The 1,153,433-nt window shown below is 43.2% G+C and overlaps 1 protein-coding gene and 2 non-coding genes across 5 annotated transcripts; 1 reads left to right on the plus strand and 2 right to left on the minus strand.

The window, feature by feature from the left end:
- Positions 1-84,105: 84,105 nt before the first annotated feature.
- LOC126266744 (nephrin-like) lies at positions 84,106-728,673 on the minus strand. Of its 3 annotated transcripts, XR_007548914.1 has the most exons (16): positions 728,000-728,656; positions 358,598-358,730; positions 328,810-329,021; positions 236,731-236,844; positions 215,443-215,646; positions 169,477-169,628; positions 133,296-133,440; positions 131,428-131,558; positions 127,622-127,781; positions 123,192-123,488; positions 115,824-116,120; positions 110,985-111,362; positions 103,554-103,687; positions 90,486-90,863; positions 88,571-88,696; positions 85,889-85,966 (listed from the first exon to the last, which is right to left on the minus strand). XR_007548914.1 is itself a non-coding variant. In XM_049971245.1 (15 exons), the coding sequence occupies exons 1-15, from the start codon at positions 728,127-728,129 to the stop codon at positions 85,889-85,891; spliced, it is 2,943 nt and encodes a 980-aa protein (XP_049827202.1). In that variant the 5' UTR covers positions 728,130-728,673; the 3' UTR covers positions 84,106-85,888. The 3 variants fall into 3 exon arrangements, 2 of the variants coding, with proteins under 2 accessions (XP_049827202.1, XP_049827203.1); XM_049971245.1 differs by lacking the exon at positions 88,571-88,696 and having other exon boundaries at positions 84,106-85,966; positions 728,000-728,673; XM_049971246.1 differs by lacking the exons at positions 88,571-88,696; positions 728,000-728,656 and adding an exon at positions 571,594-571,726 and having other exon boundaries at positions 84,106-85,966.
- Trnaa-cgc (transfer RNA alanine (anticodon CGC)) lies at positions 140,771-140,843 on the minus strand. The gene has a single exon. It is a non-coding gene; the product is annotated as a tRNA-Ala (tRNA).
- On the plus strand, positions 178,329-178,403 carry Trnat-ugu (transfer RNA threonine (anticodon UGU)). Its single transcript has one exon. It is a non-coding gene; the product is annotated as a tRNA-Thr (tRNA).
- Positions 728,674-1,153,433: the final 424,760 nt, after the last annotated feature.

A 1,153,433-nucleotide genomic window follows, 5' to 3' on the forward strand; every position in this document is an offset into this window, starting at 1 on the left:
TATTTTGCTCCCCAAATAGTAAAACTAATCTACAACTTTAAGTGTCTCATTTCTTAATCTAATTTCCTCAGCATCACATGATTTAATTTGACTGCATTCCATTATCCTCGTTTTGCTTTTGTTGATGTTCACCTTATATCCTTCTTTCAAGACAGTGTCCGTTCCGTTCAACAACTCTTCCAGGGCCTTTGCTGTCATTGACAGAATTACAATGTCGTCGGAAAAATTCAAAGTTTTTATTTCTTCTTAATGGATTTTAATCCAAACTCAAAATTTCTCTTTTGGTTCCTTTACTGCTTCCTCAATATACAGATTGAATAACCTTGGACATAGGCTGCAACCCTATCTCACTCCCTTCTCAGCCACTGCTTCCTTTTCGTGCCCCTCGAGGCGTGTAAATGCCATATGGTTTCTCTACAAATTTTAAATAGCCTTTCGCTTGTTTTATTTTTCCCCTGATGCCATAAGAATTTCTAAGAGAGTATTCGAGTCCACATTTTCGAAAGTCTTCTCCAAGTCCGCAGATGCTATAAATGTAGGTTTGTCTTTCTTTCTTTTAAGATACGTGATTGGGTCAGTACCATTTTTCCTCTATAATTCAGCATTCCACGTTCTGAATGGCGCCTACATATTGCTTTAACCTCAGTATATAACGCACACACCCTCGTTATTGATGCCCTGGAATATTTTCTTTGTTACAAACTTGACCCAAAAACAAACAGGAACGCCATCTGACTTTAGCTGATGAAATATCAGGTAGGAAACAGTCTTTCACAGCGAACTATATGAAGCGGCCTCTGACATGTGTTAACGTAGTCTAAAAATATAACGAAAATGTTGAGTTATTGTAGTGTAACCTCTACGTAGTGGATGATCTCACAAAGAGGAAACTCATGCTATGTGGAAGTAAACAGCGTCTTGTATTACCTAACACTTGACAATAGATTGCACGAGTCTCAAAGTAATTAATCTCTATTTGTTGAGGGCTGCACGACGTGTCTCAAATTACTCAGCAACTGATAACTACCTTACACTGATTGCAATATGCATGCAAGGAAACAAAGGTATGTTGTAGATACATATCGCATACTAAATGCTTTATTATGTCTTGCGACGTGGTACACATTACGAAAAGCAGCTTACATTGTCGTCAAGTGGGAGCCGTGTTACGATCTCAAGTAAGCACAACTTTCAAATTGATTTACCACAGTTTAGGGTAGAAACATGTGTAACTCGGTTTGGTGTTAATATAGTTGCATACACTGTCAGTTACTCCTCTAAACATATATTGGTTCGTGAGCTATGAATTTTGTTCTCACTTAATGAGCCATCGCACAACACTTCCTGTGCTGACAACGTGTTGCGTGTCATTCTTTGGACCCCTGGAAGTCCCTTATTTTTGCCAACTAGGTGTGTTCGAAGAGCTCCCCTAAACTGGGTGCTTCTCGTTGCTACCTACTCATTGAGCAAGACTGAATGGGGAGATCTTTGATAGCAGAATATCTCCATTTCCTCATGTAGGGCCGAGCGAGCGAAAACACAGAAAATAAGACTTCGAGATATTACATTTTTCCGAAGAATGAGTACGGATGAATTTGCAACAAAATCCAGAAATGTACAGACTCTTTCGCAGTAAACCTGAATTCATCCTGAATGATCAAACATGAATAATTCATTTGCAATAGTAGAAATAATATCTGACAGAAGAGTATTCAACGTTGGCTGTTATCGTCAGCTTTCAAACTTAAATAATTGAATGTTTGACGTTATAAAACGATCTCTACTATGTAGAAGTATCCTTGCAGTAGTTCCAAAAGAGTAACATATCTGTACCCATATCACATTCCTTGGTATAGAAAATTAGCAACCGATGTAAGCAAATGTATCCACCATCCTGTCTTTAGCTAAGCTCGAGGATCAGCTTGGATCGAAAAAGAATATGAAGTCTCTCTCTTGTAATATGTAAAGGAGACCTTTTCATGTGGTAAGTTAAATGTACGGAGCCTATATACTATGCAAAACCTTCTGTAAAACTATGTAATCACACAGTCATTTACAGTTTGGAACACAAATGTGAAACCTTTTGTGGGCAATATTACCACAACCACTGTGTTACACTGCAGGACCTGCCAAGAAAGCAACGCGATCGTCTGACTATGGGATCAGGCACGGAACAAGTAAAGGTACAATAAAATCATTTCTAAAAAAAGTGTGGCTGCATGTAGAATTTGCTACAGTGCAACCCATTGTAAATTCTCTGGTGTCTCAGTCTGACTCAGGTTTGATTCCCCGTATACAGGGTGAGTCACTAACTATTGCCACCAACTCCGAAAGAATGATAGGAGGTGAAAAGTTTGTGGGACTAAAGTTGCATGGGACAACGGGAGCCATAGTATAACATTGGCTATTTGTTGCTAGGTGGGGTCTCTTCAGAGATAGGAAGGTCAACTTCGTTTTTTTTTTAATGGGATGCTGTTGTTTGGTACTTATTTTCTGATAGTGGCTATCGAAAGGAATCCAGTGATGTGTAACAGTATGGTCTTTGAAGGTTAGAGAAGGTCACATAGGTGGCATGAACGTCCACTTACAGCAGGTTTTCGAAGTAATGACCATTATTATCAATACATTGCCACCATCTTCTTATCATGGATTAAGTGGTATACCTTATCACTTCGCCACTTATCGAAGCACATGTTCTGATAATTCTCTCTCACATGTTTTCAGGTGTAGTTAAAACGGCTTTATAAACAATGTCTTTTACGAATCCCCAAAAGGAAAACTCCAGAGTTGTCAAGTCTGGCGAACGAACCGTCTACGACACAAAACCGCGACCATTCTAACGATTTCGGAACTGTCTCCAGCTTATTTCTAGCCACTAGCGAAAAATGTGCCGGACACCCATTGCGGTGATATCACAGTCTGTTCCTTGTTCCTCTTCCAACAATAGACCTAATGTTTCTTACAGAAATGTGGTGTACTTCCTACCATTAAGATTTCCTTAGATGGTAGGGGCCTACAATTCTGTCCTCATGAATCCCACACCATACATCCACCGACCACGGTTTTTGGTGTGCAACTTGCCGCAGCAAACACGGATTTTCAGTTGCCCAATAATGCATGTTATACAAATTATCATTTCCGTGGTTCATGAATTTAGTCTCGTCAGTAAATAAAATCAAATTAATAAATGTGTTGTCCCTCTGAATCTGAAGATGAGCCCATCGGCAGAATTCAAAGCGACGCATACAGTCCGTACCGCTTAATTCTTGGTGGAGACTGATATGGTAATGATGATATTTATGGCGGTGCAGAACACGAACAACACTACTGTGGCTCATGCCATGTTCTCTTGCAATTTGACATGAACTACACACCACAGTGGCAAGAGTACTAATTTTCGTTTCCTAGTTAGTAACTGTCCTTTGCCGGATGTGTTTGCGATGCGTTAAAGATAAAGTTGTTCCCAATTTATCACATACATATTTAAATGTAACATGTGTAGTGTGAGAACGTTGAGGATATCTTTAAGCGTGTAAGTCTCTACCTCTCACTGACCTTCTTTCGCATCATCCGTAAATGAGAAACATGTCGAGTTGTTCTTCGAAGGAATACATCATTCACATTCGCTTGATTCGACGATACTAATCTTACCGTTCCTATTGGTGTGGTATTGCGAAACTGTCGAGTTGTGTTTACATGTCAATGTCACGTTAGATGGTGAAACGTCCCCTTAGAATAATTATGAATGACTGAGCTGGTAAACTTCTACGGTATTTGATTTTCAAACAGCTGAGCAAAACTCAACGTACTCAAATAGTTCTATGTTTACTTATTCTGATCATCACTAAACTGACACACAATATTTTTAGTGCAACGCAATCTGACTTTCAAAAATCCTTACAAAGGAATGACACTGACTAACAATAACCTATACCTTTCATGAACCACCTACCTTACTAATATCTTCGTTACTCGAACTACCGCAATACAGCTAGCGCCACTACTGCCAGCTAAATAAAAGATTCTAACTACTGAAGGCACTAACTACTGATAGTCATAGTCAGCAAATGAAAGATTTTGATAGAGAACAAACAATGTATTTACCTTAATAGCATTCAAAAGTCATCATATATATATATCTATCAATTCATGAGATCCATATTCACAAATTTCCTTTCTTTCGCGGACACACGTCCAGATCATCCCTTCTCAAAACTCTAGCATCTCTCTCTCCACATCCTCCACTGCTGGCGGCTCACCTCCAACTGCGCAACGCTACACGCTGTACCCATCCAACTACCAAACACTACAACAGCGAATATTCCAACAATGTCAACCAGCCACAAACTGCACACAGCACAGTCAGTGATTTTCATACAGAGCGCTACGTGGCGTTACCAACATAAAAACCTAAACAGCCTAATTACAATGGATACGCCTTATTCGGAGAATATTTGCTATTTGTACGATATACGAAAGAGTATTGTCAGAGCATGTGCTTTGATAAGTGCCGAAGTGACAAGGAAATTCAGCTCAATCCATGATAAGACGATTCAGTACTGCATTGATAGCAATGGTCATCACTTCGAACACCTTTTGCAAGTTGACTTTCATGCCACCCTTGTGACCTTGGTTGACCTCCAAAGACCTTATTCTTACGCATTACTGGATTCGTCACGATAGACGCTATCATAAAATAACTACCACACTATAGCATCCCAAAGCTGACCTTCATATCTCTGACGCGACCCCACCTATTAACAAAAAAACCAGCGCCATATTGTGGCCCCGTTGTCGCATCCAACAAACGCCGGCCGCTGTGACCGAGCGGTTCTAGGTACTTCAGTCCGGAACCGTGCTGGTGCTACCGTCGCAAGTTCGAATCCTGCTTCGGGGATGGATGTGTGTGATGTCCTTAGGTTAGTTAGGTATAAGTAGTTCTAAGTCTAGGGGACAGAAGACCTCCGATGTTAAGTCCGATAGTGCTAAAAGCCATTTGAACCATTTATTCCACAAACTTTTCAGCTACTATCATACTTTCGGAGTTATTTTAGGTGGCCATGGTTAGTGACTCACCGTGAATATTGGTAAGACTCACGGAAATTAGAATGTCCAGTTTTTTTCTTTACGTGCAGCACTCCCTTCAGGAAAGAAAATAGTTTATTTAGTTGGCATAAATATTTTATTGGCCTGGAAACTTTCACTCGCACTTCTTTGCTCTCAACCTATCATGCTCCAAGGGACCATGTGGAGTACAATACCGTGTATTATCAAAAAGGAAAAAAACTCTATATGTTTTCAAATCCCACCATTATTATTAAATGAGTGGGAAAATATCTCAAACTGTGGCTTGTACCCACAGATGAGTTAGTGAAAATCCTGTCGAGCCATGTACAATGAACACAGCCTCGATCTAAACAACAGATCTAACATTGGTAAAATTAACACATTTTCAGAGTTGAAAAATCTGTAACAGAATTATTTCCCAAAAGCACGCTAGCAAGCGTCGCTATCACCTTGAATTCTTGAATGATGCAGCTGTGATCACCTCCGCAATACGCAAAACAGAAATGTATAAACTCAGTAAATAGAACCACGTTAGCTGGGAGCGGCAGCTACAAGAATAATCTGCTTAGAGCCAGACACAGTCAAAGCAGAAGAGTAACTTGGTGTCCATCTGCATGGAAAAGCAAACTCAAACTATAACGCCTTCGTTAACTGATTGCTTGTCTCTGTTTTACCTTTAAGGTATACCATGCAGATATGGGTGTACTATGTAGCCAAAGATGTTACTTCCCTAGCGGGACGAGAAAGGTACAGGGTGTTTCAAAAATGACCGGTATATTTGAAACGGCAATACAAACTAAACGAGCAGCGATAGAAATACACCGTTTGTTGCAATATGCTTGGGACAACAGTACATTTTTAGGCAGACAAACTTTCGAAATTACAGTAGTTACAATTGTCAACAACAGATGGCGCTGCGGTCTGGGAAACTCTATAGTACGATATTTTCCACATATCCACCATGCGTAGCAATAATATGGCGTAGTCTCTGAATGAAATTACCCGAAACCTTTGACAACGTGTCTGGCGGAATGGCTTCACATGCAGATGAGATGTACTAAATCAGCTGTTCAATTGTTTCTGGATTCTGGCGGTACACCTGGTCTTTCAAGTGTCTCCACAAAAAGAAGTCACAGGGGTTCATGTCTGGCGAATAGGGAGGCCAAACCACGCCGCCTCCTGTATGTTTCGGATAGCCCAAAGCAATCACACGATCATCGAAATATTCATTCAGGAAATTAAAGACGTCGGCCGTGCGATGTGGCAGGGCACCATCTTGCATAAACCACGAGGTATTCGCAGTGTCGTCTAACGCAGTTTGTACCGCCACAAATTCACGAAGAATGTCCAGATAGCGTGATGCAGTAATCGTTTCGGATCTGAAAAATGGGCCAATGATTCCTTTGGAAGAAATGGCGGCCCAGACCAGTACTTTTTGAGGATGCAGGGAGGATGGGACTGCAACATGTGACTTTTCGGTTCCCCATATGCGCCAGTTCTGTTTATTGAAGAAGCCGTCCAGGTAAAAATAAGCTTCGTCAGTTAACCAAATGCTGCCCACATGCATATCGCCGTCATCAATCCTGTGCACTATATCGTTAGCGAATGTCTCTCGTGCAGCAATGATAGCGGCGCTGAGGGGTTGCCGCGTTTGAATTTTGTATGGATAGAGGTGGAAACTCTGGCGCATGAGACGATACGTGGACGTTGGCGTCATTTGGACCGCAGCTGCAACACGGCGAACGGAAACCCAAGGCCGCTGTTGGATCACCTGCTGCACTAGCTGCGCGTTGCCCTCTGTGGTTGCCGTACGCGATCGCCCTACCTTTCCAGCACGTTCATCCGTCATGTTCCCAGTCCATTGAAATTTTTCAAACAGATCCTATATTGTATCGCTTTTCGGTCCTTTGGTTACATTAAACCTCCGTTGAAAACTTCGTCTTGTTGCAACAACACTGTGTTCTAGGCGGTGGAATTCCAACACCAAAAAAATCCTCTGTTCTAAGGAATAAACCATGTTGTCCACAGCACACTTGCACGTTGTGAACAGCACACGCTTACAGCAGAAAGACGACGTACAGAATGGCGCACTCACAGACTGCGTTGTCTTCTATATCTTTCACATCACTTGCAGCGCCATCTGTTGTTGAAAATTGTAACTAATCTAATTTCGAAAGTTTGTCCGCCTGAAAATGTACTGTTGTCCCAAGCATATTGCAGCAAACGGTGTATTTCTATCGCTGCTCGTTTAGTTTTTATTGCCGTTTCAAATATACCGGTCATTTTTGAAACACCCTGTATATCAAAATGTTGTATTGTATCATCAAGTTACATAACTTATCCGATGAAACGGACTTTGCCTGAAACCAATAAAATGTAATAATGAATAAATGACGCACGGATCATCATAAGCAATAGCGATTGCTTAAGGCACAACCATTTTATAAAACATATTTATTTGTAAGCAAGCACGGATAAAAAAGTGAGCCATAACTTCAATGTGCATGCAGAAGTGTCAATTTCCATTCTCTACGATTGTCAGCATTTATGAAATTTCCGACAGCGGCTAACTGCATTCAAACCTGGCAAGGAACAATAGAATGAGATATGGTAAAGGCATGATGACCATTATTATGGTGCTGTTAAAACTCTGGAAAGTTCAGTCAGCCAAATTACATTCAAATGGCTAAATGGTTAAAATAAATCATGGAAAAGCTGTAGGCACTAGCTTAATGTAATTTTTACCGCGTACCGCAAAAACGATTAACGTTGATAGCATTATGAATCAGCGAGGCTAATTAACTTGTTGCCGACGGTAAAGCGTAGAACTCAGTTTTCAGGCAATGTGTGGGCTGCACTGTGGCATTAAAGGTAAACTGGGGGGGGGGGGGGGGGGGGGGAGTCCATGGCGACGAAATTGTGAATCCAGATAAGGTCAGAAAATGCAGTTTGAGGATAACGACTGGAGAAAATTGTCAGAGGTCGGACTATTATTCGTGATATTTGTTTCTCCTTCTGAAAATACTGAAGGTGCTCCCGTTCAACGTCTTGATGATGATAACTTACAGCAGAGTTTCAACAACTCTTTGACCATTCTCAGTACTCTTTCTCTCGGGAAGAACTATCCACTGTACCAGGAATCTAACTATATCTGCGTCGACTGAAATTAAGTGAAATGGTAAATAGATGTACATGCAAAATGGTATTCATTCACTTCCTGTGATTATTTTATTAATGTCATGTGCTGATCAGCGAAGTTAATACTGTACGTACCTCTTACTTTCAATCTTGGTGTTTATGATCGTCCAAATGATCTTTCGGCTTATCTGACAGGAAAATACCTATTTGGAAGGATAATTGGTCATTTAAGCAAAGTATCCACTTTGTTATATAACCGTGTAGGCGTTCTCTTATCACTTGTGTGGTACCTTTAGATACAGTTATTTCTATTCTCTTCCCATATTCCAAGCTGTTCTAAAAAATTTCAGTTCTGCGGTAAGAAGCTACGCCTCCCTCTCACACACATTGTTTTGTAAGCAGTTACAAGTATCATTTAATTCAAAAATATCTGTGCTGTTTGTTGTTTGTATAACTGGCTCTTCCTTTCTTTTTTTTTTTTTTTTTGAAATAAATGACTATATGTGGGAAGAAAAGTTTTAACCTGGCCATTTGAATAAGCATATGAAATCACATTCTTTGTTTTAAGTTACTAGTCTAGATTCACTGGGTTCTGGTTATTTAAATGAAATGGTTCGTTAGACAAAACTAACTGGGTGCCACATAAGCATTGTATATCATTAGTTTGATTTCTCACTGTCAGCGTTTATTACCACTTTGCTTTCAAAGCACACTTAATATTTTAACTACCGATTGTAAACATTCTTATCAGGTGAGAAGATTGTACTCTCTCCCATAAAATGGAATAAAATTCCGTTGCTAATATCACCATCACTTTCAGAATTACTGGGTACTTAAATTGGTATGGTATCTTCCTTCTCAAGTGAAGCAACAGGGTCCGGAACTACCGAAAGGTGTGCAAGAAACACGCATCTAGGAAGATGGATCAGGCAGCGTTCGGCCCCTCTCATTACCGCGGAACGTGACGCAGCAGTCTTTCCCGCTTCCTTGCAGTCGTTGGCAATCGTTCTTTTGTTTTTGCTCGGCGGTCGAACTCCTCCCTCATGTTCTGTTAAGAAAGTTTGCTTCCTCTTTATTGCAACTACTTGTTGTAATCAAATTTCAGCTGCTTTTTTTTAATAATTGAAGCGTCCTTAACCCGAAAACTGTTTGAACGCTAACATACAGTGTATTAGATTAAAACTGTGTGCCCGACCGAGACTCGAACTCGGGACCTTTGCCTTTCGCGGGCAAGTGCTCTACCATCTGAGGTACCGAAGCAGGACTCACGCCCAGTACTCACAGCTTTGCTTCTGACTGTATCTCGTCTCCTACCTTCCAAACTTTACAGATGCTCTCCTGCGAACCTTGCTGAACTAGCACTCCTGAAAGAAAGGATACTGCGGAAACATGGCTTAGTCACAGCCTGGGGGATGTTTCCAGAATGAGATTATCACTCTGCAGCGGAGTGTGCGCTGATATGAAACTTCCTAGAAGATTAAAACTCTGTGCGCGACCGAGACTCGAACTCGGTACCTTTGCCTTTCGCGGGTTAGTGCTCTAGTAAAGCTGTGAGTACCGGGCGTGAGTCGTGCTTCGGTAGCTCAGATGGTAGAGCACTTGCCCGCGAAAGGCAAAGATCCCGAGTTCGAGTCTCGGTCGGGCACACAGTGTTAATGTGCAAGGAAGTTTCATATCAGCGCACACTCCGCTGCAGAGTGAAAATCTCATTCTACAATGTATTAATTTACTGCAGTCGGTATAGCCTCCTTTTCCTCAAGCCTATGATACGAACTGTCCAACTATTCACAGCGACTTACACATTAGTATCGAGTCAGGACCACTGTGGAACCTACAATTTTTATCACGTTCAAATCACTGCCAGTATCATAAGAAACTATGCAACATGTTTCTGTGATGTCGACAGACCAAATTCTGTCTGTCGGAGTTACAGTCGCGTATACAAAAGGTAATGTCCACTATTTCGACAGTGCTGATCCCACACGCTGGGCGTTCTCTATGTGACAGCGATAAAAAGGAATGGAGAGAACATGTAGTGATAAACATGTTTATCTGTGCTGTCACTACAACAGTGACAAATGCTAAAACAGAAAGGCGGCATTCTGACACAGTTTAAAATTGATAGTGTTTTATAATGTTATGAATATTACACTCTTGATATCAGTGTTTTGATTTCACTCTAATTATCGTGGTCGTTACGTCATTATGACTTGCACCAGGTGTCCTCCTCTGAACATTGAATAATTTCTCCGCAACTACACTGGTAAACAAAAAACATTATTTCTATTGCAAAGACTTTATACACGATTTCTGAGAGAATAATTCGCTACTAAATGCAGATATTATTTCAGAATTTCAATAAGGGGCTCAGTTTTCATGTAATAATATTTTATTAACGCTTACAGAATCCTACGTATTATGTATCTTGCAAAATGATGCGCTCTCTTTGGAAGACTTCTGAAATTTCAGTGGACGCCTCAGAATAAAGGAACAATTAACCAGCATAGGAATGTGCAGGCCGTTTATCACAAGTCATTCGTTGCCTTCACAGACGTTCAACAATATTTCATTCCACAAATTAATCATATAATTCAGATGCCTGACAAAACACATTCCCACCGAAACCTTGTAACACCATCAATATAGAGCATTGTTCAAACATACATGAAAAATGGAACCACTTCGATTGGACTTATCCGACCGGTGTGGCCGAGCGGTTCTAAGTTGGAACCACGCGACCGCTCCCGTCGCAGGTTCGAATCGTGCCTCGGGCATGAACGTGTGTGATGTTCTTAGGTTAGATAGTTTAAGTAGTTGTAAGTTCCAGGGATCTGATGACCTAGGATGTTAAGTCCAAATCAAATGTTCCAATGTGTGTGAAATCTTATGGGACTTAACTGCTAAGGTCATCAGTCCCTAGGCTTACACACTACTTAACCTAAATTATCATAAGGACCAACACACACACCCATGCCCGAGGGAGGACTCGAGCCTCTGCCGGGACCAGCCCCACAGTCCCTGACTGCAGCGCCTAAGACCGCTCGGTTCATCTCGCACCGCTGTTAAGTCCCATGGTGCTCAGAGCCATTGGAATCATTTGATTGGACTTACAGGAAAACAGAACACCAGCTGGTACAATATAAATAAATAAAAGAATTATTTATAACACTGGCCAAAGCAGTTCACAATTCTGAAAATATATTTGATTGATTAGAGAAACTTACCTAGCAGTACACGTTTTTCTGAATTTCTTTACTATGTCATACCAACATAATTAAAGAGCATTCCTCCGCATACATTAAAATTGGAAACTGTTCAATTCAGATTTACAGATAAACAACACACAATAGATTCAAGATAAATTTCAAATAACCCTGCCCAAAGTGAATCACATAATTTTGGGAATATGGTTAATCAATCGGGAAAGTCTCTATGGCATATTCAAGATACTGGCGTGGAAAAATAATAAAATACCATTTAACAACTGAACATTAAATCAATATTAAAAGTATTGCGCTAAAAAAGCAAACCTGAGACATGGAAACCACTGAAGGGGACGGTGCAGCAGAGTAGGTCGGAATAAGATGAAAAAATAACCCGAACTACTGGGTAGATTAACGTCAGATTGCTATGAGATAGAAACTCGACTTATGAGGATGCCGTAGCAACTAGGAGGAGATAACGTCTCAGAGGCTACGGTGAGACGGGAAGCGGCGCGCCGTCTGCTCGCACTTGAACAGCCGACGCTAACACTTTATGCCCGGGGGACCGTTGAGTAACAAGTAAGACCCCGGGCAGCGCCTCCAAATGCTACGAACAGCTAGGAGCGCCGAGATAAAACAAGCAAACGTATAAATCATGCATAATAGTTATTAAAATGCTGAGAGCGAGACAGAAGCTCAACGGGAGAGTTGATCCAAGCCCCGACCAAACCTTACGTACGAGAGTTGGAACTTTAATAATTTCAACTATTTATTTACAGCTCGTACAAAACAGATACGTGTTTCAAAGTTTTACTGACCTTCATAGAAGTCACCAGCATTGTGTATAATCCGTTGCCAGCGATGTGGAAGTCGTAGGATAGTCTTAGCAGTACGAGTTGTTTTGACAGTTTGAGCGGCTCGGTCTTCTGGCCGACGAATTTGTAGCAGTTCTGAAGTGAATGCCGTCAAGTGGTTCCTTCTGTTTAGAAATCGAGTTGAACTCACGAGGGCTCAAGTCAGGGGAGCGCAGTAGGAGAACTTAGCAGCCCCATCAGTCAAAGAAATCAGTAACAGCTTGCACTGTACGTGCTTGAGCATTGTCCTGCAAAATGATGGTCAAGTCATGCAGAAATTGTCATCACTTCCGTTTCTAAGCTGGTCGTAGGTCGTGTTCCAAAAATGAGGCAGGATTCCAACGCTAAATTCAAAGAGCTTCTACAAAACCGAGCTACCGATATAAGAATGCTGCCTGCTATGGTCATTATAAATAAAAACTTGCCTTTCTCAAACTCTCTCGCTATTTTCCATTTTAAAGGCTACACTTCAAGGTTGTTTTCACATTCAAGACATCGTTTTTGTGAGTCAACAGGAAGTTACCAACATTAGGAGGCATTCATCGGAGCATTTACACTGTTAACGCTTGTGGGAACCTTATGTGTCTCTTCTTTGAATAGTACTTTCTGGTGTTGAGAACAAGCAGGAAGTTTGGTCATCGAACAGTAAACCTTCAGTGGACGTTTAGAGCTTGAAAGCCACTTGCAACTATTAGGGTAAGGAACATATCGAAGCACTTACCGGGGACAGAAGAATTTCTCACACTGGTGTGCAGACGTTGGTTTGGTCAGAGAGACAAAAAACTGCCTGTTAGGCACCTCTAGCAACGGCAGGAGCAAGGATGCAAGAGAAGTGTGGGTTCTACATCTACTCTACATCTACATCCATACTCCGCAGGCCACCTGACGGTGTGTGGCGGAGTACCTCTATCGGTTCTCCCTTCTATTCCAGTCTCGTATTGTACGTGGAAAGAAGGTTTGTCGGTATGCTTCTGTGTGGGCTCTAGTCTCTCTGATTTTATCCTCATGGTCTCTTCGCGAGATATACGCAGGAGGGAGCAATATACTGCTTGACTCTTCGGTGAAAGTATGTTCTCGAAACTTTAACAAAAGCCCGTACCGGGCTACTGAGCGTCTCTCCTGCAGAGTCTTCCACTGGAGTTTATCTATCATCTCCGTAACGCTTTCGCAATTACTATATGATCCTGTAACGAAGCGCGCTGCTCTCCGTTGGATCTTCTCTATCTCTTCTATCAACCCTATCTGGTATGGATCCCACACTGTTGAGCAGTATTCAAGCATTGGGCGAACAAGCGTAGTGTAACCTACTTCCTTTGTTGTCGGATTGCATTTCCTTAGGATTCTTCCAATGAATCTCAGTCTGGCATCTGCTTTACCGACGATCAACTTTATATGATCATTCCATTTTCAATCACTCCTAATGAGTACTCCCAGATAATTTATGGAATTAACTGCTTCCAGTTGCTGACCTGCTATTTTGTAGCTAAATGATAAGGGACCTATCTTTCTATGTATTCGCAGCACATTACACTTGTCTACATTGAGATTCATTTGCCATTCCGTGCACCATGCATCAATTCGCTGCAGATCCTCCTGCATTTCAGTACAATTTTCCATTGTTGCAACCTCTCGATACACCACAGCATCATCTGCAAAAAGCCTCAGTGAACTTCCGATGTCATCCACCAGGTCATTTATGTATATTGTGAATAGCAACGGTCCTATGACACTCCCCTGCGGCACACCTGAAATCACTCTTACTTCGGAAGACTTCTCTCCATTGAGAATGACGTGCTGCGTTCTGTTATCTAGGAACTCCTCAATCCAATCACACAATTGATCTGATAGCCCGTATGCTCTTACTTTGTTCATTAAACGACTGTGGGGAACTGTGTCAAACGCCTTGCGGAAGTCAAGAAACACGGCATCTACCTGTGAACCCGTGTCTAAGGCCCTCTGAGTCTCGTGGACGAATAGCGCGAGCTGGGTTTCACACGACCATCTTTTTCGAAACCCATGCTGATTCCTACAGAGTAGATTTCTAGTCTCCAGAAAAGACATTATACTCGAACATAATACGTGTTCCAAAATTCTACAACTGATCGACGTTAGAGATATAGGTCTATAGTTCTGCACATCTGTTCGACGTCCCTTCTTGAAAATGGGGATGACCTGTGCCCTTTTCCAATCCTTTGGAACGCTTCGCTCTTCTAGAGACCTACGGTACACCGCTGCAAGAAGGGGGGCAAGTTCCTTCGCGTACTCTGTGTAAAATCGAACTGGTATTCCATCAGGACCAGCGGCCTTTCCTCTTTTGAGCGATTTTAATTGTTTCTCTATCCCTCTGTCGTCTACTTCGATACCTACCATTTTGTCAACTGTGCGACAATCTAGAGAAGGAAGCACAGTGCAGTCTTCCTCTGTGAAACAGCTTTGGAAGAAGACATTTAGTAATTCGGCCTTTAGTCTGTCATCCTCTGTTTCAGTACCATTTTGGTCACAGAGTGTCTGGACATTTTGTTTTGATCCACCTACCGTTTTGACATAGGACCAAAATTTCTTAGGATTTTCTGCCAAGTCAGTACATAGAACTTTACTTTCGAATTCATTGAAAACCTCTCGCATAGCCCTCCTCACACTGCATTTCGCTTTGGCTATGTTTATGTTTTCTGTGAAGTTCGCTTTGCTTCCGCAGCAGTTTTCTAACTCGGTTGTTGTACCACGGTGGTTCTTTACCATCTCTTACGATCTTGCTTGGCATATACTCATCTAACGCATATTGTACCATGGTTTTGAACTTGGTCCACTGATCGTCAACACTGTCTGTACTTGAGACAAAACTTTTGTGTTGAGCCACCAAGTACTCTGAAATCTGCTTTTTGTCACTTTTGCTAAACAGAAAAATCTTCCTACCTTTTTTAATATTTCTATTTACGGCTGAAATAATCGATGCAGTAACCGCTTTATGATCGCTGATTCCCTGTTCTGCATTAACTGATTCAAATAGTTCGGGTCTGTTTGTCACCAGAAGCTCTAATATGTTATCGCCACGAGTCGGTTTTCTGTTTAACTGCTCAAGGTAGTTTTCAGATAAAGCACTTAAAAATATTTCACTGGATTCTTTGTCCCTGCCACCCGTTATGAACATTTGAGTCTCCCAGTCTATATCCGGCTAATTAAAATCTCCACCCAGAACTATAACATGGTGGGGTAATCTACTCGAAATATTTTCCAAATTATTCTTCAGCTGCTGAGCCACAACAGCTGCTGAGCCCGGGGGCCTATAGAGACATCGAATTACCATGTCTGAGCCTTCTTTAACCATGACCTTCACCCAAATCATTTCACAATTCGAATCTCCGTCAATTTCCTTCGATACTATTGCACTTCTTATCGCTATAAACACGCCTCCCCTTTCACTGTCCAGCCTATCTCTGCGGTATACATTCCAATCCGAGTTTAGGATTTCATTACTGTTTACGTCTGGTTTCAGCCAACTTCTGTTCCTAGTACTATATGGGCGTTGTGACCGTTTATTAATGAGAGCAGTTCTGAGACCTTTCTATAGACGCTCCTGCAGTTTACTATAAGCACATTAATATTGTTATTCCTTGTTGCATTTTGCCTACTCCTGCCTTGCCGCGTCTCAGGAGGCGTCTTGTCGGGCCTAGGGAGGGAATTCTCTAACCTAAAAAAACCCCATGTGCACTCCACACGTACTCCGCTACCCTCGTAGCCGCTTCCGGCGTGTAGTGCACGCCTGACCTATTCAGGGGGATCCTACATTTCTCCACCGGATAGCGGAGGTCGAGAAATTTGCACCCCAGCTCTCCGCAGAATCGTCTGAGCCTCTGGTTTAAGCCTTCCACTCGGCTCCAAACCAGAGGACCGCGATCGGTTCTGGGAACGATACTACAAATAGTTAGCTCTGATTCCACCCCGCGAGCGAGGCTTTCCGCCTTCACCAACTCCGCCAACCACCTGTACGAACTGAGGATGACCTCTGAACCCAGACGGCAGGAGTCAATGGTGCCGACATGAGCAACAATTTGCAGTCGGGTGCACTCAGTGCTCTCTATCGCCGCCGGTAAGGCCTCCTCCACATCTCGGATGAGACCCCCCGGCAAGCAGACAGAGTGAACACTGGCCTTCTTCCCCGACCTTTCCGCTATTTCCCTAAGGGCCTCCATCACCCGCCTAACGTTGGAGCTCCCAATAACTAATAAACCCCTCCCCCCATGTGCCTGCTCGGACCTTGCTGAAGGAGCAGCCACATGTCCACTCACAGGCAGAGCGGGCGATGCCACACGGCCAGCCTCCACATTGACCCTCCGCCTCGTGCGCCGCGAACGCCGCTGAACCCGCCACTCCCCTTGGGGAGAGGGTGGCCCAACCGCGCCCGGTACCCGCGAAGATGTCTCGACAGCAGGGACAGTGGGTGAAGCATGTAACACCTGGGGTGTACCTTGCGACGCACCAGACTCCCCACTGCCGCTACACTCCGAGGCAGCAGCCTGAAGACGGCTGACCGCGGCCATCAACACGCTCAGCTGTTCGCGAAGAGTGGCCAGCTCCTCCTACGTCCGTACACAGCAGCTACACATCCTATCCATCCTAATAAATCAATTTACTATAGAGTGTTAATAAACTTTTAAATAGACTGCTAATTCACTAAAGGCGGTTGATTATTGACTAAACTGTGATTGCTAACGACTTCTTGTAGAAAACAAGGAAAATAGCACTACCTGTCTCTGGACTGTATTCAAAACAAACACTAGCACTACTAGCACTATGGCTGACTAAACGGACTCTCTGACTGTATTCTAAACAAACACTGGCCAAGGCGTTTTGGCAGTGTTATAAACGCCGTTTGCGAACAGGGATGACACCATAAAAGTTCGCGGATTCCACGTTCATCGTCCCTCTTCCTGCCAACGTTTTTGGGAAGCCTCAGGCCTTAAAAACAATTTGAGAATGGAACACAGCATTTATGTCGGCTCTGAAATGGTGTGTGTTGGGACACAACAACACTTCTCGTAGTTTAGCCGACAGACTCTAACGTTCGGCCCGTCCAGATAACGATCTCTGTGAGAAATGTGTTGTTCACTTTAAAGATAAACAGAAACTTAAAACTCACATGATAAAGAGATCATGAAAGAAAAAAACAAGTCAAGAGTGCAATGTCTTCTACTCTCTGAGCAGGAATTTGCTGTATCTCCAGAAAAGGGAAGAATATTATTAACTTTGATTAGTATTTGCTGATGGGTACAGCAGACAAGTTAGAGGGGAGACATGGAGTTATGTGATCGGCACGAAAGATTTCTGAGAGAGGTTGCGTGAGTGCTTTTGGGGAGTTTAACGATGTTTGATAGAAAGGGAGGAGTGGAGAAACTTGGTCTTCTAATTCATTCATCAATCTGGAGAGGATTCTGGACTTAATTCTTGTTACGAGTGGGTTGCACTTGGAACACTAGTCCTTAGTGTCACTTTGTACTGGCTTTGGCCCTAACTGGGGAGCCTGTGGTGTGGACTTAAAGTTGTACCGACAGTTTAGACCTCAGTCATCTGTGAAAAACAACTGAGGCGAGGGCAATCTTAAGAACGACGAGCGGGAGTGTCACAGACAGGTATCTGCCAAGATATCAGTGCTCTATTAGAGAGTAACTGCGATCCGTCTTACAGATTGAAAGCCGCGATTTTCATATTTTGTAGCAGCGATAACAAAAAATCTGTCTCAGTTTTTTTATCAGCCCTCGAATGAAAATGGCTATGTACCATCACACTTTCAGAACATTGTCATCCTCACAATTCCCAAGACTGTAAGGGCTCACAAGTGCCAGGACTAAACCACAGCTCACACATTCAAGGTGCTGACAAGAGTAATATACAGAAGAATGGAAAAGAAGATTCACATTGGCTATAGCAATGACACCAGAGAGGCAGTTCTGACATTGCGATTGATAAGGGATGCAAGACTGAAGAAAAATCAAGATTCGTTCGTAAGATTGTCGATCTGAAAAAAAGAGTTCAACAATGTAAATTTGTGCAAGTTGTTCGAAATTCTGATATAAGGAGGGGTAAGTAATACATACAAAAAACCAAGAGGTAACAAGAAGACTGGAATACCAAGGACGAAGTGCTCACATTAAAAACGGTGTAAGCGATGTAGTCTCAGAAGTCTACTAGTACCAAACATAGTTCTTAATTTAAGGAAGAAATTTGTGAGAATGTATGTTCAGATTATAACATCGTATGGTAGTAGAACACGTCTGTTCGAATAATGGAACAGAAGAAAATTGAAGCACTTGAGCTATGGGTCCACAGAAGAATTTTGAAAATTAGATGGACTGATACGGTAAGCAAAGTGGATGTTCTGCGCGGAATCGGCGAAGAAAGGAATATATGGAAAACACTGACAGGAAGATGGGATAGAATAAGAGGACATATGTTAAGGCATGAGGGAATAGATTCCAGCCGACCTTGTGGCCGAGCGGTTCTAGGCGCGTCCGGAACCGCGCGACTGCTACGGTCGCAGGTTCGAATCCTGCCTCGGGCATGGATGTGTGTGATGTCCTTAGGTTAGTTACGTTTAAGTAGTTCTAAGTTCTAGGGGACTGATGACCTCTGATGTGAAGTCCCATAGTGCTCAGAGCCATTTGAACCAATACCTTCCACAATAATAGATGGAACTGTAGAGGGAAAAACTGTAGAGGAACACAGAGATTGGAAACAATTGAGGACGCATATTTGAGATGTTACTCTGAGATGAAAGAGTTGGCACAGGAGAGGAAGTCATGGCAGGCCAAATCAAACCAGTCAGATGGTTAATGACTCAAAAAATAATATTTTTTCTGTACAAGCTTACAGCTTATCATACGTAAGTAGGATGTTTAGGTTTTTTTATTGGTAACGCCAATGCCACGTAGCGCTCTGTAAGAAAATCACTGGCTGTGCTGTGTGCAATCTGTGGCTAGTTTGCATTGTTGTCTGCCATTGTAGTGTCGGGCAGCGGCAGCTGGATGCTAACAGAGCGTAGCGTTGCGCAGTTGGAAGTGAGCCGCCAGCAGTGGTGGTCGTGGGGAGAGAGATGGCGGAGTTTTGAAATTTGTAAGACTGGAAGTCATGAACTGCTATATACACTCCTGGAAATGGAAAAAAGAACACATTGACACCGGTGTGTCAGACCCACCATACTTGCTCCGGACACTGCGAGAGGGCTGTACAAGCAATGATCACACGCACGGCACAGCGGACATACCAGGAACCGCGGTGTTGGCCCTCGAATGGCGCTAGCTGCGCAGCATTTGTGCACCGCCGCCGTCAGTGTCAGCCAGTTTGCCGTGGCATACGGAGCTCCATCGCAGTCTTCAATACTGGTAGCATGCCGCGACAGCTTGGACGTGAACCGTATGTGCAGTTGACGGACTTTGAGCTGAGCGAGGGCGTATAGTGGGCATGCGGGAGGCCGGGTGGACGTACCGCCGAATTGCTCAACACGTGGGGCGTGAGGTCTCCACAGTACATCGATGTTGTCGCCAGTGGTCGGCGGAAGGTGCACGTGCCCGTCGACCTGGGACCGGACCACAGCGACGCACGGATGCACGCCAAGACCGTAGGATCCTACACAGTGCCGTAGGGGACCGCACCGCCACTTCCCAGCCAATTAGGGACACTGTTGCTCCTGGGGTATCGGCGAGGACCATTCGCAACCGTCTCCATGAAGCTGGGCTACGGTCCCGCACAACGTTAGGCCGTCTTCCGCTCACGCTCCAACATCGTGCAGAACGCCTCCAGTGGTGTCGCGACATGTCTGAATGGAGGGACAAATGGAGACGTGTCGTCTTCAGCGATGAGATTCGTTTCTGCCTTGGTGCCAATGATGGTAGTATGCGTGTTTGGCGCCGTGCAGGTGAGCGCCACAATCGGGATTGCATACGACCGAGGCACACAGGGCCAACACCCGGCATCATGGTGTGGGGAGCGATCTCCTACACTGGCCGTACACCTCTGGTGATCGTCGAGGGGACACTGAATAGCGCACGGTACATCCAAACCGTCATCGAACCCATCGTTCTACCATTCCTAGACCGGCAAGGGAACTTGCTGTTCCAACAGGACAATGCACGTCCGCGTGTATCCCGTGCCACCCAACGTGCTCTAGAAGGTGTAAGTCAACTACCCTGGCCAGCAAGATCTCCGGATCTGTCCCCCAATGAGCATGTTTGGGGCTGGATGAAGCGTCGTCTCACGCAGTCTGCACGTCCAGCACGAACGCTGGTCCAACTGAGGCGCCAGGTGGAATTGGCATGGCAAGCCGTTCCACATCCAGCACCTCTACGATCGTTTCCATGGGAGAATAGCAGCCTGCATTGCTGCGAAAGGTGGATATACACTGTACTAGTGCCGACATTGTGCATGCTCTGTTGCTTGTGTCTATGTGCCTGTGGTTCTGTCAGTGTGATCATGTGATGTATCTGACCCCAGGAATGTGTCAATAAAGTTTCCCCTTTCTGGGACAATGAATTCACGGTGTTCTTATTTCAATTTCCAGGAGTGTATATTATGACTATTAAGGTAAATACATTGTTTGTTCTCTATTAAAATCTTTCATTTGCTGACTCTGCTTATCAGTAGTTAGTGCCTTCAGTAGTTTGAATTTTTGATTTAGCTGGCAGCAGTGGCGCTCGCTGTATTGCAGTATCTTGAGTAACGATGATTTTTGTGAGGTAAGTGATTTGTGAAAGCTATAGGTTAATGTTAGTCAGGGCCATTCTTTCGTAGGGATTTTTGGAAGTCAGATTGCGTTGAGCCAAAAAAATTATTGAGTTCAGTTTAAGCACAGTCGTGTGTAATTGTTCAAAGAGGACGTTTCACATAGACTAGTCTTGTATAATTTTTCTAAGGGGACGTTTCATATGTCACAATTTTTGTAACACTGATGTATTTGCTATTTCGATTCTTTTGTAAAGCCTGTACTACTACAAATGTTATCTGTATTGTTATGTTCTTTAATGATGTATTTTGTACCTTTGTTATTGTATTCTCATGTTATAAAATTGTAATTGACACCTGTTCATCAAATTAAGTAACTTGTAAGTTACATTTCACTGCACACACTTCTGTTGGTCATAGTATATGAACAATATGTGAGAAGTAGGGACTGATAGTGTTTGCAAGTGTATTGATAATTCAGCAAGGGACTGGTTAACAGCATTGCTGGTTCTAAGGACAATTCCAAAAACTTTGTGAGTGGACAAGTGGTGGGTAATGGACTTGCTATATTATCCGCAAGACTCTTCAATGGTGATTGTGCGCCTGCACAGTCAAACAGATGACTGCTGGCTATCTCTACAAGGACTACAGTGGGTCTACACCTTTGTTGACCCACCAATACCATTATTTCTACAAGGACTGCAATGGGTCTGCACCTATGGTGGCCCACCAATAGTAATCTCTATCAGGACTACAGTGGGTCTGCTCTGTGATGACCTACCTACTGATAGTCTTCAACGTCGACTGACTCTGTTGTGGCCCATTATCTGTCTGCATTTCAAGAGTCAGCACTGTCTTTCCCTTGGAAGGACAACACTACTTCTTCAAGACTGCATGGAAATCCACTACTTCCGTGTGCATTTTCTTTTACTACTCAGACTTTGAGAATAACACTGCAATTTTACTTTGATGAATGATCAGGACTGTCTTTATAGATTGTAACAAAATTTTAGCTTTTGACCAACATTGTATCGATAAGTGTGTGCATTTCATTTCTTTGTTATTGTAATTATGAAAAAAGTATTCAAATCTGTATTGGCCACTGCCCAAAACAATTTGTAAATTTTTTTATGTGGAGAATAGGGGGCTATGTAAGCAGGATGTTTAGGTTTTTTTATTGGTAACGCCAATGCCACGTAGCGCTCTGTAAGAAAATCACTGGCTGTGCTGTGTGCAGTCTGTGGCTAGTTTGCATTGTTGTCTGCCATTGTAGTGTCGGGCAGCAGCAGCTGGATGCTAACAGCGCGTAGCGTTGCGCAGTTGGAGGTGAGCCGCTAGCAGTGGTGGACGTGGGGAGAGAGATGGCGGAGTTTTGAAATTTGTAAGACTGGATGTCATAAACTGCTATATATATTATGACTATTAAGGTAAATACATTGTTTGTTCTCTATTAAAATCTTTCATTTGCTGACTCTGCTTATCAGTAGTTAGTGCCTTCAGTAGTTTGAATTTTTTTATTTAGCTGGCAGTAGTGGCGCTCGCTGTATTGCAGTATCTTGAGTAACGAAGATTTTTGTGAGGTAAGTGATTTGTGAAAGGTATAGGTTAATGTTAGTCAGGGCCATTCTTTCGTAGGGGTTTTTGGAAGTCAGATTGCGTTGAGCCAAAAAAATTATTGAGTTCAGTTTAAGCACAGTCGTGTGTAATTGTTCAAAAAGGGCGTATCACATAGACCAGTCTTGTATAATTTTTCTAAGGGGACGTTTCACATAGTATTAATGGTACCAGGTACAAGAACATTCACCATTGTTCACCAAGGAAACTTTTTTTGTTTTTTTGTTCTTTTTTCTTTTGCAAGCGTGCCTAAAGGACATCGCGGTATATCATATTACAATAAGGCCGTGACAATTATCATATTTTTCTCCCTGTGCGGGAAATGATGGAATAGTGCGGTAAAATGTGATCGCGCCAAATGGTGTCGTACGCAAGTAAGGCAAAAAGGTTTTACATATTTGTATTCAGGAGTAGCCTACTGGGTTGGATTGTTGTTTCCAGCATAACTCGATGTTCAGTTGTTGATCGCCCCTCCAGGAAACGACATTGATACGGGAACAAAGGGCTCAAAATTCAATAACCCAGCTTTTTAATCGGGATACCGTCCCATCAAATAGTTTGCGTCTGTGGTCCAGCACGGCACCGCCAGCGATAGAGGAGGCCATTAGAAAGAGGAATAACAGTTCCAACGGCACAGGTGATCGTGTCGCATATGTGATGCGTCCCATAACCGTGACGAAGCAGTCTTACAACAAGGAGTCAAAAGTGACAGCCGAGATACGCAACTGCATTTGGCTCTTAGAACGGGCTAAGATACTAACAGGTCCCTCGGTCTATGACAAAAAAGTGACAGAAACGGCGAATAATTGTTGCTGTAGACGTGTAGAGGTAGCGATACTCTTGCAGCAATCCAGAAAGTTACCGTTGAAGCTTAGAGGAGTACTGTCTTTGAGGAGGCAGATCAAAGTTGGAAAGAAGATGGACAATTTGAAATGACTCCCAGGAAGGTGGTACTGCGCGTTGATATCCTCCAAAAAGGAAGAAAGGATGTGGAACCAGAGTTGCGTGATTATGGTGGTCATCTCAGGTTATGTATTTGTACTTCCCAGGGGTAAATAAATGCTATAAATCCTCTTCATCTGGGTCTTTGGCACTCGCACCGCTATTGATTCCAATTTAGAAAAAAGGGAAATCCACTCAGTTACGACAGCTGTACGAGCCAGTGTATAGATACCACCAAATTATCTCTCTAGGCCTATACAGTTCCCAAAAAATGCAGGAAATTAGTTGCATTTCTGGCAGTTGTCAGTAATATGCATTGCAGTTCCAGTGAATCGCTACGTTACGGATGCCATGCTTAGTAATGAATGCAGCAGAAGGACAAGTCACGGCCCAGATCACTGTCTGTGGGATTGGAACAAAATCAGAGAACATCAGTTCTACGTTGGACGCCGTGGGGGAATGTGGTATTTCCGGGACCATCAGAGTAGCCATCTTACGATATTTCTTCTTATTCCCTTTCTGTGGTTTTCGCTGTCGAGAATCTTGTAATAGCTTACCCACTTTGAACGTAGGCGGACGAGGAACAGGCAGCCCTGGAACAGACAGGTCGTGACTACTCTCTGAAACTTTCTGGGGAGTTGCCGGTTGTCGGCGCAGGAGGATGCTCATTCCCTATCCGGGTGTGTGTGCTGTAGAAATTACGAGCGTTGAGGGGATATGGCTGTCACAATCATGTCAATTCGTGCGCCTATCGGAGGTCGATGTCGAGGGAATAAATATGTCAGGTACTAGAGACGACCTGGTCACAATAGTGGCAAATGTCGATGTGTTAGGGATTTACTTTGTTAATCAAGGAGACTGTTTGTTCCCACAATTGACAAAGCCAGGTGACAGCGCACGTGGTGAGCTTTAGAGAAGTGGCCGACAACAGTATACACAAATCAGGTTGTATGTATCCCAGCAGGCATATAGTAGAAGCGCTGGCATTTAAAGCACCGCATTAGAGGTGAAAAATACATTATTGCATCGCAGGAGTATACCCTGACTTTGATCTCCTGTAGAAGCAAAGGCCCCTGAAAAGCGAGGACGAATGCTCCGCTGTCAGCCTTGTTGGCTGGAGGACGTCGGAGTAGATGACTTAGTGAGTGGATCCTACGAATTTCTAAGTGTTCACTCTCTAAGTGTTCTTACCAAATCCGTATGAAGAGTTAGGTACTGGTGAAAAATAAACCCTGTATCATGTGAGGCTTTTGTGGAGTTTTGTGGTGATAGGTAGATCACCTAGCGTTTTAGAAGAGAGTAACGCGCGGAAATGAGTAGGATTTACCGTCTTAAGATGGAACTACTTCGCTGTTTTATCAGTGAAGAGAGTTTGCTAAATACCTTTTCAATATTCTTCAAAAAGAACACTGGATTACTAAGAAGAAACGCCTCTCCGTCTCCTCGGATGCAAAGCAGCAACAGAGGGCAGTAAAGAACTGCTAGTTCTTAGTTTTGGTCTTCTCCTTGACGTGATCAAGGAAGGAATGTGGGTAACGTTGTAACGATCTCCACCGAATTGCAGTCTGAAAAATTGTCACCCTCGCGGCCACCGGCTGATAAATTCGTCTTTTAATGACGCCAGATATGCACCATGATGCCGTCTACTCCGAACAAGGGTTCTCCCCACGGACCCGACACTGCCAGAACAAAGATCACGTGTTGTGATGGCCAGTGTCCGTCATCCTTAAGTGCCCAAAGTGATAGGCACCTTCTCCTCGTCATGCAGTGACAGCCAGGCATGAATAGTGCGATCTTTGCATGGTCAGGAGGCAACCACCGCACGGGTAGTTAACGACCGCCAACTTTCCGACCTCCCTGCCTCACACATGGACTGGATACTACGCGGGTTACTGGGCGACCTTCTCCGTTTGAAATACTGAACAGGTGGACGTCAAACCTAGGCGTGTGGCTCAAACCTAAGTTAATCGAAATATGTGGTTCAAAATTGAGGAAAAAAAGAGGGAAATCATAATCTAGGTCCAACTACTTAGTTGGTCAATAAGGATCTTCGTCCCACAGAATAAGTCTGATAGAAGATGTAGTCAGAGAGTATAATGACGGCATACGAAGGGAAGAAGTGCGGAAATGACTTGGCCCACCATGCTCGTTATGCAAATACTCGCAAAACACTTAAAAGAGGTTTGAGCCTCTTAGGGAGGACTATGCTGTTGCCTACAATGAAATACATCACTTTGCGGTTGTAAAGCAATACATGGATTTCCGTGCTGACTACTTGATTACAGCTGTTTTTAACTCTCAAACAAAGAGTAGCATCTGATTACAGTTGTAGTGATAATCTTCAGAAGCTGCGCCATTGCTTAACCCTTTGAACCTGAACAATATAAAAAAAACATATAAATTTAAAATTTTCACAAAATCTAAGCAGCCGACTGTTTTATGATAGTGGTTTCAGTTTGGAGCCTCCGGGACATACTCTTCTCAACCTCTAATCATTTCCTGTGGAAACTACGTCAGATACTCTTTCACGGGACATTCACACTTACCTCAACATTTGGCCCGACTTCTTCAGAGAATTTATTCGCAGTTGCTAATTTATACGTTGTGAACCCTCTTACTCGTATTTGTGCGTTTGTAGTGAGAGGCTCATCTTCATTGTCGTCGTCAATATCGTCATGAATTGCCTTTTGAACGAGTAGTACAGGACACGGCAAGAGAGCCGAAGTTCCTGATGTACTTACCTGACGGAGAACATTTACAGAAGCATCCTCAGGGAAGACGGCCCTTTAGGTCATTGGTGATGTTTCGAAACTTTCATGAACTCATATCGCCTAAAAAAATTTTAGTCTTAGCTAACAAACAAAAAACGGGCTTAAAATTTAATAATTTTACATTTTACATCCAATTACAAAATTGATTATAGAAGTGCATAGAGCCCCAATACTTTCCTGTCGAAACCACCCATAAAATCTGCATTACAAACTCAAATATACGTTACAGTAATGTTAGATACTTTTATTTGCACTGTTAGGATCTCTTCAGTGTGATGACTATGCAAAACCAATACTCCAATAAGCTGTGTATCAAACATTTGCAGATACAAATCTCCTACAGTCACGTAGAAAACACTCCGCGTTGAATGTTGCTTTGAAAGCTGTAAGCGACTGCTGCAATGTACTGCATTCGTCAAAGTACTTCGGTAAATCGCACGGAGTGGCTGTATTGCAACGACGTCGGTTGTTTCACTGGAAAGGCACTAGTACTTAAAAAGAAGGGAAATGGTGCTTTGAGGTAGAAAGACCTATGGCTCAATGGGTTAAACACCAGGGGGTAATACTAACGACAAATGAAAAATTGAAGTAATAATTCGGATCAGGGTGAATATAGGAAACACTAGAGTCATCCATTTTTAGAGGACTGCTACAATGTTTGACCTTCTTATAAAACAGTTATTATAGTAAAAATTGAACAAATTCGTGGTTGCGCTGCAGGAGTCACTATAGGCAAAGGTAGCCCATATGAAAGTACACTCAAGCACCAAAGAAACTGCTGTTCAATTACAGAGATATGTAAACAGGCAGATGTCGGCACTGCGGTCGCCAACGCTTATGTAAGATAATAAGTGTCTGGCGCAGTTGTTAGATCGGTTATAGCTGCTACAATGGCATGTTATCAAGATGTGAGTGTATCTGCACGTGGTGTTATAGTAGGTGCACAAGCGATGGGACACAGAAACTCAGAGGTAGCTATAAAAAGGGGGTTTTCCCGTTCGACCATTTCATGAGTCTATCGTAAATATCAGGAATCGGTAAAACACCAAATCTCCGGCCAGTAGAGAAGGTACAAGAACGGAACCAACGTCGACTGAAGAGAGTCGCTCAACGTGACAGCAGGGCAACCATGCTTCAAATTGCTGTAGATTTCGATACTGGTAATCGACAAGTGTCAGCGTGTGAACCACTCAACGAAATATCATCGAAATGGGCTTTCGGAGAAAAATACCCACTCGTACACTCTTGATGAACTTACGACACCAAAGCTTTACGCCTCGCCAGGGCCCGTCAACACCAACATTGGACTGTTGATGACTGGAAACATGTTGCCTGGTCGGACGAGTCTCGCTCAAATTGTGTGTGTGTGTGTGTGTGTGTGTGTGTGTGTGTATGTGTGTGTGTGTGTGTGTGTGTGTGTGTGTGTGTGCGTGCGTGCGTGTGTGTGTGAATTCCTAAGGGACTGAACTGCTTAGGTCGTCGGTCCCTTGCCTTACACACTACTTACAGTACATTATGCTAAGAACAACACGCACAACCATGCCCGATGGAGAACTCGAACCTCCAGTGAGAAGGGCTACGCAATCCCTGACATGGTACCTGTGACATCGTTGCCACTCCACGCGAATCGTTTCAAATTGTATTGAGCGTATAGACGTGTACAGGTATCGAGACGAATCTATGGCCCTGCATGTCAGCAGAAGACTGTAGAAGCTGGTGGAAGCTTTGTAATCGCGTGGGGCATGTGGAGTTGGACAGATAGGGGACCCTGAAACGTCTAGATGCCACTCTGACAGATGATCCTGTCTGATCACCTGCATCCATTCATGTCCATTGTGCATTCTGATGGACTTGGACAATTCCAACAGGACAATGCGACATCCGACACGTCCAGAATTGCTTTCGAGTGGCTCCAGAAACACTCTTTGAGATTAAACACTTCCACTGGTGACCAAACTCGCCAGACATGAACATTATTGTGTATTTCTGGGATGCCTTGCAACGTGCTGTTTGAAATGGATCTACACACCCTCGTACTGTTACGGATTTATGTACAGCCCTGCAGGATTCATTGTGTCATTTCCCTCTAGTACTACTTTAACCATTACTCGAGATCATGCCACGTCGTGTTGCGGCACTTCTGCGTGCTCGCGGAGGCCCTACACATTATGAGGCAAGGGTACCAGTTTATTCGACTCTTCAGTGTCTAATAGAAATGTTCACGAAATAAAAGTGAATCTCTGTAAGAAACGTAGCGTTGCGCAGGCAAAATACAGCTTAGTAATTTCAGTGATCTGATATTCAAGGAAGATTGGCCAACGATTGCGTTAAATCCAGTAGAGACCAAGTAATAAAATAAGAAAAATTAAGGGGGTTACACAGACATTGTAAGAGTCATTTTTTCTTCGCAGTCGGTTTGTGAATGTTGAGATGCAGAGTACGAGTTAGGAGCTGTAACACGATTGTGCCATCTGCAGCTGTAACTACGATTTATTTCCCTTGCATTCTTCTGAAAAAAATAGAAAGGACTTTTAGTCCGTGACAGTCACAGAGATGTTCCGGAGCTCTCGAGTTTTCCACCGTCCAATTTATTATTTATAGTTGTGGTTTTTCAAGATTTAGTTGTTCGAAGAACTGTTTCCTATTTATGCTTCTTGCTACACAGTATTTTGCTTCTGAAACACCAGTCTCACGTATGTTTCAGCAGATATCACTCTAGTTCTATCTTTTTCATGTCTTTTCGTCATTGTTATATAGCTATTATGCCTTAATATTGTCTAAGGCCTTTTGGCGCAAAATACATTTTCGTTGGTGTGTACGCGCAATGACTACCCAGCCGTTACGTTTAGCTGCCCCATGCAGCACGTGTTTCGGCACCTGACAAACAAGTATGTTTGCTGGGTACACACGTTTGCATTTACAGGAGCGAGCAACCCGAGGCGCACAGGACTGTTGGATTTATATCGCGAATGAGCGAGAATGACATCTCGTTTTCCATTACGGTAAGTGATTAACTCAGGTCAAATGATAATCCCTATTGAAGACTGTACAAGGTATCCAATGAAACAATAACATGGAAAATAACCACTGCAAGTTATCTAGAGGAAGCTGCAATCACTACTTTCGAATGTGTCACTGGACCGTATCAGGAGCCGTAAACGAAAACTCAAAGCCTTTACCGATAGGAAAACGTAATTACATTTACTAATCAGATTATCCAAAAATCTGTTTGACACTTTGGATGACCATTACTTAGCAAAACGTGTCTTTGATCTGGGACAAGAGTTGTTACAACAACTGGGACAGTATTGTCGACCTTTAGTTCTAAACGTCTACAGTCGGAGAGAGTGTCGTAAAAATCGGATGTTGGATTGAGATACTGTAGGACAAACAGCTTCGAGACGATTATCGTGCTACCTACAGGCATAACTGCTGAACATAAAGTATAATATAAAGCACCTCTGAAGTAACATTGTCATTCTGTTAGTCGGAAATGAACTCATTAAGATTACTCACAAAATTAGAAGGAAACATTTCTTGGTCTCAACAAAAGAATGTTCAAATGTGTGAATTCCTTAGGGGCCAAACTGTTGAAGACAACGGTCCCTAGACTTACACACTACTTAAACTAACTTACGTTAAGAACAACATACACACTCATGCCCGAAGGAGGACTCGAACGTCCGGCGGGGAGGACCGCGTAAAACCGTGACATGGCGCCTCTAACCACGCGGCCACTCTGCACGGCCTTAGTCTTAACGGAACACCGTAAACGTCACCTAAGCAATACAACAGTAGTGCAGAAATCGAATATCTGAGTGGCAGATGATCAGTCGTCTGAAAGAAAGTATGCTTCACGATTCTTATGAAAGGATCTCAACGATTTTGCTATGACAAGATTCTGTTCCCGATATGCCTGAAAAGTTTCTCAGTAACGGAAAATCTTCATAAAAACAGTTGCGGACACATATACCCCCCCCCCCCCCCCCCCCCCCGCCTTACGGGGCCCGCATTGCCACCCGCGCCGTCCCAGCCAGTCGCCCGAACGCTATTCGTTCGTTTCTTTCGTCTATTCGACTCTGTGTTTAAAAAGAGACTAATGGGAGAAATTCTTCAATACAAGCACACTAGCGTAAACGTTTAATGATTGTGATTCTGTTATGCAAGCGTTGTCTGTTTGTCCTCGATCTGACTATACTACACAAAATACACTCCTGGTAATGGAAAAAAGAACACATTGACACCGGTGTGTCAGACCCACCATACTTGCTCCGGACACTGCGAGAGGGCTGTACAAGCAATGATCACACGCACGGCACAGCGGACACACCAGGAACCGCGGTGTTGGCCGTCGAATGACGCTAGCTGCGCAGCATTTGTGCACCGCCGCCGTCAGTGTCAGCCAGTTTGCCGTGGCATACGGAGCTCCATCGCAGTCTTTAATACTGGTAGCATGCCGCGACAGCGTGGACGTGAACCGTATGTGCAGTTGACGGACTTTGAGATGAGGGAGGGCGTATAGTGGGCATGCGGGAGGCCGGGTGGACGTACCGCCGAATTGCTCAACACGTGGGGCGTGAGGTCTCCACAGTACATCGATGTTGTCGCCAGTGGTCGGCGGAAGGTGCACGTGCCCGTCGACCTGGGACCGGACCGCAGCGACGCACGGATGCACGCCAAGACCGTAGGATCCTACGCAGTGCCGTAGGGGACCGCACCGCCACTTCCCAGCCAATTAGGGACACTGTTGCTCCTGGGGTATCGGCGAGGACCATTCGCAACCGTCTCCATGAAGCTGGGCTACGGTCCCGCACAACGTTAGGCCGTCTTCCGCTCACGCCCCAACATCGTGCAGAACGCCTCCAGTGGTGTCGCGACATGTCTGAATGGAGGGACGAATGGAGACGTGTCGTCTTCAGCGATGAGAATCGTTTCTGCCTTGGTGCCAATGATGGTAGTATGCGTGTTTGGCGCCGTGCAGGTGAGCGCCACAATCAGGATTGCATACGACCGAGGCACACAGGGCCAACACCCGGCATCATGGTGTGGGGAGCGATCTCCTACACTGGCCGTACACCTCTGGTGATCGTCGAGGGGACACTGAATAGTGCACGGTACATTCAAACCGTCATCGAACCCATCGTTCTTCCATTCCTAGACCGGCAAGGGAACTTGCTGTTCCAACAGGACAATGCACGTCCGCATATATCCCGTGCCACCCAGCGTGCTCTAGAAGGTGTAAGTCAACTACCCTGGCCAGCAAGATCTCCGGATCTGTCCCCCATTGAGCATGTTTGGGACTGGATGAAGCGTCGTCTCACGCGGTCTGCACGTCCAGCACGAACGCTGGTCCAACTGAGGCGCCAGGTGGAAATGGCATGGCAAGCCGTTCCACAGTACTACATCCAGCATCTCTACGATCGTTTCCATGGGAGAATAGCAGCCTGCATTGCTGCGAAAGGTGGATATACACTGTACTAATGCCGACATTGTGCATGCTCTGTTGCCTGTGTCTATGTGCCTGTGGTTCTGTCAGTGTGATCATGTGATGTATCTGACCCCAGGAATGTGTCAATAAAGTTTCCCCTTCCTGGGACAATGAATTCACGGTGTTCTTATTTCAATTTCCAGGAGTGTATTTGCTTACCTACTTGCATGTATTACTACAGTAGAAAGACGTCTTTCAACGTTGCGGCGTAGAAACACATGGCTGAGGTCGACAATGAAGGAGGATCGACTTCATGGCTTAGCTCTCTGGAACACTAATCCTGACTTTGACTGTCCTGTTAACGATGTAATTAACCAATTTGCCAGGAAGAATAGGTGCATAAAATTCTTTTATAAGTCATAATCTGGCACTGTCTTGTCTATGTGTATAATCAGTTTAAATAAAACAGTTTTAAGCGTTGCAAGTGACTTTATTACTTTTTATTACTATTTATTAAAAGTAGAGGTAGCTTAAGATATCTTTAGCGCCCCCTCCTTGAGCTTTTCCTGTATCCGCTACTGCATAAAAATGGTGTGATCTTAAGAAGCTGGATGTGTTTCACGACAGCAAAGAGTGTCTCCTCAACTTACTCGCCTTCTTGATGAGGTGCCGTGACCTCAGAATAATACTGACATTCGGGAGGATTGCCATTCATGTAAGAACCGCGGCCGCCAGCCGAATCACAAGAAGAGCACGTCTTGCCTTGTAAGAGAGAGGATCCAATACAAAGGTCGGCGACCGGGCACAGCACTTGCGAGATTGCTCATGCTCCTTTTAGAGATGACATTCTCACTCTCGCTTGACTCTACGGAGTAGGTTGGCGCTGCTTCTTCATCCCAGCCGCACAAATCTCAAAGCAGTTTTACGAGTTTCAAAGCTGGAACGTCTGGCGGCAATACAACGGCAGTCAAAAGAAGAACAACGATTAACTGTAATTAGTCTCACAGGAAAAGAGATCGACGACACAGTGAAATCAGTTCTACTGAACTGTACACCAACACCGATTACTACACCTGTCGACGATATCGAATTAATTGGGAAACATGCCTCGTGCTCATCAGACCCGTAGGACTTCGTGGAGAAAGCTCTGGAGAAAAATTTACTGAAACCCGCAAGCTTTTTTAGATACGTTGATCTTATGACACATTTGTTGTGTAGCCCCAGAGACGGGAAAAGCTTCATGAATTACAACATCTGAACTCTCAGCACCCTACCATTAAATTCACCATTGATGTAGAAGATGATGGCGATTTCCGTTTTTTGACGTCGTAGTCAAGTGCGAAGTGGACGACACTGTGGGACAATGTGTGTACAGGAAAGCCGCACCCGCTGATTTGTATCTGCACGCCTCCATCTGCCAACATCTTCAAAAATGGCTTTAAGCACTATGGGACTTAACATCGCTCCTCTAGACTTAGAACTACTTAAAACTAATTAACCTAAGGACATCACACACATCCATGCCCAAGGCAGGATTCGAACGTGCGACCGTAGCAGCCGCGCGGTTCCGGACTGAAGTGCCTAGAACCGCTCGGCCACAGCGGCCGGCTTTGCCATCATCTTGCACAGTGTGAGAGTGTCCTTTGTACAGTGGTCCACAGATCCGGTGTAATATCAGACAAAGAAAGCCTACCATGGGAGCTCAACCACATTAAGGACATATTCAAGAACAATGAACACGGTGAGAAGCATACATCATTTATTTGTTTACATATTTGATATTTTCTTTTAGTATTTCCATTGATACAAAGATAGATCAAGTGTTGCACATGCATTGATATATGAATATTTTTGAATGATTTCAAATATGTTAGTGTGACGAAGAGTTACGTCGCTTAAGGGAAGAATCTACTGAAAATATCTACGGGGTGGTTAGACTTTCCCTATTTAACATGTTATAAAACGGAAACTAACTACCGCACGAGTACCAAACTTGGTAGTATCAATTTTCAGAGTATGGGCTGCATGATTTCCATGCGTCACAGCGCCAATGCCAAATTCCAACTATGGCCAGCAGGTGCCGGATTAGTCATCGTGATTCATAGACTCACACACATGACCAGTCGCAGAGCACTTGTTGATGTGTCAACATGAGCTAGGACAAAAGAAGCAGGGCATTATTGATGAAACTGTATTACCAAAACTGCAGTAATGTTGCAGCTGACTTCGATCATGACGCCGGCTGAAAGGATTGCGGAAGGGTCCTCTTTCCCCACCTTCTGTGCGGAGCATGACGAAGAATTTGGAGAACTGAGCGGTTGCACAACAACTGGGTGATGAAATTGGTGTTGCTATGTAGACAACGCTGCGCGCAGTTCCCGATCGTAAGGCAATACGTGTGCTCTGTCACGATAGTTGAACGTCCAGTGGTCCACTGTACAGAAGGTGTTTCTAACCGCTCTCAGATGGTATCCGTCTAAGATGCATATCGTACAGCACCTTGCACCACAAAACACACAACGACATGTTGACTTTGATCTCCTGAAGCTGATGAGACCTGGCCCTGGACTAGCTTACGGACAGCAGAGCTCATTTTTCTCTGACGGGTGAGGCGAATACACGAATTTGACGAGTGAGAATCTTCACCTCCAGTCATTATGCATGAAATTCCTCTGTAAGGTAAACGTGTCACCGTATGATTTGGCTTCACTTCTACGTTCATTGTTGGCTCATTCTTTTTTGAACAAGTTGGGACTCAATGACCTACGACTTACAGTGTGACTGACCAGCGTCAGTGCGATACGCTTCGCCAGCATGTCATTACCTGCCTACAGGAAAGACACCCACTGAAATCGTTTCCATGCAAGTTGGGGCCCCACCGCACATCGGTTTTGAAGTCCACCTGCTTCTCCGATATACATTTGGAAACGATGTAATTATTAGTCGATCGTTTCCAAATGCTTGGCCGGCACAATCACTTGATCTCACACCTTGTTATTTTTGGTTATGGGGCTAATTGAAGGACAGGGTTTACCGAAGAAACAATCACAAATGTGTTGATCTGAAGCGGAGCATATCAAGAGAGGTAGCCAGCACACCTACGGACATGTTTCGTTCTGCTGTGTAGAAAGCAATCCTGCGCTTTCAGACTCTTTTAGTCACTGATGGGCGCCATACGGAGCCCCTTTTGTAACTATAATGGTACCGATATGTAATGGTATGATCTACCTCAGGCATGTTTGATAGGGTTCATGTCTGGAGAACATGCTGGCCACTCTAGTCGAACGATGTCGTTAGCCTAAAGGAAGTCATTCACAAGATGTGCACGATGGGGCCACCGATATGGTTGCACTATCGGTCGGAGGATGGCATTCAAGTATAGTACATCCGTTACTGCGCGTTCCATGTCCACCAGCGGCGTACGTCGACGCCGCATTATGCCACCCCAAAACAGCAGGGAACCTCCACCTTGCTGCACTCGCTTGACAATGTGTCTTAGGAGTACAGCCTGACCGGGTTGCCTCGAAAAACGTCTCTGACGATTGTCTGGTTGAAGGCATATGCGACACTCATCGGTGGAGAGAACGCGATGCCAATCTTGAGCGGTCCATTCTGCATGCTGATGGGCACATCTGTACCGCGCAGCGTGGTGTCGTGGTTGCAAAGATGGACCTCGCCATCGACGTTGGGAGTGAAGTTGAGCATCATGCAGCCTATTGCGTACAGTTTGAGTCGTAACACGACGTCCTGTGTCTGCACGAAAAGCGTTATTCAGCATGGTGACGTTGCTGTCAGGGTTCCTCCGACCCATAATCTGTAGGTAGCGATCATTCACTGCAGTAATAGCCCTTGGGTGGCCTGAGCGAGGCATGTTGTGGACAGTTCCTGTCTCTCTGTATCTCCTCCAGGTGAGAACACCATCGCTTTCGCTCACTCCAAGACGCCTTGACACTTCCTTTATTGAGAGCCCTCCCTGGTACAAAGTAACAATGCTGGCACCATCGAACCGCGGTATTTACCGTCTAGGCATGGTTGAACTATAGACAACACGAGCTGTGTACCTCCTTCGTCATGGAATGACTGGAAATTAACGGCTGCTGGACCCCCTCCGTGTAATAGGCGCTGTTCATGCATCGTTGTTTACATCTTTGGATGGTATATAATTTAAAATATCTACTTACTAATATTTGATCATCTGGTGCAATCTAGAAGGCACATAGTTACTGTTCTACGTTACCTACTACATCACTAATTTCCTGATTTTTAATTCTAGACGACAGCGTACTATTCAACATTGCGAAATACTGCACTACACTGTCCTACTGTACTTGGCATTAGAATGAAACCAAATTTCTTCATTTTCACTGGATAATTAGCCTCTGGCGCGCTGAACACAGCTCAGGATTTACAGGTTTAGTTCCATCGTGCCACCCAAGTGCCGAGATTAGGTGATGCTGTCAGAAGCTCAAGAAATCCTTCATTGTCCTTCTCCAAGCTCACCTTTTCAGTGCTTTCTGAAGGTTGCATAAAGTGGATAAACCGCCCTGGTGCGTCTCATTACCACAATGTGTGGCCTCTTCTTCGTTGTCTCTTAACCATGCAGGCTTTCAGTTCGTAAGCTAACGTTTTGGTTGTCAGCGTGTTCAGCTTCTGTCACAACTCTTCATTCCATATTATTTTATAGACTGGTGTAATACAAAACACGTTACTATTCTGGTCTGCAACTTTTTCTCTAGTGCCACATGCTCAGAAGATATGGTCTCGGATGGCGATTGTTCCACATTCACAAATTTCCATGGTGCGTTGTATTTTCAATAAAAACCTGGGATATAGACCACGTTCCAATGGGTAGTGTACAGTTCTCTTTGTCGGAAGTGAGTATGACATCTTAATCTTTCTTTTATGTCAGGAAATAACTGATAATTTATCCTCCTTCATAAACAGAATACTACCGATTCAATAACATAGGATGAAATCGACAGTATAAGTTACGATTCTCAACACTAGCGTGCAGTAGTGGCAGTTCTGTAGCCACAACTTACGTGACTCGAAATAAAATGACAGGAAAAATGAAAAATAAAGGGAGATCGAAAATAAGCTATAAACCATACATTCTTCAGGAAAACTGAAGAGTTTGCAGTTGCACATTCGTCCTCCTGGTCGTGGAAACTTGTAAGGAAGCTGTCAAGCCAGAAGTATTAGGTTGACATTTTAAACTTGTTAATTTGACAACAACAAAATTCTGCAATCAGTGGATGATGGCTATTTACAGATATTCACAGACAGCAACAGAATCAGATATCACAGAGTCGTCAAATATGCATACTCGCATGTAAAAGGACCAGAAACATTTCAGAATGAAACACGCTGACATATATTTACAAGTCGAAACGCGCTTACACTTATTTACAAGCTGATTCGTACCCATCGAAATACGGCGCATACGTATGACAGGAAACTCTGATATTTTCTACGATAAAAGTGGTTAATGTAATGCTTTTACAGCACACTTCACATTAAAGAACTGAAACGTCATGTCCAGCCTAATCCGTCGCTGTGAAGGAGTCGTAATACGTACGCAAGAGTCCCCGAGCATGCTGCCTCAGTATGAGCAAAAGCATCGTGTTTCCAGAACCAGACTATAGCTGTATCTATCACACACTACATCACTTAGAGCAGACGGCCGGCAGTCATCGGCCAGTGGCGGCCGGCAGCGTTACCAACAAGCAGGCCTCTAACCTGACTCTCCACAGCCAAACGAATTTTTCATCAACACTTGGAACTTTCACATCAAAGTATCTTTTACGCTGCGTTCTTAAACTCAGTCGTCTCCATACTATTTCTAAATGTCATTGCAGTTTCACATCAATTTTATGATGAAATCAATTAATAATGTACAGAAATCAATGAAAATTCCACCAAAAGTCAGTCTGCAAGAGTGGTTTTACGCTTTCCAAACGAATATTGTACCGGCAACACTACAATTTGGCGTTGAACAAATCTACACTGAAGGCAAAAGAATCCGGAATAGGCACGCATATACAAATACAGAGATAATAGGCAGAATACGGCGCTACAGTCGACAACGCCTATGTTAGACAACAAGTTTGTGGCGCAGTTGTTAGATCGGTTGGTGCTGCTACAATGGCAGGTTATCAAGATTTAAGTGAGTTTGAATGTGGTGTCATAGTCGGCGCACGAGCGATGGGACACAAAATCTCCAAGATGTCGATGAAGTGGGGATTTTCACGTGCGACCATACCACGAGTGTCGGAATCTGGTAAAACATCAAATCTCCAACATCGCTGCCGCTGGAAAAAGATTCCGAAAGAACGGGACCAACGACGACTCAAGAGAATCGTTCAACGTGACAGACATGCAACCCCTCAGGAGACTGCTGCAGATTTCAATTCTGGGCCATCAGCAAGTATGAACGTGCGAACAATTCAACGAAATATCTTCGAAATGGGCTTTCGGAGCCAAAGGCCCACTCTTGATGACTGCACGACACAAAGCTTTACGTTGGGCCCGTCAACACCGTCATTGGACTGCGGATGACTGCAAATATGTTGCCTGTTCGGACGAGTCTCGTTTCAAATTGTATCAAGAGGATGAACGTGTACGGGTATGGAGACAACGTCATGAACCCATGGACCTGCATGTCAGCACAGGACTGTTCAAGTTGGTGGAGGCTCTGCAACTGTGTGCAGCGTGTGCAGTTGGAGTCATAGTGGACCCCTGATACGTCTAGATACGACTCTGACAGGTGACACGTACGTAAGCATCCTATCTGATCACCTGGATCCGTTCATGTCCATTGTGCATTCCGACGAACTGGGACGATTCCAGCAGGAGAATTTGACACCCCACACACCCAGAATTGCTACAGAGTGGCTCCAGGAAACCTCTTCTGAATTTAAACACATCCGCTAGCCACCAAACTCCCTAGACATTAACACCCCAACCGTCACTTATATGGTTTTGGCGTGTGTTAACCCAAGCTAATTGACTAACAGGTCAACAGAGATTGTAACACTGCCACAATATCAGGTAACACAAAGAAAGTAATAACGCCCTGTGACTCCTGATTGAACTGCAGTGACATTAATTGATTCAGAATTGATCACTTTCCATTAAAAAGGGTTGCACATTGATGCTATATTCAGCTATTGAACAACAGATTCAAATGTTGAACTTTAAATTAATTAAGAAAGTAACTTGAGATTTCATTTTCTTGATTGAAAACAGATGCAGTCGATTAGCACAAATTTATTTTAACTCCCGACCTTCAATCATCACATTACCTGACTCTCTTAACAGGCAGTGATAATAAATTGCGTTTACATGGAGTAAAGCGCGATGAATCAAAATTAATTCCTATTAACTGGCCCAGGCTTAATGCGAAGTGGGAGAAGAATTTCACAATACACAGACCATAAAACCCTCATGGAAACTTTGCCGGCGTGATCCAAGAAATTAACCAGTGCCTAACTCAAGCCAGAGCAGGTGCAATATAACGGAATTCAGCGTAGCAGGGCGGCGTCATTGTGCGGACGTCGGCTGGCCTCATGGTGCTGCAAGGCTGCACTCGTCTATTCACTCCTAACTATCTTGCTCAGTATATAGCTGAACCAAAACTTTCTATTTCCATGCTCAATCGTTACGTTTGCTAAATCCTAAACTGCAGAGATGCTCACTCTCTCAGGCAAACTGAGTAAAGAATGTCACATCCTCCCTCTAGGCATGCTGGTAACGGAAGACCACTAGGGAGACTTTTCCCAGTCCGCTCTTTGCCTCGGTTTCCTCCAGTAAAATCACTTATGCCAACAGCAGTGCAAGTCGCGTTAATTATGCGTCGCTTCCTAGCGACAACCAATGCCTGCTGTGGGAAGTGAACAAATTCCCGCAAAATTTCCCTTCCTCTCAACTTCTGCTACTTAGCTCCTCCTAGGCCACCCATCAAGGTTAGCATCTGCACAAAACAATTTTTCCAGAATTCTGACTCCCAGGAGAGTACTTCAAATTCCTTGGTCCTACATTCCCATCGGAGGCCGGTGTATTTCACTCTGTCGCTCTTCGCCTGATTTACTTCAGACACTTCGGACCGTGAATTCAGCGTGAAGTTTCTATAGTCACGAACGTGCATATTTTGGCCTCTGTTGACCACTCCACTGTAGCTTTGCATAGCTTTCTAGCATGTTTCACTGAAAACGGGATGACAGACATTTATCAACAGGCATACAAGTTCTCAGTCTGCTTCCCGGTACACCAGCATGGGGTCAACCACCCAGTCACTGTCACTCATCTTAAGGCAGCTGGAGGCTGCATCCTGTTACCGCTTTCTCAGAGCTTGAGCCTCCCTAAGCTGCCTATTGTCGCTTCCCTTCGTCGCTCCCCAGCCGCCCATGGTCAGCTCTGAATACTTCCCTGTGATAAACTAGTCTCCAGTAAATCGACGCAAAGTTTTCATGTCGTATGAATTACTTTAAAACCATCACCCGACGTTAATTATCCCAATACGTTCATACTATACCCTCTACAAAATGCATTGTGCCTTGTCAGCCATTTTTGTTCAGCCCTACTGTTCGCTCCACGTGAGTTAGGTGATATTTAATGACTCCATGTAAGGGGCATAGTTCTTGCCATCTTACAACATGAACATTATTGAGCATATCTCTGATGGCTTGCAATGTGCTGTTCAGAAAAGGTCTCCAACCCCTCCTATGTTTACGGATTTATGGACAGCCCAGCAGGATTCATGGAGTAAATTCTCTGGAGCACTACTTCAGCCATCAGTTGAGTCTATGCCACGTCATGTTGTGGCAATTCTGCGACCTCACAGGGCCCTACGCGATATGAGACAGGTGTACCTCACTACGTCAGTTAGGATGACATGGAAACAATTTTGACAGCTTTCTTCTATAATACAGAACTCAACGAATGTTTATACCTATGGAAGTGTGAAACCTACCCTCTCCAGATGCTTATAATATAAATATGTTTACTACGGGTTTTAGGTTCGCATATTTTCTTCGCATTACAGTCTTCCTCGCTCTACTCCAACTAAACTATTAGGTAAAAAAATATTTTTTTTCTCGCACATTACCCCTCTCACGTCACATCGTGATGACGAGGTGGTTTCCTTTCCACCGTTGCCGATGGTTATTTTGATACATCAAATTAAGTAAAATACCCACATGTTTCGAAGATTTTGCGATGAAATATACAGTCACTGGCCAGTTTATATCTGGTGCATTTCAGGTGACACATCGCTGCAGACTAAATCTGACTAACATATTAAATTTGTTTTTAATCCTGGAAGCACAGCCATACCTCTAGGATCAAGTAAATAGTTGATATTATAGGTTGTCCGTAGTGCCCACAACGAGGTTGGTAGTGAGGCACCACACTCTACCGCCGTTTGCTGTCTCTTGTTGCATACTGTATCACTCCACTGGGAGCACAAGTGGCACACGGATACGTACGTGACATTCGTAGCACTGCCATATAATATATCACATAGCCTCAGTGGGTATCGTGCCTAACGCAACTTGAACAGAACGGTGATCATGGGCCACACTTCCTTTCGGTACACAAAGAACTTACGAAGAAGATACATCTGTCACCTATCAGTTAACCCCAAATACACAGATTTGTAATCTCACAATATTCACTCCAACTCAATCCCCAGCAGAAACCTAAATTTATTATTCTTGTGTCGTAACTCCTGTGTCTTACGACTAACTGATTGAGGGAATCACTGAAATCTGTGGAAGAAATGAACAAACGCACAAAATGATGTTTCCTGGCCACTGAAACTTGACTGTTTCGTCGTAACTCTTTTGATAACGACGTGGCCCTATGCCGCACACGCTAAATTAGGCAGACAGCGACACAGAGGGCAAGTGACTCTTAGGTTCCCCAGCTACGGTAGAATTACTCCAAGGAGGCGTGTGACAGTTTTATCTTCGTGCTGTGACAGTATCTTTGCGATCCTGACAGTCATGTGGTTCGTTACAATACGGAGCTGGAAATTACAAAGAGTCCAGGGGGGCAGATCGCAGTGTTTTTGAGATACCTCCGTGTCTGAGAGCTTATAATTATGAGTTTCTTAATTTTCACATAGAAAACGGATGCTAGAAGTTTTCATACATTTATTGAGATTTCGTGTATAATTATGATACTCCAGCTTTTTAGGACTTGAGGAGGTCACGTACGTGGATGATCGCATTTGATCAATCTTTTTCAGATTGTAACGATAGCTTTCTTCAGTAATTTTGAAATGATCAGACTGCTTCAGGTGCAAGTTCCTTATTTATAAGAACGATCGGTTTCGCAGCATTTTAACTTCATCATTAGATGCATTCTGTACGAAAAGATAGACGAACACTCACGTACGGCAAGAAAACGTAACTAAAATGGAAACTTTATAGACGATGAACATTCTCACAAAATCGAGGCACGTTCAGATGGTGAAAAGAGAGAGGGATGGCCCAGATTTCATAACCGGCAATTTTTCACGAAGCAGTGAACATAAAGGACGCTCCCGTGAAGCCGAGAAAGGAACAAAGCTAATAAAAAAATCCTAGCAAGAGACTATCAGGCACATAAAATATTAATAAATTCCTCTCAACCAGTGACTACCTGGTGAAGTAGTGGGATCCCTATATACCAAAATAATAATCAGAACACAGGTCGTATATGATCACCAACGGGATAACGTGAAATTCGAGCAGCTAACGGTTCCTCTTTTGCCTAAGAAAAATATGCTGGTAAAGATCCTATTATTCAGTCTCAAGTTGTAATTAATCCCCAAAAAAAATCCAGAATAAAATTATTGTGAAGCTTAGCACGAAACTGGTGTGAACCGAAGCGAGGCTGAATTTCGTGTCGTACCTAAACAGCTCAATCGACAGAAAAGAAAGCATTGTGAAGCTAGACGGCAAGAGGCTGAACTTACCCACAGAATGTGCGCGCACTGAATTGTACCAACAGGCGGCGTGTCAAGTCGCAATTGGGGAAACGATAGATCGTGACATGGAGACAGGGGTCTTGTTAAGCTCACATACATGTTCGCGGGCGACTATAGAAACAGAATAATAGTTCGGCTGCTGAAAAGGCTGGGTAAAATCTTACAATGTGTTAACACCAACGTAAAATCGTAAAAAGCTACTATTAGTTCCAATGTTGTCCACTGAAAAGCAGTGCGTTAATAGTTACAGAGTGAATTCAAGACAGCAGCTATTAAAAGTGCTGAACTATAAAACGCAATGGTAACTTATAAAAAGATTAATGGTAATCAGGATCTACACTAGCGTCATGAGCTTTATAGAGGTCATGCTCGATTTAAAATACTATAAAAAAACGAAATCGAGATTAGGTACTCCAAAAAATTTTTTGAAAAGATAGCACCAAAACCAAACCTGCCCAAAGTGCTTACTGTACACGAACTGACTGAGGTCAGGCCGTGTAGGAGGAGTTGGATGGAAGCAGATGAACTAATTTTTCCTTAAAGTGCGAATCAGTAAAAGAAGGAGAGACAAGGTAATAAAAAACATAAGAGAGCTAGGTATTAAAAGGTGACACAGTCGAAACTGTCTAATAAACCAAGATGTTTGAGTTCAACTTTTTCAGGAAACTTTTTCAGGGGATGTAGAAGTTTCACTTCCTACAGAATATTTGATATGTTGCCCTAATTTTCCCCACGTGAAACCTAAAGATTGCTCGACATGATAGTGACCTTATGACTGTGTTCTGTCAGGTGTGAACTTTTCATGAAGAAATTACCCTTTGTTTCTGAAATTGCAATCATTTGTTTCTGTGTACATGTACGTCATATCTACCCATTTCCATCCCATTCGCATAATTCCATCGTGGTGCGTCCTTCTTTTTTCTCTTAGAGTGTACAAAGTGTCCAGAAAAACTATATTGTCAATGAGTTGTCCGATACATCCTTTTTTTTTTTAAGAAATTGTACGCAAAGCGGGCTCCACACCGCACTGTAAATTAAGCTTATCCATACACCCGTAAATTGAAGTATTAAGTCTACAATACTGAAATCTATACCGAATTATATCAGACATACAACTAAGTAGACAATAATTTTCTAATGTACTGTTGCCAGCGCCATTCAGATGGCAGATGTGTGTATACTTGCGATCTTAAAACACACTAATTTATATTATAATGCTGCAAATAAGTGTCGAAAATACTGTATTTTTTCCGAAGTAGTCGATTTAATTCAGTTTAACGGTAATGTACGCCTCCTCTCCTTCAATGGCTTCCGTTTTGTGGTATGTCGCAATATCGCCTTATCTCTGAGCTAATATATCCCTGCATCCAAAGGTGTGGGTCTCGATCACTGACTTGTCGTAAGATTTTTGTCCATCACTTATCACTTGTTTCAGCTCCAGCAACATTTGTTAACGTGGAAAACTGGTTCAGTATCCATGTTAAGCTGAAGGTCTCCAACAACTCGATTGTTCAGCCAGTTTAAAGATCAGAAGATGAGAAGTGCAATCCCTGTGGTATTCAAACCTTTGGGTTGCCGAAAATCTTGTAAGTACTTCGTCTTTGTTTACATTTAGTTGGATAGTGTCGATAACAAGGGTTTTTGTTCGACAAACGGAGATACACATGAATGTTTGCAACTGTGCCAGCATCAAGAGCAACGTGAAACTTATTCTCTGAAGAAACTCTTTGAAACTAATGTACCAAGTAGTCACTCGATATAGTTGCACTGTAAACGGATCTCGTAGCGTCAGTCAGATTTCCACCGTCTGTGGCAAACACCTATAATATCTGTTCATCCCAGAGTTGATACACACGTAAATCAGCGTACTATGTGTTTTGAAAACCGCTGTTATTTTTATAAAATGGATCGAAACAATAATTTGGCTGACTGTTTCTGTACTTCATAAACATCATATAACGGAATGGACTGTGTCTTGACAGGTGGGTATAAGATGAACATCAACAAAAGCAAAACAAGGATAATGGAATGTAGTCGAATTAAGTCGGGTGATGCTTAGGGAATTAGATTAGGAAATGAGACACTTAAATTAGTAAAGGAGTTTTGCTATTTAGGGAGCAAAATAATTGATGATGGCCAAAGTAGAAAGGATATAAAATGTAGACTGGCAATGGCAAGGAAAGCGTTTCTGAAGAAGAGAAATTTGTTAACATCTAGTATAGATTTAAGTATCAGGAAGTCGTTTCTGAAAGTATTTGTATGGAGAGTAGTCATGTATGGAAGTGAAACATGGACGATAAATAGTTTAGACAAGAAGAGAATAGAAGCTTTCGAAATGTGGTGCTACAGAATTAGATGGGTAGATCACATAACTAATGAGGGGGTATTAAATAGAATTGGGGAGAAGAGGAGTTTGTGGCACAACTTGACTACAAGAAGGGATCGGTTGACAGGACATGTTCTGAGGCATCAAGGGATCGCTTGTGTTTTCATTCCCCGCTGACCAGTTGCAGCTGTACCGTCGCATCGAAAGCTAAGTACTAATTAATTGTTTGTGTACAGTGGTTTATTTGGAAACTTTAGTAGTCTTCAACCGGTGTTCTTCGTGTTTGCTGGTGAAATAATTTTAGAAGAAATTTTTGGGAACTGTTTTGTTCCGTTCTGTGTCATTAGACGTTTGATTTTCTTACTGTGTTAGTCTTTTGCTATATTCTCATTTGTTGTTGATTAAGACTGTCAATAATAGTAGTTACTTCCCTTGTAGAGCAAATTAGTGATTATTGTAGTCAGTTTTTTTAACATCTTCTTATTCTAGTAGCGAAAATTAGATAAAGTTGTTTTCTTGTTTCAATAACTGTAAAATTTTACCATGAGTGAGAAGTGTGGGCTTTGCTGTAGGTTCGTGAGTAGTAGATTGCGGTGTGAGACTTGTTCTAAGTATTTTCACTGGGGGGAATGCAGTGGGGAAGCCAGTGGGCATTCTGGGGAGATCCTCTCCTGGAACTGCAGGTTATGTAGCAAGATTAAGTTGATAGAGGAGCAGGAGCGTAAGATCTGTGCCCTTCAGGTGCAGTTGAAAAACGCACAGGAGGAGCTAGATAATATGAGGAGGGAGAAGGGGGTTGGGGAATCGGAGCTGGCTGTTGGCAAGAGATCTGCTAGGAAAAAAAGATTTTCAGATAGTTTTACTCTTTGTGTTTGCAATAGATATGACCAACTGTCAGAGTCTAGTGGAGAGGAATCTCTAGTAGCTGTAGATGTAGGAAATATGCAGCAGATCTCAGCAGTTACGGTGGCTAGGACAGAAGAGAAAGAAGAAGGTTCGGCTGTTAGGTAGTTATGGTAGAGGTGTAGGCCAGCAGTTGCAGGAAATGTTGGGGAGTGAGTACCAGGTCACCAGGATTGTGAAGCCTATTGCAGGATTGGCTCAATGGCTAGGACAGAAGAGAAAGAAGAAGGTTCGGCTGTTAGGTAGTTATGGTAGAGGTGTAGGCCAGCAGTTGCAGGAAATGTTGGGGAGTGAGTACCAGATCACCAGGATTGTGAAGCCTATTGCAGGATTGGCTCAAGTGACTGTTAACATAGGGGGGTTATGTACAGATTTTACTAAAGAGGATTGTGGGTGGGGCTGGTAATAGTATTGACAGGGATGGGGAGCATGACATAGATGGTGACCTGGAAAAGATAGCCACTCAGCCTGGCAACACGAATGTGCATTTCGTGGAACTGTTTGAGCGTCACGATAGGCCTCATCTTAATACATCCGTCAGGTGTAATAACATTAGACTTGGGGGTGCGCTGCTGACAGAAGGCATGAGTCACATTTCAGTGGTGTCGGTGAAGTCTATTAGCAGGACTGGTTTCACTGGACATAGCCTGCACCTCAATAGGTATGGAAAGGGGAGGTTGGCAAAGCTTATAGGTGACAGCATAGGTGGGGGGTGGTGGAATAACTCATGGGAAAATTCCTGTAGTAGTGGGTGTTATAGCGGTAAATTTTTTGGATTGAAGTCAGCTGATACGTATCCCTGCTTAAGGGAAGTCTCTCTAACAAAGAAACCAATTTCGACAAAGCTTACGTATCAGATTAATGAGGGAATTAGTACATTTCATCAAAATAATCAAGGTATTAGAGATAAAGTCAGTGAACTGCTTATAGATGTTGACTCTGAAATTACTGGTACATCTGATCACTTATTAAATAAAAAGATAATTCAGGGGCTTCCTTTACCAGGATACAGGTGGCTGACAGCTTTTCTAGGAGCTCTTTGTGGTTTGGACCAGTAGCCATGTATGTGAAAAACGGTATCCCATTTGACTCAATTGATTTTTCAAAGTACTGCACTGAAAATGTGTTTGAATGTTGTGCAGGTATGGTTAACTTTAGTGGAGCTAAACGTCTAACTGTTGTTATTTATAGATCCCCAGACTCCGATTTCACAACATTTTTGCTAAAGCTAGAGGAGGTATTTGGTTCACTTCATACGGAATACAAAAGCTGATGCAGTTGCTGTAGCACCCTTTGTAAACCTTATCAAGGAACAAGAGTGGCAAGATGTTTATAGTGCTGATAGAGTAGACGATAAATGTAATGCTTTCCTCAAGACTTTTTTCGTGCTCTTTGAAAGCTGCTTTCCGTTAGAACGTTCAAAACAGGGTACTAGCACAAACAGACAGCCTGGGTGGCTGACTAGAGGGATAAGAATATCCTGTAGAACAAAGTGTCAATTACATCAAAAGGTTAGAAATAGTCAAAATCTAAATGCAGCAGCCCATTACAAACAGTATTGTAAGGTCCAGAATGAGACGGATACTGGCAGAAGTAAAGCTGTGAGTACCGGGCGTGAGTCGTGCTTCGGTAGCTCAAATGGTAGAGCACTTGCCCGCGAAAGGCAAAGGTCCCGAGTTCGAGTCTCGGTCGGGCACACAGTTTTAATCTGGCAGGAAGTTTCAGTATTGTAAGGTGCTTAAAAAGTCATTGAGAAGGCAAAAAGTATGTGGTATGCAGATAGCATAGCTAGTCTCAGGATAAAATTAAAACCATATAGTCAGTCGTAAAGGAAGTGGCTGGTCTGCAGAGACAGGTCGAGGATACAGAGTCAGTGCGTAGTGGGAATTTCCGTGTTACTGATAAGTCGCATATGTGTACAGTATTTAATAATCACTTCCTGAATATATCAGGTGAACTAAATAGAAACGTAGTCCCAACAGGAAATCATATAGCGCTAATAGAAAAAAGTGTTCCGAGACTGTTACCTGAAATGCTCCTCCATGATATTGACAAGAGGGAGATTGAGTTAATAATTAAATCACTAAAGGCCAAGAACTCTCATGGATATGACGGGGGATCTAGCAGAATACTGAAGTATTGTTCTGTGTATGTTAGCCCAGTACTTAGCCATATCTGTAACTTTTCCTTTAGGAGTGGTCGGTTTCCTGACCGATTAAAGTACTCGGTACTGAAGCCAATGTATCAAAAGGGAGACAGGGATAATGTTGACAATTATAGACCTATTTCTATGCCATCGGTGTTTGCTAAAGCTATCGAGAGGTTTGTGTATACAAGGTTACTGGAGTATTTAAATTCACATAATTTGCTGTCAAATGTACAGTTTGGTTTTAGAAATGGTTTAACAACTGAAAATGCTATATTCTCTTTTCTCTGTGAGGTTTTGGACGGATTAAATAAAAGGTTGCGAATGCTAGGTGTTTTCTTTGATTTAACGAAGGCTGTTGACTGTGTTGACCACAAAATATCACTGCAGATCTTGGACCATTATGGAGTAAAGGGAGTAGCTTACAATTGGTTCGCATCTTACTTTAAGAACAGAAAGCAGAAGGTAATTCTCCGCAAAACTGAGAGTGGTAGTGATGTTCAGTCCCAAAGGGGTACTGTTAAGTGGGGCGTTTCCTAAGGGTCGGTGCTGGGGCCACTGCTGTTTTTTATTTATATAAATGATATGACTTCTAGTATTACAGATGATTCCAAAATATTTCTGTTTGCTGATGACCAGCTCGGTAGTGAAGGATCTTGTGTGTACTATTGAAACAGTATCAAATAATGTAGTTCATGAAATAAGTTTGTGGCATGTGGAAAATAATTTGATGCTAAATCACTGTAAGACTCAGTTTTTACGGTTTCTAACTCACAACTCAACAAGAACCGATATTTTGCTCAGACAGAATGGGCATATTATAAGCGAGACGGAACAGTCCAAGTTCCTAGGCGTTCGGATAGATAGAAAGCTGTTGTGAAAAGCCCATGTTCAGGATCCTGTTCAGAAACTACATGCTGCTTTATTTACCATTAGAACAGTATCTGAAATAAGAGTTCAACACGAAAAGTAGTCTACTTCGCATACTTTCATACGCTTGTGTCATATGGTATTTTTTTGGGGTAGTTATTCTGTTTCAAAAAGGGTAGAGGGAGACCACGAGATGAATACACTAAGCTGATTCAGAAGGATGTAAGTTGCAGTAGGTACTGGGATATGAAGAAGCTTGCACAGGATAGAGTAACATGGAGAGGTGCATCAAACCAGTCTCAGGACTGAAGACCACAACAACAACAATGGAAAATATTTTTAAATACAAAATAGAATCTCTGTTCCAGGACTGTAAACAAAGAGAGCTTTGAAAATACGTTTCGTCTTTCTGTGCGGGTACTTCGGTATTCAGTCAGTAATATCGATGTTATAACCAACGACTTTCATGTGCTTTATAACATACAAGGACTCATTTCGAGAGACTCTGTTCTCATCATCAGGTTAACACTCAGTTCATTCCAGTATGTTATTTTTATTTGCGAATATGCCGACTAGAATTGCGCACAGCACTTTGAGATGAAGATATGGCTTTCTTTGTGCCCATGTTTCTTCCATTCTCTTCCTATGGGCATCCTGAGTCTCTTGAGACCATGGTGTCCCAGTTTTCTGCTGCGGCTGTTTCTATTGATCTACTCGACATTTGTGAATTTTGGGCCTGAGGATTCCGCAGTTTGGACATCTTCTGAAGTATTTCCTGCCGTTTTCAGATCAGGTCTGATCTCGTCTGCCTAAGGACATCACACACATCCATGTCCGAGGCAGTATTCGAACCTGCGACCGTAGCGGTCGCGCGGTTCCAGACTGAAGCGTCTAGAACCGTTCGGCTATTTGGCTTTTCCCCTGGTGTCAAAAGTCAACTGTTTTGTAGGTGTATTTGTGTTCGTTATTTTAACATGTACATAGAATCTTAACCCATTTTCTCTAATTTCTCTATTTTCTTTATTGCTTGATCTCCTGATTCGTTCTGTGTCGGTATTATTAATATACACACTCTGGGCCCACAATTTTTCTTAAGATTTTGCGTTCATTTTTCTCAGTGTTTTCAGTGTCCGTTTTCGTGTTCCAAATTATGCATCTGGTTTAATTACTGCGTTGTAATTCACATTGTGCAAAAATTGGTAGTTGTCTCTAAATCATGAGAAAAAGTCATCCATATGAGCACTAAACTCAATCTGCCAAATTTCCGCTCCTCCACATACCAAACAAATGTAAAGGCTGTAAACTCAACTAAATACTTAGGCATTACAATTTATAACAACTTAAGTTGGAACAATGACATTGATAATGTTGTGGCGAAAGCAAACCAAAGATTGTGATTTAATGGCAGAACGTTTAGAAAATGTAACAGGTGTGTTAAGGAGATTGCGAACACTACGCTGCTCCACCTCTTCTGGAGTACTGCTGTGGTGTGCGTGATCCACATAAGATAGGATTACCGGAGAACATAAAAAAGTCAAACAATGGCAGATCGTTTCGTATTATCAAGAAAAAAGGGAGAGAGTGCCACGGATCTTGCACATAAACTGGGATAGCAGTCATTAAAACAACGACTTTTTCGTTGTAGCACGACTGTCTCATAACATTTCAGTAACCAGCTATCTCCTAAAAGTGTGAAAATATTTTGTTAACGCTCACCTGCATAGGGGGAAATGACCCTCCTTATAAAATAAGAGAAATAAGAACTCGCTCTTCTTCGTTTTCCCCATTCGCTGTTCGAGAGTGGAACGGTAGAGAAGTAGCTTAAAGGTGGGGTCAATGAACTCTCTGCCAGGCACTTAATTGTGAACTGCAGAGTAATCAAGTAGATGTAGATGTAGATCGTTGTAATATTAAAATCTGTTAGCCATATGAGTTGAGTGCTGACAACATGATGAGGAGAGAAGTCTCTCGAAATGTGACGTACAGTGAAAGTAGTTGATAGCTACCTGTTACTAGTGGCAAAATATAGCAATCACTACCTGATATCCGAAAAACTGTTAATTACTATATCCTCTAAGGTCAACTGTAAGCTCCCTCTCACTAGTCCCGGCTGTTGGGCTTTCGAACAGAGCCAAGTGGTTGTAACGGGGGACAGCTGGTGCCGCCCCCTCGGGGGTGGCCGTGAAAAGCCGTTGGATCCTTCGGGAGGGGGCGGGAGGAGTAGTAAGGCTGGGGGTTCTCCATGGAGGCACCCAGCGGGAGCCGACCGCGCGCCGGCCTCGTCTGAAAGGCGCCGCTCCATCAGTGTCACGCTGGCCGCCGACTGTCAGCTGCGGGCTATCGGCTCACCTCCCTCCAGAATAGAGCCCAACTGACGCCAGACTGCCACCATCTCACGTGCTTTACGTTACATCTCAAACACTGTACAACAAGGCATTCGTCACACAGTGGGGGCTCTGCACTGCCAATACAATCTGATAGTATAAGTTTGGCGCGCGGAGTCACTGCGCGGTGAGAGGTGCCATGTCACGGATTGCGTGGCCCCTCCCGCGGGAGGTTCGAGTCCTCCCTCAGGCATAGCTGTGTGTGTTGTTCTTAGTATAAGTTACATTAAGTTAGTTTACGTATTGTGTAAGTCTAGGGACCGATGACCTCAGCAGTTTGATCTCTTAGGAATTTACATATCCACACACACATACCATCAGCAGCAACAACTTATCGCTGCACGATTCAGATGCTGGAATACTATACTCATCAAATGGTAAAAGTTCTAAGAAGTACTGCAATTCAGTCATCGTTGATAGACAATCCATCATATCGGTCGAGGTGTTAATAAGGCCAGACACTAAAGCGTGTGACATATGATTTCCAGGCTGCCCATGAGTTCTGGTGGCTATTGAGGTCACCTCGGCTATTTTATGATTGCAGTAGGAAGGGAATTTTGTTCGTTCTGACGATGATGTGCTGGTCTAATCCTAGCCTGCTAGAATGATAGGAACGGCGAGTAGTTTCACTACGACGGTCGGTGATTTCCAGTTTCCGTGACACAAGCAACCCCAGAAATCTTGCCAAGGAGCAGCACGTTAGGAATGCACTGTTAGTGGAAGCAGAAAATGGCTAATGAAATTGTCCACATTCTGCTTCCTGTTGTGGTTGGTTTAAAGACCTGAATGCTAAATTATTCCTTTAAGTGTTTCTGGAGATCATGAAATACATAGGCCATATGGCAGACCTTATGAGGTGCTCCTAGGTTCTGGTAGTGTTGTGGACTTTATTTTGAAAGTTATTCCCACAGTGTACAAAGTTTAAAAAGAATTAGTTTGTGTCGACTTATCAAAATACTACCTCAGCTAACTAGAGGTGATGATTAACGAACGATATGGGCTATACTAGGCTTACTGCAAGATAATCATTATCGTTTGGCTCCCGTGGTAGCTTCACGATGGAGATCCTTTGAGTCCTCATTCCTTTTAGGTATAGTGTGTGATTCTGTGGTGTTTGTCGGGAAGATTTTTCGAGGGAATGTGCGGAGGAGTAAGACGTGTATTTTAACTCACTCATCGCACACCGCCTCTAGCAACAGCATGCGTCTCTTCACCCAACGCTTTCGGGCGAGAGCAGGAGGTAACGTTTTAAGCGTTTCTCATTCTTTTTTCTGAAGTATGTAGAACACGATTAAACGTTTCTATAGTATAGACTTCTGCTTTCATATAGCGGCCAGCAATTACATCAAATGCATTTTACAAACTTTTTTCTATTTTTCCGACAGTTGTAATTAGTATCGAAGCCTAGCATCCTGAAGTGACACCTTACGGAAGTGAAGCATCAGAGAAACTGCTATCTACCAGCAACTGAATCGTATGGAATAGTATCTTAAACTGTTGAGTTCAGTAGAAGGTAATTTAACTTCACTTTTATATATATTAATTAACTGAGAGATTACCGCTACATTGTACCTAATATATTTTGTGCAATTTTTATGTCATGTTAGGAGCGGTTGGCACTGAGGCGATACAGTATGTAGTATGATACGTGATACGATATGCGATGCAACTCACAATACGATGCAGAACCAACTCACATTGGGTAATAGTATGGAAACGTAGCTGTAACGACTTGATTGACTCACACAAGGATTACAGTTAAACAACACCGACACGTATCTCTGTGATGCTGCCTGGCACAACAATGACTGTTGGTTCCCTCACACATCAGTGTCATTTGATACATGGGTGGGGAGGTATAGGAGAACCAAATGTCAATTCATTTGCATATAAATTCGGTTTTATATCTTTGTAGCATAGGTGCTTCTGTCACTACTTAGTTTCTCAGTTAATCTTTCACCTATTGGCAAAAAAATTAAAACACAATTTTTTCATTCTCCACTATGCAGTCTTTCATATTCGATTCTAATGAAGTTACTTGGCAAACAAAATTATCTTATGGTTCATGACAGCTCGAAAATGAGCTGTTTTTCTTTTCCCCACTATTCAGTATTTCGTATTCTATAATAATGAGGTTACTTCGCAAATAAAGTTATGTTATGGTTGATGACAGCTTGAAAATGAAGTGTTTTTCTTTTCGTTGTTGCCCACAGTTAACGGAAGTTTGCAGTGGAGAATTTAGTCGATGTCTGGTTTAAATCTGGTGCATTTTAAGCCATAAATTGCTGCATACGAAATGTAGGTAACATACCGAAATTATTTTTATGCTCAGATGTGACCCATCCTTCTTTCCAGTCTCGAATAAGTATGTGATGTACAATGTCGTCCATTGTGAGCTGGGACATGCTCATGCAAGAATAGTGCAGGCAGAGCGGCGTCCTCTTTATCCCTTCTCATATGCTACAACTACTACCGAAGCTAGTGGCTTCAAGGTGGAAAGACGTCTTTACATGTACAGAGTTCATCACCCGCTGCTAAATCACCGATGGCAACTGATCTCACTTCAAATTCGGGGTCATTTATTTCGAATATACTGCAATATTTGTGACACTGAGCAGTTGTAGAAATACTACCCTATCTTTATTAACCTGTAACCATTTTTGTGTATGTTCTACATTAAGTGAAGCGCCATACGAAGTGGTCTTACTAAAGATAAACTTTTCTGTGTGTAAAGTTTCTAGAACCACCCAGACACTTGCACCAACATACCTTATTGCAAAGAGTAACTTCTCTGCAAAAGAAATGGTAAGTTGAAAATTTGTGTCCTGATTTCTCAGAGTGGCTGATAACAGTTGGTTGAAAACATGGAAACCGTTTCGACGCATTCGACAAACTACCTGGAATTTGTGTTGGTTTTGAGAGGGCTCAAGAGAAATCACCGCCGAATTACGAATGATATTTGTAGCAGTGTATGGGCTTCCTTTTTATTTTCAGTTTTCTGAGCTTTAAATAATCATCATCCACAATAACATCCATATCAGAAGAGTTCATGATAGCAGCTGACGTGAAAACGTGATTGGTACTGTCTCGTTGCTCGTCGTTTCGCTGCAGTCAGAATAGGAGTGTCGCACAGGTAAGCGCCACCTCGCGCGACCTTCATTACAATATGTCGTATTGCATTCTGCCTCGCCTTAGTGGAAACTGAACCTTATACCTTCAGTGGAAAATTGATGTAGCGATCCAGACACGGTCTATAGCCTAGCCTGTGCTGTTGTCTACATCCATTTAGACCTACTCACTATCGATAAGCCCTCAGTATTCCGTCAGTAAAAAATTAACTATTCCTGTATATTCCAGGATGTGTCTTGTAGAAATACCTCTTCTTTTAGTCAATGTGTGCCATAAATCTCTTCTCTCTATCCAGTACATCTTCACCATCCAACGTATCTAACTAAAATAGTCTATATACAGATCTAACGAAGATGCTCGGGAAACGATAATGTGATACTTGGGAACCCAAGTGGATAAATGTAAACAGTACCCTTTTGAGGAAAACTGTGCAATAATTCTACCACTCCAAGCATCATAGGGACAATGAGAATATGATAAGAGATTAGGTTGATAAACCTACATTTTCCTATCGCTCAATACACAAGTGTAATGCGATGGAAAAACACAGATACCTCTCGCCACATAGTGCAAAGTGGTTTGGGGAGTATACTGTTTATGTTTTACGCTGTATCTGCGGTAGCAGAGACCAAACGCGAACGATATTACTAGATCTGTTTTTACTGGGATAAACCAATAAACAAGAACAATGCTGATGTCGACAAAGTAGTCGAAATAAAACACAATTTAAGTATAAATCAAACTTAGGAACTTATAATGGAAGAATAACGAGATAAAATGTTTTCCCCACAGGTCTCTTGCTCGAGAAAGTCTACCAAAATAAAGACGGAAACGACTAATAGCTACTACACCTGACGATCCGGGACTACCAGCAGACGTGACACGTGGATGTTGTGGGCGGAGTGGAAGGTTCCTACAAATTCGAGCGACGTGTGGGACTAAAAGGTCTGTTGGCGGATGGATCTTATGCGACTGTTTCCGATCACGTGAATGGCGTATAAAAATAGTCCGCTTGTTGATCGTGACTTCTGGTGTTACTGTCGAACCACGGTTCTCGATCCTGGCGGCCGTTGGCTGAAACAAGAACCGTGTTTTTTTTCTCCGGCAGCGGCTTCGGAGGTACCGTAAACATCTACTGTAGTTTCACTCGCTGTGATGTAGGCATCCCACATCTCTGTTCTCTCATTCGGGATGCCACAGTGGCAGGCGAATGGGACGTGCGTTGAATTTTATACTACAGCTGTGTAAAAATAGCTTCAGACTCTAAGGGTACGAATAGGCATTGACGGCAGTGTTTAAGCAGTTTTGCCAACATTGAATGCGAATGAGAAAATGCATTTATGAATATTTATAATTCTGTATTATCATCTGTTCCCAAGGTACATTGCTCAGATATTCGTTGCTGTATATTGCAGTATGTATTGAAATATTATATATGATGATTTTTTCATACTGTATTGCCATTGATCACACTGAAACGCTACGAGAATTTAATTTACTGTATTTGATGTGAAGATTATTGTTCAACTTTCTTAGCTAGTTTAACTACAGTAATTAAGTGTTGAACAAAATTAAATTCGTGACGAATATAGGTAATTATTTAGAGCGAAACTGCAACAAATGAAGCGCCCGTTATTCAATGCTGGGAGTGTTCTACTTAGAGCATAGTATGCGTAGCAACACATGATATTTTTTGGTGAGTACGTCAGCATAGTGATTGATTGTGGAATCAAATAAAGGAACGCTCAAGTAGACACCGACATAAGGGGATTTCTGCAGCCTTTGTCATTGTTAGACATGATGTTGTAATCTCTGCAGCATTTGTAAATGTTACACGTTCTACACATTTACGAGCTGTATAATACATTACATTCATTTGCAATATATCATTGACTCCCAAGAAACAGAGTTTTCCGTAAGTAATAGGCTATGTATTACAACTATTATTTGTACAAAATGTGGACAGGAGCCATACATACTCGGTCGTCAACCGTATTTACCTTGGAGCAGAAAAGGTCTTCTATCATGAAACATGTGATACCAGCAAATAAATTTCTTAACAATTTTACATGTCTATAAAATAGAAATTCGTGCTAACTGCCAATAGATACTACACTATGTGATCAAATGTATCCTGACACCTAGCTGAAAATGACAACTTCTTGGCGTCCTCCATCGGTTATGTTGCAATTCAGTATTCTGTTGGCCCACCCTTAGCCTTGATGACAGCTCCCATTCTCGCAGGCATACATTCAATTAGTTGCTGGATGGTTTTTTGGGAAATGGCAGATAATTCTTCACGGAGCGCTACACTGAGTAGAGGTATCGATGTCGGTCGGTGAGGCCTGGCACGAAGTCGGCGTACATCCCAAAGGTGTTCTATAGGATTCAAGTCAGGACTTTGTGCAGGCCAGTCCATTAGAGTAATGTTATTGTGGTGTAACCACTCCGCCACAGGCCGTGCATTATGAGCAGGTGCTCGATCGTGTTGAAAGATGCAATCGCCTTCGCCTAATTGCTCCTCAACCGTGGGAAGCAAGAAGGTGCTTAAGATATCATTGTTGGCCTATGCTGGGATAGTCTCACTCAAAATAACACCGCGTGCTAGCTCCCTCCATGAAAAACACGACCACACAATTACACCACTGTCTCCGAATTTTACTGTTGGTATTACACACGCCGGCAGATGACGTTCACCGGGCATTCGCCATACCCATACCCTGACATCGGATCGCTACATTGTGTACCGTGATACGTCACTCCACATGTTTTTCCACTGTTCAATCGTCCAACGTTTACGCTCCTTACAAAGCGAAGCGCCGTTTGGCATTTACCAACGGGATGTGAGGCTTAGGAGCGCGACCATAAAGTCCATATTTCATCACCTCCCGCCTAACTGTCATAGTACTTGCAGTAGATCATGATGCATTTTGGAATTCCTGTGTGACAGTCTGGATAGATTTCTACCTAATACACATTACGACCCTCTTCAACTGTTGGCGGTCTCTGTCAGTAAACAGACGAGGTCGACTCAACGCTTTTTTGCTGCACGTGTCCCTTCACGTTTCCTCTTCACTATTATATCAGAAACAGTGGACCTAGGGATGTTTAGGAGTATGGAAATCTCTAGTACAGACGTATGACACAAGTGACATCCAATCACCTGACCACGTTCGAAGTCCGTGAGTTCCGCGGACCGCCCCATTCTGTTCTCTCACGATGTCTAATGACTACTGAGGTTCCTGATATGGTGTATTAGATGGCAGCAAAATGCACTTGATATGGTTCAAATGGCTCTGAGCACTATGGGACTTAACTGCTGTGGTCATCAGTCCCCTAGAAATTAGAACTACTTAAACCTAACTAACCTAATGACATCACAAACACCCATGCCCGAGGCAGGATTCGAACCTGCGACCGCAGCGGTAGCGCGGTTCCAGACCTTAGCGCCTAGAACCGCTCAGCCATGCCGGCCGGCTCTTGATACGAAAAATTTATGTTTTGTGGGGGTGTTAAAATGGTTCAAATGGCTGTAAGCACAATGGCACTTAACATCTGAGGTCATCAGTTCCCTAGACTTAGAACTACTTAAACCTACCTAACCTAAGGACATTACACACATCCATGCCCAAGGCAGGATTTTAACCTGCAACCGTAGCAGCAGCGTGATTACGGACTGAAGCGTCTAGAACCGTTCGGCCACAGTGGCCTTCTTTTGGGCGTGTCCGGATACTTTTCATCGCATAGTGTATTTCAAAATGAACGTAAGTTGATAATGCTTGTGGTTAATTTAATTTCTCCCATTGTTTATTGATTTTTAATAGAGTAATAATGTAACAGCTAGAAGATACAGTACTGAAAAGATTTGATCGATTGGATAGAATTTTAGTTTCAATAGAATATTTGTTTGAACTACGTGACCGCGTTGTTCCCTAGAACACATTTTTACACATTTAAAAACCTTAATTTTGAGGAGGAATTTTTGTAATTTCCGAAAAAGGCTGTGGCACATAAAAGGTGAATTCTATCATTTAAGAGTGTAGCAAGACAGTGCATTAAACTTTGATTACAGAGAGGCAAAAGTATGAAACGTGTGCCAAGGAACAAAATTCTCCTTTACTATTAATTCGTTCCATACACAGGGAGCATTGCATTCAGTATCTAAGGCAGCAATACTCATACAGGAGCATCTGTGCTCTGCAAGCTATATCATCTCGGCCTGAGATACACCGTATTTTTTCCAATCTAGCAGGGAGCATTGCATTTTGCGACTTTCAGTATCTAAGACAGCAATACTCATACAGGATCATCTGTACTCTGCAGGCTACATCATCTCGGTGTGTGCTACTCCGTTTTTCCCAATCGAGTGGCCTCATATCTGATTACTGAAACGACGGGACCTGCAACGCTTGCTCGAGAAACTGTGGAGGAGTAGGTGGAATATCCTGTGCTTGACCTGCCGACATCAGAAATACATCAGGTAATCACCATAAATTTTTTATTTTTAAAAAATTTTTTAAAGCATAAATCCTCAATTATTTGTTGAATGTATTCAAATCCCGTTCTTCCTCCCAAGTTTTCACTCTCTGCAGACCCTATAGTAATATGGGAGTTACTCTCTGCAGTCTTAACAGATGGCATATCATCCTTCTTCTCGTCAATGTCCTCCATAAATTCTTTTCTTTTCCGATTTTGCGCAGAGCCTCCTCATTCTTTACCCTGTGAGTACACATAATTTTCAACATATAACTGCAACACAACATCGTAAATGCTTTTATTCTCTTCTTTTCCTGTTTCCCACAGTCCATGTTTAACTGTCACACAGCGATGGGTTCCAAATGTACATTCTCAGAAATTTCTTCCTCAAATTAATTTGATACTAGTAGACCTCTCTTGGCCAGGAATACTTTATTTCCAGTGATAGTCTGCTTCTAACGTCTTCCCCGTTTCGTGTCATGGGTTATTTTGCTGAATCCCTTAATTTCATCTACTTGGAGAGCATCAATCCTTATGTTAAGTTCCCCTCTTTTCTGCTACTTTTCATTACTTTCATCTTTCTCCAATTTATTCTTATTCCATGGTCCATACATATTAGACTGATCATTCCATTCAGCAGATCCTATAATTATTCTTCGCTGTCACTGAGGATCGTCACCTACCACTTCCCCAATCTTTTTTTGTACTCTTCTGTATATTATTCTTGTCAGCAATTTGGATGCATCAGCTGTTAAGCTGATTGTGTGATAATTCTCGCACTGATCGGCATTTTGCAATCTTCTGAATTGTTGGGATGGCGTTCTTCCAAACGTCAGATGATATATCGCCAGAGTCATAGATCCTACAGACCAACGTCAATACTTGTTTTGTTGCAACTTCCTCCTAATGATTTTAGAATTTTTGGAGGAATGTTATCTATCTTTTGCCTTACTCGCGCTTAAGTTATACAAAACGCTTTTAAATTCTGATTCTAATACTTGATCCCTATCTCTTCTACACTCCTGGAAATGGAAAAAAGAACACATTGACACCGGTGTGTCAGACCCACCATACTTGCTCCGGACACTGCGAGAGGGCTGTACAAGCAGTGATCACACGCACGGCACAGCGGACACACCAGGAACCGCAGTGTTGGCCGTCGAATGGCGCTAGCTGCGCAGCATTTTTGCACCGCCGCCGTCAGTGTCAGCCAGTTTGCCGTGGCATACGGAGCTCCATCGCAGTCTTTAACACTGGTAGCATGCCGCGACGGCGTGGACGTGAACCGTATGTGCAGTTGACGGACTTTGAGCGAGGGCGCATAGTGGGCATGCGGGAGGCCGGGTGGACGTACCGCCGAATTGCTCAGCACGTGGGGCGTGAGGTCTCCACAGTACATCGATGTTGTCGCCAGTGGTCGGCGGAAGGTGCACGTGCCCGTCGACCTGGGACCGGACAGCAGCGACGCACGGATGCACGCCAAGACCGTAGGATCCTACGCAGTGCCGTAGGGGACCGCACCGCCACTTCCCAGCAAATTAGGGACACTGTTGCTCCTGGGGTATCGGCGAGGACCATTCGCAACCGTCTCCATGAAGCTGGGCTACGGTCCCGCACACCGTTAGGCCGTCTTTCGCTCACGCCTCAACATCGTGCAGCCCGCCTCCAGTGGTGTCGCGACAGGTGTGAATGGAGGGACGAATGGAGACGTGTCGTCTTCAGCGATGAGAGTCGGTTCTGCCTTGGTGCCAATGATGGTCGTATGCGTGTTTTGCGCCGTGCAGGTGAGCGCCACAATCAGGACTGCATACGACTGAGGCACACAGGCCAACACCCGGCATCATGGTGTGGGGAGCGATCTCCTACACTGGCCGTACACCTCTGGTGATCGTCGAGGGTACACTGAATAGTGCACGGTACATCCAAACCGTCATCGAACCCATCGTTCTACCATTACTAGACCGTCAAGGGAACTTGCTGTTCCAACCGGATCTGTCCCCCATTGAGCATATTTGTGACTAGATGAAGCGTCGTCTCACGCGGTCTGCACGTCCAGCACGAACGCTGGTCCAACTGAGGCGCCAGGTGGAAATGGCATGGCAAGCCGTTCCACAGGACTACATACAGCATCTCTACGATCGTCTCCATGGGAGAATAGCAGCTTGCATTGCTGCGAAAGGTGGATATACACTGTACTAGTGCCGACATTGTGCATGCTCTGTTGCCTGTGTCTATGTGCCTGTGGTTCTGTCAGTGTGATCATGTGATGTATCTGACCCCAGGAATGTGTCAATAAAGTTTCCTCTTCCTGGGACAATGAATTCACGGTGTTCTTATTTCAATTTCCAGGAGTGTATATCGGCTCCTGCCTCTTCGCCTATCTCGTCATCAGAAGAAGTCTTCGCCTCCTTAGAGGCTTCCAATGTACTCTTTTCATCTACCCGCTGTCTCCTCAACATTTAACAATGCGATTCCAACTGCATTATTAATATTACCACCATCACTTTTAATTACACCGAGGATTGCTTCGATTTCTCTATATTCTGTGTCAGTCCTTCCAACAATCACTTCTTTTTCAATTTTTTTTTTTTTTTACGTATGTCATGCAGCCATTTCGCCTTAGCTTTCCTACACTACCTATTTAACTCATTCCAAAAGATTTGCGTTTCGGTATTTCTGAATTTCCCTGAACGTTCAAGTACTTCCTTCTTTCGTCGGTCAGCTGAAGTATCTCTTCGGTTAATCAAGGGTATTTCACAGTTACCTTCTTTGTGCCTATGTTTTCCTTTTCCGTTCCTCCGAGTGTCCTTTTCAGAGATGTCCATCCATCTTCAACTGATCTGCCTACCGAGCTATTCCTTATAGCAATATCTATGTATTTAGAGTATTTGAAGCATATCTTTTCATTCCTTACTACTTCCGTATCCCACTTCTTTGATTACTGATTCCTGCTGACTGGTCCCTTAAACTTCAGTCTGCTCCCCATACTACTAAGTTGTAAACTAAGTCTGTATCTCTTCCTGGGTTCACCATACTATCCAGTGCCTGATTTAAGAACCTCTGCCTGACCATGGTGTAATCTAACCGAAATCTTCCCTTGTCTCCCGGCTTTTCCAAGTACATCTGCTCCCCTTGTGATTCTTGAACAGAGCATTCGCTATTATCTCTGCTGAAGTTTATTACAGAACTCAGTCTTTCTCCCTTCTCATTCGTAGTACCAAGCCCATACTCTCCTCAGATCTAATTAATTAAAGTGATTTATCTTTTCAGCCCCTTAACCGCGTCTGCCAGTTTCATGAGGTACTATTTTCCGCCACTCTGATGAAAAGAACTAATGTAGTAACTTCTACAGTAACATAAAAGACTGCGAAAGACAGGCAGTCAAAACATGTCATACCCCATCTCCGTCTAGTAATTAGATACACTCATTGTAGAAGCAGTGTATGAGCAGTGTTCAATTTTTTACTAAAGTAAAACGTTCGGTGTATTGAAGAAATTTCTGTTGAGTGAATGCAGTGGCCTCTCCTGCCATAAAGTGTCAATGGATCGACACCTAGCATGGCCATTAGCGCTAGGCGAATTCTTTTCTTGGCTGAGGGCACCTGGTCACGTTACAAGTTTTCTGTGGAGATTAACAACTGATGGCAGTCACCTCTCATGTCATGTAGTGGTGACGGTCCAGAGCCTCGCCTGGCCGTTGCCAGTAGGTTGACTCTTTCCTTGAGCGAGGGCGCCTGGTAAGTGCCGTTTCAAATTTTCTGTGGTGAAAAATCCTGAGTACAGTCATGCTCACGCCACCGGTGGTGACGTTCCTACATCTCGCCTGGCCGTTGCTCATTTAAGACATTATTTTTTTTGTTTCAAGCATGTGACTTTCGGTTACGTTTGGGACTTTCCGACATTTCAGTAAATCGGCTATCAGTAACAAGCAATCCTGTCTTTTCTTTTATGGGGTTCTGATTGGTTACTTTGAAATTTTCTCTTAGTAGGGGCAGTTTCTACAACTATCTACTCTCGTGTCATTGTGTGACAAATGGACATTCACACGACTTGACTGGCAAGAGCTAGTCCATGTGCACTCTTCCTCGCGCGAATGTCTGGAGGTGAAAGAAGCGTTTTTAGTCACTCTAGCGCGGACACTGTGTTTAGACTTCGGTTTGGTAAGTGATTCTTTGCTTGTGTAGTTGTCATGAACCAAAAACAGAGTACTAAGAAACGGGTTCAAAAAATGGTTTAAATGGCTCTGAGCACTATGGGACTTAACTTCTGAGGTCATCAGTCCCCTAGAACTTAGAACCACTTAAACCTAACTAACCTAAGGACATCACACACATCCATGCCCGAGACAGGATTCGAACCTGCGATCGTAGCGGTCGCGCGGTTCCAGACCTTAGCGCCTAGAACCGCTCGGCCACTTCGGCCGGCTACTAAGAACGGGGTCTGGGGGTTTCCTCTCACTACTGATATTAAAGACTGGTCCAAAGTAAACGAAACTAGTAATACTCTTAAATTCAATGAGAAAGAAAAGTATGGTTTGACAGCATAATTTCTGGATGACTGAAAATATAACGAGATTGAAACATAACATGTCTCAAGAGTCTCAATCAGATTAAAACAAAGTCCATGGGGTTAAGTATAGGAAAGAATCAGATTACTAATTAGCAACTCTTTAAACGAGTAAATACGCAGTTCTGATGGGGATATGATGATTGCTTCGTTCTGCCATTGGGTAGAGGGGAACGAAGTGCCTGAATCTTTAGCGAGCTACCAATTACTCATCGCAGTTAAATTATAGAAATGTGTCTCTGTTTTGCTAACCGTCCTCATCTCCTCATGTTTTGGCCACAATGTCTTACCATCTTACAGATCGAAGTGGCGCAGTGGTTAGCACACGCGACTCGCATTCGCGAGGACGATGGTTCAAACTCGGGTCCAACCATCCGTGGTTCCCCTAAATCGCGTCAGACAAATGACGGAATGGTTCCTTTACAGCCGGTTTCCTCCCCCATCCGTCCCTCACCCAATGGTGCCAGTGACCTTGCTGTTTCAGCCTCTTCCCAAATTAACTAACTAACCAATCTTACCCTCTTCCCTCCTCGTTGCGCAGTGGACTGCTTATGCCACCTTAACACTGCGAACGTTAATGATACGGGCCCCATCTGAAGGTTGCAGTACCCGAATGAGCCTCTCTGCAAAGTTCCGATATTTCGTCGTCCAAAAGCTAAGACACAAATAAAACTGAAGTCTTTCTCCATAATCTCGCCACTTTCTCGTATAAAAGATGCAAGCGAAGTGTCTCTGCAACTGTCCTCCTACTTCCTCATCTAAAAGCCGAAGACTAAGTGGCTGAAAAATCCTCGCTACTCTTACCTTCTCACAGAAACTCCACCGAAACACATTCGCGTTCCTGCCGCAAAGTTTGTAAATAGGTCTCTAAATGGGATACCTCGTACCAAAACTTGCATTCTCAACTCTGAAAAGGCTGGCCAGTCTCTTATTTGTGCAAGCTGTCAAAGCATTAGTAACATAAAAGAAATTCCCACTCTTGAGAAAAGATTCTGCGGTAGCCAGTGCGATCAGCAGCTGCTCTGGCTTTTCTCGGAAAACTGCGTCCAATCCCCCCTCCCTTCTCAAGTTCCCTTTTGAGCATTGTAGGATCATAATTCTTCCCACCGCTTGCTGCAGTGCTCAGATCGACAAACCCCATGGCTTCGCTACTGTGCGACGGCACACTGGCTCCGTTGCATTCACAAACGAGAGTTTTTCCCGCTCAGGAGCCAACTACGTTTATATCTACCTCTCCGGCCACCATCACACTATTCTTTTACGACCAGTATCTAGCATGTGACCAGCGAGTGCCGTATCGTATTGTTTTAGCTGGAAAAATGCATCTTGCAAATAAAATGCCCAAGTTCCACACTGTCTCAGTTTTGTCTTTTGTGCAGACTGCTAAGGGCTACTCAGCAACATCTGATCGCCAGCTGGCTTCTTCTCTAACAATATGGGGTTATGTGCATTGATTCCGCCAGTGAAACTCAGTCCGTGGCGATCAGTGAAACAGGAAGCGCGAATAGCAACACGGCTGACCCATGTGCTGTAGGCCGTCAGAGGAGCAAATGCAAGACACCGCAGGAGTATTCAACAGAATACATTCACCTGTGGCGTTAAGCCGCACTTTTGCCAGCTAAGGGACTAAACGGGCGGACATGCCTGGTGTTAAGACTACACCTTAGCGAATCTTTCCAGCAGAAGAGAAACCTACTTTTACTGTGCAGTCTTCCTGTGAAAACATGATCTGTTTTTGAAGCACGTTTGGACGTCCACCAAAGTCGTAGGAAGCAGAACTGAGAGGACACATTTCAATGGATGTCTGTGTTTTCACCTGGTCTTAAATCGAATTAAACATTAAGAAAACATCTTCTGTGTAGTTTTCTACAAGCTGTGGCAGGAGCAACTAGCGGACGCCACGACAGGGGGATGGGAGAAACTTTGCCTCCCACTGTCACAGATATGTATGCAGAAAACTTGCGAAAAAAGAAGGAGCCGTTTCATTTTTTTTCAGGAGAAACAACTGGTCATTGGCTGGCTAAAATCATACATTCATGAGGGACACCCAAGGCCTAGAATTCGCTGTACAGAGCAGGCGAAAAGACTGCAAAATCTATGATGTTTTGCAGTTTATGGTCGGAGTGAAACTACAAATACTATTAGCGGAAGCTAGACGAAATCTTGTCATTGTCGGGAAAAGTTTTTTACCACAAAGCCACGCACAGAGCAGACACCGAGAGCGCTGTGTCTTCACTTAGCGGACAGACGAATTGTTAGCCAGACGACGTCTCAGCAAGATCACTTTGCAGACATATGCTTGCAGACTCTGCTGCAGATTTCGCTTCACGTCACTTCAGACGCTTGGAGAGAGGACTGTCATGTACACTGAGATGGGGAGAGGCCAAGGCAATATCTCCGGCTAGTTTCGTACCAGTCAGAATTCTGCTGACCTCCACCAGCACGTTTACAGCCATCTCATCTGTTTACTGCTATGGGAAAACTGCACAGCAACTTGAGCAGATTAGATCCCAACACAGTTATGACGTTCTGTTATGACGTTGCTAGACCCAAGAAAATTCACGCAGGCTCACCATCACTGAATTCGCAGGGATAGTGTATGTGTAATTCTCTTTCTTTTTCTCAATTATGCAGTGAATGTATGCTTGCTATTCCATTTCGTTTAATGGAACTGTTAGGATTTGGTTTATTATTGTCGGACGTATCCTTATCAGGTAACCTTTCAGACCCTTACTGTACTTCTTTTTCAATTCAATTCATGTCTGAGTTGAATGTTCTTGACGTGTGTGTAACGAAATGTTGTTATATTCTCTTTTAATTTGTGCACATAGAAGAACTTATTATAAAATTGGGGTTTACGTGGAACATGAAATTCATTTCTTGAGCTGTAGATTCCTCCCATTAAATTATTCAGCATTATTCTTGTGGAAATGTCCATACTTCCAATTGATTGCGAGGGCACCTTGTCATTAAAACTGCTTTAAATGCAATTGCATTGTGTAACTTCTCTATGCACTTGCATTTCAAGGAACCATCTGCCTCTCAGTAGGTCCAGTTGCTGTAGATCAGGAAGCTAACGTGCCGGATATTGCAGATGTCTCTCCACGTAGAGAAGCTTGCACTTCCCGATCCTGCTTTCGAGCCGTTGCCTCGGTGCTGACATCAGTCGGAATGGAACTGATTCTCGAAGTGCCTTGTTGACGGTGAGATACTATTTCACTCTTGTTGACCCCTGATGGAATGTCCATTTTTTAACCTTTTACGTTACCATTTGGGTTTGCCATCTGAGATCTCGGTCGTTTTAGCAAATGACGCGCGGGCTGTCGACCGTGTCTTACTTTTTATCCGCCAAAGCAACATAGCGAAAGTGGTTTAATTTTCAGTTTTGGACCTCCGTTTCTGTATGGTGTATTTTTTACAGCTTGCATAAGATGAAATATTATCTTCACTAGAAGTCATTTGAGAATTTATCACCCAACTTTAAAACACCAGTGTTCATGACTGACAAATTGTAACGTGAATATGGCGGTCATTTTAAAAAACAGACCGCACTTCATTTATGACACAAGATACTTTAACAAATAGTCCAATAATTATTGCAACACAACACTGAATAAGGCACCATTTTTAAGAATATAAATGTTTAACCTAGCGCACTAATGCCCAGGTATTAATACGGATATACGCAGCCTGCCAAGTCCTTAAGCGAATCATGTAGAGTACTTACGGTTTCTTTTTCAGTTAATCTCTCAATAGATTTCAGGTACCGGTAGATTCCACTGAACAGAACTGTCTTTAAGGTGCATGTTACCAGCGCAGGAAATATTTAGACCAAACTACTCATCACCAACGTTCTATTATATGTTTCTTCTTTTCTTTCCTCTCTCTCTCTCTCTTTTTTTAAGCACAATCACAGCTGTAGCACATTTTCCAAATTAACCAGTATTTACACATTCCCCAGTCTGAAAATGGAAACACAAAACCCGCTTGATCAGGGCTGTGGATTAAAATAATTAAATCAACTGGCTTGCATTTTCGATAAACGGAAGCCACCCGGCATGAGTACTACACAATACCCAGAGTTACACTTTCAAATTCCTTTATCAAACGACTTTGTCACAGACGTCTTCCCCACCATCCAGTAGTATAGATCAGCAAAGGTGCACTTACTTCCCAGAGCAATTTTCTGCGTCACTACAGTAATTGTGGAATCAGCCTCCAGCCCCGTGCAAGACGTATCGACGACCTGTTTCCGTCCTCTAGCTGGTACCTCACACACGTCGAGCACGTTCCACTCCTCGGAACCACTGCCTTGAACTGACGCACTTTTTGGCCAGTTATTTTGAAATCCTAAAATTCGCGCCAAGCGCTCCGTCAAAAACCATCGCTGCGGGCTGCAGATATCGATAGCTGCCGGATATCGCTGGCCATACCCCACGAGTGGCACCAGCAACTTATGCGAGTTGGCCCTGCTTATCACCAATGAGTTTTGTACAGTTACGATCTCAACTACATATTGTGTCACTATGTCTTCCAAGCCAAAATATTAGCATCTGGAAATGCTTCAAGGCCACCATAATCTGCTTGATTGCCCCATACAACAGCAATTGTAAGCCAGGTACGCCCTCCAAACAATGCTTGTACATCACAGGCAAAGTTCAGATGGAGTCCACGAAAAACATTTGGACCTCCTATCAATTGCTGTTTATTAAACTGGCCAACTAAGTCAATATCTATTGCCTTCAAACTGCGATAGACAGATACGCTGCGCCGCCAGCGACGACGCATTGCACGTCGCAGAGGCATTGCTATGGCGCGTTAACGCAAGTGAACGTAGCAAGCCTACGCCCAGCGAGACACCCAGAGCTATGCGTCCACACTCCGCGACGTTCGCAGAGCGAATGACGCTCCTTGCTGCGGCGCAGCTGGACCCCAGTAGCGCTTATCGCAGCCGCAACTTCCGGTCGCAACGGAAGTGAATTTTCCAGCAACACGGGCCTAGAAATACTTATGAACTGCCATATACTTTTTAGAAGTTTTGTGGCCTATCAGGTTCAGTTGCAGCGTTGGTGTTCATTCATTGTGTCTCCAGTGCCAGACGAATTGTACCATGCTTATCCTTTCATGACCAGCAGGAGTCTGTTGTACGGGCTCAATTACCACTTGCCAAAGTGTTTCCCACATTTCATCAAACACCTGCATCTACACAAGAGAATGGAACACAGTAACACAAAATCTTTGTGTTCTTCCTAACAGTAAATTTATTATGGAAATTCTTTATAGAATTTAACTCTGTCGAAAAACAGACGTATTACTAGTGAGAATTTCTGTTAACTCCTCCTTTCCTTTGTACCAACACCTCTAATTAAGTGTATGTTCTCCTGAATTCTCTGTTTCATCTCGTCTTCAATTACCGACCGATCACTTGAAAAATGCCTCCCTCTATCTACTTATCGACCTCTTGTTCCCGTATTCAGCTAGTCTGATTCAAGAAACAGTTTTAAACAATTATCTGGTATGTCTTCATGAGGCACCTGTTCTTCAAAACTTATCTGTACCTAAGTAATCCTCCGTAATATTATTTCTCTATTCCTTTGACCTAAGAGAGTCAGATTGTCTCTCAGTAAGTTCATACCAAAAGTCTGCGAGACTGACAACTTTGGCTCCATTCCAGCCTATTTCCTTGACACAAAACTGCCACAATACTACCTGGTACGTATCCATGCTCTTTCCTGCGACTGCTCCTCTAACCTTCGTTTTTTGTAGTTGCAATGTCAGCCAGTTATTGTTGACCAGACGTCTGCTATATAAAATGACTACTAGACCAAAATCTACTAATATAGTAACTATTTGGCATAGCTTTCTCGTGGCTGCCCTCCCCTTTTCGTCTGATAAAATTTATTTTGTGTCTTCTTCTGTTCCAACGTCAATTAAATATTCCTCAGTTATAGGCCCTGTGCTGCCTCCTTATTGTAGTGACAGAGGGACCAGCGTTTTGGTTTGATCAAGAATCTGGGGACGGAATTTAAATAATCTCCACCATTGCCTGAGTAGCTCCTGTTCAATCACACTCAGTCTCAATCTAGTATTCCTGTTAAGCAGGTAACTGTTGCATCCTCCATGGCGGACCGGAGTGGGCGAGCGGTTCTCGGCGCTACAGTTTGAAACCGCGCGACCACTACCGTAGCAGGTTCGAATCCTGCCTCGCCCATGGATGTGTGTGATGTCCTTAGGTTAGTTAGATTTAAGTAGTTCTAAGTTCTACGGGACTGATGACCTCAGAAGTTAAGTCGCATAGTTCTCAGAGCCATTTCAACCATCCTCTATGGTACAGATGGTACAGCCAGATCTGTCCTTCTCCGCACACTTGTCAATGGTTATACTGGCATTCATCATGAGGTCACTGTGTTCCAGAAAAATTCCCCCAGTTCGTACTGTCTCTTTCAATTGTAGCCTCGTCTTCGACGAATTCCAGCTCTTGCAGTAAGACTGAAATTTTTCAATACCTTCACCACAGCCTCCAGCAAGAACCTGTTTGTAATCCACACATAACTTATGACAGCAAAAACAGCGATCGTGGAAGGACTATGCGGCATATCCAGAAACTGATTTTTCCTAAAAATGCCGGTCCATCCCATAATTATATCTGCCTTTGCACTCGCCTAAACGGACTTTGACCAGACGTTATCCCAGCAGGTGAGCCTTCCAGATATCCACAGATGAATTCAAGATTGTGAATTAATTTTCAATAAGGCGGCAAACACCTAAGAAATTGATACTTCCTGGCAGATTAAAACTGTGTGCCGGACCGAGACTCTAACTAGGGACCTTTACCTTCAGCGGGCAAGTGCTCTACCAAATGAGCTACCCAAGCACAACTCACGCCTTGTCCTCACAGCTTTACTTCTGTCAGTATCTTCTCACCTACCTGTGAGGTCGGGGTGTGAGTCGTGCTTGGGTAACTCATCTGAATGATCACTTGAACGCGAAAGGCAAAGGTCTCGAGTTCGAGTCTCGGTCCGGCACACAATTTTAATCTTCCAGGAAGTTTCATATCAGCGCACACTCCGCTGTAGAGTAAAAATCTCTCTCTGGACCTAAGAAATTGCTCCATCGAAGCCTTCGGGTGCTGAGTGTTGTCATTACCTTTAAACATACGAACCTTGTCTACTGATAGGTAGTATTTGAAATCAAAGTGTTCAGTCTCTGCTGTCGTAATCTGACAATAAGTGCCCAGGTATTGATTTTCTCCAATTCTTGATCATAGAGAAGAATCTGATATCTCATCGCTTGGTTCCAGGATACCTCATCTGATCCCACGTCCACCATATCTGCACTGTGACATGCTGTTGGCATCTCCACGCCAGCCTAACTCTTCCACTACCTTCACTTCAAAACCTCTATAATCGTTTGTAAAGCGCCCAGCTTTCCTTTGTTGCTGTTTATTAAGATTTTTTTGTGCTCGTGTAACGCAAGATGTAACTGAACTTCTGACATTTGACCAACTGATAACGGACGTGTACTGTCCAATTTCACATATCTGATCTACATGTCATCCTGATAATATGAAGCCTATCTGTGGCTTATCACAAGTGGTGATTGATTTCTCCTGCCCTTTACTTTATTTTTTGTTCCGAAACGCTTGTACATTGTTGAAACATATTCAGAACGGTGAAACTTCCTGTCAGATTAAAACTGTTTGCCGGACCGAGAGTCGAACTCGGGACCTTTGCCTTTCGCGGCCAAGTGCTCTACCAACTGAACTACTAGCGCGACTCACGCCTCGTCCTCACAGCTTTAATCCTGCCAGCACCTTGTCTCCTACCTTCCAAACTTCACAGAAGCCCTCCTGCGTGAGTCGTGCTTGGGTAGCTCACTTGGTAGAGCACTTGCCCGCGAAAGGCAAAAGTCCAGAGTTCGAGTCTCGGTCCGGCACACAGTTTTAATCTGCCAGGAAGATTCATATCCGCCCACACTCCGCTGTAGAGTGAAAATGTCATTCTATTCTGTATGGTGTTCCTGATCATTTTGACAATGCTCCACGTCACTGATTAGTTCTTTACATCCGTGGAATTTGCCCCAGTTGCAGTCCTGTTCCTGCTGCCTCTTCCACCCGCTTTTCCGACATCTCTTTCGGTAGCACGGGCTCTACCGCCTCTCGTGGTCTAGCGGTAGCGTTCTCGCTTTCCGCGCACGGGGTCCCGTGTTCGATAGTGGCAGGGCCAGGGAATTTCCCGGCCTCGAGATTACTGGATGTTTATGTGTCGTCTTCATCATCATCATCATTCATCCCCATTACGGTCGGAGGAAGGCAATGGCAAACCACCTCCGCTAGGACCTTGCCTCGTACGGCGGTGTGGGTTTCCAGAGTCGTCCCCTACGCTCCTCGGAGTATAGGACCTCATCACCATCTCAATATTTCCTGTTGTGTTGGCAGAAGAGCCAACACAATGTTACTAGTGGAGGCCGAAATGCACGCGTTTTAGCTCACGCAGGCTGGCGTGAGGAGGGAAGAACTATACTGACGAGAGGTCTGGAACATGACAAGGAATTAGAATTCAGAAAGCGGATGTAATTAGTTTTATACTTAACTTTAATCCATTAATGACGAACGTCGCTCTTGACGGTATATGTTTCACAATATTATCAGCTCAGAATACATTCTTGAAGAATATGGTGCCTTGGTAGGTCGTAGCAAATGACGTAGCCGAAGGCTATGCTAAACTGTCGTCTCTGCGATTGAGAGCGTATGTAGTCAGTGAACTATCGGTAGCAAAGTCAACTGTACAACTGGAGCGAGTGCTAGGGAATTTCTCTAGACTAGACCTGCCGTGTGGCGGCGCTCGGTCTACAATCACTGATAGTGGCTACACGCGGGTCCGATGTATACTAACGGACCGCGCCCGATTTAAAAGCTACCTCCTAGCAAGTATGGTGTCTGACTCCACATTTCCTTTATTTCACTTTTCGATTCCTTATCTCTATCTCAGTTCTTTCAGAAATTCGAATGCACAGCCCTTCTCGTGTTCTTCAGTTGCCTTTGTGGTGTTGTGCTTGGTTGGCCCAAATTAGTGTCGTTATTTTTCGCAGAATTTGGATCAGCTGTGCCTCCCATACCAAAATCTGCTGAAGACACGCTCGCACCCGAATTTTGGAGCCCCACTTTATCACTCTCGTTGCCACCATTTGTGAAGTCCACATTTTTCTCTCTATTCTAGACACTAAAATCACTACATCATCCACCCATGCCTACGTTTTCTCCCAGCAGAGATCAAAGTTACCGGCTTGCGTGCCTCTGCAGCTCTCCTTCCTCTGCATGTTTCCTCTATGGTTGTCGCTATGTATTTTCCTTTTAATGCCCCTCTTTTCCCAGCTTTGCTCTGCATTCGCATTCGATACTAATTTAATGAAAAGGAGAATGAAATTAGCTACAAGTCTCCTAATCACATCTGCAATCACACACAAAACCAATTAAAAGAAACCTTTCCAAAATAGCAACAATATATCAACACTGATCACTTCTAGGAAATGGACCAAACACACACAAACATCAAACAAAGAAAAATAAATAATATAAACTGCACTATCAATTTGAACTATTTCTCCCACTTTTACGAGTTTCCTCGAAATCATTTTTTAAAATTTCTCCATTTGTCCTGAACAATCTGCAAATCACCAGTTTGCATTCTATGACAAACTGATGCAAAATATATTTTATAAAACAAAATTTCAGATTTCCCAACAACTGTAAAGTTCTAATGTCATTACAACAACCAGAATCGAAACAGAGGAAATAATCATCTTGCGAAAGGAAAGAAATTCCAAAATAGGCAATTTGAGAATTCGATCAGAAGATTACTTAATGGAAATGAATCCTGACACAGTTCGTCAGTCTGGTGTTACATCCCACCGAGCTCGTGGACTGCTAGTAGCTGCAGTTCTGACATGCATCAGTTTTACCCTACTGAGGTTCTAATAGCTCATGACAGATTCAGATGTTAAATGCAAAGCTGTCTTGGAGTGGAAATCATAGAACGTTAATATCTATAACTCATGAGTCCAGGGTATGATGTTTACAAAAATCAATGTAAAGAAGGGTATTTTGGGGTGTTCGTCTAGCTACTGCAATTAAAGTGAGGTCCAAAGTTCCCAAAATGTATTAAAAACATAGGTTCAATCAAGGGCAAAAAGATGGTTTGGTAATATCACAACATCAACTCTGAATGACATGAAATAGAATTAATTTGAAACACAAAATATCTAACCAAGCTTTGCTAGAAGTGCCCGTGTTACAACAAAGCTCACGGGGGTTACATAAAGAAGAGAATCACATTATTAATTCACCACTCACAATACACGATTCTGATGGAGACATGCGGATCGCTTCGTTTGGCTGCTAGGTAAAGCATACTGGAGTGCCTAAACCACTAGTGATCCTCCAAATACTCAGTGAAATTTTGAAACAAGATCTCATTACGTTACAGAAATGTGTCTATATATTCCTAACGCTCTCATCTCCACATCGCCTTGGCACCAAGATCTTACCGTATTTCCCCTTTGCTGTGATGTGGACTGCATATGGTGCCTTGCCTCTTATGCCTGCATTTTAGATTGCAGACCTCAAATGTGTTCCCCTCCACCATTCCTATAATTATTCATCCAAAATCTAAGAGCGAAGTGAAACTGAAGTCTCTGTCAACCGTTTCGCTAATCAATCTTTTAAAAGCGCAAAGTGAAGTACTTTTATCGTCTGTCCTGATATTTCATCTTCTAAAATCCAAAGGCTAAACGTCTGAAAAATCTTCTCTGCTCCAAATTCTTCACAGAAACCACGTGAAGACACACTTGCCTTCCAGTCACATAGTTTTTGAGTCGATCTCCATATGGGATACCTCATAATAAAACTTACGCTCTCACCTACTATAAAGCTGTCGAATCTAATGTTTTTCCAAGATGGCAAAGAATTAACAATTTAGCAAAATCTCCCACTGTTGAGGTAAGTGTTGGCCAAACACACTGCGAGCAGCCACTGTTCTGTTTTTCCTCCGAAAATGATCCCCAAGTTGCATTTTTTTGGCACTGTCTGATCGTCTTTCTTCTCACGATTTTCTGAAGCATTCGGTTGAAAGCTCTCCCTGCCATCGGAATGGGGTGCGTAGCGGCTCATTCGAAAGTGGCCAACATTCAGTTCTCAAATATGTCTTCTGTTTTCTCACAAGGCGAATAAGATCTTATCCATGTTTGTGACCATCTTCATACTGTCCTTTTATGACCTGTATCAGGCCCGCAAAAGGCAAGCACTGCGTGATACCATTTTAGCTGAGTAGGATACCTCACAGCTCCCATACTGTCTCAGCTTTCTCTTTAGTACCCACTGCTAACGGCTATTTGGGGATGCCTGGCTGCCATCCGCCTCTGAAGCCTCTCCAAAAAGCCACTGCGTAATACCAACTTCGGGCCGAAAGTATTGACACAAGGGCGCTGTGGCCCCAAAGTACAGTTATCCAAGATGGCGGCTATGATGTCATTCAAGATAGCGGATATTGGTGGTAAGTTTTAATTTTGCCGGGTTAGTGCCATACTCCCCCTGCCACAGAAAAAATGTTGGGAAGTTCAAATTCCAACTGGAAATGCATTACACCTCTACTAAGCAAAGAAAATCGCTGGAAGATAGGTCACTTGGGTTACCTCCACTAACCTAAATCACCTGACGGCAATTTCCTCCAATCAACTGGTGCCAGGTTTGAATTTTGGTGATAAACAAATGTCAATTAGGGTTTCGCTCCTAAGGTAAGAAAATGGAGCGAAAGAAAGGACACTTGTACTAACCTCAGTCACCCAATCGCCATCTCCTCCTAAGGACCTGTGGGAAAAAAGGACTTTGACATAAGTCTGTATTATTTAAACAATTTCATGCAAATGTGCTCGCCACAAGGTACAGAGCAAATCTGCCTTAGTACACACCGCCACAACCAGAGGGCGTTCTCATCTGTGAAGTAACCCAAGAGACCCAGGATAAAATCGGTTAGAGGCAGCAGTCAGTGGGCTGTGGCTAAACCAGATATTTGATCACTGAAAATGTATTTACCAGGTAAATGAACTTCATCTACTCGGCAGCGTTTGCTGCTGCTTCCGTTGTCGCCGCTGCTGATGTATCCTGATCGCTTCATGATGAAACAGAAAGTATGGTAACTTTAAGTCCACTGAAGCAAGTACAGAAGCAGAGTGAGGGCGAGTTGGTTTGTGGTTTGGTTTATATAAGTTCTATGACGCCAAATCACGTAACTAATATAGTAGCCAATAGGAGTTCAGCTTTCTAGGGGTGGGGGGGTGCTACGTCATGAATGAATGAACACTGTGCTCCTAGTGGGAAAATCTTGAAATTCTCATTTGATCACTGAATATCAAAATGGTATATTCAGTTACTGAATATAATTAAGACTGAATTGGAATTAAGTACATAGGTAATTCATATGTTAGATGCGCGATGTTGGTGTCACATGTGTTCAGTTACATTCATTAGCATATTTCCAGAAGACTATCTGTGGCGCCCGTATGAACGTGTGGGCTAGAGGCTGTGACGTCAGTAGTCACTCATTCACTAGCCGTACACGTGCCGCGTATCCCGTTATAAACGGGTGACACAGAAAGCAGATGGTCTATGATTATGTAATGAGATTATGCATTGACTGTGTTCTAGAGCACATGCCGAACAAAATGTATGCACCCATCTCGAATAGGTGCATCACCACCCACCATCATGGTGGCACCCTCTGGCGGTGAAGAAATGTACTAAGTCAGTTCGGCTTTGCACCTCATGGTGAACACACCGGGTGTCACCAACTTGGATTACATCACAGATAAGAGCACCCTCTGGTGGTAGAAAGGTGTAGTAAGGCAGTTGTGCTCTGGACCGCCTGACGAGCACATTTGCATGAAATTGTTTAAATAATAAAGACTTACCTCCAAGCCCTTTTTCCCACGAATCCTTAGGAGGAGTTGACGGTTGGGTGACTGAGGTTAGTACGAGTGTCCTTTCTTTCACGCCATTCTCTCACCTCAGCAGCGAAACCCCAAGCGACATTTGTTTACCGTCAAAATTCAAACATGGCGCCAGTTCATAGGAGGAAGTGGCGGTCGGGTGATTTAGGTTTGTGGAGGTAGCCCAAGTGACCAATCTTTCCGAAATTTTCTTTGCTTGATAGGCGTGTAATGCATTATCCAGTTGGAATTTGAACTTCCCGTCATTTTTCTGGAGGTGGGGAGGGGGGGGGGGGGACATGGCATTTTACCGCCAAAATTTAAACTTGTCGCCAAAATCCACCATATTGAATAATGTCACAGCCTCCATCTTAGGTGACGTCATTCCTGCCGTCTTGGATAACGGTACTTCGGGGCCACAGTGCCTGTGCCCCAATACTGTCAACACATAGTAGCAAAGGTACGGTGACTGCCTGCGTTCGTGACTGGTTCCTACAGAGCGTTGCCCTCCACCCTGCAGTGAGGGTTTTTAGATATTCCATGGGGCTCCTTGCTGGCCCTTAGCTAACACATGGTTTCTAGCTGTATGGCTCCAGACAACAGCAAGTTCTACAGGCCAGTTCTACATGTAAACTAAACAGTCAGGAGTTGCAGTCATCAGTATCACCCATTCTGATATCAAAGTTTGAACTAGTGGAAAGAGAAATGTCTGTCACGTGACGGAGGAATAATTAATGGCAATAAGAGTTAAACGACCATCTGGCACCAGCCTGGCGCAATTCAGTACCTTTTATCAAGCATTGGTTGTGTTAGGGTACTCATGGCGGCTTTTGATTTGTTAACTACTGCTTTAACCATTTCCCTACTGTTGTCGTTTCAGGAATGAACTTTATCTTCATGGACACTTGTGTACATACTTACCCATAATTCTCATTAGAGCGCCAAATGTGTATAGTTAATTCCTTTACATACCTGATTAGCAAAACCATCTCACAGGATTGTCTATGCTGTTATTTCTGTAGTATAAGTGAATTTAGGTTCGAGTACGGTTTCTCGAGACAGTAATTTTCGTTTTCTTCCTCCCATACCTTGCATCGTACTCACAAGTGTCGAAATTATGATAAGAATAAGTTAATTGTTTCCCATATATACTGTGTGATGCTTTTACGAGTATCTAAATTTTCCCTATATTCTGTTTTAAATGTGAGTGTGTTTAGCGTTGATAAACCTGGCAATGAGTGGACTCTTTCTATTAATGCTGCAGGTTATCATTCCCTCCCTTTGTTATTCAACCCCTTCGCTGCTGCAGGCTTCTCCTGCTACGCCATTTCCCAGGTGCTGTGGACGTGCATACTCGTGCCGCTTGGGCTTCCTGCAGTCCTATGGAAAGTTGAATGTGTCCTGTGCCGCCGAACTCCAATTGCTGTGGAAAAGCTACTGCCGTATAGCGGTGAATAGAAGGGTCGCATAAAAGGGTTTCGAGTATTTGTGATGCAGTAAACGTGTCTCATTGCGTGCTATCATGTTCGATATCTCGAATCTTTTGTGAGCTATGACGTTTGTTAAGACCAAACCATTCTTGATGCAGAGTGACGTGAAGGGGGATGTCGCGCAACCGTTCTTCGAATTAAAACCCAATAAATCGAGAACGAAATGAGATATCATTTTTCTCTCAATTTTACATAAAATTTCGACATCCTATCCACATATCGTTCACTAAAATGTATGAACTAAAATCAACCCTATGTAAAGTCTACGTAGTGCGTTTATACGTCTACGAAATCTTTAAAATTTCGCGCGATGTTTTATTTAATTTGATGTAGCACAGTAACCGCGGGTTATAACGAAATTCCATGCATCCATCTTTCGGGAGAAGATACCAGACTGTAAGATGGGCAAAAAAATTTTGCGCCAAATATTTTTCTTTAAAACGAGCGAAAAGTGTTTCATAGCAGCCCGAAGATCGCATGAACGGGATTGGGTGCGTCGGGCACTACCGTCCTTTGGATATCCATCCCAACAACTCGAGAACGAAATGAGATGTAGCTCCATTCTCAATTTTAAATAAAATTTCGATACGTTATCTATATTTCATTCATTGTACTGTATGAGTTAAGATTAATCATAAGTAAACTTTATGCAATACGTTTTTACCTCTGTGAACTCCTTAAAATTTCGGGCGTTAAACTACTTAATGAGATGCAGCACAGTATGTATGACGGATAACGAAAATAAATTCAGTTCTTTATTGAGTACAGGTATCAGACTGTCAGATGTGCAAAAACAAATTCTATCAGCTATTAGTTTTCACAATATCAGATGACAGGTATTTCATACCTGCCACAACGCCGTTTCTCAGCATAGGGCACCAGCATTTGGCGAGAAAAGTAGCCATAACAAAAGAACCTCAGCACGGAATCTAAAGGGCATGTCTGTAGTCGTGAAAGGCTTAACAATTTTGCAAGGTTGGCACCAAATGTTCAATTCGAGAGTAATTTCCTTTTAATCCACTGAGCTAACTTTAAATTACTTATCTAAATGTATGCGGAGTGATATGACTTCAGGTAAGTCTAAGTAAATCGACAAGTTAGATCGAGGCTCACATCTGCATGGAGCAGCCTTACTCTCAAAACCGAGTTTGATGTACACAGTTCACTTTCATTCTGAATCCTCCAATTCTTACTCAGATACAGGGTTTATGATCTACCTCTTCCCAAGGAACTGTCGCGAGTTTGGCGCAGCCACACACCTCTGCGACACGCAGCGAGGGCGCTCGCTACCAGGCTGAATGGCCGCGTGTCGCGCCTGCAGGCAGGCAGCCCGCCAGCTGGGGGTTAGCTTTGTGCCGATGGCAACGGCCTGTCCGCCTTCTGCCGATTCGCCATAATAAACCCCGCCTCCCTTCCCAACTGAAGGGCTCGGGCGGACAAAAAGCATTCTTGCCGCAAATTCCCTGTTGTCGGGAATACGCCTCTGCTCTCCAGCATCCGTTGCTACTACGCTCACGAATCCTGTGCGGACACCCCGATACGTTTGCTATTAAATCTGGAGTCTGCGGATATTCAAAGCATCTTTCGCGTTTCTATGAATACCGCTCTCTGTAAAAATGACATTTGTTTGAAGGAATTCAGTGATGACTTACACCATCATATGTTTATTTAAGTTCACTTTCTACGACAGAATCACAACCGGTTACGGTCTCCATAGACCACTTCAAATGGTACTGGTCATGGGACCTATAAAATCACTTTGAGCTATTTAGTGTTCAAATTAAGGTCATATTTCAATTTTGTGTTACACACTAACTCTGCAACATATGTGTTGTAGTTCAAAGGAAAGACAGTATATTGTTTCTTAACAGGAGGTTGGCGCCATTGTCCATGAGTAGCTTCCATTTGACAACTTCGATGAAATGAAATAGTGTTCATGGAGTTTTCTCTGATTTAACTTGAAGATTGCTTTTGGATCCTTGATATTAACCCTTTTTATTTTCAGTTCATTCTTCACATATAACACTACCATATTGCAAGGACACAAGTAGTGTTCAAACCAAATCTAAATGCATAGTATACGAAATGTGTGAGTAAAGTAATGAGACAGATTCCTTTCTGCCAAAGTGTTTATTTTCATCAAACAACAATATTGGCCCATTCAAAGCAATTCCCTTTGGTATCCATACGCCGGTGGAGTTGTTCCCAGCCTTGACAGCAGTGTACAACTGGTAGGGCCTTTAACATGTCGAACACGCTCTTCTGAATGCTCTCCATATTCCCAGAACGAAGCCCTTTTAAGACATTTGTCAATATCGGGAAAAGATTTGTAACATCGTACCTCAGATGTTTATGTTCTCTCCTACAGCGGCTTCCCGCAGTACATGTCTGATTATCGAAAAATGCAGTGCTCCAAACGTATATTCTCAGAAAGTGTGCTACGAAATTGTGACGTGTGGCTTTTATTACATGGATTATAAGATCATTGACCACGAGAGTAATGTAAAGCTACGTAACGTAAATTTGAAGCTATACTTACTACTACTGCGGTTTAGAAGTCCAACCACTGGAGTAAGCACTTGTTACATAAATTTACTAAATTTTAGGCCCGTAGTTGCCTGTTGTTTAGGACTATAAGTTTTTTAGGCATTTTGAGTTTATGGACTTTTCGGAATGTGGGATTTTGTCTAGGAAAAATGAGAAATTGCTTTCAAATATGTCTCATGAAATGATGGGTGGTTCAGTACTGTATTTTCCACTGGTTCCAAATTAAAACCACAGCCTTAAAACAGTTGATTCCTTACTTTTGGTCAGTTTCTTTTTGTAGTCGTTGCATACTGTCACCATCAAGGTCAACAACATGAACACTTCTAAAATTAACCATTTTGTGCTGGTGGGACACAAAAGGTTAAATGAAAGAAGTATGTTCCATACATCTTAAATAATGTGAAGCGTCCGTTCAGCATGCGATAGTACTGAGCAGGCACACATGGGCGGCATAGAAACGGTATTAGTGCAATTAACTCGAAATATGAGCAGGTAAATTACACAGACTTGACCTAACAACTTATCTAGTTATTCTGGGGCAAGTGGGGTCCATGTGGGAGGATAAACGGGTCTACACTGATGTGATGTTAAAGAGGATGCGAGAGAGTACAAAGAGTATGAATAACACGACAGACAGGCTTAAAATGCAAGCAGAAATACCTGTGATCGTTACACAGAAAGAGATTGAAAATACATTTTGAGGGCTCGGAACATTAGTGGAATGTAGGAATACGCTACATATACGACACACCATACTTTAACGCAACAGGAAACATAAAATTTCATGCGGAATAATGTGCATCGACAACAAGAAGACGCGCTGCAAAGCGAGTCATTGTACCAAGAAATGGAAATTAATCAGATACTGACAGAGGATCAAGTAATAGGCACGTAGTACAAAAAATCGTGTTGCACTAGTTGAGGATTCAGAAACGTAACCAAGGTTAAAAGGATGTATATGGTTGTTCGTACCGAGCGGGGTAGCCCAGTTTTTAGCACATTGGACTCGCATTTGGGAATGTGGCTGCTGAAATCCGCATCTGGCTATTCTGATTTATGTTTTCGGCGATTTCCCTAAATCGCTTAAGGCAAATGGATCCTTCGAAATGGAATGGCCACTTTCCTTCACCATCCTTCCCTAATCCGAGCATGTGCTCCGTCTCTAATGACCTCGTTGTCGACGGGACGTCAAACACCAAACTCCTCAATACCCTCCACCTTCTCCTCCTATTGTTGTTCGTTGAGGGAACCAGGCAGATCAATCTAGATACCGTAGCAAAGGTATGGTTGATGCATGGATGACATTCCTTAGCATTCAGTCAATGAATGCTAGGTTACTAAATATAGCGAAACTGTGAGGAAAGACTTGTGCGCATAGGAGTCGCATGTCTTGTGCTTAAGAAGGTGTTTCACTGTTTTATGTAAGTGACGTACCAGTCCATTGTGTAGCCTTCAGCCTCGATGACAAGGAATTTTTATTTTAGTGTCCTTCATTTAGACAGATTGCCTTCACCATGGCCTATGAGACCTGTCTACTAAAGCAATAAGCCTTCTGACTTGGCCTGTATGTGCTACCGTTAGTCATAATTTCGTTCCTCCGCCGCCACTTAATGTGTCTACCTTCCTGCCAACAGACACCTCATCACTGATAGTGTCCATCAGGGACATTATACCTCTATGAAAGCCACCAAGGTCGGCTGTATGGGAATTTAATTGTGCATTACATGGTTTTTCAGATTTTAGAGCGTTAGATTTCTTGTTGCAACGCATTTTGCAGTCAAATATAACGTCCTTGTCTTATCAGAACACTTATGACAAATATCTAATTTTATTTCAGTGATCCAAGTTTCCAAGTAGCTTATTTCATTGCCCTTCCACTCATCAAAAAACATTGCGTGAATTATTGCTAATAAGTGATAATTTTTTGTATGTTTGTTGTATCCGAGTTGTAATGTGAAAAGGCACCTGGTTCGTTGAACTGAATTTGTATATGAAATATACGTTGTATTGAATTACAAAAATTATATTACGTGCGAGCCTATTTTCATTTCCCCTGATGTTTAATCAGGTTAACCCTCCTTATCTTCCATACCTCACCATGTGTTTACTCAAGAACACATTTTCGAAATATGCTACAGTCATTTGACTATGTTCACCACGAAGGAATAACTTGCCTTAAGCAGAGATTACTGTTCCATTACTTAACGTTTTCAGCTACACATGTAAGTTAACGACGGGTCTGAACCTCGAGGCACAAGCCAGTGGAGACGGAGACAGCTAGGACATTCCTGCTACCACACTACCTGAGTGTTTCTCCAATTAGATGCTGAGGGACACAGGAAACAAAAACATTTCCTTAGCACGTAGCCATCAGATGCAGATGTTTCACATGAACTGATAGCAGTTGCATGAGGTCTGTGTTGTTTCGTACTATAAGTCTCGTATTGGTTAGCTCTTGCTAAGCCTTCCTTTAATTATTACATTGCACTTTTTGAAAGATCTTGCTACTACAAAATTTTTAAGCTAGTCAGAGTTTGTTCACATACGAGTCAGATTTGCATAAAGCGGTTACATTTCAGGGCACAAAATGTTCAAAGTCTCTTATGAAGTCATAGATTAAATTAAAAAAGCGTGGCACGCTTTCAATCGTTGATAGTGACCACCACCACACATCGAAAGAAGAGTGGAGCTAGAAAATCTTACACCGTTGTTCAGATGGTCTATTGCACTTCACACACACACACACACACACACACACACACACACACACACATACACGTCGAGACACGTTCGATACCAGAAAGCTGCGAAATTTGATTTACGAAGTGGCAGCGCAGCCCTTCATCGTGGAGAGCAGTAACGTGGTGACGATTTGCATATTTTGTTGCATTGGCCTGATGGCGGTACTCGATTCTGAAATGAAATAAATGGCCCTGCATCTACTCACGGCATCCACAAAAGTCCATGAAGCATGTGATGGGTCTCTCTCTGGAAGAGTCTTACGGTCACGGCACAAAATTTTGCAGACGTAGGACAAAGATACTTGTGACTTTACGACTGGACGCCTCCCCCCACCCCCCATCATCTCGTTCAGTCGCATAGAACTCAGAACTAATTAAACCTAACTAACACATCCATGCCCGAGGCAGGATTTGAACCTACGACCGTAGTGGTCGCTCGGTTCTCGACTGTAGCGCCTAGAACCGCACGGCCACTCAGGCCGGCCAACCTCTCGTCCTTGGTCCTCAGGTCCTCATTCAGTAATGAAATTATGACCAATTGTATGTCCGTTGTACCTCTGCAGGAATTTTTGCACTACTGAGCCGTGAGAATCTAGCATCACAACATTCAGATCATTATTGAAACTAAGTTTTATGGTCCACATTACTTCTTTGCTGTAAGCTCTTGCGCATTCGACTTACCTCAGAACTTTCTTGTATTTCAGATATTTCCAGACATAATATTTGTTAGAAATTGGAGATAATTAAGATTTCTTTCCATTCCGAAACAAAATTTGGCCAGTGATTATTAGTAATATAAGCAACACAGTGTTGACTATGGATAAAGGAGGTATAAACACAGCATCAAATGTCAAAGATGTTTATTCACAATAACTGACAAAATATTTGTATAAAACTAGTATATCATACACAATTTTTGTAGAGTTTCAATTACGTCGGGTTATATTTTGCATTAATGAACAATATCAAGCACAGCTACGGGACTGGAGATTTCCATTAACGACAAAAAAATTCATCCTCTTAATTAAGTTTTGCGTCACGTTCGAAATCTATTTACTTTAACATGTGACAAAACATTATCGTCATGTAAATACCGCTTTTCTTTATTTCTGTGGCCATAAAGTAATTAAAATTTTATTTGAAACAAAAATCTTTGTCGATCAAAATTAGCAGTCCGTAGTTTCTCGCTGAGTAAATGTACAGTACTATTGGAAACAGTTATAATGCTAGCCGCACACTAATAGAAAAGTTTTACAGGTTGTGGAATGTTATACAAAACACCTGAATGTAATGAATGGTTGCACCAAAACGTTCCTTTTGCTGGACTGACCACGGCAGATCACTTTAATTAAATTTAATTTTACGCAGGACGGAATTGTATTGACCAGATGTTGAGTGGTTGCTGCTTTACAAACTGCAAATTTTGGAAAATTTCTGACACATTACTAATGTGTCAATATTTAGTAAAGCCGCTTACTTTCTTTCGTTTAAACCCTGTGCCAAATGTTGTTTCAAAAGATCAGATATTCTACCGACTATGCTCTGACAATTCCTTTCAAAATTCATACAAAACTTTTTAGTAATACTAATGCTCTGACATTTACTGTTACTTGAAGATTCGGATTATGAAATACGCATGTACAAAAGGCACGTTCAAATTAACAGCAGTTATTCTATTTTAACCGAGCGGTAACTGAATCTGCAAGGAACAACTAGTTTCCTGGAACTCTTGAGGACTTCTTGACGTCTTGTTTTACTTTTACGATAAGCTCTATACTTTCACTTTCGTACTGCATTTTTGGATAAAATTTCACAGAGGCAGTAGTGTTCTGTCACGTAATTGTGCATATTTCCCCCTGTCACGAATCGATTCACCACAGAGCGAACACTGGTAAGTTGGCAATACTTATAATAAGCCAGTTGTCTTTGATGATGTTGGGCAGTGCTGTGTTTTCTCTTATTCAGCATAGCAGAACATTATAGTCTCTATTGATGCTCTGCTCATTATTGTCATGAACTGTTAACCACAAGTAGTACTTTCCGCTTGCACGTAGACATATCTTTTTTTCACAACGACTGTAGTTTGCACTTTGGAGTCTTGAAATTTGCTGCTAGGCACATTGTTTGCTTAATTATTCTCTCTAAAGTCAGCTTCAGAAATTCCACTCTCCCGATGAAGTTCTCAACCAAGCCGTCTTCTGATTCAAATGCGGGCACTTTGCTTACACCTACCTGTAGAATCTCAAATATTACAGAAGTTCTGTGTTGTATAGACACCAAATTAATGAAAACTTTGCCGTTTCTTTCATTAAGTTGCAAGAAATGTTCGTCACGTTCTGCAATACACGCAAAACAATTATTTATTCGCAAATAATTAATACTGATAATTTACACAAGAACATTTGCGAACCGTGTGCATTGTCGCTTTCGCATAGTCACTATGTAGTCGCTACACCACAATACCCTCGTTCTCTCCACACTGACAGCACAGCCGTAAAACTGCCTACTCGAACTGCAGTATTCGCAGGAGGTATTTGTCAGTCTTCAGCCGTAACTTCGGACGAAAGTCTTTGCAGCAGGTGTACCCTCTGCAGCGCAGTCAATAGGCAGCATTTCTGGATGCTCACGTCAAAATCTCGTTGCTGTGACGCGTGGAGTCTTGATGGCGCTCCCTCTTGCTTTGTCAGATACAGACTGCAGCATTACCTGAAAAATTAAAGTTTAGATCAGGTCATTAGTATGGACTGCTTGTTTTCATATCCGTAACACAGACTGCGACAACATAAAAAGCTGGTACTTTGAAAAGGCCTTCTATTAAGTTACAGTGTATACAAACCGTTTAAGTACATAGGAAACCCTCGTCCCACTTATTGATTTAATTATGCGTCAAAAAATTCTCACGTATAAGCTACCGAAATTAGTTATGGAACATTATCATTCCTTACTACGATCGGGTCTTTAATTTGTTCTAAGAAGCATAAAAGTAACGATCCAAGAGCAACGAACGGAATTGCAGTTTCGTGCATTGTGTCCCATTTTTCTCACCTGATATTTTTCAACTGTTTTTCCAGGTGTAGGTCTCATTCCAACACTAAGAAGGTCATTTTTCAATAATTCTTACCAAGAGAGAAATGATACAAAGATATCGAAAAATTCTCTATTTCTGATTGATATTTGAGATTTTAAATGGCATCAAAGCATTAGAAAGTATTTTCAACTATTTCGAAGACCACTAATAAGATATCATTCTCATCCTGATCGGAACTCCATTCCCTCACCAGGAACCAAATGCTGAAGCGTTTATCTTACCGCAGAGAGCGGCGCTCCAGCAGCCCAGAGGCTTACATTTTCTAGTCGTAAATGTCACTGGAGAAGCACTAAATATTTTTCCCCAGTTGGATGTGTCGATTCCGAAAAGAAAATACTGCTGTATTCAATCTTACAGTTTGATGTAATTCAGAGGAAGCTCTGCAATTTTAAATTAAGCATTTCATTTATTTTTATCCTGTTTGACCTTTTTAATCAGAACGAACTACAGTATTCGTTTTAAGTCTACGCTCCATATAATTTAATACCATTTTAATAACGAACGCTTTATGTTGTCTCAGCCATCAGCGAACGCTCTCCTGAAACAGCTATACAGACCGAAATGGGTTCGCAAATCGAGTTCTTTGTGGCGGTTGCTACTTTTCACACCAGTTACGCCTTTTACGTTGGGGTACCTTCAGAAACGTTGCTGGTTATACTCGTGTCTATGTTAACAGCGTCAAGCGTTATTGGCATCTCTAAGAGTTATTTAGGGCAGACTACTAACTAGCTCGCCTTTTGTGTAAGACATCGAGGAACGAAAGTGCGATATTCTAACACTTCCCTTTATATTCTGTTTATTACGTAAAACTCATTTTAATTACTAGTTGAGGCAATGGTTAACAACACTGACCCTATTGTGAACCTGTCGAAATCGCTCCTTCAGTGTAGGCAATGAATGTCGCGAAAAATATCAGTTTCACTTAACTCATACACACAATTTTAGCTTTTTGCTGCGACAGTGGACATCCATACTCTGGAATTAATTTAAAAGTAGTTCCAATTCCTGGTTCCGACCAGAGATACCATTGGTCAATACCATGCGAACACCAGGACTTGAAATATCCTACCAAATACTAAGTATTTTGAACCTTCTTCGTTTCATTCGCAGTCTTCTGTGATATTTGGCTGAAAAGACTATTCTTCAAAAGCCCACGTAGCTCTTCCCAGTAAGGAATAGGGAATGAAAAGTGACAAAAAGAAAATATTCTGAACGCGTCACTAAAAACTATCTCAGACACACACACATACACACATGCACACACACACACACACACACACACACACACACACACACACACACTAAAATGTTGGATGTTTTCCTGTCAATGCTCATCGCTACACCAGAAGGGAAAAAAGTTTCCGTTAATTATGAGGCTAATTTCGGAATTGGAAAATTCCTTCTCCCCCCCTCGCTTTCGTTGCCAATTGGGAAGTCTTCTGCCTTATCTCCTCGGGAGCAGAAAAAGAAAAAGAAAATCTAACGAAAACTTTGTTCAAAACGTTTTCAGTTTCTTATTGGGTCCATGGTGTAAATTCCGAATGGGGTCACAATCCATATTCGTGCCACTTAGGCTCTGTAAATATGGAATAAATATCCCTCTGCAGGGAAAAATTGTCAGTGACCACAACAAAAACAAAATTTGTCTGTGTGTGTGTGTGTGTGTGTGTGTGTGTGACATTCGGCTTTAATAATCCGTTCTTTATCTAAAGATTTATTTACAGCTGTTCATTTTCTTCAGTACACAACTCGTGATCTGAGCACAGCTTCCTCCTCATCAGAGAGGTTTTCGCAGTTTCTGAGCCTTAGAGTCCGGATGGACTACCTTGATGTTGCTGTCACTACATCGGCATCAAATAGCAATAATTGAGAGCAAATATTTATTACCATTAATCTGTGTCAGGCGAAGGCTTGTCTCGTTCATTAACTGTCATCCCACTACGGAACTATTCCAAAAAGTGATACCATCGCCTGTCATCATAACTCACAGCGTTATGGAAATCTGATCACTATTCTCTGCAGGTGGACGAATATCTGCCTTCAAGTAAGAGCCTCATGTCTTTTAGAGACTTTTTCAGACGCAGCCTAGCGTTTAAGAAGTGTGACAACCACGCAGGGCTAGCTAGCAATTACATTTCATATGTTATCTCTCTTTACACTTACGACCTGAGAACGAAGACGAACTAGCAACACCCTGTCACGATATGACTTTGTATTCTTACCTTGTTTTTCACAGTGGACGCAGAGAAAGTCATTCCGGCTGATATTCTACAGCCGAAACAGTAGTTATCTCATGATTGTCTGGACAAAATAGGAGCTGCGTGACAGTTTTGGTAGACTGAAGCTTTCTGGAGAACAATAAAACGCACTTCAAAGTCTGGATGGCAGAAGAGATGTCATTTAGTCATATATCCAGGTAACAGTATATCTACGGTACTGGCTATGGCACAAAACATTTAGGTAACTGGACGGCTTGGTTTAGCAGCAATAGTATGCTATAAAAATAACAACTTATTATTACGTGGCCAGAAGTAGCGTTTGCGACATATTACCACTTAATGCTCTATTCGCGGTAAAAATAAATAATGGGATATGATGCATAACAGCTGTAGGTAGAGCTAAGAAAGGCGTGTGACCAGTATTTATTAGTATCGTCAATTTGCAGCCATAGGCTAGGCAATGTCGATCCCTTCCTTAGCTGACGCATATAACTTTTGACATTTGGTTTTTTCTGTTAAAAATTTTCAGACTTCTGTGATTCGTTCGTTGTAGACTAGAGCGTCACTTATCTGAATAGTTTTACTATACCGATCAACGAAACAGTGTTTGAGTGCTTGTGAATATCGGAATTTCTAACAACGTCTCATCTCCTACCACCTATGACAGGCCTTAGTCTTTGCGTTTCTACAACTTCTAGTTTCGTTCCTTTCTTTCTACTCCACACCACGATTCAAATGCGTGTGTAATCTTAACTACTGACATTTTCACACAGAAATTCAGTATAGTTTCTATGTGCGTTTTGCATGTCAGTGTTCTATCTATTGTCATATACTGGACTATGTTTATTTTATTGTTTGCTTTTTGGTGGAACTGCGGTATCATTTTAAAGATGGTGCCATCGCAAGTGTCCTAATCCATTACTGGTAGGTTTGTTGCTGCACTCTCTCAGAAATTCTGCAATAAAATCTTAATTCTGAGAAAGCGAAAGCCAAACAGACGCCAGACAGTATGGTTAATTTGGAGTGAAGCACATGGGAGAAGGTCAATCTATTGGATACTACCCCACAGAAAATCGACTCGGGGTAGCAGCAGCATCGACTGCCACGCCTTTGAAAAGGCTGGTAAATAAGTGAAGTCCAAGGCGTCGACGGAACAGGTAGGTTTCCAAGAAAGGTTTTGGTCTAATGGGAAATATGGATGGCTGGAAAAAAAATTAAAACAGAGAACTTCAAAGGATGCCACTAATAATGGCCAAAAAATTAAGGCTTGCAGATTTAAATCAGCAATATATGTGGCTTGCATTGCTTGTCATCTTCAAGCAACAATTTTTATGGTCGAAAAATCTGAGGGAACAGCTGTGCTTGACCGATGTGAGGCATGTGTGGATGAAATCGAGGAACTCCTACGGCATCTGAGTTGAAGCTCAAGTTTTTGGAGGCATACTGTCAGATTATCACATGATCTTTGATGAACGTCCAGTTGAAGGTAAGTCCTGAATAAAATATGAATTTGTCACGAATTTTCTGGGAAATATATACAACACACGAACAGATTATGTAAATGTTGATGAAACTACCTGGAGAATGTCTGAGGTATGGATGGATGAAGTCATCAAACCTCTACGACAGATGGTTTGAAGTTACATACTGGAGGGAACCTGTAAAAATTGGCATATGGTCATCAATTAACGTATAGACGGAGGTAGGTCTGCCACGAAGTTAAATTTCCTGAATGTGTCCTGAGAAATATGAACTACAAGAAGCAAAAACTCTTGGAAGACCTAGGAAAACGGCAAGAATAAGACTAGTTGACGAAGATGGAACAGACATCATGCCCGACCACTAAGGGTGAAGACGTGATGACGGTGATGGATGCTTTCTAGGTAAGTTACTGATGACGGAAGCAGACGCTGTCTACCTTGCTGTCCGGGTGGGCGTGCTGCTGAGCGATGAGCGGCGTCGCTGCGCTGACGAACTGCTCGTCGTCCTGCCGGAGGGGCGAGGCGGGGTGCAGGAAGAGGGAGGGCGTGGGCGGCTGCTGCAGGCAGAGGTCTCGCAGCTGGACGGCGGGGCTCCTGCGGGCCTGGGCCAGCGCCTGGTGCTGCTGCAGCTGCAGCTGGTGGTGCTGTGGGAGCTGCTGGTGCTGTTGGTGCTGCTGCAGCAGCTGCTGGCGCACCACGTCCAGCTGGGCGTACACCGTGGGCTCCGGGCGCGCCATGCGCTCCACCGGCCGCGGCAGCGTCGCGCCGGCCCCGCACAGTGCCAGCTCCGCATACGTCACCTCCCCCATGACACGCTGCGGACACACGAGGGCCCGTTAACCAACATACTGCTCGTAAACACACTGGAAAGATAATTAGACATCACGGTAATCTATAAAATCATACAAATCATTTTATGTATGTGTGGTCGTTCCATATCTCCTCTGAATCCACAAGATTGATTCTACTAGCTTACTGTGAAGTTAAGAACTACCCAATGAGGTGAAGGGTGGAAGTGTGATACTCATGACATGAAAGCAAGGACACGGAACATCTCCAGAAATTTCTGCCAAGCAGTGTATATATATAATTTGTATCATTTGTACACTACTGGCCATTACACCACGAAGATGACGTACTACAGACGCGAAATTTAACCAACGGGAAGAAGACGCTGTGATATGCAAATGACTAGCTTTTCAGAGCATTAAAACAAAGTTGCAGCCGGTGGCGACACCTACAACGTGCTGACATGAGGAAAGTTTCCAACCCATTCCTCATACACAAACAGCAGTTGAACGGCGTTGCGTGGTGAAACGTTGTTGTGATGCCTCGTGCAAAGAGGAGAAATGCATACCTTCACGTTTCCGACTTTGATAAAGGTCGGATTGTAACCCATCGCGATTGCGGTTTATCGTATCGCGACATTGCTGCGCGCGTTTGTCGAGATCCAATGACTGTTAGCAGAATGTGGAATCGGTGGGTTCAGGAGGTTAACACGAAACGCCGTGCTGGATACCAACGGCCTCGTATCACTAGCGGTCGAGGTGACAGGCATCTTATCCGCATGGCTTAACGGATCGTGTAGCCCCGTCTCGATCCCTGAGTCAACACATGGGGACGTTTGCAAGACAACAACCATCTGTACGAACAGTTCGACGACGTTTGTAGCAGCATGGACTGCCGGCCGCAGTGGTCTCCGGTTCTAGGTGCTCATTCCGGAACCGCGCGACTACTACGGTCCCAGGTTCGGGCATGGATATGTGTGTTGCCCTTAGGTTAGTTAGATTTCATTAGTTCTAAGTTCTAGGCGACTGATGACCACAGATGTTAAGTCGCGTAGTGCTCAGAGCCATTTGAAACAGCATTGACTATCAGTTCGGAGACCATGGGTGCGGTTACCCTTGACGCTGCATCACAGATGAAATTGGGTGCACGAAAGGCAAGACGTCATGTTTTCGGATGAATCTGGTTCTGTTTACAGCATTATGATGATCGCATCCGTGTTTGGCGACATCGCGGTGAACGCACACTGGAAGCATGTATTCGTCATCGCCATACTGGCGTATCACCCGGCGTGATCGTATGGGGTGCCATTGGTTACACGTCTCGGTCACCTCTTGTTCTCATTGAGGGCACTTTGAACAGTGGACGTTACATTCCAGATTTGTTACGACCCGTGGCTCTACCTTTCCTTCGATCCCGGCGAAATCCTACTATTCAGCAGGATAATGCACGAACGCATGTTGCTAGTCCTGTACGGGTCTTTCTGGATATCGAAAATGTTCGACTGCTGCCCTGGCCACCACATTCTCCAGATCTCCCATCAACTGAAAACGTCTGGTCAATGGTGGCCGAGCAACTGGCTCGTTACAATACGTCAGTCACTAGTCTTGTTGAACTGTGGTATTGTGTTGAAGCTCCATGGGCAGCTGTACCTGTACACGCCATTCAAGCATTGTTTCACTCAATGCCCAGGCATATCAAGGTCCTTATTAAGGCCAGAGGTGGTTGTTCTTTGTACTGATTTCTCAGGATCTATGCACCCAAACTGCGTGAAAGTGTAATCACATGTCAGTTCTAGTATAATATATTTGTCCAGTGAATACCCGATTATCATCTGCATTTCTTCTTGGTGAAGCAATTTCAATAGCCAGTAGTGTATAAGAATACTCTGGAGGTAATGTGCTCCTACTATCTCTAGCAGTCATAGTGTTGGTGAGAAGAAATACATGTAAAATACTCAGTAAAAGTAGTTACCAATATCGTATCGTCAATTTTCGGGGTTACTAGACTCATTGGTGATTGCTATGGGTCCGCGGACTGAGTAAGGCGCGTAGTAAAATGTAACTCAAAAACGCATGGAGCAATTTCACCAAATTCGGTATTTATATGACTCACTGTTTGTGCAAAAGTACTGTGCATTATGATACTCCTATTACCTCGGGGAGCTGGGGTGGGATAAGTAGGGGAGACATGGACGACAGTACGAATACGTGTGAAATACACTTATAAGCCATAACAGTGTGACTGCTGCCAACTGGGACGTTGAATGCCGCCTTATGGCGTTGTGGGCACGTGTTGCGGTAGCAAAAGTTTGTAACCGGAGCAGACACGGACGAGGAACTGCCTCAACGAAGTTATGGGCTGCAGATGGGGAAATCCATTGAGATAAGTAACTTTGTCGATGGCCCGATTATTATTACGCAAGCCTGTGAACGAAAGCTAAGATCTCGAGCCGGCCGCGATGGACCAGCGGTTTTAGGCGCTTCAGTTAGAATCCGCCCGACTGCTACGGTCGCAGGTTCGAATCCTGCCTCGAGCATGGATGTGTGTGATGTCCTTAGGTTAGTTAGGTTTAAGTAGTTCTAAGTGCTAGGGGACTGATGACCTCAGATATTAAGTCCCCTTGTGCTGAGAGTCATTTGAATATCTCTAAAACGGCGAAGCTGGTAGAATTTACACGTGTTACCGTCGTGAGCATCCACAGAAAGAGGTAGAACGACAGTAAAACAACCACTACGGGATAAATGGTTGGACGTCCATAACTCTTCACAGAACGCGGGATTCGGAGGCTTGTCTTCTCTGTGAAGTGGGATAGATGATAATCCGTGGCATCTCTGCCAAAATAGCACAATGCTGCTGCACGCACAAGTGTTTCAGACCACACAGTTCATCGTACAATGTCGAACATGGAGCTCCGCAGCAGACCACTACTACATCTCCACAAACGTCGTCATAAAGGTGAACGGCGGCTCGAAACGTGCAGCGCGCCACGGACGCAGGCTGGTGGTAGCAGTACTATCCCATTGGAGACATTCTCCTGTCGTTTCATGGGACCTGTGGTAGCAATCGAAGACATGATGACACCTGCGATACAGCTGCATCCTTTCATGCTTGATGTCTTTCCAGACGGTGACGTCATCACTCAGCAGTATAACTGCCCATCTCTCGTACCCCAAACCATGCGGTAGTGGTTTGAGAGCATTATAGTGAATCAGGTTTGTCGCAGCGAAGAAATTCGCCTGATGTAAATGCTACGGTACCCATCTGGGTCGCTATCCGGCGCCATCACCGCATACGCAAATCAGCGGCCCTGTATTTACGCGTAGGCTATTACATGACTGTACGTTGACATGTAATAATACATACGTCCACAAACTTACAAACACACTATCCAATCCCTGATAAGCATAATCAGTGGCGTATTTTGTTCCAAAGATGGACAAACAGACTATTAAGCAGGTGGTCATAATGTTTGGTCTCATCAGTGTATGTTGTGTGTGTGTGTGTGTGTGTGTGTGTGTGTGTGTATGTATGTGTGTGTTTGTGTGTGTGTGTGTGTGTGTGTGTGTGTGTGTGTGAAGAGGTAACTGTGACGTATGCCTGTCAGGGCGTAAAATATCCATTGTAGCCTTGGTAACAGCCTTAACTTGACCAGGAGGAGGCTGCATACATTTTACCGATAATACATATCCAGCAATTCATTGATGACTACATCCCATATTCACATACATATTTATCAGCGACCACGGATTCTGAAGATCATGTGCCGACCTTACGATGTTCCTCCATAGATGGAGATCATGTGCACTTCTGATCTTGTAATTATTGATACACAGCTGCTGAAGGTTCTTCTGCAGTTCATCGCCCGTTCGCTTCCTTGTCCTTTCACCTGAAGGAATTCCATCAGATTTTCCCGGTTCCATAACGCTGGCCAGGCACCTGTCTGGCCTCCTAACAATGTGTCCTGCCAAGCTTATTCTCCGCGCTTTGTTCTTCTGCACCATGTTCCCTAGTTTAATCAAGTCGAACAGTTCGTAGTCCTTTCTACGTCTCTAGATGTTCTCTTCGCGAATTGGTCTCATGATCTTCCGTTCAAAGATCGACACATTCTCTTCATATTTCTTTGTGGTGTTAAGGTTTCTGCCCCATATAACAACACCGGCACTATCACTGCATTATAGGCATTAAGTTTGGTCAGAAATGACACTTTTTTGGTGACATTATCTGCTCGCGACTGAAATAAGTTTTAGATCAACTGACAATATATTGATCGGTTTCTTGTCTTGCGTTGTTATTCGTGTTGAACCAGGTGCTCAGATATTTAACATTTCTCATTCTGTCTGTATTTCCTTTTCCAGCCTGTTTTGATCCACTATGAGGGGCTTTTATGCATACTTCTATCATTTCAGTCTTACCCGTATTAATGTTCAGTTCTAGATCCCGTAGAGCTGGTTCTGATTGTTACGTTTCACCCGCTGCTACAGACAGTCCCAGATATTTTCTAAAAGGTTAAGGTCCGGTGATTTAACGTCCAATTGAGGTTAAATTTAGTGCCTGGGTGTTCATTGAACGAGAACGTAATCGTGTAGGCTTGTGAATATAGTACATGTTTTCTTGGAAGGTAAGAGTGTCCACAGCATAATTATATAGAAATTTTAGGAGAGAGCGCAAACTTGGTCGTTGAGAATTTTGAAATGAAAACTCTGCTCATGTTCACGGTAGCCTGAACCAATGTACCCAAATCGAGTTACAAAAAACACAGCCGAAACAACACAGAAGACATCGGGCTTAGCAGCACCATCCATACAGTGCAACACGTCATTGGACCGTCTGTGCACTGGAAGCCTTCCATCATTTGAAAATAGGGGAAACTGCAATTCTTGAGAGCACACGAGGCGCCTCAAATCAGCTATTTCCAATTTACGTGCCGTTAGACACACTGAATATGCGTAGATTTATGAGCCATTGTGAAAAATTTCCGTATGCAAATTCCTGCATTGCATGTCCATTGAATGTGATATCCTTCACAGTGTTCACTAGGAAAATGTTGAGCTGGACCTACATTCATTGACAGCAGCATATTCTGTCGAGTATAAAACTGACTGTCACTGATTTCAACCGGAATTGCTACAATTATCACGAACTATTGTACTGTGACGGTAATAACCACCCACATGTCACACAGGTGGGTTTTGTGGTAGAAACTCAGATGTTACACTTGTCTCTGTTTTCTGTGGGTTAGAATCTTCCTATAACCACTGTTCATACTCCCTGTTGCATGGCTGCAAATGGTACACCGATCCTTGAAGACAATTATGAAAGCCTGCTTATGTATACAAACAAACTGGGGCAGTTAGTTCACGGTGTAGTCATGGACATATCCAAAGTTGACGCCTACAGCCCTTCGAAACTAACAGTGTGGTATTCCGTACGGGTGACTAATATTTTGCTCATTGATCTTAATGCCAAAAATAAAAATGGGACCAGTCCAACGAAGTTATTGCTTTGTATTTTACAATAACCATCCAGAGCTGGTAAAGCCTTTATTAGGTTGTCCAACGTCTATAACTAATCTTCTATAAAAGTTAACTCCAAGCTCCAACGTTTATAAATGGTTTTGTAAAAATTACCAAGCTGAAAATCAAAGATTTTATAAAAAATCTTTTCTAAAGGATCTTCCACAAAATACTTTTAGGTGTAATACGGTCCTATAGTTAAGCGTAATCGGAGAAGAGCAAAACTCATGGGAAGAAGAGATGAGCCTCCATTGTAGATGCCAAGTTATCCCTACAGAGGTCATCTATGCTAAATGTGCCACAGATGTTAAATAAAGACTGGCGTTAATTCTCTGAATAGTGAGCAGTGAAGAGAGGAGCCATCTATTGCTGACTTAGAAATCTACATGTTAGACTCTGCAGATACCCGATGCGTTGAATTTATTTCTGTGTTAGTAGTTGCTGCAGTGAAGAAGCAACAGGGCATTTTCAGCACCAACATACCTGATTTTCGTGAGCAGCGTTACGTGACAAAATTTTGCGTCCAAACGGGAACTCTCTGTGGCTGTGATGTACTCAGGATAGCTTTTGAAGACTCTTATGTTCTGTCAAGCTTGATTTGATTGGCGCATGCCGTGAGTCCCTCCAAATTCTCGTTTTCTGCATCCTTTACTTTTTCGCACTTGAATCTTCTACCATCTCATGAAATCCCCTTTCCTCCTCAACCACGTCGAACACCTCTGCGTTTCCTGTACTACCTGAAAACTAGATTCCATTAACCCCACTGTCTCTGCTCAAATCCTGGTATTCTGCTGCGCCTTTAATTTCTCATCTTACAGTCCCTAAACCTACAAGCACTCAATCACCCACCCATATGCCGTTTCAACCAACTCTCTCTCCCAGGCAATTAGATCCGCCCCTCCTACCAACTTTAACTGGTCCCCACCTACCCCCTCCACGTGAGTACTCCTCTCTACTTTCCCCCCTACATCCATCTCCATCATTTTCTCCTTGATGTCACTGCCCTACCCATACAGCAAACTTCTCCACACCCTTTGTCTTTCCCAACTGATGTCTTCCCACAAGTAACCCCAGCATCTACCCTCGTCTCCATACTTTTCTACCTAACAGACCCCAAACTTTTCTACTCACATCTGTAAAAACTTTCTTTCATTTGATTCATCAGTCTTCTGACTGGTTTGGTACGGTACGACACGAATTCCTGTCCCGTGCCAACATCTTCATCTCAGGGTAGCACTTGCAACTTACTTCCTCAATTACTTCCTGGAGGTATTCCAATCCCTGCCTTCATCTACAGCTTTCAGCTTCTGCAACTCGCTGTAGTACCACAGAAGTTATATCCCGCTTTCATAACAGGTGTCTTACCATGCTGTCCCTTCTTCTTGTCAGAGTTTTCTATAGATTCCTTTCCTCGCCGTTTCTGCGGGGACCCTTCCCATTCCTTACGTCAACAGTCCACCTAATTTTCGACATTCTTCTGTAGCACAACATACACTCTCAGAAATACCTTCCTCAAATTAAGATCCATTTTGTTAACTATTAGACTTTTATTGGTCAGGAATGCCCTTTTTACCACTGCTAGTAAACATTTTATGTCCTTCTTGCTCCACGCATCATGGGTTATATTTCCCCCTAGGTATGAGAACTGGTTAACTTCATCTACTTTCTGATCGCCAACAGTGATGTTAAGTTTGTCGCTGTTGTCATTTCTGCTATTTCTCCCTACTTTCATCTTTCTTCGGTTTACTCTCAATCCATATTCTGTGTTCATGAGACTGTTCATTCCACTGAACACATCTTGTAATTCTTCTTCACTTGCACTAGGAATAGCAGTGTCACCGGCGGATCTTATCAAGGAACCATTCTTTAGTTCCCGGAATTGTTTCCTCATTGTACAGACTGAACAGTAGTGGCGAAAGACTATATCCCTACCTCATACCCTTTCTAGTCCGAGCACTTATCTCTTTGTCTTCCTTTCTTATTGTTCCATCTTGAATCCTGTACATATTGCATGTTATCCACCTTTCCCTATAGCTTACCCCTATTTTTCTCCGAATTTCAAACATCTTGCAGCATTTTACGTTGTCGAATCCTTTTTCCAGGTCGATATTCTTACAAACATGTCTGGGTTTCTCTTTAGTCTTGCTTCCATCATCAACCCCAACGCCAGAACTGCCTCTCTAGCATCTTTACTTTTCCTAAAGCAAAATTGATAGTCATCTAACACGTCCTCAATTTCTTCCGATTCTTCAGTAAACTATTCATGTCAGCAACTTTGATGCAAGAGCTGTTTAGCCGACTGTGTGGTAACTCCCCCACTTGTCGGTTTTTGCAGTCTTCAGATTTGTGTGGATGAGCTATCGAACATATTCTCTTCTCCAGAAATACTTTCCTCCCAGCACAGTAGTGAGAGTGCACTGCCTTTTCCTACATTTCATCGTCCTGAGATGTGAAAATTTCCTTTTTGTATTTGTCGGTACTTTGATTTTTAATTCAAGAAAGAAAACGATCCTAATGTTCTTTTTAAGCAGGCGCTACAAAAAATCGGCCTACTCATTGTTTTCAAACCATTTGTAACCTTTGTTCTTCAGTAACAGTTCTTCTCTTCTTTTTATATTTTTATAAAGTGCTCTTCACTCACGCTGATAGCCTCCAGCCCATATGGCGTGAGGGGGATGAAATAGTTCAAGATGGCCGGTGAATTTACTGACTTCAAGGGGGGGAGGGGGGGGGGGGTAAGGCGTTCTTGTTACGAACATGGCACAGAGCCCGACCATTATTCGCAGTTATCTCGCACACAGCTAGTTTGCATTTTTGAGAAATCGAACCGTTCATGCTGTTTTAAAGGAACCTTCAGATACTGCGATTGCTTACTCTGGAGAAAAAGAATAATCCTGAGGTAATAACGGGCATCAAAACGGATTCAGGGATTAGTTAGGGTTCTCCTAGCGAGACTGAATACGGTAACTTCCAAATCCACCATACATAAGCGGAAAATATATCGTTCAAGAAAGCAAAAATAAATAAATAAATAAATAAAAATAATTCACTTGACGCCTTCCTGAGAGACAGTCTCCAATCCAACGTAAGAGTAGAGTAGATGTGGCCCGAATTCAAGGAAATAGTGTCAGCAGCAGTTGAGAGATGTACACCAAATAACTTACAAAAGACATAGCACAGAACATGTCATAACACTGTTGCAGAAACAACGAGAAACGCATGCCAGATTTAAACGAACGCAAAATCTGCAAGACTGGCAGTCTTTTATAGAAGCTCGAAATTTAGCTCGGACATCAATGCGTGGTGCTTATAATAGTTTCCACAATGAAACATTATCTCGACACCTGGCACCAAATCCAAAGAGAATCTGGTCTTATGTGAAGTAATTCTCTGGGTGATAGGAATGGAAATAGAGTTACTAAACACAGCCTACCAAAACTTTCGTCACCACAGAATGTGAATTAAGCACAGTAATTTAGAAATAGATATCAAATGTTCACATATATGTGAATTCCTACGGGACGAAACTGCTGGGCCATCGGTCCCTAGACTTGCGCTCTTCTTAAACTAACTTAAACTAACTTATGCTAAGAACAACACACACACCCATGCCCAACGTAGCACTGGAACCTCCGGCGGAAAGGGTCTCGCAATCCGTGAGATGGCGCCTCTAACCAAGAGGCCACTCCGCGCGGCAAAAAGATATCCTCGGAGTAGTGAAGCAACTTCAATCACTTAATGAAAACTAGTTTTGGGGTCTAGATTGAATAGATTCCTTTCAGAGTATGCTGATGGAATAGCTCCATTCTCAACAATCATATACAACCGCTCGCTCCGTGAAAGATCCACACCCAAACACTAGAAAGTTTCACGGATTACAGCAATATTCAAAAAACGTGACAGTGGTAACCTACTAAATTACACCCCAGTCATTAACGCGATATGTAGCAGGATTTTGGAATGAATATTATGTTCGAGCTTCATGAATCACATCGAAGAGAACGATGTATTGCCACATGTTAATACGATTTTAGACAGCATTGTTCTTGTGAAACATAACTAGCTCTTTACTCACACTGTGTTGAGTGCGATTGACAAGCAATTTAAAGTTGATTCGGTGTTTCTAGATTTTCAGAAGGCTTTTGACACCATACCTCATCAGCGGCTTGTAATAGAATTATAGCTTAAGGGATATCGTCTCAGTTCTGAGACTGTATTCGTGATGTTGCAGAATTTTGGAACACGTATTATGTTCGAGTATAATGACTTTTCTGGAGACTAGAAATCTACTCTGTAAGAATCTGTATGGGTTCGAAAAAGACGGTCGTGTGAAACCCAGCTCGCGCTATTCGTCCACGAGACTCAGAGGGCCACAGACACGGGTTCACAGGTAGATGCCGTGTTTCTTGACTTCCGCAAGGCGTTTGACACAGTTCCCCATAGTCGTTTAATGAACAAAGTAAGAGCATACGGACTATCAGACCAATTGTGTGATTGGATTGAGGAGTTCCTAGATAACAGAACGCAGCATGTCATTCTCAATGGAGACAAGTCTTCCGAAGTAAGAGTAATTACAGGTGTACCGCAGGGGAGTGTCATAGGAAAGTTGCTATTCACAATATACATAAATGACCTGGTGGATGACATCGGAAGTTCACTGAGGCTTTTTGCTGATAATGCTGTGGTGTATCGAGAGGTTGCAACAATGAAAAATTGTACTGAAATGCAGGAGGATCTGCAGCGAATTTACGCATGGTGCAGGGAATGGCAATTGAATCTCAATGTAGACAAGTGTAATGTGCTGCGAATACATAGAAAGATAGATCCCTGATCACTTAGCTACAAAATAGCAGGTCAGCAACTGGAAGCAGTTAATTCCATAAATTATCTGGGAGTACGCATTAGGAGTGATTTAAAATGGAATGATCATATAAAGTTGATTGTCGGTAAAGCAGATGCCAGACTGAGATTCATTGGAAGAATCCTAAGGAAATGCAATCCGAAAACAAAGGAAGTAGGTTACAGTACGCTTGTTCGCCCACTGCTTGAATACTGCTCAACAGTGTGGGATCCATACCAGATAGGGTTGATAGAAGAGATAGAGAAGATCCAACGGAGAGCAGCGCGCTTCGTTACAGGATCATATAGTAACTGCGAAAGTGTTACGGAGATGACAGATGAACTCCAGTGGAAGACTCTGCAGGAGAGACGCTCATTAGCTCGGTACGGGCTTTTGTTAAAGTTTCGAGAACATACCTTCACCGAAGAGTCAAACAGTATATTGCTCCCTCTTACGTATATCTCGCGAAGAGACCATGAGGATAAAATCAGAGAGATTAGAGCCCACACAGAAGCATACCGACAATCCTTCATTCCACGAACAATACGAGACTGGAATAGAAGGAGAACCGATAGAGGTACTCAGGGTACCCTCCGCCACACACCGTCAAGTGGCTTGCGGAGTATGTATGAAGATGTAGATGTAGATGTCCTGTCAGAAAGGACACAGTTCGTAGTAACTGACGGAATGTCAACGAGTAAAGATGAAGTGACTTCTAGCGTTCCCAATGGTAGTATTATAGGCTCTCTGCTGTTACTTATCAACACAGATGATTTAGGAGTCGATCTGGGCAGTCGTAGTAGCTTGTCTGCAGATGATGCTGCCGTTTGTCCTCATCAGAAGACAAAAGTTAATTGTAATACGATTTATATAAGATATTTGTATGGTGCAAATATTGGCAATTGACCTTAAATAATGAAAAATGTGAGGTCATCCACGTAAGTGCTAAAAGGAATCCCTTTAAGTTCGGTTACACTATAAATCAATCAAATCTAAGAGCCTTAAATTCAACTAAATACCTAGCAGCTATAATTACGAACACCTTAACTTGAAAAGTACACATTGAAATAATGTGGGGAAGGCGAAACTAAGACTGAGTTTTATTGGCAGAACACTTAGAAGATTCAATAGATCTACTGAAGAGGTTGCCTACATTGCGCATTTCCGTCCACTTTTGGAGTACTCCTACGCGGTGTGGGATCCATACCAACCGGATTACTGGAGTACTTCAACAAAGTTCGAAGATGGCCAACATGTTTTTATTATCGAGAAATAGGAGAGAAAGCGACATGGAGATGTTACAGGGTTTGTGGTGGAAATCGTTAAAACAAAAGTGCTTTTCGTTGCGGCGGATTCTTCTCACAAAACTGCACTCACCAACTTTCTCCGCAGATTACAAAAATTGTTTGTTGCATCCGACCTACATAGAGAGAAGCGATTATCATAATACAATAAGGGAAATCAGAGCTCGCGTGGAAAGATACAATTAGTTATTTTTTCCTAGTGCTGTTCGAGAATGAAATAACAGAGAATTAGTGTGAAAGTGGTTCGATGACCCCCCTGCCAAGGGCTTAAGTGTAATTTGCAGACTAATCATGTAGCGTAGATGTAGATGACGTCACTCCCATCGACCTTATACAATGAGTTGCACTCGATTATCTGAATGCTGATAAATTCGTCATGACGATTTATCGCATACATTCGCACGCTAAATGCGAGATCCGATGGTCATAAATTTGCGAAGAGGAAAAACGGTAATTTTTTGCCTTTCAGTATGACGCTTGACCATCGACAGTCTCGAAATATAACACTAAATCTGATGATGCTGGAAGACCGAAACCAGTTGTAATTAAGGGTTGTTAGTCAAAATAACTTCAGTCGTGATTGTGCATTATAATAAAGAGCTATTAAAATTACTGATCAAATCAATTCACATTTTCATGTCCTCAAGCGCAAACGCCACGGTTGTTTCAGAGAAGTGCGTGATGAACAATGTGACACGAAACACAAAATTATTGTCAGCAACTGTCAGTTTTCGAAACAAAAGGTTTTAAGTAAAGAAATTTCATCTGGCTGAAAATTGGAAATTAATAAGCTTTCAAGCGACTCACCTGTCTTCCTCAGCGGGGTAGCAGAATGTACGCAGCGTATACGTCAATCACTTGTCGGGAAACTCGTGGGAAGCTTTTAATTACAAGTGGACCTTTACGCAAGAAAACTGTGAGGCTGAAATACATGCTTTTTTCTCTAATATTGACTACCTGCCACGTAGCTTGAAGTTTGGAAGAGGATTTTAAAATATTCATAAGATATACTAATTCAAAAATTATCGAATTAGGTATTTACATAACAGTCGTACTTACGCTAGCAGGTACATTAGCTATATTTCGAAACTGGGGCGAGTACATCCTGTTAGGTATCTTATTGTCATATATCTGCCTCTGAATTTCCCTCATGTTTCCCAGCGCTTTGTTCTGATCTTCGTTCGACTCTTTATCTGAAAATAAAACAAATTTATTAAAGAGAAATATACGTAATGTCATACACATAACAGAAATTTGAAATGATTTCCTTGTTCTATTTGTACTTGACTCGAGAATGAAATGCACATATATTAAATATCTTAAACATGGTTTATCGCCTTTCTGAAGGTTTACTCCATATGACCGTTTGACAATCATTTTCAAATATTGATCCTAACCTTACACAGCAGCATTTCGCGAACAGGTCCTCAATTTTTTTATTACGATTCGTGTGAATCTCTATAACAACCTAGTTCAGATAGAACAGGTGGGTCACAAATCTAGCAGAACGATTCTCACTACGTTCGACGTCTTTTCTCGAAGTCAGTTAGTAAGAACCACAAATTACCGAACAATAATTCAGAACATCTAGCACATTAACAACTATACATCGTAAGAATGGTCACAATAAATAGTACGCATCGACTGAGCTACATACAAACGATTTCGGGTTTTCTCTCCACTCCCTGTTATACACGTCTGTCTGCCTGATCAAACTTCTTCAGTTGCAGATTTATGCTCCGAGCTCAGCGAAAAAAATGGAAAAGTTCTCCCTTTGAATGATACGTGGAAGCAGAGATCCTACAAGCGAAGTGCCTGTTCTTTAATTGCAGATCGAGCTATCCACAGACCTTAGAAACGCGGCCATTGTTTGAAGCTGTGCGGTCAGTAGAAGGATGTGGAAAAGTTATAAAGGTTTGTGGATTGTCCTCATCAGAATGTCAGATTTAACAGTTTTGATTTTTAGAAATATAAACTGTTGCGTTTTTAAATTTAAAAAACATTGCTCTTTCCTGAAACTTAAAGGTGATTTAGTTCTAGGCTGTACGAACGTGCAAATTTTGAATGTCATTCGTTTACGTCCGTCTGTTATATGTTTCCACTATACCAACCCTTCACCCAAGATTGTTGTTTCCTGTAGAGTCTTTAACTTCATCCAGCCTATTTTATGTTTCAGTAAAATACGACTCGTCTTTTAGTTCTTGCACAAGATGCAAGCGTTTTATCGGTTCTAAGCAATGAGTTAACCCTGGAACCCGCTGCTCAAAGACTGTATGGTTGATCGCATACCAAACTTGACCTTGCGCATAGACGCATTTGACTCTATCGGAGCAGCGAGAAAGGGTTAGAATGCACTTACATTCGGTCTCGATAAAACAACCCACTCATGAATGTTTTGCCTGCGATGAGGATCTTAACCAAACAAGTTATCATTATCCAGTTGTACGGGTTTTGTAGATACGACACAGTGAAGCCGTTCCGAACTAGTGCTAGCAAGACACTTTGAAACAGCTGATTTGCAGTTATTCAGTGATGTGATTCAGTATTATCCGAGAATCGCAGTATTTTCCTAAAGAACGACAACAGAACCAAGTGTGTGGGCCTTTGCAGACACCTCCTGTATAATGAGCGATTCTGTCACGACTAGGACATTCTTGACCAACATTGACGGTCTGATAACGTGTTGCCTCGTGGAAAGACAGACTTATCTTCGAAGGAGATGTCCTTAATTGGTGAAATGTTTTAATACTTTTACAGCCAGATGCATTTATGTCCGATCTGTTCACATTTGGCTCTGACTGGTGCCGACCATGACTGGATATTACCAAATACTATAAGTAACATTTTGTAACATCTTTCGTATGCGCAGATTTTCCATTATGATAACGCTGAATTAATTACACAAAAGATGTCACAGCTTGTATGATCATCAGACGAGCAGTTATAGGCTTATCGGCTTCAAACAGATGAAAACGAATGTGTGAAGCAAAAATGCGTTTTAAAAGTACTGGAATCTATAAGTAAAAAATTATTTAAGTCAATCACTTACACTCACATAAATGGAAAGAGTTACACTATGAAACACGTATCCGATATTTATCAAACTTCGTTATGATATTCGTCACATAATGAATATTAAATGATGCGACGTTTATTCCATTCAGGAATTATGTCTATCATCAACATCACTATGAGGTGTGGCCTCCACAGACACTAAAACAGTAATGTATTCGTAGTAACGTGAAAGCAATATCGTCTTGAGGAAGTGCTTGTGAATACATAAATTGAAGGTGGAAAGGGGAAAAGGAAATGATAGGGAAGCAAATAATGATATCATCTTCATCGCGACTTTATGCGAAATAAATGACGACGACGGGAAATTTGTGGTGAACCAACACTCGAAATCAGGATCTCCTTCTTACTAGGGATTTGCGTGAATTTCTGCGACACCTGGACACAGATTTTATCGCAAATACGCTGACTATGTCGGCACGTTCTCCACCCGACTCGCATTCCCGCCTAGCTCCACCTATCTGCAGTCCTAGTCCATATACTCAACGTTCGCTAATCTTAGATTCCCTCTGTGGTGTAACGTAAGTGCGCATTTACACTGAAGATTGAGGGTTCATTACCCATCGAGGTGAATGCGTGGTATCTGTTCTTTCTGACATGTCCGAAAGAACAAACGCCTCTCAAAATCCGCAGCTGCGATACATATTACGTTAACTGAAGGTGGAGGTGGGAGAAGGGAAGGAAAGGGAAGGAACTAATGAAACCAGAAGCTAGTCTGAAAGACGAGTTACCAGGCATTCATACAATCAAACTGCCTCGATGGGTGGTGAATCCACAAACTTCAGTACAGATACTCACTTACTTCCGACCTGAAGCGTGAATCTACCATTGGCGAGCCGGGAGCACATGGACGGGTACAGCGGATAGGTAGCGCGCGGTGGACGTGTGGGTCGGCAGGGAGGCGTGCCGAGATAGTCCACGAATTTACGATCAACACCGTGTCCTGAGGGCGCAGTGGTTAACGCAACTTCCTAGTATCAGGAGGTCCTAGTTTAGAGCCACAGTCCGGCACATGTTTTCACTCGTCGCCGCTAATTCCACCTATAGTCCCGATACAGTCGATATCATTAGTTTCTTTCCTTTCTCCCAGCTCTACCTTCAATTTACATAATGTGTAACACAGCTGTGTAATTATTATGGTGCCTATTCTTGCAGACATGATGCTCATTTCATTAGTTCCGTCCCTTTCCTCCCTTTCTCCCCCCTCCCTCCTCCTCGCCTCCACCTTCATTTTACATGATATCTACCACTATTGGGAATTTAGCGCGGTGTCTGTTCTTTCGGTCATGTCCGAAAGAGCAGTCACCACGCATTCATATGATTTCTAGTGGTGCCTGGAAAACCTGCTGTGTTAGTTCCTGAAGTTTATGAAGATAGCCGGCTGCAAAAATATACGTCTTCCCATCGCACCCCCACACATACTCTGAGTGTGACAAATCAGGGGACCGGCCAGGTCAGTCAAAGATCCGTAGGGAACTCAAGCCATTTTTGGTGTGAACTAAAGTGCGGGGTCTCGCACTGTGCTTTTGTAATACGAGTATGCTGTTTGGTGCCCTGGTCGTGAATGATATGACAACAGGTGTTCACCATTCCTTTGACACACTAGTGAGCATTCTGCCTTCTTTCAGACACTACCAAATCAGTCCTATCAATAGGTCCACTAGCTTCCCAAACGACGATTCCAAGGGACTGAGAAGTATGAGTCTGGAGAATCGCTGCTTTCTGTGGTCTACATTGGCAACATCACAAACAGAGATGAGGCACATCGCTAAATCCCATAGACCAGGGGTTTCCACAAAATTTTCTCGAGGATCCCCTCATAAAGCATGATTGGTACGTCATATCACAGTAACAAGTACCTAAAAAAGCCAGTGGCTGTCAGTTGTCAGCTGCAAAGAGGCAGCGCGCGCAGTCTAACGGCATACAGCATAGCTATTTGCCTCTATCTAATTCTAGTTTTGCGCTTGAGTGAGCTAGCGTCAGTTGGCTCTAGGGAGACGCTAGAAGCAGAAGTTAGAGTTCGCTAAAGCTCTGCTCGTGCAGAAATAGGCCAAAACAAAAAATCTGTTATCATACGAAATATATTTAATATATTTTTATTCTTACAGCATCTTGCGGACCCCTCTGGCATAGTTCATAGACCCTGGGGACCCGCGGACCACTTGTTAGGAACCACAGTCATAGACTATCAGTCATTGTGGCAGTAGGCTCCTGCTCTACATCATGCATTTCTCTGTGGTCAGTGGTATGATTACAGTGGTAAAGGACACATGGCAGCTCGGGATCTCAGTCGAGTTATCAATTATCTGTACCCGACGATTCGCTATCATTGTCTATAACGCTGTCCGGATTTCAGTTTCTGTCATCTGCCTATTCATCACAATTGTGTGATCCTTGAATGCCGTAGCACTTTTGCAAGGATTGTTCCTGCCACGCTGTTGTTCTCATTCTACTCGTATGTCGTCATCACCCGTGTTGGAGTCGTTTCAGTAAAATCAACAGTCAGTGCAGTCTGTTGGTTTGATGCCTTATGTCCCTCATGTCAATGACTCGACTTTCTCAACGCCCAAAAAATGACAGTAAGCCGCAGGACATCATGTGTAGCAGTGTCCTCCTGAAAATTTCCAGTAACATTAAAAGGCTTGTGTTCTAGTGTGGGTGACCAAATGAAAGATTACTGCCAATTGTGAATTGAACGATCTTGGGAAGGGAAGCCAAATAAAAGGTAAATAAATATAAATAAATGTCGTGTGACGAGGGCCTCCCATCGGGTAGACCGTTCTCCGGGTGCAAGTCTTTCGATTTGACGCCACTTCCGCGACTTGCGCGTCGATGGGGATGGAATGATGATGATTAGGACAACACAACGCCCAGTCCCTGAACGGAGAAAATCTCCGATCCAATCGGGAATCGAACTCAAACCCTTAAGAGTGACATTCTGTCGCGCTGACCACTCATTCAACTACCGGGAGCGAACAAATAAAAGGTTATTACTGTGAATAAAATAATATTTTGTTATCGGATCAGCTAAATAAAATCTTTACGTACTCAGACAATGTTTGTATCCTGGAAAGGAGAGCCACATAAAAGGTTACTTTTATATGAAAAGACTATAATTTTGGCCAGAATATCGTCGCGAAAGACTTTAACTTAGCAGCAACGAAATAAACCAAATTTTAAGATTAATTTATTCGTACTCGTTAATTTTTCAATCCTTAAAGCGTTTTGGAGGAATAGGATAAGGCCTTTTTCAACTTTAATTAGACACAAGATTCTGTTTCTTTGGCTGTTGGAATCAGGTGAAATAATGCAATACCGAATTGTAGTGCTTTTGTTGTTCAGAAGTTCGATGCAATGTACCTTCGGACAGGCGTCCTTCTATGCGTGTCCAAAGCAACATTTATCGTACTTCTGAACAAACTGCTATATCATTTACATCTGCCGACACCAGGCAAGCGACTCTCATTTAAAATTTCTCCCCCGTACGGGAACATGTATAATGGATTTACGAGTGCAGGCTGTAGATACATGGCTGACGACATATGGAAGTTTGGCTCTGGTCGTGAAGTATGCTCGCATAGGCCATTGGTAAGGGTGACTACTCGCGATAAGCGGGAAATACGGTACACATTTTCATTGTTGTCATTCCGCTATACGTGTGATCGTTATCCATATTAGCAAATACGAATACATTACATGTAAGCGAGATAAAGTTATCCGTAGAATTTCTAATTTCTCAGGAGCCACTGGGCTACGAAGCCATTTATCGAACTAAAAAGATTGAATAAATTAAAGAAACAGTTTTGTTTATTACGATGCTTCAAAGTGAACATATTCAGTAATGGCTCATGCCGCAATTATAGTCTTTTCTTATAACAGTAACATTTTTATTGGGCTCCTCCTCGCAGGATGCCAAAACTAACACAGAATAAAGAAATTTTTTGGGTGACCTTCTCAGGACACATTTTATGCAAAGTAGTAGCTTTTATTGGTTTCCCCCTCCCAGGATCGTACATTTCACAATTGGCAGTAACCTTTAATTTAGCTTACCCTGTCAGGACGGTTTCTTGTGACATAGCCTTCCACATAATGGAATACTTTTAACGTCAGATGTTGTTGTTGTTGTTGTCTTCAGTCCTGAGACTGGTTTGATGCAGCTCTCCATGCTACTCTATCCTGTGCAAGCTGCTTCATCTCCCAGTACCTACTACAACCTACATCCTTCTGAATCTACTTAGTGTACTCATCTCTCGGTCTCCCTCTACGATTTTTACCCTCCACACTGCCCTCCAATGCTAAATTTGTGATCCCTTGATGCCTCAAAACATGTCCTAACAACCGATCCCTTCTTCTAGTCGAGTTGTGCCACAAACTTCTCTTCTCCCCAATCCTATTCAATACCTCCTCATTAGTTACGTGATCTATCCACCTTATCTTCAGTATTCTTCTGTAGCACCACATTTCGAAAGCTTCTATTCTCTTCTTGTCCAAACTAGTTATCGTCCATGTTTCACTTCCATACATGGCTACACTCCAAACAAATATTTTCAGAAATGACTTCCTGACACTTACATCTATATTCGATGTTAACAAATTCTCTTCTTCAGAAACGCTTTCCTTGCCATTGCCAGTCTACATTTTATATCCTCTCTACTTCGACCATCATCAGTTACTTTACTTCCTAAATAGCAAAACTCCTTTACTACTTTAAGTGTCTCATTTCCTAATCTAATTCCCTCAGCATCACCCGATTTAATTTGACTACATTCCATTATCCTCGTTTTGCTTTTGTTGATGTTCATCTTATATCCTCCTTTCAAGACACTGTCCATTCCGTTCAACTGCTCTTCCAAATCCTTTGCCGTCTCTGACAGAATTACAATGTCATCGGCGAACCTCAAAGTTTTTACTTCTTCTCCATGAATTTTAATACTTCCTCCAAATTTTTCTTTTGTTTCCTTTACTGCTTGCTCAATATACAGATTGAATAACATCGACGAGAGGCTACAACCCTGTCTCACTCCTTTCCCAACCACTGCTTCCCTTTCCTGCCTCTCGACTCTTATGACTGCCATCTGGTTTCTGTACAAATTGTAAATAGCCTTTCGCTCCCTGTATTTTACCCCTGCTACCTTTAGAATTTGAAAAAGAGTATTCCAGTCAACATTGTCAAAAGCTTTCTCTAAGTCTACAAATGCTAGAAACGTCAGATACACACAATGAAATCAAGTACACCTATAGGAATGGCGCTTCTCTGTTTAGAAAATACTGAAAATAACCTCGAATAAAATTGAAAATTCAATCAACAAACTTTGAAAGAGTTCGATCAAGGTGTTCGTGGCGCAACGCTTCGCATCTGCGTGTTTTCGGACATACCCGTCTTACAGGTAACGCACTAGCTGTGAGGGCCGTCCTTACCGCTGCTCTGTGGAATGATGTCGGGGTCCCTCTCGTCCTTGCCATCGGCGCTGCCCTCGGCGTCCTTCTGCGTGCCGCCTCCGTTGGCGACGCCGCCGTCGCCGTTCCCGACGCCTCCGTCGCGCGCGGCCGCAGAGCCGCTGGTCGCTTTCACGGCTTTAATCTCGCCGTTGCGGCTCTTCAGTCCGAAATCCTCGTCGTCGTCGTCGCCGTTGTCGCCGCCACTCGCCACGCTCTGCGACTTCTCGCCTTCCGCGCCGCTGCGTCCGCGAACCCGCATCACGATCACTATGACGACTGCGACCAGCACCAACGCCGAAACGACGCCAATCAAGATGCCGAGGATGGGTGTGATCTCCAGAACGTGCGTCGTTGCCGCTGCGGGAGTAAACCACGTGAAAAGGTGCGGATCACATCAGTCACTATAATTTATGGACGAGCCATTTGTTGAACTAGAGCTCCTAACGACTCACAGGGTCTTATGCAAACTAGATTTACTTGAAATATGTTTTATCAATCGGCAATCTGTGAATTTCCACCAATTAATTGATTACTGCCAGATATGTACAAATACGAATGATTAAACGTCAAGGTAAATTTAATCTGTTATTTATAATATTAATTATATTTAAAAACCAAGTTCTTAATTATATTACTTATTCCGTTTATAAAAATAATACTGACTAGAATATATACTATTCTAGACGAAGTTTAGCCATAGAATGTAGCTAAAAGAAACTTCCATGAATTTGGACGCTATACTTACTTACATACTGGGTGTTTCAAAAATGACCGGTATATTTGAAACGGCAATACAAACTAAACGAGCAGTGATAGAAATACACCGTCTGTTGCAATATGCTTGGGACAACAGTACATTTTCAGGCAGACAAACTTTCGAAATTACAGTAGTTACAATTGTCAACAACAGATGGCGCTGCAGTCTGGGAAACTCTATAGTACGATATTTTCCACATATCCACCATGCGTAGCAATAATATGGCGTAGTCTCTGAATGAAATTACCCGAAACCTTTGACAACGTGTCTGGCGGAATGGCTTCACATGCAGATGAGATGTACTGTTTCAGCTGTTCAATTGTTTCTGGATTCTGGCGGTACACCTCGTCTTTCAAGTGTCCCCACAGAAAGAAGTCACAGGGGTTCATGTCTGGCGAATAAGGAGGCCAATCCACGCCGCCTCCTGTATGTTTCGGATAGTCCAAAGCAATTACACGATCATCGAAATATTCATTCAGGAAATTAAAGACGTCGGCCGTGCGATGTGGCCGGGCACCATCTTGCATAATCCACGAGGTGTTCGCAGTGTCGTCTAAGGCAGTTTGTACCGCCACAAATTCACGAAGAATGTCCAGACAGCGTGATGTAGTAATCGTTTCGGATCTGAAAAATGGGCCAATGATTCCTTTGGAAGAAATGGCGGCCCAGACCAGTACTTTTTGAGGATGCAGGGACGATGGGACTGCAACATGGGGCTTTCCGGTTCCCCATATGCGCCAGTTCTGTTTATTGACGAAGCCGTCCAGGTAAAAAAAAATAAGCTCCGTCAGTAAACCAAATGCTGCCCACATGCATATCGCCGTCATCAATCCTGTGCACTATATCGTTAGCGAATGTCTCTCGTGCAGCAATGGTAGCGGCGCTGAGGGGTTGCCGCGTTTGAATTTTGTATGGATAGAGGTGTAAACTCTGGCGCATGAGACGATACGTGGACGTTGGCGTCATTTAGACCGCAGCTGCAACACGGCGAACGGAAACCCGAGGCCGCTGTTGGATCATCTGCTGCACTAGCTGCGCGTTGCCCTCTGTGGTTGCCGTACGCGGTCGGCTTACGTTTCCAGCATGTTCATCCGTCACATTCCCAGTCCGTTGAAATTTTTCAAACAGATCCTTTATTGTATCGCTTTTCGGTCCTTTGGTTACATTAAACATCCGTTGAAAACTTCGTCTTGTTGCAACAACACTGTGTTCTAGAAGGTGGAATTCCAACACCAGAAAAATCCTCTGTTCTAAGGAATAAACCATGTTGTCCACAGCACACTTGCACGTTGTGAACAGCACACGCTTACAGCAGAAAGACGACGTACAGAATGGCGCACCCACAGACTGCGTTGTCTTCTATATCTTTCACATCACTTGCAGCGCCATCTGTTGTTGAAAATTGTAACTACTGTAATTTCTTAAGTATGTCCGCCTGAAAATGTACTGTTGTCCCAAGCATATTGCAACAAACGGTGTATTTCTATCGCTGCTCGTTTATTTTTTATTGCCGTTTCAAATATACTGGTCATTTTTGAAACACCCTGTATTTAGCTTCTATGATGGACTATAAATTACATAATTAGAGTAAGACAATGAGCTGTAATTCTATTAAAAACAACATTGTTCAACAATCAGAATTTTAACTGTTACTACACATAATAAAACGGCACTCCGTTGACAGGAAAATCGACTGATCGGTCATTATGAGAATCTGTAGGAGAATAATGAAAACTAAGAACTAATTAAGCTTACTATAATTCAGCTATGAGAAAATACATTAATTGCTTAAGAAATTACATTATTTATTCCAAAACATTTAGCCTGTGCGTCTAATCGTCCTGTACTGCAGTTATAAATTTCAAGAAAACAAACTGAAACCTTAAACATTCGGATGTATGTTACTTTAAAAATTACATTCTGTTTTTAACTGGTACTTCCCAATTAAATCTCGCGTTTTGTCAGCCAGCCTTTAATGTGATATTCGCTTGTAACTGAAATCAATATTACTTTTTGCGGAAATTAAAGGATGTACTACCAGGTAAATGCTCGATTTATAGATTCAGGTGGTGATAATATGGTTGAAATGACAGAAACAGTACGCGTCACGATATTGGACAAATAATACTTATGAAAATCTGAAACATTTCTTAATAGCAGGCTAGTTTAGTGTGTTATCAGCGTGAAGAAAACCTGAGACACCAAACTATATGAATTATGTGAAAACGCACAAATATCAGTTCAGATACATAAGCACTTTATCCAGTAGAGGTTATAAAAATGTAAGGATACTAAAAAATTTTCTTTGCTTATTGGAAGTGCACATGACTTAGGGGACACGAACATGCATTTTAAGGTTGTAGATCTCCTACATATATCGGACAAAATTGATGTTCTCAAGTTGCATTCAGTCAACATTTATAAATAAGAGACGCTCAACAGAACGGACTTCTACAATGCGTCCTTTACCATGACAAACGTTCACACTAATAGTGAAATGAGTGAATATCAATTTTTGAGCATATCATATTAGTCATAACAAATAGTAGGAAACAGCAATGATAATCTCTATGAAGTCTCTGAAAGTCACGCGTAACAGAATTTTAGAAACTCATTATCGATATTAATTACTCAACTGACTCTCACTTCCTTATTGTGCTCCGTTACTATTCGAAATTTTCGAAGACGGCTGTCTGACAATAACACAGGTGCCAACAGGGCATATAAGTTCGTTGTATTTAATGCCCTAATGACAGCATTAGGAATTGGACAACGGCTTGTAACGCACCTTCAGTCTCGTCCTGGGAGTTTTCGTGGCTCATGCTGTGTCCCATTCTCGTCCAGAATCTTCACACTCTAACTGCCGGCAGGTGCTCGAGACGAACTGGCGACGTAATGTTACGCAGGTTTACTCAGAAACGCTTACTGAGCGACACGGACTAATCGTCAGCATCACTATGCTTTTGAATCAGTGTAAATAAGAGTCATCGGTCTCGCTTTCAGTCGCGAGACAGGATTAAATTTGTCCTGAAGTTATCCCAGAACTGTCAAAAGGCTCTCAGATCCGAACCCTAGATTGAATAACGAGAACTGAAAACAGTCACCACAGCATGTCCAATTGCTTTCAATCATTTTACGCCGATATTCAGCAGCGGAAACAAAACAGGATAACGGTCTGAAAACGAACAGAAGACGGAGACAAACAAAAACATCCCAATTCAATTTTCCACTGGAAAAGTGTAATTTATTATCTTCTACCGGTTCTCAACAAGGTCGCATCTTTCATTGAACAACAACTTCAGCTGTCTATGTACCCAAAGTTCTGCTGCGACCTCTTTCTACTGAGTACACACACGCACACCAAAGTTACCTGGAGAACCTGCAAATGACGAAACAGAATTCCACTGCTGTGCTCTGGAACGCCCTTGCAAAATCTTTCTCAGCTTTCATCGCAGGCAGAATAACTGTATGATCGCTGAGCATTACTCACTCCCAACCTGATAGACACACCACTCAAAACACCGCTTCTGCACTGTAAGGAGGACGAATCTTTCCTTCCTGCGTCCCATGGAGCTGCTCACCAACTAGAGATTTCACCAGATTAAAAATGGTATTAACATCTTGATCTTTCAGAAAATAAGACTCTCCAGCAAAATGCTGACATTTCCTTTGGATAAACCCTGCTAGTAGGACTTCTCTGGAACGAGATGCTTTCTGCCAGAAATTTTCAGAAGCTTCTTGCGAAGTGTGACGGAGAACACTGCGATTAAAGGATAGTCACAGGTTCTTAACCACTCTAGTAAGCCGGAGGACACCCATATAGAAGGATTACGAAAAGCTTGACCCAGCATCTCGACACTGAGTAACCTTCTTCCAGACACAGAATACCAGCTCTTGTGTACGCAGTAGCCAAAGCATGAACCCAAAGATGTGACCAGGGATGATACGTTTGTTCAACGGTGACTAATGTGTAAACACGGATTTGATAATGAAAATTTATTGTGTGAGTGGGAAGTCAGTCAGCAATAAGCCTGCTGGGGAGAGCACGGGGACTGGAGTACCTGCTCGCCGCTCTGCGGGCTGCAGCGTGTAGGCGTGCAGGGTGACGGCGCGGCTGCGGCCCTTGCTGTTGGCGGCGAGCAGCGCTACGTCGAAGCCCAGCCCCGGCTGCAGGCCGCTGACGGTGAAGGCGGGCGCGCGCGAGCTCACGTTGCCGACGAGCGCCTGCGACGCCGCGTCGTACACCTCCATCACGAACTCCTGCGGCAGCCCGCCGTCGAAGCCCTCCGAGCACTCGACGTGCAGCGAGTCCGCCGTCTGGTTCACGATGCTGCAGTTGTGCGGCGGGTCGGGGCGACCTGTAACCACCGGAAGGTAAGACCGTCAGTGTTTTCTCAGTGATGACATGCGGAACTGTGAGAAGGGGCAGATGCAGTACATTCATAGGCACTAGCTTGCTACGGATCTGTGGAAACTACACTCCTGGAAATGGAAAAAAGAACACATTGACACCGGTGTGTCAGACCCACCATACTTGCTCCGGACACTGCGAGAGGGCTGTACAAGCAATGATCACACGAACGGCACAGCGGACACACCGGGAACCGCGGTGTTGGCCGTCGAATGGCGCTAGCTGCGCAGCATTTGTGCACCGCCGCCGTCAGTGTCAGCCAGTGTAGTCCTGTGGCATACGGAGCTCCATCGCAGTCTTTAACACTGGTAGCATGCCGCGGCAGCGTGGACGTGAACCGTATATGCAGTTGACGGACTTTGGGCGAGGGCGTATAGTGGGCATGCGGGAGGCCGGGTGGACGTACCGCCGAATTGCTCAACACGTGGGGCGTGAGGTCTCCACAGTACATCGATGTTGTCGCCAGTGGTTGGCGGAAGTTGCACGTGCCCGTCGACCTGGGACCGGACCGCAGCGACGCACGGATGCACGCCAAGACCGTAGGATCCTACGCAGTGCCGTAGGGGACCGCACCGCCACTTCCCAGCAAATTAGGGACACTGTTGCTCCTGGGGTATCGGCGAGGACCATTCGCAACCGTCTCCATGAAGCTGGGCTACGGTCCCACACACCGTTAGGCCGTCTTCCGCTCACGCCCCAACATCGTGCAGCCCGCCTCCAGTGGTGTCGCGACAGGCGTGAATGGAGGGACTAATGGAGACGTGTCGTCTTCAGCGATGAGAGTCGTTTCTGCCTTGGTGCCAATGATGGTCGTATGCGTGTTTGGCGCTGTGCAGGTGAGGGCCACAATCAGGACTGCATACGACAGAGGCACACAGGGCCAACACCCGGCATCATGGGGTAGGGAGCGATCTCCTACACTGGCCGTACACCTCTGGTGATCGTCGAGGGGACTCTGAATAGTGCACGGTACATCCAAACCGTCATCGAACCCATCGTTCTACCATTCCTAGACCGGCAAGGGAACTTGCTGTTCCAACAGGACAATGCACGTACGCATGTATCCCGTGCCACCCAACGTGCTCTAGAAGGTGTAAGTCAACTACCCTGGCCAGCAAGATCTCCGGATCTGTCCCCCATTGAGCATGTTTGGGACTGGATGAAGCGTCGTCTCACGCGGTCTGCACGTCCAGCACGAACGCTGGTCCAACTGAGGCGCCAGGTGGAAATGGCATGGCAAGCCGTTCCACAGGACTACATCCAGCATCTCTACGATCGTCTCCATGGGAGAATAGCAGCCTGCATTGCTGCGAAAGGTGGATATACACTGTACTAGTGCCGACATTGTGCATGCTCTGTTGCCTGTGTCTATGTGCCTGTGGTTCTGTCAGTGTGATCATGTGATGTATCAGACCCCAGGAATGTGTCAATAAAGTTTCCCCTTCCTGGGACAATGAATTCACGGTGTTCTTATTTCAATTTCCAGGAATGTATCTGGATCAAGGTGTTGCGAGCTCAGTTCGTGAAGATCATGTTTTTAAAAGAGGGAGAGGGAGCAGCTATGCTTCTTCTTACCCCTCCCCCCTCCCCCCTTTATCCTGGTCCCAGTAGGATTGGCTCAAACCCTACAGCATCAACATTTTAGAATAATAGACAAAAATTGTAGTGGTCTTTTAAAACGAAGGCCATAAATGTATCTAATGACAAACAAAAAAAAGCATATATTACAGATGGCTGAATTGTTAAATTCTTTTAATTTCGTGGAGGTATGTGCCGTCTATGCAACTAAATGAAGGCAGTTTGTTTGTTGCCATACGCGTTTCGCTTCATTTATTTGGGAAACATCATCAGTGGCCTGAAATACATGTTTCTTTTTATATATACAATAAGCGTATTATCTGCTAGATACAATCTGTTGATATATTACATTTTGTCGGATTTTTTAGGTTAGAAGCAACTTTTGTAGCACAAGTTCCATAAAATGATGTATCTTTCGTTTTACTTACGATTTCCAGCACTGCTAACACATATCTGTGTTTCTGGAGATGTATTTGCTGGTCTTCATGCTCCAGTTAGCCGAATCAAGTGTTGTTTAGCCATTTGTAACATCACATTTCACTTTCACTGCCATTTGGCGATCAACATATGTGTGTTTGCAGTGTGTAGTGTTGCCAACTGTTATTATGTGTTTGTCTTTTGTTTCTGTTGTGTTTTGTGGTGTTCATTTGTTGGGTGTCTGTGTGTGTGTGCAATCCTTTATTTTTTATTTTTTTTAATCTCCTGGTTAATGTGTCTGTGAGTATGTGTGTGTGTATGGGGGGGGGGGGGGGGGGGGGGTAGGAGGGAGAGAGAGAGAGAAGAGGGGAAGGATATTCATTAATTATTTATCCTAGTTGCACTTCAGTTTGTTATTGTTTTGGTGGCTAGCATGATCAGCGAGTTATTGTTTATATGGATTTGGTCATTGAGTACCTTCTTTTCCATTGCAATGGCTCTTTGTGTGTGGAAGTTTTCTTGCAATGTCAGGAGGTTTTTGTTGTGATTATTCACTCTGATAACTGTCATGTCACATTCCATGTTGGATGGTTCATGTCCATGTTTTATCAGGTGTTCGGCAAAGGTAGAATGACTGTTCCCATATTTCCCAACTTCTTTTATGTTCTTTATACCTAGTTTTAAAGTTCCTGCTTGTCATCCCCAGATATACTGCTTTACATTCTTGGCACTCTAGCTGGTATATACCTGCTCCTTGGTATTTGTCTGGTTTTTCTGTTGTTTGTAAATGTGATTGGAGTGTGTTTCTTGTTCTGTAAGCTACTTGTAATCCCTGTTTCTTTAATATATTTGCTATCTTGTGTGTTGTTTTGTGTTTGTATGTGAGAGTATACCATTTTTTTCTGTTATTCATGTCATGAGTGTTATTGTTTTGTGTTTCTGTGTGTGCTGTAGTGCTGTAGTGTTAATTTCATTTTGAAATTTTATTTTTAGCTACTCTTAGAACGTACTACACATGCAAACGTGGACACTCCCATAGACAAACATTAAACGTGAAAGATAAAGTGGAAATTATGGGTATTTTGTTTTTACAAACACAGTCTTATTGTCTTAATTCTATGAGGGTCACTGCAAAAGAAATGCACACTATTTTTTTTTAATTCCATCTTTTATTCTACATGTTTGAAAGTTTTACAGTGTGTAGGTACATCCTTTATAAACAATATTTTCATTTCTCCACGTAATTTCCACCCCTCTCAACTGCGTTACGCCATCTTGGAACAAGCGCCTGTATGCGCGCGCGGTAAGATTCTGGACCAACCTGTTGGAGCCACTGTTTAGCAGCATGCACAAGGGAGTCATCATCTTCAAACCTTGTTCCACGAAGAGAGTCTTTCAGTTTCCCAAAGAGATGATAGTCACATGGAGCCAGGTCAGCACTGTAAGGTGAGTGTTTCAGTGTTGTCCATCCGAGTTTTCTGATCGCTTCCATGGGGTTTTGACTGACATGTGGCCTTACATGTGGCCTTACATTGTCATGCAACAGCAAGAAAAATCCTGCTTTTGACGATGTGGTCGAACACGACTCAGTTGAGTTTGAAATTTCTTCAGTGTCGTCACATATGCATCAGAAATTATGGTGGTTCCACTTGTCATGATGTCCACAAGCAACAGAACTTCGGAATCGAAAAACACCGTAGCCATAACTTTTCCAGCAGAATTCATGGTTTTGAATTTTTTTTTCGTTGGGTGAATTTGCATGATGCCACTCCATTGATTGCCTCTTCGTCTCTGGCGAAAAATGATGGAGCAATGTTTCATCACCTGTCACAATTATTCCAAGAAATTCATCTCCACCATTCTCGCACTGTTCTAAAACTTCGCTGCATACCGTTTTTCTTGTTTCTTTGTGAGCCACTGTCAACATCCTGGGAACCCACGTGGCACAACCTTTTTTTTTGGCAGCACTTTCAGTATTCTGCAAACAAATCCTTCTCCTATACCAATGTAGCGTGACAATTCATTCACTGTGATGCATCTGTCAGCAGTCACCAACTCGTTAACTCTCTGCACATTGTCTGGGGTGTGTGCAGTACGAGGCCTGCCGCTGCGAGGACAATCCTCAATATTGCTGTGCCCGCTTTCATCACGTTACTTGCTTGCCCACCGACTGACTGTACTGCGATCGACAGCAGCATCTCCATACATCTTTTTCAAACTCTTGTGGATGTTTCCCACTGTCTCGTTTTCACAGCACAGGAATTATACGCAGTGTAAAAATTTCACACTTGCAGAATAAAAACTGTATTTTTGCTAAAATAGTGTGCATTTTTTTTTTGTTTAGAGACCCTCGTAATATGTAAGAAAGTTATAAAATACCGGTCGTGGATGCTGAATGGTGTACGCAACGAGTCATAATTTCGAGGACGGTTTGTTATTGAAGCAGAGTAAGTGAAGTGTACAACATGTTGTACATAGTGCAAAGTTCACAATACTATTTTAAAAAGTGTCACTGTTGTGGCCGTCATTTGGTAAAATGACGGAATACAGCAACTTTTTACTTGCAGTTAAGAGTGATTTGAAAATGATATGATATACAGATGTTGCAAATGTGCTTGGCAATGACGCTTAGTCGAAATTAGCTACTGACACGATTAAATGAACATCGCGTTAGAGCCTACTACGGACCATGTTTACGAATATTAAGTATCTGGAGGCTGGAGGCTATTGATCACCACAAATAAAAAAATTTAAAGATTCTGTTATCTACATTGTGTCTCACTTATGTCTTTCTTTTAACTTGTAGCAGATGTTAAATATTAACTGACTTCATGGAAATACCGGATATTCGCGTCGTTCTCGCGCGATATTTCAACAGCGTGCCTTGCTGTCTTATTCAGGTGCCTGAAGAAGACAGCGAGGCACGCTGTTGAAATACCGCGGGAGAACGACGCGAATATCCGACTGGATTCCCAAATATGCAAGATGTGAACAGATCGCCGGGTAATCATGAAGAATTACTTCATGGAAATAATTTTTTTGGATCTTAAAAATTTATGAAATATTTTCACCTCGTGTATTTTCCCTTTTATAAAACTTAAAATTTACTGTTTTCCATTTTACATGTTTCACATTTCACACTCTCGTGTTGTGTGACATGTAGGCTTATAAAATACCTAAGAAACATTTATTACTATTATTATTCATGAGATTGCTGGCATCTGGTGGTACTCTTCAGTATTACTCTGTTTGCCTTAGTGGCATCCGAGTGCATGTTGCCGGCAGCCAACCCACACAAATGTGGCGCTTCTTGATGTGCCACACTTGTACGACTCCGTCTTGCCATAAGAGAAAGTTATATTTTTAATGTTCTTCTCTCTTTTTATTATGGGATAATGTTAATTTACTCATATATCGGAATTTGTATATTTACTGCAATAACCTATGTATATTTACTATAATAACCTATGTAAAGGTAATTTTGTTCTATTTCAAATTCAGAGTCCATTAAGATGATACGGAAACAAAAGTGTGATTTATGGCACCGCATGATTTCATAACCTGTTCACAGTGGGCACGTCAAAAAGAACTTATGTGAAATTCTTTATTCACAAATACAGACACAACAGAGTAAATATTTCTGTAGTGTTTGTAAGCTTGCAGATCTGAAGATCACAGCGTAGTCAGGTATTTACGGTTATGAAGAACTTTGTATACAATGGTTCGGGACAAAGGTTTCTATCCTTTTTCAGGCCATAATCCCTGAGTGCAATTAGACATTAGCTACTACCCACGCCCCCACCGTCTGTTGCCCCCCTCTCGACCACAATGTCGCCACCTTTAGCACCTAAATAAACTGTAGAATGAAAGACCTTTCTTGGAACGTATTTATTTTTAAAATGATGAAAGATGACTGATATTTAGTTTGGGTGTGTGAGTTTTAGAACGAATAACGAAGGAATTCATGGAGCACGGCAAGTGCTACTCACAACTACTTCTCAGATAAGAAACCTAACTATCCACACTTAGGGTAGACACCTGTTACAAAACATATTTCCCCTGCATTAATCCTTTCCATTGTGGCACTCGCTTGAAAAAAATGGCTCTGAGCACTATGGGACTCAACTGCTGTGGTCATTAGTCCCCTAGAACTTAGAACTACTTAAACCTAACTAACCTAAGGACATCACACACATCCATGCCCGAGGCAGGATTCGAACCTGCGACCGTAGCAATCGCACGGCTCCGGACTGCGCGCCTAGAACCGCGAGACCACCGCGGCCGGCAACACTCGCTTGACCTCCGCACTGTAACCACATTAAAAATCAACCAGTTTAAAGTCTGTGCACCATACTTATTGTTGGTAAATCACTTGATTGCTGCTCTCTTTACTTTCGAAGTGACAGAAATTGGATCTTCAGTCTGTTAATGCTGACCACAGCCACTAACAGTAACAATAATAACAGTACAGGGTATAGCGCAATAGTCTTCCTTATATAGTAACAGCTGTGTCGCGCTATCAGTTAATTCGTTTACCTGTTTCGAAGATAATAATGAAGCAATTTATGGATGACTGCAGGTATTATCTACAATTTGGAGAAGATTTTTCTCGAGATATTTAGCATTTGTTACGCGTATGTTTCACTTTAACCATCAGATATGCACGGGACAAATCACAGCATATGTGTTTACTGAGTGGACTATACGAGGAACTTGTGACGTCCATCGCATTAATGCTACTACTTGTGAAAAAGTAATCTAACTTCCAGAATGTTTCTTAATGTGACTTCATTGTTAGACACTTACAGAACTGTGATACTAGTAATGATCTTTTGAAAATAATTCAATTTTGTGTCTGAAATAGAATCGAATTGTCTAGTTTTTACCCCCTCAGAAAATTTCATTTTCCTTTCAAGGGGTAGCTGCTCACAGGTAGGGAACCACTGGTTTAGATGGTACGTTCCTCCACTGTATATATACATATCCTTCGGCGCGTATGCCTGAGGTGATTGAGATTACTCACCGGCCGGGAAGAGGGTGAAGACGCAGGGCGCCTTCTGCTCGCCGACGTCGTTCTTGGCCCAGCAGAGCAGGGTGCCGTAGTCGAACTCGGTGTGAGGCGTGTAGAGGGCGACGCTGCGCGAGCGGTCCACCACCACCAGCGCCGCCGCGATGTCGGTCGAGTCTGCCGAGTTGTTGAAGCGCCAGCTGAAGCTCAGCCCGTCGCCGGGGTTCGACTCCACCTCGCAGGACACGCGCGCCGTCTCCTGGCGCGCCACGCCGTACGTCTGCGTCTGGCCGGAGGCGCACACCGGCCGAACTGCGGGCACCAAACCGCCGCCAGTGAGAGAGAGGCACGAACGTACCCAAACAACGCAGTCGTTATTCGACGCATCACCCCCTCTGTTTATCATTTCGAACTAGATCTCTTCGAACTGGATCTCTGTGGCCAACTGTTCCTTATAAGAATGAGCAATACTGTCCGCCTCCATAGCGTGGCTATAGCGTTATCATCTACCACGCAGGGGCCACGGGTTCAATTCCCGGCCGGGGAATGGATGTTCTGTGTCATTCATCATAATTTTAATCAACATTCACTCGCAAGTCGCCGATGGGGCGTCACCTAAAATGGACTTGCAAAACGGCGGTCGTACTCCCCCGAAGGGACCTGCCGGCTAACAATGCCATACGATCATTTACATTTTATTATTATTATTATTATTATTTTGAGCACTTCGAGCATTCGATGCGCGACACGGAAGAAAAGTACGCCAGAACCGCCAATTCCTCGCTCTCGAAGACTAAATACAACATTGGCTCGCAGTTATTTTGGCAGAGAATGCCGTAAACATTGTATAGAGTGAAACTTCCTGGCAGATTAAAACTGTGTGACCGACCGAGACTCGAACTCGGGACCTTTGCCTTTCGCGGGCAAGTGCTCTACCATCTGAGCTACCGAAGCACGACTCACGCCCGGTACTCACAGCTTAGTTTCGTATCAGCGCACACTCCGCTGCAGAGTGAAAATCTCATTCTGGATTGTATAGAGTGGTATCGGAGAGTGACCATGTGATGATGACTTCTGTATGATGCCTAATTGTTTTAAATTTTCACAGTCCACAATGACCGAAGGGCGAAATGGCGAACGAATTTGATATGCCTCTGAACCCCATACAAGAAAAGACAATGAAATGTGTAGCATTTGTTCTAATGTCGATGCGGTCATACGTCTTTTTTTTTCCTGTACGCAACCGATGATTATCTCGAGGGCAATATCAGTGTAATGTTAGTAAAACCTTTTCTTAATATACACTGAAGCGCCAGAGAAAATAGTATGGGCTTGCGTTTCAAATACAGAGATACGTAAACAGGCAGAAGAGAGCTCTACGGTCGGCATCGCCTGTATGAGAAAACAAGTGTCTGGTATAGTTGTTAGATCGGTTACTGCTGCTACAATGAATGGAAGGGTATGAAGACGTAAGTGAGTTTGAACGTGGTGTTATAATTGGCGCACGAGCGATGGGACACAGTATCTCCGAGGTAGCGATGAAGTGGAGATTTTCCGGTACGACCATCTCACGAGTGTACCGGAAGGAAACCGGTAACACATCAGATCAAATGATAATTAAATCGACACCCTAGCTACAAAGAGGCGTTGATATACATCACTGAGGACATGTTGAAAATGTGTTCCCCGACCGGGAACCGAACCTGGGATCTCCTGCTTACATGGCAGACGCTCCATCCATCCGAGTCACCGAGGGCGCAGAGGATAGTGCGCCTGCAGGCATTTATCCCTTGCACGGTCCCCGTAAGTCCCACATTCCTATTATGTCCAGACCAGTACATTCGTACTGCGCATAATAAATGGTTGCCCATCACACTCATTACTCGTAGCAAATTAATCTACCAAGGCCTGTACGAGTTGGGGCATAGCGTGTGCGGTTGCACAATAAGGTCAATGGCCGGAAAGCCATATTTTAACTGTATGAAGGTAGTATCTGTTTCCGAAAGAACAGATACCATTGATGACCGTGCAGCTTTTCTAGAATGAAATGATAATTAAATCAACACCCTGGCTACAAACAGGCGTTGATATACGTCATTGAGGACATGCTGAAATAATGAGTGTGATGGGCAAACACCTATTAGGCGCACGACGAATGTAGTGGTGTGGACATGGTAGGAATGTGGGTATCACCGGGAGCGTGCAATGGATAAGTCCCTGCAGGCGCATAATTCTCTGCGCCCTCGGTGTCTCAGATGGATAGAGCGTCTGTCATGCAAGCAGGAGATCCCGGGTTCGAGTCCCGGTTGGGGAAAACATTTTCATCATGTCCCGAATGATGTATATCAATGCCTGTTGGCATCTGTGGTGTCGAATTATTTATCATTTCATTCAAGAGAAGCTGCACGGTCATCAATGGTACCTGTTCTTTCAGAAAGAGATACTACCTTCATATAGTTAAACATCAAAACTCCGACCTCGCAGCACCGAAAAAATACCCTGCAAGAACCGCACCAACGACGACCTAAGAGAACCGTTCAACGTGACCGAAGTGCAACTCTTCCGCAAACTGCTGCAGATTTCAGTGCTGGGGCATCAACAAGTTTCAGCGTGCTCACCATTCAACGAAACATCAAAGAAGGCCTCCTCGTGTGCCCTTAATAACTGCACGAAACAAAGTTTTACGCCTCGCCAACACTGACATGGACTGTTGATGACTTGAAACATGTTTCCTGCTCGGACGACTCTCGTTTCAAATTGTATCGAACGGATGTACCTGTACGGGTATGGAGATAACCTCACGAATGCGTGGACCCTTCATGTCAGCAGGGAACTATTCAAGCTGGCAGAGGCTCTGTATTGGTGCGGGGCGTGCGAAATTGGCGTGATAAGGGACTCCTGATACGTCTAGATATGACTGACAGGTAACAGGTAAGTACACATCCTGGATGGTCATCTGCATCCCTTCATGTCCATCGTGCATTCCGACGCATTTGGGCAATTCCAGCAGGACAATGCGACACCCTACACGTCCCGAATTGCTACAGAGTGGTTCCAGGAATACTCTTATGAGTTTAAACACGTCCGCTGGCAACCAAACTCCCCAAACGTGAACTTTATTGAGTATATCTTGGATGCTTGTTCAGAAGAGATCTACGTCGCCTTGTACTCTTGCGGATTTATGGGGAGCCCTGCAGGATTCATAGTGTGAATTCCCTCCAGCACTACTTCATAAATCCTGCCACGTCGGGTAGCGGCACTTCTGCGTGCTCGCGGGGGCCCTACATAGTATTAGGCAGGTTCACCAGTTTCTACTGCTCTCCAGTGTAATTCGCTAGAGGTGATTTTATTTTCTTGTTACATAGACAATGATCTGTTTCATTGTTCTCATTTTGATAATTTATTTTTCCCGTTCATATGGCTAAACTTATACTATCCCTAACATTCGTTGCAAATTTCAAACGTTCCCGTTTCTTTCTAACAGTTCAATCTTTTTCGAAAAGAACATGCTTATATCCTACTAAGAACGATAGTAATTTTATACAAAACATTATGATTTTAAAAGATTCATTGGTGTGTTTTCAGTAGACACTCACAGATTTCTGACAATTTTCATCTTTTGTGCATTCGGATCGTTCAATAGCACACAGAAAGTGACAATTTCTGAAGATTCTTTGCATCAGATGAATCAAGACCCACTGCTGAAAACAGAATGCAGTCAGTTCGATCCACCAGTTTCGACCGTGCCTTCCTGTCGGACGCTCCGAGTGAAACGGAGCAAAGTCTCCTGCATCGGAAAACCCGCTCCATGGCCATAGCTGCAAGTTAATACAGACAACAAGTGTTTGAAAGACATTGAAAGCATCAGGTCGAGTCTGAAGAGGATGAGGAACGTCGTGATTTAGAAGACTATGACTAAAACTGGGTCATTGTTAGTCAGCAGCTGTAATAGTGTTTTACAGAAACGGATAGGCTCTCCATAGAATCACTAGCAAAATTTGTATCTGTGCAACGATGGCAAATAGCACGAAAGTTACTAAATAGCACGAAAGTTACTATCAGACAAGACATCAGACAAGACAGGTGACAGTAACGTCCACCCGGTATTCAAACCCCCTGATATTTGAATAGAAACTTCAATATTCGCTAGTATGGACCATATTCATCGTATGGTGCTGACTTACTGCTGGACTGGATTTTTTTCTTCTGTGTAGTAGCGATCTTGCTAAACAGTAGTTATAGTCACGTGAAAGGAAGGAGGGCGGGAACTGACGCGAGATACACAAGTGCAAATCCAGAATTATTGAACGCCACTGTCATCTCCCTCTCCTCCTATGGTGTCACTAGAACTCTAGAGTTCATGTTTTGCAAATGTGGTTAGCAGTAGTAGTGAAGGGTAGGCATTTTAAAAGGCAAGCGCTGAGCACTTCGAGCCGTGCACTCACACTTGACGTCCAGGTGGACGGGGTTGCTCTCGCCATCGCCCTCCTGGTTGCTGCCGACACACGTGTAGAAGCCGTCGCGCTCCCTCGTGACGGCCTGCAGCACCAGGCTCTGGTTGCTCACTATTGTGCCCGCCGTCGCGTTGTTGTACAGCGGCTGGCCCTGGAAAAGTCAGTTAAGTGTTTTATTTCACAATTGACCTTTTAGCTGCATCGAAAGTTAACGACTACCCTACTGGTTGTATAGAAACAATATCTATAAGTTAGAAAGAACCGTAATCATTTCTCATGTCGGTAACCAAGTTCGGAAATTCATAGATTAGCTGATGTGAAAACCTGAAGCGTGACACAATCCGTGGACGAAAATGTGTGTGTTTTGCATGGATTGAAACCCAATTAAGGCAACACATCATCCAGAAAATTGTAAAATTGATTCAAAATTTTGTCGTCTTGTGCCACTAAGGACCGTATGTGGGCTCATCTGAGACTGGGTTAAGTAATTTTAAACACTGTTAATCCGAAACATTATGACTACACCTGCAGAGCAGGGTTTTGGTCCACACTGCAAACGTACAACTGCTGCGACACATCGTCTTATGGTTTGGACAAATCCTTGGTAGTTTCCGGTGATATACTATGTGATCAAATGTATCCGGACACCCCCAAAAACTTACGTTTTTCATATTAGGTGCTTTGTGCTGCCACCTACTGCCAGGTACTCGATATCAGCAACATGGGTAGCCATTAGACATGGTAAGAGAGCAGAATGGGGCGCTCCACTGAACTCACAGACTTCGACCGTGATCAGGTGATTGGGTGTCACTTGCGTCATAGGCCTGTACTTCGGCCAGTGTGGCCGAGCGGTTCTAGGCACTTCAATCTGGAACCGAGCGACTGCTACGGTCGCAGGTTCGAATCCTGCCTCGGGCACGGATGTGTGTGATGTCCTTAGGTTAATTAGGTTTAAGTAGTTCTAAGTTCTAGGTGACAGACGATCTCAGATGTTAAGTCCCATAGTGCTCAGAGCCATTTGAACCATTTGAACCACACTCCTAAACATCCCTAGGTCCAATGTTTTCAATGTGATAGTGAAGTGGAAACGTGAAGGGAAATGTAAAACAAAAAGGCGTACAGTCGACCTCGTCTGTTAACCTACAGAGGCCGCCAACAATTGAAGAGGCTTGTAATGTGTAATAGGCAGACATCTATCCAGACCATCACACAGGAATTCCAAACTGCATCAGGATCCAGTGTGAGAGTTAGGCGGGAGGTGAGAAAACTTGGCTGTCATGGTCGAGTGGCTGCTCATAAACCACACATCAGGCCGGTGAATGCCAAACGGAGCCTCGCTTGGTGTAAGGAGCGTAAACATTGAACGACTGAACAATGGAAAAACATTGTGTGGAGTGACGACTCACGGTACACATTGTGGAGATCCCATGGCAACGTGTGAGTATGGCGAATGACCGTTAAACGTCATCTGTCAGCGTGTGTGCCTACGGTAAAATTTGGAGGCATTGGTGTTATGATATGGTCGTGTTTTAAATGGAGGGGGGTTGCACCCGTTGTTGTTTTGCGTGGCACTATCACAGCAAAGACAGCACCTTTTTTGTTTCACGCTATTAAAGAGCAATTCGGGGATGGCGATTGCATCTTTCAACACGATGGAGCACCTGTTCATAATGCACGGCCTGTGGCGGAGTGGTTACGCGACAATAACATCCCTGTAATGGACTGTCTTGCACAGTTTATTGAGCACTTTTGGTATGTTATGGAACGTCGACTTCTTGCCAGGCCTCACCGACGAACATCGATACCTCTCCTCAGCGCAGCACTCCGTGAAGAATGGACTGTCATTCCCCAAGAAACCTTACAGCACTTGATTGAACGTATGCCTGCGAGGGTGAAAGCTGTCATCAAGGCTAAGGGTGGGCGAAGACCGTACTGAATTCTAACATTACCGATGGATGGCACCACGAACTTGTGAGTCATTTTCAGCCAGGTGTCGGGATACTTTTTGATCACACGGTGGATAATGCACCAGATGTCTGCGCACAGGTCACAAAATTCTCGGTAATGATGGTTTCTGGATGAGCAACTGGCGACAGGTAGCGGTCAGTAGATGTATTCCGTCGGCCGGCCGTTGTGACCGAGTTGTTCTAGGCGCTACAGTCCGGAGCCACGCGCCTACTACGGTCGCAGGTTCCAATCCTGCCTTGGGCATGCATGTGTGTGGTGTCCCTATGTAAGTTAGATTTATTTCTAAGTCTAGAGGACTGATGGCCTCAGATGTTATATCCCACAGTGCTCGTCAATGTCAGTGGCTTCAAGACGATTCGTATCAAAGTGATTTTAATATCCTTTTTTTTTTGCCTTCTGCAACATCATTACGTGTCAAACCAACATCGGAACTTACCCGCTATGATTTGAAGAACATATGTGAGTAAGTTTCATTGTCATTAGATGCACGCGAACCATCTAGTTAAAAATTATCACCGCCTAAACGGTCGCGCACGCGCGTACAGACACACACCCACACGCACCCACCCACCCACCCACCCACACACACACACACACACACACACGCACACACACACACACGCACACACGTGTGTGAGTATGATGTGAGTTGGTTACATTTCCAATGTAATGAGTAAGTTCACATACCCATCTCGAGTAAATGTATATTCGTTAGTAGCACCGAAACTGGGAAATGTGACAGAGCATTCAGGGCTGAAGATAAAGTTCGCAAATTGTACTGACCCTGGGAAGTTGTCCACTTGTTTTACCCAGCATCTCTGTAGAATGGTAGGGATGTAATTACTAGTAATGGGGACAGCTCCAGGCTTCAGCGTGATATTCGTCACGTGGGGAACGCCTGTGGACGGTTCTCGGTAAGACCTCTTCAAAGGCAAGTTTTTCGAAGCGAGAGCCGACGGCCTGTATCAGTGTTTGACAGCTGACGTAGCTTACAAGTAACTTACAACATAGTTGACAGGGCATTCAGGAGGCGTACTATATGTACGGTAGGCTCTCCGAAACACTTAACTCTACCGTAGTATAGAAAATTGTGACAAAAAATTCTTCTCTTCGGTAAATCCAGCAGGAATACAGGGTATGTACGTGGTCCTTTCTTGTTTCTCTTGGCATCCTCGCAGTGGATGCCAAATTCTAAAGGAGCGACTAACTCCTGTTGGACATCCTTTCCACACGCACAGTCGTGCAGAAACTTCGACCTGATCACCAACACTATCGTAGACAAGCAGCATGTCTGTTGTTTAATGGTACGCATCATAATGTCAATATCGTTACGGAACTGGTTCGCATCCCGTACCACCCGATTTATTGCGAACTTAGCCTATGGTCGAATGCAAGACGTGCACAAGAAAGTTGTGGCGCAGTTCGTCAATCGACTCTACGCAGATAACTGCATGCATAACTTATAACCGGACGTCAGATACGTGTACAATGAAAATACGCCAACCAGCAACGAGCAAATCGTATAATTAATACATAGATTTCCTCTTAAATAAACAGGTTATTGACGTGTGCGTAGTTGATGTTGTTTCTACTCACTCTCTACTGGCCTGTTAGTATCGAGAGTATATAAATCAATGCAGGAGCACATAATGGTCTGGGATATACATTTTGATCAACACTTAACTATGTCGCGTACACTACAGAATAGTTCACTACAACATTTCGTGGTAGTGGCCGCGCATTGTACATACGACGGCTGATTGCAGAAGACAGCTTATACGAAAACATACAATTTTGTCGAATAAGAAGTGGAGCTTCGTCATACTTACGTTGTGTCGCCAGCTTATTCGGTAGACCCACGGGTTAGACTTGATGTTGCACTCGAAGTAAACATCCGATCCCTCCTTGATGCTGGTGGCATTCAAGTTGCTTCCCAGCTCTAGCGTCACGATGGGAACATCTAAAAATTACATTTCATAAATTAGAAATTGTTTCTTAAGTAGGTATTTGTATGTGAAAGTAGTAAAACTAAGTTTAGTGAGCAATAACAGAGTAAAACCATAGATTATACTTAAATTCATCACGAATAAAATAAGATTTCCTCCACATCTTGTACACCTCTGATTTTTGTTGTTCATAACTAATACGACATGTAAATATTTTGAACAGACTGTCAGCACCAGTTGCACTTCTATTTTTGCTTTTTCGTGTGCAGCTGCTGCTGACAGTTTATTCAAAACAAATGCTGCAATTGCAAAACCCATACCAAGATCCTCCATATGAAGGACAAGGAGTTGTAAATATTTGTACTTAATAAAACATGACAAATGTGTTGGAGAAACGATTACTCCTGTACCGTGGTGTATAAGCAATCACTTCTCAGCTCTTCGTACTCTTTGACTTCGGGAGTCTGCTGTCACAGTTTCTTATGGAATACCATGACGAAACCGTTGCAACATTATCATACAATGTAGAATGTCTATAGTTTCCTCTGTCGTCTCAGAGGAACCACTGCCTTGACAAGAAATCCCTATTTCCACCGCTCAAGTATCGTGAAACACTATTTTACTGATAGCCTCCACGGAATGAGACCTACGAATACGCATTCCGGCAGTGTTTAATGTTCGCCACACGACTGACGCACTGTTCAGTAATGTACGCTACTTTCCTTTGCTATCTAGATTTTATACTGGCGCTCTAATGGTTAATGAGATCCACACTATCAAATAACGTTGCTATGTGTCCACGAGTGTTTGGCAGTTGAGAGCTACAACGTTCTGCTTATGGGAGCGTATGCGAGCTTGTATTTAGTTTCGAGGGAAATAAAAATCGCACAGTACCTGTAAAATAATAGATATAGCACAGTGGGTAATAACGGAGGATAACGAACATAGGAGAACCAACATTTTATTGGTGTTCATCTATAGCGTTAATTTGCACAATTCTTCCCCGCCTTATACACTCCTTTCAAGAGGCCGACTTTTTTTCTGGGGTTATTTCATAAATCAGTGAAGGTATTTTAAATCTGTCTTGTGATTCCAAGCAAATGCGTATTTTTGTCACCAGATGTATTTCGTTTTATTGAAATGACTATCAGCAGTGTTAATGAAAGACATAAACCATTCAGCTCGTTTTCTCCATCTAAAAACAGTTCATTACAAAAGATGTCGATGTTAGTACTTAAGATTTTGGGTCACTTCAGGAAACGTCATCTGCTTGCCACTTTTTCTTTTAGATATTTTCTGTTTGCCCTACTGTTTCTTATACCGTAGTTGCAAAGACAGGTTGTCAACTTACGTATTAACTTACAGCTGCTCTCTCATAATTATTCAGGAAAAAATGCAAAAACTTGCCTGGAAATCAGGGAAATATCAGGGTAAACTTGTGGCAACACTGGTGCCGGACCGTAGAAAGAATCCAGATTCTTGCATTTCGGGGACAATGCTCTCAGAGCATTGTGAGGTGGGTGGTGAGCCTGCCAGGACAACACAGCCGGAATGAACATTGCCTGCTAAAAGCGAGATTCCAGGTTCGAATCCCGGTCTGGCACACAGTTTTAACATGTCAGGAAGTATCAAATCAACGAACACAACGCTGCAGAGCGAAAGATATATTCTTCAAGTACCTTCACGTCTAAGATTTTAATGTTGAATACTGAAAAGTTCCTCTTCTGTCAAAGGAAAATAGTTGGACTCACGGTAGATGTCGAGCTTCCAGGAGTCCTCCAGAGTGCTGTCCGGGATGAGGGGCGTGCTGGCGCGGCACGTCAGCAGCTTCCCGCTGTCCTCCATGGACGGCACGAACGTCAGCGTGCTCGTCGTTGTGTTACCGTCGGGGCTAGTCTGCAACGCACGCGGTTGAAGAAGTGTGAGTCATTTTGGCACTGCTTCCTGATCTGCTACCGTTCAGAGTGGTCTAGCAACAGAGAGCCTGTAGAGTAATTTGGAAGTTTGTACAGCAAGAAATATGGCATTTATATGATTCCCGAAAATTCGGAGTAGTTAAGCAATAAATGGCCAAACTTTAGTCTACGTACCTAACCTCAATGTGGCTAAGATACAACCCCGTATGGAGGGCCAAACGGATCCATTTTCGATAAATGTAAATATGTTTGTAAGTTTGAGCAGTCTGACATCCTTTAGTTTCTGTGACGGTGAACGTCCTTGCCATGAACACAGTTCTGCAGAGTTATGCGGAAAGATAGGAACACTTCATTCAGTCGCATTCCGGATCTTTTTTTTTTATTATTCCAGATTGTCCAAATTTAGGCTACAAATCGCCATCTTCAGTGCTAAATACAAGGAAGTTGCAGGATCAGAATTGATTTACATAAAACATTAAGCAAAACACAACATTATTCAATAGAAGAGTCAATTTTAGTCAAAGTACCATCTGAGTGAGTTATAATCCAACAAACTCCCAGCTAATTTGTAAAACATACTCTTCTTCGTACACGACACATAGAATCAAAGTACACTTATTACTGTATATCAAAAAATGTCACCTTACCGAAAATTGGAATACTGACCATTAATGTATGTACGCCAATATATATATATATATATATATATATATATATATATATATATATATATATATATATATATATTTATTTATTTATTTATTTATTTCCAGAGCTTCTGTGGCTGTTTCGTAACTTGGTCCGAAATCAGTGCATTAATTTTTCATCAGGTGTTTCTACGTGGACACGCCGAAGCAGCTGAGATTTCACGCCGCGTCATTAATCTCAGTTGCGAGATTAAATTCAACGCTTTAAATTTCAGTCCAATTTTCCAGGTCGGGCCCTAAGCGAATTCCACGCCAGTAATCTGCACGCAGTAAAATGCACGTCGTAGGTTACTTTAAATCTTACTTTATTCAGCACCGTTTTGGATTCAGGAGTAATCCGCCAGCACGTCAAAAAAAAAGAGAGTTTAGATTATTTCTTTAAATTCGGAAAGGGAGAGAAAAACCGTTATTACATTTTGATTTGTCACCACGATCAAAGATATAATGTGCAATTTAGTTTCCTCCTAAATGGCAGTGGTATATTTTGCCAGTGATATCAGTTGCGGGAAAATAAATGAGGCGGGGAGTGTGATCCCACGCCAAGATAATCCCGCTGGTAATTGAGCCATAAATCCCGGTCTGTTGGTTGGGGATGGAGAGGGGTTAGCCGAAGGAAAGGCTGCATGTCCCCGGCGGCGCGCAGCCGCACCCGATTCCGCGGGCCGGCGGCCGGTGGGCGTTAACCGTGCAAACCGGACCATCAGTAAGCTTGCGCCGGCTTTCTGTCCGGGGGGTGGTGCGGTACGCTTGATTGAGGGAGTCGGACCTCACAGCTAAGTCACGTAGTGCCATTACGTCAGCGTCTGTACTAAAGGCCGGAACGATGCAGGAACGGGTAGACATGTGATTAGGTTGGATTAGGAGCAGCGACTGCTGTTAACGGTTAACAAATAAAAACGGGAAACAACATGCAGACAACTTGCCGTCGCGAATCGTTCGCATCACCTCCCCTCTGCCTCGCCATAAAAAGGTTTCTAAACTTCACTCAGCGATCTTTCAAGTTTTAGTTGCCAACTGAAGGAGACTTAATATTTTAGGAAGAGAGTGATAATCTCTCTACCAGATTGTATCACGACATATTTATTCATATCACCTGTTCCAAAATGTTAAATTTCATTGTTTGTTATTTCGTTGGAAACTTTGTCGTATGACTAAATAACTGATATTATAGCAACCTTACTAAAGTAGAAGTATGAACTGGAAATGATATTGGAGAATGTCTCGACCATTCAGACGACCCCATTTAGTGAAAGAAACTGCGCGTCATTCGAATGGAGTCTGTGAGTGAAATGTTCCGTCGAAAGATACTATCTTCGGAAATATGTCAGCAGTGGAATATTGCAAGTATTATTTTAACGAACAAATATTGGAGTTAAGGTTTAATCAAAATATGACAACCATAATCATTGTAACCGCACATAATACATATCTGACGGGCTGGTATTTAACGACGTACTAGTGGATATCATATTACATACAAAAATCGTGCATCGTTCTGCAGATACTTTGAAAGCCAGAGAGAGTTGGATTTAATAATTAATTAAGGATGGGTCCATCTTTTTCAAGTACATAAACAGCTGGTTTGCTTTAATATCCAAATATGTTTCATCACAGTTGTGGCATCCGCAGTAAGTTTTTTCACTTATTTTTATTTTATTTTATATGTGTGTGTCCTGTTTCTAGCAAACGAAATGAGGCACAGTTCCAAAACAGTGCACCATGTCACCACTGTAGTATTTTGCTAGTCCTGAGATGTGCAAGATTTGTTTCGTGTGCCAAACGTGAGAGGTAAATTTGTCATGTGAATGTCACTGCAACATAGGAAGGCGCAGTATTCAAAAATTGAGCTGGCGTAAAGGTCACTCCACCTACACAAAAACAACAAAAACACCTTTGTCACACAAAAACAAACCTGTCACAGCTCAGGATTAGCCAAATACTACAGTGGTGACATAGTGCACTAAGATATCTTGCTGATTTCGGTTGGAAGCCACAGAATACACACAATGTGAGATAAAAGTACTTAGGAAGCCACTAATATGGTGAAACATGTTTGGTGGTTAAAGCAAAACAATAATTTATGTACTTGCATAAAGGAGAATGTATCCTTATTTCATTACTATTTTCTGCAGGTGCAGGAGTTAAGCCCAAATCCGCCAGCCCGGTTAGCCGTGCGGTCTATTGCACGGCTGTCCGGATTGGGAAGGAGCGCCTGGCCCCGGCATGAATCCGCCCGGCGGACTTGTATCGAGGTCTGGTGAGCCGGCCAGTCTGTGGGTGGTTTTTAGGAGGTTTTCCATCTGCCTCGGCGAATGCGGGCTGGTTCCCCTTATTCCGACTCAGCTACACTATGTCGGCGATTGCTGCGCAAACACGTATTCTACGTACGCATACACCACCATTACCCTACCACGTAAACATAGTCGTTACATTCGTCTGGTGTGAGACGTTCCCTTGGGGGTCCACCAGCGGCCGAAACGCGTAATAACCCTGAAATAGTGGTTCGTTGTGGGGCGGCGGAGGGGTGAAGGGGACTGTCGTAGTCGTCGTGGGGTTGTGGACCACTGCGGCTGCTGCGGGGACGGAGCCTCTCCGTAGTTTCTACATACGATATAATACATACAAATGCCCAAATTTCTAATGTGATAGTTGCTTAGTTACGAGTACCTTTCAAAATGCCACGCAGTGCTCAGCGTGTAAATTGGATGGAATACTGGTGTATGCACACGATCCAGTCACATTATTGTGAATACTGCCTATTTTAGACGGCACCGTGCAGTAACTACTCACAGACGGCAGGTGGCAGCGTTGGCAGTGGAGGGTATCTGAAGTGTGTCGGGGGAAGCGGAAAACAGTGTAGTCGTTGTTGTAACGTGGAAATTGATGTCCAAAAGGGCATGATTATTGGCTTTCGGGCGAAGGGTACAATCATTTTCGAAACAGGAAGGTCTGTAAGTTATCCACGTTCAGTCGTATTTAAAGTATACTGTGCCTGGCAAAATGTTGCCATCAAAAATTGAAAACCGGCGCCGAGGCAACAGTGGTATACCACGACACGAGCCTTAGGTGACATGGGTGAACGACGGTTGCGTAGATGTGTACGCAAGAACAGAAGTACAACTGTTGAGCAACTGACCACCCAGATGAAACAAAGGGCTACCAGCGATGTCTCCTCAACGAGTGTTCAACGAACGTTGCTGCGTATGGACATCCGCAGTAGGTTCTTGGTTCGTGTACTCATGCTGACCGCTGTTCATCGGCGACGAAGGGTAGAAATTGGTCTCCAGTAGCGCAAGTGGACTTCCATTGAGTGGCGACAGGTGGCCTTTGCATATAAAACAAGTTTTGCGTTCCATCCGTTGTTGCGTATGGCGTGAAACGTCTGGAAACAAAGGCCCTACAAACAAGAGGGAACGTTATGGTCTGAGGGATGTTTTCGTGGCATTCCCTGAAGGATCTTATCACTCCAGACGGCACAGCGGATCAAAAGTGCGCGTCAGTCCTTGGGGAAACGTATCTGCTCCCTCTTCCCCCCCCCCCTCCCCTACACGCTCGACCCGATGGCATCTACCAGCAGAACAATGCAACTTGTCACACAGTTGGCAACGTACTTGCGTGATGTGGTTCTAAGAGCAGCAGGATGAGTTTTCCGTACCTCCCTGTCCATCAAAATCCCTGGATTTAAGAGATTCTGTGAGACGATATGGAGCGGGCTGTTCGCGCCATGGACCCATAACTAAATATTTTAAAGCAGCTGTTCAATTTTTCACAGTTGCAATACATATTGCTCAATATCTGTTTAGGCAGTTTTCTTTTAAAATCACATGAAGACACTTTCACATTAGAAAATGCGGATTGCAGGCAGAAAGACAGGTAGTTATCTGTTAACATAACGTTACTTGTTTTAAACTATAATTTGAAAGCCTAAGCGGAGCCTTTTTTAAATTGCAAAGCGTAATTTTATGATATGGATTCTTGGAATCCATTTGTATAATGATGGATATTTTTCGAAGTTCACGTCTGAATAACGAGCAGAGTAAAACAAATTGAGCAAAAAAATAATTTAAAAAAGTAACGTTTTAACTAGGTCGTATCTCAAACATTAATTTCATAAACATACGGCCATACAATAACTACGTTACATATTTGACTTGGTAATGTTTTTGATTCGTAAATCAGAGTTCCCATATGTGAGCCATGTAACAGAAAGCTTATTCCGACGTTAAGCACAAGCTAAAAAAAAGCAATTTTTTATGGATGTATGACTCTTTTCATAAAAAGCAGTGGATTATAACAATCTGTATGGCCTACATCTCTTACGTAGTAAAAATTGTATCAAAGCACTCAAAGAATGATAGCGTACTGTTTCACAGCCCTCAACAAAACATCTCATACCGGGGTCATGTATACCAGAGCTTTCCTATCCTCTCACAATAGGGACTGGGCCACTTCTACCTACCCATCTCTCACGGAATCTACGAAGATTAACACTGATACGCGGAGAGTTCCATCATGCATGAAGCAGAACAAGTGAAGTATTCTCTCAAAAAGCATGGTAAGTTTCTTCGTTGACCCAGGATGGAAGAACGTGAGGCCCTAACACACAGCCGCCAGCAGATCCGGCACCAACGATGACAGAAAATAATTACTGATGACGTGGTTCTCGACCGATAAATCAGCACATTCAGTGCGACAGCGGGTTGCAGCTCTCCTTACTAACGGAGGGCGGTTTGAACATTTCATTTGAGGACGTTTTCATACTGTAACCGAGAGGGTATTTTGAACATTTCATGTAAGAAAACGTATCATCTATTGCTGGCAAGTTATTTTTCTGTGTGGTTCCCATAATTAAAATGGCCATGAAGAGAAGTAGAAAATTAGCTCTGACATGGAAACAAAGCGTTCCCCGACCGATGTTTATAAAACACATATCATTCCTCTATGTGTGGGGAATGTTTCCTGAAAGTTTGGCCATACATTTTTGTAACATCCTGCATAATTTCGTTTCTGATTGTATTTGTTATATTTGCTGACCTTTAACAGTTGACTGACCCGTCTTACATTTTTAATGTAGATGTATTATATATATTGGATTTCAGCACATTAAATTTCTAACGGCAAAAAGGGGATTAAATAGTACCTTAAAGGGCGGTAAATGGCTCAAATTAATCGTGTATTAACTCAAGAGGATACGTTAGCACCAGCCACATGGTCGGGATTATAACAGACTCCCTAACGAACATCCCGTCCCTGCCACCTACCCGTAGCTAGCTCTAAAACACATAGAAAGCTTAATCTTATTATTTATTATTACAGCTGACTTTGGTATAATAGGATGTGGGGGTCCAAGACCAGATGGTGGTTCTCCTTTCTTGAACTATACTAAAGCATCTCTAAATCTTCCATCCTCATGCAACTAACAGATCATTAGAAGGTGACGTAGGACATCCTCCCACCCCCACCCCCTCCCACTTTTTCTCTTCATAAGATACAAAAGTAGGGAAATGATTTAAACTGGCGATACGATGAACAGTCTAGTAGTTAACAGCTCCACGTGGATTAGACATAAAGATTTAATTATTACCTCGAGAAAATAAAAATACGACTTTCTTTTTGACCTGGTGTATGCTGAAACTGGGAATCATATAGGGGTCAACTTAATGGGTCAAAATTAAGAAAGACTGTGTATTGTCACCTTGTTTATTCAGTCTGTAAGCAGAGCGCATCAAGGGAAACGTTGCGTTAGTTGAAACCGGAATTAAAATAGTGCTTATAAATAACGATGGATATGCGGATGACACAATACTGACGCCAAAAAAGTGTGGAAGTTTTTAAGACGCTCTAGTGAAAGTGAATGAAGAAAGTGGGTAGGCTGGTTTCATGGTGAATGTCAATAAAAAGAAAATTATAGGAACCCTATGCATCACTCCATGGCATATAGGAAGCGAGGCAACGGAGGCAGCTCCTATGTTTTGTATCGGCTACCGGATTTTTGATGATGCTGACTGCAGCTACGAGATCAAGAGATGATTGTTACTTAACATTAGGCAAAGTCCAACGTTGACAATGTTTTAAGGAGTAGCGACATAATTTTAACAACAAGGATCCATATAGTAAGGGCTATGGTCTTTACAGTTCTGATTAACGGATGCGAGACCTGGACGGAAAGAAAGGCAGAACAGCGTAGAATAAATGCCCTTCGAAATATGATGTAGGAGGACATTATTTAGAGTTCGATGGACAGCAAAAATTCGAATACTTCAGTATTACAGCAAGTCAAACCAGATTGCTCCTTGAGAGATCTGATAATGGAACAATAACTGAACTATTTTGGGAAAATTATGAGAAGACACGCTTCACTGGAAAAGGTGTTAGCGCTGGGGAAGATCTAAGACACAATGAGAAGAGTGATGTAAAAGATGAGGTGGTGGTGGTGGTAGTGGTTAGTGTTTAACGTCCCGTCGACAACAAGGTCATTAGAGACGGAGCGCAAGCTCGGGTTAGCGAAGGATTGGGAAGGAAATCGGCCGTGCCCTTTCAAAGGAACCATCCCGGCATTTGCCTGAAACGATTTAGGGAAATCACGGAAAACCTAAATCAGGATGGCGGGAGACGGGATTGAACCGTCGTCCTCCCGAATGCGAGTCCAGTGTGCTAACCACTGCGCCACCTCGCTCGGTAAGATGAGGTGGATCGGTGGCATCACAGACGTAATAGACTCCTACCTGGAACGTCTGCGGGAGAACCTGCAGAACAGAAGAAATTAGTGTGCTTTAGTTCATAGGGACTCGGAGAGTTTGAATCGACTCAACGAACAGAGAATGAGAGAGAGAGAGAGAGAGAGAGAGAGAGAGAGAGTGAGAGAGAGAGAGTGGGGGGGGGGGGGGAGGGAGGGGGAGACTGAAATATCCTTTTCAGTCCCCAGGTATAATGTATGATACCTTCAGGTATTTTTTTTTTCTGGGGCGCGTACGCAGCGGAATCTTTTTCGGCCTGTGGTATCATACTGGAGAGACATCGCGCTTGCCGCAGCTCGCTTGTTCGTGCTTCTGCAAAGCGCCACTAGGTGAGAGCACGGATTCTGGAATTGCACAGCATGTCTCAGCCCAATAAAGGTAAAGACATAAATTTTATCAACTGCATGTGCACATGTGCTTTCACTTGCCTTAACAACTTAGGAAAGCTCTACGGACAATACTCACTCAATAGTCAACTATAAATTAACGTTACACAGGATTTATAAAAGTTAATACTTTGGTTATCATATACTATACCCTGGGACTCAATGCCGATTTTGTTCACGTCAGTGGAAGTGAGGTTATATTCGTTTTCCGCTTTATTCTCAGGTTTGGCGGATGAAGAGATCACTGAGTTGGTCAACAGAATTGATCCAGATGAGTCTGACGTAGAGTTTGATGAGTCTGATGATGAAGATGACGCTTTGATACAAAGAAATCAAAGTGACGAAAGTTCATCAGATGAAGAAACTGTACCTCTTGCTAAAATCCGAGAAAGAAGCAAAATTTTGGAAGGATATAGATGTGTAAGAATAAGTGTGTTATTAAAGAAATTACGGTCTCTTACTAGATGGTTTACTTAAAAAAACTAATTTGCCTTTTTTCTTAGTTTTCAAGTGCTTAGAATTTCCAAAAACCTCCGATCCAACATTGCTTCCAGCACATCAAGAACCACAGATGAACTCAATAAACCATTTGAATGCTTTTGCAAATACTTTCATGGTTAATTTTTTGAGGATATGTCTCAATTCACAAATTATAGGCATGTCATTAAAACAGGAAAATCACTAAACTGTACTGTAGAAGAAATGCACAAGTTCTGGTGAGTGAGTATTGTTGCAGCACTATAGGTGTACCACGTCTAAGAATGTACTGGGAGAAGAAAAGTAGGTACCCACTAGTTGCAGACAATGTTTCAAGAAACAGATTTTACCTACTGAGGAACAATATAAAATTAGTTGACGACAATGCTGTTACGGAACAGGAAAAGCAATACCACTTTTGGAAAATAAAACCAATATTGGAGACTGTTAGAAAGGGATGTTCAGAAATCCATCGGTCAACGGAAATATCTATCGATGAGCAGTTGATTCTGTTTCATGGACAAGTGAAAATGAAGCAGTATGTAAAGGGAAAACCGAACCCAGAAGGTTTGAAGAATTTTTTCATGGTAAATCCTAATGGTATACCCCTTGATTTCTGTATGTATGAAGGAAAAGGCAAAGAAATTCAGTCTGAAAAAGTGCCCCCTCCAGAGAAGTTAGATGTAGGACGCAGAGTAGTGTTAAAACTCAGTGATCATTGATAGACAAGTCGTCAATTTAAGTTGACAGGTATTTTACTTCTGTTCCCCTCCTTGACAAGTTACTGAGAGACAGGAACATTACTGCCACTGGCAGAATAATGCTGAGTCACATTCCCAGAAGTATACAGTTTGAGAAAGATGCAAGAATGAGAAAAACAACAGGCAGCCATGATCAGGTGGTAAGGAATGACGGGAACTTATCAATTATCAAATGGTTTGACAACCTAGCGATTTATTTGGCTTCAACAGTCAGGTGTTGATCCAATTGAAAAATGCACTCTATGGTCTAAAAAAGAGAAAAAGTACATTGAAGTTCCTCGCCCATATGTAGTAAAGGCATACAATACTTACATGGGAGGAGTTGACCTGTTAGATAGGATGGTGGGAAAGTATGGCATGAGAGGCCGGGCCTACAAATGGACCATCAGAGTGATTCATCACTTTATCGACTTTGCAATTGCTGCTGCATGGTTGGAATACAGAGAGACTGAAATGCAGAATGGTATTGCAAAGAAACATACAGGTCCATACTATCAATTCAAGCTTGATATTGCAGAAAATTTGATATATTTTCACCAACAGTCAAGTTTACTGATCGAACCTGTGGAGCAAGAACTAGACTCCGAAGATGAAGATTATTTGCAAGATAGGAAAAGATCAAGGTGTCCCATCCCACTAGCACCAATGGAAAAAAGAAAAGCAAGCAAACTTCATTTTACTGAAATGATAAACCATATTTAGGAGAACAGATCAAAATGCCTGGCAGAAGGCTGTAGAGGTCTCACTTTTGTGCGATGTGAGCAGAGCAAAGTTTTCCTTTGCTTCATTGCTGACAGAAACTGTTTTAACAAATTCCACAAAAATAAAATAAATTTAATATAAGTGTTGTTAATTTACATTTGATACTTGTGATAGTACCAAAAGAGGAACAATAATCTGACACATTTTGCTATGGTAATTTTGTTTATATATTTTTAATTGTTTACATAATGTAGTTAAAAATTTTGATACCAAATTTCTGTTTCCACCTATCATGGTATCTACAGAAAATACGAACAACGTGAGAAATATTTCTGACTGGAATTTTTTTGAAATAAACCAAATTGAAACTTCATAGTTGTGTGTATAGATGCCCTGTTTCAGTCCCTAAGATATCATATGTGATACCATCAACAAAAAATTGTCAATGGTTAAAAAAATTTTTCAGGGTCATTCATTGTTAACTAGCATTAACAGATTGCAGTAAACACAAATTTAGCTCACTTGGAATTTTAATATGTGCTCTGGACTGAAGAGGATATCCGTGCCACGGAAACGCAGAACGCCGGGAACTGTGGTCAAATCGGGGTAGGATATTGATAAAGTGGAATATAATGTAACTGTGTCCTACATGCGAAGGGGAAGCACGCGCAAGAAAAAAATATATATACATTCTGGGTTGTTGGGAGTGTACGGCAACGGTGAACCATCATATGACATAGATGTTAGGTAGTGCACTCTGAATGACGAAGCAGGCGATGAGCACTGAACCCTGCACATCGGCGTGCTTGATGGACGCGCCGCTGCAAGCCCATCTCAAAGAGGCTACCTAGTAGTGAAAGGCCTTGGCTGCAGGTGCACTCGAAGCAGCCGCCTGTTGCTGATTTAGGATGACGTGACAGCGTCACGGCTCGCTCGTCAGAGCGAAGCAGTCCGGTGGCCATTCTAGCAACAGATGGCAACGACATCCCAGTGGTGGACCACACTAATGGCTTGGCCACAGCGGCCACAGCGTCAGACCCCAGCGGTGCTGAGCTGGGAGCACCTATGTTCGTCCTTCGGACCATGTGGTAATGGCAGGACCCCCACGAGGCGGCCTCATAAGGACGACGCAGAGTGAAAGCAACTTGATGGCTAAGCAGCCAGTCAGGGGTCATTGGTTCGCCCGGTGGACGCGCCTATGACTGCTGTTTCAGAAGAGGGAACGGGGACCTCACACCAGAGTATAACACACGGCAGTCGTTGACCCATAGTCCAGCGTGTCCATCACATGTTCGCCTTTCCTTGGGCATATAAACAGTGAAAGGCGCCTTACCAAGTGGAAAACAAGTACAGGCTCGTACATCATTGTCATCTAACATGCTGGAGGCTGATACCTGCCTGGACAACTAGTTCGCTACTCGAGAAGCTGTGGAAAACTCTGTGCATGTAAAAACGATTACCTTGTGTTAGAAAATAAATTAAGGTCTGGACACACATTTAAGACCCAAGATATAATTAGCGTACCCAATAATAATAATAATAATAATAATAATAATATTAATAATAATAATAATAATTAATGGCCCTACTTATGCATCCTAAAGTGGAGAATTACTAAGAAATATAACGGACGTGAATGGAAGGTGTTACCAGAAACAAGCTTATGAGGAAAACGGCAATTTATTCAATTAAAGTCATGTTAAACCGATAAGAACATGAAGAGTACTCACTGAGTTACCGTCTCCGTGTGTGAATTCTAACCAGCAGATTTATCGGTTTTCGGCGTTCCTTGAACCACCGAGAAACATACTCCTTTGAAACAGTTGTCACTCTGAAAATTAGGCTTCGAACTCTTAACCAAAGGAATACAGTGACGTCGTCATAGTTATATTGAGAAAATTATACATCTACTGAAGCAATGATGGACTTGAGACAGATGATCGCAGTGACTTGAGAAAACGTAGACTAAGAGATCCCGTATAGTGCCGATGCTGGTAATTATGCTCATCATAATTATTTACCAACAGACATTCAGAATGCTGCCACCCTGTGTGAGGTTCTGCGACAGAGACAAGAGTCGCGCTTCCGGTGACACCAATCCTGTACCCTGCTCATCTCATGTGCTGAGTAGCACTCTGTCTCCAAACTAACGCTATTGATGTGCATAAGATTCTTCCGCGACCACTTCTGGTGTGCAACAGATGTGCACATTTTCCTCATGTCCGAACGAATTCCAACTTTCATAGCTGAAATGTATGAACTGATAATTCTTTCCGCCAAAAAGGTCGTGCCCACCAATAGTAGAATATGAACACTCGTCCGGCCAATGGTGAGGATCAAAAAAATTGTTCAAATGGCTCTGAGCACTATGGCACTTAACATCTGAGGTTATCAGTCCCCTAGATCTTAGAACTACTTAAACCTAACTAATCTGAGGACATCACACACATCAATGCCCCAGGCGGGATTCGAACCTGCGACAGTAGCGGTCGCGCGGTTCCAGACTGAAGCGCCTAGAACCGCTGGGCCACACTGGCCGGCGGTGAGGATCCTTAAAGCACAAACATCCCGCCATGATAACGTGTGATGATGTAACCCAATGATATTTCGATTCGCCCTTCTATCAGCAAACTGTCACTTCTGATCCGTCTCCGAGACGTCGCAAAGACTTTTACCTATCATGCATTTTCACGTCCAGCCTCTAGCCTCGCATCAGAGGTTCTCTGAAGGTAAAAACAGCTATGTCCGAGAATAGACCATTATGTTTTTACAAGCCATGCTTGTTTTGAAAATGTGCGAGACCGTAATTTCCCAAAAGCACTCTTCGGAATACGAGAAAGCTAATCATCTGCGGACAGTGACCCTTCTCCGGCTGCAGCTCGGGTACAAGGGAGGCCTCAGCTGTAAAATGCACAATGGTTGGCAACTCCCCCCCCCCCCAACCCCCCCCCCCCCCCCCCCCGCCATGTCTTAACTTGTTAACTTTCATGGAGACAACACCAGACACTGCCCGCCTGGGGTTATGCCAGAGGACTTCTTTTTTTGTTGAGGAAACTGATCTCCCTGTTCCAGATTCAGCGTGCTTCACGTTCCCACACACTCACAGAAAGCATAGAGAAAACAAGGATGACCTGCACCCAGTTAAAGTTAATGACTGAAGTTAGCAAGATCTGAGTACGTACAGTCGCTGTAATCTAATTTCCTTTAATAAAACATTCCGATAATGTTCACGAATTATGTGTTATCCTCCGATTAAATGAAAGGGCATGGAAAATGACTTGCAGCTTTCTGATGTCAGTATGGTCCAACTCACCCCTGGTTGCTGCAGCCCATGACCTGAATAGTGCACTGTGATCTTGTCTGTTCCCATGCCATAACAAATGAATGTATAGAGAGGGAAGAACATCATCGTCAAATAGCGCTCTCATATCTTCATTATTTGTGAAGATAAAAAAATTGAACTTGTTCGCCGGTCGGAGTGGCCTTGCGGTTCTAGGAGCTACAGTCTGGAACCGCGCGACCGCTATGGATGGAGGTTCGAATCCTGCCTCGGGCATGGATTGGTGTGATGTCTTTAGGTTAGTTAGGTTTAATTAGTTCTAAGTTCTAGACGACTGATGACCTCAGAATTTAAGTCGTATAGTGCTCAGAGACATTTGAACCATGTGAAACTGTTCTGTTCTATGATACCCCGTCCATGCTAAATACTGAAGACAGTGATTCATCCGATTTCAACAAGATATTTTTGGAATAAGATGCATAACACTAGTATTCGATACAGTTCCGCACTGTCGCCTCATAAACAAAGTAAGAGCCTACGGAATATCAGACCAGCTGTGTGCCTCGATTGAAGAATTTTTAGCAATCAGACACAGCTTGTTGTTCTCACTGGAAAGAAGTGTACAGACGTTAAAGTAACATCCGGCGTGCCACAGGGGAGTGTTATGGGACAATTTCTTTTCACAATATACATAAATGACTTAGTAGGTAGTGTCGGAAGTTCGATGCGGCTTTTCGCGGATGATGCACAGAAGTTGCAGCAATAGAGTATTGCAGCGAAATGCAGGAAGATCTGCAGCGGATAGGCACCTGGTGCAGGGAATGACAACTGACCCTTAACATAGACAAATGTAATGTATTGCAAATACATAGAAAGAAGGATCCTTTATTGTATGATCATATGATGGCGGAACAAACACTTGTAGCAATTACTTCTGTAAAATATCTGGAAGTATGCTTACGGAACGATTTTAAGGGGAATGATCATACAAAATTAATTGTTGGTAAGGCTGAGATTCATTGGGAGAGTCCTTAGAAAATGTAGTCCATGAACAAAGGAGGTGGCTTACAAAACACTCGTTCGACCCATGCTTGAGTATTGCTCATCAGTCTGGGATCCGTACCAGGTAGCCTTGATAGAGAAGATAGAGGAGATTCAAAGAAGAGCGGCCCGTTTCGTCACAAGGTTATTTGGTAAGCATGATAGCGTTACGGAGATGTTTAGCAAACTCAAGTGGCACACTCTGCATCGCGGTGTAGCTTGCTGTCCAGGTTTCGACAGGGTGCGTTTCTGGATGAGATATCAAATATATTGTTTCCCCCTACTTATACCTCCCGAGGGGATCACGAATGTAAAATTAGAGAGATTCGAGCGATCACGGAGGCTTTCCGGCAGTCGTTCTTCCCGCGAACCATACGCGAATGGAACAGGAAAGGAAGGTAATGACAGTGACACGTAAATTGCCCTCCGCCACACACCTTTGGGTGGCTTGCGGAGTATAAATGTAGATGTAGATGTAGATTCATCAGTGACGATGGAGTAAAGTAATGGTTTCTGTATCTGACAATGAACCAAACGTGTGAAGAAGGAAAGTGCAAAGCTTCGCGGCGTTTTTTGTACATAAGAAGAAACAGAATCATAATTGGACTGAAATCTGAGCTACCTCGTTCTGCTGCGGTTAATGAAACGAATGAGAGGATGGGCGAAGCCCGCGCACCGTGAGAGGCTGCAGTCACAAGGGCAGGTTGAGCCGCCCGCAGCAGCGCATGCCTGCCCATGTGACTGCGGAAATCCGCAGCCGCCGCTATGATTGGACCGCTAGCAGCGACGTAATCCGACGCCACGGGTACCCGCCTAATCCCGGTAGCGCGCGCTCTAATAATTAATGGGTCGTGGCGGCGGCAAGTGCGCGCAAACAGTTTTCAGCGTGGCGCACATTATAACCGCTAATTACGGGGCCGGCGGGCGGTCTCGCGCTGACAGGTGACAGGTGCCGCGCCGAATGAACCGGAAGCAGTGGCACGCCGCGCCAGTTAATAATGCCGCTGGCCGCGCGGCTTCCGGTCAGAGAGCTGTGCACTCTCTGGCCACTGCCGGATGTGTAGCTGATGCAAAGTTGGCTTTGACAGTCTCGCTATAATAACCTTCTCGCAATGTATCCTCATCGAATGTCCCTCCCCCAACCTACACCCACAAATACACTCATACATACATACACACACACATACATACAGTGTGTTTCACTAAATGTGTTTCGCTCTGTAAGTTACGAAGTAATAGGCGACAGAAATATTTATTGCGGTAGGTCATCATAAGAAACGTTACGCTGTCTGCGGAGCTATGAACACAGTTTATTGTGTTATTATCCAAAGCGTTACAGCAAAAAGATACAAGTTTTTAAAATGGAACAATAGTTGTTTCTATCATGCACTGGAATCAATAACACCAGCTGTGTATACATCAATTTAAATTACATTCATATTACTTTTAGTCTGCAAGCGACAACCCTTCAAAGTTTCTGGGGCAGGTACCACACACTGTGCATAATACATGGCTGTGTGGTGGGTGATGGATGTTCTGGCAGTGGGAAGTTGATGTAAATGAGATGTTCAAATGTGTGTCCATGTTCGTGAATGCACAATGCAATGCGCCTTCTAAGGGATCTGCAGACGAAATGCAACATCGCCGGTGTCACGGAGCAACATGCGTCCTCGATGCGCTGCTTTAGATCATCTGGGCATATGGGCTCAGTGACAAAAACAAAATTAGATACCCCACCGAAAAGAAATCTAATGGTGTCAAATCGGGCGACCTTGCGGTCCATGAATGAGGACCATGGCGCCCCAACCACCTTCCTGCAAACCTGTTTAGTTCTTCCACAACAGCAAGTGCTGAATGGGCTTGGAGACCATCGTGCTGCATCTACAAGTGGACTCTCGTGTGTAGGCACACATGTTCAAGGAGACCACCCTAACTGTCGAACATAAACGGACGATATAACTCACCTGTCAGTATACATGGGAAGTAGTGGGGACCGATGATTTCATCCCCAAGGATTCCACGCCATACATTAATGGACCACCTACGTTGACAGTCGACAGGTCGTACACACCGAAGATTGCCTGCGCCCCAGTAGAGCGCGTTATGGCGATTCACTTCACCGTAATTTGCGAACGTGGACTCATCAGAGAACATAAAACCTTGTGAAGACTCCAGCGTGAAATTACGGATGGCCCATTCAGAGACTGTAAAGGAAATCATTCCCATGCAGCTCCTGCGTCAGTAACAGGCGGTTCGTGTGAAACCTGTGTCTTTGTACTACACGCAACACATATGTGAGACTGACACCAGCGACTGCAGCAACAGCTCGTGAGCTGACATGAGGATCGTGGTGTACTGCAGCTAAAACAAACACCTCCGTCTCGTCATTTCTTGCTGTTCTTCGTCTGTTACTGCGGCGCATTACCAAGCTGCCTCTTTCCCGAAGTCGTTGTTTTCCTCGTAAGAACGTAATGGCTTTTGGAGCTCTTCGCCTAAGATATCTCATGGCGTACGCCATGGCTGCTCCAGAGCCATCGTGTCGGCACACGCCGAGCGTCAGCAACGTGTCAAAGTACTCGTTGTTCGTGTATGCCAGCTTCATCAGATGTCAGTAACGGTGGTATATTGAGCCCCGTTTGATTGTGTGGCTCGAACTGTCGGGTATACGGCCGTGTGTGGCGACAGTCGGCAGTATAACAGCGCATCGACATAGCTTCTCGCTCCGTGACACCGGCGACGTTGCTAATCGTCCGCACCACATTTAGAAGGCGCATTGCGTTATGCGCAGCATGTATGATATGTGCCCCTGAAACTTTGAAGGGTTGTAGCTCCCAAACTAAAAGTGACAGGAATGTAACTTAAATTGATGTATACACAGCTGGTGTTACTGATCCCAGTGCATGATAGAAACAACTATTGTTCCATTTAAAAATTGCATCTATTTTCTGTAACTCTTTGTATAATAACACAATAAACTACGTCCATAGCTCCGCAGACAGTGTAAAGCTTCTTATGATGACCTACCGAAATAAATATTTCTGTCGCCTATTACTTCGTAACTTACAGAGCCAAACACATTTAGTGAGTCGCCTTGTATATACGACGGTAAGTTTATTATTATCCGCAATTTAGTCATATTTTTGTTTATTTTAGTGGTACTGTCGTTTTAAGTTGATGACGCATTCTTTGTTTATTTGTTTTTAAATCTTTGCAATTTTCAAGATGCTAAGTTAGTTTCGTTATCGCTGCCGTGCTTTTAATCATGGTTGGACCGCTGTCTGTTTGCACCAAAGGGGAGCAACGTTCATTGATCCGTTTTTTTTTGTGGTCGGAAGGCGCATCAGGCACCGAAATTCATCGAAGACTTTCGGTACAGTACGGGAACAGTGTTTCGCCACAACGGAGTGTCTACGAATGGACTGAAAAGTTACGAAATTGTCACACAAGTGTTACGTACGATGAAGTAGCCGGACGACCCTTCACCGCCACAAATGAAGAAACCATTGAGCGTTCACGTTAAATTATTCTATTAGACAGACGTTTAACTATTGACGAAGTGGCACATCGTCTGCAAATTAGTCACGATTCTGCCTACGAAATCATCCACAACGGACTTGGGTTTCATAAAGTTAGTGAAAGATGGGTCCCAAAACAACTCAAACAGTTGCATTAACAAACGCGATTGGACATCTGCAAAAACATTTGGTTCGCTATGGCAACGAAGGGGACAATTTCTAAGACAGGATCATTACTGGTGACGAAACATGGATCCATCATTACGAGCTGGAGAGTGAAAGACAGAACATACTAATTCGCCGTGCAAGAGAAAGTTCAGACCCAACCATCCGCAGGAAAACTGATGTTTACGGTTTTTTGGGACGCACAAGGTCCAGTACTGGAGCATTTTGGGGAAAGGGGCACAACAGTAAACAGTGTACGTAACAGTGAAATGCTTACTGCCAGGCTAAAGCCTGAAATTCGAAGCTAACGCCAAGGATTGCTGTCAAAAGGTGTTGTGTTGTTGCACAACAATGCCCGTCCGCATACTGTTACCCAAACTGCTGAAACGCTGCAGAAACTCAAATGTGAGGTACTGTATCATCCTCCATATAGTCTCAATCTTGCCCCCTCTGACTATCAGTTGTTTGATCCACTCAAACCGGCATTAAGGGGCCGTCGATTTGCCCCGGACAAAGAAGTGAAAGAAGCGATGCATCCCTGGCTCGCAGTTCAACCGAGAACCTTCTTTTATGAGGGCATGAGGAAGCTTGTACAACGATGAACCAAGTGCGTTGAAACGCAAGGAGACTACGTCGAAAAATGATGTTCTTGTGAGTTTCCTATTTGATTACAATAAAATTGTGTAACTACTTTGCGGATAATAATTGAGTTACCCTCGGTCACAAGAACGAACGAACGTACGTACATGCAAACATTACTTGCATAGGAATGTTCAGGTAGATAAGTAGCTGCGGCAAATATATGGTTCACGCAGTCTCAAATAAAATCCTTACACGGAATGATATTTAAAAGGTCAGGAGCGTATCTCAGAACGTTCAGTGTTCCACTTCCTTCACTAAACATTATCTGATCAAAACTGCTCGGTCATCCGTTTGTGACACGGAACGGAGCACTAGATGTCACGAAAGACGAACCCGCCTGATAAGGTGAGGAGGGGAGAACGGTGTTGCCAGTACAGAAGCAGTAATAAATAGCAGAATGAGTCGGCTGGAGAGCACAGTGGCTTCGAACATGCAGTAATCGTAAGATGCTACCTGAGTAACAAATCCATCTGGACCATTTGAACCCTTTTAAACTAGAAATTTGCAAATTTGTGGTAAAGTCCGATGGGACCAAACTGCTGAGGTCATTAGTCCCTAAGCTTACACACTACTTAATCTAACTTAAGCTAGCTTACGTTAATAACGACACGCACACACCCATGCCCGAGGGAGGACTCGAACCTCCGGCGGAGGGAGCCGCGCGGTCAGTGACACGACGCCTGAGACTGCGCGGCTACCCTGCGTGGCGAACCCTTTTAAAGCTGCCCTAGTCGGCTGTTTGTGAAGTAACTGTGAAGTTCAAACGCGAAAGAACACTCTCAGCTAAACCAAGACCCGGTAGACCAATGTACTGACGGACAGAGACCGTTTAGCATTGCAGAGGAGTTACGTTAAACACTACGTGGGATCAGACGATGCAACCACTAGTGAGTGCTCCAGCTAGCACAACGACTATGCGCTGGCAGTTGAAAGGAACGGAGTCCAGTGCTCGAGCGGTCCTGATAAGCCAATTATTTCTACAGTCGATGCTCAGTGACTTTTGAAGTGGGCTAAGGATCGATGCCACTTGGTAGTGGAACACTCGAAATGGGCGATTTGAGTGATGAATCACGCTGTACCCCGTTGCAAATCGGATGGGAAGGTTTGGGTTTTGCGAATATCTCGAGAACGTCATCTGCCATCATGTCTAACGACAATAGCAATGTGCAGAGCACCGTATTGGGGTATTTTTCCTGGTTAGCTTGTGGTTCAATTATTGTGCTTACGTAAACGTTACAAGCGAACGCAGTTCACAACTATCAGTACTCGTACAGTAAAGGAATAATATGGAAACGATGGTTTTCTATGTCAGTATTATTGTGGACTCGGTCATAAGGCAGCGTCTGTGAGGCAACGGTATGTAGACAATAATATTCCTGAAATGTACTGTCCGGCCCAGAGTACTGACATGGATCAATCGAACACCTTCGGGATTAGTTAAAACGTCGACTTCAGACGCAAGAGTCTAGGTCTTATTTCGGGGCTCCTGAGGAAGAACGGACTGTCGTTCCTCAACAGACTTTCAAACACCTCACTGAAAGTGTCCCGAGGATAGTTCAAGCCACCATGAAGGCGCAGGGAGGACACAACCGATACTAGTCTCCACTAACATAATAGGTGTCCCGATATTTCTGACCACATACTGTAATATATGCCCACATGAAGCAGTCTAAAGGCATTCGCTGCGTATCCTGTTTCGTAGAGAACCAGAGGAGACAGTGAATGCCTTTGGACACAGTTATGTGGACATATTCATACGGTATTACATTCCTAATGCCTTTGGACTACGTTATGTGGACATACGGAAACACTAATTGAACCTACGACTTCAAAAACCTTTCTTTTAATGGACTGTTGAAGACGATAAGACATATAGTATTGGAGTGCAAGGTACGCCAGATGTTTCTACGTTGGCTATTCGGGAAGTAAAGTCCGATCGGTCGCGAAATGAAAAACACAATGAAGGTTTTATTTGCAACTGTTACTTACACCTTCCAGCTACTTCTTTACATAGTCACCGCTCCAACTGAGACATTTGTCACAGCGTTGCACTAACTTTCAAGTCCGCCCACGGTAGCTGAGTGGTCAGCGCGACAGAATATCAATCCTAAGGGCCTGGGTTCGATTTCCGGATGGGTCGGAGGTTTTCTCCTCTCAGGGACTGGGTGTATTGTTGTCCTAATCATCATCATATCATCCACATCGATGGGGTAGTCATCGAAGTGGCGTCAAATCGAAAAACTTGGACCCAACGAACGGTCCACCAGATGGGAGGTTCTAGTCACACGACATTTACATATATTTACCAACTTTCAAATACCCTCGTCACATAAGGCAGCCACCTGGACCTTTCGTCAATCCTGTATTCTGGTCTACAGCTCGTAGTGTGTGTGAAGATATTGTCTTCATAGGCAGTTGTTCGTGAGAGTAGAGATGAATCTCTGATGGAGCCAATTATGGGCTGTGTGGTGGGTGATCAAACACCTCCCATCTAAAACGCTGCAGTTGTCACATATAACGAAACGCATGACAGTTATGTTCTGTGGGCTGCATGACTTCAGGCGAAACCTCTCTCCAGGCCCTCGTATTTGGCAGGAGACGCTATTTTCTAGGCATCTTTACATGCTCACTGTGCGATCAGCACTGAAAAGAATGATTGACGCAATCGACGGGAATGCTAGAGACCCTACTCAACACATCTGTACAAAGATTCATCGGATTTTCATTGTGGTTTTTCATTTCGCACCAGATCGGACCTTACTTTTCGAATAGCCGTCGTACATCGTGCCACCGTTATTTCTTCGTCGCATTTCCATCCTTTGCATAAATCATTTTATGTGTTTTCCATTATTACTTGCCTTACAAAGCGATGCATGAAATGAATAAATGAAAGCCATTACTCAGTAATTTCTATACTCACGCTGCAGTAGCATGACCTCATTCAGAAATCTTCCGTGGCTTGTTGTGTGGCACGTAATAACACAAGTTGTGTCTAGAGATCACATCAGATATCAAGATACAGAGAAACTTCAGAGCATTATGCTCCTATGAACCACGTCAAGGCTGTCAGTATGAATTCAAACGCATACAGAGTCATGGCAGATTCACAGATACATAATGTGTTGATATCAACCGTTATACAAACAGGTGTACTCAGAAAAGTGTCATTGCTGAGTGACTAAGAAAATCTAGAACGGGTTAGACAGTACATCCAGTTAGCACACTGAATGACAGATTAGTTTTAAATATATGTAATGAATGATAATTTTAATAAACACGAGGAAGAATCTGATATGTATGAATGCATATTGCGTACAAATGCAAACACCGATTTTATCCGATTGTAAGTTTATGGTAAACGTTTGGGAATTATTTAAGTGCCTGAAGTCACGATATGCAGGTAGATTCTGATTGACGACAATGCGAAATCAGTAACAACAGAACTTCGTGGAAAGTTCCGATTTTATTGTGAGGATTCTGGGAATGTGAAGTGCGACCCTGTATATAATCGCTTACAACACAAAAGTACGACTAAATCTAAATTATTCCTGCAACACTTGGAATAAACTAGGCAGCGGACACCGAAGTAATTCACATGAGCTTTAAGGATCGGTAGTTGTTGGTCTAATAGTCACGAAAACTTAAAAACTTTCTTAAAAATCGGAAATGTAAAGCTTTGAAAAGTAAGGATATGTCGTTCTCGCAATTTCTATTGCATAGATTTTGAGAACCATTGATCGAGGCAGATTGTCACATGTTTCTTCCGTAACCATCGTACAATTTCTCAACTAATTTTCAGCACTTAATATTACATACGAGGCAGCATGCTACAGAAACACAGGCTGAAAACCAGCTCAAAAATTAAACACTTCAAAAATTTCTACAGAAATTCTATGTACGCAAGGCAATAAATTAAACGATCGTTAATTATTAGCATATTTCCTGATACGTGTCCAGAAAAAAATAAATAAACAAGCAGCCATATATACAGGGTGTTTATAAATTAATTATACAAAAACTACCTTTAACTGTGAAAAAGGTAACAAACTTGCAGAAATATTTGCTGCAGCAATGTATGCAGTATACCTTCAAGTATTATTTACAAAAGTTCAATGTGACTACGTTTCGTAACACGACAGATCCCATCTGTAATTAGTTTCCTGCCAAATCCTGTGAAGCAAGTCTTGATGAATGGTGGCAACTGCATGTGTCATCGGTTGTTGCTACGCGTCGACGTTTCCAGGAAGCGGAGGATCAAACACTTTGTCTTTACTGTAACCTCATGTAACACAAGTCCGTTGGGGTGAAACCAGTTGACCGTGGTGGCCAGGACACTGTCCCATCAAGTCCAATCCAAGTCAGCATACTCCTAAGCAGATGCGCGACAACTTCACGACGATGATTTGCTGGTGCACCATCTCACTAGAAAATAGATTCTGTGTCAATATCCTAATGCAACTGAGGCATTAGATAATGTTCAAGCATAACCAGTTACGATATTCCAGTTACAGCTGACTCGGCAAAAAATTGAAGGACCTCAAATCTTGTTAAAACTTACAGCGCAAAAAACATTTACCTAGTTCCGTACATATTCAATTACGAGACGTGGCTTCAGCTCACCCCGCATCCTATCATTATGCCTATTCATTGTAACACAATCACAGAAGTTCGCTTCGTCACTGAATACAATTTTATTGAGAAAAATCATTTTTAGTATACATTCTGTTAAACATTTACACAAAAAACTTAGCTCGTTTTTGTTTCTCACTTTCTCTTAAAGTTTCCAACAGTGCCTTTGAGTGAAAGGCGTTTCCGTAATACCGTCCATACTGTAACACTACGCTTAGTCAATTCTAAGCTGTACTGTGAATGTAAGGCTGTCGAACTTGTTCAATTGCTGCGCCAGAGACTGCTGGCCGATCCTGACATTGCGTCCTTTGTGATGCGCAGCCAGTTTCGGTGAAACGATTCTACCTATTAATAACAGTTTTTCTTTGAGGTGCTGACTTGCAATACTTAGTCGTGGATTGTCTCTGAACTGCAGTAGCGGATTTGGATTCATGAAACTATAAACAACGCTGACCATGTTCGTTATCGTCATATGGCTCCATGATGACTGTTCGAATATCTCAATCGAGCGTTCCACCTGGCACGAACGTTGGGAACTATTGGTGTTAGGCGGGAATAAAGCTTGAAGATGCATTGGATTCAGTGCTATATAAAATATTTCTGTAAGTTATCTACCCTTTTCACAATTAAAGGTTACTTTTGTGTAACTAATTTCTAAACCACACACACGGTTCAACTTCAACACTTCATATTTGATCTGTCACTCTTTTTGTTTCCTCTTGGTTCTTATACCTATCATATATCATCCATCCTTCTTGTAGCCTATACCCATATTTCCGAGAATTTCGAACATCTTGCATCATTTTTACGTTGATGAACGCTTTTTCTGGGTTGAAAAAACGGTAGGACGGTGTCCTAATTTTCTTAAGTCTTGCTTCCATCAACAAGGGCAAGGTCAAAACCACCTCCCTGTCGCCTTTACCTCTCCTAACGCCAAATTGATCGACACGTAAGAGATGCTCTGTTCATTACTATAGTCAGTAACTTGAATGAGTAAGATATTAGGGTGACTGAGCACCAATTCTCGCCGTTTCTGGCATTCATAACTTCGGAAGTGTGCAGTATTTTACTCGCATATTACACAAGTGAAACACACTACAGGAAACTTAAATACGAACATTTTTCTTTCAGTTTTGTTGTTACTGTGTATGGCTGTTAGCAATGAATAAAAGATGGAAGTGTAGCTATGTATGGGGATATTTTCATAAGAGTCTAAAATAGCAAAGTGATCCAGTACGGTATTACTGGTCATGGAGAAGTAGAAAGATTATGTACCAGTCAGCTGTGAGGAACCCTGAGGAATCAGCTGGAGAGACTGAATCCCACATTTGGTTTATCAGTTGAGAGACAGAATGCTTCAGTAAAACGAAACAATTGATCTGCTTCATTGTGGTGTTGTTTCTGAGCAGATTGATGGGTTTACTATGGAAAGTCCTCGCTCCCCTCTGGTAGCTAATTAATTTACGGGAGATTTCGAAGTCAAAGCACTGGACTGGAAAAGTCGTAAACGACGGTCTTCTAGAGGTATGTGGACGACACATTTGTAATCTGGCCTCACCGGAAGGTTGGATTACGTCCATTTCTTGAGTTAAGTAGAACTGCCAAATGAAAAACAGGCAGTTATTCACTGATAAACGCTTCAGTTAAACAAGATTATCTAATAGAAAACAGGTATGACTCCAATGATAACAGAATCAGCTAAATGAAATAACCAAATAGAAAACAGGCTTCTTTAATAACAGCCTCAGTTAAGGGGACATACCCCTGAACGGGCTGTATTTTTAGCATTATCTTCAGCCTCATAGTGCAACTTATATGTAAATGAGAGGTAGCTCAAAATTCTTACACATAATTAGGGCCTTTATTCAAAGTATTTCCCAAAATAAATCATTGAGATATTTATTATGTTTTGGTACTGACAACAATATTTATAATAGTATAAAAAACGGAACACTATTTCTCTGCAGTACCATTTCCTCTTGGAACAACTAACTGCAGAGCTTGTAAAAGAGTCAGAGTACAGACAATATTCAGATAAGCGTTTTATGCAATCTATTTCTTTCCTTGATGCTGAACTGTCAGAAAGACAAGTAATTTATTTTACTACGACAAAAAATATTTAAAAATGTAGCTCAAATATCTCAGACATCATCATCACGTTATATATTTCTTAGGAAATAGTAGGCAATGGAGATAGAGGAGGTCATTTTAAATATCTATACCAGTATTTGTGAGTTTAACTTCAGTCATTTTGGAGAGAAGTTTACCTGAATGATGAAAATTCAAGTTTTCGGTAAATCGCAAACGAAGGTTTACAGATTTATTAAGTTACCACTATGCTCGTTTAGAACATTACAGGTGCATACTCCAGTTGTCCTCCTGTTTCCTTATCCTCCGTACTCTTTCTCTTCATTCTTTTCTTTATCCTTGACTCCTTGGTAGCAGCTTCTGCAGCTGTCTCTGCTTCGGTTACCCGCCGCTTGCCAGTAGCAGTATGAGCTGAAGCCATATTCCTTCCAGTCAGAATGTTCAAATTCTTCACAACATTGATCCTTGAAAGTGCACCATCATTGAACGTTATTACTGCATCCATTAAACCATCTTCAGCATTGTCAGCCCAACAAATACAGCTTTGCGTGTTCTCTCCCATGTACAGCAGTTGAAGCTTTCATTTGCATTCTGAGAGAGATCAAGCATACATTTCCTAAGTAGATTTTTATTTGTCAGATCCCTAAATATAGGCCTGATTGCCTCCATTACAGCAAGTGTTAAGGAATACTTGTGGGTATATTGTATGCCTGTAGCAATGCTCAACCAGTATTTGCACCACGAATCTTCCCCTTTTGGACACAAAACATGCTGTCGGGTTTCATCTGTTGACACTCTGTGAAACCATGTTGCCCTAACAGCTCGTCTCATGTTCTCCAAATCTCCTACATTTCTCCTTATTGCTAATCCCTAATACTGAGTCAAAGAATCAATTTCACTTTTTGTAAGACGACCTGGACCACCTATGTGTTTTCCGTCTGACAGTTTTTTACACTGGAGTCCTTACATAACTTTCTCAGCCGAGCTCCCATTCTTTTCTGTACATGCCGAAAACATTCAAGATTTTCTATCAGAGTGTCCCCATGTGGCCTGCCATTAACAGCAGTAGTATGTCCTTTACAGTCTCCATCCCAAAGGTAGTCTACATACCTCACACTACAACTGACCTCTGATCTTCTAAAATTGTTTAGAAGTCCTTTAGTTTTTATGTTTCCACTGGGGCCATCAAAGTTAGTTACATAAACAAGGGTGATAATAAATTTAGTTGAACAACCCTGGAAGTGTTTTGTTAGACATTCATTATCTAGTATTTTATCCATTTGCATAAATGTGGCAGTTGTAACCCCGTTTAGAGAAGTATGATCTCCCTTCTGCCAAGATCCATCAAATGATGCTACAATGTTTGTATTCTTAGACATGGCTACAGCTTCTTCTGCTGTTTGTTTTCATTGAATGTTCACTTGCACCGCATAAAGCATTATGCATTAATTTATTGTATCTATCAAACCCCAATGGTGGTGGAGGCAAATTCATCACAGCACAAAAAGTGTGGGCAGGTCCCCTTCCAATACCTCGTATTGCATTAGCAAGCTGAATATTTACTCTGTTATGTCGACTAGCAGTTACTGACGATGTCATAGTATCACTGTTCATCTTACACGAGTTACAGGCAATCACTAACCGACTTAAAAGACCCTTCATTGCTGAATGTCCTCAGAAATGTCAATACTCTCTTCACAATTGCAGTACTTACATTTCATAGCACTCCTCAAAAGGCTTGACAGCATATTTAGTTTAACAATAATGTTTCCGTCGTTATTGCTGCTCACAATACTACTACGCTCGTTCTTACTACATTCAGAAAGCAAAAGTTTATGTCTAGAGGCATTGCCTGTAAACACAGTTTCTGTGGGCTACTTTTGAAGCAACAGATGCGTATTATTCGCTTGGGTCTGGAACTGGTTGCCACGAAACTTTCGTTTGGGGCTAAAATTTCTTTACTCTAGGCATTTTCAGCACAGGAAACATGCACATAGACACAAAACAACGCACAAAAACTATAAAAACGACATGCTTAGTAAATTCCGAAATCGTATATTCTCAGATCTTTATTTACATTCGAACCATAGCCTTCTAGACATGTCTGTACCTTGGTTCTGGGAGCCAGTACCTTCTAGAATACACCTGTCTTAACTATCCGTAACAAACGACCAAGTAAAAACGAAAAAACAAAATGATATATCACGTATTCAGACGCACTTCAAACTGACAGATGGGCGTGGCCCCTGTGAAACTTCAGATTTAGAACGAACAGAAAATGGTAATGCCCATAAACTATAATTTTTTTAAAAAAATCAGCATGAAATGGTCTTTTCTACAGACTAAGAAACTTTTTTTCACATTTTTGGTCATTTTCATGGGCATGTCCCCTTGTTACCAAACAGAAAACAATCATGCCTACAGTGATTCCAGCTTCAGTTAAGTAAGATTACCAAATAAACTTTGACTATTGACTTCTCGTCATGTAACTTTATGGCTTCTAGATTTTCATTCTGATGAATACATCCATAGACGTCATCTTGAGTATTAATAACCGCTTTAACCTAGAGGAGTTGAAACATAAGTAAATGTATTAAATTGTATTTGCAATCGGTTGCCTGTATTATTTCTCCTCTGAAACATACAAACGATTGCTGAAAAGCAGTCATTTTCAAAACAGGTTGACTCTTTGTAACGCGGGCGTGCATCAGTTCCCTTGTGGAAAATGTGATAAGTCTTATACAGGTCAGACAACACGCACCGCTCTTTCAGAGGTGCGTGGAACACAGAGAAGGTACACATGCTTACTACAGACAAATAGATCAGTTGTGGTAGAACACTGTGCAGATACGGGTCATTCGATTAACTAACGTGTGTGTACCGAGCGAGGTGGCTCAGTTGTTAACACACGGGACTCGAATTCGGGAGGACAACTGTTCAATCCCGTCTCCGGCCATCCTGATTTAGGTTTTCCGTGATTTCAGTCTGCTTTCGGCTGCGGTGGGGCGAGGACGTCCGCTGCGCCCCGCCGTGCGCGACCGTGAGCGCTTGCTTGTGTTTATTTTCTCGCGGCGCGAGTTGTATTAGTTTCAAGTTCGGTGCGACTATGGCACACACATGGTGCCACGATACGATCAAAATTACCTTCCAACCAGATCACGCGCGTCCTCGAGCCTATGAAATAGAACAGTTCATACGAGACGATCTACGTTTAGATCCGGCGACTGTCGTCGGAATACATTTTTCTATAACGGCGAGCGTGGTTTATGTTAAAATGACCAGTGCAGAGGTCTGCGCGACAGTGGTGTCTAAATACTCGAACTCTCTCAGATTCAAACATTCTGACGGGCATATCGGTGCAGTGACGGTGGATCATGCAGGCATGGGCCTAAGGACTGTAAGGGTTTTTGAGCTCCTCTTCGAGGTCCCGGAGGAAGTTGTCAAGGCCGCCTTCCGACCGTACGGCAATGTTATCAACCACGTTGCAGAAAAGTGGCAAACTTTCTCGACTTATAAGGTCTACAAAGGTGTGCGCCAAATTAAAATTGAGCTCAAGAAACATGTGCCGTCCTATTTGAACATCGGTGGCTGTCGTGCAATCATCATGTACGACGGTCAGCCGCGTACCTGTTCCGGATGTGGGCAGGAAGGCCATGTTCGATCGAGCTGCTTACAACGTCGAAATACGCAGATACCAGTGGGAGACTCCGTTTCCCCGACGGGGACAACAATCCTGCCCCTCACGTACGCTCAGACGACGATGCGCACCATAGTTGAGGACAAAACGGGCGATCAGACACACCCATCGACGCCAGAAGTACTAAGGGAGAAAGAGGAAGGACCCCCGATGCCAACCCATATGTCGCCCCCTCCACAGCAACAACAGCAGCAACAGTCCCACGGACTCCAGACGCAACGTAACATCCAGAACGCGATGGACGTGGACGCGAACATTGTCCCGACCGCGGCTTTCCTAGCGGAAGGTGATACGACGCTGGATTGCCTCCCACATTCGGATACGGATGTCCACGTTCGCAAGCAACGTTCGCCTCGACAACGGAAGCGACGTCGGCGGACCCCTTCAGACGATTGCCTCCTACACACGGCCGGTCAAGACGGTGACATCTCCTCAGACGGCATGGATGCTGCGCCTGCTGAGAATCTAAGTGGTGTAGACGGTTCACTTGCCCATACCACGAGTGCCAAGTTACTTCTTGCACCACGGATTCAGCAGGTCGCGTCGATGGATGGCGCTCCGTCTACCTCTAACAAAGACGACGTACGTGCGGGAGATTTAGGTGCCGATCAGCTACACAGCATCGTGTTGCAGCCACTGTGGTCGGACGATGTTGAGGAACTTCCTAAAGAGGGCACGGGCGACAGCGGAGGGGGTGGCATTGGAGATGCCATTCCTATCGCAAAAGACGCATAATTTGTAACGAATTTGGTAGGTCCGGCATCTCTTGCGGTTAGCTTTGATTGCCATGGGGTCTACCCTAGGTGAAGGGGCTAGGCAGCACACCTTTCGCCTAGCCACAATCAATATCAACGCGATAAGGGCACCACACAAACTGACAATGCTACAACGCATGCTTGATGCGGCGGACGTCGACGTAGCCCTCTTACAGGAAGTATGTGTCGCTAGTTTCCCTGACTTCTACGGATATACCGCCCACATCTCCCACGCCTCTTCTACCGATTGTGGTGTGGCTGTTCTGCTACGGGACGGTTTGGAGGCTACGGACGTACTGTACTTACCGAGTGCAAGAGCCATGGCAGTAACTGTCAACGGTTACGACTCATCAATGTCTATGCCCCTTCAGGATCAGGGAGACGGAGAGATCGGGCCCGCTTCTTTTCGGAAGATATCACACGTCTATTTATGGGCCGCATAGACGATATGGTGATCGGAGGAGATTTTAACTGTACATTATCTCCGTCTGATCAGCAGCCACATCACGTCCCGTGTGCGGAATTGGAAATGCTAGTGCGTGACTTCCATCTGATTGACACGTGGCGCCATATCCATGGCCCAGCTCCTGGATACACCCACTATACAAGTCATTCATCAAGTCGGTTAGTCAGGATTTACGTCACAAGCACCCTTTCGACGGCGACGAGAGGAGCAGAGCTCTGGCCCACTGCATTCACCGACCACACAGCCTATATTTGCACCATTGCCCTCCCAACTGCACGTGTGTGGCGCAGTAGCCCCCCCTGGAAACTGAACGTCGCCCATCTGGACGAGCCGGCATGTAAACGTGCTATCGAAGAGTCGTGGAACGCGTCCTTACAGCGTCGTGGTCGTTACCGATCGGCCCTCAGTTGGTGGATTGAATGTGCCAAGCCTGCTCTTAGGCGCACCTTCATGGTTTACGGCCGAGAAGCGGCGGCATGGAGGAGGAGCACGGAAAACTTTTATTACACCGTCCTACGGGAATGTCTTGCTATGGAGCCCTCACCTGACCGGCAGATCATAGTCAATCGCGCGAAAGCGCAACTCATCTCCTTAGCACGCCATCATTTACAAGGCGCTGTTATACGGTCGCGTGCTCCAGACATGATACAATCAGAAAGGCCATCTATGCACCACGTGCTCCTAGAACGCAGGAGGCGCCGTAGGGCACTGGTAACCGACATGATAACGGACAACGGACGACACGTGGCAGAACAAGCAGATATAGCAGAAGCCTTCTATGGGCATTACGCTCAACTTTATTCAGCAGTGCTCCCTGATATGGCGACGGTAGACTCCGTTTCAGCACATGTCACGGTACAGTTCCACCAGACATGGTACCGACTTTACTGGGAGAAGTGACAGAAGAGGAAGTGCTCGACGCCATTGGTAAAGGTACTCCCCGTAAATCACCAGGAATCGATGGATTACCATTAGAGTTCTATCGAGCATTTAAACAACTGTTGGTACCGTGTTGGGTTGAAATTTGTCAGGAATTGATGTCCCCGGGTATACCGCTGCCTGCACCGTTCTTGGAAGGACTGATTGTCCCCATCCATAAGCCGAAGGGACGGAATCATGTCCGCGATTATCGCCCCTTAACGTTATTGAACAGCGACTTCAAGATCTTTTCGAGGCTGCTATCAGAACGTCTTCGGGACACACTATTGCAGGTCCTGTCCAGCGATCACATGTCCTTGGGGGGACCCAACAACATCAGAACTGCGTTATGTCGTTACAGAGATCTCATCTCCCTTGCACGGGTGAGACGTTTGCCGGCAGCCCTGGCGTCTATCGACTTTAGCCAGGCTTTTGACCGTGTGGGCCACACTTTCCTCACTGCCGTTCTACGGCGCATGGAATATCCCGACCCCTTTATCACAGTGTTGACACGCCTTCTGCATGGGGCTACTTCTCGAGTTCTTGTTAATGGAAGACTGACGGCACCCATGCCGATCCGCCGATCAGTACGACAGGGATGTCCATTATCAACATTGTTATTTGCATTGGCCTTAGAACCCTTGTTGTGTGGTCTCCGAGACAGGCTCACTGGGATACAGTTCGGCGGCTCCATCTATCGCTGCACCGCATATGCGGATGATTTGATGATCGTCATACGAGGAGCTGACGATATGGCCGCGACGTTGGACTGGATTGCAACCTACGGTACAGCTTCTGGTAGCCAAATCAACGTTGACAAATCTGTCGCCTTGAGCATCGGGATTGGGCTACCGCAGGAACACATTGCCCCCTTACACTTCAGTGATACTGTCCGCTGCTTGGGCTTAGATTTCATGAACGACATGCGACGCGCGACGACGCTCAATTATCGACGCCTTCTTCACCAAATTAGGGCCGGAATTGCAAATCAGCGCTTGCGATCCCTCAACATCGTTCAGCGGGCGTATTATGCCAATGTATACCTTGCGTCCCGCATACCGCATGTCGCCCAAACGCTACCCATCCCGAAACCCTTGGCTCGTAGCATTATGGCAGCGCTGGGATACTTCGTCACTGCTGGTATGTTACTGAAGATCAGATACGTATCTCTTACTCTCCCCAAGGAAAAAGGTGGTCTCGGCCTAGTCAACGTCCATGATAGGGCCATTGCCCTCTATGTTAGCTCACATTTATGTCTGCTGCGCCGTTGTCCTACGAGCCTCACGAGTCTGCTTCTGACGGCGCTACGACCTACTTCACTAAGAGCACCGGTGCCACTACAGGACATCCCAGCGCCCCTCTTTTATATAGGACGTTTCTATTTAGAACGAAGTTATTGCAGTGTAGCGCTCACGACACCACAAATGGCCACGACTCGACGTATTTATCACGACATGATGCAACGCCACCCCCTAAATGTGGTCGAACTAAAATATCCTGACGTACGGTGGCGCGTTGTGTGGAAGACTGTACACGATGCCATGCTTGATTCCGACGTTGTTTCCCAATGGTACGTAGTCGTTAATGGGAAGCTGGTGACGCAAGAACGTCTCTACAATATCCACATGGCAGAATCTCCTAATTGTGTGGGTTGTAACACTGTAGATTCTGACGAGCACCGCCTCAGCTGCGGAGAGGCGGAACCGGTTTGGCACCTAGTGTGGCAGATGCTGGCTTATGTCTTGCGAGTTAGGCCGGAGCATATATCTGCACGCACGTTATTGTTTCCGGATGAGACATTTTACCCCAAGACTCGAACCAACTCCGTCACCTGGATACGTGGACATGCAGTCCATTACCTCTCTCGTGACGGACACAAGAATTTCCTTGACTTATGGCTCTATTTGCAAGAAAGACATCATGCTATTTCCGGGCATACCAGATATCGACAATGCTTCGCAAACTACCTATGGAGCGCCTTTCACAGCCCCCCGTGCAGCTGGAATGTTCCAGGCAGTGGCAGATGAGGTCAGAACAAACTGCAAACGAGCATATATTGAACAATCTTTATCAGTGGGCGCACTCAATGGGAAGCCTAACTACGACGTGGTAGCTTTCTTTTTCATGTTATTTACGTTTAATATCTTCGATGGTGTCTACATTCTGTTTTAGTTTTCCAGGCTTGATTAACTATGGCTGTTCGCACATTGATACCTATATAAATAAATAAAAAAAAAGATTAAAAAAAGTGGGCAGGAGACCTACGTTTAGAATCCTAATAAATACACAAGAACAAACTAAGAACAAAATGAACAACAAATCAATTATAATAACGTATTATACCCTTTCCTTTCTCCTTTTATTATTTTTTTTATATTAAAAGTTCAGAGGCATATTTAATTTTTGTTTCGTTCGCAAAATCTAAAGTGGTGGCGAACGGCCGTCCTAGTTAACTGTAGGATGAAAGTGGCGGTGGCACTATCTTTGTTTTTGTTTTTAGGTTAGATAGGTGAAAAAAAAAAGGTGGCGCAGTTGTTAACACACGGGACTCGAATTCGGGAGGACAACTGTTCAATCCCGTCTCCGGCCATCCTGATTTAGGTTTTCCGTGATTTCCCTAAATCGTTTGAGGCAAATGCCGAGATGGTTCCTTTGAAAGAGCACGGCCGATTTCCTTCCCCAATCTTCCCTAACCCAAGCTTGTGCTCCGTCTCTAATGACCTCGTTGTCGACGGGAGGTTAAAAACACTAACCTAACTAACTAACGTGTAGATTTTAACACCCACCTCTTCCTTTTGGGATTCTATTTTCAAGGAAGCCATAGGAATTAGATTAACCAATAACTTCATAAACAGAAATAATGGTTTTAATTTTGATAAGGCATGTAGATTAAAAATGAACAAACTGCAAAAAGGTGAAAATTTAAGGAGATGGAACCTGGATAAACTGAAAGAACAGAGGTTATAGAGAGTTTCAGAGCGAGCATTACGGAACGATTGACAAGAACGGGGGAAAGAAATACGGTAGAAGAAGAATGGGTAGCTTTGAGAGATGAAATAGTGAAGGCAGCAGAGGATCAAGTAGGTAAAAAGACGAGAGCTAGTAGAAATCTCTGGATAACAGAAGGGATATTGAATTTAATTAATGAAAGGAGAAAATATAAAAATGCAGTAAATGAAGCAAGCAAAACAGGAATACAAACGTCTCAAAAATGAGATCGACAGGAAGTGCAAAACAGTTAAGCAGCAATGGCTAGAGGACAAATGTAAGGATGCAGGGGCATGTAACACTAGGGGTGAGAAAGATACTGCCTACAGGAAAATTACAGAGACCTACGGAAAAAAAGAGAACCACTTCTCTGAATATCAAGAGCTCAGATGGAAAACTTGTTGTAAGCAAATAAGGGAGGGCAGAAAGGTCGAATGAGTATGTAGTCTATACAAGGGCGATGTACTTGAGGGCAATATTATGGAAATGGAAAAGGAAGTATATGAATAAGAGATGGGAATACTGCGTGAAGAATTTGACAGAGCACTGAAAGACCTTAGTCGAAACAAGGCCCTGGGAGTAGACAACATTCCATTACAGCTGCTGATAGCCTTGGGAGAGCCAGCCCTGACAAAACTCTACCACCTGGTGAGCAAGATGTATGAGACTCATACTTCAAGAGGAATATATTAATTCCAATCTCAAAGAAAGCAAGTGTTGACAGGTGTGAAAATTACTGAAATATCGGTTAAATGAGTCACGGCTGCAAAATACTAACACGAATTCTGTACAGACAAATGGAAAAACTAGTATAAGCCGACCTCGGTCAGATCAGTTTGGATTCCGTAGAAATGTTGGAACTTTGAGATTTGCCGACGACATTGTAAGCCTGTCAGAGACAGCAAAGGTCCTGGAAGAGCAGTTGAACGGAATAGACAGAGTCTTGAAAGGAGGATATAAGATAAACATCACCAGAAGGAAAACTAGGATAATGGAATGTAATCGAATTAAATCAGGTGATGCTGAGCGAATTAGATTAGGAAATGAGGTACTTAAAGTAGTTGATGTGTTTCAGCTATATGAGGAGCAAAACAACTGATAATGGTTGACGCAGAGACTGGAAATGGAAAGGAAAGCGTTTCTGAAGAAGAGAAATTTGTAAACATAGAGAGTAGATTTAAGTTTCAGGATTATAGCCATGTATGGAAGTGGAACATGGACGATAAATAGTTTAGACAAGAAGACAATAGAAGCTTTTGATATGTGGTGCTATAGAAGAATGCTGAACATTATATGGGTAGATCACGTAACTAATGAGGAGCTACTGAATTGATTTGGGAGAAGAGAAATTTGTGGTACAACTTGAAGAGAAGAAGGGGTTAGTTGGGAGGACATGTGCTGAGGCATCAAGAGATCATCATTTTAGTACTCGAGGGGAGTACGGCGGGTAAAAATCGTCGAGGGAGACCAAGGCATGAATACACTAAACAGATTCAGAAGGATTTAGGTTGCAGTAGTTACTCGGAGATGAAAAAGCTTGCACAAGATAGAGTAGCACGAAGAGTGTGCATCAAACCAGACTCTGGGCTGAAGAACGTAACGACAGCAAGGCATAGAATCTGGCTCTTGGTGTAAATAAATTGTAGAGAAGCAGTCAAGCTGTTACCGCTGCCGAATATACATCGATAAGCAATCGAATGTCTGAAAGCCTTCATCACAGGTGAAGCCTGTGTTAATACAGCTCTTTACCACCGACCAGCATCTGTGACCCCCGTGCGCAGTACCGCCGCGGTGGAGTATACAAAGCTGCGCTTTGCAAATTACCTTGTCGACAGACTTTGTACTCAGTCTAAGCTTGGCCGAACGATACGCGGCTGAACTAACAGAGGCTGCATGCCCGAAATTTAGCGGATACTTCGCTGTACGTCACAGCCTACATGGAACTTACCGTAGGCTTCTGGAACCTGTCACCTGGTGGGATCTGGAACGTTGCAGCCTGTTCATCGTTGTTAGTAGTTTCGCTATGGCCTGTAACATGTACGCGAGGCTGCGCCGGACTCACCATCTCGCGGGTGTTCCGCAGCGGCACGCCTCCCTTCCACCAGGTGACGACGGGCGGCGGTCGCGTGCCCACCACCTCGCAGCTGATCTCGTACGTGTTGTCCGCCGACAGCGGCCGCCTCTGGCTCGTCAGCTGCACCCACAGCGGACGCACTGCAACAGGCAACGGGCCGCTAGTGTTAGTGCAAAATCTCAAAGCATGTACAAAACACCACAGAACAGTGGCGCCTGTGCAGTCCGCTCCTTGTAACGTGCCTATACGAGTACACTGCATGCCACAAACAGTAAAGTACCCAGAAAGGGATGACGAAACGAAATGATACTTCACGGACTGAGAGGGTGCGTAATATTATTTCAGTGATTAAAAAATTCGATTAAAATTTACAAAACACTTGACAGTGTGAACCTGAACATCATACACAGAGTTCATACAGACACGTGCCATTTTTGGACGAGCGTTGTCCTGTTGAAAATGGCACCACGCTTCTCTCACATGAGAGGTAACGCACGAGGACGCACGATGTCCGTGAAATACCTTTGTGTCGTCACAGTCCCCTTACTCACAGCAAGCTGTGATCTGCAGTCGTACACGATAACTCCCCACACCTTAAGAAATACCGCCATGCTTCTCCAAAACACTGTAAGTATATATCGTCTTTCCAGGTCGCCGTCGCACGATAGCCATCCTGGACAGAGCAGAATTGTGATTCGTCACTGAATCCGATACCATTCATCCACAGTTCTCAGTTACGATATACTTGGTGATATATAGGGCGATTCTCCATTGTGGTCACCAGGCATTGTCGACTGGATCATCCCGGGTAGTACAGACCGCTGATTCATCGCTGCACACAGTGCGACGCAATGCATCAGCGTATAATGGTTCCCGGTTACGATATGTTTGGTGCTCAATACGGCGATTCTGTTTTGTGGTAGTCAGGGCAGGATGTCTCAATCTTGACGATGAGTATGTTGATCCTTATGTTCACACGTTCGCATGCAGTTCCACCGCTGGCCATTGTCGTACCCGAATGCCCCATAGATGTAGATATTGTACGATTCGACCAGGCAGCCAAATAGAAAGCAACAGTTAGGCCCCTTTCAAAGTGTATCAATCGCTGACAACAAGGCTCCAGAAGTACATGTCGCATAGTCATGTGCGCTTCACAGTGGTCACTCATCATCTACGCTGTTGCAACTCAATATGTACTGTAACATGTCTGGTAATAACTCTAAACTTCAACAACACTAAATGGTAAAGGAATGTAAGGCGAAAGTTAAGGTACTTGTACCATCATGCGTCTTTTCCGTTACTGCCTTATTGACGTAAATACCTGTGTAACAGGTAGGCCTCTGGCGATCACAATTTCAGTTAATTACAACACAAACTGAGTAAGATACCAGAACTCAATACTAGGGCAATAAAAACAGGTAGGCCACAATTAACAAGAGTTTCAGCTAACCCAAATGGCGAATAGCTCTTTGCTTTATAAAACGGGAACAGGCAAGCCTTCAATAACAACAGCTTGAGTTAACAGGCATCCCATAAAACAGCTTCAGTTATATAAAATTATCAAACAGAAAACAGGCAGGCATTCAATGATAACAGCACGAGTTAAGTAGAACTGCCAAATGGAAAACAGGCAGGCTTTCAATGATAACAGCTTCAGTTAAATAAAATTATCAAATAGAAAACAGACATGCCTTCAATGATAAGAGCATCAGTTAAGTGAAATTACCAAATAGAAAATAGGCAGCCTTCTTTAATAACAGGTTCAGTTAAATAAGACTACCAAACAGAAAACAGGTGGGTCTTCATGAATAATTGCTTCAGTTAAGGAACCTACAGTTTGAATTTCCTCATCAGAAGCAATGCACCAGGAGGCTTATCGCAAGAAGCACAGACTACGTCAAATACTAAGGCTAAGAAAGGTTACAACAAGCGAATCAGCCTTCCCACGGCCTTTTCGTTGAGTAAAGAACGGTAAAAGAAATATTAACACAGGTACGTTAATTACGTGAAAGCAACAATAACTAGCCAAAAGGTGTACCCGCGTCACTGCCAGATACCGTCTCTACAACGACGGCAAAACGCCCAAAAGAAAACTAGGCCGCCAAACCCAATTACACGCCTCAGCAACGGTAAATTTTAGATCCAGGCACCCTCTAAACCAATATAATTAACAGAACAAAGACGTCTGCAATGCCCGAAGGTATCTCGAAATTAGTACCTTGCCGTATTACGAGAGAAAGGTACTTATGTGTTATTCGAATACGTTTGACAGGAGGCCCGGCTAACACCCAACCATCTAGTTACTGCGTGACGTCGGGGAGACAGGGTGGGGGTCCAGCCACAGCACGTTATCAGTCCGACCCAGGAAACACCAGCTCACACAGTTTAATACATCTTGTTAACAAACAACCAACGGCAGTATCGATCCATGAAAAACAAACGACAGCCACAAATCAAGAAACCAACTGTTGGTGAAATAGGTTAGCCAAGAAATCTAAATGATACTAATAGACCTATAGGTATTAATAAGAAAATAACAATTAAGAGCTCAAGATCCAAAACTTAACTGATATTCAAAAATCGAAGTTTGCGGGTTCAAAGGTGGCCCAGAATTCAGCACACCGAGACTGGCTTCAGCTCTCTATCGGTGTCACGTCCCACAGCTGACTGGCCGGGCTACGCACGAAGACTGCACTCGAAGTCAGCCACGGATTCAAATCGGACCACAAATATGCCCAGCAACCAGTCGCTTGACCCATTTCCCGAGACGTTTGCGCAAGTGCTCGCCTTACACGCCGGGCCCACTTCTCACACTGTCCTCCTTGCTCCGTTACGCTCCCCTACTCGACCCCTCACCCCCCCCCCCCCTCCCCACTACACACTGTATCACCATCAACAACTTCCAGCAAAGATCTTAGTGACCTCAAACCAGAGGAACATGAAAGGACATACTGAGCCAGTGGCGCCACGAATTCGAAAGACGACGCCAGCAACACCGCCAAGACTCACTAAACACAACCACGGTTACCACAAAGCTCGCAAAATATATCACTATTTACTCATTCCTTATTCTCACAATGGAATCACAAGAGCCGCTTACGTAAGGCGCAGAATAAAGCAATTAAATACAACTCGCTTCCATTTTTGATAAAGGGAAGCCACCTGGCGCCTTACACTGATGGACAACATAAGAGTAGTACATAATACCCAGACTTACATTTTCTCCAAACGAAATTGATTACTGCTCAACTGAATACGTATGATATCTTGTCGGTGGAGTTAGGATTCTCCCTTTATAGAGACCCGTTTGAAAATATCTACCAAATGAAGTTTACATATACTGAAAGCCAAACCCTTATGACCACTGCCCACGACGACGTTGAATGACGCCTGGTGGCGTTGTTGGAACATGATGGAATAACAAAAGTTTGTAAGCGGAGCAGACACGGATGTGGAATCACCCTAGCAAAAAAATGAGCTGCAAACGGGGAAATCCATTGAGATAAGGGTCTTCGACAAAGGGCAGATTATTATTAAGCTGAACATGTGGACTAGTGTTTCGAAGACACCGAAGCTCGTCTAATGCTACGGTCTTCAGCATCTACTGAAAGAGATACAAGGACACTGAAACTACCATTAGGCCCTAAATAGATGGATGTCCACAACTCTTCACAGAACGTGGCAACGAAGGGTTTTCTGCTCTACAAAGTACGACAGATGGTTACCTGTAGCATCTCTACTGAAATGCCACAATGCTGGTGCACACACGAGTGTTTCAGAGTGCACCGTTCATAGACCATCGTTGAACACGGAGCTCCGCAGCAGACCATCCCCACGTGTTCACATCTTGATCTAACGACATCGTCAATTAGGATTCCAATTGGTACGAGACCTTCGGCATCTCACCGTCGATCGGGTGAATCACATTTTTGCTACACTAGTTCGATAGTCTCCTCCACAAATGCCGTCACCCAGGTGAACGGCGGCTCGAAACTGGCACCGCGCCACGGACGCAGGATGGTGAGAGCAGTATTATGCTATGGACCTGGAAGTAATCGAAGACACGCTGACAGCTGCGAGCCACCTTCATAACTTCATGCTTGATGTCTTCCCAGACGGTGATGTCATCTTTCACCAGTATAATTGTCCGTGCTTCGGAGCAAGAACCTTGCTACAGTTTTTGAGAAACATTATAGTGAAATGACGCTTATGTCTTAGCGGCCTTCGGTTGTGTAAATGCTATGGAAACTATCTGGGTCGATATGGGGCGCCATCATCGCGAAGGCTAATCAGTGGCCCTTTGTTAATGTCTACGAATGTCTACGAACAAATCTACACACAGGTGATGTAATCTGCGTACGCAAATCAGCGGCCCGTTATTTACGCGAATTGCATGACCTGCGCTTAGATGTCTAATACCACGTACCCCACAAACCTACCAACAAACTGCCGAACCGGTGATACCGAGAATCAGTGATCTATTTACACTCCTGGAAATTGAAATACGAACACCGTGAATTCATTGTCCCAGGAAGGGGAAACTTTATTGACACATTCCTGGGGTCAGATACATCACATGATCACACTGACAGAACCACAGGCACATAGACACAGGCGACAGAGCATGCACAATGTCGGCACTAGTACAGTGTATATCCACCTTTCGCAGCAATGCAGGCTGCTATTCTCCCATGGAGACGATCGTAGAGATGCTGGATGTAGTCCTGTGGAACGGCTTGCCACGCCATTTCCACCTGGCGCCTCAGTTGGACCAGCGTTCGTGCTGGACGTGCAGACCGCGTGAGACGACGCTTTATCCAGTCCCAAACACGCTCAATGGGGGACTGATCCGGAGATCTTGCTGGCCAGGGTAGTTGACTTACACCTTCTAGAGCACGTTGGGTGGCACGGGATACATGCGGACGTGCATTGTCCTGTTGGAACAGCAAGTTCCCTTGCCGGTCTAGGAATGGTAGAACGAAGGGTTCGATGACAGTTTGGATGTACCGTGCACTATTCAGTGTCCCCTCGACGATCACCAGAGGTGTACGGCCAGTGTAGGAGATCGCTCCCTACACCATGATGCCGGGTGTTGGCCCTGTGTGCCTCGGTCGTATGCAGTCCTGATTGTGGCGCTCACCTGCACGGCGCCAAACACGCATACGACCATCATTGGCACCAAGGCAGAAGCGACTCTCATCGCTGAAGACGACACGTCTCCATTCGTCCCTCCATTCACGCCTGTCGCGACACCGCTGGAGGCGGGCTGCACGATGTTGGGGCGTGAACGGAAGACGGCCTAACGGTGTGCTTGACCGTAGCCCAGCTTCACGGAGACGGTTGCGAATGGTCATCGCCGATACCCCAGGAGCAACAGTGTCCCTAATTTGCTGGGAAGTGGCGGTGCGGTCCCCTACGGCACTGCGTAGGATCCTACGGTCTTGGCGTGCATCCGTGCGTCGCTGCGGTCCGGTGCCAGGTCGACGGGCACGTGCACCTTCCGCCGACCACTGGCGACAACATCGATGTACTGTGGAGACCTCACGCCCCACGTGTTGAGCAATTCGGCGGTACGTCCACCCGGCCTCCCGCATGCCCACTATACGCCCTCGCTCAAAGTCCGTCAACTGCACATATGGTTCACGTCCACGCTGTCGCGGCATGCTACCAGTGTTAAAGACTGCGATGGAGTTCCGTATGCCACGGCAAACTGGCTGACACTGACGGCGGCGGTGCACAAATGCTGCGCAGCTAGCGCCATTCGACGGCCAACACCGCGGTTCCTGGTGTGTCCGCTGTGCCGTGCGTTTGATCATTGCTTGTACAGCCCTCTCGCAGTGTCTGGAGCAAGTATGGTGGGTCTGATACACCGGTGTCAATGTGTTCTTTTTTTCCATTTCCAGGAGTGTAGTTGCAAAGACAAACAAACAAGCTATTAAGAAGGTAGTTATAATGTTTTGGCTTATCAGTGAATATTCTGTAAATAATGGTGCAGTAGAAAGAAACAAAATGGATATCTCAACCGGAAACATATCCAAACAATGCGAACGGGAACGTGTGAAGCAGTCAGGGCCAACAACATGATCTTTTTCAGTTGACGCACAGAAAGTTCAACTGTATCCTATGTCAGTGGGGATAACTGCATCTGATACTATTCAATGTCACACAATGTCACACCAACATTCATTTCCGTAGATGAAGCTTTGCTAGTTTTCAGTACGATTTTGGAATAAATAAAGATTTTTACAAATTAATAAAGTTTTTTACAAATTTGAACAACTTGATGAATTCAGAAAGAGATTTGTATGAGAGGGTTTCTTCGAATGGGGTCACTTGACTCTTTTGTGTTAACCTCGTAATTTGGTGTTTACGCTGTGTAGCGGTGTGTCGTGATATTACACAGAACGAATCGTGATCTTGTGGTTTCGGAAACGTACACTGAAATTTAGTTTCATTTACGAATATACTCCACCAAAGGCTTACGGGATGAGGCAGAAATCGAACCTGGCGTTTTAGGGGGAATACTGTCATCCGTAGTCAGCAGCGTGGTCTTCGTCAAGTTCATTAATGGAGCGACATGTGAGGAACTACTACTCCGACACTGACAAGGACGTCATTTGTGTCGTTCGGAAGGGAATATTTGGAGCCGTTATAATTAAACACGCCGGCATAGGACTAAGAATGATCCGAATCTTTGCGCTTCCATTCGAAGTTCCAGAACAATTGGTGACGGAAGCATTGCGTCCTTACGGAACGGTTCTATCCCTTGTGCCTGCTAAATTGGCGAGTTTCCGAACGTATCCTATCCTCAATGGCGTCAGACAAATACGGGTCGAACTATGAAAGTACGTGCCGTCGTACCTGTACATCGCTGGTTGTAGAGCAATTGTCATCTATGACGAACAACCACGGACGTGCTCTGGCTGTGGGACACGTACGTCTGAGTGTACGCAGTGTAGGTTATTACAATCGCCACGAGATAGTCCACCACTCACGCCGCATCCGACGACACTCCCAGTGACATATATCGCAGCATTACTCGGTGACGTAAGACGCGTGAAAGAAAAGTACCGGAAAGTATAGACAGAAGCAGGTTGTGGCGAACCATGGAAGGATGACGTAAGGCTGGACCGCTTACAGCAGTTAGAGGACGCCTTTTCTTCAGTGCTGCTCGCGGCTCCTTCGTATACGGCACTTACGGACGTTTATAAATCGACGTCGCACTATTCTGAAGTCCCGCACGACCATCAAGAGGCCATGCGGATCTCTGACCCCGACGTAAGCGGTCACCAAAACGCCGGAAGAAGCGCCGCCTCACGTTGGAGAACGACCAACCAGATCTAGCAGGCAAGGTTGAGGCTTTTCCGAGTACAGAGTAGACCTTGGACAGAGAAGACCTGCCCAGCATGGATGCAGGGGTGGCCAGCGGGACGGCGGGACGACCTTCCCGTGACGACGCTTCAAGGACAGAGGTGTCTTATCGACGGCAACAGGATACCGGGGAGGCTATGGCCAGTACAACGCACCACAACGTTGGGACGCAGGGGGACTGGTCACAAGACCCACCCCAGTGGGGAGAAGATGATTCTGGAGAACTGCACCCATACACCCTCCCAGAGTAAGACCGGAAGAGTGCACGAAGTAACGGCAGTCCACGTGCGGGAGCGACTGGGGGCGGTAGAAAGAAAGCGATCTGTACAGGTAAGTACTACTCATTATACGTTTTACGTGGGTTTTAAGTATGGATTTTATTACCACATATTGTATGTCAGTTTATTTTTTATTTTCAGGCGACCATTTTTCCATATGGAATAACTTTAACTAACGACTATGTATACTACATTTTAACTACTGTATTTACAATAGTTACTCAAAGCACCCTATCATTAGCACCTCCTACTGGCCTCAGTTATACAGGACGCAGCCAGGCCATCACCAGCACTTATTATCTGTCTGGTTTTTTTTCTCTTACGTTTTCTACTCCTGTTGCAGATTTAGCTTCAGTTAACTGAGTTCAGTTTGGCCTACCGTTGTTTTCATTTTTGTAACGTTCGAGTATCTGAAGATGGCGATGGTCGAAACAGGTAATTTATTTATCGAACAACTTATGAAGGAGTTTTACAAAATAAGTTGCCATAATATGATCGCGAACTCAGTTACAAACTCCGTGTCTTCAATTGATACATTAGGTCAGTATTAAAGAAGTCTACTTCGGAAGTTGCAATATTGTCTTGCAAATTGGTTTCGTCATTCTGGGGATACATCCCAAATACAGAAGACTTTTTGGAAATCAATAGTCTTTCGACTAGTTAGATGTCCACGCTTCTTTTCCACACAGTGCAGTGCTCAAGACGTAGTGTCTCCGGAATTTCTTCAGTCAGTCACACAGCTGATTCAGATGGAACTTCGCCTATCTTTTGCGTTGTTAGCACTGTGATAGGTAAGAAAAGTACGTCTGTCAGGAGGAAACTACAAACTACACACCTACCTTTAGGGGATGTAGGACAGTGCGCTGTCGACGCGCTATAATATCTGACAAACTAATCTAAGTAGTATACGTATATACATATGGTGTCTGCTCTTTCGAACATGTCCGAAAGAACAGACACCGTATCCATATAAGTTCATAGTTCTGGCAATACTGGCCAAGACATTTCTCTTCTGTGCGGATGCACACATATTATCCGCACTCTTACGGGACTTGATAAGAATGTCTTCCACGGGTAATGAGTGTGTTGGGTATGGACACTACGAATGTAGTGTGTGGACATACATGGTGAGAATGTTGGTCTCACGGGAGGCGCGTGCGAGATAGTCCTTGCAGTCGCACTGTCCTCTGTGCCCTCGGTGGCTCAGATGGATAGAGCGTCTGCCATGTAAGCAGGAGATCCCGGGTTCGAGTCCCGGTCAGGACACACATTTTCACATGTCCCCGTTGATATATATCATCGACAATAAGCAGCAGAAGGAATTAATAATTAATATGTAATTCTAATCTAAGCAGTGGTTAGAACACTGGGCTCGAATTCGGGAGGACGGCGGTTCAATCCCGAATCCGGTTCAAAAATGGCTCTGAGCATTATGGGACTTTACCTCTGAGGTCATCAGTCCCCTATAACTTAGAACTACTTAAACCTAAGGACATCACACACATGCACGCCCGAGGCAGGATTCGAACCTGCGCCGTAGCGGTCGCGCTGTTCCATCCCGGCCGGCCCAGCGTCCGGCCATACTGATTTAGGTTTCCCGTGACTTGCCTAAATCACTTCAGGCAAATGCCGGGATGGTTCCTTTGAAAGGGCATGGCCGACGTCCTTCCCAAATCCGATGACACCGATGACCTCACCGTTTGGTTTTTTCCATCACATCAACCCAATTAATCTAAGGCCTCTGCTTCTCGTAAGCTTCTCGCCTGTATCTTTCAGATTCTGCAGGGACCCTGCTGTGGGATTAGCATGTCCAAGACATTAGATCTGGTGTCGTGTATGGCTTTTCCACAGAGCCTGTGTAATTACTGGGGCGAAATTTTTCCCTCTCAGCCGTGGCTTTGAGTCGGTAGGGAATGAGGGGCGGGAGGGGGGGGGATGCCCTGGTATCACGCTTGTTAGTATACTGCCGGGGAAAGGCAGGTTCACGCATTCGAAACATGTTCCATCACACAGCTTAAACTATAGGGAATTATACTTGTTCCGAATGTTGACAAACTGTGTACAGTAATCCATGTGCGTATAAACGCACTAACTCATTCGGGAAATAATTCACTTCGCCGACATTTGTGAGGCAGTTCTGTTCCACAATGCAGCTGGGGAATATAAAGCAAAGGTTTTGTATACTGTAAGCAAGATGTGATATTTGCTTTCTGACGATAACAGTCTAAAATGACGCAATGTGGCAGAATGTTTCTTTCTTATTATTCGAAGGACAAAAAAATGAAATCTAATATCGTGTGGCTAGCGCCTGCCGTCGGGCAGACCGATCGCCAGGTGCAAGTCTTTTTAGTTCACGCCAATTTGACCACTTGCGCGTCGATGGGGATGAGCTGATGATGAGGACAGGGCAATAGCCAGTCCTTGAGCGGAGAAAAAATCCGACCCAGCCGGGAATTGAATCCGGGCCCTTGGGCATGACAGTCTCACGCTGACTACTCAGCTTTCTGACGGACCGGAGGATAAAAATAAGAGAAGCCCTTGCCGGTGGGCAGTGACAGGGAACGCCTCTCCGTGTTTCTGCGAACGGCAAATTAAACTGCGGCGACGAGAACGCGTATGGTATAAAGCTGCCGTAAAGAATCGATATAAAACGGTAATGTACATAACCATTTCCAAGAATTGTTTCTAACTCGGTCGGATCGATCCGGTATCGGAGAGCTGCTTACAGATTTAAGGGGAAAGAAGAGAGGTGGGCGTAAAAACAGATAGCCCGCCCCCCTCCCCCCACGCACCCTCCATCAGCTGCCTCCAAGCCGCGCTCTGTCCCTAACGATCTCATTTTTCATTCTCCGCGCATCTATAGCCGCTCTATGAGAGGGTGGATGGATTCCGATTTACGCCGCCATTTAGTCATTCATAGCGGGCCGATCTTGTCAGTATTCGCAACGCGAGGGAAGAGACCGGCGATGGAAGAGCGTGGAGGGTCTCGTCACACAGTTGAAAGAGCGAGATTACTCACAGCACTCAAAAGCCAGCGCGCTGCTCCCACTAAAAGCAACTAGTGCGCGCCGGAGGGAATTTGTGCGCATCACTGGAGATGTCGAATACTTCGGGCTGCTGAGTGCTTCTTTCCTAGTGCAACTATTGACATTAGAGCTCTACTATGCCCTCCCCCCTTTTATTACTCATATTTTATTTATTTATCTGTGACTAGTTTTTGTTTCATTCATTGTTAAACATCTCATGTTAAATAGTGTGCTTGCTTACAAATATGCATCACTTGTCTGACGTAATCGAGAATTTTTACTTTTTCATGTGCTGTGCGAACATTACCAACAGCTGCGAAAAGAAGTAGTTTATTTTACCAGCAGCTAAGATTTGGTGCTCAAATTTGTGGGCTTATCCAACTCACGACCAGATTATCACCATTCACATAACCTACACCTGCGCCTGCGCTACAGAACAGTCTCCTACTTCAACATGCGTTCCGTAAAATTACAGAGGTGTCAAATAAATACACTAACGTCAGTTTCCTGATATCTATCTGCGCGCTTATGAAGTCACTCCGGAACACCAGTAGGTCACGCATCAAGGCTTTCGTCCGGTCTTGGTTGATTCAACTGAACCAAGAAGTGACTTTTACAGCGATATGTTCCCACTGTACGAATTCAATTACTTTCGACTTTAGGCTGGTGACAATCTTTTTTTTACATTTAGATATATAATTCACAAGTTCGTAAAACCTATGTATGCCTTAATATTTTGCTTTAAGTGAAAACATGCAATGCTCCAGCTGTATTGCATTATCCGTCAGATTTTGTTAATTCATGTTCATGTGTATGCTTCGAACAGATAAAATGTCGTTTTACAAACCAGCCTCGGTCCTCAAAAAACAGTTCAATAGAGTCATGTTGGAACTCTCCTTTCGAGAAAACTTCCTTGGTGTTCGTGGTTTCCAATTCTTCCCTCTGCATTCACAGGAGATGCTTCTACCTTGATCAGGTGTGCTTTATTTTCAAGAATTACTCTCATATGCGATTTCATGGGCAGTGGAGGGTCAGGACGCGGAACAGATGAAACACCAGAGCGTGATGTGTTACTTGCTTTGAAACCTGATGTGGATATTAGTAGTTTCGGGTGTAAATGTAGATGATGGAACATGATTTACAGTATCTCGCTTTTCGTTTTACAGAAAAAAATTAAACTTATCGAATAGATATATGTGTCGGTCCTAGCATAGACCTCTAGCTTCAGTAATCAGACACTTCCCTGAAGCCAGGCTGTACGTTACTAACACTACTGAAATACTTTGCCTTCATTTAATTCGATGAATATTTTTGGTACACTGTAAAAAAAGTATAGGCTTTTTACTTTAAATTAGAGTGGATCAAATTAAATAAGTTTTCCACTCCTGTCTGCAGCTTATTTCGCTAATCGAAAATTGGAATAATAACCATTCCAGATATAAAATCTCGAATCAAAACACCTTCTAGACAGTTGAAGCTCTTTTGATTCGACATTTTATACCGAACAACCGAGGTCCAGCACCATCTGTACAAAGATGCACTTATAGAGTGTTCCATTTGTCGTGGGTTCAGGAGGAATTGTTACGTAACTATGAACGAGTGTTCCCTATAAAAGAGAGGACACAGAATGTTTATTCAAAACAACAAGTCCGTTCTGTCTGCGGACGCACAACTTCCTAATGCAAAGGAACCGAGCTTTTTCAAGGATTTCTTTTTTAACAGGTGTGACAACGAGCTTTTTCAAGGATTTCTTTTTTAACAGGTGTGACAGCGCTATTATTTACTTTAAAACATTCAAATATCGCAATAGGATTAAATTCATCAAGAAATGAAGTGCTTTGTCGTCGCTGAGACAATGAGTCGGGAAACAGATAACAGATGTGACACAGAAACATGCGTAAAACACGGCCGAGTGGGCCCTCATCATCTTAGTAATTCCACTTCACTTTTTCCTATGATACATTTAATGCACTACTATTGTATTAAATACATTTTCCTCGTGGCATCGTAAAGCTCCTAATGCTATAAAAAGAAACAATTCTAGGTTTATATCTGAATTTACTTTAAGGAGAACTGCTTGGAAAATAACAGTCTGTAAGTATTTTATTTTCATATAGACGCCCACAAATAAATAATCTGTAATGCAGCGGTAAGCCACTAAATAAACATATTTAGAATCTATTTCAATTTCTGTCGCCATAGGCAGATGTGAAACGAATCATTGTGTCATCTGACGAGCGCAGTACAGTCAGAATCGTCGAATGAATTTTACATTGTTTCATGTAAGAAACTCGGCATCATAGAAGTCAATGGTAGAAAGAAGAATTTATACAATCGAATCTGGAGATTGCTATTCATTTCCATTCGCCAAGAAAATAAAGTATCGTAAATGGAAAACTGCCTTGTTTACACTAAAAGGTCCCAGTTTTCGTGGCACCTCAAGTACACGAAACACACATACAGGTATCGAAGGATATATCCTCGATATTCAGGGATATGACGGAAGCGATCATTCGGAGAGAGAAAGTCTCGTAGACGAGGGCTCTAAATTGCATCTCTTTAAGAGCTATGAGTTGTTCAGTAGAAGAGACGTTTTTCACAGTAGTAAAGATGAACAATTTCTCATAGCTCTTAACGCATGTTCTTTATTGCCATAGTTTATTGGACTTTTTTCTTGTTTAGAACCACATTACCACCTCTCAAAAAATGGAACGCAAGTAGCTTGCAATAGAAGAGATTCGTTTCGCAGTATCGAAGATGAACAAGTGCTCACGGATCTTAAGGTATGCCTCTTAGAGCCCATGTTTACTAGACATTTTTGCTCTGAATAGTCGTTCCTGACACATTCCTGAATATTTACAAGACTCCTGGGACAACCTATATATGCCAATTTTAACTCTTTCGTATTTTGCTTGTGAGTAGTCATGATTAGTTAGCAATTACTTGCAGATTACTCGACATGAAATTATTCTAGACTATAACGTACTAAGGTATAAAAAGTTCCAATTTGAAACGATCTCTAAATCAACTAACGGCCTTACAGGTGCTACCACCGTCTCGGTTCAGTAGTGGTGAGTGGTGATTGTGATGCAAACTAAAATATTGTTGCATTAAATCTGTTAAGTGGTGAGAAAAAAAAACTCCGCCGGAACAGGCCATGAAGCCCCAACGGTACCGACCGATCGTGTCATCCTCAGCCCACTGGCGTCACCGGATACGGAGATGGAGGGGCAGGTGGATAGCACTCTGCTCCCCCGGCAGTATGTCAGTTTATGAGACCGTGGGGGAAACCGATTTGACAATAGGTCCACTTCATTATAAATGCAAGGACACTGTTACTTATATCTACTGGCAGAACGAAACCTGCATCTGGGGGTATATAAAATAAAATGTAATCTATGACCGAGGTTTTATATAAGACAGACAAGAAGGGCACTTAAGACCCGCTTTCACGAGAACTGATCAACAAAGATAATGAGCGTTCATAAAAGTCAACGTTCGCAGAACACCTCTACGTCTATAAACACGCTACTGCTCTTCTATCATTGGTTAACATGTAAATTCTGCACATAGGTGACAAGGGTTGCAAAATGAATCTTTTAGAAGAATTTGAAATATGTAAACATTCCCACCTAAATTAAAACTATTTGTTGAATGATCACCTTGCACTGAAAAAAGGCACTGTGTGACTGTATAATACCACTTATCAAATGTAAAAATTAGCAGATTCCCTTGAAACTATGTGGCATATTTTTTCTCATGGATTATGCATGACTTTCTCATACAGCATAGTTCTACTTTTAATAACTTTTCATGTATTTTCGTTTCTGCTGGCACAACAGTTTGACATGTACATAGATTTGATTCATGTACTGTAAATTATCAATATGTCAAGCTATGTTGAGAATAATCACATGCAATATGTGCATTTTTAGATATATCTTGGCATCATGTTTCTGTGAATAAGGTAAAGACATCTGATAAACCTATGTGAATTAAGTTCCCTTAATACACTTCTTCCTCCCCCCATGAACCATGGACCTTGCCGTTGGTGGGGAGGCTTGCGTGCCTCAGCGATACAGATGGCCGTACCGTAGGTGCAACCACAACGGAGGGGTATCTGTTGAGAGGCCAGACAAACATGTGGTTCCTGAAGAGGGGCAGCAGCCTTTCCAGTAGTTGCAGGGGCAACAGTCTGGATGATTGACTGATCTGGCCTTGCAACATTAACCAAAACGGCCTTGCTGTGCTGGTACTGCGAACGGCTGAAAGCAACGGGAAACTACAGCCGTAATTTTTCCCGAGGACATGCAGCTTTACTGTATGATTAAATGATGATGGCGTCCTCTTGGGTAAAATATTCCGGAGGTAAAATAGTCCCCCATTCGGATCTCCGGGCGGGGACTACTCAGGAGGATGTCGCTATCAGGAGAAAGAAAACTGGCGTTCTACGGATCGGAGCGTGGAATGTCAGATCCCTTACTCGGGCAGGTAGGTTAGAAAATTTAAAAAGGGAAATGGATAGGTTAAAGTTAGATATAGTGGGAATTAGTGAAGTTCGGTGGCAGGAGGAACAAGACTTCTGGTCAGGTGACTACAGGGTTATAAACACAAAATCAAATAGGGGTAATGCAGGAGTAGGTTTAATAATGAATAGGAAAATAGGAATGTGGGTAAGCTACTACAAACAGCATAGTGAACGCATTATTGTGGCCAAGATAGATACGAAGCACACACCTACTACAGTAGTACAAGTTTATATGCCAACTAGCTCTGAAGATGATGAAGAAATTGAAGAAATGTACGATGAAATAAAAGAAATTATTCAGATAGTGAAGGGAGACGAAAATTTAATAGTAATGGGTGACTGGAATTCGAGTGTAGGAAAAGGGAGAGAAGGAAACATAGTAGGTGAATATGGATTGGGGCTAAGAAATGAAAGAGGAAGCCGCCTAGTAGAATTTTGCACAGAGCACAACTTAATCATAGGTAACACTTGGTTTAAGAATCATGAAAGAAGGATGTATACGTGGAAGAACCCTGGAGATACTAAAAGGTATCAGATAGATTATATAATTGTAAGACAGAGATTTAGGAACCAGGTTTTAAGTTGTAAGACATTTCCAGGGGCAGATGTGGACTCTGACCACAATCTATTGGTTATGACCTGTAGATTAAAACTGAAGAAATTGCAAAAATGTGAGAAATTAAGGAGATGGGACCTGGATAAACTGAAAGAACCAGAGGTTGTACAGAGTTTCAGAGAGAGCATAAGGGAACAATTGACAGGAATAGGGGAAAGAAATACAGTAGAAGAAGAATGGGTAGCTCTGAGGGATGTAGTAGTGAAGGCAGCAGAGGATAAAGTAGGTACAAAGACGAGGGCTGCTAGAAATCCTTGGGTAACAGAAGAAATATTTAATTTAATTGATGAAAGGAGAAAATATAAAAATGCAGTAAATGAAGCAGGCAAAAAGGAATACAAACATCTCAAAAATGAGATCGACAGGAAGTGCAAAATGGCTAAACAGGGATGGCTAGAGGACAAATGTAAGGATGTAGAAGCTTATCTCACTAGGGGTAAGATAGATACTGCCTACAGGAAAATTAAAGAGACCTTTGGAGAGAAGAGAACCACGTGTATGAATATCAAGAGCTCAGATGGCAGCCCAGTTCTAAGCCAAGAAGGGAAGGCAGGAAGGTGGAAGGAGTATATAGAAGGTTTATACAAGGGCGATGTACTTGAGGACAATATTATGGAAATAGAAGAGGATGTAGATGAAGACGAAATGGGAGATACGATACTGCGTGAAGAGTTTGACAGAGCACTGAAAGACCTGAGTCGAAACAAGGCCCCCGGAGTAGACAACATTCCATTAGAACTACTGACGGCCTTGGGAGAGCCAGTCATGACAAAACTCTACCAGCTGGTGAGCAAGATGTATGAGACAGGCGAAATACCCTCAGACTTCAAGAAGAATATAATAATTCCAATCCCAAAGAAAGCAGGTGCTGACAGATGTGAAAATTACCGAACTATCAGTTTAATAAGCCACGGCTGCAAAATACTAACGCGAATTCTTTACAGACGAATGGAAAAACTGGTAGATGCAGACCTCGGGGAGGATCAGTTTGGATTCCGTCGAAATGTTGGAACACGTGAGGCAATACTGACCTTACGACTGATCTTAGAAGAAAGATTAAGAAAAGGCAAACCTACGTTTCTAGCATTTGTAGACTTAGAGAAAGCTTTTGACAATGTTGACTGGAATACTCTTTTTCAAATTCTAAAGGTGGCAGGGGTAAAATACAGGGAGCGAAAGGCTATTTATAATTTGTACAGAAACCAAATGGCAGTAATAAGAGTCGAGGGGCATGAAAGGGAAGCAGTGGTTGGGAAAGGAGTGAGACAGGGTTGTAGCCTCTCCCCGATGTTATTCAATCTGTATATTGAGCAAGCAGTAAAGGAAACAAAAGAAAAATTTGGAGTAGGTATTAATATTCATGGAGACGAAGTAAAAACTTTGAGGTTCGCCGATGACATTGTAATTCTGTCAGAGACGGCAAAGGACTTGGAAGAGCAGTTGAACGGAATGGACAGTGTCTTGAAAGGAGGATATAAGATGAACATTAACAAAAGCAAAACGAGGATAATGGAATGTAGTCAAATTAAATCGGGTGATGCTGAGGGAATTAGATTAGGAAATGAGACACTTAAAGTAGTAAAGGAGTTTTGCTATTTAGGAAGTAAAATAACTGATGATGGTCGAAGTAGAGAGGATATAAAATGTAGACTGGCAATGGCAAGGAAAGCGTTTCTGAAGAACAGAAATTTGTTAACATCGAATATGGATTTATGTATCAGGAAGTCGTTTCTGAAAGTATTTGTTTGGAGTGTAGCCATGTATGGAAGTGAAACATGGACGATTACTAGTTTGGACAAGAAGAGAATAGAAGCTTTCGAAATGTGGTGCTACAGAAGAATACTGAAGATAAGGTGGATAGATCACGTAACTAATGAGGAGGTATTGAATAGGATTGGGGAGAAGAGAAGTTTGTGGCACAACTTGACTAGAAGAAGGGATCGGTTGGTAGGACATGTTTTGAGGCATCAAGGGATCACAAATTTAGCATTGGAGGGCAGCGTGGAGGGTAAAAATCGTAGAGGGAGACCGAGAGATGAGTACACTAAGCAGATTCAGAAGGATGTAGGTTGCAGTAGGTACTGGGAGATGAAGCAGCTTGCACAGGATAGAGTAGCATGGAGAGCTGCATCAAATCAGTCTCAGGACTGAAGACCACAACAACAACAACAATACACTTCTTATACTTCACATACATTATAGCCAAACTCTAAAGATTTATAATATCCCTAATTTTAAAAGCATCTGAAGATGACAAATTCCTCGACATTTTCCAAAACCGGTAAAATGAAATAAATATATCTGCGAATGAGGACTTAATTTTATCCTGATAAATACACCTTGTTCACTCCCATACTTGAAACGTAACATCTGTGATCCCAGACATCGTACCAGACTGCTCACGGATCAGGGGACAAGACCCGCATTCAGGAAGTGCTGTGTTACAACTCCAGTCCGCTCATTTTGATTAAAAGCTGAAATCACAATAGGAGGATGAGCGGGAAGCTCGTTGATGTCCAGCTTGTGTACCGTCTTGTACTCAACGATGCTCTTACCGTTCTGATTTCGATCCCTAAGTTTGCTTGGCAGCAGTTACTACGATCTTTTACTTATTGGATGTCATGTTATTATCTCATTTGAATAGGGTGGGTGAGAAGTCCCTGTAGACCTGAAACCCCTATTTGGTATCAGATGTTATTACACAGTTTAATAGCCGGCCGCTGTGACCGAGCGGTTCTAGGCGCTTCAGTCCGGAACCGCACTGCTGCTACGGTCGTAGGTTCGAATCCTGCATCGGGCATGGATGTGTGTGATGTCCTTAGGTTAGTTAGGTTTAAGTAATTCAATGTCTAGGAGACTGATAACCTGAGATGTTAAGTCCCAGTGTTTAGAGCCATTTGAACCATTTTTGAGCAGTTTAATAGCTACGTTATTCCTTATCAATTTTTGGAATTTATAATTAAAAATTTTCGCAGTCACAGTCGAATTTTAAGCTGTAGCCACCACAGATGTGACCGGTTATAATTACACTACTGAGGGATGATTAGTGACAAGTCTATGGGTGCGCGACCCACAGCACACAGGGCAGACAATGAGACTGACTATGGAAGAATTTCAGAAACGATTTAATAAAGCTCCATCGTGAAAGGCAATACTTCTGGACTGGGAAAGACATGCGTTTGCTTTTGGCAGTGTTAAAGACAGGCCATGGGGTGGAAGGAAAAAGACGCAAGGAGAAACATGTGTCAGAGTCTCTGCGCCAATTGAACCATCTCCTACGAACTCGACATGTAAACGTGCTCCGGAACTCGGTATATCGAAGACAACAGTGAGAGGTCTCATGAAATAAAATCTTAAGTTCAGACTTTTGAGACCGACGTTCGTAAACAAGTTATCGCATACAGATCAGAACAAGCGCGTCTTAGCATGCCGTGCTTTCTTACCTCGATTTCCAAATGCAGTGAGTCGCGGCAAGGTAATATTCTTTTGTTCTCAGATAAACTGCCATTTATCGCAACTCACGTGCCATTAAATACTGTCGTTTGAGCCAAAAATAATCCTCATTACACAGTCGAGTTAGAAAGGAACCTAAAGTAGTGATTTGGGCAGCAATGACATCACAACATCTGGTTTGAACGTACTTTCTTGAAGGGATACGTTACACACGTTGTTAATACCTCAGTTTCAGGAAAGGAGCCCACAGATATCATTTGGTTGCGGCAAGACGGAACACTTTTTAACTATGCTTTAGCAGTGCGCGAGTTACTAATTGTAGACTTTCAGGACGGTGAGTAGGTCGTGGTTCATCATCAACACCAACGCCCTTGAAATGGCCACCAAGAAGTCCTGACCTCACCACACCTGACAACTCGTTATTGGGAGTTATTGAGTGTGTCTGCACATCGTTATGATACAAACGAAGACCTGCTCATTGATGTTGAGGATGTATTTCGCACTATAACTTTGGACATGCTAAAAAATATGTCAAGAAGAACATGGAAGCGTAGGGATATGTGTTTACAGCATGATGAGGAACATATCTATATTGGACACTCAAGTGGCGGCTCGTGACCAGCAATGATGGTCGAGCACTATGCTCACCAAGGAAACAATTAACAAAGGATAGATAGTGAGCAGAGTTCTCATTTTTCTGGTAGACGTAATTCACGATGTAAACAGACCGTTCGCTCATGTCAATGCAGCATCAACTCGTAATAACACCAGAACATATACACAGTACAAAATACTACTTTGTTCAATAGGAGAAATTAAGATGAACTGCCACTCTATGAATGTAAAAACTAGTAGGTCTGTCTTACTAACCTCTCTCTCTCTCTCTCTCTCTGCAGGATTGATGTTAACGCCATTCGATTGTGTCTCTCTCGTTTGATGTTGTGGTGATAATTTGCATATGAGTTCTATTATTCTCTCCTTTATGTCTGCCAACTTTTCAATCATGTTTTGAACTCAGGATTTACGTCCCATAGAGGGCAACGTAATCCATGAAGCTCAAAACTACAGACATACATTTATACTCCACTCTTCCATACACAACAGAGAGTACCGTGTATTTGCTTCCAAAAGAGATTAGCTTTAAAAAACAGCTCCAAGAAATTTCTGGAAAACTGGGACGGTAAGTGGTGAATTTCTCTGTTATAAAGAGAGAGGCTGAGACTAGATGGACAGTAAATTCAAATCTTTCTTTCGCCTCGTAACTTAAAACATCCACATACCTGCAGTCCTCGCTCTTGTCTATGATACTTGCACAAATATGTTGAATTTTCAGTCACGTGTTTCCTAATGTTTGTAACTTTATGCTCAAAAGCTATCAGCTGATATTGTGCGTAAGTTGGGTGAATTACCTTTTTCCGTAGCTTGTATACAAAATATGTACATGGATCATAATTTCATGAAAAAACGAGAGACAGAAAATAAACTATTGTTCTTAGAAATCATTGTTAAGCCACAGGCTTATACGATGGTACTTTCATTACACAGATTTCCCCCGTTCGTCCTATTATTCATGCACTTGATAACATCTTCCCTATATTGGTTGAATCGTGTTGACACCCCTTGATTGTTAATTCCAAGGAGCACACCTCAACATGACAGCAGTTTTTGTTCTATTTCGTCGAAAATTGCTGTTCTATGTGGGGTTGCTGGAAAGGAACTACAAAGTCCCTGAATTTTGGCGAAAAATATTCACCAGTTGTTAGTAATCGAAACGGTTCCAAGAGAAATCAGATTCAACTGATAGCCACAGTAATGTATGTGAGGCGAATTATAAAACTTTTCTTTTACACGAGCTTGCATACCGTGTGACGAACCACTCATAACTGTGACATCATCATATATTTGCACTATTAGTTTGTGTAAACAATTGTTCAAGTGGTAATTTGTCTGTTCTATGACGTACGTTGCCAAAATCTGGGCACCATTATTCTGGCGCTATGACGTCCTGAAATCAACTCTTCTTCCATTAATGATGTACGTATACACAATAACCACCAAGTACTGCAGCCAGAAACTCCACACACTTAATATCCTTTCCGATCTCCCCTTGGGAGGCTTGAAGCACGCTTTAGAGGTGCTCATTCTGGATAGATTTAGAGGTGCCTCTGAAAACTATTTCTTGATACCGATACCAAATCTGATACTGCACTAAAACTTATCAATGAACGAAAAATGACAGGAAGGGTGTGTGACATTTCACAGACTCCCTGTTCAGTCCACGAAAGCTGTCCTCGAAAGAGTTAAATTTTCTATTGAACTGACGACTTTTCTTTCTAACGTGTCTGCGAAATTAATAAAGTACGAGTTGGCCTACGTAACTTCTGTATATACAATTTTTCCTTAAAATCGCGAGTTCACAGAGCAAGGAAACTGATTCATTGTTTTAGATGTTTACTTGCTGCCCCAAAATTCTGTGTAGCACACCCTAAAACAGTGGACAAAATGCATAGGAAATAATTACTTCGCTCGCAGCTGCACGTGTAACTTATAAAGAGGCTCGAGAATCCTGCTTATTTCGAAGATCTGACAAATTCGGTTCTATTTGGGAAGAGGGCCGCTGGCAGGCCACTGAGAACCTCCGCTTTACAGAGCCTCCTCTTTACAGGGCGTAAGGTTCTAGATACTTTATACGTTATGCTGTGTGTGGGTGTGTGTGTTTTTATTTTCCTATGTCATCAATCTTCTGGCTGGTTTGATGCTTCCCGCCAATAATTCCTCTCCTGTGCCAACCTCTTCATCTGAGAGTAGCACCTGAAATCTACGTCCTCAATTATTTGGATGTATTACAGTCTCTGTCTTCCTATACAGTTTTTGCCTTCTACAGCTCCCTCTAATACAATGGAAGTTATTCCCTTATGCCGTAACAGATGTCCTATTATCCTGTCCCTTATCCTTGTCAGTGTTTTCCACATATTTCTTTCCTCTCCGATTAGCGCAGAAATTCCTCATTCCTTAACATGTCAGTATACCTAATTTTCAACAGTCGTCTAAAGAATCAAGTTTCAAATGCTTCGATTCTCTTCTGTTCCGTTTTTCCCACAGGCCACGTTTCACTACCAAAAATTTCTTCCTCAAATGAAGGCCCATGTCTGATACTAGTACACATCTCATGGATAGGAATGCCATTTTTGCCAGTGCTAGTCTGCTACTGATGTCCTCCTCGATCCGACCGTCATTGGTTATTTTGCTGCCTAGGTAGTAGACTCTCTTAACATGATCTACATCATGACCATCAGTAATGAAGCCAAGTTTCTCACTGTTCTCCTTCTGCTGCTCCAAATTACTTTCGACTTTCTTCGATTTATTCTCAGTCCATATTCTGTACTCATGAGACGGTTTATTCCATTCAGCACATAATGTAATTCTTCTTCACTTTCACTCAAGATAGCAATGTCATCAGCGTATCAAATCACTCATATCCTTTCACCTTGAATTTTAATTCCATTCCTGAACCTTTCTTCTAATTTTGATGTTGCTTCTTCAGTGTACAGATTTAGCAGTAGGGGGAAATACAGCCCCCCTGTCTTACATCCTGTTTAATCCAATCACTTCCTTCTTGGTCGTCCATTCTTATTATTTTCTCTTGCCTGTTGTACATATTGTATATTACACGTTTCTCCCTCTAGTTTGCCCTATTTTGTTGAAAATTTAGAACTTCTTGTACCATTTCGATTGTTGAACGCTTTTTCCAAGTCAACAAATCCTATGAACGTGTATTGGTTTTTCTTTAATCTTGCTTCAGCTATCAACCGCAAGGTCAGAATTGCCTCTCTGGTGCCTTTACCTTTCCTAAAGCCAAACTGGTCTTCATTTAATACATCCTTAATTTTCTTTTCTAGTCTTCTGTATGCTATTCGTGTCAGCAATTTTGACGCATTAGGTATTAAGCACTTCTCAGCTCTTGCCGTCTTCGGAATTACGTGGATAATACGTCGCCGGACTCACACATTGTACACACCAACGTGAATAGTAGTTTTGTTGACACCTCTCCCAATGGTTTTAGAAATTCTGATGGAAAGTTAACTATCCCTTCCGCGTATTTGATCTTTAGTCCTCCAAAGTTCTATCAAATTCTGTTTGTAACTCTGATCCCCAATCTGTTCTAAATCAACTCGTGTATCTTCTTCTATCGCATCAGGCAAATCTTCCCTCTGCCCCCCCCCCCCCCCACCTCCCCCCATAGAGGCCTTCAATTTACTCTTTCCTACTATCCACTCTCTTTTGTGCATTTAATAGTGAACTTCTCGTTGCACTCTTAATGCTACCACCCTTGCATTTAATGTCACCGAAGGTTCTTTTTTACTTTCATATATGCTGTCTCTATCCCTACGACAATCATTTCTTTTTCGATTTCTTCCCATTTTTCATACAGCAATTTCGTCTTAGCTTGCCAGAACATTCGACGTATTTCATTCCTCTGCTATTTGTATTAGTGTATTCCTGAATTTCTCTGAACGTCTTAGTACTTCCTTCTTTCATCGATCAACTGAAGTATTTCTTCTGTTACCCATGATTTCTTCACAGTTACCTTCTTTGCACCCTTTTTTTTCAACTTCTGTGATAGCTCTTTTTATAGACAGCCATTCCTCTTCAACTGTACTGCCTACTGAGTCATTATTTATTGTTTTGTGTATAGCCCTAGAGAACTTCAAGGGTATCTCATTCCTTAGTACTTCCGTATCACACTTATTTACGGTTTGATTCTTCATGAATAATCTCTTAAACTTCAGCCTACTTTCCACAACTACTATACTGTGATCTGAGTCTGTGTCTGCTCTTGGGCACGCCTTACAGTCCAGTATCAGATTTCTGATTCACTCTTTACTCATGATGTAATCTAACTGAAATCTTCCCGTATTACCCGGTCGTTTCCAAGTATACCTCCTCCTTCTGTTAATCTTGAACAGAGTATTCGCTATTGCTAGCTAAAATTTACTACAGACCTCAGTTAGTCTTTCTCGACTCTCATTCCTTACACCAAGCCCATATTCTCCAGTAACCTTTTCTTCTCTTCCTCCCCCTACAACTACATTCCAGTCCCCCATTACTATAAAATTTTCATCTCACTTCAACTGTTCAGTATCCTCAAGTACTTTCTCTATCTCTTCATCTTCAGCTCATGACGTCGGCACGTACCCCTGAATAATCATTGTCGGTGATGGTTTGCTGTCGATTCTGATAAGAACAACCCTATCACTGAACTGTTCACTGTAACTACCTTCCTATTCATGACGAATGAAACTCACATTATGACATTTTCCGCTGCTATTGACATTAGACTGCACCCATCTGACCAGAAATGCTTGTCTTCTTTCTATTTCATTTCGCTGACCCCTACTGTATCAAAATTGAGCCTTTTCATCTTCCTTTTCAGATTTTCTATCTACCATACCACGTTCAAGCTTTGACATTACACTCCCCGTCTTGTAGAACGTTATCCTTTCGTTGGTCATTCAGTCTTTTCCTCATGTTCACCTCCCTATGACAGCGCCCCCCGGACATACAAATGGGACATTATCCCGGAATCTTTAGGCAATGAAGTTATCATCACGACACTTTTTCAATTACAGGATCCTGTGGATACACATTATGTGTCTTTAATGAAGTCGTTTTCACTGCCTTCTACATCCTCACGCCGTTGATTACTGCTGATTATTCCGCCTGAATGTGATTACATTATTCGCGTCCGACCGTACATTCGTCCCCGCAGAGTGGCGAGGACTTGTAGCTGCGTCCACCTGTCGGCGTCAAGTGCTGCCCAGCTCGCTCCCCGGCTCCCCTTCCAAGCCCGGTTGAGTCGCTGGAAGTCTTGACACCCACAAGGCTCGTATGCGAGAACTGATCTGCCAAGCGTTGCCTCCGTAACCAGCACACTCACTGAGATACCGAGGTTCGCGTTTGCGGCTCGTTTTCTTCCCAATCGGCTGCGCTCAGTGTCCAAAACCCGGGCATTGCAAAAGCGATAGATGGCATAGTACTTCTTCACTTGTATACAGGGTGTTACAAAAAGGTACGGCCAAACATTCAGGAAACATTCCTCATATGCAAAGAAAGAAAATATGTTATGAGGACATGTGTCCGGAAACGCTTACTTTCCATGTTAGAGCTCATTTTATTACTTCTCTTCAAATCACATTAATAATGGAATGGAAACACACAGCAACAGAACGTACCAGCGTAACTTCAAACACTTCGTCACAGAAAATGTTCAAAATGTCCTCCGTTAGCGAAGATACATGCATCCACCCTCCGTCGCATGGAATCCCTGATGCCCTGATGCAGCCCTGCAGAATGGCGTATTGTATCAGAGCCGTCCACAATACGAGCACGAAGAGTCTCTACATTTGGTTCCGGGGTTGGGTAGACAAGAGCTTTCAAATGCCCCATTAATGAAAGTCAAGAGGGTTGAGGTCAGAAGAGCGTGGAGGCCATGGAATTGATCCGCCTCTACCAATCCATCGGTCACCGAATCTGTTGTTGAGATGTGCAGGAGCTCCATCGTGCATGAACCACATGTTGTGTCGTACTTGTAAAGGGGCATGTTCTAGCAGCACAGGTAGAGTATCCCGTATGAAATCATGATAGCGTGCTCCATTGAGCGTAGGTGGAAGAACATGGGGCCCAATCAAGACATCACCAACATTGCCTGCCCAAACGTTCACAGAAAATCTGTGTAGATTCTCGTCAGCCCACACATGCTCATTGGGAAAATTTACAATTTGATCACGTTGGAATGAAGCCTCATCCGTAAACAGAACATTTGCACTGAAATGATTATTGAGACATTGTTGGATGAACCATTCGCAGAGGTGTACCCGTGGAAGCCAATCAGCTGGTGATAGTGCCTGCACACACTGTACATGGTACGGAAACAACTGGTTCTCCCGTAGCACTCTCCATACAGTGGCGTCGTCAACGTTACCTTGAACAGCAGCAACTTCTCTGACGCTGACATTAGGGTTATTGTCAACTGCACGAAGAATTGCCTCGTCCATTGCAGGTGTCCTCGTCGTTCTAGGTCTTCCCCAGTCGCGAGTCATAGGCTGGAATGTTCCGTGCTTCCTAAGACGGCGATCAATTGCTTCGAACGTCTTCCTGTCGGGACACCTTCGTTCTGGAAATCTGTCTCGATACAAACGTACCGCGCCACGGCTATTGCCCCGTGCTAATCCATACATCAAATGGGCATCTGCCAACTCCGCATTTGTAAACATTGCACTGACTGCAAAACCACGTTCGTGAAGAACACTAACCTGTTGATGCTACGTACTGATGTGCTAGATGCTAGTCTGTAGATCAATGTGTGGCATGTCAACACAAGCACCGAAGTCAACATTACCTTCCTTCAATTGAGCCAACTGGCGTTGAATCGAGGAAGTACAGGACATATTGACAAAACTAAAATGAGCTCCAACATGGAAATTAAGCGTTTCCGGACACATTTGCACGTAACCTCTTTTCTTTATTTGTGTGTGGGGAATGTTTCCTGAAAGTTTGGCCGTACATTTTTGTAACACCCTTTATAAATCTCCGAAGGCACGCACAGTTTAACAAAATTCTCTGGGGTAACATAAACCAGCAAACATGTGGAGGACCCGCCTTACACATACTGTTTAGGCAAGTAGTTGTACTGAAACAAATCAAATCAACTAGCATACCATACTAAGGGGTACGGGAAGTTCTCGCCCACCCTGTACGTAGGACCCTGGCGACGGACGATGGAGTGGACCATCAAAACCGGTCGCTTTTGAAAAAACCGGTACAGACACAGGGTTGACGAAATTGTTATTACTTCTCATATCTTCTAGTAACGTTCTTGGTGAATATCGCCGCACCATGACCCCCATGTATTGAACATGTGGAGTGACGACAGCAGTCAATAGACTTTTCGAATGGTCCCCTCATAATTCCACAAGGGCTTTAACGGCCTTGACGACTGTGACAGGCGGGGCAGCGTGCGCCAGATAGGAAGGCGCCGAGTGAACGCAGCGGCCGGTGGTCGGGCGCGGCTGGCAGGCGCCGGCGGGCCGTTCTGGAGGACGGCGGCCGGCCACAGCGGCCGATGCGACGCCCGGCCGCGCCGTTACAGTTTTCCACGCGCGGCGGCGTCCTCCCGCGCCCGTCGCCTTTACCGCCGCCGCTACTGCCAGTGCTGCTGCATATTTGCGACGCCTTTAACTTAATGGCCGGCGGCCCATTTTCGGTAGGCGGGAGACGGGGAGGGGGGGGGGGGGGGCGGCCGGCAGCGCGACGGCGGTGGCCAGGCTACAGGCTACAGGGGCCCGGCGAACGTTTTTGAGGGGACGCGCCGTCCGTTCCCGGCGCCTAATGCAGATTAACTGCAGCACTCCCCACCCGTAACGGAGATGGAGCACCTAGAGCTATCCCGTTACCGTCCTTCCTCACCGACATAAAACTCGCATTATTCCCTCTCGCGGCCGCTAAATCGCGGGTAAAACCGTCTCGCTGCCAGTAACCTAAACTTCCTTGCATTTACAAACGAAACGGTCTCTAGCTTTTCTCGGCCTAACCTATCTTTCTCTTTGCTGCCCACTTCTCGCCCACAGGCCACCGGAAAAACAGAAGAAGGTGAGAGAGAAATGCCAGAGCAGCTGCCTGTTCCTTCTTTGTCGTTCTTCGCCTTCTTCTGTCTACTGTCCTGCACTCTCTTTCCAGTGCTGGTGAAACGTGTTGAGGGGCTCAACTTCGATAAAATTTCGCTTTCTACTGTTCTCTCACTACACGATATCATAAAATCTTTTCCAGACTGCCTTTAATAAGTACTGCAAGATATTTTATTTTCACTCGGACAGTTTCAATCGAAAAAAATGCGGAATTTGTTGTGGGGAATCGTGGAATACTCAAAACTACAGTTTAATGAAGTTCCTATAGGTAGCGGCCTTGTAAATAAGCTTCAAAATGGACTTACGTTCCAAGTAGACAGTTGTTAGTAAGCTGCCGGAAATCAGAGCATCGCAGATATTCATAGTCGCTTGCAGAATGTCTACGGAGGCCTGGCAATGAACAAAAGCATGGTGAGTCGTTGAGCAACCCATCATTGCAGCAAGGTCTCGCAAACCTGTCCGACCTCCGGCGGCCAGCTGGTCGCACACAGCTGTGACTCCTGCAATTTTGGAACGTGCGGATACTCTCATTCGAGGTGATCGACAGCTCACAATCAAACTCTTCGCTGCATGACTGAATGTCTCTGTTCATAATGCTGACACACGTCCACCACACTCGTCCACTAACAGAAGACCATAAGGAGCAACGAAGGACCGTCTGCGCAGAACAGCTTGCGCTTTGCGAGGCTGATTCTGCTATTATTTTTTTTTTCTAACGTCGTCAGAGGCGATGAAATACAGGTCCATCACTTCGAACCGAAAACAAAATGACAGCCCTTGGAGTGGCACCACACCACCATTCTTCTGCACCCACAGCTGGTCAGTTAATGGCGATGGTCTTCTGGAATTCTTAAAGATAATGTGTTTGATGTCGTCCCTCATGGTGCAACGATCAACTCTGGCGTGTGTTGTGCTATCACCAGGAAATTCAAGAAAGCACTTCAGCGTCCTCGTCCCCATAAAAATGCCAAACAATTTCTCCTTCTCCATGACAATGAGAGACCTCACATAAGTCTGTGTCCACCAGAGGAGCTCACAAAACTTCATTGTACTGTCCTTCTTTGTTCACCCCACAGACAGGATCAAGCGCCTTCCGACTTCCATCTATTTGACCCAATGAAGGATGTACTCCACGGGAAGCAGTACGTCGATGATTGGCAGGTTATTGTGGCAGCAAGACGTTGGCTCCGAGATCGACTAGTAGAGTGGCCTAAAGGCATATGGGCCCTCCCAGTAAGGTGTAACGGAGATTATGTTGGAAAATAGGGTGTTGTAGCCAAAGGAGGGGGGAATAATATGGCGTATTGGAATCCTGAATAGAACTAACCTACTTTCAGAAAAAAAAGATTTTCTGCATTATTTATTGATTGCCTCTCATACGTTCGTAAGTCAATTATTTAGGTCATGTGGCGTGGTTCTAACAACGAAGATCCAACCAATTATCATGGTTAGCAAGAATCCTAAAGTACCACCAAAAGAACAAAGCTATGGAAATGTATTATTTTACACTCAAGGTTATGTTCTGACGATGAGTGGGGGAAGCTGAAGGAGACACGCCGTTTCTCTCAGCACTTCAGTGTCCTCGCATGGAGGTCAGCATAGAACCGAGAATGAAAGAGATAAGCTCAGCTCGTGACCTCAGATGAAACAGTCAGCATGATCAAGTAAGAATAAATAGTTATTCCTGTCTCAGACGAAAATTGGACTTTTGTCATTGTTGAACATTGTATTTCAAGAGAAGAGATGTAAATGTATGCTTAACATTTTATTCACACATGAACTAAAGAGAACTAATATTTCATTTGTTGGGTTTCCAATGAGTCATCTCCCAGAGCAAGAAAGAACCCACAGCTTTGGCCAAGCGAGTGTAGACTTTTCTGGTCATGAGAGGCACGATATTAACTTTAGCTCGGTAAATATATGTAGATGAACTATTTGATAGTGAATAAATTCGTAATAATTGGTAAAAAATTAGGTTTATACATTTCAGCTGTGACAAGGCGTTTCACCACAGAACACTTTTATTCTGCTGACACATTGCGCTAGTAACATTTTTGTCTACGTCATCTCTGTTGTCAACTGCACCATTAAAATCATAGCTGTAGTTATTCTGCCTTGAGAAGCGAGGCTATTGGTATACTTTCTCGATTTGAAAACAGTTGGCGTACAACTAACTATACGCAGTCAGTACAAAAGGAGAAATTGAATTTCGAAAAAGAAAAAGAGAAACGCTGAGAGGATAGTTTTAATGTTTCAAGTGTTCTTCATTGTCTCCCCCCAATTGAGTAAAACGCACAGACCGTTCATATAAGCATGTGAAACTGTCAGAAAAATCCGTCTCTGGTACGTTGTTTAACTCGCACGTTATCTCGGTTATGTCTTCAAAGCACTGACACCTCTTGTGACTTCCTACACTTCATCGTTTTGTTGTGGTTTCCTATTAACAACACCAATCCTCGTCATCCGTGATAATTTTTTCTAGAAAAGGAATGTCCGCGTCCGGTATTTCAGCCAAGTCGTGGCAGGCGTCCACACGTCATTGGTTGTTTTCGGTAGTCAGTGTGTGTGCGGCAAACTTTTCTCATACATTTCTCTTCCACGAGTCTTTCTATACATGCCTTGAACACCTGATTTAGGGATATTGCTTAACTGCGATTTGTGACACAACAACCTTGACACACTACGGCCACACGTCCATTATTTAACACAGCCTGGCCACAGCTGACTGGTCGATTGCACATCTATTGTTACCATAGTTACAGCTCTGACATCTCTTGTAAGCCAGGAATAAAACTAGCCACGGAACTTCTTGGACGAACGGCATATTGTATGAAGTGTACCACGTAACCCCGAGACCTGGTGCGGAATATTTCTCCGTCCATGATTTATAAGATGAGATTACATTACTGATAATAACAACAGACGGAAATATCCACCGATCGAACAGCACCTTGCCTCGCAAGAGTCACAGTATGTAAACGGAACGCGACTCGTCAATTTGTCAGCGGTTAGCAGCGGTTTATATAGCGTAGATAAAGCATTAGTAATCGAGATCACTCATGATCGATGTAAAATTTTAGAATAATAATTTCTGCTTTGATTTGTACAATTTAATCTCAATGTGAGGAACAACTCATGACAGTTTAGGCAGGTCCAGGGAAATATACTCAGACATTCCGTTAAATGTTTTATCCAAGAATGCGGTATCTAGCGGAAAGTTCGCTTGGTATTTTTGGGCTACTGAAGGGCACGTCAGTACAGAACTGATGCAGCACTCATGAATACGTTGCTAGCTTGAACACAGAAATTTTTCAAACATCTACAGTATACCTCCTGAATTAAAGTCTACCGCACACCTAGCACTGTAAGTGGACGATCGCACAGGAATTAAAGTGTATTATCGAAAACGAGGAAGATGTTTCTCTCTGTTTCCTGTAAATATTTCTTACTAACGTATTAAAGGCGACAGGCCCCCTCTGCCCCACCCACACTCATTGGAAGACTCATAAGGTCGTTTCCCATCCATTTCTTTTCTTTTAGTAATTCAAAATACATATAAGTGATAATCTCCTTGTTGTCATTTTATTTCTGTTATGTAATACAAGGAACGAATCGGTGACTGAACTCACAATACCTGCACTTCTGGTGAATTTCATCGGTGAAGGAATGGGTCTCTTTTTCTCAACACTATGTTTCGCTAAGCCGTGGCTGTACTCGGCCGAGGCCGTACCCGTGACTGTAGCGAGTCGGAGAGCTTTCCGAAAGGAAGCGAGGCAGTAAGTGAAAGCGGCGAAGGACATCACAGTCACATCTGGTCTTTCAAGTTGCCACCGCACCGCCGCGGCTCGACAACAGCTAAATCGTTATATAGCTCGCTCTATGTGTTCATGGAAGCCTTATTTTTTTTCATATGGTATAGTGTGGGTCTGCGGTAACCACACCGCTTGGTGTGTTAGAATTCGCGGAAACTGTACTCTAGTTCTGCAGGACGCCCATCGGATGGCACCACGTAGATGAGCAAATTTAAATGTTCCATAACTGCGCTGCACTCAACGCTTGAGTTGTCCCGTATGCAGACATGGCGGGGCCTGTGATTGGTGGGTGGATTACGTTCAAGGCGCCTTTTAGATCTGACGGGACGCCTTCAGATTGACAGACGGTGTTTTTTCTGTTTATGTGGCGTGAGAAGACAGCGCCTGTTTCGGGCTCATTATTGAAGACGGGTTTGGTTCCTATGCCAGGACTGGAAATTTTTGACAGCAACAGTATCTGTGTCCATGTTATGGCGTGAAAGATAGAAAATCGGGCACTCGCTTCTGGAGGATCGTAAGGTGAAGTCGTTTAACCTTTTCCGTGTCCACAGGGATATTGCATATAGTGGTGCTCTTCCGTACATCCGTTTGATAATTAACTTTTCGCGCGGCCGCGAATTAATCGTGCTCCACTCCGGAAGACGGCAGAAGGGACGCTGGGCAGTTGACGACTCTTGCAGCTTAGACATGACGACTCTTGGAGCTTGGTCATCATCAACATATACCCGTCGACTTCACGTCATACTACCACAGTTTTGGTAGAGTGTCGCAGCAGCTGCATATAGCGAATTATACGCTACATTACCGCTACTCGTTGCCATCTGCAGTTGCCGCAGTCAGCACTTATCTATTTGCATACAAAGCCATGCCTTTTCTATTAGTCGTCAATCACAGTTTTAAATTAGGCATATTCTGCATTACTATTAGCGATTCTCCACTCACGATGGCGTCCACAGCACGTTTTCTGTAGTCAAACTAGGATTACAGGTGTATATTGTTAGCAAACCAGCAGCAATTCCTCCTCATGTTCGTGATTTTTATACGACCTGACACTCTAATATTCTGTGTCAAGATCCAACTTTTAATTTTGTCTCTACACAAATTAATCTATTGTTACAGCTTAGCATATCAACTTCTTGGTTCGTGGTCATAAATTAACTTTCTTCAGCAGCTCCATGTTTTGGAGGAGTTATCAAATAATTTCTGTAGCAATTGTAGTTATGGGAAATTAGCCACCTCATTCGTATATGTACGAGGGCCGAAGTAAACTGGCGTTCGGTACTCCTTGCTCCACATTATCAGTGTTCCTCCGGTTGGGCATGGTGGCATGAAAGTTCTTCCCTTTTTCATGTTGACGCATGTATCAGTCACCCCTAAATAGGACACACCACAGCTTAACTTCCATGTATTCGCTTTACTTTTTATAATACCCATTCCATTGCACCTGCAACAAGACCATTTTCTCTGCTGCACATTGTTGTACCGTGTATACTCAAATCACGAGGTAGCTTAATACATGTAAAAATATGTTTCGGTACTTACACGAAGACACAAAAAATCGTCAATCGGAGAGTATGTAGATAATGAACCCGCGGCTGTTGAAATGTATTGAACTGTTCAGTGGAACAAGATCAACTTCAAAAGTTTTTATCAAAATTGTACAGGGTGACCCGAAAGTCCGTTAATAAACGAAAATACAGTACCTCGCGGAACAATGTAGGTAGAGACGTAAATATTGAGACAAACGCATCAAATGACATTGGATTTTTATTGAAATAAAAGAGGCGAACAAAATGACCCACAGGTGGCCCTTGATATGATACAAAAGCAATAATTAGCATAACAATTGATTTTTAGCGAAGAAGGCGAAGTATATATTCCAGTGTTAGAATCAAAAACAGCTGCCGACATGAACAATTTGGAAGTAGATATCCTCGGCGTAGCGAAGCAGCTTAAATCGCTTAACAAAAACAAGGCACCCGGTCCTGATTGTGTAGCAGTCAGTTATCTTTCACTCGTCGAAAGATGCGTATCTACACAGTGGAAAATTGCTCAAATCACAACAATACAAAAGAAGGGAAGTATGGGTAATCCTCTGAATTACATACCCATATCACTAACGTCGATTTGCACCAGGACTATGGAATATATTGTGTTGGAAGACCATTAGTTGTTGTTGTTGTTTTGGTCTTCAGTCCTGAGACTGGTTTGATGCAGCTCTCCATGCTACTCTATCCTGTGCAAGCTTCTTCATCTCCCAATACCTACTGCAACCTACATCCTTCTGAATCTGTTTAGTGTATTCATCTCTTCATCTCCCTCTACGATTTTTACCGTCCACGCTGCCCTCTAATACTAAATTGGTGATCCCTTGATGCCTCAGAACATGTCCTACCAACCGATCCCTTCTTCTATTCAAATTGTGCCACAAACTTCTCTTTTCCCCAATCCTATTCAATACCTCCTCATTAGTTATATGATCTAGCCATCTAATCTTCAACATTCTTTTGTAGCACCACATTTCGAAAGCTTCTATTCTCTTCTTGTCCAAACTATTTATCATCCACGTTTCACTTCCATACGTGGCTATACTCCATACAAATACTTTCAGAAACGGCTTCCTGACACTTAAATCTATTCTCGATGTTAACAAATTTCTCTTCTTCATAAACGCTTTCCTTGCCATTGCCAATCTACATTTTATATCCTCTCTACTTCGACCATCTTCAGTTATTTTGCTCCCCAAATAGCAAAACTCATTTACTACTTTAAGCCGCTCATTTCCTAATCTAATTACCGCAGCATCACCCGATTTAAATCGACTATCCTCGTTTTGCTACTGTTGATGTTCATCTTATATCCTCCTTTCAAGATACTGTCCATTCCGTTAAGTTGCTCTTCCACGTCCTTTGCTGTCTCTCACAGAATTACAATGTCATCGGCGATTATTAGTTACCTCGAAGAAAATGATTCATTGACAAATCGTCAGCACAGATTCAGAAAATATCGTTCTTGTGAAACACAACTCTCATGAAATAATGAATTCTGTCGACAGCGGATGTCAAAGTGATTTCATATTTTTAGATTTCCAAAAAGCTTTTGACACTGTTGCTCGCAAGAGAGTTCTAATTAAATTCCGTGCTTAACGGAGTAATGTCTTAGTAGTGCGACTGGATTGGTGAGCTTCTGTTGGAAAGGTCACAGTTCGTAGTAACCGATGTGAAGTCATCCACTAAAAAAGAAGTGATATCTTGCGTTCCCTATGGAAGTTTTATAGGCCATTTGTTGTTCCTGATCTACATAAATGACATTATAGACTCTCTGGACTGCCCTCATACACTATTCGCAGATGATGCTGTCATTTACCATATTTTAAAGTAATAAAATGATCAAAACCAATTCCAATATGATTTAGGCAAGATGTCTGCATGGTGCGTCAGAGCGGGAACTGATTCTACACAATGAAAAGTGTAAAGTTATTCACATGAGTAGTGAAAGAAATCCGTTAAATCTCTGTTACACGATAAAACACAAAAATCTAAAGGCTTTAAATTCAACTAAATACTTATAGATTACCATTAATTTGCACTGGAACGATCAGATAGATAACGCTGTGGAGAAAGAAAACCAAAGACTGCGGTTTATTGGCAGAACGCTTAGAAAACGCAGCAGGTCTGTGAAAGAGGCTACATACATCACGCCTCTTCACCCTCTCCTGAAGAATTGCTGTGCGATGTGGGATCCGCAACAGATGGGACCGACGGAGGACATCGGAAAGATTCAAAGAAGGGCAGCTCATTTTGAATTATCGCGAAATAGGGGAGATACTGCCACAGACATGGTACGTGAATTATGATAGCAATCACAATCACCAACTTTCTCCTTCGATAGCGCCCACCTACATACGAAGAAATTTATGATAATATGAGAGAAAGCAGAGCTTGCACAGAAAGATTTAAGTCTTCGATCTTCTCACGCCATTTGAGAGTGGAAAGACAGGAAATAACTTGAAGATGATTCGATGATCCTGTACCAGGCACATAGTTGTGAATTGGGAGTAAGCATGTAGGCATAGATACACATGTTAGTAAAGTCGATGTTCTGTATAAAAAATGCTCAATATGTCGGCAGTCTTTCATCAACAAGAATTCCAGTCGAGGTACAATGCTGTGAACAGGAATGTGGTTCAAAAATGGTTCAAATGGCTCTGAGCACTATGGGACTTAACATCTATGGTCATCAATCCCCTAGAACTTACAACTACTTAAACCTAACTAACCTAGGGACATCACACAACACCCAGTTACCATGAGGCAGAGAAAATCCCTGACCCCGCCGGGAATCGAACCCGGGCGTGGGAAGGGAGAACGCTACAGCACGACCACGGGCTACGGACGAACAGCAATGTGCAGCACATCAGTAGGTAAAGTGAGAAATTGGCATAGGATGTCTTTTGGCATCCGTAATTAGGTCAGACGACCGTTGTAGACTTACAGCTTCAGGTAACCACACAACCAATAATCACACGAATTGAGGTCAGGGGACATGGGAGGTCAAGCACGCAATACTCAACAAACGATGTGCGCAGCTTTTCACACATTCAGCAATATGGTGTGGAACGCCACCCTGCATAAAAGTCGTACTTTCCAGCAGCTGTTTATCAGCCAGGCTACGGATAACATGACCGCCTGTTTTACAACAGCGTATTTTATACTCGATTCTCACGTAGCCTCACTGATGTGCTCCTGTCCAGCGCCATCTGTTGGGCACGTTTTGCATTAGTTTTCGATTCAATAAAACCTCATCTCATTTCAGGCACGTGTGTCAAATTTTATCACTCTATCTACATGTGTCCATTAACTGTTGCATATTCAAATATCAACGGACTTTTGGGTCACACTATAATGTGGTAACGATTAACTGCCACCACTTTTTGATGATAATCTGTTTGACAATAACAGAAATGTTACCGATTTCCACTGATAGCTCCAATAATCAAAAGGATTTTGTTGGAGCATTTTATAGCAGTTAACTATTTATGGCCTTCCTACAGCTTGCGAGGAGGAAATGAAACTATTTCCACTGCAATCTCCCATACGTGAAAACCGCTGATACAGTAACAGAGACTTTTCTATTAACTGTACTCCCTCACCCCTCACCCCTCACCCCTCACGTTTTTACAATTGTCCACAAAATAAGTAGACTTGTAAAATAATGTGACCGTAACTAGAAGCTTCCGTTACGTATGTGCGATAGTGTATTGTCTTCGGTTTTCGATACTTAATATGTTGGAGAGCACTGATTTACTCTTATCCTTCAAATAATGATGGCAGCGCACATTTTTCTTTCTCAGTTGATTGGAATTTGATCCATAACTTCATAAAGCCATCCTGCTTCGTTGCTGAAATTAGCTTTCTGTAAAAAGTAGAACTAGACATATGATAAACTCAACTGTTGCACACAATTTTTCTCGCAACTTCATACTTATTGCAACAGGACAACAGATGTTATTACATCCCCGAGTGACTCATTGTCACGGTCACAAGAAGGCGCTGTATTAATGTAGAGACTGTACAGGTGATACGGGAAACATCAATGTCCAAATCTTTTCCTGTAAATCACGATGATGGTTCATCTTGACAAACTGCAATCTGTAAAACAGATCTTGGGCTGTATGGTAGGTTTTACCTCCGTGTTGTGCCTATCCCGAAGGAGTTGCTGCGTGTTTTATTGTTCTTTCCATTCGGTGGCGATTTTCGATATTAGGCACATCTAATGCGATTTTCATGCACAATACAAAGACACGCTTCACTATAAACTTCCAAATCTGCCTGCTGCTCAGTGCTCTAATTATTGATTGTACCATTCTGGATGTTAACCCAGACTACATAAACTGTCAAACTGTGGATTCTCCTTGCTCTATCCGCCATAGGTTATTTTGTTATCTAGGTAGAACGATTCCTTAACTTCATCTACTTCGTGATCATCAATCTTGATGTTAAGTTTCTGGCTATTCTCATTGCTGCTACTTCTCGTTACTTTCGTCTTTCTTCGATTTACTCTCAATCCTTCTTCTGTACTCATTAGACTTTTAATTCCATTCAATTCCATTCAGCAGATCATATAATTCTTCCTCACTTTCATCCACGATAGCAATGTCATCAGCGAATGCTCGTTTTTCGTGGTATCCAAGTGTCGGCTAATTGACTATCTTGTTCACTTGGTAGTCACAGTAGCCCGCTCTCCTCACTCTTCAGTGGATGCAATGGCCAGCCAATGCGGATCTTTGTCTGGTAAGTGCGCTGATTTTGTCCCTGACGTACCACGAACCTCTGAAATGTTTTGCAACATCTAGGAGTATATTCTTCAGCTTCGACTGGGATAGACTACTCAAATTGGCGAAAGATTTGGATGCGATGGTCAGAGGTGATCAATATCTCTTCGGAACATGTTTTATACTGATTATTACGATCTTCCCCGTCCTGATCGTGTTTGATCTTCATAGTGACTGTAGCTAACCTTTTGTTGTAACTAAAGACTGTGGGAATAAAGTGTATTTGGAAATTTTCAGTTGGAGCTTTGTGTTTTTAATGAACACTTGTGAAAGTACATCCTGAAGACACGTAGATGAATTTCATTCGTTTCTTTTGAATCTTGTGGCCACATGATTTGACGGTTCTACAAGTTACACATAAGGAAATAAATTGATAATAGTTATCTGGCAGGAATAAAACCATATAATCAATGAACTTGTGCCCTTTCCGCTTTCCAATTTTGTAGCTTCCATGAAATACCTCCCAAAAATTGGAACTTACTAGTTTAATGTACCATTGTAAAGTAGTTTCACACACTTCTTGTGCCATCTTTATGATTTCTCATTGTTGTCATTTTATTAACAACTTTCTTTGTGGTGGAACTAATCGCCGTGTTAGAGATATTATAAAAACTAAACCATGCTTTAAATAGATGACGCAAATGGAGGAAATCAGAGTTAACTACGGTGAAGTCCTTGGACCTAAAATCCTTTTATAATCCTATAGGACGACCTTACTCAGACACACACCCTAATGTCTGAACAATTTTCTTTAAGAATGCTCTTACATTGGTTTATTACAGTACCAAGCTGCTCATTTTGTGTAAAAGCGCGCAAATATGAAAGAAAAAGTCTACTCTCTTAAATGCTAAACAACATTTTTTTCACACTTGATGGCTTAGTATTTATTGTGCAAACATTTTTCGCGTCAAGCGCACGATCCGATTCCATTCGCTTGCATTGACCCTGGCGTCCTACATGACGTCGTGAGTTTATGTTGATAGGGATGTAAGTGGCTTGTTATTAAATGTTATTCTGATTTTCCTAACAATTAGTGTAATCTTTGATGTTTGCAAACTATGCTGTTTATTCCACATATCTCGAGTATACGAGGGTGTGTGGGGGTACCTATGAACATTGCTTAAATAGTTGAATGAGAAATTATTTGCGGTTACAATTTTTTTTTCTTCTTACAAATATTTGGCTGTTTATTCCTGCTTTTCGGACTATTTAGGTTAGACAAGAAATTAAGTTGTTGCGAGTGAAATTATTATTGATTATAATTAGCGTGTACTTTCCTTTCTGCGTTGTGACAAGTTTGTAGAGGGCCGAGTTAAACAGGAACCTAAATGATTAACTCAGCAGCTCGTGAGTGAAACGTGTAGTTATGTCATTTGTAACTACGGCTTTCACTAACATTTGGCTGTTTTTTTTTTTTTTTTCCAAGTGCTCTTTTGTTTTTGTTAGTGTAACATCGTGGACGTGACACGTATATGAAATCGATTGTTCTTATGATGTCCCATTCTTGTTACCAGTAGCTCCCTCTTGTGACGAATGTTCGTTTTTGCCTTGTGATTTGTAGTAATGGTTCACTTGATGTCTATGGTATTTATTGGTTATTCATTTCATTTCGGTGTTTGACCTGTCAACTTTTATTTCTAGTGTGATTGCATTATTACTATGTATTTTCTTTCGGTTTATTCTGAAGAAATTTGTATTTTCTTTTTATTAAGTCGATATTTAGTGGGCTGTGTCGGGAAAACCTGTCGGCGTTTACACTGCAAAATTAATTGGAATAATCGATTCCAATTATTTGCTTTTTATATACTGTGTTCGCTTTATTTTAGAGGAATTCGTGTCTGCCAATTATCGATTATATGGTTGTGTTTTGGGAGTGTTTGGTATCTCTTCGTTTGAAGTATGTAGGTCCGGTTTCAATGCCATTGCCCTTGCGTATTTTTTTTTTCATATTTTCCTTCGATTTATTCTGGAGGAATTTTTGTGTTATTTCATTTAAGATATAGAGATCAAATTAAATATTCGATTGCAGTTGTGTGTTTTTGTATTTTTGTTCGGTTTATTCTAGATGAATTCCAGTGAGCAGTTTTTCGCTTATGTGGCTTTTCGGTGGCGGGGGTAGGGGGAGGGGCAATGTCTGGTGTCGCTGTCTTCGTTTGAGCTATATGGATTCATGGATTTAGAATTATATATATTCTTTTTATGTTATCGTTGCCTTATTCTGGAATAATTTGTGTGCGTTGTTTTTCAAATATATCGTTGTTTTGAGGGTGTTTGTCTGGTATCCCCGTCCTAATATTCTTTTATTCTTGCACCAGGCATTTTGAATAAGGAGAAGGAGTACAGTGTTTGTAGTAACAGAGCCATACCACATGAATCACTGAAATGCTACAGATGCAAGAGATACTATACGAGAATCCTTCGTTAAACGAGTTGACAAACATGTGATTTTTTTTAGTCACGCTGTTACGACAAAATATTAAAATGTACTCAGTTCCTTCCTCTCTTCGCACAGTTATCCAAAGAGCAAATAACTGTGAGTGTTATGATATGAAAAGAATTTTACAATTGTTACATACGTAGCAAAGACTGATGAAAGTTACCATTCTAGTCATTGTAATTTGAATTTCCTTTATTTTCCCGTACAATTTCAAACTATTATAATTGATGTTCGTCGGCATTTTCTTTCGTTGCCATTTTAGTACCATCTTACTAATATGACTAACGACTCCCGCCAACTGTTTATAATTACTTTTATTACCAGGGGACCGGTGCAAAACTTCCGAATTTTTACAATTTTAAATAATGACAGTGTTTGGAGTACGTGTAGTCGTTCAGTACGCGTAGTTATGGGAATGAAGAGATAACATCTTTAAAAATGAACTCGGATAAAATAACAATCATGAGTTTATGATATATCCTGATACGTATGTTAACATGTGTTTTTGAATTCCGAATGTTTCCGGCTTGTACGACGGCCAGAAAATAGGGACTGTCAGTTTGGCCACAGAACGTTTAATTTTATCTCGACACACATTTTCAGTTATGCAAGCAATTTAAGTCATAGCAGCAATAGGTAAATCACAATTCAGATATATTTCTCGTTTCTGAAAGTATAATCGTTTAGAGAAACCATCTTGTACGATGGGCAGAGATAATGGCCTAGAAAGATACTATATGCAAGTTATTCAGTTAAGAAGTACTTCAAAGCAAATAATATGGTATTTGCACTAATATGAAAAGGAAGTGTCTTACTCATGAATAATAAGTTAGCTTCGTAAAATATGGGCACGAAGTTGGAAATCGTGTTCCAAGACGACAACACTAGTATTTACAAAACTGTACGCGAAAATCCGTGGTTTGGTGATAATCTTGGGGCGCTACTGCACCCCGACTGCCTTGCTGAATCGCCTGATCTTATTTCCATTCAAAGTACCTGAGACAGTCTGAAACAGCGAGTGAAACATATCAGTCAACATCGCCGCAGTCTGGTAGCTCTGCGGGATATAATCATCAATGAGTGACTTCTACTGGATTCAGTGCACTGTAAAATTTTTTGGACTCTCTTCCTTGTTGAAATGAGATGCGTATTAAGGCTTTTGTTTGTTTGTGTGTGTGTGTGTGTGTGTGTGTGTGTGTGTGTGTGTGTGTGTGTGTGTGTGTGTGTGTGTGCGCGCTTCCACATCTCCTAAACCACTACACGTCGCAAACAATGACATCCTGCTCTAGTAATACTATTCGCAAAAAATATTTGCAGACACCATCCACATATCCGTTTGCCGGCCGCTGGTGGCCGAGCGGTTCTAGGCGATTTAGTCTGGAACCGCGCGACCGCTACGGTAGCAGGTTCGAATCCTACCTCGGGTATGGATGTGTGTGATGTCCTTCGGTTAGTTAGGTTTAAGTAGCTCTAAGTTCTAGGGGACTGCTGACCTGAGATGTTAAGTCCCATAGTGCTAAGAGCCATTTGAACCATTTTGAACCGCATATTCCGTTAAATGCTCCCGTTAAATGTATCTACAAAACTGCACCACGGTGCTACACGTAATTCAGGAGAAATGTCATCATAAACACTGGCATGCATGAAAATCTGCGGAATTGTGCATGAGGACTAAATGTATTACTTCCTTGCTACTGACTCTATTGGAGGCATATTTTGCAGACTATACAAATACGCCTCTGAATGTACCTACACAAACATCGTTATACGACACGTAGCTCAAGAGATATGATTCGTAAACCCTGACTCTCCTACAGTCGAGTTAACTTAATGATATCACTGACTCCTGGCAGGAAATATGCGGTAGAAAAAAACAACCGTCGCCTATGGAACAATGAAGAGGCTCAAATGCCTCTGAGCACTATGGGACTTAACATCTGAGGTCATCAGTCCCCTAGACTTAGAACCAACTACTTAAACCAAACTAACCTAAGGACATCACACACATCCATGCCCGATGCAGGATTCGAACCTGCGACCGTAGTAGTCGCGCGGTTCCATGCTGAAGCGTGAAGAGAAGTTCACATAGAGTCGTTTGAAAACTGTATTGTAGATACGCGATACCGGTGCGCCCAGCGGACGGAAACGGTCCGAGATATGACACTGCAAACACAGTTTTTTTGTTTACGTTTCTGATTTAAAAAACTGTTAAAATGAATACTTGGGGAATTCCTGGCTTGTCAGCTAGTAACAAAAGTAAATTTATACAAACGTGTGGTTTCTGCTCTTTAAGCCACAGTGTTTATCGCAAATCACCTCATTATGTCGGCAGGCTCCCCGACTGAGTCACACTCATACCCACTGCCACCAACCGCAGTCCACATAAAGTCTGACATGTCTAAAAGAACAGACAACTCATTCACCTCGAGGAGCAATGAAAGCATAAACTTCAGTGCGTATGCAGATTTGGTTTCGACGTCCAGAGGGAATCTCAAAGTAGCGAGCATGGAGGACCTGGATCCGGACTACGGATTGCTGGCACTGTGTGGGAGTGAGAGTTGGCTACGAAGCATGCCGGGATAGTCCGCACTTTTGCGATAAACACTATGTCTGGGTGGCTCAGTGGTTAACGTAGTTGCTTAGCAAGCAAGGGGTGCCGGGTTCGAATCTCCACACAGCACACATTTCCACTAGACGCCGCTGATTCTGTATAAAGTCCAGATGCAGCTGATACCATAAGTTCCTCTCCTTTTTTCCCCGCCACCATCAATTTACATAATAAAAATGAGTCTGACATTTAGATTTGTAGCCCATAACAAATACACAAACCTGCGCAAGAACGCACTCTCCGGAATAAAATCACTTGATAGATCACAGCCAGAAAGATGACGGTAGGGAGAAGTGATCACAAGGCACAGGACGTGTATATCTGCTGTTGACTTTAAACGGCGAGAAATTTTTTACCTTACTCCGAAGCACCTAAGGCACACAGGAAGCTACAACGCGGTTATGATACAACGAACAGTCGATGCAGTGACTGCTGAACGCCGTATTATCTATTCATTAACAGGTTTCGCCAAGTAAGCATCGAAATTGCGCCGACCGGTGGTAATAAATTACCCGGTTTACCGCCGGCCGCGTATTAAAGGCGCGCAGCCATGGCGCGGCCCGGCCGTGCCACTGTGACCGGCTCTGCTTTCGCCATGGCGCAAGACAGCCACCGCTGATTTATGGCCAACAGCCCGCGGGTAATTTCCGTTCAGTCCACGAGCCACTGCCCTGCTATTTAAAATTTTCTCCAGCGTGCTCCTGTCGCTCTCCCTTTTCCGTTTATTAACCAGCTAGAAGCTAGAGTTTTGGGAATACAGTGACGGAAAATGTCGCTACATCACAGAATAATTAATGTTGAGTTATGAAATTTCTGGAATACATTTAAGTGATTAACGTTCGCAGGTTCACAGTTTAATGTAGGTGCGAGATAAGTCAGTGCATGTGTGAAATACTGGTGCATTAATAGCCGGTGTAGCCACCAGAATGTGGGATGCAAGCATATAACCGTGCTTACACTGTGTTGTACAAGTGCGAGATGTCAGTTTGTGTGATGGAGTTCCATCCCTGTTGCATTTGGACTGTTAGTACATGGACGGTTAATGCTGTTTGAAGAAGACGTTGGAAATATCATCCGGTGATGTTCCAAATGTGCTCGATTGGTGAGACATCTGCTGGTCTAGCAGGCAAAAGCAACATGTCGACACTCTGTAGAGGTTGTTGGGTTACAACAGCGATATGCATACGAGCGTTGTCCTATTGAAAAATACCTCTTGGACTGCTGTTCCTGACTGGTAGCGCAACAGGTTGAATCACCAGACTGACGTACAGTTGCAGTAAGGGTGCGCGGAATAACCACGAGAATGATCCTGCTGTCGTACGAAATCGCACCTCAGACCATAGATCAAGTTGTAGGTTCAGAGTGTCTAGCATGAGGACAGGCTTGCTGCAGGCCATCAACTGGCCGCCTTCTAACCAACACACGGTCATCACTGACACCGACGCATGTCCAGCTTTCATCACAAAACACAACAGACCTCCACCCTGCCCTCCAGTGAACTCTCGCTTGAAACCACTTGTGGTGTGCGTACTGTGAGACCTTCGGTACACACACCATCAGATTATTTGACTTGTCGCTCTAACGAAGTAGGCGAGTGTCAGCAATATGTCTCGTGGTCTTATCGTGGGGTGTTTATCTTCTGCCGTTAGGTCAGACGATAGAAATGCCACTTGCACGCTTAGAATAGCAGATTGATGGTGACCAACTTTAAACAGAACTTGATTAATTTTCACACACATTTATTAAAATAATAAAAAGCATATAATTGAAACTTCCTGGCAGATTAAAACTGTGTGCCCGACCGAGACTCGAACTCGGGACCTTTGCCTTACGCGGGCAAGTGCTCTACCATCTGAGCTACCGAAGCACGACTCACCTCCGGTACTCACAGCTTTACTTCTGCCAGTATCCGTCTCCTACCTTCCAAACTTTACAGAAGCTCTTCTGCGAAACTTGCAGAACTAGCACTCCTGAAAGAAAGGATATTGCGGAGACATGGCTTAGCCATAGCCTGGGGGATGTTTCCAGAATGAGATTTTCACTCTGCAGCGGAGTGTGCGCTGATATGAAACTTCCTGGCAGATTAAAACTGTGTGCCCGACCGAGACTCGAACTCGGGACCATTGCCTTACGCGGGCAAGTGCTCTCGCGTAAGGCCATCAAGCAACACTGTCAACCAGTGATAAGTCGAGTAATAGCTAGCATAAGGACCAGTGGTGAACAAAGGCGCTATTTGTTTGCTCAGGTTGTAAAGATCTTTCTCTTGCATAAATCGCTGGTTTTTTTTCTGAAATTGTAATCATTTGTTTGTCTGTACAGATACATCACATCTATTTCCGTCCCATTCGGATAATTTATTCGCGATGCGTCGGTTTTTTTTTCTGAAAGCATATCTTCCGTTGTCACCCAAAACGGACATTCCTGCAAAACTTTTGCCTGTCTTATCAGTGATTTCTGAGGGAACTCTCTAAGTCTTATAGCTTGTCATTACCGGAGTGTTCCTAACCGCCAGGTACCTCCTAGAAATGTGTCCCTGCGCTGCTGGCGTCCTTCTCCAAACCGAGGAGCTGCTCTGACAGTCAAAGCCAACTGGTGGCCACCAATAACCGCAGTTAGAAAGGTGTTGACCTAAAATTAACGTAATACAAATGTACACCCTTACAGCGTGTAAAATGCTAAGCGATATCCGCTTTTTCGTCTCGACGACACACAGAAAATCGTGAGCGAGGGTGTTTTTATTTTAATAAACTGCTCAGTTTCCTAATAAAATGAACTTAGTATGACAAGCTGTGGACGAAGGTACTCACGGTTGAGGTCCAGGGTGACGGCTCCGGACAGGGGCGCGGCCAGTGGGCTGGAGGCTGCCTGGCACGTGAGCACGGCGTGCAGCTGGTGGCGCGCCAGCTTGCGCAGATGCAGGGTGTTGCGCACGCGCCGGCCTGGCAGCGCCTCCCATTGGTCGTCCAGCAGCGCGTTGTCCTGCCACCACGTCACCCGCGGCGGAGGGCGGCCTGCGAGCACGGAAATACGTCTGGGAAACTGCGACATCAGACATCCAGTAGTGCCATAGTCCGATTAAAGTTACCTGACATTTAACGTCATTCAGCTGGCGCTACAGTGTTGAGACACTGGCTGCTGACTACCGCTCGGTTATAGGCGCCACACAAACACGGCGACTCACTTCGAACGTCAGCATCCGTAGTTTAGTGGACAAGTTTCCAACAACACAACCACTACACCGTACTTGTCCGGCTATATCGCCACTTTTCATAAGATGTCTATGCAAAAAGACACCGACGATCACCCCCTTATATCCACTATGAAACGCAACGTCTGGTTCTTCACACAATGTATATTGCCCTGCTACCTCGGCACTCCACAAGCAGTAGTCCATCCAGATCTCCTACCTTCCCCACACACCTCTCATTTCCCCCCAGCTAAACACTATGCTATCACGTGGTTCATAGGCCAGGCTGTCGCCTATCTTTTCCGTGATCACCTACAAACCGTACTTGAATTTGGTGCCATATACTGGAAGCTCACAGTACGCCCAAACATTCGCCTACATATAGTCGTACCTCAGCCAAGTATTTGCACAGTGTGATCAACATTCACCCCCTCACCCCCCCCCCCCCCTCGCTCAGTAGTTGAAAGTGTTCCTAACCTGCTGCTTTCTTGACATGTGTAGAATCATTGTGGAACAGTGCGGTTACCCACATGTCCAAACTGGTGACCTGAATGTGTGTAGATGTACTGCACGGCTAAATGCACATTTTCTTATTCGTTTTTGTAAGTTTTTCCTCGATTCAAATTTTAGTTCACGTGTTTGTCTGCCCATGACATCACTGATCACTGTACGACTGCCCCCCCCCCCCCCCCGTCCCCAAGGAATGGCCTGATGCGTTGTGAGGTGACCCACTCTTGTCTCGACAATATGCAGGGTGTTCAAAACAAGTGTTGAATACAAACAAGAAAAATAAGTACAATAAACATGGGTCGGGAAATGCATACTTTCTAAGTCCAGTAAAAATGGGTATAGAAATGCACACTTTATGCGATAAACGCCTATTTACAGGAGGTGCTCAGTATGGCGTCCATTTATGATAATGCATCCATCTGCTCTCCAGCATAAGGAATGATGCACTCTTTGAAGTAGTTGCTGTTAAACCTGTACCTGCTGACATATATTGCGGACAGGACCCTTTAGTGTCCACACATTGCTAACTGGCTTGGCGTAGACCACTTGCTTCAAATGTTCCCATTACCAGAAATATACAGGATTGACGTCTGGTGAAGGAGCAGACCGAGATGTGCGCGCGCCCCCCCCCCCCCCCCCCTCCTCACGATTCACGACCAATCCAAGAGTCCTGAAATGTCTGTGTGAGATTTTCGGACACATTGTGATGAAAGTGTGCTGCTGCCATGTCATGCGTAAACCACATTTATATTTTTTGCTGCAATGACACACCCAGGCAAATAAATTTAGTTTTGTAGCTTAGTAAATTTGTTCACTGGACTCGAACATATTAAATTAATCGTGCATGCTCGACTAATACCTCCCCTCCCCCATTCTCCCCTCCACAATTCACTCACTAGTAGGACGCTATGACTCACCCAGGTCAACAACAATGACATTCTGTCCACTAACGTTTAATAGTGGGCGCCCTAACTCTTCCTTATCTTAGAGTTCATCTCTTTTCATCGTGGATCGGCATCGTAACTCGCTGAAGTGATGGTATGATAGTCAAATATCTTATTGCTTATTTGAGAAAATAGTGCTTCTTGCATGTGATACTTCGACGTATACATACCGCGTATTGGATTGTGTAGTGCTCTCCTTTTAGTGCCCTCTCTATAATTTACTTCCACAAATGTCGACACACACACGCCACTGTAAGCTTAGATCGAGACAGTTATTGTGCAGCAGGTGAGCATTTTATTGGAAACTGTTAGTAACTGTCGCTTCCCCTGGTATCATTTGCAATAGGATTTGTGCGACAAGTAACCATTACATTCTGAAAAAAAATGTATGCGAGCCACAGGCGTGGCCTGTGCTGTCACGTGCACGTGGAAGGACGGGATTTAAGAGGAAAACTCAATATTGTCGCCCAAATATCCTATCATCGGCAGTTGACAACAGCTAATAGTACTGCTTCAGCTATGAAGAGGGAACCTAACTATTGTCCAATATGATAGTCCGATAGACCTTTGATTTTTCTCGCAATTATGGGAATACTTTCGAATCCTACTTGTAGTAACGTTGCAATCATCTTTCTAAAGACCGGCCTTCCTGATACGGAGACGTATCTCAGTATAAGAAGTTCTCTAATATCATGTGTTGGTCAATTATCATATTCAGTTGATCACCTGGTACCCGAAAGAAAAGTAGTCAGGATCAAAAGGGCTGATTTATTCAACGTAACCGCCAATCAAGTGTCTTGCAATTACTGAATCCCATTACCCGATTAAACAGAATTTGGTTCAGTAATTATTATGGGGCTAATCATTGCAATTTAACTAACTCATTGATTAATGCAGGAGATAATTTCGAATACACAAGAGCCATAATTGAATTATTCTAAGGTGTTGCAAGTAACTCACATATGTTTTATTTTTTAATCTGTTCTGGGAACAAAACGTTGCTTTCCACACGTCTAAATTTAATTTTCTTCATATACTGTCAAAACTGTGAGCGATCTGGCAACGCTGTGCTGTTCTGCTTGTATAGACTGCTGTGTTCATCCCTTCCAGTTGCTCAGTCCGAATTTCAGCTCCGAACAGTCATCACGTGACTTTTGAGAGCACCAAATTTTTTACTGGCACAACTCATTTTCGGAAGGCCGAGAACATGTTGAAAGAGAATATCGCTTAAGAAGACCTTCGGTTTCAAAAACAGACGATATCATCGCACTTGTGCTTGCTCTTGTGTGATCAGACCGACGTTTAATAACAAGGATGATGGGTGACCTGTTTAACACTTTACCATACATCAAAGATTGGCCAACGTTTTGCACATGCAAAAGGTTTCTGCCAAAACAATGCCGAAAAACTTCACTGATGAGGAGAACGACAGTCGAAAAGACTTTTGGGTCAACCTTCGCAAGAGGATTGCCAATGACCATGAAAGTTTCAGTTGTGTAATACTGGTGATGAATCCTGGATTTCTGAATTCGATTCCGAGCAAAGTGGCCAAGTGAGGAGTGGCACACTGAAACATCTCTTCGACCGAAAAAAAGTTAGAATGAGCAAATCACAAATCAAAACAATACCGGTTTGCTTTTTTGATAGTAGGGGTATTGTTCCTCCAGGACAAACTGTCAACCAAGCGTTTTACGAAGCTGTCCTTGAAAGACCAATGAAAAGGGTGAATCGAGTGAGATCGGACGTTGCAGACAAGTGAATGCTGCATCATGACCATGCCCCAAGTCATACGGACATTTGAAAACCAGAATTTTTTACCTCGAAATGCCCTTCTGTAGTTGCACAGACCCCTGTTCACCTGATCTGAATCCTTTTTACCTCCTTTTCCATAAATTGAAAAATGTCCTAAAAACGTCATTTTGGACTCTGGAGAACATCCAAAACAATGTGACAGGTACATAAAAAGCCCTAAGAATTGAAGCCTTTCAGAGCTGCTGCCAAGACTACCAACAATGGCTCCGCTGTTGTATAACTACTGAAGGGAACTACTTTTAAGGGGACAAAATCAACTTTGGCAGTTAAAAAATCAGCCTTATCATTCTTCTCACAAACCTTGTGGACATTACGTCTACAAATAACTGTTTAGTTCGTGATGCGTAACTCCAGCTTCGGTCAACTGAAATCGACGTGCCCTTTCACTAGCAGGTCAGCCATGCGACTTATCGCACTGTTGTCCCGGGCAGCCAAACTGCCAGCAAAAACTTCAAATCTTGAAGCCGTTTGGCAGAGATATGTAGAGCAAACTGAGCGCTTTGCTTAATGAATGTTCGGAAAAATCAGAGGTAGGGATATGAATGAAGGAACGCAGAAAGGGAGATTTAAGTATGAATCATTTTCGCAACCCCTCAGTGTGTGCTGTTTTGATCTTCCTAACAGATTTGTGTGCCGGAAGGGACTCGAACCCGGAACCTTGTTTTTCACAGGCAATGCTCGTGCCGCCAGAGCCATCCAGTCACGACTGGCGATTCGCCCTCACAGCTTCATTTTCGCCAGTAGCTCTTCTACCTTCCAATCTTCAAAGTTTGAATCTTGCGAGACTAGCACTCTTGGAAGAAACGATAATGCGAAGAAATGAGTTAGCCACAACTAAGATCCTTTCCGGTGTCAATTATTCTAGAAAGAATCCATCAGGTTATAGCTAATCATAATGTAGCATTCTAGCAAAACTACACTAAGCTGTTTTGAAAACATAATGACTCGTTCAGGAAACAGTACCCTGGTAGTGTCCAAGTCATTTCTATACCGTCTCATTCGGGAATGTCAGTACCACAAGCGTGCAGGAGAACTTCTGGAAAGTTTGGAAGCTAGGAGAGTGCTATTAGCGGGAGTAAAGCTGTGGTGGCAAGTCGTGAGTCTACATGGAGTACTCAGCCGATAAGGTCATTGGCCACAAAAGCAAGATTCTGAGCTCGAATCTCGGTTTGGAATAAAGTTTCAATCTGGCAGGAAGTTTCAAGGAGGACTCAAGCTAAACATCCGGCCCTTCGACAAGAAAGTTATCAGAGACGGAGCACGTACTCAGATTTGGGAAGGACGGGGTAGGAAATGGAACTGGTCTTTTAAAAGAAACAACTGCAGCACTTGTCTTCAGTGGTTTTTAAAAACCATGGAAAACTTAATGTGACTAGTCGCTCGTAGGCCTGAAGTCCTGCCGATATGAATTCAGTTTCTTCACAACTGTAATACTGCTTGTGGTGTCAAGAGAAATTTATTAGACTTCCTGGAGTGACACAGTTGCATCTAGTGTAGAAATGAAAATAAATGAGTGAGCACTTTAAATTCATAAAGGTTACAGAAATGGTAGAGGCTTCCAACAAACTAATAACTTCCCGGCAGAAATAAGTTAGCTTGGAATCATCGAGACACTGTAAGATGCAGTAAGACTGGTGAAATATATTAGAAACCGTTTCCCATTAGTTACTATTTTCAATACGAAGATGTAATCACTATTATTTTATTACCGAATTTTAGTTTTAAAAACTGCATGGAGAGTTTTTATTGCTAATATACTGACATTTTTCTGTTAACACGAAAGTCCATAGTTCCTGTGGAACTGCCTCCATTTGATAGTAACGTCATCTGTTGGTTGAAACAAAAATTATTGCACGTAGGAACTGTAAAGGCCAAAATTGGTTGTATTCCCAAGACATTGCAAAACGCAGGACTCATTAAGTATTTCACAAACCATTTCTTACATAATTTGCATTGTAGACAATGATGTAACAGTTTTTTTTTCTTGTCTGCTTTCAATATTTCCCTTTTGCGTGTCTGTAAGGAATGCAATAAGTTTTGTTATTGACGATGGGATTTGTACATAGATGTAATAATGGAAGCTACAGAGATAAACTGTAGTGTCAACAGTGGCTGCTGTACGAAAATAGTCCTAATTTATAATAACCTTACGTTTTATACAATATCCAACAGTACCAAATGACTGAACACATAATAACACGACAGATAAATTATTCACTTCACGGCGCTTGCCAAGATGAGGTGGCACGCATGCTTAAGCGACACAAAAAGTAGTATCGTTCGTACAATCACAACGGAGGGGTATCTATGGATAGGCCAGACTAACTTGTTGCAGTAATCGGTGGACAGCATACTGAACGTGTTTTGCGCCAGTCACGCGGAAATTAATAATCCGATTTGATTTTGATTGATGTTTTTTTGCAATTTTTGGGTTCAGGACAACTAAAAACCGATTTTTCTCATCCGATGTGACATGATCTGGTGGTGGATGAGGTTACGTAACTAACAGTATCACACCTGTACACTCATGCACACTGAGTTGTACACTTAGTACTTTTTGTTTAGCGTCAGACGTAAGCCTTAGGCATTGTTGTATGATTCATTTGTCGCTTACAGTCGACCACTATTAAATTATGATGCTTACAGTGGCATCTATTGCTACATTTTGTAACTATTTACTTTTCTTCTGACATACGTTTTCCCCCTTCTCCTGTAATATCCCGTTCCAATTTTTCGTCGTTCTGCCCAGAGGTGGTATTTGTAGCGCGGTTTGAAAGTTTAACTTTAATTATAATCTACCTGTATATTAAACACGTGAAAAGCCCTCATATTTTGTAATGATTCCGCAGGAAGGTGGTGCTGTCAGGGGTGAATAGCATCGAGTTTTTGTAAAATATGTATATGGTTTATTTACAGAAGAATGGAGAAAGCAGTTGAAGTCGACCTTGGAGAAAGTAAGTTTTGGTTCCGGATAAATGTAGGAACACGGGAGGCGATTGGGCCTACTCACTATACGACTTCCTCTAGAATATAGGTTAAAAAAGTAAACCCATGTTTACAGAATTTTTTGATTGAAAGAAAATTTTTGATAATGTTCGCTAGAACACAGTCTTTGAAATAATGAAAGTATCAAGAATAAAATACGAAGAACGCAAGATCATTTGAACAAAAACTAGACTGCAGTTATAAGAGCTTCAGAACGGGAAACGAAGGAGTAATTTTAGAAGGGGACTAAAGTTCAGAGAGAATAAACAAATTCTTTAAGGTTTGTGGACGATTAGGTAATCCCGCCAGAGACGCAATTAGCGTTTAGCCGAACTGAATGGAGAGTTTCTTGAAAAAGAGGTTGTAAGATGGAAGTCAACACAAGTAAAACAAGGGTGGTAGGATGCAGCCGAATTAAGTCAGACAATGCTGAGGGAATTAGACCAGAGAATGAGACACCAAAATTGGAAGATCAGCTTTGATATTTGGAAAGTAAAGCAACTGATGATGGTTGACTCGAGAAGTATTAAATGGAGAATAACTATAAGCAGAAAAGTATATATGAGAAAGAGGAATTTGTTAACATCTAATATAAATTTAAGTGTAAAGAGATCTTTGCCGAATGTATTTGTCTGCTATATAGGCTTGTGGGGAAGCAAAATATGAACGATAAGCAGTCCGACAAGAAGAGAATGGAAGGTTTTGAAATGTGGTGCTGTAGAGAAATTCTGACGATTAGGTGTGTAGATCGAGTAGCTAATGAAGTGATACTGAACCGAACTGAGGGAATGAGCGATTATGGCACAACTTGACTAAAAGGAGGGACTGGTTGATAAGACACTTCTTAAAGTGCGAAGGAATTGTTAGTTTCGTGATTACGGGAAATGTGGGGGTTTAAAGCCGTAGTGTGAATAAAGTAAACACGTTCAAATGAATGCAGGTTGCAGCAGTTTTTTCGAAGATGCTCTGGGTAGACTAGGGAGTAGAACTGCGTCAGACCTGTCTTTGGACTGAATACCACAAAACACCATAATTATTCCGTATTATGGTTATTTATATTTCTGGTACTAATTACAATGGCATGATCAAATAATATTTTGCATTAATTTTTATCTGTCTGTCTCTACACTTTGAAAGTTTGAAGCTGCCATCCAGCCACTCATTATGCTGTCAGCTTTCGCCTTTCGATTTCCGTTCCTTTTTTATTCTTTTTTTATCGCGACATTTTGCTAGCCTGAGACAAAATTCGACTTCCCTTTTGATCATAAAGGACAATGACCGGTACTGTAGGTAACGACACAATATTCTCGTGAACTTAGTCGAAGAAGATGAACTTCGGATTAGCGTAAGACGTACCGACAAATTCTTGACACTGTCGTCGATACTCGAGTTTGTTACCACGCTGAAAACAATAGCAGGATATCGGTATACGGCCATTGTCGTTCCTTTATTGCATTTGAAAGTAAGTTATATACCTGTCGACATCTAAATAAAAGCGGCAGGATTTTAGAGGCTGTTGATTGCCTATATTTAAAATTAACCTGAAGTCAATAACTAATTCTGTATTGATTTCATATGCGGGACGAAAATGAAATGGAAAGAGCGACATTTTCTTTGTGGAGACGGTGGCTGACATATTGTAAGGTATTATTTTTTTTATTTTTGGCTCAATCAATTTTTTATGATAAAATCACAATCAGTTTCGGCTTTAGAAGACCATCTTCAGATGCAACAACAGAGAACATAAAATCTTAAATTAAGAAGAGAGATAAGTGCTTTTCAAAATATTTACTTGTGAGCTCAGTAACGCGGTATTGCAGTGTATATGGCTCATAATTATGAGGGACATTTGATGAACTAGTGTGTCTGATTTTATGTTTAGTTGATAATGCATAAACACTTGTTCATCAAATACTCTCAGATTTGTGGACCAAATGCCCTCTAAGCTAACAGGTAGATCTAGTGAAAATAATTGCATTTCTTTCAGATCTTAATTTAATCTGTTTTGTTCTCTCTGAAGATGGCTTTTGAAGGTCGAGGATGGTATGATTGTGTCATATAAAAACTTATTGAGCCAAAATGGAAAAATAATACCTTAGAAAAAGAAATTGTTTCCTAAAAACACGTAAAAATGTGCCGATTGCTTTGTTACTGCAATAGATCCTTCGCTGTTGAATACCATACGATAGAGTGGTGGTTGGTTGGTTTAAAGGGAGGGAAGGGACCAAACAGGTTGGTCCTCTAATATGGTACACGCATTCTCTGCTTATTAACAGCTAGAGCAAGTTTTTCTATTTCTTTACGTCTGTGGCGGTTAATGAAGGGGAAGATGGGCTTGAAGTTTGGCGACCCTTTGGGCATACCACCTTTCATCCCCAGTTAATTACGTAGCCCCTGCAGAGGCACTGCAACCATCTGAGCTAAGTAGCAATCCATCAGGATGAGTAATTGTATGTATGAGGGGGAATGTCTGAGTTTGTTTGCTGCTAGCAATAAAGGTCGTGTCACTAGATTTTTTTCTCTATCGGCGAGGAAAGCAGCGAGTTTGGCCAGGACGGCAGAAGTCAAAGAAACAGCTACAAGCAGGAAAGCATCTAGGCTTCTACGAAAGTGTGACCGCTTAGCTTGTAAGTGGAGGCGGTTGCATATCGCCATAAAGTTGGCTCACGAGGGCGGCCCGGGCGCAGAAGGACAATGGCCAGCGGCCTACATTCTGGACGCGTACTATCCACCTCATGTGTGTGACCAACAAACGGGCGCTGAGCCTTGTGATTTGCTCTAGGAAGGAGTGCTTCGTCTGCAACAAGCGCGGAATGCATGCGCGTTCCTCTGGCGCGACGTTCAGCGAGGGAGAGCGTAGATTTTGACGGCAGACTTTCTCATTGGAGGAATACCGCAATACCGTATCAAGGCGGGAGTTCTGTCACCTTGTTATAAGTACACCACTGGCGCAATTTGCGTGGGCAGCTTGGCCATGGGAAGGGGCAATTTCTGGCTACACCATGTGGATTTGGCGTCGAGAAGGGAAGAGAGGAGAGATTTTCGTGGCATTTGGTGTATGTCCACCATAGAGGACAGTCTGGGCAGTTCGGCCAAGGTAAGCTGTTTGCTCCGCCAATTGACAGAGAGCTGCCACAGAGGACAATCTTGGTTTTTCCGGCGCACCAGCTGTAATTCTCTGCACATCTCGGCGTGAGGGTACGCTGGTCGCGACCTCTATAGTAGCACATCTACAGCCAGTCTCCACTTGACCCACTGTGCAGTTCAGTGGTGATCATATCTGCAGCATGGGCCTGTTAGCACTCTTTGTCTGAGGACTTAATCTTCACTGCAGCGAGTACATCTGACAAAATGGTTCAAATGGCTCTGAGCACTATGGGACTTAACATCTAAGGTCATCAGTCCCCTAGAACTTAGAACTACTTAAACCTAACTAACCTAAGGATATCACACACATCCATGCCCGAGGCAGGATTCGAACCTGCGACCGTAGCAGTCACGCGGTTCCTGACTGAAACAACTAGAACCACTCGGCCACAATGGCCGACTGCAGCCCTGTACTTCAAACAACCTATGTCGTACTGACGTTCATTTAGCGGTTGATAATCTGTCACTGCCTCACATATAGCCATTACTTTGAGGGAGGCATTACTGTAGCTTGAGCCACTCCCCTTTAGTAACTTTGCAAGCCATCAACATCATCTGTCACTGTGTATTTTACTTCATAGTTTTTCTGATTTGATCTGTTTGCTAGTTCTGGGAATGCAAGTGTTGGATTTGCAATAAGCTATGTCTGAAAAGAGTAATATTTCTTTTCAGTGTCCTATACATTCTGAGCATTTGAATTGCAATCAATTTTTGTGACGTGAGGGTATGTAATAAGGGTAGGAAACCTCACAAATGGGCGACCGTTTGAATATAATGATATACAGTCAGGTATGAATTACTTGCTTTTTAACATTTCATGTGAGAAACAGATTGTGAACAAACTAGACTCGTGATAGTCTTAAGTTGCTGGTGAGGTACGTACTAATATTTGTACTCTCGCTCCAGGTGTATAATTTATTGTGTTTCTTATGTTTGTGTTCCTTGGTTTCTACACCACGTGTGTTCTTTGATTATTGGATTTGACAGTGGCGTTGTGAATTTTTGAAGGATTACTGTCCTGATGTGTTTGTGCATTTGAATAGCGAAGGTATTTAGAGGAAATATGTTCACTGTAGGTTCGTGTTTTGAGATGCTTTTTTTGACGTATGAATGAGAACTAGGAGCAGGGCGAGGGTCGTTAATGCAAAGCGCGAAGCAGCGTGCTCTCTTAACGTGGAGAACAATCAGAGTATAGATCGGCTGCTAATAGGCACAGTTCTGTATCAGGTTAAGGGGACCCAGAAGCCGACCGGAAATACATTCAAGTATCGGTTTGGCGAGTATGTATATACTAGAGGAGCTAATAAACAAAGTTATTTGGCCTACGCGTCTCAGCTATGGCCATTTCGCACCAAGAAAGTGTCACCTAGAGCTGCTGCCTCTAAGCTGTTTTAACAGCACAGAAACAAGGATAAGAAAGGTATTTCACGAGGATGAGGTAGTTCACAGTACAAACTCGTCAGGGGCTAACGATAGAAATGCGGTCCCATCTCTGAGAGCAAATACTGAAAGCAGCATTGCGACGGATAGCATTTTCTATCAATTGTGAAGATATGCTGAAGAAAGGCGCAGAGAAGTGGAAGAAACAAAAAGAGCGATTGCGGAACTCGAAGGTCGTTTAGTACAAAGTATCAAGGGTGTGTTAGGAGAGGCAGTTACGTGCAAGACGCAAGCAGGAGAAGCAAAAGAGACCAAAACAGAAGCAAAACGGGATGTTAGTGTTGCTAGAACGGAGGCAATTGGTGTAAGCGCACCCGGAAGTCGCTTTCGGCCAGTTCGTGCATGATCGTAAAGTCGAAATCGTGGAGGACGAGAATCCACCTGGCCAACCTTTCGTGGGTTAATTTCGCAGTGAGAAGCTCGCCTATTGCATTTTTTAAAATTGTAGTTGTGGCGCAAAAGGAAAACATTTTGGTATACACTATTAGCGGAATGTTGCGTTTGAGAACTATGTTTTCAATAGCATGAAAGATATCAAGGACAGAGACCCTGCGTTGCTTTCATTGAAACGAAAGTGGAAGGACAAAAGTCAAGCCGCAGTCCGGAGGTTTTACCACCTGAGGAAGGGAGTTTTGTTCCAGCGCAGCAACATTCAAGTATCGGTTTGGCGAGTATGTATATACTAGAGGAGCTAATAAACAAAGTTATTTGGCCTACGCGTCTCAGCTATGGCCATTTCGCACCAAGAAAGTGTCACCTAGAGCTGCTGCCTCTAAGCTGTTTTAACAGCACAGAAACAAGGATAAGAAAGGTATTGTCAATGTCTAAGTCTTGTTAGAAGGTAACGCATACTACGGTGAGATTACGACCCCTATTGTATATGATAATGACAAGAAATTGAAACTGTTAGCCGCGACGGACTTGATGGAACCACTCCCTAAGACCCAATGGTAATTCTGCTACATAATGGTAGCCGTCGTACCGACATCAAAGTATGTCACATTAACTCCTCTGAAAAGGGCAACGGGACTGTCGGTGGCAAAGGCTTTAAGAAAAAGTTTCCTGCCTCAGGTTGGACAAGTGGACAGAAGAATTCCCGACAACGGGCCACAATGTGGCAGGCAACGCTTAAGAGACATTGGATCGAACCAATCTACGTATATATCATCACATCATCTGAGCTCAGACGCGGCGGAACGTGTGATGAAGAAATTGGGAAATATATGTCGGACATATTGCGCAAAACAGCATTCAGTGTGGGATATTCCCTGAAAGATTTTCAAGATATTATTAACGTGGTACCCCATGGAACCACGATGATGTCCCTTGTTAGTGTACTTAAGAATCGTCAGCCTAAGGACCTGCCACGAGACACCGTTGACTTCCCCTCAAGAAACCGAGAACATCACAAGAAGGTAGAAGAGGACGCACTGTGCAAACTACCGGTCGCAGGAAGGAGAAGGAAGGAAAACACTCAGGAAACAAAGGACGAAGGAAAATAGGTCGACCAAGATGAGAAATACGACGCTTGATTCCCCCTGAAGAAGGAGTATTTACTGTATTTTATCTTACCGAACTAGAAAAATGAAGCATCTGGTTAAATTAGCTCTGTGAGTTCCAGAAACAAAAGAAGTGGGGGGGGGGGGGGGGAAGGCCATGATGAGAAAATGGGCACTTCAATTTTGCAGCCACAGGGCAGTCAATCAAAGGCAGTTGGTACGTCCATTTTAGTCGGTAACCATGCACTGAAGGATAAGAGGTAGAAGCAGGACGTTGACAAGACCTTCGAGGCCAAGTGTGACATGTGGATTTACAGTTTTGTTCGTTTCTTTTGTGTGCTCTAACGTGTTCGCAGAGTGAGAAAGGCAATCACCTGGGCTTTACCAAGGAAGACAACGGTGAGTTGGTGAACAGAGGGGAACGTGCGCAATTGGAATCTCATCTAGTATTACACTTAGTTGATTTTATGTTGGTAAGGCTAAGTTACCATGCTTTATGGTCAGAGAAGCTTCATTTTTGTTATTCATGACGTTCAACGGTGATGTGTAGGCTATTGGCATGTGAGATTGGGGTCATTTTGACCCATATTTGGCTTTTAGACGACGTTGTTAGGCCTGACCTTTTAATGGGGCCGGCCGGAGTGACCGAGCGGTTCTAGGCGCTTCAGTCTGGAACCGCGCTGCTGCTACAGTCGCACGTTCGACTCCTGCCTCGGTCATGGATGTGTGTGGTATCCTTAGGTTAGTTAGGTATAAGTAATTCTAAGTTCTAGGGGATTGATAACCTGAGATGTTAAGTCCCATAGTGCTCAGAGCCTTTTGAACCATTTTTTTTAATTAATGGGACTCCGACACCACACACAGTTACTCCCACATTACACTCTTAATTTTAGTATTATTATTTGTATGACATAAAGCTTTCAATTGTGCAGGAGTTTAGTACTATTATGTATAACTGGGAATAAGTTACATCATGGAAATATGTATTCGATCCTCCCTTAAGGAATCTGTCAGTATTTTACATGTAATCATTTATGTTACGTATATGAATTGTAGGAGGCCGATCCCTTATGCGGCATGCAAAAGATTTTTCCAGACGGTGCCCAGGAGATTGGCGACATGAGAAGCAACAAGCGACCGGTTCTCTGGAGAGGGGAATGAAGCAGGTATCACACAGGGCGCGTGTGCGGTGACACGCAGAGGTTTCTGCAAAAAGCGCCACTACTGGAAGGAGGTCGGTCCTGCTCCTACCTGGCCAACCTATTAAGGGATGTCCGCAGCCACGTGACGAACCGGCTCACTGGCAGATACTTGTCTGCGACTAAGGCTATAGGAGGTGGACTGGCGCTCGCGAGAGTGGGGAGATACGCGTCACCCCTTTCACGATGAGAGCGAGCGGGCAAATTTCTCCACTGTAGGAACAATAGCTCAGTGGCTAGACTGCGGTGATGAGAGACACAACGATACATAGTTACACTGAGAGTGTATGCAAGTGATCATTTGACCAATCTGTGACTGTTACACAGATCTGTGCTAGTAACAGAATTCCCATACTATCCAATTTTTCCTTGGGGGAAGAACGCCTTACTACCGGCTATAAAGATATTCTCTTTGATCAATACATCTATCAAATTGTATGCTAGTATCCTGACACCTCAAGAATCATTACTATCACCCACTGCCTATCTGCCCGATCAAGAGACATTTCTTCTCATTGACATCTGAAATTAACACCAATCTCAAAGACAAGGCCAATGACGTCACCATGAAATAACGAGCCCTCAGTCGTACCACTGTCAAAGAGTCCGTACTCTGAGCCATCCGTGCTGCCTCACAAATCGTTGGCCTCGCCGCTTGCTGACGTCCATGTGCTGCGAACCACACGGCCCCGTCAAGCCAATTCCCACGACTGAAGGAAGGATTTCTTCCACTGTATACGAATGTATCACACACTGTGGTACAGCCACAGATAGTCCTGTCGCTCCCCGTGAGATCTGCACTCTCCATTCGACACCACATTCAGGCGTAACTTTGTTCGGCATCTTGAAGTAATTGAGATACAAAAGAAAAAATAGTGTTGTGTGAATAAGTCACAAAAACCTTCATGATTTCATTGCAAGATGTTTCTATGTGTGTGAACGTGGGGTAAATGGAGTTAGCAATATTGCCTCTGTGTAAAGTATGTGATATGGAAGACCTTCAGTCAAGGATAAATTTTCTATGGAATTTTACGGAGATCATTGTTAAAGAGATTCAATATTTTTGTAAATGTAAATATATGTCCAATTGTACTGGAATAATTGTAAAACTGACCTCAGTAAATGTGAGACACGTGTATGTTCCCATGTTAATTTTGACTTTCAACTAAAAAAGCTTGTCAGAAGTACTGATGTGACCAACGGCCCACAAATTTATTCATTACGGATTCCTAAATGGCCTTCAGCCCATGTGTTCAGAGCATAAATGTGAAAGTGATGAGTCGTTTGATCTCCTTTTGAATGTATTTGTGTTGGGTAATATTTAATTTAGTTAGTAGCAGAGTCGGGTGACTGACGAAGTATTCTCCAAGTTTTCTCCTTTCCGTTAAAACGAACAAGAATGGTTTTATGCAATTTAATTTTTTTTTCTCTTTTCTAATCTAAGTGAGACTCTTCCTAAGCGAAATAATTTCTGCCAGTGGAAGGTAGTGAAAGGTGGTACCCTTTGGGCACACCATCTTTCATCTCTTGTTAACCGTGAAGTCCCTGCAAAGGCATTGCTGCCATCTCAGCTACGTAGTGACCCACAGGACGATTAAGTATGATAGCGAATGACAGAGTTTGTTTGCAGCTAGCAGTAACAGTTATCGCACTAGATTTTTTTTTTCCGTGCCGGTGAGTACGGCGGGGAAACGTGACCAGAGGAGCAGAAATCAAAGAAACAGCTGCAGGCTCTTCCAGTTAATCACGCGGGCTTCTACAAAAGTGTGACCACTTTGCTTTGAGCGAAGGCGGTGGCACCTCGCCCAGATTTCATCAGGACAGTGGCCAGCAGCCTGAATTCCGGAGGCATGTTCTCCTCCTCAAGTGTGCGACCGACAGACCGGCGCTAAGTTTTATAATTTGCTCAAGGAAGGAGTGCATTGTCTGCCGTAGGAGTGGAATGGATGCGCGTTTTTCTGGCGCGAAGTTAAGCGGCGGAGAGCATAGATTTTGGAAGCAAACTTTTCATCGGAGGAATACCGCTATGCCCCGTCTAACCGGGAGTTCTGGCTCGGTGTTGTTAAGTATGCCATCGGCGCAATTTGAGTGGGCAGCTAGGCCATTGGAGGGGACAGTTTTTGGCTAATCCACGAAGATTTCGTGTCGAGGAGGAAGAGAGGAGAGTTTATGGAGGCCAGTCTCCACATCACCCATTGGGCAGTAGAGTGGTGAGCATATCGGCATCCTGGCCCTATCAACAATCTTTGTCCGAGGACTTAGTCCTCTGTGCAGCGAGTCTATCTGATCTGAAGCAGCGTGGAATGTTGCAGAAGAAGCTGTTGTATCCTGTATCGAGTACAATGGCCACTTTCAGATTTACGTCTTGATAACATTGCAACGGAGGTAGCTACATATTCGTACTGTGTTCTTCTGTCAGTTAATGTTAATGGCACAGTCCTCATCCAGAGGTCGCAGCAGTTTTAGTACTTCGTGCCAGCGCATTCAGGAACTGAAAGAACGCAGTGATGTCTCTAGTCACCGACTTCAAATAATTTTAAAGACAAACGGTCATACGCATCATACCAGATTCATAACAGATTATCTTGAAATATCGTCCTTAAGTGCTTTCATCGCTATCGTATTAAAGAAACTTCGTGGAAGATGAAACATCTGCGAGAGTAAACTCGTAGTTCGGACTCAAATCTACTTCAGTTTCTAGTTCTGACACTTCTGTTGAAATCAACCTCGTCTGTGTTGCTAGTGAACTCGCGTTTATGTTGCCTGCATTCATTACACGCACTGTGCATAGCACTGTATTGTTTTCTAGCGTATTTTTCTATCTAAATATTGTAAAACATTTCTGGTTACCCTGGATATACTTCTTGTTGTCAGACTATAACTTTTTTTAGAACTCAAGGCCATTACACATGGAAACGCTTCGTTGTTACCATAATACAAAAGTATTAACCGCAGAGGATTAAGCTGTTCAAGAGAATGTACAATGATTCTTAAATAACTCTCCATTTACGAAAATCGGTAACTCATTCACAAGCATCCAGAAACGCGGTGTCGAAAACACTATATCCATCTTTGAGGACATTTTGAGCAGGAGTGATTTTTATTTTAGTATTCCAATTTTATACTTCATTTTAAAATTGTTATATGGCTTCTTTTCACATGTTTTATGCTTTTCGAGATTTAACAACCAAGACGAGCATGTTCTTCCGTCTTTAGTGACTGTCTTTAATATCATCTTTCATTCGAGACGCAGTACCATTAGCCTATTTTTTTAATTTCGTCGCATTTGGTGTAACGGTCGATGTGAATACACTCAATGCTGAACACTTGAGGCTGACTTTAAAAGCCATGATGTTTCACCGGACGTAAGAGTACATGCTGGTCGGTTACAACAGAGCAGAACTCACTCTGCTAAAATTCATTTCACTCCGTTCCTCCTCAAGATCCCTCATTCACTTCTGTAGTCTAATATAAGATGAAAATAAGCTGAAATAACAAATTCGCGCAGTGTACGGCTGCGAAATAAGGAGATGTCACATCTGTAGCGGAGTTGTTCGAGATATGTACCGTCTCAGCCATTAAGATCAGATCTCTGAGACTCCATTCCGGTTGTCTAAGACCACTGTCTCCCTTAATCTACGTTTATCGCTGACTAGACGCAATAAACAGTTTGATGGGATGGCTATCTTTCTTTCCTTCTTTTTTCCTTTATTCTGTATACTAATCTTCCTTCCTGCAATAGGGGCACGGTCACTTCCCTCTTCACTATCGATTGGGCTCGGTACATTCATGAACAAAAGATTCGGTTCAAGACTTACTGTCGTTGGTCTTACTGCAAATGGGATCGCAGCTCCATGTATGGAAACTTCTCTGTTGGAGACGTCCTCGGCTGTACGACCTGAGCATCCTAACGTAACTAGTGAAAGATGCAAGTACATTGATCGGGAAAGAAGACGTTCCACTTCTGAATTTTTACCTACCCAAGTGATGCTTCTCAAAGGGGACCAAAACCCGGAATATCTCGTTGTTTAAAGACACCACGCTCTTCGTCACACATCATTTTCGATGAAGATGCAAATGGTGCAAACGCACGGGGGAACTTTCTCGTAAATTAGTGCAACAAGAACCACTTGAATTTTATGCCCTTCAGGCAATTTGAGGATGGACATATTTAAGTGCTACAGGCAAAAGAAGATGCCGATTCATTAATTGTAGAAACAGCTATTTCCAGGTTGCTGAGTCTGGCAGTGTGGCAATCGTAAGCAAGGATATATGTGTGCTTGTTCACCTAACGGCTCGACGAAACTTCTACAACAACCTATACTTCCATAACCGGGAAGAGGGAAATTAGCAGGACTGTGGTACTCCAGAAACTCTTTTAATTTCGATCGTGCGTTTGTCCTTTTCAGCCATACCTTCACAAGGTGTGATAAGACGTCCTCTTTTACTCTTTCATTGGCCAAGGAAAAGGGATATTAATAAACCTTATGGACCAACAACCACACCTCAAAGTGGAAGCTGCTGAATTTGTTAAAATAGCACAGGCAGGAAAACAGCCGATGTTAGCACTGCATGGGAATTCCAACTGCACGTCTTTGGATGAGATCAGGTACGAGCTTTTCGTAAAGTCTGCCCTGAGAAAATCTTTCAAACATGAAAGGCTACCGCCAACATCGGAAGCATCAGACTGGCATTCATTGCTATCCCACCACCAAGTGCATTCCTGGCTGCGTCAGAAAAGTGATCCATGCCATTTGTTTAACTTGACAATGACGAAAGATGAGGCACCACACAAGCTACTGAAAATGGTTTCCTACACATTCAAAACAGGATGCAAAACAGTATGTGGAGGTCGAAAATCTGGACTGACTTGCTCCTCGACGTGCAAACACTGTTGTGTCTTATCTTGCAAGAACGCTCTATAAACTGGAATCGACAAGGTTGAGGAAGAGATAGAAGGTACGTTCCAGGAGAAGAAAGTTGTTGAAGGTGCCGCTATGGATCATCAAGAGCGGATGCCGGATCGGGACCTGCTGCAGTCTCACAAACGACCTCGATGGTACTGAAATTTAATAAAATGTGAATCTCTGATATTTAAATTGTTTTTAACGTTGATGCCCTTTTGTCATTTGTACAAATTTTACATTACTCTTACGTAAATATATATCGGATGTTACCATGTACTTGCCTTTCATTTTAACAACCCACTCTTACCATTTAATGCAACGATGAAAACGATTAATAACGCACATGAATGAAGAAGATTAGAAAGATATACACATTGAATACATATGTTCTCATTAGAGAGCAGTCTTCAAACTGGAAATTTCGTTGCATTGACTATCTTTGACTTAAAAGTAGAACAACAAAAAGGAATTACTTTGAATTTCGAGTGTATGAACGTTTAATAGTACCTAAAAGCGAAAAAGTACTTGCTTTTGTAACATAAAATTTCATGCTCTACAAGTTCGATAACTTGACATTTTTCCATTTGAAGTAACCGTTTTGGAGTTACAGGCGATAGAGCCGACTTCTTAGCCAAATCGTTAAAATTGAACGAACTACGACAATTGATTACAGCCAAACGGCTGCACCAATTTTTACGTTTAAATAAATCATTCGACGCAAAATTTAGTGCTCTTTCGTTGTGGTACGGGTACCATTTTCATTAGGATGTATGGTTTTCGAGTAATAGACGAAAACGTGAGAAAAGTGGGAAAATTTCTTGATTTTTTAGCCACAAAAAGAGGGTTTTTGAGGTGGAAAATCTGGATTCAGCATACTCTCAACCAGATACACAAGAAAAATTAAAATCTTCTACCTCGTTATTTGCAAGCAAAGGGCCCTTGTTGTGATGCCGTTACTGGACTATTACGCGACCATGTTCACTGCGTTGCAGCGTTTTCTCAAGTTTTAAATGTGTGTCCCACTGACTTAATTACCTGCCTTTCAGAGCTGCGTTATTCAATGATTTCACAATTTCAGTGCACCGTCGCCGTTAGTTCCAAACGTCACAAGCTCTGGCGTCAGAAAAAGAGGCTTTATACCTGGCAGCATATCTTTACTCTGTCCCAAAGCATTTTCTGCTTGAACATACTTTTAACAAAATGAATGTCTCTTTCTGAGGCATTACTGCTAGGCACAAACGATCCTCTAAACTTGGCGGATCGTGGCTCTATACCGACTATACCTTCCTTGGCACAATTAGGTGTGTACGTTGACAGCTTGTTTACAGTCTTCTAAATTTATGACAGTAACAGGGATCAGGATCCAGCACTCAACGTGAATAGCTAGGAAGTGTCTAAAACTGTTCAGTAGCCTAGATTCCATAAAATATTTCTGTATTTAAGACAACCGGTTTCGACTAACTATTCTGTCATCCTCAGATCTTAAAATCTTTTGTTCTAAACAATTTTACGTTGACCGCAGGCACAAGAATTCACGTGGATAAAAATAGTACATCATAAAAAGTTTGTCATCGCTAAAATATTTAAAACATAAACTACCTTGTGTCACAGGCTATGTTCATTTATGGTTTTTAACTATTAGACAGACTGCAAAGTGAGAAAATTCAATCAAATAATTAGGTGCTTATATTTTCTTTTTTTATAATCGGTAGAGTTTTTTAACGTTCTTAAACTTTCGATTTGATTTTCATTTAGCCTCTTCATTGCACAGAAAGGAAGATATCACAATAACAGAAAATGAAACTTCTAACGGCTTTTTCGAGCATGTCGTACTGCGTCAAAAACGTAACTGCCGAACCATACGCAACAAAACCTGCACTTCGTGGACATCCTTCAAGAGAAATTCTGTGAAACATGTTCCATTCCGTGACACTATTAAGGGAGTATGGGAGTAAAGGTCTACGAAATAGGTAGGCATTTTAAAATGATCTGGTTATTAGCAGGACAGGCCATGCTTTTTCTAATATTCCGTTAGTATCTGACTAATTGACGAGACCACACAGACTGATTTGTACATTAAAAGAGCGATGGAGGGGAGAGAGTAAATCATAAGTAAAGTTTTTAACAAACCATTCCGTCTCTTTATTCGAAACACGGAAGCAACGGAAAACCAAATGAATAAAGTCGCGTGAGGATTTAAAAAGTTTTATATATAATTTTTCCCTCAAAATTGAGTAAATTATGTGACGTCAACGTCGAAGAAAATGATGATTAGACTGTTACTGTGAGGATAATTTTGAGAAACTTGCATGAAGCAAGTTAATTCAGAAATGTGAATCCATAAAATGTAAAAGGCAGTGAGAGTATGCAGATAAAATTATCCACTAACGAGTACATTTGTAACCGGAAGCGAGTGACACCACGATCGCTACGGAATCACGCAGAGACTTGGAGACGGTACTTACCTCCGGTGGCGATACATGTGATGTTCACGCTGGAGCCCTCGTTGTACGGCCCTAGGATGTAGTGAGGGATGTTGGAACCTCTCTCTTCCATGATAACGAGCTTCTCAGGTGGTACTGCAACAACACACAAGAACATAATGAATATTTATTAAAGAAAATGCAAGTCACCTATAAATCCTAAGAGGTAACGCAACACACTCAGCACAGTACAAATGCTTAGTTAAATGCGATAAATGTTTGTCGGTGTTTTGGACGAAATGTATAAAAGGAAATATCCACAGAACCCTTTATTTAAACAATTATGTTTTCTGCGCCTCCAAAAAACCTTACCATAACACAAATGCTGGAGTCTGGGCTCGAGTACCGGTTAAAAAGAATCCATACTCTCTGTTGCGCACTGCAAGACCCTTCCTGGAATCAATCCTTACGATGTGTCTAAAACTTTCCTCAGTTGTATCCTTTCTCCATGGAATGCTAATCCAGTAAGATACGCAACAGAGATCCAATGGAACGTAGAGGTATGAAAGAGTTACTGACTCCACCTCCTGTAGCTCAGTGGACGCTAAGCAGACGAGCAGAGTTTTTAATAGCAGATTCAGGGAGCACAGGCATCGCCAGGGAAAAAGGAAATATAATCTGTAATAGCAATCGATAACGTTTCAGGTTCACGGCTATTCAGTGTCAATTGAATAAAGTCTCATTGTAGCAGTTTCGTACGTATGTGAAAGATTTATCCTTTAAGTGGTGAGTGGTGAGGGATGAGTGCGGTGGGGGGAGGGGACATAATATGTAGAACACAGAATCAAATTTTTCACCTAGAACGAAGTTTGTGCTAACAAGAAACTTTCTGGAAGATTAAAACTGTGTGGCGTGCCGGGATATAAACCTGGGACCTTCGCCCTTTAATGGGCAAGTGCTGTACCGACTGAGCTACCGAAGCACTACTCACGATCCTTTCTCAGAGTTCTACTTCCCCCAGTGCCTCATTTCCTACCTTCCAAATTTCACAGAAGATCTCCTGCGAAACTTGCACGACTAGCGCTCCAGGAAGAAATGATATTCCAGAGACATGGGTTACCCACAGCCTAGAGAAAAATTCCAGAACAAGATTTTTCACTCTACAGCGAAGTGTACGTTGATGTGAAACTCTCTCGGAGAGTAAAATTGCTTGCCGGAACTCGAAACCAGGAGGTGGTCCTGCAAGTTTCGCATATGAACCTGGGTAGCTCAGTCGATAGGTCCTAGGTCCGAAACCGAGCTCGGCGCACAGTACTAATCCGACAGGAAGTTTCTTGTAAAATACGGGAAGATCGACAGTGTCACATAAAACGTACCAATCACATAACACAAGGCGAAATTAAGTCACAATTCTCTAAATTAAGAACGTCAGTTTTTGCCCCCTCCACCTTTTGTCCAGGAGCATAGGCCAAATTGTGGTGTCACCGCCAGACACCATACTTGCTAGGTGGTAGCCTTTAAATCGGCCGCGGTCCGGTAGTATACGTCGGACCCGCGTGTCGCCACTATCAATGATTGCAGACCGAGCGCCGCCACACGGCAGGTCTAGAGAGACTTCCTAGCACTCACCCCAGTTGTACAGCCGACTTTGCTAGCGATTGTTCACTGACCTCTACGCTCTCATTTGCCGCGACAATAGTTAGCATAGCCTTCAGCTACGTTATTTGCTACGACCTAGCAAGGCGCCAGTATCCGTACTATTGATATTGTGAATCATGTACCATAAAGAGCGATGTTCTCCATGAATTGATTAAAGTTAAGTATTCCATCAGCTACGTCCGTTTTTCTCAATTCTAATTCCCTTGTCATGTTCCAGACCTCACGCCAGCCTGCGTGAGCTGAGATGCGTGCATTTCGGCCTCCTTTACTGCACGGTTGGCTCTCGTGCCTACTACAACACAAATAATGTAACATATGTGAAACTAGCCAAGAGTTGGCTTATGACGATCTCTGTGAAACTGTTATATGGCGGAATAAGGATCAGTTACTTGCTCTGCTGGCAGCGACAAAAATGAGTTCTTAAGATCTGTTGATATATGGATTGTTCACTTAGAGTTTTGATATTAAAATAATCTTTCCGAATGTCACAATTTGTAACATTCGTGACAGAAATATCAGTTCTCTACCGAACGAGGTGGCACTATGGATAGTACGCTGGACACGCACTCTGGAGGACGACGGTTCAAATCACCTCCGGCCATCCAGATTTATGTTTTTCGTGAGTTCACAAAATCGCTTCAGACAAATACCGGGACGGTTCCTTTCGAAAAGCACCGCCGATTTCCTTACCCATCCTTCTGTATTGCGAGCTTGTGCTCCATCTGATGACCTCGTGGTCGATTGAAGGTTAAACACTAATGTCCCCCTTCATTCTATTCTGTCAGTGAATATACTTGGATACAGGATTGTATTTTGTTTTCCAAATGTCTCTTAAGCACATAAGATATTCTACGCTTCGGTACAAATTGTTAATACCGACAGTATAGCAAGTCATCTACTAGAAAACTGTGTTAAACTAGACACTTCTACACGGTGGATGTTCTATTGAAGAACTTAGAGAAAGTTATTTCAGTTTCTTTTGACGGAAAACGAGAGCATCGCAGATATTCAAAGGTGCTTGCAGAATGTCTACGGAGATCTGACAGTGGACAAAAGTACAGTAAGTTGTTGGGCGAGGCTCTTGTCACCATCGCAACAAGGTGGCGCAAACCTGACCGATAACCCCCCCCTTCTCCCCCCCCCCCCCACTTCACACACACACACACAAACACACATACACTGGAAACTGAAAAAACGACTTCAGCGAATTCGTCGCAACAAAAACGCAAACGAAATTCTCCTTCCCCATGCCAAGAAAAGACCTCACACAAACCTGCATACCCGAGGGAATGGTACAAAACTTTGGTGGACTCTACTGTCTCATCAACCCTATAGCCCAGACCTCGCACCTTCCGACTTCCATCTGTTCGTCCTAATGAAGGATGCTCTCCGCAGTAAGCAGTACGTGGATGACGGGGAGGTAATTCACGCCGCAATTCCGGCGTCGACCAGTAGAGTGTAATCCCAACGGGCGTAAGGATCCTCCCAGTAAGCTGGCGTAAAGCTGTCACATTGAACGAAGATTATTTTGAAAAAAAAAGAAAGAAAACAGAGTTTTGTAGCCGAAAGAGTGGGGAGTAATACCGTGTATTGGAATTCTGAATAAAATCAACCAGTTTTCATAAAAGCACGTTTTGCATTACTTATTGAACGCTTCCTGCAGTAAAGCAGCAGTAGCGATAAGCTGCGAGCTCTCATTATACAGATCTTAAAATGGTACTTGTCCTGTTCTCTGTTATTATTGCTGCGACTTGGTAAGATTTTGTCTCGACATTTCTTAGGGTACTGAAGAACTTCGTTTTTCTTATATTATGTTGATCAATTATGTTAGTTATAAATGTTCACGTGTTTGGTCTAACGAAAAGTAGGCGACAGGCTGCAGAGACGACGTACATCCGCTTCGAAGCAACACGTTTCAGTTTATTCTGCTGTCGAAGAAGAGTGGTTCGACATCCAAGCAAGAGTAGTGGAGCGGAAGCGTTAATACCTCTATAAACGAGAACGCTGTGGAACATCCGCCTGCGGAGCTTTCAGCTAATTAGCAAGCTAACGAGAAAGTGCAGACCCTGCAATTAGGGGACGGGCAAAGGGCGATGATCACCAGCTCGTAGTACCCGTTTGCTATGGAAATCTGACACTTACCGCCAAACAGCCGTAAACAGCGTAGCGTCTGCCATTCCTCTCTCGTCACAGCAGGCGCGGCGACGGAGCTAACACACTTTCCTCGCCTTCAGCAAATTATGGATTTAATTTCCCGCATCGAATCTCTGTTATTAGTTTTCGCTGGCATTTATAGTTGCGAAAGAAAATATGATAAAATCCAGACGCCTATCAAACTCTTGTCGCTTGACTAAGCAGATTCGCTCAGTCGATAGTAATATCGTTTCAGCTGACATAACAAATTCATAGTGTCGCCTCCAAAATATAATCTGCCCGCTTTCTATCCGATTCAGAGTCAACAGGCTACCCTTTTATCTACGAATAACGCCATCATCAGAAAACTGACCCAAATTCCTCCACAACTGTTTTCTCCGAGCAGAAAATACACTGACAGAAAAAATAGCAACACCAAGAAGGAGTTTTGGGACACATAATAATAACCCTTGAAATTTATACGTCGCATAGAAGGCTTATGAGCTTCTACTGTGCTTGGGCCAAAAGTGTTGAAATTTTATTACTTGGTTATGAGGCCCGAATTGAGACCTAACAAGACCATTTTGACTGTGTTAGAAAGTGGCGTGCTTTCTTGTTGACCTATGTAGCAGTGAAGTTTTCACAATGTGTTTAGTCTGAAAATGTTGTAGGGAACTAACATTTTACTGTCTGTCACAAACGCTTTACAGAACAAAAGGCGTTGCATAATTATAGTGTCCTTTGTGAAGTAACGCGAAAGGAAAACTTAGTACCAAAACGGAGCTGTAACGTGCGAGCCTGTATCGTTATTTAAGTATTTCTTAGGTTACAAATATTTTTCATTAGTTTATTACTTTGTTTTACTTATGTTTTGGCCTGGTTGATTTTCTATTGACATATTTCAACAGCAGCGAAACATGACACCGATCTTAACAAGTTATAGGCCCAACATTACCTTGCAGTAAGTATCGTAAGGATACCAACTACTGACCCCACTGCCTGTGTATTTGCCAGTTGTTGTATAGCCCAGAAGCTGACGTAAAACGTGGATTCGATTACATAACTATCTTAATGATCGGCATAGTCCCAATAAGATCATACCACTCCTGTCTCACGAGGACAGATGTGTGCCCATTTTCATTAGTGCGACAAATAAGTGTATTCTCTGTGGTAAAGACACCTCAAAATCAAGGGAGGCGACTTCCTTCTTCAAATAAAAAATACACTCCTGGAAATGGAAAAAAGAACACATTGACACCGGTGTGTCAGACCCACCATACGTGCTGCGGACACTGCGAGAGGGCGGTACAAGCAATGATCACACGCAGGGCACAGCGGACACACCAGGAACCGCGGTGTTGGCCGTCGAATGGCGCTAGCTGCGCAGCATTTGTGCACCGCCGCCGTCAGTGTCAGCCAGTTTGCCGTGGCATACGGAGCTCCATCGCAGTCTTTAACACTGGTAGCATACCGCGACAGCGTGGACGTGAACCGTATCTGCAGTTGACGGACTTTGAGCGAGGGCGTATAGTGGGCATGCTGGAGGCCGGGAGGACGTGCCGCCGAATTGCTCAACACGTGCGGCGTGAGGTCTCCACAGTACATCGATGTTGTCGCCAGTGGTCGGCGGAAGGTGCACGTGCCCGTCGACCTGGGACCGGACCACGGCGACGCACGGATGCACGCCAACACCGTAGGATCCTACGCAGTGCCCTAGGGGACCGCACCGCCACTTCCCAGCAAATTAGGGACACTGTTGCTCCTGGGGTATCGGCGAGGACCATTCGCAAACGTCTCCATGAAGCTGGGCTACGGTCCTGCACACCGTTAGGCCGTCTTCCGCTCACGCCCCAACATCGTGCAGCCCGCCTCCAGTGGTGTCGCGACAGGCGTGAATGGAGGGACGAATGGAGACGTGTCGTCTTCAGCGATGAGAGTCGCTTCTGCCTTGGTGCCAATGATGGTCGTATGCGTGTTTGGCGCCGTGCAGGTGAGCGCCACAATCAGGACTGCATACGACCGAGGCACACAGGGCCAACACCCGGCATCATGGTGTGGGGAGCGATCTCCTACACTGGCCGTACACCTCTGGTGATCGTCGAGGGGACACTGAATAGTGCACAGTACGTCCAAACCGTCATCGAACCCATCGTTCTACCATTCCTAGACCGGCAAGGGAACTTGCTGTTCCAACAGGATAATGCACGTCCGCATGTATCCCGTGCCACCCAACGTGCTCTAGAAGGTGTAAGTCAACTACCCTGGCCAGCAAGATCTCCGGATCTGTCCCCCATTGAGCATGTTTGGGACTGGATGAAGCGTCGTCTCACGCGGTCTATACGTCCAGCACGAACGCTGGTCCAACTGAGGCGCCAGGTGGAAATGGCATGGCAAGCCGTTCCACAGGACTACATCCAACATCTCTACGATCGTCTCCATGGGAGAATAGCAGCCTGCATTGCTGCGAAAGTTGGATATACACTGTACTAGTGCCGACATTGTGCATGCTCATTTGCCTGTGTCTATGTGCCTGTGGTTCTGTCAGTGTGATCATGTGATGTATCTGACCCCAGGAATGTGTCAATAAAGTTTCCCCTTCCTGGGACAATGAATTCAGGGTGTTCTTATTTCAATTTCCAGGAGTGTATTTACTCTACATGTCTGAAAGTAGAATAATTCCGAAATGTCAAACAAAATACCTTAACCCAGAACATGGCACTAGAACATACTGAAAAAAATATCCAGAGCAAGTGAGTAGTCTACAATTCAGAATAAGTATCAAAGAATAAACAGACATACTTTGCTTCACTTTCAGCATTGCGTTGTGTTGCTTGTTGGTCTCGTATATTTATCTTCTAAGTGCAACAGTGTACCTTTATAGAGTACCTTCTTAACTCACAATGTTTGCCTTAGGTCATAAGATTCCACTGTCTCTCAGCTCGGATATTCAATTGACAATTTAGTTTCACACTCTATCGTCTCAAAAGCCGAAATGATGACACCTCATAACTGAGGCCACAGTAGAGGGTGAATACAGTGGTATTACTCATAGGTGACCTTTCTACCCGCTCTCCACCTCTTGGAATCTGAAGTACAGAGTTTTTATTCATTACTCTATTCTCGTACACTTCTCGAAGTGATTTCTCGTGATTCCGCTGAACTTCTTGTATATTCATTTTGTGTTACCTACAAAATTTAGATCTTGCGGCATGACACATCTAGAAAATGATCAAGTCATTTATTTCCAAAATTGCAGTTTCGCAGTTTTACTTCTTCCCCGGTAAAATTTCAGTGGACATCCTTGGTATTAATGCCGCAAGATAAGGACGTTGGAAAAATGTATACGACACTGTACACATACGGAACAGAATACTGGGGTCATTCTTATCAGGCAGATGAAATCCAACTTGATAGGAATTTATTCTATTTGTGTACATGTGGATCAGTACCGAAATGATTCCGAAACTTGTTTATTTGAACATTCCCAACAACGATTATTATGGGAAGTAATTCACTTGAATAGCTGGTTAAGGATTTAGAACTACACGGACTGGAAAAAATTCGCAACACCAAAAAATGATTAATGTAGAGGATAGAAATTTTGGGAATACATTTGTCTAGGTAACATATTTAAGTGATTAACATTCCGAGGCCGCAGGTTAATGTAAGCGCGAGATGAGCCACTGCAAATGTAAAATGCTGGTAGATTAATAACTGGTATAACGCCAGAGTGTTAAATGCAAGTATGCAAACTTGCATGTCGACGGTGTCCCATACTTGCTCAATTGGAGACATATCTGGTGGTTGAGCAGTCTAAGGCAATATATCGATACTCTGCACAGTATGTTGGGTTACAAGTGCGGTACGTGGGCGAGCGTTATCTTGTCGGAAAACACTCTTGGAATGCTATTAATGAATGGTAGCACAACAGGTCACCAGACAGATGCACAAACTTGTAATCAGGGTACGTGGGATAACCACGAGATTGCTTTTGCTGTCATAGGAAATCTCACCCCAGGCAGTTACTCCAGCTGTGATCCAGTGTGTCTAACATGCAGACAGGTTGGTTGCACGTCCTCAACTGATGCCATCGCTAGCACCGTGACAGAACCAGCTTTAATCATAAAACACAGCACACCTCCACCCTACCCTCCTATGAGCTTTAACCTGACACCAGTGAAGATGAAAATGGGGGTGGTTTAGGGTCAGTGGAATACAGGGCGTCTTGCTATCAGCTGTTCTTGAAGTAAACGATTTGTAACAGGTTTTTGTGTCACGGTGGCGCCAACCGCAGATGCAGTACGATGCGCCTAATCCATATACCGAACACAATGGTCTTCCCTCTCGGTAGTACCACATGGCCATCTGGTGTCCGATCTACTTGCGACAGTACAATCTGTGTCCACGGCTGCCAGCAGTACTGTACAGTGGCTACATTACCGCCAAGCCTTTCGGAGCTACCGCGAAAGGCACATCCAGCGTCTCGTAGCCCTGTACACGACCTTGTTCCAACATCAACTTACCACGTCATAACTAAAATGTTACTTTCGCTCACCACCGTTACAGCGAGTATTTAAGGCAAACCTCTTTTGCTTCCTCATAGTGACGCTACTAGCCCAATCCTAAGCGACTGAACGAAATTTTAACAGAAACGAACTTTCAGATGTAGAAACACGTTTACCAATTTTAGTTTATGTGGCACAACTCCTTTATGGTTCTGCGATTTTTTCCCGTAATTTTAGTGCAATGAAGAAACCAGGCTTTCTTACTCAACATCTTATTTCAGGGACGTGGAATTAAAATTTCATTCCTATCTATCTCTCAAAAAATTCCTTCTAGAAAAAGAATGAGCCTCAAGCCTCCAGTATAGATTCGAGTAGTAGAATAGTACGAGGAACGTGCAGGGCGTCATAATCACCTCTCAGTGGCTTTACGTGGCAGGCTCCATGCCGCTTGAAAAAAGTGGAGAGCAGAAACGTGATAGACTGCTGAACCGTTTGAGAGCGACTAAATTTCTAAATTAACCCGTTGTGACTGGTGAGTTTTCCTCGCCAGCTCATTTAACGAGATCGAAGAGACAAAGTCTGGATAGCACTCTATATAGCAGTACGATGTTTCCTAACGATGAATCTGTGCATCCTCTTCCTTAAGGTTTTTCATCAAATGAGGTATTACAGAGACAAACCCTCATCAAAAGAAACTTTGTAAGTGAGTATAATCAGACACTGCCGATAGCAAAACTGGAAACGTCACATGATTTGGAGGCTTGCTTAAATCTCTCTGGTTCAACACGACTTGCATGATTTTTGCTATGATTCTGCGAAAGCGAATACGAATCACAAGACTTATGTACTATTAATACAATGTGGCGGTACGTCTAGAAGAAGAAAAATGTACCCTTCCAATTATTTGTATTAATTCGACTTTACAATGCAATATTTTATTTCTATTGTGACCTATGATCAAAATCATAGAAATGATTATCATAACTCTTCGCACTATCCACACTTCGTAGTGACCAAATTATAGTCATGAACAATTTATTGGCTCACGTCGGTTGAAGAGAATTGTAGGTTAAGATGAAGCTAGCTGTTTTCAAACTCCGGTCAATAATTGTTGTAGTACTGTACCAGTAAACAAGCGAGCGAGCTATTCTGTCGCGAAATCCACTTCCGCCGAAACAATGCAAAATACGGGCAGAGGCAAACAGGTAATGTGGTGAAGGCTATTGGATTTTCAGTAGCAAATTCCTTGCAACCTCGATAAATTCCTGCTTCATTTTATACGCATGGAGTTGCCAGCAAGAGCATGTTTTTCTCTAATGATTAATAAACCACAGCAACAGGTGTTGCGTGTCCAAGGGGGGATTTTAGTGACTCCCATTTCTCACACGATTAGGTGTATGTTGCTCTCAGGCACAATGGCGAAACGTGCTGCTATTCGTCCACTTCCTAGAGGTCACAAGACCAAACTTTTTCTATAAATATTCTTTCTAATAATGGTCTCCAGTTCTTGACCTAATTCCAGTTTGTGTTGCACTTCATACAACTAAGTTGGTGTGTGCAAAAGTTCCATACAGTCAACTTCAATCCATGCAACTACACCTACTACAACATATATCTGCTTTGTAGCTGTAATGATATTGCAGGGCTTTATCCCATAGGCGTATAGTAATATTGAAGAAAGTCATAAGATACATGTATCATTGTAAAGAAGAGCAGAAAACTTCCTCGTGACAAAAATTAGTGTAACTGCATTTGAGGCAGTGTAGTGTCGTAACGGTTGCCTACTAAGGTGTTAGTACAAAATGAAAATGGTATTTTAGAGAAAGAAAACATAAGGGGATCTCTTCGGAAATGTGTAAGCGTTGTTTTGAAATCAAAATATGATTGGCGTGATACAAACTCGTTCCATTTAGGCTGTTCTACAAGCACCACATTATTGCCGTTCTTCGAGAATACAGAGCTATTGACTTTTACGATGTACGCTGCCATATTTTCATATTTGAAATGTTCAGATAGTGTGACATGTATAACATATAGCCAGGAAGATGTGCGCTGAGATATTCGGTTCGAGTAAAATACACATCTTCTCTGTTGCATTACGTAGTCGGATACATTCCGTCATTAGCTTTGGCTTGATATCGTGGTCCGAACGATTGTCTTTAAAAAGGACATGCAATAAACGAGCGTTCATTCATTTTTATGGCATTTTGTTTCGAAAATGGGTTACATTAGCATCATTTCTTCCGTAGCGAAATGACTGCAGAGCGATACAGAGATGCTGCAGATTCTGTAAATGTCTGTTCATATTTTGATTTAGATGCTTCTGAGGGAGTGACTGATAAAGATGCAGAAAATGCACGTATTCATCCCGGACCTGTGATTCAGTTAATAATGTGCTTGATGACAGCTCAACACAATAACTGGCTTACAATTACTTTACTGGCTTGAAGATTCTGGGGTTAATATTGAGCCTGCGAGAAACAAGAAGGGATCTTGGCAATGCTGAAAATACTAGAGACGCTGTAGTGAATAACTCCAAAGCAGTAATTTCCACGTCGAGATCTCTATCTACATCTATACTATACGAACCTATACCAATGTGAAGTGCATGGCTGTGAGTGCGTCCCACTGTACCAGTTGTTAGGGCTTTTCTTTGGTCCGTTCACATATGCACTGCGGGAAAAGTGATTGTTTAAATGCCTCTGTGTGTTCTGTAATTATTCTAATCTCGACGTCAGAGTCCCTAAGGGAGCAATTTCCAGGGGTTTTAGTATGTTCCTCGAGTCATTATTTAAAGCCGACGTTCACGGGATAATTTCCAGAGTCCACCAGTTCAAATCTTTCAACATCTCCGTGACGCTCTTCCGCGGGTCAAACAAACCCTTTTCGTGCTACCCTCCTCTGCATACATTCAATATTCCCTGCTAGTCCTATTTTCGAACGGGTCCCACGCACTTGAGCAATATTGAAGGATGGATCGCACTAGTGATTTGTAACTAATCTCATTTGCAGCCTAAATGCTTTGCCTAGTATTACACCAACAAACCACAGACTGCTACCTGCTTTACACACTACTGAGCCAATGAGATCGTTACATTTTATTTCCCTACTATATATCACACGTAGGTATTAGATCGCTCTGCCGGCTGCGGTGGTCTCGCGGTTCTAGGCACGCAGTCCGGAACCGTGCGACTGCTACGGTCGCAGGTTCGAATCCTGCCTCGGGCATGGATGTGTGTGATGTCCTTAGGTTAGTTAGGTTTAAGTAGTTCTAAGTTCTAGGGGACTGATGACCACAGCAGTTGAGTCCCATAGTGCTCAGAGCCATTTGAACCATTTTTTTATTTGATCGCTCTACCGAGCCTCTCTGGCCGGCCACTGCCCGAGCGGTTCTAGGCCCTTCAGTCCGGAACCGCGCTGCTGTTAAGGCCGCAGGTTCGAATCCTGCCTCGGGCATGGGTGTGTGATGTCCTCAGGTTAGTTATGTTCAAGTAGGTCTTAGTTCTAGGGGACTGATGAGCTCAGATGTTAAGTCCCATAGTGCTTAGAGCCATTTGAGCCATTCGAGCCCATCTGTGACTCACTGATATTACATTCGTAAGTTTACATTTCGTACATTGAAAGCAGCTATCCAGTTTTAGCTCCTCTGAAATCTTATCAAGGTGTGTTGAATATTTGTGCAACTTCATTCAGACTGTGCATCTGCGAAAAGTCTGAGGTTACTATTAATATTGCCGGGGAGGACATTGCACTACAACATGAATAGAAAGAGATGCAACACATTTTCCTAGGTTACACCCGAAGCTATATGTACATCTGTCGATGGGTCTCCATCCAAGATAGACCTGCTACGTCCTCCCTCTCAAGAGGTCCTCAAACCATTCACAAATTTCGCTTTATACCACACACGATCCATACTTTTGATAGCAAGTATAGATGTGGTGCCGAGACATATGCTTTGCGGAAATCGAGAAATGCCGCGTCTAGCTGACTGCCTCGATTCATGGCTTTCAGGATTTCACGTCAGGAAAGTAGGTGCTGGGTTTCACACTATCCATGTTTTCGAAATTCATGCTGTATGGCATGAAGGAGGTCATTTTGTTCGAGATACCTCATTATGCTTGAGCTCAGAATGTCTTTTAAGTTTATGCAGAAAATGGATGTCAAGGATATTCTACGGTAGCTTTGTGGAGAGGTGTGACCTCGCTTTCATCCAGCTACTGGTCATTGTTTTTTTTTCTTGTTTTTTTTTTCGAGGAATCTGCAACAGATTAATTATAGTTAACAGATGGGCTGACTCAGTCGCAAATTGCGTAGAGAATCTGATAGGGAATCCATCAGGCCTGGGGCTTTGTTCAGTTTTTACGGATTTCAGGTGAAGTTCAGCCCCACTGACATGTTTACCTATTGCACTCCTCTTTTCAGGGCAATACTACTGGGTTTTCCTTTGTAAAGAAAAATTTGAAAACGAAGTTAAATATTTCTGCTTTTGCATTTCTACTCTCAATTTCAGTTTCTGTCTTGTCCGTAAGTGACTTGACACTAACTTTGGTGCTACTAATAGCCTTTAAGTACGACGAGAATTTCTTAGGAGTTGGTGAAAGATCTTTTGAGAATATTGTACTACGGTAGTCACTGAACCGTCCACACATCGCTCTCTTGACCGCCGAAGCATGTTTTACGTCGGTATTCAACTGGAAAGGAACCCGTTAGAGGAACGAACCTTTACCAAAGGAATCACGAGTATAGAAGCAAAACCATGCGACAAGCAGTGTTTCATTAACTATGGAAAAGCGTCCACTCAGTTTTATGCAGAAACAGAACAATTAAGAATGTATGATTTATCCCTTACTCTCGTTTGTTTAGAATCACTTGTCGTGTTCCGGGAGTCACTACACGTCATCATTACTGACAACAAGATGTAAATTTAACAATGAAATTCTCCAACAGCCTTGCAGGTTGGCTCCCGCGTTTCCATAAATGAACCTGTTCACATGGTTTAAATGGCTCTAAGCACTATGGGACTTAACATCTGAGGTCATCAGTCCACTAGACTTAGAACTACTTAAACCTAACTAACCGACGGACATCACACACATCCATGCTCGAGGCAGGGTTCGAACCTGCGATCGTAGCAGCAGCGCGGTTCCGAACTGAAGCGCATAGAACCGCTCGGTCATAGAGGCCGGCAAATGAGCCAGTAGTCACGTGTGCTTTCACTATTGCTATTATTCCTTAAAGAGGATGTATCTCGCTGAGATATTTACGTCACACGTTTTAACCAAATCGCAGCGGATTTCGTACGGCCAGTAGAAAAAGCAGCCACAACAGCTTCGAAACAATAGACGACAACTGGCAGGCGACAATGAGCAGTCTACTATTCGAGGCCCGTTTTTCGTGCTCCAGCCTGCTAGTAATAAAAGAAATTTACAAGGCGGGCGCTACGTTTCACAAAAGCAGTACGCCTAGCCTGTGAATGTTTTAACTCCGTACCATTAGCGATCGAGGCCTATTGACTGTGAAGGCTCAACGAAAGGCTTCCAGCAGGAGCAGTGTGAGAGGGCTCGTACAATGGGCTAAGAGAGGGGAGGAAGTTGAAGTGGTGGATGTGAAACGAAAGGAGTGGGGCGGCTGTTGTTAAATTATGCCCGGTGTTGAGGCGAAATTAACCTATCAAAAACAGGAGTGACCTACGAGCACAGTTTATCAATAATCCGTCTGACAACCACAGTGCATGACGTCGGGCGCTCGCGTCTCAAAAGTGACAGCCTCCCGCCCGCCGCTCGTGTGAAAGAACGCCGGCTTTGGCAAACTGCGGACGTTCGCCCACACTGCTGCTGCTGCCGCTGCTGCTGCCGCTGCTGGCGGGGCGTCCCTCAAACGCGAGGTGCCTGCGACGGCGGCGACTCTCGCCCACATCAAAAACAATCCGCTCATCGATTTATAATTTCGCGCGCGTGGACGCTTTTGGCTCGAGCCCTCTTTTATTTTTAGCAGCGCGACAAAGCACCGCTCGGTGGACGAACGACTATGGTGTACACTGTGGAACGGTAGAGGGTTGGGGCAGGTGGTGGGAAGGGGCCAGAGGGGGCTGTATGGAAATGGGGAGAGGGGAGGAGGGAAGAGATACGTGATGGTTCGGGTGTGGACGGGCCGGCGCGAGGTGACGGCCAGGGGATATAAATTAACAGTGCAATATATCGGTGGAGGCGCGCACGTTGGCGGCGGCCGGCGAGCCTTTTGTGCGTGTGAATTGGGTTATGATGTATTGAACACGGCGGGTGCGTGACAAGCACAGTGTGCAGTCGATAGAGGCGGCCGCGCCCCGCCGTGCACCACTGTGCGCTGTGTGCGCGCGCTCTGTCGCCATTCAATTATTTACACCGGCCGGCGCCGACGGACACTCGCCGGCGCGCCGCGACAGTTTACCGCCCGAAATATTAAATTCGCGCCGCACGCCGCCCCAAACAGTGCAAACACCGTGCCCGGACCACGCGCGGCGTGCGCAAACGCCCCTACCGCTGTGGGCGAGGCGGGTTAGTTAGTCGCGCAGTGAGCGTGTGCGCTCGTGTGCGGAAGCCCGTGCCTGCGGTAGAGGGAATCGCGGACACGCGCACCTATTTCTTGCCTCGTGTCGCCCTGCTGAGCTCGTAATTTGGCCTCCAGTGGTAAGTGAGCGTTATTATGTGTCGCTTCCTCCTGCGGCGAGTACACGTTTGTGTGCAAAAGGGCGATCCGACGGCACACTTTGTCGCGGTCTTTGTCAATCCTAAAATATAATACTGAACCCTGCGTTGAAGCAAGACATCATTACGTAATCGCTGCCAATGAATTTTCGTAAATAAGGAACAAAGTTGTCTTACTCTCACGTTCTCCTTGGAAACAACTTAAAATAACTATTTAAATAAAAATGAAATGTACAATGAGCCCCATTTAGGTTAGAACTGCGGCTATGTAAAATAAAAATTATGGATTATGTTCACAGAATCACTGTATGTATTCAAAATAGTCTCACCCTGAATCAAAACACGGCTGAAATCGTTTTAAAAGTGTTTTGAAACTGCCACTGCAGTCTTTTTCCGGAGTCGCACTTGGTAATGCAAAACAGTTTTCTTGGATGTCCTTAAATGCATCGTAACGATGTCCTTTCAATGCCAACTTCAGTATGGGAAACAACCTGAAATCGTCTGAATTCGGTGAATACGGTGGGTAATCCAGGACTGTGATCCTTTTACTGTCCATAAACTCGAGCATAATCTTCGATTTGTGGGCTGGTATGTCGCCATGGCGGAATAATCAGGAACTTGCCTTTGAGTACTCGCATCGAATTCTCGCCCACAAAGGCTGGAGGACACAAAAACCTTGATCATGTCTCACTGCTCCACTATGATTTTACGGCGATTGTTTGATATACACTAGGTAATCCAAAGTGTCCGGACACCTGGCTGAGAGTGACTTTCAAGTTGGTGGCGCCCTCCGTCGGTAATGCTGGAATTCGATATAGTGTTGGCCCACCCTAAGCTTCCAGTCTCGCAGGCATATGTGTAGACAGGTGCTGGAAGGTTTCACTTGCGACTGGAAGACCATTCTTCACGGGGTGCTGCACTGATGAGAGGTATGGATGCCGGTCGACGAGGACTGGCACAAAGTTGGCGTTCCAAAACATCACAAAGGTGTTTTATAGCATTAAGATCAGGACTCTGTGCAGGCCAGTCCATTACAGGGAAGTTATTGTCGTGTAACCACACCGCCAAACGCCATGCATTATGAACAGGTGCTCGATCGTGTTGAAAGATGCAATCGCCCTCCCCGAATTGCTCTTCTACAGTGGGATGCAAGCAGGTGCTTAAAACATCAGTGTAGGCCTGAGCTGTGATAGTGCCACGCAAACAACAAGGAGTGCAAGGCCCCTCCATGAAAAAATTATGACCATACCATAACACCTCCACCTCCGAATTTTACTGTTGGCACTACACATGCTGGCAAATGACGTTCACCGGGCATTCACCATACCCACACCCTGCCATGGGATCGCTACATTATTTACTGTGATTCATCACTCCAAACAATATTTTTCCATTGTTCAATCGTCCAATGTTAACGCTCCTTACATCAAGCGAGGCGTCGTTTGGCATTTACCGGCATGATGTCCGACAGGGGAGAGTTAATATTGCACTGTCATCCGGTTTTGAGTTATGTTTAAAATTTGATGTCTGTAGCCCACCGGGGACTCGGCTTCAAATCAGCTGAAAAGTTTTTATAGAACAGACAGAATAGAAAACGTGGCAAAAATAGTCAAACATTGCAGAAAGGCCTGAGCTGTACAACTAAGGATAGAGACAAGCACCACCATGGAGTCCAGTAGCCCAAGAAATTGTCTCATCCACTTAGAGTCACTGTGTCATACAGGGTGCGTTCCGAAAGTAATGCAATTATTTTTTTTAAAGTAATTTATTGAACAGATTTGCACAAACACTTAAAATTCTTCAAAGTACTGTCCTTGGGCCTCTACACATTTTTTCCAGCGACTCTGCCATGACCGGTACGCGCCCTGGAAGGCGTCTTCTGGGACCTCTCGCAAGGTCTTCGTCACGGCGGATTGGATCTCGTGTATGGACGAAAAACGGGTTCCTTTCAGGGCTGACTTAATCCTAGGAAACAAAAAGAAGTCAGCTGGGGCGAGGTCAGGAGCTGTAGGAGCTGCTCTTGAGTTTCATTGAAACCACTACAATCTGATCAAGTATGGTCTGCCTGCTTCCTGCTTGCTGACTTTCGTGCCAAGACGCAGCCATTCCGATGCAAGCCACAACTATGATCTGTCGCTGCTGCCTCCTTGGCCATCGCCGATGAGGGGTTGACTGGTGTGCTGTCAGCCCATGAGGGTCGCCCATGGATAGTCTTCAAGCTGTCATCTTCACAGGGGGTAGCACTTCCACGCATCCCCCTGGCCATTCCGTGAGCACCTGCTGCAGTCTTGGTCCTCACATGGTATGAGACCAAGTCCACCCTTCACGACAAACATCAACTGGACCCTGCTGTCCGCTACACTCAGCACTACGAGAAGCCCACGAGAGGGCTGAGGTTTAGAGCTGCACTGTGCTGCGAACATGACCGATAAGGGACTACGCTTACTCATTTCCTCCGCAGCAGCCCACACAACTCCTAGCTGCTACTCACAGACCAGCCACAACAGCATGACGATTCGCTAACCAGGCGCATCAACTGTTTCCCTAGTGCGCCCTTCAGACCTACATGCTGCATAACGCTATGAAGGAGCTACTTTACTCTGTGTATTCAGTCTAAAAATAAAATGTCGTTCCAGATGTCATTGAACTGTGACTCCTCCAGGCGTAGCTTCCGAACAGTCTCACACGACCGCTCGGCTCCCTGACTCGTAGAGATTCGTCAGCCTAGGACTCTGCAGTAGCCTCTGCAGATGGAGAAGCTGAGCCAAAAATGCGTTTTTTTGTGTAAAACGTTGCTGCATTTACATTGCATAAGTTTGTGGGCAGACTGCAACGCGGAACTGACTACTAGAAGTTACTAGATGTGGGCCGCCACTGTAAAAGAAAGCGGGGAATACTGTCGTGTGAGTAGAGAAGCAAAGACAGCAGAATGTGTCGGCCAGGAGAGCTGACTGAACTCGAACGTGGACTAGTGATTAGGTGTCACCTGAGTAACAAACCCGTTAGGGAGAAAAAAATGGTTCAAATGGCTCTGAGCACTATGCGACTTAACTTCTGAGGTCATCAGTCGCCTAGAACCTAGAACTAATTAAACCTAACTAACCTAAGGACATCACACACATCCATGGCCCAGGCAGGATTCGAACCTGCGGCCGTAGCGGTCGCTCGGTTCCAGACTGTTGTGCCTAGAATCGCACGGCCACTCCGGCCAGCCATCAGGGAGATTTCAACCTTTCCAGAGCTTCCCAAGTCGTCTGTTGGTGATATGACTGTGAAGTGGAAACACGCAGCAACAACGACACCTAAACGAAGACCAGGCATATCTCGTCCACTGGAGAACCGGGACGCTTGGGCAATACGGGGAATGCCCTGGTTTTTCTGTGGTTTTTGCTTTTAGGATTTTTAAAGTGCGTCTTCCAGAACAATTTACAAATTATGATGTGGAGTTATATGGCATTGTAATGGCACTGGAGAGGCTTAAGAGATATCACCGCACGAGTTTTCTTGTCTGTTCCGACTCTCTTAGTGAGCTGCAAGCGCTTCACTAAATGTAACCGGTAGACCTGCTGATTAAGCTCATCCATGTCTTGTTATAGCTGCTCCACTGCCGTGGCAAGGAGGTGATCTTTTCCTGGGTACCTGGCCACATTGGGATACAGGGTAACGAAATGGCAGATAAAGCTGCCAAGGAAGCATGTTGGGATAGTGCTGTCCATCAATGTCCCATCCCGTTGCACGCCATTATCTCATTTTCTGACAGACGTATCATGAGTCAGTGGGACGGTGAATGGTTCCAGGTGTCAGACAAGAAACTGCGGTCGCTCAAACCGATCAAGAAAGCTTGGCGGATTTCGTGTCAACCTCGTCGCTGGAAGGAGGTTTTGCTTACCAGACTGCGCATCGGGCATAGCCCTTTCACACATGGCTTCCTGCTCCGGGGGGAAGATCCACCTTACTGTGAAGTTTGTGGCGTGCCGCTTTCAGTTCAGCATATTGTGGCTACGTGTGTCATGTGTAATATATTAGGGCAGCCCTCGGTCTCACTGGACATCTGCCCACCGTCCTCGCAGTTACCGATACCAGTGTTAAAAGAGTGGTGAAATTTTGTGAACTATCAGGCCTCATCCCTGAACTGGTGAGGAAGAGCGGCAGACTTTGGCACGATATAAACTGTTCTGCATGGGGGGACAGCCTTTGTACCCACGCATGAGATTTCATGTTGAATTTTTGTCAGGGCGCTGATGACCGTGATGTTGTGCGCCCCCTCAAACCCAACTCATCATCAACCTTGGGCAGTGCGTAGGGTGGTTGCAGAAAATCGCAATGAAATCAGCTGAAGGACTCATATGTGAGCTCGAATGTGCTGCCAGATCTCCACTAGCACAATGACTGTGCTTCGAATTTTGGAGTACAGCTGTCGAGTAACTCCTCGTACGTTACATATATCTGGAGTCAGCGCTGCGCGACCCTCGAGGTGCAGTAAAGTGCGATGTCACTCACTGGAAACGAATGATTTGGAGAGATCAAATCGCACTATACGTTGTACCAGGTTTGCTTTTGGGGAATACCTACAGAAAGTTTCCTACAATCATTTGTAGTGGCAATTGCCAAGTATGAAGGAGGTGGTGCAGCTGTATGGCGGTGGTTTTCGAGGTTAGGCTGTGATCCCGTGAGAACATGCTGAATGTGGAAGGAAGTGAACGCAATTTATAGCATTGTGTATTGCGCACAGTAGAGGAGCATTTCGGAGGTCACCATTGTTTGCATCAGCGTGACAATGCACCCTGATATCAAGTAGCATTAGTGAGACTATGTTTCGTCACCAACAACACTCACGAAGTGGACTGGTCTGCCCAGAGTACCGACCAGAATGCGTTGGAACATCCTTGGGATGAGTTAGAATGTCGATTTCCCACTAGACCCCAGCGACGAACTTATCAGATATCGGCCCTTGAGGAAGACTGCACTATCATTCCTTTTCAGACATCGAGACACCCCATACATGTCCTAGCAGAGTCCAGGCCATGTGGAAAGCCTCATAATATTGTGCACTGATATGTGTCCGGATACCTTTCACCAGGTAACGTTCGATAACTTGCAGTACGATATTCGTTGCAGTTATGAAAATCCATATAAGTTACGTCACGAGGATCTGTGTGATAGAGGGTAATACTGTCAATGAAGCATAGACGGTGTGCGCTTTTACAATGCCCTACATGAGATACCGTAAGGCCTTCTCAGATTTAGTTACTTCTCTGGGAAAAAAGTAAAATTGGTGTTCAAATGTCTATTAGAAGTTATGGTTTGGAGGGTAAAGATCTGTCCCAAAATTTGTGTTGCAATAACTGCAGATGCCAGTCCTGTTTTCACATCAAGTTGAGGCTCATGGTGTATGTGCAAAGGGCTTTCAGAACTCCATCTCATTCGTTCTGTTAGTTTACGTATCTCGTTGAGGGTAACCATGCTTCATCAGAAAAGAAACCATCTCAGGATCAGCCTCTCTACGATGCAGAAACTACAACAACAGCCGGTTGTAGAAACGACATCGAAACACAGTAATATGATTTCATTTAACCAAGGAGACAAAACAGTGGTCATAGACCCCTGCTACCCACGATGAAACTTAAGTTGATTATGCATCATCTCTCCCTGACAATCTAGTAAAATCAACCCGTAAGGTATCCATAAAAAGTAGAGTAGTCCCTTTATTAGGCGTTGCCGTCACTTTGTGAGCGTGGTTTTGTGAACAGGCTCTGCCTACATACCTGCCTGAAGTGTTAAGTTACACAACGATTTCTTTTCAAAAACACTGCTTACTCGGTTTCTCGGTTTTAAGCGAGAATAAACTTGACACCTTGCACGCTGTACTAACAATGGGACGAGGCATGATTCAGTGATGGCAGCCTTATCTGCGAGGGTACTGGTTCGCGCTCAACTCCGGGGACAGCACTTGCATCATAGATAAAACACCCTGTAACTCGCAAGCTGTGTACGAGAAACAACAGTGAATATATAATAATTGCGAAGGTGTTGTACATCAAGTCTGTATTTCTTCATACCTACGTACTATTCATAATATATACTTGAATTATTGTGCAGTTCTCAACTGATGAACGATCTGAAAGCCTATAGTTACCACCGTGGTTGAACTGCTGAACATAACGTACTAGGTTATCCCCCTCTGGATGTGTAACGTACCAAGTTCACCGAGTGCAATAATTTTTTTTATTTAAGGTTGAATAACAAGTACACTGTTTTTGCCGGCCGCGGTGGTCTCGCGGTTCTAGGCGCTCAGTCCGGAGCCGCGTGACTGCTACGGTCGCAGGTTCGAATCCTGCCTCGGGCATGGATGTGTGTGATGTCCTTAGGTTAGTTAGGTTTAAGTAGTTCTAAGTACTAGGGGACTGATGACCACAGATGTTAAGTCCCATAGTGCTCAGAGCCATTTAAACCATTTTTACACTGTTTTTGTTTTAGTGATTTTTGTTTTTTGTTTATTTCAAACTAGTTTTGTCTTAATGGGCCTTCTTCTGGAAACAGCCTTAAATATGGAATTCGTCTACCAAGAAGTAACGGAGGAATTCATAAGTAAGATAAACTTTTTTCTCAAACTACACCTTTAATGAGATGAAACTGAAGCTATTCACCCCAAACTTTTATCTTTGACATACCTAAGAAGGAAGAGTAGTGGAACCAGATCCGGCTGTCATGGGCAATTACTTACACTCAAGATGCATCTTATAATTTCGCGAACCTGTTCGTCACGAATACGTTTTGTGACTTCATTTCCTAGCAACTGGTGCGTAAAACTGTTCTTCTCGTGGTTAAATAGGGTTCCTGAAATTATCTTTCTATTTTTTAGCTACAGAATGTTCTACTCAAACTTTTTTACCTAAATAATAACAAGGAGCCTTGGCATGCCTTGAGAAGCATTTGCTGTTCATTTTCCCTTAAATTATGGAGAATAAACTGGAAAATTTGAATCTTAAATAGACGTTAGCATTCGGTACCGACAAGAGAAAACAGCTGAATTAATGTGATTTACAACAAATAATGGTTATTCAGTATCTTGACATTAAATCACTTAGAACTGGTACAGGGATACGTTAAAAAAATCCAAACAGAAAAGTTACAACCTGGCTGTCTGATTCCGTAAAGCGTTTCCTGCCAATTAGGTGCTCGTAGGTGCTACAAAAGAAGCGCCATTAATATACGAACTGCTCTGACAGCCTCTTGTTTCTTCCAGCAGTAAAAAAACTGCAGCGCTGACTTCACCTTTTTATTGTTTCTTTAGGTCTGCGGTTTTGCTGCCTGTGGCAACCGAAACTGGTACTGTCAGCTAGAGCTCGGCAAACTGCGCGTCGACCTTGGGTCTGTACTGAAAGGTAGGCAGTTCATGGACAGTCAGTCCGAAATTACGACTGGAATAAGGGACAGTTGTACACAGAGATACGTGTCGAAACGGTGCTGTTGAACAATGTTCTAAAAACTTACATGTCCCCCTTCTTCCACGATGACAGCGTTATTGCATTGTCGATAAAGAAGAACAAGAAGAAATTTGTAAATGGTCTATTGCGACACGTGCATTTGTTGATTTAGGTGGAAGAGAAAAAGGGAGTGGAAAAGAGAAAGAAAAGGGCACTTTGATCGTCCTCCACGTCAATGGCCTCAGGGCCATATTTACAGTATAGGTCATTAATGAAAATCATTAAATTCGGCAACATCAGGTGCTGTGTTAGGCCAGCTATATTGTGTGTAAAGAATACAGACAATTGGCACTAATAATGTGCTATGATGCAGGCGATTTTTACGGAATTTCCCTTTCGCCTTTCCTCAGGTATCATCACTAAGTCGCTAATAAAGAGTGATTTAAAAAACTAAAAGCTTAACTAGCCTTGGTTTCGGAATACGAGTTATAGACAGTACATGTCGCTGCCTACACGAATGCCTTCCATACGTAATACATATCTGACTTCTTCGTAGATGAAGACGCTAAAGCACGGTAGTACGTTGTCCCTCACTTAGAGATACACTGCTCGATTCTTGTTGGTGAAGAAAGAATACTTGGACATCAAAAAGAGAAGAGATGGTTTCTGTATAGTTGGTGCTAATATGAGGTTGCGCGAATGTCCTGAGTTAGATTCACTACCTCTACGTAGTGCCTCACGGAGTGAGGGGATCTCGGTTGATGATTTTCTGTCCATCGGATATTGCTACGCGGCGGAAATGGCTTTCACCCACGCCCTTCTGTCTCTCACTAACTGTCTTAAACAAACTAAACATGACGCTGAAATCCACGTAGACTTACCACCGTTACCTTAGTGAAGGTGTGACCTTGTGCGAGAAGCAAATCCTTTCCAAATACGAGTTAAAACAAAAATATATAAAGCACAATGAAGTTATCAGAAACTTAGCTGCACATTTTCACTGGTATGCCCAACATACCTGTATAACATAGTCTCACGTTTCGCTAAGTTAATCGAGCTATGTTACACACAGAAAATACATTTTTACCTTCTTTTATGATTTCTCCTTCGCTTTCTTGTACCTTGCCATGTGCGAATTATCCATTACAATGAAATAATGGAAAACCAAAGTGGCACACTTTAGCATGAATAGTCTGATACACAGGCAGACGTCAAAGCCGCTGCCTATGCAGGCATGAATAGTACTTGGTAGTGTGCAGTACTGATTGAAACTTCGATGCATATCATTCCATGAACGGAGATGAGTAGTACCGTTCTGGTTGATGATATTAAAATCAACTACGAAAATTTCAGTGATTATGCACAAGGCGAAATATTCTGATGATCAGGATATATTGTGGCACTACTAACGTTAAATAAAATCTGCCGAACATGGGTCGTTTAGACATACTTGCTTACTACCTGAAAGATGTAGTTAACTTGGATGTGTTGTAAACATTGCGAGCAATATGCGACTGAGATAGCAGATCGCATTCGTAAACTGTACAGACGTGACCATCGCAAACCAAGTAGTACAAAAAACCTTAAAAATTGCTCTTTGTTACTTTACTTACCGTAGCACCCCACACTCCATTCGTTTGTTTCTACAGATTCAACCTTTGTTAATGGCGTCGCCAGTAACAGATTTGAGAATTATGTAAGTCTGAAGTTTTAGTTATGATGACTCCGACGACAATTGGTAGGTACAGTGGCCTACCATCTGACAAGAATGTGGAAAATGTTAAGACCTGTAACTGTTGAAAGAACCATCCTTACATTCGCTTCAAATTATTTGAGAAAGACGAAACACGTTTTCCAACAGCCCGTGATTCACTCCAAACGTAAATTGTCAGAAATTTCTTACTCGACTTAGGACTGATGTTGGATAAGTCGTAGATGGTGCACTTAGTTGTGCGTGTAATGGGAAAGAAACCGACATTGATTATCTGTCTGAAGATATTAGGAAAACTTCGGCACATTGGGAAAGTCAACCGTAGGATGGGAATATCATTCTTCCAAATACTAAACCAAAGCTTCTCTAATGATAAAGTTTGAGGTAAGGGTTCTGCAGGTAAACGTTAGTTAGGAGCCGAATAGGAAGGGGTGGCTGCAATTTCAATACACACTTGCTGCAAGCCTATTTCATGTACAGCACCTTAAATTCTGGCCGTATTTAGAATGGGCGCAAGTAACAGTTGCGTCCTAACCATAACGCTGATGAAGTTCGGTACCTGGAAGTCCTACATCAACACAGTTGCTAACCCAGCAGATTTCACTAGAGAGGAAGGAAGAAAGATGGGCAGAGAGAGAGAGAGAGAGAGAGAGAGAGAGAGATAGCTCGGTTTAACATACGCCGCGCGTGCTCGCTGGATTATGTTTACATTTGCAATATCAGCGATATCGCACACGCCCCGCACACAGTCCTCTGATTAACTGTGTCTGCGTCGTTCATCCCCCTCCCTCCCTCCCTCGCTCTGCGTCACAGGCTTCGTCCTCTCCCAGCAATTGCTCGTGTAGCGACAGATTGCATGTAGTGGGGATTCGGTTCACGCGATTGTGAAACTGTTCTATTTCTGCCTTTCCGTCTCTGTTTTGTAACAGGAATATAGCTACCTGTAGTAAAACAACACGTGGACTTTCCTTTCGCAAAAATACGGATAATATTTAAGTCACTATTGCAATGAGGACTTATTTCTGTACTTTTTTTTTTAAACTCGTTTACAAAAGAAACAATGTGAATCAATAAAGATCTAAAATAAATAAATGGTGATCCATGTACACAATGCTGCGACAGCGTTTGTTAGCTACGACGCGGATATTCCGCGTGGCCAAGTGAAAAATTATGATACGCATTCTGATTTGAATGAAATGTTTTCTTTTATAAAGCACAATATAAAGTTGTAAACAGTCCAGAACGGCACAATCGATCATTTTATCGATATCAAAAAAACAAACAATAAATATTACGCGATCTAAGAAGTCAAGGCCAAATAATAAGGTCGCAGAGTAATAGAAATTAGAAGGACACTCAGCAATAAGCTCTACGTATGACATTCACCTTTATAATTTTTTTGTCTAAACTGAGAAACTCCTTTTAAATTTAATCTGGGCCATGTCGTCTTTCCGGTCTTTCTGATGCACTGCATCATCTGTAGGTCTTCAATTTGCTATCTACAAGAGAGACACCGCAAATCTGCTATCATTAGCACAAACAAAATTCTTCACTATGTATACAAATTCTGTATAGATTTCGTAATTACGGGGATGACTATAACTTCTCCGCAAGACATTACGTTCCTAGCGAATGATCTGAATAATGCAGGATGTTTAACGCAATTTTTCCTAGAGTGCCGGACAAAGACGCTCGTATTTTATTTTTGCCTGACTTTCACGTGGCTCTGACATCTTCTTATTACTTCACATGTCAATACATACGTAAAGTTCAAAGCCATTGCTTCAGGTAGACTTAGGCTAGCTTTGGATAAAAGCTGCCCTTGAGGTGTAATAATGGGAAGCTGTCATTACGTCAGAAACTTGAAGCTGTCGTCCACAATGTTAGTAACATTTACAACTGTACATTGTTCTTCATAAAAGGAAAATAATTCATTCGAATCAGAATGCATATTTAGCTCCCGCCAGGAGCTTTTTCATCAAAACTGCGACGTTATGCCGTTGACGGGTGTGCTCACCATTCTGATTATAGTCTGCATTGTAAAGGAATCACATTTCATTCGTAAGTGGAGTCGTTCAAGTGCTATCTTCTTTTATATTCATTGATTTTGATTGCGCCGTTTACGTATACTGTAGTGGTTTCAGTCCCGTAATTTAACTTTAGATTTTCTGTCAGTCGGACTCGGAAAACTCTTTGGGTGAAAGCTGTGAGAAAGAAAGCTTGGAAACAGACTAGAAATAGCAAAATGTTGCACCCCGAAAAGAAGATGACACAAATTGGAAAACGTCGTCTTTAATGAACGTCACCGAAAAAAACGTCCGATCTGTTCCAACGTGCACGAAAAAAAAATAATAGAATTTACTGCCGTCAGTACTTACCGGTACTAGAAATTTAAAAGAAGCTTCTACTATATCAGTTTAACTTTCATAGAATTAATTCTTTAAGTCGAGTTCTCTCAAATATTGCATTTTGAAGTTCTGTCACTGTTCCTGGCGGGGTGCGATATATTCTCAACATGTTTTAGGAAGAGGACGTAGACGGAACATAGTTTCGTCAGTTCGTTTTAAGGAAAATGCTAGATTACGGAAGCAGTAATTATGTATGACATGCTTCTTTTTCGTTATTTCAAGCGTATAACAAAAAGAAACTTGCGTCAACAATTCAAAATGGATTGCATTATTGGATCAAATTTGCACTTAAGACCAGAAAAACATCTCAAAATGCCTCAGTGACGCTGTGTTATTCACGAAAGCTCTGTAACGTTTTCTGTTTAAAACAAATATTACGTGCACTCGACAGATATTAAGAACTAGAACAAGCTATGTTTGGGTCATCTACCTAGGCGGCGCTGACTTCAAAGCAAAGTACTGTGTAAGCCTATAGCACCATCTCCATTTGTTACACCGTCTGAGACGCTGCAGTCATGGACTGTGCAGCTGGTACCGGCAGAGGTTCGAGTCCTCGCTCTGGCATGGGTGTGTGTGTTTGTCCTTAGGATAATTTAGGTTAAGTAGTGTGTAAGCTTAGGGACGGATGACCTTATCAGTTAAGTCCCATAAGATTTCACACACGTTTGAACATTTGAACTTGTTATATCCAGCTTCAGTCCAGAACCACGCGACTGCTACGGTCGCAGGTTCGAATCCTGCCTCGGGCATGGATGTGTGTGATGTCCTTAGGTTAGTTCGGTTTCAGTAGGTCTAAGTTCTAGGGGACTGATAACCTCAGATGTTACGTCGTATAGTGCTCAGAGCCATTTGAGCCATTGTCTGATATTACACCACCATAGACGCCTCTCTCTTGCCCTGAGCAAAGCGGAAAAATATACTCTCTGGTCCTGCTAATCTGCCGTCGATACAGAGATATTACCATCGCGGATCCATTTGCCTCCACCGAAAAGGTTCCGGCTGTTACATGTACTGTGCGTGATTTGAATTCTTGTGCCACAAATTGTGGGAATTTTCTCTCGTGAGCAGAAAAGAGTAACCATGATTAATTAAGAATAAATTTAATTTAGCATTAAAACATTACGTAAATTTATTGCATTTTTTGCGACGTTGTGACCGTGGTGAAGGCAGTGCGGTTTTCAAAAAGACCAGGACAGGATGCTCGGTTGTCTTGTTGCAGGGAGCAGAGTGAAATATCCGGCAGGACAACAAAGTGAAATGTGATTTCAGTAGTGAGCGTAAAACCACTCACGATTCGGGTCTTCGGCCTGTTCCGACAGGTCGACTGCGGTCTCAAGGCTGTACGACGAGTGAATGGTGATCATGGAGTATATGATGAGCAGGCCACCAATGTCTCCAGCCGCTATTGCCAGTATATGAATCATGATAGGCGCCGCTGCTTCTTTATTCAAGCAGCTCCTCATTTGACTTCTCAAGGCAGAGTGGACCCTCTCCTGACCTCCTTAAAGCAGAAGAATCTGAAGAGGTATCCGGAGACGAACACGGGTCTTTCCTTATCATAGGCACCGAGGCTAATTATTTGTATACGGAAGCGGTCCGATTCCATAACCGATTTTTCGTTTTCCGCAACTCGCTGCATACACCTTGAAAACATTAACTAATGTAATCACTTGTGCTGCCAAAAGGTTAAGTCCTGGACAATATCGTTTATCATTCCCTGTAAGACGTGAAATTGTGCTTTGTGAAAGTTATTAATTTTTTTCTTATCTGTAGATTTCGTAGTCACCCCCCGCGGGCCAGTTAACGTTATACACCGTACTCATATTAGGTATAAGGCCAATGCTAAAAGAATTATCTTTGGGCAATACAGGAAAGTCATTTTTAAAGAAAACAGCAATAGCATGCCATGTCCGCGCGTCTTGTCACGTGCCGCTCGTTCAAGGTCGGCCAATCTTGGCCTGTCTCTCACTAGGCCGCCAAAACGTATCACGTCTGTGCCGGTGTTGGGTATATGGTTGCACTGTTTCGTTTGTCGCCAAGTCAGTCAGTAATCTGACCTGAAGCTTGTTGAAGCTTATGGTGCAAGTTTAATGAATGAATAAAATGTACGTCAATGGTGTAAGCTGTTTGATGAAGGCAGGACAAATGTTCATGATGGAGAACGATTTGGGCGGCCTACTTAATGAAGACTTGACACAAAAAGTTGGTGAGGCAATTCTCCAAAACAGGCGCTTCACTATTAACCCTAGCATTACCAACGGGGGGGCCTCGTAGGCCCACTGACTCAGTTTTTCTATGTTGTATCCACACCCTTTGATATATGAACTTGAAAGCAAAGGTAATTGTTCGTTATTGAATGTACTGTTTAGTCATTACAGAATTTCGGAATAAAAATGTAATTAAAATTCATTTACTTGATTTAATTCTCTGTGGGCCTTAGAAGCCCACCAGTTGGTAATAGCAAGGAAAGATTTACGAGGTTGAGTCTTTCGTTTCAAATTCATACCATGAAACGATTTTTGGCATTGTTGCCTTCAGACATATTATTATGAAGCGGACCTTTGTTATTTTCAGTGTTTCTGCTGCTGTTGAACCAGCAACATGAGTAGACAACGTTTACGTGATAGTTCCATTGAAAGAGTGCTAGAAGAAGTTTTGAACGAATCAGATTTAGAGGAAAGTGAAGTGGATGATGATGTGGAAGAAATTAGAACTGATTCATCGTCTGAGAATGAAGATGAGGTTGAAGCCAATCCACCAGATGATAATGATACGGAATGTGATAAATTCATTGCAAAAAGTGGACGAGAGTATATTACGAAGCCATCTCGACAATATCGGCGTTCTGTACAAAATATAGTGCGAGAAAGAATGGGGCTAGGACAAACAAGGAAGAATTGCGTCTCCGAAAGAGGCTATAGAGCTCTTTTTTTACACCCCAAATTATGAATCTATAAAACTACACTCAAATGAAGAGGCTTCTCGACTAGGTATTCAGCACACAGATGAAGATGAGTTTTTTTGTTATATAGGACTCTTGCTAATCATGGGTTCAAATCATGACAATAAGATACCTGTCCAAGATTTATGGTCTTTGCTTCAGGGCCGACAAGTGTACTATGGATCAATGAGTCGGAACCGATTTTTCGAATTGACTAAAATATTGAGGTTTGATGATAAGAACACAAGAGAAATTCGTCGCCAGACTGACAAGTTTGCTCCAATGAAGGAAATTTTTGAAAGCTTCAATTCTTCACTTCCATTGTATTTCATTCCTGGTCTACATACAATAGTGGATGAGATGTTGTCTTTGTTCCGTGGTCGCTGTCCATTCAAGGTGTTTCTAAAAGAAAAACCTGGAAAATACGGCATTCTAATTCGAATGCTGCCTGATTCTGAGACTAGATATGTGATCAGCATGGACATATATACAGACAAGTCAGGAAATACACAGCATTCAAATGGACCGATGGAAATTGTAAAGAGACTAATAAAACCTATTGAAAAATCAGGCCGTAATGTTACCACAGATCGGTACTATACTTCAGTGGAGCTTGCTGAGACTCTATGGAATGATTTTCACCTCACACTTGTTGGCACTCTACAGTCTAACAGACGACACATACCTGAAAAGCTGAAGACTACAACTGGCCGCAGTTTACACTCTTCCATCTTTGCTTAAACTGACCCTCACACACAGAGGCCACCAGTTACTCTTGCATCAACGCTAGCCAAAGCGACTGCTGTTGATGCTTTCAACTTATGACTCAGAAGGGGTGTTGAATGAAGACTCAAAGAAGACTAACATAAATCTTTTTTATAATTCTACAAAGGGAGGCGTGGACACCATAGACCAGATGGCAAGACACTACAGCACAAAGAGAGGAACAAGAAGATGGCCTGTGTCCCTCTTCTACACACTCGTTGACATAGCAGTAATAAATGCATATTCACTCTTCCTCCTCAACTTTCCGAATTGGAAAAAGAATTTGCTAAACCGCAGAAGGGTTTTTATCACTAACTTAGGTCTCGAACTAATAAGATCTCAAGTAGATAAACGGGCACAAAATTTGTATGGACTTCAGAAGCCAGTAATAATGGCAATGGAAAGCATCACACATCGGAAGCTCAGCTGCTCTGTAGAACCATCATCCTCAACAGCAGAACCAGGAACACGTGGACGGTGCCACCTATGCTGCCAAGAAGCTGCATCTAAAAAGATCAAGTACAACAAGCTGGGAAAGTCAACTGTTACCTGCTCTCAGTGCCACAAACACGTCTGTGGGAAACACTGCAGGAAGACAGTGTTGTGTGAAAAATGCGTTGCAGAATGAGACAGTAAATTTTGTTTGCTTCATGTAGTGTATCGAATTAAAAAAGTCGTTTTTATAAGAAAACACTATTTTGAAACATTACTCCAAAAAATATATAAACTGAATCTCGTGATTTGTTCATTTTATTCCTATTATAATAACATCTTTTATTATCCACTATACAAAAACAATGTCTAAGCATTTTGAATTGTTATTAGAGGTATCAGAAGTAAATGAACTTGATAAAATAAATTGTGGTATTCTTTATGGGTCTTTGAGGCCCCCCGTTGGTATTACATGTAACAAAACATACGTTGGTAATGTTAGGGTTAACGAGCTGCATCAGAAATTACCACAAGTTTCATGATCAGCACTTTATCATATTTTTAGTGACAAACTTCACTGCAGCAAAATGGGTGCCGAAATTGTTGACAGAAGAAAACAGAACAAAGGGAATGGCACATTCTTTCTACGTTTCGGAGCGCTATTACAAGGATTGTGACGAGTTCGTGAGCCATAATGTGACCGGTGATAAAACATGGATTGCGGCCTACAGTCCAGGGAATAAACATCAAATCTAGTGAATGGCATTATTCAGACTCCCTGAAGAAATCACGAAAATCCAAACAAGAACCTTCAACACGGAAAATCATGGCCGCTTTTTTTTGGGGGGGGGGGGGCCGGAAAGGCGTTCTTCTGTTAGACTCTCCGCCAAGAGGAGTGATGATAAAAGCTGAGAGGTGCTGTGAATCATTGTTAAAGTTAAGGGGCGCTATTCAAAATCGCCGACGGGGACAGCTCTCTAGCGGCGTCGTTCTGCCTCACAACAATGCTCGGCCTCACGTTGCGGCAAGAACAAAGCCGCAGCTGGACAAGTTTCACTGGGAGTTACTGGATCATCCACCATACAGCCCTAACTAAGCACCATCAGACTTTCATCTATTTCCAAAACTGAAGGAATTTCTTGGTGGAAAACACTTGGAAAAAGATGACATGTTGAAAGAAACTGTTAGTAGGTAGTTTGACGGTCAGGCACAAGATTTCTTTAATGCTAGGATGTAAAAGCTAGAGCCACGACTTGACAAATATTTAAATGTTCATGGTGGCTATACTAAAACTTGAAAAATGTCTGTATTGTAGTTTGTGATACAACTGGAGTACATAAATAAAGTTTCTCTTACTCCATTACAAATCGGTTCTTACTTTTAAAATGATCCTCGTACTTATGAAATAAGATTCAAAACGTTGTTTCAACAGCTGCATTTTCATTTCAGATAGCTGCTTTTCAAGTTAGAAGAGGTGAAGAATAAGTTGGACAAACGTAATATACATAGATGCGGAAGAATAGCTCCATTTGAGGTAAGTGGTTATTGGAGGACGAGGAATTGCAGGATATAAGTATGCTCATGAAGTATTTCAGTATTAAATGAAATCTCACGGTAGCTGTAGGTGTAAATAAAAAAATATGGTTTACATCCCATAAGAGAGATTAAGAGCAAGGGAATCGATATTTTTAGTTATTCAGAACTACAGAAGAACTGCTGTTTTAAAATACCTTATTCCGTTCGCTCATAGAAGCAGTTTGCTTTGCACTATTAACCCACACATGTTGAGAGAACAGTTTCAATGCTATGATATTTTACTGATGCTGTTAAAGGAGAGGTAATTATATACATTTCGTTGTAATAATGGCTACTTTAAGTTATGAATACGTTTAGAATATTTTATTGAACTATACGAAGATTGAGCTACAAATACGTTTTCTGGTAGGGTAATGTTGAAGCTTTCTTCCTCCGTGCAGTAATGTAAATACAACTTATGAAACATAACTAAAGCGCGACGAAGTATGTAGCAGTACTCTCCAAGTATTGCTCCCTGTTTCTTCAACATCAATGTTTTCTCTAAAATTTCTCAACTCATACTTTTTTGTGTGTATGTGTGTGTTTTTTTTTGCGTGTAAATCCGATAGCCTAGTACCATGGCCTTCAAATAGTGCTATGAGCGTCACAAACTGATCGGTTTAGAAGTAAGTATATTGTAGCATCTAAATCCAAGTCAAGACAATGTTGGAGTAGCAATGTTCGGTTTAGCAGTAAGTATATTGTAGATCTAGATCCAAGTCAAAATAATGTTGGAGTAGCAGTTTTTTTTTTTTTTTTTTTTTTTAATCGGCATCTCGAATAATTTGTGATGAATTAGTATGCATCCTGTATTGAGTGGACGTGTAGCCGGGACAAAGGAGACATTACTAAACGTTTCACAGAAGCTCTGAATCGGTCCCTGAGGCGTTATCGGGTGTCCCGTTCCGCCCCCCCCCCCTCCCGGCCCCCCAAAAAAGAAAGAAATCGGAGTAGTTTTTGAGGCAAACATATATGCTGGCACGCCTTGTATATACACCTCAGCGCTGACATCACACAACTATGCCCGTATCTCCTGCTTTCACCTTGAACGCAACCATTCTATGAGGTTTAAACGGGACGAAAGTTTAATATTCTCTGATTCATGTTGTGACTGTTCTTAATACGACAAAGCTTGGTTGCTAGGTTGCAAAATAACAATGTGGGATGTGGATGGAGAAACAGTTGTCTCTGTAGTGACCTTGACAGATACACAATTAGAAATGTTCATAGAATCCTTAATGTATCTGTGTACTGCATCAAAATACACAGTGTGACGAAGTGAAATCCAAGTGTATAAAGACTGAATTTTGTAAACTGTATTCCCGGCATATTTCACACATGAAAAATAATTTGCTGTAGAGTTGGAATTTCGTTACACATTCCAGCATCCTCGGGAATTTCAGTATCAGATTTTCTAATGCCCGGAGGCACTTTCATCTCAACTTCTTCTTTGCCTGCTTGACTTTAACTTCTACTCTGCTATAGATCGCTTTATTAATGAAGGTAACTTACTGGAGGATTAGCTACTCTGCAGAAAAAGTAAACAACACAACTTGTAGCGATAGAAGGCAGTTTAGTTAGTAGTGCTAAAGTGGCAGTTTGTTGTAATATGATTAACATAAGATTTCACGAGGTTTTACCAAATAATTGCAGTTCTCTTAACGCTTTCATTCCTGAGGTTGTAAGCAACAGTTGTCTTATAACTATTTGTTTTCATCTGTCTTTGGTCACTGGTTGAGAGTCCACACGTTTAGATAGACAAGCCCTGATACGGATGCGATAACAGAACGTTTGAGTACCATTACAGAAAACGCACTTCACAGTACTGGAATCAGTCTACTGTCTAAAGGATAACTCGTTATTTTGGCTCTTGTATTTACTAAAACATTTACTCAATACTTTAACATATTGTTCTGTTTACATTATCCCCATAACCCCTAAAACGTACGTTCTTTGGATTGTTTTTTTCTTTGTTATGCCACTCTCCACAATGTTCCTGTATGAGCCAGGGACTCATCAGCAATTTAAAGCTGAAATTACTTTGATTTTCTCTCCATCTCTGCATCAGACCTGAACATCTGATTAAGTCATTAACAAAGCATAATACAACAAAACATAAACGAATAAATAAAATCAGAAGAGGACGTAATAAATCTACCAAGCTCTTCCGATCAGGAAATTTGTTGATCCACGTATTGACAGATGGTTGTACTACTCACTCCATTGATCCTTCTGTTTATGGAACGTATTCATCTCCATCACGATCTCTTCATTTGACAAAAGTTTTCTCACGCGTAACGATTTTGAGACACCAAAATAGATAACAGGCAATACGTAATATTTGATCTAGCAATTCAAAACTAACTTTCTGGAAGGTACGGTTAACAATAAGACACATGTTGTGCAAAAATTATACGGCTCTCATCAGAAGATCTATTTCCTGAGCCCCATCAGCAATCACACACTATAATAAAAGAACATGATGAATTATGTTTGAGTAATAGCACTTGAAAATACTACAACGCTGAAACCTCGTATAATCTCGCTACTTACGCCTGTAAAAAGGTGGTGAAATACTTATCAACCGCAGCTCTGCTGGCGTAGTACGAACGTAACGGCCAGTTTGGTTGACCGCCAATATTACTGACCAAAAGCAATATTATCATGCACCTCAAAACTTGAAGGAAACCTTCGCTGATGATGAGGTCGCTATTCTCAATAACTAAAATATTTGTATGAGGCAGTCTCGTAATTACTAGGTACCAAATCTCCGTGTATGAGTTTGTTGTGGTGACATGTCTGTGCTGTTGATGAAGCATTGTATACCAATTCTTAAGCAGATTTTGGTAAAATACTGGTCTTTGACAGCTCTTCAATTAGTTTCGCATTGGCACGAAGATACATTTCCCCTTTTTGTCAGTACTACCTGTCTTCGGAGCGGCTAGTTCGCCAGACGATGTTGAAAATCCCCAGTGAAATCTATCATTTCCGAACGTGGAGCTTTTCATGCTGCAAAATATGTAGCTCAGTATAAAGTAGAAATAAAGGCAGTTTTTTTTTTTCATCGTTCTTCTGACTGGTTTGAAGCTGACCGCCACACCGAATTCCACTCATCTACCATCCATTCCATTTCATCTACATCTACGTGGATACTCTGCAAATCACATTCAAGTGCCTGGCAGAGTGGCACCTGCTGCCTACGTCCTAAATTATTATCTGGATAATTCCAATCTCTGTGTTTCTCTACAGTTTCTACCCTCTAGAGCTCCTTCTAGTACAATGGAGGCTATTCCCTGAAATCTTAACAGATGTTCTATCATCCTGTCGGTTTTTTTTGTCAGTACTTTCCACGTATTCCTTTGCACGCCGGTTCTGCGGAGAACCTGCTTATTTCTTACCTTATCAGTACACCTAATTTTAAACATTCTTCTGCAGCACCACATGTGCAATGCTTCAATTCTCTTCTGTTCCGATTTACCCACAGTTCATGTTTCACCACCATATAATGCTGTGTTCCAAATATACATTCCCATAAATTGTTTCCTCAAATAAAGGCCTATGTTTGGTACTGGGAGACTTCTCTTGGTCAGGAATACCCGTTTTTCCAGTGCCAGTCTTCCTCTTTTTTATGTCCTCTGTGTTTCGTCCATAATGCCTTACATAGAAAAAATCCTTAACTTTGTTTATTTCGTGATCTCCAATTTTCATGTAGAGTTTCTCGCTGTCCTGATTTCTGCTACGTCGCATAACCTTTGTCCTTTTCCGGTTTACTCTGAGTCCACAATATGTACTGATTAGACCGTTCATCGCATTAAATAGATCCGGCGATTCGTCTTGATTTTTACTGAAAACAGTAACGTCACCTGCGAATCTTATTAGTAGCTGCCTATTATTAACACACCATCCGTCCAAATAAATTCTAGACTCTAAATCAAGTGTTCGAGACATTCTCCAGAAGTGCCTGTGCAAATTCTGCTCCGTACACCTTGACTCTAAACAAAAACAACGACGCGTGGACGCCTACCACCGCTTCATTGAATTGCAAAACGCGGACCATTCATTTCTGGAAAAAATTATAGTGGGTAACGAAAACTGGCGTTATCAGTAAGAATCTACCAAAAACCAATGCAGAGCTTCATGTGGAGATTCAACGCTTTGACGACGTATCTCATACGTATCCGAGCGCTAGTTGAAGAACATGTCAAAGATGAACTTTCATGACACTTTAACATGGTTATGTGAAAGTTCTCTGCACTGTAACAAAGTGAGGGGGAGGGTGGGGGGAGAAGGCTACATAGAACCTGTGAAGCATTAAAACCACACTATCAGCATTTCTAGGTTTTTTTTATTAATCGAGTCTCGAACTGATTGGACTCACTGGGGGATAAAAGTGTAGGTTTCCCATTACTGAGGAGAGCGACGCAATCCATGTCTGGACCAGTGTACAACCTCTTGTAGATGCTCTGAGGCCTCGCTTGGGTACGTTCCCGCCCCCAGCACAAGTAATAGTGCGAGGGCAACTTTGCGCAACACCTTCGCAGCCGACGTTGCACTATTATTTACAAGTTCTCGTCTCCCAGAGGCTTATCGCGGACTTGGTGGCAACCGGCGGGACTCCGAGGAGGGAGCCAAGTTTGTGAAGAACACCGCGCTAGGCCTCGCCTCGACATTCGTTCTAATGTCCTCGGCTGGAATTAAGTTAGATAACGGCGTAGACGTTTACGGGGAATGGAAAACAGGTAGTTAGGATTCCGCTCGCGGCTTGCGCTCCTTGGTGCCATTGCTACGCACGGAGGCGAAGACTGTGGGAAGCCGCCACTGATTGCGTTGCCTGCAGGGTATTCCCCGTCTGATGACGCCGAATGGCGGACGTATTCCGTTTGCATCGAGCTGAATACTTGTTTTACTATCCTGTATGTGCACTGACAAACATTTGTAACAGGAACTACTTACTCACCGAAGGAAGGAAGAAAACTGCAGTGTGGAACTACTTACAAGTGCAGCTAAAACATCATTAGACAAATCAGTGAAATGGAAGGTGAGTGACACACATCAACACACTGGAAAATTGGTATAAACTTAAACCAGCGAGGAAACAACTAAATATGAATGTAATGCTTTGATATTTACTTTCATTTACCGTACAGGTAAATATCGTGTCAGACGTCCTTTTTCCCGGCATGGTGCAGCATCTCGACGTGGCACGGACTCAACAAGTCGTTGGAGGTCACCTGCAGATGTATTGAGCCATGTTGATAGTCCAAGATTTTGTGCACGAACTGACCTCTCGATCGACTCCGATAAATGTTCGATGGGATTCATGGCTGGCGATCTGCGTGGCCAAACCATTCGCTCGAACTGTCCACAATTTTCTTGAAACTAATAACGAACAACTGTGGCCACATGAAATAGCGCATTGTCATCAATAAACAGTCTATCGTTGATTAGGAACATAAAGTCAATGAACGGCTGCGAATCGTCTCTAAGTAGTCGATCGTAACCATTTACCATCAATGATCGGTTCAGTTAATCAGGGGGACCCAGTCCAATCAATGCAAACACACCCCAAACCATTATCGAGCCACCACTAGCTTGCACACTTGATATTGCGTCACACTCGAACCGATCATCAGCTCCTACGAACTGAAATCGAGCTTCATCCGAACAGTCTACGGTTGTAGAGTCGTCTAGGCTCCAACTTATGTGGTCACTAGCCCAGAAGAGGCTCTGCAGGCGATGACGTGATGTTAGCAAAGACACTCGCGCCGGTCGTGTGCTGCCACAGCCCGTTTGTGCTATATTTGGCACCACTATCCTAACGGATACATTCATCGTAGGTCCCACGGTTCTCAGTTTCAAGAAGTGTTCCTTGTCTCTTATCACTGACAGCTCCACGCAAACGCGTCTGCTTTCGATCGTCAAGCGAAGACCGTCGCCAACAGCGAGGTAATGCCTGAAACTTCGTACTCTCGGCACACTCTTGTCACTGTGTATCCCAGAATGGTGAATTCCCTAACGTTTTCCGAAACTGAATGTCCCAAGCGTGTAACTTCAACTACTATTTCGCGTCCGAAGTCTGTTAATTCCCGTCGTGCGGCCGTAATCACCTGGAGGTCTTTCCACATGTATCATCTGGGTAGAAAAGACATCACCGCCACTGCACTGCACTTTTACGTCTTGTGTGCGTGATACTAACCGCCATATGCATATGTGCATATCGCTATCACATGTCTTTTGTCACCTCGTCGTATAGATCAGTTTATTTTAAAATCAATTACATGTAAGTAATGGTGTTGTACCTCTGTGTTCCTATACGAATGTTAATATCCTATGTTGGAAACACATTATTAATAACGTTTTCGTTGAATAGATATGTTTTGCAAAATCATATCTTGGGAACGACTGATGGCTGTAGTTCAGACTTTCACCGAGCTAGCTCATCAGAAACGAAGCACAAGCTAGGGCGGATAAATTATGGAAGTGGAAATTGGTCGTCGCTTTTTCTTTACATTTGTGGGAGTAGCTGAAGCTCACGATACGAGGCAATATCTAATTACGATGCTCCTTATGGCTTAAGCGCCGTGTTGGAAAGCTTGATTGATGGTCAAGTACCCTTGAAAAGTTAGAATACGTGTTCGTGTCATGACTCTGCAAATCACTTTAACATATTACAATTAAATAAAAAAAATTCCAACTGGTTGAGGTACTGGACTGGTATTTAGAACTGAGGAAATTAGAGTCACCATCTGTTCTTCGTCATTCAAATTTTCCGTTGTTTCTCTGAATTACAGCAGCACAATGCTGGGATGGTTTCTGAAACTGGTCACGGTCGTTTTCTTCTTTCTCATCCTTGTACCGTGTCCAAAGCTCCATTGCTAATGTCTACGAGACGTTAAACAATCTGCTGCCTGCTCTAAGTATCGGAAGGCCACGTACAGCTAACAACGTATCTTTTAAAAAAGTTTTGAGTGTTTATTTACCTCTAATTAAAATACCGGTTTGGTTAAACGTTCATATTCTCAGTACCTTTTACATTTATTCAGGTACTTACTTGAAAAGCTTCATTGTTACAAAAGAATTGATTCCATTGATCTGATTGATTTACTAGCAACCCTCGTCATTGATCAAATTCCAAGGGGGTATCGTAATTAGACGTAAGGCACGCCTGTTTATCACATAAAGCATTGCTAAACCGAGTGGCTACGTGACAGGGAGGGAGATATCTTAATTTCTTCATTAGCAATCACTGATAATAAAGTAAACCTAATCATCTGTAGGCGCATGCAAAGAGTTTTGTCCTAATTGTACCATATTCTTTTATTAACTGCTCATTAGCAAGCGTAGTTTTCATGAAAACGGGAGGGGAGCGAAGTTCTGTTTTAAGTTAACATACAGGGAAAGATTTCACTCGCCGTAATTCGCCTCGCGGTCGGATAAATCGTGTACTGTAAATGCAAGGGTCGTGCTTACTAAAATAAAACATTTCAGCCCTACATTTTCTCACTGATCTGACAAAGAAAAAACTAACGAAACCGATACGCAAAGACCCGGCAAAACCATCCAGTGTCGAATCGCTTTACTTTCATTTAGTGTATTAATTTTCTTTGGTAGATTAGTTGCATCTTACAAGGGAGCTGAAATAATATTAAATGTTTACAGAAATATGATTATTTATTCCAAACTTATATCAAATTGATCACGTGCAAATAATAAAAGTCTTATATAACCTCAGTCCGCCACGCGCACGTAATGGAGGAGTGGATATCATGAGTTTGCATAGGGATTCAGACTGCTTATACACTTGGGATAAGGATATGCTTTAGAATGAATTTATCGGCATGCACATATACATGGAATTCAAAGGACAGAAATTAGGAAGAGGAGGCCCCGTCAGTCCAGATCACGAAGAAATGTAGGGAGCCGCAATTTATTCATATAACACAGCGGGTGTTGTTAGTCGTTAGACTCCCAGGCCTGAGTTCTTTCCAGCTGAGAGGATGGAGTTTGAGAGACCTATGACTTCAAGGCGTCCGACATGGTGTTAAGAAAAATCACATATTTACCCAACACTGTCCCTAGAGCCAAGGGAATTAATGTCTCTGTCAATTAGATACTTCTGATGGTCTCAAGGACAGAATTAATGGCCTGCAGGAGTGGCCGTGCGGTTCTGGGCGCTACAGTCTGCAGCCGAGCGACCGCTACGGTAGCAGGATCGAATCCTGCCTCGGGCATGGAAGTGTGTAATGTCCTTAGGTTAGTTAGGTTTAATTTGTTCTAAGTTCTAGGCGACTGATGACCTCATCAGTTAAGTCGCATAGTGCTCAGAGCCATTTTGAACAGAATTAATGCAAAACTAATCACGGATTTCGTACTGCAAATATGCGAACGGCTACAGGTCGGAGCAACGCTGTGAATGATTGAACTTAAGTTCCTTATAAAATTATTAAACTTCACACAAAAGTTAATGCATATAATGTTAATCGCTTCGCACTTCTCGTGGTTCTGTCACGAATAGATTTAAATGTGATCTGACTTGCAGATCTCAACCCGACCTAACATCTTACTTACATATTCTATCCCAGAAAAAGAAAGAAACTGCCTCGAAATTGAACCTAGGTGTCATGTCCTCATCTTTGCATCTGGCTGGTCTGGGAGTTAGTATATGTAAAGGAATAAGGCTGCTGATCCCAATAAGTAAATGAAAAAAAAAAGGAACTTAAATGTCCAGAAGGATTCCTCCTCCAAGGTTCGGCGTCTGACAGAAACATATGAACCTGACAGAAATATTAAATAAAACCATAGTACCTCAAAGAAAGATAAAATTCTGAAGGTGGTACGCGAACTAGGAATCCCTTTCAAAATGAATGGCATGAAGGCAGTGCTGACTCATTTCCGTGTACCGAGGCATAATATTAGTGCATTCAGTCGGCTGCAATCTCGTTACGACAAAAAGACCTCAACAGCAAAGTTACCTATCTAACAGTCAAATTCTCCACATTACCCTAAAACTTTAGGGATGCTGCATTATTAATACGATAAATAATGCACGTACAAGAGTAACAACTGATCAGCTACTACGCCGCATCAAAACGTGTAAAGAACCCAAGGTTCTGAGATTTCTCAACGTCTTCGCCAACATCTGCTTTTACTTCTTTCCCTTCACAGAGCGTAACCGAAATTTTAATTGCGAACTCCGCTGCGAAAGCCTGTATTATAATCATACTTAAGATGGATTCAGATGTTTTACTTACTGGTCTTTATCGATACACGAGAAAAATTACCGTGTTGAGTTTTATTTAAAGCAGGATAGAGGGTTTGTTGTCATTACTGTCATTTGTTATGGCTAGGTTTGGATCCTTCAGTATCCCTCTACTTACAGTACCCCAGCAATTTGTGTTGCCTACCTTAACATCTTCTGAGATTGTCCTAAACGCTTTCTCCGAAAATTATTTCGAGCAGTTAGTCCACGAACCCACGCGAATTGTAAATGGTTGCGAAAACACACTTGACCTCTTAGCCACAAACAATCCAGAGCTGATAGAGAGCATCATGACTGATACAGGGATTAGTGATCACAAGGTCGTTGTAGCTAGGTTCAATACAGTTTCTTCCAAATCCATCAGAAACAAACGCAAAATAATTTTATTTAAAAAAGCGGATAAAGTGTCACTAGAAGCCTTCCTAAAAGATAATTTCCATTCCTTCCGAACTGTCTATGCAAATGTAGACGAGATGTGGCTCAAATTCAAAGATATAGTAGCAACAGCAATTGAGAGATTCATACCTCATAAATTGGTAAGAGATGGAACGGATCCCCCGTGGTACACAAAAAAGGTCCGGACGCTGTTGCAGAAGCAACGGAAAAAACATGCGAAGTTCAGAAGAACGCGAAATCCCGAAGATGGGCTAAAATTTACAGACGCGCGAAATTTGGCACGGACTTCGATGCGAGATGCCTTCAATAGGTTCCACAACGAAACATTGTCTCGAAATTTGGTAGAAAGTCCGAAGAAATTCTGGTCGTATGTAAAGTACACAAGCGGCAAGACGCAGTCAATACCTTGGCTGCGCAGTGCCGATGGTACTGTTACCGACGACTGTGCCGCTAGCGCGGAGTTATTGAACGCAGTTTTCCGAAATTCCTTCACCAAGGAAGACGAATGGAATATTCCAGAATTAGAAACACGAACATCTGCTAGCATGAGTTTCTTAGAAGTAGATACCTTAGGGGTTGCGAAGCAACTCAAATCGCTTGATACGGGCAAGTCTTCAGGTCCAGATTGTATACCGATTAGGTTCCTTTCAGATTACGCTGATACTATAGTTCCCTACTTATCACTCATATACAACCGCTCGCTCACCGATAGATCTGTTCCTACAGATTGGAAAATTGCACAGGTCGCACCAGTGTTTAAGAAGGGTAGTAGGAGTAATCCATTTAACTACAGACCTATATCATTGACGTCAGTTTGCAGTAGGGTTTTGGAGCATATACTGTATTCAAACATTATGAATCACCTCGAAGGGAACGATCTATTGACACGTAATCAGCATGGCTTCAGAAAACATTGCTCTTGTGCAACGCAGCTAGCTCTTTATTCGCACGAAGTAATGGCCGCTATCGACAGCGGATCTCAAGTTGATTCAGTATTTCTAGATTTCCGGAAAGCTTTTGACACCGTTCCTCACAAGCGACTTCTAATCAACCTGCGGGCCTATGGGGTATCGTCTCAGTTGTGCGACTGGATTCGTGATTTCCTGTCAGGAAGATCGCAGTTCATAGTAATAGACGGCAAATCATCGAGTAAAACTGAAGTGATATCAGGTGTTCCCCAGGGAAGCGTCCTGGGACCTCTGCTGTTCCTGATCTATATAAATGACCTGGGTGACAATCTGAGCAGTTCTCTTAGATTGTTCGCAGATGATGCTGTAATTTACCGTCTAGTAAGGTCATCCGAAGAGCAGTATCAGTTGCAAAGCGATTTAGAAAAGATTGCCGTATGGTGTGTCAGGTGGCAGTTGACGCTAAATAACGAAAAGTGTGAGATGATCCACATGAGTTCCAAAAGAAATCCGTTGGAATTCGATTACTCGATGAATAGTACAATTCTCAAGGCTGTCAATTCAACTAAGTACCTGGGTGTTAAAATTACGAACAACTTCAGTTGGAAGGACCACATAGATAATATTGTGGGGAAGGCGAGTCAAAGGTTGCGTTTCATTGGCAGGACACTTAGAAGATGCAACAAGTCCACTAAAGAGACAGCTTACACTACACTCGTTCGTCCTCTGTTAGAATATTACTGCGCGGTGTGGGATCCTTACCAGGTGGGATTGACGGAGGACATCGAAAGGGTGCAAAAAAGGGCAGCTCGTATTGTATTATCACGTAATAGGGGAGAGAGAGTGGCAGATATGATACACGAGTTGGTATGGAAGTCATTACAGCAAAGACGTTTTTCGTCGCGGCGAGACCTTTTTACGAAATTTCAGTCACCAACTTTCTCTTCCGAATGCGAAAATATTTTGTTGAGCCCAACCTACACAGGTAGGAATGATCATCAAAATAAAATAAGAGAAATCAGAGCTCGAACAGAAAGGTTAAGGTGTTCGTTTTTCCCGCGCGCTGTTCGGGAGTGGAATAGTAGAGAGCTAGTATGATTGTGGTTCGATGAACCCTCTGCTAAGCACTTAAATATGAATCGCAGAGTAGTCATGTAGATGTAGATGTAGATGTAGATGTAGATGTACCTATACATACTTTAACATGATATTCCGTGCTTCTTCTTAATCATTGTCTACGCAGGACTTATTTAATATATTACATGAGCTAGGTTCTGCTGACTTACGAGATTTCCATACCAAAATAGTCATTTCGTGACTACTTGCCTCAGATTTTTCAAAATCGTTAATTGATTTCATGTTTTTTACTGCCTCGAACACATGTGTATACAGCAAGTCAGTTCACATTTTCTTATCACTTGCATCTGATAACTTTTCTATGTACTCTCCTTTCTTGTTGATAACATTTCAGAATTATGTAAAACAATTCCCTCAAAAATTGTGAGAGGTGAATTTAAAAAACGTTTTTGGCTTAGCCAAGAGAAAACAGTTAGTTGCCCTACTGAGCTATAGTCCTAAGGTATTAAAATTGTTAGTCGTCCTGTTGATACTACTTTTCACAGAGAGAGAGTTGTTGAAATCTCCGTCCAGAGATGTCTCGTCAGATTTGATGTACAACTTTTTCTCTTATATTTGTCAGTTTTCGCGTAATACCTGTGACGTACTCAGTATGTTGTCGCTTTCAAATGCTCATCTGGATAACATGATTATTCAATTAAAATGTAACAAATAAGTGACGTGCCCGTCCTCATGGGTACACTCCGAAATGCACGTATACATGCATAATTTAACTTAAAGTGGTAACAGCAATTAACTATTGTTACCACGGATTGAATTAATCAGTTGAGTCATAGCCGTTTAAGTTCAGAAGTTGGACATTTCTTTACACATGCTCCCCATGTTCCAGTACCTACAGAAAGAGTTTGCTTTCAGTTTTACACGTTGTCTCGCTTTTGGGTTTCCTTTTTTATGTCTTGCCTTTCTTTAGCAATGTAGTTGGCTGCGGGATGGATTGTATGGTAGACGTAATTGGTAGCTTGGTCCAGTAATTGTACACTCATTCACAAGAGACACATCACAGCATATGGAAGTGTAAAAATATCTTAATATACGAAAGCGATTTTCACATATGAGGAGGTGGACAAATATCTTAATTCACGGTACCAAAAATAGTAGTGTTGTTTTCCACATATCCTGTTTCTCTAGTGCCATAGCACGATCGACAAATTTATTACTTAGCAAGGAAAATCAAAATTCAACATGTTCAAGACTTTTTATCTATCTTTGACAGTTGTCCAATTATAGACAACGTCAGACTCGTCAGCAACGTAGTTTATCTTGTGGCTGCTCGGTGCTACACAAGCCCTTAACACTGGAGATAATTACATGTCGTTCTTCAACTTTCAAAATACACTCGATGTACCAGCTTCAATAGCTTAACCTACGTGTCTCCAGATTTTCTTGCGTAATACACAACTAAAGGATTTACCAAAAGAAAAATTCTGAATCAAATATTAGAATCAGTAGTAGAAGTCGAAAATGAGTGGAGCAGGTCTTTAACATGTAAAAATGTTAAACAACTCTCCGGTTTATCAGTTTGTCAGTGCAAACATTCAGTAAGAAAGTGAGCGATATGTAATAAGTACTAATAACATTTTCGACTGGAAAGTTGAGAGGCATCTGTTCTATTTGCGATGACGGTTTTCAGGAAGTTTCGGCAATAAATGCGAATGAATTTGCGAATGTGATAAATGAACTCAACCTTTGTTGTATCGTTATACCCATAATCTTAGAAAGACAGTATTTGAGACCAAAGGTGTTGGTCAGGGTGGTTAACTTTCCTTTGTCAGGGTAAGTTAGAGAGTAGCAGTAGCAGAGTGTGTTGGACAGTCTGGCAGTGTATTTGGTTTAAAAAGGGCGGAAGCCAGCTGGCCACGTAGTGGAGACAGCATTATTTAAATAGGATTTTGTAATAATATGTTTTGAGGAAGGACATTGAGAAAATGAGATTATATTACTGGAAGAATGATAAAAGCCACCTTTTAAGAGAATCCTGTATTTTATATTTGTAAGTCTGTAGCTTCTCACTGTTAGAACATAGCATGTGGTTCATGTTTTCTGTAGTAATTTTGTAATGAAGTGTACGGTCTTTTCTTATAGTTGAAACAAGTGTGAAGGGAGGCAATTGTACACAGGAGAGTTATTAAGAAATATGTTGCTAACTTGTCTGAGTGTAGGAACTTGGTGAAAAGGAGCATTGTTGTTACTGCTTAGTGACGCACAGTTAAACTTGGAATCTTTCATCGTATTTATCAGTAGTTAACATCATTTCCACAATTTAGTTTACTTTCATGACTATTTGCAAGACCCGCATTGCACATCACTAGTTGTGTACTGACAAGCATCTACGAAATTTAGTAATGCACTTCCTGCATTGCACATCGCAAGTACGGCAAATGAAATTAAATTTTTTCAGTCACGTCCTTATTCGTAATAGCAACAAGCTGCAGAGCAAACGAGTGTTCCGTGCGCAATGGTACCCCAATATATTTAATTGCCATCAGAGTTAGTATGCACTGTAAGGCGCAGTGATTGGCAATGTATAGGTTTGAAAACAGTATCAGTATCAGTTTAGAGGCTTCATACCAATAGAAGAATTCAGAAGTGCTGTCTTATGAGTTTTCAAACAATTTTATCAGAAAGTCAGAAGCCTTAATTTTTATGTGCATTTGCTGTGTAATTATAACAGTTCTGGTAGAGTAATTGTTTACAAGACTAAAGACAAAGATTAACAATATTCAGGACCAACATTTTAGACTGAGACATTTTTCTTTGCGGTCAAATGACATATGTAAATTTCATTGAAAGCGGACTGCTTTTTCGTAGACGAATTGTTTGATGTACCGGCTTGGCTGGATTTCACTTCGTGTAGCATGAGCTCCGTATATTTATGTTTGAAACTGAATTTTCACACGCCGGTAGTTGTGTTGCTCTGCACTCAGATTTACATATTTCTGTATCAAAAATAAATTTTACACATTTCTCAAATACCAACATGACACTTACGAATACGAGTTTCAGTAAATAAGAAAGAATCTTTCACCTGTTGACTTTTTGTTCCATGATGCGTAATCACATGGTAGTCGGCTGATTTTTAAGTCAGATAAAGTTGTTTTTTTTTCTTTTTTTTTGCAACCATGAACATATTAAAATTTCAAGTTACTTTTACGGCATTTGGCGCAACAATTGAAGTAATTATACACTGTATGCCATTGCAGCAACTCAGTTTGATTTTATATTTATTATCAGGAAGGTATGTTTGAAAACGAATAGAGTTTTGCTTTTTTTCTGCAGTTCTGAATACCGATTTGTGACCACTATTGTACAGAGTTTAGTGCAACTGAGATAACATTTTCGTTCGTTTATAATGTTATGTATGTGCTTAAAATAAGAGTTCCTAACATATATTTTTTTCTTTTACTGACGACATATCTACATTTAAAAGTGCTTTTGTGGTAGACTGAATTTTTATGGGATACACTATTGCGTGTCATACACTGAAGTACAGTCATTTTACTGTACAGTGATACTACCAGAATCATAACTTGCACTTACAAGATGAACCCTGTCAGTGGGAAATTAAATATTTTATGCTTTTATTGAAATTTATAGGAAGTGTTTCCAGTAGTTGCGCAGTGTTCCTCTTCAGCCCGAGATCGCCTTTCTTTTGCTGTTGTACGGTAATTTTATTAAAATGTCAAAAGCTGCAAGAGCTAGGTCAAATGCTAGAGCTGCTGCTGATGTAGCTCTTGGTAATTCGGTAGAAACAGAAGGGATATTTGAATGGGGATCCTCTCACAATACTAATTAAACTGATACAGATATGATAGTGCCTGACACTATTGCTCAGAGTAAATTTTCATTACGTACCATTCGGTGGCTTGTACGGTTGTACGGTAATTGTATTAAAATGTCAAAAGCTACAAGAGCTAGGTCAAATGCCAGACCGGCTACTGATACAGCTCTTGGTAATTGTGTAGACACAGAAGGGATATTTGAATGGGGATCCTCTCACAATACTGATTAAACTGATACAGATAGGACATGCCTGACACTATTGATCAGGGTAATTTTTCATTACTTACCGTTCGGTGGCTTGTGGAGTACCTTTGTAGATGTAGATGTAGAAACGTGGAACAAGAAAGAGCAGCTGGAAATTTTGCTTTAGACAGCGAGTCCGTAGGACGTAATTTATTGCGACAGTTAATTCTTGTGGTTCAATATTCAGGTTTTGCACCCACAGCTGTTAATCAAACTGAGCCAGTCTCCACTTCTTCCGATGAAGTGCCAAAGATACGGACAACGATCTGTTGCGGCTACTATTATTGGAGTTTAAAAGAGTTAAGGAAAACAATACAACTTCTAAAGAAGAAAAAAATGTTCAAATGTGTGTGAAATCTTATGGGATTTAACTGCCAAGGTCGTCAGTCCCTAAGCTTACACACTACTTAACGTAAATTATCCTAAGCACAAACACACACACATGCCTTAGGGAGGACTCGAACCTCCGCCGGGAGAAGCCGCATAGTCCATGACTGCAGCGCCTTGACCGCTCGGCTAATCCCGCGCGACTGTGAAGAAGAGTTTAAAGAAATAGTTAAGGAAGATATTAAACGTTTCAAGCATGAGATGAAACAGATTAGACAAGATGTACGTGAGTAGCTCAATCTTGCAATAAATAATCTAAATGCGAAAGCTTAACCAATTGAAACGGCCGAAAGTCTAGTCAGTTTGAAACTAAGATACAAGGCCTTCAACAGCAAATCGGATCAATTAAGGCTACAAAACAGTTACCCAAGAACAATTAAAGACCGTTACCAAACAGGTAGACGAATTTCCGTTAACCGTGACCCAACTGACTAGCAGTGCAGACAAAACTTCTCAAGCTACACAGCCCGTTCCCGTTGCAGAGTCGTAAGAATGTCCTTTTCGTCATCGTTTTCAACAGAGACAGATTACCATTAACCAATAGTACAAGTACGGTGCAAGGAGAGTGGATGACGAATTGTAGCGCAGTGAACGGAAAATCAGTCAAGGGCATGATGATACCGATAGCCATAGTTTGCGTTTTCACACTCCTGACGAACTTTCTGATTTGTGCCATGTAGGTGTAATAACACGCGAACGCAGTGCGTTACCCAAACAAAATAGTGCGAACACTGACACGCGAACCGCGTACGTTACGCAGACAAAATAGTGCGGATGCCTCACATAGCGTGAAAAATAATTTGCCCTTTCACCATGACGACTCATTTGATTACAAAAATTTTCTTACAGTTCGAAAGTTCAAAGTTTTCGAAGTTCTGTAAATAACATGCACGCCAGAGAGTGGATACAATTATTCCAGTACTGTTGCCACCTTCATGGCCATTTGGCCATAAAATCGAATATGTGTGTACTTATTTAGAAGCTCAACCAGCCCCAAGAATCAGAGCAATCGCACAAGAATGCCACACGGGAGATGAATTGGCTTACTGTCCGCCTGTTTAGCTGGGTGGTAACGTGTTTGGCTCTCATGCAGCGGGCACGGGTTCAATTTTCAGCCGGGTTGGAGATTTTCTTCTGTTGTGGACTTGGTGTTGTGTTGTCGTCATCATCATTTCATCCTCATCACCAGCACGCTAGTTTCCCAATGTGGCGTCGACTGAAATAAAACTTGCACTCGGCGGCCGAACTTCCCCGGTTAAGGACTCCCGGCCACCAATGCCACACGATCATTTCATTTTCATTGGCATACTAGTCTGAAGCAAGACAACACAGAATCAAAAACAGTGTCATTATGCTAAATAATTCTGAGCAGTCAAACTTTTCCAGCCCAGCGTACTATTTTCAGCACATGATAGTCAAAATTCACTACTTAACGAAAGCGTGCGGTCCCTGCGAGTTAACAAGAATTTGACTAAACTACCGACATGCTTGCGTTACATTATTTTGGCAGGACACTGTAAAGACGACTTTTCAGAAATTACTGCCTGAACTCAAAGTTGATTATGAGGAATTTTACTCACGAAATAAATACAGAGACAATTTCAGAGACAGAAAAGGAAGTTACGGTCAGTATGACGAAAAGATAACGGTAATTGGGAAAGACGAAACTTTAATTTAAATCGAGAAACTGATAACACTGATTTCAGGTCACATGAGTATCATCACACCCAAACTCGAGATATTTCGCGTGATTGTAACATTTATTACGAAAGAAATAATCAGAAAAGGCGCTTTGTTGAAATTTTAGCCCTGAACGACGTGTTGAAGTAGTTGAGATTAGACCGCCTAATCCTTGTGACAACGGGCCATTACAGGGATGACTGATGGCAGATGCGGCAAATGACTCGCCCGTCGATATAGAGAATTCCTCCATTCATACTATGGAAATTATACAATGTGACTCCATTACTGAAACAAATGAACAGTGTGAGCCTATTAGTGATCAAAATAAGGAAAATATGTTACGCGAAGCCGACAATAATACTGTTAATATGAAGGCCTTTGAGGACCAAGCACTAAACTTAAGGGAAATAAGTGTTTTTGAATGCGTAACTACTTGCATGACTTTGCTATATGATAATAGTGAATGTGAAACAAGTGTACATCCACAAGCAGTAGAGAACATAACTAATGACATGGTAGTAGATTTTAGTGACACGTTCTTAGGAAAAGCAATGTGTGACGGGGTTTCAGAGGAGAGAAGAATAAATGTTGTCCAGTTTGATGACATTAGAGAAACCTTGTCGGAAGAAGAAGTAGACAATCAGAACACGTTAATCCATCTCATGGTGTCAGTTTATGTTGTACAGGTTTTCTTATCAGACTCGGATTGTCCTATTTCAGTTAACAGTGAGGCAGGTTTCAGTAAACGTCAGGAGCCAACTGTTTCTCCATTTCCATTGCAATGAACCAAAATTAAGGTAAACTGCTAAAACTGTAGAGGTCATGAACAAAATACGTTTGGATTTCGTTTGCTAAGGTCATCAGTTATCTGCTAACTTCTTAATTGTGTTACTTCTTACAATACAAATGACATTGGGTGTCAATTTCGTGGCTGAATGCAAAGCCATTTTGAATTTTAACATTGCTCAGGCGAAATCTGTAGTCGATGGCAAGTTTATGTGTTTCCAATTAGAGGATTGGATAACAAAACATAAAGAAGACATCAATTGTTTGAAATTTTCGTCAAAATCATAACTTACCAGTGATGCTATTCGTCATAAATCGAGTACTTCTCAGGAAACGGAACTGTCTTTTGATATCTCTGAAATTATACTTGATAAAGCAGACAGTGTAGATGATGCTTCTGAAGTAGATAGGCATGAGTTATTCGATATTAGTCACGTTTTGAAGCCTTTGTCAACAAACCTCGCACCATACAAAATTATCTGTATGAATTTAAAGTCAAGGAACAAAAGAAGTTTTTTTGTTCCTCTTTATGCTATTCCATTCGTATCCTGGGGAAGATTAAAGAATGAGATCCAGCCCATGTTAGCTCAAGGTGTCATTGAACATGCCATAAGTTTTTACAACAGTCCAATTAATGTTGTTGAAAACAGAGATCGGTGAATACATTTGGTGTTGGATCAGTACCATTTTTCTTCCTGAAACAGATCGTCCTCGGACACTTTAGGAATTGTTACACAAATTTCATGGTGTAAAGTTGTTAACTGCTTCCGATATAAAATCCAGATTATGGCAAGTACAACTTTACCCTGCTTGTAGGAAGTATACAGCTTTTCTTTACTTTGGTACCCGTTACGAGTTTTGTAAATTGCCCTATGGTCTTAACAATTGATCTTCTGCCTCTATTTGTGGATTAAACTCAGTTCTCCCTGAACACTTGAAGAAGAGAAGTACCACCTATGTTCATGATATTCTCGTTGCAGAAAATCATGGTTAGAACATAGCAATCTTCTCAGTTCACAGCTACATGTATTAAATTTCTTGGTCATATCATATCTAAAGAAGGAATTTAGCCCGATTCAGAAAAGTTGGAAGCTATCACAAGAATTACCTACAACTAAAGGTCAACTCAGAGCGTTTTCAGTGCCCATTAATTTCTGCCCTCATGTCATTAACTTGAAAAACTTGCCCACTCCTATGTTGTATGAGTTGACTGGTAAGAATATTGTGTGGCAATGGGACAAGGTAGCTCAGAATAAATTATAAAGTTTGGGGATGCACTTCTTGCCGTACCTACATTATATCATTCAGATCTCTCAAGTGACTTTTGTATTTCTACTGACATCTGAAAATTTGGTCTAGGCATGCACGTTTTTCCAGAATTTGAGGAAAATGGTGTCATTACCAAAATGCCTATTGCGTCTACCAGTTGCATTTCGTCTAAATCAGAAAGAAATTACTCAGTGATCAAAATGGAGTGACTGGATGTAGTTCGGTAAGATGGTAAATTTCGCTACTTCCTCTATCGCAATCGTGCCAAGGTATATACAATCACTATGCCCTCCAGTTTTGATGACTGCTGAGTCAAATCATGATCGTGTTAGTTATTGGGTCTTAAGTTTGCAGGAGTTCCAGTTTACCATTCTTTACATTCTTGGAACACAAAACACAGTGACACTTTGTCTCGTTGACCTCTTGGTCCTTTCAAAGCTACTGAAGAAGATTGTCACAAAAATAACTTTAGTGTCTTATACATTCAGAAGGTTGCATTTGAGAAATATATTCAAATGGTTCAAATGGCTCTGAGCACTATGGGACTTAATATCTGAGGTCATCAGTCCCCTAGAACTTAGAACTACTTAAACCTAACTAACCTAAGGACATCACACACATCCATGCCCGAGGCAGGATTCGAACCTGAGACCGTAGCGGTCACGCGATTCCAGGCTGTAGCGCCTAGAACCGCTCGGCCACCCCGACCGACGAAATACATTCAACTAAGATCTGCTGACATCTGTAAGGAACAAGGTAACGGTCCTATGTGGAGGGAAAACAAAGAGAAATGGAATGAAATGGACAGTGTAACTGTGAGACAATTTTAGCTGATGCATAGGAGTCCTAATAGTGTATTATGTTTGGTATATATTCCTGATGACTTGGTGAATAAACATGTGTGGTAATTGCACCTAAGTTACGCTCATTCTGTGGCCAGAAAGCGATTTAACAGTTTATGTGACATGATTTTTCTTTTCATAATATGGAGGAAAGAATTTGTTCGGCGCTTTCAAAATGTAGACTGCATCAGAAGACAAAACCTCCTACTATATCCCAGTCTGATCCACTGTTTCCCTTAATCCCCATTAAATTAAGACAACTGACAGATGTCGACTTATTTGGACCCCTTACCAGAACAAACAAGGGTTGCTTTTTGTTTTTGTGGTAGTGAATCGAAATTTGTGTCATTTACCCCACTACAAAGAGCAACAGCCAAATTTCTATCTGCCATATTTGTTAAACACTTTGTGAAGGAAGTTGGTCACATAGAGAAAGTAATATCTGATAATGGACATCAGTTCTGGTTACAGCATTGTTGCGTACATTACGCCACTGGAAAATTAGACTTGTCTTGTCTTTGCATCATGAATCTTCAAACCCTTGTGAACGCCTAATGAAGGAGCTTGGGAGACTGCATATATTTATATGAGTGCAGGCTCTCTCAGCGAATTTTATATGAGAAGTCTTCACGGGTTGTCAGCTGAGTAGCGTCGTCGTCTCGTAGTAATGTTTCGATGGAATACGTCTCCATCATCTTCAGGCGAAGTCTCGGAATGTCGTTGGTCACGATTTGTTCCAGCGTAACATGTGTAACATGAAATGCTATGTTGCACATTTATTCATTTTATTCTTATATAGATGTAATAGCCTTCTTAAGTTGATGAACTCTTGGGAATTAGTATCCTGGAATATTCTGTGTAGTACCCTGGAATATTCTGTGTGTGTGTGTGTGTGTGTGTGTGTGTGTGTGTGTGTGTGTGTGTGTGTGCGTGCGTGCGTGCGTGTGCGTGTGCGTGCGTGTGTGTGTGTGTGTGTGTGTGTGTGTGTGTGTGTGTGTGTGTTCGTGCGATTGAGTGCGCGCGCGCCAGCACGCATGTAAGTCAGTGAGTTAGAGAGAGAGAGAGTGAGTGAAATAAAGAGTGAAATGGACAGCGCAATATGGAAACAGAATGTACTGTAGAATCAGGTATTATGTCGACAGAGAAACAAAAGAGTGAAAAGGCTTGGTTATATCGATTGAAGAGGTTACGAAACATCATCCATTCTTAATTACTCCAAATTTAAACCATGTCGCCACGTCAGACATTCGCTTTGGTTGATTTCGGTGCTTGTGTTTCTGTAATAGGGTTACTGAAATGAGAAATCTCTGTCACATTCTGTACTTCCTTCTGTATTAACTTACCCGGAAACTAAATTGCACAATAAGACAGTCAAGCGCTTTATTAATAGTGACTGTAAAGGCATGAGAGGGATTAAAGGCGAAATGTGTTCAACAGCGTCTGTAACCCAAAAAAATAATAATACCAGAGCTACAAAGTGAGACGCACAACACCAGCATTAATAAAATGAAGAAAAATAACCATCAGACTCGCGTTAATCGAAAACTTGCAGATTATAAAAATAAGACCATTGATGATACAGTCAGGAACGTTTTCAACAAACAGATAATTTCTATGAAGTTTCCTGCTACCAATGATTGTGACGGTGGTGTTGGGCGTCACTGCCAAAGTTACGCTTAAATGCACTGACGCGGCAAATGTAATGCGATACCTCCTAATATCGTGTGGAATTTCTCTTTCCGAGGCCCAGTACAACAGCTCAACGTGGCTTGCACTCAACAAGCCATTGGAAGTCCTGTACAGGAATACTGTACAGTCAGTAACTGCGAAAGTGTAACCGGTGCAGGGTTTTATACACGAACTGACCTCTCGATTATGTTCCTTAAATGTTCGATGGGATTCATGTCGGATGATCCGGGTGGCCAAACTATTCGCTAGAACTGTCCAGAAAGTTTTACAAAACAATCTCGAACAATTGTGGCCCCGTGACACGGTGCATTGTCATCCATAAAAATTGTATCTTTGTTTGGGAACATGAAGTCTATTAATGACTGTGAACGGTCCCCAAGTAAGCGAACATAAACATTTCGCTTCAATGATGGGTTCCGCTGAACATGAGGACCCAGTCCAACCCATGCAAACACAGCCCAAACCATTACGTAGCCACCACTAGTTTGCAAACTGCGTTGTTGACAACTTGGGTCCTTAGCTTCGTGAGTCTGCTGCACACTCGTAGCGATCATCAGCTCCTACCAACTGAAATCGAAATTCATCTCACCAGACTACGGTTTTCCACTCGTCTAGGGTCCAGCCGATATGGTAATTAGCCCAGGAAAGTCCATGTAGGCGACGTTGTGCTGTTAGCAAAGACACTCGCGTCGGTCGTCTGCTGTCATGGCCCATTGAAGCCACATGTCGCCGCACTGTCCTAAGGGATACGTTCTCCTTACGTCCTACTTCGTTTTTTTTGCGTTTGTTTCACGCATTGTTGCTTGTTTGGTAGCACTGACAACTCTATGACAACGCTGCTGCTCTCGGTCGTTACATGAAGGCAATCGTCCACTGCGTTGTCCGTGGTAGTAGGTAATGTCTGAAATTAGGTGTTCTCAGGCCACTCTTGACACTGTAGTTCTCGGAATATTGAACTCCCTAATGATATCCGAAATGGAATGTTCCATAGTTCTAGCTCCAACTACCATTCCCCGTTCAAAGTCTATTAAATTCCGTTGTGCTTCCATAATCACGTTGGAAACCTTTTCACATGAATCTTCTGAGTGCTACTGACAGCTCTGTCAATGCACTGCCCTTTTGTACCTTGTGTGCTCGATACTACCACGAACTGCACTTATGCATTTCGCTATTCCATGACTTTGATCACATAAATGTATATTCGTATATGGTTTTAAAAAGGTTCGGTTCTTGAGTCTGTCAAAAAAAAGGCTTATTATAAAGGAGGAACTAATTGCTGTTCTTCATTCAGCGTTGTGGGCACGCTACGATTTAAAATATTGGTATCTACTGTTAACTTACACATCTATTCAGAAGACTGTAGTTCTAGAGAAAGTGAATAATTATGTGTGGTTTTTAGCATTTTTATTAGTCCGTCTTGATCACATAGACTTCTTTACACTTTATGGCCGGTTTCGGCTTATCGCTATCTTCAGATCGTTAAAATGTACTGATATAAATCATCGTCAATTTAAGAAAGTTACTTAATGTTCTGTTGACGATGATTAATATCAGCAATCTATGCGGTCAAGACGGACTTGTAAAAATAAAAGTGCTAAAAATAAAATGATCCCGGATTCATATACAGACTTCATGTCTTCAATTGATCTGTGGTTTTGTTTTACTGGTAATTTACATTACATGCAGCAAATGTGTGTCTTAACCTTACAGTTCTTCTTTCTCTAATACGTAATGTTAGAAAGTTGAACAAGTATCTAGTGGTCACGATAAATGTTTGACATAACCTACAAAAGAAAGTTACTTAATGTTCTGTTGACGACTAGGTAAGTTTACATGCTTTGAAAGGAAGAGGGAGGCGCAGGATATCGTCCGACAGCGTTGTGGACTACATATTTGACAAATTCACCAGAGATGGAAAAGAGAAAGGGCGAAAAGTATTGATTTTAATTTCGGAACCGAGATTTGCAACGCATTCCTTGCTAAGACAAGCCCAGAGCCCTTCGCTTTGTAGGATTACGCCTGCAATATCATATGAAGCATGAAGAACAGTTGTAGCTAACATCATTAATAATTTAATGGGGAATGGGATAATACGACGCATGAAGTTTCTTGTTTCATGAGGTCAGATTCTTGACCCACTTTTCATTAACGTCCATTGTGGGACATATGAAGAACTTCAACATTATGAAAAAGGGATTTTCAGAATGGTCATAGATAGGGAAATAACTGTCATTCAAAGAGGAGATAAGAACTATTCACGCACGGAAGGCAATGCATTGGCTTGAAAATGTAATTTATTATCAATGATTCAGTGTTTTGTAGATAAGCACTCTCATGGAGTGAGTACTTGGCATTCAGTAAAAAGTCATCAGGTTGCCAGATGGAATCGTTACGCTCAGTGGCCCTCTTGGAATATCCTAGATTTCCTGTGGACCGCGTTATTTAAGAACACTGCGTCTCTAATACTATTTTCGCCATTAACGTGTACACTTACGAGCGCCACCCTCCCCCCCCCCCCACACACACACACATACGTACGTATGTGCTCTCAAATGTAACTGCATACAGAATTTCTTTGCTAAGGCGCTTCTACTGCCGTGTATCAAAAGACTATCACTGGTTTATACCATGAAAAAATAGTAGTCTATTACATCAAACTATTTCTTAATCAGCAAGATCCATCCTTAGATGTCAAGTACTACGACAGAGTAAACATACGTCGGTACTGACTCAAAAATCTTTGGAATAGATTAATAATATTTCAGAAACGGATAACGTTGTACATTAACTGTTTACTGTATATGAGTACTTAAGCGAAGCAGAATTCGTTGACTTGTTCAAAATGTTCAAATCTGTGTGAAACCCTAAGGGACCAAACTACTGACGTCATCGTCCTTATACGTACACACTACTTAAACTAACTTATGCTAAGAACAACACAAACACCCATGCCCGGGGGAGGACTCGAACCTCCGGCGGGAGGCGTTGACTTGTGCAACACTATGACACTGTGGCCCAAAATTTATCAACAGATAAAGGAGAGAGTCAATGAAACCATGGTAAAACGTATTACCTAGTTTTTCAAGGTAGATTAATCTTCATTGCATTAAGGGTATAGACTCACACTTCAATCATAAGCAGCTTCTTTAGCAGGTCAAGCACAAAATGGATGACTGTTGTTTCCCAGAGAACAAACATCTCAGAGATCAGAGCTTTAGATTACCCCCGATTCTTGTGGGTACTGTGATTATGAGATTTCATTCATTTTGCCGGCCGCGGTGGTCTCGCGGTTCTAGGATCGCAGTCCGGAACCGTGCGACTGCTACGGTCGCAGGTTCGAATCCTGCCTCGGGCATGGATGTGTGTGATGTCCTTAGGTTAGTTAGGTTTAAGTAGTTCTAAGTTCTAGGGGACTGATGACCACAGCAGTTGCGTCCCATAGTGCTCAGAGCCATTTGAACCATTCACGGTAAAAAGGGAAACTACAAAAGATCGAGGAACTACCTTCAGCTATCGTATCCATCAAAGCAGTCACTTTGGTCTTCGGCAACCATAACATTTCTCGTAGCTAAAATTAGTGTTATGAGTGTACTTGAATCTGTCTTGATTGTTTTCCAAAGGACTTGAGGACCGATATGTACAGAAATTGTTTAGAAGCCCTAGTATCTTTGTTCCATCTCTCTATGTCCACGTTTCCTTCTCTTCTCTTTGCCCATACCCTCCTCCACCCCCCTCTCATATGTCCTTCTCCCTCCCCCTCCAATCTCTCTCCATCTCCTCCTCATCCCACCCTCTGTCCGTCCTCTCCCTTCCCTTCTTTCTCTCCAATTTCTCCCTCTCCCCCTCTATGTCCTCTCTCTGACTCTCTTATCTCGATCCTTGTTTACTGTTTATGCAAACGAAATCACAATTGGGAAATGAAGAAATGAAGTCACTTAAAATCAGTGGCAAAATCAGTGGGAATCCTTAAAATAAAAGGTACAAGTGAGACATCGCCAGCTGCTTGATCTGTGGCGATAGAAGCTTCAGTGACAGAATTTCTGAAAGTTTTAAGCTATGAACGGGTAGGACTGCAAAGCTTCGGATGATTCAGATTCCACGTAGTATTCTAATCGTAAGTTGGGTACAGTTTTCCTCTTACAATTGACTGTGACGAAGAAAATAAAACATCAAGCTGTTGTGTATACAGTTTTTTGTTTAAAATTACATATAAGGAGGAAGAATATATGGGAGAAAAGCAGTTTGTCTAATGGTTTAAATGCTCGGAACGCTAATTTAAAACTAACTGTGAGAAAGGAGACGAACCCACAGATTTTCGCAGTACTGAATTTCCATTCTCACAGTCGTTTTTAACAGAAAATATATACATTATTGTTTAAAATAATACATTCCTAATGTCCTTCCGAAAGTTAGTGGAACGTCATGTAACTATGAAGTGAGACGGTCAAGAACTTTTTCTAAATTTTTGCTATATACCAGGTATTTGCTATAAAGTAAATAATATACACTCCAAAAAATGGAAAAAAGAACACATTGACACCGGTGTGTCAGACCCACCATACTTACTCCGGACACTGCGAGAGGGCAGTACAAGCAATGATCACACGCACGGCACAGAGGACACACCAGGAACCGCGGTGTTGGCCATCGAATGGCGCTAGCTGCGCAGCATTTGTGCACCGCCGCCGTCAGTGTCAGCCAGTTTGCCGTGGCATACGCAGCTCCATCGCAGTCTTTAACACTGGCATGCCGCGACAGCGTGGACTTGAACCGTATGTGCAGCTGACGGACTTTGAGCGAGGGCGTATAGTGGGCATGCGGGAGGCCGGGTGGACGTACCGCCGTATTGCTCAAGACGTGGGGCGTGAGGTCTCCACAGTACATCGATGTTGTCGCCAGTGGTCGGCGGAAGGTGCACGTGCCCGTCGACCTGGGACCGGACCGCAGCGACGCACGGATGCACGCCAAGACCGTAGGATCCTACGCAGTGCCGTAGGGGACCGCACAGCCACTTCCCAGCAAATTAGGGACACTGTTGCTCCTGGGGTATCGGCGAGGACCATTCGCAACCGTGTCCATGAAGCTGGGCTACGGTCCCGCACACCGTTAGGCCGTCTTCCGCTCACGCCCCAACATCGTGCAGCCGCCTCCAGTGGTGTCGCGACAGGCGTGAATGGAGGGACGAATGGAGACGTGTCGTCTTCAGCGATGAGAGTCGCTTCTGCCTTGGTGCCAATGATGGTCGTATGCGTGTTTGGCGCCGTGCCAACACCTGGCATTATGGTGTGGGGAGCGATCTCCTACACTGGCCTTAAACCTCTGGTGATCGTCGACGGGACACTGAATAGTGCACGGTACATCCAAACCGTCATCGAACCCATCGTTCTACCATTCCTAGACCGGCAAGGGAACTTGCTGTTCCAACAGGACAATGCACGTCCGCATGTATCCCGTGCCACCCAACGTGCTCTAGAAGGTGTAAGTCAACTACCCTGGCCAGCAAGATCTCCGGATCTGTGCCCCATTGCGCATGTTTGGGACTGGATGAAGCGTCGTCTCACGCGGTCTGCACGTCCAGCACGAACCTTGGTCCAACTGAGGCGCCAGGTGGAAATAGCATGGCGAGCCGTTCCACAGGACTACATCCAGCATCTCTACGATCGTTTCCATGGGAGAATAGCAGCCTGCATTGCTGCGAAAGGTGGATATACACTGTACTAGTGCCGACATTGTGCATGCTCTGTTGCCTGTGTCTATGTGCCTGTGGTTCTGTCAGTGTGATCATGTGATGTATCTGACCCCAGGAATGTGTCAATAAAGTTTCCCCTTCCTGGGACAATGAATTCACGGTGTTCTTATTTCAATTTCCAGGAGTGTATATTTATATGGAACTAATTACTGATTGAAAAAGGAGGAAAAAAGGTGCCATTAATGTGTGTTCAGAAATGCATAGTAGGAACGTTAGATGGCGCTGATTAATGAAAGTTCCTCTGATCACGTGCCGTGTGTGTCCTTGTGTGGTGCAGGTTGTGTGATTGACGCAGCTTGTTGTAAGCAGTTTAATGTTCCGGTGTTCAAGTTGAGAACACGTCGAAATGATGTTTATGTACGGCCAAGCAGGTAGAAATGGTCGGGAAGCAACACGGCTGTACCAAAACAAGTACCTTTACAGGCACCAAGAACATCACATAACATTTCAAGCCCTTTTTGGGCGTTTGCGTCATCATGGATTATTTCAGACAGAACATGCAGGTGAGCGGCGGATTGTGCGTACACCAGATTTGGAGGACCCTGTTCTACAAGATACTGAGACCAACTCCAGTACAAACTCCAGGCAAACGGATCGCCGACATGGTGTAAGCCAAAGTGCGATTACTTGTACCCTGCATGACAAACGCTACTATCCCTTACACCTATAACGAATTGAAGAACTATCACAGGCGGATTTCCTCCTACAGACAGAATTTTGTAGATGGTTTTTGCACCAGACCTTCACAATTATAGAATTTCTTGTATACCGACGAAGAAACGTTTACCAGAAATGGCATCATCAATCATCGTCAATTTGCACAATCGTCATCTGTGGGCGACAGACTATCTTCGGGGAATGGTTGAGGAATCTCATTAGCATCAGTTGAGCATTAATGTGTGGGCAAGGGCTTCTTCGCCACTACACACTTGGATCAGTTGCTATTCTACAGTGCCTCGCTGGAGAAATGTACCTAGAGTTCCTGAAGGATACTCTGCCTGGCCTACATGAGAATGTGCTTTTGGCAGAACGACATGTGGTTTCTGCATGACGGAGCACCACCCCACTTCCGCCATACAGTTCGCTCACACTTCAATAATATCTTTCCTGGGATTTGCACAGGGGACACGGCATGGAGGTCCTGTAGCATGGCCTCGATTTTTTCCTCATGGAGTATATGAAAGCGTTATGTTTGCTGACCTATTTCCTGAAGTGCACACCTTTCATAGCGTATTTACGACGCCTGCCACACTATTCAGGGAGAGATCGGAAAATGCAAAAGAGTGTGGCAATCCGTGAAGCGACGTGTGAAAGGGTGAACTGCATCGCACTCAGGCCAATTTCAACATCTGTTGTGACGTGGACGCGATGCACCTCTGCACTGAGTTCCGGGACGGTTTACTGTTGTTTCACGCACATCGTCCATTTCCGGAAACATATTCTATTTCTATCACTTGCGCCTTGTTCCGCTGTGAAACAGGGTCGGCCATGGATAACCGGATTTGGCATGTTAATGGTAAGGGGTGGCCGGATGCCCTTCCTGCCGCCACCCCGTACCCCCCAGGACGGAATTCGTGTACCCCAACTGTCTGCGTAGAGTGTAAATCCTGAAATAGTGTGAATGTGTTTCAAATGTCTATGAGTCGTGCAACTGAGGCGGAACATGGGGGCCAGCGAGGGATTCACCAAGTAGGATGTGGAAAACCGCCTAAGAACTACATCCAGGCTGGCCGGCACACCAGCCTTCGTCGTTAATCCTCCGGGAAGATTCGATCCGTGGCCGGCGCGCCTACCCTAGTCCAGGAAGCAGCGCAGTAGCGCTCTCGGCTATCCTGGCGGGTCTTCCGGAAACATATTCTCCGGATCTTTTTTTTCTTCCATCTCCACTCCAGAATCCACCACTGGAGTTTTATTAACTATCACCTGATATATTATAAAGACATATATTTAAAAAATATAGTGTCAATATCTGTCCAAGCGCTTATCAGAGCATCGAATAAAAGTCTGGAATAAATTGGTCACGAACGTTTCGAGACTTTCGCTGACAGCATTTCCGTTTGTGTGTTACATATTTATTTATTTACCGTACATGTTTAAAATATAAGTGGCCTTTGTCTGTGCAAGCTTTTGTAACACTATCGTATAAAAAACTGAAGTAAATCTCTAAAGAACTTTTTGAGCTTTCCCCTTTATGTACTGTATTACATTCATGAACCACATACATAAAATAAATATATAGTCCGTGTCCAGCCGAATGCATATAAGAGTATTATGAAACCATTTTAATTAACCTGGTCAAGACGTTTTAGAGATTTTTTGCTAACACCATTTCCGTTTTATGTAATATATAAATATTTATACACCACATACATTAAAATATGTGTAGTCTGTGTCCGATCGAATGTACAGCAGAGCATAGTGAAAAAATGTGAAGCAAATCGGTCAAGTAATTTTCAAAATTTTTGGTAACCACGTTAAACTACAATTTGTCTTAAATATCTATGGAATACTCCGTAGGCTCTTGAAGGAACATAGACATGTTAATAACTTGAATACACAGTATTAATGTTACGCAATGATATATATTTAGTAGTTCGTCATGAACTGGTTTTCGATTTCTTCGGTCATTGTCAGATAACTTAATACTAAAAGGATAATCCACACAATTTCAGCAAGATTTCGTAACTGTACAGAGATTGTTGCGCAAAGATGTGTGACATTTTATGGGTGTATCGATACAAAACACATGCATTGTTTAGTATCCAAAGAGAATGTGAACAAATAAATCGTATATTACAGTATATTCAGATTTCAAAATTATATGTAAGCATAAGCCAAACATTTTGTGCAGGTTCTAACAACCCTACAACAACAAAAGTCAAAATTTAATGAATGTGGTGTTGCTCACGCTGCTAAATACTGCATTTTCGGGCAACACCAAAGTTATTATGTGGCAGGTGTCATTAGAGCACAGTTAATAAAGTCATTTCATGTAATAATGAATAAACTAGGCACTCATCTTTTCGTGTTTCCAACGCCGGTCTCGTTGTAAAAATCATGGCTCAATCGTCGAAAATCTAGGTGGTGATGATTCCAAGCTCGGATGCAAAAAGGCCTAAGTTTTATTCCGCTATATTCAAAAGTTTTGTAGATACGCTTCACAAACCATTCTTGAAGATTAAACGTTTCAAAGTTGGCACAATAGTGATGTTAAAAAAAAGTAATCAGCACTCCCAATTTAAGTTACACTTCCTTTCTTTGTTGCTTTTGTTGCAATATCACGTAACACACAAAATATCACTTCACAATACAAAACATACTTGAAAGCATCTTCCTCACAGTCACTGTTCAAGTTCACATTTTATAAGCTGACTACAATATGCATCTTTCCAACATGACGTCCAAGACAAGACTTTTTCAAGGTCCGACTCTCTAACAACTAACTAATAATCGCATACGCGCCCAAAACTTCAGAGTTACAAGTATGTCGAGGATCATAGTGACAAAAGAAAGAATACACATAAGAATAATATCATTGCAATACAAACATATCGATGTATCAAAGTATCTCTACATTAATGAAATCAAATCTGAATGTTGTCTCAGAAATATGTTAACTATTGTACAGGAACACAGCAGAATATTGATGGTATGGAAAGGTTCAGTTGAGCTGCAGTAATGGTTACGTAATTCAAGTACCATTACAAGATTGTCGTGTCATATGGCCAGACTGGTGAATGTGATGAGCAGACCTAAAAAGGGGGTATGAGTGCAGGGAGCGAGACAGAAGTCTATGGGATATGGGTTTGGAACAGTCATCATAACAATTTTATTATCTAATGGTGAGAAAAATAATAACTGGCTGCTGTTACTTTAATAAGGATGAGGTAGGTTTGTACAACAATCTTTGAACAACTACGAATTGTCGTTGAAGTTGTGTGGACTATCTGTGTAAGATTAAGTTATCTAACGATGGCGTAAAGAGCCGAAAACCGGTTCATAACGAAGTATTAAATACATATTATCACGGAATACTGTGTATTCAAGTTATTAATCTGTCTTTATAAAGTAGTACTGCTTCAGGGAAAGTTAGGAGGGCTAAAGTAAAATACCGTTGACCATACTAAGGTAAAATTTCGCCCGAGGAAATAATAATGACCGTTATGATAAGCAAACTATCTGTGATGCCACAGTTGACCAGCTACTGGTCGGCGCGGCAAGATAGCAAGAGAACCTCTCGTCGTTGGCGGCGGCAGTAGCCGCGGCGCCGGGACGGCGGTCATGGGACGCCGCCCCCGCGGGTCACGTGCTCGCCCCTATCGGCTGGCCGGCGGCCGGCGTCTCGAGTTCCAACCGCCCAGATAAGGCCGGCCGGATATTACGTCTTCCAAGATTACCTTCCTGGCCGGCGGTCGGGGTAGGGACCGGACAGAAAGGTAGCGCTCTGCCGCAGTCCACTTTCTCTCGGGGGCATCGAAGCGAGAACTGGGAGTACCTTCGAAAGAAAGTACACGTGCTTGCGGCGGGCATTCAGCTGAATGGCTCCGACAGACTTGAAAGCAGAGCACGGCGAATGCGGATGAAGTCATTTCTGGTAGAGTTACTTCTAACGCGAAAACGCATCCAAATAACACTTCTGAACTTGGCAGTTTGTAGACTCTGAGAAAACATTATTTGTTACATTCTTCACTCTATAACTTGCAATACTGTTACAAGATAATGTTCTACAAACTGTGATAGACTAGTACCGTTAAATATTTAGTTGGTAGCTTCAGTTTCGAAGTCGTATCAAGATCCAGTTGTCTTTTTGCGCAGAATATTTGCTCAAAGGAATAGCTGTAGATATGGACCTTCTAGCTAAGCTATTATATTATTTTGTTCACAGGATTTGTGCATTTTACTTTGGTATTGTGTTAATTTGCGTCGAGATTACTTAACAATTCAGGAGTATAAGAGTCAGCCATTTAAATGTAATTTATCTTGAATGTTGTAAGATCATCGTCACAGCCCTGTGACGACGCCACGTCTTACACAACGTTATTAGAGATTCATAACTCACTGAACTACTACTTCAGAATCGCCTGACATTTATCAAATAATTTTACAAATATATTCTAGCCACACGTTCTAATCCTGCCTCAGGCATGGATGTGTGTAATGTCCTTATGTTAGTTAGGTTTAAGTAGTTCTGAGTTCTAGGGGACTGATGACCTCAGATGTTAAGACCCATAGTACTCAGAGCCATTTGAACCATATTCTAGCCGCCACCACTCTCTTACATAATTACAGAACAACAGCAGTTTTCACATTCCTAGAGCTACTTCACTCATTTCAGTGAATAATTCCTAGACAATCTTGTGCGTCTAATGCCGGTCGTGGTCTGTAATTCATCTGGAAATCAGTAAACTGGCATCGTTTCATGCTACCCTGACAGATAGCTTGTGTGCGCACTTGGTTCAGCAACATCAGTATGGAAGTACCCACTACAAGGAGGAAAGTGAGGAATGAAACTGGAAGAAAATTGGCGATCTTCAGTGTAAGAGGGCAAAACTGAAATCGTAATAAAGGCTAACATTGTTAGAAAACGTAACAAAAACACACAATAATTCACCAAAATAGGCATAGATTCCTTACAATAAGGATGTATTTACTCGTGTGTCTGACAGCGTAGTGAATAGTTCTCTAGTTGTTAGTTTGGAGGCTAGAAAAATACCAGAAAAGCACACTATCGACGAAGGCCAAAGAAAAAGTTTATTGCCTTGGTTTGTAAATTGTTAACTGATAATGACAAACGTCATTTGTTGTGAATGTACAGCTGTTTTCCTTGAGCCAGAGGAACATGTATGATGGTATTTTTTGTGTGCGATTGAGTTTTGGTTTGTGTTTCATGGAAGTCTATGCAAATGAAAGAAAGGAAGAAGAGTACTTGTAGTGCTGTTGTACGAGCTACTCGCACCGAATGGCACCAAAATAGGCAGTGAAAACTACAACTGTTTTCATTCTGGCTGTTCATTAGGAATGAAAGCTTTATTCTATGATACTGATGGGTTTCGACATTTGGTCATTAAGGACATAGTCGATGTAGATGTATCCTTATAACGCGCAGACATTTTTCCCTCGTTCTGTTTGGGATTGGAACAGGGAGAGAAGATGCTAGTTGTCGTAAGAGGTACCCTCCGCCACGCACCGTATGGTGGATTGTGGAGTATGTATGTAGATGTAGATGTAGATGAAATCAATGTACCGGCGATACTTCACAGGATACTGCAGAGAGATCGAGGATATTGCTACGACATTCGCATACAATACTGTGTCCCTCGAGTGTAGACCATTTCGCCGTCCCCTCCCGGACATATTCTGTTTATGAAAGTTTATTACCTCACCATCGCTAGAACCGGCTTCCGCAGAGCTGCTACTATACAGCCAATCACTGTTTGAAATCTAATGTAGGAACAAAATACGTCAAAACTTGTATCGGAGTGCAGGCTCTAACTCCTTCCGATAGTGTTACTGTCTATCGACGTTAGGAGAGGGTAGCAAATGCCACGTCGGAGAGTTCACTTTAGGCAGTGTTTGGGATACACCAGTCAATGTCGGCCAAATGCTCCCGGAAGATGAGCACGTCACAGTCAGTGCCGTAGTGAACTTTTCCTCATTTAGACCTCACGCGTGTTAGGTGTCAGCAGTATTCCTCACGTGTAATATCGTTTTATCGAATCTCATAACGTAAGTCACTGTCCTTAACAGCGGGTGCACACCGAGGTTGTAATTTTGAAGTAACATCGAAGCCTAAATTACAGTAGTACATCAACGCGCAAATTAATGGTCAATTAAACGTGCAACATGTTGTCAGCAGACACAAATTACGGTTGACTACGGCCGGTAATGCCAGTGCGTTCCGAATTAATAACACGGCGTTTGAAATTAAGCCGAAATATCTCCGATTGGCGAGGTTTCTAAAGTCGTGATAACGGCGAAATACTGCAGCTCGTAAACAACAACAATCTGTTTATTATTAGTGAATGTCCTCCTAGAATGTGACGCTATGTGGCGAACTTCGTGTTGAAATTTGAGTACTCTAGCCAGGTGGAGCCTCCCAGTAGCTGAAAATTTCAAGACAATTCGTTAAGTCAACAACAGACGCAATGCACTGGAATAACGACACACATCCATTGCGTCCTTGGTATTTTTATTAGACGTATCAATAATTTTATTTTGTTACTCTTACTAAGAATAAACAACTCCTCATCCCGAAAGTATGTCTGAAACGCGACTACTTTTGATTGGTAACGCTTCTGTAATACATAGAGCGTCTTTAATTTCCGCTATTTTATAAATGCATTGCTGTTGTTGTTGGGTCTTCAGTCCAAATACTGGTTTGATGCAGCTCTTCATGTTACTCTAGCTTGTGCAAGCCTATTCCTCTGTGAGTAACTACTGCAACATACATACTTCTGAATCAGCTAACTGTATTCATGTCTTGTCCCCTCTCTGCTATTTTTACCTCCAATGCTTCCCTTCAGTACTAAATTAGTGATCACAAGGTGCCTCATAATGTGTCCTACCAACCAATCGCTTCTTCTAGTCCGGTTGTATCACAAATTTCTCCTCTCCCCAGTTCTGTTCCGTACTTCCTCATTAGTTACGTAATCTACCCAACTAATCTTCAGTCAATCTGTAGCACCATATTTCGAAAGCTTGTATTCTCTTCTTCTCTAAACTATTTATCGTCCATGTTTCACTTCACCTATGGCTACACTCCATACAAATACTTTCAGAATAGACTTGCTGACATTTAAATGCCGGCCGCTATGGCCGAGCGGTTCTTAGCGCTTCAGTCCGGAACCATGAGGCTGATACGGTCGCAGGTTCGAATCGTGCCTCGAGCATGGATGTGTTTGATGTCCTTAGGTTGGTTCGGTTTACTTAGTTCTAAGTGTAGGGGACTGATGACATCAAATGTTAAGTTCGATAGTGCTTAGAACCATTTGAATCTTTTTTTTAACATTTAAATCTGTACTCGATGTTAGCATATTTCTCGTCTTCAGAAAAGCTTTACTTGTCACTGCCAGTCCACATTTTAGGTCCTCCCTACCATTATCAGTTATTTTGCTTCTACTATTTTAAATGTCTCATTTCCTATTCTAATTCCTCTCACCATCACCTGATTCAATTCAAGTACATTCCATTATCCTCATTTTGCTTTTGTTAACTTTCATCTTATATCCCCCTTTCAGGATACTGTCCATTCCTTCAACTGCTTGCTGTCTCTGACAGAATTACAATTTCGTCGGCAGACTTCAAAGTGTTTATTTCCTCTCCACGGACTTTAATTCCTACTCGAAATTTTTCTTTTGTTTCCTTTACTGCTTGCTGTATGTCGTTGTATCTTAAAAATCATACTAACATGGTGTTTTCAAACGCGGAAAGAACAGAAAAAGCTTTCTCGAGGTGAAAGTGACTCTGAAGGTAAAAATAAATACATTATCAGAAAAGTGTTTAATCAACAAATAATTTTATTTCTTTTTGAGTAATTCTGTCCTAATGGCACAGGAATTTTTACTGTGTCATTCAGCCTTGCACGTTTCACTCTTGTCATCTTAGGCCACAAACCTATAGAATTGCCGCGCGGGATTAGCCTAACTGTCTGATGCGCTACGGTCATGGACTGTGCGGCTGGTCCCGGCGGAGGTTCTGGTCCTCCTTCGGGCATGGGTGTGTGTGTTTGTCCTTAGGATAATTTAGGTTAAGTAGTGTGTAAGCTTAGGGTCTGATGACCTATGCAGTTAAGTCCCATAAGATTTCACACACATTTTCAACATTTTTTGAACATATAGAATTTTCGAAATGACGTTCACTGTCGTATATGGCAAACTGCTTGCTGAACCAGTGAGCGTACTAAAGCACAAATGTATGTTGTAACGTGCTACTAAACATTTCTTCCTGTTTTCATTCTTACCACCAACGAAAATAATGACTAGGCACTATCTCAAAAAATCTCCGACAGTAAAGAGAAAAAACCCATTTTTCCGAGAACATCACCAATGCAGGAGACAATTTTAAATAGATGCATGCCGTAGTAGAATAATAGAATATTTCTTCTTTTGTTACGTACATAAATTTAAAAACAACTTTTCATCAAGTGCAGCTAGCAGTCTGCATGGCTGCATACTGATGCGAGATTCTATTTAGAAGTGGTTGTAGTTTTACTCTGAGTACGATGCCGCGTAAGCTCCACATGTGACAAGGAAATCTCTCACTTCTAAAACTTGTCAAATTTGTTTTTGCCAATTCTGTCCGACCATTGCCCGGATATCGTGGTCGTGCGGTAGCGTTCTCGCTTCCCGCGCCCGGGTTCTCGGGTTCGATTCTCGGCGGGGCCAGGGATTTTCTCTGCCTCGTGATGGTTGGGTGTTGTGTGTTGTTCTTAGGTTAGTTAGGTTTAAGTAGTTCTAAGTTGTAGGGGACTGATGACCATAGATGTTAATTCCCATAGTGCTCAGAGCCATTTGAACCATTTTTTTTGTCCGACCATTGGAGCTAAAAGACGGGACTAAAGTTACATCATTTCCTATTAAATAGTTCTGATCTTTACATAGTAATTCTTCCTGCTAAACCACCTAATCTGACTACTACACCCTCTAAGATATAGAAACTGATTACAGATCAACAAATAATTGCCCAGAGAGGTACAAAATACTTTTAAAAAACAGAGAGCTTCAACTATAATTTCAATTAATTCCAGACATCTAAGCAGTGGGTTGAAAGACTACACTCAGTGTGTTAATAGTGACGGGATGTGGTAGACGGAAAATTTCCGTTTCGAGGTTTGATACCACTCTCAGAAATTCACCGGCACAGGCCAGGATGCTAACGCATGCTTGTTCGGTAGTATTCGGAGTAATGGTAACCGATTAGAATTGCCTGGTAGCAATAAAATTATCGTTGAAAGACAAAGGGTGCAATTATGGTGGCGTAACATTGCGGAGCACCGGATTTTCTTCTAATATCCAGTATTACGTTTGGTCCTCACCACCATCTCTCATGGACCGAAGGCAAGTATCAGACCATCACAAAGGACTCTTTAAACTCAGCAATATTAAAAAGGAGTGACCTTTATCAACAGCGCAGACTCACCACTTCATTCTCCTCTCACTCATTATGCGCGCCGATACTTAACACTTGAACCACTGACACGGTAACTGTCAAAGGCAGTACAAAGACTTGGACCAAGCGATGAGGCACACAGATAGTAAATTAACTACAGTTACCATGGGCAGAGTACGTATTACTGGCGGAGAACACCAAGCCACTGTCATAGTGGAAATAACTCGTAACCGAAGTGCTCGCAACTCGTCCAATACTATAAACGCCATCTAATCAACAGAGTGTGAATAACTGGATATGAGACAGCAGTAGGTACTAAGAGCCACTCATGGTAGTAAGACTGTGATTTAATTACATATATTCGAAATGCACGTAATACTGACATCTGTTCGCCTGCCCGCTCCCACCAGCTACGAAACTCAATTAAGCCCTCTATTAAAAATTAGTCAGCCGAATGAACGGTCGACAACTTTGATGTTACTGAATCTCATGACAGTTTCTGACTATGTTTTAAATTTTTTTGCACGTTGTTCTGGAAATGCTACAATGTCCCTGCAGTAGCCTGTGTGTGTCTCGATGACGAGCAATCTCAGAACTGCAGAAGAGGCAGATGAATATCTGAAAATAATTGTGACTCGAGGTGAAACCTGGTGATTCTTCTCGCACTCGCTAGACAGGATGCTAGTCATCTAAACGGAGGTCACGAACTGTCTATCTAATGTGGGCAATAGCAAACGGAAAGATACACATTTTCTTCGACAACGAATGTGTAACCAGGCTTACTAAATGGCTAATCCGGGGCACCAGTCCAGTTGCAGGCTGCCCCTCTAACGACTTCCAGTAGCAACAAAAATTTCATTACCAATATTTCGTATAATCGCTCACCGAACTTTAAAATATAAGATGTTACCGTAATTTTCTGATTCGGAGGTATAATTTTATTTGAAGGTTTTACAAAGTAGGAAAAAGCATTATTGTTAAAAGTTTTCTTTAGCCTACGTCTTCAGGTAGCTTACCTCACGGCCTCCAAATTACCGACAATATATTCAACCACTGTTAGAGGATGGGAACATCTAACGGAACTTCCAACAAACGTTACACACAGTTTCAAAATCCTTAAGAAACGTTTTCTCACTAACAGCGACCTTCTCCCCTCCCCCCCTCCCTCCCCCCCCCCTATCACAGCACAGAAAGATGAAAGGGAAGAAGGTTATCACCTACTGTACTACATTTTCGCTGTTCATACATTAAAACATAAGTCTCAGACATGATGTGTTAACTGATAACTTATTTACTTCTAAATATATTCAAGACACATTTTCCAATAGGTATGTACATTTGTCACAGAATGTACCAGCAATATTATAAACTCTACGATACATAGTTCAGGAGATATGACATCATAAACAGTGCTATACAACAAAACCCAGCTTTTGCTTAAAACTGTGCGCAAATTACCCAGTCTTTACTCATACAGTGTTTGATTATGAAAGCATTAAAAAACTTCCAACAAACTTTAAACATAATTTCAAATATTTTATAAGTTTTTTCTCTTATATTATTAACGTCAAATATTAAATACATTAACTCATTTCTAATGTAACCAGACGTTAGTAACTTTTTTATACGTAGGTGTTCGCATCTTTAAAGAATCAGTGGTGGGGGTTTATTGGTATACTACTAATTGAACCTCGATTGTCAGATTGTGTAAGGTTGAGGTTGTCTGCATGCACGTAGTCTGCTCTCCACTGTACTATACCAGGCAAATATGAAAAAAGGGAAAAAAGGATTAGTGGCATAACACCAATCGTCACCGCCGGTTGTTAGAACCTACTAGTAGAACTAGTCGTCAGTAATACAGGGTTATTCTAAATGATTGTCCCATTTTTAAAACTTCGTGTTTATTTAAGAAAAAAATTCAGAATGAACAAGCAGTAAACCGATGCAAAGAGGATGTGTGAAAGTTTTGTTTCATAATGTTTCAAATGGTTCAAATGGCTCTGAGCACTATAAGACTTAACATCTGAGGTCACAGTCCCCTAGACTTAGAACTACTTAAACCTAACTCACCTTAGGACATCACACACAGCCATGCCCAAGGCATGATTCGAACCTGCGACCGTAGCAGTCGAACGGTTCCGGACGGAAGCGCCTAGAACCACTCGGCCACCGAGGCCGGCTCATAATGTTTGATATCAATTTAATAATTTGTAAGAAACTGGTTTTTAATAATTATTTAGTTATTAGAAATGCAATAAAACTTATAAATGTTCAATATGGCCACTGCTGGCTCCACGGAAAACATCGACGCGGTAGCCAAAGTCGTTCCACACACGCGAAAGCGTATCTTCTGTTACTGAGTGCACGGTAGCTGTGATCCGGTTCCGCAGATCATTCAGAGTCGTTGGTAGAGGCGGGACCTAAAGAGTTTCCTTAACATAACCCATAAGAAATAGTTGCAGGGTGTGAGATCAGGAGATCTCGGTGGCCAGAAGTGCAGAGCCAGGTCCTCAAGTCCCCTGCGACCGATACAGCGCTGAGGAAGGGAGTCATTCACAAAGCCTCGTACACCACAGTGCCAATGGGGTGGATCTCCATCCTGTTGGCAAAATGAAGTCCTGGGAATCTCCCATAAGTTGAGGGAACAGCCACTGTTCCAACATGTCCACGTACGTTATTGCCATTGCAGTTCTTTCCGCAAAGAAAAACGGTCCGTAAATGATCTTTCGTGTTACGAAGGTGAATGTGGATTTTCCGGACACCATATGAGAACATTGTGTCTGTTGACTTTTCCACTAAGGTAGAATGTCATTTTATGGCTAAAAATTATATGCTGTAGAAATACGTCATCCTTCATCTTTGCTAGCACATAACCACAAAATGAGAGACGCTTGTCTTTGTCATTGGGGTTAAGAGCCTGCTCAAGTTGTAATCGGTAGGGTCTGTACAGCAAACAGCGCCTCAGAACTTTCCATACAGTTGGTTGGGGTATTCCAAGTTCTCCACTGGCTCTGTTGGTAGACTTCCTGGGACTGCGCACAAAACTTTCTTGGGTCCATCGGACGTCATTCTCTGACACACGCGGTCGGCCTGTGCTTTTGCCTTTGAACACACTCCCAGTCGGTTTAAACTGCTTAAACCAACGGCTCAGGCTTTTGGGAATTCGTGGTTGAATACCGAATTTGGTACGAAATTCCACCTGAACTGTAATTTGCGACTCAGTTTTCGGGAATTTAAGAACTAAGAAAACCTTGCGCTCCACAATCGCCACCTCGCTCACAACGGACAGTGAAACAGAGTGACGGCCCGCGAGAACTCTACCGGCTGCTCCTGAAACCATCACAGCCGCCGCCCGCCAAAAACTTTGTAACTTCGTCTTTTCCTTGATTTAAAGCTTGTTCATTTTGGATTTGTACTTGAATACATACGAATTTTAGAAAATACGCCCATCATTTACAATACCCCTGTATATTCTCCTTCACTATTTACAACAGTATTCCAACAATGGGGTAGTTTTCGACTTCGCGAATGTAGAAATTACGTGGTTCTGAGGCGAAGAACACATCGAATGTTATTCAGAGCACATTTTCATACGGAAAGGAAGTTCCTTTGAAGCTGTTCGATAGGGAGAGGAAAAGGTAAAAGTCTGAGGGCGCAAGATCAGGTGAATTAGGTGAGTGCGGAATGACTTCTCAACCCAAGCGCTGTATAGTGCTTTTTATTACTCTAGCAGAATGCGAGCGGGCGTTGTCGCGGAATAGTGTCACTTCACGCATTCTTCCTGCTTGTTGTCCTTGGATTGCGTCTGCAAGACGTCTAAGTTGTTGACAAAACTTTTGTGGATGCGTGCAGGTCTTTATACGGGGAGTTGCTGCGGTGTTGGGCTCAGCCATTCCTTTGGTTTCCTTATGTTAGCATTAACACACCATTTCTATTCACTAGTAACAACACTGGATGGAAATGGTTGGCGTTGTTCACGAGCCATTTGATGACGAAGAAGCAGAGGTGCATGTATGGCCACGTGCTAATTTCTGTGATTTTAGCTTAGGTCATGCGGTACCCATACACTCGATTATTGAAACTTCTCCATTGCAAGGAAATGTCGCACGATGGTGGAATGATCAAATATCAGTTCTCGAATATACTCAAGACCGTCGTCATGGATCAATGCACTTAAGCGATCTTCATTATATCCCGAATGCCTTCCTGAACGTAGAGAGTCACTAATGACAAAACGATCGTTGTGAAAACGACAAACCTATTTCCTTGCCATGTTCTGTCCAAAGGCATTATCCCCATAGACTGCGTGAGTGTTTCTGGTTCTCTCCACAGCTGTCACCCGTCTATTGAAGACAAATAGGAGAAAATACAGAAATGCTCCGATTTCTCCACTTGGCACTCCATGTTCTAGCGTCGACAGCGCCACAAACTATCTCCAAATGACAAACTGAAAACATGTAAACTCAGATGGCAATAGTGAACTACAAATAAAAATGAAAATCGATTAATAAATCCATTAGCAACCCGACTGCGAACATGCAGAACGAAAACGCTACGAAGTTATGCACTAACCTAATATTATAGCACAACAAGTAATAGTAATAGTCTATAAGAGTGCTAGGCTAGTTTAAGCTTGTTTACGTGGAAGGATCTAGCCCAGTACTTAACTTTCATGAATACTCCGGGAAATTGTAAATTAATATGAAGATATAGTTTGATTTTTTTCTGACAAGATTTTTTACTCTACTTGGTGAAACAGCTTATATCTTTACCTTCATTCACGTTGAGACAACAGTCACAAAGAGGTAACTAGTCGAATTGAGAAATATTATGTGTAAAATGTTCACCGACGAATCCTTCTATATTACTGATTGTTCAGTTTCGTCAAGATAAAGTGAAACTTGTAACTTTTTTACAGAAATAAAATGACAGTGTGGCATGCCAGGAGGCCACATCCGGAGAAGTTCGGGCGCCGAGTGCAAGTTTTATTTCAGTCGACGTCACTTTGGGCGACTTGCGTGCCGGTTATGAGGATGAAATGATGATGAGAGCAACACAACACCCAGTTCACGAGCGGATCAAATCTCCAACCTAGCCGGGAATCGAACCCGGGCACGCTTGCATGGGAGGCAAGCACGTTACCACCCAGCTAAGGAGGCGGACTTTGGGTATTATCATGTTCCATGCTTTGATTAACGTTTTAAATTATATTAATGGACAAGTTGATTCAAATCTCAGGAAGTTTACTCCTATCTGGCAGGTCCCTTGGACAGAAAAATACAGGTTTCAATTGAGATTAAAACTTGGCATTATATGTTCGTTAAATACCTCATGACACAGCCGCAATAGCTCCTTCAAAAAATTTGCGGCCGCTTTATCCGATATTTACAGTCAACGTTCCTATTAGCGTTGCTGTTGATTCTTCCGAACATAGAAGTATATCTCACTACTATGAATCCTACCAGCCTCATGCATAAATAACTGTAGGCTAGCTTGAAAATTAGTACATCCTGTATCACGGGTTACATTGATGGCTAAACAAATGGGTCAAGTGTAGGCTGTTCTCCGACTTTTGGCCAAGTGTTTGGGAGGTTCATTAATGTTCTGGCAACATGCCGGATCTATACAAATATCTCTCTGTTGTATGTACTCTGACCGTGTCCTTCATAGAATTCAACCTCCTAATGACGAGCAGAAAATGTGACTGTATTTACGTTGATGCTTTCATAACGTTCCAGCATTGAGCATTTGCGTAAATGTCACTGGGTTTTGTTTTGTAGCCACTAGAGCTGTTAAACAGCAGAAGCTATGATCAATAATGGCTTCAACTGCAAAACATTTTTTTTTTCCATTTCGTGAACGATGCTTTTAACAGTGAACAGCAAAGTAACCATGTTTCAGTACTGCAATATCGCTAACCGTCTGGGAGGAAAAATACAATGATATGTTTCCGGCTTGTTCTGATTCAAAGAGAACGTAATTTAAAATCAAGGGATCAAATGTTAAAATAATAGCGTGTTGTATCAGAATAAAAAGAGAGAAGCCGTTTTAAATTGGAGGAAAAACATCGCTGGATTTTAATATGATGCATTTAATAACACATGCGCGCCTCAGCAATTACAAGGATGAAATATTATAGGAGTAGTACAGAACTGCTGGGAAGGCTTTCAGAACAACATTTTGTTGACATTGTAACTGACATAACAGAACCACCTGTATGAAAAGTTACTGCTGACTGCTGGCGAGGTATTCCAAAACACATTACTCAGTTTGACTCTGCGACCACAACGAAGTGTCACGTTTTACAAACAGTTTGTGCACTAGTTTTCGCGGCCAATTTAGAATCCGCTTGCTGGAATTCACTGCGCCATACAAAGTCGTTAATCGGATCATCGGTTGGTGCCCGCAAGCGTCACTATGTTTTCGATTACATTTATAATTTAAAGAATAGTGTATGCGGTTTCCCCTCTAATGCTGTATTGAAGTGGTTGCAGAAATCTAATAAAAGATACACGAAGGCGGATTTTTCCCACCTTCTTTCTTAGAAACAGTGGGAATAAACAGTCGGAGAGTGTGAATGAGAATGACGCGAAGGTAACACTTTACAGAATGGTGCAGGGCACCAGAATCTACAGCAGCGCTTACGCGAACACAAAAAAAGTACACACAGAGTTAAGCATCTATTGTGTGCGTAAAAATTGAGATGTAGTTTCGTCCCACTATTGTGGATTGAGGGATTCCGTATTTTCTGAATGGTATAGGAAGCCAGAAACAAGATAAGAGTACGCGGACGTGCTTTGGTAAAATATTTTGGGGTTTCTTTCATAGTAAGACCATGAGGAGTACCGATAACGTGTTAGATATTAGTCCGAAAAAATAGAATTACGTCTTTATTTATTTTTTGTTGATTTTCAGGTACACGACACACATTGAAATCCTACAGCTACAGTGCCGTAGCACGCTGCTCACTGATTCTGTATTCGTCCGTGTGGCGGTGAGCTACTGTAATGTGACACTCATATTTTAGTGCGACCGGGAATGTAGATACGCACCAGAAAATAATCAAAAAAGTAATTATCCTATTTTATTTTTTGTTGTTGTTGTTGTTAAAACTGTTGTCTGGTCCTCATACAAAGGGTGCCGCTGCGAAAACGAAATAATATGAAACTGTTGTGTTTTCAAGGAAATTCTGCAGCCCTGATTCAGAATTGACAGATTTTGAAGTAGACCGCAGTTACAACATGATGAACACTGAAACGTTGCTTTTAAGGTCTGCTATCAATTCTGTGAGTGGTGACAAATAATTCCAACATGGCTAACGTTCTAAACAAATAACTGTAAGAGAAATATTTAATGAAGTTTTCGATTCCTCGGCTGATATCAGGTTTTTATTAATGACGTTTAGATTATTTCTGTGTACAGCTGACACGTAATTGCACGTTTCGTTCCATTAAAGCCCGTGAGGCCATTTGCATATGAAGTTAAATTACACTGTGTGGAAATAATTTCGTAATGGCAGAATGTGTACCTAGACGTAAAGATTCTCACATTCCAGCCCCATGAGCATGTGCAGAGGCAAAATGTGTTGTTTTATTTCAATGGTCACACTTACATGTCCCTTTTGTCCTTCCGACCACGTGAAAGTATAAATGACGGTGTGTTTGTACTAGTAGCAGAAAGATTAACCAGAGATACAGTGAGGGTGATGGTTTGGAAAGAGAAAAGTTTATGAAAGACTGGGCAAAGAAACAGGCAGACTTTAAGAGTATCGAGTCTCGATACATAGAGAGGGAGTTAGGCGGCTCTGCCAAGCAGCAGAGAACGTTGGCCGCGGGGTTCGCCATTTTCGGCAGTGAACCAAAGAATCGTTAATCTCGCGAATACCGTGTGCTTTGTAGTCAGTGTCAATGAAGAAACACATGATAATGTGATTATTTTGGCAATCTGGGGCTAATAAATTGATGGTAATCTTGTGGTTGAGATGGAGTACCGGCTACCAGCTTGGTACTCGGGTAAGTCAATTAAAAACTAAAGGTCTCTCAATGCATAGAAAAAGTGAAATGGTGGTATCTCGTACCGCGTTTTGTAATGATTTAATGACAATTTTACATATCTTTCTTTGTATCATAGGAGGGAGAACAATTGGCGCGAAAACGGACAAGAGCCTGAAGCCATGGAAATTCTAAGGTTTCTTTAACTGTTCAAAGGTTTTACACGTTTGAGAAATGGAATTATCGTTGGTTTAAAGCAGCAGATTTGAAATTTCTGGAGAATTTGTTTGACGTGGGTGCTGATTAGGTGAGCAGTCACCAGAAATACCTGTGAATTCAAGCTCAACTTGATGTGGGATTTTCTACGTACTTAACTTCAGGAAGCGCACTTCGCGCCACATCCGTTACGTACTTTGAGCTTGCTCATGTCCTCCAGTGTGTCGTCTATTAATGTAAGTTTAGGTACTGTTTAAAGGTAGTTACAGCCCAATCAGTGTGTTTAAATCACTTTTGCACTCTGCGCAAAGGCTTTAGCTATGAGAACATAATAGAGAAAGTAAATCGATATAGTGATGCTATTTTTGTCGTGTGTAAAATACATAAGTAGATTTTGAGCACTTGTGTCAGTCTGTTCTCAGATGCGTGATGGACACCAGACGCTTATAATACTCTCAGTAGTTTCAGTGATTCAGAATAATAATATTGCCTGTTGCAGAAGTGATTTCTGGCGTTGGGTTGGGTTGTTTTGGGGAAGGAGACCAGACAGCTAGGTCATCGGTCTCATCGGATTAGCAAAGGACGGGGAAAGAAGCCGGCCGTGCCCTTTGAAATGAACCATCCCGACATTTGCCTGGAGCGATTCAGGGAAATCACGGAAAACCTAAATCAGGATGGCCGGACGCGGGATTGAACCGTCGTCCTCCCGAATGCGAGTACAGTGTCTAACAACTGCGCCCCCTCGCTCGGTGATTTCTGGCGTTCCCCAAGGTAGTGTTATAGACCCTTTGCTGTTCCTTATCTATATAAACGATTTGTGAGACAATCTGAGCAGCCATATTCGGTTGTTTGCAGATGACGCTGTTGTTTATCGACTAATAAAGTCATCAGAAGATCAAATAAAACTGCAAAACTTTTTATAAAAGATATCTGAATGGAGCGAAAAGTGGCAGTTGACCCTAAATAACCAAAAGTGTGAGATCATCCTCATGAGTGCTAAAAGGAATTCTTCAAAATTCGGTTACACGATAAATCAGTCTAATCTAAAAGCTGTAAATTCAACTAAATACCTATATATTACAATTACTAACAACTTAAATAGGAAGGAACACGTAGAAAATGTTGTAGGGAAGGCTAACCAAAGACTGCGTTTTATTGGCAGGACACTTAGAAAATGTAACAGACCCACTAAAGAGCCTACACTACGCTTGTCCGTCCTCTTTTAGAATACTGCTGCGCTGTGTGGGATCCTTACTAAATAGGACTGACAGAGTACATCGAAAAAGTTCAAAGAAAGGCTGCACTTTTTTGTATTATCATGAAATATGGGAGAGAGTGTCACATAAATGCTGCAGGATATGGGCTGGAAATCATTGCAAGAAAGCCGTTTTTCGTTGCGACAGAATCTTCTCACGAAGTTCCAATCACCAACTTTCTGCTGCGAACGCGAAAATATTTAGTTGACACCGACCTACATAGGGAGGAACGATCACCACGATAAAATAAGGGAAATCAGAGCTCCTAAGGAAAGATATAGGTGTTCATTCTTTCAGCGCGCTTTACAAGATTGGAATAATAGAGAATTGCGAAGGTGGTTCTATGAACCCTCTGCCAGGCACTTAAATGTGATTTACAGAGTATCAATGTAGATGTAGATGTAGCTGTAGATGCATCTAAGAATAATTTTCTATCCACGATAATTTATCGTGCGTGGTGGCGTTCCAGAGTGATAGCATAACCAATCAGATGCAAACCATAGGATAATAAAAGTTTCTTTCTGTTACATTAACATAACTGAGGTTTGTCGTGCTACGTAATAGCCATCATGTCCATATTTGGCGCGGTTAACAGCGGTAACGAGTCATGACATGGAAGCAACAAGACTTGGTAGGTCGCTGGAAGGAGTTAGCACCACGTCTGCACACACAAGTACCTAATTCCCGTAAATTCCGGGAAAGGCGCTCGAAGAACTCCGACGTCACGTTCAATCAGATCACAGATGTATTCGATCGGGTTTAGATCTGGGGGGTTGGGGGCCAGCACATTAATTGGAACTCGCGAATGTGTTCCTCGAACCTCTACATCACACTCCTCGTCTTGGTGACATGGCACATTATCTTGTTAAAAAATTCCACTGCATTCAGGAAACATGATCGTCGTGAAGAGGTGTATGTGGTCGGCAATCAGTGTACCATCATGGTGCATTGCACGAGCTACACTGGACGCATGTATGCCCACATGAATTTCCCCATAGCGTAATGAAGCCGCCGCCACTTATCTCTGTCTCGCATTACAGCTGTTCCCCTGGAACACGACGGATTCGCGCCCTCCCATCGGTTTGCAGAAGAAGTATCGGTTTTCATTAGACCGGGCAACGCTCTGACACTACGCCAACGTCCAGTGGCGATGGTCAGTCGCAGTTGCCGATGGCCTGTTGTTAACATTGTCACATCGCAAGCGTCGTCGGCCGTGGACGTCCATCGTTAAGGGTGTGCAGTGCTCTGTGTGTTCAGACACACTTGTACTCCTCCCAGCATCAAAGTCTGATGTTAGTTCCGCCGTAGTTCGCCGCCTGTCCCGTTTTACCAATCTGCTCAGCCTACTGATCCGATATCTGTAATAAGTGGTGGGCACCCAACACCACGACGTCTGGACGTGGTTTCCCCATGGCTTCACCGTATGTTGAAGATACCACAGCACTCGTCGAACACCCGACAAGTCCCGTATTTCCGCACTTCGCGCAGTACCGTGCAGTTTACATGCCTGGATGTTGAGTCCGAAACTGTATCTTTCACATGATAAAATGCTCCCCTTGATTCCTTTTCTGTGTGATGCCCTTAATTAAGGATTAAGAGACTCACTGGCAATAGATCTATAGTCATTAACGACTACTTTTGCAAGTATAGAAAGCGAATCGAATTCAAGAAATGTTTCTGACATAGCAAATTAATTGTGATTATATCCTAATCTCCCATAGTGGTCTTAAGTTTAAATTAAGCCCAACCTTTACCTAAAAGATACCTTCTGAGAGTGGCATAAATGAAATGTCAAGTCATAGAGAAATTTGGAATCTGAGTTTTTCTTTGTTTGTTTTTTTATTTTGTGATCGGTCTACTGACTGGTTTGATGCGTCCCGCAACGAATTCCTTGCCTGTGCTAACCTCTTCATCTCAGAGTAACACTTGCAACCTACGCCCTCAATTATTTGCTTGACGTATTCCAATCTCTGTCTTCCTCTACAGTTTATGCCCTCTACATTTCCCTCTAGTACCATGGAAGTCATTCCCTCATGTCTTAGCAGATGTCCTATCATCCTGTCCCTTCTCCTTATCAGTGTTTTCCACATATTCCTTTCCTCTCCGATTCTGCGTAGAACCTCCTCATTCCTTACCTTATCAGTCCACCTAATTTTCAACATTCGTCTATAGCACCACATCTCAAATGCTTCGAACCACTTCTGTTCCGGTTTTCCCACAGTCCATGTTTCACTACCATACAATGCTGTACTCCAGACGTACATCCTCAGAAATTTCTTCCTCAAATTAAGACCGGTATTTGATATTAGTAAACTTCTCTTGGCCAGAAATGCCTTTTTTGCCATAGCGAGTCTGCTTTTGATGTCCTCCTTGCTCCGTCCATCATTGGTTATTTTACTGCCTAGGTAGCAGAGTTCCTTAACTTCACTGACTTCGTGACCATCAATCCTGATGTTAAGTTTATCGCTGTTCTCATTTCTACTACTTTTCATTACCTTCGTCTTTCTCCGATTTACTCTCAAACCATATTGTGTACTCATTAGACTGTTCATTCCGTTCAGCAGATCATTTAATTCTTCTTCACTTTCACTCAGAATAGCAATGACATCAGCGAATCGTATCATTGATATCCTTTCACCTTATATTTTAATTCCACTCCTGAACCTTTCTTTTATTTCCATCATTGCTTCCTCGATGTACAGACTGAAGAGTAGGGGCGAAAGGCTACAGCCTTGTCTTACACCCTTCTTAATACGAGCACTTCGTTCTTGATCGTCCACTCTTATTATTCCCTCTTGGTTGTTGTACATATTGTATTTGACCCGTCTCTCCCTATAGCTTACCCCTACTTTTTTCAGAATCCTGAACAGCTTGCATCATTTTATATTGTCGAACGCTTTTTCCAGGTCGACAAATCCTATGAACGTGTCTTGATTTTCCTTTAGCCTTGCTTCCATTATTAGCCGTAACATCAGAATTGCCTCTCTCGTGCCTTTACTTTTCCTAAAGCTTAACAGATCGTCACCTAGCGCATTCTCAATTTTCTTTTCCATTCTTCTGTATATTATTCTTGTAAGCAGCTTCGATGCATGAGCTGTTAAGCTAATTGTGCGATAATTCTCGAACTTGTCAGCTCTTGCCGTCTTCGGAATTGTGTGGATGATGCTTTTCCGAAAGTCAGATGGTATGTCGCCAGACTCATATATTCTACACACCAACGTGAATAGTCGTTTTGTTGCCACTTCCCCTAATGATTTTAGAAATTCTGATGGAATGTTATCTATCCCTTCTGCCTTATTTGAGCGTAAGTCCTCCAAAGCTCTTTTAAATTCCGATTCTAATACTGGATCCCCTATCTCTTCTAAATCGACTCCTGTTTCTTCATCTATCACATCAGACAAATTTTCAACCTTATAGAGGCTTTCAATGTATTCTTTCCACCTATCTGCTCTCTCCTCTGCATTTAACAGTGGAATTCTCGTTGCACGCTTAATGTTACCACCGTTGCTTTTAATGTCACCAAAGGTTGTTTTGACTTTCCTATATGCTGAATCTGTCCTTCCGACAATCATATCTTTTTCGATGTTTTCACATTTTTCCTGCAGCCATTTCGTCTTAGCTTCCGTGCACTACCTATTTATTTCATTCCTCAGCGGCTTGTATTTCTGTATTCCTGATTTTCCCGGAACATGTTGGTACTTCCTCCTTTCATCAATCAACTGAAGTATTTCTTCTGTTACTCATGGTTTCTTCGCAGCTACCTTCTTTGTACCTGTGTTTTCCTTCCCAACTTCTGTGATGGCCCTTTTTAGAGACGTCCATTCCTCTTCAACTGTGTTGCCTACTGCGCTATTCCTTATTGCTGTATCTATAGCGTTAGAGAACTTCAAACGTATCTCGTCATTCCTTAGAACTTCCGTATCCCACTTCTTAGCGTATTGATTCTTCCTCATTAATGTCTTGAACTTCAGCCTACTCTTCATCTCTACTATATTGTGATCTGAGTCTATATCTGCTCCTGGGTACGCCTTACAATCCAGTATCTGATTTCGGAATCTCTGTCTGACCATGATGTAATCTAATTGAAATCTTCCCGTATCTCCCGGCCTTTTCCAAGTATATCTCCTCCTCTTGTGATTCTTGAATAGGGTATTTGCTATTACCAGCTGAAACTTGTTACAGAACTCAATTAGTCTTTCTCCTCTTTCATTACTTGTCCCAAGCCCATATTCTCGTGTAACCTTTTCTTCTACTCCTTCCCCTACAACTGCATTCCAGTCGCCCATGACTATTAGATTTTCGTCCCCCTTTACATACTGCATTACCCTTTCAATATCCTCATACACTTTCTCTATGTATTCATCTTCAGCTAGCGACGTCGGCATGTATACCTCAACTATCGTTGTCGGTGTTGGTCTGCTGTCGATTCTGATTAGAACAACACGGTCACTGAACTGTTCACAGTAACAGACCTTATGCCCTACCTTCCTTTTCATAACGAATCCTACACCTGTTTACCATTTTCCGCTGCTGTTGATATCTGGTCATCTGACCAGAAATCCTTGTCTTCCTGTCACTATACTTCACTGACACCTACTATATCTAGATTGAGCCTTTGCACTTCTCTTTTCAGATTTTCTAGTTTTTCTAGAGTTTCTTAGTTAAAATAGTTCATTTAAAAATGATGCAGATAGGGGCATCCAAAAACTTCGCCCTCCTTCTAGACTGCTCGCTCTAAATGTAGATAATTGCAAGAAGCGTTATCCATGGCGTACCCTGTTTCCAGTCTTAACGAGAGACAAAGCTGTCATTTTGCTTTTCGGGCCGTTAATAAACAAATAACTTGCTCCTTAACGATCACAACATGCAGGAAGAGGTAGCTTCCAAAATTAGATCTAGTAGTATTATGCCTATAGATAATTAATTTTTAAGAGGCTTTGCAATAACAAAAATTTTGAAGGTAAGTTTGCACAGCCTAAAAATGAAATTTACGTCATTACCTCCGGCGTGTCGCGTCAATTTATTGAAGAACCTTTAGTGGTCCCAGATACGCACACATTTTCGTATAAAAGTAGCAGATTTAAGTTATGTAACACTTTTAACCTATCCCCACCGTTCTGGACGTGGCACTTTCTAGTTCAGTACACAGTTTCTATTACTTGCGGCATGTGTTGCCGTGTTGGAGATGTTGCACATGTGCCGTTGTTCTGTTGGTGAACTAATTTTTCTGTCTAGCATTAGAATTCTATTCAGCATGGCATGCACTTCTCACCACTATTTCTGTAACGTAGCCAATTACAGAAAATATTTGATGTCTACGGTTAAATATATATTATACAGGATGCTTCACAATTCATGTCACACGCGTGTAGGGGTTGTAGAGGAGAGTTAGTGGATAGAATTTTACATAATAAACCATATACGGAAACGTCACCCAATGACACTGCGGATCGTGTAACTTAAAGGCGCCAGCGCTTGTAAGTGTATGTATATGTAGAGTGATTCCATTATGATGTTACAAACTTTCCAGGATAATGGAGAAGAAGAAATGTATCAATTTGAGGTAATGGCCCCTGTACTGAAAAACAATGAGTCGAAATTTACAAGCGAAAATCATTTCTGGGATGTTACCTCTGACAGTGGAAGATATGTACTGGTGCTGTTGTTTCTAAGATTGTAGGATAGCTAACTTCCAGAGGTGCTAGCATCTACCAAAACAAGAAAATGTTCGATAAACACAGGCTCTGAAATGCATACTTTATTTGTTGAATATGGTTCAAATGGCTCTAAGGACTATGGGACTTAATTTCTGAGGTCATCAGTCCCCTAGAACTTGCAACAACTTAAACCTAACTAAACTAAGGACATCACACACATCCATGCCCGAGGCAGTATTCGAACCTGTGACCGTAGCGGTCGCGCGGTTCCAGACTGTAGCGCCTAGAACCGCTCGGCCACCCCGGCCGGCACTTGTTGAATAAACGAGATGTTTCACACTAACGAAGATGAACAAGTACTCATCCTCAGGCATGCATTTTGGAGTCAATGTTTACTAGACTTTTTTTTTCTTACCTTGGTTCATAGTGCCACCACCGAAAGTTGCATGCACTATATTATTAGCAACAAGAGTACCGATACATGTATTCCTCTATAATAGGTATCAGAAAGATTTTGGCTCGTATCATTCAACATGTTCGTTTCCAAATCAGGGAATCTAGCCTCAGAGTGATAGATTTATCAGTCTCCATCATCCTTGAAAGTTTGTAACATCACCACGGAATCACCCTCTATGTACACACATTTACAGGCGCTGGCGCCTACAACTTTGACGCTCTGTAGCATTGTTCGATGATGTTTCCGGATATGGGTTCCTATTTAAAACTTTATCTACTAAGTACACTCTACAGCCTCTAGAAGTGTGTAACATGAATTAATGAACTTTGAAACACTTACTTATAAAAGGTGTTCATTTTAATGGAAGACACTGAAATATCTTGAAAACTACACATCGGATGAAAAAATAATAATAATTTTAATTTGTTTATCTCGAAGGGGAACATCCAGTGACACCACATTCGACCCGTCACTCCACCCCATGCGTGGGTGGCAAGGGTCCTCTTCAAAATCTGCAAAGGGAACCCCCGTTTTTTATTGCAGATTGCAGTTCTACGGAAAACTCTACATACGTTGTATCTGAATCACTTTCTTCGTTTCGCCAAAGATGGCACTGTAATCGGAGGCATAGGAATGGGTACACAATAATGATTTACGACATGCTACTCAATGGTCCTTGAATATCCAATGGCACGTGGGATCCCTGCATGCTGAGGGGGTAGGACAGGCCAGTATTTCATAACTTTTAATTGGAAACCCCTTTCGTAGCGTTGTATTCCTCCGACATATCGAAAAGGGGACCACTCGAAGAGACACTGTGGCCGTGGCTCGATGTGAACGCTTCTCTACCTTTCCAGTTACAGTAAGTTTTTAAATTTAGTACGGGCAACTTCAATACAATTAGTGATCCGCTTTTCAAATGACCATACACGGGGCAGAAGCATATCTGCGGGAATGTCAGCACAGGCGTTTCTCATGCGCTCAACGACCTCTTCATAGTCTGTTGCCACTTGCTGGTACACCTTATCTTTTAAATATGAGCACAGAAAGAAGTCTGGCGACGTCAAATCCGGCGACCTAGCGGGATAATTAATAGGGCCACCTGTGCCGATCCACCAACCAGTGTAAATACGGTCTCCCGTGCTTCAATTGCGTATCGCGCAGGTCAGTGGTCATGCTGAAACCACTTTCGATGTCGAAAGTCCAGGGCAATCTCCTGCAGTAGTACCGATAGTTCCTGTTCCAAAAACGTTCGATATTTGGGCCCATTAAATTTGCCGTCGATAAAATACAAACCAGTGAGTTTGTTTCCCATGCTGCCTCACCTTGCTTTAACAGACCAACACATTGATGGTCAACTTGCCGCAACCAGTGGGGATTTTAAGGACTGCAGTAATGCGTGTTATTCCTGTTAACGCCACCATGGTTTGTGAATGTAAACTCATCAGAAAATAGTATTTCGACAAAGCATACTGGAATCTTTTGCATTTGTTGACATGCGCATTCGCAAAACACTATCCGACTATGGAAATCGGCGCTATGAAGTTCATGAGGCAGTGACACGTGATATGGATGGTACTTATAATGATGCAGTATTGTGACAGTACGACCCACGGGCATACCAGAATCGCTGAGGAATTGGCAGGCATTTATCCATGGGTTGTTATGCACTGCCGCTGGTGTCGATTTTCATTAGCTTCTCCAGTAAACAGGTCTGTTTTGTTTTCTCTCGCCGGTCTGTTGCCGCCAGATACACTCCTGGAAATTGAAATAAGAACACCGTGAATTCATTGTCCCAGGAAGGGGAAACTTTATTGACACATTCCTGGGGTCAGATACATCACATGATCACACTGACAGAACCACAGGCACATAGACACAGGCATCAGAGCATGCACAATGTCGGCACTAGTACAGTGTATATCCACCTTTCGCAGCAATGCAGGCTGCTATTCTCCCATGGAGACGATCGTAGAGATGCTGGATGTAGTCCTGTGGAACGACTTGCCATGCTATTTCCACCTGGCGCCTCAGTTGGACCAGCGTTCGTGCTGGACGTGCAGACCGCGTGAGACGACGCTTCATCCAGTCCCAAACATGCTCAATGGGGGACAGATCCGGAGATCTTGCTGGCCAGGGTAGTTGACTTACACCTTCTAGAGCACGTTGGGTGGCACGGGATACATGCGGACGTGCATTGTCCTGTTGGAACATCAAGTTCCCTTGCCGGTCTAGGAATGGTAGAACGATGGGTTCGATGACGGTTTGGATGTACCGTGCACTATTCAGTGTCCCCTCGACGATCACCAGAGGTGTACGGCCAGTGTAGGAGATCGCTCCCCACACCATGATGCCGGGTGTTGGCCCTGTGTGCCTCGGTCGTATGCAGTCCTGATTGTGGCGCTCACCTGCACGGTGCCAAACACGCATACGACCATCATTGGCACCAAGGCAGAAGCGACTCTCATCGCTGAAGACGACACGTCTCCATTCGTCCCTCCATTCACTCCTGTCGCGACACCACTGGAGGGAGGCTGCACGTGTTGGGGCGTGAGAGGAAGACGGCCTAACGGTGTGCGGGACCGTAGCCTAGCTTCATGGAGACGGTTGCGAATGGTCCTCGCCGATACCCCAGGAGCAACAGTGTCCCTAATTTGCTGGGAAGTGGCGGTGCGGTCCCCTACGGCACTGCGTAGGATCCTACGGTCTTGGCGTGCATCCGTGCGTCGCTGCGGTCCGGTCCCAGGTCGACGGGCACGTGCACCTTCCGCCGACCACTGGCGACAACATCGATGTACTGTGGAGACCTCACGCCCCACGTGTTGAGCAATACGGCGGTACGTCCACCCGGCCTCCCGCATGCCCACTATACGCCTTCGCTCAAAGTCCGTCAACTGCCCATACGGTTCACGTCCACGCTGTGGCGGCATGCTACCAGCGTTAAAGACTGCGATGGAGCTCCGTATGCCACGGCAAACTGGCTGACACTGACTGCGGCGGTGCACAAATGCTGCGCAGCTAGCGCCATTCGACGGCCAACACCGCGGCTCCTGGTGTGTCCGCTGTGCCGTGCGTGTGATCATTGCTTGTACAGCCCTCTCGCAGTGTCCGGAGCAAGTATGGTGGGTCTGACACACCGGTGTCAATGTGTTCTTTTTTCCATTTTCAGGAGTGTATAACGGTTTTCACAGTCTTGTGAAAGGAGGAACGAGAGCGAGATTTCTCTAAAAAACGCTCGATACACAACGCAACGACAGCCTCATCATTTCTCCAACATTCTCTGTGAATCACGATCATTTCACCTGTTTCTTCAGTGGTTGCAACATTCATCGTCCAGTTGCACGTCCGTTCTCCAAATGTTAGACAGGTAATAAACATATCTCAAGTACTGTAATGTTTAAAGCAACTGTCTGTTCTATGTTTGCACGATACGTGAGCTCCGGTCGCGGTGTCCTGCCTATTATGACACGTCGTAGTTCGCGACACGGCCACGGTAGCGCTTCGAGTAGCCCCTGTTCGATATCTCGGAGGGATACAACGTTGCGAATGGCGTTTCCAATTAGAAGCTGTGAAATACTGGCCTGTCCTATCCTCGCAGCATAGCGGTGGAGTCCCACGTGCCACTGTATATTCAAGAGCGATTTAGTTGCGTGTTGTAAATTACTATTGTGTTCTCGTGTCTATTGCTTTGGCGAAATGTAGAAAATGCCCCAGACAAAACATATGTAGATTTTGCTGTAGAATCACAGTCTGCGATAAAAAAAACTGGCGTTCCCATGGAAGATTTAAAAGTTTCTCCTCGCCACCCACGTACCGAGTGGGTGGGCGTGTCGAGTGTGGTATCATTGGATGCTCCCCTCCAAGAACATCAAGGTGAAGTTATAACTTTCCTTTCATTCTATGTGTATTTTTCGAGATGTTTCATTCTGTTCAGTTAAATTACGCACCACGAAGGAATTCCAGGCCGAGGGGGAACAACGTGTTATTTACTTGCTCAATTTGTGAAGCCTCTTTCTTTTGAATAAGTCGACCAATTTTCCCGAAATTCAATCATTTACTTGTCTTTACATGTACATCACATGTACCGATTTCCATCCCATTGAGATAAGTCCTGTCTTTTTTTGCCTTAGAGTGTACATACAAAAGGTGTAACAGGTGTGAATGGAAATTTTTTATGAGTACCTTAATATGTACAAAACCTCAGTGTGTTTGTTGCTCTTTCTCAACGCTCAAAAGGCTTCTCACAAAAACGTCATATGATTTGCTACAGCTGTTTTCTACACTGTCGTAATAGCACTACTAAGCACCCGTTGCGTGGATGTCAAGGGGCAGCTTTGATATCCTCAATGGAACTCTCTGTTTTTTATTACAGATTAGTACAGACTAACCGTTTTTCATCTTTATTCGTTCATACTTCAGCACCTGATCTGTTGTGCAGAGGAAATCAACGATTAGTTGCTTCTGCCGTCTTTACTAGGAAGTAGTAGTAACCAGCTAAAAAATTTAGTGCTCCTAACAGTAGTCTGGAAATGACATAAATACTCATGTAATATTGTTCAGTAAACAGTTCCCAGCTATTGTCCTTACTTAAGGTAAGAAAGTTTCCCCGAGCTTTCTGAGCAGAATGAACAGTGTAATGAGCACATACTATGACCTGAGAGTAAGTAGCACAAAGGCAGAGAAAGTGTGGATTAATGTGGCTCGGTGGTAAAGGGCCGGACTACAAATTCAGAGGCCTCCAGCTCGACCCCCGATAGATTTATCTGTCATTTACTAATTCTTTCACTTCTAGCAATATTTTTTTATTTGAAACATGCTGTTTTGTTCCATGGTCCGAAATCCAACTCAGATCGTTGGTCCCCAATTAACTCATTAGGTTAGTTAGTTCAAAGGTCGGAGGAAGGAACGGCACACCACCGCCTAAAGGATCATGCCTAGTAAAGCACTTTGTTCGAAACCGTCTTCAGATTAATGACTTAGTTTCAATGACAGTTAATTGGAATGACATTAGCGCTGAACTTGACATCAAAACTGTAGAGCACAACTGGACGATGTGAAGGAATTCTATCTTGAAAGGAAAATAACATGACGAATGAAAGTAGGAGGACATAAAAAGCTGACTAAGACAAAGATGGCATTTATGGCCCACACAAGTCTACTAGTATTGGAAAGCGTCTTAATATGAAGAAGAGATTTCTCACAATAGACAGTTCGTTGAAGAACACCATTGTATCATAGCGTGTCATGAAATATGTGAAAACCGAAAAAGGAGATAATCGACGGAAGGAGGATTGCGTCTAACGTCCCACCGACATCGAGGTCACTAGAGACGGAGCACGAGTTCGGATTGTGTCAAGGATGTGGAAGAAAATCGGCCGTGCCCACTGAAAGGAACTATCCCGGAAATTACCTACACCGATTTAGGAAAATCGCGGCAAATCTAAATCTGGATGACCGGCCGCTGGTGTGAACCTTCGTCCTCTCGAATGCCCGTCCCCTACTGCGTCAGCTAGTTGAATGAGATAATAGATGAGTTTGACATGTGATGCTATGGAAGAATGTTGAAAATTAGTTGGGGAGGGAGGGGGCGGGTGACAAAGACCGGTTCTCCAGAGAAACGGCGAGGGAAGGAATATGTGGAAAACACTGGCAAGAAGAAGAGAAGGAATCATATGAAATGTATTAAGACATCAAAGGTTGGTTTAATTTATGTTAGAGGAAGCTGTAGATGGTAAAATCTGTACAGGAACAGGGAGATGTAAATATCTCCAACAAATAATCGAGGACGTTATTGTAACTGCTGCTCTGAGATGTAGTAGATGGCACAGAGGAGGGCGTCATAGCGGGTCGCATAAAACCACCCAGAAGAATGATGACAAAATGAAGTTTCTCCCTTCCAGGCTAAGGTCTTTTGACATTGCAGATTGTCGTAATTTGTAACAGTGGCGACACATTTACTGCTTTGAACATCGCATCTCTCTTTACGACACAAGGAAATGTTTCTTCTGAGCGTATGCACGGCAGAGAGCGACTGGACTGAGTCGGAGGGCAGTGTGTGTGTACTCACTGATGATGTCGAGGTTGACCTTGGAGTTGCGGGTGGGGGACTTGCGGAAGTCGACGCGGCAGCGGTAGACCCCGGCGTCGGCGTCCCGCACGTTCTCCACGGCCAGCTTGGCGGGCGACTCGCGCGGTTGGAACTTGGCGCGGCCGCCCAGCGCCTGCGCGTCCGTCCAGTGCTTGCCCTGCTCCAGGCTCTTCTTCCCGCGCGCGTCGAAGCTGCCGGCACAAGACCAAACCGCGCTGTCGCTCATCTGCTGACGTACATGTGTACTTCATCTCCAGAATTACAACCATAGTCCAGAAATTACGTTCCCCTGGTTAAAAAATAAGACGTAGTTACATGACACAATGTAATGGCAACACATATAGCAACGTTTGAGCTACTTCTTGGCATATACTGAGGTGACAAGAGTCATGACGTACCCCGTAATATCGTGTCGGATATTCTCTCGCCCTGTGTGGCACAGACTCACCAAATCGTTGGAAATAACCTGTAGAAATATTGAGCCATACTGCCACAAGGACGTCCATAATTGCAGAAGTGTTGCCCGTGCAGGATTTTGTACTCGAACTGACCTCCCAATTATGTCCCAAAAATATTCTATGGGACTCATGTCGGACGATCTGAATGGCCAATTCGCTCGAATTATCCAGAAACTTCTTCAAACCAATCACGAACAACCGTGGCACGGTAACATGGCAGGTTGTCACCCATAAAAATTCCATTTTTGTTTGGGAACTAGGTCTCCATGTACCCGGCATGACCACTTCCAGCCAGTGATCGGTTCAGTTGGACCAGAGGAACCAGTCCATTGTATGTAAAGACAGCCCACACCATTACCGAGCCATCACCAGCTTGCACAGTGCCTTTTGACAACTTAGGTTCATGGCTTGGTGGGGTCGGAAACGCACTCCAACCCTACCACCAGGTCTTACCAAGTCGGGACTCATCTGACCAGGCCACTGTCTTCCTGTCGTCTTGGGTCCAACCGATATCGTCGCAGGCCTAGGAGAGACGCTGAAGGCGATGACGTGCTGTTAGCAAAGAGTCTCGTCAGTTGCGTCGCTCGTCAGTTGCCATAGCCCATTCACGCCGAATTTCGCCACGCTGTCCTAACGGATAAGTTCGTCATATGTCCCACATAGATTTCTGACCGTATTTCACGCTGTGTTTCTCTGTTACGACTAAGAACTCGAACACACGCGACTCCCTCAGTTGTTACGTGAAAACCGTCGGCCACTGTGTTGTCCGCTGTGAGAAAGAATGCCCGAAATTTGGTATTCTCGGAACACTATTGGCTCTGTGGGTCCCGGGATTCTGAATTCCCTAATGATTTCCGAAATTAAATGTCCCATGTGTCTAGCTACAACAACCATTCCCCGTTCAAAGTCTGTTAATTCTAACCATGCGGCCCTAATCACGTCGAAGCCTTTTTACATGTATCAGATGAGCGAAAAAGACAGCTATGCCAATGCGCTCATTTATATCTTGTGTACGCGATACTACCACCATATGTATATGTGCACATCACTGTTCCACGACTTTAGTCACCTCAGAGTATATGCTGCCAGAACTAAGACATATGCCATAGCATGGGATACCTTTTTATTACGGTTTCGCAGAAGTATGCCTCCTGGGTCTGGATCAAGGGTGTGGCAGTCGTCTTCAGCTCTTTCTCTTTGTAAAAATGTAACGACTGCTGCTTGGTTTGAGGGTAAAGAGAGCAGTAAACTCCGTCATTGTACCGCTGCAGAAATGTCAGTGCTGCTCGTAAATGATTCATTCTGCATACGTAGAACAGGTGTTCCCGTATCCAACTGACATACACTTTCTTAAACACCAGATGCTTACTATCAGTTGCATAAAGCAAGGGTCTGGATATTGGCGGAAAATGGCTGCTGAGATCTATAATCGTGGAGCGATGGCTCTTCATAACACACTACCATACCAGATCCACACGGTCGTCCGTGTAGGGACTACCACCCACGACCTTTTTAAGTTTGGATCCTTCGTTGATCTTCACCTGACGACTTTCGGCCGTTACAACTAACATAGCTGACGAGGCATTTCCATTAGCGCTACAATGCGTGCATTAACAAACTTTATCACTGACCTAACGTTGTAGCCAATAGAAAAAAGAATAAAAGTTGCCATTTTCAGCTATAGCTGCCGCACTGATAATTACGAATAGGTCTGTTGAGTTTACTTAAAACAAATAGGAAGCTTAAAGCTATTTCATCAAAAATTCAATTTTTGAGGAACGTGGCTGCAATACAGTAAGGCTTATAACTGAAACGACAACTAGCTACAAGTAGTTTATTTGAATCAAATAATGACCGGTTTCGGAATTCTCTTCGGTAGGCGACTGAGGTTCGTAAGCATACGAACACTTTTCCTGATCTCACTATGAATGGTCAAACAGAGTCATTAAACAGCTCCATCCTAAATAATTCCCGAGAAGTCTTTTCATTGCTCAAATCAATGTAAATTCCCCAAAAAAACAGCCACAGTTATTTAAAAGTAGTGTCATAAAAATATTTTTACCCAACGTGTCTGAAAGCAGCATACATTGCTTATAACTTTATTGTCAGATCCACATTTAAATGATACTTATAGTTTGATGCAGATATTGCACACAGCGTTTGGTATTACTTATATATAACATTTTAAGTGTAATCCTAACCATTCAGCTTATTATAATTTATTGTAAATACGTTAACTTATCATGTAGATTTTTAAATTAATTACTTTGCATTAGCAAAGAATTAATTCCATTGCACTAGCTAAGACGTATTTTACTACGCCCATACACCCTCACAGCAGCGGTAACCTAACACCTTTACCACTGCAGCATCTTTGAAACTACTGTTTATGTTACTCATATGAAGCTTGGTCACGCTTTGTAAATGTTTATCGTGTGTGCTGCCATTAAACAGAGAATGGTTTGCTGTAAAGTATTTTCTAATGCTTGGAACAGCACTTACATAGTGCACGTCCACAAAGGTGTCGATTTTAAAACCCATAACCAAACCACAGAGCGATTTCGTTGCGCAGAATCATACAGCATGTAAGTTTCCATGCACGTCACGTTTCAAAATATTAAAACCTTTTTATGGGTGCTTTGCCAGAGATCAAAAAAACAAAATATGCAGTAAAATTTACCAAATGGTGAACAAAAAAGTTTCTATCTATTCTGTTGCACCAAATCAAACAGAAACAAAACGAGGCCTCAGAAAGAGCTTAATTTCTAGACAACCATCGTAAAATGTCACTTGTAATCGAACCAAACACGTAACTAAGGAAAAGAGAGCTAAATGTGACGTCCGCGTATTATAATTTATTGTAAATAAGTTAACTTATCATGTAGATTTTTAAATTAATTACTTTGCATTAGCAAATCCCTGACCAGCGGGGTCAGGGATTTTCTCTGCCTCGTGATGGCTGGGTGTTGTGTGATGTCCTTAGGCTCGTTAGGTTTAAGTAGTTCTAAGTTCTAGGGGACTGATGACCATAGCTGTCAAGTCCCATTGAGCCATTTGAACCATAAATGTCGCGTTCTGTAATTAACTCAAAAATTGGATCCACATATAGGGCAGGATTTGAAATGGGGGATGGGGTGGTGCCAATGGGCTGGTGGCATATCAAATAGCTGGCCTGCCCTGTCGTGGCTACCAACAGTCCAAAAGGCCCTCAGCACCTAAAAACACAGAGAGTCCGCCAAAAACTGAGTCAGGGAACCACAACGCTGCATTCAAATTGTAAATCGCCTGTTTATGGAATAGTGTTTCCTAAATTCAAGACAAATAGGCGAAGACAGTCGGTGTCTCTTCAGATCATCTGGGAAACTTAACTGAACTTGCAATAAAAGCAAAAGTGACGTGAGGGGAGGCACCAGTCCCTGATTGGTTGACATAAACATTCAGTGTTCGAGCTGGCCACGTGACACTTGCCCTTTAGTATTGGCTGCCCACGGAAGCAGAGCACGCTCGGTCAGCAGACGCAGGATACGTTTCGTATTATGCAAAATTATTAGAGACATTGTGTACGATTTACCTTCTTTGCCAGTTAGTAAACAATTCGTGGCCTAGACGTTTTAGGGTAGATAAGGATAGGAATAGTGTTTCAGCAAAGTTTAGTGTGGATATTTATTTTCAGTTGTTTGTCGTAGCTTTAATAGAGGCAATGTTGAAATTTTTCTGGCTTTAAAAGTGTGTGCCGGACCGTTACTCAAAACTGAGACGTTTGCCCTTCGCGGGTAAGTGCTCTACCGACAGATATGTCCAGAGACGACAAAAGACTCACGCCCCACTACACTTCTGCCAGTACCGATATCTGATGTCCCACCATACGAACTATATGGGAGTTCTCCTCCATACTAGTAAGACTCTCACTTCTGCAAATAAACTGGGGAGATATGGCTACCTACAGCTTGTGGGAACTTCTCCAAAATATGCTCTTGATTTATGTTTTTTTTTCAGGTTGGAAACCTGGTGGCGTCCTTGGCGTTTTATTAGTGATGATTTTGTTTCGCATGCTGTATTCGGTGTGGCGGATGTGTACGCTGTGCGACACTACGCAAAGGAGAAGGTATGGATAAGGTACGACACTATTTTTATATCGTCTGGGGAAGACTGTGATTGCTAAAATAGTTAAAATGTTTCCTTATCCGACACAATCAGATTAATATTTACAGATGACTTTTTTCGATCATATCGTTTTAACAAAGTGCCATTTTCAAATCCAGATGCCGCATAGGAGGACTGCTCGAGACGGTCGAAACCGGTTACCTGCTAAGATGTGTCTGTAAATAATTAAAGAATTTAAGTAGATGTGAGGATCAGCTGTGACTGAACAGTACATAGCAGATTGTAGCTCACTGGTTTTCACAGGTAGCGTACTCCACATGCTCTAGCACAACACGACCTTACTACTGACACCATAGCACACTTTTCAGTTGACCGTAAACTATAATAAAAATTCATGGAAAAGGTCGCCCCATTTGAAGATGTGCTGTATATAACGCCCAAATGTTGCGGCTGGATGCGGCGAATGACGTGAATGTTGATACTATATCTGGGTAACGTGCCACAGACAGGTAGCTACAGTTATTATCATGACAGTATGTCGGCAGACAACCGACATTGAACGTGAATGATAATCGGTACACGATGAGTGTGTCATAGTGTATCGTAGATTAGATACGACTTCGGGTGCCCGTGGTCAGCAGTGTATACGATTGATATTCATTTTCACAGAGACGGTGTTGGAACACTTGTAATGTGCCACAAGGACGTCCAAAAGTGTCTGACGAAAGGAAATCTAGTCACCTCCGCAGTGCCGTATGCACACGGACCGGCAGTCCACTGTAAATCGTAATTGCCTCCAGTGGGAATGTGGGGGTCAGAAAGTCATTTATACCTTGAATGTACGGAGAAAAATGTGCCGCATAAGCTTCTGTAGATGGTAACCAAAGTCAGATCAAGTGTCTTCCCATTGCTTTTGTCCAGTCAGTTTTCGCTGACTGGACGAAAGTAATGGGAATGCACTTGATGTGACTTTGGTTACCATCTGCAAAAGCTTACGCGGCACATTTGATTTAAATATTAAACTTACACTACCCGACAAATAAATTAAGTCCCTAGAAGACAGGTACATACCCTCGGCGGCTATAAAAATAATTAAGTAGCAATTCTTTGTGACAGATATAGCGGCCACCAGCGTATCTTAGTATTGTGACTGTTTTGTGTTGATAGCAGGCATGATAGAGTAGAGCAAGGGTTGGAACAGGGTCGAGTGTTGACTGATCTGTGAAGGCCGCTTATTCGTGAGAGGCAGCACTTTCCGCCCCTTAGGGACTTTGGATGTGGTGTCACTGTGGTCTCCATCTGGGCCGCTGGTCCAGTCGAGCATTGCGTACCATCACAGGCGAGAAGTAGGAATAACGTACCCAGGAACGATGTCGAACATCATCGTTTTGGTTGTCCAAATGTTACGGTGCGTGGGAGCTATAATGTTGCATGCCGCACTGACCTCTTTGAACACGGCATACTCATTGACCATCGCTATTGCGACCCTGTACTCGTCGCCAATGTGTGTCTTTTGAGGGGTGCATTAGGCCTGACTTCATTTTCATGGATGACAACGAGCGACCATACCGAACAGTGCTGGTGGAGCAGTTCTTGGTACAACAGGGTGTTCCACGAATAGACCCCGTCTCCTGACTTAAAGCCCATCGAACACATATGAAATGCGTTGGGAGGACGTTCTGAACCATGCCCCCATGCACAAACGCCCATCCAACAGTTTTCAAACGCGCTGGTAGAGGAACTGAACGCCCTACCGCAAAAATTTCTTACCGGAACTGTGGCCAGCATGGCAACATGTTGGAGAGTATGCTTTGCCATCCGAGACGTCACAGATCCTATTAATAATCATGTCACACCCTTTGTAATGTCAAGGTGACCATCAAAAATCGCGGTGTCTTTAGTGTAATTATTGTCTTTAAATAAAAGTGTCATTGCTGCTGGTCTCATTGCGTATTTATTTCAGTTCCTTTCAGTACCATACTGTACTAGCTGTTCCCATGTGTGGTTCCAGTTTCATGGAGCTATGTTACGTAGCAGTGACACATTTGCGAAATTTGCTTTCGTCCTTGAGTTTTGAACGACAGAGTATATAGTAGGGTTTGGAATGTACGGGAGCATTTGAGTAAATTTTCTGAAAGCAGGTTTGTTTTATTCAGGATTCGAATTCACAATATTACTTCTCATTCTTTTGGTTACAAAACCCTATTTTTCAACAAAACACCGTTCAATACGGTAGCCTTACGCCACATTACTGGAAGGTGAACATGCCGTGCTGCTTCCAGTGGAGAGCATCCTTCACTGGACCAGACCGATGGAAGTCGAATGGTGCGACATGAGGAACAACGGGTCTGGGTACGGCCAGCCAGCAGGCGGAAGATCAAAGTGATTTGCACGACCTTGTTGCGATGATGACAGATGCCTCGCCCAACAACCCACCGTGCTTTTGTTCACTGCCAGGTCTCCGTAAACATTCTGCAAGCACCTGCTAAAATCAGCGATGCTCTGATTTCGGGCCAAAAGAAACACAATGACAGCTCTCTGCTTGGAACGCACATCTGCTACAGGCGCCATTTTGAAGGCTACGTGCGGCGCCACCATGTATTGGAACTTAATGAACCTATAAGGGTCGTAGCACAATGTCCAACAAAAAAATTCCGAATTTTTGCAACCGACATTAGGCGGGAAAAATATGTGGTGCTTTACTTACTGAACGTCCCTCGTACTTGACAATAGTCTATCTCGGACTTAAATGTGGAAAATGCAGGCTATCGAACAGATTTCCTTATTTGATGAAAGAATTAAATAATGTGACTTTTTCGTGACTTAAAAATGTCATGAAATTTAAGTTTTGGGACAAATACAGTGCTGCTACGTTTAAGTGAAATAAAAAACAAAATGAGGTGGACACTTACTAAGTCAAGAGAGCGAGGACGATCAGCATTGCTGGAGTTGGGCTTTGAACGAATTCTTCTAATACTTCTAGTCTATATCTGCCATTTTCCAGCTTTTATAGCGAGCATAGTGCAAAGGACGTGGGGCTGTACATCTGCTGATACTGCAGCAGAACTGTTATTTGCGAGACTCTTCTGGAAGATGAATTCCGTGGGGCGAAATGATGGCTACGCAGTAGGATGGCTGTCGACAGGGTGAAGAAAAATTCACAGCAGGGATCGTAATTGCACCAGAAGGAACGGGAGGAATAATTCCGGGGGGTCTCTGTGGTGATAGCAAAGGGGAAAGGTCCCCAAGGGGACGCGCGAGCACATCGAATGAGTCACAGACTCTAATGACCCGCTTCAAGGGCTCCAGCGCGCTTTCCCGGGTTGATGAATACTTTAACATCCCATCATTAAACTGACTGTCATGTACCATACCGCTGACCATTTATTTGAGACGTGAGCTCCAGGAATAACGATTGCGTTGAAAGAGAGTCAGAAGACTTAACATTGTACCAATTACCTTTGCAATTCCGTAACTAGAATTCAGCAATCAAATGTATGATTCAAGATTAAGGTACGCAGTGCAACTACAATCATTTCCAAAATTCTCTGACAGCACTTTTTGTCCCTGTAATTTCAGTACCAATGATTGAAATTTAGGAATTCTCTCGTAGAACCGTATCAGTTCCTGTATTGTGAGAACTAATGCATCAATTATTTCCTTATAGTCATGAAAACATATAAACAGATAATGTGGCTGCGGAGTGCGTATTTAACGGTGAGAGGTAAGTGTTCGAAACGATGCATCATCTGTTGGTGTCTCTTCCTAGGATCTGACGATCCGACATTTCTCAGAGGCTTGAACAGAGGCTATCAGCCCCACAACTGGTATCTCGTATGAACAATGAAACCAAATTATCCCTTATTGTTGAGGTATTGTTGGAACTAATGGGAATGTTTTACTCCTGTAAAGTAGTCATTATCCTATGCCATGAACGAAGTTTGAAGATTCCCAATAGGCCAAGGCATTTGAAATTGTGCTACTTGAATTTGAATTTGCTTGTGTAGATAGTAGTTGTCCAACCCTCCGCAGGTGCTCTGTCGGCACACATTAACTACTCAAATTGTATCAATCCGACACAAGAACTCCGTAACTGTCCAAGCTTGACCTTATCGTCAATGCACGAACCCTGCAAGAAGAAGCAGACGCTATTTTCACTCGACTACTCTCCGGAACCAGTCGGTAAACCGCATTGTGTAAGGAAAACAGTTTCAACCTAATGGTAAATTTGTAACAAATGTTTAATACAAAATTTATGTAAACGTAAATTATTGACATACGTGTCGTAACTGATAAAGAAAAATACAAAATTGTTAACTGTCTCGGGTTCTTCTGCCGACATTTCGCCAACACGAGTGGCTGGCAGTGTCAAAGCTGCCGGCCGGGGTGGCCGAGCGGTTCTAGGTGCTACTGTCTGGAACCGCGCAACCGCTACAGTCACAGGTACGAATCCTGCCTCGGGCATGGATGTGTGTGAGGTCCTTAAGGTAGTTAGGTTAGTGCACTGGTGACCTTAGAAGTTAAGTTCCGTAGTGCTCAGAGCCATTGGAACCACTGTCAAAGCTTCAACACCATCGCTGGTGGCGGGCAGGAGTCGCTCTCGCCGCCTAAGATTATAAACACTTGGCTTACATGTAATCTGCGACCGCGAGCGCGACCACAGTCCACCACCACCAACGTAGAGTGAAGCTTTGACAGTGCGAGCTACTCGTGCTGTCGAAACGTCAGAAAAATCATCAAACGAACTTCGTCCGGAGTACTCGAGACAAAAGCCCACTGGTAGTATGACCAAAAATTTTTATATTTAAGCTTCATGCGAAACCCGGTTCAGAGAGTACATCCTGTACATTTTGCCACTGTAAATTTTGTTCTGAATTAATTCTCGATTATAGTTAGTTTTCTTTTAGGTTTGTGGTACTGTACGAAAGCCGACATTATTTAACAGATTGTACTATTCTCAAGTAACTCGTAACATTGTGAATTTAGGAATGATTCAGTGCAAAACGTCACTTCCTATTTAATTTTTTTCTTTCGATAAGGAGGAGTCTCAGGTACCTTGTACTGAATATTATTTTGGATTTTCATTTTCGTTATCCCACATGTCTAACAGAACTTTTCAGTACCTTTCTTTTTTTGGCACTAGATTCAACACCTCTGATTTCATCTACGTTTCCAACTGCATAAGCTGACATTGCCGGACACACCTGTTTTCCTGAAATCGCCCTCCTTTATCTCAAAGGGAAGTTTAGGAGTTCGAATAGGGGGATTAGTGGGCCCTTTCTCGGGCTTCTCTGTGTTGCCGAGTCTTGCTCTGCTGTCCTGGGCGATAATCCTTGCCAGTTTTCCACAATTCCAATTACTGAGAATTAATTTCCTAGGCCATCTTCGTGCTACACCTTTTTGCGCTGTACGTGTTGACAGTCCTCGTTCACTGGGTTCAGCTGTCACATTCCAAGCAGCTGTCTCAGTTCCCACATTGGACAGCAGGTTTGCCTATTCGACAGCAAATATGATTAAAACACACAGAGCAGACCCTGTGCAAATTACCTCACTGCAATTAAATATGACGTTTGTAAGACATTTTTTTGCGCTCCTCGTTATTACTTTTCCCAGTCTTACTATAATTGTTTGTGCTTTCACACTACTGTAATTTCTTTGTGTTTAGTTACGTGACTATGTTCTAACTACTGTGTGACCAACAGGAATTATGTTATTAATCTGTTCTAACATTACAAGAGGTCGAACTCTTCAGCCCTATAGCCTAAGTCCATGTGAGCAATTCAAGGTCGCAATGAAAGTATAGATTTCTTGCGAATATAAATTCTCAGCACATTTGTATTTCATAAAGTTAAAATACAATGTTACATTAGGGTCAGACAGCACGGGAGGGGAAGCATTTCAGTTTCACAAAGTTGGTGATTATTTACTCGAGAAACTCTTATACTGATTCAAAAGCTGTGTGGTATTTCAAGCTGGCACAATAGTTAGTAAGCTGGACACATATTCAGGAGGGCGACGGTTCAAATCCGCGTCCAGCCACTAAGATTAAGGTTTCCCGTGATTTCCCCAAATCGCTCCAGGCGAATGCTGGGATGATTCCTACGGCAGGGCGCGGCCCGTTTCCTTCCTGTCCTTAAAACAGTCCGACCTTATGCTCCATTTCTAATGAGCTCGACATGGAGCGGACGATAGACCAAAATCTTCTTTTTCTTCAAGCCTTTGAAGTTTCTACTCCTCTTATCCAACGCAATGGCATGGTCTCTTTTAAATGTCCAATTATGTTCTGCGTAGATCATTTCATATACTTAACAGGAAATTTGTGAAATATATGAGATTCTCTGTAACAGCCATTGCACAGTTAACTTCTTCACATGATTGGTCCGCATTTGCCACGAGTCAGTATCGGACTTATATACGCAGACGCTGAAACAAAGAATGAGAAATTGTACCAAGGCCCAGATTCGAAAGCTGGTCTCCTGCTCAGCAGACCGCAGCGCTAACCACTCCACGACCCTGGCACAGTGACTTTACGCAGCTGTACGGACTATCCTAGCACGCTTCTCTCCTCAGTCCTAATACCCAATGACGCCCCAGCCCGGTTTTGAATCCCAGCCTTGGTATAAATTTTCGTTCGTTGCTTCTGTGTGCATACACACATCACAGGTGTTTTAGACTTGAAAAGGTCTCCGGAGCCATATAGTTTCATTTGATTAAAGCACCTACGACGGTGTTTCAGGAACGATGTCCCGCTATTGCAATATGGTTTGAGAGCCGCTGCAATGCTGATTAGGTTGGGGCAAATACCAAGTGGGCTGAGGTGTCAATGTATATTTGGACTGAGGAGGCAGGCATGCTAGGGTAGGCCATGTAAGTGTGTAAAACCACTGTACCAGGGTGATGTAGTATTTAGCCCATCTATCTTCTGGACCTGGGCTACAATCCCGGTCTTGGTATGAATTTTCATTCATCGCTTCAGTGTGCATACATGCATCGCAGATGTTTGAGACTTGAAAAGGCCTTGGAACCATATAGTTTCATTTGAATACTAGATCTGGCAATCTGCCTTGAGGCCCTCTCTTTGTACGTTATCTTCAGACAAATTTCGGTGATCATCAGCAGTGTTCTTTAGAAAAAGAAACTTCTTCAAGATTCAGAAATTTTGTCACGTTGTTCCCAAAAAATCCGTAGCTGCAAAATATATTATCCGGAATCTGCACCAATATGCTCGACTGACCTGATTTTTTGGTCGAGACTCTCGATGATGTGCAAATCGTAAGAACTAGAAGACAATGTTTCACCACAGTCTGAGGCAAGGAGTGTACTCGGTTTTTGAAAGTAAGCGAAGACAAAAGTTGACTGGCATTGTTAAACTGTAGAAACGAAGGTGATAATTTATCATATAGCCGAGATCGAAGTGGACGGAAGAACTAGTGAAAAATGGTAGAACTAACAGGAACTTTGATAAGGGCTCCTCGTTCGTCCTTTTCTGTGCTCGATAGTCTCGCTACTGAAAGATACGTGACGCGGCACGCTGTGTGCAAATCCGGATTAACGCGCCCTCCCTGGAGGAATGAGGCCGGGAGCAGGGAAGGGTGTCGCGGAATGATGAACTGGCTGGGGCGGCTCCCCGCGTCCAACTTATCAGCGGCTCACAATGGCTGGTGCCAGGCGGCTGGCGACGGATCAACGCAGGCGAGGCTCCGCGGCCCCCCAAGCGTGTAATGATCTGTTGTTCATTCACACCGGCGCTCGCCGTCGTGCTACATCGTCTAGAAAATATAATTCTTTTGTTCCACGCAGGCGGCAACCCTTACGGTGCAACAGATGTTCTCTCTTTGAGCCACTGACCGTGAAATTATTGCGCTTCCTAACGGCAGTGTCAATTTACAACCCTATCTTGGAAAGATCGTTGGGCGAAACATTGGTCACCTGGGGTGTCGAAGCTAATTGTAGTTGCAGGCTCCTTCTGTGGCCTGGAACGAGATTGGCAGGTAGCAACTGCATGTGGAGTGCTGGTTGCTCCCGACTATAAGCAGGGTGAAAGAGCAACCAAATAGAATTACAAGTCCATGCCCCTAACAGCAAAGAGTCAATATGAATCAAGGCAACGTCACTCACGTGAAACAAAAATCATTCTAGGTAACAGACACATTTGTGTGTTGCTATATTTCCCCTGTGGGATTGACACTGCACCACACTGCATGCCGATTATGAAGATCCTAGATTATGCTTATCCATTACGGATATTTTAGAACCGTGACATTAAGTTATAGAAAACTGCAAAAATTTGCTTTTTTGAATAATTATGTTATATTCCATGAACCGGTTTTCGAACCTTTCCAGGTTCATCTTCAGATGGTTTCAGGAAGTTACATCATTACTGCTAGCATAATGTTGGGTGCTGGCTCTATGACAAAAAGATGTAACACGCTTTAATGTATCGCCATGACTATTGCTTATCTGTCGATATGGAAGTAAATTTAGTTTTTTGCTTACTGCGACAGTATAGGCGGCTATTTGCGGTTACTGTCCATCTGTCTGGCTCCATTTTGATATCCAGTTGTTATATCACTACATACACTCCCACACAAACTATATTAATTCACACTCTGACAGCGAGACTTTTCCAGCATCCAGCATGCGCTTTACAATTGTTGCTTGTAACAAAGATCTTGACAAAAAGATATGGCATAGGCCTACTTTGCACAGAGATGTAATTTGTTCTTTTTCACACGTATTAAAGTCGATATAAGGGCAAATATTTTAATCAGACTGGCGATAACAAGAGAGCAAAAAATAAATTATTACAAGAAAAAACTTCAGGTGACTTGATATCTTATTTCTGTTTGTATATTAACGTATAATACAGGCAGCTTGTAGCAAATATTTCAATCATGACTGGCATCTGCATGAATGCCCAAGAATCAATGATACAGAGTTATTGCACTTGCAATTAGACATCTGTCTGTATGACTAGGACCTTTCCATTAAATTTTTTTTAATTAATGACAAACCTTCAGATGAGCTGTTGACTTATTTCGTTAACATGAGCTGGAATAGCAGCAAGAGTGGACTCTGTTTATTTTAGCTAAAGTGGTATATATATATATATATATATATATATATATATATATATATATATATATATATATATATATATATATATATATATATAAAAGATACTGTACGAGCAGAGTATCTCTACAAAAGACGCGACTGCCTTTAAGAATTTTTGACTGATACGACTCAGTACTTGGCGAGGAGTGTTTAGTGTTTAACAAACGAAGTTATGTCCACTCTACACAATTACGTGCAATATGATATACCAATAAACCCTCGAAAACTCCGTTTTGTAAAACACTTTTAAACGTCTTATTACTTTATACATGAGTTAATCTTTAAATATTTGGAGTTAAGCGTGTAACAGAAGAAAGTTCAGAAAAGGTTGGAAATTATGTTTACAGTTTGTTGGAAGTCGCTAGGCTCATATTATGAAGCACTGGTTGAATACATTCTAGGTAACTTGCGCTCCATTTTAAGCTAACGCAACTTTTTCACGCAAATCGATGTTTGTGACGACATGTCTCCTGAAATATGTGTCGTACAATGATATAATTTTGTAGATACAGTCAGTGGTGTGTCTAGATACTGTGTACAAACTGTGTTTCGCGTGTCTATTGCTGAAGTTATACTGCATGAACAACAATACAGATACACTTTTTTCCCTTCATCACTTTGAACGGGGTATCAGCGAGAAAAAGTTTCGTGCGGATTTGAAATTATGTGTAAAGTTGGTTGCAAGTCGCTAAGTGCTTTCACTCTCAAATACAGGATGAATAAATTCCGATTATTTTCGCGCTGTCAGCTACGCTACATACCTACAGACATACATTTTATATCATGCTTATCTTGTTGTGTTAAAGTTTAAACGTAAGCATATACCTCTTAATGGGAAGATTGCGACAGCAGTTAATTTTTTTTTTTTTAATTCGGTAGAATATTACGCGAAATATAGGTAGTCTAATTTCCCTTGCCTCTGGAAGCCCGTAGATGAACATCCTTCAACTGATAATGGATACCACTTTCCGAATGCTGGATTCTTAGTACAAGGAGCAGTTAGATGAAACGAGGCAAACCATATAAGGAGCAGGTCGCTGAAATTGTTAAGTTAGGTAGCTGTCGGTTGTAAGAGTGCCCTCTATTGGGAATCAGTAAGGAACAATGTCGGAAGTTCACCACTGCACCTATACGTCGTTAGCCACGCGGGGTAGCCGCGCGGTCTTGGAAGACTTTCACGTTTTGCAAGGCTCCCCCCGTCGGAAATTCGAGTCCTCCCTCGGGCATGGGTGTGTGTGTTGTCCTTAGCGTAAGTTAGTTTCAGTTACGTTAATGTATAAGCCTAGGGACCAATGACAACAGTAGTTTGGTCCCATAGAACCTTACCACAAATTTCCAAAATTACTTTGTTAGACATGCTCGACCTCACAGTCGACCAGGAAAAAAGAAACACAGAATCTAGTGCGGTTTTTGATTGCGGAAGGAGTGTCAGTAAGTGATAATCATTCCCGAATGCCTGCTGTCTATGGCGAACACAGTGCGTCGCACGCGTGTATGTTTGCGTGGAATAAACGATTTCGAGAAGGTCGGGTGTCTTGGGAAGGCAGCAGTCGGTCAAAACAGGCTCATCAGGTCATCACCCCTTCTGTCATTCCTGTGTTGGTTGCTGAGCAACGATGGACGGTGAAAGATATTCGGCTCATGTTACGCATCGGACACGGGACTACTCACGCCATCATAACGGACCACCTGAAGCTCCAGAAGATATGTGCGTAGAGAAGGCAGAATGTGACCCGGATGTAGACAACACTGCAGCACCTGGAACGGTATCACGGCGAAGAATATCGCTTACTATCCCGTATTGTCGCGTGGCACAAAACAGGGCATCATCGTTTTGAGCTGGAGAGCAAGTGTCAGAGCCACAAATGCAAGCTCACGGACTTACCCCCAGCAAAAAAAATCCAAAGCCATGCTCGCCAGTTACGTGGAAGTCATTGCGACATTTTTCTATGACTGCAAGGGCCATTTGCGCATTGACTTTCTGGACCACGACGCCACAATTAACGCACAGCGGTACGTGGACACTTTGCAAAAACTGAAGGGCGCCATCAAGTCCATACGTCCATGAATGTTGACGGACTGCATAATTCTGTTGCAAGACAATGCCCGCCCACGTGTTGCAGAGGTTGCTTCGACTACGCTGCGAAAGTTTCGCTGGGAAGCTTCTACATATCCTCCATACAGTCCCGGTCTCCCCCCAGGAGATGTCCATATTTTCGGAGCCTTGAAAAGAAACATTCGCGTCCGTCGATTTGCTTCGGACACAGTGATGGTTCCGTAGGAATCCGAGAATATTCCTCCATAAGAGCAAAGACCGCCGTGAGACTTTTCATGCTTTCCGGACGGATCTGTTGCAAATGCTCTTCTCGGGTTTGCGGCCGGATCGTATTGTGTAAATCGCACAATATTTCTTCGATGCAACTGCTCGACATCATCAGGTGGTGGTAGCTGCCTCTATCACTGCTGCAAGGCGGCATCTGATGTTGTCGAGCATTTTTATCGAAGAAATATTGTGCGATTTACACAATACGAGCCGGCGGTAAACCAGAGAAGCTTATTCGCAAAGACCGTCTTGTCTCACAGTGAGATAAATACATTAACACTTACACCGACTGATTTTGAATAATAAAGAGTTTACTTATTTTTTCTGTATGTTTCGTTTTCATTTGATGTCCCTTGTAATATGGACTAAGACATTTTAGAGGACTTCCTTGAAAAAACTAAGGAAAGAGACTGTACTTAACTTCTGCACTACTATGACTGTACTTTTACTTGTCTGTGCATCGGGGTTATGGACTTTAACGACCAAAAACTTGAAGATAATTGAAGCAGCGGAATGAGACGTCTAAGACCTTTGGTTGGACAGAAATCAGAGAAGAAACAGTAAGGTAAGAGAGGAGCTCCATGTTTCGGAAATAGCAGATAAGATCCAATAGTTTAGAAAAGAATGTCACGACCATCTACTACGTATGGATAAAAACCCGGAAACCCCGGGAACGACTACAGACTCAAGGGTAAAATAAGGATACAACGACCTGGAAATAAATAGTGCTATCACATTTCAATTGTTTGGTTCCGGAATAGACAAATACATCTAGCCCGAATTGCAAATGATGATAGGGACCTATTAACAACATTCATAGAAGATTTATCAGATAGTATTTAAACTAGAATGAGATTTTCATTCTGCAAAGGACTGCGTGCTGATATTAAACTTCCTGGCCGATTAAAATCGTGCGCCAGACCAAAACTCGGAATCAGAACCTTCGGCTTTCACGGGCAAGCACGCTACCAATTTTTTTGGGTCTTCATTGCTTTTTTCTTTTCTTTTTTTTTCCACGGTCCTGAATATGCCAAAGCCCATGAAAAAAACAGGGGGAGTTAGTGCCACCGCCACTGTTACTCTAAGTTTAAGAAGAAGCCTCCAAAAAATAGCTCTACCGTATCAGCCGTTGGCCCTAGTGAATAAATACTCACAAGAACGTCTACTCAACGCGATGGAACGATGCTAGGAAATTCTTTATCTTTTTTAAAATTATTTTTATTTTTGTTTTATTTTTATTTTATTTTTATTTTATTACTATTAATCCATCTCTGTTGAACTAACACGGCTTCGCAGACTGGCATTCGCCTTCGAAATCATCGGGATAAAACTCATGTCGCGGCAACGCATCAGCAGATAGTCGACGCACGTCTTCTTGCACGTGTGCATGAATAACCGTTGAGGGATCGAATCTGTAAAATGGTGGAATGGAACGTATGTCAGTTGCTACTAACGTGGATGATTCAGCCGCTTGGGGTGTTGCGGAAAGCACTCCGGACATCACCTGAGCTACCCAAGAACGTCTAACGACCTGTACTAGCAGAAGTAAACCTGTCAGGAAGGGTCTCATTGTGCTTGGGTAGCTCATATGGTAGAGCAACTGGTCGTGAAAGGCAGAGATTCAGAGTTCGAGTCACGATCCGGCACGCAGTGTTAAGCTACGTTCACACTGAGGGATTTGTCGTGCCCGACACATGTAGCTGATGAGGTGTGGCACAAGTCGCAAGTTTCTGACGCTAGAATTCCGATAAATACTCTGTTCCGGCACATGTGCCTGTCTCTGTTCGCCGAGCGATAACACGGCACAAATCACAGATACATTTTCTACCGCACGAGCGCATTTCACAGGCAGACGCGTTGTGTTGCATCTTGGGTACACGTGATCAGCTGTGTACGTTACGTAGTTGTTAGTGTTATAGCCTGTAATATCGTCCTATTTTGCTTTCGTTTGCGAAGATAGAGTGCACAAAGAACAGCACAATGAAACTAATTGAAGAATTTCGTGAAAGGCGCTCTTTGTGGGATCCGTCATCCCAAGATTATAAAAATCGCAACGCCGAACGGCACTAAATTCATCAGTTAGCGTGTTTATTTGGCGTTTCTGAGAAAGAAGTGGACCGGAAATTCCGTAATTTAAGATCTCAAGTCCTCCGGGAATATAATAAATCAACGACAAAGCCATCAGGATCGGGCAGAGAAGATGTTTACATATCTATATGCCGGCACAGTAGCTCAGCGTGTTCGGTCAGAGAGCTGGTTGGCCTCTGTAATAAAAAAAACTGAGTGGAAGAATCAACAAACGAACTTGAACGGATGTCATGTGAAGTCCGCATCGACCAAACACAACGACCAAAAAAAAAAGTTGTATGTCTACAATTCAATGCTATTCATGAAGGACATAAACACACCAAGAAGGAGTTTATGAAGGATTTTATCTACGTTTGACATAAGACCATATTTTATTCTCATTATTTTTATCACAAACTTTCATTTACGTAACACCTGATGAATGTAAATGTGTTCTTTGTTGTAGTGACTGAAAAAATGTATTTTCGATGAACAATCACTGAACGATCTTCGACTCTAAGCAAACAAATGTTGCGACTCCCCTTGTCCTTCAGTGGTGACAAAATATGCTGTAAACTCATTTCTCACCTGATTTGCGTCTTTGGCAACATTTCTGCCGATTCTTGATAGCGACATAAGTGGTGGATGGTCTCTCCATCTCCCGGGTCCTACACTCCCTGTTTCTAGGTTTTCAGAATCGAAACTGCCTGGTGGTGAATAAATAAGGCGAGCTTTTCTATTTCCTCTCAGGAAGTTGTGAAGATAAATGCAACACAAAACCACAACAGTTGCAATTCATGCCTCTTGTTCTGCGGAAGTTGATAACTCTATGGCGTGGATTAAGCAAAGGTCCGCTCCATGCAACTGTGCTTCACATATGCTTGGAATACAATTCCTAAACGATGTCTTACTATGACTGGCGTCAGGAGCCTTATCGTGCCGCTTAACTACCAAAAGGATTATTTGGTTCCAAGTGGTATGTCCACAGAAGGGCAGCGGGTAAGTCTGTCCTTGACGGTAAATTTAAGGCAGCGTCAGTGGCAAAATAGTCATATTCAGCCTGCCTTTGTGATTCTCCTAGTTTATCAATCATTGCTTATAACCGTGTCAAAAGTGTCTAAAAGACTGAAATAATTCTTTGATTTCTAATTATAAAACATAGGTCATAGCAAAGTTACAAGAATTGATGAAGTCCTCCATACTTACAGGTAAAATTAGCATTTTAGATGAGTCATTTATCTGGAAGTTAAGAAGGTAAATATAATTTAATTACAAAAATGTTAGTTCAATAACAAATTAAGCTATCGTTAGCCAAAAAGTCGACAAACTAATTAACAGAACAAGAACTAGCTTAACCTGTGTGGAATACGTGTGCTGAATAGTTTTCCTCGCTAGCCTTTATCGATACGAGCGAAATGAACTTCATATAACCCACAAAAATATCTGCGTTTAACACGAAATTATTTCCAGGTACACACATATTGAAGGAATTATTATCTCCCAAGGGAGATACTTTTTGCAATGTAATTTCCGTAATATCATCTTTCGGTCGCAGTTATTCTTCTTTATTTCTCTCTTCTAGAGTTTATCCCGTGAGTGATAGGATATGGCAAATTTGATTTTCATATCTAACTTTGTGATTGGATGCCCCTCTTGACGCCACAGTCTTCAAGGTAATCTAAGGAAGGGAAGTTGCGCGCGACATCTGTCTGTGAAATTTCGTTCTGTGTATTCCCGTATTTTAACAAGTTATGCATCGTATTCTCAGAGAACTTGGGGATCAGCCCAGCATTTTCTCCAACAAGCGTGGGAAATCGCCTAAAATCCCCACTCAGCCTGGCCAATGTACCGAGTCACGGTCTTTAAAACGTTGCGCAGCTTTGATCCGTGACTTGGTCAACGTATTGTCTAGTAAGCTATAGCGCTGGGCCTTATGCTACACAAGCAAGGCTTTCGGCAGCAACCGTAACACTAGTTTATTATACATCGGGACGTTTGTCGCTTAACCAGAAGTAGAGTATATCGTGAAATTCTTATAAAATTAACTACGCTTTTTCAGTAGACGACTTTTGATATGTTTGAAGCCAATTCTTAATCCATCACATCGGCATGGCACCGTGTGTTACACGGGGCAAGGAATGGTTCGAATGGCTCTCAGCACTGTGGGACTTAACATCTGAGGTCATCAGTACCCTAGAACTTAGAACTACGTAAACCTAACAAAGCTAAAGACATCACACACAACCATGCCCGAGGCAGGATTCGAACTGAAGCGCCCAGAACCGCTCGGCCACAACGGCCGGCCGGGACAAGGTAATTTAACAATATTTTGTAGTGTTTTCGTGGACATTCGACGTTAGTTTACAAGTAAACACTGACTATATAACACTGTACATCACGCTTGCTAATTTCAGTATCCTTCGTTCTCGGTAGAATCAAGAGGAAAATGTGCATTTGCATTCCTATGCTCCTAATTACCCTGTTCCTATACTCATGACCCTATGGGAGGTATCTGATGGGCCCAATCGGACTGTAGCACTCTATATGCCGAAATCCAGTTCCTTAAATTGGCCCAACCAAGCTTCGTGAAGACAGTGTCGGGTCTCTTTTGACGATACTCCATACAGTTTCATATAGGCGCTGCAGACCAGTTTAGATGCTTCACATCTTAGTTATATTTCATATCATTTCTCATTACTGTCCACAGGTATTTAACGAGTGGTTCCCGCCCACTTGTAGTTGGATGCTGTCGGATCCTTTCACATGTTTACCAGAATTATTTATCGTGTCTTCATATCTGAAGGGGGCTGTCAATCAGTCAGCTAACGGCCTTGCGGCAGTGGTAACACCGGTTCTCTTCAGATCACCGAAGTTAAGCGCTGTTGGCAAGCAGGATGCGTTCAGTCCTTGTGAGGCAAACTGAGTAGCTACTTGACGGAGAAGTAGCGGCTCCGGTCTTGTAAGCGACATACGGCCGGGAAAGCGATGTGCTGATCATATGCATCTCCATATCGGCATCCAATGACGCCTGTGGGCTGAGGACGCCATAGCTGCCGAGCGGTACCGTTGGACCTTTATGGCCTGTTCGGGCGGTTTTTTGTTTTTAGTGTCATTCAGTCTACTTGGTGGACAGACTACCAAAGTCATGATGCGTTTTGTTACTATCATCCAGCGTCGATAATTTCCTATAGACAATGTCCATAGGAAATAGCAGGTCCTTTGGAGAGTGTCTTTAACACTGAAGCTTCCTGGCAGATTAAAGGTACGTTCACACTGAGGGATTTGTCGTGGAGATTCGTTCCCGGCACAAGTCGCGGAGAAACTTTTCTCGGCTCATGTATCTCGCGACTTGGTTCAAGGATAAGTGCCTGGCACAAGCAGCCAACATGAGAGTTCTCACTGGCGACATGTAGGCAGTCAGTTTCACGGAACATGGCATCCGAAGCAGAATTTCTATTTCTTTGCGCTGGCGCTGTGAATATTGCAGTGAATACGGAGAGTAAGCGGAGAAAGGAACGTAGGTGGTGGGTGCATAAACGGGGTAGTCATTGAGCTTACACTTCTGTGATGCGTAAACTTCCAGACAGACAGGGCTTCAAAAATTTTGTTCTTGTGTCTTCAACGGACTTTGAAGTATTACTAAATATGACAGAACAGTACTGGACAATGAAGGGTACAAATTTCCGAGAGGCTGTAATCCCTGCTGAACAACTTGCCTTTACACTACGCTTTTTGCTACTGGAGATTCGTACAGCTCCTTAATGTAGATGCATAGGAGTTCCAAATCCAAAATCAGTGAAATAATACCAAAAGTGGGTCAGGCCATTATAAAGGCACTTCAAAGAGAAACTGAGACAAGAACTTAGTTTTATTGATTACTTAGAACACTGAAGTTAACACACAGATGTAGAAATTTAACTATTTTCTCGTAAAATAAAAAAGTTTTCTGTTTCCGTTTGCTGCCCCTCATGAACGTCTATTGGCATTAAGTTTATTTCCGTAATTTTACTCTGTTCAAATTCTTCTAGTTCGTCGAGTTTTGCCTCGAAAATTAAGTCCTGTATTTTCTTCTGCTGAATGGTAAGACGTTTTTCATTACGAAATTCTCGTAGTTCACATTCAATATATTTTCAAAATGATGTCAATTTATCTTCTTTTTTCGTGAGGAGGTGCTGACTTTTCCTCTTTAAAACTTCAAGTGCAGCATCGGCAGACGAATTATTTTGAATCATTTTCGCTACTACAAATACTCGCAGTACTCATACTTAGTATTTCTTCCGGTTGTGAGTCATCGTTGTTTACTTTTTCAGGCACCTCAAGCTGAAGCACAACGGAAGCAAGCTGCACGAGAATTTGAGTCCCCGTGGAATTTCCCTCACTGCATAGGGGCTTTAGATGGAAAACTTGTACGAATTGTTAACACTGCTCATACTGGAAGTACTTATTACAACTATAAAAACACTTTCAGCATTGTGTTAATGGTGTTAGTGGATGCCAATTGCCAATTTCTTTGTGCAGATGTGTGAGTGCACGAACGTATTTCGGACGGAGGTGTATTTAACCGAACAACTTTTAACGAAGCCCTTCAGGCTGAACCAGATCCTTTCTCTGGAAGAGAAGTGTCCACCACCTACGTAATTGTTGCTGACGACGTGTTTGCACTATAATAAAACATAATGAGACCCTTTCCAGGTAATCGAAAAAAGGCAGCAAAGAAAAAGTATACAATTACAGACTCTGTGGAGCCCGAACAGTCGTCAAAAATGCCTTTGTGATACTGTCATCTGTTTTCGTGCTCTACGAAAACCTGTTCACCTTGATCAACAGGGAAATTAAACAATATCATGTAAAACCATTACTAACAGTAAATATTTCAGCGCAGTATTGCATTAGAAACTTTTTTTTTATCCACATACGTGGATTGGGAGTGTAAATTATTGTAGAATCGCTTAATTTCTTCGGAATGAGATAGGTAAGGTTTGATTTTTTTTTAAATCTGCCATTTTTTGCCAATAATCGCTGACGCTTCAGATGGGAAAGTGATTGTGATGGAATATCTGGAATTTGCTCTTCATCTGAAAGTCTGGAGCTATGTTCCTGTATCCGACCAATGAAGTTCGAGTTTTCACTACATCAGGAGTACGTTTGCTGCAAGAAAACTCCATGATGTCTGAAACTGAGCAATGCTGCTTCCTTTCTCGAGGAATTTTCCTTCCCTGTGATTTCACAGACACCACATTCTTCTTGTAATGCGCTGTCCACCTTGGTTTGATGGCACGAATTTGTTTTTTATTCGCGATTTCCACCGTGAAAGATCTCTTAGAAATAGAAGAGATGATTAATTCTGTATACTCCACTGGCACGTTAACTCAGTCTTTCTCACGTCTCCCTTCACAACACTGAAGTGCCTGTCACGAGGCAGGTAGCTGTGCACTCCGCTCGGATTACACGATGATTTTTGTTTTGGTCAGCGCAGCCGTCAGAGGAAATTCGGAAATGCAGCACATTTTTGGCAACGCATTCATTTATGTAACTTAAGATAAGGCAGCAAGCTTCATTGTGGTTCCTTTTAGCTGTTGTTTCATCATATGTGTAGAATACAGCCTTCTCAGAAATTAAATAGTATATATTGAAGACATTTTAAGTAAGCAGAAGCAAATAGAATGTATCTTGAAATGCGATAACTAGAACCATCCGAATTTGCGTCTTATCAACGCAAATGCCGGCAACATCTTCAGAATCTCTGCACATATTCAGCACACCATGAATTTTCCTGTGGAACTTTTCAGATTTTCGTTCATGAATTAATAGTACGACTGCGGCCACACGTTTTGCGTTGTCATTTAAGGTGGGACTTCTTATGTTCACACTTAATTCTTCGAAGACACAAAATGTATCAACCTGCGGTTGACCAAATTTCAAACTGAAATTTTCTTCACGTTATGATCTGAAGCCAAGTATTTGTAGTCTCTTTTTTGTGTAATGTTATTCATGAATTGGATAGTTATTTATGCGGTTCTCAACCAACAATGTTACGTCAGCTGTATATGCATTTGCTGATCGCTGTTTTCGCCGCATGTCTTTGGGGGGACTTACCAGAGATTAGTACATCTTTTAATCTCCACAGTGTCATTAAAAACTACAAACACGGATAAAAATGCACGCTTGCAGACTTGAACACGGCCATCAGAGGAAGAGGGCCAATATTTGTACTTGACCATTGGGTTTGTTCTTGACAGATAGTCTGCTGCCGTCTGACACCCTTGGACGTTTCCTTACAATGTCATATACTTGTATTGGACTCTGTAAGTAACCTTCCTGCTAATTTTTAGTATCGAAACTTGAGAACTTTGAATACAAGTTCGTCTTACTGTACTAAAGTAACTTTAGTAGTGATGCATTTCCACTTCCACCCGTAATAACAGATTAGTGCAATCGTAAGATGAAAAACAGTGACAACTAAACCAAGCAATAATAGTAGTTTCACAGGCATTGTTAATGGAAAGTGCTTACCTGCAATCAAAACCCTGTTTTTTAGGCTTAACTGTTTCACCTTTATAGTTCACATATTCTGTGGTTTTAATTCTACTTTCTTTTACTCATACCCATTGGTTTGTAACGCTTTGCATTCCTTCTTCCTTTTATTCAGACTTACTTCAACACTACCGGACGCTATCTCACTCGAAATTGATGCCCAGATCCTGAAATGTACATCAGGTAAAAATGCAGGAACGAAAAGCCTTTATCTGCTTCACATTAGGTGTTCCTGCATCAAATGAAAACTTCCACCAGCTACTGGAGCCTCTGTGTACCGCTGATATGAGGGTTTTCACATAAATCGATGCGTGTATTCACAAAATCATATGATCACATAATTTCAATTTACTTAAAGAGTGGACATGAGGGGTCTCTGCAACAAGCGGTTAATTTACTAGTGGTTTCCAAAATAATTTAATTTACGATTTTCAGAAGTAGGAAAAATTGTGCAGCTGAGTAATACACAGTAGAAGGAATTTCTTATCGAAAACAAATCCATATGCCTGCCACAAAAACTGTCACGGCTCCAAAGATGATTACCCATTTCTTCTCGTACCAATGACAATAATTTACCAGAGTAAATAGTTTCAAGTACAATTTGCATGTTAAGAATAATGTTTACTAATTGCAGGCTGGTTTTGTTAGTGGTGAATGTGTCACGTGGAAGGAAGTAATAGAGAAAAATCAAATTCTATCGCTACAACCTTTGTTTTAGGACTGCGTTTATATCTGTTTTTTAGTAACTTTAATTCCTTCTTGAAAAACTTGACCTCAGTATTTTCATTTTTACTCTCACGCGGATTCGAATTTACATGTCACTTCTAAATATCTCACCTTCCTCCATCATAGCAGCCTTAAAGTTTACCGGTAAATGCTATATCAGGAATTTAGATACGACAGATTTTTTTCGAACTCAGTCGTTTCGTTTATCACTTTTCTGTTTAAGATAACACCTATTCACATTATGACACATGCTTTTGCTGAGCAGAAGGCTTACTCATCTTTGCATTTAACTTCACTGATGCCAGTAACATCTAACACAAATCTCAAATACGTCATTTGGCTTCTGTTAAGAAGAACGTCATTATTAACACGAGATGTGACAGCTGTGGTGACTCTTTGTAGTCTGCAGGTCATATCTGTAGTTTTCTGTGTCGGTTTTCTATGTCTGTTAACCGATGTGTTTGGCACTGTGGACTGTTCCACACTACATGGCAATACCATTCCTAAACTTTCACCATTTCATATCCCCCCCCTGTTTCGATATTATCTGTAAAAAAACATAAAAAATGGTATTTCATATACGACAAGCGATGATTGAATATTGAAAGAAAACGTTTCCGAAAAGTTACAGAAATTCACTAATGCGAAAAAAATTTAATACTACAATATTAACGACTTTGGTGATTGCATGCAATTAATGAAAAGAATCTTGTTGAAAATCTTTTGCACTACTTTTCTATTGACGTTTTCAGCTACAGTATAGGAGATTGAGCTCTTTGTTAAAAACGAAACCTATATACATAGCTGTAATTTATTCCATTACGCTCCAATCTCCCATTCATGTCTCTTTTTTAAATTTTTTATGTGCTTACCTGGATCGGTGATTTCTTATAAACAGTGATATCATGCGACAAGGTACTCCACAAATATGTGAATATCAGCAAAGTACCGTGATACAAAGTAATTATTTTGCTTTGTATCTGAGTTGGAAAAGCAGATAGGAATATATGACGATGTTTTCAGATGTACGCCGTTCATGTTGCTACACAGCTAGCAGCTAAAGCTACAGTAAGCTCTAGGGACGAGATAAACGTGCAGCGAAGTTGATTAATGTTTGTAAATGAAATTTCACTTACAGCAAGGACTAAGGAGAATGCTTTGTCAGTCCTTCCACTTTAACTGAACTGATACTATCACTGCCTCGCTTTAATTACGCTGACAATGGGTGCTAACCTGCGGTACGAGCTATCCTATCAACCGGCATTACTTCGTAAGTGATTAATGAAAGTTATCTAGATGCTTATTGAATACTAATCACCACGTAAGCCAGTTCTTATTATTTCACTGCCTAATAACGTGCTTTACCAGAATTTTTTTGTCCGGATAAATATCAAGTGTGTAACTACAGTCTAAATACTGCAAGGATATTCATGGTTGCATCAAACTTTAAAACAGGAGCGAGTTCAAAGAAAGCGTCCGTAATGTTGGTTCATTAAATTATTTCATAACGAGACGTTACACTTGATTCGACGATTCAATGCATTAAGCCCACTTTTCGATTAAGAATGTACATAATTTACCATACCCTGTTGTTACACGTTATAAGAAACGTCTCCACTAAGCTGTTATCCCGCCTTCACTGGGGTTGCAAAGATTATTCGTATGGCTAGCGCCCGTTTATATGATGAGGCAATCTACAGCATTAAACCAGATCAATGAGCCCTCAAGTCTAAAGAAGGCAATACATAGAAACAGAAGTCATTTAAACATTCCTACCTTAATATATAGAAAGAAGTTAATTTTCTTCTCAAGATTCACCTCACAGGTAACCCAAATCGTAACTTTTGAAGACATATTACGTACAGACAACATTGTTAAATATTTTGTACGTTTGAACAATTAGCTCCTAAAGATATCTTCGTTTTTATGACACACAACCCTCGAAAGCTCGTTCTTCCATTCAACAGAAACAGTTTCTTGTGTAAATTTGAATAGAAAAGTAGTCCTCAACAAAAGTTCTCGGGATTTTAGGAAAGTATGACTAATAGAGGCACTTTTCTGTCATGAATAGCGATTTCATTTTTGTCCCATTTGTATTTCACAATGTTTGTATAATGCAGAGAAGGTGAGGGATAAATCAGAGACAATACCTTACAGCAGTATTCCCAAGTCCTATAAAATAAGACTGAAAACCATTGTTTCATATTAGTAACAGTGAAAAAGTATGGTTATCGCTACAGCTGTGAAACACGATTTAGAGTTAAAAAAACATACCAAAATGATTATTCCCAGTGAGCTTCAAACACAAAATATACTGACATCCACAAATCGTTCAAAATTAACGAACTAACAGACAGGTAACAGCTCGTGTATGATTGTTCTGCCAAGCGTGGAAGATACCAGACACTCGAAAAAAAAGAAGAAAGGGAGATTCAGTTTAAACACCTTATCTATGATGGGGTCAACGAAGATGGAGTACAAACTCAGCTGACACTTTCACAAAGGAACCATTCATGTGTCGACCTCTGTCGATTCAGGGAAATAATAGAAAGCATGAATTCGTATGGACTGACAAGCGCCGGGCGTGGTGGCCGAGCGGTTCTAAGCGCTTCAGTCTGGAACCACGCGACTGCTACGGTCGCAGGTTCGAATCCTGTCTCGGGCATGGATGTGTGTGATGTCCTTAGATTAGTTAGGTTCAAGTAGTTCTAAGTTCTAGGGAACTAATGACCTCAGATGTTAAGTCTCATAGTGCTCAGAGCCATTTTGAACTGACAATGGTTTGAATGAAGTGTTCTTTCATTGACGTACATCAACATTAATTATTGTAATGTTTTCTTCCGATGTTGAGACTGATTACCGTTTACAATGTAAGCAAAATGTCTGTGTTTGGGAGACGAAGTGTTCTATTTGACATCAACCTATGAATAAAATAAGTAAGCAGCTACAGAAAATATAGAACGAAATAAACGTTCAGCTGAAATAAGCACAAAGTGGTGTCCACAAATTTCTAACTTCTGCAGATTTTAATAAGTAATAAAGATTCTTCTCTTTAAAGTAATCATAACTAAACGAGTTTCTAAAAAAACGAAGTAGCAAGGTGATTAGCGCTTTTAATCATACTGCAAGGTTAAGTGCGTTCACAGAGTTGCAGTATGTTGCTTCCCCACTGCAGATGTGTTATCTTTCTAGTGTTATTCCGTTACGGTAAGTGGAGTAGCAGTAAGGGTCCCATATTCGTAAACTGCCATGCTTACGTCAATGATTTCATAATGTGTGCGCTACAACATATGAATATACCTAACATCCAAGACGGCCATCCGGAATTTGTTGTTGTTTGTTACAGAGACATGTCCGTGTAGCTAAGACCTATATAGTGCCCGTTCTCCATTTCCTGTGATTACAAAAATTAGCACACTGACATATAATCGATACGATATCAAACGGTATACAGGTGGGAACTAAGCTGTTATCTAAAGTGTATTCCTAAACATTTCCGGTCATCGCCTAAAACTAATGGCCCAAGGCCAGATAGTAGACGAAAACCACTTGCAAGGGATTTCGCTATCGCTATAGCACAGGTCAGTCTCGCTCTCCAAACAGCCAGCAAACAGTAACAAGAAAGACCTCTTATCGCCAAACGGATCCTACTGGCCTTGAAATCTGTACCTGAGCAGCAAAGCAAGATGTCTGTAAGAACTGACCGGAATGTTTGACCAATGGTTTACATAGATCGATTTATAATTGTGCTGTATGTCAATAAATTTCTCAAGCAATCCGGAGAGATGCTGGTCTTTACTTGTTTGCTAACGTTTCCACTTCGCAGAAACTTCTCCGTTATTGCGAGTATGTGCAACTGCAGTGCACTGAATTTGACGAAACGAAATGATTAGTTGCAGCACGTTTCTCTGGCTTAAGGCTCTGTGGCTCTCATACACTCTTGTGTCACTTGAACAAAAAAATATCTTTGCTGTGGAACATTACACCTGCACTCCTGCACATTTCCTAACTGATGCCATTATGGAACCCTGAGACCTGGGACCACGTAAGTGGTGTATTAATAGACACTGAAGCGTAGAGCGTATCTCCGATCATGTCATAGGGATGACACTCTGTGTGCTTCATCGTCCCTTACTATGCTACTCACAAAATGTCTATTAGATAATGAGTGAACCTTAAAACAGCGGAATCAGTGGAATTGGGCGTAGTATCCTAGGGAAAAGTGATAGTAAATTTTAGAGACAATGGTCCGAAAACATTTCATATTCATTTTCTTACGGCGACATTCAGTCTCAAGGAAATGATGGAAAGGCAAAGCATGTATCAAAAGCCACTGTTGGAACTGTATAATGTCATGCGTAACTGCTCTCGGATGGATTTCCCTGTGAGATAGACGCTGACGGCCAAGTTGTTCGCTTTTTGTGTGATGTTGACTCACCTGTAAATGGGCGAGTTGAGCCCATCTTTGTACCAGATGACGAGGTGGACCGTATCGTTGGCGATGGGTGGGACAATGTCGCACGGAAGCTTGGCCACTCCTCCCTGGACGGCTTGTGTATCCGTCACCACAACTGCAACACAGAAAGGGCGCGCGTTACTCACCACATGACTGGAACGCGCAGTACTTCTTGCAAACCTAGTTACATAACTACACTGATATTTCGCAACACACGGTTTCACAGAGCATATTAAACGTCAAATTTCTTAAAATATTTCGAGATATAAGAGGCGAACGACGGAAATGAGGTACTGTTGTAGCCTCCCTCTCATGTAACTGTCTCTGTAGCGACAGCATGAAGTGTAGGAAACTAAGGATTACTTTTGAAAAGGAACTAAAAATTCAAGGAGATGAAATGAAAGCTTCAAACGTGGATATCATTGATATTATGTCATTACCTATAGTAACACTATAGTTTACCTAAGTATCCATGGACCCATAAGTAGCCAGCCGGTGTGGCCAAGAAGTTTTAGGCGCTATAGTCTGGAACTGCGAGACCGCTACGGTCGCAGGTTCGAATTCTGCCTCGGGCATGGATGTGTTTGATGTCCTTAGGTTAGGTTAGGTTTAAGTAGTTATAAGTTCTAGGGGACTGATGACCTCAGAAGTTGAGTCCCATAGTGCTCAGAGCCATTTTTTGAACCCATAAGTAGACGACTGTGGAAGTAATTGTGGTTCTATCCACTTGCCTAGGAGACCTCATAAATATTAAACATTCATCCATAGGCTGGCCAACAAATAAAAGTTGCTCCTCAAACTAGAATTTTTGTCTCATCTCTAGTGGTGTATCAAGTTCTGTATACTACTAGTTATTGAACTGTGCTTGGGTTGCTGCATTAGTAACTTGAAACCTCCGAGACAGATCAGTTCAAAGCGAATATTTTTTTCACCCATCGTACACATTACTCATCTTACAAATGAGGCGTAAGTGCCTCCTGTCTACAAAGGATTCCACGAGAGTGCATAAACAGTGCTAAGTTTGCCATTTTTACTGTTCGTAGAAGGGATGTTCTTTCTTATACGGCTATAAAAATGCTTGTTCTGGATTCAAGAGACCTACTCGTTATTTTCACGAGCTGAGATATGGTCGCGAATTGAACAGAGACCCCAACAGAGAATACATTTCCTTTTGTTCACGTCTATGGTCACAAATTTTTTGTCATCAGACTGCCGGTTTCGGTCTCTAATGAGCATCTTCAGATCTGTTTCATAAAGACATATCCTAATATACTGGAGCCTTAGTGACATCGTCTAATACTAAACATAAAATCAGCGCTAAACATTAGGACATGCTTTCATAAAACAGGTCTGAAGACGGTCATTATAGACCGAAACCGGTAGTCTGACGACAAAAAAATTTGTGACCATAGACGTGAACTCAAAGAAATTTATACCAGTTATTGATAACTCCACCATTTCATGGGGCCTGATCCCTTTCAGGCAGTCTAGTGAAGCATCATTTACTTGTAGCATCTTAGAGCCTCGATTCTGTCAACGAGGTGTGTTCACTTGGTATTTTGAGATGTTCTGATTTATAGAACAACCATTTTGTACCCGTCAACTATCTTCGTGTCTGATATATTCCTGTTCGACACACTCATCTTGGATGACTATATTCTTAACCAAGCTTTCTCTGTAAGGGTAAAACTCTCACGTACGTTGAGTAGGAAAAAGACTGCCATTACGTTGTAAAATTTGATAATTGTCTGTCTGCGGCTTTAATTTTTCAGATGATGTTGGCTAGTTCCACGTACATGCTGAGACTATTAACTTATTGGCTTAAATCTTCCCTACATTGGCAGCTGATAACACATACGAGATATTTGAAATCTGATCATTAACTGCAGTTTATCGTTTGATGGTTTTATCTACTTCGGAAGCAAAAATATTTGTCTTTTTGTCACTACCTTATTTCGGCGTACATCCCACAAACTTTGTATCAAGTAAACGTTGAATTGTACGGTCTGTGTTCTTTATTTCGGGTGATCACTATGTCATTAGCTGCTTTCGGAGTAATCACTTGAGAATGAAAGATTTTCCATTCTCGTATCATTTGATCCAAATAGGTGTCACATGATAATGTGACTATTTTTTATTGTTGCTGCGTAAGTTCGTAGCGTTTTTATTTTGCATTTGGTAATCCGATTGCTTTGAGTTTATGTACTGACTTTCATATTTTATTTGCAGTCCGCTGTTGCTGTTTGGGTTTACGTATAGTCAAAATGGTTCAAATGGCTCTGAGCACTATGGGACTTAACACCTGTGGTCACCAGAACTACTTAAACCTAACTAACCTAAGTACATCACACACATCCATGCCCGAGGCAGGATTCGAACCTGCGAGCGTAGCATTGGCGCGGTTCCGGACTGAGCGCCTAGAACCGCTGGACCACCGCGGCCGGCGGTGACAGTGAGTGGAACGGTGGACCCTAGAAAATGGAGTGCCAAATGGAAAAAATCTGAATATTTCCGACTTATTCTCCTGTTTCAGTTCAGTAGAGGGGCGACAGCAGCGAGAAACATTTGCACCATCTACGACGATACTGTCATTGGACAGAGCACGGAGAGAAAATGGTTTTCTCGTTTGAAGGAGGTTCGTTGTGATTAGTGACTCCCCGCTTTCTGGAAACCATCGGTGTCTGATGAAGATGCATTAATCTACAATAATCCACGTCTTTGTAATTGAGAACTGGCAGATTTAATGAAATGTGATCATTCCATCATCGTGCGACATTTGAATGCAGTAGGGAAGGTTCAAAAATCGTGTGAACGGGTACCGCATGCTCTATGCGAAAATCATAGAAATCAGCGAATGGCCCTATGTGCAGCGCTGCTTGCTCGTCATCAACTGGACTGTGAACGACACAGACCATTCCTATTCTGAATCATTAGCAGTGATGAGAAATGGCGTCTTTATGGTAACAGAAGGAAACGAAACGAGCGGCTGAGCCCAAACAAAACAGCAACTCACTCTACAAAGACCTGCGCGAATCCGTAGGTACACTACTGTCCATTAAAATTGCTACACCAATAAGAAATGCAGATGACAAATGGATATTCACTGGACAAATAAATTATACTAGAACTGACATGTGATAACATTTTCACGCAGTTTGGGTGCACAGAACCTGAGAAATCAGTACCCAGAACAACCACTCTGGCTGTAATAACGGCCTTGATACGCCTGGGCATTGTGTCAAACAGAGCTTGGATGGCGTGTACAGGTACAGCTGCCCATGTAGCTTCAACACGATACTACAGTTCAAGATTAGTGACTGGCTATTGTGATGAGCCAGTTGCTCGGCCACCTTGACCAGACGTTTTCAGTTGGTGAGAGATCTGGAGAATGTGCTGGCCATGGGTAGCAGTAGAACTTTTTCTTTATCCAGAAAGGCCTGTACAGGACCTGCAAAATGCGGTCGTACATTCTCCTGCTGAAATGTAGGGTTTTGCAGGGATCGAATGAACGGTAGAGCCACGGGTCGTAACACATCTGAAATGTAACGTCCACTGCTCAAAGTGCCGTCAGTGCGGACAAGAGGTGAACGAGACGTGGAACCAATGACACCCCATACCATCACGCCAGTATGGCGATGACGAATACACGCTTCCAATGTGCGTTCATCGCGATGCCGCCAAACACGGATGCGACCATCATGATGCTGTAAACATAACCTCGATTCATCCGAAAAAATTACGTTTTCCCATTCGTCCATCCAGGTTCGTCGTTGAGTACACCATCGCAGGCGCTCCTGTCTGTGATGCAGCGTCAAGGCTGCAGCGTCAAGGGTCACCGCAGCCATTGTCTCCGAGCTTATAGCGCATGCTGCTGCAAACATCGTCGAACTATTCGTGCAGATAGTTGTTGTCTTGCAAACGTCCCCACCTGTTGACTCAGGGATCGAAACGTGGCTGCACGATCCGTTACAGCCATGCGGATAAGATGCCTGTCATCTCGACTGCTAGTGATACGACGCCGTTGGGATCCAGCACAGCGTTCCGTATTATCCTCCTGAACGCACCGATTCCATATTCTACTAACAGTCATTAGATCTCGACCAACGCGAGCAGTAATGTCGCGATACGAAAAACCACAATCACGATAGGTTACAATCCGACCTTTATCAAAGTTGGAAACGTAATGGTACGCATTTATCCTCCTTACACGAGGCATCGCAACAACGTTTCACCGGGCAACGCCGGTCAACTGCTGTTTCTGTATGAGAAATCAGTTGGAACCTTTCGTCATGTCAAGAGGTTGCAGGTGTCGCCACCGGCACCAACCTTGTGTGAATCCTCTGAAAAGCTAATTATTTGCATATCGCATCATCCTTTTCGTATCGGTTAAATTTCGCGTCTGTAACACGTCATCTTCGTGGTGTAGCAATTTTAATGCCCTGTTGTATATTAAGTGGATTAAACCTAAAACGCACCCACAAATGAAATCATAGTGCACATGGTATTGGCTGTTGCGTGAAACACAGAGGCATGTGCTTTGGCCGCAGCGGCTGGCGACTCTCCAGCAAGGAAATCACGGGGCGGTACGGCGATGGAGCGTCACCTGGTACGGCGAGCCGGAAGTGGAGGTGGTGTGTGGCCGCAGCACGGCGGCTCTTAACACGGAGTCTGCGCGAGATCTGCCCCACACGAGTCGCGCACCGCAATTTATAGCCTAATTCCAGGCGGCCCGGCGGCGCGCAGTTGAGAATGTGTTGCTCTTATTGCATACACGGCGCTGCCAGAGAGCTCGCTAACACTCCCGTATAATTGCGAGCGGAAATTGCCTATAAATTGCACGCTGTCTTTGCGCTTTACTAAAATATTTGGAACCTTTTTTTCCTCGCGTTTCTGCTTGCTTAGGCTGCTAAATACTGTAGGCTTTTTTTTATTGCTTTTAATTCTCATTTAAAGGTGCTGAGCTCTCGAAAAAGCCTTACAGTATCGTTGGTTCGTGTATTCTGAGTGTGAATAACTTTCTGTGTCTGTTGTTTGATACAGAATTACCAGCTCACTAACACACCGCAGTGAATGAAAATCAATTTAAATGAAGGACTGAGAAGCAGCTGTTAAACCAGTGTAAACATAGGAGCGATGGTCATGAAGTCCAAAAATAGAGTTACCTAATTAATTTTCTGTTTGTTTGCTCGTACGCGTCTGCAGTTCTGGTACACATTAAAATCCCCTCCCCAGAGTATTGTGGCAGGCAGCTAGAGAAACCAATACCAAATGTTGCACCCTAATGATAAAGTGAAGGCCGGCTGTAATATTTGCTTTTACCTCTCCTGGCGGCGTGCTATGGTACTGTGGTGTGGTGATTTCTGCGTGAACCAGGACTGCGGATGTGTATGAACAAACAAACAGAAAATAAATTAGATTCAAATGGCTCTGAGCACTATGAGACTTAACTGCTGAGGTCATCAGTCCCCTTGAACTTAAAACTACTTAAACCTAACTAACCTAAGAACATCACACACAACCATGCCCGAGGCAGGATTCGAACCTGCGACCGTAGCGGGTGCGCGGTTCTAGATTGTAGCACCTAGAACCACTCGGCCACTCGGGCTGGTATAAATTAGGTAATTTTATATTTGTTCCAAGAGATCAACTTTATGAGTGCTGTATGTTTTTAGATTGAGTAGTACTTACAAGAACAAGCTATTAATGCAAATTTTCCCCTGCACAACAGGCCAGGTATTAAACTGTGGACACGTGGTTACAAAACAGATGGTCTATACCGTCAGGCGTAGTCCACTTAGTGGTGCAGTTACGACAGTGCAGAAAACATTATGTAGTAAATTATGTGCAATGATTGCGGTAAGACCGTTCGACACAGAGAAGAATAACCATCACACTGACGTGTGTCCATATTAAAGTACCAGATATAAAAATATCTGCACTTATAACCGTTACAACCAGTATAACTTTTTATTCTCGACTTCAGCTGAGGTGTGACCCGATTTCCTGTAACATCCCTCACAGACACAAGCGTGTGGCCAGGATGTGAGCTTTGGGGATTTAGAGCAAACGAAGGATAATTTCTTATAAAATAAGACTCGCAGCTATTCAGAAGCTTAAGCAGCAAACATGCTAATGTTACCATATCATAATAAGTACCTACTGCCTACAATGTGCTTAACTGAGACAGTATAGTTTGGAAGAGATTTATTCAGGGCATGTTACGTTCCAGTACATGCGAATACTTTTTTATATTATGTGAGATGCTTGCTCTCTCGGCAGTATCCATCAAAAAAATATTCTCGGGTTTCTAGCAGCGTCAAGTGATTAACTGTCCACGAAATCACTTACGAAAAGCTTTCAAAGAAAACGGTTACTACAACAGACAAATTCCGCAAGCAGTTTTGTCTAATTCACGAAAGCAGAAGGTCTTCGAAGAAGATACGAATAAGAATGCTTTTTTACCGATTTGTGGCTGAGTAACAAGAAAGATTAGCCGGCTTCTGAAGAGGCAAACAATTAACACAGTCTACAGGCCCCCGCCAAGATGTGGCAACGAATGAAGCCAGTGGAAGATGATGTAAACCTCAGAACAAATGGAATATACAGAATACACAGTGTGAGTGTCGGCAGTTTTATGTCGGCCATACTGCCCGCACTAGTGACCGCTGCCATGAAAAATTAGCTGTAGCGGAACACGTACTGGAAAACCGACACAGAATTGCATTCGACAGAACTTTTATTATTAAACGGACCAACGGCTTCTGTGATAGCTTAATAAACGAAACAATAGAGATCAAAATATTGAACGCTACCCTCGATGAAGGCTTTGGTTTGCAGGTGAGTACTGTCTCGGGTCCCGTGATTAGGGAGTTGATGGGGGCGGGGCGGTCGAGCCACTAAACAATACCATGTATGGTGCGAACCTGAGAGACTTCACTGGGAACGGCGCGGCTGTGTAAGAACGTACGACAGTCAACCACTCGACAGTGGCAGATGAGACTTCTGCCGAAGGTTCGTGGACTGTTCACCGCTTGAGGCGGCTTGAAATCCGAGGGTATTTTATTAACTTTTTGTATTGTTCTTTTCAGCCCCTTTTTTTATCTGGTAACACGAGGGTAGTGTGAGGAATTGAAAGCACATTGTTACTGGAAGCTTTTGGAGCGTGGAGCCTTTTGCCATTTTCAGCTGTGAAGAGAACAGTGGTGAATTGCGAGACGGTTTTGAGACTGCACTACAAATGACTCTCGGTACACTTGCTACTAATTAATATTTATTAGGAGCTCTGGTTTCCCTGAAACTGATGCTCAGTAGTTACTTTATTTGTGTGGTGGCGGAGAATGATGTTTCAGTGTGAGAATACTGGGTTGCCAGAATTAGTCTGAAAAGCTGGTAATGGTGTTGCAGAGTACGCTGTACCGAAAAACGACTGCTGAGGAAAAAAAATCGATATCTACATCCGTTTCCGATTTAATTGTTTCAAGTTAGACAGGCATGCCGTTGCTCGCCAGATACACTTAGTGTCTTTGGCTAGATAACGATCCTTACTTCCGTCGCATGTCCAATTTTTTACCATTCTGTTGTTCGATTTTAGGAAATGAAATAAAGGACATGTTTTGGCGACACCGTGTCCGGAAGGCCACTTGAAGAAGCAACATGCAACACCTGACTGCCTTAACTTCAGTGCTAATTAACTCGAGAGAGACGCAACGTATAGGTTTTTTCTTAAAAATTATTTGTGGGCACAATCTATCTAGGAAGACCCTTACAAGATTATCAGGCAATTTCTGATCATCTTCTGTTACCATTTAAGGGTGGGGTGCAGTTAGAGTGGCAGCGCAACACCTCTCGTACGTACTTTCCTCGATACGTACGCCTTGACCCAGAAAGTACTTTGAGAGACTCAAAGTTTTGAAGATATTCTAAGTTTCAGAACGCAGTTTATAAACGTTTTCTTCTTTGTTCACATATCACAAGGCGAAAAAGAGTGTAATGATCTTAAACAGAGCGAATAACGTTAGTGAAAAAACAATGTGACGAAATTCACAAACTGTTAATATCAGGATCATTAAGACAGCAATATCTCAGTTGAACAAAGATGAGGGAGAATTTTATGCGTGGTCTTCTCGGAGAAATGATCCAGTATATTGCTTAAAGCAACTTAGTGAAACATTATCGTCTTTTGTCTCAACAGCTGTACCAACCTACTGTCACAGATCAGCTAGAGTAATTCTCATATTAAAAGGTGTACGATGAGTGTTGCGTAGCTAATGTTTGCCCTGCAACGTACGATTTTTCGTCCTTAGAAAGCCTAAAAGCACAGACTGGTGTAACGAGAGAGACTGGAATCAAACGGAACAGCAGGAAATTCACTCTCCTTCTTTATTGTTGTTAATAGCGGAGCGGTAATTGCCTTAGAGCCACTCCCCACCGCACATATCAGATGCAAACAAATAGCGCGCTGAAATTGGTAGTCCGTATCTAAAATGACGTGGCTAGCATAACTGCACACGAGCCGGAAGGAGAGTTGCATAACCGTGCCACGAGCAGGAAGGTAGTTGAGCGGCATCAGCAAGTTATTACTGATCACTCTACAATTCTTCTTTTTGATTCCCAGTTATGATGCTGAGTTTCCCGTTGTTCTCATCTCTTTTACTTCCCATTTTTTCGTCTGTCTTCGATTTACTCACAATTCATATTCAGTATTCATTAGACTGTTCATTCCGTTAAACATATCCTGCATTCTTCTTCATTGTCACTGAGGACAGCTATGGCACCAGTGAATCTTATCAGAGATATCCTTTCACCTTGAGTTTTAATTCCATCTTCAACCTTTATTTTAGTTCCGTCGTTGCTTCTTCGATGTATATACTGAACAGTTGTCTTGTCCTTCCAGTCTTATTCTTCCTTTTCGGTTATTGCGCGTACTGTATACAACCCGTCTTTCCCTATAGCATATCGCTATTTTTTCTCAAAATTTCGAACGTTTTTTCTAGGTCGACAAAACGTATGAACTTGTCCTGATTTTATTCAGTATTGCTTCCAATATCAACAGCAAAGCCAAAACTACCTCTCTGGTGCTTTTTATCTTTCTTAAGGCCAAACTGATCGTCATCTAGCACATCCTTAATTTTCTATTCTTCTGTATATCATTCTTGTTAGCAAAGTATCCATGAGCTGTTAAGCTAATTGTGCGAAAATTTTTGCGCTTGTGTGGGTGAAGATATATAACCAGGCTCATAAATTATAAACACAATCGTGAATATTATTTCTGTTGTTACGTCTCTAATGCTTTTGTAACTTACGATGGATTGTTATATATGCCTTATTTGATCTTCAATCGTACAAAGCTCTTTGAAATTCTGTCTCTTAACGAGCCCGTATCTCTTCTCTGTCGATTCCTGTTTCATCTTCTATCACGTCTTCAGACAAGTCCTCTCCCCGATGGATTCCTTTAATTTGCTCTTTCCTCTTATCCGCTCTCTCCTCTGATAGGATGACACTAATTTCTGGGGTACTGAACGGCAGTGTTTCATCTTCTGTCACGTCTTGAGACAAGTCCTCTCCCTCATGGATTCCTTCAATATAATCTTTCCATTTATTCGCTCTCTCCTCTGATAGGACGACACTAATTTCTGGGTACTGCGCGGTGGTGTTATAGGCCCGTTAGTGTTTACAGTTGAGATGACCTAGTGGGTACCATAGGAAACTCCATGAGGCTAGGCCGGCAGCTGTGGCCGAGCGGTTCTAGGCGCTTTGGTATGGAACCGTGAGACCTCTAGAGTCGCAGGTTCGAATCCTGTCTCGGCCATGGATGTGTGTGATGCCCTTAGGTTAGTTAGGTTTACATAGTTCGAAGTTCTAGGGGACTGATGATCTCCAGATAAGTCCCACAGTGCTCAGAGCCATTTGAACCATGCAGGAGGCTAACCGCGGGATGTGTTGCTGTGTACAGCAAAACTAGCGAAATGCAGGAAGATTAACAGGGGATCTACGATTTGTGCTGGTGCTAGCTATTGACCATGAACGTAAATACTGGGTATAAATAGCCGATAAATCTCTGGAAACACAAACAGTGGTAATATACAGATAAGTAAATATCCGAAGCGACCTGAAGTGGAGCGATTGCGTGAAACGGGCTGTGGGAAAAAGGTGTTTGACTATACACCGATACTTGAGTACGGCTCATCAGTCTGGAACACTTACAGGTAGGACTGATAGAGAAGTGAGAGATGATCAGTATCGCCAAGGGATCGTCCAGCAGGCTCGAGAGGGCCACAGTGACGCTCACCTTACTCGAGTGGCAGGTGACACAACAGAACGTTGTGCTTGAAGATCAGGTTTACTGTTGAAATACTGAGAACGTATGCTCTAAGAAGATTCGGTAAACATATTAACAGTTCTCACAAGGGTCTCGCAAAATGAAGGCGACGAGGATATCAGGAAATTTGAGCTCATAGGAGCTTCACCGACCATAGTACCTCGCACGCATCATTTGTGGATTGGGCAGGTAAAGAGAGAAATAATAATGGTAGCAGAAGTACATTTCGGCACACAATGTAGATGTCTTTCAGAGTGTGGATGTAGATATATTATAGGACGATGAGCGAGATAATAGGCATCACTTGTATATAATGCTGTTAAGAAGCCGCTTAAGAAGTTGTAATTAATTTTATTTTAAAACAGTTTTTTAACTGAGATTATTATTATTATTTGTTTCGGTCGTATACGACTGGTTTTTTTTTATACGTCTTTGTGGAACATCTGCAGTTGAATGTCTTGGCTAGCTTCACTGTGACCCGTAAATCATTACCCGTGATGGAGAAAGACGAAATGACTCATCCTTTAAGGCCACATCCAATTTTGTCCTCTAACCTTGCTTAAATGAGCTAGAGCTCAGGCCACAACGGTGCTAAATTGACAAGGTGATGGTACGAACATCGCTTAAGCTTATGCTAAACCCAATTGACTGAAAAAAATTTAAAAATGTAATTTAAAACACAGTCTTAAAATTAATATAACTGTTTACATATACTGGAAGGCATTCGTATATCTATTCGTATGTTGGTCTAAGAAAAAAGACGAAGATCACTAAAACTCCAAACTAAATTTGATACTATATTATTTCCTTATATGTCCACCTTTGATAAACATAAGACCTTTAAAGGACAGAATAGATACTATCCACAGTAAAAAAATAAAAAATGAGAGAGAAATAAAATTTTGGATGCCAATAGATGTCTGCAGCCTTGTGTCACCACCACTTATTGGAAAAGACCGAAACCGGATCTGTCAAGCTGGCAGTTTGAAGACATATTTGCTGGAGCACTTCAGCGAGAAGCGTTACGGGGGAGAATCACTAACACAATCATCTCTACAAGCAAAACAGAGGTCAAGGACGAGAAAATGAAACAACCATTCAACGCTATTGTACCGTAGATAAATTCTTTGCCAAGTCTGCATTAATCCAATATATTGAATCATGAAAGAAGGTTGTATACGTGGAAGAACCCTGGAGATGCTAAAAGGTATCAGATAGATTATATAATGGTAAGACAGAGATTTAGGAACCAGGTTTTAAGTTGTAAGACATTTCCAGGGGCAGATGTGGACTCTGACCACAATCTATTGGTTATGACCTGTAGATTAAAACTGAAGAAACTGCAAAAATGTGGGAAATTAAGGAGATGGGACCTGGATAAACTGAAAGAACCAGAGGTTGTACAGAGTTTCAGGGAGAGCATAAGGGAACAATTGACAGGAATAGGGGAAAGAAATACGGTAGAAGAAGAATGGGTAGCTCTGAGGGATGAAGTAGTGAAGGCAGCAGAGGATAAAGTAGGTAAAAAGACGAGGGTTGCTAGAAATCCTTGGGTAACAGAAGAAATATTGAATTTAATTGATGAAAGGAGAAAATATAAAAATACAGTAAATGAAGCAGGCAAAAAGGAATACAAACGTCTCGAAAATGAGATCGACAGGAAGTGCAAAATGGCTAAACAGGGATGGCTAGAGGACAAATGTAAGGATGTAGAAGCTTATCTCACTAGGGGTAAGATAGATACTGCCTACAGGAAAATTAAAGAGACCTTTGGAGAGAAGAGACCCACGTGTATGAATATCAAGAGCTCAGATGGCAACCCAGTTCTAAGCAAAGAAGGGAAGGCAGAAAGGTGGAAGGAGTATATAGAAGGTTTATACAAGGGTGATGTACTTGAGGACAATATTATGGAAATGGAAGAGGATGTAGATGAAGACGAAATGGGAGATACGATACTGCGGGAAGAGTTTGACAGAGCACTGAAAGACCTGAGTCGAAACAAGGCCCCCGGAGTAGACAACATTCCATTAGAACTACTGACGGCCTTGGGAGAGCCAGTCGTGACAAAACTCTACCAGCTGGTGAGCAAGATGTATGAAACAGGCGAAATACCCTCAGACTTCAAGAAGAATATAATAATTCCAATCCCAAAGAAAGCAGGTGCTGACAGATGTGAAAATTACCGAACTATCAGTTTAATAAGTCACAGCTGCAAAATACTAACGCGAATTCTTTACAGACGAATGGAAAAACTGGTAGATGCGGACCTCGGGGAGGATCAGTTTGGATTCCGTCGAAATGTTGGAACACGTGAGGCAATACTGACCTTAGGACTTATCTTAGAAGAAAGATTAAGAAAAGGCAAACCTACGTTTCTAGCATTTGTAGTCTTAGAGAAAGCTTTTGACAATGTTGACTGGAATACTCTCTTTCAAATTCTAAAGGTGGCAGGGGTAAAATACAGGGAGCGAAAGGCTATTTACAATTTGTACAGAAACCAGATGGCAGTCATAAGAGTCGAGGGACATGAAAGAGAAGCAGTGGTTGGGAAGGGAGTAAGACAGGGTTGTAGCCTCTCCCCGATGTTATTCAATCTGTATATTGAGCAAGCAGTAAAGGAAACAAAAGAAAAATTAGAGGTAGGTATTAAAATTCATGGAGACGAAGTAAAAACTTTGAGGTTCGCCGATGACATTGTAATTCTGTCAGAGACGGCAAAGGACTTGGAAGAGCAGTTGAACGGAATGGACAGTGTCTTGAAAGGAGGATATAAGATGAACATCAACAAAAGCAAAACGAGGATAATGGAATGTAGTCCAATTAAATCGGATGATGATGAGGGAATTAGATTAGGAAATGAGACACTTAAAGTAGTAAAGGAGTTTTGCTATATAGGAAGTAAAATAACTGATGATGGTCGAAGTAGAGAGGATATAAAATGTAGACTGGCAATGGCAAGGAAAGCGTTTCTGAAGAAGAGAAATTTGTTAACATCGAATATAGGTTTAAGTGTCAGGAAGTCATTTCTGAAAATATTTGTTTGGAGTGTAGCCATGTATGGAAGTGAAACATGGACGATAACTAGTTTGGACAAGAAGAGAATAGAAGCTTTCGAAATATGGTGCTACAGAAGAATACTGAAGATAAGGTGGATAGATCACGTAACTAATGAGGAGGTACTGAATAGGATTGGGGAGAAGAGAAGTTTGTGGCACAACTTGACTAGAAGAAGGGATCGATTGGTAGGGCATGTTTTGAGGCCTCAATGGATCACAAATTTAGCATTGGAGGGCAGTGTGGAGGGTAAAAATCCTAGAGGGAGACCGAGAGATGAGTACACTAAGCAGATTCAGAAGGATGTAGGTTGCAGTAGGTACTGGGAGATGAAGCTTGCACAGGATAGAGTAGCATGGAGAGCTGCATCAAACCAGTCTCAGGACTGAAGACCACAACAACAACAACAACATTCTAGCAGCAATAAAATTACACATTTTCTAGCATATATCAACGATGTTTATCGATACACTTCAAGCACTTCTATCCTATAATGCCAAACAGTCAGTGCGGTTTAGATTGTATAAAAGAGACTGAGCGACCCATCCGAGTGTAAGAACGATCGTCGTACGTCTCAGACAATAATCGGCCATGAAAAACTGACTGTGGTGAATTTATTCAGTTGAAGATTACTAGCATACTAACTTGACAATGTCTTATCTCCAACAGAAAGATGTGAAAAGCGACCTAGATAGTCCAACGTCCAGCCAACACGATATGCGACGGTGGTCACAAGCTTCTATCGTCTTCCTTGCGTAACGTAACCTGGGGTTGACAAAGATGAAGTCTGGATCCCAGTGATTATGGCAAAATTGAAGTCGATTCTAGGTCTAGGATCCCGATGCTCACTTTTACTATGAGGCCTTTGTAAGTATGTGCAACGTAGTTATTGATAAACCGAGCCGGCCGGGGTGGCCGAGCGGTTCTGGGCGCTACAGTCTGGAACCGCACGACCGTGCGGTCGCAGGTTCGAATCCTGCCTTGGGCATGGATGTGTGTGCTGTCCTTAGGTTAGTGAGGTTTAAGTAGTTCTAAGTTCTAGGAGATTGATGACCTGAGAAGTTAAGTCCCATAGTGCTCAGAGCCTTTTGAACCATTTTTTTAATAAACCGAAAACATGTCTTCGTAGTCTCACAAACAGGCTCAAAGTCACAGATGACATCCAACACGTTCATACATTATTGTCAACCTATAATTAGCTGCCATTCACAAAAACTGAAACTATTGTATATCTACGTGCCGTATCTCTTCATCAATCCAAACTCAAATGACGCTTAGAGTCTTTCTGAAATATATTTTAAAATATACGCCTATCCGTCAGTTTAAGGACTGTGATGTCAGAAAACGAAGTGTAAACAAGTTTTGCATAATCGAATCAAGCCGCCTGAAAGGCTTGCGGCATTTTTGTGTTAGCATTAACTTAAAAATGTTTTCTGTGACACATTAAACTTATTTCAGTGTATATTAACGTAGCAGCAGTCGTACTTAAGTCGACTTTTATTTCCACAGACATGTCTGCCATCTTATCAAAATAACAAGTAAACTTTTTATAAAATTTAAAACAAAATATTTAAAATAACTCATTTGAAAGGAAGTTTTGGACTGATTCCAAAACTGGTCTTACATTCTGTCAGTAAGTAATACTTCCGATGTTATGATGAAAGTAATACTATAATTTACATTTTAGCATTACTGATTCATATTTTCCCTTTGGATTAAAATTATATGTGTAAAATATGACCTTTTATTATTAGCATCTTCTGATAAATTGTTGCTATTAAAAACGGTCTTTTAATTGATTGTGATGACCAACAACGAAGTGCTCGTATTAAATAGTTTTAAGACTGGGATGTAGTCTTTCCCTCCTAATGTTCAATCTGTGCATCGAAGAAGCAATGACGGAAAGAAAACAAAGTTTAAAGAGGGGGATTATAACTCAAGCTGAAAGGATATCAGTGATAAGATACCCTATTGATCATTCTCAATGAAAAGGAAGAAGAATTTAACTCAAACGAATACAGAATATTCACTGAGAGTAAATCGAATAAAGACGAAAGTAGTGAGAAGTAGCAGGAATGAGAACAGCGAGAAACTTAGAATACTAACTAGGCAGCAAAATAACCCATGATAGACGGAGCAAGGAGGCCATAGAAAGCAGACTACATCTGGCAAAGAGGGCGTTGCTGGTCAAGATAAGTCTTATTAGTATCAAAAATAGGTCTTAATTTGAGGAAGAAAATTCTGATGAATTATAGTTGGAGCACAGCACCGTATGATACTGAAAAACACTGACAGTAAGGAAATCGGAACAGAAGAGAATCGAAGCAATTCAGATATTTAAAGTTATGTGGATTGGTAATGTAAGAAACGAGGAGGTTTTGCACAGAATCGGCGAGAAAAGGAATATATGGAAAACACTGACAAGAGGAAGGGACAGTTTGGCGGGATATGTGTTAAAATATCATGATATGTCTTCGAGGTACCAGAGAGGGTAAAAACTGAAGAGTAAAACGGGGATTAAGTTAGATCCATAGATCCAGTACATTATTTGGGACGTAAACTGTATATGCTACTCCGAAATGAAGAGGTTGGTGCACGAAAGGAATTCTTTCCGGGCTGCATCAAGTCGGCTGATGACCCAAAAAAAAAAAAAGATTCAATCTCAATATTCCTTTGTAAATATGTGTTACAGTTTTGACATTAACTAAATGAGTAGGTTCGTAATGAAATATTTTATCCTGCTATGGTCTTTAGTTCCTCAAGTCATGGTAGAGAAAAATGGGATAACGTATTGAATTGCTTCAAACATACAAAATACGGATTTGTTATAGTAATCCTAAAGTACAGGATTCACACCGTGTAACGTCAGCAACGTTACATATCTCAGTGAACGCCACTTTTGACTCTGCACGAGTCTGGTTGATAATTTTTCAGTATTATCTCTAATAATTACAACAATTTTATGAAAATGCCTGGACATATAGGTTTCTTCGTAAGATAGAAGACCATCAAGTGGAAGCACATAACGCTAAAAACAGTATTTTAAAAAAAGTAAAAAAAGGTATTTACGTTACACCATCACGCAAAGAAAGTTAGTAAAACTTACGTTTACTCTTTCTTGCGCAGTTCTCATATGATGCTTGTTCATTGGACTTTATCAAAGAAAGGAACTCGAACGACTTCCTCATAAACACAGGAAAAGGTGTATCTTCCGATTCCCGCATTTTGCAGCTAATTGGCGCTGATCAATGTGAATCTGTAGAGTGCTAGTATTATGATGAGAGAGTAGCAATATATGCTATGATAATTTTCGAACACCCTGTGTTTATCGAATACGGATAAAACATGAACAAATTTATTATGCCCACATCATAACTCGCTCGCTCGTTTAAATTACTTTCATTCTGATGTGGGCAATATGTATCTATCGCATTAGCATATTTGCAGAATCCAATCACCGCTTAATCGAAGTAAATATGTTCTTCGGCTACTCTCTTTTAACAACACCAAAACGCTGCTGCTGTACTCACTCTGTTTGCAAATATTTATATTACACGTGAGCTCTCGGATTTTGTGTATGTGAGTGAGTGTGTATATGCGGCCAGGTTCGCATTACACGTACTATGTTACCTGCATTCATTACAGAAAGCTTTCTGAAAAAACATCATGTAGACAGAGAAATGACATAATAGTATACCAACGATGGAAAATCCAGAGTTCCTTCTCAAGCTAAGAAGAACGCAGACTGGCTTTGTGTTATGCTCCACCCGTTTCTTTGATAGTGAGCCCATAGACGTGTGCTGTGTCGTATTCGAATGATAGCAGTACAGATTATTGTTTCTATCTGCACCTCGATGAATTTATATATACTATTTGTTTATATCTTTACAAGCCATTGTACATGCAACTTGCTCACTGTACGATATGTCATAGAGCGCCTTTTTTCGCTTAATAAAAAGTAAAGACGCACCAAGCAGCTCACATCTCCCTGATTCCGTCCGTACCTCAAGGCTTAAATCTTGTGCCCCCAGTTACGTCAGTAAATTTTGCGTTTTATTAATGATGTTTTCTCGCTATTCTCAGTTCCACTGCTTCTCATAATTTTCCTCTTTCTCTGGTTTCTCCCAACTGCCCTTGCTATCTTCGGAATTTCGTGGATGATATTTTCCCGATAGCCTGATGGTGCATCGCCAGTCAGAGAAATCTTTTACATTCTGGCTCTAGTATTGGATGCTCTATCTGTTACATATCGTCTCCATTTTATTTTGTTTCTGCTAACTTGAAATAGTCAGACAGGAGAATGAACTCATAACCTTATAAAAACTGATTTTGCAATAAAGAAGAAGTACTTAAAGCTTCTGAAATTCGTTGGGATGAAGGGAGAGGGGGGGGGGGGGCGTGGAGAAATGATCAATGAGATAAGGAAACGAGATAAAACGGGGATTTTCTGCAGGTTGTTCCTGTTGTGACCACGTCTCCAGGCAGTCATGGATAATTTCGGGTGGAAGGCTCGCTGGTATTCCACCCGTGATTGAGCAGCGATTTGACGAGTCAAGATATCTCAAACGTAAGAACAAATAGCCTGGATATAGTTGCAAGTGACATTTCATGCCATAGCGAGACACCCGCGATCGAGAAGACCTGAAGAAGGAGACAGCCGTGGCAAGGCCCCTTTGACAATGCCAGCCACTCGTGCTGGCGTAACATCAAAAAATCATTAAACAAACGATAATGTATTTTGTGGTTGCACAGTACGCTGATGGTCATCACATATGCTAGATGATGAAGCACTGAGCACTTTGAAATCTGTTGCGATTAAGAAACAACATTAAAGGCAGCTGTGTGAAGTGGATCTCATAATACAGATAAGAAATAGCTCAAGAATGCAAGAACGCAATGGGAACTCCACGTTTAAATGCAGAGGAGAGGGCGGATAAGTGGAAAGAGTACATTGAAGGCCTCTATGTACCTGAACCAAGAGGGAATAATACGAGTGGGATACCAAAAACGAAGTGCACACATTAAAAAGTTTGTAAGACAGGGATGCAGTGTTTCCCCCTTACTGTTCAACCTTTACATTGAAGAAGCAATGATGGAAATAAAAGAAACGTTCAGGAGTGGAATTAAAATTCAAGGAGAAAGGATATCAATGATATGATTCGCTGATGACATGCAGTCCTCAGAGCAAGTGAAGATGAATTACAGTACGTGCTGAATGGAATGAACAGTCTAACGAGTACAGAATATGGAGTGACAGTAAATCAAAGAAATATTAAAGTAATGAGAAGTAGCAGAAATGACAACATAGAGAAACTTAACATCAGGGTTGATGGTCACGAAGTAGATGAAGTTAAAATGTTCTGCTACCTAGGCAGCAAAATAACCAATGGCGGACGGAGCAAGGAGGACTTCAAAAGCAGACCAGCAATGGCAAAAAGGGCATTCCTGGCCAAGAGAAGTCTGCCAGTATCAATTAATTTGAGGAAGAAATTTCTGAGAATGTACGTTTGTAGCCCAATATCGTATTGTATTGAAACATGGACTGTGAAAAAGGCGGTAAAGAAGAGAATCGAAGCATCTGAGTTGTGGTGCTACAGAAGAACTTTCAAAATTAGGTGGATGGACAAGGAATGGAATGAGGATATTCCCCGCAGAATAGGCGAGGCAAGGAATTTATGGAAAACAGTCTTGAGAAGATGATAGGGCATGTGTTAAGACATAAGACAATACGAGGCTCGCTCAATAAGTAACGCCCCACATTTTTATTCTCAGAACATAATTATTGTTAAGAGTCAGACTCTGGTGACAATATACATCAACATGTTTGTCCTTTTCCTATTTTTTTACGTAGTCGCCATCACGTTCTATGGCCGTACGCCAACGTTGTGGACGAGCATGTATTCTCTGCTGTAAAAGCTCTTGTCCTGTAGGCGTAGCCATATTTTCACTGTATGAGTGACACTCTCGTCATCTTGGAAGTGCTTTCCTCGTAGAGAATCTTTAAACGGCCCAAAGAAATAGAAGTCCGAGGGTGGCAGATCTGAACTGTAGGGTGGATGAAGAAATGATGTCTAACACAATTTGGCGATGCCGTGCAAATGCCGTGTGGCTACGGCCTTCCGTCGGGTAGACCGTTCGCCTGGTGGAAGTATTTCGAGTTGACGCCTCGTCGGCGACTTGCGTATCGATGGGGATGAAATGATGATGATAAAGACAGCACAACACCCAGTCCCTGAGCGGAGAAAATCTCCGACCCAGCCGTGAATCGAACCCGGGCCGTCAGCTACCAGGGGCGGACAATTTTGCGATGTGTTTCCGGGTTCTCAGACTTGTGTGTGAGCGTGCAATATCGTGTTGGAGCAAGATTTCTGCTTGAATCTTGTCCGATCGAACACGTCGGAAACAGTTCTTGAGTTTATTCCGTCTTCGCGTATGCCCCTGGATTGATGGTTGACCCTCTTGGCATCACATCCACGAGAATGAACCAATCGAAATCCCAGAAGACCGACACCATGACTTTTCCGGCAGAGGGGGTTGTCTCGCATTTCTTGTTTTATGGTGAATGAGGATGGTGCTACTCCAAGGGCTACCTTTTTGGTTCCTGCACAAAGTGGTACTCCCAACTTTCGTCCCCCGTAACGATCCCTGACAGAAAGGCCTCTCCGTCGATCTCAAAACGCTCCAACAATTCAGATTTCTTTGAACCTTGTGGTCCGCTGTGAGCATTGGTGGAACCCATCGTGAGCAGCTCTTTGAATATCCGAGAGTGTCGATCATTGCAGACGCACTTCCAATCTTCACCGACAATTGTCGAGTTGTCGAGTTGTGATGCGCCGGTCGGCACAAATAATGGCATGTTCACTATGCAGCATGTCTGGAGCTGTGCCTTTGAGGAACGTCCCGAGGGTGGCCGATCGTAGAGCTCTGTTTCTGCATTTTCTCAGGCTGTAACTTTCTTTATCCATCTCCCAACTGCACTTCTGTCAACTGCAGCATGGCCATACTCTGCACACAAACGTTTATGGATGCTCACTACAGTTCCTTTTTCTGCACACAAGAATTCAATAACAGCACGCTACATGTAACATGAGTCGTTCAGAAATATGTGTGAAATCGTATGGGACTTAACTGCGAAGGTCATCAGTCCCTAAGCTTACACACTACTTAACCTAAATTACCCTAACGACAAACACACACACCCATGCCTGAGGGAGGACTCGAACCTCCGCCGGGACCAGCCGCACAGTCCATGACTGCAGCGCCTAGACCGCTCGGATAATCCCTCGCGGCTAACATGAGTCGTACTTAGACGCCATTTTGGTGCTGTACTATGACTCTGCCATCTGGCAGAACGATCCGAAACTTTACCGGTGCACTGTACAAACATCAAAGGGTGAAGAATCAACAGGGATATTTGTCTATGCATAGTAATGGCTTTTTAAAAGAAATGTGGGGCATTACTTATTGAACGACCCTCATAACTTCCATTGCCTAGGATGAGCTGTAGAGGGTGAAAACTTTAGAGGAAGATAGTGATAGGAATAGATCCTTTAGATAACTGAGGACGTAGGTTGCAGTTGACAGTCTAAGACGAAAAGCTTGGTACAGGAGATGAATTCGTCGCAGGCCGCATCAAACCGGTCTGAAGACTGACCGAAAAATAAAATAAAATAATTATCTGCGACAAGTTTGTGTCAGCTGACTCTCCTATTTTTTGCAACAAGATGAGAGTTTTCTCGTTGTTGTTGTTGTTGTTGTGGTCTTCAGTTCTTAGATTGGTTTGATGCAGCTCTCCATGCTACTCTATCCTGTGCAAGCTTCTTCATCTCCCAGTACCTACTGCAAACCTACATCCTTCTGAATCTGCTTAGTGTATTCATCTCTTGGTCTCCCTCTACGATTTTTACCCTCCACACTGCCCTCCAATACTAAATTGGTGATCCCTCGATGCCTCAGAACATGTCCTACCAACCGATCCGTTCTTCTGGTCAAGTTGTGCCACAAACTTCTCTTCTTCCCAATCCTATTCAATACTTCCTCATTAGTTATGTTATCTACCCATCTAATCTTCAGCATTCTTCTGTAACACCACATTTCGAAAGCTTCTATTCTCTTCTTGTACAAACTATTTATCGTCCATGTTTCACTTCCATACATGGCTACACTCTATACAAATACTTTCAGAAATGACTTCCTGACACTTAAATCTATACTCGATGTTAACACATTTCTCTTCTTCAGAAACGCTTTCCTTGCCATTGCCAGTCTACATTTTATATCCTCTCTACTTCGACCATCATCAGTTATTTTACTTCCTAAATAGCAAAACTCCTTTACTACTTTAAGTGTCTCATTTCCTAATCTAATTCCCTCAGCATCACCCGACTTAATTCGACTACATTCCGTATCCTCGTTTTGCTTTTGTTGATGTTCATCTTATATCCTCCTTTCAAGACACTGTCCATTCCTTTCAACTGTTCTTCCAAGTCCTTTGCTGTCTCTGACAGAATTACAATGTCATCGGCTAACCTCAAAGTTTTTATTTCTTCTCCATGGATTTTAATACCTACTCCGAAGCCGGCTGCGGTGGTCTCGCGGTTCTAGGCGCGCAGTCCCGAACCGTGCGACTGCTACGGTCACAGGTTCGAATCCTGCCTCGGGCATGGATGTGTGTGATGTCCTTAGGTTAGTTAGGTTTAGTAGTTCTAAGTTCTAGGGGACTGATAACCACAGCAGTTGAGTCCCATAGTGCTCAGAGCCCTTTGAACCTACTCCGAATTTTTCATTTGTTTCCTTTACTGCATGCTCAATATACAGATTGAATAACATCGGGGAGAGGCTACAACCCTGTCTTACTCCCTTCCCAACCATTGCTTCTCTTTCATGTCCCTCGACTCTTATAACTGCCATCTGGTTTCTGTACAAATTGTAAATAGCCTTTCGCTCCCTGTATTTTACCCCTGCCACCTTTAGAATTTGAAAGACAGTATTCCAGTCAACATTGTCAAAAGCTTTCTCTAAGTCTACAAAAGCTAGAAACGTAGGTTTGCCTTTCCTTAATCTTTCTTCTAAGATAAATCGTAAGGTCAGTATTGCCTCACGTGTTCCAGTATTTCTACGGAATCCAAACTGATCTCCCCCGAGGTCGGTTTCTACTAGTTTTTCCATTCGTCGTTAGCTCGTAGTACGGCTATTTAAAAGTTTTTTGCCAAGCGTACCAGAAGTGCCTCACAGAGATGGTGTCGGGCCATTCCGGTAGAGTGCGGTCATCATGCGTCGGACACAGCAGCACTAACCAGCCAGCGCTGCTGAGCCAGCATCTGGTTGACGTCAGCCCCCCCCCCCCCCCCCCCACCCCCCGGCACATCCCGCCAGAGGGGCGATAAATATTTTACCAGCCTTTGCCCACTTTTCGTCCCCCTCTGCAAACGCCAATAAAGCGCGCCCGGGAGCTCCAGAAGGGACGCGCGAGCAGAGAGGGGTAGAGGCTCCCCTCCCCGCAGCCAGAGCCCGTGGCTCTGTGACTCACGCGCGGAGGTCTGTAGCAATTAAGTCAATTTCCAGGCCCGCCGCCGCTCCTAATGAAACAGCCCCTCCGCGCCGCTCGCCCGTAGCGCAGTGCAGCAGAACATGCTTCTCTGACGACGGAAACAACACGCACTTGGCTCCGTGACGTCCGCATCGTGCGATTGCCCGTCTGTGCACAGCTATCAGACTACAGAAGTGCACAGTGGTGGTCGTCTGCTACTACGCCACCAAAGCAGTGCGGTTTATTTCTAGCAGTCTGTGCGAGATGATTATTCTTTATATCGCGCCGGATGTAAGGCTCCAAAAGGCATAATGTTTCGTTATCAGACAGAGGAGCCAACAATATGCGCTAGGGGCACCTGAAGATGGCATCTCGTCCTAACTGCGAAACGTGGACCACTTTCGTCGCAAAGCTCACTATAAAACACTCCGATTGCCGCGTCCGTGTGCCCCATGACACTGCAGGCTGCATACGATCCCGGTAGCCGACATCTGAATTATTACATCAGATCAGAAAAAGGATTCGACAGCGCGGCATATGTTCCAGCACTCCCATTCTTGTTGAAACGCTCCTTTTGTCTCAAATCGTAGCTTCCGCAACGACGTGCACGGTTCCAATCGTCGTCGCGGCGGGTGTACACAGACTCTCAGGCAGCTGTGACGTGCGAGATAATTTTCGCGACTTATTATTCCACAGATTTAATCACAACCTTTTATTAGCGGACCCGGAGTAATCTTCTGCATTGCTACACCAATAAATAACTCTAAATGCGGATCTCCCGTTCGCTTTGAAATGAAAGGGATGGTTAAATTGTCACTACCCTTATATCATTAATAAACGTTACGTATACACCGCATGTGGAACGGAAGTGGCCTATTTCAACAATGGGAGAGGAATTTAACAGAAGTCGATTCGAAATGCAACGAGAGAATTAAACGAGAAAATTACGAAATACAGAAAATTACGAAGTTGAGAAGGGTCAGTCAGTGTTGGATTTTAGGGGCAATGGAGGTGGCCTGTTTCAAGGATGGGAGAGGTATTTAACGGAGGCCGATCGAAATGAAACGAGAGAATTAAAAGAGATTCACGGTGTATTATGAAAAATACGAAATACAGAAGCGCCCGTCAGGGTTGGATTTTAGGGGCAATGGAGGTGGCCTGTTTCAAGGATGGGAGAGGTATTTAACGGAGGCCGATCGAAATGAAACGAGAGAATTAAAAGAGATTCACGGTGTATTATGAAAAATACGAAATACAGAAGCGCCCGTCAGGGCTGGATTTTAGGGGCAATGGAGGTGGCCTGTTTCAAGGATGGGAGAGGTATTCAACGGAGGCCGATCGAAATGAAACGAGAGAATTAAAAGAGATTCACGGTGTATTATGAAAAATACGAAATACAGAAGCGCCCGTCAGGGCTGGATTTTAGGGGCAATGGAGGTGGCCTGTTTCAAGGATGGGAGAGGTATTTAACGGAGGCCGATCGAAATGAAACGAGAGAATTAAAAGAGATTCACGGTGTATTATGAAAAATACGAAATACAGAAGCGCCCGTCAGGGTTGGATTTTAGGGGCAATGGAGGTGGCCTGTTTCAAGGATGGAAGAGGTAGAGCACTTGCCAGCGAAAGGCAAAGGTCCCGAGTTCGAGTCTCGGTCGGGCACACAGTTTTAATCTGCCAGGAAGTTTCGTAAAAGACATTGTTTATAAAGACGTGCCACCTGCACCTGAAGATATAAAAGAGAGTATTGTCAGGGCAAAAGCTTCCATAAGTGCCAATGTGATAAGGAATACCACTCAATCCACCTTACTGTTACATATAATTGGAGGCGTCTCGATAGCCGTTATCAGAATATAAGTACCAATCTAAACCATCCAATTTAGAAAAAAGTAAATAAAGAAGTTGACCTTCATATCTCTGACGCGATGTCATCTAACAACAAAAAACCAACGTTATATTTATGGCCCCCGTTGTCCTATGCAACATTTGTCCCACAAACCTGTCAGGTCCTATCATACTTTCGGAGTTATTCTTGGTGGCAATAATTAGTTACTCACCCTGTACGTAAGTACAAATGCATACCGGCAATTTCGTTTCAATTTGTTGCTAACTTAGATAATGATAATAAATAAGATGCATTATAGGTTGTGGATGTATTTTAAATTAAAATCATAAGTTTATTTAATGGAATAAATAAGAGATGGAAATATGACTTACATGTAATGTGACAATTCTCCTCTTTACACCTTCTGCCTGTATGGTTACGTCTGTTATATATCTTGTGTTGACGGTGGGAGGAAGAGATGTACAGAGATATGGGGGAGGAGTTGATTATGACGTCTGTCCAAATACTATACACATTTAGCAATTGTGAAGCATTACGGGATCTCTCTTCCGTCTGGAAAGGCCTCGAAACGCCCAACCGTACCAACCGACCGCCATGTCATCCTCAGACGATAGGCGTCACCGGAAGCGGATATGGAGGGGCATGCATGTGGTCAGCAAACTGCTTTAGGCCATTGTCAGTTTTCGTGACGAGAGTAGCTACTCCTCAGTCAACTAGCTCCTCAATTGTTCTCACAAGGGCTGAGCGCATACTGCTGGCCTACAGCGCTTAGCACACCCGAATAGTGCCCCGTCCTAGTGCTAGCCAATCCCGACAGCGCCTAATCGTGAGTAATCTGACTAGAAGCGGTGTTACAACTGCGGTAAGGCCGTCGGCACATTGCCAGGTTGACTAATACAAAAAATATAAATTCTTCTACTGAGAATTTTTTGGAGGAGAGTAGAGGTTCTACATCTCTACATCTACATCCTTACTCCGAAAGCCACCTGACGGTGTGTGGCGCAGGGTACTCGGAGTACCTCTGTCGGTTCTCCCTTCTATTCCAGTCTCGTACTGTTCGTGGAAGGAAAGGTTGTCGGCATGCCTCTGTGTGGGCTCTAATCTCTCTGATTTTATCCTCATGGTCTCTTCGCGAGATACACTTAGGAGAGGGCAATAGACTGCTTGACTCCTCGGTGAAAGTATGTACTTGAAACTTCAACAAGAGCCCGTACCGAGCTACTGAGCGTCTCTCCTGCAGAGTCTTCCACTGGAGTTTATCTATCATCTCCGTAACGCTTTCGCGATTACTAAATGATCCTGTAACGAAGCGCGCTGCTCTCCGTTGGTTCTTCTCTATCTCTTCTATCAACCTTATCTGGTACGGATCCCAAACTGGTGAGCAACATTCAAACAGTGGGCGAACAAGTGTACTGTAACCTACTTGCTTTGTTTTCGGATTGCATTTCCTTAGGACACTTCCAGTGAATCTCAGTCTGGCATCTGCTTTACCGACGATCAACTTTATATGATTATTCCATTTTAAATCACTCCTAATGCCTACTCCCACAAAATTTATGGAATTAACTGCTTCCAGTTGCTGACCTGCTATATTGTAGATAAATGATAAAGGATCTTTCTTTCTATTCGCTGCACATTACACTTGTGTATATTGAGATTCAATTGCCATTTCCAGCACCAGGCGTCAATTCGTTGCAGATCGTCCTGCGTTTCACTACAATTTTCCATTGTCACAACCTCTCGATATACTACAGCGTCATCGTCAAAAAGCCTCAGTGAACTTTCGATGTTATCCACAAGGTCATTTATGCATATATATATCGTGAATAACAACGGTACTACGACACTCCCCTGTGGCACACCTGAAATCACTCTTACTTCGGAAGACTTCTCTCCATTGAGAATGACATGCTGCGTTCTGTTATCTAGGAACTCTTCAAGCCAATCACACAATTGGTCTGACAGTCCATATGCTCTTACTTTGTTCATTAAACGACTGTGGGGATCTGTATCGAACGCCTTGCGGAAGTCAAGAAACACGGCATCTACCTGTGAACCCTGGTCTATGGCCCTCTGAGTCTCGTGTACGAATAGCGCGAGCTGGGTTTTACACGATCTTCTTTTTCAAAACCAGAGTAGATTTCTAGTCTCCAGAAAAGTCATTATACTCGAACATAATACGTGTTCCAAAATTCTACAACTGATCGACGTTAGAGATATAAGTATATAGTTATGCACATCTGTTCGACGTCCCTTCGTGAAAATGGGGATGACCTGTGCCCTTTTCCAATCCTTTGGAAGGCTACGCTCTTCTAGAGACCTACGGTACACGGCTGCAAGAAGGGGGACAAGTTGCTTCGCCTACTCTGCGTAAAATCGAACTGGTATCCCATCAGGTCCAGCTTCCTTTCCTCTTTTGAGCGATTTTAATTGTTTCTCTATCCCCCTGTCGTCTATTTCGATATCTACCATTTTGTTATCTGTACGACCATCTAGAGAAGGAACTACAGTGCAGTCTTCCTCTGCGAAACAGCTTTGGAAAAGGAGATTTAGTATGCCGGCCTTTAGTCTGTTATCCTCTGTTTCACTACAATCTTGGTCACAGAGTGTCCGGACATATTGCTTTGATCCACCTACAGCTTTGACATAAGACCTAAATTTCTTAAGATTTTCTTCCACGTCAGTACTTAGTGATGACCATCACGACCACTTCCCTCGTGGAATCGCGTCTGCTGGCGGGCTGTATTCTGATCGATCATCAAAAAAATAAAAATTTGCCAAAGACCTCCTCTGTTGGAGAGGAGACATTACGAGACCAAAAGATTAACTAAAAGAAAGTTTTGTTTTGACAGGCAATCGTAGCGCAGTAGCACTGCGACTCGTCGAAACGCGGTCGAAATTGGACTTGACTTTGGACTGGAGCTCATTACTGTCAAGTGCGAGCCGCTGCCGGAGCTGGCAGGCGGGCCGTAACGAGGCGATGCGGCCCCTGCCGGGCGGCCGAGTAGCGGCTTCCGTCCCGCGCCGGTTTTTGTCGCGACCCGTTAGGAAATTTACAGCGGCCGCCGCCGGGGCTAGTGCCCTGGAGACGGAGGCGGCGGGGGCGGACGCGCTGCTGGAAGCGAGGCTATCAGGCCGCGGCGGTTCGCGACGCACCAATCGATGGCTTCCACGACGACAGCCGGCGTTTCCGTGAAATATTCAGCCCAGGGTGGGCCGCGGGCTATCGATGCGGCCGCCAACGTCGCGGAGCGCGCCGACTTACCGCGGCCTCTCGTGTGCGCCGGCTGCTCGCGTCGAGATTGCGCCGCGGTCCCAGTTCGCTCATAACCAAACTCGCGTCACTGTCCTTCTCGATCTCTCGTCAACGACGTTTTCTCTTCGTGGGCATGGAATTTACCATCCGTTCACTCACATAGGCTTGAAGTCCTATTATGACTGCACTATTTTCGAGCCATCACTGAAAGCATCCACTTTCACTAAATATCCATGAGGAAGCTTATGGGCTATTTAAAGTAGAACAGCCATATAAAACTAATCATAGGAAACGCAGATGCCAGACTGAGGATCACCGACAGTAAAAGCTTCATAAGGCGAAGAACGCAGAAACCCACTTCGAGAATCTTTGCTGTCGGCTTCAAAAATTTTTGTTGTAAAACGTATTCATTTTGAGTTTGAATCTTACGTCCAGTTGTCATGTTCTTGACTGTGGCACATTATAGAAACGTTCGAGATAAATATAACATTTGAAATCAAAAAGCACCTTGTGCATGTGGCATGTGGCCAAGTCCATGCATGTAGCGTTCACAGTTGATTCTTAAGGCATAAAAATCACAGAACACCTTGGAATGCATAGTAACACATCTGTTTACGTTACCTGGAGATGTTCTAATAATCGAAGATCCATCTCGCACCTTGAAGATGTTGATGTTGATATCTATGCCGTAACAATCATCTATGAGCGCTACGTACATGGGCAGTGCCTTGTGCACAAGGTGCTTTTTGATTTTAAACGTTTTATTTACGACAAGCCTTTATATAATGAGCCACTTTTTAGCTACTAACATGACGACCTGGCGTGAGGCTTCAACTCAAAATGAACACATCAAGTTCTGAAGATGACAGCAAATTCTGTTGAAACCGGTTGGCTCTCTAAAATTTTTACCAAGTAAAACAGATCGCTCTTTATGATTTCTGAACATGATAAAATTCAGTTCATCGACAGAGTAAGTGTAATGCACCCTCATTCGAAACATTCTTAAATACTGTTCGCCAGTCTGGCAAAATTAGCAGATATGATTGCTAGGGGAATCAGAGACAATTAATCCTTTCAGTCACGAATTTTTTCTGGAGAAAAGAAAATTTTTCTTTTTGTGGTAATGCCCGTAGGTGTTTTTGATGATTTTTGATTTATACAAAAATATGTACCCTTTTACAAAACATATTTTCTAAACTTGGCTTCGTTTTAGGAACTAAAATAACTAATCTCGAAATATTCTCTGTTGTAATAAATGGTAAAATGATCATTCAATAATTACCATACAAAATAATAATATTCAGTTATACAGTCGAATATAGCGAACCAACCACGTTCGTGAATTCCGGTGGTTACGAGCTGCGCACTGCTACATTGTCTAGTGAACATTTTCACAGCGATGCCCAACAGTTGGCAGCACCTGTGCGTGATGAGAAGGTTCAACACTGACAAATGTGTACCTTATGTTGCAGCTAACACACAGTAAAAGTAAATATGCACAATTGTAGCCAGAGGGTCTCAAAAGGTTAAACGAAATTTAGCGCGTTTTGTAATAGGTTTGTTTGATAAACGTTAAAGCTTCACGGGGAAGCTCATCGAAACCTTTGGGCAGGCACAAAAGAAGTGTAGTGCATCACAGTGTAGTTTACTGTTAAAACTCCGAGAGCGTACGATCCTACTTATATCCTGCGATAAGACCATGAGATAATCGCACGGAGTATTGCCAAAAATCGTTATTCCTGTGCTTGATTCGTAGCTTATGACTGAAACGGTTACAAAGACCAGCGGAGGTAGAGCTGAGCTTTGATGAATGCAGACTGTCACACGGAAGCTGTCAATCAGTCCTGCAGAGCAGCGTATTGTTGTGGTTGTGGTGTTGGTGGTGCATTTTCTCTGGGGGGGGGGGGGGGGGAAGAGGGGTGGAGGAGACGATAGTTACAGTTGGTTGTACTCGAAGTTCACTCCACTGTACACCATAAGCCGGTGTGATTATAATGTAGAAGTAGATTTCAGAGTAGGCTAAGTAATTTCCATAGTAAGTGATTGTACCAGGTTAGAGACAGAGAGAGAGAAGACAATGAACTCGCATTCCTCTTCTTATTGCCGGCTGATGATCCTTTTCGAAGCTGATGTTGGAATGATGTTTTCCACAAGCCACTGCTTATTTCCACCGCCATCCGAGTCGGGTGCCAACCTGAGCACCGGGACTTCAAACTTTCTGTTGCCGCTTTTTTTTTCTTCATGGATAGAGCTTTCACCAACTCTTCTACTACCATTATCTTATCATTTGTTACTTTCTAGACCTACTACTTCTAATTTACTTGACATGTCATATACAATTTATGTACACTCCAGTCATTCTTTCTTTTTTTCATGATCATGAAGATCGTTATGCTATCGCGTTAAATATTCCGTACATATTATCACTTGTCTCGCAATCCTGTAACTTAATCCATTTATTGTGAAATCTGTTCTTTGTTTAACCGGTGAATTTTGTAGTTTACCTACATACTATGTGTTTAATATTTTCCAGCTGCACTTAATTTTTCATTGGTTTTCCACAGTCTGTGAGACATACATTTTGGGTAACGATCTCCTCAATTCTAGAACCATATCTAGTACTCTCTTAATCACTTCGGTTAATGTAAGCATTCTCCATCATCCGAAGTTTGTTCCTAACTTCTCCTGTTCATCGTCGAAGGTACCTGTTTCTTTTCCTCGACAGTTCGTAGAACTGCTCTTCAGTTACCAATTGCTCTTCAGACATATACGACTATGAATTGTTTCAAAGCCAGATCACTTGCTGTAGTACTCAAGCTGTCTGCTCCATTTTAGTTACTTTCGAAAAAAACTGCATGATCTGGAAACCTTATCACGAATGTCTGTTTTACTTCTATTCTTCAATAGATATTTTATATAATTCCTCTTTACAGTCTTCGACGTGCGTGTAAAAGAATCGATAACACCAGACTTGTAAAGGTCTTACGGTGGACATTACTTCATTCTTCACTTTACTACGTTCTTATTGGTCGTCGTAGATGTTACTGAAAACTTATCTCTCCCTGTACTGTGTTCTTTTTGCTTAGAAGATTTCCACAACATGATGACCTAAAGAAACTCTCTCAGGGATCATTTACGATGCAAAAACAGGTAGCCAGAGTTACAACTACAATTGACGTTTGTTTACCCGGTGACAATTCTCAGACCAACCTACGCACAAAAATTAAAGTTACAATATATGAAAACACATATTTACATTAAATACAAGTGCAAAGCACAGTACATACCAATATTTGCCAAGTAAAATGCTCGTTCAAAATAGCAGTAAACGAAGAGCGTACATTTGTGTATGGTACCAACTTACGCTCGTTAACGAATGATACTGGTCAAGTTGGAAGCTACTAGAAAACCTAGGAGAGGTGTTGCCCTCTTCGAGCCGCCATTCTTTTATTTTGAGAAAAGTTGTTTCCACAGCATTTCACAATCTTAAAAGATCAAACAGCGTACAAAGCGATTACATAACATACTTGGCATACATATGTTGAGTTAGCGTGCTAATCTACACACATAAAATACAATGTAATACTAAAGTTTTAAAATTTTGTACATGGCTCGAGCAGTAACCGTAGAATGAAATCTTCTTGTAGGAATATTGAACAGCTCAGCAGTTGCAAATTGGAAGGCTTATTAAAACCATTAACAAACTTTCCAGTTTGCAACTGATTGCCTATTTACTATTTCTACAAGAATAATACTAAAGTTTAACTTAAAGATCCAGAGAGGATAACTTTCCAGTTTGCAACTGATTGCCTATTTACTATTTCTACAAGAATAATACTAAAGTTTAACTTACAGATCCAGAGAGGATAAGATTTACGTGCCGTAAAGCATGAAAACGACAATACGTCACCACAGAATTCGGACGCAACATTACTACATATTAGTCTACATAGCATTGCCCTTTCGTTGCACTACTTCGTTCAAAATGGTTCAACTGGCTCTGAGCACTATGGGACTAGTCATCTGAGATCATCAGTCCCCTAGAACTTAGAACTACTTAAACCTAACTAACCTAAGGACATCACACATATCCATGCCAAAGGCAGGATTCGAACCTGCGACCGCAGCAGTCGCGCGGTTCCGGACTGAAGCGCCTAGAGCCGCTCGGCCACAACGGCCGGCCGCACTATTGGGGCAAAGACGCCAGATACGTCATAAATCGCAAACAAATGTTTAAAAGAAGTTTGAATTAAAAAGTAGACCAGTCTACGTCGTGTAAAAAGAGAAGTACAACAGTAGGAGCACTTGCAGAAGTATTAAATAAAACAAAGATTAATTATGTAAACAATAGCATCTGAATCATCAATACAATTACTAGGAAAGAACCTTTGGTAGGGGGGGGGGGGGTTAGGCGAGGGGAAATGAAAGGGGGAGGGGGAAAAGAAGCAGTATGAAAAGGAAGTGGATGAGATAGATGGGATGAAAGGATTAGAAAGGGGTGGAAAAACCCAGGAAGAGAGGGGCGCTAAGGAGGCAAGGGGGAGTCTAAATTTGAGAATTCTAGCAAAGTAAGCTATAATGCTTATTTAAAAATGTACAAATCAATGATGAGCAGAAAATACAGAACACGTAAGCTCTGCATTAGAATAAATATTTACCATATTTATACATAAAAAATTTCGAAAACTACTATTATTTGGTACCTTACACATATGTAAGCACTTTGTTCACTGCTATTTTGCGTTGGCACGTTGCTTGGCAAACGTTGGTATGTGCTGGTTGTGATATGCTGTTCATTTAAGCTTTGCACTCGTCCTTAATGTGAACATGTGTTTGGATATACTGTAATTTAGACTTTGTGCATAGCTTGGTTTGAGAAAGGGCCTAGCCCGAAACCAATTAGCGACTATATAAACATCCATTTTAGTTGCAACTCTGGCTATCTCTTTTTACATTATAATGTAAAAATGGATTGCTGCCCCTCTGCATCCAGTACACTGGAGTTGTGCAAAGAGTCATTTACCTTCTCTAACACCATGCCGGTCTTACTCAGTGAATGAGTGTTTCCACAGATACTACTATTTGTTAACGTGTAACTGAATTACATTAACACATTTCGTGTCACACAGCGTAGCATAAGACAGAAAGAATAATATCCGCATGAGAATTGGTGCTTGCTCATATGCACATGGGTACAAGCGGATGAACGTCCGAGGCGTGACAGATTCACAATAACACTACATCCGCTTTCGTATCCACCATATAATAACACTACAATAACACTACATCCACTTTTGTATCCATCATATAATAACACTACAATAACACTACATCCACTTTCGTATCCACCACATAACTGCTGTTCCCTCTAACAACCGTGATACCAAAGAAAACAAACAAATGTAGCTTCTCTGCTTGCGAAGTGGGAGGAAAGGGCTACTAACAGGTCGTACCTGTGTGTTTGCCCGTAATCCGCGCGCCAATTGAATTCCGGTACATCAAACTATTTTACTGTGTCAAAATGAAGTTGGGTAGTCGTAACTGGATATCTCATTTGGATCACTGGTACTGGTAAGAAAGTACTAGTATCGAATATTTCATCACTTGGTAACTGAAGCAAATGTTTCATTGGTGCATTCCTTAGCTACCACAGGGTTCCGAACATTTATTGAAGGAGACAGTTCGATGGTTTAGACGTAAGTATACATGGCCTACAATGAACCGATGAAATTTTGTAATCAAGTAACATATTATATTTGTGTTGTGAGTCATTTAAGCTATCTGCGATGTACTGGTAATACATGTACTACACACAACCATTTCTGTTCTTAAGCCTAGTTGTTCTGAGACGGCTTCTATAACGAAGTAATGAAAGATGGACCTACAGCGGCGCTGTAATTTATTAAAACTGAGTTGAGTTAGTAGAAATGTATTGTTTGCTGACAGTTGCAGAATGAACCAATTTGCATGTTTGAAAGTCAAAAAGACAGATTTTTTCATTAATACTCTGATAAGTCAATTCAGAGAGCACAGATAATGGAAACAAAAACATAACGAATCGCCCCGAGAGATTTTAATTAAAAATTTTAACCAACGTGAAAGAGATTAAAACCAAGCAACGGAGCAAATAATGTGAATATCCCTTCTGAATTAGACGTTCGAAATGAAAGATTCGTGGACACTTGAGCAGTCAAAAGTTTTCCTTCAATTCATATTTCGCATTTCAGAATACACTATGAGAAGTATACAGGGTGGTCCATTGATAGTGACATGGTCAGATATCTCACGAAATAAGCATCAAACGAAAAAACTGCAAAGAACAAAACTCGTCTAGCTTGAAGGAGGAAACCAGATGGCGCTATGGTTGGCCCGCTAGATGGCGCTGCCATAGGTCAAACGGATATCAACTGCGTTTTTTTAAAAATAGGAACCCCCATTTTTTATTACATATTAGTGTAGTACACAAAGAAATATGAATGTTTTAGTTTGACCCCTTTTTTCGCTTTGTGATAGATGGCGCTGTAATAGCAATACTGCTCTGGCCTCAGACACTTCCGGTTCATCTTGTAAATCTTGACTAGAAAATTAGTTCCCGTGTTAAAGGGAGTGCTGTTCACCTAAATTTGGAGAATACCCCATAAACACAAATCTTGAAGATTAAGGTGAGGTGGTCTTGGACGCCAGGTGATCTGGAGGCCATGCTGCGCTTTTCGGCTTGTTCATTTAGGATCGCCGGCCAGTTGGCCCGTGCTGTTATAGGCACTTCAGTCTGGAATCGCGTGACCGCTACGGTCACAGGTTCGAATCCTGCCTCGGGCATGGATGTGTGTGATGTGCTTAGGTTAGTTAGGTTTAAGTAGTTCTAAGTTCTAGGGGACTGATGACCACAGATGTTAAGTCCCATAGTGCTCAGAGCCATTTAGGATCAAATTGACCCTTTGAATGTCGTCTTACATTAGCAGCAATATGTGCTGGTGCACCACCTTGCACAGGGTCTGTCAAGATTTCAGCTCGAACGCCGTGCCAGAGCCAGAGTGTCAAAGCGCTCAGCCTCGCTGCACGTTTTCCCCACCGTCATGCCACGTTCTCTGAGTGCGAGGAGGGGGAAGAGAAGAATACTGCGAACACGCCACATTTACATGGCAGTGCAGTCGCATGGTAGATGACTTGATTTTATACTTCACATTTCTCAACATCACTGATCACAAACAGAGCAGATATTAGTGTTGTTTAATTATTTTTGGCGTGTTGAATACGTAATACAATTTTTAATGCGGTAGGGCCTACAAGCTATTGACATATGGACAGATGTAGACCATTTCACAAAGTTTCCTACTAAATTTGCTACATGATCATGACTTATTAAGTTTCTTAATCGAAAATATTTCTTACAAAAAATGGTTCAAATGGCTCTGAGCACTATGGAACTTAACTTCTATGGTCATCAGTTCCCTAGAACTTAGAACTACTTAAACCTAACTAACCTAAGGACTTCACACAACACCCAGCCATCACGAGGCAGAGAAAATACCTGACTCCGCCTGGAATCGAACCCGGGAATCCGGGCGTGGGAAGCGAGAACGCTAACGCACGACCACGAGATGCGGGCTGTTTCTTACAGAAACGTATGTTGATCGAAATATTGTAGGACTTCCTGAACCTAGTTATGGAGACTTTGACACTCCACTTGAGAAAAGCAGTGTAGACGTCCTGCACGATTTCAGCGTAAAAATTTGTCATTAAAACTGAAATTACCTTGCAGAACAATCAAATATATCTGCATAGCACTGACATGGCAAACGATCTCGAAATCAGACGTAAGATTGACAGTGTCCTCAAATATTTTAATAAACTACCCATGTATTCTTCAGACCTCCCCTTTTCTTTAACCCCAATGAGCTTGGGTCTGTGGACTGTTTTTATCAGAACGTCTCCCTTCTATAGCACGAATTTTTTTTTAAAATTCATCCCCCTGAAATCAGAAAGAAATTACACTGCAATGTCTTACTGTGGCAATGTGCAATCAAGTCCATCTAAAATGCAAAGTTTGCGATCTGTTACGGATGATCTAATTTTCGTCCCTGCACTCCTTTCTTCTTCAAAAATTCAACAACAGCGAGTTTAAATCGAAAAACTCTTCCGGGCATGCCCCTTGACTTAACCAACCTACTTTGCAGTAATACGTGGGGTCTCCATACTTTGCTCAGTTCCGTTGCAAACTTTCAACTGAGAATGGAATAATCCATGCAACTTAAGAAATTTTACTATTTGTACCATTACCTTCTTCACGTGCTCCATGCCTGCAAATTTAGAGCAGGCCGAGGAGGCCGAGCGGTTCTAGGCACTACAGTCTGGAACTGCGCGATCGCTACGGTCGCAGGTTCGAATCCTGCTTCGGGCATGGATGTCTGTGATGTCCTTAGGTCAGTTAGGTTTAAGTTGTTCTACGTACCATGGGACTGATGACCTCAAAAGTTAAGTCCCATAGTGCTCAGAGCCATTTTTGCAAATTTAGCAAAAAATGTGTCTCGATGTACAAAACAATGAATCCTGCCTGTTGATCGTCGTAATTATTTTGCACTTTTATTATGAACCAAACCTTTAAAGACTTACTGCATCGCATCGTAATTTCAGAATTCTCATTGCCCTCTTCTAGCATTCCCATTCATTGTAAAGGATTGCAGCGACAGATCATCAGACATCTTCTTTGTGTGCATACAGCGACAGGACCTGTGAAAGTTCTTCATACAAATGAGCAAATAGCAAATGGTAAACTGCAATGACATCACGATTCTTCCGAGCTCAGAAAGTTGCGCTGACCGAAAAATGCTCCACCGCACTGTTGAATGAAATGTAGTGCTGCCCCGGCTACTTCTGAGAAGAGTCCAGCGAAGGTGAGCAACAGACAGACAGACAGGGCCTCGGCCAGCACCCGCTGCGTGAGTGATGTTTCGCACGCCGTGGCCGGCAACGGTATAGCAAAACCATGGGCCATGGCTGAAATTTCAATCCATCTAAGTAGGATCTTACTAATAAACGTTAGTTTCAAATGCGTTTTTACGAAGTAGGACATTAATTCACAGCGCAGTTAGAGTGGCTGATAACTATAGATTCACAATTAAGTTTCAGACAGCTCGTGTATTGGAACGTCTTCGTTTCTTTACCTCATACTTCCATCCGTGTCAGTTTCTGCAGTTACTGTGTTGATGTTGCACTCTATAAGATAGTGGAGGGGAAGCAAATGAGGAGACGGTAAGAGAGATTAAAAAGACGAAGAGCGTAAAGAGCTGAAGTAATTACTCTGGATGTTTCAGTGATGATGTCACAAAGTTTTAGGGGTAATGAGTAAATCTATCAATTTGATATAAGGGCTATGGTCCTGAAACGTCGTGGATTAAAAAAAATGCATATCTTAGGACGTACGAGCACTTGTTCATCTTTTCTACTGTGAAAAACGTCTCTTCTAGTGAACAAGTGCTCATAGCTCTTAAGGTAGGCGTTTTAGAGCCCGTGTTTACTAGACGTATGATATGTGATAAGTTCCTATGGGACCAAACTGCTGAGGTCATCGGTCCCTAGGCTTACACACTACTTAATCTAACTTAAACTAACTTACGCTAAGTACAACACACACACACACACACACACACACACACACACACACACACACACACACACACACATGCCCAAGGAAGGACTCGAACCTCTGACGGAAGGAGCCGCGCGAACGGTGGCAAGGCTCCATAGACCGCGCCGCTATATATATATTCTCCCCACTTGAAATCAGATCGACAAATACATTTTTCCGATTAATGGCTTTCGGAAAAATGTTCATATTATAGCATTACTATACGGGGTAATAACGTGATGATTTTACAAGCTTCCAAGCATGGTGGAGATCAATTTCAGGTAAGTGACCTTGGCCTGGGAAAGACTAAGTCGAATGTTACAAAAGAAAATCGTTCGCGGATGCTTTAGACCTTCTAACTGTGGACGTCCTCTACTAGAAGCTCTCTGCTGTGCATGCTTTGGAAGAAGGCAGTATGGACCAAAACAAGAAAAAAATGTCCATTGAAGCCGCGCGGGGGAGATCGCGTGGCCTATGGCACCTTGCCATGGTTCGGTATTATATATATATATATATATATATATATATATATATATATATATATATACTTTAGAGGTATTATTTTGATATATATCAGCCAGGTACTACCTCCAAACACTGCTTGTACATCACAGGTGAAGTTCAGATCTTTCCGAAAAGGAGATCGTGATTTAGGACTCCGTGATATAGTGCGATATTTTACCGTAGCTATGTGCAAACGAGTATTTTTGTTACATAATCTGCGTGGTAAGAAAAGAGTTTGGACGAATGTGAAGTAGAGGATGCACTGAACAAAGCAGTCGAGTACGTTCTTCATGTCACTGTGTCTCCGCTGAAAGCAAATGGTAGGTAAGCAGTCAACGTTGTGGTATTTTTGTTGCTCGTTGATCCATCACGAGCAGAATGCTGATGTTCTTCATGCGAGAGAACATTATTTAAGCACGGCGGTTCTGAATACTTAAGATGTGTCACTAGAAACATTGCACACTGTTTCCTTTGGCTGAAAAAATAGTAGCCTCACTTCCTGCCCCCCCTCTCTTTTTTGTACTTGCAAATCGGAGTTAACAGCGCAGGAATCCCTAATGCGCAGATATCATAATACACGAGCGGGCCATTTCAAAGTTTTATGCAGTTTGTCACAGCGAGTGCCCGCCGTCCTCCGGCAAACATTGAATCTGCCTTCCAAATGAGTCGGCGCGCATTATTCAATATTCGCCAGTCAGCATCACTGATGGGAATCCCGATTCGCTATCTCTGCGGGATGCACATTACTCGCCGGAGAGCCCTGGGTTGAGAGCGCGGAAGAAGCCATTCGCAGGGAGCACCACCTAATTTGCGCTTCGCTGCGACCGATCGATCACTGATCCTAATACCGCAGGCCGCGGCATCCGACAGTTAAGTCGAGATATCAACTCCCGATCGCCCGGGAAACTGTGGTGAAAGTCCGTGAAGAACACACTGTGAACTATGTACAACGTTACAAGTTCACGTAAAGATCGTAATCATCCGCTTGAAATAAAGATACGTTATTAGGGTTTTGTTGACTTGAAAAATGCGTTCGACAATGTAAAATAGTGCGAAGTGTTCCAAATTCTCAGAAAATGAAATGTTAACTATGGGGAATGACTGGTAATATATAATACGCACATGAACCAAGAAGGTACAATAAGAATGGAAGACCAAGTACTCGGATTAAAAACTGTGTAAGTCAGGGATGTAGTTTTTTGACCTCAGTGTTCATTTTATACACGAAGAAGCAACCAAGACTCGGGAATGGAATAAAATTTCGAAGTGGAAGGAAATCGATGATAACATTCGTTAATGGAATTACTATCCTCAAAGAAAATGAGGAACAATCGAAGGAGCTCTAGAACTGAATGAACAGAGCAATGAGAGCAGAAGTAAAACGAAAGTAATGCGCAGGAGTAGAAATGAGATTAGCGATAAACTTAACAAAATAAGGTACAACGGAGTAGATGAAGGAAGGAATTTATCCATCTTGGATGCAGACTAATACAAGGCGGACGAATCAAGGAGGACATAAAAAAAAATACTAACACAGCAAAGACGGCGTTCCTGGCCGAAAAATTCTACTAACCTTAATTTGAGGACGAACCTTCTGAGAATTTACGTCTGGAACACTACATTGCATCGGGGAACCGGAACAGAAGTTAGTCGAAACGTTTGAGATGTGGTACCGTAGAAGAATGTTGAAAATCAGATGGACTGATAAGAGAAACTGGATGCTGACTTGGAGATTTCGGGTTTGATTTCTTAAGACTTTGTTGTGGTGAAGTAAAATGAGAAGACGCTTCATCAAATAGCGAAACTAGCACACTAGCCACCAAAACGGCGCCAACTTGAAAAGCTTTTTAGTATCCGAACTTCAGTTGTCTTGCAGTGTAATGCAGTGCAGAGTTGTGTGGTGTGATTGCGAAGTCGGCACGAAGGCCGTGCGTCCGAACGTTGTACGTTCAGCGTGCTGCGTTTCTGACGTCACACCGTGGAATAGCACTTCCGCGAGTCTTTCCGAACGTGCAGATCAATATCGAACATTTCAGGTATTTTGAGCGTTGACGAATGAGGTGCCACAACGTCACCAACTTGACAAGCAAGCCATCTCCCGCCAGTGCAGAGTTGTAAAGCGTCAGTTTGGCTTTCAGCTGAAGACCGTGTGTATATATGCCGTTTTTGAGTACCTGCAAACTGAGGAGCTCTCGAAAGCCCCCGTTAATTATATGATTCGTTGTAATAAAACTACGAGTAACATCATAATCGCGGTAAAAGGGTTGTTATAACTTGCATGTTATGAAAGTATGCCATTTGAAGGCAACGGTATGTTGAGGATTCATTAAAAACATTTTGTTCCTTGTACAATTTGTTATAGTTAAATTTCAGTTAGTAGAACTGCTACAATTAAAACTTGCAAGACATGGCAATAAGCTAGATATGATCAACCAGAATCGGTTGTACCTGTAGAGCACTAGGTAACGTCATTAGTGTGTGATGACAGTAATGAAATGTTGGCGGTTTGTATCCCACTGAATTCCTACTTTTTTTTTCTAACCTTCGCTTTTGTAGTAGGTTCTGATACTTTCTTATTTGTTTAGTATAAGTATATAATACAATGTTCGATGTTACGTAAATACAAGTGCGCTCTTTTTGAGGAGTAAGTTTATTCGATCGGCTTAACCTACAGGCACCTTGCACTGCCAGCAATAAGATAATTTGCTCTTTTTTCTTTAAGTTTTGTAGTAGACTTGTTATACAGATTCTGCTCCGCAGTAGGAACAATGATCAAGTAAGAATTACCATAAGGTTTTACTAAAACGGGAGCATGATGAAATAATTTTTGTTTTATCTTGATACCTACTATAAATTTGTGTCACACTAATTGTAATGAAACATTTGTAAGACGATATACTTATTGGCTGGACATGTTAATTTTCTTTTTGCCTTAACATGCTTATATAGATATCGTAGTTTCCATGTCAACTCAGACAGAAAAATCTGACTAGCATGTGGACAAAGGAGGAAAGTGCGTTTTAAGAAAACTATTACAGGAATTTCACGCCAGTCCATTACGTAAACAGTGTGATTTACGAGCCAGATACCGCCGACAATTGCCGCTGAGGTGCGTTGATATCGCATATATCACGTTGGGGCCCACGTACAGTATGCACAAATTGCGTCGTTTCTGAACGTTATGCAACCGGTTGAACTCGGCACGCTCAACGTGTACGTTCGACAGCGCGATCCGTGTGCCGACGTCTTAAATATCGTTACGGCGCCGCTGTCAGTCGGTTTTCTGTATCAGCCGCCAGGGGCACTGGTATCGACGGAGAATTATTCCGAGCCCTCAGAGAGCTTTTATCATTTTTATTTCTGTTTTTTTTCTTCGTAGCAACAAAAATAGATTTAGTTCAGGTACATTTTATCCATACTAAGATTGCGTCATGCCATGAACTTGCGATTTCTCTGTAATGAGTTTAGCTCCTTAGGCGGACGCAATAGAGAGACAGTTCACATACGTAGTGACAAGTCGTTTCACACACATACAGGTTAGCAGTACGCCCGCAGCTTGTGACAAGACTTGTATTTATTTATTCAGTTGATAGGCATGCATCGCTAGTTACTAATTAACCAGAGTAGATTCTGAAACGAACCTCTTACAACTTTTAAAAATCACTAAATGTCTTATCAACACCTAGGACATTATAATGTCTGTTTATATTAATTACGAGATTGGTTTAATCAGAGTGTATGTTTATCAGCTGATCCAGCAAAGAGTGTAAAGCAAAGAGCAGGTATTGTACCTGCGACGATGCTAGCGTTCAATTGTCTTGTCAAATTTGGTCGCACCGAGAAAGAAGAGATATTGATATGAATTTTTCTTGTTAGCTTATGAAAATCTGGACGTATAATTGCTATGAAATTCAACTATCTGTAGAAAGTTTTCCCACGATTTCAAGAAGTGCTAGTGTAATCTGTAAATTACTAAGAAAATATAAAAGGGTCACATCTTTTATTTACCGACTTTCAAGTGCCGTAATTGATATCGTTTTTATGAGAGCTCTGTGAGATGGAACTGTTTGCGCATTTGTGGCCTTGCTAGTAGAGCCTGCACTTACATACCAATATCGCTGACTGTTAGCGCACAGAGGTCTCATACATAGCATGACGTGCGGTACTTCCCAACAGAAGAGGCACCTAGACGTTGTCTTCGGTTGCTCCAGATAACTCTTTTCTGTGTGAGTGATAGTGTAGCACAACTACCAAATCGCACAACATAGATTCTCTTTGCAGTGAAAGGCCGCAACTATGTTCTTAGAAAAGACATCAAGAAATTGCTCGTGTTGACGAATTATCTATGTGTACGTGAGAAAACAAGGGATGCTGACAACAGGTGATACCATATTCCCCAGAATTCTTCTGGAATGGCCGGCCGATGAGGCCGATCGGTTCTAGGCCCTTCAGTCTGGAACCCCGCGGCCGCTACGGTCGCAGGTTCGAATCCTGCCTCAGGTGTGGATGTGTGTGTGTTGTCCTTAGGTTAGTTAGGTTTAAGTAGTTGTAAGTTCTAGAGGACTGATGACCTCAGATGTTAAGTCCCATAGTGCTCAGAGCCAGTTGAATCTTTTGGAATGTAAACTGCACCATACTACAAAATTTAATAGCAGCCAAACCGATTACTCATCATTTTACAGAGTGAAGCAAAGGAATTTAGTAGAAACTGGTTGTGACTGCGAAAACCGAACAAACTTCAGATGTCGTTACCTGCTAAAGAAAGTCACAAAGAGAAGACTGTCATTAGTCAAACTGGGTGCCAAAGATAAACTTCAATTCAAGAAGATGAATATCTATGAGATATGTACTTTGTTGCGTTATTTATAATTACATGCACAGTAACAAAGCGTAACTAACGAAAGCCTAGTAGAAGTGCTCCAATTTGCTGAAAACCAGGCTACAATAGTTTCAACTGTTGCAGTATCAATTTATATAGTTCGTTGTGCGTCGTGATACCTACTGATGAACGAACCTAGAAATAGTAACAGTTATAGTAGTATAAGGACACACATGGGCAAGAACTGTCCACGCTCTAGATGCAACAGCGACTAAACTGGAGAAGACAAATACAGACTACAGAATCAGTTAACAAGAAAGAATGTCATTAATCTTCTACCACGCACACACAACCTAAGATTATGTAACAAAAATAGGCGAAGTAGTCGTTTAGGTAAAGAGACATTTATTATACCGGGTGATCAAAAAGTCAGTATAAATTTGAAAACTGAATAAATCACGGAATAATGTAGATAGAGAGGTACAAAATTGCACACATGCTTGGAATGACATGGGGTTTTATTAGAACCAAAAAATACAAACGTTCAAAAAATGCCCGACAGGTGGCGCTTCATCTGATCAGAATAGCAATAATTAGCATAACAAAGTAAGACGAAGCAAAGATGATGTTCTTTACAGGAAATGATCTACATGTCCACCATCATTCCTCAACAATAACTGTAGTCGAGGAATGAAGTTGTGAACAGCACTGTAAAGTATGTCCGGAGTCATGGTGAGGCATTGGCGTCGGATGTTGTCTTTCAGCATCCCTAGAGATGTCAGTCGATCACGCTACACTTGCGACTTCAGGTAACCGCAAAGCCAATAATCGCACGGACTGAGGTCTGGGTACCTGGGAGGCCAAGCATGACGAAAGTGGCGCCTGAGCACACGATCATCATCAAACGAGTCTAGCAATACTTTGTTTTTTGTTTTTCGCCCTAATAAAACCCCATGTCATTCCAAGCATGTGTGTCAATTTTTACCTCTGTATCTACATTATTCCGTGGTTTATTGAGTTTTCAGATTTAAACTGACTTTTTGATCACCTGGTACTTTGAGTTACATAGCATTTCATATTTGATTTTATAGAAGCTTCACAAAAAGTTTTGCTCCACTTGTGTAACTCTCCTCGATTTAACCTCTGGATAATACTACCTTTGAACGATTACTATTAACGTTTTATACGTAAAGTGATCATAGGAAGCACGAAAAAGTTTTACATCGAGTTGGTGCCCTAGTTATATTATTTCAAACCGGTAAGAAACTAAGATATACCCGTGGTCTAGGGGTAGCGCCTTTGATTCACAAGCAAAACGTCTTCGGTCCCGGGTTCGATCCCCGCCACTGCCGAGGACTTCCTGCATAAGAAGTCAGCCTCATTCTGCCAACGACCTTGTGAAAGAGGGCGGAGGAGAGGTTCAGGGCACTCTCTTGTCCTAGGGGTGGGAAATTGCCCCTAAAGGCGGAAGAATCAGCAATGATCAACGACATGAGGATGCAGAAGGCAATGGAAACCACTGCATTAAAGACACGTAACGTGTATCCACAGGACATATGGCCTGTAGTTGAAGAAATGTCATGATTATCTCTCCATTGACAAAAGATTCCGGAATAGTCCCCCATTCGGATCTCTGTGAGGGGACTGCCAAGGGGGAGGTTACCATGAGAAAAAGACTGAATAATCAACGAAAGGATAATGTTCTACGAGTCGGGGCGTGGAATGTCAGAAGCTTGAACGTGGTAGGGAAACTAGAAAATCTGAAAAGGGAAATGCATAGGTTCAATCTAGATATAGTAGGTGTCAGTGAAGTGAAGTGGAAGGGAGACAAGGATTTCTGGTCAGATGAGTATCGGGTAATATCAAAAGCGGCAGAAAATGGTATAACAGGTGCAGGATTCGTTATGAATAGGAAGGTAGGGCAGAGGGTGTGTTACTGTGAACAGTTCAGTGACCGGGTTGTTCTAATCAGAATCGACAGCAGACCAACACCGACAACGATAGTTCAGGTATACATGCCGACGTCGCAAGCTAAAGACGAACAGATAGAGAAAGTGTATGAGGATATTGAAAGGTTAATGCAGTATGTAAAGGGGGACGAAAATGTAATAGCCATGGGCGACTGGAATGCAGTTGTAGCGGAAGGAGTAGAGGAAAAGGTTACAGAAGAGTATGGGCTTGGGACAAGGAATGAAAGAGGAGAAAGACTAATTGAGTTCTGTAACAAGTTTCAGCTAGTAATAGCGAATACCCTGTTCAAGAATCACAAGAGGAGGAGGTATACTTGGAAAAGGCCGGGAGATACGGGAAGATTTCAATTAGATTACATCATGGTCAGACAGAGATTCCGAAATCAGATACTGCATTCTAAGGCGTACCCAGGAGCAGATATAGACTCAGATCACAATATAGCAGTGATGAAGAGTAGGCTGAAGTTCAAGACATTAGTCAGGAAGAATCAATACGCAAAGAAGTGGTATACGGAAGTTCTAAGGAATGACGAGATACGCTTGAAGTTCTCTAACGCTATAGATACAGCAATAAAGAATAGCGCAGTAGGCAACACAGTTGAAGAGGAATGGACGTCTCTAAAAAGGGCCATCACAGAAGTTGGGAAGGAAAACACAGGTACAAAGAAGGTAGCTGCGAAGAAATACTTCAGCTGATTGATGAAAGGAGGAACTAAAAAACATGTCCCGGGAAAATAAGGAATACAGAAATGCAAGTCGCTGAGGAATGAAATAAATAGGAAGTGTAGGGAAGCTAAGACGAAATGGCTGCAGGAAAAATGTGAAGACATCGAAAAAGATATGATTGTCGGAAGGACAGACTCAGCATACAGGAAAGTCAAAACAACCTTTGGTGACATTAAAAGCAACGGTGGTAACATTAAGCGTGCAACGAGAATTCCACTGTTAAATGCAGAGGAGAGAGCAGATAGGTGGAAAGAATACATTGAAAGCCTCTATAAGGTTGAAAAATTGTCTGATGTGATAGATGAAGAAACAGGAGTCGATTTAGAAGAGATAGGGGATCCAGTATTAGAATCGGAATTTAAAAGAGCTTTGGAGGACTTACGCTCAAATAAGGCAGAAGGGATAGATAACATTCCATCAGAATTTCTAAAATCATTAGGGGAAGTGGCAACAAAACGACTATTCACGTTGGTGTGTAGAATATATGAGTCTGGCGACATACCATCTGACTTTCGGAAAAGCATCATCCACACAATTCCGAAGACGGCAAGAGCTGACAAGTGCGAGAATTATCGCACAATCAGCTTAACAGCTCATGCATCGAAGCTGCTTACAAGAATAATATACAGAAGAATGGAAAAGAAAATTGAGAATGCGCTAGGTGACGATCAGTTTGGCTTTAGGAAAGTAAAGGCACGAGAGAGGCAATTCTGACGTTACGGCTAATAATGGAAGCAAGGCTAAAGAAAAGTCAAGACACGTTCATAGAATTTGTCGACCTGAAAAAAGCGTTCGACAATATAAAATGGTGCAAGCTGTTCAAGATTCTGAAAAAAGTAGGGGTAAGCTATAGAGAGACGGGTCATATACAATATGTACAACAACCAAGAGGGAATAATAAGAGTGGACGATCAAGAACGAAGTGCTCGTACTAAGAAGAGAGTAAGACAAGGCTGCAGCCTTTCGCCCCTACTCTTCAATCTGTACATCGAGGAAGCAATGATGGAAATAAAAGAAAGGTTCTGGAGTGGAATTAAAATACAAGGTGAAAAGATATCAATGATACGATTCGCTGATGACATTGCTATCCTGAGTGAAAGTGAAGACGAATTAAATGATCTGCTGAACGGAATGAACAGTCTAATGAGTACACAGTACGGTCTGAGAGTAAATCGGAGAAAGACGGAGGTAATGAGAAGTGGTAGAAATGAGAACAGCGAGAAACTTAACATCAGGATTGATGGTCACGAAGTCAATGAAGTTAAGGAATTCTGCTACCTAGGCAGTAAAATAACCAATGACGGACGGAGCAAGGAGGACATCAAAAGCAGACTCGCTATGGCAAAAAAGGCATTTCTTGCCAACAGAAGTCTACTAATATCAAATACCGGCCTTAATTTGAGGAAGAAATTTCTGAGGATGTACGTCTGGAGTACAGCATTGTATGGTAGTGAACAAGGACTGTGGGAAAACCGGAACAGAAGAAAATCGAAGCATTTGAGATGTGGTGCTATAGACGAATGTTGAAAATTAGGTGGACTGATAAAGTAAGAGGAGGTTCTACGCAGAATCGGAGAGGAAAGGAATATGTGGAAAACACTGATAAGGAGAAGGGACAGGATGATAGGACATCTGCTAAGACATGAGGGAATGACTTCCATGATTCTAGAGGGAAATGTAGAGGGCAAAAACTGTAGAGGAAGACTGAGATTGGAATACGTCAAGCAAATAATTGAGGAAGTAGGTTGCAAATGCTACTCCGAGATGAAGAGGTTAGCACAGGAAAGGAATTCGTGGCGGGCCGCATCAAACCAGTCAGTAGACTAATGACAAAAAAAAAACCCTATGAATGTAAGGCTGTCGAACTTCTTCAATTGCTGCGCCGATCCTGACATTGCGTCCTTTCTGATGCGCAGCCAGTTTCTAAGCGTCATACAGTCAATTCCACAAGAAAGTGTACACCGTTATCTGTACGAAATAAAAGACACTATTATATATGTTTATATGAAAATACATATTATTACTAATTGTACAGTTACCTAATAGTTAATCCAATCCTCACCGTTATCGATTTTGCGTGGCAACTTAACCTTCTCTCTGCTAAATCATCCACGTTTCTAACCTATAAATATCGTTTTACCCACTTCACAGGGAATTTTTGACTTCTTCAGAATTTCAGCAGCAGCTCCATAGAAAACTTTGGTCTCTTTCGATGATTTACATGGAACACTGCCTCGTGACTCTTCAGATACTTTGCACTCATTTTGAACTCCAACCGAGAAAACAAAACATTCCACTCTCACGTTGTTTATCTATACCCTATGCAAAAACACATTGAATAGAGATTCTAGACCACTACTGGAGATGTCGCTGCGGAAAATAATCGTATATTTAAAATTATGGCGAACACTTTCTTGTGGAACTGACTGTATATGATAAGGTCCAACAAAATAGATTTTTGGACGATCTCTTGCTGATCAGCTTCTTCTGCTTGCAGTGAATCTGTGACAGTAGTAGTCTTCCGTGGTGGTGAAACGTCGGGGAGCAGTCATCGGTGAAGACACTCAAAACGACAGGCAACAAACAGCAGGTCAAAGTATAATTTTTTGCCACTCACAGAATATGGCACCAAACGCTTCAAATTCGACAAGAACAAAATGTAGCATATTCCATTATTCATTCGTTTATCAGCTACTGGATGAAACATGCCTGTCATTCACATGAGGATCCCTGTCTCTTACTAAGGTCCTTCGCTATCCTGAACGTGTATTAATAAGTATAATATAGAAAAGAACTTACGAGGCGACCACAGCGGCTCGCACGGAGTTCAAGATTTGCGAAGAAATAGCCCAGAAAGTAGTGCCGCGCACACCCCTGTAGCACGCGTATGCCACTCCAGGAGGCTGGAGCGCCTCTCCAGCGCGACCTCCCTCGTCGTCAGGCGACAAAAGCCTCCGGAGCAAAGAGTGGAGGGGGGGGGGGGGGCAGGGCCGGAGAGTAGCTGGCGAAAGACAGCGGCGGGCCAAAAATGTTCCGGGGATTTCTTCACCGCCTTCTTACTTCCCCAGTCCATTCGTTGTCCTGATTCGTCTGTTCTCTTCTCTTCGCCCATCCCGCTCCGTCTCTCGAGCCACTCGACGCTCCAGCGTTAATAGCCAAGTTAAAGTCAGCGCTAATTCCAGTAAGACGCCGACATTTACAAACACTTAACAAGTACTCGACCGAGGCATCGCTCCAGGGGCGGAGCGACGTAGCGGACGCTCCGATACCGGCCACACGGCCTCACGTTCCAAGCCTGTTGGAAACGATTCGGCGTAATTTCCAGCAACGCATTCATACTGAATATCTAGTGTAAGGTGTCAGCTGACAGAGACCATAATCTCAAAAAGCTTTTAACATCCACTCGAATGTCTGTATTCCATAAATGTTATAAAAATATATGTATGAATGTTTTGGGGTGTGCCGTGCATGCGTGCAGGTGTGTATATGTGTGTACGTATGTGTGTGTGTGTGTGTGTGTGTGTGTGTGTGTGTGTGTGTGTATGTGTGTGTGTGTGTGTGTGTGTGCGTGTTTGTGATCCATACCTCCTCTTAAACCACTGGAGCGATTGCAGCCATACCTCGCACAAATATTCTTTGCCGCCAGGCAACAATTGCTGTGCTGTTAAGAAGCACCCCCTAACATAGTTCGTCAAATGATTGCATAAACCCTGAGATGCTTGAAAAACTGCCACATCATGCGTGTCCTTCAAAGGTATTACTTCTGTGCTACTAACTGTATTGGAAAGAAATTCGCATACATTATCGACATATGCCGCTAAATGCACCTGCAAAAATACATCATTGTACCACACATAGTTAAGGAAATATGACGTCATAACACTGAGATGCGTGAAGAACTACCACAGTGTGCATGACGTTGAAATGTATTACTTTTCTTCTAACTCTATTCCCAACATATTTTACAAGACAGTATCCCCGTACGCGGCTGAATGTATCTACAAAATTATATCATTGTATGAAACATAGATCAGGAAACATGACTTCGTGAACACTGAGACGCTTGAAAAACTGCCGCATCACGTATGGTGTTTAAATTTATTTTTTTCTTTGTGACTAATTGTATTCACGACATATTTCGCAGACAGTATTCACACATGGCGTTGAATGTACCTACACAAATACATCACTGTACGACACATAGGTCAAGAGATATAACGTCATAAACACGAATTGCGTGAAAAATTGTCGTATCTTGCATGAAGTTTTAACACGTTTATTCTTCCTGCTAAGAATCTCGTACAGTTGAGCCAAATTAAGGAAATCCCTGACACCTCGCACCGGTTTTGACAACTTTCAACTGCGAAGCGCTAACAGCTGTTGGCGAGAAGAGTAGCCGTCTATAGAGCCATGAAGAGATGTAGCCATAGAGACACTTACAAAATCGCGTTGTAGGCACCCGAAGCAGTTGCGCCCACCTGCAGAAACTGTCCGGGATCATGTTCTTTGACTTGAATATCGTACTTATACTTTTGTACATTATACATATTTCATAATTTCAAAGCGTTTTTCACGAATACAAGGAAATGAAACTTTTTCGATACACAGTCCATTTTTTTCGGTTTCATTTGTAATATAAACATGGCATAATGAATACCCAGGCAGTGCCGAGTCTGACACCTATCATTTACAAATTATGGAATTATGTTGGCAACAAAACAAACGTGGACCGAGAGAGCCAAACTCATATAACGAAATGTTGCCGCAAGCCTATTGTTATTTGAAGCTTCTTCCAAGGTAGGGCCCATACAATGTATCGTTTACTAGCACTGCTAGTAGTAAAACCGCTAAACACCTCTGCCTTTCATATTCAATGCCTAAGTTAACAATTTTCCATCAACATTCCGAAACGTTTAGCGTTTATGATTCATCGCAAGTTTTATATCCAACTTAAAAGTATCAGTATTAAATTGATCAAAACTGTAATGAAGAGAATAGAGAGAGAGAGAAGAATAAGAATTTGTATGTGTGAAATTTTAAAGGGTTGTGCTGGTAGCAAGTAGATGCCTCCGAGGTCCGTATAGTAATACGTTAACAAGGACCGAAGTTCCCAGAACGCAAACTCTAGAATCTTGGCTAATTCTTTAGTACGAACGCGTGACAAAATTAAACGTCTATACCTGAAAATTTTTGACACAGAAAAGAAGTACTGCCTTAATTATTTCAGTTTTGCATTCGCTGTTACAGTGCATAAGAACTCTGGCAAACTTCCATCATTTTCCGGCATGTGGGAGCAATATGGAGAACTCACCCTGACATGGATTTCCAGTGAAGATGGTTCTCCTCTGTCGACTTCCAGACATCGTGAATGTTGGAATAATAGTTGTTAAGCTACACACTTTACTATTTGTGTTACCACTACCGAATAATTTTTGTGGTGTGCTAAGTTTAGAGAGATGCCTTCTGTTCCGGAAGTGCAAGGTTCACATCCCTTTTCGGTCTCCCAGATTTATGTTATCAGACGTTTTTCTAAATCCTTCGAAAAGGACACCGCTAATTTCCTTCCCCATCTTTGCCCTATCATGTCATGCTTCATCCCTGATAATCTCGTAGTGTATGGTATACTGACCCGTGTCTTCCGTGCTGCGTTTCAAGAGTCACACAACTCTCGATATCATACAATGACCAGTAAGCTATTTATTGTTTACCTCCTAGATCAATAACAAAGATTGCTTCGATGAGTGCTAACTGCAGGAAAAACAGCCAAATATAACGACGATTCGCGCTTATGTCTGATGAATGTAAATATAGTACCCAAATTAAAGACATCACAGTGGTCTGGTCGAATTTTGTCTGGAGACGCCAAAACCATGACATGCTATAAGAGAACGAACACAGGTAAACAATTCGTGACCCCAGAAGGGTTGGAGAGGAGGAAGTAAAGGGATTAATATTTGAATGGAGTCACAGTTGTATTCCCACTGATAGATCAAAATGATAACTAAACTCAATAATGGTGTATAAAATTATTTAACCATATGTAAGAGCAAGAAATAATCTGTTTCTAGAGGACAAGTGGATTTTAACTTAAATTAAGGGCAACCGCAGCCAAACTTCTACATTGTGGAAGAAATAATCCACACTGGCCGTAGAATACTTTTTATTAAAATTCACAATCGGCTTCGGCTACTAGAAGACGCGTCCTAAGGTGAAAATGGTTCAAATGGCTCTGAGAACTGTGGGACGTAACATCTGAGGTCACTAGTCCCCTAGAACTTAGAACTACTTAAACCTAACTAACCCAAGGAAATCACACACATCCATTATTTCTTTTAACAGGTGTATGTGTTTAACATCGAAACTGTTGGATCGACTGTAGCTATAAACTACAAATGCAAACTGCGGTTCATTAATGTATGGAAATTAGCAGCATTCCTCTGAAATGTTTTATGATGAAACTTAAATTATAAATTCTAAAAGATCGACATAAAAAACTTTAAAATTAAAAGAAATTATACGTATTGCCCCTTTGAGTTTAATACAAGTCTTAATATTTTGATCCAAGCGTAGTCGAGTGGGAATACGTCTAATTAAAAAAAATTAAAAAAGAAATAAGAATCAGCTACCCTTTCTAGAACAGCATGCTTTCTTTATTGCTGATTATAAGTCTCTTCTGTTTCGTGTCATCTCTTCCAGTCCTGCGCGTCCCGCATCCACACCTCAGAATACGTAGTAAAGTTTTAATTACTTATTTTACAAAATATGAGACCAATTAGTCTTTAATTCGCATAACTCTGTCAAAGAATAGAGTTACCTATTTATATTTTTAAATAATTCCATACAGACATAGTTTTATGCATTATTCTGCCTTACGAGACCTATGTCCTGCAGTGGGTTGAAGCGTTTTAACTTAGGCTTCATTAAACCGCAAATGCAAGTCGCAGGGTGCGCAGTATGCGTCTTCCGGAGAGTGACAGTATGATGCGATCCTAACGGGGAGACGCGTGAGGAAGGGCGTCGTTGACGGTTGTGTCTGTATTGCGAATTTTCGGAGTAAATTAATTAAGAGTTAACGATTAGCTATTGTTGTTTAGATACTTAGCTGCGTTGCCTAGGTAGCTTATTTGTATTTAAGTCTCATACTTGATCGTGTTCAGATGTACTCCGTTTTCATTTTATTTACTTAAGGGTCCCTCAACACGATGACGCTTGGATCAAAATATTACTACCTATTTCAAACTTAAATGTCCAATGTATATTAGTGTTTTTACTTTTTACCGGTTTCTTGTGTCAGATTTTTAAATTTTTAATTTAAGTTTGATTTCAAGCTATTTAAACCTTATCTTTGACTAGTAGACTCGGTGAGGTCGGCACTCTAACCCCACATTCACGCAAATGTTTCCCAGAACGAAACTCGAAATTGCGTCCCAAGAACTTTTCACTTACGCGATTTATTATTTTTTTTTTAATACACACAGCAATTCATCGACTGTGTTTTAGTACATATTTAGCTAATTTAGGTAACATAGGCAATAAGCAGTGGCGATAGTTATAAATCGTTGAAGACAGTGGGCTGCCTTTGCACTCTCTTACAATAGGCTGCCTAAACTGCTAGGACAAAAATCATCTGATTTAGTACTGAATTACAGACCCCAAAAGAACTAGAAAAATGTCTGTGAGAGCGTACGTTTATCTCTTGTTCTTGAGTCACAATCAGTCTTTTTCTAATTAGCAGGTGCAGAAACGAGCGACTTCAAAAGACAAAAGTCATCATTCTTGATCAACTGTAAAAGATAAACTCATGTTCTTGTGCACTTTTATTTTGGTCTTTTTGAGTTCTACAATTTGGTGCTACGTAACTAGATGCAGCACACAGTATTACGTAGTGTTTATCAAGAGAGCGCACTGCCGTAAAATACCTTTACTTAGTTTAGCTCACAAAATTTAATTGGCTGACCAGACTTTTGTGGAGCATAGCTGAGAACAATACCGATTAGATCAGCTTTCAAATTAAAAAGAAAAAGAAAACTCCATTAAAATCGCGCCTGCCGTTTGCTACCTGCTGTGCTAGAGACAGACACGCAGATACAAAAGTTAAGCTTGTGACACCCATGTGGTTGAGCTACAGATATGTTCAGATACACATGTTAAGCTTGTAACACCCATCTGTTTGTATCGGAGGTTAGAAGGTTAATAACATGATATGAATTCTTCCTGGCTAATGCACTTCGTTCAGTTCGGTATACGAACCCTATACCCTTCAGTTCGGTATTCGAAACCTATACCCTCAAGTGGAAAAATACATTGTTAATGCAATTAGTTTACAGTTGATTCACGGTCATAACTTTCAATTAAAGTCTCAAAGCCTAACAAGTTATGCAAGTTAAGGTGTGAATTTAATAAGCAGCTGAACCGACGCAGGAAGCTTTATTACAGATTTTAGAAGCGAAAAAGATATTTCTGCTAACATTAAAACATCACACTGTTGTAGCACCTATTTAATTGCGTACCATCAAGAAGTAAAAATCTTACACTAACTCAAAGACACTGAAATACCTAGAAACAAATCATAGTACAATGTCATTATTCAGTTCTTTGAAATCTCGTAAGATGTTGCAGTATTATCAAGTGTAGACATGGGTTACTGAGTAGTGTATACTGTAAATGTTAGGGCATAAAGTCAAGCACCAGAACGCCAGTTGGGAACGAGAGAGAAGAGATGGCTTTGGAAAGACGTCAGCCAATTGCACACCGACCGACCCCTCTACAGGACGACAACGCGAAGCAACGGACCCTATGTGAAGAGAACACAAGCGCCGCGCCCGACTTATCGCGCCCGAATCGAACAGCACCCTCAAGACTAGCGACTTGCATAGAAGCGTCAAACCTCATTACTTCGCTTGAACCCTCTATATATCAGACTTTGGAATTGTTATGCTGAAGAATCTTAATTACTTCGTATGTCGGTCGCCCTTTGCTTGCGACACATTTGAGTAAAACAGAGTTAAGTATTGTAATACCTCATTTTGTAATAAAACTCGTTAATATGATGTGTTTGAATATTATTTAGCGATCAGGGGAAGCAGGTTCCCTAGACACCCCATACTGACGACCAGGCTGAATTTAACAGTGTGAGTAGTTAACTGACTGAAACAGCACCACTGTCTGCGTAAATAACTCTACACAGTGACTTTCACAGTACGCATACGTTAAATCTAAGGTCAGTGTTGAAACAAAAGTTGCAATTCTTGCCATTCCCACAGTCTAAATTTTGAGTAATAATGTAGGCCTACTTACATTTCTGACCCGGAAAAAAAATCGCATGACAAAGATTTCCTAGCAATCAGTTAATGACTTAATTTTAGTCTGCCTGGTTAGCTGTATGATAACGTGCTTGCCTAACGTGCAGCGAGCCCGGGTTCGATTCCCGGCCCGGTTGGAGATTTCCTCCGCTCACGGACTGGGTGTTGTGTTGTCCTCATCATCATTTCATGCTCATCACCGGCGAGCAAGTCGCCCAATGTGGCGTCGACTGAAATAAGATTTGCACTTAGCGGCCGAACTTCCCCGGACGTGGCCTCCTGGCCTATAATTCCATAAGCTCATTTCCAATTTACCTCGTCTTATTTCAGTATGCAAGTGCTATTGAAATATTGTTGTTCTCGAAAAATCACGCTGTTCTCACAAAAAAAATCAATTCAGGTTTCTCCTGTGATAGTCGTTTAATGCAGTTTGTTGACGCAGTTACGTCTGGCTCGATTAGCAATAACTTGTTTCCTTTTTTTTAATTGCCTTTCGATTTCCTGCACAACCAAAAACTTCCTTTCATTCACTTGTTAATCTTTTTTCCTAACGAACTCGTTTACGTACCCGCAGTTTCCTCTGATACCTTCGATCTCATTCTCTTCCCTTCACAGTTTTGTTTCTGCCGCTTCATCAGTATGCAAATTGAATATTGCTTCGTCGCGACTACAAAAAGGACGCCCGGCGTTATTTCATACTACTAACGATAAAACTTCAGCGCGAACGTCAAAATAGATAGATCTGTAAAGTAGCTGCTGTGTGTCCCCCCTCAGTACCGTATATGACTAAATTTACATGTGGACAGAACCACAGTGATCAACTTCTGAGAGAAAGTAAACATTAAATATTACAACTTTGCTGAAAATACTGAAATGAAGAATCCGACAATTGAGAAATCAATCTCCCCTTTCAAGTAGAGCGGGCCGCAGTCTAATATAAGTGATGTAACTTAATTCCCGTCGACGAGGCTACTCATTGATCTTAAGCAACACAGAGTCAATGAAGAAGTATGCAAAGAATGCCAATCTCACATTGTTATTAGGCATTGGTTATCTACTATACACGGACAAAACGCAATATTCTGCATAGCTACTATTTACACAGAAATACATTTGTCTATTCATCAGCCTGTATCGAGAATTTCCGGGAATTTAATAAATTATAAATAATAAATTATGGTCTTACTACCAGTCTCACCATCATGAATAGTGTTTACGTCTCACTATACCGGTGACGCTTTCTTGTTCTATGTGACGTAAAAAGTAATTCACTAGTATACATGGCAGGAGACAGGAAGAACAAGGAAAATTAGAGTATAAAGTATCGTCGACAGAGATGAACTGCTGCGTAAATGGCGCAAGGAAATGAGAATAATTGGTGAAGACTTCCTTTAAGGCATTTCTTTCCACTCGGTGCAAGATCCAAACATAATTTTGGACAAAGTTAATTCAGATACTGTATTAGAGCGGGTGAAGTGCGGAGGGCGGACGCTGTTGTACATTCCTGATTCTTTGAGTTTTAGACGTTAATGAATGCAGTATTGTGGAAAGATAGATGTCAATCAGCAAAGAGAATTTTGAGCATAAAAAAAGAATGGGAACAGAAGTTAACTATTACAAAGTTTCGGTCAGTCATCTGCAGTGGATACATGGCTTGTCACGTAGGCAGAGCCGTTTTGGTATGACAACACTACAGAAGAATGAAATGACTGGAGAGAAGGTACAAGGCCGTAGTTTGAACAAATGTCCGTTAGATTGATGAAAAGTCGACAAGACAGTGGTGATAGTGTCTCCACCGAATTTCTAGAAAACTCTGAGACAAACAGCTATGAAAACCGTGTGAAAAGAAAACACAAAAACAGTCGTAGGCGATGAAAACGTTGAAAGCAAGAGAAATCCCGTACTTAAGCCCGGCGGAAATAAGCACAAACAAACAACAATTTTACTGAAACAAATAGTTAAAACAATAGCGACGAAGCATTAAAATCTCTTTTTAGGGATACGATTCAAAGTGTTCCGCCACTGTGCTTTCATAATAATCTCCCAGAATCAATATATGCAGGTTTTTACGACCGGTGTTTACGTTCTTGCTGATTTTAGTTATAAGGACACAGGGCATGACCGATGGTGTTTATGTCTGTACGTAAGGTTTCGTCTACTAATGCAGGAAATATCCTCAGAGGCTATAAGGTCTTCGTTGGTTGATTTTCGAACTCATACTATCTTAAAAATAAGCATTCCACCTTTCTGAGGTCGTATGAATTTTAATGTCAACTAACGAAGTATTTGTAGCTTCCGAGGACGTCTTCAGCATTATAATAAGAAACACTAGGCACAGACACCGACCGTGGCCTAATGTTCGTATCACCAAACGTCTCTCATAACTCTAAACTAACAAATGCACTGACTTTAATCAAAGATTCAAGATTTCAATCGAAAAGTTGTAGAACGAATATGTTCATAGGCTGCGTATACATGAAAGTTCTATCTTAAGTTAGTAAACAATGCTTCTATACTGCAAAGCAAGATGAACTTGTGAAACGCTATAGTTCAGTTCACGAGCTGAAATTACGTGCCAATATGAGTGAAGAATCAATATATAAACACTCATTATCAAAATGACAATATTTAGGGTGTAAGCCTCGTGATAAACTTCGTTAATAAGAACTTCGAATTATTTCAGATTTCAGCACTTGCGACTCACAGCTTATAAATCTATGGTAAATAACATTGTGCCACCTGTTTCATTTATCAGGAAGGCAGTAAAACATTTGTGATACAATAATTCTAAAAACTTTACAGGGAAATGCGATAAATAAAAAAATTTTGTCCCGCAATCTTACGATTTCCGCAAAATCAGTAACCATTTTTTCCAGTTATCACCATCGACCAACGCGCCCCTTGCTCTTGTCTCCCGACAGCAGCAAGCAGTAGTGTAAATGTTCCCAGAAGGAGTTCAGGAAACAGAGCGAGCAGCTGCAGTGTTCGGGATGTTTACGCCACTTGTTTTAGCTCCGGAGACAAGTGTGGAAGTCTCAGATGGAACACAAACACATTTTTTTTGGCTTCATCTTCTTCAGAGGATTGAACCGAGAAGAATGAGCAAGTACTGATGAATTCCAGTACCAGTAACTAGTACGAACGCAGTGATTCTTTCCCAATTTAAGTGACATTTTTTATTTTTAAAAATATTACTGGAAATATCAACGATCCAAAGACAGTCTTTAAAAATAATCACAGCAGTCTAGATCGCAGGGCACATTTATTGAATGGTGACGGGTTTTGATCATAGCATTGTCATCTTTAGACTTATACCCATTTTGATGGACAATGGCTGTGTTTGGAGCAGGAACAGCTGAATGACGATAGTCAACTGCTGAAGACGGAACTCGTCCATTGTCCATCTAAACTGCTGTAGGTCTGGAGATGATCGTGTGATGATCGGAACTAGTCACCTTTCAATAAATGTGCCTTGCGATGTAGAGTGTTATAATTATTTTTAAACATATTTTTCTCTGCAATCCTTTGAGGTAAACGTTTAGGACATACACCATATTACGTCTATTGAAGGCTGGTGGCATGTACATAGGAGAAAAAGAGTATCAGAATTATTTAATCAAAGCTGACGGAAACCTGGTGGATTGTACTTTTATTTATATATGAAATAGGCTGTAACATTAATCAGAGACACGACTTTCAAATTCTGAGTACGTAATATCTGCTGAGGCACTCTTTCACTTATCAATACTCCTCTTGCCCAGAATCTCAGTAAATTAGCTTACTATGCCCACTTTCATTCACTGCTTTCGTACGGCATCATATTCTGGGATAATTCATCGTTGAGTAGGAAAGTATTCATTGCTCAAAAACGTGTAATCAGAGCCCACCCACGGTCATCCTGCAGACATCTATTTAAGGATCTAGGGATCCTCACAGTAACCTCACAGTATATATATATATTCACTTGTGAAATCTGTTGTTAATAATCCAACCCAGTTCAAAAGTAATAGCAGTGTGCATACCTATAACACCAGGAGAAAGGACGACCTTCACTATGTAGGGTTAAATCTGACTTTGGCACAGAAAGGGGTAAACATTGCTGCCACAAAAGTCTTTGGTCACCTACCAAACAGCATCAAAAGCCTGACAGATAGTCAAACTACATTTAAAAATAAATTAAAAGAATTTCTAGATGACAACTCCTTCTACCCATTGGCTGAATTTTTAGATATAAATTAAGGGAGGGAAAAAAACCTAACTTAAACATTAGTGTCATGCAACATTTTGTGCAATTTAATATCTTGTACAGACATCTTTTATTAACCTGACGCGTTCCACATCATTACGAAGTGTCGTATTCATGATCTATGGAACAAGTATTGATCTAATCTAATCTAATCTAATACAAGTTGTGAGTTCACGCAACAAATACCCGTCAATTGAGGTTTGTTGGAAAACTAATGGTATGTCAGTATCAAAGAATACGCTGTATGGAAAATGAGACAATATACCTCATCAATCTTTTTAATACATAAATTATGTAAATTAAAGTGTCATCTACTGTCGTAAGAGCGGAGTTCCTATACTTCAGCGCTAATAACCACGCCGTATAGCACCACAAATCCACACACAGGCACAAATACACACACACACACACACACACACACACACACACACACTCATCTCAATTTTAGCTGTTTGGCGGAGATCATTGTGAGGAAAATTGGAAAATTTTTTTTATTTTATCCGTCTCAGTTGCATGAATATACGGATGTTGCTTCAGTGGTTACGTGCTACAGGTTGACTCGCCCGTTCTCAAGTGAGGCACCTTGTTATTAACAGTAACTATTGACACGACATGGCACCAAAAGACACGGACTGCTTCATACAAGGATATCCAAATTGTGAGCAACAAATATGCTCATTAATATACCAGCTTGTGTGTCTACTGTTTTACCTAAACGACACAATGAAATAAAAAAAGGTAAAGAAAAATTATAAAAGTTACTATACAGTTGAGCTGAGATGGGTAGATCACATAACAAATGATGAGGTATTGAAGAATTGAGGAGAAGAGAAATTTGTGGCACAACTTGACTAAAAGAAGGGATCGGTTGGTAGGACATGTTCTGAGGCATCAACTGATCACCAATTTGGTATTGTAGGGCAGCGTGGAGGGTAAAAATCGTAGAGGGAGACCAAGAGATGAATACACTAAGCAGATTCAGAAGGATGTAGGCTGCAGTAAGTACTGGGAGTTGAAGAAGCTTGCACAGGATAGAGTAGCATGGAGAGCTGCATCAAACCAGCCTCTGGAGTGAAGAGCACAACAGAAACATTATACAGTTGCGTACCAACCATTCTGAAGCAGCGTACCTTGAGTCAGCAAGGTTGGCATTGTGTTGAAAACACTATAATGTCTACGTCAAAATGCCAATGGCAGAATTATCTTCTGTGTCGTAGGTACCTCTACCTCTATCACCGCCCCCCTTCCCCTCTCACGCTCTCTTTCATGCACCCTCTCTCTCTCTCTCTCTCTCTCTCTCTCTCTCTCTCACACACACACACACACACACACACACACACACACTTTCTCCCTCTCTTTCTGTCTTTTCTTTTCCTCTTCCATTAGCGAATGGCTGCGCGGGATACGGATTAAGCGTCATAAACCTCTCTATTAACTCTAATTTCCACATTACAGTCCATTCATTAAATTTATCTGGGAATACATAGTCTGTAACTTGATTCTATGGGAACATACACTTAGAAGTTAAGCTCTCCACGATGCTCGATGACTCTTTTGCAGTATCTCTTTGAATTTTATCTGTGGTGTGCTACAGGTCTACTTTCTGTGAGTCCCAGAATGACCAGCTGTAACAAAAATTGCTGTGTTTTCGGAGTCGGGTAGAGCCCAGCTATCAAAACGATAGTAGTGTCCTTGCTTTGTTGCTACACAGTACAAGTACACAGACATCTCAGCAACGTGGAAGATGACTTCAACTAACTCTTAACCGACCTTTCTCTGTTTACATAGATATAATGAACGGTCATTAATTTTAAGCTGAATTCATTTCCCGCAGTTCACATCTGAACTTTGACAGGGCATCTAGCATTGCTATCTACACTACTAACTACTAGTGAGGGAGCTGCCATGTCGAAGAGCTAGCACGTTTGTCACCTAGGTGACAGTTATAACGCGGCCATGATGCTGTCATAACATGTCTTGTGGATATTTGATGCACACAGAATAAACAAAACACGAGACTTTAATGTGTTGATTAGTGGTCATCTAGTTTTTATTTCTGTATATTCCATAATTTTATCCTATGTCATTTTGAATTAAGTAATGTCAGACATTCGGTGGTGTTATGGAATGTGAAGCATTACTAAACAGTGCAGACACAGGAACTTCCGCTGTGAGCGATTAATATTACAACAGATTTGTTATTTTTAATTTCATTTCAAGCATTACACGCAAATATGTAATCCACACCCAGTGGCCTTACATGGTGAAAAGGCCACGTTGAGTACGTCACATGAGGTACAATCACCACAGCAGTACATTAAATTACTTGCCAATTCATCTGCTTCGTTTTGGGGAAACAACCACTGAATGTGAACGTCTTTCATACCACTACGAACAGCGAAGAGTAAACATCGCTGACACTACGATTCTGTCGAACTCAAGACAGTTACGCCGACCGAAAATCCCGCACCGCAATGCTACATGGAATGACCATGCTATTCTGGGTACCTCCGAGAAGGTCCGAGCAAAGCCGAGTGACATGCGAGTTCAGCGCCCTGTTCGCAGCCCTTGGTTAGGAACGGGTTCCGCAGAGAACCTTTGGTTGTCCTTGACTATGTGATAAAGACGTCCAGACTGTGTATTGCTACTTTTTTTACCCCACATTATTAAGAATATGGAGGTAATTGCTGTCTTAACCGTGAATATTATTAACAAATACGCTCGCAGGTTTGAATTTGTGAGTGGTGATTGAGAATTTCTGATAAGATGTATGAACTGTTTTAATTGGATGCAGAAGCGTATCGACTGTGATTTGTTTGTTCAAAAAATGGTTCAAATGGCTCTGAGCACTATGGGGCTTAACATCTGAATTCATCACTGCCCTAGAACTTAGGACTACTTAAACCTAACTAACCTAAGGACACCACACACATCCATGCCCGAGGCAGGATTCGAATCTGCGACCGTAGCGGTCGAGCGGTTCCAGACTGAAGCGCCTAGAACATCTCGGCCACACAGGCCGGCTGTGATTTGTTCTTCAGGGCTGTACTAAGGACGCATTCAAGTAATCGACTGAAATGTAAACTGCGGAAGCTGACCAATACTTCGGGCCATTCGCAGAGTTTACGTTTCGTCTGTGTACAGTAAAATAAATGTACCCGCTGTGATGAAATAAACTCGGAAGGAGCGACTATATTGACTGTGTTTTGCCCCAACAATTGGCGTCAAACTCCTATCCTAGCATCCGCCTGTGACTGTTGAAACTTTTGACGTGTTGTGGAGTATCGAACAATTGGTTGTAATCCGGCCGGCGGAAGAAATTCGTCAAATGGAGAGAGACGTGTTGCAGAATTACGCAACGGAAGTTTTTAAGGTAGCAATATGAAACGTCATAAGAAAGGAAACGGGGTTTATGACGCGCAAATTAATGTAAACATCTCAATAACACGTATTTTGAGGCATAGTTTTTTGGCGTGTCGTGCCGATAAAATGCGTGCGTCACCCCATAAACGCATGGACGCTGGTGTTTGGATTTCATGCGCTAGGACCGCTGGTGTCGCGTTATCTGCCGAGAGTGGCCGGCGAGCTTAAGTAAGTATGTGAATCAGACACGTGGGTCATCAAAGGTTGCCCACACTTGCCCTGTCAGATATGAAGTGAATCCAGGGTTTTGTTAGAAAATGTATTTAGTGGGAAAAAACAACATTTCTGACATTCGCTCAAATACCGTTCTGTGCGATACATTATTATTACAAGAACAAGTTAGTTGGAGTAGATTTAACTTCTCAGTTAAAAATACTAGATTTGTAGTACGTACATTCGCAAACGCAGACAGAATAACAACGTATTACCGTCTATTAATTTTTGACCATCTAGTTTTTATTTCTGTATTTTTCATAAGTTTATCCTATGTCATTTTGAATTAAGTAGTGTCAGACATTCAGTAGTTTCACGGAACTACACTACAGCTACAAAACATCATACGTCGACCTGTTCGCAAAGGTCCTCTTCCTGTCAACGGTCTGAGGCACCTTTAGAAACCCACAATTATCCTTTTGCTATACATAGATCTTACACCGATGGGGCGAAGTGTGGCAAACCATAATTATACTCGACAGATTTCCCGCTGTGCGCAAAGACTTGTCATTTGATATAAACTGATATACTTAGATTGTCAACTATCGAGATCTAAATGCTATGGTAAATTCTGTAATTGTATCTTAAGAGATATCATCATATTCATGATGTTATTTCGCTGACGTCATATTTTTCACATAGCTACCCATCTAATTGGCGAGAAATCAGTATGATGATCACTCGATGATCATCAGATGCCTGGGTTAAGAGAGTACCTGATTTCAGTCAGTACAGACCTCCATCATCATACTACAACGAAAGTATCTCGAAAAGAGCTCCCACTCCGCTATTTGGTTTCCTTGATATAATTCAGGAATAATGCACATTTCAGGTTTCATGTGCCACCTGCTCTTCAGAGCCCAAATCTTCAAAACCTTTTACTTTAACTTCACACTGCTGACTATTGAAACTATCGCACCTTGAAGGTGGCATACATTAACGAACAAACTATCATGTATAGTTCTACACGCTTCGATATTGAAATAATTGGTGCTATCGCGCTCCTACATAAATAGAGATATGCCATCTCATTCATAAATTTACTAAGAACGTTGTTTGTTTATGAGAAGGTCGTGTGAGGCGTCGTCTACAAAACAATTTACCAAGGCATCCCGAAACTGGCAGTGCCAAGACTATGCTCGATCGACATCCCACCACTGAATTGCTGCTCTTGCTTGGAGTCCGACGTACGTGATGCGAATATATAATTGGTTGGATCAGGAGGGTCATACATAACGCTATGCAGGATCTCAATGATCCCAAACGCTCGACCGTGCGGGATCGTACAACCGCATCAGCAACCTGGTGCCAGAGAATCTGCTTGTTTGCAGCAAGACAATAACTCAGTTACTCTGGAACACCAGGGATGATGAGCAATGTCGCGCTTTCCCTGAAGCGATAACAGATACACGAGCAGAAAGTGGTGCGTAAACGCTGGACGTAGCAGTGGCTCCTCGTCTCGTTTTCAGATGAATCCATTTCTGCGTACAGTTGTACTCGTGTGTGGAAACTTCGAGGAGAGCGACCGTTGCCAGATTGCCATCTTCATATGGGGGCAACATCCCGAATGATATTCCGAGTTGCTATTGAGCACGACGACAGCACTGTCGTCTTTGATTCGCTCAAGAGGAAATTTAGACGGTAGGCACCACTTTTCTAAAGTCTGTACCGTATTCATTCTACAAATGAGACAGCATGTTGCCTTTGCTGTCCTGACATGCCCCAGTGCAGAGGATATTAGCTGTTGCCCACGTGAACAGGTTCGCTAGACTCTAGGTTTCTCACCCACTGAAAATGTCTGTTCATGGGTTGCCTTGGGACCGGCATGCCACAGGCTGCCAGCCACTATGATGCATCAAACCTGGCGTAAAGTTGAAGAACTATGGGACGTCGTACACGTATCTGCCATCCAAGACCGATTCGAATGGATGCTCATCGATATTTGAGCCGTTGCTTTTGCCGGCGGTGGCACATATGTCCACTACATTTCATTCTTTATGTTCCCAAATCAACTATAAATTTAATCAAGTATGTCTCCGCAGCGCGGGATTATCCGAGCGGTCTAAGGCACTGCAGTCGTGGACTGTGTGGCTGGTCCCGGCGGAGGTTCAAGTCCTCCATCGGGCATGGGTGTGTGTGTTTGTCCTTAGGATAATTTAGGTTAAGTAGTGTGTAAGCTTAGGGACTGATGACCTTAGGAGTTACGTCCCATAAGATTTCACACACATTTGACAAGTATGTCTGCTACTATTCGGAATACACAGATAATAAGTAACATTTTGTTATTTTCTATTCTTGCTATGCTGCACCTTTAAAGGCCAGCAGTAAATATCGAGATGGTCGTTCCTTAACGCCGGCAGAAATGAACATGTTTTGCTTTTCATAGAAGAGTTACACGTGCGAAAATTTACATTTCACACATATGCGCTGCTGTTCTAAGTCCATCTGGAGGTTACACAGACTTACGTAACCGCGAGTGCATATTTCTATTGTTATTGCTTGTCTCTTACTCAAAATGAAGTCAGACATCATTCAGAGCTTGCGAACTTCAGTATCGTTTCTAATGTGAGAATGACGTAGAAGTCGAGGTCACATCTAAAAATAAGGCGGACGTCTCTGAAGCCTTGACTGCCGTCACCGGCATCCGCTGAGCGCCTTGCGCTGTGGTTTTTGCCGCTGCCGGAGGCTGTGCAGGAAACCTGGACAGGAAGGAGGTCCAGTCGGCAGGTGGGCGGTTCTCTGTGGCGCGTCCGGCGATGACGTCACTGGCCTCCGGCTTTAGAGCTGCAACGTCCGCAGCCGACAGGTCGCCGGCGGAAACCACTGGCAGCGTATCCGGAGGTCACATGGGCTGCCACACAATTCCTCACTCCTGCTCAGAAAAGTAGAACAGCGAAACTTCACCTCTGTACTTAGTGGCATGTTGGGAATCTGCGTTTTTCTCCAGATTTCAGGAAGACTTACTACACTGAGATTGAGAGAAGACGACTGAGATGGCCAGCTTCGACAAACTGCAACGAAGGGTCATAGACACGTACACATCAAAAAGAGGTGTACACCCTGAAAATTCTAACAGCTCCTCCTTTGTTCGTAGGCTGAGGTAATAACTCATAATAGGATAGGCACCGGGACATACATAGCTTCATTTTCCATTCGGTTCAGTCGTGAGGATAAAATGCGAAGTTGTTCAAATTTTCTGAATAATCGAAGGTATACTACTGTTGAGTTTCTACGAAACTGATATGATAACTGCTCTTAATTAATGTGTTCGCCAAAGTTTGAACTATGTAAACACTTGCCGTGGAAGTTTATCATTGTAGTGCTTATAACTGTACATGGTATTCACTATTTGTCACTGGAGGATTTCTCAAGATTTTTTTGAGCGACAATAATTTACTGTTTCAAAATGGGCTACAGTGAGAGACTGTGATAGGAAATATTCTTTTTCACGAGCGATATGTCGTTGTTGCAACGAACTCAGTCACGGAATATCTTGAAGCACTGCAACAGTGCTACAAAACGAATGCGTTACAGTTACAGAAAATCATTGAGGGGGTCTCGTATCGGTACATTCTGCTTAGTATTGAGAGTGGACCATCCGTTACCTCTATGAAACGAATGCCTTCATAATAAGATGTTCTGCAGCCGGCGACTGCCACATTAACTGAGTCCAGATTACAATATTCGGAATTTTTTAATGAAACCAATTGATACGTGATGGGGATCAATGCTGGCAGTTGGTGTAGAACATGACAGTAAATTGACAAGTTTTTGGTCTCTCAGTGAAATACAGTACTGTTCTAATGGTTATCAAACCACATATTTGAGATCTGTTGATCACGTAAGAGCTAGAAATACTATTGGCTGACACATAATACGAATAACACACCTCCGAGTTCAGTGACGCTCGTTCGGGAGGAGTTCTGGATCACGTTCAGCCATTTAAGAAACGCGTTTTCTAGTTCATTCGATGTGTAAACTCGGTTGGTTCCTTTAAAAGATCTACGACCAATATCATTCCTCCCATATCTCTCCAAGTAAAATAATGCTGTCCTATTGGTTCTTTTGCGACAGAGCAAATGCCTTGGCATCTAATGCCCTGCATGAGATTAACCGTTAATCTTCAACCTTAATTTTTTTTCAGTTTGTGTTGTGAATAGCAGTTGTGTACATCTACAACTACTTCTTGAGTAACATTCCCAAGTAGACACGTCGTTGGATATTCGTGAACAGTTTTTGGATGACGTAGCGACATACGCACCAATATTTGGGAAGACGTCAATAAATTAGTACAAATTTGATTTTCAAAACCTTCAGAATAGCCCCGTTCAATAGACCTATACAATATCCATCAAAAGTTTTAGATCACCCATGATAAAAACTATATGCTTTCTTTGAGTGTAAAAACACGCCGTAAAAACTAAATAGACCAACAAAATAAATATTTACTCTATCACTGAATGCAGTAGAATATGGTTTAGATTTTAGCCTCTTCGAAGTATGCACCCCTTGCCCTCAGAACAGCTGCACAAACTTTTGGCATTGTGGAGATAAGATACTGTTGCGTTTCTGGAGTCCAACCCAACTGTAAATTATTCCGTAGATTTTCAGAATTAGACGACCTTAGTTTCCTCCTCTTTCTGTCAAGTTCAACCCGTAAGGTCAATGGCAATTAAGTCAAGTGACTGAATTGCCCAAATCAAGTTCTTCATTTCCCCACATTTCTATTTTCTGCTGACATCTCCTTTGTCCAAGTCAGAAGCATGTTCGGAATCGTTGTCCTGCCGCGCCACAAACCCAAGACCAGTGTGTCTCTTGCCAGACGGAACTGCGCTGTTGGTCAACAAACATCCTGTGATATCTTTCCTTCTCTAATGTTCTGTTAATTCTTACTAGACCACTAACTTTATCACCCGTAAAACGTCCCTTCACCATCGTGGGCCCTCTACCATGCTTCACCTCTGGCGTCGTACACTAACCCTTCACACGTTCTCCATGAAGTCGATTAACAAACTTAGATTCGTCCGTGAATAACATCTTGGATCATTACTTTTCGCTCCTGCTTTTATGTTGCTGTGCTCACTGCAATATTTTCAACTTATTTTGGTTGCGTAATAATTGTCTTTCGGCCGTTATGCATCTTTTGAAAGCCCGTTCATGACGGCGACGTTGCACTGCTGAGACAGAGATAGGAGCAGCTTACACACTATTTACTTCTTCGCGAATTTCAGGTGCAATACGAGTTGTCTGACGTTTACTCTGTACACATAATTATGAATTTATCTTTCCTGTACTACGTTACTCGGCGTCTTCCAGATCGCGAAACACTTGCAGTGGCACCAGTTTGCTTGAACCACTGCAATGTAACTACCACTGTACATTGGGTTACGCTTTTGTTACTACACTACTACTAAAATAGACTTCCCGGTGCAGAGCTACAATTACGGCACATTTTTTTCAAATCCTGTCTCTTGCTTACGACCCATTACGAGGTAATACGGTACAGGTATGCAAACACACTGCTAGGTGCACACAGTGTGCCGTAAACTAATGTGAACTGATTGCTACACAGGCAGCTGAAGGAACACGATCTATTCGATTGGAACTGTATTAGTTGATACTCTATATGTTATATGTAAACAGCTTAGTCTTTACATGTTTGTACTTGTTTTATTACCAGAACGAGGATATGGTAGAATAACCAAAAAGAAATCATAGTTTGACAAGAGATCCATAGTAGTGGTAGATTGTCACAACCCTTACATCTACATCTACATCCATACTCCGCAAGCTTATTGACGGTGTGTAGCGGAGGGTACCCTGAGTACGTCTATCGGTTCTCTCTTCTATTCCAGTCTCGTTCGTGGAAAGAAGGATTGTCGGTATGCCTCTATGTGGGCCCTAATCTCTCTGATTTTATCCTCATGGTCTCTTCGCGAGATACACGCAGGAGGGAGCAATATACTGTTTGACTCCTCGGGGAAGGTATGTTCTCGAAACTTCAACAAAAGCCCGTACCGAGCTACTGAGCGTCTCTCCTGCAGAGTCTTCCACTGGAGTTTATCTATCATCTCCGTATCGCATTCGCGATTACTAAATAATCCTGTAACGAAGCGCGCTGCTCTCCGGTGGATCTTCTCTATCTATTCTATCAACCCTATCTGGTACGGATCCCACACTGCTGAGCAGTACTGAAGCAGTGGGCGAACAAGCGTACTGTAATCTACTTCCTTTGTTTCCGGATTGCATTTCCTTAGGATTCTTCCAATGGGTCTCAGTCTGGCATCTGCTTTACCGACGATCAACTTTATATGAGCATTCCATTTTAAATCACTCCTAATGCGTACTCTCAGATAATTTATAGCATTAACTGCTTCACGTTGCTGACCTGCTAAATTGTAGCTAAATGATATGGGATCTTCCTTTCAATGTATTCGCGGCACATTACACTTGTCTGCATTGAGATTCAATTGCCATTCCCTGCACCATGCGTCAATTCGCTGCAGATCCTCCTGCATTTCAGTACAATTTTCAATTATTACTACCTCTCGATGTACCACAGCATCATCCGCAAAAAGCCTCAGTGAACTTTCGATGTCATCCATCAGGTCATTTATGTATATTGTGAATAGCAATGGTCCTACGACTCTGCCCTGCGGCACACCTGAAATCACTCTTACTTCGGAAGACCTCTCTCCATTTAGAATGACATGCTGCGTTCTGTTATGTAGGAACTCTTCAATCCAATTACACAATTGGTCTCATAATCCATATGCTCTTACTTTGTCCATTAAAGGACTGTGGGGAACTGTATCGAACGCCTTGCGGAAGTCAAGAAACACGGCATCTACCTGAGAACCGTGTCTATGGGCCTCTGAGATTCATGAACGAATAGCGCGAGCTGGGTTTCACACGATCGTCTTTTTCGAAACCCATGCTGATTCCTACAGCGTAGATTTCTTGTCTCCAAAAAAGTCATTATACTCGAACATAATACGTGTTCCAAAATTCTACAACTGATTGACTTTAGAGATATAGGTCTATAGTTCTTCACGTCTGTTCGAAGTCCCTTCTTGAAAACGGGGATGACCGGTGCCCTTTTCCAATTCTTTGGAACGCTACGCTCTTCTAGATACCTACAGTACACCGCTGCAAGAAGGGGGGCAAGTTCCTTCGCGTACTCTGTGTAAAATCGAACTGGTGTCCCATCAGGTACAGCGGACTTTCGTCTTTTGAGCGATTTTAATTGTTTCTCTATCCCTCTGTCGTCTATTTCGATATCTACCATCTTGTCATCTGTCTGACAATCTAGAGAAGGAACTACAGTGTAGTCCTCCCCTGTGAAACAGCTTTGGAGAAAGACAGTATTTCGGCCTTTAGTTTGTCATCCTCTGTTTCAGTACCATTTTGGTCACAGAGTAGACCGGTAGTAAATTCGTAACTAAAGTCATTCGTATCTATAAGACTTCCTTTGGCAAGAAATAATGCTGTTTGTGTAGCACACATACGTTCAGCGTGAACACGGAGCTTGCTTTAAGAGGTGCAGGAGGTGTTAAGTGACAGGGTAGTTCGATGATTTTTTTCTATAGCAGTCCATTTCAAAACAGTGTATATGAATATACGATGCGCGGTATGTGTGTGTGTGTGTGTGTGTGTGTGTGTGTGTGTGTGTGTGTGTGTGTGTGTGCGTGTGTGTGTGTGCAGGCCTCACGCTGAAAGCGCCATCTGAGATCGGGCATTGGATCGGATGGCGCTTTGTGGGTTCCCCAGCTCTTGCGGCCATGGGATAGCAGCGCCTAACTGCCCGGAGTGACCACCATCGGTAGGAAACTTCGTTATGAGTTAAGTTGTCGTGGACGCCCGGGGGATAGCGCCCATATTAACTGAGTTTATTGGCGGGTCTATAACGCTACCAGTCCCTCCTGGCCCGGGCCCATATAGCGATGTTAATCTCAAGCCCTCGATCTTGTGAGTTCACTGCCGCCCAAGAATACCTATTATTATCAGCTAACTGAATTCCTTTCTCATTGTATCCTGTTTAAGGCTGATGAAAATTTTCCATTGTAGATGAGTTCTGTGCATCAGCGAATAAAATACTATTGTATATTTTCTTGGCGATACTGCTTTTAATGTCTAGGTGAAATCATGTCTCATTGTCACGAAGAACGTTTTGACGTTGCAGCTGATCATTGTGAAATGACTGAAGCAGTCATTTGTATTTTCTTCATTTATATGTCTGTCTAAATTATTAATATAATTGCGACACTTTTGAATGGATACGAACTGAAAGGAGCAAAACGTATAAAACAAATCAGAAGTTGTACCTTTAGCTTATAGCAGTTGCGTGGAAAAGTGCCAATACAGGATGGAAGGAGGGACTTTAACACACCTTCGTGACAGCCACCTTTAGTGGTGGATCAGTAGTTAGGTTTGTAAACAGACGGGTGACAGAATCGGTTGTGGATTTGACGACGGATTTGTTCCGTCCCTCGCCTGAAACTAGTTAATGACACAATGGTAGACATGGCCGCATTTGACAAGACAGGAACTTGAAACTTACCAGCTAAGGCTACGTCATTAGAGATGGACAAGCCATTCGACCCTGTTAAACCAATGGAATGTAGTCGAATTAAGTCGGGTGATGCTAAGGGAATTAGATTAGGAAATGAGACACTTAAAGTAGTAAAGGAGTTTTGCTATTTGGGGAGGAAAATAACTGCTGATGGTCGAAGTAGAGTGGATATAAAATGTAGACTGGCAATAGCAAGGGAAGCGTTTCTGAAGAAGAGAAATTTGTTAACATCGAGTATAGATTTAAGTGTCAGGAAGTCATTTCTGAAAGTATTTGTATGGAGTGTAGCGATGTATGGAAGTGAAACATGGACAATAAATAGTTTGGACAAGAAGAGAATATAAACTTTTGAAATGGGGCGCTACAGAAGAATGTTGAAGATTAGGTGGGTATATCACATAACTAATGAGGAGGTATTCAATAGGATTGGGGAGAAGAGGAGTTTGTGGCACAACTTGACTAGAAGAAGGGATCGGTTGATAGGACATGTCCTGAGGCTTCAAGGGATCACAAATTTAGCATTGGAGTGCAGTGTGGAGGGTAAAAATCGTAGAGGGAGACCAAGAGATGAATACACTAAGCAGATTCAGAAGGATGTAGGTTGCAGTAGGTACTGGGAGAGGTTGCAGTAGGTACTGGGAGATGAGGGAGCTTGCACAGGATGGATTAGCATGGAGAGCTGCACCAAACCAGTCCCAGGACTGAAGATCACAACAACAACAACAACAAACAATCCATGTTTCGGCTACTGAACATAAGTGCAGTCATGGGTAACTACCATTAAAATTTTCTCAGTTTACAAGCCATGTCACTTCGGTATTACCGGTAACTATGTTATCAATGGAGGACTCCCAATTGGAATGTAGATAAGGAGGAATACGCTTTCGTATTTATTTTTCAGGTGCTCAGAATGAAACCTTATCGCGTACTTCACAAGGGGTTGTTGGTTATGGAAGAAGTCTTAAACAGAAGCTGTACATGAATCTCACTTCTACTAAATTTGTGAGGTGACGCCTTCCGATGAGGACACACAACGTCAGGAAACACTACGATACAGAAAAAAGCCTGTACAAAGGAATGGATGTTACTGCTGTAATGTTGTAGACTTATGTTAGAACAGAAGGATCCACTTAGCTGAACACATTTTTTTCACACGATACACATATGAAATTTTCTAAACAGATACCTTCAGGAAAGGAAGGATGTGATACATTAGCTTGAATCGTAACGCTAGGTTGACATTTACTGGAGAATGAAAAATCTTGGAATAATCTTCTAGACTGTAGCTAAGCAATTTCCTCGCTTTATGGTTCCTTCCGAGAACGGAAGTGCCTCCAGGTATATAGCAGAGGTTCGGTAACGTTTGTAAGGTAAGGAGTGAAGCAGTGAAGGACGGGTTTCTACTCAAGCCTGGGTAGCTCAGGCGATAGAGTATTACTCGCGAATGGAAAGATTCCGGGTTCGAGTCTCAGTCCTGCGTACAGTCTTAATCTCCCAGAAAGATTCAATGTGACACATGCCGATGTGACGGCGCTGCAAAGACATAATGTAGAAAAATGAAATAAATATGCAACTGCGAATATCAAGTCTATGACATCTATGCTATCGTAACGTGTACAACAGACAAATTGTATTTGAGGTATTACAGGAGACGATGCGGTCACTGGTCGACCACCTTCTGGCGCAGATACTTAGTGTGACTGTAACAGAATAATGTGTCATATCTTTTCTTTCCAGTAGTACCATTAGCAACTAATTTCAGTGCAAGAAAAAATTTAGGTACAACATGTGAAAAGCTAAGTGGGTAGGAATCAAATAAGGAATTTAGAAGTGAACGGCCAATTTAAGACGGTACGGACGATACACCACTCGTCCACGTGTCTAGATACCCCTTGGGAAATCAAACAGTGTGTGCAGCAGGAACGTCGATAGCGAAAGAATTTCAGCCTGATGAAAACTCTAATCCATCACAGAAACCATTCTCCGGTAGCGTACACGCAGTACTTTCGTGATAGAATGGAGACCACCGCTTGACGTTTTTATATCCTATATAGAATTTGACCCTCACCAAACCTTTCTTTCTGATTAACCCAGTTTTCGTTATACTTACAATGAAGAACAAGAAACACTTTATGAAAAGATATACATACACGACTTCCAACGAGAACAGATAAAACTTCATACGCAGATACACAGTAGGTTGTTGAAATTGTCGTATCTGGCAATAGTGCTATACAAAAATAAACTACATACTCTGATCACTTCTGATATACATTAGACTTCAGAAGTCCTGAAGAATTATGCGTCGATAAAACCACTACTCTTTAAAGTGTCCTTCTGTGGGGCACTCAGAGTTGCATCACAACGTACCTTTAACTGGAAAATATTCTTAATTTTACTTTGGACAGGGATCCAAATTTTGTGTCATTGTTCACTATTTATTCTGCGAAGCCCAGTGTCACACTTTTCGAAAGAATAAAACTGTGTGCTGGACTGAACATTGTGACTCCAACTTGCCAGTAGTTCTTACAACATATGCTGTTTCTTACTAGGCTGTTATAATCTTTCAGTTTGTACGGCAGTTATATCCTAGACAACGTACAACTTAAATCACTATCAGCACATGTATTCCTTCAAAAGACTGCATGAGTGCAACTAGATAAAAACGTCTCCGACGGCCACAACGTCTACTGACAAACACCCACCCATTCTCAAAGCACGAACTGCAAGGGAAAAGCCTGATGTGCCTCGATTTAAATTTACTGTGGTTGAGACTACACCGGTGCAGACTGGAAAAAAGCAAACGAGAACACGAAATACGCCTGATATGCACATTCCAACGATCTAAGCCAAAGGTTATCATATCCAAATGTTTTCTTGACCCTTAAATTGTTTTAATATAGACCCATGCAGAATTTAAACAGTGCCCTCTGTCCCTTGTAGGGCGCTTTGTCATCAAATGTAAATCGATTCGTTATGTATACTGAGGTGGTAGCTTTAAACTAAGCCCAATGTTTCCGTTTTGACTAATCCGTGCGATGACCATAACAGTGACGCAGTAGTCTGCAATTGCAGATTTGTTCGCTTGTTGTAAAGGAGTATGTTGCTTATGTTTCCTGCACAGATCGTCTACAGTTCTGGTGTTTTCAACTACTTGAATGAATCCGAAACTGCCCAAACACGAAAATTTAACCTTTGTAAAAACCAAAATCAGCCGTAACCTAGTAGGGACCTGTTCGACGAAATCTGACAAGCTTATTTCACACTGTGTTTCCTTAAAACTCGATAGATTTTAGTTGAAATTGCCCCATTGAGGGTTTCATTCTCTGTCATTTCAGTTTCCGAATCTCGGTGGATCGACAGAATCGTTATAGGGAGCAGCCGGCGAGTGGAAACAGGTCCAGGCCTAATCCATGAGTAGTATTTACATACCTTACGATAGTGAACTTCTGATGAAACACTTTCTAAATTCTATTGAAAGACTTTCTGATTTCAATATGCTTTTCACCTCTTCAAAAGCTCTATTAACCATAGTAATACTACTCCTCATTTTATCAACACAGCTTCCACTTTTTCTCAACAAACACCCTGAGTACCTAAAAGACTTTTTTTCCTTCCGTGGACATTTTGGCGAAACATTCATCGCTGTTTTTTGGCATTGTCAAATGAGAAGAAGTACTATCTGTTCCGTTAAAATATCTGCATAAAAAACTCGTGCTTGTTTTGAATACAGTCAGAGAGAGTCCCTTTAGTCAGCCATAGTGCCAGTAGTGTCAGTGTCGCCCTAACCGCCGTCTGCTTCACGTCTGCTGTGCAGCGAGCTACCTTAATTTAAGTATTATCTGTATTTTTCTTACTTGTCACTTCTTCTTCTGCGTGTTTTTGCTTTTAGGAAGCTTTAATAGTAGAGTGCTATTAAGTGTTCCATAGATCTCGTGTTTGTTTTGAATACAGTCAGAGTCCCTTTAGTCAGCCATAGTGCCAGTAGTGTCAGTGTCGCCCTAACCGCCGTCTGCTTCACGTCTGCTGTGCAGCGAGCTACCTTAATTTAAGTATTATCTGTATTTTTCTTACTTGTCACTTCTTCTTCTGCGTGTTTTTGCTTTTAGGAAGCTTTAATAGTAGAGTGCTATTAAGTGTTCCATAGATCTCGTGTTTGTTTTGAATACAGTCAGAGTCCCTTTAGTCAGCCATAGTGCCAGTAGTGTCAGTGTCGCCCTAACCGCCGTCTGCTTCACGTCTGCTGTGCAGCGAGCTACCTTAATTTAAGTATTATCTGTATTTTTCTTACTTGTCACTTCTTCTTCTGCGTGTTTTTGCTTTTAGGAAGCTTTAATAGTAGAGTGCTATTAAGTGTTCCATAGATCTTGTGTTTGTTTTGAATACAGTCAGAGTCCCTTTAGTCAGCCATAGTGCCAGTAGTGTCAGTGTCGCCCTAACCGCCGTCTGCTTCACGTCTGCTGTGCAGCGAGCTACCTTAATTTAAGTATTATCTGTATTTTTCTTACTTGTCACTTCTTCTTCTGCGTGTTTTTGCTTTTAGGAAGCTTTAATAGTAGAGTGCTATTAAGTGTTCCATAGATCTCGTGTGTGTTTCGAATACAGTCAGAGAGTCCCTTTAGTCAGCCATAGTGCTCGTAGTGCTAGTGTTTGTTTTCAATACCGTCCAGAGACAGGTAGTGCTATTTTCCTTGTTTCTACAAGAAGTGGTTAGCAATCCCAGTTTAGTCAATAATCAACCGCCTTTAGTGAATTAGCGGTCTAGTTAAAAGCTGATTAACACTCTATAGTAAATTGATTTCTTAGGATGGCTAGGATGTGTGGCTGCTGTGTACGGACGCAGGAGGAGCTGGCCACTCTTCGCGAACAGCTGAGCGTGTTGATGGCTGCGGTCAGCCGTCTTCAGGCTGCTGCCTTGGAGTGTAGCGGCAGTGGGGAGTCTGGTGCGTCGCATGGTGCACCCCAGGTGTTAGATGCTTCACCCACTGTCCCTGCTGTCGAGACATCTTCGCGGGTACCGGGCGCGGTTGGGCCACCCTCTCCCCAAGGGGAGTGGCAGGTTCAGCGGCGTTCGCGGCGCACGAGGCGGAGGGTCAATGTGGAGGCTGGCCGTGTGGCATCGCCCGCTCTGCCTGTGAGTGGACATGTGGCTGCTCCTTCAGCAAGGTCCGAGCAGGCACACGGGGGGAGGGGTTTATTAGTTATTGGGAGCTCCAACGTTAGGCGGGTGATGGAGCCCCTTAGGAAAATAGCGGAAAGGTCGGGGAAGAAGGCCAGTGTTCACTCTGTCTACTTGCCGGGGGGTCTCATCCGAGATGTGGAGGAGGCCCTACCGGCGGCGATAGAGAGCACTGGGTGCACCCGACTGCAAATTGTTGCTCATGTCGGCACCAATGACTCTTGCCGTCTGGGTTCAGAGGTCATCCTCAGTTCGTACAGGCGGTTGGCGGAGTTGGTGAAGGTGGAAAGCCTCGCTCGCGGGGTGGAATCAGAGCTAACTATTTGTAGTATCGTTCCGAGAACCGATCGCGGTCCTCTGGTTTGGAGCCGAGTGGAAGGCTTAAACCAGAGGCTCAGACGATTCTGCGGAGAGCTGGGGTGCAAATTTCTCGACCTCCGCTATCGGGTGGAGAAATGTAGGGTCCCCCTGAATAGGTCAGGCGTGCACTACACGCCGGAAGCGGCTACGAGGGTAGCGGAGTACGTGTGGAGTGCACATGGGGTTTTTTTAGGTTAGAGAATTCCCTCCCTAGGCCCGACAAGACGCCTCCTGAGACGCGGCAAGGCAGGAGTAGGCAAAATGCAACAAGGAATAACAATATTAATGTGCTAATAGTAAACTGCAGAAGCGTCTATAGAAAGGTCCCAGAACTGCTCTCATTAATAAACGGTCACAACGCCCATATAGTACTAGGAACAGAAAGTTGGCTGAAACCAGACGTAAACAGTAATGAAATCCTAAACTCTGATTGGAATGTATACCGCAGAGTTAGGCTGGACAGTGAAGGGGGAGGCGTGTTTATAGCGATAAGAAGTGCAATAGTATCGAAGGAAATTGACGGAGATTCGAATTGTGAAATGATTTGGGTGAAGGTCACGGTTAAAGCAGGCTCAGACATGGTAATTGGATGTCTCTATAGGCCCCCGGGCTCAGCAGCTGTTGTGGCTCAGCACCTGAAGAATAATTTGGAAAATATTTCGAGTAGATTTCCCCACCATGTTATAGTTTTGGGGGGAGATTTTAATTTGCCGGATATAGACTGGGAGACTCAAACGTTCATAACGGGTGGCAGGGACAAAGAATCCAGTGAAATATTTTTAAGTGCTTTATCTGAAAACTACCTTGAGCAGTTAAACAGAAAACCGACTCGTGGCGATAATATATTAGACCTTCTGGTGACAAACAGACCCGAACTATTTGAATCAGTTAATGCAGAACAGGGAATCAGCGATCATAAAGCGGTTACTGCGTCGATGATTTCAGCCGTAAATAGAAATATTAAAAAAGGTAGGAAGATTGTTCTGTTTAGCAAAAGTGACAAAAAGCAGATTACAGAGTACCTGACGGCTCAACACAAAAGTTTTGTCTCAAGTGCAGATAGTGTTGAGGATCAGTGGACAAAGTTCAAAACCATGGTACAATATGCGTTAGATGAGTATGTGCCAAGCAAGATCGTAAGAGATGGAAAAGAGCCACCGTGGTACAACAACCGAGTTAGAAAACTGCTGCGGAAGCAAAGGGAACTTCACAGCAAACATAAACATAGCCAAAGCCTTGCAGACAAACAAAAATTACGCGAAGCGAAATGTAGTGTGAGGAGGGCTATGCGAGAGGCTTTCAATGAATTCGAAAGTAACGTTCTATGTACTGACTTGGCAGAAAATCCTAAGAAATTTTGGTCCTATGTCAAAGCGGTAGGTGGATCAAAACAAAATGTCCAGACACTCTGTGACCAAAATGGTACTGAAACAGAGGATGACAGACTAAAGGCCGAATTACTAAATGTCTTCTTCCAAAGCTGTTTCACAGAGGAAGACTGCACTGTGCTTCCTTCTCTAGATTGTCGCACAGTTGACAAAATGGTAGATATCGAAGTAGACGACAGAGGGATAGAGAAACAATTAAAATCGCTCAAAAGAGGAAAGGCCGCTGGTCCTGATGGGATACCAGTTCGATTTTACACAGAGTACGCGAAGGAACTTGCCCCCCTTCTTGCAGCGGTGTACCGTAGGTCTCTAGAAGAGCGAAGCGTTCCAAAGGATTGGAAAAGGGCACAGGTCATCCCCGTTCTCAAGAAGGGACGTCGAACAGATGTGCAGAACTATAGACCTATATCTCTAACGTCGATCAGTTGTAGAATTTTGGAACACGTATTATGTTCGAGTATAATGTCTTTTCTGGAGACTAGAAATCTACTCTGTAGGAATCAGCATGGGTTTCGAAAAAGACGATCGTGTGAAACCCAGCTCGCGCTATTCGTCCACGAGACTCAGAGGGCCTTAGACACGGGTTCACAGGTAGATGCCGTGTTTCTTGACTTCCGCAAGGCGTTTGACACAGTTCCCCATAGTCGTTTAATGAACAAAGTAAGAGCATACGGACTATCAGATCAATTGTGTGATTGGATTGAGGAGTTCCTAGATAACAGAACGCAGCACGTCATTCTCAATGGAGAGAAGTCTTCCGAAGTAAGAGTGATTTCAGGTGTGCCGCAGGGGAGTGTCATAGGACCGTTGCTATTCACAATATACATAAATGACCTGGTGGATGACATCGGAAGTTCACTGAGGCTTTTTGCAGATGATGCTGTGGTGTATCGAGAGGTTGCAACAATGGAAAATTGTACTGAAATGCAGGAGGATCTGCAGCGAATTGACGCATGGTGCACGGAATGGCAATTGAATCTCAATGTAGCGAAGTGTAATGTGATGCGAATACATAGAAAGATAGGTTCCTTATCATTTAGCTACAAAATAGCAGGTCAGCAACTGGAAGCAGTTAATTCCATAAATTATCTGGGAGTACGCATTAGGAGTGATTTAAAATGGAATGATCATATAAAGTTGATCGTCGGTAAAGCAGATGCCAGACTGAGATTCATTGGAAGAATCCTAAGGAAATGCAATCCGACAACAAAGGAAGTAGGTTACAGTACGCTTGTTCGCCCAATGCTTGAATACTGCTCAGCAGTGTGGGATCCGCACCAGGTAGGGTTGATAGAAGAGATAGAGAAGATCCAACGGAGAGCAGCGCGCTTCGTTACAGGATCATTTAGTAATTGCGAAAGCGTTACGGAGATGATAGATAAACTCCAGTGGAAGACTCTGCAGGAGAGACGCTCAGTAGCTCGGTACGGGCTTTTGTTGAAGTTTCGAGAACATACCTTCACCGAAGAGTCAAGCAGTATATTGCTCCCTCCTACGTATATCTCGCGAAGAGACCATGAGGATAAAATCAGAGAGATTAGAGCCCACACAGAAGCATACCGACAGTCCTTCTTTCCACGTACAATACGAGACTGGAATAGAAGGGAGAACCGTTAGAGGTACTCAGGGTACCCTCCGCCACACACCGTCAGGTGGCTTGCGGAGTACGGATGTAGATGTAGATGTAGATCTAATAATAACTATCAGCTCATTGACAAGTCATCTTCAGATCAATAAAATTTTTATTAGTTGATTCCGTGTATACCAAGTAAACTTTATGTAAACATGACGACCTTCTTTAGTTTGTACATGACAATAAGTGTCATGCACCTGGGCAGATTATGACGATATTTATTGCCTAGAGGCTGGTATACACGGAATCGCTCAAATGGCTCTGAGCACTATGGGAGTTAACATCTGTGGTCATCAGTCACCTAGAACTTAGAACTACTTAAACCTAACTGACCTAAGGACATCACACACATCCATGCCCGAGGCAGGATTCGAACCTGCGATCGTAGCAGTCGCGCGGTTGCGGACTGAGCACCTAGAACCGCTAGACCACCGCTGTCGGCACACGGAATCAAGTGAGATCAGTTTTATTAATCTGAAGACGCCTCATCAATGGGCTGCAACTAGTTACCAAATAAAGGAATTTTACCGATATCGACCTAGGATTTTATCGACAAATTTTAAAACCCTTACATTTACCAATTCTCATCACTTTGATCTTTCCTACATTTATCGTCATTGCATGCTCTATTTCCATTTTTACGAACCCCTTGAATGTAAATTGTAGTTCTTCCTCTTCCCCCTACATCTCTTGGTCATTCAGTCTCAGTACAGTCAACGATTAAAAAAAAGTAGTATACTCTCTCAGCTTCTCTGGCCACGTCTAGGTTCTTTGTCTTTCTCAACTGGCACGAGAGATTAAAAGCAAACAGAGTAGTTCTCCTTGATTTTTCACAAAGAGAAGCAATCCACAGTCTTGAGACGTTGACTTTCCAGTCACCTCTCATTGCGACCGTACCTGTGTGTGTGTGTGTGTGTGTGTGTGTGTGTGTGGCTGCTGCTCCAGAGGACAGCCCACTGAAGGACACCCCGGAAGAGTGTCGACCGTGGCCGCCAGCCGCTCGTTACCGTTAATTAGCTGCTCGCTCGCCCTCCTAGCCGTAATGACCAGTGTCCGGCACACGACGCGTGAAGCTGCATACCAGAATCACATTATGGCCCGGAGCGCTGATATGGATCCAAGAGTGACGCCGGTGTCAGTAGAAAAAGATGCCTGTTGCAGCGCAACGGTAGTACCGTTTTCACATAGAAATTTTTCTTCTTTTATTTCTGTAATTGGGGATAAAGGTATATTTATTAGGTGGAAAAATCCTTTCATACATCTGTTATAAGCATAAGTTTTTGGGATTAATGTAAGTTGTTAGTGTCATCAAAAACTAAGTGTCCTTTTCTGGTCATTTGTCACTTATCCAGAAATAGGAATGGCGGTTACTGCCGAAACAATCGGTTTTCGGTTACATCGGTTCTTTTCTTCTCCAATTTCACCTTCTATTAAAACTATTCGAAATAACCTGTTTCTGCAATAAATTATTTTGTTTTTGATTGTTATAACTCCCAGTAATAAACAAAGACTTCGAAAAAGATAGAAAACCTACATTGTGAAGGAGTAGTAGATCACTACCAGTACAGGTTTATGGCTGTGGCAGAAATCGGTCTCATTGTTTCCAGCAAAGGTAGCGAAAGCAGAGGTGACAGCAAGAGCTAAAAGTGGCAAACTGACGACTTCGCTACATCGTCACTCTTGACCCTTTTTCACCCTGAGGCAACCACAAAATTAAGGGTTCGGTTATTATCCCACGTTCATAGGATATTAATAAAATTATAGGTACATTAATTAAATTTACCTTCACGTCCAAGGAAAACCGCGGATGTTTTCTCCTTATATGATGTCGCAAGTTTGTAGTGCCTCCTCCGGGTTTTCATCTTTCAAAGTAAATGGGGAGCTTTGTACTTCACTGCAACCTCACTTCGTAAACCATACTGAACTCCAAATGATGTACTATGACAACAGCGAGAGATTACCTCACATACAAGGTGGAGGCAACTATGCACGTACACACGGAGCAGGCACATTATTGCCTCTGAAATGCTCTACCCATTCTTATGTCATGTGTTCGTTGCAGCAGTCTGGAACCGCAAGACCGCTACGGTCACAGGTTCGAAACCTGCCTCGGGCATGGATGTGTGTGATGTCCTTAGGTTAGTTAGGTTTAAGTAGTTCTAAGTTCTAGGGGACTGATGACCTTAGAAGTTAAGTCCCATAGTGTTCAGAGCCATTTGAACCATTTGAACCTAAGTTAGAACTATACGGGAAAGAAAAACTAAGATAAAAATACTTTCTTTCCTGACAATTACATAATTTGAAATGATTGAATGGAAATATTTCCCAATACACACTCTAAATTTCTTAATTCATAAGTGAAGTTGTATATAATTACATTCTACAGCGGGAAATGTTTCCATTCAAAGATATAAATGACTGTGAATACTGGTCTGACACGGTTTCCGTCTGATTGAAAGAGCAGTTATGTAATATAAAGAAGACATACTGGCTTTTTGGGTTACTACTACTTTTGTAAGGCCGTTCGTAGTCACACGGCCTTCGCAAAACGGCAAACATACGCAAACAATGTGACAAATATTCAGTCTCTCTCTCTCTCTCTCTCTCTCTCTCTCTCTCTGTCTCCCTTTCTCTCTCTCTCTCTCTCTCTCTCTCTCTCTCTCTCTGTGTGTGTGTGTGTGTGTGTGTGTGTGTGTGTGTATGTGTGTGTGTGTGTGTGTTTTCAAAGCCAAGATGCATGGGAGAGTGCACCCAAGTGTGCTGTTTTGAAGAGCGCGCTTTCGTCTTAAATTTAGAGGGATCCTCGGAACGTTATAGGTACGACGTCGCGTCTCGAAATCGGATTCCAAAATGCAATAAAGTTTCCCGAGCGCTGTCAGCTTCACCTGGGCGCCTCCGTCGCATTTCATACGTCTGCCAGCAACCTGAGAGGCTCGTCGCAGCTGTCGAAGCTAGTGGAAAGGTCCAATACTGGAAAATAACAAGTTCAGTCAGGATTTACAGAGACTAGTTTTCTCAAGAGCGCCCTTAATTTTGAATGTGTACTGAACCAGCTTATTTTCTGTGAGGAATGCATTACTACTTATAGGTAGTACGTTATGTTTCTAGACAGATCACTTCTTAGTAAAACTTCAGCTGTTGCAATGACGAGCTGTATGTTATAGAAATTTGTCATGCACACCATATGTAAGAAAATAAACGAAAGATACTAGTTCCTATATCTGTGTTATTTTGTAGCTTCTTTATATTTAATTATAATCCTTATAAGGTCGCAGCCGTGGCTGCACTCTACACGCTCATGTCTGATGACTCACGAGGCAGTTGACGCAATGGATTCCTATTTGCTCGGACCCTTTCGTTGGCGATCCCCAGATTAGTTCATCTGACTTCTGTATTCTAGAAAACCATCTTAAATCAGATCACTAGCGTCTCTTTGACGAGCGAAAAGGATTTACTGTAGTTGTCCAAAACCAGAGGTTAATGTCTTTCAGCTGTCTAACTTATTTCAGCGATATTCCGAGAGTCAACCACTCGACTGCAAACTGTCATAACGTGAAGCGTTAACAATCAGTACACTGCCTGCAACTGTGCTAGCAACAACCGGTCCCAAGTGAACAATAGGAGCCCCACCGTCGGCTGGAGTGCAACTGCCACCCAGGACCAGCAGCTATAGGATAACTGTTCGTCGATAGGTCAGAAGTCACAAACAAAATTTGCACCGAAAAAACTGTCAGTTTGGTCTTCAGTTTTATAGGTGCAAATCCAGTACTTTTATTAAACACTAGCTCCACTTAACTAATGGCCGTAGACTCTAGTATGAGGCCTCTTCCTACCGAGAAGTGCGCACACACTAAAGCTTAACAACTGTTTACGAGGGCGTGCTGGAAGGTAATGCCTGCAAATTTCTTATGTGAAAACTCTTAACAGTTTTTTTTAATAAAACAAACATTACTTTTTACTTCTTCGTTCTTCGTGTCTACATATTTACTTCTCAACATACTAATGATGGTGGCGATTTCTTCCAAAGAGAGACCAGTTTGTTGACATCGTCAACTTGGTTGACGGAGCCATAGCCTTACGGCCGGCCCTGTGGACGAGAGGTTCTAGGCGCTTCAGTCGGGACCATTGGAACCATTGGAACCATTTGAACCATAACCTCACGTCTGTTTGCACCCCTACATCACTGTCCAGGAGGGGTCCTCAAAGGTGTCCTTTAAATTTGGGAAACAGATGACAATCAGATGGGTCCAAGTCGGGACTGTATGAAGGATGGTCGATAACAGTGCTTCCAGGGCGTCGGACTGTTGCAGATGACGCAGCGCTAGTGTGTGGTCCGGCATTGTGTCGCTCAAGGAGTGGGTGCTCCGTGTGTGGATGAACTCTTCGAATCGAAACGCTATTACAGCACGCTGTTTCTCACGCACTGACATACTAGTAGTTTCGTTACACACGGCCATGCTATTCGTTACAATTCAGAGACCTGTAACGGCAGAGGGCTGCAGATGTATAGACATGAAGAATAAAGATGTAGAATGTTAATGACGTCTATTTTCTTGAAAATTATTTAAGCGTTTTCAATAAAAATTCGGAGTCATTACTTGTTAGCACGTCCTCATAGATAACAAGAAAATGATTAACGAATATTCTAACCTGCTACTTACAGGCTCTTACGTAATTTCATAGATTTTTCCATAATGTAAAAATCCCTTTGTTGACCATTAGTGATTACTAGCGAACAACTTCATAATTGTTACACACTCTTGAACATGACCTCTGACCTTCTGAGGGTTGCCGGCAGACTCTTTAACTTTTCTGCAAGGCGTTGTCTCCTGCCAGGACTTTTTGCAAGTCTACTTCTGACTGGTGCTGCAAATACCTGCCTCGCGTGCCCTTAAACCACTATTTTACGATACAACTACAAATCACATAAAGAAATTACAGGAAGACCCGTTTCGCCATAATACCACAAACCGTTCGGTATCCCAACAATCAGTTGGACGACTCCCAGTGAGATCAGTAATTATACGTTACACTGTAATGTTTCCATGTAGTAGAAAAGCGATAGCCGGCCGATGTAGCCAAGCGGTTCTAGGCGGTTCAATCTGGAACCGCGCGATCGCTACGGTCGCAGGTTCGAATCCTGCCTCGGGCATAGATGTGTGTGATGTCCTTTGTTAGGTTTAAGTAGTTCTAAGTTCCAGGGGACTGTTGACCTCAGATGTTTAAGTCCCATAGTTCTCAGAGCCATTTGAACCATTTGAGAAATGCGATAGTAAATCATTGCAGGAATATCATGACACTGCAATAAAACCGGGAACTGAAGTTTATATTATTTATTAGCAGTACCCAGCGGCGCCTTGCTGTGGCTTATTCAGATTAAATGGAAACGAAAGGAAGGAGAAACCACACATTTCTAAAATGTATGGGAATTGGATACACTTCTTAATCTCCTTCTCTCTGTCTCTGTCCATTTTCCCCTCCCCCTTTGTTTATCCATTTCCTCCTCCTTCCCTCTCTCTATGTCCATCCCCTCCTCCCCCTCCCTCCGTCCACCTTCTCCTGCCCCCTCTCTTCATATCTACTCCTATCCCATCTACCGCCCCTCTCTCAGTCCATCATCTCTTACCCCCTTTCTCTATCTATCTGCTCCTCCCACATCCTTCTCTGCCTCCTCCTGCCCCTTCTTCTTCCTATGTTCTACGTCAATTTCCTTCCATCCCTTTGCCCATCTCCTCTCCCCCCGCCCCCTCTCTCTCTCTCTCTCTCTCTCTCTGGCCTTGAGTTGTGTTTATTGCTATTGATATGTCAGATTCTGTAGTTCTGTAGTAGTAATCTCATCAGAACCCAATAATACGTAAATAAAACTTTCCTGTTTAGTAACTGTTTCGCTATTTTATATTTTGTAAAGCTTCGCTTTTTAAATTTATATAAATTTATGTATTAATGTATTTAAAATAGGCAAATGAAAACAAGCGCTTATAGAAATGGAACGTTGTGTCAAAATTTCAATGCAATCGGTCAAGAACATTCGGAAATTAACGGTTTTGAACAAACCAACATTTACATCTGTATAACTTTTCCCCTTTTACTACTTATATATACTTCATATATACCATATGACTTTCCAGTAGGTATATAAAAGTACTTAGTATTCGAAAGCAATGCTGTGTCAGTATTTCAAAACAGACCTTGAAGAACTTTCGGAGAGTTCAGATCTTGAAGGAACGAACGTCTACGTTTGTACTTATATAGAAACTCGTAATGTTCCTGGTTACTAATCTCCCGAAGTTTTTGACCGCATGCTTTAAAAGTTTGACGCAATGTTGTAATAGAATACGCATGTGATTTTCATACCTATTTTTAACAAATATTATATATAATTTTATCTATTTATAGATAGGGAAACGACGTTACAAAAAAAACTCAAAAAGTTACACACACACACACACACACATCATTATCATCATCACAAAATTATGAAAAGTGTAGACTGCCATTCACCATACAGCGGAGATGTTGAGTCGTAGATAGGCACAACAAAAAGACGTCAAACAAATAAGCTTTCGGACAGAAAGCCTTCCTCCGAATTTTACAACATACACACGCATACCGCTCATGCAAAGCAAGTGACACACACTTGACCACTGTCTCAGGCTGCCGACGCCACAGTGCAAGCAGCTGCACACGGTGGGAAAAGCAATCTGGACGGCGTGTAATATATTATATATATTTAAGAAATGGATACTTGAAAACACGCGACTGTATTAGAATGGAACGTTGTGTCAAAATTTCAAAGCAATCGGTCAAGAGCTTTGGAGATCACGATTCTGAAGAAACAAACATTTACATTTTTATTTGTATGGATTACAAAGATTCGTTAATAGCCACATGTTGAAAATTAGGGATGAATATTTAACATGTGAACAAATGTAAAATGGCAACTCGTCAATTACCGTTTTCGGTGTAACATACATTAGTGATAATGCTTTTTTGGCCAGTTCACAGCGTGTCAGACTCTCAGACGACGGAACGGCATTCGATCTTCGAAGCAGGCTCGAGGAGCAGAATGTGTTCTGTCAGCAAAGAAATTTTGCGGAGCTTCTCGAAGGAGAAGTAGCAGCTCTGCTTTTTGAAAGACATTTTCAAAGATCTGCTAAGGCAGAAAAATATCCATGTTAGTGAAAGTGGCCTGTGTCTGACTGGTAAGACCAACCACATAATGCGCTTTGTTCGCATTTCTGTGGCTACGTCTCATTGTCATATTTCTAGGTGATTGTAGTCTTCAGTCCGTAATGACACTATGAATTTCGTGAATGAGCTAGTCTAAACGTTCCCACATGTCAAGCATCTTCACCACACTCGAATTCAGTAGAATATAAATAGATTAAGACTAAAATAAAGAAAAAATTAGACACATCAGGAACACAACGTTTCCTACTCTGCAGAGAACCTACATATATCACTCATAGGACTGTTTCAACAATATGTACGTTTCAGCACTGCCTATTGTGAACTTAATCTCGACGCCTCTGGTATCTAAGGCAAATAGAAATCAGTGTTCCGAAAGCTCACTTCACAACAAAACGATGCTTCTGGTCCTTACTGACTCCATTAATCCGTTTATTTCTTTTACTTTTGCGCTTTTGGTTATTACGACTGACAGGAATACCATATGATGCTTCCTGTATAGTTAATATTCTGTATCTTTACTATTGCTATTGCTATTTGTTACTATGTTAAATTTGTTCACACGTTAAATTTTTATTCATCACATGCTATTTGGGAGCAAAATAACTGATGACTGTCGAAGTAGGGGTATATAAAATGTAGACAGGCGACGGCAAGGGAAGCGACCTGAAGAAGAGAAATTTGCTAACATCGAGTTTAGATTCAAGTGTCAGAGAGTCTTTTCTGGAGTATTTGAAGTGTAGCCATGTAAGGAAGTGAAACAGAGACAACAACAAGTTTAGACAAGAAGACAATAGAAGATTTCCAAATATGGTGCTACAGAAGAATGCTAAAGATTGATGGGTAGATCACGTAAGTAATGAGGAGGTACTGAATAGAATTGGGGAGAAGAGGAATTTGTGGCATAACTTGATTAGAAGAAGGGATCGGTTGGTAGAACACGTTCTGAGGCATCAAGGGATAATTAATTTAGTATTGGAGGGAAGCGTGGAGGGTAAAAATCGTAGAGGGAGACCGAGAGATGAGTACACTAAGCAGATTCAGAAGGATGTAGGTTGCTGTAGTTCCTCGTAAATCAAGAGGACTGAAAAGGTTAGAGTAGCATGAATAGGTGCATCAATCCAGTCTCTGGACTGAAGACCACAACGACAACATCTTTAAGATATACTATTCGCTAATGTGAATGTTGAACCATCTCAATTGAAATGGTCCCTTACTTTATATATAATATACTTTTCTATATAACTTATCTTACTTGTCTCCTTAATTCTATTGACACTTTTTGTGTGATGTATTCATAAGAATGCCTAAAACGGAGACAAATATTTGTTGTAGTTGCAGTCCCGCCTGAATTAATTTAAGAGTTGGGTTTGTGTTTCTGATTACATAATATGTAGACCTATCATGATCTTCCTGGATGATGTGGTCTTTCGATGAAAGCAAAGAAAAGTATTGCGGTGGAATACTAGAAGGGCTTGAAAAACCATGTTATTAGAATGGTATCATGCTTTTCTGCTTCTTCTATACCAGCGAAAATATTTAAAATATATGACAAATGCTGAAACACCGTAACTGTCAACATAGGTAAAAGAAATAAATGGAGGCAAGCATATATGAGTCTCCTCAGCATGCGTTATCGTATGGTGTGCCATATTGACATGTGTAGACACTATGAACCTCGAAAGTCATTTTGATCGGTTATATGTCGACGGTGTGTACAAGAAACGCTGACAAGAGTGGTAAATGCGAACACACATTTTATTTACCTTGCTCATGTTGACAGTTGCTGTATTTTAATATTTAATCCACCTGACGATGACTTAAATTAGAAACAGCAGCTTTGGGATATTTAATAAATACATGCAGCCAATGTTTCAGATGTTTTTCAGAAAATTTGTTCTGGCGCTTGTGTGACTTGATTCAGAAATCGACGATAAAAGGCAACGTGTAAGTGTGATTGGCTTAAACAGAATAAACTGCATGGCATAAACGGCTTTAAAGAGTTATGCGATTTGGTAACACTGTCGAAGTAACTCCCATTTAACTCAATAACTGTTACGACCAGAGCTATCCATGCAAACAGAAAGTAGCGGAGTGCCGTGCTGCGCCCTGGCGGACAACTGCACGGTGAGTGTGACGTGACAACAAGCAGGAGGGCAGGTACGGCGGGCGCGCCAGACATGCTGGGCGGACCGGAAATTGCGCCATTATCCTGCGAGGGCCGCCACAGCCCGGCTATCACCCACATTTGTATGTCGATGAGAGTGTTTAGCCCGTACAATCGCTAATTTAACAGTCTGCGGCGATGCGCTCCGATATTATACGGCGCCCACTCTATCTGAATGTACTGTTTATTAACACCTTACCACCCGCGCCCGAAATGAGTTATACAACTATTTGCTATGCTGATGGAGAAATTCAATCCATGATGCGATAATTTACGGAACGGTTCATACTTTTATTTGTGCGCTCACCCTCTTCCAATTGAAATTGATGTTTGTTTGCAGAGAATGGAGCACCGTGTAATTCGTACATCGCGTAGCTATTACATCCAGTGTTTACATGGAAGAGTAATTTCACAATTCTGATGAATATTGTGTTTATTAAACTTATTACGGTTTCAACCAATATGAGAATGTTTCTCTCGTGTCACAGGGTCTCTTCATGAACACATGTGAGTTTCATTTAAATCTAAAGCTCCAGACAAGCAAATACAGTCATCCGCGCTCTAAAACTACACAGACGTCTATGATTTTAATAATAATAATAATATACAAGGAGAAGCAGAACTCTACCGACAAACTTTCAGAGGTTGTCCTTGGATATCTTTTGACCATTTTGATATAAAGGACCTAAGGTCTTTGTCGGATCGTTGCAGAGTAGTAACACAGTCTGATGGCAAACTCTCTGCTGCGAGTCATACCAGCGCTCGAAGCGGTGATAAAGCACACATGCGGCCATATTATAACGTTTCTCTTCATGTATTTTTCTACTTAATTAACTAAACAGTTATTATATTTTTGCGTTCCATGCATTGTAAATTACCAAGAGATAAGAATTATCTGTGAAATAAAAGTAAAAAGAGGCGAATCTCACTGGTACAATAACAAAAGCCACAACTTGTTCTTAAGGAAATACTTCCGAGTATGTATATAACTGCAGCTTACTCCGCTGAAAGCAAGAGAATATAAACACATATTTCATGCATGAGAAGCATGTACTTCTGCTGTTGTCTGTTCTTACTATGACAGGCACTTTTCTTGGCACATAGTAAGAAGCTGCAAGGACTCTAAGTGAAGTGTACTTCACTCTTACTTCCAAATACACTAATTCTTTTTGTAAATGTAATTACTTTTGCTTTAAAAGCGAATGAGTTCAAGAATCTTGCCATTTGTGGTTCAAACGTAGCAGTAATTGTGGAATTTGTTTATTCTGTGTTGGGAAACAGTTTTATTGCTTTTGACGTTTTATCATCGCCTCTGTATAGATTTTCCTTCTGCTACATATGTGATGACTTATGTGGTACATGAAAGAATGTAGTTATTACACTCCATTCAAGTTTCCTACCTTCCACATTCGTTGACTTGGCTGGAAGTGTAGCGAACAAAAGTTCTCGTTGTTGAGTGGACGTACGTCATCTTTCTGTAAAAGGCCAGGTCTTCTGGCATTTACAAGCATTTCTTTTTAATTCTTAACAGTAAAAGGCACAAGAGAATCGTAAATAAAGTGCCCTGTAGTGTATAGTACCCATTCACACGTCCCAGAGCCATCTGGAAACTAAAGAAAGGCAAATGTGATGTCATTTTTCGTTTTTGTCGATTTTTATAGCAATACATACGCTCTATATTGTAAAAAATAGTTACAAATCTGTATAAACCATATTATTCGCACTCTTCCGAAATCATATTGAGCAGCGTAGATTGCCGGCTGCTCCGTGCGCTGCTATCGCAGTGGGTAACAGAAACGAACGGAGTATCGCCACTGTTTTGTTAGACTGCGGTAACAATCCAAGAAACTTGTAACAGGTAATAATAAAAACGTACAAGACAAAACAGAGAAGTGCAATAACTTTCAGTTACCGAGGTGCTGTCATGTGTTTGCCGTAAGGCCGGAGAGCTCTTCCACTGCTTTCAGCCGGGCTTCCTTCTGGCCAACTCTTCATGAGGAAACTCTTTAAAAAGCTAAACTTAGGTCAAACAGTAGTCACCGACCGGCGTGCCATCCTCAGCCCAGAGGCGTCACTGGATGCAAATAAGGTGGGGCGTGTGGTCAGTACACCGCTCTCCAAGCCGTTACCGGAGCCACAACTTCGCAATCTGGTAGATCCTCAATTTCCCTCACGAGGGCTGAGTACACCCTCTTACTAACAGCGTTCTGCAGACCGGAAGGTCACCCGTGCAAGTGTTAGACAAGCCCACCAGCGCTTGATTTCTGTGATCTGACGGGAATTGTTGTTACGACCGCGACAAGGCCGGTGGCCTTCATCACTAAACCTATTAACTGTTCTGCTGTGTATCACTGTTAACGCGCAACTAACTCAGCCGGAAGACAAATCTCTAAACAGAACCGAGCAGTACCGAATACGTATTTGATGACAACGAGTTACAGAGGGCAATACTACTGTCAACATCTGGTACCGTAAATGAATGGAAGACACACAGCGCTTACTACCTGACCGTCATATCATTGCGCTTGGCCTCCAATGGCCAGTATCAGAAACCCGTAGTGACGATACAGTAAACGAGTATGGTGGTGGTGGTGGTGGTGGTGGTGGTGGTTAATGTTTAACGTCTCGTCGACAACGAGGTCATTAGAGACGGAGCGCAAGCTCGGGGTAGGGAAGTATTGGGAAGGAAATCGGCCGTGCCCTTTCAAAGGAACCATCCCGGCAGTTGCCTGAAACGATTTAGGGAAATCACGGAAAACCTAAATCAGGATGGCTGGAGACGGGATTGAACCGTCGTCCTCCCGAATGCAAGTCCAGTCTGCTAACCACTGCGCCACCTCGCTCGGTATATGGTGGTGACTAAGGATAGCGCATCGTGCAGTGAATGATTTCAAAACTGTTGTGCATAATAGTGTGAAGTGTTTCAATGGGTCGTCATGAAATACAATGGTGAAAATTATTATAAACGCATTTGTGGAAAGAAAATTTTATTTACGTATTTGGTGTAGCACTTAGTCCCTTATAGTTTACAACAAGCAAAACAAAACACAATCTCATTTTCCCATTAGCACTGGTACTTAAGAAATTTAAAGAAATAAGGCAACCTTGGGGGGGGGGGGGGGGGGGGTGGAAAGTGATATAAAGGCACTTACGAATCGTTGTCACAATAACCTAACGTATACGGTAAATACAGGGTGTTACAAAAAGGTACGGCCAAACTTTCAGGAAATATTCCTCACATACAAATAAAGAAAAGATGTTATGTGGACATGTGTCCAGAAACGCTTAATTTCCATGTTAGAGCTCATTTTAGTTTTGTCATTCCAACGTGATCAAATTGAAAATGTTCACAATCAACATGTGTGCGCTGACGAGAGTCCGCACGCAATTGTGCAATCACGTCATCAACACAGATTTTCTGTGAAAGTTTGGGCAGGCATTGTTGGTGATATCTTGATTGGGCCCCATGTTCTTCCACCTACGCTCAACGGAGCACATTATCATGGTTTCATACGGGATACTCTACCTGTGCTGCCAGAAAAAAAAAAATGGTTCAAACAGCTCTGAGCACTAAGGGACTTAACATCTGTGGTCATCAGTCCCCTAGAACTTAGAACTACTTAAACCTAACTAACCAAAGGACAACACACACTTCCATGCCCGAGGCAGGATTCGAACCTGCGACCGTAGCAGTCGCGCGGTTCCTGACTGAGCGCCTAGAACCTCTAGACCACCGCGGCCGGCTGTGGTGCTAGAACATGTGCCTTTACAAGTACGACACAACATGTGGTTCATGCACGATGGAGCTCCTGCATATTTCAGTCGAAGTGTTTGTACGCTTCTCAACAACAGATTCGGTGACCGATGGATTGGTAGAGAGGACCAATTCCATGGCCTCCACGCTCTCCTGACCTCAACCCTCTTGACTTTCATTTATGGGGGCATTTGAAAGCTCTTGTCTACGCAACCGTGGTACCGAATGTAGAGACTCTTCGTGTTAGTATTGTGGACGGCTGTAATACAATACGCCATTCTGCAGGGCTGCATCAGCGCATCAGGGATTGTATGCGACGGAGGGTGGATGCATGTATCCTCGCTAACGGAGGACATTTTGAACATTTCCTGTAACAAAGTGTTTGAAGTGACGCTGGTACGCTGTGCTGCTGTGTGTTTCCATTCCATGATTAATGTGATTTGAAGAGAAGTAATAAAATGAGCTCTAACATCGGAAGTAAGCGTTTCCGGACACATGCCCACATAACATATTTTCTTTCTTTGTGTGTGACGAATGTTTCAGGAAAGTTTGGCCGTACCTTTTTGTAACACCCTGTATTTAGTCGAACTTCTGTTGTTCTTAAAAGCTGCGAAAATCGTCTTAGGCATTGAATGTATAAGGGAAGTGAACTATCTTTCGGAGATTGATGTCAACTCCAATCGAATTGCAGTTTTCAGCTAGGTCACAGTCTTAAACTGTCGGCCATTGTACTGAACACGTCGTGCTAGTGTGCCCGATAGTTTCTGCGTGGGATTTAAATCCGGACATCTCGATGGCCAGCTCAGAAATGGAATCCTTTTATCTTGAAACCACGACTTTGTTTTGGCAGAACCGTGGATCCCAGGGACGTCTTGTTGTAATAGTGAATTACCATCGTGAAGTGTCTCACGCATATGAACCAATTTCATTTCCAGCATACCTGTATAATCAGTGGACTTCGTTTTCCGGTGCAAGCATTCTGTGTTGGACCTGCCCTTAGCAAGAAATGCTGCAGAGATCAAAACGCTGCCGCCGCCAAAGTTTCTACTCATCTGAACATATTCTTCCGTGCGGAGATAACTCTAGCAATACTAAAAACCATCTGATCCATCCAAATTATTCTTCTCATCACTGAAAATCACTTTGTCCCATTCTATAGCCCACGACATACGTCTTTCCGCAAACTTCAGCTGAGCTCGTGTCTTCAGTCAGGATTTCTCTAACGCGTCTGGAAGTGACTGATAACCGCAAATCAGCTACGATTTGAGAGGTACACATACCATTGACGTTTGCTTTACATAGAATCAAACGAGTATTTGACGCTGACAGTTTTCGTCTCCTGCCATATTTGACATATTCGCCACATTGCGTACCCAGTTTGTCAAAACTGTCAATAATAAAACTCCATTTCTTGGTACGCATTAATATTTGCTTTCTCCTCACACCCCGAAGACCAGCGTTTTTTTTAAGTACTGGGCCTAATGCTAATGGTAAAACGAAAATGTATTTTGCTTTGCTTTGTTGTAAATTGTACGGGAACATGCGTGCTATATCAAACATGCTAATAAACATCTTTTTCTCCACAAATAACCAATATAAATTACCCCCACTGCATCACGATAAACACGATAAGTGACCGGAGTGCCCTCACTCCCACATGCAATAATACAGAGGTCGACTAATACTGTCAATATTTGCACTGCTGTGTCCTATTTTCAGTGCAGTATTGATTCAAAGCTAACTGGTGTATGAAACCAAAATGGAATGCAGTAACTCTGTTACGTGCCGCAAGAGACTGTCGGTCCCTCTTGCGAAAATACTCAGAAGGTATCGCTGAACAACATGTTGTTGTGGATTTATGGCTCACCCTGTATATAATATATTCTAATACAAGGATGGGCAGCCAGCGGCCCGTTGGACGGATTCTACCCGCTACTGGTATCAATCCGGCCCGCGGAAGAAAATAGAGGGACAGGGAGAGCAAGCGAGTTACGGACCTTCGCACGTTCAGAATTGTAGTCAACTAGTCAACGTAACGAACGTCTGACGGCGAGGTATTGTCGCGTTGTCAGTACTGGAGATGTTGACAATCGGTATTGATGGCGACCAAAATATTCTCTCAATTACCAGCAGTACTCTCAGTATTAATAATACAAATCGAGCGTGTGAGGGCGATTATTATCGGTTTGTAAATTTGCCCTCCTGTTTCTCGCATTCCTCCAGGTTCTCTTCTGCATAGCACAGTCGATAACTTAGATGCTAAGTTCACGTGATTAAAACTTTTAAACTTTTAAAATGAAAAATGAAATGTGGCTTCATTAATTTTGTGTCAGAAAAACGGCCCACGTCTATGCGATCAGTATTCAAAAGTATTTTTTCTCAAATGTTTAAAAAATGCTTGCTAGTAATGTCTGCGGATGTTCACACACTTTAATGAACTACCTGTGGCCAAAAATCGTGAAGTACTTCTCATTGCTTGTCGGCTGGGATTGCCTTATCTCACTGCCGTATTATGTTTTTCTGCTCTTTCCCGTATTAACATTAGTAAATAACTCTTGTGTTTTGTGGATATATTAGAACAATGAGGTTGCTGAAACTGAAGGTAAATTATAAGGAGTTAGATGCACCCACTTACTTGCTTTAGTAGGAGTTTAGTTTCTATGACGGCATTTCAAGATTTCTAGCCTCTCATATTCAATTGTTTGCATTTATTTGGCTGTTGTGAACAGTCATTTTACCAATGGCGTTGCAGAATGTTTCAGCTTTTTAAGATAGCTATTGTAAAAAGTCGTAAGCAAAGAAACAGTGTTCACGACGCGTAAATAAATTTAAATGCAAACAGCTGAAAATAGTGTGAACACAAAATGAATGTACTCTCAAAAGCGCATGTTTTGCGGCATAATTTGTTGGCGTGGAGTGTCGGAAAAGTTGTTACATTTATGTCGGCGCATTATTCTATAAACATTAAACGCAACGGGCGCTTTAGTTTTGACTTGATGCACTAGGAGCGCTGCTGTCGCATCATGTGCCAAAAATGCCCTTGAGGTTAGGTTAGTTGGTGGGTTGGTTGTTTGGGGAAGGAGACCAGACAGCGTGGTCATCGGTCTCATCGGATTAGGGAAGGATGGGGAAGGACGTCGGCCGTGCCCTTTCAGAGGAACGATCCAGGCATTTGCCTGGAGTGATTTAGGGAAATCACGGAAAACCCAAATCAGGATGGCCGGACGCGGGATTGAACCGTCGCCCTCCCGAATGCCAATCCAGTGTCTAATGAGGTTAGGTATGTACACTATGTGATCAAAAGTTTCCTGACACCCCCAAAACATACACTCCTGGAAATGGAAAAAAGAACACATTGACACCGGTGTGTCAGACCCACCATACTTGCTCTGGACACTGCGAGAGGGCTGTACAAGCAATGATTACACGCACGGCACAGCGGACACACCAGGAACCGCGGTGTTGGCCGCCGAATGGCGCTAGCTGCGCATCATTTGTGCACCGCCGCCGTCAGTGTCAGCCAGTTTGCGTGGCATTAGGAGCTCCATCGCAGTCTTTAACACTGGTAGCATGCCGCGACAGCGTGGACGTGAACCGTAAGAGCAGTTGACGGACTTTGAGCGAGGCCGTATAGTGGGCATGCGGGAGGCTCGCTGGACGTACCGCCGAATTGCTCAACACGTGGGGCGTGAGGTCTCCACAGTACATCGATGTTGTCGCCAGTGGTCGCCGGAAGGTGCAAGTGCCCGTCGACCTGGGACCGGACCGCAGCGACGCACGGATGCACTCCAAGACCGTAGGATCCTACACAGTGCCGTAGGGGACCGCACCGCCACTTCCCAGCAAATTAGGGACACTGTTGCTCCTGGGGTATCGGCGAGGACCATTCGCAACCGTCTCCATCAAGCAGGGCTAAGGTCCCGCACACCGTTAGGCCGTCTTCCGCTCACGCCCCAACATCGTGCAGCCCGCCTCCAGTGGTGTCGCGACAGGTGTGAATGGAGGGACGAATGGAGACGTGTCGTCTTCAGCAATGAGAGTCGCTTCTGCCTTGGTGCCAATGATGGTCGTATGGGTGTTTGGCGCCGTGCAGGTGAGCGCCACAATCACGACTGCATACGACCGAGGCACACAGGGCCAACACCCGGCATCATGGTGTGGGGAGCGATCTCCTACACTGGCCGTACACCTCTGGTGATCGTCGAGGGGACACTGAATAGTGCACTGTACATCCAAACCGTCATCGAACCCATCGTTCTACCATTCCTAGACCGGCAAGGGAAGTTACTGTTCCAACAGGACAATGCACGTCCGCATGTATCCCGTGCCACCCAACGTGCTCTAGAAGGTGTAAGTCAACTACCCTGGCCAGCAAGATCTCCGGATCTGTCCCCCATTGAGCATGTTTGGGACTGGATGAAGCGTCGTCTCACGCGGTCTGCACGTCCAGCACGAACGCTGGTCCAACTGAGGCGCCAGGTGGAAATGGCATGGTACGCCGTTCCACAGGACTACATCCAGCATCTCTACGATCGTCTCCATGGGAGAATAGCAGCCTGCATTGCTGCGAAAGGTGGATATAAACTGTACTACTGCCGACATTGTGCATGTTCTGTTGCCTGTGTCTATGTGCCTGTGGTTCTGTCAGTGTGATCATGTGATGTATCTGACCCCAGAAATGTGTCAATAAAGTTTCCCCTTCCTGGGACAATGAATTCACGGTGTTCTTATTTCAATTTCCAGGAGTGTAGTTTTTGATATTTGGTGCATTGTGCTGCCACCTAGTACCAGGTACTCCACATCAGCCACCTCAGCAGTCATTAGACGTCGTGAGAGCAAAATGGGGCGCACCACGGAACGCACGGAATTCGAACGTGGTCAGGTGATTGGGTGTACCTTGTGTCATACGTCTGTACGCGAGATTTCCACACTCCTAAACGTTTCTAGGTCCACTGTTTCCGATGTGATAATGAGGTGGTAACGCTATGCGACACGTACTGCAAAAAGGCGTACAGGCAGACCTCGCCTGTTGACTGACAGAGACTCCCGACAATTGAAGAGGGTTGTGATTTGTAATATGCAGACGTCTATCCAGAACATCACACAGGAATTCCAAACTGCATCAGGATCCACTGCAAGGACTACGACAGTTAGGCGGGAGTTGAGAATACTTAGATTTCAAGGTCGAGCGCCTCCTCGTAAGCCACACTTCACGGCAGTAAATGTAAAACGACGCCTCGCTTGGTATAAGGAGCGTAAACATTGGACTATTGAACAGTGGAAAAATGTTATGTGGAGTGACGAATCACAATGTGGTGATACGATGGCAGGGTGTGGGTACGGCGAATTCCCGGTGAACATCTTCTGCCAGCGTGTGTAGTGACAACAGTAACATCCGGAGGCGTTGATGTTATGGTGTTGTCGTGTGTTACATGGAGGTAGCTTGCACCATTTGTTGTTTTGCGTGGCATTATCATAGCACAGGCCTCCATTGATGTTTCAAGCACCTTCTTGCTTCTCACTGTTAAAGAGCAATTCGGGGATGGCGTTTGCATCTCTCCACACGATCAAGCACCTGTTCACAATGCACGGCCTGTGGCGGAGTGGTTACACGACAATAACATCCCTGAAATGGACTGGCCTCTACACCGCCCTGACCTGAATCCTATAAAACACCTTCGAGATGTTTTGGAAGGACGAGTTCGTGCCAGGCCTCACCGACCGACATCGATACCTGTCCTCAGTGCAGCACTCCGTGTAGACTTGGCTGCTATCCCCCAAGAAACTTTCCAGCACCTAATTGAACGTATGCCTGCGAGAGTGAAAGCTATCATTAAGGCTAAAGGTGGGCCACCACCATGCTGAATTCCAGCTTCACCAATGGAGGGCGCCACGAACTGCTAACTCATTTTCAGCCAGGCGACCTGATACTTTTGAGCACATAGTGTATCTGAATCCAGGCGATGTATCATCAGATGTTTCCGATGCCTGTTCTAAGACAATAATAAGAACCATTCATTTCATTTCAATATCTCATCAATATTTCGAGAACATAGACGCTCTGGTTGGTCAGTTATTTGCTTCGATCAAGTCGTGTGTTGTGAATGTTTATAACACTAGAAGGCATATAAGTATGTGACATGGATCTGTTGTAGTATAACAGCAATAATTCGTTTAGATCAGTGCTTGGTACAACCACTCTAACATAACTACCAGGTAATTGTAATTTGGAGAAATACAGAATTTGAAAAACATTTGTCCGAAAAATTGAAATTTACACGTGTCATGCAATTGATTTTAGAACTACGCGAACAACGACTCCCAGAGCTTCGGCTACGTCCTAATTTACAAGATACGAAACGCATAAGGAAACTTACCAATATCAATATTTTATCACCTTCTCAGCAAAGTGTAGCTATGTGAGCATTTATGAGTAAATGGACCGGCCACGAAAGGGAAAGCCAGTCTTTTTATAACTGACCAGTTTTGTTTTTCTGTGTTTCCTTGACTTCCCGTAGTTTACCAGTTCAACCTAGGACTAAAGAGCTGTGTCTGATTTGTTTTTGGTTGCAGGTGCGGTTAGCCTGCGAAGGTTGCCTCCTCCTAGCTGGAATGGTTTCTTTAGCCGGAAGTCCAAATATTTGTATATGCCATCAGGCAAGCATTTTCTTGATCCTTGCCGTTTTAATTCCGTTTAAGAGGAGCTTAAAGGTTTTTTTTTTGCTGGTGAACATCATCTACTGCACTGACGTATTTTTAAGTAGAACTAACTGATGGTCGGCGGTTGTGGCCGAGCGGTTCTAGGCGCTTCAGTCTGGAACCGCGAGACCGCAACGGTCGCAGGTTCGAATACTGCCTCGGACATAGATGTGTGTGATGTCCTTACGTTAGTTAGGTTTAAGTAGTTCTAAGTCCTAAGGGAATGATGACCTCAGATGTTAAGTCCCATAGTGCTCAGAGCCGTTAGAACTAATTGATGTGTTTTTGTTACTTTTACCATAAAAAATTGCATTAGCATAGTCTGGATTCTGTACAAATTCAGTGAAGTAACAATATCATTGTAAATAAGTGTTGTAAAACGATAATTCTGTTTGATGGTGCATTGCTACGTAAAGCATAAATTTATTATACCCACCTCAGTGTACTGAACATTTACTTATTCTGTGAGACGTTCCTTATTACCATTTAAATGAAAAAATGCTTACGACTTTTTGACTTATTCCACATTTATGAGGGCCATTGCATTTGGGATCTGTGGAAGGTACACTGGGATATCTGTTTTTCTTTGTAAATGTTTATTGTGTATTCTTGTTTGTGGTTCAAATGGCTCTGAGAACTATGGGACTCAACTTCTGAGGTCATTAGTCCCATAGAACTTAGAAATGGTTCAAATGGCTCTGAGCACTATGGACTTAACATCTGAGGTCATCAGTCCCCTAGAACTTAGAACTACTTAAACCTAACTTACCTAAGGACATCACACACATACATACCCGAGGCAGGATTCGAATCTGCGAACGTAGCAGACGCACGGTTCTGGACTGAAGCGCCTAGAATCGCTCGGCCACCGCGGCCAGCCCCGTCGGAGGTTCGAGCCTCCCTCGGGCATGGGTGTGTTGTCCTTAGCGTAAGTTAGTTTACGGTAGCTTAATTTGTATGTAAGCTTAGGGACCGATGATCTCCGCAGTTTGGTCCAACAAGATCTTACCACAAATCTCCAATTTTTCCCAAGAGATTCAGAAATTAATACCAGAAAAATAAAAATGCATTTAGTAAACTAGATCCGAGACTTCTTACAAATTTAACTACCTGATAGGCTTCGATTACCACCCACTTTAGAATTTCATTTTTTTTCTTTTTTTTTGTGGAGCTTCTTATTTTCTTTTGGCTGCACTTCTTGCTGACTCATCGGTGGATCTGCCTTCAAAAGCACTCTGGCATTACGCAAAGCCATCATAACGGGACTACTCGGAGCATTACAACAATAGAAAGACACATTTCTTTATCTATATTGCTTTCTATTCTTGTTCAGTTCCTTTCGTTCGGTTACGGACTGGACGCAGGAGATTTATTTTCCTTTTGTGCCACCGACGAGCGCAGAGCTGGCAGTTGTACAACTCCCCTCTTTTTCAGCTAAAACTTCTGCCCAGAATTTTATCCCATCGCACGTCATTGTTCGATTCCGGTGACCTTTACCGAACTGGATTCTGCTTCTGCTGCCACAGATGCTAATATTCGTCTCTCAGTTTTTCATGGCCATTTTTAGGCATAACTGTGTCAGCGTGTATACTAAGATTGAACGTTATATTGTCTCTACACTACTCGCAATTAAACACTGCACATATATTACAGAGAGAAAATAATTAAACTGATAGAAAGTAATTCACATGTCGTTCCAAAAGAGCACAGTTATGCCAGGAACTTAAGATTCAGAATTACGAGTCGCTCAACATGGCATTTTTGCTGAGTAGTGAATACTCCGCGAGAATTCGGGATTGCATTTAAATTATGTTGACTTCTTGCCTCGATATTTAGGCTGACAACCAGGCAGCCATATTCAGGTGAATTTTACTGCCGGAGAACGCTAGAGAGTGTCTCCTAGTTTGTACAAGAAATCTGCCTTGTCATCTTTACCACCCTTTGCCGAACTTAGGGCGCACTGCCTAAATGTGATGAAATTTGATGAGTGGCACATGCATGACACTGCTGTGTCTAGCATATCTTTTGTCCGATTCCGCAACCACGGTGTTAAACGCCGTAGTCAAACAGAAATGGTCAATTGTCTCTGGACGTGGCAGTAAACCGTATAATTTTCTCTTTGACCTTATCTAATTGTGACAATTTCCTGTGGCTCAGTAGCTGGGTGTAACCCTTTCAACTGGATGCCATTTCGGTGACTTGGGTGTCTATAACATAACGTGTGTTGCCAGGCAGTATAGCGCTAACATTTAAGAAGCATCAATTTTCTCCAGTGTGGCTGATGATCATTACGGACATGCTTTTGTGAAATGCAGGTCTTTTCTTTCTGCACGCCTTGGTTCCCCAGCAGAGAGATACTAATTAAGGGAACCTGGTGACGTCGTTACAAGTTAGTGTCATAGAATACTAGACATGCGCAAAATGTAACAGGAATTTTAAAATTTCGTATCTTGTGTTGGCCGGATTTGCGCGCTTTAAAAGTGGGTATGGCTGACAAGGACCCGTATAATGTTACCCTTATCGGACATTTAGACTGTTGTCAACTGTAAAAACTTTTCGCTTTGGCAGCATCAGCGTTTATTATTTTGCTAATGAAAATGACTAAAAGAACTGACATTAAAATTTGCTATAAGACCGGAATAAACAGTACCACAATTTTAGAAACATGAGCTAAGACGTTTACTGAGTCTGTTAAGGCTAAAAGAAGGGTTTACGAGTGGTATAAGTGTTCCGGAACAGGCCATGAACATCTTGAAAATGATGATCGCCATGTGCGCCCCAGCACATCAACAGCCCATGAAATCGTGGCAAATGTGAAAGGAGTAGTTATGAACGGTTGTCGAATCTCATTCACAGAATTCGCTAATGATATTGGCCCATCACTCGGTCCATACCATTTTTCTTTTCGGAGGTTTCACTCGGGAAATATGTGAAAATGTTCTTATTTGCAAAATTGCTGAATTTCCAATGAAAACTGCGGCGCACGCAACTTTCTCGGAGCCGCCAGTTGAAGCCAACAACGATCCGGAATTACTGAAACGTGTTTTAATAGGCGAAGAAATCTGGATTTACGGATATAACTTCGGAACTACGACTCATTCGTTTCAGTGGAAAAAAATTCCACAATTGCTGTTAGATGTAAAGATTATGCTCACTGTGTGCTTCGATTTTGTACATCGTAAGCTCTTGCCGCAAATTCGCGTGTTAAATAAGGAGTACTGATTACAACAACAACGCCGTTTGCATGGAGAAATTCGAAAAAAAAAAACGCCCTGATTTGTGCCACTTCAAGTCATGACTTTTCTACCGTCTCAGGGTTCGTTCTTTGTTCGTGAATTCTTGACCAAAAATAATATTTCAATAATGCGCCGCTCCTTACATATTTGCCATATGCAACTATCTTTCGCTTAACAGCCATACAAAAGATGATAATTATTATTATTGTGTCAGAAACATAAATAAAACACAGTTTATACAGTTTTTGAGAGATCAAAACAGTTTAAATAATATTTGACCAAAATTGGGCCACTTGCAATGCGTTTTTCGTTGCCTGGTGAAGGTCATCTGCTGTGCACGTGGCTAGACACACGAACTGAAGCATATGTGGAACAGTCTGTTCTTCACTGTAACACATTTTTAACAGATTAATCCTTGATGTGCCCACTCCTGATCTCAACCTAGTCTAGGACGTCCAGGTTGGACTATTTTCATCATGACCAAGGGGACAGGCGTACTCTGCAAAAAATTATTCAAATGGCTCTGAGCACTATGGGACAACTTCTGAGGTCATCAGTACCCTAGAACTCGGAACTGCTTAAACCTAAGTAACCTAAGGACATCACACACATCCATGCCAGAGGCAGGATTCAAACCTGCGACCGTAGCGGTCGCGCGGTTCCAGGCTGTAGCGCCTAGAACCGCTCTGCCATCCCGGCCGGCCCGTACTCTGCAGTGGAGAGGCATAATGCCGTTGTAAATTGAGGATGGTTTTAGCTTAGGTGCCCCACTGTGTTGCGGCTAGCTTTCTCAGTAGGTTTTTGGTGGTGGAGACTCATGCAGTGTTTTTTGAACGTTAGAGATGCGTCACGTGTTTTCCTAGGTATTTTTGAGTGTCACAGTGTTCCAGTTTAACCCCTCACCAATCTGTCTTTAACCTATTTCTCAGATGGAACACGCACACTAGATTAAAAACGCGTAGCTGAGAGGTGTAAAAGCTATTCCGAAGTTTTGGCGTTTTGCAATGGATCGTAAGTCATGCGGAATGTTTGCTGAAATTTTATTTCTGTGACCTACGTACTCCGTAGAGGAGTCGGTAAGAAAGAAATTTCTTCTGAGTTTAGATCTCGCCAAGGACAGTTTCACATACTGCGACTTAACAGTAAATTAAGTGCAAGAAACGGAGAACGCACGTTAAGAAAACTACGAGTATTTGCCGCCACTGCCACGAAACAAGTCGATCCGCTGCTACACTTTCACAGTAAATCTATCATCTGTCAAGTCTGCTGCATAGTCTCCTGAAATCTGAGACCAGTCGCACGTAAAAAGGTAGGAGCAAATGATATGACACCAAGTCTGAATCTATGTAGTAACTGTGCGGTCAGCTAATATTTTCGTATGCCTTTGCTCCGAGCTTTAAGGAAACCTAGATATTTTTCGTTCTTCATTTACAACGTAGAGATAATAATGGATCATTCTGGATGTTTCACTTTCTCCCTTGAATAGAAACGCTGTAGGGGTGCCGAATACCGTAGAAATTGATACAGGGTATAAGAAGAAAAAAAAATCCATGTATCTATTGGCGGAGATTAAGTTGGTACGTGTCTACCTTTTTGCTTTGTGACGGCTCGAAATCCGGTTTGGAGACTTTGTGTAGTTGTCTGAAAGTCTGGAGGAATGACAGCACATTCTGCCTCAAGAGCCTTGACCATTCCAAAGCTGTTCCACTGGGTTCGGACCGGGACTCTTGGCAGATTAGTCTTTTTTGTCCTCAAACCATTTCCTCACAGACGCTGCTTTGTGTCAGGATGCTTGGACACTTCGATACAATCATCGGCTCCGAACTGTTCCTTACTGAACGCAGAGCAAATTTTGCAAAATGTGTTCTTCTCGTACCGCATTTAGCGTTTTCTTACGCCCATTCAGGGGAACCACGAAAACTAGCCCCATATCGTAACAGGACGGCCCCTGTACTCAACTGTTGGCACTACACATGACAGCAGGTAACCTTCTTCAGGCATTCGATAAACGCAAATCCTTCCACAGGACTACCACATCAGCATTCGATATCAGTCGGCGTCTCAAGAGCAGCTTAGCACTGACTGCGGAAACGTGTGGCTCGTGAGGAGCTTCTCTATCATTGTATTTCAATCTTTTAAACTGTATGCGCAAGGTCATTGTGCTAGCTGGACAACTGATAGCACTTTGGAGGTCCGAGTGATTTCTTGCGCATATGTAATTCGATTTTTTTACAGCTATCTCCTGCACTGCTTGACGGTCCGTGTTCCTCGGTACATGAGGTCTCCCTGGTCTTGCTTAAGCAGTGGTTGTACCTTCGCATCTCGACTTCAGAATCACGACAGACGACTGGACAGCGTTAGAGGGATTTAAATGTCTCTGGTGGATTTTTACTCAGGTGACGTCCACTGACACTAGTGCATGCTTGAAGTCGCTGAAGTCTCCTGAGCGACCCATTCTGCTGTTCCTGCTTCCCCCTGTTTCCTTTTATACTGGCGAGTCTGCCGCACGTGACATTTAGTGGTCAGTTCCGCATTGCATAGTCGTGTCCAGATATTTTTGATCAGGTAGTGTATTCTATTAGGTTGTAGCGTAAGTTCGTGGCGTTTTTGTTTTGTTTGTTGTTATTCCGTTTACTATGGGTTTCTTAATCGACTGACGTTTTTTATTTGTAGTTCACTGTTGCTACTTGAGTTTACATGTTGTTATTCAGCCATTTGGGATAGTGAGTGGAGTTGTGGACGCTAGAAAATGGAGTGTCAAATGGTGAAATCGGTACGTTTACGACATTTTCTTTTGTTTGTCTTCGATAGAGGGTTGACAGTAGTGTAGGCAGCCATAAATATTTGCGCCGGCTGTGGGGATAATGGGGACAGAACACGGCAAGAAACTTGTTTTCTCGTTTTATGGAGGATCTTTCCGATGTAACTGACTCTCCACGTTCATGAAGACCTTTGGTGTTTGATGTGGAGCAGTTGGCAAAATATCGATATATCCTCAAGAAAATATCGATTAATGGCGGCGATACATTATTTACAATACATCGATATCAAAAGTGCAGTATCGCGTGCTGACATTTTTAGTTTCTTCTTCTCCTTCCTTTTCTTTTTCGTTTGGGTCCTCTAAGGTTCACGCACCAGTTTCAATGCTTCCTTCTTTGTTTTTCTTTCGTTTTCCTGCAGTATTCATTCGTATTTTCACTTTGTATCCTTTTTCTATCCTCGGACCATTTTGACGCTGTCTTCTTCTCCCTTCTGCCTTGGAATCCTTCCATTTTTAACACTTTCCTCTTGAAACTCTCTCTTTCTGTTGCATCTTTTTCACTTATGTTGTTTCTTTCCTAACTTCTTGTATCCAGGCTGTTGTTGATTTCTTGTCCCAAAGATATTTAAAAATCTGTTTGATTAACCTGTTGCTGTTCATGCTGTGTAAGTATCCAGAAAATAGCAGTCGCCCCTTTCGTGGTGTTTCATTTATGTTTTCTGTGTTGCTATAAAGTTCTTCATTGATTCTTAATTTACATACCTCTGTAGTTTTTGATGGTCCAAGTGTGTATATATATATCGCAGTTTTCGGTTAATATTTGAAATTGTTCTTTTGAAGTTGCAGTAGAACAAAATAATAATTTTACTGTGTGAAGGGGTCTTACTACTTTTTCAGCTTTCATCACGTCCAGTCTTTCTCGTTGACCGTGCGAAGCAAGTATAGGAGGTAGAAAAGAAGTATTTCGGATGCACTGGAGGGGGGGGGGGGGGGGGAGGGCTGTGTAGTTTTTTGGTTGTGCGGATGGAATAATGAGACGTCCGTTGTGAAGCAATATCACACCGGTTGCGTTAAAAACAATTTTAATGGAACTACTCTGCTGTTCCTTGACACCGACATTCTACAAGAGCAGTTACTGAAAATGATGAACAAAAATCTAAAAGACAAGATCGATATTTGCGGCGGGTGGAGACATGTAATGGGAAATGTCGATGGTATCGGCGCTCGGCGCTACCAACAGAATGTGCAAGATTTACCTTCACCACGCAATTTTCCTACATCAGCATGAACAAAGGTTTCTTTCGTCATGAAGCCAATGACAAATTAAGAAAACAAGGTATCAGAGGTTAACTGGAATGAAATATTGCATGACAGTGCACCATGTACACAGTCGGTAATTAACAAAACAACTGCCGACCAAAAAAATTGTAACATAAGTTTTTCATCTACAGCAGTAGATTTACAAAGTGCAGCCGATATTTGTATAGGCCGATAAGTCGACAATTTCCCTCCGATATATTGATACTTTCTGTCAATTCATCGAGCATCTGTAATAGTTCTTTTAAATATCGATATATGATATTTCCGATATTTTTAAAAATATCAATAGCCCTAGTTTGACGAAGGTCGTTTAATCGCATTAATCCACAATGATTCCCGTAACTGTATTCAAAAACGGTAGATCTGATGAACTATGATCATTCCACCATCGTGCGACATTTGCATGCAATGGCGAAGGTTCAAAAACCGGTTGCTTAAGTACCGCATGCTCTAAGCCTGGCGCGTGGCCGTGTATGCATCTCACCTTGCTCGTCATCAATTGGCTTGATAACGACTCGGACTATTCCTGTCCTAGCAACGAGAAATAGTGTCTTTACGTTAACATAAGGAAAAGAAAGGAATAATCGTGCTCTAACAAAGCAGCAACTCCAAGCAGAAACACCTACCCGCGTCCACAAAAGATATTGTTCTGCATCTCGTGGAATACCGACGTCGTGGTGTACTACGGATTACTTCTCCGAGGGTTAACCATCACCCTTGACATTTATAGTCAACAACTGAGACGTCTTGCAGACGCAGTCGAAGAACAACGACCAGGAAGACTGCGAGAAGTGCTGCTGCTGCACGATGACGTACTCCCAGATTCTGCTACACTAACAAAAAAATGTACGTATTCCGCACCCACCTTATTCATGTAATCTTGCGTCATAGGATTTTCACCTTTTCCGCTGTCTATCGACAAGCTTCAAGGAACTTCCTTTCCGGATTAAAATGCGCTCCGAACATGGCGCAACGAGTCCTTTGCCCGCATGACCATGAGACCTATACACCCGCAGAACAGAAAAATTACCCCACCGCTGGCAGGTTCTTGTACATAATGAAGGAGAATATATAATTGATGACTAAAGTCTGTTATGTGGATCTGTTATGTGCATTAAACGCATAGAATGACAATGCGAACTCATGCGCGGGATTAGCCGAGCGGTCTAAACGCTGCTGTCATGGACTGTGCGGCTGGTCCCGGCGGAGGTCTGAGTCCTCCCTCGGGCATGGTTGTGTGTGTTTGTCCTTAGGATAATTTAGATTAAGTAGTGTGTAAGCTTAGGGACTGATGACCTTAGCAGTTAAGTCCCATAAGATTTCACACACATTTGAACATTTCTTTTTTTTTTTGTGTTACGCAGCAACCCAATATGTCACATCTAGATCATGAGTGGCAGTTAAAGCAGGCAGGGTGTAACGTAACATTCGCAAGCTTAGCTTCTGATGTTAACTAGGCCAACTTATGCGATATGATTGATTGACGGTCGTGAAGTGAAGAGACGCGGAATGCGTGAGATCTTTTCTGGAGCTGCAGTCGAAGTGGCGCTTGATACTTTGCTTCTCGTCTGTCGTCGAGTCGTTTAACTGGCGACTCTGCCCTAAACAAATGCACTTCCTCCTCGCGGGAAGCGAGGGAAGATGCGTGACAGGAGTCCCGGCGGTTAGTTTTTGTAAGCGATTGGCTGCTGACGTGTGGCGAGCCAGACTGCCGTCACGTGGAGCGGCTGGACGGAGCGCCGGCCAGTGTCCCACGGTGGTGGGCAGAGACAGGCAGTCCAGCAGTACACCTGCCATGCGGAGCAGCCGCCGCCACGTTGTTAGTCCCAATCAGGCTAATTCTCGCGTGTCCGCCCGCCGTCAACTGGCGCGTCTTGTCAACTGCGCCACCCTTCCCTTCCACTCTCTTGCGGCTGACGGCAGCTTTATTTTAAGCGGGCTGGGTTGAGTGGCTGACAAAGGCACAGTCACGGCAACCTGTGACTGGTGGCTGGCGCTTTGCAGTTTGCCACTACTACTAGTAGTAGTAGCAGCAGTGGTAGTAGTTTTATTCATCTGTAGATCCCTTTACAAGGATATTGGATATGTCGTGGTATAAAGTTTAAGAACAACAAAAATAACGTTGCTTGTCCAGCGTGTTGAACATCTTGGTGGGGATTCCGCAACATTTTTAAAGGCATTTAATGTTTAGGTCTTTCTCTATCGTTTTCACAGCATGTAGTTTTGTCAGCAACCCATCGTGCCTGGGTCCGAGCCTCATATCAGAGTAACACATAGACCTGAAGATGACCCAGAGAGAGCAAGACATGTCAAGAATTTAAAAATGCGCAACTCAGACTGAAGAACAAATGAGAATTGTTTTAAATCCCAGTAGAGTTGTCGGCTATTGCGATTTACATTTACATTTATACTCCACAAGCCACCTTACAGTGTGTCGCGAAGGTACAAAAGGAAAACATTCAAATGGCTTTAAGCACTATGGGTCTTAAAACCTGAGGCCATCAGTACCCTAAACTTAGAAAAATGGTTGAAATGGCTCTGAGTACTACGTGACTTCTGAGGTCATCAGTCCCCTAGAACTTAGAACTACTTAAACTTAACTAACCTAAGGACTTCACACACATCCACGCCCGAGGCAGGATTCGAACCTGCGACCGTAGCGGTTGCGCGGTTCCAGACTGTAGCGCCTAGAACCGCTCGGCCACTCTGGCCGGCGCAGACATGATTTTCGTATATGAGTAATCAAATGGAAGCAGCAGAGAAGTTTTGCAGGGCGTAATCAGTGACTGCGTAGAAGGCTTCTGGCTCGCAACGTGTTTCGAACGCTTTTCCATTGATTAAGTGGAGCAAGGAACGTGGTATTACAGTACAACGATCGAGGAAAACGTCAAATTTCACCGACTTCCGACACAGAATATGACGCGATTTCTCGAGTGGATGAGGAATTTGGAATCAGCAGTCGACGACTTTCTCGTGAAACGGGTGATCCGTAGAGAACTGTGTGGCGAAAATTACGAGAAATGCAGAGACACCAATGCCATCCTCTGAAAGTGCATGTTTTCACTCCTCCTGGCTTCGGACTTCGTGTCTTCTTCAGCCAATGGCTCCTGCAGTGTCTTACACTGCATAAGTACTTTCCACGCATGAAACCTTTTTCACCAGAGAGGCAATACTAAATAGTCGTAATACTCAGGACCGATGAAAATCTCCACCCCTACGGTTGTGAAAAACCATCACCAAAGAGTATCAACCAATCTGTAGACATGAATAGTCACTGATTACGTACTAGATCAATTTCTTCTTCTCGTAAGAAAGCTGGAGTTTTAAGTGTAATGAGAAATATTTGTTTTAGTAATAAAAGATAGCACTGAAATATGTAGTACACTGAAGATAATTTATAGCAGCATCCCAAAGAAGAAAAAAGGCACAGGCATAGACGGTATACCAAGAACGGATCTCAGAAACCGTGGGTGACGCGGGGGAAGACATAATGCAAATGGACACAATCTTAAATACAATTAATAAAAACTTCAGTTTTCAAGAAAGGTATCATAATGATGTGTCATTCAAAATTATAAAAGCTGGTTCATTGTGCTTGTCTGTGACGTATACAGTGCACTATTAAGCGAATTCATAGCAGTGTATCAAAATACGATAAAAAGACTGCGGGCACGGCAGACTCGCTGAATTGAAGACAAGGAAAAGTGAGCAGTACAAGGCCGCAGTATAAACGAAGCTCCACCAGTATACAGAGCGGTCAGAAACAGTCTGAAAATGTTTTAATGATGTTACAGGGTAGGTTGTCCTGAGAAATAATTATGAAGAAAAGCACTCGCCGTGTTGCTCCGTTTCCGAATTAATTAGCACTGAATGTAGCCAACCAGGTTGTTGCGTGCGCTAATTCAAGCATCCCGCCAGAAACAATTAGTGTTAGTGGTTCTCATAGTGTAAACGGTAGCGCACGAGACTGCTCAGTTTCCGGCTGGGTTCGAACCTTACTACCACCCGATGACCAATTTTTGCATTGTTCTCTTCTTTGGTTTTAGGAAGCCAAACGAAGAACATGTCTGGTGATACAGTCTCTGTCAGGGGCCTGAATTTGCGTGCACAACGACCTGACTAGCTAACGTCAGTGATAATTAACTCAGAAACTGTGCAATGTATAGAATTTTTTACTTGACTCATTTGTCAGCACAACTTCCCCCGCAACACCCTTACATGATTTTCAGGCTGTTTTGACCACCGTCTGCAAGATTTGCAACAGCCTGGCACGTAATGAAAAGTAGGCGTTCGGTGAAACTTCATTCTTTTCATTACGAAGTGTGGAAGGGTAGCGTTATCTATCCGATAAATCTTTTGTCCTTCCAAAAACGTGCACAGACACCCCTTAGGCGCAGCGCGTACATTATGCACATTGTTGTCTACGCAAGTTACGATATGTTAGTGCGCAGTCTAGTTCTGTTTTGTGGATGTGTGTGTTCCTTGAACGTAGTATTAAAATTCCTGCCCGTCTGTTGAAGGCCAAACTTAACACTGTCACTGCAATGTATTCTATAGATGCCCGAATTTAAAAATAAATTTATTACGTTTGTCATCTATCTTATTTATTTGTTATTTATTTGAAAAACACTTCTGATGGCTGTGTTCTTTAATTTTTTTCTAACTGCTGGGAGATTTGTGTGTAATACACTAATCGTCAAATTTCTTCACACTGTTTAGAGATTTGTGTAGTTCTGAATGATTGTATTGTTCTTTTTCGTTGGTTTTGTTGTATGGACGTATGACAAGCATTCTGCGTGCCCGTTTGCCACTGTAATTTGTTTTAGCGGATTTAGTTCCTTGCGTATTTATTGATTATCTCGAGTTACTTACATGTCCTACAGACAGGAGGGGCATTCAATAAGTAATGCAACAGCTTCTCTTTTTCTAGGCCAATTTTTGAACAAATGATGAATGTGTTGTTGGATATCATGAGACAGTCCCTCTTGAGTCACTATCGTTTCATGAAGTCCAACAGGTGGTGATACCATATATAGCTTTCACAACAGCATCTGTTACGGAGGTGCGTTTTTTTTTTTTTTTTTTTTTTTTTTTTCAGAGAACCTCGCACGTTCACAGGCGCTTGCAGAGTGTCTACGGAGATCTGGCAGTGACAAAAAAGCACGGTTAGTCCTCGGACAAGGCATCTGTTATCAAACCTGTCCGAGTTGTCGCGAGTCGTCAGCCAACAGCACACACTTCTAACTCCTGCAGTGTTCGAACGTGGGGACACTGTCGTTCGAGGCGATCGACGCATCGCACCTCCCACTACAACTGAATGTCTCTGTCGCCTGAGCTGTCACACTTGTCCATCAGTTGCGATACTCAAAGGATTTGTGCCCGACGCCGCGTAACAAAAGACAATAAAGAGCAACGAAGGACCATCTGTGCGGAACTGCTTGTACGACACGAGGCTGATCACGACATTTTTTTGTCGAGCATCGTCACAGGCGATGAAACATAGATTTATTACTTCCAGTCCGATGCAAAACGGCTATCCGCGCAGTAGCGCCACTCATCTCCTCCAAAGAAAAGTTTAAGGTTGGATCCTCAGCAACAGTCTTCCGCCTCTCAGAGGTGGTTATTCTGTTTGATGTCCTTCCTCATAATTCAAAGATCATCCCCTCAAAGTGTTCTGTGCTATCGTCAGGAACCTGGCGAAACGACTGTAGTGGGTTCGTCGTCACAAAAATGCAAACCAACTTCTCCTTGTCTATTACAGAAATGGTTTAAATGGCTCTGAGCACTATGGGACTTAACATCTGAGATCATCAGTCCCCTAGAACTTAGAAGTACGTAAACCAACACACACATCCATGCAAGAGGCAAGATTCGAACCTGCGACCGTAGCGGTCGCACGGTTCCAGACTGAACCGCCTAGAACAGCTCGGCCACTCCGGCCGGCTCTCCATTACAGCGCAAGGCCTCACCCAATTCTGCGCACCCGAGAGGAACACACAAATCTTCAGTGCGATCTGTCGACTTCCGACGTCCATCTGTTTGGTGCAGTACGCGGATGATGGGGAGATTACTAATGCACCACGACTTTGTCTCCGACTTCGACCAGTAAAGTGGTACCACGGTAGCATACGGTCCTTCCCAGTAAGGTAGAGTAAGGCTGTTTGAACGGAAATTATGCTGAAAAATATAGTTCTGTATCCAAAAAGGAGTGGCGTATAAAATGGTGGATTGGTTTCCTGAATAAAACCAATCTGCATTCAGAAACAAAGTGTTTCATTACTTACTGAACGCCCCTCGTACATTGCTACGCATTAAAACATACAGTACCAGGAAAGATAGAAAACACGAAATTTCGCATACTGTTCTCGAATAGCATAGTAGGAAGAAAATATGATCAAGTATTTTTATGTTTTGGAGTGTCTACGGTGTGCAATGTAGTACACAGATCTGTCATCTGTCACAGTAACAGAAACTCTAACCAGAATGGACATCGATTCGAAACGAGCTTGCATTACAGACAGATGTATGTCATTCCAAGCTGCAACAACAATTCATCAATGATAGTGGCTGACTAGTGGTGGCGTGCCGGTCTCTTGGTAACAGAATATCAAATATTTTCACTGACTGCTGGCAAGAGCTACAGTCGTACTACCTACTTAAAGAGATAGGTAAGGAAATCATGAACAGTCTGCTTTATTGCGTTGTATTATTGAAAGGAGCAAACCACTCGTACACTTAAGGCGTTCCCATACTATCTTGGTAAACTGTTTTCAACGTTAAAACAGTTTCAGCAGCATTTTTACCAAGTAGAAAACTTAATTTCACTGCTGCACGTTGTTCACTTAAACCTGTGATCACAAAAAACGAAACAAGAACAAAACAGTGCTAGCAAAAATAGTCACTGCAGTTGAACACAACAAGCCAGGTCGAGAACATAGGCGGAACTGAACTGGCAAATGAGTTGTGCTATAGACACCTACCGGCAGAAACGCGTACAACACAAGCTGCGGCCATGGCAATGTTACTCCGATACTTTTTTTATATATGTTTTTTTTTTTTTTTTTGTTACTCCTCGTATGAGGAAAATGTAAGCTGGACAGAACACGACAAGAAAATAGTTTTCTCACTTTAAGAGGGGATCGTTTTGACACAAGTGTCGTTTAGGAAGACATTCGGAGTTTGATGAACGTCGTTTAAACGCTCAATTGGCTTGTCAACAACACCAACCATTCAAATCCTTCAGCGTCAATGGTGACGAAAAATGATGTCTTAATTGTAATATAAGGAAAATAAAAGAATGACAGAGCCGAAAAAAGTTGCAACTCACCTTACAAAAATCTGCCCGCATCCACAAAAGGCATTTTTATGCATCTGGTGGTACAGCGACGATGTGGTGTATTATGAACTGCTTGCCTGAGGTGTAACTGTCACTCCTGACATTTACTGTCAACAGCTGAGACGTCTTGCAGACGCAGTTCAAGAACAAGGACCAGGAAGTCAGCGTGAAGTTATGCTGCTACACCATAACGTCCGCTAGCATTTGCTAGACAGTCAAAAAGCGCTATGCAGGAGTTGGGTTTGGAAGTCTTTTCGCACCCACCTCATTCACGTGATCTTGCGCCCACAGATTTTCACCTTTTCCAATATCCATCAAATGGTTCGAACGGCTCTCAGTACTACGGAACTTAATATCTGAGGTCATCATTTCCCTAGAACTTAGAACTACTTAAACCTAACTAACCTAAGGACATCACACACATCCATGCCGGAGGCAGGATTCGAACTTGCGACCGTAGCTGTTGCGCGGTTCCGACCTCTATCGAACAACCTTCAAGGACCTTTCTTTCCGGATGAAAATGAGCTCCGAACAGGGTTAGGCGAGTTCTTCGCCTCAAAACCACATATTTTCTGTAGCCGTGGAATCGAAAATTTACTCCAGCGTTGGTAGAGTGTTGTGAATAGTGAAGGAAAGTATGTTATTGATGACTGAAGTCTCTGTTTGTCTATTGTGTTGTGCGGCCGCTGTGGCAGAGTGTTTCTAGGCGCTTCAGTCCGGAACCGTGCGGTCGCTACGGTCGCAGGTTCGACTCCTTGCCTCAGGCATGGATGTGTGTAATGTCTTTAGCTTAGTTAGGTTTAAGTAGTCTAGGGGACTGATGACCTCAGATGTTCGGTCCCGTTGTGCTTAGAGCCATTTGAACGATCTATTGTGTTGACTAAACTTACGCAAAAACGCCACGAAGCTGTGCACCAAAGCAATACATGCAACGATTCTGAACATTCTAGATGCCGAGGTCTACAGATATACGAACATGAAGAAAAAATTGTAGTACGATAAAGTATCTTTCAGTAAAAAGGCGTTAAGAGTTCAAAACATAAAAATTTGAATGTCATTTCTTTTCAGCACACCCTCGTAAATGACGTTTCATCATTCATTTAACTGCGTGCCAGTTTGACGTTGATTGTATGTCGACTCACAGGGCTGGAATTTTAAAGCCCAGCAGTGTATTTGAGACACCTGAAGAAAATGTTAAGCTGTATTGTATTATTCCATCAAATATGGGAGGTTAGTAAATATGCAGCTCGGAGGAAAACTGACGCAGATCGTTGCCCGCCGGGGCGTTATTCTGCCGTCCTTATTTACTTTTGCCACTTTGCTCGTTCAAGCTGCTACGGAGCCAGAGAGATTTACAGCGACGTTTATTGCGGCGACCGCTGTAAGTTCGGGAACGGAGCAGCGGCCGCTGCTGCGGGCGCGTGTTTTCTGCTTGCCGGCGGACTGTCACGCCGCACGCGCGCCTGCCCCACAACACACGGGCCGGAGCCCGGCAGCAGCACGCGCCAAAGGGCGCACGCCTCACAGCGCGCGCCGCTGCCCGCTGGGCCGTGCGCTCGTGCGCCGGCGGCTCGCGGCTCCCCGCAAAGAGTAGCGGCAGTGCGTGACCTGCCGGCTGAAATGATCGGACTTTGATCCAATACTGCTCTCCGCACCCACTCCGGGTCATGTGCACTCCGACGTAATGCGAGTCTTTTTTCCGATGTTGAATCGTTATTTCGGTAAAGGCAACTGTCAATCCATCGAAAATGGCTACCAGTGCTGTGTATGAACTCAAATTTAGATTTTTTGCGGGTGCATCTGACTCGCATACCACATTCGTCGAAATGTTTTCTCGGGTTTAGTGATAATGAAAACTCACTATGAATCATATACTGTATTATCACATAAGGGGTGATTAAAAAGTTTCCGCTTGACATCTTTGCTGCATCATGTATGCAATGAAGTGCGACTCCGATGTGGGTATGCGGTATTGGAAAGGAGTATAAAGGCAGAGTTCCTATGAAAGTAAACCGAGTGAGGTGGCGCAATGGTTAGCACACTGGACTCCCATTTGGGAGGGCGACGGTTCAATCCTGATGGGTTCTTAGGATCTATGCACCCAAATTGCGTGAAAATGTAATCACATGTCAGTTCTAGTATAATATATTTGTCCAATGAATACAATGAATACCCGTCTATCATCAGTATTTCTTCTTGGTGTAGCAATTTGAATGGCCAGCAGTGTACATTGTTAGTACTTTATCCATTCTCCGTTCTTCCGAATTACCTCGAAAATTTCATCGGCATCAACCGTACCGTACCGTACCGTACTTCCACCTCACGTACGGCCTCAAATTGCCATCCATTGCGATAAACACGCCTTGAAATTACTCCACAAAGGTTTTCCTCGGGTTGCCGATCCGTGTTACTTGCAGGCTAAGGCAAGACATCTACATCTGTGTTTTAAACAACTTTTTTGTTGTGCAGAAACCTACACATATGCATTATCATATTGAAACATTAAACTTTCGTCCCCTGAGTCCTCATACATTCTAATCCATACCATATCTAGAATCTCAGTGTAAATTTTATAGTTCATTCCAGTGTTCATCCAAGAAATGCGTGATACACCTTTAGAGCAGGACGATGCCCAAATCATACCTTTTCAACAACAAAAATTTCTGCTCATTCTTACCTGTCGCTGTGTTCTCAGCCTGTGCCAGACGTATTTAAACCTATTCGGACTGTCTACATTAGAAACTTTCTCATCACTGATGATCATTTTTTTGCCACTCTCAAGTTTATTACATATGTGATTCAGCCAACTCCAATCCAACTCGTTTTGTGTTTGGGTATCAGAGCAGGTTTCTGCAGTCGTTTCTGGAATGCAAGATGTTTCAATCTGACAAATTGTATCGCACACGTCTGGTACTTTCTGCAAACTTAAATTAGCGACAAGTTCAGAAGAACAACAGTCTGTGAGCCTTGCTTTGCACAAAAGTAGCCGTTTCCATGCCTCAGATATTTTTCTAATTTCCCCCCGTTTCTGTCTGTCCATGTCGCGCACCGAATCTGACGAATTTATAAGTCACTGTACTAGAGTGGTTCAACTTCTTGGCGATTTGGCGATTAGGGAGCTCCATTTCCTTCTGCGCACTGACTTTTGCTTCTTCCTCACATGGTAACTGTTCTCTATGTAGCTTATCACATTCATGGTTAATGTACACAGTACGTACTGTCACTAAAGGTGTCTTTTTCCTGTCTGCAGGACAGGCCCGTACTAACATCACACAGAGCCGACTGCCTTTATATCGAATTCCATTCTCTGCCACCTGAAACGTTAATGTCTGATTATATACTGTACTTATGACATCAAATCAGACAACATTTTACTCCATTTGTCAGCATACTAGTAATCATACTATTGCATATACACTGTTCGCAACTATTCCAACAGACTTATCCATGCCTTCATACTGATTTCCACTACTGTAGCTTGGGATCAGTGTGGCATTCGAATCTTTCCGACGTGCATGCAGTAAATGCGGAGACGTGACCGATGGGGACGTCAGTACCAAATGCGTCCAAACAGGACCAACGTGCCGGTATTCTTTTCTCAGTTGCCGAAGGACAAACATCGGTAGACAGCCATCGGAGAACGAAGAATGTGTATGGGGCAGCAAATCTGTCGAAAGCCACCGCTGTGAAAAGATAAGCGACGTGGGCTACTACTGCTTTATGATAACTCAGGTCACAATATCACAAACGTCGTAACGCAGAACTTACTCCATCTCAATTGGGAGATACTCGAGCACCCATCCTGTTGTCCTGATCTGTCCCCATGCGATTATCATGCCTTAGGTCCCTGAAAAAGGCATCAATGATTGCTGTCGGACAATGTTGTGCAGCAGTTAGTTCCAGACTTCTGCACGCTGCAGGACACAGTGATTTACCAAAAGGGCAACTTCATCCTACTGCGCCGGTAGGATGATTGTCTCAATGCTCAACAAGATTTTGCTTGATTGGTATACCGATTCCGGACTGTAAGGCATTCGAATGGAAACATTCTGACCGCCTCTTAGACTATCGACGATTTCTTCTTAAAGACAGCGCTATAAAATAATAAATTTTCGTTGATTTTTTATCTGTCTCTTTCTTGTTTCTTCCCAAAAACCTCTTGTATATTCACTCTGTTTCTTCCTCCACTCTTCTAATCCACCTTTTTCGCTTTTTTTCTCTTTGGGCGTTTTCTCAGATTTCAGTTTTCTGATTTTTTTATTTGTAATTTTTCCTGTCTGTCGCGTATTCTGTGAATATGTTTATTTTCTTAAAGTCTTCCATCGCTTCCTTTATAAAGTTGGTTTCAAGTGTATTAGTTCGTCAGGTTAAAAATTCTTCTTGATCTCTCTGCCTTCGTTCTTCCTGTGCATGAGTCTGTAGATCTTGTCTGCAAACATCCCTGTCTGTTCGTGTAGTTCTTTTGTAGTAGAGTTCTCAACTGGCCGGTAGATCTTTCTCACTATTTTCCTCTCTCCTTTTTCTGTCTCCCTCATTTTCGCTGTCGTCAAGATTGCTGTTCTTCGTGATGCTTAAAAGGTCTTTTGTAAGTATTATACGGTATTGTAGTATCTTAATTTGGGACTGATGGAGGTATTTCTTTTGTTATAGTGGTTCCATTAAGTCTGTACACCTTCTGTAGTTTTATGAACCTTCCTTCATTGTATGTTCAGTCATGTTTCGTGTATAATCTCTACCAGGTATTTAAAACTTTCTACTTTTGTTACCTTTCCGTTCTTAGTTTCCAGTGAGTGTCCGTCTGAGGATATTGCGCCCATGTACAGTGGTTTTAGTTTTCTTCACTTGTTTTTATTCTTTGAGTCATCATTCTTTTGACTATTTAGATGCCATGAATTTCTCTCCTGTACTAACTTGTTCGTCTCAGAGTAGCACTTGCAACCTACGTCCTCAATTATTTGTTGGATGTACTACAATTTCTGTCTTCTTCTACAGTTTTTACCTCTACAGTGCACGGAAGTTACTCCGTAATGTTTTAACACATGTCCTATCATCCTATCCTGTCCGTTCTACTTGCTACCTACAAGTGACTTTTTTGATGTTTTACTTGAACATTGTATAATGTAGGGCTTGAAAATATGAATGAACGAATTCCTCATAGACACTACAGCATTTAAAATGCTGAACGTATTTGCATCCCACTGCTTCCTCTTGTCAATGTTTTCCATATGCTCCATTCTTCTCCGATTCCCCGGGATCTCCTCATTGCTTACCGAATCAGTCCAACCAGTTTCCAACCGTGTCCTGTGTCACGAGATGTCGAATGCTACGAGTTTTTCTTTTCCGGTTTTCCCACAGTCCATGTTCCACTGACATACAATGCTGTGCTCCAAACGTACATTCTCAAAAATTTCTTCCTCAGGTTAAGGCCTATCTTTGATGCTAGTAGGCTTCTCTTGGACACAAGTGCCCTCTCTGCCTGTGTTACTCTACTTTTTATGTCCTCCTTGCTCCGTCCGTCATGGGGTTTTTGCTGCGTAGGTAGCGCAATTGTTTAACGTCATCTACTTCGTAATCAGCAATCCTGATTTTCTCTCCGCTCTCATTTCCACCACTTCGCATTATTTTATGTGTTTCCTAGATTTACTCTCAGTCCATAATCTGTACTTATTAGACTGTGTATTTCATTCAACACATCTTGTAATTCTTCTTCACTTCTCCTGAGTATACCAATGTTATCAGCGAGAATACCATTGATATCCTTTCGCCTCGAATCTTAATTCCACTCTAGAACTCTACTTTTATTTCCGTCATTGCTTCTTCAATGTAAAATTGAACGGAAGGGATGAAAGTTCATATCCCTGTCTTACAACCCTTTTAATCTGAGCGCTCCGTTCTTGACCTTCTACTCTTTTTGTCCCCTATTTGCTATTTTGACTTGCTTTACTTAATTCCTTTTATTCCGATGTGGAGCATAGGGCATATATTAGAGCTCTCCATCTGACCCTGTTCGTTGCCATCGTCTTGATGTTACTCCAGGAGTGGCCAACGGCTGCTACCTCAGCTTCAACAATCCTGCGCCAGGTCGACCTCGGTCTACCTCTCCTCCTTGCTCCTTGTGGGTTCCAATTTAAAGCATACTCCCAGTATAATCCTCAAACATTTATTGATGAAGGTTTTAATTTAATCAGATTCGGTTCGCGATTTCCGCTAAGTCCAGGTACTCCAGCCTATCATATAAAGTCCACTGTATATCTCTCCTTTTCTCTCGGGTTACCTTCTTCATGACACCACCTAATGTCAGCAAAAACAGCAGTGGTGGAAGCAAACAATCCTGCTTTACTCCAGAATTTAAAGTGAATGGTTCTGAGAGATTTCCATTTCTCACTGTAATTAAAGAAGGTTTTCTTGATTTTATTCCCTCTCCACTTGTGTACTTGCCTCTTCCTCACTTCGATCCTCCACCTCCAACTGACTATGTCGTTTTTGAACTCCAGCACGAACTCTTTTCTAATGTCCTTCTTTTAAAGTTTTCTAATGTTAAATATTTTCTGCCTGCAATTTGCGTCTTGATGGCCAGTAGCAGCAATCTTTAACCATACTTGAGCTATTACAAGATGGTGGTCACTTCTGCAGTCAGCACCTCTTCTGTTTCGGACATCAAGAAGGGAACGCCTCCACATCTCGCTAATTGCAAAATGATTGATCTGATTTTGTGTCTTGTCATCTGGTGAGAGCCATGGTAATTTATGCAGAGTTTGTGTGGGAACACCGATCCTCCGATAACCAGCCTGTTGTTAAGGCACATACAATAAAACGCTCTCCGTTGTCATTTGGATTCAAGCACCGTGTTTTCCTAAAACTTTCTCTAATCCTTCATTTTCAAAACCAGTCTTGCCATTGAGGTCTCCCATCAGTATTTTTATGACTTTCTTTCCTGGCTAGAACCTCTCCCAATTGTCATTAGAATTTTTCCTTTTCTTGGGTGTCTGCTTGTTCTGTGGGTGCGAAGCACAGCGCGAGATACATATTTCTTACTCGTGTCTTGAAATGTGCTGTAATAATCCGCTCCTAGAGTGGCTCCGAAGCTAATAAGCTTCTCCTTGCTTCTCTTGTCAGTAGTGTATCCACTCCATTTTCATGGTCGTCTCTTTTTCCTTGCCCTGAATATAAAAGTGTCTTCCCATCTCTCAACCTGAATTCCCCAAAACCATTCCATTATGTTTCTATTAGTCCAAGTATCGCCAGTTTGTATTGTTCCATCTCCCTGATTTGAACATTGTTCTTACATTCTAAAAACCCACTCTTGCCTTGTTTTCATGCCAAAGGTCATTAACAAGGTGTCAGTCTGGTTTGCTCTCTTGTGGGTTTCAGTAATGGTATAAAATTTTTACGAGGCGGAGTTGTTAACCCCACGCCTAACCCCTAATCTGCAGGGCCACGATTTGTATTAGGTTAACTCCCCTAGGGAAGTTGGCTTCACTACGCCTCTAGAGCCCTCCCTGCCCTATGTTATGGGACACACTTCGTCTGGCTTCTCAGTCGAGACCAATCTGGCTAGGGTGACCCTGCCAGTAGCTACGTTACCGCCGGCACAGCTCTCGAATTTATGGAAGCACGCTAGACCCCCCCCCCCCCCCCGCCCGCGACACTGAAAGTGTGTACTGCAAGACAGTGTCCCCTGGGAGGGCTATTATACACATTGTATATTATCCGCCGTTCTCTATAGCTTACGTTTGACATTGTCGAATGATTTCTTCAGGTCGAGAAATCCTACGAAAATGTCTTAATCTTTCTGTAGTCTTTAAGTTTTTCTAACGACATTTGTACCCTGTTTTGCACTGTATTTCGCATATTGTCTCCGGATCGTAGGCTTCTTTTCTCTTATGCGTTATGTTGGCTGTGTCAGCAGCAAATGCCAAACGCATGACATCGACGGGTGCCATGTTTAACCCACTGACTCCACTGTACCATATTCTGATTATTGTTTCTAAAACTGAATCAAATAGAATGGGTGGCAATGCATGTCCCTGCCTCACTCCCGTCTTGATTTCGAATGCTTCTGAGATCTCACACACGAATTTCACTTTGTATGTGTATTTCTAAATATTCCTGGATTACCTTTGTGGTCTTGTACACCTTCATTTCTCCAAGTGTTCTGAAGAGTCTTTCTCTATCTGTGGGGTTATTTGTCTTTTTGAAGTAGACGAACGATGAAGTAAAAAAAAATGTTGTTTTAAATGTCTCAATTTTTGTTCCTCTGGTTTTATGAAGTGACATAATGTACCAGAATTCTCATTACTTGTAACTGCATTTATATGTGTAGTATCACAAATTGATTGAAATACAGATTCAAGCAGAAATGATGTCTTTCAAAGAGTTGTGAACCATGCCATAGATTTCTTGCGAACTAAGGTGCGGGCACAGCCCGTACCTCCTACGTCCATCCTTAACTCCACTAGCGTGCGAAGAGACGTACGTTCCACGTTACTGGAAGACGTCTCAACTGATCCTCTTGCTCCATAGTGGTAGCACTACAAGGGAAGGCTCACCTCTTGTTGTCCATTATCTCGTGAAGTCCTGTGTTCGTTATATCCTGTAAGTCTTTAACTGGCTTACGTTCCGTCTAGTCTGCATGTTTAAAGCAGTTAATTACAGTTGCTTTATATATTTTGCCACACATCAATCATTTGTAGGATTCCATGACAGCGTTCAGTATTCCGTGTCAGCTGTAATTGCTGCGAACCGTTTAAGACAAGCAACAATAACCAGTAAATAACAGAGGAAAAGTAGATATTGTTTCGTAACCATTTCTTTCGCCTGAGGTAGAGCCATACTGAGTTCCTTTAGTCGTACGAAGTGGAAATCCTTATGTATAAAATATCTGTGGGGTCAGGAGAGGATCTCCCCGAAAGTACTTCCACTGCTTCTGTCACTGACCGAATGACACCAGTGATGTTCTAACGGGTATTGTGGATCTTAGGCGACAATGTCATGACTACACAAAATTTGTGGGTTGACACTCTGAACTAGTATTGTGTAGAGCAGGTGGGGTAAAGCTCACAATTTTCAGTTTTTCTAATATTGTGGTCAACGGCGGGTAGATTTTCCTGCGATTTCAAATTGAAAACCTAGGCTGGGCTGTTACCCATAACCCATCTAAATTGCAGCTCTTGCTAATTATTAATAACAGGAAAAGTTACAATTTAGCTAAAACAAAAATTGCAGGGTTTTGCCTCACAAAATCAGGTAAAATCTTGCAAAATACTTCTTTGCCCCATTTGAGATAAACATTGATAGAATTGGGTTACTGCATAATAAAAACACTTGAAATAACCTCTTGTAACATTGTCATATTGTAGTCAACCTACTCGGCACAGTGCTGAACTGAAAAGCCTCGTAAATTAGAACATAATACTTAATAATACTTGCACAAAAATTTTAAAAATGATTCAAATGGCTCTGAGCACTATGGGACTTAACTTCTGAGGTCATCAGTCCCCCAGAACTTAGAACTAATTAAACCTAACTAACCTAAGGATATCACACATCCATGCCCGAGGCAGGATTCGAACCTGCGACCGTAGCGGCAAAAATGATACTTCCTTCTTCACGAAAGGAGGATTATTAGACTAACCGGAAAAAGTGCAATTACTGAGGCCAACCTATCTATGCAGGTAGTAAATAGCGTACTTTGTAGGTCATCTGATTCTTTCGTGAAGTCCTAGGCTTTCTTCAGACAGTTATTCCGTATCTATATCTTAGTTACTGTCATGATATCAGAAGTCTGATTTTTACTCCGAAGAATAATGAACTGGCTGTTTGATCTGTTTTCTTCCTGTTGTGGCACTGATGTAGTAAAATATAGCTTACGTCGTTTTGATTCTATACCACACCCGATTCTTTGTTTGGCGCGGCTTTCTTTTTCAGTAGCAAGTTTTTCTAATACTACATATTCTTCTTCTATTCGTCCTCCATTATTTGTTTGTTGGTTGGTTGATTTCAAGGAGGGGACTGAGCAGCGAGGTCATCAGTCCCATCAGGTTAGGGAAGGATGGGTAAGGAAGTCGGCCGTGCCCTGAAACGAAAATAAGGATGGCCAGGCGCGGGTGTTAATTGTCGTGCTAACAACTGCGCCACCTCCCTCGTTCTTTATTCTGTATTGATGTTAGAAGAACTGATTTCAGCTCTGTGCCAAAAAGTTAGACAGTGGGATTATATTTTCAGCTGGGATTTTCTCGCGCAGTGTGAGATGAATGTCATCTTTTGCTGGTGTTGTCATCACATTGTAAGCGTAGGCTTCCGCGGCAGTTGTCACTGTCAATGAAATTGTTCTGGTCAGTTGACCTCGTTGTCAATACACAAAATTCTCCGTCGTTTTGACCACTATTGCAATTGTTGGAACGACGGGGATTTAACCCAAAACACCCGCGCAGATTGGCCCTATTCCGCTTTGTTCTGACAAATGCACCATTGTTGATATCGGGGACCAACCGGGACAATTATTTCAACGTAAAAAGTGAAAGTTAAATGCAGCAGTCTCAATGAATGATTCGTTCATTCTTCTTTTCAAACCTAACATTGTACAATGTTCGAATAAAACATCGCAAAAATTACGTGTAAGTAGCAAGTAGTAGAGGCTGGGCAGGATGATAGGCCATCAGGGTGTAGCTTGCATGGTTCTATAGGGAACTATAGAGGGTAAAAACTTTAGAGGAAAACAGAGATTGCAATACATCCACCAAATAATTGAGGACGTAGGATGAAACTGCTGCTCTGAGATGAAAAGACTGGCACGGAAGAGAAATTATTGGCGGGCCTCATCAAACAAGTCGTTAGGCTGATGATTCAGGAAAAAGTAGTAAAAAACAGACTTGCCTTACTCTCTTACCTTTGAAGAGATGGTAGTTAGTTTAAAATCTGGGTTGAGTGCTTTTAACGCACGCGGGGCTTTACCCCCATCTACCTGATGTAATACATTGCTAAAACTGTGTAGGTTAATTATTACAAAAATATGTGTGCTTGGGTTCGTGTTATATTGATTAGACCAATAGCAAATCTGAAAATTCCTCTTCTTCATATATAACTTACGACTCGGCCGATCCTCGCGCAGAGCTCCCTACCTCAAATCAATACTTTTCCCTGCTGCATTATGCATGAAAGATTATGTAGTCATCACGGAAACTCCCTGTGTGTAGTTTCCGAGACGGGGATGGACGCGCGGCCCTCATTACGTCGGTCTGGAAGAGCCGTAAAAATGGGGACGTGGGCAGACAGATAGCGACGGCGACACGGAGTCCCAGATTAGAGTCCCGCCCCTGTTGCAGATCTGGCAACTCCCCGCCGGCCGGCCGTCCGGTGGCTGGCGGCGGGGCGCGCGACACACGCCCTGGCGCCCGGCCAGCTCTGCCGCCCCCGCTCCCGCCCCCGCTCCCGCCCCTCGCCAAAAGCGGCGAGGGAAAAGTGTTATTGCGATAGGAAATGACGCGCCCATAAAGAGAACCCCGCCTGCAATGGATTGCCCGAACAATGGTCGCCCCAGCGCTGGGTGCATAAGCAGCATGCGTGTCCGGGATTCACAATTTTAAAAACTGAATTTTCGGTCATCCTTTTTTGTCCGTTTTGATTTAGTTCCCGTTAACTGTATTGCCAGCTGTTCCCTCTCTATCTTTTGGAGCATAATTTTTTTACTGCCTTATATTATTACTGGCTACGGTGACTAGTGCTTCTGGGGGTCAAATGGTATGAATATGCGGGGTTCGTTCAGTAAGCAATGCAACACATTTTTTTCCTCGGCCAGTGTCGATTTAAAAAATGCGGAATTTGTTGTAAGGCATCGTGGAATACACCAACGTCAGCTCCTACAGTTTCATGAAGTTCCGAGAGTTGGTGACGCTATACGTAGCCTCCAAAATGGCGTCCGTAACAGAGGTGTGCTCCAAGCAGAGAGCTGTCATTAAAGTTCTTTTGGGGCAATACCAACTCGGGGTACACGGGGTACACGCCCTCCCAGTACGATGGCATAAGGCCGTCGCATTGATCGAAGACTATATTGAAAAATGGGTTTTCTAGCGAAAAGAGAGGGGAATAATATGGTATATTCTACTCATGAATAAAACCAAGTGTATTAATTTACTTTATGAAAGCAGCCGTGTTTCACGGTTAAAGACATTGACTTCAATAAATGTAGGTACGACAAAAAGAGATACTACAAAAGAAGGCTGCTCTCTGTTGTGACTATAAATCAAGATTCGTGGATGGAAAGATAAAATGGATGGAAGGGTCATTAGAAACCGGTTGCAATATCGCGATGTATCAAGGGAAGGAAACTGCCCTTTTAAAGGAACCATCCCGGGATATTAGCGGGAACATGAATCTGGATTTATATAAAAATGAAGAAATTCCTCCAGCTGTATTTAACGTGTAGATTTTATTATGGCAACTAGTTTCAACTTTGTAACAACGTCATCTTCAGGCCCATACAACTGTTGACGTTAGTAACCACCTTCCACACGGAGCACGTCGGTATCTCACCACTGATTTCCAGTATCAGCCGCGTGTATGGGCGTGAAGATGACGTTGTTACAACGTTGAAACTAGTTGCCATAATAAAATCGACACCTTAAAAACAGCTGGAGGAATTTCTTCATTTTTAATATAAATTTATACTTGCTGACATCCCACTGTCCTTCATTTCAACTATGGATGTGCGAAGAATAAATCTGGATGGTCAGACGTGCATTTCATTCGTCGTCCTCCCGAATGCGAGTTTTGTGTGCAAACCACTGCGCCACCTCGCTCGATAAATTAAAGAGAAAGATGGTCTAATAGGAAGTACCAATCACTGAAAGTAATATCCGCAGAAGGAATCATTGAAAGTGTTTACTATTAACATCGTACTTCACGGTAAAAAGCTGCTGCTAAGAAGCCCTTTACCAAAAATAAGTTATTATGAACATTACAGAAGATTTTTACCCGAGAAAATACCATCAACTGCACAACTTCGGCAACTTGTCGTCATTGTACATCAACGAGCGATAATTTTGTCTATGTGTGCTCCAGTTGTCACTCTCACGTGAAATGGGAACAGGATGAATTAATAATACAGTAGTTGACGAAGGTATTCGGGAACCTGTTAGTGGTGTGGGTGTGTCCACTCGTCATCTTTATAATGGCTGGAACTCTGTTGGGGACACTTTCAATGACGTGTCTGAACGTCAGTGGAGGAATAATAGGGCGTTGTTTCTCAAGAGCCAAACCCAGAGAAAGTGGTCATGTTGCACGCTGGGATCTGCATCGAAGACTACGTTCCAACTCTTACCGCGAGTGCTTCTTTGCGTTAAGATCGGAACTTGGGGCAAGCCAGTCCATTCCAGGGATGCTGTTGTAAGTAGGCTGTTTAGGTTTTTATGTTGGTAACGCCACGTAGTGCTCTGTATGTAAATCGCTGACTGCACTGTGTGCAGTCTGTGGTTAGGTTAGTGGTGTTAAACGTCCCGTCAACAACGAGGTCATTAGAGACGGAGCGCAAGCTCGGGTTAGGGAAGGATGGGGAAGGAAATCGGCCGTGCCCTTTCAAAGGAACCATCCCGGCATTTGCCTGAAACGATCTAGGGAAATCACGGAAAACCTAAATCAGGATGACTGGAGACGGTATTGAACCGTCGTCCTCCCGAATGCGAGTCCAGTGTGCTAACCACTGCGCCACCTCGCTCGGTGCAGTCTGTGGCTGGTTGGACTCATTGTTGGAATATTCGCTTGTGTTGCGTTGGGCAGTTGGATGTGAACAGCGTGTAGGGTTGGACAGTTAGAGGTGAGCCAGCAGTGGTGTATGTGAGGAGAGAGATGCCAGAGGTTTGAGCGGACGATGGACGATCTGGACGTCTGTCCGTCAGAAAGAGGAATATATATATATATATATATATATATATATATATATATATATATATATATATATATATTTCATTTAAACTAAGCCTATCAGGAGTTTGTGCCTTAAGTAGTTAGAAACTTTTATTTAGCTGGGAGTATTGGCGCTTACTGTATTGCAGTAGTTAGCGTAACGAAGCTTGTTGCGAGGTAAGTGATTTATGAAAGGTATAGGTTATTGTTAGTTAGGGCCATTCTTTTGTAGGGATTATTGAAAGCAGATTACGTTGTGCTAAAATGTTATGTGTCAGTTTAGTGATGATCAGAATAAGTAAGGAGAAAACTGTCTGAGTACGTTGAGTTTTACTCGTATCTTTCTGTATGAAATAAGAATTTTTCCAGCACCGTCATACATAATTTTTCGAAGGGGACGTTTCACTATTGTCCATAAACTGTTGCTTCTCAAATGCCGCTTTATAACAGGGTAGATTGTCACGCTGATATGATCATCGCCTCAGTAGACAATGGTGTAAAATGTGTTCATATCCTTCCACATTTAGACTTTTCTTAAGGGTACTACGTTGGCCACATCGTAATCACGGAAACGACGCCCAAACCATAACACCGACTCCACTGTACTTCTGTGCTGCCACTGCACACGATAGCAGATAATTTTCTCCACGAATACGCAAAACTCAAACCCTTTCATCGGATTGCCACAGGGTACAATATGACACATCTCTCAAAATCACTCACTTCCATTCATCCACCGTCCAATGGCGTTGCTTTTTACACTACCCCAAGCATCGCTTAGCACTGACAACATAAATAAATGACTTACGAGCGCTGTACTCGATTCTTTTCCATCCCCACATCCACAAGCATTGTGCTAGCTGGACTTCTGGTAGCACTTTGGAGCTCATGAGCGATTTCTTCCTCTGTTTTCATACGGTCTTTTACAGCCACTCTCCTCAACGGTCCCTATCCGTCTTGGTTTAGCTGTGGCTATTCCTTCACGCTTACAATTCACAGCTGCATCAACAACAGTCGGCTTGGGCAGCCTTAGGTGGTTAGAGAAGTTCGTGATGGATATGTTACCCAGATGGCATTTTGTGAGTAGTCCACATTCGTAGTCAGTGACCTCTTCTGACAGGCCCATTCTGTTGTCACTCCTTCTACACTGGCAGCACAGTACACCACGTTTTATTTTTTCGCATTAAATAAGGATGTCCGGTTAGGCCTACTTTTGATTAAACAGTTTACTACAAGATACCGATAAAAGTCATTAGAAGTAAATATGCGTGGTGTCTGTTTTTCGGACATGTTCAAATGGTTCAAATGGTTCAAATGGCTCAGAGCACTATGGGACTTAACGTCGGAGGTCATCAGTCCCTTAGAACTTAGAACTACTTAAACCTAACTAACCTAAGGACATCACACACATCCATGCCCGAGGCAGGATTCGAACCTGCGACCGTAGCAGTCACGCGGTTCCAGACTGAAGCGCCTAGAAGCGCACGGCCACACCGGCCGGCTTTTCGGACATGTCCAAAAGAACAGACACATTGCGTTCATGTAATTGATTCGCCTCTATGGGCCACGAATCCACCTTCTTTAGTGCGTAGGCACAATTACGTCTGACCTCCTGTGCAATCTGGAAGTAGCGAGCGCGGGGGGCATCGACAGGGACTGCAGATAGATGGCACCACGTGGGAGTGTGTGTCGGCCGAGAAGAGTTCAGGGGTAGTCGCCGCAATTGCCATAAACACTGTGTCCGGGTGGCGCAGCGTTTAACGCAACTGCCTGGTAAGGAGTTCTCAGTTTGGAGTCCCGGTGTGGATGCATTTTCGCTCGTCGCCGCTGATTCCGCGTAACGTCCCGACGCAACTGCCACCGATAGTTCTTTCCTTTTCTTTTTCCTTTCCCCCCATCCACCTTCAGCTTATATAAAAGTACAGATCACCGACTGACAAGAACTTCATAAGAGTTTTGCCAAAGCGAACAATAGACTACTGACTAGAATCGGAACAGATAAACATCTTACTCTTTGCTAGTATTGGTGTCATCGTTCAAAATTATGCCGTGATCGAGACCTCTGCTTGCACAAAATGATGTCGCTGCGCATTGTTGTATGACGCATATTGATCCATCTCTACACGGAGTACTGTGATGCTAAAAATTAATTCCACTTTGATCTATTTTAAGATGGCGTTGCTATGAGATGCTGATTGCTGTATTCTCCATTTGTCTCTACCTGTATCTCCACTCACTCAGCGGGATATTTTATAGTAACTCGATTTATTGAAACGGTGCAAAAAAAGGGCAGCTCGTTTTGTATTATCACGTTATAGGGGAGAGAGTGTGGCAGATATGATACACGAGTTGGGATGGAAGTCATTACAGCATAGACGTTTTTCGTCGCGGCGAGACCTTTTTACGAAATTTCAGTCACCAACTTTCTCTTCCGAATGCGAAAATATTTTGTTGAGCCCAACCTACATAGGTAGGAATGATCATCAAAATAAAATAAGAGAAATCAGAGCTCGAACAGAAAGGTTTAGGTGTTCGTTTTTCCCGCTCGCTGTTCGGGAGTGGAACAGTAGAGAGATAGTATGATTGTGGTTCGATGAACCCTCTGCCAAGCACTTAAATGTGAATTGCAGAGTAGTCATGTAGATGTAGATCCTCCATTCTCTTTAGTTCTGGGGTAACGTGTGAAATTTCCAAGTGCCAAACATTTCGGTCTTTTCGCTATTTTAAGTTCATACACTTAACGATAAATTTATCTTTCCATTACTATGTGTTATCTTCTTCCCGAGATTATTTGATATATCTTTCGATTTTGCCAGGTGTTTCTTCCTTAAACTATTGCTAACGGCGTCTACGATTAAAAGATTCCTTCTTCCTCTCTTTCCTCACCGTGGAATTTTCACTTGAATGCTGAAAAAGTTTCTTTAGCACATATATAGGGTGATTCCGTGGCGATACTACAAGGTTTCAGAGATGATGGAGAAAGATAAATGCATGCATCTGAGGCAAGAGATCCTGGTCCCGGAACGATAGAGCTGAAAGAACGGAAACTCTTCCCGATACCTCTAACAGGACCTGGTCACTTATCTCGAAGTGGCGCATTTAACCTTCTTCATGACCTCTGAAAGTTTGTAACATCGTCACGAAATCAGCTCAGTATGTCCCAGCCAATGTATTTCCCTCATTCATATTACTACCACTAGTGCCGGCCGTAGTGGCCGAGCGGTTCTAGGCGCTTAAGTCTGGAACCGCGCGACCGCTACGATCGCAGTTTCGAATCCAGCCTCGGTCATGGATGTGTGTGTTGTCCTTAGGTTAGTTAGGTTTAAGTAGTTCTAAGTTCTAGGGGACTGATGACCTCAGAAGTTAAGTCCCATAGTGCTCAGAGCCATTTGAAATTTGAACTACCACTAGCGTTCCTTCCTCACCTATTCCTAAAACTATTTTTTCACTTCTGACTCTGTCAGCACGTTGTAATTTTGTCCCCAGTTACACGAACAAAGAGGAAAAATAACTGGATCGAATCGCTGATAGCCACCATTCAATGCTAAACATAAATATAAGACTTTTTTCTTTCTGAGAGAGATATTCTTCTTCTTCGTATTTCTTCTAAAGAGATTCTATTTTCTGTCACCAAAATTTTAAGTGCCTTATACATTTTACTTTGTGATATTTTGACAGCAATCTTTATATTTGCCTATTATCACTTCTGTCTTTGGTAAGCATATCCTCTACATCGTAAAATGTACTTCCTTCTCTGATTTATGAATACTGATTGATCACATGCATTTATTTTACTCCTTTCTAAATATAATAAGACAAATAACTGGTAATGGAAGATAGATAATGCGGAACGGTCATGATGTGTAGCTGAGCAGCACAATAGCTTGTTAGTTTCTCCTAGCTTGGAGGGCGCTGCCACTCCATAACTAGGTACAGAGTTAATAAATAACCCTATTGTAAATATCTTGCAATAAAAAATGCAGTGAAGATTTGTGATTTATCTAGTGTTGGTCGCCTTACAGTCAGAGAAGCAAATTTTGGTACTGCGCCTAAGACATACGTTGCGTTAACGTCATGTGACGTACTATACTTTGAAATTTTACTTAATCTATAACTACTTTCCATTGGTAAAGTAAACAACTTAAAGTTTCCTCCGTGTCAAAATATAACTTCTTTTAATGCTAAAGCATACCAGTGTTCTAATTTATCAAAATGTACAATTTTTATGATTATAAAGCATCCAATTTTCATAAAATACTTTTGGGTAGATGTCTTTTAAATCTACCGGACATTTAGTATCTTAATCATTTGACATTGCCTCACAAAAGCACAAGGTACACTACTGGCCATTAAAATTGCAACACCACAAAGATGACGTGCTACAGACGCGAAATTTAACCGACAGGAAGAAGATGCTTTTCAGAGCATTCACACAAGGTTGGCGCCGGTGGCATCACCTACAACTTGCTGACATGAACAAAGTCTCCAACCGATTTCTCATACACAAACAGAAGTTGAACGGCGTTGCCTGGTGAAACGTTCTTGTGATGCCTCGTGTAATGAGGAGAAATGCGTACCATCATGTTTCCGACTTTGATAAAGGTCGGATTGTAGCCTATCGCGATTGCGGTTTATCGTATCGCGACATTGCTGCTCGCGTTGGTCGAGATCCAATGACTGTTAGCAGAATATGGAATCGGTGGGTTCAGGAGGATAATACGGAACGCCGTGCTGGATCCCAACGACCCCGTATCACTAACAGTTGAGACGACAGGCATCTTATCCGCATGGCTGTAACGGATCGTGCAGCCATGTCTCGATCCCTGAGTCAACAGATGGGGACGTTTGCAAGACAACAACCATCTGCACGAACAGTTCGACGATGCAGCAGCATGCACTATCAGCTCGGAGACCATGGCTGCAGTTACACTTGACGCTGCATCACAGACAGGAGCGCCTGCGATGTTGTACTCAACGACGAACCTGTGTGCACGAATGGCAAAACGTCATTTTTTCGGATGAGTCCAGGTTCTGTTTACAGCATCATGATGGTCGCATCCGTGTCTGGCGGCATCGCGATGAACGCACATTGGAAGGGGGTATTCGTCATCGCCATACTGGTGTGTCACCGGGCGTGATGGTATGAGGTGCCTATGGTTACACGTCTCGGTCACCTCTTGTTCACATTGACGGCATTTCGAACATTGGACGTTACATTTCAGATGTGTTACTACCCGTGGCTTTACCCTTCAATCGCTCCCTGCGAAACCCTGCATTTCAACAGGATAATGCACGACCACATGTTGCAGGTCCTGTACAGGCCTTTCTGGATACAGAAAATGTTCGACTGCTGCCTTGGCCAGCACATTCTCCAGATCTCTCACCAACTGAAAACGTCTTGTCAATGGCGGCCGTGCAACTGGCTCGTCACAATACGCCAGTCATTATTCTTGATTAACTGTGTATGGTGTTGAAGCTGCATGGGCATCTGTACCTCTACACGCCATACAAGCTCTGTTTGACTCAATGCCCAGGCGTATCAAGGCCGTGATTACGGCCAGACGTGGTTGTTCCGGGTACTGACTTCTCGGGATCTATGCACCCAAATAGCGTGAAAATGTTATCATATGTCACTTCTAGTATAATATATTTGTCCAAATGAATACTCGTTGATCATCTGCATTTCTTCTTGGTGTAACATTTTTAATGGCGAGTAGTGTAAATTTTTTTCTCTTCCATCATTTTTTGTACTTATACTGCGCATATGTGGATTAGCCGAGCGGTCTAGGGGGCAGCAGTCATGGACTGTGCAGCTCGTCCCGGCGGAGGTTCGAGTCCTCCCTAGGGCATGGGTGTGTGTGTTTGTCCTTAGGATAATTTAGGTTACGTAGTGTGTAAGCTTAGGGACTGATAACCTTCGCAGTTAAGTCCCATACGATTTCACACACATTTGAACATTTTTTTTTTTTTTTTGCATGTGTAAACATAAACTTTTTCATGTCTTGCTTTGTAATTCAATTAAATATCCATACATCATGCATTTAAAAGATCAGATTGAGAACCACTATAAATGGCCTCATTGTAAAAGACAAAAACAGTCGTTGACTAAAAAAAGGAACTTTATAGCAACTGCAGCGGTTACTGGTCTTTGTGATGCATACTGTTTTCCTTCTGAATAAAACCGAAAGAATGGGACAGCTCTTGCTTGAACTGTTTGCAGAAGCTCGTGTTGTGGGGAAAAAATCGACAACACTCCAATTGTCCATCAAACTCTGCCCGCCGCTGTCGGTATTTCCTCAACTGGATCATCCGTTGTCCGCCGTCAATCGCAGATGCGCGTTCACAGGCGCTGACTTCCATCAGCGCGGTGGTTTCGCGCTGCCAGCAGCGGCCGGCACGTGGCGTCGAACATTTCGGAGAATAAAATTATATTCCCGCGGCCCGCTGTGCCGGCGAGCGGAGCCACCGTAAATCGTCGCAGCAGAAAACGCGGAGCGGCCGCATAATTCAGCGCAGCGGAGGGACGTACGTACGTCTGTGAGTCCGCAGCAGCGAAAATTATTCCAGCGAGTGCTATATTGTTCTGTGGCACTCGTACGTTACAAACAAGGACCGCCGCTGCGCGCATGCGCGGCCGGCCGCGGACAGCGCGGGACGGAACGGCGGACGGCACAGGAAGGCTCCCGGAAGGGCTGGCCTGGGGCGAAGCCGGCGGCCAGAGCTTTGTACGTGCCTGCAGGAGCGAATATGAAAATACGCGGATGTTCCTTGTAACTCCGAACGTCCACGCCGCCATTTTTCATCGCGTTCCCTCCCTCTTTCCTCCTCCTCGCGACTACTCCCTGTCCTCTCTCTTCGGGAGACCATTCCGCCTGGCCTCGGAGTAACAAAGCGCCATTGCTGGGACGCGGACATGGGAAAAATTTCATATTAAAAAAAAAAAAAAATGGAAAGGCAGACAGGGAAGAGGAGGAAGACTTGGGGGGAAAAAAAGGAGAGGGAAGAGTTAAACGCTGCAGCTCAAAGCAAGGACCTCCTCCTTTTTTTTCTAAAGAACATAAAAAATAAGCTACCTAAAATTATTCGGAGGAATTTCGTGACGCTAACATCCCTCAGATTCATTCCAACACACCAGTGAGCGATTGTTCGTTCCCTGCACTGAAGTTTCGCTGAATTCTGCAGCTCTTGTACGCACTCAGTGATTCAATGTGCGCGATTTGAATCTTCTATCCGAGAATCCCTGCTCAATGCGACGGCAGTAATATAGTAACATAAAACAATGCCATACAAATACGGTTGCATGAGACTTAATTAATCGCTTAATGCGGTGAACTCTATTTGCGTTGTCTGGTCTCTCTGAAAGAGTTGCGTAGACGCTACAAACGCGAAAGTATATACATCAACTCAGATGAAATATAGCAGGCAAAAGTTTTTATTTTACACAGATTAACAACTGTGAAAGGATGCATTCTATATTACTCTGCAGATTTAGTTTGACACTTCTCTTTCCACCGACGAAGCCGCTTTCAGGTTTCAGAAGGTTACTTTCGAAATGTGTGGTCAGGAAATAAAGAGCTACGTGGTCATGTATTCCTGTGCATTTACCTCCTTGACTGTATAGCTATAAGAGAATCTATGGAAATCATACGCTGAGTTCGGATTAGTGACGCCATTTGTTACAGATACCTCTATTGTTTAGTGGCATGTTCTCCTCTTATAATTTAATAAATGATTCAGCTATTTTGTTGCACCACATGTAATGTGACAAGAGCACATATCCATGGACATAACAATAACAATATCTTTTTGTTTTCTACCCAGAACATTGAATTTGACATAACTTTTCCCTCTTCGCTTTTTTTGCATGGACTGACATGTGCATAGTCAGTTGTATCCCGAAGAGTTTCCATGTTATCTTTCTGTAATTATTAAACACCATGCAGAAATTCAGTGTAATAACTACACTCATGCTCATAAATTAAGGATAATGGTGATACATGGTGAAACAACGCGCTGGTGGTCGGTTTGCGGGTTTAAATCATCCCGCGGTATGACCATGCGGTGCATTTGACCTGCGGTCGTCGCACGGTGACGCTGGAAGCATTCCACATACGTAGAGGTGTGTTGGTGCGTGTCAGCGTACGGTGCCACGAGCTAAGTGTGCAGACGTTTTCAGACATGGTAATCGTGACCGGGTGTTGAAAATGGCTCAAAGAACACATATTGACGACGTTATGAGGGATAGAATACTAGGGCGACTGGAGTCTGGTGAAACACAGCAGGTCGTAGCACGGGCCCTCCATGTGCCACAAAGTGTGATATCAAGATTATGGCAACGATTCCAGCAGACAGGAAACGTGTCCAGGCGCTACAGTACGGGACGTCCACAATGTACAACACCACAAGAAACCGATATCTCACCATCAGTGCCCACAGGCGGCCACGGAGTACTGCAGGTAGCCTTGCTCAGGATCTTACCGCAGCCACTGGAACAGTCGTCTACAGACACACAGTCTACAGACGACTAAAAAGACGTGGTTTATTCACCCGGAGACCTGCAAGATGCATTCCACTGACCCCTGAAGCCCTTAAAGCATGGTGTCATGATCATAGTACATGGTCATTGGTACACTGGTCCAAGGTTATGATCACTGACGAGTCCCGGTATAGTCTGAACAGTGATTCTCTCCGGGTTTTCATCTGGCGTGAACCAGGAACCAGATACCAAACCCTTAATGTCCTTGAAAGGGACCTATATGGAGGTCATGGTTTTATAGAGTGGGTTGGGATTATGCACGTACACGCCTGCATGTCTTTGACAGGGGAACTGTAACAGATCAGATGTATCGGTACGTCATTTTGCACCAGTACGTCCGCCTTTTCAGGGGTGCAGTGGGTCCCACCTTCCTCCTGATGGAAGGTAACTCACGGCCCCACCGAGCTGCCATCGTGGAGGAGCACCTTGAAACAGAAGATATCAGGCGAATGGAGTGACCTGCCTGTTCTCAAGACCTAAACCCCTTCGAGCAGGAGCAGGAATGGGTGGCTATACCCCAGCAGCTGCTCGACCACCTGATCCAGAGTATGCCAACTCGCTGTGCGGCCTGTGTATGTGTGCGTGGTGATGATATCCCATATTGACGTAGGGGTACATGTGCCGGAAACAGTGGCGTTTTGTAGCACATGTGTTTCTGGACGGTTTTCTCAACCTATCACCAATACCATGGATGTACAGATCGGTGTCGTGTGTGTTCCCTATGTGCCTGTGCTATTAGCGCCAATTTGTGTAGTACCACGTTGTGTGGCACCACATTCTGCCAATTATCCGTAATTTATGAGCATGATTGTAGAAGAAATTCCATGAAATATTATGAAACTCACATTAGAGCTAAATTCCATTGAACAGGCCTCGAAGAGCCACAGGCCACGAAGAGCCCAACGGTACCGAACGACCAAGGTGTCCTAGCCGGATGACAAGCGTCACTGGATGCGGAAACGGAGGAGCATGTGGTCAGCACACTGGTCTCCCGGCCGTTCGCTAGTTTTCTTGACTTGAGCCGCTGCCTCTCACTCGAGTAGCTTCCCGATTCACCTCAGAAAGTCTAAATGTACCCCACTTGCCAACAGGGCGCAGCAGGCCCGGACAGTAACCCATCGAAGTGCTAGCGAAGCCCGGCATTGCGTTGCTTCGGCAACAGGATGAGAACCAGTGTTAACACTGCGCCATTGCTGTTGGCTAACACAAATTGATGCATGTTTTCTAGCCGATCGAGCTAACGAAAATAATATCAATACGCGTCTTGCATGGCATTTGAACAGAAACTTTTCTGTTGTGTGCAAGCACGTTTGTTGTGTCAACTATTAATGGTCCATACTAATTACAGTCTATACAACAATGGAATTCACCGCTGTTGCAGTTTCTAGAGTCAAAAGCTCAAATGGCGAACCTGATCCTTCTTGATGTAGCTACACCGCTCAAATACGACAACGCTATAGCACTTTCGACTGGCGCACAAGTGGGAAGCAAATCCTTCAACATCTCACTTTGAAGAAGTCTAGAAAACACGCATAACATCCCATGAATACCGACTTGGGATAAAGTTCCGGTCGGTTTCCTGGAGAAATTTGTAAGTATGCTCTAGTCACTCCCTTGAGAAAGTAAAAATAATGACTAGTTGCGGTTACACAAGTGCAAGGAAGCATGGAAGTCATCACACACTCCATCCATTAGTGAGATGTCGAGAGTTCGTTATACAACGTGCCTTATAAACTATCCTCGTTGGCACTCTGTCTAGTCATTTGAAGACTAATACGGTAGACAGTTGCAGGTTTAAAATAGGACGTACACAAGTGACTTTTCACCTCCGTGTTTCTTGTTGCTATTGACAATGACACCATTGAGCATATGTTCTGCTTTGTGCTGTTATGCGTCAAATGGAAATCGCTTTCCAACTCTTACGGGGGAAAGCTTATATGTGACACAAGCCGGAGCTGCATACGCAGGGAGCGTGCGGATGGAAGGACAAAAGGCTAAGCATTTATAGGTTCACTGTTGATGTTAGTCTGATTTAGAATCGGTAGACCACAAGATTCTTCTGGTATGTTTTTCAGAAGGTGTACAATTTATGGAGAACATCACAGATGGAGAAATTTATCCATGGCTGGTGCCTAGCTCCCTTGTGTTGTATAATGAAGCGAAACACTTCAGTTGAAATTGTTGGGGTTGTTGGGTGATGTTTCCCGATAGTTAGCCGATCGGAAAACCCTCTCTCTCTAGTGTGTCCTAGAGCACGAGGACGTAATGACGTGATTTAGTTATATCAGCAGTGAAAAAAAGAGATGTACAGGTGAAGTAGAGGCCCTCTGGTGATGGGTGATAAATATAGGAATGAAAGTGTTATATTATATTATATATTATATTATATATTATATGACTGGTGGCATTGTTTTACTCTATAACGCTCACTAACTATGATGTATGTACATTTTCCACAGAATTACCTGAGTCTCAGTAAATTGTAGTGAATCACCTGGATAATTGTGAAATTTGTTCATTGACGATAAGTATGGGAATGGGTGTGATATAGTGTCATCTCGTAAGTTGATTTTAGTTATTCCTGGATGAACAAGGTGTTGTAGCTACATTTTATACAGAATTATTTGAGCCTCAAAAAAGCTTACTGAATGGACACGAAGATAGTAAACTTGCTACAGTTTTCAGCCAATAATAGCATCAGCATCACATTTTCGTTTCTTCTTTCGGGCTTAGTCGATGATGCCCATAGGAAACGGAATGTTTGTTACAATGAACAGAAGCTCGTATGTCACTCTGAAGACGCTGGATGATCGTTTTTGTCTGCCCACTGTCAACCGAGATTTAGGAGATGGGTGTAAATTGTAGAGTGGTATTTTGTCCAAAAAATGGCATCTACTAACACTCTGGATCGTCTGACATAAACGGTGACCTATAGCGCAATATAACCGAAATACATTGCTGAGTACAGGGTGTACCAGAGACCAAAATTATTTGTTGCTTGAAAGCAGAGCTACATGCGTGATTCTGATACCTTAAATATTAGAAAATGGTTCAAATGGCTCTGAGCACTATGTGACTTAAATTCTGAGGTCATCAGTCCCCTAGAACTTAGAAGTACTAAAACCTAAGTACATCACACACATCCATGCCCGAGGCAGGATTCGAAACTGCGCCGTAGCGGTCGCGCGGTTCAAAACTGAAGCGCCTACAACCACTCGGCCACACAGGCCGGCAAATATTATAAGTAACTCCACAAAATATCAAGGGCGACATGGGGATGTGATTAAAGAAATATTCTGGACACGTTTGAGTTAATAATGACAGTAGAGTGAGCGTCAATGTGGAGGCTGGCAGAGTGGCATCGCCCGCTCTGCCTGAGTGGACATGTGGCCGCTCCTTCAGCAAGGTCCGAGCAGGCACACGGGGGGAGGTGTTTATTAGTTATTGGGAGCTCCAACGTTAGGCGGGTGATGGAGCCCCTTAGGGAAATAGCGGAAAGGTCAGGAAATAAGGCCAGTGTTCACTCTGTCTGCTTGCCGGGGGGTCTCATCCGAGATGTGGAGAAGGGCCTACCGGCTGCGATAGATAGCACTGGGTGCACCCGACTGCAAATTGTTGCTCATGTCGGCACCAATGACTCCTGCCGTCTGGGTTCAGAGGTCTTCCTCAGTTCGTACAGGCGGTTGGCGGAATTGGTGAAGGCGGAAAGCCTCGCTCGCGGGGTGGAATCTGAGCTAACTATTTGCAGTATCGTTCCCAGAACTCATCGCTGTCCTGTAGTTTGGAGCCGAGTAGAAGGCTTAAACCAGAGGCTCAGACGATTCTGCGGAGATCTGGGGTGCAAATTTCTCGACCTCTGCTATCGGATGGAGAAATGTAGGGTCCCCCTGAACAGGTCAGGAGTGCACTACACGCCGGAAGCGGCTACAAAGGTAGCGGAGTACGTGTGGAGTGAAGATGTGGGTTCTTTAGGTTAAATTCCCTCCCTAGGTCCGACAAGACGCCTACTGAGATGCCGCACGGTAGGAGTAGGCAAAATACATCAGGGAATAACAATATTAATGTGCTAATAGTAAACTGCAGGAGAGTCGATAGAAAGGTCCCAGAACTGCTCTCATTAATAAACTGTCACAATGCCCATATAGTACTAGGGACAGAAATTTGGCTGAAACCAGACGTAAAAAGTAATGAAATCCTAAACTCAGATTTGGATGTATACCGTAGAGACAGGCTGGACAGTGAAGGGGGAGAGTGTTTATAGCGATAAAAAGTGCTATACTATCGAAGGAAATGGAGATCCGAAATGTGAAATAATTTGGGTGAAGGTCACGGCTAAAGCGCGCTCAGACATGGTAATTGGATATCTCTATAGGCCCCCTCGCTCAGCAGCTGTTGTGGCTGAGCACCTGGAGGATAATTGGGAAAATATTTAGATTAGATTTCCCGACCATGTTATAGTTCTGGGTGGAGATATTAATTTGCCGGATATAGACTGGGAGACTCAAACGTTCATAACAGGTGGCAGGGACAAAGAATCCAGTGATATTTTTTTAAGTGCTTTATCTGAAAACTACCTTGAGCAGTTAAACAGAGAACCGACTCGTGGCGATAACATATTAGACCTTCTGGTGACAAAAAGACTCGAACTATTTGAAACAGTTAACGCAGAACAGGGAGTCAGCGACCATAAAGCGGTTACTGCATCGATGATTTCAGCCTTAAATAGAAATATTAAAAAAAGGTAGGAAGATTGTTCTGTTTAGCAAAAGTGACAAAAAGCAGATTACAGAGTACCTGACGGCTCAACACAAAAGTTTTGTCTTAAGTGCAGATAGTGTTGAGGATCAGTGGACAAAGTTCAAAGCCATCGTACAATATGCGTTAGGTGAGTATGTGCCAAGCAAGATCGTAAGAGATGGAAAAGAGCCACCTTGGTACAACAACCGAGTTAGAAAACTGTTGCGGAAGGAAAGGGAACTTCACAGCAAACATAAACATAGCCAAAGCCTTGCAGAAAAACAAAAATTACGTGAAGCGAACTGTAGTGTGAGGAGGGCTATGCGAGAGGCGTTCAATAAATTCGAAAGTAAATTTCTATGTACTGACGTGGCTAAAAATCGTAAGAAATTTGGTCTTATGCCAAAGCGGTAGGTGGATCAAAACAAAATGTCCAAGCACTCTGTGACCAAAATCGTACTGAAACAGATGCCGAAATACTAAATGTCTTTTTCCAAAGCTGTTTCACAGAGGAAGACTGCATTGTAGTTCCTTCTCTAGATTGTCGCACAGATGACAAAATGGTAAATATCGAAATAGACGTCAGAAGGATAGAGAAACAATTAAAATCGCTAAAAAGAAGAAAGGCCGCTGGACCTGATGGTATACCAGTTCGATTTTACACAGAGTACGCGAAGGAACTTGCCCCCCTTCTTCCAGCGGTGTACCGTAGGTGTCTAGAAGAGCGTAGGGTTCCTAAGGATTGGAAAAGGGAACAGGTCATCCCCGTTTTCATGAAGGGACGTCGAACAGATGTGCAGAACTATAGACCTATGTCTCTAACGTCGATCAGTTGTAGAATTTTGGAACACGTATTGTGTTCGAGTATATTGACTTTTCTGGAGACTAGAAATCTGCTCTGTAGGTATCAGCATGGGTTTCGTAAAAGACGGTCGTATGAAACCCAGCTCGCGCTATTCGTCCAAGAGACTCAGAGGGCCATAGACACGGGTTCACAGGTAGATGCCGTGTTTCTTGATTTCCGCAAGGCGTTCGATACAGTTCCCCACAGTCGTTTAATGAACAAAGTAAGAGCATATGGACCATCAGACCAGTTGTGTGATTGGATTGAAGAGTTCCTAGATAACAGAACGCAGGATGTCGTTCTCAATGGAGAGAGGTCTTCCGAAGTAAGAGTGATTTCAGGTGTGCCGCAGGGGAGTGTCATAGGACCGCTGCTATTCACAATATACATGAATGAACTTGTGGATGACATCGAAAGTTCACTGAGGCTTTTTGCAGATGATGCTGTGGTGTATCGAGACGTTGTAACAATGGAAAATTGTACTGAAATGCAGGAGGATCTGCAGCGAATTGACGCATGGTGTAGGGAATGGCAATTGAATCTCAATGTAGACAAGTGTAATGTGCTGCGAATACATAGAAAGGAAGATCCCTTATCATTTAGCTACTAAATAGCAGGTCAGCAGCTGGAAGCAGTTAATTCCATAAATTTTCTGGAAGTACGCATTAGGAGTGATTTAAAATGGAATGATCATATAAAGTTGATCGTCGGTAAAGCAGATGCCAGACTGAGATTCATTGGAAGAATCCCAAGGAAATGCAATCCAAAAACAAAGGAAGTAGGTTACAGTACGCTTGTTCGCCCATTGCTTGAATACTGCTCAGCAGTGTGGGATCTGTACCAGGTAGGTTTGATAGAAGAGACAGAGAAGATCCAACGGAGAGCAGCGCGCTTCGTTACAGGATCATTTAGTAATCGCGAAAGGGTTACGGAGATGATAGATAAACTCCAGTGGAAGACTCTGCAGGAGAAACGCTCAGTAGCCCTGTAAGAGCTTTTGTTAAAGTTTCGAAAACATACCTACACCGAAGAGTCAAGTAGTAAATTGCTCCCTCCAACGTATATCTTGCGAAGAGACCATGAGGATATAATCAGCGAGATTACAGCCCACACAAAAGCATACCGACAATCCTTCTTTGCACGAACAATACGAGACTGGAATAGAAGGGAGAACCGATAGAGGTACTCAGGGTACCCTCGGCCACACATCGTCAGGTGGCTTGCGGAGTATGGATGTGGATGTAGATGTAGAGAAAGTTGAATATGTACTCACTGAACTGAAAGTGTCTTGATACGAACTAAGAAGCGGTAATACCTCTACATATGCAATAAACAAATTATAGAGACATGAAGACACAGTGGCTAAACTCAGCTTGTGAACTGGTCCAATTTGAAACCACTGCATCACCTCACTCCGGAACGGGTAGGCTGCTTAGCTGTACAGGTGAAAATTAAATATGTCTGGTCAGAACGTTAACGAAACTGTGCTGCTACTTCATATATGAAAAATAAAATCCGCTGTGCACAAGTTACGGTTCCGAGACTGCCCTTCACTTGTTCAGTTCTGTTGGAATTTTCTGAATGAATTATGACTCAGGTACTAGTTTTAGTTTGAATGTGATAAAGTCCTTAGTGTAACAGCTTGTGTTCCTGGCATGACGGCCCTAGTTCGTTCGATTGCTGGTGGCGAACGTAGATTTGTCCTGGGAGATACAGTCTGGAATGTAGTCCATACAGTTACGTAAGATCGAAAGACAATTTCTTCGATACACAAATTCGAGTTACTTAAATATATAAGAAATTGTGCAAAAAGATATATGATGCAACAGTTCTGTGAATATCAAAGTTGTGGGAGAGGTATGGCATATGGAAAATAGTATGCACTTGGAAAGCAGCGCATAGAAACGCAGGATATTACGTAAACATGTAAACCTCAGAAGATATCTGTTAGCTTTCTAAAAAGGCCTCATAACCTTAGAATCACATCAAATCAGACCAAAGGTAAAAAGTAAAGCCCTTCGCAACGAAAGTCAAAGCGGTTGTCATATTATCAAAAGAAAAACGTTCCAAATCACTTGGGCGATTACAAAGAGAGTCGTAAAGCTGTTGCACAAAGGAGGCCACTTTAAAGGTTAAGTCGAGCCTGTGACGTTAGTGCATTTTCCAACAGCATTTCACAGCAAATACGTCGCTAACGACGCCTGAACAAAGTAAGCGCGCGAGAACGAGCAGAGAAAAGAACTGCCACATCAAACAAACGCAGTATTTGTCTGCCGGAACAGAGCTACAGTCTATGCTGCAGAGGTTTGAGGCAGAATAAGAAAATAGGGGCTGCAAGTGTTGTTCCTGCAGCAGAGAAACGCGAAGAAATTCAGTCGTGCTGATGACATAGTAGTGACACATTTTTTTGTTCACGTTCTTGATTAACAATGAGGTATGGCAAGTAATTTTAACAACAGGCATATTAATCTAATTACGAATCTAATTACTCTGTTCAAAAAATATAGTACGCAAATATACAATGAGTTCATACACATCTTCGTTTAATAAACATTTCCAGAGAGTGTGGGTGTTATTCCTAGTAGTCTGATCATAAACTAACATTACAAACAATTGTGAATCACAACATATGTGCGATGATACTTTTTGCCTAAATAAAAACACCAAAGACTATTTTGGGATGTAAAGAGCCTAATAAAGAATAATTTGAATTAGAAGATCAACCAGCAGTCATTACAGTATAGATACGTAACCTAGTACAACATAAAAAAATAAAAACCCATACGAAAAGGATCAAGTCACTAATAAATAAAAAAGCTACATATTTTGATTATGACTAGCTTTTCCTAAAGCTTATTGACTTCTTTCAGTATGGTTAATTTAATTAAGTCGCTATATTTTTTACCGTATGAAACTAAATGATTTGCTTTTATGTAATTAGCGAATATTGTTTTATCTTACTTTGTTTCATGCAACATTAATTGGTTGTGTGACCTAAGCATTTAATTTGAATCAAATAGCACTGGAAAATTATTTACATACTCTACAATAACTCATGATCGAACCAAATTCAGCATGTTACAGTATATCAAAAATAAGATACTACACTTAATGAGGTATTGCACTTAATGAAACAGAATTTTCTACAATGTGAATAAGTACCAAGACACATACAATATAGGAGTGGAAGGCTCTCTCGAATCTGAACTGGAATTACAGAATCTCCTTAACACTGTGTGGAGATACGAAGTCACCTGGAAGACTGCAGGGGGAAATGCAACAAGCTTTCCTAATCTGTGGAGCTTGCAACTGCAATTTCAACAATTACAAGACTCAAAGAAAAATACAACTAATCAAGCAACACAAGTGGTATAAGTAAAATATGTAAAGTTGTAAGCTGCTCAGAAAGTTGATTACGCCACCACGAAAAAGAGCGCCACTTACAACCCTTTAAACTCAGCAAGCGTGCGTCGATCAGCGCTAATCACCACCGGATAAGGACGGCCGAAACGACTGCAGAAAACGTCAGCCCCCGACCATCTAAGGACCACGAGTGCATCAGATGGCATCACTACCACAAGTCTCTCCAATTCTCCCGTATCAAATCCAAGTCCACATCTTTTGAAAATACGTGGAAGGAACACTCCCAGGGATTCCTAAAGTGACCAGCGAAACTTTGGCTTTATTTAGTTAAATACAGGTAAACCCTGCAGATATTTCCCATTCTCGCCATACAGAGAACATCTCGACATGGAAGAGGTTTTCCATCCACAGGCCGACAGTTCGTGCTGGACCACAGTTGTAGGCGAGACTCAATTCATTGTATAACGAAATCAGGAGTGAAAGGCAGTGGTGGCGCAGAGCAGCTGCGGTCCGTTCTGAGATGCTCGTGCAGTGTGGTGAATTCGTCACACTCAGTGGTACACTGGGACCTCGCAGTGACCGCGGGGGCGCAGGACGCGAGCCTCCTGTAAGACGCCCGCCGTACCATCTCGGGGTGATAGTTTGTGAGATGTTTCCTGTCTACATCAGATCGCTTCATAGTAACTATGTACTCCAACGCTGTTGCAGTTACTGTGAGTAGAATGAGAAAGAAAATGCTAGCTCAGAAAGGCTGCTCTTTACAATTCCAAAAAATGGTCGTACAGCACTAAGAATTGCCAAAGTTTTACTAAAACTGCCTCAGCTTAAGAGACAGATGTGCTCGAGAGTCAAGAGGGCCACAACCACGCAGAAACCGTGATAAAAGTCAGACAGGCAGAAAACCGTTCGTGATTTGAAGAGGGAAGCTATGTAGAATGTACGCTGATATGCCACAAAATTATGAGCACAGCACACCGCGACACTGGATGCTGCCTGGTGGCGTTGAGGACACATGACGGGGTAACAAAAGCATGTAAGCGGAGCAGACACTGACGGGCGTTCACACTAGTGAAGATTTGGGCTGCAAATGGAAGAAATCCATTGAAACAGGCGATTTTGACAAAGGGCTGATTATAATTCTCAGGGACTGTAAACGATTGTCTCTAAAGCGGCGAGGCTGGTCGAACGTTCGCGTGCTGCTGTCGTGAGCATCTTGGGAAAGAAGCAGGACAGTAAAACTACCACTAGGTGCTAAATGGTTGGACGGCCACGAGACTTCACAGAACGTGAGATTCGGAGGATTGTCTACTCTGTAAAATGAAAACGGGGTAATTGGTGATCTGTGACATAATTGCCAAAAAAGCACAGTACTGGTGCATGTACAAGTGTTTTGGAGCTCACTGTTCATCGTACATTTTTTAACATGCAGCTCTGCAGCAGACTACCTCTGCTTGGCCACATCTCGACCCGACGTCATCGCCAGTTGCGATTCTAGTGGGCACGGGACCATCGGAATTCGACCGTCGATCAGTGGAAAGGTGTCGGCTCTTCGGGTGAATCACATTTTTGCTGCACTAGGTCGTGGTCGTCTCCGCAAACGGCGTCGTCGTGTTGAACTGCGGCTCGAAACGTGCGGCGCGCCACGGACGCTGGCTGATCGGAGCAGTATTATTCTACGGAAGACATTCTCCTGCGCTTGCGTAGGGTCCTGTGGTAGCAATCGAAAATATACGCTGACAGCTGCAAACCACCAGCATCCCTTCATGCTTCATGTCTCCCACTGCTTCTAGCAGTATCAACTGTCAGTGTGTCGGAACCAGTCTTTTGAGGAGCATTGTAATGAACTCGCGTTGACCTCTCTGCGACCGAATTCGCATGATGTAGATCCTATGGAACCCATCTGGGTCGCTATCGAGAGTCGTCACCGCGTACACAAATCAGCGGCAGGTTATTTACGTGAATTACATTACCTGTTCATAGACATTAGACGTCTACTGCCACGTACACGTACCTCCACAAACGTAACAACGAACTGTCAGACCTCTGATACGCAGAGTAAGTGATGTATTTTGTTCCAAAGACCGTCAAACAAGCTATTAAGCAGGTGGTCATAATGTTTCGGGTTATCGGTGTAAATGTGAGACACCTTTAGATTTTCCATACACCATCGTTTGTGGAAATTGCCACACCAAGAAGGAAACGCATGAATTCAATTAATTTAATATCACAGGTTACGTACATGACAAGTACGTAATTACCTTTTCAAATCTGTACATGTCCTTTGAGCCATTTTGTTCAGTATACCGTGTGGCCACCATGCGCTGCAATTAGAGCTGCTATATGCAGTGGCATTGAATCTATAAGGTTCTGAATACATTCCTGAGGGAATTCCTCCACGCAGTTTGTCTCCGAGCCCACAAATCCGTGATACCAGTTACTGCAGGACCGTGACGTACCAGGTGCCGACTGACCATATCCCAGACATGTTCGATGGGCGACATGTCTGGCGAACGTGTAGCCCAGGGAAGCAATGGTACCAGTTGTTCTCCGAACTAGACCTGTACATTCCTGCAATATGTGGCCGGGTATTGTCCTGTTTAAATGTGGCCTGTAGAGATGCCTAAAGCAGGGGGAGTACCTCAGGTTCCACGACCTCCGTTAGGAACCGGTTGCTGTTCAAAGCGCCCGCAAGCTCGCAATACGTACGAGGCTAGATCGGTTGCTGTGTCGTTTCTGGACAATGGACGTCGACTTAATGACATGCGTGCAACCAGTCCAACCAGCAGCAGACGGCCATGAACCGTCGATGCAGACAAGTTCACACCTGATGCAGTGCCCCAGCGACGAGCCAACACTGTGGATGAAGCTGTACGGACCGTAATGGCCATGCGGACAAGATGACGGTCATCCCGTGCTGTGGTCATGTTCCGTGGTCCGTTTCCCGCTCGTCGCTGCGCACGACTTTCCTCTATCCACTGTTCCCACACACGCATCACTATCGTAGCAGCATGCCCTGTGCGAGCCGAAATGTCACGGTATGACAACCCCGTGTCCCGGAGACCGATCGTTCTGCCCCGTTCGAACACGCTCACATGCTGATATGGCTCCTTTTGATGTCGACGAGGCACACTGGCACTCTCTGTATTGTTTCCACCTTGTGTGACAGGTCTGCACCGAACACACTACGCACAACACCGACCCTGTCGGACCGACACGAGAGGGCTCTCTCTGCACGGCCTACGTGTACCACATTCCGCTACAAAAAGTATCACGTATTGCTTGCACACCCGTCGCCACTTCCACCAAGCGTGGCGCTATTCGGGTAGTTTCTTCTCGGTGTTGCACTTTTCACAAACGGCAGTGTATAAACAAGCGAAAGCAGAACACACGGAATAGATAAGCATTAAATATGCCGACAATTTCCGTAAATCTATTTACAAAGGTAAGTGGAAATATACAGCGAATGTTCATACAAGCATTCAGGAGGGTCATGCTGTGTGAAACTACAGGTTGAGCTGCTTTGTTGTTGGATATTGACGCTGACAAGAACAATGTAATATTCTGTGAAGCTAAAAACTGTAAGATACTTCGTCAATGTTAAACAATGTATGTTGACGGAATTTTCAAATATTGCACAAGGTTTTGGTCAGCTGTTTACGGTCCATTAGACTGCTAACGGGCATTATATTCCAATGGCTTTTCCTTTTTTGAACGATAAGAAAACTTCACTTTATTAGTGCGTCGTTCCAACAAATGTTGATAAATGTGATAATGTATGTTTGACATTGTCTCCTTCAACAATGTTCTTAGAGTGTGAAGAAAGCATGATGAAAGCTGGAAGTGAGTAAGAATCCAAGATAACGAGATGCCTTCTTGGTTCAAATGGTTCAAAGGGCTCTGAGCACTATGGGACGTAACTTCTGAGGCCATCAGTCCACTATAACTTAGAACTACTTAAACCTGACTGACCAAAGGAAATCACATACACCCATGCCCGAGGCAGGATTCGAACCTGCGACCGTAGCAGTCGCGCGGCTCCAGACTGTAGCAGCTAGAACCGCTCGGCCACCCCGGCTGGCAGAATCCTTCTTCCTGAGTTAACAAGCCTTGTACTCTTCTCAAAATTTGTGAAGAAATGAACAGAAAAGTAATCGAATATCACACAGAGGTATGTGACTGTCTCACTCAAAGATTCGGAAATAATTTATTAATCACAAAACACACCAAAGGGTAGCTACGGACACAAGTCTCAGCCTTACAATTTGGAGACGTGATATAGAAAAGCAGCATTTAAGGCTGTAGGATACTTGAAAAATTAAAAAACAACAATAGGATGGAGTGAAAAAATTAGCCACGAGAGTGAAAAATTATTTGATTAAAAAGAAGGAGGGATATGAAAGAGGAATGGATTGGTATGTAATACGAAATATTTAATGCTCTAGACACGATCTTAGATGCATCAAAGGGGTGAAAACCTATAGATTAATGGAAAAAATTTGGTTGACTGTCCAAACAATGAAATCTAAGAACTAACAAACATTCAACGGGCAGCCGTGCATTTCTTTTAAACGAAATGATTATGATAGAAAGGTATAAACCCAGAATGAATGTGTTAGAGCGGTAAAATGTACAGTTTAACTATACTTCCAACAGAAAATCTCTTTTTATAGCAGGAGAAGGCAACAGTAGAAAACCGAGGATTTGAGATACTGTGTGCACACTCCTTAAATGTTTTAAACGTTTATTAACATATTATGATACTTCTACTGTTAAAAAAAAACTTTGGTAGTCACTTGTCATAGCTGCCTTTGAAATACCGATTTGTTTTCCGATTGTCGAATGCTTCTTATCAAGCTATATACTTAACGTTTTTCATCGTATTATTTAATAGTTTACTAGAAAAGGTGGTTTCAGAAATCGCAGTTATCTACCGAGCAATATGCAGAATGTATTACTAGTAATGAATCACACAGTTTTCGCACGCAGTCGACAACATTGTAAAAGAATCAATGCTTTCGTGCGATAAATGCCTAGGGTCATTTGAGAATTTTACTACAACATTTATCAGTTTTAAGTATTACTCTATTACGCTGTTTCAGTATGAAGATGTTTCTTGATTTAAGATGATCCAGGAGTTTATTGCTGCATGGAGTATTGCTCTGTTTGTGCAACTTTTTTTGAAGGGGAAACAACTGTGGTCATAAAACTCTTTGATACGCTAGTGAAAATTTTACAGCAACATTAACGGCCTTCTGTTTTTATGACATTGCTTCAAGCGACAACTTCTCTGAAACGGCAAGGCGATAAAGAAAACTAACAATTGCCTCTACCGTCGGAAGTTTTGTGCGAAATGACGCGGATGGAGCAAATTGTTGTTCGTAAACTGTTGTGGAAAGAAGACTTTCCTTGGCGATAACTGCTCGTAATACGGGAGGGAATCTGATTTAAGATGAAGACAAGGTGTCACGTTTCAGCCGTTTCACATCCCACTGCTGCTATCCACAAAACTATGCAAGGATAATGCTGCATACGTCAAAACGCTACGTCAGGCAGTTAACACGTGAATCATGCAAATGCCACGTGGTCTGGGCAGTCTTGTCACGGTCCGCGCGGTTCCCCCGTCGGAGGTTCGAGTCTCCCTCGGGCATGGGTGCGTGTGTCGTCGTTAGCGTAAGTTAGTTTAAGTCACGAGGGTAATCCCAAAACTAAGGTCTCCTGTTTTTTTTATAAGTACATAGACCTGTTTATTTCTACAATTGTTTACATTAGTTTACAGCTTGAACATTTAGCTATTTTTCGACATAATGACCATTTCTGTCGATGCATTTTTGTAGACGCTGTCGCAGTTTTTGTATCCCCATGTCATACCAGCTCGCTTGGTCTCAGGTGTGGTATACCCAGGTTTCGTCACCCGTGACAATTTAGTCCAGAAAGTTGTCCTGTTCGGGAGCAAGGCGGTGAAAGGAATGCGCGGGAAGCATCAACTCTTTGCCGCATGTGGTCCTCAGTCAGCATGCGTGGCACCCATCTTGCGGACTCCTTCCGGTAGTACAATGTTTCCGTTAAAATTCAGTGAGCGGTGCTTGGAGAAACCTCAGGAACTATCGTGCAGAGATCATCCAGGGTGATCCGCCGATCTTCAAGCATGGTTTGCTCAACCTTCAACACGTCTTCTCAGAAATTAACCGTCTCCCGCTCCTTCGTCCGTCGTGAATTTCGGTCCGACCAGTTGCAAAGTGTCTACACCACTTACGAACATTTAGACATCCATGCACGACTCACCATACACTTCTGTCAAATGGCGATGGATTTCAATCGGTTCAGTGCCCTTTGCGTTCATAAACCGAATAACTGCGTGCAATTCGCACTTAGCGTTAATATCCAACGAGAGCTCCATTCTCAACGGCTGCCAAGCCAAGACTGAGCCCCTCAGCGCGGCGTCCGCAAGTTTACACACAGCCCGCATCTCGTGGTCGTGCGGTAGCGTTCTCGCTTCCCACGCCCGGGTTCCGGGGTTCGATTCCCGGCGGGGCCAGGGATTTTCTCTGTCTCGTGATGGCTGGGTGTTGTGTGATGTCCTTAGGTTAGTTAGGTTTAAGTACACTCCTGGAAATTGAAATAAGAACACCGTGAATTCATTGTCCCAGGAAGGGGAAACTTTATTGACACATTCCTGGGGTCAAATACATCACATGATCACACTGACAGAACCACAGGCATATAGACACAGGCAACAGAGCATGCACAATGTCGGCACTAGAACAGTGTATATCCACCTTTCGCAGCAATGCAGGCTGCTATTCTCCCATGGAGACGATCGTAGAGATGCTGGATGTAGTCCTGTGGAACGGCTTGCCATACCATTTCCACCTGGCGCCTCAGTTGGACCAGCGTTCGTGCTGGACGTGCAGACCGCGTGAGACGACGCTTCATCCAGTCCCAAACATGCTCAATGGGGAACAGATCCGGAGATCTTGCTGGCCAGGGTAGTTGACTTACACCTTATAGAGCACGTTGGGTGGTACGGGATACATGCGGACGTGCATTGTCCTGTTGGAACAGCAAGTTCCCTTGCCGATCTAGGAATGGTAGAACGATGGGTTCGATGACGGTTTGGATGTACCGTGCACTATTCAGTGTCCCCTCGACGATCACCAGAGGTGTACGGCCAGTGTTGGAGATCACTCCCCACACCATGATGCTGGGTGTTGGCCCTGTGTGCCTCGGTCGTATGCAGTCCTGATTGTGGCGCTCACCTGCACGGCGCCAAACACGCACACGACCATCATTGGCACCAAGGCAGAAGCGACTCTCATCGCTGAAGACGACACGTCTCCATTCGTCCGTCCATTCACGCCTGTCGCGACACCACTGGAGGCAGGCTGTACGATGTTGGGGCGTGAGCGGAAGACGGCCTAACGGTGTGCGGGACCGTAGCCCAGCTTCATGGAGATGGTTGCGAATGGTCCTCGCCGATACCCCAGGAGCAACAGTGTCCCTAATTTGCTGGGAAGTGGCGGTGCGGTCCCCTACGGCACTGCGTAGGATCCTACGGTCTTGGCGTGCATCCGTGCGTCGCTGCGGTCCGGTCCCAGGTCAACGGGCACGTGCATCTTCCGCCGACCACTGGCGACAACATTGATGCACTGAGGAGACCTCACGCCCCACGTGTTGAGCAATTCGGCGGTACGTCCACCCGGCCTCCCGCATGCCCACTATACGCCCTCGCTCAAAGTCCGTCAACTGCACATACGGTTCACGTCCACGCTGTCGCGGCATGCTACCAGTGTTGAAGACTGCGATGGAGCTCCGTATGCCACGGCATACTGGCTGACACTGACGGCGGCGGTGCACAAATGCTGCGCAGCTAGCGCCATTCGACGGCCAACACCGCGGTTCCGGGTGTGTCCGCTGTGCCGTGCGTGTGATCATTGCTTGTACAGCCCTCTCGCAGTGTCCGGAGCAAGTATGGTGGGTCTGACACACCGGTGTCAATGTGTTCTTTTTTCCATTTCCAGGAGTGTAGTTCTAAGTTCTAGGGGACTGATGACCATAGATGTTAAGTCCCATAGCGCTCAGAGCCATTTGAAACATTTTTTTTTTTGTTTACACACAGCGCGTGAAACACTATTCAGAACAGTGTGATCAACTACCACACAAAAAGAGTTCTGTGCATATAAAAAAATAGGAGACCTTACTTTTGAGATTACCCTCCTAGATTAAGTAGTGTGTAAGCTTAGGGACCGATGACTTTAGCAGTTTGGTCCCATAAGTCCTTAGCACAAATTTCAAATTTTTCATGCAGTTACAGTAAGTTGTTGTAGTTGTGGTCTTCAGTCCTGAGACTGGTTTGATGCAGGTCTCCATGCTGCTCTATCCTGTGCAAGCTTCATCTCCCAGAACCCACTGCAACCCACATCCTTCTGAATCTACAGTAAGACAAGTTCTCTAAATTACTGGGATGTCTTTGCAATTAATTTTTAACCGAATGAGACGACACATGGTTAAGACGCTGGACTGCATCCGACAAAGCTTGTTGGTCATATCAGCACATGATCGTTATGGTGGTCCATGAGTTATGTAGTGTAGAGGTATCATGTTGAATAGCCGTACTGACCTCCAAACCCCTGAATACGGTACACTCACTGTGACGCTGAACTACTTAATCATGCGCATCTTTTCGACGGTGCATTCCGGCCTGGCTTCATTTTTGCTGTGTCCTATCCGAACAAGACACGGCCACGGCATGAGCAGCACAGGCGCAGGCATGCGAGCTGGCGCCAATGCCACAGAGACTCGCCACTTGTGCGAGTTCCACCAGCGCTGCCGGCGGCGCTGAAGATGAAGATAACGACTTCGCCTCTGCCAAATTGCGGACCGAGTACAATCCGTCAATGAGTGGACGACAACGGACAAAAGCCTACTCGGAAGATGGAAGAGCAGCTCTCGCCTACTTGGTTATAAATCATCGTCCAGGGCTGCCTTAGATAGGGAAAGTCGTTTAGTGAACAGACATTCGTTGCAAATTGGATTTGCTATGTACTGTGACGTTTATCTACGATTGTTTGCGCTTAGCCATTGAGGACATTTTTTGTGTTATAGTTCTTGCAGTGTTGCAGACTTGATTATTCTACAAGTCACAAAGATAAGTAAACTTTTTTAACTCATTTGTATGACTTTGTTACTAATTTGTTGTAGTCTTGTAGAACCTTTGTTCTCCTATCCTGTTGCCTCACCTTGGGGCATAGGTGTGTATTAGTGGCAGAGAGAAATTGACTTGTGGCGTACTGCACCCTAGCCGTTTCACGAACTCACAAATTCGGCCTACTGTAACAACAGTGGCAACTCGGCCTCCGCGGGAGTAGCGACGAGGTCTGCTCAAGAATTTTATGGATGGCAAATGCGCGACGGTATAGCTCTTGGAATGATCATGTGGTGATCATGCACATTATTAACAACCAGGTCCCGCCTTTCTAATGTCTAGTTGACTGTCACAAATCGTTATGACTTCAGAGTAATAATTTTCTTTGAATAAAAGTGCAGTTTCTGTTCGTCTCATTGCTTATAACTGCAGCGTTTCTGCTGTCTTATCTCCCATTTCACCCCCCCCCCCCCTTGTTGGGTGGTTCATGTTTAGTTATGTAGTTATGAATAACAGAATAAACTCAGAGAAAATGTTATAAAAGTCAGTTCATGTCCTTAGTATATTTATTTTCCTGTAGCTCGATTGCTGAGAGGTTAACTATCAAAGTTTCCATCATCAGACGGTCTGAGCATTCTTTTTCCATCATGTATCAGTATTCCCATCTGTGTCAATGGTTTTTAAGGGTGACTTGCAATCCATGTTAACGAACGGGGCCCCTCATAAAGGGCTGAGGAATTCAGTTCAAAGGTAGGAGGAAGGGAAGAGCATGCCACCTCCTTAACCACTGTTTCACGAAGCGCCGAAATGGAGAAATACTGTTGTCTTGGTCGCTATATTCCTTTTTTGTTTAAAGAATTCAACCAAACATGGCCCCAGATCCGCTGCAAGACTTTTTGCCAATTATAGTGATACAGGGAGTAATTATAGCGGAAGCGCCATTGACTGTTCTTTTAAGAAGGAAACTGAAGACAGAACGAAATTAATAACTATTTATTTATGCAAAGAAGGAGAAAATAATACTGAAGTGACTATTGGTGCTGATATATTGTTTAATCATAAGCATTAAAATAAAAACACTTTGAGGCTCAAACGAACCCTCGGATAGGGGGCAGATTTAGTTACTTTACATGTTTTACGGTTAGTCGTTTTCTTATTGGTCTGAAAACACCTTGATCGGGGCTATACTCTTTGAAATTTAGACGGTAGCATGGATAAAATACGGGGATCGAAAATTCTGTATAACTAGTACAGGATTTTATAAGAGCCGAAGCATATGAAAGGGAAGCCATGATCAGAAAGGAATGAGACTGGATTGTTGCCTAACACCGTTGTTATTCAGTTTTTACGTTGAGCAAACTGTGAAGGAAACCAAAAAGAAATTCGGAAAGTTCAGGAAGAAAAATAAAAAAATTCCTGGTTTGCCGATGACATTGCAATTCTGTCAGATGGGGCTAAGGACTTGGAAGAGCAGTTGAATGGCTTGCGTATTAAACTGGGCCATGCTGCGGGAATTAGATTCGGAAAGGTGGCACTAAAAGCATTAGACGAGTTTTACTGTTCAGGAAAATCACTGACGATGGTCAAAGTAAGGAAGTAATAAAACGTAGTCTGTTGATAGCAAGAAATGCATTTCTGAACACAGAAGTTTTAGTGGTAGTAAACCTTATTGGCAGGCATTTGGCAGGTATTTGGAGTGCAGGCTGCAGTGAAAGTGAAAGTTAATTGATACATGAAGAAGACAGGAGCTTTTAAAACATGGTGCTGCAGAAGAATGCTGAAGATGAAATACGTAGACAATAACAGATGAAGCGGTGCCAAATCGAACTGAGGCAAAAGGAATTGTGGCATAACTTGACTAAAAGAAGGAATCGGTTGATATGCACATTCCTGAGGCATCAAGGAATTGACAGTTTGGTAACTGTGAAAATTTGGTGGAGAGGACAGGGAGAGGTAAAAATCGTAGAGTCCAGTAACAAGGTTCGAAAGGATATGGTCTGCAGTTGTTACACAGAGATGAAGAGGCTTGTATAGGGCACAATAGCATAGTGAACTGCCTCGAGTCCGTCTTCGGAGTGAAGACAACAACAACCAAAACATCATGAATTGAAATACGAGTGTTGACTGAAATTGGTGAGGTAATGCCTCCACCTTCTTAACCCTTCAAGAGTTGGAAACATTGGTATGTGGCAGGTACTGGCTTGTTCCATAGCCACTTCTCTACAGCTCCAGTTGGCGGGAAGCCTTAGCATTGAACGGTTGTGTTGCTACAGTGGAAAGTATGGAACCCTACGCAGACAGTCGGTCAATGCGATTTAAGCAGCGTGCAGTCATTGAATTCTTGACGGCAGAAGGTGTCACCCCAAAGGAGATTCATCAAAGAATGAAAGATGTTTATAGTGACTGTGCTGATGTGAGAACTGTGCGTCGCTGGGCGACTAAGTTTAAAGATGTTTAGGTGGGAACATCTGATCTGCGTCACAAACAAAGAGTTTGACGGCTTGTGACAGTAACCACCGAGCTTCACAAGCAAAATGTTGACAGATGGATTCAGGACGATGGCCGTATCATTCAGAGAGAAATTGCAAGCGCAGTCGGTATTTCACAAAAACGTGTGAGTCACATTATTGCTTTGCTGGGCTATCGAAAGATCTGTGCACGACAGGAGCCCAGTTGCTGACTCCTGAAATGAAAGCGCACAGACTTAAAAATTGGCCAGCAACTCTTCTCGCGTTACGAAAATGAAGATGACGCCCTTCTCCATTCAATTGTGAGAGAAGACGGAACATGGGTGCACCATTACGACGCGGAAACGAAACGTCAGTCTGCGGAATATCGACACAAAGACTGGCCCCAGAAAAAGAAATTCAAGACGCAGCCCTCAGCTGGAAAAATCATGAACACAGACGCAGATGGTGTTACCCATGTTGATTTCATTGATCGTAGGACAACAATGAATTCAGAGCGATACATCGCAACGCTACGAACTCTGAAACGACGGCTAACAAGGGTCCGAAAGGATAAAGGAAATGTTTTCCTGCAGCTTGACAATGCCAAACGACATACTTCACGTGTCACCACAGCAGAATTACAGAGAGTGAATCTCACCGTCATAGAGCATCCTCCATACAGTCCAAATTTAGCACCGTGTGACTTCCATCTGTTGCCGACAATGAAAGACGATCAGCAGGGATATCATTATGCTTCTGATACAGACGTTGAAAGAACTGTGAGACTGTGGTTGAGGAAACAAAGTGTCGACTTCTTCCGCGACGGCATCAGAAAACTTGTTCATCGTTGGCAGAAATGTATCCAATTGGCGGGTGATTATGTGGATAAGGCCGACCGTGGTGGCCAAACGGTTTTAAGCGCTGCAGTCCGGACCTGCGCCACTGCTACGGTCGCAGGTTCGAATCCTGCCTTGGGCATGGGTGTGTGTGTGATGTCCTTATGTTAGTCAGGTTTAAGTAGTAGGGGACTGATGACCTCAGATGTTGTCCCATAGAGCTCAGAGCCATTTGAACAATATGCGGATAAGTCAATATTGGTAATTAAAGATCACATTCTAAGGATTATTTCTGCGTTTGATTTATTAAAATATTCGCACCCAAACCTAATTAACGAAGGTGGAGCCCTTTTTATTCAGTTCTCGTATTTTACGTGTGAGATATGGCCAAGAGGCATTTCTACGCATCTTCCCACTGAAATATTTGGGTTACGTGACATGTCCTATGTAGCTGACGGGTAGTTCGTTGTGGCCGGCAGCGGTGGCTGAGCGGTTCTAGGCGCTTAAGTCCGGAACCGCGCGACTGCTACGGTCGCCGGTTCGAATCCTGCCTTGGGCATGGGTGTGTGTGTGATGTCCTTATGTTAGTTAGGTTTAAGTAGCTCTAAGTTCTAGGGGACTGATGACCTCAGATGTTAAGTCTCATAGTGCTCAGAGCCATTTTGGTAGTTCGTTGTAGGCCACCTCGTGTAGCATTACCTGATCTGCAGTAAAGACAAAGCTATGGACTAAACGACAGTCCGTTTGCTTAGGTGGTGACTGATTTAATATAGGGTGCTATTTTTTATTTCTGACAAAATCACAATTTTGTAATACAGTCATAAACGGTTTCGCCCTCCAAAGGCCATCCTCAGAAGCTGTTCATGCGTTATGATTGCACCATAAAAAAAATTCAACAATAAAAAAATGCTTTATAAGGAGATAGCACTTCGTGAAATTGAACTACTAACCCACGGCTATCTTCTCCTGTTTCGTTGTGAAAAGAATCAGGAACGAATTTCGCAAAACAGGGCCTGGCTTAGACCAGCAAATGGTCGTAACGAATCTGAAATCACGTTTTGATAGCGATGATGTAACGTTTCTGATGAGTATCAAAAGATATTTCGGTACTTGATATTAATATTAAGAAAGCGAAGGAAACCTTATATCACAGTCGGCACCATTTGATTTCATATTCGTGATGACCACTGTATAATTGAAAAGAATTACCGCATAGCAAATCCTTCTGTGATTGTGATTGTCAACATAATATTTTTTTAAAAAATTCTTTTGTCCTACCACAATTTTGTATCTATTTAGTGCAACAATTAATTCGATGCGTCCATTTATATAGTGGTTCGGGGAAAGGTACCTCTTTTTCGACGTGGTGAGTTATTATCGTAACAGCTTAGCGTGATGCCACGAATACGGGATTATGGCCATTGAACTGAGAAGGACGAAGTGGATGACGTGTCTTGAGAGTTTAAAGTCAGTTTGTCAACCGGTCCGCAATTTCGGAAGTGGAGAAATGAAATTTGCACGTGTCTGGCGGCAGCAGTTGGGGCGCGAATCCCTCGGACAGGGTCAGTAATGCCGGCGAGTGCCACAGAGCGACGCGACGCGACGTGTCGGCCCGGCCCGCAGTGGCGGCGTCAGATTTATCGGGACGCGCAGGCGGCCGGGCGTTAATCCGCCCCCGTTATTTCCGCCCCCGCACGCTGCAGCCCGCCACGTGGCGCGCACCTCGCCTCGCCTCGCCTGCCGCAGAGCGCTCGCTGTCGCGCACCAGCGGGCACGTGGAAATAGGAAAGTACCCCGGAGTGGCGAAATAAAAACACAGGCCAAGAGTGCGGGATGAGGGCCGGTAAGTGGACGGCGCCGGCACTAGGGCTGTTGTTTGGCGGCGTGAGGAGGACGCGCTCAGCCGTCACCGTCCGATCTGGATGCACGGTCAGTGGAATAAAAAAAGAAAAAAGTAAGCGTTGGTGGAGAAGGTGCAGTTTGAGAGTACTGTGCAGTTAGAGCGCCCGGTATGGACAGGTTGTCCCTGAATCCCAGCCGCAGTCGCGGACACGGAGAGAGTAGGGACTCTTCAATACTCTCCATCGAAACCAGCTTTTCCTTTCTAAATAGTCGAGCAGTTCTTTCATTTATAGTGTTTTTCTCTTTCGTTGACTCATATGATTGGCCAACACCACTCATGTTCCTCGCGTCACCACCTTTTTCTGGCGAAACTAGCCGGATATATGCAAGGTGGTCCATTGATAGGGACCGGGCCAAATATCTCACTTAATAAGCGTCGAATGAAAAACCTACAAAGAACTGAATTACTCTAGCTTGAAAGGGGAAATCAGATGGCGCTATGGTGGCCCGCTAGATGGCCCTGCCATAGGTCAAACGGATATCAATTGCGTTTTTTTAAAGTAGGAACCACAATTTTTATTACATATTAAGTGTAGTAGTAAAGAAGTATGAATGTTTTAGTTGGACCACTTTTTTCGCTTTGTGACAAATGGCGCTGTAATAGTCACAAACGTACGTACGTACGTACGTGGTATCACGTAACATACCGCCAGTGCGGACGGTATTTGCTTCGTGATACATTACCGGTGTTAAAATGGACAGTTTACCAATTGCGGGAAAGGTCGATATCGTGTTGATGTATGGCTATTGTGATCAAAATGCCCAACGGGCGTGTGCTATGTATGCTGCTCGGTATCCTGGACGACATCATCCAAGTGTCCGAACCGTTCGCCGGATAGTTAAGTTATTTAAAGAAATAACAAGTGTTCAGCCACAATTGAAACGTCAACGACGACGTGCAACAAATGATGATGCCCAAGTAGGTGTTTTAACTGCTGTCGCGGCTAATCCGCACATCAGTAGCAAATTGAGCGAGAATCGGAAATCTCAAAAACGTTGGTGTTCAGAAAGCTATATCAACATCGATTGCACCCGTACAATATTTCTATGCGCCAGGAGTTGCATGGCGACGACTTTGAACGTCGTGTACAGTTCTGCTCCTGGGCACAAGGGAAATTACGGGACGAAGACAGATTTTTTGCACCCGTTCTATTTGACGACGAAGCGTCATTCACCAATAGCGGTTACGTAAATCGGCATAATTTGCATTATTGGGCAACGGAAAATCTACGATGGATGCGACAAGTGGAACATCAGCGATCTTGGCGGGTTAATGTATGGTGCGGCATTATGGTAGGAAGGATAATTGGCCCCCATTTTATTTACGGCAATCTGAATGGTGCAATATATGCTGATTTCCTACGTAATGTTCTACCGATGTTACTACAATATGTTTCACAGCATGACAGAATGTCGATATACTTCCAACATGATGGATGTCCGGCAAATAGCTCGCGTTCGGTTGAAGCGGTATTGAATATCATATTTTTATGACAGGTGGATTGGTCGTCGAAGCACCATACCATGGGCCGCACGTTCACCGGATCTGTCGTCTGCGGCCTTTTTCTGTGGGGAAAGTTGAAGGATATTTGCTATCGTGATCCACCGACAACGCCTGACAACATGCGTCAGCCCATTGTCAATGCATGTGCGAACATTGCGGGAGGCGAACTACTCGCTGTTGAGAGGAATGTCGATACACGTATTGCCAAATCCATTGAGGTTGACAGACATCATTTTGAGCATTTATTGCATTAATGTGGTATTTACAGGTAATCTCGCTGTAACAGCATGCGTTCTCAGAAATGATAAGTTCACAAAGATACATGTATCAGTTTGGAACAACCGAAAAAAATTTTCAAACTTACCAACGTTCTGTATTTTAATTTAAAAATCCTACCTGTTACCAACTTTCGTCTAAAAATGTGAGCCATATGTTTATGACTATTACAGCGCCATCTGTCAGAAAGCGAGAAAAGTGGTCCAACTAAAACATTCATATTTCTTTACGTACTACACGAATATGTAATAAAAAATGAGGGTTCCTAATTTAAAAAAAAACCGCAGTTGATATCCGTTTGACCTATGGCAGCGCCATCTAGCGGGCCAACCATAGCGCCATATGGTTTCCGCCTTCAAGCTAGACTAGTTTCGTTCTTTGAGTTTTTTTGTTTGACGCTTATTTCATGAGATATTTGGCCCGGTCACTATCAATGGACCACCCTATATAAAATCTTGCGAGACGAGGAATAAATGAAATTCGTCAAAGTACATTTTATTCGTAAATGGTAACTTACGAAATACACTGAAACAGACTCTCGGAACTATACAAATTGTTTGACTGTAATGGGTACAAACGAAAGGGGCGCCAGAGGACAATTGACTAGGGAAATAATCGTAGTTCAAACCAATGGTTTCCGCGATACGGTGTACTGTACGTGAAAGTGCAGGCAAGGCGTTGTCACAACATTGTTAACGTCAGCGGTTACGTTCATTTCGAAACACTGCAAATGAGCCGTCAGTTATAAAGTGATGAACTGATCTTTCCGGACACCTTGGCGGTGGTGAATAGCGTTTCGCCAACACGTCTACAGATTCTGGCCTTAAAGGTCATCCCGAGTTGCAGCCGGTTATCTCTCACCACGGACAATGCAATGCCCGATGGCCTTAACTGTCGAGAGCACCGGCGTTTGCATGGCTTGTCAATGCTAACAGACAAACAACACTGCTTGAATTCACCAAAATCAATGCCGGACGTACGACAAGTGTATCCGTCAAGACACTGCGGCGAAATTTGACGTTAACAGCAGACGACTGGCGCGAGTGTGTTCTTTGCTAACTGCACATCGCCTGCAGCGCCCCTCCTAGGCTCGTGACCATATTGATTGGATCCTAGACGACTACAAAATCGTGACGTGGTCAATTGGTTCTGAGCACTATGGGACTTAATATCTGAGGTCATTAACCCCTAGAACGTAGAACTACTTAAACCTAACTAACCTAAAGACATCACAAACATCCACGCCCGAGGCAGGATTCGAACCTGCGACCGTAGCGGTCGCGCGCTTCCAGACTTAAGCGTTTAGAACCGCTAGACCACCTTGTCTGACGTGGTCAGATGTGCCCGATTGCATTTGGTAAGAGCTGATGGGAGGGACCGAGTGTGACGCAGACCTCACAAAGCCATGAACCCAAGTTGTAACAAGGCACTGTATAAGCTGGTGGTTCCATAATGTTGTGGACTGGTCCCACTGTACCAAACATGGAATGAAAGTGTTTATGTTCGGCTACCTGGACACGATTTGCAGCCATTCATGGACTTCATGTTCCCAAAAAAGGCTGGAATTCTTATGGATGACAATGTGTCATGTCACCGGAGCACAACTGTGCGCAATTGGTTTGAATAACATTAAGGACAATCCGAGCGTGTGATCTGGCTACCCAGTACACACGACGTAAACCCTATCTAATATTTATGGGACATAATCGGGAGGTCACATCGTGCACAAAATCCTGCGCTCTCAACACTTTCGCAGTGCGGCTGTAGACGCGGAATGGTTCAATATATCTGGAGAGGACTTCGAACGACTTTTTGAGTCCATGCCACGTCGAGTCGCTGAACTACGCCAAACAAAGTGAGGCCCGACACGGTATCAGGAGGTATCCCAATGTGCAAAGACGATTTGCCATTACAACTTCAAGCAAATTAGAATAATATGTCCAAGCGGTCAGGTTGGATACTTACTTTTCTCTTCGTTCTAGAGTTGGGCCGGCCGGAGTGGCCGTGCGTTTCTAGGCGCTACAGTCTGGAACCGAGCGACCGCTACGGTCGCAGGTTGGAATCCTGCCTCATGCATGGATGTGTGTGGTGTCTTTAGGTTAGTTAGGTTTAATTAGTTCTAAGTTCTAGGCGACTGATGACCTCCGAAGTTAAGTCGTATAGTGCTCAGAGCCATTTCTACAGTTGGTCGTCGTGCGCTATGGTGAAATCACATATCACTTCAATAGACAACATGTTGTCAGCCGGCATCGGCCAACCTCAGATCACATACGTACTCATGAAATCACTAAGGGAACCACATAGTCAATTAACAATGAAGTTTCTTACGTGGTTTTATGAATGATTGAATTTTTATATACGGTCTGAAGATGGCCGATATGTACGACTGCCTGTAATTACTGGAGAAGTCCTGGGAACTTCTGTCAGTAAATAAACTGTTTTGAAATGTAATTGTATAAATCACACGGTGGTCTCCATTACGGCAGGAATGTCTTCTTTCCCTATTGTGAATTCTGCCATATGCTGACTGATTAAATGTCAATTTTAAATCTTAGCTAGTTTCAAAAACTTCAAGATATACATAATTTTAGGGGATGGGCAGGGAGTAACGTTTTCAAGGTTCATTTTTATCCCCAGAATGTCTGTAATTTAGTGATACCCTTAAATTTGTGTATATCTGTTAAGATTAGAGATGTAGAAGCATGAAGCAAAGTATTATTTCTTAAGTAACGTAGCACGCAGAAGGATAAACGCCACATAAACTTCTCTTTCTTATTCTTAAAAGAAGGTCTACAAGATCCTACAGCAACTGTGTTCGCTCATTTTGTGTGTGTGTGTGTGTGTGTGTGTGTGTGTGTGTGTGTGTGGGCGAGTGGGTGGATGGGTGGGTGTGCCCAACGACTAAGCAGTGACACCACTAATTTTTACTGCGGTTGTAGCCTATCATGCACATGCGCTGCACAGTATGAAAAAGCCCCCCCTGTAAGTAAGTCACGGACCACTTCTTAACCTTATTTAAGCCACAGTGCTTCTTTCTAGGTCTGCAGAACGTTTTCGTATCAATATCCGCCCCGTGTATACATGTCTCAGGCGCTACTCTGCTTCTAGCTTACGCGCCAAGCCCTTTTTGCTTCCAGTGTAGGGAGCCATCTTTGGTTTCGAATGAGTTCGACAAGATTCAGTAACATCGTCTCGTGAGAAGATTGCAGCCAAGTACACCGTTGAAATATGTTGACATGTAGGTTTCAGGTTCCAGCTGCTAATCAGACAAAAATAGCAGATTCAGTCATTTCATTCAGTGCGTCTTCATCTGGCTGATTAAATAATTATCTCACATAATTAGCAAAATTATTATAATTTCCCATTTTTACTACTGCCACATAGATACTGTATACAAGTTTAATCATTAAGTTTTAATTATCGCCTCGGAAATTAAAGGTGTATAGTTATCTTTTTCGTTTGCAAGTACCTACGAATGTGCAGTCCTGGTGTAGGCATTAGGTAACCGCTTCGCAGTACCCAGCACGAAATACATGTTCCCACTTCACCTTGCTGCTACTCATCATACGAGCAATATTCATACTCACATAGATATACTTGCCACGAAATACCCAAGCAGAATAATTCGTAGCTCTAAATTATCTGTACCTGGCATGTCCTCGCATAACATAAATTACAAGGCTCGCTCGCTAGAATGTCCCAGAAAGAAACTGCAGCTGACTATATACCTTTCTTCGAAAGTATTAATTTATTTGAACTTTCAACTTTCGCGCAAGGATCAGTTTTGGGGAGTCTTCTATTCCCTTCTCGGACATAAGCGAAATACTTAATTGATTTACTTACAAATCTATTGAACTATACGACAAATATACTCCCCTAAAGACCGGGAAAGTAAGAAGGAAATCTGCACCTTGGCAAACTGAGGAACTAAAACTGTTTATGAATCACAGAGACGCTTCCACGCCCTAAAATCGTATTAATTATAAGCAGAAGCAGAACAGAATCAATCAAGGTGTGACAGATACAAAACTCAGACATGTCTATACATTAACCAACAACAGAAACAGACCAACTGTCCTGTGAAAAAAACGTACGTGCTCTTGGCATAGTAAAAGCTGCAACTGACGTCACTGCCCAGCCAATGAACCAAACCAATACTTCACATTACCTACAATCTCAACTGAACCACAAACGAAACTTCATGAAGGTAAACGACTGTAGCCACGAAACATTCTTTCTAAAGCACGTTACTTCAAATACCGTGAAGAAGCTATCATGTGTATCATATCAGCATGTGCTGGACACGATGGCATGACAGCCCAAATGATAGAAGCCTGTGATTGACCCACTACTGCCCACTGACACAGATATCTGCAATCATTCCTTAACACCACACGTTTTCCCTGAGGCCTGAAAACAGGGGCTAATTAAGCCACTACCTTAAAAGAACGTTGTTTGCAGCACCCTCTGGTTACCGACCTGTCATCTTTAACCCTTTATGGGACGATCGTGAACTTCTCTCCTTCAGCGAAGAGCCTAGGAGTAATAACAGAAGAAAATATGAATTGGGCTGACGAACTAACATACGCCAGAAGGCATCAGCATCTCTCCATGCGCTACAAAAATATAAAAAGCTGTTCTCTGTTGACCTGAAAAAGGAACCTGTTCAAGTACTTATACTCCCAGTTACTGATTACAGCGATGTTATCCTGCATGGTCTTTCACAGGAACGCTCACGGCGCCAGGAACTGTTTATGAATGCTTGTGTTCGTTACATCTGTGATGTTCGATTCTTTGATCATATTTCACCATCATATGCACAACTATCCTTGATGACTGCAGACAAATGCAGATATTTCCATACCCGCTGTCTTTCTACTGCCTTATCAATGTATATAGTCTCTCACAGCTCTCCTCGAGATTAAAGCTCTTAGCCAAACAACATGGCAGAAACACTCGTTCCCATCACAATTTTTTTTAATGTGTCCCACAATGTTCAGCCGCAGTCTCGAAGTTCTCTGAAGTGGCATCACAGCTCTGGAAAAGCTTCTGCATTATATTAGGGAACGGAATAACATCTCCAGCTTCAGAAGACAGTTAATGACATAGCTACTAAAGCAAGAACAAGGATTACCATTGTCCCCGTACGTACTCGTTACTCGTGTACATCCTACTTTCTGACCAAATCTGCCTCATTTCCCAGTATTCTTAGCTGGTGCTGTCTCCTTAAATCTGCTTTCTCCAGAACTCGTTATACAGAAAACACTTTTTTATATCTGCCATTATTATTTTTATTATTATTATTATTAGTAGTAGAATTATCAGTGGCAGAAGCAGCAGCAGTAGAAGTACTGCCTGTGTAACTTCATTACTTCATAGTATTATTTACTCACAAAGCCAGTACAGACACCCAATTCACTTTAATCCTATTTTTCATTTTAAAATTGTTATATCTTAGGAAACTATGATGTAAGGAAGGTAGTGTCTTTGTGAAACCCTGATCTGATGTAAGGAAGAGCCTGATGGCCCTAATCAGATCAGCTTAAACAAATAAACAGATGATCAAATCAGAATGACGCTGCCCATTGCAAAGTGGATCACCGCGTGATGACTCATTTCCGGCAGCATTGCAAATATTACGAAATGGATTCGCATTTTGCGAATGTATATTGACGTCATCTGTTTGTAACACTTGGTAATTGTGACGGACCGGTACTCGAAGCTGGATTTCTCACATATTGCGAGCGGTCGCCTTAACCACTTCGGATATCCGATCACGCATCCAGGACAGACCCAAATTTTCGTGTATCATGACGCCCACAAACCCTTGCGCTCCCACATTTCGTGATTCTTGCACAGCTAGAGACTAATGTTTTATCGTCTTTCTTGCCCGTTCAGCCATGGATATATGACTCATGGTTACAATGTTTTTATACAGTGTCTGTGTTTTCACTTTACAATGTTCTTCAGACATGTATGGTGTCTAAAGGAAATTGCAGTGTGAAGATACAGCCAGTTATAAACACACACATTGTAACCATCAGTGAAGCAACGTCAGGTTCTCTAGACGTGAATGATTAATGGTGTGCCTCCGGCTCTTCGGAAACATCCATTTTATGCATAGTATTTCGACAGCCGACCCATCAGCCTTTTACGTGTACTCGCCAGCTGGACTCCAAACTAACTACGAACTTTTGCTGGTCTCGCGACTTTATTTATAGCAGAGTTTCACTCCCGACGCCCACTACGCCTTCTGATGCTGTTCTGTTTTTCCAGAGCCCACCCTCAAATTCCGTGTGATTCACATTCTCTGAGCGTTTCACAGCTCTGAAGGATGTGAAGTCCACAGACACCTCAATAAACTGAATCCGACTGTAAAGTCTCGTTTAAAGTGCAATAACAGTTCTAGTTTATTAGGTTATCTGAAACCTTTATGTTTGATTTCCACCTACGGCTACGCTGCCCTAGCAAATTGGTGTTTGCACCACTATTCTCATTTCATCGAATTTCATTTCATGACTATACTCGAGGCTGTGCTCAGCGACAGCTGATTTCTCTGTTTTAGTACGGCTTGCATCTGATATTCCTCGTATCTATCGTCGACTGTCCTAATACGATGCCCCACGTAGAAAATGTGACCACTGCTGTGCACATGCTGCTGATGACAAAAGACCTCCACCTCTCATGAATAGCTCGGAGAAGTGTGACGAAGAAGAGTACTGGTATTAAATGGAAGCGTGTTGTTTGTTCTTTCGGACATGTCTCAAAGAACAGACACCATATATACATAAAACTGAGTCTCCTCGATGGGCTATAAACCCACTACCTTCACTGAGATTTCAAAATCGCGTTCGACCTTCTGCGGGGATCGACAGGGTGTTTCAAAAATGACCGGTATATTTGAAACAGCAATAAAAACTAAACGAGCAGTGATAGAAGTACACCGTTTGTTGCAATGTGCTTGGGACAACAGTACATTTTCAGGCGGACAAACTTTCGAAATTACAGTAGTTACAATTTTCAGCAACAGATGGCGCTGCAAGTGATGTGAAAGATATAGAAGACAACGCAGTCTGTGTCTGCGCCATTCTGTACGTGGTCTTTCTGGTGTAAGCGTGTACTGTTCACAACGTGCAAGTGTGCTGTGGACAACATGGTTTATTCCTTAGAACAGAGGATTTTTCTGGTGTTGGAATTCCACCGCCTAGAACACAGTGTTGTTGCAACAAGTCGAAGTTTTCAACGGAGGTTTAATGTAACCAAAGGACCGAAAAGCGATACAATAAAGGATCTGTTTGAAAAATTTCAACGGACTGGGAACGTGACGGATGAACGTGCTGGAAAGGTAGGGCGCCCGCGTACGGCAACCACAGAGAGTAACGCGCAGCTAGTGCAGCAGATGATCCAACAGCGGCCTCGGGTTTCCGTTCGCCGTGTTGCAGCTGCGGTCCAAATGACGCCAACGTCCACGTATCGTCTCATGCGCCAGAGTTTACACCTCTATCCACACAAAATTCAAACGCGGCAACACCTCAGAGCCGCTACCATTGCTGCACGAGAGACATTCGCTAACGATATAGTGCACAGGATTGATGACGGCGATATGCATGTGGCCAGCATTTAGTTTACTGACGAAGCTTATTTTTACCTGGACGGCTTCGTTAATAAACAGAACTGGCGCATATGGGGAACTGAAAAGCCCCCTGTTGCAGTCCCATCGTCCCTGCATCCTCAAAAAGTACTAGTCTGGGCCGCCATTTCTTCCAAAGGAATCATTGGCCCATTTTTCAGATCCGAAACGATTACTGCATCCCGCTATCTGGACATTCTTCGTGAATTTGTGGTACAAACTGCCTTAGACGACACTGCGAACACCTCGTGGTTTATGCAAGATGGTGCCCGGCCACATCGCACGGCCGACGTCTTAAATTTCCTGAATGAATATTTCGATGATCGTGTGATTGCTTTGGGCTATCCGAAACATACAGGAGGCGGCGTGGATTGGCCTCCCTATTCCCCAGACATGAACCCCTGTGACTTCTTTCTGTGGGGACACTTGAAAGACCAGGTGTACCGCCAGAATGCAGAAACAATTGAACAGCTGAAGCAGTACATCTCATCTGTATGTGAAGCCATTCCGCCAGACACGTTGTCAAAGGTTTCGGGTAATTTCATTCAGAGACTACGCCATATTATTGCTACGCATGGTGGATATGTGGAAAATATCGTACTATAGAGTTTCCCAGACCGCAGCGCCATCTGTTGTTGACAATTGTAACTACTGTAATTTCGAAAGTTTGTCTGCCTGAAAATGTACTATTGTCCCAAGCATATTGTAACAAACTGTGTATTTCTATCACTGCTCGTTTAGTTTGTATTGCCGTTTCAAATATACCGGTCATTTTTGAAACACCCTGTAAAAAAAGCGACGACATGGACAGAGATTGAGGTGGGAATATGGGTCGACCAAGGCGCGTGCCGAGACAGTCCGCGCAATTGCGATAAACACCGTGTCCGGATGGCGCAGTGGTTAACGCATCTGGCTAGTAAGCAGGAGGAGACGGGTTCAAATCCTGGTCCGACACACAGTTTCACTCGACGCCGCACACTGCCCGTCAAGTACCGATGGAGTTGACATTATGATTTCCTCCCTTTTGCCTCCATTCACCTTCAGTTTACATAAAGAGAGCAGACAGTTGAGCACTTCATAAATCTGACCTTCTTACTCTCGTGGTTACGGTGGAAAAATGTTGGGGAAGTTTCCTGGAAACATGTTCTCCGTCTTGGGTGGGTGTATGTACTGCGCGAATTTATTCCAGCAAACCAGTTCGTTATCAGTCAGACGCTCTAGCATGCAGCAGCTGTAGTGAGGCGAGTTAGACAGAGCGCAGCAATCAGGCGGGAAGGGAGCGCCTGGGGCTGACGTTTGATGTGGCGGTGGTCTGCTGCCAGCACATCCTACGCGCCTCCGTGCCGTGCCAGCCGTCAGCGCTCACGCTGCTGCTTGCCCCCTGGCGCTCTGGGGTGGAATGTGTCGACCACTCCCCCTTTCATCGCCGTTATTATCACCTCTCCCAGGAAATCCCCACGCACCCTGCACGAAGCCCTCCAGGGCGTTCCCACCTTTTCCGTCAAGGTCTTTTCGATACGAGGAGGAAGAGGCACGATCCACACGTTAACGGGAGGGCTTAAGATGAGGAGAACTCGGGCGGCTGATTAGGGCTGTGGAGGCTCGTTCCGGCGTTCTGGGGCGGCTACCTGTTGTTTTGGCCTCTCACTGTACACGGACTAAGGCCTCCTCTAGAGCTCCACTGTAGAAATCGACTATTTGGCTTTTTCAGGAAACGTCCCACCTTGAAACTGTTTTTTTCAAGGCATGCTAAATTTCGTAGCCCCAAAGTCGAAGATCTGCTCTTTGTACAGAGCAGTCAGAAACAGTCTGAAAACTTCGTAAGGGAGTTGCAGGGTAGGTGTGCTGAGAACGAATTGGTCAAGAAAACATTATAAACGTGTCGCCGTTTCCGAGATAATTAGCACTGAAGTTTTCTCAGACCGTTGCGAGTGCAAATCTAATCGGCCCACCAGACACGGTGCCGACAGATGTGCTCTTCATTTGGTTTTCTGAAAAAGAACAAGAGTACGGTACAAATGTTGCACCTGAGACGGTAGTAAGGATCGAACTCCATCCAAACGCTGTCGCGTCCGCTATGATCTACGTTATGAGGACAACTGACACTAATCGTGTTCGGGCAGTTTGAATTTGTGCGCGCAACGGCCTGATGGGGTCATTTCAATACTAACTAACTCGGAAACAGCTCAACGTATTGAATTTTTTACTTAAGGGGTGTAGAACGTGAAACGGGCCGACTTGGAGCAGGAGAGGCACCACAGGACATTATAATTTACACTGTCTATACTTTTGCAAATAAATTCATAAAACTGTGTTAGCATGACCAGGAAGGATTCCGGATTCACACTCATAACAGAGGAAGTTCAAAAACATAACAAAACAAATTCATCGAAGAACCTCTCTTACTTATGAAGAAAAGTGTACCTATAGCAACAAATGCAGCCAATAGCAAGTGAAAAAAATCTTGAAATTTCACATTTAAAAAATATAATTTTCTCGTGTTTTCGAACTTCACTGCTATAAGTGTGAATCCTGAATTCTTCCTGGTTATGCTAACAAAGTTTTATGAATTTATTTGTAAAAGTATAGACAGTGCAAATTGAAATGTCCTGTGGTGCCTCTCCTTCTCGAAGTCGGCCCGTTTGACGTCCTACCCCACTTAACAGTGATAATTCAGCACAGCCTTCTCTGCAACACCTTTACAAACTTCGCAGACTGTTTCTGACCACCCAATATACGGAGTACTTCTAGCAGGGCTACACACTACAAGTTTATGCCTGCGCACTCCATGACTACTGCTAACATATAAGGCCAGGTCACTGGCTTATTAAACTAAAAAGAACTGCACACCACGGAGGAATCATCCGAATGCAATAGACCTGATGTGCCTGTGCAGAAAAACAAACGATTACAATTTCAGAAAATTTGGATGATTTGTTCAAGAAAAACTGTTTCATAGCGTTTGTCCACCTCGGGCTCTTATGCAAGCATTTATTCGGCATGCATCGACTGAGTTATTGGATGTCCTCCGGAGGGATATCGTCCAAAATTAAGTTCTAAATAAACCGTTAGATCTTCAAAATCCCAAGCTGATTGGATGACACTGCCACTAATGCTCCAACGTTCTCAAATGGGGAGAGAAAACAGGTAACTTCCTACTGAGAGTAAGTACAAAGATAATCCTTGCAGCAGAGTCAGCACATGCAACAGTCGGTTGCTGTGTCTGTTACAATTTTTGGATGACTTGTGACAGGCAACTTACAGACTGAACACATCCCGTTCCGTTCAGTGAGCAACAGGTTGATGGATTTTCCAGGCGAAAAAGGCAGATTTAGTAGTTTTGCTCCAAAGAATGCTTGCAGTCTCCTTTTTGCGGGTGGTGGGCACTAATAGGATATATAATACGTGTAGTTGTCAGGAAGTATTGTCTGATACAGCGTTCTAAAGTTTTCAGTATTTAGGAGTAGAAATGGGACGTGTCCTGTGGAGTCACGAACCACCTAGAAAATTAGCGAAAATGACTGACTCTTAAGGACAACCAAAACTGACGAAATAGCGTGCGTAGTACCAGTGTAACACAGAGAGGACGGTCTGGAGCTGTCGACGTGAACATGTCCACACCAGTTTCACTGCTTCAAAATCGGGTTCTTGTGCAGTAGTCTCAATGGACAATTCAACACATGTTTATTTCTGCGTGGGTAACAGGCCACCTCTATCCGTTAGCTCTACGCCATTATCACTGTCGTAACAACATGTCACATTTTCACAAGCTGTTACTGTGCACTTAAGTGTCTACGAAGCGCTGCCGTCCATGTTAGGCTACGTTTTACAGCTTTTCACCCTCTGACATTGGTGTGTTGCTGACTTGCCCAGCCATGCAGGATAATTAGCTGCTTCCCACGCCCGGGTTCCCGGGTTCGATTCCCGGCGAGGTCAGGAATTTTCTCTGCCTCGTGATGACTGGGTGTTGTGTGCTGTCCTTAGGTTACTTAGGTTTAAGTAGTTCTAAGTTCATATATGTTAAGTCCACTAGTGCTCAGAGCCATTTGAACCATATTTGAACCTTAGTCGAGTCAGTGTGTAGTACTGCGTTTCGAAGTCCGTGCCACTAGTATCATAGCCTTTGAACCACGAGAAGCGTTCAAAATGACCTTTACAAAACACGAGACGTGAGAAGGGCTCGCTTCTCGTCAACACAAGACCGTACATTCCAACGACTTTCCAGTGAGGGCATAAAAGTAACAATCGTAAAAATTTTAAAAATAAGCATCTATCCAAACTCTAGCGTCAAAGTTTGACTTGAACCCTTATCCTTCATAGCTCAGGAACAAAATGTAATCGCTAGGAAGCAAACTGCTGAATAAAGCACATGTCGAAGCAGAGGTGACGAAACAGTTAACACAGTGGATTCTCAATCGGAAGGCCATGTGTTCAGATCCCCTTCCAGTCATAAAATCTTAGGTTTTGAATGGTTTGAACCATTTGATAATTAGCTACTGGGCAAATGTGCACGCCATCTCTCGGCAGTTGAACTCATTTTATTCTGGTACTTAGTGTCAGATGCGACTACATAGTTACAGCAAAAAGCAAATATTTTTTGGTATGGGTGAAACTGCAGCTTCTTTTTCTCTTTTTCACAATACATATGCAGTTTTAGAGCAAAAAGAACAACGGAAGAAAATAGTAAATGTTAACATTGAGTTACCGCTGCACGACAGTTGGTTTTGTAGTTGTATAAGATCGAGTGCGCAGACAGAATAAAGCCACTGAGACGGACGACAGAATTTTCAAAATTGTGTTCCAGTTGATACGGACTCACGGCGAAAACTCGCCGTTTGCTACACCCTTCTACATTACCAGTCGAGGCCATCGAGGGCGGGAAGTATTAGTTGCTCTAAAGAAAATCTGAATACACAGAATTTCCAACATTAACGAGTTGAAACCATTTATACTTTTTACTGTGTAGGAATACATCATATACTTGATTGAACAAAAACTACGGAAGCTATTTTCTGTGTACCTACTTGTCGCAATTACAGCAAAAGATACTTGAAGTAGTAGCTGTTGTTACAACTAATAAATATAGTGTAATTCCAAAAGTAATGGCTGTAGATTTCACTATGTTAAGGAATTTCCTGGTGGATTGAAACTGTATATCGGGTCGGAACCCGAACACTTAATTTTGTTTTTCACGGAAAATGCAGTTCAGAATTAGATACGTTCTTTTTTATGGGTTAAGGACACAACATCGAAGAAAGGACACATAAATATCTACTCGTGAGAACAGCAAACATAATTCCAATCTGCCTAGAGGGAATTTAAAGGTTATTTTAAATCAAAATTCGGTAAAGTAATGCCTTAACCATCACTTAACAAATGGTTCAAATGGCTCTGAGCACTATGGGACTTAACATCGGAAGTCATGAGTCCCCTAGAACTTAGAACTACTTAAACCTAACTAACCCAAGGACATCACACACATCCATGCCCGAGTTACTTCTGCACATTCAAGAGTTCGGTTCATTCTGTATTCGAGTGGCAGAAAGATTAATAACCGCATTCACTCTTCTTTGGAGTGATATCATCATTATGGAAACAAACCATTAGCTATGAAAAGTCACTCTGTAATATCCCGTTAAGCATAAGCGCTGAGTGAACTTGGTACGCAGTTTAGATGAGAAATTCGGTGGAAGAAAATACTGACAGGTATGCAAGCTATGGGTGGTTAGTGCGTCGTGTTTGAGTAACTCTGCTGGTAGCCTCATTACCCAGGAATCTAGTTCCGGTCCACGTACATTTCCAGCCAATCAGCAAAGTTCATCAACAGTAGTGCTGCAAGCGTTAAAAATGCCACTCCCAGGTCAACTGACACTGAAGCGTCCCGGAATTCCGTGCCTTGGAGATTCCGTCGCGTCGCGCGAAATTACAATCGCTGCCGGGGCGAGAAGCAGTTGCTCTTAGCAATGTACGACCAAATTACGCGATGTAGTGCCTGACAGGCTGAACTGGAAACGACTTAATCCTCTGCTCTGCTGCACTACCACTCATTCTAAATAAAGGCCGGCACGCTCGCTTTAACCCACGAGACAGGGTTAAACTTCTCGCAATTCCAAAATCAATTACAAGCCCTGAAGCTATCTACTTTCAGGAAACAGTCCAAAACCCCACTAATGGAGTGGAATATGTTTACCACTAACAGTTCATACACAAACTCAAATATCTAGCAACTTTCGCCGATATTCTAAACTTCAAGAGAGAAAAACAGAAGAAAGTCGGTAGGGAAAGAGTCACACAAAAACGCCAGTTTTGTACAGAGACAAATCAAATTTATTGGCCTAAATAGACCATAGCCTAGAGCGTCACCTTTATTTAGCCACACCACCGGCGAGATAATATGCACCACGCTCTGCTCTTGGTGTCTTTTTTTGCAAGCATACGCTCACTGATCGACAACAGCGAACAAGAAAAACAGGAAAGCACCTGTGCAGAATTCTACAACCGTCCACGGAAATGCACTATCGAATGATTTCCAGTATTTCCATACCGGAAAAGTAGCCTAGTTTATCATTAAGGATCTCTAACTCTAGACTTTCGGAATGTTTACGACTTTAAAATACGAACTCCGCCCAGATGGCCCCACGAAGTTTACCGGCAGAATTTCCATTACACGAACTCCAAGCCGCTCCATGGAATTATTTAAAATTTTGAGCTTCCAGTCAATCAGAGTCAGGATCGAAATGAAACCTCCTGGAAGATTAAAACTATGTACCGGAACATGACTCAAATTCGGAATCTTGCTTTCCACGGGCAAGTGCTTTACTGTCGAAGCTACTCAAATCGCAACATGTCCTCTAACTTTACTTCCGCCAGTACCTCATCGTCTACCTTCCAAACTCCACAAAAGCTCTCTCGCGTAAAGCAAAAGTCCCAAAATTCGTGTCTCGGTTCGGCACAAAGTTTTAATCTGCCAGGAAGTTTCATATCAGCGCACAATCCGCTAAAGAGTGAAAATTTCATCCAGGATAAAGATATAGGCATTTTCAGCCATCGTTTCCCGCTCCCGATCATAGAGCGTTTGTGGAATGCTGCATCCCAGCACGACTTTTTAAACTTTTCTTACAAGCGCCTCCGAAAACACCGGCCGCCATGGAGAATTCACTCGTCCCTAAGGTCAGCCTTGTTCTCTTCGAGCACCACCCACTTAACGGGGATTACGAAAACCCTGGCCCGTCAACTTGAGGCCGCATAAACATTTCTTCCCCTTTCAAGCGGAAATCAGCCGGCGCCACTGCAGTAATACGGGGACCCACAAAATGATATGCTACAAGATTTCTGTTTAGAATAGTCGAGCTGACCGACTAACATTCAGTACGAGAACGAGATTTAGAGCGATGAATGATTCAGGCCTTTGGAAACAAAATGACTGATTGAACTTGTGATTATCCGGAACAAAAATAAAGATGATATTACTATAAATCATTGACTGGCATAGACATGTGATATTATTCTGACAGAGTTTCCCCAACAGACAGTGAAAGTTGCGCAAACTTCTACTCACTAAGACGGAACATTCTGCTTGTCCGGGCCTTTCGTATATGAAAAATAACTGAAATATATCAAAGTTGTTTGTCCGCAGCTCGTGGTCGTGCGGTAGCGTTCTCGCTTCTCGCGCCCGGATTCCCAGATTCGATTCCCGGCGGGGTCAGGGATTTTCTCTGCCTCATGACGACTGGTTGTTGTGTGATGTCCTTAGGTTAGTTAGGTTTAAGTAGTTCTAACTTCTAGAGGACTGATGACCATAGGTGTTAAGTCCCACAGTGCTCAGAGCCATTTGAACCATATCGAAAGTTTCTTTTTTCTGGTTAAATAATTAGCAAACGGGCAGGCTCTGAAATTTTGTTCTTTGATTGATTGCAATGAATTCCATCCAACGCGATAGATCTACTGTGACAACAGTAATGCTACCGGCGCTTGATAACAGCCAGTGGTTGAGGGAGACACATGTTGCACGACTGCTCGAAGCAACAGGCGCGCCACATTAAAGAAACAGAGTGCAGGCAATGTGGCCGCTATGGCCTGTCTGTATCCGAGCATTCTCTCCGTAAACGCCTTTATGTGGGTCTCCTCTGTTAAAGGGGACCAGTGACCGGCGGTACATTTGCTCCCTGACAGCATCCCACACGAGAACACGTAACATGAGATTGAGGCCATAAAAGGTCAGCTTGGAATACATCCACACAGCGGTTTTTGTCACCCTCAGATTTGGAGAGTTAAAGGAGCACATCGGCAATCACTGTCGTTTAAGAGTTTGAGACAGAGCTGTTTATACGTTTTTTCCGTCTCTTGTAAGTACAGAGCTCTACGTACTCCATGTTTGGTGTCTTGGAACTGTTGTCACAGAAGAGCGAAACCGTGACCAGGCTTAATCTACTCAATGATAATTTAAATAACCTCCTATGTTAACAGATTAACACATACAGTAAACAACAGAAGCTGTCGGTCGATATCTCAAAGAATTTTTCCCATTTCAATAGAGCATACGTCGATTTTCCGCTCACAGTGCATGAGGAATCAACCGAGAAACATTGGTTTTACCAGAAAGCCACTAGGCTTAGGTGACAAAAGTCATGGGATACCCCTTAGAACCGTGATGGACCTCCTTTTCCCGGCGTAATACAGCAACTCGACGTGGCAAAGACTCAATAAAACGTTCGAAGTCGCCTGCAGAAATATTGAGCCTGCCTCTATAACCGTTCATAATAGCAAAAGTGTTGCCGGTGCAGAATTTGGTCCACAAACTGACCTGTCGATTATGTGCCATATATGTTTGATAGATACATGTTTGGCTACACTTGTACAATATATTCTTCAAACGAACAGAAAACAGTTGTGGCCCAGTGACTGGCGCATTGTCATCCAAAAATTTCCCATCGTTATCTGAGAATATGCAGTTCACGAACGGCTACAAATGGGCTCCAAATAGCCGAACATAACCATTTTTAGTCAAAGGTCTGTTCCGTTAGACGAAAAGACTCACATCATTAAGGAGCCATTGTTGACGACTTGGGTACATGGATCTATGGGGTCTATGCCACACTCGGACCCTCCCATCATCTCTTACCAACTGAAATTTGGACTCAGCCCATGTGTAGGGTCCAACCGATACGGTCACGAGCCCAGGAGCGGCGCTGCCGGCTGTTAGGAAAGGCACTCGCGTCGGTTGTCTGCTGCCACAGCACATAAAAAGCACAATTTCGGCTTACTGTCCTAATGGATACGTTCGTCATATGTCCCACATTGATTTCTGCTGTTATTTCAAGCAGCTTTTCTTGTCCGTTAATACTGACTACTCTACGCAAATGCCGGTGCTCTCGGTCGTTAAGTGAAGACCGTCAGACACTCCGTTGTCCGTAGTGGGAAGTAATCCATCAAATTTGGTTTTCGGCACACTCTTGACACTGTGGGTATCGGAATACTGAATTCCATGACGATTCCCGAAATGGAATGTTCCGTGCACCTAGCTACAAGTACTGTTCGGTGGTCAAAGTCTGTTAAGGGTGGTAGGACGTCAAACGGGCCGACTTGGAGCAGGAGAGGCACCACAGGACATTTTAAATTACACTGTCTATACTTTCACAAATAAATTCATAAAACTTTGTCAGTATGACCAGGAAGGATTTAGGATCCACACTCGTAGCAGTAAAAGCTCAAAAACATAAGGAAATATTTTTTTTACATTGAAACTTCATAATTTTTTCACTTTGTATTGGCTTCATAAGTGGGAGAGATTCTTCCACGAATTTTGCACTGCTTGTTAAACACAAACTCCTTAATGCAAAACTCTAGAATTTTCCAAATCTATTAAAATCCTTGGTAAAAGCTGAGATAAATAATTATAAAATTTGAATTTCTTCTAAACATGAAGTTTAAAATGTAACAGCTCATTCATTTTTCCATAAATTAAATAAAAAAATGGTTCAAATGGCTCTGAGCACTATGGGACTTAACATCTACGGTCATCAGTCCCCTAGAACTTAGAACTAATTAAACCTAACTAACCTAAGGACATCACACACATCCATGCCCGTTCTAGGGGACTGATGACCTCATAAGTTATGTCCCATAGTGCTCAGAGCCATTTGAGCCATTTTTTTAATTACATGCTTGTGACTACGATCTCCCTTCCCAGTACCTCTGACGGTCTCTCTAATTAATTAATTATTTCTTTATTATGTTCTAAAACTCTTCGTCTGAACTACCTTTAATGCACTGAGCTTCCTGTTAGCTGTTTTCCATTTACCACAGCTTTCCGTTCCTTGAACTGCGAGGCAGCTTTCAGAATGCTTACCCACATCGAGTACCCTTCTCTGGTCAACATTTTGTGGCTGAACAGTCTTTATGTGTTATGTCGTGTAATTAATGCCCCCTTTTCATTTTTTTCTTCCCTCTATCTTTACTGTGACTAAAACACTTTTTGGACCTCCAGAAGCAAATTGCAATAGACAAATAGGGCTCTCCGACCCGAGATGCTGGAGTTGGTTATCATGTGTGTAGTACGTGTGCTTGATTGTGTGGATGAATGGTATGGTTTTTATTTTTGCTGATGAAGGCTGAGGCCGAAAGCTTTATGTAAGTATCTTTCAGTTGTGCCTGTCTGCAACTTGACGTGTTTTCTTTGCGGTAAGTAGCATTGTATCTCTTCCTACATTGTTGTTACCTCTACTTGAAAACGTCTCTGTCTTCTGTCTGCTACTGTAGGATTCTACTTTCGTATCAAGTTTCTCAATTGTTTTCGAATTATTCTTCACAAATCATTTTAATTTTGCCGTCATAATATGGTGAAGTAATATGCTTTCAAATAACTTTCACATCTACAATAAATATCATGAATCACCAGTTTCTTGGGACGATTCCGAGTTCTACGGACAAAGTGTTTGGCGGTTGTTAAGCGATACTTTCAGGGTGATTTTTCATGAGGTAACCTTGACCTCAGTGGCTCGTTACTGAGTACTCGCATTTTGTTTGAGTTCTTATCCCTATTTATTTTGTTTTCGTACTGAAGTGAAAATATCTGTGCAACAGTGAAAATGTCAGCAATATATGTTGTACGTCGTTTTGGGCCGAAAAAAAAAGAAATGTTCCATGCACTCACGCTACTTGCTGCTGACAATGGTAAAATTATTCACCTTCAGGTTGCATTCAGTACTGATCGGTCCTGCCTCAGGTATGCTATTCTAGGAATTTTAGTAGAACGTTAACAGTAAAAAGCAGCAGTATTAACAGGTTTATTGTTGAAAACATGGTCGTTTTGCACCTCACTTATGGATTTACTGAATACAATACAAGAGCGGCATAACGAGGCAATGTAAAGATTATCCTGCAGCAGCGGCAAAAATATCGCAGTAGTTTTGTGCACGTAGCTTGCGGCCTTACTCTGTATTTTGTGTAGTACGTGTTGGTGATTGCGTATTGTATGCTTTTTCACTATTGGTAAGATTATTGTTACAGGAACAGAGGTGACTGCGGTAAAAAAACCTAATAAATCACACTTCAATTACTATTCTTTAGAAGCCAACAGAGACCTGGTGTCCCCTATACTACAGTGCTCTCAAACCCTTGAACAGTTTGAGAAATTTTGTCGATGGCGTTCTGGTTTACCCTTTGCGTATAAAATAAAAGGCAAAAGTTTTTCCACCATTATTTACTGAGAGTTCACATTTCCGATTACTGATATCTCTCTATCTCCCTCTCTTGTAATTCACTCAACAACAGTGTGGATGAAGTGGTAATCTTTCCGCCTGATGCCTTGTGTTTCAAGATATGTAATTTGATGGTTCTTTTCAGTGCGCCAGTCTACCTCGCTCGCTTAATCCCGAAACATAGGACGTCGCACGAAGCTTTATATGGGCTGCCTTTTTCGGTAACAAAACCCTGACATTAATATTTATCGCGGAGCGTATTGAAGGCGCGCGAGTTATCTATATGTAAAACATCGTCTGTCGCCTGAAAGCGCTGCGTCAGTGGTGGCGTCGGACATGTCGAGTATGACGTCAGCAGAAACAGCAGCGAGGCAGCACACGGCCTTCCCCAAGGAACGATACGGAATGCTGCATACGGCACACAGCGACGTATGAAGCAGCAGGTAGCGCTTATATCCAGGCTGCCGCCCAACCCTGGAATTTCCTTTGGTGCCGGTGTTTTAGACCTGAACTATTGATATACTTGAGTGAAAATTAATATTACTCCAGTCGTTGATATTTTCGCTATCGCGAAGCTGCTGCGCTTTATGAAGGGGAGGGGATCGCTAGTAGCCGTTGCCGACAGAACTAAACAAAACTCTTGTTCCGCCACCATTTGATATTCCGGGTACTGATCGTTACAGTATGTCTCCGCGAATCCTTGAGGACTCTTTCTGGCAGGCTTAAGTAGCAGTGTTTGCTTTGGTCACCTCTGGGCCTGTATTCTGTGAATGTGGTGTTTCCTCTATTCTCTGTTCTGCGGAATGTTATCATTTATGCAGTAGAACCTGAGTTTTCGCTGAAAGTTTTGTTGTCAACAAGATCAAATCTTTACATCACTGAGGTATTTCTCGGGAATCTCGCCTTTGGTAGTTCTGTCCTTAATTCATATTTAGCAGAGTTTTTCCTGTACTCATTGCCTCGTGAAATTTGTTTAATGTCTCCCTGGGTGTTGCTTTCTTTTACAAATGACGATGGATTTTAACACACAAGCGAAGCATATGAAAAACCACTTGACCAAGGTTCTCATAAATTGTTACAGTTTTACGTATTGACAACAGGCTCTTTCATTTGATAACGAGGAATTATTTTTCTACCGAGAAGCTAAGACTGTATTTTCTACACAATTCGTGCTGAATTACAGATGGATGCACCTGAACGACAGTGATTAATGTTTCCAGAATGAGATTTTGACTCTGCAGCGGAGTGTGCGCTGATATGAAACTTCTGGAAACATCCCTCAGGCTGTGGCTAAGCCATGTCTCCGCAATATCCTTTCTTTCAGGAGTGCTAGTTCTGCAAGGTTCGCAGGAGAACTTCTGCAAAGTTTGGAAGGTAGGAGACGAGGTACTGGCAGAAGTATAGCTGTGAGTATCGGGCGTGAGTCGTGCTTCGGTAGCTCAGTTGGTAGAGCACTTGCCCGCGAAAGGCAAAGGTCTCGAGTTCGAGTCACGGTCGGGCACACAGTTTTAATCTGCCAGGAAGTTTCAGTGATTAATGATGCCAGCAGATAATTTTGAGGCTACCGAAAATCTGCAGTTCTTCATTTAAGAGAATAGGGTGAGAGAGACAGAGATAATATTTTATTAAAAAATTTTCGTATCAGCTTTACGAGGATGAATGCACACCGTATCAGACCTTCTCACGACGTACTAATTTCCGGGCGACTGTCGTAAATCGAACCCTCCACGTCAGTAAATTCTTTTAACTAAATATATACCTTATTCATGATGACATCCTCTCGCCTACCCCCCGTTTCAAAGAAAGAAACGCATTTTGTGTATGGCGTAAGACTGTGACGGTAAAGTGCTTGAATGACTGAATTGTAAAATAAAAAATAAGGATCAGGAAGAACATAATGGATTTTCAGATGCATGCTCATACAAATACTTCATTTCCCCGTTCTAAACGTTCGTCATCCCCGTGAAGGTGTACAGTAGTCACTTGGTAGTGCTGCAGATGGTGCGGAATTGGTACCTCAAGGTCACGAGACCCTATACCGTTCCCGTAAGTCACAGTAGTAAATTGGTGTGTGTCTACGAACAGGGTGTAACAGGTATAAATGCAGATATTTGTATACGTGGTACCTTAATATGTAGCCACATCAACGTTTCTTTCCTGCGTCGAACAGTCTTCCCGCAAACATATCACGAACTAAAATGACGTGATGTTTGCTGCACAGTCGCACTGCACTACTAACGAGGGTACTTTTCTGGAAGGTGCATCGAGTTATGAGCTCCCACTTCACCTGCTTATAGTGTGTGTAGGCACCTATCACACCCTAAAATTGTAGGCGCCAATGCAGCCTCGTTTTTGAAATAATCCCCATAAAATTTGACATTCATGTGTAAGTTTGATTTTTAGAGGCTTGTAATTCTTTTTAATCAATTCTTTGCTGAATTTTGATGATTAATTATAAATTAAAACAGGTATTTGAAAAAAAAGGAAACAAAAGTAGCACAGACAGGTCTCGAACCAGGGTTGCCTGGACGTGAGTCTCGCTCCCTTGTCACTTTTTTTGTGTTTTTTTTTATATAAACGAAGTATCGCGGGCAAGTGGTCGACCAACTTTTTTTTTGGAGTGAGGGGTTTTTATTTATTTATTTTATATGAAGGAAGGTAGGAGAAACAGAAACCTTTATTATTCACAAAATAAACATAGTACTTCCTGACACATGATAACTGCCCTGGAAAGAACCTCGCTTTCGTCCTACCATGCAGCATGAAATAACAACAAAATCAAATTGGGGCCACCTCCGGCACCCTAAAGAAAAGTATTTATGGATATGAAAACAAAATTTAAAGTACATCCATTCGCTAACTGTTCAAGCCTGTGTTTTTCGTAGGTCGCATACTCGCATAGTGTTCTTAGTCGATCACATTACTTGGTCGGTTTCACAACGAAAGCACCGCCGCTCATCTTTGCGCACCCGGCACACCCCAAGTATATGGCGGGTCCGCAAAAACCGTTATGAGGAAATTGGCATACCAATCCTTGTACTTTTGTAGCCGTAATAGTTTTGTGTGTCCACCTTGCAAGTATTGCCAGTAATCCAGGACGTTCAATAAGTTGGTACGTGTCTCTATAGATGTAATGGACCGTCATACCTGTGAGCCACGCCACTGCGTTCGTCTTATGACGCGGAAAATACGTTTCCTCTGGAAAAAATACTATGTCAGAACAGACTGCCGTATAAATAGTGCGCCGCATGAACGCTATTATGTTTCTTGCGAGAGTCCAGACAGCCACTGCCTCGTCGCAGACCAGCCGATGGTCGTCCGTATCCAGCACGCCGCATTGCTGACACAAGGGCGAATCCGCCAAATGTATTGCGTACTTTTTATCATTTGTAGGGTAGGGTACGACAATGTACCATGTTGATCTGACTGATGTAGGTAGGTGGGGGTGGTGGACCGTGCGCCACACCACGTGCCAATTAACAGCTGGATGTTTGCGTTCCACCCTATTCCGGGCAATCTGTCGAAGAAGCAGATGGTACACGTCCTTCGATGTCGACTGTCGGGTCGTCGGTAAATGCTCTCGAACAGAACTGTGTTCTACGATGAACGTGCGCAGATACGTTAAAGGGGGCGATATATGGCCGACACTGACTGGAGGAAGATGCGATGTTGGTACGAGTTCTTTGATTATCGTCCCCGTAAGCGAGTGATTCCTGTTGCGCCACCGTTTGAGCATAGTATTAACGTACATGGCACGCGCCTTCTCGTGCACGTTCACTAAACCAACTCGCCCCTCTCGCGCTTGGAGGGTAAGCGTGTTGTACTGCACCTTAAAGAGTTGTCCCAGGCATACATAGTACCCAAAAGCCGCCTGAATCCTCACAGCCATCGTGCGCGTCAAAGGGAGAAGGTGTGTCAGGTGGCACATCATGGGCGCGAGATAAAGGTTGACGAGTAACACTCGCTGCAGCATATCCATTGACCGTAGGGCGTTTAGTCGTACTGCCGTGCGGACTCTGAGTAACAGTCTTCGGTAGTTGTCCGCAGCCGTTCTCGCTGTCTCTTTATGAAAGGTGATACCCAAACAGCGGAGGGTTTCCACCGCAGGTAAGGGTCCTTCCGTTCCTGGTTCTAGTCTACGCCCCACATGCGTGAATTGTGTTTTCGGTAATTGACCACACTTCCAGCTGCCATCCCATACGTCTGTAGCCAATCCAGTGCTGTTTGAGTCTCTCTCTCAGTCCGTACGAGGAACACAATATCATCCACGTATGCTCTGCATTTGAATGATAAATGCCAAGGGAGATCCCGGTAAGACGGCGGCGAAGGCCTGCGAGGCACGGTTCTAAGGCGATCGCATAAAGGAGGATCGACGAGGGGCAACCCTGTCTCATTGATCTTAAGATCTTAAAATACTCAGTTCTCCCTCCGTTGACCACCATCGCTGATCTGGCGCCGTGCAACAGCCGCATCACAGCATTGGTCAATAATGGCGACACACCCATCCTGTTCATCACCGCCGCGAGGTACACATGATCCACGCGATCAAAAGCATGATCGAAATCTACTGCAACCATCGCCCCCCGGAGTCGGCATGCAGCGGTTAGGGCGACGACGTCACGATAGTCTCCCAAGGCTGTGTGGATATTACTGATGCCGCCAAGACAAGTCTGATCGGCATGTATTCGATTCTCCAGCGACTTTTTGATATGACTTCCCAGGATACGCATGAAGATCTTGTAGTCACTATTAAGGAGGGGCAAGGGGCGATAATCACAAGGCCGTTTGCCACCACGGGGCTTCGGTATCTGCATCATGAGCTCTTCCGTGAATTGAATGTGAACCGATACTTCTTGCCGCAGAAGCTCATTAAACATACATAGCCACATCGGTGTCATAATGGTCACAAAGGCACGGTAAAATTCCAACGGGAATCCGTTTGGACCTGGGGACTTGTTGCAAGCAACTCGTGTAATCGCTTCCTCCAGCTCTTCACACGTAATTTCAGATAACCCGTCCGCTTCCCCGTTCACACTCGTCGCGTCTGGGATCTCTTCCAGGACGTTCCCCAGCTCCCTCTGACCCTCCCCGTTGCTCACATAGAATCTGCTAAAATGATCCGTGAACGCCTGTTCTATGCCCCTTTGTGTTGTAAAACGACGGCCATCGCCGAGATCGATCTCATGTATTAAATTCCTGCATCTTCTTCGTCTTTCCTTTATCACATACTGCATCGAGGGAACCTCGTTGGGCAGGAAATCCTGCGACCTCGCGCATATCATCGTACCTGCAATCCTCTGCGTCGCATGTTGTACCAGCTTCGCCTTAACTCGGTGGACGGCCGTCTGGAGTAGGTGGTTGAGCTAACAGTTCCTGGAGAGCCGTAAAGTAAAACTCAGTGGTCGTGCGCTGCCATTCAGAAACCTCCATCCGTGAACGCCTGTTCTATGCCCCTTTGTGTTGTAAAACGACGGCCATCGCCGAGATCGATCTCATCTATTAAATTCCTGCATCTTCTTCTTGGTTTTTTCTTTATCACATACTGCATCGAGGGAACCTCGTTGGGCAGGAAACCCTGCGACCTCGCGCATATCATCGTACCTGCAATCCTCTGCGTCGCATGTTGTACCAGCTTCGCCTTAACTCGGTGGACGGCCGTCTGGAGTAGGTGGTTGAGCTAACAGTTCCTGGAGAGCCGTAAAGTAAAACTCAGTGGTCGTGCGCTGCCATTGAGAAACCTCCATCCGTGAACGCCTGTTCTATGCCCCTTTGTGTTGTAAAACGACGGCCATCGCCGAGATCGATCTCATGTATTAAATTCCTGCATCTTCTTCGTCTTTCCTTTATCACATACTGCATCGAGGGAACCTCGTTGGGCAGGAAATCCTGCGACCTCGCGCATATCATCGTACCTGCAATCCTCTGCGTCGCATGTTGTACCAGCTTCGCCTTAACTCGGTGGACGGCCGTCTGGTGTAGGTGGTTGAGCTAACAGTTCCTGGAGAGCCGTAAAGTAAAACTCAGTGGTCGTGCGCTGCCATTGAGAAACCTCCATCCCGTAACATATTAACTTCCTCCGTAAAGCTGGCTTCGCGTACTCGATCCACCACTGCAGGACAGAACCGAAAGAATTTCGTCAACGGAGGCAGCCATGCCACGCGTCCTCCACCATGCGTCGGCATTCTGCATCTCGCAGGTGGGAGACGTTCATCTTCCAATTACCCGTCCGTCTCCATACCTGCTGTCTATCAAGGTTAACGGTACGAATATATGCCTCGTGGTCTGTATATCTGCGTCCACCGTCGACATTGCTAACGGCCTCGGAACATTGATCCGGTCCAAACGGCCCGCGGAGTGGCTAGTAAAAAATGTATATCCTGGTTGGTTGCGATACTTCAGGTCCCATGTATCGACTAGCTCCCTAAGTTCTAGGCTAGTAGTTTAGTTAGGTTGTTGGTCCTTTCTGTCGAGCACACAATTAAAATCTCCGCCCAGTATGCAACCATCGTATCGCCCCTGGAACAACGGTGTAACCTCATGGGCGTAAAAATGTGCTCTGTCCCTCCTCTTATCCGAGCCTGACGGTGCGTATATGTTGATCAAATGTATTCCACCTATGGTCACAGCCGTACCACGGGCAGAAGGCAAATACTCTACGTCGTCTGCACGTATCCCTTCCTTTAGAAGTGTAGCTGTACCAACGCCTCTCTCGTCACACGGGGAACAGTAAATGTCGTAACCGTAAAAGTCCGAGAGGGGAAGTACCCGAACTTCTTGTAATAGTGCTATGTCTAAATCCGCAGCCTTTATCATGTCACTGAGCATCTTGATTTTTACCGGCGTCCCAATGCTATTGATGTTAACAGACCCTATCCGGTAAGCTTGTCAACGTAGATAGGGTACCGTACGGTCGCTAATTTTGCCGTACATAGGCTGCAGTTGGACTAACGCCCCCCGCCGTCCCCTCATATGGTCTGTCATTATTCCGTGTACCCTGCCGGTGTTACACCGGGAGAGTGCGTGGGAGCAGTTCCTCCGGCACCATCTGGTCCCCACGGGGGTGGTTCTTCTGACCAGTCGGCTAGTGACCCATCGTTGTCGTGCGATGCAGGGGCCGCAGCCCCCTCAGTAGCCTGTTGCCGTCTATCGAGCTCCTTCGCTGTGGCTGGATCATCGTCAGCGGTAGGTCGTACCGCCGTCCCGCTGGCCACCGTTGCACCCACGCTAGGCAGTTCTTCTGTATCCATGGTCGTCTGTTCCGTACCCGTAAACTTCGCAGAATTGTCTGCCAGATCAGAGTAGTCGTTCTCCATCGTGAGGCGGCGCTTCTTCCGGCGTTTTGGTGATCGCTGTTTACGTTGCCGGGCCTCGGAATCAGAGGTCAGCATGGTCTGAAGTTGTCCGTGGGGGGCGTCGGAATCGTGCGCCTTCGTATTATCGACGTCTCCAAGTGCCTTATCTGAAGGGGCCGTAAGTGGAACCGAAGAGAGGGCGTCCTGTGACTGCTGCAGGCGGTCCAGCGCAACGTCCTCTTTCTGTGGCTCACCACGATCCGCCGCTGTCTGTGTGTTCTGGTACGCGTCTGTCTCGCGGCCCACGTCATCACGTAATGCGACGACGTAAGTCATGGGGAGCACAGTCGGATGCGGCGTGAGGGGTGGATCATCCCGTGGCAGCTGTAATAACCTTCGTTGAGCACACTCAGAACGTATGTGTCCCTCCTTCCCACATCCAGAGCACGTCCTTGGTTGTCCGTCGTAAATGACAATCGCCCTACAACCGGCGATGTACAAGTATGACGGGACGTGTTTTCGGAGTTCGATCGGTATTTGTCTGACGCCATTGAGGACAGCATACGTCTTGAAACTCGCCCACTGTTCAGCCACGTGGGATAGGACCGTTCCGTAAGGATGCAGGGCGTCTGTCACCAATTCTTCTGGCACTTCGAATGGAAGCTCAAAGCCGCGGATCGTTCGGAGGCCCATGCCGGCGTGTTCAACTGTTACCGCTCCTACATTCCCGTCCAAATGACAGAAACGAAGTCCTTGTCGGTGTCGAAGTAGTAGTTCGTCACATGCCGCTTCATTGATGAGCTTGACATAGACCACGCTGCTGACTATAGCCGGCCGGTGTGGCTGTGCGGTTCTAAGCGCTTCCGTTTGGAACCGCGTGACCGCTACGGACGCAGGTTCGAATCCTCCCTCGGGCATGGATGTGTGTGATGTCCTTAGGTTAGTTAGGTTTAAGTAGTTCTAAGTTCTAGGGGACTGATGACCTCAGTAGTTAAGTCCCATAGAGCTCAGAACCATTTGAACCATTTTTTTTTTTTTTTTTTTTTTTTTTTTTTTTTTTTTTTTTTTTTTTTTTTTTTTGCTGACTATAGATAAGTGTATTCCAACTAGAATGTCAGGTTCGATTTTCACCTCGTCCCGTAAATAACGTTCGATCTCGTAAGCCTTCGGTCGAGCATATTCGTTAGCAAAACTAAATTTAAGAGTCGATTTGCGGAACAACAAGTCCATGATTCGTTCTATGTATACCGCGACACAGCCCTACACACTTAACGTAAACACCTCTTGCGCAGACGTGCGGTAGGGACGTAAACACCGTCCAAACCGCTGTGCCGCCGAAGGCTGACTGTCTCGGTTACTCGCTCACTTGACACAATAGTGAAACTTTTCTGTATATAAAGAGCTGCCGAAACTTTAACAGGCAATATTTCAAAAACGAGGCCGCATTGGCACCTACAACTTTAGGGTGTAATAGGTGCCTACTCACATTATAAGCAGGCGAAGTGATGGCTCATAACGCGATGCACCTCACAGAAGGTCCCCTCGTAAGTAGATTACGTGTGCCAGCATAAACTAATCGTTTTGCATCCATGCCTTCCACAGTTAAGCATCTGACCTGCTGCCCAGGGGAGATTAAGCTTTAATGGCCACGTGAATGTCAGTATGGGTCAAAGGTGTTGACTACTGTAAGAAAATAAAAATGTAGTTGATCTCACTCATAAATACAGGAATTAAATAAAGTCTTCCTTATACCTTATCGCTGCCTAAGAAAACTAAACATTGATCTTGCGAAAAGCCGAGAAGCGATTCTTCTTGGTGTTGTACCTCTCTAGGGCACTCTGGGATGCACTCTGTGTGAGCCGATCTCTGTTTAAAAACAGGCGCCCACGTACTTACCGACCTAGAAACATACGACTTATAATGCCTATAATTATTAGTCTGCAACCGATGTAAATATTAATGTAATGTTTTCCAGTACACGGTCCACAGTCACCAACAGAAATATCTGCACTTTTACCCGTTACACTCTGTATAAGCCAATGGGTTGTATGAAATCAGGGTGGTGATGATACGGCGAAGAGACAGAGTGGTAGAAGGGACCTACTGTGCTCATGAACACGTCGTGGATGTTGTTCCAGACTTTTTTTTCTGACCGCGCAATGTCCAAGAAGCTTAGAAGAAACAGTGTATCACATGCCTGTCATGAAACACGGGGTGTAGTTGCCGTCACAAGATATCGACCGACGGTACGAGTTTCACGCTTTATTAATGACAATCGGCTTTAAACCGAACAGGAGTTACTGCTGTTAATGAATGCAGATCCGTTTCGGAGAGGACATAGCAAAAGGAACAGCTTATAAAGGACATTTTGAGTCTTATACCTCGCAAAAAGTAATTTGCCAAAGCCTTATATAAAGCTACATTGCCCTTACAGCAGAGAAATTGGACAGTAGCTGCTGGGAGGAGTATAGTGAGGTCCGAAGAGTGGTGACTTAATTTATCTTAAAATGACGCTCAGCAGCGAATGCACCCATGGCACAACAGTGAATTTAAAATGCAGTGTCAAGAGGGTTCTAGGTTCAGACAAGAGGCAAAAAAACAACGAGGATTAATGACGCTTCGATAGCGCCGTGCCGGCCGGAGTGGCAGAGCAGTTCTAGGTGCTACAGTCTGGAACCTCGCGACCGCTATGGTCGCAGGTTCGAATCCTGCCTCGGGCATGGATTTGTGTGATGTCCTTAGGTTGGTTAGGTTTAAGTAGTTCTAAGTTCTAGGGGCTGATGACCTCAGAAGTTAAGTCTCACAGTGCTCAGAGCCATTTGAACCATTTTGACAGCGCCGTAATCGCAGTCGAAACCCAAGCTGGGATTACGGAAGGACGGGGAAGGAACCATCCCGGCATTTGAATGGAGCGAGTGAGGAAAACACAAAAAGTATAGAAAGTCGCACGGGGATTTGAACCATCATCCACTCGCATACGAGTCCAGAGTGCTACCCACTGCATCTCGTCAGGCAAAAAGTGTTACTGTGGTGTTTTGGGAATGTTTCCTTCTCTCAGGCTACCGTGAACATGTACTAGGACCTTATTTCAACGTTGTCATTGACTGAGGGTTACCTTTTCTTCTGTAACTTCATAATGGATAAACTATCAACTCGTCTGTGTAGCGGGACAACAAAAGCTGTGAACACAGGGCTACACTCACACTTTCCTCGTTTGGCATACACTCAATTTAGAGAACCTCTCCTGTCTCGCTAAAACAGCACATAAAAGTATCTGGGAGTATTAGGAACAGAGGGTAGAACGTAGTTATCAATATCTCACAGTTTGGTATCTCCAAGGGAAATAGGGCATAACTGAAGAAACTTGTTGACTCTATTGGTCGGCGAACTGAGGCCATTTCGAAGGCGAGAGTCGGTGTTGACGCGGCAGGGGAGGAAATTTTTTTGTCTTACGTACTTATTGCAAAATAGTGGAACTTCCTTTCTATAGTCCAAATATTTGAGAAGAATGAAAGAAACTTTAGCTTCTTTTGACCAGTCACAGAGAAAACCCAAAAAAAATGAACCAGATATCATACAAGTACAAAATTTCGTGTGAGTTTATGGCAATCCAGATGGTAATCATTTACAATCTAGGCTCCACTCGCTATAAGACGAAGGAGTTGTTCAGAGAGTGCTATATAACACGAGTCTGCCCTGGAAGCAAGCTATATGCATGGCGATGAAGTGCACTCTAAACAGGGGTTCCTGCCTGAACCGAAACCGCCGCGTGGATCTACAAAGGGGAGAAAAAGACGACGGAGGGAGCCAAGTGTCCGCGAAAGAACGCCGTGCGGCGCAGCTCGGCGCAGGTTGCCTGCAGGCGCGCACCGCCTCAGCCTGCACTCTGTGCTCTCCCACTTGTGAGGCTGCTGGGAAAATTCGATGAAATTTTAACGCGGGCTACGAAGAGAGATGAGACTAGCTCAAGAGGAAGTTTTCCGCATTAACCACCCGAGGCAGGCGCTGTGGTGAGCACAGTGCGGGCTTTTACGACACCACCACTGTCAACAAAGGCGCCGAGGAACGGCTTCCTGCACTCTCCAGCGGCGCCGGCGCAGTGCCAGGTTGGGCTCCGAGATAAGTGCAGTAAGCTAATGCCAGTAGAAACGGTAGGACAGACGTGAATATATAGATGCCCTGTACAATATGAAAATTAAAAGTGTGATAATACACTACTGCCCATTAAAATTGCTACAACACGAAGATGAGGTGCTACAGACGCGAAATTTAACCCACAGGAAGAAGATGCTGTGATATGCAAATGGTTAGCTTTTCAGAGCATTCACACAAGATTGGCGCCGGTGGCGACCCCTACACCGTGCTGACTTGAGGAAAGATTCCAACCGATTTCTCATACACTAGCAGCAGCTGACCGGCGTTGCCTGGTGAAACGTTGTTCTGATCCCTCGTGTAACAAGGAGAAATGCGTACCATCACGTTTCCGACTTTGATAAAGGTCGGATTGTAGCCTATCGCGATTGCGGTTTATCGTATCGCGACATTGCTGCTCGCGTTGGTCGAGATCTAATGACTGTTAGCAGAATATGGAATCGGTGGGTTCAGGAGGATAATACGGAACGCCGTGCTGGATCCCAACGGCCTCGTATCACTAGCAGTCGAGACGACAGGCATCTTATCCGCATGGCTGTAACAGATCGTGCAGCCACATCTCGATCCCTGAGTCAACAGATGGGGAAGTTTGCAAGACAACAACCATCTGCACAAACAGTTCGACGACGTTTGCAGCAGCATGGACTAGGAGCTCAGAGACCATGGCTGCGGTTACCCTTGACGCTGCGTAAAAGACAGGAGCGCCTGCGATGGTGTACTCAACGACGAACCTGGGTGCACGAATGGCAAAACGTCATTTTCTCGGATGAATCCAGGTTCTGTTGAGAGCAACATGATGCTCGCATCCGTGTCTGGCGACATCGCGGTGAACGCACGTAGGAAGCGTGTATTCGTTATCGCCATACTAGCGTACCACCCTGCGTGATGGTATGGGGTGCCAATGGTTAAACGTCTCGGTTACCTCTTGTTCGCATTGACGGCACTTTGAACAGTGGACGTTACATTTCAGACGTGTTACGACCCGTGGCTCTACCCTTCATTCGATCCTTGGGAAATCCTACATTTCAGCAGGATAATGCACGACCGCATGTTGCAGTTCCTGTACGGGCCCTTCTGGATACAGAAAATGCTCGACTGCTGCACTGGCCAGCACATTCTCCAGATCTCTCACCTACTGAAAACGTCTGGTCAGTGGTGGCCGAGCAACTGGCTCGTCACAATATGCCAGTCACTACTCTTGATGAACTGTGGTATCGTGTTGAAGCTTCATGGGCAGTTGTACCTGTACACAACATCCAAGCTTTGTTTGACTCAGTGCCCAGGCGTTCAGCGCTGTTATTACGGCCAGATGTGGTTTTTCTGGTTACTGATTTCTCTGACTCTATGCATCCACATTGCGAGAAAATGTAGTCCCATGTCAGTTATAGTGTAATATATTTGCCCAATGAATACCCGTTTATCATCTGCATTTCTTCTTAGTGTAGCAGTTTTAATGGCCAGTTGTGTACATGTTTATGTCAGTTGAAGTTAGTTACAGGTAAAATGATTTGCCCCAGAAAGTTTTACGTCAAATAGTTTCCTCAAGTACCGATATTTACAAAGAGCACACATGCTTTGGTGCATCAAGTTAATGTGAAGTAATGTCACTGTTTCGATATAAGAAATATTTGTATCGAATTACTACTTATTTATGCAACAAATTTCCTCAATTTCCCGTTATTGCAAACATTTTATGAATCGCACACAACATTCTGTCCTTGTTAACTGTGTGCTCTTCCAAAATAAGCGTCGACTGCTTAACTTACTTTTAGTTTTGATCTTCATTGTTTCTACATCTACATCTACAGTCGGCAGTCCAGCTTACCGTGTGTGGTGGAAGGTACTTTCGGTGCCACTACCTGCTCCCCTTTTTTCCTCTACCATTCATGAATGGCACGTGAGACAGATGACTGTCGACGAACCTTCGTAAGAGGTCTAATTGCTCTACTGTTTCCATTGTGCCCATTTCCCGAGAAGTATTCAGGCGGAATTGATGTGCTGCCCCCGTCCGGAACTTACTCTCTCGTAATTTCCGTATTACACTTCTCCGCGATGCACAACACATCTCCTGTAGCATTTTCCTATGGATTGCTTAACAGAGCATTTTTAAAAATATTACTCAATGTCAGTAAAACCACACTTTATAGGACTTCACAATTTTAAAAATCGAACACTTAAAACCTTTCCTTTACAATGAACTTGGCTTTCTCCAGGTTTGAATCATGGACAGTGTTGCTGAAACACTGGCTGCTATTAACATCTACCTGGTTCCATTGCCACGTGGACTGGTAAACAACCAGTCTTCATTATCATGTGTAGTTTAGTTCGTAACATACCACTAAAATGTTCACCTTAACAATGCATTAGCTACACGACACAAGAACACGTTGCATCGTCAGTTTAAATGGAATTAACTAGTATCCGATTCTAAAGGATTACACCCACTGAATATGCAAGGCAGCGTGCGGTACATATGCTTGCCAGTACAGCAGCAATAAGTTACACAAGTTCCCATGGACAGGATATGGGGTTCCCCCCCACTGTTGACTTAAGTTGTCGCTCGCATCCCTCAGTCAACACCACTCCATTCGGATCACAGCGAAGTCTCCCTTCCACCATCCGAAATGGGTACCGCCTGAGGAAGCAAAAATGGTTCAAATGGCTCTGAGCACTATGGGACTCAACTGCTGTGGTCATTAGTCCCCTAGAACTTAGAACTACTTAAACCTAACTAACCTAAGGACATCACACACATCCATGCCCGAGGCAGGATTCGAACCTGCGACCGTAGCAGTCGCACGGTTCCGGACTGCGCGCCTAGAACCGCGAGACCACCGCGGCCGGCCTGAGGAAGCAATCACCACCTCTGCCCAACGATTCAATGAATGGGAGCAGTTCCAAACTTGTTACCAAACAAAAATTGTACCATCCTTGGCTTAGTTTTTTTTTCATTTTTTAAAAAGTATTTCTGTATAAAGGTATACACAATCGTGTTATGTGACAGAGTAGAGGCGGTAAACAGCCGCGCCAAGGACCCTGAAACCACCACAGATCATCTTCCGCCGAACTCGTTTTTGCGGTAGTTAAAGTTTACAGTGATTTGAAGCCAGTAGTGAAATCAACAGAAGCCGACATCTTCCTCTACTTATGCACAAAACGTTACATTTTTGCATGTTCAGGGTCAACTGCCAGTCCGTGTACCATTCACCAGTCCTGTGCAGGTCTTCCTGCAGTTCGGATGGTCGATCGAAATGACCTCTGTTTCTGGCTCTTTATAATTCTTATAATTCGGCAGTGAAGCCTGATCGGTGGGCGGAGGAAGGGGGGAGGGGGGAGGGGGAGCGACGGCAGTATTTTTTTGGTTTATTGAATAATTTTTTTTTAAGTAAAAGCTTTCAATGCCCATACTGCAGTTTTCCTATCACAATTATTATGTACGATCAAGTAGAATACAAAAACATTTACAACACCTGACTAAAAATATTGGGGACCCAATTCTAGATGTGAAAGAAAACATTTGACAAAGCAACTTAACAGTGTAGTATAAACTATGGTAATGCCTACCATGTATGTTCACTTTTACATCTGGAAAATGGAAACGAAACATTCACACGTTCAGTATACGGGGATTCCTCATGTAGTTCTCGGGCGTTCGTGCCCTGGCCTTGTGGTTCTTGAAGGTCCTTGGTTTCTTTTTCTGCACACTTCCGGTACCCATAAACTTGTCCAGCCACATAACAATCGATTTTCGATAAGGAACATGACCTGGATGCGCAGTATTAAGCTGTTCCTTGAATTGCACGCTGGGCTGCGATGACAGAACGGCCGTTGGGAAAGTAAGTCGCCAAGGCGAACGCGAACTGATCTCTCGTCCACTACACGATCACTATTAAACTAAATTTAAAAAAAAAATCACCGAACAATGAGTAACGGCAGCTGTGTGGCGCGCCTTTCGAATAAGGAAGTTCCCGCATCGCACACATTGTCTCAAGTAATGCAGTCACCATAGATTTAAATATTTATGCGCCTTAAATTATGTCTACTGAGATTTGTTCCAGAGATGCTATCTGTCATCATATATTGTTTTTACCTGTGACTTGCAGCTGCAATAAAAAATCTTCCGTTTCAGCTATTATACCGCATAGCCACTGTTTTTCCAACAGGTGCACTTCATAGAACAATCGAACTTGTATGTGAGAAGTTATTGTGTAATGACACATGCTTAGTCCGCCTTTTCAAACTGATATTTGACTGAAATACGGGAGATTAAGAAAATTAACCATAATGTTTGGTCAACAGTGTAGGTTTCCGGAATGAAGGGAAAGATTTCTGTGAACTTTGTTTCCACTAGCTGTTCTCCACAGTCACAGTTCCTCTAGCTTTTCTAATTTTTTTCTCGCTGTCTCTCAACAACGACTACCTCCCTCACACATCTCCTATTTCATTCATGGGAACATCATTCTTTCGCCAACTTATAAACTAACACGTGAGCTCTCATGTATATGACAGGGACTTACGAATACAAGTGTAAGTCTCCGCCTAGATTACGACGATAAATCCTGCCTAATGGCCAATTTATTTTCCTTTGAATTATATCCACATACGGTCTCGTATTTGCTGCTTTTCATGAAAGCGGACTCCATTGTGGAAGTGTTTCAGTGTACAAGGAACACAATTATATGACGAAAAAAAATCAGTGATTCTTAAGATGATGGGGCGTACAGCAATAATTAACAAAGGAAGTGAATAATGATGAAGCACCCCAAATAATAGGACATTACTGCAAACATAACCAACTGGAAAACTCATAAATCGAGAACTTTATGGTATTTAAAAAGGTATGTTAGGGGTTATCATTCTGGAACGGTATCGGACCTGTGCTGGAGTGTTACCTGACCTGTGTTACGCAAACCAAAGACGAGCAGTCACGATGTTAGAACATACTTAACGACAACCTAAGTATCGAGCTTAGCTGTTTTGTATTATATCTTGATAGTGAATACTTGCAAAGTTGTAATTTATAGTTAAATACACTGTTGTGCCAAAAGTCATGAGATACCTACTAATAGCGTGCCGGATCTCCTTTTGCCGTGCGTACTGCAGCAACTCAACATGGCATGGATTGAGCGAGTCGTTTTAAGTCCCTTGCAGAAGTGCGGAGCCATGCTGCCTCTACAGCCGTCCATAATTACGAAAGAATTGACAGTGCAGGGTTTTGTGTGCGAACTGATCTCTCGATTATGTCCCATAAATGTTCGATGGGATTCATATCGGACGATCTGAGTGGTTGAATCACTCGCGTGAACTGTCCAGAAAGTTCCTCTAACCAATCGCGAAAAATTGTGGCCGGGTAACATGGCCCATTGTCAGCCACAAAAATTGCATCGTTGTTTGGGAACATGAAGTCCATGAATGGCTGCAAATTTTCTCAAGTATCCGAATGTAACCGTTTCCATTCAATGATCACTTCTGTTTGACCTTAGTATTTACTCCACTCCATTGAATCATAGCCCACACCTTCAAGAAGCCACCACCAGCTTGCACAATGGCTTGTTGACAGCTTGGGGCCATGGCTTTAAGGAGTCTAAGCCAAACTCGAACCTTACCATAAGTTCTTACCAGTTGAAATCGGGACTAATCTAACCAGGAAACGGTTTTCCAGAAGTCTAAGATCCAACCGATGTGGTCACAAGCGCAGGAGAGACGCAGCAGGCTATGTTGTGCTGTTGACAAAGGCTCTCGCGTCGGTCATCTCCTGCCATAACCAATTAACGCCAAAGTTCGGAACACTGTCCTAACGGATAAGGTCATCGTACGTCCCACATTGATTTCTGTGCTTCCTTCACGCAGTGTTGCTTGTCTGTTCACCCTGACAACTCTACGCAATGGCCGCAGCACTTGGTCATTAAGTGAAGACGGTTGGCCACTGCGTGTCCGTCGTGATAGATAATGCCTGAAATTTGGCATTCTCGGCACGTTCTTGGCACTGTGGATCACGGAATATTGAATTTCCTAACAATTTTCGAAATGGAATTGCCCACGTGTCTAGCTCCAACTCCCACTCCGCTTTCAATTCCCAGCGTGCGCGGTCATCATCACGTCGGAAGACTTTCCACACGAATCATCTAACTGACGGCTCCGCCAATGCACTGCCGTTTAATACCTTCTGTATGCGGTACTACTGTCATCTGGATATGTGCATATCGCTATCCCGTGACTTTCGTCCACCTCTGTTTGAAGTTTCGTGTCAAATACAAGATATAGGGATGCATGACATCCAGTTGGTCATAAGCAGAAGCAGCACAACAGCATATAAAGAAATATGGTTAACCAGGCAGTACACAAGTACTGTTAACAACGGTTTTGCGTGAATATGAACATTAATAATATGATCAGACCATTTCCATGAAACGGAAATTAGTCACTTCTATATTGCGCAAGTAGTAAAAGGGATTGACTAATGTGAGATAAGTAAAATACTACAGAAAATTGATAATAGGCAAACACACACACAAAATACTGAAAAACAAATACTAAAAAATAATCGACAGGTCACATGGTTTAGTTCCACTCACTGGGTAGACTTAGTTGTGAAGATTGGTTTCAATAATTGGATCTGTAGCCGCGCGGAGTGTCCTGGCGGTTTGAGGTGCCATGTCACGGATTGCTCGGCTCCTCCCGCCGGAGGTTCGAGCCCTCCCTCGGTCATGAATGTGTGTGTTGTTCTTAGGATAAGTTAGTTTAAGTATTGTGTAATTCTAGGGACCGATGACCTCAGCAGTTTGGTCCCTTAGGAATTCACACACATTTCAACATTTGAACTAGATTTTTTGCCTGCAAAGGATCATTTAAAACAAACAATAGGCATTCAGTTTCAAAAATTTGCTAAACTGGTTGTCGAGATAGAAAAAAAAATATTAAAAAAAACTGGTGTTTGAAGGGCATACAGGAAAAGTTCGACATAGCTATTATCAGCACAGGGAAGATTCCCAAGTTCCGCCTGGCTTACTCACTGTATGCGCTCACATGGTGAGATTTACATTTCAAATACGTGTACATGTTCCACACACAACACACGATTCTTTCCATGCGTACAAGCCCTTCCGGTGGTTTCTGCTGCACACCCATGTCACAGTACCACTTCCCCGCTGTATTAACATAGTTTCAATCGGCAGCACACTTCACTGCGTGACGATGCAGGCTCACAACTTACAGCGTAGCGACGTTTCCTGTAGGGCAGGGCAGCACGTGGGAATTTCTGGCTCGGCACACGGGTCTCACTGTCGGAGCATACTGAAGCGAATCCATTGGGTGGCTCCAGAACTGCATCAGATCCTAGAAATTCCTCGCAGGTTGCGGATAGAATACCAACAATTTAGTCTGCAGACTTCAGCTCCCTATAGTTCGATCTTAAAGATTGCAAAGTTTTGTGGTTGTAGTTACCACAGCTCTGTAACAGCGGCTTTGGGATGAACATGATGCATTGTCCTTCTGCTAAGATTCAACGAAAGTGAACGACGTAAGACAAACTATCCTTAGTTGAGTGTCCGCATCTCGTGGTCGTGCGGTAGCGTTCTCGCTTCCCACGCCCGGGTTCACGGGTTCGATTCCCGGCGGGGTCAGGGATTTTCTCTGCCTCGTGATGGCTGGGTGTTGTGTGATGTCCTTAGGTTAGTTAGGTTTAAGTAGTTCTAAGTTCTAGGGGACTGATGACCATAGATGTTAAGTCCCATAGTGCTTAGAGCCATTTGAACCATATTTGAACCTTAGTCGAGTCAGTGTGTAGTACTGCGTTTCGAAGTCCATGCCATTAGTATCATAGCCCTTTGAAACACGAGAAGCGTTCAAAATGACCTTTACAAAACACGAGACGTGAGAAGGGCTCGTTTCTCGTCAACACACGACCGTACATTCCAACGACTATCCAGTTATTCATTAAGGGCATAAAAGTAACAATCGTAAAAATTTTAAAAATAAGCAACTATCCAAACTCTAACGTCAAAGTTTGACTTCAATCCTTATCCTTCATAGCTCAGGAACAAAATGTAATAGCTAGGAAGCAAACTGCTGAATAAAGCACATGTCCAAGCAGAGGTGACGGAACAGTTAACACAGTGGATTCTCACTCGGAAGGCCATGTGTTCAGATTCCCGTCCAGTCATAAAATCTTAGGTTTTGAATGGTTTCCTTAAACTGGCTAAGACAAATACTAGGACACACCTTTGAAAAAGACACTACAGATTTCCTTCCCATCCTTCTTCCGTCCGAGCTCATGAAGGGACTCTAAAACCTGAAATCTGTTATTACATAGTACACTACTAGCCATTAAAATTGCTACACCAAGACGAAATGCAGATGACGAACGGGTACTCATTGGAGAAATATATTATACTAGAACTGAAATGTTATTACATTTTCACGCAATGTGGATGAACAGATTCTGAGAAATCAGTACCCAGAAAAACCACATCTGGCCGTAATAACACCCCTGATACGCCTGGGCATTGAGTCAAACAGAGCTTGGATGGCGTGTACAGGTACAACTGCCCATGCAGGTTCAACACGATACCACAGTTCAAAACAAGAGTAGTGACTAGTGTATTGTGACGAGCTAGTTGCTCGCCCACCACTGACTAGACGTTCAATTGGTGAGAGAACTGCAGAATGTGCTGGCCAGGGCAGCAGTCGAACATTTTCTGTATCCAGAAGGGCCCGTACAGGACGTGTAACATGCGGTCGTGCATTATCCTGCTGAAATGTAGGGTTTCACAAGGATCGAATGAAGGGTACAGCCATGGGTCGTACCACATCTGAAATGTAACGTCCACTGTTCAAAGTGGCGTCAATTAGAACAAGAGGTAACCGAGACGTGTAACCAATGGCACCCCATACCATCACGCCGGGTGATACGCCAGTATGGAGATGACGAATACAAGCTTCCAATGTGGGTTCACCGCGATGTCACCAAACACGGATGCGACCATCATGATGCTCTAAACAGAACCTGGATTCATCCGAAAAAATGACGTTTTGCCATTCGTGCACCCAGGTTCGTCGTTGAGTACACCATCGCAGGCGCTCCTGTCATTTATGCAGCGTCAAGGGTAACCGCAGCCAAGATCTCTGAGCTGATAGTCCATGCTGCAGCAAACGTCGTCGAACTGTTCGTACAGATGGTTGTTGTTGCAAACGTCCCCATCTGTTGACTGAGGGATCGAGATGTGGCTGCACGTACCGTTACAGCCATCCGGATAAGATGCCTGTCATCTCGACTGCTAGTGATACGAGGTCAGCACAGCGTTCCGTATTACCCTCCTGAACTCACAGATTCCATATTGTGCTAACAGTCATTGGATCTCGACCAACGCGAGCAGCAATGTCGCGATACGATAAACAGCAATCGCGATAGGCTACAATCCGGCCTTTATCAAAGTCGGAAACGTGATGGTACGCATTTGTTCTCCTTACACGAGGCATCAGAACAACGTTTCACCAGGCAACGCCGGTCAGCTAATGTTTGTGTATGAGAAACCGGTTGGAAACTTTCCTCTTGTCAGCACGTTGTAGGATGTCGCCACCGGCGCCAGCCTTGTGTGAATTCTCTGAAAAGCTAATCATTTGCATATCACAGCAGCTTCTTCCTGTGGGTTAAATTTCGCGTCTGTAGCACCTCATCTTCGTGGTGTAGCAATTTTAATGGCCAGTGGTGTAACAATAACCTCCGGTTACCTAACTTATTATGAGTCCGGTTTTAATGCCCTGAAAACATTCCCTTTTACATTAAATCTGACTTATAAATGAACAACAGCGCACATATTACAACTTTCTGTCTTATATTTTACCTAGCATTCGCTTATTAGGTCTATCCAATGTTTATTCTCTAATGGTGATGCCGTATCAGAAGTCGAGAAGGACCCTGTTTACACACATATCGTCCAGGACTGGTTTTGTGATCACGAGGAAGAAATGTCGCATCTCCACTGCTCACCAATATTATTTAACTTAACTTTATCGAGCCTTCGTAGTTTTCTTTGTGGAGAAGAGAGCGTGATCTCTCTCCACGTGCATCATCGTTACCTTAACTTGCCACTATTTAGCGGTAAGGATCATATGATTCCCTTGAAAAGCACACAGGACCTGTATTTATCCATTACTAGACGACTGTAAGCAGTTTTTAATACCAACTGTTTCTCTGTATTGTATGAGGCAAAGTAATGTGTTGTGTTTTTGGTGTTTCTTTTTTGCCACTTCCTCTAGATTGCAAGGGTGTCTTTGAAGTGCCCGGACTAATAAATGGTTCTTGAAGAAGGTCAGCAATCTCTGCAACGGTGCAAGGATAACAGTCTGAAAGACTGATCTTGTCTTGTAACATAAACAGTATTGATTAGCTGTGTTGGTTCTTTAAACGACTGACAGAAAGGTGGAATCAGAGCCGTTGTATTTACCGAGGGTACGTGTCTTTACTGTAAAAGGATAATGGCAACCACTTAGGTAACATGTTCTGGAGGTAAAAGAGCCCTCCTCTCGCCCGCCCCCTTCGGAGAACACAACCAGAAGAACCTTGCGAAAGATGAGAGGAATCGATGCCCACTTACAAGGTGTTTCAAAAATGACCGGTATATTTGAAACGGCAATAAAAACTAAACGAGCAGCGATAGAAATACACCGTTTGTTGCAATATGCTTGGGACAACAGTACATTTTCAGGCGGACAAACTTTCGAAATTACAGTAGTTACAATTGTCAACAACAGATGGCGCTGCTGTCTGGGAAACTCTATAGTAAGATATTTTCCACATATCCACCATGCGTAGCAATAATATGGCGTACTCTCTGAATGAAATTACCCAAAACCTTTGACAACGTGTCTGGCGGAATGGCTTCACATGCAGATGAGATGTACTGCTTCAGCTGTTCCATTGTTTCTGGATTCTGGCGGTACACCTGGTCTTTCAAGTGTCCCCACAGAAAGAAGTCACAGGGGTTCATGTCTGGCGAATAGGGAGGCCAATCCACGCCGCCTCCTGTATGTTTCGGATAGCCCAAAGCAATCACACGATCATCGAAATATTCATTCAGGAAATTAAAGACGTCGGCCGTACGATTTGGCCAGGCACCATCTTGCATAAACCACGAGGTGTTCGCAGTGTCGTCTAAGGCAGTTTGTACCGCCACAAATTCACGAAGAATGTCCTGATAGCGTGATGCAGTAATAGTTTCGGATCTGAAACATGGGCCAATGATTCCTTTGGAAGAAATGGCGGCCCTGACCAGTACTTTTTGAGGATGGAGGGACGATGGGACTGCAACATGGGCCTTTTCGGTTCCCCATATGCGCCAGTTCTGTTTATTGACGAAGCCGTCCAGGTAAAAATAAGCTTCGTCAGTAAACCAAATGCTGCCCACATGCATATCGCCGTCATCACTCCTGTGCACTATATCGTTAGCGAATGTCTCTCGTGCAGCAATAGTAGCGGCGCTGAGGGGTTGCCGCATTTGAATTTTGTATGGATAGAGGTGTAAACTCTGGCGCATGAGACGATACGTGGACGTTGGCGTCATTTGGACCGCAGCTGCAACACGGCGAACAGAAACCCGAGGCCGCTGTTGGATCACCTGCTGCACTAGCTCCGCGTTGCCCTCTGTGGTTGCCGTACGCGGGCGCCCTACCTTTCCAGCACGTTCATCCGTCACGTTCCCAGTCCGTTGAAATTTTTCAAACAGATCCTTTATTGTATCGCTTTTCGGTCCTTTGGTTACATTAAACCTCCGTTGAAAACTTCGTCTTGTTGCAACAACACTGTGTTCTAGGCGGTGGAATTCCAACACTAGAAAAATCCTCTGTTCTAAGGAATAAACCATGTTGTCCACAGCACACTTCCACGTTGTGAACAGCACACGCTTACAGCAGAAAGACGATGTACAGAATGGCGCACCCACAGACTGCGTTGTCTTCTATATCTTTCACATCACTTGCAGCGCCATCTGTTGTTGAAAATTGTAACTACTGTAATTTCGAAAGTTTGTCCGCCTGAAAATGTACTGTTGTCCCAAGCATATTGCAACAAACGGTGTACTTCTATTGCTGCTCGTTTAGTTTTTATTGCCGTTTCAAATATACCGGTCATTTTTGAAATACCCTGTATGTTCTGTGTCAAACGGAAACTGGACTCATTGCAACGTCACTGTCTCCAGGACAGCTCACTACTTTTGTATTCATTCGGTCCCGACAACTTGCGTTTATGGGCTAACAGCAAGTTGTATCGCTTAGCACCCATTTCTTAGATTTATTTGAATAACTAATCACCATTAGAGATTCCACTTCATCCTCATGTCATGTTTTCTGGTACTGTCGTTGCAGACTGGTAACTCGTCGAAAGTCTGTATATGTTAACATAAATTCTCTGAATATGTATTAAATATTGAAATAAATTAACGGCACTCTTCGAAACAGTTTCAATTTTTATATATATATATATATATATATATATATATATATATATATATATATATATATATATATATATATATATAACAATATTCACTGCTAACCAATCAGTCGTTATATTGGTAATCAGGGTGAATCACCCAAAACTTGCAAGGCTAACATTGCGGAAATCGGAAGTGGTATCGATGTACATGTCTCACAGAATGGACTCAGTCATGGGTCTCGTATTGTTAGCCAATCAACAGATTGTCCTAATACTTGAAAGTGTACTTTTTGTGCAAACACACATTTTTGTAAACAGAACAATGCCTATTGACACTAGCAGATTAAAAGTAGGGAAAATTAGAATATCATTGGTGTTTTTGTAGGATTCCAGTGCGAGTCATTTACGATACATCGTATTTTAGCTCGTAGATCACATAACTAATGAGGAAGTATTGAATAGGACTGAGGAGAAGAGAAGTTTGTGACACAACCTGACCAGAAGAAGGGATCGGTTGGTAGGACATGTTCTGAGGCATCAAGGGATCACCAATTTAGTACTGGAGGGCAGCGTGGAGGGTAAAAATCGTAGAGGGAGACCAAGACATGACTACACTAAGCAGATTCAGAAGGATGTAGGTTGCAGTAGGTACTGGGAGATGAAGAAGCTTGCACAAGATAGAGTAGCATGGAGAGCTGCATCAAACCAGTCTCAGGACTGAAGACCACAACAACAACAACAACAACAACGATTTCAACAGGCATTGTTACATATAAGAATGTGTATTTTCGCACAAAAATGGAATTTCTAAGTGCTATTACAGTCTGAGCCCCTTTGCTACCAATCTGTTCTGTAAAAAGCGCACGTCAATGGCATTTACCATTTCCGTAACGTTTCCGTTTATGGTTGCTTTTCTTCTGTAGGCAGGACGGACGTTATTTATATGTAATTGACGATGCTGGTGCTCATTCCGCATTTAACATTTGACGATGCCACTATGGCTGCAGTACATCAGGACTTTGTTTTTATGAAACAGATCTGGTGATGGTCATTAAACACCGAAACCGGTAATCTGTTAAAAAAACGTTTGTGACGATAGGCGTAAATTAAAGGAAATTTAAAGAAATAGTAATTTACAGTTTAACTGCCGAAATTTCTTTCAAAACGGTGGTGTATGTAGGAGGAATTCCGCGAGTCAACGGTTATACCTGCGAGCTGGTGTGCTCCTTTCTGAGCGATCCGAGTCCACTTGTAACCAACAGCAGCCTCAGGTGACAAGTGGACTGCAGCGGAGACAGGCGGTGAGCTTGGAGATGACGCCACATGTTTCGCTGGCAGGTTTAACCGTTTGCTACCAATTTTATTTCGAAAACATTAATATACGGTTAATTAAATTAGAGTCCTACTTAGAAGCAATATATTTTTCGCCATTTCTTTTTCCAAGGGGTTGGGATTTTGGGTAGGACATACAGGATTCCAGAATGAGATTTTCACTCGGCAGTGGACTGTGCGCTCATATGAAACTTCCTGGCAGATTAAAACTGTGTGCCGGACCGAGACTCGAACTCGGGACCTTTGCCTTTCGCGGGCAAGTACTCTACCAACTGAGCTACCCAAGCACTTCTCATGGCCCGTTTCCTTTCTTTCAGGAGTGCTAGTTCTCCAAGGTTCGCAGGAGAGCTTCTGTAAAGTTTGGAAGGTAGGAAGTGGCGGAAGTAAAGCTACGAGGACGGGACGTGAGTCGTGTTTGGATAGCTCAGTTGGTAGAGTGCTTTCCCACGAAAGGCAAACGTCCCGAGTTCGACTCTCGGTCCGGCACACAGTTTTAAACTGCCATGAAATTTCACATACAGGATTGTTCGTAAGTACTTCGAGGGATTCAGAAGACGACTCCGCAAAAACTAAAAGTCAGATTAAAACCAGACACACATCAGTGGGCAGAGTATCTCTCCAAATATGTAGCGCACACTACAGCTGGTCAATATGGGTTTCATTTTTGAAGTGGCAAGCGTCACCGTGGATGGAAGTCGGTGACACGATGTGCTCGGAAAGGCGCGAAGGCAGCACGCTTTGCGAATCTGCTGTTAGGGTTGCCTATCTACAGGTGCGTAATATTTAGATATGACAATACAGATACGAGGGTTAAGGATAAAACTAGAGGACAGCACAACGTATAAGAACTCTGCTAACCATTAGTAGGCTTCCCTTGCCAGTGGGACACTGATACTTAGCAATAAGATGTAACAGATTTCAACTGGCTCTGTCATGACCTATCGTGAGACACATACGTCACGTTGGTACTCAAAGGGTTAAAGCGAGTGCGCGGAGCTCATTTGTGATCCCTAGCAGAAGGTGCTGGCGCACAGTGCTGGCCGGCGGCTGCGCGCAGACAAGGGTTGCGCCGCGGCCATCTGGCGCCGCTTCCTGCTGCAGCGAGCCGCCTTTGTGAGCACAATGCGGGTCGCCGCAGCGCGTGGCCGACGCCAGCCGCGCGCCCACCGGCACGGGACGCCAGGCAAATGGTGCGTGGCCGCGGGGCGCTGGAGCAATGTGCGCTGCTGGTAGCGAGCGGCAGCTCCGCTTAGATCGGCGGCGCTAAGACACTAGCAAAACCTGTACAAACTGTACTACAGAGGCTTCTGCGGTCGATTCCATGATTATTACAGTTGTACCGAGTCATTGTATAAATTACTTTGATTAAATACTGTAGAACCGATGTTTTGACCGTATTACAACGACCTTCCTCATGCAAGACTGGTTTTGGTGGAGGGAAGAAGCCTCTGTTTATTGCACACGATCGGTGTCATTGAGTCACACTCGCGAAACTATTTTGGCTCTAGAATGACAAAAGGGAGAGGATAGGACAGAAGCTGTTCGTGGACTATTGATTGATGACAGTGTGCAGATCAACGTTTGGTTTCTGGTGGGCACGTTTTCTTCCTTGGGCGTTTGGAAACGCACTGACAACCCCTCTATAGCTTTTTGTTTAGGTTGTCAAGAGCGAACACGGATCTGTCTGGGTTTAAGGCAGCATCCCCAGCTTTGTTCGAAGCTAAGGTGTTATTCCATGGAAAGCAGCATATAATCTCAATACTAGTTGTGAGGTCCACAACAAGAGAATAACATATACTCCTGACCAAAAAAATAAAGTACCCGGTCGCCGCCTCATCCACTGACGGTGTTCATCCGGGGCGGTGCAGAAAACGATTCTTCACTGAACTGAATGCCAGGTCATTCAATAGTAAGCCACGCTCTCCGGTCAGCCGCCACGGAAGCCTATAATTTGGTTGGTAAAACCCCGGCCCGGCTGCAGCTAGTCTCCCACCAACGGTACGGTATGTCACAGAATGTTGTAGTGAATCCACTATTTGTTCTAGGATGGTAGGTACCGATGTGAAGAGGTTACAATGTGGTTGGTACACAATATTGTCACCCACTCTCGTGGTGGCCAGACTTGATAGACCGAAAACTTGAACAATATGCCTGCCCTCACATTTCCATGCGCTGCAACAACAGACCACTGTCACTCCGAATGCCCCACACGTTTAGATACTGCAGACCAAAAGGACGTGGTGGCTTAGCGTTTCTAGGCGCTTCAGTCTGGAACTGCGCGACCGCTATGTTTTCAGATTCGAATCCTGCCTCGGGCATGGATGTGTGTGATGTTCTTAGGTTAGTTAGAAAACTTAAACACCCGCTTCTTCCCCACGCAACTATTCAAAGTGACTCTAAACTACAGCGCGGAACTATGTCCGATGCAGAAACCATAAATATGGAATACTATGGATACTTTTACACTTGAAAAGTATCTACTTTCATAATTTCTGAGTATTAAAGGCATTTAAAAGTCGTCTATGCATTAATAAGATTAATAACTGTAAATCACCTACAATGTCGCCACACGAATTAGGAATTTAACTTCCAATAACTCTACTGTTCATTGAAAAGCAGAGTGCTTTGGTCTTTGAGATTACTTTCCAGTACCACACTGGTGATCTTACTTTTTAGTACAACTTCATTATCCAATCGTAATGCACAACAAGAATCTTCGCAGATAGTTTAAATACATGTAGGCCTCCACTTCTTAGATATTTATATTTATTTCGTTGTTAAATGAACATCAACACTTTCCCAGCAAACTGAATGTTGAAACAAATTTCTGGCTTGCATCCGGTCGTCGTTTATTTCATACCATGATATGTCAACTAGACGTCTGCCAATCATATTCATGCGAGCTTCGATGGTAATCTGAAGATAAATTGGAAGCAGACTATCACTGAAACAAGGGAATTTCTGGGCAAGAGAAGTCTACTGGTATCAAGCATGGGCCTTAATTTGAGGGAGAAATTTCTGACAATGTACGTTTGGAGCACAGCATTGTATGCTAGTCAAACGTGGACTGTGGGAAAAACGGAACAGAAGAGAATCGAAGAGTTTGAGATGTAATGCTACAGGCGAATGTTGAAAATTATGTTGACATATAAAGTAAGGAATAAGGACGTTCTGCGCATGATCGGAGAGGAAAGGAATATGTGGAAAGGGACGGGCTAATAGGACATATGTTAAGACACTGAGGTACAACTTCCATGGCACTAGAGGGATATTTAGAGAGTGAATACTGTAGAGGAAGACAGAGACTGGGGTACATACAGTACATAACTGAGGACATAGCTTGCAAGTGTTACAGTGAGACGAAGAGGTTGGCGCGGGAGAGGAATTCGTGACGGGCCGCAACAAACAGTCAGAAAACTGAATGGCCCAAAAAGTAAATAAATAAATAAATACATAGTTCCTGTTGAGTTTTCCATCACAGGGTGCACAACGATGTGCATTTGTACGATAACTTACTTTCATCAGATTACTTCATTGAAGTAATATGAATTTTATGGACCATCTACAACAAATCTGACCTCATAAGTAAGCAAAGCAATCTCAAAAATACTGGACAGTTCTAGTGGAGTAAAATGGATGAAAATACCGCGTGAACGACTCAGCTGTTCTGAGTTCTTTTCAGAGTTTGTTGCAGTCAGTACGTGTGAATATTGATTTTAGCAGTTTTACGGATTCCCTGTCATTCGCAATGGGCTTACATGAGCATTAGCCAGTAGCTTTGCTTAGGAATCGCGTGTTTCTCGTGTGTTGTTGAAAGTGTCTGCCACTGAGTGCATCTTTGTTCTGGGAAATACCAGCAGTAAATAGTCGAGCCTGTCAGGAACCGCTTTCGGCATCACTGTAAACAAAACACTTGAGGTCTCTCGCTGTTTCACAAGCCACAGCCCTACAAACACAAAGAGAGACTAATGCTACGCTCCTCGCGGTCGCGTTCTCGCTTCCCGAGCACGGGGTCCCAGGTTCGATTCCCAGCGGGGTCAGTGATTTTCACCTGCCTCGAGATGATTGGGTGTTTGTGTCATCATCATCATTTCCTCATCATCATGAAAGTGGCGAGATTGGGCTGAGCAAAGGTTCGGATATTGTACGGGCGCTAATAACCGCGCAGTTGAGCGCCCCACAAACCAAACAAACCGAACATCATCATAATGCTGGCGGCAATAACGTCTGAATGATTGTCATTTCTGTCCTTTACCTTCTACAATAAGAAGATGGTCTTTGACACTGATTTATAGCATTCAACAGTTTTTCTCAGTTTTATGTTTCACTCACATTGAGTTCATACATGTGAACCTCTAATGTTATGTCACACATCTTAGTTGTCTTTGCCTTTTTTGTTACTCTGTTCTTTAGGACGAAAAGGTACTTGGTAATCGAGAGCGCATTTTATCGTGATAGATTACCCACGTTTTCAAAACGCTATTATGAAATTTATTAACCACCAGTTCGTTTATATTGCATGGGACCAGACATGGTCGTTCCGAAACAGGATGGACGCTGAAAACATCTATTTTGTTCTTAGAGTGTGCTGCCGTCATGATTTATCAAATATTATTTAAAAATGTCGATAAAAGAAATACATAAGTAGAATTTTAATGATAGCAAATCCTGAATACTTAGCTGAACAATCTTCGAATAAGAAGCACACTTGCGTGTGCGAAATACTGCGTTTCGTTCTTCGTAACTTTGCCTCTAATGACGTTGAATTGACAGAAGTGACATTCATATTAGTGGCATGTAAGCTGTAGTTAAAATTTGTGTGCCCAACCGGGACTCGAAATAAGTCGTCTGCTTTTCGTAGAGATGGAAGCTGGAGATTTAGCTGCGAGGACGAGGAGGTAACTGGAAGCGAACTTCGATCTGGCACAGGTACGAGTGGGAAACAGACCGTGTCCTTTTGCGAGGAACCGTTCTGGCATTTGCGTCAAGTGATACAGGGAAACAACAAAACCTAATTCTGGATGGCTGGATAGGTATCTGATGTTCCTCTTGTCGGGCAATACGCTAGCAACTGAGCTATCTGATAGCTCTCATGGACCGACTCAGAGCTTCAACCTGTTGCTAAGAATTTGACATATTGTCAAACAGGAGCATGCGACATTATAAACGTTCCTACAGTAATTTACTACGACAAGATTGCCTAATTACTACTACATTCACATTACAAATTTCGGCAGTTTATTGCCATCGTCAGATGTAATAATTAATCAAATAACAGCTTGTCATTATACATAAGACTCAAGTTATACACATTCAAAAGATCACTAAATGGTACAAATTATGTCGTCATATGATTAAGGAGGCTGAATCTGTGTGAGGATTAATTACAGTATGTTAAGATAGCAATGAATTGCTGAAACTGGTGGTTGTAGGATTTATGCGAAGTTGTTTTTCTGTTTATTTAAGTACAACCCGTGTCCTGCTATACCTTTTAAAGACATAAAACCAAACACTTAAAAATGGATTAAAGGCCGTATCCTGGGATGTACTTCAATAAACAGCAAAACAGTCAAATGGCGGGGTGTTATTTCAAAAACAAGCATTCCGGTTCCCGTTATTACGGAAGCACCCACCATGCGAGGTACAACAATTTGCCGACGTTAGATTTCACTTAGGACCGCGATAGTGCACTGACAACCGCAAAGATCACTGTTCTGCCAAGACTGACACTTGCAACGTATTGAAAAGATTGCACACACGCCCTTCATGGTCAAACAGAATGCACTACCTGCAGGCTTGGATAGTACCTGGATTTATATAGCCATGAGTTTCACACGGTGTTTCCGTATTATCGTCCAACTATTGTAAATACACTGTAACATGGATGTCAGTTTAAAAAGACGATAAAGTCCCATACTCCATGACAGAGCGTAGGGGAGCGATGCAGCTGAACCGCACCGCCGTGCTAGGCAAGGTCCTATTGGAGGTGGTTTGCCATTGCCTTCAAATGGTTCAAATGGCTCTGAGCACTATGGGACTTAACATCCGTGGTCATCAGTCCCCTAGAACTTAGAACTACTTAAACCTAACTAACCTAAGGACATCACACACATCCATGCCCGAGGCAGGATTAGAACCTGCGACCGTATCAGTCGCGCGGTTCCGGACTGAGCGCCTAGAACCGCTAGACCACCGCGGCAGGCGCCATTGCCTTCCTCCGACTGTAATGGGGATGAATGATGATGATGATGATGATGATGATGATGATGAAGACGACACAACAGCACCCAGTCATCACGAGGCAGGGAAAATCCCTGACCCCGCCGGGAATCGAACCCCGTGCTTGGGAAGCGAGAACGCTACCACAAGACCATGAGTAGCGGACAGTTTAATAAGAAAAACAGGAAATATCTTTTTTTTTTTAGAAAATTGAGTGGATATTAGCAGTTTCGTACTTAGAGGCACAAGCAAATAAAATAAGCAATAAAAGCTGAGCCGAGAGGTGAAAATCAGCTGTGTTGCACACAAACCTTCGTCCTCTGTCCAGGGGGTAGGCAGCCGTTTGTACGGTGGCATGAACCACCCCATAACGTCATCGCGCTGGGACAGGCAAGCGCTAGAACGGTCGTTGCGAGCACGCGACCGCGCAGAGGTCCACCACAAACTGACCACGGCTTGGCGGACGGGAACTTTTTAACTGGCGTATCCGCTCGGCTCAATGATGTCACAAACAAGCCGCTTGCCCAACGCCAACGCCGCCGCCGCCGCCGCCACCGCCACCGCCGCCGCAGCCGCCCTCTGCGGAAATAGCCGCGGCTTCCAGGAACGAAACCACCAGCATAGCAGCAGAGCCCGGCCCCGTTTGCCGTCTCCTTCCCACGCCACCGCTGCGGCTCGTCTTCTCTCCAGCGGCGCCCGCGGCAAATGGAAACAGAAGCGGAAGGCCCTATTCCGGTACGACCGCTGCAGGGAAGCTGTAACCCGGACGCTACGACCGGCGTGTCCAGAGTGGAAAGGTATCACGTTGCACGCTCCGTTCCGTGCGGGCCGGCATTCCCCTGCTACAGACTTCTCCATGCCTGACTTAGAGCGCTGCCCAAATTAGTAGCACGATATCGTGTTCCTTGTAAAAGGGGTAAGCTCGGCTCCCCCGAAGGTAGCCTCAACCACTAGCCCACGTCAGATGCAGAAGAAGCAGGGATTTCGTTTCTTCTTGTTTATCAAATTGGAGGAGGGCAATCTTTGTTTCTCGTACTACCTCCTTTATTACTGTGGTGTGTGGGATTCTGATTTTCAGTTGCATTATAGCGTATCCACTGCTTCCTGACAACAGCAAAGTACAGGATCCTGTTGCAGGATAACATTTTAACACATTAATTTTTTCTTAAATTAATTTTAGTTTCTATATTTCTCAAAGATTACAAATCCAACGCTATTTAATCAACATAAAGCATAAACAAAAATACATTGAAATTCAGGTGCCGGAAATGACTTAATCAAAGTGGCAGCTGTTCTTATCCAGACACTGTTAAGGCGAGTGAGAAAATTGTCCTTATACCTTTCGAACATGGCAAGGGGAATTTCTCGACGAATGACGTCTGTAAGATCTTCTGGAGTCAGTGGTATTGCAAAGTAAACCAGAGATTTAAGGTAGCTCAATAAGAAATAATTGCACGGAGACAAATCCGGAGATCGAGGAGGCCACTCCACGTGCCCATGCAAAGAAATGAGGCGATGTGGAAGATGTTTCTTTAGAAAAGCCATGGGTAATTTCGAGGTATGGGACGTAGTCCCAGGCCGGCCGGTGTGGCCGAACGGTTCCAGGCGCTTCAGTCTGGAACCGTGCAACAGCTACGGTCGCAGGTTCGAATCCTGCCTCGGGCACGGATGTGTATGATGTCCTTAGGTTAGTTAGGTTTATGTAGTTCTAAGTTCAAGGGGACTGATGACCTCAGATGTTAAGTCCCATAGTGCTCAGAGCTATTAGAACCATTTTTCAAGTAGTCCCGTCTTGCTGAAAGCAAACATAACCAAAGTAAATGTGATATCTTCTCAATTCTGACAAAAAATTATCGCAACATCGTAAGGTAACACTGTGAGTTCACAGTCACAATGCATCCATTTTCTCGGAAAAAATAGGGCCTAATGATGCCAAATTGGGCCTGTCGTGAAGTTGCCGTGAATTATTTTCCTGCCAGTACCTGTAACTTCATTTGTTCACAGCATCCGATAAGTGAAAATGAGCCTCATCACGTGCTGTTTGTTCATAAATGGTTCAAATGGCTCTGAGCACTATGGGACTCAACTTCTGAGGTCATCAGTCCCCTAGAACTTAGAACTACTTAAACCTAATCAACCTAAGGACATCACACACATCCATGCCCGAGGCAGGACTCGAATCTGCGACCGTAGCTGTCGCGCGGTTCCAGAGTGTAGCCCCTAGAACCGCTCGGCTACTTCAGCCGGCGCTGTTTCTTGTTGCGGTCTTCATTCCGAAGACTTGTTTGATCCAGCTCTCCAGGCTACTCTATCCTGTGTGAGCCTCTTTATCCCCGAATATCTACTGCAACCTACATCCTTCTGAATCTACTTACAGTATTTCTTTCTTTGTCTCCCTCTACGATTCTTAGTCCTCCACCATTCCCTCCAGTACTAAATTGGTGATCTATTGATGTCTCAGAATGTGTCATATAAACCAATCCCTTCTTTTGGTCAAAGTGTGTCACAAATTTCATGTCTCTTCCAATTCTGTTGAGTACCTCCTCATTAGATGCGTGATCTACGCAACTAATCTTAAATATTCTACTATAGCACCACATTTCAAAAACTTCTGTTCTCTTCTTGTCTAAATTGTTTATCGTACGAGTGTCACTTCCATACATGCTACACTCCAGACAAATACTCTTAGAAAAAACTTCCCCTCTATTAATTGTATTTTCGACGTTAGCAAATTTTTCTTTCTTATAAATACTTTTCTGGCCATTTCTAGTCTACGTTTTATATCCTCTCTATTCCGGCCATCGTAAGTTATTTTTCTGACAAAATATCTAAACTCATCTACTGCTTTAAGTGTCTTCTTTCATAATATATATGACTTGCATCACCTTATTTGATTCGACTGCATTCCATTTTCCTTGTTTTACTTTTCTTGACATTAATTTATACGCTTACTTTCAGGACAATGTCTATTCTGTTCTGCTGCTCTTCCAAACTCATTGCTGTCTTTGATAGAATTGCAATGTCATTGGCAAACCTAGGAGTTTCTTATTTCTTTTCCATAAACTTCAATTCCTACTCTATATTTTTCTTAGGTTTCCTTTCCTGCTTGTTCAACGTACAGATTGAATAACATCGGGGATAGGCTACAGCCCTAGACACTGCTTCCCATTCATGCCCCTACACTCTTATGACTGCCGTTTGATTTCCGTACAACTTGTAAATACCTTTAGCTCCGTATATCTTATCCCAGGTACCTCCAGAATTTTTAGGAAAATGTCCCAGTCAACACGGCCAAAGCCTTTCTCTAAGTCTACAAATTCTATAAACGTAGGTTTGTCTTTCGTTAACCTATCTCGAATGTAAGTCGTAGGGTCAATATTGGCTCGCGTGTTCCTACATTTCTCCGGAATCCTCGAAGTCGGCTTCTACCATTTTTTTCCGTTCTTCTGTACGAGATTCGTGTTTTGCAACCACGACTTATTACACTGACAGTTCGGTAATGGTCACATCTGTCAGCACCTGCTTTCTTTAGTATTGGAATTATTGCATTTTTTTAAAGCGTGAAGGTACTTCGCTTGTTTCATACACCTTTCACACTATATGGAACTTTTGCCATGGCTGGTTCTTCCTAGGCTATCGGCAGTTCTGAAGGGATGTCATGTAATCACGCGGGTTTGTTTCGACTAAGATCATTCAGTACTCTGTCAAATTTTTCACGTAGTATCACATCTCCCTCCTCATCTTGATCTCAGTCCTCTTTCACTTTTATAATGTTGCTCTCAAGTACATATCCCTTGTATATGTTCAAATGTGTGTGAAATCTTATGGGACTTAACTGCTAAGGTCATCAGTCCCTAAGCTTACACTATACTTAACCTAAATTATCCTAAGGACAAACACACACACCCATGCCCGAGGGAGGATTCGAACCTCCGCCGGGACCAGCCGCACAGTCCGTGACTGCAGCGCCCGAGACCGCTCGGATAATCCCGCGTGGCTCTCCCTTGTATAGTGCCTCTTTATTTTCCTTCAACCTTTCAGTTTCCCTTCTCTGTTCAGGAATAATTTTTCATTTGGCCTCTTGACATACACACAGCTGATTCTCTTTTTCCCAAAGGCCTCTTTCATTTTCCTGTTGCCAGTATATATCTTTCCAGTAGTGAAATATGGTTCTAAATAGTTACATTTTTCCTCCAGCCATTTCTGCATAGCCATTTTGTACTTGCTGTCAATTTCATTTCTTAAACGTTTGTATTCCCTTTCGCCTGATTCATTAGCTACATTTTGATTTTTTCTCCTTTCATTTGTTAAATTCAGTATCTCCTGCGCTATCCAAGGATTTCTCCTAGGCCTTATCAATTTACCTACTTTATCCCCTGCTACCTTCACTGTTGCGTCTCTTAAAGCTACCACTTTGTCTTCTACTGTATTCCTTTCCCCTGTTTTAGTCAAATGTTGCCTAATGCTCCCTGTGAAACTTTCAGCAACCTCTGGGTCTTTCAACTTATCCAGATACCATCTCCTTAATTTCGTACTTTTTCCAGTTTCAGTTTTCATCTACAGTTAATAACCAACAAATTGAGATCACAGTCCACATCTGCCGCTGGAAATGTCTTACAGTTTAAAGTCTGATTCCGAAACCTTTGTGTTCCCATGATATAACCGGTCTCAAACCTTCCAGTGTCACCAGGTATCTTTCAAGTATACAACCTTTTATTTACGATTCTTCAACCAAATGTTGGGGATGATTAAATTATGCTCTGTGCAAAATTCTGCCAGGTAGCTTGCTCTTCTATTCCTTTCCCCGAGCCCACTTTCATCTACTATTTTTTCTTCTCCTAATTTTCCTATCTTACTGTAGTCCCACGTAAGAATAAAATTTTTAGGTATCTGAATAATTTCTTTTACATCATCATACATTTCTTGAGTCTCTTCATGATCTGCGGGGATAGTTGGCATATAAATGTGTACTACTGTGGTAGGCACGGACTTCGTGGCTACTTGGCTACGATAATGAATTTACTATGCTGTTTTATAGCCCTCTATGCATCTGACAAGAAGTCTTATCTAACGGCAACCTATCCATTCCCCTTTTCGAATTTCCTAACCTACATGCCATTTAAGGTATCTAACAGTCCACGCTCTGATACGTAGAACGCCAGTTTTATTTCTCCTGATGATTGCATCCTCCTGAGTAGACACCGCCCGGATATGCGAATGGAGGACTATTTTATCTCCGTCATATATTACCCAAGGAAACAACATACAGTTTAACCGTACAGTAGTTCTGCATTTCCCATTGCTTTCAGCCGTTCGCACTACCAGCACAGCAAGCCCGTTTTGGCTGATGTTACAAGACCAGATCAGTCAATCATCGAGACCGTTGACCTGCAAGTATTGGAAAGGCTGGTGTCCTCCTTCAGGAACCACACGTCTGTCCAACGTCTCAGTAGGTACTCCTCTGATGTGGTTGCATCCACGGTACGGCTATCTGTGTCGCTGAGGCACGCAAGCCACCCCACCGACGGCGAATTCCATTGTCAAATGGCTCTGATCACTATGGGACGTAACATCTATGGTCATCAGTCACCTAGAACTTAGAACTACTTAAACCGAACTAAGGACATCACACAACACCCAGTCATCACGAGGCAGAGAAAATCCCTGACCCCGCCGGGAATCGAACCCGGGAACCCGGGCGCGGGAAGCGAGAACGCTACCGCACGACAACGAGCTGCGGACAATTCCATTGTCCATGGGGCACAGTATCAGAATAGCGTTATTTTCCAAGATTTCCAGCATCCTTGCTACAAACATATTCCACCGTCATTCTGCTTCAATTGTTGAACCATCATGATTTTAAAAGGATAAAAGTGAGGTATAACTGCAAAATGTGGCGAAATGACCTGTCTGAGATGCGCAAAGCGGGACCATGTCGTAGTGCCTAACGCCTAGGATTGGCCTCCACAGCTTGTCGAACTTCCTCGACGTGTTCTGCTGTGATAACTGTCAGAACTGTTTCAGGTATCTCTCTGTTCCTCTTGTTCTGAAGTTTATGAACGAGTTTTATTACTGTTGGGCGACATGGGACAGCACCGTGTCAACCAACACTGCACTGATTGCGAAATCTTCGCTGCGTATGCACTATCAAATGACCGGTTAAAACATATGTGTTGTAGAAAAATACGCTCCATGTTAATGAAATGGCAACTAATAAAGAATGTATCTCAAACATTGCGCATGCGCTGCTTCCCAGCCACTGAAGTTATGGCGGTCTCTAAAACGTAACATTTGCCTAGCGGATCCTGTACGTACCGAATCAGAAGTAATATGCAGATAATTACGACGAGAGATCTCCTAACCAAATGTAGGTAAATATGGAAATTACGTGATATGACAGTCAGCGCCATTTCTAATATAGTACACAGTAACATGAAAGACAAATGTAAGTAAAGGTGAAAATTACGTGATACGGAGTCAGCACTATTTGTAACAGCGTTCACAGTAACGTAAAACATTGCCACAAAATACAAATTAATCATTCCTCTTGCATTCTAGTAAATGTTTTATAACTACAATTTTTTCATAAACAGTGTGAACCAGAACCCCACCGACAGAATCTTAGCACTGTAGTGACTTAATGCTTGATTGTACAACGTGTGACGTTTAACACTGGAAAGATATTTTATGAAGATCATTGCTAGCACAATCGAAACCACTCATTTTAATTTATAATTCGCGATGTACACAAATAATTGACCATGTCAAGACATATAAAATTTTAGAGGCTGTTCGGAGATGCTTTCCGAATAAATTAGTGTTATTAATGTGAGGGAACAATAGTGTCTGATTGCTCGATAAGACTAATTGCATTTTGTTTATGATACACAGCCAGCCCATCAGTGGATACCTGGGAAGTCTAAGGACTCGGCAGTGTGAATTGAACATCATTCACAACAACAGAATTAGCTTTACCTCTCGGTGTGGTGTACAATCAGAACAACTTTAACAATATAGTAGCAAGGTGCAATGCAAATGATAGAGCTATAAACAATCAAGACGATCCACTGTAACTCGAGAGACAAGACATAAACTGTGATTACTCTCACTAGTCAGGACACGCCTGAAAACACACTGGTCCAGTGACGTCAATATTGGGTATTTGTAAAATAAATACAGAAGGTGTTTCCAAAAACAGATCCCAAAGATGTGAAAAAGAAAGACGAGTCGATCCGCCAAGTGAGCAAACCGCTTAAGAAAGACCAATTTACAAACTCTCACGTTCAAAATAACACAGTCACTTAAATTTCAACTCCTCCAGAATTTCTAAACGGTTAATGACCAACCAGAAAATCAGCAAAAATTACAAATATAGGGCAAACTTTTAATATAAGGAATTTGCTACTAACAAGTCGGACGCGGAAAAAAGTTGTTGACATCATAGAAGGCAATCTTGACTGGCAGAAAATTCACAAGTGATGAAACAAATTATGTAACCCCCAAACGTTCATAATACACAAAAGTTCGTAATACATATTATTTCTCAAGCCAACATCTATTTTTCTCGACACATACTAATCCTATAGCGATGAATGTGATATCGCTAGAAAGGTTTTCAACCGGCTGCTGACACTACAAATCGATTTAGCACTAAAACTCTATTTTTGGAAAATTTTAACTAGAAACGTAAAAGGGCATCTTGGATGCCCAGCTTCATACCTATATTTTACGAAGCTAACTTACTAATCACAAATAAGAGACTATCTTTCAATATTATCTTATTACAAATACTGTTTTTCCTTTTAATGTACTTATTAACAGGATAAATTTTACACAACATTGTCATAAATAATAACCGTAGTAAGGGTGGTCCATTATATCTGCCCACGTACAAGTTGACTTTTCTAAATGAATATACACTCCTGGAAATGGAAAAAAGAACACATTGACACCGGTGTGTCAGACCCACCATACTTGCTCCGGACACTGCGAGAGGGCTGTACAAGCAATGATCACACGCACGGCACAGCGGACACACCAGTAACCGCGGTGTTGGCCGTCGAATGGCGCTAGCTGCGCAGCATTTGTGCACCGCCGCCGTCAGTGTCAGCCAGTTTGCCGTGGCATACGGACTTTGAGCGAGGGCGTATAGTGGGCATGCGGGAGGCCGGGTAGACGTACCGCCGAATTGCTCAACACGTGGGGCGTGAGGTCTCCACAGTACATCGATGTTGTCGCCAGTGGTCGGCGGAAGGTGCACGTGCCCGTCGACCTGGGACCGGACCGCAGCGACGCACGGATGCACGCCAAGACCGTAGGACCCTACGCAGTGCCGTAGGAGACCCCACCGCCACTTCCCAGCAAATTAGGGACACTGTGGCTCCTGGGGTATCGGCGAGGACCATTCGCAACCGTCTCCATCAAGCAGGGCTACGGTCGCGCACACCGTTAGGCCGTCTTCCGCTCACGCCCCAACATCGTGCAGCCCGCCTCCAGTGGTGTCGCGACAGGCGTGAATGGAGGGACGAATGGAGACGTGTCGTCTTCAGCGATGAGAGTCGCTTCTGCCTTGGTGCCAATGATGGTCGTATGTGTGTTTGGCGCCGTGCAGGTGAGCGCCACAATCAGGACTGCATACGACCGAGGCACACAGGGCCAACACCCGGCATCATGGTGTGGGGAGCGATCTGATGCACTGGCCGTACACCTCTGGTGATCGCCGAGGGGACACTGAATAGTGCACGGTACATCCAAACCGTCATCGAACCCATCGTTCTACCATTCCTAGACCGGCAAGGGAACTTGCTGTTCCAACAGGACAATGCACGTCCGCATGTATCCCGTGCCACCCAATGTGCTCTAGAAGGTGTAAGTTAACTACCCTGGCCAGCAAGATCTCCGGATCTGTCCCCCATTGAACATGTTTGGGACTGGATGAAGCGTCGTCTCACGCGGTCTGCACGTCCAGCACGAACGCTGGTCCAACTGAGGCGCCAGGTGGAAATGGCATGGCAAGCCGTTCCACAGGACTACATCCAGGATCTCTACGATCGTCTCCATGGGAGAATAGCAGTCTGCATTGCTGCGAAAGGTGGATATACACTGTACTAGTGCCGACATTGTGCATGCTCTGTTGCCTGTGTCTATGTGCCTGTGGTTCAGTCAGTGTGATCATGTGATGTATCTGACCCCAGGAATGTGTCAATAAAGTTTCCCCTTCCTGGGACAATGAATTCACGGTGTTCTTATTTCAATTTCCAGGAGTGTATTTCCGAAACTACAACCGTATTTTCATTTTCGCCTTAAATTGTGGTTTACCTACTGCGATTACGCTCTAACGTGCTTGCTGTAACTAAAGATGTTTCTCAAGTTAATCCTACGGGTTAAGTGGCCCACTTACAGTCCGTTAACTCTGTTCGTCGTACAAGGCGGGACAAACTTTCCGAAGGCAAAGCTCATATTTGGAGATATGGAAATGTATATATAAGGATGTATCATAAAATCATGATTATTATTTCACCTTCACGTCGTTCGGTTTTGTGCTGATTCTCACAAGCAACGGTTACATTTATTCTAAATACTGTCATTATCTAAAACTATTAAAGTGCGGATGTTTTTCATGGGTCCGCTGGTTATTAAATTCACGAAAACAGTATCAGAGAGTTAAATCTGTCCCTGTCGAACCTTTCAAAATTTCCGACTGAACCAAACACCGCTAGAATTTGTACCATCTGGTTGGCTCGGCGAACGGTACGTGAAAGAGGTAATCAATAAATGTTACTCATGCACATTTCCGTGCCACTAGGATCGGAGTATAATAATTCCAAAGCGAGTGCCACAATGTCACAATATGTTCACAATTAACCAGCTCGAAACAGGTTCGCTCGGTTTAGTTCCTTGGCAGGGCTCTGCCGGCAGTTACAGCTCGTGCAGGATACTGTGGCCGATGCACAGTGACCACTTTTCGTACAAAGCCCCGCGCGAGTACATACCTTTGTTTGGAAGGGGAGGCTGATACGTATTTTCCACCTTTCGGGTGGCCAGCGATGACAGAATCGAGGAGCGGGCCCTGCAATCTGTCTCAAACGATTTTACAGAAACTATTCGGTAAACATTTCATTTTTCTTTACTTATAGCTTTACATGTCAGATGCATGGTGATGTGCACATCATTTCGTAATATTTACGTGAAAGTAAGACACTGCGCGAAATTCGGAAAACTGTGCAATGAAAAACAGAGGTCACTATGATTTTCCGTTTGGTGCCTGTTACATAATATGTTGTTGATTATGACATTTAGCTAACGTACAGATTTTTTCTTAGACTTGGTTAGAGGTATCTATATGTCACCTACAATGAACATACTCATTTACGTTCGCGCCGCGCCAGTGATAAAGGCAGAGTGAAATAGCCACAACTTTCCTCATGTTTCGTAAACGGTTTCAGATATCGAAACAAGACTTTGGCTAATGATAGTACTCAAAGATGAGACTATTTTTTCATATCGTTATTATGTAAAGCTTCATTATCTACAGTGGTATTCCAATAAGTACAGACTTTTTCGGCGAAAGAATGTAATTTTTAAATGCCAGTGATAGCTGATGAAACGAGAAATGCTATGGGTTTCTAACAACGTATGTGAAGACATTACACGTTTTTGTGCCTTTTCATAAGCTACTGACTTCTCTTTTCCTCAGTCCTCAGTTCCTCAAGTGATAAAATTAATATACTACTGTTTCAAAAGTATCTCGCAACTGTGTCTGTACACCACGTTAGTAAGATGAGACAGTGTAAGCTCGGCTGTCATCTGGAAAGAAAAAACAGAAATTGACATGGCAACCAGAGAAATGAATAGGTATTACCTGAAATTCGCCGCTAATGACACCTCACTGAAAGTTGGAAGTGGTTAGCAAGCCAGGCGAAAGAAATCGCTGTATTTTCGGCGGAATACTTTTTAGATACTAACCAAAAGCGGAGGTGACAGTGGATCTTTTTGAATGGTCGCCATGCAGGAGTGGGCATTGAGGGACCCCACTTAATATTTACAAGAAATGCGAACATAGGCTTCCCCTCCAGCGCTCGGCATTCCCCTTCAGCGCTCTGGGCGACCTCCCACCACTCCCGCTCTCCTACTCTTCTCCAGCCGACTACACATCTAGCTACCACGGCATTTTGCGCGCACTATAGCAGGCTACCTTAGGCATTGAAGCAGTCATCTCGTGGTGGACGGTTCTCTCTCCCGCAAGTAGCTGCTCATACGGTCTCCTGTCAACTGCCGGAAGAAGGAAAGTAGCCGAAATGGTGTCTTCCGAACACCGGTGTGCTGACCGCGCTAGAGACCGGGCAGAGACTGTCTGCACTGGAGACGGACAGTCAACTCCGTCCGACAGGTTTCGTACGCTCGGCCCGGCCAAACCCATTCTTTGCACTCGGGCGGTACGCTCGCCAGCAGTCGACAGCGAGTCCCGGATGGCTGGCAGCAGAGCGGCCCTGGACGGTGGTGGATTCTGCTTTCGGGCAGGTGGGTCACGCACGTCACCAACTGGCCGCTGGCGGCGCGCGTTCCCGCTAAGAGAGCTCGCCTCGGAGCCAGCGCACCTCCTGGCGCACCTGCACAAGAAAGGTGGCGCATGCGCCGAAGAGCTAAGGTGGACTGAGAATGAGAAAAATGACAGGTAATCTTGAAACTCTTTGAAAAACCTAAATGGAGAGGGACCCACAACGTATCGAACCGTCAAAAGACTCAGAGATGGGGAATGGGGTAGAGAGGCAGAGACAAAGAATCAGAATATGGACAAACAGATATACGTTTAATTAAATATTAGCTAAGATCGACTTACGTTTCAATCCAGCTTGGGTGTTGAGAGAATGACTAAGAGGATGCTTGAAGGCACGGTAAATTTCTAGTTCTTCGAGAACATCAAGAGTTTTGCCCTTACGTTCCCTATGAAACGCTGAATGGTTGGATGAAATGCTGGTAATAGGGGGACTCGCCTCAGTAAAAAACGTACCCAGAGCTGTTAGACCCTGCACCAGATAAACGTTCTCTAAAGATGACCACAAATCTCTGTAAGTCTGCCTTTATATAGGATGGTTGCGGGACCTCGACTCTTCAGCAGAAAATATCAAATCAATACACTTTCTGCTGTCTGTCTTCAGCTTTACTTTATATTTGCTAACAGTTTCAGAATTAACTATGCCACCTTCAGGTTCCCTGACCGATGTGTTGCAAGAATCCCACCTCTTGCACAATCGAAATAACCGCCAGCATACAGTCACTGGTATCCGTAGACTTCTTTTTGACGAAACGATTCCTGCGAATAGCGCTTGCAGCAGAATGCCCCAAATTATCCTGTTCTAAGTAAGTATAACATGACAGAAGAACAGTCACGTGGGGTATCCGCATAGTCTAGGGTGCCTTGCCACCACCTCCCTCCCCCCTCCCCCCGTTGGAGATTTGAGTCCTAACTCGGGCGTGGGTGAGTGTGTTGTCCATAAGTTAGTTTATGTTAGATTAAGTAGTGTGTAAGCTTAGGGACCGATGACCTCAGCAGTTTGGTCCCTTAAGATCTTACCACAAATTTCCAAATAGAAAAACAGTCTTCAAAAGAGGCTAGGAGTAAACGTCTCTAGAATATGTTTTCCTAACGTAAAACCTATAATTCAGTTTTAGTTAAAAGGCACATTAACAGAAAGAAAAACAAAGCTCTTTTATATTGATCCACCACGCATCGGGAAATGTGGTCCGCAAGAACAGCCCCTACATATGCTATTCACTGAACTTCCCTTTTTATAAGTGACTAGTGGGTACACGCCCCAAGGGACAGACATCAACAGAGAAATAACTTCTAAGTAAGATAGGTATAAACATAAGTTATTAGACTACAACCTTACAGGGCAGAGAAAACAATTCTGATAAATCGTGAATAGGCAGTAAAGGAAGTGGCCAAGGTAATCCGTCGACTTAAACCTGATTGTATGGAAGTTCAGCGGCCACTCGCGGTTCAGCTTCAAATCAAGGTGGAAACAGTAAATACTTAACCGCCGAGCGGGACGGTTCAAATGGCTCAAATGGCTCTGAGCACTATGGGACTCAACTGCTGTGGTCATTAGTCCCCTAGAACTTAGAACTACTTAAACCTAACTAACCTAAGGACATCACACACATCCATGCCTGAGGCAGGATTCGAACCTGCGACCGTAGCAATCTCAGAGCGGGACGGAAAGATTTGGTGTAAGGAAGACCCCAACGGTTGGCTGATGAACCTCACCTACTTTAAACGCGAGCTTGAATTGTTAGTATAACTCGCCAAAATACCTGCAGTAAGATTTGCCCCCGTAATACGTACGAGCTTGTGGGCTCCAAATATCTCAAGAAAACGACTTGATAATTTGGTACTCAATGTACCGGGAAACAAACTTTTGAACGTTACGAACAATGACACACTGACCACAATAAAAAATTACAAAACCTCAATAATTTAAAAAATGAATCAGATCACAACTCTTATTAGGTTTTTATTCTCCAACACGCTCCTCGAAGCGTCTGGCCAGATACAGGAACAGGCAACAACAACAATTGGAGGCTAAACCGAGTTCGGCATACAAGCAGCAATGCACAAACACTCCTAGAAGCGAGCCAGTCACAATTATCACGCTCAAAGCGGGGAGCAAGATCAATCATGACGAATGCTGCGTGGTCTCGGCACCAAAGTATCGAAGTGAAAGTAGCTCGCCGAGCATCCAAAGGCGGTGTGTAGCAACGAGCCGCGGAAGAGCTTGGAGCCGCCAGGAGATGTGTGGATGACGACGACCCGCCGCTCGCCTCCAAATCTGGTCGGCCAAAGGAGAAATGGATCCCTATTCCGGTGCACGCCCCTCGCGTCCGCATGATGCTCAGCCAGACATACTTGACAGTCACACGGGCAGTAGCTGCCATCAAGGATAAGGATGGGCCAACACCATATTGAATTCCGTCATTACGGATGGAGGGCGCCACGAACTTGTAAGTCATTTTCAGCCATGTGTCCGGATACTTTTGATCACATAGTGTATCACCTTTCACTGATTGAAGGAATATACGACCTGGATGAAAGAAGAACCATTTCTAAAATATAACTGCGAATCAGCCAATACATTGTGTTTAGAGGAACAGGAACTGTTCCGACAGTATTTAAAATGTAGCTGGTTGTTTTGGGGAAGGAGACCAGACAGCGTGGTCATCGGTCTCATCGGATTAGGGAAGGATGGGGAAGGAAGTCGGCCGTGCCAATTCAGAGGAACCATCCCGGCATTTGCCTGGAGTGATTTAGGGAAATCACGGAAAACCTAAATCAGGATGGCCGGACACGGGATTGAACCGTCGTCCTCCCGAATGCGAGTCCAGTGTCTAACCACTGAGCCACCTCGCTCGGTCAGACATTAGTTATAGGGGCTATAGTTACCAGCGCCCTATCGCCTCTTTCGTGAGTAGAGGTCTTTCGTGAGAGATACTACTGATCAAAATGTAATTGTACGCCCCACCCACACTCTGAATCAACTCGCGATAAATACGAGGTGGTTATCATAGAGTTCCGCAGACTTCCCTGCCGCCGTGGCAAAACCTCAATACCGTGTAGGACACACTTCTTGCCTGAGCCGTCCTGCCGCTCAGTAATGAGTTAGGGTCAGTGTGACCACGCTGATGAAGTTACGCCCTCGAACTCCCGAAATAAAAAGCGGACTGACACACGGCAAACGCCGCCAACGCCAGTTGGCGTCCTGCCCGCTCACTGAGTTAAAGCGCCGTTCAGCGCATCGTTACACAAACCACCAATTAGTGTGCGCGTTAGGATCCGGATACATGAGGTCCCAGACCTATCGTGCCTCTAATCTGCCACCCTCCTGTAAACGCGCCACAGACATGAAATTTGAAATCTCCACCTAAACCGAAGTAACAGGCGTCTGGCGTATTCACAGATTTCGGAAACTGCACTATCAAGACACGAATTACTTGCAATTATTTCCAGTTTGTAAATGTATTGACCAATGAACCTCATAGTATTTGCAGAACTTCCATTGGCTTTATTACACATGTGTACATCATAAATTTTGAATGCTGTTGAAATATTGATCTGTATATATGGTACCATATGAAGACGTCGTTGTTTAAATTTGTTGCCATAAACCTCGAAATGTGCTTCACCAGTTTACTTCACATTACTGCACGATACGCTAATAAACGTTCGGACGGACATAGACAACATGTTTTGTAATATGTGTGATGTGTAAATACACATATATTAAATAAAGGGGAAACTTTTTTGGCAATAATCTCGTGAAGTTTTTAATCAATTTATTTGAGACTTTTACATGGTAACCTAATAAAAATTCGGACAGACATAGGCAACACACACTGCCGGAAAGAAATTAGTAAGGCCTTCTTTCCAATTCACTCAAGATTTATTGTTGCAACAGTGCATATGGAGTATATCCCATTATTACATTTACAGCTCAGTAGCAGAAGCGGTTCTGATGTACGGCGTATCGACTCATTCTGAAACAACCATATTCATACGTGAAGTAGGCACCACGGAGGGCAATGCAGGTACTGAATCTGGCATCCAGTCGATAGTTATTCCGCTCCTGCTCGACCTGTTCACGTAGTTTTGTAAGTTGTTGGTTGACGAGTCACGCAAGCCCCTTCTCGTCCTATCATGTCAGACACGTGCTCGATTGTGCCGGCCGGGAAAGTTGCTGTACGTCCTGACCCCTACCTACAATAATTGATTAATTATTTAAATTCCGTCTCTGTTGATTTTCAGGACATATACTTCGTCCTTCATAACAGCACACAGCATAAACAGGATGGAAAGGTCAGAAATGTTGACTGATCAAAATAATAGGTAGTTAGTTGGCACAATTCTTCTTCGCTGTTGCTCGTGGTTCACATCTAGGGGCTTTCCTGTAGAATATTCACGAAATATTTGGGTTTGCAGGAGTTCACGTGTTTTATCTTGTTGCATCAACTCTAATCAAAAATAGCAACACTTTTTAGTTTTCACTTTGTTGATATATTTTCAAACTCATTTCACAAATTTTAAATAACACATTTCCTTTGTACTTCACCATTTTAAAAGATACTTTTTAGCATTTTTATTTAGATATAATCAACAATACTCGCCAACTTTGACGACGTACTGCCCTATACAAGCTTTCTCGACAAACTACATTACAACAACTCAATTACTTTACCCACTGATAGCCTGCATATACAAAGATAACAACACATTGGTCACAGATTACTAAATTTCCCCTTGCTTACGTACCTCTCTGACATTTATTACATTCATGAAAATAGGTTGTTTGTGTTGTCTTCATCATTTCATCATCATTCATGAAAGTTGCGAGATTGAACTGAGTAAAGATTGGGAAATTTTACGGGCGCTGATAGCCGCGCAGTTGAGAGCCCCACAAACTAAACATCATCATCAAGTTTTATTAATAAGAAATACTTACGAAAGTTATAACAAAAAAGGGCATCGCAGAATGAGTGATAAAACACTTTGTATCGAAAATTACACATGGTACATAGGGCATGATGTAGTCAGACCACTTTCATTACAGCGTCTTGCAGAGCACGTTGTGCTTCACGGACATGTATGGGCAAGCATTATCCTGTTGGAACAACGCACTACATTCCTGTGGTAACAACGGCGAAAGAACAAGTATAATAACGTATACCGAGCGTTGGTCAGCACCCCCTCCAGAGACAGCAAAGGTGCGCAGTGGTGAGTGTTTTCAACACAATTCGCAGACATGGTCAAACCGCGTCCAGACGTCGTTGGGTCGGGCGGCCATCCCTCATTACAGATGTCAGCCGTTGTAGACTGGTCAAACAGGAAAGGCGTCGAACTGTGGCGGACGAACATCAGACTTCAACGCCGGACAGAGTACAAGTATGTCTGAGCGCACGGTGCACCCAACACTCCTGACGGTAGGTCTCCGCCGCCGACGACGCCGATGTTAACATAAAGACATCGGCAACTGCGACCGAAATGGGGACGTGACGATCGGCACCGGACTTGAGCACAGTGACAGAGCACTAATCCCGATACGTCCTTCATCATGCCGATGGGAGGGCGCCAATCCGTCTTCTTCCAGGGGAGCAGCTCCATGACATCTATACTGCGGGAGGGAGACAAGATGGCGTCAGCTCCGCTATGCTCTTCGGAACATTCACTGAGCATCCATGGGTCCAGTCGAGTTCGTGGAAAGCATCGTGACCGCCAAGAGGAGGTATCATACACTCATTTCATACCACACAAACCCCTTCATGACGATCACTTTTCAGTGAGATAATGCAGCACGTCACAAGGCCAGGATTGCGGTGGAGTGGTTCGAGGAACACAGTATCGAGTTGCAATTGATGTGACAGCCCTTTCAACTCGCAAAACCTGAACTCGATCGAACCATCTGAGATGTGAATGAACGTGGCATCAGAGCTCACCGCCCCCTTCCCCAGAATTTAAAGGTATTAGGTTACCTGCGTGTGCAGATGTGATGCCAGTTCCCTCCAGCTGCCTACGAAGGCCTCATTGCATCCATGCCACTATGCGTTGCCGAAGTTATCCGTGCCAGAGCTGGACATACCGGCTATTAGTGTAAGTCATAATAGTACTTCTTTACTATTACATGGTTTTACAGTGACGCGACGTACATCTGCGAGTGAATTCCATCCAAATGTCGACTGTCGATTGATGTTTCATATCAAATTACACTGTTTCTGATTCTTTAGAGTCTATATCATAATGACCCCAGAGATACAGATCTCCCTGCTCAAGACTAACTGACCATATTTAGTACTCTCAGGACTAACAATGGGCAATTATATGTTTATCAGCACTTGGCTACCCTCGGAAGTTGAAAGTTCAATAATCTGTTACCTATAAGCGTTATCAGATTCCTAGGATTTACAAAATGTTTCTATGATCCCTTGTCTTCGTTTCGCCCTTCCTTTGTATTTAACAAGAATCATTTGTAGCTTTCGTTCTCAAACATCACACTACATTCCAGCTTGTGGACTCGATCACATATTTCTCCCTAGCTGAACGCTGCAGTGGAGGATGATGTTCTGTACAAAGTGAACTACGACTGCAATGTCCCGTTGGCGAGCTCTAATGACACACGACACGCATCTAGGTACGTAAGAAATAAACATATACTGATAGAAACCATCTGACAAGAAACGTCGTACTGATTTCGGGGTGTGTAGGGCGAAAGTATTGTCGTCGGATGATCTTCATGTGTCACCATTTATGCGAGCTACCAGGAATCTAATTACAGTTGGCCGGATAAGATTCTGAGTCCTATTTTTTCTTTTTAATATGAATTCAGTGTCGAGAACCCCTGTTCGACCTTGCTTTGTTACTCAAACAGAGCCAAGTGAATATAGATTGTGGAATAGAAATACGGGTGCTTTGCTATTGTGTGTCAGTCCGAATAATGGTCTCGGATGGTTCTGTCGAGGATATCTGGGTAAATCTCTTTATGGGAGACTTTTACATTCTATCATTATGGGTGCACCAGCGAAGTCCACGACTCAGCGGTGATGTGAAACCACATAAATGTGTCTGGTTAGTATAATAGTATAATTAGCGCCACAGAAATCGAGAGCACTTACTATAGCTTCAGCCAAATCGTAAGGAGGATGGATTACGAGTACTTTAAATATGGTGTTATAAACAAATAACTTCGAATCGGTGGTAACGCATTTTTTGTATTAAAGTGAGAAGTTGCACTGCCAGTATCCAAATTGATAGCCGAGCTCATAGTTACCACCATCAATGGTTTCATTACGTGTGACATCGCACACATAGTTTCAAATTAATCAATAGCATTAGCCAACACTCCAGTGCATGCATGTCCGAAGGAATTTTGCACCGTAATTCGGAATAACACAATATCGTTTTATCCCCCGACATCGCCAAAGCGAGTTTCAAGTACAATGCCTCCTCTGTATGGGAATGTACACAATTGATGTACGAGTATACGTTGTGGACACATGGTCGAAGACATATGGAACTGTGGGTCTGGTCGTGAGTCGTACTCGGGTAGCCATATGGTGAGGCGACTGCTCGCAATAAGTGGGAAATCCGGATTCGACGCCCGGTCCAGCACAAATTGTCATTGTCGTCATTCCATTATACAGCTGATTGCATTCCACATTCATAATTGCGAATAAATATCACGAATCTGGAGAAATTCCCAGGAACGGTAATTAATATAAATGGCGGTTGTTGGGTTTGAAATGGCGCCCTCTTCACGTCAACCAACGACGCTGCCACATTTGTTGCAGTGTTTCCATGGGCACTGTTTACACATTCACATAAAGATATATATGGCCCACAACATAAACACTGCCATCATCGTTGCTATTCCTTTCGCAAGCATTTGACAGACAGTAACATATTAAAATTAGGCGGAAACGTAGTACAAACACGCTTTCACTTTCCAAGCTAAAGCGAGATGGATCCACATTGAGAACTATCTTCACCCTTTGCAGTTCAGTCACAGAAACTGCAGTATGCTCCGCAACTGTGTGCGTGCAGTGTTATTCACGCGAACGTATGAGAAAGTTTCGAAATGTTAGCGAATCGTTTAACTGAGGCAGAAGTTGGTCGCCAGTACGGTATTCACATTTTGGGTGTGGGAGACCACCTAAAAACCACGCCCAGGCCGCCTGGGACAGCGACCCTCATCACTAATCTGAAAGGTGGCTCGATCCGCGGCCGGCGTGCAGCACCGTCCCGGGGCTGACGCTTTACAATGCACGGCTATCCACGCGAGCTGTACGGGACGAAGATAAGAGTCACATAAATACTTGACAACGTTATTTCTGTCCAACAATTCTGTCGTACAACTTACTTTCATTTTACGTCACGTTTTCCTGAATTAATGGCAAATTTTTAAACAAATTTATGGAAATCAGGGTGAAGTATCGTGGCATTTACACTGGGGTGACAGAAGTCATGGGATAGCGATATGCACGCATACAGATGGCGGTAGTGTCGCATACACAAGGTATAAGAGCGCAATGCATTGACGAAGCACCGAGCGAGGTGGCGCAATGGTTAGACACTGGACTCGCATTCGGGAGGACGACGGTTCAATCCCGCGTCCAGCCATCCTGATTTAGGTTTTACGTGATTTCCCTAAATCGCTCCAGGCAAATGCCGGGATGGTTCCTTTGCAAGGGCACGGCCGGCTTCCTTCCCTAATCCGATGAGACCGATGACCTCGCTGTCTGGTCTCCTTCCCCAAACAACCCAACACAACCCCACTGACGAAGCTGCCATTTGCACTCATCTGATTCGTGTGAAAAGATTTCCGACGGTATTATGACCACACAACGGGAATCAACAGATACTCAGCGTGGAATGGCAGTAGGAGCTAGACGCATGGGACATTCCATATCGGAAATCATTAGGAAATGCTATATTCCAATGTACAAAGTGCCAAGACCGTGCCGAGAATACTACATTTCAGGCATTGCTTCTCGTCACGGACAGTGCAGTGGCCGACAGCTTTCAGTTGACGACTGAGAGCAGCGGAGTCTGCGTTCAGTTCCCAGTGCTAACAGAAAAGCAGGACTGCACGAAATAGCCGCTGAAGTCAATTTGGGAAGTGCGAGGACATTGCCGTGAAATTTCTCGTTAATGGGCTGGTGCAGCCGATGACCGACGCGAACGCCTTTGGTAACAGCACGTCATCGCCTCTCCTGAATTCGTGTTATGTCAGCTGGACCCAAGACGACTGGAAAAATCGCGACCAGGTCAGATGAATTACTATTAGGAGTTGGTACAGTTCGAGTATGGCGCAGATCGCACAAAGGTAAAGACCTAAGTTGTCAACAAGGCATTGTACAAGCTGGTGGTTGTTCCATAATAGTGTAGGCTGTGTGGAATGGACTGGGTCCTCTTATACAACTTCACCAGTCATTGATAGGAAATGGTTATGGTTATTTTAGAGATCATGTTATGGATGACAATGCTCTACGCCAACGGGCAGCAATTGTTCACGATTTGTTTGAGAAACATTATGGACAATTTGAGCAAATGGTTCGGCCACCCAGATTGCCGGAGATCATTTATGGGACAAAATCGAGAGTTCAGTTCGAGCACAATATTCTGCACCGGAAACTCATCCATAATTATGGACTACTACAGAGGCAGCATGACACAGTACTTCTGCAGGGGACGCCCAATGAGTTGCTGAATCCTTGCCACGTCGAGCTGCTGTACAGATGCGGGCAAAAGGAATATGTCATCATATACTTAAAGTGGTTCACTGCAACTCGTAATTTGTTTTATTATCCAACTTGCTAAGTTTTTAAGTCATTTGATAGCCTCAGACTATCTGTCGGTCAGAGTCAGTCAGAATCCCTTTATACCAGATGATCAAAAAGTCAATATAAATTTAAAAACTGAATAAATCACGGAATAATGTGGATAGTGAGGTACAAATTGACACACATTCTTGGAATGACATGGGGTTTTATTAGAACCAAAAAATACACAAGTTCAAAAAATGACAGATGGCGCTTCATCTGATCAGAGTAGCAATAATTAGCATAACAAAGTAAGACGAAGCAGAGATGATGTTCTTTACAGGAAATGCTCGATATTTCCACCATCATTCCTCGACAAGCTGCAGTCGAGGAATAATGTTGTGAACAGCACTGTAAAGCATGTCCGGAGTTATGGTGAGGCATTGGCGTCGGATGTTGTCTTTGAGCATCCCTAGAGATGTCAGTCGATCACGCTACGCTTGCGACTTCAGGTAACCCGAACTGAGGTCTGGGGACCTGGGAGGCCAAGCATGACGAAAGTGGCGGCTGAGCACACGATCATCACCAAACGATGCACGCAAGAGATCTTCCACGCGTCTAGCAATATGGGGTGGAGCGTCATCCTGCATAAACATCGTACGTTCCAGCAGGTGTTTATCAGCCAGGCTGGGGATTTTGCGATTCTGTAACATATCGGCGTACCTCTCACCCGTCACGGTAGCAGTTACAAAACCAGAATGACGTATTTCCTCGAAGAAAAAAGGCCAGTAAATACAACCCATACCGTGACTTTCTCGTCGGGCAATGCAGTTTCCACGACAGTTCCAGGATTTTGGGTAGCCCAAATTCTGCATTTGTGGGCGTTGACAGACCCTTGGATCGTGAAATGAGCTTCGTCGGTCCACAACACATTACTCAACCAATCGTCATCTTCTGCCATCTTCTGAAACGCCCACACCGAAAATGCCCTCCGCTTCACAGTTCATGATGCTGATGGATTTTGTACGGATGGCATCGGAGGGTACGCCTCAGTGCCAACCAAACAGTAGTGTATGGAATGCCGGTGTGACGTGCGACTGCACGAGCACAGACTTCCCCGTGCATAGATGAACTCGCTACAGTCTCCATTGCTTCCTGAACTGTCTCATCAGTATTACGCCTTGTGTTCGGTCGACCACTACGGGGTCTATCGTCTAAACAACCAGTGGCTTCGAACTTCGAAATCATTCTCGCCACAGCTGCATTTGTCAACGGGCCTTTTACCCATTCGAATCCCCTTCCTATGGCGATAGTGTCGTAACGCTGAACTAGCACATTTCCCATTCTGATAATACAGCTTCACTAAAAGCGGCTTTTCAGGTAACGTCAACATGCTGCGACTGCTGGCGCATCTGATTCTCTCTCTCATTACAGCTCCTTTTATACACGATTGTCATGCGCAGTCACTGACGTTTTGCTGTCCAGCGCTATGGGACATTTTGTGAACTTCGTTTTTTTTTTGTTCTAATAAAACCCCATGTCATTCCAAGCATGCGCGTCAATATTTCCCTCTCTATCTACATTATTCCGTGCTTTATTATGTTTTCAAATTTATAATTCCTTTTTGATCACCCGGTATTATCTCCATTACACGAAATCAAGTTACATGTTGAGCAACATACTTGTAGTCACTTAAGATCTGTATAGAAGCAGATTATCGCAACGCATGTGTCTGTATGTACTTATGTATGTGAGTGTGTGTGTGTGTGTGTATGTATGTGTGTGTGTGTGTGTGTGTGTGTGTGTGTGTCGCGTAGAGGGGGGTGAGACGCTCCTGAAGGGATGGGAGTTGGCCCAGCGAGGGTCGCAGTACACGAGAACATCGCTGTGAGCCCCCTTTCTCCCCTACGGCATATGCTCCGGCCTGACGTATGACAGCAGAATGAGGTTATATGCCCATACGGGTGTCACGGCCGCCGCTGAGACAATGGGGCTCGTATTCATTTACACGCGCCCTTTGGTCGTGGGCGTTTTCCGCGCGCTATTGTTAGTTGCACATCTGCTGCTGCGAAGACAGCTTCCCTTTTCATGAAGTTCTACTCACGTGGAAATTAATTCTAGCTAGGAATTTGTCCCTTTTAGTTCTTGCTCTTCTAGTTTTATTCTTCTCGTGTGACACTTGCCCGCATGCGTCGTTCAGAATTAGCTTCAATTTTTACGGAATTTGAAACAGAGCTCCCTTTCAACCTGTCTACCTGCTTTGTACGGTTTTCAAGAAAGCTACAAACCACATTTGTTACGTTGCTTCATACAGCAACACGATTGAAAAGTTAACTATGTATGTACCACTGACCTAGTTGCCTTCGTCCATTGTTTGGAATTGTGGTTTTCGACGCGCTCGCTACCTGGAGCCAAGGAAAATCCCTTAAGGCTCACAGTCATGCGTATGTAGGGCACAACATGGTCGAAGCTCAGTTTTATAGCCGTAGGGGGGAAAACCTACAGCGGTACCATTCTTAGGGTTGCTATTACGCGGAAGAAACAATTTAATCAATACGGAGTTCAAATCTTATGAGACTTTACTGCTAAGGTCATCAGTCCCTAAGCTTAAACACTACTTAACCTAAATTATACTAAGGACAAACACACACACCCATGCCCGAGGGGGGACTCGAACCTCCGCCGGGACCAGCCGCACAGTCCATGACTGCAGCGAATACGGAGTAACACAGAGTTTTTAGTCACTGTTGAAACATGTTGTCAACACCCATTCGGTTTTGAGAATAATAGTAACATTCGCAAATAGAACACTAGAAGGAATTTCGATCTGCATACCTTAGATCCAAAAAAAAAAGTGGTTCAAATGGCTCTGAGCACTATGGGACTTAACACCTGTGGTCATCAGTCCCCTAGAACTTAGAACTACTTAAACCTAACTAACCTAAGGACATCACACACATCCATGCCCGAGGCAGGATTCGAACCTGTCACCGTAGCAGTCGCGCGGTTCCTTAGTTCCAGAAAGAAAAGAATGAAGGTACTTAAAAATTTACCCACAGTAATACAAAGTTCTGACAGAGACCTAAGGTATTCGTATGCGCAGGTTACAGTTGTTTCTGGGTGAATTTCCTTCTGTGCGATAGAAGAATTGACAGTTTTAAATAATTTTCGTGTTACATGTCTGTAAATGCCAAACATATGAAGTTCAACCACCGTCTAAACTTCTCATTCTGTATCGTAGATTATATTCCAAATGTGATCTATACGACATGTAATCGTCTTACATACTTATCTTTCAAATCAGCCGTTTCGCTGCAGACACGCAAACAACAGTTTAAAAGGACCCGAGCTGGCATTCAGGTCAAGAAACTAGCCTGAAGACGATGGTATCCTGTTGCAAAATACGCAGACGTAATGCCAACAGAAATCATGCAGTCAAACCTTCTTCTAATATATAAACCATACAATGAATTTTCAAATACTCGTGTCGTTTGGAGCAAAATAAATGACACGTCAGACTGAAAACTCAACACTCAGCAGCTACGTTAGCGACAGAGAGATACGAATACATGTCTTGAGAACGTAAAGACCCACTCTGTCAAGGGTACGAACTTGCAAGAGGAATATAAATTAGGATGCCCTTGCAGTGTTTCACATAAGAAGCCTAATCAGATGAAATTTGATATCACTTGTGTAGTGGCGGATCTCGATTAAGTTTCGCCACTGGGCATCAGATAGGTGGCGATGCGTCTGTTTAAGTTCACACATTCTAAAGCTGGTTAATGTTACTCGGAGTTATTAATTATAATATAGTTGCAGTTGACTGAAGAGCTCTCAGCTAATATTAAAAAGGCGATTTGGTACCGTCAGCTTACATTTCACTGCTTAAAATTTTCACTGTTCTGTTTTGGACCACAGCTAATTACTTTCAGTTATTGTTGACAAAACCCGGCTTGTATGGCCGTGCGGTTCTAGGCGCTTCAGTCTGGAACCGCGTGACCGCTACGGTGGCAGGTTCGAATCCTGCCTGGGGCATGGATGTGTGTGATGTCCTTAGGTTAGTTAGGTTCAATTAGTTCTAAGTTCTAGGCGACTGATGACCTCAGAAGTTGAGTCGCATAGTGCTCAGAGCCATTTGTTAACAAAAAGCAATTATTATTGTTGACAAAAAGCAATTACAAAACAATATTATTACATTACAATGTTTGATAGAAGAAACATGATGTCCATTTTATTAATAAAACTATCTCAAGACAGCTTTCTCTGGGTTTCAGTATTGCTTTGGTACATTTGGAACGCCGGCACGCTATCACGGAAGTGCTTAAGCGTCTGTCATTACCATGTTAAGTACCAGTGGTTGGCAAAGTCCATTCTGGGTTCTGGAGAAGAGTAAGAACTGTGAGTGGTGATGGCCGAGTGTTGCAGCCGTGGCCAGGTCTGACTGGGAAAGACAGCTACCGACTATGTATCTTGCTGATTGTTATTGCTTAAACGGACAAGCAAAGTCACAGAACTTCGGGTTATAAGCGTCGCCAATCGACATTTTGTTGTTCTTTCTTCTTTCTGCAAAACAAACACCCCTAAGGAAAGCGTCGCTGAATGTACTATGAGGTAACAATAGTGCTTGCATACTTCCCAGTATCGTGTAGGACCTCCTTAGCCCGGCGTAGTGAGGCAACTCCGCGTGGTATTGGCGTCAACAAGTCATTAAAAGTCCCCTTCAGAAACATTGGGCCACGTTGCCTTCACAGCCGTCCATAATTGCGAAAGTGTCGCCGGGGCAAGATCTTGTGCACAAACTGGCCTCTCGTTTATATCGCATAAATGTTCGATGAAGTCGGCTCACATGGGTGGCCCAGTAATTCTCTTGAACTGTCCAAATGTTCTTCAGACCAACTGCCAAGTTGTCATCAATAAGAAAATCCATTGTTGTTTAGGCATATGAAGTTCATGAATGGCTGCAAGTGGTGTTCACGTAGTAGAAAATAACCATTTCCAGGTAAGGATCGGTGCTGTTGGACTAGACGATCTAATCCATTCCATGTAAACACAGCCCACACCATTATGGAGACACCACCTTATCGGCAACTTGGGCCCGTGGCTTTGTGAGGTCTGCGCCATACTCGAATCCTGCCAACAGATCTTAACTGACATTGTGGCTCCTCCGACCAGATCACAGTTTTCGAGACGTCTATAGCCCGACCGATATGGACATGAGCCCAGAGAGGCGCTGCAAGTGGTGTTGTGAAGTTAGCAAAGGCGCTTGCGTCGTTCTCTGCTGCCATAGATAATTAACGCCGATTTCGCCACACAGTGTTAATGGATGCGTTCGTCGATCGTCCTACATTGATTCTGCAGCTATTTCACGCAGTGTTGCCTGTCTTTTAGCGCTAACAGCTGTACACAAACGCAACTGCTCTCGATCTTAAATGATGGCCGTCGGCCATTGTGTTGGTGAAAGGTAATGCCTGAAAGTTGTATTTTCTGTAGATGTCGTAATATTGAACTCACTAACTATTTTCGCAGTTGTATGTCCCTTGCACCTAGCTCCAATCACCATTCCGCGTTCAAAGTTTGTTAATTCCTATCGGGTGGCTATAATTACGTCGGAAACCTTTTTACACGAATCATCTGAATACAAATGATAGCTCCGCCAAGGCACTGCCCTTTTTCACCTTGTGTACGAGATCTGTATACGTACACTTTGCAATTCCACCACACTTTTTTCTACCTCAGTGTATATTTGGAATTTTTGTTAACATTTTGTGTAATCGTAATGCATATTAAGATAGTCGTCTATTTAAATCATATACATCGGAATGGGTTCTTTGTATTGGCCATTGTTTGTATCTTACTATGTACTTTACGAGTAGCGCGGTTTGTTAATTATTGTGCCACACTGATTTACTGCTCAACCGGGAAGTATAATAGTTCTCTGGTATATGAGATAAGGGAAGACAGAGAGAAAGATACTGAAGGAACACCGTCTAAACCTCAGAGAAGAAGCCAATCGTAGAGAAAAAATACGTGGCACTCCATATACGGACTCTAAAGAGGAGAACTTCGAAAAGAAGTTCTGTACTTGTTTTCAAAGTTGATTTCAAAAAATGCGTTTTTCTAAAACCATTCTCATTATGTTTCAGACAGACCAAGTATATCGACTTCCAGAATTGCTTACTTTCGTGGAGAAGCATAAGTACTACACTCCTGGAAATTGAAATAAGAACACCGTGAATTCATTGTCCCAGGAAGGGGAAACTTTATTGACACATTCCTGGGGTCAGATACATCACATGATCACACTGACAGAACCACAGGCACATAGACACAGGCAACAGAGCATGCACAATGTCGGCACTAGTACAGTGTATATCCACCTTTCGCAGAAATGCAGGCTGCTATTCTCCCATGGAGACGATCGTAGAGATGCTGGATGTAGTCCTGTGGAACGGCTTGCCATGCCACTTCCACCTGGCGCCTCAGTTGGACCAGCGTTCGTGCTGGACGTGCAGACCGCGTGAGACGACGCTTCATCCAGTCCCAAACATGCTCAATGGGGGACAGATCCGGAGATATTGCTGGCCAGGATAGTTGACTTACACCTTCTAGAGCACGTTGGGTGGCACGGGATACATGCGGACGTGCATTGTCCTGTTGGAACAGCAAGTTCCCTTGCCGGTCTAGGAATGGTAGAACGATGGGTTCGATGACGGTTTGGATGTACCGTGCACTATTCAGTGTCCCCTCGACGATCACCAGAGGTGTACGGCCACTGTAGGAGATCGCTCCCCACACCATGATGCCGGGTGTTGGCTCTGTGTGCCTCGGTCGTATGCAGTCCTGATTGTGGCGCTCACCTGCACGGCGCCAAACACGCATACGACCATCATTGGCACCAAGGCAGAAGCGACTCTCATCGCTGAAGACGACACGTCTCCATTCGTCCCTCCATTCACGCCTGTCGCGACACCACTGGAGGCGGGCTGCACGATGTTGGGGCGTGAGCGGAAGACGGCCTAACGGTGTGCGGGACCGTAGCCCAGCTTCATGGAGACGGTTGGGAATGGTCCTCGCCGATACCCCAGGAGCAACAGTGTCCCTAATTTGCTTGGAAGTTGCGGTGCGGTCCCCTACGGCACTGTGTAGGATCCTACGGTCTTGGCGTGCATCCGTGCGTCGCTGCGGTCCGGTCCCAGGTCGACGGGCACGTGCACCTTCCGCCGACCACTGGCGACAACATCGATGTACTGTGGAGACCTCACGCTCCACGTGTTGAGCAATTCGGCGGTACGTCCACCCGGTCTCCCGCATGCCCACTATACGCCCTCGCTCAAAGTCCGTCAGCTGCACATACTGTTCACGTCCACGCTGTCTCGGCATGCTACCAGTGTTAAAGACTGCGATGGAGCTCCGTATGCCACGGCAAACTGGCTGACACTGACGGCGGCGGTGCACAAATGCTGCGCAGCTAGCGCCATTCGACGTCCAACACCGCGGTTCCTGGTGTGTCCGCTGTGCCGTGCGTGTGATCATTGCTTGTACAGCCCTCTCGCAGTGTCCGGAGCAAGTATGGTGGGTCTGACACACCGGTGTCAATGTGTTCTTTTTTCCATTTCCAGGAGTGTATTTATGACGGTGACCTCACTTCCCAGTAACTCAGACGGTCTCTCTAATTAATTAGTTCATTCATCATTATATTCCATAGCACTTCGTCTGAACTGCCCTCAATGCACTGAGCTTCCCGTCAGCAGTTTCCTATTCAACTCCGTCTGTTTTTCGTTCCTTAGACTTTAAGTATCTTTTCTTAACAGCGAGGCAACATTCAGAATATTTACCCGCATCGACTACACTTTTCCGGCTAATATTTGGTGGCTGAATCGTCTTAATGTGTTTTGTGGCATAATTCATACCTCCTTTACATTTTTCCTTCCCTTTATATACACTGTCACTGAAACACTTTTTGGACCTCCAGCAGGGGATTACTTCTTTTTGAAGACGTTGCTGTCTCCTGTCTGCTACTGTAGGATTTCACTTTACCAATTACACTAGTCAACAGCCGTCTGGGATGTGATACATCAACTACCTTGTATTTCGGTGTGTAGAATCCGAATATGCCTTTCAAAATGTTCTAACAAGCACCATTTTTGTGTTTTATTTTATGTATTCAATATTTCGACTTTTACTGTTCTGTTTTGATGTTCAGTTGGTTGTTTTTGATTTGCAGGGGAGAGATAGAAGATATGCAAATCGTCAGTGAATGGTTGGTGTGGTAATCAATTGGTGTGAAAGAGACCCTCAGTGACTGTCTCCTGTGAAAGACAGTGGAAACTTTTTGTGTTTCAAACTTACACTAGGAAAAATGGCAACTAATAAATCTCGTTGCTGTCTAAGCCACCCCGACAACTATTGTTATATGTGTGGGAAATTCACTCCAAAAGCCCAAAGAAAATCAATCTCTGATTTGGTTAAGAAGGCAACTAAATTTTATTTTGATTGTCCTGTTGGTGATCAAGATAAAAATTTTGCACTTCATATTGCCTGCATAACCTGTACTACAACCATAACCGAGTGGTTGAAAGGAAAACGCCGAGCCATGCCATTCGCTGTTCTGGTGGTGTGGTGTGAGCCTAATGACCATTATTCAGACTGTTACTTACAAATATTTCGGGACATTCAAGCAAAACTAGACATAAAATAAAGTATCAAAATCTCCATTGCATTTGCCTGTGCTCCATGATGAGAGGTTGCCTGTTCCTGTCTGCCGGCCGGAGAGGCCGAGCGGTTCTAGGCACTACAAATCAAATGACTCTGAGCACTATGGAACTTAACATCTGAGGTCATCAGTCCCCTAGAACTTAGAACTACTTAAACCTAGCTAACCTAAGGACATCACACACATCCATGCCCGAGGCAGGATTCGAACCTGCGACCGTAGCAGTCCCGTGGTTCCGGACTGCAGCGCTAGGTAGTACAGTCTGGAGCCGCGCGATCTATATTTTATCTATATTTAGAATTAGCTGCCATTCTTTACATAACCACAAATCCTTTCCAAGTCATCTTGTATCGTCCTACAGTCACTCGACGACACCTTCCCGTACACCACAGCATCATGAACAAACATCTGCACACTTCTATCCACCCTATCCAGAAGATCGGCCGGCCGGAGTGGCCATGCGTTTCTAGACGCTACAGTCTGGAACCGAGAGACCGCTAAGGTCGCAGGTTCGGATCCTGCCTCGTGCATGGATGTGTGTGATGTCCTTAGGTTAGTTAGGTTTAATTAGTTCTAAGTTCTAGGCGACTGATGACTTCGGAAGTTGAGTCGCATAGTGCTCAGAGGCATTTGAACCATTTTTGAACCAGAAGATTATTTACGCAGATACAAAACAACAGCGGATCTACCACACTTCCCTAGGGCACTCCAGATGATACCCTCACCTCCGATGGACACTCACCATCGAGAACAATGTACACATTACCACGCTTGCCGGCCGGAGTGGCAGAGCGGTTCTAGGTGCTTCAGTCTGGAACCGCGTGACCTGTACGGTCGCAGGTTCGAATCCTGACTCGGGCATGGATGTGTGTGATATCATTAGGTTAGTTAGGTTTAAGTAGTTGTAATTTCTAGGGGACTGATAACCCTAGATGTTAAGTCGCATAGTGCTCAGAGCCATTTGAACCATTTTCGGAACAACGTACTGGGTTCTATTACTTAAGAAGTGACTCTGGTAAAAAAATTTAATAAATCACATTTGAATTATTATGCTTTAGAAGACAACAGAGATCTTGTGTCCCTTACACTATAGTGCTCCTAAAGCGTTGAACAGTTTCTGAAATTATTTCGGTGGTGTTCTGGTTAACCCTTGGCGTATGAAATAAAAGTGAAAAGTCGATTGAGTTGATAGTTTGTCAGCTCTCTTTGACTAAATTCTTTCTTATGCATATATTAATAAACTTGTAGACGACTAAGAAGAAGAGCTGCCGTATACCCATCCACCTGTTTTGTATTGACTTTGCTGACTCCTATTCATCAGTGTGGTTGATCACCAAACGCATACGTGTCTAGTGCATCATCTACAAACGAAACGAGCATGGAGCATATTTTTACAGCAATGGAAACAGTCCCAGTAAATTTCAAAGGCGAATTTTTTTTTCAGGTAATTTATCTGCCCTTGCTACCTGCACGGAAATACTCAATGTAGTATCGCGGTGATGTATCGCGCCATCATAAACAGTAACAAGTATCACTGAGTCAGGCGGACATTTGTCACAGCTGTGTTACAAATGTAGCGTGGCTGTAAATCTGCGCGGCACTGTCGCCGTGTCGCTCAGGTCGCGCGGCCCCGCTCTGCGGCGATAGCTGCAGATCTGGTGCGGCGGCCCGGGGACGGTAATCGCTACCTGGCGGGGCGATCAGCATCAGGCACGCGGGTCGGGATCGCGTGCTGCCCGCCCGCCCGACCCGGCCGGCACGCACACGGCTCGTTAGCGGGGGAAACGACACGCCGCCGTGTCGCTTTTATACGCACGCCTAAGTGAGCCGCGCCGTTTCGCCCGTCGCAGTGATCTCTTGCAGCTGTGTGTACAACGTGGCAGTGATTACATGCAGAAGATTAATTTCACTTGACAATGAATAACGCGAGTATGCTCAGTCAACGTTGGAGTTTTAGGCAAAGTCGCAAACTTATCTGCTTACTGTTGTTCATAATTTGTCACCTTTACATGTAGTTTTATCACCAGAGTTTTTCTAGCAACTCCCATTAGTTCACGTGAATGGTAGGTTCAAATGGCTCTGAGCACTATGGGACTTAACATCTGAGGTCATCAGTCCCCTGTAACTTAGAACTACTGTAAGTAGGCTGTTTAGGTTTTCTTGTTGGTAACGCCACATAGCGCTCGGTATGAAAAAATCACTGGCTGTGCCGTGTACAGTCTGTGTTTAGTCTGCATTGTTGTCTGCCATTGTAGTGTTGGGCAGCGGCAGCTGGATGCTAACAGCGCGTAGCGTTGCGCAGTTGGAGGTGAGCCGCCAGCAGTGGTGGACGGGGGAGCGACCCTATTATCTTCACATGAATTCTTCAAGAATCATTATCTTCACAGTATTATTCATTAATTATCTTCAGTATACATCATATATAGCATCATATTAACGTGTTACATCAACAGCTTCGTGCGCCGTTGCACACGTTTCATCACGTTGTCGGTTGAACACGAGGCCACTTCCAGAGACGCGAAGAATCCCATACATCCCTCCAGGACAGGCTGTGCCGCCCGCCCGATACACAGGAAGGCACCGCGGACGCCTTGAAGCTCACAAGAGACCGAAACTGTGAAAAACACCCACAGTTTCGGTCAACCGACAACGTGATGAAACGTGTGCAACGGCGCACGAAGCTGTTGATGTAACACGTTAATATGATGCTATATATGATGTATACTGAAGATAATTAATGAATAATACTGTGAAGATAATGATTCTTGAAGAATTCATGTGAAGATAATAGGGTCGCTCCCCACGTCCACCACTGCTGGCGGCTCACCTCCAACTGCGCAACGCTACGCGCTGTTAGCATCCAGCTGCCGCTGCCCAACACTACAATGGCAGACAACAATGCAGACTAAACACAGACTGTACACGGCACAGCCAGTGATTTTTTCATACCGAGCGCTATGTGCCGTTACCAACAAGAAAACCTCAACAGCCTACTTACAACTACTTAAGCCTAACTAACCTAAGGACATCACGCACATCCATGCCCAAGGCAGGATCCGGATCGGCGATCGTAGCCGTGGCGCGGTTCCTGTCTGAAGAGCCTAGAACCGCTCGGCCATCCAGGCCGGTAGTTCACAGGAAGGGTAGGAGGGTTTCACTGAGGTCACAAGCCTCATCCCTCACCGCCGCCGCTCCACACCTTTTCCATTACCTCTAGAGCAGGGCTTCCCAACCTTTTCAGCTAGCGGACCCATTCTTCAGTCAGTCAAGAGCACAGTAACTTCAAATTTCAGAGCGAAGGCCATGGGAACTGAAAGCTTCTTAATGGTAGTGCCATGTTCGTAATGACCCCCTCCCCCTTGGAAGTGTCAATAGTCTTTGGTTTAGAGATGAATGAAAACAACTTGAAGGTCAAAGATTGATTTATGAAATAGGTAATGCACTGACAAACCAAGTTTAACATTTAATGATGCCTGAGGCCGCATACGTGCCAGCGAGCGCTGTGATTGGTCGACAAACCTCGCTCCGCTCACGCGAAAAACGTTTCAGCGCATCTAGGGCCGTGAGCCGGCTCACAAACGACCCCCGTATTGTCGCGAAACAGTCGATCAGAGAAGCCGCATTCTCCGGCACTAAACTGTGTATGAGTTCTCACTTAGGAACCGAAAAGACTGCTTGGGAATACGACCTGAAGTAAAAGTAGACATGTTTTTCACGTGAAGAAAGTGGTGAATTTGATTTTCACATTTTTATTCAATAATTTTACTCATTATTTTACACGATTTGGTGAAAGGTGGCCGCGGACACACCGGAAAGAGACGGCGGACCCCTAAGCGGCCGCGGACCACACGCTGTAAACGTTTCAGTGCAACAAAAAACCAGCCCAAGTTGCCAATTTCACTGTCCTTGACCTACTCTGCTATTAGTTTTGGGTCAGCATTCATTTTCAAATCATCGTCCCAAATAGTCAAAATAGTATTTCCCAAAATACAAAAACTATGTCAGAAACACACACGTATAAAGTGCAAAACAACCGTTATCTGTACATGTATGCGCTGTAACTGTTCATTTGCACTTCGTATATATTTTTGAGATGATTTTTGTATTTTTCGAAACTCCGGTATGACTGTCAGTCACGATGATTTAAAGATAGGTCCCGGCCCGGAACTAGTCATCCAGTAAATACAAAAAAGTCAAATTTGCAACTTGGTCTGGTTTTTTATTGTACTGATTGATAAAAGTTGCTGACCTGCAATTATTCCAGCTGCAGCGTCAGTTTCACTTCTGATATTTTTAAACACATCCTGCACCTAGATTAGCCACTTTCTTGAGGGGAAAACGTGTACAACTGTCGGTAGTGAGAGTCTGAATCGTGCACCCTACGACACACGTCCACTATTCTCCGTTCTCTCTAACAAAACCATGCAATAGAAAAGTTATCAAAATGATTTGGCTTACATATCAGCTAACACACTTGTAACACTCGAGTTTATTCTTTCCTTGATTGCAAATCACATTTACACGGTTTCTAATCGCACTCGCACTTCACTTGGATATATTCATGATTCACGATATAATATGACTAGCCACTACCATTCTTTTTGTGTACGGTCACCTTTGCAGTATTAAATGTTTCATAGTCGATAAATTAATATTTTTAACACTATACGTAGCCTGCACACTTGACAGCTCTGGGTATAGTTCGAGAGCGACTGACTCACTGTCTCCCGCCAACCGTCTCTAAAGCCCCGATTCACATCTTCCAGAACTACGGGGCATTCTTCTTAGCTATTACGTAGCAAAGAGGCGCGCTGTACTGCAGCAAAGAAGCGTAAGGTGCAGATTCGATCCGTCGAATGCCAGATCGATATCTGTACCTTTACCATACAAAGTCAAAGAACGCTTAATAAAAGTCTTTATATGTTTAAATACATCATTTGCTTCTTCCGTTGAAGACTGTAGAGGGACAGGAAATCTTTTAGTCGTGTCAGAACAACATAGATGCCCACAGTCCATCCAATAAACCAAACTTCTGAGGTGGTTTGCTGCGATCTTGCGTTTCAGTAAATTTCCAAAATATGTTCCAACAGGCTGCCCGTAAATTGTTAGCTGTGTATCACTTATAGTGTCACTGGCCAAGAGGCATGAAGATACTCGCCATCTTGTTTCTGGACGGAAGCAACAGACTTAGGCATGGACAGACGTATCTTACAGAAAGCCATTATGTACCGCAAGGAGGCCGCTTCATAAATTCTGACCGATGAAACTGGACTAGAGCGCAGCCGATTAATTACTGTAACTTTGTGGCAGCGACTGTCGTTTGCAAGTGTGTTGTCAACCAGGCTAGTAGCAACCACCAACGAGAATAACGCAGCGAAGTATGAGACCATGTCTGAACATCATGTTGGGCGCTACCTGCATCTCTGAATCGTCTGGATCGAGTGTGATATGCTAGCACTTCTTCCTTCGTAAGACTACAAATGGTGCACCTAGTAGAGGCGCCTGGGACTCTCGTCGAAGTAACGTGCAGAAAATTGAAATCATCATTTGCTCGGAAATCGCTTGATAAAGTCTAATGTTTTTCCCAGCTGAGCACATGTGGCAAAGGATAGAACGTCTTATTTTACTTTTGACTTCAGCATATCTGCTCCAGATTCTGACTATTGCTTTTTAGCAATGTAACTGTACGATGTAGCAACGTTTCATTCCGATGAAGACACCCGTAGTATGTGCCGAAACCGAGATCAACGTACCTATCGTTTACGTGCAACAGGTTGGCTGTTGAATCCTATGTCTCTCTTTCTGAGACACAGCGGTAGCACTCGCAAGAAAAGCTTATGGGACATGTCCACCCATCGCTGATTTTATCTCAGTGTTATTTCGTATCGCCAGCAATCAGTTATTGGCAGAGTATTATACTTACTATAGGGGATGTGTGATAGGTTCACCTTGAGCATCAGGCTTATAAAAGTGTGTGCTTGTGTTCGACACATGCAAAGGAAATGACTATGTCCAGTTGTGAGGAAGGTACGGATTTGACGTGAAATACTGTGATAGCGAGGGGGAAAGTATGTCAAGTTATAAGAATTGTACAGATATTTCTATTTCCAGAGCCAGAGCTGACAGCAGGATGTATTTCCGATACTTCACTGTTTGTCGAATGTTGTTCAACTGTGATTGCAATCGTAACATTTAATTGTAAGTATAGCAATCAAATATATATGTGACTGATTTCCTAGGATTATGATTCTGCCTATGTGGGCTTGGTGTGCAGTGCTAGTGGCCTGTGGCGGGAATGATACACGTATCCCGTTAAAGGCAGGAGCGTCCGAATGGAAAGGCCTGTTGGGGGTGCAGGAATGTAGCTGACTTAACTGCGTCGTTCTGTGGACGGTTGAATAGCGAACTAATACTTAATGTGTGTTGGACAGCTTTCGTGATCACGTAAAAATTGAAGAAGATTCAATATGGATGTGAGTTTGCGCTGGACCATTATTCCATTCCATGTAAATTGTCCAGCTGACTGCTTCTGCACATTTCGCACCTACATTTAGTTGAGGGAACAGCGATTGTGGTGTGGGCATCTAGCAGGTGAAAGACAGTTGGAAGACACACTTGCTGGTTCTCTAGACATGAGAAACATCTTAGTTGACATTGGAAATTATAGGGATAATTTGGAATCTGTTGCATCACCGACATCGGTATTCGAGAGTGGAAATATTAGGTTCTTCTATATTTTTTCTTGGAGTTTACATGTAAAGGTATTCTCAGACAGGATAAGTTTGCAGTTACTCATTGTTACACCTCGCTAAGGTTTCAGGTTTCTATAGAAATGATTTCCAGTCTAAATTTTCGGAATTATGTTGCGGGAGCGATACTGCTATGCAAGCGATATTGATATGTGCTTGATATCAATAAGTATCCCAAAAATGGTATGATATTCTGGCAAACCATGCAAAGTTACATATGTTCTTGTAATCTCAAAGTCCGGAGATGTGTGTAGAAAAGCAACCAAGCAGGCAGATCGGAACCATAAATAGTAACGAGTTTGTGCCGAGGGGAGCTCACCCCGAATTTGTAGAACAGTTCTGAGAGTGACTTCGGTCCACTGAGGGCGCTCTGATCACACGTTCGCCGTGGATGACTGCCCGACCTCGCGGGAAATATCTAGTGCAGCGAGAAGTGTACCTACTGTGCATATGCTTATACTAAATGTCTTCGCAGTATATGTACGATCGTCCGGCGGTCGATTGCGAATGATGTAAAAGGGCAATTTTGTATGGTGCAGGATACGAATTGGATGTTTACTACATCGACATGGTAGGCAGAGATATATTGCCGGGTTGGAGATCCGTTTCACACAGTAATATTCAAGCTCCTGTCCTCAGTGGTAGAATGGTGTAATTGAGTAAGAGTCTATGTTTGACGGTTCAAAAATGGCTCTGAGCACTATGGGACTTATCATCTGAGGTCATCAGTCCCCTAGAACTTAGAACTACTTAAACCTAATGAACCTACGGATATCACACACATCCATGCCCGAGGCAGGATTCGAACCTGCGACCGTAGCGGTTGCGCGGTTCCAGAATGAAGCGTTTAGAACTGCTCGGCCACATCGTCCGGCCATATTTGACGATTTGTAGGTCACTCTGCATGCTTTAATTGTCAGTACAGTGTGGTGATCTGTACGAAATAGTTTTTTGCCACTGAAAGTGGCAGAAAGAAGTGGTCAGTGCTTCCACACCGGCGGCATCAGTAATTCGATGGGTAAATTCAGTAAGAGTCAATCACAAGGCTCCATTCATTCACAAGACGGTCTTTGTGCCAGGCTGTAAGAGCTTCTACATTGTTATGAGAACTTTTGCGTCTCGCAGATGTTTGTTGAAAGCAGAACTTAACGATATCCTGAAAGGGTAACGTGACCATCAGGAGGAATGCATTCGGTATTATTCTGAGCCATTTTCGTAAACAGGTTCTGCTAGGGCAAGAATTTCCATACAGACAAGCTGAGACATCATAAAAGCGTCCGTTAACTATTTCTGAGACACTATACAATTTCCGAGAGATCGACTTGGCTCTTATTTTATACAGCCATGTGACATCAGTATAACACTGAGAACCTCTGAAATGCGCCTGCGATAGTGAGTGGCTTTGCGAGCATTTCCTTGCAATGTGTCAGCCATGCTTGACTGGGAAACGTGTTCATGCTAGACGCAACTCGCATGTCCCCTTAGGATCGCTAGGGACAATGCAGCCTGTGTTATTCTGGGAAGCAATGGAGCGGATTTCTGCAGCGCCTGCGAGGTTGAGTCGCTCGGCAATTAAATCTTCACTGGACTGCAGGTAGAGAAAGAGATCGCGCCAGCAACGGTAACGATGCGTGCCCAGAGGTGTCTCGCGAATGGGAACGGCTTGAGCGCTCCACCCAGCGTGCGCGCGTTGGAGTTCTGAAGGGGACAAGTTGGCTGATATGTCGCAGTTGACTACAGTTCGAAAGCGTTTTTTACGTGCACTGAGTGTTTGTGCAGTGCATTATTTTCGGCTGTGAGCCAAGGCGGGTATGGCGCCAGTAGTATCTCTGAAATGAGTACGATCGATTTCCTAGTGCAGAGGTTTGTCTTTGGGCTTGGGCCGGCGCGAGATGTAAGGGTGTGCCAACCGAGAGTAGTGGAGAGGACACAACGCTTTGAGAACGTTAACACCGCAGTGCTCGAGTCAGCGATTGCCTGGCGGACAGAAGCGAAGACGGCGTGCCTGAGGCCGGGCGGCGGTTGTCACGTGGTTGTACTGGAGTCGGCGGGAATTGGACGGCGCTGTGCATTCTCCGGCAACCTCGTGAGCTGCGGATGTGGCCGCTTCCTTGTAGGGACACGCTGTTATGGTCTTGTGAAGCGATGATTTGACATCTTCGCAAAATCGCCCAGCGTCAAGACACCAAGTTAAGTATGCTATTTACTAAGATCGCTTAGTTAAGTGTCATTTTGGTTGCTCTTAGTACAGTAGGACATTGAAAGTGTTTGATTTTATGATTTCTTCATTTCATTTAAGGCCTCTTACTAAGCGTGTGCTCTGCTTCCGTACAATATCGATGTATTTGCAGATGTGTGTCCTTAAGTTCTAGTTAGTGTCGGTTCCCGTGAGACAATCCATTTCCCACTCTCAGTGTGTGTTTATCAAGTACTGTTTCACTTCAAGGACTTGCGAGTGAAATTAGTTGTTGTTTAGCCTTGATCTTATAGAGTTAATTTACTGGCCTACCTTAGATGTTAAAGTTAAGAAAAGTTTCCTGCCTCCTGTTGTCGGGTGTGGTATGTGTTTCAGTAAGATGAGGCAGCGAACAACCAAAGCTTAGAGCTTCCCTTTAGATTACAAGTTTGGCTTACGGGCGGTGAACTTCGCCTTAGATCGTGTGTTCCTCTTTGGTAGCGTTTGCTTGGTTCACGTTTTGGTGGCCTACAAGACGTGGTGTTGCAAACGGAGCCACATCTTGGTTCGAAGTTAAGTATTACTTCTCTCAGTTGGTTCCACCGTTCATGGTTAAACTTCGGCCTTACAAGCGTGGACCTTGCTTCAGGTCGTACACATTTTCTGTTGTGTCTTAACTAGAGTTGCTTTGTTAAATTCTGAAAGTTATGACCACATTTAGCCTGTGGCGGTTCTCAATGTTTGGCTAATGATTTATTAACTTATGATTCTATGTAATGAAAATTTCTTAAATATTTTGCCTTAGTGGCGGTTCTCAATGACTGCCTATTTATTAACTTACTTATGATTTTATATAATATAAGTCTCTTAAATAATCTTGCCTTAATGGCGCCTGTCAAACTTTATATGATTGTTTCGGTTAGCTAATAAACCCATTGGAATTGAAGTGTTCACTTTGTTGAGTCAGCCCTCTTTAAATTTAAAAGGTTAAACAAACAGGTGTTAAGTATAAGCGTACCAATGGTAGCAGATGGCTCAAATGGCTCTGAGCACTATGGGACTTAACATCTGAAGTCATCAGTCCCCTAGAACTTAGAACTACTTAAACCTAACTAACGTAAGGACATCCCACACATCCATGTCCGAGGCAGGATTGGAACCTGCGACCGCAGCATTCGCTCGGTTCTTGACTGAAGCGCCTAGAACCGCTCGGCCATCGGGGTCGGCAATAGTAGCAGAGCTTTGACCTATAATGGGGAAAGGGGGGGGGGTGCAGGGTGAACATTTCATTTCTGAGTTGTGTTAATTTTCATGTCCCCTGATATGTAGTATGTTGTTTTGGTAATTCTAATATTGAACTTGAAGTAATTTTGACTTGAACTTTCAGGAAAGTACATCATGCTCTCACGAGATTGTCCGGGAATCTCGCACCTTCGGCGCAAACACCTTCTCTTCGAAGTAAAAGTCAGGGACGCTCCGACGGACAGTAGTTTCATTGAATTGGCAGCCCGTCTTCACACAGTTATTGGCACCCCGGTTTCGTTAACCACTACAGCATTTCAAGAGGTGGGTGGAATTTTCGCTCGTTTGACTACTTCAGCCGAGGAAGTTCAAACCGCCATTTCCTTCCCTGAGTCAGTCCAGCCGACAGACAGTCAAACTGCTAGTGTACAAGCCTATATGGTGCATTATTTAAATCGTCTCTCGGATTTATCCACTATCCAACTTACTGAGGCTGAGGCAAAAACCCGTTCTGTATTTAACAGTAAAATTTAGCACTTGCAGTCTCGCGTGGTTATCTTAAGTTTAAAGGGGGAAAGTATTGGTTGTGAACCCAGTGTCAATAATCCACCCATTGAGACACCACGAAATTCCCACCTTATGAATAATTTTGCCAAATTGCTTAAATGGTTCAAATGGCTCTAAGCACTATGGCACTTAATATCTGAGGTCATCAATCCCCTAGACTTAGAACTATTTAAACCTGAATGTGATTTTCACTTTGCAGCAGAGTGCGCACTGATATGTAACTTCCTGGCAGGTTAAAACTGTGTGCCGGACCGAGACTTGAACTCGGGACCTTTACCTTTCGTGGGCAAGTGCTCTACCATCAGAGCTCCACAAGAAAGACTCACGCCCCGTCCTCACAGCTTTACTTCCGCCAGTACCTCGTCTCCTACCTTCCAAACTTTACAGAAGCTCTCCTTTGAACCTTGCAGGACTAGCACTCCTGAAAGAAAGGATATTGTGGAGACATGGCTTAGCCACAGCCTGGGGGATGTTTACAGCATGAGATTTTGACTCTGCAGGGGAGTGTGCGCTGATATGAAACTTCCTGGCAGATGAAAACTGTGTGCCGGACCGAGACTCGAACTCGGGACCTTTGCCTTTCGCAGGCAAGTGCTCTACCATCTTTAAAACTCACATCACACACGTCCACGACCGAGGCAGGATTCTAACCTGCGACCGGAGCAGCAACGCGGTTCCTGACTGAAGTGCTTTGAACCGTTCGGCCACAGAGGCCAGCTTGCCAAATTGCCCAATCTGATAATGGTGTTGTTCTGTGATACAAAGGAATTGATGGTTGATAAGGTATATGAAATTCAATCGGTGTTGTGGTCATTACTGTGGTTGTAAAATTACTCAGATGCTTTAAAGGTAGAACATTCTGTGTTATTGACACTGTTGCTTCCATTAGCCAAAGGTCCCCTCATGGAAATTATTTCTGAAATATTGCAAGCTCAAGGCACACACTTATATCTCGAGCTGGCCCAAGCCCAAAGACAAACCTCTGCACTAGGAAATCGATCGTACTCATGTCAGAGATATTACTGGCGCCAGTCCTGCCACGGCTCAAGCTTTTTATCGTTTTGGGCGTGTCGGCAGAGTGTTATATATGCACTATTTCTGAGATTTACGAGTTGTTTTCGTGTCTGTCGCTTTATTTTGTGAACAGGTCTGTAGTCTGTGCAATGCATGTTTTTGACAATTGACAATTAGCAGGCGTGTTTTTAGAGGCTTTTAGATGCTTTATTTTGACAATTTACGAGTTCAAAAAAATGGCTCAAACGGCTCTGAGCACTATGGGACTTAACAGCTGTGGTCATCAGTCCCCTAGAACTTAGAACTACTTAAACCTAACACACATCCATGCCCGAGGCAGGATTCGAACCTGCGACCGTAGCAGTCGCACGATTCCAGACTGCGCTCCTAGAACCGCGAGACCACCGCATCCGCGCGTTTACGAGTTGTTTGTGCATCTGCACATTAGTATACTGGATTATTTTGGTGATTTACGAGTAGTTTTCAGGTCGGTAGACTATTTACTGCGACCTCGAGCACTCCAGGGTGAGTGTTTTGTATCAGTGTAATAAACAAAGTAGGTAAACTCCGCCCCTAAATAAATTGTATGCATTATTTCGACAGTGTGTCTGCACATTAGTGAACTGCATTATTTCTGTGATTTACAGGGAGTTTTCAGGTCTGTAGGCTATGAGTTGTGACCCCAAGCACGTCAGAGTGTGTGTTTTAAAATAAATTGTTCCAAAATAAATAAAGTACACTTCTTCCTATCTCCAGCAACCCAGCACAAGCAGTCATTTTCCTGTCATTTTTCCCACAGACCGCCATGGGATGAAAGCACACTCTGGTGGTAGTACCGTTTACCAGGTCCGTTAGACTCCAGACCTCATGGTGAAGATACTGGACGGAGTTGTGTTTCTAATTGATTAAATAAAGACCGTCTGAAAAATAAAGACTTACACCCATCCTGTGCAGCTACCTAGCACAGGCTGAGTTCTTTTCCCGCCAATTCCTAGGAAGAGGTGGCTGTCGGATGACTTAGGTTAGTGGAGATAGCCCAAGTGACCTATTTTCCCGCCATTTTCTTAGGATAGTGGTGGTAGCCGTGGTGTGCTGCGTCGTCCTGATTGAATTTGAACTTCCTGCCGTTTTCTGGGGGAGGGGAGGGGCTTAAGTTAGTGGAGGTAGCCCAAATGGCCTATTGCCCTGCCAAAATTTGAACTTCCCGCCATGAAGCCATTGCGACATTGCCACTTCTATCGCCGCCATCTTGGATCCGCTACATTGAATAAATTTGGCCATAATGCAACGTGGGGTGATACGAACTTTCTTCCACTACTTACAGATTAAATACTACATGAGTATCTTTTTAATCACTAGAAAAATGCCTTCATGAGACTGTAACACACTTAGAAATAAAAGTCAGTCCTTACTCATTCGTTTTCCTTTATTCTAACGACCAACAAGTAGATATTCCACAAAAGTGATAGGTAAATATTGCAAAATGCTGCTCCGCGAGGGAAAGAAATCAAATGAAACACCACAAGTGGGTGTTTATAGCATATGACGATCCAGTTAAAGAGGACGGAAGAAAGGACATACATTCAGGGTACCATATTGCCCTTGGGTGTGAAACTGTCCCCAGAAGGAGGAAGAATCAACAGTTTTCAACTGCATGAAAATGCAGAAGGCAATATAATCTATACATTAAAGACCTACAGTGTGTGCACAGGGCATGTGAACTGTTTCTGTGAACTGTTGCTGAAAAACTATCATGAAATCTCTACAGTGACAATATGTTCCTGATTAGTATCCCTCCTGGAGAGGGCCGCTAATTGGCAGGTAACCTGATAAAAATACGGAATAGTCAAAGGAACGGTAACATTCAGCTGATTGGAGCATGGGATGGCAGAAGTCTGAGAGTGGCAGGGAAATGAGATAATCTGAAACGGGAAACGTAAAAGTTCAGTCTAGATACAATGGAAACCAATGAAGTGAAATGGAAAGAAGATGAGAATTTGCAATCAGACGACAATAAGGTAATATTAACAGCAGTAGAAAAAGGTTGAACGGGATTCATAATGAATTGGAAGGCAGAGCAGAGAGTGAATTAATCTGAACTCTTCAGCGATACGATTAATCTCCTCAGAATCGAGAGCAAAACGACGCCAACAAGGACACAGCAGGGGCACTTACCGACGTCAGAAACAGAAAACGTAAAGAAAGTATATGAGGATAATTAAAATATAATTAATTATGTTTAGGGACGTGGTTGATTGAAAGTCATTAGCAGGTCAAGTAATAGAATAGAATGCAGCAGAAAGAATGGGAGAGGAGAACGTCTAATTGTGTTCCTCAATAAATTTCAGATAGTAAGCAAATTCACTATCCAAAATTCACAAGGGAGAGAGGCAAACGTGATAAAGATGGGTTCCTTAAAGTCAAAAGGAAATCCCGAAATCATTGTATGCCGTACTCAGAAGCAGACAGAGATCACTGCGATATGAGTACTACAGTTTAGTTGAAGAGTAGAAGATGTGTTAAAGGGCAATAACAGAAAGAAATTGGACAAACAAACATAGGTACAAAGAAGGTAACAGCGAAGAAACCTTCGGCAACGATGACTTTCTTCAATTCATCCACGGAAAAACGACGTACAGAAATGTTCAGGAATCCGGCAATGTGAAATTCCGGAGTGAAATAAGTAGAGAGTGCAAGTAAGCCAAGGCGAAAAGGCTGCAGGAGAAACGTGAAGATATCAAAAAACAAATTGTCCGAGAAAGAAGTGATTCCACATATAAAAAGTCAAAATAACCTTCGGTGAAATTAAAAGCAAAAGCATTAAGAGCGCAAAATTAATCTATATTTGAAAGCAGAGGAGAGAGAGCAGGTAGCTGGAAAGTATATCGTGAAGGCATACGAAGGTGAGAAACTGTCCACTGACGTCATACACATATCAAAAAATATTGCATCATCCCGGTTCCCACTACTCCTGAAGATAGACGTTGACTGTGGATATTGTATCACAGACACAGTACGTTTCACTGTTCAGGGATGTCACTACACCCGCCCAAAGATGTAAACAACCATGCATGAGCTGCACCTACTAGACGGAGGGGTCCAACAGCCGATCAGTTCCAGTCATTCCACCAGGGAGGAGGTACTCGGCTCGTGTTATCTATAGTTCAGCCATGCCTAGACGGGCAATACCGCGGCTTGGTCTAGTCCACATTGGTACTTTGTTCCAGGATGGGTTCTCAACAAGGGAAGGTTCCAGGCGCCGCGGAGTGAACCAAAGCGGTGTTGTTCGGACATGGAGGAGATACAGAGAGACAGGAACTGTCGACGATATGCTTCGCTCAGGCCGCCTAAAGGCTACTACTGCAATGGATAACCGCTATCTAAGGATTACGGCTTGGAAGCACCCTGACATCAACGCCACCATGTTGAATAATGCTTTTCGTGGAGGCACAGGACCTCGTATTACGATTCAAGCTGTGCGCAATAGGCTGCAAGAAGCGCAACTTCACTCCCAGAGCCCATGCGGAATGGAGTGCTCAGGATTGGCACCAATTTCTCTTCACCGATGAGTGTCGCATATGCCTTCAACCAGACAAACGTCGAAGACGTGCTGGGAGGCAACCCGGTCAGGCTGAACGCCTTAGATAGACCGCCCAGGGAGTGCAACAAGGTGGAGGTTCCCTGCTGTTTTGGGATGGCATTATGTGGGGGCGAGTACGCTGCTGGTGGTCATGGAAGACGTCGTAACGGTTGTACGGTACGTGAATGCCATCCTCCGACCGATAGTGCAACCATATCGGCAACATATTGTCGAGGCATTCGCCTCCGTGGACGACAATTCGCGCACTCACTGTGCACATCTTGTGAATGACGTCCTTCAGGATAACGACATCGCTCGACTAGAGTGGCCAGCATGTTCTTCAGACATGATCCCTATCGAACACTCCCGGGATGGATTGAAAAGGGCCGTTCATGGACGACGTGACGCACCAATCACTCTGCCTTGATGAACTTGACGAATACAGTCATGCTTCAATGCAAGAGGACGTGCATCTGGGTATTAGAGGCATCGGTGTGTACGGCAATGTGGACTACTACCTCTGAAGGTCTCGCTGTATGGTTGTTGAACATGCAATGTGTGGTTTTCGTGAGCAAACAATTGGGGTGGGGGATTGATGTTAATGTTGATCTCTATTCCTATTTTCTGTATTGGTTCTGGACGTGATGCAAAACTTTTTTTATGTGTGTAGATAAGAAACGGAAGTCTATTTGGGAGATACAGGGAATTCAGTATCAGAGTCAGAACTCAACAGAGCTTTGAAGATTAGTGATCAAATATGGCGATAAGCACAGATTACTTTCCTTCGGAATTAGTTGAGTCTTTGTGAAAAGTGTCAACCAAACTACTGTTGGTTTGCAGAATCTATGAGTTGTTTGACATAACATCAGACCTCCAGACCAATAACATCCACACAATTCCAGAGACATCAAGGGCAGATAAGTGAGTGAATCATCGCACAATCACCTAATCAGCTCGCGTGTCAAAATCGCTGAAAAATATAATACTTAGGAGAAAAGAAGAGACATTTCAGGATTTGTTATGTGACCATAAGTTTAACTTTAGGAAATGTAGTTCTGTCTCTGCGATTGATAATGGAAGCTACAATTAAGAAAAATCAAGACATGTTTGTAGGTTTTGTCGACATAGAAAAATCATTCGATAGTTTAGCTGGCGGAAGACGTTCGAAATTCTCAGAAGAACAGAGAAAGACGAGTAAGACGCAAAAAGCACAATAACAGGGAAGAGGGAAAAGTAGCACTGGAAGACCAAGAATGTACTCGAATTAGAAAGGATGTATAAAACAAACGCGAAATCTTTGACTCTTGCAACCCAATGTATCCACCGCAGAAGTAATGACGGAAATAAATACAAGGTGTAGAAGGGGTATCAAATTTCAGGATGACAGGGGTATCTATGATTACATTCGCTCATGGTATGGCGATCCTCAGCGAATGGATGAACTGTCTAACGAGTACAGAATATGGATTGAGAGTAAACCGAAGGAAGACGAAGTAATTAGGAGAAACAGAGGTAAGACTAGCGTACAATAACAACTAAATTGAGGACCACAATGTAGAGAAAGTGAAGGAATTCTGCTCCGTTGGAGGACAAATAATGCATGCCCGACGAAGCAAGGACGATACAAGAAGTAGACTACAACATTCAAAACATGCGGAGAGCGAATTCCCCGCTGAAAGGTGTCTATTAATATGTCAATTAATATCAAACATGTAACTTAAATACGGGAACAAATTACTGAGAATCTACGTGTGGAACACAGAAGTGTAAATAAAAAGAAGGAAAATTGGGGCTTAAAGTCACGTAGACATCGAGGTCACTAAACACGGAGCTCAAGCACGGAATAATTCAAGGATGAGAAGAAAATCGGCCGTGTCCTTTCACAGGAAGCATCTCGGCATATATCTGTTGCGATTCAGGGATATCACGGAATATCTAAATGCGGTTGGACGCATATTTGTACCGTCGTCTTCACGAATGTGAGTGAAGTGTGCTTATCACTGCGCACTCTCGTTCGGTAGCATTGTATGGAGGTACATTATGGATTGTGGGGAAACCAGAAGAGAAGGTAATCGAAGAGTTTGAGAAGTGATACTGTGGAAGGATATTGAAAATTAAGTTGACTGAAATTAGGAATTTTCGCAGAGTCTGTGAGGAGAGGAACACGTGGAAAACGTTGACAAAATGATAGGATATAAGCAACGACATCAAGAAATATCTTCATTTGTACTGTACGGTGAAAACTGTTGGGGGAAACAGACTCTGGAACGTATGCAACAAATAACTGAAGACTTTAGGTGCAAACTGCTCCTCTGATTATGACATGAAATTATGGCGAATAGCCTCACACTAGTCAAAAGACTGGTGATCATTACTCTTGTAGCATTTAAAGGTAATTCTTCAATGCTTAAAGGCAAGAGCAGTGATCATATTTCGATTTCCGATCAGGAAACTATAATCAACGTTCTTCAATTAATGGAATATACTTCGACTCAAACACAAATAAAATACTAATTAATAAACCATTTAAACTAAGAAATTAAAAAACTGATGTAATTAACACGTGTAGAGATACGTAATGGGTTCAAAAATTTACTTGACCTAGAATAAATAATCATACTTGCAAAGAAATCGGAGGGATCAGTAAAGGGATTGATTTTGAAACATATTTTCCGTGATATTTAATCCATTTGGTTGAACGAAGGAAAACGAGGTTGACATAATGAAGTGACTTTAGAGGCATTACTTGTATCTAAATAAACAATGTTGATGAGTAACAATGGAAAATAACTGTTGTAGTTGCAAAAGATTGTACTCCCAAGTAATGAGTTACCACCTAGAGTGCTTTTAGAAACTTGTACTATCGCTAACTTCATTTTTAAGTTTTCTCTTTAATTCATTTCTTTTGTGGTGAATTGGTAGTCATTATTCGTTAAAAGCGAAAGACATAAGCTTTTATTTTAATTTTTCTCTTTTCGTAATCTAAGTGCAGTACCATTTATTGATACGTTTCATCCATCATGCGATCATCGTCGAAACAACGCATTTAAACTGCCCGCTTTCTGACCTTAACGACATACAGTACATGATTTCGAAATAGATGTAGAAATAAGTGCTTCTGTTTCGAAGATTTCAATAGTGCTTGGAGAAAACAATGTGCTGAAGGCGAGTCATGATAATATCGATAGTTAATATGTTATTTGGTCTGTGTGTCTAGCACAAATTGGAAATGAAGCAAAGCATCTTCCCAATATCACTCCCTTATAGTTATTTAGTGATACAGAACTTATTCTATGGCTAAAAGTGTCTAACCTACTCACCAGTGGAATAGTTCGTCCTTTTGGAAATTTTTGGTACTCGTGATCAAAATAACTCTTTATATCGTCGTATTCTCAGGGAGAATTACGCTAATCATAGTTCTACAAGCAGCTATATGTTTCGTATATGTACTGCTAGAACGTAATTTGTGTATTTATAGCTTAGGTTAGAGAAAATTACGAGTAAGATTTAATGAAACAGAATATAGTGACTGAACCGTACTTCTTTAATTAAACTGAAAGACTGAAATAATTTTACAAACAGTCCACATGTGGCATCCATTTCCCCTAGAGGAAACAACGGAGAAGAGACAGGCGCTAATGCACACCGCTATGTGTAAGAGGCTTCGACAACATCATCCGAGAACACTTTGCGCCATAACGGTGCTCTTCTCTCGAGCAATTTTCTTAGTGAATATTCAGCAGCCGCCAAGTAGGAGGCAGCCAGAAATACACTTCCGACGCTCGTCGCCTCGTTGCTTTTATTTTTTGATAGTCGAAGTAACGGCGCTAAAAGCCAACCGGATGCCAACTTCTCCATCTCAGTCTCTGTTCTCCCTTTTTGTCTTGCTTCGTGACATGCGCAGACTTCTTCCAATAACAGCATTCGACAGTCTGGAATATTACTACAACAAGAAAGCCCACCAAGGATTTATATTTCTGAGTCAAGACGCTGCAACAACGTTTCCACCAGAGATGGGAATATCCGCGCTACGCGGTATAGCGGCAGGACTCAGATAGGCGTAGCCTGATGAATCCTAACAGCACAACAGTCCTTTTCTAACTCCTTAAGATTCAAATGCTACAGAATGACGCACTCGCGTACGAGGACTTTCCAGTTGTAGGACCTGTACTACTCATGAAAGTCATCCCGTTCTGCAATTTATTCCCAGTGGAACCACTAATAGTTCCGTAATTGGTAAATGTAACGTATTTCCTTTTTCGCCCTTGTGCTTCTCCCTCTGAAGTCATCATCATTCTTTCAGCTCTCCCTAATCAGCACCCCGTCCCCCCAAATTCTCCTTCTTTAAGGACACACGTTATTTAAAGGACGACAAACGTCTTTTAGCACCTTAATATTTTTGATCAGTGTTTATTGCTGTTGAACAGGGGCACTACCTGCGTTCAGTATCAGCTAGTTCGATTAATCTATCTTGTTTCTCACTTTTATCAATCAACATATTACGTGATGTGCTTTATGTCATCCTGCGGATATTTCGGTGCGATCAGGTTTTCTTCCTAGAACATAACTGCTACCTTCAAGCTCAGTCTCACGAGGGAAGTGTAGCTTTGACAGTATTTTATTTGTTCATTAAAGAAAAAAATGTAAATGAAAAACAAAACTGTGTATCTTATACAATATTTGTTCAGCGAACAGATTTTTGCGATTACAGGGCCACTTTAACACAGCGTCTGTCGTCATCGAAGAGGATACAACGCTGGTGAACAACTTTAAAAGGATTGTGACTCATAGATAGTCTGATGTAGAAACGGAGTTCAAGTAAACTTTCATAATACAGTTTTATCATCGATGGAAACAGATAAGCTAAAAGGTAAATGAATACATAGAAAAAGTGCTGGAAGACATCAAGACCAGTCATGAACTTTTAGTCGCCATTTCCTGCATCTTTCATATGGAAGAAATGTTGCCGGCCGCTGTGGCCGTGCGGTTCTAGGCGCTTCAGTTCGGAACCGCGCTGCTGCTACGGTCGCAGGTTCGAATCCTGCCTCGGGCATGGATGTGTGTGATGTCCTTAGGTTAGTTAGGTTTAAGTAGTTCTAAGTTCTAGGGGACTGATGACCTCAGATGTTAAGTCCCATAGTGCTCAGAGCCATTTGAACCATTTTTTTTTTTTTTTTTGAAGAAATGTTTCCTTCCATCTGTATGTTCTCTTCAATAACTTCCGGAACAATGGGGCTGAATTAAGTTAACTGTCTCTTCCAGTTATAAGATAGTTTTGTGGCTGAGAGCCGGGAGAAACTTGCTCTTTCGATGCACCGTTCCTGGAAGTCAGTTTTATGGTCTGTCTTAATATATTGCATTGTAGAACACGTTGTTTTCTAGTGTTAGTGGAGTCATCATCCACAAAATGCGTATCAGACAGGTCAAATACACCACCTGTCTTAGGAACAAAGCCAGTGCTGTTACTCAAATTAAACTTTACTTCTGTCTCCAGCAAACTGAGAGCGGGATGGCTCAGCGGTAAGTATACTGCACTTGCGTTAGGGAGGACGACGGATCAAATCCGGGTTCGGTTATCCAGATTTTTGTTTCTAGTGATTTCCCTAAGTCGCTCCAGACAAATGACGAGATGGTTTTCTGAAAAGACAAGACCCATTTCTTTCCCCATCCAACGCTCCGAGCGTGAGCTCCAAGTCTAGTGACCTCGTTGCCTAAGGGGCGTTAAACCCTAACCTTCCTTCTACGTCGCAGTTACATGAGAGTTGATGGCATCCTAAACAGTATACCTAAAGTTTTTATCCCCGCCATATTGCTATAAAAACCTTTGCGAACTATCGCACTTGACATGTACAGAACAATTTTCTGCAGTGCTACCACCAAATAACCTCCTTGTGTGAGCAGTGCTGCCAGTTGGCCCTGCTGCTCGAGACAATTAAGCTATAGCTGTAACTCTACCAGCCAAACAATAGTGACGCATCGGGCACAGCCCCATCCCGTTTCGGGTCATTAGACACATCGAGGATAGGGAGAGGGGGGGGGGGGGGGGAGACTCCAAGCGTACTGGCTCCTGTTCACTGCATGCAACTGTATATTTCATAACTGTCTAGTTGAATTGCTACCTGGATAATTTTCACGATGACAGCGGCCTAATACTTGGAGGTGTCGCATATACTAAAGTATCTGTGTCATTCATTGGAATCCTATGTTGTCTACTTCTCTTTATTTAATGTGCCGCATCGACTCAGCGCAACCTTCAGTTTCAGACCTGAAGAAGACAGCTAAGACTGTTGAAACCTGTTGCTTTGAACAAAAAAGAAGAATATTTTGTGCGATCTTCGCTTTTGAATGATTTTAACAATATGGTAATATACTCGAATGAGTGTTTAGTATGTTTTTACACAATTTTCATCGCGGGACACCTACTGGTATACTTGAAGCTGCCTGATAAATACATGAAAACGCTTCCCCCGCTCGACTTGAGCTCTGTTCCCTGGCTAGTATATGTTACCAAATTTTTAATTTCTCCTCATCGCCTTTAAGTATGGTTTATTCATTCTGCTGCTGCCATCGTTATGATAAATGAGATTCCGTGAAACTACCGACGGAAACATATACCAAGCTAGATACCTTGGAATGATAACACAACCAGTGCTTTAACCACTTTGCTTTAACCACTTGGCTTTCCGTTGCGCAGGTTGAGCTGCTTTAATGGTTGCGCCAGAGGTTGGGGCAAACAGGCTGGAAGGGGAGTTTGTACTAGGGATGGGCAAAACTGTTCTTTTCAGAGATCGGATCAGAACTGTTCACTCCCTGAAATGAACTAGCTCTTTTTCAGGACTCACCACTCATTCACAATAGAAAATAAATGGAAGGCACATTGCCTTTTAAACTTCGTTTATTCCAGTACGATACCTGTATTTTGATCTTATTTGATCCTATTTTGAAGTAACACAGATAATGAGTAAGAATTTTGTATCGTTTATTGAAAGTTCCACAATATGACAAAGTTTTTGATTACTGATTTATTTTGCACTATCGTGGTTTTTTGGGTGATCCGAAAATGGTGTAACTTGAGATTTACATTACCAATATATTGGGCTATAATATATTACAATTTCATTAACCTCGTACAAATACATCGCAAGCCGTACATTTTTAAAGTGAACGTTTCCTTCCGAAGACGCCTAAAATCGCATAATCCGTACTACAATAAGAAAAAAATATATAAATTTGACTGTAAGACCAAAGTGCTGCATATAGCCTTCCGCAGAATAAAACAAGGAAAATATTGGTGTATCACTTTTTGCTATACGTTTATCGGTTCACTCGTAATTAAAGCGTAAAATCCTATAGTAAGGGGAGCTGTCAGGAACCTAATCTGATCAGTTTAAACAAATAAAAATAAAATAAAAACAAATGATGTATATATAACATAATTATATAATATACATAACGGTATTACTACGAAGAACAATATCAAGTAGAGACGAACTCCGATGCAGAGGAACTGAATCAAGCAGGTCGAGCCACGAGCTGTATTACTGCAAGAGCTAAGACCGCAGAGACCAGAGTGACACCTGAGTTGCTTTGCTCAACACTCTGGCTAGAGTCGAGAACGGTGGGGTGAGCGTTGAGCTGGCGAGTTCCGTGGGCGGGGGGGAGCGGTGAATGGTCACCAGTCACCCGCTCCGAGACATATCGTACGTTCTCTTGCAAGCAGGTTGTTGCAAGTAGTTCTTATGTTCTCCGCTAGGAGGCTCTCTGTTCTGTTGCTCGCATCAACTGCCCAGAGGGCAGGACGTGCGACTGAAACGATCGTCGACGTAGTACGATGCCAAGTTAAGCTGCGCCAGACACTGCACGCGGCAGAGGAAGCACAGAGACAGCACGGCATATGTGAAACACAAAATCCAATGGGCCATTGCACAATGCAGGCAGCCAAGGCAGAAGCAGGGCAGAGGCCGGCGCTGGCCGTGTTGTGTGGCGTGCAGTGTGCTCTGACTAGCAGAAACGTTTGGAGCTACCGTTCTTTTTTTCTGGATCACTGATTTTCACTCCTTTGAAAGATTCAACTCTATGAATTAGTTCAGCAGCGGATTCCCCATCTCTAGTTTGTACACATCTGGCGGAAGCCCATACGTAGCAACATTCGTTGAACGCTCGTTGCGGCGACAGTGTTGGTAGCCCCCTGTCTCATCTAGGAGCTCATTTGCTCAACAGTTGTACGTCTCCTCTCTGATACACTTATCTGGAGTTGTCGTTCACCCTTGTTATCTTTGAACCATGGTGCACCACAATTACCTTGACGCCGGTTTTGGATAGCGATATATTGCTGTGCACAGAATACTTCAACCATGCAGCACATACTAAAAACTTAGCAGTGTCGGGACTGCTTCCAGATTTGGCTCGAAAACCGATGATCATGCCTTTCTGGACGTCGGAAAAATCGCTCTGTTTCCGTGTTACGACAACGACTGTGTCCACGCGCTTTACTTATCCTCCACTCTAGTGCTGCCATCTTCCGTCTGTACGTGGTTATTACAAGTTAACGTCGAACATAGGCGGTGGTCACATTAATGTGACTGGACCGTGTATATTCCTGTGACGAGATTATTAGAGGAAGTTGTTAGTCAGTTGGAGGCGGTGTAGGCACAGTTAGCTTTCTAAGTATTACAGTCCTGTGACCAGATCTCCGGATCTTGTTGAGAATATTTATACAGCTACAGGGCTCTCAATTTGTGACTTCAGAGCAATGAAAAGTTTAATGCTGTCTAACAGTCAAAGTAAGGCAGCCGACTTTTATTTAGAGCGCTTTTACGTGTGTAGCAGAACAGAGAGATAATTTGGGCCCTTCAGTAGATATCGCCGCTTAAATATGTCGAGCAATACGTCACGTATTTTTTTCTCGTGCCACACATATCGCAAAAGGCGTGTGGACTATCTCTGCGGTCACCGAATGTGACCTCCCGCGACGCTACGCAAGCTCCCAGTCACGAACAAAAGACACGTTTCGATGCTTAGATTATATCTGCCAACATACTCCGGGTTCACGCTGTATATGATCCTAGGCTTTCGCGGACGTTCGATGAAATTCTTTTGTGTGTGTGAGACCGCAACATGATTTGATAAAATCAGCAACTTTGAACACACATGTGATCACCCGGATGGGTTCCTGCGATAGCAGCTGAAACCTCGGGAGCTTAATCAAATAACGAATCGGTCACACATTCACACGAATTTCAATGACATAATTTTACATGAGGCAGATGTGGAATGTGACCAAAAGTTTCATTTTTGTATTTTGTTTCCATGCAGTAGAAGAATTTATCAGGTCCCCCGTGTGAAACTTTCACACTTCTATAGTTTTAAATAATGACAGTATTTGGAGTACGTGTGGTCGTGCAGATAAGGGTAGTTGTGGGAATGAAAATAAAACATCTTCAAAAGTATACGGAACGACGTGAAATAATAATTTATGACACATCCTTGTATATAAATTTCCATGTGTCCAAAAATATGTTTTGCATTCAGATTGGTTATCCCGGCTTGTATGACGGGCAGAGATCAGGGACTGTCAGTTACAGTAAGCACGTTACGCCGTAGTAGCAAAAGGTAAATCACAGTTCAAGTCGATAAAGGCAGATATGTTTGTCATTTCGGAAAGTATAATCGTTTATAAAAGATAGCTAGTACGAAGGACAGAGACAACAGACTACCGCTGTGGTCATGGTTATTAACTGTGGCAACGCTGCAAACAAATTATCTATTTAATAAGTGCTATGAAACAAAGAAAATGGTTCCAGAATGAAAAAAAAGGATATTGCGGAGACATGGCTTAGCCACAACCTGGGGGATGTTTCCAGAATGAGATTTTCACTCTGCAGCGGAGTGTGCGCTGATATGAAACTTCCTGGCAGATTAAAACTGTGTGCCCGACCGAGACTCGAACTCGGGACCTTTGCCTTTCGCGGGCAAGTGCAAGTGGTAGAGCACTTGCCCGCGAAAGGCAAAGGTCCCGAGTTCGAGTCTCGGTCGGGCACACAGTTTTAGTCTGCCAGGAAGTTTCATATCAGCGCACACTCCGCTGCAGAGTGAAAATCTCGTTCTGGAAACACCCCCCAGGCTGTGGCTAAGCCATGTCTCCGCAAAGAAAATGGTATTTGTAATAAGATAATAAGAAAAGGGAATCTCTCATAGGTATGATTAAGAAGCTTATAAAAATATAGGTGTGAGTCCGGGCATCCATGACGGCATTTTGCCTTTTATATTAAAATTTACCACAAATCGTAAGTTTTAGGGCAAAATCGGAACTTAATGAAAAGCCGGTTGTAAAAATTTTTAAACGGTATCTCATTCATCCCTGTGCTACACGTTTTGAGAAAAAGATATTTTGACTTGAGTAGTAATATATGTATGATGATTGATTTCTATTTTCCAAAGTTCGAAATCACATGGAAGTGATAAAAAAAATCTGTTTTGTTCGAAATTTTCTGTCCACGTTCCCTTACCTAAATGTCTGCGGAATAAAAGTTTCTGCACCGCCAAGAAGTGAGTTCTTGAATACGTAATGAATGATATCAAGTTCGTATTTAGTTTCCTTTACTAGTAGGTAAGTATGTTCAGACGAAATTCAAAATATTAAAAATGAGTCTCTGAATGTGATGCACTGGAAATGTTGCCCCAGGACAATATTTTCATCATCTACTGTTGTAAAACTTGGAAGATACGATGCTGTAATTGTTTTTAATCGTTGAAAGGCAAGGGGAGTGGAAGTGTTAACAATATTTGGGCTTCTTGCCGGGGATTTTCATTCTAACGGTTGTAACAGTCATCATGTATATAGAGATGAAATGTCTATGCAGAACTTAGTAAAGAAAAACAAGACGAAATAACAGAAGTTATAGGACAAGTCTTTACGACAAAAAATAAAAAATCCTGATTACAATTCTAAAAGATTCTGAGAAGCTATAATTCAAGAAAATAGAAATTTAATTTTTAAATTCCTTTTTCCGGAAACTGCATTTTCTGTCACTTACGTGTATTTTCTCAGGATATCTGAGATATAATGCCTTGATATTTGGCCCAAGTACTTTTCAAATCGCATTAAAAAATCACAGTCAGTTAAATTTTCAAATGTTTTGCCGAAGATGAGATATATATAGACAAAGGAGCGGAAATTCCTTTACCGATTCCTTTACAAAGGATGTACAATGTTATAAAGTTTTTTTGTCAAATATATTCAAAATTGCAATTGTTTGTTTGTTTATATGGATGTAGACATAATTCAGTTTGAGTATGGCAGTGATAGGTTTAATAGCTTACGAGGAAAAGGATTATTAATAACTGTACATGCATTAAAATTGGTGTTTCTACATTATTTTATAAACTTGAAGAAAAGTTTCGAAAACTTAATGTAGATCTGCGTTATACTATTACTAACCCCCCCCCCCCCCCACATAAAATTTTACTCGTTTATTTTTAATACCCTAGGCACACTGTTTCATAATGAAGAAGAAAGACCAGCTGCATTATTACTGTTAAATCGTCACTAATGAAATGAATATACAAAATCAAGAAGCTTTGGAATGAAATCCAGATGACACTGAATACCAACAAGTAGAGCATGTCATCAGATAAGGGAAGATCAGTAGGAACTGACGGTGTAAATAGCGAACTGATAAAATCCTCTTCAGTGGTATTGAAACCAAGGTTCCTTGATATCTGGATCTTTACTGGAGAAGGAAGGAAGTACCAAAAGAACTTAAGATATCGCTTATAAGACCAGTATTCCAGAAGGGTGAAGATCAAATCCCAAAAATTATAGTATTCTTGATTGAACTCAACGTGTAACACGTATACAAAAATAATAACCAAAACACAGAAACCTAAACCGAGAGCATTCTTTGAAAGGAAAAAGTAAAATGGGTTCAGAAAAGGAAGAAGTTGTACAGGCAATAAATTTAAAAAAAGAACAAATTATGGTGAAACACAAGGAATACAGCAAAGGAACATGTTCCTTTCACAGCTTACGTATATACAGCTCCGTCCGAAAGGGCCTCGGAAAGCCGAACGATGCCGACCGCCCGCCTAGTCATCCTTGGCGGAAAGGCGTCACTGAATGCAGATTCAAAGGGCATGTGGCCAGCACACCGCTCTCTCGGCCATTGTCAGTTTTTCGCGCTCGGAGCTACTACTGCTCAATGAGATGGCTCCTCACAAGAGCTGAGTGCACCCGACGTACCAACAGTCCTCGGCGTCTCGTTTAATAGATGGCATGGCATGTTAAATACCATTGGTAAACTAAGAAGTCGATCTATTGAATGGTTTATAACACACCCGATTTCTCTCGATATTTTACGAGTTATAAACAATCATTTTCGCGTTTTGTTAGATTTATCTCTACCAATCCCATCAAGAAAATACGGTTCAGAAATAATACCTCTGTTTGTGTGGCTGTTACTTCTGTTATTATAGGTTATCTGGCGTACGTTTGGGAGTGGGCGGCTGATTAGGGGGAGGAGAAAGAAATATGATGACTTGAAAGGGAGAAGCACAAGGGGGCAAAAAGTAATACCTTACAGGTACCCATTACGGATTTAGTCGTGGTTTCCCTGCGAATAAACTGCAAAACGGGAAGACTTTCATGAGTCGTATAGGATCTACATCCGGAAAGTCCTCGAACGCGAGTCTGTCATTGTGTAGCATTTGACCCTTGAGGAGTTAGGAAAGGACTGTCGTGACGTTTGGATTCATCAGGCTACGCCCATCTGAGTGCTGCCACTATACCGCGTAGCAATGTAATTTAAAAGAATTACAACAGACGCGTTTCTCTTTTATTTTCAAAGCATCTTCTCTGGTATTCTGTAAACTGGATACACACCTTTGCACATTTATTTTTTGATTCTTTTATGTTAAAAACAGCGTTTTCTTTATTAAGTTGATCTGCAAGCTACTTACGGTGTTACTTTACATAGTCTGCATCTTCCCCTCTTGATAGCAATGGTTAAAGTCGACAGGGTTCATTTCACATCTGCAGTTTTTGGCTTTTTGCGCTATTTCCAGCGCTGGACTATTTATGATTGGCTTTCTTGACTGTTTTTCATTCATCACTGCAACAGTGTTTATGCCTATTCGTTTGTTTTCGTTCGCGTTGTGAGTGTTGCCAACCTATGAAACGATTTTTTTACTTCCTCAAGGGGGGGGGGGGGGGGGGAGGAACGACAGAGATGGCCTAGACAGTGATTATATGACACATCTGGGAGGAAATGGTAGTGGTAAATGGAGCCTGTAGTTATATTTGTACTTTTAATGTCATATTAATTGGTCAGTCAGTTTGAAGAGTGTGTGGTTTGCCAAGCTGATATGATGATTCATGAGTTGTTTCTTTTCTATTTTTGCATGTGGTAGTTTTCCAGTATGTTAAGGAGGAGTTTTTGGTTATTGTTCAACTGGTTCAAATGGCTCCGAGCACTATAGGACTTAACATCTGAGGCCATCAGTCCCCCATTCTTACAACCACTTAAACCTAAGGACATCACACACATCCATGCCCAAGTCAGGACTCTAACCTGCGAACAAAGCAGTCGAGCGGTTCCGGACTGAAGCGCCTAGAAACGCTCGGCCACCGCAGCCGGCTTTGTTGTTGTTTTTCCTTATGTTTTTCATGTCTGGGTCTCTGGTTGTAGTTTCGTGTAAGGAATTAAAGAATAATACACTTGATTTTAACCAAGACGATTATATAAAGACACAGTTACATTCTACTAAAAAAAACTGCACCAAGAAGAAATTATCCGAGTGGGACAGAAACCGGCAGATGTGATGTACATGTATGGTCAAACAAATGATAACAATTTCAGAAAAACTAGATAATTTATTCACAAATTGAGCAAGTCAATAACGCGGTGGTTTCACCTATGGCTTTTATACAAGCAGTTTTTCGACTTGGCATTGATTGACAGAGCTGTTGGATGTCCTCCTGAGGGATACCGTAACAAATTCTGTCCAATTGGCACGTTGGGTTATCAAAAACCCGAGCTGTTGGGAGAACCCTGCAAATGATGCTCCAAGCTTCAATTGGGATGAGATCCGGCGTCTTGCCGGCCAAGGAAGGGTTTGGCAAGTGCATAGACAAGCATAGAAACTCTCGCCGTGTGCGAGCGAGCATTATCTTTCTGAAATGTAAGCCCAGGATGGCTTGCCATGAAGGGCAACAAAAGGGGACGTAAAATACCGTCGACGTACCGCTGTGCAGTAAGGGTACCACGGATGACAACCAAAGGGGTGCTGTGAAAAAGGCACCCAGATCACCTGCCCTGGTAGTGGGACCGTATATAGAGGCGAAAATCAGGTCGGTATCCCACCGCTGTCTGAAGCGTCTCCAGATATGACTTCGGCCTGGAATGTTAATAACTGAAGCACAATTGTTTTCAGTGATGAGTTCCGCATCGAATTTTGCCGCGATGACCAGCGGAGGCATGTCTGGAAACGCCGCAGAGAGAAATGGGATACCAACATGTCACCCGCCATACGGTCCCACAACTATGAGTCACGATCTGGGATACCATTTCATTTCATAGTAGGGCTCCTTTGGTTGTCATCCGCGGCACGCTTACATCACAGCAGGATGCCGATGGTATTCTACTCCCCGTTTTGTTGCCCTTCATTGTTAGCCATAGTGAGCTTAAATTTCAGCAGGATAACGTCCGCCGGCACACGGCGAGAGTTTCTACTGCTTGTCTATGCACTTGCCAAATGCTACCTTGGGCAGCAAGGTCGCCGTATTTTTCCCCGAATCAGAACGTTTGGAGCATTATGGACACGGCTCTCCAACCATCTTGGGATTTTGACGATCTAACGTGCCAGTTGGTCTTAATTTGGCACAATACCCCTCAGAAGAAAATCCAACAACTCTATCTATCAATGCTGAGTTGAATAACTGCTTGTGTATGGACCAGAGGTGGATCAATGCGTTACTGACTTGCTCAATTTACGAAGCGAATCATCCAATTTTTCCTAAAATTGTAATCATTTGTTTGTCTGTAGATGTGAATGACATCTACTGATTTTCTTTGCATTCGGATAGTTCTTTCGTGGAGCGTTGCTTTTTTAATTAATTTACTTCTTTATTTTTGTCTTGCGGTGTATTAGGAGATGATCAGCTTTTCATGTGGAACAGTGAAGATGGACTGCAGAGAGGTGTCTGAAATAGAAGACCAGGACACAGAGCAAGCAGATGTCAATTTTTATGGGCCGTGCTAACATACTGAGGAGGCAGAATTGGTAAGTTCAGTTACGTTAAAGGTACCATTAGAAATTAAGAATAGGAACTTATCTTTAATTTTACCAAGCTGTTCTATGGGGTGGTGGTTCATTTTTTATGTGTTGGTTTTTATATGTTATGACGAATTGGACTTAGTATTATTCTGCCTACTTCACAACTGGAAAATTATTTAAGCCAGTTGTTCCTTTCTGGTACTTCTCGCAGTTACTTTGCCCGACATGTTGCTTTTATAGTAAAAGAGACCATAAATGCCCCAAATTTCGTTTACATTCAGTTGTAATTATTAATGTAATATATTTATGTTAATTGTTTATTTGACGTTAGTGCATTTGCAATGCTGAGGAGATTCCCACAATTTCCCTTAAGCGGTGACAAAAGTCACTTAATTATTATTTAATATTGGAAAAACTGATTAATTTTACTGTTTCAATGGACGAACCGCTAATCAAGAGAATCCTCTTACATTTACGTTTATTGTTATTTGTCAAAATTAGCAAATATTTATTACGACTCTGGGCCATTCTCATTTAGAACAATGGCGTTAACCTCTGCACCAATTTTCCCCTGTAAAATTGACATAAAGCATTCACTTCATGAATATGGATCTGTTACAGTAAAAGATTACCAACACTTTTAAGTACTATTTGATTGTAGTTAGACTGAATATTACTTGAAATTTACACGTTTTCGTTCCTCGTCATAAAATAGCTTCTTACACTACCAAGAAACAAAAGGGAAGCGAGTGCGATCCATTTTAAAAAGGAACAGAGGTTACAATAACATTTGCAGATCGTATTAGTTGATTACATAGTCTTAGTGATTTTTCTGCGATAACATTTATTTTGTTACGACGTCAGTTTTGTTGTTCTTCTATATTATTTTTTCACACTATGTGACGCACCGCCACTTTGGGAGCGAATCTTGGATGATGAAAATATGAGAGATAATATAATATTAAAGGCCAGTGAAATGAAATTCCTCGAGAACTTATATTGTGAAATAAATATAGATATTAAGAAGGAATTTTAAACATTTGGTATAAATGGAAAGGTTGAAGAAAAAAGGCAAAAAATAAATACCCCAAATATTGTGAACAGAGGAGTCAAGATTACCAACACTACTGAAAGAACAGCAATAAAAATGGAAAGATAAAATGTCACTGGAACGGGCCGATCAAGATCTAAGGCATGACAGCAGAAAGAAGATGTAGATTGCGTAGGTAATATAGAAGTATTATCTGCTGCTCTCCGTTGCGACGCAGCAGGTCAGGGCGACCAGAGGAGGCGAAGGCGACGACAAGCCTCGGAGGCTTAACACGGTACGTATAAGCTCCAGCTCACCCACTAGCCACGGGCCGGGCCTGCACGCCGGCAGGCTGGCGAACACGGGCGCGCGTGCCCGCCGTAAGGCTGCGCCAGATTACGCCTCAAAGGAGAACAGCCGCGCCCGACAGGGTTAAGCCGGGGGTGCCGTGAAGCGCAGCGCCTACCTGTCCCACAAAAAGGTGCCGACACAATGGAGCGCCGGGACCCGTGCGTTGGCCACGCTCCTAGTATGCGGAGCAGCCGCCAAGGTCGCCGCAGTCGCATCGCCTCCTTCTTGTCGTGGGCTTGCCCACCGTGGGCTCTGCGACCCCTGATCTCACTGTTGTATTCCGACAAGTATTTTGGCAGTGGGTTTTCCGACCATCAAAGGAAGCCGCAACAGTGGGGAGGTTCCGCCTACCGTTTTGTAATAAGGATAAGCCAAGCTTAGGACTAACTAAGCAGACAAATCCCACGCATGTTTAAATGTGTTTTATCTTTAATTATTTTTCTCTACGCCTTCGTTGATACCATCTCTTGTATTTTCTTACATAGACGTTGGCTGAAGTGATATCGCAATCGTAAGTGGATATTTCGATGAACACTGTTTTCATGGCTGTAACTGTAGCCATTTCACAGCCTAACATTGCAGTTTTCGGTTAACACTCCTGCATCTTATTTTTCCGAAGGTAACAGCTCTTTTGAAAACTGCTAATGTTTCTGTTCCTGACAAAACAATCCTGGTGTTCAGTTGAGAACAAGTGGAGAAAATCTAGTGTAAAAACGAAACTGAATTTATGGACGGAACATTTGACAGTTTCTCGAAACGATTCGACAACTGTCCACCATACACGTTGGCATCGGAAGTAATAGAAGAGACGAGTGTATTTCCTGTTTTAATTGATTTGCTTCCAATCAAAAGTAAAAAGCCATATAAAATACTTTTTTCCAGGTTGAAAAATAAGAATTGGAGATCACGAACTATCTGCTCGTGTTAAGAAGGCTGTAAAACAGAGTAGAAGGAAGATATAAGAAACACAGTTTAAGATGCAAATAGATTATTCCTGGAAAAATGAAATCTAAAAGTATCAAACATGGACCCATGTACGTAGAGGGACTTTTACTATAATTATTTTCAATCATTGATCGCATATTCACTTTATTATGAGTACGGCCTTCGTCATCAGCCATCTTCAGATCAGTTACAGGGAATACAAAATTTTAATAAGCAACTGCATTGCAACAAACATAATAAACCACAAATAACATTTCTGTTGCTACTATGAGTAATGTGGGTGCAACGTGCAAACATACCAATCTTTGCCACTACTCTATAGAAAATATAATCTGTGGTAAGACTTTATGTACATTATGTACACATCAGTATTTAAAAGGGCAGCATATGGATAATATGGCATCTTTGTATAATCATATATTGACAAAGTAAGGGTCGTGCTTCATACTATTAAAGTAAGTAATTTCTTTAAAAAGATCTAGTGAGTGTAAATTAAAACCTGACCTTACACACTAATCGAGAAAAATGTCATAACATACACCCATACAAACTCTTATACGGGCCACTGTAGCCTTTGAATTCTCTATCGGAAAAAGTCTTCACCTTTTGAGTTCCTAATTTACGCTGCAGCTCTGACCCAAGGTTCCAGCCTTTTTTCTGTGGTAGAGAGAGACACATATCCTCCTTCTACGGAACATTACAGAAGGTATAGTAATAAGACACCATGGAATAGAGAAATGCGTGCATCTGGATGACGATTTTGAAGCCAAAAATCAACGCACTGCGTGCGTAGACTGTGAGTACAAGGTGTCAGCAAATGAAGGTGCTGAATGAAACTTGTGCAATTTAATCAATTTTTAGAGAAGCTGTGTTTAAAAGCAGCTTTGTTTAGAGGAAGCATCGCCCCTACGATGTGTGCAATGTGTCTAAATCAATTGTGTGAAGTTTTGACTGATCTTTCACTATTTTAGACGTAGCTTCGGTGATAATTCGTGTGTTAAATCGCGGAGTAACTCCAGACAACGAAGTTTCTGCTCTCGATTTTCTGAAACAACTGATTCATTCCATTCTGTTGTCAGTTTCTTAAATTAATGATGCAGATCAATATCAGTTTGGGAGCAGCAACGATTGTTGTCTAAAAATAAAAATCTACATTTCATTACCTTACGTAAATCAAACTCGTAGAGAGTCAACAATCAATAAAATAATCCTGACCTCGGAAACAAATTCGTAAATAAATAATGCAGATCAATATCAGTTTGGGAGCATCAGTGATTCTTGTCTCAAAATAAGAGTGTTCGTTTCATTACCTTACGTAACAGTTTGTCCGTGATTTAGCTTTGAAAACAGAATATTTTCTTCACATATAATGAAATATACTGTAGCAAATATAGTAATATTTACCACCAAAAGTTAATTCAGGGTTTGTGAAGATGGAGTAGGGATGAGACACGAGGCTCTGTATAAGTCTTTTCCCACGCGATTATTACAGAAATTTAATAAAATAACAAGACCGCAACGTACGAACTGCAGTTATTGTTTGATTGTTTGTGATTTCCCTGGTGGATCAGTGCAGAAGACGAAGTGTTTTTCCTTTAAGAGAAAAAAAAGGAGCGAATGGGAACGAGACGTATCCATCGCATACCTGCTTAAAAGTTTTTATTTGATTCCCTTGTATATGAGCACTTTTTCAAAATAAGGGTTAACAATAAACACATTGGCGCCCTTTAATCTTTGCAATTGTCTCCTCTTTCATAGTTACAATCGTGGTTCCATAAGCTTACTGATGCGTACAACATTCTTTGATTAATATCATTAGGCACCGTCATTATAAAACACTAAAACATTTAATCCACCAACGTTTCGACCGATTTTTTGGCATCCCTCTTCAGAGTGATCAATTTCTAGATTCTGGGGTTGGTCTTCCATGTATACTGTCATATTTCTGCTGTCAGGTCTCATTCTGGAATGCCATTGCCCTGGTGAGATTATATTTCGCATGCAGTGTTCGGCTTTACAGTAAGCTGTTGCCTTTGCTACTCTGGCGGGTAAGTGGTACACAAAAGCGAATCGGCAGCTTGTACCCTGGGGTAGCGTTTCCTGCGGCGAGACGTCGATGCCACACGGCAGTTCACTTGCGCCCGCTTCCTTATACAACTGAACTCTGGGCATGAGGAGGTGCTGGTCGGCGGCGAACACCCGCTGCCCATGGGACTGGGATCGCTAGCAGCCGGGCCGTCGATAACTCGTAGTCACGTTCTCTGTCTCTTGCTGTTGGGTCGTTTAATTATTTCGATAGCCTCTCTTATTTTTCACTGCTGCATCCACGGCTACCGAGCAAGCACACGTCGTCGGTTTAGTTGTTTTACACAGTGACGTGGACTAACACCCAAAATAATTTTATTCAAATTGATGCTCCCTATGGATTCCTATGATTTTTTTAATACAACACTCAGTAGTAAGCAAGTATCTGCCAAAGGATCGATGTTTGTCTAAATCCTTTCGTTTCCAGATTAGTAGAATCAGTCACACCGCAGCCTACGTCTTCGTTTCAATATCATCGTCTTGTCGTTATTTCGTGTATTGAAAGGAAGAGCTGAAGATGAATGTTTTACGTCCCGCCGATGACGAGGCCAGCAAACACCGAGCACAAGCTGGAATGGAACAAGGAAGGAGGAAAGAAATCACCCCAGTCTTTTACGGGAAACTAAACCCTGAATCTGGATCCTGATATGAACACCGTTCCTCACTTCTGTTGCTGCTGAATAATTGTAAGAGTAACGAATAGCAGAGTAGTGGAGAATGAGTCAGGCGTCCTTGTTTTATGGAGACATCCTCGCATTTCCCCAAGATTATCTGCTGAATAATACTGGACCCATGTCCTTAGTGCTCGTACAGTTTATATTAATTACTGCGCCAGGATCTCGGCGGAGACAGCTATTTGATCACTGAATCTGATCTATCGGCGAGAATTATGTTGAGTAGATAGTTGTTGCCCGCTCGGTTAGCCGTGCGATCTTACGCACTGCTTTTAGGGCGGGAAGGCATGCCGGTCAACAGAACGAATCCGCCGGGTGGATTAATGTCGAGGTCCGGTGTGCCGGCCAGTCTGTGGAGGGTTTTTAAGGCGATTTTCCATCTGCCTCGGCGATTGCGGGCTGGTTCCCCTTATTCCGTCTCAGTTACACTATGTCGGCGATTGCTGCGTAAACACTTTCTCCGTGTCCCCGTACACAATAATTACCCTACCACGCTAACGTTGTAGCAACACTCGTCTGGTGTGATATGTTCCCGACGGGGGTTCAGTATAGTTCGGCGGTGGGGTGCGTGGACTGCTGTAGCCTGTTGTGGGATTGTGAACCTCTGAGGGCTACGGCGGGGACGAATCCCCGCCATCGTTTCTAGTTCCCCAGTTCCATTCAGTACAATACAAAGCAAGACAGTTGCTTTATGTAGTACGCCCACCACAGTTACAAATGGTCATAAAGGACCCAACACGCGAGGTCAGTTTCGTAAAGGTAACAGTACACAATGAAGGAAGTAATTAGATGCATCACTAATTTTCGTGATACACTTTATATTGGAACAGGTAAGTAATTAGTTGCACCCATAATGTTTCTAGAAAATATTTAGGGGGTGACGAAATTATTATTTCCTTGATGAAACAACAGCTTTCATATGACATACAGAGTCCCGAGTTCGAGTCTCGGTCCGGCACGCAGTTCTAATCTGCCAGGAAGTTTCTTATCAGCTCACACTCCGCTGTAGAGTGAAAATTTCATTCTAGATACGGTGGTAGTTTTTAATGCATATAAACAAAGTTCTCATATGAAAACAAGAAGATCTGCTGATTGTACAGATGAGAGCGGAAGTGGAAAACGTTCTAAATACCAACTCCGGCGTTTTTCAGGTAAATCAAGAAACAATGTTTCTGTTTGTACATAACTTATTTATATTCAAAGGTTTGAGAAGGTATTCTGACACTTATGCTGCCCACCTGATCATTACACAAAAAAGAAGAACGAGACTAATTAGAATATAAATAATTTCTTAAGAATGTTCCAATTGCCGTACCAGGGAACCGACTGTTTCTAAGTGAAAATTAGAATGTTTTCGTTCCTAGTGCCAGTCATACAGAGGAACTCAAAAATGACCCCTTTATCTTACTCAATTCCATTCTTTGGATCAGATGTTACAAATTAATAATACTCATTCTTCTATTGAGGAAGAAATTACAACATAGGCTACGGGTCTTTCCGTTTTGCATCTGAAAAACATGACCGGTGTTTTAGCTGAAGTACAGTATGGAGTGTATGGGTCACGGACTTTCCTCCTTTGAATACATTGACATTTTTCCATTTTTCTTTTTCAGAGTGAGAATTTTGAGTAGCTGTTTGAGTTCGATGATCATACTGCATTTGGAGACCTTACAAGGTTGTATGCATTGGAATTAGGTGGAATGGGTATCGTAAGCTTTACCTAACTCAACAGTCTTATGCCAATTTTGCGGAACAAAGGCCTTGTATACCTTTCTTGTCGACGACCTCTTGTGGAGTCGACATGACGAGTTGTTTTAACTCTATTGCTTGTATAGATGTTGTACTTTTACCTTTTATTCATGTGACAACCCATCTGATAGCACTCTGTTTTATAAACAACTAACTGTGTAGAGTTTTTTAATGTATTTACAATTTGTTCTCAAAATGTTGATTGCAAATGTATGTGAATATATATGCAAAGTGTAATGCCAGTCTGAAGATGACAGCACGATTCTGTCGAAACCAGTAATTAGAATACAGGTCTTGGCTATCACAAAAAATGTATATAGAACAGGAAAAGGCCGAGGTGTGCATCAGACCGATCGCAAGTCTGTTGACTTGAAGAAGAAGTTAGTTTTGGGAAAACTATTATGGAATCTAGTAACTCATATTTGATTTCCATTTGCGACTCAGGTTTAGTCGGAACATTCTTCTCTAAATTCGCGAGTTGCAGAACTTTCTTTTCCGGAATACAAACGTATCAATTTGGCAGAACTGTTTATACAAGTCTGCTAGGGACGTTCCACATAATACCCACAAAGTTGAATGAATTTAAGTCTCCTGCAGCGTTCACTTCGAGAAGCTGGATCCATACGTGGAATGCCAGGAAGAATATTTCATGGCCTGGTGCACCCAGCCTGCGATATATTTTCGCTATGCAGCAGCGAAACGGCAGTTTAGGGATTTGATAGCACGAACAAATAACTGGCATCCTAAAACTTCCGTTAGCTGCAAAAGACTGGCTGAAAGGCACTTTGCCGCTGTTTCCCAACCATACCAGAAGTCCTGGAAAAGCACCGTATGTGGAATAGGTATACTGCGTGCGTTACGGTGCCAGTGAGCGTTCTTTGGTTCGTCCAGTAAACAAAAGCTTCCGCTTGAAAGCTGGTAATGTAGCTGTTTTACACTACTCATTCGGTTATTAATTATCGACTATCATCATTTGCGGAGTGAATTTTCCGCCCACGTGTTCTTCTGTTCGTGTTCTACAATCAGACCGACTTTAAGCCGTGTTCTCTCTCCATTCTCACGTAAGAACTAATGTGCGACATTTATTCTTGTTGAGCCACTTTGGCACACTGCGTGGACTGTCTAGAGCAGGGCCGCACAAACACGGAAAACCGCACATGTGCAATGCGAGGTGCAGCGAGTGCCTGCACAGTGCATCGGTTCAACTCGGCACACTTCGCCTCAACTCGGCTTGCTAGATGAGGCCGACGCTGTGCGCTGCCGAATGCACTGCCAGACGGCTTAGTCAGCATTGGAATACGTAAGCGCACGACAGTTACCGGAATAATGGAAGCATCTGCTCCGGAAAAAGGGAAATTGCCGAAAGTCCACTTCAATTGGAATGGAAACTCTCTTACTGTTTTGTGCGTTGTGACGATAAAGCCAAATGTCTAATCTGCGGTACACTAATTACGTGTGTCAGAAAATCGTCTATTGAAAGGCACTATAGCAAATTGCATTCAGAAAAGTATAGTGATATAACAGGGGATGCCAGAGACGAAGAACTGCGGAAGTTGCAAACTCTTGCAGAAGAGAATTCTATATCTACAAACGAGGTCTGTTGCAAGTATTTTACCATGTAATTTTGGTTAAAGGTCATGCGAAACGAAATAACATTTGTTTAGATTTCTTAGTTTTCGTTTTCGCATAAATTATTTCTAACATATCTTTTTCTCTCTACTTTAGGGTGAAGAAGATGAGGGGTGTTGCGAAAGGACTCTCAGACCTAGTTACAAAGTTGTTCCATGTTTAGCAAGAGCTGGGGGGCCATTAATAAAAAACATTATGTTGGACGTAGTACAGACAATGAATCCCACATTCCTGGATATGATTTCGTTGAAGGACACTGTTTCAGGGGCAGATATTTTAGCAGCTATTGAAATGGCAGCTGAAGGAATAGGATTGGGAAAAGCTATTTTCCGTAACCACAGACGGGGCACCAACAAAGTGCGGTAAAGCAAAAGGGTTTATTGGCCTACTGTGGAAAAAACTTAACATGCCGAATTTACCTTCCGTTCATTGTTTTGCACACCAAGAGGGTCTTTGTGCGAAAGTTATCGGTCTTCAAGATGTGATGAAGGCAATGGTGCGTATAGTGAACTACATTCATTCTCATGGACTCACTCATCGTCAATTCAAAGACTTTTTGATTTCCTTTGAAGAGGTGTATCCAGATAGTCCCTATCACGCTGAGGTGCGCTGGCTGAGCAAAGGGAAAGTGATTTCCCGAATTTTTCGACTACACCACACTGTGGCTCAGTTTTTGGAGAGCAAAGGACGTCCGGAGCCGCTTTTTCATTACCCTGATTGGGTAGCTGATTTAGGATTTTTAGCAGACATTATGGCTCTCCTAAATGATTTAAGTCTGAATCTCCAAAAAGAAAATATTCTCATCAACGACATGATCATCAAAATAAACGCTTTGCAGTATAAACTGAAGCTCCTCAAAAACAACCTTTCAGAGAAAAATACGCAGCACTTTCCTGAACTAGGTAAGTGAGATATAAATTGTACCTTTACTAAAACAGCCTGATTTTTATAACCGCTCTAATCAAAACGGTACTATGTTTTTGTTTGACAGCATGTGTGCAGGAAGGAGCGCGCTTTGAAAAATACGTCGGGGTGCTACAATCCCTTGAAAATGCGTTAACGACCGATTCCGGGTAATGTGCCAGTATATGACATACAGCTAAATAAAGGAAATTGCGTTACATATGCAAGTGTAACATTACATTAAAACCAATGGTACACATTACATGTTTATTAAAATATATCGCATTTTAGTACTTCGAAACAACGGCTTACATTACTTTCATTTATTTACATTGGCTTTGTTATTGTTTCAGGAAATTACCTACCTGCTGCCAATTCTCGATGTATTTGTGAAACCTTTTTCGATGGATATTGAAAGTGCGCCTTCAGATTTACATTTCGAACTAATTGATTTGCAAAGCGATGTTCACCAAAAGGATGTGTTTTACAATACAATAGGTTGGTCCAGTTCTACCAGAATTTGCGGATGGAAGAATTTCCCAAGTTACACAGAGAAGTAGCAAAGATTATTTCTATGTTTGGTTCCACTTGTGTATGTGAAAGTTTTTTTCTGATTTGTCTCGTAAAAAAACTAGATTGCGTGCGAGTATTTCTAATTGTAATTTAAAAAATTCTCTCAGAATTGCTGTCAGTTAATCTCTTGTTCCAGATCTTAGTAGCATTATTGCAAATAAAATAAAGAGCACATAGGAAGATACATTTGTGTTGAAACCAAATTTAAAATTGTTACAATTACAGTTATTATATAAATCTCTTTTGTACCGGTACACCAAACTAAGCTATCCACCTAGTGTGCATTATTATTTGGCAAAGGCGAAGACAACAGGGTAAAAGTTTTGAAAAAGTCGAGACTGGCGGCGCGAGCGACACAAGCTAACGAAGTGAGAGGCAGCGCTGTTGCGCAAAGCCGAGGGGTGGGGGGTCTGCACCGTCGTCAACATAGCGCAGCCGTCTTCTGCACTCTGCACTGTGCGATGCACCGGTGCATGCACCTTGTGCGGCCCTGGTCTAGAGTGTAGTATTTTCTTCACGCATCAAGCATCAATGCAACTACTTTTGCTTTTAGTAACTGTGTCTTATTGTGACTACAGAATACATACTTCAACTGAATTTCTTTTGTTAGGAGTTGTCTCTTTCATTATCAACTTCCTTTCCCCATGGTTGAGAACACTGAACATTAAAAAGCACTGGTGATTCACTATAGTGAAAGCTTGTTGGAGTGCATTAGCATTACCCATTGCGTATATCAGGCCGTGTACTTGTTCAGCGAGCGTGAGTAAGTTTAATGGCAAACCATAGTGATAAAAATGATCATACGGCTCCCCCTTTCAAGGTATTAATGACTCTGCATCGTCTCTGTGAGAAGACTGTTAGTATTTTTCGATCAAATAAGCATTAAGTGTAACAAGTAATCGGATGCTGAAAGTAATTTTGTGGTTTCCGTGTTTATTAATGTATCAACTTAAATTTGCTTTTCACTGTCTTGGGTGATTTTTACAAGGGAAAGAAGAATTTAGGTTCAAGGCAATGTTTCTATTATTGAATTTACGCCAGATTTATATTTTTCTATCCCTATTTTTCATGAATGATCACCGCATTACAGTGAATAATATTAATACTTTTATAATTTAAATCACCCGTAAACCAAATGGAAACTCCATCAGACTCATTTATCTTACGACGATTCCTAGTACTCAAAACCGAAGGCATACTAGAAATGACCCATATCTTTGTTAAATACCTCGCTAATGTGAAATATACTATACGAAGTCATATCTCGACTGTCGAAGCTCTCTAGACCAGGAATCATTTTGCGATCAGAACAACGAAGTATAGCAGCAGTTATCCAATCATCACCATGTTGCTCTTCACCACTCTTAGTCACACTGAAGTTCAAGACACGAACAACAAAAAATGACGGTCCCTGCAAAATAACCTGTGTTCCAACTTTAGAAGATGTAGCCACTGACACATTATCAACATCTTTACAAATAGAAAGCCTCCGCGTATGACACCTATAGTAACGATGGCGAGTCAACACGAAGCCAACAGCATTGCTCCAGAACAGTCAAATGGTAACTCAGTCAGTCGCAGTGCCGAGCTCATTATGGACCTAGAAAATTTCAGCGCAGTAATTTGTCTCTGTGCGGAAATTCCTGCGACCCAGCAAGCTTTTTGAAGTTCACAAATGCATTCGATTCAAATGGGAAAACAAAAATAAACTCACTAGCGTATACACTGAAGCACCAAAGAAGCTGATATAAGCATGTGTACTGAAATACGGAGATAAGTAAACAGGGAGAATAAGGCGCTGCAATCGGCAACGCCTATATAAGACAACAACTGTCTGGCGAAGTTGTTGGATCGGTTACTGCTGGTACAATGGCAGGTTATGAAGATTTAAGTAAGACTGAACGTAGTGTTATAGTTAGCGCACGAGCGGTGTAACATAACATTTCAGAGGTAGCGATGAGGTGTGTATTTTCCCGTATGAACATTTCACGAGTGTTCCGAGAATCACATGAATCCGGTAAAACATAAAAACCTCCTACACTGCTGCGGCTGGAAAAAAATCCTGCAAGAACGGATTCGTTCAACGTGACGAAGTGCCACTCTTACGCAAAAGGCTGTAGATGTCAATGCCGGGCCATCAACCAGTGTCAGCGTACGAACCATTCAACGAATCATCATCGATATGACTTTCGGAGCCGAAGTCCCTCTCGTGTACCCTTGATGAGTGCACGACACAAAGCTTTACGCCTCTCCTGGGTCCATCAGCACAGGCATTCGACTGGACTCTTGATGACTGGAGACATGTTGCCTGGTCGGCCGAATCTTGTTTCAAATTGTATAGAGCGGATGGGTGCGTACTGGTATGGAGGTAACCTCATGAATCCATGGACCCTGAATGACTGTTCAAGCTGGTGGAGTCTCTGTAATTGTGTGGGGCACGAGTAGTTGGAGTGAAGTGAGATCCCTGATACGTCTAAATACGACTCTGATAGGTCACAGGTACGTAAGCATCCCCTCTGATCAGCTGCATCCATTCATGTCCACTGTGCATTCCGACGGACCTGGGCAATGCGACACCCCACACGTCCAAAATTGCTAAAGAGTGACTCGAAGAACTGTGGTGTGCGTACTGTAAGACCTTGAGTACACACACCATCAGATTATTTGACTCGTCGCTCTGACGAAGTAGGCGAGTGTCAGCATTATGTCTCGTGGTCACATCGTGGCGTGTTTATCTTCTGCAGTTAGGTCAGACGATAGAAATGCCACTTGCACACTTAGAGTAGCAGATTGACGGTGACCAACGTTACACAGAACTTGATTAAATTTCACACACATTTATTAAAACAATAAAAAGCATAAAAATTACTTAACTTAGTGCTGGATGCTATTTACAATTGACAATCTGAAGTTCCTTTGTATTGATACGTCAATCTTATTCTCACATATATCTCTGATACTTGACCAAAGTGTCTATATATTTATCTTCATGGCTATGTACAGGAATATGGTAATCTTATTAGGCGCAGACTGAAACTTGATTATAGAGTGGTGCAGACAAGTGAAGAACTCGTACAGACTGTTAAAACAAATGCAGACTGATTAAACAGAAGTCTGCACACTCGTTATGATAGCTCACACGTTCATGTATCACTGCGTGAGTGTGATCCGCAAGGAGAAAAGGTTCTACGTTATCAGCAATCTAATTGGCTGCGTTACATGTTAGTACACGAATCTGCGGAAACAGAATCTGGTCCATCTCTATGGCAGCGCCATCTCGTAGTGCGGGGACGGACGAGCGCTGCGCCTGCGCTGTTGTGCTTAGCGGGGCGCGCTACAGAGGGAAAGCTGTGTAGGCGCTGACTAGGCGGAACTATGTACACAACAAGAACACTCTCGTGCGTTTAAACACTTCCGCTGGCCACCAAACTCCCCAGACATCAATATTATTGAGCATATCTGGGATATCTTGCAACATACTGTTCAGAAGAGCTCTCCACCCCCTCGTACTCTTACGGATTTATGGACAGTCCTGCAGAATTCATGGTGTCAATTCCCTCCAGTATTACTTCAGATATTGGTTGAGTCCATGCTACGCTGTGTTCGGGCACTTTTGCGTGCTCGAGGGGCTCAACACGATATTAGACAGGTTTGTCGCTTTCTTTGCCTGTTCAGAGTATAAAAGAAGAAGGCCTATGTGTCCACCTACTTCTTGAACCTCGCAACAGGGCTATTATAATGTCACAAAGAGTGAAACTTTATTTTTGTTGTGTGTGTGTATGTGCGTGGGTGTTTCAGATGGGCGACAGATTTTGTAGTATCTAAATTTTGTTGCCAATAGTTCGTTGGCGCAACGATTCTTATCTTAAACAAGTTTCAAAACTGAAATATCTGCGTTGCCGAGAAGTTTATCACCCTCTTTGCCTCCGGTTCTCTTTCTGTATGCACTCATAATGCAGTAGAAGCGATTTTGTGTTTCGCACAAAAGAAAAGGTAAGAATGGGGTTTCTAACAATGCACAGTGTGAAGTCGTGGCGTGTGCGTGCAGTTCTGAGGGTCGCCGGCGGCCGCTCTCCTCATTCGACGCACGCACGTCCTGGTGGGCGCGCGTGATTGGGAGTGAATAGGATGATGAGGCGGGGCCCGTCCGGCCCCGTGCGCACAACCGTTGAAGGCCACTTACCCGGTTGTCGGCAATTACTTCATTCGGGGCGCCGGCCGAGAGCGCGGCGCGCATCTGGCCACCTCGCGGTCGGCTTGGCGGTTGGGAGGAGGCCCAGGTTCCTTCTGCACGAGAATCGCTCGACTTGTCCACTTGTGAGAGCTACAGTCGTAGCATGTCACTACCGCGTGTGTATGGGATTTCATCATAGTCTACTATCCGCAACGTATTTTAACTAGGAGCTGGCAGGAAAAAAAAAAAAAAAAAAAGAAAATGAGCCACCCCTGAAGCGCTGTAGTTGATGTTGAACTGGTACGAGACGGTCATGTGACCTTCTACCACTGACAAAATTCATATCTGATCAAAAGTATCCGGACACATATTAGTGTGGGGCGTGCCCACCCATACCCTCGTGAGGTCTTGTAGTCTGCTGGGGGCGCATTCACTGGAAAATCTGAACGTCTGTGGAGGAATGACAGCCCACTCTTCCTCAAGAACGAAACCCAGAAAAGTTAGTGATGTTGTATGCTTGGGTCTGGAGGGAATCCGACGTTCTGACGAAGGGCAGCCATCTGTGGGAGGGGGGAGGGTGGTGTGCTAGACCTGGGAGCATTTTCAATATTTTGGAAGACGAGTTGCGACTTTTAAGTAGCCATTAAGAAATTCTCTTTCCGACCTGTTAAAAATCTGCTTACTACGGACTTTTAAATCATTTCCTTGACAGAAAAACACCCAGATTACACTGAATTATTTTCCTTTCCTTGAGAGTTAAAGTGGAGCGGCCTACTTGCCCCGGTATGAGCGCTCTTTCTTCTACATGCCAAAATGGTTCCATTGGGTTCAGCTCGGGACACTGGGCAATCAGTCCGTTTCAGGATGGTTGCTGCTCGCAGAGTAGTACCTCAGAGATGATGCTTTATGACAAGGTGCATTGTCATGCTGATATAATTACCATTTCTGATGTTTTTGTCTACAGTACGCAATGATGTAAAAGTGCAAATGTCCTTAAGTGTTTAGCATTTTCTTACCAGCGGTAAGGGAACTACATCCTAACAACGAAAAACATACTCATTCCGTAGAATCACATTCTCCACATTTCTCTGTTGGCACTCCCCAGGCAATGGGCAAATCCACACACTTCCTTCGGACCGCCACGTGGTACAGCATGATCCATCACTCCAAATCACGCTAGTTTCCATCCAATATCTAGCGACGTCCCTCTTTACACCATCTCATGTGTCATTTAGCTTTGACTTCAGTAATGTGTGACCTATGAGGAACTGCTCGACAATTGTACCTTATTCTCTTTCACTCTCTAATTACATTCATTGTACTAGGCGGATTGCTGCAGTACTGTGGAATTCATGTGTGATTTGTTCCACTGAATCCATGCATTTTCTTATAACCAGCATACCAACGCTCGACGGAGCCTGTCCGTCAGCACGTGAGGTCTCCCTGATCTTGAATTATGTGGTGTCGATATTACACACTTTCATTTCCCAGTATGTCCAACAGTCGACTGAGAAAATTAAGAAGTATTGAATTGTCCATGATAGATTTGTTACTCAGGTGACATCCAGTGATCAGCCCACGTTCGAAACCACTGAACTCACCTGACCGACCAGTTCCGCTGTTACTGTTTCGCTACTGACCCCACAATGTTCCCTACTTCCTTTTATACTGGCGGGCCGCCTCTCTTGACATCGAGTGGTCAGTTACGCTTTACAGAGCAGTGTCCATGTACTCCCGATCACAATGAGAGGGTTGTATGGAGTCATCACAGTAAGATGGGTCGACGTGCAGCAGTGACAGAAAGGCGGAAAGGACGTGCGAATGACTACACTGTGAATGAAGCTTTCCGACTTGTTGATGTATAATGGCAGACTGACCAACGCCTCTACAATGGAAAGCGTGCCATCCGTAGCCATGTGAAATACTGTAAGAGATATGGTCGTAGAAAGATCCTGATACGAAGCAAAGACTAGAGACATGCCATCTCTAGGATAAGCGATCTCAAAAGCGAGAGGTATCGCTGCTGTCTATGAAAGCAAATACTTCCCAACTCGTTTCCGAGCGAAAATTGCGAAGGGAATTAGGCCCTACACGCAACACCTCTAAAAAAAAGCCATTGCTTTTAATGGAGCAAACAGCGCAGGAACTGGATACTACCTCACTGGAGACATATAACCTTTTCACACTGGAAATATTAAAAAATAGTTTTTTTTTAATATTCTTGCTTTTATTGGATTATTAGATATACATAGTGACAGAATAAGGTGAAAATAAGTGTTACATTAATTGAAAATATACAGAGCCACTGTGCATGAAATGTTATTTTTGATAATAAGGTAAAATACACTTCCTTGCTTCTGCACTTAGTCATAGGGCTACTTGACAGAGAGCACACTTCTGTGATGCTCTTTGCGCTACAGTGTACCATGTACCCTGGGGTGTCATTCATTGGTAAATACTTCACCTCTGGTGCAGGTTTTTCATCTGAAGCAAGTCCGTGGTTCGTGGTCTTGCAGTAGCGTTCTCGCTTCCCGCGAGCGGGGTCCCGGGTTCGATTCACAGCGGGTCAGGGATTTTTCTCTGCCTCGAGATGACTGAGTGTTGTGTGTCTTTCATTATCATTTCCTCCTCATTCACTCGCAAGTCGTAGTAGTGGCGTTAAAGAACTCGTGGAGGGGTCTCCCGGCCACCAATGCTATACGCTCATTATTGTTATTAACTGAAACAACAGTTTCACATTTTTTTTACTGATGGCTCTTTGCTCTCACACTCTGAAAAAATGGATGAAAACACCGATTCTTTCGTTCGAAAATCGAGATCACTGTTTTCACCTAATACAACATTTCCACTTTCACTGTTACCATCAGTTTGTGTTGGCATCAAAAGAAATCCCTTCCTAAAGGTACGCCAGAATTTCCTCTCATATTCTGCAAGAGTGCATAGTGCATAACTGCAAAGACAAAAAGCTGTCACCGATACTCATGTTGCCCTTAAAGCCTCAATGGTCTCAAAGGGAACTCCCGCAATAATTACGAAAATAAATACATAAATTTAATTACTATCGCAGTAAACAGAGTATAAATTTGAACACGTCAGTTTTCTCTACTTAATCCCTGGGCGAAACATGCCTTATAGATATAAATTCAATCACAATTTAAAAATAAAGAGAATCGTGCACTCCATACAAAAGTGGCTCCTGAATTTGCTCTTGTCACTGCTGAAACTCGAAACATATGAAGTTGTTCAAGTTGCAGCCGCTGCACGGCAGCATCTACGGGAGACGTAAATGGTGGCTATAGGTGTAGCAATTGTAGATATAACACGAAATGAGAAAATCCTACATGGCTTCAAACGAAACCACATCATCTGAAAGGGAAAAAGTGGTGTGATAAATCGCGAAGTTGCCTCTTTTCAAACAGTGCACGACGCCGACTGCACCCACGGCCCAATTGCCACGTTTAAGCTGGGGTGTGTGAAGAGTGCATTTCAGACAAGAGGCTGTGGTGGGAGATGCTGGAGGTGTTTTTTTTTTTTTTTACCATGACACCAGAGTGTTTATTTCAACTTTTTCGCTGACCAAGTGTTATCCTTTCTCCTACGTCTTCTTGAAGAGTATGCCGGGAACTTCCCCTTCTTACAAGATGACAATAGCCATGCTCACGGGTCTGTTCCTGGTTTTACGAACACTCAGGCGCCCTATCGTACCCCAGGTGAGTCAATAAATCACCTGACCTTAATCCCAAAAGAAAATTGTACGGACTGTTTGGATGCAGTGGATCAAACGGAGCAATCAACACCCTTTTAATTTGGTAGCTCTACGGGTGACAGCTGAATGAGCTGTACTTGAAGAATGGTAGGGACTGTCTTCCTACCGTTATTGAGGTAAATATCAAGGCTAGAGGCCGTATTACGCAAAATTACCGTGATAAATCCTGGGGAGCGAGGGGGAGGATTTGGGGGTATTTGTCTGGTTTCTTTCCGGTGTGCTTGCATGCTGGATTATAAAACTTTGAGAGGCAACACAGCATCAGTGAAATTTTCTTTCCACTAAGACAACCAGCAGGGGTGCAGCAGAATGTGGGACATGCATCCATCACTAGGTATCAGTACTTTCATTTAACATAGGACTGTTTTTGCTTAGATACACAAAGCTGGTAAGACCCTTTATGCTATCTCGGTGTTGATAATAGAATTTCTGAGATCACTTTAACATCAGTTGGTTTCCCAAGGCGTAAAACGCACTTATCATAACAAAATATTGTAATTAATAGGAATCAGTAGTCTAATTTTTTCCTTCAAGTGCAGTGGAACTGTTTCGCTAGAGCTGAGATCTCGTTAAAAATATATCATTTCCTGGACCACAAGGGCACCGCAGAAACAACTGCTAGCAGGCGACTCGCAGTGGTCGTAAATAGGTCCGATAATGTTCTCATTGTACGCCAATGACGAATTATTGGCTGTATCACACCAGGAATACGTCATGCATACAGATTGTTCGGGCGTAACATCAAGCGCCGGCACGTCGGCTTGGAATGATACAGCAGAGAAGGCTGTAAGATGACATCAGCCAATAGTAGGCTGACTAGGACCGCACCACGACAGGAGCGGCCCGTATACGAAGAGAATACAAGCGTCGCTCTGCCCAGCCGCGGCCACACTAGAAGACGAGTCGTGATATGAACACTATAGCAGCGACTTGTGAACTGTATTATTTGCTTGCATGGACTGTATATCTCGAAGGACATTGATTATTTGCATATCGCCATTTGCTTGCGACCCATCTTTCTAAATACGCAGGTTACGTATTGTCTATTTAATTTCCTGTAATAAACTCCATTAATAAGATTTTCTTGAATTATTGTCCAGCTATCCGAGAAAGCAGCTTTCTAGGCACCCTCTATTAGACGATTGGGCCGAACGCGACTCAGATGACCTCCAGTGATGTTGAAGTGCAAACTGATTTAACACGAGGAGGATTTATATCTAGGTATGTGCCCAAAAAGAATACCGAATATGTGATTGGAGCCCAGTCCACCTAAGACTAAAATACTTCTCGTTTTTCAGTTTGGCCCTCAAATTGAAAAACGAGAAGCACTTGTGTTTTGTGTGGGTTGGGTTCCAATCCTATATTAATAGGAAATTCTGACAGTTTCAGGCAAACATAATTGTTTCTCTTTCTTGGAAGAGCTTAGAAGAAATATTTTGTTGTTGTGGTCTCCAGTCGAGAGACTGGTTTGATGCAGCTCTCCATGTGCGCTATCCCCGCCCCACTGATGAGTTTTATTATTTGCGTAGTTCGACTCTGTCTTAATGTTGACTAAATTCGTCGAGTGAAAGAGGGGACGGCGCAGCTGATGAAGAGAATGTCGCCTGTGGCGATCTTTCACCACTAACTGACGCTGTCTGACTGCTTCTCGTAATGACTCTTATTCAGAACTTTTTTACAATAGTTAAAGTGATTTATTTCTGATAGCTATGTACAGTCGGCTTTTGAGGTATCGCCTTCTGCGTTACCGGCCGTTAAATTGCTTCTTCCTAAAAATGGTTCAAATGGCTCTGAGCACTATGGGACTTAACATCTGAGGTCATCAGTCCCCTAGAACTTGAAACTACTTAAACCTAACTAAGCTAAGGACATCACACACATCCATGCCCGAGGCAGGATTCGAACCTGCGACCGTAGAGGTCGCGCGGTTGCTTCTTCCTACTTTCGCTGTTATAGGCAAAGTCCCTCATTATACATTCTTCGTTTTTTTTCCCTCTAAAGTCCAACAACCGCCTCGGAGTATCCCACGGCCGCGACTCTGGACCTCCATGGAGCGACGTCATCAGCCTCAAGGTTTGCTCCATGGCGGCTCGCTACTTGCCGCGTCAAGGAAAGCCCTTGCCGGTTGCTGGCTCGGTGTTTGAATTATCTGCACATATAAAAACCAAATACCTTAAACCTTTCACAGAACTGCTCACGGCACCTATAGCTTTTGAAAAACGGCTGGAATCATCACCGAGATTTTTAGCCCATCTGTAATTTTATTTTTTTCTTAAATCGCTTAAGACAAATGGTGGGACTGTACCTTCAAATCGACACAGCCCATGTCCATCCCAATTATTGTCAAACGTGATTTGTCTGGTATAGCCTCGTCATCGGCTAGATCTTTAATACTGATCTGTTCCCTTTCCTGAGTATTATTTCGGGTTTAGTAGTCGAATCTCGAAATCAAAATGCTTTCACGTTGCAACCGAGCAGTGACAATGAACTGGAGTCTAATGCCATTCGACGTATAGGCCAAATCGTGACTGACGATCCTCACCCAAAAAGTAATACAAATTGTGGAGTATAGGTGGTTGATCCATGTCACGATAACACTCGTTTACTCACAGTAGCGTAGCATAAATGCGTCGTCTAGTGAAATCGTGCATGTTGATCATCGTCTTCACCGTACGGATAGCGGCAACGAACAGTCCTTCGTGACCACGGAGAAAATGGAAAGGAAATACTGTACACTCCAAGCAAACTGATAAGGATCAAGTACATAGTTGAACTGAAAGGAAAATAAAAGTCGTGTAGAAAATGGATGTGTCGATTTCGGTCAACGCAGATTGTGAATGCCTTGATCAGCAACACAGCAAATACAGCAGTGCATGGTGCCATTAAGTATATGGACTTCAAAGCAATTTAATGCCACTCCTCTCGCAAAGCTACTCTCTGCACGGCATTGATTCGGAGAGGTGAGCTGCAAACTGCTGCACGTCACGCGAGAGCATTCTAAACATGCTGACGTTGCACAGGCTGAAATCATTGTTTTTCCGACCAGTAATGGGAAACGTACATGTGTCAAAAGATTTCATCTCAGTAAACCCACGCAGTCCCAGTCCCACGCTGAAAAGCATGAATGTATGTGCAACCACATAATCACGTGCAACGCCAAATAACACAGGGAGCTAAAAAAAGATTCATCCCATTTCACAAAACTATATCCTCTACGCAAATGAAGATAGAGACTTGGAGAAAATTTTAAGTTGCGGAATGGACTACAAAGGATTTTATTTTCAAAATAAATGTATATCTTTTACATAGATGCACATAAAACTCGCTTAGGATCGAAGTTTTCATATTCTTTATAGCGATTTTATACAACATTATATTCGTTTCTCACACCCTAGTTTCAAAAGCATCCTCTCTTTCGAGTCATCGCCAGCAAATATCTATGTGACACAGCTCATCTCACGCCCTCTTCTGCATCTACATTCTACATTTATACTCCGCAAGCCACCCAACGATGTGTGGCGGAGGGCACTTTACGCGCTACTGTCACTACGTCCCTTTCCTGTTCCACTTGCGTATGGTTCGTGGGAAGAACGACTGCCAGAAAGCCTCCGTGCGCGCTTCACAAGTTGTTACAGGATGTCCTCTTCTTCTACTGTTAGTTGGAATCCATTGAATTGTTTTTCTTCCATTGTATCCATCACACTGTGAACTTGCAGCAACATCTCCAAGTGCCATCTACACTGGCAATAAATTCCTCTCAATTCTTTCATGAATTTCCCCTGTTTCTGCTACATGCGTTGCTATACTTTTTACAAGAATTTTAAAAATCCAAATCTTCGTTTCTGATGTATTAAGTGTGCTCAATGAAATGCCATTTAATTGTTCGGTTGTTTTTGTTAATGATGACTCCCAAATATTTATAAGAGGTCGTAGACCTTACCACATCAAAATGTAACTTAGGTCTTGACACACTCCTCTAGTAGCCAAACATTCCATTTTCTCTAAACTAATCGTGAAACCTCATTTCTGATACTGGTCATCATCAAAATGCAAAGCAAAGAGCTTATCATGATGTGTAGACACACCCACGCTATGCCTGGAACGGTTCAATAACGTTAATTATGTATATATTAAATATTATAGGTCATATCGCACATCTTTGTCGTAACTCTTGGGTCGATTAATCTATCTACATGTTATTGTATTTACTTTAATTAGACAAGTTGTAGCACTATGTAAAACTATAACGGCTTGAACGTATAAAAGACTCGCTCTGTTCTCTGAGATTACAGTCCACAATTTATAGGGGCGAATGCTATCATATGCTTTCTCAATATCAATGAAAACCATTTGGATTTCTAAATTCCTTTACAGCCTTTTCTTCACAATCGGTCCCAAGCAAAAGATACTTCCTGTCCAAGGTCTAGCCGATCGGGTGGCCAAGCGGTTTTAGGCGCTACAGTCTGAAACCGCTCGACCGCTACGGTCGCAAGTTCGAATCCTGCCTCGGGCATGGATGTGTTCGAGTCGTCAGGTTAGTTAGGTTTAAGTAGTTCTATGTTCTAAGGGACTGATAGAAGTTAAGTCCCATAGTGCTCAGAGCCATTTGAACCATTTGTCCAAGGTCTTCTAGCGCGGAACTCATTTGTTCTTCTTCGTCCACAATCTGTGATTCGATTCTCGCCTTTATAATTTCCCATATAGCCTAGAGACCGAATTCTTTACTCTTAGTCCTATATTGCTTGAATATTTTTTTCTGTCGCCGTTTATATACAGGAACTACTGCGTATAAGTGCAAATATTTTTATTGGTGACTGATGGCACTATGCTGAACAATATTACATAAGTATTTACTTCATTTGCAAACCAACAATTATGTCTGAATAGTATGTTTTTAGGTTGGTTAGCACCTCCAAGTACATTTGGAAAGAACAAGCCACTAATGCTAATTTTATCCTGGGCAGCAGATCAGATGTTGAAGTGTGGACGCATGGACTAAAAATAGCTGTTCTATACTTCGGACGTAGTCCATTTAGTCCTGCAGTTACAACCGTCCATAAAACATCAGGTAGTAAATTATGTAATGTGTTTGTAGCTAGAATGTTTGACAGGTGAAGAAAAACAAAAAACAGTCTGAGAAATTGACCTGATCTGCTTTTGAACAATTCTATGGGCAATCCATTTGGAGCCGAAGCATGGCCATTCTTCATAAATATTTGTTACATAGTTTAATTCTTAATTTCTTTGCGTGTTTTTGGGTACTTGCATTGTTTAATTCATATATTTAGGGCGTATTATAGTATTTGAGAGTTGTAGCATCGCGCTTTAGTGTGAGTTTCGTATAGGAGGTGTAATTTCGAGTTTTAGTTACTGTAATCGTAAATTCAGGCAGATTGTAGCGCAGTCGTTAGGCATGTGTACATGTTAGTTGATACATTCTTTGCGTGTTTCGCTTGCGTTAACTAGGCACGAACTCGTATTTCAGTAACTGTTGCTCAACATCGACTAGAATGGACAGGGACTGCGATTGCTGTGTTCGGATGAGGGCTGAGTTGGCATCCCTTCGCTCACAGCTGCAAGCGGCGCTGACTTCGGTCGCGCAGCTTGAGGCTGTTGCCAATGGGCACCACTGTGGGGAGCCGGACTTGGGTATCACGGGGATGTCAACCTCGTCCCGTCTGTCCCCAGATCGGTCAGCCGCTGTGGTTGCCCCGGTTGCTGCCCGCAGTGGGGCTGAGCCCTCGCCTGTGGTTGAATGGGAGGTCGTTCCAAGGCGTGGCAGGCAGCGAAAGACGTCCCCGGTAGGCTGATCAGAAAGCCTCCCCGGTGCGGCTGACAAACAGGTTTCAGGCACTGTCTCTGGCTGAGCCAGATGCAGCTGCCTGCCCTGTTTCAGAGGATCATTCTCAGCCTTCTAGTTCCGGGAAGAAATCCAGTGTGCACTCCGTGTGCATTCCGGGAGGAGTCATTCCTGATGTGGAAAGGGTCCTTCCGGATGCCATGAAGAGCGCAGGGTTCAGCCAGCTGCAGGTGGTGGCACATGTCGGCACTAATGACGTGTGTCGCTTTGGATCTGAGGAAATTCTCTCTGGATTCCAGCGGCTATCTGATTTGGTGAAGGCTACCGGTCTTGCTTACGAGATGAAGGCAGAGCTCACCATCTGCAGCATCGTCGACAGAACCGAATGCGGACCTTTGGTGCAGAGCCGGGTGGAGGGTCTCAATCAGAAGCTCAGACGGTTTTGCGAACGTGTTGGCTGCAGATTCCTTGACTTGCGCCATAGGGTCGTGGGGTTTCGGGTTCCGCTGAATAGGTCAGGAGTTCACTACACTCAGCTGGCGGATACACGGGTAGCGGAAGCTGTGTGGCGTGGACTGGGCGGCTTTTTAGGTTAGAAGGCCCCGGGAAAGTACGTGGTTGACTGCAATGTCAAAGGGTGCATGGCAAATACAGGACGTGCTTAGATCAAGGAACAGTCGGAATTATAGTTGTAAATTGTTGTAGTTGTGCTGGAAAAGTCCCTGAGTTTCAAGCGCTAACAGGAAGCACAGAAGCTGATATCGTTATAGGTACAGAAAGCTAGCTAAACCCTGAAATAAGTTCTGCAGAAATTTTTACGAAGTCTCAGACGGTGTTCAGGAAAGATAGATTAGGCAGAATTGGTGGTGGAAATTTTTACGAAGTCTCAGTCGGTGTTCAGGAAAGATAGATTAGGCAGAATTGGTGGTGGAGTGTTTGTGTCTGTCAGTAGTGGTTTATCTTGTAGTGAAGTCGAAGTAGATACTCCGTGCGAATTGGTATGGGTGGAGGTTATACTTAACAGCCGAACTAAGTTAATAATTGGCTCCTTCTACCGACCCCCAGACTCCGATGATGCAGTTGCGGAACAGTTCAGAGAAAGTTTGAGTCTCGTAGCAAATAAATACCCCACTCATACGGTTATAGTTGGTGGGGACTTCAACCTTCCCTCGATATGTAGGCAAAAATACTTGTTAAAAACCGGTGGTAGGCAGAAAAAATATTCCGAGATTGTCCTAAATGCTTTCTCCGAAATTTTTTTCAAGCAGTTAGTCCACGAACCCACGCGAATTGTAAATGGTTGCGAAAACACACTTGACCTCTTAGCCACAAACAATCCAGAGCTGATAGAGAGCATCATGACTGATACAGGGATTAGTGATCACAAGGTCGTTGTAGCTAGGTTCAATACCGTTTCTTCCAAATCCATCAGAAACAGACGCTAAATAATTTTATTTAAAAAAGCGGATAAAGTGTCACTAGAAGCCTTCCTAAAAGACAATCTCCATTCCTTCTGAACTGACTATGCAAATGTAGACGAGATGTGGCTCAAATTCAAAGATATAGTAGCAACAGCAATTGAGAGATTCATACCTCGTAAATTGGTAAGAGATGGAACGGATCCCCCATGGTACACAAAACAGATCCGAACGCTGTTGCAGAGGCAACGGAAAAATCATGCGAAGCTCAGAAGAACTTGAAATCCCGAAGATTGGCTAAAATTTACAGACACGCGAAATTTGGTACGGACTTCGATGCGAGATGCCTTTAATAGGTTCCACAACGAAACATTGTCTCGAAATTTGGTAGAAAATCCGAAGAAATTCTGGTCGTATGTAAAGTACACAAGCGGCAAGACGCAGTCAATACCTTCACTGCGCAGTGCCGATGGTACTGTTACCGACGACTGTGCCGATAAAGCGGAGTTATTGAACGCAGTTTTCCGAAATTCCTTCACCAGGGAAGACGAATGGAATATTCCAGAATTTGAAACACGAACATCTGCTAGCATGAGTTTCTTAGAAGTAGAAACCTTAGGAGCTGCGAAGCAACTCAAATCGCTTGATACAGGCAAGTCTTCAGGTCCAGATTGTATACCGATTAGGTTCCTTTCAGATTACGCTGATACAACTCCCTACTTAGCACTCATATACAACCGCTCGCTCACCGATAGATCTGTACCTACAGATTAGAAAATTGCGCAGGTCGCACCAGTGTTTAAGAAGGGTAGTAGGAGTAATCCATCTAACTGCAGACCTATATCACTGACGTCGGTTTGCAGTAGGGTTTTGGAGCATATACTGTATTCAAACATTATGAATCATTTCGAAGGGAACTATCTATTGACACGTAATCAGCATGGCTTCAGAAAACATCGCTCTTGTGCAACTCAGCTAGCTCTTTATTCGCACGAAGTAATGGCCGCTATCGACAGCGGATCTCAAGTTGAGTCCGTATTTCTAGATTTCCGGAAAGCTTTTGACACCGTTCCTCACAAGCGACTTCTAATCAAGCTGCGGGCCTATAGGGTATCGTCTCAGTTGTGCGACTGGATTCGTGATTTCCTGTCAGGAAGGTCGCCGTTCGTAGTAATAGACGGCAAATCATCGAGTAAAACTGAAGTGATATCAGGTGTTCTCCAGGGAAGCGTCCTGGAACCTCTTCTGTTCCTGATATATATAAATGACCTGGGTGCCAATCTGAGCAGTTCTCTTAGGTTGTTCGCAGATGATGTTGTAATTTACCGTCTAGTAAGGTCATCCGAAGACTAGTATCAGTTGCAAAGCGATTTAGAAAAGATTGCTATATGGTGTGGCAGGTGGCAGTTGACGCTAAATAACGAAAAGTGTGAGGTGATCCACATGAGTTCCAAAAGAAATCCGTTGGAATTCGATTACTCGATAAATAGTACAATTCTCAAGGCTGTCAATTCAACTAAGTACCTGGGTGTTAAAATTACGAACAACTTCAGTTGGAAAGATCACATAGATAATATAGTGGGGAAGACGAGCCAAAGGTTGCGTTTCTTTGGCAGGACACTTAGAAGATGCAACAAGTCCACTAAAGAGACAGCTTACACTACAATCGTTCTTCCTCTGTTAGAATATTGTTGCGCGGTGTGGGATCCTTACCAAGTGGGATTGACGGAGGACATCGAAAGGGTGCAAAAAAGGGCAGCTCGTTTTGTATTATCACGTAGTAGGGGTGAGAGTGTGGCAGATATGATACGCGAATTGGGATGGAAGTCATTACAGCAAAGACGTTTTTCGTCGCGGCGAGATCTTTTCACGAAATTTCAGTCACCAACTTTCTCTTCCGAATGCGAAAATATTTTGTTGGGCCCAACCTACATAGGTAGGAATGATCATCAAAATAAAATAAGAGAAATCAGAGCTCGAACAGAAAGGTTTAGGTGTTCGTTTTTCCCGCGCGCTCTTAGGGAGTGGAATAGTAGAGAGATAGTATGATTGTGGTCCGATGAACCCTCTGCCAAGCACTTAAATGTGAATTGCGGAGTAGTCATGTAGAATACAAATATTCAACATGCATCCACCATTCGCACGACAAGCATCCAAATGATACAGCTGTTATGCGGTATCACATTTTACCCAAAGTTGTTAGAAGGGGAAGAGGAACTTAGGACGGAGTGAGTCAAAAATCTCCGCAAATAAATATCAGCTACCATGAGATGTACTGACTTTGGAGGCCAGTGATGCAACGTACATCTATATGACCCTCACGGATGATCCGTCGTCGCGGTTGTTAGGAGTTACACTGCCACACTCTACACGAAAATCTGACAGCGTAGTGATAACAGAGCTGCACCTATTGAAAAGGTAAACGAAAAACTTTTGTTGCTGTGCAGTCGCCATCTCAGCTTGACGTTCGTTGGATAATGGTCGAAGGTGTGAGCTATCTATCTGCTTCAGGGAAATCTCTGCTGGCAGCAACATGAACCAGACACTGAGAAACGGCTCAAGTTAACTTTTGGTTTAGATGCGTAAGAACGCCAAGATTTCATATTCATGTACACTGATGAACCAAAACATCATAACCACTGCCTGTCTCGAGGTTGGATGTTGCCTGGTAGCGCTGACGGAATGTGACGCTGTAAGAGACGTATGTGAGCGTAACAGAGACTAATGGGGAACGATAAGTGTCGCAAATGCGGTAATCCACCGACTTAAAGCGACTTTGACAAAAGTCAGATTGTTGTGGCCCAGTGCCTGGTTCGAATCCTGCCTCGGGCATGGATATGTGTGATGTCTTTAGGTTAGTTAGGTTTAAGTAGTTCTAAGTTCTAGGGGACTGATGACCACAGCAGTTGAGTCCCATAGTGCTCAGAGCCATTTTTGAACCAGTGCCTGGGAGCGAGCATCTCGGAAACGTCTGTTCGAATTCTTCTGTCTTGAATATCCGCAGAAAGTGATTGAGGAATGCTCAAACCATGTGTAGACGAGAAGTTGGCCATCCATACATCATCACAGAACATGGGGTCGGAGGCTTGCCCACTGTTTAGAGTAGGATAGGCGGCTATCTGTGGCAGATCTGATTACAGAATACACTGCTGGCGCAGGCGGAAGTGTTTTGGAGGACACTGTTCACCTCACAGTATTGAACTTGGTGTTTCGCAGCAGAGGACCCCTACGTGTTCCCATGTTGATTTAACAACATCGGCAATTGTGACTACAGTGGGCATGGCGTCATCTAGATTGGATCGCGGATCAGTGGATTCATGTCGCGTGGCCGGATGAAATCCGTTTATGGTTAAACCATTTCGATGGTATTGTCCACATACGCCGTCATCCAGGCGAACGGCTCCTAGAAACATGCAGCGCGCGACGGACGCAGGCAGGTGGTAGCGTATTATGTTAAGGAGAACGTGTACCTAAGCTTCCATGGGACCTGCGGTAATAATCGAAGACACCAGGCAGCTGTGGACCACGTGAAAATTGTTAGGAACCACCTGTCACCCCCTTATGCCTGATGTATTCCTCAAGGTGTTGGTATCTTCCAGCAGAATATCTGTCCGTGTCATAAGACCAGAATCGTGCTGCAATGGTTTGAGAAGCATGAAAGCGAACTCACTTATGTCTTGAATATCATTTCGGCTGATTCTAATCCGGTGAAATACAACTGGGACGCTATCTGGCGCCAGCTCCTCTCCCACAAACCATCCGCTCGTAAATTACGGAAATTGTGTGACCTGTGCCACAAACCCCTGGAAACCTATCAAGTACTTGTCGAATCCATAGCACGCAGAATCATTTCTGTATTGCGTTCCAGAGGTGGACAAACACGCTTTTAAGGAGGTGGTAATGATATTTTGCGTCATTAGTGTAGATGATGTAGTCTTGCGAAATCGTACGGATCATATCAAACGCCCTGTATATTGCCGTGAAATGAGATGTCCTGTTGTGCGTGTTTGATGGATAAATCTGTTCCTTTCATTTGCAAGCTGAACTAAGATTCACTTCTGAAGTGAAAGATTTCACACTTACATGAAGTTCACTCTAAACGCGCCCAGTGCAATATCGCTTTACTGTGACGAGTTGTGATTCACTTCCGATCAGCAGGCACAGAAGCTTATGAAATATCAGGCGTTTAGTAGTCGGTGATGCCACTCTTTCAGCAGTGTCTACAAGGGAAAACAGTTGCTGAAATGCGGTCTCTCATTCCTTGGCAATGACAGGGAAAATATTGGTTACTCATGTTAGGATCGATATTGGCTGGATATTAACTTATCCGTTACTTGCGGATGGCACCACTGTTGTATGATGATGTGAATGATGAGCAGTGAGGGATAATCGTCGCCATCTGGTGTCGAGGCGACACGTTTTCTTCGCTATTTTTTCCAGTTAGCTATGACAGATGCTGTTGGTTGTAGGAATAGAAAACATATTTCATTTGAGCAAGTGGAATTCCTGAAAAAGAAAAACAGTTCAGATTATTAATTTTGGAGGAATATGTTAATACTTCCAGCTGAATATCAAAGAATAATTCATTTCCATCCCAAAGTAACGGGCATCTCAGACGCTATGAATAAACTGTTTTGCAGTATGTTTGAAAGAGGAAGCCAAAAACTTTAGGTGTTGCCATTCCACAATATTGTCCTAACGACATTTCTGCTATTATGCTTAAAACGATCTCAGCTATTTTCAGTGGAAATTTCTCACGAACTGTTGGTGCCGTGATAATGGCAGTTACGGTGAGATTTCCCTCTCCCTTCAGACAACAACAGCCCCTCACATTAAGCCCCGGGCAATTCTCTGGACGCCAGGTGTTTTATGTCTGTCACGCTCCCTCTATGTTTCCGAGAATTTCACGGGTAGGGCAATAACAATAAACGCCGAAGCGAGATAATGAACTGCAGTAAAAATTAACCCTTGTTGCCACTCCATAAATGACATGCAATTAACCTCATTAAACAAACTTGGGGAGGAGTCGTTTCCTTTGTGGAAAACTGTACCCCTGTATAAACGCCTGCATCCCAGCCTCAGTAATCGGCCGAGGCATGGGGCTAATGACGCCGGCGTATTAAAACGCAGTAAGCGGCTTCTGAAAGACTGACTGCATTTAGCTAATTCAGGGTGGCCAACACTCATAAACGAACTTGTCACGCCGCGTATAAATTACTACGTCCTCGCGGTGTCGCTGCATTTCGCTCGTGAAGTAATGTTCGCAGTGTCGACTCGGGCTATGCTACTGACGTTTTGAGCAAACATTCTGAATCGGAAGAAATAGTAGTAGTTTTTATTTATCGCTATAACACAAGCTTTAAATTATCAATCAGGTCAAAAGTACTAGATCTAGCAACGGTAAAGATCAGGGTGGATAAATCAACGAAATTCGTCCACCTCGGTCTTCAGTACACTTGTTTCACTGGCCGTATCTGTGGGAGCATGCTTTGCAGCCACTAGCCATAACAATCTTTAGTAAAATTTCTGCAAGTAGCCAGCGAAAAACCCCTTGCTAAACTGTTTTCAGTTTTGCTTCCATCGTTCTCGAATCGTATCCAATATTCTTTTGACTGATTACTGCGCATGTGCGACTGAAATATTGTGCGGGACAATAACATTATAGCTACAAAAATGAAACATGAACTTCCCAAATATTTTATACACAGAACGCTCTCTCAAGAATCTCAAGAATTTTCAATTTTATGACTAAAAGTTGCTATTAGCTGCATAGGATGCATATGATAAAACGTTTATAATGCCAAACTAATAGTTGGGTCACATGCTCATCAGCGGCGCGCTATAGAAAACAAGCATCGGATCAAACACGTACTCCTTTATCACAGAGTTTTCGGTCTGTTTTGTCACTGTACAGTACAGTACGTGCAAATACAGAAACGTTCCCCTACAGGTACTGACCAAATTGTTTACCACGACGATCTTGGAAGCACCATCTCACACTCCCAAGGATCGCAGGAGTTTGGCGTTCTACTCCGAGGTCTGAGACAGTGTTAGCATAAAGTCCATGTCATTATCGACCGTTGTCTCGTAGCTTAGTCTCTTCACATGTCCCCAGAAGAAGAAAGTCTGTTGACGTCTTGTGATACAGCGGTCCATGGAATAGGACCTCCGCGATGAATGCTCTGTCGGCGAAACGAAGTGGAATTACTGTCCAAGTGAAAAAATGACATTAGCTGTCAGTGGACGTTGATGTTCATGAGTGGGAAAAATTGAAAATTTTTGTTTGACTGGGACTCGAACCCGGATTTTTTCGGTTAACTTGAATGCCTCGACCAGATGTGAATGTGTATGTACATTAAACAGCCTGATTGATAATAAAGTCAGAGCAGGATAGCAGGTGTCGTATGGAGCATCCGGATGACCGTTGGTCGGAAACGCACGTTGTGGGAGAAAAATAATATCTAGTCCGTCAGCGGCGAGCGCCAACTAATAATTCTGCTAAACAGCGCAGTCAGTAATTAAATTAGCTGAAGATAATAGTCTCAGAGGAACAGGCAAAGCTAGGCCAGCTCTAAATTACTAACCATAGCTTGTGATCTTAATCTCGCATTCTCTCTGATTTTTCCTGGGGAAGCCAGCCTCAGGAATGAACTACGATAAAAATATTGGAACGTCATTAATTTCTTTAGACAATAACAGCAACAGCAGTACAGTAAGGTAGTCGACATCCGATACTGTTAGGCGCGATGTTGTTAATAATGAAATGTGAAGCCTACATTTTCCAGTTTTTGCTAATGAATGCAGAGAATGAATGAACTTTTATGCTAACAAGTACAGCATATCAGTAACCGAGAACTAAGACAACGATGAAAAAGGAAACATATATTACATTTTAAACACAAATTTTCCCTCAAATTTCATTTTTATAGTAAATGCAGCAGCGCAGTGGGACAGAATTGCACTGTTGAGACACACCCAGACACTTCCGCTCACCGGATATACTTTCACACGCTCATCGCTGGTTGCCTGCTATTTTAAAGCCGTAGCTCCTCAACGGTACAGTTCCGAACTACCGTTATTTGGAAAATGTCGCTCACTTCGACGTCCCCGAAGTGCTCTGACCCTACTACCAGGTTGTTTCTCTCCACCTTATATGGTATAAGGTCCATTCTTTAACAGTCTATGAGATCGAGGGTCATGAAAATCTACATCTGCATGTACAGGGTGATCCCCTGATAACCTTACAAACTTACATGAATGATGGAGAAGAGTAAATGTACGAGTTTTAAGTAAGGGAATCTGGTCTGGAAACGACGGAGTCAATACTTGTAAGCGAAAATCGTTCTGATACCTCTGACACGGAAACACATGTGCTGGTACTATTTTATAACCTTAGGAGGTGGTAGCATGGACGGAAAAGTTGACCACTAAGTGTGAGCTCTAAAAAAACATACCTTAAGAACTTAGGTACTTGTTCATTTTTGATACTCTGAAACACGTCTCTTCTACTGAAACCCTTTCGCCTTCTGGTGAAAACAGCGCTCGTGCAGTCGCACCGGCATTCCACGCTTTGTTGTTTGGAGAGCACTAAGGCGTACCCTCCAATGTTATCCTTACAGAATCCTGGTCATCGTGAACTCTTATTAGTCACCGACTTTGTGATGGGGAGAGCTGTTGCTGTGTGGATACTTCAAAAACTGCTCGAAAACGATGGTTAGTTGTCTAATGTGTTGTGACAAGACAAAGGCCATTTCATAGTCCAGGGGTGTGTCAACATCTACAATTGCAGAATCTTTGATACCAAAAATCTCATGGAAACCGCGTGCCGAGAAATGTCGGCTTGGTGTGTAGTTGCCACATCAATCATGATCGAACACTTTTCCTTCGAGGATATGCGGGGAGCTTCTTTCCACATTGTCAGAGTGACGGGTACGAGGTATGCTCGTATGTGACAGAACCATATCATCCCTAATCTGGCTGATAAGCGCTTGCTCGAAGGTTCAACTTTTACGCAGAATGGCGCTCCACCCAATATTGCTAAACTTATGAAAGATCTCTAGGGCACATAATTTGGTGAGTATCACGTGCTGTGCCTTCGGTCGTGCTTGGCCACCCAGATCCCCAGGCCTCAGATTGACTGATTATAGGCTAGGGAGATACCAGAAGTCTACCGTGATTGTCCTATCTCATTAGGGTTGCTAAAAGACAATATCCGACGTCAGTTCTTCACCATACCTACAGATAACCTGCTGTTCACAACATTGTCCCTCACTACAGGTATTGCTAATGAATGACAGCCGCCACTCTGCGCCTTTGTTATACAGAAGTGTTAACTAGAAACCAGTTTTTATGTTAATTACTGCTTTTGTACAATATTAATCTCCATCTGTTGTTCATTTCGTGCACTTTTGTTTTGGTTTCAATGAAACAGCCTTTCATTTCAAGCAAGTATGTCAATTTTTGTCTCTCTATCTACATTACACCGTGAAGTGTTGAATTTCCCAATGTTAGTGGACTTTTAATTCGCCCTGTATATACTCCGCAAACTTCCATACTGCGCTTGGCATACTGTTCCTTGTACCACTGCTAGACATTCCGTTTCCTTTCCACTCGCAAATGGGACGAGGGGGGAACGACCGTCTGTATGCTTCCGTACAACCTCTGATTTCTCTTATTATCTTATCTTCGTCGTCAATAGGCGAGATGCATTGTGAAGCACGAGAATCATTCTGCAGCAGCTTCGTTCTGCAGTCGGCCGCTTTTCTAAACTTTGTGGTCAGTGCTTCGAGAAAAGAAGTCTTGTTTCCTCCAGTAAGTCCCGTTTGATTTCACGTAGCGTTTCCGTAATACTTGAGTGTTAATAGAACATGTACCTCTTAGCTGCTTCGGTTTCTTCGTTTAGTCCGATGGGGTGGGCTCCAAACACTCAAGCAGTACTCGGAGCGTGTTGCTCAATATTACATCTACATCTACATGGATACTCTGCAAATCACATTTAAGTGCCTGGCAGAGGGTTCATCGAACCACCTTCACAATTCTCTAATATTCCAATCTCGTATAGCGCGCTGAAAGAATGAACACCTATATCTTTCCGCAATAGCTCTGATTTCCCTTATTTTATCATGGTGACCGTTCCGCTCTATGTAGGTCGGTGTCTATAAAATATTTTCTTTCATCTCTCAATCGTTCGTGTATTTTAATTTTCATTTTATTACCTGTATGTATACTGTCTGTGATGTTTAGATTAGATTAGATTAGATTAATACTTGTTCCATAGATCATGAATACGACACTTCGTAATGATGTGGAACGTGTCAGGTTTTACTGTATCCACTGACACTCTCGTCGATTAAGATTTGAATTAAGGTTTTTCCTATTCTTATGAAAAGCTTTTGGCAAGTCAACAAAATGCAGGTAGGCGGGGTTATTAAACTGTATGGTGTTCTCAATAGTCTGTCATAGTGCGAAAATAGCATATATTATGCTCCTTTTTTCTAAATCTTTGTTTTAGGTACGGAAAGGGTAAATATACTCCACTATGGTTAACCAAGATATTAAAGAGTTACCTGTTCAGAAACAGAAAGTATTCATAAAATACAATGCCATTCTAGGTCAAAGACAGCCGGCCGGAATGGCCGAGCGGTTCTAGGCGCTGCAGTCTGCAACCGCGTGACTGCTACGGTCGCAGGTTCGTATCCTGCCTCGGGCATGGATGTGTGTGATGTCCTTAGGTTAGTTAGGTTTAAGTAGTTCTACGTTCTAGGGGACTGATGGCCTCAGAAGGTAAGTCCCATAGTGCTCAGAGCCATTTGAACCACTTTTAGATCAAAGATAAGAGCGATTCAGATCAACAGATTACAACGATGTGTAATGCCTGGTCACTGATACACAGTGAGCAAAACAATAGTTTCATATTGATATCTAGCTGGCTCATCAATGAGTTGAAACCAGGTATCGATAAAGATACTTTTGCAATATTGACGTACATTTTTAATCCATACGTTTTAACATGACAGATCGCTTGTCTCCATATTTGACAGTGTCAAAAACAACAACGATTACATGGGGTATAAGACCATTCGTAATAGGGTGAACACGGATACTCGAAAAAGAAAAAGAGGGATATTGGGAGCGATGTACAAAGATATGAAATGACATCTTCATGGAACATAAAAGAAAATGATTACTAACTGAAAACCTCAGCTGCAGGCAGGTGTTGTTGATATATCTCGATGTGGACAGCTGAAAACGTGTGCCCCGACCGGGAATTGAAGCCGGTATCGCCTGCTTACATGGCAGACGCTCTATCCACCTGAGCCTCCCGTAAGAGTTTGGGCAACAACTGCGCATTCGCACAGACGACGGTCAATGGCTGGGTAGCCTTTAACTATATATACGAAGACAATAACTTGTTCTCGAAGGAACAGTTACTGTTAATGACCGTGCGCTTTTCCCTGGAATGCTCACAGGTTGCCCAAACTCTTACGAGAATCGACAAAGCGGGCGCGAGTAATGAGTGGTTCGGCAAATGTCTATAAGGTGCAATACATATGTAGAATTGTGGACAGTTGGGAATGTGAGTCTCACGGGAAGCGTGCAGGGGATAAGTCTCTGCAGTCGCGCTATTCATCTGTGTCCTCGGTGGCTCTGATGGATAGAGGTCTGCCATGTAAGGAGAAGATCCCGGGTTCGTTTCCCGATCGGGGCACCTATTTTCAGCTGTCCACATCGAGGTATATGAACAACGCCTGTCTGCAGCTGAGGTTTTCAGTTAGTCGTCATTTATTCCAGGGAAAAGATGCACGGTCATTAACAGTAACTGTTCTTTCGAGAACAAGTTACTGTCTTCGTGTACAAGAAAGTGTGCTGGATGCTTTAAAATCACTCAGAAGCAAAATGTAAACAAAATTGAATGGGAAAATTGTTTTCAAAATGGTTCAAATGGCTCTGAGCACTATGGGACTTAACATCTGAGGTCATCAGTCCCCTGGAACTTAGAACTACTTAAACCTAACTAACCTAAGGACATCACACTCATCCATGCCCGAGGCAGGATTCGAACCTGCGACCGTAGCGGTCGCGCGGTTCCAGACTGTAGCGCCTAGAACCGCTCGGCCACTCAGGAAAATTGTTTGAAAGTTGAGTATAAGGACATAACAAATGGAAACTGAACAGGCATAAAAGCACATAAAATAAGAAGCAAATTGACACTTGAGTGGAGGAAATATGCACTGCACTAAAAACGTTGAAGACAGAAAATCTGCAGGCTCAGATGGCATATTTAATGAATTGATAGAAGAATAGTGTAAGTATAAACATATTAGTACCCTATTTAACAGTGTTTTGAAGGAAGGTAGGATACCAAGAGAACGAAAGTGTTACAATTCCAGTAAACAAAAAACGAGATAAGCAAATATCAGGTAGTCGCTGGGGAATTGCCCTGCTTGATACCACGCTAAAACTGTACACATCAGTAATTACAGAATGGCATAGATATAGCAGAAGAACAACAAGAAAAACACAGGAAGTTAAATCGGGATAAGCAGGACGGAATGTAAGCTCCGCCTCCCCGGCACTTGCTCATTGTGCCAGCGCTCGCTGCGTTAACAAAGCTGTTCTCAGAATGAGGAAGATTAAGCGGAATTGTGAGGCAGATGTTATAAGCCGAGAAGGCCATTCCTCTTCTCAACGCATAACCGTGATGAGCGCAACAGCGTGAGCAGCGGTGAAGTGGAGCCGACAGGCGGCGACAGCAGGCGCCGCTATCAGAGCCACACAGCACGCCTCGCCTCTCGTTAGCGACCGGGTCCAGTCGGAGCCGCCCCTTCTCCTCCCAGCCTCAGAGGGGCCCGGCCTGGCCCTTGAACGTCTCACTCAGCCTGGCCACTTGGTCCGCAGCCCCCGGCTGTCGAGATAGCATCGCTGCGGTCTCGGAGAAGGAGCTATCCCCTTACGCCTGCCCTACCACCTCACCTCCCGTTATGTCGTAAACACTGTGAGAAACCTGCCATTTATCTCTCACACCAAATGTCCACGTTCAACAAATTTACTTGTCTCTGTCTTTAGGCCAACACATTTCATAATGTCGTAGTTAATGCTGTACCAAGGAACGTAAATACATATTCCACGAGCCTCGGAATGTATGCCTACTCACTTCAAATGGTTTTCGACATATCAGTGTATGGTACCCGTTTTAATAATGAGCGTTATACATTACTGGAAAATTGTTAATTTAAACAACATTGAATTAATATAGCTACGAGAATTCTGCACAGTACGTAACATATTCACCACTACATCAGTGAGACGTAAAGCTACTAGCAAAGCGGTCAAGACGATCTCAAAAGTTTTCAGATCACATATAGACTGGCGCAAACACTTCTCAGATATTTAGTTTTTACAGAAACTAAGCCCTGAGCAACACACAATGTTTTCTTTCTAATTTTTTATCTATTTATATTTCTACATTTCCGCTGGTGAGATTTACACTTATATTTGTTAGTTTTCTAATTTAGGGCTGAGACTGTAACAAATGAACGCACTCTATTGTGACTGCTCATCTGAGGCTGCACTGTTGTTTCGATTGAACAGCGTATCCTCCTGTTATACGATTTCTTTCTTTGTATGAACACTTTGACCACAATCCGTGAACGAGTATTTAATGAATTCTACTACAATACTATTTGCAAGTGGCTACGAAGATCGGAACTGGTCCTTAGTGATGATTACAAAATAGAAGGATGTGTCACTGCCGGCCGGAGTGGCCGAGCGGTTCTAGGCGCTACATTCTGGAACCGCGCGACCGCTATAGGCGCAGGTTCGAATCCTGCCTCGGGTATGGATGTGTGTGATGTCATTAGGTTAGTTAGGTTTAAGTAGTTCTAAGTTCTAGGGGACTGATGACCTCAGAATTAAGTCCCATGGTCCTCAGAGCCATTTGAACCATTTGATGTGCCACTCCATTCACTGAAAGCCAGTGCTGCAGATTGTTATCATTAAAAAAATTGGTATTTGCTGTGAGGGCCCTGTTGTAAATTGAACAGTAGTTCAGTAAGTATAAGAATTGTAAAGAAATAAGCACTTCACACGACAACAACCAAACACGATCTTGGTTTGTAAAGCGACAACAGGTACTATTGGTACAGTGATGGAGCATGTTTCTTCGTACATGTGTAAGAAAAGGACTATCAGCTGGTCATTTGCTGACATTCAGAAAGAAAAATACCAAAGCTACATCACCTGCAATGTGTGTGTCTTGTGCAGTGAAAATGTGTGCATAATGAAAAAGAAATATTCGTAGCAAAGGAAAATATTTCCTTAGAAGCTCAATGGTATTCTTATCACCACATGAATTGAAAGTAAAATAAGAACATTTTACAAACGAGAAATGCAAAGCAATTGCCTAGAGAACACAGAGACCGAAGCTTTGACAAACACGCTAGATGCCACAGCAAAAATTGCAAGGTTCCTGGCGCAAATGCTGTACCTCCAGTCCCTTCAAACATCCAATGCTGAAGCTAACGTGTGGAATTCTCCTGTTACCTTTTATCACAAAATGTGGAAAACACTTTTAATTTTTATGATCTACTGCTCAGCTATGACGCTTAATTCGTAATTCTGATTATTATATAACATCTGCTGCTAAAAAATCATTCACCAAGTGTCTTACCCTATGAATTTTGACCTACTACACATTAACAGATGGTTAGTTTTGGATAGTAATTACCGCCTAGAATTTGCCTAACAATGCTACAACAAGCATACACCACTACAAGTACCTGTAATAATTTCGCTGACAGTGACACATACTTTTGTGAAAGATTTGCGCTATGTTGCAAATCATTATTCAAGATTTAGAAAACTGAGAGAGCTGCCAAGAAAGATTACAGTTCACAGTTTAATAAACTTAAAATTATGCTTGAAGTGGTAACGAAGGGTGTTATAAGGGTTTAGGTCACAAACAGAATAATGAGGTAACACATTACAAAGGCATTCTAAAACATTTCGCATTAAACAATGAAATTAGGCGAGAAACGAAACACGTGAAGTACAAAAGCGAAATAGGAAGGAGAAGTTGGGGTTCCGAATTTCCATAAAAGAAACTAAAAAGTCTTCAGAAAAGGAAAGTTGGGAAACATGAGTTGCTTACAAAGGTTCTCACAAACCACTTCATCGACCGGTCCTGAGTGAATACAGAAGACAGCGGACTGAAGTAAAAGTTTATATGCTTGGCTTTTCACAGATCCTTCTTGCTAGGGATCACAATAGATTAATATTGCGTTTATAATACCCGAAATTCAATTTATGTAACAGCACAGAACTGCAGATAACTTGATACCAAACAGTTGTTTCAAACACCTTATATCCGAAAGCGTGACGTCTAAGGGATACATGTTTAAAAGAGACAACTGCTACAATTGAAAACTGTAATTCCTGTCATTTATGTGCTAAGTACGCAACGAAATTCCTTCTCTTTTCATTTATTACTTACTCCTGATGCGCTTGATATAAATTAAGCGCTAGGCACCCAGTGTTGTAAGGACAGAAGCAAAGGGGGACGTGTAGACTGTGAAGTTAGACGTTATGATTTTTTTTTGGGGGGGGGGGGGGTGGTTCGTCCGTCAGTCTACTGACTGGTTTGATGCGGCCCGCCTCGAATTCCTCTCGTGAGTCAACTTCTGCATCTCAGAGTAGCACTCTCAATCTACGTCCTCAGTTATATGCTGGACGTATTTCATTCTCTGTCTTCCACTACAGTTTTTGCTCTCTACGGTTTCCTCTAGTACCATGGAAAGCATTCCCACATGTCAGATGTCCAATAATCTTGTCCGTTCGCCTTATCAATGTTTTCCACATATTCCTTTGCTCTCTGATTCTGCGCAGAAGCTCCTCATTCCTTACCTTATCAGTCTTCCTAATTTCCAACATTTGTCTGCAGCACCACATCTCAATTGCTTCTATTCTCTTCCGTTCCGGTTTCCACACAGTCTATGTTTCACTACCATACAATGCTGTACTCCAGACGTACGTTCTCAGAAATTTATTCTTCAAATTAAGACTTATGTTTGATACTAGTAGACTTCCCTTGGACAGGAAAGCCCTTTTTGCCATTGCTAGTCTGCTTTTGATGTCTTCCTTGCTCCTTCCGTCGTTGGTTATTTTACTACATAGGTATCTGAATTCCTTAACTTTATCTACTTCGTGACCCTCAATCCTACTGTTAAGTTTCTCGCTCTTCCCATTGCTGCTACTTCTCGTTACTTTCGTCTTTCTTCGATTTACTCTCAGTCCATAATCTGTACTCATTAGTTTGTTCATACCGTTCAGGAGATCATGTAATTCCTTTTCACTTTCACTCAGGATACTAATTTCATCAGCGAATCTTATCATTAATATCGTTTCACCTTGAATTTTAATTCCATTTCTGAACCTTTCTTTTATTTCCATCACTGATTCTTCGATGTACAGATTGAACAGTAGAGCGGAAAGGCTACATCCCTGTCTTATACCCTTTTTAATCCGAACACTTCAGCCGACCGGTGTGGCTGAGCGGTTCTGGGCGCTTCAGTCTGGAACCGCTCGACCGCTACGGGTGCAGGTTCGAAATCTGCCTCGGGCATGGATGTGTTTGATGTCCTTAGGTTAGTTAGGTTAAGTAGTTCTATGTTCTAGGGGGGCTGATGACCTCAGATGTTGAGTCCCATAGTGCCCAGAGCCATTTGAACCGAACACTTCGTTCTTGGCCGTCCACTCTAATTATTTGCTTTTGTCTTTTTTTTTGTCATCAGTCTACTGACTGGTTTGATGCGGCCCGCCACGAATTCCTTTCCTGTGCTAACCTCTTCATCTCAGAGTAGCATTTGCAACCTACGTCCTCAATTATTTGCTTGACGTATTCCAATCTCTGTCTTCCTCTACAGTTTTTGCCCTCTACAGCTCCCTCTAGTACCATGGAAGTCATTCATCTCTCATGTCTTAGCAGATGTCCTATCATCCTGTCCCTTCTCCTTATCAGTGTTTTCCACATATTCCTTTACTCTCCGATTCTGCGTAGAACCTCCTCATTCCTTACCTTATCAGTCAACCTAATTTTCAACATACGTCTACAGCACCACATCTCAAATGCTTCGATTCTCTTCTGTTCCGGTTTTCCCACAGTCCATGTTTCACTACCATACAATGCTGTACTACAGACGTTCATCCTCAGAAATTTCTTCCTCAAATTAAGGCCGGTATTTGATATTAGTAGACTTCTCTTGGCCAGAAATGCCTTTTTTGCCATAGCGAGTCTGCTTTTGATGTCCTCCTTGCTCCGTCCGTCATTGGTTATTTTACTGCCTATGTAACAGAATTCCTTAACTTCATTGACTTCGTGACCATCAATCCTGATGTTAAGTTTCTCGCTTTTCTCAGTTCTACTAATTCTCATTACCTTCGTCTTTCTCCGATTTACTCTCAAACCACACTGTGTACTCATTAGACTGTTCATTCCGTTCAGCACATCATTTAATTCTTCTTCACTTTCACTCAGGATAGCAATGTCATCAGCGAATCGTATCATTGATATCCTTTCACCTCGTATTTTAATTCCACTCCTGAACCTTTCTTTTATTTCCATCATTGCTTCCTCGATGTACAGATTGAAGAGTAAGGGGGCGAAAGGCTACAGCCTTGTCTTACTCCCTTCTTAATACGAGCACTTCGTTCTTGATCGTCCACTCTTATTATTCCCTCTTGGTTGTTGTACATATTGTATATGACCCGTCTCTCCCTATAGCTTACCCCTACTTTTTTCAGAATCTCGAACAGCTTGCACAATTTTATATTGTCGAACGCTTTTTCCAGGTCGACAGATCCTATGAACGTGTCTTGATTTTTCTTTAGCCTTGCTTCCATTATTAGCCGTAACGTCAGAATTGCCTCTCTCGTGCCTTTACTTTTCCTAAAGCCAAACTGATCGTCACCTAGCACATTCTCAATTTTCTTTTCTATTCTTCTGTATATTATTCTTGTAAGCAGCTTCGATGCATGAGCTGTAAAGCTGATTGTGCGATAATTCTTGCACTTGTCAGCCCTTACAGTCTTCGGAATTGTGTGGATGATATTTTTCGAAAGTCAGATGCTATGTCGCCAGACTGATACGCTCTATACACAAAGGTGAATAATCGTTTTGTTGCCACTTCCCCTTGATTTTAAAAATTCTGATGGAATGTTATCTATCCCTTCTGCCTTATTTGTCTTAAGTCCTCCAAAGCTCTTTTCAATTCTAATTCTAATACTGGATACCCTATCTCCTCTAAATCGACTCCTGTTTCCTCTGCTATCACATCACACAAATTTTTTCCCTCATAGAGGCTTTCCATGTATTCTTTCCACATATCTGCTCTCTCCTCTTTATTTAGCAATGGAATTCCCGTTGCACTCTTAATGTTACCACCCTTGCTTTTAATGTCATCGAAAGCTGTTTTGACTTTCTTGTATGCTAGTCTGTCCTCCCGACAATAATTTCTTTTTCGATTGCAGCACATTTATCATGAAGCCATTTCGTCTTAGCTTCCCTGCACTTCCTATTTATTTCACTCCCCAGTGACTTGTATTTCTGTATTCACGAGTTTCCTGGAAGATTTTTGCACTTCCTCCTTTCATCGATCAAATGGAAGCATTTCTTCTGCTACCCGTGGTTTCTAGGGAGTTACCTTCATTGTACCTACTACATCTGTGATGATCCTTTTTAGAGATGTCCATTCCTCTCCAACTGTACTGCCTACTGAGCTATACCTTATTGGTATATCTATTGCCTTTGAGAACTTTAAGCGTATCTCATCATTCCTTAGTACTGCTGTATCCTAGTTTTTTGCGTATTGAGTCTTTCTTACTAATGTCCTAAATTTCAGCCTACTCTTCATCACTACTAAATTGTGATCTGCGTCTATATCTGCTCCTGGGCACGCCCTACAATCCTGTACCTGATTTCGGAAACTTTGTCTCACCGTGTTGTACTCTAACTGAAATCTTCCCGTATCACCCGGCCTCTTCCAAGTATACCCCCTCCTCTTGTGATTCTTGAACAGATTATTCGCTATTACTAGGTGAAACATGTTACAGAAACCAAACAGTCATTCTCCTCTCTCGTTCCTTGTCCCAAGCGCATATTCTCCTGTAACCTTTTCTTCTACTCCTTCCTCTATAACTGCATTCCAGTCTCCCATGACTATTAGATTTTCGGCTCCCTTTACGTACTGTATTACCCTTTCAGTATCCTCATATACTTTCTCTATCTCTTCATCTTCAGCTTGCGACGTCGGCATACATACCTAAACTATCGTTGTCGGTGTTGGTTTGCTGTCGATTCTGATAAGAATCCTCATAACGAATCCTACCCCGTTATACCATTTTCTGCTGCTTTTGATATTATTTTATATTCATCTGACCAGAAATCCTTGTCTGCTTTCCATTTTAGTGACCCCCCACTATATCTAGATTGAGCCTTTGCATTTCCCTTTCCAGACTATCTAGATTCCCTGCCACGTTCAAGCTTCTGACATTCCACGCCCCGATTCGTAGAAAGTTATCCTTTCGTTGATAATTCAGTCTTTTGTTTACGGTCACCTCCCCCTTAGGCAGTTCTCTCCCGAAGAACCGAATGGGGGACTATTCCGAAATCTTTTACCAGTGGAGAGATCATCATGACACTTTTGAATTACAGGCCACATGTCCAGTGGATAGAAATTACGTGTCTTTTATGGATTGCCTTCTGCATCCTCATACAGTCGATCACTGCTGATTCTTCCGCCTTTAGGGACAGTTTCCCACCCCTAGGACAAGAGGGTGCCCTAAACCTCTGTCCACTCCTCCGCTCTCTTTGACAAAGCCGTTGGCAGTACGAGGGTGTCTTCTCATGCCGGAAATCTTGATTGTTAACTAAAATATAAGCAGTGGCGGGATTCGAACCCGGGACCGAGGGCCTTTTGATTACTATTCAAAAAAGCTATCCCTTTTATTGGTTAGTGTTCGTTGTATTTGTTCGGGGCGGACATTTCATGATGCTTGGCGGAGTTAATCGTTCATCCATTAACTCAGTTTTTTTTTAATTTTTTTTTTTTATTACAGAAGGCAGCTAAGCTTCTGACCGAACATACTGAGCTACCGTGTCGGCACCTAGACTACGCGACTGATATCACTGCGGTCTTTTTTGGGAACAATATGAACTACAAACATCTAAATTCGAGACCTTTGGGGCACTATATCAGACGTCCATACACACACATATCGCACATTTCTAGAGCTTACGAAGAACTGGTTTGTGAAATCTGATCTGATTCGCGATAACACATCAGGTGTACTTTTTGGGAATAGGACAAACTTGGGACAACACAAAACTGCTATGTGTCAATGTGATCAACAGTTTTTGGGGCATCTCCTCAAAGAGGTATAGTAGGATCTTACTGTTCACTATACACAACTGTAAATATTCGGCAATTTAGGCTCTGGGCAAGTAGTTCAGTAATTAATAGGAGGTCATATTGTTAAGAAAGTTAAAAATGTTTCAAATGGCTCTGAGCACTATGGGACTTAACAGCAGAGGTCATCAGTCCCCTAGAACTTAGAAGTATTTAAACCTAACTAACCTAAGGACATCACACACATCCATGCCTGAGGCAGGATTCGAACCTGCGACCGTAGCGGTCGCGCGGTTCCAGACAAGCGCCTAGAACCGCTCGGTCGCACCGGCCGGCTAAGAGAGTTAAGGAGGAAGTTAATTTGTCTGTTTTTGGTGTAATTCTCACGTAAGTAGACCAAGACGCCCAACAAAGTTTCGCTGCACGACCAGGGGGACGCGGGAAACGGTGCGTTCGTTGCCGTAGTGGGGAAACGCAAAAATTTATCTGACGGTCCGCGGGTGGAAACATTTCCGAAACGGTTATGTTTTTAAATTGTTCGCTTACTCGCGCCGAGGCAATTGTGGCGTAGCATGGACCATAAATGACAGGAGTGAACCACGGCTGCGGAGATGTGTACGGGCGAATAGAAGTGCGCCTGTTGAGCAAATAAGCTCCCAGATGAACAAAGGGTCTACCAACAATGTTTCCTCCAACACTGCTCAGCGGACGTTGCTGCATAAAAGCCTCCGAGCAAGTGCTGGTTCATGCATCCACGCTAACTGCTGTTCATGGATTAGCAGTGCTTCTACTTTCACGCCAATACTGCAACTGGACGTACGGTCAGTGGCACAGGTGGCCTTTTCATATGAACCGCGTTCTATATCGGACAGATGGCTGTTGGGGTGTGCGCCCTTCCAGCAATCGTCGAAACGTTCTAGTCGGAGAAGGAAGCGTTATGGCTCTGAGCACTATGGGACTTCAACATCTGAGGTCATCAGTCCCCTAGAACTTAGAACTACTTAAACCTAATTAACCTAAGGACATCACACACATCTATGCCCGAGCCAGGATTCGAACCTGCGACCGCAGCGGTCGCGCGCTTCCAGATGGCAGCGTTATGTTGCAGTGAATGTTTCCAAAATGGTTCAAATGGCTCTGAACACTTTGGGACTTAACTTTCGAGGTCATCAGTCCCCTAGAACTTAGAACTACTTAAACCTAATTAACCTAAGGACATCACACACATCTATGCCCGAGGCAGGATTCGAAGCAGCGACCGCTGTGGTCGCGCGGTTCCAGACTGCAGCGCCTAGAGCCGCTCGGCCGGCGGAATGTTTTCATGGCATTTCCTGGGAGGTAAAATGGATCAACTTAACAGAGTTATACTTTTATCCTTGTAGTCCATGTCCATCCCTACAAACAGTTTGTTTTTCCTCGGCACGATGTCACCTACCAGCAGGTTATGCACCGTGTCACACAGCTCCCATTGTACGTGCCTGGTTCGAAGAGGACTAGCACCAGTTTACCATAGCTCCTGGCCACCAAACTCCCCGGAGTTAGCCGGCCGCGGTGGCAGTGGGGTTCTAGCCTCTTCAGTCTGGAACCTCGCGACTGTTACGGTTGCAGGTTCGAATCCTGCCTCGGGCATGGATGTATGTGTTGTCCTTAGTTAGGTTTAAGTAGTTCTCAGTTCTGGGGGACTGATGACCTCTGATGTTAAGTCCCATAGTGGTCAGAGTCATTTGAACCAGTTTTTTCCCCGGAGTTGGTCAGGCTGTCCGCGCCACGGATCCTCTGCCGAAAAGCCTAGCGCAGCTGACCGCGGCACTGGAGTGGGCTTGGCTCATTATTCCTGTCGGTACTTTCTAGAACCTCATTGACTCTCATTCTGCATGTCTCGCACGCGTTCATGCTGCAAAACGTGGAGTGGTCAGTGTATTTGTAATCGCTGTATTTCGGTTTAAGATCAACACCAATGCCTTGGACGCTTTCTCTCGATAAAACTTGTTGACTTTTTAATTTTATTTGTTTATTTGTGCACCAGAGCATTACTGGTCATTGAATGAATTTCGAAACTCCGTCCCGTTACTTTTACTTTGAACAGTGTGCGGGAAACGCTTTTTCACGTACATGTTGATTCACATTCCTTGCATCGGGGTTTTTCTCGCTGTGTCAACAAGGGAACACGAATCAACTGTGCCTGGAAATTTCGGAGATGCTAGTCATCAGAGCGCACAAAACCAACAGCAGTGCCGGGCAGGGAAAAATCAAACAGTATGGAGGGTGAGGAGTGGGGAGGCGGTGGGAAGGGTAGGAGGCGGTGTGTGCCACGCCGTGTTTAGATGATGGCGATATAATGGCGGGCTGCCGCTGCCTCGAGCGGTGGCCCTGTTTACGGGAAGCGGCCTGGCTGGGCTGGCGACTTGTTGATGCGGCGGCGGCGGCGGCGGCGGCGGCGAGTGCCGACAAAAACGCACCGCCCCGTCTCGGCGCGGCCTCAAGGGGTAGCGAGTACCGGGCGGCCAGAGCTGTTATTATTACGCGGTCCGGGCAAAACACAGGCGCGCGCGTCCCACTGCGTGCTGGCGCCAGCGCCAGTCGTGTCGGTAATAGCTGCCCTGCCACCTCGGGTTGGCAGCCTCTGACACCGTGGGCAGGGATCGTCTTCCCAACAAGGGGCACTCCAGTATTATATCCGGTGAACGTGGACTTTCCGTGTGACACGAAACAGTTCTTAAGCCGTCGCCGGACCCCTTAGTCTCTTGTAATCTTGCGCATTGTCACTCGATAGAGCATCTACGCAAATTTCCTCTCACATCACACGAATTGTATATGTGGAGGAACTTGGAGACGCCGGAAGCTTTCAGATTATGGAATGGCATAACAGAGCTATCGATACTAAATAATTCTCGGCACAATATTTCCAGGGGAAGATGGGAACTTTGATCATAATTTATTGGTCATGCCGGCCAGAGTGGCCGAGAGGTTCTAGGCACTTCAGTCGGGAAAAGCGCGACCGCTACAGTCGCGCGTTCGAATCCTGCCTCGGGCATGGATGTGTGTGGTGTCCTTAGGTTAGTTAGGTTTAAGTAGTTTTCTAGGGGACTGATGACCTCAGAAGTCAAGTCCCATAGTGCTCAGAGCCATTTGAAATCTTTTTAATTGGTTATCAAACATTCATTAAAATTGAATAAATTGCAAAAGAAAAGTTGTTGAGGCTTTCATGGCAGCTCATAACGTGTTGGCTTTCGTCTCGGGATTTTCGACCGACTTTTCATTAATCATGGCTGACGTGACGCACAAATTCTCCTCCCCAATATCGCGCAAACATGGTGTAAAAACTGTCTGTAAGAACACCTAAAAAAATCAAATCATTCGCAATATCGGAAATATAATGTACACCGCGCGCGTGTGAAACGTCTGTGCTGAAATGACAGGATGATGCATCAATACCGAATGTAAATACAAAAATCAAAAAAAATTTGCATCACCCCAGTTCCCAGAACTCCTGAAGACAGACGTTGACTGTGCATATTGTATCACAGACACACTCGCTTTTCATTGTTCACAGATGTCACTAAACGTGCCGAAAGATGTAAGCAACCATGCTGTGGTGACACCGCCAGGCACCACACTTGCTAGGTGGTAGCCTTTAAATCGGCCGCGGTCCGTTAGTATACGTCGGAACCGCGTGTCGCCACTATCAGTGATTGCAGACGGAGCGCCGCCACACGGCAGGTCTAGAGAGACTTCCTAGCACTCGCCCCAGTTGTACAGCCGACTTTGCTAGCGATGGTTCACTGACAAATTACGCTCTCATTTGCCGAGACGATAGTTAGCATACCCTTCAGCTACGTTATTTGCTACGACCTAGCAAGGCGCCATGATCAGTTTCTATTGATATTGTAAATCATGTACCGTCAAGAGCGATGTTCGTCATTAATGGATTAAAGTTAAGTATTCCACCAGCTACGTCCGTTTTTCTCAATTCTAATTCTCTTGTCATGTTCCAGACTTCACTCCAGCCTGCGTGAGCTGAAACGCGTGCATTTCGGCCTCCTTTAGTAACCCTGTGTTGGCTCTCCTGCCAACCACAACACATGCATAAGTAGCGCCTTTTAGACGGAGGAAGTCGGACAGCCGATCAGTTCCAATCATTCCATCAGGAAGAGGGTACAAGGCTCGTGTTGTCTGTAGTTCAACCATTCCTAGACGGTCAATAACGCGATTCGTTCGCGTCCACATTGTTACTTTGTGCTAGGAAGGGCCAACAAGGGAAGCGTCCAGGCGTCTCGGAGTGCAGGCGCAGCACGTGGTGTTACGACTCAAACTGTGCGCAGTAGGCTGCATGATGCGCAACGTCACTCCCGACGTCCATGTCGAGGTCCATCTCTGCAACTGCGACACCATACATCACGGTACAGATGGGCCCAAGAACATGCTGAGTGGACCGCTCAGGATTGGCAACAAGTTCTCATCACCGATGAGTGTCGCATACGCCTTCAACCAGACGATCGTCGGAGACGTGTATGGTCAGGCTGAACGCTTTCGACACAGTGCCCAGCTAGTGTTTTGGGGTGGCATTATGTGGGGCCAACGTACGTCGCTGCTGGTCATGGAAGGCGGCGTAACGGCTGTACGATAAGTGAATGCCATCCTCCGACCGATAGTGTAACCATATCGGCAGCATATTGGCGAGGCAATCGTCTTCATGGATGACAATTCGCGCCCCCATCGTGTACATCCTGTGGCTCTGAGCACACTATGGGACTTAACATCTATGGTCATCAGACCCTAGAACTTAGAACTACTTAAACCTAACTAACCTAAGGACATCACACAACACCCAGTCATCACGAGGCAGAGAAAATCCCTGACCCCGCCGCACATCCTGTGAATGACTTCCTTAAGGATAACGACACCGCTCGACTAGAGTGGCCAGCATGTTCTCCAAACATGAACCCTATCGAACATGGCTGGAATAGATTGAAAAGGGCTTTTTATGGACGACGTGACCCACCAAACACTCTGAGGGGATCTACGCCGAATCGCCGTTGAAGAGTGAGACAATCTGGACCAAAAGTGCTTTGACGAACTTGTGGATACCACGACGAATACAGGCATGCATCAACGCAAGAGGACGTGCAACTACGTATTAGAGGTACCGGTGTGCACAGCAATGTGGACCAGCACCTCTGAAAGTCGCCCTGTTTGCTACTACAACATGCAGTATGTGGTTTTTATGAGCAATAGAAAGGGCGGAGATGATGTTTATGTTGATCTCTATTCCAGTTTTCTGTACAGGTTCCGCAACGCTCGGAGCCAAGGTGATACAAAACGTTTCTTGATGTGTGTTGTATAGGAAGAGGTACAAGTGTGGAATACGGGTATTTATTATTATTATTCTTGCCTTCTAAGTACTGTACTCTGGTGAGCTGCTTTAGAACCACGTTCAGCAACTGTAAACTGGTTTGAGATGCATTCGTATTGCAGCTGACAGACATTATGAGTGAGTGAAGTTGTTTTAACGAATTCACTAGGAGGAATAATTGTTGCACGTTGGTGGTTTCCATTTTAAATTTTGTCGTAATACATAAATTATTGATACATTTTGTAAACAGACATTTAGCTAATAGAGTGATCATTAAAATGGCGTGCTTGTTGCCTATTTAAATTTAATTTTCGATTCTAGATTTCTAGATCGATGTCTTTCACACCTGTTTTATGTAAAAATTGCTACAGGAATGACCTGACGAGCTGGAAAGCAGTGGGATGAGTTTGCTTGCAAACAGCATTTAAACTTGTTAGAGAAGAGAAGATGAGCTTTCTTACGGCGGCAACTTCCCATGTTTCTACGGCCACTGTATTTGGGCTAGTAAAATCAGATTTACCAGCGTATTCAGCTGCTAACAAACAGCTAATAGAATATAGCACGGCAATGGAAAGTAAATCTTTTGGACTTTCCTGAAAGGATCTACAACAGATGGCTTTTTAGTTTGCCAAGACCTTTAATACCTAGAATACATTTTTGGGTAAATGGGCTGGAAGAGGATGATACGTATTTTCTAGAAGCGGCACAAAAAGGGTATTTCGGGAACCCACAGCAACCTCATTTAACAGATGTCTAGGTCCCACAAAAGAAAATATGTCAATGTATTCATTGTTTTCACAAGGGATGTAGAAAAACAGCTTTCCACCGGCCACAGTACATAATGTCAAGGACATTGGCCGAAGTATTCTGCAGAGAAAGTTCCCCCTGTTGTTGTAAGAAACGGAAAGCAACAATTAGCATCCATCCCATCTGCAGAGCTTGGATCACTGGTGACCGTTGTCACATGTAAGAATGCGCGCCCAAGATGACATTCCTTCGTAAGAACCACAGCAGTCAGCTAGTGACAGGTGCACCACCTGGGTCCATCCTTGCTTGCCATCCCTCTAGATGGATTCAAAGCCAGCTGTTCGCTGAGTGGTTTTAATATTCCAGCGAAAAATGAAGCCATCAACAGAATCGCCGGTGTTTCTGGATTTGGACGAATATTGCAGACACACCTTAAATCTAGATGTTACAAATCTCGCATGTCAGCATCTTGTGACTACCTCCTCATGCCTCTCACTAGGTGCAACCATTGAATGAGACTTACATGAGTCGTTTGAAACCCTGTTACGCGGCAGTGATATGCTCATGGATGAGGGAACATATACGTCCAGTAACAAACTTGAGGTCATCGAACTGTTTGGGGAAGGCCTAACTCAAATCACAAACAGGGGAGATAGCAGTAAATGAGATAAGGATGAGAGGGATATACCTGTTAAACTTCGTATGTCTCTGGATACAGATTTCATGCCAACAATGAAGAAATAATTGAGGATTTACACAGTGATACGCAGTCAATGAACCATCTGCAGCAGCTGTGGCTTCAGAAAACGCAAAGGCTAATGTTGAAGTTCAGGCAGGAACATCTCCCGTCACATGAGAAATTACACCTCGACAAATCTCATCCTTTCCACAAATAAACAAGATGCCAGGCACTAGTGAAAGAAAGGTAGGTTCTTCACCAGTCCAAAATATGCCTGCATACGACAGATCTCTTGAAGCATCGACGACAGCAACAAATAAACTGGAGCAAGGAGACCATCGAAGCATAGGAACTAGGAATGATCTGGTTTTGAGGTTGATGTTTCTAGTTGGAGAGGTGTTACGTACACCCTGAGCAGCGTTTCGGACAACAGTGTGCCCACTAATGAAGACGCCGATTGCCACTTTATCTCCGGGAACTTTTCGCAGGATAAGACAGTGAAAGAATGAGTAATGTGTGTGAGGTGCGAACTGTGGCGGTAAACTGAATGCGCAGGTTATGATTTAGTACGACATGTGTATGACTTCAGCAAGTGAAATTACTTAGAGTAATTAATGTAATAACAGAAAACGGTCTATTTTGTGTTGTTTTCTGTTGTGTCATAATGTTGTGTACTGTTTTATTTGACAATGAATTATTTATTAGATTTTTCATTATTTTCTATAGCTTTAATAAACTTAGAACCAATGGACTGTTCCACGTATGTATCTCATAATTTGAAGCGCCAAAATTGTCAAATTTTGTGTTAAACCTAATTTAGAGATGTTCTGTGTGTAGTACGTATTCGGAAGTACCGGAAGCATTAAAATACTTCCCAGAGTATGTGCTACAGATATTTTGTTTGCTTTATGTGAAACACTGAGAAATGTATGAATGGTATTCCGTATTTGTACCAATTCCTCTATTGCAGGTTGGGTCGGATGAAGACATCGACCGTGGCAGAGCATACGCTGTGTGAGACCGGCCGCATAATAAAATTCGCCGGTATGCAGTTTCATGCTCTGAATAGTTACCAGGCTCGCTAGTTCCGGGAAGCCCTAGAAATTCACAAACACGGCAATAGTTGTAGCAAAGTGGAAGAAACTTTCAAGGTAAACGGATTCTGAATTCTGTCCTGTGATAAACACACGTTGCAGGTGACAGGGTAACGACACTGAGAAGTTGGCACGAAAGAAACCCATGATGTCCAGTGTGTTTAGACTCCAGTACACCGCCGGCTGGGGAGATTGAATTTTGGACAATGAAAGCAACTAGTGCTGGGGAAAAACCAGAAAAATCATTAAACACGTCGATCGAAGATGCCGAGACAATAGCCAGCACTCAGTACGTAAAATCACAGAAGGCTATGAAATTAACGAGAAGGGACGTGAATAAATTGAAATTATCAGGTGGTGCTGGGAGGTGTAAAGGGAGCATTAGCCAACGCTACAGGGGAAAAAATAAAAAAGAAGACGATTGCTTAGTTCTGAGAGATTAAATAGTGTAGTTTGAGAAGGATCCAAAAAGCAAAAAGGAAGGTCCCGTCAAAGTCCTTACGTAGCATATGAGGTACTTTATTTAAATGACGAAAGGTGCAAATATATATAAATACAACAAATGGAACACGCAAAAGGAAATAGAGACGTCTAAAAATTAGATTCACAGGAAGTCTAAAATGGCAAAACAAGAATGGTTACAAAAATGCAAAGCATTTGACGCCGTCTATAGGAAAACTGAAGAGGAAAGATATGCTTCTGTATGATTATTAAGAGCTTAGGTGGCTGGTCGATAGTTATCAAGGAAAGGAATGTTGACAGACGGAAAGAACATGCGAAAGTTTTACGTTAAGGAAACATACCTAAAAGCAATGTTAAAGAAAAAGAGGTAACATATGAAAATGACATGAGAAAGAATTAGAACACTGGAGGATCTGAGATAATGGGTTCAAATGGCTCTGAGCACTATGGGACTTAACATCTGAGGTCATCAGTCCCCTAGAACTTAGAACTACTTAAACCTAACTAACCTAAGAACATGACACACATCCATGCCCGAGGCAGGATACGAACCTGCGACCGTAGCAGTCGCACGGTTCCGGACTGAAGCGCCTAGTACCGCTCAGCCACAGCAGCCGGCAGGAGATATGAGAGAATGCAAGACCCAAGATGTAGTCGACATTACATCAAAATTTCTCCAGAAAATAATATTCCAGCTGTTCGGAAAGAAATATGAGGCAGGAGAAATACTGTCAGACTTGAAGAAGATGCAATAATCTCCACTGCAAAGAAGGAAGGTGCTGACATGGTAGCTAGATACTGGCACGAATTATTTACAGAAGAATGGAAAGATAGATAGAAGCCGATCTTAGGGAAAATCAGTATGGATTCCAAAGCAATATGGAATCACGCGACAAAATCCTTAGCATACAACGTATCTTAGGAGGTAGGCTACAGAAAGAAAAACCGACGTTTGTGGAGCACAGGCACCGCCTACAGGGAAACAGCGACCGTTGGAAATAGAAACTCTAGAGCAGCAGAATAAGTACCTGTGGACTAGGGGCAATAATAAAAAAAAAATAAAAAAAACAAACAAACAATAAAAGGGGGTAGCGTCTTTGATTCATAATCATAACGTCTTCGGTCCCGGGTTCGATCCCCGCCACTGCCTAAATTTTGATAAATAATCAGCATTGGCGGCCGAAGACTTCCGGCACAAGAAGTCAGCCTCATTCTGCGAACGGCCTTGTCAAAGAGGGCGGAGGAGCGGATAGAGGTTCAGGGCACTCTCTTGTCCTAGGGGTGAGAAATTGCCCCTAAAGGAGGAAGAATCAGCAATGATCACCGACATGAGGATGCAGAAGGCAATGGAAACCACTGCATGAAAGACACGTAAAGTGTATCCACAGGACATGTGGCCTGCAGTTGAAGAAGTGTCATGATGATCTCTCCATTGGCAAAAGATTCCGGAATAGTCCCCCATTCGGATCTGCCAAGGGGGAGGTTACCATGAGAAAAAGATTGAATAATCAACGAAAGGATAATGTTCTACGAGTCGGGGCGTGGAATGTCAGAACCTTGAACGTGGTAGGGAAACTAGAAAATCTGAAAAGGGAAATGCAAAGGCTCAGTCTAGATATAGTAGGGGTCAGTGAACTGAAGTGAAAGGAAGACAAGGATTTCTGGTCAGATGAGTATCGGGTGTTATCAACAGCAGCAGAAAATGGTATAACAGGTGTAGGATTCGTTATGAATAGGAAGGTAGGGCAGAGGGTGTGTACTGTGAACAGTTCAGTGACCGGGTTGTTCTAATCAGAATCGACAGCAGACCAACACCGACAACGATAGTTCAGGTATACATGCCGACGTCGCAAGCTGAAGATGAACAGATAGAGAAAGTGTATGAGGATATTGAAAGGATAATGCAGTATGTAAAGGGGGACGAAAACCTAATAGTCATGCGCGACTGGAATGCTGTTGTAGGGGAAGGAGTAGAAGAAAACGTTAGAGGAGAATATGGGCTTGGGACAAGGAATGAAAGAGGAGAAAGACTAATTGAGTTCTGTAACAAGTTTCAGTTAGTAATAGCGAATACCCTGTTCAAGAATCACAAGAGGAGGAGGTATACTTGGAAAAGGCCGGGAGATACGGGAAGATTTCAATTAGATTACATCATGGTCAGACAGAGATTCCGAAATCAGATACTGGATTGTAAGGCGTACCCAGGAGCAGATGTAGACTCAGATCACAATATAGTAGTGATGAAGAGTAGGCTGGAATTCAAGACATTAGTCAGGAAGAATCAATACGCTAAGAAGTGGGGTACGGAAGTTCTAAGGAATGACGAGATACGTTTGCTATAGATACAGCAATAAGGAATAGCGCAGTAGGCAACACAGTTGAAGAGGAATGGACGTCTCTAAAAAGGGCCATCACAGAAGTTGGGAAGGAGAACATAGGTACAAAGAAGGTAGCTGCGAAGAAACCATGGGTAACACAAGAAATACTTCAGTTGATTGATGAAAGAAGGAAGTACAAACATGTTCCGGGAAAATCAGGAATACAGAAATACAAGTCGCTGAGGAATGAAATAAATAGGAAGTGCAGGGAAGCTAAGACGAAATGGCTGCAGCAAAAATGTGAAGACATCGAAAATGATATGATTGTCGGAAGGACAGACTGAGCATACAGAAAAGTCAAAACAACCTTTGGTGACATTAAAAGCAACGATGGTAACATTAAGAGTGCAACGGGAATTCCACTGTTAAATGCAGAGGAGAGGGCAGATATGTGGAAAGAATACACTGAAAACCTCTACGAGGGTGAAGATTTGTCTGATGTGATAGAAGAAGAAACAGGAGTCGATTTAGAAGAGATAGAGGATCCAGTATTAGAATCGGAATTTAAAAGAGCTTTGGAGGACTTACGGTAAAATAAAGCAGAAGGGATAGATAACATTCCATCAGAATTTCTAAAATCATTAGGGGAAGTGGCAACAAAACGACTATTCACGTTGGTGTGTAGAATATATGAGTCTGGCGACATACCATCTGACTTTCGGAAAAGCATCATCCACACAATCGAAGCTGCTTACAAGAACAATATACAGAAGAATGGAAAAGAAAATTGAGAATGCGCTAGGTGACGATCAGTTTGGCTTTAGGAAAAGTAAAGGCACGAGAGAGGCAATTCTGACGTTACGGCTAATAATAGAAGCAAGGCTTAAGAAAAATCAAGACACGTTCATAGGATTTGTCGACCTGGAAAAAGCGTTCGACAATATAAAATGGTACAAGTGGTTCAAGATTCTGAAAAAAGTAGGGGTAAGCTATAGGGAGAGACGGGTCATATACAATATGTACAACAACCAAGAGAGAATAATAAGAGTGGACGAACAAGAACGAAGTGCTCGTATAAAGAAGGGAGTAAGACAAGATCGTAGCCTTTCGCCCCTACTCTTCAATCTGTACATCGAGGAAGCAATGATGGAAATAAAAGAAAGGTTCAGGAGTGGAATTAAAATACAAGGTGAAAGGATATCAATGATACGATTCGCTGATGACATTGCTATCCTGAGTGAAAGTGAAGAAGAATTAAATGATCTGCTGAACGTAATGGTCTAATGAGTACACAGTATGGTTTGACAGTAAATCGGAGAAAGACGAAGGTAATGAGAAGTAGTAAAAATGAGAACAGCGAGAAACTTAACATCAGGATTGATGGTCACGAAGTCAATGAAGTTAAGGAATTCTGCTACCTAGGCAGTAAAATAACAAATGACGGACGGAGCAAGGAGGACATCAAAGGCTGACTCGCTATGGCAAAAAAGGCATTTCTGGCCAAGAGAAGTCTACTAATATGAAATACCGGCCTTAATTTGAGGAAGAAACTTCTGAGGATGTACGTGTGGAGTATAGCATTGTATGGTAGTGAAACATGGACTGTGGGAATTCCGGAACAGAAGAGAATAGAAGCATTTGAGATGTGGTGCTATAGACGAATGTTGAAAATTAGGTGGACTGATAAGGTAAGGAATGAGGAGGTTCTACGCAGAATCGGAGAGGAAAGGAATATGTGGAAAGGAGAAGGGACAGGATGATAGGACATCTGCTAAGACATGAGGGAATGACTTCCATGGTACTAGAGGGAGCTGTAGAGGGCAAAAACTGTAGAGGAAGACAGAGATTGGAATACGCCAAGCAAATAATTGAGGACGTAGGTTGCAAGTGCTACTCTGGAATGAAGAGGTTAGCACAGGAAAGGAATTCATGGCGTGCCGCATCAAACCAGTCAGTCGACTGATGACCCAAAAAAAAAAAAAAAAAAAAAAAATAGCAGCAGCAAGTCGCACGTAACTTTAATGTCAACTTCGCTGCAGACATCAGCGTCTAACATTACTGCCGTCTCTTGTTCCGGCCTCTACAAACATATAGACAGCTTACTGAATGTGTCCCCAGCAGAGTTCAAGTCGTCACAAAGGCGACGAGTGGACATAGAGAAGGAGGAGATTAGTGTTTGACGTCACGTCGAGGTCATTAGAGACGGAGCACAAGCTCAGACTAGGGAAGGATGGGGAAGGAAAACGGCCGTGCCCTTTCGAAGGAATCATCCCGGCATGTGCCTGACCAAATTAGCCAAATCACGAAGGGTGGACCACCTCATATTGATGTCCAATAATAGGTGTCCAGATGCTTTCGAATAGATACTGTAGAATGATAAAGAATGGTGGCTAGTTATACAGAAAATAGATTGAAGATCCCAACATCAATAACAACAGAATGGCGATGTTTCGACTTATCGTATTTAGAAAGCGGAAATCCGACATAACTCAACCAACATTGCTACATAGCGCATCAGACGCAACGGTGAATATTGAAGTGTAGTCTGTATTGTAAAATGTTTCGAGTTCTCCACAGAAAAAAGTTCTAGTAATATGCGCCGGCGCTGCCTAAGACGTACCCAGGGTCTGATCCCAGGGACACTCGGCGCGGTTTTGACAGCGGCGCTGCTTTGCCGCTCTACGATAACAAGAGATGCTCTCGCGCAGGGGTTTTTGTCAACCCTAGTAAAACGAGCAACACAGAAAACACAGAAGCACCGAAAGCAATATTCCGGCGTTGCCTTCGCCAGCTCTTCAGCGGAGCAGCGGTGTGCGCGCTGGAAAGAATAAGGGCCACCGACGCTTTGCCGCCGCACTCGGCACAAAGGCGGCGGTGCGGCGCGGCGTGCAGTGGCGCAGGCTTGCAATAGCGCACCACACACAAAAGCGCACTCGACCCGCTGCACGCGCCCGCCAGCCCGCACAGGCCGGGGGCAGCGCGGGACACGCCAAGCGGCGAGCACGTCCTCTCGTTCGCCGATTCGTCACCGTCCGAGAGCCGGTGTACAGAGATGAGCCTGTCGGTGCTTTTGAACCACAAAATATGTAACCGATACTCCGACAATATTACTTCCAACGTTTCGCTGGGTTCGCATACGTACGGGCGCATCCAGAGGCGGGGTCGCTGTACCGTTAAGGCTGTGCACAGATTTAGAGGCGGCCTCATCACGTCCTGGAGTGTTGCGTACAAATAAGAAGACGACTGAGAGAGAGAGAGAGAGAGAGAGAGAGAGAGAGAGAGAGAGAGAGAGAGACAGGACGAGAGAGTGACACAGACCACTTACATACGCCCCTCACCGCGTTAAGTACCCGCTACGCCACCAGGTGGCATCCACTCTCCCGATAATCTATAATCATATTATTTTGGTTCATAATTGTACTGTCCAATAGCATCCTCTCTTCATCTAGAAGTTCATAACTGCCGATGTCAACTCAGTTGGATTACAATCTCTGTAACTTTCTCGGTCCCATGGCCAGTGTCAATCTGAACAAAATCATCACGTAACTGAAGAGACGCTCTGAGGAGAACCGCTGTGACGCGAAAAGTCACTATTTTATTTGTTTTAATGTTTCAAAATGAGCGGTCCAATACCCAAACTGATTTTACTCAAATTATGCCCTTGTAATTTTATATCTTTCAATTTTGTTTCTGTAGAGTTAAACTACTGCAGTCTGGGCAAAAAATACAGCAGGGTCACTTTAACATTTCGTGTTTCGAGGACCGCGTCAGACTGTATTTCCTTCCCGTAAATGGCTTGAATAATTTAATATAATAACACAGACCGTTTATAAATGAGTGCCGCGCGGGATTAGCCGAGCAGTCTTGGGCGCTCCAGTCATGGACTGTGCGGCTGGTCTGGGCGGAGGTTCGAGTCCTTCCTCGGGTATGGGTGTGTGTGTTCGTCCTTAGGATAATTTAGGTTAAGTAGTGTGTAAGCTTAGGGACTGATGACCTTAGCAGTTAAGTCCCATAAGATTTCACACACATTTGAACATTTTTTTTAATAAATGAGTGGCGCGTGGTTTTAAAATTAACAATAAATCTATATTACTTTATTTGGTCAAGCATTACAAGGTAAGCAGCGGCAACTGTCCAGGTTTTCGATGTGTTAATCACAGTCCTTCAATAATTGCACACTTGCTCACACGACACACACCTATATAGTAATCAAATTTTTCCCAAACTCGGTGTAGCAAGTCCTCCGTGCGGTCTGCAGAGTATGATTTATCCGATAACACACTTCCTCAAGGAATAAGGTCATTGGCACTCGGTCTTTCAGAAACCTCCACAGGTAGAATCGTAGGGTGTTAAATCCGGCGAACGGGATGGCCAGAGGAGAAAGATGTTGTCTGGTGTTGCAGCGCGACCAATTCAGCGTTGGTGAAGAACACGATTGAGACATGTTTTTATAAAAGAGATCTGAAGACCGTCGTTACAGACCGAAACCGGTAGTCTAATGACAATAAATTTGTGACCATAGACGTATTCGGGTCACGTTCAATGGCCACGTTCAGTTCACGACTATGTCGCAGCTTATGAGACCATTAAGAATCTCAACTACATTCCAGTGAAAATTGCGTGGAGCACCGTCCAGTTGCAAAATGTAGTCTTCACAACAATTTTTCGAAAAAAAATGGGCTGTCATTTATTGGAACGACACCTCACAGAAAACGTTCCATTTAGAAAAGTCACTCCTGTTCTCTGTTATAGTTATGTGGTTTCTTGCTCCCACAGATAAGACCGTTTTGTGTGTCTTCCTTGTTAATGGCCTAGAAGCAATTTTTCTCATTTCTGGAGAATCGTTACTGCGGCTGGTTGTATGATGCTTTCCTCCAGATCAATACAAAGAGCAATTATCCAATTTCTTCCCTCATAAAGAGAGCAAGTTTCACTATCGCAAGATGAAAGAGGCGTACGGAGATGATGCGCAATATTCAAGTAGTGTCAGCGTTATGAGGAAGTATTTGTGGTTAAGAAGAGCCTAGAACCACTTCAAAAGTTCCGGTGTGAGCTGGAACACCCACCTTACAACCCCGATATTTCCCCAAGTGGTTCGTATATCTTCAGCCCCTTGAAACAATCTCTGAAGAGTCATTAGCTCACTTGTGACAGGGAAGTGCAGGACACCACGGAAAGCTAGATCCATCAGCAACCCACGAGTTTCTACACTAGAGCCATCCACTGTCTTGCTGCGCGCTGGGATAGGTATGCCAATGTCACTGACAGTTACAATATAGTTATACTGTTGTTGAATAGCAGCTGGCCTTAAATATAAAAAAAGCAAGTTAATTCGGATGAGTAGGGAAAAAAACGTAATGTTCAGATAGAGTATTAGTAGAGTCCTGCTTGACACAGTCACGCCATTTGAATCTCTTGGCGGAACGCAACAAAGCGACATGAAATTGAACGAGCTTGTGAGGATTGCGGTAGGGAAGGGGAACAGTCGACCTAGGTTAATTGAGAGAATTTTGGGAAAGTGTGGTTCACCTGTGGAAGAGACAGCTTATGCAACTCGGTGCAATCTATTCTTGAATACTGCTCAAGTATCTGGGCTCCACACTATGTCGGATTAAAGGAAGACATCGAAGCTTTTCAGAGGAGGGCTGTTATATTTGTTACTGGTAGGTTCGAGCAACACGTGGGCATTACGGAGATGCCTCGGCAACTCGAATGGGAATCCCTGCAGTGAAGGCTACTTTCTTTGCTAAGAACTCTATTGGGAAAATTTAGGGATATGATGATGACTGCAGCTTGATTCTACTGCCAGCAGTATACATCTCGCGTAAGGGCCATGAAGATACAAGAAATTAGGGCTCATACGGGGCATTCAGAGAGTCATTTTTCCCTCGTTTTGTTTGCTGTTGGAACAGAGAAGGAAATGGTTAGTAGTGGTACAGGGTACCCTCCGCCCCGCACCGGACGGTGGGTTGCGGAGCATGTTTGTAGATGTAGATGTAGTGTACTGTTCCACATGAACCGTAATGATTATACTGGTAAAAACATTTCTTTACATTTAGCTGTAGTTTGTTTTCATCTGAACACATCTTATAAATTGCAGATTCTATAAAACATACAATGAAAATTTAATTTCTCAAAAGAAAAACTTCAAAGCTTGTATTAGGGGCAAACTCTGAAGTCAAATGAGAATGGACCCAACCACATCATTTAACAAATTAAAACGCAGGAAAAACTGGCAGTAATGCTCCTGCAAATACAGTTATCGACTTTTGTACAACCGTGATTGCGAGACACAGTAAGAGTGAGTGAAACTAGAAAAATTATGGACAACTTTATAATTTTCGTTAAAGACGCAAGAAGGCAGACGGTCGACAGCGAATTTAAAACTCTTTGGGAGTTATCGATCGCAGTGATTCTTATTAGTCCATCTGCCGATTTAATATTTACTTGATGCTACACTAAGGAAGTAATTTGGAAGGTCGGAGAAACGTGCAGCATATCACCAATAGGACTATGCCTTGTAAACCAGTGTGTTCAAACCAATTTCCCAGTCGATTACAGCTCTACTTCTTCATCATTATCTTAATGAAATGTTTGATTCTACATGACTGCGCTATTATTCAACATATTTTTCTCATTTAATTATTATGAAAACTTTAAAGATATAAATAAAAGTGAAGTTCACGCATTGTATTTCTTAATTTGTTGTAACCCCTTTTAGGACAATTCTACTAGTGGGTTCTATTGCCGCTATCATATCATGTTAATAAAAGATTTAACAGCGTTCGAAAATATAATAGCTGAATAAACGGATACTTTTTTTCTTCTGTATCGAGGCTACGTTGTTAGACGAGCCTGTTACTTGGTGTACCCCTCTAGACCCAATATGTTCACGCTGCAGTGCACAACAGCCACGAGTGGGGGTTTGCATACCTCTCAGGCGCACTGCGGGCAATTCTACTGGGGAGTCACAGAGAGGTTCTGTTTGACCTCGTTATCTCGCTCAACAGCCACTGCTAAGCTGCCTGGGATTGCTTTCGGTGCTGCAGCGGAAGCAGATCTGCGGTTTCACATACTGTCTGGCCAGTGTGAATTTAGTATCTCAGTACATTCCAAGAAGAGGGAAACGCTCTTCACCAGACACGGTATAGTAAGCTTGTTTCTGACGTCTTTTGTAGTTTTGATTCAATTTTAGTTGTAGGCTCCTTGAGTAAATGAAAAAAAAACTAGCAGAAAAGTAGTAATTTAAGGAGACGAGACGCGGTAAACTTGAAAGAACGAGAGACTATTGAGAGTTCCAAAGGGAGCATTAGGTAACGGTTGACTGAATCAGGGCTAAGGAACTCTATAGAAAATTGACTAATGAAATACTGAATGCAATAGGACAAGGCCCAGTAGAAATTCATAAACAATGAAAGAGGGGCTGACTCTAACTGGCGGAAGATAATAATACATAACTGCAGGAGCACGCAAAAAGTAATACAGACGTCTAACATATGATATTGTCAGAGAGTGCAAAATGGCAAAGCAGAAATGCCTAGACGACAAATGAAAGCCTATAGAAGCGTGCACAACTAGGGGAAAGACAAGTTACGTCTGTAGAGATACTGGGCTTTTGTAGATATGAGGATCAGTTATATGAATATAAAACACACGAACGAGATGCGAGTACTAAGCACAGAAGGTAAATCTGAAAGAGAAAATAAATGGAGATGAGCTGGGAAATATAATAATGTGAGAAATATTTGACTTAGCTGAAAGACCTTCCTCGAAACAAGTTCCTTGCAGTAGGTGACGTTCGCTCAAAATTATTGAGACTCTTGCGGTAGCCAGCCACGACAAAACAAATCTACAGTGTATGCAAGATAGATTAAGAGAAACAGCCTCAGGTATCAATAAGAATGTAATAATTCCTATTCCAAATAACGCAGGTACTGAAACTTATGACTAATACTGAACCAAGCAATGGTTAAAAAATAGTTACATGAGTTATTTATGGAAGACTGGATAAATTGGTGGAAACTGGTACGCGAAAAATCAGGGATAGAGAGATGTTCGAACACAACGCCATACTGCCTCTACGGCGCATGTTAGCATATGGGTTACCGAAAGGAAAAGCTGTAATTATAACGGTTGTAGACTTAGAGAAAACGTTTGATAACGTTGTCTCGAATATAATATTTGCAGTTCTGAAAACAACAAGCGCATAATCCTGGGAGCGAAAAGTTATCTACAGCTTGTGCAGAAACCAGACTGAGATTATAGGAGTCGAAGGGTATGGAACGAAAGCAGTAGCTGAGAAAAAAAGTAAGACATGGTTTTACCGTCTCCCTATACTTTCAGAATGCAGTAGTGGAAACCGAGGATAAGTTTAGAAAAGAAATTAAAGTTCTGAGAGAAGAAATAAATTTGATGATATTACAATTCTACTGGCTATGGCAAAGGACTTGCAAAAGCTGCTGAACGAAACGGATTGTGTACTGAAAAAAGAAAAAAAAGCTGTAAGGTGATACCAAGGAAAGTAAAAGAAGGGCTAAGGAATTTATTCATATTAAATCCGGTGATGCTGAGGGAATCAGACTGGAAAAGTAGCTGTGAGGTTTTACTGTTTTGGCCGCAAAATAACTGAAGATAGCCAGGCAAAGAGAATATGAAATGCAGACAGGCAATAGCAAGATATGCCTTTCCAAACAGATAAGATATATCAATATAGAATATGAATTAAGGGTTTGGAAGCGTTTTCTGAAGGTATTTGTAAGGAGTGTAGCGTTCTACAAAAGTGGAACTTAGACGACGAGCAGTTCAGACAATGAAAGGAAGTGAAACTTTCGAAATGTGATGCTACAGAACAAAATTATAAATTAGATAGATAGATTGAATAGGTACTGAGGGAGTACTGAATAGAATTGGGGAAAAAGAATTTTGTGGTTCATCTGGAGCAGAAGAAGGTATTAGTTGATAGGACAGGTCCTGCGGCCCTAATGAATTGTTAGTTTGATAGCGAAATTAAATTTGAGGAGTAAAAATTGTAGACGGAGACAAAGACTTGATTACAGCAAGTAGGTTCAAATGGATATAGTTTGTGGCAGTTGCACAGAGAGGATTGCACAAGACAGACTAGCGCGCAGAGCTGTATCAAGCCAGTCTTCGAAATAAAGACAATAAAAACTACAGTCAAGAAGTCCTGGTAATACTGTAGTAGACACATTGGCGTTGTGTGATCTGGAACCGTTCTGTACGAAATAGCCGTAGGTGTTTGCGTTAGTTGACAGTCCTCCGATAAAAGGTTGTAACATACATTACCTGATGAATAGTGTCCAGACACCCCTATATGATGCGGAATACGCACCATGATCTCACGTGTAACTGGTCTGAGAATATATAAGAGGGTGGGAAGTATTGTATTGTTAGTAGGGAAGCAAATGGTTAAAATGGCTCTGAGCACTATGCGATTTAACTTCTGAGGTCATCAGTCGCCTAGAACTTAGAACTAATTAAACCTAACTATCCTAAGGACATCACACACATCCATGTCTGAGGCAGGATTCGAACCTGCGACCATAGCGGTCGCCCGGTTCCAGACTGTAGCGCCTAGACCCGCAAGGCCACTTAGGTCGGCAGTAGGGAAGTAGTTACATCAGACTGGGCCTGGTCTGCATCTAGTGGTTAGCGCTGCTGCCCCGGGATCACAGAGCCCTGCTTCGATTCCTGGACAGGTTTCTCTGCCCGGAAACTGGGTTTTCTTTTGTCATCATTTCATCATCACACAGCAATTGGCGAGGCTGGAAAGTGAAAAGATTGGGAATTTGTACGGCCGCTGATAACTACGCCATCGAGCGCCCAATAAACGAAAATCATCATCGGACTGGGTCGGTCGATCAAGAGAGTGTAGTCACTTTGAAAGTGGCTCAGTTGATGGAAATCAAATGAGTTCCAAATACGAGAGCATGCCCAAATGTAATGTGAAAACTCTTAAATCCTTTAAGTAAATCAAATGTTATTAACATTCTACATTTTTACATTTAATGCTTATGTATGTATTTGCAGTCTTCTGCAGCTAGAGGGCTGCCAACTGTAGCTTGTGATATAGCGGTGTGTAACATAACTATGTCGGTGCGCGAGAAACAGCGTGATGCAGTGGAGTTTCGTATTCGAAGAGTCTGTCCAAACGTGGGGCGCCTGCTCCACCGGCATGACATATCTGCACCAATCCGACATCTTGGGTTCACTGTCTTCGATTATCCTCCATACAGTCCTGACTTGGCCCCATTAGATTTTCATTTGTTTCCAAAACTTTAAAAAAAATCTTCAAGAACGTCACTTGGATAGTGGTGAAACGATGCTATTAGAGGTGAGCTTGTGGCTCTACAACAGAGTCAAACATTGTGCAGTGACGGTATCAACAAACTAGTCTCTCTTTGAGAGAAGAGAATTCGTCGGCAGGGTGACATTGTTGAGAAATAAATATGTAGATCTGAAGAATAAAGATGTAGAATGTTCATAACGTTTGTTTTATTTAAAACGTCTTAAGAATATTCACATAAAAAATACTGAGGCAGGCCCTCATACATCACGGACATTTCTATTCTTCCAAAGCTGCCCAATTCGTCTGTTGGTGTTATGCTTGTGATGTGTAAACGCGAAGCAACAGCCACTGCTAAACGAAAGTCAGATAGACATCATGCCCAGACGGACAGGGAACGTCGAACATCGAGCACTCCGATAAGTGTTTGTAAAACATCGCATGAAATGAGCGGACGGAATTCAACCAGAACAGTGTGCGTAGGTAGTTAAAAAGAATGGGGTGAAGTTCCCGAGTAAGGTGGTGTAAAGATTGACGTGACTGGACCGCGGGTGGCTGGGAATAAATGTTTATAGGGATGAATCTCTTTGTACCCTGTACCAGCCTATGGGAGGGTTTGAGTGTATGGAAAGCCTGCAGAACGTTAGATACCACCATGTGTTGCGCGGAGTACAAAGAAGATGACGTTACAGTCTGGGACCGTTTTTCGTGGATTGGGTTTCGTCCCCTTATCGTGCTTAAGAAAACGCTAGATGTAAAAGGATATGAACACATTTTACGGCGTTTTGTACCATGTACAGCAAAGGAACACCTGGGAGAAGGCGATAGTTTATATCAACATGACAGTGCCCTCTGTCATAAAGTAGCATGTGTGACACTGTGGCAATCCTGAAATGGACGGACCGGAACCCAGTGGAAAACTTTTGTGATTAAGTAGGATGTCGACTTCGCTACAGACCCTAGCGTTCAACCACACTACCTTCTGGTTTCTGTACGTCCATCTTTGTACAAGATGGTCGCGGAACCTCTGGCTGCGAAATATAAAATATCAAATCAAAACATCTTTAGCAGCCGAGATTACCAGTTTTTTTTTGTTCTAAATACAGCGTTACATCACTCCATATTCAGGGACCCGATCGACGTGCAGGACGAATCCCAATTCCTGTACAGTAGACTGAGGGGTAGCGTTCAATAGCTGATATCCGTAGACTTGCAGACTCCAGGTGATGACCAAAGGGATCGCTGTGTTATGAAGAAATCTACCCCCATTTCGACTGCACAAGAAATGGGGTTCGTGTTACACGTCGGTCATGGTCCCTGAAGATGGCGTAATGTAACGCTGAAACTGATAGCGCGAATGAAATTAAACTGGAATTTCATGTTTTGATATGATGTGATATTTCTCTGGTTTCTGTTCATGAGGAATAACGAGCTGTAATTTCTCCATAGGGATTCAGACATCTCAGCAAAAGTGTTAGCAGCACAGCTCAAGCCATCAAAAGTCGAAAGGTGCACACACCCAGTATTAACGCTCATTTCTGAGAAAAATAATCACTACAGTTATTATGAATTTGTGAAAAAGTAGAGTAAACTACGACCCTTTTCGAGTACTACACTTTTACCTCTCTCATTATTTTCAAATTGCCCTGTATATTTAAGAAGTATTGTGCCACTCTGTTAATGAAGTGGGGTGCCAGTATGCTGGAGAAAACTGCTTCTATCGCCTAACAAGCTCCACGTCCCTTCTTTTGAAATATGGTCCGCGTGGCGAAGTGGAAATAGCCGCATATATTTTCCTGCATTAATGTACACAGGCGTTGCCCATTTGGCGAGCTAATATTTGCGCAGGGGGCGGCCGCCGTGAAACCGCGACTGCCTGGCAGGGGAGCCGCAGATAACAAGTGCATGCCGGCAGCGGGGCGCGCCCGCTCCCTCTCCTCCCATTGGCCACCGTAACAAGGTGCTCCCGCAAGCGCAGCTCGAGGACCGCCTCAGATACGACCGCCTCTGAGGTTTACTGCCGTCCTGCGGTGTAAACCTAAATTCTGCCGCAAGACACTCTGCTCGGAAGGCAACGATGACTCTCGGACACTGTTTCAAGGCACAATCAAGACCGCGCTTAATTTGACTTCTGTCGTCGTCCACGTTGCGGTTAGCTGAAATAGGACAATCTTTTCTGGAAATGTAAGCATCAGAAGAAACAACAACGTCTCTCTTTCTGTCTCCATTTCTCTCTGTGTCACTCTCTCTCCTTAACTTTCATTCGTTAATACGAATGATGTCGTAGGTGTCGTCTCTCCTCATTGTTGAAGTCAATGTTTGTACTACAGAAGCGTCCAATACAAATAATGAGTAATCTCCACTCTAGAATCAGCTCATCAGTTGTAGACGGCTCTTTAAGCAGTTAAGCATACTGACAACAGCGTCACGGTACAGGGAAGCGTACAAGGGGGGAACCACACTTCCAAACAATTCCAGGTTGATAAACAGAAATTTAATTAAGTAGCATGAGATGTGAGAGGGGATCGTGTTGTCTACGAGGCTTTGTACTGGGAGACAGTGATCTTGGAAGGAAGATTACAGTTTAGCGTCCTATCGGCAGCGCAGTCGTTCTAAACAAAGCACAAGCTCGGATTACAAAAGAATGGGGATGGATTGGGGCGTGCCCCTTTCAGAGTAACACTTTTCAAAGGAGCCATCCCGGCAGCGATCTTGGGTACAAATAATAGTTTTCAAATGGAAAAATGACAATTACGTGGAATGCAGTGGGTTGGTGATTCTGTTGATAATGATAACGGGAGAGTGGGACGCCGAGAGAACGTCACTAGCATGATTTAGATGGACAATTTTGCATTTCCTATAGTGGTCGTCACGAAAATAGGCGGGCTGAAACATTAGCAGTGAGTGGTAATCTCATAAGTAAGTACAAATTCCGAATGAAAACATTATTATTATTTGTAGCCAAATAAAATATGATGGGTGCTTTCAGATAGAGAATTGTTGCAGTCGTTAGGAAAAAAGTAAAGACTAACGTTACAAGCAAGTTTTCAAGACATTTATTTTTTGTTTCAACGTATAGAAAAGCCCAGAAAAAGTAACGTATTTGGATTGAAAAACTATATGAACTTTATCAATCATTACAGATGTATGAAACAAAATTTTGTAGTTACAACGTAGAACTGTTCCGAGACACAAAAAAAAGAACAGAAATTAAACTCCGTAAGAGATATGAAATTGTTTCGACCGTGTAATGAAATATGTCATCGCTGATGAAACAGCTTTCTGCTAGACCTCATAGAGACTAACAACGATATGGTTGTCAAGAAAACTATAAAATTAATTTGCTAACATTATTTGAGACATTATTGTTGTATCGTGTCTCTTACGAATGCGATTTATTTTCGAGGAGCTCCGTGCTCGACAGCGCAAGACTTACATGCAGCCACCAGGATTATTGTTCCGACGGCTCTCTTTAATAGGGCCGAGAATACTCCCTCCCTCTCCAAGAGATTATACTTACAGCTGTTACAGACTCTTCTTCATCATTCCAGTCATCACGAACACACCGATGCACGCTACACGAAAGTGCCTGTAGGTTCTTTCAGGCCAGTTTCGGCCACATAAACGACGGGCCTACATCCGTATACTGTAAACGCATAGCCCGCAAAACTGAAGCTCTCGACGCATCAATATCCCTTCGTCCCATAAGAAATGTGTGTCCACCGATACAATTCCTGAACACATAATGTCTCCTGAAAGGCGATTAATAGATGATTCCAAGCCGTCACATTCAATTTTGTGTCCCAATTAGGCACGAACTTTACCGACCGTTGTATTCTTTTAACAAAGTGCTGCTGACCACTTCTTTTTTTTAAAACGTGTATTTTGGTAAATTCCCTTCACGTTTATATCCATTTCGTGACAAACAGAAAATCGCACTACAGCTTTGCAACAGTTACAGTGGCGTTAACATGTTGCATTGTTTTTTCTGGGACCACATATGTAATTTTTTGCTTTTTATGTCTCGTCTAAAATATTCAACAAGAGCAAATTTGTTGAAAAACTTTAAAATATTAGATCGTATGCGTAGTTTTTCGAATGATGTCCATTTGGTCCCGACATACACTAAGAAGACTTGGGGTACGCTGAGGACGTTGCTCTTCAGTATCATCCATAACTATACGAAAAGTAGAGCAAGGTTATTAAGAAAAAGCGAAACGAAACACTTGGAAGTAGCAGACTGTGACGACTGGCTAGGCAGTACATTATACGGCATGTTCGTAGGACCAGGTGCGACGCGAACGAGACGTCAGCGGCTGATACTTGTGACCTCGAGTCGCCTAGTGTAGTGACGGTGGCTGTAACTTCATAGAACTATTATAGTTTTGAGATTTTACACAGAACTATGGAATATGGATGAAACGGGGATCACAAGTGTACAGAAACTAGACAGAGTTGTAGCAAAGGTATGTTTATCAGCTGGAGGTAATGCTATCCATCCATTCTTTGTGGTTCCTAGATCTAAATACAATCATCATTTTGTTCGAGACGCTCCAGCTGGTTCTGACGGTGATGCTAAGTCGGGTTGGATGGTAGAAACAAATTTTATTAAGTTCTCCAAGCACTTTATTCGCTATTCTAGTAGCTCTAAGGATCGCCCAACGCTTCTACTACTTGACAACAACGACTCTCTTTTGTGTATTGAAGCACTTGATTTATTGAAAGAAAGCGGGGTGGTTGTACTAGCATTTCCCCCACTATGCAGCCATAAATTGCAGCCTCTGGACCGGAGTGTTTTTGGGCCACTTACAAAATATATCAGTATGCTTATGATACTTGGATGAGTAATCACCATGGCCGAACGATTTCAATTCATGACATACCTAGCACACAGGTTTTCCGCTTGCAACAACCCCATCCAATACCGCTGCAGGGTTTAGAGTAAGCGGGACTTGCCCTTCCAATCCTGACATCTTTCATGAATTCAACTTTCTGTCATCATCTGTTGCTGATCGCCCCCTTCCTGATGGTGTCCAGACTGCGAATGCCAACGTTGTAACTGATCCGCCTCTTCAATATAGACGTTCCATCTGGTCTTCCACTGATGTACCTACTCCAAGCACACCATTAATGACCCGAATTGTGACACCAGAAAAAATTCGCCCTTTTCCAAAAGCAGGCCCACGAAAACTGTCCAACCGTGGCACGTGGCAGGAAAAGGAGACACAATGATTTCTTGACAGACACTCCTACCAAAAATGTACTCGCAAAAACTAACCAAGTTACAATTAGTAGGCCTACTTTAGAGAACAAAGGCAAAATGGCTGCAACTCAAAAAAAAAGAGGAAGGGGAAACTTTCTCGGGCAAATGATTCAGAAATGACGGAATCTGAAGACGAAAGGTCAAATGTAATAAGCTATGGTGATTCTGAGGAAAGCCTCGACTTCCCACTAAGTACAGATACTGAAGAGGAGTACGAACCCAAGTCTCCACCATCTCGAGAATGCCCACCAACACAGACTACCAAAGAGAACAGCATGAATGTAGTTGCAGAAGACAGTTCGGAGCAGTTTTACGTGGAAGACTTCGTGATGGTGAAGTATAGTGCATGTCTGTATCTTGGAGAGATATTGGAAATTGATGGCGATGAAATATTTGTTTCCTCAGTGATGAAAGGAGAGAAATTTTGGAGATGGCCTGACGTTCCTGACTCGATTTGATATAACAGAAGTAAAATTATGCGAAAACGAAAACCACCAGTTCAAGGAGCAATCGTGCTATTTTCTTGGTGGACATGAAGCTGTGATTCTATAATTTCGTTGTTATATTTTATTTTATTGTCATGCTCATTTACTGACTTTATAGTATTTTAATATTGTTACCTTTTTGACAAACACTTATACAAAATGTACAATTGAAAGATCTAAAAGTAAGAAAATGTCAACACCATTTGAACTTTATATTGTTCTGAAATAAAAGTGTCTTATTGACTAACTTGTGTTTATTCCCCAGAATCTGTTAACCATGTCAACCTAGTCCAGCCAACTTGCCCCACGTATGGGGTAAATTGGCATAGATGTAACGTTTTAGTAAATATTGTTTTTACGAATTCAACATGCAATTCTAAGTGATATTTTCATCATTAATTAATAGCCAAGGGATATCACTATCTGCAGCATCGATCATATAAGAGGAAAGTACTATAGGAGAAAATAGAAACATCGTAAAGTATGAACTATGCCAACTAGCCGCAGTTTCCCCTACGCGTAACCCAAGCAAGCCATTAATGTTCATTTTTCCTGGGCAGCAGGTCACGTGTTGGAGTGTTCACACACAAACACAAACGGGTAGTCCACACTGGCTGGTATAGCCCATTTCATGCTGAAGTCACGACCATGTAGAAAACATCAGATAGGAAGTTGTGTGATGTGTATGTGGGAAGACTGTTAGATGCAGAGAAAAAGCTACTAACGCACTGGAGTGGGTACATATTAAGCTACCAACTCTCACAACAGCTGCACCTGTAGCCCTAACACCCTGCATATTTGGTCTGCCTCCAGCGCTGGGTGGTTAGCATAGACGTCTGCCAGGTGGAGGGAGGAGTCGAGTTCAATTACCATTACTACTGAGGAGGACTGGTACGGGGTGCACTCACCCTCTGGATGCCAACTGAGGAGCTACTTGATTGAGAGTAGCTGCTGCAAGGTCGGGAAACCAGAACAATGGCTGGGAGAGTGGTATGGTGACCGCATACCCCTCCACACTGCGTACAAATGACGCCGCATGTTAAGAGCATCACACGGTGATTCGTCCACATCACTTGGGCCTTCAAGGCATGGACGAGGAGATCGTTATTTTAAATACCAGTATTTGGAATAAAACGAAATGGACTGCATAACTCAGTTTCTTCGATAAAATAATACTCACTAATAGTATGTTGTAGGAAGTTTATAAATTCTGAATTCGTGTTACGTATATAATAATGCTGCATAAATGGCGCTACTCTGCTGATACTTAAAATTTTTTTAGCCATTCACTGCTTATCCTTTTACATAATTATGCAGAAGTTCGTCTGTAGTACGGTATTACTACATATAAATAAATGAATAAGGTTCTAAGAAAATCAGACACTACGGAATTCGAGAGAAGACACTCTCGAAGAGATACAAAATCTCTGAATTGCACGATGTGTCATGAGTTGCACAGAACATACTTTAATTTTCACGTGTTTCATATTCGTGATAAGGTTTTCAAGTGCCTTTTGGGCTGAAAGAGGATCACCTGAGAACATCTTCATAATAATCGTCAGAGATCCTTACAAATAGACAGGGAATAGAAAGTACTGAAGAAGATACGTACAAAGTGTCGTTGGGACTAGAACCACAGTTTAAGGAAAATAATCACAGCAAGCAATAATCAACACAGTTCTCGCAATTGTAACTCTATTAATAATTTAGGTTGCCGTTTAGTTCTGATGACCACTACTAATATGTGGATAATTTTTTTCGGTCACTTAATTAAATCTGTTGTGTGTACACCATGGTACGTATCATACATGCCTTTGTCTCAAAAATTTTCTATCAGAATAAGTGAAAGGACAGAAATGGTTTAGATTGCTTGTGATTGTACAGGCCTATAAGTTCCATGCTGTTCTCTTCCTCATGATGGTATGGTTGAGCTGTCACTCTTCGAATTCCGGAGTTAATCTGCAGTTATTGACTGCTTGCTGAAATCAGTCGTCCCAGTTTACAATTCTGGTGCGGTAAATGTTGGGAAACTGTTTGGACTAACTTAATACTTAAATAAAATTTTGTTTCCAACAGGTAATGACACATGTCGTCCAATTTTATGCATTTCATTACGTGTCTGTACTGTCCTCGGCGTAACCACTTAACAAACTTTAGAATGAATTGTAATAGAGTCGAAAGAAGACGAGTAAACAAGATTACATCATAAGTGGCAACTGGGGGGTTTATTACAGTAATTGATATTATAATTTATAGAGCTAGGAAAAGCCTTTGACAGTGTCAAGTGGGACGAGATCTTTTAAATTCTGTAGAACCAAGCTATAAAGAAAGCGAATGGTATACAATATGAACAACAAACAAGAGCAAACAAAAACACTGGAATATCAAGAGAGAAATGTTCGCATTAACAAAGACAAAGATGCAGGTTTTTGGATCAACCGTTGAACATGTTCGATGAAGATTAATGATGGAAATAGTAGAAGGGACACTAAGTAGGATTAAAGCTAAGAGTGAAAGGATATTAATAATGAATTTCGCAGATGACGCTGTTATCTTCACCAGAAGTGAGGAAGAAGTACAGGACTTGTTGAATTGAATGAACAGCGTAGGGAGCTCACACAATGGATTAAGAGTAAACTGAAAGAAAGACGAAAGTAATCAGGAATAGCTGGAATGGAATTAGCCATAAACTTAACAAGAAAATGGGGTCACACTTTAGGTGAAGGAATTGTATGGATGAAGGAATTATATGAAAGCCAAGAAGAACTTAAAACTTTAGAGATGAAACAAGGAGAATTTAAGAAGCGGACTATCTTCTGGTACCGAAGATATGCTTTAAATTGAGGAAGAAAGTTTTGAGAATGTCACTGTATGGAAATGAACTATGGACTATGGGAAAACCTGCTGAGAAGAGAACCGAAGCGTTCGAGATGTGGTACTCTGAAAATTATGTGGGCTGACAAGAAATGGAAGAGTCGTCTGCAGAATCAACGGGGAAAGGAATATATGGAAAAGCTTGATTGTTGAGAAGTGACAAGATGATAGGACCTGTGCTTTGCAGATCAAACCAATGATTAAAATGTATCCAGCAAGAAAACGAGGAGGTTGGGTGCACCAAATTTCACAAAAAGGAAACAGTTAGGTGGTTTCCTTAGAAAAGTTTTACGTGAATCAAATGCTCCTGTTAGGGAATTTTCCACTGAATTGGGAACGCAAGGGAAGCACTACAGTAAATCATCGGTCTGGTCTATCAGAGAACTCAACTGACAGATACCGCCAAACCAGTTTACTGAACTAACTACAAGTCTAGTGGTGTTGCCAGCTGCAGAGCACTTCTGTTGTACCACGCAGAATATGTCAGTGGCAATATGATCCATTGTCAGGCGGATATCGACAGCTGCTTATCAAGTTTCATAATTAATGACATAATTTTCGTTACGATAGATCAGATCTAAATGATACGGTGTAACAGCAACAAATAGGCGCACTACTAATAGCTGTAGTGTGGAATCCTTGGAATGTACACAAGTGTATTTGTCGAAAATTTTTACCAAATTATGTGTACATATTTTATGAATTGTTATCTTCAATCTAGCTTACTTTCTTTTACAACACACCACTAAAACTTAGAATCGGAAAATCCGATTTCATACAGTGTGTTTGCAGGCGCGACTCCAGTTCGTCGTAATTCACTGGAATAAGCTGCGTTCTTATAGAGAAGAATCTGTAAAATTAGCTGTGCAGCCGAGTGTTCAGAAGAGCACGAGCGACCAAACGAATTTGAAAGGTTGCAGAGGATAATTCAGGCAGTGATGTTTAACGAGGTGCTCGCGAATGAGGTATTTCTTGCAGCTGGCGGCGGTCGCGTTGTGAGCAGAGGAGAGGGTCTCTGCGGAAGGGCCCACTAAGAAGGGCTTTTCCTTTCCGCGCTCGCCGTATTAGGCTCCGGAGGGCCAGACAGGTAGAGTACTGGCGGGGCAGCAGGAAACGCGCAAAAGTGCTGCGAGGCGCGTCCGGTGCTTACTGCAGCGCGAGGGGGGAGGGAGAAGGTGGGTGGCGGAGGGTATTCTGGACGCGCGATGAGGGCGGAAGAGCCGCGGGCCGGCTCATTCACGCTTCTGCCATTGAGCGCCGCCTCCGCTCTGCCCCTGGGGGCTGCGAGCGGCACGCACAGTGGCGGGCGGGCGCCTTGCACAACTGCGAGTACACACGTCAAGATTATCTCGCAGACTGTTCTCCGTATCGGCTCGCTCTCAACTTAACTTCCGGAAGTCCTCACGGTAAAGTCTGCTGTACGCAATCGTAGAGGCGGAACAAAAGGCCAGAGCGCTTTGTGTGCAGAAAAGTTCAGGTAATCATAATGAGGAAACTCAACTTTAGAGCAGCTGCTTCCGCTCCGCGAAGCAGCTGTTACAGATCTCATTCGAAGACGAGTATGGTGGTGGCCATTTCTTAATTACGACAAAGTAAAACGTCTGGAAATGGCCACTAATGTAATACGCTAAGCAATTATATCTTGATTACAGTGGTAGACAGAGTCGGCTACATAAACACTGTATTCTGCATTGCAGCTGGTGTTAAACTGTACATTTATTGTTGGTCACTTAGCTTCTGCGCGCTATTTTTAGCGAGGTACTGAGGACGAAGGAGATGTGTTACTTTTTGATCTTCAACTTGAAGGATGGTTTGAACTGGTATCCATTCTCGTCGCTTCCCAGTTCAACGTAACTACTGTATCCCACATCAGGACGATGATGACAACTGACAACCAACAATATAAATCTGCACACGAATCGATGTGAAATGCAACTCTAGCTATGATGTCAGTTCACGAATTTAACGGAAATAGGACCAGTAGATGGCTCTGTAAGCGTTAGAATACGCACAGCAAGAGAGACGTGGTACACGGTTATCTCTTAGTTTGCGTCCGAGAGGCCCTGCCTAACCATGGAAGACCGCACGCTGTTGGCAAAGCTCTTTCATAAGAACGATGACTGTGCAACAGTAGCCCAGCTAAGTTTCGGTACGCTCAAGGGTTTGAAAAACGGCATTCGTCTGATGTGTGCTAATGAACTGGAGAAAACGATTACAAGAATCGAAAAAACAAGTTCTTTGAAGTGCAATGTGGCAGAGGACGGAAAGTAGATGATTCGACGTCTGTTGAAGATGTGGGCACAGCACTGCACGATGACTGCAAGCATGCAGTGCACGGGGAATGCCCGAACATTGGACATGCCTGCGTGCACGGTGTATAAAGCGCTACGAAACATCCTGCATTGATATCGATGAAGAATCACCCACGTTCAGGAGTTGCTTCCTGTTGACCCGCCGGCAAGACTAACATTCCCTCTGGAATATCTTGCTCTCATGGAAGTAGACGATAAATGGCCACTTCCACCTTCAAGGACATGTCAATACGCAAAATTTGAGGATATGGGCAACGGAGAATGTGCACATAACGCTTCATTCTACAGGAGGTGACCGTGTCGTGAGTACTGACGACGTCGCTTATCGTAGGGCAGTATTTTTTCGATGATATGAGTCCTGTGACTCCTATTATCCGTAGCATCACTGATAAACGCTGTGATACTGTTTTGCGCACCGTCATTCCTACACTTCAACAGCGTGGATGTGTCTGTAGGATCATTTTGTGGATGATGGCGCTACTCCGGCCGTTGTACAGCCAGTGAAGAAGCTGATGCAGAGGCATTTCAGAGGTGCTAGAATTATCAGTCGCCGTTGACCTATAGCGGGGTCTCCACATCACCTGATGTAATTCAGTTTACTTCTGGCTGTGGGGTGATAAGATGTGATGTTCAGTACTCCAATTATGAATGTAGCTAAACTGAAGGCATGTATTGCGCAAAGCATTTTGAACGTGAGACTTGAGATGCTGTGATCTGTCATGGAAATGTTGTTTCTTGATATCATCTTGTGGCAAAAAACGGCGAACGGTATATTGACACGTCTTGCGCCTGTCTCACGCCAATTAAAAACCTATGTAATTTTTTTTGCGGTTTTTGGCCTCAGCACAATTAAAAAACATCTCGTTTTTGGCCACAGACATTTAAAAAACGTTGTCTTTTGCATTTTATGCGCTTTTTGGCCTAAGAACAATTAAAAACCTATTTTTAGCGTTTGATGTAGTAGGATCCTGTCGTGGTGGATGGGTTTACCTACCTAACAGTGTCACAACATTTGCTTGCGGAGAATCTTAGAATATTGTTTAAATTTTCAGTTGTTGATCTCCACTTAATTATACTCGAGTATAACATTTGCATCGTCAGCAAAGAGAGGTATTTCTGATTCTTAGACATGTAATGAAAGATTTTTTTATATATAACAAGTTTGGATGCAGTATCGGTCACTGTGATCCACCTGCAGCGATTACTCTCTTTTATGAAACTACTGTTTCGTTGTACACACTCCCTGAGTTTCATAACGTAACAGTTTGTATCCTTCCAGCTATAATGGATGAAAACAAGTTATCGTCGGGACCTGTGATATCATGAAATTATAGCTTCTGTAGGAGAAGCCTGTGAACTGTACGATGAAATGCTTCTGACATTATGCCGTATTTTGACCTTTAAATTTTGTATAACGTGACTGTAAGTTGGAAAATAGCGTGTTATGTTGAGAACCTTCTGAAATCAAAATTGAGAATGTGTATATTATTTTTGAGAGAGCTGTGTTATGTGGGCTGTGTTATGCGTCTTACATACGTCATGTTTAGCAGTATCTTGCAAAAGGAGGTATGTAAGGAGGCTGGTCGGTAATTAATAATATCTGTCTTATTATCTTGGCTACAATAACACTTGCCCTTCAATTAAATGCCGTAACAAACCAAACGATATATTAGATGCAGTGATACTTCACTCCTTTTCCGTGTTCTGTGCCTCTCTCCCTGTCTGTCTCTCTCTCTCGCTCTCTCTCTCTCTCTCTCTCTCTCTCTCTCTCTCTCTCTCTCGCTCTCCTTCTCTCTGCTAGTGAAATCAAGTGTACCGAAAATGTAAACACTGATCGAGATCTATCGGCGTATCATTTATTGTAGGTGTGCTAGGCATGGGCCTACATGGTCTGTGCCTAAATCTGACCTGTTAGAAAGCCTACTGGAGAAGATTGTTGGCCTAGGTAGTATCTCAGACAACATATTGAAATCGTAATGAACATAAAAGTCTACATAAACGATAAATAATCTAAGAGTGATCTTAGCTTTATTGGCGGAATTAACGAAAACATATTGCACGCAGTCTGTACGTTGCCTTATATTCTGTGTTCGGTGCCAAAGATTTTCCATTGTTCCCTAATGTTGAATAATACGTTACATTTATTTTGAATCTGGTAACTAATGACGCTTCCCCCTATTTAGACGTATGATTGTCTGATTCAGGTCTTCATTTCAGCGTAGCTGATGCATCCCGTATCATCGAGGATGTGCCTCATGTTCTCACATCCAGACGTGCCTATACGATTCTTTCGTTCTTCCATCCCTTGAGCTGCTGTTTTCAGAAACGATCCTGTTGTAATTTGTGGCCAAGCGTTCTAAATTAGACACTTTATTCTCGTTGAAACGTTATAGCGGCTCTGCTTCTTACTCGCACAATAGATGTAATTTTTTTTTGTTGCCGATTACACAAAACATGCAACCCAAGAATAATGGTGGGTCGTATTAAACCGAATTTAATAATTGTACTCCCCCCCCCCCCCCCTGCTCTCTCTCACCATAAAATTGCAGTGCTAGTAAATGAGCTACAATTTACTAGAGCGCTTTTCTACCCTGTTTTACTCTTTTTCATGGAGGACCTCTATGTTTTACGTCTCACATATCGTCCTCTGTCATCTGACTCCAGATTTTGTGGATAAGTTATCTACGTGAGAGTGCATTACTGTTTTCCCAATGGTGATTAATACTCGCAGTATAGTATTTCACTCCTCAGATGAACGGTGGCTTCCGATGGTAACTGCAATGTAAAGATAGTGAAAAGCGACACTGGAACATTCGTACCACTATCTTATGGACCAATCAGATGTTGAACATTTTACTTTCAAAAGTGCTGTTAACATTCATAACCTACATTAATGTAAAAGCAGGAAACCGACGAAACCATATCATAAGAACTCGTCCAAGTCACGTAACGCTTACGCAAGGCGTGTAACAGGTGTGACGAAAGGAAACACTTGGAGGAATCTGTGCACAGAGAGTAAGGGAAGCTACTCATGTAAGCGATTTTTATTCCGGATATTTAACTGTTTCTTGTCGGCTTAGAATAACTGTTGCAGAGATGTCGATGCTTGTCACTTGTTCGGTTGTATCGGAAGTATATGAAAGTGGGACAAAGGCTGTTAGAGTAAGGAGTCTGTTCCTTACTTTAAAAAATAAAATATTTCTTCTCTCTAAATTAGAACTGGCTGCCGTATAAGGTGAGAGTGAGAGCAGAGAACGGTGCTAGAAAAACCGCAAATATATCGGAGCACGCTGTTCATCTCATAGGATTGCAGATGATGCTTCACTTCACAGTCACTGACCCTTCCTGTATGCGTGGCGAACAGCTCCGTCTGTTACGACAGCAGTGAGTACACAAACAATTGAAACGAGTCGGCCGGTCACACAATTAGTGCTTCCTGTTAACTTCACGTTGATGGTTGCCTTATGATACTCTTTAGTCCAGTGAAAGCACTGGAGTCACCTTCTGGACGTACACATTCCCGTCCGACCATCCAGAGTAAAGGTTTTTGTCATTTCCGCACATAAACGAACCCATTTCTTCCCAGTGTTGCGTGCACGTAACACGAAGTTTAACTTTACAGAAAACAGTCAAAATTAACTTATTATACGAAATTCATCATGTATGTGTTAAATGGCATGCGAAATTTCTCTGTCTCCGTTTCTCATGTATCACAATTACTCTAACGCTTTGTGAAAAAAATAAATTACTGAAAACTTCCTGTTTCGCGTATGTGAAGCTATGAACACATGATTTAGTTGGTTTTCAAAGTAAACGGCCGATTTCTTTCTCCTACAGTATCCTGACAGAGCTTCTGCTCTACTTCTAATTACGTCATCGTCGACGGTACGTCAGACTCAATCTTCTTCCCTTCCAAATGTGTGCCTGCACGAGCTGGTGCTTGCCCACTGGTTATAATATTACTCCTTACCATTAACATCTTCTTTCGGTTGGTGTCTTCTACTTTTAGTGTTTTTCCGAAACGATATGGATTCCATTTGATCAGTGACGTAATCGACCATGCCACTTGATCAGTCTCGTGTTACGCAAGTTTCAGAAACATAGGGATGAATAAATGTCGGAGCATCTTATTAGACGTTTATCAACACTGAAACACAGCGTGGTGGTGGTCGAGTCATAGCTGTGGTATTACAGAAAAATGCTGTAGATTAGATATGGGAGGTACTGAACAGAATTGGTTGAAAAGACACATTCTGAGACATCGAGAAACAAGGGATCACCAGTTTAGAACTGGAGGGATTGTGTATATATGTGTGGGGGGTTGGGGGGGGGGGGGAAGGGGCGGGGAGGGATGATGGAATGGTAGAGGGAGACCAAGAGATGAATGCAGTATACAGATTAAGATGGCCGTAGGTTGCAGTAGTTATGATGAGATGAAGAGGCTTCCACAGGATAGAGTAGCATGGAGTGCTGCCTAAAAGCAGTCTGGAATGAAGAGCACAACGACATTTTCTTCAAGCCTTGCATCATACCTGCTACTTTTCCACGTGGTGCAATGCAAATCTGATACAGTCCTTGTCTCCGACTGTTCCTCCGCTGTACGCACTTCACAATGATGTGAAAATGTGTTCACAGCCTTCTGAATTTAGCGTTTTCTTAAGCGCAATAAGGGGAACACATCCTAAGCACGAAAATCACACCCATACCGTAACAGTACCTCCTCTGTATTTCACGCGATAGCAGATAACGTTCTCCAGGCGTTTATCAATCTAGAATCCTTTCATCGGTCTGGTACGGGCTATAGCTTGATTCATGAAAACAAAACAGTCGTCTACAGCCATCTTCTGTTACCATTACTAACTTCGGTTAACACTGACTTCACAAACGTGTGGCTTATGAGGACCTGTTCTACCAATGTAGCCCATTCGTTTTTACCCCCCACGAAAGGTCATTGTGCTAGCCGGGCTACTTGCGGCACTTTGAAACTCACGAGAGATTCCTTCCACTGATTTGAAACAATTTTCTTACAACACACTCCTCCCCCATCCGCCACACTGCTTGACGGTCCCTGTTCATGACACTACCTGGTCTTGGTTTAGCTGTGGTTGTCCATTCGTGTTCCCACTTCACAGTTAAGTTGCCAACAGTCGACTTGGGCTGTTTGGGAATGGTTGAAATGTCCGTGCTGGGTATGTTGTTCCACGTCCGAAGTCACTGAGATCTCCTGAACGAGCCATTCTGCTGTTATTGCTTTTCTACTGACAAGGGAACCTCCCCATCACACATCCCCCAGGTTTAGTTATAAGTTGGCACAGTGGATAGGCCTTGAAAAACTGAACACAGATCAATCGAGAAAACAAGAAGAAGTTGGGTAGAACTGTGAAAAAGATAAGCAAAATATACGAACTGAGTAGTCCATGCTCAAGATATGCAGCATCAAGGGAAATGTGAGCTCAGGGGTGCCCTGGTCTCGTGGTTAGCGCGAGCAGCTGCGCAACGAGAGGTCCTTGGTTCAAGTCTTCCCTCGAGTGAAAAGTATTATTTTTTATTTTCAGTTTATGTGACAAACTCTTATATTTTCATCACTTTTTGGGAGTGATTATCACATCTACAAGAAAACCTAAATCGGGCAAGGTAAGAGAATCTTTTTACTCAATCGGCAAGTGTACAATTTAAGTGGGTTGACAACATATTCCTGTCATGTGACGCACATGCCGTCACCAGTGTCGTATAGAATATATCAGACTGTTTTCCTGTGGAGGAATCGGTTGACCTATGATCTTGTGATCAAATGTTTTCGGTTCCCATTGGAGAGGCACGTCCTTTCGTCGACTAATCGCAAGGTTTTGCAGTGCGGTCAAAAAACGCAGACACTAAACTTATTACAGTGAACAGAGACGTCAATGAACGAACGGACAGATAATAACTTTGCGAAAATGAACTTTGCACTCGAGGGAAGACTTGAACCAATGACTCCTCGTTTCGCAGATGCTCACGCTAACCACGGGACCATTGCACTCCTGAGCTCAGATTCCCCTGCATGTTGCCTATCTTGCGCATGGACTACTCAGTTTGTATGTTTTGCTTATTTTTTTCATAGTTCCACACAACTTCTTCCTGTTTTCTCGATTGATCTGTGTTCAGTTTTTCAAGGCCTATCCACTGTGCCAACTTATAACTAAATCTTAAGGGGGGGGGGGGTGCGACGGGGAGGTTCCCTTGTGAGAAGACTATTCCTTTTTACGCTGTCGGTCCGTCTGTGATTACGTCCACCGGACCATTCCACCTTGTCCGGATACATCTGATCAGATACTGTATAAGGGAAAGCGCTGATAGTCTATCTGATAAGGCATTTGAATACACTGAAAACATTACCAGTCTTTTTAATCGTTGGGCACTGCTGACTGTAAGAAAGTGTTTATTTTATTGCCAGTTCTTTGATCTTTCCTGGAAGATATAATAGTGTGGGCCTGTGATTGATTTGTGCATGTGTGTGTGTGTGTGTGTGTGTGAGAGAGAGAGAGAGAGAGAGAGAGAGAGAGAGAGAGAGAGAGGGAGATAAAGAATTGCTGTCCTTTACTTAGATTACTTAGACAAAGGTCCCTCACTTGTACGATGCGCATCAACATGGATGCTGTTCGTGTAGATCGACAGCAGAGCATCTCGGAGCGGCTTCAAGTAAGAGTCACGTGCATTATACATCAGGAGGCCTCATGCCCTCCTTTCTCTCTCCACGTGTCTTGCCGTAACTGGTCCGGAATGTATAAGCGGAAACGAGTGATTTTTCCACCGGGACCGCAAGAGATATTGCTCAATTTCTGAGCGTCTGGAGATTGCCCGGGGCCTTCGCAGGAGAGGGCGCTGCTCCCCTGCCCCGCTCAAGGTCGCCAGCCGGCGCTGCTTGGGCGCGGATGCAAATCGCTATCAGCAAACAGGCTCTGTACTGAAGGTTGTCTCGTAACACCGCTCGTACCTGAGTTAAATCCCAATGTTTGTTTGCCATTTAGGTGCATGTGCTGTTAAAACCGTCATGGCTTCTAGACAGCCTTGTAGTCGTAACAAAAAAATAAATTGAGTTACGATCACCCAGCAGTGGAAAGGCATTCGGACTGGGTGAGATACCTTTTCGACTCTATAGAGATTATGCGGAAAAACTTACTCCACTTCTATCAGCATATTATCGTAGGTCGCTGGTGCAACGAAAGCAAGAAGCGAACATCGGTCGCGTTTTCAAGAAGCATCGTCGGAAGAATACACATAGTAGCACGCCTATAAAGCTATCGTGAGTTTTTTTGTAGAAGTACGGAACCCGCTTTATAGTGAGCGTTATAACGTGTTCGACAACGAAACTCTTATTTACAAAAACTGACATTGTATCGGAACACAATTCACTACGACAAAGCGCCATCTTAGAAAAACTCTATTTCTTTATTATCGTATTGCATTCCACACAGGGTGATTCAGGAGGAGTCATCAGTATCCAGTGATATGACAGATACCCTCATTCGAAGTAAAAAACTTCGTATGGACGTAAGTCCGTGCCACATACACATTATGTAGGTGGTACGCACTTTTTGTCTTACCCACCTCACCATTTTCACGTTTTACTCTAGTCCAAGCTGCCTCGTTGCTCTCAGTCGCTTTGCTCGGAATACCTTTCTGCTATAAGAGTGGGAGTGAGCCAAACATTGAACCCTGATGTATTTCCCTTCTGATTTCTACCCTGTCACTACCTCCTCAACGTCATTTGAATTATTCGGAACAACTTTTTGCATTATCTTTGTTAAGGATGATTCAAACCAGTCGAGTGTAAAGTCATGCATCAAATGCACTAAATGTGTTTTATGTAAGAAACCGTGGTCCATAAGAGGTTTTTTTTTGCGTAAAACGAGCGGTCCTGTCATATCCCTGAAGACTTACCATTCCCCTACGACATCCTGTCGTTATTTGACGGAATAGGAAGTTATCGAGTATCGTACCTGCAGGTAAAGCTCAACAAGATCAAATATTCTAAACTGTTAAGCCGCGTCATTTTCCCATTCCGTTTCCTCTACACAGACGACGTTTCGAGCCTTCTGCTGGGATCTTCCTCAGGAGTTTCTGCTATTACCGGTTAGCTAAACACTGAATATTCGCCTATATAAATCTAATTCATCCGTGATGGCGCTGCCTTACAAAACTCATGTTCATCCATATATAGTCTTTACCACTTTGGATTAAGGGAAGAGATAAGATCCAACAAAGAGCAGTGTGCTTTGTCGTGGGATAGTTCAGTAGGTGCGAGAGCGTTACGATGCTCAACAAATTCCAGTGGTGGACGCTTCGAGAGAAGATTCGGGTATCATATTACTTCCTCCCATATAAGTCTCGAGAAATTACCACGTCGAGAAAATTACGGGAATTAGAGCTCATGCAACTTTTATCCTTCTTCCCGTGTATCCTTCACGAATGTTAAGAGAATAGGGATATAAAGAGAGAGGTATCGGAAGTACTTTCTGCTATATATAGATATTAATACAGATGTGGAAATATGTCACGAATCATGTAAGGGTGTGTAATTAAAACCTGGAAATAGTTTTTCTTAATCTTCTTAAAATATTATTATTAAAAGTAATAACAAAAGGAAGAAGAACGGAAGAATCAAAAGAGGAATGGAAGTTGATTATGGTCACTTCCCTTCTGACATCCACGTGGGATTTATTACAAAACATAATGTCATAAAAATCAGTACGACTGAGAAAATGTATAACGAAACCCTGAAAGCAAAGGAATGCGATTTTCATAAGATGCTGAAGGACATGAATACTGATGCCAAAAACTTCACAGAAAGAGTTAAAAATATTGCATCTGAAATAGTAAAGTACACACAGGTTGTGGAATAGTAAATGTGAAGAGGCACTTAGACAAAAAAGAAAGCTTGGAACAGCTGGTATAGCAGAAAAACAAACAGTAATTTAAAATTGTATCTGTTTGAGAAGAAGCGTGCAGATAGTTATTAGGGCACAAAAGAAGTTCTTTGAAAAGGAGCAGTTTAAAAGTAGAGAGGACACTTTATAAAACATAAGAGATTATTACAATACATACAATTGCTATGCTTCAAGAAAGCAAGTGCAAAACATGCACTTAACAATGAAGGAAACTATTGAACTGAGAAACATCGACCACACAACTGGAATTCTACGATAATATTCCAAATGAAAATTCAAAACTACCAAGTATCGAGATGATTAAAACTTACATAAATAATTAAAACACAACGAAGTCCCAATGAAGATGGGCTAATAGGAAAAATTCTAAAAGCTAGTGGAGGTCTAGGTGACACAATAATAAAAGAAGTGCTATGTAATAGCTGGGACACTGAGTTTCAGAATGTGACAGGTCTCACTCATTCATGCACTTCAGAAGAAAGGACACAAAAAATATACCAGTAATTACAGAGGAACTTCATTACTATCAGTAGAATACAAAATCTCTTCTGCACACGTTAACTCTTCAATTAGATAAACAAATTGTAGAGCCCAAAGCTGGAATTAAGAATAACAGGTCCAGTCCAGAACAAATTCTAAGCCCTAAACAACTACTTAAAGATATTAAACTAGCAAATAAAAAGGCAGCGTTAATATTACTTGACTTGGCATATGATTCAACAGGCATCGCAAAATCCAGATGGAATCTGCAGTACGTACGAAAACTCTGGAACTAACTAAATAAACGCTTAAGAAGACAGTATCTAAACATAAATTTCTTGGAACAACTTCTAGTCCCTTCCGAATTGTATTAGGAGTCAGATTAGGGAGCGATTTTGTCACTTTTATTACTTAGGAGGGAAAACAAAAGCTAGTAACTACATAAAGCTGTGTAAATCGGAAGAAACAGTAATTTGTTTGACCTTTGCAGACGATCTCTTAACAATAGGAGGAACATCAGAGACTGCAAAGAAAAACATCAGAACTCTGAAGCAAACATCTGAAAATCTAGATATATATATATTATTTGAAACGACAGAATACGTGATCTATCAAAGTATCTCATTAAGAATTTTAAAAATCAAATCAAATCAAATACAGCAACATTAACAAGACAGAAACCTTTAATATCTGGGTGAAAATATAGACTTATAAAGCAATTAAAGTACGAAACAGTTAAAATCAAGAGCGAAGGAATGAAAAGAGTAGGCCTGAAAATGAGAAATCTGTAAAAAAATATTTTTCTGAAGGTGTGAATAATGGTTGTTGTAATTTAAATGTACTCAAAAACACCCATACGGGTTTAAAAGGAAACCATTTAAAAACTCATCAAAAGCCAATAAAACCCAACTAAATTAAGTTACCAAAATTTGATTAACATTCAAAGTACATATAGTTAGCCTTACACAAATGAAAAAGCGTCATTATATTTATCGAAGGAAAATATTTAGTGTCACAAGAATTAATTTTGTGTTTTACCGTTTCTTGCCGTATAAGAAATACAGCAAAATAACTTTAACTCTTCCAGAAAAAGAGAAAATTAAAGTGAAGTAGAATCGTAATGACTGTAAAGTACAATTTATTACTTTCTGAAAGCACGCAGAAACGTACAGATCTGGACTAATTTCTAGGGTCTTTTCTCTTCTGAATTATTTCTTCATTTTGGCCAAACAGGCCAGTCGGTAGAGGAGATTCTATCAATATATGCAAGGCAAGAAAAGATGCACTAAAAACGTAATTGTAACAAAGGGTTAGTGTTTGGAATAAATTAATCATAGGGATTTAAACTGAACTACTCAACCGTCACTATGAAGATAAAAAATCCAAAAAGCTCATAAAAACCCAATACTGCACGCTGGTTGTTTTCTTTTAAATACCCAGGTTGCTCTCAACCCTTTATAATGCACTTGTGAAATCATACGTCCGTTAAGAAATGGAAGTACTACTTGCTGGACTCAAAAGGTCGTTGGGATATTTGGAAATGATACAGAGAACACTCCTGTGAAAAATAGTAGGACTACTCAAGAAAAACAGACGGCAATTTGGTTTTGAGACAAAATATTGAAAAGTACTCATTCCGCTATAAAATAGTAGAACATAGTACTAGAATAAAATATTAGAAGAGATCAGGTAAAGACATGCTACAGTCATGTATGGACGTCTAGAGGGAGAGAAGGAAGACAGATTAACAAAGGAGATCGACACATTCTTCCAAAACAAGAAAACAGACAAAGAAAGTGTATAGGGAGGCAAGACAAAGAATGGCTTAGAAGAAATGCGGATCGAATAGAAGACCTCACTCAGGAAAGACTAACCGAGACTAGGATTGAAGACATTCAAAGGGTTTCAGGTAACTAAAACAGAAAAACCTGTTCTCTGATAGTCATATGAGAGGAAAAGGGTACATTCTGGGAACACGAAAGAGTTTTGGAGAAATACGAATGATAAGAGAAGCAAATATTTATACTGACGTGGTCCGTCGTTGGTCTGTAACGGTGGAAGTAGTATACGTAGGAGAACTATGATATTGCAATGTGCCGGTGACAGAAGTGCGCGCTCTGCACAGCTTCTTCTCTTGGTACTTCCAAGTTTAGAGTTTAACAATGAGTTTGCTTCGTGCCTATCAACAAGTCCAATAACAGAAGTAAATCAATAATTTTTTTCGACGGTAGTATTCATATTTTCCCAAAAAAATTTAATTTATGTTGCACCTAATAGAATGGTTTTTTTTAGGTCAGGAAATGTACCATAGTATTACAGTAATTAAAGAGATGAAATAGGGGTTGGTAGTTATTAGTGCGTAGATTATGTATGATCTAGTACCTATATGTTACGTGACGTCTAGTTTTGTGGCTTAGTCTTTGGCTATAGGCGTTTTTTTCTGTCACGATTCATTTCCTGTTGTCTGGAGCATCATCGCGATCGATCATAAAATTTTCAGTCTTTTACTGCAACATGGATGAATTTATTCAGTGTTTTACTTGTCAAAAATAGGTTACACAGTGTAACCAAATCCCAGAATGCAGATGTCACCAGAGAAGTAAACGCATGCCTTGAAAGACTGCAGATCTAACGTTTTGACTCGGACCACAGCCTCAGTCCTCTGTGATCTGTCCTTATAAATAGAGCTGAATACTGAGCCACTTCGCTCTGAAATATACAGCGTATAAATGGAAAGTGAATAACTATAGCTGGGTGGATGAACAAAAAGAAAGAGGAACGTTAAAAATTGAATTATCTTCGTCGTGATGTATGATATCAAAAGGAAATGTTTAGAAAAAAAGAAAAGAAATGAGTAACATAGTCTGTTGTAAAGGAAAGCCATGTAGTCCTCTATTTCTTTTAAATGAAACACTTTGAATGTAAAGCGTCTTGCAGTTTTGATTTTTCGTTTGTCGACGTGGTCGACGCAGAACGAGGAATTTGGTTAGTCACTGTGGGCAGCTGTAGGCGAAAGAGCTGCTGAATGTTGAATAAGGTTTAAGTGCCTTTCGTCCCTTCTAGCTGATTGCCAATGTGCGTTCGATGTCCAATAAATTATGGTACCAGTATCGCGAGCTGCAAGCCTTTGCCAATTACAGAATTCCAGCGGTCGTCGTATTTTATTCGGAATCCAGTTCCAGTTCGCAGTCTCCAAACTCGTTTCATCACGACGTTCGAGAACCATTCGTTCATCTTGCAGTCCGATGCTCATGTAGCTGTGCGTTTATTTTTGTAAGAGAGGATACAAATATTGCTTTCACGGTGAAGTGTTTGGTATTCCCTCACTCTGCAAAGATGAAATTAGTCGTGTTAGTTTCAAAAGTTTCCCTTTACTGAAAATACAAGAATCTTTCATAGCGATAAGGATATAAGAAAACAATGGATTGTTAGATCGCGAGTAACACTTGATATTTAAAGAACGTGTAATATTATTGGTAGTAAATTGGATTACGTAAACATGTATTCAGTATTCGTTAGGTATAGCACTCTTAAGTAGGAGAATTCAGTCCTTGAGAAGGACATTTACAAATTATAGAGATTGGTTATGTCTTCTGTTTCAATCTGGCTTTTAATACTGACATGTAAAAATTACGTCTTACTAAGCAGTCTTATGATGGCGAAGTAATCAGAGATCCTGCAAACTGATTGTCAGCTTGACCTGAAAGCGGTTACTTTAGCTGCAAGAGTTGACAAAATTTCAATATGGCGAATAAACTGCATATTGTAACTGTCGGGTGAAACACTTCTCATTTCAATTCTAACAAACATATTGATCGAACATTGAAAAAAAAAAAAGATTTGTGAAGAGTCTCTTTTCAGTAACGTTGGAAAATAAGATCCGAATTTTAATGTAGTTGCCAAATTATCTCTCATTACTGTTGATTTTAAAACTCGACTAGTTTTTCAGTACATACGTAACTCAATAATACTGCGAGCCGAAATATAAAGGTTATTTTCCCTGGAAGGTGCTACACATTGCTCTTGTGTCGACCTATACTACAGTATCCGTGTTGATCCAGAACGTACGAAACGGTATCCATTGCCACCCGTCAGACCCATTCGGAGAGAATTAGCGCAAAAAGGAAATGTACTAAGTTACTACCTGTGTATAAAGTCATCTTGAACACTCTTCACTCCTCCACCACCCACCCGGCCCTCACCGCGCTCTGACACACACACACACACACACACACATACACACAACACACTCGCTGTATGAGTCAACACATTAATCTCTAATAAAATGTAATATGTGTTTTTACTAGGACACGAAGTGTGTAACAATAACGTATTAAACATAACATAATAAAATTAAACTCGAATTTCACAAGCCTGCACGACCAGAAAGTAGAAAACACTGAAATTTGTAATATAAAAACTGACAATTTATCATTAGGGTATAATGAAACGTGGGTAGCAGGTAATATTTTCCTGACAACGATCCCCATGGGGTCCAGTGTAATATCAACTGTCATATAACCACGACATAATGAAGAAGAAGCCGAAACAATAAAAAAGCAACGAACGAAGCGCAGCAGCGGTAAGACATAGGACTTCTTCATATTCGAGATGAGGGTGATTCATATTCCTGTCAGGCGATCGAGTTGTAGGTATTTCGTGATTTCCTTAAGTCATATACGGGGATTCTTCCTTTGGAAGGGCACGGACAATTTTTTTTTCAGAACTAGCAAAGGAACTGATGACGAAGTAGCATAGTATTAATGCTTGCTCCGACACATGTTTATTTTTTCAGGAAAATTTTTAACATTTAATAGAAGTAAAAGGAACAGCTATATGAATATCAAGATCTCAGATAGTAAGCACTTAGTGAACAAAGAAAATGGAAGGAATAGGTGGAGGGTCAGTATGAAGGAAAAATACTTCAAGACACGATTATGGAAACTGAAGAGGAGGTAGAGGAAGATGAGACAGAAGGTATACCACTACTGCCAGAGGAGTCTGATAGAACACTGAAAGATCTAAGCTGAAATATGGCTCCATGAGTAAATGATATTCTCTCAGAATTATAGAGGTCCTTGACAACACTTTTCCTCCTGGTATGTAAGATGAAGGAGACACGTAAAATGCCCTAAACTTTGAGAAGAATGTAATAAACACAATTTCAGAGGACGCAGGTGCTAACAGGTGCGAATGTTACCGACCCAGCAGTTTAATAAATCAAGGTTCGAAACACCAACAATAATTACTTACAGAAGAGTAGGAAGACTGGCAGAAGCCGACCTTGGGTAAGATAAGTTTGATTTCCAGAGATATGTAAAAACACGCGAGAAAAAAATTACCGTACTACTTCTCTTAGAACAGCAATATTTTAACATCTAACGTAACTTTAAGTGTTAGCAAGTATTTTCCAAAAGTATTTATCTGAGGCTTAGCCTTGTACGAAAAGAAGCTTGCGCAAATGACAGTATAAAGATAAGTACAGCAACTTTTGGAATATGGTACTATAGTTTAGTGCTGAATATTAGATGGGTAGATTGGATGAGTGATGAAGGGGAACGACACCGCACTGGGGAAAAAATATGGCACAACGCGACTAAAAGAAGGGACCCGCTGAGTGGACACATCCTGATGCACCAAGGAACAGGCATTTCAGTTGTACGTGGTAGTGAGTGTATGTGTGTGTGTGGGGGGGGGGGGGGGGGAGCAGGGATGGGTGGGAGATAGAAATTGTAGAGGGAGACCAGGGACTGACTACAAGTATCAGGTTTGAGAAGTGGATGTAGGTTGCAGTAGCTATGAAGAGATCATGATGCTAGCTTAGGATAGCCCCGCCCAGAATGGTGCACCAAACTAGGCTTCGGAGAGAAGGAAACAACAAAACGCATAAAAGATAGATTTTCTTCCGTGGTAAATAAACGTCATGAAAACACGGAAAATGTCTTTCCATCTACAACATTTGATTATAAAACATTTATAGTCAAGTATTTGAACAAATTACTACCAATAAGCAAAAGATAATTAAAACTAAAGGCAGAAATAAAACTGTATCTAAACTTTTAATTGCAGTATCACATTTCACACTTATCCAGTTTACCATAAAGTTGTTACTTTCATGAAGGGGCTGTCTGTGGGGATGGATGCGATTTGGTTCTCTCAGTATCCACTTCACTGTCTGGGGTTCAGTCACTGAAGTGAATAAATGAACTTTTCACTTTGCCGTTATTCTTGATTTATCCTGTGATCATTATAATGATGTTAAAATGGTTGTGTGTACAACTAACATAGAAATGCGTACCAAGGCGTGCAACCAGCTGAAAATGTTCCTTGTAGAGCTACTACAGAAGTGAGGCTTACAACAGAGAGTCCTAATGCAGCTAGGTACACTGCCGTGAAAGTGACAACGATAGAGATAGTAAAATCGAAATTTACATGGTATTCCACATGAAGTCAGCTGGTAAATGCACTACAATAACTGCAGCATGTATCTGCTTTTCGGTTCCTTGATTTTAGTTTACATTTCACTGCATTAGTGCTAAGCAGACGATGAAACGCGCAGAAAAAAAAACTGCATTAAAAGCAAATGTGATAATAAAACCTGGCGACGGGCAACGCTTACCGTCGCTTAACCTACTCGTTAGCTTTTTTTGCGGCTGGAAACGCTCGACTGTGTCATCAGCAAGCCCTTCAGAGGTAATTAGATTTTCGTTAATGTCACAGAATATAATGAACTCTTTGTCTAATTAACAATAATAGCTTCAATTTTACGTAAACTAATTACTATGGATAATCCATGTTCGGAACCGATATTGGGTTTTGAGCAGGCTTGTTAAACGTTAATTCAGTTTCTAAACACGTGAATTTTTCAAAGCACTGAGGGTGCGTGTTTCCAAACAAAGTCGGTCAGCGGCATCCTCTGAAAATATGATCACGTCATCGCATTGGCATAGCACTCAGTGTAATATGTGTTTCGGGTATACAACGGAATACGTCGTCAAGAATTTTTTTAGATCTGTAGTGCTGCAACTCGTTTATATAAATGCGACTCATTTGTACATGGGTAGGTAACACTGATACAACGATATGTCGCTGACATACAGATCAACCATCACATCATGACAAATTATGTATTAACAACCACGCTATATAAATGGCATTATAATAAACAGAAAAATGTGAAACAATTTTTAATATTGTGAACAATCCTGCTTTTACTGAAGGAAAACTAAAGGAGACGAAAGAGTAGATGGTGACTGTTCAGAACAGTACCTGCGTTCTAACTTATTCAAATTGAACATGATTTCATTTACAATCCTCATGATATTTATCTCATAGGATTCCTCAGTGATTCCATTGATCGCAGTACTTTCATTTCATTTATTGGATTATAAATTACACCAACACTGCAGGCTAGAAACACATTTCGTCTGATCGGAATTCACGATTGACATCTAAACTCTTGTACGTATATGTTCCTTAGGAATGGAACCTGGGAGTGCCCATAAGGCATTTTGATATGGGACCTCAATGAACTCAGTTGCACTATCCTGATTCGTGGAGAAATGAACTTCATGTTCAGTGAACAATAGTTTCAGATGCACTCTCTTCCAAAGCAAGAGAAACAGCTGTTACTTTCACATGACTATCCACCCCTTCCCCTGCCCCTACCACGCCCACCCTTTTTCAGACCGGAATTTCCATTACGGAGGAATCAACGCCGCTCTGACGGATTCATTTCCATATGATACCATAAGAAGAAGCATTTTCCGTCAAATACAACTTTTACAAAATTAAAAAATGTAACGAAAGAAAGAATCTAAAGGATCTACGTAAATAAATTTATGTAGATGAGTAGCAAAATTATTTCTAACATGCCTTATATATAATAACTATCACTGAGCGGCTGCTAGCTAATATGCTTCTGTTTTGTGTTCCAGGGTCCTCGCGGTGACAGGAGGGGGAAGTAGAAGGGGAGGTCGAGGATGGTGGGAGAGAGGCAATGGAGGCTACGGGGAAGGGATAGAATGCTCACTCGAAAGTGAAATCTTCCGGGTAACTGAGCATTCTGTACGTGCTATCGTTTGATAAACTGGAGATTGTGGTTTACCTGCTTGTTACCACTCCCAGATAAAAGTTGGAGATTACGAGTTCTGTTCAGTTGAAACGTAATTACCTGGTTAGAACATAACATTGAAGATTATGCCTTGACTTTTCATCCAGTTTCACCTGAAACGTCGTCTTTTAAGTCACTACTGCGAATGAAACTTGATGTTTGTACTGAAAGTTATTCGATTTAAAGTTGCAGGGATAACACCATTTCCTGAAAGAAGTAGGAAGGAACATCAGGAATCCAGAATTATTCGTCCTCGTGCGACCTGGAACGGTTTTCGGTAGCTGAAAGGGGACCTCACCACCCGAGGGGCAGGCACTTGTCGCAGACCCAGACTCCCACAAAGGTGCAGACACAGTGGTACGAAGGCAAATATTTAGGTAGGTTATACGGCCCAGGTGGCGCCGCCCGCTAGCGGCCAGACAGCGTACTCACTCACTCACTCACTCACACACACACACACACACACACACGCGCGCGCCCGTGCACAGGCGCACACGCATGCTGTAAATCCTCAGATGTCGCAGGCGCCGCTGTTAGATTGAACTCCAGTCCCTAATTAACGGTGTCCAGCTTGTGACAAATTTCGACCCGAAAGGAAAATGAGCTTTTTGGATCAAACAGAATGAGAGGGTCCTCTTTTAATTAGGACATCTCTCAAAGAGCCCGGAACCCCTTTTCATCTCTCCTCTCCTTTCTGGCAGCATCCTGTCACGGACATCGGTTGTGTTTACGTATCATTAGTGCATCGGTCTTTTAGTACCTAATGGCAAACAAAACTGCACTTGTTCACTTAATGGCTACGCACAAACGGGTATATATTTTTAAAGGAAAACAAGACTACGATATTTTTGCCAGTTTTGGTGTCTGTGGTATCTGGAAAAACATCGTCAACCTGTGACATTTATTGTACCTCTCTCTCCCCCCCCCCCCCCCCCCGCTCTCTCTCTCTCTCTCTCTCTCTCTCTCTCTCTCTCTCTCTCTCCCTCTGCACCCATCTCTCCACCTCGTTCTCTTCCTCTTTCTCTCTCTCTCTAGATCGAAAGCTATGTTGTCAGTACACTCTCATAGCAGGTTTTGTTAAAATGTGATAGTGTTTTAATTTTCCATAGATAGCACTAGTCACTGCCATAGCTCAATGGAACGATATAAAAAGTAACAACTCTTCAGTAGCATACTAAAACATTAAAAATTAATGTCGAAAAAGAAGGTCATCAACGCCAAACCTAGCTAAATGACGAGTATTCGATGACGAGCTAGTACGTGACATGTGTTCAATATTTTCACTCCGAGGATCGTTTTGGTCAAAGGATAACACTGCAGAAGCGAATACTGTCTGCCAGCGTCATTTATAATTAATTGCTGGTTACGCGTACCAGCAGATGACCTTTACAGAGTAATTCAGATTTCATTACATGGCCATGTTTCAGTATTTACTGGTTCGCAAAATCTAATGAAACCAGGACGCCAATATGAAAGCAATCATTATTGCTGTCATCGTTATGGAGTCGCATTGAGCCAGCTGAACTGTAATAAAGTGGTGAACAGTTTTACGGTAGCGGGCAGTATGCGTTATTACATGATGACTCGTCCAATGAATTTCGTACTTTAATTTCATTGAACAAAATACTGGTATCGGACCGAAACTGAGGCATATTAGAAAAATAGCATCTGGGGAGAACAAGTTCCGCTTTCGTGTGAATGATATAAGTAATACTATTTTCGCATCCCAATGGACATTTTAATGCCATATACGATATGGCTTAAATCGTTGTCAAACGTTTCTGAATATGACAATAGAATAAGGTCACATGTCAAAGGTTTCAGAAATAATATACAGCACGGACATGTACTCAGGAATCTGAGTCCCAATTAGTTTACTTGTTGCAGAAGCTGTTGGATACATAACATCAAGACGTAGCACAATAAACAACAATAAAGGTCTGTGATAACTGCTCGTATTACGTGTTGAAAGCTGTTCCAATCACTGGCAGTTGAGTATTTTTGTGTGTTGCAGTCTGGAAAGATGTACAACCGCAAAGTACACGATGAAACATGATGTCTCTGAAGGAAAAGTTGTTATATTAGTGGCAAACTGCAACCTTACGGTTACCATAACAAGCAGTGGGCACGGAAATAGAGTTTGCGAAGATGAAATCTGCAGCAACCTCGTGGTCGCTATGAATCACTCACCGGTCTCCTCCTCCGTAACCCTCGACGCAGCAGCACTGCAGCAAAACAGCAAACCGATGCTGAAGACCCACCGCCATCTCATTCTTGCGTGACGCTCGGTAGCTAACAACCTCATTTCGTATTTTTTCATCACCAGCAAAATCAGTCCAAATTTACGGCACTCATAGACAGCATATCATTTGTTTTTGTTTTGGAATAACACAGCTATTTTGATAATTGTACTATAGGAAAGATTTACCCGAACATGATACGGATGAAAGTGTGTCATTTCATGCATTTCACACCAGTTCAAAGTCCGTCAGTTGTTGGTGTCAAACAAAACGTGCGAAGCGATATTATTGTCTTATTCAGATACTGTTATCTATGTAAGTGATCGTAGGATTGAGATGGAAATGTAGGGAACGTTTTTCTTTGGGTATGATGCACATCACGCTGTCAATCACCATGTGCATTTGAGAGGAAAGTGTTCCTAATTTTAGTGACAGCTTGTCATTATCAGTCAGAGCACTGCTGCCGGTTCCACAGTTTCCGCCCTGGGGCTCACACATATTGTACCACTGTCTGGGTGTGTTGCGGGACTGCAGTTGCTCCCTCTCTGTCTATTGCACAGCGGCGTCGCACCAACGAATCCACTCGACGCGCGCACCTCTCGGCGCGGAGGCGATGCGGTTACTGGCGGGGCTCGCCGGATTCGGTAGCTCGGACGCGCCGCCACTGCACGAGTGCTGACGAGTGCTGCCGATCTGACCCGAACGAGTGCCGCCCCGAGGCGGCTTTCGGGGCTACCGAGAGGTCCCGAAGAAACTGGCGTCGTGTGTTCGCCTCGTTCCTTCTCTGCACTCTGTCCGTGCTCATTCGAGAATACGCATTCCAGCTGCCGCCAGGATAGGTACACATTCGGGGGCCTTGTCTGGTGACACGTAGCTCGTAGAAAAGTGACCAGCAGATGAGATAACGCCGGCAGGGAACAACTCTATACATTTTTCTCTACCAGAAAGAAAGAAAACGCGTAATTCTACCACAACTATCTTAAAATGGTAATACGGTGGTTGCAAGAGCTTTCGTTACCTCATACCTACGCTGTAGCAAATACAGCAAGGTAATCGTGGCTCTCCGCAGCGTACCAGCGACAAAAAGAACCCAACATGTGGTACAGCAGTTAAATACCGAGCGGGCTGGCTCAGAGGTCAGCGTGCATGACGCACTTTCGGGAGGGTTGTGGTTCAAATAGATTAGCCTTCGATATTTAGATTTTCTGTGGTTTATCTAGCTCTCTCCAGGCCAATGTCTAGATGGTTTCTTACATGAGGACATGTCCGATTTCCTTCCCCATCACTTCGTAATCCCAGTTTGCACACCGTATCTAATTCCCACGCTGTCGATGGAACGCTGAATTACCATCTATCTCTCTTTCATCTTTCTGTAGCTCAATTAGTCAGACAATAAAACTAGCCCCGCATCGTATGATCTTGGCAAGACGACTACTTGCCCTGTCCTGTCAACTCGTACTAACAATCATAATTAAGAAATTATCCTTGGGCCCTAGCTTAGTCACTGTCATTATGGCTAGGCTAGGAAAAGAAGTTAAGGGACTTTCGGTAATAACAAATCTAGGTAAAGAGGTCTCTTTTTTGCTGCCACAGTGTTCTGATTCGTTTAATGAGGATCGCTACGAAACCCTTTTCCTTTCAGGGTAGCACTTGCGCTATACGTTCTCAATTATTCACCTGGGTGTATTCCACTCTCTGTTTTCCCCTACACTTTCTTCCCTTTACAGCCCCATATGCTACCGTAGAAGTTATTCTGCGACTGCCAAACAGTTTCCGCAAAATCCTGTCCCATCTTCTTGTTAGTGTTTTGGAAATTTTCGTCACCCCGTCTATGCTGCGGAGAATCTCCTCATTCCTTGCCTTTTCAGCCCACCTAACATTCAACAACTTTAAAAACCACTGCATCGGAACCCTTCAGTTCTGCTCTTCATCATCCCCATACAATGCTGTGATCCGAGGCTCCAATCTCAGAAATTTCGTCCTGAAATTAAGGCCAGTGTTTGATACTAAGAGACTTCTTTTGCCGAGGAGTACCCTCTTTGTCTACGCTAGTCTGCTTTGCTTCGTCCGTCATGTAATATTTTTCTTTCAAGGCAGCAGAGTTCCTTCACTTCGTTTACTTTATTTCTCTTTTCGGACGGGTCAACTAAGGACGACGTGCCAGTTTCATCTCCTTACTAGTTTTTCCATTCCTTTCTTCGTCTGTTAAACGTGATTCTTCTTTCGGTCTGCAGACTATTTCTTACTGTTTTTCACAATTCTTCTGCGTTGTAAACTGCGGTATCGGCCACACTTTCAAGAACGCGCCCAGCAAGTTACGTCGCCGCGTTTCCTACAGCCACTACAGCGGCACGAGGGAGCTGCCACGAACAATTACGCCGCTGCCAATGAGATGTAACTATCCCTTTTCCGGGGCTCCAGCGGCGGGTGTACTTCAGTTCCATCATTCATGCGCTGTCCCCTTTCCTGTGTGTTTGCCAGATGAGTAACGTTTACAGACTTTCATAGCCGCCAGGGCTCCGCGTTTTCTGAGTAGACAGTGTACTGAAGAGCGACTGATCTATAAATGTTTCGTACCTGTATATAGGCAAATCAAAAGTGTTTTGCATCACTCCGGATCCCAGAACTCCTGAATATAGACGTTGACTGTTGAATGTCACTAAAACCGTCCAAAGATGTAAACAACCATGCATGAGCAGCTCCTGTTAGACGGAGGGGATCCGACAGCCGATCAGTTTCAGGCATTTGACGAGGAAGGACGTACACGACTCGTGTTGTCTGTAGTTCAACCATGCCTAGGCGGTCAATACCACGGTTCGATCGATTACGCATTGTTACTTTGTGCCAGGAAGGGCTCTCAACAAGAAGAGTGTCCAGCCGTCTCGGAGTGAACCAAAGCGATGTCGTTCGGACACGGAAGAGACACAGAGACATGCCTCGCTCAGGCTGCCCAAGGGCTACTACTGCAGTTGATGACCGCTACCTATGGATTATGGATCGGAGGAACGCTGACAGCAACGCTACCATGTTCAATAATGCTTTTCGTGCAGCCACAGGACGTCATGTTACGACTCAAACTGTGCGAAATAGGCTGCATGACGTGCAACGTCAATCCCGACGTTCATGGCGAGATCCATTTTTGCAACTACGAAATCCATGCAGCACGGCACAAATGGGTTCCGACGCCCAACACCCATGAGGAGCTCGCTGAAGAAGCGGAGGTGCCTGCCCAGAAGCGGGAGCCGAAACCACCGCCAATAACATACAGAGCACTACGACTGCCTCTACAGGAAGCTACTTCGACTTGTCGGCCAAGACAAGGTCATTATCAAGCCCGCTGGCGCCAATCTCTATAAGGTTACTCTGAAAGCGGCAGAAGACTGCATATAGGTCACAGCTGCTTTCGGTGAACGACGGAAGTCAACCTACACTTATCCGTCTGCGACGGAAAAGACACAGAAGATATTTTTCCGTGGGCTTCCTCGCAACTACAGCCTGGACCACATACGACGGCAGCTTGAGGATATGGGCTACGGGTTTGGACTCAGATTGATACCCCGTCTGCCTTCTCGCCGAACCAGAAAGAAGACACCGTTGGCCTTAGTAGTTACTTGTGATATCCCACAAAACTGTTGGCTATGTCTGGTCACGAAGTTGGTGGCGACACCTGTCACCACGAAAAAACTCCGCTCGAAGAGAGGTGAATCACAATGCTACAACTGCCAAATTGTGGGGCATGTAGTATGGTTTTGTTCACTACCCTCAAGCTGTGTCAAGTGTGCAGAGGAGCACGTCAGTCGGGACTGCACCTGGAAGAGAACAGATGGGCCACCCAAATGCGCTGGCTGTGGAGGGGAACATGTGGTTTCTTACTGCGGCTGTTCCAGCTCCTAATGGGCTACGGCTCAGAGCCGTGGCCAACGATCTGGCTCTGTCAAGCGTCCTGCACCAGTCCGACCTGGCGTCAGTTTTGCTGACACTGCAGCCACTGGCTCCTCTCCGCCGGTCCCCGCACCTGCGGCAGCGCCAGTCGCCGTTACCGCGGCAACCAATACCAAGAAAGACCGTCGTCCGCGAGACTCAGAGCCACTACCAGCACGACTCGCCTCCGGTCAGCAGTAGGGTAAAGACCAAGGAAAAAACGAGCGCACCAACCAGGGACGTCAGCCGATGTCGTGACTATAACAGCTCAACGCCCACGCGCTGCCACTTCACCCTCCCAGGCGGCCGATTCCAGTATGGATGAAATGAAGCTTCTCCTACAAGAACTTCGGGAGCTTCTTAAGGATATCCCGCGACAACTCATCGCCTCTGTCACTGCAGCTGTTCAGGCCATCTCCACTGGACCACTACCCACCCGACATGGCCCGTAGTCAATGAGGAGTCACAGTATGCGTGTGGAATGCCCAGGGCATCCGCACCCAAGATGGTGAATTTCGGCAGCTGCTACGAGACGAGGCCGTCGATATTTGCCTGGTTTCCGATATTTTTCTCAAGCCTGGTGTTCACGTTCGAGCTGCCAATTACGTGTTTTACCGGACTGACAGACCCACCCATGGCGGCGGTACGGCGGTCTATGTCCGGACTTCGCTGGTGCACCATCAAGTTCCACTCCCACCCCACCGCTGGAGGCCACTGCTGTAGCTGTCGACACATCGCATGGGCTCATCACGTTCGTGCCGGTCTACCATCCGCCCCGCCGACTGTTACTCCTGCAGGACTTTGAAGTGCTACTTGCTCTACCTGGAAAGGTTTTTGCTGGCGGTGACTTTAATGCCAAACATTCTGAGTTGCATTCCCGTGTTACCAACAACCTTGGGAGAAAACTCTTCCACGCATCCCAAAGGTGGAACATCCTCATCCTCAGACCTCACGACCCCACCCACTTTTCCAACAATGGTGGGCCTCCAGATGTGCTTGACATTGCGGTGGTCATATGGGTGCCTGATGTTAACTCCGCCAGCACGCGCAATGTGTTGTCCTCAGATCATGTCCCAGTTATCTTTAACACTGACGTCATTACACAGCCAGTGAAACAAAGAGGAATCCAGACCAGGAACACCAGCTGGACCCGATATCAGGAGCTGTTAGAAGAGAGTCTCCGTGATGCACCAGCTTTGTCTCCGAGAAGGTATCCCCGCAAACTGTAAAGCAAACTGAGGACCCTATTTCAAGATCGCAACACAGAGCAATAACTTGCTGCATTACGGCAATAATCAAATCAGATGTAATGCCTTTCAAGAGACGCTTCAGCTTCAAAAAAGCTCATTGGGCACTCTTCACAGAAGACCTTGATAAGGAGATCTTGGAAATTAAACCAGAAGTACAATCATATGAAACTTTTATAGACCTCGTCAGGAAAATCTCTCGACGGCGAATAGCAAGAGGGTGCCGCACTCAGTATATTGCTTGACTCAATGGTAGCAGCAAGGAAGCTCTGAAAAAGTATGAAGAACTTTACAATAAGGACCCCGTCTCAGAGGAAACGATCCAGGCAGATGAGGTACTGATGTCTGATATCTCCGAAGCGAGAAAGGAAAAGTGGTGCAGCCTCCTACAAGAGATGAACAAAAAGCACATCAGTAAGAAGGCATGGAAACTGCTCAAAAGTCTCAGCAACGACCCAACAGAACCACAACTAAATTACAGTGAAGTTACACCTGATCAGAAAGCTCACCAACTGCTCATGAACGGAAAAACTAAAAGGAAGATCAGGAATGGCAAAATCAAAGGAAAATTCAACGAGGAGATTAGCTTCCTAGCTCGCCCGTTCTTCATTAAGGAGCTACAAAACGCTATCAGTGATATGAAAAACAATAAGGCCGCTGCCCTCGACGATCTGAAATCTGAGCAAACTAAACATTTTGGACCGAGAGTACAAGCATAGATCCTAGAGCTAATGAATAACTGTATTATAACAGAACAAATACCTAAACTGTGGAGGAAAGCTCCTCAAACACATAGCTGATTATGCGGACAAAGCCCTCTTTAACGAACAAGCTGGATTTCGACCAAGAAAATCATGCTGTGGCCAAATCCTTAATCTCACACAGTACATCGAAGACGGCTATCAGACAGGGCAAGTAACTGGGGTCGCATTCCTGGATCTCAGTGCCGCATATGACACAGTTAACCATAAGTTGCTTACCCAGAAAATGTATAATGTTACTAAGGACTACACCCTTTCTATGTTCGTGCAATGCATGCTACAGAAGACCCTACTATTAACCTTACAATCTAAAAACAGCCAATGGAGGACACAGAAAAATGGACTTGCACAGGGCAGGGTCTTGGCTCCAATATTATTTAACATCTATACGAATGACCTTCCCATCAGCCACCTGACACGAATGTTCATTTATGCCGATGATGTAGCACTAGCCACACAGGATAAAACCTTCGAACAAGTGGAGGAGAATCTCACAGGAGCCTTAACAGAACTACCTACTACGAAGGCAATAATCTCAAATCAAACCCTAGTAAATCTCAAGTATCCACCTTCCATCTTAGGAACAAACAAACCAAACGGAAACTCCGAGTCATGTGGCAAGTGGAAGAGCTGACGCATACAAATAGCCCAAAATACTTGGGAGTAACATTGGACAGAGCACTTACTTTTAAGCAGCACTGTCACGACACTAAAAAAAGGTCTGTGCCAGGAACAACATACTGCGGAAGCTAACAGGTTCATCGTGGGGAGCTCAAACACACGTTTTGCGCACCACGGGTAAGGCGCTGAGTATCTCAGCAGCGGAATACACGGCGCCAGTTTGGAGGAACTCTGCTCACACTAAGCATGTTCACGTCGCCGTAAACGAAACTGTACGTATTGCCACAGGATGCCTCAAACCAACTGCCAAAGACAAAATTTATCCCATCATAGGCATAGCATTACCCACTATTCGCAGACAAGTAGCCGCTGAGATCGAAAAATCAAAACAAAAGAAAGATCCTTGACACCCGATGCATATGCACCGAAAACCTGTCCGGCTGAAATCCGGCAAGAGTTTCATAGAAACTACTGAAGAGCTCGCCACCAAGCCCGTCGCAAGGCAGCTATCTATTTGGGAAGAAATGGTGCCCAACTCCACAGTGAAACTACTTGAAGAGGTATCTGCAGCATTAAAACTACCTTTTGCAGCTTGGAGGTTATTAAACCGGCTACGCACTGGATTAACTGGGTGCAAATCAAACCTATTTAAATGGGGCTATAGTGATAGCGATAGGAGTGAATGCGGAGCAATACAGGACTTGGACTACCTACTGATATGTCAATAACATGCACTAAAGACGATATTTTGAAAGTCAATGACAAAGCAATCCATGTTGCTAATTACTGGGAAGGGAAGATATAATTTGTGCATCCGGATACGGAAGAAGAAGACCAGCTGCAGATGAAGTGGGCGTTGACCGCTGTGCCCGATTCATTCACGATAGTACTCTGCAGGCGGTGCACTGGGACACTCCGCGAACGTTGTCTAAAAAGCCTGACCGATCCAGCTATCTTCCACCACATATCTTGGAGGCGATAACGACCAAAACCCGCTGATTTCGTGAGTGGCAGCTGACGAGAAATGCAGCAACGAAGAGGGCACTCAACCAGATGAGGAGGGAGATAAAGGCTGCCATTGCCGACCGCCACCATCAGTATTGGTCAAACCGCCTGGCCACTCTTCTGGTTGATGGTGATACTGCCTGGAAAGCTACACAGCTCTTTCTCCGTCGAAGACAGAGGATACCTCCGTACAAGTTGATCACACCATCGCCAGCAGCCCTGTGGACAAAGCCAATGCCATTGCTAAACAAACGCAAGGCTAGATGCCCTGACCAGCTTACCACCGAAATGCTCAGACAGATGCCGCCGGTTGCCACTGAACACCTGGCTCGGCTCTTCAATGCAATCCTCCGCACAGGGCACAATCCTCAGGAATGGAAACACGCCGAGGTCGTCCCCATCCAGAAGCCTGGGTAGGACCTTCATCTGCCTAGTAGCAACAAGCCCATCAGTTTACTGCCAGCGGTCAGCAAGGTCTTGGAGAGGTTATATCGCAGACGCCTCCTGCACCACATCCAGGACGAACATCTGCTACCGGACGAACAATGTGGTTTTCGCGCTGGTCACGCGACGGCGCACCAGCTCCTTCATCTCGTTGAAGAGGACCTTGATGCCATCGAAAGTCGGGAGTATTTTGGGGCTGTCTTCCTGGATGTCTCGCGCTCGTTCGATTCTGTATGGCATGAGGGGCTTCTTTACCTCGGCGTGCTCCTGCCGCATGTCCGACTCTTGAAGTCCTACCTTGCCGATAGAAGCTTCCATCTTCCATGTACGCACAGACGACCTGTCGACGCGCCGTCTGGTCAGGGCCGGAGTTCCCCAAGGTTTCGTTCTTGGCCCCGTACTCTACATCCTCTACACTGCGGATATACGACGGATGGACAGGGCCACCTCGGACTCTATGCAGATGATGCGGCGCTGTACACAAGAAGTATGATTGCTGCTCTGCTCCAACGATACTTGGAGGCAGCAGCTGGCACACTTAGTCGGTGGACGAGAAGGTGGCGCCTTAGCTTCAATGGTGCTAAGACGTAACCCCTACTCATCACAAAGAAGAACATCCCAGATGACCTCCCGCAGATCACCATCAGGGGAACCATCGTACCTTGGGGCACTACAGCTAAGTACCCGGATGTGACGCTGGACAGAGGACTCACATGGTGACAGCATGTTGACGGCGTTGTCAGAAAGGTCAGGGGTAGAATGAAACAGCTATACCCCTTTCTAAATCCGCCGACTGCACTACCACCTCAATTGGGTGTTGCGCTTTACATCACTCTTATATGCTCCCTCATCGACTACGCCGCTGTGGGTTGGGGCAATGCTGCAGCGGCCCATGTCGGACGACTACAACGGCTACAGAAGCGGATCCTGCGGTTGGCACCACTTGGCTCGGGACTTCCCGTCAGCCGGCCTCAACCGGGTCTCAAATATTCCTACTGCCCGTGATAGGTTCCGCCAGGCTGCACGGCTCTTCTACGAAAAGTCCGCTCAGTCCACAAATCCGCTCCTCCGAGCACTGGGGCACTGGGTGCAGCGACTTAACGCAACCAGATGGCCCCACCTGCTTCGCTACCAATAAGTAGAAAATGCGTCAAGAAGACACCGTCCCAGCCGACTGCAAGGACATCATCGTGAAGTCAGGACAGCGTACGAACGTTCGCCACCTTGGAGGCATAGCTCTCCCGCTTCTACTCCATCGAACAACAGGGGCCCATCTGTCCCTATCATGCAACAGCGAGAGAGGAGCTGTAATTTGTACTTAGGTAAATCATCTGAAAGTTGTCCGATGTGATTATGAGCGCACGACGGGAATGAACAGATTCCGAATGGTTATTGAAGCTAGACGAATGGGCCGTCCCATTTCGGAAATGATTAGGGAATTGAATATTCCGAGATCCACAGTGTCAAAGTGTGCCGAGAATACCCAGTTTCTTAGGGAATTGAATATTCCGAGATCCACAGTGTCAAAGTGTGCCGAGAATACCCAGTTTCGGGCATCGCCTCTCACTATGGACAACGCAGTGGCCGACGGCCTTCACTTAACGAATGAGAGCAGCAGCAATTGCTTAGAGTTTGAGTGAAATAGCTTCTGAAATCAATGTGGGGCGTACGGCGAAGGTATCCTTTAAGGCACTGCGGCAAAATTTGACGTTAATGGGCTTTGGCAGCAGAGGAGTGGTGTGAGTGCCTTAGCTAACAGCACATCATCGGCAGCACGTCCCCTGGGCTGGTGACCATTTCGGCTGGACCCTGGAAGACTGAAAACCGTGGCCTGAGTCAGATGAGTGCCGATTTCAGTTGGTAAGAACTGACGGTGGGGTTCGGCTTTGGCTCAGACCCCACGAACCCTTGGACCCAAGTTATCAGTAAGGCACTGTACAAGCTGGTGGTCGCTCCACAATGGTGTGGGCTGCGTTCACATGGAATGGACTGGGTGCTCTGGTCCAACTGAACCCATCTTTGATTGAAAATGGTTATGTTCGGCTACTTGGAGACCGTTTGCAGCCATTCACGGACTTCACGTTTCCAAACAACGATGGAAATTTTACGGATGTCGATGCGCCATGCCACCGTCCACAGTTGCTCTCGATTCGTTTGAAGAACTTTCTGGACAATTCGAGCGAGTGATTTTGCTGCTTACATCATCCAATATGAATCCCATCGAATGTTTAAGAGGCATAACTTAATAATGGACGGGTTTAGAGGCAGCATGGCTCAAAATTTCTGCAAGGGGCTTCTGTCGACTTATAGAGCTTGTGTCACGTCGAGCCACTGCATTACGCAGGGCAAAGGAGGTCCCACACGGTATTAGAAGGTGTCCCATGACTTTTGTCAACTCGTTGTATTTTATATTATCCGTCTAACTCTGTTACCCGTCTCACCCTACAGCCTACCCGTAGTTTCCCGAGAATTCCGAACATGTCCGATTTTATACTGGCTATCGACAAACTCGAGAAAGATTAACAAGATTTGTTGAATGTGTTGAATAGTCTAATGAGCACAGCATATGGACTGACAATGAAGCAAGGAAATCGAAAGCAGAAAGACGCAGAATAAGTGAGATTAGTTCTGAAGTTAATACTGAAGTTGAGGGCCAAGACTAAGTGAAAGACTACTTCCGTCTTGGAAGCAAAACAACAAGTAGGATATAAAGAGCACGTTAACAGGGGCCAAGAAGAGTTTCCTCTCTAAAACCAGTCTTAGAATATCAAATATAAGTCTCAACGCGAGGAAGGAATCTCTGACTACCAGAGGTAGGATTTGTCTGATGACGCGTGAGAAGAATAAATGGGGAGTACATGTGGAAGACGTAAGGATCAAGTATTAGAGCCACAGGTCTACAGCGCTTTGAAAGACTTCTGTTCAGATAAGGCATAAGAGACAGTTAACATTCCTTCGAAATTTCTAAAATCATTAGGGGAAGTGGCAACCAAAATACTATTTAAGCTATTGGTGGAATATACCATCAGACGTTCGGAAAAATGTCTCCCACACAATACCGGAGATAGTACGGGCAGGAAAGTAAGAGAATTATAGAGAAATCAGTTTAACAGTTCATACATCGAAGTTCATGATAAGAATAGTGTACAAAAGCAGAGAGGCAGTTCTAGTGTTGTAGTTAATAGAGGAAGCAAGACTTAAGAAAAATCAAAACACTTTCAAAGAATTTGTCGACCTGTAAAAAACATGGGCAGTGTAAAATTGTGGAAATTGTTCGATATTCTGAGAGGAATAGGATTAAGATATAGGCAAAGAAGAAAAGATACACAAGAACCAAGGGGGAACGGAGTAAGAGATGCAGTCTTTCACTCCTGTGTTCACTCTACACGTCGAAGAAACAATGAGGGAAATAAAAGAACGGTTCAGGAGGGGTGTTAAAATACTTCGTGAAAGGATATCAATGATAAGATTCACTGAAGACGTTGCTGTCCTTAGTGAAAGTGAAGAAGAATTGCAAGGCTTGTTGAATGGAATGAACAGTCTAATCAGTACACACAGTGGGTTGGGAGTGCACTGATGAAGGACAAAAATAATGAGGAACGGCAGAAATAAAATTAGCGATAAGTTAGACATCAAAACTGGTGATCACAGACTAGTCGAAATGAAGAAACTTTGCTGTCTGGGAAGCAAACGAAGACGTGATGCACGAAGCAAGGATATCAAAAGCAGACTATCACTGGCAAACAAGTTCTCCTCCGTCAAAAGAAGTCCACCAGTATAATTTGGGGAAGAAATTTCGCAGAATGTATTCTTAATCACAGTACAGTATGGAAATGAGTTACGGATTGTGGTAAAACCGTAGAAAAAGAGAATCTAAATGACTGAGATGTAGTGCTATAAAGGAGTATCAGGAATGAGGAAATTCTCCGCAGAAAGAATAAAGAAAGGAACACACGGAAAATACTAACAAAAAGAAAGAACACGTGATAGTATATGAGTTAACACATCAGGGAATAAATCCGTGATGCTAGAGTTAGCAGCAGATGTTTAAACTTAAGACGAAGAATGTACACAACGTATCATCCAGGACTTAGGGTGCAAGTGCTACTCTGAGGTGAAACAAGAGATGAATTCTTGGGGCGACGCCTCAAATCAATCAGAAGACTGATGGGAAAAACATGAATGTGACTGTGTTAATGTGGGAGACCGCGGACAGGAGAGACTATAAGACAAGTTTTTGTATTAGATAGAAATATTGGAAAGTCAAGAACAGCATAAGTAAGCTGGATGAAACAACTAAGAATTGTGTCTCTTTTTTAACAAATACCTACTTAGATATAAAATTCACATCGAGTTGCTGTAATCGTCAGTGTAAGACGTTCAAATATGTGCCACTAATGGTTCGAAACAAATAAAATGTGATACGCTGTCAATAATGTCGGAAACGTTACATATCGATGGTCACTAATATTGGAAGACGCAGTACGTGACACACGATGCATTCAGCATTTCAGCAGGATCATAACAGCAGGTGAGAGTTACTCCATCTACATTCTGTGCATGAGAAAAGATTGTGGTGCCTGATTCTCTTACAAAAATCGTTTGGATGTTGGTTTGGTTGTAAGAAGATAGTGTCACGACACGCGCAAGAAGGTCACACTTCTGTAACATGTCACAATTTAACATTGTCTATGGAGGCTATGATTTGCTGTTACGCAACATTGCTGCTCACGTTGGTCTGAGATCACGACTCTAATGCGAAAATGGTGCTGATAGGTTCAGAAGGGACGTACTCAACGCTATACAAAATCTCAGCGGCCTCACATGCCTAGCGACCGAGAGGACTGACATATAGTCCACTGGACCGTGCAAGATAGTACATCCAAGTCATGCACTTTGAATACGGGGCTCCACTTGTCTGCAGCATATGAACTACCAAAGTGAACTGTACGCGAGCGTCTGGAGCCACACGGAATGTCAGAACGACGACCATTGTTGCGGCCACGCTCGACGAGGCAGTGGCGCGCCGACAGCGATGCATCCACCGGCAGCACTGGACGCTGAAGTGGTACCACTTCATTCTGTCAGAGGAGTCCCAGTTCAGATTGCAGCATCATAATGAAAGTGGGGAGCCTCCTGGAAGAACGCCGGCCGGGGTGGCCGAGCGGTTCTAGGCGCTACAGTCTGGAACGGCGCGACCGATATGGTCGCAGGTTCGAATCCTGCCTCGCGCATGGATGTGTGTGATGTCCTGAGGTTAGTTAGGTTTAAGTAGTTCTAAGCTCTAGGGGACTGATGACTTCAGAAGTTAAGTCCCATAGTGCCCAGAGCCATTTGAACCATTTTGAACCTGCTGGGAGAACGAATATTGGTAGACTGATTTTGTCGTCGTTATGCTGTCACCCAACCTGACTTGTGGTACGTCATCGCCTCTGGTTGACATAGTTGGTAACTTTGGTATGGTAATGTTGGTGACTGTCTTTGTCCTTGAGGTCTCTTTGACGTCATCTTTCACCAAAAAACGAAATACATAATGCTGTGCCTGCTGTCCTGACCTACTTCGACACAGAGGGTGTCCAACTACGGGTGAGGGCAGCAAGACGTCCAAATCTCTCTCACCCAATGGTGAGACTGGTAACCCACCTTTCGCCAATCGTTTCGTTTGATAAAATCTGACATAGATCTGAAGCAGGATGGAATTGTGCCCCGTAATTTTTATTTAAATTGAGTTCGATATGATGTGCAGTCAGATTAGAGCCGTGTACCATGTTTGGAACTCTGTATACAGCGTAAATCACGTAAAAATTGAATAATGTATTATTCTACTACACGTGGCATTGAACGTAAGTGAAATTTCATTATTTTCTATCCTTCTTGGTGTTGCAGTGATAGTGGCCATTAGAGGACCTTTTCCACACAAAATTCGTTAGCCCAGTGCTGTTTGAAATGTCTGTAATTCTGGTAAGATGTCAAGATGTCTTTTTTAAACGATAATTAAATGGACACCCTGGCTAGAAACAGGCGTTGATGTACTTCATTAGGGACATGTTAATAATGTGTGCCCCGACCGGGACTCGAACCCGGGATCTCCTGCTTACATGGCAGACGTTCTATCCATCTTTTTTTTTTTTTATTTTTAGCGCGTTAACGCTCTTTTTTTTATTTTTTTAAGTTGTAAATTATTTTCTCTGCAAACCTTTTCTGTTTTTATATACGGAAAAAGGCTCAGATGGATAGAGCGTCTGCCATGTAAGCAGGAGGTTCTGGGTTCGAGTTCCAGTCGGGGCACACATTTTCAACATGTCCCTAATGAAGTACATCAACGCCTGTTTGCAGCTAGGGTGCCCGTTTAATTATCGTTTCATTTCTAGCAAAGCTGCATGGTCATCTACGGTAACTGTTCTTTCGGGAACAGATACTATCTTCATGTATATGTCTTCTTTAAATTATCCTCCAGTCAATAGTGGAAACTCCTGAGGTCCTGGATTTCTGCAGAATACTGAAGAAGGGTGAGAGGTTACAAGACGTCTGGCTTGCATCCTTCCATGTATAAGCTAACATTATTTACTCCTTGCCATGACTGGAGATATGCAGGACACATAATTCCCATCACTTTATTTCACTTTGATTAGCGTACTTGATTCTAAGAACTGTACTGGACAAAAAATTACAGAGGTTGTCTGTCGAAACTTATGTCGCTTCAGCCGAGGGACTTTGTGGGAACCTTGTAGTTCATTTCCCCAGAAGCTGGGGAACGGTCGAGGTACCCAACACTGGGAATAACGGGGCAGATCACCGGCCACTCAGAGGATTAAGTCCATGGCTTAAGTGGGTGGTAGAGCTCCTCGAGTTAACCTTGCGAGACACTCGTGTCACTCAAAGAAGGATGGGATTCTCTATGTTATGGTGTACGGCACTGTCCGGTGCCGGCTAGCGGGTTGTGGGTCGGCCTGCCACCTGATATCTCTTGGCGAAATCTCACTGTTCTTGAAGAGTCCAGGCTTGCTGCTCTGGGTACAGGAACTTGTGGAGTTCCCGTTGCGTTCGCTTAGCATGCAGGAAATTTCGAGTTGTATAAACAGCTCTCTGATACGTCCATCGCCTCTTTAGTTCAGACGGAAATTACCGCCACAGTCTTTTAGAGGAGAGTGTGCCCTGATTGTTTCTGTAATTGAACATTATTTAGCCGGCCGCGGTGGTCTCGTGATTCTAGGCGCGCAGTCCGGAACCGTGCGACTGCTACGTTCGCAGGTTCGAATCCTGCCTCGGGCATGGATGTGTGTGATGCCCTTACGTTAGTTAGGTTTAAGTAGTTCTACGTTCTAGGGGACTGATGACCACAGCAGTTGACTCACATAGTGCTCAGAGCCATTGGAACCATTGGAACATTATTTAACACTTCAGTGCCATTGGGCAGACGTAAACAACAACTTGCGTGATTGGTGTTTTCTGTCGCGCTGGTGCAAATGGGGTACTCCGAGTTCGGGCGTCTTAGAGACGACTTCACGTGCTTGGTCGCTGAGGGGGTAGTATGATTGTGGTTCGATGAACCCTCAGCCAAGCACTTGAAGGTGAATTGCAGAGTAGTCATGTAGATGTAGATGTAGATCACCATACTGGTGTTCTGCGCGTGGACGTCGTGCCGACGACTTAGCGCGATCTGCAGATTCCGTGCTGACGCAGATTTCGTGCTGACCCACGTCCTCTCGTCCATCGAGAACAGAAGAGATCGGGGAGCATATTGTACAGCTCCGGTTCGCTAGATTGGGGTTTATCTTTTTTGTTAGAATACACCAGCGCCACAGTGTCATTAGATATCAGTTAAGAAGATACGTTCTTTTCAGTTTAGTTCGGAAGTCACCCACTGCGTACCCAAACTCAGATTCGTGGTGTTTACTCACATAATTGAATCCATTATCCTTCCTTGCACATCGTACCTATTCTGATAATTGTTTATCATGTCAGATTTTTTTATCATGTTATATTCGTATAGTCAACATATTAGTTTTCTTGTGCGAAGTGGAACTTTTTAACAAAGTAACTTTTCTTGAATTTGAATTTCATTTCTAGTAGGTACTGTCCCTTCATCTCATATTTATGACCAATTGTATTCAAAATGTGGTTATTACTTGATTTTGTGACAACAGCTTTGGATCGCATGTCAGGGTCAAACTTCAGGTAGCGCATTCCCATTGTGTTAAGTGTATCAACAGTGGATATTAAGGAGTGTTTCGAAAGTCTGTTTTCTGGCTCCATTAACGATTTCTAAGTTCACACACGCGGGTATCGCAAGGGAAGTTCTAAAACAAGCAGGTGGTGGCTTTCTTTGGATTGCACGAATGTGCCGTTGTATACTATCAGGAAATCACCCTACGTCATGAAGCGTTCAAGGAACATATAGTCAGGTTCAATACATATTCAGTTCAGGATTGTGGCCCATGAACTAGCAAACACCTTCGTACATACTAAAGCTGATATGCTGCTTATTTGCTTCTGAGCATGTGCTAGTGGAATAGAAACAGGAGAAAATAAATTTTCACATGAGAAAAACTTCACCGCTCTCTGTTCCATGGTTAGTATACCCACATTTATTTAGTGACGTCATGTTTTATCAAATTAACGATAAATGCAGCAATATTTATTTCACGAGGAGGCCGTGCCGTTTTATCAATAGCCTGAAGCGGAATTATGTCGTTCACATCTATGTTTGATGTGTAAAGGAAAATATTTCGAATCCACATCGAAACAATGAAAATAACCAAACAAGCACAGCTCGACTAACTGAAAGCAGGACTGAAAAATTTCACAGAAAACAGTTTCCCCTTATTTCACGGCCGTGGACCGATTCGCTGCCGTTGTTTGGTAAAGCAGCAACTCAGACGGGCGTACGGTCGGACGGAGATGTTCCGCAGGGCCACCCATCCCCGGCAATCAATGGGAGGCGGTCCCGGCGCTGTCAAGTCACGCCGCCCACCACAAAAGGAGCTTTTTTGTGGGCGCAGCAGCGCGAAGCGTCGTAGCGTGCCTACAGAGGCGGCCGACGGAGGCTAGGGTATTTCCAAAACCTCCCCTGCCATTTGTTACACTTGGCAACAGTTGGGAAACTCTGCTCGCGAGGGCAGCCACAGAAGGTATAAAATGGCATTATAAATTTTCTTTACCGCCTAAAATGCGCTGCGCTAGAAATCAATGACCTTGTAGCCGCAGATGTTACTAATGAAAATGGCCGTGCCCCTGTTCCTTCGAGCGCAACTTACTGTCGGCGTTTGTTTTGATATACGGCGCTCAGCCCCGTGTTCCCTCTTCAGCCCTTCATTCCGACTACAGCTAAAAGTCTAAAACTTCCGAGAACCTGAATTATAGACAGATCCACAGCGCAGAGGAATTTTACAACTTGCCTCGGATTTCCACTGCTACCAGCTGTAAGCCACATGCAAGTAGCGAACTATGCCATGTTCCACATAGTCTAATAATCCCTTTTATGTATGCATTAGTGTCCAAAATCTACGGATCAAAGTAACTTCCACATTTTTTGTCACTGCCTAGTAAAATAGTTGAATAAAATCTGGACTACACAAAGAAACTAACTGCTGATGACCTTTGTCCAATCGTGGCGGGATGATACAGCAACTAGTGATAAATTTTTTGAAGAGGTAAACACTCTTGGCATATATCATAAGCATAACCATCCAGTACTATGAAATGGTCCTGCCCAATTAGTGTTGTGGGTAGAGTTTTGCATTGCAATGCTAGAGCTCGAGGCTTCGATAATGGTTCTAGATTTTAGACTGCATGATATAATACTTGGCTTCTTCATTGGCGAATTATACATAACATTTGCAATTCTTCAGTATCACCACGAAGTGACAATACGGTCGTTTCTATCATCGTTAAAAGACACATCTTTTGTTTGCACTTCCATGTTCTACGCTGCTCCTTGCTATCGCGTTCATTGTCAGCACTGCCTCCTTCTTCCACAAATATTTCCCTTCGCCTGAGCGGTAAACAAAAGAAATTTTCATCTTCCTCCTCCTTGGTCTATCTCTGCCTCTTTTATCCTGGGAAATCCCACTGCAGTTGTTCAAATAACATAGCCACCTCATCTAATTCAATTGTTTCGCACTAGTTCAACTACATTCTAACTCAGTTCCGAGTATAAGCTCGTGTTTTTGTTCCTAACGATTAGTACCAACTATCATGGTTACCAGTACCATGTGTCTTGAATAAATGCACATTTTTTATATAAGACCTACTGTAGTTGCTACATAACGATTGAAAATCTATATACTATACAACACACTCCAAAATTATAACATAAAATTTATGAGGACCCGGACTAGAAGTCTCGAACTCCCGTATTGTAAAGCAAAACTCCACGCACTGCACTAACCAAGCACCACGGTTACATGCTCGTAATACTGAACAGAGATACCTGTCGTAGATGTGATTACGGTGTTGTAAGTTATGTTTTTGTACGTCCATTTTCTCCCGAAAATATGTGATGGACAACATTTTTAGTCATTTTTGTACTTTTAGTATGCAAGGAATCGCTTTATTGTGTTCGATCGAATGTGTGAGCTTTGGTTCGACCTGTATAATTCCAGTAATGACACTGGTTTGTCACATCCCACTAATTGACATTATATATAATAATTTTATGTTGTGCCATCGTAAACGTTCTGAATGGAGATGTAGGACCTATGATCTCTGGCACTTTAGCACGTGTTTTCCTCAGTTTGTGGAATATGATGAAGCTTGGCAACTGCAAGCCTTCGGCAGTAGTTTGACACTGGCGGAATCCTGAGAGGTTTCCCAGCAGATGTTGTCACCGGTAGCAGTCACACGAGTTAAGCCACTATGAGTGTCTCTTGCGCCATAGCGGTATAAAAGCGCCTTTCAGAGCCATGCTGGTTACAAGAGGTCCTGACATATTTGAGCAAATCCTTAGGTGGTCCGGAAGACGGAAGCAGGAAAGCAAGGCCAGTGCTATGGTCCCGTTAAAAGTATGGGAAGCGAGCTTCATTTATGTGTCCAGGTATCATTCCCCAAATCATAAGGTGAGAGGCGGTATTTTGCCAACATCAGTTAGTTAACAGAGAAGACAATAAATAATACATAAGGAAATTCTGCAGGCTTTTCCTGTACGCAGGAAGAGGGAGGAAGATTTTCAGTTGCCGCTGTGGTAAAACTTGTAATTTCCTACCCTGCTCTGGTTAGTTGAGGGGGCAGTCAGGGCTGTTTCACTTGGAGTGTGGAGGTGTCGATTTCCGGGCGAGTGCACGGTAGCTGCTCGAGTCTAGTTCATTGCTGTTCGAAGAACTGCTTTAGTTGTTTTCTAGTAAGAGTCTTGTTTAGCGTTTGCATTTCTCCTTACTTTGCATAACTCACAATTTTCGGGTCTGTTTCACAACTTGCGATTGCATTTTCTCGTTATTGCTTTACTGTATTTGGATCTAGAGTGATGTTATCCAGTGTATGTGCAATTTGTGAGTTACTAGACTTTGGAAGTTAATTCGCATGTCAGTGTACAGTCTTAGAGAGATCATTCAGGCTCTGCACAGATAGTTTTTTCACTGATTTGAATATTATCATTTTGGCGGTCGAAAAAGACCTATGAATTTTTAGCACATTGCTGCTTACTCTTTTCATTAAAGTTAACTGTGAACAAATAGAACCTAAATTTAAACCATAGTGATTGAGACTAATCAAATTAGTGTATTGTAAAATAACTTTCCTCACTCCATCATTTTCTTCCACAAGATAATAATGAGGCAGTGCTTAAAAAATAAATATCATCAGTGGATTCTTACTCACTAAACTATAGTCTCACTGTAACGGTGTTCCCTATGTTATAGAGGTGCCTTAACGAGAAATATATGCTTTTCTTTAACCTTGAAAGTTATCTGGGTCACTTTTAATTATATGCATTTAATTACTTTTTTCGTTGATAATGAAATTTCAGCTGCATCAGTACATGCAGTTTGAATTATTATTAGTTTAAAGGATGTGTAAGTGCATTGAAATGTGTTTGAGCATGAAATCAATTGTTTGGTCTTTTAAGTGTTGAGCTAACAAGTGTGGTAGGGAGCTTGCATTAATGACTGCTGAACCCCGATCGACTCGCACACGCACGTAGAACAGCACCGATAGCCGCAATGTCTCACATCGGCTTCGATCCAGAATACTTGCCTTTGGTTAGTCTTTTGAAATTCAATCAGAATGGCACAGGGGGACTCATTTTCGCGTGCAGATACGAGTTTTGATGACTACCTGTTGCCTACCGCTTTACTTAATTAATTACTTTTCAGCAACAGCAGCTTTTTTATTATTAATTATAAAAGCTTTAGGTACGTTTTTATGACGATCTTCTTACAATGGTAGTTTCCCTAACGTGTGATGAAAAAATATTCAGAGTGTAAAATATATTCAGTTTTGAATAGTGAATTTGTTTCTGAGTCACAGTGTTTGCTCGATAATATTTAAAGATTATCGGTCAGTTTTCCGTTTTTTCTTGTTTCGCTGCCTGTTCCATTATATAAAGAATCCGATCTCTCGAAAGGAAAAAAAATCAGGAAGGTAGAAAACTGTGCAGATTTGAAAACTGAGCTGCCTCAGTCTCCAGTACAGGAACTAGTAAGAAAAGGAAACCGTACTCGAAACGCAGGAAGGCGATATGGCTAGCGAAGGTACTAGTGATGGACAGCCAAACGAAAGTGAAAATAGTGAGGGGTTCAGTAAGTCTACGGTGAAAGATATGGGAGATATGCCACCTTGTGTTAAAATAATGTTTGGAAGAGGAGAAGTCGACGTGAAGATAAGGTCTAAAACAGTAGAAAACGAGAGGAAGGAGGTAGACGAGGACAGGGCAGAAATGAAGAAAGATAGGAAGTAATTTTCAGTGAAGATAGAAGTGATAGATTAGAAATTCGAAGCTATGGATAAACGTACCGTAATGTTTTCAAAACAGCTCAGAGCGAAGTGGATAGTCTTTTCCAGGCCGAAATGAAAGTAAAGGAATGGGGATGTTCACACTTCTCTTGTGTGGAAAGTCAAAAAACGCAGAATTTTCACTTAGACCTTGAGGAGCGAATGAAAAATTTAGACAAGCGTCCGGTTTCAGAGACGATTCAGCCAGTGCCCCTTTCTGAATTAGAGGATTTTGTCTCACTTAAACGAGACATGAAGGCATTAACGAAAGAAGTAAGGCGAACGCAAGTGACGGTACTGCCCTTACTGCTAGTAGAGAGTAGGAACAGAAATCATAATGAATCCAGTGAATCTGAAGTTCACTTGGCTTATCTCCACAAAATATAACTAGAGAGGAATCTGTGGCATCCGCGTCAACAACCAGAAGAGAGCGTGTTTCGACGAGAAGCATTACATTTCATTAAGAAAGTTATTAATGTGTAGTGTGAATAGGAGGTTCCACCTTAAAACTTGGTTAGCCCTGTTTAAATCTGGTCTACCAAGCCACTGAAACGTCCACCAGTAGATTTAATTTATGAGCAGTGACTTGAATGGTGAGGCTTTTGTCAGGTTTGGACCAGCTGCGCAGAGATGTATATCAGTGCAGGAGTTCGAATGTGAAATGATGAAGTCATAGCCATCGACGCCTGTGCAGAATAGAGAGACACAACCCTAAACTAAAACCGGGACCAGACAGATGCCAATAGTCCGGCATTTTGCCCTAGTTAAATTGCAGGCAATGCGAAACAATCTACAATGCTATCACTGCCAGGACATTTAACAAAAGACATGAAGAGCACGTCTGGCCATGGAAAAATAGTAGAATTCACTCAACATTTGCAGACGTCCTTAAACAGGAATACCATATGCCAAGCACAATGTAAAAAGATATAAACATCTTAAAACTCAGTAGAGACAGACACTCCTGCCCTGTCCAATAAAATGTCCTTATACACAATGCATTAACATGTATTCAACAGTTACCCAGTGACCAATTAAAATACTGAAATCCCGACACTATATTAAATAACTGAAGAAACACGTAATGAAAGAAAGAAATTTTTTCCTGTTCTGTACTTCACTCTCTCCCTGTATACCCTTCCCCACCTTTCAATTCACCTCTTACTTCTCATCGCTTTACCTCTAACACATGCTTAATTCCACTATGTTGCATTGCTGTTTACTCACTTTTGCTCTTTCCCTCCCCCCCCCCCCCCCCCCCACCCCGCCCCCCGTCCACCTCCCACAAACCTCTAAACCGCCATCAAGTACTCGTCATTTAGCTCTTCAGTTCCACCACTACAGCTTTATTCCTAGTAGAATTGAAATAAATACATAGTAACACAATTAAAAATCAAAATACATATTAAATGTGACTGATAAAATTTTTAGATCAAAGGAAAAAGTAACGGTAAAGTTAGTATCGCTCTAGGAAACACAGAAGAATTATTATATAAAAACAGAACTAGTGTCTATAACTTGAAGATATATGTGGTTCTCCAAATCAATATGGTATTAAGCTAGAAACAGCAGTACAAACGAAAGAATACTTCAAACGCACGCAACGAGACGGCGTTTCCCAAAGTGCGCCAAAACGGACCATAAAATACCCTACGTAAAAATTTTTTACGGACTGTATTTCAATCTAGGAGACAAGCCTAGTTGTAAATATCTTTCATAAAAGACCACTGGTGATGTCGTCTTGCCACATCGCGTCATTACTCATTCTTCAGTCGCTGCGTTGCAACCAACTTTTAGAGTGATCTGATGGTACTGCTGCCATACCCCTCATGCCAATGATCTGCCTATTTTCAGGCCTTTCAACAGGCATGGAAATACTAAAGAATAATTTCCGACTGACGTTCATTGTGACTTTAGAATCGATTCAATAAAGTACACTAATAGAAAAAAACGAAACACCAAAATATAATTAAAATAGAGTAATGACATTTTGGGAATACATTCATCTAGGTAAATTATTTAAATGATTAACATCGCAAGCTCACAAGTTAATGTAAGCGCGAGATATTGCAAGCTCACATGTTAATGCAAGAGCGAGATAAGCCATTGTACATGTGAAATGCTCATACATTAATAACCGGTGTAGCCTCTGGAATGGTTAAATGCAAGCAGGAAAGCCTGCATGTACAGGTGCCGGATGTCAGTTTGTCGGATAGAATTCCATGCTTGTAACTTTGGTCGGTCAGTAGAGGGACGGTTAACGATGTTTGTGGATGATGTTGGAGTTGACATCCGACGATGTTCCATATTTGCTCGATTGGAGACAGGTCTGGTGATCGAACAGTCCAAGAGAACATTTCGCCATTCTGTGGAGCATATTGGGTTACAACAGCGGAATGTGTGCGTCCTAGGGGTGTTTTCCTATAGGAAAACTGTTTATGAGCGGCAGCAAAACAGGTCGAATCACCTCACAGATGTAGAGTTTTGCAGTCAGTGATTTTGGGATAAGATAGAGACTGCTTCTGCTATCAAATGAAATCGCAACCAAGGCGGTAACTCCAGCGTTAGCTCTAGTGTGTCCAGCACACAAAGAGGTCAGAGAGGTTGGGTGCAGGTCCTCAGCTGACCCCCTTGTAACCAACAAACAGCCGATACTGCCACCGATGCTGGACTGGCTTGCACGAGAAAACACAATAGACCTCATCTCTACGTTGCAATGACTTCTCGCTCGATATCACTAAAGTCACAAATGCACGTCATGTGGGGTCAGTGAAATGCATTCTACTTGGCGTTTGACTCGAAGCTGTCCTTGAAGATTTGTAACAGTTATTCACGTCACTGTGATGCAGACTGCTGCTCAAATTGCTGCTGCAAATGCAGTACGATGCCCTACATCTAAAACGATGGTCCTCCCTTTCGGTGGTACCACATAGCCGTTCGGAGCCGGGTGTTCTTGTGGCCGTACACTCTCGTAACCGTCGTTGCCATCAATCGTGTACAGGGGCTACATTCCTGCCAAGTCTCCTGCAATATCGCAAAAAGCACATCCAGCTCATAGTAGCCCTTTTACACGACCTCTTTCTCGCCTTAAAGGGAATCTTGACTAACATCAACCCATCCAGTCCAGTCTCAGGGGTAACTAACATACAACCATTACATCATGTGTATGAAGCAATCCTGATTTGCATCCTCTACTACTACGCCACTTTTGTGCGACTGGTGCGAAACTTGAACATAAATCATCTCTCAGATGCAAAAAGGCGCCTACCAATTTTCGCTTGTGTCGCACAACTCCTTCTTAGGGCTGCGATTCTTTTTCCGTCAGTGTATATTAATCTGGTGATTCGCTTCTTTATTAAAAGTATCTTACTTGGATCAAAGGAATTATGTTATTGGCGTAGAAATCGAAGCCTGTATCCCTTACTCAGCACCTGGTATCGCTGTCACTGTTTCTATAGCACCACTTTCCTCCACCCCTTACCACGGCTGTGCCGATGAATGGGCCGCCTTCCTTTAATCGTCTCCCGCGCCGCCGCTTCAAAAACAAGAAATTCCAGTCGCCGCCATGTCGCACAAAAACGCGCCGGCACGCTGGATACAGCCGACGTTTACGTATGGGCTACAATTATACGGCCGACCCCGTAATCGTTCCGCTCCTTCTCCTGTAAGTGAGTCGGATATTTCCTCCTTCATTCCTCCCTCCAGCCTCGCGCCTCCACTCAGCCGTAAGGAATGGGGCCCTAAAACACTGGAAACAACAGTAATCGTAAAGTACAACCCAGATGTCTTTATTATCGGGGACACTTCACTCCGGACACCTGGCTACCACATAAAGGACGTCACACTGCGGGGCGGTCCGCTTAAAGCGGCTGTCAGCTGGACGACGTACAGCCAGCGAGGCGGCCGGCAGCGTGTCAGCCACGGTCATTCCCACATGCGAACTTCATGCTCGCTGTCTTGCACGGTGTAGTAATAATGAATAATAATAATGATGAGTGTATGGCATTGGTGCGCGGGAGACCCCTCGCGAGGCGGTTCGGCCGCCGCTCCACAAGTTCTTTAACACCACTACGGTGACTTGCGAGTGAATGAAGATGATATGATGATGGAAGACACACAACACCCAGTATTATCGAGGCAGAGAAAATCCCTGCCCCCGCCAGATATCGAACCCGGGACCCCCGTGGGCGCGAAGCGAGAATGCTACCGCAAGACCACACGCCGCGGACAGGGTATAATCACTTTGCAAGAAAGTGGTTTCCTTTCAGTGCCACGTAGCCTTTAGTAGAACTAATTTGGCAGAAGATGGGATAGATCAGACGGAAATCTGTTAGGGTATCCATCACTCAGCAGCGGGAGGAGCAGGAACAACAGTAAGACCTGCCAAAGTCTAGAAATGGAAAACAGATTAGTGTGAACGACGTTGCGTTTTGTAATGACGTAGAGATAGAAAAGGTTATCACGACATAGGATCAGATGGAGGACCGCACCAAAATAGTTGCACGACTTCAAAAGCAAATGACAGAACAAAGTCCCAGAAACGTCAATGATTTGGAGTAAATAAAAATAAATATTTAGTCTAGTTTAGTGTTATAAAAGGCAGTCATAAATAATTTAGTACATTGTTCATAACGTAGAAACATCCAGCGAAAGAAATTAAGCTACTATAATTGCGTAGACTCCTGCGGCCAGAGTCAGTCGACATAAAAGTTGTCTGGGCGTGGCACCGCGTCATAATGTTTTAAGGTGTCAGGTAAATCCAACACCTTCCATGAAAACCCTGACATAATTAGCAAATCTGGCAGATATGATACACGAGTTGGGATGGAAGTCATTACAGCATAGACGTTTTTCGTCACGGCGAGACCTTTTTACGAAATTTCAGTCACCAACTTTCTCTTCCGAATGCGAAAATATTTTGTTGGGCCCAACCTACATAGGTAGGAATGATCATCAAAATAAAATAAGAGAAATCAGAGCTCGAACAGAAAGGTTTAGGTGTTCGTTTTTCCCGCTCGCTGTTCGGGAGTGGAATAGTAGAGAGATAGTATGATTGTGGTTCGATGAACCCTCTGCCAAGCACTTAAATGTGAATTGCAGAGTAGTCATGTAGATGTAGATGTCTAGTAGTATGTCACATAGCTCCGAATAAATCGTGACATTAAATTAACCAAAGTAATGCAAGTAACGAATGAGCAAATGGAATACCACAGACTAACACAAGAATACCTAAATGCATGTCGTACCTTCCCACCGAGAGACCGACGCAGTTCCGAGGGGAGAAACGAGAACAGAACCGTGTTAAGCTAGAAGGCCCTACGATAATTGACGGACTGGACACCCATGTCGCCAGCTAACCACTAGAGCCACACAACCCGCACGTTTTAGCGCGAGACTTTTTCGCGTCTCTGTTACGTCAAGGACCACCCCCAGCCCATGTTAAAAGCTAGAGCCCTCCAGAAAAACAGTATAGATCTTACGATAACACAAAAAGGGCCACTACCACCCGCAAGTTTTAGCGTGAGACTTTTTCGCGTCTCAGGTACGTCAAGGACCACCCCCCAGCCCAACTTCGGTAAATTGTAGTAACGAGAAGTTAGAAATAGTTAGTTCCGAGATAGCGAGGTGAGCGGAGCTGTGCGCCGGCCCCTGCCCCCCTGACGCTGCCTAAACACCGACAAGGTAATGAACGCACGCGATGCCGCGTTTTTGAGCCCATAAGGCTTCACTCAGAACTGCAGAAGTCTCATCTGTTACACCCCCTTTTTGCGTAATACTAGTGTTGATCGTTAATTAAAACTCATGGTGTTCACATTTGCCACTTGAAGTAAAAACCTGAAACGCGGTAATTGCTCTGTTATATAGTTATTGAGAAGCCACATCATCCACTGTAATTTACGACAAGTTAGATAAGTAATTAAAGATAATTGAAGGTCACTGTAGACCATTTTGATAGTTTTCTCTTTTGTGAAACTTAATTTAAACCTAGATTATAGATGTGATATGGTATAGGTCATCCTTCCATCCATTGTAGAACTTGGAAACCCACTCAGGAAATATTCGTTCACATTTTTTGAACGCAGTTGGTTTTTACCATGCTGTATTAAAACATTTCCTTTTATCAATAGTGCAATTTATAAACGATGTTTCGTGATTAGAATAAATTTCCAATGGTAAACTTAACAGCTTTTTCGACGTTTTTTTACCAGCTAACTAAAAATAGGAAAGCTTTGAACCCCTTCCACTATATTTAGTTAGTATTAAGATTCTTTTACAGGGAGTGCAGTGGAGCTGACGCTGAGATCACTAAGTATTTGGTTATATCATCGCTAGTCTCACTGAACTCTTCTGAACTCTACATGTCATGTGTGGTCTGGCGTCTCCTTACCAGCAACAGGTCGCAGGTTCAAACCAGTTAATTTCCTAAAAAACACGCTCAGAGCGTCGTTGCGCGAAAGTGGTAGGGAGACACGATGTAGAACAAACAGACCCCACCATGAATGTTTAGAATGTATAAAACTTCTGGTGCTGGAGAAAAACCAGCGTTTCGTCCAAGGTTGCAGCGGCCTTCTTCTGGATCACCAGTAGACCCAGAAGAAGGCCGCTGCAACTGTGGCCGAAACGCTGGGTTTTCTCCAGCAGCAGTAGTTTTATACATTATGACGCGGTACCACACCCAAAAACGTTTATGTCGATATTAAGCTACAATTGAAACAGGAATATACCATAAAAAACGTCCTTCATAGACAAGAATATCCTACTATTTCTGCTAAGTTTTTACTTCAGGTCAGATACTACGTACGGACATCAGAAACGAAGTTAGACACGTCGTATCGCGCTAAGACCATTGTACAAAAAGAGCGGCGAGTTCGCGGAAGAGAGTACATGTTCCGGGTTTCCTGCAGACGCAGTCTACTACTATGGGGATAACAGGTGCAATACTGAGTGCGACTGAAATGCTAAGGCAACTGGAAACGTAATTGAAAGTTAAAATACTCGGGAAATTGTGATTTATGTCGGCAAAACGTCTAAATTTAGACACACAGATACACCGTGAAACTCTGGCGGTGTATGGACCAAATACAATGTCGAGTCCACGGCATTGAAATGGTGCCAACACTTAAACCGACGCCACCGTGATTGCTCCTAATCGAGGAATTCAGACCTTGCACTAAGCGATTTCCATCGTTTCGGCAATTTTAAAGAACGAATAGGAGGAGAGGGATTTTCCAACGACGAGGACGGTCTTACAGCGGATCTCGAATGGCTCAGTGAACAATGAGCACATTTCTATTGTAGAGGAACTGAACAATTGCCAGAAAGGCTCGACCGTTGTTTACAGAGATTTGGTGAGGAAGTCGAAAAATAGTGTTATCTATCTGTGTTACTTTTTAAGTGTAATGCAGAATTCAATGGGAGTTACTTTCTTAGTGACCTGAATTCTGGTCTTACTTAAACTTACTTAAACAAACTTCTTGTACTTGAAGACTGATCTAGAGGCTAGGCCTAAGGTTTTTGTATTTTTGTATTTAAAACTGTGGAGCTTAAAGATTTGTCATCTGTGTTATGTGATAGAAAAAACCACCAAGATTGTTTTCATATTTTTGTTGCAGGTAGAAGATGAGTAGCGAGCACTGCAGTCGCCGTTATTATGAAATGACGTCGAGTGAGGAGAAGCAGCAGTATGTCCTGTTGTGTCACGAGAGAAAATTATCAGTCACTACGCAGTGTAATTTTCGAAGGTAATACTGAAGCTGCTTCATACATGAAGTTCAAACAGACCGAACAGATCTTACGTGAACAGGGCGACTTCGGTCAGTGAACAAAGTGTTCGAGCTGTGCACCATGCATTCTTATGAAGCCCTTCCACATCTACTCGACGCGCATCTTATGAATTAGGGATTGCTAGGACCACAGTGCGAAGAATTCTGCGTAACATATTACACCTGAATGCGTATAAGAACCAAATGAGACAACTTGTACACCAGCTTTTGCAACTGAGATACTGAATCGAATCGATGCTAGCAAAGACTATCTTCAGTGAATTTGTTTTACAAATGAGGATACTTTCCACATATTAGGTAAAGTTAACAACCAGAATGAGTGGATATAGGGTCAGGGATGTCCACATATTGTCGTAGATCACATTTAAGGATTTCCCTGAAGTGAATAAGTGGTGTAGTTCAGCGAATAACCGAGTAGTGGGTCCTTTTCTTTTGTCAAAAAATCACGCACAGCTAACATATATCTGGATTGCTAGAACAGTCTACTGAACCGCAGCTGAGAGACTTGCACTCTGATGTGATTTTCCAACGAGATGGTGCACCATCGTATAGGGGACTACGTATTTGAAATTTTCTTACTGAAACGTTTACTCACAGGTGTACTGCGCCCTATGATTCCACTGTGTAGCCTGCAAGGTAACCAGACATGATGCCTTAATATTTAGTTTCTCGGGGAAAGATAAAGGACAAGGCTTTCGCTACACAAGTACCTACCTGGGTACATTAAAAAGAAGAATAACAGATGGTGTTGCTGGTTTTACACGCGGAATATTGTCAAACGTATGGCGTGAAATCGAATACAGATTATGCTCTGTCGGCTACTGTGGAAGTCAGCACGAACACAAGCAAGGAAGGAGAGAAATAGCGATGGTCGGTGGCAGCAATCCAAAATTATCTGTATAACAGTTGTAGATTAAATAAGACTTTATCTGTAAAAAGAAAAGAAAAGTAACTTCTCTTTATGAAGGGGCTTCCTGTGCCTCCTCATTGCAAGTAATCTGGTCGCTATTAGTACTCGCAGAATATAGGCTAAGCATCGCCTTCCTAGTAGTATTGATGCTCTCGAAGTCTGCGACCGAACTCTGTCTTCTTGGAGGTTTGGCGCAGCCCGCTCTTTCCATTGGCTGCTCTGGTCGGTGTGCACTCAACGCTTTAGGACTGCACCGATTACACATTCTTCGAACAAGGCTCATTGACATAATAACAAAAGCTTGGTGATTTATTCTTTCACTTGTAACAAACCACAAATTTCTAAGTTCTATAGTTCTTGTAAGGTAAGTATTGATAACTGTACATAGACTGTACGCCCCTCCCCCCCCTTTTCCTTTTTTAAACCAATATTTCGTTCTCCTTCATTTTTGTGTGTGTATATCCACACTTTCATCTGTACTCTGCCAGACGTTGTAAAGTGAACAGCAGGGGGTACTTTTTTTGAATCAGTCATTGAAGCCTGCCCTTTTCCGTGGAATAAGGGGCGTGGGTTGAATGATTAGTTGTAGCCTCTATGTGAGATATTTTATGTCTAGTTTTATCTGAAAGATCTCAGCGGCCTTAATACGTAAGTGACTAAGGAATGTTCATAATTTCTGGCCTCGGAATGTTAGAAGAACCTTCCTATGACATGTACAGCGCCTATCTACGAATTCTGCCAGTTTATGTTTCTCTAATTTATGCTGCACTCCCTCGCCAGTATAATAATCTTGAGACCTTACAAACTGCGCTTCTCCTAACGGCAGCACTGTGAAGACGAACACCCATTTCTGACTCAGTGTATATCGTCTGTACTTCTTTAACATTTTCCGCTTGAAAAAAAAAGTTTTGCAGCAGTTACAAGGTCTGTTTGACACATTATCACGGTCGTGCATAGATCGGTGTAGCCCGATACCAGCTCTTGCACATAGATCACTTTCAATGATGTTTGTATCATTATCGACGCACTGCATGCATCCGTAGCCAACATCATAACTCAATCCACGTATTCAGTTGTGAATAAATGTTGGTGATTATTGGGGAAATAAAACGTCATTCTAAGTTTCACTAAGCGTTTTTTCAGCCTTCTCTGTTGTAATGAATTTGATAGAGAAAATAGTCTCAGTGCTTCGACTTTCAGGGATGCTGAAGGTCTCACTAAACAGTTTGTCAAATAATCAATTCTGACAGTTCGGAATAAGTCATGTGCAGCAGCTACGCTCCACACTCTCAGATGTCAGTGCCTTCTAAGTATTAATATTGATTCTTTCTAGTACTTTACACTGAATAACAAAGCTGTGGGACTCAATTATGTTTTAAGGCACTCTTCAACCATTATGCAAATGAATACCTGTATATGTGTACAGTTGCCTCAGTAGGCGTACATCTCAAACCGAAGCAATAGTTTTGAATAGCAAGTACATTTTTTTAACTTATTTTTGTTTGTTTCACACTGATTTTCGGCTTATTGGGCCATCTTCTGGTCGTTTTCTAAAGATGATTTAATATGCCGAAAATTAGTCTGAAAAGAAAAAAAAATCAGTAGATCAAAAACAGTGTCCTTGTTATTCAACCTTCAATATGGAAATGTTCTACCAAGAACTAACGAGAAAATCTGAAAATAAGGTTTATGTGTCTCTAGCGTTTTCTCTCAAATAGCCTCGAAACAAATTTTTAAGTCTACCACATTGACGCTTTGAGGCCAGAACATACTTTAATGTCAACTGTTCCAAACTGCAGAGCTGTTTCTTGAATAACTTCTACAGTGATTTAGAATCTAAATTTAAGTTGTGACCATATTCTTTTTTGCTGCTGTATACGCCGCTCTTGACGGATGCCTTGCCATTGCCTTGGTCGCAAAATTTGCTCACATCTAGGCCCTTTCGTTCTATATATTAACTGATGTTTGAGTATTACTACAGATTGTTGTTTGGCTTAGGTGAAGGAGGTAAATAATCGCTTATCTTTACCTATGAAGGATATCCACAACCATCTCTGATTATATGAACGTAACGAGACAGTTCAATGATGGATTTTACTAATTTTCCAAGTTTCCATTCCATTTCAATTTTCCCTTTTATTTCTTCGTTCACTTTGTCCTCAGGGGTCTCGAGGCTACCAGCGTACTTACGCCCCTGCTGTTACCCTCGAATAGTTATCTTAATTGTGCAGTGATTATTTTACTCTTGTCCTCTAAGAGCAAAGAACGAACATCAACTTGCCGCAGTTCTCAAAAATGGTTGATTTCCTGCAGCGACCCACATCGTTGCTTAGCATCTGAGGCAACATGATAAACTAGCAATATGATTGTATTTGTCCCCGTCAGAAAATCTTTCGAAAACCGTCTAATGAAGGAGGAGCATCAGGAACGATAGCAGTCAAGAGCCAAGTCGTCAAGAAACATGTGACAAGGAGACGGCACGATCGTGGGGACGGGGATTTGTCCGCAATTTTTTGTGCCGAAAGAGGACCCCTAACACCTCACGTGGTTAAAATATTAGGACGCACTACCCGGAAAATCCCGAGAAGAATCGATCCAAAGTTTATCAGGTGCCGTATGAGTATAAAATGTTAGTCCACTGCCGAGCCGTCGTTTGGCCTACCTGGTTAGCGTTTTGGAGCATTATGCCAGAAGTCTCGGGTTCGATTCCTCCTATAGCACAAATTTTTTCTTCTGTTGCTTTCAAAATTGCAGTGCATTGTTACAGGAGAATCTTGAAATTAATTCCCTGGAAGAATGTATAAAAATTCATTCTATAATTCACCTTCAATTATCGTCACCAATATTACGAGACATGATTCAATATTCCTGGTTTGCCTCAAAATTATCAGAAACTCAAAACATTTTCGTAAATGTTAATGGGGCATGATTTTGTACAGATTTGTTGCAAACGCCCTGTGACTGTAAAAAATCAGTTTTCATATGTTGCGCAAGATACACCAAAAACTATTGCTCTGTTTGTTTTTACCATAATTTCCACTGCGGTTCTTGTTTATAATTACTATATGTATAAAAATTTAATGTTTCCCAATCGACTTTGTTATTCTGATTAAAAACCCAGGTTTTCCCCTCATATACTTTACAATGAAAAATGGAAAACCCACTGCCATGAATTGTGTTGTTGGACAAAAAGAAAATAATTTTTATTCAATAATGTAACTAATTTGTTGAAGAGAATGTAGGTTGGGAAAACTTTCTGCATAATTGGTGGAATAACAAAAAGAAAATGAAACAGAAGGAAAAAAAGTGCCGAAGGAGGAACCAAACCCGAGTCATTTGGGGTAAGAGTCCGAGCACTAAACACTTTTTTTATGTGTACTGGACAGTTACTTTTTTATCTCATTTTGTTTTACATTTTTCGTCGAATTTGTTCGTGGCGGACGTCTGTTGACACTCGTTTAGGTTATTCGTTGACCCGTTCACTGAGTTTTTTTTTGTTACAGAGAGTAGCCGAACCCTCTGACCGAACACCTTGAGCTATAGTGCCGGTGACAGCTAGGCCAGACGGCGCCTCGGAAATGCACTAACATTTTATACTCATATGGCACCTAAGAAACTTTGGATTGATTTTTCCCGGGATTTTCCGGGTAGTGCGTCCTAATATTTTAACCACGTGAGGTGTTAGTTGTTCTCCTTCACCACACAAAATTTCGAACAAATCCCCGTCCCCACTGTCGTGCCGTCTCCTTGTGAGCTCTGGCAGTCAAATGGTTCAAATGGCTCTGAGCACTATGGGACTCAACTGCTGTGGTCATTAGTCCCCTAGAACTTAGAACTACTTAAACCTAACTAACCTAAGGAAATCACACACATCCATGCCCGAGGCAGGATTCGAACCTGCGGCCGTAGCAGTCGCACGGTTCTGGACTGCGCGCCTAGAACCGCGAGACCACCGCGGCCGACTCTGGGAGTCCGTGGCACCAAAAACACAGACGGCAAGTAGATTATACCTTTCCCCCACCGGACAATATAGATTCTCTGAGGGGCGCAAGTGTAAGGAATATGGAGATCTTCGAGGCAGCGGCTATGTTAAGATTAATTTAATTCTGCAAACCAGTCGTCCATGCTGTGTATCACCTCTTGTCCGAAGCAATTTGTGGCAGAGAAGACTGAAAGTTAAAAATCTCGTCATTTGAGGGAAATCGGAATACTACAAATTATATCTTCTTCTTCCAAGGCACTCTTTCATTCGCTCACACAGTGCGAACTCAACCTCAGACATGAATAGTCCATTTGGAACTGTGTGCATATACAAGTGTTTTTAATGATTTAACTTAAATTTTCTACACTAAATATGGTCGTACAGTGATCAGGTCTAGATAAGCGATAAACATCACCTGCGACTGATTGTTGTACTCTTTCCTGCTTGACACGAGTATAGCCGCTGGGCACAACTGTTTCCCTACTGAGTTATACCTGATAAGAAGTTAATCGTTTATGGAAGGAAGCTAAGATCACTTACAGAATTTCCGTAGTGGTCGTATAAATCAAGCGAATGAAACGCTATGTAATCATGTGGTAAAACAGCGATGCGCGAAGCATTCAACCACTACCACCGTCATACCTTAGCAAAAGATCTTGCTGAAAACCCAAGGAAATTCTGGTCTTACGTAATATCGGTAAGCGGGTCGAAGACTTCCGTCCTGTCATTCGCTGATCAGACTGGCCTGGCAACGGAAGACAGCAAAAAGAAAGCTGAAATTTTAAATTTAGCATTTGAGAATGCTTTCACGCAGTGGGACCGTACAAGCATACCATCCGTTTGAGTCTCGTACAGATTCCCACGCTGTCTTTCCTAGCCGTCATTTCACCAGTCGAACATGTCCGAGAAGCAAACTTCACCACGATTCTCCAACAATCAGTGCAAATGATCTGTTATAAATACTACATGAAGGTCTTGGATTCCATGCATTGACCTTCAGAAATGCAGGTCGTTTGTGCTTCTCGAGATCATCATCATAATGACATTTTAATTGATCTAACTACATACAGTCCTATTTCGCTAGGGGAGATGTAATCCCATCAGATGCAACTGTCACGTTCAATCGATCCATAGATAGTGATTCAGAAACCAACGACGTGTATTTTCTAGCGAACGAAAATGAACAATACTGGTAAGGAATCATCTCTTACTCTGTTTCTTGATGTGAAGTCAAGCAATTTTCGGGTCACTGAGTCCACATTCGGGAGGGGCAGCGTTCAGATCCTTGAGCGATATTCAAGGTGTAGGTTTTCCGTGGTTTCCATAAATCGCCGAAGGACCATTCCACAGTGGTTCCTTACACAGTCAGACCTTGGGCTCAGTCCCTAACAACCTCATCATCGATGGGACGTTAAGCTCTCTTTCAACTTTTTATAGGTCCTTCGAATATCATTTCACAGGACCAAGAGAGCTAATGATAAACGCTGTAATTCACTTAAGTAGATAGCATTTGTTCTGTACACTTTTAACGGTTAATGTAAATGTCGTTAATTGTTTTTACCGTCTATAATGTGAAAAAACATTGCCCTTATTTATTGGGAAATTAAATAAATCAGCCTTGCAAATCAAACTAAAATACAGACATCGTAGCTCTACAATACCGTCTCATATGACACTATTACGCCACGACATTTCTTATGGCAGACAGAATATTTGCTGTCGTTCTACCATTTTGCGAAGTATTCTACCGATTTTCTACAGTATTGCTAACCAGAACACGTAGAGAGAAAGTTATCTTGCCAAGGTGGTACGCAACCTACAATAAATATGGTATTAGGGCAGCTCGGATGTAGCAAGAGGAAGCGAGAACTGTTTGTCTTAATAGCGTAGTAGATTACGTAAAACTGCGCATCACACATTAATTTCAATTAATTTATGACTGCTGTGTGTTTTGATAATTGGTAATAGTGGATGTAGCGTGTCTATTGACAGATTGCTATGCCGATAGAGTAATTGCGATACATTATCTCGGCTGATGTGCACGAGAAGCTCGATTAGCCTATTAAGCTCAGCGTTTAATTCTCATTGAAATTATGGAGGAATTATGGCCATGGGATGGCGTAATGAAGCTCCTCTCAGCTGCTCACAGCACCGCACAGGCGGGTTGTATTTGCCGAAGCAGACAATGATCCCGTACAAACTTCATCAAAGGAAGCATGTGACAGAACACGCAGAAATATTCTGATGAATAAATTCTTCATAAACGAGCGAACTAAACTAGTATATTTAAGATAAGTTAAATTGACACATCTTGGCTAACAGCGACCTACGTAACCTTATATAATAAAATGACTATATTACGGGTATGAATTAGGTTGTCATTATGACCTCGAAAAAATAAAGTTACGTAATTAATTTTTTTTGTATGTAGTTACATGTCTAAAGACATGGCGCACAATGAAATTCCCCGCAACGTAGTCGTAATACTGCGCTAGATGAGCCGGAAATGATGGTGCAGCCCATAGATACAGCGAAGATGGACTAAGCGCCATTTTGTTTAAAGCTCGTCCAGCACAGTGTTACTAGCGTGGCACGGGGATTTCACTGTCTGCCATGACCGCAGATACATACCTGCGTACATCGGTTGACGTCTGGTATGGCGGCTTCATTTCGGCTACTCACAGAACGGTTGTTTACCCTATTCTTACGACGGCCAACCGCGCCCATTGTTTCTATCTACTGCACCTGAATACCGCCTACTTTCCACTCGCTTAGAAAAATGCAGTCAATTGGTTTAAAGAAACTGAGTTGCACTATTTCTTCAGCGATAGTGTCAAAGAAGTATTAGATTACTGGTCCTTCTTGCTGGACAAACACACAGAATTGCAATGCCCGGCTAACTACCAGTCCATGGACACACCGGTGGGGTGTTCCAGGTGATCCACGATGATCCACTCTTAACGACTGATCTTAATGGATTCGCGACTGATCTCACCCTCTGTACAAAGGGCAGAGGACTCTTCACGGTACGAGAAGACGACCTCGACAATCTTTATGCTCAGCTGTTGTAGGCGACGGACCCAGGTCCACTCATCCTGCTATCAAATGAGTGCCGGAAATCTTCCATGGGTGAAAATGGTTGGTGGGGCTATGAACTTCCCACCCTCCCTCACGACTGCTGGGGCGAAAAAAGATGCATTCTATTTGCAGTCAGGTCAGTAGCGCGCCCACATGCTACCAGACATGGACTTTGCTTTTTTTCAAGTGGTTTATTTCTACTGAACAGACATTTTATGCGTATTAGTTCATCCTTCTATTCATGGTCTTCTTTACCATCTACACCCTAATACGTACTCTGCAAATGATTGTGAAGTACATTGCATACTGTATTCTGTCACATTTTAGGATTTCTTCCCCTTCCAGTGACGTGAATGTTCCTGTGCGCTCTGTCATTATATTTCTTCTACGATCACTACGATAGTCAGACGTAGGGGGCCGCAGTATATTCTTCGACATTTTAAATAATATTGTTTTTGAAATTATATAAGTATTCTTTCACAGGATAACTGATGTTTATCAGCTGTCAGTTACGGTTTCTCCGTGACATTCTTCGGTGAGTCAGACAAACACGTGAACATTCGTTACACCCTTATTTGAAAGTACAGGATGCCCACAATGAGACTCCAACATTTGAACTCATAAAATCTGAGAGGAAATACAATTTTTTGACGAAAAAATACAGGGAAAACATACAGCAGCTCATCAAGTTTTCATACAGAGGTGAACGGTTCAGTACACTTGAACATGGGCGCCACGGGTAGCGCGAAGAATATCAAGTCTATAATCGATTCCGTGCCATGTGTTGCGAAGCATCTGTTTTGTGACAGAGTTGATAACAATTCTTATGCGCTGTTTCAAGTCTTTCAGATCCTTTACTGGTGTAGCGTACACCCGGTCTTTCACATATCCCCACAAGAAAAAAATCGTGGGGGTTATGTCGGGCGAACGTGGCGGCCAAGGAATTGGATCTCCACGGCCAATCCATCGTTGCGGGAATGTGTCATTTAAAAACTTTCTGACATCAAGACTCCAATGGGGTGGTGCACGTCCTATTGAAACATCACATTTGGCTGCAGGTCTGTTATCTGTGGCACGGCAAATTGTTCCAACATATCCGGGTAGATGGCTCTATCCACAGTCGGCTCCTGAAAGAAAAACGGCCCAACAATGCGATTTATCATCAAACCACACCACACATTAAATTTCGGACTGTCGCGCATGTGTTCCCTAGGTGCATGTGGATTTTCGGGCCTCCAGATGCGCACAATGTGACCATTGACAGCGCCTGAAACGTGAAAGGTTGCCTCGTCAGTAAACATCACGCGTGGTAAAAATGTCTCGTCCGCGGCAATGCGGTCTAACACGACACATGTAAATTCTTCTCGCTTTGGTCGATCATCAGGATTGATTTCTAGCACAACCTGCACTTTATATGCGTACAAAAATAGTCGCCGATGAAGCGCTTTGTGCACTGTTGAACGTTTCATACGAAGTTCTCGCGCTGCCTGTCGCACTGAATTCTGTGGACTTTGTTCGAATGACCGCCGCACTTGTTCCACATGATGTTCGCTGACCCAGGCTTGCCACCACCATGCCCTTTCGCAACACTCCCAGTAGCCAAAAACTGATCACACTACTTCTTTATAGTCTTGAACGACGGGGGCGCTTTGTTGTAAACTCGACGAAAGTTTCTTTGCTCATGGGTTACCGATTCTGTCTGTGCTTACCACCAGACCACTTCTGCACACTCCTTCGTATCCTCCATTTTGCTAAAACAATCGATTGCAGCTCCACTACGGCCACTTGGCGTATCAAATTTGCACACCACAAACTTCTTGAGTTGCTCTGTCTGCCCCTTCAGGATTCACAGGTCCGCAATCTGAAATGAGAAAGATATAGGATATTAAAATGTTGGAGTCGCATTGTGGACACCCTGTATTCAGTTTTCCCTCTGTTTGTCCTGCTCGTTATGGGTCTCACTACCCTTGGACTATATTCTAAGATGGGACGGACAAGTGTTTTGTAAGCACACACCCTCGCAGCCTGATAACGTTTCCTCAGCATACTACTAATAAACCGAAGCCTGGTGTCTGCTTTGCCTGCAATCGAAGCTATGTGATCATTCAATGACGTATCTCCACAGTTACGCCGAAATACATAATTGAGCCGACTGAATATGGTTCAGCACCTTATCATCTACGAATGCATTAAAAAATTTAATGTTAGTACATTTCACGCGATGTTACAGTTTCTGTCCCTCTCTCTCTCTCTCTCTGCTATATTTTTTTTACCTTTTGTATATAGTATATTAAATCCGAACTTTCGTCCTCCAGAAAACTTGGGGCAACTTTTCGTTACTAAACAACCAAGAAATTTTCGGACTACTTGCAGGCTTTCGCCTATTACTCGAAATCTATGCACCCTACTGAAAATGTTTCCCGTTCCAAATGAAAAATACTTCAGATTTTCCATCGAATGACCTATTTAAATGTCAAAATCGGTTCAGCCGTTTGGCTGTAATCAGTTATCAAAGTTCGTTCATTTTTATCAACTTGGCTAAAAAGTCGTCTCCAACGTTTGTTACCCAAAAACGGCTGCTCCAAATGAGACATGCCTAGTTATCAAAGTTGCAGTGCGTGCAATTTCATTTTACAAAAGCATCTAGTTTTTCAATTTCAGGCACTATTAAGCTTTAACACACTTCAAGATGAAAGAAATTCTATTTTGTAGTTGTTTTGTAAGTCAAAATGAACTCCAGATAAATGGAAAAAAGTGTGTTGCCTTGTCATATGCCGTGATTTTTTTCTTCTCTACTGACTGGACTCAGTACATTCATGTACAGAAGATTCGGATCAAGACTTACTGTCGACGCTCGTAGTGCAACTGAATTCGGAGTTCCATATATGGAAGCTTCCCTGTTTGAGACCTCCTCGACTGTACGACCTCAGCGCTCTAACACAACCAGTGAAAGATTCCCCCACCTCGTCTCTGATACCGCAGATTTTAACATCTGCACGATTGACGGACTGAATACTTTCCATGGGAGGAATCATGGCAATCTCTCCATGCACAGATATGGTCTCCGACAAGAACACTGATCGGGAAAGAATCGATGCTTCCCATAGGGGGACGTCTTCTGAAAGATTTCGTCGTTGAAAGAGACCAGGTTCTTCATCACATATCATTTTCCATGAAGGTACAAGGACTGCAGTCGCGCATAAATTTCTCATAAATAAGAGCGCTCAGAACCACTTGATTTTTATGCTCATGAGGAAATTTTAGGATGGAGGTGTGAAAGTGCTACATGCACAAGAAGATGCTGGTTCATTAATTGTGGAAACAGAGACTTCCCAAACTGCTGTGTCTGACAGTGTGGCAGTCGCAAGCGAATGCGTTGGCGTGATTGATCTCCTAGCGGGTAAAGAAAACAACTACAACAACCAGTACTTCCATAAACCGGGAAGAGCGATGTCAGCAGGAGTGTGGTGCTGCAGCAATTCTTTCAATTTCGATCCTGCAAGTGCCGTTTTCAGCCATTCCTTCCCGGATATGACTACATAGCCTCTTTTTTTTCTTTTTGCCAAGGAAGACGGAACTCTTATATTAATTCTTATGTTTTATTATTATGTTCATTGTTCAGGTGGGTTCGTGAATTCTCTTGGATGAAACCGGCCGTAGAAATTTTGGATGCATCGAAGTTCCGAAAACCACGAGATCTCGTGAAGGCAGGTTTGCAACATGACATTTCTTTTTATAAATTTTACTCGGGAAATAAACGTTGTTAACATTGATGATGATTTCACACGACGGAAATAATTTCACTTTGAACCACGCATAAAGGATCACTTTACCGAAAACTGACTCTTGAAATTGATTTTGAATGAAGATACACTACAGTAATGTCACTGAAAAGGATTTCAAGAACTCATTTATTATCTTCTTTTAATTCTTAAAAGTCATTCACCAGCAATACAGCTACTAGACGAACAAAGACAACTTTATTTCAGTATACGTAGGAAAACGTTCGTATTGTAGTATCCTACGGACGTTGGTAGATAAATAAGAAACAAAATTAAAAACAACAATCGGGTTTTCAACAGAGTGCACAAATGTGTGAATCCACGATTGTACCCACCACATATGATCTTCGGTTGAACTGCTTACTCGCCAAAAAGCTCATAGGGTACCTCGATAACTTAGATCCCTGTTTTTTCAGAAACGGGCTAATAGCTGCTTTGTCTGTGTAAACTCAGTTTTAGTTCCAATATGAATTTCATGAACTCGTCACTTGCAGCCATTTAAGATGTATGTATCACATTATATCCTGGTAACTACGTATTCGCTCATTTTGACCCCTTTTCCACTTAGCGAACTTCCTGGGAAATTGGGTGACGGCACCTGACGTGTTTTCGTTGTTAATAGTCATATATGAGGCACAGTTAGTGTTATTAAATTCCTAGAAATACTGAATGTACACTTCTGCTTCACAATGCCAGAACACGAGGCACTTTTACATTACAATCAAGCATGTCACCAACGATGAGAGGAATACCGACGTAAAAATCCTCTTGATGCTTCCTTTTGTGTGTCCATTGTCGCTATCATTTATCAAGTATTTCATCAATTAAATTGCCGGGAATAATCATACGGTGTACGGTCGCGGCTAATTAATTCATTCCGCATTCCGAGTGCCGCTTACCACATCCAGTAGCAAACCGCAACCGACGCTGGCTGACCGCACATTTAGCGATGCTATGACTTCACAGCGTCACTCGTGGTTCTGCTTCAGTGGTATCATCATATACATACAATCTTTGGCAAAGGAACAAACATCCGTAAGAAAAGGCACCAATTTCACAACTCGGTGCTGTGGTTTTAATAACCTTGTAATCCTTTTCATCGCCAGGAAACTGCACAGAGACATAAACATGATACTTGAATTAATCCATTCTTGGGAATTTAAATACGAGTAATTTGAAACATCAGTGTGTGCCACTATGGTTTTCAAATGACTTCGCTGTCTTCTTTGTCTGTGTAAACTCAGTTTTAATTCCAGTATGAATTACATGAACTGGTCACTTGCAGCCATTTAAGAAGTATGTATCACATTATATCCTGGTAACTATAATGCACAGAATCTAAAGTTCTGTTCTTAACTACAGCAATACTCATATCAATGTCAAAGCTTAGTACGTCAAACGGAGTTTGACGACAAACGGCCAGAAACTACCAACAATTTTGAAGTGTCACGTGGTTTTCCAAAACATGAAATTATTTTTACAAGGGCTGCTACTTCCTTTTAGTCCACAAGGGAATTCGAGTGTTGAAGGAAATGCCGTCTTTAAATTTTTGTTTCAAAACTACACCTTTACTCAGGAAATAACGCCTTCTTTCTCAGGAGCTACCTTTAGCAGACGCAATGCCGTTACTAAATTAATTTCTGTAATATGTGATGTCCTGCCGTAAAAACTACCTTTTTGTATGTGCATGAGGTCTAAAACAAGGCAATACAAAGGAAAAAAACACACAAATATTAGAGAAACATATTATATTTTCATCAAAAAGTGGTTAAAATGAAAATGATTGAGTATCATATACAGCGGAACTATGAACTGAGTTTAAAAAAATGCAGGTATGCTGAACCAGAAATACAACAAAAATGATGTTGCAGCGCTTAGGAGGTATTGAACAGAATTTGGGAGAAGAGGAGTTTGTGGCACAGCTTGACAAGAAGAAGGGACCGGCTGGTAGGACATGTTCTGAGGCATCAAGCGATCACAAATTTAGCATTGGAGGGCAGCGTGGAGGGTAAAAATCGTAGAGGAAGACCAAGAGATGAATACACTACTGCAGATTCAGAAGGATGTAGGCTGCAGTAAGTACTGAGAGATGAAGCAGCTTGCACAGGATAGAGTAGCATGGAGAGCTGCATCAAACCAGTCTCAGGACTGAAGACCATAACAACACCAACCTTCTTACTGGAAGCCAATCGTTCAAGGAGACATCTGTGCAGAGATATATTTGTAAGTAGGCTGTTTAGGTTTTTATTTTGGTAACGCCACGTAGCGCTCTGTATGAATATCACTGACTGTGCTGTGTGCACTCTGTGTCTGGTTGGACTCATTGTTGGAATATTCGCTTGTGTAGTGTGTTGGGCAGTTGGATGTGAACAGCGCGTAGCGTTGAGCAGTTGGTTGGAGGTGGGCCGCCAGCAGTTGTGGATGTGGGGACAGAGATGCCAGAGTTTTGAAGCGGACGATATGGACGTGTGTCCGTCAAAAAGAGGAACTTTGTAAGACTGGATATCAAAGTCATCATATATATATATATATATATATATATATATATATATATATATATATATATATGTGTGTGTGTGTGTGTGTGGTGGTCCATTGATCTTGACCAGGCCAAATATCTCAAGAAATAAGCGTCAAACGAAAAAACTACGCCGCATCTCGTGGTCGTGCGGTAGCGTCTCGCTTCCCATGCCCGGGTTATCGGATTCGATGTTCGTGCGGTAGCGTCTCGCTTCCCATGCCCGGGTTACCGGATTCGATTCCCGGCGGGGTCAGGGATTTTCTCTGCCTCGTGATGGCTGGGTGTTGTGTGATGTCCTTAGGTTAGTTAGGTTTAAGTAGTTCTAAGTACTAGGGGACTGATGACCTCAGATGTTAAGTCCCATAGTGCTCTTTTTTTTTTTTTTGAAAAAACTACAAAGAACGAATCTTGTATAGCTTGAAGGGGGATACCAGACGGCGCTATGGTTGGCCAGCTACATGGCTCTGCCATAGGTCAAGCGGATATCAACTGCATTTTTTAAATAAGAACCCCCATTTTTATTACATATTCGTGTAGCACGTAAAGAAATATGAATATTTTAGTTGGACCACTTTTTTCGCTTTGTGACAGATGGCACTGTAATAGTCTGAAACATATGACTCACGGTTTTAGTTGGTAACAGGTAGGTTTTTCAAACTAAAATACAGAATGTAGGTACGTTCCAACATATTATTTCGGTTGTTCCATTGTGATACATGTACCTTTGTGAACTTATCATTTCTGAGAACGCATGCTGTTACATCGTGGTTACCTGTAAACACCACATTAATGCAATAAATGCTCAAAATGATGTCCGTCACCCTCAATGAATTTTGCATTACGTGTAACGACATTCCTCTCAACAACGTGTAGTTCGCCTTCCGTAATGTTCACACATGCATTGACACTGCGCTGACGCATGTTGTCGGGCTTTGTCAGTGGATCGCGATAGCAAATATCCTTCAACTTTCCCCACAGAAAAAAATCCGGGGACGTCAGGTCCGGTGAGCGTGCGGGACACGGTATGGTGCTTCGACGACCAATCCACCTGTAATGAAATATGCTATTCAATACCGCTTCAACCGTACGCGAGCTATGCGCCGGTCATCCATCATGTAGAAAGTACATCGCCATTCTGTCATGCAGTGAAACATCTTGCAGTAACATCGGTAGAACATTACGTAGGAAATCAGCATACATTGCACCATTTAGATTGCAATCGATAAAATGTAGGCCAATTATCCTTCCTCCGCCTACGTCGCTGATGTTCCACTTGTCGCAGCCATCGTGGATTTTCCGTTGTCCAATAGTGAATATTATGCCGCTTTACGTTACCGCTAAATAGGACGCATGCAAAAAATCTGTCATCGTCCCGTAATTTATTTTGTGCCCAGTGGCAGAACTGTGCGGGACGTTCAAAGTCGTCGCCATGCAATTCCTGGTGCATAGAAATGTGGTACGGGTGTTGATGTAGCATTGTCAACACCGACGTTTTTCAGATTCCCGATTCTCGTGCAATTTGTCTGCTACTTATGTGCGGACAACTAAAACACCATCATCATTTGTTGCAGTTGTAGGTTGACTTTCACATGTAGATGAACACTTCCTGTTTCCTTAAATAACGTAAGTATCCGGCGAACGGTCTGGACACTTGGATGATGTCGTCCAGGATACCGAGCAGCATACATAGCACACGCCCGTTGGGCATTTTGATCACAGTAGCCATACATCAACACGATATAGACCTTTTTCGCAATTGGTAAACAGTCCATTTTAACATGGGTAATGTATCACGAAGCAAATACCGGCCGCACTGGCGGAATGTTACGTGATACCACGTACTTATACGTTGGTGACTATTACAGTGCTATATATCACAAAACGAAAAAAGTGGTCCAACTAAAACATCCATATTTCTTTACGTACTCCACGAATATGTAATTAAAATGGGGGTTCCTATTTAAAAAAAACGCAGTTGATATCCGTTTGACCTACGGCAGCGCTATCCAGTGGGCCAACCATAGCGCCATCTCGTTTTCTCCTTCAAGCTTGACAAGTTTCGTTCTTTGTAGTTTTTACGTTTGATGCTTATTTCGTGAGATATTTGGCCCGGCCGCTATCAAAGGACCACCCGGTATGACTTTTGAACATTATTAAGGGCCTCGCGGGATTAGCCGAGCGGTCTCGGGCGTTGCAGTCATGGACTATGCGGCTGGTCCCGGCGCAGGCTCGAGTCCTCCCTCGGGCATAGGTGTACGTGTTTGTCCTTAGGATCATTTAGGTTAAGTAGTGTGTAAGGGTGTAAGCTTAGGGACTGATGTCCTTGGCAGTTAAGTCCCATAAGGTTTCACACATACACATTATTAAGGTAAATACATTGTTATCTATCAAAATCTTTCATACCAGTAGTCAGTGCCTTCCCTAGTTGTAATCTTTTATTTAGCAGGCAGTATTGGCGCTCGCTGTATTACAGTAGTTCAGGTAAAGAAGATTTTTGTGAGGTGAGTGATTCATGAAACATATAGGTTATTGTTAGTCAGGACCATTCTTTTGTAGGGATTATTGAAAGTCAGATTGCGTTGCGCTAAAAATATTGTGTGTCAGTTTATTGATGATCAGAATAAGTAAAGATAGAAATGTCTGAGTACGTTCAGTTTTACTCAGCTGTCTTTGTATCAAATAACGTAGAAGTTTACCAGCACAGTAATTTATAATCTTTCTAAGGGGGCGTTTCGTATTTCGATACCGTAATGGCGTTCGTGAGCAACAAGTAGCCGCTCATTAGTGGTGTCATGGGTATTGTGTTTGCCTTCGTCTGCTGCATTTAATGAGGACCCGTTAACAACACAGATTTCCTGCGAGATAATGAATGCTCTCTGCTGGTTGTGGCCTCCGTACTAGAAGGGAAGCGGAAGAACACCATACCAGACACAAGAGGTATTTACATGTGTTTGTGTGGCGGAAATTATTTCGTGTCTTGAATGGTACGGCAGAAAATTAGCTAGACCTATATCCCTGCAATAGCGCAAGCGGCTGCAGTTTTTTCTGCTATTCCAGTGGATCTGTTTCAAGGAAGCGTCAGGGAACAACTAGAATTTGCGATAACAACAATGTAAATGGAATAAAACGTAAAACGTAAACAACAGATCATTTCGTTTCATTAAGAAATGCATTTTTTCCTGCGGTCTAATATTTAATTACAGGAGTTAAAAAAATGGAAACAACACAAACATATTACCATACCGAGTTCGGTGTACGAAAACCATTAGTATTCAAAACAGCTTCCAGTCATCTCAGAAACGGATAAATAGAGGTCCTGTTAGTTTTCAAGAGAATCTTACACTGACACCATTCTTGCAAAATAGTGTAAAATAGTGATGGAGATGCTTATCAATCTTGCAAACTTTTCTCTAAAGTAGGCCACAAAGACTCAGTGATAGCGAGCGATTTGGTGACTGTGTGGCCAAGGAAAATGTGAGAATTCACCCTCGTGCTCACAAAACCAGTGCTTTACGATGCAAACGGTGTGAACAGGGGCCTTCTCGCCTTAGAACACAGCGCCACCACTGGCCAACGAATATCGTATGACGGAATGGACCTGATCATTCGAAATCGTCACATAATACTTGGCAGTAATGCAACCATCTAGAGTATCATTGAGGCCCATGGAATATCAGACTTTTTTTTTTTGAGTTATTGGTATTCTGACCGGTTTGATGCCCCCCGCCACGAATTTCTCTCCTGTGCCCACGTCTTAATTTCAGAGTTTGCATCCTATGTCCTCAGTTATATGCCGGATGTATTCCAACCTCTGTCTTCCTCTACAGTTCTTGCCCTCTATGGTTCTCTCTAGTACCACGGCAGTCAGTTCCTGACATCTTAATTGATGTCGTACCATCCTGTCCCTTCTCTTTGTCAGTGTTTTCCACATGTTCGCCGCCTCTCCGATTCTGCGCAGAGCCTCCTCATTTCTTACCTTATCAGTCCACCTAATCTTCAACATTCGTCTGTAGCACCACATCTCAAATGCTTCGACTCTCTTCTGTTCCGGTTTTCCCACAGTCCATGTTTCACTACCATACGATGCTATGCTTCTAACGCAAATTCTCAGAAATTTATTCCTCAAATTAATGCCTATGTTTGATACTAGTAGACTTCTCTTTGACAGGAATACCCTTTTTGACAGTGCCACTCTGCTTGTGGCATTCTCCTTGCTCAATCCGTCAATGGTTATTTTGCTCCTCATAATTCCTTAATTTCATGTATTTCGTGACCATAAATCGTGTTCGTATTTCTGCTACTTCTCATTACATTAGTCTTTCTTCGATCTACTCTCAATCCACGTTCTGTACTCATTAGACTGTCCATTCCATTCAGCGCATCATGTAATTCTTCTTTCACTGAGATAGCAATGTCATCAGCAAATCGTATTATTGATAACCTTTCACCTTTAATTTTAATTCCACTCCTGAATCTTTTTTTTTCATAATTGCTTCTTCGATGTAAAGATTCCACAGTGGGGGCGAAGACTACAACTCTGTCCTACACTCTTCTTTCTTCGTGCATTTCGTTCTTGGTGGTCCACTTTTGTTGTTCCCTCATGATTTTGTACATATTATATATTACCCTTCTCTCCCTGTAGTTTACCCCTATTTTTCTCAGAGTTTCGAATATCTTGCACCACTTCTCATTGGCGAACGCTTTTTCCATTTCGATAAATTCTATGAACGTTTCTTGGTTTTTCTTTAGTCTTGCTTCCATTATCAACCACAACGTCAGAATTACATCTCTGGTGCCTTTACTTTTCCTAAAGCCAAATTGATCGTTATCTAACATAACCTTAATTTTCTTTTCCGTAATACCACGAAATGTTTCATGTTGGGACGTAAACTTGGTCAAAAATTTGGAAAACGTTTTCAACAAGACTCACCCGACCAAATGAGTTTCTTTCATTGCACCACAGTTCACGTTTTATTTCTTTGGTACCACCATTTCCAGTTGTAGCTATATGCATCACTATAGAGTGTTTTCAGGATACCATCTCACCTTCAATTCACACCTTGACGAACCTCCTTCGTTTTGTTGTTCCTGACAGGGTTTGTGAGTGCGAGTGAGTTAAGCTATCGTCATCCAATTTTTCGTCACGGTCTTCTTCATCGACCGATACCATGATTCATCATGCATATACATCTTCGATATGGTTCCTCTTGAAATAAGAAACGATTTGGCTGTCTTGGTTACTAAGTACTCACTATACGACCATCAACAATTTGCCCACGTTCGAATTTAGTTAGCTCCGACATAATGCACTCACAACTACCCTAAACAATTTTCTAATCACGACTGACACTTTCGACGTATGGAGGATTTTGTGTAGTTGCAGTTCGTGGTCAGATACAACAGCGCTATTTGCAGGCATTCCAAGCATCTACATTTAAACTTATGGAAAAAATCGCAACACCAAGAGTGAGTTATGCATCATAAACGGAAGTTGGTATGTGTGTTTCTACAACTTAAATCTGTTGTCTATTCAGATTTGGCGTCAACTGCATAAGAGAGGCACTAGTTGCGCTTCTATGAGGATGCAAATCAGGATTGCTTTGTATACACGCCATAACGGTTGCGAGTGTTCGTTTTCTTTGAGACTGGACGTGGTGAGTTTTTGTTAGTCAAGAACGCCTTTGAGTTGACCAGGACGCCATTATCGTCACCTCACTGAGTTTGAATGAAGTCGTGCAAAAGGTCTACAAGAAACGGGATTTTCCTTTTCCCATGCAGCAGAAGGACTTGACAAGGATGTAGTTACTTTATATGATTGCTGTCAGCGGTGGTCAAGAGGATTTGCGGACGCAAGAAAACGTATCTCGGAGCGAACAAGTAGTCCTACCAATAGGGGAGACCAACGTGCTCGGAATATGGCTCTTTCGCATCTTACTGCCCCTGAAGCAGAAAATTTCAGCAGCAGTTGGCGCCACAGTGGCACAATGAACTGTTACAAATCGGTTACTTTAAGGGCAGTTTCGAGCCAGATGCGACATAGCGTACATTCCAGTGACTCCAAACTATCTCCATTTGCGACTTCATTGGGTCAAGCGATAACTCATTGAAGGGCAGGGAGTGGTCTGTTTTGTGATAAAAGCTGATTCTGCCTCGGCTTCAGTGACGGCCGTATGTTGGTTTCAAAGAGGACCTGCTGCTAACCTGGCTGCTTGCTAGACTCACTTAGATCTACTACTAGAGTTATAGTCTGGTGTGGTATTTCGTATGACATCAGGAGCACTGTTGTGTTTATCCCACGCACCCTGATTGCAAAACGGTACGTCATTGTGGTGATTCTTGTTGTGCTTCCATTCCAATGTGTGTTTCAACAGGATAACGCTAGGCCACGTACCGCTGTTGTAATTCAACTTGCTCTGCAGAGTGTTGACATGTTGCCTTACCCTGCTCGATCACCAGATATGTCTCCAATGGAGCGCATAGTGTACATCATCGGATGGCAACTCCAGCGTCGTCTACAAACAACTTTAAGTGTCCCTGTACAGACGAACCAATGCAACAGGCATGGAACTTCATCGTACAAACTGACGTCCGGCACCTGTGCAACGCAATGGATGCACATTTGCATGCCTGCATTAAAAATTTTGGCTGTTACACCTATTATTGATATACCAGCTTTTCACCTTTGCAATGGAATGTCTCGGGTTCCATTAACCTGTGAGCTTGCAGTGTTAATTACTTAAATATGAATTATAGACAAATGTTTTCCCAAAATTTCATTACTCTACATTAATTACGTTTCAATTTTTTAAATCAGTGTATGTTGTTAAGTCACCCCGCAACAGTTCACATCTTAACATCTACAACAGTAAAATGTTACTTACAGTAATTTGTTAAAGGTGCACGTCCGTGCCACTCAAGAAAAATGCACGTTGCGTTTTTACGTTTCTAGTTTTTATACTTCGTTTCTCGTTGGTAACAATGTTCACTTCGAATCTATTGCTTTGATTGTGTCTATAAGTTAGACTGTCCATTTCCTTTTTATTAAGAGATGTGACATTTTAAAATGTTCAGATAAACAATATGAGACGGTTACGGAAAGAAGGGCCACAACTGTATTGACCAAATTAAAGGAATCACGTGCTCAGGTGATCCCAAATGACCTTTCCGCCGCACTATCACCGTACTTTGGTATGTATTTTATCAACAAATGCATTTTATTTTGACTTTTTTTCATAAAACCCACCACATCCCATACCATTAAATCGCAAAAGTGTGGTTTGACAAGGAGCAGTCCCTTCACTGTTTCAACTTACATTCTGTTTTCATTTTTATTTAATTTTTACTTTTTTATTTTTCTTCAGTCCAGGAAGAGTTCACTCAGAAAAACTCATTCCACAGCAGCATTTGACCCAGGAACTGTCAGAGAGAACTCCACCTAGTAAATCACGTTTTTCACGTTGATGTTTCTACTATTGAAATAGAGATATTATTTTACACCATTTTTCGCAAACGCCTCTCCTCCTTCACCTTTTATGAGTTCTGGATGTATGAAAATTCATCAAACTTGCGCAGTAAATGGTAAATCAAACATCCAATAGCATAAAATAACCAGAGGAGTAAAAAAAGCGGATCATTTCAGAGTTTCAAATAAAACTTTAGGGACAGCAATAAATTGCGGAAAAAATGGGACTGTCCGGGGAAAAATCGAAGTGTAATCTACTGTCTGTTCCCTTCTGTTCTTTATCTGTATATTCTGTTCTTCTATTGATGCAACCAGGTAAGGGTCCTTGGATTGCGGACATTATTCAGGAGTTAAATAAACCATTGCTTTGTGAGGAATTTCCTTCATAAGCCCTGCTTCTTTTACAACTAGTTCTATGTGGTTGTTTAAGTTTAAGTCGCTCCCGGCTGTTAATCTTAACTTCACTGCCAGAAAAAACGTTAGTACAACTAGAAAACGACGTCAGTTTTGATCCGATGACGGAATATGTCATTTGATTGGTACTGGATGTACTGATAATGGTTTCAACGTCATCTGACGAAAGAAAGAATAGTGGCATGGCTACCGAAGTGCCATGTGTGTCTACCACTTAATCTCTTAACAGAGAATGCTCACAGCCAGAGGGTTCAGTGTGGTGCAAACGTGTAAAGCAAACAGGCAACCACACCACGGAGACACATTCTTGTTTCCTACAGCCAACTGAGCGAGCTTGAAATGAGGCAAACTGTGGCCTTCCGAGTGGCGGAATGGTCCTGTCGGAGAACTGTCACACAAGTTTGATGTGTTGCGCCATTTATGCGATTACGCTCATATCAGTGAACACGTGAACCATCTCACACCCGTAAACGACGCTCTAGACGTCCACGCAGCACAGACACCCGGCAGTATCGTTGTATTGTAAGGGCAGCAGCGGCAGATTGTACAGCTACCACAGCACAGATAAGAGGCCTTGTGAGCCCAGACGTCTCAACATGAAATGTCGCGAAGCGGTTATTAGCAGTGGGACTAAGGTCATGTACACATTTACACCTTTACCCCTTGATCCACTCACACCGCAGCAACCGCGTGGGATTAGCCGAGCGGTCTAGGGCGCTTCAGTCATGGACTGTGCGGCTCGTCCCGGTGGAGGTTCGAGTCCTCCCTCGGGCATGGGTGTGTGTGTTTGGCCTTAGGATAATTTAGGTTAAGTAGTGTGTAGTCTTAAGGACTGATGACCTTAGCAGTCAAGTCCCATAAGATTTCACACACATTTGAACATTTAGCCGGCCGCGGTGGTCTCGCGGTTCTAGGCGCACAGTCCGGAACCGTGCGACTGCTGCGGTCGCAGGTTCGAATCCTGCCTCGGCCATGGATGTGTGTGATGTCCTTAGGTTAGTTAGGTTTAAGTAGTTTTAAGTTCTAGGGGACTAATGACCACAGCAGTGCTCAGAGCCATTTTGAACACCGCAGCATCTATTGCGCGGCTCGGTTGGTGCCGTCAGAGGATCACTTGGAAGATGAAGTGACGAGCCGTGGGCTTCAGCGACGAAAGCAGATTCTATCTGCAAGACAGTGAGTGTCGTTTGCGAGTACGACGTAGATAAGAAGAGCGCTATCTCTTTGTCTGCATCCATCCAAAACACACTGGCCCCATTCGATTATGGTTTGGGGTGCGATAAGCTACACCATTCGTTCACATTTTGTTTCTGGGGGGAAATCTAACTAGCGTTCAGACGTGCAGAGATTTGTTAGAACCGGTCTTTTGCCGTTCTTGCAACAGCAAGCTGACGTCTTGCTCCAACAGTATGACGTCGGCCAACACACAGTGTGTGAAAGTGCTCTGCAAGACGTGCAGCAACTTACTCAGCCAGCACGATTTATCTTCAATCGATCACGTGTGGGGTATGAATGGACGAGAAGTGACTCGTGCGACTCGTCAGCCAACAACTCTTACAGAACTACATGAACAGGCCTAGCAGCAATTAAAATCGCTCAAAAGAGGAAAGGCCGCTGGTCCTGATGGGATACCAGTTCGATTTTACACAGAGAACGCGAAGGAACTTGCCCCCCTTCTTGCAGTGATGTACCGTAGGTCTCTAGAAGAGCGAAGCGTTCCAAAGGATTGGAAAAGGGCACAGGTCATCCCCATTTTCAAGAAGGGACGTCGAAGAGATGTGCAGAACTATAGACCTATATCTCTAACGTCGATCAGTTGTAGAATTTTGGAACACGTATTATATTCGAGTATAATGTCTTTTTTGGAGACTAGAAATCTACTCTGTAGGAATCAGCATGGGTTTCGAAAAAGAAGGTCGTGTGAAACCCAGCTCGCGCTATTCGTCCACGAGACTCAGAGGGCCTTAGACACGGGTTCACAGGTAGATGCCGTGTTTCTTGACTTCCGCAAGGCGTTTGACACAGTTCCCCACAGTCGTTTAATGAACAAAGTAAGAGCATAAGGACTATCAGTTCAATTGTGTTGTTGGATTGAGGAGTTCCTAGATAACAGAACGCAGCATGTCATTCTCAATGGAGAGAAGTCTTCCGAAGTAAGAGTGATTTCAGGTGTGCCGCATGAGAGTGTCATAGGACCGTTGCTATTGACAATATACATAAATGACCTTGTGGATGACATCGGAAGTTCACTGAGGCTTTTTGCAGATGATGCTGTGGTGTATCGAGAGGTTGCAACAATGGAAAATTGTACTGAAATGCAGGAGGATGTGCAGCGAATTGACGCATGGTGCACGGAATGGCAATTGAATCTCAATGTAGACAAGTGCAATGTGATGCGAATACATAGAAAGATAGGTCCCTTATCATTTAGCTACAAAATAGCAGGTCAGCAACTGGAAGCAGTTAATTCCATAAATTATCTGGGAGTACGCATCAGAAGTGATTTAAAATGGAATGATCATATAAAGTTGATCGTCGGTAAAGCAGATGCCAGACTGAGATTCATTGGAAGAATCCTAAGGAAATGCAATCCGACAACAAAGAAAGTAGGTTACAGTACGCTTGTTCGCCCACTGCTTGAATACTGCTCAGCAGTGTGGGATCCGCACCAGATAGGGTTGATAGAAGAGATAGAGAAGATCCAACGGAGAGCAGCGCGCTTCGTTACAGGATCATTTAGTAATAGCGAAAGCGTTACGAAAATGATAGATAAACTCCAGTGGAAGACTCTGCTGGAGAGACGCTCAGTAGCTCGGTACGGGCTTTTGTTAAAGTTTCGAGAACATACCTTCACCGAAGAGTCAAGCAGTACATTGCTCCCTCCTACGTATATCTCGCGAAGAGACCATGAGGATAAAATCAGAGAGATTAGAGCCCACACAGAAGCATACCGAGAATCCTTCTTTCCACGTACAATACGAGACTGGAATAGAAGGGAGAACCGATAGAGGTACTCAGGGTACCCTCCGCCACACACCGTCGGGTGGCTTGCAGAGTATGGATGTAGATGTAGATGTAGATAGAGCAGGCGTGCCATAATGTGTTCAGGGCACTATTCGACATCTGTTCGAGCAAATGGATGCTAGAGTCAACTCTTGCATTGCTATCCGTGGAGGCTACTACACGTGCTCTAAATCCCTGCACGTACGAAATAAGTGTACTGACATCGAAATAAGTGTCCAATAAATACAAAAGCAACTGAAATCACTCAACAGAGGGAAGTATATTGGAACTGACGGGATACCAATTCTATTCCTCACAGAGAACGCGAAAGAACTTGCCCCCCTTCTAACAGCCATATACCGCAAGTCTCTAGAGGAAAGGAAGGTTCCAGATGATTGGAAAAGAGCACAGGTAGTCCCAGTTTTCAAGAAGGGTCGTCGAGCAGATGCGCAAAACTATAGGCCTATATCTCTGACATCGACCTGTTGTAGAATTTTAGAACATGTTTTCTGTTTGTGTATCATGTCATTTCTGGAAACCCAGAATCTGCTCTGTAGGAATCAACATGGATTCCGGAAGCAGCGATCATGTGAGACTCAACTCGCTTTACTTGTTCTTGAGACCCAGAAAATCGTATTAGATGCAGGCTCCCAGGTGGGTGCCATTTTCCTTTACTTCCGGAAGGCGTTCTATACCGTTCCGCACTATCGCCTGATAAACAAAGCAAGAGCCTACGGAATATCAGACCAGTTGTGTGGCTGGATTGAAGAGTTTTTAGCAAACAGAACACAGCATGTTGTCTTCAATGGAGAGACGTCTACAGACGTTAAAGCGGCGTGCCACAGAGGAGTGTTATGGGATCATTGCTTTTCACAATATACATGAATGACCTAGTAGATAGTGTCGGAAGTTCCATGCGGCTGTTCGCGGATGATGCTGTAGTATACAGAGAAGTGGCAGCATTAGAAAATTTCAGCGAACTGCAGGAAGATCTGCAGCGGAAAGGCATTTGCTACAGGAATTGGCAACTGACCCTTAAGGTGGACAAATGTAATGCGAATACATAGAAAGAAGGATCCTTTATTGTATGATTATATGAAAGCGGAACAAACACTGGTAGCAGTTACTTCTGTAAACTATCTGGGAGTATGCATACGGAACGATTTGAAGTGGAATGATCATGTAAAATTAATTGTCGGTAAGGCGGGTGTCAGGTTGAGTTCATTGCGAGAGTCCTTAGAAAATGTAGTCCATCACCAAAGGAGTTGGCTTACAAAACACTCGTTCGACCTATACGTGAGTATTGCTCATCAGTGTGGGATCCGTTCCAGGACGGGTTGACAGAGGAGATAGAGAAGATCCAAAGAAGAGCGGCTAGTTTCGTCACAGGGTTATTTGGTAAGCGTGATAGCGTTACGGAGATGTTTAGCAAACTCAAGTGGCAGACTCTGCAAGAGAGGCGATCTGCATCGCGGTGTAGCTTGCTGTCCAGGTTTCGGGAGGGTGCGTTTCTGGATGAGGTATCGAATATATTGCTTCCCCCTACTTATACCTCGAGATCACGAATGTAAAATTAGAGAGATTCGAGCGCGCATGGAGGCTTTCCGGCAGTCGTTCTTCCCGCGAACCATACACGACTGGAACAGGAAAGGGAGTTAATGACAGTGGCACGTAAATTGCCCTCCGCCACACACCGTTGGGTGGCTTGCGGAGTATAAATGTAGATTTAGATGAGTGTTTCAGCTTGGGTCGAGAGCTGTTTACCTCAGAGCCGCTTGTGGTTTTTATTTGTAAATGTAATCGTTTCAAGTATTCCATATGCACTGTTGTAACAATAACCGCTAAAAGGTATACTAATTATTTTCCCAGCCTTCTGCTGTATAGCTGTTAGAGTTTCCAGTGATTCATCACTAATAGTGTAATCGAACAGTACCAGATCTCTTCGGCTTTTCATCATCATAATGTTACATTTCTTTAGGTTTATGGTCTGCTGCCAGTTGATGCACAAATTGTAGACCCTCTGGGAATCATCTTGCGATTGGGTAGCGCTGTGCCGTTGCAAATAGTCTACATTGAATGGCGTCTTCCGTGAAAAGTCTCACGGAGACAGAGCTTCCCACACCGTCCACAGGATCTTTTATATACACTGTGGCAGTAACGGCCCCGGACCACTATCTTGTCGGTTTTCTCGAAGTCAGTTTCATTACATTAAGCATGACTATTTGAGCTCTGTCTGCCGGGAAGTCATGTAACCGGTAACAAATCTGTTCTGATACAAGGTAACCTAGCATTTTATGAACTAAATCATTATGTGAGGCTATACCGAATGCCTTCTGGAAGAGCCGGCTGCTGTGGATGAACGATTGTAGGAACTTCAGTCTGGAACCACGCGACCTCTACGGTCGCAGGTTCGAATCTTGCCTCGGACATGGTTGTGTGTTATGCCCTTAAGTTGGTTAGGTTTAAGTAGTTCTAAGTTGTAGTGCCTGATGACCTCAGATGTTAAGTCCCGTGGTGCTCAGAGCCATGTAAACCATTTTTTTAACCTTCTGGAAGTGAAGGGAAATGGCATCAGCTTGGATGCTGTCTCAAGGAAGAACAGGGAAAAATGAGTGTCAGAAGATCTCTGTCTGTGGAATGTGTATTGATTTTTTTCAAAGTAGATTTTCCTTCTCAAAAAAGCTCCAAATGCGTAAATATGAAGAGTGTTCAGTAATTCTGCAACAATGTCCATTTGGTAAAAGAATGTATCGTAGCTGTGAACAACGTAATTTATTAGTATTCGAAATCCCAGCGATGAAATAAAATATTTCATGATGCAAGTCTGTTCCTTTGTACAGCCTAGAAGCCGCAAGTTAGTTAAGATTTTCTAATATGAAGTATTCATGAATTCATGTAGGAAGCTGGTGCCTGGAGAAAATGTGTTCTATCCAAGGTTCAGTGGCAAATATTCTTTTGGTGGGAGAAATGCAAAGGCTTCAACTACGCTTCGTGAAGGGAACTGAGGAAGTACCTGATAATGTCTCTGGTATCGAATGTCGCAGACCGACTTTAACGCAGGCCGACGAGTATCTTCGATGACTTTAATTGCTACTAAGGTAGAGACTGAAGGAGAGGTCGGTCGACAGTTATGCGATGCTCTATGTTTGATGACAGAGCCACTTGTGTGTTGGGCGTTACCTACTTTTATGAAATTCATTATACTACCATGCAGCTGAATTAATTGAAAATGCGATATTGTAGACCTTGCAAGTGTTACGGATATTTTCGAGCGCAGTTGGACAAAATACTGACTTCTTTAGTGTTTGTATAACAGATGTTTCCGTATGGTAACGTATCCGTATTTTAGTGTATCTTGTGACCCAGTTATCTGAGTTTATATCTTTTGTACTCGTGTATTCATATATACGAAGTACGAGTAGACTTATGTTTATGATGGCAGGTAAAGCTACCAGTGCGATAGAGTATTGTTACTACACAGATTTTCTAAAGTTGCTCCGTAACCTTGTTAACATATCATTATTCCGTTGCGGATATCCAATCCATTTAAATTATTATTGCAAATCTAACAAATATAAGTAGTATGCTTTCCGTGTAGCCTGCCAGGGTGGCCGAGTGGTTCTAGGCGCTTCAGTCTGTAACCGCGCTACTGCTACGGTCGCAGGTTCGAATCCTGCCTCGGGCATGGGTGTGTGTGATGTCCTAAGGCTAGTTAGGTTTAAGTAGTTCTAAGATGTAGGAGATTTATGACTTCAGATGTTAAGTCCCCTAGTGAACAGAGCCATCTGAACAATTTTTTTGGTTTCCGTGCCTGTTGCAACTTGCGGCAGCTAGCCAGCTATGAGAACGAACAAGATCTCCAAAGAGAGTACGGCGTACAGACTACAAATGTGTATCTATTGAAAGCCAGGACTCAGGGATTTTCGAGAGATGCGACAACCCATTATTGATGTGAACCATAGATTAGACAGACTGCCTAAGCTGCCTAAAGGGAATCGAGAGACTGTCTAGTAAATTAATTCCTTAACTGCATTCTTTCTGTCTCACATCACGAAGATACCTGAGCCGCGGCGGCTTATTTCACCTTCCCGCTATCGATAGTTTCCAGCTGACGTCTCACCAGGTAGCGATTATTACTCCCTTCTGCGGTTATCGCTGTCCCGGGTAGGCTTCAAAGCCGGCCGCTATAGCGGCGTCGAAAGAGGCCTTCGACAGTGCACTGCAGGCAGTTTACGTGTAGTCTTCGTGCAGTGTGGAACGGGGGCCAGTGGCAGTGCTTGGAGCATCGGTCATGCGATGTGGTTGGGCACGACGTCTTTTCCGGTTCGTCGTTCACTCTTCTTGGCCTCTAGTAGCTAGAAGGTTAACGCTTGGTTCGCTTATGCTATTTGTATCTGGTTGTTCAGCTCTGTACACCAAATTTCAGCTCCGCAAGCTCTTTTGAGCTGATGTTCCGAATTTGTATTCACTGTATCGTTATGCACGCCTCTGTTATTTGACTCTGTGTGATTCTAGGACAATATTGTTGCTGTGCCTGTTCTGTGTGTTTTTTGAAGAGACTTGGGTCAATCCGTTGGGCGGGGTCTCTCTAAAAATTTGTTGTGATTAATTGTTCCAGCAATGACATGTTTATGTAATATAGATTTACCACATCAGTCCGGCCTTAGGCTGTAGGGTTTATCCCCGATCTGTATTGGGCGGGCACGCCTACTCAATGTCACGGCTGTTCATTTCTGACCTACGAAATTTGGTGCCTTGCATCAAGTTTGGTTATTGTGGTGGTTTGTGTTATTATATAGTGTACCCCGCTTTCATGCAAATTATAACAGGATACTATGTATTATCTAGTTATTTTTAAGTTTTGCATTTTCCTTTTATATAATTTTATGCGAGAGAACAAATATTATTAATGGTTTTCAGTATGGCTCTGAGCACTATCGGACTTAATTTCTCAGGTCCTCAGTCCCCTAGAACGTAGAACTACTTAAACCTAACTAACCTAACGACATCACACACATCCATGCCAGAGACAAGATTCGAACCTGCGACCATAGCGGTCGCGTGGTTCCAGACTGTAGCGCCTAGAACCGCTCAGCCACTCCGGCCGGCGGTTTTCAGTATGTTTTGGGAGTTGGTAACATTATTATATTTGTGTATTATCACCTCCAGCTAATAGCAAGACCCTAGCAAGTTGTTATTTACATTCCTTCCTGGAAGAATTTACAACGCTCTTTCAGTAGTTCTTTTTTTTGCCCTGAACACTTCTAGAGAGGCTTAGTTCCTAGGGCTTATGGCCTTAGCATTTGTAGACTTAAGAGAAAGCTTTTGACAATGTTGAGTGGAATACTCTCTTTCAAATTCTGAAGATGGCAGGGGTGAAATGCAGGGTGTGAAAGGCTATTTACAATTTGTACAGAAACCATATGGCAATTAAAGGAGTTGAGTAGCATGAAAGGGAAGCAGTGTTTGGGCAGGGAATGAGACAGGGTTCTAGCCTATCCCCGATGTTATTCTATCTGTATATTGAGCAAGCAGTAGGGGAAACAAAAGAAAAATTCGGAGTAGAAATTAAAATCCATGGAAAAGAAATAAAAACTTCTAGAGAGGTTTGAATATGACATCGTAATTCTGTCAGAGATAGCAAAGGACCTGGAAGAGCAACTGAAAGGAATGCACAGTGTCTTGAAAGGGCGATATGAGATTAACATCAACAAAATCAAAACGAGGATAATGGAATGTAGTAGAAAATGGTTCAAATGGCTTTGAGCACTATGGGACTTAACTTCTGAGGTCATTAGTCCCCTAGAACTTAGAACTACTTAAACCTAACTAACCGAAGAACATCACACACATCCATGCCCGAGGGAGGATTCGAACCTGCGACCGTAGCGGTCGCGCGGTTCCAGACTGTAGCGCCTAGAACCGCTCGGCCACTCCGGCCAGCTTAGTAGAATTAATATCGGGTGATGCTGAGGGAACTAGACTTGGAAATGAGACGCTTAAAGTAGTAAATGAGTTTTGCTATCTGGGAAGCAAATTAACTGATTATGGTCGAAGTAGATAGGATATAAAATGTAGACTGGCAATGGCAAGGAAAGCGTTTCTGAAGAGGAGGAATTTGTTAACATCGGGTATAGATTTAAGTGTCAGGAAGTTGTTTCTGAAAGTATTTGTATGGAGTGTAGTCATGTATGGAAGTGAAACATGAACGATAAATAGTTTGGACAAGGAGAGAATAGAAGCTTTCGAAATGTGATGTTACAGAAGAATGCTGAAGATTAGATGGGTGGATAACATAACTAATGAAGAGGTACTGAATAGAATTAGGGAGAAGAGAAATTTGTGGTACAACTTGACTAGAAGAAGGGATCGCTTGGTAGGACATATTCTGAGGCATCAACGGATCACCAGTTTAGTATAGGAGGGCAGCGTGAGGGGTAAAAATGGTAGAGGGAGACCAAGAGATGAATACTCTAAACAGATTCGGAAGGATGTAGGTAGCAGTAGGTACTGGGAGATGAAGAAGCTTGCACAGGATAGAGTAGCATGGAGAGATGCATCAGAACGGTCTCTGGACTGAAGACCACAACAACAACAATAACCTTATTGGAAAGGTTCGTTAAGTGCTATCGTGGTTAAACAATAACTTTCAGTTCTAGTGTAATTCGGTGAGACATTTATGTTCAGTGTTTGTTGACAGCATGAACTAAGTTACTGGGACAGCGTGCCATATCTGTGGCTTCTTGCGACATGGGCCTGGATTGCTTGCGACCATGTGATGGCTCTTGAGCATTTCTGGGGTGGCTAGCAATTTCTTTTCAGCCATGTGTCCTGACTATCTGTACTGAAGTTGAACACCTTATGTTATTTGACTTGCACTGTAAATGAAATTTGGCTATCAGTCATGAGGCCTTTAACTGGTTCAGTCAGAGAATTTTCCCTTTAGTGTTATTGTTCTCTTTAATACATATTGTAACTTTGCTCTAAATTTTATTTTAAATTACTTGATGTAAAGCCTTTGGGTAAGCTTTAAAAGCAAACCGTTATATCTTGTTAAGCAATGAATATTCATAATTTTTTTTTTTTGGGGGGGGGGGGGGGCGGGAGCGGGGTTGCTGGTTGCCTAATGTCCTGGTCCGGAGCTCGTCTGCAGAAATTCATATAGAACTCAGTTTTAATACTTTACTGGTTTATTCCATGTTCTTTTAATTTAAATTTTTAAAATTCGAATAATGTTAACGTCTTATGTTCTTGCATCTTGCTTAAGGCGCTTAAAAGGGTATTATTGTAACTGAGTAACTGTATTATTCACCATTTTGAATGTTTTCAGGTGCGTAAATATACCATGGCAAATTACCTTGAAACTTTTCATTTTTCTCTTAATGGGGACCTGTTGTTAGTTTGGAAAAAATATGTCTGTGGTCAAAAGGATAAATGATGTCAGCTAAAGAGGCTTAGTCCTTTTACGTCATTTTCTTAATCATGGTAATTCCTGATCACTCTGGTACTGCCATCTGTGGGTAACTTTGTTGCCAATAGCGGACAGCGTTGTGTCATACTTCTGATACAACCACACAAGGGTGTTTACTTCTCTCCAACATCAACTATTTATAGCATCCTGATGGAAACACTATGAGAGGAGAACGAGGAGAAACTGAAACACTGATAATGATTAAAGAACACACACATATGTTGACGAATATTCAGCTATGTACAGATCGCTTCAGGCAGCCGATTCTGAACTCGAGTCCAAAAACTAAGGCTGGATAATAAAGAGTTATCCTCCCGCTAGAATGTTCACTGAAGGTGGGCTGGGATGCACTGGATAGAAGCAGACAATGTGGTGTGAAGTACAGAAAAGAAGGCGGTCTTCTGGATTGTCGAGCTCACTTGGATATGCCAGTCGTGTTGTTGCACCAGCGCGTGCCTCTCCTCCGGTACCGCCCACAGCTGTGGCTTCTGGATACCGCAATTGCTGGCTATACCCCATCTCTGGAATGGGATGTCGACCTAGCGACGCCTATGTTGCTACCTGGTGGTGCGTGCTATATTTACCACACTCCCCCCCCACCGCCTCCCCTCTCCACAGATATCATATGGATGCAGTGCGAAACAACGGCGAGGGGGAGGTATTGGTGCCGGCGCAGCACATGGGACTGTGACTGGCTCCCGTCTGTGCCCTAGCATTCGTCCTGAGCCCCTATGGGAATGCTTGGCAAACTGCAGAGACAGCACCCGCCTGCATACAGGGCATGGACAACTGTGATATAGACGCGTCCATGGGAAGCGCCTCAAGCTGAGTTGCCATCTGTTCTGCGGTAAATAGCATTGACCCAGGCCTCTGGCTCGTGCTGAATCTGTAAAACGAAACCCATGCGATAGAATCACAGAGTGTCAGAGGGCTAAGCTTGTTTCTGTGCTTCTGAGCAACGAGTCTGCAGGGGAAGAAACCAAGGACAAGTTGTGACCAAGGAAACACGAAATGCTCCCCAGTTGCCATCGCTGTCTGGGTCGGAAAGTGGTGAAGTGTACTGCGCCCTGGATCTGAAAATGAGAATTTTTATACTGGCCGGTACTCCTCGTTGGTGGGTGCTGCATTTGAAGACTCTGGTCTGGAGAGGAGATTCTGGTCTTGACTCTTGTTGTGAGCAGGTTGCTCTTGGGATATCCGTCCTGAGTGTGACTTCCCAATGGCGCTGGACTTTACTGAGGAACCTGTGGTGAAGTCTCAGCTGTACCAACGATTTAGACCTCAGTCATCTTCAACAACTCACTGTACAAAGGATAGTCTTATCGTATCTCCTTGTGCACATTGCGGTATAAGTGAGTCAAATTAGTCCATGGAATGACAGGCGAACAGGAGAGTCATACGCTTGAATCTGCCTAATTTTCAGTCCTCCACTAGAGAGTAATTGCGATCCTTCTAACGGATCGCCTACCCGCGACTCTGCATATTTTGTGCCCGCGATAATCAATTACGGGCACTGCACATCGCCACGACCACGACTGTCAACTGGGACAGTGCTACGCATCAAGGAAGGGGTATAATATCGCTGCTCCGGCTTTTCAGGGCAAACAGGATCACAGTCTTGTCCCCAGCTGCACCAACGTAGGATAACTTCTTTGCACAATAAATCCATCAAAGTCTGTTCAGTGTTTGGAGAATTACAGATTGCATTACTCATGTTTTGAACCAAGATAAATAGATGAAACAAACGCCACCAAGTGAGGTGCCGGTTATCTGTTGCTTCTATTTGTGTTGCCAACAGTTAATGTATTATTTGTCATCTCCCGTAACTTGTTGTGTGTCTCATTTTATGATTAATAAACTTTTGCCAAATTTTATAAAAAAATTAAACCTTTGTTGATATATTAATCATCCATGAATAATAAAATACAATAATAACCTACAACCATTTCATTAAATCATTTCAGTATTCAAGTTTTATTTAACGTTCTGATTCAACACTGACTAGCAACAACAACCACTGTCAGAAGGTAAAATCGATTAAGCAGACACATGGCCAAGTAGACAAGAGGAAGGCTTGTGCATGCTTATTAGAAGCAAGGCACATTTGCTCCAGAGTAGTGAGAATATGCAAATCTCGTCAGAAATGGATCAATGGCAGACTGGTAATATTGATCAAGAGGAAGTTACTGAGAAGTCTCAGCCTTGCGGGTATGTCGAACGCTGAATTTCCTGTTTATGACGAGGTAATCCGTTCAGACAATGAAAGCGAAGTTGAAACCGCAGCAGAGCGCCATGTAGGATCTGCAGGCATGGCAAGACGTACTGTTAGTGAGAATGGCAGATCAGACAAATGAACAAAACGTCACAGAGCGATGGAATCGCGTTCGTCTAATCCTGGAGGTATAAGCGGAGGATCTCAATTTGAGGCCATCATGCGATTCATGCAGGAAGCAGAGCAGAAGAGGCAGCAAGCAGAGAAGAATATAAAAGAAGCAGATAGAAAGAAGCAGGAAATAGGGAAGATAGCCACGAGAGGGAATTAATCACTAAGGAGGCGCAGGAGATGCAGATGGTTGTTGGGAAACTTGTTGAAAGTAGAGAACAGGTTAAAAGGTTTTAAAGAAGAGGTAGAACCGTCAAAAATACATCAGCAGATACGAAACGTCATGAATGTGGCAAAACGCGATGACAGGGCTGCAAGATTAGTAGCCCAAGGCGCACGCATGGACGCTTTGTTTGCTAAAGAACAAGTAATACAGGCCAAAACCGAAATGTGCAAAACCAGAAAGGTTCTTGAGACGCTCCAGAAACGAGAAAGAAGGATCGTTCAGGAAACGAAAAAAAAGAAATATTTGCGAGAACGTAAAGAGCATCGAGCAGATCTTGAATAAACATGCAGAAATATCAGAGGTAGGAGAAGCGCAGACCCGGATCACCTCACAAGAAAACGACCTAACAAGAGACGTCCAGCAAAAACGCCACCAGATTGCGCAATTAGAAGAATCACGGTCTGGTACGGCATCACTCCCTCGTGATCTTGGTAGAAGAGACGAGCTCGTATTACGATATTTCCGAGGCTACAATACCTGCACAAAGGCACATGCCGCAGGAGAACACACCAGCCACCGTAGGGTGTACGACAGAGTGGGCGCCGTTGGAGACGCAAAGTACGCAGGAACCCTAACAGAACAAAACTGTGTACGTCTTCGACGGACAGAAACCTTACTCCGGCGATCTGACGACACAAGAGGAGGCAGTAACAGTGCACACGGATCGTTTGGACACTGATTATTGGAGACGTGTGCTGCAGAAAGGGGGGGGGGGGGAATCCGTTTGCATTAAACGTCGAACCACTCGACCACAAATGTTTTTCTTATCCATTCAAAATTTGCAAGCATACAAAGAGAATGACATTGCATTAAATTCAAAATACTGGATGGCTCAGTATGATAAAATGCTACTTGCTTCATGACCACTGAAATATCAGCTGGGATTTATCTGCGGATATTTAGAGAGGTCGATCGCGGGACATATGCGCATTGTTGCTAAGTGCTGTCGCTTGTACATGGAGATCAGAGATGTGCAACTTAACACATATTGGTCGCGGGACAAACAAGAAAGAATCAAGCAAGAGATTATGTTGGGTAAAGACCTAGGAGTGTTAACATTCCATAGTCCAGTGAAGTTCTTTGAATCACTAGTTAAGAAGAATCGGTTATTGGGCCAATCGTGCAGTCCCAAGGAAATGCGGTACCGTTACGTCAGATTACCCTTGCACTACCAAAAGTTCTTTATCGGACGGTGCAACGATTCCACTGAATCATTCAAGGGTGTGCTATACGAATTACACTATGTCAACGAAATAAAAGCTGCAAGAGGCAGGAACAGAAACAATGACCGCAGTTGGTAAGGCTCGTCAGAAAGCAATAACGACATACAAAGTGGGCGAAAATATCTATGGGATAGCACAGGGAAACAACATCTCGAATTATCGAGGGAATAACAAGCCACCGTTGGAGAACAGAGGCGGACGAGGCAAATACAACAATAACTACGATGAACAGCAAAAAGGAAACTGGAGAGTACAATGAAATCCAAACAAGTTCTAGGGGGATACTGGAGAACCACAGCAACAAAGAAACAACAGGGAGAGCAACATCCAGTGTCAGCAAAATAGCGAACAAGATCAAAATTTTCAGATTAGGCCATCTGACCACTCACAGGGGAAACATAACAAAAGTCTGAATAGAAACTGACGCTCGGCTGGTGCGGACGCAGCTCTAAACAAGACCGCAGAAACTCTCGGAAACAGCAACATTGACATGTTATAATATGAAGACACACGATTTTTAGAATAGGTGTATATAGTAATTCATTTAGATTTAGGGCAGGATCAATTTGTACGCAGAGCTTCAGTAGATAAGCAAATTCTAGGTAATATTGTGTAGCGTAGTGTACATTATCAGTTTACTCTATTTCTATAAATATTTGTAATTGTCATTTAGTAGCTTATGTTATAACTCGTTGTGAAACATGGTCAAATGAGTTGCGTGGTTGCTACATCACTTTATCAACACATTCACGGGCTGATTGAAATTCAAAGCAAGGATTGAATAGAAATTAGTCGGAAGTGACAGATCGTCGTATAAACTGACACTCTCTTATGGCGTGACAACCCATGCACGTTAACTGAACTAAGCTCTGGTACAACCAGCATTTTACCTATGTGATGAATGACTATTATGCCTTTATTAGTACTGTCATTGCCCATTATCATGCTACAAGGAAAACAACAATATTAAAGAAATAATCGCATTACAAACATCTAATTAAGCTGTACAGTTCCCGTAGCAGCGTCTTGTATGATATCAGTACGGTCTGGGTCCGCCCCCGTGAGCTGAGTGGTCAGCATGACAGAATTTCAATCCTAAGGGCACCGGTTCAATTCCCAGCTGGGTCGCAGATTTTTCTCCGCTCAAGAACTGGGTGTTGTGCTGTCCTAATCGTCATCATTTCATCCCCGTCGACGCGCAAGTCGCCGAAGTGGCGTCATATCGAAAGACTTGCACCCGGCGAACGGTCTACACGACGGGAGGCCCGGTCACTCGACATTTACATTTACATTATGGTTTGTGAGATTATATCTATTCTTTCCCGTGGTTATTGTGTACTGCCCAAAAGGTAAGTGTACGTTGCTTTCCGCAGTTATGCAGTGACGAGATTGCGAACATACCACTGCCGATGTTTGTCTCGATTTTCGGGTGAATTCAAAAATGATTCAAATGGCTCTAAGCTCTATGGGACATCTAAGGTCATCAGTCCCCTAGACTTTGAACTACTTAAACCTAACTAACTTAAGAACATCACACACATCCATGCCCGAGGCGGTAGCAGCAGCACGGTTCCGGACTGAAGCGCCTAAAACCGCTCGGCCACAGATGCCGGCTCGGGTGAATTGTGAGTGGTGTTAGCTACCCACGCATTAGGTGCGTGGAAGTAGTAATTCTGCGGGGATTCTGGGCCATCGCGTCATGCGATGAAGCCTTTCTCGAGGTCCCTGTATTTTGCTGGCGCCACGAGAGTGTCAGAGGATAAATGTGTATCAAGAGGTGTGAGCAAGTACAGTGGGAGTCACGGTGGTGTGACGTACCTCAGTCTTAGAACAAGGAAGGCCAACAGTAAGAAGGGGACCATTGGTGAGGATGAGGATCAACCTACATCGGAAAACTAATTTATCTTTTCGTATTTTATTGCAACAGGAATCCAGGAAGAGGAGGAATTAGGCATTACTGTAACATGTAAAGCAGCACGTAAGTGTGAACTAATGACATTTATAAGTTTCAGATGTGCAAATGTAGGAACAGTTGTCATGAGACAGAGCATCTACGCACACGAATGGGAGCACAGTTTCAGACCACTTCGGCATTGGGCGACAATTTTTGCTGGATTTACTGAGAACATGAGTATATGAAGCTTAGTAAAATCTAAGAGTGGAGAGGACACAGAAGATGGATGATGGGAAATAGTACCAACAAAACTCTCACACACAAACGAGAGACATCTCACACCATATTTTTTAAGACAACTGTGACTGTTAAGGGTGTCATGTTTAGTTAATATAATAACACTTATTTATTCTTTTCGTTTTATTACAGTCACTCATGTAATCATATATGGGTTCGTACTATATTTATTCAAAGAGCTTATTTTTCAGTTGTTAATATACTCAGAAGAAATTGTTTGTAAAACTCGATGTAAAAGCATGGCACTGAAGCATTCTATGAGGACAGTTCAGATGTTGGGAGCTGTCAAACCCGTTATTGATGCATTGTGTGGGGCATCGCGAGGCAACACTCTGCGACCGGCGGTGACAACCACGTGGCGGCTTGAAGGAGAGAACACAGAAAGCTGCCAACCATAGAACCGGTCGACAGCGATGAATGAGTGCTGGGAAAGCTCGGGTTCATAAAGCTGCCTTTCGCAGCTTAACCAGAGTGAAAGCAGATGAGTAACTGCCCATGCATCACGGCTGCCATACATCAGCCTATCCTGGGTGCTGGACAGGGGCAGCCCGCCATTGATGGCCTGCTACTCCGTCGAGAGCCTGGCAGATGGCCTGGCGGTGAGTAACTGACAGGATGCAGAGGCCACCAACTTGCTTGTGGGGACCCACTGGACACCCACTGGACACCCACTGGACAAACACTCATTCCTTATGTCACGCCACAACCTCGAAGGGCCTGCAGAAAAGCTGCAACCCCAACAAATCCTGAAGGGATCCTCCAGGTGGACACACCACTCTATAGACTCTGGGCAGAGTAAGGTAGATACGGTCCGAACGAGTTGCTCATGGAGTCAGACGATCACTGGCGATCGCGGAGACGTCACACGCTACCTACTGACACACTGAGAGACAAAAACTCATCACTAGAAGATGGGCTATACACAACTTTCACTGCTGTCTCACAACTTTATCTGAAGGAAAACTGCAATCCTTCAGCTATCGCGATGAGAGAAAAGACAGGGGCAATGATGACACTTCCTGAGTTGATGTTGGGCACCATCCATCAATAGAGATGTCTCATTTCCTCACACCAGAAGGCATGTTCGTCGCACCTAACAGGTGCCAGACGGCCAATTGTTGCCAGATCGCGGATGACGCCAACAGCCCGGCTGCTTTCCTGATTCTGCCATGGACAAGATGGGGGCTTGAGCCATCTGTTACTGCTTTCACATCAAGCACTGAGTGAAGTGAAACCATCACTCGGGCGTAACCTCGCTGCTCCTAGATGCTCCAGCCAGTCCAGAGACAGTTTCTCTGTGTGCTTATTGCCATGTTCTAACTCTGTGACTCTGTAAATGTTAAATGCCTCCCTGGACACCACTGCCGAGAGAATGACAGGATGTTTTGTATAGTTCTTAATTTCATGTAATTCTGTATATTTTCTTCTGAATTTGATTTCATTTTTGATACAACTATTCTTGTGAAGGTTATTTTTGAAGCATTTAAGTAGATTGAATTTGAAAAGTATGATGTGCAAATGTCTCGTAGGTGGTTCAAACAATAATACACTGCACTGGTAAACAAGCACAACAGCTGACATATGTTACTTGCTTGTGCAGATTTTGAGAATGGGTGTGTCTTAAATCATAGGTATTGTCCATTGCGTTATGTCAGCACTATTTGATCATTCCCTCTGTTTTGTGTCACACTGTTGTGAGACACTACACATACAGAATCAAGGTGGGCAGCAGTGACAGAGGAGAAGTCACCCTTTCACTTATTTTCATGTTCAACATTATAGTTCAATGTTGTTATTACACTCTTAACATCATTTTTGTGAGATGAAAGGTGTTGATGGCAGCATGTACGTTGGTAATCCGTGTCGAAACTTTAGGGTATTTCTCTTTTGAATAGTACTGTCTGGAGCTGAGAATAAACAGGCAGTTTGGTTATTTAAAAGTAAATCTTGCATAGCACTTTTGGAGCTTGGAAGCAATGTGCAGCTGTTAGGGAGAGGAACATCTCAAAGCACTTACCAGGGACAGAACGCTGGTCCCAAGAATTTTCTTGGAACAGTGTGTAGACACTGCTTTCAGCTGAAGAGGCAAAGAACTGCATACCTGGATCTACCTGTTCGGCGTTTCTGGCCAGAGATGGGACAGAGGCACAGGAAACAAGTGGATCACCCAGCCAAAGTGTTTTGACACTGTTGTAAATGACAATTGCGTAAAGAACTGGCGTCCACAAAAATCTACGGATTTCCATGTCCACCTTGGACTGGACGCTATCAGTGGGGCAATGAGATGGTGTCATACTACTGCCTGCCAAGTATTTTGAGAGCCCTCAGGCCTTTGACATGTTGGTTGGACATGTTGTAACGTTCGAGAGTGAAGGTAATGATCTCTATGGTAAACGTGTTGTTCACTTTAGGCCCAAACGAAAATTCAAAACATACTGTCTAAAGTGGCCATGGGAAAGGCAGTTCGGGAGCATAACATCTTCTTCTCCCTTCACGGAAATTTACAATTTAGGAACTGGCTGCTTCTCCAGCAGAGGCATTTTACTGAGGTTTGGTGGAAAGGCACACGCGGAAAAATGCGGCTTGTCATTCAGACTCTAGTCTGGAAAGGGGATTCTGGTCTTTAATCTTGTTATGGGTGGGTTGCACTTAGGACACTCGTCCTGAGTGTGATTTTGCACTGGCATTGGTCTTGACTGGGGAGCCTGTGGTGAAGTCTTAGCGGTACCAACAATTTTGACCTCAGTCATCTACAGCGGCTCACTGTTCCAAGAACGATCTTATTCATATCAGGTCTGGTGGCTTGATGTTTCATCTCTTTGAACGCCGTGCTGTGTAAGTGAGTCAAATTGGTCCATGCAATGAATGGGAGTGTGATATGCTGGAATCTGACGAAATTTCAGTGCTCTACCAGAGAGTCATTTTGATCCGTCTAACAGATCGCCTACTCACGACTTCGCACATTTCGTGCCCGTGATAACGAATTGCAGGAACCGCACATCACCACTCTGCAGATGCTTGCACCACGACTGTTAGCTGAGACAGTGCTACACATCGAGGAAGGAGTGTAATATCACTGCTCCGGCTTGTTAGGGCAAACAGAATCACAGTCTCTTCACTTGCTCCCAACTGAACCAACGTAGGATAACTGCTGTGTAGAATAAACCCATCAAAGTCTGGTCACCGTTAGATAATTTCAAGTTGCGTTGTCCATGTTTTGAGCCAGGGTAAATAGATTACACAGGTGCACCCAACGGAGTGCTGCTTATTTGTTCTTCTGTTTGTGTTACCAACAGTTCATGGTTTACCATTTATTATAAAAGATTGATCCTATGTTGATATATTAATCACCCATCAATAATTGAGTACAATAATGACATGACCACAAGTTCATTAAATCATTTCAGCAACCAAGTTTTATTTAAGATCCTGATAAAAGTGGTAACATCCGACGCAGGCTAGCAACAACAACCACTGTCAGAAGGCGGAATCGATTTAGTAGACAGATGGCCAGGTAAACCAGTGGAAGTCTTACGAGTTATGCTGATTGATGTCAGAGTGTAAACGCACAGTTACCTGTAATCTTTCACGTCAAAGTACATGACCAGTATAGTCTTGCATGGGATAAGAACGACGGTATCTATCAAGCTGCTTTGTTCTCAGAATGCCTCTGTGTTCCTGTTGCAACGATCTTAAAACATCCTGTTGAAGGGTGCGTGCGTTGATGACCAAGGCCTGATCATTCTCAGTGTGTAACAGTAAAACATCGAGCTGTACTAATGAGGCTAGACAGTGAACACTGTCTCGACGTACTTCCGGCCGAACAATGTCTTCACTCTCCTTGGCTACCATGACCGCATGTAATTCATCACAATGCTTAAATTCGCATTTCCTGCTCCTTCCTGTGCTATGCGTCGAAAGCCCATGGGAAAATTGTGAACTGTGGAAGTGTCCAGTGCGTCTGTCTGACAACACGATACTTCAGAGGAGTCGAAATGCTCATCCATGTCCGCTGGTAACCTTGACAACACATTGGCGTTGGAATATTGAGCCGTAGGGCAGTACAGGATTTCATAGTCCAACAAAGCCCATCGTTGCAATATCTGCGTCTTGTGTGGCACAACAGAACTGGTTGGGTGGAATAGTGAAGTGAGTGGCTTATTGTCCGTGGCCAAGTAGAATTTCCTTCTGTAGAGTTAATGAAGAAACTTGGTTGCTACATAAATGACGCGAATTCTTTTGTTTCAGTCGGACTGTAATTTTCCTGAGTGTTAGAAGTTTCGAGGCAAATGCTATTAGTCGATCCATTGAACCGACATGATACTACAGAATAGCACATAGGCCAATAGAAGAAGCATCAACTGCTAACACCACTGGTTTAGTCAGATCAGAATCTATGAGGCACGTGTAACTAGGTAGCGGCCGCTCAAGTTGATCAAAAACCAGCTAACATTCCTTGGCCCATGCACATGGAACATCCTTACGCTGGTATTAATAACCAGAAGTTCTTTGAGTAGTCATCCATAAGCCAACGGAGGTAAGCATCTGCCAAGTCTGTCTTGGAAAAATAACAACCCTCTCCCTCAGTTCCTACGGGCGGGGAAGGGGGTACATGTCTATAGCTGTCTGAGAGTGCCGGCCGCTGTGACCGAGCAGTTCTAGGCGCCTCAGTCCGGAACCGAGCTGCTGCTACGGTCACATGTTCGAATCCTGCCTCGGTGATGGGTGTGTGTGATGTCATTAGGTTATTTAGGTTTAAGTAGTTCTAAGTCTATGTGACTGATGACCTCAGATGTTAAGTCCCTTAAGTCCCATAGTGCTTAGAGCCATTTCAACATTTTTTTCTTTTCTTTGTCTGTGAGTTCCTGAAGGTTTGCGGTGGGGAACACAACTGACAATCAGTGGTTGGCTTGATGACCCCATCAGCTTTCCACTGCCGTAATTGTTCAGCGACCTGTGCCCTAATGGGAATGAGCATTTGCCTAGCTCGACAAATGTTTGGTTGTGCATTGTCCTTGAGTGACACATAAGTTAAAAAGTTGTTCGCACAGCCAAGACCATCGATAAAACGTTCACTAACTTTGTCACACACAGCTTGAAGCTTGTCTGCAAGCACGTCTGTTCAAAATTCCAACAATAACTTGTGGACTGAGAATCCGAAACTGTTGAAAGAATCTAAGCCGAAAATATATATAATAAATGTATTCACTTATTTTGAAACTCAGTTATAATTTTATAATTGATGTGATATCCTTGTACCCCCTAACTTCATACGAAATATTCGTGTTGTAGCCTAAAATAATATAAATAAAAACAAATATTGTGTTTCGAACACGGGGCACAAATGCGAGGGGCGCTTACTGACCACCATTGCAGCTGACATTATTGCATGACAAGAGGCATCTAAATTTAGTCGAAAACTTTGACTGTCGTTTTCTCAGAAACGGTCCGGTATCTACAAATAATCCAAGACGCATGGTCACTTATTTTTAGTCGTCTTTCACTGAGTGAAGTTTCTGAGAAATCGGGTTATGGAATTTGTAGTGTTCCCCTCGCCGGTGTCATAGAGTGAGGCGTTTGCATTGCGATATTGAACGTATCTCTCTTAGCTCTTCCCTTACGAGGCAGCAGCCACTTGATTCCTGGAATTAGTTTAACTTTGCAATCAATATTAGAGTCAACAATGATAAACTCTTTACTTTTAGACTCATAGTTATCATGTTACAATGTTTGTGTATTCAAGTGGAAAAATAATTTCCTTCCACACTCCATTCTCAATTTTCCTATCTCCAAATATACTACAGGAGTTGCAAAACTATTTCTTGTATTTCGTAATTGAGGATTCAGAGCCTCAGATTAAAGTATCTACATTATTTGCAGAAACGTAAATATGTTCGAAACGTTACCAATATGTTGTTGCACTGGACAGGCAGCAGTTTCTAGTACTCGATCTAATATAAACACTGAAAAGTATATAAATTCGTTGGCCTGATATTACTGTATGCTTTAGTTCTGAAGTTTCCAGTGTGTATTAAAAAGTTTAGTTTCTTTTTTGAAAATTGTCATCACTATCATGAAATTACACTGTAATTGTAAATACCTTGCTTACTGTATGCTTTAGTTCTGAAGTTTCCAGTGTGTATTAAAAAGTTTAGTTTTTTTTTTTTTGAAAATTGTCATCACTATCATGAAATTGCACTGTAATTGTAAATACCTTGCTTCGCTACTTTATATCACTGCATCCATGTTCAGACATTTTGACTGCTATTTGTATGGAAAAGGTATTATTTGTAGTCACTATGTTTCACGTAATCTAAAACTATAATATTGGAAACTTATCTGCTGATTCATTACTGAAACGACTTTTCGTTCTGTGTGCAGTGGCAATCATTGCTTTTCCATAACTGAAATATTAAATATTAATGAGTTTTTTTGTCAAAAGTTGTTTGCTACTTTATATCACTGCATCCATGTTCAGGCATTTTGACTGCTATTTGTATGGAAAGGTTTTATTTGCACTCACTATGTTTCATGTAATTTAAAACTATACTATTGGAAACTTATCTGCTGATTCATTACTGAAACAAAGGACTTTTCATTCTGTGTGCAGTGGCAATCATTGCTTTTCCATAACTGAAATATTAATCAGTTTTTGATGTCAAAATTTGTTTGTGCGGTGGAATTCTTCTGGTGTACTGTGAGAACCGTGAAACCACGGCGAACTTTGGTTTATAATGAAAGGAAAAGGGCTGCAACAATGACGGATGCGAGTGTGTGAGTGTGTGTGTGTGTGCGTGCGTGTGCGTGTACTTGTGTGTGTCTGTTTTCAAAGATTTATCTAGAGTAGCTTCCTTCTTACAGTATTAACACCCATTACCTCCAGCAGCTTAACAGTTGTGAACCTGTTTCACCATAGTAAATCACGGGTATTTTTTATCAATGAAAGGCTCAAGTTGTGCAAGTTCTGCAGCGTTCATTTATTTCGTGGGCCATTACACAAACATATTTGAAGACGGTAGTCATTTAAGATGTGAAACTGGCCTTGTAAGCCGAAAAACGGTTTACGAAATACATTAATAATGTGGAACATACATATTTGTGATTTTTTTTGGTGATAAATTTCAAAATAATTTACGAATATTTTACAGAGAATTCTGTCTGCACCACAAATGATTTAGTAAATTAATACACGGCCACGGGGGGCTTGCAATCGATTTCGCATGTCTTGATCTCCGGTATTACTCACTGGCACTACTATCGGCAGGGCGAATCGATTGTAGGTTGCCGATGATTATCTCTGGCAGAGCGAGTTCTGAAATAGGCCCTGCTTGGCGTTGGTGTGACAGTAAGAGCGGACAGCTAATGACAGCAGACTAGAGGGCATCACGGACTGAGTTCCGAACGTAAAGGGTGAGTCAGCCGTTAGCTCATTTTATGTCAGGGCTTGGTGTAACTTGTGAAGTCAGAGTTATGACACCGAGCTGAGTACAGCTTCTTTCTGTCTGAGCCCGTTGATTTGTGCGCCTTTGATATTCCGTGCTGTGTGTGACTAGGTATTCGAAGCCGCACTGGATATTTCCAGGATTACCAAATATTTGCCACATCATGCGTTTATGGTCACACTCTATTGCTTGTACTTGATGGCTTACTGAAATATTGGTTCGGGGTTTCTGTGTACCACTGAGAGCTTCACCTTGGTGTGTCTGTGTTTTCTACATGCAGTGTAAAAGACTAAATTCAGTGGTTGACTTTAATGCTAGATTTTGCCATTGGTATAGACGACGTCTTTTTGTGCCGTAGTATTCTGGGAAGGTGTTTTCTGAATAAGCTGTGGCAAAAAGTTTTTGGGTGTTGCGTTGTGAACTTATGTGTTTTTAATGATTTGCATTTAATCTTTTGTTTTATATTTTGTTATATATGTGTTATATACATGTTACATAGTACACTCCTGGAAATTGAAATAAGAACACCGTGAATTCATTGTCCCAGGAAGGGGAAACTTTATTGACACATTCCTGGGGTCAGATACATCACATGATCACACTGACAGAACCACACGCACATAGACACAGGCAACAGAGCATGCACAATGTCGGCACTAGTACAGTGTATATCCACCTTTCGCAGCAATGCAGGCTGCTATTCTCCCATGGAGACGATCGTAGAGGTGCTGGATGTAGTCCTGTGGAACGGCTTGCCATGCCATTTCAACCTGGCGCCTCAGTTGGACCAGCGTTCGTGCTGGACGTGCAGACCGCGTGAGACGATGCTTCATCCAGTCCCAAACATGCTCAATGGGGGACAGATCCGGAGATCTTGCTGGCCAGGGTAGTTGACTTACACCTTCTAGAGCACGTTGGGTGGCACAGGATACATGCGGACGTGCATTGTCCTGTTGGAACAGCAAGTTCCCTTGCCGGTCTAGGAATGGTAGAACGATGGGTTCGATGACGGTTTGGATGTACCGTGCACTAGTCAGTGTCCCCTCGACGATCACCAGAGGTGTACGGCCAGTGTAGGAGATCGCTCCCCACACCATGATGCCGGGTGTTGGCCCTGTGTGCCTCGGTCGTATGCAGTCCTGATTGTGGCGCTCACCTGTACGGCGCGAAACACGCATACGACCATCATTGGCACCAAGGCAGAAGCGACTCTCATCGCTGAAGACGACACGTCTCCATTCGTCCCTCCATTCACACCTGTCGCGACACCACTGGAGGCGGGCTGCACGATGTTGGGGCGTGAGCGGAAGACGGCCTAATGGTGGGCGGGACCGTAGCCCAACTTCATGCAGACGATTGCGATTGGTCCTCGCCGATACCCCAGGAGCAACAGTGTCCCTAATTTGCTGGGAAGTGGCGGTGCGGTCCCCTACGGCAGTGCGTAGGATCCTACGGTCTTGGCGTGCATCCGTGCGTCGCTGCGGTTCGGTCCCAGGTCGACGGGCACGTGCACCTTTCGCCGACCACTGGCGACAACATCGATGTACTGTGGAGACCTCACGCCCCACGTGTTGAGCAATTCGGTGGTACGTCCACCCGGCCTCCCGCATGCCCACTATACGCCCTCGCTCAAAGTCCGTCAACTGCACATACGGTTCACGTCCACGCTGTCGCGGCATGCTACCAGTGTTAAAGACTGCGATGGAGCTCCGTATGCCACGGCAAACTGGCTGACACTGACGGCGGCGGTGCACAAATGCTGCGCAGCTAGCGCCATTCGACGGCCAACACCGCGGTTCCTGGTGTGTCCGCTGTGCCGTGCGTGTGATCATTGCTTGTACAGCCCTCTCGCAGTGTCCGGAGCAAGTATGGTGGGTCTGACACACCGGTGTCAATGTGTTCTTTTTTCCATTTCCAGGAGTGTATATGTGTTAAGGTTGTGTTGTAGATTTCCGTGTCTAAATAGCATAGAAGGAACTACCGCTTGTAACATCTAATTATTAAGTTCCGCCTCACAGAGGTAAGCTTGTTATTTTCGTTACTTAACTGTTTGGTTCACGCAAGGGTTCTTGCCGTGTGATTTGGCTAAATTACTCTCAGATCTTTTTCTCTGGGCGTTTATTAAGTCTTCCTGTATGGAATTTTATTCGGCTGAATGGTTTAAGAGACATTACCCTCGCCACTGCTAGGCATTCTTGATATTTTGTAAATGTGGTTAAAGATAAATTTATGAGACTTGGTGGCATATTAAAAGGCCTTTGGCTGACCATTTCTCGAGAAAGTGGCCATTAATATTTGCTTAACTTGTTCGATTGGCCTATAGTGTGTGTTAACAGCCCCACGTAGACTTCTGAGCATTGCGGCCAGTTTTTCAGTGGCCGGTGGCTGGGAGGGCTCGTTGCTGTTACACACTGCCTGTGAGGAACGTAAGCGACTGCCTTAGTGCGCAGGTTCGCGCTGCCTGCTAATAAATTTTAAGTTAAGTAGTGGCTATACTACTTAATCTTCTGATCTATGGAACCTTATTGAAAGTTTTGTTTAAAGTTATACATCTCCTTTGGAATATGCTTGTATTGCTCACGTTCTGAATTTCGGATAGCTAAGTTTCTTCTAAACTTGCTTAAGCACAAGGTACCGTCTTTATTATTATTTCCAAATCATTTAATCATAATTACCAGTTTGGGCCAAAATTAGGATTGCACTTGTTTCACGCGTGGACAATCTTTTATCTGTTTTGATGTTTTGGTACTTGATAAGATTTTCAACAGATTTTGTTCTCATTATAACAGTGTATTTGCCCTCTTGTGTATCAAGGCAGTGTTTAATTTAAAGAGAAAGAAATTTAATTAGTCTTCCAAAAGTCATTTGAAGGTCTTACTGACGTTTTTTTCTTAACGTATCTACAGATATCTTAGCTGTTGACCTTTGCGCAGCTTCTGTTTTACAAGAAAAAAGAAGAATTCTTCCAAAAAATAATCGCGTCGAGAAAATCAAGATTTTTCGATAACAGACCCGTCATAACACTGGTCTAGTAAGGATTTTTAATGATTAATATCTAGCCGCAACATAGCCTACAGTACACGATCGGGATGGCCGCTCTGCGATTTTCAGCAGAGGGCACCATCTATCTGCAAATCAACGTGCATGCGTGAATTCCCCGCCTGCGAATTCTTGCCGCGCGTGTTCTATGTACGGAGCGTCGACGTGAGGATACCGTCAGTCATACTTAGCCGCCAGCAAGGTTTAACCACATGAAGATGGCGGACAGCTGCTGTGAGGAAATATCGTGGAATTTGCACGACGTCATCCGGCGGCAGATCCATGAAGACTATTTACAACATATTCGCCAGGAGAGTTTGACGTCACAAAAGAAGAAAAAAATCTGTTTTAAATTAATTCTGGCTTCAAATACTAACGCGAATTCTTTACAGACGAATGGAAAAACTGGTAGAGGCCGACCTCGGGGAAGATCTGTTTGGATTCCGTAGAAATGTTGGAACACGTGAGGCAATCCTGACCCTACGACTTATCTTAGAAGAAAGATTAAGGAAAGGCAATCCTACGTTTCTAGAATGTGTAGACTTAGAGAAAGCTTTTTACAATGTTGACTGGAATATTCTCTTTCAAATTCTAAAGGTGGCAGGAGTAAAATACAGGGAGCGAAATGCTATTTATAATTTGTACAGAAACCAGATGGCAGTTATAAGAGTCGACAGGCATGAAAGGGAAGCAGTGGTTGGGAAGGGAGTGAGACAAGGTTGTAGCCTCTCCCCGATGTTATTCAATCTGTATCTTGAGCAAACAGTGAAGGAAACAAAAGAAAAATTCGGAGTAGGTATTAAAATCCATGGAGAAGAAATGACATGACATTGTAATTATGTCAGAGACAGAAAAGGACTTGGAAGAGCAGTTGAACGGAATGGACAGTGTCTTGGAAAGGAGGATATAAGATGAACACCATCAAAAGCAAAACGAGGATAATGCAACGTAGTCGAATTAAGTCTGGTGATGCTGAGGGAATTACATTAGGAAATGAGACACTTAAAGTAGTAAACGAGTTTTGTTATTTGGGGAACAAAATAACTCATGATGGCCGAAGTAGAGATTATATAAACATGTAGACTGGCAATGGCAAGGAAAGCGTTTCTGAAGAAGAGGAATTCGTTAACATCGAGTATAATTCAAGTGTCGTGAAGTCGTTTCTTAAAGTATTTGTATGGAATGTAGCCATGTATGGAAGTGAAACATGGACGATAAACAGCTAGGACAAGAGAAGAATAGAAGCTTTCGAGATGTGGTGCTACAGAAGAACGCTGAAGATTAAATGGGCAGATCACATAACTAATGAGGAGGTATTGAATATAATTGGGGAGGAGGGGAGTTTGTGGCACAACTTGACTAGAAGAAGATCGGTTGGTAGGACATGTTCTGAGGCATCAAGGGATCACCAATTTAGTTTTGGAGGGCAGAATGGAGGGTAAAAATCCGTAGTGGGAGACCAAGAGATGAATACACTAAGCAGATTCAGAAGGATGTAGTTTCAGTAGGTACTGGGAGATGAAGAAGCTTGCACAGGATAGAGTAGCATGGAGAGCTGCATCAGACCGGTCTTAGGACTGTGTTTTGTGTACTGTTGAAGTAAAATAATTTGCTAAAGCCGATATTTGGTGTATGTAACTTATTAACCTTATCCTGTCATTCACAATTATGTGTGATTCTTATATTTATTTAGTCATGTTATTACGTGGTGCTTAAATAAATGTAACCATTCAAACGACGAATTACTCTGGTATTCTGGGTTCGCCCTTCGATACTTTCTTTCTCCTAGCTCATCATGTTTTTGGGGATTTCAATTGCAAAAGGGTTTGACTTCGTGATGAACACAAACATTCCTGACGAAGAGAATGCGTTGGCTTTATTTACTCAATGTGAGCGGCGGTGTCCAAAAAACTGAAAAATTTTCAGCGTCAGCTGATGACTGTGAGGGTCTGTTTCCGTAGGGATCAACTTTAAGTCCCAGCTAACGCCCTGAAAACACTGTAGTGACCGCGACTTTCCAAGGCCCCCTTTTTTTCTTTTTAATCCGGGCTTGTTGACAAGTGGACGGGAGCAGCGATCTTAATTACAAGTGCAAACGAACGCGTTTTGCCCCCGAAAAGGAGGCGCGCTGGCTGTAGAGAGCGGCACTCCCAATTTCCAAAGGCTAATTGAGTTTGCTAAAGAGCACGGAGAGTGTCGCTGCGCTGGTGGGATGGGTGGGGGATGAGAGAGGGGTGGGGCAAAGTGGAGGGGCAGTGGCGAGTCGTGGAGGCGGAGGCGGCGGCCCTCAGTAGCCCGGCTCAAACCCGTTCCCTGGCCGGTGGCCGGCCGCCCGACTGCGCTCTATAGCATTTAATTACACATGCTGAAGTGAGCAAGCACTCGAGTGTTTCGGCCGGTCGCCGCTCCTTCTCCTTTTATGTTTATCACCCTCGGCGTCCCTCGGCGTGCCTCTCTTTTTCTTTGTTTTGCTCCCCATCGGTCCCTTGAGGGTACCGGGCCACTCCCGTGTACAGACATAATTTCTCCGGCCGCCTCGTATCGGATGGCCGGAGACCGACCTGTTCCGTTCACACGTTCGGTTGACCGCCCCCCCCCCCCCCCCCCCGCCTCCTTCTCACTCCTCTTTCTTCCCTTTACAGCTTCGGAACTGGAGGACCTCATGCTGACGGCAATGAACAAGTTTGCCGGACACTTGAAGCAGCAGATGGGGCTCCGCCGACAACCAGCAGGTGTGCTTTCCAGTTCCTAACGAGACTTACTATCAACGGGAAGGTGGAGGTCGTGGTAGTAAATAATGGGCACATGGTGTTTAATTAACTGACGACGTACCGTATCTGAAAAAAGATCGATTATCGATAACTTATTTATTTATGATATTAGTCTTCTCGTAACTGCTGCTGCCACTTTTTTCAATCCTTGACGCACGTCATGTCTTCCTAGCATCAAGAAGAGTGTGATTTAAACAGATCACGTATAAATAGGAAGCAAAACATTATATTTATTAGAGGTTATCCATTAACAGAATTCTGACGCCCATTACAAATCCATAGCCACTATTGCACCCACCAATTTCGTACTGGTAAAAGGCTGTTCGTCAACCTAAGACACAAATCTGTGCTTTTAGTGATAGAAATAGTGAAGATAGTTGTAAATTAAAGACAGTATGGTCAGGCGTCAAGCTGGAGCACTGTGAGACGCCAAAATATCTAAGACTGATATCTGATAGTTCTCTTACTTTCAACGAGCACCCCACGAACTGCAAGGCAAAAGTTTCCACCAGGAAAAATTTGCGGACACTGGTGTGCGAGTGTGTGTGTTGGGGGGGGGGGGGGGGGGGGGTATATGGGGGTGGTAACCATCCTGAAGCTACAACAACTTCTGCAATGCCACTATGCCATTCTGCGGTATACTGCGCATGTCCTGTCAGGTATTATTCAAAACACGCCAGGCAGGTGGAAATAGCTGTCAGTGACACCTGCAGAACCGTAACAAATCAAACGCATATTTGACCATCAGCTGTTTTCTTGAAAAACTTAAGCATCAACTGAGTTCATCTATAGATACAAACGTAGATAAATACAGTGGACAGAAATATGTTAAGAAATTACAAAGCGGTACGAAAGGAACTTGAATACTTACAAGGTTTAAAACAGTACAAGTAAATACATCTCTCATGTCGTTACTTGACAGTGGATGTATCTCATACGCTATATAATATGTAATAAATTCTATTATAGTAATTTTTACACAGTACATTTAGTAGTGACTGCAGTTACCAGGGCAATATGTATACTAATGAGAAGGTTAGTTTATGTTTACATGAGAACTACTGAAGAAGTTGGCCAAAGATAACCTGATCTCCTGCAACCAGCAGTTAACTCGCGATCAATATACATTGTATCATATGATGAAAGTATTTTCACTGCTCATTGCAAGAGACCGGATTATCTTTGGCGAACTTCTTTGCTAGTATCTGTTTACATAAGAAATTACCAAAGAATCACCAAAGTTAATCTAGTCTCCTGCAATCAGCAGTAAACTATTAATAGATGTACTTTGTGTCATATGATGAAAAGCTTCAGTGAAGGTCTCTGACCAAATCTTCAGTATTTGTACCATGGCAGTAGTTGCATCTCTTGTTTTTCATTATTGTACATACCATTCTAATACCTGATATCACTACAGAGTTTACCCTAAATGTGCTTTGTAGAACTTACTATACCGGAATATATTACATATTATAGCACATGAGATGTATTCATTGTCAAGTAATGGCACGAGAGACGTATTTACTTGAACTGTTTTTAACCTTGTAAGTATTCAACTTATTTTTGTTCAAAATGGTTCAAATGGCTCTGAGCACTATGGGACTCAACTGCTGTGGTCATCAATCCCCTAGAACTTAGAACTACTTAAACCTAATTAACCTAAGGACATCACACACATCCATGCCCGAGGCAGGATTCGAACCTGCGACCGTAGCAGTCGCACGGTTCCGGACTGCGCGCCTAGAACCACGAGACCACCGCGGCCGGCAACTTCCTTTTGTACCGCTTTATAATTTCTTAAAATATATCTGTGCATTGTATATGTCTACGCTTGTACTTTTGAGTAGATATCCATTCATGATGGTCTAGGACCGAAACCGATTGATGCTTAATGTTTTCAATAACAACAGCAGATGGTTAAATGCGCATTTCATGAATTGCTTGATGTCTATTAAAAGTCACCTAAAAATTATTAGAATCATAAGAAATTGTTTGAGATCCACTCCAGTCGAATAGCTTTACCACCTCTCAGGAATAGTTGAGCTCCCTGTTCGAAGAGAAATAGTTGCTAATGAAGAAAGACAGACAGTGGAGCAGGAGAGTGCCCATTCTCTGTATGGACACGAACTTCGCCCACAACGGCTAAAGTCGTCGCGGAGTTTCCTTAGAATATCAGTAGCATTCAAAACTATTGCTAAAAAAGCTAGGTTACTACTATGGAAAACTACTACCTCCCCTCCCCCTGGCGTGAAAAGAGTTAATGAAACTTTACCTCTTGGATATGATGAGGAATGGACGACGTCGAAGTCCCCGAATAGACTGAGATCTCTCGTTGGCAGACGAAAGATTTCTTTGACAAAATGGGGCTACACTGATCAGGATGGTATACAGTGTGACACTGGAGATAACCATACTGTTCATCAAATACTTCAGTGCCTCCTGCACAGCAGATGAACTTCATCAAGGAACAGAAGAGGCATTGTGACTAAGTTTTGGGTAACAGTAATATAGTCATAACTTTTTATAAGATGTATGTCAACCACGTTTTCAACAAGCGCGTCCTGTCGACGATGAGATAGCTTTGAATGGAACCCATGTTTGGGGTGGAAGTAAGATGAAGAAGGATATCACCGTGCCCTTTGGAAAGGAGCCACGTCAGAGAAACCATGCAAAACACAAACCTGGATGACCGGCCGGGGTCTTAGCCGCCGTTCTGTCGTCTTTGAGTCCAGATTGCTAAACATTGTGGCATCTAGCTCGGTATCATCCGCAAGGTCTGTGATAAACACAACTGAGGGGAATACCACTGCAGAAACTAACTACATTAAATTTCAGGCAGTAAAGGTTGTTATGACTCCATAATAACAGGCTATTGAATGAACTCGACTACACATTCGTGAGTGATTGGCACTGACCGTCGCTCCAGTAAACCAATTTATATTTTTTAATGATCAACAACAGTGAAATAGTTTGGAAGAACAGACTACCAAAAAAGTTTCATAAAGAAAAGTAAACGCTATCTAAAGAATAAAAGAAACTGATGGGAGAACCTAAACCTGATCGTACCCTTCAGATAATCACCTACATTACTAAAGTATAGTCATTCAACATTTCAGTCTCTATTACATCTGATAATAACATCCATCAGATCGTTGACAAAAACGTCGTATATTCAGCTTTCTACTAAATCCTAAAAAAAAAGAAAAAAGAAGCTGCAACTGTGTTATCTGTGGGTAAATCGGACTGCTGAGCAGCAAGGCTACAACACATTTATTATTTCACCAGTGCACAAGGGTCTCCCATAACTTTGACTGATCATTAAATACCAAGACCCCAATGTACATTCAGTCTCAAAGTCTAATAAATCTTTACAAACCAGCATATCTTTCTGACGAGATATGATGACGTACCACTCTCGTCGTTTAATCAGGATTCCTGCATTCATAGATAGTGAATTTCCAGCTGTCCATTTTAATCAGCTACGAATGGAGTAAAAAATTTCGAAATACCTTCAGTTCCGCTACATCGTTTTAAAATTCCGCTGTGACTCTCCAAATGCGCTGCCTGACTAGGAATCGATTTCAGTACATCATCCTACTTTCCACTGAGATTAAATTTGGTTTCCCTATCTAGCGTAATCTTGAATTATTTAGAAATTTCCGAATACTATATTTTCTCTACAAATAAATGCAAATAAACGCTATTTCCGCTGCGCCAAAGAGCGTTTCTCTACGTAATTGCCATCTGGCTGGAAAGGATTGAGATCACAGATACAGTCGATAAAGTACCGGCTAAAAAGAAGTGAACCTTGAAATTATATTGTCAAAACAACAAAAATAATGAAAAATTACGATCTAGCTAACATAGAGTTTTTACTTGTTACTGTTTTAGTCAACTATAACTACCAGATATAAAGGGTGATTCAGTGATTCTGTCATAATTTTTTTACGGATGATAGAGAGGGTAAATGTGTCAATTTGATGTGAGGGACTCTGCTCCAGAAACGATCCAGTCGAAAATTATAAGCGAAAATCTTTCTGGTACCTCTGACAGTGGACGTCTTCTATTGAAATCTCTTTGATTTCCATACTTTGGGAGGAGATAGTATGAACCAAAAGTAGAAAGAAATGTATGCACTTTAGAGCTCATATTTTGTCCATAGTATCTGCTCCAAAAATGTGGTTAGCAAAGAGCTTCCAGTGGAAGAGGTCCACTGTTAGAGGTATCAGAGCGATTTTCACTGACAGCTTTCGACTCAACCGTTTCCAGATTAGGATCCTTTGCCTCAAACTTATACATTTATCCTCCTCCATAATCCCAGAAAGTTTGTAACCTCATCAAAAAGTCATCCTTTACATTGCGGAAAAAGGAATAATTACGTGAAAGCATGTCGTTACAGCACGAACAACAGATAGTTCAAATGTTCAAATGTTCAAATGTGTGTGAAATCTTATGGGACTTAACAGCTAAGGTCATGAGTCCCTAAGCTTACAAACTACTTAACCTAAATTATCCTAAGGGCAAACACACACACCCATGCCCGAGGGAGGACTCGAACCTCCGACGGGATCAGCGGCACAGTCAATGACTGCAACGCCTTAGGAACAACAGATAGTGCTGATTGTCATGTCGTATTATCAACACACAATCGATAAAAGAGCTCAAACGTATTAAGCCATTTACTGAAAACCTAGTTACTAGGCTATTCTCAGCTGACCAAAAATGTTTACCTTGTTCCCACTTCAACATCGAAATCATTCACTGCCCTCAGAAAACGGAGGAGTATGCAGTCGATATGGATCGTTGACTTGGGCATGAGGCGTGACGGAAGCCACAGCGGTTGCCGGCGACAGATTGAACGAAACGGGAAGGCACGGTTGGCACACCTGGTACACAGTACGCCCGTCATCCGACCCCAGCCCCAGCTGGCCAGGCGGCACGCGACGATCGCTCTGGGACGGCGAAGCGTGTCTGATCGCTGTTGACTACGGCGGTTGGTTGGTTGGTTTGTGAGATTGAAGGAACCATACTCCGATTGTCATCGGTCCCACTACGGCGGTGGTGGGCGACATATTTTCACCACTTGTCACACACAATCCTGTCGTGCATCTTAAACACGGAAAATGTGCGGCTTTCCTATTAGTAAGCGAGTCGGCCAGCTAGGAAACTTACTTAGGTATTCTGTACCAATGGTATTAGTATTCAAATACTCACCAATACCTTAAGAAATTCCGAGTGTTGCTATTGATGGAAACAAACCGTATGGATAAAAATTAATAATTTTTCGCTGCTGGTGTAATCATAATTAAAACGTACACAATATGTATGTAGTTATCACAAAATAGACGCAAGTGCTGTTGTTACAGGTATATACCAAAGGCAGTCTATAATCATTTTATGTATGTCAGCAACACACTTCTGCCAATAATATGAAGCAATACATTGGAAACGCGGTTCGAGAATTGTTATACACATGAATTAAATGGAGATACAAGTTAGCGTTAATAATTTGACGCAACTGTCTGTTCAGAAACTTTTACCTGTTCTGAGTTAATTATCGACTGGGGATCAGAGAACCCCCTTTCGATGTGCAGCTTCAGGAAAATTTCTTCTTCACAAGCTTGCGCACGCAGCCACTACAATTAGCACATCTAAAAGTCAGCTGGAGACAGTTTTTCTGGAGGATCTGCGTAATAAGTTGTTGTACAGACATTTGATTTTTGATGACACAAAAGGATGGTGAACTAAGTGAGCTCTGTAGAAGAGTGGGAGAACATTTTTTCCTGGATTGCACACACAGGCAAGATTTCATCTACGTTGTATAGCAACTGTGGTTCCTTGTGAATGTCTCACGAGAGCTGTAGCCACAGTTGATTGACAGAGAAATTAATTTACTGGCGAACATCTACAAAAGAAAATCTTTCACATAGACATAACTTTTTGGTACGAAAACACTTTTTCTAATGTTAGTGGGACATTTTTGGATAGGATAATTTTTTTCTTCGGTTAGACATGACTTTTCGCTACAAAAACATTTTGGTTTGTCAATTACACTGTTCGAAATGCTGCAATCAGCCACAAGTTTCCTTAAAAAGTTATTACACCATTACTAGTTTTGGGTCTGAGACAATTGTCAGACGGCAGCGTTGACTTCTTCGCAAATTTAAATTTGTATCTTCCTGAAACACAGAAATTGGTTCTATAGTACGTAAAGGAGAGCTTTTGAGTAAGGCACAAATGTAAAGTTGCAAAGAAGTCAATTGACGATGGGCTCAGGCCTGAAAATAGTAATGGTATAATAAAATCATTTCAAGAAATCTTCTGGCTAGTTGCAGTGTTTCCTACAGTGTAATTTCTTAAAACAGCTGCGGTGTTATTCAAACAAAATGGATCAAATAAAGTTTTGTTTGTATTTATGGGACATGTCAGACATAACATCTGCATCAAAGGCAATTTCTTTTCTTTGCTTAATTGTCCTGTGTTGCCTATGCTTGTATCCGATTTTATACTAAATTTGGTCCGTGCAAGCACAGCATGAGCTCCATATTTCTTTTTTAATTCTCAATGTGTTCTTTGAGACATTAAAGCAAAGCTCAAAATCTGATAAGAAGCAGTCCTTACCTTGTGTACTGTCAGTATCTATTGTAGTATCAAATAATAATTTACTATTTTACTCTATTTTAGTCAGTAATTAATTTTTGAACAATAGAAGGTGCTATAGCTTTTGATTTTAAGTTTATGATTGATTTTCGTACATCATTTGTGTATTGCGGATGTGTGTGTGTTTAGTCTTTTATCTTCACTCTTTCCATTCTCAGCAACGATACAAGCAGAACACAATTTTCAACTGCTCCTATTGAATACTGGTTGCATGCATAACATATTGGAGGGGAGTAAAACGTTCAGGAACGTAGGGATTCATGTATTACTTTGCGAAAGGGTTTTTATAATACTAAGATAAAAGAACTAATGAAAATATCTCACTTGTTTCTAATGAATTGAATGTATTCATTTTTCAAAGATTAGTATTATTCTTATTATTGTGCCGTTCCACGAGCTAGCTGTCTAAGCAACTGCATGAGAATATAACTAATGGTAAACAGATGCAACATTTCATCTTCCCAGATGGCATTGATTGTTCCAGTGATACAAGTGCCTATAAAACACCGTTTTGAGAGTGATTTATTTTTGAAGCTCATCATTATTTTCATTAATAGTTATTCGTATTTAATGATATTTTCTCTGCATATAAAATGGCTTTATTTGGCGGACGCTAGCTTGGTGACCGTTTAAAGGTCTGTAATTATTGTGTGTTAATACATGTAATCCTTCTCTCTTCCATCTAGCGAAACCTGTTACTACGACTACACACAAGAGGAAGGAAATATGAGTGTATTAACCAATAAAGAACGAGAATTTGAGAGACGATGACGACTGAAATATAGGAAGTCAGGATATTCCTTTTATTGATCGTCGACTTTCTGGACAGAGTAACGTCATTTTCAAAAAATTGTGTACGCAACCTTTCTCAAATTTTCAGACTATTTTTCTATTTGTGATTGCCGTTGTCATTGTTGAATATAAATGCCACCAAAAGTGAAGTCCGCTAAAAACCTTATAAACAAGAAACTGGAAAGTATGTAGGTGAGAGTGCTAAACAGATAATTTAATGCAGCTAAAGAAAGAGCACGGTTCACATGTAGAATCTTGACAGACATGTTGAGGAAATCAGAGATTCTGTCACCTCTGAATTTAAAGAGTGGTGAGCATATTTACTTAAAAAGTTAACCAAGGTTAAGCAAGGTGTAAACAGAATAAATCTAGTTATCGAGATTGATAACACCACCGACAGTTCCCGCAACACTGTGTCTTGTCCAACGGCATTTTTGTGGCCCGAGCTCACAACCACAGACTAAAGCTGTGAAAAATAGTAACTCCATTTACAGCCTAGGCTCAACACCATTCATCGCTGAAGTGGTTATGCGGGAAAATATTTTGTGGCACCATCAATCAAATTTAGATCACAAGAGAGGAGTGTGCACCAAGTGGCGTTTATTTGTTCTTTTAAAGGAATTTAGACTGCAGATGTATGCCAGTCTTACAAACACTTTGAGAGGTAGTTTCCGGCGAGCTGGATGGACTCTCTCAAAAAGACATATTGAATTCTGCGACTGACAACGAGCGCCAAAGTAGCCTTAGGGGCTACTTTGAAAAATATGTCAATAAACAAACTACTGGGATGAGGACGTCACAGACCTTGATAATGTTCTTCACTTAAAGAAATCAAAGCTGCCCATTCCAGTAGGCGCCGGCACGACAGCTCAGCGTGTTCGGTCAGAGGGCTGCGTGCTCTCTGTAATAAAAAACTGAGTCCAAGAACCAACGATCAATTTCAATGGATGTCTTGTGACGTCCGCCCAGACCAAACGCAACGAACTGTATCGAACAAAATGAGCAAAAAAAAAAAAAGTAGGCAAAAAAAAAATCATTTAACGCAGCAGATGAGAACTGCATGCATTCCTGCCCATGACAGAAAACAATATTTGATACACAAAGACAAGAGGGCTGTGCAAAGTGCCCGTACTTCACAACGGGGCAACGACACTCGACCATACGCTCGAAACAATTGGAATTCCGAGTATTCTGAGAACCTCCACCACCGAATAATCCGTAGGGCTGGTGCAGCAATGGTGTGAGAAGAGAGACAAATACAATGAAAATCATGATCGCGGTAACACGCTTGATCAGAACCAGCATTATTGCTAATCGACTCGTCAACGGAAAAACTGACATAATGGCGGATTAGACAACCATTCCAGGAGTCGTGAGCATAGACTGAGCATCACTGAACATCACTCTGATTCTATTCCCAACCAATCACCAAACTAAGTGAGACCAGGAAGGTAACCACTGTCCCAGTCTCAGAGAGCAGTAGGAGAGTGGAACACCACATGCATTTCGTTAGAAACATCAATTGTGTAAACAAGTGGGGTGCGTTGTGCGAGGAACACAGCGAATGTGATAAGCACATGGAACACTAAGTGCAGTCTGCAGTTAAAACCAATGTTAATTGATTACTTGTGATGGTTATTCTCGACACTGGAGCATCACGAAGTGCTGTATCTACCAGTCTGTTTAAAAACATTAATTAGCCGTAGAAAGTACTGTCACTTCATGTGAGATGGTGCTAGGTAGTAGGACTAGCGAGCCCCAAATCTGTGGAAGTCCAGGCTTAGTTGCAGATCAGGTTAGGAGAAAGGATGTTCTCTCATGTGTTCCTTAATGGTGTGATGAGTGAACTGATTACCGGAGCAAGACAAATGCATTGATAGAACTCTCTGCTGGGAAACTACTTGTAAACGTAAACTGTCGTAACGTGGCTATGGATTTGATTACTGCAGTAATGAGTCATGCTAAATTTTGCCAGAGAATGACGATGAGGTTTTTTTGATGAGTTCACGGATCCTAACAGGAAAATGAGGATAATCAGTGTGCAAATGTTCTATGAGTCATCCATGAGGAAGTGTATGAATTTGTTTGCCTCCATTCTTCATAATGAGCTGAACTAGAGCAAGAACTAAAGGTCTACGTTGACGAATGCCCTGGTATCATCTGTGGACATGAATGCATATTTCAATATTTCATGTGTATTCACTAGAAACATTCTGTCATGCTTCTTAGAGTGTTCCCTGGGCTAAGAGACTGGAAGAGAGCTAGGTTGGGGAATTATCGGACTCCCTGAGAGTTCGTATAGCAGTCTGTCATGAGCTGTGTCTAAGCCATGAGGTAGCTTATGCCTAGTGCTAGAAGCTAGGACTGTAAATAGAATACTGGCTCCGTTTAGACCCTTGCGGAAACCGTGAAGACAAGATTCAGGGATTAAATGGTGAGAAGTACCTTCATCTGCGCCGTGGTCCTACCACGAAAACAGATGACCCCGTAGTAAAGGACCTTGGACTCTTAAGGTCAAAATTTTCCGGGAAGAGGTTTGCCGTCTAGCCGTCACTGACAATGTGAGCGACGACTTCATACCTATGTTTCCGCGATACGATGGTGAACCAGCTACGCACTGCACGTTTATGTCGTGTGGACGAGACAGGGCTCTTTGGCAACCATCGAACTCTGAGCTTCACTAAACATTCTTGAGGGAACAAGTGTCGCAACAACCTTCGCCAGAGCGCCAAACAGACATCCACCAGACACAGGCAAGACTTTTGCAGATCGTGGCTGCCGGACTGGAAGCACCCGTGTTCGACGAGACTGCAAGATTTCATCCCAGAAGAACGTGCTTCTCTTTACCACATCGTCAGTGAACGGAGACGTCGTAAGAGGCGACTCATCACGACTGTAATTGCGGCGGACGGGCAACGTGCCGAAACACACAATGCCATCTCCCGTGTCCTCACAGATTATTACCGCACACTCTGTCCGCTAGGTCAACCGCCTGACAATGAGGCGCAGAGGACGTCCTACACGAGCTGCCACCTTCGCATAGGGTTCAGGGAGACGCCACATTCTTGGAGTCCATCGCGCTGGAAGAATCACTCATGACCCTGTCATGGGGCGCGAGAAACAAATCCCTTGGTCCTGATGGACTTCCGCTTTTCTACAGCATCTTTTCTGATCTGATGGGGAAAGTTTGGCAGCCGATGTGCTGCCTCGCGATTTTTTGGAGGGCATGGTAATCCCTGTGCCAAAACCAAACGGTGGGAGGAGGGGGGCGGGGTGCAGAGCGTAAGATTTTCGGCCGTTGACATTCGTGAATTCGGAATAGAAGCTGTTCGCACGGGTACATCGTGCTCGCCTCCTCACTACCGTCAAAGATGCCAATGACGCCAACCAAATATGTCACGGAGGTTGCAGTAATATACAACCAAACACATCAGGGAGGTTGCAGTAATATACAGACAGCTCATGTCACCATGTTGCTTACAAGGCGCCCCCGTGGCGGTTAACCTAGACAACACACTTGACCGATTTGAGAAAGATTTCCTGCAGACTGTCTTAGAGATAATGAATCGGTTCCCAATATCGGCAAGTGTGGTTCTCCGTGTCATCCGTGGAGCCCCTTCCACTGTCCTGGTAAATGGCTACCGCTCGCCATTGTTACTAATGTGCGCTCAGAGTGACAAGGCTGCCATGTGTTAGCCTTACTCTTCGCCGTCGCCTTCGATTTCGGCAGCTTTTGGGAGCATTCTCCTCTACAATGAGAGTTTTAAATGTTTTGCCTACGGTGACAAAGTAGTTTTCTTGGCGAGATCGTCAGAAGATACCTGTACGAAGATCGCGTGTCTTCGCCGTTGCGGCCGTGTCAACCTGCAAAAGTCACACTACACGGGTGTGGGCAGAGGACTGAATATCAGTACGCCAGTGCCCAATACCAGGATCCCGGAGATGAAATGTTTGGGAGTGATCTTCCGCTAGAACGTGCAGCGTTCAGCAGCAGCTACGTACCGCACACTACTTAATGTGATCCGCATGCAGGGTCGTCTACATACCTTTCTAACTTGACTTGATCATGCGCGTACATTTTGTGAACGTTTATCTCGCCCCAAAACTTAATCATTACACACACACACACACACACACACCCACACACACACAAACATGTTCTCCCAATGCACGCTACTGTGGCTGCCAAGTTCCAGGCGTCGTTTGGCCATTTCGTCAGCAAAGGTAGGGTGATGAAGACCCGTTACGACACACTAACGTTACCCATACATTCAAACGGCATTGGAATGTTAAACGTACACATTAGTGTTCGCTCTCTCTTTCTGCGGATGATGCATCGCCTATGTACTTCGGATAAGGACATGCTCACTGGTACACTGATTGAGGAGGTGGTGCCTCAATCCCTCCGGCCGCCGATTCCTGTTGGACATACCGCGCCAGCACTGTGTCACATTTACACCTGTCTGGTCGGCATGAGTTATCTGTTGGATGCCCTACCAGCCACTCGGGCTCCTAGATCTGAGGACTTCAACTGCTACTTCCAACGGACGCTGCCTGCTAATGTGACTAAACGTCGACAACCAGCGGTTGGCTGGAAACGAGTTTGGAGTAAAATGCACTTGCATTTCCTTCCCACCGCGATGAGGGCGCTGTGTTATGTGATAACGAATGAAAAATTCCTCATCCGACAACTTTTGTACAACATACATCTTGCCGACGACATACTCTGTCCCAGATGTGCCGCTGACGCCATCGCCATACACCTTTTCATTTGTGATACGTCAGCCGACTGCTGACTCCTCACACTTCGCATGTTGGCACTGTCGCTGTGACGGACACATCAGTCCGTAGAGCCCACCTAACTGATCCATCCAAAACGTCACTTAGTACCCTGCTACGAGTCACAACGCCACGTTTTGCTTTAAAGTTATGGCCTCGTCTTCCTTCTTTAGTTACGCCGTTGCAGAGTTGTTTGATTTTTTACACTATTTAACTAGCAACTAAACGGTCTTACGGCGCAAGGTGTCTTATGGTTCGCTCTTTGCGAATTACTACGGTTCGTTGTTTACGCACCCTCCAGACCGTTAGGGTGTACCGGGTGTGAGAAGAGATTGACGATATAGCACATTGTGGACTGATGAGAGACATCAACGGTAGTTAAGGGATGTTAAACCCTCGTTGAACGAGGAGATGGCTTGGATATCCCACCTTCTGTCTGCTGTGGACAACAGCGGGAGAAGTTTAAAAGAAAAAGAAAATGAACAAAAGCAAAAAAATGGAACAACTAAAATGTAATAAAAGTATTGTACCTTTTCTTTTATTGTTTTCTTTATTTTTTTTATTTTTTTAACAAACCGATCAGGGTGAAATCATTTCTTTCACCTTTTAGGGTGGAAGTGCCGGTGGCAATAGCTATTGTTTCTGTTTGTAGATTAGATAGGTTTTTGTGGGTAACAGGGTGTTAGGGCCAACGCCTGAAGTGGAAGAGTTCCGGTGATAACCTGGGATGGGGTGGGGGGTAGCGTCAATAAAAGGGGGGTAGCGTCTGTAATTAGAAATAACTGCCTCCTCGGTCCCGGGTTCGAATCGCGCCAGCGCCTAAATTATGATTAACAATCATCACTAATGGCGATCGTAGTCTCCCGGCATAAGAAGGTACATTCAAGTCAACTGCACTGTCAAAGAGGTTGAAGGAGCGGATAGAGGTTCAGGGCACTCTCTTGCCCTTTGGGTGGGAAACTTCACAAAAAGGCAGAAGAATCAGCAGTGATCAAAGGCGTGAGGATGCAGAACGCAATAGAAACCACTGCATTTGTATCCACACTACACGTGGCCTGTAATTGAAACAGTGTCATAATGGTCCCTCCATTAGCAAAAGACTCCGTAATAGTCACCCGTTCTGATCTCCAGGAGTAGACTAAAAAGAGAGAGGGGAACATGAGAAAAAGATAGAATAACCAATGAAAGGATAACATTCTATGACTATGGTGTTGAATACCAGAAGTTTGAACGTGGTAGGGACGATAGAAAATCTGAAAAGGGAAAATGTTATGACGCCGTCATAGGAAGGTAGGATAGGACAGAGAGTGAGTTCAGTGATCGAGTGTTGCCATCAGAAACGACAGCAGGTCAACTCCGATAATTGTAGTTCAGGTATACATACAGACGTCACAAGTTGATGATGAAGAGAGATAGAAAATATATGAGAATACTGAATGGGTAATTCAGTAAGTAAAGGGAGATAAAAATCCAATATTTACGGGGGATTTGAATACGGTTGTTGGGGGGGGGGGGGGGGGTTCGTAGAAGAAAGGGTTACGGGAGAATGTTGGCTTGGTACTAGGAATGATAGAGGAGAAAGAGTAACTGTGTTATGCAGTACATTGCAACTAGTAATAGTGAGTATTGTTTTCAAGAATTACAGGAGGAGGAGGAGGACGAGTATGTGGAAAAGGCCGGCAGGTACGGGAAGATTTCAGTCTGGTTACTTCGTGGTAACGCAGAGATTCCGAAACCATAGACTGGATTGGAGGGCATACAGAGGAGCAGATACGACTCACAATTTAGTAATGATGAAGAGTACGCTGAAGTTTGACTATTCAGGAAAAATCAGTGAGCAAGGACGTGAGATACAGAAAAAGAATGATGAGATATGCTTGAAATTCTCTGAGGCTAGAGACATTGCGATAATGAATTAGGCAGTTCAGTTGAAGAGGAATGAACCTCTCTAAAATGGATAGTCACAGAATTTGGAAGGAAAATTGTAGGTACAAGAAAAATAACAGCAAAGATACCATGGATGACAGATAAAAATCGATAAAAGAAGAAAGTAGAAAGATGTTATGGGAAATTCAGTAACACAGGTCGCTGAGAAATGAAATAGTAGTAGTTTCAGTGAAGTTAAGATGAAATGGTTGCACGAAAATTGTGAAGGTATCTAAAAAGAAATGATTATCGAAAGGACGAATTAAGCATAGAGAAAAGTCTAATCAATGTTTGGTGCAATTAAAAGCAAGGATGACAATTTCAAGGATGCAACAGGAATTCAACTGTTTAATGCAGTGGAGGGAGGGGATCGGTAGATAGAGTACACTGAAGGCCTCTATGAGGGGGAAGACTAGTATGATGAACTGTTAGAAGAAGAAAAAGGAGTACACAGGGAAGAGATAGGAGATCCAGTATTAGAATCGGAATTTAAAAGAGTTTCGGGAGACTTAAGATAAAATAAGAAAGAAGGGATAGATAACATTCCATCAGGATTTCAAATTATTCGTGGAAGTGGCAAGAAAACGACTATTCATGTTGGTGTGTAGAATGTACGAGACTGGTGATATGCCTTCCAACTTTAGGAAAAACATCACAGAATGCCGAACATAGCAAGAGCCGTTCTGCCAGATGGCAGAGCCGTAGTACAGCGTCAAAATGACGTCTACATACGACTCACGTTACAAACAGCGGGCTACTATTGGATTCCTGTGTACAGAAAAGAAACCGTGGTGAACATTCGTAGACGTTTCTGTGCAGTGTGTGGTGATGCTGCAGTTTACAGGAGTACTGTTAGGCGATGGCCAAAGAAAGTTAGAGCCTCAGGAAGATCAGAATCAGAGCTCCATGATCAGCTACACTCGGGACGTCCTGTCACAGCCACTAGTCCAGACATGCTGAATCGTGCAGATGCTATTATTCGTGCCGACCGGCGCATCACAACTCGACAATTGGCTCTACAGTTGTCGGTCAACATTGGAAGTGCGTTTGTAATGATCGAGTCTCTCGGATATTCAAAGAGATGCTCACGATAGGTTCCACGAATGCTCGCAGCGGACCACAAGATTCAAAGAAAGGCCATTTAATCTGAATTGTTGGAGCTTTTTGAGACCTTTCTGTCAAGGATCGTTAAGGGGGACGCAAGCTGGGGTTATCACTGTGCTCCAGAAAAAAAAATGGAAGTCCATGGAGTGGCATCATCCTCATTCACCACAAAAGAAGAAAATCAAGACAACAACCTCTGCCGGAAAAGTCATGGTGTCTACCTTCTGGGTTTGTGATGGCGTCATTTCCGTGGATGTGATGCCAAGAGGGTCAATCATCAAGTCAAAGGCGCACGTGAAGACTCTGAATAAACTCAAGAACTGTTTCCGACGTGTTCGATAGGACAAGAAATCAGCAGAAATCTCGCTCGAACACGATAACGCTCGCCCACACACAAATCTGAGATCCCGGGAACAGATCACCAAATCGGATTGGACATCTTTTCATCATGTTGAAGTAATAGGTTTAACATCAGAAGAGGCAATTGGATTTGACATCTTTGCATCATGTTGAAGTAATAGGTTTAACATCAGAAGAGGCACTAATGTTAGCACTGAATAGGGGATCGTGGAGGAATTTTATAAGGGGGCTATGCTCCAGACTGAACGCTGAAAGGCATAATCAGTCTTAAATGATGATGATGATGATCTTTGCACCATCCACCCTCGGACTTCCATCTCTTTGGCCGCTTAAAGATTCCCTACGGGGAATACACTTTGAAGATGACGAGAGTGTCAGTCATGCATTGAAAGCATGGCTACACCTAAAGGACAAGAGCTTTTACTAGCAGGGGATACATGCTCTTCCACAACGTTGGCGTATGGCCGTAGAACGTGATGGAAACTGCGTAAAAAAAAAGAAAAAAAAAACAGGATATCATAGTTAAGATTCACTGTAGACATTGGTATCCTCAGTGAATGTGAAGAAGAATTACAGGATGTATATTCTTCGCTGAATGTGAAAATATTTTTTGATACCAACCTACATAGGGAGAAACGATCGTCATAATGAAATAGGGGAAATGAGAGCTCGCACCGAAAGATATGAGTGTTCGTTTTTTCTGCGCGCTATAAGATTGGAATACAAGATTGGAATAATAGAGAATTATTATGGCTGGCTCTGAGCACTATGGGACTTAACATCTATGGTCATAAGTCCCCTAGAACTTAGAACTACTTAAACCTAACTAACCTAAGGACAACACACAACACCCAGCCATCACGAGGCAGAGAAAATCCCTGACCCCGCCGGGAATCGAACCCGGGAACCAGGGCGCGGGAAGCGAGAACGCTACCGCACGACCACGAGATAATTATTATGAACGTGGTTCGATAAACCCCCTACCAGGCACTTAAATGTGATTTGCAGAGTATTCATGTAGATGTCTAAACAGTACAGAATATGGATTACGAGTAATTCGCAGAAAGACCAAAGAAACGAGATGTAGAAAAAATGACATCATTGAGAAAGTTGACATTACAATTGGGAATCAGGAAGTAGACGAAGTTAAGGAATTCTGCTACCTAGGCAGGAAAATAATCTATGACGGACGGAGCAAGGAGGACATAAAAAGCAAACTAGCTCTAGCGCAAAAAGGCATTCCTAGCCAACAGAAGTCTGCTAATATCAGACATAGCTCTTAACTTAGAACGAAATTTCCGAGAATGTACGTTTCCAGCACACCATTGTATGGGCTCTCCTAGTATCAAACATAGCTCTTAACTGAGGAAGAATCTTCTGAGAATGTATTTGGTGCACAGCATTATATGGGTCAGTGTCAAAACCAGAAGAGAAGCGAAACCTCTGAGATATGGTGCTACAGAAGGAAGTTGAAAATTAGGTGGATTGATAAGGCAAGAAATGAGGACGTTCTCCGCAAAATCAGGAAATGAACATATGGAGAACACTGACAAAAAGGAGGGACAGGATGACAGGACATCTATTAAGGCAAAGGGATATCCCTCGTGGTACTAGAGGGAGCTATAAATGGTAAGAACTATAGAGGAAAACAGCGATTGGAATGCATCCAGTAGATAATTGAAGATTTAGGGTGCGATTGCTACTCGTTGTTGCTCTGAGATGAAATGGTTGGCATAGAAGAGGAATTCGTGGTGGGCTACATCAAAACAGTCAGAAGATTGATGACCGAAAAAATATAGACTAATGAAATGGGGAAATGCTACTGCCAACTAGCATTCCTTTCAGAATATCAAACGCGACTTCGTAATCTGATGGGAGCTGAACTGCATTACCACCTTTATAATCGTTGCTACAATTCAGCGAAGCTAGTAACGAATGAATCTGTGACCCTTTACATCCATACTTTTCCCTAAACTTTCTCCTTGGAAGCTCTTCTGGAGAGAAAATAAGAAGTTTTGATATTTTATCACATTGAAGAGAGTCTTAATCGTTGATAATGATATAATTAACATTTGAATAAGGTATGACAGAGTGAAAAAACTTTGCTTAAGGATAGGTCGCTACTCTTACGAATTGTAGAAATAGAAATGTGTTGGTGAAACAGTTTGTATATCGGTATGTCACAGTATTTCTTGCAAGTGAAATGACGGGCAAGGGAAAACAAGAGGAAAGAAAGTGGTTCTTATGAAGGACGTTACAAGTGGATAGAGGAAGGGACAGTATAGTAGGTTATCTGATAAATGATGCATGAGTGATTTAGCATCACTGTATTTGAAGAAGTCTCATGATGATCTCTCCATTGGTAAAAGATTCCGGAATAGTCCCCAATTCGGATCTCCGGGAGGGGACTGCCAAGGGGGAGGTTACCATGAGAAGAAGATTGAATAATCAACGAAAGGATAATGTTCTATGAGTCGGGGTGTGGAATGTCAGAAGCTTGAACGTAGTAGGGAAACTAGAAAATCTGAAAAGGGAAATGCAAAGGCTCAATCTAGATATAGTAGGGGTCAGTGAAGTGAAGTGCAAGGAACACAAGGATTTCTGGGCAGATGAGTATCGGGTAATATCAACAGCAGAAGAAAATGGTATAACAGGTGTAGGATTCGTTATGAATAGGAAGATAGGGCAGAGGGTGTGTTACTGTGAACAGTTCAGTGACCGGGTTGTTCTAATCAGAATCGACAGCAGACCAACACCGACAACGATAGTTCAGGTATACATGCCGACGTCGCAAGCTGAAGATGAACAGGTAGAGAAAGTGTATGAGGATATTGAAAGGGTAATGCAGTATGTGAAGGGGGACGAAAATCTAATAGTCATGGGCAACTGGAATGCAGTTGTAGGGGAAGGAGTAGAAGAAAAGGTTACAGGAGAATACGGGCTTGGGACAAGGAATGAAAGAGGAGAAAGACTAATTGAGTTCTGTAACAGGTTTCAGCTAGTAATAGCTAATACCCTGTTCAAGAATCACAAGAGGAGGAGGTATACTTGGAAAAGGCCGGGAGATACGGGAAGATTTCAATTAGATTACATCATGGTCAGACAGAGATTCCGAAATCAGATACTGGATTGTAAGGCGTACCCAGGAGCAGATATAGACTCAGATCACAATATAGTAGTGATGAAGAGTAGGCTGGAATTCAAGACATTAGTCAGGAAGAATCAATACGCTAAGAAGTGGGATACGGAAGTTCTAAGGAATGACGAGATACTTTGCTATAGATACAGCAATAAGGAATAGCGCAGTAGGCAACACAGTTGAAGAGGAATGGACGTCTCTAAAAAGGGCCATCACAGAAGTTGGGAAGGAAAACATAGGTACAAAGAAGGTAACTGCGAAGAAACCATGGGTAACAGAAGAAATACTTCAGTTGATTGATGAAAGGAGGAAGTACAAACATGTTCCGGGAAAATCAGGAATACAGAAATACAAGTCGCTGAGGAATGAAATAAATAGGAAGTGCAGGGAAGCTAAGACGAAATGGCTGCAGGAAAAATGTGAAGACATCGAAAAAGATATGATTGACGGAAGGACAGACTCAGCATACAGGAAAGTCAAAACAACCTTTGGTGACATTAAAAGCAACGGTGGTAACATTAAGAGTGCAAAGGGAATTCCACTGTTAAATGCAGAGGAGAGAGCAGATAGGTGGAAAGAATACATTGTCTGATGTGATAGAAGAGGAAACAGGAGTCGATTTAGAAGAGATTGGGGATCCAGTATTAGAATCGGAATTTAAAAGAACTTTGGAGGACTTACGGTCAAATAAAGCAGAAGGGATAGATAACATTCCATCAGAATTTCTAAAATCATTAGGGAAAGTGGCAACAAAACGACTATTCACGTTGGTGCGTAGAATATATGAGTCTGGCGACATACCATCTGACTTTCGGTAAAGCATCATCCACACAATTCCGAAGACGGCAAGAGCTGACAAGTGCGAGAATTATCGCACAATCAGCTTAACAGCTCATACATCGAAATCGAAGCTGCTTACAAGAACAATATAAAGAAGAATGGAAAAGAAAATTGATAATGCGCTAGGTAACGATCAGTTTGGCATTAGGAAAAGTAAAGGGACGAGAGAGGCAATTCTGACGTTACGGCTAATAATGGAAGCAAGGCTAAAGAAAAATCAAGACACGTTCATAGGATTTGTCGACCTGGAAAAAGCGTTCGACAATATAAAATGGTGCAAGCCGTTAAAGATTCTGAAAAAAGTAGGGGTAAACTATAGGGAGAGACGGGTCATATACAATATGTACAACAACCAAGAGGGAATAATAAGAGTGGACGATCAAGAACGAAGTCCTCGTATTAAGAAGGGTGTAAGACAAGGCTGTAGCCTTTCGCCTCTACTCTTCAATCTGTACATCGAGGAAGCAATGATGGAAATAAAAGAAAGGTTCAGGAGCGGAATGAAAATACAAGGTGAAAGGATATCAATGGTACGATTCGCTGGTGACATTGCTATCCTAAGTGAAAGTGAAGAAGAATTAAATGATCTGCTGAACGGAATGAACAGTCTAATGAGTACACAGTATGGTTTGAGAGTAAATCGGAGAAAGACGAAGGTAATGAGAAGTAGTAGAAATGAGAACAGTGAGAAACTTAACATCAGGATTGATGGTCACGAAGTCAATGAAGTTAAGGAATTCTGCTACCTAGGCAGTAAAATAACCAATGATGGACGGAGCAAGGAGGACATCAAAAGTAGACTCGCTATGGCTAAAAAGGCATTTCTGGCCAAGAGAAGTCTACTAATATCAAATACCGGCCTTAATTTGAGTAAGAAATTTCTGAGGATGAACGTCTGGAGTACAGCATTGTATGGTAGTGAAACATGGACTGTGGGAAAACCGGAACAGGAGAGAATCGAAGCATTTGAGATGTGGTGCTGTAGACATGTTGAAAATTAGGTTGACTGATAAGGTAAGGAATGAGGAGGTTCTACGCAGAATCGGAGAGGAAAGGAATATGTGGAAAACACTGATAAGGAGAAGGGACAGGATGATAGGACATCTGCTAAGACATGAGGGAATGACTTCCATGGTACTAGAGGGAGCTGTAGAGGGCAAAACCTGTAGAGGAAGACAGAGATTGGAATACGTCAAGCAAATAATTGAGGACCTACGTTGCAAGTGCTACTCTGAGATGAAGAGGTCAGAAAAAAAAAAGTGATTGCTGAGTGAACATTAGTTCAATACATGTGTAGGGCATCGTATGGAGCGGCATAAGAGTAACTTATAGTTTATGAAACACTTTTCCTGGCGTTAAAACGTAAGTCGATGTTTCAGCTTCTGCATCTCATTCAAGTAGCTTTTCAAACGTCAGAGTGAATGGAGTTCACTTGTAGGCAGCACATGGAGTGAGGCCGGTATCTTCTGCGTGGCAATTTGACACTCATAACGCTCAGATGAGGGGCAGACCGCTGATACAGATTTTGTTGTATGCTCTTTATCAACGACGTCAGAGGAAGCAGATATTTATGACTGATTAGTCTTATTTATGGATTTTGGTTTGATGTCCGTACAGCTATCTATCTACACATATTAGCGATTTGCCCGCTATGAGATACACACAATAATAACAATATTGTTCCTTTAAAGAAGTAGAAACACATATTCATTTATAAAAAAATGGAGTGTTATTTTCGTAAATTTGTTGTAAGCGTGCGTGTAAGCACTTCTCCAGGCGCACTTCTATTCATTTTGGTTACGTTCCCGTCGGATACAGGCTTCTTGGATGGGCAGCAATCGCGTAAGGTCTCATATTATAAATTAGCTGGTTCAATATGTCTTTTTCACGAAGTATGCACCAGAGAAAAGCAAATATTGGGTTACACTTACTACCTGATTATACTGACGTTCATTACTCCTTAAGAGTTGTGAACATGTGTGTATAAACTCTGTCTTTTGTACCCAACAAAATAGTAACGCAGAGGAGGCCTTTACATCAACGCTTCTGTTTGAGTGTTGTATCTGCTATACCTTTCTTTCCACGATATCCTAATTATATGTGATTCATATTTTCTTCCTCTCTGCCTTATGATACAGTAAAACGATTGATAACGGAAAAAAATCCACTCACATTATAAAAATGCATGCATGTTTATTCCACATCTCCTCCAAAATCACTGGACCGATTTAAACCAAACTTGCAGCACGTGTCTCTTACTATCGCTGTGGGTATAATAACAACCTATCTATCACAGTTCAGGAGATATGACGTCATAAAAATTAGATGCGAGAGAAACTACCGCATCTTGCATGACTTGCAAATGTGTTACGTGTGTGCCACACACAGCTTTCGCAACATATTTCGCAGGTAGCGTATACATATATTCCGCTAAATGCACCTACAAAAAATATATCAAGGTACCACACATAGTTCAGAAGATATGATGTCATAAACTCTGAGATGAGTGAAAAACTGCTGGGTCGTGCATGATGTTTAAATTTATTACTTATTTGCTGCTAACGCTATTCGCAGCACACTTCGTTGACGGTAAGCACATATGCCGCTAAATGTACGTACACATATATTATGAAACCTCCTCCTTGAACAATAATACATGACTGTGCTTAAAATGACACACAATATTTTTAGCGCAACGCAATCTGACTTTCAATAATCCCTACAAAAGAATGGCCCTGACTAACATTAACCTATACCTTTCACAAATCACTTACCTCACAAAAATCTTCGTTACTCGAACTACTGCAATACAGCGAGCGCCATTACTGCCAGCTAAATAAAAGATTCAAACTACTGAAGGCACTAACTACTGATAGGCATAGTTAGCAAATGAAAGATTTTAATAGAGAACAAACAATGTATTTAACCAAAACTCCGCAATCTCTCTCCCCACATCCACCGCTGCTGGCGGCTCACCACCAACTGCATAACGCTACGCGCTGTTAACAGCCAGCTGCCCAACACTACAATGGGGAGTATTAGAACAATGCCAACCAGCCGCTGACTGCACACAGCACAGCCAGTGATCTTCATACAGAGCGCTATGTGGCGTTACCAATAAAAAAAACCTAAACAGTCTACTTACAATATATCTCTATACGACACGTAGGCCGGGAGATACGACATCAAAAGCAACGAGATATATGATAAACTGCAGCATAATGCGTGAAGTTTTAATTTTAGTAAGTCACTATTACAGTTGAGTGTAAGTAAGGAAACCCATAATATCTGACAGCACATTTGGCAGCTTTCAACTGCGAAATGGAAACTGATTTAGGCGAAAACGGTAGCCATCTATAGAGCAATGAAGAGGCGTTACCATAGAATGGTTTGCGAAATAACGTTGCAGAAACGTGAAGTAGCTGCACCCAGCGTACCGAAACTTTCTGGATCGTGTTTCTTAACTGGACTTACACATTTGTTTATTGCTAATTTGTTCATTATGCATATACTAGGGTGAGTCAAATGGAAGCCTTAAATTTGCCGGCCAGAGTGGCCAAACGATTCTAGGCGCTATAGTCCGGAACCGCGCGACCGCTACGGTCGCAGGTTCGAATCCTTCCTCTGGAATGGATGTGTGTGATGTCCTTAGGTTAGTTAGGTTTAAGTAGTTCTAAGTTCTAGGGGACTGATGACCTCAGCAGTTAACTCCCATAGTGCTCAGAGCCATTTGAAACATTTTTTTAATTTTTTTTTTGATACCTTAAATTTGTAATAACAAATCGAAATTTCGCGCCGTTACACTGTAAGTTGGTAAGCGTGCTACAAACAGCGTGCAGAATGGCCTGTAGGTTGCAGCATAGTGCACATGAACACATAACGCCGCAGTATCAGTATAAAGATGGCCTCCCCACTTGCGACATGCACCAGGGAGAAAAGCGTTCGGTTATTCGGTTTTTGCGTAGTGAAGGTGTGGAACCCATTGAAATTCATCGACGAATGAAGCTTCAGTACGGAGTTGCAAGTTTGTCACAGCAGCAGGTCTACAAATGGAGTAGGAAGTTTGCAAATGGTGTGACTTCAGTGGAAGATGCTCTTCATCCAGGCCAGGCACCACGATTTGTGACTCCACAGAACATTGCAGCAGTTGAAGGCATAGTGAAGAAAAGCCGCCGAGTGACACTCAATGACATTGCAGCGTGTTTACAGATTAGTCATGGGTCACCACAAAACATTGTGCATGATGTGCTCCAGTTTCACAAAGTGTCTGCAAGATGGGTGCCACGGCAGCTGACTCCTGAAATAAGAGAACGACGTGTTGATGCTTGTGAAGGACTTCTAAGGTGCTTCGAACGAGCACGTGATGGCTTCCTTGCAAGAATCTTACTGGAGACGTAGCCTGGGAGCACTTCCACCAACCGGAAACGAAGAGAGCGAGCAAGGAATGGCGTCATTCCTCATCACCAAAACCAAAGAAGTTTCGAACAGAACCATCAGCAGGAAAGGTTATGTTTACTCTCTTTTGGCACGAAAAAGGCGTCATTTTGCAGCATTCATGCGTAGAGGGGCCACTGTCACCAGTGCATCATACACAGATCTCCTAAAAAATCATCTGCGGCCTGCCGGCTGGAGTGGCCGAGCGGTTCTAGGCGCTGCAGTCTGCAACCGCGCAACTGCTACGGTCGCAGGTTCGAATCCTGCCTCGGGCATGGATGTGTGTGATGTCCTTAGGTTAGTTAGGTTAACGTAGTTCTAAGTTCTAGGGGACTGATGACCTCAGGTGTTAAGTCCCATAGTGCTCAGAGCCATTTGAACCATCTGCAGCCTGCAATCAAATCCAAGCGACAAGGATTGCTGTCAGCAGGTGTCCTTTTCCAACATGACAACGCAAGGCCCCACACTGCTCGTACAACAGTTGCAACAATCACAGACCTGCATTTTGAATGTCTTTCTCATCCACCATACTCACCAGACCTTGCCCCAAGTGATTTCAATATATTTGAATCACTCAAAGACGCAATGGAATGAAAGAAATTCCGTTCTGATTAAGAGGTACGAAACGCGGTGCATGAGTGGTTGCGCGGACTACCAAAAGAATTTTTTTCTAAAGGAACTGATGCATTTTGTGAAAGCTGGAGGACTTGGATTGAGCGTGGGGGAGATTATGTTGCGAAGTGATACAGCTTTGTACCACTTCCGCACAATAAAAAATATTTGAAGAAATATTTAAAGTTTTCATATGACTCACCCTCGTACCTTTGCACGGTAGTTGCGAAATTATAAAGGTGTTTTCACGGAGACATGGAAATGAAATTTTTTCGATAATTCACTACAAACTTTCATTTTTCATTCCGAACAGGAAAATTGCAAAAAAAAATTATTTGGACAGTGCCAAGATTTGTTGTATAGTATTTGGGAAAAGTGGATAGATTAGAATAGCTTTGGAAGGAAGCTGGATGAAGGGATCATCGCTTACTGATGAGAGCAAGAAACGGAGCGCCCGCCCACTGCTGAAGCGAGACGGCCCATCCTGCTGCAGCGTGGCGTGGGCGTAGCAGGCGCGCGGATGGCTGCCCTACCTCGCTGCGTCCGTTTCTCAGACAGAAGTCGGGCCGGCTTCCTGTGTAAACGTTGCTGCCAACACCAGAACTCGAGCCGACCCCGCAACCCCCACAAACCGCCGCCTGCTTGTCTGGCTTCGCTCCTGGGATTACGTTTCATCCGGCGGCAGACGCTGCTGCCACGGCAGTTCCGCGGAGATACCGTTTATGGGGGAGGGCGTGAGCATTCATTCCGAACCGTCGCCCGCAGATAACGGTCAATTAGTGCGTGGCGCTCTGCTGCAACATCAATCGCCACAACACGCTCTTGCAGTGGAAGATGGAACTCTAACGTGATTCCTCTCACTGCTAGTCCAGAATAATTTCATGTCAAACACAGGGATATATGGCTGAACATGTGGCACAGTGATCTGCATATTGTGTTTACATCTTCCATCAAATCGGTATTTAAGTTCTGATCATTTCTTATGCTTTCAGTGATTGATGTCATTAAGGGAGGACATTCATGAAATTGACATAAAATGTCAAATTGCTGTTTATTTTTTATTTTTCAGCAGAATACATGGACAATAAGTTACCAAAGTTTCAACGATTAAATCACATCCGAAATGCCTGAAAAATAATTAAATGTGTGACGCGGCCTTCCTCCTCGGCCACTTTTTGACGCAACACTTCAATACTAGCTCAGTGAACAACGATTCCGTGGATTACTTTCATCACGCGAGTGTTACGGAAATGCTTCTCGAACTCGGGTGGGAGTCTCTAGAGTAAAGGAGGCGTTCTTCTCGTGAATCGCTACTGAGAAAATTTAGAGAACCAGCATTTGAGGCTGACTGAAGTACAATTTTACTGCCGCCAACTTACATTTCGCGTAAAGACCACAAAGACCACAAGAGAGATTAGGGCTCGTACAGAGGCGTATAGGCAGTCACTTTTCCCACGTCCTGTCTGGGAGTGGAACAGGGAGAGAAGATGCTAGTTGTACGGGGTACCCTCCGCCACGCACCGTATGGTGGATTGCGGAGTATGTATGTAGATGTAGATGTACTTTCAGTAATCTTGAGCGGGAAAATCTAGAAGGCGGTGATGCATACTCTTTAGTTTTACAGGTAATCTGCGAATTAGAAACAATAACAAATCAGCTGCTTTGTTTATGAAGAAGCAGTTCCTGTTTTGCTTTGAGCTACTGGCGGAAATTTGTGCAAGGGTTTGACTCTCTCGTCAGTCAATAATGCCACGGTCACAATGAGTGAACAGAAAACAGGATAAATTGCGTTTGCAGAGGTTTATGAATGAAAGACATGAGAAACAGCAACAAATCAGCATTCATCATCTCCGCCACCTTAACTCGTGTTGGTGTCTGCAGGCTCAGAGGGTAACAACTCCTGCATTCACGAAGATAGGCTTCGACGTTGTGTTCTGCATATTGACAAACCGTCTTAAAGGTTTCTGGGCGATCCTGAACTTCTAAAGTAGTGTGTTCGTGGCAAACCCCCGAATCCAAATGAGTAAATTTATGGCGCCTCTCTGCAGCTCAAAATTCAGTTAAAGGGACACAAGGCAGAAAATAAGAAACCAGAAAAGGAGTAGAAATCTCGACCTTTCTGAAGAGATGACATACGAAAAATGTTAAAGTTTAATTTACATTTCCTGAAAATGATGTTTTTTAACGTTTATGTACCTTTTTCTCCGAGTCTATGAAGGCTAGAACTATGAACTTTTGTACACTAATTTCTGTAAACACAATAAATGTTTTTTCCAGAGTAAACTCTAAAATGTTGACTGTAAGCTGGCATATGGGGCAAAGTTGTTGGAATTTTGCATAAATTTTATATTATGTTTACAGTAATATAATTAAAAAATTGTTTAAAATCTCTCACTAGATATATTGACGAATCCTCGTGAGAGACGCTTACTATTTGGAAAGATACTAAAAAGGGAATTTTGTAGAAGTCTCATGAATAGTTTCTGAGAAAAAGGTGCATATATTATTTTATAAAAGTAATTTTTTAAAACATATATATGAAGATAGTAAATGTTCTCGAAAGAATAGATACCATTCATGCCCGTGCAGCTTCTATAGAATAAATGATAATTAATTGAAACTCTCAGCTGCCGGCAGGTGTTGTTGATATACCTCGATGCGGACAGCTGAAAATGTGTGCCCCGATGGTTACTCGAACCCGGGATTTCCTGTTTACATGGCAGACGCTCTATCCATCTGAGCCACCAAGGACACAGATGAATAGCGCGACTGCAGGGACTTATCCCTTGCACGCTTCCTGTGAGACCCACATTCCCAACTGTCCACAATCTACATACGTAATGTACCTAATAGATATTTGCTCATCCATATTTTCAGCTGTCCCCATCGAAGTATATCAACAATACCTGTCGGCAGCTGAGGGTTTCAATTACTTATCATTTGAATTTTTTTAATCCGATAAAAGAGTTAAATACATATGATCCAAATAACTTAATAGTAAATGTGATAATTTCGTTTAAACCAAGGTGAAAAATTTCATTCACATATTTTCAAAATAGTGGTTTAGTTGCATCTATTAAATAATGAGTGTTTTTCCTGTACGTCCATCTTAAGAAAAATACCACTGCAGGTTGGGTTCACACGTTTGGCACCTTCTTTACATTCGACCGGGCCATACATAGAATCTATGTGTAAAAATTTTGCGGCTTTCCCGAATGTGTAATGCGCCTGCATGGTTGCGGATGTATTCAGATTTTATGCAGAAATGTCAGTTCCGCGCAGATTATACGTATAAATGGGACTTAACTTCTGAGGTCATCAGTCCCCTAGAACTTAGAACTACTTAAACCTAATCAACCTAAGGACATCACACACATCCATGCCCGAGGCAGGATTCGAACCTGCGACCGTAGCGGTCACGCGGCTTCAGACTGTAGCGCCTAGAACCGTTCGGCCACCTCGCCCGGGTACGTATACAGTGATGAGCAAAACATTATCACCACTTGCTTAATAGCTCGTCTGTCCGTCCCTGGAACGAAATACACCACTCATTCTGCGTATCACGGATCCGACAGTTTGTTGGTAGGTTTGTAGCGGTATGTCTACGCGCACGTCATGTCAGTATAAATAACGGGCCTCTGACTTGCTTGCGCCGGGATGGCCCCAGATAGAGACCCAGATGGGTTCCATTAGATCTAAATCAGACGAACTTGGTCGCCAAGATACCAACGTGAGTTCACTGTAACGCTCCTGAAATCATTGTAGAACAGTCCTGGCCCTGAGACACGGACAATTATACCGCTGAAAAATAACATCGGCGTCTGGGAACACACCGAACATAAAGGGAGGCAAGTGGTTCGCAGCCTTCATTGTGTCTTCGATTACTGCCATAGGTCCCAAGAAAACGTACGTGAATGTCTCCAATAGCATAATACTGCTCCCTCCAGCCTGCGTCCGTGGCGCACAGTACATTTCGAGCCGACGTTCACCTCGATGATGGCGTTTGTGGAGACGACCATTGACCTAGTGTTGCAAAAACGTGATTCCCCTGAAGAGCCTATATGTTTCCATTGATGGATCGTCGAATCGCGATGGTCCCGTGCCCACTGCAGTCGCAAATGATGGCGTCGTTGTGTCAGCATGTTAACACACAGGTGCGGTCTTCTGCGGCGCTCCGGGTTCAACAGTGTACAATGAATCATGTGCGTCGGAGCACTTGTGCGTGCTCCACCATTGTCCTCTTCAGACAGAGGTGCCGCAGATCAGCATCAATCCTACTTTACAGAATAGAAAAGCCTCCGAACCCCACGTCCTGTGAGGAGTCGTGGTCGTCCAATGATTTAGCCACTTGTGGTGGTTTCACTGTCCTTCTACCTCTTTCTGTAGATGCTCACGGCAGTGGTACGCAAGCGTTCGACCGGTTTCGCCATTTTCGAGATGCTCCTTCACAGGCTCTACGTAATAATAATATGTAATTTGACAGAGTTGCTTACCTGAATGAATTTCCTATTTTCAGCCCATATCTTCGCTAGGTTGATTCCCAATCCATCTCTGCTATCCTTAAAGATTTTTCATAGTGCGTTACGTGCCCACATTGTCATCAGGTGGCATTCAACGTCGCAGTGGACAGTGGTCATAATGTTTTAACTCATCAGTGTATATACTAAAAGCATGCCTGGACAAACAGACACGTTGGTTAGCACCGTCTAGGATTTAACCAGATCCGTCTCCCGCAGTTCGTCAAAGTGGGCTTGAAAATTCGTGAGAAAGAGCAATGGAGCAGATCCTTTTACAAATCATGAAAAACATCTGACGATATGTACGTGATGTTGATGGAAGTATCATGAATAGAAACCTACCGTGGAAAAAGTAATGATTATTGGTTAAAGCGGTTTCAAGATCAAAAGGAAATAGTCATGGTCAAGTGACAACAACTGTAGCGGCTGGAAAAACCAATTATGGGTCATAGATACTGACAGAAAATCTATTACTTTCTCTGAAAAGCGATATCGGAGGAAGTGTTGATTAGAAAGCACTTTGTTAACATTATAAAAGACTGGGAAGGCGTGTTCTACATTTAAATCTGAAAAACTGACTCACTGACGGAAGCTAACGATGGTGGAAACTGACAGAGAGCTTTTTGACTCGCGTGACTGAAATACATGTTTCCGAAAACATCGAATGAGACCTGGGATTACTAATCCTGTTCGGAGCAGCATAGGCAGCAATCAGAGTCACCCTCGGTATGTATGGCTTTCATCGTGTCATTTCAACGGATACCCCAAGACGAGTGACTTTAGTGCTGGAACTGATTCAGAAAGAGGCCTTTAGTTTCCAAAAACTGTTCAGACTGTCATATAAACTTCCTGGCAGATTAAAACTGTGTGCCAGGCCGAGACTCGAACTCGGGACCTTTGCCTTTCGCGGACAAGTGCTGTACCAACTGAGCTATCCGTCCTCACAGCTTTACTTCTGTCAGTACCTCGTCTCCTACCCTCCAAACTTTACAGGTTCGCAGGAGAGCTTCTGTAAACCCACAGTCTGCGTTCGGCAGGGCAGCAGTGCGTACCGCGCTCGGCCGTCCACGCCGCTGCGCGCGCGGAGTGTTTTGTTTACTTCCTCGTCACAGCGCTTCTCAGTCGAAAAAGCTCTAATGGCCAACTCTTACAGGAAGGACGCTCTTCAGTTCACATTCTCAAATGAAGACGCACGACCCAAGCACTGGCCTTCGAACGCTTCCTACGCGAAGACCTGAAGATCCCCCGTGACGAACTCATCGACATAGACCTATCGATCATTACCAGCGTCGTTTATGTTAAGATGACTTCCGACGTTGCCTGCAGCGAGATTATTCAAAGGGAGCAACATGGACTAAAATTTCGGCACTCCGACGGAAACGTCGGGCCTGTAGATGTCGACCATGCAGGACTTGGCGTTCGGACGATCCGTGTATTCGAATTGCCTTTCGAGGTGAATGAAGATGAAGTCATTGCGGCGCTAAGCCCATTCGGAAAAGTCCAGAGCCACGTAGCCGAGACATGGGCACATTTTACGACGTATTCGGTGCTTAATGGTGTGAGACAAGTCCGAATCAATCTCAAACGGCACGTTCCATCGTAAATTTCTGTCGGCGGCTGCCGTGCGGCGGTCATTTACGACGGACAACCTCGAACATGTTACTTTTGTGGCAAAGAAGGCCACATCCGTAATGAATGCCTGAAACGCCGTATCACACAACGACGATACGAGCACCGACAGAACCACGACCACCCTTCCAGTCACCTATGCGGCGACACTGCACGTCCAGCCCACACAAGCACGTCCAGCCCACACAAAGACGCCGTTCATCAGCGTCTCTCTGGTCCGATACACCCGGAGGCGTCCCAGCACCTTGACATCGGCGATGCCACCCGTGAACATGTCCAACAGTCGGACACACCCGCGCTAGATCACAAGGATACCAATGAGAGTGTTCTGGAGAATGACGACCGCATCATAGCACCCGCGGCTTTTGTACCGGAGCGACGTGAACCTCTTCCTTCCTCAGACACCGAAACTCATTGCCGAAAGCAGAAGTCGCCCAAACGACGAAAAAAACGCCGCAAGACATCAGAATCGACCATTGAGCCCCCTCCGCAGGACGAAGAGATGGCACATCACTCAGACGGAGAACACAATAACACTTTCTCCTCTGCCACGGAGACGCGTCATCTACAAGACGGTGAACTGTCCAACAGAGATCGTGCGCAAGCCCCGCGCCCAGACGCCGTGGAACATAGCACGCCTGTTGTCACCGACGCAATTGAGCCGACTCGGTCGGCGCAGCCACCTCTCGCTGATGTGAAACCTGTCGGGCATTTTTCAAGGGCGGATGCCACGGATTTCCCACCTCCATCTGATGCGGAAATGAGATCTGTTCCTCCGTTAGACCAACACTAAAATGGTGACTCCTACGACTTCTATGGACTTCCAGCATCCACCACAACAATCTTCAGCAGCTACGAACCTATCGGCAGCACGGATCTTCCATCAGGCATACCGAATAGCTACTATCAATGCTAATAATATCGGCTCCCACGCTAAACTTCAACTGCTCCGTGACACGCTAAGAGCAGCGCACATCGACATCGTGCTGTTACAAGAACTAAGGACAGCAACTTGGACCGGGTGTTATGGATATGAGACGTACGCCGCCCCTGCAGCTATGGAACACACCGGCGCAGCCATCCTCCTACGAGAAGGGATTGCAGTTTCCGACGTCGCATACCTCCCAACAGCGCGAGGGGTGGCCATAACAGTTGAAGGACTCAAAATTATAAATCTCTACGCCCCATCGGGCACTGATAAACGGAGGGATCGCTCCCAGGTTTTCCCCGCAGAACATATCACGCCTTTATTCCTCGGCCGATACGATATCTCATCGTAGGTGGAGATTTCAACTGTGTTCTTGAGCGCACAGACCAATAGTCCCATTTCACCATATGTCCGGAACTTCGCTTCCTCGTCCGCCGTCTTCGTCTGCTCGACACTTGGCGAGTGGTACATGCCGACCGCCCAGGGTATACACACATCACGAGTCACTCCGCCAGCCGACGTGATAGAATATATATCTCTAACGCTCTAAAATCAGTTCTCCTCGACGCGGAAAGTTGGCCGTCTGCCTTTTCGGATCATGACATCTACATCTGTACCATGAACCTACGTCGACAATCTATATGGCGCAGTGCAGGACCTTGGAAATTCAATGTCGCGCTACTGCGGGACCCTGAATGTCGACAACAGGTCACCGACACGTGGCACACCTGTGTTCAACGAATTATGCGTTACGAGACCACACTGCAGTGGTGGTTGCTATGCGCCAAACCGGCCATCCGATGCACATTGACACACTATGGCAGAGCCAAAGCCAGGTGGAATCACCATACAACTGATTTCTACTATAGCGCTCTACGTGAACTCATAGATCAACCTCCACCCCGGATCGTCTAAAAGAAGCTCAACGCATCAAGGCAAAGATTTTAACCTTGACCAGATCCCGTCTAGAGGGAGCTATTGTTCGAACACGCAGCCAAGATAGGAGTAACGGTGAAGAACCTTCTATGCATCATATTATTCAAAATGTTCAGGCTTTAATGACAACTTTAGACTTACCTGTTGGACGACGGCTGACTTCGCAAGCTACCATTGCGGATGCATTCACAACGCACTATAGACTTTTCTATCAAGAAGTACCTGCCGGTGCAGAGGCCATTGCTGAGGTTGCCCAGGAGACACTTGGTACTTTAAACGCAGCAGCTGCAACTCTCCTGAATTCTGAAGTGACCACCGACAGCGTCCAAGGCGCTTTGGCCAAAGGGCCTCTAAATCGATCTCCCGGCCCGGATGGTTTACCTCTCGAATTTTACAGAACCTTCCAAGATTTGATGATGCCACGATGGAGGGACATGTACTGGGAACTTTTGTCCGGCGCGGCGAACCCGCCATCAATGTTCATGGAAGGCTTACTTGTACCAGTCCCGAAACCCGCAGGAGGAACACGACTCGACTGATCACGTTACTCAATTCCGGCTTCAAGATTTTCACACGCCTTCTAGCAGTGCGACTCAAACATGTCTTACGAGACATTGTTTCACACGAACAAACATCTTTAGGCGGCGATCGTAATATATAGTCAGCCCTCAGTGAATATCGAGAAGTGATCGCTGTGGCAACACACTCGCCGCTGCCGGGCGCTTTAATCTCCATCGACTTCAAACAAACGTTTGACCGCGTCAATCATGCATTCCTCAACGCAGTGATGAACCGAATGGCAATTCCCCCGACGTTCACGCAAGTAATTATGCGGCTCCTTCGTGATGCAACGTCCAGACTTCTCGTCAACGGCAGACTTACAGAACCTATACGGATTGAACGCTCAGTACGGCAGGGTTGCCCCTTGTCGACGGTGCTTTATGCCATTGCGATGGAACCACTCATTTGCGGATTACGGCGACGTTTGACGGGTATTCCACTCCGGGATCATATGTTCCACTGCCGAGCTTACGCGGACGACTTGGCCCTTGACGTATGTTCAGCGGCCGACGTACAAGCTGCGATGCAGTGGATTACCCGTTACAGTGCAGGGGCAGGGAGCGCTATGAACGTGGCAAAATCATGCGCCATGAAGATCGGCCACGGCCTTCCCGCAGACAGCGTAGTCCCATTTCAACTGGTGGACACCCTTCGCTGTCTCGGGTTGGTGTACACGCGAGACATTCGCCGCACCTCGGCGATCAGTTTTCGGGCGCTGCTGCAACGCATCCGAGCCAACATACAAAATCACATTCTACGCCCGCTGAATATGTGCCTCCGTCAATACCCATCTGGCAGCCCGGATACCCCATACAGCGCAGATTCTGCCCATCACTGCGACAATGGCGGCCAGATTACAGGCGGCTTTTGGCTATTTCATTTGTTCTGGACACATCTTCAAAGTCGCCAGTATGACGCTCTCACCTTACCGAAGCGGGATGGTGGCCTCGATCTGGTTAATGTGAGAGCCAGGACTACGGCACTTTACACCAATACTATGCTCCGGTTATGGAAAAGCCAAAATGCTAGTTTCACTGGAATGTTGACCACCGAGCTCGCAACCGTTTCAAGACGCCCACCGACGTCTTTGGCACTCATCCCGCCTCCGATGTCACATATCGGCCGTTTCTTTTTGGAGTACAACTACATATGCACCGAGCTCCCAAGGACCAGGAAGACGACCACCCGCGACATCTACTGCCTTCTCCGAAAGTCTCCACCCCGCAACCCCGTCGAAACACGTCACCCCCAGATTTCATGGCCTACAGATTGGAAAACGATCCACCAACCATATCACACCACTGACACCACCTCTATGTGGTACCTTCTCATCAACAGCAAGTATACTACAAGACAGAAACTGCATCGCTCGCATTGGTGGACTCACCCCTGTGCCTCAAATGCAATGTCGAAGATACAGGTTTACATCGTTTTGAGTGTGGGCCAGCAGCAGCTGTCTGGACCCTCGTACAGAAGATTGTGGCTTTCTACCTCGGAGTACCACCACATCACGTTTCTCCTACCATGATGATATATCCCGACACGACCTACTTTCCATCGGCTAAGTAGCACGCCATCACATGAATCAGTGGCATGGCTGTCAACTACCTCTTCCGGGACGACATCGTCGATCCGGCGGACTTTTGGACACGCTTCCAAGTACATCACCACACCCTTCGCCGACATCGACACTATCGGGCCACTTTCGCGAAATATTTACAGAGTATTTTCACCAACCCGCCTCAAAGCTGGAATCTCAACTAACAGTGCCAGCCAAGACTGGACGATCCCACGTTCCACTTCAATGGTCAATAATAGAATGCATTTTGTTCTGATGGCGCGCCAAAGTGGAGCATGGCGCGGAAAGTATTCCTATTTTATTTCACTTCTCTTTTCTCCTCCTCTTCTAAGTTTTTTTTCACCTTGTATATGTTTATCCTTTTCACACATAGCTCTCTATCTGCAGCGTATTGTAACCTCCCCACAAAAATAAAATAATATGAACAATACTCTCATTTAGCGTAACTACCCAACAGGGAAAATATAATACAATGTGACAAACCTATAACCTTTCAATAATTGACAGTCAATTTAACCTGATAAATTTTGGACGTCAGCAATGCTGCGTCATGGCCCTGATACAACATTCCGAATAAACTGAAAAATCTTACCTTAATTAGATCGCCGGATAACGCGTATATATCTGCTCCTATAAGAAATTTTCCTGGCGCAGCTAAGTGCAATGGTGGCCGATATAATTGTCTTATAAAAAAAGGAAAGAAATGACTTTTCTTTTCAATAATAGGGATTGCCAAGGATTGGAGAAATTAGTGAATTCTTTAAATTGAGATAAATGTCAAAAGTTACTTTTTATGAGAAAGATTATTATTAACAGATTTTTTAAAAACATTTACATGGGACTTGATGTAACAATACTACATATGCGCGAGGCTGCTTTTACCTTATCCTATAATGCTCAGGCTCTGCCATCGCTGCACACGACCGGCCCAGCCAACACGATACACCAGACACGACTGCTCGCTAGCAACAATATACTGCTACTGCTACACAGTTCCTACTCCAGTCAATACTGCTCTTTGGTCTCAGATTCCCTTCTAGCTTACATATCGCAGGCAGCGCGTGAGCAATACATCGAAATTACATCAGCTCGAGTGCGCTAGCAACAAATTCTTTAATTATGGACCTCTTACAGTATTTGTTTTCTTTCTCCTGTGCTCCCAAAAACAAAAACAAAAAAACAAAAATGAGGTGGCTGCTGATGGTGAGACTGTATACTCATTTCTGTTAACAAAAAAATAAAAATAAAAATAATAAAAATAAAAAAAATTTAAAAAAGTTGGTAGACACTTGGCCGCGAAAGGCAAAGATCCCGAGTTCGAATTTCGGCCTGTCACACAGTTTTAATCTGCCAGGAAGTTTCATATCAGCGCACTCTTCACTGCAGAGTAAAAATCTCATTCTGTCATATAAACGTTTTCTTTTGTGGCGTCATTAAGCGAAAGGGTCAAGCCCATTTTGTGTATTGGATGAAAACTCCCTCTCATCGGCATTAAATGCATTTGCTCTAGTATTTATTTTTCTGAGAATTGTTTTAACTGATGCTAGCTAATCTTGCGACTAGAATAAGGCTTTAATTATTTTTATTACATATGCACAATTTTGCCATGTAAAGAAACAAATCTCGGAGGCACCTGTATCCATTAATGGCGAATACTTACAATGTGGTCAAATGCAAAATTACATGGATTCATTGCGTTTTTCAGTTAACTAGCCCTAAATACGCATATAAATCGTTACAGAGTGAAAGAACTGCAACAAATATATATGAACAGGCCGCGCGGGGAATCGCGGTTTGGACAATCTTGGTGCTCTGCGCCTGCTTGCATTGGGAATGAGGGATAGAGAGTTTTGATTTAGCCCGGTCCAGAGGACATTTGTATCGCCATCAGAACATTTGTCTTACTGTACCTATGTAACATTATATTAAGCAAGGTTTGAACGACGAACCGGAGCTGGCGTCCAGGGAGATTGTGCGAGTCGATTAATTCCTTTTTCAAAAGAACCTAATTAGGCTGAAATTAATGTTCACAAAATTGCTTCATTTATTTGTTCACCGTTTGGATTTTTTGTGGAAAAGCAGTTAGCCTTAAATAATCAGAACTGGAGCGAACTGATGGTTTACATTTGGTCCACCGGTGTATTGGATCTTGGTCTACGATAAGTTTTAAGCGATTGAAAAAACCTTGCTTCGTTTGAATTTTACGTGCAAAGAAACATACCTTTCTTGGACGTTCCTGAGCGTGTCACTTATATACTTTAAACTTGTACGGATCAGTTAAAACTTTGCACGAAGACAGTTAAACAGATGAAGTAAAAACGAAGTTTTTCATCCAATAATCTTTATGCATTTCAAGATACGATGCTTTAAAATAAATTTAATTAAATGTAGCATGTAAAATTCGTTTTTACGTGATTCGGATCACTGAATAAAAAACTGCAGTCTTTCGATTAAGCTGAAAACTCGCTTTCAGAAATCTAGGTTCATTTTATATGCAAAAAGCACTTTTTTGTTACCTTTTTACGAAAGCCAGTTCTATGTTTCAGACTTATGCGAACCGGTCCAAATTTTGTAGGAAAGGAGACAAACACCTGTAATTATCTGTCGTCATGTTATTTTGTGGAAGCTTTCGCCATTGCCACGATACAGCAGTGTAAAGTTGCACATAAAGTGCACTTTTCGGAAATTGCATATGATGAGACTGTTTAAAATCTTACAGATGATATAAAAATGTATTCGTACGGTTATTATAAGGAATATTGGCATACTCTTTTATCGTTCGGGTTATAAGTGGGAAAAATCACGCTTTTACACGTGTTACTCTGTTTCGTGTAAATGCGTTGCATTTTAAGCGCTGCATTTGGTATAATTAAAAGAACTTGTTATTGCAGTTTATTATCGTTTTATTGTTTCTACGTCAAAGATTTAATTCAACAGTGGCTTAAAATTGTCGAAAAGTCTTTGAACGTGCAAAACAAAGCACATACGAAACAATAATTATGCATATCCTTGTACAAAATGATACACTGTTTGAACGAGCGTTTAAATCATCTCTAAAATTTATAGAAAAATAACTGGTAGAATTTGTAGTCAGTACAAAATGTTGTACTGTGTTTTCTTCAAAAACTACTAGGTTATTCTCTAGAAAATTTCTTCGTCCGTGTTCGTACAGGAAAGAAAATTTGATAGTATTTTGTCGCGATACATTGTTTCGCAATTATTACTATGGTTATTTCAGCCGGTCATACTCGTACTTAACTCGGACGGGTTATTGTCAAACTTCGTGCTAAAATTAATCACGTGCGTTTCTTTAGCGACTGTTTCTTAATTTTCAAGTTTTGCTATTGGATGCTTTAAATAAACAATGACAAGAATTTTAAAATAACAAATAATAATAAGATGTATGTTGCAGATTACATCTACATCTACATGATTACTCTACAACTCACATTTAAGTGCTTGGTAGAGGGTTCATCGAACCACAATCACACCAGCTCGCTACCATTCCACTCCCAAACAGCGTGCGGGAAAAACGAACACCTAAACCATTCTGTTCGAGGTCTGATTTCTCTTATTTTGTTTTCATGATCATTCCTACCTATGTAGGTTAGGCTCAACAAAATGTTTTCGCATTCGGAAGAGAAAGTTGGTGACTGAAATTTCGTAAATAGATCTCGCCGCGACGAAAAACGTCTTTGCTTTAATGGCTTCCATCTCAACTCGTGTATCATATCTGCCACACTCTCTCCCCTATAACGTGATAATACAAAACGAGCTGCCCTTTTTTGCACCCTTTCGATGTCCTCCATCAATCCCACCTGGTAAGGATCCCACACCGCGCAGCAATATTCTAACAGAGGACGAACGAGTGTAGTGTAAGCTGTCTCTTTAGTGGACTTGTTGCATCTTCTAAGTGTTCTGCCAATGAAACGCAACCTTTGGCTCGCCTTGCCCACAACATTGTCCATGTGGTCTTTCCAACTGAAGTTGGTCGTAATTTTAACACCCAGGTACTTAGATGAATTGACAGCCTTGAGAATTGTACTATTTATCGAGTAATCGAATTCCAACGGATCGCATTGTTTGTTGCCCGAATCGTTCAGCTTGGATATAACAAGCATGCAAGTAAGTCTATTTGTATAAAACAGCCGTATCGTTACTTTATCTAAGTAAAGTAAATTATACCCTCCAGAATGAGATTTTCACCCTGCAGCGGAGTGTGCGCTGATATGAAACTTCCTGGCAGATTAAAACTGGGTGCCCGACCGAGACTCGAACTCGGGACCTTTGCCATTCGCGGGCAAGCGCTCTACCATCTGAGCGACCGAACGTGCTCCACTGACCTCAGGTCGGGGCTCCGGACAGTCCAATCGGTTTCGGAAATGTCGTCCACAAACCATTGTCTCACACATGTTTTCTTTGTGACAGGGTGCATTGTTTCTCTGATATAGTCATCAACTCCGAACTGTTCCTCTACTGTGCATAGTACACTACTCTATAAAATGTGTTCATATTCTTCCCAACTTGACGTTTTCTGAAGCCCAATGAGGGAACCGCACTCTAACTACGAAAACGACTGCCATACCGCAATACACTCTCTACCGTACTTTACTGCCGGCACTACACATGATGGCAGGTAAGGATTTGCCAAACCCAAGCTCTTCTGTCAGACTGCCACAGGGTACAGCGTCGTTCATCAATCCATATCACTTGTTTCCAGTCATCCATCTTCCAGTGGCGTTACTTCTTACACCTTCCCAAGCGCCGCTTGGCATTGGCTGTAGATGTGTGAGGCTTGTGAGCAGCTTCTCGACAACTATAGCCAAATTTAACTCCCTACGCTCAGTCATTGCGTTAGCTGGACTTCTGGTAGCACTTTGGAACTCGTAAATGATTCCGTGACCGATTTCATGCGATTTTATAGAATTACCCCATGTAATTCTTGGCAGTCCCTGTCTGTCAGTACACGAGGCCTGTCTGGTCTTGATTTAGCTGCGATTGGAACTTCACTTTCCCGCTTCATAATCACTTCACCAACAGTTGACTTGGGCAGCCTTACAGGCCTTGAAATGTCTGACGGATCTGTTACTCAGATGACATCTAATGAATAGTCCACGTTGGTCGTAACAGTAGTCTTCTGACCGACCCATTCTGCTGTAAGCTGTTTCTCTGCTGACAACACAACGCTTCCCGCATTTTTTTTTATAACTGCGGGCCCGCTTTTCGTTACAAACAGTCGTCAGTTGCGCACTGCACAGGTCTGTCTGAATACTTTTGATCAGGTAGTGTAAACAGAATCAACAGTCATGGTTCAAATGGCTCTGAGAACTATGGGACTCAACTGCTGTGGTCATTAGTCCCCTAGAACTTAGAACTACTTAAACCTAACTAACCTAAGGACATCACACACATCCATGCCCGAGGCAGGATTCGAACTTGCGACCGTAGCAGTCGCACGGTTCCGGACTGCGCGCCTACAACCGAGAGACCACCGCGGCCGGCTTCAACAGTCATAACCTGCTTCTTCCATATGTTAAATTTTATTAAATAGAAACGTCCAGTGACACAAGTCACTGCAATAAAGGATATGACATTTTCATCATTGTTGTTCTTGTGGTCTTCAGTCCTGAGACTGTTTTGATGCAGCTCTCCATGCTACTCCATCCTGTGCAAGCTTCTTCATCTCCCAGTACCTACTGCAGCCTACATCCTTCTGAATCTGCTTAGTTTATTCATCTCTTGGTCTCCCTCTACGATTTTTACTCTCCACGCTGCTCTCCAATACTATATTGGTGATCCCTCGATGTCTCAGAACATGTCCAACCGATCCCTTTTCTAGTCAAGTTGTGCCACAAACTCCTCCCCAATTCTATTCAATACCTCCTCATTAGTTATGTGATCTACCCATCTAATCTTCAGCATTCTTCTGTAGCACCACATTTCGAAAGCTTCTATTCTCTTCATGTCTAAACAATTTATTGTCCACGTTTCACTTACATACATGGCTACACTCCATATAAATACTTTCAGAAACGACTTCCTGACACTTGAATCTATACTCGATGTTAACAAATTTTTCTTCTTCAGAAACGCTTTCCTTGCCATTGCCAGTCTACATTTTATATTCTCTCTACTTCGACCATCATCAGTTATTTTGCTCCCCAAATAGCAAAATTCCTTTACTATTTTAAGTGTCTCATTTCCTAATCTAATTCCCTCAGCATCACCCGACTTAATTCGACTACATTCCAGTATCCTCGTTTTGCTTTTGTTGATGTTCATCTTATACCCTCCTTTCAAGACACTGTCCATTCCATTCAACTGCTCTTCCAAGTCCTTTGCTGTCTATGACAGAATTACAATGTCATTGGAGAACCTCAAAGTTTTTATTTCTTCTCCATGGATTTTAATACCTATTCCAAATTTTTCTTTTGTTTCCTTTATTGCTTGCTCAACATACAGATTGAATAACATCGGGGAAAGGCTACAAACCTGTCTCACTCCCTTCCCAAACACGGCTTCCCTGTCATACCCCTCGACTCTAATAACTGCCATCTACTTTCTGTACAAAATGTTAATAGCCTTAAGCTCCCAGTCTTTTACCCCTGCCACCTTCAGAATTTGAAAGAGAGTACTCCAATTACCATTGTCACAAGCTTTCTTCAAGTCTACAAATGCTAGAAACGTAGGTTTGCCTTTCATTAATCTTTCTTCTAAGAGAAGTCGTAAGATAAGTATTGCCTCTCGTGTTCCAACATTTCTACGGAATCCAAACTGATCTTCCCCGAGGTCGGCTTCTATCAGTTTTTCCCTTCGTCTGTAAAGAATTCGTGTTAATATTTTGCATCAGTGGCTTATTAAACTGATAGTTCGGTAATATTCACATCTGTCAACACCTGCTTTCTTTGGGATTTGAATTATTATATTCTTCTTGAAGTCTGAGGGTATTTCGCCTCTCTCATACATCTTGCTCACCAGATGGTATTGTCAGGACTGGCTCTCCCAAGGTTATCAGTAGTTCTAATGGAATGTTGTCTACTCCGGGGGCCTTGTTTCGACTCAGGTCTTTCAGTGCTCTGTCAAACTCTACACGCAGTATCATATCTCCCATTTCATCTACATCTTCATCCTCTTCCATTTCCATAATATTGTCGTCAAGCACATCGCCCTTGTATAGACCGCCTATATACTCCTTTCACCTTCCTGCTTTCCCTTCTTTGCTTAGAATTTGGTTTCCATCAAAGCTCTTGATATTCATGCAAGTGGTTCTCCTTCTCCAAAGGTATCTTTAATTTTCTGTAGGCAGTATCTATCTTACCCCTCATGAGATAAGCCTCTAGATCCTTACATTTGTCCCTACTTAGCCATTTTGCACTGCCTGTCGATATCATTTTTGAGACTTTTGTATTCCTTTTTGCCTGCTTCATTTACTGCATTTTTATATTTTCTCCTTTCATCAATTAAATTCAGTATTTATTCTGTTACCGAAGGGTTTCTACTAGCCCTCGTCTTTTTACCTACTTGATCCTCTGCTGCCTTCACTACTTCATCCCTCAAAGCTACCCATTCGTCTTCTACTGTATTCAGTTTATCCAGGTCCCATCTCCTTCAATTCAGACATTTTTGCAGTTTCTTCAGTTTTAATCTACATTTCATAACCAATAGATTGTGCTCAGAGTCTACATCTGCCCCTGGAAATGTCTTACAATTTGAAACCTGATTCCTAAATCTCTGTCTTACCATTATATAATCTATCTGATACGTTTTAGTATCTCCAGGGTTCTTCCATGTATACAACCTTCTTTCATGTTTCCTAAACCAAGTGTTAGCTATGATCAAGTTATGCTCTGCGCAAAATCCTACCAGGCTGCTTGCTCTTTCATTTCTTAGCCCCAATCCATATTCACCAACTGTTTCCTTCTCTCCCTTTTCCTACTCTTGAATTCCAGTCACCCATAACTATTAAATTTTCGTCTCCCTTCACTACCTGAATAATTTCATTTATCTCATCATACGTTTCATCAATTTCTTCGTCATCTGCAGAGCTAGTTGGCATATAAACTTGTACTACTGTAGTAGGCGTGGGCTTCGTGTCTATCTTGGTCACAATAATGCGTTCACTATGCTGTTTGTAGTAGCTTACCCGTACTCCTATATTTTTATTCATTATTAAACCTACTCCTGCGTTACTCCTATTTGGTTTTGTACTTATAACCCTGTATTCACGTGACCAAAAGTCGTGTTCTTCCTGCCACCGAACTTCACTATTTCCCACTGTATCTAACATTAACCTACCCATTCCCATTTTTAAATTTTCTACCTACCTGCCCGATTAAGGGATCTGACATTCCACGCTCCGATCCATAGGACGCCAGTTTTCTTTCTCCTGGTAACAACGTCTTCTTGAGTAGTCCCCGCCCGGAGATCCGAATGGGGGACTATTTTACCTCCGGAATATTTTGCCCAAGAGGACGCCATCATCATTTAATCATATAGTAAGCTGCATGCCCTCGGAAAAAATGAAGGCTGTAGTTTCCCCTTGTTTTCAGCCGTTCGCAGTACCAGAACAGCAAGGCCATTTTGGTTAGTCTTACAATGCCAGATTAGTCAATCATCCAGACTGTTGCCCCTGCAACCACTGAAAAGGCTGCTGATCCTCTTCAGGAACCACACGTTTGTCTGGCCTCTCAACAGATACCTCTCCGTTGTGGTTGCACCTACGGTACTGCTATCTGTATCGTTGAGGCACGCAAGCCTACCCACCAACAGCAAGGTCCATGGTTCATGGGGGGTTTCATCATTAATAGTAAAATCCACATTTAATGGAAGACATTCGACACCAGTTCCTGAGAATGTGTGATTCTAGCTGTGCGTTACGGGAGAGAGACCATAACTGTGAGCATCTTCAAGTGTAAACCTCAAAACCTTCAGTCAACACAGATTATACTTCAAAATATCACTAAGTTTGAAAACACAAGTTGAAACATATTCGGTAATTTTCTTGTCGGCTGAAGGCGGGACTGAGACATTAATAAATACATATGTAAATTGTGTAATTCGCAAAATGTCTGTTCTTTTGGTATGCGGGCACCATTGTAATTACTTTATTGATTTGGGTGTGAAATATTAAGCCTATATAAGTGACATTTATAATTAGAAGTACCTGTATTCCTCTCAAATTAATTAACTTGATTTATGTGTGTAATGGCTGTGTCTGATGCCAAGGTATTTCTGCGATGAATGTTGATGGAGTAATTAATGTTTTCAGATGACAGTATTAATTAATTTTGATTTAAATAAATTACAGAATTTCGCTTGCATTCTATTGCCTGTTTCGAAGTATTTCGATACCATGAGTCATATACACCAACAAAACTACGTTATATGTGACGTAATCTAAACATTCACTTCAATATATTCCGGTTAGATCACTACGCATCACATGTGATGTTGCAAATTAATAAAGTGGTCCCCCACAAAGACCAGTAAGTCATCATGAATTATACAAACTGCTACCTTCATTATACTTTAGCATATTCTGGAGAGTACACTAAACAGAGAACGTGAAGTATATGTTGCATCCACTCATAGATATATACTCCTATGAAAATCCACAGGAAATTACACCAGTGGATCTTATGAAGGAGAATCTCGATGTTCGTGAGGCACAGCTGAATTTGGTAGTCACTAAATCGTATCCAACTAATGCTGTTACTTTCTTTACTCTGCATCGTACTTATAGAACTGAGGTAGTACTGCCTGCGAGAAGGTTAAATTCTATCTTTCCCTACAATTACAAAGGTGTATTAGGATGGAATGAACCGTGAGCTGCCGGTGTGGTTTTCCGAACATACGGCTCATTGTCATTTAGAGGCGTTGGTGCCTGAATACAAGAAATCTCTGCCAAACCACGGTAATGTCGCAATGAAGGGACACTGAATGTCACACGTTGATGGAAAAAATTAGTTATAGAACTGATGCGCTCACCATCTCTCGTCACCATGCTTTGCGAGTAAGAAGGGCCTTAAGTACACAAAGATAAAATAGTTATTTGGGAGTGTTTTCACCTCGAGAACCCTTCTTACGATGAATTTTTAATCAAACACGTATGTGTTACTCCCTGCTTTAAACAGCTCTCAGATGCTATATCAGAGAGGAAGAGAGAAGCAAGTTTCCGACTCTAGCTTTGTCGTGGGTTGCATTGTCTTATTAATAAAAAGCCCCTTTGTTTATGGTCTTTCGAAATAAACCTCGAATTTCTTCAGCATCCAGTGTGAAACAAGTCTAATGGCGGCTAAGTACTGTTGCTTGTACCATTTGGTGCCTGAGAGGATGTGAAAGTCAACTTCCCGGACGCAGTGTTTGGCAATCACGTCGCTCAACAGCTTTGCGCGCCCTGTGCGCCGAAGTGTTCCAAACAGGTAGCTGACGTAACAACAGGTTGCAGGAAGCAGAAGTGCCGAAGGGTCGCCGGAAACGCCAGTCGGTTGACGCTGCTGTGCCAAAGCAGCTGCAATGACTCACGACCGAGACTCAGGCTTGCAGTCTCCCGCCTTTTGAGGAGGGTAGGGGGATGAGAGATAGCCTGAGGCGGTGTTCCATCCGGGTAGTGTTGATACACATGCGTTAGATACACTGAATGACGTGTGGTTTGAAACTGCAGATGCTGTCATGGTTTGAACAGCTCTTAGGCTCTATCATTACATTAAACATTACGTAATTTAACACGGAGTGTTATATCACTTACAGAAATAAGGATAGATGAATACACACAAGACAACGCGAGATAAGACAATTAAAACTCACAAAAATCAGTTTGATTACCGTTCGCTTAGAGCCGTCTGAAGATGGCCACATAAACCAAGAAGCGGATAACATATCAAATTAATACTACAGAACATAGGCAATACTGTACTTTTCGTTCATAATTAGAGCAGAGTGTTCCTTGACGTCTTCAGCATCCTGTATTTGTAAACACACAGTTGATTCAATCAGGTGAACGACGAACGAGATTACATAAAGAGACCTCGAAATTAACTGAATAATGAAATTACTATCCTCAGAATGTACCTTCCGTGATAATGGAATACTCTAGTAATGAAATTTCCTCCCAGACGACCGAATTTCGGACTGTAGTGGAATTTGCACAGCAGTAACCAGACCAGGAAGTTCACAAAGTGAGCATCCGAGAGCAAACGTATGTGAGGATAGCTCGAGGATTATGTCCGCTGCTCCTGATTGCAACTGTGTTAACGTTACAAAATTAAGCGAATTATTTATTTAGAAGTCAATGACTTTTAGGAAGTGATCACGAGGAATCAACTTGAGGTGTTCTGAGAGTTGGTCCCGTGAAGTCTGACGCTTACCTCTAGATTCATGCAGTTTCAATGATGGAAACACTTGTGGTTGGAACACTTGTGAGGAATGACACTTCTGTGGAGAGGCAGAGGCAATGGTGGGATAAAAGACTTTTCCCAACTAGCAAACAGGCACAATAAAAATCTGTGTCCTGTTTAACAGTGCATCACAGCATATTGTAGTCTACGACCTAATTTCCTTGAAATTAGTATAATTTATGTTGAAACTTTGAAAAAGCTTCGACCAGTCGGTTTATTAGGATATTATGTCTTTACCAGTTTCAAGCTCGTTTGCACACTTCTAGACGGGATTACTTATGTGCACTTCTAAGGACATCATTTTTGTGTACATTTTTGGTTCCAGGATTTAGCAACGATATTCATAACGGTAACTGAAAAACAGAAGTGACGGGTAGATTTTTCAGCCAGTCATTATATCGGCAGTCATGCAGGTTCAACATGCAACTTAGATTCAGTAATCTTTAATGCGCGTTTTTCATATGTTGAAACTAGATGTGTTTATGAGAGAGAGAAGTAACTGTTGCAGGCTTATTTGTATGTCACTGCTTGCGTTCCGACTGAAACGATTTTATACTCGATGTCCCCACCCCCATACAGACTTTAATCCTAAGAATATCTAGTGGAATACTATAATGACTGCCTAGAAAAAATATGTCTTTGAGGTAGTCCTGACGGTCTTTATTAGTGAATATTTTACAAATTGCGAAAAAATAGCCGATTTCATGTCGTTTCCAAGAAAGACGACTAGGGAGTTGTCTCTATTTGCCACAATTTAACGTATTTACAATATTTGACAATGGGTTTGACTTGCATTTAAACTTCTTTTCTGTATGTACATGATCCCAACCGTTGAAATTTCTGTACGTAGTCCGCACAATTTAGAACTTGTTTTAAGCTGTCGTCAGCTTGGAGTCTTTTTTAAACATTTTCAATAGTCTCCTTAGTCTCAATTACTGGCTCTTTTTTCTTTTCTCATTAAAATTTAAAGTTAATCGGTAAAACTTGTCACCGTAACACTCTACGTCGGCTCGAAGTTTTTTTTTTTTTTTTTTTTTTTTTTTACTAATGACCCGACATTTCGATGAACTTCTGATTTCTGATATTATATTATCCTTGGGTTCTATCTTTCAGAGACGGCGTTATCGCGATAGCGCCTCCCACTGCAATTCCACGTACGGTTCGGCACAAGCTCGTTATCGAGCCACAGCATGCACTCCTGAATACACAGTGAGCTATCATCCGACATTTCCAGGGGAAAATATGGTAGTGCACAATCTTATGTGACAGCGTATTTCCTCATTTCTCTTACTGGAAGAAACAGGGCTGCAAAAACATACTTGTTTCCTCAAAGATCCACTAAAATAATTGTAACCCAAAATCTCTCTCTCAGAAAACAAACATCTAGCTGACGAATGATAGGAATTTCGAATTTCATCGTGAAAGACACGGGAATCCGCCCAGGAACGTTGGTTTTAATGGGTTACGAAACTGTCATATGTCTCTCGTTTTTTGTTCCATAGCAAAGTGTAGACAGGAGGAATAGTGTTTGTTTCCTTCGAAGAACTTTTAAGATCGGCGTGAAGTATAAACAACTGTCGAAACTGTCTGCCCAAAGTGGCCTTTTTTCAGTAGTGCGTCGCAGGTAGCGAACAGATCCGTGTGTCCTACTTCTGGAACAGCCTGTTCTGAGGTCCACAACCTGAAGTGTTTCGACTCCGAAGAAATGTCAACACATTCCATCTCTGCGCAAGGGTCCCCCTCACAACTGCCACAAACTCAGAAGATTCTTTCCGAACTTAAGAAAAAAACTGGCATACTTCAACACTCGTAACAGAATAGTCTCATCAGTTAGTTCTAAACCGCTGACAGATCTAGTGTGAGATTCAGAACAACGTTGAGTTAAACCTTATGGGCAATTTAAGGCAGACTGCAAAATTTTACGTTGACGAAAACTTTTTCCAGGTCAACAAATCCTATGAACGTCTCTTGATTTTTCTTTAGTCTTGCTTCCATTATCAACAAGAAAGTCATAACTGCCGCTCAGGCGCCTTCACTGTGGCTAGAGTGGTTGTTATCTAACATCATTTTTCTTTTCCATTCTTCTGTATATTACTCTTGTCAGCAAATTGGATGAATAAGGAGTTAAGCTAGTGTGCGATAATTCTCGCACTTGTGGCTCCTGCAATCTTTGAAATTGTGTGGACGACGTTTTCCGGAAGTCAGATGGTGTATCGCCTGTCTCGTAGTGTTTTGCTGCCACTTCCGCACTGATTTTATAAATTCTGCTGAAATGTTATCCTTTCCTTCCGCATTATTTGATTTTAAGTTTTCTAAACCTCTTTTTAATTTTGAATCAGGTACTGGATCCCCTACCGCTTCTGTATCGATTCCTGTTCCACCCTGTTCACAACATTAGACAAATCTTCCCCTTCGTAGTGGCTTTCAGTGTACTTTTCCTTCCTATCTGCTCTCACCTCCGTATTTAACTTTTGAATTCTTATTGCATTCTTAATGTTACTGTCCTTGCTTTTATATTCTATATGTTATAGAATACATTTTGTTGTCGTTTCCGCTCATGCTTCCTTACTATCAAAATCTAGACGCTGCTTTTATCACTACTGTGATATAGTAGCCACTGATGTTTTGGACGTGGTGTGTAATAGCCTTTCTCCAATCTTATATCTAACTTTAACTAGCCGGTTAAATATTGGGAATATTATTCAACAAAGACTGAGGACCGTGTTGCTACTTCTCCATATTTCATAGAGTGAAATCATTGCCAGAGATGAAAGAATGAGTAAGGGACAGACCATATACAGGTACTGAGTGAGGATTGAATCACAAACCTTTCGATTTTGAATCTCAGACCTTCGCAGAGAGACATCGAGTCATAAAGTAACTGAAACCGTTTCAGTAATGTCAAATTCCTCAATTTATGATACTGTCCTATCGATATGATTTTGTCCGCTGTACACTAGAGATCTTGATTTGGCGGTTGGTTCAGAATACTGGTTGAAAAATATGTTCTGAATTTAAAGCGATCGTACAGGGAATCAGCAACGTAGACTTACGAAATCTTGCATTATTGAGCCGTGCTGTCTCAATGGCCCACCTCATTCTACCTAAGCCGGGTTCGTCTCCCTTATGAAGGCACGCAGATTCATACACGAAGTCACGCATAGCTACGGTAGCACTGAAAACCGTTGCTGCAGCAAGAGCATTTAGAAGTATCGAGAAGGAGCTGTATGATTGTACATGTATGTACATTACAAAACTCCGTTTCTCCTTCATATTATTCCGTTTAAAGTGTGCAAAACGTTTTCGTCTAGATTTTATTAACATTCTTATAGCGGGTGGTTATAATTAAAGGTGCAGACGTCTCGGTACACTTCACGGACCTAAAGAAGAACGGACTGAGAATAAAGGTGCCTGTGAATTAACAGCGCGAGTGCAGTGTCTCTGAGTGTACAACAAGTGGTTTAACAGTACCGCAATTTCGGCAGTTCGAGTGTGTTCAGCGTGACTCTTTACTCCATCGAATGTTGCCCGGCCACAGATCAACTTCGATCCATGCCAGAGACCGAAAAGCATATTCAGAAAGTTGCTGTGGATAATGAAGCTATAGCTGCTGCACGACTGGATCTTGTAGGGGTCCCAATGTAAAACAGATCGCAAAACTTTCCTTACTGTTGATTGTGGGATATACAATTATCGTGACACTGCACGGCCACTAGCACTACCTGCGGCACGCACTGTGTAGTCAGCCATCAGCAACACCAACCTCATCAATTATTTCCACAGGAATAGGATGCCTTCCTCTTCCTGGTAACACAATAAGCTCACCTGTGTTTCTGAATTCCATAATAATCTTCTTTAAACCCATAACAACATCGAAGCTCTCCGCAGATCATTGAGTCGGCGAGACTTTCAGAGCAAAGTGTTCGACCTGGAAAAAGCTTTCGACAATGTTAAAGGATGCGAGACGTTTTAGAAAACTTAGTGTAAGCTATAGTGAAAGATGGGTGATACGCAGTATCTACAAGAACGAAGGGATAATAATAAAAATGAAGACCATGAACGAAGTGCTCGGATTAAAAGTGGTGTAAGCCAAGGATATAGCCTTTCCGCCATACTGTTCAGTCTATACATCGAAGAAGCGATGACGGAAGTAAAAGAAAATATCAAGAGTGGGATTAAAATTGCGAGTGAATGGATATCAATGATGGCATCGCTATCCTCGGTGTATGTGAAGAAGAATTACACCATCTTTTGATTGAATAGCGTAATGAGTACAGAATATGGATTGAGAGAAAATCGAATAAATGTTATGGTAGTGGGAACTAGTGGAAACAAGAAAACCGAGAAACTTCATATCAACTATGATGATCGGAAACTAGATGAAGTTAAGATATTCTGCCATGTAGGCAACAAAACCCGTGACGGATGGAACAAGGACATAAAAAGCGAACTAGCACTAGCAAGAAGAGCATCTCTGGCCAAAATAAGTCTACCATTATCAATCACTGGCCTTAATTTGAGAACGAAAAGTCTGAGAGTGTACATTTGAAGCACAGCACTTTATGGTTGTGAAACATGGACTGTTGACAAACCGGAACGGAAGAGAATCGAAGCCTTTGAGATTTGGTGCTGCAGAAGAATGTTGAAAATAAGTTGGACTAATGAGGTAAGAAATGAGGAGGTTCTCCGCAGAATCTGCGAGGAAAATAGAAGGAGGGACACTATGATACGATATCTGTTAAGACAACAAGGAATAGCTTCTACATTGCTAGAGGGAGCTGTAGAGGGTAAAATCTACACAGGAAGACAATAATCGGAGTACATTCACCAAATAATTGAGGATGTAGGTTGAAAGCGCTACTCTTACATGAAAAGGTGGACACAGGAGGAGAATTCGTGGCCGGGTGGCGGGTCGCATCAAACAAATGAGATGACATGACTAAAAGAGATGGCCAGTCGGGACTGAAAGGAATATTCAGCGAGTAATGAATAGTGTGCACTTACTTAAATGTGAATTTTTTTCCAGAAATACAATCTCAATAAACAGCAGTCTTGCACTTCATCATGAATACAATTACGACTGTACGAAGTGAAGCAATGGAAAGACAATAGACCTTTTCAGTCAGCATAGCCTAAAGTTCGAATAATGTTTTCAAATTACCTCAACTAATAATCTATAAAACTTTTTCTGAACTATTCGTATATTTTGGTGTTCTAATGGTTAGGATTTCAAATAATTTTCTTTAAATCCGCTGGCCAGGAACGTGTATGACGACAAGTCTCGTGTACGGTCTTCGTTTTCTTCGATCTCTAGGTTTTTTGACTGATCAGTACATAATTTCAATTTTGAGTATCTACCGCGTTGTGTAGTTCTTTTTGCTCACTGAAATAGCTGTGGTCTTAATATATCGTATAAAAAAATCACGCAGAAGAAACATTTGTTGAGCGAGTGTGTGTGTGTGTGTGTGTGTGTGAGTGTGTGTGTGTGTGTGAGAGAGAGAGAGAGAGAGAGAGAGAGAGAGAGAGAGAGAGAGAGAGAAAGAGAGACAGGGAGACATACAGACAGACAGAGAAAAGGAGCTAGAGAAAGAGACAGCTGCTCTCAGCAGCACTGAAGAGCTACAGAGGAAGGGAAATGAAGTTGGTGGTATAAAGACGACGCTGTAGCGACGTCTGAAGAGAATCCGACCGCGTGGTTCCCAGGAGCAATGCGCGTTGTCGCCGGCTAATTGACTCCTAACAAGATTGAATCTGCTGGTGCAGCTAGGAGCAGGGTGCTAGGACTCCCGCTATGCTGGTGCAGCTAGGAGCTGGCTGCTAGTATTCCCGCCACAGCTTTCTAACCTCTACCAGCATACGAAGCACCGAATGCCACAACACCACTAGAACTCTCTTGCTCGAAGGGAGGAAATTTAAATAGTACTACAGCACTGCAACTGTAAGAAACGATTTGCAGGAGGACTTACACTTTTAGAAAATATAAATTCGAAACGAAAGACATACCCTTATTTCAGAAGGCTATAGGTAGCATTGCCACTGAAGGAAAGATCACGTAGAATAGGGAAAGAAGGAGATTGGGAACGTTGTGAGACACTGAAAAAGGACAAAGCTACAAACAGTTTAAAGAAGAAGCACAGGATATAGGAAAGTAGAGATCGTCTACCAGATACCTCCTGCAAGGCAGATATACCAAAGAAGAAGACGAGACGTTTACTGTGTGATCAAAAGTATCCGAAAACCTGGCTGAAAATGACTTACAAGTTTGTTGTGCCCTCCATCGGTAATGCTGGAATTCAATATGGTGTTGGCCCACCCTTAGCCTGGATGGCACGTTCCACTACGTTCAATCAGATGCTGGAAGGTTTCTTGGGGAATGGCAGCCCATTCTTCACTACTACACTGAGGAGAGGTATCGATGTTAGTCCGTCAGGCCTGGCACAAAGTAGGCGCTGCAAAACATCCCAAGGGTGTTCTATAGGATTTATGTCAGGACTCTGTGCAGGCCAGTCCATTAAAAGGATGTTATTGTCGTGTAATCATTCCGCCACAGGTCGTGCATTATGAGCAGGTGCTCGATCGTGTTGAAAGATGCAGTCGCCATCCCTGAATTACTCTTAATCAGTGGGAAGCAAGAAGGTGCTTAAAATGTGAATGTAGGCCTGTGATAGTGGCACGCAAAACAACAAGGGGTGCGAGCCCCCTCCATGAAAACACGACCACACCATAACACCATCGACACCGAATTTACTGTTGGCACTAAACGCGCTGGTTGATGACGTTCACAGGGCATTCGCCGTACCCACGCCCAATTACCTGACCACGTTATAAGTCCGTGAGTTCCGCGGGGCGCTCAGTTCTGCTCTCTGACGACTACTGATGTCGCTGATATGGAGTACCTGGCAGTAGATTGAAGCAAAATGCACCTAATATTTAAAGCGTATGTTTTGGTGGGTGTCCGGATACTTATGGTGACACGGTGTAGAAGACAAGACATAAAATCGACAGTCTTCTGGCCCCTAACAAAGATCCAGCAGTTAATGAAGCTTGTGAAAGACGGTGTAGGCCTCAGAGCACCTCGAATATACAAAATACCGCGTGGCTGTGGGCAGTTTTATGTCGGTTAGACTGTCCGCACTACTAAACAGCCCCGCATAGAACATGAAAGGTGTTGCCGCACACTTTGCCGCGAAAAATGAGCAGTTGCGTAACATGCACTGGAAAACAGACACCGAATTGCATTCGACGGGACTTCTGTTTTTAAACGAACCACCTGCTTCTGGGATAGCGTAATAAACGAGATCAGAATCTCGTAAAACAACCTCAGTAAAGACGGTGGACTGCAGTTGAGTGCGAATGCTTGTGATCGGATAGTGTGTGCTTAAAGACGGTGTTCAGTTCCAAATCGGGTCATCCTAATCCAGGTTACTGTTTCTCTATTCGCGTAAGGCGAATGTTACTTTTGATAAGCTCACGGTTAATCATTCACCAAACTTTCTCCTTCCTTGTTTTGTCGTTTTAGATACCATAACACAGTGTCTCTATGGCACTAAGAAGCTGAATTGGAAAATCATTTAACTGATTTTAGTTTTACTAATACTCAATTGCTACAATACATGCAGTCCAGGAAAACAGTACAGAATGTCACATTGGTGCAACGATGTATTGATTTTATGATCGAAATTAGATTTCGTCTAATCCGCTACAGGGCCGGAAACTCGGCAGGAATGTTAAATTCAACAGTAAGAGTGGACATATGAAACAAGTTCAACAACATGTCTTAAGACTAGTTAAGTATAAAATCATTAAGTAACCCCGAAAGAGATATAAAATGAAGCTCCTTTACTCGCAAAAGGTATCATCAATAAGTGTTCCTACGAAGGGCCAGCTGTTTATGTCAACACTGCGGTCAGAGGTTATTACTACCACAATTAGAAATACATGAAAGTAGCCGGATGGCATTAATGGCTAGGAGACCCCGAAGGGCAGGTTCAGCCACCTAATCGAAAAGGTTTTCCCTTCCTCCGCACCGGCAAACTCCTTTCCTTTGCGCAGAATAAGATCTGTGTATATAAGTGTATCCATTAAGCGTAGGTGATTCTAACGGTTTATGTGTTGTGTGATATCGTATTCGTTTTGGAGACGATGAGAGAAGAAGCAAAATAAAACATGTTACCTGCACGGAGCCCACTCTTCTCGAAGAGCAGCAAAGGGGTAGTCGAGCTTAAAGTCTCCATCCAATTGGCTGATCATCAACAGTGTCACAGGCTCTCACTTCATGATACACTGCCGAGGGGTTCGCAATTTCTTAAAGGACATTGGCTCATAGACTGGAGACCAGGGACTTTATGCTGTCAGCCCTCCCGCCCCCTCTGCCGTGAAGGCCAATAGATGTCAACAGCACGGGCATATCCGGACGATCGCCTGTCCAGATACTGACTCCGCCCAACGGCGTTTAAAAGAATTATGAAAGCCATGAGAGACATCCAAATGAAAACGGTAGTAAGGTTACCGGCAATAAAACGTACATACGTTCCATTGTGTGTTTATTATTCAGTTATAAATCCTCAGTAGAAGGAACACTTGACGCCTACGACAATATTAGTGAGTTATTCTAGTTATTGCTTTAGATGTAAATTCTACCTAAAGTGACACATGTCTGTTCCACAGAAAGATATAAGAGGAAACTTCCCGAACTGTGAAGACATGCCATACAGGTTTATAGACACATCGTAAACCTTAAACCGATGACCAGATTAATTGTGGGAACATTAAAACGCGCTAACATCACATTATGTCACCCATACTTATTCAAGTTGTGCCGATGATAACATCGCCACATGTCCGACGCCTTTGAATGCCGCACGCAACCCTCCCGCGCCGATGCTACAGTGTGGGGCGACCAGCGCCACACAGGTGTCGCCCTCAGCCGACTGCTACGAGGGGCGACCGGTTGTAACCAGGGAGGGAGACTGAAGAGCGAGCCCAGGACTGCGTCAACCTGCTACACGACGTCTTCCGGACAGAAGATGCTTTTGGTCGGTATCGGTGACATCGTGGACAGTTCCGAATATTAATCTTTCTGAGTTATAATGAGCTGTGGTGATTGGAACGGTCGTCGCCCAGGTATCTGAATATCGGGCGTGTTCTACGTGGCTCAGGTATGGTGTGTACATCGATAGTTGTATTTTCTTTTGCAACTGTTTGCATTGAGCAAAGACAGACGAATGAGGAACTGCAGTAATTTTGACAGGATGAGCACATGTTTTATATTCACGTCACTTTGTAAAGTTTTCCTTGCCTAAGGTACCACACTAAATTAAATTAAACGTTTCATTGTAAACTTTTTTGGCATATTGTTTTAAACCAATTATTTTGGATTTTTAATATTCAGCGTTTAAAAAATTATCCTTAGAACTGTTGTATTACGCTTACCATCTCACCCTCATCCCTTCTGTTTAATGACCTGATAGAAAGTCCCCGTGAGTCCATCTTAATACACGTAGTTGCGAGACCTCGGCTCTTCAGTATAAAATATCGAATCAAAACACCTCCAGAGGCGTAAATTTACAGTTGTTATTTTATTTGAGCAACCAGTTTCAGTGCTGCATTACGTCATCTTCAGGCCCTCTGGTCGACGTGTAGAGAGAATCCCACCTCTGGGTCAAAATAAGAGCTAACATTCAATGTCTGATACATATATATTTCTTCTTAACACAGCGATTCCTTCGATCAACACTTGCCGATCGCTGCATTAAGAAGAAATCTACGGATACCAGTCACTGAACTTTGACCCATATTTCGTCTGGACAAGAGGTGTTGTTCCTACACGCTGGTCAGCACATACTGAAAGCTGCCGAATTTATGGCATTAATCAGTATGTATACTTATATTGAAAAGTATTTAATCTGTAGCCAGCAGGCCGTTAAAATAGAAGCTGACAGGTGCATATTAACTATATGTTTTTGCAAGGCAGTATCAAGCATCAAGAACGGAAATAATGAAATCCAGATTTAACTTCCATGTGACTCTTCTGAAAACGAGCCTGAAAAGGCTCGAAGACTCTTTCATGATAATAAACAAGTATTTCGCTAAGTTTCTGGCCTCATTTATTTTCTATACACAATTAAAAGTGGTAAACATCGGTAATGGATAAGCTTAATAAAAAGAATCTTAAATGACAACCTCTGATATTGTCACATTGAGTCAGTATGTTCTTTTCTCGCATAGATCTTTTATCCTCTATATTTTTCTTGAATTATCGTCTAGTAAGGTGGCTCCCTCGTATCTTGTATCCATTACCATTTTCATTGGTCGTGTTTTAGTCAATGTAGTACATATTCCAAGAGTCTTTCTTCTTTCTCTGTTTCATATATATTGCACACTGTATTTATGAAATTTCTTTAGATTTTCTTAACAGATGTCACACAAAATTTACAGCGTAGTCTTATTTATTTACTTTTCGAGAGTAAAAGTCTTACGTTATACAGCTATGTACGGGGTAAACCTATTACCAGATATCTTGCATAAATTTTAGGTTAATATTTTCAGGAATGAAACACTATGACCATCTGCGTAACAGCTTATTGTCATATTTGGAATAAAATACGTCATTGATTCCGAGTGTCATGGATCCGACAGTTTGTTGGTAGGTTTGTGGAGGTATGTGGAATTGGATGTGCGTAAATAACGGGCCGCTGATTTACGTACTTGGGGATGGAGCCAGATAGCGTCACGAATGGGTTTCACAGGATTTACATCAGGCGAATTTGGTCGCTGAAACATCAACGACATTTCACTATAATACTTCTCAAACCACTATAGTGCTGTTCTGGCTCCGAGACACAGACAATTATAATGCTGAAAAATGATATCGCCGTCGCGGAAGACATCAAGCAGGAAGGGATGCAGGCGTCAGCGTGTCGGCGATTAATACCACAGAATCCATGCAAGCGGAGCAGAATGTTTCCAAAAATGCATAATAATACTTCTCTCAACAGCCTGCGTGCGTGGCGTGTTGCACGTTTTTTGCCACTGTTCACACACTCTGTGAAGACGACCATCGACCTAGGGTAGCAAAAATGATTCACCTGCAGAGCCCAATGTTTTCATCGATCGACGGTCAATCCCGATGATCCCGTGCGCATTGCAATCATAACTGACGATGTATTTTGGTCAACATGTGAACATGCGGGGGTGGTCTGTTGCATAGCTCTACATCTACATCTACATCCAAACTCCGCAAGCCACCTGACGGTGTGTGGCGGAGAGTACTCTGAGTATTTCTATCAGTTCTTCCTCGTATTCCAGTCTCGTATTGTTCGTGGAAAGAAGGATTGTCGGTATGCTTCTGTGTGGGCTCTAATTTCTCTTCGCGAGATATACGTAGGAGTGAGCAATATACTGCTTGACTCTTCGGTGAAGGTATGTTCTCGAAACTTTAACAAAAGCTCTCTCGGCACAGACGCCACAGATCGCCATTTATCCTACTTTACAGTGCAGATAAGCATCCGAATCCCACGTTCTGTGATGAGTCGTCGACGTCCAATGATTTAGCCCCTTGTGGTGGTTTCACTGTCCTTCTTTCTCTTTCCGAAGATGCTCACGACAGTAGCACGTGGAAATTCGACCAGCTTCACTGTTTTCTTGATGCTCGTTCACAGGCTGGCTCTGAGCACTATGCGACTTAACTTCTGAGGTCATCAGTCGCCTAGAACTTAGAACTAATTAAACCTAACTAACCTAAGGACAGCACACACATCCATCCCCGAGGCAGGATTCGAATCTGCGACCCTTAGCGGTCCCTCGGCTCCAGATTCTAGCGCCTAGAACCGCACGGCCACTCCTGCCAGCTCGTTCACAGGCTCTGCGTAATAACAATTTGCCATTTTTCAGAGTCGCTTATCTCAATGGACTTGCCCACTTGCTGCCCATATCTTCGCTAGGGTTACTCCCGTCCGTGTCTGGCCCGATTACATAGCTTTATTACTGCGTCACTCACATCCAATGCCACCAGGCGACATCCAACGTCACGGTGCGCAGTGGTCATAACGTTCTGGTTTGACTGTGTATGCCTCCATTGGTGCCATCTTGTATGATATTCATTCGTAGGAACCAGAATTTTGACACCTCTCTTAGTGTGCCTCCTAATTTATTTTTTCACTAGACATTCCTTACGTTTCTTTCGTGTCTCAATCATTGAATTTCCCATTCTTTCAGTTCAAACCTCTTGAAAATCGTGTCTGTCACTTGCCACTTTGGAATCGCAACGGTATCACAGTATCTTTATTGTTGAAAATCCTGTCATATGTCACAAAAAATGTGCACCCCTCGCTTTTAGTGACATTGAAATGATAACTGAATAAACGAATTCAGGCATGGATATTCTAATGTGCACGATTTTTATTCAAAACTGCTAGCACCTCTTGCGTTATTCCTGGCTGAAGCACAGTTTCAGAAGGAAATTCTTAATATAAATATTGAAATATGTTTCAGACTTGCCTGAATAAAGATAGACAAATAAAAGTTCTTTTCGGCTAAGCTTTGAAAACAGGCCGCTCAAGAATAATAATTGTCGCAATGGAATATAAAGTCCTGCTAGAGCGAGATCCGGATATCGATCTGCTTCATATGGTTTCAGGACTACAAACCTGCCATAGGGTTGGTAAACAGCAAGTGATTTGTCCGTGACACGGTCTTTTCCTTTTGTTCATCAGTGAGAACTTCATTTCCTCGTTGTGAATTTAGCCAGTCACAGCGCTGCCCTTTGGCTTGGAAAAATGTAAGTAACACTTTGTTTTAGTAAAAGGGTTCTTATGAGATTCGACGAGTTACGTGTTTTACATTCCGTGAGCCCTTCACTTGTTGATGTGTGCTGTTGGTTGACCACAGTTTTACTAGTAGGAGTCACATGCGCTAGTAGTTATTTAGGCCTGTGGATACAGAAAAGAAGAGTGACCTCTGGAGTTGTGTAAAACCTGTACCTAGTATTACTAACGTACCTGTTGAATGTTTCTTTGGTTCGATGTCTTACAGTCAATGGTAGAACCTGTAAATGGAGGACCTCCAAGCGAAGTGTGGACCATATGAGCGATTATGAGCGGCAATCGATGATGTATAAACAAAATCTCGTTTTCCATCCATCTGTGACTATGATGAATTGCCTGATTTTATTGTCTCTAATAAATACTCTGTTTTTGAATTTCTTACTCGTTTATTTATTTACCTGCGAATTTCCCATATCTGTGATCAAAGTCATGGAAGATGGCGGATCCACATTTGTTCAGCTTGAACAATAGATGGATGAGACTGGACTTCGAAAGATGTGTGTTTGGACCAGCAATAAAGTCAAGGATTATGGCGGATCCACATTTGTTCAGCTTGAACAATAGATGGATGAGACTGGACTTCGAAAGATGTATGTTTGGACCAGCAATCTTATTGGAGGAGTTATCGCTTTATTTGAATATAGAGAAGATAGGCAAAGATGAACAAAAACTATGGTGACAACAGACGTTAATCTAATGGCTGAACAGAAAGACGATTAACTAGGTTTGCTGTGTTTAAAATGTCCTCGTATCGTCAGTATATGTATAAAATTGTCCCTGGCCGTTTCAATTATTGTGTATATTGCATGGCTAGATATTTTTGTGTGAACGTCTTCGCTGCATTAGGATAACATATGCCGACGACTCTGGTAACACTGACGATAAGAGATGTCAGTTGCTATGTTTTTCAAACTACGATGGAAAGTGCAGTCTTGTGCTTAGCCGTTTGCGGCTTGTTGGGAGAACCTAATGCTACAGTGAATGCTTGACTGGTTTACTTCAAAAGCAGTCGAAAACTAATGGACTCAATAAAATTTTTGATTAAGTTACAGAAGCTGTCCTCGTTATTTACAAATGAAATCAGTAACTCAGAAGGTTAAATTAAAAGTTGCACCAAGTGTTGCTCATGTACTTGTTTAATGTTTGATGGATTCTAAGTCCCACTAGCACAGTGATATCTGTGAATGCAGAAGATTCAAAGAAAGTGTGTAAATGTGTGGATTGATGCAAATGGCCATTGTTACCCAATACATGGTATACGACTTATTAGACCGTTGTGCTGTAGTTCATTTCAGAGATCAGTGTTCTGCTCCCGATAAACAACCTCTGTAGCCTCAAAGCAATTCTGTAACAGTAAGGAATGGAGCTCGACTTCATTTACCATTCATGTATCGAATTCTCGCAAGAGTGCTTTCATTAACTTAGATTCACAGTCTTCACTCAGTTCTGTCGTCATTTGCACTCCAGTGGTTAAGCAGTTTACTGTGATGAACTGCCCAAAGTAAGTCGATCCCTTTCTTGTTGCAATTATTTTCACTCATTATTTATCTTATTTGAAGCCGTCATTTATGATACCTCACGATTTCATATAGTCCACATCTTCCAATTTGGAATGACTAATGGCTTTCAAGGTTTGTTAATGGGGATCAAATGATAACAGTGAGGTATGGCTCATTTGCGTTGATCCTATTTTGTAACTTTCGCAAGTCACTAATTTTCGTGATCTACTTTGAAACTGATCATTTATTGTAACCTGAAATTTTGTTCCAGACTGACGTTAAAACCTTGATATTTTTGTCTTTCGAGGACAGCGGTCTTCCGGTTCGGAAACCTGAGAAAATCAACTAAGTGCTTCAGCTTTATAGACTCTCTTCCAGTTTGAAAGATAACATAGGCTATACCGCAATTAACTGGTAGTAACACTCGGGGAATAGATGCAGCGGAGATTCTGCACAGATAAAATTGTCTCATAATGCGAATACAGTTTTGGCACGTGTGAGCTTCATCGACAAGTTTTCGGAGTTAGTTACGGGATATTTTCTAAGTATTGGTATATATGGGACACTTGCTCTACCTTGGCTTGTAACACACTAATGACATTTAGTTTTATTTCTTACCCCATTTGTTTTTGTATAACACCGAAAATATCTGCACACCAGGACATATGTGTATGTCATACGGTGTGTCTTGTTTAGTTATTCCATTCACTTATGACATATGCTGTTGACAGCGGTAATAAGGAATTTATTCTTCGTTTCAAAAACTTGAATCCAGTAATGGATAGTTTTACTAATGAAGAGTTGGTCTCTTTCAACCTCGTATGTGGGTTCATGTGTTATTCACTAGAGTGAAGCTATTTTTACATAAAAAGAAGTGACTTGTAACAAGACGAATAAATGAGGCCTATGTTATTACTCTGTAACTAGCCATTGAAGCCCACTCGCTCCTTACAGCAAACAACTGAGAAATTTTATAGATGTTCCTTTTTACCTTGTATACCCAAGTACGCTCCGCCAAGAGTAAAATAATTTCGTACTCAACTAATTCAAGAGTTTTGGTTTAGGATACATGATAATTCAATATGTAGTATACTAAGCGCTCCATAACGTAAACAAGCATATTAGTATCCCCATTAACAAGGTGTTTCTGTAGTTCTGCGTTTAGGATTCCGTTCGTCAGTCTGTAAAATACGGAATCTTTATACGACCACTTGGGTGCCAGTCTACCAATAGCCTTACCGCAGTGGTAACATCTATTCCCGTCAGATCTCCAAAGTTAAGCGCAGTCGGGCTTGGCTAACACTCGATGGATGACCTTCCGGTCTGCCGAGCGCTGTTGCTAAACGGGTTGCACTCAGTTCTCGTGCGGCAAATTGAGGAGTTACTTGGCTTAAAAGTAGCGGCTCCGGTCACGAAAGCTGACAACGGCCGGGGTAGCGGTGTACTGACTTCATGCTCCACTGTATCCGCATCCAGTGATGCCTGTGGTCAGAGGATGACACGGCGGTCGGTCAGTACAGTTGAGTCTATTGAGACCTGGTTGGATTGAGTTTAGTTTTTATTGTCCGACCGTTGAAAACCTTTTTCTTAAGCAACGAGAAGACGTATCAATTTCAAATTTGTCACATGTTAAGATCTAATGTCCCTTGGCGATGTAAAAACTGTGCCTTCTCTAAGTTAATGCGTTCAAAAGATATACCCATTTATGTCATAAAATTTTGAATCTCGCAAACACTCTCATAAAAAATATAGGGTCCTTCCCGTTAACCTAGGGTCATGAAATTGGTTAAGAAGCAAGGTTTCAAAACACAGGTAAAGGGGAAGAACCCGAAAATACTTAATGTATAATTATATAACGCGAAAAAGTATTTTTTGTCATTTTTTTTGTACATCTGTCTGCTTGTCTGTTCCTCTGCTAAAACCCTTTTCTTTCTGGAACAATTTGTCGTACCAAATCCAGTTTTATATCAGATATGAAGGTTTATAGCTCCTTGACGATGTGAAACTTTTAAGGTTCTAAGCCAATGCAGCCGATTATCTGACATAATTTGAGGCTGGAAAACACACTCGCCAAAACCTGTAGGCTATTTGCAGCTGATATGGAGTCATGAAATTCGTCAAGAGACAAGGTTACATAGTATAAGCAACGAAAAATTTTGAAAATTCTTTATTTGCAATTATATAACCCGAAAAAATACTTTTTTGTCGTATTTTATCCGCCTGTCTGTGTGTATATTCTTCTGTTAAGACACTTCTCTATGAAACAAGCTGGCGTGCCAAGTTCAAATTTGTGTCACATACTAAAACCTGAGGTCTCTTGGTGGTGTAAAAACATTAAACTTGTAAGTGAATTCACCCAAAAGATACGGCCATTTATGTCATATATTTTAACACTTGAAAACTCACCCCTCAAAATCTATAGGTGACCTTTCGTTGCCCAGAATCATGAATTTGGAAAGAGTCAATGTTTCACAGTGTAAGTAAGGGGAAAAATAAGAAATTGTTGATTAGTAATTATATCGCACGAAATAAATACTTCTTTTGTTATTTGTTATCCGACTTCAGACATGAAATTAGAACATTTTGGAATGTCTTGGAATCACCGGGGTCGATATCTTCCCAGTATGAGGGTCGATAAGAGGGGGAAAAATCGTCATTATCCTTGATTCTCGGAATGGATAAACTATCTGTATACATAATTAAGTTTGTACCGAACACTAAGTGCCCGAGTCCTATTCGCAAGTCGCCAGTTCATTACTTTAGGGTAATAGTGCTTAACTAAATACTGTCAAAGAAACCAACACACCAGAGTCAGCACATCGATCTCCCCCCCCAGTCTGCGTTGCTTACACAGGACGGCCGACACGTTTTCTTGGGGAGCTTGATGGAACACCGGCAGCGAGGCAGCACAGTAAAAGCATCAGAAGCAGGGGGTGTGCCCTGCCCTGGGCTTTCTGCCGCCGCGGCGGTTGCCTTTTGAGCTGCAAGAACACATGACGGCCGTGTTCTCGCAGGCGCCTCCGAAGCCCCTCGTGCGTGGGTGGTGCCTGTGTACAGTGATGGCATCGCCAGATGTCGCACCTGCTGCGGCGTGCAAACACTGCGGTGATAATGTGGCATGCGGCAGCTCTGAAAGTACAGCTAACCGGCTTCCTGCAGAGCGTCTGTGAAGGTCTTACGTTTCGCATGGTTTAAGAGTCTTGCTGCAAGGGTGTTGTTCTAATTTACATCACTGTTGTGGAACAATTCACTGTTTAGAAAATCGTAGAGTTTAAAAATTACGTAATGCCGAATTATTTGGAACAAAATGGTGTAGGCCGACACACAACCTAAATAAATGTTACCTAATGCGCTGTAGTTTGACGGTGGGAAGTAATATCAGTTGAATACATGACAGAGTCAGGCAAGTCCACTCATGGAGAAGTCTGGTGCCACACTGATTTGTGCATCTATGTCTTAATTTACATATATTCTCTGAAAAAGGACAGAGTAGTGAATGGCAGATGGCACTTCCCATTGCACCAAGCTCTAAGGTTTCTTCCCATATTATTCGCGTGCGGATCGTGGGGCAAATGATTGCTTCATTGCCTCTGTGCTCATTGTAGTAAGTCTAATCTTGTCATCGCGGTCTCTACATGATCGATATATAGGAGGTTGCAGTATAGTCCTCAGTTTCTCACCTAACATCGTTCTTTGGCACTTTGTAACCAGTCTGTCGTGGGATGGTTAGTGTTTCAAGTGTCTGCCAGAGGGGTTGGGTTTTTCGCCGTTTCGACGGCCATTCGTGCCGTCCATTTCTTATATGGTCAATATCCGTTTTTATTCCTATCTGGTTTGGGAATCGCGCATTTCAGTATTAGCGTTTCGGAAGATGTTTCTTTACTACACCCGTCTCATTTTCTCCGTATCTTACCAATGAACGGAGATCTGCCGAACGAATTATATAGACATGTAATTCATCCACGAAGAAAACAGTCGCTTCATCATTTCTTTAACATTACACATCACACTCGGAGCATTGCCAGAGTGGATTAAAGAAACAGGGAAGATTAAAATAAGGGGCAAATTGAGAGCATCTTACGCCAGTAAAGGTAAAATTTGAAAGAAAATTCGGGCATAGGCAGAGCAGTACCAAAACATTTTTTTACCTGTGCACCTCACAAAAATAGAACATGAGTGATATAAAATGGTCCTTGGTTCTCTATTTACTCTCTACACACACAGTGCGATCACTCTAGAAGTTAATTATAGATTTAAAATACGAAAAAAGTAACCTCAAGGAATAGAAACAGCCGTATAATTGGAAATTAAAGCATAGCTGTAATACTAGATACACGTTTTAATATGCTACAGTAAAATACGTTGCAGTTTGCTTATTACAAGTAATGTGGCCATATGTATGCTCTCGTTGTACTATTCCTTTCAACAAAAGAAAGAAATCGGCTTTTGACAAATTCGTAAAGTTTCCTCGCTCAACAACAAGCCTTTTTACTTCAAATCTCCTTTCTGTTATTCTTCATACATCCAAATTTAAATTGGATGATGGTGGGACATCAGCTGGTATAATTTTTATACCAGCACGTGCTGGTCTCACCGCGCACTTCTAGTTCTCTGCCACACACAATTGATATCATCGTAGTGTACGGGCCTGAAGATGGCGTTGACGCAACGTCGAAACTAGTAGCCAAATAAATATGAAATCTAAAGTACAGCTACAGGAGTTTCATTTTTAATAAAAATTTCTGTTAATCGTTATGTATAGCAGAACATCCTTTATGTTGTTCTCATGACTCCTTTTCATATGGGTCACATCAGTACATGTCCTGATTATCAACATAATCTTTTCTGAAGATTTCTCTGGTAGAGTTACGGTTAATGTCTCAACGAGTCTACTTAACGTACTGCATCATGCAAACACGCCCCGCGATCATAGGACAATTACAGTTAAGTGTATTGTTTGTTACATGCACTAATGCTCAAACTGGCACACAACAAATTTTATAGGGTACTATGCACATCCCGTCAGTATAGTCGATTCTTCAACTGTGTTTGATAACTGTAGACAGTTTCACCACTGAAAATGATTGGACAGCTTCTGGTAATCTTTGTAAATATACTGGGAACAGCAGAGGTCGCAGTGAGCTGGTAATAAAATATTATATAGAACAGTCTGGATCCAATAACAAATCTTTTACCTGTAAGTGACAACAGTAGGTCCTATCCACAAATCATCAGTCTAGTAGTATGGCCCGAAGATGAACCACATCAGGTCAAGTCGGTCACTTCTTATGAATAAAAGTGTTTTTATGTGATCAAGTGTGTTCTGCATAATACGTTATGCCTTCTTTTCTACTTTCCTTTTTTTATGGTTAGGGGAACGTATTATTTCTGTAGCCTTTGGAGCTTTCATTAGCTAGCGCAGAGTATCATAAACTTGATTATCACGGAAAGAAGCCCCAGAGCACGTACTCGTAAAGACAAGAAGTTTGCCGTGTCCCGTCCCTGGATAGTGAGCACAAAGAAAGAGGGACTGTAGGCCATAAAACTGCATTGTGCAAGATATTAGAACGTTTACTTCTTAGCTTGAGAATATCTGAAAGCCACGTGTAGCACTAGGAGCGTGAGACTGTGGGATCAGCCATTGTCTGTAGTCATGTTGCCATTCCTTGAAGAAATGTTCATTGACATCTGAGTAACACAGTCTGTGATTGACTGACAATAGTTATTTCAGTAGAAGGTGCATTTTCTTGCGCATGTTCCATGCAAAGTGTTTGGTTATCTGGGGTTATAAACCTATCATGGAACAGGAGAATTTTCCTGCGTTCCTTCCCATGCCACACCACTATCGGTTAACCATGACAAAATCTATGAGTGCAGGAACTTGTTAAACTCGTTTATAAAATTATTGTTGGCGGGAACTCATAAGGGCTGTTTGCAGCTAGTTGGAGAGTTTCCTATGCTGACAGAACCAGCTAAGCTTTGGTGAGTACCTAAAGTCCAAACAGACTTGCAGCCAGCAGATCGATGAGTACATGTGCAGTAGAGAGGACGAAGGTAACATATTCTCGAGATCATCTCGGAGAACTGCAGAGACGGATGCCTCTGACTTTGAGCAGAGCACAGAAGTCGATCCGGACTCGAAACTTCCAGCCACTACTGCTGCCATCTTCCACACTCTCACCGTTTAAGAGTGGTTAGCAGGAGCCGGTGATGCAGTCAGTTAGCGCGAGAAGGTCACAAGGCTAATTAATTTATCAGGGATTAACTGAGTAGTTTTAACGTTCGTAGCCAACTAATTGCTACCACCCTGCACTTTGGCGACTCTATTGGCGTTCGTACATCCTTTCCCGGGGTTCTTTCTTTAAATCACTAATTATTTCTGCAGTCACTTGCCATATCTGTAATACGGTTTCGTCTTATGCTTTCGTTTGTCCATCCACGTATGCCTAGACTATATTCCATAATTACAATCGTTTCTTCACATACTCAATGGTTCAAATGGCTCTGAGTACTATGGGACTTAACTGCTGAAGTCATCAGTCCCCTGGAACTTAAAACTGCTTAAACCTAACTAACCTAAGGACGTCACACACATCCATGCCCGAGGCAGGATTCGAACTTGCGACCGTAGCGGTCGCGTGACTCCAGACTGTAGCGCCGAGAACCGCTCGGCCACAGCGGCCGCCTCACTAAATGCTTACACGCTTATTTCAGTGGGTAAATGATTTGTTTGACATCCTGTGGTAATAAACCAAATTTTTATAGTGACCGTTAACTTTCTTTTATAGTTAGATGAGCGCCTTAATTCATATATCTCTGCATGAAATGTGGTACCTGTACTTTCATATTTTATTGGCCTACTCCTAGTAGTGTTTCTTCATTAAGTCGTTATTCTTTGCGCAACGTTAGTTTTCTTAAATTTTCACGTTCTTACGTAGTCTTCGTAGATTGGACTTATTACATCTTGTATGCTGAAGAGCTCAACTGACACTCTGCATGTTGAACTAGCGAATTGTAGAGTGTCTTCTTCATTTTTACTTATTGCTTTCTTCACCAATATTAACAACATATATTGGATTAGTAATCAGTTCCTTTCTTTTTCTCCATTTTTTGTCAGCTTTAAAGTCTCCGGTCATGGAATCAATATTCATTTCACTTCATTTATGATGATGATGATGCCCTGAAATAATTTATGGAAGCAGCTGTTATGGGACCGCGTACAGAAGAAATTTCCGCCTGCTGGTATTTGTGCATTACCTAGCACAAATGTCTGCTCATGTCTCTTACCTTTACAACAAGTAACTAGTACACGATAGTAGAGTGCCTGTGTTATTCCCAGTTATGATGCAATGTTCTTTCGGACAAGCATGGAGGAAAAGACATTGCGGGGACTACAGGCATAATGAAATACATGAAATGTATTCGCAGTTGCGAATAAGGACAACCATCAGCTACATAATGGAAGCTGAGGCCTGTCACCGATGGTTAGAGTCCATGCAACTACCAAATTGTAAGGATGTTTATAGCTTCATTTCAACTGCTTTTCCGAGTAGCCCACGACTCTCCTCTGGGATTAAGGCTGGGTTGCTGTAGGATGCCTGAGTAGCCATCATACCGCTGCTAAATATGTGCAGGTCTGTGAATATGGCTAATGACCTCTTGGAAGACGGGACTGTCTACAGCACCGTCTTCTTGAAAATTCAGCGGTAACGATAACATTCAGTCACAGAGAATATTTAATTTACATATCTTGGGTCTGTTCAAAGCAAACTCAATGAATCAGTCCAAGTCACAGAAAGAAATGCACCCCTAAACCATCAGCAGAGCCACCTCCAGCCTACACTATACCATTCACACATTCTGCTTCATGTGTCTCATCGCAGATAGTAGTAGTGCAGCAGTTACTGTTAAATTCAGCCTATTCGTCAATATGGGTTATCTAGGAAACCTGATTTCTCGAATTGCTAGACAACATTCAAAAAATCATATTAATGAGTTTTATTACAAAAAAGTAAATGACAATACTTAACTTTGAATATTACAAAAAATGGTTCAAATGGTTCTGAGCACTATGCCACTTAATTTCTGAGGTCATCAGTCGCCTAGAACTTAGAACTAATTAAACCTAACTAACTTAAGGACTTCACACACATCTATGCCCCGGCTGGACTCGAACCTGCGACCGTAGCGGTCGCTCGGTTCCAGACTGTAGCGCGCAGAAACGCACGGCCACTCCGGCCGGCGAATATTACACAGATGTGTGGCAAGAAAAGGGCGACATGCAAAATAATAATGTTTCTTCAGTATAACAAAGCCAAGTTTGAGCTACTTAGAATGTACAAGCAAAGCAACTAGTTTCGATGGTGCTATATAACTAGCTAGTTTTGAAGCTTCTGTAGAAATCCCGCGACAAGTCGGGCGCGGCGCTAATGTCCTCATCGCATAGGGGCCGCTGCTGTTGCGTTGTCGTCCTGGTGAGGGGTCGATCAGCGTGGAATTGGCTGACGACTTCTCACAGCCCTCTGTGCTCTATTGTTCCCGACTGGCGTGATGTACTTCACTTTACGCCATTTTGGCACACAATGTTAGGTGGCAATTTTTCTCTGAAACTGTCCCACAGAATATTTTATGCACATTTCCTTTGATTAAACAATAGAATATTGACAGTCCATATAAGAGGTGCAATAGACAGTCAGCACCCCGATTGACTATTGCTTTTATTGACTACTGCTCACTTCTCATTTTTAGTACAGGGAAGAGACTGTTCAGCTGGAAGCCTATGGACTGGCTACCGAAAGATGAGAATCCTTTTGAGAGGAGGTGGCTACCATAAAATTGTCCAGAATCCGCGGCGAAGTCGCAGCCACATGTAAAAAGTGAAGTATTTCATTCCGTCTCCTCTCCAGGCAGGTCTTGGGAGGCCAATTTCTGTCACAAAAACGTAGAACCGTTTGGACAGGACTTTTTTTTGACACGATAAGAGATCTCAGGTCAAGCATTGCTTTCCAGATGATCTTCGTTACAACGCCTCCAAGTAGCGTTTGGTTATAACTTTCTGAATCGATAGTTCTGGTTGATTTCTACAGGTGTCTTCTAGAAGAGCACACAGCTTCTCGGCTGTGCCTTCGTGTCCCCTGTCTTACAGGTCCATACCAAAAATGTGGAATGTACTGGGAGAAATTTTCTGTCTTCCTCCCAACCTCAGAGTAGCAACGGTTGAAAGAGCAAAAGTCACGAAAAGCAGGAGATTGTTTAGCATCTGCTGAACGACTCTGGCAATTTTTTGCCACTATTCGCAGGCGAGTTCCTACTCTGGCGAAAATGTAGCGAAGTTATAGAGCGGTCACAAGCTGCACACATACTTCACACTTTGCAGGAATGCGCTTCACTTTAGGCTTTGGAAGAGAACACTTCCCGCTGGGGCAGAACAGAGTACTTTTCATGTTAGAAGGTGGTGGATTAAAGATTAGAAGCTGGAAGACAGATGAAGCGAGCCTTGCAGTCGCACAGGAAGATGTTTGCACTCGAGTACTGTAGATAGAGAGAGAGAGAGCTGAACACAATACCTCCAGCAGCCACTCTTGCTGCTTTCCGCACTACGCTGCGACTGTGCTACAGTGCGCCATTGCTACTGTCGGCAAGTTCGTAGGGATGCGAAATTAGTTCACTCCTTTCAGAGGCCATTTATAATACTTCGAAGCCGGCTAGTTTGTTTCCAGAGTGCTGTTTGGCAATGTCGTTGGTGTGTCACCCTGTTTTTCCTTGTTCTTCCTGTAATTTACTGACCATGCTTACAGACACTGGTTGTATCCGTGTGTTATCTGCAGAACTTCGCACTTATCGTGTCTATCCTTGCGTGCAAGGTTACAGTTCACCATTAGAACCCCCTTGTCCAACTTTTCAGGGTTAATTTCTTTATATCAGTGGATAACTCATGCGTATTACTTGACAGTAATAAATCTAACTTTTATAGTGTCCACCTGTTTCTGGTAGATTACAATAATCTTCCTCTCACTAATGTGTATGTGTGCATTGTGTGGCACGCAAATTTGTCATGTTTTATTGGGTCATTCCTCTTAATTTCCCGGTAAGACATTTTCGATACCCGACGTTATTATTTCCTTTGTTTCCTTTACGTGATCATATGGGGTGGCCCGCTACTCTGTTGGTCATCAAAAATTGGATGTAGCATCATAGGGGTATGCAAAACAGTACAACTGATACCGCACAGCAAGGATTCTGTTCCATTACCTCGGCGGCAGCCTTGTACAAAAACCGTCCAATAGGTAGCTTGCAGCAACTATACTGGTTGCTACTACGCAGACAGGCCATTTGCGTCACGGCATCACGACTCCACTGATGGTAATGCTGTAAGCTTTGTCATTCGGCGCCTGCGTCTGCGGTCGTATTTCGGAACTCATGGCTACCATCCCTCATTATCTTGATACATCTCGGTTAAACAAGCTTCACTCTCCCTAGGACTGGACATATTCTTGTTTAGATTCTAGAGTTTCTCGACGTTGTTTCTCATTACGTGTCGTAATTTGAGATGGCAGCTAACCAAGTCACTCAGGATTATGAGGGGACTGGTTAAAACTTTGTGACAAGACTATCTCCTCATTATCTTGATACATCTCGGTTAAACAATCTTCACTCTCTCTAGGATTGGACATATTCTTGTTTAGATTCCAGAGTTTCTCGACGTTGTTTCTCATTACGTGTCGTAATGTGAGATGGCAGCTAACAAGTCACTCAGGATGATGAGGGGACTGGTTAAAACTTCGTGACAAATCTCCCATTTGTGTCTCCTTACACAATATATTCAAAGTTAATCGTACGTACTGAAGGTTACTGATCTGTAGGTTTCCCCTTACCCTTTTTCTTTAGTTATACAATCAATTTAGGTGAGAAAGACTTGCAATAAGTGGAGAAACACGACGCTTTCATGGTTCGGATACGAAAGATTATTTGAAGATCGCAACTTCCAGTCTGACAGGCACTATATTCCCTAGGTCTTATCCAGTTTTGCCACAGACGTGACGACAGACAAAGTACAGCTCTATATATACTACGATAGTATCTGTTCTTTCGGAAAGAACAGATACCATCGGTGACCATGCAGCTCGTTAGAATAAAATTACAAAGAAATGAACACCCTCAGCTGCTTACAGGCGTTGACATACGTCAACGGGGACCGATGAAAATGTGTGCCCCGACCGGGACTCGAACGCGGGAACTCCTGCTTACATGGCAGGCGCTCCCTCGTTTCTTTCGTTTCTTTGTTTTTTTTAGGGCCTCCCTTCTCCCCTCACAGCCCTTCCACACGCTCACCTTGTTTTGCCTTCTTCGGCTAGTTTCTTTGCTTTTGTCGTTATTATTATTATTATTATTAAGAGTCCATCCTTGGTTTTTTTATTTTATGTACTTTATGTTTTTGATGCCAACTCCTCATTTTTCTTACTTTTGCGAGTGCTCGGCCACTTTTTCTTTTTGTATTTTTTGTATTTTTGTATTTTTTTATTTTTTTCTGCTTTTTTAAAAGCTGGATGCTTAAATTACCTTAGATAACATAAATGAGAATGCATATTTCTTCCTAATATTAAATAAAGGTGATGAATCTTCCTCCTGCTAATGGAATGACAAGTATATTAAAATAAACTGAAACGTGAAGTCGCTCATTTCATAAGGAAAACATAAAATCTTGCATCCCCTTGAAAAACGTTTTTTAGAACTTAAAACTTCTCTGCGTATGGCATAAGACGATTAAAAAAATAAAATACATAAATTTGATGTCTAATTTCTTCATGAGAATGGAGTCCGGTGCGTTTGCCATGGACTTGATTTCTTTTCTGTAGTGTCTCGTGAAAGAATCGAAGACCTTCCGATTCCAGATTATCTGTAATCGTGCAAGACTGACATCTCTGAATTCCGTACCAATCTTAATCTGTTATTTTTCTCTGTATAATTTTATTCCATGATTCTATTTAGGAAGCAGGCGTAATTTTTTTGTAGTCTTTTGTCCGCATGAGATGATGGTGCTGAGTCGTTAGATACACCCAGTTATCTTCTTTGCTTTTATTTTCTGCCTTCAAGATATAATGCGCTGTGCGCCCTTTAAGCCAGTTAACAGCATGTATTTTCGTAGTAGGATATGGCACTGCGTCTGGAGACGGAAAATCTGCGGCGGTGAAAACGGTTGGAGATGTTCTGTTGACGGTCGCTAATTTCTGCTTAACTATATGCCATATGTCTCATACTCTTTCACACTCGAATCGGTGTTCTTCAGTGTCAAGAAGGTTGCATGACGCGCACAAGGGCGAATTTGTGAGATGTATAGCATGCAATTTGGAATTAGTTGCTATTTTCCTGTTGACTGCATTATACCAAGTTGCTTTCACCTTAGTGGGTAAGTTCCGATCGTGAATATTTTTCCAAATTGCAGACCAGTCGTTTTTGGGGTCTTTTCTTTCAATAATATTTCCTTCCTTAGCTTCCATCAAATATGTATATAAGTCCTTTACTCTTTTCAACTGCTGTTCTGAGAGCCTCGAGGAGATATAACTGTACTCAACGAGAAACGTTTTTAGGTGACAAAGACCAGCCGGTATGTGCTTCAAATCTATTGTCGGTTGCATGCTTGCTGGAGCAATTTCATTCAGCAAGTGGGCCGCTAAGCTGTCCAGCATCTGTTTCCATTGCTTGCACATTCGACACACATATAACGCTCGTGACCTGTAACTGACATCAACAAGGTTCAAACCTCCTTTCCTTGTTGGGAGTGTTAGTGCTATTAAACTTCACTTTGAAGATGTTGCCTTGGCCTACAAAGCTTCCTATAGCGGATAAAATTCTTCTGGCTGTTTCTAATGGCATCGGAAAAGCTTGGACAACAGAGTTAAGTTTGTATGTTATATACACATTTACTAGTCTGGTTTTCTGTATCTCGTCCAGTTGCCTCATACTGTTTCCTGGGACAGATGCTCGTACGCTTAGAAGTAGTTTTTTATAATTGATGGCAGTAGTGTGTTGGATGTTGCTCCTAAATTCAATACCCAGACATTTCAATGTGGATACTTCCGTCAATTGTCCCCGATTTTGCATGCATATTCCTCTGCCTAGGTTCATGATGACGGATGGTTCAAATGGTTCAAAAGGCTCTGAGCACTATGGGACTCAACTTCTGAGGCCATTAGTCCCCTAGAACTTAGAATTAGTTAAACCTAACTAACCTAAGGACATCACAAACATCCATGCCCGAGGCAGGATTCGAACCTGCGACCGTAGCGGTCTTGCGGTTCCAGACTGCAGTGCCTTTAACCGCACGGCCACTTTCGGACGGCTCATGATGCCGGACTTCCTTTTACTTAGTTTGGCGCCAGATGCAAGTTCATATGTGTGTACAATCTGAAGACCTTTCACTACTTCAACCAGGACGCCCACATCATCTGCGTAGGCATTGCACACTATTTTTTTGCTGTTTGTACACAATCCTTGCAGGTGATGCGTGAGTGTCGCCAGGAGAGGTTCTATTGCTATTGCGAAACGGTCTTTGACATCGGGCAACCTTGACGTAGCCGGCCGCGGTGGTCTCGCGGTTCTAGGCGCGCAGTCCGGAACCGTGCGACTGCTACGGTCGCAGGTTCGAATCCTGCCTCGGGCATGGATGTGTGTGATGTCCTTAGGTTAGTTAGGTTTAAGTAGTTCTAAGTTCTAGGGGACTAATGACCACAGCAGTTGAGTCCCATAGTGCTCAGAGCCATTTGAACCATTTGAACCTTGACGTACGGATCCAGTCCTACTCTGTCAAACGCCTTCTCGAAGTCTAATTACACTAAAGCACATTTTATTCGGCATACATTTGCGGTTGATATTATATTCCTATATTCGCATATATTCTGCTATATGTTTCTGTCTTTGCCTACACATGTTTGGTACGTGCCAGTTACAGAGTTAATAGACATTTTTATTCTTCTTGCTAATACGCGGGCCATAATTTGGTAATCAGTGTTGAGTAATGTTACTGGGTGAAGGTTTTCAATTGCTTTGCTAAGAGAGTTTTTAGGAATTAGAACTATGATCCCTTCAGGAAATTCTTTGGGAGCGGCAACAGTGCCATTCATGATTTCGTTGTACATACACAGCAACTTGCTTTTCATTTGTGGCCAGAACACTTGGTAGAATTCCACCGGGATACCATCAGGTCCTGCAGAGTTATTTTTAGGACTCTGTGCTATTGCATCTTTCACTTCGTCCTCTTCCATTTGAGCCGTGAGATTTTCTTCTTGCTCTGTACTAATTCGTCCTGATATGTTTCTAACAAGATGACGCCGCGCCTCGTCGACGGTAGGTTAGGTGGACATCATATCTGAGATATATTTATGAATAGCGTTTCGAATTTCATGCTGTTTTGTGTGCCTGGTCCCATCAGGTAACTTAACTTCTGTCAGTATTTTTCTGTTTCCTCTCTTATTCTCACGCATTACATGGTACATAGCTGTTTCTTCCCCTTCTACAATGTTGTGTATTCTCGCTCTGACTTTAAAACCTTCTGACTGTCGCCGCTTCAGTGCTAAAAGTTTTGCTTTAACTTTCTGAATCCGGCTCAAGTTCTCCATTAATCGTGTGTCCAAGGTGTACAGGTCTCTAAGGCAGCTAAAATAAAATTCAGTCGTCTTTTTAATCCAGAAACTTTTCTGTCATTAGTAAATTCCGCAATTATGTCGCAAAATTATTGCACTATATGATAAACATGCTCCTCATCGCAATGTCAAGGTAAAGAGAGCTCCCGCTCCGTGGCTCACCACTGCATTACGCCAGTTAATGAATAAATGTGATGCTGCACATAGGGCCTTCAAGCATAACCCAACTCCCGAGGCGTACGATGCTTATACGAAACTCCGAAACAGAACCAAGCAAAGCGTGAGGAATGCCAAAATCAGACATGCCCGCTCTGTCGTATGCAGCATATCAAAACCTGCTGCACTGTGGAAAAAGCTGCGCAGTTTCGGTATAGGGAAACGAAGATATGACGCTGTTAATCAAGCGTCTGCAGAAGAATTAAACGATTTCTTCTCAACAGCTGTAAACTGCCACGCAGCGACAAATTACCAGCCCCAAGATATCAATTTCTCAAAGACAAGTTTTTCCTAAAACATGCCACTACCGGCACAGTACACAAGGCAATTATGAGAATCTCTTCCGAGGCAGTAGGAAATGATGGAGTAAGCATTGGCATGATTAAGAACGTCGTAGACACTATTATTCCAGTTATCACAGACATCTTCAACCTGTCTCTTGTCAGTAGTACATATCCTACTGAGTTTAATTCAACCTATACCCAAGACTGACAACCCTAAGTCGCAGGTGACTACAGGCCGATCAGCATACTACCTGCAATATCTAAAGCCCTAGAATACATCGTTTATGAACAGCTGACGGATTATCTCAAAACTCATACCATCCATGACGAATATCAGTCAGGCTTTCGAAAGCACCATAGTACAGCAACTGCATTAATCAAAATAACTGATGACATTAAACATGCTATGGACAGAAGTGAAGCTACTATCCTAACACTGCTTGACTTTAGCAAGGCTTTTGACACAGTTGACTTCGATATCTTACTAATTAAAATGAAACAGCTGAATTTCTCAAACAGCGCAATTCACTGGTTCCCCAAGGCTCCGTCCTTGGGCCACTACTCTTCCCACTGTACATTAATGATATTTCTTCAGTGATTCACTCCTGCAACTACCATCTATATGACGACGACATCCAACTGTACATAAGTGCAAGCCCCAAAAACATTGCTGACGCAGTAGCGAGTATGGACGCAGATCTTTGCTCTGTTTCTCGATGGGCACAGAACCTAGGCCTGAAACTAAACCCCAAGAAATCCCAGGTCATACTTATACCTCATCCAAAGTTAATCAGCCGGTATTTTCGCGAAACAGTCCCTAAAATACTCCTCAATGGTACCCAACTACCATACCAAAAAACAGTAAAAGACCTTGGAATAATCTTGGATGAACACCTAAACTGGGAAGAACAAACAGTCACAGCTTGCTGGAAATCGCTCTCCTCCCTACAGGCAATTCAAAAATTTAGAAAAATATTTCCAACCCATGTTAAACAAAAATTAGTCCAAACACTAGTCTTGCCTATTCTGTACTACTGCGATGTAAAAAAATGGCTCTGAGCACTATGGGATGCAACTGCTGTGGTCATCAGTCCCCTAGAATTTAGAACTACTTAAACCTAACTAACTTAAGGACATCACACACATCCATGCCCGAGGCAGGATTCGAACCTGCGACTGTAACAGTCGCACGGTTCCGGACTGCGCGCCTAAAACCGCGAGACCACCGCCGCCGGCTACTGCGATGTAGTTCAATACGGCACAAATAGTAAAAATTCTAGATGCCTCGAGCTAGTGATGAATGCTTGCGTTAGATATGTGTGCAACATTCGGTTGTATGATCATATCAGTCCTTCATACTCCCAGCTAGGTGGGATACGCCCACATAAGGCACGCGATCTCCAGACTATGTGCTTACTTCATCGATTTCTTAGCCACTGGTGCCCCAAATACTTATCTTCTCACATTAAACACATATCATCATTCCACAATCGCAATGCCAAATCGGATACGTCCATCATCTTGGCTTTACCTTTACATAACACAAAATCTTTCTCCATGTCATTCTCCATCTCAGCCATACGACTGTGGAACGCGCTCTCCTGTGATCTGCGTCTTATCCAGAACTACTCAACATTCAAGAGGAAACTCAAAACTTACATGTTAGAGACGGTACAGACACCGTTGTTGTGCCCCTCCCATCTCTTTCGTTCTCCTCTCCATCACAGCTTCGAATTTTACCATTCTATTTCTCTTCCTCTAACTTATCTACCTCTTATATATCTCTTTCACCCCATTCTATCGTCTTATGTCTCTGCTCGATGAGAATACTTCACAAGCTGCAAGAACATAACGAGAAAATTCCCAACTAACAATGGGACTGAAATTCACAAAAGAAAAGTATGTTTACTTTCATATACATAGTCATTGTTATTATTATTATTATTATTATTATTATTGATTGTTATAATTATTTTCTTATTGTTATAATTATCATTGTACTACTGTTATAATCTCCATTTTTTTCTTTAACATCATTACTGCATAATACGTTATATGCCCTTAATGTTCTGTAGAAAATGTAACTCGTTCAATCTGAGTATGCCTGGTTAGGTGTAAGAGAGGGCCTGAAGGCCCTAATCTTGCCAGGTAAAATAAATGCATAAATAAATAAATATTTGATTTGGCTAGTAAGGGGTCAGGTACCTGCATACTCAGAACCGGATTACTATGTTGTTCTTCATGCAGTTTGTTGCTAATCTGCTTTGCTTTTCAGCGCAAAGGCGATGCCAGTTGTTCAGCGCCCTTATGAGCTAGTCTCCTCCTCTTATGTTTCCTTGGAGGACTGACCCTTGGGGAGGTTTCATCGTTTTCCATTACCTCTTGGCTTTCTTGCGCTCGGTCCTGTTCGCTGGCAAGTGATGGGTTGGTTTCCTTGTGGTTTTCTGGGACTGCTCATTCTGAAGGACTATAATCGGTTCAGGAGTTTGTTCTATTTGAACAGAGATATTTAGTTCTTTTTCTTGACTCGTTGGCTGTGTTATCACCGTCGAGTCGCTAACTTCCATTATGACGTCATTGTCGCAAGCTGCATCATCCTGAGTAGCGTCCCGATTAGCGCCAGGAGCGTCACGCGTATGGAGTTGTCCAGCGGCTGCCGCTACATAAGTTAAAGGCAACGTTGACATCGCTGGGGGTCTCACTGCTTCGCCCGCAGGTAGCTGGGCTACTCGACGTTGTATACACTGCGAGCGGACTTGGCCTGTATCGCCGCAAGACGCGCAGGTTCTTGGCTGCCCATCATATATTACTATAGCCCCATAATAACAAACATTTATATACGAGGGTATGTGCTTGTGTAAATCAACTCGCAGTTGCCTGATACCATTCAAGACGGGGAACTTGTGAGCAGGAGACAACTTTTCTGCAAAATTGCTAATTATTCTCCCATAAGGAGCTAACACCGAATTGATATGCTCAGCGGTGATTTCAAATGGTAGCTCAAAGATACGGACAGTCCTTAATCCAAAGCCAGCATGCGTAAAACGAACTTCACTAACATTGCCATCGTGATGTTTGAACTTAAATGTTCCGCCACTAGATTCAACAATTTTGTCACACAATTCCGTGTTTTTAAGCTTGACATACACAATGCTAATCACAATTGAAAGGTGAATACCTATAATATCCTCAAACGAAATTTTCACAACTGTCTCTAACCATGTCTCAATTTCGAACGAATTCGGTCTCTGCCCTTTCTGATCAAAAACAAATTTCAACGTGTCTCTTCTATTAGGCTGATCCATCTCTTCTTCTAATATGAATCCATCAAGAGTCTCAAATAACACAGCTAACTACTGCAACAGGCACTTGACTTACCGAGCGGAGCACAGCAGACCGCAGCGCACAGCACACGCCGGGGGTCCGCACACCACGGCCGCCAAAAGCCGAGTGTGCCCTCCTTCTCAGACACAGAGGATAGCGCGACTGCAGGGCTTTATCTCTGGCACGCCTCCCGCGAAAAACACATTCTCAACGTATTGCCCCCGCACATTATACTCATTACTCGCGGCGCGTTGTCGATTCCCGTAAGAGTTCGGGCACTGTTTGTGCATTCGCACAGAAGAAGAAGATTGTCAAGTGGCCGGTGTGCCTTAACTATATATATATACTAAGATGGTATCTGTTCTTTCGGACATGTCCAATGGGTACAAAACCTATATATCTGCAGTGAATGTGCATCGAATAGTACGCGAAACAACTGAAATATAGAAGATAGCAAATTTATTTATCGAAGTTGCAAAGTAACAGCTAACTATCAATTTATATGACTTTAAACAGTAAAATTGGTACTTTTATGTTACATAATAAATAGTAAAACGTATTTTGAGGATTATTTTGAGGATTTCTTACAGAGAATATCTATCTGAATTTTCGCATAGATCTGAGATGAGTGTGCAACAGGAGTTATGAACTTCAGGTATTAAAGTTATTCATGAGTCTGTAAGATGAAGGCAGCACCGGGATATGGGTTAACATATCCAGAGCTTCTGAAGTACGGATCATCGAAATTGTTGGAGGTACCCGCCTACGGAATCAGTTTGAAAGTGTTAAATAGAGGAGATTTTGCCATCGTAATGGACGATATTTTGAAGAAAACCGCTGCAGAAGGAAAGGGTCTTTACTCAGGTAATAATAGGGGCAGTGATGCGTTTCGTTGGAAGACTGCTCTCGCAGGTACTTAAAGGTTTGCTAGAGAAAGAAACAATACACAAGCAGCAACAAGAGCAAGCAGGGTTCTTAACAGAGGGTCGGCGATGAATAACATTTTCACAACGAAACCAATACGTGAAAACCAATACGGACGAAAGCCGGCTTGAAGACGCACGTTGAATTGACTGACCTAGAGAAAGCGTATGATAATGTATCCCCCAACAAATTGAGGGAAAATTTGAAAGCGATTGAGCTGCATCAAAAACTGCTGAAAGTTGTTATGAAATTATACGAAATAACACAGAGAGAGTAAGGATTGGGAATAGGTGGAGAGAACATCTGGCCGTAAATAACGGTTCGCGGCAGAGAAGTGGCCTGCCACCGGACCCTTTAAGCTGTACCTAGGAGCTATCTTGCAGATTAGGCTCAGAAAATGTCAGGTTATGGCAGTGTAAGTAAAGCACAGCAAGCCTGTAGTTTGCACCTGATCGGATTGTCATAGGAGAAGATGAAGCTGGTCTGAGCTACATGACAAGAAAACTTAAAAGAGTTCAATAAAGCTGGCCTGAAGATGAACTCGAACAAGTTTGAGTACAGCTGGACTCGAAAAAGTAAATGATTTGGAGGCAGGAGGAGAAGTAATTGTAGATAGTATTTATTAAACAGTACACAAGTAATAATTAAATCAAATGTAAAATTAGTAAATTACGACCTTTAAAAAGAGCAATGAACTCTGTTCTGCGGAACAAAAAAATGAGAACTGTGAGGAAGGGAATGCATAAGGCTATAGTCCAGAATGTAGATGCTAGAAAAAAGAAAAAAAGGAAAAAACTGTATATTTCCTTGCCACGGAGGTGGATTACTTGAGACGAATCTGAGGCTACACTAGAATGGATAGGATAAAATAATGACGCATAAAAACTGGTAGAGATATCTGTAACAACACCCAACAAAAAGAGTGTGGTTCGGCCATGTTGAATGGATACCAAATAGGATTACACGATGGATACCATCCCAGTCGAAAGAAAGCTGTCCTCCACAAAGCAACTGGCAAGATGATGTGGAGGGGGCAATGGAGGCTAGGAATATGAACATCGAGAAGAAATAAGGCAAAAGACGATACCGACTGAGGGGCAGAGAAGTTGCGCCAGCCGTAGATAATTCGAAAGAAGAACACCAAATAGTAGAGGTGCTCCGGTTTTGGCGCCAGACTAAGACAAATAATTTTATTTAAATACTATTGCATATGGCTTTCAGTTCCAACCTCACGTTCAGTAACTACTGCCGAACAGTAATGCCTTTGGCAGTCTTTCCACTTTTAAGGTGCTAAACTTAATGCCAGGCGAGTTCACAAGTCAGGTTTTATTGCTTGCGACATGCAGTACAATATCCCAAAACAGGATCTAACAGTTCCGTGCTCAAAGGTGATAACGCTTGCTTCACACACTGTGTTTTATGCTGCGCCTCTGTGGGGAACTGCGGTACCGATTACATCGCCCGTAAGTCACACCGCATCCCAGGGGCTTCTTAAATCTTGTGTCCGTAACTGCCCATCCCGTGGCTCGTGCAGCCCGTAATAAAAGCGCTTTCCGGCAGCGTCTTGCGTCTCGCGGCGGTAGTTGGGGGTCACCGCAGCCAATATGGCTCCGAAGTGGCGGCCACAGCCGCTGAATTGCGCCCGCTTTCATTAAAGTGCACTCTCCATTATCGAAACAGCATACGCCGTTTCCGGCTTACACGCTGCGCTGGAGCGGTTTATGGGACCCGATGCGCACAATTGATTCACAATTGTGTTGGTTAATCACCATTATTGATCTTAAATAAACCGCGAAATTAACGTGCTGTGCTTCAATCCTCTTATTTTATTGAGCCGCTGCATATGACGTTGTTAGGTAACTACATGTGGATCACAGTTATTCACCATTCGCAGAATGCAGCAGACAGTCTTTCTTGTTTTCCTCCGTTGCATTTCTTACAAATTGGAACAAATTCATGAAATTCATGAAGTGCACGGTGAACACAGAATAGCCAGTAAGGGTAGTACATCTCCTTGCCTCCAATGTCGCTTCATATAGATAATGTTTTGCAGTCTTATTCTACTCGTTCATTTAGCAGGATTTCCAGTGTCAGTATCTGCAGGATGAAACTGAAAGTCAAGTAGCGTGAGATTGGAAATGGGGAAAAACCTCTAAGGCTATGCTACCAAAATAGCAATCATTTTTGAAGCTGCAATCTTGGATGCTAGTCGTACTGTTGGCACAGATCAAGTTCACATTTGGTGCAGTGGCTGATGGGAGCGACTACAGAGCCCGCCAGAAAAATGTATACACTCTTGGTCATGGTCCATCGAGATATCGATATTGTCGTTCCATTTGAGTGACCATCGTGTTGTGGTATGGTCTTTCGCCCAGCAGATGTTAGTACTTTCATCTCGGTATTGAGGAAACAAGATAGCTGAAGAACGCTTGACATTCGCGCAATGAAAATGTATTGTGAAGTGGTTTTTCAAGTTTGATAATGCCATTGAAGTGAAACGTCAGTGGAGGCAGGAGTTTGAAACACATCCACCAAACACCCTAACAATTCAACGCATCATTAACAGTTACATGAAACGATCTGTGTTGTTCACAAAGGAAGATCAAGAAGACAACTTACAGTTACAAGTCCTGCTTCGTCGGCTCACGTGTTGGAAAAGTTTGTAAATTTTCCACAGAAGTCTGCTACGCAATGTGCACGTGAAGTGAGGGTTAACAGGACAAGTGTACGGATAATTCTGAAAGATGAAAAGTGGAAAGTGGAAAGTTTACATTCCACGATTACTGCACGAGAGTAATGATGACGATCCTTATCGCCAAATGTAGTTTTGCGAATGGTATTAGCAAATGGTAACTGATGGCGAACAATTTGTGACGAAGGTAGTGTAGAGTGACGAGGCACAGTTTGAACTTGACAGAGTAGGACCCTTTCTCTTTGATGCTACTGTCACTGCAGAAATGTACCTGAAAATGTTAAGCATATCAATTTTGGCAGGTATCCGTGCGCTTTATGTAGCTGACGAAGAGGTCTTCTGCCAACAGGACAGAGCGCCACCACACTACCACCTAGCCGCACGAGCTTTCCTGGATGACAATTTTTCGGGGCATTGCAATGGACGAAGAGGGTCCATTGAATTCCCCCCACGGTCGCCAGATCTAACAACTATTGACTTTTACTTATGGGGAACTGTGATAGATAACGTATATAGCAGTAAGTCACGCATGCTGGATGATCTTCGCCAGGAGATTACAGCGACATGTGCAGCGATCTCCGCTGTAACATTGACTAAGGTAGATGCGGCAACCGCTGTTATGTGTATACCCGCCAACGGTGAACATTCTGAGCATTTAAAATAACCATGTTATGAACTGAATGTTGTACAACATGTGTGACCAATTATTAAGTGTAAAACAAACACGTAAGTAAAACTTTTCGTTCCTTAAAGTGTATACATTTTTCCTAGCGGAGTCTGTATAAATGGAAAATGCTTTTAGGGTCGCTCACATCAGCCACTGCGCCGAGTGTCTACTTACTTGGCGAGAAAAACAATTTTCTTATAGAAATGTTGGTAACATAGCTTCAGAGGATTTTCTCTGTTGATCCGCCAGTTATTATTTTATAAGTGTGCCACGACACCCATGGACCGTCCTGTAGTTATTTTCTAAATCTTAATAATGGCGATAACAGTTTCGTAGCTAAGAGTTGATGCATTGAATTTTACTACGGGGAAACCAAAATAAAACTCGCCTGAAAAGCGCTTTCAGCATTTTGTGATAAATTACTCTAAACGACAAATCTATTAGATCAAAGGTATATTGATATTTTCAGCAAACTGAAGCGACAATACAAACTGCTCCTTCAATCTTGGAAAAAATTAATAAAGTGATCGGTGAAGAGAGAACAGCGTGTGAGAGTCGTATATCTCCTTGCCTCCAGCATCGTTTCATTCCTTCCTAAATTATTGTTACTTTTGCAGCAAGTTAAATGATAAAACGTAGTTAGTCCACTGCAAAGTCTTCTGCTAGAGTATGTATGTGCAGTATACATTTAGGTTGGTATTTCTAGACAAGGATCAAAATATTACGAAAGGGAGCTACTTGAATATTAATATTCAGAAATAATGGCCGGATCGCCAGGAGCGGAACACTGCAGTAAAAACAAGTGATTAGTTACGTTTCTGTTCATTAATAAAATATTATCAACGCTTCTAGCTAAAGACAGGAACAGTGCTGCTGACTTCAGTATGTTTAGTATGTTGTTGATGATCACACATGTGTCTGATGTTAAAAACAAACACCGTCAGAGCAAGGGTTGAAGGCCCAAAGGCACCGACCGACTGCCGTGTCATCCTGAGCCCTTAGGCGTCACCGGTTACGGTTACGTAGGGCATGTGGTCAGCACACCACTCTCCCAGCCGTTGTCAGTTTTCGTGAACAGTGCCACTTCTCCTCAGTGAAGGAGCTCCTCAATTAACCTTATAAGGGCTGATTGCTCCCTGCTTTCCAACAATAGTTAGCAGACCTGGATGGTGACCCATCCAAGTTCTAGCAAAGCCTGACAATGCTTAACTTCGCTGATCTGACACGAGCCGGTGTTATCACTGCAGCAAAGCTTCATGTCAATTCAGACCTAATTATCAATTTGTTGGAGCTGAAAAATGAACGATGTTTAAAACTTTGAGGGCAGAGACAAAAATTGTACAGCATTTAGCCTATCCCACATCGTCCACGTACCAACTCTCCAACTGATCGTCAAGAAGTCTACGTAAGAAGTGAGCTTCCCCACGAATCCACTAGAAGAGAAAACGAATCATCGGCTGGTGGCAACGTCTTGTAGCTACGCTGTTCTTGAGGAGAGACAGGCACTCACAGGGCTGCCGCCCGCGCTCTGCCTACTTTAGATTTTAGTTTCCCATATATCGTTATACAGCGTGGTTTCACAATCTTTCACGTATTATGAAGAAGGGTAATTGTGTCAATTCGAGATAAGGGACCCTGCTCCAGAAACGACCGACGTGAAAGTTATAAGCGAAAATGGTTTTGATACCTCTGACAGCAGATCTGCACTACTGCAAGCACCGTGCTTTCCATATTTTGGTGGAAAGCGGTTGTTGTTGTTGTTGTCTTCAGTCCTGAGACTGGTTTGATGCAGCTCTCCATGCTACTCTATCCTGTGCAAGCCTCTTCATCTCCCAGTACCTTCTGCAACCTACATCCTTCTGTATCTGCTTAGTGTATTCATCTCTTGCTCTCCCTCTACGATTTGTACCCTCCACGCTGCCCTCCAGTACTAAATAGGTGATTCCTTGATGCCTCAAAACATGTCCTACTAACCGATCCCTTCTTCTAGTCAAGTTGTGCCACAAACTTCTCTTCTCCCCAATCCTATTCAATACCTCCTCAGTAGTTACGTGATCTATACAGCTTATCTTCAGCATTCTTCTGTAGCAACACATTTCGAAAGCTTCTATTCTCTTCTTGTCCAAACTAGTCATCGTCCATGTTTCACTTCTATACATGGCTACACTCCAAACAAATACTTTCCGAAACGACTTCCTGATACATAAATCTATATTCGATGTTAACAAATTTCTCTTCTTCAGAAACGTTTTCCTTGCCATTGCCAGTCTACATTTTATATCCTCTCTACTTCGACCATCATCAGTTATTTTACTTCCTAAATAGCAAAACTCCTTTACTACTTTAAGTGTCTCATTTCCTAATCTAATTCCCTCAGCATCACCCGATTTAATTTGACGACATTCCATTATCCTCGTTTTGCTTTTGTTGATGTTCATGTTATATCCTCCTTTCAAGACACTGTCCATTCCGTTCAACTGCTCTTCCAAGTCCTTTGCCGTCTCTGACAGAATTACAATGACATCGGCGAACCTCAAAGTTTTTACTTCTTCTCCATGGATTTTAATACCTACTCCAAATTTTTCTTTTGTTTCCTTTACTGCTTGCTCAATATACAGATTGAATAACATCGGGGAGAGGCTACAACCCTGTCTCACTCCTTTCCCAACCACTGCTTCCCTTTCATGCCCCTCGACTCTAATAACTGCCATCTGGTTTCTGTACAAATTGTAAATAGCCTTTCGCTCCCTGTATTTTACCCCTGCCACCTTCAGAATTTGAAAGAGAGTACTCCAATTACCATTGTCACAAGATTTCTTCAAGTCTACAAATGCTAGAAACGTAGGTTTGCCTTCCATTAATCTTTCTTCTAAGAGAAGTCGTAAGATAAGTATTGCCTCTCGTGTTCCAACTTTTCTACGGAATCCAAACATCCTCCCCGAGGTCCGCATCTACCAGTTTTTCCATTCGTCTGTAAAGAATTCGCGTTAGTATTTTGCAGCTGTGACTTATTAAACTGATAGTTCGGTAATTTTCACATCTGTCAGCACCTGCTTTCTTTGGGATTGGAATTATTATATTCTTCTTGAAGTCTGAGGGTATTTCGCCTGTCTCATACATCTTGCTCACCAGCTGGTAGAGTTTTGTCATGACTGGCTCTCCCAAGGCCGTCAGTAATTCTAATGGAAAGTTGTCTACTCCGGGGCCTTGTTTCGACTCAGGTCTTTCAGTGCTGTGTAAAAGTCTTCACGCAGTAGCGTACATCCCATTTCATCTTCATCTATATCCTCTTCCATTTCCATAATATTGTCCTCAAGTACATCGCCCTTGTATAGACCCTCTATATACTCCATCCACCTTTCTGGTTTCCCTTCTTTGCTTAGAACTGGGTTGCCATCTGAGCTCTTGATATTCATACACGTGGTTCTCTTGTCTCCAAAGGTCTCTTTAATTTTCCTGTAGGCAGTATCTATCTTACCCCTCGTGAGATAAGCTTCTACATCCTTACATTTGTCCTCTAGCCATCCCTGCTTAGCCATTTTGCACTTCCTGTCGATCTCATTTTTGATACGTTTGTATACATTTTTGCCTGCTTCATTTACTGCATTTTTATATTTCCTCCTTTCATCAATTAAATTCAATATTTCTTCTGTTACCCAAGGATTTCTAGCAGCACTCGTCTTTTCACCTACTTTATCCTCCGCTGCCTTCAGTACTTCATCCCTCAGAGCTACCAATTCTTCTTCTACTGTCTTTCTTTCCCCCCATTCCTATCAATTGTTCCCTTATGCTCTCCTTGAAACCCTGTACAAACTCTGGTTCTTTCAGCTTATCCAGATCCCATGTCCTAAAAATTCCTACCTTTTCGCAGTTTCTTCAGTTTTAACCTGCAGGTCATAACCAATAGATTGTGGTCAGAGTCCAGATCTGCCTCTGGAAATGTCCGACAATTTAATACCTGATTCCTAAATCTCTGTCTTACCATTATATAATCTATCTGATACCTTTTAGCATCTCCAGGATTCTTCTATATATACAACCTTCTTTTATGATTCTTGAACCAAGTGTTAGCTATGATTAAGTTATGCTCTGTGCAAAATTCTACCAGACGGCTTCCTCTTTCATTTCTTAGCCCCAATCCGTAATCACGTACTATGTTTCCTTCTCTCCCTTTTCCTACTGACGAATTCCAGTCACCCATGATTATTAAATTTTCGTCTCCCTTCACTACCTGAATAATTTCTTTTGTCTCATCATACATTTCATCAATTTCTTCATCATCTGCAGAGCTAGTTGGCATATAAACTTGTACTACTGTAGTAGGCATGGGCTTGGTGTCTATCGTGGCCACAATAATGCGTTCACTATACTGTTTGTAGTAGCTTACCCGCACGCCTATTTTTTTATTCATTATTAAACCTACCCCTGCATTATCCCTATTTGATTTTGTATTTATAACCCTGTATTCACCTGACCAAAAGTCTTGTTCCTCCTGCCACCGAACTTCATTAATTCCCACTATATCTAACTTTAACCTATCCATTTTCCTCTTTAAATTTTCTAACCTACCTGCCCGATTAAGTGATCTGACTTTCCACGCTCCGATCCGTAGAACGCCAGTTTTCTTTCTCCTGATAACGACGTCCTCCTGAGTAGTCCCCGCCCGGAGATCCGAATGGGGGACCATTTTACCTCCGGAATATTTTACCCAAGAGGACGCCATCATCATTTAATCATACAGTAAAGCTGCATGCCCTCGGGAAAAATTACGGCTGTAGTTTTCCCTTGCTTTCAGCCGTTCGCAGTACCAGCCCAGCAAGGCCGTTTTGGTTAATGTTGCAAGGCCAGACCAGTCAATCATCCAGACTGTGGCCCCTGCAACTACTGAAAAGGCTGCTGCCCCTCTTCAGGAACCACAAGTTTGTCTGACCTCTCAACTGATACCCCTCCGTTGTGGTTGCACCTACGGTACGGCCATCTGCATCGCTCAGGCACGCAAGCCTCCCCACCAATGGCAAGGTCCATGGTTCATGGGGGGGGAGCGGTATGGACAAAAAAATTTAAAAAATGTAAACATGTGCTGTAAAATGCATATTTTAAGCGCTATGAGCAGTTTCTTTAGTAATAAGGTCGACAGTAACGAAAATGAACAGGTGCTCGTACGAGTAGCCCTTGACGTACGTACTTTAGAGACAATGCTAACTAGAAATTCTTTTCTTGAGCACCAGGCGAGTTAGCGAACAAGTCAATAGTAGCTAACTATTCACTCTAACAAACGGTGCGTCCCAAAACGCGATGGAATTAGTATGAAATGTAAAAAATTATGTCAACGGCATTCAAATAAATTTAAATTGTTCGCAAGTTTCGTAAACTTCTGACAACGTCGATCTCAAGTAAATGCTAACACTGTAGCATGAATACCCACAAGTTTTGCTACCACCTCGAATGTCGAACGAAAGCATCTGGCCTCTACCGATCGCCGACATCGTATGTCTCTTCACTGCTAGTTTCTCTAACTCTAGTATTTCGACAAAAATAATTCCTCCAATAACTCGCTTTAGGCAACCAAGGCTCGTGGCTATTTGTTTGACCTTTTGGAAGCCAGAAAATTGTTCACAGAACTCCTTCTCTCTTACTTCAAAAAGATCTACGTCTGATACTAGCGGCCAATGAGAGCTAGCCTTGGCATTGGCCTGCTAAATGTCTGCGAAAATAACCAACCTCTATGAAAGTAGTGTGCAACGGTTTTCCTTAGGTTTGTATGTTCCATAAGTGATACATTCATTGCTGGCAACTGAGACACTTTATTACTACAAACATTTCAGGTTATTTTGAACTAAGACATTCACCATGTTTAGGTTTTCTTTGTCTTTAGATATTTGTGAAATAAATATGTGGTAATCAAATTCTTCTTGACATTACTTCGGTAGGTGATTTATCCTGTATCATTTGAGTATAGATTAACCAAGGTTGTGAGCCACGCTTTTACGTGAGGGACGTTCTTCCCTTTGACAATTTCGTGGTACAATTCTTCTTTTAAATAACAGATGGCTATCAATATGCAGATCATTAGTCACTGATGCTCAGGAATCTGGCGACACTTGTACTTGGATCATTAGTAGACTGTAACAGCAATAGCTTACTTGATTCCTCACAACATAGTAACAGACTTCTTTGATTTAACTCAGCCTGCATTGATACTTAACGTAGTCATTAACAATATTTGCCTTTCGTTTAGCTCACCTTTCCAGAATATCCACATAGTTCTCCCATAATAGATACTTTAACATTTTGTATAACATGAATACTGTAGATGTAACGGCTGACAGCAAGATCACGTATTTATATTGGATGAACTCTACGCTCTAGTAACTATAATACAACATTTAAAAACACGATTGAGAAATTTAAAATAAAAGTCAGCATTTAGCACAGCGATCTTTTACGTCGAATGCAAGGAAAGAATAAGAGAATTAATTTTTTCTTTATTCGCTTGGAAACAAAGCTTTTACGGTTATAACATCGACTGCTTTCGTAACTGTAGTGCATCATAGCGATTGTTATTGATATTCTTATAGTGCATTTATTTTACTGATGTTCACCATACATAATATCGTTGAAACTATTTCATTTGAAACTTTCTTTTCAGTTGGTAAAATGGACGACTGACTATTCGTTCTTGGTCTATCGCAAGTGAAGATGATTTTTTTAGTAGTTTGAATTCAGAAAAATGTCTCTCGCTTGATGTGACTGAGACGCTAATGGTCAAGAGGTACTGAATTATAGGTTTGTTGTAGTTGTGGTCTTCAGTCTGAAGATTGGTTTCATGCGAATCTCAATGCTACTCCATCCCGTACTAGCACCTTCATCTCCGCATAGCTACTGGAACTTACTGCTTCCTGTATTCATCTCTTGGTCTCTCTCTACAATTCTTACTGTCCACACGTCTCTACGATATTACACTGGGATCCTTTGAAGTCTCAGAATGATTCCTGTCAGCCGTCCCCTCGTTTTGTCTATTTCAGCTGTAAATCTTTTTTCTCTGCTATCTTACTCAAACATTCTTGTTAGTTACATCATCTACTCCTCTAATTTTCAGCATTGTTCTGTTGCAACACATTTCAAAAGCCCCTATTCCCTTCTAGTCTGAAATGTTTACCGTTCACGTTTGACTTCTATAAATGGCTACACACCAGACAAATGTCTTCAGAAAAGTCTTTCTGACACTTGAATCTAAATTAAATGTTAACAATTTTTTCTGCTTGAGACACGCTCTCTCGCCACTGCTTGTCTACAATTTGTACCCTCTCTAGTTCGCCCATCATATGTTAGCTTACTGCCCAAATAACAAAACTGATCTACTTTTAGTGTCTCGTTTCCTACTCTAATCGCCCCAGCACCTGCTGATTTAACTCGACTACATTTCAGTACAACTGTTTTCTTTTCCTGCCGATCACCTTATGTACTCCTCCAATACTTTGTCCATACCATTCAACTTCTCTTCCAAGTCCTTTGCTGTCTCCGACAGACTATAACATCAGCAAACCTCAAAGTCTTTATTTCTTCTTCCCGGACTTCAATTTTTTCTCCATATTCTTCTTTTGTGTCCTGTACTGCTTGGTCAATGGGGAACTTGAATCATACAAGGGATACGCTACAAGCCTTTCATGCCTCTTGGCTCTTATGGGTGCCTTCAGGTTACTGTACAAGTTGTAAATAGTCTTTCGTTCCCTGTATTTTACCCCTGTTTGCATTCAGAATTTCAAAGAGTGTATTCCAGTCAATATTGTCAAACACTTTCTCTAAATCTACGCACTTTATAAACGTAGATTTTCCTTTTCTTAAGCTACATTCTAAATTCAAATGGCTCGGAGCACTATGGGATTTAACTTCTTAGGTCATCAGTCCCCTAGAACTTAGAACTACTTAAACCTAACTAACCTAAGCACATCACACACATCCAAGCCCGAGGCAGGATTCAAACCTGCGACCGTAGCAGTCGCGCGGTTCCGGACTGACGCGCCTAGAACCGCTCGGCCACCGCCTACATTCTAAGGGAAGTCGAAGAGTCAGTACTGCGTCGCATGTTCCTACATTTCTCCGGAAACCAAACTCATCATTCCCAATCTTGGTTTCTACCAGTTTTTCCATTCCTCCGTAAAGAATTCGTGTTAGTATCTGGCAACCATGACATATTAAACTCATAGTTCGGAATATTCACAGCTGTTAGTGCCTGATTTCTTCGGAGTTGAAGTTATTACGTTCTTCTTGAAAATTGAGGACATGTCACCTGTCTTGCACACCAAGTGGAATTTTCTGTCATGGCTGTTTCTCCCACGGTTATTAGTACTTCTGACAGAATGTCAGCTACTCCAGGAGTCGTGTTTCGACTTACGTCGTTCAGGGCGTTGTAAAATTCTTCTTGCAGTATCGTATCTAAAATCTTATCTTCACCTACGTTCTCATCCATTTATACTCGTATAATATTGCCCTCAACTACATCTACCTTATGTAGGCCTACTATACACTCCTTCCACATTTCAGCGTTCCCGTCTTTGCTTAGTACCGATTTTGCATCTAAACCCTTTATATTCGTACAGCTACTGCCCTTTTCTCTACAGTCTTGTTTCATTACTCTGTAGGCGGTATCTACCTTTCCCGTAGTGATATATGTTTCAAAATCTTTACATTTGTTTTCTAGCCATTTTGCACTTTCTGTCCCTCCTATTTTTAGACGTTTCTGTTCCTTTCCGCCTGCTTCATTAGTTGCATTTTTATATTTTCTCCTTTCATCAATTAAATTCAATCTTTCCTGTCATATCCAAGGATTTCTACTAGTCCTTGTCTTTTCATCTATACTGGTTTCCAAAATTAAAGTAACAAATCGCTATTTCCCCGTTCGTGTGTCACGATATAATCATAATAACTGTCAACAAGTGTCAGCACGATCGTGTCTTGCACGGAAGATGGCATTCCGGTGAAAGTACAACCACGCCAGCGATGACGTCAGGGCACGCATCAAAGGGTTTGTATTTGTCGGATGGTTCCACATCCACAGTCGCTATGTACACTGTCACAGGCGGTGCAGTATCACAAAGAGAAGACGTCTACCAGGCTCTTTGTAGGAAAGAGCCGCAGGAAGAATGGAAGTGCGACAGTCGAAAACTGTTGTTTCTTGGATATGGCGACAGTTTGTAGAGACCGAAACTCTATTCAAAAGACCAGGACAGGGCCGACCATTTTTGACACCAGAAAGAGAGGACCGTTATTTGGCAGTAAGGACACAATGGTACCGCCTTAGTTCTGCACGGCAGCTGGCGTCTGACGTCGCAGCGTTATCTGGACGTGTTTCATGGTGACAAACGGTGTATGGAAGGTTTCGGCAGAGTGGCCTTTGTTGTCGGAGACTTGATGTGTGTACCGCTAGCGCTGCTTCTCAGAAGGGAACGTCTAGAGTGGAGTCGTCAACATGCCAGCTGGAACGGTCGAACAGTGGACGAACGTTCTACTCACAGATGAGTCCCAATCTTGTCTGGAGAGTGATTCTGGATCGATTCGCCTCTGGAGGAAACGTGGAGCACGATTTCGGGACCCAAACATTGTGGAAGGAGAACGATGTCGAGGAGAATCCCTAATTGTGTGGGCAGGGATTATGTTGAGCACTCGAACAGCTCTTTATGAAATTGTACGGGTGAATCGGCAATGTTTAACAGCTGTCAGGTATCGTGAGGAGATCTCATGTATGGTTGTTGCGAAGTGCTGTAGAGATGGACTTCGTATTGATGAACAGTAATGGTGAGCCTCACACACCACGGGTGTTTGATGTTTTCTTAGAAACAGAAGATACTGCATGCATGGTGTAGCCTTCTCGGCCATCCGATTTAAATCCCCTAGAGGTTGTCTGGGATGCACTGAGGAGAAGGGTTGTATCACGTCAGCATTCACAAACCACTCGCCAGGACTGCAGGATGAGTGGGCGTTATTGCCTCAACATGAGACTGATGGCATCATGCACTGCATGTACCGTCGTTGATAGGCCTGTATTGCTGCCACAAATAGGCACACCCTATACTGAGCACATTATTCAGTCGTTAGAATGTGTGCGAAAATCCGTTAAGTTGAAAAAAAAAAACATTTTTGTCTACCGTTACATATGTTGCAGTTCTTTACGTTCTGTATTCCCTACACTGTTTCTACTTTACTACCGCCTGTTTATACTATTTCGTGGCAAAATAATCGCAACCTTGCAAAATTCCCGTTTGTTGCTTTAAATTTGGACACCGTGTATTTGATCCTCCACTGCCTTCAGTATTTCATCTCTCGAAGCTTCCCATTCGTCTTCTACTGCATTCGTTTCCACTGTTACAGTTAATCGTTGCCTAAAGCTCCCACCGAGACGTTAAAAATCTCTGGTTCCTTCAACTTATCCACGCTCCATCTCCTTAATTTCCTGCCTTTTTCCAATTGCTTTTCTTTTAATCTTCAGGTCACAGAAAGTTTTCGTCAGAGTTCACATCTGCTACTGGAAATGTCTCACATTTAAAAACCGGGTTCCAAAATCTCTGTCTTATATCTGTAATCAATCTGAGAGTTTCCAGTGTCATCAGGACACTGCCATGCATACAACACTCTGCCATGATTCTTAAATCAAGTGGTACCCATGACAAAATTCAACCAGGTGGCATCTTATTTCATTCTGTCACCTACTACACCGAAGCGCCAAAGAAACTGCCATAAGCATGCGTATTAAAATACAGATATATGTTAACAGGCATAATACTGCACCACGGTCGGCAACGCCTATACAAGACAAGTGTCTGGCGCAATTGTTAGATAGGTTATTGCTGCTACAGTGGCAGGCTATCAAGCTTTATGTGAGTTTGAACGTCGTGTCACAGTCGGCGTACGAGCGATGGGACACAACATTCCCGAGGTAGCGATGAAGTGGGGTTTTCCTGTACTACCATTTCACGAGTGTACTGTATCAGGGATCGGGTAAAACATAAAATCTCTGACATCGCTGCGGCCGGAAAAAGATGACGCAAGAACGGGACCAACGACGACTCAAGAGAATCGTTCAGCGTGACGCAAGTGCAACTCTTCCGCAAATTGCTGCAGTGTTACACCTTCAAAAGTGTCAGCGTTCGAACTATTCAACGAAACATCATCGGTATGGGCTTTAGGCGCCGAAGGCCCACACGTGTCCTCTTGATGACCGCACGACACAAAACTTTACGCCTCGCCTGGGCCCGTCAACACCGACCTTGGACTGTTGATGACGGGAACATGTTGCCTGGTCGGACGAGTCTAGTTTCAAATTGTATCGAGTGGATGGACGTGTATGCGTATGGAGACAATTCTTGAATCCATGGACCCTGCATTCAAGCAGGGGGCTGTTCAAGCTGGTGGAGGTTATGTTATGTTTAGGGGCGTGTGCAGTTGGGGTGATACGTGTCATCGTATAGATACCACTCTGACATGTGACTTGTACGTAAGCATCCTGTCTGAACACCTTCATCCATTCATGTCCGTTGTGCATTCTGACGGTCTTGGGCAATCCCAGCAGGACAATGCGACAACCCACACGTCCAGAATCACTACGGAGTGGCTACAGGGACACCCTTCTGAGTTTAAACACTTCCGCTTGCCACCCAACTCTCGAAACTTGAACATTATTGAGCATATCTGGGATGCCTTGCAACGTGCTGTTCAGAGGAGATGGCCATCCCCTAGTAGTCTTACGGATAGCTTTGTAGGATTCACGGTGTTAACTTCCTCCAGCAGTACTTCAGACATTAGTCCAGCCCATGCCACGTCGTGTTGCGACACTTCCGCATGTTTGCTGGAGCCTTACACGATATTTGGCAGGTGTACCAGTTTATTTGGCTCGTCAGTATATTTTTCTTACTCTTTCCTTTCCTTCTATCAGATTCCAGTCCTCAATCACAATGAAATTTTTATCTCCCTTTGCTATCTGAATAGCTTCGTTTAGGGTAGCGCCTTTAGTTAGGAGTCAAAACGTCCCCGGTACCGGTTTTGAAAACCGCCACCTTTTAAATTTTGATTAATAATCAGCATTGGCGGCTGAAACTTCCGGCATAGGAAGTCACTCTCATTCTACCGACGATGTTGTCTAAGAGGGCTGAGGAGCGGACAGAGATTCAGCCACTCTCTTGACTTTGGAAACTACCCCTAAAGGCGGATGAATCAGTAATGATCAACGACATGAGGATACAAAGGGCAATGGAAACCATTGGATTAAAGACAGGTGACGTGTATCCACTGGACGCGTGGCCTGCAATTGAAACTGTCATGATGATTTCTCCAGTGGCAAAAGATTCCGGAATAGACCCACATGCGGATCTTCGGGAGGAGACTGCCAAGGGGGGAGTGACCAAGAGAAAAAGATTGAATAACCAACTAAAGGATAACGTTCTACTAGTCGGTGAGTGGAATGTCAGAAGCTTGGCCGCTGTGGGGAAGCTATAAAATCTGAAAACGGAAGTGCAAAGGTCCAATCTAGACAGAGTAGGAGTCAGTGAAGTAAAATGGAAAGAAGATAAGGATTTCTGGTCAGATTAGTATAAGGTAATATCAACAGCAGCAGAAAATGTTATAATGGGAGTAGGATTCGATATGATTAGAAAGATATGGCAGAGTGTGTGTTACTGTAAACAGTTCATAGGGTTGTTCTTATCAGAATCGACAGCAAACCAATACCGACAATGATACTTCAGGTATTCATGCCGACGTCGTATGCTGAATATGAAGAGATAAAGAAGGTATATGAGCATATTAAGATGGTAAACAGTGCGTAAAAGAGGATGAAGATCTAATAGTCATTGGGGACTGGAATGCAGTTGTAGAGGAATCAGTAGAAGTAATGTTTACAGGAGAATGTGGCCTTGGGAAAAGGAATGAGAGAGGAGAAAGAGTAATTGAATTCTGCAATAAATTTCAGCTAGTAATATCGAATACTCTGTTCAAGAATTCCAAGAGGGTGAGGTATACTTGGAAAAGCAGGCTGATAAGCGAAGATTTCAGTTAGATTTCATCATGGCCAGAGTCCGTAATAAGATACTGAATTATAAGTCGTACCCAGGAGCAGGTATAGACTAAGATTACAATGTAGTAGCGATGAAGGTTAGGCTGAACTATAAGAGGTTAGTCAGGAAGAATGAATACACAAAGAAGTGGGATACTGAATTACTTATGAATGACTAGATATACTTGAAGTTCTCGATGGCTATAAATAAAGCAATAAGGAATAACTCAGTGTGAAGTGTAGTTGAAGAGGAATGGACATTTCTTAAAACAGCAGTGACAGAAGCTGGAAGAGAAACATAGGTGTATAGAAGGTAACTGTGAAGAAACTATAGGTAACACAAGAAATACTTCAATTGACCGATGAAAGAAGGAAATTCAAAAATGTTCAGGGAAATACAGGAATACAGAAATACAAGTCTTTGGGAAATGAAATAAATAGAAAGTGCAGGAAGCAGCTAAGACGAAGTGACTGCATGAAAAATGTAAAGAAACTGAAAAAGAGATCACTGTCTGAAGGACTGACTCAGCATATAGGAAAGTCAAAATAACCTTCGGTGAAATTAAAGGCAAGTGTAACGTGATGACATTGAGAGAACAAAGGAAACCTCTCTGTTAAATGCAGAGGAGAGAGCGGATAGGTGGAAAGAGTACATTGAAGGCGTCTATGAGGGGGAAGATTTGCATTTGCTCATGTGAGAGACGAAGAACAGGGGTCGATTTAGAAGAGATAAGGGAACCAGTATTAGAATCAGAATTTAAAAGACCTTTGAAGGACTTAAAATAAGACAAAAGGGATAGATAACATTCCATTAGAATTTCTAAAATCACTGGAAGAAGTGGCAACAAAACGGCTATTCACCTTATTGTGTAGAAAGTATGAGTCAGACGACATAACATGTGACTTTTAGAAGAATATTATCCAACAATTCCGAAGACTGCAAGATATGAGAATTGCGAGAATTAACGCTCAATCAGCTTAAACGCTCATGCATCCAGGTTGCTTACATGGAAAATACACTGAAGAATTGAAAGAAAATTGAGGGTATATTAGATGACTATTAGTTTGGCTTTAGGAAAGGTAAAGGCACCAGAGAGGCTATTCTGACGTTGCTGTTGATAAAGGAAGCAAGACTAAAGAAAATTCAAATCATGTTCATTGGGTCTGACGACCTAGAAAACACGTTAGAGAAAAAAATTGAGCAAGATGTTCGAAATTCTAAGAACAATAGAGTTAAGTTTTCTGGGGAGACTGGTAATATACTATATGTACAAGAGCGAAGATCGAATAATAAAAGTAGAAGACCACCAACGAAGTGCTCAGATTGAAAAGGGTGGAAGACGGGGATGTATTCTTTCACCCCTACTGTTAGAAGAAACAACGCTAGACATAAAGGAAATGTTCAGGAGTCGGATCAAAGTTCAAGGCAAAGTGAAAGGATATCAATAATATGATTCGCGACGATATTGCTATCCTGAGTACAGTGAAGAAGAATTAAGTTATGTGCGGAATGGAATGTACAGTGTAACGAGTATAGAATATGGATAGAGAGTAAATCGAAGGAAGACGAAAGTAATGAGAAGTATCAGAAATGAGAACAACGTGAAACTTAACATCAGAATTGATGTTTCACGAAGTAGATGCCGTTAACGAATTGTACTACCTAGGCAGCAAAATAACCAATGACGGACGGAGCAAGGAGGACATCAAGAGCAGACTAGCACTGGCAAAAACAGCACTTTTCAATAATTTTCTAAGCATTACTCCCTTAATCATCTTTTTCTCAGTGTCACTTACGTCAAAATCATCATTAAAATCACATACGGTAGACTTTTCATATATTTTATAGTCTTAATGTAAATAATTATCTATACCCTGGAGCAAATTCAGCAGTGTGTCTGCCCTTTACATCGCTATCTTTATTTTCTCCACCAGAAGAAGGTAATTTCGATAAAGACCTAAGCAGAGTAATTATTTCTCCCTGTGTAGCCTGTTGGCTTTTAGTAGGGAGAAGAGACGTGTTATCGTGGTCATAAATGTATGGCCATTTTCAAGTGACTGTTGTGTACAGAGATTATTTCCATTAGAAAATAAAGGCAGTTTTTCGTTCCTAATGAAAAAAAAATGGATAATGCATTTTTTCAAAGGATTGGAATGTATTTGATTAACCAGTATTTGTTCGTTGATGTGAATGATTCTACTATTTGTAACACATTTGATATTCCACAGAAGTGTTATTTGCTGTAAAACTGAAAAGGAAGAATCTAATGTCTGCAAATGATTAAAGATCTGTAAGTATCCATGCATTTTGATCCTGACAGTACATAATACAAAATTTCGAGAAAATCATATCTAATTACAGTTGTAGGATCTAAATTTTTGGGCTCTGCTTCGCTCCCCGGTGATACAACCACTGCTTAAGTTCACTTAATAAACCGACAACAAAAATCAAAGAAAACATTAAAATAATTGCATACCATTTTAATCGAACTTCACGGAAAATAATGAAATTAATGTAACTTGGAATTCAAGATACACTAGACACCCACGCGTTAACAGACTTTGAGATTTCCCCGTTCTGCCAGATGTTCTTCGATAATTTCAAAATGAAGTCGTGGAGAAGCACCGCATTGGCTACGAACTTCATTTGGTCTCTTAACGAGGTACAAGTTATAACGTAATTTTACGACAATAATATTGAAGTTGATTCTCCTTCGCTAGTCTGTAACAGGTATGTTGTTCCTTTTACGAAAGAAGTCGTCACACCACTTTTCTGTTGTTCTGCTGTGTTATTTATGTTTCGCGCCGAAGCCACCATGGAGCGAGAGGGTTCCACCCTTTAACACCTTCGTCGCCCAGTGCCGTTCAGTTGAGTTTCACACAGGGCCCAAATCTGTCGGAGCGGTGGAACGTAAACACAGCGATAAGCGAGAATAGCAACGATGTGACTCGAGTAGCCCTGTGCGTTGCCACAGAGTCTCGATTCATTACAAAGAATAAAGTGTTTGGTTCTGAAATGGGGAGAAGGATAAGTTGGTGGGGACTTCAACCTACCCTCGGTATGTTGGCAAAAATACTTGTTCAAAACCGGTGGTAGGCAGAAAACGTCTTCCGAGATTGTCCTAAATGCATTCTCCGAAAATTATTTCGAGCAGTTAGTCCACGAACCCACGCGAATTGTAAATGGTTGCGAAAACACACTTGACCTCTTGGCCACAAACAATCCAGAGCTGATAGAGAGCATCATGACTGATACAGGGATTAGTGATCACAAGGTCATTGTAGCTACGCTCAATACCATTTCTTCCAAATCCATCAGAAACAAACGCAAAATAATTTTATTTAAAAAAGCGGATAAAGTGCCACTAGAAGCCTTCCTAAAAGACAATTTCCATTCCTTCCGAACTGACTATGCGAATGTAGACGAGATGTGGCTCAAATTCAAAGATATAGTAGCAACAGCAATTGAGATATTCATACCTCATAAATTGGTAAGAGATGGAACGGATCCCCCGTGGTACACAAAAAAGGTCCGAACGCTGTTGCAGAGGCAACGGAAAAAGCATGCGAAGTTCAGAAGAACGCGAAATCCCGAAGATGGGCTAAAATTTACAGACGCGCGAAATTTGGCACGTACTTCGATGCGAGATGCCTTTAATAGGTTCCACAACGAAACATTGTCTCGAAATTTGGTAGAAAATCCGAAGAAATTCTGGTCGTATGTAAAGTACACAAGCGGCAAGACGCAGTCAATACCTTCGCTGCGCAGTGCCGATGGTACTGTTATCGACGACTGTGGCGCTAAAGCGGAGTTATTGAACGCAGTTTTCCGAAATTCCTTCACCAGGGAAGACGAATGGAATATTCCAGAATTTGAAACACGAACATCTGCTAGCATGAGTTTCTTAGAAGTAGATACCTTAGGGGTTGCGAAGCAACTCAAATCGCTTGATACGGGCAAGTCTTCAGGTCCAGATTGTATACCGATTAGGTTCCTTTCAGATTACGCTGATACTATAGCTCCCTACTTAGCACTCATATACAACCGCTCGCTCACCGATAGATCTGTGCCTACAGATTGGAAAATTGCGCAGGTCGCACCAGTGTTCAAGAAGGGTAGTAGGAGTAATCCATTTAACTACAGACCTATATCATTGACGTCGGTTTGCAGTAGGGTTTTGGAGCATATACTGTATTCAAACATTATGAATCACCTCGAAGGGAACGATCTATTGACACGTAATCAGCATGGCTTCAGAAAACATCGCTCTTGTGCAACGCAGCTAGCTCTTTATTCGCACGAAGTAATGGCCGCTATCGACAGGGGATCTCAAGTTGATTCCGTATTTCTAGATTTCCGGAAAGCTTTTGACACCGTTCCTCACAAGCGACTTCTAATCAAGTTGCGGAGCTATGGGGTATCGTCTCAGTTGTGCGACTGGATTCGTGATTTCCTGTCAGGAAGGTCGCAGTTCGTAGTAATAGACGGCAAATCATCGAGTAAAACTGAAGTGATATCAGGTGTTCCCCAGGGAAGCGTCCTGGGACCTCTACTGTTCCTGATCTATATAAATGACCTGGGTGACAATCTGAGCAGTTCTCTTAGACTGTTCGCAGATGATGCTGTAATTTACCGTCTAGGAAGGTCATCCGAAGACCAGTATCAGCTGCAAAGCGATTTAGAAAAGATTTCTGTATGGTGTGTCAGGTGGCAGTTGACGCTAAATAACGAAAATTGTGAGATGATCCACATGAGTTCCAAAAGAACTCCGTTGGAATTCGATTACTCGATAAATAGTACAATTCTCAAGGCTGTCAATTCAACCAAGTACCTGGGTGTTAAAATTACGAACAACTTCAGTTGGAAGGACCACATAGATAATATTGTCGGGAAGGCGAGCCAAAGGTTGCGTTTCATTGGCAGGACACTTAGAAGATGCAACAAGTCCACTAAAGAGACAGCTTACACTACACTCGTTCGTCCTCTGTTAGAATATTGCTGCGCGGTGTGGGATCCTTACCAGGTGGGATTGACGGAGGACATCGAAAGGGTGCAAAAAAGGTCAGCTCGTTTTGTATTATCGCGTTATAGGGGAGAGAGTGTGGCAGATATGATACACGAGTTGGGATGGAAGTCATTACAGCATTGACGTTTTTCGTCGCGGCGAGACCTTTTTACGAAATTTCAGTCACCAATTTTCTCTTCCGAATGCGAAAATATTTTGTTGAGCCCAACCTACATAGGTAGGAATGATCATCAAAATAAAATAAGAGAAATCAGAGCTCGAACAGAAAGGTTTAGATGTTCGTTTTTCCCCCTCGCTGTTCGGGAGTGGAATAGTAGAGAGATAGTATGATTGTGGTTCGATGAACCCTCTGCCAAGCACTTAAATGTGAATTGCAGAGTAGTCATGTAGATGTAGATGTAGATGTATAAGCACTTCTACTAGAGGGCTATTTGTGACCACATTGCAGTTATCCCAGATCGAACACTGATCGAAAAACATTTTGTGTTTGCGACGCACGTCATTCATGACCTTCCTATTCTCAAATTGTTGCTTAGACGGCGTAAAAGAATAACAGAAAGTGAGGGGAATAATGATAGCGAATTACTACCTTTTAGACAAAAAGTGAAAAAGTTTCATTGCTTTCAGACCCCGTTACGGAGGAATCATATTAAAGTGAAACCCTTGATGACGTGTTGGAAGAAGCTGCAGCAAACGAAGAAAAGGAACTAAAATTCCATGATGATTTATAGGACAATATCTCGTAGAACGAATTCACTAACTGTCAACAGTCATTTCCGTTCAAGGAAAAGTAGGATTCTGATGGATTTGTCATCTGATATTAGCGCAGTTAAGTGCTGTCGCTGTTGTTAGACTACAAAGCAATGAGGCCTTTAGTCATAGAGACTAATAGATATACAGAGCAAAAATTGCATCAAACTGACTTTACTGAATAGATGGAAACCCACAGGGTCTAAGAAAATTACAGACTTTATCGGACTGGTGATCTGGATGGGTCTATTACACCCAGCCCTCGTTAGATGTTACTTAAAGGACGCTATTTACAACTTTCCATTACTGCGCAGCAGGATGTGCCGTAATCGTTTTGAATTACTGTTAGAAAACTTGAATTTATCAAATAACGAAACGATAAAGGAGAGTAGCAGACATGGAAAAATTTCTCACCTCTTAAACATATCGGCAGACAATTACCAAAAGGTCTTTTCACCTGGTGAAGATATTGTAGTAAAATTTGTGCTAAGCTCTTATTGCACCAAACTGCAAAGGTCATTGGTCCCTAAGCTTACACACTACTTAATCTAATTTAAACTAAGGACAACACATACACCCATGCCCGAGACAGGACTCGAACCTCCGCGAGAACCGTGACAAGGTGCTCTAGACCGCACGGCTACATCGCGAAGCGGTATTGTAATCTACAAGGCAAAGGGTTCTTGGAGGGGACGACTATGGGTCAGGCAACACATAGTAACTAAAGCACACAAGTACGGTGAAATACTTTGCAAATGCGCTCCACCGCGGGGTGCACATTGTGTGCGAAATTATATTCAGGACAAGTACCAACGGAACAAAGAAAGCTGGCATAGCCGAAAACGTCTGCATTATACTTGCAGGTAAATTACTAAATGAAGGATGAAATTTGTTTTTGGACAAATTTTGCATGAGCTGTGAATTAGCACTGAAATGTCTAAAATTCAAAACGCATGTCGTTGGCAGTGTCTGGCACAACAAAGAATTTGTGCCACATTTTGTAATGTCTTACCCATTAAAGACAAGTGAAACGATAGCGTGTGAAGATTACAGCGGACTTGGGGTGCTAAAATGGAGGGATGTTCGCTATGACAGGATGAGGTCAATAACGTGTATACCTATTATAACGTCAAGCTCAGATTCTACAAATCACGATAGTCCTCCGAAACAGAACCTTTTGGCGATCCTAGCATACATGTGTCATGTAGGGTAATTATACGGAAGGGTATCAAATGGTATCGGGAATCAGCACTGCAGTTGCTGTTAGGAACAAGTACAGTAACTCTCACTCCGTGTATCAGAGGGCCACAAATACAAAAATATAAATAAGAAAATTTCGGGAACATCTCGTTATCGTTTGGTTATCTGTGGAAAATGCTAGATCCGACAGTAACAGAAATATATTAACGAACGTGTGCCACCATGTACAGATTCTTAAGATTCAGCAGAGCAAGCATATACCAAGGACATGCGCCATATGTTACCAGAAGAAGAGGCAATCTGACCAACGCGAAGAAGTGGAGAAAAGTCCCAAAACAACCATCTATTGTTTCAATTGTCCAAAATTACCTCAAATGTGCTTAGCGTTTCTCAACGAACACAGTGTGACGTAGTACAATGTAGTACGTTATCCTGAACATGAATGAATAAAACGAACATCAATGTAGGCAAGTGCTGTGATAGTGCCAAGCAAAACAACAAGGGGTGAAAAGCACCCTCCATGAAAAACATGACCACACCGTAACACCACTGCCTCCGAATTTCACTATTGGCACTACACGCGCTGGCAGATGACGTTCACCTTGAATTCGCCATATCCACACCCTACCATCGTATCGCAGCATTTTGTACAGTGATTCGTCACTTCACGCAACGTTTTTCCACTGTTCAGTCGTCCAATGTTTAACCGCCTTACACCAAGCGAGGCGTCGTTTTGTATTGGACGTCATGTGTGGCTTATGAGCAACCACTCGACCACGAAATCCGTTTTATCACCTCTTGCGTAACTGTCATGGTACTTGCAGCGGATCCTGATGCAGTTTGGAATTCCTGTGTGATGGTCTGGACAGATTTCCTGTTGCACATTACGACCCTCTTCAAGTGTCGGCAGTCCCTGTCAGATAACAGACGTGGTCGGCCTGTAAGCATATGTGCTTTACGTGTCCCTTCGCGTTTCCACTTCACCATTACATGGGAAACAGTGGGCCTAGGGATGTGTAGTAGTGTGGAAATCTCGCGTACAGACGTGTGACACAAGTGACCGCTAATCATCTGACCACGTACGAAGTCCGTGAGTTCCGCGGAGGCCCCATTCTGCTCTCTCACGACGTCTAATTACTACTGAGGTGGTTGATATGGAGTGCCTGGTGGTAGGTGGCAGCAAAATGCACCTAATATGAGGAATGTCTGTTTTGGGAGGTGTCCAGATACTTTTGATCACATAGTGAATGCGATTACGTGAATCTACAGCTTGAGCAGGTATTATGCTTATCTTTTTAATCTCTGAGCTGGTTGTTTTGTCTAGACGTGGAAGTTCAGTGATTCTCTCGAAGTTTTTGTTGTGTTACCAAAGATAACTTAAAAGTAGTTTGTGTAATTTTTTATTAGTCATTTGCAGACCAAAAATACACAAACACAGGCAATGATTGAAATCTGTGCACCGATTATACGTTCTTTCACACGAAAGCACTGACGTGATAGGTGTGGCACACATTTTATCTGGACTCGTCTTTGACACTAAATGCAGCAGTTATCCTGGCCCCCCTCAGCCCACCCAGTTTTTCAGCTTAGGCAATTTCTTGTAACGTAATGGTTCGTGACGTCATTGTTGGGTCGTGAGACGAGTTTTACACCATAACTACGGCAAGAAATGAAAGACAGTTAATGTTTTGTATTTATCAATCTGTGTTGATGGCTATTTTAACGTATGAGTTAATGCATGACAAAAATAGGACTTCCGTCACTCACTGATACCTTTTTTTGCTTTGGAATAATATTTATATTTTGTTTAGTAAATTAGTAAGAACTTTATTATACGGTCCTGTCTCATTAATGTGATCACCGAATACGTTCAACGTCAACATTCAATAACCACTCCCAGATGGCAGCACTAGCAGTGGAAGTGTATAAAGAGTGTGTGCATGTGTGTGTGTGTGTATATTTGGGGGGGGGGGGGGGGCATGCGGACAACTATCTAGTCATTGACGTAACGAGGATACGGAGTGGTTTATCTTTGTTTTCAGGCCGCTGGTGGAAGCATTTCCGAAACTGTTCGTCTGGCGCTATGGTTGAAGTATGCCGTCCATGGTAAAATGGCGGTATTCAATACTGGCGGCGAGGAAGCTGTGGTATACCACGGGCTGTCGATGACAGGGGTGACGACAGCTGCGGAGATGTGTACGGTATGATACACGTGCAATTGTTTAGCATTTGAGTGCCGAGAAGAACCAAGAGGCTAGCAACAGCGTCTCATCAACCACCGTTCAGAGAACGTTGCTACGTATGAGACTTCGCAGCAGCCGCCAGGTTCATGCGCCAATGTTGAACGCTGTTCATCGAAGGCTGGAACTGGCACGCCAGTATTGCAGTGAATGGCGACATGTAGCATTTCCAGGTCAAACAAACGTTATGCACCATTGGACAGGTGGCTGTTGACTCGCGGCATGGAGCTTTTGAAAGCAAACACCGTGCAATAAGGAAGGGAGTGTTGTGGTTCGCGGAATGTTTTCGTGGCATCCCCTGGGTGTCTCGACATTCTGGAAATCACGGTGGACCAACACATGTATTCATCTATCCTTGTGGACGAAATACACCCCTGCATGCAGTGTATTTTTCTTCAGCACGGTGGCATCTACCAGCTGGACAACACTACGTGTCACACAGGTCGCAGCGTAAGCGCGTTGAGCGAAGAGCACCAGGATCAGTTTACCGTAATCCTCTGGCCAGCAAACTTCCCATAATTAAACTCAATCGAGAATCTGTGGGACCACTCCGATCTTGGTGTTCGCGGTATGTATCCTCAGTCGAGACACCTGTTGTGGCCGGCCAAGACACTGGATTCGGCACGAATCCAGATCCATGTCACTACCTTCCAGAACCTGAATGACTCGTTTCGTGCACGTCTCGCAGCGGTCCGTGCTGCAAAAGGTGGTTATTTGGGCATTCAAAAGGTGGTCACATTAATGTGACTTGACCGTGTAGAATCGATACAATACTAAAGAACTAACCTTACCGTAAAAATGCTAAAATGAAACTTGAATGTGTTGTCATAGGAGGGTGTATCAAACAGCAGTGAAACATAAATCTAGAAGCTGATGTTATGTACACAATAACTCAACATGAAATTTAATCGATCTTTTGCTATTGAAGCACGTAAGTTAAACTAAGTAAAATATCATCTAGAGTGTGCTCAGTTATTTAAAGAGGCAGTTTCTAAAAATTGTCAAACACAAAAGATGCAGTGATTCCATAACGTAGTTGATGTGATTATTTCGGGAAGCTATTCCCTACCAACCCTATTATTTTACTGCCGATTAAAGGTGATTCTGACATTTAATGAACGTTACGAACGTAAGACGTCATTCTAGAAAGAAAACGAAAAGGAAAAACTTGAATTAGTCGTACGTCATGATTAATAATAGAATAAAGATATACTTAAATTTTGGATGAAAATGGGCAATTTCAAGTTTTTAGTGTAGTCGAAAGTATGTGTCATATTACATAAGGACGATCTACCAATATGTGAAAAGTTAGGGCAATGGAAGAAAGAACTAACATCTAGAAACAATCATTGAGACAGAGACCAACTGCTCGTTGTCAGTCTTTTCTGTGGGCATCGAATTTTGAGATTTTTAGCAGAAAATCATTTATTGTGCAACGGTTATGGTTTCGAATTTCTGTATGGCACTTTATTTTTATCTGTCAAGTTTCAGCATTGTTTATTCCTTCCCTTATTATGAGTTCAGATTTGTCCGACCCCCGGTAGCTGAGTGGTCAGTTCGTTGCTAGCGGCCGTGCGAAGCGAAGGTCCGATACTTCCGCCTGTTCGGTGTGTGCGAGTTTTGTTTACTTGTGGACTTCGTCTGCGAGCGGGCTAGTAACAACGATCATGGCGAACAAGTACAGAAAAACTACATTACGATTCAATTTCTGCAAAGACTACGAACGACCAAAGGCTTTAGCAGTGGAGCGATTCATTCAAGATACCGCCAAACGATATTGTCGGAATTCACCTGTCCATCTTTAGTCCATGTTAAGATGGTAAATGACGCGGCATGTGAGAGAATTCTACAGGCGACAAAAGCAGGTCACCGATTTTGCCATGGTGAGTGCAATGTCGGCACGGTTGCTGTAGAACATTCTAGTCTGGGTGTACGGATAACACTTGTTTTTGAGCTGCCATTTGAGCTCCCGGCTGACGAAGTTATCGAGGCTTTTAAGCCATACGGCACGGTACATGGTCACACGGCAGAACGCTGGACACAATTCGCCACGTACCCCGTTTTTAACGGAGTGCGACAGATCACTATTGATCTTCAGAAGCATGTACCGTCCTATCTGAGAATTGGTGGTTGTCGGGCGGTGGTGATTTACGACGGTCAACCACGTACATGTTCAGGCTGTGGCCAGGAGGGACACCTCAGGTCGAACTGTATGCAACGGCGGATCACACAACTGCCTTCAGATGTGCGGAAGCCGTCGCCGGCGATGACAATACTACCGAGCACCTATGCCAAAACCCTCACTACGTCCGCTGATGACCGACAGGACACTGCCCTCATGGAAGATCAAGATGGCACTCGCAGAAACCTTGTAGCAGACGTCGGGATGACAGAGGATGCTGCTCCATTGAGCATACAACCTACGGCGACAACATCAGATGAGACCGAACTCCCACCAAGCACACCGATAGTACACGAAGCAGTTCCAGCTACTACGGATGCTGTTCCGTCTGGAACGCACTCTGTGACGACATCATCAGTTCCGACCGAACTCTCGCTAAGTACAAAGATGGGACTATAAACACTTCCAGTTCCTACGGAAGCTTTTCTGTCGTGCAGCCGTGATTCCCTACAATCTGAGGACACGGAAGGAAGGTCACGCAAACAACGTTCCCCGAAAAGGAGGAAACGGCGGCGTCGCACGACATCTCCTCGGGATGACTCCCCTTGACCCGACGACGATGTGCCTGTGGACCAAGACGACACAACAGCCTCTACGAAACAGGATGAGGCAATGGAAACTGTTCGAACAGACCGGCAGCGGTCATTCATATTAATGGTACCGGGACGTGGTGATGCTGAAGAGGAATAACAGCCAGTTGGCTCTCCAGACGCAGATGCTATGGCTATGGGCTCGAATACATCACTGCCTGAAAAGATGTGGTATGACGATATTCAGGAGGCGCCGGATTTCATACAGAGGCAGCCAGAACTCACGAAGACGGCCTAATAATTTCTGAAAGTGAAGGGAGAAGGGCGGGAAAACGTCTTCTAACTCAGCCCCCAGGGCCGATGCAGGGAGATGTTGCGTCTCGACAGAGTGGGATTCAACGCCATGCAAACAGTATTGCGACATTAAATATAAATGACATGCGTTCACCGGCCAAAATACACCTACTGAAGGAAACGATTTGGACATATGAAGTGGATTTAGGTTTGCTGCAGGAAGTCCACATAGCTGCACTCCCATTCATCGCAGGCTATTCGTCACATGGAGATCACAATGGGAGTGGGGTGGCAGTTTACGTGCGCGATGGCTTCTCAGGGGAAAACGTGTGTTATCTTCCATCGGCCAGGGGAATGGCTCTCACGGAGTTTGGGAGACGCATAATTAATCTTTATTCACGGTCGGGAAATAATCGGCGGCGCGAAAGGGCGCGATTTTATGCAGAAGACATTGCCCCACTATTCCATGGACGTTATGAATGTGTAATAATTAGTGGAGCTTTCAACTGTGTTCTCATTCAGAAAGACCAATGGCGGAAAGCTAACATCAGCCAGGAGTTGCGAATCGTTGTCAACGACCTTGCACTTAGTGACACGTGGGAATTACAACATGGAGATGCACCGGGATACACCTATGTGACAAGTCATTCGGCGAGCAGATTAGATCGAATTTATATCTCACGGGCTCAGCCAAATGATGTCCAGGACGCGGAACGCTGGCCATTGGCATTTTCCGATCAGAGCGCTTACATCTGTACGGTGCTTCTTCCCCGTAGAGAGATGTGGAACAGTAAGGCCCCGTGGAAACTAAACATTCAACAACTACATGATCCTGAATGCCGCCAACGGATCCTTGAGACACGGACACGAAGGGTTGGAAGGTATGCGACGATGCTTGATTGGTGGCTGACTTGTGCTAAACCGTTCATCTCATATACACTCCTGGAAATGGAAAAAAGAACACATTGACACCGGTGTGTCAGACCCACCATACTTGCTCCGGACACTGCGAGAGGGCTGTACAAGCAATGATCACACGCACGGCACAGCGGACACACCAGGAAACGCGGTGTTGGCCGTCGAATTGCGCTAGCTGCGCAGCATTTGTGCACCGCCGCCGTCAGTGTCAGCCAGTTTGCCGTGGCATACGGAGCTCCATCGCAGTCTTTAACACTGGTAGCATGCCGCGACAGCGTGGACGTGAACCGTATGTGCAGTTGACGGACTTTGAGCGAGGGCGTATAGTGGGCATGCGGGAGGCCGGGTGGACGTACCGCCGAATTGCTCAACACGTGGGGCGTGAGGTCTCCACAGTACATCTATGTTGTCGCCAGTGGTCGGCGGAAGGTTCACGTGCCCGTCGACCTGGAACCGGACCGCAGCGACGCACGGATTCACGCCAAGACCGTAGGATCCTACGCAGTGCCGTAGGGGACCGCACCGCCACTTCCCAGCAAATTAGGGACACTGTTGCTCCTGGGGTATCTGCGAGGACCATTCGCAACCGTCTCCATGAAGCTGGGCTACGGTCCCGCACACCGTTAGGCCGTCTTCCGCTCACGCCCCAACATCGTGCAGCCCGCCTCCAGTGGTGTCGCGACAGGCGTGAATGGAGGGACGAATGGAGACGTGTCGTCTTCAGCGATGAGAGTCGTTTCTGCCTTGGTGCCAATGATGGTCGTATGAGTGTTTGGCGCCGTGCAGGTGAGCGCCACAATCAGGACTGCATACGACCGAGGCACACAGGGCCAACACCCGGCATCATGGTGTGGGGAGCGATCTCCTACACTGGCCGTACACCTCTGGTGATCGTCGATGGGACACTGAATAGTGCACGGTACATCCAAACCGTCATCGAACCCATCTTTCTACCATTCCTAGACCGGCAAGGGAACTTGCTGTTCCAACAGGACAATGCACGTCCGCATGTATCCCGTGCCACCCAACGTGCTGTAGAAGGTGTAAGTCAACTACCCTGGCCAGCCAGATCTCCTGATCTGTCCCCCATTGAGCATGTTTGGGACTGGACGAAGCGTCGTCTCACGCGGTCTGCACGTCCAGCACGAACGCTGGTCCAATTGAGGCGCCAGGTGGAAATGGCATGGCAAGCCGTTCCACAGGACTACATCCAGCATCTCTACGATCGTCTCCATGGGAGAATAGGAGCCTGCATTGCTGCGAAAGGTGGATATACACTGTACTAGTGCCGACATTGTGCATGCTCTGTTGCCTGTGTCTATGTGCCTGTGGTTCTGTCAGTGTGATCATGTGATGTATCTGACCCCAGGAATGTGTCAATAAAGTTTCCCCTTTCTGGGACAATGAATTCACGGTGTTGTTATTTCAGTTTCCAGGAGTGTAGCAGGGAGATGGCAGAATGGAGCCGCCGTACGACCGACTTTTATTTTGCAGCGATGCGCGACCTGGATGATGGTCCGCCGGGACAGGACACCAGGATCGAACGCAAAAGGATAAAAGCTAAACTATTGGCTTTAGCTCGGAAACGTCTTCAGGGAACCGTGGTGCGCGCCAGATGTCACGATACGATAAGGCACGAGATACCTTCCATGCACCACGTCGTGAGTGAACGAAAGCACCGACGACACGTTTTGGTACGGGAATTAATTACCCGTGAAGACCGAAAAGTGACGCGTCAAGCGGACTTTGTCTCAGTATTTGTCGACCGGGAAGAAGCAGCCCCTGTCGATGACTTCGACCGTATAGCCACGCACGTCTCCCGTACACTGACGGTGGAAGCCTCGGCAATGTTACTGGAAGCCATTAGCTGTGAGGACGTACATGATACGATCGCACAAGGTGCGTTGAATCGGTCCCCAGGCATTGATGGGCTTCCTGCTGAATTTTACCGAGAATTTCGCAACGAAATGACACCGCGATGGACGGAAATGTACAACGAGATGTTAAATTCCGATACGCCTGTTCCACCGGCTCTTATGAAACGCCTCTTGGTGCCAGTACATAATCGGAAGCCAGGGATTACGGTCACACATTATCGCCCCATCACCCTGCTTAATGCCGACTGTAAGATCTTTGAACGGTTGCTAGCGTTCCGATGTCGTTTGTTAATTCGTAGCGTTCTCTCTCCAGAACAGACGACACCGGGTGGATCGGTGAATGTGCAAACAGCTACTGGCGAATGCCGTGATGTGATAGCGCTAGCGGAGGAGTGCCGGCTTAAAGCGGCGATGGTGGCGGTTGACTTTGACAGTGCTTTTGACAAGGTGCGCCACAACTATCTGTACGCTATACTGGAGCAAATGGGATTTCCAGACCGTTTTACTGGTCTCATTAGAAGGATTTATGGGAGTGCACAATCCTTGGCACAGGTTAATGGGCGTATAGCAGGGCCCATTCAAATTCGACGATCCATTCGCCAGGGCTGCCCTCTTTCGATGCTGCTCTTCGCGATAGGGTTGGAACTATTAATTGGGAGGCTAACAAATTCTCTTTCTGGGATGGAACTACTGGGCTACACCTTCAAATGTAGTGCCTATGCGGACAACCTCCTGCTGCTCGTTCGTTCTAAGGAAGAGGTGAAGGCGGTCCTTGAACTGTTGTTAGACCACAGTATGACGGCGGGTAGTGCAGTGAACATGAACAAATCGGCGGCAATGCAGGTTGGAAGGGGCCTTACGCCGGAAGAAATCAGTCCGTTCTCGACTTCAATCAGCACTAGGCTATTTTGTGATGATTGGATCGCCCCTCAAGGTGCAATATGCAACGCTCACGCTTCCTACGGGCAAAGGGGACTCGGACTTAACGAACGTTCACTGCCGAGCGACGGCGCTCCTTCTAGCCACGATGTACAAGCAATGGCGTAGCGGGGGTGATTCCCTTACATCCCGCCTACTGGATCTCCTGGTTCCAGCGTCCCTCATACCTCCGGTTGCGGTGGGCAACATTACGCCGTATTTTGCTCATGTATCAAAATTTATCGTGGAACTTGGTTATATCAGAGACGAGCATCCACTCACGAGACCGCCACGCGCGAAGGATTTTTATGCTTGGTTGCTACGACGGATAAGTCGTAATGTCATTGAACTCAAACACCACAGGTTGCATTGGCCGAAGATTTGTAGACATGTGCACCAAAAATTCCTTCCTACCTTCGTTTGGCACTGTGGTTCTTTGTCGCCTGTGGCAAGTTCAACACCAACCAATGACTCCATGAAATTGGACTAGATGACACTACACTATGCCCGAAATGTCGCCAAGTGGATGACGACCATCACCGTTTAGCTTGTATCGCGGTGGAGGACGTCTCGCTCCTAGAAAGTCAGGTGGTAGCTTGCTACCTCCGTGTGGCCCCGCAACATATTACAGCTGCTTCCTTCTTACATCCGGAGAGTGACTACTTTCCGGTGACTAAATCACAATCGATCATCTGGGTCCAAGGTTGGACGATCCCGTACCTCTATGGGGATGCTGCCAAGTAGCGACTTGACTTTTGTCATTTCTTGCAGCACGCCCACAATGAGGTTCATACATGGTCACACTATCGGAAAACCTTTGCGAACTATCTTCAGGCTGTCTTCCTCGACCCACCACGCAGTTGAGATGTGCCGGGTGCAGTCGGTGTGGATATTTGACAGCTGATAATGAACTTCACGCTTCTCTCACCACTCAGTATCTAATGCACATACTATACCATCAAATGATCTACATGTTCCTTTTAACAGAGTGATCTTTATTGAAAATAAATAAATAAATAAAAACAACATCCCTGTTCCTTTAAATTTGTGATTTGCTTTTCATGTAGTATTTGTCAGCTGCCTAATTTTGTATCCAAATAGAATACCAATAAATAAAGCGCAACAGAATGTCAATCCTAAGGGCCCGTTTCGATTTCCGGCTGGGTGGGAGATTTTCTGCGCTCTGTGTCTGCGTCTTGTGTTGTCCTAATCATCATCATTTCATTCCCCATCGACGCGCAAGTCGTCGAATTGGCGTCAAATCGAAACACTAGGACCTTACGATAGGTTACCCGATGTGAGGCCCTACTCACACGACATTTACATTTTTTTTAGTTCAGATTTATGTTACTCCCATGTAGAACGTGTTGCAAGCCTTTTTTTTCATCCTTCACGATAAGTGGCTATTAAGACTCTAACATGTTATTGAATCTGTTATTGGCACATTTACTAAGCAGCTTAGGACGGAAAGCCGATAAAAGCGATATGATCGGCGAGCATGTGATAAAAAATCAGTGTGGATGGGAATTCAACATTTTTTGTCGAGGGTCCGTATGGAAGCGAAACAAAAACAAAAAACCAAGAAAAAAACTGTCAGTGTAACAAAGCCGCCGCCGCGGCCGTACAGAGCGTGGAGAGGTGGAGGCGGTCGGCGGGATGCGGAAGTGAGGAGCCGCTCCCGCAGATGAAGTGGCAGCGCGAGGCGCGGTCGCGCCCGTCGCACGCCGCGCGCCGCTTCAGCCAATATCCGACCCCTGACCGATGTTTTCGGACTCGCCTTTTTCTGGCGGCGGCCGCGGCCGCGGCTGCAGCGCCAGGATTTACGGCAGTCCCCGCCCAGCACGCGGCTCTCATTTGTCAGATCTGCGGCGGGGTGCCGCCGGCCGCCGGCCCAGGCCCAGATTAAACCCGCAGGAGCGCACCCTCCCCCGCGGCGCCGACGTCTCGGGCCGAACACCGGCCGCACCGCGCGGGGACAGCCGGCATTCCTCTGTGCGCCGGGATTTGAGTCCGCAGCGGAAGAGAGAAACGTATGCCGCTTTGCAACATACCCTGTCATTAAAAGTGCATCGCCGGCACGGAATAGCACTCCAATATAAAATGGATTTATACCTTGAAACAACCTATTTTTAACTTTAGACTCCTTTTCAAGATCTGTCCAAGACTTAACATTTGTTATATGTGCACTTTGTTCAGGCTTAGAATACGTTACAAACTTAAACCTATTCCTTCTAGTATACTTGCGCCAAGGTACACGAGACGCTTTCTGTGGATTTCAATCAAAAGCACCCATTTTATTACTGCATGCTATGCGCAATTTCTCCAGTGAACCCTGATCTTCAAATATCTTCTTGTTAGATTTATCGTCAAGAGTTAGTCTTTCAATCCCAACATTAACACTATACACATATGTTACAATTTTATTAATAATTACGGAACCATATTTGTTACCAAAAAACTTAAATTCATCGGTAATTTCATAACGTTGCAATGTAGAAATATTCTTCGCTTTCTCATCATGCTTCTCAACAGCTGCCATTTTACCATACTCAAATCGAACACCATCCGTTTGAGTGAACTCGGTACGCCACCTACACATTCGACCAAATATAGGCCTACTTAGATTCGTCCGTCAGCGTATCCAACGCCGCGGGCGTGTAGCACGAAACTCCCGGTACATCCTCATCCGACCATATATTGACAAGCTCTTACGAGGCCTCAACATCCGACGCGTCCGACGCATCTACCTCATCCTTAAACGAACGACAACGCAAAATGTGGCAATCAGCATGTACAACTTCCAATCTGGAAATAAGTGCTTCATCTCCTATACTAAATTCATTCGACAGAAATATAACCAAGCCACGGTGTCTAATAACCACACCAGGTTTATTCTTAACACCAACGTTCACTGGTCGGCCTTCGACAATGAGCTTCAAAACATCTGCATATTGACGCCACCTAGACCACTCAAAGACTTCGAACACAATTGCCTTGTGAATACGGCTATCATAACAGTCAAATCAGAATTCGGAACAACACCTTCTCAATTAAAGTTGACTTGCCAATATTTGTATCGCCAAATAAATGTAATTGTTTCTTACGAACGTCCCTGGACCGAAAGGCCTTGTTATACCAGCGTACGACGCGACCTGCCCAGCCATTATACCTTAAATGGCACTCGCTGAGGGTATGCACAACGACCCGATTAGACTGAAAGGATTCAAAGTACTTCTCAATAAAGCGTATACGACTCCAATTATTAACAACAAATGCTTCAGTGTAATCAAACCTTGTAGTTCTCTCAGACCTAACATTAAATGACAATGACGAATCATTGCAATTACACAAAGGTTCAGAGTCATGGTTAGTCATGTATATTAAAGCAGACTTCCTGCTTCTACAGCTTTGAACATCAAAAACACCAGTAATACTGCCAAGCATAAATTCCAAACCTGAACGAACTTACTGTGTGTGTACAGTGTAATAGGAAGAATACATGTTTAAATCTGTAGATGATTTGCGGGCATACAGGATACGAAGTTGAGTACACACAAGTGGAAACAACAACGGATCTGGTACGAAATATTCTCGGAATTTTTGCGGCGTCAGTTCTCGTTAAAACCACCAGCCTTCGTCGATTCCCTCTGTCTACTTTGTTAGCATCAACAGATCTTTGTGGATGTGTTTTTTTTTTTTTTTTTCATGTGTGCGAAACCCGCTGCATGCGACAGACTATCCTGTATCAAAGAACTAATTGTGACCAAGAAACGTCTTAAAGATAGATGTTGACATATTAAGGTGCGCAGTTTTATGGATAACGTGATTTCTGGTGCCCTAACCAGACAAACGAAAGTGGTCATTTACACAAAACTTTAATGTGAGTGGAAGCCTTCTAACAGAAACAATCTTTCAGCAATCGCAATAATTTTTTCAATAAAACATAGTAAAAAGCGAACTTATTATTCAAGGTTACTGTTTATGAACTCAGTGCATGTAAGTTTAACTACTGTATTTCGGATTACAGAGTTACTCTCCCCACTGGCATACCTAAACCCTTCTAAACGCAAAATATCAAACAGTAATTTGGTCTGAAAGTTCGTTGATTGGTTGTTGTGGAGGAGAAGACCAGACAGCGAGGTCATCGGTCTCATCGGATTAGGTGAGGACGGGGAAGGAAGTCGACTGTGCCCTTTCAAAGGAACCATCCCGGCATTTGCCTGGAGCGATGTAGGGGAATTACGGAAAACGTAAATCAGGATGGCCGGACGCGGGATTGAACCGTCGTCCTCCCGAATGCGAGTTCAGTGTGCTAACCACTGCGCCACCTCGCTCGGTAAGAATTGGTCAACATCAAGCGAACACCTCCTGGTTAATCCAGAGGTTGATGCACTCATTGCAGCAAATTGCCTGATGCCACAACTTAGGTTGACTGTAATTATTCTCGGTCACCTGTGCTGACGTACGTATAGCTCTGCTGTAGAGGATGTGGGCACAATGCAGCAGCTGCAAGTCTAAGCCCTGGGGGCCCGCTAAGATGCGCTCTTCGAACAGTAACTTCACTGCCCCGTCTGAACACTCTGAACTCCATCCAGTGCGAACACTCACGACCGTCTCTTCATTTTGTAGCATCCTCCTACACCCAACAGTGTGTTTTCTACGAAAGCGTACAAGCCCGCCAATAGCAAAACATGTGTATCCGATGGCCCAACAATATGAATTCCTTCCAGCAGATGCAATCCCGCCAAAGTAACGAGTCACAATACCAATCCAATCACGTTGCAAATCACAGTTGGTTCAGCTTCATGCCTGTGACATGACTGACTAATTTACTAATGGCACATTTTCACGCCCCGCAGTAGCCTCACATCACAGGTTGTCTCAAATTAGGAAGCCATGCAATCTGTATTTCTTTGGGATAGTGGGCAATAGTTACCTATAAAACCTTTTTACAAAACATAGAAAAGCAGAACTCTCCCACTGTCTGGTTGGTAATTCAGCTGCAGTTCTGTCGCTAGGCAGTCCCAGGTTGTATAATGCACAACAGCTGCTGCGCCTCTTAGTTGCACACTGATAACCGAACATCCGCCATCACAGACTCCTGAGGCCACCCACACAGTCTCTGCTCTCGGCAACGAACTGCTCTTTCTTTCACAGCAGTCTATTCGTCCTGTCCCAAATCCGAGGCACTGTACCTTACTACAATCACACCGTTCCTCACATGCGTCTTCTAACCAAACCGCGTGCCTATGGAATATCGCCTCAGTTGTGCGACTGGATTCTGGATTTCTTTCCGCGAACAGCGATCGTGTGAGACCCAACTCGCTTTATATGTGCATGAAACCCAGAAAATATTAAATACAGGCTCCCAGGTAGATGCTATTTTTCTTTAGTTCCGGAAGGCGTTCGATACAGTTCCGCACTGTCGCCTGCTAAACAAAGTAAGAGCCTACGGAATATCAGAACAGCTTTGTGGCTGGATTGAAGAGTTTTTAGCAAACAGAACACAGCTTGCTGTTATCAAAGGAGAGACGTCTACAGACGTTAAAGTAACCTTTGGTGTGCCACAGGGGAGTGGTATGGGACCATTGCTTTTCACAATATATATAAATGACCTAGTAGATAGTGTCGGAAGTTCCATGCGGCTTTTCGCGGATGATGCTGTAGTATACACAGAAGTTGCAGCATTAGAAAATTGTATCGAAATGCAGGAAGATCTGCAGCGGATACGCACCTGTTGCAGGAAGTGGCAACTGACCCTTAACATAATGTATTGCGAATACATAGAAAGAAGGATCCTTTAATGATTATATGATAGCGGAACAAACACTGGTAGCAGTTACTTCTGTAAAATATCTGGGAGTATGCGTGCGGAACGATTTGAAGTGGAACGACCATATAAAATTAATTGTTGTAAGGCGGGTACCAGATGGAGATTCATTGGGAGAGTCCTTAGAAAATGTAGTCCATCTACAAAGGAGGTGGCTTACAAAACACTCGTTCGACCTACACTTGAGTATTGCTCATCAGTGTGGGATCCGTACCAGATGGGGTTGACGGAGGAGATAGAGAAGATCCAAAGAAGAGCGATGCGTTTCGTCACAGGGTTATTTGGTAACCGCGATAGCGTTACAGAGATGTTTAACAAATTCAAGTGGCAAACTGCAAGAGAGGCGCTCTGAATCGCGGTGTAGCTTGCTCGCCAGGTTTCGAGAGGGTGCGTTTCTGGATGAGGTATCGAATATATTGCTTCCCCCTACTTATACCTCCCGATGAGATCACGAATGTAAAATTAGAGAGATTTGAGCGCGCCCGGAGGCTTTCAGACAGTCGTTCTTCCCGCGAACCATACGAGAGTGACAGGAAAGAGAGGTAATGACAGTGGCACGTAAAATGCCCTCCGCCACACACCGTTGGGTGGCTTGCGGAGTATAAATGTAGATGTAGATGCAGAAAGGTCACAGTTTGTAGTAACAGACGGAAAGGCATCGAGGAAAACAGAAGTAATATCTGGTTTTCCCCAAGGAAGTGTCATAGGCCGTCTACTATTTCTGATCTATATTGACGCCCTATTCTGGAGTACTGCTGTGCGCTGTGGGATCCACATCAGATGGCACTGACTTCGAAACAGTACAAAGAAGGGCAGTTCGTTTTTTATTATTGTGAAGTAGGGGAGATAGTACCATACGTGAATTGGAGTGGCTATCATTAAAACAAAGGCTTTTTTTCGTTGCGACATGATCTCTTCATGAAATTTAATCTCCAATTTTCTCCTCCGATTGCGAAAACATTTTGTTGTCACCCACCTACATTGGGAGAAGTGATCATCACGATAAAATAAGAGAAATCAGTACCCGCGCAGAAAAAGTTAAGTGCTCGCTTTTCCCGCGCGCCTTTCGAAACTTGAACGGTAGAGAGACAGCTTGATGATGGTTCATTGACCCCTGTGACAGGCACTTTATTGTGAATAGCAGAGTAGCCACGTAGATGTAGATGTAGATCAAAAGACACCCAGAAAATGGGCTGCCCCAGCACCAAATGAAAAGTACTTACAATAAGGCTAGGAAGAATCCAGTATGCCTCGTCCATGGTATCTGATGCTCTTTAATAAACATTGAACATGTAATCACCACCGATATCTTTCTCTCATTTAAACGGTGTCATACAGAATAAAAAAGGCGTGTGAAATAGCTTGCCGAGTTTCACGTTATTTCAGTTCCCCATGAAGGGGTGGGGTAGCTGCAGCTGAAAGTCCCCTCTGTTAAAGGTTACATGACTTTGAAAGATATTTCAAAAGACATGAAAGCAGATGCCACTGAATGAGTTTTTAGAAAAAAAAGTCACAACGCTAGACTGTTTATAATCCACATAAAGAGAAAATCTTGTATCTCCGAAATGTGTTCACCGATTGCTTTAAAATTTTGAGATAACCTTTGCATTCAAGTGATGTGTAATATCTATGCACTCATATGGCATATGGCGCTCCCATAGGCATATTCTAATGCAACTTTGCGTCAAGATTTCAAAGGAATTGGCAAAGAACTTTCAGAGATTTAAGATTTTAAACAAGCAATGGTTACATCCATATAAATAAAAACGTAAGTCTTCGTTTGTTCAGAATCATAAGTCTCCAAATGTTCTTTGCTGATTGCTTTGAAATTTTGACACAATGTTGCAATCAATTTCTATACATTTTTATATAATTATGGGAGTGGCACATATGACGTTTAAATATATACTAAGGGAAATCTATGGAAATATGTAAATGTTCATTTGTTCATTCGCTCAAAATCTTAAATCACTGATCATCAACGTTAGGTTCCAAATTTTGACACAACGCTGCATTCGATTACACATATGTTTTACATACCTATTTTTAATCCATGGCCCACGATCTTGCCGCAATGGTAACACCGGTTCCCGTCATATCACCGAATTTAAACGACATCGTGGTGGGTTAGTACTTGGATGTGTGTCCATCCGGTCTACCTAGCGCTGTTGGCAAAAGAGGAGCACTCAGCTCTTGTGAGGCAAACTGAGGAACTACTTGATTGAGAAGTAGAAGCGCCGGTCTCGTAAACTGACATACGGCTGGGAGAGAGGTGTGCTGAACACATGCCCCTCCATATCCACAGCCGGTGACTTCTGTGGACTGAGGATGACGTGGCGGTCGGTCGGTGCCGTTGGCCTTTCACGGCCTGTTCGTGGGTAGTCTAGTTTATTTTGCTTTTAATATATGTGATATGTAATTTAATATACAAAAGAGAAACATTATTTTTAAAAAAAAGACATGTGAAATAACCTGCCATGTTTCATGACATTTCAGGTCCCCTTTATATATATATATATATATATATATATATATATATATATATATATATAGAAAACTTGTATTTGTGAGTTACTGGCTTATGAACAGAATAGGTTGACTACAGACAAGGCTCAATGTCAGAGAGAGGGGACGGGAGAGAAGGTGGACGGAGGAATGGGAGGAAGTGAACATAGAAAGGGCAGAGGAGGAGATGGACATAGAAAGAAGGGAGAAGGTGATGGGCAGAGAAAGGGGGGGAGAAGGAGTAGGAGGAGATAAGGAGAGTGGGAAAAGAGAATATGGACAGAGAGAGGCTCAATGAGGTTGAGGTGGACAAAGAGAGGTGAAGTAGGAGACGGACAAAGACAGGAGAGAGAAGGAGATTAGGATGTAAATCCGATCCCATACACATTAGAAACACGTGTTTTCCTTTCTTTTCCGTTTAACCAGACCGAGCCATAGCAGTCCGTGGCTGCAAATTGTCAATTTTTACATACAAGCATAAATGGATATAAAGGGTGAGGGGAAGAAATGGAGTAGTGGTGAGTTTTTAGCCCGAGATTGACCCTAATGGGGCCAACGATCTGTTTTTCTTCTTACGCGGTCGGAAAACAGTTTTATTCCTCGTCTAATCAGGGCTTGACATATTTTTCCAAATACATTAACGCAGAAAGGAAGGAGCACAGTAGGTGGCTCAACATGAGTATTCAAAATTTTCTTGGCGAGCACCCGTAGAAGTTATTCCAGACCACCTGAGTGGGATGATTAACTTTTGAATCCACGTGGTGATGATCGGAAAAATTTGGAGCTCGGTGTATTGAGTGTAACTCAGGTTTGACTGGTCGGTGGAAACTCTCCGTCGGCTTTGGTATAAGCAACGGCCGAGACACCTTTCAGATTTTCAATGTACCAAGACACCCCCAATTGGGAAGTTACGTTCTCCTTCTGTCTCGATAGTGAACTGTATGTTTGAGTGCATGCTGTTCTGTGTTCGACGCCATGTGGCAGACTCGAAGTCAGGACTACGGTCCAAATGTGAATCTGGCTATCCGGAACTAGGTTTACCTGATTTCTCTGCACTGCTGGGGTGGCTCCTTTGAAAGGGCACAGCTAATTTCTCTCCCCATAGTTGAAACATTCGAGCCTATGCTCCATCTCTGATGAGCTCGATGTGTTGCTGATGTTAAACCATAATATTTCTTCCATCCTTACATGTCCCAACACCTGGTATGATGATATGGGGAGCCACTGGGCACTCAACGCAACCGCCTCTGATACGCGTAGCCAGGAATTTCGACAGCAGCCTTTAAACTTTTGATATGTTAATGCAAGGTTGGCTAGAGTGCCCTTTAGATCTCTAACCCGTTGAAAACATCTCGTTATGAGACGCTGACAGACTGACATGCTGCCACGCGACAGCCTCTGAGACCGAAGAACTCTGCCACAGAGCTGAAGTAGATTTGTATGCTTCCCCATAAAAGTCACTCAAGCTCAATTCGGCATCAGCATGATTAAAGCCCCTTACGTCTCCGTTGTATGACCGCTGCGTACATCACATAAACTCTCATACATTCGTTAAAAAAATTAAGAATCACATTAGCTTTGACTCAAACGATATCTTAGCTTGGATGTGGTAACAGCCCAGAGGTGGTTGTGCTGTGTACCCAGTGGCTCCCTGAAGCATTATTCCAGGTATTGCTTCCATATGACTATGATGTACCATCAACATAATGAGAAAATGAAGGTGGAGACACACATAACACACGTTCCCTGACATGTTCCAGAAGGAAGTAAACCACAGCTCGGGACAATGTAGAACCCATAGCCATTCCACCAGTCTTTTCATAAAATTCACTGCCTTACAAGAAGTGAGTGGTTGCCATAGTGCTAAATGGAACTGATAATAGTGACTGCACACTTTATGTTGTGTAAATGTTGATTTCAAGAAAGCTGTGTTCGTTGCTATTACAGGTCTTAAATGAACTGCATGAATTTCTCGAATCATCAGTTGAATGTTCCTCTTGTTATTTCTGAATTTAATCAAGCGACGGTTAACGAAAGTACATTTCTTGTTGACTGGATTAGAAGTAAAATACTTAATGCTAAAGCTCTTATATTAAAACCCATCCTAAAGTCCATAAGGAAGGATGTACAATCAGACCAACAGTGAACCGTATGAACAACACTGCACACAAACCATCTGATAATCTTAGTTCTGTAATGAATTAATCACTGAAATAAAACAAATAAATAAGCCACATAGTAACCATATTATATCCACACCCCTGTACTCCAGTATCTATATTAAAGAAGCCACTGAAATTCGAAAGAACAATTTAGTGAATTTTTTCAATTTATTCAGTTCTTAGACCTACTTCTAAACTGAAATTACTTTGCATTCAGTAGTGATATTTACCAAAGACCAAATAGTATAGCCATGGGCTCATCTACATATGACACTACAGCAAACAGTTTCGTTAACCACTCAGTACAGAAAATATTAAGTACTCTAGAACTCTTCTTAAAATCATAGTAACTACGAAAGATTTGCAGATGACAGCATAATGTCATTCAAAGGCGACACCAATGACTCAACTTTAATCATAAACCTGTTTAAGAATGTACAAAACAAAATTAATTTTCCGGGTGAATACAAGAAGAATAATAGCATTAATTTGCTACATTTATAAATATAAAAATAAGACAGCAGGCACTATTTCAAAATGAAGAGAAGAAAGACAACTTCCGCCACAGCAATCCAGGCCCCATCATGCACCCACGTATACCCAAGAAAGCAGCATACAAAATAATAGTACACGGAACAAACAAAGTTCCTTCCAACTAGGAGAACTGTAAGCAGAAATTGGACGCCATTAAGTAAACTGCATTAGCTTAAGACGTGCCAGTTCCATGACAGGAAATACAAAAACCGTTACCGATTGCGGGTGCTTTGGAAAAAACTAGTAATACATCAAATGTGTGGCCATCATATTTTTGTAAGTAATATTTTCAAAAAAATAGGAAACCTACATAGGCCTCATAAAGGGAAAATGGCTTTCTCCCCAAGAAACCAACCACTACAGAAATTAGTTCACACCTTAAACAAAAAAAATAGATTTTCACATTCAGGGATATATAAAATCACATATAAAACTTGCTCTAGCCACTACCTATGGAGAAATTTTCCTGCAAATACATCGAACTCATCGATAATTCCACATACAACTATTTTACGGAATCAGTAATAATAACGCATTTAGAAAATACTGGACACCCGTTCATAAGCACAGAAGATGATCTGAAAATACTTGATCTCTTCCAAAAAACATATACAATGTATTTAGTGGAGGGGCTGAAGATTTTTGTAGGCCACAGAAGGTCAGAGAAAATCTGGATAGTAATTCGATTAATTACTGCAAATATTTCTCCTGTAGATAACTCTAGCAAATCCATGAATATGTTTACACCCCCATGTGTACCAATCAGTATTTGTATCAAAGTAGGATGTAACGCATAAATATTAATTTAACTAGTCATTAGTGACATAAGTGACAATTTGATGTAAATAGCGCAATCTGCGACAAATGGAGCGTTTCTGAATACATGAGAACTCTCTGGAAAGAGTCCTGCGTAACAGACAGTGTGTGTGTGTGTGTGTGTGTGTGTGTGTGTGTGTGTGTGACTGAGATAATCTCTAATATCTAAACTCAGTAAATCAGTGAAACCAGGACTGCAGGGCAAGAGAAGAAAACAGTATACAAGCAGACATCACTTACAGTAGTAATGTAAATAGTATCACTTGGAAATGGGAATAAATTCCAGAAAACCGTCCTGATATGCGTGAAAAAACGTAACTGGCGCAGTATTTTATAACGTAAATCATAAATAGTTACTTCTAGTGTTTGTTAAAAACACAAAGGAATACAATGAAGCTTCTAGATGCGATAGTTGATCTCTTTTAGCTTTTACTCAAGTAAAAACATTGAGGAATTATAAATTGTTACATGCAAAGCATTAGCCACCCGTGGATGAACTGTAATGATCGCTCTGAAATTATTTGTACTTTTCATGAAATTTTGATAGCATCAACGTCTAGTCAATGAATCCAACCATTTTATTTCTGATGCTTTTTGTAGAACTAAAGTTTAAAAGATCCAGAAGTATTTTCAGAACAGGATAAGTGGAAAGCAATGAGATACCAATTATAATATTCTTTTGACCGTAAGTAGTAGAACTGTCTGTGGATTGGAATGTAAGAATATTTAGCAGAGAATATGCGTTAATGACAATATGGGTAAAGTGAAAACTAGAACCAACGCGGATAGTGACTTGCTCAACGACAAAATCGTGGTAAGTGTAGTAGTGAATGAAGTAGTAAGAAGGATAACACTAGATGGTGAGACCTAGGAATATATCAAAAGTATGTTAACACAGACCCGGAAAGCTTAGAAAGCTTTCTTCAGTATATATGAAATGTAGTGGTAACCAACATAGATCCACAGCGAACCTTTTTTCTTTGCAACGGAGCGTGCGCTGTTGAGGAACTTCAGGCTATGTAAAAACTCTCCGCAGGACTGAAAGTCGAACTAATAACCTTATCTTCTGCAGCAATGTTCTTACCGACACAGCTATCCCGGTGCGTCAGTGTATGATGAAAATTTCATTCGTTCGCTAAACTATTCTACATCTACAGCTACATCCATACGACGCAAGTCACCTGACGGTGTGTGGCGGAGGGTACCTTGAGTACCTTTATCGATTCTCCTTCCTATTCCAGCCTCGTATTGTTCGTGGAAAGAAGCATTGTCGGTATGCCTCTGTGTGGGCTCTAATCTCTCTGATTTTATCCTCATGGTCTCTTCGCGAGATATACGTATGGAGGTAGCAACATACTGCTTGACTCCTCGGTGAGGTATGTTGGCGAAACTTCAACAAAAGCCCGTACCGAGCTACTGAGCGTCTCTCCTGCAGAGTCTTCCACTTAGTATCAGACAAAGGATGCTGAATCATCGATTAATTAGCACCCAGGCAGACAAGTGTGACTTGTTTGATTACTGATTAATTCTGCAAGAACTGTGTCGTCTTCAAGGTTCCTTAATAAAGTTTCACTCACCTGCTGTGCTGTTACAGTTAATATCAGATATCAAATAAGGAATGATGGATTCACTGGTTAATTAGTGACGGTGTGGTTTGTTTGATTATTGATTAATCAAACTGGAACTCTGTCATATCAGGATGCTTCCTTACATCCAAAACTAATCATTTACGTTGGAACAAAGTGTAAACTTTTCTGAAACATCAGAGAAAATTAAAACTGTGCGCGAGTCCGGGTCTCGAAGAAGGAAACCTGCTTTTCGCGAATAATGCTCTTACTTACTCAGCTATCCAGGCACGTTGATACACGATGAAAAATTCAGTCTAATTGCAATCCCTGGGATGTGGTTAAGCCATTTCCTTATGTGACGGCGTAAAGTCAGCACCGGCACACCAGTAAGGAACGACAGGGAAGAGAAGGCTGTAAGAAAGCCAATCGCACGCTTACCGACCTTCCTTCCAGGACGACAACGCGACAGCAGCGGCCCCGACGTGAAGACGATATAAGCGCCGCGCCCGACAGGTGAACCGACCTCAATAGCAGTTTCAACGTTAGCCATTTTGTTAGCTATCTCTATGTGTCACAGACGTCTGTTCTTCAATTCTGATGAAGACATTATTTTGCATGTCGCCCTTTGCTTGCGACACAGTTTAAAGTTAAATAATTGTAACTGTAATTTTGTAATGGAAGTCATTAATACGAGTTGTCTGATAGTTTGTCTATCGAACCGAGTAAGCAGGTTTCCTAGACACAACACTTTAATATAACCTTTCTCGTAGGACTGGTAGTCCCACTGGTTAGGGAACAGAGTTTTTGCGAAGGTTGGAAAGTAGACGAAAGTGGCTACCAGAAGTAAATCTCTGAGGGTGGGTGTTGAGTCGTGCTTTTTTGGAGAGCTCAGAAAATTAGACAATTGCCCGCGACAGGCAAGGTTCTGAGTTTGGTTCCTACTCTAGCAAACAGCTTTATCCTGTTTGCAATCTTTCATATCTTTCCTTCAATTGTTGTGTGAAGTGCGTAAAATTATTAAGCTATCAACAAGCATTACCCAAACAGAAAAGCATAAGCAAACTGTGAAACGGGAACGGTAAAAATTATAAGTACAGTCAATGTAACTGCGCTTGTAATTTGCCCATTTGGAACTGCTGTTTGTAAGAGCCGAGGCAATCCCTACCCGTGCTACAGTATTATTGGTAACACATTTACCTCGCTGCTGGTCCTTATCCTATCTGATATCGAATCCTTTATATTCTCTATATCTGTTAATCTCTACTCAATTCATAAAATTTTAAATCAAACCCTCCAGTGCTCTCGTATTACATAACCCATGAAATGAAACTATAAACTAGATCTCCTTCATGTCACTTCTATCCAAGCTGCTAACGTGGTCGCCTCAGGTTGAATGCTCTCCCTGTAATTACTGCTGCATTCATATTTTTTGTTTTCGCCATGCTCAGCGAACTATTCGTGTGTCATAGACATCACGGCAAAGTCTTATCAAACCTACTTACCTCAAAATAGTTAATGACTGTCACCTAGACTTGGCACGACAACTTCCCTTTTGAATTTCGTCCTGGCCCATTAAAAATGAAACTGGTTTGCGAATCGCATTTGCTTTTATGCCTGCTAGATTTAGAGTTTAATCGTTTTGTGTGCCAATTTCACCGTGTATGTTCTTCCGCCCAAGCCAAACTATCTGTGCGAGATCCATATATCTACAGTCTTCCTGAACTACGGTAATATGCAAAGAATTACTTTACTTATCAGACCACCTAGCATTCGAATTAATTGGTTATATAGACGACTAACGTTGATGTTTGACTGATTTTACAATATGAAAAGGATTATATATTCTACTGGTTGTAGTATATCTAAATAGGAAGTTAATTAAGAAGTAATGATGGAGAAACCATATACGTCATAAGATTACTGAATTAAAAAAAGAATTATATAAGTAAATAAATAAATAATATACTGGAACCGAAAATACTCAGGTTTGTAAGGTAATTTGAAGAGCTGCTAGAATAAAGAAGTGAAGACATTCACAAGGAATCTGCCGACTGAAGTAGAACTTCTTGTACATTAGTGAATTGTACAATAACCAAAAAGAAAATATAGCCCATTTTTCTTTCTTTCCTTCGAAAATACATGTCAGGCATGGACACAACCGCTGTTTAATCTCGTTGTGTTTATCAAATGTGGTCTTCAACCTAAGGTAATTGATTCCGTAACTGTCAAGGAAAGCAATATTGAAGAGTAAGACAGACGTACTTTGCTTAGCGTAGCAAACCTGCATGACTAAACATTTTATAGTAGAGCTTCTTTCAGCAACACCTATTCAACGAAGATGTGTTCATTTTGTTAACTGTTACAGATCAGTATCATCATTGGTGGCTAAACACCATTAAAATATGATGCCAAGTTTTCAGTCTTCCTGAGAGTAAAGTATAGATGGTCAATTGTTTGTTAGTACTTATTTTAGGTGCTGAAACAACCCAGTAATCATAGGGAAATTCGTACGTATCTCGGTTCTGGCTTTCTAGTACGGACGTAACTGCAGTTATTAAATCTTTCTATTTTAGCTGCAGAAGCAAGTTCGCGTGATGATGCGACGTAAATCTTATCGGACTCGACGCAAACGATTATTTGTAAAAACTAACCTTCGTAAAAACCAAGGTGGATACGTCTCACTGAAATGAACTTTGCACAACCGACATGGGAACACGAAATGATTTGTTACACAAAGCTGCATGCGGGGCGTTTCTCTAAGTAGAGGCTAGAGCCGCTGTGTAGTATTCAGTGGCAATCGAATTCAGTGCCTCTTGGCAAGCCAGTAACAGTGCTGATTGGGAGATTCCACTCAACACGATAGCGTCATTACAGTAGGATAGACCGAAGAAAAGACTTGTCCGAGAACACTTAAACCAATCACCATACCAACGATGGTGCTGGCGTGCCAGTTACAGTCTGATATTTGTGGATTATGGACAATAGACGCTGACACAATGACACGCATTCCATCAATCTAGCCTGTACCAGATGGCGTAGAACCTGCGATGCAATCAAGTTAATACCCATTGCAGTGCGCAGCGCGTAGTAATCTACGTGGATGAAATTAAGTGGCTGTTTCTGCTAATGCTGTCAATTTGTTCTGCAGTGACATTACGTAGTCTAGTAGTCAACGAATACTACAATAAACATCTTCTATTCACTGGTTTCATGCGTACATCACATTGCCCGAAAGATGTTACGATATGCTAAAGACAACTCCTGAAACCTGACCAAAAAATGCTTCAAATGGCTCTGAACACTTTGGGACTTAACATCTGAGGTCATCAGTCTCCTAGAACTTAGCACTACTTAAACCTAACTAACCTAAGAACATCACACAAATCCACTGCCGAGGCAGGATTTGAACCAGCGACCGTAGCGGTCGCACGGTTCTAGACTGAAGCGCCTAGAACCGCTCGGCCACAACGGCCAGCGAAAACTGACCTCTCTTCTTTTTTCTGCCTCATTCACGTTCTTATATAGCGCATTCTGACTCTTGTTTGGCGATTCTTTTTTATAGCAATATTTAATAATACAAAAAAGATCTTGGGTCTCAGTATTTAGATTTGACACATCTGTACCAATCTGTGTGTCTCCCGTATGAGAGACAACCTATTTTTCTTTGGGAGATTGCGCTCTATATGTACAGGATGGTTAGAAACAGTTTGAAAAGCTTGTAAGGGTGTTTGAGGGTTGGTTACATCTACATGACTACTCTGCAATTCACATTTAAGTGCTTGGCAGAGGGTTCATCGAACCACAATCATACTATCTCTCTACTATTCCACTCCCGAACAGCGTGCGGGAAAAACGAACACCTAAACCTTTCTGTTCGAGCTCTGATTTCTCTTATTTTATTTTGATGATCATTCCTACCTATTTAGGTTGGGCTCAACAAAATATTTTCACATTCGGAAGAGAAAGTTGGTGACTGAAATTTCGTAAAAAGGTCTCGCCGCGAGGAAAAACGTCTATACTGTAATGATTTCCATCCCAACTCGTGTATCATATCTGCCACACTCTCTCCCCTATAACGTGATAATACAAAACGAGCTGCCCTTTTTTGCACCCTTTCGATGTCCTCCGTCAATCCCAACTGGTAAGGATCCCACACCGCGCAGCAATATTCTAACAGAGGACGAACGAGTGTAGTGTAAGGTGTCTCTTTAGTGGACTTGTTGCATCTTCTAAGTGTCCTGCCAATGAAACGCAACCTTTGGCTCGCCTTCCCGACAATATTATCTATGTGGTCCTTCCAACTGAAGTTGTTCGTAATTTTAACACCCAGGTACTTAGTTGAATTGACAGCCTTGAGAATTGTACTATTTATCGAGTAATCGAATTCCAACGGATTTCTTTTGGAACTCATGTGGATCATCTCACACTTTTCGTTATTTAGCGTCAACTGCCACCTGACACACCATACAGCAATCTTTTCTAAATCGCTTTGCAACTGATACTGGTCTTCGGATGACCTTCCTAGACGGTAAATTACAGCATCATCTGCGAACAGTCTAAGAGAACTGCTCAGATTGTCACCCAGGTCATTTATATAGATCAGGAACAGTAGAGGTCCCAGGACGCTTCCCTGGGAAACACCTGATATCACTTCAGTTTTACTCGATGATTTGCCGTCTATTACTACGAACTGCGACCTTCCTGACAGGAAATCACGAATCCAGTCGCACAACTGAGACGATACCCCATAGCTCCGCAGCTTGATTAGAAGTCGCTTATGAGGAACGGTGTCAAAAGCTTTCCGGAAATCTAGAAATACGGAATCAACTTGAGATCCCCTGTCGATAGCGGCCATTACTTCGTGCGAATAAAGAGCTAGCTGCGTTGCACAAGAGCGATGTTTTCTGAAGCCATGCTGATTACGTGTCAATAGATCGTTCCCTTCGAGGTGATTCATAATGTTTGAATACAGTATATGCTCCAAAACCCTACTGCAAACCGACGTCAATGATATAGGTCTGTAATTAAATGGATTACTCCTACTACCCTTCTTGAACACTGGTGCGACCTGCGCAATTTTCCGATCTGTAGGTACAGATCTATCGGTGAGCGAGCGGTTGTATATGAGTGCTAAGTAGGGAGCTATAGTATCAGCGTAATCTGAAAGGAACCTAATCGGTATACAATCTGGACCTGAAGACTTGCCCGTATTAAGCGATTTGAGTTGCTTCGCAACCCCTAAGGTATCTACTTCTAAGAAACTCATGCTAGCAGATGTTCGTGTTTCAAATTCTGGAATATTCCATTCGTCTTCCCTGGTGAAGGAATTTCGGAAAACTGCGTTCGATGACTCCGCTTTAGCGGCACAGTCGTCGATAACAGTACCATCGGCACTGCGCAGCGAAGGTATTGACTGCGTCTTGCCGCTTACGCCGAGAAATATCTGTTAATAAATTTCGGTACTTTGCGCCGTTTCCAAGTTATTTGGCATTGAAGTTAGCAAATCAGGTTATCGCGTCCTCAAATTCAAGCAGACTGCCAGAGGCGGTTTCGTCAAACGCGTTCTTCGTTTGATTTCCTCAAATCTAAAAAACGTAACTTTTAGTCACTTAGCTTAAAGTTTTCACATCCCGTAAAGGCTCATTTTAACTAGTAGTAACGCATGGGCCTACCAGGATTTTCTGAGCATGATCACATTTTAGGGCATGCAAGTGCCTGAATTTGCAAGCGCGACGAACTTACTGGCTCCGAAACTAGGCGAAGTATTGACTTCTTTTCTTACCGGTCGTTTCTGAACACAAACTCTCCTACAACTCCCTTACAAGCTATTCAGAGTCTTTCTGACTACCCTGTAAACATCTAAACTTATACTCCGCAAGCTACCTTACGGTATTTGGTGGAGCGTACTTGTAGTGCTAATATCTCCACCCCCTCCCCACCAAGTCTCGCACTAACATACACCCATACACTTCCCTCCCCATGCCGTTAATGCGAACGGAACCTAGAATGAACGACTATCGGTAATCTTTCGTGTGAGCTCTAATTCCTCTGATTTTTCTCATCATTTGCAGAGACGTATGTTGGGTGATTCTTCTTTGAATATACGTTCCTAGAATTTTATCAGCAGGCTTCTCCGTGACGCACACGCCCTATCTTGTAGCTTGTCACATCAACTTGTTGAGCATCTCTCTACAGAACACGTTCGAATTAATGAACTTGTGACGCAACACGTCGCTCTTCGTTGGATCTCCTCTAACTCTTCTTTATTCTAATTTGGCAAAGGTCACACGCGACGAGCAAAATGCAGGAATAAGTCGAACAAGTGTTCCGTAAGCCGTTCCTTCTGTGAATGAATTATATTTAAGTATGATTCTTCCAATGAATTTCAGCCTATCGTCTACTTTTACTTTCCCATGTTTCATATCATTCTACTTAAGATAGTTCCAGACGGTTACTCCTATGAATATTAAGGCTGTTGCTATAGTGTTACAATGATTTACCGCCTATAGCATAATCTATCAGTAACAGATTTCTTTTACTATTTACTTGTCAGGCCAAATATCAGTTCGTGCACCAATCTTCGATCCTCCGTGGCTCTCCCTCACCGTCTCACTCCAAAGAACTACGTAGACGCGAATAGGCATCGACGCCCAGCAGCATACAGGACGCTTATTAAATTAACACAGACTACCATGCTCGCCGTACTCAAGAGCTTCGAAAGACAAACTAAATCAGTTGTCGCAAAAGAGCAAATACATTTTCAGGCCAAGTGTGGTAGTGTGCTACGATGAACATCTGTAGTAACCTAAGCCTTACGTCAACGTGCATTAAGTCATCTTAGCACATGCCGCGCGTGTGTACTTCATAAAAATTAGGAACGGTAATTTTGTCTTCCTTGTCGTACGTAATACTTATGTTTCTCATAGAAAACAAAGAACTTGGTGTATTCGTAAAGAATGTGTCAGAAGAATTTGAGGATTGTGCGACCTATGTCATTACAACTCTACCGCATTTAGTAAATCGGGAACGCTACCGAAACACATGGGCACGTCTTGCTGTCGTGTAAGTTCGTATGTCACGACTGATGGTCTAGGTTCTCAATTAACTGTCGGTAATTCAGTTGGTCATGTGTGTGATAGGAGTAATCTTACGCACATTTGATCTTATCACATTTCTTGGTCTACTAGAACTTCTAGAGCCTTTATAACTTTCTCTCTGAAAATTCCACTTTTGCTTGTTGAAATGTATAGCATTTTTCTTGTTTGTTTAAGCTTTATATCCAACAGGGAAGCATCCATTAACAAAGAACCCTGCTGTGTTTCTTAATGGATCATTATACGTGGACTGAGAAGATCACATACAAAAAAGGCTCCCCCTTCAACTTCACCGCTATCGGATGGAGGATTTTAGGATTCATCGTATCAGGTCAGGGGTATGCTGCACACAGAAAGCTACTACTTGAATCGCACAGTATGTAAGCCGTGCACATTTTTTTTGGGTGTAGAAGTCTCCCCAGAGGCTGGATAAATTAAGTCATAATTCGAAAGAGAGAAGAATATCATCACTATTACCTATAGATTGTAGCAGTCAGGGAGACAGGGAGCTGTGTGAAGTAGTTCTAAATGCTTTCCCTGAAAGATAACTTGAGCAGAAGCAACTCGACAACGCAATATCATAGATCTGTCAGTTACTTACATACCAGAGCTTTCTGAGTCTTTTAGAGCAAACAATCTGTGACTGCATGTGTCAATAGGAATTCAAAGAAAGACAGGGAAAAAAACTGGAAATGAGCGTACTGCATTGTGGGCCGGGAGTCACCCATTCGGGAATGTTCGGCCGCCGAGGGCAAGTACTTATTGCATTCGACTCCACATTGGGTGACTTGCGCGTCGATAATGGGATGAAATGATGATGAAAACAACACAACACCCAGTCCCTGAGCGGAGAAAATCTCCTCCCGCAGCCGGGAATCGAACCCGGGCCATTTGGTGTTGTATTTCGCCACGCTGAACACTCAGCTAGCAGGGGCGGACACGTAAGCATAAGATGTACGACCATTAATAAAAGAATCTAACATAATATAATGTTTTAGTTTATATGGTTAGCGGACGACTGAAGAAGGCGAATGGTGTCGTCAAGTACCAGAACATTGCTATTTACTTGTGAGCATGAACACAGACCGAAACAATGAATCACACACAATTCGTACCAAGACCGGAGTTGGAGCCTGTGTATTCAGCTCACTAGGCAGACGCTCTAACCAACGCGCCACCCTGGCAGTGTAGCTGTAACACCTGTGCTGATTATCCTACTATGTTCCCCTCCCCAACACAGACATCAATAATTTCTTTACAGACTACGTCATCTTATCCAGCAGCACCAGCACCTTATTCAGCCCATCTTAATGTTCCCCTTCGTAACTCGTATCAGTATTGCAGAGGCTCTCCAACACTGGAGTGGTACCATAGCACTGAAAAAAATGGGGATAAACCTGCCTCTATACATTATCATAGACAAAGCTTAAGATTTAACATGTCTCTAGAACATACAGTTTCACCAGATCAATGATTACCTACGCCTGAAGTACACGCAGGATTATCTCCATTTCGTTCAATGTAGAGGTGCAATTCCAGTGTTAGACAGCCTCTGCAATGCCGACACGAATTAAGAAGGGGAACAGGAAGAGGGGATGAGGCATGAACTGGAGATAGCACAAGGGTTGGGGACGTACAGGAATAATCCTTGTAGCCGCAGTGGTTGGCTCTGGCTTCGGAGGCCATCAGTCGCCTAGAACGTAGAACTATTTAAACATAACTAACCTACGGACAACACACACATCCATGCCCGAGGCAGGATTCGAACCTGCGACCGTAGCGGTCGCTCGGCTAAAGACTGTAGCGCCTAGAACCGCACGGCCATTCCGGCCGTCGTAGCACAGTACCGGGGCGGGGCAGTGCCTCGTGAGCTGGATAACAGAGTTCGAACCCCGGCCTTGGTACGAAATGTAATTCATTGCTACGGCATTTATTCATTATCATATACAAAGATGAGACTTAATACTTCTCTTGAACATATAATTTCATCTGATTAATATTTGCTTGTTTGTTGTAGTAGTATATTCGGTATGTGGGATCTCTAATATTTTGACGGTCGGCGGAATAACAAGATACGGGCAGGAGCTGCATACTATGCAATCATCGTAAGCGGTGATTGGGAGAAGAACTGCGCAACATGGAGGATACTGCCGTGCACTGACCGTTGGACACTGTTCTACCTCACAGTAAGATAAAAACAAGGCCTGACTATATTTTATTGTGTGAAAAGGGCAATGGACGGTATCCGCTATAAATGTTAATAAAAGGTCAGAGGTAAATATCGTTCACACATTTAATTTTTTTATTTTATACCTCACCGTGATTCGCAAGATAATTGACAAATGCACTATGTGATCAAAAGTATCCGGACACATGGCTTAAAATGACTTACAAGTTCGTGGCGCCCTCCATCGGTAATGCAGGAATTCAGTATGGTGTTGGCCCACCCTTAGCCTTGATGACAGCTTCCGCTCTCGCAGGCATACGTTCAATCAGGTGCTGGAAGGTTTCTTGGAGAATGGCAGTCCCTTCTTCACGGAGTGCTGCACTGAGGTGATGTATCGTGTCGGTCGGGTAGGCCTAGCACAAAGTCGGCCTTCCAAAACATCCCAAAGGTGTTCTATTGCATTCAGGTCAGGACTCTGTGCTGGCCAGTTCATTACGGGGGCGCTATTGTCGTGTAACCACTCCGCCACAGGCTGTGCATTATGAACAGGTGCTCGATCGTGTTGAAAGATGCATTAACCATCCACGAAATGTTCTTTAAGAACGGGAAGCAAGAAGGTGCTTAAAATATCAGTGTAGGTCTGTGCTGTGATAGTGCCACGCAAAACAACAAGGTGCAAGCCCCCTCCACGAAAAAGACGACCACACCATAACACCACCGCCTACGAATATTACTGTTGGCACTACACACACTGGCAGATGATGTTCACTGAGCATTCGCCTTACACATCCTGCCATCGGATCGCCACATTGTGTACCGTGATTCGTCACTCCATATAACTTTTTTCCTGTTCAATTGTTATGTTATCGCTCCTTACACCAAGCCAGGCGTCGTTTGGCATTCGGCGTGATCTTTGGCTAATGAGCGGCCGCTCAACTATGAAATCCAAGTTTTCTCACCTCCCGCCTGTCATAGAACTTGCAGTGGATCCTGATGCAGTTTGGAATTCCTGTGTGATAGTTTGAATAGATATCTGCCTATTACACATCACGACCCTCTTCAACTATCGGCGGTCTCCCGCAGTCAACGCACGCTTTTGTGCTGTACGTGTCTCTTCACGTTTCCACTTCACTGTCACATCGGAAACAGTGGACCTGCTCTCAGGATGTTTAATGACAACTAAAGTCGCTGATATCGAGTACCTGGCAGTAGTTGGTAGCAAAATGTACTTAATATGAAAAAGGTTTTTGGGGTGTCCGGATACTTTTGATCACATAGTGTTCGTGTTGTTGTAATGTTTTTGTGTTGGGGATTGACTTTGGGGGAGGGGGTGGGGCTGGGAAGGGAAGTGTTAATGCAGTTTAGTTGCATTGAGCCTGAAGATGACACCTTGTTCTCTCGAAACACGTAGTTCATAAACAATACCACATGAATTAATGATATAAGTCAGGCTATTACTCCTAAATTTTGTCGGTGGAGTAAGCGTCCACTGTGTGTACGGTTAAGAAACAGGGACACACGAGTATTTAAATAGATCCTATTTAAGAACTGAGAGCCAGTAGCACAGCAAACTCGCTCCCGCTGCTGACAAGCTATCAGGGCCGTGCTGCGCCAGACACGGTTAAGCAGCGAAAGCAATCAGCCCGCACCCCCGCATTCTTGCCACGGCGCCTGCCTCCTTCCTCCGGGGATCACCGATCGAGTTGGACCGTGCGTCAAGGAGGGCGCCTCTCTTCCATTATTAAGTCATTATTAGTCCAATTAAAACTTCGGTATTAAGATAGCGATCTTGATTAAAGTCGATAAGGTAGTCACCCTCCCTAATTGCAGTTCGTGCACCGCTGTCAGAGGCCAAAATAACTGCCTCAGGATTTCATAAAAACATATTTGAATAAACATTTAGCGCTTCCATCCGTTTGAAAGAGCGTGATGGATTAATTTAGACATTACTGAGTATTTACTGGCGTGCTGATATAACTCAAGACTGCGCATTCGTCATATGGACTTTTGAAGCTGCTGCTCGTGCTTAGCTACATAGCGTGCCTTCACTCTTTTCTCCACTTCCACTTGATAGTTAGCTGTTACAATTGTAACTTTCAATACGTAGTTTCCTAATCTCACTAAATAATATTTTTGCGTATTATCTGCCGCAGGTTGAATGCAAAGATGTAATTCTGCAGGCATTTTGTCGATTGCGAGCAACTTGAGTTACCTTTGGTTCATTCTGTGACGCTTTCAGGAACTATTTTTTAAATTACGGCTGCGCTGACCCATCAAGTCACGGCCTGCCTCGCTGGAATTTCTGCATCAGGAGCCTGAATAAACTCTGTGGGACCTGGCGAGCTTGGGAGAAGGCTTATCTAGGGTGCGATAGCGGTATTTGCTGTTTCTTTTAAGTTGTGGTGGTAAGATGATGATGGCTGGTTTGTGGGGTGCTCAACTGCGCGGCCATCAGCGCCTGTACTAAGTCCCAGTTTGTACAGAGTCCAATTCTTACATAATACCATCTAGCCAATGTCACGAATGATGATTAAGATCATCAAATGATGAGAACAACACAAACACCCAGTCCCCGGACACAGAAAATCCCCAACCCGTCAGGGAATCGCACCCGGGACCCTGGGACCCAATGGCAGCAACGCTCGCCGCTAGATCACGAGCTGCGGACTGTGGTGGTAATATGTTTGGCTGTGTGCAAGGAGAGCACGCTTGAAAACGATTTTGTTAATGATTCACAGCGAGTCTGTGGTTAAAGCATAACTATATTCTCGAAGTTCGTGAAACTTTAATGATTTGGACGTGTGTTCCATGTGTGGAAAATAGCTATTTCTCTCTTTGTGAGGATATAATGTGTCACAGTTCGCAACAAAATACGTTTATTATTAATTTAACCGAATGTTAGCAAAGTTAATATTGTCATACTCCCTGATTTGTCACTCATTTTGAACTTGCTTTGTTTCATTTCCTTACCTGTCGGAACTTTGTGTGCCACCTGTTTTCTGAGCACGTATAATGCACGTGAAATTGTGATTCAATTACTTTTGTGAAACCATTTATATGAACTTAAAATTTATGTATTCTTAGAAATAACTTTCCTCTTGCCAGTCACTTTCCCATGCAGTAATTTCGTGCAGACTTGCAGTCAACATACTTTATGTGGATGCGGAACGCGCTACTTTCCTTCAGTAACTTCGAGGACTCTACAGATTTCTACCAGCAACTAACATAAAAACTGCACAGGTTACTGTGAAAAGTGTACTTGAAATTCTGTGTATGAGTTTTCGGAATGAAAGCTAAGTTTCGGTTTTCCGCAGCAGCCAAAGCCACGTCTGTTTATTCTACAGAAACTACATTTTTTAAAAAATCGTCGCTTGAGATAAGCGTTCTCTGCGTATGTGATATTCTATAACATTTGTGCAGTCAGACCGCGTTACTAGTTCGTCTCATGGGTCTAAGCCAGGGCCGCACAAGGTGCATGCACCGGTGCATCGCACAGTGCAGAAGACGGCTGCGCTATGTTGACGACGGTGCAGACTCCCACTCCTAGGCTTTCCGCAACAGCGCTGCCTCTCACTTCCTTAGCTTGTGTCGCTCGCGCAGCCTGTCTCCACCTGTTTCAAAGCTTTTACCCTGTTGTCTTTGTCATTGCCGAATACTAATGTACACTAGGTGGATAACTTAGTTTGGTGTACCGGTACAAAAGAGATTTATATAATAACTGTAATGGTAACAATTTTAAATTTGGTTTCAACACAAATGTATCATCCTATGTGTTGTTTATTTTATTTGCAATTATGCTACTGAATCTTATGATCTGGAACAAGAGATTGGCTGACAGCAATTATGGGAGAATTTTTTAAATTACAATTAGAAATACTCGCACGCAATCTAGTTTTTGTATAAGACAAAACAGAAAAATACCTTTCACATACACAAGTAGAACCAAACATAGAAATAATCTTCGCTGCTTCTCTGTGTAACTTGGGAAATTCTTCCTTCGGCAAATTCTGGTAGAATTGGAGCAAACCTTTTGTATTTTAAAACACATCCTTTCGGTGAACATCGCTTTGCAAATCAATTGGTTCGAAATGTAAATCTGATAGCGCACTTTCAATAACCATCGAAAATGGTTTCACAAAAACATCGAGAATTGGCTGGAGGTAGGTAATTTCCTGAAACAAGAACAAAGCCAATGTTAATAAATGAAAGTAATGTAAGCCGTTGTTTCGAAGTACTAAAATGTGATATATTTTAATAAACATGTAATGTGTACCATTGGTTTTAATGTAATGTTACACTTGCATATGTAACGCAATCTCCTTTATTTAGCTGTATGTCATATACCGGCACATTACCTGGAATCGGTCGTCAAACGCATTTTCAAGGGATTGTAGCACCTCGACGTATTTTTCAAAGCGCGCTCCTTCCTGCACAGATGCTTTCAAACAAAATCATAGTACCGTTTTGATTAGAGCGGTTATAAAAAATCAGGCTGTTTTAATAAAGGTACTATTTATATCTCGCTTACCTAGTTCAGGAAAGTGTTGCGTATTTTTCTCTGAAAATTTGTTTGTGAGGAGCTTCAGTTTATACTGTAAAGCGTTTATTTTGCTGATCATATAATTGATGAGAATATTTTCTTATTGGAATTTTAGACTTAAATCATTTAGGAGAGCCATAATGTCTGCCAAAAATCCTAAATCAGCTACCCAATCAGGGTAATGAAAAAGTGGCTCCGGACGTCCTTTGCTCTCCAAAAACTGAGCCACAGTGTGGCGTAGCCGAAAAATTCGGGTAATCACTTTCCCTTTGCTCAGCCAGCGCACCTCAGCGTGATACTCCTCTTCAAAGGAAATAAAAAATTTTTTGAATTGACGATGAGTGAGTCCAGGAGAACGAATGTAGTTCACGATACGCACCACTGCCTGCATCACATCTTGAAGACCGATAGCTTTCGCACAAAGAGCCTCTTGGTGTGCAAAACAATGAACGGAAGGTAAATTCGGCATTGTAAGTTTTTTCCATAGTAGGCCAATAAACCCTTTTGCTTTACCGCACTTTGCTGGTGCCCCGTCTGTGGTTACGAAAAACAGCTTTTCCCAATCCTATTCCTTCAGCTGCCATTTCAATACCTTCTAAAATATCCGCCCCTGTAACAGTGTCCTTCAACGAAATCATATCCAGGAGCTCTTCCGTTACATGTAGGTCGTCGTCCAAGCCACGCAAAAATATTGCAAACTGAGCCGTATCGTTAATATTCGTCGACTCATCAAGTGCGATGGAGTACGCTAGGATGTTTTCAACTTTGGTTGCCAGTTGTTCATGCAAATTCTCAGCAATGTCGTCGATTCTCCGATGTATTGCCGTTCTGGAAAGTGGTATTCTGCTGTACGCGGGAGATAATGTGGGATTCATTGTCTCTACTAAGTCCAACATATTGTTTTTTATTAATGGCCCGTCCATAAATGGCCTCCCAGCTTTTGCTAAACGTAGAGCAACTTTGTAACCAGCTCTGAGAGTCCTTTCGCAACACCCCGCATCTTATTCTCCCTAAAGTAGAGAAAAAAGATATGTTGGAAATAATTTATGCGAAAACGAAAACTAAGGAATCTAAATAAATGTTATTTCGTTTCGCATGACCTCGTTTGTAGATACAGCATTCTCTTCTGCTAGAGTTTACAACTTCCGTAATTCTTCCTCTCTGGCATCCCCTCTTATATCACTATGCTTTTCTGAATGCAATTTGCTGTAGTGCCTTTCAATAGATGATTTTCTGAAACACGTAATTAGTGTACTGCAGATTAGACATTTGGCTTTATTGTCACAACGCACAAAATAGTAGGAGAGTTCCCATTCCGGTTTAAATTGATTTTCGGCAATTTTCCCTTTTTTTGGAGCAGATGATTCCATTATTCCGGTAATTGTCTTGCGCTTACGTATTCCAATATTGACTAAGCCGTCTGGTAGCGCATTCGGTAGCGCACAGCGTCGGCCTCACCCAGCATCCGAGTTGAGGCGAAGTATGCCGAGTTGAACCGATGCACTGTGCAGGCACACGCTACACCTCGCTTTGCACGCGTGCGGTTTTCCGTGTTTGTGCGGCCCTGGTCTAAGCAGTGGATACGACTGCACATTTTTCTTTATTCAAGGCATATTCGGATTTACTTTCATAGGTAATCGGTTTTTCAATCATAGCAGCTGTCTCACACACTAAATATTTTATACTTACACTATGGCTGTGAATTAAATGAAAACATTGAATTTGTAATCTATACTACTAATATCAATACAAAATTAATACTAATATAAATACAAAATCAAAAAGGGGTAATGATGGAGTAGGTTTAATAACTATTTTTTATTAATTAAGCGGATAAGCTACTACTAACAGCATAGTGAACGCATTATTGTAGCCAAGAGAGACACGAAGCCCATGCCTGCCACAGTTGTACAAGTTTATATGCCAACTAGCTCCACAGATGATGCAGAAATTGAAGAAATGTATGATGCGATAAAAGAAATTATTCAAATAGTCAAGGGAGACGAAAATTTAATACTCATGAGGGACGAGAATTCGATAGTAGAGGAAGGAAGAGAAGGGAAAATAGTAGGGGAATATGTACTGGGAGGTATGGAATGAAAGAGGAAGCTGCCTGGTAGAATTTTGAGTAGATCATACCTTAATCGTAGCTAACACTTAGTTTAAGAATCATGAAAGAAGTTTATATACGTGGAAGAAGCCCGGAGACACTGGAAGATTTCACATACACTCATGCTCAAAAACTAAGGATAATGCTGATACATGGTGAAACAACGCTCTGGTGGGCGGTTTGCGGGTTTAAATCACCTCGGGGTATAACCATGCGGTGCATTTGACCTGCGGTCGCCGCACAGGGGCGCTGGCAGCAGTGCACATACGTAGAGGTGTGTTGGTGCATGGCGGAGTACGGTGCAGCGAGTGAGTGTGAAAACGTTTTCAGACGTGTTAATGGTACCTGTGTGTTGAAAAGGCCTTAAAAACACATATTGATGACGTTATGAGGGGTAGATTACTAGGGGGCTGGAGGCTGGTCAAACACAGCAAGTCGTAGCACAGGGCCTCAGTGTGCCAAAATATGTGATCTCAAGATTATGGCAACGATTCCAACAGACAGGAAACGTGTCCAGGCGCTACAGCACGGGAAGTTCACAGTGTATAACACCACAAGAAGACCAATATCTCACCATCAGTGCCCGTAGGCGGCCACGGAGTACTGCAGGTAGCCTTACTCGGGACCTTACCGCAGCCACTGGAACAGTTGTCTCCAGACACACAGTCAACAGACGACTGAACAGACACGGTTTATTCACCAGAGACCTGCAAGGTGCATTCCACTGACCCCTGGTCACAGGAGAGCCCGTAAAGCCTGGTGTCAACAACACAGTACATGGTGATTGGAACAGTGGTCCCAGGTTATGTTCATGGGCGAGTCCAGGTATAGTCTGAACAGTGATTCTCGCCTGGGTTTCATCTGGCGTGAACCAGGAACCAGATACCAACCTCTTAATATCCTTGAAAGGGACCTGCATGGAGGTCGTGGTTTGAGGTGTGGGGTGGAAATATGATTGGTGCATGTACACCAGTGCATTTCTTTGGCAGAGGAACTGGAACAGGTCAGGCGTATCGGGACGTCATTTTGCACCAGTATGCCCGCCTTTTCAGGAGTGGCCATCCTGTTCTCCAGACCTAAATCCCACCGAGCTCGTCTGGGTTGCTCTCAGTCGACGTATCGCGGCTCATCTTCAAACCAGTACGACAGTTCAGGAACTCCGGCATGCGCTGGTGCAAGAATGGGAGGCTATACCCCAGCAGGTGCTAACGCGAATTCTTTGCAGGCGAATGGAAAAATTGGTAGAAGCCGAACTCGGGGAAGATCAGTTTGGATTCCATAGAAATGCTGGAACTCCCGAGGGATTATTGATCCTACGACTTATCTTAGAAGATAGATTAAGGAAAGGCAAACTTAAGTTTCTAGCATTTGTAGACTTGGAGAAAGCTTTTTACAATGTAGATTGGAATACTCTCTTTAAAATTCTGAAAGTGGCAGGGATAAATACAGGAAACAAAAGGATATTTACAATTTGTACATAAACCAGATGGCAGTTATAAGAGTAGAGGGACATGAAACGGAAGCAGTGGTTGAGAAGGGAGTGAGACAGGGTTGTAGCCTATCCCCGATGTTATTCAATCTGTAAATTGAACAAGCAGTAAAGGAAACAAAAGAAAGATGTGGAGTAGGAATTAAAATCCATGTAGAAGAATAAAAAACATTGAGGTTTGCCGATGACATTGTGATTCTGTCATTTACAACAAAGGACCTAGAAGAGCAGTTGGACGGAATGGACAGTGTCTTGAAGGGAGGATACAGCATGAACATTAACAAAAGCAAAACAAGAATAATGGAATGTAGTCGAATTAAGTGATGCTGAGGGAATTAGATTAGGAAATGAGACACTTAAAGAAGTAGATGACTTCTGATATTTGGGAAGAAAAATAACTGATGATGGTCGAAGTCGAGAGGAGATGAAATGTAGACTGGCTACAGCAAGGAAAGCGTTTCTGAAGAAGAGAAATTTGTTAACATCGAGTATAGGTTTAGGTGTCAGGAAGTCTTTTCTGAAAGTATTTGTATGGGGTGTAGCCATGTATGGAAGTGAATTATGGACGACAAATACACTCCTGGAAATGGAAAAAAGAACACATTGACACCGGTGTGTCAGACCCACCATACTTGCTCCGGACACTGCGAGAGGGCTGTACAAGCAATGATCACATGCACGGCACAGCGGACACACCAGGAACCGCGGTGTTGGCCGTCGAATGGCGCTAGCTGCGCAGCATTTGTGCACCGCCGCCGTCAGTGTCAGCCAGTTTGCCGTGGTATACGGAGCTCCATCGCAGTCTTTAACACTGGTAGCATGCCGCGACAGCGTGGACGTGAACCGTATGTGCAGTTGACGGACTTTGAGCGAGGGCGTATAGTGGGCATGCGGGAGGCCGGGTGGACGTACCGCCGAATTGCTCAACACGTGGGGCGTGAGGTCTCCACAGTACATCGATGTTGTCGCCAGTGGTCGGCGGAAGGTGCACGTGCCCGTCGACCTGGGACCGGACCGCAGCGACGCACGGATGCACGCCAAGATCGTAGGATCCTACGCAGTGCCGTAGGGGACCGCACCGCCACTTCCCAGCAAATTAGGGACACTGTTGCTCCTGGGGTATCGGCGAGGACCATTCGCAACCGTCTCCAAGAAGCTGGGCTACGGTCCCACACACCGTTAGGCCGTCTTCCGCTCACTCCCCAACATCGTGCAGCCCGCCTCCAGTGGTGTCGCGACAGGCGTGAATGGTGGGACGAATGGAGACGTGTCGTCTTCAGCGAAGAGAGTCGCTTCTGCCTTGGTGCCAATGATGGTCGTATGCGTGTTTGGCGCCGTGCAGGTGAGCGCCACAATCAGGACTGCATACGACCGAGGCACACAGGGCCAACACCCGGCATCATAGTGTGGGGAGCGATCTCCTACACTGGCCGTACACCTCTGGTGATCGTCGAGGGGACACTGAATAGTGCACGGTACAACCAAACCGTCATCGAACCCATCGTTCTACCATTCCTAGACCGGCAAGGGAACTTGCTGTTTCAACAGGACAATGCACGTCCGCATGTATCCCGTGCCACCCAACGTGCTCTAAAAGGTTTAAGTCAACTACCCTGGCCAGCAAGATCTCCGGATCTATCCCCCATTGAGCATGTTTGGGACTGGATGAAGCGTCGTCTCACGCTGTCTGTACGTCCAGCACGAACGCTGGTCCAACTGAGGCGCCAGGTGGAAATGGCATGGCAAACCGTTCCACAGGACTATATCCAGCATCTCTACGATCGTCTCCATGGGAGAATAGCAGCCTGCATTGCTGCGAAAGGTGGATATACACTGTACGAGTGCCGACAATGTGCATGCTCTGTTGCCTTTGTCAATGTGCCTGTGGTTCTGTCAGTGTGATCATGTGATGTATCTGACCCCAGGAATGTGTCAATAAAGTTTCCCCTTCCTGGGACAATGAATTCACGGTGTTCCTATTTCAATTTCCAGGAGTGTAATTTAGACAAGAAGAGAATAGAAGCTTTCGAAATGTGGTGCTACAGAAGAATGCTGAAGACTACGTTGATAGATCACGTAACTAATGAGGAGGTACTCAACAGAATCGGGGAGAAGAGGAAATTGTGGCACAATCTGACTAAAAGAGGGGATAGGTTGGTAGGACACATTCTGAGGCATCAACGGCTCACCAATTTAGTACTGGAGGGAATCGTGGAGGGTAAAAGTCTTAGAGGCAGGCCAAGAGATGAATATACTAAACAGATTCAGAAGGATGTAGATTGCAATAGTTACTTGGAGATGAAGAGGCTTGCACAGGATAGAGCAGTATGGGAACCTGCATCAAACCAGTCTCTGGTCCGAAGGCCACAACAACTACAAACAGTTTAGTACTACACCGGACGTTTTGATAATAATACATTGCTGTTATCGTCCACAGTCCAATCATGACAAATATGCATGTACTTGTTTAAACGTCATCTACTAGCTATTTGGGCTACTTCAGTATATGTGTTTTCTCAGCTTTCGTTTCACGACGTACACAGTGCATAGGGCAGTTATTATTCGACAAAGCAATTCGTAGAATCGCCCTCAGCGAAACGTAGCTTTGTCACGCGACGAGGTACCGCTACGTTGCAGGTCAAAGTGGCGTGCGTTGTTAGCTGGCAGTGCGAGCATGGAAAGTGATTGGGCGAAATGTCCTCGTGGAGGGCAACTTCGACTCCTCGTTTCTGATGTCATTATATTTTTGACGATGAATAGGAGGAAGGAGTGATGGTGCTGCTGGATAAGGTGGCGGAATGTGTATAGAAATGGCTAAATCTGAGTTAATCAAAGATGTGAAAATTACGACACAAGGAACACAACACGGTGCAAAAATGTGTTTTACTATCTACCAGAAGAAAGAAGAAAAATACTTACAATAAATATCCAATTAGCAGTATGGCTACGTATGTTAAGAGACAACAACTTCTGCGATATTATAAAGAATACAATGAAATATAATTGCGAATACTTTACAGCTTTTGCAGTGCGTAAGTCCACTACAGACGTAGCAAGGACACTGCGGAAAGTAATTCTATGGGGTCTGATTCTAAATGGTGCCTCTCACGAGGAGACGATGACGTGCACAGCACGAAGTATGGTCAAGCAAAGGAACCAGGAAAGTGAGAATAAGTGGGCCGAGACGTAACACTGTAATAAAACATATACTATGTGGTCAAGACGATTCAGACACCCCAAAAAACAAACGTTTTTCATATTAGGTTCATTTTGCAGCCATCTACTGCCAGGTAGTCCATAACAGACCTAAGTAGCCCTTAGAGATCGTGAGAGAGGAGAATGGAGCGCTCCGTGCAACTCACGGACTTCGAACGAGGTCAGGTGATTGGGTGTCGCTTGTGTCATACGGCTGTACGCGAGATTTCCACACTCCTAAATCGGCTGGTCCCGGTGGAGGTACGAGTCCTCCCTCGGGCATGAGTGTGGGTGTTTGTCCTTAGGGTAATTTAGGTTAAGTAGTGTATAAACTTAGGGACTGATGACCTTAGCAGTTAAGTCCCGCAGATTTCACACACATTTCAACATTTTTTCACACTCCTAAATTTCCCTAGGTCCACTGTTTCCGATGTGATAGTGTGGTTGAAGCGTTATGGAACACGTACAGCACAAAAGTGTACATGCCGACCTCTGTTCACTGACAGAGACCGCCGACACTTGAAGGAGTTCGTAATGTGTAATAAGCAGACGTCTATCCAGACCATCACACAGATATTCCAAACTGAATCAGGATCCACTGCATAGTACTGTGACAGTTAGGGTGAAGGCTGGAAAACTTGGATTTCATGATAGAGCGGCTGCTTATAAGCCACACATCACGTCGGTAAATGCTAAACGACTCCTCGCTTGGTGTAAAGAGCGTAAACATTGGACGACTGAGCAGAGGAAAAACGTCGTGTGAAATGACGAATCACGGTACACAAGGTGACGATCCGATGGGGGGTGTGTGGGTATGACGAATGGCCGGTTAACGTCATCTGCCAGCGTGTGTAGTGCCAAAATTCGCAGGCTTTTCAGGGAGGGGGCTTGCGCACCTTGCTGTTTTCTGTGGCACTATCATAGCACTGGCTACATTGATGTTTTAAGCACCTTCTTGCTTCCCAGTGATGAAGAGCAATTGAAGGATGGCGACTGCATCTTTCAACAGTGTCGAATACCTGTTCAAAATACACGGCCTTTGGCGGAGTGGTTACACGACAATAACATCCCTGTAATGACCCGAATACTATAGAAAACCTTTGTGGTGTTTTGGAAGGCCGACTTTGTGCTAGGCCTTCCCGACTGACACGATACCTCACCTCAGTGCAGCACTCCGTGAAGAATGGACTGCCATTCTCAAAGAAACCTTCCAGCACCTGATTGAACGTATGCCTGCGAGAGTGGAAGTTATCATCAAGGCTAAGGGTGGGCCAACACCATAATGAATTCCAGCATTACCGTTGGAGGGGGCCGTGAATTTATAAATCATTTTCAGGCAGGTGTCCGGCTACTTTTGATCACATAGTGTATATTGAAAACACCAGTATGAAAATTGACGACAAGTTTGATAAAGTTAAATCTCAATAATTCATATTTAGCACACTGAAATCAAAAGCTGATCTGGCTGGAAGTTAAGCCATTTCATCTCTCTGATGATTTTGATAAATCAGTCGTGTTAAGAAACAAACTTCGGCCGTGATAGTCGAGCGCTGACACACTATAGTTCGCGCGGGCAAAGGATTCTCTTACAGTCTTCAGTCTCAAAGACTCCACTGTAGCCATAAGCCACATCGGCTGGCTTCACTATACTCTGCTTGCAATTCGTTTATTGTAGTGTATATTTTAGTGTTAAAAATGTCTCTGACATTGTTTGGAGTGACACAGAAATATGTAATATGGCGAAAGACTGCTGGTAATACACTGGGGTGCAAAATTTAACCATGTACGTTAAGTTTTCGATGAACTGTCAGTGCCAAGTTACACAGTTCAGTGATTCGAGGGCTATAGATCGAAAGAGTTGCCAACCAGATATTACAGAACGTAAATAAAAGGAATACGCAATGAGAGGAGCTGAAATGTATTTTTTTTTTTCAACAGCAACACCTACGCTGAAGTCAGGGCGATTGATGGCGGCCCATCAACATTACAAACGGCTGAACATAGTTCGTAATAGTGTATTGTCATCACGGACAGCGGTGCATATCCTTCAACGTGCTCCCATGCTGGCCATAACGTTGGTGACGAGTTCCTGTGCGGGGGCATTCCTCTGCTCAACCATCGCGGTTGGCAACTGCTGAATGATCGCTGGCACATGTGAATGAGCTGCATTACGTCTTCCCAACGCATTCCAGGCATGGGGTTTCAACCGGGGTGAAGGGCAGGCCCTTCCATTCACTGAAAATCGTCTCGTTCCTAGAACTCCTCCGCCTGTACTCGCAGATAAACGTTGTTATGATGCTGTACTCCCTCCTCAAGCGCGTCTCTTCAGGGATGAACTCGACCCAGTCTTCATTTGGATGACGAGCTGGCCGCGTTGGTCTCGCGGTTCTAGGCGCTCAGTCCGGAACCGCGCGACTGCTACGGTCGTAGGTTCGAATCCTGCCTCGGGCGTGGATGTGTGTGATGTCCTTAGGTTAGTTAGGTTTAATTAGTTCTAAGTTATAGGCGACTGATGACCATAGATGTTAAGTCGCATAGTGCTTAGAGCCATTTGAACCATTTTTGTGGATGACGAAGCGCGAATGCATCGAACACTGCAATTTCTGTGTGCCACAGTGCGTATTTCTGTCTGCTACATTCTATACTATACTATGTCACATTTTTTTCTTTTTGTATAATCGAAACTTCATCGTATTACGTTACTTGGCAGGGAAATGCTATAAGAAAGTTATTTTAGTCCTTTATGTTTGCACACCATCATTTTTAATTTGATGCGGTGATCGAAGCTGTGAACTGACACCACATTCCTGGCTTTATTAATTCTCAATCGGCACTGTGTTGAAGTATAAAGTATTTTTTTTTTCATTACGTCAATAAAAATGAGATGGCATCCCTTGTTTTAAAGTAGAACACTTGGAGTTCAGCAGTCAAGATAATAATAGTGATCTCCATTACCAGCCTAGATCTCACTGCTTGTCAACTGGGAATCTGTTGCCACTAGAGAAGGTAGCCAATGGGGCATCGGGAAGTGAGGTAAGCAGATCTCTTAAGGTCTACCCTGAAATTCATCCGACGTAACCTCACACACCGAACAACTTAATATGTTAGCACGATTGACGCAGTAGAATGTTGCGGCAGGAACTTTACTTGCAGTCAAAAGTTGCTAAGAGATGCGAGGCAAGATGACATAGTTTCTAGCAACACTTTTACGCAAAAATTAAATGTGAGAGGTAAAGGCGAAACGAGTGTTCATACATTAAACAGTGAATGAATTCGGCTACAGTTGTACTGTGCAAACAGTATTGTCAAACAAAAGTAAAAGAGTGGCAGGGCCTCTCAGACAGCTCGAGCTGCCGTGTGTGGCGTCCAATTTTTGATGTAACTTTTTCATAGCAGAAAATGTGCGAATGAAGGAGGCAGTTCAACTGTGACTTTAGTGTCAGATGACCAGTGGGTTTTAGGCCTTATCTTCCTTTTCCAGATCTACCTAGACTAATACCACCGATACAGTGGTTGATTGGGAAGAAGTTTGTTTACGTCATTGTATTGTGACCTTTTTTTTCTTAACAGAAGTCATCGCTGCCCCTTTCATGCAGAACAGGTAGTCGCCAGACATTACGTAAATGACGCTGTGAAGTAAACCTAATATTGTTTCTTTAATGACCAGATGCAACGCAATTGTTCAGCATTTAATGTAGCATAATCGATAAAATCTACTGAAGTGAATAAAGTGCTCGGTTGTCCTTAACATCTTCCTTTGTCAGGTGGTATATTGATACTGAAATTTCGAAAGCTCTAAATTTGGTGGAGTCTGAGTCTGACAGATGTCGAATAATTGACATGGAGCAAGGATTTAGGTTTGGCGGTAAGCTTCTACGCCACTAAAATATTTAATAAAAACAGTGTATTTATTGATCCTCGAGAATATTTAATACACGTAGTTCTAGTAAATCAATGAACAAAGGGGGCAATATTTGATTACCAAGTTTAGCATTTCATAACGGGAAAATAGTTTCAAATTTAATTTTACAACGATGTAATCAAACTCACAGGGAACGGATTCTCAGATTCGCCTCTTGAACAGTAAAGGCACATTTAGAACAGAGAGAAGGCACATTGTAAAAGGTGTAAAACATGAAACAGGAACGGCCACAAGTATCGTAGAAAGTGAAATTACAAGGATTCGTTTTAACGACTGAATGATGAAAGCCTTAAGTTTAGCTCTATATAACACTATATCTTCTAAACAAGGAAACTTAAAGAAAACTAAGCAACATGAACAATTCGACTCGTGATCTCAGTTATAGGTAAGGAACCCCTTAAGAATATTTAAAAAGCAATGAACTGCTGGAAAACTTCATGAATTTAACCAAACTAATCCCAATAGCTCTGTTGCTGCACCACAGCACACAAATGATTTATAGCAAACAGCTTACGTTCTAAAAAACAAAATCATGAAGATGTGATAGTGCACAACAGTTCCCAATGACGTATGCAAGAAATTTGATTCCTACAACTTACAGTTCGTGGTAAGATCAGGGTTCAACAAGTTAGAAGCTAAGCAGAGAGCAAAACTGCCATCAGAAACTGATAATTAAAACCACAATAAAATGTAAAAATGGTATCCAATGTGAATATTTAAAACAATAACACGAGAAAGTGGCCCAGGCAAATAGCTTGTCTTCAAGCCAATAGCTCATGCGTCAACACATTCGTTGCTCACTTCTTGCAAACAGTACCCTACCAAACAACCCCCTCATCTGCGGCCACCAGACTGCACCGGTGTACCGGGTTACACCTCGTCCCAAAATGACTAAGAACGTTCGACGCCCAACGCCCGACGCTCTACGGTGACACCATCGCGTCACGAATAATGCCGGGTGCGACAACACACAGACTGCTCAAAGCTGACTGAGAATCAGATCTGATCTTTGGGCCTAGAAGAAGACTCGCCAAAAAACACGGCAGCTCCAAGAGAACGGCCGCTGCCGACTTAATGTGAATTATAACGCACTTCAAATAAATCGAGCTATCGCACTCGAGATCGAGACAGCGCAAAGCTGGCTCAATAATGTTAAACGAAATAAAGTAGTAAAAACGTTTATCATACTATCTGGATGGAATTATTCGTAAAGTTCACCCGGAGTCCGTTATCTGTATTAATGAATTACCGTTGTTCTTAATTCTGTAATTTTTAATCTACGGAACATCAGCAGTAAAGATTGGGTAGAGCAGGCTTCCAAATAGACGGTAACAAATGCAGTCAGCGGATGCTGTAGCAACAAAAACCTGTCTGGATTTGTTTGTGGTAATCAGAATTTATATTGAAACTACGGAGGAGTGTTCCCAGCAATTTGCAATAACCTAGGCGCCTCCCAAAACACAGACATCGAGCTTAATTCTGCTGAATCGAATTTTACTATACAGAAAACTCACTTAAGATTCTCACACAGTGTAAGGTATCAGGCAAATCCAACACCTTCCATGAAAACCCTGACATGATAAGCAAATCCAGTAGTATGTCACATAGCTCCGAATAAATCGTGACGTTAAATTAACCAAAATAATACGAGTAACGAGTGAGCAAATGGAATACCCCAGACTAACACAACAATGCCTAAATGCACCTTCTCACCGTGAGACCGACGCAGTTCCGAGGGGAGAAACGAGAACAGAAACCGAGAGCAGAACCGTGTTAATCTAGAAGGCCCTACGATAAGGGACGGACTGGACACCCACATCGCCAGCCTACCTCTAAGCCTACCACCCGCACGTTTTAGTGTGAGACTTTTTCGCGTCTCTGTTACGTCAAGGTCCTCCCTCCCCCCCTCCCCCAAGCCCATGTTAAAAGATAGAGCCCTCCAGAAGAACAGTATAGATCTTACGATAACGTTAAAAGGACCACACCAGCTGCAGGTTTTAGCGTGAGACTTTTTAGCGTCTCTGTTACGTTGCAAACTTTAAAAACATTGCCCCACCACGAAAAGTATAACGTTTCTCATTGGATAGACAGAATTTTTGTAGGCGGAGCTTAAAGTTAACATTGAGACCCTGATTGGTCAGATGAATACACAGCCAGATAGTTTTTTTTTAAACCAACTTCGGTAAATTGTAGTAAGGTAGTAAGGAGAGAGTTAGTTCCGAGACGGCGAGCTGGATGGCTGCTGCGCCGACCGCCGCCCCCCTGACGAACATCAACAAGGTAATGAACGCACGCGATGCCGCATTTTTGAGCGCATAAGGCTTCACTCAGAACTGCAGAAGTCTCATCTGTTACACTCCCTTTGTGCGTAATACTAGTGTCGATCGTTAATTAAAACCCATGGTGTTAACATTTGCCACTTGAAGAACAGATCTGAAACGCGATGATTTTTCTTTTATATAGTTATAGAGAAGCCACATCAGCCACTGTAATTTACAAGTTATATAAGTAATTAAAGATAATTGAGGGTCACTGTAGACCATTTTGATAGTTTTCTCTTTTGTGAAACTTAAATTAAACCTAGATCATAGATGTGATATGGCATAGGTCATCCTTCGAACGATTCTAGAACTTGGAAACCCATTCAGGGAATATTCGTTCACATTTTTGTTGAACGCAGTTGGTTCTTACCATCCTGTATTAAAACATTTCTTTTTATCAATAGTGCAATTTATAAACGATGTTTTGTGAGTAGAATAAAATTTCCAATGGTAAACTTAACTGCTTTTTCGACGTTATTTTACCAGCTAACTAAAAATAGGAAAGCCTTGAACCCTTTCCACTAAATTTAGTTAGTATTAAGATTCTTTTACAGGGAGTGCAGTGGAGCTGACGCTGAGATCATTAAGTATTTGGTTATATCATCGCTAGTCTCACTGAACGCTTCTGAATTCTACATGTCATGTGTGGTCAGGCGTCTCCTTACCAGCAACAGGTCGCAGGTTCAAACTAGTTAATTCCTTAAAAAACACGCTCAGAGCGTCGTTGCGCGAAATTGGTAGGGAGACACGATATAGGACAAACAGAAACCAACATGAATGTTTAGAACAGTTTACTTACAAAAGGCGAATATTAGAATAAGACAAATTCCAAGAAATAACAACGGTGACGCCATTTCCAGCGCAGCTTAAAGCAGCAATAACAGTCAACTACACTACATAGAAAAGGTGATGAAAATCGCTGTCACAAATGACTGTTCGTATCAGTCAACTGGGAAATATGATAGACGAAAAAATTAAATACTAAAGTAAAATGAGCCTTGATCAATTTCTAATATTTTGTTGTCACTATTAAAGAAACTTTACGCAGCACATGTTTAAATATGCATGTGTAAGCTATTATTGCAGAGATAATTAGTACTGGGAGGAACAAATTAAAGTCTTTAAAGTCCGACTAAGGGTTATGCAGAGACAATGAAAAATGGACTGGTGAAGTCAGTAACCTTAACGAATCCTTATAAAAGAGCATTTATAGAACGACATAATTTTTATTTTTAAGTGTGTTTCTGTTTTAATGACAGTAGTACATGCTCTTAAGATTGTGGTAGAACTCAATATAATCGGTGCAGTTTTATCTCTCAACAGCGTGTAGACAATGGACATACGCGTTCTCTGCCTTGTCGAAATAAGGCTCTTTATTCATTCTGCGTCAGTTCATATCGATCAAGGTAACCCGACATCGATGTATTACACAGCTCGCAATTCTATCAGGCCCACCACCACTGCATCTGGACACGACGTCTACAGCATAAAGGTAGACGCGTTCTACCGGGTGACGTAGCGTGCTACCTTAATATCACAGCGCCTCTCTCTCCTTACGATTATGGGAAGGGAAATAAAATTGTATTTATGCTCGACTACTCTCTACACACATGAGTGTATCAAAAAGATTCTTCCGATTTCATAAGACAACATTGGAATGAAACTGGAAACTACGATTGAATATTGACCCACGCATCGAATCTAAAAGTATGGCTTGGCGTTATAGCCCTTTTATATTGTTGTGACCCAGTGTTCGTGGAGTCGACATGGCTCTGACAAATACAAAAAGCGTACTGCTCTCTGTTTCAACAGCTGCTTCTGTGCGGCGAAGTTTTCGTCGGGAGTACTGCACTGCACCTCTTACAGCTTAAAACCAGCAGCAGGTCCAAGTTATGAGTCTACGAGCTTTCGCAGCTTGTATCTCTAATGTGATTGTCCTATTTCGTGAGTCTTAGACATCGTCCTATTGCTCTTCGAATTTCACAAGTGCTCGATATATCGATCCACCTGTAGGTTCTTCAGGATTCCACAGAACACTGATCCAGGAGCACCGGCGGAAACTTGAAAATTCCAGGAGAGCGGTCGAAACTTTGAGTTTCGAAGAATTCTGAAGGGTATAGCCGTATAGCCGTCCTAGGCCACCATTGGAATCCTGAAGGCCCCAGTAGAATGATCGAATTGTCTAACAAACAGGTAATTTTCGGACCCATGGTTACTTCTACGTTTGGGTTTGAGATTACATTATAATATAAATTTACCCATGTTTGTTTTCGATATTAACTATAATATACCCTTTATATCTATGAATGGAGAGATGTCGCTACCGAATAATACTGTAAATGAGTGCACACTGAAATACAGAGGTTGGACAAAAATAGCGAGACAACGCGAGAAATGCGTGCTTTAACACAAACGCAGATTATAGCCAAGCCTGCTGGTTGACCCGTTGTATTTGACCAACATCGGCACCAACACGTTGCGAGTGTCAGTACTGGACAGGACAGTGATCTGTATAGTTGTGAGTGCATTATGTCATAGCTGCTGTACGTGACTTCGAAGCTGGGCAAATAGTCGGCGCCGGCCGTTATGGCCGAGTGGTTCTAGGCGCTTCAGACTGGAACCACGTGATCGCTACTGTCGCAGGTTCGAATCCTGCCTCGGGCATGGATGTGTGTGATGTCCTTAGGTTAGTTAGGTTTAAGTAGTTAAAAGTTCTAGGGGACTGATAACATCAGATGTTAAGTGCCATAGTGCCCAGAGCCAAATAGTCGCTGCCCATATGGTAGGTGCTTCCCGTAACTAAGGGAGCCGATGCAAACTGTCAGCAGTCAAGATATTTATACCGTCTACAGGCAAAACAGAAACACATCATTGACTAAGTGACAAATCGGAAGAAAGTGTGTATTGAATGGTTGTGATGGACGGTTATTGAAAAGGACTGTAACGAAAAATGAGAGGATGACAGCTGCCGAAGTCACTGCAGAACTGAATGTTGCACTCGCGAACCTTGTCAGCACCAAAACAACTCAAAGGAGGCTACAAAAGCAGCGAATTGCTGGGCGAGCTGGAACTCCTAAACCACTCATCAGTGATAGCAATTCCCATAACAGGAAAACGCGGTGCCGAAGCAATAAAACCTGGGCTTTGGCGTAATGGAAGACTGTCATTTGGTTCGATGAGTTTTGGTGCACACTGTTTCCTAGTTGAGATAATGTTCGAAGGCTTAAACATGGCACGGGCTCGGTAATGATTTGCACAGATATATCGTGGTGTTTGTAACGGGTTTTGGTTCTGTTTAAAGATGTTGTGGTGGTGTGTATGTGTTACTGTAAAACACATAAAAATGTAGCAGCAGGAACAACAGTATTATTTGAAGGAAATAAATAATCTCTGATAATTCTTATTTATATGCTTCTGAATCCGACTATAATGAATTATTTTGTCATACCTTATCACAACATATAAACACTGAAGTGCTGTTTCACTGATTCAATTAGTGACATTAAAATGTGTGCACCTAATAATTAATATATCACACCACAACCATTTCCCATAACAACACCGGTGTCTAAATATTTTTATTTAAAGTCACTGATAAATTACTGTGAGAAAATTTAATCTTATGTACCAGTCACATAAAATTATTTCATTTACGTAAAGTCTAACTTTGTTCTACTGAATGTTAATTGCACTGTTAGAATAGAAAAATAAGAAATTCCTGTGGGTTCTTGTCCTCGGATTTAAAAACATTATAATATCTCTCGAAAGAATTAATGTCCGATTATTTCTGCAGTTTGAAATTGCCACTCCATACGCCCACGTAATGGCGGCAGACAAAACACAATCTGGACTGGGTATTCTTTCCTGTTTGCTGCGGACACAAAACTTAAAACATTCATAGATGGTTATCTAGTTACAAATAAAAGTCTGTACACTAGAGTTCCATTTAGTAAATTGTACGTTATATTTCTCTTTTGATCACGTATGACTTACTTTTACATTATTTAAGAGGACAGACCTCAGATTATCTTCGATCTCATCCGCTTCATACATCGTAGAGAACAATAGAAGAAGGAAAATTTTCACAGACAATACAATACAAATACATTCTTTTAGTGGTATTGTGTTTTGTTATATGATTAGTCTTTGTGGAAAACTGGTTATAAAAATAACAAAACATATTGTTGCTGGATATTATTTTCATTTAATAATGTAATGAAAAGTGGAAATATAATAATAAGTCTTGTCTCAGTTCTGACATATAAGCTTTAAAGTCATTTCTAGAGCTAATTCATCACTTATCACTTCATGTATCTCGAGCACTGTCGCAAACACTAGCGACACAAAATATTGGCGTTGACATGTTCCATGGGTGTCATTGTTGCTCTGCAACGTCGCATTATGCCAAGGATTATGTGACTGTTTTGCCCCATCACTTCCATCCCATGGTACAATGTTTGTTTCCCAACGTTGGTGCTGTGTTCCAAAACGACAGGGCCCCTGTTCACACAGCTCCTATCGTCCAGGATCTGTTTTGCGAACGTGGGGATGAATGACTGCCATCACAGACATCAGATCGGAATTTTATTTGGCCATTGTGACCTGATTTTGGTAGAAGAATGAGTGATCACTATCCTCATCCATCATCAATTGAACTTTCCACTATTTTTCTGGGAGAATGTCACAATGGTCCCTTGAAAACCACGCAGGAACTGGATTTATCCATTCCGAGACCATTGTAAGCTGTTCTCAATTCTCTATAACATCTTGTTAGGCATCGTAATGTGTTGCGTTTTCTCTGTTCCCGAATTTTTGTCCGTTCCCTGCAGGTCTCTTATGTAAGATGCGTAAATACGAGAACCCATCTTCAGTTTCCGAATACTGTGTGTGGAAGGCAACGGGAAACCACGCAGGTCCCTGCTAAAAGTAGCGGGGAGACATTGTCTTCGGTAAAGTATCCCAGACACAAAATAATTCCTCATTCAGATCTCAGGGCAGGTAAACTGGACAAATAGAATATGAAGATAAGGTGCAAGAAGATGAGTGCAAGAAGATGACGGAGGACCCAGTCGGTTTATCTTAAACTCAGCAAAAAAAAAGTATCAATTATTGGTGGACTAACAGCGGAGCTCCTTCGGCTATCAGGCCAAGGGGCGTCGCAAAATTATATAGGCTCGTAAACGAAATTTATATAAATGGGGAAGTTATAAAAGATTTTGAAAAAAATGTAACTATTGCACTTTCAAAGAAAGTATGAGCAGATGGTTGTGAATACTGCATCACTGTCATTTTAGTATCATATCCGTAAAAACCGTCGCAAGTGTACTTTGTGGAAAAAGTCGAAAGGAGAATTAAAGCTAAAGAAGGACCTGATCGAGTTTCACTGTTGAAATTATATCAGCTCTATGTTTAATAGTAGAAGGCCAATTTTGCAAATAAGAAAATACAGATGCTGATTGCAGATACAGAAAAGGCTTTCGATGCTTTTAAACTAAACTGATTTTTTTCCTTTCTTAGGCTGTCATATAAAAAAGGGGGATATGGAGAAATTGGAATGGTCAGCACTGACAGAATGGCACAACAGCCTCAAGACGAAGGTAGGCCTGCGCATTGTCACCACTGAGTTTTAATTTGTATGGGGTTAAAAGTTCGTCTTGATGTGTGGGTTGTTGTTCACGACAGGGAAGCAGCTTGATATGAAACGCTGCTGATGTATCAGTTGTCGCTGAAAGAGTTTGCTGCTAACTGAAATTGAATGTGTACCAACTGTGACAGCCTTCTGTTAGAAATGACTTCCATATCTGGTACCAGTTAATGGGTTGCGAGTCACCCGAGAGGTTTAAGGGATGTATAGTCCTTGCTCTCATTTGGTAGAGAAGTCTTATCTTTGGTTGTGTACTGAAAATAGTACCTGCAAGCAATATTTTGAACGCAGAAGCCTGAATGATAATTAGGTAGGTAGCTAAGTAACGAGATTTGATTTCGGTTATATCTCGTGTGTCCAGGGAAAGCGCAGTTGCACTTCATCTCTTGCTGCTCTTGGTACCGGCCAGACACTGTCTATATCTAGCTCCATTGTTCAGATTTCCGTCTTGCAACTGATTTGAGATAAGTATTTCTAGACTGAAACTTTCAGCATTTATGGCGACAGCGTTGCTTTGGGGTAATTCTACATTACTCCATTTCCACGTTTGCAGTTGTGTATTCATACGACTGAGGCGAAACCCTTTGTTTGGTTCGCGTCTTTGCCTTACTGAACGAGAATTAATATTTACTTTTGCTTGAATCACCTACGTACGGGAGAAATTTTTCATTTTAATTTCCCACTCACTAAACAGCATTACAAAGACTTCAAAAGCATGTGGTCTTCATTTTTTGCTTTTGTGAGTATGTGGTATCATACATCCACGTTGTCCGTATGAGGAAGTTTTGTAATTACCGTTCCTGTAGTCTCGCGTCTACTTTCTGAATAATAATTGAAGTTAATTTTAAATCTTCTTTAATTGTTTCCCTCCTGATTTTATCCTCCAGCCTTATGACTCTTCTATTCTCAGTCTGACATAGTCATTTAGTCTTTGTTTACATTTGCATGAGTCACAAGCAAAACTTATTGTAAATGATCTACCTTAAGCAGATTAGTAGTGCTATAACCTAACTATAGCAGACCATGCATTTTCCCCTTTACGTGTAATATTTCAGTCAAACAAGATATATTTAAATTCCACAGAACTTCAGGAGAAATGCTGCAGCCGTAATACATCGAGAGTCTGCGTTTTAGTGGTCCATGCTACTCGACTGTTATTTTGCCATACAAAGCGTAGTAACTTTGCACTGCATACGATTTTTCTACAAAAAGAGATACATTTACGTCTATAGGTTTTGTTGGCATGGCTGAAAATCTTGGTTGTGATTTGGTTCCCTTTAGTTCATGTTAAAAGCCTTTTTACATAATCCGTTGCTGTATGAAACTTTGCTTACAACCCCACATTGCATTAACAGTATTCAAATTGCGTTGTTTGTTTATGTATAAATTTATGCAATGTGGAGTATTTTCAGGTCATTAATACCGGAGTAGGTTCGAGTCCTCCCTCGGGCATGGGTGCTTGTGTTTGTCCTTGGGATAATTTAGGTTAAGTAGTGTCTAAGCTTAGGGACTGATGACCTTAGTAGTTAAGTCCCGTAAGATTTCACACACATTTAAACAATACTGGAGTCGTAACTCCTACGCACTCCTAGATTTAACTGTAACAGATAGCAGTTCTCTATTCACATGTGTTTTATACACATAAAAAACAAAGAACACTGAGGTTCAGGTGTGGAATGAATGTGGATATGCTGGATGACTAAGTTTTAAACTAGGGCGGGAGATTATGGAAAGGTTGTACGAATTTCACTATCTTGGCAGCAGAACAGAGAGCGCAGAAAGATGCCAGATTGAATCAGTATCACAGACTGCATAAGGGTGAAAGACTTTCTGTAAAAAGAAACACCTCTTAACAGAAAAAAAACTATAAACTTCGAGTGTGGAAAAAATATTCATGAAAAGCTGTGTTTGGAATATAGTTCTGTAAGGGTAAGATACACGTGCAACGGTGGAGGCAATAAGACGTAAAAAAGGCAGTGAAATGTGGTATAAGAGATGTCAGCAGAAGACTACTCGGATTGATCGAGTAAAGAAATAGTCCTGCAACGAGTTAATGAGGAAAAAAACAGTATAAAAAAAAAATGAAAAGAAGGGACAGCATGGTTGGACAATAGTACTACATTACTGCTGAAACTCATAATTAAAGGGAGAGTACAGAGAAATAAACGTATAGGCAGGCGTAGCTCTGAGTACATAAGACGGATCGTCTACGTTTGTGTGTGTGTGTGTGGTCACTTATCCTACTGCTGGAGATTTAATAAATATGTCATTGATCTATGCAATCACGTGAAAAATAATCTGGAAACTGTGGTAAAAGTTACGTTTCCAAATTTCATGTGTATCTTCGTTTCTCTTCTGCACTGATGCTCGTTACAAGTGTTTTTAACTCTGAAGTTTGTCAAGAAGAGGTTAACAGTATCCAGTGAGGATGTGTCGCAACAGCGTCATAAAACGTGCCTTGTGCTTTCGGTAAGATATCAACACACTAACCGGGCACTGCGTATATCAGTCACCTATTTAAGTCTCCACATCACGCCTAATGACTGACGGAATGCGCAGGTTTCACGCCTCTAATAGCCGACCTTATAGCAGCGTAGGTAAGGCAAAGCACGGGGTGCAGTGTGGGGTGTGATTCTGGTGGCGATTTACCGTAATAACCGAGCTCCTCTGTATTAATGCGGCTATAAAAGAAAGGGCGGCTCCGCAGTACAAAGGGATGGCCGAGCCACTTTAAGGCACTTTAATTTAATAACACTCGCCGTAATGGAGCTTTTCATTGAATTATAGATGCGACGAGCGATACAGAAGAAGAATGCTCGGCGAATCGATTTCCATGGTTCGTTGGGAGCGGACGCGCCCTCACCGGGCGTCTACTGTAAACAAAGATAAGGCGATCTCGGGAAATATAGCTGGGCTCTCTGCATCTATTATAGATGAATAATCGTCAAAGAGACAAAAAAAAATTGGTCTACGTCGCTGGTTGAGGAAACGAGTACAGAAAACGTCGTGTAAGAGATGCGATTCTACAAACGAAACTTCGTTGCGGTTTTTGAAAACGCTGGAAGTATATTGCGTTGTTGCAAATGTCGATACGAAGGAAGGACACTGTATAGGACGATAGTTCTTGGAATGTACAGTCTACCATAAACCACAAGCTATTGGGAGCAACAACACTTCCGCCTGTAGGTACGACCAGTATTGAATAAATATTTTTACATAGCTGATGCTTTTACATATAAGGAACATTGAGGAAATAGGTGACTGTATTTAAAATTGTGTTATGTGTCTTTGTATTTTCATGTTAGTATTTACTCATGAATACCTAACTGAACATCAACCGTTAGAAATGTTGTAACTCTTATACCGCTAGACAAGAAAAACAAGCAAACAATCGAAGAGTTTATGAATGCTTATTCTGCCAATGGTAATCAGTTTGAATTTCACTAACTGTTATCGTTGAACAATTTTGAAGATATAAGAGATGATCGTCGGCCGTCCGTTCTAAAACCTTAAACTCCAACGGAAGTGACACAATTTTGCGGGTTACAACATTTATGGCACTTGAAAGCTCCATTACGGCGAGAGCTATTAAATTAAAGTGCTTAAAGATGCTTGGATAGCTCTTAATACTTATTCTTCGTTTTATTCTGTAAAAGAATAATGAAACAGAAAACATAATTTAGATTTGCTTCAATCGTTGTTAGAGCTTCTCATTGTTTAATATAACTCTCTGAACAGTTGAAATATTGTTGCAAGAAACGTTTTGCAGTGATTAAGCATCTCAGTCACTTCACTTTATCTTTAGGTTCTCATAAAAGTTTCGATATTTTTCAGAAACTTAACTTGAAATGTATATGAGGATAATTATCTTTTCCGAATATACAGACAATGAATCTCCACACAGTTTGAGTAGGCTGCTCAAGCTAATCATCATAAATGGAACGTCGATGTTGTTATTACCCCTACTAAGTTCTTCCGTCTGCGGAGTACCACGCTTGAAAGTAGTTGTGACTCTTGCGGCTCTGAAGTACTGTTGGAGAGTCGGAGGATATCTTCATCCGAACATAATACTTCATTTTTCGTTGGGGATCTTTGCGAAGTTGCTTTTCATTAGCGCTCATATCAATGGAATCCTCTAGCCGCTTGTTAACAGCCATAAAATGAGTTGTTTTGGACTTGCAGTTGCTATAACGTAGACCCATTCTAATGGCTAATACACAATTTGGTTCTTCTTGTTTCTCTCTGTTAATGCAAAATTACGACGCCAAAATGAGTTTATTGTGATTAGAAATTATTGCTCCAAAGATGAGATCTGCCTCAAGGTCAGCAGCAGATACTGATACAAAACAATAGTTTACTGGTTACTGTTCTGCAATCTAAAGACCTTCTTCCTTCCATTTTAGTACTGAAACTGCAAGGGTTATGTACTTCAAGAGGCAAGAAGTAATTTATGGTTTTCCCTGTCTTGCTACGTTTTCAAGCATACTCTTAACAACACCTTATTGTCAACGTTATTTGTTGCCTGATTGTAGGTTTATAGCTCATGTTGACAGAATACTGAACAATGGTTAAAGGTTAGATAGCACAGAACCTGCTGAACATTGGTGCAAGTGAAAACACAATTTTGTTAATGTCATATTTTTCTGTATCATTCCTCAGGACTGGTTACGCTGCGTATGGTGTAGTTTGCTCTGTTCTTCATCTTTCTTTCTTTCTGTTTCATTTTCAGTGCTATTAAGTGAAGGAACAGTCTGTCGCAATACCTACATGAGTCCTAAAACAGTACTCCAAAACATAACTTTATTCTCCCACGAAAATATCACATGCTCTTTCACTGCATAATAATGTAGGATGCTCATTTTTAAAGAGATGATTAAGTTTAATGATATACAAATCTGAACTCATTACTTTATTCCTGTACCTTGATTAGTTGTTTTCTTGTTTTAGTAGCTTCTCTATGTGGTTTCTTCTCAAATCCTTCATGTCCTCATGCAGTTTGTTCGGACGATTTTCATGCTTATCTCTTCTGTCTTCGAAGGGTACGTCAAATTTTATCTGGTTTAGGAGAAATTGCGGACGTCTCGTAGTGGTGCTACATACACATGGGTTTTTAACATACTCCCTGAATTTGTTCTTCATTTCGTCTTAAAAAGTATGTACATTAACGTCCTCAGTCTTCGTGCGTTTGATGTCTCCTTTTCAATGCACACAGAAGCTCGTCTCTGCATTGCGGTCTAAGTTGTAGATAGAATTCTTCAAATAGCATTTTGTTGACCTTCAAATTTAGTGCTCTACAATTCTGTTTATATTTACAGATAATAATATGTAATGTGAGCAAAGTGTCTTACCAAGTACAATTAAATGTGATACAGACGATATTAAGCAACCTGATAACGTTTTTCACTTAATTCGACTCGTAATGTTCTCAATATGTTCTCAGTGCTGCAACCTGATAACGTTTTTTAGTTAATTCGACTCGTAATTGTATGGGTCAATATGTTCTCAGTGTAGCGCAACAGAACTACGAGGTAGTTACATTTTGAATACAAGTAAATGAGACCAAAGCAATTCGTCTGCGAGAAAGCAGTACGTTTTCAATGAAATTAACATATGCCGTCTGACTGCAAAATAAAATGACTCGGATTACATTGTTGGCCCTAAATATTATTAATCTTTATCTTTAGTCTAGCAAACAACTATGTTACCAGAACTATTACTGTAATTATACAAAAACGAACATGAAAATAAACGCATCTGACTTTCTGATATCACTGCTTGAAATTCACAATATAGCACTTTACTGAAATCTTCTACCGACTGGTATCAAGCGTCTGAACGGGTATGATATTATTTTAACAAATGCACTCTGAAAATCACAGTGCCTTACAGTTGACATGAACTGTGATAGTTGTTGAATTTGTTGGGCTACCCTGTGCGCACGGCAAGTTCGTCTGCTCTGCAGCCCATCGCTATTAGGAATAATGATGCGACTGTCAAATATCAGATTTCATTTTCTGTGCTTGAGATTTGCAGTGCAAGACGGTATCTTACAAATTTTCATAAAATGCTTCTCAGTCACAACTCCCGATGTGCAATGCGAGTGTGAAATAGTCATGAAAGTAAACGAAAATGAGGAACTAATCTTAAAGTCTGATAAAAGAGAATAGAAGTTTCAAACTTAACTGGGCTTCATTAAGCCATGACAGCAATACACCTTTTCATTAAGTTCTCACACCTAGACAAGAGAGCAAAACATTCCTTAATAACTTTCCTGTGTACAACTGCCTTCCTTGGCACTTGTTTCAACTATAAGACAAAAACCATATATTGCATTATAAAATTCATTCAGCACTTCACCTATACGCTACGTTGTAACAATAAGAAGCTACACAGTTACAAATACAAAAAAAACTGGATTACCTTGAAAGTTGGCTTTTATCATTATTCCATTAATATAATCTCATCCCTTTCGTCAATACATGACATAATGCGACTAACAAAAAAATATGAGAGATGAACTACCGAAAGACGAAACAACAGCACATTTTGCTCAACAGCCGTTACAAACAGACGAAGGCACATATCCCGTTGACCAGACGACTGGGCTCATTAAACTGAACAGTGATTTCTGTAACATAGCCACTGCTGAAACGAACTCATCGACCATATTTATCCAAACATTGTTCTCAACTATACCAGTCCGGGCTTTATGTTTGAAAAGTCAATCTTGTCTCTCATGTTATAAAAATGATCATCAGAAGTCTATACAGCTTTAGAAGATACTCCGTAACACGGAGAAGAAAAAAAGGCCAGAAAACAGAGTCCACTACATACTGTTTTAAAGTTAAATAAGCGTCTTATTTTTCTTACAAACCACTTTCGCAAACAAATTGCAGATCACCAAATCGAGAGCATTCGCTAATGGTCACCCAACTGCACTAGAGCACAAACGCTAAAGCACAACTGTGCGTATCGAATAAGTCTATTCGCGGCTCATAGAAAAAACAGTTACATTCCCATGAAATACGATTTTTCCCAACCGATATTTTTTCAGATATCATTCAAAGAAAGTAAAAGATTTATTACTCTATTTGGACCAAAACTAGCTAAGTATAAAATAATCACTGAACAAATAAATTATAAATTGTTTGTTAGTTGGTTGATAAAAGTTCTATCGTAATCAGACAAAATACTACAGGAAGATATATCTCTTAATGAAGGAAATAGTATGGTGCAGCAGTTGGATTAGAAATGGAACTCAATACTTTATAAATATCAAGGAATAATTTCGAGCTAATTCTGTCGTATTAAAAGTTTATCTTGTGTCTTAGCGCATGATATTACCAACGAAATTGGGGGTCTTGTCAGCTAAAAAAAACTTCTTTATTGTAATTTTACTAAATAATGCAGGAGATTCTGGTCTCGCGTAAATAATGTTCTAGCAGTTTAGTTTGAAGTCCAAACTTATTTTGCAGTTTATCATGAAGTGAGGGTAAGTAACAAATTGTATGATTGAGGAGAAGAATCGGTCAAACAAGCGTCTCCCCTTGTGCTATTTCAGAGTAATAAAATGCGCACGGGCTTCGAATTCCACCCCTGATGCAGGCGTTTAAAAAGGTACACTCTCCTCAAGCTTATAACATTTTCTACGTGAAACAGTGACACACGAGATGAAACATTCACTCAGCACGCAGGAAAGGTGCCAATATAGACGACGTAAAAAATGTCACTGATATCAGCAACTACCTATCCCCGTAATTCCAAGTCCTCTCCCATTCTCTCTCTCTCTCTCTCTCTCTCTCTCTCTCTCTCTCTCTCTTTCTCTCTTTCTCTTTCTCCCTCTCTCTATCTTGGTTTAAAGGAGATATAACTCTTTGTTTCCTGATTCCTGAGGGCTTACAGCTCTTGTGAGCTGTAATTTTACGCCTGAGTGTAACATAGAACTGTTGTATTAATTCCGAAGCAGGTATCTCTCGTACCAATCATTTATGCACAGTAGTTGGGTATATATAAGCATTACATCGCAAATAAATGTGTGTCGTGTAAATTGAAGTCCGTTGAATTCCATCGTTGTTCCTGTAATATACTTTTTCTTCCGGCACCTTAAAATTATTCGCCTTCCGTAAAATCCAAGGAAAAGTTTAATACCTCTCGGTAAGTAAGAGTGAGACATGTGTGAAGGTATGCTGGTAAATATGTACATTAAGCTACGTTTTTTTTTTAAATTTTAATTTCATCGCGAGTGCAGAAACGTTATAAGAATAGAGAAGGAATGACAGAATTTTTGTAAGCGTGCATTGATCTCGTCTGCTTGTGTTGACTTGGAGATACCTGAAAGTATGAGAAGCCTTGTAATGTTCTGTCCATGACTTCGAGTGATTTTTTGTGTCTCATTGTACATTGGTCAACGAAGACAATTTTAGGCAGGCAGGGAAACTGACATAAGTACTTCGTTTCGTGATTTGATCCGTTAGGCACAATTGGTAAAATGATGATAATTTAGTGTTCTCAGGTGGTTGGTTGCATTTTTATGCCGATGTCTTTAGTGAAGAAAACTCTGTATCCATTCTCTAAATCTAGTGCTAGATTTTGCGCATCTGATTTCCATTCTTGTGTCGTAAAACCGAAAATCCGACACGCTTCTTCGTTGCTGTTGACGTACACTCCTGAAATGGAAAAAAGAACAGGTTGACACCGGTGTGTCAGACTCACCATACTTGCTCCGGACACTGCGAGAGGGATGTACAAGCAATGACCACATGCAAGCACAGCGGACACACCAGGTACCGCGGTGGCCGTCGAATGGCGCTAGCTGCGCAGCATTTGTGCACCGCCGCCGTCAGTGTCAGCCAGTTTACCGTGGCATACGGAGCTCCATCGCAGTCTTTAACACTGGTAGCATGCCGCGACAGCGTAGACGTGAACCGTATGTGCAGTTGACGGACTTTGAGCGAGGGCGTATAGTGGGTATGCGGGAGGCCGGGTGGACGTACCGCCGAATTGCTCAACACGTGGGGCGTGAGGTCTCCACAGTACATCGATGTTGTCGCCAGTGGTCGGCGGAAGGTGCATGTGCCCGTCGACCTGGGACCGGACCGCAGTGACGCACAGATGCACGCCAAGACCGTAGGATCCTACGCAGTGCCGTAGGGGACCGCACCGCCACTTCCCAGAAAATTAGTGACACTGTTGGTTCTGGGGTATCGGCGAGGACCATTCGCAACCGTCTCCATGAAGCTGGGCTACGGTCCCGCACACTGTTAGGCCGTCTTCCGCTCGCGCCCCAACATCGAGCAGCCCGCCTCCAGTGGTGTCGCGACAGGCGTGAATGGAGGGACGAATGGAGACGTGTCGTCTTCAGCGATGAGAGTCGCTTCTGCCTTGGTGCCAGTGATGGTAGTATGCGTCTTTGGCGCCGTGCAGGTGAGCGCCACAATCAGGACTGCATACGACCGAGGCACACAGGGCCAACACCCGGCATCATGGTGTGGGGAGCGATCTCCTACACTGGCCGTACACCTCTGGTGATCATCGAGGGGACACTGAATAGTGCACGGTACATCCAAACCGTCATCAAACCCATCATTCTACCATTCCTAGACCGGCAAGGGAACTTGCTGTTCCAACAGGACAATGCACGTCCGCATGTATCCCGTGCCACCCAACGTGCTCTAGAAGGTGTAAGTCAACTACCCTGGCCAGCAAGATCTCCGGATCTGTCCCCCATTGAGCATGTTTGGGACTGGATGAAGCGTCGTCTCACGCGGTCTGCACGTCCAGCACGGACGCTGGTCCAACTGAGGCGTCAGGTGGAAATGGCATGGCAAGCCGTTCCACAGGACTACATCCAGCATCTCTACGATCGTCTCCATGGGAGAATAGCAGCCTGCATTGCTGCGAAAGGTGGATATACACTGTACTGGTGCCGACATTGTGCATGCTCTGTTGCCTATGTGCCTGTGGTTCTGTCAGTTTAATCATGTGATGTATCTGACCCCAGGAATGTGTCAATAAAGTTTCCCCTTCCTGGGACAATGAATTCCCGGCGTTCTTATTTCAATTTCCAGGAGTGTATCTTCCCATTTGATGCATGAGGATCTTGTCGTTTCTGTTGTGTTGTTCACTGTCTTCGGCTGTTTGAAATACTGCCATGGCGCTACCTTTGTTCACATTCTGCCAGACATATTTAATGCACTTCACTGAATTGCACCATTTTACGTTTGTGTGTGCTTGGAACAGTTTGTGAAGCAGTGTGTTATATGGTACTACTGATTGTTATCTATTTCGTCTCTGCCTCGTTTGCATATTTTTGCTGTGAAGCCACCGATTTTGGGTGACTGTTTTCTGTATTTGGGACAGGCACCAATTATGGTTTGTTTGTCGTCGGTGTATGGTTTTTGGTAATTTTCTGTACATTTACCATTACTCATACATGTCGAATTGTGGTTTGATGTCCACATGGTGAATGAATCATGTTTTTCACTACTATGTTGCACAGTTCCGTATCTTGTTGTGGATTGGGAAACTCAGTTTGGACGATTTTGTCGATATCCGTGGGATGGATTCTGTCTTGTAGCCAGATGAGATTGTGTGAGTGAGCCAGTTCTCGTTTTTGCCAGTGAGTTGTGTACGTGCAGCAACTAATAGATGTGATTTTTTGTGATGACTTCAATAAATCTGATTTGTTTTTGTCGGAAAACTTGGGCTATTACGTCGTGTCGATGCAGCGGGCTAGTCGGTTTCATAATTTTTCTTTGATTTCTGGCCACGACGAGTTGCACGTGAATCTTATGAAGAGGTCAAGTCATCCATATTTTCTTATGTAGGTCATGGCATCTTAAGTGTATTCGTTCACGTGTCTCAGACTTCTTATGTATGACGAGGATAAGATTACCATTGCTTCAATGTCGTTAATGTTTCCGTCATTTATGATTGAATCTCGAAGGTGGATGTATTCTTCCATGCGTAGTTTTTCCTGATTCAGTCTTACGCAAGACATCCGTTCCGCTTCTGTTTTGTCGTATATATATACCAGGAATTGTTGAGAATGTGATGGTGTGTTTCACCGTCTATATTTATTAAGAGGTAACCATAGAACTCCTTGGGAGTGACTTTTTTGTTTGTTTATAGGGCCGTTTTAGGTTGGACTTGTTTCACATTTTAATCATATCCGTCCTCTCCATGCAATATTGACGAACATAGGAGGGCATCATTTCAAAGCTGTGTCTTTGCAACGCGTTGTAGCCCTTCTCTTCTTCATTGCGCAAATATGCCACGGTTTGTGTTTTCATTAACAACAATTACGATGGTGCATTAAACTGTCGTTCGTGTTCTCCAGGTGGTCTTTCGTCGGCTCAGATTATAGCTTTATATTCATTAGAAATCATTCGGTCTAGTTCTATACTGAATATGTGAATCAGTTGCTTGTATTTGTGAAAGATCCTCTGTATACCGTGGACTACTTCTCGTCTCTCTGATATATGTGAATCGTTGATGAATTTCTGTCTCTTCCTTTCCTATGAAATATACTTGCAGAAATCTATGGTCTTCGTTGGGTAATGGTTGTAATGATCCCATGTTGCAATTGACTTGTCCTTGCAAGGAAAAAAAACATAATCGATTTCATTTCTGCTGGTGTTGATAGAACTAATATCGGAAGAAGTAATCTGGAAGCAGGCATTATACGCTTTTATATATCGAAGAAAGTGTTCTGATTATCGAGTTTCCAGGCCATGTAGTGTAAAAACTACTGTGGAGGTGCTTCTAGTCGTGGTAATCGAATTTTTCCATTCATGCAACAGAATCCTGGAGCTTCTCTACCGAAATTTTTCGCGTTGCGAAACTGGATGATTTTACCATTACGACGTGTTTGTGTTTGTTATATTCTTTCGTCAGGTCATAGTGGAATGCTTCATTTGTTATTCTGTACTGTTTACTTGTCCTCTTACGCGCTTCTCGTAGCGTGGCTTGAGTTTCCAATCTTTTATTATAAGATTATGACGCAATTCTTGATTCTTTAAGCCGATCATTTCGTTATCCTTCGGTTTCTCTGCTTCTCACGGTGCTCGTTGTCTTTAGTTGGAACTTAAACGTGCTTCGCTCTCTTCAACTGTTTCGTTTTTTCGCTCTTGTTTTCGTTTTCGCCTTTTGCTTTCAAACTGGCAAGATGTCCTCCTCTTAGCGGTTGTGCATTTCCTACAATATACACTCCTGGAAATGGAAAAAAGAACACATTGACACCGGTGTGTGAGACCCACCATACTTGCTCCGGACACTACGAGAGGGCTGTAGAAGCAATGATCACACGCACGGCACAGCGGACACACCAGGAACCGCGGTGTTGGCCGTCGAATGGCGCTAGCTCCGCAGCATTTGTGCACCGCCGCCGTCAGTGTCAGCCAGTTTGCCGTGGCATACGGAGCTCCATCGCAGTCTTTAACACTGGTAGCATGCCGCGACAGCGTGGACGTGAACCGTATGTGCAGTTGACGGACTTTGAGCGACGGCGTATAGTGGGCATGCGGGAGGCCGGGTGGACGTACCGCCGAATTGCTCAACACGTAGGGCGTGAGGCCTCCTCAGTACATCGATGTTGTCGCCAGTGGTCGGCTGAAGGTGGACGTGCCCGTCGACCTGGGACCGGACCGCAGCGACGCACGGATGCACGCCAAGACCGTAGACCAGTGCCGTAGGGGACCGCACCGCTACTTCCCAGCAAATTAGGGACACTGTTGCTCCTGGGGTATCGGCGAGGACCATTCGCAACCGTCTCAATGAAGCTGGGCTACGGTCCCGCACACCGTTAGGCCGTCTTCCGCTCACGCCCCAACATCGTGTAGCCCGCCTCCAGTGGTGTCGCGACAGGCGTGAATGGAGGGAAGAATGGAGACGTGTCGTCTTCAGCGATGAGAGTCGCTTCTGCCTTGGTGCCAATGATGGTCGTATGCGTTTTTGGCGCCATGCAGGTTAGCGCCACAATCAGGACTGCATACGACCGAGGCACACAGGGCCAACACCCGGCATCATGGTGTGGGGAGCGATCTCCTACACTGGCCGTACACCTCTGGTGATCGTCGAGGGGACACTGAATAGTGCACGGTACATCCAAACCGTCATCGAACCCATCGTTCTACCATTCCTAGACCGGCAAGGGAACTTGCTGTTCCAACAGGACAATGCACGTCCGCATGTATCCCGTGCCACCCAACGTGCTCTAGAAGGTGTAAGTCAACTACCCTGGCCAGCAAGATCTCCGGATCTGTCCCCCATTGAGCATGTTTGAGACTGGATGTAGCGTCGTCTCACGCGGTCTGCACGTCCAGCACGAACGCTGGTCCAACTGAGGCGCCAGGTGGAAATGGCATGGCAAGCCGTTCCACAGGACTACATCCAGCATCTCTACGATCGTCTTCATGGGAGAATAGCAGCCTGCATTGCTGCGAAAGGTGGATATACACTGTACTAGTGCCGACATTGTGTATGCTCTGTTGCCTGTGTCTATGTGCCTGTGGTTCTGTCAGTGTGATCATGTGATGTATCTGACCCCAGCAATGTGTTAATAAAGTTTCCCCTTCGTGGGACAATGAATTCACGGTGTTCTTATTTCAATTTCCAGGAGTGTAAATTGAATCAACGTCCTATTAAAAATCTTTACACATTCTTCACACTTTATTTTCGATTTATAACCAGTCACTGTATCACTTTGACTACTCACACATCCCTCTTTTTGTTCAGTCACCGCACTATTTTTCGGTTCCTCCCTTCGTCAGCGGTGAGAAACTAACATTTGAAACCACGACAGGTATTGCTTTGTATACTCCTGCCAATAGGTATCCTCCACCAGTGGCAAGTTCCAGAACAAACAAAAAACACTTACAATGATCCACAATGTTTCAGAACATTCGACAACGTTCAAGATGGTTCTGTAATGTTCCAGAATGATCTTGGATATTCCAAAACGTACCCGAATCTGGAATATTCCCGAATGTTCCATGCTATTTCCCAACATTCCAGCCCATCCCGGATCATCGTGCAACGTTCCGAAACATTCTGGAATGCTGTGGAGCTCTCGGATACTATCAAATGTTCTGGAATGTTCTCGAATACTCTCGAATGATCAGAAATGTTCTAGAAATTTCTAGAGAGTGAAACTTCCCAGTCATTATATCTTCAAAACCACACCATCCAGGTGAAAACGGGAACCTTCTTCATGGATGGGGGATAGAGGTCTACCACACCATATAACTCCGTTGATCGTACCGGAACTCATTCCTGAGTTTTAGCCGCACGCAAATTGTGCACTTACCTTTGTAATATATATTGATTATAAACTGAAATGACTGATATTTAAGCAATTTCTCTGTTCGTTCTTTTCATAACTTTTTCAGTTAGCTGTGGAATTTCGAGAATATAAACAGACCCGTCATGTATTCCATAGCTATTTCCTGTGCCTTGTGAAGGTAGAAGCCCTTTAGATTATATTCGAAATCAGAACAAAGTGCTGAACAAGTGAAAACTGATACCAGACGGGGATATGAAGCCGGGATCTCCTGCTTCTAGACAGGTGCGTTTACCAGTGCGCCATCCACGACTGCGCGGACTGTTTCGGCACATCTCACGGTCAATCCACACGCCCATCAAGTGCCCTGTCCATTTCTCTCATGTTCGCTACTCTGGCATTCCCACAGGAAGAAGTTGGTTGGCCTCGCCTATCTGGGCAATGGATCCACCATGTTCAGTGCGGATGCACATATAGGTCCTGCTTCCTGTGAAATGTCAAACAATCGAATATCGGTTACTTTAGAAACCTGTTATTTTGAGTGGTTTTAGCGTTCAGGTTAAACTAGCGTGGAGAAAACTGATGTAACCGAAAACCGGTTGTTCCTGCGAAAACCACAATCGCTATTTTCAAAAAAGCCCTGCACGGCGTTGCCACCACAGTGTGTCGCTGCTAATGTTGTAGTTTGTTCTTCAGTAAAATGTATGACTAATAATGATGTGTCTCTGAGCAGTGATCGGTCACGTTTCTGGAAAATCCCCACCTCAACGCAACCTTACCATTCCAGAGGTCGTCCAAATTGAGCCTTCACGTTTGATGTCAGATAAGAGATTGTCGTTGGCAGCTTGAGGTAACATAGCGACACAGTCGCGTCTGTTAGCATGGAGATCAGAAGTGGATTTCCTTTTCTTTCCTTCTTCTTCTTTTTCCAGCAAGTATTATGAAGAGTCAGTTGATCTTATGCCAGATGTTTAATTTTGTTTACACGTGTGTAGCAAGTAAACTAAGACAGTGTTCTGCGATGCGTGAATACAGATGTTAGTTTTTATATGGTTAATATGGGCAGGATGTCTTACCACGACCAAGAAGCATGGATCACGATCTAGAAATATTAAATTTGTTAACCATGTGTAGCGGTTCAGGAGGGGAAGATGACCAGGGAATGGTCCAGTCCGACATATAGAACCCTGCATTGAAAGTTTTTATATGGGAAATATACTTCTAAAGATGTATACTATTTTACGAGAAATCGTGACTCCAATCACATGTGAAGAACGTGGTATGCAGTCGAAATTACCTCCCTGTGTGTTGTATGCAGACTGAGGGACGAATTAAAATTTGGACCAAGGTGACGATTCGAACCCATGTCATTTGCTCACTGGGCACATGTGCTTACCATTACGCCACCCTTGCACAGTGGCTTTGCATCTCTGCACGGACTTCCCTGGCACACCTCAGTCTACATTCCCAATTCGTTCTATGCTGAGATGCTATTGAAAGCCGGCCGCTGTGGCCGAGCGTTTCTAGGCGCTTCAGTGTGCAACCGCGCTACCAGTACCGTCAAAAGTTCGAATCCTGCCTCGGGCATGGATGTTGTGATGTCCTTAAGTTAGTTAGCTTTACGTAGTTCTAAGTTCTAGGGGCCGATGATCTCAGATGTAAAGTCCCATTGTGCTCAAAGCCATTTGAACCATTTTTTTGTACTAAAATAAAGCTGGAGAGCATCTGTAATGCTGTTTAAGTTTAGGAGTAATTCCAAGTGGGCTGAGGCGTGATTGAGAATTTGGATTGAGGAGGGAGGCTTGGTAGAATAGTTTGTACAAATCCACTGTGCCCGGGTGAGGTAGTGGTTAGCACTGACTCAATTAAAGAAAACACTATGTATGTACAGATAATTCGGCTTCTAAGTGGCGTATTCAGATGAAATATGTACCAGATTTTAGGTTAGAACTCCAACAATACAACTGTAAGAACGGCATCCAATTTCATTCTGTAGTTTTTGCGTGATGCACGTACAAACATCTGGACAGAAAGACAAACAAACAAAAATTCTAAAAATAATTGTTTTGGCTTCTATTGTATTTTAAATATCTCCTCTGTACAGATATCGGCCAGTTACGCTTTTATTATATGTGAAGACTGTTTATCGCAATGGACGGACTTAGGAAAGTATACCGGTTAAGAATACTATGAACCACCATAAGTAAATCAACGCGTCGAGCAGTTTTCTAAAGCTCATCTCAGTCACTCGATCTGATTGGATGTCAAGTGCTGAAGTTGGGGCTTACGTGACTGTTTCACTTATTTCTTTTGCAACAGAATACTGGCCCTGACGACAAGTCACAGTAGTCGGAATGACTGAACTGTTTTTAAGTCCATCCAGTTCGAACAGTTGTGAATAGAACATCCGGTAATAGTTCATCATTTTTCAAGCCTTCCACAGCACAGACTTCGTACACCCAAAAGCATTTGCTATTCCAACCTCTTCATTGAACAAATCTCGGTTATCATGTTGAGGTTACTTCATCTACAAAATCTGATGGTCCTTAGAGTATAAAACCTTAGTCACGTTGCTGATAGCACTTTTGGTGATAGATTTGTGAGCTTATGCTAACGTCAATAAGCCGTGCGAGTAGTACGAGTATTCGTGCCTCTGTAGTAAAATAGTTTATTGTGGTATATTGCGTGACGATTTTGAGAGTGCGTGAGAAGGGAATGCGGTTTCTAGAGATAAACACGCCATATGGCCTGTAACTATCAGGCCGCGTTCTTGCCGACGGGCGGACCGGCGTCCGGAACAGAGAAGAATGGAGGGCAATGTGTCTGTGATTGTATCTTCAGCGCGCCCGCCGCTCCGCCACGGGCGACCTCGGGCGCGGGGACTGTTGATCTGTATCGGGGTAACCTGGCTCCTGGTCGGACAGCTTCACACGGATTCGAGAGGCCTTCCTGCGGCTCTCCTCCCCCCTGTAATCACGAGTGGTGCAAGCGACAGGGAAACGCCAGGGAGCGCGCGGGGCTCTACGGATAAGGAAAACACCTTCATTTGGGAGTATCTGGAGCGGCATTTGTACAGTTTAACGGGTATAACAGAACGCCTTTTTGGAAGCAGGTGCTATCAGACCGGCACTTTAGGCATACGAGCGAGGCGGCTGTATAGAGGCGACGCTGCGGAGCCTCCGGCGGTCCTAACTAGCGCGGGCCGGAGTCGTAATGACGCGGAGCTAACGGCGGAATACGAGTTTCGACCTGACCTCAGGAACAGTTTGAAACTCCTCTTGCAGGGCACTGATCAGGTTGCTCACAAATTTGAGACTTAATACATCAACTAACTTGCCCAAATTGTGCTATAGGTTTGAAACGTAGGTCGTTATTTATCCATGAGTTTCAGAGGGCGGAGATAGCGGGACGTAAGTCGATGGTACGTTCTTGTCCATGGAAAGAGCGGTACAATTTAGTAAATAAACTAAACTACGTGCGTGCGGAACAGCAGACACGATAGATAAGTGGAATTAAATCTGTCTGTAATGCAAAATGAAAGTTGTTTCTCGCGTTCATCATTCATTATCATGATGATGATCATTATCATCATCAACAACAACAACCACGTGACATTCACTCCTGAACAATGCATCATGTACACTTCTCCCTTTATTACAATATTCTCTTACCTCCTAACTAACTCCGTGAGAACAGGCTTCTAGAGACCCAATGGTACCGGCCGACCACCGTTTCACCCTCAGCCGACACGCGTCAGTGGATACTGATATGGAGGTGCACGTGGTCAGTACGCTGCTCTCCTGGCTGCTGTCAGTTTTCGTGACTGAGGCCGTTAGTTCTTGACCAAGTAGCTCCTCTATTGGCCTCAGAGGGATTAAGTGCAGGCTGCTTACCAATAGGGCTTGGCACACGTGGACCATCTCCCAACCAAATGCTGCTCATCTCCAAGCAACCAGTAATGAACTTCCTTTGCCCGTCTACTATCCGTTTGCCTTGCTATATGACTCTCCCACCTCTGTTTCATTTCTTTACTGCACTAAACTTTTCTCACTCCAGTTTTCTCTCTGCACTGCCTCTCTCGTTTTACTAATTCTTCTACTACTTTGCGACATGAATCACTCCAATATTCAGTGAAAGATCCTTAAGTTTTCAATTTCGTAGTGACTATCTACTGCTGTAAGTATACAACCATCGTTAATGCTATACTTGAGTCACTTAGTTCTTCCCAAAAGAAATAGCCTAAATGGCTCTGAGCACTATGCGACTTGACTTCTGAGGACAAAAAAATGGTTCAAATGGCTCTGAGCACTATGGGACTTAACATCTATGGTCATCAGTCCCCTAGCACTTAGAATTACTTAAACCTAACTAACCTAAGGACATCACACACATCCATGCCCGAGGCAGGATTCGAACCTGCGACCGTAGCGGTCACGCGGTTCCGGACTGAAGCGCCTAGAACCGCACGGCTACACCGGCCGGCTCTGAGGTCATCAGTCCCCTAGAACGTAGAACTACTTAAACCTAACTACCCTAAGGACATCACACACATCCATGACCGAGGCAGGATTCGAACCTATGGCCGTAGCGGTCGCGCGGTTCCAGGCTGAAGCACCTAAAACCGCTCGGCCACACCGGCTGACCCTTCTAAAAGAACTTCTGACCAATTTTATTTTTATATTGGCTTCTTTTGATATGCATACGGAGGTTTTCTTCAGCTTGACTAAATACTAAAGCTCATCAAGTTAATTTGAACTATTTTTCGATGAGTTGATCGTACACGCTGGTCCACAAATCTTTTGCACGATGATACTGCCAAGAATCACAACTACAATGAAACTTGGATCATACGCAGGAAGGCGCAATATAGTACAGAAGGTAACTGAATGAAATATACAGTGATAAGGATAGAACTGACAGTTCTATTGAAAGAAAATAATTACACTGAAGTCGCCGCGAATACGATGGTCCCTTGCACATTACAAAGGAAACTTTAAATTTGTGGTATGGGCTTATGGGATCAAACTGCTAAGGTCATCGATCCGTAAGCTTACGCACTACTTAATCTAACTTAAACTAACTTAGGCTACGGACAACACACACACATCCATGCCAAAAGGAGGACTCGAACCTCCGACGGGGGAGCCGCACCGATCGTAACAAGACGCCTGAGACCGTGCGGCTACCCGAAAGGAGGGACACCGTTCTTTACAGGGTGTGTCATAGCTATAGACGGTGTTCCACGCTCTTCATCGTGCTCCCACACTGGTAACAAGGTTGGTAAAAATGTCTTGTGGTAGGGTGTTCCATTATTCCACCAACGAGATTGACAGATGCTGAATGGTGGTTAGTGCACGTAAGGTGACGCACTACGTCTCCTCGACGCTTACCGCAGGCGTTCGATGAGTTTTAATAGTTGGAAAGGTCAGACCTGTTAATACTCTGGCTATTCTCTCGTTCAAAGAGCACTTCCACGTGCGCTGTTCGATGTGATAGCGCATTGTCATTCGTAAAATAGACGTCAGTGCCTAATGTCCACCTGAAAAAAAAAACGCACATGGGGCAAGACTGTAGTGTCACAACAACGTTGACTGATGAGGGGACAGTGCTTTTTTTTCCAAGGTTTATCTTTTCATTTCGAGGTAAGCACGGCCATGCTCGTTGTGTGTACCCGCACCATAACAACTGGACCATCAAAACGATCATGCTCGACAGGGTCCCCGCTATCAGTGTGTGTTCTCACCTCTCACGGTATGAGGATGCGTCCGGTATTCTCGAACATGATCGTTTTCGTAATCCAAGTGTTGTGATCTCGAAACCTTTGAGGAAGGTACACTCACTTATTGCGATCAGTACTTCTCCATGTGCGTTTTTTCAGGAGTGCATTCGGCCTATTTTGAAAATTTCTTTCATATGTCCTTAAATTAACGGTTGAAGCTTGTCTGCGACAGAGGAAAACATTTTGGTGTTGACAACAAAACGCAACCGCGTGGGATTAGCCGAGTGATCTAGGGCGCTGCAGTCAAGGTCTGTGGGGCTGGTCCCGGCGGAGATTCGCGTCCTCCCTCGGGCATGGGTGCGTGTGTTTGTCCTTAGGATCATTTAGATTAAGTAGTGTATAAGCGTAGGAACTGATGACAAACATTTGAACATTTTTGAACATTTGAACAAAACGCAGAACAGTCAGACATGATTTGTTGTGATCATAAGTTCTGTGTGTCACATTTAGGCGTTGCTGGCTGTGATCACCTATTTGATGTTAAGATTAACGCTGAAAACTGAGGTAGCTAATAATTTATATCTTCGTAAAAAGCGAAATCCCAGGGAAGCTAAACTGGTGTTTGGTAGTTACGTACAGGGTGATCAACAAGTCAGTGTAAATTTGAAAACTTAATAAACCACGGAATAATGTAGATAGAGAGGTAAAAATTGACGCACTGGACAGCAAAACCGTGACGGGTGAGAGGTACGCCGATATATGACAGAATCGCATCATCCCCAGCCTGGCTGATAAACACTTGCTGGAACGTACGATGTTTATGCAGGATGGCGCTCCACCCGACGTTGCTAGACGCGTGAAAGATCTCTTGTGCGCGTCGTTTGGTGATGATCGTGTGCTGAGCCGCCACTTTCGTGATGCTTGGCCTCCCAGGTCCCCAGACCTCAGTCCGTGCGAATATTGGCTTTGGGGTTACCTGAAGGCGCAAGTGTATCGTGATCGACCGACATCCCTACGGATGCTGAAAGATAACATCCGACGCCAATGCCTCACCATAACTCCGTACATACTTTATAGTGCTGTTCAGAACATTATTCCTCAACTACATTTATTGTTGACAAATGATGGTGGATGGGTAAAATATTCCGGAGGTAAAATAGTCCCCCCTTCGGATCTCCGGGCGGGGACTACTCGAGAGGATGTCATTATCAGGAGAAAGAAAACTGGCTTTCTACGGATCGGAGCGTGGAATGTCAGATCCCTTAATCGGGCAGGTAGGTTAGAAAATTTAAAAAGGGAAATGGACAGGTTAAAGTTAGATATAGTGGGAATTAGTGAAGTTCGGTGGCAGGAGGAACAAGACTTCTGGTCAGGTGACTATAGGGCTATAAACACAAAATCAAATAGGAGTAATGCAGGAGTAGGTTTAATAATGAATAGGAAAATAGGAATGCGGGTAAGCTACTACAAACAACATAGTGAACGCATTATTGTGGCCAAGGTAGATACGAAGCCCACACCTACTAAAGTAGTACAAGTTTATATGCCAACTAGCTCTGCAGATGACGAAGAAATTGAAGAAATGTATGATCAAATAAAAGAAATTATTCAGATAGTGAAGGGTGACGAAAATTTAATAGTCATGGGTGACTGGAATTCGGTAGTAGGAAAAGGGAGAGAACGAAACGTAGTAGGTGAATATGGACTGGGGAGAAGAAATGAAAGAGGAAGCCGCCTGGTAGAATTTTGTACAGAATACAACTTAATCATAGCTAAGGTTCAGGAATCATAAAAGAAGGCTGTATACATGGAAGAAGCCTGGTGCTACTGACAGGTTTCAGATAGATTATATAATGGTACGACAGAGATTTAGGAACCAGGTTCTAAATTGAAAGACATTTCCATGGGCAGATTTGGACTCTGACCACAATCTATTGGTTATGAACTGTAGATTAAAACTGAAGAAACTGCAAAAATGTGGGAATTTAAGGAGATGGGACCTGGATAAACTAAAAGAACCAGAGGTTGTACAGAGTTTCAGGGAGAGCTTAAGGGGGCAATTGACAGGAACGGGGGAAAGAAATACAGTACAATAAGAATGGGTAGCTTTGAGGGTTGAAGTAGTGAAGGCAACAGAGGATCAAGTAGGTAAAAAGACGAGAGCTAGTTGAAATCCTTGGGTAACAGAAGAAATATTGAATTTAATTGATGAAAGGAGAAAATATAAAAATGCAGTAAATGAAGCAGGCAAAAAGGAATACAAACGTCTCAAAAATGAGATAGACAGGAAGTGCAAAATGGCTAAGCAGGGATGGCTAGAGGACAAATGTAAGGATGTAGAGGCTTATCTCACTAGGGGTAAGATAGATACTAATTACAGGAAAATTAAAGAGACCGTTGGAGAAAAGAGGACCACTTGTGAGAATATTAAGAGCTCAGATGGAAACGCTGTTCTAAGCAAAGAAGGGAAAGGAGTATGTAGAGGGTCTGAGCTCAGATGGAAACGCTGTTCTAAGCAAAGAAGGGAAAGGAGTATGTAGAGGGTCTATACAAGAGCGATGTACTTGAGGACAATATTATGGAAATGGAAGAAGATGTATATGAAGATGAAATGGGAGATACGATACTGCGTGAAGAGTTTGACAGAGCACTGAAAGACCTGAGTCGAAACAAGGTCCCTGGAGTAGACAACATTCCATTGGAACTACTGGTGGCCTTGGGAGAGCCAGTCCTGATAAAACTCTACCATCTGGTGAGCATGATGTAAGGCGAAAAACCCTCAGACTTCAAGAAGAATATAATAATTCCAATCCCAAAGAAAGCAGGAGTTGACAGATGTGAAAATTACCGAAATATCAGTTTAATAAGTCACAGCTGCAAAATACTAACGCGAATTCTTTAAAGGACGAATGGAAAAAATAGTAGAAGCCGACCTCGGGTAAGATCAGTTTGGATTCCGTAGAAATGTAGGAACACGTGAGGCAATATTGACCCTACGACTTATCTTAGAAGCTAGATTAAGGAAGGGCAAACCTACGTTTCTAGCATTTGTAGACTTAGAGAAAGCTTTTGACAATGTTGACTGGAATACTCTCTTTCAAATTCTGAGAGTTGCAGGGGTAAAATACAGGGAGCGAAAGGCAATTTACAATTTGAACAGAAACCAGATGGCAGTTATAAGAGTCGAGGGACATGAAAGGGAAGCAGTGGTTGGGAAGGGAGTGAGACAGGGTTGTAGTCTCTCCCAGATGTTATTCAATCTGTATACTGAGCAAGCAGTGAAGAAAACAAAAGAAAAATTCGGAGTAGGTATTAAAATCCATGGAGAAGAAATAAAAACTTTGAGGTTCGCCGATGACATTGTAACTCTGTCAGAGACAGCAAAGGACTTGGAAGAGCAGTTGAACGGAATGGATAGTGTCTTGAAACGAGGATATAAGATGACCATCAACAAAAGCAAAACGAGAATAATGGAATGTAGTCGAATTAAGTCGGGTGATGCTGAGGGAATTAGATTAGGAAATGAGACAGTTAAAGTAGTAAAGGAGTTTTGCTATTTGGGGAGCAAAATAACAGATGATGGTCGAAGTAGAGATGATATAAAATGTAGACTGGCAATGGCAATGAAAGCGTTTCTGAAGAAGAGAAATTTGTTAACATAGAGTATAGATTTAATGGTCAGGAAGTCCTTTCTGAAAGTATTTATATGGAGTGTAGCCATATATGGAAGTGAAACATGGGCGATAAATAGTTTGGACAGGAAGTGAGTAGAAAGTTTCGAAATGTGGTGCTACAGAAGAATGCTGAAGATTAGAAGGGTAAATCACATAACTAATGAGGAAGTGTTGAATCGGATTGGGGAGAATTGAAGTTTGTGGCACAGCTCGATCAGAAGAAGTGATCGGTTGGTAGGACATGTTCTGAGGCACCAATCGATCACCAATTTAGTATTAGAGGGCAGTTTGGAGGGTAAAAATCGTAGAGGGAGACCAAGAGATGACTACACTAAGCAGATTCAGAAGGATGTTGGTTGCAGTAGGTACTGGGAGATGCAGAAGCTTGCATAGGATAGAGTAGCATGGAGAGCTGCATCAAACCAGTCTGAGGACTGAAGACCACAACAACAACAAATTGAGCATCATATGTGCTTTGTCTTATTTTGTTATGCTAATTATTGCTATTCTGATCAGGAGAAGCGCCATCTGTCGGAAATTTTTTGAACGTTTGTATTTTCTGGTTCTAATAAAACCCCATGTCATTCCAAGCATGTGTTTCAATTTGTACCTCTCTATCTACATATCTACATTATTCCGTGATTTATTCATTTTTCAAATTTATACTGGCTTTTTGATCATCCGTTATATTCTGCCTCTGCTCATACCTGTACAATAAGTGCGTTGGTGGGGTAGAGGAGCTGGACAGAAACAAAATGTAGTCTTCCTTTATGTACAGTACAGTCAATTCTTCCTGTGGAGAGGCGAGACATGTAAATGAAAGTTTTATGTTACTGGTAGGAAATGGACCGTCACAGGTTGGTCTCATAACTTGTAGTCGGTGGAACTGCCTTGTAAATAAATAAATAAATAAATAAAAAGATTAAAAAATCGGGTTGTATAGGCTATGCCACCATTTCTCCACATTCTTCTAAGGTGGAGACGGGGGAAATCCCTTGTGACGGATTTCCTACAGCATCACGAAACTACCAGAAGTGACGTCGTTTTCATTTGCTTGGCGCAGCGCGAGAGACTCCTTGTCAATTTTTGACTACAGAATTTTAACAATTGTCATCTTTATGGCATTTGGCGTAGTCGGAGCTGGCTGGTGTTACGTTTCCTTTCCTGAAACTTGGACCCCCAGCTTCACTGATTTTGCTCATGTTCCAAGCCTAGACGACTGCCTGGTTGTGAATTAGCACGAGTCGAAGAAAACTACAACGTGCTTACAAAAGTCCTAATAGAGCTGTATTACGGTAAGCCTTGACACATTAACAAAAGTGCATCGTTTAAAGTATCAGTTGTCTTCAGCGACTGTATCAGGTGACCCAGCCTGACAGTTCCTGCGATACAATTGTAGTCTGTAGGACCAAAACAAGTGTTTGCGTTTCTTCATCCTCATCATTTCGCACTTCTGGTTACGTCTCTCAGTTTCTCGCACATTAACGCTGACGGTTGCATTCCCGGCTCTCGACGTATTCTTTGACAAGTTTTCATTCTTCGATATTCCCCTTTATAGATCAGGAAACTTCCTGTAGGATGGCAGTGAACAGCTTTAGTTACGTGGAATATCAGTTTTTGGCTGCCTTATTTCATTTCTGATCGTTCCACAGTCCTGATGCAGCCCAGTTTAAGCTGTAGCACAAATGTATACGGGGTGGTGAGAAGTTACTCGCCACTTTTAAACGTCCATAAATTTTTTGTTCATGAATATTTGCTCGCAGAACAAGCTGTTATCAGTTCTCAGTACCATTAGAATATATGTACTATACTACAATTCAACTTATTCTCCTGAACTATCGACCAACCAACTTAAACGTAGATTCGTCTCCGGCAGCAACTGTGATCCTCCCTCGAATTCGTCCAGTGTAGTGTGTGGGTTTGTTCGGGACGCCTCTTATTTGGGCCAACGTCACAAGCTGATGTCGCAGTGGGTGAGGTTGATACTTCTCGGAGGCCATTCATGGGGTCCCCGACAGCCAACGTCCTGGAAAGTATTCGTGCAGCCAGGTAAATTGAGGTGGTGCTCCTTCTTTCTGGAGGGGAATATCCACAATATTTTCCCATTGTGATATTAGTCGCCATGCATATTCATTCAGCATCTGGCGTTCCCGGTCGCCGTTCATAATGTCTCACAATATGAATGGACCAATGAGGCGATCCGCGATCATACCGGAACAGACTGCAAATTTTGGTCAACTATGTGATATTTCAGTTGTCATTCCCGGATTTGTTTTTGCCTAACGATGGTAGTTGTGTCGATCGATGAGTTTCCCAGCGTGAGAAACCACCCCATCGCTCCAAAGAATGTTCTAGAACAGACCTTTCTTGTGGTTTATTCAGTACTGGCGCAGTTGTCATTAGCTTGGTGAGACAATTCCTAATGGATATAGCATCAAGTGCGGCATAAGTGCCATGAACATCCCGGCACCATCGCTAAATAGGGGCTACAGATCGCCCCGCTTCAAATTGCGAAGAGACCTGGGCGCACTCCTTTGAAGTCCACCTTCTTGCCACGTTATCATTCACCGTAGGAAGATGCTAAGAACGTCAAGATATTCTCAGAGATCTTGTAACAAAACACAATAACTTTTCTAAGAAATATCAACAATCACAAAACTTATGAACATTTGAAGCTACAGAGCAATTTCCCACCCACTCCTCACATTCTTCAGTTTGCTAACACTACAATGAATACGAAGAAGAGCATCATAGTGAAATATATTTTTGTAAAACGCTTTGGTTCAGTAGCACTGTTAAATGTCTTACCTTAAGGATCACATGCGGGGAAAAGCTGGGCAAAGTAGCCACTCTTTGAACATGTTGTTTTTCTCTGACTTGATTTCATAATTTTAAAGTTTATTTCTCTATCTACAAAATAATTGTACTTCTTTTCTAATTGTTTATTATCAGAAAATGGGCTTAAGAGAACGTCTGCGAAATCGCCACATTGCCCAGTAGGTAGAGGAAAGTGGCTAGAGACAGGAAAAACAAAAAATAAGACTCATAAGACGATTTTGGGACACTGTGAAAAGGGGAAGGTTGTGAAATGAAGAAGACACACATTTATAGAATGCAACAGGTTTATATTTGAGAAAAAAATGTTTGAATACATCAATAATTTATCGAATAACGAAAAATGTTAATGGATTTTCAGATTACAGTAGCACTTGTCACAAGGTCAAAGTCAAATTTCATTCAAAAGTGAAGTGTTATTACAATATTCACACATAAGCATGTCATCACCCTCGCCACAAGGAGCAAATTCTTTATGAGTCACTGCTTCCAGTACAGCATTTAATTAGTCCTTAATTGTCCTGTCTCGTTGCAATAAAACAGTGTCCTTGCCTCTTTCATAGCATTCTTCACCTCCTTCTAGCACTTCAATGGGTCCTTTCCTGTTGCGTCTTTGCTTTCTTATTACTATTCATTTCGGCAGGCTTCAACCTTTTAGTCTTTTCTTCTGCCTGTATTGGCTCCTTTCATCTCTTGATTTGCTTATTTTTCTGCAGCTTATCTTGTAAATACTCAGTTTTGAATGGGCCAATGGATTTTCCTTCCGTTGGCTTCTCTTTCTTTGTTCTTTTTGGTCTAATTTTAATTTTTGCGAAGGTATCATGTCTCATGGGCTTAGTGCAAAATATGTCCAGTGAGTTGTCATCTTATTTGGTTGGTGGGTTGCTTTGGGGAAGGAGACCAGACAGCTTGGTCATCTGTCTCATCGGATTAGGGAAGAACGTGGAAGGAAGTCGGCCGTGCCCTTTGAAAGGAACCATTCTGGCATTTGCCTGGAGCGATTTAGGGAAATCACGGAAAACCTAAGTCAGGATGGCCGGACGCGGGATTGAACCGTCGTCCTCCCGAATGCGAGTCCAGTGTCTAACCACTGCACCACCTCGCTCGGTCATCTTATTTAAATCAGTGACAAAAGAGCTTACAATATTGTCATTGCCATTCACTTCTCCGTTGTGCACATTTCTGATTTCATCGTATGGTCTTCCACAAAAATTTCTTTACTTTCTCGACTAAGCTGTTGTTATACCAATTTCATTACATTCTACACTCCTGGAAATGGAAAAAAGAACACATTGACACCGGTGTGTCAGACCCACCATACTTGCTCCGGACACTGCGAGAGGGCTGTACAAGCAATGATCACACGCACGGCACAGCGGACACACCAGGAACCGCGGTGTTGGCCGTCGAATGGCGCTAGCTGCGCAGCATTTGTGCACCGCCGCCGTCAGTGTCAGCCACTTTGCCGTGGCATACGGAGCTCCATCGCAGTCTTTAACACTGGTAGCATGCCGCGTCAGCGTGGACGTGAACCGTATGTGCAGTTGACGGACTTTGAGCGAGGGCGTATAGTGGGTATGCGGGAGGCCGGGTGGACGTACCGCCGAATTGCTCAACACGTGGGGCATGAGGTCTCCACAGTACATCGATGTTGTCGCCAGTGGTCGGCGGAAGGTGCACGTGCCCGTCGACCTGGGACCGGACCGCAGCGACGCACGGATGCACGCCAAGACCGTAGGATCCTACGCAGTGCCGTAGGGGACCGCACCGCCACTTCCCAGCAAATTAGGGACACTGTTGCTCCTGGGGTATCGGCGAGGACCATTCGCAACCGTCTCCATGAAGCTGGGCTACGGTCCCGCACACCGTTAGGCCGTCTTCCGCTCACGCCCCAACATCGTGCAGCCCGCCTCCAGTGGTGTCGCGACAGGCGTGAATGGAGGGACGAATGGAGTCGTGTCGTCTTCAGCGATGAGAGTCGCTTCTGCCTTGGTGCCAATGATGGCCGTATGCGTGTTTGGCGCCGTGCAGGTGAGCGCCACAATCAGGACTGCATACGACCGAGGCACACAGGGCCAACACCCGGCATCATGGTGTGGGGAGCGATGTCCTACACTGGCCGTACACCTCTGGTGATCGTTGAGGGGACACTGAATAGTGCACGGTACATCCAAACCGTCATCGAACCCATCGTTCTACCATTCCTAGACCGGCAAGGGAACTTGCTGTTCCAACAGGACAATGCACGTCCGCATGTATCCCGTGCCACCCAACGTGCTCTGGATGGTGTAAGTCAACTACCCTGGCCAGCAAGATCTCCGTAACTGTCCCCCATTGAGCATGTTTGGGACTGGATGAAGCGTCGTCTCACGCGGTCTGCACGTCCAGCACGAACGCTGGTCCAACTGAGGCGCCAGGTGGAAATGGCATGGCAAGCCGTTCCACAGGACTACATCCAACATCTCTACGATCGTCTCCATGGGAGAATAGCAGCCTGCATTGCTGCGAAAGGTGGATATACACTGTACTAGTGCCGACATTGTGCATGCTCTGTTGCCTGTGTCTATGTATCTGTGGTTCTGTCAGTGTGATCATGTGATGTATCTGACCCCAGGAATGTGTCAATAAAGTTTCCCCTTCCTGGGACAATGAATTCACGATGTTCTTATTTCAATTTCCAGGAGTGTACATTCTGAGCTGGGTGCAAGTGTTTTTCTTTTACTCATTCGTGTACTCTGAGAAATCCTAGCATGTTGGCTTTATTTAAGCTAATGGCTGTTGTATCAAACGGTATCTTTTCTTTTCTTGCAGCATACACTGCCTGTTTTGTAGGCTAGGAATCCCATTATTGTTGTCAGAATACAAAATTACATCAAGTTAGCATTTCATCGGCCAACCACCTTGTCGCAGTGGTAACACCGGTTCCCGTCAAATCATCGAAGTTAAGCGCTGTCGGACTGGGCTAGCACTTGGATGGGTGACCCTCCGGTCAGGCGAGCGCTGTTGGCAAGCGGGATGCACTCAGCCCTTGTGAGGGAAACTGAGGAGCTATTTGATTGGGAAGTAGCGGCTCTGGTCTCGTAAACTGATATACGGCCCAGAGAGCGGTGTGCTGAGCACATGCCCCTCCATATGCGCATCCAGTGACGCCTGTAAGTTGAGGGTGACGCGGCGGCCGGTCAGTACTGTTGGGCCTTAATGCACATTCGGACGGACTTTGGTTTTTAGTTTTTATGCATTTCATATACGCATGGCTTCGATGAGTTAAACATAACGTTTTATCAGTATGTAGCAATTAACTCCCATATACAATACATGCAAATGAATTTGTCACCTGCCCTACATCAGACGTGCCAACGGTCTAGCCGCAGTGGTAACATCGGTTCCCTCCTAATGCTGTTGGGCACTGTTGCGGTGTGCCGAGAGCTATTGGTAAACGGGGTGCACTCAGCCCTTGTGAGTCCTATTGAGCAGCTACTTGTCTGAGTAGTGGCTCCGGCCACGGAAACTGACATCGGCCAGGAGAGCGGTGTGTTGACCACGTATCAGTCCATATCCGCATCCAGTGACGCCTGTTATATGGAGATTAAACGGTGGCTGGTCGGAACCGTTGTACTATTCGAACGGCATTTCTGAGCGCTTACATCAGAAATAGAGAACTCACCAATTATTTTACTGGAGACGAGCTACCGCAACTATCTTCACGAAACTCACTGGTTTCAAATATTAGCCTCTAAGCTACATGTCTCTTCAAGACAATAAAATGGACACTTTATCCACCCTGGATGCTATAGCCGTCCTAACCCTAATTCCGATATCTTTACCAGAAGTATCTCCATACACAGCAAGTGCTCAACCCGGTCATGAAGAACTTCGCGAATCTTGAAAATGATGTCTTTCACTCTGATCTACGCACAGTGTCCATACAAACAAGAAGTATAGACTATTGACAGATTCTTTTACAAAATTTCGTGAATATTATTCTTGTCTGTAATCTCTCTCGGCCTCAGTTAGCTTACCTCTGCAAAAACGAAAACGTAGCAAATATACTTTGCATTTCCATAAATGCGGTGTCACACTCAGTGGGGAAGTAGCGAGAATCAGCGACTTACAAAATATTACAGACAGCCATGTAGTCCATACTGCCACTCTGTCATACAAGAAGACATCTTCATAGACTTATACACATTACAAAATAGACGTTGCAAAATTGTACTTTGTAATATGTATGTGTATGGAGGGAGTCTTTTTTCGCAGTTCCTAAACGTAAATACGTGACACGCCAAATGGATCTCCGACGTTCACTACGAGAAGAGGTAATGATCCATAAGAGGAAACCTTTTAGGTTTTGCAATTTATTCATTTACAGTTTCTCGGCGACACGGTGGAGAGATATCATGAACATTGCTTCAACAAACACGTTACTAAGTTGTCTGTCTTTTGACACTTCGTAATTTCCACTCTCAACTGCGTCGGTTTCAGCTCATGATGCATGCCCACTTAAATAATCTCATAAGGCACAGAGACAAATCTCGTGTCGAGAGCGCCAAGATGACGCGAACACAGAGCCAGTAACAGAGACGGTGAATAGTCAAAGGGTTGCATGCATTATGTATGTCGTGCAGGCGAGCCGGCGTAGACACCGTCTCTGTTTCTAACTCGGGCCTGCTTTGCAAGCCTTTGCGTCGCCCCGTCTTCGTCTAAAAAACGACCTGCTTGCATTATTCATTAGAGGTTTCCGGGTCACCAGAAAAAAAGGGAGCGCAGTAAAAGTTTGATATTAGCTCGCAGTTTACGACTAACAATTACCTTATCTATCGTTGGCACTGCAGACTCCGTGCTGAGCATTACTGTTGAGTTTCTCCAGAATAAATCGCCCAATTCCTCCTTACACAGAGTAAATCACGGTACGTCTTGTTTCCTCTCTCCCAGCAGGCACTGACTACCAGTAACGTTCCTGCCACACTCTCTCAGCTACAGTAAGCTAATGTCTGTAAAAACCAAGTACTTTGTTTGTCCCAAACTTCGACATAAGGCTTAGTGCGGCAAAGTAGCGAAAATCAACGATTTGCAGAACATGGAAAATTCTTACGGAACTTCACATTTCAAGAAGACATCTTCATAGACTTACACATCCAAAAAATAAATTCGTCGGAGAAAACTATTTTCCTATGAACATGTATGAATATTTATGTTTATTGCCATACTTACTCACATACGAAATATCAACCGCAACGTTCTTACTTTCACATTTCGCTAAAGTGACGTCATTTGTAGTAGTTCACGGTACTAAATCCAAAAATCAGAGGGAAGTTGAATGGTAACTAAAAACGTATCAAGTAGGGAAATTTGTTTGATCGCTGTAATGAGTCTACATTAACACAGATACCATCACATGTTGCAAGGAAGAAAAATAATGAAGCACATTTCAAGTGGTGTTTGCATTTATATTAATTCGGGTTCTCGTCCTATATTAATCATAGGCTCACTTGCTCATGGAATCTATGTCCATAAAATCTCATCGGCATGCAAGTTAAAAAAGACGGGCGACTTTTTCATCAATACTTGTCTGCATTATAACAATATTGAATCGAAACATACCTCCAATAAAGGACGTCCTTCACACGTAAAAGGGTCGAAAAGGTTAGTGAAATTAGGAAAACTTAATTTTGCTTCGTAAGTGAACAAATCCTCAGTTTGATTTGACTTCTTCAATCCTTATCTGTTGAACAAGAACTTGTTCAATTTTTGCTGTAAATACCGTTTGGAAAACAATTATAATCCACTAAGCACTTTAACAAATTACTTTCCTCCTCCCCCTCGATTTACACGCATAGTAACATAGTCACATGGCCCTTTGCCACTGTGACACTCCTAACAGTCCGACTTCAAACATGTAACTACAGTGGTAGACGCAGGTTGTGACTGCCATGTGGCTTACAGTGGATTAGATTAGATTTCACATACTTCTTGTTACATAGATCGACAGAAGATCTAAAGAAACACGAATACGCACTGGAGTGCCAAAAATCATGGGGTAACTCCCAATATTGTGACGGACCTCATTTTGCCCGGCGCAATGCAGAAACTGGACGTGGAGTGAACACAAAAAGTCAACGGAAGTCCCCTGCAGAAATACTCAGCCGTGCTGCCTCTTTAGGCATCCATAACTCCGAAATAATTGCCGGTGCATTTTTTTGTATACGAGCTGACCTCACGGTTATGTCCCATAAATAGTCAATGGGATTAATGTCTGTCGATCTGGGTAGCCAAACAACGATGGCCCCACAATATGGCACATTGTCATTCATAATAATTCCATCGCTGTTTAAGAACATGAAGTCCATGAATGGCTGCAAATGGTCTCCAAGTAGCGGAACATAGCAATTGACAGTCAATGATGGGTTAAGTTGGTCCATGTGAAAACAGCACACACCACCATGGAACCACCACTAGCTTGTACGGTGTCTAGTTGAGTACTTCAGTACATGGCTTCGTGGGGGCTGGGCAACACTCTAACCCTACCATCTACTCTTACCATCTTACATTTATTACTGGCAGCGTCGGTTGTCTGTTAGCACCGACAACACTATGCAAATGCCGCTGCTCCAGGTCGTTAGGTGAAGGCCGTCAGCCACTGAAATGTCCAGGCTGTGAGGTAATGCCTAAAATTTGGCAATTTCGGCAAACGCTTGACATTGGATTTCGGAATATTGAATTCCCTAATAATTTCCGAAATCCCTTGCGTCTAGCTCCAACTACTACTCTGCCTTCACAGTCTGTTAAGTCCAGTCGTATGGCCATAAATAGGTCGGAAACCATTTCACATGAATCACCTAAGTATAAATGGCGGATACGCCAATGCACTGGCCTTTTATACCTATTGTACGCGAACTACCACCCTGTGTGTTTGTGTATATCGCTATTCCAAGATTTTTCTTTTTTTACCTCAGTCTAATGCATATTTGTATAAAAGGAATCGCAGTATGCTAACGTGTCTTCCACAGATCCTAAGTGATATTCAGCTCATGGGTGTGGAAAAATGAGAGTCCGCACGTTCCAGCATTACAGGAGCCACAGCTGGAGGTCGAACACTTATGCACGAGCCTGTTGCGATGATGTCAGATGCCTCGCCCAAAGACTCACTGTGATTTTGGTCCCTGCCAAGTCCCCGTAGGCATTCTGCAAGGGCCTATAAACATCTACGATGCTCTGGTTTTCCACCACGAGGAAGTCAGTTGCAACTCTCTACTTGTAAAGCAGCTCCGTTACAGACGCTTTTTTAAAAACTACGTATCGCGCCGCCTCATCTTGAAACTTCTTGAAACTGTAGGGGCTGAAGAAGGAGTATTCCACAATGTTCCACAGGAAATCTCCTTTTTTGCATCATAAATTGGCCGAGAAAAAAAATGTGTTGCATTACTTCTGGAAAGTACCTCGTACATAACAAAATAGTCCCAACTGTAATAAAAAATTAAAAGCAAAATCACAAATGTGTTCAGCCAAGTTTAAATTTACCCATATAACTGTGAAACATCGATCTGCCGATGAATTTTTAAATTATGTGTCGTCGTAATAATAGCATTATATAATAAATGCGTAACATCAGCTGTTATTGATTTAGTGACATGCTTTGGCTATGTATTGAGTATTGTGTATTGAAACCGGGGACCCAGAAATGGCGGAGATGCTTCGCCCTGCCGCAGCCCTCAGTGGTTCACAACCCCACAACATGCCACAGCAGTATACCCAACCTATTGCCGCCGTATACCGAACCCAGGCTTACTGTGCAGTTCGACCCCCAGTAGACACCCCCCCCCCCTCCCCCCCCCCCCCTCCCCGGGTAAGTCTTATACCAGACGAGTGAAAGCCCAAATGTTTGCGTGGTAAAGTAATGATTGTGTACGGGAGACAGTGTTTGCACAGCAATCGTCGACATATTGTAACTGAGGCGGCATAAGGGGAACCAGCCCGCATTCGCCGAGGCAGATGGGAAACCCCCTTAAACACCATCGACAGGCTGGCTGGCACACCGGACCTCGACACCAATCCGCTGGGCGGATTCGATCCAGGGACCAGCATGCCTTCCCGCTCGGGAAGCAGCGCGTTAGACCGCGCGGCTAGCAGGGTGGACAATGGCTATGTGTTACTTTGAAAACGTCTTCTCCAGTGTCATGTTTGTCCAGGCAGTGCCCATATGTAGGCTGGGGCTCTCAGCGGGGCCTGCAGCGCCCCTTCTCCATGCCAAGTCGCAGCTCAGTGACCAATCACGGTCACGAGAACTACTCTGCATAGATAACGTTCTGCTGTGAAAGGCTGCATCGATGGGCTTTGATATTAGGCGACCACAAATGAGCACAAACAAACCTGCTATACTGTGAACATTATCCTACTGTGACAATGTAATACAAATGTTATGTTCTGAATCTGGCAGTGCTTATGTGTGTAAGTGATGACAGATTTAAATTTCCCTAGTTCCTTTGTGCATCCACAAATTAAAATAGTAGGCCATGTTCAGATGTACAGCGCACAATGAAAACGTTTAGTAAAAGAAGTAGCTTTGACAAGCGAGTCGTGCTTGAGGTTCTTGTTGAAGTAATTAGTCATATGAGGGACCAACGGGTTCATAATGATATAGATGCATTTCTCTAAGTACTGAATTGGAAACATGGTAACCCAGAACATCGGTTATTTAAAAAAATTCCACAGGAGAGACATGATAAACAAACGTAATAACTCTCTCTCGCCTTGGAGTGAATAGGAATCGTAACATGAAATTAGTATTATTAAACAGTTGACAGATACTGAGCAAATAAGTCTATAGTGAAGGGAAGAAAATAGTCAGGAAACTAGCTAAAGAGATCATTCAAATATATTTAATACGTGGTTTCGGGTTGGACATGAGGATTCAGTCTTTCTGGTGGGATTAGGAAAATGTAGGCAGGAATCTAAATAACTCAGTTATGGTTAAGTCATCGACCGCCAGAGAGCGATTAAAAAAAATCCACCCCCTGCTTTAACTGAAAATGTTCCTAGTTCTGTCTCATCACTAACATCTCGCCTGGCGTACCAACATTAAGAGGCGGAAAAATAAGCTGCGACTTCAGCAACTACTGAAGGCATGTGCACTGCAAGTACTGCACATACCCACATAAGAAGCTGAATATCTCGTCTCGGTCCGCGTCCTGCCGAAGAAAAATGCTATAGCTCAGTCCCGAACAATATTAACTTTCTTCTTTGTGTCTTAGCTAAGAGAGCTTTTCTGCTTCGTATCCGGACCACAAGACTGCTGTCCTCCACATTCCGACAAAGAGTGCTGCTCAGCTTCGTGCCGTGACCGGGGTTCCTCTGAGCTCTCTACGGAAAGACCCCAAAATATTACTGGTTCTAGTAGCAAACAGAAGTTAGGAACACCGCCAATGAGAGGTCATGTAGCAAACACATATCTATATCTACATCCCTCAAGAACCCACCTGATGGTGTGGGGAAAAGGATACTAACTGATCCACCCTTCCCTGTTACACTTGCGAGTGGCACATTGGAAGATTGGTTTAAGTAAGCCTCTGTATTGGCTCTAATTTACCGATTTCTCTCGTCGTGCTCTTCTGCGGAAATATATGCGGGAGGAAGTAAAACGTTGCCAGAATCTTCCCGGAAAGTTCTCTCTCGAAATTTCAGTAATAAGCCTCCCCGCGATGCACAACGCCTCTCTTGTAGCGCCTGCCTCTCGCGGCTATACAGTCCCGTGACGAAACGCGCCCATTTTCGTTGGATCTTCTCCATCTCTTCTATAAGTCCTACCTGGTAAGGATCCCAGACTGATGAACAATACTCAACAATAAGTCACACAAGCGCCACGTAAGCCACTTCCTTAGATTTTTCCTATGAATCTCAACCTGATATTTGCTTTTCACACTATTATGAGGTCATTATACTTCAAATCGCTCTGGATAGTCACTCCTTGATATTTTACGGTGGTTACTGTTTTCAGCAAATGTCATCAATAGTCTAGTGTACAGTAGTAGATTTCTTTCCCTACGTACGCACAATGTGTTAAGTTTATTTCCGTTCACGGTCAACCACCAGTTCCTACGTCATTCATCAACCCTCAGTAGATCATTTTGCAAATCGATACTGTCCTGTGACATTGCTACTTTATTATAGACTACCGCATCATCTGTGAAAATTCTTAAAGAGATTCCGACGTTTTCTGCTAAATCATTTATATACACTGTAAAAATTTACGGCCCTATCTCTCTTGGTTGTGGTACTCGAGAAGTTAACCTGTACAACTGTTACTTTTGTTCCCTTAAGGGCGACCCGCAAATCGGTTCCGATATTCTTTAAGAACGTAATTCATTTTTCTAAACGTCAGCACAGAACAGTGTAAATTGCTTTCCTGAAATCAAGAAACGGAAAAAATCTGTGCGATGTCGTCTACTGCGCTTTGTATCTCATGGACGAGACAGAGATTTTTTCAGTACCTCTTTACGGAATCCCTGTTGATTTTTACAGAGGAGATTTTCGTTGTCTAAAAATGTCATAATTCTTAAGCACAAAACGTTCCATGTTTCTGCAACGGATTGACGTCAACGATACATGTCTTTAATTACGTGGATCCCTCCTACGGCTCCTCTCCGTTGTGAAGACTTTCTTTTTACTCCAGCCATTCTCTTACCTTTTCAGGTTAAACAAATTTACGTCAGTTTGGTGCTGGACCCACACCCAGGAAAACTGTGGTAGCCCTGGCGAATGTGAGGGAAATCGTGCACCCGCCCCTTCGAAAGTCGATGACAGTTCTCCCACTCTGCCTACCTTTTAAGGTGTCCTACCATCAACAAGTGTTTTATTTCACGTGTCAAAAGCTCGGGTTGTTAATCTTCAAGTATCGGCTCCAGGGCGACGGCGGTGGAATTCAGTGCGAGTTAGTATTCCACGTCCGCGCATCGTCTTACCTGCTGTCCAAGCTACTGTCCAAATCTTCCGGCAGCGTTTCTTCTGGTCGCCGGGATGGTGCCATCGGTAATATGGTGAAATTTCGGTGTGAGCCCAATGTGTACACGATTGTCTCCCTACGGCCTCTGCGAGATATTATCTGCTCGGATCACAACTGGCCGTAACCTCTGGACACGTTCTGGGCGTGACGCCGCACGAAATAGCGTGGCGAGCGGTCAGCTCCCTCCAAAAGTACTCTGTGTTAGAGGGTGGGGAAAGCCAGCCGAACTACGCATCCTGTTATCAACACGCATAGCTGACTGGCCAGGTAGCCCCAGTGCAAGTGCACTCTGCACTATAGGATCGCTTTGCCATCAATGGCTTGCCGACTGCTGCACCGAGTCAGAAACAAGTACCGAACTTTCAAGACCCCACGTGCAAACGATTAATGCAATTAATGGAAACTATTTTGTTAGAGGGACGTTTCGGTCTCTGCAATCATCATTTAAGATTCATTTTCATACCAAACCCGCATTGCAGGAACAAAAAATAAAATAAAATAAAATCCTGTCTCTTTACTAAGAAGCTAGTACTCTTACCAAAAATGAAACCAGCGAGCTTGCTCTAGTATAACGCATTTCCCAGTTTTGACAGAGAAAGTGGTCTCATTATGAGTCTACACTTCGTTGGCGGGTCGAATCCTGCAACATCCAGATTTGTGGGGTAATCGGATCTGACAGTGGACCGATGTCGGAAACGTGAGGGCAGGCATACTTCTCGTCGTCGTTGCAGTCGACCACGTCTCACCGCCACAAGGCAGATACAGTGTGTTGTGCACCAATTATATTGTAATACCTTCATATTTGCGCCTATCATCGGAGAACAAGGAACTAACTCCCGGCAACATTCTATGTCATCCCGTATTACCGAATGGAGACTGAAAGCAGCCGATTAAGGATTTCCTGTTCCATGTAGTAGGGTGCCGTTAACACCACAACACGAACAGCATATTCAAAGTGGTGCCGTTACCGAGAAGCATGAAGTGCTGACGAATGACGTCGCATTGTGTTCAACAACGAATCGCCGTTCTGTACTTCACTGGATGACGCGTGTCAGTGTGGTGGCGACCTGGAAAGAGATCCCATTACGCCGTTGTTTCGGAGAGGCACAGCAGTTACTCCCGTCCCCGTGATGAGACGAACTATCGGCTATGATTTCAGGTCATGGCTGTAATGATTGAGATAGCTGTGACTGCATAGCAGTAGGTCAGAGACATCCTGCGTCCTCATAGTTACCTGTCGTATACATTTCGCGTTGCCATTATTCAACAGGACAATGCTATTCCACATATGGCCCGTATCTCTAGGAACTGTGCGTGTGATGTTGATGCAGTTCTGTGATTAGCATGATCCCCAGATGTGTCCCCCATCGAAGATGGGTAGTATCAGCGAGGCCTTCAATTCCTTCTCAGTGCCGATATCCAGAATGTGAAGCACTAATTAGAGCAATTGTTGTCCAGCTAGCCTCAGAAGAGGGTACAAGGGCCATGTGACATCCTTCCCTAATGAGTGAGGGCATGCACCAAGCCAGAAGGCGTGCAATGTCATACTGATATGTGCACCTTAACTGTGGAGGTCTTTATTAATTTGACTCGATTTTATAATCAACGAAATAACATAAGGTACACTTACAACTGGTGTAGTTTTATTTTCTTAATAAGCCGCTGTATATCACGTGTTAAGAATCACGTTGAAACCAGACTGAGACATTCTGAATCTAGGAGGATTAACTCCTAAGAACAAGAAGGTAAGAAGCGTGGGTAACAGACACAGCTAATAAAAAACAAAACAGAGAAAGTCACATTTACTTGAATGTTTAGTTACGCAATTAGAAACTTGCGGCATGCATTAGGATCTAGAATGTAGGCTAATACAGTAACGAAAAATAATTGCAACACCAACAAATGATTAATGTCTTCTTCTTCTTCTTCTTCTTCTTCTTCTTCTTCTTCTTCTTCTCTCTTGGCTCCACAGCCAAGAGCCTTGGCTTCTTCTACAATTTCCTTCCATCTCTCTCGGTCCTTTGCCAATACTCTCCAGTTTCTATAGCCCATCTTCCCAAGATCTTCGGTTACTCCATCTTCCCATCTGGCTCGTGGTCGACCACGTCCTCTCTGCCCTCCTGGCTTTCCTTGTAATATTCTTTTTGGTACACCTGTATCATTCATGCGAGCCACATGTCCTGCCCACCTCAGTCTGGATGATTTCACTATCCTTCTCATGGGTTGGTCTTTGTATATTGTATACGACTCATGGTTGTATGTCCTCCTCCATCTTGAGCCGATAATTCGACTAAGTACCTTTCTTTCAAATGCATCCAGTGTTTGAATAACTTTAGTTGTTAATGTCCAGGCTTCAGAGGCATATGTAAGCACTGGTTGTATAAGTGATTAATACGTGGTTAATTTCGTGGTACGAGTCAGGAGCCTTGAGGATAGAAGTCTTGTTAGGGGAAAATAGGCTCTGTTGGCTAGTATTAATCTTTGCTTAAATTGGAAGGAGGTATCATTTAGATGTGTAACTGTCGAGCCCAGATACTTGAAATGTTCAAATCTCTCAAATGTATAATTGACCATTGTTATTGCAATTGGCATATTTTCTCTATATGCTTTTCCAGCTGCCATATATTTTGTTTTTTGTTCATTAATAATTAACCCCATGTTCCTACTGGCCTGTTCAAGAGCTGTAAATGTCTCTTCCATTGCTTTTTGGGTTCTTGCTATTATATGTATGTCATCTGCGAAGACCAGTATCTGCACCGATTTATAGAAGATCGTTCCCCTGTTCAGAAGATTTGCGTTTCTCATCACCTTCTCCATTTTTAATACTCAATGTGTTGGACATTATTCCTCCTATTCTTACACTACCTTGTGTTTCGCTCATTGTCATTCCTTCCAGCCTTACCAACTTTCTAGAGATTCCCAGTTCATCTAGAGCTTGATATAACTGCTCTCTATTTCTGCTATCATAAGCTGCTTTGAAATCTATAAAGAGGTGATGCGTGCCAAATCCAAATACGTTTTTTTTTCCTGGATTTGTCTTAAGGTGAATATTTGATCTATGGTTGACTTCCCAGGAAGGAATCCGCATTGATAAAGCCCTGTCTCCCTCTGTATGGTTGGGAGTATTCTGTTGAATAGTGTATTAGAGAGCATTTTATATCCCAAATTAAGTAGTGTGATCCCTCTGTAGTTGTCACACTCCATCTTATCTCCTTTCTTATATATGGGAGATGAGATACCCTCTTTCCATGGTTGAGGCATTTTTCTCCTCTTCCCATCTTTTGATGACCATTTTCAGAAGGCTTTGTTCCAGCTCTCTGCCTCCTTGCTTATACATCTCTGTTGGAACATCATCTATCCCTTCCGCCTTGTTGTTTTTCAATTTCTTCATGGCATTTTTCACTTCTTCTATATTTGGTGGGGTAGTGTTGTTGTCTGGGTCCTCTTCCCCATTGGTGTCTGTATATAGTCTATGGTATAGTTATTCTAGGGTTGAGGAGACTATCAAAATACCTGCGCCATCTTTCGTATATTCCCTTCTCTTCACTTATTATATTCCCTGTCTCATCTTTTTATTAAGCTTGTTTTGCTACCAAAAGGCTCCCGTGCAGCATTCACCTCTCTATAGAATTTTCTTATTTCACTTTTGCTTTGCCATTAATGTAGAGTAATAAAATTTCATGAATATATTTATCAAGGACACATATTTAAGAGGTTAACATTGCAAGACACTGCAAGATCACAGGATAATGTAAGCGCAAGATAAGCTATTACAAATCTGAATCGCTGGTACGTTAATAATCGACGTAACCGTCACAACGTTGAAAGCAAGCGTGCAAAAGTGCACGCATTGTGTTGTAGAGGTGCCGGATGTCAGTTGTGTAATGGGGTCTATGAATGTTGTAGTTCATCAGTCAATACATGGACAGTTAAAGCTGTATGTGGATGATGCTGAAGTTGTCGTTCTATAACGTCCCATAGGTGTTCGATTGGAGACAGATTGGTGATCGAGCAGGGCGAGACAACGTGTCGAAACTTCGTAGAGCATGCTGGGTTTAAAGCAGCGGTTTGTGGTGTTATCCTGCTGGAAAACACCCCCTGGAATGCCATTCAAGAATGGCGACACAACAGGTCGGATCACCCTACTGACGTACCGATTTGCAGTCAACGTGCGTGAGATAACCACGAGAGTGCTGTTACTGTCATATGAAACCGCAACCCAGATCATAACTCCACGTGTACGTCCACTGTGTCTATTTCACAGAGAGGTTGGTTGTTGGTACACAACCAACACATGGCCATCACCGGCACCGAAGGAGAACCAATTTTAATTAGAAAACACAACATCGCCTCTAATGAGCTCTGATTTGTCACCACTGAAGTCGCATATAGGGGCGGTTTGGGGTCAATGGAATGCACGCTACGTGGCATCTGGCTCGGAGGTTTCCTCGCAGTAACTGATTTGTAACCAATCATTCTGTCACTGCAGCGCTAACTGCTGCTCAGACTGCTGCTGCAGATGCAGTAAGATGCGCCAGAGCCGTACGCCGGACACGGTGGTCTTTCCTCTTGGTAGTGGCACGTGGCCGGCCGGAGGCTGGTGTTGTGACCGCACGTTCCCGTGGCTGCCACTGCCAGCAGTCATGTGCAGTGGCTAAGTTGCTGTCAAGTCTTTCTGCAATATCTCAGAAGGAAAAAAATTGTTCAAATGGCTCTGAGCACTATCGGACTTCTGAGTTCATCAGTCCCCTAGAACTTAGAACTACTTAAACCTAACTGAACTAAGGGTAACACACACATCCATGCCCGGGGCAGGATTCGAACGTCTGACCGTAGCGGTCGCGCGGTTCCAGACTGTAGCGCCTAGAACCTCTCGGCCACACCGGTCGGCTCTCATAAGGAACATTCAGCTTTATTACACGACGTCTTTTAATCTCATTGAGGTGTTCATAATGGCCTTGTCCTTGTTGTATTAAATTCATCTTGACTGACATCATCACACGACGTACAATCTTAAAGGTAACTAACGCTCGATAAAGTTGCAGTATGTATTTGTATCAAAACTGGAGCGAAGTTCGAAAAGAAATCATCTTTCAGATGTAGAAACACGCCCATCAACTTTCGCTATGTCGCAAAACGCCTCCTTGGCGTTGCGCCTTTTTTCCGCCACTGTGTCTGACATTTACTATAGTAGTTTTTTTCGGGAAATATGTCATTGTGATGATGACAATAATACAACTAGTTTCATAATTTTTTTCCCTTTTGTTTCTGGACCAGGGTTCCATTCCTTCTGTATCAACCCTAAAAGCATGTTCACATGTTCAAATGTGTGAAATCTTATGGGACTTAACTGCTAACGTCATCATTCCCTAAGGTTACACACTACTTATCCTAAATTATCCTAAGGACAAACACACACACCCATGCCCAAGGGAGGACTTGAACTTCCGCCGGGACCCTAGTAGTACCAATCATTACGAATACCTCGTATAAAATTTTGCGACATTGTTCTGCGTGCGCGCGTACGATAAAGCTATCCCACAAGGAAGTTTTATTACACACTTACTCTCCTCCAACTGCACGTCTAATTCAAATGCTGTAGTGAAAATATGAAGTAGCCTGTGGGGTCTCTAATAAATCATCCGGTGTACATAGTGTCGGCAGTGGGTGGCGCCAGTTGGGGCTGACGCAGGTAACTCCTTACGCATGCCAGGCGGCGTTGAATCGCGGCTGATGATGATCAGACAGTAGACTGTGCGCGGAAGCGAACGCAAGCCGGGATGAAAGCCGGCCGGTGGTAATGTAGTCTCTCATTAAGAGCACGGCGCTCCGCCTCCAGGAGTAAATTAAGAACTTGGATACTTTTAAAGTTCGGACTCGGCCTGGGCGCGGCGCGCTAATTCTCCTCTCCGGAGCGGAGCGTCCGTAAAACTTGCAGCCGCCTCGTCTCGCGTCGCGTCGCGCCCCGCATGACATTAATTACATCACAACAGGCGGCGGTGCGGGGCCAGGCCCGGCCAGGCCGCGGTCGCCCTCAATACCGTTGTGTCGCGTCTGATGCGTTTTATTAGCGCCCGCTTTGTGCGGCGGCCGCGTGTTACGCGAGTGATTCTCCCTCGGCGAGTAATTAGTTGCCTTCATGGTACACCTGTACAAGTTATTATTCCGCGTGCGCTGTTGAGGCCGCCGTACCGCAGTAATGAGCTAACGGTCGAATGAGGTATTTGCTCCAAACGTCTGCCGCATGCCGGCCTTGCGATGAAAGTAGACGATCATACATTACCGCTTCCTTGCTGTGAATGTAAATTAATGTTATGTGCCTCTGCAAAAATCCAATCAGCTCGTAATCGCATTAGTGAAATTACATGAAAAAAAGTTATACTATACCGCCTTATCATATTTGAAGGACCATTAACGATAACAACACTCCCAGTCAGTAGGTTGGCGATACCATGAGGGAGGCGAATAATAGCGGGTGGTTATAACTGAAGTGTAGCTTTTCAGACAGGTCCATTGTAAGCTGTGATTGTTTCATGGCAGCAAAACTTGGTAGAGATTCTAATGAGTTAGTGCGGAACTGATTTACGCTGGAAGAAAATTAGTACCAAATTTTGTCACCAGGTGCAAACCCGGCTCCGTGATTCAAGAAAGACGTTTAGAAATGTTTCCAGAGTAATGGATTAGGAACGGGACGTCGAGAAAGAAGGTCAAACAAATGAGAAAGGCATAATGTTGATGTTTTTATTAACCACCATCTACACAATTAATTCAGTATGAGACTTCGACGAGATGCAGTACAGTGCCAGGTTTGTACATAGTGTCAATAATTGGAACTAATATTTTATCCACCATACCGCAGTGCCGCGTTAACGCTTTAGACTACCTTCCAAAATTCGCTGCTATTCGATAACTACAGCCCACACTGGACCTATTTGAATAGCAGCACCTTAATTACAGCCGCCCGGTACAAGTCAAACTGTCCCGTGTCCACGGATAGTCATATAACTGGTATTTTAAAAACTGAAGACTAATTCCGCCTTACACAAGATACTTTTATAGTTTTATTATTACCAAAGATGTTTCAGCACCTTGTTTCCTATCTTCAGAGGAATTTTTGTATAATACTTCCTTAAAAAATCATTGTTATGTCAAAAACACTTTTACAGCTTATATGAATTTTGGTCTCAAAATTATTAGGTGTCAATATTTTAGATTAGTTTACGTCTGACATACAGTTAAGATATACGTCACTGACGTGAGGTATCACACGGAGTAATTCCGTTATGATCTTACAGACCAGGGATGATTGAGAAATGTATCAATTTGATGCAGTGGATCCTGGCGTGGAAACGATCGAGTCGAAAGTGATAAAAGAAATTCGTTCTGGTACGACTGACAGTGGACGTCGTCTACTGCGACTGTTTGATTTCCTAGTTTTGGACAAGCTGGAATGCACCAAACAAAAACAAACGTTTTCTAGTAAATATGGCCTCTTAAACTGGCACTGGTTCATCTTTACTACTGTGACACACATCGCTTCTCTTAAACATGTGCCCTTAAAGTATGCATTGTGCAGCCCGTATTTACTAGACAATATTTTTTTGTTTTGCTTTATACTGGGTCCTCCGAAAATCTGGAAACAAAAGAACTCGTAGTAGAAGAAGTACACCGTCAGAGGCAACAGAGCGAGTTTCCTTTATAGCTTTCGACTCGGTAGTTTGCAATCCAAGGCCCCTAACCTCAAATTGATACACTTATCTTTAGCCATTATCACCTCAGATCAACTTGGATGTTGTTCACTTACGTTATGCAGAAAGAATTCGGTCTAATATACTAAATTTGCAAATAATACGGCTCTGTATTTGGCTACATAACTCATCTGAAGCTATTAGTAGCGGTGTATGCTAGTAGTCTTATATCTACCCTGCAAAACACACCCGGCCGTTGTGGCCGAGCGGTTCTATGCTCTTCAGTCTGGAACCGCGCGACCACTGAGGTCGCAGGTTCGAATCCTGCCTTGGGCATGGATGTGTGTGATGTTAATTAGTTGTAAGTAGATCTACGTTCTAGGGGACTGATGACCTCAGAAGTTAAGTACCATAGTGCTCAGAGCCATCTGAACCATTTCTACGTCGTTAGAGTGGGCTGCGAAGTGTGTCGTTCCCTGTGCACACTTTGGTCTGTGTACTTGTCTCGGCGCCCGCATCTCGTGGTCGTGCGGTAGCGTTCTCGCTTCCTACGCCCGGGTTCCCGGGTTCGATTCCCGGCGGGGTCAGGGATTTTCTCTGCCTCGTGATGGCTGGGTGTTGTGTGATGTCCTTAGGTTAGTTAGGTTTAAGTAGTTCTAAGTTCTAGGGGACTGATGACCATAGATGTTAAGTCCCATAGTGCTCAGAGCCATTTGAACCATTTGAACTTGTCTCGGTCGAAAGTGGCCGTGTAGCGCCGTGGGTATTTACCATTTCTCAGCTACTCTGTCCCTTTTGTTCGAATCTCTGAGTGACTGCGTATTGTCGACATTTACGTTTGGCAGTCATCTCACCCGCAACCAGCCTTCGCAGGATAAGAGAGTGTACTAGTGGGGATTCCTCTGCCCTTAACGAAAGAACGCAAGATTAGTGTTTAACAACCCGTCGAGAACGAGGTCATTAGCAACGGAGTACAAGCTCGGATTAAGGAAGCGTATGGAACGAAATCGGCCGTGCCCTTTCGAAGGATCTGTCCCGGTATTTGCCTGAAGAGATTCAGGGAAATCACAGAAAACGTAAATCAGTATGGATGGACGTGGATTTAAACCGTCGTCCTTCCGAAAGCGAGTCCAGTGTGCTAACTACTGCGCTACCCTGCTCGATCGCATCATCGAAACCCACACTCTATAGATAGATGAGGTGTGATCCGTGTCACACACATACAGCGCGACTACATCTGTAATATCAACAACTCTCGCCAAGATAACTGTTCTGTACCTGCCGCTACCGACGTTCCTGGACGCGAGAACAAGGAGAGGCGCGACCTCTGGGATTTGAGCAAAAACAACACCCGACAAGACGCGAGCATCACGTCGTCCTTTCAGACGAGCTATGGTCCGGCGTACAGTATCATGGTGATCGTATCCGTTTGTAAAGGTTCTGAGTATAAAGTACGCTGCCAGATTACATTCGTTATCGTCATTCGGGCAAAGTATCCGCTGTGCTAGCAGGGGTTGGCACGGGGTGCGCATCACGATATCCTTTTGGTGTATAGCCTGTAATTTGTACAGCAGGCGTTGCATTTCTGGTGTGTTAGGTCGTTGACTCTGCCTCTTCATGGTGTTACCTTTCTTTAATAGTCAACACTGTGATTAAGATGGTACCATCATTAAATCTACATCTATTCAGCGTATAGTGAAACTTCAGAAAAATGTGTCACATATAACAGAAACATAAGATATAAATTTAACATCCAAACCGCATAAAATTATACCGGGGCCACGTTTAGGGAAGCTACTAATATAAAAGCTACATCGGTGCTACATGTTCAGGGAACTTAACCACGAAATAGCCTCTGAAAAGATATGCAAAATTTTTTTAGAGATCTTGCAACATTTTTCTTGAGTGTTCTCTGACACTTTCTCTATTATCACATTCTTGAACCCGAAAAACGTACCATTACCGTCTTGCATTATGGTTCTGACACGATTCAGGCGGCTGCAACATCATCTTAACAGTCGAACGGTATTGTAGGGTCGATCTGATTTTCCAGGCCTTGTTTGGCAAATAGTGTTCATATACCTCGGCAGAGAGCTTGTAAGTTGCAGGTTAGTACACCCTTTCTAGGGAGCTCTTAAAGTCTTTCTGGATGCAACAGTGGTATTATTACCTAGTCAGCTAGTAACAGTCAGCGTCTGGCTGAAAGAACTACGTTTCTTCGAAAGCAGCGATCACTCTTAGTAGATTATTGGGTATAGTTGCGCATAGTTTTCCACGCATTTTGTTTACACTTTACAGAGCTGGACTGTACGTGGCTGCAACGAGGTCATCCTTCCCGTTCAAGGAACACATATTTCTTGAAAGACGAGCGTAAATAGAATTTTAATGTAAAATTGGCTATGTAGAGATAACGAAACTGATTTATCCAGTTGTGTCGCCACGGAAGACTAACAGGACACACAACTGCGATAACATCTACGAGTGAAATTATCTGTCTGAGTTCTAGATCTGTAGCGGCAACTTCTTTTTCTTTTTCCTGACCTCATCCCCTACCTTGATGGAATCAATAGCTCAATTTCGATTTGTCAATATTAATTGTAGAGGATGTCTGAATGTTGCCACTCTTTCCTCGTGAGACGGAATTTGTTCAAAACGTTCAAATGTGTGTGAAATCTTATGGGACTTAACTGCTAATGTTATAAGTCCATAAGCTTACACACTACTTAACCTAAATTATCCTAAGGACAAACAAACCCACCCATGCCCGAGGGAGGACTCGAACCTCCGCCGGGAAAACTGTAAACAGCTGTACCCAATAATCTAGTGAGAGTGATCGCTGCGTTCGAGGAAACGTAGTTCTTCCAGCCAGACGTTGACTGATACTAGCTAGCTAATAATACCACTATTAAATCCAGAAAGACTTTAAGAGCTCTCTAGAAAGAGTGTACCAACTAACAAGCAACTTACAACCTCTCCGCAGAGGTATCTGAACACTATTTGCGGAACAAACAGAGTGATCGCCCCACGACACACCATGTGTTCACTGAAAAACATTTTCGTGTCTGCGAATAGTGTAACTGAGGCGGAACCCGGAAATCACCTAATGAGATGTGAGAAACCGCATAAAAACCACAGTCATGTTAGTCGGCACACTAGCTCTTGTTATTAATTCACAGAGCAAGCCGATGGAACAACTCCCCGAACCGCGGAAGGATGTACTGGAGAGTTTATACTTCACGTAAAACAGGGTGAGCCCACCTTCTATGGCTAACAATATTCCCCCGATAACAAGGTGTCTGTCTATAAAACTTCCTGTCTTTCTCAGTTTTAATCGAATTATGAATTCACTGGGTGAACCAAAGAATTGGAAATTTGAACTTCATAATTAGTAAGATATTGTTATTCCACTGAGAGCAGAAATAATTTTTTCTTAAACAACGGGAAATTAATGGATACACTGTTACTTTTTTATCGATGATTGGCGTAAATGATTGATAATTATTTGAAGCTTGTTAATACTACACGGAATGAAGCTGTAACGTGGTTTCTTTAGAGAATTTAAAGTCGAGAGGTAAGTGAAATTGAATAAATACAGAATATCACGTGGAGTATGTATGCTGGTCATCAGCACATGTTAGTCCTAGTAAATGTTGATTTACGGAGATGTCACTGTCAATGAGCCTAAGGACTATAGAGAAAAATTTTTCCTTGTAGTCGCAACACATTTCCTGTGAACATTATGGCTTGAGAACTGTTAAATGATGTACAGATACATTATAAGAATGCGCTCATTTTGCTACAGCTCTTCGCGGCAAAACTTGCAGCATTTGGATTTTTACTGGTGTGCGAATTGACGTTAACTGCACCAATACGGTAGATGCCTGCCATCGTATTGCTGTGCACTGCTAGAACTTTATGCACCAACTTACTTGACCGGGACCACACGTAACCGTCTCATTGGTCAGCGTGGACGAGATTCCCTCCCAACTTGTTGTCGTGGAAGCCAGTAACCGAACGTCGACCTCCTGCATCTCGCCAGTTCTTGTTACCCAATCGCCTAATGAATTGATCAGGACTCTCGCTGTTGACGGGCGTCCGTCTCTACTACTGACAGGTTTAACGTCATCCTGTTGTTTAATTGTGTCCATCACGTCTCTTTGATGTTGTGGCTCTTTACGGTCTGTAGAACAGACGTTATGGGTGTGACGTCGTCCTTGCCAGTCCGTAAAACGAATCATGACCAGTCCTACTATATTGTTCGTCACAAGAGGGAAAATCGGTATGAAAATGTTCTTGATATTACAAACCTCGGTGGTTGGCGGTAGGGTGCCCTATGTCATTTGCACGTCTGTTTATTAGTTTAGCGACGAATTTTAGTAGATTGTGAATGTTTCTCTGGTGCTTGCGAATGTGCCGTGCATTGGACTTGAGACAGAGGAACAGGAAACGCTTCCGCCAAGCAGGGTGGGACCAGTGGGTTGGACCACGGCCTTGGTGGTCTAAGACTCTTGGAAGTGAAGTCGATCTTGAATCAACAGGGGGTGGCAGGAAGTCCTCCCACATGACTGCTTTTGGCTAATGTTCAGCTGGAGGGCAGTATGGCATCGTGCATGGGAATTGGGGGTCCCTGTTCAGCGTTTTCTGACTACTCCTGAAGGTAAGATTCTGTCGCGTGTAGAAAGTGATGCCCACGGTAAACAGACTCTAGCCTCGTAGCGATCCTCTCGGAATTTCTTGAATCCAGTTGCAAGGCTATTGGCATTTGTGGGAGAACTTGGGGTTCGCATAAAGATAAGTGACGACGGCTCGCAGCGTCGAAATGAATGCTGTTGGGTAGAAACGGAGAATTTCATGTTGTCTTTGGATCTACATCTACATCCATACTCCGCAAACCACCTGACGGTGTGTGGCGGAGGGTACCTTGAGTACCTCTATCGGTTTCCCCTTCTATTCCAGTCTCGTATTGTTCGTGGAAAGAAGGATTGTCGGTATGCCTCTGTGTGGACTCTAATCTCTCTGATTTTATCCTCATCGTCTCTTCGCCAGATATACGTAGGAGGCAGCAATATACTGCTTGACTCTTCGGTGAAGACATATTCTCGAAACTTCAACTAAAGCCCGTTCCGAGCTACTGAGCGTCTATTCTGCAGAGTCTAACACTGGAGTTTATCTATCATCTCCGTAACGCTTTCGCGATTACTAAATGATCCTGTAACGAAGCGCGCTGCTCTCCGTTGGATCTTCTCTATCTCTTCTATCAAACCTATCTGGTACGGATCCGACACTGCTGAGCAATAGTCAAGCAGTCGGCAAACAAGCGTACTGTAATCTACTTCCTTTGTTTTCCGATTGCATTTCCTTAGGATTCTCCCAATGAATCTCAGTCTGGCATCTGCTTTACCGATGATCAAATTTATACGATCATTCCATTTTAAATCACTCCTAACGCGTGCTCCCAGATAATTTATGGAATTAACTGTTTCCAGTTACTGACTTGCTATGTTGTAGCTAAATGATAAGGGATCTTTCTTTCAATGTATTCGCAGCACATTACACTTGTCTACATTGAGATTCAATTGCCATTCGCTGCACCATGCGTCAATTCGCTGCAGATCCTCCTGCATTTCAGTACAATTTTCCATTGTTACAACCTCCCGATATACCACAGCATCTTCCGCAAAAAGCCTCAGTGAACTTCCAATGTCATCCACAAGGTCATTTATGTATATTGTGAATAGCAACGGTCCTACGACACTCCCCTGCGGCACACCTGAAATCACTCTTACTTCGGAGGACTACTCTCCATTGAGAATGGCATGCTGCCTTCTGTTATCCAGGAACTCTTCAATCCAATCACACAATTGGTCTGATAGTCCATATGCTCTTACTTTGTTCATTAAACGACTGTGGGGAACTGTACCGAACACCCTGCGGAATTCAAGAAACACGACATCTACCTGTGAAACCGTGTCTATGGCCCTCTGACTCTCGTAATCGAATAGCACGAGCTGGGTTTCACACAACTGTCTTTTTCGAAACCCATGCTGATTCCTACAGAGTAGATTTCTAGTCTCCAGAAAAGTCATTATGCTCGAACATAATACGTGTTCCTAAATTCTACAACTGATCGACGTTGGAGATATAGGTCTATAGTTCTGCACATCTGTTCGACGTTCCTTCTTGAAAACGGGGATGACCTATGCCCTTTTCCAATCCTTTGGAACTATACGCTCTTCTAGAGACCTACGGTACACCGCTACAAGAAGGGGGCAAGCTCCTTCGCATACTCGAACTGGTATCCCATCAGGTCCAGAGGCATTTCCTGTTTTGAGCGATTTTAATTATTTCTCTGTCCCTCTGTCGTCTATTTGGATATCTACCATTTTGTCATCTGTGCGACAATCTTGAGAAGGAATTACAGTGCACTCTTCCTTTGTGAAACGGCTTTGGAAAAAGACATTTAGTATTTCGGTATTTAGTCTCTCATTCTCTGTTTCAGTACCATTTTGGTCACAGAGTGTCTGGACGTTTTGTTTTGATCCACCTACCGCTTTGATATAAGACCAAAATTTCTTAGGATATTCTGCCGAAAGACACGCGCTATTATTGGCGTTACTCTCTGTTGGAAGGAATCCTCGTGACTGAAATGTGACGGTTCGCAATTTTGAAATTGTCGATTGTCACCTTTTGGCTGCAAGGACTAGGCAGAAGGTAAGTGAGCGCTCCGAGGGATGCAGATCGGTGTAGGACGCGGGAATGTCAGCATCGAATTCGGGTTAGGAGTCTGTGGTGTCTCATTGACTTCGCATAGCAGCACGGTAGAGGCTGCCACATCTCGGAGTCCCGCAAAGCTGCTGACGACTCCGTCTATGTGAAGGGGCTAGCATATTTGCAGTGGACATCTCACCGCCAGAGTCGTACTTGCGGTGAGCATAATTCGCAGCACCGGCAGAGTAACTCAATTTGACTTCACATTTGTGGAATGCGGGAGATAACCTGTCTCACCTCCTTCTGGCCTAGTTATGAGTGTGTGGACGTCTGAGTTGTTGGCGCCAGCATCCAATCAACGTTCCAACTGAGGATTTCACGATTAAATGAGAATTACACGAAATTTTTGAAATTTGTGGTAAGGTCTTATGGGACCAAACTGCCGAGGTCATTGGTCCCTAAGCTTACATACTAATTAATCTAATTTTAACTAACTTACACTAAAGAAGACACACACACACCCATGCCCAAGGGAGGACTCGAATCTCCGACGGGGGCAGGAACTACACGATTAAAAGTTTGTCACTTATCACTAAAAGTCGAGAGAGAGTAAATTCTAAAGAGGGCAAGAAATAATTTAACTGACATGGGAGTGATTTTGCTTTCCATGTAATCTTCATTCAAAGTTTGATAGATATAATTACCACAGGTTTTTGATTATTAATTTTATATGTTGATCCTGTAAACGTGTTTAAGAATAAATGCTAGTATTGAATTTAACAATTATTTCTGTTCAACCTATTCACTCACTTTAAGTTGTAGGCTTTCCACCTGTGTCCAGGAAGATATCATCAACTAGTTCAAAATCATAGCCGACACACTACACCAGTCAGATGGCGTTGGAGTAAAATGTTGTAAGAATTCCTCGCTTTAAGAGCTACGCCTAGGGCCATAATCTTCGTTTTATCCATTTAAATATGTTCACATAAATTTAGAGTTTCGTTCTTAAAGAATTGGTATGCCCATTGTTATTTTTGGAAGATGGAGTAAAACTCTGCACTGTGAGATATTTCCCGTAGTTGATTGCAATTAAATTTAGCAACAGTCCAAAGTCAGTATTCGTTCAAAATAATCGTAAATAGCTTTCATCCTTGTTCTAATCCTGCAACAGGGAGGCTTCATCTTTTTTCACATATTTAAGTAACGGCCACATGTAATTACATATACTTCATTAGCATTTTATTCAAACATCCAGCTTGTGCAAAGAGCACTCGACCCCTAAAAACACTTTTAATACTTCAAACACCCACATCATGCTTTTATCTTCTGGCATATTACACGTAGTGTTAATGAGACGTGGCTGGACACAAGTAGTAAATTGCTTACATTTAAATTAAGTCCCCGACTACCTCTTATTGATAATTTTGTGATGGAGGAAAGTTGTGAAATTCATTATCATCCTCATCAATTTTCTATCTGCAAGTAGGTCCTTTTTTTCATTACGTATTTACTTCCATCATATAAGTGAACCAGTATATGAATACCCCTCCACTCTCGTCTACTCTTCCACTCCACGTATTTTCCTACGAAAGCTTTTAAAATTCTTTCATGTTATTTACTCAATCAACAAATCCTATGAAAAGTGTATTTTTCTTAAATCTTTCTTCCGCTAGCAAACACAACCTAAGAAGTACACCGACGTTTCATTTAGCTTTCCTAAGGGCAAACTGACTGTCACCTAACAGATCCTCAATTTTATTTTTCATTCTTCTGTGTATTATTCTTGTTAGCAACTCTGATTTACGATCTTTTGCGAAATATGTGCAATATTTTTATCTTCGACATTGTGTGGATGATATTTGCTCCGAAGGAGTGACGGTATATATTCACGTACATTCTACATATGAATTTCAATAGCCGTTTGGCTGCCACTTCCACCACACATTTTAGAAATTCTGAAGGAATGTTATCTATCCGTCCAAAACTCTGTTAAACTTTAACTCTAGTAATAGGTCATTTGTGTCTTCCAAAGTGACTCCTGTTCCTTCTTCTGTTATGTTCCTTCCTCTCGTACAGACTTTCTATTTATGCTCTCTCGCTTATCTTTAATAGCGGAATCCTTCTTGTACTTTTAATGTTGATGTCTTTATTTTTAATTTATTTGTGCTGTATCTTCCCTTCTGAGAAACATTGCTTTTGGATGTCATTACATTTTTCCTGCAAACAACCTATTCATTGTAGCTTTCCTGAACTTCCTATTTATTTACATCTTAACTGATTTACATTACTGAATTCCTATCTTTCCCTGAACTCTATTGTATTTTCTTCTTTCGTCAATAAATTTAAGTATTTCTTCTGTTTCCCATGGTTCCTTGTCAGTTATTTTCGTTGTACTATTTTTCCGTTTAACTTATATGATTGTCCTTATGATTTAACTATGGCAGTCATCATCGAAATGTCTACAGACCATGAGAACCTCAAAAGCAGATCGTCATTCCTCTCGTGTCACACGTCATTACATCCTGTTTCTTCTAGATGATTATCTTAAACATCAATCTACAGTTCACCATCACTAAATTGTGATCTGAATACGTATTTCTCCTAGGTACATTTGGCAATCCAGCATCCAATTTCGGGATTTCTGTCTCACCACCATGTAATACTGATGAAATCTTGCCTCGTCTCTAGGCATTTTCCAAGTACACATAATAATCACATGCAAAATGGTAACCCCCTCCGCCTTTCCTGGAACCAACATGATGGGATTTTGATTATATTAAGAATTTGTGATTAATATTGGAAAGTTATTTACTGGCTCGTTATTCTCTTCCAAAAAAAAGTAATATATTTCATTTGATTTAGTTCCTGTAACTGTATTAATCTTCTATGTTAGTAAAATGCTGTACCAACAGTATGTGTCTAATAAATATTTCTTCTTTATTTTAGTTGTGCTTGGTCGAAGAAGATACTCCCAATTTAAGACTGATGCATCCCATTTGTTTTACAGACAACCACAAAGAATTTGGTTTCCTCAATACCTCGTCTTCTGTTGTGCCACACTACTGTTGAGGTACGGGAATTCATGTCGCCGTTAGTGGTTCTGTCAGAATATATTTTGCCGTACTCAACTCAGTGATCTAGTCCTACAGAGAATGCTTTCGCACCCTGGAAGTACCATATGTTACAGGTAAGCCAGAACGGTCGTCAAGCTGAGTCGTTTGCATATGCCTTGCAACTTCTCAACGTCACACACCTTCACAGCATTATTTGAGGCATCTACATCAAACCAGTTGATATGAAATTTTTACAGTCATTTCTACTGATAATAATTAACATCTGTACGAATTTCAATGTGATGTCTAAAGTAACTTTTGAAATATACATAATTAGCTGAAACAGAGCATTACGATTTTCGAAGATGATTAACTTCCTAATGTGCTAATGTGTTTTGAGTAAAATTCGTGAAGAACTTTAACTGAATACCCATAAATAACTAGATAAGCAACATTTTGGTTAAAAACAACATTTGCTTACAATTTTCACTTTCAGAGAGCCACTACTATATTCAACTGAATTGTCGGAGTGAATGAAGAGAGAGGGCAGCATGTATGTTAAACTTGAATCATTGAAACTGTTGATAATCAAATGTGAGTGAGACTGGGAATCAGATTATGCAATGCCTTGTTGAGAGTTACAGACAGTGAGAAACCTGACAGTTGTGAAGCAGTCTCTTTTCGATTCTTTAGTACCGTAATTTTTACTTCTCTTCTTCATATGTGTTGTGTGATAAGCCACATGCCAGACTTCATAACCAGAGGAGAGGCATACAGGCCAGCTGCTAAAATAATACCTGCTTAGTACTGTTCAATGCAGCAGTATGTCATAGCAGTGGGCTAGGTTCATTGGAATTGGCAGCTTTCATCTTTAAAATTTTTCTGCAATGAACCTCTATAGGCATGTTTGTTAAGACTGAGTTTTGGTAAACACACTGATTCTTTAATTTTAGCTTCAGTTTGTACTTCGCATGACTTACGCTTTTCGTTAGCCTTTTCTTCTCATTTATTAGATTTTGTGTCAGTTATTTCGCAAGTTTGTTCGTCCTTCTCTAGACAATTCCTAGGTCAATTGACGAGAATTGCATCAAACTGTTCCGTTGAAATTATTTCCTTTTGAGCTGAAATATTATGGTTGGCGGCAGGGTCTATTACCCCTGTCTGGCTCAAGTAATTTCAGAAACTTTACCTGATAATTTGCGGACAGTTACAGAGAACCCAGTCTGTGCTTCGATAATTTCAGGAACTTCATCTGATATCGCAGTATGCACTAATGAAATTTTTCCTACGCGTGTTAGGTCTGTAGTCATTGTTGCGGTCAAAAGATCTCTTTCCTTTAACGTTTCCGTCATATGATCGGCTGGTCCGGTTATTTGAACGGACGATTCTTCCGCTTTCACGACATTTCGGTGGCGTCAATTTTCTGCTCTTTGACAATCCTTACCACACTCATCCATAGTGGATTTAAATATTACGTTTCGTAACCTAAATTTAACTAAATCTCACAACTATTATAATTCTATTTTCCACATATACAGACGTAATGACGGTCCTCACAAACAATCAGGCACGTTTTACTGATTTGAATTTTCTACAGCCGGAACAGCCGTCTCATTAAGACGATTGTAACTAAATTTACATTGCTTACGAAAAAGCCAATGATACTAGCTGAATATTGAAAACATTAGACAAAACTCCGATACAAGCAGAAGACAGACAACGAATAAAAAAATTCTCGAGCCTGGTTTCCTTCGCTCCACCGACGCTCCACACATCTGAAATTTTTTCTTGGTCTCGAACCAGATTGTTGCCAATCACTTATATTAATTTTTCTCTGCAAAGCTCGTGCAACAAGGAGTAGACAGCATTTGTAATTAGGAAAAACCATGAATTCTTGCAATCATATTGAAAAAATAATGACTTTTTCTATTAACCGTTGAAGACTTCAAGAGTAATTTTTAACACTGCTGACTGTTTCCCTTGGGGACTATTGCTTGAATATGTAGTGAATTGGAATCATAATATTGTATCGGTGACAAAGTACATCAGTGCAAAATAAATCTTAACACTAACAAAATTGAAAATTATTGAAAATGTGATAGTCGTCATTAGGATGTATGTAGAAGGAGATAGCATACTGAAATGAAGTTTCCTTCTCTTCATTGAAACCAGTAAAAAGTATTACTCCGTCATATTCATCTCCACAAATAATTCATTTAAGATGTCAAGCATAATAAAAAAATTACAGTCCCTTCTTGAATACTCACCAGAAAATAAGATTGTCTTCAGTCTACAAGTATAAAATGGTAACTTAATTGCGCGCAACAGTTATCTGCGTTTTTCTGAGAGATTTCCCCCTGAAATAGAATTCAGAGAGCACAACTACATGCGGTGGCAGAGATGTATTGTCTGTGTCGTGACTCTGATGTAGATAGCTTATAGAACTAGATCATTGGCGTAATTTATCTTTCCTTGAATTATTTAATTTTAAATATTATTTAATTGATACAATATTAGTAATATTTTGTCTAGTGTCCTTATGTAATAATGCTAAGAGCTTGAATCAGAAATGGTGTGAAATAGTAATGACCACCATTCACAACTTTAATGCAGCGATGTGAAGTTGGATGCAAGCTGTTCTTATTGCCAGCGCATCAGGTGTGACTACATGTCTCTCTTATACCCCTGCATTTTCCAGGGAGTATATACATTTTTATTACAGTAACTATGGTGAGCAGTTTGGGACTTTGCCGACTTGTTTCGATGCTTCGAAGGTCTCTATTTTCTTCTACCGCTAACTTCCTGATGACCACCAGATTCTTTCACAGTTGTTAAATAATCCAATACTACAAAGTCTAGTTTAATTTCATTTCCTTCATATTTATTGTTAATTAACATTCTCACGACAATCAGTTCGCTTGCTGTGAATTATGCAGATTTAACAACACAAATCATTATGCTCCATGGGCTGTGAGCAGAGTATCAAAAACTTATAACTAAGTATTCATATTTACATAAATAATTGACAGATAATTAAGTGCACAAGGGCATAACTCGATGCAAACAAAACTTTGTTTCTCGGACTGACTGACAAACTACCTCCGACCTTTGAATGCTAGCTGCCAACTCATTCTGGCATTTTGCTCGACACTTCATTAAAGACTCGCGTAACACTGTTTTTACAGGACTGTAAAATACCGTTAACCGTGTACATATCATGGTCTAACGGCTACCGTCGCTGCTTCTAAATTGTCGGGTCCAGGATTCAAATTCCAGATGGATAGGACATTTTCTTCACTCTGAGACTGGGTGTGTAGCCCTAATCACTTCGTCTCATGATCAGCACAAAGACAAGAAAATCGCCGAAGTGGCGCCGAATAGAAAAACATGCACTGGGCGGCGAAGTAACCTACCATGCTGACTCCCGGCTAGTAATACCACACAGTCATTAAATTTTTTTCACGCAGTAATCTCGTCTTTAATAGTACCATACAAAAACAGGAAAAATGAGTATTACATAATCACATTAGACAATGAAGTAATTTTGTCCATCTTTTAACTACAATCCATCCGTATGATCTGAAAATGGCAAAAGTTATAGGTGCTGTTTTATGAGGCTGAAGTTTTAATGTGAGTTTGGGTTTCTGAAGCCTGCCAAAATAATCTGCAAGCTTTAATTTTGTAACTAAACTATTCCATAAATTAACATGTTATTCTTGGAAATTTATAGATGTTTGGAACCAGAAAAATTAGGGCTACAAGACTACATACGGGATTTTGGAAAGGCTTTTAGGCCTATATTAAGATTCCAATGTTATTAAAAAAGGACAATTTTGAATAGGACTAAATTTTTAAATAATAAGCGTTTGAAAGAAGCAAAGCATTTGTTTGTGAGAGAACAATAAGAGCTTTTAATTTCAATAGCTTTATTGGAATGATAATACAATTATTAGTGTGGGCGATTTCTGAAGTGTGCATGGTTCATATAACTGAAACTGAATATTTATTTGAATAAAACATTTCCAACGAAAGGAATTATACCGTCTTCAGGTATTCCATGCAGATGCTTTACATAGAGAGAAGAAAAAGAAAAGAAAAACATACACTCCTGGAAATTGAAATAAGAACACCATGAATTCATTGTCCCAGGAAGGGGAAACTTTATTGACACATTCCTGTGGTCAGATACATCACATGATCGCACTGACAGAACCACAGGCACATAGACACAGGCCACAGAGCATCCACAATGTCGGCACTAGTACAGTGTATATCCACCTTTCGCAGCAATGCAGGCTGCTATTCTCCCATGGAGACGATCGTAGAGATGCTGGATGTAGTCCTGTGGAACGGCTTGCCATGCCATTTCCACCTGGCGCCTCAGTTGGACCAGCGTTCGCGCTGGACGTGCAGACCGCTTGAGACAACGCTTCATCCAGTCCCAAACATGCTCAATGGGGGACAGATCCGGAGATCTTGCTGGCCAGGGTAGTTGACTTACACCTTCTAGAGCACGTTGGGTGGCACTGGATACATGCGGACGTGCATTGTCCTGTTGGAACAGCAAGTTCCCTTGCCGGTCTAGGAAAGGTAGAACGATTGGTTCGATGACGGTTTGGATGTACCGTGCACTATTCAGTGTCCCCTCGACGATCACCAGAGGTGTACGACCAGTGTAGGAGATCGCTCCCCACACCATGATGCCGGGTGTTGCCCCTGTGTGCCTCAGTCGTATGCAGTCCTGATTGTGGCGCTCACCTGCACGGCGCCAAACACGCATACGACCATCATTGGCACCAAGACAGAAGCGACTCTCATCGCTGAAGACGACACGTCTCCATTCGTCCCCCCATTCACGCCTGTCGCGATACCACTGGAGGCGGGCTGCACGATGTTGGGGCGTGAGTGGAAGACGGCCCAACGGTGTGCGGGACCGTAGCCCAGCTTCATGGAGACGGTTGCGAATGGTCCTCGCCGATACCCCAGGAGCAACAGTGTCACTAATTTGCTGGGAAGTGGCGGTGCGGTCCCCTACGGCACTGCGTACGATCCTACGGTCTTGGCGTGCATCCGTGCGTCGTTGCGGTCCGGTCCCAGGTCGACGGGCACGTGCACCTTCCGCCGACCACTGGCGACAACATCGATGTACCGTGGAGACCTCACGCCCCACGTGTTGAGCAATTCGGCGGTACGTCCACGCGGCCTCCCGCATACCCACTATACGCCCTCGCTCAAAGTCCGTCAACTGCACATACGGTTCACGTCCACGCTGTCGCGGCATGCTACCAGTGTTAAAGACTGCGATGGAGCTCCGTATGCCACGACAAAGTGGCTGACACTGACGGCGGCGGTGCACAAATGCTGCGCAGCTAGCGCCATTCGACGGCCAACACCGCGGTTCCTGGTGTGTCCGCTGTGCCGTGCGTGTGATCATTGCTTGTACAGCCCTCTCGCAGTGTCCGGAGCAAGTATGGTGGGTCTGACACACCGGTGTCAATGTGTTCTTTTTTCCATTTCCAGGAGTGTATTTAAAGAGTAGGTTAACAGTAAGTTTAGCAGTTTCACATTTCTGTGTTTCGTGGAAAACTCAATTATCGCACAATGATACATAAGCTCTCCCTTTCTAATTTTAGATGTACTAATGTTTATTTAGTTATTTGCGATTGCACTTTTTAAGGGACACGAGTTATAACGGAACTGGTCCGGCACAGAAACAACCCGCCTATCTACTGTTCGTGACGTGCCTGTGATTAATGGCAGTCACATTGGTAATCAAACATGATGAGAACCAGTTATAAATGACAACACCTTGTATATGAATTTAGTTCATTTGTTCCCACCAACTAATGTTCCTTGTGTTGAGCCATGGCATCGCCTGGGAAAGGAACCAAACCTTACGACGGACTTAACAGGAGACTTCATAGAAAGTATGACGCAAGTAACCTCAGCACCAAGGGACGAGCAAGTGTTACAAATGAAACCGAAGTCAGGTTATGCTGACACTGCAGAAGAAATTACTCCACTATTGCAGCACAGCCAGAGTTGTGAAATTGTTGACACATCTAAAGGAGTGGAACAGTGATGTAATGGTTGCCCAGTAAGCACGCCTGTTACAGCTTATGCAACAGAATTGGTGCCATTTCAGAAACAATAATAGCTGACCACGTTTGTCTAAGACGTACCACTCATCCTGGGCAGGCAGTATTCAGTCGGCACCAGGAGCCTGCTACGAGAGGAAGAAGACGCGAGAGATCACGAAGACATGTGTCAACAAGTTGCCACCGCCAGGTGCTGTCTCCTCTAGCTGCAGGTCTCCTGCCTGAACAACGTCCGAACGCTGCTGACTTGGGTCCCTCCAGACAGCGGGCCACCTTCACCTCGTGGACCATGGTTCTTACCTGGCATCATCGCCTGTGCAGGCGAACTCTGTTGCTACTCATCGCCCTATGGAAGCAACCGATGTCGCCATCCGCCATCGTGTGTGCAGGAAACCCTTGCTTCTTCCCGCCATCGCTTGTGTGAGCACATTTCAATGCTACAACGCACTTAAGCTGCCATGCGTTAACAGTTCGGCTCTGCATGGCGAATGCTGTTGCTTCGACGTGCTTTCGCCAGAGTCATTACGCCGCCGTGGCTACTTGCTGAGACCAGCAACTGCAACGCTCACCGGGGTCAACTTGCGACTACGGCCACCGACCGCGGGGCCTACATTATAGTACTCTGACACAGAATTATTGAGTCCTGGAAACTGCTTTCTGTTTGAATGGACTGCTACAACCACCTACTACCGACTGGATCCATGTCGCTCGCTTTGACTGGTGAACGGAAGGTTTCCCTGACCAACAGTCTATCTCGGACGCCCACCATAGAGGTCATTCACCCCTGACCATGTCTCCAACACCCCTACTCTTGCAATCCACAAAGACAATTTTCGATTCCTTAACAGTCACCCTTTAACTGATATTGATTCTTTCGTCGACCCCAGTATCAGCTTATACTACAGACAGTCTCTTACAGTTGCTAATTCAAGTAAATCCTAATCAGTAACTTTACTTCTGCTCACATTAAAGAGGTTAGTACTTGCTCCTTCTGGTTGCCTTTCATATGTATTCGATTATTAATTAATCACTTTCAGACTTCTTAATGTAATTTTTCCTCTCGGCGAAATCTTTGACTTTCAAAGCAAACGATCCCCACCTTTACGATGCGACCAAAAATCCTACTACCAGGCACAGACCTGCTCCCCCAGTCCGCTCGTTACTTACTGGAAAAATCCGATGAGACCTGACAATATTCACGCCGCCGAGAAAAAAATAGAAGACAATGTGTAAATGTTTCATGAAGTAAAAAATTAAAACATTAAATGGAGTAGAGATACATTTCTCATATGTTTTACATGGTTTGGAACGCCATTCAAGCAGGGCAAATGTTGCGGTTCTATTTTATTTCTTACTTTTAGCCAATTATTTTTATTTTGAAGTTTTATTCAGAAATCATCATATTCAGAAATCATCATCTTATTGACACCCCATTTGATCTTCTAGGTTGCTAAAATGCTCGCCACATATTGGCAAGACGTGCCCCAGCCTCTAGTTGCGATACAAGGAGTGTAGAAGTGAGGTTTTCGGTAAGCAAATGCGTCACATCTCGCAGTTTTGTCTTAATTCCGCTAGCCTGGCGTCTCCTGCAGTGAGAGCGTCGGTATCGGGCATGTTCCGAAGAGTCGTATCGAGAGTAGAAATGATGATACTTGGAGAAAATCCGTAACTATTTGAATTGTTGTAAAGAGCACACATTTCAACATTTTGCATGTGATGCCATTTAATGAATCCTGTGGGTTTCACATCATATTCATTGTACACTTCATAGGTGAACAGCATTTGTTACAAATACACCACATTTTAACTCTCTTTAATTGTATCCTATACACTTTAAGTCTCTTTAATTGTATCGTATACACTTCACTCGACCGTGAACTGGGAGTAGTTACCCTAAAGCATCTTAATACGCTGCCGAGCGTTAGAGCTAGGCCAGAAGGCAAGAAAGCAGCGTTCAGAGTTGAAAAGTCAGCAACCCCATTAATAGAATAAAATAGCTTTTAAAAACAAGCAAGAAATTACATAAATTGACGCATATTAACGAAGAAATGAGATCAGCAATTGACGTCAGCAGAAGATCTTTTAAACAGTTGAGAAACTAAGCAATTTGTGTAATTTTAACGGGCATCTGAGGTTAGCCATGGTGCACATTAATAATCAAAACCTCCACATTAAAATTTTTTCAACTGGCTTTTAAATCTTAAATGGAAATGCCGTGTGGCTAGGGCCTTCCGGAGGGTAGACCGTTCGCCTAGTGCAAGTCTTTCGAGTAGACGTCACTTCGGCGATTTGTGTATCGATGGGGATGAAATGAGGGTGGTAAAGACAACACAACACCCAGTCCCCGACCATTGAAAATCTGCAGCTGGGAATCGAACCCGGGCCGTTAGGTATGATAGTCCGTCGCGCTGACCACTCAGCTACCAGGGGCGGACAAATCTTAAATGATTCCAGCAGATCTGGTAACAGCAGCAGGCATAAAATCGATGTGTCACGTAGGCTGGTGATTTAAGTGCAGGAGCAGGAGAAGTTAAACAGATACACGGCGAAGGTTCGAGTCCTCCCTCGGGCATGGGTGTCTGTGTTTGTCCTTTAGGATAATTAAGGTTAAGTAGCGTGTAAGCTTAGGGACTGATGACCTTAGCAGTTAAGTCCCATAAGATTACACACACATTTGAACATTCCTGAAACAGATACAATTCAGCCCGGCAACAGATGGGATAACCCGAGGGACAAAGTTGGCCGTGTGAACCCGCCACCCATGGTCGAGCTGGCAGGTGGGGCAGGTCCGGTGCAACGTGAAGTGCAGCAGACTATGGACAGACCTTAGGAAACCACTAACAGTGCACTGTGTTACAAAGGACGGCACATATTTCATTACATTACCATTTAAGAGTCAAACATAAAAAACATGGTTCAAATGGCTCTAAGTACTATGGTACTTAACATCTGAGGTCGGCAGTCCCATAGACTTAGAACTACTTAAACCTAACCAACCTAAGGACATCACACACATCCATGCCCGGGGTACGATTCGAATCTGTGACAGTAGCAGCAGCGCGGTTAGGGACTGAAGCGCCTAGAACCACTCGGCCACATCGGCCGGCAGTCAAATATAAATAAAAAGGCAAGCATCTACCCATTCAGCGAATATGATAAGCAAAAAGTAATTAACAAATGGGTAACACTCTTATTATATGAAAGAGAAAACCAATAAAGCTTACGTGCTCCCAAAATTAATTGTCAAACAGCTACTTGTACTAATTATGCAACAGGAACAGTCGTCAAACACTTTTCTGAAGTGGAAGAATATTCCAGCTGGCAGCCTTCTGAGACGTTTTGCAGCAAGACGCTAGGCATAACTAACGAATAGCGGCAGCTCTTAACTAACGTAAACTCTACTGATTCAAATGTCTCAGCTATCGAATTTCAGATGTCGAACTTACCAGGCTGTAAGTAACAACTACAGTGGAAGAGTACATAATTTTAGTAGAATAAACCATAGAAAATCTCAGGTCGGGTCAAACCGAACAAAATATTTTACAAATGATTAACAAAATGATCACAGTGAAAAGGCACTTTGTGATGTTTAAAGCTTTCCAGGCGTACCGATTGTTCCATAAAAACACGGGAGAACTGCCTGATATCAGTAACGTTCTGCCACGATATTTCGGCGCGGAGTCTTCTGGCCATCTTCAGGTGAATGCCACTGAAGTAGTACTGGCGAGTACGCTTTTTTTTTTCTTTATTGTATTTCAATTCCCCATCGGGGCGGGCTGGCAGCAGCATATGCGCTTCTCTTCAGCCGAAAGATATAGAACAAACAATAGAAGACATTTAAAAATAACAAAGGAGAGAATATGGTGAACATAGATATAAAAAAGGGGGAACATCATGGAAGGCAATACACAAAAAAAATGGGGTGACTGTAAAAAGGAGGATTTTGAGGAGAGAGCACTCGACTCTGTCACCTTTAAAACGACCGTATTTTGGCGGTACGTTGACGACACTTTTATAGTGTGGCCTCATGGTCTGGACCGTCTCCATAGGTAGTAAGTGGCTGCTCCGATGTTACTCACAATTGGACGTAATGGCACATTTTCCTTGTGGATCTTAGGCTGTCCATATAGCCTAGGTGGAACTGAACTGTTTGGTTTCAGTCTCTTGATAACCTCCTTCGGTAGAGAACTATTTGATAAAGGTTCTGCTGTTTTTCGCACTACTCGGCTCGTGGGATCCTTATCGATTCTTCGATATGTTGAATCACAAAATAAAATATCGATCTTATTAATACAGTCATCATTTGGCATGAGGACAGTAGAGTTTCCTTTGTCGGAGGGCTATCCTCTCCATGGGCGAGATGTTATTCTTCATTGGTGCACCCCTGGTCAATACACCGCAAGACACTCGACGAACTACCTCCGCTTCATCTGTATTGTATTTCCACAGACCATTCCATGATTTACAACGACACAAAAATTTTGGCCCATACGTCAAACTTTTGGAGCTCGATTATCAATGAATCTGTGGAAATAAGATTGTCTGACAACGAGACTCTCATCAATCGTGGTATTGGTTATCAGCTAAACTCTGCTTGGAATCCTGTTATAGAGAAACTTCGTAGTCGACGTAGTTATCTGCATAAAGATGGAAATCGACCTGATACCGATACGCCAGGCTTTCACAGTGGAGGGCGCGAGGCGCAGCGTACGGAGCTGTTATGAACGCACACGCTGAGCCGCGCATGCGCAATGTCACCTTAGAAGGCTTAAAATAGCGGAGCTCAGCGCATACTCGCTAGTACTACTACAGTGACATTCACCTGAAGATGGCCAGAAGACTCTGCGCCGAAATATCGTGGCAGAACGTTACTGATATCCGGCAGTTCTCCCGTGTTTTTATGGAACGAAAGGCACTTGGATTAAAATAGTCTGACACCACTAAAATTTCTTGCAAATGCTTAACTAAAATGATTGCGGTGAAAAGACACTCTGACTAAGCTAGACCCTACTGTATTTAAAAGGAGGAGCGGTACTCAGTTTAACGCTCAACATGGTCCTCGGAAAGCCACTCGAAATACAATTTTAACAGGCATTTCTGATTATCGTAACTCTACCAACTCTGTAATACAGACCATGTAACTTCCACTCATTTCACACACAGTTGCGGCTAACGCCTGTAATGAAGCAGAGTTGCCTCCTTTAAGCTAAACTTCAGTTCTTTTGGAGTGAACCACCATAAACAGCAAACACATCAGACCTTCCAGGAAGGGGAAACTAGTCGCAGGCGCTGAAGCCACAGAGAGTCTCGCCAAAACGTCCGATGTATCAGTAGCGAATTGGCACTCAAAATCTCCACAGGTAAATTTTCTAAGTCCTACCACTATCACAGACAACGCTAAACACCGTCTTCGCGGGATGAGGTCTGTGATCTGCAAAAGCCGTTTACTATCGGCGGCAGACAGAGGAGGTAAATCGGCCTCGCGCTTCGTAAATGCTCCTGCAAGTTCAGCTCGCAAATTCTAACTGTCCATCTTCGTGCCGGTCAAATTCCTCGACCGGAGAACCACCAATGATCATCTCCCACTACCGCTATCTAGCGATCGATTGATCACCCGCATGATCACCCACCTTACCAGAACGCGATTCCGTACATTTAACGATTTTTTTTAACAACTATCGAGAGCCACCATCGGCCCGCGCGTTTACAGCGACCCTCCCTTCCGTACAGCCGGTACAGCATGACCCTCAGGCCTGAAGAAACAGTGAAAGACACACGTCACTCTAATCAGCCAGTCCCAGCCACAGAAATTTTGTCTTCCTATATACCAAAAGTTTCTGACGTTGGTTAAGCCAAGACGCCAGGTCACGTCACCCAGGCGCCACTGTGCATCCTTCGTGTCACTCCGACGCCCTGTTGTCCTGTTCAGACAACAAGCATTATGTGCCATAGCGTTGTCTTATTCAGTCCCAGATACCTGTTACTCAACGTAAGTGTTACGTCTTCTGTTCTCGAAATATCCTGAATTTAGTACTTGATTGGAAGGAAATCATTTTGACGATTAAATGTCACACCAGTGTGATTTTTTATACGCCAAATAGCTAAGCCTTAAAGAGATGAAGATCTTGACATTTCATTCACATAGCTAGTAACTGCTATTCGGGAACTATTTCAATTTTTCCTTAAATCACTAGTTACGTGTCCTTAATTTCGGTAATACTTACAAGCAACCAACTTTTTTTTGACTCCATATGTCCATTTCCCACTCTTCTTTTGGCTATGGAAGATACGGACAAATGTTTTTTTATTAAATCACTAATTAACTTTTTCTTTCCCATTATTTACTGCAAGCTAAATAGGATCAATCGCTGGTTAAGTTCGCATACCGTTTCTATATTTCCCACGTTTCGTTTGGCTATGAACATTCGGACAAAAATCTATAGTGTAATTTTTTGGCAATATTTCTTTCACTTCGCTCAAACATATGGACGTAATAACTCTTACAGTACCGAAGGTTCCAGACCACCAGACTTGCCGGCTAGCACATGCTAATCAAATAGTACGAGTGCAGCCGACACAGTGCCCTTACAGTTATCACAGAAGCCCATCGTCTCTACAAGAGCAGTCCCTTTATTTTGAAAGAATTTCTGGCGCAGGACCAGTTTTCAAAAGGGACGCAATTGTACGACCTGCGTTCTTCCGAGGGGCGTAGTTCGCTGTTCACGATGGGGGCGGCAGCGGCCGAGGGCTGAGGGCGCGCTTAGCATACGCTTCCGTGGTGGCGCCGGCGCAGCGGGGGCGGCATTCCACACGGCGGCAGCGGCGGCGGCGGCGGCGGCAGGTAATCTGAGGCAAGGCAGGGCGTAGCGAGCGCTGCGTTTCTCGCTGCCGGCTGCACTAAATATATTAGACGCAGCCTCAGCTGGGGTAGGGCGGGTCGGTGCCGACTGCCGACTGCCGACTGCCTCACCTGCTCGCGGCGCACTGCCCGCCGCCCTGAGTGCTTTCGTGTGTTTCCCAGAGGTAAACGCCGCGTCCTAATGATGGCCGCGTGAGCGTAAATAATGGCTTCAGTTTTCAATTACTTGTTCCTCCAGAGGTTTCTCCTAATTATGCCTCCCCGAGAGCTCCGCGGAAGGTCTACCAGACTATTGTTTTACATTGCCCGCGTGTATATCGCTTCCCTTGCTACCTCTAGCGGTAACCCGCTGTTCGTTGACAGCGCTGCGTTTCCAGCACCACACAAACGCATTACAGTACGGCCTTCGTTTATAAAGAGTGATTTTGAGATTTCCTCATTAAATTGCAGGTCGCGCAGAGGACACAGCGTGGATAATCCTGTCAATAGGAATACTTACAGGGCAACTACCTGTTTCTATTGCACAGGAACAATAGAGTAAGAAAATGAGTTGGACTCTCATGCGTCCGTTGTGTGATAGAACGGTAGTCATTTACTGCGACTCTGTTAACTATACCTTTTGTAAGTAACGAAACAAAGTGGGACAAATATATCACATAAGACAAACAATGTACAAAGGACTGACTGCACCAATGGAGTGAGATGTATATATGTAATATGCTGACGGTATTTGTTCTGTAGTGTCGCGGAATAGTGAAGAGTTGGAGACGTGGAATATTGTCAAAGTTTCGTTGCCTATGCCGAGAGCCAGAGGCAGTAGGTCAGCCAAGAGGTAAGAGGAATGTGTTGTCACACAGGGGCAGTGGCCTGGTTACACACAACAGGCGAGAGAGAACTGCTTAGCACACGGGTTTGTGTTAGGAGACTTTCGTAGAGTGTAAGACAGAGATATAGCGTCAGCTGTACTGGAGTTCATAACTTCATAAATGAGCAGTATAAGTAGAACAAATGCGTTCCTTACAAACGAGCATGACGCCAGGACGTCGCTCATGCTTCCTTTAAATACGCCAGCTTTGATAGCAACAAGGCACTCGCAGTTAGACTTGCAGTTAGATGTGTACTGGGGCGCTGCGTAGCGCTTAGCTCGGTGATCGACATGTAAATCTTTATTGAGGAGATGTTGCAATAAGGGGGGCCAATCCAGCAGCAGACGTGAGGGGACAGTTCCAGCTCTGGTCCTCTCTGCTGCCGCTGTCAATCATCGACCCAGGATTAGCAGACATAGCGGCAGAGTCGCTCACCGCCAATGCTGATCACATCAGTGAGCCGTCGTCGAGATCGTGCGGGGCCTAGGCCCTGTGCATCCTCCGTCACAACCGGGTGAGCCGACAACGCTAGGGGACTGTAGTCCGTTCCGCCCGTCCACCGCGGACGAGCCACCAGGAGGAGCAGGGAAGAATACGGGGTGGGATGGATTTCACTCCACACTACGAGAACGCTTTTCGTGCCGACAGCGCCAAGACTCTCACCCGGAGCCTCCAATGTTAAGGGGCCTGCTGTCCGCCGCCGAGACGGCCGGCCAGCTGGGCGCCGCCAGCTACGCGCGGCCGAAGTAAGGGCATCCCACCGCAACGTCACAGCACGCGACGCTGCGCTTGCAAGGCTGGTGCGGCCCGGAGCTGGTGTCATCGCTCCGAGTCAGCGAGGACTCGGGGAAGATCGTTGATATCACCAAGCTCAGCCAGCCTGTGTTACGTGAGCCACATTGTACTCGGCAGGAATAAAGGTGTCATGAATTAATAATGTTTCTTAGGCGTTTCAGACCTGTCCACAGTCATTCCCTAGCATCCTGACAACTGAAGAGGTCGCCGCTCAGCTTCCACTCCACCGTAGGCGACCGGGACCGCCGGGGCGCCTACAGTTCTTCGGAAGAGAGAGACGTCAGTACAGTTTTGGCACAAAGTAATTTCCACCGTTTTTGAAATTCCAGTCAAAATTCAAAATTCCCGTCAAAATTCGAAATTCCCTACAGTAGGGTTGGTTTATTAGGGGTAGTTGGATTGGGAGGTGTCAGGGAACCCATGTGCCGCCTGAGGAAAACTCATGATGTTTTTTAGGAGTAGGGGTGGGGTGGATGTCGTTGGGGGGAATGTGAGGTGTAGGGATGGGTGTAATTTGGGGGTAATTAATTGATTAATTTATTTAATTTGCGTATCAATTTGAGATCAAAACTGTCCTCCAACCGCCCTTACTCTGCTACTTTTGGATACAGCTGGTAAGATACCAATTGGCGAGTAATCAAAACGTGCCTGGATTTTCGTTTTTAGGAATGCACTGGACTATGCTTCTTTTTCAAATGTGTTACAATGTTACCTGTGATAAACGTAATCTTGGTTATGCTGACACCGTCTTTGCATATCGCTTCCGAAGAGATTCTCATTATTTATTGTCGTGTTGTAATGTGTTTCAGGTGAAAGTGCTGGGATTGGTAATGAGGTGTGAAGAATCGTGTGAGTGGAAGCTTTTTGCAGTTTGAGGGAATGACTTTTACTGGAACATCCTCATTCGATCTCTGTTTATCCATAATGGACAGGGGACACCAGCTCGTTAAGAAATTGTCATTACCATTGAAATTCGCCAACAGCCGTGTAACTGAGATGTTATTTTATTTTATTTTGACAACCAGTTTCGGCATTCCTTATGCATCTTTCAAATTAAACGACAGTGCTATAATCCCTGAATTTCGTGAATTCAAACCAAATTCATGACATCCAGAGACATATGCATATCCAGGGAAACGCTTATTGGGTCTGTAGATGGCGTAGTGGAATACCGAAACTGGTAGACAAAATAAAATGAAATAATACCTCAGTTACACGGCTGATGGTGAATTTAATTGATATTGACCATCTTCATTCAGTTCGTCAGTTGTGACCCGAATTACAGCTTCCGCTTTTGCCTTTCCTATATCAACGCTATGGAATATTCCCAGCGGAGTAGCGGGTGAAGTATCGCTCCACACAACGCAATGACCATGCCCGATTTTACCATTGCGAACGTATTGCATTATCCCATTACCCTGCTTCGCGACTGTCCGTATTATTCGTAACATTCTGGCTTTCGATTTACCCTAAAGCATCTATAATCAGCGTCTCTGGCTTTAGTCGTATGTCGTAATTCAGTTATGAGCTAAAAAATGGAAGATTTCTTACTTGAGTTGCATACTGAAGACTTCGTTTGTTTCAGAGAGTCGCGAGATTATCAGTACGTTCAAGGTTTCTGCCATAAATTGTACGCCTCCTGATTACATACTGTACTAAACATGTTTTCTCATCTCCAGAAATTAAATGTACATAATTAAATTTGTTCGTTCGTTTGCAGGTGCATTCCTACAATCCTGGCACACATTGAAAACTAGGTGCCACAGGACCATATCACGCCACCAGAGGACTCGAAACAGAATGGCGTAGCCCACTAATGAAGTTGGGTTCGTACTTGTAATGAGCCCTGAATTGAAATGCCTCTCATAGATATAGTTTAGACCGTGAAATCGCATAATAACGGGATTTGAATGTGCCATAAAGAAAAAAAGACAAAAAACAGAAGTAATTTACTTTGCACAATGTATACATAATGGGCATAAATACAGGTTGTTTCACAATATTTTGATGACTTCAACTTTGAATAAAGCTTGCTAAAAACGACATACAGTGCTGACGGCATCGTCTATCAGTAGTGAGGAGTGTCAAGTTACTTCCCACATCCAGGTCAGTAATCACGTCCTAGGGGTCAAAGCAACATCAGGCGTTCGCGGTAGAGTGCTATTTTCGCTACTGCGTATCTCCTTGCACATGCAACGTTAGCGTTTCAAAAATCGGCCACGACATCCAATTCCTGCATGTGGAGAGTATTAAACTGGCTAAGAAACCTCCGTGAAATAGACAGTGCATCGAAACTGGAACTCAACCGGCCCTGGGGAAACCGTCCGAACTCCCGAGAACAGGCCAAGCTCGCCTGATTAAACGGAACCAGACTTTTTGTCTATGGGATTATTTGAAGACTGGATCTGCAGCGTGCAGCACTTAAAAGATCTAAATAATGATGAAATTTCCAGAACTCCTACAGCAGATACGAAAGTTTTGCTCAGAAACTGTGCGAAATGAGTTATTCAGATCTGAAATGGTCAAAACTTTGTGAAACACCCTGTAAATCGTTAACTAATTTACGTGAAGCTGACTAGTTGTAGTAAATATCTGCCGCTTGGGTAAGCCACGCGGTCAGGGGCACCTTGCCACGGTTCACGGGCTCCCTCCGTCGGGGTTTGAGTCCTCCCTCCAGCATGGGTGTGTATGTTGTCCTTAGCGTAAGTCAGATTGAGTTACATTCAGTAGTGTGTAAGCCTAGTGATCCCAGCAGTTTGGTCCCACAGCAACTTAGCACAAATTTCCGAAAGTAAGTAATGTGTATGTAACTGTGCTTGCGACACAGCTGCCTACTTGGGACGTGCTGGGAGCAGTTTGCTAGCATAAGCTACATATGAGAGATTTAAAGCAATAATGCTTTATGTAAGTGATGAATTCCATCACCTCCAACAAAGCCAGCAACTGAAATAACTTCTGTTCTGAAAAAGAATAACATAGAAAGACGGTGCATATATTTGCCGAGTAACGTAATGTCGATCGCACACGTAAGTCAAGAAAGTAACTAACTTGGCCGAAGGCAGTATACATATTATTTGGAATTGTAAAGGGCAACTGAAGCGTAAAAAACGTCATAATAGGAAAAAATGGTTAGGAAATTTGCATCACGTTCAGAATGAACAGAAAAATCTATACTTACTTACAGTATATAATTAAGCCAGTACAGCACACACAGTATTAGCGCATAAAGCCACAATATATGAAAGGTTCGAATAAAAAAATATCTATCTGTCACTGAAAGCACTAAAAGAAGAATATGAAATGGAAATGTGACGAGCTTATGTGCCTAAATATTCGGGTGGGTTAGTGAAAAGTTCAACATGGAATGTATGTTCGAAAGTTCTAAAAATACCCGTAAAAACACTACTCCAAACCCTGTAATACGATTCAGAAAATAGTTACAATGTCGCACAATGTTTGCGAGTGAACAGCACACTCTGACTTCAGTATGGTAAAATATTACACGAGAATAAAGCGTCTTAATTTGATCCATTGTTGTCAGTGTTACTTCTATGACTATCACTTTCATAAAATAAACAACAACCGCCGTCGGTAACAACCGTTATTTTATTTCAGTGCACGATGCATTTCGAACCCTAGGGACTCATCTTCAGGTACTTTGACCGGCAACATAGGTGTTTTTCATGTTTAGGTCTTGGTAAGATTATGGTGGTGTATTACAAAGTGGACGTTATAAATATAAGTTTAAAGAACAAATACAAATCCTAAGATAACTTGCTATTTGTAAACAAAAGGTAAAATAGGTCAAAGAATTTCAAGTGTAACGATGCTGCAGTTGTACAAATGCACAGCTGTTATTATTTCACAACGCTATCTGTGAAAGAGACAGTCGAAATTATCAGAAGAACCATATCAAACACAAAAATCTTACCATACCTGAAATTTCAGAGCTCCTCTATCTGCTTGAACTAGTGAAATACCATAATTACTTCTCATTTAATGATAAACTCTACTATCAGAAATGAGGGTAGCTGTAGGTAACAACAAGTCAAGTCTTCTGGCTGCCACATTCATCAGCCACTTAGAAAATAAATGTTCGGAAGAGGAAAATAAACTAGCTGAAAAAATTGATTCTCCGACGAAAATAAACTTGATGAAAAAATTGTTTACCCCAGAGGAAATGAGGGTAACTCCAACTTAAAGCCACAAATGATTAATTTGATGGAATTTCTTAAATTATTACTCTGACTGGACAATAAAATAATACGCACAACTGAATCTGAAACAAACCAGTCCGCACATTTCTTACACTTCACAATAACGAACAGCAGAACGTAAGTTTTACATTTATAGGAAATCAACGTACGCTGATAACACAATACACGAATCGTAACACCATTGAAACACACACATGTGTGCAGAATTCAGATACATGGCGAACAGGGCACACACTATAACTTTGAAACCCAATGAACTAATATAAAAAATGATAACAATAAAAACAGTAGCAATAAGTAATAGGTATTCAGAGAAATCAATTTACAAGCGTCAAGTAATACAGGTCAACGCTGGTAATAGAAGCGGTACGAGAATAGCAACTGCCACAGTACGTATCTTCACAACCTAAACAAGCATTCCCTATTTAGGTATAGCATCACAAAAAGAAAATTGCTAACCTGTTTAGAAACCTGAATATTAAAATATCCTCTTTACACCACTTACATGACTCAGTAAACACAAACACCTCAATAACAGAAGATTGAGAAATGTTGCATAAATTATAATGCAACAGGTTCCCTGCATCTCGCATAGACAAAACAAGACGAACTTATCACATTCGTATGAAAGTACACACTGATGCATTTATGCTTAACCACTTTGACAAATTCACAATACATAACCACATGTATCTTAATAGATACAGACTGACACCCACAACAGTCTAATTATGCTCCTCATAGAAAACCGTGGTAGAAATTTGATTAACAAAGGCAACTAGGAATAATGTTACACAAAGCAAAACGTTCTCGAAACATTTGAATGAACAAACGGGATTTAGCAGTCACAATTTTTTCAGTAACTTTAAGTGTTTTATCTTTTCCCCTAAACAAACAAATAATTAATAATGCCACCATTTCATAACATACAGTCACATTTGACATATTCACAAAAACAGTGTTTCTTCTGTAAATGACATCTCCGTGTAATTAATAATGTAATAGCTTTGTACCTTCTTTGAATCAACAACACTTGTGTATTTGTAGAAACGCAGGACGTTTATCGCAAACGGCCTTGGCACGTTGGAAGCACAGGTTATCACGCGATCCTCGAAGGTATGTGATGTTGGGCCTGGATACTACTTGGATGGTTTCACAGGAAACCCCATGTCGTCGGTTTTGAGAACACGCAAGTCGCAGAAGTAGCGTCCAATTCAAAGACTTGCATGGGGCCTTTGTGCCACACGACGTTTATTTCAGTATCCTTACATTTAAAATTTTCTGACGTGTTTCAGACGTGCGTAGTGGCCGCGAGGTTTGAGCCGCCATGTGACGTATTGCGCGGCCCCTCCCACCGGAGGTTCGAGTCCTCCCTCGAGCATGGGTGTGTTTGTTGTCCTTAGCGTAAGTCAGATTGAGTTAGATTCAGTAGTGTGTAAGCCTAGTGATCCCAGCAGTTTGGTCCCACAGCAACTTAGCACAAATTTCCGAAAGTAAGTAATGTGTATGTAACTGTGCTTGCGACACAGCTGCCTACTTGGGACGTGCTGGGAGCAGTTTGCTAGCATAAGCTACATATGAGAGATTTAAAGCAATAATGCTTTATGTAAGTGATGAATTCCATCACCTCCAACAAAGCCAGCAACTGAAATAACTTCTGTTCTGAAAAAGAATAACACAGAAAGACGGTGCATATATTTGCCGAGTAACGTAATGTCGATCGCACACGTAAGTCAAGAAAGTAACTAACTTGGCCGAAGGCAGTATACATATTATTTGGAATTGTAAAGGGCAACTGAAGCGTAAAAAACGTCATAATAGGAAAAAATGGTTAGGAAATTTGCATCACGTTCAGAATGAACAGAAAAATCTATACTTACTTACAGTATATAATTAAGCCAGTACAGCACACACAGTATTAGCGCATAAAGCCACAATATATGAAAGGTTCGAATAAAAAAATATCTATCTGTCACTGAAAGCACTAAAAGAAGAATATGAAATGGAAATGTGACGAGCTTATGTGCCTAAATATTCGGGTGGGTTAGTGAAAAGTTCAACATGGAATGTATGTTCGAAAGTTCTAAAAATACCCGTAAAAACACTACTCCAAACCCTGTAATACGATTCAGAAAATAGTTACAATGTCGCACAATGTTTGCGAGTGAACAGCACACTCTGACTTCAGTATGGTAAAATATTACACGAGAATAAAGCGTCTTAATTTGATCCATTGTTGTCAGTGTTACTTCTATGACTATCACTTTCATAAAATAAACAACAACCGCCGTCGGTAACAACCGTTATTTTATTTCAGTGCACGATGCATTTCGAACCCTAGGGACTCATCTTCAGGTACTTTGACCGGCAACATAGGTGTTTTTCATGTTTAGGTCTTGGTAAGATTATGGTGGTGTATTACAAAGTGGACGTTATAAATATAAGTTTAAAGAACAAATACAAATCCTAAGATAACTTGCTATTTGTAAACAAAAGGTAAAATAGGTCAAAGAATTTCAAGTGTAACGATGCTGCAGTTGTACAAATGCACAGCTGTTATTATTTCACAACGCTATCTGTGAAAGAGACAGTCGAAATTATCAGAAGAACCATATCAAACACAAAAATCTTACCATACCTGAAATTTCAGAGCTCCTCTATCTGCTTGAACTAGTGAAATACCATAATTACTTCTCATTTAATGATAAACTCTACTATCAGAAATGAGGGTAGCTGTAGGTAACAACAAGTCAAGTCTTCTGGCTGCCACATTCATCAGCCACTTAGAAAATAAATGTTCGGAAGAGGAAAATAAACTAGCTGAAAAAATTGATTCTCCGACGAAAATAAACTTGATGAAAAAATTGTTTACCCCAGAGGAAATGAGGGTAACTCCAACTTAAAGCCACAAATGATTAATTTGATGGAATTTCTTAAATTATTACTCTGACTGGACAATAAAATAATACGCACAACTGAATCTGAAACAAACCAGTCCGCACATTTCTTACACTTCACAATAACGAACAGCAGAACGTAAGTTTTACATTTATAGGAAATCAACGTACGCTGATAACACAATACACGAATCGTAACACCATTGAAACACACACATGTGTGCAGAATTCAGATACATGGCGAACAGGGCACACACTATAACTTTGAAACCCAATGAACTAATATAAAAAATGATAACAATAAAAACAGTAGCAATAAGTAATAGGTATTCAGAGAAATCAATTTACAAGCGTCAAGTAATACAGGTCAACGCTGGTAATAGAAGCGGTACGAGAATAGCAACTGCCACAGTACGTATCTTCACAACCTAAACAAGCATTCCCTATTTAGGTATAGCATCACAAAAAGAAAATTGCTAACCTGTTTAGAAACCTGAATATTAAAATATCCTCTTTACACCACTTACATGACTCAGTAAACACAAACACCTCAATAACAGAAGATTGAGAAATGTTGCATAAATTATAATGCAACAGGTTCCCTGCATCTCGCATAGACAAAACAAGACGAACTTATCACATTCGTATGAAAGTACACACTGATGCATTTATGCTTAACCACTTTGACAAATTCACAATACATAACCACATGTATCTTAATAGATACAGACTGACACCCACAACAGTCTAATTATGCTCCTCATAGAAAACCGTGGTAGAAATTTGATTAACAAAGGCAACTAGGAATAATGTTACACAAAGCAAAACGTTCTCGAAACATTTGAATGAACAAACGGGATTTAGCAGTCACAATTTTTTCAGTAACTTTAAGTGTTTTATCTTTTCCCCTAAACAAACAAATAATTAATAATGCCACCATTTCATAACATACAGTCACATTTGACATATTCACAAAAACAGTGTTTCTTCTGTAAATGACATCTCCGTGTAATTAATAATGTAATAGCTTTGTACCTTCTTTGAATCAACAACACTTGTGTATTTGTAGAAACGCAGGACGTTTATCGCAAACGGCCTTGGCACGTTGGAAGCACAGGTTATCACGCGATCCTCGAAGGTATGTGATGTTGGGCCTGGATACTACTTGGATGGTTTCACAGGAAACCCCATGTCGTCGGTTTTGAGAACACGCAAGTCGCAGAAGTAGCGTCCAATTCAAAGACTTGCATGGGGCCTTTGTGCCACACGACGTTTATTTCAGTATCCTTACATTTAAAATTTTCTGACGTGTTTCAGACGTGCGTAGTGGCCGCGAGGTTTGAGCCGCCATGTGACGTATTGCGCGGCCCCTCCCACCGGAGGTTCGAGTCCTCCCTCGAGCATGGGTGTGTTTGTCGTTCTTAGCATAAGTTAGTTTAAACAGTGTGTAAGTCTAAGGACCGATAACTTCAGCAGTTTGGTCCCTTAGCAATTCATACACATTTGAAAACCTTTTTGACGTGTGTTATCTAGTGTTTACTAATGTGCTGCAGAATGGAAAGTTCATGTATGTACATGAACATGTTTACTCATAATGTGCTTCGAAGCCACTTGTCCACTACTGGAAATAATTACTTTTCGAGTTGTCTTACTTCTATGAACTTATACCCACAATGTCAACTTTTTAATAGAGTATCGTAATCCTACCACGGCCAGAATTAACCTAAATCTAAAAAAAAAGAAAAAAAACTGATGTATCCTTTCAAAGCATCTGAAGTGGTCAGCAGGGATTGAAGTGCATCGTGAAATAAAATAAAATCACCAGTGTGATTGAAGGGCACTTTTTTTTATTTAACAAAGCGTCTTGCTATACCCGCTCGTCCAGACGGCATCACCCCTCGACATCACAATTCAGATTCCATCCCCTGTTCAATCACGGCCTCATGCCACGTTCAGGTTTCATTGGCTCGCAGGTACAGGAACCACAAAGAGTTTACTGCCTGCTATACTAATAAACGTGTGGGGAATATTTATGCTTTTATAAGATCGACAGTATTTATATGACTGTGCAGTGTGCCTGACGTTTGAGAAAACCCGAAATAATGCACTACTTAAAGTTGAGAATGAAATCGATAAATTTTAATTATTACTTCGTAAAAGTGCTAAGAAATTAATGTTTTGTTTGTCTGGACGTACATGTCAGCATTTCTGGTACACATCGGAGTATCTGTGCTCCAGTACCGTGGCACTGTGTTACATGAGACAAAACCAAACAGTGCTGCTCATTACTGAAGTGGAATACCGCGCAGTAATTCGTTTCGTGCATTTTGGGGAGAAAAACGCGACAAGCGTCTGTGCTGGTTTTCCGGAAGTTCACGACAACCATTCACCGTAATGAGACATACAGAGCAGGTGGCGCATAGGTTTCCTGCAGGAAAAAAAGAGTTTTTTTTTCGAGGAAGTAATTAAAACTTTACCGTACCTATTAAGTGCCATAGGGTTCGTAAGCTGTCCGCGGTTGGAGCGTCACGATATAGATGTTTAAAGTTATGAAAATTATGTGACGCGATTTGAGCCTTGGCGGCTGTGAGGAGTCGCTATCAGCTTCAGAGGGGCCCACTTGGGCCGCCAACCATTAGGGCTGCATGTGGTCGTGGCCGGAAGGGTTTCGTCCGGGGAAGGTGGAGCGAAGCCATCGCCGGCTAATGAGAACGGTCGCGAGGGTAGCGCGCAGTGCGGGGCCGGCGTGGCGACGAGCTCCAGACAGCTGCAAGACGTATGGGCCCCGGGATTGGCCTGGCCCGTAATTACTGCAGATTGGCCCCCGCTTCCAGGAGGCCGCGCAAGTGTCGGCAAGCACCCTCGCCCGGCAGCCATAAGAAGATTTTTATACGCTTTAATACCGCATTCTTGAGCGCTCCGAATTTGATGAAGTAGCTTATAAGCACAGGGGTCAAGGAGCGTGAATAATACGTTTTGTATGGTAACGAGATTTTGTGAAGCATAATGTAACCTGACAATCGGTAAGTCAGTCGGCGCTGTCGGTCGATGACAGATTGTTTGCTCATCATTCCCGAGCGCCCTCGGTCTATCATTACTCTGTACCTCGCCGGAATCGTCGTCGTGTGATTAATCTGGATTTAATGGATGCGTCCTAACAATGAATTTGTTAAATTGCAGACGGGAAGGGCTGCGCATCTGAAGATTATAATGCTTTATATAATTAATTCGCCTGTTCTTCCCAGATATGGCTAATAAAGGAGTTTTCTACAAGCTAGGAGCAGAATGTAACGTACGTATGAAGTTTAATGCTCACAATTTTCTCAGAAATCACTCAATAATTATTTCCTGCCTTATTGTAATTACCAAACAATGTGGATCATCATTGACAAAAGCAGTCACTAGTAGTTATTTTTGTATAAAACTAATGTACCAATTAACTGTGTAACTGAAAACGGTATTAAACTCTGGCTTATATCTTGTTCCAAAAATCCAAATCGTATCTTACAATATTTGGTCAACATTTATCAGGATGAACATGCGTTAACATAGAAGCTCCTTTTGGTATCATACTGGGTCCAATCCGCTTCCTGATACACAACAGTAACATTCCCAATTTGGTCATCCGGAAAAAATTCGCTTTGCTGATGATAGCAATATTATCGTCTCGGAGAAAAGAAGGGGAAATTCTTGTAGGAAAAGCAAATTAAACCCTCAAGGAAGTTTTCAATTGGTCAATATGCAATAAAGTGCCATTCAACATAAAGGGAACAAACGCCATGAATTTCAGGGAAAATGACCCTGCTATATTAAATGTAGATGGCACCTCTGTAGACTCGGAAACAAACAAAAGATTTCTGGGAATGAATATTGATTCTCCGTTGAAACAGTCTAAACAAACAGATAACTTGTAAACTGAATATCATCGGCATGTTATGCCCTTAGAAAAAGAGAGAAGAAAGATTAGAGTTCAACGATCCTTAGACAAAGGTCTTTAGAGATGGGGCACAATCTTGGATTACAGAAGGATGGGTTAGGAAATTGGTCGTGCCATTTTCAAAAGAATCATCCCCGTATTTGTCTGGAGTGATTTGAGGAAAACACCGAATATCTGAATCTGGATAGCGGGACATGGACTGGAACCGACGTGTGTCCTTGGAGTCCCGCCATTGTATGTAACAGCTAATATCTTTTCGTTACGCACTACGTGACCGTAAACTCAGTTTTTAGCTGATGAATTCTTTTCTGGGGAACAAAAACACAAAGTATGAAAACAGTTGTCACTGTATAGAAAAGTACCATAGGACTAATAACCAAAAATAATAGTCGAGCTCACTGCAAAAATCTGTTCAAAACACTGGGGTCCTTAGCTACATCATGCAAGTACGTTTAGCAATTTGTTGTACACATCATACATAATAATATAATTAATGCGTAAACAACTGTGTCTACTGCCATGGAACAGATCTACTCTAGGCTTACATATACCAAGAAAAAAAAAACCAACCATCAAACCCAAGAAACAATTGCTTCCAACGAACAAAACAGTACAATAAATTTTCCAAGGAGAAAGTAGCTATTCATCAACACATTCTCTACAGTAAACAGTTACTTAGGTAATACAAATTTGGAGTTTGATAGAAAAAAGTGACACAAATAAATAATAATAACGATAATGAAACAACTACCATTTCACACAAAGTTTCTTTTTCCTCTTCTGTTAAAGAAATCTATTCCCAAAACACATCTCTTTTCTGAGCTGAACATCTCACACATTATAGAGGAATGGTGACTCAGTTTTTCAGATCAAATAATTGGAAGTTGTGGCACACGAACCCGAAACCAAACATCGTCACTATGGTTCTTGCGTCAGCTGATAGTTTTTGTATGTGTAGTGTTACACTATGAAAAAAGGTGTCTATCGTGTGTGTAGTGTGTGCAGTGACTGGGAGTGAGAAATGAAAGACCAGTGCAGCACTATCCTTTTACATTATAAAATAATATCTCTGTAAAGTAGTATCGGCAGCTAGTGGTAAACCGTATGAGGTAGCACTGTTTTAAACAGACTGGCCTTGTTTTCGGGAGGGCGGAGGATCCAGTCTTCTTCCGGCTATCCTGATATAGGTCTTCCACGGTTTTCCTAAATCACTTCAGGCAAACGCTCCAATCTTTCCTGCTACAAGATGCCTGTCCCATCATTGTCAATATAGACCCGTAAATATAAAGATCCCTGTATATATAAGTTACGTTATTTTTTTCTTAACTTGTGCCAACGTTGTAAAAGCGATAAAGTTCAAGTGGTTCAAGTGGCTCTGAGCACTATGGGACTTAACATCTGAGGTCATCAGTCCCCTAGAACTTAGAACTAATTAAACCAGACTAACCTAAGGACAGCAGCCGGAGGCAGACTTTGAACCTATGACCTTTGCAGCAGAGCGGTTCCGGACTGAAGCGCCTAGAACCGCTCGGCCACAGCGGCCGGCTTAAAAGTGATTTTTTTGTTTTTGGTCATCAGTCTACTGACTGGTTTGATGCGCCCCGCCACGAATTCCTTTCCTGTGCTAACCTCTTCATCTCAGAGTAGCACTTGAAACCTACGTCCTCAATTATTTGCTTGACGTATTCAAATCTCTGTCTTCCTCTACAGTTTTTGCCCTCTACAGCTCCCTCTAGTACCATGGATGTCATTCCCTCATATCTTAGTAGATGTCCTATCAAACTGTCCCTTCTCCTTATCAGTGTTTTCCACATATTCCTTTCCTCTCCGATTCTGCGTAGAACCTCCTCATTCCTTACCTTATCAGTCCACCTAATTTTCAACATTCGTCTATAGCACTACATCTCAAATGCTTCGATTCTCTTCTGTTCCGGTTTTCCCACAGTCCATGTTGCACTACCATACAATGCTGTACTCCAGACGTACATCCTCAGAAATTTCTTCCTCAAATTAAGGCCGGTATTTGATATTAGTAGACTTCCCTTGGCCAGAAATGCCTTTTTTGCCATAGCGAGTCTGCTTTTGATGTCCTCCTTGCTCCGTCCGTCATTGGTTATTTTACTGCCAAGGTAGCTGAATTCCTTAACTTCAGTGACTTCGTGACCATCAATCCTGATGTTAAGTTTCTCGCTGTTCTCATTTCTACTACTTCTCATTACCTTCGTCTTTCTCCGATTTACTCTCAAACCATACTGTGTACTCATTAGACTGTTCATTCCTTTCAGCAGATCATTTAATTCTTCTTCACTTTCACTCAGGATAGCAATGTCATCAGCGAATCGTATCATTGATATCCTTTCACCTTGTATTTTAATTCCACTCCTGAACCTTTCTTTCATTTCCATCATTGCTTCCTCTATGTACAGATTGAAGAGTAGGGGCGAAAGGCTACAGCCTTGTCTTACACCTATCTTAATACGAGCACTTCGTTCTTGATAGTCCACTCTTATTACTCCCTCTTGGTTGTTGTACATATTGTATACGACCCGTCTCACCCTATAGCTTACCCCTACTTTTTTCAGTATTTCGAACAGCTTGCACCATTTTATATTGTCGAACGCTTTTTCCAGGTCGACAAATCCTATGAACGTGTCTTGATTTTTCTTTAGCCTTGCTTCCATTATTAGCCGTAACGTCAGAATGGCCTCTCTCGTTCCTTTACTTTTCCTAAAGCCAAACTGATCGTCACCTAGGGCGTTCTCAATTTTCTTTTCCATTCTTCTGTACATTATTCTTGTAAGAAGCTTCGATGCATGAGCTGTTAAGCTGATTGTGCGATAATTCTCGCACTTGTCAGCTCTTGCCGACTTCGGAATTGTGTGGATGATGCTTTTCCGAAAGTCAGATGGTATGTCGCCAGACTCATATATTCTACACACCAACGTAAATAGTCGTTTTGTTGACACTTCCCCTAATGATTTTAGAAATTCTGATGGAATGTTATCTATCCCTTTTTTTTTTTTTTTTTTTTTTTTTTTTTTTTTTTTTTTTTTTTTTTGACCGTAAGTCCTCCAAAGCTCTTTTAAATTCCGATTCTAATACTGGATCCCCTATCTCTTCTAAACTGACTCCTGTTTCTTCTTCTATCACATCAGACAAATCTTCACCCTCATAGAGGCTTTCAATGTATTCTTTCCACCTATCTGCTCTCTCCTCTGCATTTAACAGTGGAATTCCCGTTGGACTCTTAATGTTACCACCGTTGCTTTTAATGTGACCAAAGGTTGTTCTGGCTTTCCTGTATGCTGAGCGTGTCCTTCCGACAATCATATCTTTTTCGATGTTTTCACATTTTTCCTGCAGCCATTTCGTCTTAGCTTCCCTGCACTTCCTATTTATTTCATTCCTCAACGACTTGTATTTCTGTATTCCTGATTTTCCCGGAACATGTTAGTACTTCCTCCTTTCGTCAATAAACTGAAGTATTTCTTCTGTTACCCACGGTTTCTTCGCAGCTACCTTCTTTGTACCTATGTTTTCCTTCCCAACTTCTGTGATGACCCTTTTTAGAGACGTCCATTCCTCTTCAACTGTGTTGCCTACTGCGCTATTCGTTATTGCTGTATGTATAGCGTTAGAGAACTTCAAACTTATCTCGTCATTACTTAGAAATTCCGTATCCCACTTCTTAGCGTATTGATTCTTCCTGACTAATGTCTTGAACTTCAGCCTACTCTTCATCACTACTATTACTAGCTGAAACTTGTTACAGAACTCAATTAGTCTTTCTCCTCTTTCATTCCTTGTCCCAAGCCCATACTCTCCTTTAACGTTTTCTTATACTCCTTCCCCTACAACTGGATTCCAGTCGCCCATGACTATTAGATTTTCGTCCCCCTTTACATACTGCATTACCCTTTGAATATCCTCATACACTTTCTCTATCTGTTCATCTTCAGCTTGCGACGTCGGCATGTATACCTGAACTATCGTTGTCGGTGTTGGTCTGCTGTCGATTCTGATTAGAACAACCCGGTCACTGAACTGTTCACAGTAACACACCCTCTGCCCTACCTTCCTATTCACAACGAATCCTACACCTGTTATACTATTTTCTGCTGCTGTTGGTATTACCCGATACTCATCTGACCAGAAATCCTTGTCTTCCTTCCACTTCACTTCACTGACCCCGACTATATCTAGATTGAGCCTTTGCATTTCCCTTTTCTGATTTTCTAGTTTCCCTACCACGTTCAAGCTTTGGAAATTCCACGCCCCGACTCGTAGATCGTTATCCTTTCGTTGATTATTCAATCTTTTTCTGATGGTAACCCCGCCCTTGGCAGTCCCCTCCCGGAGATCCGAATGGGGGACTATTCCGGAATCTTTTGCCAATGGAGAGATCATCATGACACTTCTTCAACTACAGGCCACATGCCCTGTGGATACACGTTACGTGTCTTTAATGCAGTGGTTTCCATTGCCTTCTGCATCCTCATGTCGTTGATCATTGCTGAGTCTTCCGCCTTTAGGGGCAATTTCCCACCCCTAGGACAAGAGAGTGCCCTGAACCTCTATCAGCTCTCCGTTCTCTTTGACAAGGCCGTTGGCAGAATGAGGCTGACTTCTTATGCCGGAAGTCTTCGGCCGCCAATGCTGATAATTTATCAAAATTTAGGCAGTGGCTGGGATCGAACCAGGGACGTTTTGAGTATGAATTAAAGACGCTACCCCTAGACCTACATAGATGATTGAACCTCTGCTATTGCTATTACTGGTACTACTACAGGCTGTTCAGTTTGATAGAGGCCCTGTCAATTTGTTTACCCTATAAGTAATATTTTATTAGCGAAATTACATCATACATCATTAAACACATCAGTGCTGGAAATGTTGTCCATCCATTTCTATGCATTTTTCGACACGCTTGAAAAGGTTCCTGGCTACACCTCTTAGCTTTTGCATTGTGTTTCGTTGATGGCTTTCGTACTGTTTGTCTTCAGTTTCTGAAGGTGACGTGCATTGCTCTTGTGAACAATAACTTTTATGTTGCCCCACAGAGAGAGGTGTCAGCTACTAAGATCAGGGGATCGAGGTGGTCACAATTCTGTAGAAATGATTCTTTCACCAAAAAAATCCTGTAGCATCTTCACAGTAGAGCGAGCTGTATGGGCAGTGGCGCCGTCCTTTTGGATCCAGCAGTCACGCTCATCCTCTTGGATAATGTCTTGGTACAAGGCAGCATCCACAGTTATTTAAAAAAACAAACGTACTACTACCCGTCGCCTTCAAATGTCACACAACACGTCACTTTTTTGTGTGTCTAGGAGAGACTAAATGAGAGGGTGCGGATTGTCAATACTGGCTATTAACATGCCCACCAAAATGAAATCAAGCTCCATCTGTGAAAAACACTTGATCTGAAATGCCAATCTTGCCTCTAAGTAGGATCTTGAACCATGACAGTAGTGGACCCTTCTTACATGATCAGAATTATTCAGTATATGGCAAACTTTCATGCGGTAAGTATAACATTTCAGTGTTCTTTTCACTGCAGTGTGGGCTGAACCTAGTGAAATCTTCTTTTCCTGGCTCAATCTACGCAAAGATTTGTGGATGGTTATTGTACCAGTTTCTTTAATATAATGAGTGACCTGCGTCGTTAAAAGTATTGTCAGGCAGGCTTCTTGTTTAACACTGAACCAGTTTCACGAAATTTTTTTAACTATCTTCCGAACAAGTTCCCTCCTGTATTTTCTTCAACACTCATTATGAGATTTCATCGCAACGTAAATAGACACTTTTCAACACTTCACCACACTTTAACAAACAAGTGCCTCTGCCAGGCACTTAAATGTGATTTGCAGAGCATCCATGTATATGTAGAAAAATTCACGATTACGCAATATTCTTCCAAAGCCAGTGCTCAACAGTAACGGGCACAACTTAACACTACTATGGTGTTTATCATGAACATAGATTTAAGATGTTCGGGTAAAAAAATGCGTTTTTTGGTTTCCTGTAAGTGTTTTATACTCTTTTGCTGTAATTTTGACAGTGTACTGTATTACTCATTCAAACTACACAATAGAATAGTACAGCAATACAATAATCAATATTATAATTACGTGTTTGCTGATTTTACTAGACTATGCCTAAATTTTATTAACAGTTTTTACGTGTGCATGTACGATGTTTCTTGGGAGTGAGTTTCTTTCTTACACGTAACGGATTTCACTAAAATTGTTAGGTGACATCTGCCTCTCTTCTTAATCTTAGGATCATTTTCTTTCGATGTGGAGAGTGTAGATTCGAAAGATGTTCTTCTCTCTATATCTTCCCTTGAAGCATTTCCTCTTGGAAGATGTCGTTGTCTTTTCATATCAGCATCAATTAGCTGCTCACCAAGAGTTTCTAGGAATAGTCTTATCAATTCCTAGAGGATAAGTTGCCTTGTGTAGCTCATAAGAGTTACATGCAGACATGTCGATGACATTTGGCACAGCAGCAACGGGCCATCAGTCTTCCTCTTTAGTGTATAATTCACGTCTGTCTTGTCTAGTGTGTCCACAGCTCCTTTCGTCGAATATAATCAGGGATTCACTTGGTGCCATCACTGAGTTTTGCATCACAATGTCATATTTGTTTTTCTTTGGGATGTATGATACAAGAGTTGTATCCTTTGGGAAAACAAATGTTATATGTAACTAGGATTCCCCTGCTGTCGAATAGTTTTGGTGAGGTGGAAGTCTTGTTTTATCACACAGTTCCAATCATTATGATATTTCTCTTTATCAGCATTTGTCCTAGCTCGTTGGAAATGAAAAAAATTGTTGCAGTTAATGATGTACACTTTCGAGCCATAAGACATGGCAGCTTCAACCCTTACACATTGGTTCCCCTATGTGTGACATGTTCGATACGAAACTTGTTTCATTGGCGCAAAGTACCCAAAAATTAATGCCATACGTTGCCAGTTTGCTAGACATATAATGGCGGAAAGTTTATTTTCCTCTGAATCCATCCAGATGTTTGTCTGCTGTAATAAACATGCTGGTATCGTACAATTTAGATAATACATAAATGGCCATTAAAATTGCTACACCAAGAAGAAATGCAGATGATAAACGGGTATTCATTGGACAAATATATTATACTAGAACTGACATGTAATTACATTTTCATGCAATTTTGGTGAATAGATCCTGAGAAATCAGTCCCCAGAACAACTACCTCTGGCCGAAACAACGGCCTTCATACGCCTGGGCATTGAGTCAACCAGAGCTTGGATGGCGTGTACAGGTGCAGCTGCCCATGCAGCTTCAACACAATACTACAGTTCATCAAGAGTAGTGACTGGCGTATTGTGACGAGCCAGTTGTTCGGCCACCATTGACCAGACGTTTTCAGTTGATGAGAGATCTGGGAGAAACTGCTGGCCAGAGCAGCAGTCGAACATTTTGTTTATCCAGAAAGGCCCGTACAGGACTTGTAACATGCAGTCGTGCATTGTCCTGCTGAAATGTAGGGTTTCGCAGGAATAGAATGAAGGGTAGAGCCAGGGGTTGGAACACATCTGAAATATAACGTCCACTGTTCAAAGGGCTGTCAATGCGAACAAGAGGTGACCCAGACGTGTAACCAATGGCACCCCATACTATCACGCCGGGTAATACGGCAGTATGGCTATGACGAATACACGCTTCCAATGTGCGTCCATCGCGATGTCGCCAAACACGGATGCGAACGTCATGGTGCTGTGAACAGAGCCTGGAGGCATCTAAAAAAAATGACGTTTTGCCATTTATGCACCCAGGTTCGTCATTGAGTACACCATCGCAGGCTCTCCTGTCTGTGATGCAGCGTCAAGGGTAACCGCAACCATGGTCTCCGATCTGTTTGTGCACATGGTTGTTATCTTGCAAACGTCCCCATCTGTTGACTCAGGGATCGAGACGTGGCTGCATGATCCGTTACAGCCATGCGGATAAGAAGCCTGTCACCTCGACTGCTAGTGACATGAGGCCGTTGGGATCCAGCACGGCCATCCGTATTACCCTCCTGAATCCACCAATTCCATATTCTGCTAACAGTCATTGGATCTCGACCAACACGAGCAGCAATGTCGCGATACGCGCGATAGGCTACAATCCGACCTTTATCGAATTCGGAAACGTGATGGTACGCATTTCTCCTGCTTATACGAGGCATCACAACAACGTTTCACCAGGCAACACCGGTCAACTGCTGTTTGTGTATGAGAAATCGTTTGGAAACTTTCCTCATGTCAGCACGTTGTAGGTATCGTCACCGGCACCAACCTTGTGTGAATGCTCTGAAAAGCTAATCATTTGCATATCATAGCATCTTCTTCCTGTTGGTTAAATTTCGCTTCTGTACCACGTCATCTTCGTGGTTCAGCAATTTTAATGGCCAATAGTGTAGCTCTACCCATTTCTCCCACAAATCCATTGTGGGTGCCAACTTACCTTGTTCACATCTTCGTAGCCTTGTTTCATGGTCAAATCAAATAACCATAGATATTTGAATATTTTTAGTGGTACTGCAGCTCATTCCACAAAGCTTCAGTAGACTCATTCTGTGACTTATAAACGTCTGCTTAGACCAACAGGCCTATGTAAGCATCTAGGTCAAGAACATTTATTTTTTCCACTTATATCCACATAAAAGCGTTTCTTCAGCGTGAGAATGAGTGACTATAATGTTTTCAGTTGATAGTACAATAACGATCTGAAAGCTGAGTATTCATTTATAATTCCAAAATATGGACCTTTGTTGACCCTAGAGTCAGGTGAACAACATTACATAATGAATGGCTTCCAAGCTGACGTAGGGGTTCTGTCTTCCCATTAATCAACTTATCCTTTGACGTCATAACTGCACTGCTTAACGTTTGCAGTTCTGGAGCATCATCTGCGTCTTCTAATGAAGGTGAATAGCTGATCATGATCTTCATCCTCCGAAACTACTTTATCACTGTCCGATATTTTCTTCAGTATACCTGCTATTTCATCAACTTGTAAAGAGGCCATTATCTTGAGAAACAAAGCTTATGAAATATATGAAATCTAAAGGTGCAAACCTAGTAACCTGAGTAGAGGTGGATCATTTTATAAACTAATTTGTTTACAGGAAAAATCAAAAACTCGCATTCCCCCTTCCTTCATTTCCACAGAAATAGACATTCCATCGATGTAAACAACAATGACTTCATTTCGTTATACCCACATTACTGGACACATATCCGTCATACTGTTGGCAAATTTAATATTGTCAGACTTTCCTGTGATAATGAAGGTTAAAAGACAAGACAAGACCCGCTTGAGAAGTACTATGTGGATTCCAAACTAATAATTTTGTTCTGTCAGAATATGCTTCACTAAGGGGAAAACAAAGTCAATGAATGCAATTTATTAAAACCAAATATTTCAAAAATTATAGACTATCATAAATCCTTGTGGGTCGAAACAGACCCGAACACCTTACGAGAGCTAGGTGTGCAGGTAAAAAACTGCCCTACGCTGCAGATGTAGTCGTACCAACAGCATAAAGGTTATTTCACCTACCTCACGCCAACATATGTATTTCAACAATATTCTATCAGTGCAATCTACTGAGAGATGGGTCCTCTTTCAGGTTGATCTCACCGTATTGCTACTCCTTCTCCTCCTTCTCCTCCTCCTCCTCCTACGATTACCACTGCTACTAACATGGTATGTTTTGATTTTCTAATGTTTTCAAGTAAGGCGAATTTTTTAAAAAACGTCCTACGAGTAGCCATTTTACACTGTCGACTTGCCACCTTCCTGCACAATCAAATGACAATAAAGGAACGACGGCCGCTGTTTAAAAAGAGTCTTCGCCTCGAGCTATCGAGTATCTAGCAAAATACACCAAACAATTAATTGGTTACCCGCTGAAGACGACACACTAATACCGTTTAACACTCTCTCTAGTCTCGATAATGGGCTCATTTTGACGTGGTCAAGAGTCCACAAGTTTCTTCAAGTGCGTCACATACAGCTGACGCCACACATTGATGATTAGATTCCGTAAAACGACCATATTTCAAGCATTTTGAACGATACGTCTCACCCAATATTCCAGAAAGTCACCGATATTGTCTGCAAGATTAAGATTGCGTCATTTTCACGGGCTAGTCGAGATGCGATAGGATACTTGAGTTTTCTCAAAACCTGGAACGTACGTGTGCAGCCCTTTGAACACCGATGTAGTCGCCTTGGAATATGATTGAGTCACAGCATACTCACCATGATGATGTAAAGGAAAAGGCAACACTAGGTTACCGAGAATGTACATCCTGGCACAGGTTTAGGGTAACCTTGAAAGCGGCCTATTACATCTCCCTTTCATATGAATGTCATTACACTTTGTTTGCTACGGTATCTGCCTAGAAGCTTAGGTTTCCGCTATTTTTTTATCATGCTTCTATTCCGGGCTGGGAGAATAAAATCGTAGAGCCTATTTGTTTCCCTTTTGTGTCTCTCATAGGCAGCCTCTTCCATTACGAAATAAGCTTTATAGTGTGTAATTGTGTAAGAAATTGAGTGTACATTTGTACCGGCAGAAAAGAGTACCTTATTTCTTTTAATGTGTGTAATCGCAGAAATTTTCCATTGAGCCATGCTCAAACGCCTTCCGTAACCTGACATGTCTTGGAGTAACTGCATCCTGCCATGTTACTGTCTTTTGATTGGCCAAGCACCCACGGTGTAAAGTCGAGAAAATTTTCCACTGAAATCCGGTCAAACATGACCAGTGACCTGGCATGGTATAGAGCAATGGTCATCCGACCATTTTCGTCGTCTTTCGGTTGTCCAAGCACCCTCCAGCCTTTTCTAACGGTTTTGTGGTTTGTCCAGTCTACCCTGCTACCTCACTCATCAAAGAAACGAGGTACATCCAGGTAGCTAATGTCCAGCGATTAAAAAGTTTCTCACACTCTTGATGGGGACACGGCTGTCAGTACCTCGTGGTCCTCGGATCACGCTTGTCTTATGTTTCAGTTCGACCACGTCACTTACATTGTCTGAGACCCATTTGTTAAGAATCAGTTAATTAAACAGTTAATTTTACGAATATTACCATTTTTCTCTACTACAACTCTCTGATGAGCCAACTCTTTTTCTTGTAATAAATATCAACAGTCAGTTTTACAATACCGGAAAAAATGCCGCACCACAAAATTTAATGTACAACAACGAAATTTCGGGTATACTTTTGTATAGGCAACATATTTAAGTGACGGACATTGCAAGATCACAGGTTAACGCAAGCTCAATACTCGATATTGAAAATGTGCAGTGGTGGTACATCAGTAACCGGTGTAACCACCACAATGTTGAATGCAGGAATGCAAAAAGTGCATGTATTCTGTTGTAAAGGTGCCGGATGCCAATTTCTTGGATGGAGTTTCATGCTTGTTGCACTTCGCCGGTCAATACAACGATGGTTAATGCTGTTTGTGGAAGATGTCCCATACGTGCTCGACTGGAGACAGATCTGTTGATCGAGCAGACCAAGGCAACATGGCGACACTTTGTAGAGGATGCTGGGTTACAGCAGTGATACGTGGGATAGCATTATCCTTTTAGGAAAACACCCATTAGAATATCGTTCATGAATGGTGGCAAAACGGGTCGAGCCAGCAGATTGATGAACAGGTTTGCAGTCATCCTACGTAGGATAGCCACGAGAGTGTTCCTGCTGTTATATGCTATCGCACCACAGACTGTAACTTCAGGTGTAGCTACAGTGCGTCTACCAAGCAGACAGGTTGAATAGAGGCCCTCAAGTGGCTTCTTTTTAACCAACATACGACAGTCACCGTCACCGAGGCAGAACCAGTTTTCATCAGAAATAACAAGCATTTCCTCCAATGAGCCACCTCGCTTGACATCACTAAAGTCACAAGTTGCGTTGGTTACAAGGGCTTTAATCTCCAAAGTTTATTAACTGACTTTTCATCACAACAAATCCTAACAAAAGGGGCATGTTTCTCGTGAATCTTCAAAGTACGGTGGCCTTAAAACGATTACTTGCACAATACGCGAGTTACAGTGCGAAAATAACTAAATATGAGTTTCTTTAACCACCAATACTACGTTTTCCGTAATTTTCTTACATTTTATTATTAATTATTTATTCTGCTATTAACGATTCATTCCGAATACATTGAAAGTGCTGGTGCTTAGAAACAGCATCTACAATACCAACTGAATATGGACTTCTCCTTCGCATGACAATTAAAATAACGCAGTGTTTCCCAACTCTGGAGTAATTAACCTCTGAGGGGTAGAATGAAATTTTCTGAGGTGTTGTAATGCACCAGAAATTCCTCCGTCACTCATTCTAATACCTTTCCTCTCCCCTCTCCCACACATACCCTAACTAAATATATTTGTCTTTCATAATTTTAAAAATAAAAATTTTTCAAGAAAAGTCTTTCATTCTGTACATTAGTTAGATACTGAAGTTGCTGATAATGTAGGTGAGGGGAGTCAACAAACAGCAGGGGTGGGGGAAATGACCCGGTACTAGCTAACGAGCTAACGTGTGACTGCACTCAGGGGTAATGGTCTAAGAAGGGTTGGGAACCACTGAACCACTGCAGTAGGGCATCTCGCTTCTGCTTGTGAAGTAGAGAGCGTCCTTGCTTCCTACTGGATCTACTTTACGTGGCACTCTGTCGAAAAATCACAGAGATTATGTTAAGTTTTATGTGCCGAAATAACTCCCCAACGTTAAATAGCGGTAAGTGATCTCACAAAACTTTGCCACGTAGAGGTTAGCTAACTGCTCCCGTGTGACCCGCCCTCCAGACGTCATGTCAAGTGGCGTAAATCACTCGTGACCACCCTGACCTGAAAGAAGCTACCCAGCCCAGAATCTTCAGTCTGTGGTCATTTAGTCGTTTCCAGTAACTGCCGCAACAGATACGCCAACTCGTTCTGTTATATCGACTATTGGCTGTTAACTTGCACCTGATTAGACTTTACTTCTTCATACTGTACTATGATTGCATCACTGTGTACGTACCTACTAAGTGCTGAGAAAATTGTGCAAAGTAAAAGCGTTATACAGTCATAAACATGTGAAATTTAAAATTTTCCCGGTGAAATAAATGTTCGAAGAGATTTCGGGATTGCACCCGGTCGTCGTAAACTTCATTCTACACATGATATGAAGCCCACGACGACCGGCTGCAATCCCGAAACCTCTTCGAACAGTCACAAACATGGCATACAGTATATGTGTAGGTGCAGTCGTATGCCATTTGGACTTTACTGGTCTCATTGGGGGAGGCAACGGCGTCATCTTTATGTAGAGCGGAATTTAATAAGAGAGCGGTAAATGTCCTATTGTAGAAGACAATAACACTGGCATAGATAATGAAATGACATTTTATTATTGACACCTATGACTCTTGGGGTCTCAAAAAAGCCTTAAGAACGGTAGAGGGAAAGCTTCGTACCATCCTATTGCACAGTCATCGATCATTTTCCCACAGTCATGATACACATTATGCAGGGGCGATTAGCTGTCTTGTTTACCAAGGGCAATTCCAAATTACGATTTACTGCCACACACCTCTCAGCGATTTTATATTTCATTTTTGTCAACGTAGTGAATAGGAACGTATAACAGAAAGGTACAGTAAAATTTACGCAGTTACTTCTATCTGAAAATATCATAATGCCATCTGAGGACCCAAAGGAAGCGTTCAATTTACTATCGCATATCTAAGAGTACCTGCACTGAAAAAATAAAAATTAGAAGCTCTTTAAAGATCTACGAAGTTACGACTTTGTTCTACTTGCAGCTCGCACGATGTATATAAGTGACAAGGCACCTTTTAGAAGATTAAAATTCAGATAAAGAAAGTTGGTAATTATGCGTTAATGTACATTCTAGGAACGGAAAAGTAATCACTACGCAGAAGTTTTGCAACAACAAAAAGTGTAGAGTTGTTTGAAAACTACAGCATATAGAGAGAAGCGATGTGCACGAGTAAATTAAAGTTAAAGCAATTACAGCCTTCGGTCATTAAACGTAAGTCTTTTTGTGACTCAGAGCTGTAACTGCTTTACCTTTAGTTAGAAGAAACAGCTTGAACCAGTAGAAACAGTTTGTAGCGTCCGTCAATAATAAAAAAGTAATCCCTATAATAATATGTAATCAGATGGAAGGCTATCTTCTTATGTATTTTATTTATTCATTCATATAGGAATAATCTCACACTGCTAGAGGATTTGTGATCACCATATAGTGAAAATAAATTACTGCAATATTCTTACACACGAACTATATAGATAAGTTAATGACAGTAGTACAGATGGTCGGCCGTGGTCCCGCTGAAGGAACGGTCCTCCCATTTGTCTGAAATTACTGGAAAACCACAGTAAGCCTAAATAAGGATGGCCGGACAGAGCAATCACTATGCGTCGAATATGAAATCAGTGCGTTAACAAGTGCACTACCACATTAGATTGGTCCCTACTGCACAATGTTATCTTGATCATACATAATTTGCACTAAGTACAATGAAAACATAATTTTGCGCTGCACCACAGCGCTCTTTGCTAACGGACACTGGTGACTTCGGGACCTCCAACATGCAGGTCTCCAGGTCCTCACTTCAGTTCGTCTGGAAAACCTGATTCTACATCCCCCCTGATGACTGAAATATTGAGCCCAGGAGAATGAATTTTTCTGTCACTCACTACAGAACCTGTAACATTTGCTTGTAATAGCATTGTGATTATGTATTGTAATGTGACAACGTGATCTCCCCTTCCGTTACGAATGCCTACTCTGAATCAGGTGACTCAGATTAGGTGTTCGTAGCGAAAGGGTAGAATACTTTGTCACATTACAATGCAACTGCGTTACTTACGAACCGTGGTTTGGCTGTCTCTTGTAACAGACGTATTTCAATCTGTCTAATGTCCTTGGGAAACTCCTTACATAATTTTATCCCCAGGTAGAAAATTCTTTAACTTTTCCATAATATCTCCATTGTCTCTCCGTTATAAGGGCATAAATCGAGTGAGCTTTAGGTGCTCTGGAAAAATGATAAATTGCTGCGTCCTCCGAACACGACACAGCCAGGGCAAAAAGCATCACAGGTGCAAAAATGAGAGCTGGTGCCACTGGCATAGAGACTCGCCACTTGCGCGAGTTCCGCCAGCGCCACGGGCGGCGTTGAGGATGAAGATATCGACTTCTCCTCGGCCAGTTGCCGGCCGAGCACACTCCACCAATGAGCCGACGACAACGGACAGAAGCCTACTCGTAAGATAGAAGAACAGCTCTCGCCTGCTTGGTTATAGATCATCTTCCAGGACTGACTTACAACGTCGTTTAGTGAACTCTTAAAAGTGAGCATACAGTTACTGTAAGATTGAATTTGCTGTGTACTGCGAAACGATTATTTGCACGTTGTCATTGACGGCATTTTTGGTATTATGTTAAAAGCAATGTTGCAGACTTCTTTATTCAACTAGTCACAAATATAAGTAAACCTTTTAACCTCTTTGACTTTGTTGGGGTGTTGCAGAACCTTGGTTCCCCTATCCTGTTACCTGATCCTGGGGCACAAATGTGTAATAGTCGCAATGAGAAATTGTCTTAGCGGTATACTGCACCAAAAGCCGCTTCACGAACTCAAAAATTCGTTCTTCCGTAACAACAGTGGCAACTCAGCCTCCACAACAGTAGCGAGTCTTTTTGTATTTGTGTTAATAATTCTGGAACTTTGGATTGGTGTAGAGCTTTTCGAAAGAACTGAGAATTTTGCGTATTTGGGAGAACTTTCTAAAACTTTTCTTATCCACGTATTTGTCCTAGCTGCTGCTGCTGCAGTGGCTGCTTCTAGAAAACCTTCTCAAAAATTATTTTAACTATTTCGCTTAATTAAGAGAACTTAGCATCTACGTTATCTTTCATGTAAATGTCATTAAACGTTAGTCTCCTGATTTCCCCAGTAAAGAACTGAGAACATATAAATCACCAGGTGCGGACCGAATCCCAGTTCGATTTTACAAAGAGTACGCAATGATATTGGCCCCTTAACTAGCTTGGATTTATCGCAAATATCTTGCCCAACACCAAGTCCCAAGTGACTGGGAAAAGGCACAGGTGACTCAAGTATGTAAGAAGGGTAAAAGAACTTCCCAACAAAATTACAGACCAATGTCCCTAACTTCCATTGGCTACAGAATCCTTAAACATTATCTCAGCTCGAATGTAACGAACTTTCTTTAAAGTTGGAAACTTACGCCCACTAATCAGCATGGCTTTAGGAGGCATCGCTCGTGCGAAACTCTCACATGATATACTGCGAACTATGGATGAAGGGCAACAGGCAGATTTCATATCTCTAGATTTCCCGGAAAGCTCTTGACTCGGTGCCCCGTTGTAGGCTGTTGACCATTGTACGAGCATATGAAATAAGTTCACAGATATGTGAGTGGCTCGTAGTGTTCTTACACAATAAAACCCAGTGTGTTTTCCTCGACGCGACTATTTATCGGAGAAGTGCCCCAGGGAAGTGTGATAAGACTCCTGTTGTTCTCTATATACATAAATGATTTGGCGGACAGGGTGGGCAGTAGTCTGCAGATGTTTGATGATGATGCCGTGGTGTACGGTAAGGTGTCGTAGTTGAAAGATACAAGATGACCTAGACAAAATTTCCAGTTGGTGTGGTGAATGGCAGCTAGCGCTAAATGTGGAAAAATATATGTTAATGGGCATGAGTAGAAAGAACAAACATATTAATATCTGGGCGTAGCGTTGCAAGGCGATATGAGATGTAAGGAGTGTGTGAGAACTGTGGTAATGAAAGCGATGGTCGACTTCGGTTTATTGTGAGAATTTTTGGAAATATTGGTTCTCCTGTAAAGGAGACCGGGTACAGGAAGCTTGTTTGACCTATTCTTGAGTATTGCTTGAGTGTTTTGGATCCGTACCAGGTCGGACAGAAGGAAGAAATCGAAGAAATTTAGAGGCGGGCTGGTAGATTTGTTGAGCGGTAGGTTTATGCGACACGTGGGTACATTCTCAAATGGTTCAAATGACTCTGAGCACTATGGGACTTAACATCGGAGAACTTAGAACTACTTAAACCTAACTAACCTAAGGACAGCACACACATCCATGCCCGAGGCAGGATTCGAACCTGCGATCGTAGCGGTCGCCCGGTTCCAGACTGAAGCGCCTAGAACCGCTCGGTTGCAATGGCCGGATACATTCTCAAAAATTACTATTACGGTGATGCTTGGGGAACTCAAATCGGAATCCTTGGAGGGAAGGTGACCTTCTTTTCGAGAAACACTCTCGGGAAAATTTAGAGAACCGTCATTTCAAGCTGACTCCCAGAAGATTCTACTACCGGCAACATATATTGCGCTTAAGGACCGCGAATATAAGATACGATAAATTATGGCTCATACGGAGGTATATAGGTAGTTGTTTTACCCTGGTTCTTTTGCGTGTGGAACAGGAGAGTCAATGACTAGTGATACAGGATACCCTACGGCCGCTTGTGGAGTATGTGTGTAGATATAGATGTAGAAGCATGCAATTTACCTTCCGAGAAAATCCTTTTGTAGGCCCACAGATTTATGGGTTTCACCATTATATAGTCGAAGGTCTTTTATAAATACTAAACAATTTTTCCTCCCGATATCTCTAAGCATACAGTGTAAGAAGTTGCTGAAACTTTTGATACCCTATTTGTCAGTGTTTACCATTTGTGCCATTTCGAAAGTGTTCATAATAATTAGGAAGTCCTTACTAATGTTACCCTCGACACCTGTGTTTATATTCATTTTCTTGAGTATTATTGTATTAGTTGTTAGACCTGAGACTCTTTTAGAATCTTAGTTAATTTGTTGACGATTGCATTCACATAATCAGTAGGTGGGTTATACGCGCACTGAATGACTGCTTTTTTGTGGACATCTAACTTTGTTATTCCAACAGCTAATAAATCTACTCTAAATGGTGCCAGATCTTCTCTAAGCTTTAAAATCTGATATAAATACATGGCCTCCATCATTGAAGTAGGTCTGCAGAAGTAACTTGCACAATCATAAAACGGTAACGCTATATGCTGTATTTCAGTGATTTTGCATCAGTACTCTGTAATGCGTACTGCTGTGCTGTTCAAAGATCGTAATTCAGCTTCAGTCTTTTGTTCTTTATTTTTGATAGACTGTATATTTTGATGAAGGTTAGATGATGTTGATAAGATTTCTGTGGTGTTTGTCCTTAAGATATTTTGTTCTGTCTGATCAGTGATGAGTGTGCAACCTCGTGTGGTACATTATATATTCCGACTACACATTGTAGGAAGGGAAACTTGATGTCTGGTTTATCCTAAATGGCGTCTCGTCCTCCTATCCATTCAGCAGTACTTGACCAAGTGTGACCCCATATCCACCTGCTATTCTCCATTTAACTCTACCAACATCCCCTTACGAGTCCTACATAGGCACGGACAACGCCTCCTCAGTAATACCAGTGGAATGTGCGCCCTGTCAGCAATTTTCCTCTCAATAATTCTTAAACTTCGTATATATAGAAGGGACGTCCCTAAATTATCTTTAGAAACGCCGGGTACGGGATTTGGATAGGCAATGACGTGCCTGTTGATGTATGGCTTCAGTACTAATGATGGAAACATGTAAACCACATTGTTCCGCTCCCCTGCACCTGATGTGTGCAGTACAATTCGTTTGCGATCGTTGCTGTGACTACTTCATTATAAAACCAATCTTAATACCCTATTAAGTATTAAGAGAAATTTAAAATAGAAGAGATCAGTTTATGAATACTAAATAATTAAATGTTTCGAGAACGTCTTTGGTGACTTCTCAGTGCGTTTGCTCAGTGCTTACTTCTGATGCCTTGCTCGTGTAACTGATGTAAGTAGGCTGTCTAGGTTTTTATATTCGTAACGCCACGTAGCGCTCTGTATGAAAATCACTGGCTGTGCTGTGTGCACTCTGTCGCTGGTTTGCATTGTTGTTGGCCATTGTAGTGTTGGGCAGCTGGACATTAACAGCGCGTAGCGTTGCGCAGTTGGAGGTGAGCCGCCAGCAGTGGTGGATGTAGGGAAGTGAGATAGCGGATTTTTGAGAATGGATAATCTGGATGTGTGTCCATCAGGAACTGTACATTTGTAAGAATGGATGTCATGAACTGCTATATTATGACTATTAAGGTAAATACATTGTTTGTTCTCTATCAGAATCTTTCATTTGCTAACTATGCCTATCAGTAGTTAGTGCTTTCCATAGTCTTTTATTTAGCCGGCAGTAGTGGCGCTCGCTGTATTGCAGTAGTTCGAGTAACGAAGATTTTTGTGAGGTAAGTGATTTGTGAAAGTTATAGGTTAATGTTAGTCAGGGCCATTCTTTTGTAGGGATTATTGAAAGTCAGATTGCATTGCGCAAAAAAATATTGTGTGTCAGTTTAAGCACGGTCATGTATAATTTTCCTAAGGGGACGTAAATCAGATTGCGTTGCGCTAAAAAATATTGTGTGTCAGTTTAAGCACAGTCATGTATAATTTTTCTAAGCGGACGTTTCACTGATAAGATTGAGGAAGTCATCGGACCCTATGACACTGACTGAACTGCTTTTATATTTACGTGTACTGTCCCAGCCTATGGAAATAATTCCTATGGTGCTACTTTGTTCGTATAAACGACGTAGAATTTGAATTTCAATCGATCATATCCTCCCCATTTTGCTCTTATATACACTTCATTAACATCCCATGTGTTTCGTATTGTGGTTCTGAGCAAACGAACACCAGACAGTTTCGGTGGTCGCCATAAATAGCTTAGGGCTAGATTTTTTTCCTGATATATCTGTCCGAGGTTGAACTACCGGTAACGTAGCACTGAAAGGAAATGCACTTGCCGTTATTACCTTCTTATGTACCCAAGCGTAGATATTATTGTGTTAACTGTTTAATAATTTTGGACTTTATTATAAGACCAGTTGGAAAATATATCAATACCGATTTTCTTCCGTGATTCTCCTGTGCTAATGACTGCTTATCCGTCGCTGTAGAGAAATATGATTTGAAGTGCAATTGACACTGATCTTAACCGCGAAACAAAAATCTTTATCCCTCTCTCCATATCTTACACAAAGATCTGATAATCGGTTCTCTCCTTCTGCAAGTTAGTTAAAATAAGTTGTTACTATTTGGACGAAGATTTTATGATATTTTCCCACCCATTACGAAACAATTCCATTCAGGAAAAAATATTTTTACTCCCATCGTAGGTGCGTAAGCAGTGTCCACATCTGAAATACTATGTACACAGAGGAAAAAACAATTTAGAGACGAAAAAAATTTTAATGTCTCTGAACCATCCTGTGCCGCCACTCGCTCTGGATGTAGGAATCCCACGCAGCCGTTGTAGGAATATAAATTCCGTCGTTTCATCGCCAGGTATCCTGTTACGCGTCCTACAAGGAAAACCTGTCGCACAGCACAGCCTCATTATTCTCTTCTCGTGGGTCACAGAACGAGTTTAACTCCTACCGAAGTCACAAGCCAACATGTTTTTCCTTGTTTTTATGTTTATGAGAAATATTACCTCCGACACTGCTACTGCTGGAGTAGTGCTGGTATCTAAAATTAAACAGGCGATCGAATTCTCTTACAAATGTGACATTAAGAGTCAAATGAGTGATTAGACTGATCATAAATAGGCGTCCACGAACTGTGGAATCTATAATGAGTTTCATAATTCACGAAATACTTTGCCGACGTTGGCTGTCAACAAGATAGACATTACGAGTAGTGAATTTCTAAATATAAATGCAGGATTTCGTTAGGTTTAGTATTGCTCGCGTTCATCGGACCCAATGTAGATATGCTGCCATTAGCATCATTATCCACAGCAGATGCGGCAGGAACTACAAAAATAACATCAAAAGCACTAGTGACAACAGCTCAGCAGAATAATACTACCCACATACAATACACTATTTCCTGTTTCAGCACATTGGTACATGCTTAACTAAATCGTCCCATTCTCCTTCATGACTCAGGTTGGAACATAAAATTGTATTTTGAAAAACGAAAATTTTAAACTCGCTAAGTGGGTACATTCCATTGTCGTATATAGTCCTGAGTGTTACTTGTCAAAGTGATGATTATGGACTACGTAAAATCTGATAAAAGACCAGTGTCACACTTCACTTAAGTCTCTGAAATTTAATTTTCACCTTGGCTTTTGCTACCCCACAATGGAAAAAGTTCAAGCACTTGGGAGAAGAAGGATTTGATTTCAAAGGTTGAAGGATACCAATTATATGAATGTGTGGTGTACGTTCTTTCGCACGTGTCCCAAAGAACAGATACAAGCGGAATCAGCAGCTGTGATACATATCATGCAAATTGAAAGAGGAGGCAGGAGCGGGGGAGGGGGGGGGGGAGGAGAGCGGGGGGGGGGGGGGGGAGGAAGGAAAGCAAAGGAAAGGGTAGGATCTCATGATGACAGTAGTATCAGTATTTTCTGTGGAGTCAGCGGTGACGAGTAAAAATGTGTGCCGGTCCGGAACTCAAACCCGGGATCTCCTACTTACTAGCCAGTAGTGTTAACCACTGCCCCATCCAAACTCAGTGTTTATCGCAAATGTGTGGACTACTTCGGTACGCTCCCTCGCAGATCCACACTTCTTCCAGCACCACCTATCCCCAGTCCCCATTCATGTCCTGTATGTTTTCCTTTTTACCATGATTTTTAGACTCCAGCCGACAGGTCGAAAATAAGAGTGCATGAGCACTGAAGCTTGTGGATTAATAGCCGCTGACTGCGCATAAGGACCCATCCTTAATATAAATACATCAAAACAAATTTTGCATCACCTCGGTTCCGATAGTTCCGGAACCTGTACAGAAAATTGGAATAGAGATAAACATGAATATCATTTACGCACTTTTTATTGCCCATTAAAACTACACACTGCATGTTGTACGGCCATACAGATAGACCTTCAGAGATTGTGGTCCAGAGTGCTGTACACACCGGTACCTCTAATACCTAGCAGCACGACCTCTTGCATTGATGCGTGCCTGTATTCACCATGGCATACTATCCACAAGTTCATCAAGGCACTGTTGGTCCAGATTGTCTCACGCCTCAACGGCGATTCGGCGTAAATCCCTCAGAGTGGTTGGTGGGTCACGTCGTTCATAAACAACCCTTTTTAACCTATTCCAAGGGATGTTGGATAGCGTTCATGTCTGGAGAACATGGTGGCCACTCTAGTCGTTATCCTGAAGGAAGTGATTTACGAGAGGTGCACGATGGGGGTGTGATTTACCGTACATCAAGACGAATTCCTCTATAATATGTTGCCGATATGGTTACACTATCGGCCGTAGGATGGAATTCACGCATCGTACAGCCGTTACGGTGCCTTTCATGTCCACCAGCGGCGTATGTCGACTCCACAAAAAGCCACCCCAAAACAGCAGGGAACCTCAACCTTGCTGCACTCCCTGGACAGCGTGTCTAAGGCGTTCAGCCTGACTGGATTGCCTCCAAATACGTCTCCGACGACTGTCTGGTTGAAGGCATATGCGACACTCATCGGTGGAGAGAACGTGATGCCAATCCTGATCGGTCCATACGGCATGTTGTTGAGCCCATCTCTACCGCGCTGCATGGTGTCGTGGTTGCAAGATGGACCTAGCCACGGACTTCAGGAGTGAAGTCGCGCATCCTGCAGCCTACTGCGCTTAGTTTGTGTCGCAACACTACAGCCTGTGGCTGCACGAAAAGCATTATTGAACATGGTGATGTTGCTGTCAGGGTTCCTCCGAGCCATAATCCGTAGGTAGGGATCATCCACTGCAGTAGTAGCCCTTTGGCGCCCTAAGCGAGGCACGTCATCGACAGCTCCTGTATCTCTGTATCACCTCCATGTCCTAACAACATCGCTTTGGTTCACTTCGAGACGTCTGTACACTTCCCTTGTTGAGAGCCCTTCCTGGCACAGAGTAACAATGCGGACGCGATCGAACCGCGATATTGACCGTCTAGGCATGGTTGAGCTACAGACAACACGATCATTGCACCCCCTTCCTGGTAGAATGACTGGAGCTAGTCGGATCACCTCGGTCTAATAGGCGGAGCTCATGAATGGTTGTTTACATCTTTGGACGGGTTTAGTGACATCTCCGAAGGTACTGTGCTTGTAATACAATATCCACAGTCAAATTCTATCTTCAGAGGTTCTGGGAACTTTGTCCATGCAAAACTTCTTTTGATGTGTATACATAAAAGGTATCTTTCTGATCCTGTACTAACAAGGAGGATATTAAATACAAGAAAATAAATACAAATTCAGGACACTTTCAATTTAAAAAATAATCCCGAGGGGAACGACAACAAAACAGAAACTAAATACTAAGAACTGCTGGTATAAAGTCAATAAACATGGAAATAATATATTCAATGCAACAACTGTGAATGGTTTGTATGGCTTGTTCAACTCGTCGCTTTATAATCTAGTCCATCTTTTACTGCCTATTTAACTTTCGAGCCACTGAATGCTAAACAGCTGATGTTTGGTATTCATAGGAACTTTACTTAGTATATCATGTATCTATAATTGTTTGTGCTGTTATATTTCGATATATTCTATCGATTTCAACAAAAACACAAATTAATATCAATACTGGTGACTAAAATTCTTACCGGTGTTGTTCCGCGAGACTGTATAAAATGCTTTGCATGTATACTGTAATACAGAAGTTTCGATCGTATTACAGAGGCCTTCCTCAGGGCCAGACTGGTTTTGCAGGAGGAAAGGTGCTTCTATTTATTGCCTAGTCAGTGTCAGTACTTTATATTTGTGAAACTTTTCTGGCCCGAGAATATAATAGGCTAGTCATGGCGAAATGGAAGAGGTTAGTAAGGAAACTTTTCGAGGACTATCCGGCTTGCCATTTCTAACATTCTGGGTGGTGTCTGTTTGTTCTACATCGTGTCTCCCTACCACTTTCGCGCAACGATGCTATGAGCGTGTTTTTTAGGGAATTGACTAGTTTGAACCTGGGACCTGTTGCCGGTAAGGAGACGCCAGACCACACATGACGTGTAGAATTCAGAATAATTCAGTGTGACTAGCGATGATATAACCAAATACTTAATGATCTCAGCGTCAGCTCCAATGCACTCCCTGTAAAATAATCTTAATACTAACTAAATTTAGTGGAAGGGGTTCAAGGCTTTCCTATTTTTAGTTAGCTGATAAAATAACGTCGAAAAAGCAGTTAAGTTTTCCATTGGAAATTTTATTCTACTCACAAAACATTGTTTATAAATTGCACTATTGATAAAACTAAATGTTTTAATGCAGGATGGTAAAAACCAACTACGTTCAACAAAAATGTTAACGAATATTCCCTGAATGGGTTTCCAAGTTCTACAATCGATCCAAGGATGACCTATGCCATATCACATCTATAATCTAGGTTTAAATTAAGTTTCACGAAAGATAAAACTATCAAAATGGTCTACAGTGACCCTCAATTATCTTTAATTACTTATCTAACTTGTAAATTACAGTGGCTGATGTGGCTTCTCAATAACTATATAACACAAAAATCATCGCGTTTCAGTTTTTTACTTCAAGTGGCAAATGTGAACACCATGAGCTTTAATTGAAGATCTACACTAGTATTACGCAGAAAGGGGGTGTAACAGATGAGACGTCTGCAGTTCTGAGTGAAGCTTTCTGCGCTGTTATGCGGCATCGGGTGCGTCCATTACCTTGTCGGTGTTCGTCAGGGGGCGGCGGACAGCACAGCTCCGCTCACCTCGCCGACTCCGAAGCAACTCCTTCTTTACTTCTCCTTACTACAATTTACCGATGTTGGTTAAGAAAAACTATCTGGCTATGTTTTCATCTGACCAATCAGTGTCTCAATGTTAACCTTAAGCTCCGCCTACAAAAATTCTGTTTATCCAATGAGAAACGTTATACTTTTCGTGGTGGGGCAATGTTTTCAAAGTTTGCAACGTAACAGAGACGCGAAAAAGTTTCACGCTAAAACTTTCAGCTGGTGTGGTCCTTTTAGCGTTATCGTAAGATCTATACTGTTCTTCTGGAGGGCTCTAGCTTTTAACATGGACTGGGGAATGGTCCTGATGTAACAGAGACGCGAAAAAGTCTCACGCTAAAACTTGCGGGTGGTGTAGTCCTAGCGGTTAGCTGGCGACGTGGGCGTCCGCCCCTCATCGCAGGGCCTTCCAGTCTTGGCTTCTCGTTTCTTCCCTCGGAACTGCAATTGTCTCACAGTGGGAAGGTATGACATGCATTTAGGCATTCTTGTGTTAGTCTGTGGTATTCCATTTGCTCACTCGTTACTCGTATTACTTTGGTTAATTTAATGTCACGATTTATTCGGAGCTATTTGGCATACTACTGGATTTGCTTATCATGTCAGGGTTTTCATCGAAGGTTTTGGATTTGCCTGACACCTTACACATTGATTGAGGACAGTCTGAAGATCAGCGCTTGGCTATTGGTGAGCACGTTTTCTTCCTGGTGTGTGCGGAAATTCACTGACAGTTGCTGTATAGCTGTTTAAGCTGTTCCGTCCGTGATCGGTGAAGCTTCTGCTCCGCGACACCTCGTGGTGCTTCGATCTGTGACAGCCGGCAGCCAGGATGTCGGAAGTTGTAGCTATACTCTCTATTAATTTTGTCAGGTTTATTTTTGACATTGGAACCTCCGCGATTCTTTCACCATCACACTGGTTTCCTGGAACTTGATAGGTTGCGGTATTCGTACAACTGGTAATAACAGCTGATACAGTCAATGGACTTGATGGCTGGTTTTACTTTTTTCGTCAATACACCTACAGAGGAGATCCTTCGCGTCTTACAGGGGAAGATTCAACATGCTATTTGTGATTTGTAGCGTTTAATGGCTGTCAACATACTTCACCTTGCGGGCAAAATATTACGAACAATTAGGTGGAGTGTAAATGGGCTACTCCCTCCCTCTTCCCCGTCGCTGTGGACATCTTCATGGAAGCTTTTGAGCGAAAGGCTCTAGCTTCTGCAGAATTACGCCCCCGTTCTTAACTACGGCACGTAGACGACTCATTCCTTGTCTGCCCCCCCCCCCCCCTCTCCCCCGGCCAAGCTGCACTTAGACTGCTAAAACAACGGCGCCTTACCATTTGCCGACGTGGAGGCATACAGAATCGCCCATGATATACTTGGGTATAAAGAGCAGAAGAAGTCAAAATCGGTTGCTACATGCGGAGAGCCACAAACCTCCATCTTAGAAACACACTGTTCTGCAAGTTTTGACTGCCCGTGCCTATGGGATAAGTGATAGCAATACCATCAAAGAAGAATTGGCATTTCACACCAACAATTATCATAACAACATTATAAAAAGGCAACCAAGGCCAAATGGAAAAAAACAAAAGCGTAACATAAGGAAGCAAAAGTTCCGCTATGCACTGACACTATGTAAAGGGCGTCAGAGAATGGCTAGGCAACGTCCTGCACCGACGAAGTTTGAAACCGGTCTTCCGCTGCTGCCACACGATTCGCGATGTGGCAGGTTCCACGAAGGATGCAGTGAACCAAGTACAAGAGTATATGAGCTTCGTCGTGAGTGCTGAGAGGCCAGTCAGCGCACCAGTGGCAGAACATGAACGTTATGTGTGATTACCGCAGCGCAATAAATCGGCGACAGTGAAACACCACCGTGACTGTGGACAGCCTGTCGAGTTCCAAGAAGCCCGTGTGCTGACGAAGGAGTAGTGGACGTGTCAAAGCACAATACGATAGGCGATTGAAATTATTAAGCAGCCTGACATACTAACAGAGTGGGTAGCTACAAACTTCCGGCGACCTGGCGAGTGGTCGCAGGGCAGTAGCCTCACCGGGCACGGACGCGACTGCCTAATCCAACAACTACGTACGAACTGTCAATGGCTTTCCGCACACACCAGGAAGAAAACGTGCCTACCAGAAGACAAGCCCTGATCTGCCGACAGTAGCCAATCGTTGACAAGCCGGATAGTCAAAAATGGCTCTGAGTATCATGGTACTTAACATCTGAGGTCATCAGTCCCGTAGACTTAGAACTACTTAAATGTAACTGGCCTAAGAACATCACACACACATCTATGCCCGAGCCAGGATTCGAACCTGCGACCGTAGCAGCAACGCGGTTCCGGACTGAAGCGCCTAGAACCACTAGGCGCCAGATAGTCCTCGAAAAGCTTTCTTCCTACCCTCTCCCCTTTCGTCATGACTAATGTATTATACTATCGGGGCCAAAAGAGTTTCACAAACAAAATGGATTGACACCGATCGTCTGCAGTAGCTGGGGCGCCTTTCCTCTTGAAAATCCGGTGGTGCTCTGAGGAAGGCCTTTGTAAAACGGCCGAAATCTCGCTTTTTACTTCATGTGTCAAGTATTTTATACAATGACGTGGTGCGACACCCAGGAAACCTTCAACAATCACGGCACTAGCCGCGGAACCCTAGTTATGTCAGTACTATTATTGTTTCGTTACTTATCTCTGTATACAAAGGGCGATGTTCCGACTGACTGACTCACTGACTCATCATGGCCCAGCCCATACCACTATGGACAGAAACTTGAAACTTGCAGAGAGCGTCCATCTTATTCTGTAGGCGACGTTTAAGATGGAGGTTCTCTAAATAGCGCCCCTAAGGGCATGAAATATTTTTAAATTAGACCTACGAAAATTGTTGTTTGGTTTCTCCGCCAGAAACTAAGAAATACATGTCAACATCTTTAGACTTTTTATGTTGTACACAAACTGCAAAATGTTCTCAACTTTTCACGCTTCTTAAGACCATAGAAGAACGGTCTTTGCGAAATGTACTTCTGACAAAAAAATATTGCTCAAGCTCTAGGTTTTTGTTAATATGCCTCTTGCGTACGTTTTCCAAAGGTACTTTTATCCTCTAATGCATATCTCTTTGTATCTAACAGGGAAGTGAAATAGCAATTATCACACATTTATCTTTAAATTTTTAAATATAAAGCAATATTAAAAAGTAAACAGTGAAACATATATTTCTTAATTTATAACAGAGTTGCCAAATACAAATTTTCCCACATTTAGCTTTGAAAATGTTCTCATAATTAAATGATTAAATAAAATAATTAAATGACATTTCATCCCGTATTTCGCTCTCTTAGGTGGGTGAATTTACGATAACACTGAAACATGTATTTTTTAATTTTTGGCCGAGAAGTCAAATAAAAGTTTCCAAAGAAGTAATTTTAAAAATGCTTTAGCACTTCTTCAATATATAATTATTTCCCGAAAAAAATCTTTTCACCCACTATTTTACTTCCTTAAGGTTGACTTTACAAAAATACTGACTGAGGACCCAAAGTTCGTAGTTCTCTCTTCAAAGTAACCTTAATACCGACATATATTCAAAAATAATTTCATTCCTTATTGCACCCCATTTAATAGTGTAATTTAGAAGAATCCCATCTTGAACGATACCTACAATTTAAGTTCCATACCCTCCCCAAATTTTAAAATGGTATCTTTAGCCGCTTCTTAACTGACACTTTCGGCACCATTACGAGATGTCGTGCAGAGTGATCCATTGAAATTGTAGCTAAGCAACTATGTTCGCGAAGTTCCAGCGTGCTGCAGGTAAACAATATCTATTTCAATTAACTATGTCTTGACAGACGTTCCAACCATATTTGCGGTATGCGGGGTGCATTGCCTAGCACGCGAAACGACTGAATAATACGGTTCTGTTTCCCAATGGCCGTCGAGATCTTTCCCTTGTAAGGAAGCAAAGCTTTATCTGGCCTGCGATTGGTTAGTGTGCGATTGGTTAGTGTTTAAGAATGGTGAATCCAGTACGGTCTGAGGTGAGCTGTACCTAGGGCAATGTGAGTGCGTACGCGCTAGGAGAAAGACGTGCATACTACGCACGTTGCTGTAATTAATACTGATTTTAATTGTGTTTTACTAGCCTATACGTCATAAATCTTTCCGCTCAAGGGCTCCGATTAGTTAATGGGTGCTTGCTTTGTCGACTATTCTTCGCTAAGAAGTGATTTTCCATGCGTGCAAACTAGTGTTGTAATAATCCTTTCGTCCTGGCATGTACTGTACATTGTGTACTTGCAATACAGCATGTCTGTGACCCTATGTAAAACTTCACATAATCCGTTTCCATCCCTTGTTATATGTTTTAATGTCCACTCATATCTTTTACATTAAATAGAGATAAATTGATTCTAATAGTTTTGGCGCTATAACTGAGATACAGCTGTATTTTTGTTGCTTTTCATATTAGTTGCCATATTTACTTCTCTACCTCCTGCTGTGAGTCGAGCACTACAGTTTAATGATGCGCGGTGTCGTCCAGAGTTGTTCAAATGTAGGTCGAATACCAGAGCAGTCTGCTCAATTACCCATTTCTGATGGTTTTATTCAGACAATAAATGGGATATATACGTGAAATCATTGGTAGAATTTTTCTAGAACCGGTTAAACTTACCCTGACGACATGAATCGGAATTACTTGGGATGTGTATAAGATACAGTGTGATAAAAAAGTATCAATTCCGGTCACCTCTTTTGATGTACACTGAAGAGCCAGAGGAACTGGTACACCTGCCTAACAACGTGTAGGATCCCCGAAAGTACTCACGTTCCGCAACACAACGTGGAGTGGACTCGACTAATGTCTGAAGTAGTGCTGGGGGGAACTGACGCCATGAATCCTGCAGGGCTGTCCATAAATCCGAAGAGTAGGAGGGGGTAAAGACCTCTTCTGAATAGTACGTTGCAAGGCATCCCTGATATACTCATTAATGTTCATGACTGGAGAGTTTCACGGCCAGTGGAAGAAGAGTGTTCCTGCACCACTGTGTAGCAATTCTGGACGTGTGGGGTGCCACATTGTCCTGCTGGAATTTCCAAGTCCGTCGGTATGCACAATGGAAACGAATGGATGCAGGTGGTGAGACTGCTTTACGTACGTGTCACCTGTCAGAGTCGTCTCTAGACGTATTAGGAGTCAGATAGCACTCCTAATACACACTTACCACACCATTACAGAGCCTGCACCAGATGACATGCAGAATCCCGAACACGTCCATGCGCTGGATACAATTTGAAACGAGACTCTTCCGACCAGGCAACATGTTCTCAGTCATCAACATTCCAATATCGGTGCTGGCGGACACAGAGGAGGTGTAGAGCTTTGTGTCGTACGGTCATCAAGGGTACAAGAGTAGGCCTTCGGCTTCGAGAGCCCATACCGATAATGTTTCGTTCAATGGTTTGCACGGTGACACTTGTTGATGGGCCAGCTTTGAAATTACAGAAATTTGCGGAAGGTTACACTTCTGTCGCGTTGAACGATAGTCTTCGGTCGTCGTTGGTCCCGTTCTTGCAGGATCTTTCTCCGGCCGCAGCGATGTTGGAGATTTTATGTTTTACCGGATTCCTAGTATTCACGGTACACTCGTGAAATAGTCGTACCGGAAAATCCCCTCTTCTTCGTTACGTCGGAAATGCTGTGTCCCATCGTCGTGGGCGGACTGTAACACCACGTCCAAACTTACCTAAATCTTGAAAACCTGCAATTGCAGGAGCAGTAACTGATGTAACAACTGCGCCAGACACTTGTCTTCTTATATAGGCGTCGCCGACCACAGCGCCATATTGTGGCTCTGTATTTGAATACGCTTCCCTATATCAGTTTCTTTGGCACATTATTTTATAGGGGTGTTGGTCAGACAACGTCTTTCCCTAATTCATCTAGATTCTGTTTTCTCTTTATTTGGTGGACTTCGGTGTGCGATAACAATGGTGATGTTACTGATGACCGTGCCACTAAAGCAGAGATGCTAAGTACAGTTTTGCGAAATCCCTTCACTAAAGAAGACGAAGTAAATATTCCAGAATACGAATCAATAACTGCAGCCAACATGAGTAACTTAGAAGTAGATAGCAAAGCAGCTTAAAACAATGAAGTCCAGGCCTCAGGTCCTAATTGAACACCAGTGAGGTTCCTATCAGAGTATGTTGATGCGACTGCTCCGTTTTTAGCAATCACATTTGACCGATCGCACGTTGAAAGATCGGTACCTAAAGACTGCAAAGTTGCTCAAGTCACATCGGTGCCAAAGAAAGGCAATAGCAATAATCCGCTGAATTACAGATCCAAATCGCTAACGTCGATTTTCAGTTTGCTTTTGGAATGTGCACTGTCCGAGTATTATGAGTTATCTCGAATACAATGAGCTGTTGACAACCAGACAATATGGTTTCAGCGGTTTCAGCTGTTTATTCTTGCGAAGTAATGAGTGCTGTTGACAGAGAATGTCAAATTCATTCTGTATTTTTAGATTTCCATAAGTCTTTTGCCAATCTCGAATAAAATGAGATGTTGACAAACAGACAATACGGTTTCAATTCTTTATTCTTGCGAAGCAATGAGTGCTGTTGATAGGGAATGTCAAATTCATTCAGTATTTTTAGATTTCCAAAACTCTTTTGACACTATATCTCACAAGAAATCTCTAACCAAATTGCGTGCCTATGGACTATCGTCTCAGTTGTGCGACTGGATTCGTGATTTCTTTCAGAAAGGTCGCAATTCATAGTAACTGACTGACAGTCATCGAGTAAAACAAAAGTTACATCTGGCGTTCCCGAAGGACATATCATAGGCCCTCTGCTGTTTTTGATCCACAAAAACGATTTAGGATATAATCTGAGTAACAGTCCTAGATTGTTTGCAGATGATGCTGTCATTTACCGTCTTATAAAGTGACCATGCGATCAAAACAAATTGAAAAACCTGTATGGTACGAATATTGGCAATTGACTCTGAGTAATGAAAAGTTTGAAGGTATCCACATTAGTACCAAAAGGAAACCGCTAAATTTTGATCACACGATAAATCACACAATCTAAAGACTGGAAATTCAGCAAAATATCTACAATTACGAATAACTTAAGTTGGAACGATAACATAGATAATATTGTGGGTAAAGCAAACCAAAGAATACGGGATACTGGCAGAAAACTGAGAAAATGCAACAGATGTGCTAACGGTGGTAGGCTAACGTAGTTAAATTTCGCAAATACACTCCTGGAAATTGAAATAAGAACACCGTGAAATCATTGTCCCAGGAAGGGGAAACTTTATTGACACATTCCTGGGGTCAGATACATCACATGATCACACTGACGGAACCACAGGCACATAGACACAGGCAACAGAGCATGCACAACGTCGGCACTAGTATAGTGTATATCCACCTTTCGCAGCAATGCAGGCTGCTATTCTCCCATGGAGACGATCGTAGAGATGCGGGATGTAGTCCTGTGGAACGGCTTGACATGCAATTTCCACCTGGCGCCTCAGTTGGACCAGCGTTCGTGCTGGACGTGCAGACCGCGTGAGACGACGCTTCATCCAGTCCCAAACATGCTCAATGGGGAACAGATCCGGAGATCTTTCTGGCCAGGGTAGTTGTCTTACACCTTCTAGAGAACGTTGGGTGGCACGGGATACATGCGGACGTGCATTGTCCTGTTGGAGCAGCAAGTTCCCTTGCCGGTCTAGGAATGGTAGAACGATGGGTTCGATGACGGTTTGGATGTACCGTGCACTATTCAGTGTCCCCTCGACGATCACCAGAGGTGTACGGCCAGTGTAGGAGATCGCTCCCCACACCATGATGCCGGATGTTGGCCCTGTGTGCCTCGGTCGTATGCAGTCCTGATTGTGGCACTCACCTGCACGGCGCCAAACACGCATACGACCATCATTGGCACCAAGGCAGAAGCGACTCTCATCGCTGAAGACGAGACGTCTCCATTCGTCCCTCCATTCACCTCTGTCGCGACACCACTGGAGGCGGGCTGCACGATGTTGGGGCGTGAGCGGAAGACGGCCTAACGGTGTGCGGGACCGTAGCCCAGCTTCATGGAGACGGTTGCGAATGGTCCTCGCCGATATACCCCAGGAGCAACAGTGTCCCTAATTTGCCGGTAAGTGGCGGTGCGGTCCCCTACGGCACTGCGTAGGATCCTACGGTCTTGGCGTGCATCCATGCGTCGCTGCGGTCCGGTCCCAGGTCGACGGGCACTTGCACCTTCCGCCGACCACTGGCGACAACATCGATGTTCTGTGGAGACCTCACGCCCCACGTGTTGAGCAATTCGGCGGGTACATCCACCCGGCCTCCCGCATGCCCACTATACGCCCTCGCTCAAAGTCCGTCAACTGCACATACGGTTTACGTCCACGCAGTCGCGGCATGCTACCAGTGTTAAAGACTGCGATGGAGCTCCGTATGCCACGGCAAACTGGCTGACACTGACGGCGGCGGTGCACAAATGCTGCGCAGCTAGCGCCATTCGACGGCCAACACCGCGGTTCCTGGTGTGTCCGCTGTGCCGTGCGTGTGATCATTGCTTGTACAGCCCTCTCGCAGTGTCCGGAGCAAGTATGGTGGGTCTGACACACCGGTGTCAATGTGTTCCTTTTTCCATTTCCAGGAGTGTATATTTGTCTAGGTAACATATTTCAGTTATTAACATTGCAAGAATGCACAATATAAGCACGAGATACGCCGTTGCAAATGTGAAATTCTGGTACATTAATAACCGGTGTAACCTCCAGAATATTGAAAGCATGCAAATGTGCATGCTTTGTGTGGTACTGGTACCGGATGTGAGCTAGAGGGATGGGATTCCACGTCTGTTGCACTTGATTGTGGATGACGCTTGAGTTGCCGTCCAATGATGTCTCATTATGTGCTCGAAGGCAAACAGAGCTGGCGATCCAGCAGGCCAGGGCGACATATCCACACTCTGTAGAGCACATTGTGTTACATCGGCGGTATGTGGGCGGGTGTAATCCTATTGGAAAACACCCGCTGGAATGCTGTTCATGAGTGGCAGCATATGTGGTATAATAACCAGACTGACGTTGTAAGTAGGCTGCTTAGGTTTTTATGTTGGTAACGCCACGTAGCGCTCTGTATGAAAATCACTGACTGTGGCTAATTTGCATTGTTCGAATATTTGCTATTGTCGTGTTGGGCAGTTAGATGAGAACAGCGTTGCGCAGTTGGAGGTGAGCCGCCAGCAGTGGTGGATGTGGGGAGAGAAATGGCAGAATTTAGGGAGCAGTCGATCTGGACGTGTGGCCATCAGAAAGAGTAAATTTGTAATACTGGATATCATGAACATATATATATATATATATATATATATATATATATATGATGACTTTTGAATATTATTAAGGTAAAATCATTGTTTGTGCTCTACCAAGATCTTTCATTTGTTAACTATGCCTATCAGTAGTTAGTGCTTTCAGAAGTTAGAGTCTTTTATTTAGCTGGCATTATTGGCGCTCGCTAAATTGCAGTAGTTCGAGTAACGAAGATATTAGTGAGGTAAGTGATTCATGAAAGGTATAGGATATTGTTAGCCAGGGCCATTCTTTTGGAGGGATTATTGAAAGTCAGACTGCGTTGCGCTGATAATATTGTGTGTCAGTGTAGTGCCCTCAGCTTCTCAACTTCAAACCAACGCACGGGAATCCGAGCAGCTCTCACTTGACAACACTAAAGTCACAAATAGTGGTGGTTTGGGGTCAGTGGAACGTACACTACAGGGCGCCTGGCTGGGAGCCATACACTGACCGCAATGATCTTCGCTCTCAGTAGTGCCACTCGGTGTCTGGTGGGTCCGTTGTGTCTAGCATCCAGACAGGTTGGCTGCAGGCCCTCAACTTCTCTGCTTCAAACCAACGCACGGCCATCCAACGCGCTCTTACTTGACAACACTAAAGTCACAAATAGTGGTGGGTTGGGGTCAGTGGAACACACACTACAGGGCGCCTGGATCGGTGCCATACACTGATCGCAATGGTCTTCGCTCTCAGTAGTGCCACTCGGTGTCTGGTGGGTCCGTTGTGTCTAGCATCCAGACAGGTTGGCTGCAGGCCCTCAACTTCTCTGCTTCAAACAAACGCACGGCCATCCAACGCGCTCTCACTTGACAACACTAAAGTCACAAGTAGTGGTGGGTTGGGGTCAGTGGAACACACTACAGGGCGCCTGGATCGGTGCCATACACTGAACGCAATGGTCTTCGCTCTCAGTAGTGCCACTCGGTGTCTGGTGGGTCCGTTGTGTCTAGCATCCAGACAGGTTGGCTGCAGGCCCTCAACTTCTCTGCTTGAAACGAACGCACGGCCATCCAATGAGCTCTCACTTGACAACACTAAAGTCACAAATAGTGGTGGTTGGGTGTCAGTGGAACGCACACTACAGGGCGCCTGGCTCGGAGCCATACACTGAACGCAATGGTCTTCGCTCTCAGTAGTGCCACTCGGTGTCTGGTGGGTCCGTTGTGTCTAGCATCCAGACAGGTTGGCTGCAGGCCCTCAACTTCTCTGCTTCAAACCAACGCACGGCCATCAACGCGCTCTCACTTGACAACACTAAAGTCACAAATAGTGGTGGGTTGGGGTCAGTGGAACGCACACTACAGGGCGCCTGGATCGGTGCCATACACTGATCGCAATGGTCTTCGCTCTCAGTAGTGCCACTCGGTGTCTGGTGGATCCGTTGTGTCTAGCATCCAGACAGGTTGGCTGCAGGCCCTCAACTTCTCTGCTTCAAACCAACGCACGGCCATCCAACGCGCTCTCACTTGACAACACTAAAGTCACAAATAGTGGTGGGTTGGGGTCAGTGGAACACACACTACAGGGCGCCTGGATCGGTGCCATTCACTGATCGCAATGGTCTTCGCTCTCAGTAGTGCCACTCGGTGTCTGGTGGGTCCGTTGTGTCTAGCATCCAGACAGGTTGGCTGCAGGCCCTCAACTTCTCTGCTTCAAACCAACGCATGGCCATCCAACGCGCTCTCACTTGACAACACTAAAGTCACAAATAGTGGTGGGTTGGGGTCAGTGGAACACACTACAGGGCGCCTGGATCGGTGCCATACACTGAACGCAATGGTCTTCGCTCTCAGTAGTGCCACTCGGTGTCTGGTGGGTCCGTTGTGTCTAGCATCCAGACAGGTTGGCTGCAGGCCCTCAACTTCTCTGCTTGAAACGAACGCACGGCCATCCAATGAGCTCTCACTTGACAACACTAAAGTCACAAATAGAGGTGGTTGGGGGTCAGTGGAACGCACACTACAGGGCGCCTGGCTCGGAGCCATACACTGAACGCAATGGTCTTCGCTCTCAGTAGTGCCACTCGGTGTCTGGTAGGTCCGTTGCGTCTAGCATGCAGACAGGTTTGCGGCAGGCCCGCAGCTTCTGTGCTTCAAAGCAACGTACGGACTTCCAACGAGCTCTCACTTAACAACACTAAAGCCACAAATAATGGCGGGTTGGGGTCAGTGGAACTCACACTACAGGGCGCCTAGCTCGGTGCCATAAACTGACCACAATGGTCTTCGGTCTCAGTAGTGCCACTCGGTGTCTGGTGGGTCTGTTGTGTCTAGCATCCAGACAGTTTGGCTGCAGGCCCTCAACTTCTCTGCTTCAAACCAACGCACGGCCATCTAACGCGCTCTCATTTGACAAAACTAAAGTAACAAATAGTGGTGGTTTGGGGTCAGTGGAACGCACACTAGAGGGCGCCTGGCTCGGAGCAATACACTGACCGCAGTGGTCTTCGCTCTCAGTAGTGCTACTCGGTGTCTGGTAAGTCCGTTGCGTCTAGCATCCAGACAGGTTTGCTGCAGGCCCTCAGCTTCTGTGCTTCAAAGCAACGTACGGACTTCCAACGAGCTCTCACTTGACAACACTAAAGTCAGAAATAGTGGTGGGTTGGGGTCAGTGGAATACACACTACAGGGCGCCTGGCTCGGAACCATACACTGAACGCAATTGTCTTCGCTCTCAGTAGTGCCACTCGGTGTCTGGTGGGTCCGTTGTGTCTAGTATCGAGACAGGTTGGCTGCAGGCCCTCAGCTTCTGTGATTCAAAGCAACATATGGACATCCAACGCGCTCTTACCTGGCAACACTAAAGTCACAAATAGTGGTGGTTTGGGGTCAGTGGAACGCACACTACAGGGCGACTGGCTCGATGCCATACACTGAACGCAATGGTCTTCGCTCTCAGTAGTGCCACTCGGTGTCTGGTAGGTCCGTTGTGTCTAGTATCCAGACAGGTTGGCTGCAGGCCCTCAGCTTCTGTGCTTCAAAGCAACGTAAACATCCAACGAGCTCTCACTTGACAACACTAAAGTCACAAATAGTGGTGAGTTGGGGTAAGTGGAACTCACACTACAGGGCGCCTGGCTCGGAACCATACACTGAACACAATGGTTTTCACTCTTAGTAGTGCCACTCGGTGTCTGTTAGGTCCGTTGTGTCTAGCATTCACACAGTTTGGCTGCAGGCCCTCAACTTCTCTGCTTCAAACCAACGCACGGACGTCTAATGCGCTCTCACTTGACAACACAAAAGTAACAAATAGTGGTGGTTTGGGTCAGTGGTACGCACACTAGTGGGCGCCTGGCTAGGAGCCATCTACTGAACGCAGTGGTCTTCGCTCTCAGTAGTGCCACTCGGTGTCTGGTGGATCCGTTGTGTCTAGCATCCAGAGAGGTTGGCTGCAGGCCCTCAACTTCTCTGCTTCAAACCAACGCACCGCCATCCAACGCGTTCTCACTTGACAACACTAAAGTCACAAATAGTGGTGGTTTGGGGTCAGTGGAAGGCACACTACAAAGCGCCTGGCTCAGAGCCATACACTGAAAGCAATGGTCTTCGCTCTCAGTAGTGCCACTCGGTGTCTGGTAGGCCCGTTGTGTCTAGCATCCAGACAGGTTGGCCGCAGGCCGTCAACCTCTCAGCTTCAAACCAACGCACGGCCATCCAATGAGCCTACACTTGACAACACTAAAGTCACAAATAGTGGTGATTTGGTGTCAGTGAAACGCACACTACAGGGCGCCTGGCTCGGAGCCATACACTGAACGCAATGGTCTTCGCTCTCAGTAGTGCCACTCGGTGTCTGGTAGGCCCGTTCTGTGTAGCATCCAGACAGGTTGGCTGCAGGCCCTCAACTTCTCTGCTTGAAACGAACGAACGGACATCCAACGAGCTCTCACTTGACAACACTAAAGTCACAAATAGTGGTGGTTGGGGGTCAGTGGAACGCACACTACAGGGCGCCTGGCTCGGTGCCACACACTGAACGCAATGGTCTTCGCTCTCAGTAGTGCCACTCGGTGTCTGGTAGGCCCGTTGTGTCTAGCATCCAGACAGGTTTGCTGCAGGCCCTCAACTTCTCCGCTTGAAGCGAAAGCACATCCATCCAACGAGCTCTCACTTGACAACACTAAAGTCACAAATAGTGGTGGTTGGGGGTAAGTGGAACGCACACTACAGAGCGCCTGGCTCGGAGCCATACACTGAATGCAATGGTCTTCGCTCTCAGTAGTGCCACTCGGTGTCTGGTGGGCCCGTTGTGTCTAACATCCAGACAGGTTAGCTGGGGGAACTCAACTTCTCTGCTTGAAACGAACGCACGGCCATCAAACGAGCTCTCACTTGACAACACTAAAGTCTCAAACAGTGGTGGTTGGGGGTCAGTGGAACGCACACTACAGGGCGCCTGGCTCGGAGCCATACACTGAACGCAATGGGATTCGCACTCAGTAGTGTCACTCGGTGTCTGGTAGGTCCGTTGTGTCTAGCATCCAGACAGGTTGGCTGCAGGCCCTCAACTTCTCTGCTTCAAACCAACGCACGGCCATCCAACGCGCTCTCACTTGACAGCACTAAAGTCACAAATAGTGGTGGTTGGAGGTCAGTGGAACGCACACTACAGGGCGCCTGGATCAGAGCCATACAGTGAACGCAATGGTCTTCGCTCTCAGTAGTGCCACTCGGTGTCTGGTAGGCCCGTTGTGTCTAACATCCAGACAGGTTGGCTGCAGGCCCTCTACTTCTCTGCTTGAAACGAACGCACGGCCATCAAACGAGCTCTCACTTGACAACACTAAAGTCACAAATAGTGGTGGTTGTGGGTCAGTGGAACGGAAACTACAGGGCGCCTGGCTCGGAGCCATACACTGAACGCAATGGTCTTCGCTCTCAGTAGTGCCACTCGGTGTCTGGTAGGCCCGTTGTGTCTAGCATCCAGACAGGTTGGCCGCAGGCCGTCAACTTCTCAGCTTCAAACCAACGCACGGCCATCCAATGAGCCCACACTTGACAACACTAAAGTCACAAAGAGTGGTGATTTGGTGTCAGTGAAACGCACACTACAGGGCGCCTGGCTCGGAGCCATACACTGAACGCAATGGTCTTCACTCTCAGTAGTGCCACTCGGTGTCTGGTAGGCCCGTTCTGTCTAGCATCCAGACAGGTTGGCTGCAGGCCCTCAACTTCTCTGCTTAAAACGAACGCACGGACATCCAACGAGCTCTCACTTGACAACACTAAAGTCACAAATAGTGGTGGTTGGGGGTCAGTGGAACGCACACTACAGGGCGCCTGGCTCGGTGCCACACACTGAACGCAATGGTCTTCGCTCTCAGTAGTGCCACTCGGTGTGTGGTAGGCCCGTTGTGTCTAGCATCGAGACAGGTTGGCTGCAGGCCCTCACCTTCTCTGCTTCAAACCAACGCACGGCCATCCGACGAGCTCTCACTTGACAACACTAAAGTCACAAATAGTGGTGGTTGGGGGTAAGTGGAACGCACTCTACAGCGCGCCTGGCTCGGAGCCATACACTGAATGCAATGGTCTTCGCTCTCAGTAGTGCCACTCGGTGTCTGGTAGGCCCGTTGTGTCTAACATCCAGACAGGTTGGCTGCGGGAACTCAACTTCTCTGCTTGAAACGAACGCACGGCCATCAAACGAGCTCTCACTTGACAACACTAAAGTCACAAACAGTGGTGGTTGGGGGTCAGTGGAACGCACACTACAGGGCGCCTGGCTCGGAGCCATACACTGAACGCAAAGGAATTCGCTCTCAGTAGTGTCACTCGGTGTCTGGTAGGTCCGTTGTGTCTAGCATCCAGACAGGTTGGCTGCAGGCCCTCAACTTCTCTGCTTCAAACCAACGCACGGCCATCCAACGCGCTCTCACTTGACAACACTAAATTCACAAATAGTGGTGGATTGGTGTCAGTCAAACGCACACGAGAGGGCGCCCGGCTCGGAGCCATACACTGAACGCAATGGTGTTCGGTCTCAGTAGTGCTACTCGGTGTCTGGTAGGCCCGTTGTGTCTAGCATCCAGACAGGTTGGCCGCAGGCCCTCAACTTCTCTGCTTGAAACGAACGCACGGCCATCCAACGAGCTCTCACTTGACAACACTAAAGTCACAAATAGTGGTGGTTGGGGGTCAGTGGAACGCACACTACAGGGCGCCTGGATCAGAGCCATACACTGAACGCAATGGTCTTCGCTCTCAGTAGTGCCACTCGGTGTCTGGTAGGACCGTTGTGTCTAACATCCAGACAGGTTGGCTGCAGGCCCTCTACTTCTCTGCTTGAAACGAACGCACGGCAATCAAACGAGCTCTCACTTGACAACACTAAAGTCACAAATAGTGGTGGATGTGGGTCAGTGGAACGGACACTACAGGGCGCCTGGCTCGGAGCCCTACACTGAACGCAATGGTCTTCGCTCTCAGTAGTGCCACTCGGTGTCTGGTAGGTCCATTGTGTCTAGCATCCAGACAGGTTGGCTGCAGACCCTCAACTTCTCTGGTTGAAAAAAACGCACGGCCATCCAACGAGCTCTCACTTGACAACACTAAAGTCACAAATAGTGGTGGTTGGGGGTCCTTGGAACGCACACTACAGGGCGCCAGGCACGGAGCCAAACACAGAACGCAATGGTCTTCGCTCTCAGTAGTGCCACTCGGTGTCTGGTAGGCCCGTTGTGTCTAGCAACCATACAGGTTGACCGCAGGCCCTCAACTTCTCTGCTTCAAACTAATGCACGGCCATCCAATGAGCACTCACTTGAACCCACTAATCTCACAAATAGTGGTGGTTTGGTGTCAGTGAAATGCACATTACAGGGCGCCTGGCTCGGAGCCATACACTGAAAGCAATGGTCTTCGCTCTCAGTAGTACCACTCGGTGTCTGGTAGGCCCGTTGTGTCTAGCATCCAGACAGGTTGGCTGCAGGCCCTCAACTTCTCTGCTTGAAACGAACGCATGGCCATCCAACGAGCTCTCACTTGACAACACTAAAGTCACAAATAGTGGTGGTTGGGGGTCAGTGGAACGCTACAGGGCGCCTGTATCGGAGCCATACACTGAACGCAATGGTCTTCGCTCACAGTAGTGCCACTCGGTGTCTGGTAGGCCCGTTGTGTCTAGCATGCAGACAGGTTTGCCGCAGGCCCTCTACTTCTCTGCTTCAAACCAACGCACGGCCATCCAATGAGCTCTCACTTGACAACACTAAAGTCACAAATAGTGGTGGTTGGGGGTCAGTGAAGCGCACACTACAGGGCGCCTGACTCGGAGCCATACACTGAACGCAATGGTGTTCGCTCTCAGTAGCGCCACTCGGTGTGTGGTAGGTCCGTTGTGTCTAGCATCCAGACAGTTTGGGTGCAGGCCCTCAACTTCTCTGCTTGAAACGAATGCAAGGCCATCCAACGAGCTCTCACTTGACAACACTAAAGTCACAAATAGTGGTTGTTGGGGGTCAGTGGAAGGCACACGACAGGGCGCCTGGCTCGGTGCCATACACTAAGCGCAATGGTCTACGTTCTCAGTAGTGCCACTCGGTGTCTGGTAGACCCGTTGTGTCTAGCATCCAGACAGGTTGGTTACAGGCCCACAACATCTCTGCTTGAAACCAACGCACGGCCATCCAACGAGCTCTCACTTGACAACACTAAAGTCACAAATAGTGGTGGTTGGGGGTCAGTGGAACGCTACAGGGCGCCTGGCTCAGAGCCATAAACTGAACGCAATGGTCTTCGCTCTCAGTACTGTCACTCGGTGTCTAGTAGGCCCGTTGTGTCTAGCATCCAGACAGGTTGGCTGCAGGCCCTCCACTTCTCTGCTTGAAACGAACGCACGGCCATCCAACTAGCTCTCACTTGACAACACTAAAGTCACAAATAGTGGTGGTTGGGGGTCAGTGGAACGCTACAGGGCGCCTGGCTCCGTGCTATACACTGAATGCAATGGTCTTCGCTCTCAGTACTGCCACTCGGTGACTGGTAGGCCCGTTGTGTCTAGCATCCAGACAGGTTGGCTGCAGGCCCTCCACTTCTCTGCTTGAAACGAACGCACGGCCGTCCAACTAGCTCTCACTTGACAACACTAAAGTCACAAATAGTGGTGGTTGGGGGTCAGTGGAACGCACACTACAGGGCGCCGGACTCGGAGCCATACACTGAACGCAATGGTGTTCGCTCTCAGTAGTGCCACTCGGTGTGTGGTAGGTCCGTTGTGTCTAGCATCCAGACAGTTTGGGTGCAGGCCCTCAACTTCTCTGCTTGAAACGAATGCACGGCCATCCAACGAGCTCTCACTTGACAACACTAAAGTCACAAATAGTGGTTGTTGGGGGTCAGTGGAACGCACACTACAGGGCGCCTGGCTCGGTGCCATACACTAAGCGCAATGGTCTTCGTTCTCAGTAGTGCCACTCGGTGTCTGGTAGACCCGTTGTGTCTAGCATCCAGACAGGTTGGCAGCAGGCCCACAACCTCTCTGCTTGAAACCAACGCACGGCCATCCAACGAGCTCTCACTTGACAACACTAAAGTCACAAATAGTGGTGGTTGGGGGTCAGTGGAACGCTACAGGGTGCCTGGCTCAGAGCCATAAACTGAACGCAATGGTCTTCGCTCTCAGTACTGCCACTCGGTGTCTGGTAGGCCCATTGTGTCTAGCATCCAGACAGGTTGGCTGCAGGCCCTCAACTTCTCTGCTTGAAACGAACACACGGCCATCCAATGAGCTCTCACTTGACAACACTGAAGTCACAAATAGTGGTGGTTGGGGTTTCAGTGGAACGCTACAGGGCGCCTGGCTCCGTGCCATACACTGAACGCAATGGTCTTCGCTCTCAGTACTGCCACTCGGTGTCTGGTAGGCCCGTAGTGTCTAGCATCCAGACAGGTTGGCTGCAGGCCCTCCATTTCTCTGCTTGAAACGAACGCATGGCCATCCAACTAGCTCTCACTTGACAACACTAAAGTCACAAATAGTGGTGGTTGGGGGTCAGTGGAACGATACAGGGCGCCTGGCTCGGAGCCATACACTGAACGCAATGGTCTTCGCTCTCAGTAGTGCCACTCGGTGTCTGGTAGGCCCGTTGTGTCTAGCATCCAGACAGGTTGGCTGCAGGCCCTCAACTTCTCTGCTTGAAACGAATACACGGCCATCCAACGAGCTCTCACTTGACAACACTAAAGTCACAAATAGTGGTGGTTGGCATTCAGTTGAACGCACACTACAGGGCGCCTGGCTTGGAGCCATACTTTGAACGCAATGGTCTTCGGTCTCAGTAGTGCCACTCGGTGTCTGGTAGGCCTGTCGTGTCTAGCATCCAGACAGGTTGGCTGCAGGCCCTCAACTTCTCTACTTGAAATGAACGCACGGCCATCCAACGAGCTCTCACTTGACATCACTAAAGTCACAAATAGTGGTGGTTGGGGGTCAGTGGAACGCACATTACAGGGCGCCTGGCTCAGTGCCGTACACTGAACGCAATGGTCTTCGCTCTCAGTAGTGCCACTTGGTATCTGGTAGGCCCGTTGTGTCTAGCATCCAGACAGGTTGGCTGCAGGCCCTCAACTTCTCTGCTTGAAATGAACGCACGGCCATCAAATGAGCTCTCACTTGACAACACTAAAGTCACAAATAGTGGTGGTTGGGGGACAGTGGAACGCTACAGGGCGCCTGGCTCGGAGCCATACACTGAATGCAATGGTCTTCGCTCTCCGTAGTGCCACTCGGTGTCTTTTAGGCCCGTTGTGTCTAGCATCCAGACAGGTTGGCTGCAGGCCCTCAAATTCTCTGCTTGAAACGAACGCACGGCCATCCAATGAGCTCTCACTTGACAACACTAAAGTCACAAATAGTGGTTGTTGGGGGTCAGTGGAACGCACACTACAGGGCGCCTGGCTCGGTGCCATACTCTAAGCGCAATGGTCTTCGTTCTCAGTAGTGCCACTCGGTGTCTGGTGAACCCGTTGTGTCTAGCATCCAGACAGGTTGGCTGCAGGCCCACAACATCTTTGCTTGAAACCAACGCACGGCCATCCAACGAGCTCTCACTTGACAACACTAAAGTCACAAATAGTGGTGGTTGGGGGTCAGTGGAACGCTACAGGGCGCCTGGCTCAGAGCCATAAACTGAATGCAATGGTCTTCGCTCTCAGTACTGCCACTCGGTGTCTGGTAGGCCCATTGTGTCTAGCAATCAGACAGGTTGGCTGCAGGCCCTCCACTTCTCTGCTTGAAACGAACGCACGGCCATCCAACGAGCTCTCACTTGACAACACTAAAGTCACAAATAGTGGTTGTTGGGGGTCAGTGGAACGCACACTACAGGGCGCCTGGCTCGGTGCCATACACTAAGCGCAATGGTCTTCGATCTCAGTAGTGCCACTCGGTGTCTGGTAGACCCGTTGTGTCTAGCATCCAGACAGGTAGGCTGCAGGCCATCAACTTCTCTGCTTCAAACCAACGCACGGCCATCCAACGAGCTCTCACTTGACAACACTAAAGTCACAAATAGTGGTGGTTGGGTGTCAGTGGAACGCACACTACAGGGCGCCAGGCTCGGAGCCATACACTGAACGCAATGGTCTTAGCTCTCAGTAGTGCCACTCGGTGCCTGGTAGGCCCATTGTGTCTAGCATCCAGACAGGTTGGCCGCAGGCCTTCAACTTCTCTGCTTCAAACCAACGCACAGCCATCCAATGAGCTCTCACTTGACAACACTTAAGTCACAAATAGTGGTGGTTTGGTGTCAGTGACACGCACACTACAGGGCGCCGGGCTCGGAGCCATACACTGAACGCAATGGTCTTCGCTCTCAGTAGTGCCACTCGGTGTCTGGTAGGCCCGTTGTGTCTAGCATCCAGACAGGTTGGCTGCAGGCCCTCAACTTCTCTGTTTGAAACGAATGCACGGCCATCCAACGAGCTCACACTTGACAACACTAAAGTCACAAATAGTGGTTGTTGGGGGTCAGTGGAACGCACACTACAGGGCGCCTGGCTCGGTGCCATACACTAAGCGCAATGGTCTTCGTTCTCAGTAGTGCCACTCGGTGTCTGGTAGACCCGTTGTGTCTAGCATCCAGACAGGTTGGCTGCAGGCCCACAACATCTCGCTTGAAAGCAACGCACGGCCATCCAACGAGCTCTGACTTGACAACACTAAAGTCACAAATAGTGGTGGTTGGGGGTCAGTGGAACGCTACAGGGCGCCTGGCTCAGAGCCATAAACTGAACGCAATGGTCTTCGCTCTCAGTACTGCCACTCGGTGTCTGGTAGGCCCATTGTGTCTAGCATCCAGACAAATTGGCTGCAGGCCCTCAACTTCTCTGCTTGAAACGAACGCACGGCCATCCAGTGAGCTCTTACTTGACAACACTAAAGTCACAAATAGTGGTGGTTGGAAGAAAGTGGAACGCACACTACAGGGCGCCTGGCTCGGAGCCATACACTGAACGCAATGGTCTTCGCTCTCAGTAGTGCCACTCGGTGTCTGGTAGGCCCGTTGTGTCTAGCATCCAGACAGGTTGGCCGCAGGCCTTCAACTTCTCTGTTTGAAACGAATGCACGGCCATCCAACGAGCTCACACTTGACAACACTAAAGTCACAAATAGTGGTTGTTGGGGGTCAGTGGAACGCACACTACAGGGCGCCTGGCTCGGTGCCATACACTAAGCGCAATGGTCTTCGTTCTCAGTAGTGCCACTCGGTGTCTGGTGGACCCGTTGTGTCTAGCATCCAGACAGGTTGGCTGCAGGCCCACAACATCTTTGCTTGAAACCAACGCACGGCCATCCAACGAGCTCTCACTTGACAACACTAAAGTCACAAATAGTGGTGGTTGGGGGTCAGTGGAACGCTACAGGGCGCCTGGCTCAGAGCCATAAACTGAATGCAATGGTCTTCGCTCTCAGTACTGCCACTCGGTGTCTGGTAGGCCCATTGTGTCTAGCAATCAGACAGGTTGGCTGCAGGCCCTCCACTTCTCTGCTTGAAACGAACGCACGGCCATCCAATGAGCTCTCACTTGACAACACTAAAGTCACAAATAGTGGTGGATGGAGATAAGTGGAACGCACACTACAGGGCGCCTGGCTCGGAGCCATACACTGAACGCAATGGTCTTCGCTCTCAGTAGTGCCACTCGGTGTCTGGTAGGCCCGTTGTGTCTAGCATCCAGACAGGTTGGCTGCAGGCCCTCAACGTCTCTGCTTGAAACGAACGCACGGCCATCCAACGAGCTCTCACTTGACAACACTAAAGTCACAAATAGTGGTGGTTGGGGGTCAGTGGAACGCTACAGGGCGCCTGGCTCAGAGCCATAAACTGAACGCAATGGTCTTCGCTCTCAGTACTGCCACTATGTGTCTGGTAGGCCCTTTGTGTCTAGCATCCAGACAGGTTGGCTGCAGGCCCTCAACTTCTCTGCTTGAAACGAACGCACGGCCATCCAGTGAGCTCTTACTTGACAACACTAAAGTCACAAATAGTGGTGGTTGGAAGAAAGTGGAACGCACACTACAGGGCGCCTGGCTCGGAGCCATACACTGAACGCAATGGTCTTCGCTCTCAGTAGTGCCACTCGGTGTCCGGTAGGCCCGTTGTGTCTAGCATCCAGACAGGTTGGCTGCAGGCCCTCAACTTCTCTGTTTGAAACGAATGCACGGCCATCCAACGAGCTCACACTTTACAACACTAAAGTCACAAATAGTGGTTGTTGGGGGTCAGTGGAACGCACACTACAGGGCGCCTGGCTCGGTGCCATACACTAAGCGCAATGGTCTTCGTTCTCAGTAGTGCCACTCGGTGTCTGGTAGACCCGTTGTGTCTAGCATCCAGACAGGTTGGCTGCAGGCCCACAACATCTCTGCTTGAAACCAACGCACGGCCATCCAACGAGTTCTCACTTGACAACACTAAAGTCACAAATAGTGGTGGTTGGGGGTCAGTGGAACGCTACAGGGCGCCTGGCTCAGAGCCATAAACTGAACGCAATGGTCTTCGCTCTCAGTACTGCCACTCGGTGTCTGGTAGGCCCTTTGTGTCTAGCATCCAGACAGGTTGGCTGCAGGCCCTCAACTTCTCTGCTTGAAACGAACGCACGGCCATCCAGTGAGCTCTTACTTGACAACACTAAAGTCACAAATAGTGGTGGTTGGAAGAAAGTGGAACGCACACTACAGGGCGCCTGGCTCGGAGCCATACACTGAACGCAATGGTCTTCGCTCTCAGTAGTGCCACTCGGTGTCTGGTAGGCCCGTTGTGTCTAGCATCCAGACAGGTTGGCTGCAGGCCCTCAACTTCTCTGCTTGAAACGAATGCACGGCCATCCAACGAGCTCTCACTTGACAACACTAAAGTCACAAATAGTGGTTGTTGGGGGTCAGTGGAACGCACACTACAGGGCGCCAGGCTCGGTGCCATACACTAAGCGCAATGGTCTTCATTCTCAGTAGTGCCACTCGGCGTCTGGTAGACCCGTTGTGTCTAGCATCCAGACAGGTTGGCTGCAGGCCCACAACATCTCTGCTTGAAACCAACGCACGGCCATCCAACGAGCTCTCACTTGACAACACTAAAGTTACAAATAGTGGTGGTTGGGGCTCAGTGGAACGCTACAGGGCGCCTGGCTCAGAGCCATAAACTGAACGCAATGGTCTTCGCTCTCAGTACTGCCACTCGGTGTCTGGTACACCCATTGTGTCTAGCATCCAGACAGGTTGGCTGCAGGCCCTCAACTTCTCTGCTTGAAACGAACGCACGGCCATCCAGTGAGCTCTTACTTGACAACACTAAAGTCACAAATAGTGGTGGTTGGGGGACAGTGGAACACTACAGGGCGCCTGGCTCGGGGCCATACACTGAACGCAATGGTCTTCGCTCTCCGTAGTGCCACTCAGTGTCTGGTAGGCCCGTTGTGTCTAGCATCCAGACAGGTTGGCTGCAGGCCCTCAACTTCTCTGCTTGAAACGAATGCACGGCCATCCAACGAGCTCACACTTGACAACACTAAAGTCACAAATAGTGGTTGTTGGGGGTCAGTGGAACGCACACTACAGGGCGCCTGGCTTGGTGCCATACACTAAGCGCAATGGTCTTCGTTCTCAGTAGTTCCACTTGGTGTCTGGTAGACCTGTTGTGTCTAGCATCAAGACAGGTTGGCTGCAGGCCCACAACATCTCTGCTTGAAACCAACGCACGGCCATCCAACGAGCTCTCACTTGACAACACTAAAGTCACAAATAGTGGTGGTTGGGGGTCAGTGGAACGCACACTACAGGGCGCCTGGCTCTGTGCCATACACTAAGCGCAATGGTCTTCGCTCTCAGTAGTACCACTTGGTATCTGGTAGGCCCGTTGTGTCTAGCATACAGACAGGTTGGCCGCAGGCCTTCAACTTCTCTGCTTCAAACCAACGCACAGCCATCCAATGAGCTCTCACTTGACAACACTAAAGTCACAAATAGTGGTGGTTTGGTGTCAGTGAAACGCACACTACAGGGCGCCTGGCTCGGAGCCATACACTGAAAGCAATGGTCTTTGATCTCAGTAGTGCCACTCGGTGTCTGGTAGGCCCGTTGTGTCTAGCATCCAGACAGGTTGGCTGCAGGCCCTCAACTTCTCTGCTTGAAACGAATGCACGGCCATCCAACGAGCTCACACTTGACAACACTAAAGTCACAAATAGTGGTTGTTGGGGGTCAGTGGAACGCACACTACAGGGCGCCTGGCTCGGTGCCATACACTAAGCGGAATGGTCTTCGTTCTCAGTAGTGCCACTCGGTGTCTGGTAGACCCGTTGTGTCTAGCATCCAGACAGGTTGGCTGTAGGCCCACAACATCTCTGCTTGAAACCAACGCACGGCTATCCAACGAGCTCTCACTTGACAACACTAAAGTCACAAATAGTGGTGGTTGGAGGAAAGTGGAACGCACACTACAGGGCGCCTGGCTCAAAGCCATACACTGAACGCAATGGTCTTCGCTCTCAGTAGTGCCACTCGGTGTCAGGTAATCCCATTGTGTCTAGCATCCAGACAGGTTGGCTGCAGGCCCTCAACTTCTCTGCTTGAAACGATTGCACGGCTATCCAACGAGCTCTCACTTGACAACACTAAAGTCACAAATAGTGGTTGTTGGGGGTCAGTGGAACGCACACTACAGGGCGCCTGGCTCGGTGCCATACACTAAGCGCAATGGTCTTCGTTCTTAGTAGTGCCACTCGGCGTCTGGTAGACCCGTTGTGTCTAGCTTCCAGACAGGTTGGCTGCAGGCCCACAACATCTCTGCTTGAAACCAACGCACGGCCATCCAACGAGCTCTCACTTGACAACACTAAAGTCACAAATAGTGGTGGTTGGGGGTCAGTGGAACGCTACAGGGCGCCTGGCTGAGAGCCATAAACTGAACGCAATGGTCTTCGCTCCCAGTACTGCCACTCGGTGTCTGGTAGGCCCATTGTGTCTAGCATCCAGACAGGTTGGCTGCAGGCCCTCAACTTCTCTGCTTGAAACGAACGCACGGCCATCCAATGAGCTCTCACTTGACAACACTAAAGTCACAAATAGTGGTGGTTGGCATTCAGTTGAACGCACACTACAGGGCGCCTGGCTTGGAGCCATACACTGAACGCAATGGTCTTCGGTCTCAGTAGTGCCACTCGGTGTCTGGTAGGCCCGTTGTGTCTAGCATCCAGACAGGTTGGCTGCAGGCCCTCAACTTCTCTATTTGAAATGAACGCACGGCCATCCAACGAGCTCTCACTTGACAACACTAAAGTCACAAATAGTGGTGGTTGGGGGTCAGTGGAACGCACACTACAGTGCGCCTGGCTCGGTGCCATACACTAAGCGCAATGGTCTTCGTTCTCAGTAGTGCCACTCGGCGTCTGGTAGACCCGTTGTGTCCAGCATCCAGACAGGTTGGCTGCAGGCCCACAACATCTCTGCTTGAAACCAACGCACGGCCATCCAACGAGCTCTCACTTGACAACACTAAAGTCACAAATAGTGGTGGTTGGGGGTCAGTGGAACGCTACAGGGCGCCTGGCTCAGAGCCATAAACTGAACGCAATGGTCTTCGCTCTCAGTACTGCCACTCGGTGTCTGGTAGGCCCATTGTGTCTAGCATCCAGACAGGTTGGCTGCAGGCCCTCAACTTCTCTGCTTGAAACGAACGCACGGCCATCCAATGAGCTCTCACTTGACAACACTAAAGTCACAAATAGTGGTGGTTGGCATTCAGTTGAACGCACACTACAGGGCGCCTGGCTTGGAGCCATACACTGAACGCAATGGTCTTCGCTCTCCGTAGTGCCACTCGGTGTCTGGTAGGCCCGTTGTGTCTAGCATCCAGACAGGTTGGCTTCAGGCCCTCAACTTCTCTGCTTGAAATGAACGCACGGCCATCGAATGAGCTCTCACTTGACAACACTAAAGTCACAAATAGTGGTGGTTGGGGGACAGTGGAACGCTACAGGGCGCCTGGCTCGGAGCCATAAACTGAACGTAATGGTCTTCGCTCTCCGTAGTGCCACTCGGTGTCTGGTAGGCCCGTTCTGTCTAGCATCCAGACAGGTTGGCTGCAGGCCCTCAACTTCTCTGCTTGAAACGAACGCACGGCTATCCAACGAGCTCTCACTTGATAACACTAAAGTCACAAATAGTGGTGGTTGGGGGTCAGTGGAACGCACACTACAGGGCGCTGGGCTCGGAGCGATACACTGAACGCAATGGTCTTCGCTCTCAGTAGAGCCACTCGGTGTCTGGTAGGTCCGTTGTGTCTAGCATCCAGACAGGTTGGCTGCAGGCCCTCAACTTCTCTGTTTGAAACGAACGCATGGCCATCCAATGAGCTCTCACTTGACAACACTAAAGTCACAAATAGTGGTGGTTGGGTGTCAGTGGAACGCACACTACAGGGCGCCAGGCTCGGAGCCATACACTGAACGCAATGGGCTTCGCTCTCAGTAGTGCCAATCGGTGCCTGGTAGGCCCGTTGTGTCTAGCATCCAGACAGGTTGGCCGCAGGCCTTCAACTTCTCTGCTTCAAACCAACGCACGGCCATCCAATGAGCTCTCACTTGACAACACTAAAGTCACAAATAGTGGTGGTTGGGTGTCAGTGGAACGCTACAGGGCGCCTGGCTGAGAGCCATAAACTGAACGCAATGGTCTTCGCTCTCAGTACTGCCACTCGGTGTCTGGTAGGCCCATTGTGTCTAGCATCCAGACAGGTTGGCTGCAGGCCCTCAACTTCTCTGCTTGAAACGAACGCACGAACATCCAATGAGCTCTCACTTGACAACACTAAAGTCACAAATAGTGGTGGTTGGCATTCAGTTGAACGCACACTACAGGGCGCCTGGCTTGGAGCCATACACTGAACGCAATGGTCTTCGGTCTCAGTAGTGCCACTCGGTGTCTGGTAGGCCCGTTGTGTCTAGCATCCAGACAGGTTGGCTGCAGGCCCTCAACTTCTCTACTTGAAATGAACGCACGGCCATCCAACGAGCTCTCACTTGACAACACTAAAGTCACAAATAGTGGTGGTTGGGGGTCAGTGGAACGCACACTACAGGGCGCCTGGCTCAGTGCCGTACACTGAACGCAATGGTCTTCGCTCTCAGTAGTGCCACTTGGTATCTGGTAGGCCCGTTGTGTCTAGCATCCAGACAGGTTGGCTTCAGGCCCTCAACTTCTCTGCTTGAAATGAACGCGCGGCCATCCAATGAGCTCTAACTTGACAACACTAAAGTCACAAATAGTGGTGGTTGGTGGACAGTGGAACGCTACAGGGCGCCTGGCTCGGAGCCATACACTGAACGCAATGGTCTTCGCTCTCCGAAGTGCCACTCGGTGTCTGGTAGGCCCGTTGTGTCTAGCATCCAGACAGGTTGGCTGCAGGCCCTCAACAACTCTGCTTGAAACGAATGCACGGCCATCCAACGAGCTCTCACTTGACAACACTAAAGTCACAAATAGTGGTGGTTGGGGGTCAGTGGAACGCACACTACAGGGCGCCGGGCTCGGAGCGATACACTGAACACAATGGTCTTTGCTCTCAGTAGTGCCACTCGGTGTCTGGTAGGTCCGTTGTGTCTAGCATCCAGACAGGTTGGCTGCAGGCCCTCAACTTCTCTGTTTGAAACGAACGCACGGCCATCCAACGAGCTCTCACTTGACAACACTAAAGTCACAAATAGTGGTGGTTGGGTGTCAGTGGAACGCACACTACAGGGCGCCAGGCTCGGAGCCATACACTGAACGCAATGGTCTTCGCTCTCAGTAGTGCCACTCGGTGCCTGGTAGGCCCGTTGTGTCTAGCATCCAGACAGGTTGGCCGCAGGCCTTCAACTTCTCTGCTTCAAACCAACGCACAGCCATCCAATGAGCTCTCACTTGACAACACTAAAGTCACAAATAGTGGTGGTTTGGTGTCAGTGAAACGCACACTACAGGGCGCCTGGCTCGGAGCCACACACTGAACGCAATGGTATTTGCTCTCAGTAGTGCCACTCGGTGTGTGGTAGGCCCGTTGTGTCTAGCATCCTGACAGGTTGGCTGCAGGCCAACAACTTCTCTGCTTGAAAGGAAAGCACGGCCATCCAACGAGCTCTCACTTGACAACAATAAAGTCACAAATAGTGGTGGTTGGCATTCAGTTGAACGCACACTACAGGGCACCTGGCTTGGAGCCATACACTGAACGCAATGGTCTTCGGTCTCAGTAGTGCCACTCGGTGTCTGGTAGGCCCGTTGTGTCTAGCATCCAGACAGGTTGGCCGCAGGCCCTCAACTTCTCTGCTTGACACGAACGCACGGGAATAAAAAGAGCTCTCACTTGACAACACTAAAGTCACAGATAGTGGTGGTTGGGGGTCAGTGGCACGCACACTACAGGGCGCCTGGCTCGGTGCCATACACTGAGCGCAATGGTCTTCGCTCTCAGTAGTGCCACTCGGTGTCTGGTAGGCATGTTGTCTCTAGCATCCAGACAGTTTGGCTGCAGGCCCTCAACTTCTCTGCTTCAAACGAACGCACGGCCATCCAACGAGCTCTCACTTGACAACACTAAAGTCACAAATAGTGGTGGTTGGCGGTCAGTGGAACGCACAATACAGGGCGCCTGGCTCGGAGCCTGACACTGAAAGCAATGGTCTTCGCTCTCAGTACTGCCACTCGGTGTCTGGTAGGCCCGTTGTGTCTAGCATCCAGACAGGTTGGCCGCAGGCCCTCAACTTCTCTGCTTGAAACGAACGCACGGCCATCCAACGTGCTCTCACTTGACAACACTAAAGTCACAAATAGTGGTGGTTGTGGGTCAGTGGAACACACACTACAGGGCGCCTGGCTCGGTGCCATACACTGAACGCAATGGTCTTCGGTCTCATTAGTGCCACTTGGTGTCTGGTAGGCCCGTTGTGTCTAGCATCCAGACAGGTTGGCTGCATGCCCTCAACTTCTCTGCTTGAAACGAACGCACGGCCATCCAACGAGCTCTCACTTGACAACACTAAAGTCACAAATAGTGGGGGTTGGGGGTCAGTGGAACATACTCTACAGGGCGCCTGGCTCACTGCCGTACACTGAACGCAATGGTCTTCGCTCTCAGTAGTGCCACTTGGTATCTGGTAGGCCTGTTGTGTCTAGCATCCAGACAGGTTGGCTGCAGGCCCTCAACTTCTCTGCTTGAAATGAACGCACGGCCATCCAATGAGCTCTCACTTGACAACACTAAAGTCACTAATAGTGGTGGATGGGGGTCAGTGGAACGATACAGGGCGATTGGCTCGGAGCCATACACTGAACGCAGTAGTGCAACTCGGTGTCTGGTAGGCCTGTTGTGTCTAGCATACAGACAGGTTGGCTGCAGGCCCTCAACTTCTCTGCTTGAAATGAACGCACGGCCATCCCAGAGCTCTCACTTGACAACACTAAAGTCACAAATAATGGTGGTTGGGTGTCAGTGGAACGCACACTACAGGACGCCAGGCTCGGAGCCATACACTGAACGCAATTGTCTTCGCTATCAGTAGTGCCACTCGGTGCCTGGTAGGCCCGTTGTGTCTAGCATCCAGACAGGTTGGCCGCAGACCTTCAACTTCTCTGCTTCAAACCAACGCACAGCCATCCAATGAGCTCTCACTTGACAACACTAAAGTCACAAATAGTGGAGGTTTGGTGTCAGTGAAACGCACACTACAGGGCGCCTGGCTCGGAGCCATACACTGAACGCAATGGTCTTTGCTCTCAGTTGTGCCACTCGGTGTCTGGTAGGCCCGTTGTGTCTAGCATCCAGACAGGTTGGCTGCAGGCCCTCAACTTCTCTGCTTGAAACGAATGCACGGCCATCCAACGAGCTCTCTCTTGACAACACTAAAGTCACAAATAGTAGTTGTTGGGGGTCAGTGGAACGCACACTACAGGGCGCCTGGCTCGGTGCCATACACTAAGCGCAATGGTCTTCGTTCTCAGTAGTGCCACTCGGTGTCTGGTAGACCCGTTGTGTCTAGCATCCAGACAGGTTGGCTGCAGGCCCACAACATCTCTGCTTGAAACCAACGCACGGCATCCAACGAGCTCTCACTTGACAACACTAAAGTCACAAATAGTGGTGGTTGGCATTCAGTTGAACGCACACTACAGGGCGCCTGGCTTGGAGCCATACACTGAACGCAATGTTCTTCGGTCTCAGTAGTGCCACTCGGTGTCTGGTAGGCCCGTTGTGTCTAGCATCCAGACAGGTTGGCTGCAGGCCCTCAACTTCTCTACTTGAAATGAACGCACGGCCTTCCAACGAGCTCTCACTTGACAACACTAAAGTCACAAATAGTGGTGATTGGGGGTCAGTGGAACGCACACTACAGGGCGCCGGGCTCGGAGCGATACACTGAACACAATGGTCTTCGCTCTCAGTAGTGCCACTCGGTGTCTGGTAGGTCCGTTGTGTCTAGCATCCAGACAGGTTGGCTGCAGGCCCTCAACTTCTCTGTTTGAAACGAACGCACGGCCATCCAACGAGCTCTCACTTGACAACACTAAAGTCACAAATAGTGGTGGTTGGGTGTCAGTGGAACGCACACTACAGGGCGCCAGGCTCGGAGCCATACACTGAACGCAATGGTCTTCGCTCTCAGTAGTGCCACTCGGTGCCTGGTAGGCCCGTTGTGTCTAGCATCCAGACAGGTTGGCCGCAGGCCTTCAACTTCTCTGCTTCAAACCAACGCACAGCCATCCAATGAGCTCTCAATTGACAACACTACAGTCACAAATAGTGGTGGTTTGGTGTCAGTGAAACGCACACTACAGGGCGCCTGGCTCGGAGCCATACACTGAACGCAATGGTATTTGCTCTCAGTAGTGCCACTCGGTGTGTGGTAGGCCCGTTGTGTCTAGCATCCTGACAGGTTGGCTGCAGGCCCTCAACTTCTCTGCTTGAAAGGAAAGCACGGCCATCCAACGAGCTCTCACTTGACAACAATAAAGTCACAAATAGTGGTGGTTGGCATTCAGTTGAACGCACACTACAGGGCGCCTGGCTTGGAGCCATACACTGAACGCAATGGTCTTCGCTCTCAGTACTGCCACTCGGTGTCTGGTAGGCCCGTTGTGTCTAGCATCCAGACAGGTTGGCTGCAGGCCCTCAACTTCTCTGCTTGAAACGAACGCACGGCCATCCAACGAGCTCTCACTTGACAACACTAAAGTCACAAATAGTGGTGGTTGGGGGTCAGTGGCACGCACACTACAGGGCGCCTGGCTCGGTGCCATACACTGAGCGCAATGGTCTTCGCTCTCAGTAGTACCACTCGGTGTCTGGTAGGCATGTTGTCTCTAGCATCCAGACAGTTTGGCTGCAGGCCCTCAACTTCTCTGCTTCAAACGAACGCACGGCCATCCAACGAGCTCTCACTTGACAACACTAAAGTCACAAATAGTGGTGGTTGGCGGTCAGTGGAACGCACACTACAGGGCGCCTGGCTCGGAGCCAGACACTGAAAGCAATGGTCTTCACTCTCAGTACTGCCACTCGGTGTCTGGTAGGCCCGTTGTGTCTAGCATCCAGACAGGTTGGCCGCAGGCCCTCAACTTCTCTGCTTGAAACGAACGCACGGCCATCCAACGAGCTCTCACTTGACAACACTAAAGTCACAAATAGTGGTGGTTGTGGGTCAGTGGAACACACACTACAGGGCGCCTGGCTCGGTGCCATACACTGAACGCAATGGTCTTCGGTCTCAGTAGTGCCACTTGGTGTCTGGTAGGCCCGTTGTGTCTAGCATCCAGACAGGATGGCTGCAGGCCCTCAACTTCTCTGCTTGAAACGAACGCACGGCCATCCAACGAGCTCTCACTTGACAACACTAAAGTCACAAATAGTGGGGGTTGGGGGTCAGTGGAACATACTCTACAGGGCGCCTGGCTCACTGCCGTACACTGAACGCAATGGTCTTCGCTCTCAGTAGTGCCACTTGGTATCTGGTAGGCCTGTTGTGTCTAGCATCCAGACAGGTTGGCTGCAGGCCCTCAACTTCTCTGCTTGAAATGAACGCACGGCCATCCAATGAGCTCTCACTTGACAACACTAAAGTCACTAATAGTGGTGGATGGGGGTCAGTGGAACGATACAGCGCGATTGGCTCGGAGCCATACACTGAACGCAGTAGTGCCACTCGGTGTATGGTAGGCCTGTTGTGTCTAGCATACAGACAGGTTGGCAGCAGGCCCTCAACTTCTCTGCTTCAAACGAACGCACGGCCATCCAACGAGCTCTCACTTGACAACACTAAAGTCACAAATAGTGGTGGTTGGCGGTCAGTGGAACGCACACTACAGGGCGCCTGGCTCGGAGCCAGACACTGAAAGCAATGGTCTTCGCTCTCAGTACTGCCACTCGGTGTCTGGTAGGCCCGTTGTGTCTAGCATCCAGACAAGTTGGCCGCAGGCCCTCAACATCTCTGCTTGACACGAACGCACGGGAATAAAAAGAGCTCGCACTTGACAACACTAAAGTCACAAATAGTGGTGGTTTGGTGTCAGTGAAACGCACACTACAGGGCGCCTGGCTCGGAGCCATACACTGAAAGCAATGGTCTTTGCTCTCAGTAGTGCCACTCGGTGTCTGGTAGGCCCGTTGTGTCTAGCATCCAGACAGGTTGGCTGCAGGCCCTCAACTTCTCTGCTTGAAACGAACGCAAGGCCATCCAACGAGCTCTCACTTGACAACACTAAAGTCACAAATAGTGGTGGTTGGCATTCAGTTGAACGCACACTACAGGGCGCCTGGCTTGGAGCCATACACTGAACGCAATGGTCTTCGCTCTCAGTACTGCCACTCGGTGTCTGGTAGGCCCGTTGTGTCTAGCATCCAGACAGGTTGGCTGCAGGCCCTCAACTTCTCTGCTTGAAACCAACGCACGGCCATCCAACGAGCTCTCACTTGACAACACTAAAGTCACAAATAGTGGTGGTTGGGGGTCAGTGGCACGCACACTACAGGGCGCCTGGCTCGGTGCCATACACTGAGCGCAATGGTCTTCGCTCTCAGTAGTACCACTCGGTGTCTGGTAGGCATGTTGTCTCTAGCATCCAGACAGTTTGGCTGCAGGCCCTCAACTTCTCTGCTTCAAACGAACGCACGGCCATCCAACGAGCTCTCACTTGACACACTAAAGTCACAAATAGTGGTGGTTGGCGGTCAGTGGAACGCACACTACAGGGCGCCTGGCTCGGAGCCAGACACTGAAAGCAATGGTCTTCGCTCTCAGTACTGCCACTCGGTGTCTGGTAGGCCCGTTGTGTCTAGCATCCAGACAGGTTGGCCGCAGGCCCTCAACTTCTCTGCTTGAAACGAACGCACGGCCATCCAACGAGCTCTCACTTGACAACACTAAAGTCACAAATAGTGGTGGTTGTGGGTCAGTGGAACACACACTACAGGGCGCCTGGCTCGGTGCCATACACTGAACGCAATGGTCTTCGGTCTCAGTAGTGCCACTTGGTGTCTGGTAGGCCCGTTGTGTCTAGCATCCAGACAGGTTGGCTGCAGGCCCTCAACTTCTCTGCTTGAAACGAACGCACGGCCATCCAACGAGCTCTCACTTGACAACACTAAAGTCACAAATAGTGGGGGTTGGGGGTCAGTGGAACATACTCTACAGGGCGCCTGGCTCACTGCCGTACACTGAACGCAATGGTCTTCGCTCTCAGTAGTGCCACTTGGTATCTGGTAGGCCTGTTGTGTCTAGCATCCAGACAGGTTGGCTGCAGGCCCTCAACTTCTCTGCTTGAAATGAACGCACGGCCATCCAATGAGCTCTCACTTGACAACACTAAAGTCACTAATAGTGGTGGATGGGGGTCAGTGGAACGATACAGCGCGATTGGCTCGGAGCCATACACTGAACGCAGTAGTGCCACTCGGTGTATGGTAGGCCTGTTGTGTCTAGCAAACAGACAGGTTGGCTGCAGGCCCTCAACTTCTCTGCTTGAAATGAACGCACGGCCATCCCAGAGCTCTCACTTGACAACACTAAAGTCACAAATAGTGGTGGTTGGGGGTCAGTGGAACGCTACAGGGCGCCTGGCTCGGAGCCATACACTGAACACAATGGTCTTCGCTCTCAGTAGTGCCACTCGTTGTCTGGTAGGTCCGTTGTGTCTAGCATCCATACAGGTTGGCTGCAGGCCATCAACTTCTCTGCTTGAAACCAACGCACGGCCATCCAACGAGCTCTCACTTGAAAACACTAAAGTCACAAATAGTGGTGGTTGGGTGTCAGTGGAACGCACACTACAGGACGCCAGGCTCGGAGCCATACACTGAACGCAATTGTCTTCGCTATCAGTAGTGCCAGTCGGTGCCTGGTAGGCCCGTTGTGTCTAGCATCCAGACAGGTTGGCCGCAGACCTTCAACTTCTCTGCTTCAAACCAACGCACAGCCATCCAATGAGCTCTCCCTTGACAACACTAAAGTCACAAATAGTGGAGGTTTGGTGTCAGTGAAACGCACACTACAGGGCGCCTGGCTCGGAGCCATACACTGAACGCAATGGTCTTTGCTCTCAGTTGTGCCACTCGGTGTCTGGTAGGCCCGTTGTGTCTAGCATCCAGACAGGTTGGCTGCAGGCCCTCAACTTCTCTGCTTGAAACGAATGCACGGCCATCCAACGAGCTCTCTCTTGACAACAATAAAGTCACAAATAGTAGTTGTTGGGGGTCAGTGGAACGCACACTACAGGGCGCCTGGCTCGGTGCCATACACTAAGCGCAGTGGTCTTCGTTCTCAGTAGTGCCACTCGGTGTCTGGTAGACCCGTTGTGTCTAGCATCCAGACAGGTTGGCTGCAGGCCCACAACATCTCTGCTTGAAACCAACGCACGGCCATCCAACGAGCTCTCACTTGACAACACTAAAGTCACAAATAGTGGTGGTTGGCATTCAGTTGAACGCACACTACAGGGCGCCTGGCTTGGAGCCATACACTGAACGCAATGGTCTTCGCTCTCAGTACTGCCACTGGGTATCTGGTAGGTCCGTTGTGTCTAGCATCCAGACAGGTTGGCTGCAGGCCCTCAACTTCTCTGCTTGAAACGAACGCACCGCCATCCAACGAGCTCTCACTTGACAACACTAAAGTCACAAATAGTGGTGGTTGGGGGTCAGTGGCACACACACTACAGGGCGCCTGGCTCGGTGCCATACACTGAGCGCAATGGTCTTCGCTCTCAGTAGTGCCACTCGGTGTCTGGTAGGCCCGTTGTCTCTAGTATCCAGACAGGTTGGCTGCAATCCCTCAACTTCTCTGCTTCAAACGAACGCACGGCCATCCAACGAGCTCTCACTTGACAACACTAAAGTCACAAATAGTGGTGGTTGGGGGTCAGTGGAACGCACACTACAGGGCGCCTGGCTCGGAGCCATACACTGAACACAATGGTCCTCGCTCTCAGTACTGCCACTCGGTGTCTGGTAGGCCCGTTGTGTCTAGCATGTAGACAGGTTGGCCGCAGGCCCTCAACTTGTCTGCTTGAAACGAATGCACGGCCATCCAACGAGCTCTCACTTGACAACACTAAAGTCACAAATAGTGGTGGTTGGCGGTCAGTGGAACGCACACTACAGGGCGCCTGGCTCGGTGCCATACACTGAACGCAATGGTCTTCGCTCTCAGTAGTGCCACTCGGTGTCTGGTAGGCCCGTTGTGTCTAGCATCCAGACAGGTTGGCTGCAGGCCCTCAACTTCTCTGCTTGAAATGAGCGCACAGCCATCCAATGACCTCTCACTTGACAACACTAAAGTCACAAATAGAGGTGGTTGGGGGTCAGTGGAACGATACAGGGCGCCTGGCTCGGAGCTATACACTGAACGCAATGGTCTTCGCTCTCAGTACTGCCACTCGGAGTCTGGTAGGCCCGTTGTGTCTAGCATCCAGACAGGTTGGCCGCAGGCCCTCAACTTCTCTGCTTCAAACCAACGCACGGCCATCCAATGAGCTCTCACTTGACAACACTAAAGTCACTAATAGTGGTGGTTTGGTGTCAGTGAAGCGCACACTACAGGGCGCCTGGCTCGGAGCCATACACTGAACGCAATGGTCTTCGCTCTCTGTACTGCTACTCGGTGTCTGGTAGGCCCGTTGTGTCTAGCATCCTGACAGGTTGGCTGCAGGCCCTCAACTTCTCTGCTTGAAACGAACGCACGGCCATCCAACGAGCTCTCACTTGACAACACTAAAGTCACAAATAGTGGTATTTGGAGGTATGTGGAACGCACACTACAGGGCGCCTGGCTCGGAGCCATACACTGAAAGAATTGGTCTTCGCCCTCAGTAGTGGCACTCGGTGTCTGGTAGGCCCGTTGTGTCTAGCATCCATACAGGTTGGCTGCAGGCCCTCAACTTCTCTGCTTGAAATGAATGCACGGCCATCCAACGAGCTCTCACTTGACAACACTAAAGTCACAAATAGTGGTTGTTGGGGGTCAGTGGAACGCACACTACAGGGCGCCTGGCTCGGTGCCATACACTAAGCGCAATGGTCTTCGATCTCAGTAGTGCCACTCGGTGTCTGGTAGACCCGTTGTGTCTAGCATCCAGACAGGTTGGCTGCAGGTCCACAACATCTCTGCTTGAAACCAACGCATGGCCATCCAACGAGCTCTCACTTGACAACACTAAAGTCACAAATAGTGGTGGTTGGGGGTCAGTGGAACGCTACAGGGCGCCTGGCTCAGAGCCATAAACTGAACGCAATGGTCTTCGCTCTCAGTACTGCCACTCGGTGTCTGGTAGGCCCATTGTGTCTAGCATCCAGACAGGTTGGCTGCAGACCCTCAACTTCTCTGCTTCAAGCCAACGCACGGCCATGCAATGAGCTCTCACTTGACAACACTAAAGTCACAAATAGTGGTGGTTGGGGGTCAGTGGAACGCTACAGGGCGCCTGGCTCGGAGCCATACACTGAACGCAATGGTCTTCGCTCTCAGTAGTGCCACTCGGTGTCTGGTAGGCCCGTTGTCTCTAGCACCCAGACAGGTTGGCTGCAGGCCCTCAACTTCTCTGCTTGAAACGAACGCACGGCCATCCAACGAGCTCTCACTTGACAACACTAAAGTCACAAATAGTGGTGGTTTGCATTCAGTTGAACGCACACTACAGGGCGCCTGGCTTGGAGCCATACACTGAACGCAATGGTCTTCGCTCTCAGTACTGCCACTCGGTGTCTGGTAGGCCAGTTGTGTCTAGCATCCAGACAGGTTGGCTGCAGGCCCTCAACTTCTCTGCTTGAAACGAACGCACAGCCATCCAACGAGCTCTCACTTGACAACACTAAAGTCACAAATAGTAGTGGTTGGGGGTCAGTGGCACTTACACTACAGGGCACCTGGCTCGGTGCCATACACTGAGCGCAATGGTCTTCGCTCTCTGTAGTGCCACTCGGTGTCTGGTAGGCCCGTTGTCTCTAGCATCCAGACAGGTTGGCTGCAGGCCCTCAACTTCTCTGCTTCAAACGAACGCACGGCCATCCAACGAGCTCTCACTTGACAACACTAAAGTCACAAATAGTGGTGGTTGGGGGTCAGTGGATCGCACACTACAGGGCGCCTGGCTCGGAGCCATACACTGAACACAATGGTCTTCGCTCTCAGTACTGCCACTCGGTGTCTGGTAGGCCCGTTGTGTCTAGCATCCAGACAGGTTGGCCGCAGGCCCTCAACTTCTCTGCTTGAAACGAATGCACGGCCATCCAACGAGCTCTCACTTGACAACACTAAAGTCACAAATAGTGGTGGTTGGCGGTCAGTGGAACGCACATTACAGGGCGCCTGGCTCGGTGCCATACACTGAACGCAATGGTCTTCGCTCTCAGTAGTGCCACTCGGTGTCTGGTAGGCCCGTTGTGTCTAGCATTCAGACAGGTTGGCTGCAGGCCCTCAACTTCTCTGCTTGAAACGAATGCACGGCCATCCAACGAGCTCTCACTTGACAACACTAAAAACACAAATAGTGGTTGTTGGGGGTCAGTGGAACGCACACTACAGGGCGCCTGGCTCGGTGCCATACACTAAGCGCAATGGTCTTCGTTCTCAGTAGTGCCACACGGTGTCTGGTAGACCCGTTGTGTCTAGCATCCAGACAGTTGGCTGCAGGCCCAAAACATCTCTGCTTGAAACCAACGCACGGCCATCCAACGAGCTCTCACTTGACAACACTAAAGTCACAAATAGTGGTGGTTGGCATTCAGTTGAACGCACACTACAGGGCGGCTGGCTTGGAGCCATACACTGAACGCAATGGTCTTCGCTCTCAGTACTGCCACTCGGTATCTGGTAGGTCCGTTGTGTCTAGCATCCAGACAGGTTGGCTGCAGGCCCTGAACTTCTCTGCTTGAAACGAATGCACGGCCATCCAACGAGCTCTCACTTGACAACACTAAAGTCACAAATAGTGGTGGTTGGGGGTCAGTGGCACACACACTACAGGGCGCCTGGCTCGGTGCCATACACTGAGCGCAATGGTCTTCGCTCTCAGTAGTGCCACTCGGTGTCTGGTAGGCCCGTTGTCTCTAGCATCCAGACAGGTTGGCTGCAGGCCCTCAACTTCTCTGCTTCAAACTAACGCACGGCCATCCAATTAGCTCTCACTTGACAACACTAAAGTCACAAATAGTGGTATTTGGAGGTATGTGGAACACACACTACAGGGCGCCTGGCTCGGAGAGATACACTGAACGCATTGGTCTTCGCTCTCAGTAGTGGCACTCGGTGTCTGGTAGGCCCGTTGTGTCTAGCATCCAGACAGGTTGGCTGCAGGCCCTCAACTTCTCTGCTTGAAACGAATGCACGGCCATCCAACGAGCTCTCACTTGACAACACTAAAGTCACAAATAGTGGTTGTTGGGGGTCAGTGGAACGCACACTACAGGGCGCCTGGCTCGGTGCCATACACTAAGCGCAATGGTCTTCGTTCTCAGTAGTGCCACTCGGTGTCTGGTAGACCCGTTGTGTCTAGCATCCAGACAGGTTGGCTGCAGGCCCACAACATCTCTGCTTGAAACCAACGCACGGCCATCCAACGAGCTCTCACTTGACAACACTAAAGTCACAAATAGTGGTGGTTGGGGGTCAGTGGAACGCTACAGGGCGCCTGGCTCAGAGCCATAAACTGAACGCAATGGTCTTCGCTCTCAGTACTGCCACTCGGTGTCTGGTAGGCCCATTGTGTCTAGCATCCAGACAGGTTGGCTGCAGGCCCTCAACTTCTCTGCTTGAAATGAACGCACGGCCATGCAATGACCTCTCACTTGACAACACTAAAGTCACAAATAGTGGTGGTTGGGGGTCAGTGGAACGCTACAGGGCGCCTGGCTCGGAGCCATACACTGAACGCAATGGTCTAAGCTCTCAGTAGTGCCACTCGGTGTCTGGTAGGACCGTTGTCTCTAGCAACCAGACAGGTTGTCTGCAGGCCCTCAACTTCTCTGCTTGAAACGAACGCACGGCCATCCAACGAGCTCTCACTTGACAACACTAAAGTCACAAATAGTGGTGGTTTGCATTCAGTTGAACGCACATTACAGGGCGCCTGGCTTGGAGCCATACACTGAACGCAATGGTCTTCGCTCTCAGTACTGCCACTCGGTGTGTGGTAGGCCCGTTGTGTCTAGCATCCAGACAGGTTGGCTGCAGGCCCTCAACTTCTCTGCTTCAAACGAACGCATGGCCATCCAACGAGCTCTCACTTGACAACACTAAAGTCACAAATAGTGGTGGTTGGGGGTCAGTGGCACACACACTACAGGGCGCCTGGCTCGGAGCCATACACTGAGCGCAATGGTCTGCGCTCTCAGTAGTGCCACTCGGTGTCTGGTAGGCCCGTTGTCTCTAGCATCCAGACAGGTTGGCTGCAGGCCCTCAACTTCTCTGCTTCAAACGAACGTACGGCCATCCAACGAGCTCTCACTTGACAACACTAAAGTCACAAATAGTGGTGGTTGGGGGTCAGTGGAACGCACACTACAGGGCGCCTGGCTCGGAGCCATACACTGAACACAATGGTCTTCGCTCTCAGTACTGCCACTCGGTGTCTGGTAGGCCCGTTGTGTCTAGCATCCAGACAGGTTGGCCGCAGGCCCTCAACTTCTCTACTTGAAACGAATGCACGACCATCCAACGAGCTCTCACTTGACAACAATAAAGTCACAAATAGTGGTGGTTGGCGGTCAGTGGAAAGCACACTACAGGGCGCCTGGCTCGGTGCCATACACTGAACGCAATGGTCTTCGCTCTCAGTAGTGCCACTCGGTGTCTGGTAGGCCCGTTGTGTCTAGCATTCAAACAGGTTGGCTGCAGGCCCTCAACTTCTCTGCTTGAAACGAACGCACGGCCATCCAACGAGCTCTCACTTGACAACACTAAAGTCACAAATAGTGGTGGTTGGGGGTCAGTGGAACGCACACTACAGGGCGCCTGGCTCGGAGCCATACACTGAACGCAATGGTCTTCGCTCTCAGTACTGCCACTCGGTGTCTGGTAGGCCCGTTGTCTCTAGCATCCAAACAGGTTGGCTGCAGGCCCTCAACTTCTCTGCTTCAAACGAACGCACGGCCATCCAATTAGCTCTCACTTGACAACACTAAAGTCACAAATAGTGGTATTTGGAGGTATGTGGAACACACACTACAGAGCGCCTGGCTCGGAGAGATACACTGAACGCATTGGTCTTCGCTCTCAGTAGTGCCACTCGGTGTCTGGTAGGCCCGTTGTGTCTAGCATCCAGACAGGTTGGCTGCAGGCCCTCAACTTCTCTGCTTGAAACGAATGCACGGCCATCCAACGAGCTCTCACTTGACAACACTAAAGTCACTAATAGTCGTTGTTGGGGGTCAGTGGAACGCACACTACAGGGCGCCTGGCTCGGTGCCATACACTAAGCGCAATGGTCTTCGTTCTCAGTAGTGCCACTCGGTGTCTGGTAGACCCGTTGTGTCTAGCATCCAGACAGGTTGGCTGCAGGCCCACAACATCTCTGCTTGAAACCAACGCACGGCCATCCAACGAGCTCTCACTTGACAACACTAAAGTCACAAATAGTGGTGGTTGGGGGTCAGTGGAACGCTACAGGGCGCCTGGCTCAGAGCCTTAAACTGAACGCAATGGTCTTCGCTCTCAGTACTGCCACTCGGTGTCTGGTAGGCCCATTGTGTCTAGCATCCAGACAGGTTGGCTGCAGGCCCTCAACTTCTCTGCTTGAAATGAACGCACGGCCATGCAATGACCTCTCACTTGACAACACTAAAGTCACAAATAGTGGTGGTTGGGGGTCAGTGGAACGCTACAGGGCGCCTGGCTCGGAGCCATACACTGAACGCAATGGTCTAAGCTCTCGGTAGTGCCACTCGGTGTCTGGTAGGACCGTTGTCTCTAGCAACCAGACAGGTTGTCTGCAGGCCCTCAACTTCTCTGCTTGAAACGAACGCACGGCCATCCAACGAGCTCTCACTTGACAACACTAAAGTCACAAATAGTGGTGGTTTGCATTCAGTTGAACGCACATTACAGGGCGCCTGGCTTGGAGCCATACACTGAACGCAATGGTCTTCGCTCTCAGTACTGCCACTCGGTGTCTGGTAGGCCCGTTGTGTCTAGCATCCAGACAGGTTGGCCGCAGGCCCTCAACTTCTCTACTTGAAACGAATGCACGACCATCCAACGAGCTCTCACTTGACAACAATAAAGTCATAAATAGTGGTGGTTGGCGGTCAGTGGAACGCACACTACAGGGCGCCTGGCTCGGTGCCATACACTGAACGCAATGGTCTTCGCTCTCAGTAGTGCCACTCGGTGTCTGGTAGGCCCGTTGTGTCTAGCATTCAAACAGGTTGGCTGCAGGCCCTCAACTTCTCTGCTTGAAACGAACGCACGGCCATCCAACGAGCTCTCACTTGACAACACTAAAGTCACAAATAGTGGTGGTTGGGGGTCAGTGGAACGCACACTACAGGGCGCCTGGCTCAGTGCCGTACACTGAACGCAATGGTCTTCGCTCTCAGTAGTGCCACTTGGTATCTGGTAGGCCCGTTGTGTCTAGCATCCAGACAGGTTGGCTGCAGGCCCTCAACTTCTCTGCTTGAAATGAACGCACGGCCATCCAATGTCCTCTCACTTCACAACACTAAAGTCACAAATAGTGGTGGTTGGGGGTCAGTGGAACGCTACAGGGCGCCTGGCTCGGAGCCATACACTGAACGCAATGGTCTTTGCTCTCAGTAGTGCCACTCGGTGTCTGGTAGGCCCGTTGTCTCTAGCAACCAGACAGGTTGTCTGCAGGCCCTCCACTTCTCTGCTTGAAACGAACGCACGGCCATCCAACGAGCTCTCACTTGACAACACTAAAGTCACAAATAGTGGTGGTTTGCATTCAGTTGAACGCACACTACAGGGCGCCTGGCTTGGAGCCATACACTGAACGCAATTGTCTTCGCTCTCAGTACTGCCACTCGGTGTCTGGTAGGCCCATTGTGTCTAGCATCCAGACAGGTTGGCTGCAGGCCCTCAACTTCTCTGCTTGAAACGAACGCATGGCCATCCAACGAGCTCTCACTTGACAACACTAAAATCACAAATAGTGGTGGTTGGGGGTCAGTGGCACACATACTACAGGGCGCCTGGCTCGGTGCCATACACTGAGCGCAATGGTCTCCGCTCTGAGTAGTGCCACTCGGTGTCTGGTAGGCCCGTTGTCTCTAGCATCCAGACAGGTTGGCTGCAGGCCCTCAACTTCTCTGCTTGAAATGAACGCACGGCCATCCAATGACCTCTCACTTGACAACACTAAAGTCACAAATAGTGGTGGTTGGGGGTCAGTGGAACGATACAGGGTGCCTGGCTCGGAGCCATACACTGAACGCAATGGTCTTCGCTCTCAGTACTGCCACTCGGTGTCTGGTAGGCCCGTTGTGTCTAGCATCCAGACAGGTTGGCCGCAGGCCCTCAACTTCTCTGCTTCAAAGCAACGCACGGCCATCCAATGAGCTCTCACTTGACAACACTAAAGTCACTAATAGTGGTGGTTTGGTGTCAGTGAAGCGCACACTACAGGGCACCTGGCTCGGAGCCATACACTGAACGCATTGGTCTTCGCTCTCAGTACTGCCACTCGGTGTCTGGTAGGCCCGTTGTGTCTAGCATCCTGACAGGTTGGCTGCAGGCCCTCAACTTCTCTGCTTGAAACGAACGCACGGCCCTCCAACGAGCTCTCACTTGACAACACTAAAGTCACAAATAGTGGTGGATGGGTGTCAGTGGAACGCACACTATAGGGCGCCTGGCTCAGTGCCGTACACTGAACGCAATGGTCTTCGCTCTCAGTAGTGCCACTTGGTATCTGGTAGGCCCGTTGTGTCTAGCATCCAGACAGGTTGGCTGCAGGCCCTCAACTTCTCTGCTTGAAATGAACGCACGGCCATCCAATGAGCTCTCACTTGACAACACTAAAGTCACAAATAGTGGTGGTTGGGGGTCAGTGGAACGATACAGGGCGCCTGGCTCGGAGCCATACACTGAACGCAATGGTCTTCGCTCTCAGTACTGCCACTCGGTGTCTGGTAGGCCCGTTGTGTCTAGCATCCAGACAGGTTGGCTGCAGACCCTCAACTTCTCTGCTTCAAACCAACGCACGGCCATCCAATGAGCTCTCATTTGACAACACTAAAGTCACTAATAGTGCTGGTTTGGTGTCAGTGAAGCGCACACTACAGGGCGCCTGGCTCGGAGCCATACACTGAACGCAATGGTCTTCGCTCTCAGTACTGCCACTCTGTGTCTGGTAGGCCCGTTGTGTCTAGCATCCAGACAGGTTGGCTGCAGGCCCTCAACTTCTCTGCTTGAAACGAACGCACGGCCATCCATCGAGCTCTCATTTGACAACACTAAAGTCACAAATAGTGGTGGTTTAGGGTAAGTGGAACGCACACTACAGGGCGCCTGGCTCGGAGCCATACACTGAACGCAATGGTCTTCGCTCTCCGTAGTGCCACTCGGTGTCTGGTAGGCCCGTTGTCTCTAGCATCCAGACAGGTTGGCTGCAGGCCCTCAACTTCTCTGCTTGAAACGAACGCACGGCCATCCAACGAGCTCTCACTTGACAACACTAACGTCACAAATAGTGGTGGTTGGCAGTCAGTGGAATGCACACTACAGGGCGCCTGGCTCGGAGCCATACACTGAACGCAATGGTCTTCGCTCTCAGTACTGCCACTCGGTGTCTGGTAGGCCCGTTGTGTCTAGCATCCAGACAGGTTGGCCGCAGGCCCTCAACTTCTCTGCTTGAAACGAACGCACGACCATCCAACGAGCTCTCACTTGACAACACTAACGTCACAAATAGTGGTGGTTGGGGGTCAGTGGAGCGCACACTACAGGGCGGCTGGCTCGGTGCCATACACTGAACGCAATGGTCTTCGCTCTTAGTACTGCCACTCGGTGTCTGGTAGGCCCGTTGTGTCTAGCATCCAGACAGGTTGGCTGCAGGCCCTCAACTTCTCTGCTTCAAACGAACGCACGGCCATCCAACGAGCTCTCACTTGACAACACTAAAGTCACAAATAGTGGTGGTTGGGGGTCAGTGGAACGCACACTACAGGGCGCCTGGCTCGGTGCCGTATACTGAACGCATTGGTCTTCGCTCTCAGTAGTGCCACTTGGTGTCTGGTAGGCCCGTTGTGTCTAGCATCCAGACAGGTTGGCTGCAGGCCCTCAACTTCTCTGCTTGAAACGAACGCACGGCCATCCAGCGAACTCTCACTTGACAACACTAAAGTCACAAATACTGGTGGTTGGGGATCAGTGGATCGCACACTACAGGGCGCCTGGCTCGGAGCCATACACTGAACGCAATGGTCTTCGCTCTCAGTAGTGCCACTCGTTGTTCAGAGGCCGGTCTTCTTACGACCTTACATTCCGTGAGCACTTCTGCCAGCAATCATGTACATTAGCTACATTCCTGCCAAGTCTTCTATCACAGAAGGAACTTCCCGCTACTCGTAGCCCTATTACACCAACTCGTTCAGACTCAGTGCGGTGTTTATAATGGCGTCTTCATTGTCTTTAACCCATTCCTCACCAACTTTGTCCCACCACGTCCAGTCTCAAATATAAATGACGCTCACGTTCGTTACATCACGTATTTATAGCAAACCAGATTTGCATCCTTGTAGTGGCGCTACTGGTGCTACTCTTACTGCGTAGAAATTCGAATATACCCCGTAACTGAGCTTTAGAAACATGCCTATTAACTTCTGGTGTTTCACCGCTTTCAGCAATATTTTCTGTGGAGGAGATCATGAGCCCTAAAACCACCCCCTCTCTCTGCCAGAACCATACGGCTCGAGCCTGCTAAGAGTCCAGCAACTCGGAGGTCGTTGCTACGCGTTCCCGGCATACGTCTGTATACGTCTGTACACTATCTGACGACGGCTTTACGCTATCTGAAGGCGGCTTTGTGTGTATTTATGAGTACAGCACTGTACACTGTGAGCATATTTAATTCTTAGTCCACTCTTTCTATGTCTCTACGACTTAACATTTCGTATTCTTCACAGGCAAAAATGTAACATAGTGAGATCTGGAGAACTTTCTGTAGATTAAATATGTGCAATGACGAACATCTCATGTCTCTTCTCAGGTATATTGCACACACACACACACACACACACACACACACACAGGCACTCACACACACAAACGCATCCACATGATGTTTTACCAGTAGAATATTCACGTAATACAGGTAAAATGGTATCTTCAGTTTTATATTCAAATTAAATATATCTGAAAATCGGGAGGTCATATAGCAGCAGCACAGTAGAAGCATTTGATAAGACAACAGACACAATTAACCTGTTTTCGATCACCTCATACGTGACATTAACAAAGAATCTAAGTTGAAAGGGTAACTCCCAAGTGGCATGTAAACTTTCATCACAGTGATAGTTATAGATACTGAATCTGTCACACATCGAAGTAAATTAATCAACCAAAAGAAGCGAAGAATTTATCACCTAATTATATATTAATCAAAAAAGTACAGCTGTCAACTTGTTATAACTGCCTGGATATGTTTCACACACTGAATGTTAAAAGTAAATATTCCGTATTGTATTATTTTGTTCACATCTGTAGTTAAGCAGCTGCAGAATATTTCAGTAAAGATAAAAAGTCAGTCGTCAGTTGCAGAAGAAAAAATTAATTTAGTTAGTGAACCCAATAAAGGTGGTTTTCTTGTGCGGCTGTCTCAGTTCTAACCATACTTCTATGTACAGAACACCGAACATATTGAAATTACTTGTGTATGTCGTGGGCGTATGTTAGAAACGTTGAAGAATTTTTGTTCTAGGAACTGTTCAAGTCTCTTGGATTCAATCGACAGGAATAAACAGTATTAAACTTAAAAACTGCATTTGTATTACAAAACGTAGTTGACACGAGTGGAGCCTATAAATTGGGTGCCTTGTTTGAAATGCTTGTCTTAACGCCAAAAGTTAGCTAGAAACCAAGTCTCGTTTTACTGTGACGGCCTAGTGGCGTACTACAGTCATTGTTTTCAGACACTGCGTGCGAAATAGTAAGTATAGTTTTGATTAATCGCTTAAAATATTTATCAGTCATTCCTTCTGAATATCATGTATACTCTACAGATTTTATACGACAGAACTTTCGCTAATTTTTAAGCACACTTCATAATCGATTTGAAAAATTAATATTGCTCGTTTGTGCGAGAATTCTGAGGACGATATGACGGTGACGCAAATTTAGATCTTGTCCTTTCTCTCACTAACGTTGGTTACCGTGTACTGACTGACTTTACTTCGTTGCCTTACACGCAAACGGTACACTAAGAGAATATTGCTTTGTGCAGGCGAACATCCTCGTAAGTTACATTCACTATTCCAATTGATACAGCGACGTTCCAGAGGGTTTCGTCAGCTCAAGCGCTTGATTGGCCTACACCACAAACGTCACGTCGACAGGTTGGAACGACTCCCTACTCCACTGTAACCACTACTCACTAACGGATGATTGCATCTGGGAAAGGAGCTCTTGGCTCTACAGGGTTAACGTCGTACGCCGTGATATCTGTACGACAACGAAGCTGACTTGTGGGTCCTCTAATTTTTTTTCCGTTACTTAGTGGAGGGGAATGGGATTTTCTCCTGGCGTCGGTTAATTAAAAGAGTCTCGTCCAGTTTCCAGTTACAGCATCACATATAACTTGGAAACCCCTTCGTGTGTCTGGCATAATCTAACCCGCTGCTGTGATATGGTCACGAAGTGCCTGCCATTGGAAGTGTCGTTTCCTTGATGTTGTACTATTAAATCGACTACAAAATAAGCCACATTACTCCGCCGTAATTTCTTTCTACTTCTTTAAAAAAAAATTCTTCCGTTATAGATGTTTGTATAAGCGGTAGTTACATACCCATCTTGATGCAATAATATGAACTTTCCACAGACGGAAGATCCGTTCTACAGATTGTACAGCGCTTGTTTCATTGTTAAATGAAGACAATTAACTTCATTCTCCTGATTTCTTGCACACAATCAAGAAGCTACAATATTAATACACCTCCATATCTCTGAAGCATTTCTTGCCACTTAACAAGGCTCTTTCTGGTAGGTGAGATCTTTGAAATGTACAACTTGTAAACATAGTATTATTGAGAAACGTCTAGTGACAAACATGTGGAATTCGCTATGACAGCATACAGCAATAATATTTGCCCTGATATGCAGTAAGTACAGCTTCCACCTATGTATACGATTGTATAAATTCTTTCAGTTCACCGCTGACATTTCTCCATCAATCCACAGTACATAACTTCCCTTTGCCAGCGTTATCTGCCAAAAAGTCATCACATTCATGAAATTCGACAATATCATCGTATCCTAGTCCACCTGAAGATGGTAACATGATGATCGAAACGCGCAATGGTGTTCAAATCAAAATAAAAGTGAATGAAAAAGTGTATATATAATTATTTTTGTATCTAATCAGCCGCATTCCTTAGCAACCAATCCATTGTGGGCAACATGTATATTAAGGCCAGTGTAGCAAAGGGAAGCAAAGTACTAACAGCAGTGCTAACATTTCCTGGCTCTGATCTTTCACTGTAGTGTATTTTCCGTTGTACCACGTAGTGAGAAAAGAGTGCTGTAGATTGGACACATAAGGGCCCTGCTCTGGAATTACACCACAAGCACTAACAATTTTAATGCACTCACACATCGGAAGAAATAGCATTAACGTTTTTGCTTAACACCCACACCATGGTTGACAACGTACCGGTCTGGAATATAACGCAGAGTCTAACGATCTGCAAGCAGTATCGCCTTCCTTTACCGACCAAATTTTCTGTATTAAAATTTTGAAATGATAGCATTCAATATAGCATGCAGCAACTGTGTTTCTATAAGAATAGCAGCGGTTTGCTCGGAATAGGAACGAAGAGAAGATCTTAGCGAGTTAGTCTGAACTCTTGGCGAACAATGAAGCCAAATATATTCGTATTCCACAGTCGCTATGGTATGACAAAGCCGCACTGTATTTTCACTTGACAGTACACAGTGATGCAACGTAACCAAACAACGCCAATAAGGAACCAAATCTAAAATTAAAAGAAGCAAGAACATAAAATTTTAACATTTTTAGAAGTTTGCATAGCTGCACAGGAAGCAGACTCAATGAAGTAACACAAAGTCTGGTTCTAATTGAACTACATTCACTGTATCAGAATTATTGACAACAAACTCAAAATTTATGGAAATAATTCCGGGCCTTTTAACTCCATTAGCGTACGTTAATATTAATAGAGACGTATTTAGCTCTACATCGATCATACTGTATGTGATAACTCGAAACCTGATGATAATCTAACTACGTTAAATATATCAGTACGAGTGACCTCAAATTCTTAATTCATGTAAATAATGCTTTAAACCCCATTATTGAAAAATTGCTCGAGATAAATTTTATCATAAATATTCAGTATTGGTTCGGGGAAATATATGTATGGATACGATTCATCAGATTCCTTCATTGTGGTTTACCAATATAGTCCTGTATTTGATGAAACGTTGTTGTATGTGTAGACCACTGGAACTGTTGTAAAGCGAACGGTTTCAGCCCATGCTACAATTACCGCTGCAATTCGTTACGTTTTTCTAATCAGCACTTCCCTTCAGCGCTTACTTATCTGTATCTGTTTAAGTGCAGTGGGTTATTTACAAGAAACGTCATGAGGTTATAGGTATACTCTGAAACAAATAGATGGCTAGTCACACGCCAAGCAGCAGGCAGACACGACCAAAAGAGTGTTCACGTAAATTTTCGGCCAAAGCCTTCTTCAGAAGGGAAGCAAAGCAAACACACATTCATACAGCCTTAAAAACTCACACTTATATGACCCCCGTCTACGGCCTTTCTGGTCATGATCTTTTTTTAAACAGGGAGAAAATGTGAACAATGAATAATTATCGTTGGGAGGAACTTAGGGCATGAAACGCTGCACCAACAATCAGTGCAATCACATAGCCGTCTGTTGTGCGGGTAAGAGACCGTTGATAAGAGTGTGGCTCGGACGTCGGAGCGTTTGCGGTTTGGAAGGCAATGAAAAACGGCTCCATTTACGAATGAATTGTGATTCCTGTAAAGTTTAGTTTGTGATTGGATCGATTAGTACACCCGTAAACGACGCAAGCTGGCACTTTTGAAGTACAGTTACGTCTCCACACAGTCAAAGCGACAGATACTAGTTGGGATACGACCACAAAGTCAATAGCTACCCCCAAACTTCAAAACTGGGCACGGGCACATCAGAGTGTCACCACTGGCAAGTATAAGCGCGGTGAATCATAGAGTTATAAATGCGGTGAATCTGATGTTTTGGTCTATATAAGACGTCCGTCGTCAGCTTCAAGACTACGACGTATTTACAACATCCTTCTTTTTTTACCTCCCTCCATATCGCATAACTTTCCTCCAATATAGTATCTGTGGCTCCAAGGAAGTTCAAATTTCATAATGCGCAGTCGTGAGATTATATGGATTTGTGCTGTTCGAGGGCGGACATTCTGTTCTTGATTTGAATACTCCTTGTGATAATCCGATCTTCATCTTTTTCATCCATTAGTGGTTAATCTGTTTACGCTAATGACTATATGGAAATAGAAAATATTGAAGATTTTTCTAAACTTTCGTTTAAAAGTTTTTGTACTTGTAACTATCGTCAAGTCTGTATGTTTTGTCCATGAGAGTCTGCAGCAAGAAAGTTGGAGGATACGACTCTGGAGTTGCTCCCCGAGTAATTACCATGTAACACTGATAAACCAAAGGTGAAAAGGAAGCATTCGGAAGATCAGTTTGTCGAAAAATTCGTACTCAGCACGCCACGCGCAAAACAAACGAAAAATCCCGTCATGTCATAAATCAATCACCACCGAAATTCTTAATCTCCAGGAGCTAAGGGAATTAAGTTTGAAGATGACAGCAATAACAAGAAACATCTCCCACCTTTTTTCAGAACAAATAAGAAAAGATTTTTCACTTTCAAATGAAATTCTTACCCAAGGTCTCCGAGCTCATGTCCAGATTTTATTGCTAGTTATGTAAGATGTGAAAACCGTTACTTATAATATAGAAACGAGTTCTCATTCAAAGTATTCCCAACGTAAAGTATTTTTAGCCGTCAGGGTTTTTAGCAATAGCACTTCACATGAATACGTTGTCAATTAAGGACGACATTATGATGCCTGTGACTTTCGCTAATTGCAAATAAAACAGTTTTCTGTCTTAACAAAATGTTTATTTGGCCACTACGCTTTTCGATGGTTTACATCATCATCTTCATGTGTAGAACTGTTCATTTACGTAGATGGTGTTGGGGAATAGTGCACACGCCTTTACGCAGTAGCAGACCAAGAACAGTGTAGGGACAGTTGCTGACAGTTGTCCAAGGAGTACACATGCCCGTAATAATCTTCACGAGACCAGGTACAGTGCTGCTGTGTTTCGTAACATGAAAGTTACTTGACTTAAACAGGCCTGAAGATGACTTAATGCAAAGACGAAACTGGTAGCCTAAAATAAAACCTAAATAACGGTTATTGGTATTGTATTACGGGAAGTGTGGTTTATGTTGCGTCTTTTGCTAATGATAAAAATTATTTATTCAGAAAAGGCACTTTTGAGATTAAAAACACGAGTTTCTCACAGCAGATTGTACTTACATCGTGGGAAAGTGGAGTAGCAAGAAGCCTACATACTGCCGCCTGTTGCAAGACCTCACTACTGTACATTACGTTTACTAGTCACTTCGAAGATGTACATGTTACAGATATGATTGCTTTCACTGAATACAGAAACATACAATTTTCAGAATGAGATTTTCACTCTGCAGCGGAGTGTGCACTGATTTGAAACTTCCTGGCAGATTAAAATTGTGTGCCTAACCGAGACTCGAACTCGGGACCTTTACCTTTAGCGGGCAAGTGCTCTACCATCTGAGCTACCCAAGCACGACTCACGCCCCGTTCTCACAGCTTTACTTCTGCCAGTACCGCGTCTCCTGCCTTCCAAACTTTACAGAAGCTCTCCTGCGAACCTTGCAGAACTAGCACTCCTGAAAGAAAGGATACTGTGGAGACATGGCTTAGCCACAGCCTGCGGGATGTTTCCAGAATGAGATTTTCACTCTGCAGCGGAGTGTGCACTGATATGAAACTTCCTGGCAGATTAAAACTGTGTGCCTGACCGAGACTCGAACTCGGGACCTTTGCTTTTGGCGGGTAAGAGCTTTTTTTTTTTTTTTTTTTTTTTTTTTTTTTTTTTTTTTTTTTTTTCTTACAGTATCGTACAATTTCCAAGACTACAGAAGGAGAACAGACACTTCAGTGACCGGATGGACAGTCCACAATTTTGGGGAAAAAATAATAAACAACGACCGAGATTTGAACCCAGATCACACCATTCGCAGCCAAATACAATTTTTTTTAAATTTTTAACAGCGGAGTGCGTGCTGATATGAATCTTCCTGGCAAATCAAAACTGTGTGCCCGCACCCCGCGGGCAAGGGCTCTACCATCTTTTTTTTATTTTTTTATATGCCTTTCGCGGGCAAGTGCTCTACCATCTTTTTACGTTTTTTTTATTTTTTATTTGTTTATGGTTGACGCTCTATCCATCTTTTTTTCTTTTTTAGGGAGGGGAAAAAACGTTCGCTCCGATTTGTAATGAGAATAGAATGATCATAGTATAAATCATTTCTAGGCTGCCGTTGCGCAATATAAGAAAAGAAATGTCTCCTTCAGTTTTTTGTTTTTTTTGTTTGTTTTTTTTTTGCTGACTAGTAAACAGAAATTATTATCGTGTAAAAAAGACTATCACTTCATTGTCGAAGGAAAGTTGCTCCGATGCTCTGCGAGAGAAGGAAAATCTTAAGACGAAAATGGGAAAGAAAAAATGCCTTCTGCATTGGTGAGCATCTGAATAGTATGTTAAAATTCCGACAGGAACGTAAGTCCCAGGAAGCAAATAGGATTCATACATTCAGGTAACTGGCAAACTCTACTATCCAAATATTGTATTTGAAGAATTTAACCGTTAATTATGATTTTCAGCATATTTCCAAATATCCTCCTGTAGTCACAATGTTGGATTATTTTAAAGTGTTCAATTTCTATGTAAGAATAATAGTCTAGGAAAATAGCATGCCTATTCTGCATAATAAACGATGCTGTGTGGCCCATGATCCACGTTGCAGCGTTCTTTTTGGTTCGTGGATACCTCAGTTTTTGTGGCTGAATGATCTCTAAAAGGTCTACACCACTGGGCGTCGTACGGTCTATCACTGACAATCGTTGACGAAGAAATGTTGTAATTTCGTCTGCATGCCCGCACGTGAACCTCTGAATAAGCGTATCGACTCTTCCGCATGCGTCACAATTTGGCGTTGGATGAGGGCCTATTTTATGTAGCTTTTCATTCGTTGCTACTTTATCGTTGACTGTGAGACACCAGTCGGCTATGACGCGTGATGGTAACATGTCGATGTGCACATTCTGCCATACTATACTCCAATGTGTATGTGGATGATTTTCTTCGAGACGATTCCTGTGGTTTGTTGTCATGAAAAGGTCATAAAGCTTCCTGTTCGTCAGGCTTCCGTTATCGACGATGTTGTGTCGAATGTAGCTCATTTCCATGTAGTACAGTCGCACATGTCGGTAAGAAAGTGGAATGCCGGCGATATTAACGGGTGGGTCAAAGCTATGAGGCTTCCACCGCTGAATGAGGTTTCTGATGAGACTGGTCCTCCGGGTACGAAACTCCTTCCTGATGCGATTTAGGAGCAGGGTGACACATTTTTGTGTACTTTAATGAGGTTAAGGCCACCTTTGGAAGAAGGTAAGCTTAAGGTATCGAACTGAACTTTGAAAATATGCACCCTAAATAAACCAACATAACGCTTGTTGTATACTCGTTGCTAGATGGACGGAGATTGGAAGAATTTGCGCCAAATAATTCGTCTTGCTCGTAATGGCGATCTCGATGGTCTTAACTTTCTGTAGTATGTTCAAGTCACGGTCGGAGTGAAGTGTCAAAGCAGCACGTAATTTATTAAGCATGTGTGACCAGTTCTTCGTCAGGAATTTGTCTGGTTTGGCCTCAAAGGTAACACCGAGGGTTGTGTGAGAATCCTTTACCTTGCACCAGGTAACATAGGATATGTCTCCGATACCGCTACCGATCTGCAAAACTTTGGTGTTAGTTCTATTGAGTATTGCTCCTGAAAGAAACGTGAATGTTTGTAGAAGAGTTTCTGCTGACAGAAGTTGTTGCAAAGATGACACAGTTACGCATATATCGTCAGCATACGCAATGCATTGGATAGTGACAGACTCGACGCTAAGCCCGATTCCGCTATGCGCTAAGTTGTTCAGTAGCGGCTCTACTGCAATGGCGTACAAAATCATTGACAGAGGACATCCTTGGCGGATGGATTGCTCATGGAAACTTCTTTTGTAAAATGGCCGTTAATGAGAATCCGTGAAGAGGCGTTTGTAGTAGGTTTGCGAATTAATTCTATGAGATGAAGTCCAAATCCTAGTTACTTCATGCCTTTAAAGAGGAAATCATGACGTACATGGTCATAGCCTTCTCAGAATCTAGAAAGATGAGAGCGCCCTGTCCTTTGGTTTCAGCATATGAACAGATGATATATCTCAAACCGCAGGCAGCTGACATTGCACTTCGACCTTGCACTGCACTGTATTGGTAATTGCCTAAAACCTTGTACATAACGGTTTGTATCCTTAGCTTAATCCATCTGGTGATGATTTTGAAATCGGCGTTGAGGAGTGTGATGGGTCGCATGTTTTCGACCTTCCTGCTGTTCCCTTTTTTCGGTAAGGGCAGGATGATACCTTCCGTAAATGCCTTGGGTATGACTTCCAGGTGCCAGAGTTCATTCGCTATCTCGAGGAGTGTCGGGCCGAGGAGGTTCCAGTATCGCTGGTAAAACTCAGCGCTGAGACCATCGGGTCCTGGTGATTTCCCTTTCTTTGCACTGTGGACTGCCAGTCTGATTTCGTCCTCTGTGAAAACAGATTCCAGCTTTGCATTATCCTGTTGTGACAAGCGACAGCTAAAGGTCCTAAGAAAATCGTCGCACGAGTGTTCATCAACTGGTTGCTTCTTGTAAAGTTGACTTTAATAGTCGTAGACGTGCGAGATGATGTCACGTTGCTTCATGATGGCATTCTCAGTGTCATCAACGACGGCTTCAATCAACATGGCTTTACACCGTTTCGTCGTTCTCAAGATGTGGTACAGAGAGGCCCGTTCGTCGGCGGCAACGTCCTTGGGGTGGGCTCGCACGATCATGCCTTGCATTCGTTGGCGTTGTATCGCCGTGATTTTCGCTTTATATCGTTTGATCTTTACGTCGATGTCGCGAGAAGGATTGTTAGTGCGACTGTACAGTTCTCTGAAACAGCGATAATAAAGTTCAATAGTCTGTTTCTGCCAAAAGCCTTTTTGTCGGGCGTAGCTCATGAGGGTGAGGCGTAATTTAGGCTTAGCACACTGAATCCACCACTGCAGAACGCTAGCCTAACGACGTCGGTGTCGCTGGAGCTGTTGCCACGTTATGTTCACCTCCTCTTCAAGTTGCGCATCCTGCAGAAGACTGACATTCAATTTCCAGTAGCCCTTCCCACGGTAAATTTGCTGGCGTTGTAGGTTGAGGTAACATTGATATGCAGAATGGTCAGAGATGTTGACAGGAGCTATGTCACAGTTCACAGTGTGTCGCTGGAGGGCATCGGACACATAGATCCTATCCAGCCGACTGGCAGAATGACTGGTTACGAAGGTGTACGCTACCCGTTCACCGTGCAGTTGTTCCCATGTATCGTGAAGACGTATGCCATGAATTAAATGTTCAAGTTCGATACCTCTGTTCGTGTGAGAAGTTTGGTCTCTGTCGTTAAGCACACAATTGAAGTCACCACCGAGGATGAGATGTGCACGATTAGCGCTAAGAAGAATGGGAACCTCGTTATTATAAAATTTTGAACGATCTTTCTTATGAGTGCTACCTGAGGGGGCGTACACGTTAACAATCTGCACACCGTTCAGTCGAAGAGAAATACCACGACCACTAGGCAACCGCTCCACATCCGTAAATGGTATACCGTCGCGCAGAAGTATTGTAAGAGGTCCATGATTAAAACTTTGTTGCTAGCGCACTCGAGCTGATGTAATTTCGATGTATTGCACACGCGCTACCTGCGATATGTAAGCTAGAAGAGAATCTGAGACCAAAGAGCAGTATTGACTGCAGTAGGAACTGTGTAGCAGTAGCAGTAAGTAGTTGCTAGCGAGCAGTCGTGTGTGGTGTATCGTGTTGGAAAAAACTAGAATTGGACTGGATACAACAATTTTCTTTTGAATTTTCACCGGCATTGCCTGTAACGCAGAAACTAAAATTTATTTGCTGCGCGTATGAGACCTCAGGGGATTTATTACGCTTCGATGAATATGTGCCGTAGCGTGCACAGGGCCCCGAGCCGTAGTAGTGCTATTTCATCTTTAGTTTTCTGCACTGCTGCCTTCTCTTCTACTACCCTTTATATCTGTCAAAATAGCACTTCAATTATCGACCTATCTACGGTTATGAATGCGTAGAGATATGACAAGTTTTAGCGAAAGTGACAATTTTCATCAGACACTCCAGAACTACCAGCGTAATTTTAATAACAGACAAAATGTTAATCATCAGTATGTACAAAATTTTCAGCAATCGCAAACATTTTGGCAACAATAGAGGGTTGTCTCCGCAACAGCATCAAAACCAGCCGGTTAGCGTACCTCACCAACAATGTAGTCTGCACGGTCAACCAAGCTTTTCACCGCCTACACGTATAGCGTCGGCTCCACCAAATAGAACGCATCGCAACAAGGAAAACATTACGTACAGAAAGCACAACATTTCAATTCCTATCGCAACGCGCCGTATAGCAATGACTATCATGACAGACGTAAAGGTAATGAGCACAGTTTTTAGCGTAACAGTCGGTCTTACCAGCAGCAGAATCATCCCCAACAACAGATTATCATGAATGAACCAGACAATCGGTATCATCCCGAACCTAATACGTAAGGAAGGAATAACAGAAGAGTACAAATTGTCGAAATGCCACAGCATCCTCCCGCAAATAACAGCACGTAAGAAAGAATTTGACTAGATACAGTACAGGTTGCATCTTCCAACAACGTAAGCAGTACTTTTGACACGCAGAATGTTATTTACGAGAATGTTATTACTTTTGACGACATCCGAGACACTCTTTTGCAGAAAAAACCAGTTATTCAAAAAACCATTTCCCACCCTGTCATTGAAGTAAAGATTGGATCATCCACATTTTCGGCAGTAATCGACTCTGGATCACCTATGTCAGTTATAAATGAGGAAACTTTCAACGCTTGTAACAAAGAGAATACTTATCCTACATTACCATTAGGCAAAACTAAAGTAAAAGGAGCAGTATCCGGTAAAGGAGTAGATGTAAAATTACAGACACACTTATCATTTTGTATTGCAGGTCATACGTTCCACTCAAATTTTTGGATTGTTCCCTTATTGACAACAGACGTTATTTTAGGTAAGAATTTTTTGGTACAACACGACGCTATTATTGACTTTCAAAATTCCTCTTTAATGTTAAAGGATGAAAATGTACAACTGGCATTAGATTTTCAGCACTTTTTATCTGCAGAATAACAAACAATTAATCAGACAGAGGTAATTTTTGCATCACGTAACATAGACTGTCATTCCACATTGTTCACAGATACGTTCGTACACAACTATAATATACCAGACGAAGCCGACTATGACGTTATGCAAATGATTTCTGATAAAGTTAAACAGAGCAGCGCAAATACAGACGACGAACGTACGCAACTACGCAAATTTTTTACAGCAAGCTCCAGCTTTTGACAACATCCGTGGTACTATGTCCGGTTTTATATATGAATTTCAAGTTAAACAGCATGACACATTTAAAGTTAAATATTATTCTATTCCTTGTATCCGAACACAAAATATTGTAGCAGACGCACTATCCTGTTCTCTCAGCAACAATCAGCAAGACATCGCAACCAACTTCCGCCAAGCAAATTTCAGCGTCATGTATATTCAGCAGGTTGCATTTGAAAATTACGTTTCATCGTCATTACGAGACATAGCACAAGGGCAGAGTAAAGACAACGTATGGACAGAAATTAAACACCTTTGGCAAGATAAGAATAACGTTACCATTAGAAACCATTACACGGTACGCAATAACATACTGTTCCGCCGCTCTCACCCTGACGGCAATAACTGGTTATTATGCATTCCTGACGAACTTGTTAACAAATTAATTTGGTATACTCATTTAAATTACGCACATTACGGAGCCAGAAAATGTTTTCTTATACTGAGACAGAACTGTTATTTTTCCAACATGGAGAAACGCATTCGACGAGTTTTAGCGTCATTTAAAATCGGCCAGAAAGCTAAATCAGACACGACTTCACACATTCCTCCGTTACATCCCATTGTACCTGTAAAATTGAGACACATGGCCGCTGTAGACATTTTTGGACCGATTCCCAGAACTAATAGAGGTTTTTGCTACATCTTTGGCGCTGTTGAACTCACTTCGAAATTTGTTACCTTCATTCCGCTGCGCAAAGCTACTGCTAAATCTATTTCGAATGCATTTGTAAAACATTTTTATTTCATGTAGGCATGTATTGAAAGTAATTTCCGACAATGGACCACAATTTCGATCTGCGATATGGACACGTATGTTACGAGCTAGAAACATTTCTCCGATCTATGTATCCAAGTATCACGCTTTTTCGAACCCTTGTGAACGACTGATGAAAGAGATTGGTAAACTGTGTAGAATGTACTGCCATAAAAGACATATTGATTGGGATACACACATACTCTCATTCCAGGATGTAATTAACTCCATACCAAATGAATCTACTATACTATCTCCGACTGTTATATTGAATAATGTGGAACCACCTAACAAAATTAAAGAATTAGTATCATTTCCTACATCTCGTCGACTACGCCACCATGAAATAATTGACATTGCGCTCAACAACATCAAACGTGCCGCAGAGCGCCGGAGACGACAGCACAAACAGGTTTGTACACGCCGTGACTTCCACATTGGACAGAAGATATTAGTACGCACGCATTATTTAACCAACAGAGGAAAGAGTAGATGCAGTAAATTTGAACTTCTATACGCAGGTCCATACAGAATTCGCAGCATTCCTCATTCCAATGTGGTACATGTTGAAACTTTGAGAACCAGAAAAAGCAAGGGCAATCACCATATTTCCAATATTAAACCCTTTATTGAATGAACATACTTTACTATTTATCACACTGTACCGCCAATTCCTGATATTTATATGACCATTCACCCAGTTATATTTATGTGACTATTTACTGATGATTATCATATTTTTTCCTGACAAGTGCCCGGGAAGGTAAGGTTAGCACGTCGCTTTTCTTGTCGTTATACATCAGACCGTGCACATTTTCGATTTTTTTGTGTATGTATGTTTGTTTTCCTATCGAAAGTAGAATTTTGTCTGTATGCACTATCAAATGTTGAAGATGTAACAAACACCAGTTGACTTTGACGTTTTTCCTTATGATATCTCAATATTGTGACTATTCTACATTTTTTCCTACTAAATTATGATACTGTGTGTACATTTTTCACTTGGAAACTGACTATGTTTTTGACCTAATACGTTTTCTGTCATGCTATGCTGTATGCTTAATTATATTACTAGAAACAAGTTTTTATTTAATGGCTATATGAATTAAATGCAAGATATTAATCAATATTCATCATTTTTCAGAAAGAAATACCGTGTAAAAGAAATGAATTAAACAACCACAGTGGTTTACTATGAAATGGAAATTTTACCATCAGAATGAAGGAAAGAAAATGCAATATATTGTCGTGAAGAGTAAATGGATCAGAATTAACAAGCATTAACCAGAATATACTGTATATATCGTATGATAGCAGTCTCGACTAATTATTTTTCTTTCAGAATACAAGGCGATTGATGTACACTGTCAGACAGAACTACAGATGTTAATTTTAGTGATGAGATATGCTAGAAGTAAGAAACTCTATACTATATGAAGTAATGAATGATAAAGAATAGTTGTATGAAGTAAATGGTAATATGAATATGTGTAATGAAGTGTCTATTTTTGAAGATGATAATAAATGATGATGAATGGTTATATGAAGAATATGCTAATGCGAATAATGAAGTTTTTCTTTACAGATGATGATAATATTTACTGTTCGGTACGAAATGCTATGTAGTTATTTAAGTATTTGTTGCAGTTCCTTTTGACAATCTATCTTATGTCGCATAGTATAGTGACTGAATGTTTTGGAAAAGACAGCTAGAGTACATACATATTAAGTACACGTTTCATTACCTGTTAATTCGAAGTTCACTACTTTTCAGTATAACATGCATTTCTTCTTTCAGCTCAATAATCCACTTTGTATTTTTTCCAGAAGAAGCTTTTCATGATACTTACTAAACCTGTTACTTATTAAACCTGTTCTAGTACTTGCATTGTTTTACCCAGTTGTGTCTATCATTTTTGAATGTGATCACATATACTGTACTTGTTTCATAACCTTGCTACAGCTGACTCATGACGAATGACGTTAATAATCCTTATTTCCAGCAATAAGTCAAAGGCAAATATTTTCATGCCCCAGCAATTAATTATCGATCCCAGTACAATACATTGCTAGCAAAAAAAAAAATAAATAAATAAATAAATAAAAAAAATTATTACAAGTCCCAACTATAACCAGTATACAACTAAATAATGCTACCAGTTTAAGATATATTTTTAGTACTAAAGATAATGCAAATTTTCTGTGTATTGATTCCATTATGTCTATGTATTATTGGACTACCGACCTTGAGTAATAGTTCCAATGTCTTACATTTTAAATATGTCTCATGTCACTTACATGACATCATATATAAACACCAGTAGTTTGATGCTACACTCAATAGCTCCTGTTTTAAATGATGACTTGTGAATAACACTGAATGATGTTTTGTAACACTGTACGAATACTTTGTAACTGGCCAATGAATGCCACTTATTACTGTAATATGATGATTTATGCATAAATGCTATGCCATTAATTAAGTCTTGCTTTGAATGATGACTTCTGAATAATGCAGAATAATGTTCAGTAACTAACCAATGAGTGCCAATAATTATTCAAATCGGTTGATACACTAATGTAATTCTATGATGACTAGCATAAGACTTAATGTATCCTTCACCTTGTGACCTAATTACTGCAATATCCGTTTATCCTGTCCATCCTCATGATCATGGAGCACGATATTGGTTTTTGCACTAATTCTACGTTGCAGTAAGAGTATGGATTCTACAAGAATATGGTGTTGACATATCAAGCTGTCCACCACCTTGAACGATGGAGATATTATTATGGTCCTACTGTTTGGTGTACCTAATGTAGTACCAAAATGATAACATTGAATATTAATACAACATTTCAGTGTCTTGGCTACACTGATAAATACTTCAGGGAAGAGAATTTCAGATTGTCTCACTTGGTGTTGTGCTTCTGCAGAAAGATATGGACTTTCAGTGCAGCTATGTGCAACCTACTGTGCTACAACCATAATGCAATCCTTCCCATTGCTTTCCTAGTTTTTATAAAATGGTGAAGACTTATACAGTGCGTTTAAATTTGTGTAAAACGGTAGAGACTTATGCAGTGCGTGTGCACTTTATTTAATTTCTTAATGTTTTCAGTTCATGTAAAAAAATGGTAAAAAATTGTACAGTGCATTTAAATTCTTGTAAAATGATAAAGACATATACAGTGCGTGGGCACTTTATTTCATCTGTTAATGTGATCAGTTCATGTAAAAATGCTAAACACGTATACAGTGCGTGTGCACTTTATGTCATTTTGTTAATATATTTTGTACTCATTGCGTATATACTTTGTAATTTATGAATATGTTTTCTACTCAGTGCGTGTGCACTCTATTTTGTTAATATAATTTGTACTCATTGCGTGAATACTTTTTCATTTCTGAATATGTTTTGTACTCAGTGCTTGTGCGCTTTATTTAATTTCTTAACATGTTCTGCACTTACCAATGATGTATATACTCGGTGATTGTAGCCTTAGTAAACTAAATAGATTTTAGAAAAAATTTTTGCTCACGTCAAGTCCAGTTGACTCACCATCGCTGCCAAATTTTTGCCCCCCAGTGGAAGGTTATGTAAGAGGTCCATGATTAAAGTGTTTGTTGCCAGCGCACTCGAGCTGATGTAATTTCGCTGTATTGCTCACGCGCTGCCTGCGATATGTAAGCTAGAAGAGAATCTGAGACCAAAGATCAGTATTGACAGCAGTAGGAACTGTGTAGCAGTAGCAGTAAGTAGTTGCTAGCGAGCAGTCGTGTCTGGTGTATCGTGTTGGCTGGGCCGGTCCTGTGCAGCGATGGCAGAGCGTGAGCGTTGTAGGATAAGGTAAAAGCAGCCTCGCGCATATGTAGTATGGTTACATCAAGTCCCATGCAAATGTTTAAAAAAATCTGTTAATAATAATCTTTCTCATAAAAAGTAACTTTTGACATTTATCTCAATTTAAAGAATTTACTAATTTCTCCAATCCTTGGCAATCCCGATTATTGAAAAAAGTCAGTTCTTTCCTTTTTTATAAGACAAATCTATCGGCCAGCATTGCACTTAGTTGCGCCAGGAAAATTTCTTATAGGAGCAGATATATACGCGTTATCCGGCCATCTTATTAAGGTAAGATTTTTGAGTTTATTCAGAATGATGTATCAGGGCCATGACGCAGCGTTGCTGACGTCCAAAATTTACCAGGTTAACTTGACTGTCAATTATTGAAAGGTTATAGGTTTGTCACATTGTATTATATTTTCACTGTTGGGTAGTTAAGCTAAATGAGAATATTATTAATATTGTTTTATTTTGTGGGGAGGTTAGAGTATGGCAGTGCTTACAGCATCCTGGAGATTGATGTTATCAATAAGAACGTAACCGGGCACTCCTAAGACTGTGACTACCTCCTGTAGGAGGGCAATGTCAACGCTGGTACCATACAAGAAATCAGTTAGCGAACGGAGTTTCACCGCACATTGAATTCTATTGACGTTAAGTGTGGTAATGTTGTAGGTTTGGCTGTCACCCATGATGGTTCAGAGGACAATGAGCTCTGAGTGTTGGATGGTCCTTCTCGACGGCTTTGAACCAAATTCGTTGGTAACGTCTGGAGTACGAAGCGAAATGTCAAAACCAATAACGGGTCAGGGAGTGGAAAGGTCGCAGCGCAGTGGTCATGCGCGAGAGCAGTTACTGTTGAATCTCCTCGTCCTGCCGCCACCACGGCTCATTGCTGTCGGGATGCTGCGCGGTGCGCGCGCCGCCCTGCCCGCCACCGCCGGCTGAGTCTGTCAGCGTGGTCGCATCCGCCTGGCCACCACGCGGGGCTGCGACGGACGTCAGCGAGTTCCTGCGGGAGCGCTGCTGCAGCTGCTCGCTGCTCTGCTCGCTCTTCCTCTTAGCCGTTACGGCGCTCTGTTCCCTCTCAGTGCTCAGTAGTGCCTTCAGGTGTCTCGTTCGTTCACGAATGCGTTCTTGCCTCGTGATGTCCTTGCAGCGCACGAAGCAAGAAGATTGAGGTTCAGTCTCGCTGCCACTGTCTGGCATGTGTACGGGTCTCAAATCATCCGACTTTTCCTCTTCGTTACTATTCCCTTTGCTTCTCCTTAGGCGGCCTTTCTTCGTTTCTGCTGCAGTCTCTACCGATAGGGGTGGTTCAGGCAAACTGATCTGCACCCGCTCCTGTATCGCACACGGCTTTGTGTCAGAGGTGGCTGGCGCATCGTTGGTATCCAGCGGTAACTGCCCCAGTGAGGATGACGGTGCCGAATTGACGTCTGTCCTACCGCGAATGTCTTTGGCACTGAATTCCACCTGAAGTGGCATCTCCGCCTCGCTAACATGTTCCGACTGCCAATGGTAACATACGAATGTATATGCTTTTTTAAGTCTACACGGACACTTCGCACCCCGCTGTTAACTTGGTAGCGATATGCACTCGACCATTTTTCATTTGTAACTGACAAAACAGCGCCGTGCAGTGACAGAGAACGTGAAATCAGATCATTAGGGCACTCAGGTGGCACATTAAATACCTTGACGGTTCTCACGCCGTATCCCGAAGGAACGATTTGGACATTACTAATACTGCCATCATTATGACGAAATGGTCTCACACCAGCATGCTCCTCAACGAATTTCTCATAAGTGTCACTCAAAATAAATTTCATAAATAACGAGTCCAACTTGAATGTGTCGACTATATCTTCAGGCAATTTCAAATCCTCAAAAATCCAATCATGAATTTCAAACGCCGTCGGTAGCAAGGTAGCGCGATCGAAAACACACTGAACGCTGTTCGCTCTGTTAATTGTCGACATCGTACTTACAGCAGTTATACAGAAATAAACGTTAACAGCGCTCTCACACGCTGCTCATCTGTCCACCTCAGCACTGCTCGCGACGTAAACACTGGCCTGCGCTACCGCCCGTCACCGCGCGATGTGCACTGGCCGAATGCCTGAACACGACTGCTTTCATATCAGTGCACACTCCGCTGCAGAGTGAAAATCTCATTCTGGAAACATGTCTCCACAGTATCCTTTCTTTCAGGGAGTGCTAGTTCTGCAAGGTTCGCAGGAGAGCTTCTGTAAAGTTTGGAAGGTAGGAGACGAGATACTGGCAGAAGTAACGCTGTGAGTACCGGGCGTGAGTCGTGCTTCGGTAGCTCAGATGGTAGAGCACTTGCCCGCGAAAGGCAAAGGTCCCGAGCTCGAATCTCGTGTCGGGCACACAGTTTTAAGCTGCCAGGAAGTTTCACAAACAATTTCCTTTCGTTTTGGAGAAAATGAATGGGCTGCACCAGAATATGGACAAAATTCAATTAATACACTAAAATCACACACATATATATTGTAGGTTTAACTTATTGAGAAGTGAATGGGAGTGATTACATTAATTGCTGTGCTTTTAAACTGTATGAGAATAATTTAAATACTTTGTCAAAGCTTTTGAGAAAATTGGTTGAGCCTGTTTTACTATTGCCGTGGAGAAAATGTTCCCTATGTTTTTTTTCTGCGGATGTAATTTTTTATTTTTTCATACAGAGATATTCTGTGTCCTTTGCTCAGTGTGTATAGTAGTTTAAAGGTGCTTTCTACATTGTCAAATGGATGTCCTATATCTTTGGTATGGAAGACCATTGCAGATATGTGTGGTATATTGTTTCGGAAGGCGCTGATGTGTTCATTCAATTTGGTGTGTAAGTTACGGCCTATTCGACATATGTACTGAGCTGGGCATTTATTACTTGTTTTTATATATTCCAAAGGATGAAAATTTATCTTGATTACTTTTTAGGTTAAGATGTAGTCTTTTGCAAATTTTATTGTTTATTTGAAATGCCATTCTTATTTTGTATTGCTTGTACATATGGGTAATCCTTCGGTAGATACGAGTACCGAGGAAGCTGATGCATGTTGTTAGTATATGTTCCTTTATCTTGATGGCTATTTTGTTTATTTCATTTTCATTTTTTTAAAACTAAATTCTCTGATATTGTGGGTTTATATCCAGCGGTATCTATTTCTCTTACGATTTTTGTTTCATTCTGGAGGTTCTCATCATCCGGTGCTATTTTTAGAGCTCTATGAATGATTGAACTGTTTGATGCTAGTCTGTACGTCTCGGCGTGGCAGGAGGAAGCTTTTACTCGTACGTTTACCAGTGAAGTGGTTGGTTTCTTGTAAATTTGGAAGGTATATACGTTATTTTGTTTGCAAATTGTTAAATGAAGGATGTTAATGGTATTATTATACGAATTTAAAATTCTTGTGCATTTTGTTGAATGTCTGGATGATGTCTTGGACAACATCTTTGTTTTTCCCACCAGTGATCAGAAATTTCTCATGAAGTAACGTTTGTCAATGACGGTATCACTGATACCTACCGAGATTATCAGCTCTTTTTTATTTTAAGTAAAAACAGTCAGAGAAACGTCTTGTTCTATCTACACAAAAAATATTTTGAACTGTCTTTACTGTCAGTCAAAAAACAAAACTTAGAAGTTGTAGATTCCCTATAACTGCTTTGGTGGTCTGAGGAAGGCAAGAACATACCTCCAATCATACTATCCGTAGTAAAGCACTGTGGCTTTGAGTTCACCATTCCGTTTAAAACAGCTTTACAAAATACATCTTAACGGATTTTCTCGACAACGTATTTCTTTATCCATCAATAACCTTGTAAAGAGGAAGGAATGTCGCTAGCTGTCATCTGTGGCGCACGCAGCCCAAGCTCAAGATCCTTAGTGAACATCTCTTCCACGCTGTCCCACGCGAGTTTCCCACCGGCGCCTTTGACGGGAGACGGCGCTGTGATGGCCGGCAGATTTATGGGGGTTCCCCGCGGCGCGGCGTGCGGCTGCTGCGGCTCGGCGCGCCGAGTGTTGCGGCCAGGCAGCGTCTGTCTCCGGCACGGCGTTCGTCATTTGTCACCGGCCACAGTCCGTCTTGCGACGAAGGCGGCACTGGCATCGCCTTGCGCCGTGATGCATCGCGTGGAACCAGGTGACCATTTTTATCAGTTGACAGTAAATGACTTTCACCGTCCGACGGCGGTGACAATGATTTAGGAGACGACACGGGAGCTCGCGGCATGTCGAGCATAATGGCTTGCCGAAATAAACGTACCGCTCACAGGCCACCTAATATCTCTGCGCAACACTAAATGCCTTGTCGACAGGTCTGTACCAGATCTTTGGCATAGTAATACGTTCGCTGTATGGTGGAATTCCCAAGCGATGAAGCCATGAGTTCGTATACAGCAAAGATATTTCAAATATATTTTTCATTTACTATTATTCAGGGTGTAAGTAGGGTGTGTGTTTTTTTTTATTGGTGACGCCACGTAGCGCTCTGTATGAAATTCACTGGCTGTGCTGAGTGCAGTCAGTGGCTGGTTGGCATTGTTGTAATACTCGCCATTGTAGTGTTGGGCAGCTGGACGTTAACAGCGCGTAGCGTTGCGCAGTTGGAGGTGAGCCGCCAGCAATGGTGGACGTGGGGAGAGAGATGGTGGAGTTTTGAAATTTGTAAGACTGGATGTCATGAACTGCTATACATATTATGACTATTGAGGTAAATACATTGTTTGTTCTCTATCAAAATCTTTCATATGCTAACTATGCCTATCAGTAGTTAGTGCCTTCAGTAGTTTGAATCTTTTATTTAGATGGCAGTAGTGGCGCTCGCTGTATTGCAGTATCTTGAGTAACGAAGATTTTTGTGAGGTAAGCGATTTGTGATACGTATAGGTTAATGTTAGTCAGGGCCATTTTTTGTAGTGATTTTTGAAAGTCAGATTGCGTTGCGCCAAAAATATTGTGTGTCAGTTTAAGCACAGTCGTGTATAATTTTACTAAGGGGACGTTTCATATGTCGACCCTTAGCCGAGGATACCTCACTGGAATCTTCTGATTTTTTTTCTTGTAGTTTGTGTAATTAGTGTAGACTTTGATTATTGCTAGCGCGTAATTGTAGAGAGAATTTCCTCTGTAGTTGTAGTTTTTCGTTGTTGTACAGTAAAACAGTTGTGGCATGCATGTGGATTTGCACCAAGTATTTCGCAGCTACACTTGCAATTAACTAGATATTATTTTCAGTGCTACGTTAATGTGTTCTCTTATTTTGCTCTTCAAATTGTGGTTTTCTGTGTTGTCGTGTGAAATATTGTGACAATAATGGCGTGTGAAAAACGTAACACTAGGCTCCAAAGTAAGCTGAGAAATAATAGTGACGACGCGCGTAGCTTACCAGCACCACTGTGTAATGAATTAACAGACATTTTAAGTAGTAATTTGGTAACTATGCATAGGGAAATGGAGCGGGCGTCAAATAATGGTGTAGTCAACAGGGAAGCATTATCGATCGATCGGTCGGCAACAGCTCGCCTCAGGAATCGGGAATGACAGGACACAATCTTGCAAATACTACAGATTCAGGTTTTGGGTCCTCACCGTTTTCTAAAATAAGTCAAGACACATTTTCTTCTTGTCAAAATGTGAATGTTGCCGGTGCAACTTCACTGCCGAAAAGCACTCAGGAACATGTTTAAGACACCAGTGCATTGTTATTACAATTAATGCAACAAATGGGACAAAAGCTTCAAAAGTTAGACACAATGGAACAAAATCAGAGACAAACACAGCAAAAGCTTCAAAAGTTAGACACAATGGAACAAAATCTTCAAACGTTAGACACAATGGAACAAAATCTTCATAAGTTAGACACAATGGAACAAAAGCTTCAAAAGTTAGACACCACGTTTGAACAAACACGTGAAGATTTAACTAATGAGTTACATAACATTGCATCGAAATGTCAAAAAGGCTGTAATGACGTAAAAACACAAATTTGTGAGCATTTTCAACCTATTTTTTCTTGGCTTGAAAATGCATTACAGAATCATGAAGCAGCCATAAAAGAACTGCAAACTATTGTTCAAGAAAATCATGAGACCTTGCAAGCCAAAATTGATTCAGTTGCATCTACCGATTCAGTTACGCAACTTGCAAAAACTCGGGAAAACTTAAAGGACACAGTAGATACGATTTCAACACAAATGGACACTCTGAAACTTGGTTCAGAAAAACACTGAGGAAATGTGTTCACTATCGGAGAAAGTAGCCGAACTTTCAGATCAGTTCACTAATTTATCTACGAAGGTAGATGATAACCTGAATGACACAAAACCGGTAGTCTTTAATGACACAGAAGAGTGCGAACAAATTAGGAAATTCAAACAAAATCTGAATCAAATTAGTACGCAACACCAAAGAGAAATCCGGGAAGTACAAGATCAGCTGTCACAGGTAATACAAGAATTACGTATTTCAGAGGACACTCGCGCTACAATATGGGAAGAGGGACATAGAAATACGGAACAGCCACAAAAAAATAACACAAGGCACTTCGAAAATTATGAAAGAAATTGGCAAGGTACACTGAATTTTGAGATGGAACCGCCGAAACGACGTAACAATGACTGACATGCGACACGCCGACATGATGATTTTGACTATAAGCTGTTCATTACTACACGTAATTCAAAACATTTAAAAATTCTGGCAACGACATTCATCCACAAGCGTGGCTTCATCAATCCTCTCATTGTCCCCCCCCCCCCCCCAACTAGTCATTAGAGCACAGATTAGAATTTATGTGTGGCTACTTAGAGAATGAACCAGCTGTAAAAATGCGATCGGTCATTCACGATTGCCACAGTGAAGGAGAATTTTACCATGCTTTCCTCTCAGCATATTGGTCTCAAGCTACACAAGATCGAATAAAACATAGCATCATAATGATGAAACATTTCGAACAATTTGAATTCTCCAGTCTTGTGAAATATTCTGAAGACATGTTGCACAAGAATCAGTACTTGACAAACCCATACAGCCCACTCAGAACTCATCCGCATTTGCTTAATCAAATTGCCTGAACATTTACGGCATACTATTTGGGCAGGACGTTGCAAAGACGAGATTGAAGCTTTTCAGGGACTCTTACAAGAATTAGAAATTGACACTGACAATCGCGGAACGCGAAAACAGGAACACAACAATTACAGGTCACATCCGTCGCAATTCCGCGATGAAAGAAATAATAACTGGACACGACAAGGCTATTCTCACAACACAAATCGTGACCAAAACAGACACCACCCGTATGACAACCGTTGGCAGAGTAGTAATAGTTACAGAGAAAGATCGCAATTCGGTAGTAATGAATATGAAAGAGATAACCATAGAAACAGACAATATGTGAACAAAAACAATTATTATTACGGGAGACAGAATAACTTCAGACGCAACGGTCCAGCGCGCAGTTACGATTCAGGGAGAAATTCTCCACCATTTAACCGACAAGAAAGAAACTACAGGAACTACCGATATGACGACAGACGATATAATCAAAACGACAGACCGGAATTTCATCAGAACTGGCGGGATTCAAACAGAGCTGGGCCCTCTCGGCGAGGTGAATTTGTAGAAGTTAGGTCTCCTAATCCCAATAACGACGCCCGCTAACAAAGAAACAGACAATGACTCGCACCGCAGAGGCCACGTGCGCCGGCTGGCTCAGAGAAAAATAACATAGGCGCTAACCTTGAGAAAAACTCCAGTATTCTTTACCGACGTTTACCGCATGATAATTGCGTTCAAGCTGAAACTCTCAGTACTATGAAGAGTAAAGGATTACACCATATTTCACATGTAAAACCGTTTATTGAAAGATAATCTGCTTTTTTACTTTGTCTTTGCTAGAAAACTTTTCACTTCACATTTCTAGTATGTTTTGTCAGACTTAAGAAATTGTTAACATGCAACAATGTTTGAAGATAAATATCCAGTCTAGAACCTGGGAAACATTTATAACCAGAAATTACGAATGCATTGTTGTAGTGAACAGATGACACAGTGTTGTTATTTGTACATTCTTTCTTGTTAGTTGCACGATTACGTAACGACTATAAGGCTTAGATACTTAGAACATTTACCAGTATTGCTAATGAGATTTTAATGCAACATTTTGGTTTACTTGAAAATACATTCTTTATTTGAAGTACATTGGGTGAGATTAAAGATGACTTAGCATTTGGTTTCTCTGATAGCTACACGATTATATCAAGACGCTACTAATATGTGACACGATTTACATTGTTGCTTTTGCAGTGCATCTCTTTCATATCTGCACAGTTTTTCTGTGTTATTCTGGAAAGTAAAACATGTTTTAGTAGTAACTTTTGTGGTATAGCTACAATGGGACAGCCTTTATCGTAGCACAACAATATGTTACATTATAGTACTTTCTTGATCACAGTAAGGTACGTAATAACTACGATATCTATACGGAGAGCATTTCACTTTCGTTTATGATGAGGTAAGTACATTGACTTCTGCAGAACTTTGCTTACAGAGGACGATAATTACGACAGTTCCACAGAATTATCTTACAGCAAAACGCACATTTAGCACTACAGGGCACGCATTTGAGTGATTAATTTGGTACTTACACCATTTATTTATCAAGATTGTTGAATTACAAAGAAAGTTTTTCGTGATACATTTCATTCCATTGCTGTAATCTGTAACACCTGAGGGTATAATTACATTAATCCTCAAGGGGGGTACACACTTACTTTGTGTATCATGTGTTTGGCAAGCACAAGGAGCCCTAGCTAATATGGTATTTGCTTAAACAACTTTACACATCGGTACCATATTTCTCTAACACAGCTATCTGAGCATTTGACAGAGAAACAAACATATTTTTACTACGTCAGTGACACATGTTTACGCAATTACGCAGGTGGATAACTTCACACTTATGAAATTGTATTTTGTCTGTACTTTGTGCACTGTTCATACTTTTTCGGAACCATTGTGATACTATGAGAGCTTTGAATGACATATTTGGTATGAGATGATGATTTTTAAAGTACGTTTGAGGTAGATGACACTTTTGACATGAGTAGAGAATTCTTTTAAGGTTTTGAAATTAATGGAGGAAGCTACGACGATTTTGAGAGTTGACTGAGGTGTTATGATGTTATTATTACGATGACTATGTGTATTATGCTGTTGCAGTATGTTTATGATCAATAAGCTGATGCTATATGGGTTATTTGATTATGCTATGTATCTGTTATGATGAAATATTAAAGAAGTGTCAACGAATATGTATATGTGTAATAAGGTAAGGAATAATGAGTAGTGGTTAGGGACTCTGGTTTGTGAAATAGGTGGTTGGAAACCAAGAGTCGTACTTTAAGAGATGAAATGTATGTAAATGCGTGAATGTAATACAATGGCGACGGAACTTTTTTGGACACTGTTATATCAATAGGATTTTGTTTCTACAGATGTGTAACGTAAATTCTTGACCTGTGAAATTTTTTATATGAGACTGCCACTGTAGCGGAAACTGCTGTCGTAAATATTTCAGTAAGAAAGGTAAGTGACCTTGACGTAATGCGTTTTGGGCGCCCAGCTGAGAGGTAGTCGTCTGACAAAAGAAAGCCATTAGGTGAAAAAAAGGGTATTATCCTCGCTATTGACATTTCTTTGTAGAAAGCGTCGCAAATACGACACGCTCAAACTTGAAAACATATGATTACACTTTGGAGTTCTTAATTTATGATATTTACTGAAATGAAATGATGAGAAACATTTCATGTCTATTGTCTTGCTAGTTGGAAGATTGTACACTGCATTATGAAATGACTTATGGCTAGCGAATGACGTTTCACGCCTTGCTTTGCCTATTTTGTTTAATATCTAGTTTCTAGCTGCCCTGCAGCATTGGTTACAATAAAATTTAATGGATGTACTAATATAGATATTTTATGCCTACAGATCCAGTAAATAATAACTTTATGATGTACTTAAAATAACGAAGGAGCACAAAAAGACTTCCCTTCACAGGAACTGTATATATAATTTTCTTCCCAAGTACTTGGTAATTTGTTGTAGCATTAGTTTTGTGGTGCACCACTTCAATTTCATAGACATTAAGATGTGAATAGACATGGTCCTTATCTACATTGTTGTCTTTAGTGCAATATTTTTTTTGCTTGAGCGTTGTCATGTTTAGGTATAAGTTATAGCATATGCTGCTGCTGTTTCCCATGCATAGTGCTACTGAATGTCACTTTGTATTACTAGGTTAAGCTAATTTTATTACTGAATTATTTTTCTTGTTTGCTGCGCATTACTTTATATTAGTTGTAATATTGCTGCCTTTTTTTGCAATTTCCATTTTTTATCATTGCTGTTTGTGTTAATTGTTTTGTGCTGCTGCATTGCCTCGTCCCTTAGTTTAGCATCTAAGCTCAGTAGATTTAAGTTAGCTTAAGAGGGGGTAGACTATATAAGAGAACGAGTTGTGATGAATTGGAAGAAATGCATTGAGAAGTTATGTGAAAAATGTACAGAAAGCAGGTATAGGTAGGATTTTCTTGGAAATAAATGATGAGGTAAGATACTGGAAAATAAATCATGAGGTAAGAAACATGTGAACATATAAATACAAAAAGCATGCTTTGATAGAATTTTTTTGGTGGAAACAAATGTTGAAATAAGACAAAAGATCTATGGAATGAAGTTTTGGGTTGGACTGCAGTACCAAATGTTACCCTGAAAACAAACCCTGTCCTTTCCTTTTGTGTTATCCCACTATGTGTTTGTGTACCCTTGTGTATTTATTTTCTTCCTTTCTCTGTGAACTGTTTCATAGAATTTTTTTTCTTCTAATACTAAGCTACATTCACTATGATGAGGAATACTGTTATCCTCAAATAAAATTTGCATTAATAACACGTTATTTACTTCATAAAGATGTTTACACATTATTTATTCTGTTTTGTTCTAATGCTCATGTGTGAAGTTGATGTTTCAAAAGTTTTTCTGATCTTTTATGTATGTATTTATGTCATAATTTTTGTAACACTGATGTATTTGTTATTTCGATTCTTTTGTAAAGCCTGTATTACTGCAAATGTTATCTGTACTATTATGTTCTTTAATGATATATTTTGTACCTTTGTAATTGTATTCTTATGTTGTAAATTTATAACTGTATAGACACCAGTTCTTCAAATTAAGTTTCATTTCACTGCACACATTTCTGTTGGTCATAGTATATAGACAATATGTTAGAAGTAGGGAATGATAGTGTTTGCACGTGTGTTAATAATTCAGCAAGGGACTGGATAACAGCATTGCTTTGTGAGTGCACATATGGTGGTTTATGGACTTGCTATATTCTGCACAAGACTCTTTGATAGTGATTGTGCACCTGCACAGTCGCAACAGATGGCTGCTGGCCGTCCTACAAGGACTGAAGTGGGTCTACACCTTTGATGACTCACCAATACCATTATTTCTACAAGGACTGCAGTGGGTCTGCACCTTTGGTAGCCCACCAATACCGTAATCTCTACCAGGACTACAGTGGGTTTGCTCTGTGATGACCTACCTACCAATAGTCTTCAACTTCGACTGACTCTGCTGTGGGTTTGCTCTGTTATGGCCCATTACTTGTCAGCATGTCAAGAGTCAGCACTGTCTTTCCGTAGGAAGGACAACACTACCTCTTCAAGACTGGATGGAAATCCACTACTTCCGTGTGAATTTTCTTTTACTGCTCAGACATTGAGCAAAAACACTGCCATTTTACAGTGATGTATGATCAGGACTGTCTTTATGGACTGTGAGAAAACGTTAGCTTTTGACCAACATTGTATCAATAAGTGTGTGCATTTGATTTCTTTGTTGTTGTAATTGTGAAAAAATTTTAACAAATATGTATTGGCCAGTGCCCAAAACTATTTGTAAAATTTTTTGTGGGGAGCATGGGGCTATGTAAGTAGGCTGTGTGGCTTTCTTATTGGTGACGCCACGTAGCGCTCTGTATGAAATTCACTGGCTGTGCTGAGTGCAGTCAGTGGCTGGTTGGCATTGTTGTAATACTCGCCATTGTTGTGTTGGGCAGCTGGACGTTAACAGCGCGTAGCGTTGCGCAGTTGGAGGTGAGCCGCCAGCAATGGTGGACGTGGGCAGAGAGATGGTGGAGTTTTGAAATTTGTAAGACTGGATGTCATGAACTGCTATACATATTATGACTATTGAGGTAAATACATTGTTTGTTCTCTATCAAAATCTTTCATACGCTAACTATGCCTATCAGTAGTTAGTAACTTCGGTAGTTTGAATCTTTTATTTAGCTGGCAGTAGTGGCGCTCGCTGTATTGCAGTATCTTGAGTAACGAAGATTTTTGTGAGGTAAGCGATTTGTGATACGTATAGGTTAATGTTAGTCAGGGCCATTTTTTGTAGGGATTTTTGAAAGTCAGATTGCGTTGCGCCAAAAATATTGTGTGTCAGTTTAAGCACAGTCGTGTATAACTTTTCTAAGGGGACGTTTCAAAGGTACTAAGGCAATTATTCAAGTTTATAATGCATTATTGATCTACATGAATGTGAAACAAATATTAGGATAATAATACATCGTTCTTTAAATTGTTCCAAGGGGATCGTGAAGGACATGAAAGGACTGGAAATGCCTGTTAATTAGCTCTATGGTGATACTGCCCTTGGGTAATTAAAATAACAGATTAGATCAAATAATCGATCAATAAACCCGTATCTAGCGCTTATGCAGCACAACATAACTACCACAAGCAGTACCTTTGAGAGATCAGTTCTTCAGAAAATGAGCCCATCACTTAATGTTTTGTTTCCTGCGGAGGCAGCCTTCACTGTTTGGTTAGAGATATCAATGATCCTCCTCCACAAAGGGATAGGTTAATAATACTGTAATATAAACATTAATTTATATGAATACTTTCTAACAATCATGTAACATTCTTATGTTCTTACTTCAAATACCATCTTTCTCCGTTCTTCCTAATGATATCTTTTTTGTTCACAGCACGTGCTTAAACACTTATAGACTCAGGTTATATCACCTGAACACATAATACACTCCTGGAAATGGAAGAAAGAACACATTGACACCGGTGTGTCAGACCCACCATACTTGCTCCGGACACTGCGAGAGGGCTGTACAAGCAATGATCACACGCACGGCACAGCGGACACACCACGAACCGCGGTGTTGGCCGTCGAATGGCGCTAGCTGCGCAGCATTTGCGCACCGCCGCCGTCAGTGTCAGCCAGTTTGCCGTGGCATACGGGGCTCCATCGCAGTCTTTAACACTGGTAGCATGCCGCGACAGCGTGGACGTGAACCGTATGTGCAGTTGATGGACTTTGAGCGAGGGCGTATAGTGGGCATGCGGGAGGGCGGGTGGACGTACCGCCGAATTGCTCAACACGTGGGGCGTGAGGTCTCCACAGTACATCGATGTTTTTCCAGTGGTCGGCGGAAGGTGCACGTGCCCGTCGACCTGGGACCGGACCGCAGCGACGCACGGATGCACGCCAAGACCGTAGGATCCTACGCAGTGCCGTAGGGGACCGCACCGCCACTTCCCAGCAAATTAGGGACACTGTTGCTCCTGGGGTATCGGCGAGGACCATTCGCAACCGTCTCCATGAAGCTGGGCTACAGTCCCGCACACCGTTAGGCCATCTTCCGCTCACGCACCAACATCGTGCAGCCCGCCTCCAGTGGTGTCGCGACAGGCGTGAATGGAGGGACGAATGGAGACGTGTCGTCTTCAGCGATGAGAGTCGCTTCTGCCTTGGTGCCAATGATGGTCGTATGCGTGTCTGGCGCCGTGCAGGTGAGCGCCACAACCAGCACTGCATACGACCGAGGCACACAGGGCCAACAACCGGCATCATGGTGTGGGGAGCGATCTCCTACACTGGCCGTACACCTCTGGTGATCGTCGAGGGGACACTGAATAGTGCATGGTACATCCAAACCGTCATCGAACCCATCGTTCTACCATTCCTAGACCGGCAAGGGAACTTGCTGTTCCAACAGGACAATGCACATCCGCATGTATCCCGTGCCACCCAACGTGCTCTAGAAGGTGTAAGTCAACTACCCTGGCCAGCAAGATCTCCGGATCTGACCCCCATTGAGCATGTTTGGGACTGGATGAAGCGTCCTCTCACGCGGTCTGCACGTCCAGCACGAACGCTGGTCCAACTGAGGGGCCAGGTGGAAATGGCATGGCAAGCCGTTCCGCAGGACTACATCCAGCATCTCTACGATTGTCTCCATGGGAGAATAGCAGCCTGCATTGCTGCGAAAGGTGGATATACACTGTACTAGTGCCGACATTGTGCATGCTCTGTTGCCTGTGTCTATGTGCCTGTGGTTCTGTCAGTGTGATCATGTGATGTATCTGACCCCAGGAATGTGTCAATAAAGTTTCCCCTTCCTGGGACAATGAATTCACGGTGTTCATATTTCAATTTCCAGGAGTGTATATAGAACAAGATGGACATGCCGCAGTCTTATACCTTGCACAGACTGCTTTGTTTCCAAAAACATGTGAACACCTGGATCAGATAGTGGAAATTACATTTTCTGTCTTAGTTAGCGGCAACACAGCCCATTAGTCAACAGGACAAGAAATCCCATGTCGAGAAAAGCAAAGATGTGTGCCACCTATTCAATCCTCAGCATACACTGAGTGAATAATCTTGTAATATATATATATATAGGAAAAACATACAAAAGCGCACTAAAAGGTAACTCTATGGCCAGGGCATGAGGAACACATTATTGTGCATGGGTACCACGTAAATAAATTTTGATGACCATGAATGAGCATGGGGTTACCGCACTGCTCTCCAAACAGTTGCTGCTGTAACACTTTTCTTGCCTTACATATACTATTAGTGACACAATCTCAAAATTCTGAAAAATGTAACAGATAGATAAGTGAAAAAAACAATACACAATGAACAATCAATGAGCGCTAGTATCCCACCACTGTTCCCACCACAACAACTCTGAACATGTTTCAATATACATAAAGTGTTACAATCTTCTGCAACGACGGCTAGTAGCAATCCTTGGGTAACAAAAGAGATACTGAATTTAATTAATGAAAGGAGAAAATACAAAAATGCAGAAAATGAAGCAGGCAAATAGGGAAACAAACGTCTAAAAAATGAGATCGACAGGAAGTGCAAAATGGAGAAGCAGGAATAGCTAGATGACAAATGTAAGGATGTAAAGGCTTATCTCACAAGGGGTAAGATAGATACTGCCTACAGAAAAATTATAGAGACATTTGGAGAAAAGAGAACCACCTGCATGAATATCAAGAGCTCAGATGGAAACCCAGTTTTAAGCAAAGAAGGGAAAGCAGAGAGGAGGAAAGAGTATTTAGAGGGTCTATACAGGGGCGATGTTCTTGAGAGCAATATTATGGAAATGTAAGAGAATGTAGATGAAGATGAAATGGGAGATATGATACTGCGTGAAGAGTTTGACAGAGCACTGAATGACCTTAGTCGAAACAAGGCCCCGGGAGTAGACAACATTCCATTAGAACTACTGACAGCCTTGGGAGAGCCAGTCCTTACAAAACTCTACCATCTGGTGAGCATGATGTATGAGACAGGCGAAATACCCTCAGACTTCAAGAAGAATATAATAATTCCAATCCCAAAGAAACAAATGTGAAAATTACCCAACTATCAGTTTAATAAGTCACAGCTGCAAAATAGTAACGCAAATTCTTTACAGACCAATGGAAAAACTGGTAGAAGCCGACCTCAGGGAAGATCAGTTTGGATTACATAGAAATGTTGGAACACGTGAGGCAATACTGACTCTGGTATTCGGAAGCACCCTTTCCGCATCCGGAATTACTCCCCCAGGTATGCTCACGGAGTGTACATTGGATTTCTTCCCCTACTTAACAGCCATGTTCCTAAGGGACCCCAGTACGCAGGAGTAGTTGGAGCTCCTAACTACCAACAAACCCACCCACTGTGCATGCCCAAACCTTGCGGGTCGAGAAGCTTCCTCTATAATTGGGTGGACGAAAAGTATTACTCGTAAAGTCTTTCACTGCCTGCCAGACTTTGGAACGATCTCCCACAGTCTGACTGATAATGACTAAACTATTTCGTTTATCGGATTTGACTACTACTGCATCTTGAATGGTTCGTTGTTCATTTATGCTTTTGAGGGTATGGTATTCTGTCATCTCTTATGAGTGTTTCTGAGTTTCATAGAAGATAAACAACAAACGCCCCGCGGGATTAGCCGAGCGGTCTGAGGCGCTGCAGTCATCGACTGTGCGGCTTGTCCTGACAGAGGTTCGAGTCCTCCCTCGGCCGTGGGTGTGTGTGTGTTTGCCTTACGATGATTTACGTTAAGTAGTGTGTAAGCTTAGGGACTGATGACCTTAGCAGTTAAATCCCATAAGATTTCACACACATCTGAGCATAAACAAAATGGTTCAAATGGCTCCGAGCACTATGGGACTTAACAGCGGAGGTCATCAGCCCCCTAGAACTTAGAACTTCTTAAACCTAACTACCTAAGCACATCTCACACATCGACGCCCGAGGCAGGATTCGACCCTGCGACCGTAACCGTCCCGCGGTTCCGGACTGAAGCGCCTAGAACCGCTCGGCCACACCGGCCCGCGAACATAATCAACAAACATATATATTGACAAGCAACCAATACAATGTCATAAACAAAAATTCGTATCGCCTGAATGCACATAAATACACACAGTGACGTAAAATTAGCATTTTGTGCAACAAACTCTCTGAAAACCCATGTTCGATATTGAAAAGCTAATATAATCTTTGAACGCAGGAGCCTACAAAATTTCTTGTAGAAACTCTATGAAATTCTCCATGAGAGATGGGAAAAAATAAAAGTTACATTTAAAGAAAATACAAGAGCATGAGGAGGCAATCGATCAACTTTTTACCTACATCTTAAAAATGAAACCGAAAAGCAGTTTATACTAAAAACACTAAAAAAATTTTACACAGAATGTCTAAAGAACATATAATGAACACTTTTGGAAGGATTAGAGATTTTCACACAAACTAGAAATTTTTCAAACGTCTTGTTAATTGAATAAAACTGACTTGAAACACAAGTTTCATTACAAAAGTTTAGTGAAATTTTCGAACATGAGAATATACGAAACCACAGATAGTACGTACTTAAAAAGCTATATCCAAACAATATCTAATCTCCAACACAACCTCGTGATTCCCAAAGATGAAAATTCGGTGAGCACACCGCTTCTAAGGATCCCAGCTATGAAATAGTTGTCAAACACTTACCACAACAAATGTACATTATAAATGCTACACGTTTATAATAATATTCACCTTACAGAGTGCGTAAATAAGAGAAATCACGGCTCTTACAGAAAAATTTAAGTGATCGTTTTTCCCGCGTTCCGTTCGAAAGTGGAATGGCACAGAGACAGCTTGAAGGTGGTTCATTCAACCCTCTGGCAGTCGCTTTATTGTGAATAGCAGAGTAGTCACGTAGATGTAGATGTAGATGCGCTTGGATGTCACATGACTGTCAATTCCACCTAGATGTAAATAAAAATATAATTTAAAAAATGTCGTTTTTGATCATAAGTAAGGTTCTTTATTCACAACAGCCACAAGTGCACTTGAAAATGGCACTGCAAGCCGAAACAGCCAAGTGTTTTGATAAGAAGTGGCTGGTTCAAATGGCTCTGAGCACTATGGGACTCAACTGCAGTGGTCATTAGTCCCCTAGAACTTAGAACTACTTAAACCTAACTAACCTAAGGACATCACACACATCCATGCCCGAGGCAGGATTCGAACCTGGGACCATAGCAGTCGCAAGGTTCCCGACTGCGCGCTTAGAACCGCGAGACCACTGCGGCCGGCCGTAAGAAGTCTCCAGATACATAAGAATAAAGAATGACTTCTTACAAAATGTCGTATTTCGAATTAATCTCTTCTGGAGGCCATATTGACAACAAATATTAATAAAAAGAGAGAAAACTACCGTGAAGCATTGCAATAGAGCTGAAGACTGGTAGCTGTAAATGTGGCGACACGTGTATCAGAATAACATATAGTTCAGGGGATTGTGGGAGGATCCTAGCTGAACTCAGTTTTAAAGGGAATAGTAGTAGGGATGATGTAGGTCTCTGACACGGACATAGGGGTATTCATAGAGGCGGTCTGGGGTATAGGAAATGTTTATTAAACTTAAGAGGGAATCCCAGAGCCATTGACAGGAGTTCTGGGGGAAAATATAATAAAAATAAGAAAAGCGAATGCAGAGGTGCATTGTGGCATAATAGGTATGATAAAAGGTTTTGTTTTGTTGAAGTTTCGTTGCACAGAGGCTATATTACAAATTGTGTAGAGTAGGGTATCATAGTATGCGAGCATTTGGATACGTAATGATGAGTTTTTCTTTTGAGACAACCAAGTTTAGACAATTGGTGGAAATGATGTCTTATGTAAGCGAGGGGTGCAGTCCGATCCTAGGATGAGACTTACTGCATTAAAATCAAGCTATGATTCATCTTCGACTAGGTATAGCAGTGTCTAGTAGGAAGACTTTCCAGGCAAGGGATGCTGTTGTCAATGTTGATGTCTCATGAGGAGCGTCTAGTATGCAAGAGGATCTACTTGAATTGTGAACATTAAAACTAAGGCTTGATTTGAATGTTTGTGTGTCGAGTGGCACTGCATAACTAGGTAGGAAAATGGCTGCGGTTATGGTCCATGTTATTCCAAAGGGGAAAATGAAGAAATTAGTAAGAGCGAACTTGGCCCTTGCCAAGTAGTAAGACCACTTCCCCAGCAAATGCAAAACGACATTTGCCAACAAGGGC

This window comes from Schistocerca gregaria, chromosome 4, assembly GCF_023897955.1.
Source record: "Schistocerca gregaria isolate iqSchGreg1 chromosome 4, iqSchGreg1.2, whole genome shotgun sequence".
Taxonomy (NCBI): Eukaryota; Metazoa; Arthropoda; class Insecta; order Orthoptera; family Acrididae; genus Schistocerca; species Schistocerca gregaria.

Excerpts from the sequence above, each read along its gene's own strand:
- LOC126266744 (XM_049971245.1), bottom strand. The coding sequence starts at position 728,129 with ATGAAAAAATACGAAATGAGGTTGTTAGCTACCGAGCGTCACGCAAGA. Across the intron at positions 116,121-123,191 it reads CTTCACCCTCTTCCCGGCCG|GTCGCCCCGACCCGCCGCAC; the intron begins GTGAGTAATCTC and ends CGGTGGTTACAG. Across the intron at positions 111,363-115,823 it reads GCCCGCAGAGCGGCGAGCAG|CGGCAACGACGCACGTTCTG; the intron begins GTACTCCAGTCC and ends TTACTCCCGCAG.